Here is a 963,902-nt window from a genome sequence, read left to right as displayed (position 1 = left end):
TCCAGACACTAAACGTAATCCACGGTGGGGGATAGAGTCGAGACGCCGAAGAATAGACTGCCGACCAGAGGAGTAAACTATGCTTCCATAGTCCAATTTCGATCGCACTAAGGCGTGATAGAGGCGGAGAAGGACCACTCGGTCCGCTTCCCAGGAGGTACCATTCAGGCCACGGAGGGTGTTGAGGGATCGCAGACAGCAAGCCGAAAGATAGGAAACGTGGGAGGACCAGCACAGTTTTCTGTCAAACATAAGACCCAAGAATTTAGCGACGTCCGAAAACGGAAGGTTGACAGGTCCTAGATGTAAGGAAGGTGGAAGAAACTCCGTACAACGCCAAAAATTAACACAAACGGTCTTACTGGGAGAAAAGCGGAAGCCTGTTTCGATGCTCCAAGAGTGGAGGCGATCGAGACAGCCTTGCTGTAGTAGATCGCAAAATCGTCCACAAAGAGGGAGCCCGAGACATCAGGAAGGAGACAATCCATAATTGGATTTATGGCAATGGCAAACTGTACAACACTTAGCACAGAGCTCTGGGGTACCCCGTTTTCTTGGGAGAAAGTACGGGAGAGAGTAGTGTTCACCCGCACTTTGAATGTGCGCTCTGCCATAAATTCGCGAAGAAAAAGGGGCAACCGACCGCGAAAGCCCCAAGAGAAAAGTGTGCGGAGGATGCCTGTCCTCCAACAGGTATCGTATGCTCTCTCCAGATCAAAAAATATTGCTACAGTTTGGCGTTTCCGGAGAAAATTGTTCATGATATAAGTGGAGAGAGCAACAAGATGGTCAACTGCAGAACGATGCTTTCGGAAACCGCACTGGGCAGGTGTTAAAAGACTGCGGGACTCCAGCCACCAAGCTAAACGGCAATTCACCATACGCTCCAAAACCTTACATACCCTACTCTTGAGAGAAATGGGGCGATAGCTAGAGGGGAGATGTTTGTCCTTTCCAGGTTTCAGAACAGGAACGACAATAGCTTCCCGCCATCGTCTGGGAAAATTACTGTCGGTCCAAATTAGATTATAAAGGCGAAGGAGGTAACGCAGACTATGGTATGATAAATGCAGCAACATTTGGATGTGGATACCATCCGGTCCTGGGGCGGAGGAGCAAGAACAAGAGAGTGCATGTTGGAGTTCCCGCATGGAGAAAACAGTATTGTAGCTTTCGCGATTTTGAGAGGAGAAAGCAAGAGGTCGCACTTCCGCTGCACGTTTCTTCAGGAGGAGCGCTGGCGGGTAATTTGAAGAGCTTGAAATCTCAGCAAAGTGTTGACCCAACGAGTTAGAAATTGCGACGGGGTCCACTAATGTATCGTGCGCGACAGTGAGCCCAGAGACCGGGGAGAAAGTAGGCGCGTCTGATAACCGTCGAATCCAACTCCAAACTTCCGAGGAGGGAGTGACGGTGTTAAATGAGCTAGTAAAGAAGTCCCAGCTTGCCTTCTTGCTATCGCGGATGACGCGATAGCACCGCGCACAGAACTGCTTATAGCGGATACAGTTGGCCAATGTAGGATAGAGTCTGAAAATGCGAAGAGCACGCCGCCGCTCACGTATTGCGTCACGGCATGCCTCGTTCCACCAAGGAACTGGGGGGGGGGGGGGGGGGGCCGGGGAAATTCGGAGGTGCGAGGTATTGAACGTTCCGCAGCTGTAAGAATAACGTCTGTAATAAGAGTGACATCATCGTCAACGCTAGGAAAGTGACAGTCATCGAATGTTGCTAGAGATGAAAACAAGTGTCCAATTGGCTTGGGCAAACTTCCAGCATCTCGGGCACATATATGGCAATTGTGGCTGCAATCCAAGGACACATGCAAAGTGGTCATTCGAGTGTGTATCAGCAAGGGCGAACCATTCGAAGCGCCGAGCTAGCGGAACAATACTGACCAAAAGGTCCAAATGAGAGAAATTTGTCGTGGAGGCAGACAAAAATGTAGGGTCCCCAGTGTTGAGGCAAACAAGATCCGCTTGGTGGACGACGTCTATCAATAGTGAGCCACGCGGACAAGGATGTGGTGATCCCCAAAGCGGGTGGTGGGCATTGAAGTCCCCAACCAGCAAATAGAGGGGTGGAAGCTGACCAAGAAGATGAATGTATACAGTACAGAGAGAAGGTGTATCCAGAAAGGGAAAGACGGACAGCAACTGCTTGGAACGAAGTGTTTAAATGGATTGGGTGATAATGGAGAGTATTATGGAGAAGAATCACGAGTCCTCCATGTGCTGGAGTGCCATCAACAGAGGAGAGATCAAATCGGACTGACTGAAAATGGGGGAAAACAAAGCAGTCGTGTGGACGCAGCTTTGTTTCCTGAAGACAGAAGATGACTGGCGAGTAGGATTGTAAGAGGATCGTCAATTCATCCCGATTGGCTCGAATGCCGCGGATATTCCAATGGATAATGGACATAGGGTGGACAGAAAATGGAAGAATGTGACCAAGGTTGCCGTCAACTCAACGACTGCTCAGAGCCTGCGACCGACAGCGTGGAAGGGCTCTCAGCCGAAGGCAGAAGATCCTGATCCATAGGTTGTTCAGGAGCAGCTCCTGCCACCAGCGATCGGCCGGTTGACCGGCTGCCAGCAGTGCGCCTCGGCGACACAGAAGACGGGCGAGGGCGGTTACCGCCAGGCGGTGCTGTAGATGAGACACGCCATGGCGGAGAAGGAGAGGAACTGGGTTTCTTATTAGCCTTCTTGGAAACATGATGTTTAGATGAAGGAGGAACCAATGGTTGTGAAGTTGGGGTATGTAAATAATCTTTACGAGTATGCTCTTTTTTGGAAGTCCGGACGTCTGACTATTGGGATCGAGATTTAGCAGAACCCGATGAAGGGTAAGACAGAGTGAGCAGGTGAAAGTGGGGAGGTGGAACGGGCGATCTTTGTGCTGGCCAATCTGACAACCGTGTCACTAAAGGTGAGATCACAAGTCTGCGTGGCCGCCTGTTTGTTGGCCGAGGAGAGGCAAGAACAGTGCTATATTTTCCTGTCTGTGGCACAGTGGGCTTTCGACTGGCGAATAATTTTCGAGCAGCAAAGGTCGACACCTTTTCCTTCACTCTGATTTCCTGAATGAGCTTTTCATCTTTAAAAATGGGGCAATCTCGAGAGGAAGCAGCGTGGTCACCCATACAGTTGATGCAACGAGGAGACGGAGGGGGACAAGCACCCTCATGGGCATCCTTGCCACACGTAACACATTTGGCCGGGTTGGAACAGGACTGGCTGGTATGATTGAACCGCTGGCACCGATAGCAACGCGTAGGGTTTGGGACGTAGGGGCAAACGGAAATTATCTCATAGCCCGCTTTGATTTTCGATGGGAGTTGAACTCTGTCAAATGTCAAGAAGACAGTACGGGTTGGAATGATGTTCTTGTCAACCCTTTTCATAAATCTATGAACAGCCATTATGCCCTGGTCAGACGGGTGGTGTTGAATTTCCTAGTCAGACAATCCATCGAGGGAGCGCGTATAAACGACTCCACGTGAGGAATTTAAAGTGTGGTGCGCTACCACCCGGACAGGGAAGGTGTGGAGCAGTGAAGTACACAGTAATTTTTGTGCCTGGAGGGCACTGACTGTTTCTAACAACAAGGCGCCATTCCGTAATCTGGAACAAGACTTTACAGGACTTGCAATTGTGTCGACACCTTTCTGAATAATGAAAGAGTTGACCTTGGAGAAGAAGTGACCTTTGTCAGACCGAGAAACAAGGAACTGTAGCAACGATGGAAGAACTGTCTGTGTCTGAGACTCAGTGAACTGACGTTTGTGGGCAGACATAGTGGAAGATGAGGAAACCATTGCGGAAGAATCCCCCATGATTACCGGTGTCTCCGATGGCGCGCTCCTCCCTCGTGGGGGCCCTCTCTAAGGGCACTCCCGCCTTAGGTGATTATTCACACCTCCCGAGAAACGGACAGAGGGAGCAATCGGCACTTTCGGAAGGTATTAGCTCGGGTAATCACCCCTCCCTGGGCCCGGCCGTTACCAGGAGGTATGTACGTGTCCTACCTGTCTACCCGGGGTGGGGAATTACGCGTTACCCCGTCACCGGCTACGCATGAAAATGCGTGGGTTGGCCTTCAGACACGCACAGGGTGGAAGAAAGAAAGGGAAAAATAAAGAAAGGGAAAGGAAAGAAGAGAGGTCTCAAACGCCACAGCGGAGGAAAGGGTAAAGAGAAGAGGTAAGGAAAAGAGAAAGACAAAGGAAGGATGAAGACATGCAAGCAAAGAAAGCTAAGAATGTGTTACATTTTTGAGCGTCCGTCTCCGGACGTAGGCACAAACCATACTCCCAGAGGGGGAGAAAGGGAAGGAAAGAGTCAGAGGTGAGGGGCGGGGGTGGGGGGGGGGGTGAAGTTGGGGGATAGGGAAGGATGCGGAAAAGGAAGGTATGCAGCCCAGAAAGGAAGGAGGGCCACATTAGCTCGGGGTCCCGTGCTCGCTACGCACGTATCCACAAAAGAGTTGTGGACCCCCTGGGGGGTGGGTGCTGCTTGAAAGATGTGGCTGAGCAGTATTTGTTTTGGGCTACACACTGCAAAAAGGAAATTGCAAATACCTGGCGTGCACGTGCACACACACACACACAGACAGAGAGAGAGATATCATAGGAAGTTCGCATGACTGCAAAGACAAGAATTTATGAAAATTGCCAGTAATTTCACATCACTTACTCTCTGCTTTCATTCAACTGGTTTTATGTTATAAAATTATTACTGTACTGTTATTAGAAAATCACATAAATTACTTACACCATCTAATATTTCTCCAGATACAGCATAGGTTTTCTCAGACCATTCTCCTTCGTACAATGTAACTTCATCAATTGCAAAAATATCATCTGCAAAAACAAAGGTGATACAAGTCGATGTCAATCAAAATATAGACAAGCACATTAATAATCAGTAAAGTACATGATTTCATTTAAATTAATTTACAACAAGAATAGAAATAATGCAGATTTTTTTTCATTCAGGACAAACTGCAACACAATGATGTATTAAACACTGATGTTGGCCCCACCTAATGGATTAAAACAATTTCAGATTTCATTGGCACACAAACTAGGAGCCAAGTAATTAGATATGCTGAAATCTATTAGATGGTAGAACAATGACAAAACATGATTAAGACAATTTCCAAGTACATCACACCTGTGGTTTTTATCAGTTAAGTCTGCCATTATTGGTGAACACTATTTAAGAAGTTAAGTTGCAAACTAATACTAGGCATTATTAGGGGTGGACATAAAACTTTAACTGGATCCTTCTATAGCCCACCAGAGAGACTCGTCTCACGGTGTAATCAAAAACTTTACAGAAAACCACAGTTCACTTATACGTAAGTTCCCCACTCATACTGTAATCATTGGCAGAGAATAATCATCCCACAGTCAACTGGGAAAATTACAGTTTTCTTAGTGGTGGGTACAGTAAGATATCCTGTGAAACACTACTAAATAGCTTCTCTGAAAACTACCTAGAACAGATAGATAGGAACCACGCTTACAATGGAAATATATTGGGTCTAATGGCAACAAACAAACCTGACCTCTTTCGAGGATGTCCACATCGGAACTGGTATCAGTGACCTTGACGCAGTTGTGGCAACAATGGTTACCAAAGTACAAAAGACAACTAAAACAAGCGCAAAGATACGTATGTTTAATAAACCAGATAAAAACTCAGTAGCATCATATCTCAATGTGGAATTTTCGGCACACGGCAGGAGCAAGTAAAGGAACTCTGGCACAATGCGTTGACTTCAATGACTATTGTAGCAGAATACTGTCAAGCGATCTTTCATAGAACCCGAAGAAATTCTAGTCATACATAAAGGTTGTTAGTGGCACCAAAGCCAGCATTCAGTCCCTAGAAACAGACAGGAACTGAAATTGAGGGTGGTAAAGCACAAGCTGGAATGCTTAATTCTGTTTTCAAATGTTCCTTTACAGAGGAGAACCCATGAGAATTGACCCAATTTAATCCTCTTGCCACCGTAAAGATGAATGAAATAAGTACCAGTATAACAGGTGTTGAGAAACAGCTGAAATCATTAAAAATTACCAAAGCTCCAAGGCCCAATGAAATACTTGTCAGATTCTATTCCAAGTTTGAGGCTGAGTTAGCCCCTTGTCTGACTGAATCCTTGTCAGATTCTACGCTGAGTTTGCAGCTGAGTTAGCCCCTCTTTCTAACTATAAACTATCTTAGACCCCTTTAACGAAAAACCCTGCCCAGTTCTTGGAAAAAGATACAGGTCACACCCATTTACAAGAAGGGTAGTAGAAGTGATCCACAAAACTACTGTCCACTGTACTTTAATCAATTTGTTGAAGCATCTTAGAACATATTCTGAGCTCAAGCATAACGAGGTATTTTGAACAGAATGACCACCTTAATGCCAACCCGGCATGGATTTCTAAAACGCCATTCATGTGAAACCCAACTCGCACTTTTCTCACATTTTGATTATGGCAATCAGAGTATTTTGATTTCTGAGAAACATTTGACTCAGTCAAAAGTACAGTCATATGGGGTATCAAATGAAATTTGTGACTGGACTGAGGATTTTTTGGCAGGGAGGACGCAACATGTTATCTTGGGTGGAGAGTCATCATCAGATGTAGAAATCAGGTCTGCCCCAAATCTACAGTGAAGTACTGGTTGGTTGGTTTGTGGGATTAAAGGGACCAGACTGCATACGGTGAAGTACTATCTGAAAGAAGCTGCACAAATATTCTGTCAGTTATTGGTAAGATTTCAATGTGGGGCAGACTGGCTACTTGCTTTAAATGTTCAGAAATGTAAAATTTTGCAGTTCACAAAACAAAAAAATGTACCTATGACTCATACAAATACCTGGTTTAACACCTTGTAGGAATATGAAATGGAATGACAACATAGGTTCAATCCAGGGTAAAGAAGGTGGTAGACTTCGGTACATTGGTAGAATACTAGGGAAGTGCAACCATCCTAGAGTTGATTGCTTGCAAATCTCTTGTGTGACCCATTCTAGAATATTGCTCCTGTGTGTGGGACTCGTACTAGATAGGACTAACATGAGACACTGAATGTAGACAGTGAAGGGCAGCTCAAATCCTCACATGTTTAATCCATGGGAGAGTGTCACAGAGAGACTGAAGGAACTGAACTGGAGCACTCTAAGATAGTTTACGTAAACTATCCCAAGAAAGTCAAAGTTTCAAGAACCGGCTTTAAATGATTAATAATACACTGCAAGGCCCTACGTATAACTCACGTAGGGATTTGAAGTTAGAATAATTACTGCACACACACAGGCATTCACACAACCATTATTCCCACTCTCCGAACACGAATGGAATGGGAAGAAACCCTAATGACTGGTACAATGGGGCATACCCTCCGCCATGCACCTCACGGTTGTTTGCAGGGTACAGATGTAGAACACACCCTCTAATTGCTCAAATGGTAGAGTAGTGTTTATGACAGGCAAATATTGGAGATCTTCATTTATGCCCAGGTCATATTTTAATTAGCGAGTAGGGTTAGGATTCCACATTTTCAATATAACGGAAAATTTCATTGTACGATCACTGTTTGCTGACTTACATAGCAGCAGCATGTCAATTACCACTGTTTGGTTTGCTTATTGTGAATCAAGGGTGCTCACGAGAGTATAGAAATGAAAATTTAAATAATAAAAATGGGAACTCCCGGTTAGGAGGACAAATTGCTACTCAGTTGGACACAGGCACAACAAAGACTGTTACACATTAACAGTCTTCCACTAACACCTTCTTCAGCAAAGAAAACACATTAACACAAAACAAGCACACCTTACACATGCTCCACTACCACTGGTAGCTGTTCCATTCAGAGCCAAAAGCTATTATCTGTAAGTCTTTTCACTGTGCCTGTGATGATCTTTACAGTGAGTAGCAATCTAACCTTTTCATGATATTGTTAAAATTATAATTAACATGTGGTACTAAATGTTCTTTTTCACGAAGAAGTGTCAGCTTCTGCAAATCTCTGCTTGAACCACGTAAACACTGTTTTAACATCCTTTGCAGTTACGTTTGGCATAGCAGCACACCAGAAAACCATCGACTGTTGATTTAGTTGAGGTGACATACTGATTTGCAGCATAAAACATCTACATTAGGGGAAAGGGTGACAAGTGGTGAAACCAACAAAAGTGATTGCATGAAAGTAAGTATAATACCTGTTAGGGCATTTATTTTAAGCAAGACTGATTTTGACAAGTGTTTTGTCAGCCATTTTTAAGATGTAATGAGTCAAAACAGATCAGTAGTTTCAATATTTCCTGCAACATATTCAATGGAGGAAAAAAACTACACCTTGCTCTAACAGTATACTGAAGTGAATCAGGGTTATTTAAGTAGTTTGTTCATGTACTGTTTCTCCTCCAAGTATGATTGTAAACATAATTATCAGCAGACTTTCAAGTCAATTCTAAGAAAGGATAATTTGCAGATGAACTAGTAAAAACCAGTTACTTTCCCAGCTTAAGTCCAAACACGGGCCAAGGCTATCAACATTCCTTTTCAAAAAAAAACAGCCATCAAACAATAGTTTCAGGTAATGAATGAGACGCGAAAAAAAAAATGTATTTAGAAAACACACATTGAAACAATCAGTGTTCTTTGCACATTATTTGTGGTTATTTTGCTTCATTAAAGGTTGCCTTAAATTGATGCCATATTTCATATTTTCCTTTCCTTGGAAATTTGTGGTAACAGACTGACCTGTAACATAGCTGAAGACCTAGATGAGCTTATTTGTTTCAAAATGTGTGATAAAGCAATTATGGGTTCTTCATGGGAGATACACAGGACTTTTCAGAGAAATTTTGTCTGAATACAGATTGAAACGTGAAAAATAACGATGTCTCAAAATAAAAATCGATGTCCCAGAACACTAATTTTGAGAACTGAAATAGAATTTGCAGTTCAGTAAGTACCATTACAGGAAGGGACTTTTTTAAAAAAAAGGCTCAGAACCTTCATTTCCATGTGTTACTAGTACTTCCATACTGATAATGGCTAAAGAGGAATATTTGATACAAGTATTTGACTATGACCAGTGATGTACGAAACGCGCAACAAACGCTGTAAGGGAAGTGGCAACTGTATTGTCATATCACTGATTTCTCTCAAACAGTCTAAACTACAGATAAGTTTGTCACTACAACATTTTTTTTCCCTCCTCCTCCTTGTTCTTCTTCTTCTTCTTCTTCTTCTTCTCCTCCTCATGCAAAGCTAAAAATCAGTCTCAACAATTTTTTTTTTTCCTCGATCAACTACTAACAAAACTGAATATACGCTCACAGCAGTATTAATACCAAGATATTGGTCAAAACTGAAGAATCTCGTCATTTATTCCTCTTGACCCAGATACTCAATACAAAGCACACAACACACTTGTAAACCATCCTTGTGAGATGCAAGTAAGGCTTTTTCTTCCATATCACTCCTCCCCCCAAAAGTAGTCTATGTTCTGGGCAAAGCTTATTTCTTATATTCTCAGAATCTCGCCCTGCACATAATCAGGAAAAGCTCAATAAATACTGCTGATTTCTTATACTCTCAGAAATAACTCATGAAATAGTTGTATAACATCTGGGATTTGTGAGAGCACTGCAGCTGATACATGGTAACCAACAATCTGCATTTATAAAATGCACGCTGTTGTATCAAAAGGGAACCAATATGTATGTGGTTCAGCGACTGCCTTATGGAGTTGAAGGTTTGCAGGATGATGCGAAATGGTCAATAAGAAGTTACGATCACATTTAAGGTAGGGACAGCATTTAATGAACATAGTATCTGACTTCTAAATACATAACTTTCAGATAGTCATTATCCAGTAATGAATAGGAATTATTTCACTACCACAGTAACACTGCCTACTGCAGACATAGTTGTTAACAGAAGAGACTGGTATGTCTATCATAAAATTTCATATCAACGAATCCAGGCTTATCTTCTGGGATCAATCAAGTGACTATAGTTGAGGAAGGAATAGTGAGGTGGAATTGCTTAACCAAGTTATTAAAACAGTTACCTAACAGATGAAAAACTATCAGCATATTTGCACAAACCAGTACCTTCATTAAAGCAGTACTATGGCGATTTATTCAGGTTACACTATGTTTCACTTACTATAGCCCTCTTCAGAATCTTGTTGGCCAGATGTAAAAGAGCATGTGAAGCCAAGGGTCTTTGATCCACGGCGTATATCCACCTCAAAGGTTGGCTTTGATTTCATTTCCCCAAACTCTGGTTTATCCATATTAGGATTTACTTCTGGTTCAGTATCAGCGTCCACTGTGTGATTTATATTGAAATTTACTTCAATTCTGGAAAAAAAAAGAAAAAAAAAAAAACCAAATACATTACCATTCTGCAATCTAAACCCTCAATAAAACATTTTACACAATATAACATTACTGACTCTTCATCACCCAGTTTTTTGGTCATTGTTACTTCAGATTCATCCAATTTAACTTTAAAACCATCTATTTCTGTGGGGATTGTCTTCAACTTCTGCGCTTTCCTCTCATTTGCTATTTCTTCTGTAAGAAACTCCACAAGCTCTTTCTCTCCTATAAGGAAATGATGGTTTTGGAGATTAGATCATAATTCAAAGGCAACTATCTTGCACAGTTACTCCAGTAATCAATTTATTACACCGTCCTTAGAATTATGGTTGAACAGAAAAGTGTGAATTTATTCCACAAATAGGTTAAATAATTACAAGTAACACAATTCTTCAAATTCTTAGTTGTGCCTCTAAGGAATCTTTTAACTGACTGAAAATGTGTGACGCACCTTAAAGTGATAATTTATGGAAAGTACATTACACTGTTGTATATTCGAACGTGCAAAAACGAATTTCCATTTCATGTAACTTCTAAATATATACCTTTCGTATGTAGCCTTTGCATTCCACAACCACAACTGCATAAATTACTCTGTGGAGTTTGTTTGTAGTTGGCAAGTAAACCCGTCCCGTCGGTAGAACCACCAGAACGCATATACCACAGCGTTCTTGTAAACTGCCTCGTGTTTGCATTCAAGACGCCGTATGACCGTTTCACTGGATTCAAAAGATATTTATACGAAGAGAATCCAGAAGCCGCTTTCAAAATTCCGTTCATTTTCATATTTTATTTTCAGACTGTAACTGAAGATACAACTACTTCTAATCTGCGCGATTTATCCGCACTTCTCATTAGCCGGCCGCCTACCACACGCTCTAGCCAAAGTGTCTTCGTATCAAATCCATCGCAAGTGCTCTTGCCAACTGAACATTCGCTTTTGGCTTCCCAAGTGGGTTCCTGTCAGTGGCGCCAACATGTGATTATTTTTTTTCGACAAACCAACACCTAAAAATCCGTCAAAATGAAATATCTCCACATCTTCTTGCAAAAATAAAGAAAAAATACTATTTATTTTAAAAAAATATTCATTACTTTGTTTATGCAATGAGGAAACATTTTAAAATCGATCAAAATCAGATATGTCCTTATTTTCTTGTAAATAAATAGACGAAATTAAATTTTATTTTAAACATTATACTCATACTTAGTTTACGAGACGGACAACCACTTAAAAATCCGCCCAACTCACCCAGAATATAAAATATATATTATTATATAACTACATCACATTTTAATGGAATACTAACAAACAAATTTAAATACGCTCCATTAAATTTCGGGCATGCAACCGCACACATTCAGGTTCTACTTCTAATACTGCGGCTGTATAGCGTCCAGTCGTCTTCAGAATGAGCCGACAGACAGATATCTGAACAGTATACAGCCGAAATATTTGAAAAAGAACCCGAAATCATGCGCAGAGCGCCCGCAATTTAAAGCAGCAGTCTTTGCGCCACGAAAGCGTAAATGTACACAAATTTAAAGATATTTATCACCAATGTTGATTAAAGTAATAACAGTTCATCCGCATTGTACTCCGCCTCTTCTTCAGTTGATGTGTTGGATTGTTGGTCTCCTCGGTACGCAACCATTGTACCAATTTGTTTCAAAGCATGCTCTGGCAAGACGTATTTACGACAGCACAGTGAGAATTGCTCTTACCATACTGGTATTAAGTCTAGTCCTGAGGAAGGTTTTCACATTGTTTAGTATTCTAAATCCTCTTTCGACCTCAGCAATTGACCAAGGCAACATCAAAAGCTTCATTTCGGAACCTAAAAGCTCCTGAAATGGATTTTAGGAACTAGCGTCTTTATATGATGCGATCTCTTGTCAAAGTTCTACTGTATTGTCGACATTTTTCCATTGAACAGTAGCTAATTTTGACCACTAAAAATCAGTTTTTGTCAATTCTGTGCTAGCATGATTATACATTCTTTCACCATCCTCAAACACTGTTCTGGAACAGTTAGACACACTCTTTGCAAAACCTTGACATTATTCTGCAGTCGCCTCTGGAGCTTCTCTGCAAAGCAAATCAGAAACTTTTCGCATCTACTGCGAAAACTTTTCCGCTTTCTGCGTTAATTTTATGTTCTTTCAACATATTCAGCAAAGAAACCTCTGCTTCATGCCCAAGATAAATATTGGGGATTTGTATTATGTAACATCTACCGTTAGCAAATCCTCCTTATAACTGGGAACAACAATCCGCTTTGTAAGACCTACAATAAGAAGAACTAAGTCTTGCAGTAGCTCTGAACGGTCTGCTGTACTTGATTGGAATGATTTATTGACCTTTTGAGTTGGCCTAAGAAACCTAAGAAACGGAAGATAAAGCTTATAGATGGCATCAGAGTACATACTATACAACAGTTCAGCTGTGTAGCACTCAGTCTGACATCTGGATACTTCAAAATTTGTCTGACTTAAAATGCGATTACCAGCAACGTCGATCGATAGCCACCTTGTGTCTGATTGGTGTATAATTTTAAGGGGTTCGGCTCCATCATTTATTTCTTTAAACAATTTCCTATACATTGCTTGTCGAGAAGAGGATTCAGGAAACCAAGAATAAGTTTCACATATTAACAACTCAAGATTCCCTGATAGCATTTGGACAGCAAAGGACCCTGCTAACTGGACTGAAGGACAAACATGGGGGATCAATATAAGGTTATGGGACCTCACATTTCATCTCCTGGTAAACCCCATTGTTAATACCCATCATTACTAAGGCATTATCTGTACCAATTTCTCTCAGTTGTTTAACGTCTAGAGCATAATCTGAAAGTAATAACTTTACTGCAGTAACAATACATGCAGCATTCCCCTAGTCTACTTCAATAATTCCTAAAAAGGTGGAAATATCTCTACTGTTGTTCTGAAAAATATACAATGCACACAGCCAACAATTTGGTGACGGATATGTCTGTAGATTCATCTGTAAGGAGACTGAAATGTCCATTACTAACATTGTTCTGTAGTTCTGACTTAAAAGTGCTGAAAGAGAATGTTCCTGATCAAAGCACTGCTCTTCCTACAGTGTAGCTGTAAAAGAGATTCATGGTTAGCACTTTGAAAAAATACCTGCTTAGATCTGAAAGATGATCAATGGTTCTAATTGCACAGTGATTAATTACAAACAAAGTATGAGCAGCTTAAGCAGCTGCACGTTAATATGTGTATTTGATGGACTGAAATGGGAATGTTGACTATCATGTAAATGAAAAAGGTTCGGCTGCTTTTAAATGTTTCTTACTTTTTGGATGCAGATGTAAATCTATAAAATGCATGTTCACGTTGCATTGGCAATACTTACACCGCACACTTCCTCAGGCACCTCTAACAACCAATTCTTTAACTGTTTATCACTTAACGACTCTTTTCTAAAATATCATTCATACCAGTAGACATTCTTTGCCAATATGTTCAGTCAGTCGTAAAAACAAACAAAAAGAGCACTAGACACTAGTTGTTAAACACACAATAGCTCACTACAACACTGTAGTCTGTATCCTGGTACGCAGCTCCCCAGTTATGATTATTAGCAGTCGGCAACAGCCGGGAGAATTCGTGCCCTAGTGATTAGCAGATGTTCATTGCCAACAGCACAGCCTACCACTAGCCAGTGTTGACTGCACTGTCGTGTCCTTTGTTGCTGAGCTGAGTTGTCTGTCGTTGCCTGTTTTTTGTTGCGCTATATTCATTGTGATTTTTACGAAAATTAGTGATGAAGACCTTGCTGGCTCATCAAGGGGCTATTTTCTACTCCATTTTGGAAAAGAAAGGCAGATATCAGGAGCTCATGGAAGCTCAAAGCACAGGTTTCTGTTGCCTGCACTGGTTGCTAAATAGTATAAAGTGGTGGAGCTTGTTCCCCCCGCCCCCTCCCTCCTCCCCACGCAACCCATCACTCCACACAGCATAGCTTCTCCGCTCTGCTCTCTGCCCGCAAACTCCAATCGACAGATGCCAAGTCACAATTCGTGAGAAGTACTGTACACTAATGTCTTCCACTCAGTATTCACGGCATTAACCCATAGAGCAAAGCATATTTTTGTTAGTGAGCTGCTGGTGCTAGAGGCATGTATCGTATATTTAAAGCCAGTTTGAATCCTGGTGGTGGATGATGCTTTCACTGCCAGTATTTGGCCAGCCAGAGGAGGAGAAATGGTAGTTTAAACTTCCTGATCGCCAGTTTTTGTGCCAATGTCATTGATTAAATTCCAAACCTCTCCACAATCTCTCATGAAGAGAGACATGTGACACTGTTGATGGTGATTAGTCCATCAGATGGGGTTGTTAAACTCAGTGGCCCCCTTGATGCTTTTCGAGAGAATTACGCTGTGTGCCAGCACCGAGTTTCAACCTTTCTCTCCTCATTCATAAAAACAAACACGACACCACACAGTACCAGCACTCATAACAGTCATCCCCATGTACAAAAACATGCTCGACACTTCGTAACAGGTTGGAAGAGGGCAATGGCAAACCACCTCCACTCAGACCCTTTCCAGGATGGCGTTTCAGGATTCCTGCTTCTGCTCCCTAAGCTCAGTTCATGAGTATGGATCTCTTACTTGCCGTTGTATCTTTGCTTACTACAGGAATTAGAGCAATTTGCCACTGCATTGTGTTTGCTTGTCATCAGAGGTGTTTGATATTATTAGTTAAAAAATGGTCATGGACATTGCTCAATAGGAAGGAAATCTAAGGAGTTAATTTCAGTTCAGTTTTCAGTTATGTCCTACATATATTTAATTTGAATGAACAAATCAGAAATACAGCCCGTTTTTGCAACACACTGAGTTTTAGTGCAATACATCCATGGCACAGTCTTGCAGGTGCACAAAGATTTGCATTCGCAATAGTTTTATCAAAGAAAATATTTTTTTAAAAATTAAATGCAACAGAAAAATCCGTCAAAAAAGGCCCAGATGTAGACATGTCCTATTTGCGCTCGTAAATAGTATAACATGGCAAAATACTTATTTGGGGAGATATATTTTACCAAGTAAACAGCTGATTGCGACGATTCCTGGTAACAAGAAGAAGTTACAAAGACTTAGAATATTCGACAGCAGTGTACAAGAGAGCAACATTAAGCAAAGTACAAGGTGTTTATAAATTAGCAATACGAAAGTAACCTTTAATTGTGGAAAGGGTAAATATCTTACAGAAATATTTCATACAGCACTCAGTGCCGTACATCTTCAAGTTTTACCCCCGTCTAACACTCTTAGTTCCCGACGTTCCCGTTAGGTGACATACGTGAATAGGTTATTCCAGTACTTATCATGGAGTCGTATAAGGGTGCAGATTATGTGCAGTGTTGTGTATAGTTTCATTAATACAAATCCATTACTACAGTTCGGAGACAGTTCAAGACTTAATATCACAAGCCACCACCTCAAAGACAAGCAGCTATTAATTGGTACAATCGTTCCACAGAAACTGGCTTTGTATCACGTAGGATGCTGGGTCAGGGTCAGCCAGCAATCTCGGATGCAGCAACTGAATGGGCTTCGTTAATCAACGAAAAAATGCCAGCTTAGAATTAAATAAGCCTAGTGTTACAGTGTGGAAAATATTATGGAAACGCCTGTCATTCAAACTCTACACACTATAACTATTGTACGCCTCAAGAGAAAGTGACAGAGAAAAATGAACTGAGTTTTGTGTAGAAATGTTTAACAAAATGCAGATTGAAGATGATTTTCTTAATAAAATTGTGTTCAGTGATTAAGCCACCTCCCATACGTGCAGTGAAGTGAATCGACATAGTGTTCGGATATGGGATGAGCAGAAATAATGTCATGTAATGTAATATGTGCAGGACTCACCTGAGGTAAACGTTTTAAGTGATGTGAGCTGTAACAAGATTTATGGTCCTTCCATTTTTGCTGAGTCAAATGTAAATGTCATATCGTACCTGGATTTGCATGAACATTATCTAATGCCTCTGCTGCAACAGGATAAGGACACAGAATTTATTTTCCAATAAAATGGCGCGCCACCACATTATCATCATGAAGTAGTTGCGCATCTCCATTGGAATGTGTCGACTTGAACTGGAAGTGGTGGAACAATGTCCTGGCCGCTACAGTCACCTGATTTAACCCCAATGGATATCAGTGTATGGGGTTACATTACAGAGAAAATGTTTGTTCTCTGCTTCTGGGAAACATCGACGAGCTGCATCAATGGATAACACAAGCAGTTGTCACCATACAACAAGACTTACTTCATAGGATTTGGCAGAGAACTGATAACGGATGGGATATTTTGATGTTGCAAAAGGCAGCCACGTTGAACATTCGTAAATAAAACTTGAAGATATACAGCATTCAGTGGTGTATCAAATATTTCTGTAAGATATTTGCCCTTTTCACAATTAAAGGTTGTTTATATTAACTAATTTACAAACATTCTGTAATACCTGATTCATTGGAGGCTACGTACACTTTCCCGCAGAATGATTTCATGAAGACAAGTGAATTACCTCAATTATGCAGCAAATAAATTCTGATATATTACAGATAACATTTTTTAAAATTTAGATGTCTTTTGAAATCCACGTATTCTGATAAATTATAGGTGTGCTCAATGAGGTATCCTTTACTTTGTTTCAGAGTATAAAGGGATTTCAGTTCACTGTCTAAAGTCTACCAACAATCTGTTATAAACTCTCACACCAGAATATAAAATTCCGTTCTGACTTGTAGATAAGGATTCATAGGCTATTGGAAAGTTTTACATTAATTATTGTGTCAGTGAACTGTACAGTTTACCTTTAATTGACTCTTTGTTATGAACAAAATATCCCATTGGGGAGTAAATGTATCAACATGAATGTGTATGAATCCCTGTGCCCTTGGGGACAACACTGCAAGATATTCCTTCATCAACTGAACACTATATGCTGACTTTACTCTTCTGTAGAATAAATATTTTTATTTTATCTATCCTACCACAAAATTTCATGATGTAGTATAGCATTAAGCAAATTTAATTTTATTTAAGTCTCTTGTTTCGACTATCAATGATTAATTAACAATCACTTTTTTTTATCTAGATCACTGTAAACCATTGCCTAAACTTTCCTCAAACCTATGTAACTGCTGTATATTTCAATAAATTCAGCAGTGACTCCCCTAAAGCACTGACACATATTAAACATTTTAGATTTCACAGTATACATAAAGACGAAAAACATTAGCCTGAACAAACAGCTGACTCAAATATGTTTCACATTCCAGATTTGTAGCAATCTCCTGTTCCCATACTATGTCTATGGAGATACGAATTGTGTCCACAGATTTGAGCTATTTTGTTCAAACTTCCAATCCCAACTTCCAGGTTTGCACACAACTCATATCAGCACACTTCTCCTGCCTGCATGCTACACTCTGTGACACGTATAGCTGCTAGTGTACCAGCCCTCGAGACTTCATCACTTACCATTGTTGTTGTTGTTGTGGTCTTCAGACCTGAGACTGGTTTGATGCAGCTTCTTCGTCTCCCAGTATTTACTGCAACCCACATCCTTCTGAATCTGCTTAGTGTATTCATCTCTTGGTCTCCCTCTACGATTTTTACTCTCCACACTGCCCTCCAATGCTAAATTTGTTATCCCTTGATGCCTCAGAGCATGTCCTAGCAACCGGTTCCTTCTTCTAGTCAAGTTGTGCCACAAACTCCTCTTCTCCCCAATTCTGTTCAATACTTCATCATTAGTTATGTGATCTACCCATCTAATCTTCAGCATTCTTCTGTAGCACCACATTTCGAAAGCTTCTATTCTCTTCTTGTCCAAACTATTTATCATCCATGTTTCACTTCCATACATGGCTACACTCCATAAAAATACTTTCAGAAACGACTTCCTGACACTTAAATCTATACTCGATGTTAACAAATTTCTCTTCTTCAGAAACGCTTTCCTTGCCATTGCCAGTCTACATTTTATATCTTCTCTACTCCGACCATCATCAGTTATTTTGCTCCCCAAATAGCAAAACTCCTTTAATACTTTAAGTGTCTCATTGCCTAATCTAATTCCCTCAGCATCATCCGACTTAATTCGACCACATTCCATTATCCTCGTTTTGCTTTTGTTCATGTTCATCTTATGTCCTCCTTTCAAGACACTGTCCATTCCGTTCAACTGCTCTTCCAAGACCTTGCTGTCTCTGATAGAATTACAATGTCATCGGCGCACCTCAACGTTTTTATTTCTTCTCCATGGATTTCAATACCTAATCCGAATTTTTCTTTTGTTTCCTTTACTGCTTGCTCAATATACAGATTGAATAACATGGGGGATAGGCTACAATCCTGTCTCACTCCCTTCCCAACCACTGCTTCCCTTTCATGCCCGTCGACTCTTATAACTGCCATCTGGCTTCTGTACAAATTGCAAATAGCCTTTCGCTCCCTGTATTTTACCCCTGCCACCGTTAGAATTTGAAAGAGAGTATTCCAATCAACATCGTCAAAAGCTTTCTCTAAGTCTACAAATGCTAGAAACGTAGGTTTGCCTTTCCTTAATCTTTCTTCTAAGATAATTCGTAAGGTCAGTATTGCCTCACGTGCTCCAACGTTTCTACAGAATCCAAACTGATCTTCCCCCGAGGTCGGCTTCTACCAGTTTTTCCATTCATCTTTGAAGAATTCGCGTTAGTATTTTGCAGCTGTGACTTATTAAAGTGATAGTCGGTAATTTTCACATCTGTCAACACCTGCTTTCTTTGGGATTGGAATTATTATATTCTTCTTGAAGTCTGAGGGTATTTCGCCTGTCTCATACATCTTGCTCATTAGATGGTAGAGTCTTGTTAGGCCTGGCTCTCCCAAGGCTGTCAGTAGTTCTAATGGAATGTTGTCTACTCCCGGGGCCTTGTTTCGACTCAGGTCTTTCAGTGCTCTGTCAGACTCTTCACACAGCGTCGTATCTCCCATTTCATCTTCATCTACATCCTCTTCCATTTCCATAATATTGTCTTCAAGTACATCGCCCTTGTATAGACCCTCTATATACTCCTTCCACCTTTCTGCTTTCCCTTCTTTGCTTAGAACTGGGTTTCCATCTGAGCTCTTGATATTCATACAAGTGGTTCTCTTTTCTCCAAAGGTCTCTTTAATTTTCCTGTAGGCAGTATCTATCTTACCCCTAGTGAGATAAGCCTCTACATCCTTACATTTGTCCTCTAGCCATGCCTGCTTAGCCATTTTGCACTTCCTGTCGATCTCATTTTTGAGAAGTCTGTATTCCTTTTTGCCTGCTTCATTTACTGCATTTTTATACTTTCCCCTTGCATCAATTAAGTTCAATATTTCTTCTGTTACCCAAGGAGTCCTACTAGCCCTCATCTTTTTACCTACTTGATCCTCTGCTGCCACCACTACTTCATCCCTCAGAGCTACCCATTCTTCTTCTACTGTACTTCTTTCCCCCATTATCACTTACCATATGTACTTTTAATTAAGAGCAAACTGTTCATTTTGTATTAATGGCTATCCACATGCAATGATCTGTTTATGCACATCAGATCTACATAAGCAGATCATTACACATGGATCATAAATTTGTACAGATGGTTATGTTTACCATATGTCATGCATCTGTTTAAAAAAGTGAAAACAAAGGGATGAAAGTAAGAAGGTTGAAGTTGAGAAGAAATTTGCCATTTTGACATACAAAGGGTATGTATAAGAAAGAACTGACAAATTCTTCCAGAAAACATATCAGAATGAAGAGCAAATGGTGCACAGATTAAGGCACAAATCAAACTTGACAGAAAAGCACAAATGTAATAATTGTGGGTTGACAGTATTAAACATGCAGCATGCTCTAAATATTGTATATCAAACTCTTTTAAAGTTATAATAAAAATAATTTATAAATTTTGATATACACTCCTGGAAATTGAAATAAGAACACCGTGAATTCATTGTCCCAGGAAGGGGAAACTTTATTGACACATTCCTGGGGTCAGATACATCACATGATCACACTGACAGAGCCACAGGCACATAGACACAGGCAACAGAGCATGCACAATGTCGGCACTAGTACAGTGTATATCCACCTTTCGCAGCAATGCAGGCTGCTATTCTCCCATGGAGACGATCGTAGAGATGCTGGATGTAGTCCTGTGGAACGGCTTGCCATGCCATTTCCACCTGGCGCCTCAGTTGGACCAGCGTTCGTGCTGGACGTGCAGGCCGCGTGAGACGACGCTTCATCCAGTCCCAAACATGCTCAATGGGGGACAGATCCGGAGATCTTGCTGGCCAGGGTAGTTGACTTACACCTTCTAGAGCACGTTGGGTGGCACGGGATACATGCGGACGTGCATTGTCCTGTTGGAACAGCAAGTTCCCTTGCCGGTCTAGGAATGGTAGAACGATGGGTTCGATGACGGTTTGGATGTACCGTGCACTATTCAGTGTCCCCTCGACGATCACCAGTGGTGTACGGCCAGTGTAGGAGATCGCTCCCCACACCATGATGCCAGGTGTTGGCCCTGTGTGCCTCGGTCGTATGCAGTCCTGATTGTGGCGCTCACCTGCACGGCGACAAACACGCATACGACCATCATTGGCACCAAGGCAGAAGCGACTCTGATCGCTGAAGACGACACGTCTCCATTCGTCCCTCCATTCACGCCTGTCGCGACATCACTGGAGGCGGGCTGCACAATGTTGGGGCGTGAGCGGAAGACGGCCTAACGGTGTGCGGGACCGTAGCCCAGCTTCATGGAGACGGTTGCGAATGGTCCTCGCCGATACCCCAGGAGCAACAGCAATTTGTTGGGAAGTGGCGGTGCGGTCCCCTACGGCACTGCGTAGGATCCTACGGTCTTGGCGTGCATCCGTGCGTCGCTGCGGTCCAGTCCCAGGTCGACGGGCACATGCACCTTCCGCCGACCACTGGCGACAACATCGATGTACTGTGGAGACCTCACGCCCCACGTGTTGAGCAATTCGGCGGTACGTCCACCCGGCCTCCCGCATGCCCACTATATGCCCTCGCTCAGAGTCCGTCAACTGCACATACGGTTCACGTCCACGCTGTCGCGGCATGCTACCAGTGTTAAAGACTGCGATGGAGCTCCGTATGCCACGGCAAACTGGCTGACACTGACGGCGGCGGTGCACAAATGCTGCGCAGCTAGCGTCATTCGACGGCCAACACCGCGGTTCCTGGTGTGTCCGCTGTGCCGTGCGTGTGATCATTGCTTGTACAGCCCTCTCGCAGTGTCCGGAGCAAGTATGGTGGGTCTGACACACCTGTGTCAATGTGTTCTTTTTTCCATTTCCAGGAGTGTATATGGAAATCTCAGAAGTCCCCATCACTGTTTGATATGCAATAATTAAGAATGTTTTTTATACATGAATTAATTTAGTATTTTATTTTAAATGTACTGGTATAGGCAGAGGTCATTCTTTAATGTTGTAGGCGTTTGCAACAATTAAATTTCGTTTAAAATCTTAATATAAAGTGACAATATACAAGTGTGATTATAGTAAATGACAGTCAACTGACTGTTCCATTAGGACAGGACGACATCTGGTACATTGGACAAATTTTGTATTGTAATTAGATTACAAAATTTTTTAAGCTTTGTAAGCACAGAATTAGAACCCAGTTGTAATTTTTTTTGTTGGTTAACAGGTATGAAGATGATCATTTTGAAATTAAAAAACAGTAATCAACAGACAAAAAATAAGCTTATTTTGTACAAGAAAGCTTTGCAGATAACTCCCTTTGAAAGATTTGTCCATTTTTGATTATCTTATTTAGTCTTCTTGCGAAAATAATGAGATTCAAAAAGCCACAGGATTACAATAAAGATATACCAGCCCACTCCAAATACCTTCCTTCTTACCATATGTAATTAGAAAAAAATTCCTTTATAAAGCATGGCATGCATTTGAATAAAAGGGGAAAATCATTATGCTATCTGAGAATTAATTCTAAAAATGAGAGCAATGATGGTATTACACTGATGACACAAAAGAAGACCTGAACAGCATCATACACAACTAAGGTCAGCATAGTAACAGAAAGCTTTCCCCTACATTTTATTCAAACAGTAGCAACAATACTAGAACATGCAGTTACATAATCTACAGAGGAAATTGTTAAGATAGCACCTCAGCGCCACCACCAGCGGTGGAAAACTCAGAAGTAATGTCTGCATAGGTAGAGCAAACTGTAACACAATATACAGTTTTTGACGAGAAAGCTGGTCAATACCCAGCTGCCAAAAACAACTTCAGTCGTGTACTTTCGACAGTAATAAGCTTATCCACTTCTCAGAATCCAAAGGCCGACCATCTTTACGAATTGGCTACTCTGTAGGCTACAGACGTTTCCACAGGAAGTGTTATTCCGCTTTATCTGTTCTGCTGTTGTGTCTGTTTATGGTATAGTGGTAAGCCGCTAAATGCAGTATCGAAGCTTCATAGATATCTTTCACATCCTAACCTAACACTAACAGCAAACGATTTTTCAAAAAAAAAAAAAAAAATAGAGCTCAAAGCTGATAGTTCAGGGACAACAGTATCTGCACAAAAGGCTTCCCCTTGTGAGATGAAGAATACTGAAAAAATTTATTAGAAAAATATAGGTTGGTGTGTAAGTCCCAGCTTTGTTTGTTGTAAATACATTCAGTAGTCTTCAATTTTATTTAAGGTTTAGTATTACTCTTGCTGTGACGTCATGAATACGCATATTTGAAGCTAATGAGGAGTGTAGTTTAAGTGTTACAAAATGTGGCATCGAAAGCAAAATGTTTATCATTTTCGAAGTTCGATTCGCACTTGGATTTGATAAAGGTGTCACTGAGGTGACAAAAGTAATAAGATACCTCCTAATGTCAATTGGGATCTCCTCTTGCATGGCGTAGTGCGACAGCTCGATGTGGCATGGACTCAACAAGTCGTCGAAAGTCCCCTGCAGAAGTACTGAGCCATGTTGCCTCTATAGTCATCGATAATTACGAAAGTGTAGCCGATGCAGGATATTGTGCACGAACTGACCTCTCATTTATGTCCCATAAACGTTCAATGGAATTCATGTTGTGCTATCAAGGTGGCCAAATCACTCACTCGATTTGTGCAGAATGTTCTTCAAACCAATTGCAAACAATTGTGGCTTGGTGTCATGATGCACTGTCATCCATAAAAATTCAATCGCTGTTTGGGAACCTGAAGTTCATGATTGGCCAACAATGGTCTCCAAGTAGCCGAAAATAACCATTTTCAGTCAATGATTGATTCAGTTGGACCGAAGGATCCAGTTGTTTCCATGTAAACACAGTTCACATCATTATGGAGTCACCACCAACTTCCACAGTGCATTGTTAACAACTTGGGCCCATAATTTCATGGGATCTTCACCACACTCAGGCCTTACCATCAGCTCTTACCAGCTGAAATTGGGATTCATCTGACCAGGTAACGATTTTACGTCTAGGGTCCAACCGATATAATCAAAAGCCCAGGAGAGGCGCTGCAGGCGATCTCATAGTGTTACCAAAGGCATCTGCAACAGTCGTCTGCTGCCATTGCCCATTAACCCCAAATTTCGACGCACTATCCTAACAGATATGTTCGTCATACACCTTACAATGAATGATCTCTGCGGTTTTTCAAGCAATGTTGCTTGTCTGTTAGCACTGACAACTCTATGCAGAGGCCGTTGCTCTTGGTTGTTAAGTGAAGGCTGTCAGCTGCTGCATTGTCCATGGTGAGAGGTAATGCCTGATATTTAGTATTCTTGGCACACTCTTGACACTGTGGATCTCGGAATATTCAATCCCCTAACGATTTTTGAAACTGAAAGTCCCATTCATCTAGCCCCAACTACCATTCTGTACTCAAAGTCTGTTAATTCCCCCTGTGCTAACATAATGGCGTCAGACACCTTTTCATGCATCACTTGACTGCAAATGTGAGCTCCGCCAATGTGCTGCCCTTTTCTACGTCTACATCTACATCTAACTCTACAAACCACTGTGAACTGCATTGCAGAGGGTACATTCCATTGTACCAGTTATTAGGGTTTCTTTCCACTCCATTCGTGTGTGGAGTGCAGTAAGAATAATTATTTGAATGATTCTGTGCATGAAGTAATTAATGCAGTCTTATCCTCATGATCCCTATATGAGTGATACATTGGGAGTTGTAGTATAATATTCCTAAAGTCAGCACTTAAAGTTATTTTGTTAATAGACTTTCTTGGGATAGTTTATGTCTTTCTTCAGGAGTCTGCCATATCAGTTCCTTGATTACTCCTGTGACACTCTCCCTTGGATTAAACAAACCTTTTACCATTTGTGCTGCTCTTTTCTGTATATGTTCAATATCCCCTGTTAATCCCAACTGGTATGGGCCCCACGCACTTGAGCAGTATTCCAGAACCAGCTGCACGAGTGATTTTTAATATTGTCAACTAGGCCATTTATATACAAAATGAGCAGCAAGAGCCCCAACATACTTCCCTATGACACACCCGAAGTTGCATCTATGTCTGACAATGATTCTCCATTCAAGATAACATGCTGTATCTTCCCTATCAAAAGTCCTCAATCAAGTCACAAATTTCACTTGATGCGCCATATGATCATACTTTTGACAATAAGCTTAGATGTGGTACTAAGTTGTATGCTTTTTGGAAATCGAGAAATTCTGCATTTACTTAACTGCCTTGATCCAAAGCTCTCAGTATGTGATGTGAGAAGAGTGTGATGGAGTTTCAGATGATCAATGTTTTCGGAATCCATGCTGGTTGAAGTGGTGGAGGTCATTCTGTTCAAGATACATAATTATGATTGAGCTCAGAATATGTTCTAAGAATCTACAACCAACCGATCTCAAGGCTATTGGGTGGTAGGTTTTGTATCACTTCTACTATCCTGCTTATAGACGAATGTGATTTGTGATTTCTTCCAAGAACTGGGCATAGTTTTCTGTTCAAGGGATCTATTAAATTTATAGTTAGAAGAGGGGCGAACTCAGCCGCAAATATAGTGTAGTATCTGACAAGGATTCCATCAGGCCCTGGAGCTTTGTTCAATTTTAACGATTTCAGCTGTTTCTCAAAACCACTGACACTAATACTTACTTCATTCATCGTTTCATTGGTATGAAGATTAAATTGAAGCAATTCTCCTGCGTTTTCCTTTGTAAAGGAACATTTCAAAACGGAATTAAGCATTTCAGTTTTTGCTTTACTACTCTCAAGTTCAGTTGCTGTCTCATTCTCTAGGGACTGGACACTAACTTTGGTGCATCTAACAGCCTTTACATACAACCAGAATTTCTTTGTGTTCTGTGAAAGATCACTTGACAATATTCTGCCACAGTAGTCACAGAAGACATCGCTATTTTGTTCTCTTGACAGCCAAATGTATTTCATTCAGCACCTCTCTACCTGTATCCCCATACCTTGCTTTACATCTATTATGCAGTAATTTCTGTTTCTTTAGAAGTGTCTTTACAGTGAGAATGTACCAAGAAAGTTCCCTCCAATTATGAACTGTTCTACTGGGTGCATATCTGTCCAGTGCATGGTCAATTATTCTTTTAAACTTGAGCCATAGTTCCTCTTCATGCTCCTGCCCTGTGCTGAAAGCTTTAAGTTCGTCATTGAGATATGACACTACTGATATTTGTTGGCATTGTCCTTTGTTCTTTGACAATCATTGTTGCCACAACTGTGTCATCGTCACTGATACCATTTTCGATGTAGGCATCCTCAAAAAGGTCAGGTATATTTTTTGCCACTAGATGCAGCGTATTGCTATTGTGACTGGAGTTCCTAACTGGCACTTGTCTACACTTTGTGTACATGATACTATTGCCATCTGTATTTGGGGATATCGCTATCCCATTGCTTTTGTCACCTCAGTGTATGAAGCTAGTGGAAATAGTTTTTCCATTTCAAATAGGAACACTTTGATGGGAATTATTCATCCCACTCAGCACAACACTGAGATTTGATGAAGAAAACTTTTATGATGCCGCTATGGTCAATGTTAATGTATTCATCAATTACAGTTGTGGTGAATGGCGACCATTTAACCTTTGAGGAACATTTCCATTCAATGAGCAAGGTTGAAAAGTAAAGGAAGCGGAAATGGAAGGAAGGTTAGGGTTAAATGTCATGTCGACAACAAGGTCACAAGAGATGGAGCACAAATACAAATTGAGAAGGTTGGGGAAGGACACTGGCCAAGACTTTGAAAGGAAACATCCTAGCATTTGCCTTAAGAGATTTAAGTAAATCATGGAAACCTGGAACAGGATGACCAAATAGGGATTTGAACCACCATATTCCTGTAAAAACAGCCAGGTGCAGGGATTACTGCATGATCAGTTTCAAAGCAACGATAGTCATTGGATGACTATATATGCATTATTGCTAGAAGAATATTGGTTGACTCATCAAGCATGCCTGTGAAATATCTTTACTATTCATGTGAAATAGTGCCTTGAATTAACTTAATGTTTTATGTTATGGACTGTTTACTGGGTTGCCAGGGTATGTCTATCACATTTGGCATTTATCAGTGACAAGTAAGATGTCTTGTGTCACAATGTAAGAAAAACGACCAAAAGGACCACAGTAAGTGTTACTACTGTTTAATAGTATCAGTACCTATTCAGCTCATTTCACAACATAATTTGTCTAGCAGCTTGGTTGGAAAGTCACCCTTCATCATACATATTCTTCTGATCTTGTGTCCGTATTGTTTGTCTTTCTCACTTCTTATCAGACAAGCATCAAGGAAATTCACTTCTGTGCACAAATTCACATCCAAGTTCACTTTATGACATCTCTAAGTGTGATCCAGGCGTGGAATTACCTAAACGTTTGTTTTAGCTTATGTGAGGGAATGTATTGTTGATGATTAACTTGTCTCCTGACATAATTTACGAGAAATGCGCAGTGCATCTGGGGGATGGGGCCAAGGTTGCGGTGCTGGCAATATACAGACTGCTTCTAGGTATAGAAAAGAACTGTATAAACGATATTAAATAGCAACAGAAGGGCTCATTGTGCTGAGTTATTAAAAATGCTAGAAGTTCTAACTTTACTGTGTGAATATGCCTTTCAGAATATTATGACAACAGGAAAAATCTTCAGCTTTATCTCACAAATAGCTCCATACATGACTATTGTACCACACTGAGTAACTACTTACACATAATAAGGAAAACAAGTGAGGTTTATAGTTTCCAAAGTCGACATCTGACATTTTGACTCGAAAATAAGGTACAACAATTCCTTTTTACTTTTCTTGAAATATATCTAAAAAACATCAGTGTACTCTCCAAAACCCTTCTTGTCTTTTATAAAATGAGCATTGAAATTCAGAGTTATTTCCAAAATTCGACATATTTAATTTTTCCCTCGTGAACGGAATATATCCCACTGCATGGAAAAGAAGCCTAATTCGACCCATTCCTAAGATCGAAAACCCGTAACTGCCTAGTGATTACCGACCAATTAGCATACTGCCTGCTGTTTCCAAAGCACTTGAATATATTGTTCATGACCAAATCACTGAACACTTGCATGAATTCAGCCTATATGACAAATTTCAATCCGGTTCCCGTAAACATCACAGCACAAACACTGCTCTAATTAAAGTAACTGATGACCTGAAATATGCCATCGACAATCGAAAGGCAACAATATTGACGCTACTGGACTTCAGCAAAGCTTTTGACACTGTTAACTTTGACATATTGCTCAGAAAAATGCAACAGCTTAATTTCTCTGATAGTGCAATGAGATGGTTTGAAAGCTACTTAAAAGACAGACAGCAATGTGTTGTCTGCGTAAATGAAAAATCTTCCTGGAAACATGTTTCCTCGGGAGTGCCACAAGGATCAGTCTTAGGACCACTTTTGTTTTCTTTATATGTCAACTATATTTCGTCGGTTCTGTCCTCCTGTAAATATCATTTCTATGCCGACGACCTCCAGCTCTACCTAAGCGTCAGACCTGAAGATGTAAACACTGCAATCGCTCAGATGAATGATGATCTGTCTTCAGTAGTGAGATGGGCGAAAAACCTGGGGCTTAAACTAAATGCAAAAAAGACGCAAGTAATCTTAATAGCCCATCAGAAATTAATAAGTTCAGATTTCCGCGAACGGCTACCTCCTATTCTGCTCGACGGTACTCCAATACCATACCAGAAAACAGTGAAGAACTTGGGTGTAACTTTGGATGAGCATCTCAACTGGGCGGAGAATACAGTCGCAGTGTGCCGAAAGACGTCTGCTTGTCTCTATGCTCTCAAAAAGTTTCGGAACATATTTCCACAGGACTTGAAACGCCAGCTCGTGCAAGCACTCGTTCTACCGAACCTCCACTATTGTGATGTGATTCAACAAGGCATGAGTAGTGAAAACAAAAGACGGCTAGAGCTAACCATGAATGCCTGTGTGCGTTACACCTGCAACATTCGCCGATATGATCATGTTAGTGCTTCATACTCCGAGCTAGGGTGGCTGCGGCCGGACAAATTGCGTGACTACCACACTCTATGTCTACTCCACCGACTCCTCATCGTGCAAGCACCCCAGTACCTTGCTTCAGAGATTAAAAACCTGTCATATCATCATAATCGAAACACGAGGTCACTCTTATTTGGTATCCTAACTGTGCCCACTCACAAAACAAAAACTTTTGCAAACTCCTTCTCAGTTACCGCTGTCCGCCTCTGGAACAAACTGCCCCTTACCTTGCGCAAAATTCGATCTCCTGCTGCTTTTAAGAAGAAGTTGAAGCATTTCCTACTATCATCCTCACAAAGTTCTCCACAAAATTAATGTACAAGGACAATCCCCTCATCTGTCAAATAGCAAAGCTAGCGTCTCCTATCTTGCTCCTGAGATGCCTTCCTCTTCATCTTTCTCTATTAGCCACGCAATCTTCTTTTCCTTTATATTTCCTTAATTATGTTTCATCATGTCTCTATTCTTCTCCTCCCTTCTCCATGAGTCTCCCTCATACTCCCTGCTGCCGGCACTTCTATCTAAAATCTGTCTCTTCAATAATGTCTAATTATAACAGTACTTGTGACCTAAGAATATAAACTCTATATGTATGTATTTTTCCAGGTGTACCTTTCAAATTGTTTATTTCACTTTTTGTACTAGATTTAGTTTAACACACCTACTAAAACATATGAATGTAAAATTAGTAGAATGCCTGGTTAGATGTAAGAGAGGGCCTGATGGCCCTAATCTTGCCAGGTTAAATAAATCAATAAATAAATAAATAAAAAAAATAAAAAATATTATCTTAAGATAAGGTACGAAAATGACATATGCAGTTAGTTCCATAGTCAGACATTTGCATTTACATCCTGAACCTCAGTAGTATGTAATTTTACAGAACATGGCATCTTTTCACATGACTTTTGCGGTTTTAAAGTACATGATATTTATTTTACACAAGCTTCTAACACTGCACCTTTATCGCAAGCTTTTCACTGGAGGGAAAGTTAACAGTGCAGCATTAGCTCAATGTCATATTATTATGCTGCGTTATCACCATATCTGCACTTGCCTTTCGTTTCTGAAAGTGACTTGGTGAGTTATCCTCAGCTTATAAAATGGAATCTCATGCACAAGGGGTGTCACCAGTGGAGACAGGACCTGGAAGGAAGAGAGTCCATGATACCATTATATGGACAAAATACAGAAAACAAATAAATAGAAAAGTGCCAGGTATTTTGTATTATTGTATTTTTTGATACCACTAGATGGACAAAAACCAGAAACCAAATAGAAAGGTAAACACCAGTTATTTTGTATTATTGTATTTTTTGTCCTGTTTACTTATGACTGCAACACTACATGTTTGTGTATGTTATAATTGTGTTTTTATTCATTATTATAGGCATTCAGCGAAAAGCTGTCCCAGAGCTCCAATCTGCAATCATAAGACGGTTTCCAATGCAGTCTCTTATCCCTACATGATATACAGCATTTTTATAAAGTGTTTCATAGTGTTCCTAAAAAGATGATTCTGAAATACACAGCAGATGATCATCTAAGAAGACAGAAGAGAAACATTATAGGTAAGAAAAAGCGTTTTCCAAAAAGAGCAGTGGGACATTCACAAACAAATCACTTGTTGTCTCTTTGTGCTGGCACACTTTCTCAGCAGTCTTGCAGGTCAAAGGCTCAGATAGTGCTTGTCTGCAAGTGGTATTTAGAAACTGGGAGGTGATATATATAGCAAGAAACATGACATCAAAATGGTGGTTATGAAACATTTCATCAAACAGTTAGGTAATGCAAGCGAATTCCATTACTGGAGAGGTCAGATTAAAAACCACCAGTACTTGCAAGGTGGTCTCAATATTGTCAAACTCTAGAGAACGTTCAATGAATCGGTTGCTTATTTCCAACATTAGTTTTATGAATTACAATGCAGGCATTGGAAGTCCATCAACTGATGTTGTTCTGTCTGTTTGATGCTGAAAGAAAAGTAAAACACTGTAAAACACCCCAAGACAAATTAGAAGTGATAACTATGCACAGACTATTTAAGTTAAGAGCCTAAGCTTTCTACATTTTGCGAAAGGAAGAGACTGATGAACTCATTCTTATATATGATTACTAAAAAAATTTGGTATTGCCAAATATTTTTGATCAGACAGCTTATTACTCCTGGCGACTGGACTTGTAAAATTTCACTATTTGTATTGATTCACCTCATGGTCACCAAAATAGTAACAATACTTTCATGTATATTTGGTTAGAATCATGTCACTCTGAAGGATCCAACAAAATTGCATTGCACTATATCACGGATATCATGATGATTTTCAGGTATGTAATTACAAACCTGAAAATCTTCATAAAGGAAGTTAATTAAAATGAAATTAATTACAAGTTAAAATAAAATTAATTTAATTAATTTGTAAAAAATGGGTGCATTAAAAACATACCAAGTTCACTCAATGTAGGTACCCACTTGCTGCTACCTACTTCAGTCTATTACACTTCTGAGCACACTGGAATTAATATTATTTTGACAATGTTTTGAATGCTAATGATATTCTATATTTTATTTATGAAGATTTTCACATGGGTAGATATCTACTCAATTAGAATAATATTATCTTCTTCGAAATTATTGAAATATATAGGAAGAATATTAACAAAACTTCAAAAAAGTACAAAACAACCCCCACATTGCCCTCCACACAACTTGTGTGAGTTTTGGAGTCCTCTGACCCTACGTACATGGCGCTAGATGGAGACTAATTTCCAAATTAACAGAAGCACTCCATTTATTTGGACTGCTATTAAGTAGATAGGTGAGGGTGTTGGTTCCTTTGGCCAAATGGCAGCACTCTCTATACGCTAAGTTCTACTGACCTCCGGCAATGAACAGCCCCTTTGGTCAGTGCATGTAGTATAGTTTGACTGAAACAAAGAGAATGTTGTATATATAACTGGTGCCAGAGAGACGAACTTGTGGCAAATTAAGTCTTTTCATCAGTTTATTTTCAGTGCAAATAAATTATTTTCTTGAGATTATTTTATTTTATTTGAAGAGACTAAATGTAGAGAAGATGTAATGTCAATTATAGTACTAGATTAACATTTAGAAAAGAATAATTTGTTTTTAAAATAAGGATGTTCCCCTACTAATTTAAATGGATCTTACCTCAACATCTGTTGAGAGATTTTTGCACCACTATAGCTCGGACTCTTTCAGAGGTGCCAAGTTTAAAGTGTGTGAAATTTATTTTTGTTATAACTTCTTTATTTTTGCAGATAAGTGAATACTGATTGCATTTTTGGATAGAACCCTTGCCTCTGAAAAACCACAAGCTGCAGTACAAGGAGGTAAGATGGATTGCGTAATTTTCAGGGGCAAGGGGCAAAATTCTCTTTTGATAATTTCTCAGCTAATTATTCACCAATTCAAAAATGCAAAATGCTAACTCAATCTACATGGACTATCCCAAAAAAATACAATGAATAAAATCGGATATCATCTTCTAGTTAAAAATTTTCAGTAAGTATTCTGTCTTGAGAATCCAATGAAAAATTTTTTTTGCCATACATGACTATATAGAGAAGTATGTCTTTTGGTACCTTGTTAAATGTCCCCACCAGTTTCATCATTGTCTTTTGACTGGTAACCATATTTTTTCCATGTATCATGGTTGTCACGTATATAGGATAATTTGTCATGAAATTATAAGGATTTATATCAACATCTCCTTTCAGTTGAGTAACTCGTTTAAAATCGAGAAAAGCATTATAAGATTCCAGAGTCTATGCTTGGCCACATATTCTCTTGATCCCGCCTTTTTTTACATGGCACCTCGGTCGTCTTGGGACGCAGTACTCAAGAAAATGAAGTGCAGCATTGAATTATTGAATGATGCTGACGCGCTTTTTTTCTTTGTGCAAGGGATCCTTGGGGAATTTGCCAATGTGTGCATAGGTACATGTAGGTAAATAACCTGTGGATGGGTGACAGGTTCAACACATCCCTTTATTCGAGTTATGTAATGTAACTGGATGTAAATAACTTACACGTGCACGCATTGCAGCAATCACTGCCGATTAGTGGTTTTTTATGGGTGCTGGAAGATGGATGCAAGGGATTAGTTGGAAAAATCATGGGGGGGGGGGTATGGCAGCTGATTCTGGTGTAGTGTATGTGGTGGAGGCAGAACTCAAATACCCTATTAGTTTCCATGATGCGCTCGCCGATTTGTCACTATGTCCAGAGCAACTGATTCCATGAGGAGGCTCCATGCCAAAACTGACGACAACGCTGGGGAATAAGTGGAGATACATTATTCATTATCGTTATCTCCAGCAGTGTCTCTGCTTGGGTATGGAGCTGGTTAGAATCACCCGGGCTATCTCCTTTAAGCAGACCCCCTGGCGGAAGGAGCATATTGATCTGACTATGAGACAGAGAGCTTCTGCGACGTGACTTTGAAGAATTTTTTTACAAATTAATCAATCATTCAATTTTCGGTAAAACAATGGAGAATTTGAGTGATGGACGTTATGGCATAAGAAAACGCATTGCCAGACCAAATTTTAAGTGGGTCACCACTTTCAGTAAGAACTTTGCTGCTGTGGAGATGGCGAAGACTGCAGTAGAGTTTACAAAACCTATTTATGTGGTGATGCGCGTATTCGACCTATCCAAACTCCACATGTAACACTTTCGTTAAGAGATCGCGAAAACTCATTTCACAGATCCTAAATTACTTTATATGAATACAAATAGCTTCATCTATTGGGTGAAGAACAGCGATCCATATGAAGTAGCGAGGTACCATGGCAATGAATTCGACACGTCGTCATACATGGCCGATAATCCTTATGGAATTGTTCCACAGAACAAGAAGGTTATCGACCTTATGCAGGACGAGGCGAATGGATTGCTGATTGTGGAATTTATAGGTGTGCGATCAAAATTGTATGAGTATCACACATTGGAAGGTGCCATCCAGAGGCAGGCTAATGGTGTGTGTTGTATGGAATCGAGAGCCCTCTCTATTGAAGACTATTTGCAGTGCCTGTACAGCGGTGTTTGCAGTGCTGCACTGCAGTCACCGCTTATGGTTCAGCAGACAAGTCTAAAATCAGCATGTCGCCTCATGATGATAAAAGGGTTATTTTTGATGACAGGATTTAAAATCTTCCATACTCACACTACTCACTTAGCGAGGGAAGGGGTGGAGAACTCTGATTGAATGAGAGTGAGAGAACGAGAGAGAGAGAGAGAGAGAGAGAGAGAGAGAGAGAGAGAGAGAGAGAGAGAGAGAGGGAGGGAGGGACAGAGAGAGTGTGCCTGCAGAGTGGTAGTATGACCCTTTTAGCAAAGTGTAAGTAATTTTGTATGTAAGTGTGTGTGTTGTGTAAATATTTATGTATAGTATTCATGTGTGTACATATATACACATAGACCATGTGAGGAAAAAAAATAATAAAAAAGTAAAAGGAAGAATGTATGTGTATGCACCACATTTTTTATGAAAGAAAATAGTTTTAAAAACATAAACAAAAAACATTAGAAAAGCATAAAGAGAAAAAAATATTCGTATATTTATTTATTTGTTCATGCACAACATATGTGTGGTCTGTAAATATACATATATATCTATGCACCATGTGCGTCTTGTAAACAGAATAGTTTTTCACCTGCCGCTAGCCATCCAAGTCAGAGTAGTTTTTAAGCTTGTGTGTATATATATATATATATATATATATATATATATATATATATACGTGTGTGTGTGTGTGTGTGTGTGTGTGTGTGTGTGTGTGTGTGTGTGTGTGTGTGTATATATCACTTCATCAGAAGTATTGTAAAAGCTATGCTACTGGGGCTGTGTAATCTAGGTATAGTAAAGAAAGTATTTCGACTTCAGTTTTTAGCATAGATTTATTTTAAAAAATCCGACCAGTGTTATTGTTGTAGCGTGTAAGTTAAAAATATCTCTGCATTGGAATAAGCAGAGTCAATTTGTACCTAAAGAATAATCCTGTGCTTCAGGAAAATCACAGACATAGCTTCTCATTAAAACTGTATACTGTCAAAGTGGGAACAGGGTTGAAAAACACATAGATTGTGAGGTAAAAATTCATTTGTTTCTCATCCAACTTAAACATAATTTTACGTTTTCGTAAGCAGACACAGCAACACTATTTTCACACATCTTCTTCTTCTTCTTCTTCTTCTTCTTCTTCTCGAGTCAATGGAGAGCAGGACACCTGTAGAATTCCAGATCTTGAATAGAAGCAATCTTGAAGATTCGACATATCCATGAGCTCTTCCTCTTCCCCTTCACATAGATGCTGGTATCTGTGTGGTCGAATAATTGAAGTGACATCACCATATCTTTATAGGGTATCCAGGATCATCCCAGTGAACTCCATGGTAGAAATGTGTTAACCACTTTCCACTATTCTTTGTCTTAGCACACTTCACATACTTCAAAGACCTTGATGAGATTGTCTCTATTATTCCTGCATCTTCTGTGTATACTATGAATGCAACATCTTTAAATACGAACTGTCTGCGCTCTCCATCGTAGAAACCCTTATCGTCTGCAATGATGTTCGCACCTTGAGATGTCATTGTGCAATGCTCTAGGTATGGGGCAGCACCTGTTCATTTATACAGCTCGTTGCACAACACCGGTGGGCGGGCAGTAGTTGATCACATGTTCATGCAGAACTACAGCATACACGGCAGTGTGTTCTGGGAAATTTGTGGAAGATTCAAACTCAATTCATAGGTCCAGACTTAATTATCTCATTCTGTTTCGAGCAGTCTATTACGATGATTGGCGATAGCTCCTTGAACTTCTGTGGACTGAGTAAACACCCTCCTCCTTCTTCTTCAGCACTTTTACAGCAAGAAGCACGAAACCTCGCATACATGTCATATGCTAGACTGTACACATTTTCATTCCATTGCAGGTTTAAATTGTCATATGGGTAAAATTCCGAATTCAGGTAGACTTTGGCACAATTCATAGGTCCAGACTTAATTATCTCAATCTGTTTCGAGCAGTCTATTACGATGATTGGCGATAGCTCCTTGAACTTCTGTGGACTGAGTAAACACCCTCCTCCTTCTTCTTCAGCACTTTTACAGCAAGAAGCACGAAACCTCGCATACATGTCATATGCTAGACTGTACACATTTTCATCCCATTGCAGGTTTAAATTGTCATATGGGTAAAATTCTGAATTCAGGTAGACTTTGGCACTAGTTAACTTACAGTTGTCGAACACAGTGGAATCATTTCCTATATTCTCTCTTCTATTAGTCTGAAACCCAATTATGACGAATATATGTTTCTCTAGCTGCGAAGAGGTTTTAATACCCCATGTTTGTCTGCTTGCAGTTGGTAGCACTGTGTAATTGAAAATCTCCCACGAGCAAAATGTTAGTGATAGAAATGTATCGGAATTCAGAACTTTTAAAAGCTTCAAACGCTCCTCATCTGATACACTGATGTGAGGCATTTTCCACATTATCTTGCTGATTGTGATCATGTTGTCCTCTTGAGCTCCTTGAATGTGTGATTTGTTATCCGTCGCACTCTGTACCAGAACGATTCCCTGTTTAGCATTCATAACAATCTACCTCATGTCCTCAAAGTAGCCCATAAGAATTTTTAGAGGTATGCTTGAAGTAAATCGCTTGTGCTCTGCAACTGTTCTATCCTCCGGATCTTCTATGAACCATCTCGCATTTCGAAAACCATTCAGATCCGTGGATGATGCAGAGACATATGTTTTAAGCGTTGATGTTATGCCAGCATTGGGTGCACGATCGATCTCAGATCCACTGAGTTCATAGCATATCTCTTGAAACGGGAATGCTAGAGCGTCATGTGTAACCTTGGATCCCATTGTATTGCTGCCGTCAGTTTTCTTCAACGACCCCTATAAATATGTGAAACTCTTGCATGGAAGTGTCAGAACATCTTGGTGCTGGACATCAATCCTAATTTCATCATTCTCGTTAAATGTGATTCAAGCGATAAGGTTTACGTGAGAAGTATTCCTGATGTATAATTTGCTCATCATCCGTGGTTTGGTTATATTGAGTGAGGACGTCATTGCAAGGTTTCAAGTCAACTGATTTAAGAAACTTATAATTCGCAAATATTATCACTTTGCGGTTTGGCAGCCAAGTGACTTGCTGTGGATTGAGCGCACTTGTTTTATACCATATGCCCATCCTGCCTTAGACGTAATTGTACAATGATGTCCTCACGACGAAAGTCAACAAGTTGATTATTCTCTTACACAATACGTAACTCCATATAGTTCAGTGTGTGAACTGTCACTGGATTGCATTTGTAGGAGTCTCAATAATCTTATACCATGTTGCAACTGAGTGAAGAAACTGTATGAATTAGACTGTCATGGAGATAGGAGTTCGTTGCAATGTTACACTCGAGTCAGATTGTGGTGATGGGAAGTATGTCTACAGTCTGATCTGACTTGTAAAGTGTACTAGGATCCTTCTTCGAAACCTGCCCTTTTGTGAATCCCACTAGGCGCCCTGTTGCTCTTTTCTGCTTGAAGTCAATCGTTGCATTTACAGTCCTTATTTCAGGTTTAAGGGTGTTGATGTTTGCACATAGCTGAATACCTTTTCCAGACTGTTTTAAGACTTTGTTTAAATCGTCGATGTCGTATGCACCCAGTTCTATTTCCACAATGTATTTTTTCACCATTAATATGCAGATGCAGTTTGTTGTTAGTGTCAGTGATACTTGGGATGCTGTTGTGCGTCTCTAGTCCAATCAATGCAGTACTCCATTCACCAATGCTCAAATCAATTGGCGGGAAATAATTTGCATGCAATACAGATAATAGTTCTTTTTGCGACAAAGTGTATGACATTGCATCTTAACCTCAACTGATGAAGGAAAGTTTAGAGCTCCTCCTTTATATTCTGCTCCTTTTTCTTCTTCTTCTTCTTCTTCCTCTTCTTCCTTGTAAACGTCAAGAGAAACATGATGTATAGATGTCAGCAGTCGTGTGTATTAATGTCCTGATAGCACCGAAAGTTGTAGAAAACATGTCTTCCACGAGTTAAGTATCGTTGTAATTCATCTGGCAGTTGCAGGTTACCAAATGAGTCGAAATAGTGGATGGTATCCACATTTTTCATAACATATGACACTCAGTGGGTGCCAGGACCTCCAGCAACATCTAACTTCACAATACCACATTCAACAGTTTTGCACATCTTTTGTCTTCGGTAATGCACCACAATAAACACACCACGGAATGTTGGAATGTTGGATTTTCTCATAACAAACTTAAGAAGATCTCTATTTGTGAGTGGTTGATCTGGACATTTTTTTAAATTTATTAACGGATCAAGCCCTTTCCTGTACGGTTTCTAGTATAAGTCCTTTTCCGATGGCTGCGGCTTCCACCATGCAGTTACATCTTCTGGCATCTTCTAACTGCACTTGGGAGTTTATAGCGTTCTTGACTGTTTGAGCAATAGCTGTAGCACTATAAGCGATGGACCCTACCGCTGAGTGCGCGGAGAGGGCTGGGATGAAGAATGGAAGAAAACCACCAGATGTCTTGGGTACTGATAGAACTCGAGGTGCCTTAACCGATCCTCTTCTTCTTCTTCCTACGCCGTTCTGCTTCAGAGCGTTTTTAGTTGCATACATCGCTGACAGGATACAGCTCTTCTAATGGCTCTACTTCCCACACTTCTCCTTCTTCTTGCTTAGTGCACAATGAGCAGCATTCATAACTCACTTGGAATTCGATACTCCTAAACCCAACTTTATTTTTCCATGCATGTTTTTATCAACTGCAAATGCTGCAAAGCGTTGAAATATACTAATATCCTTTCTTCTGTGTATCACCTAAGCTGTATCAGCTAAAATCCATCTGCAATGTGACAGCTTGAGAGATCTTTATTTGCAGGGTATGCATAGTCGTGTTCCATACATGCCTTGTCGAGCAGATTTGCCCCCTGTTTCTAAAGCTTTGTTCCAGGTCCACAGTATTTATATCCGAGAATGTGTAATTCCACGGGCAGTTTGTCTAGAACACCACCATCTCCTCTAGTCCATTTTCTAGCATGCATGTTATGCTACTGCGGTGGTTGTGGACTGTGGGCCCCCATTATATAGCAAATCGTTAGCATCAATGCAAATGTTTTGTGCTGCAGGAAAATCAAGCCATTTTACTAGTGTTCTGTTTCCCCGACATCTTATGACTCTCTCCACAAGAAACACATCCGGTTTGAGCTTTTCTGCAACTCCTCAGTGCAGGAGCAGCCTGGAGTTTCTTCGTCTTTACTATCCTTCAAGGTATAAGTTATCGATCTTTTCAGTTGAGTCGGTTACTTTCTTACAGATTTCATGAACTAACTCATTTAATGCATTGACCATACTCAGAAGAGTCTGATAATATGCCTGTAGTCCACTGAACATACCTCCAACTTTTTTCACAGTACTTTGAATTTTTGCATCCATGTACAAGTGAATGTTCTGTCTGTGTACATCTTTTCTGTATGCTTGAGAGCTAGACATGTGCGTGAATTTCTCCATGGTGCAGCGTATACTGATGTGCTCACCTCCCTTACCAGGCTATACAGGGTGGTCCATTGATCGTGACTGGGCCAAATAACTCACGAAATAAGCGTCAAACAAAAAAACTACAAAGAAAGAAACTTGTCTAGCTTGAAGGGGGAAACCAGATGGCGCTATGGTTGGCCTGCTAGATGGTGCTGCCATAGATCAAACAGATATCAACTGCGTTTTTTTTAAATAGGGACCCACATTTTTTATTACATATTTGTGTAGTATGTAAAGAAATATAAATGTTTTAGTTGGACCACTTTTTTCCCTTCCCTTTGTGGTAGATGGCGCTGTAACAGTCAAAAACATATGGCTCACAATTTTAGATGAACAGATGGTAACAGGTAAATTTTTTAAATTAAAATACAGAACATAGGTACGTTTGAACATTTTATTTCGGTTGTTCCAATGTACCTTTGAGAACTTATCATTTCTGAGAACGCATGCTGTTACAGCATGATTACCTGTAAATACAACATTAATGCAATAAATGCTCAAAATGATGTCCGTCAACCACAATGCATTTGGCAATACGTGTAACGACATTCCTCTTAACAGCGAGTATTTCGCCTTCGGTAATGTTCGCACATGCATTGACAGTGCGCTGATACATGTTGCCAGGCGTTGTTGGTGGATCACGATAACAAATATCCTTCAACTTTCCCCACAGAAAGAAATCCGGGGATGTCAGATCCGGTGAACGTACGGGCCGTGGTATGGTGCTTCGACGACCAATCCACCTGTCATGAAATATGCTATTCAATAGCGCTGCAACTGCATGCGAGCTATGTGCCGGATATCCATCATGTTGGAAATACATCGCCATTGTCATGCATTGAAACATCTTGCAGTAATATTGGTAGAACATTTCATAGGAAATCAGCATACATGGCACCATTTAGATTGCCATCAATAAAATGGGGACCAATTATCCTTCCTCCCATAATGCTGCACCATACATTAACCCACCAAGGTCGCCGATGCTCCACTTGTCACAGCCATCGTGGATTTTCAGTTGCCCAATAGTGAATATTATTCCGGTTTGCGTTACCGCTGTTTGTAAATGATGCTTCATCGCTAAATAGAACGCGTGCAAAAAATCTGTCATCGTCCCGTAATTTCTCTTGTGCCCAGTGCCAGAACTGTACACGACGTTCAAAGTCGTCGCCATGCAATTTCTGGTGCACAGAAACATGGTACGGGTGCAATTGATGTTGATGTAGCATTCTCAACACCGACGTTTTTGAGATTCCCGGTTCTCGCGCAATTTGTCTGCTACTGATGTGCGGATTAGTCGCGACAGTAGCTGAAACACCTACTTGGGCATCATCATTTGTTGCAGATCGTGGTTGACGTTTCACATGTGGCTGATCACTTCCAGTTCCCTTAAATAATCTAATTATCCGGAGAACGGTCCGGACATTTGGATGATGTCGTCCAGGATACCGATCAGAATACATAGCCCATTGGGCATTTTGTTCACAATAGCCATACATCATCACGATATCGACCTTTTCTGCAATTGGTAAGTGGTCCATTTTAACACGGGTAATGTATCACGAAGCAAATACCGTCCGCACTGACGGAATGCTACGTGATACGACGTACTTATACGTTAGTGACTATTGCAGCGCCATCTATCACAAAGGGAAAAAAGTGGCCTAACTAAAACATTCATATTTCTTCACATACTACACGAACATGTAATAAAAAGTGGGGGTTCCTATTTTAAAAAAATGCAGTTCATATCCGTTTGACCTATGGCAGCGCCATCTAATGGGCGAATCATAGCGCCATCTGGTTTCCCCCTTCAAGCTAGACGAGTTTCGTTCTTTGTAGTTTTTTCGTTTGATGCTTATTTCATGAGATATTTGGCCGGTCACTATCAATGGACCACCCTATGTATACAGAAGATATTTGAAAGTATGGCCTGTACCTACTGTCATTCAGTTTTCGTGTTTTATCAATAAAGAGAAACCCATTCTGTGAATGATTCCAGTAATCAGTTCATATATTTACAAAATCACTGAACGGCCTGTCAGTTCCTACATGTGCTTAGTAAATGTGTTTTAAATTGAGATTGTCTTGTTTGAAGGCTATAATGAGGTTTGCGTTTCCCTAACCAACTGTTTCAGGGTTCTAGAATGTGTTTGGCTTAGACAAAATACATCAGCACCCATATGACAAACGAAACAGAAATATTTTCGACTTTGGTCTTGGTTTTCCACAGTAACATAGTCAAATATGAAGACAGTGTTGGGCTTTGCTTTTTCTGGTGAGGGGATATCATCGCTTTCACTGAATGTCCTGTACGTGACACCCTTTAAACCGTGCAATATCTCCTGTAATAGCTGATACTTGGGCTGCAACAGTGTATTTGAGAATACACAAACATGTTCAAATCAGACTTCATCTACGTGTGTTAGCAACGCCATGAGGACATTAGTCTTGCCACAATTGGGTGGACCGACAAAAACTGCTCGTATATTATCTGGAAGGAGTATTCCGTTCTTCTTCTTCAGGTGTTCTTTTGCGTCTTCACAGGACCAGTCACCAACAACAAAGTCCTTATGATGATGATGTTTCACCCACCACTACTGCCAAGTAGTTGGCATATATAAAGAAATACACTTGAAGGGACGGTAATAGTATGTGTAGCCACTATAGCTCCATCACTTAACCAACTGAGCCATATTGCTTACACAGAGAAATGAGCTATATGTATTTTACCCATGAACAGTAGCTTCTTCATTCATTTTGTCACTGACTGGTGAGGAGATGTTTGGGGCAACTGTCTGCTGCTGCATCATTATAGGTGTAACATTGAAAAATCATGATATTAATAAGTGAAGTTCTTGGACTAGAATGAGAGAGGTATGAAATAATACACAAAAAGTTTGTGATTATATGTACATACATTTTTATTTAAATATCGTATGTTGGATGTAGTATTTAAAAAAATCATCAGACTCTTTCTTTAATATCTTCTTTGCACCTGTACAGTGTTTCCCAAACAAAGCTTTTTGGTATGCAATAAATTCCATGCGTAACTCTCTCAAGCCAGTGGATGGCTCATACTACTCGTGTTTTTCACACACACATTTAATCTGTTTCTGTTTTGGTGCTGTGTTCATGTGCAAATAAAGGTACAGCTCCAAATCATCAGCTTGTACACTGTGCACTTGTAGGAAGTTTACAATATCATTATATGTAGAGTCTATGCTTGGCAACTAATGACTCAATCTCTCCAAAGCAAGACCTAGTGCAGTATCCAAATCGTATAAGTTCATAACTGAGGCATGCCATAGATAAATACACTTGTCACCCGATTTCACACATAGAGCTGAGTCATCATACACTGTTCTAATAGATAATGTCACACCAGTAAGGCGCATGTCTGGCGGGGTACATGTTGGATAATACTCTGTAGTCATCTGCTGATTGATGTAGCACTCTGAACGACATATTTCGTCCCAGTCGAACTCAGAGATAGGCCCTTTAACACCCTTCGATGCATTTTCAATTTTTATTCTCGCATGTAAGCCCCAATCATGATGTGCTTCTGTACCCATGTTTACAAGTTTCATTCCACTGAGAGTGAAACTGAGTGTAGAACTGAGAAGCATAGGTACACTTGATACCTTCTTATTTGTATCATTTGCACTCTATGCCTGCACTAGCACAGGGATATTCTGCTGGGATGGGTCGCATGTCAGTGACCAGTACTGTCCTCCTACTTGCTGTTGTTTAGGACCACGAGCAGTGTTCAATGTATTGGGATCAGACTGCGTGTCCTCATCGCAGAAATCGATGAATGGGACAGACGATAACAGCTCCTTGTCCTGCTCCAGAAAGTGGGCTATGTGTGCTACAAGATCCCATGTGGTAGATACAGGTTCAGACATGCTGGAGGTTGTTGCTACTGCAGGTCTTGACAAGATGGCAGCCAAGCCAAGGTTGCTGCAGATCCGGAGGCGGCAGAGGTCGACTTGTTGGAGCTCGCACCTGCAGGCTGTGGACGTGTCGAGGTCTTCTCCTGAACAAAGGGGAAGAAGCATTACATTTCTTCTACTACAAGGTTTAGGCTGAATTATTTGTTTAAATGATGAAATTAACATATATCACCACATAAAAAATACTTTTAACAAAACTGTTAATTACTTTGGATTTAATAATGGGCTGGTTTTGCTAACATGTTTTCGAATAGAGCCAAATAGATACTATAAGATTACTAGTATGAAATACTTTAAGATTACTAGTACTTCATCTGCCAAACGTTTATAATTAGTATAGACTTTATATTTGTTTATACATCAACAACAAATTTAAGTAATGAAGCAATTACTGATTTCGCCCTATAAAAAAGATACTAACTAGTAATAGCCAAAATAAATTAGAAAATCAATTATGTACATAAAACTAAGCACAAAATTAGATCTGGTGTTATATTCTTTAAGACTAAGGGCCAACCTTTCTCTTTTAAGAAAATGCTGATTATATTCACGTAAGTAATGGTAAACAGTTAAAATCGAAAAAAATGAATTTTAAGGAGGCAGATATCAAAACAAGACGGAAGGTAAAAATATCCCAGCTTGCTTCATCACAACCTGCATTAGCAAGGAGGACGGGGGAGGGTTGGAGGTTTCCTAAGCGACTGGCAAAGGATGGGGAGGAGAAGAAGTGGGGGAACAATAGGTTTAGGACCTGTCAGTCAAAAGGGAGGATTATCCGCAAGGAGTCATAACCCAATTAGCAGAAAAAATATATTAACGATCTGTCAGTGGAAAGAAAACAACAGGATTGCCCCTGAATGTAAACCTGCACCTGATGTAGGCAACCTGAACTAATAAAATGCACCAGCAGCCCTGTTGCCCCCTCCCCCCCACTTATATCAATGGTTTGCACAACTCTAATTCTTCAACAAAAAGAAGTGTTCATTTAGCTTACCACTTAGTCCTCGAATATTCTGCTGCAATAAGGATAACTGATTTTGTCCACTGGCTGAATTACAACTGGATGAACCTAATTTTCCTGTCAATTTTTAATATCTCTAGCTTCAATCAAAGTCTGTCTGCACGAATTGTGTACATTAAAATTTGCTTTCTTGCTGCCTGTTTTATCGATACGAATGTCATTTTCAGCGTGTCTCTGAACATCTTTTGTTTCTGCAATCCCTGCCCCAAAATACTTTTGTTCTGTCACTTACAACCACTGATACTTTACTACTTGTGATAGTGCCCCCCTTAAGCTATTTGCTATTAGCCCAGCCAGTTTTCCCTTCCCTCTCCTGCTGAGGTGAACGCCATGCCTAGTATAGTCCCATCTGCTGATAAATTCAACTGGAGCCACACCAATATGAGATCCCATACCTGATCGAAGTAACCATTCGCCCTCTAAATTAACTCTTCTAAAATGAGAGTTGGAATGAGGCCAGTTATGGTCCCTCAGAAGATGGTGGTGGTGGTGGTGTGTTGGGGCTTATGGGCGCTCAACATCGAGGTCATCAGCGCCCTGACATACATTAAAAGGAACGAATGTGGACAGACCCAAGAAAACTAAAGCACACACTCAAAGAAAGCAGGAAAAGAAGGAAAATGCTACATAAGAAAGTAAAACCTAAGGAAAGGGGAAACATAGCAACAAGAATGTCACAGGAAATTGTTATTGGCTGGCCACTTACATAAAATATGGATGAGCTTGTCACACAGTGAGCAAATTAAAATCCTCTCCTTAAAATCTTTGTAAAAACATTTGATAGGGCACAGAACTTTAAAACTTTAACCACATACGTCCGAGTGTTGCCTAAAAGAGACGGCAGGTCCGCTGGAGACACAAGGCCAACACCAGTATGCCTCATTGCCAAAACTATCTTTACCAGGTCTCTCTCAGTTGAATAATTTGAGTTTCTGTCTATGCTGTTTCCAAGCCCAACCACTGTGTCTTCCTTTGTGAAGTCTTTGCAAAGTGAAGCTACATTCTCTTATCACCTCACCCAGACTTGCACTAGATCTAAAAAAAGTTAAAAAAACCTTGTGAGCTGATAACCTGACCCTAGTTCATCATGCAACAGTTGGCCATCGCATCTACCATGTGACCTATTTAACAACAAAACTTTCTTCTCTTTCACAACTTTTTCTGTCTTCGTACTTTGTTGTGTCCTGTCTGCTTTACACCTACTTGTAGATTATCAGTTTCCAACTGTGACAACATACCAGACATGTTTTCCACATTCATAACAACGCTGTCTGGGGAAATCCTGTTACTATTTCTTCTATAACCTGTTGTTACTTCCCACCTCTCATTTCCTTTCTCCCCCTTTACCTTTTCAGATCTTGTTTTGATTTATCTAGTTCCACCTGAAAGGCAGCTATCTGTTCCACTATCTCAACTGCAAATTCTACATAACCAATGAGCCTTGTTTTTTCTCCAACTCGCGCACTGCTACAATCACCCACATGAAAGAAACTGCAACAACCTTCACACCACACCCCAGAACTAACAATCCTGTGGCAAGTCATACACTTCCCACTCATGGCAAACAAATTTTAGCTTTAGTTTAAGATAAACAAGAATAACTTCCCATACTACTTAATTAATATACTAAATTCTCTAGAAAGTTTAGGCCTAAAATTTGGATACTAATTCAAAACTTCTGGAGAAACAGAAACCATTAAACCTGTTTTGTTTGTGTGATGAAGCAAAAGTAAACAAAGAACTGAGCCTACACTATACGAACCTTTCACTTATTTTGGAGCTTTTCACTTTGGATATCAAATGGATAGCATGTAAGAATACACAACACAAACTGTACTTTATTGAAATAATTACGTAACTTACAGTATATGATAACATAAACAAATCCTATTCCGAAATTCGCATCTCTGAAATGTTTTCTTTTCCCGAAATATGCACAAAAAATGTGAACCTTCAACTGATATCTTACAATAGATATCAATTGACTTATTTATGATGTAATATTGCCTTACTTAATTGTTATTAATCAATTAAACACTTATCTTTATGAGCTCTGAATGTACACCGGATATTTTGTTAATTGAAATCTCACTGGTCCAACTAAATATGATACTCACCAGATACGTCCTCATGTTTGTACCGCTCTACCCTGCTGGTGGTGCTGCAGGTAACCTACCACATGGGTAAGGAAAAGCACCTTGTGGTACTACGGTTTATCGACCAAGCTCCACAACCTGGACTAGCACTCTGGATGTGGTCCAGTCCTGGAAGGTGTTAGTGACTTGCAATCACACTTCCCTCCCCACCACGCCACTGTTTTTTTTTTTTTTAGAAACTGTCTTCTACTAGACGTAATCACTGACCCGCTTCATCTTGTTTAAGTTGCACACTGTACATTCAGTTCATAGCAGTGCAAGTTCCATAGAACGGCTACTTCTGATTTACCTAAGAGCTACTTCATAGGATGCTGCACCTGCCACGTGATTGAATGCTTCCCTGAAGGTAAGAATCAATGTTATTATGCACTTCGCAACACTAGTTTGTTCACTGTTCTCACAGACTAGTTCTGTTCCAAAGTTTTGTTTATTTGCATACAAAGCTCTTGTACTATGGCTTTCTCTGGAAATCTTTAAGGGGATGGTCCCTGAATGCCATGGGAAACCTTGTAAAAATTTTCAGTTTTCTAAACAGTGTGACTCAAAGAGTAAGATTTGCAAGTCCATATAATGCTTACCAACTTTTAAGACATCTTTTGGGCACACTATTATGTATGAACCACAGCTTTAGCTCTCAGGTTTTTAAACTGCATTTTTTTGTTGCAAGGAAAATAAATCGTGATAATTATTTATGTACATCATAGGTACACGTTAGTCAAAATACTAACAAAGTAGAAGGGTATGTCTTTTTCCTGTCAGTTCTTTATACTATTATCTTCGAAGTAGACTACTGAAAAGATGGTTCTGTCATAAACTCTGGCAGAAAAAACTTTAAGTATGATTATCAAAATTTTTGGAAATGAATTCAGGGTTTTTCTTCAAAAAAGATTTTATTTTTAAAGTTAAATCTCAAGAGTAGTCTACTTTTTAGTTAAGCATGTTTGATAGTATACCAAATTTCAGCTCTCTATATTTAATAGTTTTCAGCCAAAGTGTACCAGAACATGAAATAATTTAACTATTGGGAAATTCAAGTATTTCTATTAACCTTGCATGGCACTAATGCATCCCAGGTCTTGTCTCCTGTTCATTTCTCCTTCTTATTATTGCTTCTTTGGTGGTTCCCAACATTGATTTTTCTGCTTCAAATGGTCTCCTTCAGTCAATGGCTATTAGAGCTCTATGCATTTTTAGTCCACCAGTCACTCCCATCAGTTCCATAACATAAAGCATTGACGCTGCACTGTAACTGAAACACAGAACAGCATCTAGCACACCTATTTTTAAAGTATTTAGTCCTACTAGAACAGTTTTTGATATCTATTCCCATACACAATTGTTGAAACTTTCATTAAGATTTTGAGTCCTAGTATGTAAACATTTCTCTAATAATCTTGTGTCACTAAGACCCTATATATAGGTTTTATAACTTCCATTATAGCAAATGGCAAAGAATGTTTATGGTTGTAGGTCTCACCTTGAGTAACAGCCCTCTGGTAGCCACATCATGAATCACTGCTCGCTGGGGAGAGTGCAAGACCTGGGTTGTCTATCATCTGTGGATGATTTATGAAAGAATGTAGCACACACTGCTTTTTTCATTCCCTCAAGGTCTTTTTTTTATTATGTCTTCTAATGCACTTACCATCAGTTAATTTTTTTCTCTTAAGATACCTCTTCAAGTTCCTCAGTCCTGTACCCAATCTTTTCTGGACATGTCCAACACATTCCATTTTTTCCAATTTTTGTGTTAGCATGAGGTTTGGATTCACTAACTTTTTGGTACCCTTTTGAGTCTCCATCTCCTAAGTAAGTTGCATACATCGCATCGTATTTCTCCACTGACCTGTGAAATAGCTTCACGACACCTCCACTAAAACTAATCAAACATTTATGATTTCAATTTCACTAGTGCAGCCATGATAGTACTTGATAATACATGCCACATCAATGACATCACCATTGTTCAAGGAGGTAGCTATCACTACAACATTTAGGGAGGGAACTATCGCCTCTTCATTGCCAGGATGCATCCAGGGCTGCAGACATACATGTATGGCTGTCATTCATGCCTACACTTTCCGAAAATCATTTTTGATACTATCATTTGCTACTTCTTCTAAAGTCTGTAGAATAATTCTGCTCTACCCTTCAAATCTTGTAGAGGGAGGTAAGTCCATAAGGGAAGAGAAAATTTGTGTACTTCTGTACCCAATGCCTATACACCACACAGCATAAGCAAGTTTAATATTTTTGTTATACACTCTCTGTTTAGTTACGCAACAAGTATAACCACATCTGCTTAAATCACAAAAATTACAAACAATTCTCGATTTTGAAGCACAACCTCTCCTAGCACGCATTTCCTCAATTACCTTCACATCACTATTGCCACATTCCTTACACTGCAAATCTTTAGTTATTAGTTCAGATAGAGCAGAGAGTTCGACAATAACAAACCTGAATCAGTAGTTGTCGTTTCAGGTCTAGGTTCAAAGCACTTGGAGCAGTTGAAGCTGATTCAGGCGTTGTATCACTTTGTATTTCCATGTCAACAAAGTTAATACGTTTGGTGAACCGAATCCTGTAAAATTCATTTTCTTTAACACCAAAATTCTTAATTCGTACCATTGCTTTCAAGTGGAGTAAGAAACTCACAGACACGATAAGAAACTCACTTCTCTGTAAACAAGATATTCGTGCCAAAACAACAGCAAACAATGACTACACTCTCTGATTAAAGGAAAGATTAGCATCTATAAAACATTTGCAGGTTGTCCAACTTAAGTGCGAAAAAGTCATAAAAACGAAAAAAAATGAAAGCAAAAACTTATCTTTAAATTTCTTTAATTTTTGTACTTTCTGTGGTGCCTTTTTCTGGAAGTAAACTTTTTCTCGTTCATATACTACAAAGAATTTTTTACGACAAAAATTTAAAAAATCCATTTTTTGACAGTCATTCAGTTACAAGGCCCCTTAAATAGCAATGACTTTGGTATTCTTTTTGTTACTCATTTACAATTACATACAGTCTATTGCATCGAATTACACTGATATTAAAGCTATGCATTTAATATGACGTTCAGAATTGCTAGTTTGCTCGCTGTGTGCAGAATTGTTTGATACAACATCACTTTACACTACTAGTTTAATAGTTACATTGGAACATGGCTGTACATGAACAATAATTATATCATTTTTTGCAGTATCTGTGGAAATTCGCAATGCGAACTATGTTTGGCCATTATTTTACTTGCTGTGCAGCTGTGCTTTACATGTATGTGTTCTGTTTGCATATTGCACCTAGTTTATTTCTTTATTCCAAGGAAAACCCAGTTGAAGGCCATTGCCAATCTTGTACCATTGAAATGAGAATGCACACAAATTACTGTACAATGCAAAACTAATGTATGAGGACATCAGTAAGTGCCAAAATAAGCACATAGTTTAAGTGCAAGATAGATGACCTGAGCCCACTTGCTTGCTGGCTAATGCACTGATATATGACATCATCCTAGAGAAAATATGTACTTTAGTATTTATGCATTTGAGTACATATACTATTATTCAAAACTTTTATCTTGAGCTTGTGGGAGATGTCCTTCTGCTATTAATAGTGCACAGTTATTTACAACTAATCACATACTTTGGAGCCAAAGTATAAATGAATAATCTTAAAAATAACACACTATCTACAAATTCTGATTAGAAAATTTTGCTACCATTTTCAATTTATGATGTGAGACGTCTTTATGAGACAAAGTCGCTTTTAAATTCCCTTTAAATAAATTTCATTTTTCCTTCACAATATCCATATAATTGCTTTGAGACTTCTCCTCTCACAACTAATTCCTCTATGTACATGAAAATAGAAATGAAATATCTACACATATATATACGAGGTGTTCAAAAAGTCTCTCTGCAGTGCCATATGATTGTTAGCCACGCTGTATTGAATATACCGAAATGAAACTCAGTGAAACACAAGTTATTAATTTATTGAATATTCATTTTTACTTACAAATTTTCACACTAAATGTTGAAAGTGTCCCCCCTGTTGTTGAATACACAATTCAATTCGTCTAATCATGTTTCCAAACACAAGCTGTAACATTTCTTCTGGAACAGAAGCAGTGAAAGTGGATATTGCAGTTTTCAATTCATCGATGGATTTTGGACAGTTTTTAGAGACAGTTGCTTTCGCTGCACCCCAGTAGAAAGAGTCAGGTGGTGTTAGGTCAGGTGATCGTCGAGGCCGAACTCCCTCACTGCAGTGTTGTCGTGTGTTTATTGTCTCGTTGTAAAATATGGGACCCACAATCCGACGTCTAGAAATTGCAATCCAAACTCCTATTTTCACAGAATGAAGTGGTTTCTCATGAATACACAATGGATCTGCAGTACTCCACGTAAGAGAATTTTGCGAGTTTATGTACCCGGATAAATGAAACCACACCTCATCAGTGAAAAACGTTTCATCAAAAATATCCCTTCCATTTTGTTGAACGAAAGTTTTGAACCATTGACAATAATGCAGTCTCTTGCCATGATTAGTATTTTTCAGTTCTTGCACGACTGTCACTTTGTATGGGAAAAGTTCTAATTTTTTCGTTACAGCTGTGTGGGCTGTTCCAAAACTAACATCGATTTCCTGGGCGAGTTTTCTTATTGACTTGTTCGGACTCATCGACATTTTATCGTAAATATCGAGTAGTTTGTCCTCAGACAAAAAGCTAGGACGACCACTTCTCGGTGCATCTGTCACTGCACCCTTACTTCGAAATTTGTTAATCAGATCTCGCACAGTATCGCGATTTGGGAGTGTCGTCTCCAGGAAAATGAATTAAATGTTTGACGAACTGAAACTGTGTATTTACCGCTAGCTTTGAACACTTGTTCGACTAAAAACACACGTTCTTCAATGGTTAGCATTTTAACACTGACAAAAACGAAACAAGCGAATTAAGGAACTAAACTTAAACGTTCACATCAACACATAACGACACACACCAACGATACTACTGACGCTGGCTGAGATAAACGAAACAGTGATATGTTGGGAAAGTCCACTTGAAGGGAAGTAACCCAGGCAGGCGAACAATCATGCGGCACTTGCAGCTAACAATCATATGACACTGTGAAGAGACATTTTGAACACCCTGTACAATACAAATGTCATATTTATAAAATAAATTTCTTGATATATTTATGTGGATATATAGCCCTAATTTTATTTTATAGCATCTTTCTACTATTCCCTGTTCTAGCATTGTCTTAATTCCTTTTTTATGTCCTCTTTTGGTCTAGGGAACTGAGTAGATTGTGTGACGATACGTCTCATGAAGTTTAACTTGCACGTGATATATGTATCCTTTTACCTGTTTTTCCGCAAAACCTTGTAGGTATCTGTACAAGAGATTGCATAGATCATTTCTCTGCTGCTTACGTTAGTAATCTGATTCTAAAATCTTGCCTGGTAATAATGCCTCTAGATGCTTTTTGTTGTTGTCGACATTGGCACACTTGGTTAGAAGCAACTGAGCTTCCACTTGTCAGTAGAGGTTCAATCCCGACAAACTCGATTTTCACTCGCTGGTAGAATTTGCAATGGCGAGCTTTTGTTTTGAGTGAATCCAGATTACATTTTCTCCATCAACTGTAATACAGCATTTGCCTACTGAGAAGTCGATTTTTGCACCATTCTCTTGAAGAAATCCTTCACCAGCACTGCAGTTGACTGACAATTACTTAACCACCAGGATAGTGCAGTAAAGTGCTCCATTTCCTGTCAATATTCAATGTTTTCAACTGAGTCTGCCAACAAATATTCTTCGACATGGTGCCTATTGCACCAATAATTCGACAATTCTGCACTGGTAATGTTTGAGGTGTACCCTGCTCACATATTCATTTAAACAAATTATAAGAAATAACTTTGCAGATGCACTGGTGTCAATTATTAGTACTGTAGGTACTTTACCAACTTCAGTTTCAAATGTGGACTGTACCACTGTATTGTTTTCCTCTCTGCAGGAAGTTTCTCCAGAGAATAATTAATAACAAATATCAACACTGTTATTATAACGGATTAGATTGATCTGTTTTTTTTTTTTTTATATATATATTGCCCCTACGCTATTCCACGACCACTATCTGAGGGCTTGATATGATTGAAATTAGTTTGTTGGCAAGCTATTTGTAATTGAAAGAGTTTCATGATGATTTCTCCATTGGCAGAAGATTCTTCAATAGTCCCCCATTCAGATCTCTGGGAGGGGACTGCCAAGGGGGAGATGACCATGAGAAAAAGATTGAATAACCAACAAAAGGATAACGTTCTACGAGTCAGGGTATGGAATGTCAGACGCTTGAACGTGGTATGGAAGCTTGAAAATTTGAAAAGGGAAATGCAAAGGCTCAATCTAGATGTAGTAGGCATCAGTGAAGTGAAATGGAAAGAAGACAAGGATTTCTGGTCAGATGAGTGTAGGATAATACCAACAGCAGCGAATATGGTATAATGGGAGTAGGACTCGTTATGAATTGGAGCATAGGGCAGAGAGTGTGTTACTGTGAACAGTTCAGTGATAGGGTTGTTTTTATCAGAATCGAAAGCAAACCAGCACCGACGATGTTAGGTCAGGTATACATGCCGACACTGCAAGCTGAAGATGAAGAGAAAGTCTATGAAGATATTTAAATGGTAATACAGTACATAAAGGGAATGCTAATCTAGTAGTCATGGGGGACTGGAATGCAATTGTAAGGGAAGGAGTAGAAGAAAAGGTTGCAGGAGAATATGCGCTTGCTACAAGGAATAAGAGGGGAGAAAGACTAATTGAGTTCTGTAATAAATTTCAGCTAGTAATAACGAATACTCTGTTCAAGAATCACCTAGAGGAGGAGGTATACTTGGAAAAGGATGGGCGATACGGGAAAATTTCAGTTGGATTACATCATGTTCAGGCAGATTCCAAAATCAGATACTGGATTGTAGGGCGTACCCAGGAGTAGGTATAGACTCATATCATAATGTAACAGTGATAAAGAGTAGGTTGAAATTTAAGAAATTAGTTCAGAAGAATCAATACACAAAGAAGCGGGATATGAAAGTACAAAGAAATGACAAGATATGCTTGAAGTTCTCTAAGGCTACAGATACAACAATAAAGAATTGTCCAGTAGGCTATAAAGTTGAAGAGGAATGGACACCTGTCAGAAGGGCAATCACAGAAGTTGGAAAGAAAAACATAGGCACGAGAAATGTAACCACAAGGAAGCCATGGGTAACTAAAGAAATATTTCAGCTGATCGATGAAAGAATAAAGTACAAAAACGTTGAGGGAAATTCAGGAATACAGGAATACAAGTCACTGACGAATGAAATGAACAGAAAGTGCAGGGAAGCAAAGACGAAACAGCTGCATAAATTGAAGAAATCGAAAAAGAAATGATTGTCGGAAGGACTGGTTCAGCATACAGAAAATTCAAAATAAGCTTCAGTGAAATTAAAAGCAAGTGTTCAAACATATCAGTAAATTAGCCTACTACGCCTATTTTCATTCAATGCTTTCATATGGCATCATGTTTTGCGGTAATTCGTCATTAAGAGAGAAAGTATTCACTGCACAAAAGCGTGTAATCAGAATAATAACTGGAGCCCACCCAAGATCATCTTTTAGGCATTTATTTAAGCAACTTGGGATATTCACAGTAACTTCGCAATACATATACGCACTTGTGAAATTTGTCATTAATAACTCATTCCAGTTCAAAAATAGCAGCGAGGTGCATAGCCACAACATTAGAAAAAAGGATGATCTTCACTATTCTGGATTAAATCTCACTTTGGCACAGAAATGGGTGAATCATGCTGCTAGAAAAATATTTGCTCATTTGCCAAATAGTATTAAAAGTCTGCCAGATAGCACACCAACATTTAAAAGCAAATGAAAAGAATTTCTGAATGACAACTCCTACTCAATAGATGAATTCTTAAATATGGAGTAGTAACTGTAAAAAAAAGACTTTGTGTAAAGAAAAGTTATGTTAAAGTGACACATTCCACATAATTATGAAGTGTTGTATACATGATCTATGGAACAAGGATTAATGTTTGTATATATGTACATTAAGAGTGGAATGGGAATTCCACTGTTGAATGCAGAGGACAGAGCAAAGAGGTGGGAAGAGTACATTGAAGGCCTCTATCTGGGGAGGTTTATCTGATGTGATAGAACAATATACAGCAGTCGATATAGAAGAGATAGCGGATCCAGTATTAGTATCAGAATTTAAGAGAGCTTTGGAAGACTTAAGATCAAATAAGGCAGAAGGCATCGCTAACATTCAATCAGAATTTCAAAAATCGTTGGAGAAGTGCAACAAAACGACTATTCACATTGGTGAGTAGATTGTATGAGTCTGGCGATGTAGCATCTGACTTGGAAAAATATCATCCACACAATTCCCAATAGTGCAAGACCCAACAAGTGCGAGAATTATCTCACAATCAGCTTAGCAGCTCATGCTTCCAAACTGAGGATGTGTTAGATGATGGATCAGTTTGGCTTTAGGAAAGGTAAAGGCACCACAGAGGCAATTTTGACGTTGTTGTTGATAATGGAAGGAAGACTAAATAAAAATCAAGACACGTTCATAGGATATGTCGACCTGGAATGGCCCAAGATGTTCGAAATTCTGAGGCAAATAGGTGTAAGCTACAGGCAGAGACAGGTAATACACAATATGTACAAGAGCCAAGAGGGAACAATAAGAGTGAACGACCAAGAACGAAGTGCTCGGATTAAAAAGGGTGTAATACAGGGTTGTTGTCTTTTGCCCCTACTGTTTAATCTCTTCTCTGTATTCAACAGTGGAATTCCCTGAATGAGATTTTCACTCTGCAGCAGAGTGTGCGCTGTTATGAAACTTTCCTGGCAGATTAAAACTGTGTGCCGGACCGAGACTCTAACTTCCGAGTTCGAGTCTCGGTCCGGTACACAGTTTTAATCCGCCGGGAAAGCTTCAGTGGAATTCCCGTTGCACTCTTAACGTTACAACACTTTCTTTTAATTTCACCGAAGGTTATTTTGAATGTTCGGTATGCTGAGTCAGTCCTTCCGACAATCATTTCTTTTTCGATTTCTTCACATTTATGCAGCCGTTTCATCTTCGTTTCCCTGCACGTTCTACTCTTTTCATTCGTCAGTGACTTGTATTCCTGAATTTCCCTGAACGTTTTTGTACTTTATTCTTTCATCAATCAACTGACATATTTCTTCTGGTACCCATGGCTTCTTCGCAGTTACCGTCTTTGTACCCATGTTTTTCGTTCCAACTTCTGTGCTTGCCCTTCTCACAGGTGTCCATTCCTCTTCAACCGTACTGCCTACTGGGCTATTCTTTATTGCTGTATCTATAGCCTCAGAGAACTTCAAATGTACCTCGTCATTCCTCGGTACTTCTGTGTCCCGCTTTGTGTATTGACTCTTCCCGACTAATCTCTTAAATTTCAGCCTACTCTTTATCACTACTACCGTTATGATCTGTGTCTATATCTCGATTAGATTAGATTAGATTAGATTAGTTTTTCGTTCCATAGATCCGTGCTGAGGAGATTCTCGTGGTTGTGGAACATGTCATTTTTTTAAAGCTGAAATAACAATACTAATAGTATGAATATATACAATACATCATTTGTTTCTATTAAAAAATTCATCAATGGAGTAGAAGGAGTTGGCCACTAGTAAGTCTTTCAGACTCATTTTAAACTGATATTTATTTGTAACTAAGTTTTTTATGTTTGCTGGCAAATTATTGAAGATGAGTGTTCCTGGGTAGTGGACCCCTTTTTGAACTAAAGTAAGTGCTTTTAAGTCCTTGTGCAGATCATTTTTGTTCCTGGTATTGTATGTATGAACTGAGCTATTTGTTGGAAAAAGAGATATATTATTTAGGACAAATTTCATTAAGGAGTAAATATACTGAGAGGCAGTAGTTAGTATAACCAGTTCTTTGAACAGGTTTCTACAGGACGTCCGTGAATTTACTGTACAAATAATACGTATTACACGCTTTTGGACTCTGAAAACTTTTGTTTGACTTGAAGAGTTACCCCAAAATATTATACCATATGACATTATGGAATGAAAGTAGGCAAAGGATGCAAGCTTTTTCATTTTTATGTCGCCTATGTCTGCTAACACCCGAATTGCAAATACAGATTTGTTAAGGCGTTTCTGCAGTTCTGTGGTGTGCTCCTCTTCAATCATTTGGATAATGCATATTTTTGACTACAGCATTTAGCAACTGTCAAAAGATTCGTTTGATCTTTTATCGACGACCTGTAATCAGAATTAAATTTGTTTTCCTTAAATATAACATCCACACATAGTAAAAGTGATCTGACAATTGGTCAAAATAGATAGAAATACAACTGTCACTGTCAAAATGCGTCCGCCGTCTTGTATTAGGAAAACGTTAATGCAAAATTAGCCCGTATTGTATTGTATTGTATTTTTTATTGGCCCTGTTGTCTACATAGCAGCTTATGCATAAGACATTGGACAAGTCAAGGTATAAATATACAGGCTGAAAGTCATTTCAAGGCATACATATTTAAGGTTACAATAATACACTTTACACGTAAGTATTTATATAACACATTTCATAAATTTAAATATTCTTCAATGGAGTAAAAGCAGTGATGCTGTAAATATGACTTTAGAGATTTTCCAAATGTATTGACCTCAGTGATAGCTTTTATGTTTTCAGGAAGTTTGTTATAAAGCTTAACTCCCATTTGAAAAGTGCCTTTTTGGTACAGTGCTGTGCTGACTTGAGTCATATGTAAGTTTCTGTTTTGTCTGGTAAAGTGCTCACGTATATCACAGTTTTTTTGCAGTCTCCGGTCCTTGCCTATTACTTTTAATTTAAAGAACAAAAGAGTTTTCATAACGTATACACATGGTAATGGAGGAATACCAGATTTCTTCTTTACCGAGCGAGGTGGCGCAGTGGTTAGCACACTGGACTCGCATTCGGGAGGACGACGGTTCAATCCCGTCCCCAGCCATCCTGATTTAGGTTTTCCGTGATTTCCCTAAATCGTTTCAGGCAAATGCCGGGATGTTTCCTTTGAAAGGGCACGGCCGATTTCCTTCCCAATCCTTCCCTAACCCGAGCTTGCACTCCGTCTCTAATGACCTCGTTGTCGACGGGACGTTAAACACTAACCACCGCCACCACCACCAGATTTCTTAAACAGGGCTTTACAAGAGTCTCTAGGCTTGCACCCAAACAAGATTCTAATGGCCCTTAGAGTCAGCTTTTAGACGCCTGAAGTTACTGTCACTGTCACATTAGAGTATTGAAATATTTGATATAGAGTACTTTATTGAACTGTGTTTATTGCAATATCGCTGAAGTACATTTCTATTCACGCTGTGTTCTTGAAAATGATCACCATTTTTTGTTGTTAAGTTGGCAATTGATGTATGCAGCTAGCATTCTCTCGTTGTATTCATATTGAAACACAAGATGGCGATGTGATGTGGATAATAGTCAAACTGATGTAATGTGTTCGTCAATCGAATATTGATTACATTGTTTCGTGTTTCGGTTAAAGTGTACATTTGTGTATGAGGTAAGACGAATATTTTTTGTGACCTCTGTTACGTGAAAGTTAATTTGGTGTTGCCAGTGTTTGTAATGTTAAGAATGTGTGTTATTGAAAATAGCACGAAGTTATGTGCGGAACAATTTTGCCAGACAGTGTTAGCCGAATTTTGCAAAAAATACATTAGTGTCTTATTGCGGAAGTTTGTGTTGTGCAATGTTGTTCGGAAACGAACTGTTAGATTTTTAATATGGAATAGTTCTATGCCAAGTGGACCTACTTTGAAAGAAATTTTAAACAGGCATTACTTACAGGATGTAACTACACAATGCCAAATTTGAACAGAAGATTCAGGAAATTAAAGATTTTGATACACTTTCAGTGGTGGGGCAGCAAAAATGTCAACCGAGCTTTCCGTCAGTGTTGGAGAAATTAGAGGGCTTACGATAAAACTAGTAGTAATGTAATGCCGAGGTTATTTTGGTTAGGTGCACAACTTTTCGTGCTCTATACCCTGTCAAAATCTCAATGCTCTCCTATTCACAATTTTCCTACAAAATACTATCAAAATTAACGAAGGAAACACTTGCAACATTTCAACTTTTCTTAACAGCAATTTTATAGTTAGGTTCTTGTCAATGCTTTTGACGGTATTTTTACCAGTTTTGCTGAACTGCATCAGATATTTACGAGTATTCTAGCCTAATATGAAAACATATCATCTAAAGTTTGTGTCCAAAACATGTTCAACTCCTGTCCAGATTGTCATTAGGCCTATCAAATTGAAGCCAACTAGGTTTTCAGGGGGCAGGGTTGCATACTGTCACAGTCTAGTCCAGTAGTGGACAACTTTTTTCATCTACCACTCACTTTTGTATCTCTGTAGCAAAATTTCCTTTCTGCCCATACGTTTCAAGTAATGGTGATTTTACAAGGTAGGGAAGTAAGTTCTTAAAGTTTACAAAACAGTTACAGCGAGCTAAAGCACATAATAGTACTAATAACAAATTGTCATGTACTTCATCAAAATTTTGTGAAAACATGCAAATTCTTTTTTAAAAGCCCTACCAACTATTACCCACCATGAAAGCTGGAACACCCACTAGTGGGTGCTTTGAACCAGATTGAGTACCACTGGTGTAGTCCAGTGCTGATCATTAGGGTTTTGTCTCTTTCCATTCACGTATCGGGCGCAGGAAGAATGATCGTTTCAATGCCTAAGCTATACTTAGTCTAATCTTGCCCTTGTGATTCCTTTTTAGTGGGCACTAGGTACCAGATTGAGTACCCAGTCCTTTGCTCATCATTAAAAGTTTGCTTTATCTACATCTACAGCCATACTCTGCAAAGTGTGTGGCAGAGGGTACATTTCATTGTAACAGTTATTAGGGTTTCTTCCCATTCCATTCACATTTATCTGGTGCATCCCTGCCTACAAATTTCATTGTGTTTGAACAAGTCTTGAACCTTACGTTGTCCTGTGATTCTCGTGTCTAGCTCTCTTGACGTTTTAGAAGGTGTGGTAATGATGAGTTTGATGCGTTCCGCAGTTTCTGTAGGTTGAACATTTGATGCCTGTGAGGAGAATGACAAATCATTGTGAATCTCATTCTGGCTCATTTATCGTAATTTTTAGCATGATTTGTTTTTGTAAAACAATTGCAGCAATGCTTTGCAAACTCAAAACTGATGGACGCAAATTATTGGATGTGTTATAAGGTCATGGCCAAAGATAAAGTTACATATTCCTCCCCTCCGCCCCCCCCCTTTCCCCCAATCTCCTCAGGGTTGTGGCAACAGACTAATGTGTAGCACAGCTAGAGGCCTAGATTATACTGGAAGGTGACAATTTGGTTGTGAGTTGGCGAAGCCAGTGAATTTTAAAGCAGAAAATCTGGTTGTGGACGCAAATTAACCAGAAGTGAAGCTAATGGTTATGTCTCTGGCCAGAGTGTAATTTTCAGTCACCTTTGTTGATAGGTCTGGAATTTTTCCAGTGTGCGAGTACTTAAAATCTTTAACATAAGACAAGTATTATAGTTAGAAACTGAAAGGGAAAAAAGTTTATCGTTTACTATGTTATTGCTGTTCATGCAGTAAAATATCGGCATCAGTCATGACATTTTAATTTATTACTTCTGAACTACTAACTCTATTCACAACATGGTTTGCAGACTGTATCCAGGTATACCACTGAATGTATTTGCAAAATTGTATCACTGTAGGACACACAATTCAGGAGATATGTAGTCATAAACATTGAGATTGATGAGAGACTTGATTTTGTGTAAAATGGAGCACAGCTGATCCAGACTATATTCTGTAGTGTTTGATGATTATAACACTGAGTGACTTCCAGCAAACTCCAATCATAATTTCAAACATTTTCTAATCTTTTTCTCATTTACATGCTTAAAGTCAAACATTTAACACATTAAATGATTTGTAAACTAATCAGATGTTTGAAGCTGTGTTATACGATTTTGCCGATGATACAAGTATAGCTATCACACCCAACAGACAAGAATTAACTGGTGAAATTGTAAATGATGTTTTTCAGAAAATCATTAAGTGGATCTATGAAAATGGGCTCTCATTAAACTTTGACAAAACACAGTATATAGAGCCTACAGTTCCACACAGTAAATGGAATGACATAATTGGTAAATACCGACTTCGATCAGAAATCGGTATCTGAGGTAGAATATTCAAAATTTCTAGGTGTATGCATTGATGAGGGATTGAACTGGAAAACCGCACCGAGGATCTGCTGAAACGTTTGAGTTCAGCTACTTATGCTATTAGTTGTTGGTTGGGGTTGGGTTGTTTGGGGAAGGAAACCAGACAGCGAGGTCATCGGTCTCATTGGATTAGGCAAGGAAGGTGAAGGAAGTCGGCCATGCCCTTTCAAAGGAACCATCTTGGCATTTGCCTGGAGTAATTTAGGGAAATCACGGAAAACCTAAATCAGGATGGCCGGACGCGGGATTGAACCGTCGTCCTACCGAATGCGAGTCCAGTGTCTAACCACTGCGCCACCTCGCTCGGTCTTATGCTATTAGGGTCATAGCAAATTTTGGCAATATACATCTGAGTAAATTAGCTTACCATGCCTATTTTCATTCTCTGCTTTCGTATGGCATCATATTCTGGGATAACTCATCATTGAGTAAAAGAGTGTTCTATATATATATATATATATATATATATATATATATATATATATATATATATATATAATTCAAGCTTTCGCAACAAACTGTTGCCTCATCAGGAAAGAGGGAAGAAGAGGGAAAGACGAAAGGAAGTGGGATTTAAGGGAGAGGGTAAGGAGTCATTCCAATCCCGGGAGCGGAAAGACTTACCTTAGGGGGGAAAAAAAGGATGGGTATACACTCGCGCGCGCACACACACACATATCCATCCACACATACAGACACAAGCAGACATTCACTTATGAAATTTTTTATTAACAATCCGAATGAATGCAAAAGTAATAGCAGTGTACATGGCTACAACACTAGGAGAAAGGATGATCTTCACTACTCAAGGTTAAATCTAACTTTGGCTCAGAAGGGGGTAAATTATGCTGCCACGAAAGTCTTTGGTCACTTACCTAATAACATCAAAAAGTCTGACAGATAGCCATATAGCATTTAAAAGGAAATTAAAATAATTTCTTAATGGCAACTCCTTCTACTCATTAGATGAATTTTTTGATATAGTAAGTGGGTAATTTCGCCAACCACCACAAAAAAAGTCATGTAATATTTTGTGTAATGTAATATCTTGTATAGACACCTTTTATTAACCTGACACGCTCCACATCATTACGAAGTCTTGTATTCATGATCTATGGAACAAGTACTAATCTAATCTATACATGGGAGTTTGATTGTTATAAGTGGTTTATTATTATTAGGCTGGCTTGTGCTAATAACACTGAAGCTGTGCAGTATACAAAACAAAGCAGTAATTATTGGCTGCTAGATTCTATTAAAGTGGCAATAAATGGTTCTGTGTCCCCTTGGGAACTGATACTGTCTTGGTGGTAGCCTTCCCAGTGACCAGCTGCCACCAACAATTAAACATGGAGCATATTGGCCATTGTGTATCTGTAAATGAGTATGTACAAGTGCACCTTGTGATTGGAAATTGTGCATTTCTATAGTTATCTGTAGGTGAACATTACCATATTCCCATTGTAGAATTATTCCCGTTGTCGTAATTTATTGTTTGTAATAAGACTGGATATAAAGTAGAAATATTAGCAAATATACAAAATTACAGAACCTGAAGTATCTAAAATTTACCGAACATTGAATATAACTAATTTGTGTAAGCCTTAGTTATATTTTCAAACTCATTTTGCAGTGTATGTGTGGTCGGAAAAAAAGCACAATGACAATTTGCATACCAAAAAAATCTGCTTTTGCAACTGAAAAAAAATAAAGAAACCTGTTAATATTTAACAATGTGTGGTCAAACTTACTAGGCCTAGTTTCTGTTAAAAACCAACATCAAATTGGCCAAAACCGACTCTCGCCGAAAGCCGTGGATCTTTTGTACATTGAGCACAAGTTTTACTTAATATAGTTTCATTGTGTAGGGAACGTAAATTTCTTTCAAATTGGATCATTCCTAAATAGGTCCACTTTGTATGGACTCACCCTATGAACAGAATGAAAAAACTGTGCATTTACTCTTATTGAAGGCAGGTTGTGTGTGTGTGTGTGTGTGTGTGTGTGTGTGTGTGTGTTTTAATTGCAGCTCTGGTAAAATTTTTATTTTACAGTCAGTATGGCAATACCGCCATATATTTTGGGGCCACATCCATGGGCCACGATGATGGCCCAGCAGCAAGCGGCACATGCTCAGCTAGCAGCTGCTGCACAGGCCCAGGCAGCTCATGTGCAGGCAGCACATGTTCAAGCTGCTCACGCTCAGGCTGCCCATGCCCAGGCAGCACACGCCCATGCACAGGCAGCACATGCTCATGCTCATGCGCAAGCTGCCGCACAGGCACAAGCTGCCCAGGCTGCGCAGCAAGCAGCACAAATGCAGGCAGCAGCAGCAGTTCAACAACAAGTCCATCCACAGGTTCACCATCATCCTCCACCCCCTGTGGTTCCACCCCCACATAAGCAAATTGAAATTATAACAGAGGAAAAACTGCAAGAAAAAGGTAAATGTTTGCTGTTAATTGCTTTGGTACCTTAGTAATGCAATCTTCAGTGTGTGTTATGTACTTGTCATAACATTGTAAAGTGTACGGTTAAAATTGTTCTCCGAATTGTTATTATATTAAACAATAATGTGGTGTCAATGTTGCATTATGATTAAATTGTAAGTAGGTGACTTACTGCTCATGTGTGAAATCTTCCCTGGAGTAGTGTGTTATTATGGATCGCTGGAAGTTGCAGATTCCTCAATGAGAATTGGGCATTGAAATTATAACCATCACATTTTGTATGGCAGATAGGAGACTAAATCATGATGCTGTTACTGATTCTTCTACCTGTTCATTTGTTGGTGATACATACATAGCATCTGCTTTGTATTAGTGTATGAATCCTGATTGGGTGTCTAATTTTATAATTTTGGTCATTGTGTGGTGCGTGTTTTGGAAAAGAGTAACATTGACTGATCATATTGCCATGTTGGATCTTTTACTGGAATTTTTTGAACATCTGTGTAATGCTCTGATGGCTGCCAGCCTCACAAAAGATGCAGCTTATTTTGTACCAATGAGCTGTGTATTGAACACACCAGATTTCTGTGGTTTACTCTCATTTTACATTCACATTGCAAATTAGTTCGTGCATATAGTTAGATTCTGAAAATTTCAAAGTGTTTTCTTTCCAAAAATAAAGAAAGATATATGTTATGAGCTACAAAGTCCTACCCACCACCTTTTGGTGTCCCTGGTACTCTCACTAATATAAGATAGTTTTTTGATCAAATATCACCCTGATATGCTATTATATATATCCATTTGAATATCACAGGATCATCTGCTTTGTTTTTGAATCTTTCAGCATTGAGTTTCTTATCTTTTTTAGGCTGTCAGTCATGGTTTAATCTTAATTTTTTACAAATCATGTGGAATTAGTAATTTTCTGTAGACTGTTTGGTAAAACCTAATAGGACCAGTACTATTGTTTAATTGTTGAGCAAACAATAATTGTAGCACTTTCCACTAAGTCTGATAGTAGTAACGAATGACACCTGGTTTCAATTACTTGAAGGAAGAAAGAAGCAGATAATCATAGTTCTTCACGACAATAAATTTAAACTTAATTTCTCATATCTCAATTTAATTATGGTCTTGTGGTGTGTAGTATGTCAGGATGGGGGGATGTGATCACCAATCTGTGACTGGTGCTGTAGACCTAAACATATTTGAAAAAGTTATGACTTGCCACCAAAAGCTGCTCATAAAAATTTTTCTTAATTATACAACCAGTTTTAGTCCACAGACTGTCATCAGGTATCATGAAACATTAGAACAACATACAATTTGATATAAAAACAATGTTGTCAAAAATATAAATTTCCTAATTTGTCAGTATTGGCTAATACTAATATAAAATGCATTGTCTGTATTAAAGGTTTACCAGACACAATGTAAAATGGAGAGCAGTATGTGGTACATTTTTACTAATGATGACGTAACTTGCTTTTTTGGCAGTGAATGATAGCATTTTTCAAACATTTATGAACTGCGGAGGGGCATCACCTTGTGAAACTGCACTTACAGAACAAGATTGTCACTCTGCAACAGAGTGTGCACTGATATGAAACTTCATGGCAGGTTAAAACTGTGTGCCGGAGCAAGGCTCATTTAGTTCTGCTAGGTATGCAGGAGAGCTTCTGTGAAGTTTGGAAGGTAGGAGACGAGGTACTGGCAGAATTAAAGGTGTGAGGCCGGGTCTTGAGTCATGCTTGGGTAGCTCAGATGGTAGAGCACTTGCCCGCGAAAGGCAAAGGTTTCGAGTTTGTCTTGGTCCGGCACACAGTTTTAATCTGCCAGGAAGTTTCATAACCAAATTACAATTCATCACATTCAGTTCCTGTTGTTCATCATACGTGTTCTTACCAACATTGGCACGCAACATACAACAGCTGTGGATATGTTACGTGCAATTCTTCAGGCTTTCTCGGCAATATGTTGACATGTTGAATACTTAGGTCGTCTACCGGTTGTTCATGTCATTCTCACTCAGTATTTAGATGGCGTGACTTGCTATCTGCTTTAGGTGCTTCCTGAGACTGTCTTAGTTTCGGGGAGCACCTGAAGAAGACAGCAAGTCATGCTGTAGAAATATCGTGTGAGAACAATGGGACCAACTGGCAGAATACACAATTATACAACTGTAAGTGTGGTTTCACTGGAATTTTTATTAAGCTCTTGTGTCAACCAAACAACTCGGGTGAACTGCAGTAGTGAAAAATGCTGTAATGTTACCTTTTCTTGAATTTAGTTGAATAAATAATTTTATTCTAAATGTTTCTGAGCAGGTAAGCCTTAAGTAAATAGGCTAATAGGTTTTCCAGACAGTATTCTTTGGGCTTCTCCTTCACTGCCTATTTATACAATCCTTTACCCCTCTTATTTCAGAGCACAGGGAAAATCAAATGCAGTCACATTTCCCTTCTCTGACGTTCTGATAGCCTCTCGTATTTGCCTGTTCATGCATCAATTGGTTATTGATTGAGTGTTCATTTTTATTGTGCCACAGCTCAAAAATGGCAGCAGCTCCAATCAAAAAGGTTCTCTGAGAAGCGGAAATTTGGTTTTGTTGATGCACAGAAGGAAGATATGCCTCCAGAGCACATTAGAAAAATAATTCGTGACCATGGCGATATGAGTAGCCGCAAGTACAGACATGACAAGAGGGTGTATTTAGGGTAGGTACTCTAAATATTGTGCATTGGTACATTTTAAATGAGGAAATTATTTCTCTAATTGTTTTTATATAATTGCAGAGCTTTGAAATACATGCCACATGCAGTTATGAAGTTACTAGAAAATATGCCAATGCCCTGGGAGCAGATTAGAGATGTGAAAGTGTTATATCATATAACAGGAGCCATAACATTTGTAAATGAAATTCCGTGGGTAATTGAACCAGTGTACATAGCACAGTGGGGGTAAGTAGTAATTATATGCAGGTATTGTTGTCATGCTTTGTAACACTGTAATACTACATTAATTTGATTCAATGGTGATGGTATGATGATAATTGTGTTATGTCCAACATCGTGTACAAATCAACCTGTTTTTATCAGAACAATGTGGATTATGATGCGTCGGGAGAAGAGAGACCGTCGACATTTCAAGAGAATGCGGTTTCCTCCGTTTGACGATGAAGAGCCTCCATTAGATTATGCTGACAATGTGCTAGATGTTGAACCATTAGAAGCTATACAGATTGAGTTAGACATTGAAGAGGATGCTGCTGTATACAAATGGTTTTATGATCACAAGCCTCTGGTTGGAACTAAGTAAGTATTATGGATACTTTTGGAATTGGTTTTATTTTGCATCTTATAGATCACCCATTAATGAACCCTATTTTCTATCCTATGGTAGGCATGTGAATGGCCCGACATACAGGCGTTGGAATCTAACTTTACCACAGATGGCAACATTGTATCGCCTGGCTAATCAACTGCTGACAGACTTGGTCGATACAAACTTTTTTTATTTATTTGATCATAAGTCGTTTTTTACTGCAAAGGCTCTAAATATGGCAATTCCTGGTGGCCCTAAATTTGAGCCATTAATAAAGGATTCTAATCCAGCGTAAGTATTTGTTATCAACGTGTAAAAGTTGTAGTGTGTTTTCACAGAATGTATTTGTGCTTATTAAACTTAGAAACTGTACATCATCATCATTTTTATACTGTTTATTGTGTTTTTCATGGCTAACAGTGACGAGGATTGGAATGAGTTCAATGACATAAATAAAATAATCATTCGACAACCCATTCGTACAGAATACAGGATTGCATTTCCATATCTCTACAATAACATGCCACATTATGTTCACTTGTCATGGTAAGTACCACATTATACTGAATTTTTAAATTTAGTGTGGCACGCAACTGAAGTCGCGTTAAACTAAAATAAATATGCCAGTTGGAAAGAAGGAATAAGCTTCCTGTTCATGTGCTGTAAAGAATTTATGTTAAGAGTTTATTTTACAGTTACTTGAAATGTCTTTCGTGTCCTATATTTAAATTTTTGGGATATAAGTACTGGCCAGCTATTGTCTCTTTGTAATTTTAGCAGTTTTCTTAATTGAATTCTCATTAATCTTATGGTTAATTTGATCCAGAACACTGATAATTATCTCCCATTACCTAACACATACAAAATTAATGGCTGATGCAGAAGTTTTGCTTCACACACTTTTTCATTGTCAGAATTTTTCAGTTTGTCACTAATTGATTGTTTTAAATGATCATGGGAAATTCTGCAGCTGTAATAGGCAGTATCATAGATGCAAAATTTTTGTTTTCTGGTGTATTGTTGTATAAAACCTGAGTTTCAGAAAGGTTGTTCTGAGTTAAATTGTTGCACTCTTGATTTTTTTTTTTTCCTAGGTCTACTTTTATGAAATTTTTAAAAATTCCTTGTAGTATTTTGTCACCAGTCATGACAGTGTTGTTATGTCACAAATACATGTCTGTCACATAGTATTTATCTTCTATTTTCTTACTTAATTGTTCAGTTAACTAGATTAGAGAGTGCCTTCTCTATTGTTGTTGTCTTTCATGGCCATATAACACATTGTCATGTGACCAGCAGCAGCCACAGCAGGTGGCTCTCCTGTGCTGGCATGGCAATCAACATATTTTTAACCTCAGCCCAATTTAATTTTTACACCTGCTTTGTGTTTGGCAAATTGAGTTGTTATTTTAAATTTTGTTAACATTTACCATGTTACGTGGACATACGGTTCTGTGATACCATTCTGTGGCTGATCGCAAATTATCTGCAAATGGTAATTCCTTTGTGTTGTCTTGATATTCAACCTGAATTGAGTGCCCAGCTAAAAATTAATAGCTGCAGCAAAATTATATCATTTGTCATACCAATTGCAAGTGCTTACTTAGTGTTTCGTAATGTCTCAACTACATAAAAAATGATAGAATTCTTGACTTCTGTACATTCTTAAATTAAGGGTGTTCACTTGCAGTATGTTTACAGAAGAAAGCAAACATTTCATTCAGTAAATGGTGTAAATTTGAAATGTTACATATGTTGTTGACGATTATTAATTTAGGGCTATCTTCTTACAACAGTATAAAACAATTTTTTTTCTTGCCATATGTATTTAACCCTTGTTATTTGCAATGCATCTTTGGTGGCATGGAATATGTACATATTCGTGTTTAAACTATTTTAACTTATATTTTGGGCTAAATTTATTGATGTTATGAACAGTTCTGGCACTTTCTGCTTATCTATGATGTAGTGATAGCGTATGTTTCTACTTACAAATTATGTAGATGCTGGTCTCCATTTATTCTTTCTCTTGTTTTACAGCTGTTCGTTGTCTCCTTATTGCCAAACAAAATTTTGTTTTCACAGCACTAGGAACTGAGCATTTGTTTACTTGATTTTGAGATATCTGTATATGTTCAGTATTATTTTTTTTTTCATATAATTTCTGTCACCTTATGATGTTAAATATATGTTTGTGGTGGTATTTACTCATCTGTCCACAACTATTGTTTTTTTAATATAAATTTTTCTTGTGAAATGTACATAAATTTCCATGGGAGAGGGAGGTTGGTTGATCTGCTTCTGTGATGAGCCCTGTGGTTATGGATATTAGAAGGATGTACAAGACAGTTTTGTCAAACATTATAGTCCTTACAAAGAAAGGTTGGTGATGCTCATTATGAAAATCGATTTGATGGGTATGTTCCCACACAAGTTTTAGAGGCATATGTAAGCAATATATGTCTGTACTAGCAGTGTGGTAGAATAATTGTGACTGTTATTGATTACTGTTTGGAGGAATTGAGTAATCGCTGAGGTCACATACATACAATTCTTAGGAGATTCTTTCTGTAGTTGTCATGAATATTCCTTTTTTAATTACTATTTTTTAATCTCTGTGCAGGTATCATACACCTAATGTTGTGTACATTAAAACTGAAGATCCTGATCTACCAGCATTCTATTTCGACCCTCTCATTAATCCAATTTCACATAGACATTCAATGAAGGTAAGTGTACTAGTTTAAAGCCGGTATTACCCTATCAAATTTCTTTGTCAAAGATTTGATCAAAGATATAATCAAAGATTCGTCAAATTTATTTGACAAAGATCTTTGACATGGTGCTAAAAAGGTGTATTACACTGTCATCATATTTTTTGTCAAACTTCAAGACGGCTGACAACAACTTGTTATTAGCTGCAGCAGTTGCATGTTCCACAATTGCATTGTGTGCACATGTGGAAGAGAAGCAGGGGGAAAAAAGGAAACGTGCCTGGGTGAAGCCGTGGGTTTTACGACGAGACGATAAAAGCATTCAACAAAACTTGTTACGTGAGCATGTAGTGGAGGACGTCAAGTCGTACATAAATTACTTAAGAATGGATGAGCATACATTTCAGTATTTGCTCAGTGAAATGTATCCTCATATCACAGAGCACAATACTCACTTAAGAACTGCTATATCTGCAGAAGACAGGCTCACTGGAACACTCAGATTCCTTGCTGGAGGAGGGGGGTTAGATTAGGTTAGGTCTCCAATCTTCTTAATCAATTTTTGTGTTTGGGGAAACTCACATTGTAAAGCGCCTTATCAGCTTCATACATCTCTGTTAATTTTGTAGTTGTTGGTACACACCATTGTATTTACTGGCCATGTTTATAAACACACTACAGATGACAGAACACTGCAGCGATGCTAGTGCTCCACGTGGTAACATGTCACATTGCAATGAACAGAAGACAGGCAACTCTTATGATCAAATCTACAGCAAGGCCCTAGATTTGATCAATTTATTTGACGACAGACAAGATTGGACAAAGTGCCCTATTATGCCATCAAACTTCTTTGACAAAGAAATTTGAGAGTGTAATACTGGCTTAAGGGAGTTCAGGTAGCATCATATTTCTTTTCTAGTCTAATGTTATTGGCTTATCAGGAGCTGCATAAATTTTATGAAATTTGTATATTGTTAGTGGTACTTCAACCAAGATTGTCTTAATAACATTTTACGGGCAAGTTTGTAGAGGGTGAAGTCGTATGTTGGTCATTATTCATGTACGTCCTTGGCAGTGTTATTAAAAAGGTTTATCTAAAATTATTGTTTGATTTTATATTGTTATATTTCAGTTAATACTGAATTTAAAATATAAAGCATATGAAAGTGGGTAGTTTGATGTTCCAGCATTGGTATTTGATAGCAGTTGAGGTGTGTGTCAATTTTGACAATCAGTGTTATCTGCTGATGACAACTACTGTTGAATATTTGATAAAACAGTTGACTGTTCTTTGAGCTGACCTTTCTTTAGTAGGTAATTTGGATATCATTGTCTTATTACACTGTCAATTGGAAATGGTATAATTAATTTTGGTGCAGAGGATGCACATATCTTGAAGGAAAATGGTACACTGGCAGAGAAAGTATAAGTGACAGTGTTCTTTGTGAACTTGAAGCTGTTAGTTGTAGAAAAAATGCTATGGAATGCGTTCACTTCTGTGGAAACTATGCCCTGAAATTTTTTGCTCACCTGAGTCTGTAATGTGGTGTAGTGTGATTAGGTGCTAGAGTTGAATGCTACTGCCCCATGAAGATCCATTCTATACAATTCACTGAAATATATTCATCATCACAAAGTGAAAGGAACACAAGAATGCAGATGGGGAGAGAAAATTGAAGTCTGCTGATGCACAGGATACAGTCACCACAAATACAAACTTCAAGAAGTGAATATATCACCTTTGTACTTATTACAGTGGAAACAAAATGAGATGGTTTGATTTCATTCTTGTACGGCAGTGTGACTTAAAAGTTGTCTCGGATGTAACTATGAACAGTTCTACACAATTCACTCGTTGTCCAAATGCAAATGAAACCTCAAACCTACAAGTCAAAGGAAGAGATAATCCAGTGGTCTGACATGGACTAAATGGCGGCAACTCAAAGAATTGGTAAAATGACATCATTTTAGTTAAGTGCGGCTCATGGTTTCTGTACTGAGGAAGGCTGCGACATTTGCCGATTTGAACCAGCCTAGACATCAGACTGTGCTACAGTCAGTTTGTAACCACAACCAAGATTTTGGGTGGGAGCATCACATTTGTTCCAAAATTTATGTGCAGTATCTCCTTTCCAGTTTATAATGAACTATTAAATAACACTGAAAGTTAGCTTCAATAAAAGATCTACAGGTAGCAGCACATTTTTCTGCCATTGTCACAGTTCGATCCTTTAATTCAGTGTATGTTAGCTTTGCTGCAGGCTTGATGTTTTTCATTTTTTCATTTCTAAACTTAAGGCATTAAATATTTTGCATGTGTTCAGTCTGCTGTGTTTATCAGTTGGTGAGGTGAAACTTGATGTTACCATGGCATCAAGGGTTTGTGTTGTCACTGGCTGATAGAAGCAAACTCAGAAGCTGTCATGTTGATTTAAGCTAGCATTCCATATTTGTTGGGTTTCACATTTATACTTGGGTATTATGGAAATGTGTAGTTTAAGTGATACATAGCATTAAGGATATCTTCAAAACATGCAGTTGTTGTTATGGTTTGTTGTGCTAAAGTACTGGAAATGGGACGTTGTTGGTAAAATATGTTATCAACTATATTTAAGCGCTTAGTTTAGTAGCAACTGTAACAAAAGAATTGCTTCTTAACACCCATTAATGCACGTTTTGCATATCTTAATTCATTTGTTTATAGATGAAAGTGGTCAGACTTGCACTCTATGTTGCAGAATGGTCTATGACCATTTCAGTAAAATTTTTGCGCATTGATTTCGTATTGTGTTGATTTTAGCCTTGCACTATGCTGCTGTTATTCGCAGAGAAAACAACAGTTACTATAACTTGGGCACAAAACACTCATAGAAAGAAACATAGTGATAACAGTAATGGGACATGGGGCATTTTTCACACCTCTGTCATTCATTCATTCATGAAACTCTCACCATGACACACACACACACACACACACACACACACACACACACACACACACACACACACACACACACACACAGTTCCGTTGGTAGTAATTACTAAAACTAATTTTAGCATTGATTACATCAGGCATCGCCAGTGGTGGAATATATTTAAGATATGTTATAAGCTTAAAATATGTAATCTTATGAACAATGGACCTTGCTGTTGGTGGGGAGGCTTGCGTGCCTCAGCGATACAGATAGCCATACCGTAGGTGCAACCACATTGGAGGGGTATCTGTTGAGAGGCCAGACAAATGTGTGGTTCTGAAGAAGGGCAGCAGCCTTTTCAGTAGTTGCAGGGGCAACAGTCTGGCTGATTGACTGATCTGGCCTTGTAACACTAACCAAAACGGCCTTGCTGTGCTGGTACTGCGAACGGCTGAGAGCAAAGGGAAACTACGGCCGTAATTTTTCCCGAGGGCATGCAGCTTTACTGTATGGTTAAATGATGATAGCGTCCTCTTGGATAAAATATTCCGGAGGTAAAATAGTCCCCCATTCGGATCTCTGGGCGGGTACTACTCAGGAGGACGTCGTTATCAGGAGAAAGAAAACTGGCGTTCTATGGATCGGAGTGTGGAATTTCAGATCCCTGAAGTGGGCAGGTAGGTTAGAAAATTTAAAAAGGGAAATGGATAGGTTAAAGTTCGATATAGTGGGAATTAGTGAAGTCGGTGGCAGGAGGAACAAGACTTTGGGTCTGGTGAATACAGGGTTATAAACACAAAATCAAATAGGCGTAATTCGGGAGTAGGTTTAATAATGAATAGGAAAATAGGAATGCGGGTAAGCTACTACAAACAGCATAGTGAATGCATTATTGTGACCAAGATAGATACGAAGCCCACACCTACCAAATTAGTACAAGTTTATATGCCAACTAGCTCCACAGATGACGAAGAGATTGATGAAATGTATGATGAGACAAAAGAAATTATTCAGATAGTGAAGGGAGACGAAAATTTAATTGTCATGGGTGACTGGAACTCGATAGTAGGAAAAGGGAGAGAGGGAAATGTAGTAGGTGAATATGGAATGGGATTAAGAAATGAAAGAGGAAGCCGCCTGGTAGAATTTTGCACTGAGCATAACTTATGGGTAGCTTTGAGGAATGAAATAGTGAAGGCAGCAGAGGATCAAGTAGGTAAAAAGACGAGGGCTAGTAGAAATCCTTGGGTAACAGAAGAAATATTGAATGTAATTGATGAATGGAGAAAATATAAAAATGCAGTAATGAAGCAGGCAAAAAGGAATACAAACGTCTCAAAAATGAGATCGACAGGAAGTGCAAAATGGCTAAGCTGGGATGGCTAGTGGACAAATGTAAGGATGTAGAGACGCATACCAATAGGGGTAAGATAGATACTGCCTACAGGAAAATTAGAGAGACCTTTGGAGAAAAGAGAAGCACTTGCATGAATTTCAAGATCTCAGATGGAAACCCAGTTATAAGCAAAGAAGGGAAAGCAGAAAGGTGGAAGGAGTATGTAGAGGGTCTATGGAGGGGCGATGTTCTTGGGCACAATATTATAGAAATGCAAGAGAATGTAGGTGAAGATGAAATAGGAGATATGATACTACGTGAAGAGTTTGTCAGAGCACTGAAAGACCCAAGTCGCAACAAGGCCCCGGGAATAGACAACATTCCATTAGAAATACTGACAGCCTTGGGAGAGCCAGGCCTCACAAAACTCTACCATCTAGTGAGCAAGATGTATGAGACTGGCGAAATACACTCAGACTTCAAGAAGAATATAATAATTCCAATCCCAAAGAAAGCAGGAGTTGATAGATGTGAAAATTACCGAACTATCAGTTTAATACGCCACGGCTGCAAAATACTAACACAAATTCTTTACAGACGAATGGAAAAACTTGCAGAGGCTGACCTCGGGGAAGATCAGTTTGCATTCCGTAGAAATGTTGGAACATGTGAAGCAATACTGACCCTATGACTTATCTTAGAACATAGATTAAGGAAAGGCAAACCTACATTTCTAGCATTTGTAGACTTAGAGAAAGCTTTTGACAATGTTGACTGGAATACTCTCTCTCAAATTCTGAAGGTGGCAGGGGTAAAATACAGGGAGCGAAAGGCTATTTACAATTTGTACAGAAACCAGATGGCAGTTATAAGAGTCGAAGGGCATGAAAGGGAAGCAGTGGCTGGGATGGGAGTGAGACAGGGTTGTAGCCTATCCCCAATGTTATTTAATCTGTATACTGAGCAAGCAGTGAAGGAAACAAAATAAAAATTGGGAGTAGGAATTAAAAATCCATGGAGAAGAAATAAAAGCTTTGATGTTCGCCAATGACATTGTAATTCTGTCAGAGACAGCAAAGGACATGGAAGAGCAGCTGAACGGAATGGACAGTGTCTTGAAAGGAGGATATAAGATGAACATCAACAAAAGCAAAATGAGAATAATGGAATGTAGTCGAATTAAGTTGGGTGATGCTGAGGGTATTAGATTAGGAAATGAGACGCTTAAAGTAGTAAATGAGTTTTGTTATTTGGGGAGCAAAATAACTGATGATGGTCGAAGTAGAGAGGATATAAAATGTAGACTGGCAATGGCAAGGAAAGCGTTTCTGAAGAAGAGAACTTTGTTAACATCGAGTATAGATTTAAGTGACAGGAAGTCGTTCCTGAAAGTTTTTGTATGGAGTGTAGCCTTGTATGGAAGCGAAACGTTTATGGTAAATAGTTTAGACAAGAAGAGAATAGAAGCTTTCGAAATGTGGTGTTACAGAAGAATGCTGAAGATTAGATGTGTAAATCGCATAACTAATGAGGAGGTATTGAATAGAGTTGGAGAGAAGAGGAGTTTGTGGCACAACTTGACTAGAAGAAGGGATTGGTTGGTAGGGCATATTCTGAGACATCAAGGGATCACCAATTTAGTATTGGAGGGAAGGGTGGAGGGTAAAAACCGTAGAGAGAGACCAAGAGATGAATACACTAAACAGATTCAGAAGGAGGTACTGGGAGATGATGATGCTTTGCACAAGATAGAGTAGCATGGAGAGCTGCATCAAACCAGTCTCTGGACTGAGGACCACAACAACAACAACAAGGACATCAGAAATAGATTGCTTAATGGGTTACTAAAAGTTAATTTTCATTCATTGTGAAACCTGCTACAGTGCTACAATATATATATTTAATTGAATGAAATATGTTGTATGAAAAAAAAACTGCATTGTTATGAGGCCAAAGATGAATACTTAAGGTATTACTAATTTTTAATGCAGTTGCAGACACAGTCATACTAAAAAATTAATTATGAGCAGTAATTAATACTTCACTGTAAGAAGTCTTCACTGTAAGAAGTCTTCACTGTTCAACATAAATGGCCTGTTTTCAGCAAGATTTATAAGGTAGGGTTCTATAGTTGTGTCCCTGCCAATTTCTCTGCTGTAATCTTCATGCTGCAGTTTTTCTGCATACCCCATGCAAGCTGCCCATGCAGATATTGAGATGCTGTCTATTGCCTTGAGTATAAGTCTCTCAACATCTGCAATTCTAAATACAGCTTCGTGAATGCCGTCTGAATGACCCCCAAACTAATAGCATAGGCTTCAGCTGTCTGCTCCTGGCATTTGGTAACAGTGCACCAAGTGCCTTGTACCAGAGTGGATTTAGTGGAAAACTGTCTTTCGAAATATTGATACACACGAAATATTCTTCCTCTTGTCATTTGTGCAACACATGGTATAATTTCTTACCATCATTCATAATGAACAGTATGAGGGCAAAATAATCACTCAGCATGGAACGCTATGACTGAAATAAGCCGCATGCTTTAAGAACACAGATTGCTACGTGCAGAACGAAGGCAAGAATGTCGCTGATGCTCGATTGGCTGAGAGTCACGTACATTTCCGCATGCTTCTGTGTATCTGACCTTGACCCACCTTTATAGCTGGACTCCATTTTAGTACACTGAGAGACATTTACAAGCTCATTTCTAGAGCAGATGGATTTGCCTATACCAGAAACAAAAAAAAAACTATTTACAACAGTATCAAAACATTAATACTAAACATCAGTTAATTACATGTTAAAGCATAATATACAGAGACATACTTAATAGCAAAGTTTCAGCCACTCTTTTCATTCATATTGCTGTAAGCAGCAGAGTCGTGTGGGAGTTGGTAAGGACACCATTAGGCTCGTAACGGCTGTACTCTATAGAAACTTTGCTCCCGCGCCCCTACTACATAGAGCTAACTGGCATTTGCAAGTCGAAGCCTTAAGACTACAACCTACATGTTCAAAAAAGTAACTTGACATTAACAGTTCCAGAAATGTTGACAATTATTATTCATGTGTGAAATGTTCAAAATGTGTCCTGATAATTTGTTATGTAATATGTAGCCGCAGCTGATTTTAGGCATCATACTTTAACGTCTTACTGTTGTAGAATCAACATGGGATGTCCTGAAAGAATGTGTCATAGCACAATCTCATGAGAAATTAGGCACTACAAAACCCAGTTGACATAAAATTGATTGCCGGACAGGACCATGGGCTTATAGGTGAAGAAAGCTGTGTGTTTTAAAAGGTAGCAATATCAAAAGTTTCTTTCTTTAAATACAGATGAAATTGGAAGGATTACTGGGAAATTAGGAGTGTAGCAAAGAAAACATTTGTGACAGCAAAATTAGGCCACTTCAACAAAGTTCGTGATAAACTTGGAAACATCAACTAGAGAGTAAGAAATCTACAGACTTGCGAAGCAGTGTTGGCAGCAGACAGAGAGAAATTTTGTGGAATCAGTGATGATGAAGACAAACTTGCGTTCAGTAGGAAGAAAACAACGAAGCAGTGGTGGCAGTATTTCGGAAAATTTGCCTTGGTATTTGGCTTAATGGTTATCAGATTTCGCCAACAAAATTGTCAAAGAGGGAACAATTGCAGCTGATCCGACATGTGATCAAGCAGTTCCAAGTTGTAAGCAGAAGGATAGCCTAGCTGAATGCAGCAACTATCACCCAGTACGGCTTCTATCACTCACAGTGAAGGTCTTTGAATGCATCACTGATAAAAGGATCTGACTAATAGGGTAATCAGACATTTCTGCCATGATCCCAAGAGCCACGTACATTAAGCTGCTGGATTATTAGGCGATTTTTCTGTTTCGGTAGGAGTATCTTAGGGACCTGCTCTTTTGCCGCCTTTTCATCATAGTTGTGGATACAGTCGCAAGATATCAACAGGAAACTGCACCTTGGATGTTACTGTAAGCTGGTGATGTGCTGTTGTCCTGTAAACACAAGACTGGCCTGTCAAGTGAAAGCTTGGAATGATCAGCATGTTGAAGTAGATTTGTTACTGTATTTTCCTTATGTACAGTATCACATCACAGATCTAAATTACTTGGATACCATCAGAATTAGTGGTGCTGACCTCCCAACAGCAAGGACTTTGTAAGTACATAGGCTCCACAATTGCTGCTGATGGAAATCTCTGTGGAGAAACCTCTTACTGCCGGAGTAGCTTGTGGTTCAAGTGGTGTTCTGTGACCTCTGTACTCTGTGACAGGAAGATTCCAGACAGGCTCAAGTCAAAGGTATACAGATCCGTAATCTGTTTAGTTCCATTGTATGGTGCTGAATGATGGCCTTTAACAAAAGAAGTGGGATGACAACGTGCCGCCATGGAAATATAAATGCTCAAGTGGACATCTATATCAATACTGCACAGTCATGCCACAAATGGCGAAGTTTGTGATTTATATGGAGTAGTACCAATGATAGGAAAGATGAGAGAAAGCAGTGTGCAATGTAAGAGCATGTTCTTAGAATATATGCAACAACAGTGGCAAAGAATGGTTTTAGTTGAGTGTAAATGGTAAACCGCCATTAGGAACACGTAGACAGTGATGGCTTTGACACGCCTCACGAATATATCAAGGTGTGAGGTGGCCAGCATCCTGATTGGATGCAAGATCAGATAAAATCGCGACAGAACCAAAAATGCAGATCCTGCCATAATGTGGGACAAATTCTGTAGAAAAGGAGGAGGGAGAAGAAGAATAAGATTACAAAATGAAAGGAAGTTTTTGTTTCTTCAGACTCAGGACCAGAAACAAAGGAGATGAAATAAACTATTTATCAGTAAAAATTGCCAGTTAACCATAAGTTGAAGGTGAATGCAAAATTGTGAGAAAATAAGTAAGAAGTTGAGAATCACATTTCAGGACCTTTGTTGGACATTGACACCTCTTTGGCAATGTGTGATTGTTTTTAAAGTGACAGGTCAAAGCCACTCTTTCTGTACACAAGATATGATGAGAAAGATTGCATTTAAGCATGAGGTACTTGTTTAGGGGCTTGCTCTAAATCCTCAGGCTTATTTGTCTGCATTCAGGTAGACTCATATCTGGTTAAGTGCAGTAAATATATTCAGTTCTAAATTGCAATTGGTTCAATAATTTTATGAGCATATATATACTCATTCCTCCTCTGCTTGTTTCTTTTATCTTACCTATTAACTCGATATTCATCATAACAGTAGATTCTAATGCACTCTAGAGCTTTTTCAGAAATAAGCTTCTTAATAAGAGCTACATTTAATGTGTGGTAGGCAACAGAACCCTTGCCGGATGATGATGAGGAGTTTGAACTACCGGAAGAAGTGCAGCCATTCCTTCAAGAGACACCATTGTACACAGACAACACAGCAAATGGTATTGCTCTCTTGTGGGCACCACGACCATTTAATATACGATCAGGTAACATTAATTTCTAGTCTGGTTTCAAGAAGCTGTCAAAAACTGTTCTGTGACTTACTTTCCCTAATGGATTAAAATTTAAATTAATTAATTACAATATTTATTAGCAACTACAGACTAGTTTCACTGAAATTTATTAAATAATTTGCAGGAAGAACACGTAGAGCAATTGATGTGCCTTTGGTTAAATCATGGTATCGTGAACATTGCCCACCAGGACAACCAGTAAAAGTCAGAGTCAGTTACCAGAAGTTATTGAAATACTTTGTACTTAATGCTTTGAAGCATCGACCACCAAAACCGCAAAAGAAAAGGCAAGTAATCCTTACCTGTAAAAACCATTTTCATTTTAGCATTAGCCCTTTTTTTTAACCTTTGATAGAAACAAGCTTGTTTTTAGTAATGGTGACGACCACTGTATTACTTTCATTTTATCACGTAAATCTCATAACAGCGTTTTTAGATTTTTCAGCTCATCTTATTGAGAAACTTTTATTGTTGAAAAGATCTAGTCATAATCACCATATTTTGAGGTATTGGAAGTTAATCCATCGTAGAGCTAATTGTGTGTGTGTGTGTGTGTGTGTGTGTGTGTGTGTGTGTGTGTGTGTGAGAGAGAGAGAGAGAGAGAGAGAGAGAGAGAGAGAGAGAGAGAGAGAGAGAGAGAGAGTGAGTGAGTGAGTCTTACATTGCTTGGACATCAATATGCAGCAAAATGTTGTATAAAACTCAGTTTGCTTTGAAGAATTGTGAGATTACATATTAGTAATTTTAAAAATTGTAGTATTTTGATTATAAAATTGTACACATGTATCTCATCGTCGAAAGTGAGGAAAATTCTGATTAGAAAAAAAATTGGCCTTTTTGTGAAGTAGTGTGGTTTTAAACAGATGATTGCAGATACTGCTTGGCCTAATCAGTTTGTTAACACACTGGATTTCCCTTTGAGAGGACTGGGGTTAAAGTTGACATCCTGCCATCCAGATTCACATTTCCGATGTTTTTCTAATTGGCCCAAGAGAAATTTTGTATATCTTTATTTGTTTTATTAACATAGCTTATTTCCATCTTTGAACTTAACCAATCTGAGCTTGTGTTTATGTGCCAAAACCAATATGCGCATGTGTTTTTTGTCTAATGGCCTTACAGTCATCTGGTAACTGAGCTGCTTCAGTTTCACTATCTTGTACAATCAAGCCAAAACTGAATTGCTTCCTTAAACAGCTCCACTGGATGAGCAGCATATTTTAATACGATTTATCATTCAGTTGTTCTTGGTTTTTAGTTTAAAAAGGAAACTGAATAAATAAAGGACACCTGTGAAACAATTGTGCCTTTACAATATTGTTGTTCCTGTATTATTCCAAATTATTATACAATGTTCCTTCAAACATGCATGCATGCGATAAGAGGGAAATCTGGGTTCGAGTCCCAGTCTGACACACATTTTCATTGTTGTCATTCTGTTATACAGCTGATGGTTGTCCATATTCACAGTTGCAAATATGTCATGTAATTGTGCATTTCATTTTGAATAATACCTTGGAACAGAATGAGTGAGAATGTATAGATTAAATTAAAGAATGTATATTCATTGTTGAATTTTCATTTGATTATTTCCATTTACTTGAAAATAATTCATAGTGTACAAAAAAGCATATACAGAGATGCAAGTATGCATGTACTTCTGTAGCAAGAATTCAGAGAATACAAACACACCTGTTATATGAGAAATTTAATGATAGAAAATGTAACTTTTATGGTAATGTAAGGTTGATATGTTTTCTTTCCACCGTTTTTCTAAATGGGGTTAGATGTTTCAGTTGTATGTACTTGTTTCAGTAATTAGTGTGTGTGTAAATCTTACTTTATAGACATGGAACAGTTAAATTGATACTTTTACTAAACAACTTTTCACTGTGAAAATGCCAGCAATATTGTATGATTAACGTATTTCTGTTCCCGTACCTCGTTTTTCAGATATCTGTTCAGATCCTTCAAGTCCACAAAATTCTTTCAGACAACAACACTTGATTGGGTTGAAGCTGGTTTACAAGTTTGTCGCCAGGGATATAATATGCTCAACCTCCTAATCCACCGAAAAAATCTGAACTATCTTCACTTGGATTATAATTTCAATCTCAAACCTGTCAAAACATTGACGACAAAAGAGAGAAAAAAGTCCAGATTCGGAAATGGTAAGTGTGTGAAATGAAGACAGAACTAACATTTTATTACTTTGTAATATGTTGCAGTTAAGCTGGCTATCTTATATTTTTTAATGGTAGTAAAAACATCTGTGCCTTTGAAGTTTTTTATGTGTTTGTTTGTTTACAGCATTCCATTTATGCCGAGAAATACTAAGGTTGACAAAATTGATAGTGGACTCTCACGTTCAGTATCGTCTAAATAATGTTGATGCATTCCAGTTGGCGGATGGCATACAATACATATTTGCACATGTTGGCCAGTTAACGGGAATGTACAGGTATAAATATAAACTCATGAGACAAATAAGGATGTGTAAAGACTTGAAACATCTGATCTACTACAGGTTCAACACTGTAAGTTCCACTTCTCTTATATTGTGTATTTATTAGTGAAGTGTCGTCTTTTCTGTTGTGTGGATTTAAAATATACAGTGGCTGTAAAATCGTAGAAAGTTTTGCTGTATTATAACAGTGTTGTTACATCGTACAGTGTAATGATCGTAGTGACATAGCCTAACAATAAATGACTGTGATAAACTAGACTTCAGTAGAATTTACAAGCAGAAAAGTCTTAACCATCAAAAACCGTATTCCTTCAAGTAGTAACAGAGGCAAGGGAAAGAAATATGAAGTGCTGGGAGGGTGGGCGGATGGATGGGAAAGTTAATCTGATTTGATTATGGCAATTAGGGAGACTCTCATATATGAAGCATTCTCCTTTATGTTGTCAGATATATATCTTCAGGAGCATTTATCTGTGTCAAAAGCATCAAATTTCAACATAGAAGATACATGCAATTATTGAACTACATGAAAAAATGGAAATTAATTACAAACTACAGTGTGCACAAACTTTGTTCACCATGTTTACATCATTACACATATTTGGATTTAGGTTATGACATGTTCGATATGCCCACCATCACTGTCGATGATGTGGGGCTGACAAAATTCTGAATGACCCACTGAAGTATTGAAACATTGATGCTGTCGATGACCTCCTGAATGGCTGTTTTCAGACCAGCAATGGTTTTTGGGGTTGTTGTTGTACACCTTTTCTTGAATGTAGCCCCACAAGGAGGAGTCTCATGTGTTCAGGTCCGGAGAATACAGCAGCAAATCGAGGCCCATGCCAGTGACCTCTAGGTGCACCAGAGCCAGAATGCAGTCCCCAAACTGCACCTCTAGAACATCGAACACAGCCCTGCTTCAATTAGGTCAAGCTCCATCTTGCATGAACCACATCTTGTCGAAATTAGTCACTTTGGATAATTGGGGATGAAATCATCTTCCATAGCCTTCACGTACCATTTGGTAATCACCGTTCCATCAAGGAATATCGCACCGATTATTCCATGATGGGACATCGCACACCACACACACCCGTTGAGGGTGAAGAGACTTCTTGATTGTAAAATGCCAATGACCAGTATCCCAAATGCGCCAATTTTGCTCATTGACGAACCCATACAAATTAAAGTGGGCTTAGTCGCTAAACCAGACCATATGTGCATACTAATAGCCCTGCGGCCACAGGGTGTGTGGCTAAACATGCCTTGGTGCACGGCCAGCACATCTTGGCACAGTGTTACACCGTCCGGGTTATCTGGATACTTCCCACTAACACCAACCTGTCAGAACTCCGGAGATGGGAACTTGCCCTTCAGTATATCCTCTCTTCTCGTTATCCGCCAGGCCTCAACCTCCGCTAATTTCAAGTTGCCGCCGCTCATACCTCACCTGTCTTTCAACAAAATCTTTGCCTCTTTACTTCCGCCTCGACTGACATCTCTGCCCAAACTCTTTGCCTTTACAAATGTCTGCTTGTGTCTGTGTATGTGCGGATGGATATGTGTGTGTGTGCGAGTGTATACCTGTCCTTTTTTCCCCCTAAGGTAAGTCTTTCCGCTCCCGGGATTGGAATGACTCCTTACCCTCTCCCTTAAAACCCACATCCTTTCGTCTTTCCCTCTCCTTCCCTCTTTCCTGACGAAGCAACCATTGGTTGTGAAAGCTAGAATTTTGTGTGTATGTATGTGTCTGTTTGTGTTTATATCTACCTGCCAGCGCTTTCGTATGGCAAGTCACATCATCTTTGTTTTTAAATATATTTTTCCCGCATGGAATGTTTCCCTATTATATTCATATAAATTAAATCAGTTAGAAAATATTTGATTCCCTGTGGTATACATATTTGTGTGTCATATGTATTGTAAACATATAGCCTATGTTCATCCATTGTGTAAAAATTTGAGGCATCTTGGTTAAGAACTTCAGGAGATTTTTGCAAACTACTGCTAACAATGTTAAAGGACAAATTTATGTCGTGTGTGTGTGTGTGTGTGTGTGTGTGTGTGTGTGTGTGTGTGTGTGTCTTTTGGGGGGGGGGGGAGGTACAGTCATTTTCCACTTCAAGGTTAAGTTTACTTTTCATTATCAATCAAAAATTGGTTGGCAGTGGAAGGGGTCACTTTAATTACAAACAACACACAGTGCTCTTAAAACTGCAACACATCTGTTTCCAAATGCAGTGTCATGGAAACTGGGCCTATAGTCTGATGTAGTGCTTCTTTATTGCATCATGCAATGCTCTAGAAATCCAGAAAGTGAGTTTACTTAGACTTCTAAATATATTGGAAAATATACAATAATGATGTAACCACTTCTTAAAATATTTTGTCATTGGAGGTGTTTGTGTGGGCTCAACTTTCATATTCGTATTTTAAAAAAATGCTGCTTGTGGTTGGCATTGCTGTTTGATTTCCATTTGCACCTCTTTATTGATATGAAAGTGTTAATTTCATGTTTATGCTATGATGAGTAGTGTAGGGGTCCTGAAATCAGCCGTTATGTGGGCTGACATTTCATTTGGTTGTGCAGTAATGTATCCGAGATCATTTCTGCAGCCATATGGATTGGACTGACGCTAAGCTGAGATGAAAATTGTACAAAATACAGTTACTATAGACTACAAAGAACACGGTAATGTATTCATTATTTAGCAAAAAAAATTTGTCATGTTCAGTTGACAGTTTCAATGTCATTATTAACATCATCTTGCCTTTGAAAAGCCACACTCACCACTTTATATGATATAGGCGCTGATAGAAAGCGAAGAGCCTTAGTGAAGTCAAGAAACCCTTTTGGAATTGTTTAGGCAGGTGAAGGACTGTGCACATGTAGGAATTGCATTTTATCACACATACTCTAGAGTTGCATTCTCTTTGTGCAGGCTGTATTGGGAGTGTATCGACTTCTGTAATGGTGGCTAATGTGAGGTTGCCAGCTGCTGTTAGGGCATTTTTGACTTAGAGGCACAAATTTTGTGTGGACTGATTTGTGGCACAAGAGTAATGCGTTTATATTATGATAGTCAGTAGATGAAGCTGGTAACTATGTAAATGTTCACCTCAATCAATTTATTGAAATTTTCTGGATTTGAAACCAGTGTTTTGCACGCCTTCTATTCAAATTTCATCACCCTGGTGGGATGTCTAATTTACTGGTAATCAAGAGCTGGTCTTTTACATGCATCAGGATTTGGACACACTACAGAAAAGGGGGTGTAATTCCATGGTCATAAAGAATCTGTTGTCCATAATGTGCTACTGCATCTTTACATCTGCAGCAGCATTATCACAAAAGACTGGAAATAGCCAATGAACTCATAGACACCCCCTTCTCACTGCAAGTCCTGTTGTTTTTGGGGTGTTTGGGAAGCTTACTTTGTGGGTAACACGTGCAAAACTAACTATTTAGATTAATCTTAAAGATACAAGTGGGTAATAGAGTTGAAGAATTTGTGGCTCATGTTGTCTTTCCACTCCAAGGTAGGTACTAAATGTAACAAATTAGATTGAAGTTTAATTTAGAACCAGAGAAATAAAAAGAAGGAATGAAGAAAATCTTTACATTTTCCAGTGGAGACGTGTTAAAGGTGACACAATGGCACAATACTGGGGGCATTTTAATGAGATATTTATAACATATAGTTTCTTGCATGGAAATGTATTGATGAAGAGAAGTATTATATGAAATTTCCAAAGAGATTAAAACTTTGTACTGGATAGGACTTTCTTTCATGTTCTTACATACTTAGCTAGCTAGCTGAGGTTCCTGACCTACCCTCACTGCTTCAGTTTTGCTGGCTTCTCTCTCTTAATGAAGCTGCGGGGGGAATATCACGAGTATTAACTGGATTGCTCAGTCATGTGAATATAGCTCATGAGAACCAAGATTTTGGTTTCAAGTCTCAATCCAGCCAGCAGGAACTTTCTACAGTGTACTCCCTTTTGCAGAGTAGAAGATTCATTCTGGAAGTAGATTTTCTAATTATGATTGAAATGAAAAATATTTTATACAATGATATGTGTGATAGTATTTTATGTTCACTATTTTTGTTACTTAACACTCCTATATTGAACTTGAGTGAGAACTTTTCTGTACATTGCCAATGATGACATGAACAGATTACAGAATACAGGCTAAAATGTCAGCTTGTAACCCAACTCAGCTGGTTTGAGAATCATCTCCCCTGGTTGGATAGATATTTACACTGCTGAGGCACTGTTATTTAGTTGTTGCTAGTTTACGGTGCTTATAGTTAGTGTGTTGTAAATATTACAGTTCGTACTCAGCTTCCAAAAAGATTAATGTGTTTTTGTATATTTTAAAATTTTACAGGGTCCTGTTGGGAAGGGACCTGGATGTGGATTTTGGGCACCAGGATGGCGTGTATGGTTGTTCTTTATGCGTGGTATAACACCTCTGCTGGAACGTTGGTTGGGAAACCTGCTCTCCAGGCAGTTTGAGGGTAGACATTCTAAAGGTGTTGCCAAAACTGTCACAAAGCAAAGAGTTGAAAGCCACTTCGATCTCGAACTGCGTGCATCTGTGAGTTCTTTGTCTACTTCCTGTTATTATTATTACTGTTATTATTATTATTATTATTATTATTATTATTATTGCTATGATGAGTAGCGTAGGGGTCCAGAATTCAGCTGTTCTGTGGGCTGACATTTCATTTGGTTGTGCAGAAGTGCATCTGAGACTGTTTCTGCAGCCATTTGGAGTGGACTGACGCTAAGCTGAGCTGATATTGTGTGAAATACAGCTATCATAGAAAACAAAGAAGACTGTTTAATCATAAAGTGAATATTCTGTTGAATGGTAGAAAGTTAGGATTTGTTTTTAATAAGTTGTATTATTTCTGAGCTCATGACTGGCAGGTTCTTTAATGTTATACACAATCCTTGATGGCTTGTGGAGTAAATATTTGTGTAGATAAATGCATCACAGTGTGATTTAGTGTAATTTGTCATTGTAGTTCTGCCAAGGAGTTATTAAAATCAGGATTTTTCATAAACTGAAGTGTTTGGCATCTTGAGAAATAATCATCTTGATATCCTGTATATGATAATTACAGCAATTTATTAATAGTGTTCATGTTTATAATGTCTGCTTTTGTGCAAACTACCTCATTTTTTCCTGTAACTTTAAAGTCTAATCTACATTCTTGAGGAATAAACCTTGTTTCACAATGCGCCTAGTATCCAGCGCATGTTGGTCTCTGGACTATTCATATGATCTTGAAATGCATCCCTGTTGATTTTCTTTTTTTAACATTTTTGAGCACATTCTAAATTGATTTCTGAATGAATCAGAAGTTGATTTTTCAGTGCATGCATAGTGTACGTGATGTGTGTGCCAGAGGAATACAAGTTTCATCTAGAAATAAACTTTCTTGCAGACAAAAGGGGATGGGGCTATACGAGCTGAGCGGAATAAAGCTGAATGGGTGAATGCCAATCACTGTTTGTCATGTGGTTGACTGCATTTGCGAATGATCAGCTTTCTTATAATTACTAGCGAAATCCATATATTCAGACTACCAGAGTGGAAATAAATGACAAACAGGAATAACATATGTGCGTATTTTCTTCTTGTTGTATCATAGAAAATGAAATTTTGACTGAAAAGATTTGCCCAGATCGCTATACTAGTCAATTGCACAGTCCCCGGCTAGCAGCCGTTTAAGTTCAGTTCTGGGAGTAGTGCGGGAAATGCATTGTATGAACACGTAATAATGCCTAACTGGAGAATAAATGCGGAATAACTAAACCGGTGATTGTGGCAGAATTAGTGAAGTTAACCAGCGAATAAGTCTTGACACTGGCAGGAATAGTTACAGAATTAGTGAGACAAGATTGTTTGTTAGAACGAGGAAGGAGAAGAAATGAGGACATCACACAAATTATCAAAGAATGTGACGATTCCAAATTTATACAGAAATTTCATACTGTACTTCTCAATATCATGCTTGGGTTCTGGAGCGTACGAATAAAATGTGAAAGTATTTCCTAACATAAATCGTTTTGCTTTTAATAAGCCTAATAGGCATTTGATATTGGTACTTCGTGAATTATATTCTGTCGTGCTATGAAAATGATCATTTGTGCCAAAACAATCTCGTTTATTTGGCGTGTGTTAAAATTGCTGCAATATTAGACAGGCCTGTTTTGTTTCATCTAGCAGACAGTGACAGAATAGATGTAATCAAATTGAGAAATCACACCAGTCTTGGGTACTATTTGCATCTGGCACTCTCTGGCAATTGCTGAAATTGACCTATTTCTAACAGGTCGAGGGGAAAGTATTTTGAATGGTGGTTTGGAAAGTGTTGAGTATAGTTTACATGACAACATTGGGTTGTGCTACTTGTTGCATGGAACGAGTTACACGCAAATGGTTTCATATATGACTGTAGATATGGCAACACCAGTACACACTTCAGTTTTGTCATTTTGTGAGTTCCTGAGTCATGCCTGAAATGAAAATTTCAGCAATTGCATGTTGCACTAGTTGTGATGGAGTTAAAGCTTGTAGTGTACAATCCCTGCATAAGAAAAAATAAGAAACGTGTTCTGATTTGTGACTGGATGAAGAAAAGACATCAGCTCTGTTGCTCAGCAACCTTGCTGAAATAATTTATAATTGAAGACCCAATAAGTTCTTTTAATTATCGTAGAATGTCACTAGAACTGTTCACGTTTCTTCTAAATAGAGTTAATCATGCCATAAGGAAAAATACTATAATGCTGTCACCAGAACTGAAATTACATGTCACATTGCTTGCATTACAATCGAGAAGATGCAGTTTTAGTTGGTGGTGATGCTTTCTCATTAACACCAATAATTATTAACAGTAACAGCAATAATTATTTGAAGCAGGCTGTATTAAGAAGAGAATGGTTTTCAAACTACTATCTTGAAGATCTGTAGTGGCAGTATTTCAAAATTCAAACATATGTAAATGGGGAGCACTGCTGCAACATTTTGAATAAATGAATATTGAATAAAGAATGCAGCTTCTTGATTTATGTAGCCATCCCTCCTGTCAACAATAATTGTTTTTAAAAAAGTCAGCCAACTAGAACAATGGGATTTTAGTCTTGTAGACGAGAGCATTTCAACAGCCGGAATTGTATTTTTCTTAATTCAATTATATATGTGCTCCTAATTGAATAAATTTTCCCTGCAGCTCAGATATTGTGAAACCATCTATTTTCTGATCGCACATGATGGTCTCAGGAGCAGCAATATGTTGCTTATTTTTGTAATCAGCATTGCTGAAGTCCCACAAACACCTATGCAAAACATACATATAAAAAAATTGAGCATTATTCTCCGTTCCCCACTTCATATTTCAGTTTGTCCACACACTATGAACACACGTAACCTCAAAATTCGTGCAACTAGTGTCGCCAAAGCTGGAACATGCCGAAAGTGTTTAGTTTCACCAACAAGTTGGGCAAACCCGCGGCGCATATGTGCAGTGGCCGTTAGCGCAGTTTCCTGCAACCTAGTGTCGTAGTGTAAACTAGGCTTTAGTTTCGAAGTAAGTTTCCTTTTAAGCAAGATGAACTGTGTGCGAGAATGTACGATGAATTTCGTATTACAGAGTGTCTGACTCTCATTCAAAAATAAACTCTTAAAGGACGAGCTGTTTAGAATAATTTCGAGCCCAGAAAATTTACTGGCACATTTGTGTCGTATCTTAAAGTGTAACACGCAAAAAAAAAATCAACATTATACGTGAAAGCTTAGTTTCTCTTGCAGCTTATTAATCTATAGGTAGTGGGGAGCGAGCGTAGTATTATGACTATAAATAATCACTTGCACTCCGATCGCTTACTATGAATACTTTTATTCTCGCTGCATATACACAATGTGTGTAGCATAGAGCGCGTACTACAGAGAAATGATCTGGCAAAGATACAGTTGTACTCGTTGCGATAGGGTAGCGATATTATTGGGGGGTGAGCCAGTGGTTCTACGTCTCCACAAATCTTCGAGACCAATATTATACGTGAAATCTTCTTTTCTTATACCAACTGTATATTAATGTTTGTTCGCGCTACTTGAAAGTGATGTTCCTATTGGCTGACTGCATCATGTGTTGTATACTCTGAATATCAGCCGGTGAGATCACATGGCATTAGCTGTGACTGGCTTACAAATGCGCATTGCAATCTCGATTTCAATCTTTCAGAAAGTAACATGTGGTGTCTAGTGCAATTCGCATTTATACTTTCATAATCCGAGGAATTCTATGCCGCTGTATAAAACCATAGCCATTCAAAGGACTGATAACTTTTACAGTCCCGAGGTAAAGTGTACTGTCACTTAACACAGAAAAAGTGTATTTTCAAAAGGTGAAAAGGTGAAAGGATATCAATGATATGATTTGCTGATGACATTGCTATCCTGAGTGAGGGTGAAGAAGAATTACGTGATCTGCTGAACGGAATGAACAGTCTAATGGGTACAGAGTATGGACTGAGAGTAAATCGAAGAAGAAAGTTGAAGGTAGTGAGAAGTAGTAGAAATGAGAACATCTAGAAACTTGAACATCAGTATTGATGGTCACGAAGCAGATGAAGTTAAGGAATTCTGCTACCTAGGCAGTAAAATAAACAATGACAGACTGAGCAAGGAGGACATCAAAAGCAGACTAGCAGTGGCGAAAAGGGCATTCCTGGCTAAGAGAAGTCTACTAATATCAAGTATCGGCCTTAATTTGAGGAAGAAATTTCTGAGAATGTATGTCTGGAGTACAGCATTATATGGTGGTGAAACATGAACTGTGGGAAAAGTGGAACAGAAGAGAGAGAGTTGAACCATTTGAGATGTGGTGCTACAGATGAATGTTGAAAATTATGTTGACTGATAAGGTAAGGAATGATGAGGTTCTGCGCAGAATTGGAAGGAAAGGAATATGTGGAAAACACTGATAAAGAGAAGGGACAGGATGATAGGAAATTAAGACAGGGATTCCCAAGCTTTTCAGCTGGCGGACCCCTTCTTCAGTCAAAAATCCATGGCGAACCCCTAGTCAGTCAAGATCAAAGTAACTTTACATTTCAGAGTGAAACCCATAGGAACTGAAAGCTTCTTAAGTGCCATGTTTCCAATGACCTTCCCCCCCCCCCCCCCCACCCCCCCCCCCCCACCCCCCACCCCCCACCCCCCACCCCCCGAAGTATCAATAGTCTTTGGTTTAAAGATGAATAAAAACAACTTGAAATTAACGATCCAATTTGAATTCCCACTGTATCCAGATACTTACTAGTGGATTTACTCCCTTTGTTCAACACACTATAGAGTGATTAAAATTACGTGGTAATTGATATCTCACACGTTGGAGCTGCCTTCCTCGAAGAGCAATCAGTGTCACGTCCAAACTGTTAGCTGTTGACAAGCTGCCACTTGTGGTCTGTTCACTTCCACTGTTTGGCTACTGTTGTGTAAGGAGCATGCATATTTCGTAACAGTCGTGTGTGTGTGTGTGTGTGTGTGTGTGTGTGTGTGTGTGTGTGTGTGTGTGTGTGTGGGCGTGCGCGCGCGCGCGCGCGCGCGGTTTTTTTGTGAAATCCGAAGAAAAATGTTCAAATGTATGTAAAGTCTATGGGACGTAACTGCTGAGGTCATCAGTCCTTAGTCTTACACACTAATAACCTAAGTTTAACTTCCACCAAGGACAAAACACACACACACACACGCGACCCACGGAGGACTTGAACCTCCGGCGGGAGCGGCCGCGCAATCCATGATGACATGGCGCCTTAGGCTGCTCGGCCATTCCGCACGGCTGTGTAAGAAAAGAGGCAGACCCATGATTCGGGATACAAACACATCACGAAAGGAAAGAGGCCAAGGAATTGCCTTTAAAGGACTATTGTGACATCTGTTGTGCAATGTGTGGGAATACATTCACCCAGTTTACATGAGTTTCCAAAACCGGATTTCGTAAGCCGATGTCCCACTTCCGGTTTTGGTTGGTCAGATAAACACTTCAAAATCGATTCTGGAAATCTGCTTTTATAAAGCCGTTTTGCAGTTCCACAATCTATTTTCGTGCCCATGTAAACAGCTCGGAAAGTCTAGTTATTTTTACATCTTTGCATATCTACTGAACGGGAGCTGTAAGTCCATAGCCAGCGGCTAGCAGGCGACATTGCAACAGTGTACTGTCAGTTGGTAGCTGGCAACTGGCAGGCGGCGTGGCAACAGTTTAGCCACAGCTGACAACTTCAACTACTACTTGAACACTATATCGTGGCAGTGAGCCACGACTGTAAACAAATTAGGAAAACAAACAGACTCTCTTATTTCTGTATAAGAAGACAAAGCATTTCACAGATCGTAAGACTTTTTTTTCTCAAAGGAAACAATTCTGGCAGAGGAGGTCATTTTCACATAATAAATCCGGCTGTGGAGCTTCTTGTGATTGTTCTTCCTTTGGTCGTCCTCCCTCCTCATTCATTTCAACTGGAAACTTCCCTTGTTGTGAAGGCGATAGAAAAACTGCACCCTTCTTCAATGATCCTGACTTCAGCCACCGATCCATGTTAGAAGTAATAAACTGATCAAAAATCGACTTATGAAAGAAGTAGTGCACTGACAAAGCAAGTTTAACATTTAATGATGCCTGGGGCCTCATACGTGCCAGCGACCGCCATGATTGGTTCACAAAGATTGCTCCACGCATGCGTAACAGGTTTCAGTGCATCTAGCGCCGTGAGCCGGCACACAAACGACCCCCGTATTGTTGCGAAACAGTCGATCAGAGAAGCTGCATTCTGCGCCACTAAACTGTGTATGCGTTCTCACTTAGGAACCGCAAAGGCTGCTTGGGAATACGACCTGAAGTAAAAGTACACGTTTTTCACACGAAAAATAAAATAGTGATGAATTTGATTTTCACGTTTTTATTCAATAATTTTACTCATTATTTTACACGATTTGGTGAAAGGTGGCCCTCTGACCCTCTAGAAAGAGCTGGCGAACCCCAAAGGGGTCCGCGGACCACACGTTGGGAAGCCCTGGGTTAGGATATGAGGGAATGACTTCCATGGTATTAGACGGAGCTGTAGAGGGCAAAAACTGTAGAGGAAGACAGACTGGAATACATCCAGCAAATAATTGAAGATGAAGAGGTTAGCACAGGAAAGGAATTCGTGGTGGGCTGCATCAAACCAGTCAGATGACTGATGACCAAAAAAAATTAAAAGAATGTGTTCAAGTCTGGAGAATGTGGTGGTCAATCGAGGCCCATGCCAGTGGCCTCTGGGTACCCCAGAGCCAAAATGTGATCCCCAAAGTGCACCTCCAGGACATCAAACACTCTCCTACTTCGATGTAGTCAAGCTCTATCTTGCAGGAACCCATATTGTTGAAATCAGGGTCACTTCGAATAATGGAGATGAAATCATGTTCCAAAATAAACTGTTTGGTAGTCACCGTGACATCAAGGGGTATAGCACCAATTCTTCCGTGACTGGAAGTTGCACACCACACAGTCACCCATTGAGAGTGAAGAGACTTCTCAATCGCAAAATGTGGATTCTCAGTCCTCCAAATGCATCAACTTTGCTTATTGGTGAACCCATCCAAATGAAAGTGGGCTTTGTCGCTAAACCAAACCATGAATGCGCATACTAATTCCCTTCATGCCCCGCGGCCAACTGTGCGGTTTGAACAGTCTAGTGCAAACCATTCAGAAACTATGACAATTTTATTTCATATAGTTCAATAATAGTCACCCTGTACTTTAATTTCAATTGCTACTTGTCACCAGGAGATTAGAGTTGGACGATTTTACTACAAGAGTGTGTTATTCATCTGCTCAGAATAATGCTGCTGAGAAACCATGGCGAGAATTGGTCATAAATTTCTTAATAAAACAGTGATAATAGTAAGAGATACAGTTTAGTAACAGTAGATTCTCAAGCACATGCTTATACTTAGCTCCCGGGGACAAAGTTTTATCATTACATTGTACTAAACATTTTGTAAGAACTGTCCTTAGTAGTTAGAAAGTGCGCTCTCGACGGCAACATCTCAGATCTCCCGACAACAGACAGCACTTAATTTTAGAGTATTTAAATATAAGGGCAATGATGAGAGAACACATGTGTTTGGTGTTGAAAGATTTGTTGAAAAATGTCAAATATTTTTCCTCATCAAATGTGACAAAAAATGGGAAATTTGAAAATAAATATTTATCTTACAAGGCCGTTCCTTTAAGCATGATTCAGATGGTTGGATTTAATGCCTCTGAATCACTTTTAACTCTCCTAGGAGTCATATTGTTAGATAAATGAGGCTCTTTCATGGCTTACAAATATAGTTCAAAAAACAGGGCAGTTGTCATAATGCAGAAATGAGTGATTTCTCTTATGACAAATAAGGGTATAAACATTGGCTTTCGAGCCATGGATGGAAGCATTTCTGAAATGGTTATATTTGTGACTTTTTTTGTGTGCTGCCATGGGTAAAGTATAATCTGCATAACAAAATGACACTAGCCAAAACTGGTGCTGAGACAACTGTGGTGTCTCATGGGCCATAGATGATCAGTGGACTGCAACTGTGAAGATGTGTACAAGTGGATAGATATGTGACTATTCAGCATATGACTGCCCAGATGAACGAAGGGGCTACCAACAGTGTCTCCTCAATGAATGTGCTGCTTTTGGATCTTCACAGCAAGCTCCTGGCTCATCCACCCATGCTTGACTGCTGTTCATCGGCGACAAAGGCTGGAATTTGCTTGCCAACACAACAACTGGATATCCATAGGTTGAATTTCCAGATGAATCATGTGTTATGCTCCTTCAGTCAGGTGGCCGTTGATGTGTATGTCGTTCAACATTCTAGGTGCTACAGTCGATCAACACAAGTATGCATGTATCCTTGGGGACTGTGTCCTCCTGTATGTGCAGTTTGTTTTTCCTTGATATGATTTACCAGCAGGACAATGCAACACGTCACAAAGCTTGAAGCATATATGCCTGGTCTGAGTAGCATAAGTTTACTTTACTTCCCTGTCCACCAAACTCCCTGGATTTAAACCCAATCAAGAAACTGTGGGACAACCTTGATCTGGCTGGTTGCGTCATTGATCCTAAACTGAGGAACCTAGTGCAACAGGTCGTAGCACTGGGGTCAGCATGACTCCACATCCCTGTTGGTACTTTCCAGACCCTCATTGACACTCTTCCTGCATGTCTCACAACAGTCTGCACTGTTATTCAGGCTTTTCACAGGGGTTACATTAAGGGGGGTAGGACGTCAAACGGGCCGACTTGTAGCAGGAGAATTACCACAGGACATTTTAATTTCTACTGTCTATACTTTTACAAATAAATTCATAACACTTTGTCACCATGACCAAGAAGGATTGAGGACTCACACTTATCGCATTGGAAGTTCAAAAATGTAGCAAAATACCTTTTTTACATGTGAAATTTCATCATTTTTTCACTTACTACTGGCTGCATTTATTGTTATAGGTACACTTTTCTTCCTAAGTAAGAGAGATTCTTTGATGAATTTTTCATAGCATACAAACAGTAGTTACAGGTGTATAAAACTCTAGAATTTTCCAAATCTATTAAAAAACTGTGGAAAAAAATTGATATAATTAACTATAAAACGTGAATATTTTCTAAACATTAAGTTTAAAATGTAACTGTTCATTCATTTTTTCATAAATTAAATAACTTCTGGAGTTTCATACACCTGTAACTATAGTTTGTATGCTGTGCAAAAGTCATCGAAGAATTTATCGTACTTAGGAAGAAAAGTGTACCTATAGCAACAAATGCAGCCAGTAGTAAGTGAAAAAATGATGAAATTTCACATGTTAAAAAAAAAAAGTGTTTTGTTACATTTTTGAGCTTCCACTGCTATGAGTATGAATCCTGGTCATGTTGTTAAAGTTTTATGAATTTATTTGGAAAAATATAGACAGTGGAAATTAAAATGTCCTGTGGTGCCTCTCCTGTTCCAAGCTGGCCTGTTTGACATCCTACCCCCCTTAATATGACTGGGCAATGTAATAAACCTCAAGTGGCAGGTATAAGAGAAAAGCTGGAATATTTTACAAAATGGTATATTTTCTATGTATTTCTTAGAACATGGGTTTGCACTATTTTTAGAATGTACGAAGCAGTTGCCCTTTATTAATTACGAATGTCTAAAAATACTATTTTTAATACGATAGAGTTGTAGTGTCGTTTGATCCAGATCCTTCAAATTTCTCATTCTTGCTGCTCTTTGGAATACAATGAATTGACAGTTGTCTTTTCATTTTGAAACATTGAACTGTTGCGGAATCAAAATAAAAGATTCAAATATTAATTCTGATATGGCTGTAACTGCAGTGTTAAGGTGGATGGCATATTCTATGTCACTGAAACAAATTATTTTGTTCCTTGAAAGTTACAAAAATGGTATTAATATCAGAGAATGAGTGTTAAAAATATTTGGTTGAGGCTAATCCAGGTTAGTGAATTGGAAATTAAACGATTTCCTTCGTATTTCAAGATATGTATTTATATTTAAATAACTATTGCATGCTTACATATATCAGCAAATTCTTATTGCTGCTGTATTTTATATTAGATTTTGAAATTTGTATTACACTTGTCACTTGTATAGTTATTTTTATTTATTTATTAATTTTTTTTTTTTTTTTTTTTTTTTTTTTTTTTTTTTTTTTTTTTTTTTTTGCCTTGATCGGCACCAGTAAATTGTATCAAGTTAAATGTAAACATCACAAGCTGTACCTATAACTTTGACATGTAATCTATGGTTATTTATCATTGAAGATAAATGTGGCTCTAGTGTATGACACATTGTCAAGTTATGTTCCAAACTTGACAGTGCAGAGCTGTATACCGGGGCTACATATGTGCACGGTGATAAACAACCGTGAACTCTAGTTTAAAATTTTATACATACGATATTCACTACTGAAAAAAAATTCAAAAATTCTGCCAGATGATAACCTCTAGGTTGGAACAAGTTGAAAAGTAATAAAACTAAGAAATTAATGGCTTGTGGTTTTGCTTTTTAAAAATCCAACAGAATTTCTTTTATGAAAGCTGGTAGCTGTGCAGCACAATTTTAAGGTTATTTGAATGCAATGTTATAACTGTTAATGGCTTTTTTTACTTCACTCAGGTGATGCACGACATTGTTGATATGATGCCTGAAGGAATTAAGCAGAATAAAGCCAGAACCATACTTCAGCATCTGTCAGAAGCATGGAGATGTTGGAAGGCCAATATACCATGGAAGGTCAGTTAATACGACAAACTTAATATGCCATTATTCAGAATGAATGACATAGTCAGTTTTGGGGAAGGGTTCCTTGCAAAGAATTTTGTAATGAAAGCAGTTTGTGATGCTCCATCTAGAACCTCTCTGCTCAACTGGACATTCTGATTATAGCATCACACTATATTTCTCTCGTGAGATGTTTGTTTGTCAACACTCACAGTTCTAAAATTAACATTCATAAATAAAAGACTAGAAAGAGAAATGTCTTAACAGTTCAAGGTGTTTATAAATGAATATCGGGGTTTTAACGCTTTATAATATTTATTATATTAAACTTACAGCTATAAATGATATGTCAAATGAAAGAGCAACTCACAGTTTTACCAAGAACCATATAAATGTTCAATGTGAGCACCATTTGTCACACGGCACACATCAAGTCTACAGCAGAGTTCTTCCCAAACGTTGATAAGTGACTGTAGCAACAGCTGCTTCAATCCGGTTTCTTAATTCAGGGAGGTCTGCTGGTAACGGAGGCATGTACACACGATCTTGATGAAGCCCCAAAGGAAAAAATCGCAAGGTGTTAGGTTGGCTGAACGTGGAGGCCGTGCAAAGCAAGCCCTGTCATTGGACCTCTTGCGCCCTATCCAGCACTTGGGCACAGTGAAGTTCAACCAATGTCTAGTGGATTGCAGCGGAAGCATTGCGCGCTGCGCATACACACTGGTGCCATACACAACTGTTTGAGTTGCTCTTTCATGTGACATATCATTTATAACTGTAAGTTTAATGTAATAAATATTATAAAGCATTAAAACCCCGATATTCATTTATAAACACCCTGTATTTGTCACATAGTCTTGTTGTAATGCAGAAAAGACTGACACATCCAGCCATGAAAATGCAGTTGAACATTAACAACAGTAGGTTGTAGTGCAAGATCCACTATGAGTCACAGTTGAAGTTGATTTATTTGAGACATGACCGTTTTCAGGCTGGAGCCCATCTTCGGGCAATTATACATTCATTTACCTGTTTCCATATTCAGTGTTAGAGTTCAACGTGTAGTAAAAGCCAGATTACAGGTTGTTTATGAAATACACACAACTGAAAGAACAAAAAGTGTCGAAATAATTTGTTGAAAATGTTAGCATACTTGTATATAAGTGGAGTATCCAAATTGTAGTTACACATTCGTCACATTTTTTACTATATTCCTTTTTATGAATGTTATTGTTAGAAGTGAAATATTAGTGTGGCAGTTCTAGCAGTTCAGTGAGGGAATGTATCCCATCCTTGGATATTTTTTTTATGCTATAATGGAGTGTTTTTAATTATCTGAATTTTGTCATGAATAAGTTTGTTGGTGTAGAAGTTTATTATGTCCATGGAAGCAAATTTTGCACTATCTGGTAATGGTATGTCTTTGATATCATCTATAAAATCATAGCTATCTACATTTCATAAGTATAAAAAAATACTGTAAATGTCTTTAAGCTTCCCAGCAACAAAATACGCAGGACTATTTATTGAGTTAATCATATGATGTAGAGGACAAACTGGTTTATGGATTTTTGGCTGCAAACATGCATTTAGTGCAGCTGGGTTCATGACAAGGTGTTGTAGGACATTGAAGTCAGATGACAGGAAATCATAAAATTTCACTAGTTTCCTTAGCTGGGCTTGAAATTTGGGTATGGATTTAATCTGTTTTTCATGTGTATTGTTTATGTAAAAATTCCAGTTTTGCTGATATATTAAATGTAAATAACTGCTGAGTTCCCTTCATCAGCTTTCATTGCCAGAGCTTTATTTGGGGATAGTTTTCTATTAATATTTCTGAGCAGTTTGGAGTCAGTTTTTTCACAGTTACGTTTTTTTGTTTTGTAGATTTTTGTGTGTGATATTCTTAATTTTAAGACAATACTAATCTGCTCGTACTGTTCATTTTAGCTGAGCCACGTGCCACTTTAGAGCAGACAGTTAAATTCTTGATACTGTTATTATTGAGCAGCAGTAGTGGAATATTTTGTTTGAGACCTTTCTCAAGTAACTCAGGTTTATCTTTCTTAAATGTGATGTTGGCGGAGTTTTATCACCCTTTCATAAAAAATTTGTTCTGGTTGTTGTCTTTCATCAGAATTGAAAGCAAGTAATTTCTGATTATGTCTAGTTAGCACAAGTAATGGTTCTTTGCTCACCTGCTTGCTAATTTTATCTAGAGTAGACATGAATTGTGTGTGTGTCAAGGAAATGTGAAATGCAGCTTGAATATTTGCTTGGTAAAGGAAACTGATTTTGTGTAATGAGATTTTAGTCAGATAATTTCACATATTGTATTAAATGAAAAGCACCAGTTTGCTTTTGTTCTACAATATTACTTTCATTGTTAACCGGTTTTCGGCTTAAAAGGCCATCTTCAGACATTCACACTTTGTCTTTGCAATTTTGGCTGAGTGAGTGTGGTTCCTAACATTAATTTTAATGTAATTAAGTATTACTTTAGACAAAAGATACTTTTTGCCAAATTTGATTGTTTGAATGGTTATAATCATCTTGATTTTAATGTTCTGAAAACAGTGACAGTTCATAATGCCTGGCTAGGCAACATTAAGTGAATTTGATCCATAATGGATGTTGTTGAACTTCATGATTGTTCCTGTATAGGGTGTAGAATAATTGAAGGTGATTTATTTAAGAGACAAATGATGTCAGGCTTGTGCTCATCTTCAGATGATTACACATTCATTTTCAAGTTTTCACATTCATTACATGATATTGACTAAATAGACACAAGTGAAAGAATTTGAACCACTTGAAGATTGGCACAAGCTTGAAATGAGTGTGTCTTAAATAAATTGCATTCAGTTGTGATGAATAGGAGATTGTATTCTACACCCTATAAAGAAACAGGGTTAAGGATAAAATTCACTTAAACAACAGTGTTTCTTATTCTTTATTACACTCATGTGTATAGTAATCGTTCTGGTATATTTTAAATTTGAAAAGTTTACTATAATTGTAAAACTGACTTACTCCACATCAGAAGGACCTTGTCACAGTTATAATACATGGAACATGCAAATAACTGAATAGAAAAGTTTCAATTTACTTTCTTGATGCTGGCTAAAATATTTGTAAAAATGTTGTTATTAATTGTTTGTTTTCATATATCTTTCAAAATAACAAGTGCTGAGATCAACAGACTGTTAAATTATTTATAAAATATGATATTTTTTCTTCTAGGTTCCTGGGCTTCCTACACCAATTGAGAATATGATTTTACGTTATGTAAAAATGAAAGCTGACTGGTGGACTAATACTGCACATTACAATAGAGAACGTATTAGGCGTGGAGCTACAGTTGATAAAACAGTTTGTAAAAAGAATCTTGGTAGACTTACAAGACTTTACTTAAAAGCTGAACAAGAAAGACAACACAACTACCTGAAGGTGAATGCATTTTCCACTTTCCTTATTATAATTCCAAGATTTTATAACACTTTTTAATTCACTTAATTACATTTTAGGATGGGCCATATATCTCTCCTGAGGAAGCTGTTGCTATATACACAACAACAGTGCATTGGTTAGAGTCCCGAAGATTTGCACCAATTCCATTTCCACCATTGTCATACAAACACGATACAAAGCTGCTGATATTGTCTCTTGAAAGGTTGAAGGAAGCTTACAGGTAATTCATAACTTTTTATAGAATTGTCTAAATACACGTTCAATAGTCAAAATTGTCAGTGTTAGTACTATAATTGTATGTTTTAACAAACTTCCTGCAAGCAGGAAAGCTAGAGAATCCAAAACAGAGATGAAAAGGAACAGATTAGATGCCCTTAGTTTGTGTGAAATGAGATGGGGAGAGAATGGGGAGAGAAAGTGGAGATTATAAACTCTTTTACTCGGGGAAATCGAGTGGTGAAAACGGAGTAGGAATATTGATGGGGCAAAAGTTGAAAAATAAGGTAATGAAGGTACAATACATTGATGGAAGACTGTTGATGATACGACTGAAGGGTAGTTCAAAAGATTTGGTGTTAATACAGGTATATATGCCAACCAGCCAGCATAGAGATGGGGAAGTCGAAGAATATTATGAGAAAATACAAGAACTCATCAAGAAAGAAAATATAAATGCCCGCATTATCATCATGGGGGACTGGAATGCAGTGGTCGGTGAAGGAAGAGATGAAAATGCAGTAGGAAAATTTGGATTAGGAATAAGAAATGAGAGAGGTGAACGACTAATTAGTGTCTGTAGAGAAAATTCATTGGCAGTGGGTAACACATTATTTGAACACCACAAAAGGAGATGTTACACATGGATATCAAATTTGAATAGGGAAAGATATCAGTTGGACTACATCCGGATACAAAAAAGATTTAGGAACTGTTTGAAGAATGCTAAAGCTTATCCAAGAGCGGATATAAATTCAGACCACAACCTAGTAATGGGAGAAATACAAGTGAAGTTGAAAAAAATCTGGAGAGGTAAAGCAAAGGAAAGACTAAACATAGAAAGACTTAAAGAGGTAGGAAAGATATCAAATTTGGAGAACAGATTTATGGAAAAATGGCAGAGAGATAGTGTTGATGAAAGTGTTAATGAAAAGTGGATAAAAATGAAGGAAGGGCTCATGGACTCTGCCAAAGAAGTACTAGGAATTAGAGTATCCCAAAGCACTAGGAAAGAATGGATAACAGACAACGTGTTGAAAAAGATGGAAGAGCGGAGAAAGTGGAAAAGTGTAGAAAATGAAGAAGGCAAAAAGACGTACAAGAAACTGAATAATGAATTAAGAAGAGAAGCTGATGAAGCAAGGGAAAAATTGATGAAACAGAAATGCGACAAAATAGAGAAAATGGAGAAAGAGGGAAAGAATGAAATGATGTATAGACTGGCTAGTGAGATAGTTTTTGAATGTAAAAGAAAGAGCAATAGCATGGAAATAGAAAGAACGGATGGTACTCTAGCAGAAGAACCACATGAGTTTTTGAACAGATAGCAAGAATATATTGAATGTCTGTATAAGGCGGATGAAATGCAAAGCGAAATTAAGGTTGAAGAGGAGCAATATGTGCCGGAAGATGGAAAGGAATTCACAATCTTGGAAGCAGAAGCAGAAAAGGTGCTGAAGGAGATGAAGAATAAGAAGGCATGTGGAATTGATGATTTACCATCAGAACTGTTGAAGAGTCCGGGAAACGAGGCAAGAAAAGAAATAGTCTACCTCTGTAATGAGATATATGACAAAGGGGAATGGCCTGAGGACTTCCTTGCAACAGTTATGATACCAATAAAGAAAAAGAGAAACACTAAAAAATGTGAAGAGCATTGGACCATCAATCGTATTTCTCATGCAACTGATGTCTTGCTGAGAGTGTTGAATATAAGGCTATATGGCAAGCTGGATAGAGGCATTGCAAAGGAGCAGTTCGGATTTAGGAGAGGAAAAGGAACAGGAGATGCTATTGGCCTGTTAAGAACTAGAGGGGAAAGATATATGGGAAAAGGTAGAGAAATCTTTGTTGTTTTTATAGATTTAGAAAAGGCTTTTGACAGAGTTCAGTGGAACAAGCTGATGGATATTTTGAAGATGAAAGGAGTAGATTGGAAAGAGAGACGACTGGTACAGAATCTATATTTACATCAGAAAGTAAGGATAAGGATTGGAAATGAAATGTCAGAAGGACGTAGCATTCGACAAGGTTGTTGCCTTTCCCCACTGTTGTTTAACGCATACCTTGGAGAAATTATTGCAAAAGGCTTACATGGGAAAAGAGGAACATGTATTGGTGGAAAGGGAATAGAATTTATAAGATTTGCTGATGACATGGTATTAGTGGCAGAAAGTGAGTGGATAGTGAATAACAGGCTGAAAGATCTGAATTAAGCTTGTGTGGAATATGGGATGCAAATAAACACAGTGAAAACAAACAGTACGGTCATCAGTACAAGACACAGACTGTCCAATATTAAAATAAGACAATCTACCATTAGCCAAGTAAGTGCATTTTAATATCTTGGAAGCACAATAACTGAAGACTTGAGATGTCACCAGGAAGTGAAAACTCGAATTGCCATAACGAAGGAGGCATTCAACAGAGAGAGGAGACTCTTATGTGGCAATTTAGATAAAGGTCTAAGGAAAAGGCTTGGCAAAAGTTTTGTCTGTAGTGTGGCACTATATGAGGCAGAAACATGGATGCTAAGACGAGAGGATGAAAAAAAGGTTAGAATCGTTGGAGATCTGGATGTGGAGGAGAATGGAAAGATTGAGTAATGAAAGATTATTGGAAAGGGTTGGTGAGAGAAGATGTCTGCTGAAGGTTGTAAGACAAAGGAAAAAGAACTGGTTGGGACATTATTGAGAAGGGAGTGCTTGCTAGCAGATGCTTTGGAAGGATTGGTTTGTGGGAGAAGACTGAGAGGAAGGAGATAAAAGATGATAGACGACATAAAGGGAAGAGGAAATTATGCAGACCTGAAGAGGATGGCAGAAGACCGCACAGCCTGGAGAACTACCGTGTGAAAACCTGCCTTTTGGCAGAACACTGATGATGTTTAACAAACTGTGCAGGTCTGCAGTGTGATGGTAAGGAAACTTAATGAATTGCTCTCAGTGAAATCTTCTTTAATGTAACTTGTTTTCTGAATAAGTTTTAAATGTGTTCCGTTAACAATCACGAGAATTGATTTACGTCATGAAATTCAGATTGTTGACCTAGTTCCTTATAGACGTGTTCACGTGTTTCATTGATGCCCAAGATGTTAATACCACATAGTAAATTGATGCTCCAAAATTTGTGTAAACTTGTGCACTAAAAATTCCAGAAACATGCCCCAAATTAAGAAAATATGTAATGCAAAATGAGGAATATACATTCAAAAGACATAAACAGGCACTTAAAGGAACAAACCAGGACCAAGTAGAAATTTCTTACAGATTCAACTTTGTTAGCCGTTTCAATCATAAAAGGTACTAGTTTCATCTTGCTAAAGGCTATTTGTTGTATGTGTTGCCATACATTAGTAAATATTTTTCCAAAATCTCTTAAATAAATGTCTTTCTCTTGATTTGAAAGACATTTGAAATCATCGCTTGTTTGTATCAAACAATGGAAGCTCCAAGTAGGAATATCAACATTGTAGGAAAAGACAGAGTGCTACTTACCATAAAGAAGAGACGCTGTTATGTCATTGCATAACATAGTCATTGCACAAAGACGTTGTCTGGAACACCCAAGTTAAAGACCATTTTGCGAGAGAAATATTCATACTCTTCAATAGTATGACTGGATCTCAGATGATTTGCTTTTTGTGTTACAACCATACTCTGAAGAATAACTTCTTCCTGAATTAAGGCCGCAAAAATTCTTTTGGTGTGAAATAATGAAAAGTAGTTTATTTTCTGTACTTTACAAATTTGTAATATTGTATTAAGAATACAGAAAATTCCTTTTGATATACACTGATGGGGGGAAAAAACAACCAGAACACTGAGCAAGAGTTGTGTGACATATATTGTGGATGACTGTTTACTCTTTCAGAATACATTTTGGTAAAATTTCAGATGTTTTGAGTTGTTTAGGCACTTATGCACGTGCATTTTTTAACAAATTTTCATGTAGCATAGAATTACTTTAATAATTGTTTTTCGGTTAAGTATTGCCATGTGATGCTTTTTCTTTCCAATGTATAATTTTAATTTATTTTATAGGGTGTAATATGCTTATCACTGAGTGGCGGGATTTTCTTGAGATTGTTGGCTGTTGGTTGGTTGTGACAATAGTCACCTCAGTTTGTATGGCAATTGCAGCAGGATACTGCAGTCAGAATGTTGAGTCACTTGTATGCTCAGCATGAAACAAAAGTAAAAAGACATTAATTAAGCCTATGTTTTACATATTATTTTAACACACAAATGCAAGTATTTGAATATCCTTTAAATAATTTTTAATACTTAAGATGATGCTGAAGATTAGATGGGTAGATCACATAACTAATGAGGAAGTATGGAATAAGATTGGGGAGAAGAGAAGTTTGTGGCACAACTTGACTAGAAGAAGGGATTGGTTGGTAGGACATGTTCTGAGGCATCAAGGGATCACCAGTTTAGTATTGGAGGGCAGCGTGGAGGGTAAAAATCGTAGAGGGAGACCAAGAGATGAGTACACTAAGCAGATTCAGAAGGATGTAGGCTGCAGTAGGTACTGGGAGATGAAGGAGCTTACACAGGATAGAGTAGCATGGAGAGCTGCATCAAACCAGTCTCAGGACTGAAGACCACAACAACAACAACAATTTTTAATACATATTAAATTACTACTAAATCTTCTCACTCGTGACCCACCTCTGTGGAAATTATAGCAGTGTAAGAACTCCAGTATCTTGTCACTGTGCAACATGTGCTAAGTCTTTCGCAAGTTGAGGCAAAATGAGGACACATCCCAGGCAAAAAATGTACAACGTTTTTATTGAAAAAGACATAAATAAAAAAGCTTCTCCTTTGGAGACAAGTTAATCACCACAATTTTGTGATTAGTGCTGTAATTTATAAAAGTCCAGCTTATGTTGAAGACCTTAATGATGAAACAGTCAAAATTAATGTTCACGCAGAAGTAGAACAAAATAATGTAGTTGTAGTGCCGCTACCCAGTCTTTGGACATTAACAGCCATGGGCCAGTAGCCGCTAGTATTGCGACATGTTGGACCCAATAACAGACATAGCAATTTATTGCGGAGCAAGGATAACAGAGCGTAGCAGTAAACAGCAGCGCACAGTGGTAACCGTGCAGCAAGTGGGGCGATTTCACCACACCAAGCCAAGTCTCATGTTGTGGCTACGTGACTAGGCATCAGGCTTTAGCGAAGCAAGTGGGCACCGGAGGATATAAATGAGTGGATTTTAAGGCAGGGATGACTTCTCATTGCTGGAAATGAGTAGTGTCAGGACACCAGAGCTACACCAGACAGCAGGATGACTGTGATCACCCAGCAGTAGCTGTGGGCTTGAAACTGGCCCTAAGTTCTTCAAGGGAATTGGTGCCACTGCTCTGCTGGCCTGCTGTCTGTGCCTGCTACCATCAGTGCTGAGTTCCTGGTGGGACAAGACGCCACAGCGCCAGCTGTCCTCTGACCCCTATCTGAGGGCAGTAGGTGGAACCCAGCACACATCAGACTCCACACGCCAATACCGTGGCCTCGTGCATAGTCGAGGAACCATTCTCTGAGTGGAATGCTGTCCCAGAACAGCACATAGCTCTGCTGATGTTAGGGGCTGTGGCATCCAAAGGCTGCTGGCCTCAGAAATACTGGGCACCAGCTCAACTGCTGCAAGTGTAAGCTGGTGCCTGTTTATCAGCACCAGCCGGGAACATAGGGGAAAAGCATGGCTGCCTCACTACCTCATGTATTGAAGTGACTCAAAGTGATTTGTAACTGTTAACAGCATTTCACCAGAGCCTACTGGCTTGCCGCCACAGCTCACTCATTTCTCAACAAACGCAGCATGCTATATACTGAAGGTCTGTGGGCGATAGCAAGTTTTTGACATCTCTGATGCAGAGGCCAAGTCCTAGCAATAGTGAAGGCAGGAACTGGCGACTCTTCAGTCAGTGGTGGTGTGGCATTGTACTTAATGAAGGTTTCGATTGAGGCTCTGATTGTGGAACTGCAGGTGTAGTAGGCGCCTGGCCCAGAACTTTTCTGAATGTGCCTTGGAGCAGCTTTGTGATGCACTAAATGCCCAGGCCGGGTAGAGATACTAAAGGAACTATTTGCAATTGCATGGCCTGTGGAGGCAAACAGTTCTATGAAGTCAGTGACTTATGGCTGGCACTCACAATGCTACCTGCTGGCCTAAGTAATGTGCATGGTTGAACTCTGTTGTCTGCAGATGTAACCCTTGAAGGTTGGACCTCTTGCTATACCAATACTGTGAGAAGGGTTGCCAGTTTGTAGGGCATACAGTCCCTACACAGCATCCCTCCTCCCATCAAAGGATGAGGTAGTATAGTACTTGTTGATATTTGAGAACCCTGAACCTTCTTCGTTGGCTGCCTTTGGAAGAGGTGACCCCAGCTGGCTGAGGCATCTGGCCAAACAAAGTATCTGTGAACGGGTGCTGCCTGTTTGCTTTGGCAGGTTTAGCAAGGCACCGCCATGTTGGCAATATTTGCATTGATGATGACTTGCCAATACATGAGTTGACGTGTCAGCCTCTTCGTGAGCACAACTCCCCAGTGGCACTAATGTAGGAGGGTCAGAATGTGGTGCCACAAGGCCCATGGGATCACGATATGGGTGCAACGGTTTTCTCCTTACAAATTTTGACAGATGCATGCCATGAAGACAGTGTAACAATACTGAATGCGAGTTGTGAATTGTCCTCTCACTTCCATAGTATCATTCTGGAGAATTCTTGTAGCTGAGTGAGTCTGAATGATGATAAGTCTCCGAAATTACTATAGGCTTGGAAGAACTCATATTGGTCTGGAAATCCACTGGTATGGAGTTGACAGTAAGGGTAAAAAGTTGACCACATATGGGAAACATAGTGTGAACATGTAAAATGTTCTGGCCACAGGCATCGCGCACATCCTCAACTCCCTAGAAGGAGGGTCGATGCAGGCCTAATCTACATTCATTTTGAGGGAAGATTGGCAAACTTCCGCATTGTGTCCTGTCTTGCTGCAGGAAGAATATTTAACGTGGCGACAACAACACTGTTGCTGTGAGTGGATGATAAAACAGCTGCTGCATGAGATTAACTGCTGCAGGTGGCGCACAGAGGGCTTGCCAGCCACAGAAAGCAGAATGTAGTGCAGACAACAGTTGTGTTTGTGGTGAACGAGTAGGGCAGGCTGCAAGGGTTGTGTAATGATGCCTGTTCGAAATACCTAGTCATGGGGAGGTAGCACTCTAATGCATGGTCCTTTTATTTCAGATCAGTATGAAGTCCTTAGTCTGGTGAAAGTACAAGAATCATGTCTCGTGACAAGGGAAGTTGTGGAGGACTGTTTATGTTGAGATTAATACAATGGAACATTGCAATTCTTGACTGTTCACTGAAACACTACAGTTTGGCTATTCATACTCTGTAAGTGTGTCCTCTAAGCTTGTGCCAAATAAGTAATTTATGGCAGGTCACTGCAATTTGTACTTGTGAGTCAAAATATGCTAGTAAACAAGTCTTTAAGCGATCGTATGTGAGGGCATTATGCTCCACTTCAGGATTAAGCTGCTGTAGTAAATGGTAAAATTTCAAGCCTTCATACGCAAGGAAGAACACTTGCTGCTGCATATCATTTGTTGGCTGGGAAGTGTTGTCCCAGTTTGGCCATGTAGTTCACCCAGGGCTTGGTCTTCCAGTCAAACGCATGCCTAAATCCTTTAACCTGTGAGTTGATGTGGGACAGCCGGTTCGACAGCTCCAGGTTGGATATGGTGATTGCCCCCATCTTGTCTGCTATTGCGTGCATGGCATGTCCTATTCTCTGGAGTAGCAGCAACACTTGGGCAGTAAGACCGAAGGGCTGGGTATGGTGAAGCAAAAACTCACTTTCAAGTTTTTCACAACATAGGAGTCACACACACCAGACACTGTCTACTTGGAGCATAAAATGCACGAAAGTTTTGGTTCATAGAAAAGTTTCTTGTCACCACTTGCTAAGGCTTGTGGTGGTTGAGACACAATGAGAACACAGCCAAGGTAAACAATGTATAACAGTTTTATTGAAAAGTACAAATACCAAAAGCCTCCTATTTTGGAGAAAAGTTAACCATTACAAATTTGTGATTAGCACTGAATTTTTAAGTCCAATGTAGGTTGAGGGTCGTACTTCTGAAACAGTCAAAGTTAATGTTCACTTGGAAGGAGAACAAAAAAGCGTAGTGAAGGTGATGGGTAGTACCATGCTCCTAGACATCTTCAATTTGGAGGCCAGTTCCCAGTGATAGTGAAAGCAAGTGCTGAGGGTTCTGATGATCAGCAGTGTTGATGTGCCACAGCATCATATGAAGTAAAGGTTCTGATTGAGACTCAGCTTATGAAACATCAGAGGCAGTTGGCACCTGACCCATAGCTTGATAGAATGTTCCTCAGAGTGGCTTTGTGCCTTAATACCCAGGCCATGTAGAGGTACTAGAGGAATTTTTGGTGATCATGTGACCCGTGGCGGCAGACAGGTCTGCGAGACCATTGACCTTTAGCAGCAATTGCACTCCTGCCTGCTGGCCTAGGCAGATTGCGTGATTGAGCTCTGTCATCTGCCAGTGTAACCTCTTCAAGATTAGGTTACTTGGGATATCATTGGTGTGGGAAAGGTTGCCAGTCCGCAGGGTGTACAGCCCATTCATAGCAACTCAGTTTATTTTTGAATTTTCAGAATGACGTTTTGGGGCCTGTGCGTAAATCTTAAAAACCTGTAATGTTTATGTGTTTGTTATATTCCGAATTTCTATGTGAATGTATTGGTCCCTTTTGTCAACTTTGTGTTGTATGTGGACATAGAAGAGTCACATTTTACACCTACTAAAGTTAATAAAAGTTGCTGCACAGGGATAACATTGTGGGTCTTGCATTGAGCACAGAGCATATACTAGCACTATTTTGCTTCATTGAACAACACCAAAATACATTAAACAATTATGAGAAAAATAGCAAACCAGTAGTATTTTGTAGTGTTTCATCAGAGAAGGAAGAATCTTTGTTAATTGAAGAATTTAAGGGTTTATTTGTATTTGATTGCCATGCAGTTCCTCTTGTTTGACCCAACTCAATCAAAAGTTGTTCGCTTGCCTGTCTCATGATGCGGGTGAATATACAGGAGGGACATGGCACACTTCATTGTATTGTGACTGTATACTCACGTCCAGAAGCAGTTTGTTATACAATCTGATGCGTGTGAACAAATTTCAGTGTGAGTACTTTTCATTCTCATCAGCAAACGAGTTGGAGCCTGTTTTTCTGTGCAAGTTGAAATAGAACTGTTCTCTTGACCTGCAGAGGCATCTGCCTTCCAATTGAGAATTTATGGGACAAGGTGAAGAAAATATTCAGACGTGACTGGCTACACGATTCCTTGTAGGTATCTTATATTATACACATAACAACTTCTTACCCACCTGAATAACCACATGCTTTAGCACTCCCAGGATTTGAGCAGGTGTATTGGCCCCAATTTGAATCCAACCGGCCTATTGACAAGGGTATTGTGCTGGCCAGACTGGATATAGTTTTAAGCAGTTTCCTACATCTGACTAAGTGAATACTGGACCGTTACTGACACTCGTCCTCAGTTACATGATTTGCAAACATTTAAAAAATGTTCATACACTTTCACATAGATAACACTACACACAGACAGTTGGGATATACAAATTCTGTCACCGGGAAGAGCATGCGGTCTCTCTCTAAAATTAACAAAGCCATGCTAATCTCCTGTAGATATGGAATAAAGGCAAAAGAAGGTGAATGTAACAACCTCTTGTGAGAAGTGGAGAAACCAATAGTTTCCTCACAAAAAAATTAGTACACTATTATGATTATGATCATGATCTGTAAGTACTCTCATCCATTACTCTAAGGAGACATGAATTTTGTGCGTGTGAATAAAGTGATGCAGTACAGGAAACACTCAATCACTGAAAATACAGCAATTTCTCATATTTTTCTATTCATTTATTATTAACAGCAACATTATATATGATATAGACAAAGACCTGCAACATACACACTACTTTTGATATAGTGATTTCTTTATTCATTTTTATTTACACTCTAGTTGACGAAAAGCTGATAACTGCAACACATCCACATGTCACATAACAGTAAATCATGGTTTTTTTTTTATAACCTATATCACAAAGCAAGCAGGTGTTGACAGATGTGAAAATAACCGAACTGTCAGTTTAATAAGTCACAGCTGCAAAATACAAACGCGAATTCTTTACAGACGAATGGAAAAACTGGTAGAAGCTGACCTCGGGTTAGATCATTTTGGATTCCGTAGAAATATTGGAACACGTGAGGCAATACTGACCTTACGACTTACCTTAGAAGAAAGATTAAGGAAAGTCAAACCTACGTTTCTAGCATTTGTAGACTTAGAGAAAGCTTTTGACAATGTTTACGGGAATACTCTTTCAAATTCTAAAGGTGGTAGGGGTAAAATACAGGGAGCAAAAGGCTATTTACAATTTGTACAGAAACCAGATTGCAGTTATGAGACGAGGGATATGAAAAGGAAGCAGTGGTTGGGAAGGCAGTGAGACAGGGTTGTAGCCTCTCTCTGATGTTATTCAATATGTATATTGAGCAAGCAATAAAGGAAACAAAAGAAAAATTCAGAGTAGGTATTAAAATCCACGGAGAAGAAATAAAAACTTTGAGGTTCGCCGATGACATTGTAATTCTGTCAGAGACAGCAAAGGACTTGGAAGAGCAGTTGAACGGAATGGACAGTGTCTTGAAAGGAGGATATTGCGTGCATGGCATGTCCTATTCTCTGGAGTAGCAGCAACACTTGGGCAGTAAGACCGAAGGGCTGGGTATGGTGAAGCAAAAACTCACTTTCAAGTTTTTCACAACATAGGAGTCACACACACCAGACACCGTCTACTTGGAGCATAAAAAGGAGGATATAAGATGAACATCAACAAAAGCAAAACGAGGATAATCGAATGTAGTCTAATTAAGTCATGTGAAGCTGAGGGAATTAGATTAGGAAATGAGACACTTAAAGTAGTAAAGGAGTTTTGCTATTTGGGGAGCAAAATAACTGATGATGGTCGAAGCAGAGAGGATGTAAAATGTAGACTGGCAATGGCGAGGAAGGAATTTCTGAAGAAGAGAAATTTGTTAACATAGAGTATAGATGTGTTAGGAAGTCGTTTCTAAAGGTATTTGTATGGAGTGTAGCCATGTATGGAATTTAAACATGGACGATAAATAGTTTGGACAAGAAGAGAATAGAAGCTTTCAAAATGTGGTGTTACAGAAGAATGCTGAAGATTAGATGGATAGATCACATAACTAATGAGGAGGTATTGAATAGAACTGGGGAGAAGAGGAGTTTGTGGCAAAACTTGACAAGAAAAAGGGACTGGTTGATAGGACATGTTCTGAGGCATCAAGGGATCACAAATTTAGCATTGGAGGGTAAAAATCGTAGAGGGAGACCAAGAGATGAATACACCAAGCAGATTCTGAAGGATGTAGGTTGCAGTAAGTACTGGGAGATGAAGAAACTTGCACAGGATAGAGTAGCATGGAGAGCTGTATCAAATCAGTCTCAGGACTTAAGACCACAGCAATAACATTTCTCATTTAGACAAAGGACACAAAACATACATTAACTGAGTGCTCCTAACACCTTTTAGTTCCATACAGACCTTAGTTGAAAAGTGCTCTTAGTGACATCACATGCAACTTGCTGTGATAAACATTTTCGTTATACAACATTTCTACTAGAGGAGTGGGGGAAGCCGTAACGCATATCAGGATAGGCAAAGTACCATGTTATGTTACTCATAATTAAGGCTCTCAAAGAATGTTATGCCAGTTTGTATTGTGCTATTTCTACACAAGAAGTCTATGTAGCTAAGTATTTGTAATCAAATCTTAATCCATGGCAAGGCAGTATTTATTTATTTTTGTTTGTTTCAGTGTGAAGTCTCGCTTGAATCAGAGCCAACGTGAGGAACTCGGTTTGATTGAACAAGCATATGACAATCCCCATGAGGCACTGTCTAGAATAAAACGACACTTGTTAACACAGAGGGCTTTTAAAGAGGTGAGACATTGATTTCCTACTTTATCAGAGGGATGAACAGCTATCTGTTTTTTGATAATTTGGAAGCACATTAATAGTAGTTATTTTGTTAATGTTGACTAATTTCTAAGTTATTACCTAGAAAATGAACAGAATCTGATAGGATAAGACTGTGAGTTAACTAGGTCACTCCTGCATAAATACAAAGTTGCAGAAAATCTTTGTAGACTGCCATGAGAAGGAATGTGATTATTTGGAAGTTGAGTTTGAGTGTAAAAGACTGAATGGTCATGTGTAAGAAAGGGAATAGGGCAGATGTAATGAAGTTACAGAGAAAAGAATTAGCATTTGTCCAATGACATATGTAGAGAAAGTGATAGCACAAGTCAGCTAATTGAAGAAAAATTTAAAATACAACACTATATGTATTAATTACCTGAAATTAGTACCCATGCTGTAGAGGTCAGTGAGTATTAGAAGACTTAGGTTTTTCCAAAAATAAGAGAACAAAATTATCACAATTGGAATATAAAGTAAAAGTACAGTGAATGGAAGACTTTGCAAGGTGAAGTAAACTGTAAATTTGAAGATTGGCTTGGGTATCAGTGTTGTATTAGACGAATTCGCACTGGAAGCATTATACTTTCTTTTCATTGTGACCTACAACCTATTTTGTCAAGATAAAAATCCTAACTCTGTTTCATGTGCAAGAGTATTGCCCTATGTGAGACATTAAATAGCAAAAATGAATGCTCTGAACTTTCATGACTAATATGACACTTGACCAGTTGATTAACAAAGCTTATTTAGTAAGTTTTGGGCAAGGTGGAGGGAAGACTGTTCTGTTATGACGATTGTTGCTTAGTTTCTGCATCATAGCCATAAACCCGAGCAGTTGTTTAATTTCCCTGCAGACATAAACCCAGTGTTGTTTCTGATCGTTATGAAACAATCTGGGCACAAACTTTAGTGCAGTCCTTCTCATTTTCAATTCTTCTGATAGAATATGTTTACATGTACCACACTGTATGCACAAGGTGATGTCTGGTCGATCTTTCAGAGTCAGATCATTCACTTTCCGAACATACTCTTGTGTGGTACCATTCATAGCCAGCCAGAACTGCCTTCATTATTAGTCAATGTTCATCCAATTTTGAAACATATTTCCTAGCTGTAAATCTTTTGCTTAAAGCATTGTTTCCAAAACTTGCTTTAACATTAAATATGTTTCTGTAGCGATTTTTCACAAGCTTGAAACAACTTTATGCGGAGATTTTAGGTCAGCTGTTGCAAACTTGTGGAAATGCAACATTGGAAATATACTCACCAGCAACTAACCAAATCATTCAGCTCAGACACTTGTGACATTGTTTCAGAGCTCTTGTGTTGGAAGACACCTATCACTTTTTCAGTGTATTCACAACAATTTGAGTGCAACATTCTAACTTTAGGAGCTTCTGTATACCACCTCGTAATTTGCAGACTTTGTCCGGAGAGGAACTAAAACCTGCTTGTAGTGACGTTATTACTTGCATTACATGCTTCATATAAATTTCAGGAACATCTGGCAAGTGCTTCGTGGTCTTGGAAATAAGGATCTTACCTGTACAAAATAAAGAATGAGTTATTAAATTATATTCTAAGAAATTGGTTTAAATAGTAAAGTATTTGTGGCAGAAATAAACACAGATAGTGCCTTAAGTAAAATATTTTTGTTCCAGGTTGGTATAGAATTCATGGATCTCTACAGTCACTTGGTACCTGTTTATGATGTGGAACCCTTAGAGAAAATAACTGATGCTTACCTAGACCAGTACCTCTGGTATGAAGCTGATAAGAGAAGATTATTCCCACCGTGGGTGAAGCCATCAGACACTGAGCCACCACCCCTCCTTGTCTATAAGTGGTGCCAGGGTATGTTTGCAGGTTTTTGGTGGAATCAGTATTTTAATTTCTGTTTGCTAGAATTTTTGTTTTTGTGTTTTCACCAGGTACACAGTATAATCTCGCTTTTACGTTCCCAGAATTAATGCTTTCCCACTGTTTATGCCATTTTTTTTATCATTCCCATCCAGTTTCCTGTGTACATGATGTTAATTCACACCCAATTTTGTGTTAACATATTTATAATTTTCTGGTGATTTATGCTTTATGAAAAAATGTTCATCAGAAATGGACTGACGTAATTCACATTCAATTACGATGGTATGGCATTGGCCGTTAAGTAGTGTTTAAAAAATTTACATGGTTAAATTTCTTGACATCAGGATGCTCTTCTCATCAGATCTGAACTGGAAACTGGTAAAAGTCTGAACAATTTGTGCTTCATCTCCTGCCGCTACCATGAGCTTCTTGGCGTGGTGGCTAATAGAAGTACCTAGGTTCATTCGAATAAAAGTATCATGACCAATCAAAACCATTTCCAAACTGTCTGTAGTATGCTTGCGCAGCTTCGTAATTGTTGTGATTGTCTTGATCAGCGTTATTCGAACCATATTTAATATGTTTCATTGTTTGGTCACTTTTAGCACTAGTTGACACATTTTCTTACCTTGCTGCAAGTGGCTTTGATTTAAATACAGCACCAGTTAGGTATTTTAATTCGTACTTAGCAACATGTGTTCTGAAAGTTTGTTCTCATTGTCAAGTGCAAATGTTCACACAAGTATTTTTGCGATGTTTTGCACACAAACATTGTGAGTGATGGTGTGTGTGTGTGGTTTTGTATATAATTGATGAGGCACAGTACCTGATAACATCAAAAAGATGATTACAGTGCAAGAGACGCTGAACAATACACATGCAGGTACCACACAAAATACTTAAATAAATATTTGCAGTTGACAACAAGAATAAATTCTCGAAATATGTAGTGCTGAGCATGAAAAAAAATACATAACTGGTGTAATCATTCATTATTTATGTAATGAATGTCAGTTGCAGGCTTTCCAGAAACATCTATCCTTTACATAACTTTAAATGCTTAAAACTTTGTTTCCTGCATTTTACACCATTTTTTGTAAACCCTTTAAAAGTGTAAAAGTGGGGTTTCACTGTATTTGGTATTGGATTCTTATACAAATGAATGGTTAGGATTCTGTCACATTATCTTCTGTTATTTCTAACTCAAAGAATACCATATATTTAAGTATACTTCAAATTTATTTCCTAATTAAGAAAGTTTGACATGAGTTGTTTTGTCAGAACAAAGTCATTCTAGTAATTGTAGTTATTTTACCCAGTGATATCTCTTTATTATGTTATAGAGTTTGGATTTTAAGATATGACCATGAAACTAATTATATGTATCTTGCAGGAATCAACAATCTGCAGGATGTTTGGGATGTCACTGAAGGAGAATGTAATGTACTACTGGAATCAAAGTTTGAAAAAATGTATGAAAAAATAGATTTGACACTCCTTAACAGGCTGTTGAGACTAATCGTTGATCACAATATTGCTGATTACATGACAGCAAAAAATAATGTTGTCATTAATTATAAGGTTGGTTACACAAAATGTATTTAAATACAATAGTTAATCTATACAACCATATAAGTTTATTTTTCATAACTTCAAGTAACAGTGTTAAAAATTATTATGTTCTTCATGTAGTTTAACAAGCAGTGATGATGCCTGTGGCATTATTAACAGTATATATAGAAATTCCTCTACAGACTTTAAATCTCTATCAAAAATTTATTTTTATTTTTGGGAAAAAAAATTATCATTGCTGTGGCAGGTGTGTTTGATTTGTAAACTGTTCTGATTAATCACTCTTTGTAATGTGTACTGGGTGGTTGTAATTAAGCTACAGCTACCACTAAAGCATTAATGTGGAACAAATTTACTCAGAAGAAATTAGTTCAAATTTTGGCCACCAGGTGCAAATATGGCACTGTGAATGCAAGGAAGATGTATAGAAATGTTTCTACACATAATGAATTAGGAACAGCAGAAAAGGTAAAACAAGTGGGAATGCCATGATGTTTGTTTTATTATTAACCTCTGCTTACATAATTTGTTAAAATTGAGCACTGGAGACATTGACGAGATGCTGCATCCGTAAAACAATGCGATCAACAGTTGCTCGCATCAGTTCTGATGGTATCCGAGGAATGTATTCCTGTTTATTGGCCTTCAGATCAGGTAGAGACCAAACATATCCTTGGTAAGCATGTTCTTTTAGATATCCTCAGAGCCAAAAGTCTCGAGGATTCAATTCAGGTGATCTTGCAGGCTGTGCATCTGGAAAACCTCTTGAGATAATGCATTCATGAAAGGTTGCATTAAGTAGATCTTACACTGAGCAATTGGCACGAGATGTTGCCCCACCTTCCATGAAAACAGTGATTTTCACAAAGTTGTGCTTTTCTAAAGCAGGACTTGACAGGGAAATGTCAGTAATGTGCATATGTGACGGTACAGTTGACAGGCCTTCTGGGTATATTTGCTTCAAAGAAGAATGGGCCAAGAATAAAGAGGCATGTGAATCCACACCACACAGTCCCAAACAAAGAGTGCAGTGGCTCTTCGCGCATCGTGCAAGGTTCCCAAATTTGGCAGTTCTGTGTATTCACTGCACTCTGTAGTGTAAAATGTACCTCATCACTCTGTAGACTATTGCCTGGCCGTGTCATCAACTTTGGTCTTTGTCAGAAACCAAGGAGCAAATTCAGAACATTGCTGTGAATTGTGAGGTTTCAGCTGCAGCACAGTCTAGATCTTGTACTGGTACCAGTGTAAAATAGACCACAGAACTTTCTGTACTGTTGATCACGGGATAGACAATTCTCATGACACTGCACAAGCACTGGTACTTAAACTACCTGGGTTATGTGCTGCATGGTCATTTACAGGTATAGCAACTCATCAATAACTTCCCGTGAGATAGGACACCTTCCTCTTGCAGGTGCCACCCTAAGCCCACCATCCTTTTCAAATTTCAGTATCGTATTCTGTAAACCATTTAATGACATTGGCCAACCCCTCAGCCCTTTCAGTCAGCAATACTCTCTCAGTGCATAACTGTATTTGGTACCTTTCACATAAAACAGTTTTCACCTCAGTGCACAGTGTCTATTCTCGATAGCCATGCTGTTCAAGTTGTGGCTTGTGAGATGAAAGTGTGAATGTTGTACCATCATACAAACAGTATATGGTGCCTGATTCACACCCTGTGGCAAAAATTGTAACTAATCGGTTTCGCATTCAAGCACTAGCATACCAAGTTTCGATCGCCACTGCCCAGTACATCTGTGTAACTGGGGGCTGGGGGTGGGGGAGGGGGATGTGACCCACATCCTCTTTGAGGGTGGTAGACTACATTAAACTTTCGGCAGTAATGTGTGACTCAGTCTTAATTAACTAGGATTTTTCAGTTTCCAAGCTCTACATAAATCTTTCCAAGTCAGGTGGTATTAATTAAATTAAAATCAATTGAAGCATTAATATTTTGCTATTATTTTTCTAGGATATGAATCATACCAACAGTTATGGCATAATAAGAGGGCTTCAGTTTGCTTCATTTATAGTCCAATATTATGGGCTTGTGTTGGACTTGTTGGTGTTAGGGCTTCAGAGAGCTTCTGAGATGGCAGGACCTCCACAAATGCCAAATGATTTCCTCACATTTCAGGATGTTGCAACAGAATGTGCACATCCTATCAGGCTGTATTGCCGTTATGTTGACAGGATTCACATATTTTTCAGGTAAGATTTGATGTTTACAGAAGCTTAAATTAATTAAATTGTTACTGGTTTGGGTAATGATGAAAATATTGTAATTGGCTCTTATTCACCTGTTTTAGTAACTTGTGGATAGTTCATTCTGACTGTTTGAGCTGATAACTTCATTGAATCTAGCTTTGTGTAAATTTGAGAAATGTACTTTCCACTTTACTTTCAGAGATAATTTTTAATGAAAATAATCAATTTTTAAAATTTAATTTAATTGGATAAATAAAAAATCTGCTCACAAAGCAACAGCTGGAGAACTCACTATAAAGGTATAAAAATTTGCAAGCTTCCAAGCAGTGTCTCCTGCTTCCGGTAGAAGGGCTGAGGGGGAACATCGGGTAAGACTCCCCTGACCCTTGGTTCTGGGCGACTTCCCCAAACTCTCCTCATTTCCTCTACTTCATCAGTCCTTTTTATTCACACCTCTTCCTTCCCCTTCAACTCTTCTGCCAGAAGATGGAGCCACTGCCTCCAAAACCTTACACATTTGTGCCTTTATATGGGTGCTCTCCTGTTGCTGCTTTGTGAATAGATATTACATCTATTCAATTATGTTATAGAAGTAATTTGTTGACAGAGTGATGCACACATTTTTAGAGTTTTCTATCCCTTGTCCCTCCATCCACCTTTAAGTTATTGGTACAGGAAAGGAATCACGTTGTTGTAGTTGTATATTTTGTCAAAAAATGCCATCAAAGAAAGGAATGCGAAGAGAGTCGATAAACTACTGTAGGAGAAAAATAAATAACTATTTAACATGGAGATGATTTTGTAGCTTCACTTTTTACATAAACTTGGGACATTATATTGTTCACCAACCCTGAGAGTCACAATTTGAACAATTAAGGCACATGCCTGACGCCCTCCCTCCCTCAGGCTCTCGCGCGCGCGTGTCCACACACACACACACACACACACACACACACACACACACACACACACACACACTAAGGTAAGTCTTTCCGCTCCCGGGATTGGGATGACTCCTTACCCTCTCCCTTAAAACCCACATCCTTTCGTCTTTCCCTCTCCTTCCCTCTTTCCTGATGAAGCAACCGTTGGTTGCGAAAGCTTGAATTTTGTGGACTGAAGGTGAGGCCTTTGGGTAGGACAGAGGTTTCGGATTGGGAGAGAGGTTTGGAGGAAAATTTAACTACTGAATTAGGGTGTTGTGGTTCCAGATAGTGTTGATTGGAATTTTGAGGTTTTGGAGGGAGTGGAGCTGGAAGTGAGAGATTGAGTAGATGGGAGAGACTGGGTTTGTGTGCAATGAGAGGAGGTTGAGGTTTGCTGGAAAGGTTGTGAAGGGTGAGTGAGTTGCCTTTCCGGAGGTGGGAAACCAGGAGATTGGACAGTTTTTTGAGGTGAAGGGTGGCATGCTGTTCTAATTTGCGGTTGGCCTGTAGGAGGATGCTCTAAACAGCCAGTGCGGATGTGGGAGAGGAAAGATTGAGGACTTTTATTAAGGATAGGAGTTGACGGGTGTGTTCATTGGCTGTGTTGATGTGTAGGTGAAGGATTAGATGGGTGAGGGCAATGGATTGTTCAGTTTGGAACTGGTATAGGGACTGATAGAAAGAAGGGTTGCAGCCAGAGATGGGAACTTTAAGTGTGAGGCCTTTGGGGGTAATGCCAAATGTCAGACAAGCCTGAGAAAATAAAATATGCGAGCGTAATCTGGCTAGGGTGAAGGCATGTTTGCGGAAGGAATGTAAATAAAATTTAATGGGGTCGTTGTGTGGGTGTTGGAGGGTGACATGGTATTAGAAGGTGGAAAGTGTAAGATGAGGCTGAAAAGAAAATGAAAATAAAAATATATGGGGAGAGATAAAGGTGAACTAGAAAGTAACTGGAGATCTGTTGTGAAAAAAGGCGAAAAAGTGTTGGTTAAAGCTGGGCTATGTTGATCCTGTGGTGAACTTGGGTTGGTAGACAACGATGTGCACAAAGGTTAGGTGGTTGTGTTGCCGCCAAAACACGTTAAAGGATGGAGAAATTCGGGAAAATTTCGAAAAAACTGTGTGTAAATATATTAAAAGGAGTGGTTTTGTGGTGGCAGATTATGAAAATGAGGCTAACAATTGTCTGGCAAAGAAATAATGATGTTAAAACCTGTGGGAAGCGGCTAAAAATTATCAGTGATGTGGGAGAAACGGAAATGGAAATAAAGCGAAAGTTATCAGAACTATCCGAAATGGTTGTTTAATAGGTGAAAGGAACTGTTCGTGAACTAGAAACGGTGGATTTTATAGCAGCGGTAGTGTTGAAAGCGGAAAAAAAAATTTTTTGGTTATTGTTTGGAAGTGGGTGACATATTATTGAGTATATATAGGCGGGATAAAATTGTATAGTAAATTACGGTAAAAAGGAGAAGGTGAATACAAAGTGAAACTACTGGCAAAAACAGAAAGAGAAAATAAGACAACAGAAAAGATTTCGAAATGCAACAGTGACAGTAACAAACGTAATTGTTCGGTTCAAATTAATGATATGAATATAATAGAGGGAAACATTCCACGTGGGAAAAATATATCTAAAAACAAAGATGATGTGACTTACCAAACCAAAGCGCTGGCACGTCGATAGTCACACAAACATACACACAAAATTCTAGCTTTCACAACCAACGGTTGCTTCGTCAGGGAAGAGGGAAGGAGAAAGAAAGACGAAAGGATGTGGGTTTTAAGGGAGAGGGTAAGGAGTCATTACAATCCCGGGAGCGGAAAGACTTACCTTAGGGGGGGAAAAAAGGACGGGTATACACTCGCGCGCGCGCGCACACACACACACACACACACACACACACACACACATATCCATCCACACATACACAGACACAAGCAGAAACATGTCTGCTTGTGTCTGTATATGTGTGGATGGATATGTGTGTGTGTGTGTGTGTGTGTGTGTGTGTGTGTGTGTGAGCGTGTGTGCGAGTGTATACCCATCCTTTTTTCCCCCCTAAGGTAAGTCTTTCCGCTCCCGGGATTGGAATGACTCCTTACCCTCTCCCTTAAAACCCACATCCTTTCGTCTTTCCCTCTCCTTCCCTCTTTCCTGATAAGCAACCGTTGGTTGCGAAAGCTAGAATTTTGTGTGTATGTTTGTGTGTCTATCGACGTGCCAGCGCTATATATATATTTCTCTTTGCGTGCTCCCATTCCTGTTTTTCTCTCCTTATGATGTTTTGTATTAACAAAATTCTCTCCTGACCATGATATTGTGTACTAATGTTTTCTTCTTATTTTGAATTAAATTTAAAACATGAAACTGTGACGTTGCATTTAAGTATATGATATAGGTATAGGAATAGATATAGAAGTGTCTTCATACACTCCTGGAAATGGAAAAAAGAACACATTGACACTGGTGTGTCACACCCACCATACTTGCTCCGGACACTGCGAGAGGGCTGTACAAGCAATGATCACACGCACGGCACAGCGGACACACCAGGAACCGCGGTGTTGGTCGTCAAATGGCGCTAGCTACGCAGCATTTGTGCACCGCCGCCGTCAGTGTCAGCCAGTTTGCCGTGGCATACGGAGCTCCATCGCAGTCTTTATCACTGGTAGCATGCCGCGACAGCGTGGACGTGAACCGTATGTGCAGTTGACGGACTTCGAGCGAGGGCGTATAGTGGGCATGCAGGAGGCCGGGTGGACATACCGCCGAATTGCTCAACACGTGGGGCGTGAGGTCTCCACAGTACATCGATGTTGTCGCCAGTGGTCGGCGGAAGGTGCACGTGCCCGTCGACCTGGGACCGGACCGCAGCGACGCACGGATGCACGCCAAGACCGTAGGATCCTACGCAGTGCCGTAGGGGACCGCACCGCCACTTCCCAGCAAATTAGGGACACTGTTGCTCCTGGGGTATCAGCGAGGACCATTTGCAACCGTCTCCATGAAGCTGGGCTACGGTCCCGCACACCGTTAGGCCGTCTTCCGCTCACGCCCCAACATCGTGCAGCCCGCCTCCAGTGGTGTCGCAAGAGGCGTGAATGGAGGGACGAATGGAGACGTGTCGTCTTCAGCGATGAGAGTCGCTTCTGCCTTGGTGCCAATGATGGTCGTATGCGTGTTTGGTGCCGTGCAGGTGAGCGCCACAATCAGGACTGCATACGACCGAGGCACACAGGGCCAACACCCGGCATCATGGTGTGGGGAGCGATCTCCTACACTGGCCGTACACCACTGGTGATCGTCGAGGGGACACTGGATAGTGCACGGTACATCCAAACCGTCATCGAACCCATCGTTCTACCATTCCTAGACCGGCAAGGGAACTTGCTGTTCCAACAGGACAATGCACGTCCGCATGTATCCCGTGCCACCCAACGTGCTCTAGAAGGTGTAAGTCAACTACCCTGGCCAGCAAGATCTCCGGATCTGTCCCCCATTGAGCATGTTTGGGACTGGATGAAGCGTCGTCTCACGCGGCCTGCACGTCCAGCACGAACGCTGGTCCAACTGAGGCGCCAGGTGGAAATGGCATGGCAAGCCGTTCCACAGGACTACATCCAGCATCTCTACGATCGTCTCCATGGGAGAATAGCAGCCTGCATTGCTGCGAAAGGTGGATATACACTGTACTAGTGCCGACATTGTGCATGCTCTGTTGCCTGTGTCTATGTGCCTGTGGTTCTGTCAGTGTGATCATGTGATGTATCTGACCCCAGGAATGTGTCAATAAAGTTTCACCTTCCTGGGACAATGAATTCACGGTGTTCTTATTTCAATTTCCAGGAGTGTATAAAAATGTGCTGTTGGAAAATTAGTATGGGGGAGAAAGCCTTGTATTTGAAGAAGCTGTTACCTTATTCTGAGTAGGGTTATGAACTTGTAGAATTAGAATTCTGTGCTAGCAGTTTACTTAAAATTTCCTTAGTTACTTTACTTTCCAGAGTAGTCTTGAATGTAAAACTGTAACTTCAACACAAAATATTTGATCATGTGAACATTCGCAACTGAGGAACACCTTAATAGAATAAAAATCTGCTTCAGTTAGCAGTAATTTTCTTAATTTATTCCATAACTGGTTGCAAAGCTTAAAGCTTCATCTTCATGTGCCACCAAATAATCATGGTAACAAAAACGTGTGACGGTCGGACCAGTCAGTCATGGGGGATCACACCCAAGTCAAACAAATGCATGGGAGCGAAAGACCAGGACCTACATTGTCAGCCAGTTCAATTTATAAATATAACTTCAGTAATTGAGTGTTGAATTTTCTTAACAAATTTGGCAAATTCTTACTTTCTGAAAGTGCAGTGATGGTGATAGGAACAGTTAAAGTAATCCTAATTTTCAGAAGTATATGTTGTGTATTCTGGGAGGAAAGACGGGCAGGTCACTCAAGCTTAGAGAGAGGATCACAGCTGTTCTGAAGAAAGTGAATTTGTTTAATATGTATATTTATAGGTCTTACAGTGTCCAGTGCCTATTGTACTTTACTATGTTGTAAACATTTTCATAAATAAAATGTACAGTTGACATTCTTTCATTGCACAGGAAAATTGCAATTTTAATTTTTTTCTTTTGTCTCAAAATGTGAAAAATATAATTCCAGGTTCAGTGCTGAAGAAGCTAGAGATCTTATACAGAGATATTTGACAGAGCATCCAGATCCAAATAACGAAAATATTGTAGGATACAATAACAAGAAATGTTGGCCCCGTGATGCAAGAATGAGACTTATGAAGCATGATGTCAATCTGTGAGTATGACATAGTAAAAATATTTAACTGTTATTGATGTCTTCTGTTTATTTATTATGCCATTTTGTTTGTTGTTTAAGTGGCCGAGCTGTTTTCTGGGACATCAAGAATCGTCTTCCACGTTCTACGACGACAATTCAGTGGGAGAACAGCTTTGTTAGTGTTTATTCTAAGGATAATCCAAATTTACTTTTTAACATGAGTGGGTTTGAATGCAGAATTTTGCCAAAGGTGAGTATGTTTTGTGGTTGTGATTTTAAATAATTAACATTTTGTTGTATTCACAGTTACGATAATGTTAGATTTCAAAAGTTTTGAGACTGTAGAACAGCCTGTTTTAACGCAGTCCCATAGGGTTGTGGTGCCCCTCAGATTGCCCTCAGGCAGGCACAACTAGCATAGATTCATAAGTTAATCACCAGATGACCCTGTTTCATGTGTTTTATGTAAGTGCTAAACACACCTCTGTGCACTCAACCAGTGCATTACAATTAAATACACTAGAGCGGGCTACCTGAGTGCCTGTCTGCACAACAGCTATTTGTCCACCTCTGTCTGTAGACAACCAGCTGTCTGTGAGTGGGCAATTGAGCTGGAACAGCCTATACTATAGAAACTGAAATTCTGGGCTGTAGACTTCATATATGTTTAAATTTCTATTTCCATTTCATTTTAGCAATATCTGAGATAAAATTTTGTTTTATAACTCAAATAGAAGTCATTTTAGAGAAATAAATATTTTGTGGTGCTATAGTGTACTGATAAAAGTAGTCATTTCTAATGATGTCAGAATGAGAATTGATAATATTTATTTATTATAGTGCCGAACAACCCACGAAGAATTTACACATCGGGATGGTGTGTGGAACCTACAGAATGAAGTAACGAAGGAAAGAACAGCTCAGTGCTTTTTAAGAGTTGATGAAGAATCGTTGCAACGTTTCCATAACAGAGTCAGACAGATATTAATGGCAAGTGGATCAACAACATTTACCAAGGTAGGTTGAGTATGTACAAAAATGAATGCATTTTTATGGATGTGTATCAGAAAACATTAGCAAATGTTATATGAGAAAAATGTAATGTTCTAGTTGTGTTGAGAAAGCTTACTAGTGCTCTATTTATCAGTATAATAACATTATTACTTGGTCATTTTTCCAAAATGTTTAAAACTTGGAAAGGGATTTCCGCTTACATAAAAGGTAAAAATTCTTCAGACAATAGCTATTCTCAAATTCCTTGCAGAGAGACAGCTATTTTTAAGGATAGCAGTGTATCCAGTTAATTCAGCATTTGGTTTTTAAGCTGTAGCACAACTGTGTTTACAGACAAAAATTATTGGATTATCTTGTCAGTTTTTCCTAAAGAAAAACCTTGAAAAATGTTTGTATCCTATTACACTTACTGGAATGAAGAGTAATAATTTAAACAATTAATAGTAAAATAGGAAGAATAGAATTGCAGGTTCAGTTTTTGTAAATATGTTAAGCATACAATTTTTCAGGGTTGGTGAGTAATTCATAAATGAAACATGGTATCCACGTCCACAGCAGCAGCTAGTTGTTTTATTCCACTACTGGTGCAGGCAGCAGTTGTATGTCATAAAATTACATAATATTGTAGTTACACATCAAATTCTGAAATAACATTTGCTATAGTACAACGATAATGTTACATTGTTGTAAGATGATAAAATTGTGTTGCTAAGATTTCGGAGATTATGAAAAACCCAAACCACTTTATCAGTCAACTCATACAAATCCTTAGGTATAACAATTTGTGGGGACATTAGGTAGGATAATCACATAGGCTCCGTTGACGGCAAAGCAGAGGTCAGACTTCAGTTTATGGGTAGAATGATGGGAAAATGAAAAGCCTTCAGAGGAGAGTGATTAAAAAAACTCATGAGCAATCAATTGTAGAGTATTGCTGAAGTGTGTGGGGCCCTTACCAGATAGGGATGATAGGGCGGGACTGGCAGGATGAATGGTCACAGCTTCATGTGATCTATGAGAGGGTATAATAGAAAGGCCTGAACTGACACTCTCTTGATGATAGACATCAGCTGTCCCAAAAAAGCCTGCTTAAAAAGTTTCAAGAACCACTGTAAGTGAAGAATGTGCAGCTGCCTTTCCATATAGCTCCCATAGTGATCACAACTGCCCACCCCCCCACCCCATGAAACCTGGACCTTGCTATTGGTGGAGAGGATTGTGTACCTCAGCGATGCAGATAGCTGTACTGTAGGTGCAATGACAACAGAGGGGAATCTGTTAAGAGGCAAGACAAATGTGGGGTTCCTGAAGAGGGGCAGCAGCCTTTACAGTAGTTGCTGGGGCAACAGTCGGGATGATTGACTGAACTGTCGTAACATCAACCAAAACAGCATTGCTGTGCTGGTACTAAGAATGGTTGAAAGCAAGGGTAAATTACAGCCATAATTTTTCCTGAGGGTATGCAGCGTTTCTGTATGGTTAAATGATGATGGTGCCCTCTTGGGTAAAATATTCTGGAGGTAAAATAGTCCCCCATACGGGCCTCCGGGTGGGAACTACTCAAGAGGACGTCATTATCAGGAGAAACAAAACTGGCATTTTACGGATCGGAGCTTGGAATGTGAGAGCCCTTAATCGGATAGGTAGGTTAGAAAATTTAAAAAGTGAAATGGATAGTTTAAAATTAGATATATTGGAAATTAGTTAAGTTCGGTGCCAGGAGGAACAGGATTTGTGGTCAGATGAATACAGGATTATAAGTACAAAATCAAATAAGGGTAATGCAAGAGTAGCTTTAATAATGGAAAAAAAAAAGTGCATAAGCTACTGTGGACAGCATAGTGAAAACATTATTGTAGCCAAGACAGGCATGAAACCCACACCCACTACAGTAGTACAAGTTTATATGCCAACAAGCTCCGCAGATGGTGAAGAGATTAAAGAAATGCATTATGAGATAAAAGAAATGATTCATGTAGTTACGGAAGATGAAAATTTAATAGTCATGGGGGACTGGAATTCGATGTTAGGAAAAGGAATAGAAGGGAAAATAGTAGCTGAATATGGACTGGTGGTAAGGAATGAAAGAGGAAACTGGTAGAATTTTGCGCAGAACATAACGTAATCAACGCTAACATTTGGTTTAAGAATCAGGAAAAAATGTATATGTGGAAGAGACCTGGAGACACTGGAAGGTTTGGGATTGATTATGTAATGGTAAGACAGAGATTTGGGAACCAGGTTTTAAATTGTAAGACTTTTCCTGGGGCAGATGTGGACTCTGACCACAATTTGCTGATTATGAACTGTAGATTGAAACTGCGGAAAGGTAGGAATTCATGGAGATGGGACCTGGATAAACTGAAAGAAATAAAAGTTGTAGAGAGTTTCAGAGGGAGCATTAGGGAACGATTGACAAGGACAGGGGAAAGTAATACAGTAGAAGAATGAGTAGCTTTGAGAGATGAAATAGTGAACGCAGCAGAGAAAACAAGTAGGTAAAAAGATGAGGGCTAGTAGAAATCCTTGGGTAACAGAAGAGATATTGAATTTAATTGATGAAAGTAGAAAATATAAAAATGCAGTAAATGAAGCAGGCGAAAAGGAATAAAAGCATCTAAAAAATGAGATTGACAGCAAGTGCAAAATGGCTAAGTGGGAATGGCTAGAGGACAAATATAAGGATGTAGAAACATTTATCACTAGGGGTAAGATAGATGCTGCCTACAGAAAAATAAGAGAACTACCTGTGTGAATACCAAAGAGCTCAGATGGTGAACTCAGTCTCAAGCAAAAAAGGGAAAACCAAAAGGTGGAATGAGTATGTAGAGGGTCTATACAAGGGCGATGCACTTGAAAACAATATTATGGAAATTGAAAAGGACATAGATGAAAATGAGATGGGAGATATGATATGGTGTGAAGAATTGGACAGACCCCTGAAAGACCTAAGTAGAAACAAGGCCTTGGGATTAGACAACATTCCGTTAGAACTACTGATAGCCTTGGGAGAGCCAGCCATCTGGTGGGCAAGATCTATGAGACAGGCGAAATACTCTCGGACTTCAAGAAGAATATAAGAATTCCAATTCCAAAGAAAGCAGTTGTTGGCAGGTTTGAAAATTACTGAACTATCATTTTAATAAGTCACAGCTGCAAAATACTAACACGAATTCTTTACAGATGAATGGGAAAACTGGTATAAGCTGGCCATGGGGAAGATCAGTTTGGATTCCGTAAAAATGTTGGAACATGCGGGGCAATACTGTCCCCATGACTTACCTTAGAAGCTAGATTTAGCAAACCTACGTTTATAGCATTTGTAGACTTAGAGAAAGCTTTTGACAGTGCTGACTGGAATACTGTCTTTCAAATTCTGAAGGTGGCAGGGATAAAATACAGGGAGTGAGAGGCTATAGCCAATTTGTAGAGAGACCAGATGCCAGTTACAAGAGGAGTCGAGGAGCACGAATAGGAAGCAATGATTGAGAAGGGAGTGAGACAGGGTTTTAGCCTATCCCCGGTGTTACTTAATCTGTACATTGAACAAGCACTAAAGAAAACCAAAGAACAAATAAAAAAAACATTGAGGTTTGCCAGTGACATTGTAATTTTATTAGAGGCAGCAAAGGACTTTTAAGAACAGTTGAACGGAATTGACAGTGTCTTGAAAGGTGGATATAAGATGAACATCAATAATAGCAAAACGGGGATAATGGAATGTAGTTAGATTAAATCAGGTGTTGCTGAGGGAATTTGATTAGCATGGAGAGCTGCATCAAACCAGTCTTTGGACTGAAGACAACAACAACAACAGGGATCACAAAAAATGAAACTAATTAATTGTCTTAAGTGAACATAGTGTTCAATTTTTGAGTTGCCAAATTTTAAAACCCGTCACCTGAAGGTGAAATGTACCGTTCCTGTGTGTGTGTGTGTGTGTGTGTGTGTGTGTGTGTGTAAAAATTGGTGTAATTAATTATGCAGGGTTAATATGTCAACATAAATAGTCAATTTTTGACAATATGATGTAATTGTATGGATAAATAGTTCACTCGACAAGTCGTGGCAGGAGAATATGTATATGAAAGTTAAGGATATTTGCAAGCTTTCAGAGCCAGGGGCTCTTTCTTCTGATAGAAGGGTTGAAGCGGGGGGAGGAAGGCTGAAAGAAAGAAACTGGCAAGGTTTAGCAAATGGGGGGTGGGGGGCTGCTGGGCAACTTCCTGTAACTCTCCCCATTTCCTGAACCTTGGCACACCTTTACCTTCATTCCTCTTCCTTCCTGTTCAACCCATCTGCCAGAAGAAAAATCAGCTGACTCTGAAAGCTCTTTAATTTTGGTGTATGTTTTCTCCTGCCACCACTTGGTGAGTAGATTTTTTATCAATCCAGTCCTATTATAATTATGTAGGGTGTTATGGATAATGACTAATTACATAAACTGTATTTGACACTGACTCATTTCATCTTTTCATTTGTAATCTGTACACAGATTGTGAACAAATGGAACACAGCATTGATTGGACTTATGACATACTTCAGAGAAGCAGTAGTAAACACTCAGGAGCTGCTTGATCTTCTTGTGAAATGTGAAAATAAAATTCAGACCCGTATAAAAATTGGTCTCAACTCAAAAATGCCTTCAAGGTTTCCCCCTGTTGTATTCTACACTCCAAAGGAGTTGGGTGGCCTTGGAATGCTGTCCATGGGGCATGTTCTGATACCACAGGTAAGCATTATAATCTCCCAACACTGATGTATTACAAGAATTTCACAACCTACAGGATTTTACAAACTTTGCTAAAAATAGTGGACTGGATGAATGAGAAATTGCTGTTGCAGTTTTAAATGTGGATAGGCAACCAATTGATGAATGGAACATAGATGTGTAACAATGCTACTTACATACTTTCTATTTTTTGTATATTGTTAAATAATTTAGGTTACATAAAATAAAGAAAGGCAACCTATAGTGAATCAATGCTTGGAGCATAGAAACACATAACAGAAAACAGCAGTCACACTAGCTTTCAAGCACTAGCTCTTTTTCTAGTAATAGTACACACATTCGCACACTTAACCACAAATACACCCAAATGCAAGCATTGCTTTGGCCATGTCTGTGTGTGTGTGTGTGTGTGTGTGTGTGTGTGTGTGTGTGTGTGTGTGTGTGTGTGTGCGTGCGTGCGTGCTTTTGCTAGAAAAAGAGCTATTGTGAATGTTGTTTCTTGTTATGTGTTTCTATGCTCCCACTCATCATCCGCAATATGTGAGTGGTTGCCTTTCCTGTATTTTATTTATTTATGAGTATTTATATCATGTGTAATGTGTCAAAATTGTGATTACATATGTTTACATGTATATTAAATTACAATTTGACTCTGCAGATATTACTTTGTTATAAGTAAAACAATAAAAGATTATTTATTTCACTCCTCAGTAGTGACATGTTTATAACAGTTAACAGATGTGGTGGTTGTCGTACTACATGGCAGTCAGTTCAGTGATAGTTTCAATAAAAATGCATGCAAGGGCTGTTCAAAAAGTATTCAACTTTTATTTATAAAATCAATCTTTACTCAGGTATAATTGTTTTGACCCTAGTCACCTTCAGAATAGTCCCCTGTAGCTTCTGCAAACCTTTCCCAATGCTGCTGCCATAGTGGGAAGCATCGGTGGTAAGCCTCTTTTGGTATGGTGCACAGCTGCTCCATCAAATTCTGCACAATGTCTTTCCTGTTTCACAGTCTGGTCCCTTTCAGAATCTTTTACAGTTTAGGAAAAGCCAGAAGTCACTCATTGCTAGGTCAGGAGGCTAGTGTGGCGGACAAACCACATCTGTGTCGTGTTTGGCCAAAAAACTCAGAACTAATTGAGAACGATTAGTAGGTGCGTTACCTTAGTGAAGAGACCAACAGCTTGCTGCCTCTAAGTCTGGGTATTCACATCTCACTGCTTCATAAAAGCGACACAGAATCTCTTGGTAGTATTCCTTATTGACATCAGTATCTTCTGAGACATACTTGTGATGGCCCGCACAATGGAGTCAAAGACAAGACAGTCAGCATAATTTTCACATTTCTGCATACCTGCCTCAGTTTGTTTGGGTCTTGAGTATGGTGGATGCTTCCACTGCAATGACTGGAACTTCATTTCTAGTTCATACCTACAAACCCTGGACTCATTACCAGTGATCACTGTGTTAAGAAAGTTGGTCACAGTGTCTAGCATGTCCTGTTTGAACAAAGTTTCTTATGTTCGGTTGTTAGCTGAGATCCTCCTGAGGTTCAACTGTTTTGTTAAAATAGAGTGAGTGGATCCATTACTAATTTCAACCGTCAAGTGAGCGCACCAACCACAAATAGAATGGTTTTGCACGGTTCGGTTGTTGTTTCACAGTTGCAAGCCCATATTTATTCCTTCAGTATTAGTTGAGCAAACCATGATAAATTGTTTTGTCATACGTCCAAGTGAGCAGCAATAACACAAAATACAAAACAAGCTAGGCAAGAAAATATTATTAATCAGTGCAAGAAAATGACCCAGATCATGAGCTAGCAGCACAATCTCACAATGAGGCAGTTGTCTCCGAAATAGTTGGTAATTGAATAAGTGGTTGGCTGGGATCTTAAGTGACTGCAGTATCTAGTGCTTCAAATGGGTCATTACTGTCTCAGTAACACCTGTCCAAGGCAACAGAATGATATGATGGAAGTTTATTCCATTATCGTTTAATAAAACAGTGCTTAAGCTCAAATTATGTAAGTTTATTCTATTGTTGTCTAATGAAACTAATATTAAACTGTGATTTTGCTTGTACATGTTTACCTTGTTAACATAAAAGCTGCTAATCTTTACACCATGTGCTTGATTGTGTTATGAAAAACAGCATGTGCACTCATGGGTTAACATTGTCAGCAAGTTTTCTGATCATTGATTTGTCTATCCTGCATCACCAAGGTCCTTATATGAGCAATAAAAACTCATTAGCAGATGTTGTGGACTTACCTAAAAGTGCTTCTCTCTTCATTAATGAATATCCATTTTTGAAGTGGTTGTACCACTCCTTTATCTGTGTGGTACCCATTGCTTCATCTCCAAACACTTTCAAATTATGCGAAGCGTTCAACTTGAGAATCGTCAAGCTTAAAACAAAATTTGATGCACTATGTGTGCCTACGAAGGTAGAGCATATAAGGACACCAGTACCATTGTTGGTTTCAACAGTAAAAAATATTGGATACTTTTTGAACAGCCCTCATATACAAACGCTGCACAACATCTAAATGAATGGAAACTAACATTATCAACATAAAATACCTATATTAATATTTAATCAATTATCATCTTCACTCTTCAGTAGTAATATGTTCAGAACAATTTGGCGGGCACGGTCGTTTTCGTACTATTGGCATAGCTGGGCATAAGACAGTTAATCCATTAATCGATAATCAACAAAGTTAACTCTTTGAGTAGCAGATTAATTTTTAAGGTAATTTAAAAAAACTTAATGGACTGTTTAACTTGCATGAACTTTTTGTGGTCTGTTAATCATTGCTTAGGTACCTAATATTTGTCAAAAATGATGCCGCACCACCTGCCTAAATCATGTTCTGACGTGTTCGGGTCATGTTGGTGTCTGGGTTATTGTTGTTTGCTTATCGACTTCCCGTTAAGCACTAAATTTTTTTAGTAGATTGACTGTGGAAACTAGGTCATGGAATCAAGTTGTAGCATCTACAGCTGATGAAAATAAATGGCCACATTTACGTGATTACATTAATTTTGTATCCGGATCGGGAGAACAAATACTTTTCCACTGTAAACTGTGCTTGCCTAAAAAATCAACAATTGGGCTCATATTTCAAGCCTTAACAAATTAAAACAGCTCATAGGGAGACCACATGAATTTCAGTATGTATTGTTTAAAGAAATAGTATCAGCAGTGGCTGGTCAAGGAAAGCCGAAAAGAGAAATGAAACTTGTCCATTCAGATATCGACAGTGTAGCTAGTAGCAGTAATCCAATTAATATGACAGAGAAGCACTGGAGAGTGTTTTGGCATTGCAGTGATTGGCAGTGGTGTCTCTCAAGCTGGAGCGAGTAATATGTTCGATTCACTTGCTCATTTCACTACACCCACAACATAAAGTTTACTCTCGTGAGTTAATGATTAACTTTAGCTTCTGATAAATCAGCTGTGAAGTCTCAGTTTAACATTTAACGAAGTTAACATTTTTGGTAATGGCTTAATGATAAGTGAAGTTAACTTTTTGATTAATATTGTCCAGCTATAACTATCGGGCAGTTAACTTCAACAATTCATATACGATAAAAATATGTATCAGCACTACACAACGACTGATCAAAATAGCTTAGTCTATTTGCAACGCTTGTATTAACTTTTGACAATTGTCAAACTGTTCAGCTATATCTTATCTTAGGTAATCTTCTTTCACAAATTCCTCAGGAAATAATAATGAGTGAATCAAGAGAAACCGATATAGTTCAGTTTTGAAGGGAGTCACTATTCTGTAAGTTTTTGATCTCAGTGGGAAGAAGGTGAAACCCTTTTGCATCTGCGTACTTGGACACCTCTCTGCACCAGGCACAGATTGTTTACTTGATAGTGTATGTTGTTATTGTTGCAGTGTCATGCATGTGAACTGCTGAATTGTTTACAAAGAGAATAGGGTTCTCTATAAAAAGCACATTAGAAGAAAAGATGTATTGACAAGCAGTAGTAAGTATTCCCAGCTGCCTAAGTAGTTCGCGACAGGACTGTGGTGGCCTTTTCTTCTTCTTCTTCTTCTTCTTCTTCTTCTTCTTCTTCCTTCTTTTTTTTTTTGGGGGGGGGGGGGGAGATAAAGTTTTTAAGCAAGAAGAGTGTTTCCAAGATAGTAGCAAAATAAGCTGCATTATGACCATTTGTCTCCAACACGAGAAAGCATTCATAATGGGAAAATAAATATATAAAAATAAAAAAAATGTTGTTGTGATTTGAATTTAAACTATTGGTTTTCTTTTTATTTATTTCTAGTCGGATTTGAGATGGTCTAAGCAGACTGATGTTGGAATTACACATTTCCGTTCTGGAATGAGCCATGATGAAGACCAACTTATCCCTAATTTATACAGATACATCCAGCCTTGGGAGTCTGAATTTATTGATTCACAGCGAGTGTGGGCTGAATATGCATTGAAAAGACAGGAAGCAAATGCCCAGAACAGAAGGCTTACTCTCGAGGATCTTGAAGACAGTTGGGATAGAGGAATTCCTCGCATAAATACTCTTTTCCAGAAAGATAGGCATACTCTTGCTTATGACAAAGGCTGGAGAATAAGAACTGAATTCAAGCAGTACCAGGTAAGATTGTTAACAGTAAAAAGTTACAAACTTCAAAATGACAATATAATGTATATCTAAAAACAAAGATGATGTGACTTACCAAATGAAAGTGCTGGCAGGTCGACAGACACACAAACAAACACAAACATACACACAAAATTCAAGCTTTCGCAACAAACTGTTGCCTCGTCAGGAAAGAGGGAAGGAGAGGGAAAGACGAAAGGATGTGGGTTTTAAGGGAGAGGGTAAGGAGTCATTCCAATCCCGGGAGCGGAAAGACTTACCTTAGGGGGAAAAAAGGACGGGTATACACTCGCACAAACACACATATCCATCCACACATATACAGACACAAGCAGACATTAAATATGTCTGCTTGTGTCTGTATATGTGTGGATGGATATGTGTGTTTGTGCGAGTGTATACCCGTCCTTTTTTCCCCCTAAGGTAAGTCTTTCCGCTCCCGGGATTGGAATGACTCCTTACCCTCTCCCTTAAAACCCACATCCTTTCGTCTTTCCCTCTCCTTCCCTCTTTCCTGATGAGGCAACAGTTTGTTGCGAAAGCTTGAATTTTGTGTGTATGTTTGTGTTTGTTTGTGTGTCTGTCGACCTGCCAGCACTTTCATTTGGTAAGTCACATCATCTTTGTTTTTAGATATATATTTCCTACGTGGAATGTTTCCCTCTATTATGACAATATAATGTGTTACACAATGCTGATTGCAATAAACATTTTTCTAGGTTTTGAAGCAAAACCCATTTTGGTGGACACATCAGCGGCATGATGGTAAATTGTGGAATCTAAATAACTACCGGACTGATATGATTCAAGCTTTGGGGGGAGTTGAAGGAATCTTGGAACATACACTTTTCAAGGGCACTTACTTCCCAACATGGGAAGGTCTTTTTTGGTAAGTAATACTGAACGGTGGATCTCGGTGTATAATGTCAAGTGTATTTTCAGTGTAATTCTTTGTTGAATACTGCAAATTTACTGGATAGATCAGTGGTTTATAGCTTTTGTTGCCTTTGTCTCATTCAGGGAAAAGGCTTCAGGATTTGAAGAATCCATGAAGTACAAAAAACTAACAAATGCCCAGAGATCTGGTCTCAACCAGATACCAAATCGACGATTCACACTCTGGTGGTCACCCACAATCAACAGGGCAAATGTTTATGTTGGTTTCCAGGTGAGTTTATGGTTAAGATGTATGTGGTAAATATTTATTGTTAAAGGTTTGGTATTCCATCTTATCTTGGAATTCTTTTTTAGGTCCAACTTGATTTGACTGGAATTTTCATGCATGGCAAAATTCCAACATTGAAGATTTCACTTATTCAAATCTTCCGTGCTCACTTGTGGCAGAAGGTCCACGAGTCCATTGTTATGGATCTATGTCAGGTAATTGTTCATTCTTTTTAGTCTTGGTAGCTGTCACATTTTTCTGTACTATTGGAAATCATTTGGGAAATAACATCACACTTTCAACTGCAAAGTCTGCGTTTTGTTACTGATCTGCAGTAACTTACCCAGGTCAGTGGTTTAGCGCTCCATGTGTGTAACATCAGTATAAACAACCAATCTGTTAACAGTACCTTCTTTTATTATATAGACTGATAATGCCATCAAGGTATAAAGAACTAGGAAATATAATATAGTAATAAAAAAAATCTAATTCCCTCACAAGCATTCTTCCGGGCTATCTATATACACTATGTAATCAAAAGTATCCGGGCACCTGGCTGAAAATGACTTACAAGTTCGTGGTGCCCTCCATCGGTAATGCTTGATTTCCATATAGTGTCGGCCCACCCTTAGCCTTGATGACAGCTTCCACTCTCGCAGGCATACATTCAGTCAGGTGCTGGAAGGTTTCTTGGGGAATGACAGCCCATTCTTCATGGAGTGCTGCACGTAGGAGAGGTATCGATGTCGGTCGGTGAGGCCTAGTATGAAGCCTGCGTTCCAAAACAACCCAAAGGTGTTCCATAGGATTCAGGTCAGGACTCTGTGCAGGCCAGTCCATTAGAGGGATGTTACTGCCGTGTAACCACTCCACCACAGGCCATGCATTATGAACATCGTGTTGAAAGAGCAATCGCCGTCCCCGAATCGCTCTTCAACAGTGGGAAGCAAGAAGGTGCTTAAAACATCATTCTAGGCCTGTATTGTGATAGTGCCATGCAAAACAAGGGTGCAAGCCCCTTCCATGAAAAACACGACCACACCATAACACCACTGCCTCTGATTTTTACTGTTGGCACCACACATGCTGGCAGGTGATGTTTCCCGGGCATTTGCCACATCCACACGTTGCCATTGGATTTCCACATTGTGTACCATTATTCGTCAATCCACACAACATATTTCTACTATTCGATCGTCCAATGTTTACGCTCCTTACACCAAGCGAGGTGTCGTTTGGCATTTACCACCGTGATGTGTGGCCTATGGGCAGCCCCTTGACCATGAAATTCAAGTTTTCTCACCTCCCATCTGTCAGAGTACTTGCAGTGGATACTGATTCAGTTTGGAATTCCTGTGTGATGGTCTAGATAGATGTCTGCCTATTACACATTATGACCTCCTTCATCTGTAGGCAGTCTGTCAGTCAACAGACAAGATCTCCTGTATGCTTTTGAGCTGTATGTGTCCCTTCACGTTTCCACTTCATTATTACATCAGAAACAGTGGACCTAGGGATGTTTAGGAGTGTGGAAATCTCATGTGCAGACGTATGACACAAGTGTCACCCAATCAGCTGACCACGTTCGAAGTCCATGAGTTCTGCAGAGTGCCCCTTTCTGCTCTCTCACGATGAGTGACTACTGAGGTGCTGCAGAGTGCCCCTTTCTGCTCTCTCACGATGAGTGACTACTGAGGTGGCTGATATGGAGTACCTTGGCAGTAGGTGGCAGCACAATGCACCTAATATGAAAAAAGTATGTTTTTGGGGGTTTCCGGATACTTTTGATCACATAGTGTAAAAGTACTTTCCAATAGCATGGACTGCTTGAAGACTAGCATAATCTTATTTCTCAGAAGTTCTTCACACTGTGTTATGCAGTACAGAAGCAGTGTTTGGAATCTATCAGGCTATTTCATACTGAGGATGTTGATGTTTGTTACTAGGTGGTATCTCGGATTTTTCTACTTCACCATAGCTCATGTCTCTCGGAAGCCAAGATAGCCACGCTAGTGTTCCAGTAGAATTTTTGATGTCACTTGCTTTCAATTCAGGAAATACCTTCAACATTTGCTTGATAGATTTTGTGTGGTGATTGCCAGGGTCTAAAAAGAGCCCTTTTCGTAACTCATCCTTCTTTAAGGGGAATTGGAACACCCTATCCCGACAATGCTAGATTTAGTGACTTAGCTTCCCTGTATTTCAGGAACTACTGTAGCCATTGACATGAAACTTTTACAGGACATTGAACTGTGTGTTCTGAGTCTACTGAACTACAATAATTGCATTTGAGCCACTGCTTTTGGAAATACAATTTTTAACTATACAGTTAAAATATTGTGTACTTTTTTTGTACATTATCCTAAATAATTGTAATTATACATAACATTATGTTGTTCTTTTAGTTCAGTAGACTCAGGATATGTATGTTATTACTCCCTGAAAATTTGAACACTCTACTCGAAGTGGTTTCTGAGATTTAGGGAAAAATGCAACAGAAAATGTAAATTTTCAGGAATGGCTTCTAAAGTTTCAAAAGACTGTAACTCACTAAATATATGTTTTTTATTTTTAGTCACTCAGAAGCTCCATGCACCATACTGTATATCATCCTCTTGATATTTTTCCAAGTTTTTTCTTCTTTCTGGACTCCTAAGTGACCAACTGTGGTGCAAACTCTGCTTTATCATTGCGAATCTTGTCCATCTAGTCAAGTTCTGTGATACAGAATGAGATTTTCACTCTGCAGCGGAGTGTGCGCTGATATGAAACTTCCTGGCAGATTAAAACTGTGTGCCCGACCGAGACTCGAAGGCAAAGGTCCCGAGTTCGAGTCTCGGTTGGGCACACAGTTTTAATCTGCCAGGAAGTTTTCTGTGATGCAGTTTGCTCCAGGATTAGTTCCTGTATGCTGTAGCACTTTCACTCTACCAGTGTTGCCATCATTAAAAACAATAACAGCATCACTGCCCACCCCCCTCCCCCCCACTTTAGTGTCTTCATTCCAACTAAAACCTTTTTTGGTGAGTGAGTAAATGTAAGATTATTGAACAGCTCATTGGTATTTTGAGTCTGACCATGCAGACACCTCTTGAGTAATTCATGATTTGCCAGATCTCTGTAAATAGCTTTTGTGATATCTGTGACTGCTGCTGGGAGGGAATGTTTATGGCTGTATGAACTGTTTGAGTACTGGGCATTGTGGTAATTGCACCACGAGTCAGGTCCAGGAGGGCAAAGGTGGTATACTGGTTCATCATCAGTTGACAGTCTGTGGAAGAAGGTAGCCCATACTGTCTGCTTCATTTTCCTCAAATCCTCAGTATTATTTCTAATGGCCATCCCATAATACTGCTGTAGTTCATCAATCATTTTGTCTGTCAGCATGCTTTTTATGGTTTTACCACCAGAAAGTTTCTTGCCTCTCAAACTTTGTTTCAACTTCCTCAACTTGGTGCCCATCCTCTTCTGGACATGACGAATACAAACAAGCAATTTAACCTTTATAACACAGCAGTCCACAACCTCCCATATAAAAAAAAATGAACGATTTTAGTAGATCTTGAAGTAATGCACATAAAAATTTTAATGTTTTCGGTCGGTGTCTATTATATTTTAAAAAAATAAAATAAAGTACTTCCCATATGGGTTTATAAGTGATATATATATATAACATTTTATTCAGAAAATTGTAAATTTTGTAATGAGATAAAAATCTGAAAATGTCAAAAAAAAATTTTTTTTTCGTGTTCTAACTCCCCTTAAGTTATGCTATTAATACTGCGCATTCTGTGAAAGTTGGTGAGATTGGATAAGTTCCAGTTGTCTATCGAATATTGGTCATTACCTTTTGATTAATACATTTGAAGGCAGTTACAAATCATTGCACATGTGATCTGTCATTATAAATTTAATACCATTAAAAATTACAACTAAACCATGGACACCAGTTGTGCATCCAGAAGATATTCAAATTAACTGTGAAGAATGGGGCTTGAAATGTTAACATTGTGATGCTCTTGGGCATTTGATTCAGTCTTGTGCTAATAATGCATATTTTTCTTTGTAACATTTGTTATCACTCTTGTCAAATTTCCTATATTCACAAAGTTAATTTGCACCCATTTTGGGATTAACGTGATTATAATTTTCCCCATGATTTACATTTTATGGAATGATGCTTGTGGCAAAAAAGTGATCTAATTGACATAAAATGACACTGGCATGGGGTTGGCTTTAAAGTAGTGTTTGCATACTTGAGGCAGTTAAGTTTTGGACACCTAGGCGCTCTGCTCAGTAGATATGAATCAGGCAGTTGGTAAAAGGGGAGTAATTTATAGCTTTCCTCCTGCCGCTGCCAATTTCGACTTGGCGTGGTGGCTGATGAGAATAATTAGGTTTGTTAGAGTAACTGTATCATCACTGATCACAACCATTTACAAACTGTGTCTACTGGTGTGTGCAGCTTCATGATCATCATAACATGTTTGCATTTCTCGAACGCATGTTTCGAGTTTGACCACTTGTAGCACTGGTTGAAACCTCTGCTCTCATTGTGTTGCTCAAATGTTTGTGATTTAAATAATGAAACACGGCACCAGTTACTTGTTTTTCCATGTTTAACACAACATGTTTCGAGAATTTATTCTTATTGTCAACTGCAAATATTTATGTAAGTATTTTTTGTGATGTTTCTAAACAAACTGTTAAGAGTGATGGTTTGTGTGTGTGGTTTTCTGCATAATAGAGGAGGCACAGTGTACCGTATAACAGTGACGCATGATTACAGCACAATAGAGGCAAAACGACCAACACACACAGACATAAAACAAAATAGTTTTGTAAATATATGCGCTTGACAGTAAAAATAAATTCTCTCAATGTGTCGTGATAAGCCTGAAAAAATTTGTAACTGATGCAGTGTTGCATCATTTAAATGATAAATAACACAGTTGTAGGCTCTCCAGAAGCATTCATTATGAGAAATGAAATTAAGTCAAACGTTTCTACTCCCCGTGCAGTTACCAGTTCTAGTTCCATCAGTGGCTAAACATAGTACAAAATTCAGATAAGTTTCATTAGATAATAAACAAGTCCTCGGCAAGGATTTTGATGCCTATTATGTACATATATCATACATAAACTACGAAAATGCGAGAGGGAATTGTATATGTAATTTCTATTGTTTAAAAAGTTATTTCCCACATTTTACATTTTCCTCACATTTTACGCCGTTTTTTAAAGTATACACTGGAATCCCACTTCCACACTTTTCAATATAATAAATGAAATAAAGTGGTAATTATAATGTTTTATTTGTTAATATTTTGTTTTTGAATAATTGTAGTTTGTCAGGTGTATTCACTATTCATGCTGATGTGCAGGCAAATCGTTTGTAATGGTACTGTGCAATGATTTTAGCCTTGAGCTATCTATGTGAACATTCACATATATTAATATTACATACTTGCCTTTTGGATTTCAAATTTTAAATCCTCGCCAATCCATGCTTAGCTCTTATTGCCAACAGCACTGTGCAAAAGGCTACCTAAAATTAATACGTTTACAATGGGCGTGATACTAATTGTTAAGTAGATTCTATTTTCCTGCAATCAAAATATGTTACATAATATACATTAACAAGTTCTTCTTGGATGCTTTCCTGTCAACAGAGCCACTTGGAGAGCTGTTTGGTTTTTGTTAACTTGATAAATATTCTCAGCATTTTCATATTTGTGTACATCATGTGTTCTGTTTCAAAGTATGCTAATATTTTTGTATGCAATAATTCCTTTAACTTTTGATAATTTATGCTGTGGTGTATCATGTTTATCTTAGAGTATGTAACAAGTTTTATAGTCAGTACAAAGTTGAGTTGAACAATATCACTTAAGAACTTAAGCTTATTTAATATTAATTTTAATAAGTTCAGCTATGTGCATGAACGTCAGGAAGTACATGTGAGTGATCAGACAATTTCTTACTGTCTCATAAGTATCTTTCATCTTGTAATAGCTTGTACTTTGTGAAACTTGTTTTAGTAGCACAGTTTTAACTTACTTGCATTATAAATAATTTGTTATTTGCAGGTATTTGATCAAGAGCTCGATGCATTAGAAATTGAGACTGTTCAGAAGGAGACTATTCATCCTCGTAAGTCTTACAAGATGAATTCATCTTGCGCTGATATTCTGCTCTTTGCTGCATACAAATGGAATGTTTCAAGGCCATCGCTTCTTGCTGATTCAAAGTAAGAATGATTTGTTTTTAATTTAACATGTACATATTTCTAAATCACTGAGAGTCCTTGTATGTACATTATATTTTTAATTTTTAGAGATACGATGGACAATACAACAACTCAGAAGTACTGGATTGATGTTCAGCTGCGGTGGGGTGATTACGACTCGCATGATATTGAAAGATATGCCCGTGCAAAGTTCTTGGATTACACAACGGACAACATGTCAATATATCCCTCACCTACAGGGTTATTGATTGCAATTGACTTGGCATACAATCTCCACAGGTATATTATTATTTTCTTTTATTGTACAATTAAAGTGAAACAGGCTGTTGTTTTAGACGCTAAAGAAAGAGTATAGTTATCTACACATATTTATAAGAAAAGGATCATATAAAAGGCTAAAAATTTGTAATTTTCTTCAGCGCCTATGGAAACTGGTATCCAGGATGCAAGCCTCTGATACAGCAGGCTATGGCCAAAATTATGAAAGCAAACCCTGCCCTTTATGTACTACGGGAGCGTATCAGAAAAGCACTTCAGTTGTATTCATCAGAACCCACAGAGCCATACTTGTCATCGCAGAATTATGGAGAGCTCTTCTCAAACCAGATCATTTGGTGAGTGATGTTACTACTGTTGTACTAGTACAACAATAAATGCAATACTTAACATTGTTATCCACTGATATTAACTTTGTGATCAGCACACCTGATTTCATATGAGCGGGCACGCCGCAGCATTTACAGAATGATTTTGCCTTCACATAATTTCTATTTTTAGACAAACCAGGGGATAAAATTGAAGTAAAACGGCTTGTCATTATTAATAATTTATTATTGTAAATAAACAAGGAAGTAACTGTAAAAATAGGCAAAAAGCAGCCACATTAAAGTGGTTTACATCAATAAAAATTTTCAGTCGGAACAAATCTCTATCTCCTGGTCACTAGTGTCACAGGAGAAATGTAATGTTCTGATGAGAATGCCTGTTCCAGACATTGTTTACACAGTTTTTGCATGATGTCAGTTGCAACAAGTCCAAAGACATTAAAGCGAGCAATAAAGTTAATTACAAATTTTTGGTAAAACTCATTAAGAGGTGCCAATTTATCTGTAGATTTTCATTCAGTTCTGGTTTCGATATTCTCAAACCTAATTGCTCTAAGAAGAAGTGGTTTGTTTGGTTTGTGGGGTGCTCAACTGCGCAGTTATCAGCACAAGAAGGAGAAGGGGGAATTGTTTATAATTGAAAAGTGACCATAAGGTAATCCTACCAGTACCATTAAATGCCCACTGCTCACTTCAATTTTGCATACTTTGCTTTCTTTATGCCAATTAAAACCAGTGCCCCAAAAAGGAACATAAATGTCTTCTACTGTAGGGCCTTTACAATCTTTAGCTCTAATACAGTTGTTATCGCTGTGTTTTTCCCAAATCCACCTGTTTATATAAGCTGTGGTGTCTTGTCATGTTTTCAGTGATAAATAGATAAAATGCATATAAATACGTATGTGCATTTTTAGCAGTCCCTTTCGGACCACGAAAAATTCCTGTAATGCTTTTACCACTTTTTTCTTGCAGTTAGTGACTGTGTAATCCATAAATTTCCATTGTCTTTTCCAGTATAAAATGTGTAGTTATCTGCTGTAACATTCTGTGCAGCAACTTCCTTACTGTCATCTACCACCTGTGACTGTTCAGATTCACTATTGTGGTTGACAGGTTCAATAATATCCTGTTCCAAATTTCCACTCGTATCTGTAGGATCACTTCAGGATCCCCTCACAGTATCACTTTCCCTGGAAATAAATATACCCATAAAATAACCAGTTAAAACTAAATTTGGGTAAATATGTGCAACAAATTGTAAACATATAAAGTTGAGGAAATACTTAAATGACTAGGAACTTGATGACTTCCGCAGAGGCAAATTTGGAGTTAACAATGATGTTGCAACTAAACAGTGCCCAGATCTGTTGGACTGGGACTGCAGTGTTGCCGATGAGAAGTGACAGTTGCAGTACGCTCATACATGTGCTTCGCGTTTCAAGAAAGTATGTCTCTTGCTTGCCTATGCAGAATTTGTCGCTTACCACCATCAACTATGACAGCCTGCAACAAGTGGAAGAAAAGTTCACCAAATAACAAACTATGATCACGTGTAGTGCCCACATTGGCTACGACATTCACAGCTTTGCACTCGTAACACTGCTGAACACTTATTGACTGTTGGAGAATGTGTGACGTAGGTGCACAGAAAAAGTCTAAACTCTTATTGATTGGTGACTCTATGGCGTGTTGTGTGCACCGCGACCAAATAGTGGATAGAATTGGAAAGAAAATCAGCATTGGCCGTATTTTGTTGTTTTATTGTCAGCAAAATCGATTTTCGGCCATTTAGTGACCATCCTCAGTGCTGTAATATACAATTAAAATTGGTAGGCACTGGTATCAAGTTATAACCACAAGCTTAGAGCGATCACATAAACTTATATTACAGCACTGAGGATGGTCACTAAATGACCAAAAATAGATTTTGCTGACAATAAAACAACAAAATACGGCCATTGCTGATTTTCCTTCCAAGTCTAAACTCGGTCGCCATCAAAACTGACGGATAACAAATAACAAAATATTGAACTAAATTTTTCATATTACCAATTTTTTATTTTATTTATTTATTTTCAATTTAGAACATTCCTTGTATGTGTAATGACCTTAGCAGCTAAGCTGCGTCAAGTCAGATATAAAATTTTAGCATTCAACAAACATCACATTTAAGAAAACTGACTGCCAGGATTATGATTGTGCTCCCTTCAAATAGATATAAGGTGAGAAATTTCTGAAATGTAACAAACCGGTTTGTCAGTTTGAATACCCTAAAAAATCAGGAGCATGGAAACTGCTACACACCCACTACCAGACCACAGACCAATCAACAGAGCAAACAGTGACATGGCCACTTCTTCTGCATCATACCACTACCACCACCACCACCACCACCACCACTGAATGTTTCTCCATTTTTGCAGCTGTGTTTATGTGATACAATTGTTCGTTATTCTGCCATAATGAGTATTTGCATTACCTTTGACCCATACATAACGTGTTAAGTTTCAGTGGTTAATGTCCAGGGAAATGGAAAAACTATGATCATCTAGGTTGTCTTCAACCCAGTGACATTGTATTTGACTGCTGTGAAATCACATTTAATGCAGATCGGCTATTACGATTGTTTTACATATCATCTATTACAATGCATATAGTAGAGCTAAACAGTCTTCTGAGTGTAGAGCAATAACATATTTTTACACTGCCACGCACTTTCTCTTCTTTTTCCTTCATGACTACAGCACATTGTCTGATTGTCTGATGCAATATGGTGAATAATATTAGTACATTGACTGAAGCAATTAGTTCAGTTTGTCAGTTTGTATCTTTTCTCAACAGTGCCACACTTTCCTATTTAGTGGTGCACTGTGCTACTAGAGATGTCAGTGGGAGTTTTTGTAGCACATTAGATACTCATTTACTTTTTTCATAGACTTCGAAGTAGTGAATGTATGTTAAATGTACTTGGCACATGAAGTACGTATAAATTAAACAATGTGGAAGTTAATTGTGTTCAGTTGCAATCATCTATTGACGTTTTAATCGGTAATACATGTGCAGGGTGTATCATAATTAATGGCGTAAACACACACAGTTGAAAGTACACGATACTATAAGCAAAAAAGTCTGAGTAAACATAGGGTTGAAAATGCGTACCTTAAGAACTACGAGCAATTTTTGATCTTAGATACTGTGAAGCAAAAATCTTCTACTGCAAGCTCTTTGCTATCCACATTTTGGGACCAAAACAAGAAAAAAGTCCCATAAACATTTGCTCTAAAAAGCACACCTTAAGTTATGAGCAATTGTTCATTAGAAGAGTTGTGTTTCCCAAGTAGTGAAGTTGAGCATGTGCTCATAGCTCTTAAGGTGTGCATTTTAGAGCACATGTTTACTGGACATTTTTTTCTTGTTTTGGTCCATACTACTACTTCCCAAAAAGTGGAAAGCAAAGAGTTTGCAGTAGAAGAGATTTGTTACACAGTATAGAAGATAAAAAATTGTTCATAGCTCTTAAGGTATGCATTTTCAACCCTATGTTTACTTAGACCCTTTGCTTCTAGTATCGTGTACTTTCAACTGCATGCATTTACGCCATTAATTATGATACACCCTTTATATGTAGCACAACATATTGCTTAAGGAGACAACATATCATCAAAATGGGATGCAAATAACATTTGATCTAAAATTCATTTTTACAGGTTTGTTGATGACACTAACGTGTATCGTGTAACCATTCACAAGACATTTGAAGGCAATTTAACAACAAAGCCAATCAATGGGGCAATTTTCATATTTAATCCCCGCACAGGCCAGTTGTTCCTGAAAATAATTCATACATCAGTTTGGGCAGGGCAGAAACGATTGGGCCAGTTGGCAAAATGGAAGACTGCTGAAGAAGTTGCTGCTCTTATTCGATCATTACCTGTTGAAGAGCAGCCAAAGCAAATTATTGTTACTAGGAAGGGAATGTTGGATCCCCTTGAGGTAAAAATAGGATAAAAGCTTTCTAGGAATTATAGTTCAACTTGTATAGTTGAATGTGTTGACTCAGACTTTAACTTCTTTGTAGGTACACTTATTGGATTTTCCAAACATAGTAATCAAAGGTTCTGAGCTGCAGCTACCATTTCAAGCATGCCTTAAAGTGGAGAAATTTGGTGATTTAATCTTGAAGGCAACAGAACCTCAGATGGTTTTATTTAATTTGTATGATGACTGGTTAAAAACTATTTCATCGTACACTGTAAGTACACAGTGTAATTTTTGGATATGAAAATAACATGATTTATGATCATTCTCAGTTTTGTACTAAAATGTGATGATACTGATATGCTATTTCAACTTCAGGCATTTTCACGGTTGATTTTGATCCTTCGAGCTCTTCATGTCAACACTGAAAGAACGAAGGTCATTTTGAAACCAGACAAAACTACTATTACAGAACCTCATCATATTTGGCCAACCCTCACTGATGAAGAATGGATAAAGGTTGAAGTACAGCTGAAGGATCTAATCTTGGCAGATTATGGCAAGAAAAACAAGTAAGCTCTGAAGTGTTAATTTTCCTAATACTTGTATCTTCAAAAATTATCTGAGACCTTTAATAATTTTCAAATTTTTTTGTATCAGTAATCTCAGATCTTTACCTGCCAGACTTTCTAAATATTCTCCATTTTCCTATGTAGCGTGAATGTCGCGTCTCTCACCCAGTCTGAAATTAGAGACATAATTTTGGGCATGGAAATCAGTGCACCTTCAGCGCAGCGACAACAGATAGCAGAGATTGAAAAACAAACTAAAGAGCAGTCTCAGCTGACGGCGACGACGACACGCACTGTAAATAAACATGGAGATGAGATCATCACGTCAACCACCTCAAACTATGAAACCCAGACCTTCAGGTATCTGAGAAATTTTTAAAATATTATGGAAAGGATAGATCACTGCTAAACTGTAAAGATGACACATTCATTTGCAGACAGGCACAATGAAAAGTAGGTTACACATTCAGCTTTTGGCCCAAGGCTTCAACCAAAGGGAAACAAATACATTCATACAGCAAGCACATGTCAGGCACGTATGACCGCTGTCTGTGGCCTCTCTGGCCGGACTGCAGCTGTATAATGTAGACAGAAGCAGAAATATGGGGAGAGCCATGTAAGGGGGAGGGATAGCAGGGTATGGGTGTGGAGAGAAGTTGGTGCAGTCTGGCAGTGTGTGTTGGGTCTTAGATGGTGGCAAGAGAAGGTTGCTGAGTGTAGCATTGGGAGTTATGGGCAAGGGAGGGGGAAAGGGAGTGAAAAAGAAGAGGAACAGAGATGGGGAAAAGACCGGTGGGTGCATTGGTAAAGACTGACACCCAGTGAGGATGAAGGGACATGAATTGGGAGGAAATAATAGGACAAAAGGGGGTGGAAATCATTGGTGGAGAATTTGGAGGTAGTAGGTTACCACAGGTTGAGGCCAGGATGATTTCATGAGCAGAGAATGTTGTGTAATGATAACTCCCACCTGTGCAGTTCAGAAAAGCTGGTGGTGGAGAGCAGGAGCCAGATGGCTCGTGTTGTGAAGCAGCCATTAAAATCAAGTATGCTATGTTCAGCTGCATGTTGTGCCACAGTGTGGTCCACTTTGTTCTTGGCAAAATTTGGTGGTGGCCATTCATCGTAGTGGACCATAACATGAATATAAAAAGCTGTGCAATGATTGCAACAGAAGTGGTATACGACACAGCTGCTTTCACAGCTGCCCCAGCCTCTGATGGGGTAGGATACGCATGTGACAGAACTGGAATGGGAAGTACTGGGTGGGTGGATTATGCTGGTATTGCACCAGGGTTTCCCACAGGACCAAGGGCTGAGATCAAGTGTAGCATAGGGTGGACTAGGGTGTTGGAATCCTCATTTCTTCACAACCTTAACACAGTGTCTCCCATCCGCTTCACCTGGTCCTCCTTAACTCAGTGTGTCACCTTCCTGGATGTTGATTTCCTTGTCTGTATGATTGCTCCCATCCACATCCCTATCCACATTAAACCCACTAACAACCAACAGTATCTGAATTTCGACAGTGCTGCCATTCATTCCATACTGAAAGATCCCTCCCATACAGTCTGACCACCTGGGGCAGCATATCAGCATGTGACAAGAACTTCCTTATCTGGTGTGCTGAAGGTCTCACAAAGGCCTTCACACACACACACACACACACACACACACACACACTGGCCCTCAGACTGTGTCTGGAAACATATTCTCATGCCATATCTCCACACACCTCAAGCCCCTCACCACTCCAAAGAATCAGATACAAAGGAGCACCCCTTCATCACCAAATACCACCCCAGGCTCCGATCGATTGTCAGGTCTTCGATTATCTATCATCATGCCCTTAAATGTGGGACATAATACTCAAAAATCCTTCCCCCTTCTTAAAATGATGTTTGGTCGCCCACTCAACTACCACGTCATTCTGATCCATCCCTATGCCACTCCCAGTCTAAATACCTTGCCATAGAGATCATATCCCTGTGGAAAACTGGAAAACCCAGGTGCAAGTCCTACCCAATCCACCCACCCAGCACTTTCTATTCCAGTCCTCTCACTGGCTTATGCTATGCAATCAGAGTTCAGACCACTTGTAAAAGCAGCCATGTCTTGCTCTGCTGCAGTCATACCACAATTTTTTGTATTGGTGTGACTTCAAACCAACTGTCCACCAGAATGCATGAGCACCACCAGAATGTGGCCAAGAGCAAAGTGGACCAGCTTGTAGCACAACATGCAGCTGAACATAAGATGCTTGATTTCAATGGCTACTTCACACCTTCCACCACTAGCTTTTATGAACAGTGCAAGATGGGAGTTATCCTTACAACATATTCGCCACTCCCAAAATCACCCCGGCCTCAACATACAGTAATGTATTGTCCCCATACCCTTCATCCAGCGATTTCCGACCCCCCAATTGTATCACTTCCTCTCAGTTCACTTCCTCTTGCGCTTATTGTGCGCTGCTCTCTGCCAGTGCACCTACCCATCTTTCCCCCTCTGTGTTCCTCTCCTTTGTCGCTCCCTGTTCCCACTTCCACACCCACAGCTTCCCGTCACTGTGCCTGGCTGTCTTGTTTTGTCGCCATCTAGTCCCTGCACGCTTCACCAGGCTGCGCTGATTTCTCCCCCACAACCATACCCTGCTATCCCTCTCTCTTCTTCACTGCACTCCAGATTGCTGCTTCCATTGATGCCACACGGTTGCATTCTGGCTGGAGCAGCCCAAGTTAGGTCACGTGTGCATGATATGTACTTGCATGTATGAATGTGTGTGTGTGTGTGTGTGTGTGTGTGTGTGTGTGTGTGTGTGTGTGTGTGTGTGTGTGTGTGTGTGTGTTTCTCCTTTCGTAAGAATGCTTTGGCTGGAAGCTCAATGTGTAACAGTCCTTTTGTTGTGCCTGCCTTTAGGTGAGTAGGCATCTACACTTTTCATAATATTGTTGATACTCCAAACTGGACTTTCCATTTTATGAGAAATTTTTATTTTATACTTATCCAAAGATAATTGTGATATGATGGATTAGTTATTAGACAACTTTTTAGAACATTTGTAAATTTGTATCATATACAACCTAATTTATCACCATTTCAGCTCAAAGACTGAATGGAGAGTGCGAGCAATATCAGCAACCAACCTGCATTTGCGTACAAATCACATTTATGTTTCATCAGATGATATAAAAGAAACTGGATATACATACATTCTTCCAAAGAATGTTCTGAAGAAATTTGTTACAATCTCAGACTTGCGAGCTCAGGTAGGTGACCATATTTTGCAGTGTATAATCAGTATGAAGTATTAATCTATTTTTCAGCAAGTGTGTGTTAATGTTTCTTAACGTAATTTATGCTGATAAGCTCGTCATTTTTGTTTTGTTGTTCTTCAGGTTCTGTCATATTTTACTGGATAAAATCCACTCCAACTGTAATAGCCTGATCTTTCTCTATGACAGTCATCCTTTTTGATGACGATAAAACTTACGTTGTTGAGTGGATGTCAACACTGGAGAGGAGGGGAGAGCAGATACTTGTTTTTAAAATGATCCTCGTTGTTGACCTGAGTATCAGACAATCCTACATATGAGATGAAATGGAGGCGGGGGGGGGGGGGGGGGCAGACACCCTGAGGAAATTTTACTTTTAACGTATTCTGTCATATGAGACTTACAAATTATTTTATTGATAGATAGTATATACTTGAAAAAGTTAATGTTATACATATTTCAGATATCTGCTATTTATTATGTAAAAGAGAAAGGACAACCTCTCAACTATAGTGGACTGATGTGTGGAACATAGAAACATGTGTCAGGAAACAACATTCACACTAACTTTTGAACTCTTGTTGTTCTGCTAGTAAATCTATATGCATCACGCGCGCGCGCACACACACACACACACACACACACACACACACACACACACACACACACACACACACACACCAGACAGGCATCCAAACATCACACCCACAGTGAGATTGATTATTCATTCATTATTGATTACTGAAAGCAGTTGCCTGGGCTAATGGAGGTGGGAGGTGGTAGGGAAGGATGCACAAGGCAAGGAGAGGGTAGCAGGATAGTGAGACATGTTTTTTGACAGACGACTCAGTTGCTGCACAATGATGAAAGGAGTTCAGAGGGTAGACCATATAAGAGATATACACTGAGGGAGAGAGGGAAAAGGGAGGAAGGAAAAAAAGTGGGAAAGGTGGAAATGAAAAGGGAGTTGGAGAGGGTGGAAAAGCGGGAGTAGAAAGTGTATGCCTTCATGGGGAGGAAGAAGAGATGGTAGAAGGCAGTATACAATCGGGACGCTATAGGCATGCTGTGAACAGAAGAGGGAATGGGAAAGGTAAGTTGAAGCAGTGGGAAACAGGTTAGTGAAGATTTAGTCCAGAGGGATTGCGAGAGTGCAAGATATGCTGATGAGACCGTTCCCGTCTGTGTAGTTCAGAGAAACTTGTGCTGCAAGGTAGTATCCAAGTACCTGCATAGGGAAGCAGCTATTGAAGTGATTTGTGTTTTGGTGTGCAGCATGCTTGACAGTTGGATGATATAGTTTGCAGTTCACTACAGTTTAGCGGTAGCTTTTCATGTGAGTAGATGGTTCCCCATATCGAATTCTTTTTAGCAATGCCAGGGTGATGCGGGATGATAGGGGGGAGGGGGGGCACTGTTCATCGGCTGTTCACAGGTTTACTGGTGTCAGGGCATGGGAGATCTGTTTATGGAAGAGCTGGGTAGCGTGTTGTCAGTCAGTAAAGGCTCCAACCATGATCCCCTTCCACCCAGTCATCCCCTGGCAATCTTTCAGGAATTCCTCACTTCTAACCTGGCCTCACCTTCATTTCCCAAATCCCTCCCCAGTAAGTCCATCATGACACCTATGAAAGACACAGATGTCCGTAACCTGAAAATCAAATCAGACCTTATCGTCCTTCTCACAGACAAAGGTTCCTCTGCAGTGCTCATGAATCATAGTGACTATGTGGTTAATGGTCTCCGTCAATTTCAGACACCTCTGCGTGCAAACCTTACGACCATGATCCCATCGCAGAAGTCCAACATGACCTCAAGCAGCTCCTCAACCTCTTAGGTTCTGCTCGAATCCTGACACCTGGACCAATCTCCCTATCCACACCATCAACTTCCTGCACTCCTACCTTTTGCCAACTCCCCAAATCCAACCCCATTGGTCACTGTATTGGTTGTCCCACTGTAGCTGGTTACAGAGCTCCCACAGAATGAACTTCTGCCTGTCTCTCCATAGTTCTCCCATTACCACCAGACTGTTGGTCACTGCAGATGCGACATAATTGTATATCAACATCCCCCATGCCAATGGCATTGTTGCCATGGAACACAACCTTTCCCATCATTATCCTGATAAAAAGCCCACCACCTCTTTCCTAATCTTCTTCCTCAACCACACCCTCACCCACATTTATTTCATGTATTGAAGGCCCTCTTGTTCTGTCCTGCCCTGTGTTGCTCTACACCTGTCTCCCCTTCGCTGTCTCCCCCTGCCCCCCCATCATACCCCTCTCCTGGTTGGTCTCAGCAGCAATAGTTGAGTCTGTGAATGTAAGATTACATTGTATTTTTCGTAAGATTATGTTGTATTTTTTGATTGACAAATATGGGGAAAAAACTTTCTTATAATCGGGAAAATATGGTATACTGCTAACATCGAAAGCCATGCTTACATTGAGAGAGAGGCTTTGTACAGTGCCGAACAACAAATCCCAAGCTCTCAGTTTCATTACCCGGTTGACCCCCCCCCCCTCCCCCTCTTCTGGCAATGCTTGTTGTGTGGAAAATGCTGAGTTACTCTGTGGTTCGGCGTCTATGCTAACTGGCTGGATAAGTCAGTTCAAAGGTTAGAGGCAATGGTATACTACCTCCAGCAAGAACATGTGTAGGAAAGCACTGTGGTGTTCAAAACAGTCTTCAGATTGATGACAACTTTGGTTCCTAAGTCAAATAATATAGTATTACGGAGATGCTGTGTCTTTCTTCATGTGGTCATTTTTCCATGGATTAGTGACAAATGTGTTATGCAATGAAATAAAATTTTGTTGTTGATGTAAGTAACACATCATGAAAGGAGTAAGTTTAGAATATTATGAAACTCTGATACAGTTTCTTATTTATGTTAATCTGTCCTTATGATTGAAATTGTATCAGACTTGTGTAATCCAACATGTATATAACAAATTTTACCTTTATTTGTATTTCAGATTGCTGGATACCTGTATGGAATTAGTCCTCCAGATAACCCACAGGTGAAAGAGATTCGCTGCATTGTTATGCCGCCGCAGTGGGGTACTCACCAGACAGTTCATCTTCCAAATATGTTACCACAGCATCAGTACTTGAAGGAGATGGAGCCTTTGGGATGGATACATACTCAACCTAATGAATTGCCACAGCTGTCACCACAAGATATAACAACACATGCCAAGGTTATGGCAGATAATACCTCATGGGATGGAGAGAAAACTATCATAATAACTTGCAGTTTCACACCTGGCTCTTGTTCCCTAACTGCATATAAACTGACACCAAGGTACTTTATGTTGACATAGTGAACTCTCTGTAAAGTCTTAATTGCTATTGTTGCAAAACATGAAAATTTGTATTTTTATTCTGCTAGGTACATTTCAACATTAACTTAGACCTTCAAATTTGAGGACTGTGATACCTTTTCATTAGCATTTATTTTTCCTTTTCTTTTTTCTCATATGATTAATTAATATGTGATACTTTACTTCCAGTGGTTATGAGTGGGGTCGCTTGAACACAGATAAAGGTAATAATCCAAAAGGGTACTTACCAAGCCACTATGAGAAAGTTCAAATGCTGTTGTCAGATCGCTTTCTGGGATTCTTTATGGTCCCCACACAGGGATCTTGGAACTACAATTTCATGGGTGAGTAGAGACATATGTAGTGATTGCTTGCAGTTATTACTTGTTTCTAAGAGTTATTGCCTTTTCTTCACAAAAAGACAGAATGGGTATCACTCTCCGTAAATAAAAAAAATGCAAAATCGGTGAATGATCTATTGCGTATCTCATTTTGTCTTCAGCTAATTCATGATCAACAGTGAGTATTTGTATTAAAGAGCCTTTTGGTTGCCAAAACTGCGGTGTGGTGAGTGCTTCCAAGTATCAGCAACTAGAAGCAGCTCTGGGCATGCTTCATGTAAATGCCATGCAATATTGGTTGAATGCTGATTGTCACACAGAATAAGATGTGGATCTTAGCTTAATCTCCTGCATTAGAAGAATGGTACAGACGTATATCCAAAATTTTCAGGGTTAAATTTAAGATGTGCTACGTGCCGATGGGATGCTTGGCTGTTACTTTGGAAGGTTCGGGAATACTTACTGATCTCTGTTGTTTCACTTTGCTCAGGTTTGTTGGATTCTGTCTGAGTCTGCCTCTATTTCCATAGATGTGAATGTGACTTCATTGGATTATAGCGCACAAACTAACACCACTCCAACAGAATATGCGCACAGTTAACAAAAAAACACTTCCAAGGACACTCCCAAGAATGAAAGTGCCTAAGAAATCAACCAACATGTAACAGAACTAGAATCTTATCACAGAATGTTGTCCTTATGTTAAAGCAGGAAGATGGTACATTCGAAACAGTCTCACTTTTTACATTGACGAGCCAGAGAAACTGTTACACGTCCTAATATCGTAATAGGGTGTCCGTGAGCATGCAGAAGTGCCACAGCATGATGTGGCATGGACTTGACTAATGTCTGAAGTAGTGCTGGAGGGAACTGACACCATGAATCCTGCAGGGCTGTCCATGAACTTGTAAGAATGCGAGGGAGTGGAGATCTCTTCTGAACAGCCCATTGCAAGCCATCCCTGATATGTTCAGTAACGTTCATGTCTGGGGAGTTTGGTGGCAAGCAGAAGTGTTTAAATTCAGAAGTGTGTTCCTGGAGCCACTCAGTAGCAATTTTGGATGCGTTGGATGTCGCATTGTCCTGCTGGAATTGCCCAAGTCTGTCAGAATGTACAATGGACATGAATGGATGCAGGTGAACAGACAGGATGCTTACGTATGTGTCACCTGTCAGAGTCATATCTAGAAGTATCCGGTGTCCCATATCACTCCAACTGCACATGCCCTCACCATTACAGAGCTTCCACCTGCTTGAACAGTCCCCTGCTGACATGCAGGGTCTATGGATTCATGAGGTCGTCTCGATAACCATCACGTCCATTCATTTGATACAGTTTGAAATAAGACTCGTCCAATGAGGCAACATGTTTCCATTCATCAGCAGTCCAGTGTCAGTGTTGATGGACCCAGGTGAGGCGTAAAGCTTTTTGTCATGCAGTCATCAAGGAAAACAAGTGGGCCTTCGGCTTTGAAAGCCCATATCAATGATGTTTCGTCGAATGGTTCGTTGCTGATGGCCCAGCATTGAAATCTGCAGCAGTTTGCAGAAGGGTTGCACTTCTATCACATTGAACAATTCTCTTCAGTCGTTGTTGGTCCCGTCTTGCAGGATCTTTTACCGTGCCACATCGATTTCGGGGATTTGGTGTTTTACAGGATTCCTGATACTCGGGGAAACTCGTGAAAAGGTCATACGGGAAAATCTTCACGTCTTCACTACCTCGGAGAAGCTGTGTCCCATCGCTCATGCACCAGCTATAACACCATGTTCAGACTCACTTAATTCTTGATAACCTGCCATTGTAGCACCAATAACCGATCTAACAACTGCACCAGACACTTATTGTCTTGTATAGGTGTTTTCTTTTAAACATTAAAACGTTTTATCCAGCACGACAATGAAATACTTAGTATGTACTCTTTGGAAAAAGTAATCAGAAAAACTGCTCATTATATTTGTACTAACTATACCAGCCATGTGTTGCTGTGGCCCAGTCCAGCAAACATTGTATATGAGTACATACAAGGTGGTCAGAAACAGTCTGAGCAGGTTTTAAGGGTGTTGCAGGGCAGGTTGTGCCAAGGAATGGGTTTTAAGAGTGTGGCAGGGCAGGTTGTGCTGAGAAATAATTGTTTAGAGAAAAATTCAATACGCTGCGCCATTTCAGAGTTAATCAGTGTTGAAGCTAGCCAGTCAGGTGGCCTACCACAGGTGATGTTGCCAAATATGTTCGTTTGGGTTCCTAAAACAAAACAAAAGAGAGATACAAAGATTGACATGGGATGGTAGTAAGGACCAAACTGAAGCTTTATAGCAGAGCTCTTCGCCCTGTATCAGGCCACGCAGTACATGCGGCGACACAGACTTTTCAGTTGCGTCATCTGCTCTGACTCTCTGTGCCCTTCAAAGCCTCTTGTGTGCTGTACACTGTCCATCCCTTAGTGCAACGGGTCCAGGAAAGCTATCACTTGGTTGCTCTTGATGGAGCCACTGTGATGTTTATGTGGGTTCCTGGTCATGTCGGTCTGACTTGAAACGAGGTTGCTGACGCTGCTGCCAGGGCTGCGTGCTCATACCTCAGGCCACTAGTTCTTACATTCGCTCTGATGATCTCTGTGTTGCTATCTGTTAGCAGGTGGTGTAACTTTTGCATCACTACTAGTCCTTCCTTCATGGGAACATGCTCCAGGTTATTAAGCCTCTCCCAGCAGCTTGGATGGCTACCTCATAGCCCTCTCGCCATGAGGAGATCATTTTAGCTAGGTTACGTATCGAGCACTGTCTTTTTAGCCATGGCCATTTGTTAAGTGGAGCTCCCCCACCATTTTGTACTCATTGCGCTCAACCTTTGATGGTTCACCATTTCCTGAAGGAATGCCCTTCTTTTAATCACTTACATTCTCGTTTGTGTTTGCCGTCTGTTATTGGCCATTTTAGCGAACGATGCATGGGCTATCGACTTTGTTTACTTTTTATCTGTCATAGCAGTATGACTAAGGCCATTTAATTTTTAGTTCATGACCTCTGTTTCTCTATGGCGTATTTCATAGACCTTTCCCCACATCCCTGTTTTTAGCTGTCTTCTCTTCTGTCAGTTGGGATTAATGTGTATGCGTTCTTACCTCCTCTCTTTGTCTTTATGTTCTGACGTCGGCACACATGACCCTAGTTGTTTTTGCGCCCTAAAACAAAAACAGTCTCCTATGTTATCATCTGCACCATGAGGAAAACTTGACACTAATTTATCAAGTAGTTCGCTTGAATTTGCATCCACAATGTCCTGATGGGCTAACTTATGCTAATTAACTCAGAAATGGCAAAAGCTATTCAATTTTTTTTCTTTCCTCTCATAACCCCTCCCCGCACCAGATTATGCCTAGACTACAGATTAGGACTGATATATTCCAGGGTCCTAAGGTCTCTGTTGCTCCTATGGTTTACTGGCGTCTTGTATGTGCCATCTTTGCAGAGTTCCCGGGTGCCGCATTGTTTTACATTGATGGTTCTAAGACTATTGATAAGGTGTGATACGCTTTCACATCTCCTACTGGCTTCGAGCATCATGTAGTATGTTCACAGCAGAGCTTCGAGCCGTTCACAGGGCCTTTATCCACAGTGTTTTAATTTGTTCAAATTCCATGAGCAGCCTTCAGGCTATCGATCGATGCTACTCTCGTCACCCTTTGATCTCTGCTATCCATGATCTCTCTGCCCTTGAGCGTGCTGCCTGTTCAGTCTTCTGTCTCTGGGTACCAAGTCATGTGGGCATCCCAGGAAATGAATTGGCTGACCGTTTGACCAGGGAAGCAGATACTTACCTCCTTTTCCTTTCACGATTCCAGCTGTGGATATGCGGATCTACATGAAATCTCTCTTTTCCCAACAGTGGAATGCCATCTGGAGCACTACTGCTCATAATAATAAACTCCGCACAATCAAGGAGTCTACTGAAGTTTGACACCCTTCTTTCCACTCCTCTCAGAAGTAGTCCAATGCTTTATGCCATTTATGCATTGGTCATACCCGGCTCACCTGTTGTTTCCTCCTACATAACGACCCACCTCCACAATGTGGTTTTGGAGCCAGACTGACAATATCTCACATTGGTGGAATGTCCCCTTCTTTCGGCCCTTCATGTTAAGTAGAGTTTTCCCAATTCCTTAAATTTAATATTAGCAGACAATCCAAGGATGGTTGACCTGGTTCTCGGTTTCCTCTGTGAAAAGTGGCTGTTATTTCCAGCTATAAGGTTCTCCTTTAGTCTTGGAGCAGGGGCAGGTTGGTTGTGGTTAGGACTTCTTTTGCAGTCTTCTCGGTCTGTGACCCCATTACTGTCCCCCCTTTTTTCAGTTTTTAGATTTGGTCTCACCTTTCATGCTTTTACTGTGTGTGTTTAATGTTCATTAGTTTATGATTTGACTCCCCTGACTGGGTCTGTCCACTTTCAGCAGACCCTCTTTATTCTGTAACTCACTTTGGAATTGCAGGACTGATGACCTCACCATTTGGTTCCATACCCCTCTCAATAAATCAGTCAACCCAGGCCATCACAGAGCTGTTCACCTTTTCCATAAACATAGGCCTAGTTACAGGTTTTTCTTCACTCCTTTTCACACAGAAACATGTACAAAATTTCATGCAGATGATCTAGTTCGGTGGTTTTAAAAGTTTATCGTGATTCAGCGTCTTTAATGCAACTGTCTGTGAGGCAAGATTTTGAAGTTGACATTTATTTATTTTTTAATATCATAGATTGTTGAAGAACCAACGTATGTTGTTTCCTAGACTTTCCCAACCCGATTAATGATGACAAGCTTTCTGGTTTCATAAGCATAACATGTTTACTTTTCACTTCCACTTCGTTTTGAGAGGTGCTTTAATGAGAAGACATTCTCTCAGCAATATGCAGCACTACTGTAATTGTGATATAGAACAGCACCAATTGTGATAACACTTTAAAACACCACTTTTTAATCGCTGTAAACAATTGGTGCACAACAGAAGCTGTCTGACAGATGACTGAAACAATTTTTGGCTTTACATGACTTGAAATTGTGGACCAGTACAGAGTGCGACCAAATTCTGCCGAACACATCTGAAATATTTAATATGTATGTAACAATGTTGGATTATTGAAGGTACCAGACTGTTGGATACCAGACATTCACTGAATAAAGGTGTCATGTACTGTGAATTGCTTCCTGGGAATGTACCAAAAACTGCTGCTATTTATTGCCAACTACTCTGATGCCAAGCAACCACAATTTAAAAATTAAGGAAAAAACGGTATCAGCTTCTGATTATAAATGGTGATACACGTTAATATGTGAGAATATGATAGCTCCTCTTCTCTCTCTCTCTCTCTCTCTCTCTCTCTCTCTCTCTCTCTCTCTCTCTCTCTCTCTCTCCCCCCCCCCCCTTTTTTTTTTACCAGTCATTTAGTGTTGCAAGAGATGTGTGGATAAGGAAGGAGAATATATTACTTATTATTTCCTGTGTGATGATCATAAAAAATTATTTATTATACAAGCAAAGAGAACTTTTCCTTTTGTAAAACTTCTTATAGCTAAATCATCCCTCTAAATTTAACTGTTTTCTCCTTCATTTTAGTTTTTTCTATAAAACTTTGGTCCTACATTTTATTATTATTATTATTATTATTATTATTATTATTTTCAGCATGCATTTCTAAGTTAATATGATGTGGAGTATCATTTCAGACTGCATTTCAAGAATTATTCATTCTCATGTCATTGAATTGTGTATACTTTTCTTTTACAGATAATGTTAGAATTCAGCCTTCATAATCATGTGAAATGATCCATTTGTGCAGTCTTTGTACATTCTCTTCACCTTGCCTCTATACATTATGATACATAGATGTTAAACAACGAAGTACCTTAATTCATTACAAGACGTACTCGGGTAGTCACTGTTGTTGATTCACAAATTCTTATCCATTGAACATAAATCCAAACTAACATGCAAAGAATGTGTATGAATGTGCATGATATGGATTCAATAACTGTTTGCACTTGACATTAGTAAAATTACTCTGGCACAACTTCAAAAGACTCATTTCACTCAATCTACATTCTCTAAAAGCTATGTTTGGTTCTCACTTTCAGGTGTTCGCCATGATCCCAACATGAAATATGAACTGCAGTTATGCAATCCGAAAGAATTTTACCACGAGGTGCACCGACCAGCTCATTTCCTCAATTTTTCCTCTCTTGAAGATGGGGACGGTGTTGGTGCAGATCGTGAGGATGTTTATGCTTAAATAATTTCAATAACTGACAAATGTAAATAGTGTAAATAAGACACTGTTGTGTGCACTTCAGAGAGCTCAAGATGTACATGTATATAATCGTGTGCTATAACATATTTTTTGTAAGAACACGGCTTCCTCCCAGAAGTATGTCATTTCATAAATACTGGATAGATGGAGTTTTTTCAACTCTCCAGTTTTTATTTCTTTTCCTTTCATAAATATTTGTTAATGCTTACTGCAAGCAAAATATTTCCTGTAATTACAGACAGGCAGAAGTCCTACATTTAGATTTTTATAATTTTTTTAATGAGACGAAGCCAGTTACGGTTTCTCTGGGTAAGAGATATGCATGTGGCAATTGAATGAACCTAACTCTCAGTGGTAACTAAGTAAATTCTACTGGAATGAAAATAATAAGAATTAAATAATAGCCTGTCAATTCCTGCTACTGAGGGAAGAATTGTAAGAGATGTTACAGTGTGAACATGGAGCGGCACGTAATGTTTTCGAAACATTTGTGCTATTTGTGTACACATGCATGTTTCAGAAAAATCTGTTACTAATTGTGTTCACACATTCACTACTGCCACAATCATGTTACTAATTGTGTTCACACATTCACTACTGCCACAATCATTTTCTATCTATGTAGAAAACTGTGTGTGTGTGTGTGTGTGTGTGTGTGTGTGTTTTAATAATTTGACTGGCTCCTGTGGTAGTCAGTTTGTCAGAAAAATTAAAATATTGTTATGTGTTGTGTTATCATCAGACTTTTTACACTTTACGGTATAGCGTAATTAAACATATTGTCTCTGATGTATTACTGTGCCCTTTGTAAATTATAAAATAAACAGTGTACCTGAAGGTTTAATTTTTGTGTTTTTATTGCTCCCAAACAAATTTTAGCTTGTTTTATTCAGACAGTGGTAGAGATCTTTGTAACACTAATTGTTTTATTGCTGTTGGAACATAATTTGTTTACAGGAAAATGAATATTTTGTCCATAAGGGGGCAGGGCATTATGAGCGCTACTTTTGATAAATACTAGTAAATAAAAATTTCTGAGTCACGTGTTTATTTTGCCACAATGCATTTTGATGGTTCATGCCATCATCTTCATGCCATTGTTTATTTACAGAGCTGGTGTTGTTGAAGAGTACAGACGTTATGTGCAGTGGAGAGGGCATACATCGGGCAGCAATATTTACCACTACTATTCCTCAAAAGACGCAAAATAAGCTGCCCTTAGTCTGCTATTGTGGAGGGACATCTGTTCTCTTCACCAACAACAGATATGTAAATAAACAATTCTCCACCTGAAGAGGATGGTGTGAACCACTCAAACATGTAGAGGCCAAATAAACAAGTGGCTGATGCAGAAACTGTTTGTTGTATCTACAGTCATCCCTTCACTGACTGCCAAAGTAGATAGGCAGCAGTGTGGAAATCTTTGTTTTGAGTTGCTATGACAACACTGTAACCAGCCATTTTGATTGATAAAATTGTTTCACTTGTCTTTTCTTTTTTAATTTTCTACTGTAATTGAGAAACTTTACCTGAATGCATCATTATCTCAGATGTATGACTTGGTTTCACAGAAATTCTCATGCCTTTATATAGTTTGTCCTTACTCAGAGTTTTTTAAATAACATGTAGGTGACATCCTTCTGGCAAATAGTGTTCCTGAAAACTGTCTTATGCATGTGTCTTGGATGTAACAGTGTCAGAAAGAATTTTATACAGTGCTTTTTATTGATAGACTATTTTGTTGCCTGTTGCTCCTCTTTAGATGACGGCTAGTGAAGTGGAATGGGTGATTGACATGGTAGGGGAGTCAATAGCAATAAGAAGATTGTGATTGTCATAATCCTGCTCATATGTTAAAGTTACACAATTAGTGAGAGGAGTGAAGGTAACCATTTATCATAGTTGAGTGACTTGACAGGTTCATTAACAAGACTGAAACATGGTGTATACAACCCGGGACAACCGAGAGATGCAGCAAAGCCCGGAAATTTTTTTCATCCTGGAGAAAACGAAATTTTTTTAGTTTTCAGTTAAATTTTTGTTATTTTGAGTGGTAAGAAATAATACACCAACAAAGGATATTACTGTATCCTGCTACTGCAGAATAATACTGCAACAATAAAACATGAACGAGAGGAAAAAACTAAAATAATACTTAAGTTGCAAAGGAAATGCACCATGTACAACAACAAAACACAGTGCTCATACAAGCATCTGCCAGCAGCAAAATGTGTCAAAGGCTTTAGGAAGACTATGCAATGCTTCATAACAAAAAATTGCCTCCGATGAGCGTGACGTCACAACTGTTTACATTAGATTCGTGCGAGCGGGCCCATGTGCATGTGCAGTTGAGTCACGCATTTGTAGTACCTTCTGCCACTTCTGACTACAAAAGTGAGGCTGTTTGCTGTATAAGCAGTAGCAGCAAGCTGCTACCCAAAAAAATTTTACTGGCACGCGCAAGCTGCCATATTCACTGCGAGTGAACCAGGGTATCTGTCCCGGGCAGCAATTGCAGTCAAGCATTAATTGCCTTGCAGAACAATGAAGTTATTTTTGTCGGTTTGCTAAAGAAATGTGGTTTTTATTAATCTTTTCCGCTGAGGCAGTCAATTTATTTGTAACAGAGTTTTAATTCCACACTATTGTCTAGTTTCAACTGTTCTCTGCATTTCAAAAGAGCATGTTTTCATCTTCTAGCGAGTATGGTATTATGCCATAATAAAGAACCAAAAGTGAAATGATACGTACTGGTACTCCAAGAAAATTTACAACCGAATCTGAACATATGAATGTGCACCTTAAATCGAATTATGCATTTTAGTATGGTTCATGAAATTACGATGCTCTTTGAATGTCCTCTGATGTCTTGTTTCTTTTATGACATAATGTAAGATCTTTCAATGTTTTACATGTACGAACATACAGGCTTCCTGCGTGATCATAGCTGCGCAAGTGCGGTGATACCTATTATCTGGTGCTCTCTGGCAACTGCTGAAACGAACCTCTTTCTAACAGGTTGCGGGAAAACATTGCAAATGATTGATCAAAAAGCATTACTTTCAAAGTAAATTTTCTTACATTTAAAAATCAACTCTTTGAGGAGGACCATTTAGAAATTATTTCGAGCCCAGAAGATGAGACATTTACGTCGTTATTAAAAATTTTGCTGGCACATATATGTGATGTATCTTAAAGTGTAACACATGCAAAGATGATCAACGTTATACGTGAAAGTTTAGCTTCTCTTGCAGCTTATTAATCATTGATACCAATATTGTGTGAAAGTTTTGCTTTTCTTGTAGCAACACTGTATATTAATTTAAACCATTAACTTTTCGTATTTGTGTGTACACGCTACTTAACAGTGATAATGTTATTGGCTGACGACATAACATGTCCTATGCTTTGAATATCTGCTGTATTGGCTGGTGAGATCACATGACATGAGCTACGACTGGCTTACAAAAGTGCATTGCAATCTTGATTTCAATGGTTCGGAGAGTAACATGCGGTGTTTGGTGGAATTCGAATTTATACTTTTGTAATATGAAAATATGCAGTGTATATGTTGTTGCACATCAAAGATCAGACACACACACACACACTGAGTTTTATTTTCTAAAGGACTGGGAAATTCTACACTGGTGTATAAAACCATAACCATTCAAAGAATTGATAAGGTATACTGTCACTTAACATGGAAAAAGTGTATCTTCACCCGGGAGAAAGTGTATTTTTAACCGGGAAATCCGAGAATTTTTTTCCTTATCGACGTATACACCCTGTGAAATCATCCATCTCTCTCTCTCTCTCTCCCCCTCCCCCCTCTCTCCCCCCCCCTCTCCCCCCCCCCCCCCCACTCTCCAAACACACACACACACACACACACACACACACACACACACACACACACACACACACACAAAAAAAACATTGTCCCTGTGGTTGTGTTTTAGCTCTGCGGAAGAACATTGGTTGAAAGCTCAGTGATGACAGTTTCAATCCTTTCACCAGGACTTACCATTATTGTGTTAAATGGATGTGAATTGTGGATGAGGAACACCATTATTACTGTCATAACTTTGTTGTATTTTTCCATGCTCCTGTCCATGTACAAGTTGGATTGGTTAACTCGCCTAAAAGAACTGGAGGTAGGAGCATGCAAATAATGTGTTTGGGTCCAGGCAAAGCATCTCTCTTTAAGCTGTTGAAGGCACTCTGTAGTCCTGGTATCCTCTTGGGTGCCCATAACCTTTTCAACAAATGTAGTTAGCAGAGAAACAATTACAAGAACGGGTATGAAAGAAAAAACATAAGCATCATACAGTGGAAGTGTTGTGGAGTGACTGGGCACACAAAAAACATTTGATCTTTGTATCTCACCTTTTGAAGTGGCATTTATTTTTGGAGCGTGTGCACATGTTCCTGACATTGCAGCTTAATCAAGGTGTGGCATAGAGTGGTCAGCAGAATTATTTGAAAAGTTTGGAAGAGGGAGGTTCAATGAAATTCGTGTCTGATATAAGTGAACAGTCTCTTTCTCAGTTTGATTTCCGTAGTTAATACTTAAGAGAAGTCTGTAAGTTAAATGAGGCACCCTTTGCTGCTCAACTTTGTGTCATCATCTTAAGATTTTGTCTTGATCAAATCATAATACGCTTTTGTGGAACTTAACATCATTTTCTAGTGAAGCCATACTCCTGGCTAGTATCGTGTCTGAACTGAAGAAGACTGGGGTAATTACCATGAGAACAGCATTGAGTTCTGAATGTGAATTCACCTATTTCAACAATCTTGATGACCTAAAATCATTATTATTTACTAATGAGCCAAAACATAATGACCATCTGCTTAATAGTATGTTGGTCCACCTTCGGAATGAAGTACAGCAGTGAAATTGCTGTGCACATGTTTGACAAGTTCTTTGTAACTTTCCAGAGGTATGTGGCACCAGAAGTGTATTAACAGGTTGTCCAATTCATGTAAATTATAAGCCAGTGGTTTATGAGCATGGAGCTGGTGCCAGTTGTGTTCTACCAGGTTCATAACTGGTGAACTTGGTGACGGACAGTCACCATGAATTCGCTATTGTGTCCTCAAACCACTGTAGCTTATCGCCTGCTCATGGCTTCACCACCCTTCCATCCTAGATGCTCACAACAGTAGCACGTGAACTGCTGACCACCACACAATTCCCAAGATGATCATTCCTGGGCACTGAGCAAGAAAAATCTGCCCTTTGTGGCATGGATGGTTATCCCACTGGAAGATGCCATCTCCACAAGGGAAGACAGCAATTACAAAGGCATGCTAGTGCGTCTGATTACTAGTACTGCTCCATGGAAGCCCAGGTGAATGTCACCACATAGCATAATACTGCCCCTACCACAGCATGGTGCATGTTTGAAGCTGCCAGTCATCTGGATGACTGTGTATCTGGACATAACTAACAATCTGGTGTAACAATAACTGATTTGTTTGCATTAATCCATGTCTGTAATCTCAATGATCCTATGCCCACTGCAGCCATAATTGATGAAATTGTTGAGTTGGTATGAGAAAACATAGGTTGGTATGAGAAAACATATGGGTTGTCTGCTGTGGAGACCCACTTTCAACGACGTGCACTGAACAGTATGCTCTGAAACACTAGTGCCTGCTACAGCACTGTACTGTATCATAAAATGTACCACAGATCACAGCCTATCTGGCTTCACATAGCAAGCAAGCCCCCGACATCCATATTCTTTGATGAGATGTGGACATCCAGCAGCTTGTCGCCTACTCATGGCTTCACCACCCTTCCATCACTTGCATAGATGCTCACAACAGTAGCACATGAACAGCTGACTGCATCACAATTACCAAGATGATCATTCCTGGGCACTGAGCGAGAAAAATCTGCCCTTTGTTAAAGTTGCTTATGTTAGTGGATTTCCTCGTTTGTGGCCCATGCCATTGCTTGAATGGTTTCCCATTCATTTGTCCCCTGCTTGTGTACATTCCATACATCTTGAGCTCAAAGAGATACCAGACAGCATTTAATCTGTTGGTAGGTGGTGATCATAATGTTTGTTCTACAATAGTTCCTTGAGGCAATTGCTTGACATCATTGGTTGGTGGCTATTTGTTACTGCTGTTTAGTAGCAACTCGACAATGTCGAGCAGTTCCGTTGAAATATTGTGGGTTTCCCAAAACGTGATCCAGTGGCAGACCCGAAAGTTATTACATATCTACCAAGAAAACTGGAAGAATTACATCTAAAATGCTGTTAATGAAGACTGTGGAATTAGTGATGGGACAGCAGGCTGGTTTTGACAACAAGTCATTTACTTTTTTCATTTGGTCAGTTTTTTCAGTTGAATGAAATTAATTTGTGGGGCCGTGTCAGCTATGTAAATTTTTTCATTCACTCTCAGGTCTTGAGTTTCACTTACATACTTTTTCAGCCTTTATGATTACACTTGAACCATAACTAGGTGGACAACATATAAGAAGCAAGTAGTGTATACTTCAAGGTGTGGTGAATAAAATGCATTAGTTTGTCAGGAAAAAAGTCATTTTATGTGATCAGGAACTCTCAGCAGATCATTACTGGATGCTGTAGGAGCTACAAACACCAACAGGTGTGCTGAGCCACTTCATTTGAGATTGCTACTTATATTAACCCCCCTTCGCTGCTAGATCTCCTTCTCCTCGAGCAACTTGTGCCAGAACAAGAGTGCAGTCGGTCTCCAGGTCTGCCAAGAGAGCAGATGAAGATCGGAGGTACTGAGTGCCTGCTGTTAACAGGCAGTTGTAGCCAGTGGACCATAAGCATCACCTCTCCACTGCTCCTACTGCCACGGGTGGCAGCGCAGGTGATGTGACATGTATCTTGTCACACCCAGTGATCCAGACGGGTGTGAGCGTGGTGTCACTGTTTACAGTAACAGATTAACTGTGAAACAAGATACGAATGTAAATAGCACTTCATCACCGTGAAATACTAATACTTTGCAAAGGTTGTAAAATGGAAACGTGTTTGTGTGCACGATTATGATTTGTATGTACGTAGCTGGTAACAGAATTTTATGATTTACCTTCCATTCAAATAAATCGTGGAATAAAGAAGTTAAGGGTTGCATTCAAATGGTTCTCAATGCTCATTATCACACCTTCTCATAAGATGGAATGTAAATGGCGACTAAAACTTGCTAATGTTCCTTTCTTCTTCATGTGCGCTTAAGGGAACTTTTATGCTTAGCTTCGTAGCTAAGTTACATGTGACTTGCATCTGGAACTGCTTGATCCACAGTAATATATTAATGTTTTAAATGTTGAAAAGAAGAACTAGTCTATTTAGCATGTAAGGAAATGAACATGTGTAATTTTTGTTTAAACATTGGTGTACCCCTGCTGTGCACTACTACTATAGTTCAACTAATGAAAGTACTACAGACTGGTTTCATTTAGAAGAATGTATGGATAATTCAGCCAACCAAAACATTAAAGAGGATTTCAGTTGAAAGAACAAATACATATTTCAACCGATACGTAGAACTGCAACTGAGATAGTCTATTGTTTTCCAACAACTGACTGAATCAGTTGTTTCAGTTTACTTGTTCCCATCACTACAGATAATGTTGGCTGAAGCTACAAGTAATGTGCTCAACAATTTAGAAAGGGTGTTAATGAAGATTTGCAGTACACCCTAATTTCATTCTTCAAACCAAAGATCCATATCATCTCTTGACAGTGTATATAGGAAAATGCCTTGTCACACTCTTATTCCACTGTAACATTTGTTAATACTGACTGATAAACATCTGTAGCAAAACTAACAGGAGAAATTTGAATTTGTCACTACTGTACATGCATGGACAACACTAAATGTGCACAGAAACAAATGTGACTTGTTCAGTTAGAGCTTCACATTGTGAAACTTTCATAGTGTCCTGTGTACACTCAGGATCTTGTATTCAAGAATGCTGAGAAGGCTTGTGTATGGTTGTCAGTAGTTAACTGTAGTTTTCTGGGAATGGAAATAATTTTGTTAGCGCTACACTGGGAGAACTCTCACTGTTTTGCTGTACATATGACAAGTCAGATTTTTCTTGCTTATCATGATTCCTGCAGGTAAATTTTTGAGGCACTTTGGCTAAAATAAAGTAAGTTCCTTTTGCAGCAGAAAACTGATATTATGCAGTGGTAGTTATTACGCTCATAACCGCATCAATAATCTTTGTTTTTTTAAAAACTTTGGTAATTCCCATTGTTCTTAGTACGAAACTGTCCCAAAAAAAGAGGAAAGTGAAAATACACTATCCATATGATGGTACACATGAGCAATTTTATTTCTGAAACTCAGAACAGAGTTCAGTATTGTGACCAAATTTGGTTTGTAACTATCAATTGACAGATGTAAGACAAGAGGAGAGGAATCTACACTCTCTTTTACAATATGATGATAAACCTGAAAGTAATGGCTGTTCATGTAGTAATGTAATGCGGTGGTTGGTTGTGAACTTAGATGTAGCATGTGACAGGTGTTGCATGCTTGATTTTGTCTGTGCATCAACTGAAATTTGTCATAATGGCTATTTGTTAGCCACACATGGACATCTGATAAAACTCACCAGTCCTGTGATACCTGTTTATGTGGTGGTTGTTTCCAGTTAGCAGTCCATCACAACCTACACTATAATCCTATTTTCTCTATGCAGAGTTGAGAGAATAATGTCTTCATATTAAGACACATTACATATTTTCTGTATCAAATTGACCAAGTGTGTTCAGTTAATTAAGAGTTGCATGGTTAACAATATTCTGGTTTATGTGGCTATGTATACTCATTTTTCAAAGTCCGCAGCTCATGGTCTAGTGACTAGTGTTGCTGCCTCTGGATCACGGGGTCCCGGGTTAGATTCCTGGCTGAATTGGGGATTTTTTTCTGCCCAGAGACTGGGCGTTTGTGTTGTCCTCATCATATCATCATCATCATTCATGTCAGTGGTTAGATTGGACCGTGTAAAAATTGGGACTTTGTAAGGGTGTTGATGGTCGCACAGTTGAGCACCCCACAAACCAAATATCATCATCATTATTATTTTGTGAAAGTTCCGTGGTCAAATATTTGGTATATCTGTGTAACTTAGTCATGTATTTGCAGTCTCATTTTATATTCAATAAAATTTGTCTAGGCATGTGACTGCATTGTTGGGTTGTTTTATAGACCAGTGTTGTGGGACTATGTTGCGTGTAGCTTTTATCAAGCTGGTGAAAATGCAGGAACAAACTCAACAAAAAATTTCATGATCAAAAAGAGAACATCATTTCCTCCAAAAGTTGAATATACAATCGCTTTCCACCTTGCAGAAGGCTTATCCTTTCACCTACACAAATTCCAAATCACAGTTACGTTTTCTGTATAAATTTTGTTGTTGCTGATGTGGTGGATGTCTTGAAAAATCCTATTTAGAATAAGTGTCTGAGATGGATAAGCTTTGCTTCTTTTGAAGTAGATAGATGATCTGTCTTGTTAACGATATTTTGAACCTATGTTTTATAGTTCTACAAATACATATCACACAAGGAAACTTCATATGAAAATATTTCATCTTGTAATATGGCTATTAGCTGTTGGGGTGGTGCAATTTTAGAAAAAATAGCTGCTAAATATGTATGCAATTGGAGCATTTGTAGTGGTAATGATGTCTAATAGTAGTGCAGAGTTCACTGGAATAGTTTACTGAACAACAATAAGTTAAAATTTGGAGTGGTACTAGATAAAACTTTAATTGTGGTAAAAGCTGGATTGAGGGAAAAATGTGTTAAATAATAGAGGAAAGTTATGGCAAACATAATCTGTTCATTTCACTTGGGTTCGGATGGAAAAAATTAAAAAAATAGTTTTCAAAACAGAACGGTTACATGACCTAAATGATAGATCCACTATTGACTGCAGAAAGAGTTAGGCTCCATAGTTTGGGCTTTTTGGGTATGGAAATATTGTAGGTAGCTAGGAACTATTACAAAAGGTTACTTTGTATACTTTAAACCATGTGAGAGATTGGATGGATGGATAAATGTGGAAGTACTGGACAAAGGTTGTTGCCATGAATACTTCTGAGAAGGAAGGAGTGGAAGGACAGATCACTGTTCAAAAATCTACAAAGTTTTCAGAAATGATGTTCAAAATTAGATGCTTTATTTGATCAAAAAATTACAAATGGTTCCTACGGTTTAAAAATGGTCAGGCAGAAATTAGACGACCCTCATTGAGGACGGCCGATGTGTACCAATGGCACTCATGTCAGGAACATAAATTAAATTTTGCAAGCCAATTGATGACTGACTGGTTGAGAGATTGCAGAAGAGTGTAAAATTTTGGTTGGATCTTGTCATAAATCCTAATGCAGCATCTTGGAATGCATCACATTGCTGCCAAGTTCGTCCCATGGCTCATGAGTCAAGACCAGAAAAACCTTTGACTCGCAATCTGTGAAGAGCTTTTGGATCGCGCATGTAAGAACAAGATGTTCCTTGAGAGAATCATAACTGGTGATAAGACATGGGTCTATGATTTATGATGTTGAGACCAAGGTTCAATCTTCACAATGGGTTGGGAAAGGTTCCCCAATACCAAAGAAAACTTGTCAGATCAGGTCAGAGTCATGCTGATAGTTTTCTTTGAGTTTCAAGGATTAGTTTATCAGTAATCCATGTCACAGGGATAAACTGATAATTGATGGTACTATAGCAACATGTTGCGACACCTGTGAGAAAATGTGAGAAGGAAACTTCCGAAATGTGGTGTGACAATTCATGGCTCTTGCATAATGATAATGCACTGCACTTTCATCCCTGTTGGTGCATCACTATTGCACAAAAAACGAAATCACTGTCTGCCTCATCCTCCGTACTTTCCAGGTGTGGCCCACGTGGACTTTTTTTACTTCCAAAGTTGAAAACCACTTTAAAAATACAAAGGTTTCCAACACTAGATGAGATAAAAGAAAATTCATAGAGGGCACTTCATGCGATCCTAAAAGAGGCATACCAAGATTACTTCCAGAAGCGAGAACAGTGTCGGGAGCAGTGTGTCAATTATGGAGCAGAGTATTTTGAAGGATACCACGCACAACAAGAAAAGGTAAGCATAGAAAAATTTCGTGGACAAAGTTCCGGAATTTTTTGTACAGACCTTGTATTTAGTTACAATGACTGTGATATTATTTGAGAAAAATTTCTGTCTATTAAGCCCTCAGTTAATACTGCAGTACAGGAGCAAGCTGAAAAGCACCAAATCCATTAAGCAAGGTGAGTTATGAAGTAGTAACACATTACAGTTCATCTAGTTTGTGAGCTGATGTTAATTATAGGATTCAAGGATCTTGAAACAGGGGAGTCAAGTTGGGAAAAAAAATTAAATAACTTCAAATGGGATGTAGTAGCATTATCAAAAGTGTGTCAGAAAAAGCAAAGACCAAATTATGAGGGGTCACTGGGAAGTGATTTACAATTGCATTGTTTTATAGACACCACTCAAACTACAGATACCACCTCTTGTAGGACAACAGACTGATTATAGTACACCATGGACTGATTATAGTACACCTTGTGGATGCTAAATGCCAGTTGTTAACAGTGTGTATAGTGAAAGGACAGTGCTTGTTTGTTGTTAGAGGCAGCTACGGACAAGATAGAAAGTGACTATTTTGGGAAAAGATGGACAGCATGGTTTTTGTGGAAGGAGGAGTCAAAACTGTTATGTTTAACTGTGGTGTATGGTCAAGAATTCCTGCACAAATGATTATTTACAACTAGATCGCTGGGTTCACTAGTAGAAGGGAATCTGCATGCAAGAAGGTGAGTATTGGTCGTTGGTCAACATCGAAGTCTCCACAGAACATTGAGGTTGTGTCTCAATTGATTATAGCCAATAGGTGCACGACTTTTGATGCAGAATTTAACAAAGATGATTGGGAAAGTGATTGAAAGGAGTGTTACTCCAGCACGACCCAACATCAGCAATGCCACAACTGCAAAGTTGACATCACCAGGGTTCATTGTTGTGCCACATTCACCATGCTCACCAGGTCTTGTTCCAGCTGATTATGTTTTATTTGATAACATGAAGGATGTGCTGTGAGGTAAGAGTTCAGCAACATCAAATAACTGCAGGCTGCTGTCCACAAGTAGATGTGTGGTATCCCCAAATAATGGTTTCTGGTGACATTGCCAAGCAGATGGCAGGGGTGTGTTGTCTGCTGGAGGGAGGGGGGAGGGCAGAGGGAGTATATTGAGAGGTCACATGTACATAGACACATGTTCACTAATAAATAAGGCACAAAAAATTACTATGGAGGAACAGAGTAGGGATGCAATTCAAGTGTGTTTATAGTGAACAAGGGAAAAAGTATACCTTCCCAGTTTGAATGAAAAGTTGCCTCCGTACTCTATATACTGTATAATTTTACTGTCCAGTTAACATTTGAATTTATCTGCTGAAGCAACTATGCTCCTTCTAATTGGAATGAGATATGGCATATGTGAATATTAGCAGTGAAACTCTTTCTAAAAGCAGTTGGAAAAGTAGGCTACATGTGCAGCAAAATCAGCTGCGACATTTGGTTTCAGCTCCGTCTTATTGTAAACAAAGCCTAAAGTTCTTGAAACTACCAGTCCTGCCAGACATAAGCTTCACTTTAAACATAGTTCATTATTTTAAAAGATTCGCTGTGATAATTGACTCTAATTTGTACTGTTATGCTCCTCATTTATTGAGATATTGAATACTGCAACAACTAATTATGTACACTTTGCATCTCTGTAGACAAAAAAATTAAGAATACGAACCACACAATTAAATAACGTCATTTGCAAACAAATCTTTTTGAACCAGTAATGAAATATTAGAGGTATTGTGCCATATACAATTTAACATGTGAATGAGACAGAAAGACTACTAATATATATAAATTCTTTTTTAGAACATCTGAAGTAATCTTATCTCAGTGAAGTACTATCACCACAATTTTAGAACATTTTTATCCAGTTCTGCAAAAGCATAAGTATTTTTGTATCCATGGGGGCCCAGCAACAGTCATTTGTGGAAAAACATAAAAAAATAAATTTAGAAATTTATTATTTTTTACCTTTATACAAAAACTATAATAGAATAAAAGTTGTACACTTTATTTAGATGTGCTTGTTTAATTATTTCATAATAATATGATCAATTGCTTTAATGTATCTTGTAAATAACTTAAAATACTGGCAGTTCAAAGATGAACATATTCAACTCTATAAATAAAAATCAGAGATCTCTCTCTCTCTCTCTCTCTCTCTCTCCCTCTCTCTCTCTCTCTAACACACACACAAATAAGTTCCTTATATTGTCTTAGGTAACTGTACCTACACATGCCATAAACTTGTATTTTCATCAATATTTCTAAATTAAAAACTCATGCCTTCTATGCCTTTAAAATGTTTTGCAAAATAAGGAACAGTTTCACTGACTAGTATTTCAAAAACAATAATGTCATGTTGGAATGACACTTTGTTTAGAACAGAAAGAAATTGGTAGCTTGTACCCAAATTTTTATTACACTGAAATGACAGTTTTTAACTTACTAAACAAGCACAGAATTACATTGATTAGCTGGTAAAAGTGTCATCTTAGATGATTGCTGACAATGAATGTTGATCAACAAGCTGTAATAGTGGTAAAATACAAGCAGCTTGCCAGACTGCATACATACACACAACTGCAGTGTCATATATACATTAATATTTTTCACTATGTGACTTTTTGCCAGTTACATTTCTGAATTATATTTCTCTTAAAATAGTTTGCATTTAGCTCTACGTATCATAAACTTTGTTGTTTTTCAATTTATAAGTCCAGCATTTGTAACTGCTTTTTCTCATTCGCTTGTGACTGCTGATAGCTGTTGTTGTACCTTTCTTTGCTGAACTAAATACACTTTAGCATGACATGTGAATAAATATCACAAAAATGAAATGCTGCTGAAAAGCCCTGTGAATTACCGTTAGACGCAAGTACTCTGCTTCATAAAATACATATGTAAAAGATACTTTGTTACACACACACATATCACCTTAAGCATAATTAATTTGTACATTACATGCACCTGCTTGGTTTGTAAAGGGATTTTGTATAGCATTTGTCAGCATTAGCATACATCTTTTACTTCTATGTTTTATCTTTGAATAATGCAGTGTATTAGGAAAATAGATTTGACTGTTGAATGATCGTCGCAAATTATCAGCGGTGATGAATACACAAATGGTGCACAATAGATGCTTCATAAACATTAACACATGTAAATAAGTCAGTGTTCCTGTTTACAACTGCATACACATAAATACAAGAATGTTTATTTTGTTTCTCTACAAATGCAGACAGGTCATAATCCCAATATTATCGCAAACACTGTAGTGATAGTAACTGATAGTCGAGTCCTTACATATTTTCCTCCACATGAAGGGAGGAATAATTAATAATCTACTTGGATTTACAATGAATGAATGAATTTCCCTGTAGAGGGAGTTATAACTTGCTGTACTCCCTTCGTATTCAAAAGAAAATAAAATTAATTTCAACCCTTAAGCAAGATTTAAAGTGTTTTAGGATTAATAAATTTTCATTTAGTGATTTCAATTTGTACAATTATTGTTGAAACAAAAAATTAACATTTGTGAGGAATGTTTCACAATTTATGCATGGATTCTTTTATTGACCAACAGTTTGTTTTTCCTTACTTAGAGAATTAGTTTCTCCACTTTTTCACAGTCGCCTTTCTTACAAGAACCTGTCAGAAGCAACATTTCATCATTGCAAAAATCCCAGAATTGCAAATATAGGCACCACTGCAATTATTTATTCAGCCTTTTACTTTCAGGGCACATCACTGTCATCGGAGATGGGTGTAACAGCTGTGATTTTTACAACATCTCCATTGCTGTTGTCTGTAACTTTATTGTTTAGTACTCCATGTGACAAGCGAGATGGGCTGGCTCTTGTTGAGTAGGTCACCACAGTTGACTTGCTGAGTTTAGTTGAAGCCCTCTTTGGACAGAATTTTTCCATAAGCATACGACGAATACGGTCTTTCCAGACGAATATAACGAATATGAGCACACCCTGCAGTGTGTTGCAGATGTCAGTTACATACCACACATAATCAGGTCCACCAACCAACCCTGATATTACTTCCATTGACCAATTCACACCCATGACGAGGAAAAGCTTCAGGTACAAATTAAACCTGGGGAAGAAGCACATGAAGTTCAGTCTTATTACAATAAATAAAAATCATTTACAGTGTAAAGAAGTCCTCTGTTTAATTGCTTTAACAGAACACAGTTTAATGAAACATTAGTCTTGACAATAAATATAATTACATTGATGGATGATAGTAGTGAACACGTAATAACAACTTTTGAACCAAGTTCCTTTCTCCTGATTATTATTTTAGTACACACACTTTAGGTTTTGTTTACATACATTGTAAACAAATTAATTCATCCATTTTTGTTTACTAAAGCACATATTACACTGTCAAAGATCTTTGAGAAATCTTTTATCAAATCTAGACCACACTAATTTTTATAAAAGGTTTGATAAAAGTACCCCATTACGCCATCAGAAACATTATAAAATGTCTTATAAAAGATATCTGACAATGTTCCTTTAGACCTACCCAGATAGCCATGCCTACTGATGCATCGCTTCTGGCACTCAGGGAGATGAGTCTGCACCATATTGAATCCACCTCATGGATTAAAAATGAGGCGGGTGAGCTGGCCAGCCTGGATGAGACTTTTAGGGAGTTTCTCACATCTAGCAAGGTACATACCAGGGTGGTTCCGATGCTCCACTTCATATATGAGCTTCTCAGACATTTAGAAACCATTTCCACACTTGCAAATGAGCTTATTCTACACTCCTGGAAATGGAAAAAAGAACACATTGACACCAGTGTGTCAGACCCACCATACTTGCTCCGGACACTGCGAGAGGGCTGTACAAGCAATGATCACACGCACGGCACAGCGGACACACCAGGATCCGCGGTGTTGGCCGTCGAATGGCGCTAGCTGCGCAGCATTTGTGCACCGCCGCCGTCAGTGTCAGCCAGTTTGCCGTGGCATACGGAGCTCCATCGCAGTCTTTAACACTGGTAGCATGCCGCGACAGCGTGGACGTGAACCGTATGTGCAGTTGACGGACTTTGAGCGAGGGCGTATAGTGGGCATGCGGGAGGCCGGGTGGACGTACCGCCGAATTGCTCAACACGTGGGGCGTGAGGTCTCCACAGTACATCGATGTTGTCGCCAGTGGTCAGCGGAAGGTGCACATGCCCGTCGACCTGGGACCGGACCACAGCGACGCACGGATGCACGCCAAGACCGTAGGATCCTACGCAGTGCCGTAGGGGACCGCACCGCCACTTCCCAGCAAATTAGGGACACTGTTGCTCCTGGGGTATCAGCGAGGACCATTTGCAACCGTCTTCATGAAGCTGGGCTACGGTCCCGCACACCGTTAGGCCGTCTTCCGCTCACGCCCCAACATCGTGCAGCCCGCCTCCAGTGGTGTCGCGACAGGCGTGAATGGAGGGACGAATGGAGACGTGTCGTCTTCAGCGATGAGAGTCGCTTCTGCCTTGGTGCCAATGATGGTCGTATGCGTGTTTGGCGCCGTGCAGGTGAGCGCCACAATCAGGACTGCATACGACCGAGGCACACAGGGCCAACACCCGGCATCATGGTGTGGGGAGCGATCTCCTACACTGGCCGTACACCACTGGTGATCGTCGAGGGGACACTGAATAGTGCACGGTACATCCAAACCGTCATCGAACCCATCGCTCTACCATTCCTAGACCGGCAAGGGAACTTGCTGTTCCAACAGGACAATGCACGTCCGCATGTATCCCGTGCCACCCAACGTGCTCTAGAAGGTGTAAGTCAACTACCCTGGCCAGCAAGATCTCCGGATCTGTCCCCCATTGAGCATGTTTGGGACTGGATGAAGCGTCGTCTCACGCGGTCTGCACGTCCAGCACGAACGCTGGTCCAACTGAGGCGCCAGGTGGAAATGGCATGGCAAGCCGTTCCACAGGACTACATCCAGCATCTCTACGATCGTCTCCATGGGAGAATAGCAGCCTGCATTGCTGCGAAAGGTGGATATACACTGTACTAGTGCCGACATTGTGCATGCTCTGTTGCCTGTGTCTATGTGCCTGTGGTTCTGTCAGTGTGATCATGTGATGTATCTGACCCCAGGAATGTGTCAATAAAGTTTCCCCTTCCTGGGACAATGAATTCACAGTGTTCTTATTTCAATTTCCAGGAGTGTAGATGCCGAGAGTTGAGGTACACAGATTCTGCCCTGGGGGGAAGTGATGGCATCAGGAAGAGCATTCAGCCACTGTCATTAACATTGCCACAATCCATGTAACAATGCCAACTTCACAGAGAAACGGGGAAAGATAAGGAAGAAGAAGAAGAAGATGATGATTTGACAACGTGCTTTTACAGCACAATATGGGCTTATGAATTTGTTAGCTTGGTTCTCTCTCTCTCTCTCTCTCTCTCTCTCTCTCTCTCTCTCTCTCTCTCTCTAACAATGAATAATGATGAGGACAGAGAAAATCTCTGATCCGGCCAGGAATTAAATCTGGTTGGCATTCAGCCTCATTGACCCTGCAGCTACTGAGATGGACGGGTTGGGTTAGCAACATTTGTGGGTTTAGATCTGCTCTTTATTTACGTGTGTTTTATGATGATTGTACAATATCTTGTTAACAGTATTGTCTCTTCCACAAATTCTCATCTAGGCAAATATTATACTTGAATATTTACTGTATAGGCTGCAAAAATTCATCTGTTCTGTGGCCTTCCTCTTTAACAAGTAATTTTCTCTGTATGGGGCATTGTGCATATGGCGAAGGATTGTGCACTGTAATGTAGTCTTTTGCCCCTGAACTTGATGTTGCAGATGGGGAAGCATTTGGTATTAAATTCTTTATTTATAGAAGACTCATTTATCATTGCATGCTGCTTGCAGTTATATAGTTGTCCTGTGTCTGTAGACTGATGTGAGATATGCAAACTAAACACCAGTGCCCACGAATCAATCTCCAAGCTTTTGTTCCCCACCAAATACATATGAGTGCAACACAAATGACATTCAAATCATTCATCATAATTGTCATGGGGTAATGCTCTTATTGAACTTGATTGCTCTTGTTTCTAGCCTCATTTCAGGCTTATATACAGGTGAGGCACACACACGCATATTAAAATGGTTCTGTGATAGCACAGTTCATAGTTGTATGGTGTATGATTGACGGTACTGTTCCTTCTTGAAAGATGCATTATGGGTAAAGATTATTGGGGGATTTTTGTGACAAACTACTTTCTGTGGTGCATATAACATTCCATAACATTGATTACGAGGTGCTGATTGCACCTCTACATCTGCATGATTACTCTGCAATTCACAATTAAGTGCTGGCAGAGGGTTCATCGAATCACGTTCAAGCTATTTCTTTACTGTTCCAGTCTTGAAAAGAGCGTAGAAAAAATGAACACTTAAATCTTTCTACGTGATCTCTGATTTCTCTTATTTTATTATGATGATCATTCCTCCTCATGTAGTTGGGCACCAACAAAATATTTTCAAGCTCTGAGGAGAAAGTTTGTGATTGAAATTTCATGAGAAGATCTTGCCTTTGTTTTAATGATTGCCACGCCAATTACGTACCATCAAATTCGTGATAGCACAAAATGAGCTGCCCTTCTATGAACTTTTTTAATGTCCCCCATTGATCCTATTTGGTGATTGCTAAATGTGGAGCTATTGTATTAGCATACTCTTCTGGCTGGTAAACCATCAGGACCAGAAGCCTTGCCTTTATTAAGTGATTTAAACTGATTTGCTGTACCAAGGATATCTGTTTGTAAGTTACTCATGTTGGCAGTTGTTCTTGGTTCAAATTCTGGAGTATTTACTTCATCTTTAAAGGTGCTCATAAAATGTTAAGTTTCTCCTTAACTGTGAATGTCTGTCCATCTGTCCTCTCTTTTAGTCTCTACCCACATTCTCACTTAATACCATTACCTTCTGAATAAAGACACCACATCTTAACCTTTTGACACTACATGCTCTACAATAATTTCTTCTTTAGGCTGACATTTATTTTAACACTGGTAAATAAAATACATTTTTCTCTTAATCTTTTATGCTTATTGACTTAACACTACTGAAGAAATATAATTACACCCACCTCTGTCTGTTGTCATCATCATGTCGTCTTGAATCAGTGCCTTTCAGCATAGCTGTTTCTCTTTTGAGCTGTGCAATTCTGATGGCAGTTAAAATGAACAAGATAATGTTACACAGAACCAGCACCCCAACAGGTCCATAAAAGTATGCCAGGATTGTAATGTCTGCAAATTGAAACAAACGTTTAACAGTTCATTCACTAGGTCAAGTTGTTGAACACTGCTATTATCAAACAGTTACAATGGTTGAAAAATGAATGTGTAATACATTAAATCCCAAATGAAAATAGGCAAGACTTGATGTGTTAATTATAACAAATTATTCCCAAATTATTATGTAGTACATACGATGAGGGATGACCTAAACTAGGTGATTATGTTTCCTCACATGATCATCAGTTATGGCAGAGGTAGCCAGATGTAAATGGTAATTTAACGTTTAAGCCATTTGTTCCATTGTCCACCAGGCTGATAAATCTCTTCCCACAGAAGTTATTACTCCACTTATAGGACTTAACTCACATCTAATTCCAAGCAGCTCTCGTTCATTGCAAAACTGTTTCCAGCGCAGTTTTTATTCAATCCGCCAAATGAGTGAAAGTTCACACATGAAAATATTTACGTTGTGTCCCCTTGGAATCCTCACAAATGGAGTTATTATTTTTAGTGCCAATAAATTTGTAAACTGGTGAGGGGTACATGTCATGTATTTGGCCACAACACTTACAATGTTCTAAAGTCCAATGTTTCCATTTTTTTAATACAAGAAAATTATGGAAATTGCTTAATGGTGAATGAAAATATATATGTTATTAGGGACTATAGTGGTACAGTAGCCCACTTATATTTATGAGACGAATATTAATCATTTTTTATCAGCTAGAAATGTAATAACAATTATTCAACATCTCAAAAGTCCCCTCTCTAAAATATTTTGGCATCTGATACGTTTTCATTGCATTGTTCATGTTATAAATGACCATACAACTGAAAGGAAGAAATAAGCTGTGTTTCATTTATGAGAAACAATTAAATATAATGTGCAAGTTATCAGAAATGTTTACTATCTGCCAGTATTCATTATACTACAACTGTAGTTTCACTTGCTTTTAAAATACATTTTGCTATAAAACACTGTTTTTACTGTTTCTGTATTGGCTTCTGGCACACAGCTTGCATGTTTACTCATCTCCGACTTTTGCCACTTAGTTTTATGAACAGTTTTTCTGCATAAGAGAACCTAGTATTTCCTAACAACTTTTATAGACATTTAGGGAGTTGAAGGATGAATAGTTCTTAGAATTCCTCTTGTTGTGACACCCAGATCATGTCATGTGTTCTTCCTGTCCATTGCATCAAGCAGATTCAATCTGTGAATACTTTTTCTCCAGATTTTTCAGAATATCGGAAACTCCTATGATAGTGGTGTCTCATGATGTATTATCTTACAATTCGAGTGTCAATTTGTGGATTGAACCTTGAATTCGTACTGCACATCTTGGTAGTTGTATATTAAGACTGATTGTGATTTGATTAAAATTTAATATTCTTTTGTAACAATACATCAGATACCTGAATAATGATAGCATATTATGAGAATTTTCACTTCAATCCTTTCTCTTCAAGACATTTTTCACATGATTAATCACAATACATGAATGCTTATGGGGATGAAAACAGCATTATTAACTTCATTTTCATCACTAAAACTACAATGAGCATGCAAATTACTATTAAATTGGCTGTTTATTGAATGACTGTGCTGCCTTCGGCATGGTAACACTCCTTGAAGATAATTTCTACAGCATGGCTCTCCATTACTTGCTGGTATGTATGTTACTATGATTGCTTTTGTGGGAGGTCCTTGTAAGGAAAGACAAGTAATCACTTAAAATAAGCATTGTGTGATGTACTGACACATTCTGCTGCTTCACTGACAATCTTCTCTCCCATTATGAAGTTGTACTAATGATCTTGATCACGAAGAATACTGACTGATGTTTCTTCAAACAATTTCAGAGCTCCTCTGATGATGGCTACACTTTCTCTTAGTGATAAACTGACCCAGTATAAGAGTCCCTTGTGCCCATTAGAAAAATTCAGTATGTATTTTGTGAAAAAGTGGTGTTTTAATTTTATCATAACATTGTAATTTGTAGTTAAGCCAACTAAATTTTTATATCTTTCAAGTATGGCTGCTTTCTTCATGACCAACCCGCAAAACAGTTCTTTCATTACCAGTCTATCAGTCCCCAGCGAAAATGGTACACATTATCATCTTGAGTGCATATTTAATCAGTTTTCATGCAAAAAAGTAAATGGTGCTCAAATTGTTGAGAATTAATATTCCCTCTAGATGATTGTTGTTCATTAAATTACCCTGATATCAGCTAATGTATTTTTCATAACTTCATTTTGCTTGACTCAGACAACCAGACTGAATATTCTGCATATCTGATGAAACAGTAGTAATACCTACCATCAGGAAACCAACATTTCTTCACACCAAACTGTGGTCTCAGTAAACCATCAGGAATGTCATTGTGGAACTGCATAACAAGTGTCACACTTAGCAAAATTAGAGGGCAGCCCCATGAGTATATAGAGTAGATGATGAATTTCTTGTGCTCCCTTTCTCTGGCTGTCCCACGCAATGATCGGAATCCACTGCAAAAAAGGAACAGAAACATAAGTAAAACCTTCAGGCTTTCCCAGCGATCTAATGACATCTTGGGTTGTCGGGTGTTCTGCCGGATATCAGCGTCGTACTTGCACGATATTTCGGTCACGTAGCTCGTAACCTTCATCAGGTGCGACCTGAGACTGCTCCTTGAGTGGACCTGGTCCAGTATTTATGCCTATTGCCTTCCCCCTCCACCAACGGCTGCAGGCGCTTCCTATGTGGTCCGCGCCCATTCCCTGCGACCTGCTGGAGCGTTGCTGCTCCATTTTCTGTTCGCTGCGGTTCTAGGTGTTTCCTCTGCGGTCCGCGCCCACCAAACCTGCTCCTAGGGGTTTCATCTACGGTCTGGGGTACCAAGCATTCCCCCCGCTGTCCGCGCCCGCTTACCACGACCTGTTGGAGCATTGCCGCTCCGTTTTTCGTCCGCTGCGGCTCTGGATGTTCCCTCTGCGGTCCGCGCCCACCAGTCCCACTTCTGGGTGTTCCATCTTCGGTCTGGTGCGCCTGGCAGTCCGTCAGGGGCTCGTTTTCCATCTCCATGTCTCTGGTTCTTCTGTTTGTGTAGTGTTGCAGCTGGCCCCATTGCTCCTTTAACAATTCCAGAGTCGGATCCCAGGCTCTGCTTAGCTGGTACCCTGTGTCACGGTTCATAAGATTGTCAGCCATTTTAATTTCTATCTATTCTCTTATAACACTGTCCCAAAATCTGGGTGTTTGTGCTAGAATCTTGGTATCCTCATACTTCATGGCATGATCTAGTTCTAGACAGTGTTCAGCAATGGCTGACTTAGTCACCTGTCTTAATCTAGTGTGCCTCTGATGTTCTTTGCACCTGATCTCCACAGTTCTTGTCGTCTGGCCAATGTAGGACATGCCACATTGACAAGGTATATTGTAAATCCCTGGTTTTTGTAACCCCAGGTCGTCTTTGACACTCCCCAGCAGTCCCCCGATCTTGTTGGATGGACAGAAAACACACTTGATATTGTGTTTACGGAGGATCCTACTGATTCTGGCAGAAATAGAGCCAGCATAGGGCAGATATGCCACCTTCTTTGCTTCATCTTGGTCTTCTTCAGGAACCTGTGGTATAGTGGCTGGTTGGAATGCCCTCTCAATTTGTCTGTCCGTGTATCCATTCTTGGAGAAAACTGTTTTGAGACGTTCTATCTCTATGGGTAGATTCTCTTGGTCTGACAGGGCACGTGCTCTGTGGACCAAAGTCTTCAGAACCCCATTCTTCTGTGCAGGGTGGTGACAGCTGCTGGCCTGCAGATATAAATCAGTGTGTGTTGGTTTTCGGTACACACTGTGGCCAATTGATCCATCTGCTTTCCTCTGGACTAGTACATCCAGAAATGGCAGCTGGCCATTCTTCTCCAGTTCCATGGTGAACTTGATATTAGGGTGGCATGAGTTAAGATCTTCAAGAAACTCATTGAGCCTGTCCATCCCATGTGGCCAGATCATGATGGTGTCATCCACATACCTAAAGAAGCATGTGGGTTTCAATGTGGCTGGTTTCTGTACAGGAAATACGTGGATGTCAGTGTATGACTGAACAGGTCCAACAGAGCACCGTCAAATTTCTCTGCAATCAGTTCTAGTGAGTCCTTCAGTTTTGATGTGGTATCGCTGTTCACCAGGGTCCCACTGAAGGGCTCACTAGAACTGATTGCAGAGAAATTTGACGGTGCTCTGTTGGATCTGTTCAGTCATACACTGACATCCATGTATTTCCTGTACAGAAACCAGCCACATTGAAACCCACATGCTTCTTTAGGTATGTGGATGACACCTTCATGATCTGGCCACATGGGATGGACAGGCTCAATGAGTTTCTTGAAGATCTTAACTCATGCCACCCTAATATCAAGTTCACCATGGAACTGGAGAAGAATGGCCAGCTGCCATTTCTGGATGTACTAGTCCAGAGGAAAGCAGATGGATCAATTGGCCACAGTGTGTACCGAAAACCAACACACACTGATTTATATCTGCAGGCCAGCAGCTGTCACCACCCTGCACAGAAGAATGGGGTTCTGAAGACTTTGGTCCACAGAGCACGTGCCCTGTCAGACCAAGAGAATCTACCCATAGAGATAGAACGTCTCAAAACAGTTTTCTCCAAGAATGGATACACGGACAGACAAATTGAGAGGGCATTCCAACCAGCCACTATACCACAGGTTCCTGAAGAAGACCAAGATGAAGCAAAGAAGGTGGCATATCTGCCCTATGCTGGCTCTATTTCTGCCAGAATCAGTAGGATCCTCCGTAAACACAATATCAAGTGTGTTTTCTGTCCATCCAACAAGATCGGGGGACTGCTGGGGAGTGTCAAAGACGACCTGGGGTTACAAAAACCAGGGATTTACAATATACCTTGTCAATGTGGCATGTCCTACATTGGCCAGACGACAAGAACTGTGGAGATCAGGTGCAAAGAACATCAGAGGCATACTAGATTAAGACAGGTGACTAAGTCAGCCATTGCTGAACACTGTCTAGAACTAGATCATGCCATGAAGTATGAGGATACCAAGATTCTAGCACAAACACCCAGATTTTGGGACAGTGTTATAAGAGAATAGATAGAAATTAAAATGGCTGACAATCTTATGAACCGTGACACAGGGTACCAGCTAAGCAGAGCCTGGGATCCGACTCTGGAATTGTTAAAGGAGCAACGGGGCCAGCTGCAACACTACACAAACAGAAGAACCAGAGACATGGAGATGGAAAACGAGCCCCTGACGGACTGCCAGGCGCACCAGACCGAAGATGGAACACCCAGAAGTGGGACTGGTGGGCGCGGACCGCAGAGGGAACATCCAGAGCCGCAGCGGACGAAAAACGGAGCGGCAATGCTCCAACAGGTCGTGGTAAGCGGGCGCGGACAGCGGGGGGAATGCTTGGTACCCCAGACCGTAGATGAAACCCCTAGGAGCAGGTTTGGTGGGTGCGGACCGCAGAGGGAACACCTAGAACCGCAGCGAACGGAAAATGGAGCAGCAACGCTCCAGCAGGTCGCAGGGAATGGGCGCGGACCACATAGGAAGCGCCTGCAGCCGTTGGTGGAGGGGGAAGGCAATAGGCATAAATACTGGACCAGGTCCACTCAAGGAGCAGTCTCAGGTCGCACCTGATGAAGGTTACGAGCTATGTGACCGAAATATCGTGCAAGTACGACGCTGATATCCGGCAGAACACCCGACAATCCAAGATGTCATAAGTAAACCCGATTTTTATATTAAAAAAACTGGACAGCCAATCACTCACTCACAGCTCAATGGAATGGTGAATTATATTTAGGCACACATAAAGCTATAACATAGCATCCTAAAACACACACACACAACCCATTTTATTTTATTTGTATGTATGAATTTGGCAGCTATGGACCGCATACAACTTAAGACTTATGGTGTTTCTTTTTCTTCCATTCTTCCCAGTACTTCTTCATTTTCTCGCCAACTGCTCGTCTCTGCTTATCTGTCCACACTCACTTGGGTCCAGGTTTTGGCTCATCTTCTTCATAGTTTGCATTTTCTATCAGTAGCCTGAAGTGATTCCTGTCACGTATTATTTCTTCTGTAACACCTATTTTGTTGGCATCTTTCTTTACTGCTTCTATCCATCCTACAGTTTTTTTCAGCTTACTAATGTAATTAAAAATTTTCTTTGTAATTGTTTCTTCCACTCTTTTTAAATGTCCATAAAATTTTAGCCGTCTCTTCCTCATTGTATCTGTGATCTTTTCTGTATTTTTGTATAAGTCTTCATTTCTCCTTTTAATCTACCTACACTCCTGGAAATTGAAATAAGAACACCGTGAATTCATTGTCCCAGGAAGGGGAAACTTTATTGACACATTCCTGGGGTCAGATACATCACATGATCACACTGACAGAACCACAGGCACATAGACACAGGCAACAGAGCATGCACAATGTCGGCACTAGTACAGTGTATATCCACCTTTCGCAGCAATGCAGGCTGCTATTCTCCCATGGAGACGATCGTAGAGATGCTGGATGTAGTCCTGTGGAACGGCTTGCCATGCCATTTCCACCTGGCGCCTCAGTTGGACCAGCGTTCGTGCCGGACGTGCAGACCGCGTGAGACGACGCTTCATCCAGTCCCAAACATGCTCAATGGGGGACAGATCCGGAGATCTTGCTGGCCAGGGTAGTTGACTTACACCTTCTAGAGCACGTTGGGTGGCACGGGATACATGCAGACGTGCATTGTCCTGTTGGAACAGCAAGTTCCCTTGCCGGTCTAGGAATGGTAGAACGATGGGTTCGATGACGGTTTGGATGTACCGTGCACTATTCAGTGTCCCCTCGACGATCACCAGTGGTGTACGGCCAGTGTAGGAGATCGCTCCCCACACCATCATGCCGGGTGTTGGCCCTGTGTGCCTCGGTCGTATGCAGTCCTGATTGTGGCGCTCACCTGCACGGCGCCAAACACGCATACGACCATCATTGGCACCAAGGCAGAAGCGACTCTCATCGCTGAAGACGACACGTCTCCATTCGTCCCTCCATTCACGCCTGTCGCGACACCACTGGAGGCGGGCTGCACGATGTTGGGGCGTGAGCGGAAGACGGCCTAACGGTGTGCGGGACCGTAGCCCAGCTTCATGGAGACGGTTGCGAATTGTCCTCGCCGATACCCCAGGGGCAACAGTGTCCCTAATTTGCTGGGAAGTGGCGGTGCGGTCCCCTACGGCACTGCGTAGGATCCTACGGTCTTGGCGTGCATCCGTGCGTCGCTGCGGTCCGGTCCCAGGTCGACGGGCACGTGCACCTTCCGCCGACCACTGGCGACAACATCGATGTACTGTGGAGACCTCACGCCCCACGTGTTGAGCAATTCGGCGGTACGTCCACCCGGCCTCCCGCATGCCCACTATACGCCCTCGCTCAAAGTCCGTCAACTGCACATACGGTTCACGTCCACGCTGTCGCGGCATGCTACCAGTGTTAAAGACTGCGATGGAGCTCCGTATGCCACGGCAAACTGGCTGACACTGACGGCGGCGGTGCACAAATGCTGCGCAGCTAGCGCCATTCGACGGCCAACACCGCGGTTCTTGGTGTGTCTGCTGTGCCGTGCGTGTGATCATTGCTTGTACAGCCCTCTCTCAGTGTCCGGAGCAAGTATGGTGTGTCTGACACACCGGTGTCAATGTGTTCTTTTTTCCATTTCCAGGAGTGTATTTTCCTTGTTTTTGTCAGGACCTAGAATTTTTCTTAGTAATATTCTCTCTCTTTTTTTTAGTTCTCTTAATTCACCTTTCTTATTCAATGTTAGGCACTCTGATCCTCACGTTACTTGTGTCCTAATAACTGAATTCTAATGTCTAATCTTTGCCTGTATGGATACTGATTTCTTATTGTAGTAGTTTTGTGTTAATTTATATGCAAATCCTAACTTTTTTATTCTTTCTTTATTTGTTGTGTTATCCAATCCATTGGCTTGGATCCACTCCCCCAGGTATTTGAATCTATCAACTCTCTTAATTTTTCCATACTTTGTTTTCATAAACTTTACTGTATTATGTTTGTGTTCTATATACTCGGTTTTTTCATAGGATATTTTTAGCCCAGTCTTTTCAGCAATCTCGTGTAACAGATCAAGCATAACTATTGCGTCTGTTCAGTTTTCAGTTATCAATGCCATATCATCTGCAAAGGCTAAACATTTCACTTCAAATTTGTTCTTTCCTTGGCCTATGCTTGTACCCTTTGTGCCTCTGTTTTTTAATGTGCTTTCCCATGTTTTTACTATTTTATCTAAAACCAAGTGAAAGAGAATTGGGGACAGTCCATCTCCTTGTCGAACTCCTGTTTTGATTTTGAATAGTTCAGAAATTTCGCCTTGAAACTTAATTCTTGATGTTGTATCTGTGAGCGTTTGTTCAACAAGTCTTCTGGCGTTTTCATCTATACCTGATTCATAAAGTATCTGGAATAGTGTTTGTCAGTCAACTGAGTTGTAGGCCTTCTTGAAGTCTACGAAAGTAACTACTGTATTTTTATTTTGTATAGCTCTCACTCTCAAAATTGTTTTTAAATTAAGAATCTGTTCTGCACATGATCTACCTTTTCTAAATCCTGCTTGTTAATCTCCTATATTAGATCCTGCTTGTTCTCCTATTCTATTTAAAAGTGCTTTAGAAAGCATTTTGTATGTCACTGGTAACAAGGATATGCCCTTGTAGTTGTTGGTGTCTGTTTTATCTCCTTTTTTATGGAGAGGATGGATCAATGCTTGTTTCCACATTTCTGCTACTATCCCATCCTCTCCTGGTGCTTTGTTATTCTTCAATGCTTTGATAATCTTTTCTATTTCTTCTACTGTAGGTGGTTCCGATGGTGGATTGTAATCTATCATTAGGCTCCTCACAATTTTATAGATTTTCAAAGTATTCAGCTAAAATTTAACAGTTCTCTTTAGTGCTTAAGAACATTTTTTTTCATTTTTTATCTTTAAAATGTAAAATTGGTGACTGGAATCCCATTAAAACTTCTCTGAAAGTCTTATAGAAGTCTCTAGTTTTGTTCCTTTTAAAGTCTGAATACATTTCTTCAAATCTGTCTTTGTCATATTTTATTTTCACTGATCTGATGATTTTTGCCGCCTTTTTCCTTTCTTCTTTAAACTCTTCCCAGTATTCATATTTCTTATTACTGTTCTATTTTTTCCATGCCTTTAGTCGATTGTCAATTGCTTCATCACACAGCTCGTTCCACCATCTGTGTCTTGGTATTCTTCGTGGTTGTCCCGTTTCTTTAAGTGTTTCTTTAATTTCGTCCCAATCATCCATTTGTCTTGTGTTGAGTATAGCACAGAATTTGTCCTGATTTTGCATGAGAAATTTAGTGTTTACTCTCAGAAATCTTCTTGGTTTTGGTTTAAGTTTGTTCGGTTGGAACATGGTCTTTATTTCAGTCAGATAATGGTCTGAGTCTATGTTTAGGCCCTTCCTCACTCTGACATCCAAGATTTCCTTGTAGTTGCGAGTCGTTATTGCCATATGGTCCAACTGATATTCACCTTGATCTGGATTAGGTGATACCCACATTTGTTTCTTTCTTGCAAGTTTCCTGAAACGTGTCGACATTAGTTTTAGATTAAATTGTTTACAAAAATCTGTGAGTCTTTCCCCATTTCTGTTGGTTCTTGCATGTGCTGGATAATCTCCAACTACTGATTTAAATTTTATTTCTTTGCCAACTTGTGCATTAAAGTCACCCACTATAATTTTTATATGTTATTTATACACTACAGGCCATTAAAATTGCTACACCACAAAGATGACGTGCTACAGATGTGAAATTTAACCGACAGGAAGAAGATGCTGTGATATACAAATGATTAGCTTTTCAGAGCATTCACACAAGGTTGGCGCCGGTGGCGACACCTACAACGTGCTGACACGAGGAAAGTTTCCAACTGATTTCTCATACACAAACAGCAGTTGACCAGCGTTGCCTGGTGAAACATTGTTTTGATGCCTCGTGTAAGGAGGAGAAATGTGTGCCATCACGTTTCCGACTTTGATAAAGGTCGGATTGTTGCCTATCGCGATTGCGGTTTATCGTATCGTGACATTGCTGCTTACGTTGGTCGAGATCCAATGACTGTTAGCAGAATATGGAATTGGTGGGTTCAGAAGGGTAATATGGAATGCCGTGCTGGATCCCAACGGCCTCGTATCACTAGCAGTCAAGATGACAGGCATCTTATCCGCATGGCTGTAATGGATTGTGCAGCCACGTCTCGATCCCTGAGTCAACAGATGGGGATGTTTGCAAGACAACAACCATCTGCACGAACAGTCTTATGACGTTTGCAGCAGCATGGACTATCACCTCAGAGAGCATGGCTGTGATTACCCTTGATGCTGCATCACAGACAGGAGCGCCTGCAGTGGTGTACTCAATGACGAATCTGGGTGCACGAATGGCAGGACGTCATTTTTTCTGATGAATCCAGGTTCTGTTTACAGCATCATTATGGTCACGTCCTTGTTTGGCAACATCACGGAAAACACACATTGGAAGCGTGTATTTGTCATAGCCCTACTGGTGTATCACCCGACGTGATGGTATGGGGTGCCATTGGTTACACGTCTTGGTCACCTCTTGTTCGCATTGACGGCACTTTGAACAGAGGACGTTACATTTCAGATGTGTTACGACCTGTGGCTCTGTCCTTCATTTGATCCCTGCGAAACCCTACATTTTAACAGGATAATGCACGACTGCATGTTGCAGGTCCTGTACGGGCCTTTCTGGATACAGAAAATGTTCGACTGCTGCCCTGGCCAGCACATTCTCCAGATCTCTCACCAATTGAAAACATCTGGTCAATGGTGGCTGAGCCACTGGCTCGTCACAATACACCAGTCACTACTCTTAATTAACTGTGGTATCGTGTTGAAGCTGAATGGGCAGCTGTATCTGTGTACGCCATCCAAGCTCTGTTTGACTCAATGCCCAGGCGTATCAAGGCCATTATTACTGCCAGAGGTGGTTGATTTCTCAGGATCTATGCACCCAAATTGTGTGAAAATGTAATCACATGTCAGTTGTAGTATAATATATATGTCCAATGAATACCCGTTTATCATCTGCATTTCTTCTTGGTGTAGCAATTTTAATGGCCATTAGTGTATACAAGGCTCACAAATGTTTATATGCACTACTATTTAAGCTAATAATGTGACATTAGTTCTTCTGCACCCCTTTATGTGTACAAAGCCATACATTCCTCAAACTTTTACCAGATGCTGTGTGTTCTGTACATAATAACATAAAATTGTTGTAATAATTGGAGCACTAGCAATGAAATATGGTACTGATTTGCTTCGTATGTTATGAAGATGTTGTATGCCAGTTCTTTCATTGCCATGAACAATTAAAACACATTCTCATTTTGTGTGCAAATATGTCATCAGTATTTCTACAAAATTGCTCAGGGGTTTTTTCTTGGGGAGGTATTGCATCATGTTATTCCACTAGTGCAATGCTTGTTGAAGACCACTGGGAGCCCAGGTAATTGTGCTGTGTGGTCTTGGACAAATTTATAGTTGGGAAGGTTTGCCTAAGAATGTGCATAACATCTCATAGATGTCCACAGGGGTTGATACACCAAGAGGAAGCACTTATCCTAGGCACTTATATTCCACATGAATCTGAAATAGAAACTATTTATTGCAGAATTTCCATGCATTTCTAGAATTATAGTCCGTTATTCGATTAAGCCAAAGGATCAACTGGCATTATATAGCCAATAGTGAATTCTGTGTCTTTAGCATTCACTACGTATACTTAGGTTTGTTTCCTCCTCACAACATTCATGAGAATTTATGCAACTTACTTTGTCACAAACTAGGTTTTGACACTGTCCTACAGTCGCCGCAACAGCAAATCTTTACAGGTCATTGTCAAATACAGTCATCAATTTTTTCTATGTCACTTCTGTGTCTCTTGGCAATTCTTGGAGCACTCCTCTTCTCTCTCATCAGCATAACATAAATATGGCTATTTTATACATACATTTGCCCGAGTCCTCCTAAGAGATCCCCCCCCCCCCTGCCCACACACACACACACACACACACACACACACACAAAATTTATCATCACAGCAGAGCAGCATAATTGTTTATTTAAATATTCTGTTGGTTCTTTTATGCGTGTTAAAGAATATATAAATGTAGATTACATCAAACATAGTACAGTTATTTTACAAACACAATTTCAGGGAAAATAAATAAATACAAGTAAAATGTAACAGAAGCAAAGTGATAAAAGACATCATACAAGGATTAGTATAGGTTGCACAATACCTAACAAACACACTGTAAAAATATATGCATAAAAGGTCTATATTTATCTGTTGAAAAATTCATGTAATGAATAAAAAGTTTTTTCAAGTGAAAATGTCTTTAAGTTATTTTTAAATAATGCAATATTATTATGTTGATCTTTGATGTAGCTTGCCAGTAAATTTGATATTGTAATAGTAGAATGCTGTACACCTTTCTGTACCTGAGTCAGATTTTTGATTGGTTGGTTGGTTGTTTTGGGGGAGGACCAAACACCAAGGTCATCGGTTCCATTGGATTAGGGATTGATGAAGAAGGAAATCAGCCATGCCCTTTCATTAGGAACCATCCTGGCATTTGTCTGAAGTGATTTAGGGAAATCACGGAAAACCTAAATCAGGATGGCTGGACGCAAGTATTAACCTTTGTCCTCCCTAATGTGAGTGCAATGTGCTAATCGCCGCACCACCTTGCTCAGTCAGATTTTTAATTTTCTTGTATAGTGGTAATGGTACATTTAATTGGTTCCTTAGAGCACAGGATTGTCATCTATGAAACTCATAATCAAATAAATATCTTGGAAAGTGGTACTAAGTATCCCTATTTCCTTAAAGAGATTATGACAGTGGGGTCTCAGAGGAACTCTGCACATAGATCACACAATGTTCTACTGCAGAAAGAAATTTTTTTATGTATGTGAATTGCCCCAGAAGATAATTCCATGACAAAGAATAGACTGGAAGTACCTAAAGTATGTGGACTTTGTGACACTGATATCTCCAAATTGTGAAATTTTCATGGTGGAAAAAGTAGCCGAGGACAATCTTTTTTATGGCCTGGGAGAACATGATTTCCTTAGCCAGCCCTACTGCCTATGTGGAGGCCTAAGGATTTGGTGTAGTGTACCGTTTATATTTGCTGACTGTCATGTACAATAGATATCCTCTCTGGAAACTTGCAAATACAGTTGAATTGGATGTAATTGGTCAGGTTTTACTGTTAGTGAGTTTACTTTGAATTAAGTAATTGTGAAAGTAATTTGTTGGTGTCAGTCTCTAGATCAGTGCCCTGTTTGTTGTTTATCACAATGCTAGTATTGTCAGAAACCTTAGTGACCTTGCATGTTTTGTTTTATAGTATGACCTTTCCTTGTCTGAACTGACAGTTCAGTACATCTGTGTCAAACTACTAACAATGGTTATAATATATATTGGCAGTGCACTATAGATTGACCAACGATCATTGAGTATCTTACCATCATTGTGTGTGCTGCTTATTTTTAGGTATGAAGTTTTTTTACATATTCATGTACACTCTCCAAAATACGGAAAAGTCACCCAGAACCCTAGGTCAAGGGAGACTTACTGGACAGGATGAGAAGGAGCCTTTCCTGACCCCTGACCCAGGGTTCTGGCTCCAAAAGCTTGCAAGCTGTAATACCTTTTTATATGTGCGTTTCCCACCATCGCTTGGCGGGTAGATTTATTATTTATTCAAGTAATTATAATTTCAAAAATTGATTATTTTTTTTGTTATACTAGTATACACTAAGAAAATATGTATACATTTTAGGGCTGAAAGTAATTTTTCTGCACACAACAATATGAAAAGGATAGATTGCTACTCACTGCATAGAGCAGGTGTTGAGTGGCAGACAGGCACAATGAAAAAGACTCCTATACTATATTATCAAGCTGTTGCCCATAGTCAGACACAGAAAAACAAAACACCTGTCTACATCTGATGACAAACTGAGCCCAATAGCTGAATAATATTTAATGGTCTTCTTTACTGTGCCCATCTGCCACTCAACTCCTCCTCTACATGGTGAGTAGCAGTCTGTCCTTTTCATACGTTTTGTTATTCGATCATAGATTTTCCATTTTTTGAACTCATAAACTCAGCCATATAAGAATGACAATTTTATAATCTTATTCTCTCAGGTAAAAAGTAGCAGCCATGTAATGAAGCATAGCCAAAAAACTTGAAGATCAGTGGAGCACTTCTGTCAGTGGAGCACTTCCTTCAGTGCGAGGTTAGATGTTAACACAATAATGCAGACTGGTATAAATGTGTGTCCTCTTTAATATTTTAAAATAATCCAGGAGACGTGGTGAAAAATGAAGGTATTATTTTACAAGGACAGTGTATTAGCTCCTAAAATCACTTAAACACAAGCATTTATTAAGATGTCCTGAAACCAAATGCTTGTTTGTTCATTTCATAGACCATATCTGGCCCCATTGATACATTTCCCTTTCTGAAAACAAAATAAATAATTCCTGGGGATTGTTACAGAGTCTCTGGAACCATGTGAGTTCATCAAGTTCCAGTACATGGTCTTTGAAGATATATTAAGGCATCCAACTTGGATCATTATAGACGTGAAGGCAAGTCTTAAAAAAAGACTACCCTCTGTGTTACTTTCTTGTAGTTTTTAGTAATCCTTGAAATAGCTGGTTCATCATTCATTTAGCAACTGATAAACATGTTGGACATATGTAGGTTTATTTCCTTGGAAATGGTAGAGAATAAGAAAGAAATAGGACCTCTGATCGGAATACTTGACATGCCACATCATTCATTTACTTATTTGAATGCAGGTGTGATGATTTTCAGCCCTCGTCATATACATTTTGCACATTTAAGGCTGCTATTTATGCTTCTTGGTGAAACCATGTTCCATTGGTAAACCAGGTGAAATTTGACGTTTAAAGATTGTGGTCCACGTACACCCTCCAACTAGCTACTGGCATGATTCAGAACACAGAACTGTGAACAATGAATGGAAAGAAGATCATGATTTAGGATTTCATCACCAATGAAGTCATTAAAGCTGGAGCAAAAGCTTAAACCAGATAACTATAGGGCAGGTAACTGGTTGACCTCTTTTAAAAGAAACCATCCCAGAATTTGCCAGAAGTATGGTCACGGACAGAAACAGTAAAACCTAAATCTGAATGAACAGACGAGGATTTGTGCACATTTATTCCAAATGAGCAATATCTTAATCAATGCACCACCTAATTCAGTACCAAGATACAGAAATCACAAGAAGAATCCATGTACTTGCTGAAGGATGGTGCAGTTTTAAATTGTTACTTATGCTGTATATTAATTTTCACACCATTACGTCAATTACATAAGTTTCACAGACAATGATTTTGGACCTTCAGGAAGAAAAATCTTCACACTGAAAAAAGGAAAGTTGTGAATTTCGTTTCTACTAGAATATGTAAATTTATATACCTTCACCTGTGCATACATTTAACATAGTCACTGCACAGACTTGAAACACAAAACATGGTACAGTGAAACTTCAATTTTATGTTCTCCGAATTTACATTTTTCATGATTCTACACCATAAATTCTTAACCCCTGTGAAAAACCCACAACGTCAATGCTAAAAATTCCTTGATTTTACATTTTTTCTTAGTAAGGTTTATCTTGATTCTAAGTTCTTATTCAACATCTCGCTTGGCTTCATCCCATTTTCTTCCTTTTGACATTCAATGTGACTGAATGAGTTATAAGTGGCACAAAACACAAATGGTTTGCAACATGGGTGGTGGCAGAGTTAAGGGAATATTTTAGGCTGTTGTGGAGAGGGGAGACGTGAGGGAGGAAACACTGACATAATCCACAATCAGTGTTGCCTACACAACTTGCAACATTTAGCTTCACCGCCAATTATGATACAACTACTGCTAGGTTGCAGCGGTAATGGAAAAGACAAGACAGTCGACGCGAAGTGTTCTAGACAGAGTCAATAAATGACAAAGGGGCCCAGACACCATCTTTTCTTGTGCTACTTATAAGCCAGTCTCATCTTTTTGCATGTATTTCTGATGTACTGTATTCAGCAACAATATCAATCATCAACCTTTTAAATTCAAACACTGAGTTCCAAAAATATGCTTGGTCATAAATGAAGAAACATTGCCCATTTCTGGTTGGTGAACTCTTATTGCACAGCCACCTCACCACATTAACACATGTAAAATGAGCTCACCCTCTGGTTGTGTAGAGAGGAGGTGTGGCCCTTCAATGACCGGAATGCAGGTGGGTATGAAAGCATTTTGTGAAGTGCTGAAAATATACTTTTCATGCAGATGATGTGCTATGATAGAGATGTCACATGGAAATAGAACAAAGGTTTTGCAATAGCACATTTTAAAGACTTCCATGTTCAAATCTGACATGATACAGTTGCAACAACTACATACATTACTCAGGTGTATACTTTGCACCACACACTGTAGATTGTAAAGATTGGAAGCAGTGATAGAGGGCATGAAGCAAAATTGTAGCACCTGAGTTTTCTTTCAAATTTACAGTTTACACAGTGTATAGAAATTCACTGTGCCCACTTCTAATAAGCTTGTAACCTCAGTTGGGGAAGTAAACTCATTTTTTCATGTCTCTGTTTCTCTCATCAAGCCTAAAATAACACTTTAACAGTTGTGAGCATATGAAGTGTGGCTCGTAAGAAAAACATTAAACAATAACTGCAATGGTGACAAAATTTATCATTAAGCACATGTCCGCATTTATGCTTATGGTTAACAACGACTTAGCTGCTGTGATGTTTTTGCTTAATTAAACATGTTCCTCAATTTTTTCCTTTTTCTGGCTGAGCACAAAGGATGATCTCTCAAAAACATGTGTTTTGAACATATAATTTGTGGTCACAGCATGTCGCAGAACAGCTTGATTGCCTTGTACCCAAACACAAATTTCAATTTTTTTATGTGTTTTTACTTGCTGTTAAACATCTGTGATTTTTTAAGGACATGAAATCCATCACCACAAATTATTGTATAAATAATATATTGTACATTTAATTTCCTTCACTTATGAAGGTTTTATTCAAAGTATTGGAGAGGATTGCAATTTTTAATCATATATGCCAAGTACAGGTATTTTTGCATAAATTTTGGGAGTTTTAACATTTTCCTCAATTCTGCATTTTCATCAATTTTTCGTTTTTAAAATCAAGACCACACAAAAACATAAGATAGGGGTTTTCAATGTATCTACATGGCAGTCATCAGCTTATTTGCTCCTTATGATAAGGAACTCTTAAATAAATGGTGGTCCATGGTACTAACAGCATCCATAGCATGAAAGAAATGCAGCAACTATCTTCCTCAGCATCTTACTGCTGAACACAATTTCTTTCAAAATGTTTATATCTGTGAAATGTAGGAGTGCAAAAAACTGCAATTTCAGACATGAAAAGGATGTAGATTTTATAACCCCACAGCATGTCCAATAGTGCCACTTGTGGATTCACTAGAATCTTAACTTGTTAGACATGTCTCAGAACATTTCGTGATGATATTCAGTACATACTGATCCCAAAAAAGAAGAAATCTTGATGAAAATGGCCTGACTGGATCCTCATACCCCACTGTCTTCTTTTCAGTAATTATGTGGAATAGTTTAATTATTAGTTTTTGGCAGACATTCATTCAGCACATATTATTATTCATTTATTTATGAATATGACACAGAATTAATTCAGTCATACATTCAATACATCCTGTTACAAGGAAGAATCCTCAGAGATATAGAATTGAAGTATGCATCACCAAAGAGAGGCAAATGCTATTTGTAAAACTTTTTTGTCACTGAGCATAGTGGATTTTTGTTATGCTGTTGGTTTGTATGTTTCTACTAGCGTGATGAAGTAGGTGTTATTATTAATAATGAACATGTAAGCAGGCATTTTCTTAATTTTTTTTGTATAGCAACACTTTGTGATCAAACCTTAGTCTATTCCCTCCTTTGCACCTTGACCACCCCCCCCCCCCCCCCTTCTTCCTTTCACTTCATTCCTTTCACTCATGGCAGTAAGCGTAGTGGGCTAAACTTGCTTCCTCCATACCCACCACCATTTGGCTTTAGTGATCAGGTACAATCTGACACATAATGTGTGCGGTAATCACATGGTTAATTTCTTGTTTGTTTGTAGCTAAATGTCTACAATGTTGGTATGCACAGAAATCCCCATGCCACAGTGCTGATGTTCTCAGAGAAAAAAATAAATAAAATAATAATAAATAAATAAAAATTAAGTGGCAGACTTTCTTTGAAGAACCAGGAATTGCAAGAAAGCTGGAATCCCTAGTACTCAAAGTCTGGTAAATAACAATTGAGATGTTGGTGGAAAAAGTGAAAATTAGTCATGGATCAGTTTTTGACATTTAGCACAATGTTTTGAGCAAGGCAAATAATGACAGCCACTGGGTTCCACAACTGCTGACATGCATTCAAAATGTCTGCCAAACCGAGGCAACAGTTGCTATGTTGCAACTGTGTCAGGCCAATTCAGATGAATTCTCTAGCTGCCTAATCACCATGGATGAATGATGGATGTATTACTATGACCCTGAGACAGGAGAAAAGCAAGTAGTGAAAACATGTGGATTCACCATTGCCGAAAAAAGGTGAAACCCCATCCATCATTGGCCAAGGTGACACTGAGTACTTTTTGACACTGACATGGTGTACTGCTAACAGATTATGCTCTTAAGGGGCAAATTGTCAGAGGAACATGGCCAAAATCTGCTGAAGTTACAGGAGGCAGTCAAGATGAAGTGTCGTACAAAGCTGTCCAAGGAGGTGTTTTTATACATTTTAATACCCCAGTTCACTGTGCACAGGACACACTCACACATGCTGCTCCTTCGGGCTATCAAATTTTGCCTCACCTCACACATTCTTCTAATCTTCCTCTTTTGTACAATCAAGAAACTATTGAATGGCAAGCATTTCCAGAGTTATGGAGAGGGGGAATGTTTTCTGAAATGCTGAAATGCATACTTTACTACTGAGGTCTTCGCTAAGTCATCCATCATTGAGAAAAATGTTACATTGTAGGGTTAATGTGTGGAGAAGGACTAAGTTTCTTGGTTGCTGCTTGATCTTTTCTGAGGTGGTAGTTAAAACTTTGTGACTTCCCCTCAAATGATGAATTAATTCTGTAGATTATGTTAATGACCATAATTAAATGTGGCTAGTATACTTCACCACACTGCTTCCTGTAATGCTCACAGTGTGGCCCTACCGAACAATGCTACAGTCACTAAGGAAGAGGCTTCCCTCAGAATTGGTATAATGCAGTGGACTTTGTTTGTGTTACTTTCAAGTAATCATGAAATATCTTGCAGATGTTACACAAAATAATTTTATTGTGAATTTGTGCCATGAATAAAGAGTTTACTTCAACCTGGGAATCATCATTCACTACTACATGCATCACCCAATACCGGTCCTAACAGTGGTGATGAGGAACTTAATATTGGTGAAAGGGATAAAAACAGGACTTAACAGTGAGAACGAGGATAGAATCATGTCTTATGCTACACTTTTGTCTCATTACAAGTGACATTGCCTTATTATTAGTCAGGTTGCATACTTTGCTTGAGTCATGACTTCATGCTGTGTGTACATCTCTTGCACTTCTGTGAACTGCATGGACTTGAATCTCATGGGTGTGTTTGCTATTCCAACTGCGTTTCTAGGGGGTCATTGATGATGATGAAACAATGTCACATGCGATGGTTCATCACTGCTGTAAGGGTCTGTGGAAAAATAAAGCAACGAGGGATGACTTGTCACGGGTATGAGACTTAGCATCAGTACCTTCACTGGCTCTTGTGCCATCTCCTCATCTCATCCAGTGCCTGTCCGCCACACACCTCCAGCCTTGACTGATACTGCTCTGCACATTGCAGCCACGATCAGCGTTTCTCTCAAGACTGACATTGCCCGGAAGTACATTGGCAATTAGGTTTGAGTCCGCATGCTGCAGCTCCGGGGTCATCAGCCATTGTTGTCCTGCCCAGCCATTACATATCCTCCCATCGGCCCTTTGCTCCCCTGCCATTTCGCGCCTTTGCCACGAAGATGTAGCCACGACTGACTCTTGTCATGAGGGTTTCACAGCCGAGAACGTATCATTGGCTCCTCAGATGCCCCTCCAGTCTCACTGCTTCTGACCTCACCCACCACCCACTCGCCGCCCCCTCTGGCCGTAATCCTAACACTGCTTCTGTCTGTTGTCCTGCATCTGTACCATGAGGGTGCAGCCATGGCTATTGTCCCTTGTGAGGGTGTAGCACTGCTTCTTCTGGTGCCAAGGGCCCCCAAGTACATTCCCTCCCATCGTGCCTCAAGCTGCGTGTCCATGACAACGAGCCATGGTCAACTCTCTGCTCATAGAACCATGATTTAGTTTCCATTCAACCACTCCCATTTCCTAGCTGTGCTCGATGCTGCTCTCATTTTCCACACCTTTGCCTTGGTGCAGCTGTGGCTGGTCTCATTCCAGGCTGGCAGTACATCTTCACTAATTCAGTGTATACAGTCTGCAGTCCCAGTCTCATACCCCAAGTCCACTACAGCTGAAACCAATACTGTTCTCTCACAGGAAAGCCCACCATTGTGCACAGCTGCATTCAGCTGCTGCAGTCATGGTCAACTTAATTTTCTCATGGACAGCGCAGCACTATGTGCCTCTGCTTTGCTGCACCACACGTTCTTCATTGCAGTGTAGATTCCTCTTCTTCCTGGGCGCTTCTGTGCCCTGGCCCTCCCTGGCCAGCTTCTTCCAGTTCCCTTCTGCAGCCCGTATTTAGCAGCAACCTTTTCCACTGCCCTAGTCTCTCCTCTTCTTGGACCTTTCTTTTCTTTTTGTAGTATCACTCCTGCTCTCACAGCCAGTGACTACTGTTCACAGGTACGTCAGTGGCCACTGCTGCTACATCTGGCCGGCCGCGGTGGTCTCGCGGTTCTAGGCGCGCAGTACGGAACCGCGCGACTGCTACGGTCGCAGGTTCGAATCCTGCCTCGGGCATGGATGTGTGTGATGTCCTTAGGTTAGTTAGGTTTAAGTAGTTCTAAGTTCTAGGGGACTGATGACCACAGCTGTTAAGTCCCATAGTGCTCAGAGCCATTTTTCTACATCTGTTGTTGTCAGTGCCACACTGCTGGCGTAGCATTGGTTGAACCCTGTCACCCAGTGTTCCAGCACCTCCATCACCACTGCTGCCATTCTGTGGCAACTAGCGCTTTCGTGCCTCATAAGGAGTCAACACTGGGTCACCAGACGTGCCTCCATGGGCCACTGGGCAGCTCACATCTGGTTGCAATTTACACTAATAATAATTCTCCTATATTTTCTCTTCACAGTACTGCCAGGCCAGCTACAACCTGGACAGTGTCTGCTTCACAACTTTAGTCCTATGTTCCTGGGATGGGGTTGCACCTGCTCTGGACACCCTGTTCTGTTCAAATTCTCACATCACCCAAGGGAAGCTCCAATGCAGAATTTGTGGCCTCAGCCAAGTTGGCTTCACCAGATTCTCAAGACGTTAGGGGTTTTCAAATCAGCTGTAGGCTGACTATGTTACTCTTGCAGCACAATGTCTTTGCCCTGTGCATTGCTTACCTTTGGCCTGCAGGTGTCTGTCCTCCAAAGACTATTTATAAATACCACAGGTTCTTTGCATATTGTGGACACAATACAGTCTACAAACAGTCTGTTGATACTCTGCTCATTACAGGCGCCACTAGGGGGCACCAGCCATTCTTCTGAGCTGCGCATTTATCTGGAAAATGGTGGCAGTGCCATAGAGGAAACATGTACCATCCACACGCCATGTGGTTGTGGACATACTTCCACCTGCTGGATATTTAATGAGAAGCACAGCCTCCAGAGGCAGCATTCAGTTGCTCACTCAGTCCCGGGCCAGGGACAGGCTACATCGTGTGGCTTCTCAATTGGAACTCACCGAGACCAGCTCCAGACTCTCTGTTCTACATCGCACCATCTCTGTACTGCTTTACAGTATATCACACAGCACGGCCCTCCTGGATGCCATTCCTCCACTCACTCGGGATGAGGCTTCCCTCTGAATTTGTATCAGGCCAGTGGACTTTGTTTCTGTCACTTTTAAGTGATCACAATCAATCTTCCGCTGGTTATCCAACCTATGTTTTGAATAAAGGGTTCTTTGTTTCAACCAAGGAATCATCATTCACTACAGTGTGCTTCACTCAACAAGTGTCTTAACAGTGGTGATGAAGGATTTGACAATGACATTCCCTTTCACAATTAAGAGAGGCTGCAAATTAATGTCCTACAGACTAAAAGGTACCATTTTAAAAGGGAAAGGCTGCTGCTTTTACTAATTATACCATTCAACCACTGTTCATCTACTACAGCATACTTAAGAATGCCAAAACCTGTTACTGTAAAATTATTCAAATAATGAAACTCAAGAAATAGATAGAAACTAGACTTTGGTACAACAAATACAGCATAATCTGAAAATTGGAAAAGCCACACTCTAGATTAGAGTAAATGCTTTTGTTCAACTGCAGTAAGCATGATTACAGCTATAGGTTATTTAAATATGAATAAATTCAGTCTGCATTTCCAGTGACCACTGAGTGACATCCCAATAATGTACTATAGAGACCTCTTTAAACAGCTTCATATTTTGACAGCTGTTCATGACACACATACTCATTACTGTCCTTCGTATTGTGTTTGTTTAAAATAAACATAAATATCCCTTCCCACCATGTTAACACATATTTCAAGTTTAAGGAACAAATTATTTAGAAAATTTACAGCCTATATAAGACTTTATTTTGATTTAATCATTCTGCAGATTTCAAATTCCAATGTTTCTATGAACATAACAAATTTCCTTCTTTTAAATGATGAATATAGTACTGCAAGGCTTTACCTGAATGTCCAAAAGATGTCGAAGCACATTACATTGAGCCAGAAGAAACTTGCCAGGAATGAAAAGTAGATGATGAAGGCTGTAACAAGGAAAGAACAGTGCCATTAACACACTCAAAATGACTTCCACCCAGAGTAAAAGAAATCTATAATTTATATCGAAAAAGCAAACCAGTATTTCCTTGATTTAATTTGCAATAGTTGTCAGTATTTAACTTTGAACAAACTTTCAGTTATAAATGACGGGTGTTTTAGATATTGCAGATGGTTTGCATCAGATGGACATGTCATTTGGAAAGAAGTTTTTTATACACTGTAGTATCCTAGCAGAGTACAAAATATTTCATTTGCTTTAGGATATTGTGCATCACAACCCTTGATGTCATGAAGAGTAGCATCAACGAATGTACTTCTTAAACCGTTTAAAAAGAGTCTGTGGTCTGTTGAAATTCATAGGGGAAAAGTATCTCATGTGAGTGAGCATGTGGTCGTGGGACCCTTGCTTTATGAACTCAGATTTTCGTACTGTTCTGTCTCACTGCCAAGAGGCATCACATGACGTGTAGCAGACACTACTTCAAGGGTCATTTCATGTTCTTTAATGAATAAAATGTGAAGAGACTATAGACACAGAGAAACAAATAATCAGTATTTATATCAGACAGTGGCAAACTTATTCCTATAAATTAGTTATACTAAACATATCTGTGTTGACAGATGTGAAAATTACCGAACAATCAGTTTAATAAGCCACAGCTGCAAAATACTAACACAAATTCTTTACAGACAAATGGAAAAACTAGTAGAAGCCGACCTCTTGGAAGATCAGTTTGGATTCCGTAGAAATACTGGAACACTTGAAGCGATACTGACCTTACGACTTACCTTAGAAGAAAGATTAAGGAAAGGCAAACATACGTTTCTAGCATTTGTAGACTTAGAGAAAGCTTTTGACAATGTTGACTGGAATACTCTCTTTCAAATTCTAAAGGTGGCAGGGGTAAAATACAGGGAGCGAAAGGCTATTTACAATTTGTACAGAAACCAGATGGAAGTTATAAGAGTCGAGGGACATGAAAGGGAAGCAGTGGTTGGGAAGGGAGTAAGACAGGGTTGTCGCCTCTCCCCGATGTTATTCAATCTGTATATTGAGCAAGCAGTAAAGGAAACAAAAGAAAAATTCGGAGTAGGTATTAAAATCCATGGAGAAGAAATAAAAACTTTGAGGTTCGCCGATGACATTGTAATTCTGTCAGAGACAGCAAAGGACTTGGAAGAGCAGTTGAATGGAATGGACAGTGTCTTGAAAGGAGGATATAAGATGAACATCAACAAAAGCAAAATGAGGATAATGGAATGTAGTCAAATTAAGTCGGGTGATGCTGAGGGAATTAGATTAGGAAATGAGACACTTAAAGTAGTAAAGGAGTTTTGCTATTTGGGGAGCAAAATAACTGATTATGGTTGAAGTAGAGAGGATATAAAATGTAGGCTGGCAATGGCAAGGAAAGCGTTTCTGAAGAAGAGAAATTTGTTAACATCGAGTATAGATTTAAGTGTCAGAAAGTCGTTTCTGAAAGTATTTGCATGGAGTGTAGCCATGTATGGAAGTGAAACATGGACGATAAATAGTTTGGACAAGGAGAGAATAGAAGCTTTCGAAATGTGGTGCTACAGAAGAATGCTGAAGATTAGATAGGAAGATCACATAACTAATGAGGAAGTATTGAATAGGATTGGGGTGAAGAGAAGTTTTGTGGCACAACTTGACCAGAAGAAGGGATCGGTTGGTAGGACATGTTCTGAGGCATCAAGGGATCACCAATTTAGTATTGGAGGGCAGCATGGAGGATAAAAATCGTAGAGGGAGACCAAGAGGTGAATACACTAAGCAGATTCAGAAGGATGTAGGTTGCAGTAGGTACTGGGAGATGAAGCATCTTGCACAGGATAGAGTAGCATGGAGAGCTGCATCAAACCAGTCTCAGGACTGAAGACCACAACAACAACAACAACAACAACACATATCTGTGGCCAAAATGAATCTTTTGCATTAACACCATATTGTTCATTGACTCTGAAGTAGTCTGTTTGAACCATGGAGGAAAATATCATCATCAAAATTTGTCCTATAACTTTGAGTGAATACATACAGTTTCTACTACCAGTAGTGTCCATCCTTATTCAGGGCTCAAAGCCCATTGCTGTACTTAGTGCCATGGAATTGGAGCAAACTGTTGATGAGGACCCATCTACTGCAGGAGCCATTAAACTGGACCATCTCTCTCATGTTTTCGAAGAAGACTACTCATTGCAAATTGTTTCCACTAGGAAATGTGAGATTTGTGTTCTCTTTCCAACACTGATTGATTAATAACAACAGTTTTTAGCCAAGGTTGTTGAACTGCTGATAATAGCATTTACGTACTTCATACTGTAGGCCAATTTGGTTATACAACTATTCCCATCTGCTTTTTACAGGTACACAGACATACATTTACATCTCATAAACATTCAAGAAGTTGGGCAGTCCTGACCATAAGCAGCACGTCTTAAGACATTAATGCTATTTTGACTTCTATGATGTTTACTGTTCCTATAAAATGCAAAGTATGAGTGGAGAATTTGATGACTGGTATTGATTGATTAATTGATTTGGGGGACAGGAACAAACATCAACATCATCGGTCCCATCGGATTAGAGAAGGATGGGGAAGGAAGTCAGCCGTGATGTTTCAAAGGAACCATCCTGGCATCTGCCTGCAGCGATATAGGGAAACCTAAATCAGGATGGTCGAACGCAGGTTTGAACCGTCATCCTTCCGAATGCGAGTCCAGTGTGCTAACAACCTCGCTTGGGGACTCGTATTATAAAATGAAGAAAACAAAAGATAATGGCAAAATATCTTCATTCACCTGTTAGCTAAGTTATAAGCAAATGATGTTATTAACTAACAAAAGAAATTTGATGAGAAATGGACGAGCAGTGTTGTTGACAAACGCAAAACACAACGGCAGAAATGTGCTTTTTTACATTAAGGAGGAAGAGCGTCTGAACAGTGTGTGCGGTCTTTCCTTATGGATAAAACTTACATGCCAGTGATAACGATCAACTTCGATAACAAATATCGCATAAGGTAGAGTAGTTCATAACAAATAACGTCTGGAGTGTATTAGATAAAATGTGGCACCTGTCCGAAACCGTACATACATCATACCAGGGGCGGATCCAGGATCTCGGTCAGCAGGGGGGGAGGGGCAAAGTTTTTGGTACCTGCCTTCTAAAAAATTAATTCCAAATAAAACCACTAATAGTAATAGTCTATACGCGCGCGCGCGCACACACACACACACACACACACACACACACACACATATATATATATATATATATATATATATATATATATATATATATATATATATATATATATATATATATATATTTTCTGTTTTTAGTTTAATTGTGTACCGCTGTGTGTTAAGTGTGTTTAATGAAATAACTTACTGCATTACCTAAAAAATATTCTTCAAATACGGCACGTGCACTTGAAAAACTCTGTGACTGACTGCTAATGTAAAATAATCTATAAAAATGCTAATGTTCATTTGTTTCCATTCTTAAATCTTCGAAATTAGTTCACCAATTGCTTTCATTTGACAGAATGTTGCCATCGAATTCGCGCATGTGTTTACACGCAGCAATGACGATACGACTGCGAAAAGTTATAATAGGGTATTTGACTGTGTTCAGGAAATCATCTTATATTGTTAATTACTTCATTTTATGCTCATAATAAGCTGTTTTTCCTCATGAATGTAAATATTAACAATAAGAAAAGGGCAATTGCCCCCTTGTCCCCCCCCCCCCCCCCGCCCCCTGGCCACTGGATCCGCCCCTGCATCAAACGAACAGATCTTCTGATGCCCAGGTTAAAGAACAGTGCAATTGGAAGACTGAAAATGACTTCCAATCAGAGTAAAGGAAATCTATAATTTATATCAAAAAGCAGATCAGTATTTCCGTGACTTAATTTGTAATAGTTGTTTGTATTTTACAGTAATGAAACAGCTTTTGGTTCTTATTTTTAAAAATCCAAACATAAAGTCGGCTGCATAGGTTAACGTCTAGGGCCTGTAATTATGTTCTTGAGGCCATTTGGAGAGCTTGAAAATGTTATTAATCAAAATAGTATCCGCAGGTGCGAGTGAACAAAGCGATTTCCATAACAAAAACGTTGTAGAAGTATTTTATGACCTGTTGGGATGCTTCTTCTCCCTGGTTTTTGCACTTCCCTTTGTTGGATTTCCGTTTTCTGCCTACTCACACTTTGATTTAATAGTTGTTTCAATACAGCTATTTCGCGCGCATTTGTGATCACAGCTACCAGTTCACCAATCGCGAATCGATTCTGCAGGCTTGATTCTAGTGTACTTTTTGTTTATCTACACGAGTAGTTCATATTTCTCACTTGTTTTCACTTTGAGAAGGCTTTCTCTCGCTACCAATTTTATATTGTGGATATTTTTAATCGAATGTTTGCGATTTAAGAGGTATCAACTTTGTACTATCACTTAACAGAACGAAGGTATGTCCACATTTTGAGCGCCTTTCCTGGATTGTTCAGTTGACAGGTTATTATGTATTGTACATTCGTGTATAGAAGTTAGTTTGGTCTGATTGCCATGCAGCAGGCCTGGTTTCGATTCCTGGTCGGGGCTGAAATTTTTTCCGCTCGGGGACTGGGTTGCCATCATCATCATCATTTCATCATGATCGACATGCAAGTCGCCCATTGTGATGTCAACTGAAAAGACTTGCAACTCAGCGGCTGGTATTTTACTATCTTTATTTTTCTTGGTTTTTAAACAGATTCTCTGGTTATGATTTTCGAAGAAGCCCTAACTACTGGTGACGCTATTTGTAGGGCCCGAGGCTGAGAAATGCCATAACATAATTTTTGTAGCTATAGGGTACGTTTATGCTGCAGCCGCCCGGCTGGCACCTCGCTTTTCGCAGGTAGTCTTTGTGGCTGTCACAATATACTAGCATTCTGCTTGCACATCGCTGCTTGGTTGTCGCGTAGGCCGTAGGCATTTCGCTTCTCGCCGAGAATGTTTATCGCGCATTTGTTAACATGGCTAGTTCAGTAAATCAGTTGCAGTGTGTCAACTAAAACAATACTGTCAGCGTAATGTGAGGACGTAATAGTGATCTATCAAGACAAACATGTAGTTATTAAAAAGAAGAAACAAGAAGAGATATGAATCCAACTTTTGAATGTCTCTCGTCCACACTGCAGATACTTTCACATTTTCTGTCAACAGCTCAAAACTTATTCGGAGCATTTATTCTAACAGTTTATTTTAAATAATATTAGACCAGAATAGTTAAAGAAGTGAAGATTCGACCCAACATTATGAACGTAATTTCTGTGGAAGACTGATCGGTAGGCCTACCGATTCTGGAGTAATAATTCGTCAGTTTTCATCTACACCTGCCGCTTACAGATTTTTGTGCTGATATTCTATCGAAAAAAGAAAACGATAAATTAGCTGAAACAGAGAAACTAATTTCAAAAAATTATTATTCCTAAAGTTGTTCATCATGAAGAGCTTGTGATAATCTACGCCAAGTGTCACAGATAGCTCTGCGTTCAAAAAAGGCTGAAATAAGTGCCTTTTCAAAATGGTAATTTGCGCATCTCATTCTTGTAATTATAAGCTCACAACAAGCACTACCGTCTATGTATGGAGGTTCCATTAATAGAGGATACTGTGAAAAACCAGTCAGTCTACAGTGGACATTGCCTACGGAACACCATCTTGGAATATTCCTCAAGTATGTGGCATCCATACGAAATAGAACTATCAGCGGATATGAAAAGTGTAGAGGGAAGGACAACATCAACAGTCTCGTTTGTTTCATCCACGAGACTGTCCATTTCTCATAACATAACAAAGCTTTAAGTATCAGTAACAAAGAAGGAATCTAGGCATATACTACAGCTCCCTACATATCGATCTTGCAGTGATCGCAAGAACAATATTAATCTAATTACGTTTGTACAGTGGTATTAACACTGAAGCGCCGAAGTAACTGGTATAGGCATGCGTATTCAAGTATAGAGATATGTAAACAGGCAGAATACGGTGCTGCCGTTGACAACGCGTATGTAAGACAACAAGTGTTTGGCGTAGTTGTTAGATCGGTTACTGCTGCTTCAGTGGTATGTTATCAAGATTTAAGTCAGTTTTAATGTGGTGTTATAGTCAGCGCACGAGCGATGGGACACAGCAATGTAGTGCGGATTTTCCCGTGCAACCATTTCAAGAGTGTACCGTGAATATCAGCAATACAGTAAAACATCAAATCTCCGTCATCGCTACGGCCGGAAAAAGGTCCTGCAAGAATGGGACCGATGACGACTAAAGAGAATCGTTCAACGTGACAGAAGTGCGACCCATCCTCAAACTGCTACAAATTTCAATGCTGGGCCGTCAACAAGTGTCAGAGTGCGAACAATTCAACGAAACATCATCGATATGGCCTTACGGAGCAGAAGGCCCACTCGAGTACTCTCGATGATTGCACAACACAAAGCTTTATGCCTCGCCTGGGCCAGCCAACACCGACATTGGACTGTTGATGACTGGAAAAATGTTGCCTGGTCGGACATGTCTCCCTTCCAATTGCATCGAGCGGATGGACGTGTACGGGTATGGAGATAACCTAATGAATCCATGGACCCTTCATGTCAGCAGGGGACTGTTCTAGCTGGTGGAGGCTCTGTAATGGTGTGGGGCTTGTGCAGTTGGAGTGACATGGGACCCCTGATACGTCTAGATACGACTCTGACAGGTGACACGTACGTAAGCATCCTGTCTGATGACCTGCATCCATTCATGCCCATAGTACATTCCAACGGACTTGGTCAATTCCAGCAGGACAATGCGACTCCCCATACGTCCAGAATTGCTACAGAGTGGCTCCAGTACGAGCACTCTTCTGAGTTTAAACACTTCCGCTGGCCACCAAACTCCCCAGACATGAACATTATTGAGCATATCTGGGATGCCTTGCAACGTGTTGTTCAGAAGAGATCTGCACTCCACCGTACTCTTACGGATTTATGAACAGCCCTGCCGGATTCATGGTGTCAGTTCCCTGTAGCACTACATTAGTCGAGTCCATGATATTAGGCAGGTATACTAGTTCCTTTAGCACTTCAGTGTAAAAAGTCACTTTTCGTTCGCCTCATAACTAATATGTGGACAATGGGAAGTACCTTCTGCCACGCGGTTCACAGTAGTTTGCAGAGTATGGGGGTCTGGAAGCTATGTACACTGTGCGAGAAACTGCGCTCCGAGGAAGAGCCAAACACGGCACTGACTGTGTGACCCTAGGTAAGACAACAAGTGTTTGGCGTAGTTGTTAGATCAGTTACTGCTACTTCAGTGGTAGAATATCAAGATTTAAGTGAGTTTTAATGTGGTGTAATAGTCAGCGCACGAGCGATGGGACACAGCATCTCCGAGGTAGCAATGGAGTGGGAATTTTCCCGTGCAACCATTTCACGAGTAACTGTAGCAACCAGTCACGACGTAGGTTTCAGGACATGTGGCGACTGTCGCGGAGCGAAACACTAACCAGCTTGACATCATCGGCTGGCGAGGTATGTAGCGAACACCGGGGTGAGCAGCGATGGTGCAGGTTAAATGGGCCGGTTACACTCAGTGAGCGATCATCGCCGGGCCGAAATGTTATCAAGGTTATTGCGACTGCGCTGCAGAAATCTCGCTGGGAAGCCCTTGCACGTCCTAAAAACTGTCCCGATCTCTCCCCAGACGATTTCCATGTCTTTCAAGCCCTGAAGAAATACGTTTGTGGTTGTCGATTTGCTTCGGACGAAGAGATGAACGACCCCTGGGTACTATCATGGTTTCGGAGGCTACCGCAAACATTTTTCTAAGAAGGCATTGATCATCTTGTCTCGCAGTGGCATAAATGTATTAACAGATATGGTGAATGCTTTTCAAATAATAAAAAGTTTACTCACTTTTTTCTATCTTTCTTGTCTTCAATTGACTGCCACTTATACGTATGTACACTACTGGCCATTAAAATTGCTACACCACGAACATGACGTGCTACAGACGCGAAATTTAACAGACAGGAAGAAGATGCTGCACTACGCAAATGATTAGCTTTTCAAAGCATTCACACAAGGTTGGCGCCGGTGGCGACACCTACAACGTGCTGACATGAGGAAAGTTTCCATCCGATTTCTCATACACAAACAGCAATTGACCGGCGTTGCCTGGTGAAACGTTGTGATGCCTCGTGTAAGGAGGAGAAATGTGTACCATCACGTTTCCGACTTTGATAAAGGTCGGATTGTAGCCTATCGCGATTGCGGCTTATCGTATCGTGACATTGCTGCTCGCGTTGGTCGAGATCCAATGACTGTTAGCAGAACATGGAATTGGTGGGTTCAGAAGGGGGAGGGTAATACGGAACGCCGTGCTGGATCCTAGCGGCCTCGTGTCACTAGCAGTCGAGACGACAGGCATCTTATCCGCTTGGCTGTAACGGATAGTGCAGCCACGTCTCGATCCCTGAGACAACAGATGGGGACGTTTGCAAGACATCAACCATCTGCATGAACAGTTCGACGACATTTGCAGTAGCATGTACTATCAGCTCGGAGACTATGGCTGCGGTTACCCTTGACGCTGCATCACAGACAGGAGCGCCTGCTATGGTGTACTCAACGACGAACCTGGGTGCACGAATGGCAAAACGTCATTTTTTCGGATGAATCCAGGTTCTGTTTACAGCATCGTGATGGTCGCATCCGTGTTTGGTGACATCGCGGTGAACGCACATTGGAAGCGTGTATTCATCATCGGCATACTGGCGTTTCACCCAGCGTGATAGTATGGGGTGCCATTGGTTACACGTCTCGGTCACCTCTTGTTCGCATTGACGTCACTTTGAACAGTGGATGTTACATTTCAGATGTGTTACGACCCGTGGTCTACCCTTCATTCGATCCCTGCGGACCCTATATTTCAGCAGGATAATGCACGACCGCATGTTGCAGGTCCTGTACGGGCCTTTCTGGATACAGAAAATGTTCGACTGCTGCCCTGGCCAGCACATTCTCCAGATCTCTCATCAATTGAAAACGTCTGGTGAATGGTGGCCTAGCAACTGGCTTGTCACAATACGCCAGTCACTACTCTTGATGAACTGTGGTATCGTGTTGAAGCTGCATGGGCAGCTGTAACTGTACACGCCATCCAAGCTCTGTTTGACTCAATGCCCAGGCGTATCAAGGCCGTTATTACGGCCAGGGGTGGTTGTTCTGGGTACTGATTTCTCAGGATCTATGCACCCAAATTGCGTGAAAATGTAGTCATATGTCAGTTCTAGTATAATATATTTGTCCAATGAATACTCGTTTATCATCTGCATTTCTTGTTGGTGTAGCAATTTTAATGACCAGTAGTGTAGATACCTGAGTCACGAGCAAAAAGTCTGAAGCTGCTATTAATATTGTGTGGCAGGCCATTAATATTCTACTCGAACAGCAAGGATCTCAACTTAATTTCCTGGCGCTCGCGTAAAGTTACTTCTACACCTGTCTATGACTCTCCATCCAATATAACACGTTGCGTGCAGGCTGTCAATAAAATCTCAGTCCAGTCACTTTTGTTTTGTATCCCTTAACATCGTTCTTGCCTCAATAGAAGAAGACCGGGAAAATAAACTTATAAAAAGGTCTTACCATCATATAAAATATATCATAGTGAAGAAATGAAGTATGTTACAGAGTATTGATATAAATTTTTGTTCCAATGTGGGTATGTGGCAGCAGTATCAGATGAGAGAAGGGCGTACCCGTCGATGACACGGATCCCGTTTTTCCCTTATCAGCAACAATGACAGCGGCGTCACTCCGCTTTACAAGCAACACCACTCAGCGTTTACGAAACCAACGACGCGCGGTTGTCACACAGGACGCCGGACTGCGCCACATAATTTATCTGGCGGTGCGATCCGTCACGGGAAGACAGCATCACGCGACAGACAGCGACAGCGCTGATAACGCTACACTTGTACGGGCAAAATTAACCATATGCGCAGCCCCAACAAGAAATAGACCAAGGCGTCTAATGTGGAAGTATCTTGTTTTTTTGCAACAGCTTTGCGAATTTTGATCTGGTTCCGAGCGCTGTCTTAGGCGTGGCGTGGACGTCTGGTGCCGTATGGGTAGGGACGTGGCGCGGTCGGGACCTGAGCAATTCGCAGTGAAGTGGCCTCCCGTCAGAGAGACGTGGGACGGTCGTGCTACGAATGGATCACACCATGTCGTCTTTCTCAGACGAAGCTATTGGTGCACTGTACGTCTCGTAAGTCGTTAATGTTGAGCAGTGACCAAGATATTGGGTACACCCGTTATGGTGAAAAAAGAGAAGAATTGTAGAACATTCTACGTAATGAAAGAACTGAACATGTATCCCGAACGTTCCAGCATTTTCAGAGAATGTCTCAAAAGTGTTTCTACATTACGTTAGGTAAAGTGAAGGACAGTATCCGGAGAAAAACAACGAAACTGGAATGTTGTGATCAGAATACTTATTTTTCATAATACGAGGGTGGGTAAAATGGAAGCCTTAAATATTTTTTTAAACATTATTTACTGTGCAGAAGTGGCACAAAGCTGTATCACTTTTCAACAGAATCTCCCCCACACTCAATGCAAGTCCTCCAGCGCTTACAAAGTGCAAAAATTCCGTAAGAAAAAAATTCTTTTGGTAGTCCACTCAACCACTCATGCACCACGTGGCGTACCTCTTCATCATAACGGAACTTCTCTCCTCCTATTGCGTCTTTGAGTGGTCCAAACATATGGAAATCACTTGGGGCAAGGTCTGGTGAGTATGGTGGAAGAGGAAGATACTCAAAACGCAGGTCTGTGATTGCTGCAACTGTTGTACGGACAGTGTGGGGCCTTGCATTGTCATGTTGCAAAAGGACACCTGCTGACAGCAATCCACGTCGCGTTGATTTGATTGCAGGCCGCAGATGATTTTTTAGGAGATTTGTGTATGATGCACTGGTGATAGTGGTCCCTCTAGGCATGTAATGCTCCAAAATGACGCCTTTTTTCGTCCCAAACGAGAGTCAGCATAACCTTCCCTTCTGATGGTTCTGCTCGAAACTTCTTTGGTTTTGGTGTTGAGGAATGGCGTCATTCCTTGCTCGATCTCTTCGTTTCCGGTTGGTGGAAGTGAACCCAGGTTTCGTCCCCAGTAACGATTCTTGCAAGGAAGCCATCACCTTCTCGTTCAAAGCGCCGAAGAAGTTCTTCACAAGCATCAACACGTCGTTCTCTCATTTCAGGAGTCAGCTTCCGTGGCACCCATCTTGCAGACACTTTGTGAAACTGGAGCACATCATGCACAATGTGGTGTGCTGACCCATGACTAATCTGTAAACATGCTGCAATGTCATTCAGTGTCACTCGGCGGTTTTCCTTCACTGTGGCTTCAACTGCTGCAATGTTCTGTGGAGTCACAATTCGTTGTGCCTGACCTGGACGAGGAGCGTCTTCCACTGAAGTCACACCATTTGCGAACTTCCTACTCCATTCGTAGACTTGCTGCTGTGACAAACATGCATCACCGCACTGAACCTTCATTCGTCGATGAATTTCAATAGGTTTCACACCTTCACTATGCAATAACCGAATAACAGAGCGCTGTTCTTCCCTCAAAATATCCTTCCACCCGGAATACTGGATTTCAGTCATTGACAACGCCAAGGACAACGTATCCTTCTGTGCGAGATGGAAGCAGACGATTTCACGGATTTTTACGCACTATAACACGGCTTGCACAGAGGCTCATTCAGAATAACTGCGTCTCGTTACACAATTCATCATTTTTTACGCACATCGGATGACTCCGGATTAATGAAAACAGCAGCGCGCCATCTAGAGTTCTGTGCCAAGCGTCCCTTCGGCGTGTCAGACCGACGTGTCGCGGACCACGAAGCGACGCGTCGCCGCCACGCCATCTCTGTCTAAAATAGTTGTTATTGAGAAAAATAAACAATTGATCTGTCGCACAACACAATGGCCAGTGTATTGTCAGCAGCGGAGGACAATGCGCCCGACAGGAATGCACAAGGTACCCATCTGTGCCTTGTGAGCTTAGTTCGAAAAACATTGTCACGAAAGTAGATCTGCCTTTGTCAGCAGTACATTTCAACAAATTAAATATATCTAATCATGACACTCTTTTAGGAGTGTGTAGTCTGTTGTATAATTAGTTTATTAATGCTGATAATGTGCATGCAACAATTTAAATGCTTTTTCTCATCACGGCGAACCAATTAAAACTTTGTTATTTGTGACTGCTTTTCGACTCTTTCTAGATTGCAGTGAAAATGTGATGTTCACATGCATGTAGTCAGTTGCCGAAAAAATGGTTTAAATGGCTCTGAGCACTATGGGACTCAACATCTGAGGTCATCAGTCCCCTAGAACTTAGAACTACTTAAACCTAACTAACCTAAGGACATCACACACATCCATGTCCGAGGCAGGATTCGAACCTGCGATCGTAGCGGTCGCGCGGTTCCAGACTGAAGCGCCTAGAACCGCTCGGCCACTCCGACCGGCTACAGAGTGTCATTTTACATTATTACATCCATATCCAAGCAATCACAGTGAGACTTCTGTACTTCAGATCTTGGACGCTTTTTATCAGGAGCACAAAGGGATCACACCTGTGGAGATTATCCCTTTCTAAATGTTTGTAACATGTCGTACATATACGCCAGCATACTAGGCAGCGAAGAGGTAACGTAGTTTTACTTTCCTCCCTTGCTTCTTAATCACATGATTTTATATTATTCCTTGCTTCCTTATTCACTGTCTGGAGCCGAGCGACCGCTACGGTCGCAGGTTCGAATCCTGCCTCGGGCATGGATGTGTGTGATGTCCTTAGGTTAGTTAGGTTAAATTAGTTCTAAGTTCTAGGCGACTGATGACCTCAGAAGTTAAGTCGCATAGTGCTCAGAGCCATTTGAACCTTATTCACTACCCTCTGTTCCTTCTTGCGATCTGAAAACATCGCGGAGGCATATGGTACAATTCCAGCGGCCAATGGCTCATCAATCACTGAAGTATGCATTTTTCTTGACAGAAGAAAAACAAAACAAAACAATACAGATATAAATAACAGAAAAATATAATGTACTAACGAAGAAAGCTGGAGCGTTTAAATGGGGAAAAACGAAACACTACCCAAAGGCAATAAAATTTAGTACACAGTAAGGCAAAATTTGTCGTATGGACAATACCACCACTGCTCATGTGCTCCGTTCCGATGTTAGCATATGGCCGGGCTACTTTTTCGCTCCCCGCCTCAAATTTCCCACGGTGCTAGCGAGGCACGCGAGACGCGCGGCGCGAGAAACTGTGCCTCACCACAACGCCGCGCGGCCCCATTTGAACCTGTGAAGTCACAAAAATGCGCGCTGCGCTGCGTCGCGGTGCGTCGCTCCACACGCGCTATACGCGTCTCAATTTGCGCCTAACTTAAGTTGCTTCACGGGCGTGGCGCGAAACGCCATTTCTGTGTGAATTGGGCCTTAGGAACACAGTGCAAAAACAAGTAAAAACAAAAGTTTTGCACAAGATTTGTAAGTCGGTCATCCGCAGCTGAGAGGCATGATAATTTAGAGAGATCCACATTCGTTGTACATATATTTATTTAAACCACGACTGGTTTCGAGATTTTAAAATCCCATCTTCAGGTGTACGAAATTATAGTATTTGGTAATACATAACATGTGGTCGGGCCAGTCAGTGCAAGCATTCCAGTCATGGCATGTTGGCGGACTGTCACACGGTTGGGACGCCAACCATTACTATGTGGAGGGCCAAGCCGGAGGTTTGGAAGCGCTTTTTCTATCGAACACTGAAGTAACTGGAGTTCGTGAAAGAGACAGCTATCTTGAAATCCGGTACTTAATTGTGGCAAAGAATATCAAATTAAATTAAAGCTGTTGTAATACGACGCAGTAAGTAGACGGAAAAAATGGCAATTACCGTTAGATTGTTGGGACTGTCAGCAGTCCGATACGTAGTGGGAGTCGACACGATGAGTGCTAAGCTGTAACTACATGCGTCGATCACAACTAACGCAGAGAAGCTCAGCCTCCAAACGAAATGTTAATGAAGTGGTGCTTACATTATTGCAATTATAAATTATTACCTTCACAAAGAATTACATTAGATTTTTCGGTAAAACTCTTGGCGTGTTATCCAGAACTGTGATCGGAACTGTCATCAGAACGCTAGTGCGATTTCGTATATTTTCTGTAATGGAAAATGGGCCCCTCATTATAGCAATTATCACATAAACTATTACTTGCACGAAAATATCATTAAGATATTCTGTAGAGCTCTTGGGGGGAACTATTAAGGATTGTGATCACAATTTTATTTTCGCAAATTGGCAAACAATTTTTTCACATTAAAATTTTCCCGGTTGCTGGTGTTTTCTTCAAATGGCTCTGAGCACCATGGGACTTAACTTCTGAGGTCATCAGTCCCCTAGAACTTAGAACTACTTAAACCTAACTAACCTAAGGGAAGCACACACATCCATGCCCGAAGCAGGATTCGAACCTGCGACCGTAGCGGTCGCGCGGTTCCAGACTGTAGCGCCTAGAACCGTGTTTTCTTCGCGATATTCTGCAGAACTATTCAAAGTTAGTACAGAGAACACTAGAACTACAGCGTATCTAGCAAGAACTCTGAAAAAATGTATATCTCTCGAAAGTCGGGCGCCAACTTCACCAGACTAGCCGCCCGACGTCCATCGATCGCAGGTAGAAGGCTTGTGGACAGTATCTAATGCACAAATTGTCGGCTTCTCTTTCTCAGAACGACAGTCTCTGAAAGGAAAATCCCAAAAGAGCAGATAGGTACATTTTTCACAGATCGATGGACCAGTCGGGTAAATGAAGTAAATAAAAAAGCGTTAAGTTGTGAGGATTGAAAGCTAGCATGGAAATTAGTGGAGGGAATGGTTGTTTTGCAAGAGGCGCGCCTGCCCTACGACCGCAGCGCTGCGGTGGCGGAGCGCGCGACCACTTCCTGCGGCAGTCTCCCGCGGAAGCAACCGTTGCACCGTGGGTACTCGGAATCTGCCGGCAGTGTTGTGCGCCAGTGAAACGCATAGCTGCGCTGACGTTTCGGACCGGAAATTGACGTTACCTTGCTCTGGTTCCCAGTTTGTAAAGGATAAAACCACTCTTCTGCCTGCGCCTATTTTACCGCTCTGAAAGATGTGTGCTATACTTCCCTACTTCCATATCTCGTGGTTATTCTCATTTCGCTCTCATTCTTTGCTGTTTCTTGTTTTTTTAATTTTTTTCTATTCCCTGCTTATATTTATATAAGCTCTGAAAGAGCTGAATACAGTAAGCAGGTTGTAAATGATGTAGCCTGCAGCAGGTTATTCGGAGATGAAGCTCGCGCGGAGTAGTGTAGTGTGGAGCGCTACATCAAACCAACCTTCGAACTGAAAACGACAATAACAACATTGTTATATTGAGGATAGTCACTGTTTAAATAGTCTGCTATTCCTTGCCCATTACGTTAGTTAAAAAGAAAAGAAAAAGAATACGATAGTCTCCACAATGTAAAAACCGTGTAAAGGTAGAATACCAAACACTTAAACAGGGGCTTACAGAAGTTTCTAGATTTACATCCTTCATGATTCTAATGGTCTTTTTTTGTATTGTAAAAACTCGTTTGCCGGCTGGAGTGGCCGAGCGGTTCTAGGCGCTACAATCTGGAACCGGGCGACCGCTACGGTCGCAGGTTCGAATCCTGCCTCGGGCATGGATGTGTGTGGTGTCCTTAGGTTAGTTAGGTTTAAGTAGTTCTAAGTTCTAGGGGACTGATGACCTCAGAAGTTAAGTCCCACAGTGCTCAGATCCATTTGAACAATTTTTTTAATAACTCGTTTAGCTGCTGCCAAATTACACCAGAATATGACCCCATATTCAAGGTGGGGAAGGAAGGAGGCATAGTAGGTACTCTTAATTGTTGTTTTCGCATGACATCCGTTTTTTAAATGACATTAAAGTTGAAGCTATTTACATTTTACATCACCAACTCAGTGACAGAGTGATTAAGTACCCTCTGTCAGACGGCTAGTCATGCACTTATATCTGAAACAAATGTTACGCACACCCTCAGCAGGTATATAGCAAGCTATTAAAAGTGGTTTCATCCTTCACAAATGGAAACCACTGTAGGTGGAAACAGTTACTTTCTTCTGTTAAAATTTTCTTCCTTGTATTAGTCTCTGTGGAATGTATGCTGTACACTAACAGTATTCTCGTGGGAAAAGAAAACACCCAGAGCTACCAACGGAATACTGAATATGTAACGGAATCATATAGGCCACCCTTCGCAGTCATTTACAACGTAAATTGCACTGCCATTGTACGCTAAGAAAAATGCATTATTCGAAAAGCAAAAAAGATTGGGTTAGTCATTATCACAAAGACGTGTTGTACACAGAATGATCCTACATATGGTAGTAGTCTAGATTTCGCTTTTAGAATGAATAAATCTTAACGTTTTTAACGGCGCTAGTTTGGAGATATCAACGAACTACCTTTCCCGTGATACAGACGCCTAGAAAAATATGACAGTTTCGTGTCACACACCAAACGTTAACAGAAAAATGTTTAAGAAATTTGAAGGTATTTTTATTTGGTTTAAACAAATAACTGTACAGCGGTAAGGTAATTTATGACACAGAGTAATAATTATATTTAAAATGTATGTATAAATTTATTTGGTTCAAATGGCTCTGAGCTCTATGGGACTTAACATCTGTGGTCATCAGTACCCTAGAACTTAGAACTGCTTAAACCTAACCAACCTAAGGACATCACACACATCCATGCCCGAGGCAGGATTCGAACCTGCGACCGTAGAGGTCACGCGGTTCCAGACTGAAGCGCCTAGAACCGTTCGGCCACACCGGCCGGCATAAATTTATTTAAAGTTATCCCTAATGTGCCAGTAGCGCATGGTATGGTCTTGTATTAATTTTACGAGAAACTCTTCAACCCCGTAACTTCACGATTTACGTTACAACAAATGTTGCCTAGTGTTTAATCTTGAGCCTACTTCTACAACGGGGTCCCACTCACGTGTTACAAGAACAGCAATCATACGCCTTCTTCCTGTCAGGCGAAAGTTCTTGAGCACAACTGAAACGTAATTAGCACCGTATTTTCCCGTTAATAGCAGTCAGTCGTTTTAGTATACTCGCTAATTTGTTTAGTGCGTACAGATAATGGAGGGATCAAAATGCCGAAAAGTACGCACATTTTATAGCTGCGAATGTACAATCAAACTCTAGTCGATCGTAGGATTCCGCTTCAGCTGTTGATCTATTGTTGCAGCCAGGCGTGTACTTCAGCTACTCACGCGATGCCACCTTTCCGGATTGAAACGTTGACGCAGCCAGGTGTTTCACTTGCGTGAGACACTCCCAAACCTACACCAGCACTTTGTGTACGTCCTCTACACAACCTCGAAGACAGCTGTCCGAGCTGTCGCGTCGCGTCGTAACCAGTTTCCTGCCCCTTTCTGTTCAGCGTCGCGTCAGAGTTCTCTGTAATGATGGGAAATCTCACGCCCACAGTTCGGCAATTATTTTATTTTAATTCTGACGCCGGATGCAGTTACTTTCGTCACATTCGTCAGTAGCGTCAAGGAAGGAAAACTGTGCATACCTCCAGTCAGTGAACAGTGTGTATCTGGTTCTGCCTGTATTCTTATTTTAACTGTATCGTCTTTTTGTGGGCGGAAAATAGGGAACTAGCCAAGCACGTGCCTACACGAGAGTGCAACACCGCCTAGAAACTGCACTCAGACTGCGCAGTTCAGAGCAAAGGTCTCTTGTCTGTAGAGGAAACACAGATGAGATATTAGTGAGAAGACAGCTATTGAACCAGTGATGATCATTTTTCCTTAAACACTGAATTCACACGGCCATCTATTGAAAAACGTGTCACAATGCCGACGTATCCTCTCCTGTGGCAAACTGGCCCACAACTGTTGCAACTAGTCCTCGATATTGCCACTAGGACAGAGTCGACTTCCGAGCAGATCCGGCCACGTTCTATCGGTGACAGATCCCTGAATCTTGCTGGCCACACGAGAATCTCGACATCAGGCGGACAGTTCATAGAGGCACGTTCCAGTGGGAGGGGGGGGGGGGGGACGAGCGTTGTCCTGTTCAAAAAAGGCACCACGACTATGTAGCCTGAGAGGTAACACATGAGGCTGTTCGGGACGTACCGTGTTGCCATCTGAGTTCTCTCAGTCAGTACCAGGCGCGACCTGAAGTCATATCCGAGATCTCTCCACCGTGGCCCACGAGAAATACGGGCTCCACAACGAACTTGTGACGTCACTCTAGTCACCTTTTCCGCCATACTTCGCGAAAGCTAGGCAGTACCCGCTGCGACCTCCTCTGGGTCTCGCTCTACACACCATGACGCCAGGAGTAACCGTTACGCCTCTCAAAGACATTGGAAGGACGGGACCTCTCCCCATGCCGCCGCCACACTCTGCGACGATGGTCACCCGAGGTAGTGCAGGAACGCGAGGCATCGCTGAACGTAATAGGCCGTTCATCAACATTCCACGCTCCTGGTCATTGCAACGCTCCAAACGCAGCCACTTGTGTTATGGTGTTTACGGCAGCCTACGCTTGGGAAGGTAATTCCCACGTCCGGCTGCTGCTAGTATCCGACCAATGGTGTGGAATGACACAGGATGTTGCAGCAAGTCCATTACTTGTCCTGGGATGGCAGATGTGAAGCGGTTACAAGGTGCTTGGTGCACAATACGGCTGGCCTCCCTTGTGACAGCTGACGGGGTGGGAAAGTTGACGACGAATATGCCTACTTCTCGTTCCCACGCAGTTCAACATCGAGCTGCTGTCACATCTGAATGCCGCACAACGCTTAACTTGCCGCTCTGTAGATCTATGTCAGCTGAGATCTGCTGCCGGCCGGTGTGGCCGTGCGGTTAAAGGCGCTTCAGTCTGGAACCGCGTGGCCGCTACGGTCGCAGGTTCGAATCCTGCCTCGGGCATGGATGTGTGTGATGTCCTTAGGTTAGTTAGGTTTACTTAGTTCTAAGTTCTAGGGGACTGATGACCTCAGATGTTAAGTCCCGTAGTGCTCAGAGCCATTTGAACCATTTTTTTTTAGATCTGCTGGCTGACTAACTTACTAAACGAACGGACGTTTCTCTTCAAAACAAAATAATTGAGGAATTACTGCGCTACAGACTCAATGATTTTACACTTACAAAAACGTGAGATTAACCCTCTTAAACAAAAAACACACACGAAATTTAATACTATACTTCACGAAAACATTTAAAAAGATAAACACTTGCAGCTCTGTAGGTATACACTGAAGCGCAAAAGAAACTGGTTTAAGCATGCGTATTCAAATACATAGATATGTAAACAGGCAGAATACGGCGCTGCGGTCGACAACGCATGTATGACAACAAGTGTCTGGCGCAGTTGTTAGATCGGTTACTGCTGCTACAATGGCATGTAATAATGACAAGCGAGTTCGAGCGTTTGGTAATAGTCGGCGCACGAGCGATGGGGCACAGCATTTCCGAGGCAGCAGTGAAGTGGGAATTTTCCCGTACGAACATTTCACTAGTGGAACGTGAATATGAGGAATCCGATAAAACATCAAATTTCTGAAATCGCTGCGGCAAGATCCTGCAAGAACTGGACCAACAACGACTGAAGAGAATCGTTCAACGTGACAGAAGTGCAACGCTTCCGCCAGTTGCTGCAGATTTCAGTGCTGGGCCATCAACAAGTGTCAGCGTGCGAATCATTCAACGAAACATTATCGATATGGGCATTCGGAGCCGAAGACCCACTCGTATATCCTTGATGACTGCACGACACAAAGCTTTACGCCTCGCCTGGGCCCGTCAACTCCGGCATTGGACTGCTGATGACTGGATCATGTTGCCTGATCTCGTTTCGAATTGAATCTAGCGGATGGACCTGTAAGGGTATGGAGACAACCTCTTGAGTCCATGAATCCTATTCAAGCTGGCGGGGGCTCTGTAATGGTGTGGGGCATGTGCAGCTGGAGTCATATGGGACCCCTGATACGTCTAGATACAACTCTGACAGGTGTCACGTACGTATGCATCCTGCCTGATCACCTGCATCCATGCATGTCCATTACGCATTCCGATGGACTTGAGCAATTCCAGCAGGACAATGCGGCACCCCACACGTCAAGAATTGCTACAGTGTGGTTCCAGGAACACTCTTCTGAGTTTAAACACTCCAGCTGGCCACCAGACTCCCCAGGCATGAACATTATTGAGCATGTTCGGGATGCCTTGCTACGTGCTGTTCAGAAGAGATCTCATCCCCTCGTACTCTTACGGATTTATGACAGCCCTGCAGGATTCATGGTGCCAGTTCTCTCCAGCACTACTTGAGACATTAGTCGAGTCCATACCATGTCGTGTTTCGGCACCCCAGCGTGCTCGCGGAGGCCCTCCACGATATTATGCAGGTGTACCAGTTTCTTTGGCTCTTCAGTGCATGCCAGCTGAGAGCTGCTGCCTGACAGGCTTACTAAACGAACGGACGGTTCTCTTCAAAACAAAATAAATGAGGAATTACTGCGCTACAGACTGAATGAATTTATACTTACAAAATGTGAGATTAAACCTCTTAAACAAATAAAAACCGCAAGAAATTTAATAAATATACTTCGTGAAAACACAGAAAAAGATAAACACTTAACTTGTCGCTCTTTAGATATGCGTCAGTTGGACATTGTGCGTTCCGACCAGCCGGCCAAATGAGCCTCTTTCAAACATCTGTGAGGTGCTGATAACGCTGTTTTGCAGGAGTACGTGGCATCTCAGTGGCGTTCAAAATGATGACTCGACATCTGACACTGTTCACGTCCCTTATGTACTCTACTAGGCCTGCAAACAGTACTAAACACGATCAACACTAATACACACTGGTGGGAGTTCTATCTGTCACAGAGAAATGCAACTGAAATCATTTACATATCCACCAGTGGTGTCTGCGTGTACGAAGTTACACTGACATCCGACCATGTCTGCTAGGTGCTACACTTGTTCTGTCAGACAGTGTGGTTAACTGTACGGTCGCGAATATTGTCCAGGAAGATCGATTGTTGGTAGGTCTCAGTGTGCGCTAGAATCTCTCTGATTTTACCTTCAAGGTATTCTCGTGAGATGGTATGTAGGAGGAAGCAATATATTGGTTGACTCTTCTACGTAGGTGCATTCGGAATCTCAACAGTAAACTACAGCTTCATGAAGAACGCCTCTCCTGCTGAGTCTGCCGCTGGAGTTGAGTGAGCATCTCCAAGACACTTTCGTGCTTACTAAATGAACCTGTAACGAAATGTGCTGCTCTTCTTTAGATATGTTCTATTTCTACTGCCAATCCTACCTGGTATCGATCCCCGACTGACGAACAATATTCAAGTATTGGCCGATCGAGGGTTTTGTGAGCTACTTTCTTTTGTTGGTAGGCTACACTCACCAAGGATTCTCCAATGAATCTCAGGTTGGCATCTGCCTTTCCTGCGATTACGTTTATGTTGTTGTACTATTTTAAGTCGCTCCGTACCCGTACTGCCGTATATTTAATGGATGGGACTACCTCCTGTGAGTTTTCGGCAATTGTGTACACGTAGAATAGGCCAGTTGGAGAGCTGCAGCAAATCAGTGACTGGATTGATGGCTGGAGCAGTTGAAGATGATTTGTCTCGAAAGGAGCGACTCCCCAAGAAGAGACACCTTGTTGGGGTCGGGCGGATCCAGACTCCGGAGCTGTATCTGTAGCAGAACATTGTTAGAGAGCGCAGCGACAGGTGGTACGGTAACGATCCCCAGAGTGCTCAGTTCGCCCTGCTTAACCACGCCCTCGGCGACCTCATTCAGCGCTAATGTAATAAGCGGCTTGGCCGCCCACGCGCGCCTCATCTCCTGAGACTGCCCACCTCGCCTAATTGGTCGCGGCATTGCCTCCACCATTAAGTCACGGCAGTAAATCATTAAAGCCTCTAATATCTTCCTGTCTCGGCATTCTCTGACCATTTGTGAATGCTTTTAAACTGAGTACGCAGTTTTGCGACTGAGCGACCAGCCTGTCTGACAAGGAAACCCAATGATGTTTGTGATATTCGACACCCCACATATTGTCTGCCATGCAAAGACAATATTGGCTGCTAATAGCAACAGGGGGTAGGACAGGAGGTATCCAATGGTGATCATAGCATGAGGCTACGGAACGTAACTGAACTGCTTAGTCGACAAGTAACTCATAAGAGTACTACAGTGCTAGTGGTGTTGACACAAATCAGAGTAATAGCAACGATAAACGAAGTAAATACAGAGGGGTCCAAAAAATGTATCCACTGTTTAAAAGTCCATAACTGGCAAACTAATTGACGGAGTTGTCTCATATTTGATAGTATAATAGTTTGTAGTTCCGGCAATCGCCACACAAGCGTTGTATTGCGTTGTTTTGTTTTGTCAGATGACAGTCGCCAGATAGTCAGTGTTTTGTTTTTAGTTGCACCTAGTTACTCGAGTAAAGATGGCTGGCGCAAGGCTTACATTCGATGAAAGGAAGTCAGTTCTGAAGTGGTATTTTAAATACGAAAACATTAATGAGGTTCAACGGCAATGGCGAAATGAGTATCAAACAGAGTCACCGACACGTTTAACGATTCGCATTCGAGACAAATTTGAAGCCGAAGGCTGTGTTAAAGATGTACACAAACAACGAACTGGACGACCTGTAACAGTAACAAGTCCAGCTACCTCCCGTCGTGTGTTACAACAATTCACTCGCTCACCACAGAAGTCTGTGAGACAGTGTGCCCGTGAAACTGGAATGAGACGCTCAAGTGTTCGGCGAATTTTGAAGACAGCAAAGTGGAAGTGCTACATCCCACGATTGCTACACGCAGTGAACGTGACGACCCAGATTGTAGAATGGAGTACTGCGAATGGTTTACTAACATGGTACGCAACGATGAAGAGTTTGCAGAGATGATTGTGTGGTCTGATGAAGCACAGTTCAAACTCAATGGTACAGTAAATCGCCACAATTGCATCTATTGGGCCGCCGAAAATCCGAACGTCCATGTAGACAAAGCCGTGAATTTGCCAGGAGTAAATGTGTGGTGTGGGTTGTCTTACCGGGGCTTGCTTGGGCCATTTTTCTTTGACGGCCCAGTTACCGGTGAGGTGTACCTTCAGAAGCTTCAGACATCCATTTTACCGGCCATCCGAGAATTGTATGGAGACGGAAGAGTTTACTTTCAACAAGATGGTGCCCAGCCCACTACCAAAATCGTGTTAGGTCGTATCTCGACGAAAATCTACCAGGAAGATGGATAGGCCATAGAGGTGCTGTGGAGTATCCACCAGGTTCCCAAGACCTAACTCCTCTGGACTTTTACCTGTGGGGAACACTAAAGGACGTCGTTTATCGACAAAAGCCACGCAAATTGGATGAACTTCGAGAATCCATCGTACATTCATGTGCAAATATCCAACTGAACACGTTGCAATCAGTAGTTCGTGGTGCAGTTCGGCGGCATCGTTTGTGTGTGGATGTTAATAGTGACCATTTCGAACACCTACAGTGATATCTTTAAGTTGGACTTTAAGCTACACTTTCACCAAAAATGAGACAACACCGTCAATTAGTTTGCAAGTTATGGACTTTAAAACAGTGGATACATTTTTTTGGACCCCTCTGTATTGCATTATATCTACAGCACCAGCTGCCGAAGTTGACATTTCGTCAGAAAACAACTCAAGGAATTTCTCGAAGTGAGAAAGAAGTGGCAGATTAAATATAAGCGTTTCTGCAAGGTGAGTCTGTGGAATGTGTGGTATTATATATGCTCGACTGTCCGGACAATGTACACGAGAAATACAATGATGACGATATGTGCTTAAGAAGTGAAAGTGCTACTCAAACAGGTGTCGAGGCATGCAGTTTATCATCATTGTCTGACAGGTAGCCCCAAATCCCGCCACCAGTGAAACGTAGTAAAGGACAATCGTTAGCCAACGAGCCGGTACTAAACATAATTACGTTCGTTGAAGATAATCAGCAGCATAATAAAAAAACCATTATGAGCAGATTTCGAACAAGTCCGTGGCAATATACCGTGCAGTGCATAAGAAAAACTACGGATATTCAAGGGTGGATTAGGCACAGTTGTTGCAAAAAGTGGTGTTTGCGCGATACAATTTACAGGATGTGCATGATAGCGACCTACTACGTTATGGGCATCGAACTGCGCGCGACATAGATTACAGTGATTTCAACGGAAGCAGTGGATGGCTGCATAATTTCAAACAACGCTACAGAATTGGAAGAGGTAAGATAACGGATTTCAAACAGCGTTGCCAACCATACGATAAATTATCGCGATATACGATAATTACAACGTGAACACGATATACGATAGTACATTGCTGATAATTGCGGAATCTACAATAATTTTTGTGAAGATTTGAAATGAAAATAAATTGATACTTGTAGTAGTTTCATACGTTAATAATCTGTTTTCATATACTGAAGTCCATACTCCATTCAATATAAGCAATTTCCTCTTTTTCTCTCGCCCACTCCCCGTAACAGTCCAACGGCTCTTAACACTGTATATTCGCTTCCGGGGAATACCATTACCGCCTAACAAATATTGTTTCACAACAATATGGGCTATTGGGGCTAGGCCATCATCAGTTGCTGGTGAAATTGGGTCTTGAATGCAAGGTTAGTTGTCTTTGTGCTCTTAAAAGAATATTACTTTTTTATTCTTAAGGGAAATTAAAGTGTGGTGTTCTTTAAATAAATACTGTAGTAGTGTATTCAGATATGAATAATGGGAAGTGACAACAGTGATGTAGCTTCTCCGAGGACCCCACAGGAGAAATTGAGGCTGCGTGGTGAGCTGAAACTAAAACGTTTGAAACAAAAGTTCAGAAAGGAATGTTTGACTGATTTATCTTTCAAGGATTGGCTACAACCTGTTAGTGATGATGCATATAAAGCTCGGTGTAAAGTTTGTAGATGTGAATTCAGTGCTGAGTTGACTGTAGTGAAAAATCACGCTAAAGGGAAAAAACACTTAAGTGCCGTAAAATGTGTCGGGCCTCTACAAAAGAAACTTGACTTTTCATCACAATCAAAATCGTCTGATACATTTGATAAGCAGGGCAAGAGGGCTGAAATATTGCTATGTGGATTTTTGGCAGAACATAACATCTCTATTAATACAGCCAATCACTTAACAGATGTAATTAAAAGTGCCTTTCCCGATTCCAAAATATTTGAGAACTTGCAGTTGGGTAGAACAAAAGTCACAGGGGTGATAAAGAATGCCATAGGTAAATGTCATTTGGATGAACTGAATGAAGTTTTACGAAGACAAAAGTTCAGTTTCATAATTGATGAATCTACCGACATTTCCGCTACAAAAAAGATTTGTGTATTTGTGTGCGGTATTTTGATGAAGATAGCTCCAAAATACATACCAAATTTTGGCAGTTGTTAGAGCTGTTTGACGAGAAAAATGCAGAGGCCGCTCATGAAGGTACCACTGCTAATCGTTTGTACGATCTCGTACGTAAAGCCTTGTCAGTTCATAATATTCCTCCTGAAAATTCAGTAGGATTTGCTTCGGATGGGTTCAACACAATGATGGGGAAAGATAATTCTGTTGCTAGTCGAATAATTAGAGATTTTCCTGGTATTTTTATACAGAAATGTATATGTCATTCATTGCACCTATGTGCAAGTGAGGCTTGCAAACAATTACCAAGATTATGTGAAGACACAGCAAGGGATACATATTCATTCTTTAAGCATAGTTCAAAAAGAATAGCCCAGTTTGTGGAATTCCAACAGTTTTGTAATGTCGAACCTCACAAGATACTGCATCCGTCTCAAACAAGATGGTTGGTTATCTTTGTTAACTGTTGTTTGACGTATTCTAGAACAATGGAATGCATTGCAATTATTTTTCACTTGCAAGTGGGAAGTAGAAAGACTGTATGCAGCTGAACAGTTAGCAAAGGCGTTCAGGGACAACTTTGTACGTGTATTTTTTGTGTTTCTCGAGTGGATTCTAGCGATATTTGAGTCTCTGAATCAATATTTTCAAAGCCAGAAATTAGTAATTTGCTCTTTGCATGATAGAATGTGCAAAACGTACAAAGAAATCCTTCTCTGCTATATGTCTCCTGATTATATCAATAAAACTGATTTGACAGACATAGATCTAGAAAACCCAGCCCAACTTGTGCCGTATGCGCAAATGTATTTAGGTGTAGGTGTGATGGATTTCATGAGCCAATCTGAAAACATCTCACAAAAATCTAAAGTGACTGATTTCTACTACAGAGTGCAACAGTTTCTTATAGTATCTTGTTGTGAGATAAAAAAGCGGTATGATTTCAACAATTCTGTTCTAAAAATGTTGAGTTGGTTAACACCAGAAATAGCATTGCCAAAAAGTGCTGCAAGGTCGTCAACGCTTGTTCCACTTATAAAGTCGGTTCAGAGGATTTCTCCAAAAGACAAAAGGCTTATGCAAATGATTGATGATCAGTGGAGAACATTGCCACATGCAGAATTTCCCGAAAATCTACGGTCTAAAGAGGTGGACGAATTTTGGGTGTTCATAAAGAACGCTAGGGACCTTCATGGAAACCAAGAGTTCCTCCAAATAGGAATCTTCGTGCTAGATATATTAGTTTTACCACATTCTAGTGCTGATTGTGAGCGGGTCTTTTCAAAAACGAATCTAGTGAAGACACCATTGAGAAATAATTTACATTCGGGTACAGTCAGCGCAGTAATGCTCACTTCCCAGTGTGTGAAGAATTGTGTACAGTTCGAACCAACCAGTGCGATGATTGCATCTTTGAACACGTCGAACATTTATGCTAAGAAGAAGGAATCTCATCGGGATAGTGACGCTGATTTCGCCGATGTGGAGTTCGACAACGATGCTTATTAGGGTGAGTTTAATTATATTATTATTTTTAATTATATTACGTACACAGTGCTACTTTTCGATCGGGGTTAACGAATTTTCCTTGCATAAAATCTGTGATGCTTTGGACACTTCCTAGTTTATCTGGTTCTGAACGTATTTTTAGCACTTAGCATCGCGATTAGAGACGTTTTGGTTCGTAATTAGGAGGCTTTATGGATAAAAATTTTAAAAGATGAGAAGTCTTTGCCATTCGCGATTGAAAACAAATATTGTGTACGTCATATTATCAGCATTATTGTTTTTGTTTTTTTAAGATTATCAATATACGATAATTTTAGATAAAAAACGATAATTTTAAATACAAAATGCCATGATTTTATCTTCTGGGGTTGGCAACGCTGATTTCAAACAAAACGTCACCTTGGCGATGCACGGCAAACTGCGGAATCGGTCCGAAAATTTGTGGATGGGATAAACAAACGTACCCCGTCTTTCAGTAAGAAATTAGTTTTCAACACCGACCACTCGGGATTCGAAGAAAGGAACCCTGGAATTCATACGTTTCAAGAGAGTTGTATCAAGATCAACTAACAACAATGCCTTAACGCATTCGTATACAATTATGCCGACTTGTGGATGGTAAATTGGCTGGAAAGTTATTTATTGTGCTGTGAGAAGTTGGAGGCGTTCTGCCCCCTACGATTCTTTCTCGTGCGCGTGATACTGCAAGGGCAGTTGGGAGTATTTACGTCACAGCAAGCAACAATGGGAAAACAAGCACAAATGAACTAGAACAATGGTATGAGCAACGCTTTTGGCCAACAGCGGATCAAAATAACTTGCTTCTGCTTGATTCCTGATCTGTGTATAAAAATCATACTGCCTTAGAGGAAACTATCCTCCTGAAAAGTGTGTGGCATTATAATTCACACCACCTGGAACCACTGGACAATTCAGCCTCAGGGACGTTTGTTTTTTCCATGCCTGTAATACATATTATCGGACTATCTGTAATTACACCTTAAAGAATAGCCGGTTTCACGATAATCTGTTTCACATTCGGTTGCATGCCATCACATTCCATCAGTTGTCATCACCCCGTTACACCGATATGATTCCACATGCATTCTTTAAGAGTAGATATCTAGGTGAATATCCTGCACGGTTTGAAATTCACAGAGCGTCCGCCTTCGATCTTGCTAGTGCGAATCTTTGTGATCACTGTGGGGCGCCGTTTTTCATTCGATGTTCATGGTGCCGGTTAGTGGTTTATTTTGAACATTTCTTGAACTCCGATGATGTCCCGGACACTAATTTTCTGTCGCCCTGCTGATGCACATGGTGAGTCATTACCAGCTAATATTTTTCCTGTCATAATTGTGAACACAACACTTTCAAATGAGTCTTACTAAAGATTGAAGTTGCGACTTCGCGCTCAAGGTCTTCCTTGTTAGATGTGTGGTATAAAGCATGTGTATAGTGGGTAGACTATTCCAGGAAGATGACATTCATACATTCGTTTCACATGCTGTAACCTCCACCACACTGTCACGCGTTAATGATAGTATCTGAAATAGAAAGATAATATAATTGTTGGTAACGTACGTAATGAGAATCACGTCTTACGAAATAGTGGTAATAGTAATTTTCTTTTAACAGTAATTTATTTTTGACATTGAAACACAGTTGAACGATCCCTTTGTTTTTACTTCTCAGAAATTTGTATGTTACACCTCATGGGGTAATTATCTCCTCGCTGAGAGCCTCTGACTTAAGGGGATAATGTGGCCAGTGCCATCGCAGCAGTGTCCCATGTTTGTTATCCAGATTTCAGGACACATTTTCTAGGCATCTCGATGCCCAGGCTCGCTGGCTCACCAGCCTTCGCCGTTTAATTCGCCAGTCGGATTCGATCCCGGGTTGGCTCGCCTCCCAGAATCCCGGAGCGGCGCATTCACGTGCTCGGCTGTCGGGGCGGGTCCACTTCATGTAAGACAGAGGAAAAAAAATACGTATTGATACTCATCCGACCTTCTGAAGAGGGTAATACTTCGAAGTAGACACGAATCAAACATTTGTAAATTGAATAATAATCATGTCGAAACGTTCACTGAGCTCAAAAAATTGTAGTTTTAGGTTGTCTTAAATGAATTTATTTCATGCAACCGGTTTGCTCGCGAGAAATTACAGACAACTAGCTAAAATTCTGTATAGCTTGCTATTAAATGTTATCATTATTGCGTGCTCTAGTGAATCCCGCCGGCCGTTGTGGCCGAGCGGTTCTAGGCGCTTCAGTCCGGAAACGCGCAACTGCTCCGGTCGCAGGTTCGAATCCTGCGTCGGGCATGGAAGTATGTGATGTCCTTCGGTTAGTTAGGTTTAAGTAGTACTAAGTTCTAGGGGACTGATGACCTCAGATGTTAAGAGCCTATTGTCTTGCGACATTCTCGAAGATTAATGTCATGTCCAGTTCATCAGGCTAACGTCGCTATCTTAAGAGATGAGGAGGAATAACATGCGTTCTATGTACCAGTGCACCAATTCGACATCTCTTCGTTGTGTTTTGTACAGTTGGCACGTCTGTGGTAGGCAAATTTCTATGGTAGGCGCATTCAAATGAGCGTATGGATGTGTCACACACGCACACACACACACACACACACACACACACACAGAAAACAAAACTGTGATGTTTCAAGCAGCTCACAGGGCTTGAAATTTGATCTTCGTGTACGTCTCGAGTCGAAAGTCAAGGGAAAATTTTAAAGTCGTATTTGTTGTGTTGACTGCGGCCTCATTTACAGTTTCAATGATAAAGCCAGCACAAGCTGATCGAAAAAAGTTGCTGCTCCTCATGACAGCAGGCGTGATACAAATGCTGATAGCCGCACATGATACTGATCCGAGTCTTATGTAAGATTTATTATTTTCTCCTTTTCCAGTTTTATATTTCGCTTCCGATTTTATTTAATTCAGTTTAAAAATAAGGACCGGGAAATTTTAATTTATGCACTATCAAAAATTTATTGTGTGTTGCCTAAATAATTCTTATTTTATTTGACAATTTACATATGCATTGCTTTGTAACACATGAGGTGACTAACTTAGAACTAAATTAATTGGTCGTCATAATCGATGATTCATTCTAGTGGAGGTATGGCTTTTTACACAGTCAGTGTTGCAACGATTCCGTTAAACACACTTCAGAGATGAAACAAACGATATATCTAAAACCGAAACAGACAGATATTGTGCTTGTAGCTAACATCAAACGGAAATAGTTATGTAATGGTGGTACGAGGCTGTTGCTTACATTTTGCCCTAAAACCGCAACTTTTAATATTTTAATATTTTCACAGATTTATTTATTGATAACAGGAATGGAGCTGAATTGTTGCTACTATGGGTGCGATTCGAAGTTCATCAAAGGAGGAAAAATTACCTTAGTAGAAAAGGTCAGTACCATAAAGGTCTAATTATAGTTAACATACTAATAAGATGTTTCCTTATTGACTAATGTCGAAACACAGTGTAATGTACGCATAGAATTTTATGACTAATGTATGTAACTGTAGGCCATATATTTACGAGACAAGTGCTAGATAAATTCGCTATTGTATGAGTTCATAAATATTTCAAGCAATTTTCACCTGCATGTAACATTTATAAATGACAGTCTCAGTTTTTACCTTCGGATTACACAGATCTCGAAACCATTGCTTATTAAAAAGAAATCATTACATGAAAAATGGTGCTAATACCTATGACGTGGAGAATGAGTATGTGTGATTAATATTTTAGTTTCCCTAACGATGAACAAAAATGAAACATACAGTAACAGAAAGAAAAAAGGTAGAATTTCTACTCTAAAACCATTTCATAGCGTGACAAATCACTAATTTCCTGCATATATCAGGCTATTTCCGCTTTAGCCAACTAGGAAGCCGTTTCGAAATACCACTGTAGTATAATTTATTAAAACAAAACTCGGCAATATGATTAAGTACAGTACAAAACCGAAAAAATAGCTTTGTTTATACCTTCCTTTTCTATATTTTAATGACATACGGGCTGCGATCCCTATCGCAAACAACCGAAATGCTCTTATATCTTGAAAGCCTTAAGCCAAATTCATTCTAGATATCGAATGCAAATTATGAATATGCTTATATAACGGCACAAGTCACGATATTTTTGACGGGAACTCTGTGCCAATGATGTAATGACATTCAAAACACGCAGATGGCTTACGGACAACTTATTAAGTTCTAATTTTAATTTCCTACCTTGCGTTATATCAAATCTGAATGAAGTAGATATTAATCATAGATTTCATTCCAGATGCGGAACAATTAGGAGAACACTGAAAAATTAGGGCAAAGTTTTAATAAGATGTGGCTGTACTACCGGGCCTCAAAGATACGAAATATGGACCACGGTTCCTAAAGATACAACCAGGTCTCAAACAACCTAAATGCGGCCTCTTAGAGGCGTGGAAAGAGACTCACTGCTAGATCACAAAAGGAAAGGAACTCAGACACAATCTCAAAGTGCATAGGACTCTGCAATCAGCAGACAAGTACCGAAATCGTTAAAGCACGAAAGCACAGTGCTGGAAACGCCTGGCGCAGAATCGCGTTTTGAGCGTGGCTTGGTGCTCGGTTCCTATTTGAGCTAGAAACAAGGAGTAGTATGTTTCTGGTTTAGCCCGGACCAGCGGCCATTTGTATAGCTATTCGGACACCTGTCTTATTGTAGCTATGTTACAGTATATTAAACAAGATTTGAACAACGAACCGCAGATGGAGTCCAGGAAAATTGTGCGAATCGATTAATTACTTTCGCAATATATTTTAATTGGGCTGCAATTAATGCTCAGGTAATGGCATCATTTGTACGTGCATCGTTCGGATTTTATTGTGCAAAAACAGTCGCCCATGCATGGATTTTGCGTGCAAAAACAGTCACCTTTAAATAATTCCGGCTGATGATTCAGATTTGGTCCACCGGTTTGTCGGACCTTGGTCTAACATAGGTTTTAATCCTTTGAAAGAAATTTGCTTCGTTTGGATTTTACGTGCTAAAAACACATCTTTAATGAGTATTTTATGCATACCACTTCTATATTTCAGACTTGTGTGAATCACTCCAGATTTTGTAACACGGTAGACAAATATATGTAATTAATGGTCGTCTTGTTTTTCGTGTATGTTTTATCTGTTGCCACGATATAATAATAAAAAAAACTCTACCGGATCAGTCGTCGCCCGAGCCAACAAAAATCTTCATCAATTACCAAGCTGTAGCAATCTAATGTGAAAATTAGAGTAAAAGTTGGGAACCAGAATGAAAAATACTCTTACCGAAACACATAAAAAGTGGAATATATACCGGGCAGAGCTAGGATGTAAAAGAAGGGGACTAGGTTTTTGTCTTATCTGGCAGCTTCAAAGACATTTGAATCAAAACATGTTGGCGTGTTTACGTTTTTTCACGAGTTAAGCCCTATTTCCCCAGGACTCTTAGACACACCCGTTGCATGTATGGTGAGGGGTGTAAGAACAAATAGACACACATTTATGTGCTTCTAGAGAGTGGGATGCGTCTACAATAGCAAGTTTCCGAGAGTGGAGGAGCATCTATAATAAGAAGTATTCCAGAGTGGAGATGCATACATCCTAAACGTTAATGACATGTTGTGCCATATTGCACGACATGACAAATGCCACGTTGGATATGACATGTGTCATCTTACACGACATGACATCATGTATCATGTTAACTTACTTCACACGATGCAGTATATTACATGACACGGGTACTATAAAATAACACCAACAAGTAAAAAAGCGCGAACATGTCAAGATGATTCGATTTAAATGTCTTTGAAGCTGCCGGGTAAGTCGAAAAGCGACCTTCCTTCACATCCCCTAACTCTGCCTGCGGAGAGCGGGTAAAATAATAAATAATCTTCACCGATTACAAAAGGCTGAAAATTATTTTTGCTGTCACCCAAAAAGCGATGAAGAACTTACTGACCATAATTTCCAGTCTGTAAGTCCATATTACTCACAGTATTCGCTGAAAGAAAATGTTCCTATTTGCTATTTACTCAGTGGGATCAGGAACTACGACTATAAATAAAATTTTCTAGTATTAAGTAATTGAGATATTTAGTACAAGTTCACACGCACAAAACATAATAATATGCCTGATAATAATAATAATAATAAAATTTAATTGCTTGTCTTAAAAGTGGAAAATAATCTCGTCACATGCCACGCGGTTTTGTCAACATTACGAGCGGTGCGCAAAACAGTCACTTTCGTGAAATCTAAGCGAGCCAGGACAGTGCACATTCCTCGCGAGTCCGCTTCCTACTTTTTCTGAAATCGCGTTTGGCAGCTGCGTGGCTGTGACGTCATCTGAGGTACAGCGTACGCAGTCGTTTGACTGACGCGGACAGAGTAATGTATCGGTGCGAAGTCTCTCTTCTCACTGTCTCTTACCGTATTTATATATACGGGTGCAGCGCAACCCCGAATAGAACATTGCTGTGAACGCTCTAGACACAGGTAGCAGCATGTAAACGGCCCCATTCTCAGACACATATTAATTAATATCTCTGTCGTTTAATAATTTACGATATCCTAATTTTTTTATGAATGGAGTTAAGTTTGCTTTAGTTACTGAAAAAGTTTAAGCTCGACTGCATTTAAACTTCGCCAGCTATAATTTTTAGAAGGGACCAAGGGTAGAACATGACATTTGACCTGCCTCCTTAATATTCCTTGTGGTGATTATTATTTAAAATAAAGTCTCGAAACTTGGCACAGATGTGTGACTTCCTGAATGTAACTGAGTGCTGAAATTAGAACTTTCTATAATAATTACAAATGACACTTAACCAATTATGAATAGGAACGTTTTCGTTCCAAATTTAGTTTATAGTAAATAATCTAAAAACTAATAGAGGTAGCTTAACAGAGTCACTTAATTAGCGTTTTTATATCAAACTGAGGCTATATACGAATTTTCATCTTCCTAGTGTTTAGCGCCTTCAAATTTTCACAAAGAAGCCGATGTTGACCAAAATATTTCCCCAATTACGTTGAGACTTGTAACTTTTGATTGTGACTTACGTTTGCACATTCTGAACAATTGTTAGCTTTCTACCTTCATTATTTAGCGCCACTTCTTTTTCTTAAAATAACGTATTTAGTGAAACATATTCATTAGATCTACTGAGACTTCGGAATGCTAACATTAATATACTGAATCATATACTCATAAAGTTTGGAAAAGTTATTTTAATTTTAATTTCACTCTTAGGCTATGGTGCAGTGCTAAGGATAAGCGCTTTATGACGACATGGCAGTGATAGTAATGAACTGGGTTAAGTCCCGGAATACTCGCTACATACCCAGAACATAATCGCCTTTTTTGGGCTAGGATAGGAGCGTTTTTCATTCTGGTAAATGATAAGCCGCATACAACATGTTCCCCACAGTAGTTTCAACCATCAGCCTGCAGAGGAAATAAGCGTCCTACGTCCAAATAAGAGATTTCAGCAGTAGTAGCCGTAACAGGTCTGAATCCTAAGTACTGTGAGGAGAAAGAGAAAAGAATGTTTTCCTTTGTTCCTTTTATCTTATTTTCTCTATTTCCTTCATTTTAGCTAACCTTTTCCACTCTATTTTTTCTCTAATTTCCCCTCTTATAGTTGTGCTTCTACTGTTCATTCATTTAATAATAACGTCTTTTGTCACATCTTTTAGTGGGTTGTTAGTTTCATTATTTTGTCCCGTTTGTTAACGTACAGTTGCTGACAACATCATAACACTGTTTGTTCTTTCTGTTTCAATTAGTATGCTACTTTAACCATAGGAATAATACTAATAGCAATAAAACAAACGACATACACGGTGAAATTGCGAAGAGGGTCTGGTTAGGTGTTTAGGTGTCAGACGTGACTGAAATTCTTGTATATTAGCATGAATGCATAGAGTCAGCAACTATCTGCTGTCTGAAATGTTCATGTACATAGAATAACACGTATATGTTCTTTTGGGTCGATGCAGACTCGGCTTGAATCCGCCTGCAAGATCAGTAGCCTTGGGTGTGGATTTTAGGCAGGTTTAGGTCCTCGCTCATGCAAATTTGCTAAGCTGGTCACTCTTGTCCTGAGGGCTTTTTGAAGAGGGACGCGAGGAGAACTCTCTTAGTTAGCAGCGTGGGTAAAGGCATCAAGTTCAAAGCTGTGCTCTGTTAAGAAAACTAAAATCTCGGAGCTGGTTGATGGTACAAAATAATCTATAGAAGAATGACTCAATGTCACATTAATGGGATGGATGAACTCTTGTGATCAATAAAATAGTTCTGTTTAATCCGGTCATTACTCTGGGTTTCGCGACCCAGAGGAAATGGTGAGGTGTGATATTGGAGTTTGACTGCTGTTGCGTTATAGGGAACAGAAGTGAAAATTGTACACATATTGTGTGTACGCGATCTTCCTGCACCCTCTGTAGTCAGCAATAAAATTCATGCTAACTTTACTCACTGACTTCTACCTTGATTCCGCAAGCCACCCGTAACGGAATTCCTACATAACAGTAGAGGACGTTTCGCATTATTTCTTCTGTCTCGGATCCGTATGACGTCGTACGGACTATTAGGGCATTAGACACAAAGTTTATCTGTAAACCTGTCTTCTGTTTTTAATTACGACACGAAGAATGTAAAGAGCCTCCCACGTGAACTCAAAACACATCGAAGGAAGGAAGGAAGAAAGAAAGACTGAGTTTAACGCCCCATAGAGACCGAGGTCCTTAGAGACAGAGCACACGCCCGAATTGTGTCATGGGTGAGGAAGTAAATCGGCCGTGCCATTTCGAAGGAACCACCCCGGCGCGATTTAGGGAAATCACGGGAAAGCTAAATCTGGACGGCCGGACGAGGGTTTGTACAGTCTCGATAAAACACATCGACCCTGTTACGCCATAACATTTAGGTTGTTGAGACAACCATCTAAAATAAAGTACTTATCGTTTTGAATTTCTTATGTGTACTGCAATCATTGTCTTACGCATCCTTAAATTTTGGCATTTTGAGTTACTTTTTATGATTACACTTCTGTTGTACTAATTTTTTGTTACTGTATTCTAGCCAACAATTTCTGCTACAGAATAAAAGCGTTCCATAGACTCTCTGAAGTTTCAAAAACACTTCCTAGTATCGGAAAAGGTTTCCGACAAGAGACAATACGTAACAGGACTAGTACTTGCTGTTTAGCCAAGACTAAAACTTATTTCATCTATGGAAGTATTCGAACTATTACATATACTTTCCTCAGTGTCATTCAATAGCATTTGTATAGAGAAATGTTACGACAAAGGCTTGTTTGTATCTCTATGGAAACGGTTCACGAAAAATAGGAAGGAAATGTGCACAAAGTGAACCCGAAAATAGCATGAATTTTCGAACGAAGCGGCGGCGGATTTGGAAAATTAATAACTGTCAAAAATTTCAGTTTCAAAACGTACCATTACAAAATCCGTTCTAATCCTTAAGAAACGTGTTGAAGAGAGGGAGAACTGATACCCTCTTCTAATATTCTGCATCCCCTGGTAACTCCATATTGGAAGAGAAAAAGAGGAATTAATCTTAGTATTCTGTTTTCAGATGTACTATAGGAATATTCAGGATCTCGGTCCTTTATACAAAGAAGAAGACTGTAGAGGTTGATAATTAATGTGCAAATTGCATATACACGAGATGTGTGGGAGGAAACAGTAAAATTCTTGCTTTGTCCGGAATGCCCGGTATTGAAACTTAAAAAGAGTGGGTCTATGATTAACAAATCAAATTTTTATTATTTTGGTTAAAGCAATTTTGTAAGGACCCCGGAATGAGGAATAGGGCGGAGGAGGATTTTGTTACCTTACACATCGCTAGGTTCTTCCAATGAAGTTTTGTTGGTAAGTTCTGGTGATTGCACATTACAGACCTTTTCAGCAATGTGAAGGCGTTCTCAGAGCAAAAAATAGGCTAAAAGAACCGAATAAATGATAATTATGTTATTATTCCGTAAGGAGTCACCAGAGACCATGAGTCCCTTGTGCCAAACTACTCGTAAAATGTCACTGAACAACGTCCGAAATTTCATTCACCCTGTACATGAAAACGGCTATTATCATCCAGATGACGCTTGTGTGCACTGTGCCCGCAACTACTTTAAATTTTTTGTTTAGTTTAAGATACTGTAGACGACTGAATTTTCACGAAGGCAACAGCGTCAGTATCCAACAGAAAACCAACTACAAGTCCAAGTTTTGGTCGACACTGCCATATTTGAGTATGCCAATGGAAGCACTGCGTCTTAGTCCACATCAGTCACACTGTCCAGATAAATAGCAACGAAATCGACACCCATACTATACGTAACTCGCGCTTAATGAACGTAACGAATTATCGTGTAACTCGGTGACGAGGTTTGCTTATACGAGCTCCGTCCAGTAAGTAAGTATATTTGGTAACGAAAACTAAACGAGTAAATCTACATCTACGTAGAGACGCCGAAAGCCACCGCATGGCACATGGAGAAGTGTACCCCGTACCGCTACTAGTCGTTTCCTTTCCTGTATCACTAGCAAACAGAGCGAGGGAAAGACAACTGTCTATATGCTTCCGTATGAGCCCTAATCTCTCGTATCTTATCTTCGCGGTCCTTACGTGCACTATATGTTGGCGGCAGTAGAATTTTTCTGCAGTCAGCTTCAAATGCCGGTTCTCTAAATATTCTCAATAGTGCTCCTCGAAAACTACGTCGCCTTTCCTCCAGGAATTCCTATTTAAGTTCCCGAAGCATCTCTGTAAGTGATTGCTGCAATGTCTTCCTTTAATCCGACCTGGTACGGATCCCAAACACTCGAACAGTACTCAAGGATAGGTCAAACCAGCGTCCTATATGCGGTCACCTTTACAGATGAAGTATACTTTTGTAAAATTCTCTCAATAAATCGAAGTCGACGATTCGCCTTCCCTACGAGAATTGTTATGTGCACGTTCCATAGATATTTAATCGACGTGATTGTGTCAAGCAGGACACTACTAATTCTCTATCCAAACGTTACGAGTTTGTTTTTCTTACTCATCCGCATTAAATTACAAAAAAAAAAAAAAAAAAAAAAATATGGTTCAAATGGCTCTGAGCACTACGGGACTTAACATCTGAGGTCATCAGTCCCCTAGAACTTAAAACTACTTAAACCTAACTAACCTAACGACATCACACACATCCATGCCCGAGGCAGGATTCGAACCTGCGACCTTAGCAGTCGCGCGGTTCCGGACTGAAGCGCCTAGAACGGCTCGGCCACCGCGGCCGGCATTAGATTACATTTTTCTATTCATCACACCAACTAGAAATTTTGTCTAAGTCCTCTAGTATCCTTCGACGCCTTACCGTACACCACAGCATCATCAGCAAACAACGGAAGAGTGCTGCCCAGCTCGTCCGCCAATCATTTATGTATATAGAGAACAACAGTGGTCCTATCACACTTCCCTGCGCCACTCCTGACGATACCCTTGTGTCTAACGAACATTCGCCTTCGTGGACAACATATTGGAGCCTATAAGTTAAGAAGATACACTGAGTTGGACCCAGATACAGGAATATTGTTTACTGCAAAATAACTAGTAATCTTATAATGTCTCTTTTCAAAGCTTCCTCCATTTTGTAGGCACTTGTCATGGCATGGCACAAGTTTGTGTATGCCTTCTTCATTGAACGTTACCGTTTGCGCATTTGGTCACAAGTTCTTTGATATTGTCATCGTTGTTTTTGACTATCGAGGAATGTTGTCAGGAGCAAAAAGAAATGGAAGTCCTAGGGGCGGGACCAGGGCTTTATAGAAAAACAAATACGAGCGGTAATTACCTTCTGGACGTACCTTACATTTTGTCAGCAAATAACTCCGAGCGACTTCTACGAGTCGCGCACCACTTTTTCTTTTAAGTTAGTGAGTAAGTAGCTACTTCCTGCCCGCCCCTCGGTCAAGGTAACCGATGATAATGGCGACTGCAAGCTAAGGGGAAATTTTGCAACGGCCGGACGCAGCGATTTTCGTGACAACTCGGCGTGCAGCTGGACATGACGCGTTGGGATTGCGCGCCGTGCTACCTCGTCACGCTTCCGCGGCGCCGTCTGCTGCCAGCCTCCGATTCCACGAAAGTGCGTCACCGGAGCGACGCGTACCCGCTGCGGTCGCCGTGCGTGCCATTGCCGTTAGAACGGGTCACCGAGGACACGCTTTGTCCAGCGGGACGCCTTCTTCCAATACTGTCTTCAGACTGTATAATGGGCTTCCAAACAAACTGTGGAGCGCTTTCGTACGAACCCTCCTAGATCACCTTCAGTGAAATAGGTACACAGGGAGCGAAGCAAAGGTTTCTAAAATATCCTGAGCACGTCAAAGCCTATGAAAAAAAAAACTTAAGATAAGTCGGAGATGGAATCTACGAGTAGTAACCATAAAATTTTAATTCTCGTTGTTTGATGTCGCTCTCCACGCTACTCTATCCTATGCAGGCGTATTTATCTCTGAAAATCTACTGCAGCCTATTTCCATTTGAACTTGCTTGCTTATGAGGTAGCCGCGGGGTCTAAGACGCTTTGTCATGGTCCGCGCGGCTCCCCCCGTCGGAGGTTCGAGTCCTCCCTTGGGCATGGGTGTGTGTGTTGTCCTCAGCGTAGGTTAGTTTAAGTTAGGCTAGGCAGTGTGTAGGCTTAGGGACCGATGACCTCAGCAGTCTGGTCCCATAAGACCTCACCACAAATTTCCAATTCTTTTTTTTTTTTTTTTTTTTTACGAGATGTGTGAGACAAGTAATGAGGCTGATTATTTATCTACCAAAGTTTTATATTTTTCAAACACCAATATTGTGCCCTTCACAGCTGTTGTCTTTCGCAGGTATATACCCCGGCAGAGTCGTTCCACGTCTTAGTAGAAGCGCTGAAAGGCTTCAACTGTTAGGGCCTTTAACACGTTGGTCGCAGTCTTTTGAATGTTCCCCAGAGTCCCAAAATGACGTCCTTTCAAGACTTTTTCAATTTTTGGGAGTTACGAGGATTCAGATCAGGTGAACTGGGGGGCGGAGAGGCTGTGGAACAACAAGATTGCCTTTTGAGGTCAAAAATTCTCTGATGGAAATGGCGATGCGAATAAAGCGTTGTCTTGAAGCAGCATCTACTTGTCTGCAATGACTGGTCTCACTGGATTCAACCTTTATGAAACACTTGGATGAGAGTTTGTCTTGGAGGAACAATCTCACAAGAGCACGCACACATTCAACTTTTTTTGAAGGTCTATGTGAGCGAGGTTCATCTAGAACGTGGTCTCGGCCTACCAAAAGTGATTTGCGCCAGCGAAAAACTTTGATCTTGATAAGGAATATTCCCCATAGGCCTATTTCAACTTTTCAAAGATCACGCTCACGGATTCAGAAATGTAACACAAAACTTGATCGCATACTGTTGCTCTAAATTTTGCTGTTTCATTTTCGTAACACACAACAAAAACACAACTTCACTGATGGCTGTACGTAGCTCAAGCTCGAACTGAGTGTGTGAAGGGGATGAACACACCTGTCTACAAAAGTAGAACAACACAGCGTTGCCATACTGCTCGCAGTGTTGCCAGTATCAATACTTTCCTCACACACTTTTTTCTCGTATTCGTCCCTCGGTCTCTGTCTACAACGTTTAGCTCCCCTCTCCCCTCCCCTCCCCTCCCCGCCGCAACACACACATACACACACAAACACACTTCCCTCCATTATGTACGAAAGTCATGAATCCTTCACACCCCTGATCCCTTGTTTTACTCAACTTTGCCATAAATTGTGTTATTCCCCAGTTCGATTCAGTATCTCTTCATTAGTTATTCGATCTACCTATTTAATCTTCAATCTTCTTCTGTATAACCACATTTCAAAAGCTTTTGCCCTAATTCTCTTCTTGACTGAACGACTCATTGTCCATGTTTCACTTTTGAGAATGGCTACACTGGGGACGAAAGACTTATACTTAAATTTTGTATTAGATATTAACATATTCTTCTATTTCAGAAATGCTTTTGGTGCTATAGCCTGTCTGCATTTTGTATTCTCTCTTCTTCGGCCATCATCAATTTTGGCGCCCAAACAGCAAATTTTACCAAATACTTTTAGATTTGGGAAGCAGAATTAGGACAAATTGCACAGTAAGAAATGGAAATAGCTGTGAAGAAGATGAATGGGAGGAAAGCCCCAGGACCTGATGAAGTATCAGTGTACATGATGAGAACAGTAGGTCCAGTAGCAATGCAGTGGCTGTATAGAGTACTGTCAAGTGTGTAGAGAAATAGTACAATACGCGACGATTGGAGAAGAGGAGACATTGTTCCCATCTTCAAAAAGGCGATAAAAGACTTCGTAAAAACTACAGAGGAATAACTCTTATGAGTCATACAGCCAAGATTTTTGAAAGAATTTTACTAAATCGAATAAGTGAAAAGATAGAAAAGGGGCTGAGTGAAGAACAGCATGGGTTTAAGGAAGGAAGAAGCACGATCGACCTGGTGTTTTCTATCTGTCAACTGATGGAAAAAGTTGGGAGTATAACAAAAGGGAGATAATGGTTTTTATAGACATAGAAAAGGCATATGACTCAGTGAACAGGAAAAGACTCTGGGAAGAAATGAAGAAGATAGGTGTAGAAGATGGATACATTAATGTATTAAAGACAATGTACAGAGGACACAACTGTAGAGTTAGAACACCATTGGGGAACTCTGAATACTTCGAAATAAGGCAAGGACTTAAACAAGGAAGTATTCTATCTGCAGTCCATTTTAATGTTGTGATGGAGGGAATGAACAGGGCAGTTAAAGACATAGTAAAAGAAAAAGCCAAAAAGATGATTTTTGCAGATGGTATTGTAATATGGGGCGATAAAGAGGTAGATGTATGGGTACGACTTGATGCATGGAAGGAAATAATGAAAAGGTATGGATTAAAAATAAATAAAGATAAGAGTGAAGAAACGGTATTTGGAAGAGACAAAGGGATCAAAGGGAATATTACTTTGAATGGAGAACCCCTCAAAGTGGGAGACAGTTTCACATGTTTAGGGAGTAAAATATCTAGTGATGGGAGAATAACCAACGAAATTAATAGGAGGTCACAGAAGGGAGGCAATTTCTACCAAACAAGTTTCAGAAAAAGCAGAACTCCTTATGTATAAGAGTTATTACTTCCCTGTTGTCACCTAAGGAGGAGAAACATGGATAGTGACAAAAAGGGACTGGAGCAGGCTGCAATCAGGGGAAATGAAATTTTTCAGAGCAGTTAAGAGAAAAACAAGAATGGACAGACTAAGGAATGTAGATATTAGAAAGGACCTTCAACAAGAAAGTATGAGAGAAGAAATCGAAAAAAAGAGATTGAGATGGTATGGACACGTTAAGAGGATGCGTGTGCAGAGACTTCCCAAAATTATGGAAGAACTAAAGATGGATGGAAAAGAGGGCGGCCAAGAGCACGGTGGAAAACGGGAGTGAGAATATCTGTGGAAAGGAGAGGTGTGGCCTGGCAGCAAGTGGAGGAAGAAAAGTGATGGGAGGACGGACCCAAATGGAGAGGACTCGTCAGCAACCAGACCCGGCAGTAGCTGGAGCTGGATTCGGATACAACAACTTTTAGAGTCTAATTTCCTAATCTAATTTCCTCAGTAGTGTCTGATTTAATTCGAATATGTACCATTATATCTGTTTTCCTGATGTTGATGTCCGTCTTGTAACCTCCTATCAAGACGCTATCCATTCCGATCAACTGGTATTCCACGTCCTTTGCTCTGTCTGAGAGAATTACGGTGCCATTGGCAAACAGCAATCTCCGAGCCCCAATACCGTATCACGCTGCTAGATGAGCAAAAACAAAATGGCGCAGCCCACTGACGAAGTGGAGTATCGTGCGGTAATTCGTTTTCTGCTCTTGAAGAGGAACAACTCTGCAACGATATATGCTGAGTTCAGAGAAGTGTACGGCAACAACTCACCATAATATGCCCTGGTGTTTAGTAGGCATGGGAAAAACTTGCCGGTTAAAACCAATACCGGTATTTTAGTTATGAATAGCCGGTAGTTTACGGTATTTATTTTCTACCGGTTATAGCAGACTTTGTCATTTTTTACTAATAATCGAGTAAAAATTCGGCATATCAATTTGCAATATCAGCAGTAATAAAATTTTTGGTTTTTAAATAAAAGTTTTAAAAAAACTGAGTAAACTATATTCGCAAAATTTCCACTGCTTTGAAATACTGGGGTACTGTAGAAAATGGGAAAAGCGATCAGTGCTATTTTAATGTTAACGGCTGACAGCTAGAAACGAGAAATAAACATATGAAATAGGTATCGGCACAGCGTTGCTAAGGCAGTAATGTACTTTCTGCCGTGCAGCGTGTACGCGTACGTGCAGTATGCAGTAGCTACCTGCACTGGTCTATACGGTGCTTCCTCGTAGTCGTCCTCGGATATCGGTAGCGTTGCAAAATGGTATCATCTCTAGTTTGGAAGTGTTTTACAAAGTGCGGTAGCAATTAAGGACAATGCTCTATTTGCTTTAAAAATATAAACACGGGAGGAGGCACAACAACCTGACCTCATTTAAGAACAAAGCATCCAGAGTGTTCCTAAGAGAAGGTGCATTTCATTGATACACCTATAATTTTATTGATTTCCTTTAAACTTAGGTGTTGTGTGATGTCCTTAGGTTAGTTAGGTTTAAGTAGTTCTAAGTTCTAGGGGACTGATGACCATAGATGTTAAGTCCCATAGTGCTCAGAGCCACTTGAACCCATTTTTTAAACTCGAGCTAGTAACTGAACCCTTAATTTTGCGATTATTTCAGAGCGAAAAATTGATACCATCCAAAAGTGATGATGCAGGAAAGGCATCTACTTGTGACCTTTCGCTCTCGTCGTTGCCGCAGCCGTCTCTTTCACCTTCGCCATCTTTGCTGGAAACATTGAGATCGATTTCTACCACAGCCTAACCCCATATCGATCGAAATCTCCTACTCATTCACGTTCATTACATTTCTCAATCTTTGTTCTATTACAGAAAATAACAGCAATACAAACTTTGAAATTGATTACTTCAGAAACCGGTTATTTTGAGCGGATTCAGGTTAAACTGGAGACGAAAAAACAGGTATAACCGAAAACCGGTTGTTTCAATGATAACCGCATCCCTAGTGTTTAGGTGGCGCAGACGCTTCAGTGTGGCAAAACAAGTCTGGATGATGAATAACTAAGAGGAATTGCAGGATAAGTGCCAAAGCCATTTTCCAGAAAACGACCCTTCTGCCCCGTACATAGTCACTCACTTGCCGATAGTGCGTCGTTTGGCGAGATATTTTGATGTTTCCACCTTGTGAGATGGCTCTTCAGTGACTGAGCTTTGCGTAGCACTGACTTTCCGTCCATACAAGAGAGGGCACTGCTGAGATACAAGCACGCGATTTCTCTCCAGTATTAACCACTTTTTACTTGATCACTTTTACACACACCTTTCAGGTTACGATGCATTCGAGCTATTATTTCCGGATGTTACACTTTTCACAAACGCTACTGCAGATGTGGGTATTAATCAAAGATAACGATCAAGGTGAAAAACCGTTTACTCCCGCAAGAAAAATACTGAAGGTTGTTACCGAAACTCGATAAACTATTGCACTCAGGGGCTCAGTATTCGTTTGATGGGCACGGGCTTGGCGACCCCGGGGTTCGTGAGCTGGGGACTGGTAAGCGCCGCCAGTCCTCTGTCATCATAAGCTTTGGGTATGCTTCAGTGACCACCGTGCGGCGTGGCGGTGGAATGTTGTGTGTCACAGGGAACGGAGATCTTGGCTTGACCGCCCAGATCACGAGGATGGAATGAACGGCCACCTCTGGGGAACTTGACGCACCTCACTTGTATAAGGCTTACCTAGGCACGTGGGGCTCTTTCTAGGTGATCTTGTATTTCCCTAGCTCCTCGTGGAACCTAGATGGATCCTTCGAAATTTTCCCTTTCTCCTCCCAGCGGAAAGGGTGGGCCGCTGGAAGGTGACAACACCCTGTCTGACAAGAGCGCTCGGATAGCCAATTCTCCCGACTCAGTCACTTGTTGCAGAACACATGCTGTTTCTCAGAATGTGGTTCTAATAGTTAAAAGAAAAGAGGGCAGTAGCAACAAAATTTCACCATTTTATATACAACAAGATTGGAGGACATTGCTGGAACATTAAAATATGTCAAGCACTTGCGAAATGGGACCCTGTTGGTCGAAACGTCAAGTTACCAACAAGAGAAGAACGTCGAAAAAGCTCAAGGTTTCGGGGAATACGCTATTGAAACTGAACTGCACAACACCTTGAACTACAGCAAAGGTGTTGTGACTTGCAGAGATCTGGTTGTCATTCCTCGAGGACTGAAAGCTGAACGGTCCCAGGAAGGTTCTGTTGAAGTGCAAAAGGGTGGGTGGTGATCTAGTGAAATCAAACTCGTTTATATTGACTTTTAGCAGCACGAAACTTCCAGAGCACGTTAAGGCTGGCTTCCTTCGCCTTAGCTTGTAGCCTTATTTCCCGAACCCAATGTGCTGTTTTAAGTGCCGGCGCTTTGGGCACACTATTGTCTGATGTAAGGGAGAAGCCACTTGTGACAAATGTAGGCAGGCTGCCCATCCATGAAGGAGTTGGTTGTTCATCTCCTGTGAAGAGTGTCAACTACTCTAGGATCACCCTGTCTGGATTAGGGACTCCAGTGTCTTCTTGAAGAAAGAAAGATACAGGAAGTAAAAACAATGAAACTTATCTCGTATGGAGAGGCCAAAAAGATCTATAAAGCCACGCAGCCCCGGACATTTGCTACCTCCTTTTCGTCTGTTCTTAAACAACGAGTACCTAAAACCGATGCTGCAACACAAACGGAAGCTGTCAGTGTCAGCACTAGCACCTGCGTCTGCAGTGCGCTTGTTCTTCTGCGGTTATTTCGAAACCTATACCTCCATCCAGGACTTTAGACAAGGCTGTGGTTGGCGCTGTTGCGGAGCTCCCTGCCCATCCAAAGGTTTAGCCTGGTCCACAGTCCAGTGCTGCTACTACCACAGCCCACTCAGGGCAAAAGATCCAAGCTAAAGCGTCAACCACTGACACAGCCGGAAGGTAACTGTCCGATGATGTTGAACTCATCCTCTCTGATGTATCTCTTGATTCTTCATTAGAGCTAATTGAACTTGATGTCGGACTGGGACAATCATGTCGCTCCAAAGCTAAGCCTCCTCATATGGTAGCTCCACGCAGAGGCAGATAGACAGGGTGAAACTGCAACACCCATAATAAATGAATTCATCCTCCAGTGGAACGTTAATGGGTTCAGGACACATGTGAAGGAACTGAAGCTCTTAGCACAGGAACGCCCAGTGTTTATCGGTATGTAGGAAACGCGTTTTAAAACACCTGATGCCCCTGTCCTACTAGGCTATACAGTCTATCACAAGGATGACCTGACTGGGGAGAGGGTCCAGGGAGGCTTTGCTATGTTTGTAAATAACGCACACCACTCCTTTGCCCTCCTCCTGGCTATTGACCTGCAAGCACTTTCAGCTGAAATTCACACTTGTTGAAGGATCAAAGTTTGCTTGCTATATTTACCTCCGTCTTGTGCAGTAGACTCTGAGGCTCTCACAGATCTTATGGAATAGCTCTACCAACCATTTCTCCTCTTGGAAGACTTCAATGTTCATCGTGTCTTGTGTGGCTCGACCTACACTTGCTCTCAGGTTCGGATTGTGGAAGGCCTCGTGACGTAACAGAAGATGTGCGCCCTAAACACTGGTACTCTAACTCATTTCTGTTCTGCTACTGGGTCATTCTCAGCCCTCGACCTCTCTCTCTCTGCTCTCCAGCCCTTGCCGTCTTGTCCAGTAGGAAATCGTTGATGACCCACTCCGCAGTAACCTGCTGGATGGAGGATTGCTTTAACAACCCACAAAAATGGTTGGTCAGCGGGGCTAATTGGACGCTCTTCATCCAGCTGGCTGTATCTGAACATCACAACAGCGTCCAGGAGTAGGTGGACCACATCATACGAGTGATCAATCGTGCCACTGACTTATCCATCCCAAAGTTCTCAGGTCATCTTACGAGGCGACCTATACCTTAGTTGACAGATAGTACCGTTCAGCAATCTGGAACAGGCGCGCGGCTCTTCGACTATTTAAATGCCGCTCTTCAGCAGATAACCTCATAGCCTTACCAGTCGCGAGAGGCAAGGTTCGACGCGTAATTAAGGAGACCCAGGAAAGACCATGGCAAGCGTTCCTGGTTTCTATAAACTGTTCCACTTGTTCTAAGAAAGTAAGGGAAGCCATCCGGAGGAATTCTAGTAAAGAAAGTCGTATACCAATAGGAGCAGAACTGAAACAGGGGTGTCTCCAAAACACACCTGAAGAATTGCTCAATCGCTAGCAGAGCATTTTGCAAACATACTACCAATGCAAGTCAGGATCTGGCGTTTCGTCGTTAACGCGCGACTGTAGAGAGGGGCAAGTTGTACTTCACACCCAACTGTCCTAAGTCCTACTACTCCCCTTTCTCCACGTGGGAGCTGGAATTGGCACTGTCCGAGACTCGTGACACTGCACCCTGCCACGACCAAATCTGGTACTGCATGCTTCGACATTTCCCAGCGGCGTCCAAGGAAATCGTCCTCGAATGTTTTAATCTTATATGGCAGACAGGCAACTTCCCCAGCTCGTGGAGGGAGGCAATTCTGATACCTCTCTTCAAACCAGGAAAAGATCATACACCTCCCGGTAGTTACAGGAGTGTCTCCTTAACGAGCTGTGTAGGAAAGACACTGCAGCCAATGGATAACCGTCTACTGGTCTGGTTGTTAGAGACCAAGCAACTCCTTAGCTGCTCTCACTGTGCATTCCAGAGGTTTCGGTCCACTGTCGACAGCCTGACCCAGCTAGAGGTGGCGATTCATCAGTCTTTCCTGCGCAAACATCACTTTATTGTTATCTTCTTTGATATCAATAAGATACATGACACTACTTGGAGACACAGTATTCTCGTGCAACTGCATCCAAGGTGCTTTCGTAACCACCTCCCTATCTTCATACGGTCTTTCCTGTCTCAGCGGTTTTTTAAGAGTCGAATTGGTGACGCGCGTCAGACCGAATTGAGCAGGAGAATGGTGTCCCTCAGGGCAGTGTTTTAAGTGTTTCCCTCTTTGCCATAGCCGTAAACAATACTATGTCTATGGTAAGGAGTCCTGAACAGTGCTCCTTATTTGTGGACGATTTTGCTGTTTTCTGTTCCTCCTCCAGTTGCAACTTGCAGTGCGGAGGTTATAGGAGTGGGCTGCAAACATGGGATTTCAATTTGCTGCAGATAAGTGTATATGTGTGTTCATTTTAATTGTTCTCGTCGTATTTTTTAATTTACCTGTCTTACATATGTAGGACACCATCCTACAGTTTAGAGACTCACTGAGGTTTCTGAGCCTCATTTTTGACTCCAAATTGTAGTGGCTGCCACACATGAGAGACATGAAAGCCAAATCTATCAAGGCAATAAACATCATAAATTGCCTTAGCCACAGGTCTTCGGGAGTGGACAGGGCCCGCATGGACTATGGGTACTACAACTACTGCGGAAGGAGGTGTCTTTCTGCTGGATACTTGGGCATGTGGCACTTGCAGGGAACGAAAGGGCGGATCTAGCAGCCAAGGAGGCGTGTCGTGGTCCTCAGGTATTTCAGTGTGCCATCCCCCTGAATGCTGTAACCTCACTGTTGAGTTTCAAAGTCTTGCGTCGGTGGGAGGATGAGTGGCTGGAAGTGATAGACAATAAGCTCCGTCTAACAAAGCCCACAACGCGGCCGTGGCGTACCTCCTTCCAGCCACGTCGACGTGACGAGGTCCTCCTTACTCGTCATCGCGTAGACCACAGTCCCATGACGCATGGGTTCTCGCTCCGGCAAGAGGACTCGACAATGTGTGGTGCTTGTGGCGTACAGTTAACAGCGCGCCACATTTTATTGGGTTATGTTTTATTTTTCGACCAGCGGGCCGCGGCAGATTTGCCGACGGACCTGCCTTCTCTTTTAAATAATGTTCAAACGAATATGGTTCGAATTTTAAAATTTTGTGACTTATCCAACATTTTTTCCAAGATCTTAGGGCGATGGGTTTAACGTGTAAACAGGGTAATTGTCTCACCCTTGCTTTTTTTAGTGATCAGCCAGTTACACTTAACTGTGCCTTTGTTTTAGCTCCATTGTCGTTTTATTTGTGTTTTAATCTTAGGTATGGTTACTTTTACTCTTTCTCCGTTACTTTAGAGCACGTAAGAGTGATTGCATGCCCGATTCGAGTGCATGAATGTGGAACAGTTTTCGAGGTTTTAGCCACTTTCGCTTGTTTTAATGAATGTAAGTGCGCTGATGACTTCGCCGTTGAGCGATCATAACCACCAAACATCATCATCGATAAACTATTCCGTGAGTATTACGGACATACGCTGCTCCGAAAGCCTTAACAGCTGTACGGAAACTGGCTACTTCTACAGAAGTTCTAAACCGATCATTCTTCATAATCGATTCTCGTTAAATAACCGTCTAATCTTGACCACCAGGGACACTGACAGTTTGAATACGCTTGTTAAACACCGAAAGTGATGGCGGTGTTTTTGAAACATTGTATTCGAATGCAGGTGTGTAAATGTGTAGGTGTCGCACCACCAGTGCGAGAAGATCCGAGGTTACACTCTCTTTCGTCCCAGGATTTTTTTTTTTTTGTGTCGCTTATCACTTTCACGTCTGGCAGTTATTATTAATGAGAAAGTATCAAGTTGCATCGTGGTTGGCCTCGGAGTCTACAATTTAATTGTAGATCCCTCTGCTTGGCTGGGTAAGCCAGTTCGAATATCGGAGGAAGTCTGGGGCACACCACCTCCTATAGTACCGTGTTCAAACCAACTTCCAAGCTGAGGGCAGTCTTACTTAGGTTCATTCGGGAGGAGCAGGCACCGAACTTCATTCTAGTTATCGTAATTTAGGTATCTGTGGTTTCTTCTAGTCAGTTCTGGCAAATAGGTTGGGGTTAGATGTTTCAGAAACGAAACGATACTTCGATTCTGACCCTGAGTTTTGCTGAACTGCTCTCGCATTAGTATGCATGAAATGTGAATAGGTACTGGTTTATAATGAATTTGCTAACTGCAACGCGAAATATTATCCAAACAAAGGCAAGTGATGATGAACTATTTCTTATACTTTGTTGAAGCCCAAACGAAGTTCAGTGTTACTCGCTACATTTAAGCCAGCTACGCTGGTCACTGCTACCGCATGTAGGCAATGGGGATAGGAAAGAGTAGCAGCAGGTGGAAGAACGATGCAGACGACCTGCTTGCAACACGAGCACTTCCTTACAAACACTGACTGGCCTCGACGCTACAGGCTGCGTCTTCGTGCGCTACGAACGACGGCCCTTATTCAGCCCAAGGCCAGAACATGATTAGTGCACAGAGAATACCAGTACTCCAATCAAAGCTCAACTTAATGTCAAACGGCTACACGGCAGACAGACGAGATTACTCTAGCAACTAATAAAACTATAAATGTGCAACACACACACACACACACATATACACACACACACACACACACACACACACACACACACACACACATATATATATATATATATATATATATATATATATATATATTTTCTGTTCTGTATGTGCAACACACACACACACACACACACACACACACACACACACACACACACACACACACATATATATATATATATATATATATATATATATATGTGTGTGTGTGTGTGTGTGTGTTGCACATACAGAACAGAAAATATATATATATGTATATATATATATATATATATATATATATATATATATATATATGTGTGTGTGTGTGTGTGTGTGTGTTGCACATACAGAATATACGAGGTCTATTCAGAAAACAGCTGAACTATATTTTTTAACCTTAGTAACAATTGTATAGGTTATTGATCCTTGTCCCCTTCAAACTACTCCCCTCTCCTGTTCACAGCCTTTTACCAGATGTATTTCCAATTCGCGAAACAGTCCACGAAAACTTCATTTGAGATGTCCTTTAAGGTCTATGATGAACTTGCTTTGATGTCGTCGATACTCTGAAATCGGTGTCCTTTCAGCACCGATTTTAATTTCGGAGGTAAGAAGAAATCGCAAGGACCCAGGTCTGGCAACTAAGCAGGTTGCGAAAGGACAGTTATCTGGATTTGGGCACAAAACTGACGAACTGATAAAGTTCAGAGTGCAGCCGCATTGTCGTGGTGCAACAACCATACGTTTTCTCGCCACAATTTTGGTCTCTTTTTGCGGATTTTTTTAATCTTTGCAAAACGCCTTGATACTACACACGGTTCACTGTTACGCCTTACCTGAACGTGTGAGTCATCATTTGAAGTAGGAAGCTTTCCTGGTCGAGGATCAACTGCATTTGACTGACGAACACTTTTAAGCTGTGAAAATCATCTGCGACATTGCTTACGACCCAGAGCATATTGTACGTAAAGTTGTTTCGAAGGCTGAATAGTTTCTGTAAAAGTTTTCCACAGTTTCGAGCAAAATATGACGTTGCATCGTTGCTCCAGAAAATCTCACATTTCAAAGACTGCCGCTAACACTTGAACGTGTTGCACTCAAATAATACTATCACGGACACTAAATGAGATATCAATACTCCAAAAACACCGGTTACAGTACAGCCCTTACACCCGAAGACTGCCCAGTAGAGTCTACTTTGTAAAACACATCACCAGACTGTTGTTGGGCGTTCGTATGCGTCATCAGAGACATTTACTTGTTTCTAACACATTCCTAGCACATTTACTGACAACAATAATATAATTATCTAATTATATGATCGTGGTGGCAGCATGTAAATTTGGATATTGTGTAATTGACAATTGTAATGTTCTAAATACAAAGATATCGAAGCGAACACTGAAGGAAGAAACAGGAAAAAAGTACCGATAGCTCAAAAACTGGTGCTCAATGTGAAGAATCTTATTAGAAGCTTTAAACACGTGATAAGACAGAAACAAGACATGAAAATATAGTTCGAGTCGAGGTATTTCGAACACGTACAAAACGTATGTGGCAGTCTGTTACAGCACAAATAACACCAGTGAGCCGTTTGACTACCACGATTTGCAATACATCAAACAGAAGTGATCAAATGTGCTGTTACTGGTGGTTGCTACGAGCTCCGTAGGAAATAATTGCCAATCTTCTCGCAAAGCTGCCAGTACCTCGGCAAGGGCATGGAGGAAAGGCCTACAAAATATCACAAACTTTCCTGAGGCATCACAGAACGTGCCCTGTCGTATTAAATTACCGAACTGCTAAATGTTGAAGAGACAAGCTCTGAATGGTCGAGAATTCTTTGTGTTGTAGGACGAAATCGTTACCTGTTCAGTCGAGGTAAGGATGTACAAAAGCTGCAAGGGTGTCACAGTTCCATGTGGAAAATCGTAATTTATATCTCCAGATGTACTTCCGTATTCACAGAAACTACTTCGGCTGAAGGTGTATTTCATTCACTTTTTATTTACTAGTTTACCTTTGTGACATATTCTACGTGTGGCTCGGTGGCTCAGTGCGTGATTACAGAACCAAAAAGTTCAGGGGTCGATCCGTAGCCCATCCCAGTATTACTTTCTGTCGATGATTGCTTATTTATCCTGTGGCAATAATTTGTTAATATAGAAAAACACTCAATTTTTAGTGTAGTTTGGAGTCCACGTTAATATTTAGGTCCCTCTATAGTTGGTTGGGTAAGCCAGTGCTAAGATCCGATGAAGGGAACGTCATACTTAGAGTTTTAAAACTACCGTAGGCTACCCTAGTCTATCACAAGTGGGCACAGACTGCGGTAGGTTTGGTCAGTTAAGATCGTAACCTCGTCACCTGTCATTAGGTGTGTTGCATACCTATCGGGCCTTAATTCATTTCGTCCGCTTTGTGTATGCGATCAGTTTCTTACTATATTCCCATAGGAACCCAAAGCGATGAATCGTCTAGAAACTAGGATATGTAAAGGGCCGCTTAACCTACGGAACATACATTATTATCCTCCTGCCTATCACTTACAAATAAACAGTATTTATAGCAAAATAGAAATTGTTAATATTTAATTCAAGTTTTATTCTAAAATTGTTGATTTGTAACGTGAAAAAAGGGACGATGTAATATATATATATATATATATATATATATATATATATATAGTTAGAAAAGACAATTTCTAAAAAAAATGTAAAATTAAAAAAAAAAAAAACGCAAAACAAGAACATATCAAACATAGCTTCAGTACTTCGTCGAACTTATGTAAAACATGGTTCTGTTGTTCATAAACAATCATATCAATAATAAAAGGAAACTCTTGTCTTTGATGATGAGTGCAAAAAATAACAACAATAATATAGATATCAAAAGTAATTCCTTTGGTTACGTAGAAGCGCAGCAGTTGCGGAATCATTTAATTTTTATTACATATCAAATGGAATTTATGTTTTGTAAGGATATGGAATATACTAGCACTGGGCGATGTGCGGTTTTAATTATGTGCAAAGCAAACAAACAAACAAGAAACAAAGAGAAGTCGTCGGCTCCTAATTTGTCTGTCACACATTCATTTATGTTTCTTTCCCTGCCAGTGCTACGAATACTACCGATAATCCTATTATTTACTGCGTCATTTATGTATTGTACGAAAACAACCGAACCTTAGTTTTGTTAGGGCGCAAGTCTAATTACACCACATCCAAGAGGACCGTGCCTAGCGGAAAACCGCAAGTTCAAACCAACCTTCGGGCTGACGGCAACTTAGTCTCCTTAAGCGTTCTGGGTTTCTTCTCATATCAAACACGTTATATTGTAGCTGAATATCGGCGGGGTGACAGTAAGTAGTGTAGTAGATGACTGCTGTCGAGTAAAGTTCAGCTCATGTCACAAGTTTAGTGCGTGACAGCTCGCTACTTGGAAGAAGACCGGCACTTGCTTATTACCATCACCATCTCTTATCTTCCTGTGTGAAAATGCGACAGTGCCGTCACCATGGGAGCCACATCAGTTTCGTAAAAAACTCTTGCCGGAGCGAAAAAGCCTTTCTTTTAGTCGTTGCAATCCCAACTCGGTTAGCACATCCGCGACACTCCCTCCCCTATTTCGCGATAATACAAAACTACATGCTCTTCTTTGTACTTTTTTGATGCCGTTCGTGAGTCATATCTGATAAGGGTCCAATGCCGTGCATAAATACTGCAGATAGTTACTGTCAAGCATAGTATAGGCAGCCTTTTCGTAGACTTGTGGCATCTTCTAAGTGTTCTGCCAATAAGAACGCAGTCTTTGATTCGCGTCCCCCTACCCCTCACATTTTCTATGTGATGGTTCCGTTTTAAGTTGTTCGTAATTATAATCCCTAGATATTTAGTTGAATCGGCAACGTTATATTTGAGGGATTAAACGTGTTATCGACATTTATCGGAATTTATGTAGTATTCAAGTGGAAGACCTCACTCTTTTTGTTGTTTGAGATCAGTTACCACTTTTTGCACCACGCAGATATCTTGTCTAAATTATTTGACAGTTCGTTTGATCTTCTGATGATGTAACTAGACAGTAAACGACAGTGTCATCTGCAAGCAATCTAAGAGGGCTACTCAGATTGTCTCCTAAATGGATTATAAATATTAAGAACAGTAGAGGGCCCAAATACTTCGCTGAGGAACCTCAGACATTACTACGGCTTCACTGCATGGCTCCCCGTCATTTACCGCGAACTGTGGTCTTTCTGACTGGGAATCGTGAATCCAGTCGCACAACTGAAACGGTATTCCATAGGCATGCAATGATTTGAAGCCGCCTGTGGAAAAAGGCATCAAAAATCTTCTTGAAATCTAGAAATATGGAGTCAACTTCAGAGCCTCAGTAGATAGCACTAATTGCTTCAGACTAAAACAGTGTGCCGTACCGGGACATGAACACAAGGTTCGCAGGAGAACTTCTGTGAAATTCTGAAGGTAGGAGAGAGGCATTGGGGGAAGAGTAAAACTGTAAGGAGGGAAGAGGGTCGTGACCTGTGCTTGGAGAGCGCAGTTGGTGGAGCACTTGTCCGCGAAAGGAAAAGGTCGCAGGTTCAAGTCCCGTCTCGATACATAGTTTTAATCTGTGGGGAAGTTTCAAATCAGCACACACACTCCTCTGTAGAGTGACAATTGATCCTGAGAATAAGAAATTGAATATCCGTTTCCGAGCAACACTGCTTTATTTCAGAGGACGTATTTGATCTGTATTAGAACTTTTTCATATTCCCCGTTCCATTCATGTTTTATGTGCGGGAAGAATGATTGTTAAAATATCTGTGTGCGCTCTATAATTGGTCTTGACCTCGCGATACCTACAGGAGCGATAAGAAGGGGGTTATAGTATATTTATAGATTCATTATTTAAGGGTGGTTCTTGAAACTTTGAAAGTGGTTTCTCTTTAGACTTTGCGTCTATCTTCAGCCGTTTGCCCGTTCAGTTTCCGTGACACCTTACCATGGATCGAATAAACCTGTGACTTTTCGTTTTGCCCTTCTCTAAATACGTTTAATATCACCTGTTAGTCTTATTGGTAAGGGTCCCACATATCTGACCAGTGGTCTAGGATGCGTCAAACGAGTATTTTGTAAGCAATCTACTTTGTAGTGTGACTGCATTTCCCTACTACTGTACCAAAGAACCACAGCCTGTCACCTCCTTTAGCTACGACTGTGTGATCGTATTTAATTGTAGATAACTGCATCATCTGCGAAAAGTGTGAGGTTACAATTAACATTCAAGACGGACAGCAAGGTTCTCAACACATTTCGTTAGTGCACACCTGAAGGTCCTTCCACATCTGTGGATGACTCTGCACCCAAGATAACATTCTGCATCCTCCCTACCAAAAAGTCGTCAATCCAGTCACAAATTTCCTTTGATACCCCATATGATCGTACTTTCGATTATAATGGTCCTCTACCATCTGTATAACATCAGTCCACCTCCGTAGCTGTTTGGTATTAACACTGAGTAGTATTAACACTGGTGGTTAACTCTTTGCCGAGGCCAGCATCGAGGAAATTTAACAAAATATTTTTTTTACAAAGTTATTTTAAATCAGGCTATGCAATGGGCGCCAAAATGGCATTTCAGCATGTGACGTAAACTGCTGTGGAAAGCCTTAGTATTCCCCTGACCTTGCATAAAGAACCTGGAATAGACAATGAAGAACGAACGGCAAGTGGTAAAATGCAGTTTCAAGATTAGTGGAGGTATAGACCAAGACTACAGGAAAAGTCCACAAGGATGCATAGATTGTGGCACGTATGTCACAGAAGTAAATGTTACAGAAGCTAAATGGGGCCTTTGGACGCATGACAAAATATTGCAGTGCAGTGGATATGACTTCACAATGGCTACTCGTAAGACAGCTGTGGGTTGCATAAAGAAACTCCGAGTGCTGAATTTACTGGTTGCAAGGAAAGGTGTGACATCTATTTGAATTACTTCATCAGACTGTCCAAGCCAGCTGGAACGTAGTTATCATTTGGTGTACCTGCTTTCACTTTGTCGATTATCTTAATTTAATACGTTTGTATTTAAGTGCAAATGTGAAACGAAGTCTGTCGACGCCAACGACTGCTGGCAAGGAGGGAAGGAGCAGAGTATGTAAAGAAACACCGTAAGTAACTTGCAGACCAACTTTATAAACAAAGCGCTGTTTGTAAACTAAAACAACAAAAATGTACAAACGTATGTATCCATTTTGCAGAATAACCACGGAAGATGGTTTATAAAGAAAAGTGAAACGCGTCTGGTGTAATTATTTTTAATTAAATTGCAGCCAGCTCAAGACGGATAACCTATAGTAAGAGATCATAATTTATTTTGTCTGTAACTTGATGGCTCATAATAGGCTGGTTAACTTATGACTACGTGCACAGCATGCCAAATATTTTACGATTTTTGTTTTGCAACTCGCCAAGCTATTAAAACTGGAATTCACCGTACCATATAATTCTATAAAAGTAAAGGCGCTTGCAACAAGTCTCAGTATTCCAGTAAAATAGGTTATTAGAAAAATATTTACTTTTAGATTTAACAGTTTGATTCTCATTTTGGCGGATTTTGCTTGTTATACACACAAATTTTCTGTCATATCAAAAGTAATGTAAGTAAGCAGGTCACGAAAGCTGACAACGGGCAGGAAAGCGCCGTACCGCATCCAGCGACGCCATTAGGGAGGGCGGGGGGGGGGGGGGGGGGGATGACACGGCGGTCGATCTGTGCCAGTGTAGGGATTTCACGTTTTTACCCTCTGTGTAATGCAGACGCTAAGGATTTAGAACACCCGGCATCTGTGAAGAACATTCGGGTCATTGACAATGGATGAAGCCAAATTGGAGGTCAGGTTTGTTGGCGTCGAGTACTGAGTGATAAGCGGAGCGCGCGGCTGCCCGTACCTGCGGTGAGGCAGAAGGCTATGCTCACGTATCCCAAACTGATCTGGACGGCTGCGAGCAGCGCGTAGGCGACGAAGAGTGCGGCCACGTAGCACATAAGCGCCGTGCCCACCCGGTTGCGGAGCTCCTCGAAGAGCGCGTACACGACGAACGTGGCGGCCAGAAAGGGCAGCGACAGCACCGTGCCCGCCGGGTAGAAGAAGAGCGCGTCCTTCTCCTCCAGAGGGCACTCCGTCTCGGGGAAGCACAGGTAAAGTGTCAGGTTGCCGCCCACCGTCTCGTCCAAGCAGTAGTCGCTCGCCGGCACCATGAACGACTCGAACGTCAGCGTGCCGTTGTCTAGCATCTCGAACGCGTCGTCGACTTCGTACCGGTTGCAGGGGCACGCCGTGCCGTACAGGACGAACATATCCCGCAACGGTGCCTGCGTCTTGTCGGCTATCAAGGACAGCAGCGTCTCGACAGCGCCGGGGACGCGCTCCTTATCGTCAACGACTTCCGTATTATTCTCTGAGAGTTCCGTTGAAATGTTCGCAAGATATTCTTTCAGTTCGTCGACAAGTTCGCCGACTCCTGCACTGTCTGCGTCGGCGGCGGTCGGGTAAACATTGCTCAGTTCAATCGACAGCGCCCTCACGGCTTCTCGCAGTCGGACAGTCGACAGCTGCCCGTCGGCTGTCGTGGAGAGTAGTGCGCAGTCGTCGCTGGAGAGGCGCCTCTTACCAGAATCGACATCGGGAGCGGCCGGAAGACACTTTAGTAATGCGCTCGAAAGGTTCCTGATCACTTCATCTTTTCGGACACCCCCCGAGCTATCCACTGGCGTGGTAACAATGCCGCCGGAACTGTTCTGCAATCGCTCCACGAGTGAAACCAGTTTCGGAACGAACGCATCCAGTCTGGCCAGGTGTTTGTCGGGAGACTGGCGATCCTGAGCTGGCGTCAGAGGGAGGCGGCTGGATATGGTGTTGCGCGATACTGGGACGCAGTCGCCCCATATGTCGGAGACGTAGCCCGCGGGGCAGCACTTGCGAATGCAGCCGCGCTGCAGGCAGGGGCACGCCCTGGAGCCGTCGCCCCACAACGGCGCCTCGAACGACGATCCGTCGGGCATTGTGAGTGTGCGGTTGGCGCCGCGCACTGGCGCGGACAGCCCGACAGGGCACGGCTGGTCGGCGGCGGCGGTGGTCGTCGCGAGCGCCAGCAAGAAAGCGACCTGTAGCCGCAGCGTCATGGCCGCTGTGAGTAGTCGAGACGCACTGACCAGGCGGCTGAGCCGCACCGCTCTCTGGGCCCAGGCGCTGCTCCCACCTCCAGCCACCCGGCCGTCCACTTCCCGTCCCGCCTTGATTGCCGAGAAGCCACCGATTTATCGTAGCCGACTCACGACTGCTGCCGCTGTTGCAAATCGCGCAAGACGCCGGCTGCTGCGATTTTGCCGGTGTTAAAGGTCGGCCCGTCACTGACACGCTGGTTTGTCCGTTACCAATTGTTATGTTCACATGACGGAAAGCCGACGCGCGTTTTCGAATCGCGCGTTTAAACAGCTAACATTCGACGTAACAGCCGCTCACATGAACGCTCGAAGTCTTTAGATGCAGACAAGCCAGTACGACAAACGCGCTTTGACGAGCTGTTAGAAAGATACACTGAGGTTACTAAAGTATGGGATAGCGATAGGCACATATACAGATGGCAGTAGTATCGCCTACACAAGGTATAAAAGGGCAAGGCATTGGCGGAGCTGTCATTTGCACTCAGATGAAAATCGTTCAAATGGCTCTGAGCACTATGGGACTTAACATCTGAGGACATCAGTCCCTGGAACTTAGAACTACTTAAACCTAACTAACCTAAGGACATCACACACATCCATGCCCGAGGCAGGATTCGAACCTGCGACCGTAGCAATCGCGTGGTTCCGGACTGAAGCTCCTAGAACCGCTCGGTCAATCCGACCGGCTACTCAGATGATTCATGTGAAAAGGTTTCTGATGTAATTATGGCCGCACGATGGGAATAAACAGCTTTTGAACGTGGAATGATTGCTAGAACCAGAAGCATGGAATATTCTATTTCAGAAATCGTTAGGAAATTCAATATTCCGAGATCCACAGTTTCAAGAGTGTGCCAAGAACACAAAAATTCAGGCGTTTCTTCTCACCACGGAAACGCACTGGCCGACGGCTTTCACTTAACGACCGAGAGCAGCGGCGTTTGCGTAGAGCTATCATTGCTAACACACTATGAACACTGAATGAAATAGCCCCAGAAATCAAGGTGAGATGTATGAGGAACGTGCCCGTTGGGACAGAGGGGCTCAATTTGGCTCCAGACGGTGTGGCCGAGCGGTTCTAGGCGCTTCAGTCTGGAACCGCACGACTGCTACGGTCGCAGGTTCGAATCCTGCCTTGGGCGTGGATGTGTGTGATGTCCTTAGGTTAGTTAAGTTTAAGCCGTTCTAAGTTCTAGGGAACTGATGACCTCAGATGTTAAGTCCCATAGTGCTCAGAGCCATATGAACCATTTTGAACCCAATTTGGCGTCGGTGGGCTATGTCAGCAGACGACCGACGCGAGTGCCTTTGCTATAAGCACGAGATAGCCTGCAGTGCCTCTCCTAGGCTCGTGACCATATCCATTGGACCCTAGACGACAGGAAAACCGTGACCTGATCATATGAGATCCGACTTCAGTTTGATGGAAGGGTTCAAGCGTGGTGCAGATCGCACAAAGCCATGGACCCAATTTGTCAACAAGGTACTTTGCAAGCTGTTTATTGCTCCATAACGGTGTGGGCTGTGTTTATATGGAATGCACTGGGTCCTCTGGTCAAACTAAACCGATCATTGACTGGACTTGGGGCTCATTTGCAGTCATTGGTGGACTTGATATTCCCAAACAACGATGGAATTTTTATGGATGACAATGCGCCACGTCACCGGGCCACAGTTATTCGCGATTGATATGAAGAACGTTCTGGACAATTCAAGCGAATGATTTGGCCGCACAGATCGCCCGACATGAATCCCACGAACATTTATGGGACATAATCGAGAGGTCAGTTCGTGCACAACATCCTGCACTGGCAATACTTTTGCAATTATAGACGGCCATAGAGGCAGCATGGCTCAGTTTTTCTGCAGGTGATTTCCAACGACTGGTTGAGTCCATGCCACGTCGAGATGCTGCACTACGCCGAAGAGAAACTGGTCCGACTCGATATTAGGAAGTATCCCATGGCTCTTGTCACCTCAATTCACAGTGCTCCCTTGTGCTGCTCATTTGACATTTGAACGCGCGCTTCCGTTGTGGCCATACGTATTTTTTGTGTGTTTCTGTTACTTTTGTTTGTTGGACACTGCGAAAAATGAGTGAAACCGAAGGCGAGAATATTGGCATCGATCTGCTTGTACTAAATGACAAAGTAGAAAAATGGCCTGAAATTTGGAATATAGTGTCGTAATCTTACATAAATAAAATTTTGAGACGGTAAGCCAGGGAAGAATTTGTTTTGAACGTCTGTCAGGGAACTCTCTCAAGAACCGTAGGTAAGAAAAACTTTATCGTTAACAAGTACACTTTCGTTCGTATCATGCAGTCTACATATTCAAGTGTACCTTCATTAACAAACTAGCTGGTGAATTAAGTCCGAACGTTATCTGCTGATGAAATGGGTGTTTCATTTTGGGTAGCATTTATACGATGGCTATTCGGAAAGTAAGGAACGACAGGTCGCGAAATGGAAACCACAGTGAAAATCAAAACTGTTTTATTTGCAACAGTTAGCTACAACTTACAGCTACTTATCACCATAGTCGCCGATCCGACTTAGACGTTTGTCGTAGCGTTGTACCAACTTTCCAATAACTTTGTTATAGAAGGCAGCCGCCAGTGCTTTCCGCCAATTCTCTACGTTGGCCTACAGCTCGTTGTCTGTGCCAAAATGTTGTCTTCATAGCCAGCGGTTCACGTGAGAAGAGATGAAACTCAGAGGGAGACAATTACGGGCTGTATTGTGGGTAACCAAACATTTCCAATTGAAAACGATGCAGGAGCATCTTCATTGCTCTTGTGGAATGCGGCTGAGAATTGTCTTGAAGAAGAAAACGCGCGAGAGTTATGTAATGTGGCTGCATAGCTTCAGGCGAAATTTCTCACCAGGCCCTCGTACTTGGCGGGAGATACTATCGTAGGTATCTTTAAGTGCTCCCTGTGCGCTCAGAACTAAAAAGAACGGCGTAATGCAATCGACGGGCATATTAGAGACACTGCCCAACACACCTGTGCAAAACTTCATCAGATTTTAACTGTGGTTCCCATTTCGCGACCGATCGTTCCTTACTTTCCAAATAACCTTCGTACTTGTAAGATTTTCTTCTAAGATGTCTTCGTGTTTAAATCCATCTCTGTACTGAAGTACAGTAATCGCTTTTACAATGTGTTCGGCACAATCCACACTGATATCCAATGGGCGATGTACCATTCTCCATTTATTACATGCCTTACCAAAAACATACATGCTGAAGTTAGCCGATAGTCAAATAATAGTTCGTAAGTCGGCACAAATAACTCGCCACCTACGGTCACGCAAAGAAGTGCCATGTTGTGGTATTCTGTTAACGGTGGTTTTCGGTATGTCCTAAGATTTTCCAATCTGTTCTTCATATACGAGGCCTGTTCAGAAAGTAAGCTCCGATTGATTGCCAAATTGAAACCACAGTGAACATCAGAAATGTTTTACTTGTAACAATTAGCTACACCTTTCAGCTACTTCTCTACGTAGTCGCCGTTCTGACTTAGACTTTTGTCATAGCGTTGTACCAACTTTTCAATAGCCTCATCATAGAAGGCAGCCGCCAGTGCTTTCCGCCAATTCTCCACGCTGGCCTACACCTCGTTGTCTGTGTCAAAATGTTGTCTTCAAAGACAGCGGTTCATGTGACCAGAGATGAAACTCAGGGGGAGACAATTGCGGACTGTATTGTGGGTAATCTCACATTTCCATTTGAAAACGATGCAGGAGCATCTTCATTGCCCCTGCAGAATGCGGCTGAGAATTGTCTTGAAGAAGAAACAGCACGACAGTTATGTAATGTTAGCTGCATAGCTTCAGGCGAAATTTCTCACCAGGCCCTCGTACTTGGCGGCAGACACTATTTTCTAGACATCTTTACGCACTCACTGCGAGCTCAGAAATGAGAAGAGCGACGTGATGCTAACTGGGGTTATACTAGAGACACTACCCAACACATCTGTGCAAAGCTTTATCGGATTTTCATAGTCGTTTCCATTTCGCGACCGATCGGAGCTTACTTTCTGAACGCCCCTCGTACAACGGAATCTCTGAAAATTTCTGAGTCGCTGTTTCCTCCAAAAGTGCGAATGTCTACACACGTGAGTGATAGTCAGTCTCACATAGCGGCAAAACCACTAGGGAAAAATGTTTGTAAGTGAAGAACTGTGAGTAAAATATTCTGCATTTTGTATTCTGACATATTTACCATCGGGAGCTCTGATGCAATGACGATACAGCGTTAAGCTTAGGTAGATGAGTCCGGCCGATGTATATCGGTATGTTTCACTAAAGTCTTTAGAGAGTGAAGTGTCTCCTCTGTCACTGAAATGCAGGATTTTATTAGGTAGAGTAATTAGACGAAACTTCGAGAGGAAAAGACAGGTAAAGTTCTTGGTTATTAAGCTTTTAAATAAGTGATTACATCAACACAAATCTCTTTGTATCTTCAAATAAACTCTAATACCTTTGTACACTGCTTTGCAAAACTTGACGACGAGATAGATAATGTAACATGACATCTTAATAATAGAAAAAATGAATGAAAGTGGGGGAGCATGTTGTCAGACGTCTCCCAGTCGCGCACAGAAAGCTGGACGTCAGGCGTGACTACAGCGGCAAATGGGGCTGGTACCGCGACACGAGGCAGTTGCAAGAACAGGAAAATACGCTGTGTGTGTGTGTGTGTGTGTGTGTGTGTGGGTGGGTGGGTGTGTCAGCCAGCGATCGGTTACGGTGCACTGTTTTCTTCTTTGCATTATGATCCGGAGAGGACATCTGGATCGCCCGACACGTGGAAGAACCTGCTGCGTTCACACTGCCGGCCGGGCCGGGCCGGGCTGACGCGTACTGGCTCGGCTCGTGCCTAGCCAGCTCAGGCCGACGTGTAGGGCATTCACACTGCGCGCCGCGCCGAGCCGGGTCGGCGGAATGGGGGAAAATCCACTTCTCCGATTTTCATGTTCTAAAAATTCTTAGAGGTATATAAGACTGCGCCACATCGTTTTATGAACTCATTTTTTCCTTAAAAGCGTTACTTACGTCGTGAAAAAAGAAAAAGTCTACTTTTCGCTTCGCGTGATTTCTTAGTTTCGTAACGCTTCCCAGCCGATTTTGAAGAAATTATGCGGCTAAAAAATCTGATTTTTGTACACGTGCTAGTGTAACATCTTAGCTTCGTATTGAATCATTTATCTTTTCATATTTCTTAACAGTCATTGTTAAATGATGCTATTTGTCAACGTTGTGCACTTGATTTACAAATCTTGTAGTGAAAAAGTTATGTAGCGGGTAGCTTACTGTTAGATCCGTTTTAGACCATACATTGTTGCGAATGAAATGTAGCTAAAAGTACCAAAAAGTTTTTGAAATGATAATGACACTGATATCTGTCTCTGGTCACAAGTAATGCGAGATATTCAGTGGCGTCAGTGCCGCGTCCGCAAGCCACGGAGTTCGAGCGGTTACAGCTTGGTTTAATGTAGTCATATAACGCAGGACAGAAAAAAACTAATTACTAGTGATCAGTGGTGTAAAACTAATCACAAAAACAAACTGGAGATTTGTGATACGTTTACTGCAGAAACTGAAGCGCAATTCTGTAGTCTCGTTGTCTACTTTGACAGAAAAAAAAAAAAAAAATAATGGAGAGTTAATGAAACTACTGTAGATCGACACAGATGTGCGTTTCATTGTTCTTCATTATTTTTTTCCTTCCTTGGCGGGCTGCGCTGCACCGTCAAGGTAATCCCTACTCTTTGGCTAAATGGCTGCTAGTTGCCGAAGGCCAAATAAATAAATTAAAAAAAATCCCCACCCTTCGACAGCTGACAAGCAAGTCACTAGAAAACGCAGCTGCAGTCAACAGTTGCTCGCCTTTGGCTAGTCTGTGCTGTCGTGTAGAACAATGTCTTCACTCTGTTATTGGTATTGTTTTGACTCTGCAGTAACTCGTCGAGTTTTGAAGTACAGAAGAACTAGGAGGTTATGGATTCATCCCATAAATAGCGACAGACATTTAGGAGAGTTTTTTTCTTTACATGAAGAACTTAAAAAGTATCCTGAAAAATTTTTGTTCATATTACAGAATGAATCATAATACATTTCAGTATGTGCTGCAGAACATTCAAGACAAAATTTCGAAACAGAACACAAATTTTCGCAGAAGTATAACAGCAGAAGAAAAATTGTGTATAACGATAAGGTAAGATTCGTTAGTACACACTTTTTGGTTTGCAGTAGAACTTTGTGCAGCATTCACTACCTCCAATTAATTGTAGTCATGCTTTTGTATTTTAAATTTCACAAACGCTTACCTCTGAGGGGAAGAGAGTTTATGGGACTCCTGAGAATCATCAGTAAGTAATTAGCTTCTTCATTTTGGGTAATGTCTTGCTGTGCCTTCAACGAAGAATCGCAGATACACTCCTTCAGAATTTTCCAACTTTTTTTTCGTTTTTCTTCATGATGCAGCGCTTGGCAGTGGTGATGGTTCATCATGTGGAGCCACTGATGACCTCACAGAATTCTTTTCATTACCTTGTAAGATAGACAGACTGATATGCCCTTTGACTCAGTGGTTCTATTTCCACTGGTAAGGAACTGTGCATAGCTCTTGGAACTTAGGAAAATCATATGACAGAACAAAGCCCGAGTGGAATTGCATTTTAATATACTATTCCCTGGATCACATGACCTTATTTTGCCAAGTTATACAAGTTATTCTCTGTAACTGTCTCTCAGGTCTTTGCATTTCGATTTCATTATTTTAATTGAAAGAATATAGAAGGATGCAAGAAAATGTCTCTTTAATTATTTATTGTTGTATAACTATGAAATGACATGGACTAAGTAAATATATAATGTGCAAACAAAACTAAAAACTTCGCCCGACACCACACTTGAGTAACACATTTTACGATTTTTTTTCTCAGGTATCTGTCCACTGGCATCTCCTTTCATGCACTAGCATCGTCATTCCGATTAGGAGTGTCCACCGTATCAGTGTTGGTGAAAGACGTTTGTATGGCCATATGGGAGTCACTTGCTCCCATTCATTTACCAACGCCAACTGTTTCTCGATTTAAAGAAATTGCCAGTGAAATGCATACGAGATGGGGATTTCCAAACTGTGTTGGATGTATAGACGGGAAGCACATACGTGTCCAATGTCCTAAACTTTCTGGCAGCATGTTTTACAATTACAAACAGTATTATTCGATTGTACTCCAAGCAGTTGCTGATGCAAATTACAAATTTATAGCTGTGGATGTTGGTGCCTACGGTAAACAGTCTGATGCAGGCGTGTTTAAAGAAAGTATGTTATATAAGAAACTTACAAATGGGGAGCTGTTATTACCGCCACCAACAAGACTTGAAGGAATGTGTCAGGAACTACCGTACGTCATTTTGGGAGATGAAGCTTACCCCTTATTAGAGAATTTGATGAGACCTTTTCCTCGCAGAAATTTGGACAACGAGAAGATTCTATACAATGATATGCATTCCAGAGCAAGAAAAGTTGTTGAATGTGCATTTGGTATAATGACCAATAAATGGAGACTACTGAGGAAGGAAATTGAAACATCCGTTGACGTAGCTGATCACATAGTCAAGTGCATTTGTCTACTTCATAATATTGTCATTGACAGAGAAGGATGCAATGTTGAAGCTGAAAAGTTTTGTAACAATGCTGATATGCAGACAGCTGGTGCCACATTCAACAGAAATTCCACATTACGTTCGAAAACTGTCAGGAACACTTTTGTTGAATATTTCGTTAAAAATGCAACTTAAAATAATTAAAAAACCTCTCAAATAAATTTTGGAATTGAAAGTACTTTGCTATTTACTGTATTTTTTTGTATCTCATTTCACTGTAAATAAAACAAATAAAATTATAAAGGAAAATAATTTATATTTGTGCGTACTATCTGAAACACACTCCTTGGTTACTTCGTTCCATAATCTGGAAACTGCATCATTACTGTCATACTAGCCGAAATTCTGATACCAAATTGATGGACACAAGTTAATGTCATGTATATGTTATTCTGCATCCATTAAAGTAAGAACATCGCAAAAAGTTGTCACAGACAACAGGTTATAGTAACGTGCCACAACATGACTTTACAATGCATTGTCATCTGGTAGGGACACATTTCCGTCCCTCAGTGACACTCATATCTGCCTCCGTTTACAAGTAAATGCGAACTATTCAGTGGCGGCAATGCCGCGAACGCTGGCAAGCTATTGTTGTAAATGCATGTAGATTAAATAAATGAAATAAAAGTAATTTCGCATGTATCGTCATAATAAAAGTAATTTTTCCTCACTGATTGTGAAATGTGAGGTAACATCGTAAAATAAAAGACGTGTGCAGTCACACTTGTGAAGAAAGCAGAAGGGAGACGTGTGATGCGTGTACTGCAGAAGCTGTAGTGCTGCGCCACAGGCTCGCGCCTGCGGTCGGCTCGCGCCGGCAATATTAAACACTCCGAATGTCGTCGGCTCGGCTCCGGGAGGCTCACGCCGTGTCGGCGCGGCCCGGCCGCCAGTGTGAACACCGCAATTCAAAACCATGTGTTAGATATCGAAGCGGGCGGCGGCCCGGCCAGGCTCGGCTCGGCCCGGCCGGCAGTGTGAACGCAGCCTTAGGAAACTAGGAAGAGGACTAAGTGTGACGAATGTAGCCCAAGAGTTTGGTATTCCTCACAACATTGTTTCACATACAAGGCGAGCGTTCCGAACCACAGGCACTGCTGTCGTAGGAGAGGAGATGGTCAGTCACGGTGAAATACAGCAGCGGATGACCACCACATTGTGCAATAGGCAAGAAGGGACTCACATCAAAGAGCAGGTGCAATTGCAACCATATTTAACAGGACTGCAAGGCACCCAATCTCACATTCCACTGTGGAAAGGCGACTGCATTGGGGTGCTCATTGCCCGATCACCATTACCTTGTGTTCCGACGACATCACCACGTCAGCGGCACCGTTTGCGATGGTGACAAGAGCAAATGGACTGGACCAACGAGGAATGGGATCGCGGGCTCTTCTCGGAGAAGCACATTCAGTCTCAGGAGTGACTTACCCTCATATGGCGAGAGTTGGAACACGTAACGCACCCAGGAACATAGTCGAACCCGTTAGTTTTTCTGACCCAGATGTTATAGAGTGGGAAGGCATAATGTTGCGTGGGCGTACTGACCTCCAACTTTTGTAACACGATACGCTCACCGGGCGACGTTATTGTGGCACTGTACTCCTTCCAGATGTGCGTATTTTCAGGGGTGCATTCGACCCTGCCTGCGCGACCTCATCGAACTGCCTTGAAACGAGAGGGTATTCAGCGAATGGACCGGCCTGCGCCTTCCCCCACTCAAATGCCATTGAGTATTTGTCGAGAGACGTATAGAAGCACATCCACATGCACCGACGACCAACTACCAGTTGGCAACTGCGCTGGTGGCGGTATGGAATGCCCACCTCAAGAACTCCTCACCAACCTTGTGATCAGTGGGGGAGTACGTTGCAGGTGCACTGCCACTCGTGACGATCACACACCACATTAAGAACCACACTTCGTTTCAGCAGCTGCCTCCCGTCACAAGTGGGAAACACAATGCATTCGTCGTGATCGTGAGTTATTAGGCCTACATTATTTTCGAATCTGTGACGTGGACTGCTAGGACAGCGACACGATCATTCGGAAAGTACGAAAAAACCATTTATCTTTATGATAAAATGATTAAATTACACGGAAAGAGCGACAAGCGGATAGTAAATATTCTGCAGTATACGAAAGATTGTTTCGGTTTTCGTTCAGCGTGCTCCGTAGGAACAATTTGTATCCATTTGTCTATCGCTACTTTAACACAGTATAACATTTATTTGGTGCAGTGACGTCAACTGTACGTAGTTAGCGGGGCAGCTCATTGAAAAGGTGGATTTCCGTGTAGTGAATTTCCACGTTTAATTATTAGAAGCTATACAAAGAAGATGTTGTCGCTGCACATTTGGGCGACACTAACTTTCTCAGATTTGATTAGATTAAGTTCATTGCTCATTCCAAGTAGAAGGGGAGAACGCACCAGAAAAGCCAAATACAGAATGCATGTTTGGAAAAGAATTAATAGGTATTGGATTAATGTTAATTATACAGACTCAGTGCTAAATAACTCTCAAGGGTGCCGAACAAATAAAAAAAGAAGCTAGTTTCATTTGCAAACTAATGCAATGTAGAAGCAGTTGGCTGTCAGTAAATGCTCAAGGCCCCTCTGTAAAAATAGTTTGTTAATAACTACCGGTAAATTTTGTGGTTGCGACAAATTACGAAAAAATGTGTGCTTCTCAATAACTGACACCTTTTCGGGAGAGAAGGAAGTGCCCTTCTGTCTTTATCTAAACTTTTATTATTCCTACTATTTATATTTTAACTGAGCCGATGGTTACAAAAATGACCATATTAGCTATGAGAAATTTTATCACAGAATAAATTACCAGACATTCTGAGAAACAGTAGTTACGACAGCCTGTTCTTTGAACAGACTTCCGCAGGACTTTCTTCTGGGTACAGCGAGGAAACTCGGTCCTGCGGCCGTAACCTATTTAATATATCGTGCGTGCTGCCTGTGGGGAATGTGGTCAACCTGAGACGCTGGGGAGGCGGGATAGCCTTCAGAGCAGGAAGGAGTGGCGAGGGAAGAGCTGAGGGGAGTGCAAGAGGAAACAGGTTTCGACCAGACATCTTCCGCTTGCAGAGCACCACAGTCAAATAATATTATCCTAGAAAGGCGCCTACACACGTCAAACTTTATTGACCGGTGGCTGTTGGATAGCGGTTTTTGTATTTGCAACTGAGCAGACAACTGAGCTCCAGTTATCAAATACTTTATTATGTCTAAATGCGAACATTTTAGTTTAGGCTTTACCGTGACTGTTATTGACATTAAATAAAACAACAGGTTTACTGTTACCAGTCACTTTTTATTATCTCCACGACGAGTTTCAAAGGTTTAAATCTCCATCATCAGGTGGATTTACGTTTGTTAGTACGACTTGTGTGTGTGTTGCGTTAAGATTTTTTTTGAAGGAACTTATGGCACTGTCTCCAGTGGTCACAGTTTCCTTTCACTGTCGTAACACACAACACATACACACACACACATGCCATATTAACAAATGTAAATCCGCCTGATCTGATGATGGATGTTTAAACCTTTCAAACGCGGAGATAGATAAACAGTGACTGGTAACAGTAAACTTGTTGTTTCATGTAACTTTATTATGTTTTTGGTCTACGATGACTGTAGTTCTGTAAGCGGCTGTCAAATGAGGATGAGACAGATGGAAAAAAGTAAGTAAACTGTTTATTATTTGAAAAATAATCCCAATAACTGTTGACACATTTACCCCACTGTGAGACAAGATGGTCAGTGCCTTCATGGAAAAATGTTTGCGTTCGATTACGAAATCATTATCGTATCCTGACGTGCACCTCTTCGTCCGAAGAAAATCGATGGCCACGTAGGTGTTTCTTCACGGCTCCAAAAACATGAAAATCGCAAGGGGAGAGGTCGGGACTGTACGGAGGATGAGTAAGAGCTTCCCAGCGAAACATCTGCAACGAACTCGAAAGAAACTTGGCTACATGTGATGGCCCCACATCTTTCGACCACGCTGTAGGAGCTCCACTGTGGAACCCTGATACATCTTCCATACAGCCCAGATACCTGCCCATGCTATTTATAAATTTTTAGAGCCCTGAGGAAAGATATTCGTGGCCGTTGATTTGCTTCGGACGAAGAGGTGCAAACCTGGTTACTATCATTGCTCTATACACAACCGCAAACATTTTTTCGTGAAGGCGTTGACCGTCTTGTCTCCCATTGTAAGAAATGTGTTATGTTTGAAATAATAAATAGTTCATTTCTTTTTTTTCCAGCTGTCTCGTTTTCATTTGACTGTCCTTCGTAGCCGACCGGGTTGGCCGAGCGGTTCTAGGCGCTACAGTCTAGAACCGCGTGACCGCTACGGTCGCGGGTTCGAATCCTGCCTCGGGCATGGATGTGAGTGATGTATGTCCTTAGGTTAATTAGGTTTTAGTAGTTCTACGTTCTAGGGGACTGATGACCTCAGATGTTAAGTCCCATAGTGCTCAGAGCCATTTGAACCATACGTCCTTTGTAAATGTTATTCGATGCATTCAGAGGTTTGGAACTTACCTTCGAGCATTATTCACAACCAGATCTTGGGTAAGTTGACTAACGCAGCCGCGCGGAGTGGCCGCGCGGTTTGAGGCGCCATGTCACTGATTGCGCAGCCACTCCGCCGGAGGTTCGAGTCCTCCTTCGGGCATGGATGTGTGTGTTGTGCTTAGCATAAGTTACTTTAAGTGAGTTTAAGTTGTGTGTAAGTCTAGGAACCGACGACCTCAGCAGTTTGGTCCCTTAGGAATTCACACACGTTCGAACATTTATTTTTTTTACTAACGCTCAACGTACATAGTGCTGTCGATAAAACTGTTAATATGAAAGCAGTACCAATTTTAATGTGTCAGAGACTTGGACTCTAAACGAAGCAGGAGGACTGAAGCAGCAGAGACGAGACACCTAAGAATACTAGCTCGTTAAAAAGTCATAGATCGGAAAAAGAGTAGTGAGAGTGGAAATGAACTGGGCGTCAGCACCGCACTTCAGCAAATAGATGAGTGCACCAAGAAATGGCACGAACACATTCAAAGGCTATCGGAATGTCTAAATTAATAACCAAATATACACATCAATGAAAAAAAGTTGGACATCCTAATAAGAGATAAGATCAGATGCTGTTGAAACTGGAACAGGCAAGGGTACCTAAACCAAAACTGGATGTATTATGGATAGAGCTGAACTATATAATATTAAGGTAGTGATACACTGAAGGACCAAAGAAACTGGTACAGCTGCCTAACATCGTGAAGGGCCCCCGTGAGCACGCAGAAGTTTGCAACACGACGTGGCATGGACTCGACCAATGTCTGAAGCAGTGCTGGAGGGAACTGACGCCATGAATCCTGCAGGGCTGTTCATAAATCAGTAAGAGTACGACGCTGTGGAGATCTCTTCTGAACAGCATGTTCTAAGGCATCCCAGATATGCTCAATAGTCTTCATGTCTGGGGAGTTTGGTGACCAGTGGGAGTGTTAAAACTCAGAAGAGTGTGCCTGGATCCACTTTGTAGCAATTATGGACGTGTGGGGGTGTCGCATTGTTCTGCTGGAATTCCCCCGGTCCGTCGGAATGCGTAATGGACATGAATGGATGCAGGTGATCAGGCACGATGCATACGAACGTGACCCCTGTCCGTGTCGTATCTAGATGTATCAGAGGTCCCAATCAATCACTCGTACCGCACACGCCCCGCACCGTTACAGAGTCTCCACCAGCTTGAACAGTCCCCTGCTGACATGCAGGGTGCATGGATTCATAAGGTTGTTTCCATACCTGTACACGTCCATCCGCTCGATACAATTTGAAACGAGAATTGTCCGACTAGGCAACATGCTCCCAATCACGAACAGAACAATGTTGACGCTGACGGGCTCAGGCGAGGCACAAAGCGTTGCCTCGTGCAGTCATCAATGGTACACGACTGGGCCTTCAGTCCCGAAAAGCCCCTATCGATGATATATCGATGAATGGTTCGCACGCTGACACTTGTTGATGGCCCAGCTTGAAATCTGAGCAATCTGCGGAAGGGCTGCACTTGCGTCAAGTTGAACGATTCTCTTCAGTCGTCGTTGGTCCCGTTGTTGCAGGATCTTTTTCCGGCCACAGCGATGTCGGACGTTTGATGTTTTACCGGATTCCTGATATTTACGTTACGCTCGTAAAATGATTGTACCGGAAAATCTCCACTTCATCGCTACCTCGGAGATGCTATGTTCCATCGCTCGTGCGCCGACTATAACACCACGTTCAGACTCACTTAAATCTTGATAACCTGCCATTGTAGCAGCAGTAACCGATTTAACAATAGCGCCAGACACTAGTATTATACAGGCGTTGCCGACCGCAGCGCCATATTCTACATGTGAAACTCTGTATTTGAATACGCATTCACCGGCCGGGGTTCTAGGCGCTACAGTCTGGAACCGCGCGACCGCTACGGTCGCAGGTTCGAATCCTGCCTCGGGCATGGATGTGTGTGATGTCCTTAGGTTAGTTAGGTTTAAGTAGTTCTAACTTCTAGGGGACTGATGACCTCAGAAGTTAAGTCCCATAGTGCTCAGAGCCATTTGAACCATTTTTTGAACACACATGCCTGTACCAGTTTCTTTGGTGCTTCAGTGTATGTTTAAAGCTGTAATAATTAGTACAATGAGTAATAAGTGTCTAGATAAACATCAAGCCAAAGCAACTACATAGTGTGTGAGCTCGACTCAGACACATTCGGTATTTATAACGATTTTAACTTGTCTTTTATTTTTCAGTGGCAGGTGAACATCTTTTTATGCAGTATGACTAACTTCGATCTCTCTTGATCTATGCATTTGCGTTAGTATTCTGACGTATCGTCCCGATACGGACACGGCGGGTTGCTGACGCAACCATTAGATCTGGAGATAATCCAAGGAGTTCGAAACTAGTCACACCACATAGAAAGAATGAGACTTAAAATATGGGCAGGTAAACGTGTCTAATTCGAAACCGGTCTAATGGATACAAGATTCAGTACTACAACTGGATTGGATCCATTGGAATGTTTCTTACGTCCGATATTCCGTCCCCCATTCTTGAAGTTAGCTGTAAGCAACACGTAATACACGTCGGGCAAACTCCCACATGTCACGTGTGCAATTAGCCAGGGAACCTTCGAGAAAACTGTCCACGGCGGTGTTTATTCTGTGAAATAACCTGCAACGGCGGACAAGATCAGAGGCACACGAACGGATCGCCTCAAGCAACGCAACGGCAACACCGAGAATACTCCCATGGTATTCAACTGAACAGTCTCCTATTTCAGCTGCAGAGGGGCTCCCATCCCTCAATAAGGGACCAGCAAAAAACTAGTTTACATGAGGCATCAGACAACAATGAAAAGGATGAAACGAACCAGTCTGGAACTACTTTCCAGGAAAACAGCCACAGAGACCAAGAAACTTCAACAGCAAGATAGATATGGACCAAAAAGAGAAGACACACCCACTCCAAAATAGCAGTACGAGCTGCGCAGAGGGGCCACAAGCGAAATCGTCACATGTAGCCAGGACACAGAAGGCCGGCAACGTTACAACAACACATGATGGATCCGGGATGGAAGCAGAAACTTACGCGGAAACAGATGTTCACCAATCCTGACAACCAGACGTGGCGAGTCCCTTGAGACGTCCACAGCAGGAAAGTAAACATTAACAGCTTCAGGAAGCCGCACGTCAGGCAACAACACTGGAACAGCTGTGTGCAACCACAACAGTTGTTACTGAATCATGTAAAGAGGAAAGTAAATTGGAAGTTCGTGCGGAAACACAGACTCAGCGAAACACACAGCGCTGCAGTCATGGACTGTGCGGCTGATCCCTGCGGAGGTTCGAGTCCTCCCTCGGGCATGGGTGTGTGTGTTTGTCCTTGGAATGATTTAGGTTAAGTAGTGTGTAAGCTTAGGGACTGGTGACCTTAGCAGTTAAGTCCCATATGATTTCATACACATTTGAACATTTTTTTTAAGCACGCAGTAAGGGCAGCGAAGGGAAGTAGCAGTAATCAGAAGGCTACAAAACCTCAAGGTGCTGCGAAGGCACCAAGCGGGACAGTCAAACCCAATCGAAATGTAGGACATAGAACAAAAAGAAGGAAGATGATAATGATGATGATGTTGGTTTGTGGGGCGCTCAACATCGAGGTCATCAGCGCCCGTACAAGTTCACAATCTTTCCAGTTCCAACCTCGCCACTTCCCGAATGATGACAAGGTGATGAGGACAGCATAAACACCCAGTCTCCGGACGGAGAAAATTCCCGACCCGGCCAGGAATAAGAAGGAAGCGGAGAGAGAATACAAAATGACGAGAAAGGAGAAACAGAAAGTGAACCTATTAGAAACGATTCCGGTCAAAAAAATCAGATTGGGGTACAAGGAGGAAAATCATAATAACAACAAAAACAATGCAATGGACGATACGATAGTGCTGACTCTCCTCACGCTAGGATGTTACTATGAACGCAGGTGAACGACAGGAACAACCGATGACAGCGACACATAAGAAAAACACAGAAAACAACTTAGTCTGTTCATACGGCTTTCATTAACGGACATGAGCATGCAGTAGTATGAAATAGCGACTGTCAACATGAACCGAATTCAGTCAGACGTAAAATTATAATGCTTAACCCATTATTTATATCTCGCGGATGTACACATAGATCTTATCCAAGAAGTGACAATGCTAAAGATTTCAGATGTATTTGAATTTGATGCGATACTTAGTGTTGGAGTAAAATCTGGAACAGCGATTCTATACATGGAGGGCATACTTTGTGCAGATGAAGGATGCCTGGAGCCGGGAAGAGACATTGCTGTCCAGATAGAGGATTTGTTCCATCTCAACATGGATACTCTAGCGGGTACAAATGCTAGGAGACAGAGAAGTGAACAATTTCGAGAGGAATAGGAGTCCCTCTTATTTGTGGGCGTCAAAATATAATACTAGGGCGTGGTATGGAAAGAAGGCCACAACCAAACCATAACTTCAGCTCAGAGCTAAAAACATATATACATCCTAAGGTTACACGCTACACGTACGTGAGAAACCAGTCCGCCAGTGCACTAGATAGAATCAGTATCTGCAAAGACATGTTAAGTAAACTAGAAGATCGTGAGATATGATTGCTGAACTTTTCTGAACGTTGCGTTTTCCGTGTAACAGCTACGCACACCAGACAGAAAACTTCTTAGGGCATGGTGTGTTGTAATTGAACATGTCGCTACTAGATAATAACACGTGTTTAAATATACGGGCCAGATACCGAGAACGAGTGGTGTGGTGGACGAACTGGGGAAAGCCGCAAATAAAGAAACGCATCATCCGGTTTGCACGGAATAAAGAATACTGTAAGAGAAACACTCTGGAACATTACTTTACGGTTTTACGAAAACTATGCAATCAACCGGCTGCTATAACGGACAACATAACTGAAATGAAGAGAATTAAAACTTTAGCTGGTATTAAAGTACGGGCTGCAGGTATTGATGACATCAGCCATGAAACTGCATCCGTCTATCATATAATAAGAGAAACAAAAAAGGTCAAACAAAAAATGATAAAGCTTGTAGATGATGGTGGACGAAACACGATCAAGGAATACGCTGTCAGCTGTTATAAAGATCTTTACTTAACACCTAAAGTAGAAGAGGCATCGGCGGATTACTTCCCCCACAGTATTACGTCGTGTCTTAACTCATGTGATAACGAAGAACTAATCACTAGGATAAAAAATTAGGACGTCAAACGTATCATTGACGCTCCCAAGAACAAAGCTGGTAGATTAGCTGGATTACCCATCGAAATTTACGAACAGTTTTGCGGTATCGTAGGAGAGGAACTCACCATGACGTACAATGAACTCTTAGTAAATCACATTTTCCCCTCACAATTCACGGAGTAAATGATAGTTCTCATACCACAGATTTCCAAGAGTAATGGGGGAAAATTTCCTTCCTCTTACGTTAAAATTATCAAAAATAATTCAAATGGCTCTGAGCACTATGGGACTCAACTACTGGGGACATTAGTCCCCTAGAACTTAGAACTAGTTAAACCTAACTAACCTAAGGACATCACAAACATCCATGCCCGAGGCAGGATTAGAACCTGCGACCGTAGCGGTCTTGCGGTTCCAGACTGCAGCGCCTTTAACCGCACGGCCACTTCGGCCGGCGTTAAAATTATCATGCGCCTTGTAAAATATAGAATAAGACAAATATTCCGTAAAGTAATTGCTCCGTACCAGGCCAGTGCATCTACAGGGCGGTCAAAAATAAATCTTTTAGCCGAGCACAGAGATGTTATACATTTAACATAGATATGCAATCCGAGATCGGTAATAGCTTATGTAGATTTTAATAAAAACTTTGGCAGAGTTTATCACCAATTTTTAGTTCAGACAACGGAGAAAACGGGTTCTAGTGAGCCAATCAAAAATTTAATAAATGAGTGCGTAACCGACAGAGGATCGAGCCCGAAGATCAATGGATAACTGATAGCCGGTGCCGATTAAGCAAGGAATACGTCGGGATGCTCCCTGTCAATGTCGCTGTTCGCCATAGTAATAGAATCTTTACTGAATGAACTGCGTAGTCCCCTACAAGGCTGTTAGGCACTTAATACTTAAGCAGTATGCCAAGATTACGCGGTTGATGTGCGTGTAATCGTCAGCCCCGGAGAAGAGTTTGACGCAGTTAGGCGAATAATAACAAAATATGCAGATGTAAGCGGAGGAATACTTAGATCCAACAATTCAAAACTAATACACCTATCTTTTCAAACAGTATACGTGGACCAAACCTAGCTACAGGGCAACAAAGAGTTTAAACGTTTAGGTACACGTTGGCCCGGAATCCAAAGCGCATGGTCAAAATGAATTGGGAAATGAAACATACCGCACTATAGCATACGGTAAAAGAGCACACTATAAAGATGTCTTGCCGAATACAGAGAGTCACCTTTCTCCATACCTACGTATTTAACAGAATATACCACATGGCTGCGATACTTTCCATTACAACGAATATAGCAGAATAAAATATTAGCATCGCTTGTTGCTACAGTGTGACAATTACTGAATTACATGAAAAAATGTAAATTAGTTACAAACTGCAGACACTTTATTCAACATGTAAACATCTCTACAGATATTCCGATTTAGGTTATGACATGTTGTATATGCCTGCTATCATTGGCGATGACATGGCGCAGGCGAATAGCGAAATTCTGCATGACCCGCTGAAGTGTCGGAACGTCGATGCTGTCGATGACCTCCTGAATGGCCGCTTACATCTCACCAATGGTTTTGGAGTTATTGCTGTGCACCTTGTCTTTAATATAGCTCCACAAAAAGGAGTCGCATATGCTCCTCCAGTACATCAAACACTCTCCTGCTTCGATGGGATCGAGCTCCGTCTTGCATGAACCACATCTTGTCGAAGTCAGGGTCACTTTGGATAATGAGCATGAAATAATCTTCCGAAACCTTCATGTACCGTTCGGAGTCACCGTGTCATCAAGGAACATCACACCGATTATTCCGTGACCGTACATTACACACCACACGGTCGCCCGTTGAGGGTGAAGAGACTTCTTGATAGCGAAATGCGGATTCTCATTCCCCCAAATGCGCGAATTTTGCTTATTGACGAACACATCCCAATGAAAGTGGGCATCGTCACTAAACCAAACCACATTCAGTTCAAAGTCCTGTCCGTCATTTCTGTAAACAATAGTGTTGGCGAAACACAATCGCTGTTCAATGACCCTGGGGCTTAATGGCTGATGGTGTCGAATTCTGTATGGGGAGTGATGCAGGTCTTCAACAACATTTCGTCGCAGTGCCTCCCGGTTGATTCCCACCTGTTGTGCAGCCGTCTGATCGATTTCCTGGGGCTGGTTTCCAGGCGTTTTTACCCTTTTTGGACGACCGACATTGCCAACACTGTCATCATGAACTGTACTCTTTCTCTCAAACTTGCGAATCAAATTATTGATTGTTAGCACTCTTGGACCGGTTGTAGTCAGCTTGAACTCTGTTGCAAACTTCCTTTGAGCCGCAGTTGGAATGTTATTGCTCGCACAGTAGGCCTTCATGTGGGCTATACGCTCAGGCACGCTGTACCATGACATTTTCACGCGCAAATGGCCGACAACAACTAATTCCCATCATGCCCCGCGACCATCCGTGCGGGTTGAACGTCCTAACGCAAACAGTTCTGAAGTTATGACGATTTTATTTCATATACTTCAATAACTGTCACCCTGTATATCTGGAAAAGGGATAACATTCTTAGGGATCCAATCATAGTGTACAGCAATCGTCATTAAGAGCACAGCTGGAATACTACACGTCAACCAGCAAAGAATTACAAAGAATATAAATTATTTGCGTTAGTTTAGATTCCAACGACAGGACTCCACCAATGAACATCGGCCACATCAACTCAGGAATGGAATATATTCATCGATTATTTCGCGAAAATCAGTTACATTCCAAACAGCCCACGCAAGCGTAATACCAGCCAGATTTACAGTCTCATCCCAAATTCAAGGACGATTAAATAAATCGAAGAGCAGCACCCTCACAGGAATGGAAATTCACGTGGGGCAATATTAACAATTCCACACTAAGTTCTAGTGTGAGTGCACTATGGTACGACGTAGTAAACGAGGTAGTTTCCAGGAGAAAAACTGTGTAACATAAACCTCAAGTCGAACCTGTGGCCCTTGAAAAGCATCACCGAGTCGCTATGATAGTACACACTTTCGTATGTGGGGTGGCTGCAATTAAATTTTCTCTACTTGAGCTAGCGTAGCCAGAAAACTATGTTCGTATACGTACCCTACTTTATAGCAATGGTGTTCAGACTGTGTGATGCAGGATTTGAGCTGGGGCAGGAGATTGTCTTTGCTCAGGGACTGGGTGTTGTGTTGTCCTCACGGGGTCAGGGATTTTCTCTGCCTTGTGATGACTGGGTGTTGCGTGCTGTCCTTAGGTTAGTTAGGTTTAAGTAGTTCTAAGTTCTAGGGGACTGATGACCTCAGCAGTCTCCGACGCGCAAGTCGCCCAATGTGGCGTCGAATACAATAAGTACTTGCCTTCGACGGCCCAACTTCCCCGAATGCCCCGGGGTCTCCCGGCCCACAATGCCGCACGCTCATTTCCATTTCCATTGCGTTGTTAGTAGTGTTTGTGCCACGACTTGCCGTTAGGCGCCGATACTCGTACGGCGACGTAGGGTTTAAACACAAGCTCTCCATGCTACTCTATCCTGTGCAAGCTTCATCTCCCAGTACCTACTGCAACCTACATCCTTCTGAATCTGCTTAGTGTATTCATCTCTTGGTCTCCCTCTACGATTTTTACCCTCCACGCTGCCCTCCAATGCTAAATTTGTGATCCCTTGATGCCTCAAAACATGTCCTACCAACCGATCCCTTCTTCTAGTCAAGTTGTGCCACAAACTTCTCTTCTCCCCAATCCTATTCAATACCTCCTCATTAGTTACGTGATCTACCCACCTTATCTTCAGCATTCTTCTGTAGCACCACATTTCGAAAGCTTCTATTCTCTTCTTGTCCAAACTGGTTATCGTCCATGTTCCATACATAGCTACACTCCATACAAATACTTTCAGAAACGACTTCCTGACACTTAAATCTATACTTGATGTTAACAAATTTCTCTTCTTGAGAAACGCTTTCCTTGCCATTGGCAGTCTACATTTTATATCCTCTCTACTTCGACCATCATCGGTTATTTTACTCCATAAATAGCAAAACTCCTTTACTACTTTAAGTGTCTCATTTCCTAAGCTAATTCCCTCAGCATCACCCGACTTAATTTGACTACATTCCATTATCCTCGTTTTGCTTTTGTTGATGTTCATCTTATATCCTCCTTTCAAGACACTGTCCATTCCGTTCAACTGCTCTTCCAAGTCCTTTGCTGTCTCTGACAGAATTACAATGTCATCGGCGAACCTCAAAGTTTTTACTTCTTCTCCATGAATTTTAATACCTACTCCGAATTTTTCTTTTGTTTCCTTTACTGCTTGCTCAATATACAGATTGAATAACATCGGCGAGAGGCTACAACCCTGTCTCACTCCTTTCCCAACCACTGCTTCCCTTTCATACCCCTCGACTCTTATAACTTCCATCTGGTTTCAGTACAAATTGTAAATAGCCTTTCGCTCCCTGTATTTTTACCCCTGCCACCTTCAGAATTTGAAAGAGAGTATTCCAGTTAACATTGTCAAAAGCTTTCTCTATGTCTACAAATGCTAGAAACGTATGTTTGCCTTTCCTTAATCTTTCTTCTAAGATAAGTCGTAAGGTCAGTATTGCCTCACGTGTTCCAACATTTCTACGGAATCCAAACTGACCTTCCCCGAGGTCGGCTTCTACCAGTTTTTCCATTCGTCTGTAAAGAATTCGCGTTAGTATTTTGCAGCTGTGACTTATTAAACTGATAGTTCGGTAATTTTCACATCTGTCAACACCTGCTTCCTTTGGGATTGGAATTATTATATTCTTCTTGAAGTCTGAGGGTATTTCGCCTGTCTCATACATCGTGCTCACTAGATGGTAGAGTTTTGTCATGACTGGCTCTCCCGAGGCCATCAGTAGTTCTAATGGAATGTTGTCTACACCCGGGGCCTTGTTTCGACTCAGGTCTTTCAGTGCTCTGTCAAACTCTTCACGCAGTATCTTATCTCCCATTTCGTCTTCATCTACATCCTCTTCCATTTCCATAATATTGTCCTCAAGTACATCGCCCTTGTATAAACCCTCTATATACTCCTTCCACCTTTCTGCCTTCCCTTCTTTGCTTAGAACTGGGTTGCCATCTGAGCTCTTGATATTCATACAAGTGGTTCTCTTCTCTCCAAAGGTCTCTTTAATTTTCCTGTAGGCAGTATCTATCTTACCCCTAGTGAGACAAGCCTCTACATCCTTACATTTGTCCTCTAGCCATCCCTGCTTAGCCATTTTGCACTTCCTGTCGTTATCATTTTTGAGATGTTTGTATTCCTTTTTGCCTGCTTCATTTACTGCATTTTTATATTTTCTCCTTTCATCAATTAAATTCAATATTTCTTCTGTTACCCAAGGATTTCTATTAGCCCTCGTCTTTTTACCTACTTGATCGTCTATTGCCTTCACTACTTCATCCCTCAGAGCTACCCATTCTTCTTCTACTGCATTTCTTTCCCCCATTCCTGTCAATTGTTCCCTTATGCTCTCCCTGAAACTCTGTACAACCTCTGGTTCTTTCAGTTTATCCAGGTCCCATCTCCTTAAATTCCCACCTTTTTGCAGTTTCTTCAGTTTCAATCTGCAGTTCATAACCAATTTGTATCAAAGCAAAAGCAATAGCGCTGCTGCCCTTCGCGAATATCGGCCCATTAAAGGAATACGTAGAGGTTCTCTTTCCGCACCGGCGTTGAAGAACGTGATTCGGAAGTTCGAATTAACTGGCGATTTCGACCGCTACGGTCGCAGGTTCGAATCCTGCCTCGGGCATGGATGTGCGTGATGTCCTTAGGTTAGTTAGGTTTAAGTAGTTCTAAGTTCTAGGGGATTGATGACCTCAGATGTTAAGTCCCATAGTGCTCAGAGCCATTTTTTGAACTGGCGATTTGGGAATTGCTACAGGGGGAGGTCGACAGTCCATTGCGTTACAAACTGTTGAAGAAGTTACTGTTGCCAGGGTTGAGAATGCTGGATGCAGTGTGCGATCTTCAAGCAGTGGACGAGCTGTGTCACGACAGCTGAATGTTCCATGGCCGTCGTGGGTGCAGATGGTTGTCACACTGAGCAACGTTTCAAATTTGGAATGTACACATGGTACGCAATTAACAAATTTTACCCTCTCATGTGGAAATTAAAAATGGTTTTCTTTCAGTGGTTTAATCGTTATTTATCTTCCACATGTCCTTACAAATGTTTCCACAAAGTTTCATTGCCCTACGACCACTCTTTTTTCATGGTGGTCCTCTCAAGTACTGAAAGTTTCATTGTAACTGCCATGAACAGTGTTCGAAATCACATATGGAAGTAATCTAGTAAAAAATTGGCAGTCATTAATAGTACATGGGAGACATCGATAATGGTGGAAGATATACGAAAACCCGACTGGAAATTATACCCTACTACAAAGAATAACACGACTGCATCGTCGATCAGTATGTTTATTATGTGATGACAAACGGAGAGCTGACATCTTGGAGGATTACCACGTACAGCCAAACATCCGAAATACCACAATGGTTCGTAGTTACAATAATGCCAAGAATGTTTCCCAAGAAAGGCACATTATGTATGGAATTCGACAAGGCAACACGAAATGTTAAAAAAAAGGAGAATACGATTTTCTTATTACTTAGCTCAAAAACAACGAGTCAATACTATTACATAAGAATTGAGAGATGGAGTTTACCTCATAGAGTCATCAGAACTATAACAATTTTAGTTTCTAAGTTATTTATTTGATGAAACAGCAAGAAGTATATTTTTTTGTGTATAACCATCTTTGTTAAGCTATACTGACTCGAATAATGTAGTCTACGGAATGGATGACAAGGGACTCATTACTAACTCATTTATCATCCATTTAAGATTAATGTTTTTAATTTGAAAGGACAATCAATTTATTTTTTACAAAGGATGAAGACTAGTGCTAAAGAGATGCCTTTGGAAGGAAAATATTGAAAAAATTAAAGGAATGCCTTATAAATCAAAGAATAACACCCTCTTAAGAAGAAGATGTTTTGATTTTAAGAAAGAGAAGTATTCAATTAATTTTAAGAAGAATAATTTAGTTAATTAAAGAAAATAAGAATACAGGTAAAGACCGCTAGCCGATTATACGATTATCTGGCGAGCGCAAGGACGGGCTGTAGGGGTGGGTGCAGGCCCGAGAGATAGGGGTGGAAAAGACAAAATAAATAATAAATAATAATCGGTAGAACATTCGACTGGAGATAGACAGGTCCCCATTTCAAACCCAGGTGGTTTGATATTCCCTAAATGGCACGTATCGTGCGGTATTTACGTAGTTTCGCTTGAGGCGTCGTGTAGCTCGGACGTGTTCTACCTCCGCTACGCCGTAGCGTTTGGAAGCCGCGAATATTAGTTTATCACTCTGTTTCCTGTGTAAACGTTGTGTCTACTCCCTGTAGTTCTTTTATAGCCGTTCTGTGTGCTTTGTCAGTGATTTAGGACGCTTCGTATTTACAATAAAGCCAAGAATGTTTCCCAAGAAAGGCACATTATGTATGGAATTCGACAAGGCAACACGAAATGTTAAAAAAAAAGGTCACTAACGTACGTCTGTGAGAAAGCGTCAACTCGGAGATAAGTTGGTTCGAGTCGTAGTGGTAAATGAAATCATCACTGCTAGTATATTGCCGGAAATGGGAGGAGAAATGGTGGCATAAAGTCCCCGATCACCAATCTTTGCCCCAGTGTCCTGGATTAAATTCCAAGCCTCTCCGCAGTGTGTCACGAAGTGGGGGCTAAGTGACACTGTTGGCGATGACCCGTCCGTCAGACGGGGAGCTTAAGCTCGATGGTCCCCTTGGTGCTATTCAAGAGGAGCCGGCTATGTGGCTGTGGCCGGCCGGTGTGGCCGAGCGGTTCTAGGCGCTTCAGTCTGGAACCGCGTGACCGCTGCGGTCGCAGGTTCGAATCCTGCCTCGGGCATGGATGTGTGTGATGTCCTTAGATTAGTTAGGTTTAAGTAGTTCTAAGTTCTAGGGGACCAATGACTTCAGAAGTTAAGTCCCATAGTGCTCAGAGCCCTTTGAACCATTTGAATTTTTATGTGGCTGTGTCGGCAGTGGGTTTCACTCTCTCTCTTCTCTCGTTGTCATCTTACAACACAAACATAACACTACCCTACACATGCAAGCATTATACTCGTCTGCCGGCCGTGGTGGCCGAGCGGTTCTAGGCGCTACAGTCTGGAACCGCGCGACCGCTACGGTCGCAGGTTCGAATCCTGCCTCGGGCATGGATGTGAGTGATGTCCTTAGGTTAGTTAGGTTTAAGTAGTTCTAAGTTCTAGGGGACTGATGAGCTTAGAAGTTAAGTCCCATAGTGCTAAGAACCATTTTTTTTACACTCGTCTACACTCCACAAATACACATACGACACAACTCTCACATATCCTCGAGGAAAGGGATCAGTGGCACAGAGGAAGATCATTCTTTTCTACAGGCGGATGAACCTGCCCCGTGGTCTATACTAGCCAACGGTGTCATATGGCCTTCAAATTTTTAAGTGCATTACAAATACCGAACAATAAGTTAAATGAATAGTCATAATTGTTTCGTCAAACAAATCGCGTTTCGCAGACAAACACTTACGTACATCAGGGTGCGAAATATCGCTCTCCACTGTGTGAAGTCATTTACGAATTATTTTGTTGCGAGAAGTAGTCTCTGCTAATTGTTTGGCAATAATACGTGACAACAAATGCAAGTTTGTTCCTGCAGAAGGTGACCTACTGCACGCACGTAGTTACACAGCGCCGACGCCCTCGAGACGGTTTGCAGAGAGAAACGGCCAGAGCAGAGAGGGAAAAGCCCATGCAGAGTGGACCGTCCACTTTCTACACTGAAGCCCCTGTTCACAAACTACCGCCAGTGACAAGCGGGATAGATACTGCGAAAAATATGAATCCGCTTGTAGACATGCGAGTAGCTGTCCTCACTCCATGTAGTGCCTGGGATTTCTACCCATCTTTCGCAATTCTGAAGAAAGGCTCGGCTTTCCTCTCTGAAGACGATATAAAGCTTATACAAACTTTTCAGAGGTAGTATTTAGCATACTGCGCAATATGAATGCGCGATCCCAAGTGGGACAGCGGAGAAACTTTCGAAGCGTACTTCGTGAGAAGCGGTCTGCTAGCTCCAGAGAGTGCTGATCGCTCTCCTTTTAAGTGCACGTGTATTTGTGAAAAAGGCAACTCCCAGAAACAGAAACCCGACTAAATGCAAATATGGAGATGAGTATAAGTGCGAATCAGCAATTACTGATTAATATTGCAGGGAGGGAGTTTAAACAGGTGCCTAGCAGAATCTCTCTTGTGTGGCTGCACAGTTCGGTCTTACACCGACCTCAATCTTTGAAAATGGTCAAAGGAATTTACAATGTAAAAGCAAGTCTCATTATCATGGGTTGACTCTGTGAGGGACAGAGGAGGGCATCTGCAAGCTCTACTCTCCCGCCTCACCCCTTTTCTTTTTTTTTTTTTTTTTTCAGAAATCGAAATCCCGTGCTACTCTGCCGCGCAGGCAGATCTATTAGTGCAGCATCAGTTTCAAGAAAGCCAGAACATTTAATGGATACTGACTAGTAACAAGTTTAACCATAGTCACTTGCAGGTTAATCTCAAAACCATTTCGGCTTTCACCGCTGTTTTACTTGCAATTCGATACGCCCGATGGTTGTGAGTTCTAAACGCTTCCAGTGACATTATACCTTCATTACGTGTTTATTTTTCTCATGTTACCAGGCAATTACTAACACTAGTAAAAACGTGAGTATAGAAATTATTCGCATGCTTCTATATGTTACCTGTCTGACAGTGAAGTCTCGTACAAACTATACGTTGAGGTAACAAAAGTCGCGGGATACCTTCTCATATCGTCTCGGCGTAGTGTAGCAGCTCTACGTGAAATGGACTCAACAAGTCGTTGGAAGTCCCCTGCAGAAATATTAAGTCAAGTTGCCTCTATAGCCACCCGTAATTGCGAAAGTGTTGCCATTGCAGGATTTTGTGCGCTAACTGACCTCTCTATTATGTCCCACAAATGTTCGAAAGGATCAGTGTCGGGCGACATTCGCTCGAATTGTCCAGAATGTTCTTCAAACCGATCGCGAATAATTGTGGGCCGATCACTTGATATCGTTGTTTGGGAACATGAAGTCCATGAATGGCTGCAAAAAGTCTCCAACTAGCTTATACTAGCCGTCGCCTTTGAGAAGTGATGTAATGTACGACTAATGATGTAATGTACGACTAATGACGGAATGTTCGACTAGTGACGTAATGTTTGACTAGTGCCGTAATTTTTGACTCATGATGTAAAGGTAAAGGCTGCAGCGAAGTCAATTCTTGGTGCGTACTTTGAATTGCTTTTCCTTATAGAGGTATTTGTGGTCACATTTTCACTGAATTCGAGAGAAATTATTTTTTAATCGGTGTTGCACATGAGAAACAAAATACTGTCTCTTTCGACAGGAATTTTATTAGCTCACTATTTTATCATTGCAGTAAATAGTTTTATTTTTTTAAATTCGTATCCTACGTTCAAAAATGGTTCAAATGGCTCTGAACACTATGGGACTTAACATCTGAGGTCATCAGTCCCCTAGAACTTAGAACCACTTAAACCTAACTAACCTAAGGACATCACACACGTCCATGACCGAGGCAGGATTCGAACCTGCGACCGTAGCGGTCGCGCGGTTCCAGACTGAAGCGCCTAGAACCGCTCGGCCACCCCGGCCTGCTCGTATCGTACGTCATGGCGTCAATTACATCTGTAAATCTTGTTACGACATTCGATTCTTTTGGTTTTAAATAAATTGTTAAAGTTTTTGGCAAAGCGCACGGTTCAGGCAACTAGTTGGCTTTGACCAGTGACGTTCTGTGTCACGTCATGAGTTTACGACACGAAGGAAGAAAGAAGCCTTTTATTACATGTTATGTGTGGTTGTCTATCTACTTATCCCAAATATTTCGTGATTTACGAGGGTGTGGTTACACAGGAACCTGAGAGCACAGCTTAAATTGTTGCTAGAGAAGCGAGTAGCGACCGTATTTGGTTCTCACAAATATTTGGCTGTCTGTCTCCGAATGTGGCACTATTTCCGAAGTTAAGTTTAGACAGGAACCTAAGAACACAGTGTAAATTGTTGCGAGTGAAACTATTAGTGATCATATCTACAATCTTGTTTGTTACAAATATTTTACTGTTTTTTCCGAATGTGACGTCGTGGATGCGCGGCGTATTTGAAATTGGTCGTTTTTGTAAGAGACGTGTTGTTAACAGTGGCGGACTCTTGTGGTGGTTGTTTGTGTTTGTGATTTGGTTTGTAGCAATAGATCGGCTGAATGGGATCGAGTCTGTGATTGATAGACTGATTATTTATTTGTTTTTGATTTATGAGCCTTTAATTTTTTTTTGCTGTTTGCTGTTGGTTTTAGATTGAATGTTGTTTGTTTGTCGTTTGTTTGTAAGGAGTTCTGCCTTGAAGTTGTGTTTGAATATTTTGTTTTTTGTAGTACTGTTTTTGTGTGTGTAGTTTGTACTATGTATTGTGGCCAGCCTTGATTAATAAAGAGTTATCTGAGTTGTCTGCGGTTTGTAAGTGCGTTTTATGATTTATTTTATTCACTATGAGATTGTAGTTTGTTGTAAAAGCGAAATTCCTTTGAAATGAGGGTTTTCAGAATTTGGGTTTGATTAATTTTATTTGGGGTGTGCTTTGGTATCGATGCTGTATAGGTCTAGTGAAAATTGTGATACTGATAATTATGATTCTGAGTGGAATTTTTAGTATCGCTGTCTTCTTTGAGATCAAGTGAATTATTCGACTCCAGTTCTGTGTTTTTTGTATTTTTTGTTCGCTTTATTCCGGAGGAATTTGTGTGTCTTATTGTTCGATTATGTTGTTGTCTTGGAATGATGTTAGCCTGTTTTAGTATTTATAGTTTGTCCCCGCCAAAAACCCCTAATTCCCTAGATTGTCACGTCACTTTCATTTCAGCAGGTGACTGAATTATTTCGCATGTATCTTATGCTCGTTTGCGATCGTAATGGTGGTCGCTATTTTGAAACATGTAATCGGACTGTTATTAAATGTTATCTGTAGTTGTCTTAGTAACTGGTGTAAACTATGCTCTTTATTCAAAATATGTCATGAGTAACAGCAGAGTAGTGGAATCGGTCCGTACGCTAATTACAAAGTCTCTCTCTCGTCAACAGTTTCAATGCACTACTGATAGCCCCACATAGTAGTAAAGGCATACCGCACTTTTGCTACACAGCTAAAGCATGTTTTGCTATACCAGCCTCGTTTGATTTACGATAAGCTGTCTTTTTAAAATTCGTGATGAGTCTTGTGGTACCCATTATCTCTCTTTTACTCTTTTTTTAAGTAATTTTAGCTGCGGTAAGCCCTTTTTTCTGTGGAGCCCATTTTACTTTTTTTCGGAACGCTTCTACCGACAGCAATCCGATGAAGGTAAGGCTTTAAGGATTCCCTGCGCTAGATATTAGCTGTTGACGAAAGAACCCATTGAACAAGTCTATGTTTTCTCCGAGAGAGTGAGTTCTGTCCACATCTTCGGATCAGGGTGGGACAGACGCGCATCCTATGTCCCGGGGGATACTTGTCTGCCTCCACGCACCAAATGATCTGATAATTGCCCCCTCCTGATTTTGCTATTGTCGGTCCTAATGCTTCTCATAAGGTTTTTCAGTCATTTCTCTTTTTCTATTATGCACCTCTCGACTAGAGAGAATTATTTATTCGTTGCTAACTCACACTGCATCGGGTCGGCAAGGAATGACACGGGGTGATTTCAGCCGCAGATGACCCCTGGGGCAGTTCTCGTCTGCTCCCTGAGCTGTAGACCGGCTCCATCACTGTACTTGTATCTCTCTTTAAAATATTTCTCTCCTCTGGCTTCAATATTGCTTTCATTGCCTCGATTTTACCATTCCTACAACGCAGTTCGATCAAATTTCTGGCTGAATCCATTGATTCCAGATGGAATTTGGACGAGGGACTGACTGATGATCTCGCTGTTTAGTTTCTTAACGCCCCTCCCTTTTTTCCAACCAATCAGTAGATTTTGGCTAAATTGTGAAAATACAAAGGGCAAATAAAATTTTTGAAAACCCTATAGCAGTGAACGTAATGCGTATAAACAGTCAGTCAGATGTTTTATCCGTGTACTCCGCCAATACTCAATTCGCGACGTAGTAGGCCATGAAGCATGCTCTGTTACCGACACGTCTAGCAGGCGGTCATACAAATATCACCCGATACTGCACATGCAAGTTACTCAGGACGGTAGTTCCGTGGGTCAGTAAATAATTAGGCAGAAATATAGCGATTAACGTGAACATCAATGACATTATTGAGGGGAAGTAACGGGGCGCACTTGTGATGAAATACTATCCGGGCGACAGGTAATCGCACCAGAATAGAGCGTAGTGCATTTCTCCTTTCGCCCACGGCAGCAAACATGTTGCGGTCGGAAGGCCGCTAGAAGAAAGGTAGGCCGTTTACGGGGTACGCATGGTGTGTCACACACAACGGAAGCGGACGGCGCCATCTTGTTCCTGTCCCTATCAGATGGAGTCAGTTTGTGGTTTCCTCCCCGACACCTTACGACAGATATAATTGAAGGCGCCTGCTCAAAAATATACGTCTCGGGTTAGGCTTAGGTGTATACACACGGCCAAAATGGAGCCAGGGACTATCAGATATACCCGATTTTACAATATTACGCGTGCCGGAAGATTTAACGGAAATTTCGACGAGCTACTGTTACAGAATTGTTGCGCGCCCTTTAAAAAAACCAGACATATGTAGTTTCTCGGCAACATTCACTTTCTCAGCTTATTATTAAATAGTGAGGGCGAGTCTACAGTGCAGCGCTTGACATAACTAACTAAATAGCCCGTAAATTGAAAACCTACCGTAAAAACCAATTGTATTTCACTTATTAGGAAACAGAGGCTGCTCATGTACCTGTATAGTGCGTTACTCACGTATCGAAATTTGAGTTGTGCACATTCTAGAAACATGTATTAATGTGCATAATCAGGACATTTATCAGACGTGCTAAGACTCAATACGATTACCTAAAAGAATTAAATGTCAAGAGCTTAAATTTGGTTTCGTTTTGTTACGCTACTGGCATCGGCTGTGTTAAACCATATTTTCATTGTGCACAAGTAGACTACCGTTTGGCATGGTAGACTCTTTTTAACGATGATACTGGCTCCACAAGTTCGTAACTGCATGGGATATTCTTAATTCTTCCTCTCTCCCATCCTCCAAAATAATAGAGTGTGGGCTGCATTAAGTAAATTCGTTGTCCTTTGCTATCTATAAACCTCCAAAGTAATACTGTAAAAAAAAGGTATTCTGAGATTGCAGTCAGTATTCCCTCCTGTAAGAATGCAGTCTCTCGTGACGGTAACGTTGAATAAAATTTTCTCAGGCTGCCAGCCGCGTCAAGTGGTTACAACGTCACGAGCTTTCGATCAGGTATTCACTGGTTATTGTCAAGCGGAATGACCAGTGACGCGGGTTCAAGCCCCAGAGAATTTAACTACATATTCCCTTTCGTTTCTTGTGCCCTTTGCCTCGCACCGGTCTTCTTTTTTGTCTGAGTCAGTTGCCATGACACAAAAGTGCTTAGAGTGGAGCAGTTTCTATTATTTTTAATAATTCAAGGACAGCTGATCCTGTACTTCTGAACAGATAGAAATTATCCGCGAGAAAAGATTGTAGACGTTAATGCGCTTTTGCTAGAAAAAGTTAGCGTTCAGCGGGCTTGTGATGTCAAGGTCAATAGAAATGCAGTGCTAAGTATATTATAGTGGGAAGCTGAAAGGATTCTAAGATGCCTTCTGAGAGCACCACACCAGCATTTGTGACAGGAAGTTGCAGTATCTTTAAACCGCGCGATCAGACGAGGATTTCAACCCAGCTTACTACTAACGCAAATCGAAAGTCTTCTACATATACATCATTAGCCTGAAAATCAGAATAAAGTTCATGATAGAGCGCACTCTTCATTGCACCATACACTAAGGTTTCTTGCTGTTACGCTCACGGATGAAGTGTGACCCTCGCGGTTCTTAACCTAGTGATACCTCACCCGGATGTACGGCTAAGTCTCTCCATTAAATTTCGTATATTTGTTGAAGGCCGGCAAATCCGTGTTCACTGTATGCAAATAAACATCTGAGACAACTGTATATCGGGTAACGCCCCTTCACCATGACGTTTGTCCTTTCAGAATATTTATCTCTGCGGCGCTATCAACAGCAGGCGAGTGAGAGTCAAGCACTTAGCTGAAAAGCAGTCGGAGTAGTGGTTCGGAGAAGCGGCTTGTGCAGCAGCGGTACTGCGCACACCATATGGTGTTTTACGTGCTGCGATTCCGCCGTTTCCGCTGGAAATTTCGAGATCCTCTGTTCGTCACTCGCGCTGTTGAAATTCTGTGCCGCATTTGTTGCACGTGACACCGGCACAGTAAGGATTGGAGCAACGTTCGCTCGTGATTTGTGAGTAGTGTACGAAGAAGTGTACCCTGAGACCCTGCAGTTGCGATATAGTATTCTTTTTCTACTTCTACCGAGCGAGGTGGCGTAGAAACGACATAGAGCACCACATTCGGGAGAAATGAAGTTCAAGTCTACTCCAGCTGTCTGTGGTTTTCCTGGATATGTTGGGCCTGCCGATACTGGACGCTGGCTTCGACCAGTGACGTAATACGTGCGCAGACTCAGATACGACTCAACACTGATAATACTTACTTTGCTTCTCCATTGGTTTTTGGTGACAGACTGATCTGTAGAGTGGCCAGAGGCCAATGTTAGATTAAATAGTAGTATTTTTAATAATTCAAGGACAGTTCATTTGACACATGAATTTGATATCATGAAAATAACTATAATTATTATTAAGACACGTATTTTAAACATATTGGATTGGTATGATTGTTTAATGTTCGCGAGTCATACGGGTGATATTGACAGATTCAATATTTCCTTTTCTCTAAATCGCTGCAGATTTATTTGGGGCTCATTGTCTCTAATAACGTTGACACCAACAAGATTTAAACTCCAGCTGTTCACCTTCCCCTGCTTCTATTTTTTCCTAGAAGAGTTTATGCCACGATATGTAGATCTTTAAATTTCTCCCCTCGAGTCTAGTAAATTCATGCACTCGTTAATTGATATGCCCAAATGAGATCAACCAGAATATGTGGTGTCACCGCCAGACACCACACTTGCTAGGTGGTAGCCTTTAAATCGGCCGCGGTCCCTTAGTATACGTCGGACCGGCGTGTCGCCACTATCAGTGATTGCAGACCGAGCGCCGCCACACGGCAGGTCTAGTCTAGAGAGACTCCCTTGCACTCGCCCCAGTTGTAGAGCCGACTTTGCTAGCGTTGGTTCACTGTCTACATACGCTCTCATTTGCAGAGACGACAGTTTAGCACAGCCTTCAGCTACGTCATTTGCTACGACCTAGCAAGGCGCCATATTCAGTTACTATAAGAACTATCTTCAAGAATGTATTCTGAACAGATAATATTGTGAATCATGTACCGCCAATAGCGACGTTCATCATTAATGGACTAAAGTTAAGTATCAAACTAATTACGTCCGCTTTCTGAATTCTCATTCCTTGTCATGTTCCAGACCTCACGCCAGTATAGCTCTTCCCCTCCTCACGCCAGCCTGCGTGAGCTAAAACGCGTGCATTTCGGCCTCCACTCGTAACACGGTGTTGGCTCTTCTGCTAACACAAAAGAATACATGCACAGAACAGACTTACTGAAGACAGCAGTTTTGAGATATATTGAAAAAAACTGTATAATCTTGAATGGTATCATTGCCTAGCGTTATAGTTACTCCCACATGCTCCTCTGGAAGCATGCAGTCTTATAACAAAATCTGTTATCATAGAATACAGCAAATAATAGAAAACGGTAATAGAAAGTGACTGACATATCCCCTTTTTGATCTAAACAACACTCATTCTATCATAAATATCGTGTAACTTCAAAAATAGCATTTTTCCAAGCAGAATATTCTTTTTAATAATTTGAAAATGATCATATACAATCTTATTACTTGCATAAACATTCATCATTGAACAATACGTATCAAAATAGACAAAATAATGGAAATCAGTATTCTTTTTAGCGTCTTTGCTTCTAACATGGGAATGTTAATTTCAAGTTCTTTAATTAGTAAATGAATCTGTTTATTTTGACGAACACATATGTTCATAAACTTGTTACTCTTTGCCATTGACTCGAATTTTACTTCCAGATTGTCTTCCTCTACATCTACATATCTACGTATCTATATCTACATATATACTCCGCTAGCCACCGAGCGCTGTGTGGCGGAGGGCACAATTCGCGCCAAAGTCATATTTTCCCCCCACTGTTCCACTCGCTGATCGCGCGAGGGAAAAATGACTGTCTGAACGCCTCAGTACGAACTCTTATTTCCCTTATTTTTGAATGGTGATCATTGCGCGATTTGAAAGTTGGTGGTAATAATATACGCTCTACAACCTCGGCGAAGATCAGATTTTGGAATTTAGTGAGCAACCGATTCCGTTTAGCGCGTCGTCTATCTGCATGTGTGTCCCACTTCAAACTTTCTATGAGATTTGTAACGTTCTCGCGATGGCTAAATGTACCAGTCACGAATCTTGTTCTTCTTCTTTGGACCTTCTTAATCTCTTGAATCAGACCCAACTGGTGAGGGTCCCATACAGACGAGCAATACTCCAAGACTAGACGAACTGAAGTATTGTAAGCAATTTTCTTTGTTGAAGGACTGCATCGCTTCAGGACTCTACCAACAAACCGCAATCTAGAGTTCGCCTTACCCGTTACTTGTGTAATCTGATCGTTCCATTTGAGATCATTTCGAATAGTCACACCCAGATACTTGACTGATGTTACCGCTTCCAAAACTTGGCATTTATTTTGTACTTGTACATTAATGGGGATTTTCGCTTTGTTATACGCAGTAGGTTACACTAATACCGAGAGGTAACTGCCAGTCATTACACTACTCATTTATTTTCTGCAAATTCTCATTGATTTGTTCACAACTTTCGGGTGATACTACTTTCCCGTAGATTACAGCATCATCGGCAAACAGTCTAATGCCGCTGTCAATACCATCAACCAGTTCGTTTATGTAAATCGTAAAAAGCAGTCACCTTATTAACAACACATTTCTATAGAATGTTATCAAAATACTCAAGAAATTGCAAAGGAATAATGTCAGTCATGCGTGAAACATCTTGTAGTTTCATAGTTTTCAGAGGAATGACGTCCATATATGCTCTCAGCACATTGTGAAAATTAGGGACTATTCCAGTCTCAACGAGAGGAAATTTATACTTCACCATTCCACTGCTACTGGGCGAAACAGAGCGCATCTTGACTGAATAGTGTACTCACATATTTTTTATTGTGTAACAGTCTATTTTTGTCCTTTCACAGTTATAGACGTCTTCAAAATGAATTTAGATGTTTAAGAAATGCGTCTTGTGTGCACAGTTCAACATGCGTGTGTTTCTTTGCTTTCTGTCGTACTCTGAACCATTGGTGGGGAGTATACTCTGTGTCCTGTTTGTTTTCCGTAATCCCAGACTTGCAAAATCCCTATCACAGTTTGAAAATCCACAGGCTTGAGAACGTGTGAAGAACATTTGAAAATCTACCACTATGAACTTAAGCGTACCAAAATTGAACGACAGTGCGATTCCTCTTCTTTCCTGTACAGGCATCTGAAGATTCAAAGTTTTCCCACTAGGCGTCTCATCTTTCGTTATGAAATCCATAAGGAGAGAAACAACTGCGTTAGGACCCTTCCTTGCGCTTGCTTCATCGTACATACGGAAGAAAGCTTTATTATTATAAAATCTATGAATACCAATATAAATAACCATGGCTGCCGCAAATAGAACATTTCAGTTACCGGTACGTTTCCTCCTTCTAAATTCATGTAAATAGTCTCCGGACTCATCTGACGGTTTACTGGAACCCGCTACAGTGCTCACATCACGCCTCAAGTTCTTTCGTGCAATACAGGGACTTGTCTCCGTGACAAGTCCTCTTTCTGCACGAAACGAAATTTCAACGCTGATTTAAACAAGTAACTGAACAAGTCCAATTTTAGAACCAACAGATGCAGAATCGTGTCAAAATAACAACTACACTGATAACTCATATACCCCAGAAATGATAAGTCCCGTTTTTTATCTCAACGCCTTAACTGATGCATGAATGCTTCACCTCCATCCTATTACTATGACATGTGCACCACGATTTTCGTTGCAAGTCTTACAAGTAGCTATTAAAAGTTCGTCACAGATTTTCGGGACGATTTGTATAGGGTTAGGGATCTGTATGGGACTGGGAAAAATTATTTTATACTTTTAGTCCGACGTAAAAACGAGGGATATTAATTTTATTTAAACAATTATTCTTCTGTGTAACATTTCCTTTGTTGCAGATGAGTACTAAATGACATAACGGAGAAGATGAAAGAGCCCTGTCTTCTAAGGGGGAAAACCAAGCTTAACATCACCATTCCACTGACCGATAATTCCCAATATTATGACAGTCCTAGTCCACAGGGAACTAAGCAGATGTTTTTAATTTAACACAGTATTTTCCCACATAGTCTGGTGGTCAGAAGGTGACTTTTCTTCTACCACGTTATTTCTTCTACTATAAGGATCCGAAACGTGAACCTCCGGATAAGTTCCATAACTCTAACGTGATGCAGTGACATCGGCCACAATGGCAGGTTATAAATCTCTATTGGTTTTTCTAAAAATGAACGTCTGTGTTCGCTAAGTGTTCACAATTGAAAAGCCTGACTTATAAATCGCAGGATGCAACAAAGTACTTACTTTAAAAATACTTTCAAAATTTTCTGACTCTTATTGTGATTTAGCGTTGCGGAAGTGCAGGTACAAAAATTCGCTGGCGATGCCTTTTCACGGTCCCAGTATTACTGAAACTTAAAGCAACAATATTGCTGTTACATTAATTTTCAATTCGCCTACACAATCAGTTATCTGGAAATATCTTCCACTCCTCCTTAACATTTGAATGGTTGTAGTGGATCGTGTGTCGATAGAAGATCAAAGGAGTACTGAAGGAATTTGCCTAGCATATATCATATTTTCAAAAACCGAGGTGATATTCGTGCGCTGCTGGCGAACAAAATCGATAATTCCTATTCTTATGTATGGGTGAGGTCGTATATTACTATAGTCTCTGACAGATATTCTGAAAACTTCCCCAGAACAGTTGACGCTTTTTTCTGGGGCTGCCGTCACGTAAAAGGTCCTTCTCATACGCCACAGTAATAACAGGACACTGTATGTAAATAGCTGTGTTGTTCGAGATAATTTTGGTGTTGATGACATGTGTATCTTTGGTAAGAAAGCATCATTGCTGGTGGTGCAATGGAGGGTGAAGCTTTGTCAATGCCAGCCACTCGTTCTGGCTAAACGTCAGTAAAATCATCAGACGAACGTCGGCCGAAGAAACCGAGACACACGCCAATAGGCAGTTTGTCAACAAGTGGCCATGAAAGCCTTAACAATTTTGTATTTAAACAATACTCTTTATGCGGCTAAGATACTGAATGATTTCTCGGTTTACCTATTGATTGCAAATGAATTAGATATACTTCTTGTTCCATGGATCCATAGTGAGGAAATACTCAAGAATGTAGTACATGTCGAAAATACTGCATACAGAAGTTAGTTGGAGCAGTCTTCTAATTTGAGCAAGCTACGAATTCTTGAATTTGTTTCATTCTAGGCTCAGTTAAAATCCACAGACGTACGGAAAGGCAGTCAGAAAAAAGCCACTACACAGTTACACGTACAAATGTGAATTAGAGAAAAAAAATTGGCTTCTAAAAACGCTGCTAATGCAAATGTCAAGACGCACACTTCACACCGATGTCGTGAAGACCATTGTTCAATGTAAGTAACGTGGTTTGTCAGTTCCTTGATTTTGCCGGCCGGAGTGGCCGAGCGGTTCTAGATGCTACAGTCTGAAACCGCGCGACTGCTACGGTCGCAGGTTCGAATCCTGCCTCGGGCATGGATGTGTGTGGTGATCTTAGGTTAGTTAGGTTTAAGTAGTTTTAAGTTCTAGGGGACCTAAGCAGTTATTAAGTCCCATAGTGCTCAGAGCCATTTGAACCAGTTCCTTGATTTTCTGTTAAGCGCGTAACGTACGCCTACTGCAAAAATATGTTTGTCCGCTATGTCTTGCTGGATATGTCATTGGACTGACATTTTCTTGACACGTAATTTAGCACGCTATTTTGGATTAAGTCTTCAGTCAACATATAACGCAGGCAAACATGACACTGTCGCTTCATGTTACGTAATAATGACTTGAAATGTAATACTAATTACTACCTAATACTTTTCCAGATTACGGGTTAATCAATCTTCTCAGAGACGGCACAAATGTCCTGTCAGATCATAAGCAAAATTTCACTCTGATGTACAGTCTCATGTAAGATTGGTAACTATCTGTTGGTATGGTTCAAATGGCTCTGAGCACTATGGGACTTAACTTCTGAGGTCATCAGTCCCATAGAACTTACAACTATTTAAACCTAACTAACCTAAGGACATCACACACATCCATGCCCGAGGCAGGATTCGAACCTGCGACCGTAGCGGTCGCGCGGCTCCAGACTGTAGCGCCTAGAACCGCTCGGCCACTCCGGCCGGCTCTGTCTCTTCGGGTGACATTACAGACTCCTTTTGTGAAAGGTCTACATCTTTTGAGTAAACTGATTTTCTGAAAACGGATAGTCTCTCTAAATATCTTAAGAGCAAGAGTATACGTAATGTTTTGCTAGCAAGGTTTATCTCGCGTTGCACTCCATTAGGCTCTAATGCTGCCTTATCTGCTACGTGCTTTACCGCTCGTCAAGTGGACAATTCGCGATTCCAGTTTCCGCCCAGTTTATCCAATTACGCTCTATTTTTGTGTAGTGTGTGACATAACTACCGTTATCTTTTGATTTTAATGCGCGAAAGAGCGATTGCACTACGTGCTCTGCTACTGACCCGTCCCTGAAGACTTCCTACCAGGCCATATGGGATACGAGGAAATAAGCAAGCTGACATGATAGTGAAGGACGCATGCAAAGACTGTAAAGTACTACACCTTACTGTCCCCTTAAGTTCTGTTACTTTGGTGTTGAGGAGGAAGGTTGTGTCAATAGGAAAATGTGTGATTAAAAAAACAAATTAAGGCTTGTGCAGACTGCAGTTTTACAGCGTTCCAGACGCACAGGTGGAAATAAGCAGGTTTAACATGACTGAGAATAAGGCGCTGTCTGATAGGACCCACCAGTGAGCACTGCTCGTGGCTTACCAGTTTCGGTGTTTCACATCTTAGTTCACTGGAGTTTATATTGTTGACAAGAGCGCAGCAATTTATATTGGTATTGGTCTGTCCACTGTTTTGAATAACAATGAGAAGAGTGTGGAACGGGTTTTAAGAATCTGTGTGTTGTGCAGACTCCTGCCCAATTACTGGATAGCTTATTTTAATATGTTTCACAGTGGCAGGTTCATCCTTTTTTTTATCGTCGATCAAGGCAACCGAGATTGTCTGATTCAGTTTTACAACTTTAACTGCGATCAATTTCTCTTTTATTACACATTTTGACACTGCGTCTCTGGTTTCTATTTAAGCACTTTACATCCATGTGTAGAACTGTTAACCAACATTGATGTGTTCAACTATTGTGGCCCTTTCCTAATTTTATTGCGGTCAGGCAGCCAGCCACATGTCGTACGGAACAACTTTTAGCACTTCCTTCAGCTAGTTCTCGCTTTATTTAGTATTTTATTTCATTAATACATTATACTTTTATTTAAGCACAGTGAAAGTGCATGAACGGGTACAAGGGCATGCGCCACTGACTGTGGTGCATTTTCGTAGCTTTTCTCAAGTCACTAATGTGTGTCCATGAAACATTGTCCCAAGAAGATAGCTTTATTTGATTTGATTTGATGTTATCAGGGAAGCAAAAACAAAATTGGTCAAGCCCGCTGTTGCCCGCACCGAAATAGAGTTTATTGTGTGGTATCGTTCCCTGTGTCCCTAGTAAAGCCAACCAACGCCCTTGGATAGTGCAAGGAGATCCTTTATCAGTGTTCTGCTAGACACAATTTCTTCAGGTATGGTTGATCCTAAAATTCTGTGTCTTTTAATCTCCAATGCCTCGCATACGAAGATCAAATGTGATGTAGTTTCCTCGCCCACACCACAGATCTTCTATTATCCCCGTTGAATGTAGGTGTTTTTTGAAATCCCCATGGTCTGTAAATAGTCCACCCATGAGTTTCATTTCTCTCCTCTTCAAGGTCAGTATTGAGAGACTTCTCTTCGAAGATAGCTTACAACGAAAGACTTTATTCTCACTACGCATTTAGTTCACATTCTACAAAGGTGCTGTCAACCAAGCCGTCGGAAACTTCGAAACCAATATCATCATCATCTGAAATGTCTTTGTTTAATACACAGGCTGTAACAAGTACGAGTCATATATTTTTACTGGTGACTGAGTATTTATGTCACTAGCGGAAAATAATTGTACCTATCACAAGTTGTATATTTTTAGGTGGGTAGTACCTTCAAGTACATGTGGCACATGGAAGCCATTAATGTTCGTTTTTTGCCACGCGGGATAGCCGTGCGGCCTTGAGCGTCTTGTCACGGTCCGCGCGGCTCCCTCCGTAAGAGGTTCGAGTCCTCCCTCGGGCATGGGTGTGCGTGTTGTGCTTAGCGTAAAACAGTTTAAGTAAGATGAAGTACGTAAGCTTAGGGACCGATGACCTCAGCAGTTTGGTCCCATAAGATCTTACCACAACTTTCAATTGAAGTAAGGTCGGATGGAAGAAAACGGGTAATGTATACTGCCAGGCTCAGGTATGGCCGTGCAGAAAACATCAGGTCGTAAAGTTCGTGTCGTGTTTGTGGGAAGACAGTTCGACGCTGAGAAGAAACAACCAGTATACTAATGTGTGTACATATTAAGGTATCACATATAAACATATCTGCAAAAAAAAAAAAAAAAAAAAAAAGAGAGAGAGAGAGAGAGTTCAAATGTGTGTGAAATCTTATGGGACTTAACTGCTAAGGTCATCAGTCCCTAAGCTTACACACTACTTAACCCAAATTATCCTAAGGACAAACACACACACACATGCCCATGCCCGAGGGAGGACTCAACCTCCGCCGGGACCAGCGGCACAGCCCATAACTGCAGCGCCTAAGACCGCTCGGCTAATCCCGCGCGGCCAAACGTATCTGCATTTATACCAGTTACACCCGGTATATATTCAAGTGTGTGATAGTGAAGTTGACGATAGACCGTCAGTATCCAGTTTAGGGTCCGCCTCTGTAGCTGCGCAGTCAGCGCAGTGGACGAGTAAGCGGCGTGGCCCGGGTTCGACTACCGACCTGGTCGGAGATATTCTCCAGTAGGGGACAGGGTATTATGTTGTCCTTACACACATGTCGTCATAACTGACAATTACTGTTGAGTTAGCTGTATGGGAGGTCAAAAAAACAAAAACTTGTGTAGGTGTCTGGTGCTATTTTAGGTTCGCTCGTTGCGCGTTTCAGTGGTTGTGTGGTGGTAGCTATTGTGAATGTGGAGATATGAGTGAATGAAGTGGATGCCAACATTTTGTGCTGGTCACCAGGACACCTTCTCTCTCTCTTTCAAATGTGTGCATTTTCAAGGGAACCATTAAAGACAGTTCTATAATGTTCTCGACGTTTTATGAATATTCTCGAATGTTTTCGAACAGTCTAGAATTTTCTCGAATCTTCTAGAATACCACTGTCAAGCGGAACAAATGACACTGATCTACTTTCCTGAAAAATCGTCTTAGCTAATGAGTTGTGGAACGTAGTAAACAAAGGGAAACAACTTATCGGAAAACTATATCCGCTTACGGATAGCAACAACGTAAACAAAGAACGAGTGTGTGAACGAAAAAACTTAGCATTGAGCTTTAAAAGGTTCCAATTTCCATTAAGATTAGTGTACACTATGACTGGCAATAAACATGACAGACATTCCAGTTTCCGAAAACATATTAGTGGGATAGCAGTACAGTCGGCGAAGCATCACTTCCAGAAGTATTTCAGGGATTGTAAAAAGTGCAGGCGTGACTAGCTGTATAATATCTGTTGGGTATTATATTGAAGGGTATAACACTGAATAAATAGAATTCTCTCCAAAAATGAAAGTGCCGTTATTTTTTGAAAAGGTTAGGCAGCCATTCAGAAACGCTACAGCTTAACTGTCGCCCACAATTCGCAGAGATCAGAGGTACGCACATATTTTTGTGTGGGGTTCCAATGTCCTTAACATGATCGATCTCACGTATTCTTCGTCTGAGAAGAGGGGAGAGGGAGAAGAGGAGGGGGGCGGTGGGCGCATAGGCACCCATTCTGACAGTTCGCAAACGATGCTGTAGTGCGTTGTGTTTATGACGGTGCAGATCGCCAGCGGAGAACAAACGTATCCAAATAATCCAATTGTAGCCTTCTGTTTCGCTCGCTAGTGAGACGTGGGGGATAGACCAGGGGCACAGTTTCATTCTCTATATACAGGACGATTCTTATTAACGTTTAAAAATCTCTGAAGCGGTGTAGATGACGCTGAGACAAGTAATTTAATATAAGACACATGGGGCTGCAAATGTCGGTAAATACTCCAAAAGTGGATGATAAATATTTAACATGTGACGTCACCCGATGACTTACCTCGCCGAAGGTGCAGTGATTGGGCGTATCTGTCTGTCGCAGCAGATCATCCCAACCCAAGTCAAATATACACGTCGGCGTGTTCCGGGCCTATGTGCGCGACTTTCGCACTTGAGGCTCATGATTCGAACCTTGTTTTTGGCAGGCAGTATTTTTTTTCATTGCATTAGGCAGTTATGTATTTACATTGAGGTAAGATTCATTATTTTATATGCCGGTCTCGCAGTCTCCACTGGTTTAGTGCAAAGCACAGTACAACAGAAACATACTGTATTGCGCAACAAGTAAAATTGAGAATAAGCTTCCAAATTTCGTCGTCACCAGTACACGACCTGCGTTTTCGTTACTAAATCATCATCATTTTCGTGGGCCTTTGTCCCACTTCAACGTGGGGTTGGCCTTGTTACTATGGATTTGGCGATGTTAATGTCGGAGGGTGACCAGATGCCTTTCCTGTCGCCATCCCTTACCCTCTGGGATGGAATAAGTGTACTCCAGCTGTCTAGTGTAAGCCATGAAATAGTGCGAACGTTTTCAGATGTCTGCGAGTCGTTTAACTGAGGCAGGACATAGGTATTCGCTTAGTGGGATGTGGGAAACCGCCTAAAAATCACATCCAGGCTGGCCGGCACACCGGCTCTCGTCCTTAATCTGCGGGGCGGATTCGATCCGGGGCCGGCGCGTCTACTGGAGTACAGGAAGCAGCGCATTAGCGACGTCGGCTAACCTGGCGGGTCGTTTCCGTTAAAAAAAAAAAAGGCAAAAGAAAAGAAATATAAAATAAAAACACCTTTGCTTGGTTACAGCGGGGACAGTAATTTTATTACTTCTACGTTTACAATAGATCACATTTACTAAAGCGTTCATAATTTGCAGCGACGTACTGCCCCCTACCGGAGAGTGCAGGATCGATACGCCCAACCGCTACACGTGCGGCGAAATACATCATCTGCTGACGTCACTTGTTCAACATTCGTCATCCACTTTTGGGGTATATCCCGACATTTTCGGCCCAATGTGCCTTAAATTAATTGTCATAGCGATGTCTAAGTGACTTAGAGTGTTTTTGAACGTTAATAAGAATCGCTCTGTACATACCCACACGAGAATACCATTCGACAATTCGAGCACCATTGGTGCTGTACTTGGATCCACCGCACGGCAGTCAGACTCAAAACCGCCCGTGTACAGACGCTCGGAACTATTGGAAGGCATAAATTATTTGCTATGAGCGAGTATTACTCCTACAGAGGCAAGACAAATTCCTTCCAAATTAGGTATGACAAACAAACAAGAAGCGAACAGCAAATATGTGGAACACACACTGGTCATGCAATCTAGTTCTAAAAGCACTTCATCTGAAATAATGGTCGAAACGCGAGCGATCCTACACAGCAGGGTGTTACAATAAATGTGCATCAAAATTCCGCAACGAAAGCATTGTATTCCTAAGCACACGTGTAGCAGATGAACACCCATCTAAAGGACTACGAATCTTTTGCTAAACGTACCCAGTTGCTGCAACGGCGTGTGCTGATACTTAGCTGCAAGACACAGTTGGTTTTCGCAGCTGACGTCAGAAACGCAGGCCTGGAGCACAACGTGTAAACAAGTATAAAGTTAAGCGGCTTTGACAGAAGTTTTGGGGCACTGCTGTAAAATATATCCGTGTGTTGCTCCAGACCAAACATTTACCTCTTCTGGCTATTTATGAAGTTTTGACCGCTCGACAAACCGCAGAAATGCCAATTGGCTAATATCAGCTGGGAGTCGTTGACGTGCTCGCCTCTGAATTGCCTCGCGTAGCCCTCACCGTAGTGCAGATACTGAATGTCTACGTCACATGAGCCACTGCCGCCTAGGGTCACGATTCGGATTAGTTCATGCCCTACACTTCGCTGTTTGTAAAGGTGTTTTCTTATTTTCACCAGGTGTGATAAGATGCTGTATCTGTGCGAAATTTATAATCTGTTTACTTTCTACAAGCTGGTTGTATTTACCAGCCCAGGTAGCCGCGAATGTCAGCATACCGCTTTCGGGATTCCCGCAGGTGCGCCCAACCTGGATCGAGTCCGCCCGATGGATTAACTGCGAGGGCCGGTATACCCGCCACCCTGGATATGGTTTTTAGGCGATTTTTCACATCCGACTATTTGGATACCGGGGTAGTAGCAAAGTCCCGCCTCAGTTACACGTTTCGCAAACATTTAGAAACCTTTGTCACTCTTTCACATCCATAACACTACACGCAGACTGTTGGGGTACACATACCCCTGGTTGGTTGGTTGGTTGGTTTGGGGGGGTTTAACGGACCAGACTACAAAGGTCATCGGCCCCACACATATCTCTCCCAGTGATAACGGGGTAGGGACAGAAAAGGCATCCGGCAACCCCCTAAATTAACCTTGACAAATCCAATAGTAACCTTGCCGACCCCGCGTAGATATGTGGCAGAGGCAGAAGAGGAGGAATATGGTATTTGTTTGCCAACGGCATACCCATTATCGGAGTTACATGATGTTCAATCAGTGTAAGAGATATTCGGAAACTTGATAGTCCATAAGAGTGCGTGCGGCGGAGAATTTTTGCTAACTTATGAACAATTCGCAGACTGACAATTTTTCATTGTGACGTTTATTTTGTGAAGGAATTACAAAGGAGTACCGTAAATGTACAAGACACACTGTGCCGAATAACGGGAAGTCTCAACAATCGACCATTCATGGCGTGTCCAGGTGAAAATTGCTGGAATAATGCTGACGAAGTGCAGGATGAGTCGAAACTATACCGACCAGTTTTCACAGATTCATCCGAGTTATTTGTTGATAGTTTTGATGCAAAACTTATTAGTTTACAGTCGACTCTCGATAGTTCGAAGTTCAAGAGAACTACTAAAAAGTTCAGATAACTGAGAGTTATACTGCAAAATACTAACGCGAATTCTTTACAGACGAATGGAAAAACTGGTAGGCGCGGACCTCGGGGAAGATCAGTTTGGATTCCGTAGAAATGTTGGAACACGTGAGGCAATACTAACCTTACGACTTATCTTAGGAGAAAGATTAAGAAAAGGCAAACCTACGTTTCTAGCATTTGTAGACTTAGAGAAAGCTTTTGACAATGTTAACTGGAATACTCTCTTTCAAATTCTGAAGGTGGTAGGGGTAAAATACAGGGAGCGAAAGGCTATTTACAATTTGTACAGAAACCAGATGGCAGTTATAAGAGTCGAGGGGCATGAAAGGGAAGCAGTGGTTGGGAAAGGAGTGAGACAGGGTTGTAGCCTGTCCCCGATGTTATTCAATCTGTATATTGAGCAAGCAGTAAAGGAAACAAAAGAAAAATTTGGAGTAGGTATTAAAATTCATGGAGAAGAAGTAAAAACTTTGAGGTTTGCCGATGACATTGTAATTCTGTCAGAGACAGCAAAGGACTTAGAAGAGCAGTTGAACGGAATGAACAGTGTCTTGAAAGGAGGATATAAGATGAACATCAACAAAAGCAAAACAAGGATAATGGAATGTAGTCAAATGAAATCGGGTGATGCTGAGGGAATTAGATTAGGAAATGAGACACTTAAAGTAGTAAAGGAGTTTTGCTATTTAGGGAGTAAAATAACTGATGATGGTCGAAGTAGAGAGGAAATAAAATGTAGACTGGCAATGGCAAGGAAATCGTTTCTGAAGAAGAGAAATTTGTTAACATCGAGTATAGATTTAAGTGTCAGGAAGTCGTTTCTGAAAGTATTTGTATGGAGTGTAGCCATGTATGGAAGTGAAACATGGACGATAAATAGTTTGGACAAGAAGAAAATAGAAGCTTTCGAAATGTGGTGCTACAGAAGAATGCTGAAGATTAGATGGGTAGATCACATAACTAATGAGGAAGTATTGAATAGGATTGGGGAGAAGAGAAGTTTGTGGCACAACTTGACTAGAAGAAGGGATCGGTTGGTAGGACATGTTTTGAGGCATCAAGGGATCACAAATTTAGCATTGGAGGGCAGCGTGGAGGGTAAAAATCGTAGAGGGAGACCAAGAGATGAATACACTAAGCAGATTCAGAAGGATGTAGGTTGCAGTAGGTACTGGGAGATGAAGAAGCTTGCACAGGATAGAGTAGCATGGAGAGCTGCATCAAACCAGTCTCAGGACTGAAGACCACAACAACAAAAACAACTGAGAGTTCTGTTTAAAGCGAGTCTGACTTGTCGAGGTGCAGTAAGGAAAAAGTCTAAATATGAGTAAAAGTTTAAAAAATGATATTGACAATTCAGTAACATACTTATTCATTTACAAAGTGAAGCAGAAAGTACAACTGTGACTCATAGTTCCTTTTTTATTACTTTTTATATTTTTATTTATTTTAGTATTTCAAACGAAAAAACCGAAGTTATGTCTTTTTTTTTTAAATTAGTGAGTCACTCGTCATTTACGGCGAACCCTTCAATGCCGAGACTACTCTGCGTTCGTTTCCTCACTGCTTACCGCATTTTTCAACAATGTTATCTTTTGGCTTCACGACGGTCGACAACTTGGGTGAGAAAATCCCGAAACCTTTCATAGCATTTTTTTTTCATTCCACATACTACGAGCATACCAACTTACTTTTTTTCCACGAATGTCGAAAGCCTGCATTTCGTTGTACATTGCGGTAAGCTATCCATTGTTTAGAAAACAAAGGAGTGTCACGAAGAGTTGAAGAGTTTACCTGTACGATTCGAATTACCGAGAGTTAGATTTCCACTGAATTCGAATTATAATGTGTTTGGAATGAAGTCTATCGTTATAATTGGTTCGATGTATCGAGTTTACCAAAATACGTATGATTTCTTCGAGATATTGATTTATTTTCGAAGGGACTTGACAACGAGATCGATTTATCGGGAAATTCGAATTATCGAAGTACGAATGAGCAATAGTCGACTGTATTTAAATGGACTGTTTACGAAATTACAGAAATAATTGTTTGGATTCAGTAGTCTTTCACGCTGGATATCAACAAACAATGATTTCGAATATCATTTCTCCCGCCAGTTGCGAAGAGGGAGCCGCAGTTCAAGTCTTTTGTGAAAAAGGATTTAGAACGGTTCCAGTACATGATGAGTTATGCTAGTTTATATTCAAAGCTCACCACATACGACCCAGAATATACAGATTAAAAAAAAAACTTGTTTTGACATACTGTATATTTGTATTAACTTACTTCTCTTTAATATAGTTTTAGCTTCCTTTCCCAATTAACACCATCAGCGCCCAAACCATTTCCTCAGTTTGGGAAAGAGTACTTTATTTCAGTGTGGAAACCGTTCCGTCTGTTCTGTCCAGCACCCATCGCCTGAATCACGCCATTATCTGCAGGAACTTTTCAACCCACTGCACTCTATCAACTTTGGAAACAAGAGGGGAAAAGTTGATGCGGTGCCTGCTTACGAGAGACGAACTCGCACAACGCGCCTGATGCACAGCAATAGTTTTTATATTCCAAGCGCGGGCAAGCGTTGTCACCCGGTAAACACATTCTCCCTGGCTGCGTTACTTGCAGTCTACGTTGAACGGACGGATGTGCTATTTTTTATCTCTCGCAGTAGACGTCGTCATTGATACAATAATCTCGAGAATAAAACTTATATCTAAAATTCGTTTGCTATGCTTTTCTACTTGTATATTCTGAAAACAAATGTGAAGTGCGGGGCAAAGGTTACGGTCATTCTAACAGTTAAAAGGGTTTTTGCCTTTCCATTCACGTATGGAGCGAGGGAAGAATTACTGTTTATATGGTTTTGTGCGTGCTGTAATTAATCTAATTTTGTCATCAGGAACCCTCTGTGAACGATATGTAAGGGGGAGGGGGGGGGAGGGAGGTTATAATATATTTCTAGAATCACCAGTCAAAGCCAGTTCTCAAGACTTCGTGAGTAGTCTTCCACGGGATAGTTTACATCTATATTCAAGAGTCTGCCAGTTCAATTTTTCAGTACCTCTCTCATACTCTCCTGCGGGTCAAACAAACCTGTGACCATTCGTGCTGCCCTTCTCTGTATACATTCTATATCTCCTGTTAATCCTGTTTGATAGTGGCCCTACACGATCGAGCGATCTTTCTCTTTTGCAAAGAGAATAATAGTACGGTTCAGTGGTGTTTTACTCGTGTACTTATCTATTTTCTCCCAGTGTTCGTCTAAGTTATGTCTGGTTTTCTTCTGGTTTTAGTCACCAGTTGCACTATGAACATTTAAAATTGTATTCAGTTTTGTGCATTTGAATGTTAACGAGGACATCCTCACGTTAACTGGGTGGCAGCTCACCACTGAGTAAATTATTCTATTAGAAATGATGAGACCACTGCCGAAAGTGTGTAACCCTTTAATATCATGCTATTGGATTTGCTCTTCAAAAGATTGTTTTTTTTTTTTCTTTATTGTCATTTCATTCTTCTCACCCCACAAGGGCGTGCGTTGGGCTGTCAGCGAATACAATTCGGCGCACTCCACCCGTATGAAAGCAAAAAGTTTGAAACATAGTATAAAACTGGACATGGCAGTTGCCAAAATGAACGTTTGACATAATAAAAAGGCATAGATTCCGTTACATAATTTAAAATATAAAAGGCGGATTAGTTGATTTAATTAAAAATTGACACAGATGAAGCGGCAACATAATGTTTCGCGAAAGATAAAAAAAAGGGACAGAAGCATAAGTTAAAAGCAGTAAAATGTCAGTGTGAAGTAATGAGTGGACCTAGTCTGCCAGGAAGAGGGGTATCATGGGGATGTAACAGTTGGGGTAGCGCTTAATTGAGTGTCTGTGCGAGCGGATGGATAGAGGAGGAATTCGGGAGAGTGAAGAGGCATGCTATGCCAGAACAAGGCTTAGGATGTGAGTGGTGGGAAGACGAGGGAACTCTGACCAGGGGAAAAAGACTGAGTGGACAAGTGGTATGTTTGTATAGGATCATCGGTGGATACATTACGAATACAGGATTGTTAATAACCTGATGTAAGTTATGAACGGAAAACTTAAGCGCTGTTGCTGTCACTCTGAGATTCTGTTTAACGGAAAATAATCGCAGGTGCTAACGCAGCTTGTACTTAATATTTCACGATTCGCGAATATCCCGGCGAAGGAGTAGGCGTAACAGGAAGAGGACGCTAAGTTCTTGCGCGTCCCCGTCACAGCGCCATCTATTTCGGCGTGTGTTTAGCGCACAGTGACGACGTCGTGTTTGGAGGCTCTTTCCTCAGCTGACGAGCTACTGGACGTCATTTTCTGTCACATTCCCTTGGTGGTGTATGGTGACTTTTGCATTACGTAATATCCTATCAGAAAACTAGTACAGAAAACGACAAGAACATATTCTTAGTTTTTTAATTACAGAAGTATTCTGGTCGTGTGTGACTGGTGATGATGGGCTTTCTTTATCACCAATTTCAGCGTACGTTAGGAATGTGCAAGTGCAATTACATAAGAACAAAGAATGTTTCTTCTCCTATCCACCCGGAGAGCCGAGCGCATTAACGTGGCGGTTCCGGGATTCGGGGAGACGAGCCGCGCCGGATGGAATCTGCCTCAGGGATTAACGACGAGGGCTGACGAGCAGGCCACAATGGATTTTGGTGTTTAGGCAGTTTCGCAGGTCCAGATAGGTAAAGCGGAGTTAGTATGCACGTTCCGCCTCAGATATATGCTACGCAAACGTTTAGAAAACGTTCACCCACTTGAACATTAGATTTACTCTAGACACATACTAGGGGCACATACCGGATGATTAAAATGAAGCTATTCGCGGAGGTACAGTGTGGTTTGTAAGTACTGTATGGCAGCGAAACTTCGTAGATATACTAATGCGTTAATGCGGAATCTATTTACGCTGTAAAAAAAAATAGTTTCAATTTTGGCCACCAGGTGCAAATCTGGTGCTGTACAGGATATCATCGACCTCTCCGGTACTCATACTGGACAAAATGTGTAAGGTGGCGGTTAGTAATAAAATCAACATTATGATTCTCTCGCTTGTTTCACCTTTTCTGGGCACATCCCTATCCTGATTCATTACATAGAGAAACATTTCTACATATATATAGTTAAGGCTCACCGGCCATTTGACCATCTTCTTCTTCTGTGCGGATGCACAAACAGTGCCCGAAATCTTACGGGAATCGGAAGTAAAGTCGCGAGTAATGAGTATGATGGGCAGGGGCACTATGAATACAGCGCGGGGACAATAAGTTGCGAATGTGGGTCTCACGGGAGGCGTGCCAGAGATAAGTCCCTGCAGTCGCACTATACTCTGTAATAAAAAACTGAGTAAAGGAATCAACGATCAACGTGAATGGATGTCTTGTGACGTCCGCGCAGGCCAATACAATACAATACCGAACAAACTGCAAAGAAAAGGGGAAAAAAAGATGGATAGAGTGTCTGCCATGTAACCAGGAGATCCCGGGTTCGAGTCGCGGTCGGGGCACACATTTTCAACTGTCCCCGTTAACTTACATCAACCCCTGCATGCAGCTAAGGGTATTCATTTCATTTTAAACATTTCTACGTTTTTCTTGCACTGACAGCGCCAACTTTGCGCCTGGTGGCAAAAATCGGATCTAATTTTTTCCAACGTCAATCGGTTACTGATTTACCAATTAGAGGGTCTACCAAGTTTCGCTGCCATATAATGATTGCAGCCCACACTGGACCTCTGTTTGTAGCTGCACTTTAATTATAACCACCTCACATATACCGTTCCGGGTGAAGTGGTAGCGTCAGAAAGGGCGTCCAGCCGCCCACTCTGCCTCTAACATTGCCATAACCAATATAGCAAGGCGATCCTATTCAGAAACGGGAACAGGCACGTTACAACTAGAAGTAAGAATTTTCCTTCTGCTTCTCTTCTGCGCGGCGCCAATAAAGTTTCTTACTAGTGGTGCTTTCGGTTTATAGGTGCTAACGTAATGGCGGCCGACAAAGCCTGATATGAAGAGTTACACTCATTGTGTCAACAGCCTTGCCAAAGATCACGCAGAAGCGGATAGAGGTACAGGGCGCCCACTTGCCCTTGGTGCAAGAATAGCTAGTATAAGGTGGAAGAATTAGCAATTAGGGTGCAACACGCAATGGAAACCACTGCATTAAAGACACGCAGTGTGTATCCACAGGGCATGTGGCCTGTAACTGAAGAAGTTCCACAATGCCGGCCGGAGTGGTCGAGCGGTTCTAGGCGCTACAGTCTGGAGCCGCGCGACCGCTACGGTCGCAGGTTCGAATCCTGCCTACGGCATGGATATGTGTGCTGTCCTTAGGTTAGTTAGGTTTAAGTAGTTCTACGTTCTAGGGGACTGATGACCTTAGCAGCAGTCCCATAGTGCTCAGAGCCATTTGAACCATCCACAATGATTCTCTATTAGGAAAATATTCTGGATTAACTCCCATTCGGATCTCCGTAAGGGGACTGCCTAGGTGTACGTAACCATGAGAAAAAGACTGAATAACCAGCGAAAGGGTAGCATTATTATGCTGCATGGTTATGTCAGAAGTTTGAGCGTCGTATGGAAGCTAGAAAATTAGTAACAGAAAATGTAAAGGCTCAACCCAAATAGAATGTGGGTCTATGAAGTGAAATGGAAAGAAGATAAGGATTTCTTGTCAGCCGTATATAAGGTTATATCAACAACAGCAGAAAATGGTAGAACGGGAGTAGGATTCGTTACTAATAGTAAATGTGAATGATTTAGTGACAGAGTTGTTCTCATCAGACTTGACAACATGCCAACTCCAACAACAATAGTTTAGGAATACAGCATATGCGAACATAATAAGCAGAAGATGAAGAGATAAGGAACGTATGTGAGGATATTGAACGAGTAATTTAGTGTGTTCAGGGAGACGATAATCTAATAATGATAGGGGATTGGAACGCAGTAGTAGGGTAGGAACAGAAGTTAGAATTACGGGAAAATATGAATGTGAAAGGAGAAACACTAATTCAGTTCTTCAATAAATTTCACCTCGTAACAGCGAATACAGTGTTCAAAAAGAGGAGGTATACCAAAAGAAGGCTCGCAGGAGACAAGGATATTCCAGCTGGATTTCATCATGGCCAGATAGAGATTCTGAAATGAGGTATTGGATTGTGAAGTGTACCCAGGAGCAGATATATACTCTGATCACAATTTAGTATTGAAGAAGAACAGAGCCGGCCCGGGTGGCCAAGCGGTTCTCGGCGCTACAGTCTGGAACCGCGCGACCGCTACGGTCGCTGGTTCGAATCGTGCCTCGCGTATGGATGTGTGTGATGTCCTTAGGTTTGTTAGGTTTAAGTAGTTCTAAGTTCTAGGAGACTGATGACCTCAGAAGTTAAGTCCAATAGTGCTCAGAGCCATTTGAACCATTTTTGAAGAACAGATTGAAGTTTAAGAGAATCGTCCGGAAGAAGCAATGAGGAAAGATATGTAATTCTAAAGTGCTGCCAAATGGTGAAGTGCGTTTGAAGTAGACACTGCGATAATGAATACCACGTTAGGTAGTTCAGTTCACGAAGAATGGACATCTCGAGAAGGGCAATCGCAGAAGTTAGGCAAGAAACCTTGGGTAACAGAATAAATACTTTAACTGATGGAAGAGAGAAAGAAGTACAAAAATTTTCAGGGAAAGTCAGTAATACAGCACTATAAGTCACTTAGAAATAGAATAAATAGGAAGTGCAGTGAAGCCAACGCGAAAGTGAAGCAGAAAAAGTGCAAAGAAATCGGAAAAGGAGTGATTATGGGAAGAACTGCTTCAGCATATTGAACGTCAAAACAAGCTCCGGTGAAATCAGACGCATGGACCTCTACGTTACGAGTGCAATGGGAAATTCACTGTTAAACGCTGACAAGGGCGTGGATAGATGGAAGAATAAATTGAGGACCTCTATATGGGAAGGAAGTGTGTTGTTGTGATAAAAGTCAGAAATGAGAGTCACTATGGAAGCCATAGGCGATCCAGTATTTGAGCCAGAGCTCAAGAGAGCTTTGGAACTTTTGAGATAAAATAAGGCAGAACGACAGTTCAAGATGGTATGTAGAATCTGTGAGACTGGAGACATACCATCAGACTTGAGGAAAAATATCATGCACACAATCCCGATGATAGCAAGGACAGATAAGTATAAAATTATCCCAGCATTAGCTTTACAGCTTAGGAATCCAAGTTGTTAAGAAGAATAATATACAGAAGAATGGAAAAGAAAGATAAGGATCTGTTACATGACGATCAATGCGGATTTCGAAAAACTAAAGGCACCAGAGAGGTAGTTTTACCATTGCGCTCGATAATCGAAGTAGGACTTAAGAAAAAAATCAAGACACTTTTATAGGACTTGGCGACCTAGAAAAACCGTTCAACACAAGAAAATAGCGCAAGACGTTCGAAATTCTAACAAAAGCAGGAGTAAGCTATTGGAAAGACAGGTAATATGTAAGAACCAAGAAGGAGCAATAAGAACGGAAGACCAAGAACAATTGCTTGGATTAAAAAGGTCGTAAGACAGGGAGACAGTCTTTTATCCTTCCTGTTCAATCTATACATCGAAGAGCAATGACGGAAGTACAGTATAGGTTCAAGAATGGGATTAAAATTCAGAGTGAAATGATATGAATGATGGCATTGCCATCTTCAGTGAAAGTGAAGAAGAATTACAGGACATGTTGACTGAAATGAAGTGTCTAATGAGTACAGAATATGGATTGAGAGTAGGCCAAAGAAAGACTAAAGTGACGGGGAGTAGAAGAAATGACATTAGCAATAAACTTAATAGCACAATTGGAGACCAGGAAATAAAGTAAGTTCAGGAATTCTCCTACCTTGGTAGCAAAATAACATGCGACGGACGAATGAGGGACATAAAAAGCAGACTATCAAAGGCGAAAAGTGCAAGAAATCTACAGGTAGCAAACATCGGCCTTAATTTTAGGAAGAAATTTGTGAGAACGTACGTTTGGAGCAAAGAATGGCATGTTAGTGACCATGGATTGTGGAAAAACCGAAAAAGAAGAGAGTCGAAACGTTTAAGATGCAGAGCTATAGATGGAAGTTAAAAATAAGATAAGGGATGACGAGAATCCGCCAAAGAATCATCGAAGAAAGAAACATATGGAAAACACTGATAAGAAGAAGGAACAGGATGATAGGGCATGTATTAAGACATCCCATGGAATACCTTCCGTGGTACTAGATGGAGCTGTAGAGGGTAAAACCATAGGGAATATAGAAATCGGAATACATTCAACAAATAACTGAGGGCGTAGGATCTACACTCCTGGAAATTGAAATAAGAACACCGTGAATTCATTGTCCCAGGAAGGGGAAACTTTATTGACACATTCCTGGGGTCAGATACATCACATGATCACACTGACAGAACCACAGGCACATAGACACAGGCAACAGAGCATGCACAATGTCGGCACTAGTACAGTGTATATCCACCTTTCGCAGCAATGCAGGCTGCTATTCTCCCATGGAGACGATCGTAGAGATGCTGGATGTAGTCCTGTGGAACGGCTTGCCATGCCATTTCCACCTGGCGCCTCAGTTGGACCAGCGTTCGTGCTGGACGTGCAGACCGCGTGAGACGACGCTTCATCCAGTCCCAAACGTGCTCAATGGGGGACAGATCCGGAGATCTTGTTGGCCAGGGTAGTTGACTTACACCTTCTAGAGCACGTTGGGTGGCACGGGATACATGCGGACGTGCATTGTCCTGTTGGAACAGCAAGTTCCCTTGCCGGTCTAGGAATGGTAGAACGATGGGTTCGATGACGGTTTGGATGTACCGTGCACTATTTAGTGTCCCCTCGACGATCACCAGTGGTGTACGGCCAGTGTAGGAGATCGCTCCCCACACCATGATGCTGGGTGTTGGCCCTGTGTGCCTCGGTCGTATGCAGTCCTGATTGTGGCGCTCACCTGCACGGCGCCAAACACGCATACGACCATCATTGGCACCAAGGCAGAAGCGACTCTCATCGCTGAAGACGACACGTCTCCATTCGTCCCTCCATTCACGCCTGTCGCGACACCACTGCAGGCGGGCTGCACGATGTTGGGGCGTGAGCGGAAGACGGCCTAACGGTGTGCGGGACCGTAGCCCAGCTTCATGGAGACGGTTGCGAATGGTCCTCGCCGATACCCCAGGAGCAACAGTGTCCCTAATTTGCTGGGAAGTGGCGATGCGGTCCCCTACGGCACTGCGTAGGATCCTACGGTCTTGGCGTGCATCCGTGCGTCGCTGCGGTCCGGTCCCAGGTCGACGGGCACGTGCACCTTCCGCCGACCACTGGCGACAACATCGATGTACTGTGGAGACCTCACGCCCCACGTGTTGAGCAATTCGGCGGTACGTCCACCCGGCCTCCCGCATGCCCACTATACGCCCTCGCTCAAAGTCCGTCAACTGCACATACGGTTCACGTCCACGCTGTGGCGGCATGCTACCAGTGTTAAAGACTGCGATGGAGCTCCGTATGCCACGGCAAACTGGCTGACACTGACGGCGGCGGTGCACAAAAGCTGCGCAGCTAGCGCCATTCGACGGCCAACACCGCGGTTCCTGGTGTGTCCGCTGTGCCGTGCGTGTGATCATTGCTTGTACAGCCCTCTCGCAGTGTCCGGAGCAAGTATGGTGGGTCTGACACACCGGTGTCAATGTGTTCTTTTTTCCATTTCCAGGAGTGTATGTCTATGTTAAGTGTGGTCAGAAGTTTAGTGATAAAAAAGGACTCTTTTTTAAAAATATAACTATTTCTCAAGCATAAATGCCTGGCTCGTCTCTAGCAGAAAAATCTGAAAAGCCAGCCGATCGGAGGACATATTAAAATATCATTACTTTTTATTTTATAGAGAAGGCGTGTCACTTTACAAAATTTTAAATGACGTCATACTTTTCTCGAGTTACCATATCAGATAGGTATCTGGTCCCCAAGCAAACTAAAAGTTGCCATCTTGCCGGCAAATAAAACCCACATATTTAAAATATGAGGTAAAGGGAGTATAGTACCACCGTTAGGTCACGCCAATGCTAGTGGTTAAATCACTGGACTCACATCTGGTAGGACCAAGTTTTGGATCCCCGTCCAGCCAACACATTTTGATTTTCCATGGTTTGTCAGAATCGCTTAAAGTAAATGCCGGGATGTTTCCTTTGAATGTGACAATCAATTTCGTCGCCCACCCTTCACATATCAGACTTAGTGCTCCATCTATAGTGACTTCTATGTCGATGTGTCTTAAACCCTTTATTTTCCGGGTATCGTAAGACTAAGTCCCATCTTTCGGATCGACTGGTAAAGGTTTGCGACAGTCTGTTATCTCGGTTGACAGTAATTTATTATTCTCTACTTTCAACCGCTTGTTTTCCTACTGATGCAAGACCTTCCTACTTTACAGCAATTGTGAGAAATGGATTAAGGAGGATTAGCAGCAACTGAAACACGCGTGGGTGTGCACCAAAGGACAATAACAAATCAAAGTACGATTCGCAAACATCCATAAACGCAAGCTAGTCTCTGTTTCAACTAGAGAGAATACGAATTTGATAGACAGAAAGATTTAGGTATGCTGTTCAGCTCAAATATTTCCGGAAATGGTTTAGATATCGTAATTTTTATAAATAAACTGGAAATTTTTTAATGGTGACCGGTTTCGATCTTTTTATCAGATCATCTTCGGACCATGAATGTCTGCCGGAGGCGGTGGCGCATGGGAATCCTCTTGTTTGTGACTGGTGGTTAAATCATTGGACTCGCATTTGGGAGGACTAGGTTTTAGATCCCCGTCCAGCCATCCACATTTTGATTTTCCATGGTTTCTCAGAATCACTTAAAGTAAATGCCGGGATGTTACCTTCGAATCTGACCCAATCAATTTCGTCGCCCACCCTTCACATATCCGACTTAGTGCAGTACACCACCAGCCACAAACAAGAGGATTGCCATGCGCCACCGCCTCCGGCACACATACATGGTCCGAAGATGATCTGATAAAAAGATCGAAACCGGTCACCATTAAAAAAGTTAAGCGATCAAGACTGTTTCCAGTTTATTTATAATAATTATAGATTTCTGTTTTCCTATATAAGAACTATGTTCTTTAAAATGTTATCGTAATTTTGTTTTCATTCGGGTGAACTGTGAGGAAGTCCTCACTAAACAACGTATGGTTTCTTTTATAGCTCTCTTATCTATAAAAATCCCACATTCACTTATAGGAGTTAGAAAGTCTGCCAAAACTTACTTTCTTATTCCTATAATCTTAGGGTTAGATGAGAGCACAAACAAAAATTTATATGGCGACAGACGCTTCTGTTGGTAACGGAATCCATGTATTAAGGGGGCAGCGTCCAATAAGGTTGATTTTTAGCAGCATTCCATCATACGTAAGTGGCCGGAAGGAGCCGCGGGTGTTGAGTAGTTTCAGTCCCTCTCCTTGCCTGGACCTCAACGGCAACGATGCTGGGATATCTGCATATTTTGTCACGGCGTCTGCACTAAAAGTATCACTAGCTGCTTTATAAATCAAGGGATACTCAACGCTCACTATCTTCACCGTTTACTAGACGGTCCAATCACATTAATGTGACCACCGCCTATGTTCGACGTCAACGTGCAATAACAGCTCACAATCGGCAGATGGCAGCATTAGCAGTGGAGGGCATATAAAGCGTATCCGGGGGACGCGGAAAACAATGCAGTCGTTTTCGTAATGCGGAAACGGAGCGATTTATCTGACATCCAAAACGGGGTGGTCATTGGCTTTCGGGCAAGAGATGGTAGCATTTCGGAAACGGTTAAGTCTGTGCTACCGTAGATATACAGGGTGTTACAAAAACTTTCAGGAAACATTCCTCACACACGAATAAAGAAAAGATGTTACGTGGACATGTGTCCTGAAACGCTTACTTTCCATGTTAGAGCTCATTTTATTACTTCTCTTCAAATCACATTTATCATGGAATGGAAACACACAGCAGCCGGCCGCGGTGGTCTCGCGGTTAAGGCGCTCAGTCCGGAACCGCGCGACTGCTACGGTCGCAGGTTCGAATCCTGCCTCGGGCATGGATGTGTGTGATGTCCTTAGGTTAGTTAGGTTTAAGTAGTTCTAAGTTCTAGGAGACTGATGACCACAGAAGTTAAGTCCCATAGTGCTCAGAGCCATTTGAACCATTTGAAACACACAGCAACAGAACGTACCAGCGTGACTTCAAACACTTTGTTATAGGAAATGTTCAAAATGTCCTCCGTTAGCGAGGATACATGCATCCATCCTCCGTCGCATGGAATCCCTGATGCGCTGATGCAGCCCTGGAGAATGGCGTATTGTATCACAGCCGTCCACAATACGAGCACGTAGAGTCTCTACATTCGGTACCGGGGTTGCGTAGACAAGATCTTTCAAATGCCGCCATAAATGAAAGTCAAGAGGGTTGAGGTCAGGAGAGCGTGGAGGCCATGGAATTGGTCCGCCTCTACCAATCCATCGGTCACAGAATCAGTTGTTGAGAAGCGTACGAACACTTCGACTTAAATGTGCAGGAACTCCATCGTGCATGAACCACATGTTGTGTCGTACTTGTAAAGGCACATGTTCTAGCAGCACAGTAGACTATCCCGTATGAAATCATGATAACGGTCTCCATTGAGCGTAGGTGGAAGAAACTAAAATGAGCTCTAACATGGAAAGTAATCGTTTCCGGACACATGTCCACATAACATATTTTCTTTCTTTGTGTGCGAAGAATGTTTCCCGAAAGTTTGGCCGTACCTTTTTGTAACACCCTGTATGACGCTATCCAAAAGCGGCGCCGAGGTAGCTATGGCGCACCACGGCCCATTTTTGACAGAGATGTACGATGGCTGTGAAGACTTGTACTGGTGAAAAGACGTGGAACTGTTGAGCAGTTGATCGTACAGGTGAACCAAAGGGCTACCAACATTGTTTCCGCAACAACCGTTCAGCGAACGTTGCTGCTTATGGGCCTCCGCAGCAGGCGCGTGGCTCATGCTGACTGTTGTTCATCGGCGACGAAGGCTGAAATTTGCACGCCAACACCGCTACTGTATGTGCACTGGGTAGCGGCAGGTGGTCTTTTCATTGGACAGATGGCCGTTCGCGGACGGCGTAAAACGTTTGAAAGCAAACACCTTGCAGCAATCGTTGGAAGGGTCCGAGCCGGAGGAGGGAGCGTTATGATCTGGGGAATGTTTTGTGGCATTGCCTGGCTGATATCACCGCAGCTGGGTACGGCACTAGAGTCGGCATGTCTCCACATTCCCCCATGCCTGTCGGTACCTTCCGGAACTTCATTGACTCTCTTCCTGCACGTCTCGTAGCGGTGCACTCAGCAAAAGGTGGCTATTCAGGCTTCTGATAGGTGGTCACATAAATGGGAGTGGACAGTATATGACATTACTGCAGCGTCCATTTAAAATTTTATGGAGCGTAGACCTATGAACGTATTCTGTAGTTTTTTTAAATCGCAAACTAAGGATTAATCTGGGCCTTCTCAAGAAGCACAACAATCGTAGTGGTGAACTGTTCTCCTTTCGCTTATGGACTGTCTTTTGATCCACATCCAAGGCCGCTGCCCACATTGGTCCGGATTCCTAATAGTTTTGTCTCACGGGGATGACATACAAAAATATGCTTCATTGGAAAGCGGTATGGTCTCCTGGCGAAACCGTTTATGCCTTTCCAGCATACGTCTGCATGATATTCACTACATGTATCCTGCCTCGGGCATAGATGTGTGTGATGTCCTTAGGTTAGTTAGGTTTAAGTAGTTCTAAGTTCTAGGGGACTGATGACCTCCGATGTTAAGTCCCATAGTGCTCAGAGCCATTTTCATTAGATGTAGTACATTACTTAAATACGACAACGTATTTTAAGTTGTTCGACCACCGCCCTCCATACATAACTGTAATAAGGCGAGTAAAATGAAAACGAGACAGATGGGAAAAAGTAAGTTCAGATGGTTCAAATGGCTCTGAGCACTATGGGACTTAACTGCTGAGATCATCAGTCCCCTAGAACTTAGAACTACTTAAACCTAATTAACCTAAGGACATCACAAACATGCATGCCCGAGGCAAGATTCAAACCTGCGACCGTAGTGGTCGCGCGGTTCCAGACTGTAGTGCCTAGAACCGCTCGGCCATTCCGGCCAGCAGAAAAAGTAAAAGCACTCCGTCTACAGGCCACAAGTGGCCCATCGGGACCATTCGACAGCCGTGTTGTCCTCAGGTGAAAATGCTGATAGGAGGGGCGTGTGGTCAGCACACCGCTCTCCCGGTCATGATGATGGTTTTCTTTGACCGCAGCCGCTACTATTCGGTCGAGTAGCTCCTCCCCGAAAAATGGCAACAGCGCATGGCGGCCTGGATGGTCTCCCATCCAAGTGCCGGCCACGCCCGACTGCGCTTAACTTCGATGATCTCACGGGAACCGCTGTATCTACTGCGGCAAGGCCGTTGCCTTAGCAGAAAAAGTAAGTAAATTGCGTATTATGTCAGGGACAGTCGCCGTATGCATTAATAAATATATCCCACTGTGAGACAAGACGGTCAGTTCCTTCATGAAAAAATGTTTGCTGTTGCTTACGGAACCACGATGGTACCTAGTGTGCACCTTTTCGTCCGAAGCAAATCGATGGCCACGAATGTCTTCCTTCAGAGCCCCACAAATAAGGAAATCGCATGTCGAGAGATGGAAACTGTATGGAGGATGTGTAAGGGCTTCCCAGCGAAACCTCTGAAACCTGGTCGAAACACCCTTGTCAGCGTGTGGATGGGCATTATGCTGCAACAGATTAATGCCGCCCGTCACCATACCTGGATGTTTGGACTTGAATCCGCGCCTCAGATTTTGCAAAGTGTGTGCCCAATCACAAGCTTACAAGGTTGTTTCGACTACGCTGCAGAAGTTTCGCTGGGAAATCCTCCTTAGAATTCCGAGCTCTCGCCAACTGATTTCCATATTTTTGGAACCCTAAAAAAATACATTCGTGGCCGTCGATTTGCTGAGGACAAAGAGGGGCATGGCTGCGTACAATCTTGTCTCCGTAAGCAACCACAAGCATTTTTCCATGAAGGCATTGACCATCTTCTCTCACAGAGGAATAAATGAGCTAACACTTATGACGATGACTTTTGAAAGAATAGACAGTTTACTTACTATTTTTCTACCGGTTCGTTTTCATTTGACGGTCCCTTATATTGCGCTCTATTCGCTTCTTAGCTTTGATGTCGGATGACAGTGTTATCAATAAGCGCACGTGCGGCGTAATAAAGAACAGATGTGCGCGGCGATTTGCGATAGTGCTTCCCTCTTTCTCTACACGTGTCGGTATTGATACTAAACGACAGTTTTGCCAACTTTTGGACGACTTCATTTTTGTGCACACTGATCCCAATTTCCTCTGCATCCTCATGACATGGAGAGAGATTCACCACCGTGTGAGGTCACAGTATCTTGCTCGGTACATTTATACTGGTTTAGTGTCTCATATCTACAGCTACGTACATATTCTGCAACCCACAGTGAAATGCATGGCAGAGAGTACGTAACATGGTACCACGGGGATTTTTTCCCCTTCGAATCGCGCAATGAGCGCGGGAAGAATTACTGCTCAAATGCCTCTGTGCATGCTGTAATTACCCTAATTTTGTCTTCACGGTTCTTATGGGAGCGATATGTAGGCAGATGAAGAATATATCCAGATTCTTCACTGGTTCTTCAAATGTTGCAAGTTTTCGAGGGATAATTTCCGTATGTCTTCAAGAGCCTACCAACACAGGTTTTTCCACATTTCCGTGACGCTCTCTCGTGAGTCAAGCCTTTCGTGGCTCCCTCCTTTGTATACGTTTAAACTCCCCTTTTAGTTCTGTTTGATACAGGTCCTACAGTTGAGCAGTGTTCTAGGGTGGGTCGCACGAATGATTTTTATCAATCTCCTTTTGTCTGCATTTGTCCAATATCCTACCAATGAATCTAAGTATGTGATCATCCCATTTGATAGACCTACTAGCAGTTATACCCAGGTACATATCGGACTTCATTAACTGTAACTGTCAGTCATTAACATTATAGTCACAGGATGTGTAAGGGAACCGTTGTCGACACCCTCGCCAAATAATCGAATATTAACACCGTTTTGCAGTGGATATCGTATAGCTGGCCTTCTGGTAGCTTCCAGAACATAACCCATTAGACCACATACAGCTTGGCAGATGCGTGAGAAGCAAGAATGGTCTGTGATGAGCGGACAGTGATGACAGCCCGGGTGCGGTTCCAGTTAGGTCGATTAATGCTAAGGTGAAGAAATATCCGTATGATTAAGCTTCTGAGTAGTTCAGGGAACAGAGGAAATAAAACTATAAATGTGGAAGAAGGTTTCTCAAGTTTATCGCAAGGAATCGGAACTTATGAGTAGAAGTGAAATATTGAATATTATATTTGTTGCGACCATTAATTGCCGACTGTGTATTTCAACTAAAACGAAGTGACCGTTGATATTATCGCATCTGGGAGAAAGTTACATTGTCAATCAAGTAGTCAGATAACCTTTCAGAACGTAAATTTCAAGTTTACTTTTACGTTGCAGCTAGACGGAGTGAGAGTTGTGAAGTTGCATAATGAGACTGCATAGGGAACATTCACTTGCCTTGATAGTTAATAAACATTGTTCCCTTTGACCGACTGTTATCATTTCAAGAACATCATTAAATTTAGATCCCTATAATCTTAGGAAGCAGTGCGTGTGTTGGTTTCAGAGACATGGTATATACAGTAACCGCCTAGATATTAGGTGAACCGCTAAAATTCTTCTTTTATTTGTACGATAGCCTACAGACTTGTTAAATAAATGAAACCGGTGGTTACGGTAGTACGGTACGTATTTTTCGTTTTGTGAACTGTGCAATTTTCCATTTCTGTACATTTAATGCAAGTTGCCAATCTTTGCACCTCTTTGAAAATCTTATCAAGATATTATTGAATGTTTCAGCAGCTTGTTTCAGGCAGTACTTGTGAACAGGAGACATTTTTGGCTCTCGCACACGTGGAGAGATTCCAACCAACGGCTTTGCCCAGACTTTACTAAGAAGGAGTAACGAAGTATCTAATTAATTTTAAATCTAATCACGGAGTCGAACTGTAGAAGAGATTACTAACCAATTGATCCAAATCACAGTTTGATTACGTGCATAATTAATGAGATAGTACATTTTATCGGCAAATTTCCCTCACAAAAACAACATTCCCCTCATTTCTAAGCCGACAAATCTGTTGCCAAGGAAAAGCAGCACAGGATGAGAACGTACGGAAAATATTTAAATAACAGGAAATCAATTTACACGTATTACAATAGTCCCAAGACGGCGTGTTCGTTAAAAATGAAAAGTTTATGTGGTACAGAGTAGAATGCTTTTTGGAAGTCAAGAAATACTGTATCTACCTGATTTCCTTACTCCATTACTTTCAGGATATGACACGAGAAAACTTCAAGTTGTGTTTCATATATTCGATGTTTTCGAAAGCCATGCATGAAGGAAGTCATACTGTTCGAAATACCTCATTACGTTTGAGCTCAATATTTGTTCCAGGATTCTGCCGACAGATGGACGCCAATGGAATTGGACGTTGTTTTCTGGGTCACTTCTGTTACCTTTCTTGCATACAAGAATGGAGGAGTTGCACGTACTTTCTTTTCTCCCTAATGCCTCTAACGCACTGCCGATTGACTGCCGGCAACCACGTCGACAGCAACCAGGACACATTGAAGAAAGTACGAGTATGAGCGGTTATGCGCTTGGTTGCCACAACGAACGCCTTGCCGGATGCCTGGAATACATGTGCGACCAAGAGTGGGGCAACCAAGGCGGTGACTTCAGGCAACTCAAGCGGGTGCATTCAGTTTAGAAAGCAGGTGATGACCAGAGTGTTTGTGAGTTGTATCCGGAAGATGAAGTCTGAGACAGAGCACTTTATCACCGAAGTCGAACGTCGTGGGTTGATACGGGACGCCTGTTCTATTGAATGAACATTCAATCGGGAGGTGCAAAGGAAGCAGTTGGAGAAAATAGTTGATATCTATGGGACCGAGGAACGGCATGATAAGAGAAAAGCGAACTAAATAAGCAACGCTTTTAATGAAGAAGCAATTTCTGATTTTTATTTGAGTCATACCCACATTTTCCTAATGTGGGTATGACTAAACTTGAAGTACAGGGTGTTTCAAAATGAATATATAGATTTTAAATAATACATCAAATGAAATAGCAACTCAAATATTTGTTTGTATACCAGTGAGCAAAGGGAAGAGTATGCAACGACCAAAAGTGACTGAAGAACGTGTTGGACGAGTGAGAGTTTTCGCTGGTAACCCCAAGAAACCAATTCGGAAGGCTAGTCGTGAACTAGCAGTTCCAGTTACGTCTATGGGGAGATTTTTAAGAGACACTTATAAGTTACAACTACGTCCTTATCGTTTGCAGCTGTTGGAAGCTCTAAAACCTACATACTGTAGTTTACGTGGTAATTTTGTGAACGAAATGTTGCTAACGACGATGAAGAATTTCTGGATCGTGTCATCTTCAGTGATGAATCGACATTTCACGTAAGTGGAAATGTGAACATACAAATGTGAGCATCTGGGGGCTAGAAAATACCCACGGGATGGCACAGCTGCAACGAGACTCTCCTAAATTGAAAGTTTTTTGTGCCATAACCCAGCGGAAAGTTTACTAGCCTTTCTTTTTCGATGAAGCAAATACAACTGGCGTTTATTATCTTGAAGCGCTAAAACTATTTCTTTTTCCTCAGTTGGAAGAAGCTGAAACACACAAATTTATTTGGCAGCAAGATTATGCGCCGCCTTACTGGCATAACTCAGTAGACGATTGGTAAAACGCCGTTGTACCCGACTGCTGAAATGGTCGCAAGGGCGGGATGGTAAAGCTTGTTTTGCACGACCTTCAAGTCCACACACTATGTGAGGCCATGCGATTTTTACCTTTGGGGATTCATAAAGGATCATGTGCATGTGCCTCCGCTACCAACTGATCTACTCGACTTTAGAAACAGTAGTGTTGCAACAATTATTCCAGACAGACGGATCAAGGTCTGGGAAAGACTCGCCCGTCAATGTGTGACGAATGACGCTCACATTGAACATTTGTAAGAAAGACTGTTCGGGTTGCTCTTTCATTTGATGTATTATTTGTAATTGTAAATTGAATGTAATAAATATTACAAAGCCGTAAAACCAGTGTATTCATTTTGAAACACTCTCTATTTATGTTTAATTTAATTTTAATTTGATATAGTAATTATCAATTCTTCGCTGTTTCAGAACCCAAAGTTCTTGACATAATTTCCATTGTTTCACGTCTTTGCAACAAAATTAAATTAATAACAGACATCAAAACTGAACGATGTTCTGGTGCTGAAAATTATGATGGCCCTTTATTTTATTCTCCCACTTCGTGAGGCATTTATGAGATGCAAAGTAATCAGAATTACGACCTTCAAGGTTTTTTCACTCTACCTCAGTAAATTCATCCAATAAACGAATGTACTCGATCCATCCTGGCTTAACACTTTACAACTTCTGAATGTTATCTAGATTTGTACTGATTTTATAGACCATTATAATGTTTTATTAGCAACAAACTGCCTTTTTTCAGTTGGTTCATTTTGTGAAATCATCTGCAATTATTAGGATTAAAGACAAAATATGATACGGGAACCAGGAGGTAAACATTTTTTAAAAATGTTTTGACTGACGAAATAAGTTTTCATTTAGAAGTTATGAACTTCTGATAACGCACACAACCCTCAGAAGCATAAAAATAAAAAAATAAAACGTTTCGTAGAATGAAACATAAACCTACAAAATCTTTTCTTCTGGTTAGATACAGTGTCTGAAATTTGTGCCCCGTCCCTGAATGGAAGATCTTCGATCGTTCAGCATTCCATCTATTGATCTTACTGGTATTCTCACGTACATGAAAAAAACTTGCTGCGATATTTTATGAGGTCATTATTGAAAAATTAATTCTTTTGTTCTTACCGCAGAGGACGCATACATTTTTTTCCTGTTTCTATTTGGTGGTATTCATGGTTGCCCGCGACGGTCGACAATGCGCAATAGCCTAATAGTGCGTTATTGGACGCTTTCGACTATGTACCGCAGTGAATGGGAACCAGACGAAGACATGCGCGGTCGGTTCAAATGGCTCTAAGCTCTATGGGACTTAACTTCTGAGGTCATCAGTCCCCTAAAACTTAGAACTACTTAAACCTAACTAACCTAAGGACGTCATACACATCCATGCCCGAGGCAGGATTCGAATCTATGACCGTAGCCGTCGCGTGGTTCCAGACTGTAGCGCCTAGAACCGCTCGGCCACCCCGGCCGGCCATGCGCGATCGGCTGTCGTGAATGAACATGTATCACACAAGCGACTGCGACAAATCGTGGAGGCCCGCCTCTGGTTTCGTGAGTTATTGGATTAGGAGATGTTTTAAAACGAAAAATAATGCCCGACGGCGAAGGAGCACACTATCTGATCAAAAGTATCCGGATACCTGTTAGTGGACACTAATATGATAATATGAGGTTTGACCACTCTTCGCCTTTATTGCGGCTTGAATTCTGCTGGGGACATTTTCAGTGAGATGTGTCAGGATGGCCGGACGCGGGATTGAACCGTCGTCCTCCCGAATGCGAGTCCGGTGTGCTAGCCACTGCGCCACCTCGCTCGGTGCCCACAATAAGGGAGGGTTGCGCTGTTGTGTACCAATCAAATCCTAACCCATTCACAACTGCGCCTGCCCTGCGAGAACAAGTAATGCATTCACTGCTACACGCTGTGCCATCCCGTACCATTGGTCGGAGGCTAGCAGCAACCCTACTAGGGAATTACTGAGCTATGCGTAGGCTGCCCTTAACACCACGAACGGCTGCGTATGGAGAGGTGCCTTAACAAGGAAACATCGAGTGCAGATGAACGGCGTCGCACTGTGTTCAGCGATGAATCACAATTCTGCACTGCCTCGGAGGATCGCCGTCAACAAGTATATCGGCGACCTGATGGGAGGTTCCAGTGTTTCGAAGAGGCACGGCGTGCTACTCCTGGCATGATGGTGTGGGAGACACCGGATATGACTTCAGGTCACGGCAGGTAGTGACTGAACGAACTCTGACGTCACAGTGGTACGTCACGGTTATCCGGGATTCCGGAGCCCTTTTGCGACCGTCTAGTCAGTATATCGGATGGGAGGTTTACAGGCGGACACTAAACTACAGGTTGCTTTTCGCATCGTCGGAGTGCGCCGGAAGTTCCCATGCGCGGCTCCGCCCTCAGAGAGCACAGACGCGTCCCGTGGCCTTTGTCAGTGCTGGGACAATAAGGGCGTCCCGGCAGATAGCGCGCTACGTCCAGATAAGCGCTCTCCGGCTGGCGGATGAACGCACTCCACTCCAGACGGCGATGCCAGCCGGCTTAAGGCCACCAGTGTTTGTTTTCCTCGCGAGAAAAAGCTGCTCCGTAGCACACGTGTCCGCCCAAGTGCTCGCCCAGAATTTGCGTCTCCGTTTTCAGAAAATGTTGTTCTCCAAATGGGCAGATGTTAACGGAGCTGTGACTAGTTGTCACCTAATTCAACAACTCGATTTCCACTTGTCAGCCATTACTAGTCGCAGCAAGCAACGAGACAACCACATTAAAGACTAGCTGAACAACTTACGTTGTACGTGTTACTAACTTTACTATTATTTTCCTCAACCATTAAGGCAATCTTATCCGCATCCCACATTTTCTGCATCTGCACTCGCCACCAAGTCCGTAGAATAGTTGAAGGAAGTAAGAATGTAAGATTTGAGAGATACTCACTGTTTAACAACTGGTCACAATTGTGTCCTCAATAGTAACTACAGAAACATTTCGTTCAACCTCTTGCCTAGGTGATTTAGGAATGGAGCACTTGCTCAGTAGGTCGACGTTATTGAAAGATATTGGCTGCGAGCCAGGTGTGGATCCAGGATTTGATTCAGACTGGTGGTGGTGGTGGTGGAGGGGGGGGGGGCAGGGGGATGATTACAGTTTGATATTGTCTCCACTAGCCTCGCCCTCAGCGAATATAGCGTGCCGTCACCTTTAATTTTAACGTGCTCCAGATAACAAGACCCAGGTTCGATTTGTGGTGCAGCTAGCGAATTTTATTTGGTGGAAGGACTGAAAGGGGTGCACTCAGCCCCACGATGCCAGTTGAGGTTCTGCTTTACCGAGTAGTAGCGGCTAAAGGTTCACGAAAACTGACAATGGCCGGGAGAGTGGTGTACCTCATGCCCCATAATACCCCATCCAATGACGCCATTGGGAGATCATGACATGGCGGTAGGTCGGTACCGATGGACCAACCAGGGCCTGTGGACGGAGTTTACGTCTACAGATATCAGGAGTGCAATAATATTAATACAGTAGAAGATATAAAATGTTTTAACATAACAATAAAAATGTATTTGCATCAGTGCTTAGATACGACGCACTAAATAAAGCCCGCAACAGCACAGATGACGTGGAAGAGGAAGGGACAAAAACAATGGGTGGGGCAGGGGAGGGGGGAGGGGACTCCATTGCGAAGGGCCACTGCACTGTATAGGAGGTGCAGTTCGACAGGTGAAGTTTACGCACAAATCCATATCTTGTGTAACTCCTGACCTACAACAAGCGAGCCTGCAATCACTCTCATTAACACTGTACGTCAGTGTGACCAATAATTTGACAAATGCAGATGTTCAAAATCTATAGTTTCTAACCAGATTACCGAAAAAGAAATAATTGCATGAATAAATTTACCTTTTCCAACTTAAATTTGATGACTTCGCATACAATTGCACCTGCCTAAGTATGAAGAACTTTCTCTGCGCCTTTGCTGCACAGAGACTGTGATGCTGTTCTGTGTGCTTGTAAAGAGATAGCGATCAGAATGATTGAAGAACGCACATCAGCAGGCCAAAGCCATCTGTGAAGGCCAAACCTTCGGAACAAAGGGGTGTACTCGTCCATTGTTTAAAGTGAGACTGAATTTCTGCGTGTGGCCCAAGCTATTTTGTGTGAGCTCTACATCACTCTTGCACAACTCCAAGGAAATCGGAGTTCAGAGAAATGCATCATCTGAAATGCATTTGTGCGAAAATTTACGAATTACGTTCATCACGTAATTGTTTTAAAAGCTGTAATGCTAAAAGCTCTAACAACTTTGACAGTGCGATATTTTACACAACGCAAAATGGAAGTGTGAACTCACCATTACCAGCATTTCACTTAGCACTACGGTGGTAATGCAGTCCTGCAGACTACGGCGTGTAATTAGTGGACAGTCGTTTCCTCCTACGTTCTGAAAAATCAGTCTTCCTGTTACTTTTTCTTACAAGGGAAATTCCCTATCGCACCCCCCCTCCCCTCCTCAGATTTTGTGGTAAGAGGACACAGTGGACAGCCGCCGAAAGCTGTACACAAATCAAGCGTGAAAACAGGAAGAAGTTGTACTAAACTATGAAAAAAAAGCAAAATAGAAAAATAGAAAAAGTGAACGGTCTATGCTTGGAAGTGCAATATAGAGGAGGCGCGAACAGCAATGGCGTCGTGGTTAAGTGCTTACGATATTGGACTGCCAAACGGGCGAACCGTGTTTAAACCTCCCTCGTGCCAAAAACATTCTTTTCGCCTTATTAAAAAAAAATGGTTCAAATGGCTCTGAGCACTATGGGACTTAACATCTGTGGTCATCAGTCCCCTAGAACTTAGAACCACTTAAACCTAACTAACCTAAGGACATCACACACATCCATGCCAGAGGCAGGATTCGAACCTGCGACCGTACTCGCCTTATTCCAATTTGTGTCTGTGTCGTGGTGTAACTTGCGTTTGCAACAGCGAGGTGTAATGGAGGGACGTATAATGACAGTTGATTCTGCACAACTACTCGGTTAGCAACCGAAAGGAAGTGGCTTTCGAATGGGAACTGGAAATGTTTGATGGCAAGGCGACAAATCAACCGAATGCTCCAACGGAGAACACGCGTGGTGTGTCATACACGATGTTAGTGACAGTATGTGTGTCGTATGATAGGAATCTCCTACCGACGCACCTAATTTGTACACCTGGTAAGTGAGTGAGATATGCCTCCTTGCCCGATTTAAGCGTTCGTATGAATCTGAATGTGATCACTCCAAAGGAAATGATGAAAAAATAATGGTTTGTCACTAATGCTGCAACAAATGAACGCATTTCACAATCGCACAGTTTCTCTGTGCTCTGTCAAAACATATGTTTCTAACGTATCTGAAATCCGTTTTGGAAGTTTTGACTCTTGAATTCCTTTCTTGAAACATAGTTCACACCTGTTTGTTTGCTGTTTTCGTTTCCGTGAGACGTCTATATGGTACCTCGCCTGCTCTCACTATTCGTCACGTTTCTTGCGACGGTAACGTATTCTTAGTACATGACTCATATTCTATAATCAATGTGTAGCATGACAACTGCCAATACTACAGAAAGAGAACAGACATTTCAATGACCGAACGGACAGTCCACAACGTCGTGAAAAAAATAAATATAAATATAAACGGCACGATGAAGTTTCGAATCTGGATCAGCCACTATGCAGTCCAACACGGTGACCACTTAACCACGACGCCACGGCTATTCATGTGCGCCCTTTGTTACACTTCTAAAGTTTCGACCCCTCACTGTTTTTTATTTTGGTTTCTAAGCAGTTCAGTACACCTTTTTCCTGTTGTCATGCTTGATCTGTGTTCAGCTTTTGACGGGCTGTCCATTGGGCCATCTATCACCAAATCTGAGGAGGATGCAATGAGGAGTTTCCGTTGTTAGTGGAAGGTTCTGTCTTGCCCTACGTAACTTCCTACGGCTTGTCGACTTCACCTGTCGACTCAGTAAACGTATGGAATTTATTGTTGACAACAAGTATGCCCATTCCGTGTTCGTGAACCAGCAACAGGAAAAGGAACTCTATTAAACACACCTGTAATTTTCCAGAATTTCTTCTCATTCTCGAATCTCCTTAGTTTTCCTGCTTATTTATTCTTCGAAAGTCAGCTGATAAATTTGAAAACTAACTTACGTAAAAATATGAACACTTTTAGTATAATGTTCTTTGGGTGGGGGAGGGGGTGGGGGTAGGAGGGAGCATGATCCTCACGAGCACCCACTTGGATCAGCGCCTGCAGTGAGCTCAATGAATGGATCGTTGTGACATCTACTGAAAGAGACAAGGGAAAACCACACAATACCTCAATAGGGATGATGGTTTGAACTCCACCTCTCATGAATCCGAGTCCAGTGCGATGGGCTTTTTCGTGCAACTTCACGCCAGAGCGAATGGTAACTAGGCAATACAGATTAATTTTAGAGAAACAGAGGAGTAGACACTAGGTAAATGAAAAGAGGATAACGATCTGCTGAAGACTTTCATAAGCATGTAACCCGTTAAACTGACAGTATGACACTTCCAGAGCGCTAACCAAGGTTGAGTTATAAGAAAACACGCCTACTCCCCGAGAGAACTGATAAATAAACAGGGACGTGTGCTGAGAAACATTTTGTCGACGGAGTCCTCTTTTTCGTCAACAGCATGGGCGTTTGATAAGTTAGTGATTGACATGGGACAGTGCTCAAATTGCATGTTTAATTTCGGCTCGATTATGTGACGTATGACGTCTTATCTTCAATACGCGTTTGGAGATGACGCAGGAGAGTCCAAGTAAATATTGGAGGCTCGACGCAACGGTCGATGAAAAGTGCAGTGGTCCGTTAGTTCTAACCTGATGCACAGGAGTAGTCGTAGTAGAAAATTTACTCTGGCGGATGTGTTCCGAAGAAGGTCAGTGCAGTTCCATCAAGAGGAATAATCATAATGGAGATTAGCACGCAGTGATAGGTATAGACGATCTAAAACAGAGTAAAAAAACAAAAGAAAGAGAGATTGTAAGTCCATATTAAGCCCCTATGAAGAAGTTTGAAATTTTACATCTGTCGACATTGAGTTCATAATAGACGGAGTAGCGGCTAACTTATGTGGTGATTCGACAGAGAGCGGTCGTGGTCTTACTGGAGCTTTCTCCTCAAATGAAAAGGCGAAAGACTTAAACCTGGATGGCAGGACAAGGATACGAAACGCGAAGCTCTTGAATACAAATCTAATTTCTTAACAACAGCGCCACCACGCACTACATATGTTTTACTATGTGAAAACAGGGCTTATTTAGTGAAGAAAAACATTCTCTTTCACCAGGACAATGTGCCCTGTTACCCAACTCCAATCAGTGGCGGATATAGAAAAACCTCAAGGAGGGGACCCTAAAGATATCTTGAGCTACCTTTATTTTACCGTAATAAAAAATAATCAAGTCATATGGAAAGTATAAGAAAGTTTTATTTTAACTGATTATACACAGTTACAAGACAATGCCATCTTATGATATAAAAAAGCTACAATTGTGGTTCTCTTCTTTAAATGATGAATTCTATGCGCCTGTTCTTCCTGGAAAATTGGTTAATTACATCGTCAATAGGACAATCAATCTCAGGGTGAGTGTTCAACACAGCTAAGCCATTAAGTCGATGCTCCTTCAATGTCGACCTCAGCCATGTCTTTGTACGCCGCAATGTTGAGAAACTTCTTTCTACTGTGTCAATAGATGCAGGTAGACGAGCAAATATTTCGTACAGCGTGTGCAAAGTAGGATAGTCAGATATAGGACAGACAGACAACGCTTGCGTAACAGAATAACGATCCGCCAAATGTATCCGCCACTGCCTCCAATACCGGCTCGCTAATCGCGATACCAGCTACTACCTAGTCATCCCAGTTCTTTCGAGTTCGTCCCGCACGAATACTTCTGTTACCTAGATACATAAAAATAACATTGTGGAAGGTTCATGTCCAATAAAAACATTACAATCTTCTCAGTGCTCGAGGAGTCGTATGCTTCGGAAGTATTCAGTAACTTAGGAAAGCGGTAGAAAATATAACTGAGGCGAAAAATGTCATAGTATAGCGGTATGCATACAGATGGCGGTAGTATCGCGTACGCGAGGTATAAAACGCCAGCACATTGACGGAGCTGTCGTTTGTACTGAGGTGATTCATGTGAAAGATGATTCCAACGTGATTGTGGCTGCACGATGAGAATTAACAGACTTTGAACGCGGAATGGTAATTGGAGTTGGCCGCATGGGACATTTCATTTCGTAAATCGTTACGAAATTCAGTATGTCGTGACTCCCAGTGTCAAGAGTGTGCCGAGAATACCAGGTATCAGGCATTATTTCTTACAACGGACAACGCAGTGGCCAATGGCATTCACTTACCAAACGAGAGCAGGGGCGTTTGCGAAGAGTTGTCAGTGCTAACAGACAAGCAACAGTGCGTGACATAACGGCAGATATCACTGTGGGTCGTACGATCAGTTAGAACAGTGCGTTGAAATTTGGCGTTAATGGCCTATGGAAGCAGACGGCCGACGCGAGTGCCGTTGCTAACAACACGACGTCACCTGCAGCGCCCCTCCTGGTCTCGTGACCATTCGGTTGGACTCTAGACGACTGAAAAACCGTGGCATGGTCAGAAGAGTCCCTTGTGAACAAGGCACTGCTCAAGTTGGTGGTGGTTCCATAATGACATGGGCTGTGTTTACGTCGAATGTTGTGGGTCCTCTGGTCCAACTGAACCGATCATTGACTACAAATAGTTATGTTTGGCTACTTAGAGATCATTTGCAGCTACTCACGGACTTTACGCTCGCAGACAATGGCGGAATTTTTATGGACAATGCGTCATGTCGCCGGGCCATAACTGCTCGCGACGGACTTCAAGAACACTACGGACAATTCGAGCGAGTGTCGCCCGACGTGAATCCCATTCGAACATTTATGGGACTTAATCGAGAGGTCAGTTCGTGCACGAAATTCTGCAACGACAACACTTTCGCAATTAAGGACGACTATAGAGGTAGCGTGGCGCAATATTTCTGCAAGGGACTTCCAACGACTTGTTGAGTTGCATGCCGCGTCGAGTTGCTGCACTAATACCAGGCAAAAGGAGGTCAGACACGATATTAGTAGGTATCCCACGACCTTTGTGACCTCGGTGTACTTCGCTAAAAGAAAACTGTGATGAGAAATGAGTAAACTTTTAATGAGAATTTTTCCTTCCATTTAAAAACCAATGCTGTTTCAGCTGCCTCCGTAAATGTATAGAGGTATCGCCGTGGAAACAATACCCTATGGCAGCATCAGAGGTGGTGCACTCTTAAGAGCCGTTGGCAAACAGAGCTGGTGACGTAGGCGGGCGCTCCTGGATAATGATATTAAGCTGCTGCTGTCCGTCAAGCCGGCTTATGTGTCCAAATTAGCTCGACGTCCACTGATGGCAGCATATGGGCAGATCTGACAGGTCTGTCAGTGGCGAGCCGATATTAAAGCGGGGTGGAAGGGCACACTCCCGTCACGTCAGGAGAAATAACCTTTCACACTTCTTTATCGCAGCCACCAAGACCACTGCAGCTTAGTTATTGGGATCTATATAGTTCGACGACATTTCTGTGACAGCACAGAAACGACACTTTGGCTGCAGAACACTATTACTTGTTTCGTTTATGTTAGGGAAAGAACATATACCGCAGGAAGTACTGCGATTTTCCTTAGCAGTATTTGTACCTTGTCTTCGCCATATTCCACTTACATATTTATGTTGTTCATTCAAGCTTTATGAAAGTTTATTTGGAAAAAAAAGAAGCTGAAACCACCCGGCGGATTAAAACTGTGTGCTGGAGAAGGCCAATTTTAATCTGCCAGGAAGTTTCAAAATCAACACATAATCCATTGCAAGGAAAAATTTATTCTGAAAAAAAAAAATGCTTCTTGGTTTAAGGTCAATTTGGGTTTTACATAACATAATTATTTTTGAATGTCATATTGTCGAAGGAGATTCATGAAAGACTGTTTATATTCTTTTGTTTTCTTATGATAAAATCAGAAAACCATTTCGCAACGCAGTAATCGCGTTCGTCCAGCCAGTGGTCATCATCAGACCGTCTGTATGCAATGAAAGAGGAGACAACCATGAAATCTGCCGTGTAACTACCGGGTGGCGCATTTGAAAGTAGCCTGCCTCTTCCTTGCATGTGAATGCAATATTTCGGCTTCTGAAATAGAGTAAACAGCTACAACAATTTACAGTTTTTGCAAAAGTCGACTGTTAGCATCCTTGTATCAGCATTTCAGTCTATTTCATCATTGAAGTTAGACTCTTCTTTTTCTTGTCTTCAAAGTGACTTTCTCGACAGAAGAAGGAATTGGGATTGTGGAAGCATATTTGAACGCAAGTACGACTAAGGAAACTTGCGAAATTTTCTGGGTCAAGTATACGGATTCAGGATACAAGCATAGAAGGCAATACAGAGTTTATGTAAAAATTGGCTACCTACGGATCTGTGCATGTGTAAAACGACAACGAATTCCTTCTGTCTGCCCACCAGAAATTATTGCAGATAATCGCCGAAGAATTATTCAGAGCACAAAAAAGTCTTCACACAAATTGGCCCAAGAGAACCATATAAGTAAGAGGAATTGCCAGCGGATATTGAAAAGTCTTAAGTTGAAGCCACATCAGCAGTTACTGAAGAATGGCAGTCAGAAACGTGTAGATTACTGCACGTGGCATTTGAATACCGTCAACGATGGTTCGTTAGACCCCTCCCACTACATCATGAGGGAAGCATGATTTCATCTTTACGGTCATGTGTATTCACAGAACACGAGGTACAGAGTAACGGACAACCATAACACTGTGTATCAGCAAACATTCCGTGATGAGAAAATCGGCGGTGTAACAGGAACGCTCCTCACTGGACCTATATTTTTTGACACTATCGTCAACGGAGTTGCATACATGGAAAATTTCGACATATTTCGTACTCATCTCACTGGATATGAAAGACAATACAGCTTCTTCCACCAGGACGACGCAACACGCCACATGTCTTAGGTATCCCTGGAACGAGTCCTTGATGTCTTCACTGTGGAACGAATTGTCAGCAAACCTTTATGGGTACCACGTTCGCCGGATCAAACAAAGTGTAATTTTTTCCTGTGTGGACACATGAAGAGCAACTAATACATACGCAATACGGGAACTAAAAGACATCTGATGTGAAGTTGCGCCATATTATCGGAATTGTACGCCGGGTGTATCTCAATATGCTTAGACGTGCAAGCTATGTATTGGTGTTGCAGGGGGTCACTTTTAACGTATTCTATAAATGTATTTTTCATTGAGTTGTTCTTTGTAAATAAGTAGTAAGCCAGTTTCAGCTCTTCGTTTCTGTAATTTCAGTGCATTTCCTTTATATTTACGCTGGCTATTTTTATCTGCGCCACTATCTACGTAATCTTAAAATAAGAATAAAATTATATTTAAAAACACAAGTTGGTCTTATTATAATTTTATTCTTGTTGTATCATTATGTAAACAGTTACTCTGCAGATTTTGTAGCTTCTTTAATGAGTCCTCGACTCCTCTTTTTTTCCTAGTAGCAGTCTAAAGAGCATCTGACCACAGAGTTAAAATAAAACAAATGGGTAACTAGTTTGTAAAACGCGTTTATGGTTGTTATCAAAAGAAAAGAAAAGAAAATACTTGAAGAGTGATAGTAAATACCATGTTGGAGCGGCAAAATTAGGGAAACGTAAGCTTATTCTTAAAATGAAACGTTGCTGTTTGAAACTACCAGTTAGGTTAAAACAACAGTCGAGATCGCAATAACATTCGTTTATTATGAACTGTTTCGGCTTATGTTAAAGCCATCCTTAGATATTTTTGGCCCCCTATGGCTGGTGCTGGCAACTACTCGTTTTTCCACGTGGTGGTACCATGAGAAAAAACCGAGGAGCCGCCAGCACCAGCCACAGGGGGCCAAAAATATCTGAGGATGGCTTTAACATAAGCCGAAACAGTTCATAATAAACGATCTCGACTGTTGTTAGTATAACACCAGATCGCTGCGGCCCGCGGCCAATGTTGTCTAAATTTATAAAACTACAAGACCTACGAATAATAATCAAACGGAAAAATTCAACAGACGAATTACATATTTCTATGCCACCCATTCGAAAAGGGCTCAGTTAGAGACACACACACACACACACACACACACACACACAGAGAGAGAGAGAGAGAGAGAGAGAGAGAGAGAGCGACGACAACTGCACATATTTTTTTACTTATGATTCTATGTATATGTTAAGGCTTATGACTGAAATTTTCTACTTCTCTTGTATAAATAGATAAAACAATGGATTTTTGGAACAACTGCAAATGTTGCCTTCTGTTAACGAGATGTTAAGCAAATACTGACAACCTGATTAATCTGAATGACAATATCACGATAATCAGCAATGTCCGTACTAAAACTTCAGCTCTCTGTTGGGAACGGTAGAAATACACTGTGAGATCAAAAGTATCCGGACACCTGGCTGAAAGTGATTTAATATTTCGTGACGCCTTCCACCGGTAATGCTGGAATTCAATATGGTGTTGGCCCAGCCTTAGCCTTGATGACACCCTCCACTCTCGCAGGCATACGTTCAATCACGTGCTGGAAGGTTTCTTGGGAAATGGCAGCCCATTATTCACGGAGTGCTGCACTGTGGAGAGGTATCGATGTCGGTCGGTGAGGCCTGGAACGAAGTCGGCGTTCTAAAACATCCCAAGGGTGTTCTGTAGGATTCAGGCCAGGGCTCTGTGCAGGCCAGTCCATTACAGGGATGTGATTGTCGTGTAACCACTCCGCCACGGGCCGTGCATTATGAACAGGTGCACTATCGTGTTGAACGATGCAATCGCCATTCCCGAATTGCTTTTCATCAGTGGGAAGCAAGAAGGTGCTTAAAACATCAATGTATGCCTGTGCTATGACAGTGGCACGCAAAACAACCAGGGGTCCAAGCCCCCTCTATGAAAAACACGACCATACCATAACACCACCGCCTCCGAATTTTACTGTTGGCACTACACACGCTGGCAGATGACGTTCACCGGACATTCACCATACCCACACCCCGACATCGGATCACCATATTGTGTACCGTGATTCGTCACTCCACACAACGTTTTTCCACTGTTCAGTCGCCCAATGTTTACGCTCCTTACACCAAGCGAGGCGTCGTTTGGCATTTATCGGCATGATGTGTGGCTTATGAGCAGCCGTTCGACCATGAAATCCAAGTTTTCTCGCCTCCCGTCTAATTGTCATAGTACTTGCAGTGGTTCCTGATGCAGTTTGGAATGCCTGTGTGATGGTCTGAATAGATGTCTGCCTATTACACATTAGACCCTCTTCAATTGTCGGCGGTCTGTCAGTCAACAGACGAGGTCGGCCTTACGCTTTTGTGCTGTACGTGTCTCCTCACGTTTCCACTTCGCTATCACATCGGAAACAGTGAACCTACGGATGTTTAGGAACGTGTAGATCTCGCGTACAGACGTATGACACAAGTGACACCCAATCATCTGACCACGTTCGAAGTCCATGAGTTCCGCGGAGCCCCCCATTCTGCTCTCTCACAATGTCTATGTCTACTGAGGTCGCTGAGATGGAGTACCTGACAGCATACGGCAGCACAATGCACCTATCATTAAAAGCGTGTGTTTTTGGGGATGCCCGTGTACTTTTGATGACACATTGTATATGGTGCATGGTATATACGTATGCATAACTGTGCATAAATATGTGTGAATAAATTTGAATAGCTGTTTTCGGTATTGCGTGAACTGCACGCTATCAAATCTGACGAGAGTGACAAAGTTTGTTGTCCTGGTTGTTCAAGTCTCGCGGGTTCCTTACGTGTTCGTTTCGTGATGCCGCAGACGGTTACGTTGTTGGAGATATAGAGTTCCCTTGCATCCATCACTGAGTGGATGCTTCAGAGCTACTCTAGGAAAGCTGAGACTGCGCACTCTGCCGCGGCACTTGGGACCTGGTAGGCGCAGTAAGCCTCAGTGGCCAACGTCTTGGCACGTTCTCTGCGAGGAGTGCATCTCACACACAATATCAGGCTTCTTTGTGACAATGACGGCACGCGGTAATTGACAGGGCTTCTTACAATCACAATTTTTGCCACTGCTTTTTATGCATTCTCATTTCTCCAGTGAATGATCGAAGTGGGTTGTGGTATTCCATTTACGACGTGTTAAAGCAGTTCAAACAATACATCAGTATAACACAGGGAAAACCTTCTGCAATAAGAAGTTAAAATCAAATTATATTGTTCAAAAATATATGCATTATATTCTTGTTATACAAATGTACACTGGTATTGCCTCCTTTTTTTTCTTTTTTTCATTTTGTAATATTAATTCCATGCTTAGTGCAATAATTTGATGGGTATGTTGGTAGTGCTTCCGTTTCGCATCAACATTTTCTCAACATTGTAATTCATTGTAATTCATCACAATAAAAAAATTTAGTAAAAAGAAATCACCTGCTTCTGTAGCTTAATAGTACGCTAGATTAAGAGACAAGAGGCCGAGCCGGCGGAGAAACGAGCATCAGCTAGCCTGAGTGCGCGTTTTAGGCTGTTTTCCACGCTCTCTTCGGCAAATGGTTGCCCGATCGTCAATCTCCGTCTCAGAAAATTTGATACATCGGCTGTGAAAATAGATTCAAATTGCTCTGAGCACTACGGGACTTAACATCTGAGGTCATCAGTCCCCTAGAACTTAGAACTACTTAAACCTAACCAACCTAAGGACGTCACACATATCCACGCCCGAGTCAGGATTCAAACCTGCGACCGTAGGGGGCGTGCGGTTCCAGACTGAAGCGCCTAGAAGCACTCGGCCACCGCGGCCGGCGTGAAAATAGGATAAGACACAGATCAACGTTTACAAGTTGTACAGTTGTTATTGCTGTTGTTGTGTTACTGATGAGGCACGCGGCAGCGCGGTCATTAGCAGAATACTGTAATATTTTTGATGTTTTTTTTACGTTCGAACTCCAATGGCAATCTAAAATTACCGAGCATGGAGGATATGGGTGGGGACTGCGGATAGGTGGTGTTAGGTAGGAGTGTAGGTCATCTGGGGAGCTTACGGACATAGTTTGCGTATGGGCGACAAACACTGCGTTTGGCTGGCGCAGGGGTTCAGGCAACTACCTCGGAAGCAGAAGGTCCCGGGTTCGGTCCCGATCCGGCAAACATTTTCAACCATCGCCACTGATTCCGCGTTAAGTCCCGATGCAGCTGATATCATTAGTTCCTTTCCTTTCTCTCCCTCAACCTTAAATTTACGTAACTGTTTATACGTTTAGAGGCATCGTAACTCAAAGTGCAAAATTACGCAAACTGTATGTATTCAGAATTTGAGAATGAGAACACTTAGCGGCTTCCGACAAACGTTACGGGCCGCTGTGGCCGAGCGGTTCTAGGCGCTTCAGTCCGGAACCACGCTGCTGCTGCGGCCGCAGGTTCGAGTCCTGCCTCGGGCATGGACGTGTGTGATGTCCTTAGGTTAATAAGGTTTAAGTAGGTCTAAGTCTAGTGGACTGATGACCTCAGATGTTAAGTCCCATAGTGCTTAAACCATCTGAACCATTTTGAACATATAATTCCAAACCTTTTAGAACCTTTCTTCGTCTCTCCCTCATCCCCCCCCCCTCTCTCTCTTTCTCTCTCTGTCTAAAACACACACACGCACACACACATACACACAGAATAATTAATAGAAAAATGTGTATTGAAGCTTCTACATCTGGCATGACTTTTATTACTTCTTTGCTACTAACTCTATTCGCAATTCATTTTGCTGAAATATCTACGTGTGCCACTGAATTTACCTGTATAATCATATAATTACAAGACACTTAGTTAAAGAGCTGTGACGTCATAAACACTGACTTGATTGAAAAGCTAGGTTTTCATAAAACGGAGCGGACATTACTCAGTCATTTGTAACTTAATCAGAAGTTTGAAGCTGTTTTATACATGTAAGTCTGATTCTTTAAAAAATCGGGTTGCAGGTTACTGTTTCTAGGCTAAAACGATCGCCAACTACCGGAGCACGAGCGATGTCTTTCGTTCCTAATAGTTTCAACGACAACGCAACTTTGGTATGTAAACTTCCTTGCTATTAAGAATCATGGAAGTGTGGGAATTTTGATTCATAGTCGCAACATCATTTCATAAGCAGAACAATAAACTGCTGAATAACTCAGTGAAAACTGATTATCGTTATTTGCAGACGTTTGCGCGCGTTAGCTGATGCGGGTCAGTCGCTTGCACACGGTTTAGCTGAAAGCACGGAATTAGCGTTCAGGGTGCTCCCTACATGCTCCTGACAGATGGGTCTGTTCTCCTCAGAGCTGTCAAACACAGCCTAATTAAAACACCGAGGGCAGATGGAATACGTGCTCTAGAAGTGCTGAGGAGGGGGAGAGGCACTGAAACCTTCACATTTGTTCGTCTGACGATTTAGCCTAACAAGCGGTAGCGCAGATGGAACGTATTCCACCCCGTAAATATGTAGGTCCTTTTGACATGTATTGCATACACAGCTGACAGTATAAGGTGCTAACAGAGTGGCTCAATCATCTCGTCCATCTTCAGAATGGGAGAAGTACGCCAGAGCGCACGGACTATCATATACCTCCCGCTCTCGGCTTACAAGGGGAGGCCGCCAATTGTGAAATTCAGATTCGATTCATACTGCGCATATTAAAAGCTCATGGCCAGAGGTGTACTGTGGTAAAGCACCAAGATGCACTTCTCAGCCGCTGTCGAGAAAATCGAGTTAAAAGAAACCGTTCCGGTGAAATACTCTCTACGATTAGTAATTTTCTACAGCGTCGTGGTGCAGCGGTAAGCGCTCGGGTTCGTAATTCGAAGGTCGCCGGATCGAATCTCGCGCGATTCAACTTTTTTTTATTAGTATTTGTTTTTTGTAATTCAAATATATATATATAATTCCCGGCAATCTGTTGCAACAATTATGCATATAATAAGTTGTTGAAAGTCGTTTGTCGTGGAAAAACTGGCGACTTCGAACATCATTATGTTTTCCGCAAACAAAGTTGTATTTCACAAATGTTATTAATTATCTTCATAAGGTTAACCACGAATAGTTAACGGAAGACGTAGAAACGATATTCCGAAACGAATACGTATAGCGTAAGTCAAATTAGAATAGAGACCCCACGAACACAAACTTGCTGTGGCAGGTATGAAATATAAACTCCGTTACTCGCTCGTTACACTTGAAGGACAGATGTTGAATGGGCCGAAACGAGCCGCCGCATAACAGCGTAGTCGCCTGCTAACTTCGAAAGAAGGTAGGTGTGGTCCCTAGCGCAACTTATAACATCGTCGAAAATGAGTGCGGACGGGAGAGCTTTTTTACACCCTGTTAAACAAACGGAAAAATGGAGGCGGTACAATTGGAGAGCGATCCGCTTTCACCAACATGCATAAGCAATTCATTAATAGTTTATATATATATATATATATATATATATATATATATATATATATGTATGTATATTTGATAATAAAAAAAATTGCATGGCGCGAGATTCGATCCGGCGACCTTCGGATTACGAACTCCAGCGCTTACCGCTGCGCCACGACGCTGTAGAAAACCATTAATCGTAGAGAGTATTTCACCGCAACGGTTTCTTTTAACTGTCGATTTTCTCGACAACGGCTGAGAAGTGCATCTTGGTGCTTTGCCACATTACACCTCTGGCCATGAGCTTTTATTATGCGCAGTATGAATCGAATCTGAATTTCACAATTTGCGGCCTCCCCTTGTTAGATCTGAAAGTCATATGCAAGATAGAGATTTCATCATAGGCAGCAACGAACGATGCGGCTCTTTATCTAATGGTGTAATAGCCGTGTAAGAAAACTGCTCCGTAAACAAAGAGAGCTTCATTTCAGATTAAAGGGAGGTCGAAACCTAGTTGATAAACAATAGCTGAACGAGGCGAAAATGAGAGTAAGCAGAACAATGACTTTGAAAGTAAAACTTTGTCAACCGATCTGAGTAAAAACCATAAGAGGTTATTATCTTATATATCAGTTCGGAATCATATATTCCTTCTCTCAGAGACCATACTGCACCGAAACGGAAGATAACAGAGAGAAGGTAGTGGCACTGGATTCGGTCTCCCGAAATTGTTTCACAGCGGAAGATCGTAAACAGCCCCTTCTTTCAATCATCGTGTGAACGTCGAAATGGCAGATACTGAAATAACCGATCACCGAACAGAAAAGCAACTTCAATTGCTTAGTAGTGGAAAGGCGTCAGTATCAGATGACGTACCTGTAAGATTCTACAAAGATTTTGCGAAAGAATTTTCTCCTCTTCTAGCAGTAGTTGATCGTAGACAGTTGGAGCAATGAAGGGTACTTATCAACTGGAAAGGAGCGCAGATCTTTCCCGTTTTCAAGACGGCCGCAGAACAAATGCACACAATTATAGACCTATATCGTTGACGCCAATCTGTTATAGAATTATTGAACATGTTGTATGCTCAAGAATTATGACTTTTTTGGAGACGGAAAATCTCCTCTACAAAAATCAACATGGATTCCACAAACACAGATCCTGCGAAACTCATTTCGCTCTGTTCCTCCAAGAGATTCTGAGCGCTGTAGACAACGGCTGTAGACACCGTCCCATACTATCGTTCAGTGGAAAAAAAAGAGATTATCGGGTATCTGACCAGATCTGCGACTGGATTCCAAACTTCCTTGCAGGTACAACACAACACATCGCTCTAAACGGAACAAAATCGTCAGATGTAAAGGTAATTTCCGTACTATACCATGTAAGTGTCACAGGGCCGTTATTGTTTACAGTTCATATAAATGATGTAATAGAAAGCGTCAGATGCTCTTTAACACTGTTCGCATATGATGCAGTAGTCTATAACAAAGTAGCAACGCCAGAAGAGAGTTTAGATTTGCGTAATGTCACACAGACGATTGATGAATGGTGCAGGTATCATTTCGATACACTTTCTACTCAATAACCTGTTCTATGGGTAGCAGATGGAGTCAGGACGGGGAACCCTTTGTCACCTTTTATAGTCAATCTTTTTAAACCATTGAAGCTGCAGCATTCCCGCTTGCAATTGCTACAAGCCCTGCCTCTCGAGACAAAGTCAGACGCCTAGAATTTTCTACACAGTTGCAACAGCTTAGAGAAGAGGATGGGGTTTGCGAGCAACTTACCCTCAGTGATAAAGCAACACTTTTTGTAAAAGGCACAGTGAACAGCCACAACGTGCGAATCTGGAAGACAGAGAATCCCCACGCTATCACACAGCGCATTCGATATTTATCAAAAGGTAATGTGTCGTGTGCAATCTCACGGTTTAAAAATTATGGGCCCCTTTTGTTCTGCGAAAAGGCTGTTACAGGAACAGAGTATCTTGTCATGCTGAAAAAATGGCTCAGGCCACAACTGGACCTCATCTGCCAACAGGCTGCTGCTCCAACCATCTGCCAACAGTATGGTGGTTACGCCTCCTCTATCATCAAACCTACCAGAACTGCGAACTCGCATCAAACAGTGCTTTTGAATATATTGATAGGGACATGCTGTGCCGAACGTGGGAAGAACTTGATTATCGACTGAATATCTGCAGAATCAATATGGGAGCACATGCAGAATATTTGTAATATGTCCAAAATAAACTTTTTGAGTTTTTTAATGTGTGCACAAAGCCCTGTGACAATATGTGAGATAATACAGCTACAGCAAATCCGTGAAATCACTTCAGTGATTTGCAATAACTGTGAATTCGATTCACTGTGGAGGTGGAAAATGATGGCTACCTTCCCTTCCTTGACATGTTGGTCGGGAGGAAGGCTGATGGTACGTTAGGACATATCTTCTATATGAAGCCAACTCACTTTGATTTGTATCTTCAAGCTGACAGTTGTCACCATTCGGCTCAGTGCGAAGGGGTAGTTAGTACCTTGCTTCATAGCGCCCAAGTCATAGGCAGACCTTTTAAGATCGTCAGGTGATTTAGCCCACCTCAAAGTCAGAACGGTTATAATGAAAGACTTGCCAGGCGCGTTGCGCTATTGACGAACTGTGAATCGGTCGAATGATGAAAATGTGGAACCTACGTCTGCAATCTTTTTGTGTTACCCAGCTTGCGTTTCCAATAGGATTGGCTATATTCTGCGGAAGCATGCTACGAAGTTTGTTTGTCGGCCACCATTTGAGTTTAGTGCCATTTTAAGGTCTATAAAGGACAATCTTGCTTTCCATAAGGCATATGTCTGCCGCATCCCTTGGGGTCATTGCACCACACATTCGTCAGACCATCAGGCCCGTAGCGGAGCGATGTACGGAGTATAAGCGTCACACAGGCCTTCGACAGCCGAACAAATCTGTTGTTGAAAAACCCTACCTTTGCAACGGTCATCTTACGGAATATAATACCGCAAAAATTCTGGTGTCCTCTTACAAATACTGGGAAAATTTGTGTTAAGTTCCTATGGGACCAAACTGCTGAAGTCATCGGTCCCTAGGCTTACACACTACTTAATCTAATTTAGACTAAATTACACTAAGAACAACACACACGCCCAGGCCCGAGGGAGAACTCGAACCTCCCAAGGGGGGAGTCGCGCGAACCGTGACAAGCCGCAATAGATAGCGCGGCTACCCCGCGCGGCTCCAGATATTGGGATAGGGTTATTCGCCGGCCGCGGTGGTCTAGCGGTTCTAGGCGCGCAGTCCGGAACCGCGCTACTGCTACGGTCGCAGGTTCGAATTTTGCCTCGGGCATGGATGTGTGTGATGTCCTTAGGTTAGTTAGGTTTAAGTAGTTCTAAGTTCTAGGGGACTGATGACCACAGTAGTTAAGTCCCATAGTGCTCAGAGCCATTTGTACCATTTGATAGGGTTATTAAGGAAGCACTTGAAATTAAAGTAACAAGTGACCTTAGAGATACACTTAGGTGACAAAAGTCATGGGATACCTTCTAATATCCTGTCAGACCTGCTTTTGCCCGGCGTAGAAAAGTAACTCGACATGGCATGGGCTCATGTTGCTTCTATAACCGTCACAATTGCGCAAGAGTTGCTGTTGCAGGATTTTATTAATGATCTGATCCATCGATTATGTCCCATAAATGTTCAATGGGATTCGTATCGGATGAGCTGGGTGGCCAATTCGCACGAACTGTCCAGAACATTGTTCAAACCAATCGCGAACAACAGTGGCCTGGCGACATAGCGCATTATCATCTATAAAAAATTCCATTGTTGATTAGGAACATGATCCCGTGAATGGCGGCAAATGGTCTCCATATAGCCAAACATAACCGAGGACCCATTCCATTCCATGTACACCCACACCATTATGAAGCCGCCACCAGCTTGCACAGTGCCTTGTTGGCAACCTGGGTCCATGGCTCCATGGGGTCAGTGCCAGACTCTAACCCTACCATTTCTTACCAACTGGAATCTTATCAGGCCACGCTTTACCAGTTGTCTAGGCCACGAGCACAGGAGAGGCGCTACGGCGATGTCATGCTGTCAGCAAAGGCACTCGTGTAGGTGCTCTGCTGCCATAACCCATTAACGCCGAATTTCGCCGCAGTATCCTAACAGATACGTCCGTCGTACGTCCCACGTTGCTTTCTGCGGTTTTTCACACAGTGTTGCTTGTCTGTTAGCACTGAGAACTCTATGCAAACGCCACTGTTCTCGGTCGTTAAGTGAAGGCCGTCGGCAACTGCGTTGTCTGTGGTGAGAGATAATGCTGAAATTTGGTATTCTCGGCGCTCTCTTGACACTTTGGATCTCGGAACATTGAATTCTCTAACGATTTCCGAAATGCAATGCCCCACGCGTCTATGTGCAACAACCATTTCGCGTTCAAAGTCTGCTAATTCCCGTTGTGCAGCCATAACCACATCGGAAACAACCTTTTCACGTAACTCACCTGGATACAACTGACAGCTCCGCCAATGCACCGCCCTTTTATACTTTAGGTACTCAATACACAGGTTATCGAAAGGCAAAACTACGTTTATAGCTTTGGTATACTTAGGGAAAGGTTTTGACAATGTTGACTGGGATACTCTCTTTGAATTTCTGAAAGAAACGGGGAAAATATAGGGAGCGAAACAGTCTTTACTTGAACAGACTGCAAAAGGACTTGGAAGAGCAGTTGCACAGAATGGACAGTATCTTGAAATGAGGATATAAGATGAACAACAACAAAAGCAAGACGAGGATAGTGGAATGTAGTCGAATTAAATCAGGTGATATGAAGGAATTAGCATAGGAAACGAGAAACTTTAGTACTGGATGAGTTTTGTTATTTGTGCAGCAAAACAACTGATGATGGCCGAAGTAGAGAGAACATAAAATGCGAACTGGCAAGGACAAGAGAAGCATTTCTGAAGAAGAGAAATTTGTTAACACCGAATATAGATTTAAGCATCAGCAATCCTTTTCTGAAGGTATTTGTCTGGAATGTAGCCATGTACGTAAGTGAAACGTGGGCGATAAACAGGTTAGACACGAAGAGAATAGAAACTTTGAAATGTTGTGCTACAGTAGAATGTTGAAGATTGGATGGGTAGATCACGTAACTAATTAGAAGATACTCAATAGAATTGGGGAGACAAGAAATTTGTGGCACAATTTGATTAAAGAAAGGGATCGTTTGATAGGACACATTCTGAGACATTATGGGATCATCAGTTTAGTATTGGATGGAAATGTGGGGGTAAAAGTCGTAGAGCGAGACCAAGAGTTGAATATAGTAAGCAGACTCAGAAGGATATAGGTTGCAGTAGTTATTCGGAGATGAAGAGGCTTGCACAGGATGGAGTAGCATGGAGATCTGTATCAAGCCAGTCTTCGGACAGAAGACCACAATAACATCGCGATATCACCGCCATCTGTATATCTGCATATCGCTCACTGTCACCTCAGTGTAGAGATGGAAGTTTCTTAAATTTTGGTTGGAATCCTGCTCACTCTCTCGTTAAACAAGAGCAAGATCGAGTTACTGCTACTTGTTTAACCACTGGTAATTAATTTTCTAACTTGTGACTTTGGTCATATTTGGTTGTGTGGTGGCGCCAATTGTTTAGGGTGTGAGTGTTGGTTTTCTTCTTGGTTGGCGAGGTTTAAATTTACTGCCACAGTGCTCTCTTGTTGCACTTGTGACTTGAAAAATGACAGGGTGCGCAGCCGTCGAAATACTGTGACTTGAGATTTTCCCATGATTTGTGATAGCAGATTTTCGGGTGGCCGTCCAAGTTTATTCAGGTTTTCTGTGCCTCAATTAGGCGATCTCTTCATTAGGTTCTGCGGATAATGGTCGAAGTGCTCACTCTCTGAAATCCAACAAAAGGGTGAGGTATTCTCGGCGGTATGTTGTGAACAAACAAGACGCAGAATTCAGAAGGAAGTGTGTCTGGGGCGGAGGGAAGGTGGGGTGCGGGGGGGGGGGGGGGGGTGCGGAGAGTAGAGATAGACGTATGCATTCCATGTACTGTGCCATTTCAACACTTTAATCTGGGGAGGCATCCGAGAATACTTTCTTCGATAAACAAGAAACCAGATATAAAATTGCTGATCTGTTATCAATTTGTTAAAGTTGTAAAATTAATGGTACGGTCTATCTCAGTCGCCCCCGGATCGCGCTCTTCAGACGTATGGAACTTCTTACATCTTGCAGTTTTCAAACACAATGTCAAAGCAACAAATCCGCCAGTTTGCTTTCGATGATTTACGAACAGTTTGCAGTGCAACTGGAATATGCGTCCCATGGAAGCATAGCTCTGTGCAGCACATCGGCACGTTATTTAATAACCACAGGACACGACGCGATGTGTTACGCCAACCTGTCTGGAGTAGGGAGAAAAGCCGAAGCAGGCCACGAGGAAGTTGTCAGGGATGGCGCGAAGTGTTGGGCAAAGCATTTCGGCCTCTCTGGCTGCGGATGGTACCTCTCTTTCAGTGATCGCGGAGAAAACAAACTTCCTGGTCCGTTCCAGCACTATGTGAGAGCAGCGTCCCCCGCAAAGCGCAAAGTCGAGCGCGAACTGCAGCCACGCGTATGATGAAAACAGATTACACTTCCTTCGCGGTGCGTCTTCTCTTCTCTCGGAATGCGTGTAGTGACATAATGTATACTTTTTGTATGGCTGTTTCTAGTTTCTCTTTTCATCGAGGGTAAAAATAATGGAAATCAGTCTTCCTTCTGAAACACGATTTTTAGCGTATTTAGGCGTATATATTTCTTCACGTGATGTATAATGGTTCAACTCACATGTTACGTACCACCAACAGTGTGTAATGATTGGAACAAAGAGATCACAGTGGTAGAATGTAGCAACAGGGCCCCACAAATATGAGTATTAGCTCCATTACTTTTCTCATTATATGTTAATAATGTGTAGACTATTATCTCCCATCGCAAATATCATTCATGAGCTGACAACTTTCAGTTATACCTATGTGCAAGCCCATCAAAATCTGCTCACAGCCATCCAGAACGTAAATACTGACTTACTTGCTATATCAGAAAGGACGCAGAACATACGTTTGAAACTTAATCGCAAGCACTCTTCTTCGCTCGCTTACAAAAGACTTATTACTCCTCGGCTCAGACAATCTTTTTCATCCTTAATCCTAAACAGCACAGAAATCACTTTTTCTTCTTCCACAAAGAATTTGGGATAATTCTGAACCGTTACCTAGACTGGGCTGAACATACAACCGCAGTCTGTAAGAAGGTGTCAGCATATCTTCATTCACTACAGAAATAGAAAAAAGTATTTCTTCTCGAGCTTAAAAAGAAACACGCAGAGTAATTAATACCAACCATCCTTGATTATGGTCATCCTATTCTCCAAGGGTTTTCGTATGATAGCTCACATCGGGCGGATCTGGCGATGAATGGTTGTGTGCGATACATTTGTGATGTAAACTATTTCGACCATATCACTCCTGCCTATAAACAATTACCATGGCCGATAAGCGAAGAGATTATTATACAACGTATTTGCTACATCGTCTTCTCAATCTTGCACTCCTTGCTATTTACCTTCAACCCTTACACTACTATCTGAACAACACATCAGAAATACTTGTTCTCAACAAACTAAAATTCTCCCAGTGCACTACACAACTCTGCCGCATGCTCTAAATCATTTTCTGTACGAGGAGCCCGACTTTGGAACAATCTTCCTCAAACTACTAGAGAAGTTGAAATCGTTTCAAACTTCACCAGAAACCTAATGGCCCAACTTCTATCACAATTTTTATCTCTTTCTGCATCTCACTCTCATCAGCCCTCCTTCCCCCACCACTTTCCCTCCCCCTACACAGTTCTCTGTTGAAATTCTCTTCTCTCCTAGCAGCCATAGTCACCTTAATTTCACTCCTCTCCTCTTTCATTATCCATCCCACTTCTTGAAATACCAAATAAGGCTTCAAAAGTGCTAAACTAACGAGTATCATTCATAATTCCTCCATTATTTTATTATTATTAGTCGTATTATGATTATTGTTACAAATTACTGCTTTTTATTAGTAAAGCAAATTATTATTACTGAGATTGTTATGTAATAACTAATATCATTCTTAATTCCTCCATAATTTTATTGTCATTATTAATGTTACTATTGTTATAATTATTGCCAATTATTATATTTATTAAGAATGCATATTATTATTATTGTGACTTGTGTGATTTACATAATCTGGTCAGATGTAAGAGACGGCCTCAAGACCCTAACATGGTAAAGCTAAATAAGCAGTGAATAAATAAATAAATAAATAAATGTTTACACATTGCTTAAATTGCAAGAAGTCTCGACTCATTATTATTTCAATTTAGTTTTGCTTTTTTTGTTTTCACTTTCATTATTTGTTTAATATTCACTATTTTAATTCCGTTTTCTCACGTCTGTGTTCTTTCTTGCACTGGCGATCACGTAAAATCATGCAAGACGTAAATTTATTGAAAAGGGCCTGACGAAATGCAATGAATCTATAAAGGAAATTGCTTACGAAACGGTAGGGTGACCAGTTCTAGAATACTGTTCCAGTGTTTGGAGTCCTTGTTAAGCACGAATGACAACAGACATCGAACAAATAAGAGATGCGCTGCTGTTACCGTATCAGGTCGCTATACCCCTACCAGAATGTAACATAAATTCTGGGAGAACTTAATTCCGAATCCTTGGAAGAAAGAGGACGCAATTCGCTTGAAAGTCTGTTGCGAAAATTTAGAGAGCCAGGCCTGTTCTGTGTTTGTGTGTTTATTTATTAAGCTACCACCTTCGTATATCTCCCATAATCATCGTGAGAACAGCATAAGAGAGATTAGAGCATGTAAAGCGGCATATAGACAGTCTATTTTCCCTGCGTCAAACGCTAATGAAATAAATAGAAAATCTATAACTTTCGTAGGATGTACTCTCAGCCATGCACAGTACAATGATTATCTGTAGATGTAGATATAACTTGCAGGAACGCAGCTTTTATTACATTTGGGCACTTTGATTTAAGCAAACCATTACAAACAAAATTATTTTTAAATCGGGATTTTAGTGCTCAATCGATAGGGCGGTCCCATACTAGTCTAGTGAGGCATTCTTGGTATCGACGTGTATTAACCGGTACAGAAAAACAGGAAGAATGGCCAGTACGCCAGCAGTGGCAGCACTGCCCTGGCTCGCACTGACTGCTGCCGCGCCGGCCTCTGTGGCAGAGCGGTTCTAGGCACTTCAGTTCGGAGCCGCTCTGCTGCTACGGTGGCAGGTTCGAATTCTGCCTCGGGCATGGATATGTGGCATGTCCTTAGGTTAGTTACGTTTAGATAGTTCTAAGTCTAGGGGACTGATGACCTCAGATTTTAAGTCCCATAGCGCTCAGAGCCATTTGAACCATTTGAACTGCTGCCGCCGTGCAGCAGCGCTGCTCATTCGCTGCTGGAGTACTGGTTATTCTACGTGTTTTGCTGTCCCTGTTAATATGTATCAGTAAAACGAATATTGCACTACGCTAATATGGGACCGCTCTATCGAATGGGCACATAAAATTCCGCTTTCAAAATAATTTTGTTCGTAACAGGAAACAAACCGACGGTTTCCGTCGAGAGTGGGCGTCGCAGGAAATACATGATGAACAGTGTTTGTTTGGACTGACTCCAGCTGCACATTCAAAAAACGAATTTGCAAACATCTTCCGAAACACCAGAGAAAATGTGCGACATTTAGGAGGGATATCCGATATGTATTGGGTGAGGCGCCTAATTTTTGAGGTTTCACACCTCAATCGGTAAAAACAGAACCCTTATAGCATCACTTGGTTGCCCGTCTCTCTGTCCGCCTGTTAAGACTCTTTTTTTCTTAGGAACGCCGGCCGCGGTGGCCGAGCGGTTCTTGGCGTGTCAGTCCGGAACCGCGCGACTGCTACGGATGCAGGTTCGAATCCTGCCTCGGGCATGGATGTGTGTGATGTCCTTAGGTTAGTTAGGTTTAAGTAGTTCTAAGTTCTAGGGGACTTATGACCTAAGATGTTAAGTCACATAGTGCTCAGAGCCATTTGAACCATTTTTCTCAGGAACGGGTGGAAGCACCAAGTTTAAATATATGCCAAATACTGATTTCTGCGGTCCCTTTGCGTTATAAAAAAATTTAAGCTCCAAAGACAAAGTAATCAAAAGTTACTGCCATTTATATTACTAGCGAATTTACTCATCATAACCCAAACATGAGCTGTGTATGATTCAAATGGCTCTAAGCACTATGGGACTCAACATCTGAGGTCATCAGTACCCTAGACTTAGAACTACTTAAACCTAACTAACCTAAGGACATCACATACATCCATGCCCGAGGCAGGATTCGAACCTGCGACTGTAGCAGCAGCGCGGTTTCAAACTGAAGCGCCTAGAACCGCTCGGCCACAGCGGCCGGCGAACTGTATATACACTTAATTAACTTTGTACGGAGCCCTAAGAGTGCGAGATCTACTCACACGTGTCCGGGTTTTTTCAGCTTATATTGCTTTTGAACCGTTAAAGACATTTGTAATCGGTTTCCAACCAGAGGAACAGTGACCAAGGATTCATGAAACAAATATCAATGCTTTCTCGCAACTTCATTAATAACAGAGATAAGCAGAGCTCAATGATGAAAATGCACGGACATAAGTGTTTTGTACACCTAACAAGAAAAGACGGAGTAAAAGTATGTCGAATATAGGGATTTTTGTGCTGTTGTTGGGACCGTTGAAAGGCACGCTCCCCAAAGAAAGTTGCGGCGCCGAGGCAACAGGTACATGCTATTTATGTTAACTCTCAACGGAAAACTATGTCATCGAGACAAACGATACATCGTCAATTATATCATGGCGTTTGGGGGGTTAACCGAAATGCAGTGGCATAACTATCTCCCTATCAGGTTTGCTATGGGGAATGATGCAGTCTGTCTGTTGCTTGGGGTAAGACAGCCACAAAGGCGAATCGCTAGTAACGCCTAAACCATTTTCGGGAGTAAAGTGCCCGTTGCTAATGAGAAATTGGTCTACATGCTCTTAATTTATGATGCATGTTACACAAATGTATCAGAAGGAACACAACCTTTCGTAGAACGGTTCGCCTGTAGATATTGTCCTCTCGTTCTGTCTTCGTTGACACAGCTCGGGAGAATGGAAGTTTTGCCCGCAAAAAACGTATACGGAGGGAGACTGCTACCAATGAAGCTGCAGAAGTAGCAAAGCTTGCAGCTTCTGCAATAAATCCGCATGCCAATTCTCATAAAACAGGAAGGGAGGTTGGTATCTCCAAAGACGTGTTCTGCGTACTCTTCACGGACATAAATTTCGCCCGTTCTCTACACCAGAAGCTAAATTGCAACGATTTTCAACATTGTGTACTGTTAGTAGGGTCTCACGAAAGACAATAATTTTGTGTAGGTGGTTTGTTTACTGACGAGGTCACGTTCACAAACCAAGGGAACGTAAATTTCAGAAACATCCTCTATCGGTCAAAGGAAAAATCGCAATGGCTTCGTCAGATGTTGAAACAACAACACTAGAGTGTCAGTGTTTGGTGTGGCATAATTATACAGCACGAGAACAGTCTTACTTCGTTGATCATAGGTTCAACTGGGAAAAATACGAACTTTTATTGATAAGTGATTTACCCGTGTTACTAGATATTGAGCCCTTGAGAATTCTTCAAATAATGTGGTTCCAACACGACAGATGTCCTGCCCATAATTCTTCAGCAACAAGAAATGCAACAAACCGCTTATTAAAATTACCAGATTTCGCCTTGATTCGGAATCCACTTTACACCAAACGTCCTCTAACTGGCTAGGAAAGTCAGCTCAGCAGTCGGTGGAAGGCAAAGCCTGGCACCTGCTGTAGGGTCATGCCCAGTATAGCACTGCGGTCTTCAAAACCTACCTTTTTTATGACATAATTATGCTTGAGGTACAATATTTTAGATTCTAAATAAAGAAACGGCAATATGTGTAGATGGATGACGGCATTGAGAAGACTTGATCTTTAGGCCTTTTAATTTTTGTTTTTTTGTTTTTTACGGATTCTAAAATCGAATGCTCTTCATATTCTGCAAAACAGAAAACAGAAAAGTAAGATGAACTGAGTGACGCGTCTCGTTGACATTGTGGTCGTTAGAGATGAAGCACAGTCTCGACGGCGAGAGAAATCGGGTATGTCACTTTCAGAGGGACCGTGTTTTCATTCATCTAATGCTTTTTAGAAGTTTATGAGTTTAATACTACTCCTCCCGAATACGAACAGATCTTATTTAATGTCTGTGCTCGGATGTTAGCAAGATCGTGTATCACATGTTACTGGAGTAAATGCAAAAAGGCTATTGTGGGAGTATCGAATAACAAAGTTTAAACAGTAGAAAGACAGAATACTGGAGATAGTCTCTATTTTCTCGTAAAATTGTTTCAGTAACGACAAGAAAAATTAATTTCACTCTTTCGTTTCGTCCAAAGCTAACGCTCCTTTTACTGTTTATATTCATGTTGGATGGGGCATACCCCATTGTAAAAAACGAAAGCTTCAGAGATAAAAATTTTCCGTTGTGTTTATCCAGTGTCTGTTCTCGGACACAAGTTGCGTCACACAGGCCGAACACATTTGCAAAAGGCTTCGTATGTTATCGAGATATAATTCCCCACTCTCAGATGCGGAATTGTGAAATGAATGGAAATGGTACTTAAGCCATGTTTACTTTGAGCTTACAACCACGTATCACGTAAAACGTGGAGGGACTGCGACACTCATTCTCCGAAATAATAGCAGTCACACTCTTCGATTAGCGATATCTTTACAACACCCACGAGGTTAGATAGTGTTGTGGTTTTATCGGAAACTGAATATGCGGCAATGACCGTGCTGGAGGCTCTCCCTTAACCCTGCGACTGAATCCTCGTGATCTCGAGTGCTGTACTTCTGACTCACTCAGTCAGAATGCTATATTTTAGTGCAACATGAAACGGACCATCAGTGCAGAAAGGCACAAAGCTACAAGCCAATACTGCCCGTTTGTTTTTTAGTTTTCGGCATTAGTATCGCATCGGCTAGATTGTTACAAATGTAATAATTACCAAATACACAGTAAATCAATAAGGATCTTGCAACAGGAACACATCTACATCTATACTCTGCTAGCCCCCTTACGGTGTGTGGTGGAGAGTACTTTGTCTATCCGTGTCAATTTCCCCCTTTGCTGTACCAGTCGCGAATGGTCTGCGGGAAAAACAATTGTTGGTAGCCTATGTGTGAGCTCGAATCCCGATAATTTTACCTTCATGGTCTTTTCGCGAGGTATACGTAGGGAGAAGAAATATATTTGTTGATTATTTTAGGAAAATACGTTCTCGGAACTTTAACAGTAAATCACACGTTGGTGCAGGACGCCTCTTTTGCAACGGTCACCAGTATATTTGTTTGAGCTCTTCCGTGTCGCTTTCGCACTTACTGGATGAAACTGAGGGTAAAATTTGTAGAGTAAGACAGAGATGGATTACATCCACCAGGTAATTGAGGACGTAGATTGCAACTGCTACGCTCAGATAAAAAGGTTGGCACAGGAGAGTTATTTGTGGTGGACCGCATCAAACGAGTCAGCGGACAGTGGTGGGGTACTGTAAGTAGGCTGTTCAGGTTTTTATGTTGGTAAGGCCACGTAGCGCTCTTTATGAAAATCACTGACTGTGCTGTGCGCAGTCTGAGGCTGGTCGGCATTGTTGCAATATTTGCTATTGTAGTGTTGGGCAGTTGGCTGTTAACTAGAGATGGGCAACCTCAAACACGTAACTGTTTCGAAACAAATGAAACAGTACAATGTAATGTTTCGATACGCTGTTTCGAAACAGTGAAACAGTTTGTGAGTTGTAATCTAATAAACCTAGACATTTTATCATCTTGAATGTCTACTGTATAGGTATGTCCATATAAACACAAATGAGGTGCGAGTGCGCTAATCATATCGCAGAAAGTATGAAACTATCACTTAGGCGTCTTGGCAGTTTCGTATTTCATGCAGCAAATGCGCTGCTTTCGTGTCGTGTGACTTTCATACTTTTCAATTGGCTGAGGACAGCCATAGCTGAAGACAGAAGAACCACCATGAACGGAACTGGAGGTGGGAGCGAACTGCAGAAACGACGGATATGGTACTGGGATTCCCACATTCCGCTAGTATGGGAATATACCTATCCTGCTAATTCCCATGCACACAAAGGGAATCATTGTGGATAATAGGCACAGTGACTATAGACTCACAAATAATGCCAAATAATTCGAATAAATAACAAAATATAACAGAAAAATTTTTGTCTTTCAAGGTGTTTCGAACCGTAACTGTAAATTCACCATGCTTCCCAGCCCTTCCCGTTCACCATTACACTATCAGTGATATGTCAAACAGATTGCTTGCAATTATACCTACATTAAATTTATGTATATGTATAATAACTGTCACTCTACGCCTTTTTTTTATTCAAAATGTTCTAGGCTTACTTGCGTTTCTTAATATGATTACTGTACTTGAACAGAGTTATATGTTATAAACATGTATGTATGTTGTATGTTATAAAAAAAGTGTAATTTAACTGAATGATTTTCACATATTTATTATTTTGAATGTGAATAGTATGCGTTGTTTTATTGTTTGGTTAATGTTTATATAGCTAATGTTACGCCATTTCGGAATAGGACAGTCATCTAGAAACGAAGCTTTATTTTCGGATATCTTAAGCTTCATGCTATTGCTTGGCAAAACGATTTCGACACTCTTGAAAGTGTTTCACGAAGTGGTATGTTGTGTTTCAGTACCTGTGCCGAGCCCGAATCTCGTCCGACACAGGGCGGAATGAAACATCACTGTTTCGATACAATCAGTCCGTTCCAAGCACAGGTGGACTGAAACATCTTTATTTTGAAACAACGATACAGTTTCTGTGTCTGGCTCGAGATCGAATCTGGTCCGGATATCCGAGACAGGGGCGGAATGAAACACCACTGTTTCGAAACAGTGAACCACAGCCGTTCCGAAACACTGAAACAGTTACACGTATCGATACATTGTATCGAAACATAGAAACAGTGGCCAAGTCTACTGTTAACAGCGCGTAGCGTTGCGCAGTTGGAGGTGAGCCGCCAGCAGTGGTGGGTGTGGGGAGAGAGATGGCGGAGTTTTGAGAGCGGATGATCTGGACGTGTGTCCATCAGAGAGAGTAAATTTGTAGTACTGGATATCATGAACTGATATATATATATATATATATATATATATATATATATATATATATATATATATATATATATAATGACTTCTGAACACTATTAAGGTAAATACATTGTTTGTTCTCTATCAAAATCTTTCATTTGCTAACTATGCCTATCAGTAGTTAGTGCCTTCAGTAGTTAGAATCTTTTATTTAGCTGGCAGTAGTGGCGCTCGCTGTATTGCAGTAATTCGAGTAACGAAGATGTTTGTGAGGTAAGTGATTCATGAAAGGTATGGGTTATTGTTAGTCAGGGCCATTCTTTTGTAGGGATTTTTGAAAGTCAGATTGCGTTGCGCAAAAATATTGTGTGTCAGTTTAAGCACAGTCAATTATAATTTTTCTAAGGGGACGTTTCAGTACCAACGTGAGTGTTGATCGCCATACGGCGCGACAACCGGGAGTGATGTCCGCCCCTGGTAGCTGAGTGGTGCCGGTACGGTAACTCAGCGTGTTTAAAAAAAAAAAAAAAAAAAAAAAAAAAAAAAAAAAAAAAAAAAAAAAAAAAAAAAAAAAACCTACTTGCACGAGTGTCATCGGACGTCTGCCACGAACAAATTCAACGAACAATATAGAAAAAAAAAGTGGTCATCGCGACGGAATGCCATACCTAATGGCCCGGGTTAGATTCTCGACTGGGTCGGAGATTTTCTCCGCTCAGGGACTGGGTGTTGCGTTGTCCTTATCATCATCATTTCACCCCTGTCTACACGCAAGTCGTCAAAGTGGCGTCAACTCGAAAGACTTGCACCAGGCGAACGGTCTACCCGACGGGAGGCCCTAGCCACACGGCATTTCCATTTTTACCGGGAGTGATGATCTTGGGGGCTGTTCCATTTCGTAGCAGGACCTCTCTGGTTGTCATCCGCGGCACCCTTACAACACGGCGGAGTGTCGACGATATTCTACGCCCCGTTTCGTTGCCCTTCATGGCAAGCCAGCCTGGCCAACTCGCACTCGGCGAGACTTTCTACTGCTTGTCATCGACTTGCCAAACCCTACCCTGGCCAGCATGGCCGCTGGATCTCTCCCCACTTGAGAAATTTTGTAGCGTTAATGACAAGATCCTCCAACCCGCTCGGGAACTTGACGATCCAACGCGCCAGTTGGACACCATTGGGCACGATATACATCAGGACGACATCCAACAGCTCTGTCAATCAATACTAAGCTGAACAACTGCTTGCATAATGGCCATACAGGACCAAAGCGTTACTGACCTGCAGAACAGGTAAACCTCACTTTCTTGAATAAATCATCCATTTAAAAAAAATTGTAACAGTTTGTTATCTGTATGTGTACGTCACATGTGCCGATTTCCGCCTCATTCGGATAATTCCTCCGTGGTGCGACGTTTTTTGTTTTAGCGTGCATATATAATAATATAATTAATAAAGAGAGAAAGGAAGCCCACAGTAAGAGAATGAAAGAAATATGGGCACAAATAAAGGCAAATGCCCACCTCTAATTACTTTCTGCTTATTCGAAAATAATAATAATAATAAACCACTAAATGGCCTAACCCCCCTTTTAGCGTGATTAGTTGGTTCAGGAGAGAACTAATGAAGCCTCGGACAAGCGCTGTCATGGTCGGGGACGACGCTTGAACCCTATGCCCGTCCACAATGGTAACGACACTGCTAGCCACACGGAAAATGATTTAAATCCAAATAGAGGTGTTTTGCAGGATATGCTTCCTGCAACCACTCTAGAAGGAAAACAGAGACAGAGGATGAGATTGTCAGATGAAGTTAATCGACACCTCATGTTCTGTTATTACCAAGCAACAAACTTAGGAACCAACACAACTGGATACAGATCACAAGTATACACAACATTTATTACCAGATACCCAGAATTAAAATTTTTAACAGAACAACGACTAGCTGATCAGATCCGTGTAATAGGAAGTCAAGGACATGTGGCATCAGGATAAAGTTGACATTATACCAATTATACTATCAACTACAGGAGTCATACCACACAATATCCACCAGTACATCAACGCAATACAGCTACATCCAAATGTATATATACAACTACAGAAATCTGTAATTATTGATACATGTTCAGTTACCCGAAAGTTCCTAAATGCAATGTAACATATACCGTACAGTTAAAAGGAAGTCACGCTTGATCAAGGTCCGCGTCACTTTCCATTTTTAACCAGACATAACGTCTGAGAAAGGAAAGAAATAATAATAATATAATTAATCGTCAGTAAAACATAACTGCTTTGGTAATGGCTTTTGCCTCACGCCTAATATGGATACAGCGCATTATCCCATGCAGTACATTCAGAAGACTTATCGATTGGTGATGTAATAGATATTCCAAGAAGAGAACTGCAATAAAGAGGACTACTATCAAGTGTGTGTTACACAAAGAGATAAGATACATTGATGCACCATCTCCAGCATTTAAAGAATAGATTCACGTGCTCGTCATGGAGTAGGTTACGGCAGAGAGAGCGTGAAGTGCGCTGTCTTCACATACTTCAGTCATTTCTGCAGTGATGCGGGACGTAGCTATACAGCATTTTTAAACATAGTGCAGTTTTACACATGGGTAAAATAATTGTGAATATATATGGCAGTTAAAAAGCCTTAGTTTAATAATAGCGACTTTTCCTTGTAATTTTCCAAATGAAACTTTCTCTATGGGACAGAAGGAGTTTGCCTTTAAAACTACTTTTGCGATCTGTCAACTGTTTTACGTCGTATGCGAAATAAGATTTTTGTCACTCCATCGTTCACTCTTTTGTGTGCCAAAACTCTGCTTCAGTCAAGACTAATGAATCGTTGTTGTCGTACTAATGATTCCTTGTTAATCCCTTTGAATTATTCACAACAGCTTCCAAAAGAGGATATACATACTGTGGTGTGGTATTTAAAATGTCCTCTCCTTAAACAGGTGTCTACAAAATTTTCATGAGATCAGCTCCACGTTATTCAAACACCACTGTCTTGTGCAACGTAATCCATCTTCATTAATGATGAATCTCGCGTAATATTACTCCATACGACATTGATACATTTCAACAGACAACCTACGAAGCACTTTTTTTCCTCGAAGACTCAGAGTGACAAGAAGAATAAAAATTGCTGCGAAGTTTGTCTGAAAAGCGCTAGAACTTATTGTTTCAAGCTTAAATTCTTCGCGCAAAAATTTGGAAGATTCGTGATACCTACCAATGCTCGAATTTCGAAGATTCAGAGTGAGAAGAAGAATAAAAGATATTGATAGAGGTTGTTTGAAAAGCTCTGGAAATTACGTTCCAAGCTCAAATTCTACACACAGAAGTGCGAGACAACGGTCGTGCCTATTAATGTCTTATCAATAGTGTTGTCTAACGTGATATCTACGTGGCTTTCGCGTTGCAGAGCACAGAGTAAGTATTTCTACTTTTTTACTCGTTCCCTTGTAAATCCCAAGACTGATCATCAGTCCTCATAATGCGTGTCGGCTAATGGTTTACACCGCCTCACTCCCCAAATGCTCCGCTCCCGGCCGGATAATTTCACAGCGCTGTAAGTGATCAATTACGCACTTCCCAGCTCGAGATCGATGGCTTGCCCCTAATCGCACTGCAGAGTGACGCGTTTGGTTTGGAGATTAAAAGCAAACAAGCTGTAAACACGGTGTTGTGGATTTTATCGCTGGGCTGTTTGATTCCCGAAGTTTTCGGCGTAGTGCAGAGACCCGAAGAGAGGTTGCTTGTGATGAGTGTCCGACTCGGTAAATTTACTTTTGTAGATTAATCCTTATCACGGAGTTAGTTTGGTAAACTTGTGTACAACTGTTTTCGTTAGACTCCACCAGTCTAGTGCGAAATTCACAACTGAAATAGGAGTCAGTCAAGCAAATTCCACGTCACAAAAACTATTCTCAGCAGGATTTTAGGATTCATGAACTTGGGTTAATTTCAAACTGATGTGTGGCTTTCGTAGCAAGATACTGGTTTGAATGACGGCCGTTAGAGCCCAAACCGGTAAACTCTCACAAGTCTATAAACGCGATTGAGACAGTTATGAACAAAACAGTATTTTTCAAAGTAGATCGTGTGCTCTAGTTTAACAATGACAAATATAATTCAAAAGAAGGTGGTTCAGGTATGTTCTATTAACACGTATTGGTTCTTCATCTTCTTAGTTCAAGGATCCGTAACCTTCCTCCGGGATCGCTGAGGATAGGTTTGGTGATGTGGAATCTTCTTGTCGGATTCTTATTTCGATTACGAAAGTCTCACCATCCTGGCGTCTAATGGAGGATACCTACTTTACACCCTAGTAAGTTATAGTAAGTTATTTGTCTCTGTATTCACCAAAAGCCGGCCGGGGTGGCCGAGCGGTTCTGGGCGCTTCAGTCTGGAACCGTGCGACCACTACGGTCGCAGGTTCGAATCCTGCCTCGGGCATGGATGTGTGTGATGTCCATAGGTTAGTTAGTTTAAGTAGTTCTAAGTTCTAGGGGACTGATGATCTCAGATGTTAAGTATCATAGTGCTCAGAGCCATTTGAACCATATTCACCAAAAGCTGCTAGTTAGTCTATATAGTGTCTATCTCCTAAGAGTGTTTCGGCAGATATCTGCAATTTCATTTTTGCAGGGTGTAGCTGGAGTCAACCGAACTGCTCATCGAGTCTTTCATACTAAACCCAGCGTTCATTGAGAGCGTCGGTGTGTTTTCCTTTCCAAACAAAATGATTTTTAAAATGGAATTTTGTTTCTAACGGGAAACATACCGAGACTTTCTATCGACGCTGGACGTCGTACGAAAGACGCGATTAGGGGAATTTGTTTGGACTGACACCAACTACATGTTCCAAAATTTGAAAATATCTGCCGAAACACCAGAGTAAACGGGCCTAACGACCCATAGGGTAGATACACTGATCGGCCAGAACATTATGATAACCTACCTAATAGCCGGTATGTCCAACTCTGGCTCGGATTACAGCGGCTAAGCGCCATTATGGAAGCAATGAGGCCTAGGTTGGTCGCTGGACGGAGTTGGCACCACATCCGTACTCACGACTCACCTAATTTCCTTAAATTCCGGGGAAGGGGGAGATGAGCACTGACGCCACGTTCAGTCGCATCCCAGATGCGTTCGATCGCGTTCGGGTTTGGCGAGCTGGGAAGCCAGCACATCATCAAACATTCAAATGTGTGTGAAATCTTATAGGACTTAACTGCTAGGGTCATCAGTCCCTAAGCTTACGCACTACTTAACCTAAATTATCCTAAGGACAAACACACACACCCATGCCCTAGGGAGAGGACTCGAACCTCTGCCGGGGCCAGCCGCCCAACTACTCCATCATACTCTTGCTCTTGTGACATGGTGCATTATCTTGTTGAAAAATCCCACTGCTACCGAGAAACAAGTTCATCATGAATGGGTGTACGTGGTCTGCAGGTAGTTTACGATACTCCTTCTCCGTCACGGTGACTTCTACGGGCTCCACTGGGCCCACGGATGTTCCCCATAGCGTAATGGAGCAGCTGCCAGCTTATCTCTATCCCGCTGCACTGGTGTCAAGGAACCGTTCCCCTGGAAGACGATGGAGTCGCGCCCTCCTACCGGCACGATGAAGAAGGTATCGGGATTCATCAGACCATGCAAAGCTCTGCCGCTGCCAGCGCCGATGGTCACGTACCCATTCCAGTCGTAGTTGCCGATGTCGTGATGTTAACATTGGCACATTCATGGGTCGTCGGCTGCAGAGGCCCATCGTTAGGAACGTTCGGTGCACTGTGTGTTGAGACACACTTGCACTCCGTCCAGCATTAAAGTCTGATGTCAGTTCCGCCACAGTTCGCCACCTGTCCTGTTTTACCAGAGTGCCCGGCCTACGACGTCCGACAACTGTAATGAGGGGTGGCCACCCAACCCCACGAGTCTGGACGTGGTTTCATCTTGGTTTCGCCGCATGTTGAAGACACTCACCACAGCACTCCTCGAACACCCGACAAGTCATACAGTTTCCGAAATGCTCGTGCCGAGCCTCTGGGCCATCACAATTGCCTTCGGTCAAACTCAGATAGATCGCATGCCTTCTCCTTTCTACACATGGACAGCACGTTCACTGATACTACGAGTATATGCACCGTGCGTGGGTCTGACTAGCAGTCATTCCTCGCCAGGTGACGCTGCTATCGCCTGGACGGGTTTATATCGATAGTAGATTGGTTGTCATAATGTTCTGGCTCATCACTGTACAGGGTCTGTCATAACTGACTGCGAAAACTGACACGTGAAAGTAGATGATAACAGAAGCAAAAACGTTCCAGTAACCTGTTTGTGAGGAAATGCGACTGTTTCATTACGTCCCTGGATTTAGTATGAAATATTGATCAAGTTAGTACAAAACTATTTGAGATCTAAACTTTTTGATTAAGTTTTCATCTAGTTAGGTTTTTGAAATAATTCGTAACTGACTGAAGAAACTACTGCAGTATTGCATTCAAATGTGAGGACGACACGTGAAAAATCTCTTTCAATACGTACAGTAAATTGCAACATGTAATGTGTTGAAGTAGTATTGTGTGTATTGTTAAAGTAGGCCGTGGGTGAAATTTGAGCCAAATCACATGGGGGCTTAATCCCAAAGTTCGAATTTTGTTCTAATTAGGACAATATATGCATTATAAATACTGGCTATGAAGATGGTTTTTAGTTTCTTCAGTGCAAAATCGTCTTCAGGACTTCGGAGGCGTTGTTGACGTATCAAAATTTTCGAAAAATTACGTTACACAGCTCATATACAACATAACAGCATACTACATGTCACAAGTTATCAAACATACCGTCATAAGATCTGATTAACGTTCTTGCGCTTAAGTTAGCTTACAGTTCCCATAGTCAAGAGCAAATATTAATCGAGAAATGACATATTGTAACATGTGAAGTTGCTGTCTGATTTATTTTTAATTGTACAATCGTTTTCCAACAAAAATTTTTATTTGCAGCAGGTATTGCATGTTGTTGCGGTCTTTAGTCCGAAGACTAACTTCATGCGCCTCTCAGTGCTACTCTATTCGGTGCAAAACTCTTCATCTCCGAATAACTACTGCAACTTATCTACAATGTTTACCGCCCACACTTCCCTCCAATACGAAATTGGTAATCCCTTGGTGTCTCAGAATGTTTCCTGTCAACCGATCCCTGCTTCTAGCCAGGTTGTACCACAAACATCTTTTTTTCCCCATTGTAGTCAGTACCAGCTCATTAGTTACGTAGTTTATTAGTTTAATCGTCACTCTACTCTCTTCTTGCCTAAACTGGTTATAGTCCATTGTTTAACTTTCATGCTTGGCTACACCCCATACGAATACTTTCAGAAAAGACTTCCTAATGCTTAAATCAGTATTCAATGTTAACAAATTTCTCTTCTCCAGAAACGCTTTTCTTGCCATTGTCAGCCTACATTTTATATCCTCTCTACTACGGCCACCATCAGTTATTCTGCTACTCGATCAACAAAACTCATCTACTACCTTTAGTAGCTCTTTTCCTAATTTGATACTCTCCGTATCATTTAATGTAATTCGACTACATTCCTTTTTGCTCCTTTTGATGTTCATCTTATATCTTTCTTTCAAGATCCTGATAAATCATTTAAAATGCTTTTCCAAGTCTATTGCTGTTTCTGATAGAATTACAATGTCATTAGCAAACCTCAAAGTTTTTATTTCTTCTCCCTGAACTTTAATTCCTACTCCAGATTTTCTTTTTTTTTGGTTTCCTTTACTGTTTGCTCCGTGTACAGATGAATGACGTTGGGATAGGCTACAATCCTGTCTCACACCCTTTTCAACCACTGCTTCCCTTTCATGCCCCTCAACTCTTATAACCGCCATCTGGTTTATGTACAAGCTATAAACAGACTTTCGGTCCCTGTATTTTATCCCTGCCACCTTCAGCTGGCGATTCCTTACTGGTAATTCAATGTTCCTCTGTTTTGCAGATCAGTGTCTTAAGAGCGAAGAGAACTACGAAGGGCTCACTCTCGCCTTAGAAGCTGTTGTCATTGTGCATTTATAACGAGCTCCATGTTTAGTGGAGTGGCCTTCGACGTGACTCTGCAGTCATTCAACAGAGTAGACCAAAATGTTGAAAAAACGTTTCAACGTAGTAAGGCGCGAAAGCAACTCACGTTGAGCAGTTGCTATTCTAACTGCGCAAAAAACTAGTACGAGAACAACAACATCGCTGCCAAGGTTCGCGAAGCACTGGTGGGTGAGTTAAAGGCGTGGGAGAGGGATGTACTGCCGACAGGCTTGTTAACAGCGAGCCGGCGGTTCTAGAGAAGTAAGCAAACAGATTCCCGCAGATCAGAAACACCAGCTACTCGTTGTGCTTAAGACTGACCCAGCCAACAACTGCTCAGAACGTTGATGTTCGCTAGTAATCTTAAAGCGCTTCGCTACGAATCTTTACCGCAGAGTATCAGGCCGTGGCTCTAATGGTTGAATGCTCTTTTTGTTCCACCAAATGCTTTTTCCTTCATTTTGTAACCACCGACCTTACGTTACACTGCGCAGCTTTGAGTTTAAGCTGGATAGCTGAGTGTGTACTGATATTAGCTCAGCTCGTCTGGACTGCATGGAATGAAACCTTATGATAAGTTTGAAAATAAAAAATACAAACACTTTTGTTTCAATTTTCATCCCCCAGTGCACAACACATTTGGTCTAGCGAAATATTTTTTTTTTTAATTTCTCAAGAAAAAAATTTAGATAATGCTCCACTCTGCCACCGTCTCGTTACCCCACAAACTGAGCCAAAAACTAAGCTATTTAGGAAAGTAATGCGCTGTTATATTGAACTGTATACTTTCGTGATACGAAACTGTAGCTCTGAAAATCAGTAGTTACGGACTTTTCTTCTATTATCCAATCGCATCACCGACAAAGGACACCCATAAACGTATTTCGAGCGGTAAATTATTACACTGACTATGTTTATTTCAATATTTGCTTAGTACTATGTTTTACTGTTTCATGAATAAAGTTTACGGTGACAGATTGGCCTGTGGCGAAGCCCTTACGTGGTATGTGTTAGGATGATGATGAAGTTCCATACTCCGTGACAGAGCGTAGGGGAAGGATGCGGGAGAACCGCACCGTCGTACTAGGCAAAGTCCTAGTGGAGGTGGTTTGCCATTGCCTTCCTCCGACCGTAATAGGGATGAGTGACGATGATGAAGGCGACACAACACCCAGTCATCTCGAGGCAGGGAAAATCTCTGACCACGATGGGAATCGATCCCGGGACCCCGTGCTCGATAAGCGAGAACGCTACCACGAGACCACGAGCAGCGGACTGTGTTAGGACAGAACGCGATAATATGGTTGTGAGTTGGTGAAACCAACGAATGTAATATGGCAAGAAGCTATTTATGGGAAAGATTATTGTGAGGCTGTTCCTCCAGCATGAAATAATTTTTTCCAGCTAACATATGTGACGAAAAAGTGACATGTACGCTGGGCTGTGGCTGGCAGAAAGAGAAAAGGTCGGCACACGCTATATTGGATTACAACTTCGTAAAACTAAAGTTGCGTATTTGAAGGCTTTCTTAATTTGAATAAAGTACTATAAAAATATGCAGTTTCGATGCAACGTCGCATTAAGTATCTCTAAAAAATTCATTGTTTTTGACACAGTTTGCTGGAAATATGTTTTTAATTTTGCACAGTACTCGTTTAGAGAAGAGATGAGCTTGTTATTCGACAAAAGTTTTTTCTTCCTAGTTCATTTCTTACCGTTGAGAAACGAGTCGCAGGGGGCCAGACATTGGGAACCCTTTCGATCAGACGAATTATTCTGATGCAAGAGCATTCCTTTGGGTGATAATATTGGTCGCTTGTGTTTGTTCCACCACGTATAAATTGTTATCCTCTTGACTGCTGTTGCAGAGTCCCCTTGCATTTCAGTTTCTATCTAGGCCTAATGCTGCTTTTTCAACATACAAATGCTTCATCACTCGACGATACTTTTCTTTATCCGTTTCTACGAAACCTGTGACACCGATTACTTAAGATTGCTGACATCAAACACCTGCGTGTTCTAGTAGTCAGAAAGTTAAAGCGATTACAGGAAACACGCTTACCTACAGTCAAAGCACTTTCTGCGATTTTGTGTATACGAAATGGCATATTTGGTTTATCCAGTCTACCATCGTATATTAGTATTCACTAACTGCTCGATTTACTTATTAGTTTTTGTACAATTTAAGCTGATAGAAAACTGGAGATGAAACATTTGTAGTTGTCTGAGGTATGCAGAAAGTTAGTAGCTACTATGTAGTTACTACTAGCTGTTTTCTATAATAATTATTTATTTAATTATAATTTAATTAACATCATTCTGAAAAACCTTACTAACAGTCTTCCTACTGTTACGGAATCAGACGACCGCCGTCCTCGGCTGTGAATTGCAACTGCGGTGTTCGTATCAATACTTGCTTATTATTAGACGGGAACGCCAGCAGCACTGCTTGCGGAAGCCTATGAGGCAGTATTATAAAACAAGTCGATTAGTGACAGTTAAATAGCACCAAATTTGCCATAACATACCCTGAAGAAATCTACGTCTATATATTCCGCATTTTGTAGTGTTGTATTTCTTTATTGGTATTGGGAGTTGGATTGCCCAATCAGTTCGTATAAAGTTTATGCTAACAGTAACACAAAGTACACTACTTGCAGTTACAACACGCTACACGATAACTCGAGTTTAGTATCCATTCCTCAGTTCAGGCTTTCATTTAACGCAATCATTCAAAGAATGAAAGTTAAAGACCGTTACAATCTTAACTTCAAACCAAATGTCTGGCTTTCACTGAAGTATTCTCCTTGAGACACTGGTCTCATAACATTGTGGCTTGGATCAAGTCTTGGAGAATAAGGGAGTAGTTGAAATGTGCGCCAGCCAGGAACGCGTGCTCGCGTAGAGCAATTAGCTTCCTATTTCCGCGAAAAACAGATGTAAGATTTGAGACCAAGCCTAGTAAACAGTCCATTCTGCACCGAGGATGGTCAAAGCATCGAGGATGGTCAAAGACATCATCCGTGCACTATCTCTTCCCTCCAGGGTTTTTTTTATCCTTTATAACACCCCTCCAGCTTTCTCTTCCGAAAGCAAAAATATTTAGCTGGTGGCTACCTACGTAGAGAGAAATGATCATTGTAATAAAATAAGAGAAATCAGAGCTCCCGCGGAAATATTTAAGTGTTTGTTTTTCCCCGCGTGCTGTTGGAGAGTGGCACGGTAGGGTTGTAGTATTGAGACGGTTCGATGAACTCTCTGCCTGGGACTTATATGTGAATTGCTGAGTAGCCGTGTAATTGTAGATTTAGACGCATTGTACAATTCCATCAGGATGCTTGAGTGGTTGTGTACATTACTTGCATCGTTGATAATCTTGATAATATTTACGATGTGTTACTATGTGATTCCCCGATTCACTTTCTATGTTGCTACAGAACGAGACGACAAAATCTCTGACGAGACATTTTGCGAGCTACGTGAGGCAGCGTAGAACGCGTTCCCAGAATGGGTGTATCGGGCTTACACTTTCCGAGAATGGTTGTCTCGGGCTGTCCGAGAGTGTAAACAATCACCGTAGCCGTCAAGGCACCTGCACCTGAGCCCACCCGCTTCCTGGTCTGACTCAGCCAGTCTTTCTTGGTCCCCCTTGTTAGTGACAGCTGTCATCACTTAAATGGCTGCCAATCGTTTACCAAGTCGGAGGAGAGCCGATTTCTGCAGTCTTCCCAGGAAAAGTTGCGAGCTCCATACATAAGAACAGGCTTGGGCTGAATAGTTTCCTACGCAGGTGATTCGGTTCATTGGTTGGGTACTAGGAAACTGCCGTTAGTTTACAAAAGAGGGCCTGTGTTGAAATACTGCTGCAACGTGTCGCATCCAGATCACGGGAACCCATCTGTTTCGACAAGCATGCACAAAGAAGAGAAGCGCGAGTGGCCGCAGGATATTTTTTATAATTTTGGATAGAACAGAGATGAAAGAAATTTTAATAAAGACATCTAATATCTCACAAAAATATGCAGTACTTAGAAAATTCCAATAAACTTTCAAGACTCTAGAAATTCTTCGACTTCTTGCTATTTCATGTCGCAGTGAGCGTGAAGATAAGATTAGCATGTTAGTAGCCATTCCTTCCAACTGAATTGGATGAACCCTTGTCAAACAGCATAATAAAAAGTGCTCTCTGCCAGACAGATTACGGCGGTTCGCAAATTATAAAAATACACTGCGCAACAGAATTAAAGAATCATTTTTTTCGAAACGACGTAATTCCCACCCATTGTGAAGCTTAAGTTTGAAATTTGGCTCAAACGTGCGTGCAACCTTCCTCTGCAATAGTGCATCGCGGTCGACGACCATTCAGACAGCAAGGTATCGACGAATGCAAAAAAGAGGTCACAGCTCAAAAGTTCATGTGAGCTTTAAAGTGGGTACCAAATTTCACCACAATTCTGCACAAGGCCACCGTGGACGTATCACGCGATCTGAAGGCTGTCACACCACCTACTACCCAAATTGCAACCCTTCTTTTCACACGCATGCGATGTTGGTCAGAACTGCGACGACCGGCGTTGAAATCAAGCGGTTTTCTTGTGAGTGGTCAAGGAAAACACACCGCCACTCAGAATCGGCAGGGGTAGGCCGCAGGGGGTGGCTATCACCACTTCCTAAAACATATAAAATTTTATAACACATGCATTTTTTTAGTATATTAGCAGCACTAATTTTACATCCACTGCTGAGTAAAGGCCTTCCGTGGAATTGTCCGCATGTAATACACCGAATGGGTTTAAAGAACAAGATCGTAGTCAGGTCACCATTAAAAATATATGAACCGCTGAAAGTATTTATGTCCATTAGAACAACTCTACTCAAACTGGTGGTCTGTTGGCGTACTCAGAGTGGGAATAGTGTTTGTCACTACTAGGGGTCAGAGAAGGTGGCGTATAGTCGGTGACCATCAGTTTATACAGATTGTAAACGATACCTGTTCACAACATACCACTGTGGTAATGAAAGAAGAAAGTCTCTTGTAAGCGTTACACACAGACCGTTTACGTTTGCTATTCGAACTAAAAATAACTCATGCAAGCACAGAAGTTTCGTAGTAAGAAAGACAGAAAAACAAAACAATTTAATTGTTATTCTTTGTGATTAAAATTCACCATATTTTGAGGTAAAATTTACGAAAACGTCAATTTTACGTTTTTTAAGTGCAAGAATAAGGGGTTTTAATAGTGAAGCGCGATTTTAGCCAAACTCGCGCTGCGCACATGCGTCGAAGCCGAGGTGGTTTTTATAGGTCAATTAGAGGTTGTTTCCCGGCTTGGTACACCACAAGTGCGCTATAACGATTTCATCGTCTCGACTTCACCTACACCACTGCGGTACGTTTGCAAACAGTTAACGTTTACACCTTGTACATGAAAAATGCTCTGGAGTACAACAAATCAACAAATCTCTCTGCAGTGCTCTTGGAATGGGTATTAAGGTACGTTCTGACTTATTCAATCAGTTATGCAATATTGTCAGATAAGTATAAAGTGTTCTTGAACGAAAAGAGTTCCGAAAACTTGAAATGAGAAAACCCCAGATTTCTCGAGATTTTATCGCATACACAGTTATCTATTGCGCATCTGCCAGATGTCACGGCTCTCGTGCACTTTTTGAGATACACCTTTGTTTTCCATTTTCTATTTTACAGTAGATTATTAGCTCAAAAAACTAATCACTTCTATGTAAATCGGACTTAACAACATATCGAACACTCTCATGAATGCGACATGCAGCATAAGCCTACCAGGCTTACATGAGATCGAGCATTTCAGCACGTCAAATAAATACGGTTGACCGATGTAACGGAAGAAACTGTTACGATGACGGGAACTACAAAGATGGTACAAAACGATTAAGATAATTTTGAAAAATTGCCTGCACTGACAAGTATCAAAAGTTAGTCCTGCAGCTATTTCCACTAAACTACTTCCTTGTTGGACATCCTTCTTGGATAGCATTGACACCTTCCATAGAAATGTTTGTTTACCCAGCATACTTTTAGTAGTGTTAGGACAATCAATAAGTTCTTTCAATGAATCTGTCTGGTATCTGCCTTTACTACGATTAGTTTTAGGTGCTTGATCCAATTTAAATCTCTCCGTAACCACACTTCAATGAATATGACTGTTCAGTGATTACTGGGTAATGATGTCATCAAGCAATAACAGGACTTTCTGCCTCTTTCCCACTGTGTTACATTCTTCACGTCGATGATAACTGTCAGTCCCTGCACCAAGCGTCGATCCTCCGAAGGTCTTCCTGCATTTCAGTATAATTTCCTAGCCTTACGACTTATCTGTGTATATACAACAGCATCATCGGGGTACTTCCATACTGAGCTTCCAAATTTATGAACAAGATCATTTATTTCTATAACTAACATTAAAGACAGGATAACATTCTCTTACAATATTCTACTTTAACATCTGCGGATTTCGTCCCGCTATGAAGGACACGTCGATTTCCATCTATTAGGGAGCTATGAATACAGTCACAAATCAGATCCGAGTTGCGTAATCTCGTATTTTGTTTTTTAAGGGCCCATGCGGAACTGTCGAATACCTTCCGGAGTCAAGGAACAAAATGGTTCAAATGGCTATGAGCACTATGGGACTTTACATCTGTGGTCATCAGTCCCCTAGAACTTAGAACTACTTAAACCTAACTAACCTAAGGACATCACACACAGCGCTCAGTCCGGAACCGCGCGACTGCTACGGTCGCAGGTTCGAATCCTGCCTCGGACATGGACATAGTGCTCAGAGCCATTTGAACCATTTTTGAACATCACACACATCCATGCCCGAGGCAGGATTCGAACCTGCGACCGTAGCGGTCGCACAATTCCAGACTGAAGTGCCTAGAACAGCTCGGCCACTCCGGCCGGCAATCAAGGAACACAGTAACATGTTGTTATCTATGGACCTCTGGATCCCATAGAGGAATTGAGTTAGCTCAGTTACAAACATCACTGTATATGGAATCCTTGTTGACTCGTGCAGAGATTTTCGGTCGCCAGAAAGCTCATAATATGCGGGCATAAAACGTATTCCAAAATTCTACAACAGACTGAAGTAAGCGATAAAGACCTACACTTGTGTGCCTTTGCTGGACGACCCGTCAAGAAAACGAGAATGATCTGCGCATTTCTCGAGTCACTTGCAACGCTTCGTTCCTCCAGTCTATGATCGACTGTTGATGAAAGAGGAGGAAGTTCATTCATTTTCCCTAAGTACACATAAATCATCTGATACCACTGTCTTTCCTCCGTGTATCTACCGACTTCAGCTAATTTCCTGTCGCACGATCATTTTGATGTTCGTGAGACGACAGAAGGAGTAATTGCGCCACGATCTTTCCAAGAAAAACAATTTCTGCCTTCTCTGTGTCATTTGTTTCGGTGCAATGAATGTTAGTGCGATTCTGGCATCGGTTTTTCTGTTTTTTTTATTGGAATTACGTACATCAGTAAATAATTTTGAGCTCTTTAATGACTGTAATCATGGAAGTTAAAACATCTTAAGTTATTATGGCGCGTCATCTTCAATGAGACTCTTCCCAATTTACGGGCGACTTTGAGGAAGCCTTTTTTAGACGCATTCTTTCCTTCATTGTACCCAACAAGACGCAGTACGAGAACTTGTTGAATTAACTCAGATATCACTGCCTGCAAATAGTCCCTACGGATGTCCATCTTATGGCTTCATGCCCTTCTGAGCCTATCTGATGTAAATGGCCTACGCAGACAATTACTCGAGAAAGCTCGCATTCATCCCACCATCATGAAACTCATACAGACTGCGCAGCTTGATGCCGTTTTTGTCGCATCTTCATTAATTTTAAACGAGCAGCAAGATGGATTATGTTTGCTGTCAGGAGTAATTAGCAAGCGTCTTAATATAGCCGGGAGGATTTGTTTGATCGGTACAGGAAAAGCGCCCGCAGCGATGAAAGCTTGCGTAATGGGAGAATGGCAAACAATATATTTTAGGCCACGTTAAAAAATTAAAATTAAACCTTTTTTATGTTAACTATCGTCCACATACTGGAGTCGAAGTACACACACGTTGCATTACGTTGCTTATGCAGATGGATTATTATGAGTAATGAATTTTCATTTTAAGGCAGTATAATTTTTGACAGAATTACCGACATGATCAACTTTTCTCTACATACATACATTTCAGCTTGAAGAAAGCCTCACAACCACGTCTGATGTTCGAAAATGACTGTTGTCTACGGACTAGATATTCAGAAGGAAAGGAGAGAAGGTGGAGGAAACTGGACCAGAAAGTTGCTATACGCCTGTATGCAAAGTTCATATGTGAATGAATTATTTTTCGAAATGTTTGCGGTTTGTTTATTTCGTTTGGCAAATAGGCCTTCGAAAATAGCAAATCGGTCAACAAAGGTATATTTGTGTATGAGTCCATAAAAATACTCTACGATAGAAATAAAACGACGCATCACGAAAGAATTAGCTGAATGGGACGGAAATCGGTAGGTGTGATGCACATTTACAGACAAACAAATGATGACAGGTTCAGTAACAGCTGTATGATTTATTCAAGAGAAAGAAATGAGGCGTTGATCCAGTTTTGGCCTTCATGCAAGCAGTTTTTCAGCTTGGTGTTGGTTGCTGTGTTTGCTGGATGTCCTCCTGAAGAATATCGTACCAAATTATGACCAATTGGGACGTCAGGTCATCAAAATCCCGAGCTAGTTGGCAGGCTCTGCTCATAATGCTCCAAACGTTCTCGATTGGGGCGACCTTGCTGGCCAAAGTAGGGTTTTGGTAGCACGAAGACAAGCAGTAGAGTGCGGGAGGGCATTATCTTGCCGAAAAATGAATCCAGGATGACTTTCCATGAAGGGTAACAGTTAAGTAATTCGAAGCGGGACTTATTACTGATAACAATTCTAGTCTAGTTAATGAGATTGCAGGCCGAGTATGTCTCTGGAGACGACTCAGACAGCAGTGGGGTAGCAACTTGACTGTCGCCCGCCGTACATCTCGACAACCGGGAGTGATGGTCTGGGTGCCATTTCATTTAATCGTCAAAATCGCGACCGGGCAGGAGGGACCTTTCCATAATGCTCCAAATGTTCCTTGCTGGCAAGGTAGGGTTCGGCAAGCAGGAAGATAAGCAGCAGAAACTTTCGCCATTTCGGGCATTGTTGTTGTTGTGGTCTTCAGTCCTGAGACTGGTTTGATGCAGCTCTCCATGCTACTCTATCCTGTGCAAGGTTTTTCATTTCCCAGTACCTACTGCAACCTACATCCTTCTGAGTGTGCTTAGTGTATTCATCTCTTGGTCTCCCTCTACGATTTTTACCCTCCACACTTCCCTCCAGTACTAAATTGGTGAACCCTCGATGTCTCAGAACAGGTCCTACCAACCGATCCCTTCTTCTAGTCAAGTTGTGCCACAAACTTTTCTTCTCCCCAATCCTATTCAATACCTCCTCATTAGTTACGTGATCTACCCATCTAATCTTCAGCATTCTTCTGTAGCACCACATTTCGAAAGCTTCTATTCTCTTCTTGTCCAAACTATTTATCGTCCACGTTTCACTTCCATACATGGCTACACTCCATACAAATACTTTGAGAAAAGACTTCTTGACGCTTAAATCTATACTCTATGTTAACAAATTTCTCTTCTTCAGAAACGCTTTCCTTGCCATTGCCAGTCTACATTTTATATCCTCTCTACTTCGACCATTATTTGTTATTTTGCTCCCCAAATAGCAAAACTCCTTCACTACGTTAAGCGTCTCATTTCCTAATCTAATTCCCTTAGCATCACCCGACTTAATTCGACTACATTCCATTATCCTCGTTTTGCTTTTGTCAATGTTCATCTTATAGCCTCCTTTCAAGACACTAAAAAGATCTTGCTGGAATGCAAGCCGAAGATGACTTGCCATGAAGGGTAACGAAATGAGGCGTTTAATATCGCCGACGTACCATTGTGCTGTAATGGCGCCGCGGATGACAACCAAGGCGGTCCTGCTACGAAAAGAAATGGCGCCCCACACCATCACTCCAGGCTGCCGTGCCGTGTTGTGGATGACAGTCAGGCTGGTAACCCACCACTCTCTGCTACATCTCCAGAGACCGGATACGTCTTCGGCCTGAAATCTCATCGATTGGAGTAGAATTGTCTTCAGTGATGAGTCCCACTTCGATGGCCAGCAAAGACGTCTCTGGAGACGCCCCGAACAGTGGTGAAATACCAACCTGTCGCCTGTCATACAGCCCTACAACCAGGAGTGAAGGTCTAGGGTGCCATTTCTTTTCATAGCAGGATCCATTTTGGTGTCATCCGCTGCATTCTTAGAGCATAACGATACAGCGGCGAAATTCGGCGCCCACTTTTTTTGTCCTTCCTGGCAAGCCATCCCGGGTTTACATTTCAGCAAGTTAATGGCCACCCGCACACCGCGAGAGTTTCTACTGCTTGTCTTCATGCTTGCCTAACTCTACCTTGAGAGCAAGGTCGCCAGAACTCTCCCCAATTGAGAACGGTTGGAACATGATCGACAGGGCCTTCCAGGCAGCGCGGGATTTTGACGATCTAACGCGCTAATTGAATAGAATTTGCCCTCAGTAGGGCATACATCAACTCTGTCAATCAATACGAAACCATATAACTGCTGTCATGAGGGCCAGAGGTCGACCAATGCTTAATTCACTTGCTCAATTTGTGAAGCTCATTCTCTTGAATAAATCATCGAATTTTTCTGACATAATAACTTATTTGTTTGTAGATGTGTATCACGTCTACCGATTTCTGTGAAGATCGGATAATTTCTTCGTGCTGTATTGTTATTTTTGTCTTAGAGTGTAATGAATGATTTTTAAATTTTAGTGTTTTATTGAGATATCTTTTGATTTCTGAATAAACGAGGTAACGTAGAACTTAAAGCTGTGGGTGCACACAGAAATATTCCAGGAAACAATCTGTTGTCATGTGTTTAATTATACGATCAAGAGCAGAAGTTAAATATAGCGGGTGATCAAAAAGTCAATATAAATTTGAAAACTGAATAAATCACGGAGTAATGTAGATAGAGAGGTACAAATTGACACACATGCTTGGAATGACATGGGGTTTTATTAGAACCAAAAAATACAAACGTTCAAAAAATGTCCGACAGATGGCGCTTCATCTGATCAGAATAGCAATAATTAGCATAACGAAGTAAGACAAAGCAAAGATGATGTTCTTTACAGGAAATGCTCAATATGTCCACCATCATTCCTCAACAATAGCTATAGTCGAGGAATAACGTTGTGAACACCACTGTAAAGCATTTCTGGAGTTAGGGTGAGGCACTTTCGTCGGATGTTGTCTTTCAGGATCCCTAGAGATGTCGGTCGATCACGATACACTTGCGACTTCAGGCAACCCCGAAGTCAATAATCGCACGGACTGAGGTCTGGGGAGCTGGGAAGCCAAGCATGAAAAAAGTGGCGGCTGAGCACACGATAATCACCAAACGACGCGCACAAGAAATCTTTCACGCGTCTAGCAATAAGGGGTGGAGCGCCATCCTGCATAAACATCGTACGTTCCAGCAGGTGTTTATCAGCCAGGGTGGAGATGATGCGATTCTGTAACATATCGGCGTGCCGCTCACCCGTCACGGTAGCAGTTTAGCTGTGCAGCGCCATGTATCGGACATTTTGTGAACTTTTTTTTGGTTCCATTAAAATCCCATGTCATTCCAAGCATGTGTGTCACTTTTTACCTCGCCATCGACATTATTTCGTGGTTTATTAAGTTTTCAAATTTATACTGACTTTTTGATCACCCTGTATTTCCACGCAACAAAACAGCCAAATGTAACTAAAGAGTCACAAAAAATTTGGATTTTTTGCGCACATATTAGTCTTCAAATGGCTCTGAGCACTATGGGACTTAACTTCTAAGGTCATCAGTCCCCTAGAACTTAGAACTACAGAAACCTAACTAACCTAAGAACACCACGCACACTCATGCCCGAGGCAGGATTCGAACCTGCGACCGTAGCGGTCGCGCGGTTCCAGACTGTAGCGCTTAGAACCGCTCGGCTACTCCGGCCGGCACATATTAGTCTTGATGAATCTTTTTTTTTTTCAATGCAGTTATCCGTAGTTCGTCCCTGATTTTCGCTTCTTTCGCAGTTGCTGAGGTGCCTGGCCTGTGCAGAGAATCATCATGACAAAAAGCCAACGCTGTAGGACCTGGATTCGTTTTGCCCTCTTTGCAGTTACGGTGTAAACAATTTTACCATTGCAGCGCCTTGTACTTTTAAACCACATTAGACAGGATTTTGCAAGAAGATATCGTTCTTCAATTGGTACTGTAAAACTTGTAGTAACCTCTATGTATGTGCCAGACGTCGTATTTAGAACTTCTAACTGGCTTGGTAAAGAAAGATATAAATCTGGATGACTTCACACTGCGAAAGGACTTGTCGGTCTCTTTTCTTCTGCTGATTTTATTTTGGGCAGAACTTCATTATGCGTGAAGGATGGTAGGGAAACGATAATACCGGTGACGCTGTCGCGATCTGGCGTTATCCTTATCACCTTTGGGAATGACACTGTCGAGTTCTTTAAGTAAGTACCGGATGAGAGCACAGCCTCCTCGAAATCTTTCAGTCGACCGATAATCGCACTAACGCTTAACTGCCTCGTATTTTTAGTAGTAGCGTTGCACGGATTAGACATTGCAATGGAAGCTATGGCTATATGAGCGTAGGTGTATATGCTAGTTGTGATTTTCAGTATCAGTCTTCTCGGTGTGTGTGTGTGTGTGTGTGTGTGTGTGTGTGTGTGTGTGTGTGGGGCCAGGTCATAGTGTTAAGCGTAAGGTGTGATAGCCATTCCAGACGGACTTTAACAGAGTGACGACATATACGTCGTTTGTCTGATGAAGTGCAAGTCTTATATTGTGAAGTCAGTGAACTTGCCATTTCCAAAAACATGCAAAAAATATGCTTGCACTTTCCTTTATGTCCACACAACGAGTAATTTACATACGGCAACATGATCGAGCAGGTAAGCTTTGTAGCTCGGCCTGTGTGAGGAGTAAAAAAATGATACTCTGATTATAGAACGGTTTCATAGACGCAGAAGAGTAAGGAAATGATCGATAATAGTTGTATCCTATAATTTGCAATACGTAGCGCCTATCTGAATTACGAAAAATCTTGTGTTGCAGTTAAAACAGTGCTAATCCCAGCAAACACTGTTTCTTAATACTATCCAATTTACGCGCGAGAGGTAGTGATTGTTAAGTCAGTCGTCATCTTTATTCAGCAGACAACACACTAAAAGTAATGTTAACACACATTTATGCGTTTTGAGAGTCACGCTTTCATCATTTGTCTGTCTATGTTTAAATATTCACTCAAAAGTAGTTGAACATGCGAAGTAACTCTCACAAAACAGTCATTTGGACAAAAAGTCCTCCATTTACTTTTAAATTTCCAAGTTGAGTCCCTTTGGTCCGTCATATTATGGGAAAATTTACGAGAAATTGACGAATATATTCAAACAATACAGTGTGAATTTAGCATTACTATATTAACGAAAAACTTAGTCAAATATAGTTGAAACATCGCGTTGGGAATGATTAAAGTAAAGTGAAACGAGCGGGAGTTTATAAAATACAATAGGCGTCATGTAACGCTATATATATCGGACAGACGGGAAAGATATTGTCCGGGATCTAAAGAACAAAAACATCTTCAGACAAGGTAATTATGGAAAATCAGCAGAAGGCAAACATGTATATGAGACAGACCACCCAATATAGGACATTGAAGAGGATCGAGAGCTGTTCCAAGAAGAGAAGAAAACTTGGCCTTCTTGAATGAAGAACTGGAAACAGAAATTCACTGGGTCAGATTTAATAACTTGCCTAATGTGCAACGGGAGATACGTAAGCGTTGAGAAGGGACGCCTATACCTAGGTGCCGCAATGTTTAGCACACCGGATTCGCTCTCGGGAGGACGACGGTTCAAATCCGCATCCGACCATCCAGCTTAGGTTTTCCATAATTTCCCCAAATCGCTCTAGACAAATGCCGGGACGGTTCCTTTAAAAGCATACGACCGATTTCCTCCCCCATCCTTGACCCCTCCGAGCATGCGTTCCGTCTCTAATGACCTCGAAGTTGACGGGACGGTAAACCTAATCTACCTGACACGCGTATAATACTAAAAAAGAAATCAACATAGGACTAATATGAATAAGCACTTCTATATAACCACGTATGCTTATCTTTGGAATGAAAAGGATCGTTGATAACTGGTTGTACTGAAATGACGTGGTGTACTTAGGGTTCACTAGACAAACAATTGCACTGGAAGTCAGGTGGTGTAATAGATGACTGACAGACGCGAACGGAGACACTACTGAAGAAACGAAGACACGCTGGTAAACAAGCGGTAGTCTGATGCGACAGAGCAGAATGACACGAGTTAGAAATTTTAATTCCCAACAGGGAATCATATAGCGCTCTTAGAAAAAAGTGTTCCGAGACTGTTACCTGAAATGCTCCTCCATGATACTGACAAGAGGGAGATTGAGTTAATAATTAAATCACTAAAGACCAAGAACTCTCATGGATATGACGGGGTATCTAGCAGAATACTGAAGTATTGTTCCACGTATGTTAGCTCAGTACTTAGCCATATCTGTAACTTTTCCTTTAGGAGTGGTCGGTTTCCTGACCGATTAAAGTACTCGGTAGTGAAGCCACTTTATAAAAAGGGAGACAGGGATAATGTTGACAATTATAGACCTATTTCTATGCCATCAGTGTTTGCTAAAGTTATTGAGAGGGTTGTATATACAAGGTTACTGCAGCATTTAAATTCACGTAATTTGCTGTCAAATGTACAGTTTGGTTTTAGAAACGGTTTAACAACTGAAAATGCTATAGTCTCTTTTCTCTGTGAGGTTTTGGACGGATTAAATAAAAGGTTGCGAACGTTAGGTGTTTTCTTTGATTTAACGAAGGCTTTTGACTGTGTTGACCACAAAATATTACTGCAGAAGTTGGAACATTATGGAGTAAGGGGAGTAGCTTACAATTGGTTCGCCTCCTACTTTAAGAACAGAAAGCAGAAGGTAATCCTCCGCAATATTGAGAGTGGTAATGATGTTCAGTCCCAATGGGGCACTGTTAAATGGGGCGTTCCCCAAGGGTCGGTGCTGGGGCCACTGCTGTTCCTTATTTATGTAAATGATATGCCTTCTAGTATTACAGGTGATTCAAAAATATTTCTGTTTGCTGATGACACCACCTTGGTAGTGAAGGATCTTGTGTGTAATATTGAAACATTATCAAATAATGTAGTTCATGATATAAGTTCGTGGCTTGTGGAAAATAATTTGATGCTAAATCACAGTAAGACTCAGTTTTTACAGTTTCTAACCCACAATTCAACAAGAACTGACATTTTAATCAGACAGGATGGGCATGTTATAAGCGAGACGGAACAGTTCAAGTTCCTAGGCGTACAGATAGATAGTAAGCTGTTGTGGAAAGCCCATGTTCAGGATCTTGTTCAGAAACTAAATGCCGCTTTATTTACCATTAGAACAGTATCTGAAATAAGTGACATTTCAACACGAAAAGTAGTATACTTCGCATATTTTCATACGCTTATGTCATATGGTATTATTTTTTGGGGTAATTCTTCTGATTCAAAAAGGGTATTTTTGGCTCAAAAACGGGCTGTTCGAGCTATGTATGGTGTAAGTTCGAAAACCTCTTGTCGACCCCTATTCAATAGTCTGGGAATTTTGACATTGCCCTCACAGTATGTATTTTCTTTAATGTCGTTTGTTGTTAGCAATATTAGCTTATTCCCAAGAGTTAGCAGCTTTCACTCAGTTAATACTCGGCAGAAATCAAATCTGCATGTGGAATGCACTTCCTTGACTCTTGTGCAGAAAGGAGTGCAGTATTCTGCTGCATCCATTTTCAATAAGCTACCACAAGAACTCAAAAATCTTAGCAGTAGCCCAAACACTTTTAAGTCTAAACTGAAGAGTTTCCTCATGGTTCACTCCTTCTATTCTGTCGAGGAGCTCCTGGAAGAGATACAAAATTAAGCAAATTCCAGTGTACATTTTTGATTTTCTTTATTTAAACTAACGACTTGTCGCCTGAATATGCTTCTTATATTTCATTTTATCTGTTTCTACAATCGTGTTATAATTTTATGTATTGACTCGTTCCATGACCATGGAGACTTCTCCTAAATGTGGTCCCACGGAACAATAAATAAATAAATAAAAAAAAAAGACTTTTTGCCGATTGACTTTTTCTATGACTGCTACTTTCCGTGAGCAAGTACGTCTCACTGAAGAGCCACTCTGTAGCAGTTCTGGGGTTGTGGGGTGTCGTGTTGTCCTGCTGGAAGTGTCCAAGTCCGTTGGAATGCGCAATGGACATGAATGGAAACAGGTGATCAGGCAGGATGCTTATGTACTTGTCACCTGCCAGAGTCGTATGTAGACGTATCAGGGGTCCCATATCACTGCAACTGCACATGCCTCACACCATTACAGAGCCTCCACTAGCTTTTTAACAGTTCCCTGCTGCCATGCAGGATCCATGGATTCATGAGGCTGTCTCCGTACCCGTATACGTCCAGGCGCTCGATACAATTTGAAACGAGACTCGTCCGACAAGGCAATATGTTTCCAGTCATCAACAGTCCATTGTCGATGTTGACGGACCCAGGCGAGGCGTAAAACTTTGTGTCGTGCTGTCATCAAGGGTAAACGAGTGGGCCTTTGTTTCCGAAAGCCCATATCAGTGGTGTTTCGTTGAATGGTTTGCAGTCTGACACTTGTTGATGACCCAGCATTGAAAACTGCAGCAATTTTCGGAAGGGTTGCACTTGACTCACGTTGAATGATTCTCTTCAGTCGTCGTAGATCCCTTTCATGCAGGATCTTTCTCCGGCCGCAACGATGTCGGAAATTTGATGTGTTACCGGATTCCTTCATACTTGAGAATAATGGGTAATGGACTTGTTTGATAGTTGTGTGTCTCTAAAGCCTTTTCGGTAGTCTCGGGATACAGTCTGTCAATTTAAATGTTTGTTAATCAATTTAGAGAAGAGATAAAATTACGCGAAGACACTGAACTTTTACGAGTATTAATATCTCTGACTGTGATTCCTAACTAAGGGATAAAATGAATGATATTACGGAAACGGCTATGTTAATCGAAGATATTTATTTTAAAATTCAGAAGATGAATTATACAGTTACAATAATCCAAGAGTTGGGCAGAAAGTGAACTAAACTGTTAATAATACCAGAGAAATATTTAAAGATCGATATAGTAACGACGGCGTTTTGTTTCACGGATGTTGCAACTTTTTGGGCAATGTTGATTTTACGTGAGCAGCAGTAGTAAGACCTCTGGGTTTTCTTTATTTGATTGGAAATGATCTACAAGACTGAATTGAGTCTGTTATTTGAGGAAGCTACATCGTATTGAAGACTAATTTGTGTACGTTAGCCCTGTTTCTGAGTTGTGGAGACATATATACCTCTGTGGCTGGCGGCCATGAGTCTAATCAAGAAGTAGCAAATCCATTCAGAACATCATTGCCGTGGAAGATTTTATGGTCATCTTTTTGTAACGAAGAAACGAGGACTGAGTCATAGATCTGAAAACTCACGTATAAGACTGGCACATTGTGTGTCGGTTCGCCGCAGTACTTCATAGTAGCTGTGTGTGTCTGATACCAAGTACCGACACGTCTAGTGAACCGTGTATCAATGCAATAGTTAGAATCTGCCAGGAAGTTCAGATGAGCATGTTTCAGGTGCTTCGAAGTCTCGAATGCGTACCGTAGGGCGAGGAGTGAGTTTGTAAGCTGATCTACTCGCAATACAAAAAATAATTGCCGTACGCATCGACTTGTGACTTCTGTCGCTCTCGGTCGAAAAATAATACGCGACCGTCTGCATATGCGGACGGTATATCTTACTGCTACATACGGTTCATAAGTATCTACGATAAACTCCGATTAGTTCCTCGTTATAACTAACAGCATTTTTCTAAAAAAAAAAAAAAAAAAAAAAAAGAGGGGCTTTATTAGTCTATTTGACACAGTGGCCCCAGATTAGTTCAGTGCGATATTCCCTTTAATGTTACGTTAGCAGACAAAGACACGAAGAATAACCAGTACTCCAGTAGCGAGTGAGTAGCACTGCTGCATGGTTGTATCAGACGGCGCGGTGCTGGCCTGCACCCGAGACGGTGCATCTCTGACAAGGAAGATGTACCGAACAAGTGCTTAATAATCTTAGGGTGTATTTTGTTGCCGACCGATAGCAAGACACATAGTCACAATATTAACACAGCCCAGTGCAGTATCACTGTGAAGCCGTTTTCGCAGGACTCCAGGTGTTTCCGTTACCAGATACCTAACAAGATAATTTGTACTGGATTTTGCTATGCTCTAATCGATTGCTATTGAAATATTGGTTATCTTTGTATTTTGTTGTCCCTGTTAAAACATATCGTTCAACTGAATATCGCACCACACTAATGTGAAACTGTTCTATTCAATTTCAATTTAGAAAAGTTTTTATTTATTTATTTTGTTTGTAGCAACAAACAACCCAAAGTTTTTTCCTTGTCAATGAGCCTCGCAGTAAACTCGTGATTAGATCGTATGTTACTTATATTCCCTTCCAGGAAGGACATATTTATTGATAGTCGAGGGCCTGGTATTGGCGAATCAACACGAAATACCAGTGCTTGTGTAATTAAGAAATAATGAACTTTGCATTGTCTTTCTTAATAACACAGACACTGCTAATTCGTATTTATTCGCTAATACCAGGCTCTCAATAAATATGCCTTTCCTGAACTGAGCGGGAATATATGTAACACACGAGTGCAGGTACGCCGGCTGAAGTGGCCGAGCGGTTCTAGTCGCTACAGTCTGGAACCGCGCGACCCCTACGGTCGCAGGTTCGAATCCTGCCTCGGGCATGGATGTGTGTGATGTTCTTAGGTTAGTTAGGTTTAAGTAGTTCTAAGTTCTAGGGGACTGATGACCTCAGAAGTTAAGTCCCATAGTGCTCAGAGCCATTTGAACGATTTTTGAGTGCAGGTATGAAACGTGGACGACGACATATGGAAGTTTGGGTCTGGCCGTGATTCGTGCACGGATATCCGAAGCGATTAAGGCGACCGTTCGCGTAAAGCGGGAAATCCGGGTTCGAGTCTTGGTCCGGTACAAACTTCCACTGTCATCATCCCAACATACAGCCGAAGGTGGTTTACGTTCGCAACTGCGAATGCATTTCCTGTATTTTATTGCAGTTGACTTATACTGGGCGACATTCTCGTTTCAGAGCTACTGTTTTTTATACCAGTTGTATACAAGAGTACTTGTGAAAAGTTTTTTGTTTTTCCACCATATATCAGCATCTTGCGCTTGTGCTTGTAACTACCGTTTGAAAATGACGCATCAGCCGAAATTTGCGAACAGTGAAAAGTCGATGGCGGAAAAGTTGACATTTCAAAGCATACAAGGTGTAAGTGATAACAGTTTACAACATACCACAGTGGTGTAGAGGAATTTGAGATTAACATTTTGACAAAAAACACTTGTGGGCCATCAAGCATGGAAGCAGCTCAAAGTGGTCTACAAAAGCTATCTAAGCTACAGCCCAAGCGCGCCGCGCAAGATTTTTAATATCTTCTCGCAATTCTTTTGCCAAGGGCTTAGTCGTGCACTTACAGACTGTAAAACTGAAGTTCGTGTCAATTTTACCTCACAATTTTGTGAATTTTAACAGCGTAAAACTAACAATGGAATCATTTTACCTCTTTGGCCTTATTTCTACGAGACAACTGTGCTTGTAAGGGTTAAGTTTGGATCGATTTGGAATCGTAGTTAGTTTCTGCTTAACTGATTCGAAAGTCGTTTCCTTTTCCTTTCAATGCCCTATTAATGTTAACGAAAGCCGGTAGCGGAAGAGGGCGAGAGGACATAAAAAATTTCGCACGGCGCGCATGAGCTGTAGCTAAAGTGGCTTTTCTAGGCTAGTTAGTGCTTCCAGTTAGTGGTTGTTTCCACAAGTGTCGTGTACCAAATTGTTCGTCTTGACTTAGCTACAACACTGTAATACATTGTAAACAGTAATCGTTGGCACCGTGTACGAACACCTCAAGTCCCCGAGAAGCTGGATTTTGACATTAATGAAGTAACACGTACATTAATTCTCAGGTAATTTGATACCGACTCAATAAACAGACTTTGGATGTTCGATCTATGACGTACAATACCATACTTGCGACAAACAAACACAGCGATGGGGATTTGTTTTTCATTTGTAGTTTTGAACTGTCTGTCTCCTGCAATAACATGAGTAAATTTGTTTTGAACATCCTTTGTATTCCGCTTACTTTAGTTTTGATGTACACAGTACAAATTCCCGGTAAGTTGGACATTGACAGTAATGAAGTAAAATGTCGTAAGTTACTCGATATTGAATGAGCGGAAGAGTTGCAGAATTTTGGATGTACTCGACGGCTGAGGTATTGGATTGGCGCGTAAGTTCGTAGCGTTCCTCCCTGACAGATACACATAACAGAGGCGTAGTCATGAATAATGTATTCTCATTTACTGCAGATACACAATTTTCGAACTTCCACTGCTACGAGTGTGAATTCTGAATCCTTCCCGGTCATGCTGACAAAGTTTTATGAATTTATTCATAAAATTATAGACAGTGGAAATTAAAATGTCCTGTGGTGCCTCTCCTGCTCCAAGTCGGCCCGTTTGACGTCCTACCCCCCCTTAAGTGTGATCTGCAGAGTGCCGATGTAGAGGTGGATGTGGAACTCAAGCATCAACCTAATAGGTTTGGGGCATATGCTGTATTCAAACATTATGAATCACCTCGAAGGGAACGATGTATTGATACGTAATCAGCATGGTTTCAGAAAACATCGTTCTTGTGCAACGCAGCTAGCTCTTTATTCGCAAGAAGTAATGGCCGCTATCGACAGGGGATCTCAAGTTGATTCCGTATTTCTAGATTTCCGGAAAGCTTTTGACATCGTTCCTCACAAGCGACTTCTAATCAAGCTGCTGGCCTATGGGGTATCGTCTCAGTTTTGCGACTGGATTCGTGATTTCCTGTCAGGAAGGTCGCAGTTCGTAGTAATAGACGGCAAATCATCGAGTAAAACTGAAGTGATATCAGGTGTTCCCCAGGGAAGCGTCCTGGGACCTCTGCTGTTCCTGATCTATATAAATGACCTGGGTGACAATCTGAGCAGTTCTCTTAGGTCGTTCGCAGATGATGCTGTAATTTACCGTCTAGTAAGGTCATCCGAAGACCAGTATCAGTTGCAAAGCGATTTAGAAAAGATTGCTGTATGGTCTGGCAGGTGGCAGTTGACGCTAAATAACGAAAAGTGTGAGGTGATCCACGTGAGTTCCAAAAGAAATCCGTTGGAATTCGATTACTCGATAAATAGTACAATTCTCAAGGCTGTCAGTTCGACTAAGTACCTGGGTGTTAAAATTACGAACAACTTCAGCTGGAAAGACCACATAGATAATATTGTGGGGAAGGCGAGCCAAAGGTTGCGTTTCATTGGCAGGACACTTAGAAGATGCAACAAGTCCACTAAAGACACAGCTTACACTACACTCGTTCGTCCTCTGTTAGAATATTGCTGAGCGGTGTGTGATCCTCACCAGGTGGGATTGACGGAGGACATCGAAAGGGTGCAAAAAAGGGCAGCTCGTTTTGTATTATCACGTAATAGGGGAGAGAGTGTGGCAGATATGATACGCGAGTTGGGATGGAAGTCATCAAAGCAAAGACGTTTTTCGTCGCGGCGAGATCTATTTACGAAATTTCAGTCACTAACTTTCTCTTCCGAATGCGAAAATATTTTGTTGAGCCCAACCTACATAGGTAGGAATGATCACCAAAATAAAATAAGAGAAATCAGAGCTCGAACAGAAAGGCTTAGGTGTTCGTTTTTCCCGCGCGCTGTTCGGGAGTGGAATGGTAGAGAGATAGTATGATTGTGGTTCGATGAACCCTCTGCCAAGCACTTAAATGTGAATTGCAGAGTAATCATGTAGATGTAGATGTAGATGGATCGAATGCTGGGGAGGGCGCGAGTGTTACCTGCGGCGGTGCAGAGTGTGCCGGAGACGTGGTTCGTGAAGAGCTGGACGGCGGCGAGCGCCAGATAGGAGACGGTGGTGCTGGCCACGTAGCTCATCACGTTCCAGCCGTGCAGCTTGCGGCGGCGGGGCACGAGAGCGTGCAGCGCGAACGTGGCCAGCAGGAACGGCACCGACGCCAGCAGCAGCGCGCCGCGGACCACTTCTGCCGGCGCCACCACCGGTTCGGGCAGGAAGCACCCGATGGCGCCCACCTCGGCCGAGTCGTCGAAGAACTCGAGGCAGTAGCGCGACACGTCGAAGCGCTCGGCGCTCGCGTTCACCAGCAGCTCGCCGCTCGACAGCAGCGAGAAGGCGTCCTCCGGGTAGCGGTCGGGCCGCAGCCGGAAGCGGCCGTGGCGGCACGGCTCGCCCTCCAGCGTCGCGAAGTGCGGCGGCCCGGCAGACGCCGCGAAGGCCAGGTCCGGCGCGAGGGCGTCGTGGACCGTCAGCTGCCGCCAGGCCGCCGCCGCCTCCGGCGGTTCCCGGTCGCAGCGGCGGGCGGACGCGTTGAACGCCTGCCCCGCGGGACAGCACTTGCGCAGGCACGGCCGCAGCACGCACAGGCAGCCGCGCCACACGTCGCCGCTCTCTCTCCACGCGTAACCGGGGGGGTAGGCGACGCGCGAGTCCTCGTCCCAGACGGTGCCGTCCGCGAGCGAGGTGGTGCGGTTGAAGGCGACGGTGAGCTCCGCGGCGCAGCGGGCGGCGGCGACCGCCAGGGGGCGGGCGAGGAGCGCGCAGAGCACCAGCAGCGACGGCGAGCGCATGGCGAGCCGCACTGCGGGCCGCGCCTCCGCCTCCGCCTGCGCCGCCGCCGGTCTTCTCGGGACCTGCTCGGTCGCCGTCCAGGGCTAATCTGTCTCTCCGGAGGCGAGGCGAGGCGGCAGATGCGCCGACGCTCTCCGCGCCACTGCGCGCTCGCTCGCTCGTTCGCCCAACTCGCCGTGGGCGTCAGCGCGTGTGCGTGTCACTGGCAAAATAATCTTCCCCGGCGCCCCCTCCCGCTACGGCCGCTCGCCGCTGAAAGACGCGTTCTGGGTCGCGCAACGCCCGCGTCCGTCGTACGCCTTCGGCACGCAACCACTGCTACCGGTCTCGTGTCTCGGCTACTGTATACGCTCGTTTGATGTCCGATACCGCTTAATCTTATCTGTCGTTACAAAAAGAATCGTACGGCGCATTTAATTGCTTTTACAAACCTCTTCTTTTCTCGCTTTCTATCCGTCTTATCGAGAAACACAGTGCGATGCGAAGACGCTACACTCGTACCTCGGAGGACTGGGATTCGAAACCCCGTTCGACCGTGTAAGAGCGTAGTCTTCCACGAATGGAGTCGCTTAATACGAAAGATTTTTGAGTATAAAATCATCGCAGTTTCTTTTCGTTCTATTGGAGGTAACAGGTATTGCATTTAACAACCATTATTATACCAATACGACAACGGCCTTGCCGCAGTGATTACACCCGTTCCCGTGAGATCACCGAAGTTAAGCGCTGTCGGGCGTGGTCGGCGCTTGGATGGGTAACCATCCAGGCCGCCATGCACTGTTGCCATTTTTCGGGGTGCACTCAGCCTCGTGATGCCAATTGAGGACCTACTCGACCGAATAGTAGCGGCTTCGGTCAAGAATACCATCATAACGACCGGGAGAGCGGTGTGCTGACCCCACGCCCCTCCTATCTGCATCCTCCACTGAGGATGACACGGCGGTCGGATGGTCCCGGTAGGCCACTCGTGGCCTGTCGACGGAGTACATTATACCAGTATTCCAGCCCATACGAGGAGCAGGCCTTCGGAGCCGCTGGGCTTGTATCACAAAGTACCCGTCACCAACTGGTCAACCGGTTTCACCTGTTCCTGATGTGCCCTGGAATGATCTGATGATGGTTGTTGTAACCAAAACCGATTACCACCATTAGAACGAAAATAAACAGCTATGTTACAGCTACATTTCATTTTTAAATAAAGTACAATTGCTGGAGTTCCAACGTGTCGCCAAAACTTCTTTCTCTGGTATGGTGCTTAGTAATATTGTAAAATAACAGTCACTGAATAAAATCAAAGTTTCGGCTGTGGTTGCAGTGGTCTTCTTCACGATATACAACTAGTATACGGTATTTAACGCCTGATCCAGGCTAATATTGTCTAGCGCTAGAAAAAGAACCGTTCGGCGCATTTAATTGCTTTCATAATCCACGCACCTTCTCGTTTTCTATCCACCTTATCGGGAAACACCGAGCGAAGCGATGACGCCGCATTGACGTTCTGGAAGAGCGGGGACAAAACCTCGTTCGACCGTGTAAGAGCGTAGGCTTCCGCGGCCAGAGTCACTTACAGGAGCGTACACACTAGGCCAGCCAAGGGCAACGGACTACAGACACTGGGTTCGGCCGAACGGTGGTTGCCAGTGCATTGGCGTTCGGCTTCTCATCCTCACCGAACTAAGCGCTTGGGGCCAAGGGACTCGGCAATTTAGAATTGCAGTTGACTCTGATAAGATGCCAAAATTGCTTGTGTTTTGTTATTGTTACAAAGTAGTGTTTGAATCACAGTATTATCAGGTAAGAAGAGGATCTAGCAGTCACCGTATGTGCAGCAATTATTTTGCTGCAAGAAGCTGATCATCACAGAAAGAAAAAGCAGAAACGACTCTGGTGGACGACCTGCCTTTCAAAGCAATGTGATGGGATAAAATTAACGTCTGCTCTTAAAGCTGAATTGGAGTGTGTGCTATTTCATTTTTTTCCCAATGAAAGCTGCATATTTTGAATTGTTATTCAATTACGTAGGCCCTAAAATTTCCAAAGATGACACATCTTTTCGGAGAACTGTATCTGCCTCAGAAAGATTAATGAACGCTCCCAGTTTTGTTTGTTTCTCTTTGTTTTTCAGGGTGAATATATCGATAAAGACGCCATTTTCTTTTTCACATTCTGCACATTTCTTTCTAACGGCTCACTTATTTTCCTCCAAGCATCTAATCATTTCAATTTCTTTTTATAATCGCAGTTCGTAGGGGGCCAAAAACATCCCCCTTCACGATACACCTCTGTAAGCTTTAATGCTCTCTCCATTTTCCACCCCAGTATTTTTAAACACAGTAAATGGTTCAAATGGCACTAGGCATTATGGGACGTAACATCGGAGGTCATCAGTCCCCTAGACTTAGAACTATTTAAACCTAAGGACATCACACACACATCCATGCCCGAGGCAGGATTCGAACCTGCGACAGTAGCAGCAGCGCAGTTCCGGACTGAAGCGCCTAGAACCGCCGGCAACACAGTAAATACACGCCCTTAGCGAGAGCAGGCAATGCTTGCAGGGGAAACTGCGATTGTTGAAATCAAGTTTTTCAAAACAGCCACCAATCGCACTCACTATATTTTCGTGACCCGTTTCCCTCTTTAACAGCCGACTACTGTTTTTTAAACTGTAAAGTTGTGAGTTTCTAGTGGTGCTCTTGTTAAATTAAAGAGTGAAACCGGCCCATAAAACGTGTCAAGCGTGACAGGTTGCTGTTTTGAAAATCTTAAATACACACTGTCTAGACACATAGCAAATCGCTACTGAACTAACGAACATTTTTCCCGGCGTCCATACTAGAAGAGGGTTCCGAAGGCCAACCAGCCGCTAACGCTTTGATGTTGCCGCCAGCAGACCGAACCGCAACCGAGGCCAACCATTTCGTTGGCTCCGATTTGCCACCCGCACATACTAAGCATATATTGGTCAACGAAGCAGTTGGCTGTCGTTCGTTGGCCTTCATTGGGCTAGTGTGTACCCGCCTTAACATAAAAGATTTCTTGGTATAAAATTGTAGCAATTTAAAATCTTTTCTATGGGAGCTAACAGGTTTCGGTTGCAAGAACCATTATTATACCAACATTCCAGCCCATATGAGAAGCTGTCCCTAGGAGCGGCTGTGCAATACCAAAGGTAACCGTCAACAATTGGTCAACCGTGTTCACCAGTTCCTCATGTGTGATCTGATGATGGTTGTTATAATCGAAACCGGTTACCACTATCAGAACGAAACTAAATAGCCACTTGGGCAGATACTATTTATTTTCACATAAAATACAATCGTTGAAATTTCAACATATTGCCTAAATTTCTTTTTTGCATATGGTGTATCGTAATATTTTGAAATCACTGAATAATTTCGGCTGTGGTTGCAGTGCTCTTCCTTCACGATATATAACCAGTATATGGTTTTTGACGCCTACTCCCGTCTAATATTATCTAGCAACTGCTTCTTCAAACTTCGGCTCTTCTCGCTTTCTATTCACCTTTTCGAGAAACATCGAGTGAGGCGAAGTCACTGGACTCGTACACTGGACGCGCAAGGCAAGCTCCCTCGATCGTGTACGTACATACGCTGCAGCTCCCAACAGACAGCTAGCTGCCATAGGACAGAACTCTCATATCATCAAGTTTTACCTTCCAGACATCGTTTATAGACTTTTCTCTATTTATACCCAGTACCGTCTCCTGTACAAATAGGGGCCATATTTTCAAGTACCATATTGGCCCGATAATAAGACGCCACCGCATATAAGCCGTCCCTCTAAATTTTGAGTAAGTAATAAAAAAAAATTCCTGAAAATAAGCCACTCACTGAATAAGAGAAGAAAAATTATCGGAAATTTACTTGTAAGACGTAGGTGTGCAGCCTAAACATTTGTTTAACATATGATACAACCCATTTGCACCCAACATGCAGATACCATAACTTGTCTTACCCACTCCCAACAGTATCAGTACCGGTATTCACTTCATCATTCTCGCCCTCATTCCCAACATTTTCTTCATTGTCTTCCCGCAGTACGTCATCCTCGCTGGCATTCAGCGCATTCGAACCCTTTGATGATGGACTCTGATGATGTGGAGGACGATCAAACAACAATCCACTCATACAGAACGATGACCGATGGTTTCTTAATCTTACCAGACGGTGTAAGGGCGTGGTCTTCTTCTAGGAGTCAGTCTGAAAATATCTTTCGGAGGTAGTCCTTGAATGGCTAGTTTATGATCATATCTACACCTGTATTTTTAAAGTAATTCCTCCGGAAATTAAGACAAGGTCTCTCTTTTGAGCAACAAGTACATCTTTTACTTCAGCAGTTAAATGTCCCTAAAAAACATCCAAAATCAGCATGGCTCTATTAGCAAGCAGTGCCCCAGGTCTACGATTCAAAGAGCAGCGGACAGGCAAGTCATGTTTTAATTGTTGGTAATTAAATGCTTTGCTGTCAATTTACGTTACAGATGCTAGTTATATTGTTCACATAACCAAAAATATTTTACAGTAAGGGTATATAAAAAGACAAGGCAGCGGTTATAAGCAGCACGCTAACTTTTCGAGGTTGGAATTTCGATCCAATACTCGCTTATTTTCGGACCAATACGGAGCTTTGTGTAGTAAGTAATCGCTTAGGTTTTTCTCGTCGTGACTGATTAATGTTGTGCTTCCGTGTGTTCAGTCGAGCTGTTGCTTTCGTTTTCTGCACAATACTTCGATGATCGACCCAGTTGTCTTCTTTAAGTGCTGCGAGTTTTGTTGTTGCGCGTACTCCCTCCCTGGGCTCCAGCCGCAATGTGAACTACTGTTGGTCACGCGCCGCCATTTACAGCTCAGCTCGACTCCCGACGGCCACTACAACCTTTGATGCTCTGTTTTTTTCAGAGCCTGCACTGATATTCCACGAAAGGCACAGTCTCTCAGCGTTTTCCAGCTCTGGTGTATGTTCGGTCGGAAAACATAATGAACGTGGACAGTTGTTTCAATTTAACCAAGATTTGTCATACAGCGCTGAGTTTATTAAGCACTTGCCAGACATCACATCTTCTAGAACTGGGAAACGCTCAAAGAATGCGTGTTCCATGGAATATCAGTGCGGACTCTAAGAAAGAAAAGAGCATTAAGGGATGTAGTGAACGCCGGGAGTTAAAACTCACCTATAAACAGCGGATCGTGGCGAACAACAGTTTACAGCCTGGTTGGAGTCCAGGCGACATCTGAACAACCGGAAGCACACCACCAATCAGTCACGCCGGAAAAACCTGATCAACTTAAGGCGCACGAGTAGACGAAAAGCTCCAACGTTGTTTGGATACACTGATGAGTCAAAATTTATGACCATCTACTTCATAGTATGGTGGTCCACTTTGTTTGTTTGTTTTGTTTTGTTTCAGAGTGCAAAACTGTAGAACATGAAGACAAAGAGAGGAGTTAAAAACGACTACACGTCAATCCCAAACAACTGAAGACAGGACAGCTAAAATCAGAGACACAGAGAAAGGTCTATAAAATGTGCCATAGAGAAACGGAGGTCCAGAACAAAAAAATGAATGGCCTGCGCCATATTGCTACGACGGATAAAAAAAAAAAAACGTGGTCGACAGCCCGCGCGTCGTTCGTTATAAACGGTCGATAACTCAGAAGACAAACACAAACGGGAACGTAAATGGTTTAAAAATAAGGGCATTTCGTCAGGAAATGGCGCACATTTAAAAGTTGGGCGCAGTGTGCACAAAGTGCTCAGGGAGCACCACTTAACCAATGGCGATGGCTAAAAAGGCAGTGTCCAATACGCAACATAGTTAAAATGACCACCTCCCTGCGGAGGGGCCGAGAGGAGGTCGTCGTCCAAGCCGCTTGTTCCCATGAAGGGAGGACCAGTGGCGATGCCAAAGTGACACCACACCCTGACAGACGGTAATACAGAGAACTTCCATTACTGTGCCAGAAGCAGCAACGCCACCAGACGCACTCAGTCTCTGCGTGGGCAGTAGTCATATCGTTTTGCCTTAGCAGTGCGTAGACTCAGCAGTAAATACACATAACCAATCGCTTCGGTCAAGCTTCGTTTGTTGCTGGGTACATGAAATAATTACGCGAATTATACTCGGGAAGACAAATATCAGAAAGCGTTATTACCAAACTTCTGAAAACATGTGATCTATGTTCGAAAGAGTTCACACGCTGAACCCTTGTTGGGCGAGTTCCTTCAATGTTACTCATCAGTTTTGCTGTCCTAAGCATGTGGAAATGACTTGAACAACGAAGGTGGATTACATTTTAACGCCCCGTCTGTATTTCCATGTTTAGGGATAGATCACTTACTCTACTGTACGAGAATGGAAGAGGGAGGGGCCAGGCGTTGCTGAAGAAACCGTTTCGACATTCACTCAGTGAATTAGCGAAACGGTGGAAAACGGAAGGTCCGACGGCGAATTAAATCCTGAACCACTCGAATATGCGTTTATAAAGAACTGGAGAGAGAGAGAGAGAGAGAGACTGAGTAAAAGCTTCAGAAAAAGAGCTGACCACTTCAGCTATCAATACACTTCAGTGACGGGCACTGCAAGAAATTTCGTGATGTGTGTGTGTATTATTTAGATTTGATGGCTTAAATAAACGTACAGCATTTGACACACGATGAGAAAACTACGAAAAGCATACGATAATGTACAAAGTATTGTTTCAGTGCGCACGAACAGACAACAGAATAGGAAATAAAGGAAAATAAACTGACACAACGTGTTTCTAGACAGTCGTTCCAGATCTCTTGGAACTGCTTACAAACAGCAAATATAAACGCACGTTTAAACGTGCGTACAGCTCGTGACATTCGCGATCGGTAACTGACGACATATTTTCGTGCATACGGCGCAGATAAGATATCTAGGGCGTGTTTGGTCGAACGTTGAGATAACTTTCTTCGGTGCTTCTTTGTCCGGAGAACATATTCGATAGCGAGAGAAGTGCATGTGGCTGTGAAACGGCAAAACAGTTTACACGTTGCTTCATTCGAAATGTAATGCCAATAATGCGATGCATTTTCACTGAAACGTCATTGCCCATCCTGACGGGCGTCAGTTATGTGCGCAGCTGTCTCACGGGAGACGGTGCTCTTTATGATATAATTTGTTATTCCCAATAAAATGGTGCCAAACAATTTATTTTAACCTGGCTGGATGACATAGCTTGGCCTGTGACTTCAAGTAGCGCCATAGTCGTAGGTTACAAGATGCTACGGTTTGAAGTCAACGGAGGCCATTAATGCGGAAATGACTATCTAAGGATACCTGTGATGGTCAGATATCGTCTTAATAGTTGTAGCACTAGGCATGCTATATTTTGGGCGTTCTCCCGACTTGAATGTTACACCGTAGAATACTTAACTATCTTGTATAGAGAGAATAATGTTCTCCCTTAAAAATGATGAATGTGGCTCACTAGTGGCATAAATCGACTGCAGTGTACTGACCATGAAATATGCAGTGATTTTGCTAGAGAATGCTTGCACTGGCTGATACTGGATGATGTAAAGGGATTTTCCGCAACTACAGGGTGGTGATTTTTGTGGAAAACCTGTAATACTCAGTGAATTAAATTTTACTTGCAAAAATCAGGAAAATCTTAGGGAATTCTGTGCTTTTAACCTAACATTGGAATTTAATTTTATAGAGTTTTATAAATCACAAATTTTAAAATATTTAATACTTCAAAGTGTGTTATATATTTGAATAGTAGTCTATATAAATTATCGATGTTTAAAAACTGCGGCTAAACTACAGCCCACCCCACCGCTCACCATTAATTTTTCAGGAGCTTCTTATGACATCATCTTTCTCCTCATACTTTTTTTTCGAAGCTTGAGTGAACATCCTGAACTGAGAGTAAAATCTCTGTTGCTCAGGTGCGGAAACTATGTGCAGGTACGCCTTCATTACTTGACAAGTATGCTTAATCAATACACGAGATGTTCAGTAAGTTAGCATTAATTATTGGCAACAACAGTGTCTCCAGTTGTAAAATTTCTCATTGTTCTTATGATTGAACGTTCAGCAGATATCACGTGAAAATGATCTTGGAGGTGAAACCTGGTCAAATCTTTTAAGTAAAAAATTTCCTAATCTACCTCTGTTATTGCCATTAATTCCGGTTCGTCTTGAAATTTCATTGTGTGTCCCATATACGTAAGTGTGCCCTCATTCAGATAATATTTCAGTTCTCCTACTTTTTTTTTTTTTTTTTTTTTTTTTGCACGTGCCTCTAAAAAGACTGTTGCTTCAATCTTTTCATTACAGGTTGTGCTAACGAACAATATGCTGGACCGCACTGAACAAGAGAAGCGCAAGTCAACATTTTCACATCCAGAGCCCTGATCATGCAGCATCGCAAATTAACTTTATCTCGTAAAGATAACATTGCCTCATCTTGATAAAACGTTTCACTCGAGTGAATATCATTAGCCTAAATGCAAAGCATTTATCATGAGAATTGACCACATCCTAAACTGTCGTCTCTCACAGCAAGGGTCAGACTGGTCAGCAACAGCAAACAAGTACCCTAGAAACTAAATTCCTTGGCAATAAATTCTTCATTCTTTTATGTCATTCTACGTATTTCTGTCAAAATAATTACCCCCCCCCCCCCCCCCCCCCCCGCTCTCCTTGCCGGCAATACCTTTCGAAGTATAGACGTTTCACAGTTTCCATCACTACTGAGTAACCCTGTGTATTGAGAACCGTACTGTTACCGTTCACACTTCCACACTTTAAATAACTTTCATCGACAGCGTTTTTATGATGCACATCATCATATCGACTTTTGCCTTTCAAAAAACCTTGTAAAGCGGAGCGATGCGATGGAGCCCTTTGACTCTGGGTTCTTAGTTAACGGGAAGTCGAATTCAAACTCCTGCCCAACCGCACTGTTGCTCTTTCGCTATTATCTATAAATTCTCGTGATATTCCATCTCCGTTCTGCATTTATCTTTCTCTGCAGTACCATATTAGCACACAGGACAAAAAAATTAGTCACCTACCTCCCCCCCTCCCGTCACACTCCCACGGAATATCCCGCTAATAGGATGTAGCGTCGTTTGTAGCTATGATAATGCCCCAATTCGGCAAGCAAGAGACTTCCACAAGTTTCTTCAGGTATGCCGGATCCACCTGAGGCCACTCACTGGTGATCACTAGATGCTGCACCACTACCAAACTGCGGAGATGTTGATTGCTACGGTTCACGCACTGTTCCAAGTAGTCCCGGCCGTTGTTGGATTTGGAATAACTGAAACCAAAATACTTAAGAGATAAATGACAGTGCGAGTGTGTTGTGTGTGTGTGTGTGTGTGTGTGTGTGTGTGTGTGTGTGTGTGTGTGTGAGAGAGAGAGAGAGAGAGAGAGAGAGAGAGAGATGAAGCTTGAAATTGATTGCATTTCGCTTCCAGCTGAGAGAGTAACGTGACCTTTGTAACATCGCTGCTGGCTAAGTAATTGTTCCGTCCACGACTGTCAATAAGTCTCCTAACCTAACAACGCCCGTGAAGAGTAGAATCGCATTAGATAGGTCAGTCACCATAAAATTCTGAAATTGATTCGCGAGTGACAGGGGCGGCGGCTGTTAAGTAATTGACCTGTATCCGTTGTCGGGTGACTTAGATATTCGTGACATTGTTCGTTCTCCTGTTTCATTAGAAGTCGTCATTTTAGTTTACCGTGTGGCTACTACGAAGTACCATAGAAAGTATTTTCTGTCTACATCACACTTTGTGTAATTGCTGCCGGACTATGGACCATTTCTCTTAATGAATGTGACGACGCACTCGGGTAACAGCAATTCCAACCGTAAACATTACTGAATGGATAAGTCGTAACACAACAACAAAATTGCACTTTTTGGGAGAGGGAGAAGTAGTCATATGAAAATGACTTCAAATCGGGTATGAAATTGTGTAGTCTTGCTGAGTTAGTGGTATATTTATTTCTGCAGCTCGAAATCATCTCTCTTTAAACACTGAAGGACATATGATGTAATACAGCTTTTTTCCCTCTACCACCGAAAGTTAATTACAAAGCTAATATACAAGACGACCATCATGATGACAAATGTGTCGTCTGTACAATATTTAAAAGGAGAAATAAATCAAAGTTCAGATTTTATGTCCCATTGATTTTGAAATCATTAGAGACGAATGACAAGATCGGAAAATAGCAAATAGGGGGAAGGAAATTGGTTATGATTCTGTATAAGGAAGAATTTCACCATTTTGAGCCATTTATGGTAACCACTGGACACCTAAATCAGGATGATACGGATGCGAATTGAAACACGTTCGACTAGTTTCTTAAGGGGCCCTCATACCTTCTATAATATTGTCAAACCGCCAATATACTGAGCGTCGGAGTGAACGCAATGACATAGTGTCAATACTAGAAATGCTGACGAGCGGTATTGATGGTCGCAGGTTCGAATCCTACCTCGGGCATGGATGTTTGTGATGTCCTGAGGCTAGTTAGGTCTAAGTAGTTCTAAGTCTAGGGGACTGATGACCTCAGATGTTAAGTCCCATAGTGCTTAGAGCCATTTGAATCATTTGGTATTGATGGCCCTTAAAATATACCCAGTTTTGTCAATACATATTGAACGTGCGAGGTCAAGTATTGACGGTTTAACAATATTCTCCGTTCACATCGTAACAATGCATCATGAACCAGTCGCCACGACGTTTGTGTGTACTGTTACTAGAGAGCCTATATCTGCATATAGGATCTCTACTGTTTACACTGATGGACCAAAACACTATGACCACCTGCTTAATAGCTTGTCTGTCCGTCTTTGGAACGAAATATATAATTGATACTACGTATCAAAGAACCGACAGTTCGTTGGTAGGTTTTTGGAGGTATGTAGTCTTAGATGTCTACGCGTAGGTCGTGTAATACGCTTTAATGATGGGCCGCTGATTTGCACACGCCGTAATGGCGCCCGATAGCGATCGTGTTCCTTACGATTTACAGCAGGCGAATTTGGTCGCCGAGACATCAACGTTAGTTCACTATAATGCTCACCAAACCACCGTAGCATGGTCCTCTTCCGAGACATAGGCAATTATATTACAAAGATGACATCGCCGTCTGGGAAGACGTCAAGCATAAAGGGATGCATGCGATACGCAGCTCTTGGCGTGTCTTCGATAACTACCACAAGTCCCATGCAAGCGCAGAAGAATGTCTCCCATAGCGTAATACTGCTCCCACCAGCCTGCGACCGTCGCGCGCTGCACGTTTCGAGCCGCCGTTCACTTCTATGACGGCGTTTGTGGAGACGACGGTCGATCTAGTGTAGCTAAAATACGATTTACTCGAAGAGCCGACACGTTTCCATTGATTGACGGTTGAATCCCGATGATCCCATGCCCACTGCAGTCGTAATTGGTTGGGTCAACGTGTGAACTCGTAGGGGTGATCTGCTGCGGAGCTCCATTTTCAACAATGTACGATGAACGGTGTGCTCCGAAACATTATTGCGTGCACCAGCATTGTACTCTTTTGCAGATATGTCACAGATCACCATCTATCCTACTTTACAGAGCAGACAAGCCTCCGAACCCCACGTCCTGCGAAGAGTCGTGGACGTCCAACCATTCAGCGCCTAGTGGTAGCTTCACTGTCTTTCTACCTCCTTCCCGTAGATGCTCACGACAGTACGACGTGAACATTCATCCAGATTCACCGTTTTCGAGATACTCGTTGAGTGGCTCTGCGTAATAATAATCTGCCCTTTGTCAGAGTCGCTTATCTCAATGGATTTCCCTTTTGCAGCCCATAACCACGCTAGGGCGATCCCCCGTCCGTGTCTGCTGCACTTACATACTTTTGTTGTCTCAGGACTGAAGAGCACAACAACAACCACGTCACACGACCGCAGTTCCACCAGACGGCATTCAACGTCGTAGTGGGCAGTGGCCATAATGTTTTGGCTTATCAGTGTATGTTTTCAATTCGCTTTTGTTCATATCATACCTCAGATCCGATTCTTCAAGTAGTTTTTTTAACAAAAAAACCATTTTAATAGGACTATGCAATTGTAATCATTTTAGGATTGTCAGTTAATGAAACTCTATGACATGGCTTACGTTACTGATTTGAAAACATAGCGTAGGTTGGTGAATTACGTAGCAGTTTGCAAAAACGCTTTCATTTAGAAAAATACGTTAAAAATCCGCAATGACGGGTAGAATGCCTCAGAAACGCATATCAGTTTCACCAAATCATCACAAAACTTAAAAAAAGTTTTACATCAACTGTATTAACGTAGCCTTGCTAGGAATACATATTTCTTCACAGGTTACCATACAGTTTTGCTAATTGTGTCTGCTGATATTACAGATCTAAATTTCAAGCATCGAAGTGCCAGGATGTCGCTAGATATTTCGAAGTTACTCCTACTCACTCGTCGACGACGACTGAGCCCTCATACCGTACTTTCTTCCTTATTTTATTACATATCGACATTAATAATTTAAAGTACGATGCAGGACTGATCCGCAAATACTTAGATCAAAAAAAGTTTTGCGTCACCCCGGTTCCAAGAACTCTTGAAGATAGACGTTGACTGTGGGTATTGTATCACAGACACAGTCCCTTTGACGGTTCAGAGATGTCACTAAACCTGCCCAAAAATGTAAACAACCAGGCATGAGCAGCGCCTATTAGACGGAGGAAGTCCGACAGCCGACCGGTTCCAGTCATACGCCAGGAAGGAAGTACACGGCTCGTGTGTTCAACCATACCTAGACGGTCAATACCGCGGTTCGGTCGCATCCGCATTGTTACTTTGTGCCAGGAAGGGTTCTCAACAAGGGAAGTGTCCAGGCGTCTCAGAGTGAACCAAAGCGATGTTGTTCGGAAATGGAGGAGACACAGAGAGACAGGAACTGTCGATTACATGCATCGCTCAGGCCGCCCAAGGGCTACTACTGCAGTGGATGACCGCTACCTACGGATTATGGCTCGGAGGATCCCTGACAGCAACGCCACCAAGTTGAATAACGCTTTTCGTGCAGCTGCGGGACGTCGTGTTACGACTCAAACTGTGCGCAATAGGCTGCATGATGCGCAACTTAACTCCCGACGTCCATGGCGAGGTCCACCTTTGCAACCACGACACCATGCAGCGCGGTACAGATGGGCTCAACAACATGCCGAATGGACCGCTCAGGATTGGCATCACGTTCTCTTTACAGAAGAGTGTTGCATCTGCCTTCAACCAGACAGTCGTCGGAGACGTGTTTGGAGGCAACCCAGTCAGGCTGAACGCCTTAGACACACTGTCCAGCGAGTGCAGCAAGGTGGAGGTTCCCTGCTGTTTTGGGGTGGCATTATGTGGGGCCAACGTACGCCGCTGGTGGTCATGGAAGGCGCCATAACGGCTGTACGATACGTGAATGCCGTCCTCCGGCGCACAGTGCAACCATATCGGCAACATACTGTCGAGGCATTCGTCTTCATGGAGACAATTCGCGTCCCCATCGTGCACATCTTGTGAATGACTTCCTTCAGGATAACGACATCGCTCGACTAGAGTGGCCAGAATTTTCTCCAGACATGAACCCTATCGAACATGTCTGGGATTAATTGAAAAGGGCTGTTTATGAACGACATGACCCACCAACCACTCTGAGAAATCTACGCCGAACCGCCGTTGAGGAGTGGGACAATCTGGACTAACAGTGCCTTGGTGAACTTGTGGATAGTACGCCACGACGAATAAGGCACGCATCAATGCAAGAGGACGTGCTACTGGATATTAGAGGCAACGGTGTGTACAGCTATCTGGACCGCCACCTCTGAAGGTCTCGCTGTATGATGGTAAAACATGCAATGTGTGGTTTTCATGAGCAATAAAAAGGGTGGAAATGATGTTTTCGTTGATCTCTATTCCAATTTTCTGGACGGTTGCGGAACTCTCGGAACCGAGTTGATGCAAAACTTTTTTTGATGTGTGTAGTTTATGAAATCTTTCACGAACGTGATTCCCATTTCAGTCAGTAAATTAACATACGACACGTCGCTCCCCTTTTACAGGCATTTTCTAATCGATTTTCTGTGATTAGTTGCTTCCTAACGTTACAGCTAATATAAATGAAGCACGCGCTTTCTTTTGGGTGTTTGGCAGCTTAACCTTGTAAAATAACATTCTCAACTGAAAACACACAATAATGTTGAAGGTGTGTGGTGCGCTTCTATACAGGTTGTAACCTCAAACTTGCACTGCAAATATTGCGAGAATGGAAAATCCTATTGATGTGCGGTTTTCAGAGAACGGATTGGCAGTCAGGGCCTCGTATTTTTAGAAGATAAACAGATTGTAATAGTCCAGATTGAGATTTTCACTCTGCAGCGGAGTGTGCGCTGATATGAAACTTCCTGGCAGATTAAAACTGTGTGCCGGACCGAGACTCGAACTCGGGACCTTTGCCTTTCGCGGGCAAGTGCTCCACCAACTGAGCTACCCAAGCACGACTCACGCCCCGTCCGCACAGCTTTACAGCACTTGCCCGCGAAAGGCAAAGGTCCCGAGTTCGAGTCTCGGTCCGGCACACAGTTTTAATCTGCCAGGAAGTTTCAGATTGTAATAGTATTCAGAAACTTTATTTTTTGTGCAAACATACCCTTTTTTAAATGGAACAATGCCTATTGACATTAAGAAAATAAAAGTAGGGAAAGTTAGAATGTCAGTGGCGTTTGTTGCAAGATCTTAGTGCGAGTCGTTTACGAGATACCGTACTTTGAAATGTTTCCACACCTACAATTGTTTGTGCCATTCAACCTACGTAATTGCTAGGCACGACGTTTATGTTTGCTTACAGAGCGCTTTTGTATTCCTTGAATCTATTGCGACTTACTAGTTAGTATGTGACAATCCAAGTTGTAGGTCGTGAGTGGACGATGGGATTTACCAATGCAGAAAAACCTGATATGCACATGGGGCATGCAGAGTGCAAGAAGAACGCAGTTCGCTCTTGTACGGTGTATACAGCAAGTTATCCCAATAGACGTCAGCCATTTCTGCAGTTTTTTATCAACCTTTCAAACCAATTACGTGAAAGTGATACAGTAAGACCTAGACAACGTAAAAGAAGAAAACAAGTGGCGATAGAAGGCGAGGAAATTAACGTTGTCACTGCTGTTACAGTTGGTCCGCACGTTAGCTTTCGCGCAATCGCACGAGGAAGTGACGGTAGTCAGGCAAGTGTCCACGGAAAAAAAAAAAAAAAAAAAAAAAAAAAAAAAAAAAAAATAAATAAATAAATAAAAAAATGGCTCTGAGCACTATGGGACTTAACTTCTGAGGTCATCAGTCCCCTAGAACTGAGAACTACTTAAACATAACTAACCTAAGGACATCACACACATCCATGCCCGAGGCAGGATTCGAACCTGCGACCGTAGCGGTCGCGCGGTTCCCGACTGTAGCGCCTAGAACCGCTCGGCCACTCCGGCCGGCACAAGTGTCCACGCATTCTCCATCAATATAGGTTCCATCCCTATCACATATTTTCCCCTCAAGAGTTGCATGAAAACGATCATGAGAATCGTGGTAGCTACTGTACATGGGCATTAAGACAGGATACCCCAGATGAATCATGTACACTATGTGATCAAAACTATCCGGTCATCCCAAAAAAACATACGTTTTGCATATTAGGTGCATTGTGGTGCCATCTACCGCCATGTACTCCATATTAGCGACCTCAGTAGTCATTAGACATCGTGAGAGAGCAGACTGGGGCGCCCCGCGGAACTCACGGACTTCGAACATGGTCAGGTGATTGGGAGTCACTGTGTCATACGTCTGTACGCGAGATTTCTACACTCCTAAACATCCCTATGTCCACTGTTTCCGATGTGATAGTGAAGTGAAAACCTGAAAGGACACGTACATCACAAAAGCGTACAGGCCGATCTCGTCAGTTGACTGACAGAAACCACCGGCAATTGAAGAAAGTCGTAATGTGTCACAGGTAGACGTCTATCCAGACCGTCACACAGGAATTCCAAACTGCATCAGGATCGACTGCAAATACTATGACGGTTAGGTCGGAGGTGAGAAAACTTGGATTTCATGGTCGAGCGGCTGTTCATAAGACACGCATCACGCCGGGAAATGCCAGACGATGCCTCGCTTGGTGTACGGAGCGTAAACATTGGACGATTGAACAGTGGAAAAACGTCGTGTGTAGTGACGAATCACGGTACACAATGTGACGATCCGATGGCAGGGTGTGGGTATGGCGAATGCCCGGTGAACTTCATGTGCCAGCGTGTGTAGTGCTAACAGTAAAATTCGGAGGCGGTGGTGTTATGGTGTGATCGTTTTTTCATGGAGGGGCCTTGGACCTCTTGTTTGTTTGGCGTGCTACTATCACAACACAGGCCTACATTGACGTTTTAAGCACCTTCTTGCTTCCTACTGTTGAAGACCAATTCGGGGATGGCGATTGCATCTTTCAACACGACCGTGCACTTGTTCATAATGTACGGCCTGTGCCGGAGTGGTTGCATGATAACAACATCCGTGTAATGAACTGGCCTGCACAGGGTCCTGATCTGAATCCTACAGAACACCTTTGGGATGTTTTGGAACGGCGACTTCGTGCCAGGCCTCACCGACCGACATCGATACCTCTCCTCAGTGCAGCATTCCGTGAAGAATGGACTGTCATACCCCAAGACGCATTACAGCACCTGATTGAATGTATGTCTGCGAGAGTAAAAGCTGTCATCAAGGCTAAGAGTGGGCCAACACCATATTACATTCTAGCATTACCGATGGAGGGCGCCACGAACTTTTAAGTCATTTTCAGCCAGGTGTCCGGATACTTTTGATCACCCAGTGTATCTTGTTTAGTGATGAAGAGACATTTATCAATCATGGCCAGGTAAACCGCGGAAACATGCACTATTGGTCTGTGAACAACCCCTATTGACTTCGTCAGGTGGACCGTCAGGGTTCATCGAGTGTGAACGTGTGATGTGGGATAGTGAACATCGGCCCATAGGCCCGTTTTTCAGAGACGGAATACTGGACGCACACAGGTGTTGCAGCTTCCTAACAGACCATATTCCACGGATGCTAGAAGACGTTCTCTGCAGACTGGGAGGAACCTGTGGCACCAACATGACGGCTGCCCAGCCCATAACGCCCGAAGTACTGCAGCATGTCTTCACGAATTGTTTTCAAATTGTTGGATTGGACGCAGAGGACCTGTACCTTAGCCGGCCTATTCCCCTGATTTCACGACTGTAGGATTTTTTTTTCTGTGGGGAAAGCTGAAAGACGCTGTCTTCAAGGACATACTAACTACATCCCATGCTACGAAACGTATTATGCAGCCTGCTGGGACATCTCCGCTGAAATGCTTGCACGTATGTAGCAGTCGTTCCATACCAGACTAGAAGCGTGCATTGCCGCTGCCTGTGGTCATTTCGAATACTGACTGTGATGGTCAGTTGCCTCGTTACTGGTCAGAATCCACAAAACTAGCGTATCCACTTGTTTTTTAGTGTGTGCCATCACAAGTGTCAGTGAGGGAAGTTTTCAGAACACGATATCTCGTAAACGACACACAACGTTCAAAAAGTGTGTTTGCACAAAAATATACTGTATAAGTATTATTACAATCGTTTCATTGGCTAACAATACGGACCCCCGACTAACAGTCCACTGTGTGAAAACTGCACATCAACTGCAGTTTCCATTTCTGCGATATTTGTGTTGCAAGTTTTATGTGATTCGCCCTGTATACTGACGGTTTGATAAGCTAGCATTGTCGATAAATATTGAACGCGTGGAGGCCACTTAAGCCACTAATCCACTTCAATCAGTACAATACTTACACGTATATGATTCATATGGTGTCAGAACACTTCGTTGACGATGTTTTGGAGTGACAGAAGAAATTTAAAAAACCGCACTCCCTTTTTGTGACAAAAATTAGGCACTCAAATAGCTGTGGAGCTGTTCTAAATTGGTATTCAAACCACTCTATGAAGTACAGAGTGCCATTTTAAAAGTGTCTTCCACGTACACAAGTGCACACGTGGCATTTGCAGTTTCATGATCTTTTAACGATATCAAGACACGTAGGAGTTCTACAGTTATCCGCTGGAGCTTCAAAAATATGCGCATCTAGTTCTTTCGGGGTACCTAGGATGTGTAGTTCGCCGAGCGTTTCCATTCTTCCTCAACATGAAAACAATGAGTATGGCGTCAATCACTGGAACTGGGGCCACCCGTGAAGATCCCACGGCCTCAACTTCACAGTATCATGAACTACGTGCCTGCTCATATTCCAAGGAGGTATGACGGGAGAAAGATTCATTTGACAGATTTTGTCACACGAAGTTTGTATGTTTACTTGCTCTCTAGACCTTGCAAGGTTGAAAACGGTCTTCGTGAATCTGTATATAGTGACAAGCAGAAAAGCAGCGCATTTCCCTTGAAGCATTGATCTTCTATAAAATGTGCTACTATAGATTTTATTTATTTACATAGTTTATTAGTTTTATAGATGTATGCTGTCATCTTCTCTCAGTCAGGGGTACTAATATACTGTTGATACCTTTTATAACAAAATAAATGTCCTGAGAAAGCGATGTCTTTGTTACTAATAGTTTAAAATACATTATTGTAATATGTAAATTTCCGTACTATACCCGAAGTATAATTCGATGAACTCTTCTATGCGTTCGTAGTGAGTGATGCCCGCAAGGTGAATAGTAGGCAACTCTGTTTAGAGATAGCGTTGATGTCAATAAAATTTTGTCTTTTTTGTGTTGCTACATATTTCGCAATAGCGTATGTCAAGTGTCAACTTGACACGCGGAGCAGAGTTATTTATACGGCCTTTTGAAGTAGTGGAGCTGTGTGCCTTTGAGTCAAATACAAAAAAAAGGGAACCGTATCGTCATGAAGTTCTTTGTTTTAAATGCTTCATCGTCAAAGAAAATTCATACAAAGCTGGTGAAGGTTTATAAGTAGGCTGTACCTTCATTTTAAAGAGTAACGAAATGGACAATAGATACCAATCGTTGCCTCGGTTGAGGATGACTCATTTGAAGGTCGTCGCAAAACCTCAAACTCAGATGAAACATGTAGATAATGTATGGCACTGGCGATCGGCGATAAAAAGCTACACTCCTGGAAATTGAAATAAGAACACCGTGAATTCATTGTCCCAGGAAGGGGAAACTTTATTGACACATTCCTGGGGTCAGATACATCACATGATCACACTGACAGAACCACAGTCACATAGACACAGGCAACAGAGCATGCACAATGTCGGCACTAGTACAGTGTATATCCACCTTTCGCAGCAATGCAGGCTGCTATTCTCCCATGGAGACGATCGTAGAGATGCTGGATGTAGTCCTGTGGAACGGCTTGCCATGCCATTTCCACCTGGCGCCTCAGTTGGACCAGCGTTCGTGCTGGACGTGCAGACCGCGTGAGACGACGCTTCATCCAGTCCCAAACATGCTCAATGGGGGACAGATCCGGAGATCTTGCTGGCCAGGGTAGTTGACTTACACCTTCTAGAGCACGTTGGGTGGCACGGGATACATGCGGACGTGCATTGTCCTGTTGGAACAGCAAGTTCCCTTGCCGGTCTAGGAATGGTAGAACGATGGGTTCGATGACGGTTTGGATGTACCGTGCACTATTCAGTGTCCCCTCGACGATCACCAGTGGTGTACGGCCAGTGTAGGAGATCGCTCCCCACACCATGATGCCGGGTGTTGGCCCTGTGTGCCTCGGTCGTATGCAGTCCTGATTGTGGCGCTCACCTGCACGGCGCCAAACACGCATACGACCATCATTGGCACCAAGGCAGAAGCGACTCTCATCGCTGAAGACGACACGTCTCCATTCGTCCCTCCATTCACGCCTGTCGCGACACCACTGGAGGCGGGCTGCACGATGTTGGGGCGTGAGCAGAAGACGGCCTAACGGTGTGCGGGACCGTAGCCCAGCTTCATGGAGACGGTTGCGAATGGTCCTCGCCGATACCCCAGGAGCAACAGTGTCCCTAATTTGCTGGGAAGTGGCGGTGCGGTCCCCTACGGCACTGCGTAGGGTCCTACGGTCTTGGCGTGCATCCGTGCGTCGCTGCGGTCCGGTCCCAGGTCGACGGGCACGTGCACCTTCCGCCGACCACTGGCGACAACATCGATGTACTGAGGAGACCTCACGCCCCACGTGTTGAGCAATTCGGCGGTACGTCCACCCGGCCTCCCGCATGCCCACTATACGCCCTCGCTCAAAGTCCGTCAACTGCACATACGGTTCACGTCCACGCTGTCGCGGCATGCTACCAGTGTTAAAGACTGCGATGGAGCTCCGTATGCCACGGCAAACTGGCTGACACTGACGGCGGCGGTGCACAAATGCTGCGCAGCTAGCGCCATTCGACGGCCAACACCACGGTTCCTGGTGTGCCCGCTGTGCCGTGCGTGTGATCATTGCTTGTACAGCCCTCTCGCAATGTCCGGAGCAAGTATGGTTGGTCTGACACACCGGTGTCAATGTGTTCTTTTTTCCATTTCCAGGAGTGTATATTAAAACAGCTACTTATACAGGCATATGAACAAGAAGATTATGGTACGTTTCGTATAAACAATTAACTGTAAGAAGAAGAGTGGAGCATTTCTTGAATGCCACTGTCATTTAGCAAATGAGAAAAATCATTTTTATGCAGTGTTTGAAAACAAGCTTATTTTGTGCACCGATCTAATGTGGATGATCAGCGGGCTCACCATTTCACCCCCCCTTCCCCCCTCCCCCCACCCCCCCAAAAAAAAGAACAGACCCAAATCAATCCATAGAATTTGGTTGCCTTGAAAAAAAGAATGGAAAACCGATTTTATAGGCTGGAAAGGTTTCGGTTAGTGTTTTCCGTGGCATGAAAGAGGCTCTTCTTATCGATCATGTTGCACAGGATAAAATATTTATTGGTGAATTCTACGGAAGTTCACCGAATCAACCGCACTAAAAAAAGAAATACGCGAAAAGAGCACTGGATTAGAAAACGAAGAAAAGAAACAAAAATCTTTCGTAAGGTAAATGTATCTGCCCACCAAAGTGCTTTGCCAGTAGTAAATCTAAGGGATTTGATATACGGATGATTGTAGCACCGAACCCATTCAGCGTTTTTTCTGGTTATTTCATGTTCACTCATTCCCACAACTACAGCAATAAAGAGGTTACAGTACCACCCAGAATCACACTACACAGATGGAATCAACACATTTGAGAAATGCTGGATAGTTGCATTTTTATAAATCTGTCTACGTCGAAACATAAGGCCATTTTTGACCTGAAAAACGCCAGACTGGGAACATTTTATACTTGTCTTAATTAGTTTCTTATTTTGACATTTGTTTCCAGTGGGAATTTTGGGACCTTCCCGCTAAATATACGCCGAGTGAGACACACAAATACCGAACCAGATAAAGGAATTCCGTTGCTGAGAAGGAGAGCATCTGGTTTATACATTTCACCATACTGACAGTTGTTAACTTGTACGGAACGTAGGAAGTTGTAGATAGCGCAATTTAAATTAATTTTGCGGTCATTAGTGACAAAACATGGAATTTTTAGATATGTGATCTGACAGTGATTCAATTTAACCACTGGCCCGTGAGAGTGCTATCTTATCTGTTGCAATTTCTCAATACAGGAACTTGATATCCAGATGTCCCGAAGAGAGAAGGAAGCCTCGACAAATATGTCAAAGTGTTTTACTGAACGCAACGCACTTATCACTCTGTGAGCATGTTGTGTAACGATTTCCAATCATCATTCCTTACAAACTTCTAGAATTTGCAGAGGGGAGTAAGCACATAGTATTCCAATAGGAACTCATCTCCGGAACGTCATCCAACGACGTTACAGAGCGACCAAGTAAAATATGTATATACAGGCTGATCCTGTGATGATGTTACAAACTTCCTAGGATGATGGAGAAGTATAAATTTGTCAATTCGAGGTAAGGGTCCCTGTACCGGAAACGAACGAGTTAAAAGTTATACTCGAAAACCTCTCTGATACCTGTGACAGTGGAGTACGTGTACTGGTGCTGTTGTTGTTAAGACTGTAGGGTAGACAACTTTCATAAGTAGTAGTGTGGACCAAAACAAAAAAGACCAGTAAAGATGAGCTCTAAAATGCATACCTTAAGATGTATAAGCACTTGTTCAATAAAAGAGGTGTGTTCCACAGTAGCGAAGATGAACAAATACTCATACCTCCTCAGGTACCCATTTTACAACTCATGTTTACTGGAAATTTTGTCCTTGTTTTGCCGGCCGGAGTGTCCGGCGGTTCTAGGCGCTGCAGTCTGGAGCCGAGCGACCGCTACGGTCTCAGGTTCGAATCCTGCCTCGGGCATGGATGTGTGTGATGTCCTTAGGTTAGTTAGGTTTAATTCGTTCTAAGTTCTAGGCGACTGATGACCTCAGAAGTTAAGTCGCATAGTGCTCAGAGCCATTTGAACCTTTTTTTTTGTCCTTGCTTTCGTCCATACCATCATCTCTGAAACATATCAGAACGGTTTCCGATTATCACTTTCGACTCGTTCGTTTCCGGTACAGGGAATCTTACCTCAAGTCGATACATTTATCCTTCTCTATCATCCTAGAAAATTTGTAACATCATCACGGGACCACCCTGTATAATTTGCGTACATTTATAGGCGCCGGTGCCTATAACTTCGACGCTCTGTAGCGTTGTGGGATGACGTTTCAAGACATGGGTTCCTATTCAGAAAATTATGAACTCACTCTCCTGTAGAAGCCCTACAAGTTTGTAACGGGAATTTCCGAACACTCTGTAGATTCACTAAATGGTTAAATCGGTTCATGGACCACGGACCCAGTTAAAGGCTGCCTATCTAACTTCCGTCGCTTTACTCTGTCGTTTTCATTCCTATTCTTTTCTCAGTCGTCTTCTCTGATTTTAGGCTCTCCAGTTCGCTGGTAGATCCGTAGTTTTCGTACGTAGTTGCTGTAGTTGTTCATTGTTATTGACCAAATTGAAATCTTTAACATGCTATTATAATCTAGTTATTAAAGGGTGTAATCTTATGTTCAAAGGCTTAAGGCAGTGAGACAAATATGTGTACTTGTCTTGAGGTAGTGCAACTAACAGCGCGCAAATTACCCTCAGGCTATATTCATCCACTGCTTGAGAATGAGGTCACTTTGTGACTTCCAAAACACAATTTCAAACCTCAGATACTTCACTCCTTTACGAAACTTTTTCTTGTTGGCACTCTCGATCCCCGTCCACCTTTCCCACAAATAATGAAAGGAAAAAGTTTATCTTTTACTTCATTTTCGCTGCTCGTGCATTAAAACTTGAACATTACGTATGGCGTTTTAATTTATTACTTATTTACTACCTGCTATATTCGTAACATGTTATGCAGACAGTATTCTCATACACGACTGAATGTACCTGCAAAATTATATCATTGTACGACTCATAGTTCAGGGGACAATACATTGTAAACATTGAGATGCGTGAAACACCAGCTTCTGCTTAAAACGGAGCGCATATTCTGATACCTCACTCGTCCGTTGTTTTAGAATGAGAGCGCATAGCGGATTCCAACGAACGTTACACATAATTTCAACACTTTTCTAAAGTCTTTCTCTTTTACATGTTTCACGTTAAATATTTTAACACATTAACTCGTTCACAAACTAATGAGATACTTGAAGCTGTTTTATACATGGGACTTAGATTCCTTAAAAAAATCGGGTTGAAGTGTTTATTGTTTATTGATTAACCTCTTGGTGAAACAAGCAAAGCAAGAGGATTTTTGTCCGCATATAATCTTTACTTTCTGGCAGCGACGCTTCTGTATGCATCGAAAAATCACCCTGTCTAATTACTGGCATGAAATATTTCTCAAATTCGATTCTTAGTCGATACAGACATTTATGCTGTGGCACACCGACGAACTAATCAAATTCTAAACTGAATGAACTTGGTTTTGCGCGACTTGATCGTTCTGTATACTTGACTTGTCTCCTCTCCTTCCTCACCCATCACCCCTCACGCTAAAGCAACATCGGAGCCCAAATTTTATATCGAAGTAGGTGCCCAAAGATCATAAGTAATGTCATACTGAACGGCAATTGGACCACATTGAAACTGAATTGAGAGGTACATGATTGTACGTTATCTGAAAACAATATATTATAGTCCCAGTGGACACTCAGTGGAAAAGCAACCGGCGAACCAGGACCAAATTTGGCGACGTCCGTTCATACCGACTATCACAAGTAGAGCACAGGGAAGCACTAAACACAAGCGAGAAATAATAAGCGCTTAAGGGCGCAGAAAGAATACTGTCGCGGTCTGTCCCGTGTCACGTACGTCGTAAACGCTGTCCGCTGACATAGCGGCAGAATTAATGGCCGGATGTCGGCTTTACGATCGCTGTCCTGCCCGGGTCCCTAGATATTTTCAAGTCTTCCTCACAAATCACCCGTGAAGTGCGTTGCACCTGCTGGAAACACAGGCGGCAGTGACCGGTTGCAGTCTTGACTGATGAGGTACGAGGATTTGGATCGGTGTTTCTTAGGTTCGCATGTGGCAGCCAATCGTATAGGCATGCAATATTTTGTCTCGAGGTACGTTTTCGTGTTTCTAACCGAGTTCACGATTTCATTTTGTGCTCAATATTTCGATGACGACATAGTCTTCCTCAGGTGCTTGGAGCATTGGTTCAGTTGGAGTCTAGCCAGAGATCACAGGTTGACGACGTCAGCCGGCGAACTGTTATAACTAGAGGTCTGCGCAGATGCGAATATTCCCACTTATATCCGGGATATCCGCAGTAATAACTACTTTGCGGATAAAGCTTAAAGGATAGGACTTTACGATTTTCGTCTATTTGGATTACATACGATCGATGGTAGTAAGTACTGCTGTTTTAAGTCACCATTGTTATCCAATCGGGACGAGAGCGCCACTATGTTGAATGGAATGCACATCGTCATGAAGAGGGTAGGGGTGTTCTTGGTACTGAGAGCTATACAGGTATATCATAATTGATGGTGTAAAAGCATATACACCGAAGCGCCAAAGAAACTGCTATAGGCATGCGTATTCAAATACAGAGATACGTAAACGGGCAGAAAACGGCGCTGCGCTCGGCAATGCCTATATAAGACAACACTTATCTGGCGCAGTTGTTCCATCGGCTACTGCTGCTACAATGGCAGGTTATCAAGATTTAAGTGAGTTTGAACGTGGTGTTGTAGCCGGCGCACGAGCGGTGGGACACAGCATCTCCGAGGTAGCGATGAAGTGAGGATTTTCCCGTACGACCATTTCATGAGCGTATCGTGAATATCAGGAATACGGTAAAACATAAAGACTGAAGAGAATCGTTCAACGTGACAGAAGTGCAACTCTTCCGCAAACTGCTGCACATTTCAAAGCTGGGCCATCAACAAGTGTCAGTGTGCAAACCATTCAACGAAACATCATAGATATGGGCTTTCGGGACTTGCGTACCCATGATGACTGCACGACACAAAGCTTTACGCCTCGCCTGAGTCCGTCAACACCGACATTGGACTGTTGATGACTGCAAACATGTTGCCTGGTCAGACGCGTCTCGTTTCAAACTCTATCGAGCGGAAGGACGTGTACAGGTATGGATACAACCTCAAAAAATTGGCTCTGAGCTCTATGGGACTTAACTTCTGAGGTCATCAGTCCCCTAGTACTTAAACCTAACGAACCTAAGGACATCACACACATCCATGCCCGAGGCAGGATTCGAACCTGCGACCGTAGCGGAGCGGCACAGTTGGAGTGGCATGAGGCCCCTGATACATCTAGATACGACAAACTTGGGCAATTCCAGCAGGACAATGCGACACCCCACACGTCCAGAATTGTTAGAGTGGCTTCAGGAACACTCTTCTGAGTTTAAAAACTTCCCCTGGCCGCCAAACTCCCCAGACATGAACATCATTGAGCATATCTGAGATGCCTTGCAGCGTTCTGTTCAGTAGAGCTCTCCACCCTGTCGTACTCTTAGGGATTTATGGGCAGCCCTGCAGAATTCAAGATATCGTTTCCCTCCAGCACTACATACCACGTCGTGTTGCGGCACTTCTGCGTGCACGCGGGGGCCCTACACGAGATTCGGCAGGTGTACCAGTTTCTTTGGCTGTTCAGTGTAGTTGAAAGTGCACGATACTAGAAGCAAAAAAGTCTCAGTAAATATAGGTCCGATAATTGCGACTTTGTGGTTACCAGCCACTAATGACACTATTCTCTGTAAACACCTCCTGTGGTCCATGTTTATATTTTCGAAACGTGGAGATGTAAACAGAACGGATACGACAGTACAGTACACAATCAGAATGCCACTCATGTCAGTTGTTTGCTGACCGTTATATGTGTTGTACAAGTGTTGGTGGTAACATGGAACATTGCCGGCCGCGGTGGTCTAGCGGTTCTAGGCGCGCAGTCCGGAACCGCGCGACTGCTACGGTCGCAGGTTCGAATCCTGCCTCGGGCATGGATGTGTGTGATGTCCTTAGGTTAGTTAGGTTTAAGTAGTTCTAAGTTCTAGGGGACTGATGACCACAGATGTTAAGTCCCGTAGTGCTCAGAGCCATTTGAACCATTTGAACCATGGAACATTACAGTAACGAGGAGTGCACGGTTGTACAGTCGAATTTTTACAAGAGTGGATCAACCCTCCGAGAAACTGGGAGCTTTGTATGTGCTGCGGGAGCTGGTACGCCTGAATGAATTACAGTTAAGCTTGGAGATGTAGTGCTGGAAATAGTCGATCATTTTACAGTGATCACGACAAGGAGGGTTGCCACACAAATGCCTGAAATGATCCATAGTAATGTTCGAAGAATAATGCATCGCAATGCAATGAACCAGTACCAACTCCAAAGAGGTCATTGTCTTAATGAGGCGGACTTTGGTCCTAAATTTGCTCTCTGTCTGTTGCTGTAACAACAAGCTATAGGGCCGGCCGGAGTGGCCGATCGGTTAAAGGCGCTACAGTCTTTAACCGCACGACCACTACGGTCGCAGGTTCGAGTCCTGCCTCGGGCATGGATGTGTGTGATGTCAAAAAATGGCTCTGAGCACTATGGGACTTAACTTCTGTGGTCATCAGTCCCCTAGAACTTAGAACTACTTAAACCTAACTAACCTAAAGATATCACACACATCCATGCCCGAGGCAGGATTCGAACCTGCGACCGTAGCAGTCCCGTGGTTCCGGACTGCGCGCCTAGGACCACTAGACCACCGCGGCCGGCTGTGTGATGTCCTTAGGTTAGTTAGGTTTAAGTAGTTCTAAGTTCTAGGGGACTTATGACCATAGCAGTTGAGTCCCATAGTGCTCAGGGCCATTTTTTTTGAACAAGCTATAGGCAACCCTAAGTTCGACAGCAACATTTTATTTACAGATAAAATAGGGTTCACACATGGTGGTGTGTTTAATTATCACAATGTTCATGTGTGGAGATATTATGCTCCAACGCACATGCTGTGTATGAGTCTCCACATCAGCGACGTTTGTCATTGAATGCGTGGTTAGCGTTAATAGGTGATCGTCTTATTGTGCTGTACATGCGTGACGGAGTACCGGCACATTTTGCTGCTATGGTAAGATACCTAACGCGTCGAATGGCTAAAGATGGATTGGGTGAGGACGACCTGTACCGTGACTTCTAAGATCACCTGATCTGAACTCCACAGATTTCTATATTTGGGGTCACCTTACAGGTTAACACGGTTGAAGGATTGGGACAGAGACTTGTTAATGCTTGTCAAGAATTTCGAAATGATTCAGGTGTGTTCGAAACTCATTGCGACTACGGGTACAGGACTGCATCCGGATACAAAGATGACACTTTGAACACCTCCTTTAACTACGAGAACAGTCATGTAACTGTTGTCCTGTTATTCAAAACACCTGCACTTCTACCAAGTATCTCCAATAACTTTTCTTAATATTGTACAGTATTGTTACATTACCCTAACCAGGATGACGTTTACACAGAATGAAGTCAGTGGTGACAGGTAACCGCGAAAGTCGCAATTGTCTGGCAAACGGTTCGGTTGCGGACCTATGTTTACTGAGACCTTTTTGCTTCTAGTGTAGTGTGCTTTCAGCTATATGCGTTTACACTCTGTATACGGCGGCATGCCTTTTTTCGTACTTCTCGACACATTTACATACAAATCCTATTTAGGTTGTAGCAGAGTTGTCATGTCTGTGTGATTCCAGTTTACTCTCCATTAACAGCTATCACTAATGCACGCCAGAAAGCTGCCCCAAAGAGCCATGTGGGCTATTCTAGGATATTGCATCGTTTTTGACTTTTGCTCCAGGTTCCGTAACTGTGTGTGTTTCACATACGACATAATGAATGATACAAAAAAATTGAAAAAATATATGGTTAAATGTTTTTTAAATGACTTGTTAAAAGTAAGAAATGAAATAGATTAAATAAATATTTGACGCACCTCTGAGCCATGCTCGAAATCTTGTACAGCGGCTCAGATGCTCGTACGTTTGTAACGTAAGAAGAAGCAGAGTGATTCCAGCAGACAAATATTCTCTAGCAGTCTCTAAAATTCTAGGATTCTAAGTTAAACATTGAACTTTAAATTCTCAATCGGTACGTCTAACGCTCGCCATGATTTCCAGCACCATTCGAAGGTGCGTCAAATGTTACTTTTGACAAATTAGTTGACGAAACATTTGACCCTTCTTTTCTTCAATATTTTTTTAATTTTCAGGTTTTGTTCATATAGCATGGAATATAACTTTAAATATCGATCGGTTTTGTATTATGAGTGTATACATCAAGAGAAAACAGAGAAGTTTTAATCTATGATTTGATTTGATGTTTTTTGGAACTCCATTTGCATGAATAGCAGCAAGTGTTCGTGGAATACTTCATTTTTTCCTGAAGCCGCAAAATTTTTATTAGTTGTCCTTATTAGTTTCAACCACTTTCTTTTTTTTTCGAAACTAAACGTCACTCTGGTTGGTTTAGTAACCTGTCCATTTCCCACTGTTCGTTTGGCTTTGAAAATTATTTATGTCGTGGAAATATTCTCCTGAAAAACTAATAAAACCATCTTCAGTAACTACGACACGAAAATGTAGCTAATGTATGGACCGTATCAAGTAGGCTACATGTATATGACAGGCTGTGTTGTATTACAAATGCAGTGACGATCGGCCTTTACGCGAAGGGAATGTAAATTACGAGTTTCGGTTTCAGACAGACGAAAATTTAGGCCACGCGCAAGCTTGCTGTCATAAATCCGGCGTACAGAACAGATTAAAAACATGTATTATATTTTAATAGCCGCGGATGTGGATGAAAGACTTGCGGACGCGGAAACGGATGACATTTTATTGTAACTGGAGACGTCTAATTAGGACAAGTAGAAACGTAATCTCTCGCAGAAAACCGGAAACAAGCCACCAATCATGTACACAAGAAAACCATCAAAAATCATGCGACACTCGGTTTTCTATTCAGGTGTACTTCGACTAACAATGAATAAAGCCAGATGAGCACTGTCTTAAGGGTCTGGAATCGTATTCGAAAGGGCATTCGAAAGGGCGTTCTTCAAATCCCTCCAGACTTACTTTTTCCGTGGTTTCCTTAAATCGGTTAAGACGAATCTCTGTCAGATTCTATAAAGAATTTACCAGTGAGCTTCTTTTAATGGTAGTACACCATACATCCCTCAGCAATAAATTCTACGAGTCGACAACAAGGGAGAGAGAAGTGACCCGCACGACTACTGACAAGTATCATCTACATTTACATTTACATACATACTCTGCAAACCACTGTGAGTGCGTGGCAGAGGGTACTTAGCATTGTACCACATGTTGATGTTTCTTCCCATTCCAAGTGCGTGTGGAGTGCGAGATAATGAGTGCTTAAATGATTGTGCGTACTGAAATCAGTGTAATTTTGTCTTCAGAGTCCCTGCGGGAGTGATATGTGTGGGGATGAAGAACATTTTTAGATTCTTCGATTGATACTGCTTTTTTAAGCAGAATAATTTGCGTGTATCTCCAAGAGTTTGACAGAATACGTTTTTCAGCATTTACGTGACGCTCTCCGTTGTGTCAAAATTGTGAGCATTAAAGCTGCCCTTCTTTGTTTAAGTTCAACATTCCCTGTTCCTCACATTAGTAGCCTTAATTTGAAGAATGAATTTCTGAGAATGTGCGTTTGGAACCCAGTATTGTACGGTAGTGAAACGTGGACGGTGGGAAAACTACAAAGGAAGGGAATCGAAGCGTTTCAGACATGGTGTTACAGAGGGATGTTGAAAATAAGATGGACTGATAAGGAGTGAGGTGGTTCTCCTCATAAAAGGAACATATGGAAAACACTGGCAAGAAGAAGGGACAGGGTGATAGGACATGTGTTAAGATATCAGGGAATAGCTTTCATGTTATTAGAGGAAGCTGGAAACGGTAAAAACAGTAGAGGAAGACAGAGATAGGAATGCATCCAGGAAATAATTGAGGACGTAGGTCGCATTTGCTATTCTGAAATGAAGGACTATCTCAGGAGAGGAATTTGTGGCGGGCCGCATCAAACCAAGACTGATGACTCAGGAAAAAAAAAAAACTTGTTAGTCCTATTTGACATGGTTTCCACAAACTTGTGCAGTTTTCTAAGACGGGACTCACGAATGAGTTGTAGACAGTTTCCTATGCGACTGCATATTCCCAATATCCTGCCGATGAACAATCAATCAATCGTGTGATCAGTGCATTTCATACCCCTATAAGTTGTTACATCACAGTCAAAGAATACTACCTTAACTTGTTTTGTGAAACGCATAATTTAACATTTCTATAGATTTAAAGCAAGATGCTAATATCTGCACCACTTTGAAATGTTACCAAGATGTGACTGAATATTTCCTCAGAGTGTTTCAGGCAGAATTTCATTTTAGATAACTGCATCTACATCTACATCACTATTCTGTAGTTAACATCTTAGTACTTGGAAGAGGGTTCACAGAACCATGTTTAGACTTCTGCAGAAAGTCTGACTATGCTTTTAATATCGACTGTCATGTCATTAATGAACAGCATTAAAACAATGATCCCAACACATTTCCCGATAACACTCTGAAGTTACTGCTACTTCTGTCGACGACTTTCCAACCAAGATGACATGCTGTGTACTGTCTACCAATAAATCCTCTGTATACTCACAAATTTTGTTTGTTACTCCACATAATTGTGCTTTTATTAATTAAAGTTGATGTGATACCGGATCAAATGCCTGTCAGAAGTCAAGATATACTCCATATATCTGATTCCCTTAATCCTTGGCTTTCAAGACGTCATGTGAAAAGAGTGCAAATTAGGCTTTACATGCTGGTTATCATGGAGGAGGTCACTGTATTCGAAAATCCTGATTATGTCTGATCTCAGAATATGTTCTAGAATTTTATAAGAGATTGACCTCAGTAAGACTGTATGGTTGCCTTGTGGATCAAATATGTTGCCTTTCATAAGAATGTAGCCAGGATTTTGTCAGAGAGGTGGAGCAGGGCCCGATTTGTTTAAGAAGACCTTAAAAAGGCTCATGTTTTTATTATTTCTGAAAACAAATTTATTTATTTTTAGTTTTATGTACATAATTTGTTTTCGAGAGGCCTTCATACAAATAGTATTTGGTTTATAAAATTAAGCAAGAAAATCATTTATAAAATAAGTATAACATATATTCTCAACATTGTATATACTAGAAATACCCAGATGAACAATTAAATTTTTTTTATTTGGCAATATGATAACTTCACTTTATTGCCAAAAGAATTAAAACTCTAATATAATGTATTGCCTATTTGGTAACACAGGACAGCTCAGTCTTCCAATGTAAGGTTCACTGTAGCAGAGTAGAAGAATCTTAATCTTGGATTGGATATTAAAAGGTTCAAAACTCTTTCGACAATAACTATCTTTCTCCTACTACGACCTTGTATTTAAATTTCCACACATCACAGCATCACATGTTCCTCAATTCTCAAATTAATCATCTTTAATTTCATTATAATTCACCAGTTTACTAACTTCTTTTTAAATTGTTATTTTAGCAGTCAACTTGAAACTACAGCGGCAAAATTAATTTATAAAACAAAACGGAATACACAAATACTACGGGCTACAGTTTTGGGATCTTTAACAAGGATTCACACATTGATTTAAACTACACTTGTATTGTATACAATGTCACAAATGAGTTTGGATTTATCCATGATACTGCGGTTATACAATCTTTATTCCTAATAAACTCCTCTGTGTTGTACAATATACGTTGTAGCTTATATGACGTTTATTTACAAATATGTTAGAGTTGTGATGACTAGACTCACTGTTCCAAGGCTATTACGAATAACACATTTCACAGTAGAACATCTTTCTTGCAATAAAACAAAAAGACCTAATGCATAGCCGTTCCAAAAGCGAGCCACTTTTATGCACAGATACATTGACAAAACGACGTAGCTGCCTTCCAACGAAAATATCGTTAAACTGAGCAAATTGTCGAAATCTTATGTAAATCAACATTAAAATTGTATACTATCCGCCCGAGAAATAAATAATTATTCCCCAAATCAAGATAAGTACTTTTACAATAGTAACGAAAAATTTATTTTTTTACGTATTTGTTACTAAAACTTAAAAACATTTGTATATGAAGACAGTCATGGACTATATGAAAACGTTTCAGTTATTATAGTGTTACAGGAGCATAAATGGATTATGGACGAAGGAGGAGGGCGGGAGGCGAGAGAGGGGATACAGAGCGCAGTTGATTCGCACGAATTGAAGTAACCCCGTCAAAATACCTTTTAGAAATGAACGAACTATAGAATGGTTTATCAAAATGGATATACTTTCCGCTCTCCACAAATCCCTCACCGTCGTTCCGTATCGCCACTGCTTTTCATAACTGAGGACCACCTGGGTGACCAATTTGAACGATATTTTGCTATTTGGGCTACAAATGATACAATATTGAGCAAAATTTTATGTTAATTGCCGTTAACGATGGTAATAATATTGTTGTGTTTTTCCGTTTTCAGTGTTATTTTCATTCTGGTTTTTCACAGTTTTATGTTTTATTATTCTACTTTGTTTTCTTTCGATAACTTCAGCGCATGTTATCACATATTTTGTGAGATGTGTTTTCTGGTACGCTCTGAGTGGGTGGCAAAAGTAGTGAAAAGTCTTTGGAGGATAACATTAAGATGTCACTTAACAAAAAGCTTTTACCGATATCATAAAAATCAAATTCCTATTAGTACTACCGAATGTTCTGTAATCTTATATCTTTGCAGCGTTTACATAATACTTAGATTCGTATGTACGAGCGTCACTGATGTCGGTTTTACAGCTCTTGCTTGCTATCATCCCGTCTTGGCCAATCGGAAGTGAGCCAAGGCGGTCCAGTGGCGATGAAGCTACTTCACTGACTGCTGTTGCGTCCCGCAACCTGGATAGTAGAACTAGAGCAACAGCTCTGCTGGGTATCCGTGCCAGTCCTGTGATAGGTAACAGAACGCTTCCTGTTTACGGCACGTGTACCTCCCCGAGATGTGAATCGGACCACAGTATGTTTACGGACACATCGTAAGAGTCGAAACCTACGTTAACAACCTGCTAGACTAGAATCGAAGAGCTGCTAACGATTAAGGGCTCACAGGGCACGTCAGAAATAAAAACATACGTGTTTAAGCATTTTCTGAAATTTCAGCCCTGAAGGGTGTGAAGTAGTTGGTGAAAGTTGTTTTTAATGAATCACTATTTAAAAAACTACTAAAGCATTTTTGTAGCTGCATCTATGAAAACTGGTTTTTGACTTCTCAGTTGGAAGTAAAAAAATGTGTATTTCAGTGTTCTTGGAAATTCAGTCCCTAAGAAGGTGAAATACGGAGTGAAAATTTTTATGAAAATATTTCGCTATCTCGAAATAAAGAAATATGTCTTAGGGGATAAAAGTTTGTGTTGAAAAATCGCCATGAGCATTCAAAAGACAGGATAAATCTTAAGACTCCAGCTATTGTAATCGTACAAAGACTGTGCTTCCACGGGCTTAATCAAACCATACAGTCTACGCGAGCGAAGCAGCGGGCGCTAAGATAATTTAGCTGTGTACAATTGTGCTATTCAATGTGAGATTTACTGAACTGATGAGATTGAAAATATGTGCTCAATTGTATTATAAGGATACTCAATAGATTCATTAACATCGCTATGGATATCTATATTAGTTATAGTATAATTATTACAAAAAAATATTTATTTATAAAAATAAATTCGTATTTCTTAAAAAAAGGCATTTGTTTAAGTGACTTTTCAGTTCTCGTTAACCGCTCACGGTGGTCACATGAACTTGCTCTGACGTCTCGAGGCAGTAAGGTATCTGCGTTGTGCTATGACAATTAAGAAACCTTGTATATTTCCTGCAATATCTCGTTAGTGAATGAAGTTGTCTAAAAATGGCTCTCCCAGCTTCAAGAGCTCAAGATTCGCTTCTGGCGATGGGAAGTATGAAAAAAGAAGAAGTTACGAGTTCTGGTATGGATGAATTAAGATATCGAAATAATCGGCATGCTGCGAAATCGAACTCATACCAGACTACAGAAATCCTTTAAAAGTCTTGAGTGATTTTGCCACGTGTTTGACCGGGCGCCACTCGGAATCTGACGCGAGACAGCGCGTGCTTTGAGAGGGGAATGCAGACAGTTCCTATTGACTTTCCACCGCAAAAAAATCAGGCGAATAAGCCCATAGAAAATAAATGCGGCTACATCTCTTACGATTATAAGAGGCTCCACAGTATTAAAAGGAAGACATTAAAAGCTGTTAGATTTGCAACTTTCAATGTTTAATTGCCACTTTGACTATTTAATATTAGTATTAATATTAGTTACTACAGCTTTACTGCAAAGATGCTATTCTGTACCTGGTTTACAGATTGCGAACAACATAAGTAATGTTAACTGAATTTTCCATCGATTCTCTGTAGAACAACACTATAATAAATGAGAAACACCAGTTTGCTTTTGTTCTACAGTGTTACTTTTATTGTGTTAACCGGTTTTCGGCTTACAAGGCCATTTTCAGACATTTACTGAGCATTGTCACCAAAGAATTTACAGTGTTTGTAAACAACATTGGAAGAGAAGTTACACGTCTAGATTGAAGCAGGGACATACAGTAAGCAACATCTTTGACACTGTGGTAATGCACTGAGAAAGTAAAAAATTGAACAGTACATAAAAATGGAGTAGACAGGAAAAAACTTTAATGCAAAATAGGAACAGCATGCCTACATAAGTTTCTATTAAAAAACAAAAATAATAAAATAATATTTGTGCTTGACAAGGCTACTTCAGGAGGTATAAAACATGGAGAGTGATACACATACCAATTAAAAGAAGGATCAGTTATCAATTTAACTATAGAATACATAAGGAATTTAACCAATATCAATAAGATAAACAGAAATAAATGAACAAATGCACTAGTGCACTACCACCACACTCTCAAAGATTGAATTCATTGTATGTTCCCTCAAACTCCTCCATTTTCCTGCTTTTATTTATTTATTTCTATTTATCTTATTGATATTGCTTCAGTTCCTTATGTATTCTGCAGTTACATTGATAATTGTTTCTTCTTTTAATTGGTTTGTTTATCACTCTCCATGTTCTATACCTCCTGAAGTAGCCTTTTCAAGCACTAATTTTATTTTATTTTATTATTTTTGTTTATTAATAGAAACTGTTATGTAGGCATGCTGTTCCTATTTTGTGTTAAAGCTTTTTCCTGTCTACTCCATTTTTATCAACTGTTAAATTTTTTACTTTTTCAGTGCAGTACCACACTGTCAAAGATGTTACTCTATGTGTCTGCTTCAATCTAGACGTGTAACTTCTCTTCCAATGTTGTTCACAAACATTGTAACTTCTTTGGTGCCAGTATTTAGTAAATGTCTGAAGATGGCCTTGTAAGCCGAAAACCGGTCAACACAACAAAAGTAATACTGTAGAACAAAAGCAAACTAGTGCTTTTCATTTAACATAAGTTATCTTTGGCTCAATCTATGAGTTGTTAATTCCCGCCTCGCTAGGAATGCTGGGTCGCGTGTTTGAATAAGCACTCTTTGTCCAGGCGTGCTTGAATTAAGACTTGTTTTTGGAGTCGGCGTGGGTTGTTGTTAGCTGTGTAGTAAGATGATAAGATGCAGTTTGGCTGTGTACAAGAAGAGCACATTTGCAGCATGATTTTGCTAATCATTCACAGCGGGCGTATGGATAACGTATAGTTATTTTCTCGATTTGCATCGCGAAATTACTGAACCTTTCATGATTTCGATGTGTGTCTCACATGTGAGAATCCGTGATTTGTAGGGAGAGTATGTTTTGAGGTTCTGTACAGAATCTGTTTGCTATTAATTCGTCCGAATGGGAGAACAGTCAATTTCGTCGCACTTCCTACCAGTGAACATTTGTCAGTATTGTTCTTGCTTCAGTTGATTTCCTCACGCGTTGGAATTATATGTGAAATGTATTTTCTGAGCACTAATATTACCATGATACCGCGATTTAATTATTTTTCTGAAGTCAGTTATAGGAATTTACTTTCAAATATTCATTCAAATCAAGTTTTCGTCTCCAGTAGCTTTCCTATTCCGAAGATTTCTGCCGGTTGCACCCAGCAGTCAGCATACGACAACGGCATGCGAAACGCGATCTTGCCCTCTAAACTGGTGAAACTTTATAGGTTTCTTACTGCAATTAACGTGAAAACAAGCATGAGGTACGTATTGTGAATAGTGTACTTCACGTTCTGTGCATGATTTTTCATCGTGAAAGATAAGTGTCGGCGTTAACGCAGCACGGAGAGCCGCATGTATTATTGTTCTACAGAAACTATTTGAGGCATTGAATTTCTGATCTGTTATAATAGACTGACTCCATATGCCCACAGCACTAAAACGCGTTATAAGCCACGTTACATTACACAATTTCATGTTTCGTGAGAAATTGGCTGCGATAACTCGGATTCACGTATTTAATTTGTTGTTGTTCTTGTTGTGGTCTTCAGTCCGAAGACTGGTTTGATGTAGCTCTCCATGCTGCTCTATGTTGTGCAAGTCTCTTCATCTCTGAATAACTACTGCAACCTAGGTACTCCACAACCTGCTTACTGTATCCATTTCTTGGTCTCCCTGTACGATTTTTACCTACCACACTTACCTCCAGTACTAAATTGGCGATCCATTGATGTCTCAGAATGTGTCCTATCAACCGATACCTTCTTCTATTCAGGTTTTCTCCCTAGTTCTATCCAATACGTCCTCATTAGCTACATGATCTACTCATCTAATCTTCAGAGTTCTTCTGTAGCACGACATTTCAAACGCCTCTATTCTCTTCTTGTCTGAACTGTTTGTCGATGTTTAACTTTCATACATGGCTACAGTTCACACGAATACTTTCAGAAAAGACATCCTAACACTTAAATCTATATTCGATGTTAAAAGATTTCTGTTCTTCAGGAAAGCTTTTCTTCCCGTTGCCAGTTTATATTTTCCCTCTCTACTTCGGAATATGTTATTGCGCTGCCCAAATAGCGAAACTCAGCTATCAGTTTGAATATCGCGCCTCCAAATTTAATTCACTCAACATCTACAGAGTTTATATAGACTTTTCTTTTGCTACTTCCATTAAAAAAATCGTTTCGCGAAGTAAGCGTATTCTGTATACATAACACTCTGCAACAATTGTGGAGTCAGATCACATTACTAGTCTGTTACTAGTGTAATAAACATTGTATAAAAGAGAGGCTTGTTTTAATTCGGGGCATATTCGGGCATAGTATATAGGTATTATGGTTGTGGTTGTGGCTCTGAGCACTATGGGACTTAACATCTGAGGTCATCAGTCCCCTAAACTTAGAACTACTTAAACCTAACTAGCCTAAGGACATCATACATATCCATGCCCGAGACAAGATTCGAACCAGCGACCGTAGCGATCGCGCGGTTCCAAACTGAAGCGCCTAGAACCGCTCGGCCACACCGGCCGGCTGTATAGGTACTTTAGCATATAGCAGACAAGACAAATGGTCACCTATGCTGGGGTACCTGTATTACCATTTGCATTATTTGCTATGCTTGTGCCATGTACGTATATATAACTGTATTCAGTCATTAACGAAGACACAAGTCCGAAACTAGTCACTATCAATAAATAAAGAAGACTTCCTAGTGCAACCTACGACGGTATTCCAACCCTTCCTTTATATCTACATCTCCCCGTAATCCAGTACCTGCTACATTCCCCTACAAACTCCCCCACTCCCTCTCCCGTTGCCCCGCGTACCTAACAACCTCTACATTTCAAAATGTTATTGCTGTAGCTGTTGTATCAGCAGCCGCCGTGTCATACGATGGACAAGGTGATGACAGGTGGGTGATAGATAACAGGTGTTTGCGACAGTGCTGTGTTTCTTGTGCAATTAATTGTAGTGTAATACACAAAACTTGAGTAACGGCGTGTACGTAACGGCTGACGACAAAGCCCGCCACCAATTTCACAATACTATCGAAGCTTAGTGACGATTCAGAGAAATAAATCATCTGAGCAGAACACATATTACAGATGAGACAGCCATAGTGTGGTAGGCTAAAGTTGCGTTTATGAAATGTGACACTAAGTGGTGTAATAGTGAACTAAATAGTGTTGCGAGTGAGCAAAAATAGTGAGCGGACCGTTGGCTGCGTGACTGTGAAGTAATCAACAAGTGAGTTTTTTTGACTGATTTCATTACATTCTCTCGCTCATTTGTAAGACATTTCAGAGAAGAATATGACGTTAAAATAATTGTTTTGTATCATGTCTATTTTAAATGTACTCTGACATTCATGAGGAGGAAGAGGAGATTAGTGTTTAACGTCGTGTCAACAACGAGGTCATCAGAGACAGAGCACAAGCTCAGATTAGGGAAACATGAGGAGGGGAACCGGCCGTGCCCTTTCAAAGGAACCATCCCGACATTTGCCTGAAGCGATTTGGAAAAATCGCGGAAAATTTAAATCAGAATGGCAGCACGCGTGTTTGAACGGTAGTCGTCCCAAATGCGAATCCAGTGTACTAACCAATACGCCATCTCGCTCGGTCTCTGACAGTTATTGGAGCATAATAAGACGGTAGAAAACGTTGAAATTATACCTGTAGTTCTGGTTTGAAACGGTAGAGGTCTCACCGCCTACGTCATACCTGTGGAGAATTCGTTAATCGTACCGGTACGACTTAGGCGTTGATGTAAATTATATACCAACTAAAAATTGTTTGTTTTAGCTGATCAATACGACGAAGAGAGCGTACAATAAGTGGAAGTCGGAGGATATGGACGAAGCTTTACTGAAACATTGAAGTGATGAAACTGGGTTTAATGAACCGCGTCCTCATTTAAAGGTTTGAATAAAACATCAAAATTTGAAAGACTTAATGATATGACAGCAGAGATCGAAAATGAATTAGCACAGCGTATAATTAATTTCTAGTCTAGTTTCTTCGGAGTAACTATTGCTGAATTATGGAAACTTGCTTACCAACTTGCTAGAAATGTCATCTACCGCATCGCCTGAATAAAGAAAAAAAGATAGCTGGTGAAAACTGGTCTGACAGGTTTGTGAAAGATCATCCCACTTTGTCCTTGCGAGTTCGCGAATCAATATCGAGAACACGAAGGAAGTAGTTTAATAAAGAGCGTGTTAATGATTTATTTGATAAATGTGAGGAAATATCGGATGGACATAAGTTTACTGCTGACCAAATATATAAAGTGGATGAAGCACCGTTAGCCAAAGTTCACAACCGTCCCAAAACCAAGTTGTTGCAATTACAAGCGGAGAAAGGGTTCTTAAAACGATATGCCGATAGTAGGTAACCTCGTAACTCGATTCCAGTAACAAAAAAAAATGGTTCAAATGGCTCTGAGCACTATGGGACTCAACTGCTGAGGTCATTAGTCCCCTAGAACTTAGAACTAGTTAAACCTAACTAACCTAAGGACATCACAAACATCCATGCCCGAGGCAGGATTCGAACCTGCGACCGTAGCGGTCTTGCGGTTTCAGACTGCAGCGCCTTTAACCGCACGGCCATCCAGTAACAAGTAATTTCTTTATCAAAGAGAGATTTGAAAGTCCATGGATCTCTCTAAAGTGTTAATAATTAGGCATCTTTGTATCACTTTATATAAATTTAAAAAATCGTTTTTGCTTTTCCTGTAAAATTTAGCAAAATGGAGTTACGAGGTCTTCATTGCCTTCCATCGATGTGTATGTGCAATGAATGGAGCAGGCGAATTCATACCTCCGGTGTTAATATTCAAGCGCAACAAAATGAGCTCCAACAAACACAGCTTTTGACTGCTCGACGAAAGCATGGATAACATCAGAATTCTTTGCTCGATGGCTGGAACATTTCATAAAACGTACAAATGTAGAAAAAGGGGAGGAGAATCAAATTCTGCTTTAAATGGACGGACACAACACACACACCAAACATTAAGAGGCTCAGCTGCCTTGTGATTATGGTATAATCATGTTATCATTTCCTTCTTACACGACACGTAGTCAACAGACATTGGGCGGAACATTCTTTAAAAATCGAAGCACAACTACAATAAAGCGGTATCTTCGTGGCTACGTCCAAATCCAGGCAGTGTCATAAAACTAACATTGCAGAATTCCTGGGTAATGCGTGCCCTAGATTAGTTTGTCTGGACATACCGCTAGAAGGTTTTAAGGTAACAGGCTTGTGACCATGAGATAGAAATGTCGTCAAAGAAGTGGACTTTGTAGCTATTACTGTGCACACTGTTGACCAATTGGACCAAGAATCTCCAGGCGGAACCGAAGCGAAAATCTGGGAGCCCGCCGGACATTGTAACACCACTCAATGATCACTGTGCACCTTCTACAATGCTACAAACTGTGTTGCCACGGTCGAATAATAAAGTCTTAACTGAACACTTTATCTCCCATCCCGTGTATAACAACAGTTATCAATAAAAATACGAAACGATCTAAACCATCAATGGAACTAACATTAAGTCCTTATAGAAGCAAAAGAAAACGAAAATAGAAAGAAGAAACCTGTGCGCAGAATAGAAGATTAAGGACAGAGTGATGATGATGTTTGGTCTGTGAGGCGCTCAACTGCGCGGTCATCAGCACCCGTACAAAGTCCCAATTTTTACACAGCTCAATTGTTTTACACAGCCATGCCACGAATGATGATGATGATGATGATGATGATGAAATGACGAGGACAACACGAACATCCAGTCCCCGGGCAGAGAAAAATCCCCAACCCGGCCGGGAATCGAACCCGGGACCCCATGGAGGAGGTGATTACTGTTTAACTTCATTAGAGACGGAGCACAAGCTCGGATTAGGGAAGGATGGGGAAGGAAATCGGCCGTGCCCTTTCTAAGGAACCATCCCGGCATTTGCCTGGAGCGATTTAGGGAAATCACGGAAAACCTAAATCAGGATGGCCGGACGCGGGATTGAACCGTCGTCCTCCCGAATGCGAGTCCAGTGTGCTAACCACTGCGCCACCTCGCTCGGTCGGGACCCAGTGATACAGAGGTAGCAACGCTGGCCATTTTTTCTTTTTCTTTTTACGTTCATTTTGTTAGACATTGTTTGTTGGATTTGTTCGGTGCGGACGTCCCATGATACCCGTTCAGGTTCATCAATGATTCATACACTCAGGTTTTATATAGCAGAGGGCAGCTATTCCTCTGACCGAACACGCTGAGCTACCGTGCCGGCAAACCACTAGACCACGAACGGTCAGAGTGAATTAGTTATGTCATCTGTGTAAGGACAATGGAGAAGAAGACATGATTCAGTGCGTGTAAAGGTCTGGTACACGCACTATGCAACATCTGCGTTCAACCCAATTGATTTGCGATACGTCAATTAAGCCGTTTAATTTGTTAATATTTCATATTCTATTTCTCACTTTTAATTTCATTATCTGTAACTACAGAAGCAACGTTACGTTTATAGTTTGAAATTTGTTTTTTGTGACAGTTTGTTGCATTATTCCATGGATTTGTGATGTCGTCGCTGACTTCTTATCCCACGTACGACTTAGCTATAGGAGGTGCGGATTAGAAAACCAGACACCTTACACGTGCCGAATATACAGTTTTAAAAAAGTTGAAAACTCATTTTGAGGAAAGATTTATGTTTTTGTGTTGAATCTTGTTGACAGCTTAAACAAAAAACATTCACAGGACGCAAACAAATTGTGTTACTTAAATTCCCCTATCAAATACAGTAGTTTTCATTTAAAGGGTACGATTTGAGCAATATTACCTGCTTAAATTTACCGAATGTTACCTTCTTTACCTTTATCTAGGGTATATACAATATTTTTCTAACTAAATTCTCACTAAGCTTCTCCGGAACCTGTATTTCGAATCGAATTTTCAGAGAGAGAAATTATAAAATCACAAATGTCGACTTTTATATGCGCCTTTCTGCTCCGGCAACAGCATAGATCTTCGGAAAAAAGTGGTTATAGTAATTATGTCACCAACTTAATGTCAGAGGAGAGTAACTGTGATTTAGGGTATAAACGCCTCAGTTCTCGACTTGTTTGTCATTAAGAACACAACTTCGACCCACAATTGTAGAAGTGTTTTTATCTGCTTTGACATCTACACTGTCTGATCAAAAGCATCCGAACGCCTTACATAATGCAGAATTGATACTAGATTTTACCAGAGGCGGACCCGCCAATATGAAAGGAGGCGGGGAGTGTTGTGTTATCAGTAGAGCAGCACATACAGCACAGTATATCTGTCAGGAGAGTCCAGTGGCTTCGAATGTGGGCAGGTCACTGGACGTCCAAGTGGAGACGGGGACTGATTGTAAAAAATCGCACGAAATCAGCTGAAGAAATCACTTGTGAGTTCCAAATCGCTATCAACAGACCAGATAGCATAATGACTGTGCGTAGAAAGTAAAAAAGAATAGAGTAGAATGGCCGAGCAGCCCCTCACAAGCCACACGTGTGCTTAGTCAACGCTAACAGACGTTTGAGGTGGTGTAAAGAGTGACGGTAGTGGACAATGGATAGCTATAAACGAGTGATTTGGTGTGATGGATTACGCTAAACCCTGCAGCAGTACGATGGAATGGTTGGGGTTCGGCGAATGTCTGGAGAATGTCACCATCCATCACGTGTGGTGCCAACGGTGGAGTACGGAGGAGGTGGTATAAAGGTAGGGGAGTGAGGGTGTTCTTGGTTACGATGTGGTCATCGAAAACGCTAAATACGGAAGCATATGAACACATTTGATGTAATACAGAAGAGGATCCTTTCTGAAACAATGACTGTTTCTATCAGCATTACAGTGCACCTGTCATAAAACAACGTCTGTGAAGCAATACTTTGTGAACAATAACATTCCTGAAATGAACAGGTCTGCCCAGACACCCCACTTGAACCCAGCGGAACACCTTTGAGATGAGTTAGAACGATGTGTTCCAGACGCTAAAGCTCTATTTTGTTTTTGCTCTTGAGGAAGAACGGTCTGCCATTCCTCGAGCGACGTTCAGACACAAAGAAAATCAAGCCACTTTCACTGGATCTGTTGGCCTAGAAAACGCATAACAGTAGTTGCGGCCTTTGAAATCCTTAGAAAAATAGATATTTTTTAGGGAAAGATGGATAATAAGTGACATATACAAGAGCTAAGAAGTAACAGTAAAAATGGGAGACTAAGAGAAGTGCTCAGATTAAAAAGGGTTATTTCAGGGATGCAGTCTTTCGGCCCTGCTGTTCACTCTATACATCAACGAAGCAATGACGCAAATAAAAAATAAGTTCAGAAGTGGGATGAAAATTCATGGTGAAAGGACCCAATGATAATATTCACTGGTGATCTTCTGTGGAAGTTAAGAAGAAATACAGGACTTACTGAATGGGTTGAACAGTGTACTGAGCGCAGAATATGGACTGAGAGTTAACAAAAGAAAGATGAAAATATCGATGACTAGCAGAAACGACGAATTTAATATCAAACTGAAGACGGGGGGAAATACTTCAACTACCTTGTAAGCAAAACAAAGCACAATGCTATTTTGTCAAAAACTGTCATTTTGAGCTCGGCCCGCGTGCAAAATATAGGCTGACTCTTACACAGAAGATTACAGCAACCAGCCACTATTTACAATGCTGTTTATTTATTTAAACAGCGCCTTTACCGGTTTCGATCGATAGGTTCATCTTCAGACGGCTAGTTCACGTTTTACATTAATTTCGTGTTTTGTTTCCCCACTTCACGAAACTTCCTTGGGGTGGTGATGATCCAAGGTGATACGCAGTATGCACTGGAACGTAATGGCGCGGATTCTTCATTGTAAGCAACCGAAACATCTTCCATTTAATAATAATAATTTGTTTACGTCACTTAAAATCGTCGCGAGGCACAATTACAATTAAAAAGACGTTGTCTCACATCTTGTTTTGGTTGTAGGATATCACCACCCCAGGAAAGTTTCGTCACGTGAAGAAACAAAACACGAAATGTAACGTAAAACGTGAACCACCCGTCTGAAGATGAACCTACCGGTTAGAAACCGGTAACAGCGCTGTTTAATTAAATAAATAGCACTGTAGAAAGTGGCTGGTTGCTGTAATCTTCTGTGTAAGAGTCAACCTATATAAAATAAAGCATGACCAACGAAGCACGGAAAACGTAAAAAGCAGACTAGTACAGGAAAAGAGGGCATTTCTGGCCAAAAAAGTCTACTAGTATCAAACATCGTTCACAATTTGAGAAAGATTTTTTCTGAGAATGTATGTTCTCAGTACATCATAGTATGTAATCGAATACTGGGCTGTGGGAAAACCGAAATAGAAGAGAATCGAAGTGTTTGAGTTGCAGTTCTACAGAAGGTTGCTGAAGATTAAGTTCACTTATAAGATGAAAAAAGGGATTGTCCAGAGAGTGCTCGAGCGAAGTGATAGGTAAAAATACGAACTGGAAGAGATGACAGGATGATAAGACATGTGCTGAGACGTCGGATCACAAGTGCCATGGTTTTAGAGGGAGCATTAGAGGGCAAAATTTGTATTGGAAGACGAATACTGGGATATGTAGAAGAAATAATGGTGGATGTTCGATATTACGCCAGTGATTTGCGGTATAATTGTATTTTTAGTTTAACAGTCCACTTAAACCTTTGTTGCCGTTCTTTTCATTTAACGTAACAATAGCAAACAATTTATTAACCCACGGAAAGGACCCCTAGCCGTATTAGGTACGTGCACACAATTCATAAGATTCGAAGTGTTTTTCTAGATTTCAGTGTAGTTGATACAGAAGATGTCGGAGATGGTTAGACATAGAAGTATTCCGTCGTAACATGTTTACTCGATATATGGAAGTAGACTCACAGATTAAATCTATACTGCATGCATGATTTATCAGTAACCTTGCGTACTGTCGTTTAGCCTGTACAGATTCATCACCTACTGTACCGGTAGAGGGACGTCTAATTTAAATAAACAACGGCAGTTTGAGCTTCTGATTTGTCGCAGAAATCCTATTGACAACTAAGTAATGTCATTTCCACCTGTCCACACTATATTTTGGCACCTTTTGTTAAAGAATAGCACGGGCGAAGTAGTTTTTGAGCTTGTTTCTTTGCATCTCGACCACCAGGCATTCTACAAAGCCACTTTCTTCCCCAACAAGCCACAGAAAGCAATCACACATTCCTCCACAAACCCTCCTGCCTGCTTTGTAGTGGTGTCGTAACAGATAGAAGCAACGTCAAACCCCCGTCCACCATCCGGCTTTACGTAATCTGCAGTTTCACTAAATCACTTTAAGCACATGCTGGGACAATTCTTTAGAAAAGGACGCGACCCAGTTTCTTTCCCCATAATTTATAGGCTTGAGTTCTGGCTCCAATGACCTCATCACCGGCCGGAAATCAAACTCTAACCGTCCGTCCCTCTACTGCGCCGCCTGTAATGAAATCGATGTTAGCAATGGCATAACTTTCGTTTATTGCTGTGGAATCGATACATAATTTGTTTGTACAATTTTGTCGTCCAAAGAGTTGCGAGCGGTGATGTGTGTTCTGATGAATAACCTATACATTGGGTTAACGTCAAATGTTAATTAGTTTTCTAGCTGAATCATGGCAATAATTCAAAACAATACAATATGTTTATCATCATAATTTGGAAAACCAAAATGTAGCGTACATTACCGACGGAGTATTTTCAGCAACCAACTATTGATTAAATTTGCAAAGTGTACCACGGCCGCATGCAAGTCTCTGGCTCCTGCGATCACACATTTTGGTCCTGAATGTCTGGTATGAGACGATTAGCTGCATTTCCATTCTTTTCACTCAAAGCAAAAGGTAAAACAATCAATTTTGAGTCACTCTCACGCTTATTGGAACGACACTTGAAAATTAATGTTAGCACAAACCGACACGAGTCCTCCTGCTACAGCCTCGCTAGACGCTATGATAGTTGGTATAGAACGCCTTCACCTCCTGAATCACCGAAGCGCTACATGCCCCCTGAACCAAGCAATTGTAAGTCCATGACAAGGCACAGGCAACAATGCAGAGTTATTAAAAGTAAGTATCACAGAACTTCGCAGAATCGTTTTGTAAAATGCTGTCAGTAACTACTATCAGCTCAAGTTTCATTTTACCATTTACAGAGAAAGCAGTTCCATCTGGCATGAAACAAGACAGTATTGCAACGAGCCGATGAAGTAATCTCTGGCTCTCTGATTTCTTTTATGATAAGAGGACCTGACTAGTTAGCACTAGTTATCACTAGGAGTGGCCAAAATGACTGACAGATCACGATGCGAATCATTTCTTACCTCCCTCCCCCACCCCCCCCCGCCCCCCTCCCCCCCCCCCCACCCCCACCCCCCCCCCACCCTTGCCCGCGGGGTAGGCGAGCGGTCTTAGGCGCCTTGCGCGGTTCGCGCTGCTCCCCGCGTCGGAGGTTCGAGTCCTCCCTTGGGCATGGGTGTGTGTGTTGTCCTTAGCGTAAGTTAGTTTAAGTTAGATTAAGTAGTGTGTAAGCTTAGGGACCGATGACCTCAGCAGTTTGGTCCGATAAGACCTTACCATAAATTTGTAATTCTTTTTCTTACCCCTAATCGCTATCGACTGCTTTCACATCAGTCTACAAAGTTACACATCCGTAGATGGCGTAAAAGCACTCAAAGTGGTGAAAGATAGTGAAAGAAGTTTGAAAACCTAAACAGTAACAGCTTCTTCAAATCATTTCCCAACCAAATGTGTTATTTGATAATAATTGTACATGTTTCAGTGGTGAAGGCCAATCCAGTAAATACTCGTCAGTCAGCTTTGGAAACAATGAGTGAATTATTGCATTGCTGTCCTGGACAAAGTGATAGTGGAGAGGATTTGTCGTTACCTACATCCGATGGGCTATTAAATGACAGGGGTGTATCTATATCGCACGGCTGAGTGGTTGTCTAGTACGACGTTGTGTTTGTGTTGTTATGAGTAACGACATGAAGGGAGGGAGAGGGTGAAACCAATGCGGAATCCATCTCGAATAACGCCAAACGGGTTCTGTGAGTGTCGCGTTCCCTTCCCACGGATGGATCACCGTCAACAGTGGCACATGGTCTCACTATATGAGGCACTATGGAGAAATCTGAGATTAGCTCTGGACGCAGGTGTCAGGGATGAGCAATGTACATCATTATCTCCCCACCGTTTGTCGACCAGAAAGCGGCAGTGAATATTTCTTCTACCACCATGAACTCTGCTACAGGGCAGCCAAAAGCAGATTAGTAACGAATATGTACTAAAAACGAAAAAACTCTAGTTTCCACTTGAATACTACGTTGTTAAGTTCTCAAACGTGCCCCCGCGAAAGAAATACTGGTGGTTGAATGCATCGCATCTGACTTTCCGGAGGTCCTGTAGGGAATCACAGACAATAAAAGGAGTAACCTGCATTCGTACATAAATGGTGCAGTGTGCCTTGAATATACACTGGTGTCCAAAATTAAAGGAAAAAAACGGAAAATTTGCAAGGCTGCGTTTATTTTGCTACAAAAATGCGTAAACAGGTGAGAGAAAAGTAGAAACTATGTAAAGAATACAGATCGCAAATAACTGCAACTTGCATAACGGCGGACATAAATGTTCTTTGTTTTCGCCAACTTAAGAGATTTGCACATGCATTCTGACAACTGGTTAATGGGCTCAGTATGGGGTGTGATCACCTCTGGCAGCAATACAGGCCTGACAACGACGGTGCGTGCTGTCGATTACGTCATCAATCTCAAGTTGAGGCACTAAGGCCTATTCTTCCCGCAGAGCGGCTCGTAAGTCTCGGAGAATGGTTGGTGGATGCTGACCTGATGCAGCCCGTCTCCCTAATGCATCTCAGACATGCTCTATGGTATTCAAATCGAAAGAACGAGCAGACGACGCCCTGCGTGTAGTTCCTTCCATTTCCAAGAAAACGTCAACCACCCGTGCTCTATGTGGTCGGGCGTTGCCGTCTATCAATACGAAGCCCTCAACAACTCGCAACAGCTGCACATGATATCCCAAGATCCCGATACCTGACAGCAGTTAAACTTTTCCGGTTGATCCGTACAATTTCATGAAGAGATGTTAGAGTGGTCCACATAATCCCTGCCCATACCATTGGGGATCCTCCTCGATACCGGTGTGTTTTCACATTGTTTTGGTCCCGAAATCGTATTCCACGTTCCCTCCAGATGCGAATCCGTCGAGAGCCACTCTCCAGACCGAACCAGAACTCATCTGTGAAAAGAGCATTGGTTCACAATGCGACAGTCGGGTGATATTTTGGCGACTCCGTTCTAGCCGTTCCCTTCCGTAAAGACGCGTCAGAGGTACACGTACAACAGGTCTCCGACAATAAGGGCCACTCTGCCGAAGCCTTCTGTGCACCGGTTGCCTCGATACAACACGCTCAGTGAATATTGCGAGGTCAGATTCCAGTTGCGGTACTAAGGCGTACCGTCGAGCCCTTACAGCCAAATAACGATCCTCTCTTTCTGATGTCACACGTGGTCGGCCCTGCCCTACCCTTCGGGATACAGCTCGGGTCTCTATAAACTGTAGCCACATCCGAGAAACAACAGAACGATTCACTTTCACCCATCAGGCCGCGTCAGTTTGCGATTGTCCTGCTTCCATTTTACCTATGGCCCTCCACTGCAGAGTGTCTGGTAGGCGTCTCCATACTGCACCGTCTGTGACTGTATACACAGTGATCGTGGATGTGGGACTACCCGGGAAACACCACCTCTTTGATAGGTGTCCTAGGTGTCCTGAAGTCATCGTTGGCGTGGTTGTCCGTTAAGTGGAATGCCATCTTTCGTGCAACACGGTCGCACGGACGTCTGTTGACAGTTCGTATGATTATATCGTGAATAAGACACAGGACGGGGAAATAGTGGTTTGTTGCTTTAATTTTGGACACCAGTGTATATAAGACTGTAAAGGAAAAGAGCTTGAAGATAGTATTATGGGAAGAGAAATGCAAGAGGATGAAAAGGAGATGGGGGCATGATACAGGAACAAGAATTCGTTATTATACTCAAAGACCTAAGATGAAACAAGGCACCAGGAGTAGACATTCTTCCAGAATTATTGAAATCCTTGGGAAAACAAAACTTGCTGAGAAAGATATGACAGATAAACGATACACCTACAGACATAAAACGTAATAATAATTCCAATTCCCGAGACGGCAGGTGCTGACAGATGTGAATATTTCATAATCATTAGTTTAATAAATCATGGTTACAAAGTGCTGCCACGAACTAATTGGAGAAGAATGGAAATACTGACAGAAGATGATTTCGGGGTATGTCAGTTTGGATTCCCGATAAATGAAGGAACACAGCAGGCAATACTCACGGGCTATCCTCGAAGATAGACTGAAGAAAGGCAAACTTATGTCTATAGCATTTGTAGATTTGAAGGAAACTTTTGATAATGTTGACTAGAAGTACTATTTGAGAATGGAGTGAATCAGGGTTGTAGCCTAACACCTGCGTTATTGAAACTGTACATTAAACAAGCAATAAAGAAAGCCAAGGAGAAGCTTCGAAACGGGTTTCGAAGCTTTTCCATGGCTTTCTTTATTGCTTGTTTAATGTACAGATTCAATAAACGGCAGTCAAATTCAGGGAGAAGATATAAAAACTTTGTGGTTTGTTGGTGACATCGTAATTCTGTCACATACGGCAACGGTTTGGAAGATCGGGTGAACAAACTGGATAGCGTCTTGGAAAAAGTTATCAACAAAATTAAAGCAAGGGACGATGGAGACTAGTCGAATTAAGTTGGTTATATTAGGACTTGACACTAAATGTAGCAGATGCGTTTTGCTGTTTGGAGAGCAAATTAACTGACGATGGGCGAAGTAGAGACGATATAAATGTGGATTGGCAACAGAAAGAAAAGCATTTTTGAAACAGAAATTTGTCAGCGTTGAATATACACTCAGGTGTCACTTAGAAAGCTTTTTTAAAAGTACTTGTCTGGAGTGTAGCGTAGTGCGGAAGTAAAATGTCGAATTTAAACAGTTCATACAAGAAGAGAACAGAGTTTTTGAAATGTAGTGGAACGGAAGTATCCTTAAGATTAGAGTAGATCAGATAATTAATGAAGAAGTACTGAATGAAACTGAGAAAAGAAAGTTATGGCATAACTTCACTAAAAGAAGGGATCATTGAATAGATCATATATCCTGGGTCATCAAGGCATCAGAGAATCGTCAATCTGGACGTGTAGGGTGGAGTAAGAGGTAAAAATTGTAGGAGGAGACGAAGGTTTGACTACAGTGAGCAGGTATAAGCGGATGTAGGTGTCAGTAAATACGCAGAGATGAAGAGCCTTGCACAGGATATGCTACCATGGAGAGCTCATCAAACCAGTCTTCGAACTGAAAACCACGACATGTCACGAATGTGATAAATATTGTCTATCCGTTCTGCGCAGCACAACTTCCTCTTGCGTGGGATGACGTTTATCTCCGATCGCGGCCGGGTGGCTTAATTCATAACCTGTGCCTGCTTGTGACAACGGCCCACCTGTTGGACACCGCCTCTACATCTGTTGCTGTGACGTCAGCGCTCCGTGTTCCCGACACGCAACACGTTCCGGGGTGCGGCACACTCATGTAATGCTCTCCGTATCATCTGCTTGGCGAGATAAGTGCACACAGCGCAGCGATAGCAAAGCCGTATTGAAGTATACGATTTCTGTGATTAACACAGCAGCTCTGGGGATAATGGCGAAATCTGTGCTCATCGCTGTATTTTTAACTCTTATTAAGTTCACCAAATCACCCAGTTTATCCGGATTCCACCTGGTTTCTTTAATTCTCTATTGCAACCGCCGGTTGCAAATTTATAAAACAGTAGAAAACTCGATTTTTAGACTTCCACGTCAGAAAACGTAGTCAAGTATATGAAACACAGTTTTAATCTGCCAGGAAGTTTAATATCAGCGCACACTTCGCAGCAGAGTTAAATTTCATTCTGGAAACATCCCCAGGCTGTGGCAAAGTCATGTCTCCACAATATCTCTCTTCCAGGAGTGCTAATTGTGCAAGTTTCGCAGGAGAGCTTATGTGAAGTTTGGAACGTAGGAGACGAAGTACTGGCGGAAGTAAAGCTCTGAGTACGAGGCGTGAGTCCTGCTTGGGTAGCTCAAATGGTAGAGCACCCGCCCGCGAAAGGCAAAGGTCCTGAGTTCGAGTCTCGGTCCGGCACATAGTTTTAAACTGTCAGGAAGTTTCATATCAGCGCACACTCCGCTGCAGAGTGAAAATTTCATTCTAGTCAAGTTTATGCTGGCAGTGTTTCAGAAAAACAGTGTCACAAAAGTGTGTTGCGTTTGGCTGTACTAAACACCGATGTCAGCTTTGGCGGACTAGAACGACCTGGTTCCAACGATGTGTTCAGTAAACTGAAGAAAGAATTAAAAAATTGGGAGACAACAAAACAGGAAGTGGCTGTTTGTACCACGCTGTACATAATGCTGGTAGAATTGCTCCAGACAGCCTGAAGATGGATGCAAAGTTTTTGTCCAGAAAGTAGTGCCTAATTTTGCAGTTTATACTGTGAGAACCCAAAAGTAAAACAATACTTTCTCATAGTAAGAAAAGATGTCTGTAACTTATGTCTGCAATTGAAATAATTTTGTAAACGTACGAGGCTCATAAATCTTACTTCATGTCTGAATATAATGTTCCCTGTACAACCAGGGTTTTCCATGAAAATCCTCTGGCTGGAGGACATCTATGGTTTCTTCATAGCGTCTCCAGTTATCTGCACAAACAGTTATTGCACACTGAAGGTGATAAAAAGACACCAGTGGAAGTGTGTTCTGTCCTGAGTGATACTCTGTGAAGTCTGCAAGTCAGGGCTAAAGAAAACTTCGCTCACCTAAAGGTAGGAGACGTCATCTCTAAATGTGAGAGTGGCCGGCTTGTTAATGTGTTGAGAAAAAATATGATCCCTTTTTATTTTGTTTGTAGTGTGACATTAGCAAATGTATCAGGCAGTACGATGAATCAGCTGTGTTCGATTGATTAACTATTAGCAAAGAACGTAGTTGGAAAAATGTAAAAAATGCTGTAACCTATCTGAGAAAAGAAATGTTACTGTGGATGATAGTGAATTGTTCGATGAAGTAAACTGCCTTAAAATGTTTTTTAAATGGACATCTCAAATCGGAAGCAAGTTCAACATTATTAGAGAAAACCATATCTAACAGAAGGTGTGATCTGATGAACAATCGTTCTGAAGATGAACATACAGAACTTCTAAAAATTGTGAAATACTTTTTTTCAATCCCTGCCCACAATGCAGCTTTGGAAAGGATATTCTCCATGTTAAATATACATTAGACTGACGAATAGAATTTGTTGATCGTCAGTTATAACTTTAAAGATCTCAGTTGTTCACGATACTATGATAGCATCAAATCCAAAAAAGAATTACTTAAGAATATTCGAGAAAGCGAGATATGAAACTAGAATTGTATGTGAAGTTTAAACATGCTCATATTGAGAGCATCTCTCTACGGTGCTGTTAATATTAACGACAACCTCACAGTACGTTTACTTACTTATGAAATTTGTTATCAATGGCTCAAAAATGGTTCAAATGGCTCTGAGCACTATGGGACTTAACTTCAGAGGTCATCAGTCCCCTAGAACTTAGAACTACTTAAACCTAACTAACCTAAGGACATCACACACATCCATGCCCGAGGCAGGATTCGAACCTGCGACCGTAGCAGTCGTGCGGTTCCAGACTGTAGCGCCTTTAACCGCTCGGCCACTCCGGCCGGCCTGTTATCAATAATCCATCTCAGTTTGGTGGTAACAGAAATAGTCACAAGTACAGTACTACAAGGAAAAATAATCTGCATTGTCCTTTAACGAATTTAACTTTGACACAGAAATGGATGAAAAATGTTGCCATAAAAATCCTTGAGAACTCCCTCTATACTATAGGGGAATTACTAAACAGAAATAATTTTTACAGAAAAAACCTTATAAATAGCCATGGTCATACACTCATAATGCAGAAATATTAATATTTTTTTCATTTTTATGTGTTATGTCTTTGTTTGGATGCCACGTCCCAAAGGACAACGTTTATCGTACTTGTGATCAGTGGAACACGTCACTTATTAGCTATGTTTGCTAATAATGTATTATGTCTCTGGACGTACAATTGGCAGTCAAATCAAAGCCGAACATCAGCCACAATGGGACCATGAAATGTTTCCATTCAAAAGTAACCACCACGCGCGTGAAGACATGCATACCACTGGGAAACGAGACAATCAGTTCCTGTTTCGTAGAACGCCGTCCGTCGGACGCAGATGGATCCACAACCGCACGCTCTCTTGCCTTGCTCTTCCGACAGAAACCGACGTCCATGCAAGTGTTTCTTCAGGTCGCCGAAGAAGTGAAAATCACACGGTGAAAGATCGGAATTGTACGGAGGAAGTGGCATTGTTTCACAAACAAATCGCAGAAGCTTAACCTTTGTCCGACTGGCAATGTGGGGGCGTGGCGTTATCGTGCAACGAGCTGCATCCTCTGCTCGTCGAGTTCCTCGAGCGTGGAACCACAATCAGCGCTACGAAGACACTATACAAAAAAGGCGACGCGCCATACAGGAATGCTGTCGCACGGAATCATCGTGTTGTACTATGACGCCCGTTCCCAAACTGCCAATCGGACGAAGGCTGCGTTTCAGCGATATGGTTTGGAAAAGCTACACCATCCTCCGTAGAGCCCAGATCTTTCACCGTGTGATTTTCACATCTTCGGCGACTTGAAGAAACACTTGCGTGGTCGTCGGTTTTAGTCGGAGAGGAAGGCAAGATTGGGTGCGGTTGTGGATCCGTCTGCGGACGACCGTGTTCTACGAAACAGGAAATGATCGTCTCGTCACCCAGTGGGATGCATCTCGTAACGCGCGTGGTGGTTATTTTTGAATGGAAACATTCCATGGTTCCGTTGCGGAGGATGTTCGGTTTTCATTTGACTTCCCTAAAAACTCAAAAATTACCATCCTTCTGCTCCAACAGCGATAGTACTTTATTAATGTTTACTATAATCATCCTGTTAAAATCCTTATCTTCGCGGTAAATATATTTTGTCATGAAATAAGTTGTAGGAAATGCCCATAATTGCAACAACAGATGATGTATGGCCTTCTTCATGCTTCCTTCAGATGGATGTCGATGAAGAAAAAAATACGCTGTGACGAGCAAATTACGGGACCAATGATGTGAAAAGCATGAATGATTGCAAAGCTACCTATAAAAAAAAGTAAAAAAATTTCTTTTGAGAACCATCTCACAGGTGAAATTTCATTTAAAGACTTAAAACATGAATAGAACGGAAGTTTCAAGTATACTACCGATGTCTCTGGATTAATTTCACAAAGAGCTATTAATGTTATATTAATATATAATTAGCTAGCCTGCACGCTTGCATAAAAGCGAATTATAACGGCCTTTAAACAGAGTCGTTCCACACCGTTACGATGTATCTGTGACCATGTAACCAGGTAACTATCCAAACTGCTCTGTTACTTTTTTCTACACCATGTATTCCTTGTTTCCAACTGCTGAATTTCCGATTTACTTATTGCTCAGAATTCACTGAACTGTGTAATGTCTTCCAGATATATATTTAACAAACAATTTCTTTGTGTTTGTGTAAATGTGGTTACATCTGTAAACCTTTGTCCTCCTCTGATAAACTATCTTCGAAGAGCAGAGTTGTTCGAGAGTGTGAATAACGAAGTTGATCGCGTCTGAAAGCTTCTGTGTGTTGAGCGTATATAGAGTTTTGGGCAGCATTCACATTATATGTTGCACGAGTATTTTCCATATTTGTTGTGGAAGGAGATGGAGATGACTATACTGCGAATCACTTGTTGCATGTGTTTGTTTGTTTGTTTCTTTGTTTTTTTTTTTGAGTAAAAACTTACTCAGTTTGTCAGCTATTGAAAACATAGAAACATAGCTCTTTTCTGACGTTGCCGGGAGATGAAGCAGCCTGTACACTAATGGGCAACGAATAGTGGAGAGTTTGGAGAAGAAGGGGGTGAGGGAGATCAGTAAGGATCAAACAGCGCAGAGCTGGGCTGATAATTTACAGAAATAGGTATGACGCTGAGACCGTCTCGCTGCTTCGTGAAGTTGAGTTAGCGGCTTCTAGCCAAGCCTCGGCCATGTGTACGAGTTCTAAGTTTGCTGCTAGTGTTGCCTGCTAAATACACTAGCTCGTAATTTAGGGGACACAACGAATACAAAGTTCTACGGCAAGACTTGCAGAATTGGAGATGTCTTCCCCCATTCTTTCCCAGTCCTTGCTATCCTGCCTTTGATGACCTCACGTAGATGAAACATAAATTCTGATTGTTTTTTACTTTAATCTGAAAGTAGTATATAACTCTGACTCGAACGATTGTTAACATTAATGATAACCTTATATACACACATCAAAAAATTTTTTGCATCACCTCGGTTCCGAGAGTTCCGGAACATGAACAGAAAATTGGATTATAGATCAACAAAAACTTCATTTACTCCTTCTTTATTGCTCGTCAAAACCACACTTTGCATGTTGTACCATCATACAGCGAGACCTTCAGTGATGGTGGTCCAGATTTCTGTACACACTGTTACCTCTAATATCCAGTAGCACGTCCTCTTGCATTGATGCATGCCTGTGTTCGTCGTGGCGTGCTAACCACAAGTTCATCAAGGCACTGTTGGTCCAGATTGTCCCACTCCTCAACGGCGATTCGTCATAGATCCCACAGAGTGCTTGGTGGAACACGTCGTTCATAAACAACCCTTTTCAGTCTATCCCAGGCATGTTCGATAGGGTTCATGTCTGGAGATCATGCTGGCCAGTCTAGTCGAGAGACGTCGTTATCCTGAAGGAAGTCATTCATAAGATGTGCACGATGGGGGTGCGAATTGTCGTCCATGAAGACGAAGGCCTCGCCAATACGCTGCCGATATGGTTGCACTATCGATCGGAGGATGGCTTTCACGTATCGTACAACCGTTACGGCGCCTTCCATGACCACCAGTGGCGTACGTCGGCCCCATATAATGCCACACCTAAACAGCAGGGAACCTCCACCTAGCTCCACTCGCTGAACAGTGTGTCTAAGGCGTTCAGCCTGACCGTGTTGCCTCCAAACATGTCTCCGACGATTGTCTGGTTGAAGGCATATGACAGTCAACGGTGAAGAGAACGTGATCCCAATACTGAGCGGTCTATTCAGCATGTTGTTGGTTCTACCTGTACCGCACTGCATGGTGTCGTGGTTGCAAAGATGGACCTCGTCATGGACGTCGGGAGTTAAGTTGGGCATCATACAGCCTATTGAGCACAATTTGAGTCGTAACACGACGTCCTGTGGCTGCACGAAAAGCATTATTCAACAAGGTGGGGTTGCTGTCAGGGTTCCTCCGAGCCATAATCCGTAGGTAGCGGTCATCCACTGCAGTATTAGCCCTTGGGCAGCATGAACGAGGCATGTCGTCGACAGTTCCTATCTCTCTGCATCTCTTCCATGTCCGAACAACATCGCTTTGGTTCACTCCGAGACGCCTGGACACTTCCCTTGTTGAGAGCCCTTCTTGGCACAAAGTTACGATGCGGCCGTGATCGAACCGCGGTATTGACCGTCTAGGCATGGTTGAACTATAGGCAACACGAGCCGTGTACCTCCTTCCTGGTGGAATGAGTGGAAATGATGGGCTGTCGGACCCCCTCCGTCTAATAGACGCTCATGCATGTTTGTTTACATCATTGGGCGGGTTTAGTGACGTCATTGAACAGTCAAAGAGACTGCGTCTGTGATACAATAACTACAGTCAACGTCTGTCTTCAGGAGAGCTGGGAACCGGGTTGATGTAAAAGTATTTTTGATGTGTGTAACTAAGGAGCGTGGATGGCAAGAAAATTGTAATGCCATAAGCATAACGTCATCAAACGGAAATAAGATATGGCATAGCGCTGACATATGTCTTTCTTCTCATGAAATGAGCTACAAGTGATTAATAAAAAACGCTTCAAATGCTACTCTTTGGGACGAAGTAAACAAACAAAGCTTAATCTCAAGGAAAGTTACATTTTAGAGTAGATATTATGTACTTAAAGCTCATTTGTGCATTATGGATCTGGAAGAACTCCCTCGCAGATATTCACTATCGCACGTCTGCGCGGTGGCGCTCTACTCGGATGCAAGCCGGTTCGAATCCTGATGGTGAAAACTGTCATTGCCAAATATTTGGCCGTCCAGGAAGAAGAGGTGGTGACGTAAAGTTTCTAATCACCAGCCTTTGCAATAATACACAGGATTAAATTCAAAATCACTCCGAAGTACCTCACGAAGTGCCGATACGTACCCTTAACACTCGGGCGGTCCCATTGACACTATTCGAGAGGAGTAGGCTCTGTGCTGGCATCGGTTTCCAACCTCGCCCTTCTCTCATCATCATGCAGCACAAACAACACTTCAGTTACACACGCATCCATAACACTCACCTGCCAACGGCCTTGCCGCAGTGGTAACACCGGTTTCCGTCAGATCACCAAAGTTAAGCGCTGTCGGGCTGGGCTATCACTTGGATGGGTGATCATCCGGTCTACCGAGCGCTGTTGGCAAGCGGGGTGCACTCAGCCCTTGTGAGGCAAAGTGAGGAGCTACTTCACTGAGAAGTAGCGGCTCCGGTCTCGGAAACTAACATAAGACCGGGAGAGCGGTGTGCTGACCACATGCCCCTCCGTATCTGCATCCAGTGACGCCTGTGGGCTGAGGATGACACGGCGACCGGTCGGACCATTGGCCCTTCACGACCTGTTCGGGAGGAGTTTAGTTTAGTTTAGTTTATTATACTCTCCTACACTCCTCAAAAGCATATGCGGCCCAACTCTCGCGTATCTGTAAGGAAAGGGGCCAATGTCCGCAGAGGAAAGACACCCTTCCCGACAGGCGACACCCAATAAATTGCAGTTTAGAGAAATTTCGCTTTTGAAAAGAATTCTTCCGAAAACTTGAGAAGTACATACGTCGTGCAATCAGTTTAAGAGCTATAACAGCAACAGACTGTCACAACTTCGACAACGCTGTAATTTATACGATATAAACTCGTAATGTGCGCTCACCATTATTAGGCATTCAGTCAGCATGATTACGTACACATATCTACAGACTATGGAAGTGCGAGTGTCTAATTGTGAGAGGACTGCTGACACTGTCTGTCCTTTCTGCCTGTATTCGGGAAGTCACTCTTTACTTTTTGCTTCTTAGTGGTGAGATTTTTCTTTCTGTCTTTCCTTACTCAAATTCTGGTGGTTAATAAAAGCTTGACGCGATGCCAGTAGTCTTATATACTTGCTCTGTTTCATTATCCGCCCGCATCACCGCGCGCGTTAGCACACCGCTTCCTGGACTGAGGGACACTCGCAGGCTCTTTTCCGGACCCGACCAACGGGATTAACGACGAGGGCCGTTGTGCCGACCAGCCTGGATGAGGTTTTCAGGCGGTCTCTCTCATCCGATTAGGTGAACACCGGCCTTGAAGAAGAGATTCAGCTTCTGCTTGCGACGTCGTCATCTATAGTTGAACTATTGTTGTTGAACAGCCCTGTCACTGATCTGTTCACAGTAACTCACTCTCTACCCTACCCCCCTACTCTTAACGAATCCTGCACCCGTTACAACATTTTCTGCTGCTGTTGACGTTATCCCACATTCATCTGACGAGAAATCCTTACTTCCTTTCCATTTCACTTCGGTGACGCCCAGTATATGTAGACTGAGTCTTTTCAATTCCGTTTTCAGATATTGTAGCATTCCTACTACGTTCAAACCTATGACATTCTTCAGTCCAACTCGTAGAATGTTACCCTTTCGTTGTTTATTCAGTCTTTTTCTGATGAATTAAGGAAGACTGGACTTTACCGTCCCGTCGAAATCGAGGTCATTAGAGATGGAGTGCAAGCTCGGAATGTTTCAAGGATGGGGAAGGAAATCAGCACTTCCCTTTAAAAGGAACCATCCCGGCATTTGCCTGGAGCGATTTTGGGAAATCACAAAAAACCTAAATCTGGACGGCGTAACGCGGATTTCATCCGTCGTCATCGCGATTGCGAGTCCAGTATGCTAACCACTGTGGCACCTCTCCAGCTTTTCTGATGGTCACCTCCCTCGTGGCTGTCGTCTGACTAGTTGTGGGTTTGTTACTGGAAGTTACGGAATCCAGCTGCACTCTGTTTTGTTGGTTGCACATGCTGGTGTAACGAGCTTATTAAGTTGTAGTGTTTCCATTAGAAGACTCCGTTGGTCTGTCATTGTGGTTCGTACGTTGATGGCAGATTACGCTTGGGACTTGAAGATGACGCTTCTTGGCGTCGAAACTTGTAGCGTGTTTTGAGTAAACCACACTGGAGTACGATACAGCTGTTGGTTTCAATTATCATTATTCAAGTAATCTTGCACTCGGTGACGATAAGATCGGACTCTGTTTTGTTGGTTGCACATGCTGGTGTAACGAGCTTATTAAGCTGTAGTGTTTCCATTAGAAGACTCCGTTGGTCTGTCATTGTGGTTCGTATGTTGATGGCAGATTACGCTTGGGACTTGAAGATGACGCTTCTTGGCGTCGAAACTTGTAGCGTGTTTTGAATAAACCACACTGGAGTACGATACAGCTGTTGGTTTCAATTATCATTATTCAAGTAATCTTGCACTCGGTGACGATAAGATCGGAAGGGTTTCTTCATATAAATATTTAGTGTCTCAGATCAAAGATAACTGAGACTTTTCTGACGAAATTCACTTCTGAATTATACAGGCCAGAATTCCTTTCCAGAAGTTCTGACTAGCTGTGATGTCAGTATCACGCTTCGTACTCGACTACTTCGATACTATGAGTTCAGTATTCTACTCGGTGAGTTGAGTTTTGTACACTTACGGCATTATTGGGTAAGGAATTGGAGGCATCTAAAATTTAGGCCTATCGAAGAATTTTAAGGATATTATGGACGGATCAAGTCACAAATGTGGCTGTACTGCGGCAGATGAACAGTAATTTCGAAATTCTCAGTACCATGAAGAGAAGCAAACTCGAACACTTTGGTCATATTGTGCAACGACAGTTGCTACCTGTTACAACTGTACTTCAAGGAAAGATTGATGGCAGACGTAGTCCATGACGTAGAAGGTTATCCTGGCTAAATAACTTAATCAATGGTCTCGATTGAGCACAGAATTGTTGTTCAGAAATGCCATGGACAAACAGCACAGCATGCTACAGTACATCAATGTTCTTGGAGGGCGAACCACAAAAGAAGAAGTTAGCTTCTCACACATGACCTCTCCGAACGAACTATTTATCAGGCGGAAGATGCAGTCTGTTTTTTCGCTTGGATAAAATTCAGGTGGATACGATATTTACTTCTCTGGGAAACTAGCTCCATCTTCATGTGAGTTACTGAAATCCCAGGCCAGTGAAAAAGTAGAACGTGAATAACTACTAAACCCTGAACTGCTGCACTAAACTGAACATTCATAAAGAATGCAGTCGAAATATAGTGGACTAAAACAAATACCAAAAGAAAGTGTTTCTAAGAATGCCCCTAATAAGAGCAAAATAATTTATAGGGTACCTTCCGCAGAACTGTGGAACCCTCATTTATCCAGACAAGGTGGGATCGTAGGTCATACGGATTATCGAAAATTAGGATAGTCTGGATATTTTGAAAAAAAAAAAAAAAGAATGACATCGGTTAAAATGCCGTTGACACAGACGTTAAATTAATTTTCACATAGACGCACAAATTTTTTCGCACAATAAAGGAGAGAGAAACACATTGAGCTTAATGTGCTGAAATAACCAGTAAATTTCTTTTCAGCCAAATTCGTACTTCGTTTATCACGCTGAGTCTCACCAGTTCAGCCAAAGTTTTTTCGCCTGACGTTCCAAATTAACATTTTTTCCCGTTGAGCTGCGTTATTGCCTCTGCATATGTCATAATGTCTTCAAATTTAGCGCGAACTTCGTCAGATAATCTATAACTATCGTCATTGTTTGCAGGTGAACAAACGGTGATAACTTCGTCCACAGGAGTCATTATTTTGAAACAAAAGTCTTCAGTTTCCTTCCGGTTATTTTTTCATTATGATACCGTTGAAATTCCTGCACGAAATTCAGAAACAATTTTTCGCAACAGTTTTCCTTTATCCATTATATGCCGTGCATTTAGCTTTTTGCCCGTGGACTCTAGCACATTCTTTGATATCATTTTACGGTCACAAGAAACTCGGTAATTCAGTACTGTGCAACTCAATGATATCTTGTTAACTGAAACTGTCCCATCTATGCACGGCGCTTGGCTGAATTTAAATTCCATGATCGTCGTTGTTGTCCATTACTTCTATTACTTACAGAAAATTGAATAGTGTAGAGTTGCTTCATTTAAAAACCGATCCGGATGAACCGGAGATGCGGATTGCTGAGGAACGGATTAACGAGATACCACTGTCGATTGTTTTTACATTAATTCAGATGTATGGATAGGAATCTTGTGAAGACAGTTTTATAGTTGCCAAAATATTCATTCCTAACAGTTTGCTGATGCAACAGTTCGCATCGGTGACTCATAAAACACTGAAGAGTTTAACTGCCGTACTGAGAACTGCGCCACGAGCAGCTGGCCGCTGGCGTGAGCGCGACCCCAAGCAATTGCTGGTTTGCCCGCAAGAGCGCAGCAGCGGCCGTTCGCAGTTTGTCGCCAAAGCGGCCTGCGTTAGCACCTCTCTCAGACCTCGTGTGCTGACTGCTGGGGCCACAGGAGTGAGAGCGTTTTGTCGTCTGCGACCTCTGGCTGCCGCGCATCCGTGCAGCGAAAACGCTCGTCTCAAACGCGTAAAGTGGCCAATAATACTTCCAAAAATATTTCGTTATTTATCAGACCAAATTACGTCCTCAACGCACAGCAAAACGAATGCAAGCAATTCTATGTTTACCTTCACGCTTTCAATAAACAGGTACAGAAAACGTATCAAAAATGTAAAAGGAGTCGCAAATATATTAGTGGACTCTATAATAAAGTTCGAAATGATATCCAGAATATTCGGAAAAAAGAAGTTAATTTCGCGATCAGGCCCAAGGGACCAAGCGATGTAGGCCAACTGCTGCGCTGTCTCTTCTGTGTAATGCATTGTTTGGATGCTGTATATAGAGATATGGAGTCAGCACACCGCTTTCCGGCCGTTGTCAGCTTTCCAGACTGGGGCCGCTACTTCACACTAAAGCATTTCTTCAGCTGGCCTCACGAGGTTGTGTGTTGCGTATTCCAGCCCTCCCATTAAGGAACCCCTCCTCCGGTACTGGGAATTTAAGCCAGGCTCTCCGCATAAAAATAAGATATGTTGTCCGTTCAGTTATGGAGGTGGACTTCACAATACGTAGTCGCTCGTATCTGACGACGTTATACTGTTAAAAACATACGGCAAATTTGGAGACTGGTCAAACTCAGTAACTGATTTGTATTACACCATTGTTTACAAATGTTCTGCCACATCAAAGAGCCGTTCCATCAGAGAGTGAGTAAGCAATGTAAAACAACTGCTAACGTCTACTAGGACCAGGAAATTTGAACTGCCTTTGATCATAAGCAAATCGAAGAAAGAAGGGAAACAAGTCTTAGCGACATTATTAAAAGAAAGGAAAAATAGCTAACTCGCTTGGATATGGACGTGGAAGAAGCCAGTTGAAGTCTTGTTAAAGGAACTCATCCCAACATTTTAACTTGAGATTATTAAAATAGGCTACGGTACGGAAATGTAAAGCTGAATGACCAGACTAGGTTTTGAATTTCGCCTCTCCAGAATATCAATTACTGAGCGGAACCGCGCATGAGGAACAATTTTCACATCGGAGGAGCAACAATGATGACAAAAGGTGAGAATCTGGCTCTGTGACATTACGCAAGTGGTTTAACTATCCTTGACGTCGAAGGTTGTGCGGTTAGAATATTTACTTATAACTACAGTTCGGGCAGTTCTCTTAAAATAACAAAAATGAGCGTAATTTGGGAAGTAGAAAGAGGACCATCTCATAAGCATAAAAAAGTGAATTAATTAACGGAAACATTTTCTTGGCATTGTGATGCCTACCGTCTGTAGCTATACCAAAATAACGGTCTTCAAATGATCATCGCATATTTGTTTGGCAGTGTCGCGCTGGCACTCATTTCCCAATCGCTGTTGATTTTTGTTCTGTCCAAAGTATTTTTTGCTGCTTTGGAATCATTAAAAAGTCTGGAGAGTAGCCTAGAAGTACAGTTGACTGATTTCAAAGACATATGAGGTTTAACTGTATGGTAGCACACTGCTAATTCCACTGCTGCTGCTAATTTGCCCTGTTTAAATGAATTTGAAAGAAAATAACTGTCCATTTTGAAGTGCTTGGAGAGCACACATTTGAATTATTTTTTACGATTGCTAAATGATCCTTAATATTTGTTCCTCCTCCACCTGCAACGGAAACATAACACGAATTACACATTGTACTTCATGATCACTTCTCCATTTTATGAAGAACCATTCTTCTGATAATGTTACTTGGAGTGAGCACTTCCTCTTTGGTAGTATGAGTTTACTAGAAACAATAATGTTTTAATAACAAATTAACCGCGATACTATTCAGAAACATAGAACCATGTAGCTGCAAAGTGAAAACTGAACTGACATTGCGTAACCGCGCAATAACACTCATTAAGAGACTCAGTCAGCTGCGATAATAACAAATTTCGTTATTTAGCCTAAAAAAAAGTTATCACAGACACAGTCCATTTGACTGTTCAGAGATGTGACTAAACCCGCCCAAAGATGTAAACAACCATGCGTGAGCAGCGGCTATTAGACGGAAGGGGTGCGACAGCTGATTGGTTCCAGTCTCTCCATCAGGAAGGAGGTACACGGCTCGTGTTGTCTGTAGTTCAACCATGCCCAGATGGTCAATACCGCGGTTCGATCGCGTCCGCATTGTTACTTTGTACCAGGAATGGCTCTCAACAAGGGAAGTGTCCAGGCGTCTCAGAGTCAACCAAAGCGATATTGTTCGGTCATAGAGGAGATACAGAGAGATAGGAATTGTCGATGACATGCCGGGCTCAGGCCGCCCAAGGGCTACTACTGCAGTGGATGACAGCTACCTACGGATTATGGCTCGGAGGAACCCTGACAGCAACCCCACCTTGTTGAATAATGCTTTTCGTGCAGCCACAGGACGTCGTGTTACGACTCAGACTGTGCACAATAGGCTGCAGGATGCGCAACTTCACTCCCGACGTCCACGGCGAGGTCCATCTTTGCAATCACGACACCATGCAGCGCGGTACAGATGGGCCCAACAACATGCCGAATGGGGCGCTCAAGATTGGTATCACGTTCTCTTCACCGATGAGTGTCGCATATGCCTTCAACTAGACAATCGTCGGAGACGTGTTTGGAGGCATCTCGGTCAGGCTAAATGCCTTAGACACCCAGTCCAGCGAGCGCAGCAAGGTGGAGGTTCCTTGCTGTTTTGGGGTGGCATTATGTGGAGCCGACGTATGCTGCTGGCGGTCATGTAAGGCGCCATAACGATTGTACGATACGTGAATGCCATCCTCCGACCAATAGTGCAACCATATCGGCAGCATATTGGCGAGGCATTCGTGTCCATAGACGACAACTGGGGCTCCCATCGTGCACATCTTGTGAATGGCTTCCTTCAGGATAACGACATCGCTCGACTAGAGTGGCCAGCATGTTCTCCAGACACGAACCGTGTCGAACACGCCTGGGATAGTGTGTTTATGGACGACGTGACCCACCAACCACTCTGAGGGCTCTACGCTGAATCGTCGTGAGGAGTGGGACAATCTGGACCAACGGTGCCTTTATGAACGTGTGGCTAGTACGCCACGACGAATACAGGCATGCGTCAATGCAAGAGGACGTGCTACTGAGTATTAGAGGTACCGGTGTGTACAGAAATCTGGACCACCATCACTGAAAGTCTCGCTGTATGGTGTTACAGCATGCAATGTGTGGTTTTCACGAGCAATAAAAAAGGTGGAAATGATGTTTATGTTGAACTCTATTCCAATTTTCTGTACATGTTCCGGAACTTTCGGAACCAAGGTGATGCAAAACTTTTTTTGATGTGTGTAGATACACACAAAAATTAGGAGAAAAAATAGATGGCATGAAATATTTCTCAGAAATCCGGAACAACCTGCCGTCGTGAAAGTATTTTTCGGGACACCGATTTCTTTAATCTGAAACCGAGACTTCTGCCAACCCTACTTATAACTAAAGTAAAAGGATGGTAAAAGTTGGACCTCGAGATCTTGTACTGTGCTTGTTAGTTCCTGGTCAACGTAAGGTACGTCTCGTGAGCTACCATTCTTGCATGTAGTGTCAACTAGTCATGAGTGTTTTGCCACAGTGGACGCGAATTTCGACAGTGTGAATACACTAATTTGCAGGTAATATTCGAAGAAATTTGAGGCATGCAGATCCGCGCACCGCTACGACGAATAATCATCAGTTCGTTCTTCTTATAGGATAAGGACACACCTAGAGACAGCGTGGACGTGCCGTTGCTCCTGCCACAGACGACGATGTGTTATCAGCTACGACTCTTATCAGTGGGCACGTAAGCAGTGAACTATCTCGCTCAGTCTGTGTCGATCAAGGCAGCAGGAATGTCTCTGTGTGTGGCCGAGTCGACGAGGCCAGACAAAGGATAGAAGACGCAGACGATGTCTCCGTAGACAGGCGACCCACAGCACGGAATTACAGTCACGTGACACAAGCGGCAGAAGTCGCCTACACGCTGAGCACATAAGTCAGTCATCAAACGAATCTCTACATGAGGCTGACCAATCTGCGAAAAGTTGTGGCACACGAAAGTGAGAAAAGAGTAAGAAACTACACTGGTGTACAAGACTTAGAGAACAATAATTTTCGCATGATTTGCCACTGCGAAGTAACACATCTCGATGGAGCGGTGAGTGTACCGTGTTAAAGGATTTGAAGTTCGTTATGACCATGCAGCGTTACGCCTCCCCACACTATAGCACGTGGACCACCAAAATGATCATGTTCGGCAAAGCTGGACGTTCCCTCCTACAGCGAGAGGTGGGAATACGTAATACACCCAGAGACATTTTCGAACACTATCGTTTTCATGGGGCAGGTATTACGGTGTGGGGAGGCATAATGCTGCACGGCCTTACCGATCTTCAAATCTTTGAACGGTAGACTCATCGGTCGACATTATTGTCACACTGTACTCGTCCCTAATGTGCCTCTTTTAGTGTTGCATTCAGCTGTGACTATTTTTATGGACGACAACGTGTGACCGCATAGAACAGCCCAGGTCGAGCTGCTCTTGGAACGAAAGGATATTCGACGAATGGACTGGCCACCCGATCGCTCGAGTTAAATCCCATCGAGCAGGTGTGGGGTTCGTTGGAAAGACGTATTGCAGCAAGTCCACGTGCACCAACGACCACTCAGCTGTCGTCAACCGCATTAGCAGGGAAGTGGAACGCACTACCACAAGAACGAATTACCAGCCTAGTGCCCAGCAAGGGACACGCTGCAGAGCACTGCATTGCTGTACGTGCTGAACACACAAATAAGGGGTCATTGTATGTCCTATGCCATCAATGTTAAATTATCCAATTTTGTGACCCATTATCTTGGAAACTTTTTAAGACACCAACTTACAATTTTCCATAATTATTGAATGCACCTTTCTAGATGCACTGAACTAGAATTATTACTAAAATTTTATTGTGGGGCATGTTATCTTTTTTTCAAACACTCAATTTTTGGACAGAATTTTGTAAATAAATGAAAATAAAAACAAAACAACTCAGGCTATTTTAGTTATTATAGTTCCATATGTGTTGAATCTCACACTTGGAATGCTGTATAAATTTCAAATCTCTACCATCAGCACTTTTTTAGAAAACGGGTCATTTATTACAAAAAATGTAGTTCAGAGTTATTGAGGTTTAAAACTTTTTTATTACAAATTCTTATACAGACTTACATTTCTGCGTATTTTATGTATGTTCTGGCCCATAATCTTTGTCTTCTTCAGTGTCGCAACAGCCCAGTGCTTGCCTTCTCCTTTTCTTTCTTCCTTCTTTTGTCATTTGCTGAACAGCTAACTCTGCTTCACGTACACGAAGCTCATCCAGTTCCCGCAGTCCTTTAGCTGTGTTCTGTCCAAATCTTAGCCCTAACTTCTCCAGAACCTTAAGTCTTTCATAGTTCCCACCATTAAAAGTTATTACAGCATCAGACACTGCTAACTTTAGGGTCATAAGGCCAACAAATACATTTTTAGACACATGGCCTCACACAGCATTACTGAAAGAGTCATTCACATTCTGGATCTTCCCATGTAAACACATCTTTAGTAGCTCAGGATTTTCCAGATCTCTGTAAATAGGTTTGATTGCCTTCATTACTGTCAAAGGGAGTGAATGTTTATGTGTAAATTCATGGAGGGTGCCAGAAAATTCAACTTGCCTATATTTACAACAAGTGTTTGGTGGAGCTAGACACAAAGCATGACATCACTTTTCATCGGTGTTTTCAAGTACTACAGAAGAAGGGGACTGATGACCTCAGATGTTATGTCCCATAGTGTTTAGAGCCACTTAAACCATTTGAACTTCAGAAGAAAATTCAGTTCTCACATATCTGTTACCCGCAGATTTACGTTTCTTGAAGTTACTTTTACGCTTAGTCATTTTATTTACGCATAAAAAGCAATAGCAGTTAGCTTACTACAAAAGTAGCCGATAATCACACTACTTTCAACGAAACCTAGTGTCAGAAACAAAGGATTGATTTTTTTATTCGTAATGCCAAATTGTGAGACGTAGCAGTAGGCACAAAGCAATTCACAGTCGTATAGACTGTGTAGTTCCTACGATATGACTGCTCAACTGTGGCAGTATATGCGTAGCCGCGAAATTTGACAGTCACACGTCAACATTCAAAATATTATTTGAAGGTCTCGCAATTCTCTAATTTTAATGTATTATATACCAAAATGTTCAGGAAAGTCCAAAGTACATTATGGAGTAGAAAACAGAAAATGTCAAATTTTAACGTATTTCACGTACGATGTCTCCTAAGAACCGTGTCCCCACCTTTGTAATGTCCAGGCAACCATCATGAATCGAGGTGACTTCAGAGAAAGTATTGCGTTTGAATGAAACTGTCATTTCTATTCGTCTCATTGCCTATTTCTTTCAGTTACATTCTGTACTGCGGCAGTTCTTTCTATGTATGGTCCAAGTTTCATCGAACTACGTTACTTGTCAGTAATACGTCATGCAAAAGTTACAGTCATACTTGTTTATGACTCGCAAGATACAACCGAGGCCATGGCTGACTTCTTGAACTCCTAATAATAATAACCAAGTAAGAAACGATCACAAGGAAATGCTCATGCAAGAGTGCGAACTGCATTGCCTTTATTGCTAATCACGTCAAATACTGTGGTCACATTACAAGAGCGCACCAGGACGTGGCATCAGACCACCGTAATTGAAGATTTCATCTCAACACAGAAATGATTTTCTTACTAACTGATTTTGTCATATTTACTTGCTAAACGTTGGAAAATAGCAACGTCATAACGTTGCCGAAACCAGAAGAGGAACAGCTATTTTTACCAATTTACTGGCCCAGTTCTCTCTTAAGATTCTTTATGAATATCCCTGAAAGTTCTATTCTGAAATGTCTTCGTGTATTTGAACTCTAGGCAAGAACAAATTCTACAATAATTTGTATTCCACGAAAATTCAGTGCTGTTCATCAATATATAAGGCTCGATGTACACATCTACACAGCCCGACGAATGAAATATAATACTAGTTTCAAATTGCGCCCATGTACACAATCTTACTCTCTGCAGCGGAGTAGGTGCTGTTTTGAAAATCCTTGGCAGATTAAAACTGTGTACCGGACTGAAATTCGAACCCGGAAGGAACGAAGGGTCAGAACTTTTTGTCGATGTGGTAGAGGAAGAAATCGATGTCGATTTGGAAGGCATATAGGATCTTAAATTAGAGTCACAGAGTTGTGAAAGACTTGGGATTAAACAAGACAGAATGGATAGACAAGATTTCTTCGGAGTTTTTAAAATCGACAGAGAAAAGACCATTCAAACAACTATTCAATTTTGTGTGTCGAATTTATGAGACTAGAGACACGTCGCGGGAGTTTCGGAACAGTAACACCAACATTAGCGCGAAGACATCGAAGGCAGATAAAGGCGAGCACTATCGCACTATCAGCTTAACAGCTCGTGTATCGAACTTGCTGACACAAATAAGATATATAAATCTGGAAAAAAATGAAGATCTGTTAGGTGATTATCACTTTAACATTAGGATTGGTGAAAGTGCCAGAGGTCAGTTCTAAAGTTGCGCTCCAGCAAAATTACGGCTCTGTAGTTTTGGTAAACTACATAGACAATGTAGTAAACTAGGATTACCGGTAGTATTGGTAGCATTGGTAAGGAAAGAAACGTAAATGAATGTGTTTTCTTGTTTGTTTTGCACATAATTAGTATCGCATATCATTCATTGTTACTCCACTGTGTATTTTATATTCTTACAGAATGTATACAGTATTAAGTAATAAAAAATAGTTGACCTCGTAACTTACGCATTTTTGTGTCCCAAGACAGTTAGTTTTGATACAAGTACAGTTTACATGCACAAACATAAAAAACATAATTATTGTTGGTTTTTGTACTCAGTAGAACGTTCTTTATCATGATCGAAGACAAGAGTTTTCTGCTGTTACTGATAAATGTGAAAGTTGTTTATGGATAATTGGAACATCTGTTACACAAGATTGACGAAGTATTGAAGGGATGTTTGATATGTTTTTGTTTTGCCGTATTCTTTATTTTACCTTTTTGTCCAGGAAATTAAGTTTTGTAGCGCTATATGATAAATCTGTATTGTATTCTTTACTTTTAGTATAACATTCGTCTTCTTTAAGTTACAAATCAACAATTTTCGAATAAAACGTGAATTAAAACATTCACAGTTTCAGTTTTGCTATAAATGCTGTTTATACATACAGGGTATAACTACGCAGGGCAAATATGTTCCGTAGGTTACTCGGCCCTTTATGTATCGTCACACAGCTTCTAGACGGTTCAGTGCTTCCGGTTTTTATGGGAATCTATTAAGACACTGATCGTATTCGTAAAGAAAGCGCTCGTTATGAAGTAACGCCCAACAGGTATGCAACGCACCTAATATATAGGTAACGTGGGCGCGACCTTAACTGACCAAAGCTACTAGAAAAACTACTATACTCTACGGTTACTTATGGTAGTCTACGATAGCTTACGGTGGTTTTACAGCTCTAGGGAGTTCTGGTGATCCGCTTCATAAGAGAGGAAAGACTTAGGACACGTTCATAATATCTGCCAGCTATAAGAAGAATTCGGCAATGTAAAATGGTTCAAGATGTTTGAAATCCTTAAAAAATAAGTACAAGCTGTAAGCAAAGAAGGTAGCATACTATCTTCTTATTTCTCGTTCTTTGATGTTGTTTCTTGCTAGTTCGTAACAAATATCATTATTTATTATTATTATTATTATTACATGTATTTAAATTTCATTGGACGGCTTTCTACATTAGTCTTCTGACCAGTAAAGATTACGTGGACCTTCCATTTTATTTTAACATTCTTTGTTTATATCAATAGCAATTAAAGTCTGAACTAGCCATTCTTCCCGAAAAATGCCTTCGCATCAGAACCTGATTTTTAGTGTATTCAGAATTTACCTATTTTTAATTATTCTGCTGATTAAAATACCTACTTGGTAATTTTCGCATTTGATGGTAATCTATTCACGATATAAAATTTCATAAAAACGTAAATTTTGAAAAACTTCATCTGTATTCTTGAAAAATATTTTTTGAGCGTGATTAGTATGATATTATTAAGCTTAAAAAACCTTCCCAAATTTTCAGCTGTGACTCTGAAAATACTTTTTTCTCCTTATGTACAAGGATATGTAGGCAAGGTAAACGTTGACTGCCTTTAAACTATAGGAAGGTTTGAGGGCTGACGACGAAGACTGGCTGAACACGGTTGTAAGGCAACCACTTAGTCTCCCATCGCTGACTCTGTAAAGAATCGAACTCTCATGTATAAAACAACTTCAAATGTCTGATTACTTTACAGATGAGTTAATGTGTTAAATATTTGATGTTCAGCATGTAGAATTTTGGTTGAAGGTGCAGCAATGTAATATGTTGATTTTATTTCTTTCGGATTATGAAAATATTGCAGGCACATTAAGCAGTATATATGGATACTATCTGGAAACTGTGCTGCGTACAGAGTTGGTAGTGCAGAAGTAAAAAATAGAAACGTCATGTCTGCTGATGTGGTTATACTACATGAATAGCTCTAAATGGTTCATATGGCTCTAAGCACTATTGGACTTAACATCTGAGGTCATCAGTCCCCTAGACTTAGAGCTATTTAAACCTACGTAATCTAAGGACATCATACACATCCATGCCCGAGGCAGGATTCGAACCTGCGACCGTAGCAGCAGCACGGCTCCGGTCTGAAGAGCCTAGAAGCGCTCGGTCACAGCGGCCGGATACATGAATAGCGAAAATGTGGTAAGGAATAAACTTTTTTTCCTTTCATTTGTTTGAGAGAGTATCAGCGAAAAAAAGCTTCGAAAGTGTTTGAAATTATGTTTAGTTTGTTAGAAGTGGCTACATGTTCTCTCTTTATAGTACTAGACGAATATAGCGTGAGTGATCTGCGTGCGGTCAATTGGGCTGCGTCAAGACGTATACACAGTCTGCAAATTAAAATACTTTACTTACTGTGTTAACCACCGCCCTCTTACACGAGTGACCGACAGTGAATTTTGACAGTTCTTCCTTCATCTTCGAGCAAAAACAACAACAACAACAACAACAGCAAAAGAAGTCATAGAATGAACTTCGTAGTTGTCTGGGCTGGTGCGACGAAGATGAACACTTATTTAGAGAAAATCGAAAGTATTGCAACCGACGTCGGTTAATTTAAGTCATGGCGTGCAGGAGACAGGAGAAAAGACAGTGCTGCCAACTATGAAGTAATAACTTTTCCTTTAAAACTTATCTATTATTTTGCCGTTTCAGATGCACACTCATTTTTATGGCACGGTTAGTTTCGACCGCCGTTCTAAACAGGCAGTTTATAAAACCATCTAGAACATCGAGTTCGCCACAACATCGGGAGACAAGAAGAACCGCATACCAGTTAAGAGTGTTGCTGCTACTGTACTTGTCGACGGACCTTGTGTTCTCTGTGGTTGTAGACTTAATTTTAGTATTGACATTAATGATACTTTTGATCATGGTAATGGTTGGCTCACCTTCAGATCTACGTAGCAGCATAAGCAATCCGTCGTATCTACGTGGGACTTTCACCTAAGTATTGTAACATGCTTTTTTCTGAAAACAGATTAGTTTCGTTCAGGATTCCAATACTCATATTATTCCCCACTCTTTTGGCTACAAAAGCCTATTTTCCAACATAATCTCCGTTCAATGTGACGGGGAGTGCCCGTTTGTCCACTTGGTAATGATAGTAATAATGAGCGTATGGCATTGATGGCCGGGAGACCCATCGCGGGGCGGTTCGGCCGCCGCTCCACAAGTTCTTTTACGTCACTACGGCGACATGCGAGTGAATGAGGGTGAAATGATGATGAAAGACACAGAACACCCAGTCTCCTCGAGGCAGAGAAAATCGCTGACCCCGCCGGGAATCGAACTCGGGACCCCGTGCGTAGGAAGCGAGAACGCTACCGCAAGACCACGAGCCGCGGATGTCTAGTCCGTAGTACTCTATTAGTCGAAAACGTCTTGCTGCATCAATAACCTCCCCAGCATGCATTAACTGTTTCCTGCGGATTGCATTCTTCTGTGGATCAAACAAATGGAAGACGGGTGGCGCGAGATCCGGGATGTAGGGTGGATGAAGTTTTGTGAGCTCCTCTCTGGCGTGCAGACTTGTATGAGGCCTTGTGTTGTCATGAAAATAAGGAGAAGTTTGTTTACATTTTTGTGGCTACGAACACGCTGAAGTCGTTTCTTCAATTTATTGAGGGCACCACAACACACTTCAGTGTTGATCGCTGCATCATGAGGAAGGATATGAAACAGAACAGCCCCTTCAGAGCCGTAGAAAACCGTCGCCATGACTTTGACGGCTGAGGGCGCGGCTCTGAACTTTTTCTTGGGAAGAGAGAAGGTGTGGCGCCACTTCGTGGATGACCGTTTTGTTTCCGTTTCGAACTGCTAAACCCATGTTTCATCGTCTGTGACGATGTTCGACAAAAAATTGTGACGATCAGTCTCGTAACGCGCAAGCAACTCCGCGCATATACAGGGTGGCGCACGAAATGTGTTACCAATTGTTTATTTCACAAAAAATGGTTCAAATGGCTCTGAGCACTATGGGACTCAACTTCTGAGGTCATTAGTCCCCTAGAACTTTTTTTTTAAAAAAAAAAAAAAAATTCTTTATTCATCAATATATGTGATACATATCAACCCACCACCTTATATAATTAGTGGGTCCTAGTTTATACAATTCTAATGTTACTACTACAGCTTACTCTACGTTAGTTTTCCTTATTCTCACTATGGGCACTTCAATTATCAATTGTACTATTTCTATGCTATTTCATTCTTCTTATACTAATGTACATCTACCTGCAGCGTTACAGGTGTGCCAGCGTTGTATAAACCTACTTGGTGGCCCTGTTCACCGAGCTAATCCCGGTGAACGTGCCCCTGGCACCAGGCTGGCCGGTGTTGTTGTTCGCTGCAGTACTATGCTATTCTTATTATCCTAGCTTATCCTACATTTAACCTAACTTAGCCTAGAGTCAAAATTGGTGAGTGTCTAGATCGGTGGTTGGGCGCACCCTCCCCCTAATCCCAGACGTGGCGGATTCCAGCCGTGAGGCGGCTGGCCAATCCACGCCTCGGCGGAAACAGGACAGGTGCGCAGGGTCAAGTTCGGTATTTGATGTCTAATCGTTGTTCCTTAGATATTCCTTAATTACTTTAAGTGATATCTCATTCGCCAGTTTATTTAGAGTTGGGAAATGGTCCTCGTGCCTGAGCAGGTGATACGTGTCAAAATTGGGTAGCTGTTGACGTAATTGCGCTGCTACGTCGTCGAAGAGGTGGCACTCATACACCACGTGTTCTGGGGTGCCTGGTGTGGCCCCACAGTCACACGCTGGTGTAGCCCGTTTCCCGAACCGGCATAAATATGCCGGGTAGGGTCCATGACCTGTGAGGAAGTGCAGCAGTCCTCGTGATGGTGTGAAATGTTTTAGTTGTAGTCTTTCCCTGATGTTGGGCAGCAGTTCATATGTTCTGCGACCGGTTTCTTCATTGTCCCATTGTTGTTGCCAAAGTTCTTCCCCCCTGCGTTTAATTTCCAGTTTATTGCCCACATGTATCCCCATTAAATCGACTATTTTCTCCCTATTTCCCTTCTTCACCCAGTACCATGTCGCTTGTTCTCTAATTTTGATGTCGAGCGGACAAAGCCCCATTAACACCGTTAGTGCTGCGCCCGGTGTTGTTCTATATGCCCCTACTGATCTAAGAAGCATGTTTCGCTGCACTCTTCTCACAGCCATGGCAGGCACAACCCTCGTGAGCCTGTGGGCCCAGACTCCTGACCCATATCCTACAATGGATGTCAATATACTATTGTGATATAGTTTGATCAATTCTGGTGGCAGATGGAATCGCTTGTGGCCAATTGATATTAGGTTGTTTAGTGTTTCTAATGATTTATGTGCGACAGTGTCAATATGTGATGCATAAGTCCACCTCTCATCGACGATTACTCCCAAGTATCGCGCTTCATGGCGTCGGAGAACTGGCAAGCCATCTATTCTCACTGTTGGGTTCCTGACTAGTTGTCCCTTCAAGAGTAGGTAAGTGGACTTTGTTGGTGAGATCTTCATTTTGGTCATATGGCACCATGTACTCAAGATGGAGATAGCCCTTTCAATTTTCGGCTCTAGGTCTTCGCGGCTACGGCCGCCAACCAGCAGGAGGAGGTCGTCCGCGTAGGCTATGCCCTCTAGCACATCGTCACTGTTCTGTAGATTGTCCAAGAGGGGTTCCATATTAATGTCCCAAAAGAGTGGCCCCAGGACAGATCCCTGTGGACACCCCTTGGTAATCTTCTTACTTATTCTTCCGCTAGGGGACGATAGCCAGACCTCCCTATTCTCACAATAGCTCCTCAGACAACCATATAGCAACCTCGGGCACTCCTTCTCACGCAGGCGAGAGAAGAGGGAGGGCCACCACAGGTTGTCAAAGGCGCCACTGATGTCTACCATGATGCCGACCACGTATTTGTGCGGGGTAGCGGCACAGACCTCCGCAGCCAGGGCGATGGCGTCAGACGCCGATCTCCCAGCTCTGAAGCCGAACTGTCTGTCGCTCATCCCGCACAAAACTCTGTGTGCTGCCAGTCTGTCTGCCAGCAGCCTCTCAAAAAGTTTCCCCAGTGTGTCTAATAAACAAATAGGTCTATAAGACTTTGCTTCTTGTGGATCTTTATCTGGGCTTTTCTTAATTATCACAACTGTGGCTCTTTTCCAGATTTGGGGGTATTTCCCGAGCCTCAAGCACTCGTTATATAACTTTGTGAGAGGAGCTACCAGCTGGGGGGCCAGGAATTGCACCACCTCCGCGGTAATGCCGTCCGGGCCAGGAGCCTTGCCTCTTTTGAGGGCATTTATCTGAGCGGCTACTTCTTCTTCAGAGAAGGGATATACTACATTGTTGTTCTGATATTCTTCCAGGTCTTGTCTCCGAATTTGTTGCTGTGCCTCGGAGTCATCGTTTTCGTCATCGTCAGGCAGCAGGACGCGGAGCAGGACCTCAGCAGTTTCCTGCCAGGTCTCTGTCATCCTGCCCTGATCCCTGACGGTGGACAGCACCATGGGTGATCTGATCTTTTCCCGTACTAACTTGTACGGTACACCCCATGGGTCCGTGGCTAGCTGTGTTCTTACATATTTCTCCCAGCTCTGTAGCCTAACTGCCTTAAGCTCCTGTTGGAAGTGTTCCTTCTCTTCTCTGTATCTTTGCAACCAACGTTGCTTCTCTTCCCAGACGACACTCCGCTGGTAGTACCTCCTAGCCCTCCGTACAGACTGGCGCATCTGTCCGAGTTCGGTAGACCATGGCGACGGGGGGGCCGCTACGGCTCTCCTCCTGGTTGGTACGGCAGCTTTTACCGCTCTGACAACCGCTTGCACCAGTTCTTCAGCATATCCTTCGACATTTTCGTCACCATCCGGCAATATCGGTATTTCACACTCCCGTGACAGGCGGTCCCAGTCAGCTCTGTTGTAATTCAGCTGTGTCTCCCACCCCATGTCCCAGCGGCACTCTTCGTTCCCTAATGAAAACGTAATGAGGTTGTGGTCACTGGTTGTCACATGATCCCAGACCATCCAATTGGTTAATGTGGTGGCGAGATTGGGCGTGACCAATGTGACGTCGATGTTTGTGCCCTCGCCCCCACCTCCTACATAGGTGGGTGGATTGCCTCGCTTGTTGGCGACAAGCAATTGTAACGCCATGATGGTCTCCTCAGCCTTTTCTCCTCTTTCATCTCGCGTGCCGCTGAACCACAGGGGGGATTTGGCATTTATATCTGCAGTAATGACACATCGACGTCCCCGCAACGCCGCGGCTATTTGCATAAGTTTGTCCAGGAATTCGTCTATTCCTCGTCCGTACTGGAAGTACATATTAATGATGCACAGTACTCCAGCTGGTGTTTGTAGTTCCACGACGTTGCAGTGATCGTCACAGAACTGTGATAGAACTGTGGCTTTTATTGCTTTATTTATTATCATTATAGCTGCTTTGGGTTCCGCTTCACTGTGAACGACTTGCCAATTAGCTGCTGCAAAAGGGATTCGCCCAGCCAGGGAGTATGGTTCCTGTAGACAGAGCACATCCAGACTCCTCTCCTCCACGACCTTACGGAGTTCCTGCATGACTAATCTGCTATTATGAGAGTTAATCTGTCCTACGTTTAAATGGGTCACGTGCGTAATATGTTCTGATGTGTGAATCCGGCCAGTTCTTGCTCCAATCGTGAGCTAGTCTTCCATTTGTGATGACAGATTGACTATAAATTTCATTAAGATCAAACTTCTCGTTTCTTCTTTCGAAAACCTTTTTGACCAGGTCACGCAGGGCTCCGAAGTCCGTGGGAAGGTTCATTGTCTTCAGCTGTATTCTGTCGACAGCCTCCATTACCGGGAAGGTGACGTCTCTGCCATATTCATGACCGACACGTACCACATGCCTCAGTGCTGTGGTGAGGACCGCCGGCTCCTCCAGTCGCGCAAGTTGTAATGCATGTTCTAGGTTGGGGTATACCCTATGGGGATCTACGCCCGAACCTTTTTGTGTGAGAGGGTTTGTATCAGATGTTGTACTGTTTATTGTATTATCTTGTACTTTTTGTTTATCCGTAGTTACTATTTGTTTTGCCACAGGTCGCCCTTGCGGTCGTTCTAGTTCTTCAAGCGACCTTAGTCCCCGGTTTCGGGGGAAGGGAGCACTGGTCTGCCCACATCGGTCCGTTTGTACACCAGCATCTTTTGTCTCTACCTGTCTGGTCTGGATTTTTGTCGCTCCTTGTAGGAACTCCCTAAATCTGCTGGCCCTAAGTGCATCCCTAACCCTTTTACTCGGGGACTTTCTTTTAGGCTTCCTGTTGACTGATATGGACTCAGCCATAATCAGTCCTCGAGATAAGCCGTTGCTCTAAAGCCCTGTATGTGGGGCAGTTTCTTCCTGTGGCATTACAATTTCTTTTCCCTCTTCTTGCACAGGGGATACATATCCCTGTTTTGCCCCTAGAACTTAGAACTAGTTAAACCTAACTAACTTAAGGACATCACACACATCCATGCCCGAGGCAGGATTGGAACCTGCGACCGTAGCGGCCTCGCGGTTCCAGACTGCATGCAGCGCCTAGACCGCACGGCCACTTCGGCCGGCGTTTATTTCACAATTTACGATGCACATTAGATATCCCGCTGGGATCTCTACAGCAGTACTAGCAGAGCTTGGAAAAACAAACGAGTTACGAAATGACGTGTAATTCACGATAGTGCCGCTAGGAAACTAGTAAGCAGCAATGGCTGACAATGGAAGGTTGACGACACAGCAACGATCGGCAATTGTGTTACTTTTTCATGAAACGAAAAGCCTTGTTGTGACTCAGAGGCGTTTTCGACAACAGTTTAATACACGATGGGTCCCTTGCAAAGAAGACGATCCACAGGTTGCACGATAAATTTGTACAGGAAGGAACAGTATTGGAAGCGAAGCGACCTCGGCCTAAGCCTGTTCGACGGAGAATATTGAAGCGGTACGAGTTGCTGTACAGAGAAGTCCCGGGAAATCGTGTAGAAAGGCAGCAGTGCAACTGGGAATATCCAGACGCTCCGTTCAACGCATTCTTAAAAGTGACCTCCATATGTACCCATACAAGATGACCTGTGCACAGAAACTCACTGAAGAACACAAGCAGCAGAGACTACTGTTTGCTCGGTGGACGGAGGATAGGGAAGAAACTCTCAACAACGTTTGGTTTTCAGACAAGGCTCATTTTCATTTAGACGGTGTGCTTAACAAACAAAATGTACGCTTTTGGGCCACTGAAAACCCACAAGTGCTTCATAAACAACAACATTATGCTCTGAGGATTACAGCATGAGCCGGCCGCATTGACGCGCTGTTAGAAAGATACACTGAGGTTACAACAGTCATGGGATAGCGATAGGCAGTCGACCGTGGTGGCTGAGCGGTTCTAGGCGCTACAGTCTGGAACCGCGCAATCGCTACGGTCGCACGTTCGAATCCTGCCTCGGGCATGGATGTGTGTGATGTCCTTAGGTTAGTTAGGTTTAAGTAGTTCTAAGTTCTAGGCCACTGATGACCTCAGCAGTTAAGTCCCATAGTGCTCAGAGCCAATAAATAAATTTTAAATATCAGTGTACCCGCAGAATTTCTCGCGACGAACATTTTGACAATATCGAATAACCTATGGGAAGGGGGAAGGGCAGTCGAGGAAAGCTGAAACTTACATCTGTCGATAGCGGTAACAATATGACAGAACAGTGGTCACACACCCCGTATCTAGGTTCAGCCATACCGGTTTAATTTTGTGCTGTTTTTGTGACGCACTTGGGGCGCAATCACAGCCTCGCGCAATTATTCCCCAGTTAGTGATCCCGCTGATCAGCGAACCTCATTTCTATTGACTTCATTATCGCAGAGACATATAACTCTAAGAAACCACAGCACGAAGGACATAACACAAAATAAAAATCTTAGGAATGCATGTCGCACAGTAAAATTTGTTATAGGTGGAGTTACTTCGTTTTTCCTGGTGCAAGTTTGCTGGCACCTACTGAAACGAAAAATCGTCCTATTTGCAATTAGCATGTCGCACAAGTACTTATAACTTCCGCCAACCACCAACTACTTTTTAATATGCTTCTCAGGTTCATATGGGTCAAATGGCTCTAAGCACTATAGGACTTAATGTGGTGTCACCGCCAGACACCACACTTGCTAGGTGGTAGTTTTAAATCGGCCGCGGTCCATTAGTACATGTCGGACCCGCGTGTCGCCACTGTGTGATCGCAGACCGAGCGCCACCACAAGGCAGGTCTAGAGATACGGAATAGCACTCGCCCCAGTTGTACGGACGACGTAGCTAGCGATGCATACTGACGAAGCCTCGCTCATTTGCAGAGCAGATAGTTAGAATAGCCTTCAGCTAAGTCAATGGCTACGACCTAGCAAGGCGCCATTAGTAACATTGCATGTATCTAAAGAGTCTCACTTGTATCGCCACAATCTCCAGATGTACCAAAAGGATGGATTAAAGTTAAGTATTCCAGAAGCTACGTACTTTTCTTTATAGCATTCATTACGTATCCTGTTTCAGACCTCACGCCATCCTGCTTTAGCTTAGCGCGTGCCTTTCGGCTTCCTCTCATTGTGTCTAGGCTGTCTTGTCTATACACAACACTTAACACCTTGGGTCATCAGTCCCCTAGACATAGAACTACTTCAGCCTAACTAACCTAAGGACATCACACACATCCATGCCCGAGGCAGGATTCGAACCTGCGACCGTAGCAGCAGTGCAGTTCCGGACTGAGGCGCCTAGAACCGCTCGGTCACAGCGGCCGGCTCTTCTCACGTCTGCAACCGGATTATTACCAGTTATTACACCGGGAAAGCCTACGTAGTCACAGCAACTACCTTAACCTGTTGGTCCTTGTCGCGAGACTGCACTTCAAATTTCCGCTGCCGTCTAGGTCCGGAGCGCCTTCCTGGTATGCTTTAGCGATCTGTTGAGGAGGCCGTGTTTACGTGACGACTAAAACAGCGCGCGCCGCCAGATCCAAGTCACCGACCGAAAACAGATTGGTGCAGACGGGCATTTCCCGCCCTCGCAAGCAAACACGGCGCTGAGATAGGTGAAAGCTATCCAAAGGCAACAGCTGGTCTAAAAGCGGAGCATAAACCACACGACAACGGGCGCAGGCCAACGTATCCAGGCGTGCACCACGACCCAGTTCGCCGCAGGCGACCGAATTTTGCGTTCAGCACCTCGTGCACCTACGACGTCCTCTTTGCGTAATGCGAGGAGTTTTTACACGTGAGGACTACTACGGTACCCAATACATCATCACATGCATTGTTCTAACAATGTGGTATACAGGGTGTCCCATTTATCTTGACCACACTAAATAATTGTTTGTCAATATGCAAATTACAAAATGTTTCAAGCAAATGTTCTTTAGCCGTCAGGGGAACATCAATCAGCATGATTGCCTTCGTTGTAGCTTTGTTTCTTACAAAGACACAAACAGCGGTACGACCTTTTTAAATGACACCTTGTATTTTTTACTCGGTAATTCATTTCCTCTCCTGAGGACCTATTCAAAAATGTATCACAGTGTACCACTCACTGAAACACAACGTTATTAATTACATAACACAACATTGACTTTGAGCCCGGGAACACAAACTGGTCCACTTGCTGCAGTTGTCAGAAAACAAATGAAAACCAAGTAAAAACATAACACAAAATTGACTATGACTATGTACCATTGCCCAGGAGTAGAACATTCAAAGATTCTCACAGTGGTGACCATGGACACCGATACACTGGTGTACTCGTTGAATGAAATAATTATTTACTGCTTCCAGTGTTGCCTGCTGAAGAGAATTACAAGCAAGTACGATACGTTCCTGTATGTCCTGTGAAATTGTTGGAATATCGCGATAGACAACGTTTTTAATGCGTGCTGAAAGAAAAAAGTCCAGAGGATTTAAATCAAGAGACCTAGCAGGCCAAGTAACTGTTCCTCCTCGACCAATCCATCTGGCAGGCTACGTTCGATTCAGAACACGACGTGCACGTAAGGCATTATGTGCTGGACATCCATCGTGTTGATAACACATAAGCATTCTCGTTCTTAGCGGCACTTCATCCAGAAGAGGTGGAAGAATTCGTCTGAGGAAGTTGGCATACGCTGTGCCATTGATGAAATAAGGGCCAATAATTGTAGTACCAAGCATCCTACACCAGGCGTTAACTCTCCATTGATGCTGATGTTCCACCTGTCTAAGCCATCGTGGGTTGTCGCTGGACCAATAATGCATGTTCCTTGCATTTACTTGTCGTCTGTTTGAGAAGGAACATTCATTGATAAACAGAACATTGGAGAAGAAGTTCGGGTTGCCGAGGATTTGCTGCTGTGCCCACTGACAGAACTATACAAGATTCTGGAAATCATTCCCATACGATTCTTGATGTAGGTGTACACGGTAAGGATGGAACCGGTGACGTGTAAGAATACGATGTACACTGGTTTTAGGAATGCCAGTCTCGTGTTCAAGCTGTCGTGTGTTCACATGTGGATTCATAGCAACGGAAGCGAGAACAGTAACTTCGGCAGCTTCGTCTGTGCGAGTGCTACAGCGAATGTGTTGTCGTGGGTTGAAATTTCCCGTTTCGTGAAGCGTCGCAACAAGACGATAAAACATCCGTCGGGAGGATGAGCTCCTGTCAGAATATCGCTCTCTGTACAGTTCCGCTGCCTGCGTAGAATTTCGCTTACCTTCAACAACAACAATAAAAGAAGCGTTATGTCGATGCAGTTTGTAGCAAAGACAGCCTTCACTGTATGCCTACTCTACACAATAGTATGTAAACGAACTAAACTACTGTACTGAATGTACCCGTACATAAGAAAACAGTATTGCAATTACTGTTCTGCTAACTTACATTCCCCATAGATGAGCAGCATTTCTACCTTCTCTTCGTTGGTGTACTTTCTACCACACAACTCTTCAACTGACGATGGTTGACAGAATGACGGGTGTGCATTCTACTTATGTTTACATTTGTCCTCTGTTAACGTCAGCACGTGGATTTGTTCTATTTCCCCGAGTACCTGCACAAAGCGCTGGGAGCGTCAACGTCAATGTTGTGTTATGTAATTAATAATGTTGTGTTTCAGTGAGTGGTACACTGTGATACGTTTTTGAATAGGTCTTTAGCAGAGGAAATGGACCACTGAATGAAAAATACATTGTGCCATTTAAAAAAAGTCGTACCGATATTCAAAAATGGTTCAAATGGCTCTGAGCACTATGGGACTTAACAGCTATGGTCATCAGTCCCATAGAACTTAGAACTACTTAAACCTAACTAACCTAAGGACAGCACACAACACCCAGTCATCACGAGGCAGAGAAAATCGCTGACCCCGCCGGGAATCGAACCCGGGAACCCGGGCGCGGGAAGCGAGAACGCTACCGCACGACCACGAGCTGCGGACTACCGATGTTCATACATTTATAAAAAACGACGCTACAACAAAAGCAATCACGCTGATTGTTGTCCCCCTGATGGCTAAGGAACATTTGCTTGAAACATTTTGTAATTTGCATCTGGACAAACAGTTATTTAGGGTGGTCAAGATAAACGGGACACTCTGTATATACAGGGTGAAAAGTATTTAAACCGACAAACTCTGGGAGGTTGTAGGGGACATCAAAACAAACATTTTTCCCTAATGTAATTTTTTCCTATGAGGAATATTTAAACCAGCAGAGGAAGATTCCTCTGGCGGCAAATTAATTAAACCAATAAACACTTTTCCATTTTTATGACCAAGAGACAACACATTAACACAATCCAATTTCAATTGCAGTAGATTTTCAAAAATGCCCTCATTGACACATAAACAAAGTTTACACCGTCAGATCATGTTCTGTCTGACACGGGCAAAAACCCCAGGAGTATCCTGAATTGTTCCAGCTGCTGCTTCTATCCGGGCAACCAGATCCTCTTCTGATGTAACAGGAGTTGCGTAAACAAGGTTGCGCATCTCTCCCACACAAAAAAGTCCAGAGGGGACAAATCTGGGGATAGAGCAGGCCATGGTAAAGGACCACCTCTGCCAATCCAGGTTTCTGGGAACCGTCGGTCCAGGAATCGACGCACACGACGATTGAAATGTGCCGGCGCCCCGTCATGTTGGAACCACATGCGTTGTCTTGTAGGGAGCGGGACGTCTTCTAGCAATTCTGGCAATGTTCTGGCGAGAAAAATTGTAATAGTGCCTGCCATTTAATGACCTAGGTAGCAAATACTGCCCAATTGAACAGTCCCCAACAACACCGACCCATACATTAACGAAGAACCGCACTTGATGAGCGCTAGTAACTGTGGCATGTGGATTATCCTCACTCCAAACATGCGAATTGTGCATGTTGAAGACTCCATCACGCTCGAACGTTGCTTCATCTTTAAACAACACAGAGGATGGAAATGTAGGATGCATTTCACACTGTTCCAGGTACCACTGCGAAAACTGTGATCTGGGTGGATTATCAACTGGTTCCAGCTTGTGGACACGCTGTAAGTGAAAGGGACGTAACAATTGCTCTCGAAGGACTGTTCTTACATTCGTCTGATTCGTCCCCATGTTACGTGCAATTGCACGAGTGCTGATTGAAGGATTCCGCTCCACATGCTGCAAGACAGCTTCCTCAAATTGCAGCGTTCTTACCATGCGACGGCGTCCCTGTCCAGGTAAACTGCTAAATGACCCGGTCTTACACAGACGTTGGTACTCAGCAGCAAAGGTCGTTCAGTATGATGCGGGATACGGCGATTAGGATATTATTGTAAACCCGCTGTGTAGCTCGTCCGTTGTGGTGCGCTACGTAGTACGCACCAACCATATCAGTGTACTCGCTCCAGGTGTATCGCTCCATTAGTAAACAGAGACAATGCACTGCTACACTGGTGGATAGCAGTTGCTTACAACTGAAGAGCGTAATGTGCCCTCTAACAACTGAAGATCGTAATACGACCTCCACCAGTTTAAATAATCCTCATAGGATAAAATTACATTAGGGAAAAATGTTTGTTTTGATGTCCCCAACAACCTACCAAAGTTTGTCGGTTTAAATACTTTTCACCCTGTATATTTTTTAAAGCAACTAGTTCTATGCCCGCAGCTTCGGCCACGTACTCGTGTGTCATACGTAAGGATGAATGTCCTAAAACTTGCACTGCAAATATTTCGATTATGAAAGACGCAACTGATACGCGGATTTCACAGATTGGAATGGTAGGCAGACCATACATTTTGTTATGAGGTTCAAATGTGTAGTGATTTAGAGAAGCACAAATATTTCAGTGGAACAATGCCTTTTTACAGCAGCACAACCAAAGTAGACCGAATTAGAATGTCAATGATATTTGATGCAGAAAGCCAGTGCATGTAGCTTACGAGGTATTGTAGTTTGAACATTGTAAACACCGACAATTGTTTACCCCATGTGGTACTACAAACGAATGTGAATTTCACATGGGTGCTTATGTGCAGCATTAAACAGATGTTGAAAGGTCTCCGGAGGTGTATTGTTCGCCGGCCGCTGGTGGCCGAGCGGTTCTAGGCGCTTCAGTCCTGAACCGCGCGACCGCTACGGTCGCAGGTTCGAATCCTGCCTCGGGAATGGATGTGTGTGATGTCCTTAGGTTAGTTAGGTTTAAGTAGTTCTAAGTTCTAGGGGACTGATGACCTGAGATGTTGGGTCCCATAGTGCTCAGAGCCATTTGAACCATTTTTTTTTTTTGTATATTGTTCAGTGGGACCATGTCTAGGCCAAACGAAGGACAGAGGTGAATATAGTACCTTTGTTTGGTCTGACACATAAAGAACCAGTGTACCCTCAAAGTCTGTGCTCAAGATGACCACCACTAGTGTCAGTACAAGCCTGCAGTCTGCCATGCAATGATTGCGTCAGACATTCTAGCATTTCAGCGGAAATTGCAGCGCAGGCAGCAATATTATGCCGTTTTATATCATCTGTATTGTTTGAAGAGGATGAAGCGGTTGTAGAGGCTGAAGAGTTTGACGTCTATTGGGATATCTTTCGTCGTACATGCTATACGAACGAACGGCATATTTCTTACATTCACCATAAACCATGAGCATATCCCTTTTTCCGCATTGCGAAATACCATTTTCTTAGCACGTCCTACTACGACCACTGTCACAATAACTGACAAGACAGTCACAATGCAATTGCATTGAACACGCAACGCAATGTAAACAGACAAAGTCGTCGCCTAGCATCTAAGCAATAGGATGGAACAACCAGTTGCCGGCGTTAACAATGTTCACAGTACGATAACTTATAAATTACTTGCACTAGCTACCTGCAACAAACAGCACTGACATTTCATTTACGCTGCTTTTGGGTTTTTACAGTCAATAGGCATTGTCCTGTCTAAAAATCTGTAACTGTTATAAATAGCTGCACTTTCATCACGTCTCAACATCTGTGCATTGGTTGCAAATACGCGCAGTTGCCTACAATTCAGTTCTCTGAAAACCGCATATCAATAGTGCCTTCCATGCGGTACAAGTGTTAGGCGAGTCACAGTGTATTTACATTTCACAAATATTTAGGAGGATGGTTTGTAAAAATCGCGGAATCACCGCCAGTTTTCACAGCTAGCACGACGAGGTTTCTGCGTAATAATAAGTCAGCCTTTATGAGTAAATACATGACGAGTCAGTGGTCTTGGTAGAGAGATCTGTGGTGCGGACGTCTGTTATTGTTCTCGTGTTGTGATTTGCGAAGGTGAAAAAACGTCCAAATTCAAACAGTCTTTAAATACTTCGCAAAGCAACGAGTGAAAGCAAAGTAAATGGATGCTAATTTTCAGAACACATGGGGAACCATGCTCCTTCGTGTTCAAATGTTTCCAAATGACCAAATGAGATTACATTTGTTCGGGACAGTTTACATGTCGATCCGCTTGGCTGTCGACCAATATGTGCCTTTACCCCAGAAATTATACCGAAAGTGCATCATACGGTTAAGAGGTTCGCCAATCAGTTCGAGAAACTGTCGAAGCTGTAGGGATGTCATTTGAACGAGAATGTCACAGTTTAACAGTGGAACTGCATCTGCTAGATGGGTGTTTTAATTTTTCACGCAGCATCTGAACGGAAATGTCCGACAAAGTTTGACCCGTTTTCAGAGCAACCAACAAGGTTTTGTGCACCGGTTTGTGATCACAGATGAAACTTGGGTCCACCATTACACCCCAGACACAAAATAAGTCAGAGCACTGGAAACATGTTGATCCATTACCAACACCAAAGAAAGCAAAGGCAATACAGTCGGCAGCAGAGGTCATGATGTCAGATTTCTGGGATGCGAATGCTATTCTTCTGCGAGATTATCCTCCCACTGGTCCAACCATTTCGGGACAATACTAAGCTAACCTCCTCGACCAACAACACCAAAAGATACGAGAAAAAAGACCACTTTTGGCAAGGAAGAAAGTAATATTTCATCAAGACAATGCGCGCCCATAACACGGCAAAAATAAATGAAAAAAGGTACGAACTGTTGCCACACTCGCCTTATTGGGATGATTTCGCTCCATCAGACTTCTTATCTCTTTCCTAAGCCCAAAATTTTCCTCAGTGGAAAAGAGGACTGACAGCTAAAGTTTCTCGGAATGGGATCAAGGCATTGGAATATCGCTGGACTAAATGCATTAGTGTAGATGGACATTATACTGAAAATTAAAAGAGTAGGTCGTTTCTTTCTATTCCAGATCGCGAATTTTCTGATCTAACGTCGTAACATATTTAACATGCATTTGTACACATATTGCATCCGTATCTCTAGTGGATTTCACCCTACAGTTTCCTTTGAATCCTGAGGAAACCTTTAATTCTGCCAGTAACTGCCTGCTGTTTCGAGAAAAAGGACTGACGCTGGCAACTGTGTGATTCTCCGCTGTTTTACATCGGTGACTCTAGAGAGAACGTCAAATATATCTAAGGTATTGAACCGTATGGCGTGATCTTTGACCCAGAAATATGCCAACAAAATCACTGACTGGCTGCAGTGCTCATTCTCAGGATGTTATTGATGCACTGAATATCGCAAGTAAGAAATAGATTGCGCTTTGTACTTTTAAACCACGCCAAGTCAGTTAATTACAGGAAAGAAATTGCAACTGGTTGCACTCCGACGTTTCTACATATCACCCTCTCTCATGGTCACTCTCGCCCTTAGTGGCAGTAGGGGGTACCTTACTCCCACACTATTTTTATACAGATATTAAGTCATGCATATAATAAATTTGGTAGTAGCTGCTCCACGTGTTCCTGAGTTATGCTTTTATGTCACGCATTTTGACTCCTAACCCTCAGCTATTGGGGTGCTAGGGATGTATTACTGTCACAGTAAATTTTCCCCAGACAGCAGATGATACGTGTACCAACTTTGGTAGAACTTCCTTCAGGAGTTACAGGGGTATTCCAATTTGCCACTACATTCCCTCCCTACTCCGAACTTTAGAGGTGCAACATCGTCATTACTGTCACCATTAAGTCTGGCGACCCCCAAAACTATGAATGTGGTAGTAATACTGGTCGCTATTGAATATTCCTACATATGACATATTTTCATCCCCGCCTTTAGAAGTGGTTGCGGTACAGTACCCCACACTATTTTTATACAAATAGTGAATCATGTATATACAAAATTTGATTGAAATTGAACGGGATGTTCGTGAGTTAAGCTTCTGTTATACCCCTCTTCGACCCCTGCTGGTTCTTAACCCGATAAAAACTTTCACAGGTGTGCGCACAACTCATCAAAGTTTCATCACCATCGGAAGAATGGTATAGGAATGCATAGAAGGTGGAAAACAAACAAATATTCATTTTTACGTATTCGATATTCCTACTGAAAACAGATGTTTGAATAAAATCCTTTTGGTTTTATTCATGACGCATACAAGGCCGTTGTCAAACACTTTGTTGAAATATAATCTGAACCACCTTTCAAAATAATAACGTACTAAAAACGAACCGTTTCGCTGAAGAAAGTCTTCATCATCAGAATTATTCTAAAATAATATTATGAAAGCCATAAAGATAAAAATATAAATAAAGACGTTAAATATACAGTGCCTTTCCAAAAAGTGCTTGAACATTATTTGCTCAGCCGGTAAAATAAATTAAAATCTATGAGCGTTTGCAATCCATGAATGTAGACAGTGTCATGGCAACAGCTCTTCGTGTGTATACCTCCAAGAAAGACATACCCGGGAACATATATTGACGTGACTGAGCTCTTTGTCTGCACAATCAAGAAACCAAAGATATTCTCACCAATGATCAAAGATAATGCAGACCCCTACGGAGTTCGAATCTCATGTACAGACTCTCAACAGTATGATTGTAATTAAATCAGCTGATCATAGACTTTAACATTATAATAAATCTACAATTTTTAAACAAGTTGTTAGTATCGTATGCAATCTGTTCATTTAATGTATTTTCGTCTTTCTCAATGTATATTGTAATCTCTTATCAGTCCCAGTAGATCCAATTTTCTCGCTTTATCCTGTATCTGGAAATTGTGGGGTCTTCAATTCCTAGCAAAGGGGTGTATACAGTCATGACCGATTTTTCTAATTTACTGTAGTATAATTCTGGAGATTAAGCTGGCTCCATGGAAACGAGTAAAGTTTAATTCTTCTGTATTGTGAAATGTGGTTGAACCTATATTTTAACATTAGATTCTTTTGGTTGTTAGGGAGCGTCATTTTGAGATTAAAACCGACATCTCGATTGTCTTTGCAGCGGTTCTTTTCAGGGTGTCTAAACGCCATGCAAAGACAGTCGAAACGTCGCTTCTAACACTGGTTTAGCTTTTAAATTGACGCGGTCTAATACCCAAAAGGATTTTATTAAAATTGACACCGGCTATGGAAACTTTCGCACTTAAATCCGAGAAGGTTTGAAAATACTGAAAAGATTTGCAACAGGTTGTTATCCCATAAAATACAGTAGGGAACAGGGATAAATTCAGACACAGAGTACACAACTGTCATGGGTTCAAAGTGGAGTAAGAATCTGCAAGACGGAGGGAAAAGAAAGATGGCCTAGCTCGATGGGCTCATTATACTGGCGGGATATTAAAGTCGATAAGAGTACAAGAGACTTAAATATAAAATATTATTTTAATTGATAAAACATAAATGAGAGAGGCTAATTTTGAATTTAAAAAGAATGTATGCAATGAGGTTACGCAATGGCGGGACGAACGTCCAGTAAAGATATAGAAGTAAAGAAATTTGGTGTAGGGACACCTTACACATCTTCAAATATACTCCGCAAAGCACCTTGCGATGTGTGGCGGGAGCTCCAATATCTTTTCCGGCTTCGTGTATACCACGTGGAAGGATCGATTGTCGGCAAACGTCTGTATGAACTCAAATTTCTCTAATTTTCTCGTCGTAGTCACTTCGTGAGGCGTACGTGAAAGGAAGTAATCTGTTGATATGTGCACGACTTTTCCCGGAACTTAGCCTCTCGGAATTTCAATAGTAACCTCTTTATGATGCACAGCACCCCTCTTGTAACACCTGCCACTGGAAATTGTTGAGCGTCTCCGTAAAAGGCTTTAGGGATATTTTACATCTTCTCTTCAGTTCAACCTAGTAAGCTCACAGTCTGATGGGCAGTACTAAAGAATCGATCAAACAGTTGTTTTGTAAGCCATGTCTTTCGTGGGTGATTTACATTTCCTTAAGATTCTTCCAATTAATCTCATTCTACCATCTGCTTTTCTTACAGTTTGTTTTATGAGGGCATTCCACTTTAGGTTACCCCTAGGCATTTTGCGGTAGTTACTGTTGCCAGTGATTTGTTGTCCGCAGCTCGTGGTATAGTAGCTAGCGTGGCTGCCTCTCGATCATGGGCTCCCGGGTTCGATTCACGGCCGGGTCGGAGATTTTCTCCGCCCGGGGACTTGGCGTCTGTACTGTCTTCATCATTTTATTACAATTGGGGGAACTGGGGAGACTGGTCAGTGAAAAGATTGGGAATTTGTACGGGTGTTGATAAGGACGCAGGTGAGCGGCCGACAAACCAAATATCATCATCATCATCATTATCAAGTGATTTATCGCTGAAAGTACACTCTAAGATAAAAAAAAAACGGCGACACAATACGAAGTAATTATCCGAATGGGACGAAAATCGGTAGATGTGATGTTCATGTACAGATAAACAAGTGATTATTTATTTCATAAAAATGGATGATTGAGCCAAGAGAAAGAGCTACACAAATTGAGCAAGTCAATAACGCGTGGATCCACCTCTGGCCCTTAGGCAACCAGATATTCGGCTTGGCATTGATTTATGGAGTTTTTGGATGTCCTCTTGAGGGATATTGTGCCAAATTCTGTCCAATTGACGGGTTAGATAGTCAAAGTCTCGAGCTGGTTGGAGACCCCTGCCCATAAGGCTCCAAACGTTCACGTTGGGAGAGATACGGCGAACTTTTTATCCAAGACAGGGTTTGGCAAGCACGAAGACAAACAATAGAAACGCTCACCGTGTGCGCGCAAGGGTTATCATGCTGAAATGTAAGTGGGACTCATCAGTGAGATTCCAGGCCGAATAAGGCTGACAACGCCGGCCGCAGTGGCCGAGCGGTTCTAGGCGCTTCAGTCCAGAACCGCGCTGCTGCTACGGTCGCAGGTTCGAATCCTGCCTCGGGCATGGATGTGTGTGATGTCCTTATGTTAGTTAGGTTTAAGTAGTTCTAAGTCTAGGGGACTGATGACCTCAGATGTTAAGTCCCATAGTGCTTAGAGCCATTTGAACCATTTGATGCCCGACAACGAAGCAGACGGTCTTGTTGGTGTACAGAGGTTAATGGCACTCGACTCAAGGGGCACCTTGAGCTCAGCCTCCTATTAGTAGTCGCTGTGGTCACTGAAGCACCAGTTGCATGTCAGTTCGATGATAATGATGAACTGGAGACTCTAAGTGCCCCTCTGATGACTGCTCGGTCCTCACGTCCTGTCGTCTCTCTATGGCGACTGCTTCCTTCTTGACGCCGTGTTCGGCCGTGGTTCATCCATTCTTGCCAACATCCTGGAATAGTGGTATCGCTCCTATTCAAATGTCGAGAGATTCGCCGATTACTGCAAGTGGCTTCTTTGAACCCAACTAGATGTCCTCTCTTAGATGCTGACATCTGCGTATATCGTTCACGCGCCTGTCATGCGAGGCATAGTTACAGTCCAACTGAGTAGACGGAATGAAATTCGCATAGACATTACGCTCTGGTATCGACCGTGCGGCGAAATTACGCTGTAGGGTCACACACATTCATCCATCGGCCACCAAAGTTTACAATATTGCATTTTCCGTCGATACCTGTATGAATATAAATTTGTAACCTATTTGCGTTACTCTTTCGCGGTACGTCTTTTTTTTGTCTTAGAGTGTATAATTGTACGGCGGTGGACCTTTTCAACTGTTTACGCGCGATACCAGTTATTTATTTACTTTCAAGGTCAACTGCCAGTCCCTGTACCAATTACTGGCCCTCCGCAGGTCTTCCTTGCAATTCGAGAAAGTCGTCTTGCGCCGATTCCGTCCATCGTCTGCGAACAGGCACTCATGGCGTTCCCGACATTATCCACAAGATTACATACGAGGTGTCCCTCACAAGAGTCGTCAGACTGATTTTCTCTGATGTTTCGGCAGATATAGCCAATTTCGTTTTTTGTAATGTGTATCTGAGGTCAATCCAGACACATGCTGCTCACTACTTCTTTCATGCGACGTCTAGTGTAGACGAGAAACATCGGTTTGTTTCCCGTCACAAACAAAATGATTTTAAAGCAGAATTTTACGTGCCCATTCGGTAGAGCGGACCCAAATTACTCTAGTGCGGCATTTGTTTTATCGATATGTATTAACAGGAGCAGTAATACACCAAGAATAACCAATACTCCAGAAGCGACAGAGCAGTGCTGCTGTATGGCAGTAGCAATCAGCACGTGCCAGGGCTGTGCTGTCGCTACTGGTCATTCTTCTTCTTCTTTTACTGCCCTTGTCAATATATATCGATAAAGCAAATATCGCACTAGAGTAATTTGGGTCCGCTCCATCGAAAGGGTACGTAAAATTCCACTTTAAAAATCATTTTGTTTGCAACGAGAAACAAACCGACGTAATATTTCGTCTACACGAAAGACGTGATGAGCAGTCTTTGCTTGGCTGACTCCGGCTACACATTACAAAAACGAAACTGCAAATATCTGCCGAAATACCAGAGAAAATGTCCCTGTTTCGGCGGATATTTGCAGTTTCGTTTTTGTAATATGTAGCCGGAGTCAGCCCAGACAGATATTGAGTTTGTGATCCTTCGTGATCAAAGAGATTACTTTTGCGGTACGGAAGGCCACGAAGCATCGAAAGTGCGTTCCCGGCCAACGCGTTGAATTCTGCTTAGTCGTTTTCCCGTTTTTCTCGGTGAATGTTCCGGATTAGTGGGCGTCGTCTTGTTCGGTTAAAAGAGACCTCAGAGCAGAGTTTGGCGCCATTAGCTACGTTAGTGGTGGATTCAGATGAAGGACTTGGCTAAGTTTAATTTACACAAATAAATGTTGTTTGTTTCCGTACAAATTTGCGTGTGGTTTAGTGTGAGACTCCCTATTGACATTGAAATGTATTACTGTTTTGCTGTTGCGGTGAGGGCGGCAGTTGTTACTATTCATTTGCGAGCCTTGTATTGAACAGTTATCGGTGAGCAGATCCCAGCCAGTGGTCGGACCTCGGAATCTTTCCTGAGAGTATGTAGATAGCTACAGAGGTTTTCATTATTGACTTGGAGTAGTGTGAAGTTTAACCCTGTCCGAGAGTCAGGGCGTGATTGGTGGCCGTTACTTAAACTGATTTTAGATATGTAGCAGTGAAGAAAAGCACTTCATGTCTGCCAATAAATGATTCCGGTTAAATCTATGGAACAATACGCCAAGTCATCTGTCTCGCGTGCGGCACATGTCCAGCAGTATGTTGATTCTGGGCATGTGTGACTTCGTTTCGGGAACTCCGAGGCACTAACGAAAGGAATGTTCCAAGAAGCTTGGCACGGAGAGAGGGGGCGGGGGGCAGGAAGGTCCGATACTGGCAGATAGCCCACCACTCCCGAACAGCCCCAAGGGAGGCAGCGAGGATGGAAAGGCGGTGCGAACAGTCTGACTGGTGCGAGAGTGGAACAAAAATGTTCAGAAAGATTAACTGTCAGACGCCCGGAAGAAGATGCGAGAGCATGCCTCGAAAAGTCTAAGAACCGTCTTTCGAGGCAGTAAAACATGAATATTCTTAAGAGCTTACTCCTGAAAGTTTGAATATTCTACGTTTTTTTATATTATTTGATGCACTAAGCATCCTTACAGATGTATAGTAACGGGTTTTTCAACCTATCTTCTAAGTTAGTCTTAGGGTCAGTATTGCTACGCGTGTTTCTACATTTCTGCGGGATTCAAACTGATCTTCAGCGAGGTCGGCTTCTACCAGTTTTTCTATTCTTAAACCGATGGCTCGGTAGCATTCACACCTGTCAACACCTACCTTCTTTAGAATTCGAATTATTACATCCTTCTTTAAATCTGAGGGTATTTCGCCTGTCTCGTACATGTTGCACACCAGCTAGGATCTAACATACCGACAAAACTGAGGTCATAAGAGACGGAGCACAAATTCCTGTTGGATAAGGATGGCGCAGACTATCTGCCGTGTCGACTATGAACAAATCATCTAAGAATTCGCCTCATTTGCATTGGAAGAGCCAGAGGGAAAACTAAGGCTGGCTCCCTGGACAAGAATTGGAGCCCAGCTGCCCCCAGCTACGAGTACAATGTTTTAACGACTGAAACAGTTATCTTGGTCCAACCACTAGAAAGCTTGTTTTCAGATCTCTGGACGTTGGGGACTGTCCGAAGTGCCACACTTTTTCTGAGGCTGTGCAGCTGAGATTTCTGAAACATCGTGGTGTCGAGCGACGTGTTCGAATGTGCAGAGCGCCTGATTTTAACAGTGTAATTCATTAACATGGTTTATTCTTCACTACGTTTTCGAAAACATTTTCTCTGTCTATTTCATAAGTATGATTTCACCCCTTTCCTCCAGGTTGGACGCAAAGAGTAATATGAGAAAAAAATGTCAGTCTTTGAAACTTGTCCCACTTGGATCTAGAACCATGAATTCCATTCCGGACTGTCACAAGTCAGATGAAATTGCAACTTGTTTTAGTTGTTACTAAAAGCAGTGTAAGTTTCTGTACAAACCCGAGGAGCAGGAAGTGGGCAACTCGGTAACTCCAGTAGCCCCGGTTAGTACTGACAGTAGTTGGTGACAGGTGAACTGCCGGGCAGCATAGCCTTTGCACGGCGGGCACCTTGGTTGGCGGTGATCTCGTGTGGTTCCCCATTCTGCGGATTGCATGACCTGAATTCCGCCAGCGCTTGTCAGGACATATGCCCGATCTCCTCAGCTCCTTTTATCCCATGGCTGTCACATGCGTCACACTTTAGTCCCATGAATTTCCGAATTGCAGCTTACAGTATCTATAAAGTGCATATCCGTCTGCTACCCTGGCTCCCAGCCTTTCTGAGTGCAATCAGATATTACCTAGTACACCCCCCCTTCCCCCCCCCCCTCCATCATCAAACACTTTAGGCTGTTCAAATATTATGTATTGCGACTGTATTTTCGACACATGGTTCATTCTCAAGCATTCTGAAAGCAGTCAGTCACCAAATAAAATATACGTAATTATAAAATTGAGAAACGTTTAAAAACCAAAATTTCAAAGCCTCTCACTTGGGATGTTGCAACCCACTCAATAACATAAACCTGTTACATGCAGGAAGATAGTTCCTAGCAGTGTAAAAGCAAATGCATGCGGAGGTGTAAATTTATGCGCTGTTCCATACACCTTGCGAGTACAGGTTAGAAAGCTGATCAAATAACAGTAGATATGATAAACTTTTAAGTAAAAATCTCTATTAGCAAGCATGGTAGATGGACCAAAATAGCGGCAAAGATACAAACAAACGGAGAGCCTGAGCCGTAGAGTCCAAAGATGCTAGTGCCGATATGTTTGTAAAATGTATGCGCAGAAAGAACGAAAGTGACAGTAAGATGTGCTAAATAAAAACGGAACCAACAAATTATGCTTAAAATGCAAATTAAAAGTTGGTAAAAAGATGAGGTGACAATCAAGTCATACTAAAACAATACCCATAAAATACAAGTATAGAAGAGGGCCGGCATTAGTGGCCGTGCGGTTCTAGGCGCTACAGTCTGGAACCAAGCGACCGCTACGGTCGCAGGTTCGAATCCTGCATCGGGCATGGATGTGTGTGATGTCCTTAGGTTGGTTAGGTTTAATTAGTTCTAAGTTCTAGGCGACTGATGACCTAAGAAGTTAAGTCGCATAGTTCTCAGAGCCATTTGAACCATTTTTATAGAAGAGGGTCTAAAAGCATCGGCCCGCAAATGCAAAAAAGAAGTCAGCATTAGTGCCTAACTATACTTCAGAAGGAAAAAGAATTTTCTTTGAACTCCTTCATTTTTTAAATCATGAAATATAATGATATTCAGTTTCTGAACGTGTTTTATAAACCACCAACTAATGAGTCAATGAGACGATTGGTACTGCTTATTTCTAACAATTTTTATTTTGTAAAATGATGAAGCAGTTCTCAGTGCACCACTGTCTAGGCCTCCTGATTACAAAAGACAGTCAGAGCATCACTTGTTACAAAACGTGCTTCCTATGCGCACCCACCATTCAAAATCAACCACGTTAAAATGTGTGCTCTATTCTTGTTTGTAAATCGCTTGATTACTGGTCTCCTTCCTTCGGAAATGGCATAAACGGGAAGACTTTAGGCTGGCAATACTTTGAGTCTGACCTTTGCCACTAATAATAATAATAACACTGATGATAATAATTCCACGCTGGGCCCACAGCAGTGTAGTAGCGATTACATTGATACTGTAATAATGAATGTGCTGTCAGTTCGTTTTCCTATTGTTGCGATGAGAATAATGAAGGAATTTCTGACCTATTGAGGGAGCTACCTAAAACACGAACAATTATTTTTCATGAGATATTCAGGCATGTGTGATATGTAGGTCTCAGTTTTAGTGTCACAGATGCATGGTACAAAGTACAAAGTACATGAGTACAGGGCGGAGTATACGAGGATGATGTTCACACATTCATTTCACCAGCTGTAAACCACACCACACTGTACCCCGCGTTAATGCTAATTTTAAAAAAATGTAATTATTGGTATATTGTGTAATCAGTACTGGTAGTGATAATCGTAATGATCTTTTTTAAAAAAAATTAGTTTATTGGTCGAAATACAATTGAACACTTTTGTTCTTGCCCCTCAGAAAATTTCATTTTACATCTGAGGGGGTGATTACCGCGAGGTTGGGAACCAGTAGTCTACTACGATAAGCTAGATGCTGAATGGTGGTACAAAAGATTACTTAAATTAACGACTAAGAAAAATGCGCTCGCGTAATAGCTGTACTAGCCTAAAATTAAAGAATTAATTAGTTTGTACTATTAAACCGCAAATCTGGAGAAATGACGTAAAATGCATTTTTTTAAAAATATTTTGAACATGGCTGTGCTTCAGCAACGGTTGGAGGTCAGTAAATGAATCCAAAGCAGCCAAACGGTGGATTTATTCAACCTTTGACCATGATTTCGACTGATGTAAACCCATACTTCTGAAGAAGATTGGTTTACAGCTGTCGAAACCATGGTTAAAGGTTAAATATAACCATCTTTTGTTGCAACTGATTGGCTGCTTTGGATTCATTTACGCATTTACGTCTGTACTCCACGAGGGATACGGATATTAGCTGATGTGCCACTACCGTTCCCTCACTTATTGCTTTACTTGTGAATGGTGGTCGGAAGTTTGACTGCCGACAATACATACCTGAGAAATGGAATTTTTATCATTCCGTCATTGTCATTCCACACCATATATGTGCGAGGAAGCCACATCTATATTACTAGTTGTGGGTTGTGTATCTAACGTTTTCCAGAGGCAATAAACATTTTAGTGTCAATATTTAATTTAATTACAGACAGAATTTAAAAATTTAAAATTCTGTCGTAATGTATTGATTAAGAAGTCTAGTCTTACGTCAAATGTATCAAAATTCAAACTGTATTAATGTTTCGAGGCAGCATAACTCAGAGCGCGGAAATTAGCCAGAATATATTCATCCAGTATTTGAAAATGAGAGCACGTAGTGACTTCCAATAAACGTTATACAGAATTTCAAACCTTTTCGAAACGTTTCTCACTGACAAGTCCAACAAGGCAACGAGGAAAAGTTTTTTCGTTTATTACATTTTCGCTATTCCTGAAGTAAAACTTCAGCGTCAGGCAAGACGTTTTAATTTATTACTTCTTTACCACCAACTCTATTGGCAAAACACTTTGCAGACAGTATCCGCATATACCACTAAATGTATCAGCAAAATGATGTCATTGTACGACACATAGCTCAGGAGATATAACGTTATAACCATTTAAAGGCGTGAAAAACTATATACTCATCCATTGTTTGATTACGAAAACACTTAGCGACTTACAATAAACTTCATATATAATTTCAGTCCTATTCTAAATTATTTTATTAGTTTATGGTGAATAATCTTAAACTAATAAAACAAACATAAATAAGATTTAGCGCCTGCAACCATAAAGGTTTTACTATTTTATTCAAGGCTGTAATTTTCAGCAACTGTAGTATATATTTATCAGAATAAAATTCATTCATCAGTTGTAGATACATTTTTATTACGTGTTACCGGTTTCGACAGATTAATTTGTCATCTTCAGAAGCTTAGTAATGGTTTAGCATATGTTCAATATTTTCTTCATAGAAGCGTAATGCCATGATATGCCCAGAAAGTACGTATTGTATGAGATTATACTGAAAAACATAAAGGTCTTACATTCCTTAAAGTCAAAGATTTAACACATTAACTCACCTGGAAAATTATCAGACGTTGTAGCTGTTTTATACATGGGAGTTCCATTCTTTTGTTAGGAATCAGGGCTGAATGGTATTACCTAACTCTTCCGGAAATTCAACTGTTAACTCTTTTTATTACTGTGTACTTCAGTTTAAGGTCATACAAATGATATCAATTCACATATGACCTTATTACCAGGTCATCATCAAGTGATATGTAGAAAATACAGAAAAATGGAGATAGCAATATACTAGGAAACTAAATTACAAATCGAACTAACTTCTCCATACGCATCTACACGCACTTGAGTATGTTACATAATAACTCGTCAACTAGTGGGGCCAGAGAAGAGCTCACATTGTGAACATATCTGCATTTTGATTGTTGGAACCGAAGGTAACACTCAACTACGTAACATATAAAGTTGGTAATTTTTAAATAAAAATATAAGATTAAAAATATCCACAATATACAGTCGATTGTAAGAGAAAGCCTTCTAAAAGATAAAGCTAGTAACCGTAAATTAACTAATAGTGTAGATAAGATTGAAATGCAATAGAAAAAGGGTAGATGACGCCTTTGTGTAGACTAGCAAACAAAATAAAACAACTATTAAATCAAGATACTATCAGGCAAGTGCGAGTCAGCATAAAAGGAAATTCCAACTTAGGAAAAGGCAATATTTTGAGCGGGAATTCCCTTTCGGGGAGGTCTGCCATCTGGTCAAGTCTGTTTATTTGACAGCACTTCGGCGATTTGCGTGGCAATGATGTTGACATGATGATGAGGACAACGCAACACCCAGTCCCCGAGCGGAGGAAATTTCCGTGCCGGCTGGGAATCGAAGCTGGGTCCCTCCACGTAACATTCAGCCACGCTCAGCCGCGGAGGCGAACCGACGTCATAGCAGATCATAAAGCAACATGCCTAGTCTGTCTTAGCAGTAAACGTCTTTGTGGAGGACAACGTTCTCATTTATGCGATGCGTACCAAACAAAACCGTGAAGACACTTGTTTCTCTTCTTTGGGTCCTTTGTCTCCTTTACTATTCCTTCCTGCTAAGGATCGTACACTAACGACTAATATTCAAGACTCAATCGAAGGAAAGTTTTGTAAGCTACCTTCTTCGTGACTGAATTACATGTCCTTAGTAGTCCTGCGATTAATCTGAGTGAGGCATCTGCAGTTAGTTTTATGTGGTTCTTTCACTTCAAATAGCACCGGACGGCTATTGCTTGTTCTTTGACGATTGCGACTGGCTCCAATGATTTACCATGAAACATGTATGTAAACAATGGGCCTGTCACCCTATTTATGCGTAATATGCCACATGTGTCTATTTTGATAGCCAACTGGCAGTCAGCTTTCTGGCTTTGCTGCTCTCGTACATACAACGGCACCAACCGCGAATGACTTCACGAAGTTTCAAGTTTTGCTCCAGGTCTTTTATGCATGCAATGAACAGTAATGGCTCTCTGGCCATTGAGGTAGTTCTGTAGACTTATCCCCATGTCTTTGACAACGTTCCCGGGATACTGTGTGGATTTGTTTACGAATTTCAAGTGAAAACCCACAATACTTTTGTTTGTAGACATTACAGCATTCCATTCATTTGTAGGGACAAAGTAAAACAGGAAATTTAATCTGTGCTCCAACACGGCACAACTGAAACACACCTAGCCCTTATAACAACCCATTACACTTTGTTCCAAAAAAGGGCAGTTCTCTGAGGCTTGTTAGATTGGAGACTAATTAATGACATCATAATAATAGAAACAACCATACCGGACACATTACATGAGTTGCTCCAAAAATTTCATGTAGTCACCGTATTCTCTAGATTCGATTTAAAAGCAGGATTTTGACAGATCGAATTGCACTCCAACTGTCGCAAATGTACAGCCTTTCTATGCTTCGGAATTTATCAGTTTTATAAACTATTTTTCTGTCTTAATATTTTATTGAGGTACGACTAAGTTACTTCACAATTATTCGCTTTATTTAGAGATTTAGAAACTCTAACAGTCGATACCATTTTTCACCGAAGTTTACTGACAAAATCTGGTTTGTGAGGCAACAGATGTACAGGAAACAAGTAACAATAATTTTCTTAAAACTTTGTACGGTGGGTTAAATCTTTAAACGAGTTACGGCCTTAAAGACGGTCGTCATTTGCAACTAAAGCGTCTCATGGCAAGAAGCGTATGATTCATACAGCAGTGGCGCCTTGAGCTACAGTTACCACATGGTGCCAGATTCTAGTTTTCAGTATGTTATTAGCTAAAACCGCAATATTTGGTCAGGCATAACTGTTACAGTGCGGGTTCTAACAACAAAATAATTTGAAGGACTACCAGTTCAGAGTTCACAGGCAGTGATAATATGCAATCGATCCGCTGTGAACCGAGATACGCCCATATGTTACACACAGCGTCATTCGAGACGCCGCCTGCGTGCCTGACATCACGGCCCGCAGCGTGCCGTACGACCAGCGAGTGCCCACAGCTGCTCAGCCGCTTACAGTCCTCCGACCCCTGCATCGCTGCATCAACTCTGGCAAGTACATCTGACGAATGGCCAAGAATGATGTTACGTACTGTTTCTTCCGTACGCAACGGCTACGGAAGTTATTACCTTTTGAATATCTTTACAATTTCGTCCGGAAAAATTTCTTTTTCTACAGCGATCTCTCAGTTGTCTCACTTCTAAAAGAAGACTTCAGCATTTCTGTTTTGTCTTACGAAAAGGAAAAGGAGAATTAGAAGAAGACAGAGGGGGTCGATCAATATGTACTGCTTGTAATACTTCGGATTTGCTAACACTTTCTAACTCACAAGGGGACCTTCGGACTGTACTTCTCCAATTTTCTTCATAGCATTTCAAGGTCAGTGGCCGGACATCAATTTGCAACTCCCCAAACAATCCGAAAATATCGACTTTGAAGATTAGATGATTTCCGGGCGCTCTTACGTGTAAAGGCAACGGCCTTGCCGCAGTGGATACACCGGTTCCCGTGAGATCACCGAAGTTAAGCGCTGTTGGGCGTGGCCGCAACTTGGATGGGTGACCATCCGGGCCGCCATGCACTGCTGCCATTTTTCGGGGTGCACTCAGCCTCGTGATGCCAATTGAGAAGCTACACGACCGAATAGTAGCGGCTCTGGTCAAACGCATCTGAGGATGACACGGCGGTCGGATGGTACCGATGGACCACTTGTGGCCTGAAGACGGAGTGCTTAAATGTAAAACAATTGCAGCTTGTTAACAAATTCCTTGGTAGCTCATTGCGAAGCGTAATCGATTTGTACTTATAAAGTCACTGGTTTGAAACTTTCTGTAATAGAGTCTGCGACAGAAGATCCCTGACAGCTTCAGTGGGCTTTGCGCAGCGACTTGGCGCATCCCCCATAACAAGTCACGAAAGCCGAGTTGAAGACTGACAATAGCGCCTCCAGCCCTCCTACCGATCTTTCGCCTATTCTGCTATAGTATCACACTTTTTTATTCCAAATTTATTAACAAATGGAAATTTTGATGACAAAATGATCATAGAATCATCATGTTTAAATAAAATTGCCTGTTCCTTAAACGAAAACAAGTATGTACGTCAATAACACTGTTCGGTTTCTAGAAATAGAATAGGATTTGACTTTCTGTTTGATGTTTCGCATTTTTTCAGCAGATTTTAATTTATCAACTTTTTATTATGATTCCGTATTTTTTAACTAAAATTTTCATTCGCTAATAAATAAGCACTCAAGAAAGTAAAAAAAGTAAGCTACTAACAAGTTTCAAAACAGCGCTTTCATAATTAGAACCGGAATACTCCATGCACAGAGCTACCGACAAATATGTTAAAAACAAAGAGCTGGAGAAGAGAGAGAGGTTGTGGCAGTCACGCAGCGCTCTCTCTGCTGCCGCGCTGTAGCATGGGACGCAGTATTTTGTGTCGCCATTCTGCAATATTGTTCTGAAAGCGACAGAGTTGGTGTACGGTTTTGTAAGCTACACAGTTGGTGCCTGCGAGCGTGATCAGGGTATAAGGCACTCGCACGTGTCTCGAAGAAACCATTTAAGACTGATGTCCGTAATGTTTTCATATAATCTGTAACTGAACTCCATTTTGTGTACATTGATGTATTTGTTCATTTCTGTAACAAAGCTTGTTCATCCGAGTTCTTCTTGCCATTACCTTAAGCGAAATGACGTTCTTAGAATTTTAGGATGGTACGGCATCTTGACAAAGGCTTTCAGTACATTCTGAATCATTTCCGATACGTCGGAGTATAAGATCGTAAGTTTTTGTTCTGATTGTAAACATAAGAGCAGTTTTGGATGGAAAGTAGGGCGAACTATATATTGTTTGTCTGAGTATTGTAAAATAATTGATTCAATTGTTAGAAGTTCCTATATGCATTGGTCCAATCATTGTTTTTGTTGCTGTCTATTCAAATGTTCAAATGTGTGTGAAATCTTATGGGACTTAACTGCTAAGGTCATCAGTCCCTAAGCCTACACACTACTTAACCTAAATTATCCTAAGGACAAACACACGCACCCATGCCCGAGGGAGGACTCGAACATTCGCCGGGACCAGCCGCTGCTGTCTATTAAATTTTAAATTAAGTGTGCTTCACATCGGAAAATATGAATTAAAGACAGAAAGGCCGGCCTATAATTTACTGTGAGTAGATAGGTACTAATTTTAAATTCTTCGAATTACAATGGGAGACCTTTGTGCGCAAAGTGAAAAATACAATGGGCAGTTTGTGAAACAATCTCGGTATCTTCGTGCACATGGGCATTCGTTTTCCGATTTGGATTTTTATATTGAGCAAATGTCAAAGTGATCCAGGAGAGAGATAGTTTAGCTGGGTAGTGTAATTTCATATCTGACTGGCTGCTTGGGTAGGTCTTACTGACCTGATCCACGAGTCAGAGTATTTCACCCATGTAACACATAGTTTATTTCAAATTCAAATACAAATTGAACGACACGCTACTTATAGTTTACGAGTATATAAAAGCAAACTTTCCCTAGAAAGTTCGTCTCCCAAATCTCTCTTATATTTATCTCTTTCATTTTGGAATATTTCTGTACTTACGCGCATGAAATGGTGTATTAAATTACACGAAGACTGATGCAGACCGCGTCCTCTCGTTGTGAATGCCACGCAAAGTCAATATTTGTATGTATTTCAGTCACTGGTGAAAGACTATGTACCGTAAAGTGTTCGTCTGCTGTAATCACGGGTAATTTCACTTCCACCTACACTCCTGGAAATGGAAAAAAGAACACATTGACACCGGTGTGTCAGACCCACCATACTTGCTCCGGACACTGCGAGAGGGCTGTACAAGTAATGATCACACGCACGGCACAGCGGACACACCAGGAACCGCGGTGTTGGCCGTCGAATGGCGCTAGCTGCGCAGCATTTGTGCACCGCCGCAGTCAGTGTCAGCCAGTTTGCCGTGGCATACGGAGCTCCATCGCAGTCTTTAACACTGGTAGCATGCCGCGACAGCGTGGACGTGAACCGTATGTGCAGTTGACGGACTTTGAGCGAGGGCGTATAGTGGACATGCGGGAGGCCGGGTGGACGTACTGCCGAATTGCTCAACACGTGGGGCGTGAGGTCTCCACAGTACATCGATGTTGTCGCCAGTGGTCGGCGGAAGGTGCACGTGCCCGTCGACCTGGGACCGGACCGCAGCGACGCACGGATGCACGCCAAGACCGTAGGATCCTACGCAGTGCCGTAGGGGACCGCACCGCCACTTCCCAGGAAATTAGGGACACTGTTGCTCCTGGGGTATCGGCGAGGACCATTCGCAACCGTCTCCATGAAGCTGGGCTACGGTCCCGCACACCGTTAGGCCGTCTTCCGCTCACGCCCCAACATCGTGCAGCCCGCCTCCAGTGGTGTCGCGACAGGCGTGAATGGAGGGACGAATGGAGACGTGTCGTCTTCAGCGATGAGAGTCGCTTCTGCCTTGGTGCCAATGATGGTCGTATGCGTGTTTGGCGCCGTGCAGGTGAGCGCCACAATCAGGACTGCATACGACCGAGGCACACAGGGCCAACACCCGGCATCATGGTGTGGGGAGCGATCTCCTACACTGGCCGTACACCACTGGTGATCGTCGAGGGGACACTGAATATTGCACGGTACATCCAAACCGTCATCGAACCCATCGTTCTACCATTCCTAGACCGACAAGGGAACTTGCTGTTCCAACAGGACAATGCACGTCCGCATGTATCCCGTGCCACCCAACGTGCTCTAGAAGGTGTAAGTCAACTACCCTGGCCAGCAAGATCTGCGGATCTGTCCCCCATTGAGCATGTTTGGGACTGGATGAAGCGTCGTCTCACGCGGTCTGCACGTCCAGCACGAACGCTGGTCCAACTGAGGCGCCAGGTGGAAATGGCATGGCAAGCCGTTCCACAGGACTACATCCAGCATCTCTACGATCGTCTCCATGGGAGAATAGCAGCCTGCATTGCTGCGAAAGGTGGATATACACTGTACTAGTACCGACATTGTGCATGCTCTGTTGCCTGTGTCTATGTGCCTGTGGTTCTGTCAGTGTGATCATGTGATGTATCTGACCCCAGGAATGTGTCAATAAAGTTTCCCCTTCCTGGGACAATGAATTCACGGTGTTCTTATTTCAATTTCCAGGAGTGTATAACTGCTGATTTCCTTAGGTTAGTTAGGTTTAAGTAGTTCTAAGTTCTAGTCCCAATAGCGCGCAGAGCCATTTTTACAACTGCTGAGCATTAACAGTTGTATGTTATTGTGTGGTTACTTGAGTATTATCTACTATTACTCTACATCAAGCACTTTTATTTTGACAAAGTAAAACATAGCGCAGAGTTGTTCGATTTTCCTCAGTGTCGGCGCAGTGCCACCTCTCTATGGTATTTTAACCCTTGTTTTTAATAAGCTGCAAAATATTTGACTTTTCAGCTCTCGGAAACCATATGATCTTCAAAGACGATTTCATCGTATTGTGTAGAGAACTGCGTCGTACTGTTCTGGAAAAATGACATCCAGGAGCTGACTTTCGAGTCCTACAAATATGAAGAAAATCAGAGAGGGCCACTCGGAGGGGTTCCCTTGTCACCCTGAAAGGAATACAAATCGAGCCCTGAAACTTAGCCAGACCAGGCGGACTCGCGCGCTAGGTAAGGGAATGACTTAATGCGAGATCATGTGCACAATCGGACTAAAAGTATCTGGGTACCCCGTGTAATGCGGAATTGACCACTAGATGTCACTAGAGGCGGCCCCGCCAGTATTAGAGGAGGAGGCGGGAGGGGGGGGGGGGGGAGTCATTGTGTGGCCATTAGAGAAGCGATTACAGGAGAATGGGTCGGTCGAGACAACTCAGTGACTTCGAACGTGGAGCAGTCACTGGATGCCACCTGAGAAACAAATTCATCACTGACATTTCAACCCTTCTAAAGCTCGGTGCTGTAATTGAGAAGCGAAAAGGTGAAGAAACAACCACACAGTTAAACCAAGACTAGCCTGACATCTGTACTAACGGACAGGGATCGTCGAGGAGTGCAGAGGGTGGTTGTAAAAAATTGCATGAAATCAGCGAAAGGAATAACTCTTGAGTTCCAAAGCAATATGGTAGGAGCAATATGATGTAAGCCTTTGGGTTTGGTGAATGCCTGGAGAACGTTACCTGCCATTATGGGCGGTGCCAGCTGTGAAGTACGGAAGAGGTGGTGTTACAATACGTAGGATTCCGGGAGACAAGGTACTGGCGGAGGACGGGCCGTGAGTCGTGCTTATGTAGATCAGCTGGTAGAGCACATGTCCACGAAAGGCAAAGGTCCCTAGTTCGAGTCTCGATGGGGCACACAGTTTTAATCTGCCAGAAAGTTTCAGTATGGAGGTGTTTTTCGTGAGTGTGGTGTAGCCCCCTTACTGCGCTTAAGAAAACGCTAAAAGCGGAAGAGTATGAAAATATTTTACAGCACGGCGTACAGTGGAGGAACGTTCGCAGAACGATGTTTGATTTATCGACATGACAATGCACTCTGTCATGAAGCAGCATCTATCAGGCAATGGTTTGTGGACGATGTTGTTGTTGTGGTCTTCAGTCCTGAGACTGGTTTGATGCAGCTCTCCATGCTACTCTATCCTGTGCAAGCTTCTTCATCTCCCAGTACGTACTGCAGCCTACATCCTTCTGAATCTGCTTAGTGTATTCATCTCTTGGTCTCCCTCTACGATTTTTACCCTCCACTCTGCCCTCCAATACTAAATTGGTGATCCCTTGATGCCTCAGAACATGTCCTACCAAACCGATCCCTTCTTCTAGTCAAGTTGTGCCACAAACTCCTCTTCTCCCCAATTCTATTCAGTACCTCCTCATTAGTTATGTGATCTATCCATCTAATCTTCAGCATTCTTCTGCAGCACCACATTTCGAAAGCTTCTATTCTCTTCTTGTCCAAACTATTTATCGTCCATGTTTCACTTCCATACATAGCTACACTCCATACAAATACTTTCAGAAACGACTTCCTGACACTTAAATCTATATTTGATGTTAACAAATTTCTCTTCTTCAGAAACGCTTTCCTTGCCATTGCCAGTCTGCATTTTGTATCCTCTCTACTTCGACCATCATCAGTTATTTTGCTCCCCAAATAGCAAAACTCCTTGACTACTTTAAGTGTCTCATTTCCCAATCTAATTCCCTCAGCATCACCCGACTTCATTCGACTACATTCCATTATCCTCGTTTTGCTTTTGTTGATGTTCATCTTATATCCTCCTTTCAAGACACTGTCCATTCCGTTCAACTGCTCTTCCAGGTCTTTTGCTGTCTCTGACAATTACAATGTCATCGGCGAACCTTAAAGGTTTTATTTCTTCTCCATGGATTTTAATACCTACTCCGAATTTTTCTTTTGTTTCTTTTACTGCTTGCTCAATGTACAGATTGAACAACATCGGGGAGAGGCTACAACCCTGTCTCACTCCCTTCTCAACCACTGCTTCCCTTTCATGTCCCTCGACTCTTATAACTGCCATCTGGTTTCTGTACAAATTGTAAATAGCCTTTCGCTCCCTGTATTTTACACCCGCCACCTTCAGAATTTGAAAGAGAGTATTACAGTCAACATTGTCAAAAGCTTTCTCTAAGTCTACAAATGCTAGAAACGTAGGTTTGCCTTTTCTTAATCTAGCTTCTAAAATAAGACGTGGGGTCAGTATTGCCTCACGTGTTCCCATATTTCTACGGAATCCAAACTGATCTTCCCCGAGGTCGGCTTCTACCAGTTTTTCCATTCGTCTGTAAATAATTCGCGTTAGTATTTTGCAGCCGTGACTTATTAAACTGATAGTTCGGTAATTTTCACATCTGTCAATGCCTGCTTTCTTTGGGATTGGAATTATTATATTCTTCTTGAAGTCTGAGGGTATTTCGCCTGTCTCATACATTTTGCTCACCAGATGGTAGAGTTTTGTCAGGACTGGCTCTCCTAAGGCTGTCAGTAGTTCTAATGGAATGTGGTTACTCCCGGGGCCTTGTTTCGACTTAGGTCTTTCAGTGCTCTATCAAACTCTTCACGCAGTATGATATCTCCCATTTCATCTTCATCTACATCCTCTTCCATTTCTATAACATTGCCCTCAAGTACATCGCCCTTGTACAGACCCTCTATATACTCCTTCCACCTTTCTGCTTTCCCTTCTTTGCTTAGAACTGGCTTTCCATCTGAGCTCTTGATATTCATACAAGAGGTTCTCTTTTCTCCAAAGGTCTCTTTAATTTTCCTGTAGGCAGTATCTATCTTACACCTCGTGAGATAAGCCTCTACATCCTCACATTTGTCCTCTAGCCATGCCTGCTTAGCCATTTTGCACTTCCTGTCGATCTCATTTTTGAGACGTTTGTGGACGATAACATTCCTGAAATGCACTGGCCTGCCGAGAGTCTCGACCCGAAGCCAATGGAACACCTTTGGGATGAATTAGAACGCCAACTTCGCTCTCGGTCCCAGCATCCTACATCACAATTTTATCTGGTTTCAGCTTCTCGAAGAAGAATGGGCTGCCATTCTTCCACGGACTGAAAGTGTTCTCAGCAAAGTTAAAGCTGTCATGAAGCTGAACGATGAACACATCACACATTAATGTCCATTAAGAAGTGTCTGGATACATTTCATCAGATAATGGCTTGGGTAACCTGTTTGGTAGCGTTTATCCCGCAGAAGGGTTACTCTGTTTTTCGCACTTTTTGCAAATTTATTTTATTTTCATTTTGTGGCTGGGCACTCTCCTTCTTAACGGAAGAGAGGGAAGTAGTGTGAGCCATCTATCTATGAATCGTGTAAACTTTATTCTGTGTGTAATAGTATTTTAACTGTTCGTTTCTCCTATTTTGCTGACGCACAAATTGGAGACAGCCCAAAATTTACCTAAAAACTGCACTCGCGTTGGCAGGTGTAACAAGACAGCTGTCCTCAGTCAGACACGTGAATTCGATTCTGGTCCAGCTCAGTTTCGTCTCGGACGATATCTCGCTGCACGTTAAGCTGCAGCTAAAAAGTATTCCGTGTACTAAACTCATCTAATTAGCAAATTGTTTTGCCGGGAAAGATTGTCAAAGCTCTAATCATCCTGGATTTCTACGCTGTTATAGTACTTGTCGAAACAATGATTACGCGCAAGAACACAATTTACGTTTTTTCTTTCCCAAGTATGCTACATCACAGTAGTGGCACGTCGGTGGCGGCCTGGTTACTTCTTCTCAGGCTTCAATTTCTGTTTCGTGTGGTTGTTTTTACATTTCACTCAAAAGTCTACACAATGCCATTTTTTTAGTGGCCCTGCTCTGAGCCATGTTAAATGGATCGCTAGTTATTTTTCGAAGTGTCATTTTATTTTAGGTGATTTTCGTTGCACTAGTTCACAGTTATATTGGATACAGATTTCAAAATATGGTTTTGCAGCGTAAATTAATCTGTTTGGTCAAGTAAGAGACTTGAAGTCATAACGACGTGCAAGCTGTTCCACCTGACGTTTCGAAAATAAAGTGACAGGTCTAGAAATGTTAAAATGACGGTATTAACCTATACAACTAGCATAACTGTGACTACGGAAAAAGAGGTCAGAAAACTAAGAATACTGCACGTTAAAATGGGGTTTGTTACTCTGTTGCCAACGTCTGAATCTTTCACTGAACGCCTGGCACATAGTCCGGAACTAGTGGCACTAGTATGGGAATAGCTTGGTGTGTACGAAGTTGCCATTATGTCATCCAACATGTGGGAAAGAACAAATGCGCTGAGATATCACGAGTTACGCATCCTGTGTTTGAGTCACTCAGATAAGTGCAAAGATCACAGTCACGCGCTGCGCTGAACTATACTACTAAGCGAGGGCGACATGACAGCTGTCTAGTTCAGTATTTTTAATCAGTGCATACCACAATACGTAAGTTGAGAATCACATTCCTATGTCTTTATAGACCTTTTTTTCAGTTCTCATGGTACTTACATCACAAGTCTTCATGGAGTGTCAGAATTTGGAATACTTCAGGCCGATCTTAAATCTCAGCAGTTGTGAAACAAGAATTTATGTTCCGCCGCTGCACACTTCTATTTGTGCTGAGTGGCGGACATAAGTTGGTGAAGATATTATGTATTATAGGAGTCACTTTTTAAATTGGACAAAAGTCACGATGTCAGTTCTATTCGGAGCACTAATTCTCTTTTGAAATCTTACGAAATCTTGTAGGAAAGTTAGATGACATGTTGGTTTGGTAATAATGCGCAGGGTGTGCGCTCAGACTTCAGGGCAAAGACTACCTACTAACGGTAGAAAAGACGTTGTATTTTCGGAAACCCGATTTAAGTGGTCGTGAAAGTTTCAACTGTGTATGAATTACCTAAGACGAAGTGTTATCATAACATACAATAGAGCGTGGTCTGAAAACCTTGTAGTGGTGTTGCAAGGTATGTTGTGCTGAGAAAGAATTGTTAAGAAAACATTCGATAAGTTGCGTCCTATCCAAGTCAACTACCATTGAAGTTGGCCAATCAGGCCGTTGCGCGCGCAGATTCAAGCGGCTCGCAGATACAATTAGCGTTAGGTGTTCTCAAAAGCGTAGATGGCAGCACACGAGATTGCTCAGCCTTTGGCTCGGATTCGATCCTTACTACTGTTCTGTGTCCAATATTTGTATCGCTCTCTTGTTTGGTTTCGGGAAACCGAACGATGAAAACGTTTGGCAACACCATCTCGGATGGACCGCTGAATTTTCTCACCCAACTGCCGGACTGGCTAACTTCGATCCTAATTAACTCGGAAACGGCACAACTTTCCGAATTTTTTCCTTAACAATTCTTTCTCATCACAACATACCCAGCAACACCCTTACAAGCTTTTCAGATTGTTTCTGACCACCGTGTATATCATCAGAGGCAGCATCAAGAATCAAACAATTTTTTTGGTTTGTCCCAATCTCAAAAGTCTTAATTTAACCAAATTTTCTTCGATCGTCAGACTATCTTTTTCAAAATATTTGCGTATTATTCAAGAATACCTTGTATTCTAGCTGTATTCTCAAAGCATTTTCCCTCCATTTGTTTCTACATTTTACAAGTTCCTCATTCAGATTAAATATCATTATTTGTCTTACGATATCTCCATTTTTATCCCCAAGTAGTCATTTGAGTAGTCATTTGTAGGGCTATCTAATCACTCTCTCAAGGACTCTATTTCTCTGGTGTTTTGTTCTGTTGATGTCCAACATAAAAACAACTGAAAAGTTGTTGACAATGCCGTTACTGTGTAGAATTTAAGTAATCTTTTCCGTCTGCAGCGTCTAAAGTTTAGGAGTACGTATACTTATACTTTGGGTTCTTACTGCTGATATCATTGGATATGCATGTAATTTTACACACACACACAATTATATATTATAGTCAAATTTAAACTGTTCTTTGTGCATGTTTTGTAAGCATGTACAATGCCCGTTGAACATTGGCCTCCTATCCAGCTAAGGTAGGATGTTACAATCGTCAAAGAGCTATGTACTTATCCAGAAAATTGCTTTATCGTGTAGTACGTTCCTTCATATAAGAATGTCTGTGTCAAGATAAATGTTAGAGTCGACGATACTGGTCATTTTTGTTTTAGTATTCAATTCTGGTTCGAGAGACAACCGAATCCACATGACAAAGTTAAGAATAACCAGAAAATAAAATTGTTCCTTAATTTTTCTATTGATTTATTGTAGTGCTAGATTACTTAATTTTGTCAGTTATTGACTGGGAGAAATCGTCATTATTCGATAAAAACCATTTTTAAAAGAATGCTAGAAAACTCATTTGTGTAGCTATGCTGAAGCCTTTTGATACTATCAAAAAAATGGAGTTCGTAATCATGAGACGTGCCATTGGCGGTTAGCGTGTTTGTTGGAAGTATTATCAAAGATACAAAAATCATTTTGTTTTGGTCCGCGAAGAGAAGGAATATTGCTAATTTGATAACTGACTGTGAAGTCATCAGTTTCAAATATGTTGACCCTACGGCTCACACACTTGCGAAATGTAGATTACGCGATAGCTACACTCCAGGCAAGGTACTAAGAGCTGGGGAAGATCCGTCATTGTTTAATGAAAATGTTATAACATGTCTGATGACGTATAGAGAGCTGTGCTGTTCCAGGAAAGTGTAGATTTACATTTCCACAGTTAACAGGTCAAAAGAAGCTACTCATCGCCTATTGAAAACGTAGGTACCAGATCGACGATGATGAAATTAAGAGCAAAAAATGAATATTCAATTTCCCGTGACTTTCTTGATGAAAGTGTATACTACTGTTTCTCTTATTGGACGTCTCTTTGACTGGAATATTGTATGTACAGAGAAATTTATTTGATCTAGCCAAAATCAAGAGACATGATAGGACAACTTCTGGACTACACATGGAGTTTGGACTCCCCATAGCCACTTCATAAAGTTTTATTAGTTTACGGAGTCCACACGCTGCACATAACGAAGCTCCACTGGGTGTAGAGCCTATATCTTGACTGAAAGGGAACATCCGAGAGAGTTATACTCTGCTACATAATAAACAATGGGCGTGACTGGGATTACATCTGTCCAGATATGTGACTAGTGAGAGCTTACTGGCAAACAAATCTGTGTGTTGTCACCAATGAACGGAAGTCTTCGGAAGCCAACCGGCGAAGCGAGATAACATTTTCACTGTTCTCTACATGACTTGGAAAGTAGAAAATACCTGTAGGTTTCTGGAAGTATCGACGTAGTCACAGGCAGCGATGTGGTACTGTTTTATAGGTGCGAAAAGAATGCGACTTATATGTGATCAACAGTTTATGTGCGCGCAGCCAGTGCACCTGCGAATGTGTAGGTGGGAAGTTGCATCAGTTCTTAGGAAGAAGAGCACCTATGAATCAAGGTTACTAATAAGTTGCCTTTATACGTTTTTGGGAGGAACAAAGAAGTGTCTTTGACCTCTCTCTAAAACCACATTGAGAATTGTCTTTAGGAAGGACGTAAACATTAAATAAATTTATTTTTTAAATCTAGTTGGGATCTGTATATAATTGAAAGCTTTCAATGAAATCGAGAGCTAAAAATGACGACCTGTCTAACACTTGAGATTTAAATTAACCTTAATGTGACAGCCGCTTTAATTGTAATTTGCAAATTTCTTATTTATCTTCTAGTAATTATAAAAGCTCCGTTAATTAAAAGTTAGTCAGCAGTTAGATAGTACGGAAAATTACAGTTTCTCTTAGGACCCGTACATTCTACTTCTGACAGAGCAGGAAGCTTTCTAGAACTCGTTAGACGCTGCTGATACAATTTTTTAAAAACAATAACAGTTGCTTCCGATTTCAATACTATTATCGTATCGTTGTTCTGCCCGCGCTCTATTTTGCCTCATGGATCTCGTGAACATAGTTGTAACGTGAACTGTTACCCACACGACAGTTTTTCAAGATTATGAGGCCACGTGTGCAGTGTAGTGGTTTGCGTGGCATTTCGATGCACCCACGGATACCTTTATCAGAGTCTAGTAGCCGCTGTTACAATTATAAAGAGTGTTGCACTATCTTTACCGATAACTATTTCCGATTTTTAGCGGCTTTTCTTTTATTGTATTCTGTTAAACATGGTTTTGAAGTCTGTCGCTTTTCTTTAATTGTATTCTGTTAAACATGGATTTTGAAGTCTATCAGGTAACGTTTTCGTAACAGAAGAGCAAGTTTCCGCACTTGTTGATGAGGAACTGATATGTTTGTACTAGCAAAAAACGTAAAAGGTCTCGGCAAAATCTTTAATGAGCCTCCAAATTGCGAAGAACTAATTGTTACGGCATGCAAGTAATGTCTCTCTCGCTTACATGCAATCCAAAAATTTAGAAAAATATTTTCACTTCAAATTGGCTTGGTTCAAATGGCTCTGAGCACTGTGGGACTTTACATCTGAGGTCATCAGTCCCCTAGAACTTAGAACTACTTAAACCTAACTAACCTAAGGACATCACACACATCCATGCCCGAGGCAGGATTCGAACCTGCGACCGTAGCGGTCGCGCGGTTCCAGACTGTAGCGCCTAGAACCGCTCAAACACGCAAGGAAGACATGGCAAGTGGTCAGAGGAATCGGAGGAATCAGCGCTATCTACCGTGACAACGATGTATTTCCGGACTCATGTTCATCCATCTACCGTGGTCACACCGGCCGGCTCACTTCAAATTAATTAAGTGTTAAGTCATGCAGAATCCTTACTACAGTGATACGGTTCGACACGGTACAAAGAGTGAAAACTCCAAACGACTGGAGTGAGCTATGGATTGCTTGCGTAAGATATCTGTGTAACATTCGCTTGTTTGATGCTTTCTATACCCACGCCGGATACCACAGGACAGGCTGCGAGGTTTTCACACGTTCTGTTTTCTTCTTTTGTTTTCGAGTTGCTGGTGTTCTCCGTGCCCCTTCCCATATATCGAATACGTGTAATCATTCACTAACTTCGTACCAGATCGGATACGTCTAGCGTCTTGACTGTATCTTTGCGTGACACCAAATGCTTCTCGTTCTTTCTCCATTTATGCTTTGCGACTATGGAACAAATTACCCCATACTCTGCGTCTTACAGTTGCATCCGTTTCCATCAGCATAGTTTGCTTCTCGGCATATCACAGCTATTTTCCATTTGTCCAACAGTGACTCAGTTTACTATTTGACAAAAGATACTATCTGTGTGTTTTTCATCCGTATCTACTTCAGTTTCCCTCCTCCCATCTGATCCGCTAATCTTACCCTTCAGTTTCTCGCCCTTCCTCTGACCCGTACAATGAATCACCCTCCTGTAACATTACCTTTTCTTTTATAGAGATAACCGATACCATGTATACTACCGATTCCTGCGTGGCTTAAAATTATCTCAGCTGTTTCATTAAAAGAATTCATATGATCTTGTATACGATGTATTATATTTCAGACTAAAATGTATAAAAAAAGAAATTAATGTGTTGCAATCGATATATACTAATAGTTAAAATTACTCTTCTTTTAAAAATATTTGATATTACGAAATTTCTGGCATACGTAAAATCGATATTATTAATTGCACGATCTAACGCTCATTATTAAATTTATTTGTATATAGCTTTATAAAATAATGATATAATTTCGTGAAGAAAGTTTGTAAACTCTTTTTCTTTGTGAACTCTTTGGAAATCGGAGGTACGGCAGAATGTAAGTAGTGGTGGGCATGCCTCTGGTGGAAGTAGACGTTTTCTAAGTTTGTCACCAACTACGTAATCATTGGTTTTTTTAATGTGGAAAATGTAAAAACGGTGTGATGTTGATAGATGTGACAAAGAATAAAATTCAAGAATAATACAGGCAAATCTTCTTTAGTTATGTAGGCATCAAGAATCTACAAAATCGAAATTTCAGCTGGAAGAATCTACCTCTAGTCAAGACTTTGAGCCATCCACAACAGCAACGAGATAATGAAGATAAGTCAAAAGTCATTCTTTTGTGTATCTTACGTCTCTCGAAACTTTCAAAATTTGTCCAAAGACAGAGAATCTTTATAGTGATGTGTGGGACGGTAAAATTACACCAGTCAAGTTCTTCTCCACATTTGATTCCTTTACTGTTGGCATAATTTTGTTAGATGCTATCACTTCTATTCTGTCCACCCCCGGTAACTGAAAGGTCAGCGGGACGGATTGTCAATCCTCTGGGCCCGGGTTCGATTCCCGGCTGGGTCGGGGAATTTTCTCCGCCCAGGGACTGGGTGTTGTGCTGTCATCATCATCATCCTGTCACCCTCATCCACTGCAGGTCGCCGAAGTGGCGTCAAATTGAAAGACCAGTACCCGGCGAACGGTCTGCCCGACGGGGAGCCCTAGCCACACGATTAAATAAATAAATAAATACTTCTATTCTAAAACAACGTAAAAAGGAAACTGCCTGGCTGAATGTTAATAAGACTGGCATTTCTTTAATTCCATATATTCATTACGATACAAGGTGTCACGCCTAAAGAACCGCCAGGCACATGTTTTCTGGTTTCCGAAAAAAAACCTTGCAATTTCCTTCTCGAAATGTGTAGCTGCAGTCATCCCAAACAAATACTACTTATCACGTCTTTGATACGACGCCCAGTACCGACGGAAACTGTCGGTTTGTTTCCCGTTACAAACAGAATGACTTTTAAAGCGGAACTTTGCGCCCATTCCATAGAGCGACCCGAAATTAGTGCGATATTCCTTTTAGCGATACGCGCTATTGACAGGGACAGTGAAACACCAAGAATACTACTCCGGCAGCGACTCGAGTGCCGCCCTGGCTCACACAGACTGCTACGGTCGAGCAGCAGTGCTACCCTGACCTTGTTAATAAATCGTATCTTTGAAACGAATACCGCACTTATTTTGGCTGCTATGTTGGGTGACACTTAAAATTCCGCTTTAAAAGTAATTTCGTGTGTTGTGGGAAACAAACCGACGATTTCCGTTGATACTGGGCATCGCATGAAAAACGTGACGAGCGGAAATTGTTTCGGATGTCCCCAGCTGCACACTGCAAAAACTAAATTGCAAATATCTGCCGAATTTTAGAGAGAAAATGAACCTGAGACGCTGGGAGGGACACCCGGTATACAGGGTGAACGTTAATAAAAATGACAAACTGCAGGAACAGTGTGCTGACTGGAAATGGAGGAAAACAGATCCCATGAACGTGTGTTGTAAATGCATCGTTGCCACGGTAGATGGCCCTGACGAATGACAGTTCCTCTGACCACATGCTGTGCGTTACTTGTGTGTTGCAGGCTGCGTGATTGACACAGCGTACTGTAAGCAGCTGAATGGTGCAGTATTCATGTCGGGAACAAGCCGAGATGGTGTTTGTATACGGCGAAACGATCGAGTGGCAGCACGGCTATACCAAAAAAGGTTCCCTCACAGACACCAACCGCATCACATAACATTTCAAGCCCTTTGTGGGCGTTTGAGTTGCCATGGGTCCTTTCCGACGGACGAACGTACAGGGAGGCGAAGGATTGTTCGTACACCAGATTTGGAGGACCGGATTCTACAGGATATTGAGGCGAACCCTATTACAAGCTCTACGCAAGTGACCGGCCAACATGGCATAAGTCAAAGTACGATTACGTGTATCCTGCATGACAGCCGCTACTATCACTATTACTTGCAACACGCAAGGCTCTGAGCACCATGGGACTTAACTTCTGAGGTCATCAGTTCCCTAGAACTTAGAACTACTTAAACCTAACTAACCTAAGGACATCACACACATCCATGCCCGAGGCAGGATTCGAACCTGCGATCGTAGCGGCCGCGCGGCTCCAGACTATAGCGCCTAGAACCGCTCAAACACGCAAGGAAGACATGGCAAGATGTATTTCCGGACTCATGTTCATCCATCTACCGTGGCAGTGACGAATTTCCGGACACATATTCATAGGAGCTCTTTCCCTCCATTTCTGGTCAGGAATCCGTCCCTGCAGTTTGTCGGTTTTACCAATGTTCATCCTATATGTATAGGGTGTTCCAAAAAATACCCACAAGCTTAAGGGACAGGTCCCTTACATACTAAAAAAAACTGTCTTATAAACATGGGCTCCAGAATGCATACCTTAAGAACTATGCGCACTTGTTCGTCTTCGATACCAACGAATAGATCCCTTTTGCTACAAGGACTTTGCTTTCCATATTTTCGGAGGAGGCAGCATAGACCAAATCAAGAAAAAAATGTTCAGTAAACATGGGGTCTAAAATGCATACTTTAAGAGTTGTGAGCACTTGTTCATCTTAGCTAGTGTGAAAAACATCTTTTCTGCCGAACAAATGCTCATAGCTCTTACGGTACATGGTTTACAGCCTATGTTTACTAGACTTTTTTCTCGTTTTTGCTGTAAGAAACCTGTCCCTATAGCTTGTCCGTGTTTTTTGGGACACACCATTCTTATTTTATTTTATTAATGTTCTTGTTAGTTACTTATAAATTTGAATGTTTCGTGGATCGTAATTACGACCACTGCGTAGGATGTAAACCGAGCCAGTTGTACAATTTCTTAAATTATGATTTTCTTTCTCTCTCTCTCTCTCTCTCTCTATCTCTCCCCCTCCCTCCCTCCCTCACCCCTCCGCACCAACACACACGCAAACTTGTGCGCAGTAGGAGTTGTGCCGGCCGAGGTCGCCGAGCGGTTCTAGGCGCTACAGTCTGGAGCCACGCGACCGCTGCGATCGCATGTTCGAATCCTGCCTCGGGCATGGATGTGTGTGATGTCCTTAGGCTAGTTAGGTTTAAGTAGTTCTAAGTTCTAGGGGACTGATGACATCTGAAGTTAAGTCCCATAGTGCTCAGAGCCATTTGAACCAGTAGGCGTTGTCAAGCAGATACGATTCAGTTTGTATACGAAGGCAATTTTATTATCAATTAAATTCTTTATATCTTTTGGTAGTGTGTTAATGATTTTTGTGACTTAATACCTCATTCATTTCTGTGCTGCACTAAGACTGAGAGGTGGATAATGTAAATCATTTCTCCTCGAAGTGTAGTATTTATGATCGTTACTTTTATTTTCAAACTGTGATTGACTGTTGCCATCAGAGTTCGTATGGGAGGAAGTGTACCATCAATGTTATTAGCATACGCAACTGTTTAAAGAGCTATTTACAAGAGCGTCCAGAGTGGGCATTGCATGTTATCATTAGTGTACGATTCTGTGGAACATATGTTTTTTTTCTTCGATGACGAGTTATCTAGCAGTATGTTGCGATAAGCAATTAATGAATAAAATGAAGTCAAGTTTTTGACATTGTATGCTGTACATATTGTAATCGCGACTCAAAAATGGTTCAAATGGCTCTGAGCACTATGGGACTCAACTTCTGAGGTCATTCGTCCCCTAGAACTTAGAACTAGTTAAACCTAATTAACCTAAGGACATCACACACATCCATGCCCGAGGCAGGATTCGAACCTGCGACCGTAGCGGTCTCGCGGTTCCAAACTGCAGCGCTTAGAACCGCACGGCCACTTCGGCCGGCAATCGCGACTCACTACGGATGGTTCAAATGGCTCTAAGCACTCTGGGACTTAACATCTGAGGTCATCAGTCCCCTAGACTTAGAACTACTTAAACCTAACTAACCTAAGGACAACATGGATGTATATCCATGTCCGAGGCAGGATTCGAACCTGCGACCGTAACAACAACGCGTTTCCGGACTGAAGCACCTAGAACAGCTCGTCCATAGCGGCCGGCCACTACGGATGTTTTGTGAGATGTGAGAGGAGGTCTGAAGGCCGTAATCTTGTCTGATGAAGTAAATGCACAAATAAATGACCAAGCTGCCCGTGAAACTGGATTCTTAGGGCTGTATCGGCACCACCCCATGCGGCAAAATACTGCTGCGAAAGAAGTCAAATACTTAAGTTTCCTTTCTAACAATCGAACCCTTCCATAAGTGCGAGCAGTGAAGGAGAAGGTAGGCTGGGTCCTGCAGGACACTAATCTGGACGCCCCTGTACAGCCTCGGATGTCTGCTCCGGAGGTTGAGGACCACTCGGCAGAGGCGGGGAGCGCGCGGTTGACAGGCGGCGCAGGGATAAGCGAGGCGCCGCGCGGGAGCAGCTCAGCTCGGCTCAGCCCTCGGGCATGCTGAGTGTGCGGCGGCTGCGACGCGCTGAATCAGTCGGCGGCGCGTAACGCGATGCGGCCGCGGAGTCGCCGTTTTTTCTGGCTGTTGTGTGGCTGCCGGCACCGCCAGCGCCTCTCCGGCTTTTTGCCACGGCCGCTCTGCCGCCTGTGGCCTGACACAAAGCCGCTCCGCGCACTTCCGTACAAGGCGTCGCCAGGCCCCAGCTCAGAGAAGCACTTCAACACACTCACTATCCACTCTAATTCTCGAGAAAATACACTACTGGCCATTAAAATTGCTACACCAAGAAGAAATACTGAAGATAAACTGGTATTCATTGGACAAATATATTATACTAGAACTGACATGTGATTATATTTTCATGCAATTTGGGTGCTTAGATCAAGAGAGATCAGTACCCAGAACGACCACCTCTGGCCGCAATAACGGCCTTGATACGCCTGGGTATTGAGTCAAACAGAGCTTGGATGGCGTGTACAGGTACAGCTGCCCATGCAGCTTCAACACTATACCACAGTTCATCAAGAGTAGTGACTGGCGTATTGTGACGAGCCAGTTGCTCGGCCACCATTGACCAGACGTTTTCAGTTGGTGAGAGATCTGGAGAATGTGCGGCCCAGGGCAGCAGTCGAACATTTTCTGTATCCAGAAAGGCCCGTACAGGACATGCGGTCGTGCATTATCCTGCTGAAATGTAGGGTTTCACTGGATCGAATGAAGGATAGAGCTACGGGTCGTAACACATCTGAAATGTAACGTCCACTGTTCAAAGTGCCGTCAATGCGAACAGGAGGTGACCGAGACGTGTAACCAATGGCACCCCATACCATCACGCCGAGTGATACCCCAGTATGGCGATGACGAATACACGCTTCCAATGTGCGTTTACCGCGATGTCGCCAAACACGGATGCGATCATCACGATGCTGTAAACAGAACCTGGATTCATCCGAAAAAATGACGCTTTGCCATTCGTGCACTCAGGTTCGTCGTTGAGTACACCATCGCAGGCGCTCCTGTCTGTGATGCAGCGTCAAAGGTAACCGCAGCCATGGTGTCCGAGCTGATAGTCCATGCTGCTGCAAACGTCGTCGGACTGTTCGTGCAAATGGTTGTTGTCTTGCAAACGTCCCCATCTGTTGACTCAGGGATCGAGATGTGGCTGCACGATCCGTTACATCCATGCGGATAAGATGCCTGTCATCTCGACTGCTAGTGATACGAGGCCGTTGGGATCCAGCACGGCGTTCCGTATTACCCTCCTGAACCCACCGATTCCATGTTCTGCTAACAGTCATTGGATCTCGACCAACGCGAGCAGCAATGTCGCGATACGATAAACCGCAATCGCGATAGACTGTAATGCGACCTTTATCGAAGTCGGAAACGCGATGGTACGCATTTCTCCTCCTTACACGAAGCACCACAAAACGTTTCCCCAGGCAACGCCGGTCAACTGCTCTTTGTGTATGAGAAAACGGTTGGAAACTTTCCTCATGTCAGCACGTCGTAGGTGCCAACCTTGTGTGAATGCTCTGAAAAGCTAATCATTTGCATACCACAGCATCTTCTTCCTATCGGTTAAATTTCGCGTCTGTAGCACGTCATCTTCGTGGTGTAGCAATTTTAATGGCCAGTAGTATAGTTGCAAATAGTCTCTATCCACTCTACATCAATTCTAGCGAAAATAGTTGCAAATAGTCACCAATCACATTCATTGAGCCGTGCGGAGTGACCGCGCGGTCAAAGGCGTCATGTGACTGATTGCGCGGCCACTCCCGCCGGAGGTACGAGTCCTCACTGTGTGCGTTGTTCTTAGCGTAATTTAGTTTCTGTAGTGTGTAAGTCTAGGGACCGATGACCACAGCGATTTGGTCCCTTAGGAATTCACACACACTTCCATTGATCGTCCTACTGTCCGATTAAGTATTGCATCGCTATCACCAAGCCTATTTATTTAAATCAATGGTTGTCAAACTTTTTTGCTCATCAGCCAAATAGTTACGTTGTAGGACGGCATCTTGGGCCTCATAAGCATGTATCCATCACTATATGCAACATTTCATTACGACTGTTCTTTGATTCGTATTGCTGCTACTCTCAGTGACCCCAAAGCTGTCACACCGAACATGTGATGTTGTGCTTCTGTGTGAACGGACGATTACTTCATAACAACAGTAACTGTGTCTTACGCGATATGAGACACGATCGCAAAAGCTTGATAAATGTTTTGAATGTAATTTTTCTTCTACTCACTGCATTGTATTACAACAGCCTTAACTTAATTTCATATTCCTTCCTAAACATATGAACCGCCTTTGAAGATGATGTCTGTGTAATGCGCCTTCACGAATCCATGTCAAAATTTATATCATGGCAGCTGCTTGGCACGTTCGCCCACATCCGTTGTTTGTCGGTACAGGAAGAGAAACAACATTCTCCCTCACAAACCATCTAACCCCGCAGAATCTGTGCAATTGATCCCTTTTCTCTGAAGTAACCACCCAACTTTACTCAGTTCACTGCCGAATGAACTAACGTCAATTAAAATTAAGCACGTTTTCAAATATTAGTGTCTCTGTAAATGTTTTTGTTTGATATTGAGCATGAAAACCGCACTCGTAAGAAGTTATTAATGTTAGTTGACGTTTTTGGATTCGGTTGTTAGTTGCTAGATGCATATCATAACAACATATGGCCGAGAACCACGGGCCGCACCAATACTCAATTTGGCCGTATGCGTCCCGCAGGCCGCAGTTTGACGGCCACTGGTTTAAATGAATAAGGCATAGGCGAGTTGTGCACACGACGTTTTCGGGGAAACTGTGACACTGTCTGGCAGCAGAAGGGGGAAAAAAAGCTGTTTTAGTAAAAGGCTCAAAATTCTGCGTATGGTTTGATTGCATACTGATTAATGTTCGCTTATGCAATCAAAGCTCCCAATAGCCTGTTCCCTATTTTGAAATCTCATTGTCTTTTATTCGTGGCAACCTGCAACCATGTGACACAGGTACCGAAGGATGACTGCAATACTGAAGTTACTATCGCAGAATTAATTGAACCATTATTTGATGAGTGGTTGGGTGCCCGCCATTTGACAAAAGTCCGAATATTTTCGATGGATAAAAACAAAGCAATGCCAATCTTTTTTTTTTTGTTTTAACTAGTGTTCGTGAAATGAACTTCTTCTTTCAATGTCGGATATTTTGAAAACGAATTGTTCAAAACATCATTAGTCATTTTGGAGATTATATTGCTTTTCTAACAAAGTAACACACACATACACTTACCTGTCCATCTACACTCACCCACCCACCCACACACCCACCCACACACCCACCCACCCACACACACACACACACACACACACACACACACACACACACATACACCACACACGCAAAATGGCGAGAACGAAAACCAGTGTTATACTTGTTTTTCCCCAATTAAATTTACGTATTCGTTCCACTCCAATATCATTTCTTAACGTTACACTTACAGGTATATATCGTATTGAATCGATCTCATTTGACTGAAAGCTTATCACCAATGATTTAACCGAATAATGACGGGTTTTTTCATCGTGTTTATATTAATTACCTTGCATCTATAATTTGTAAAGGGAACTGCCATTTCATAAGCATTTCAGACATCTTCCTCAGCGAAATAACTCTTCTGTAGGTATCTAACAATACTGTCAGACGTTAATATGTAGGCTGCTCATTACGTCAGACATTTCCCCTGCATCTGTCAGAACATTAGCAGTATTCACACACTTGACACTACCAACATGTAGTAGTGCTGTATCTCGAGGCGCATTTCGAAAGTAAGCGACTCTTGGCCAGACAGAATCTCAAGATAAGACAATTAGCTCGCGCATGCGCATTAGTTTGAGGTGAGGTGCTGTGCATGGAACTTCAGTATTGTCGTTTGTGTTTTGTTACTTTCTTCTGGGTGACAGCTGCAATTGACAACTGCGAAGTCTTATCACCGATGGTAATTTTCGATGCAGGTGGACAGTGGTGTTAAAATTATTTCGTCTAAACTATAAATCACATAGACGTACAATTACTGGAAGAAAAGTGTGATGATAAGGACAGGAATTTGACACTGTTAATCCATGCAGTTGCTCGCCATGTTTTTGGGGAATCTGGAAAAATTATTACCCCGCTTATCGCAATATAAAGTAAGAGCTGTAATGTGCAGTCTTTACGGAGATAAGAAACTGATGTTCAGAAGATTGCATTTATGACGTAAGTGCCACTACGACTGATATAATTTCAATTGTTTGTGTTTTAGTCCTGACAAGTGGCCAGTGACTGCCAGCTCTTCCTGTGATACAAAAAGTGTGCTGTTGAAACGATATGAGGAGTATTGCTTCTAACCACGAGTAAATGTTCTAAAGTTCATTTTATTGACTGCATTTATTTCTACTTATACTCTACAAGCTGACATACAGTGTGTGAAGAGACTGTATACTGTACATGTGTCGCTTCCAGTCTATTTTCTATTTTGTAATGGAGCTGGGGATGAACGGCCGCGGAAATTTCCATAATTTTACGATCGTAATCACGACGATATGCCTGTTAATTGACCTTGGAACACAGGTGGAGGTGTTACGGTGCATTGGTAAAGGTAGTGAACTCGTATTTAGTGTGGACAGGGCTCAAATTCCCATTCCGCCATCTTGATTTCGGTTATCCACTGATACCCGGAATCACCTTAAGCGAATGCTTGGATAGTTCCTATAATAAGCTCAAGGCCTGTCCTCTACCAAGAGTTGGGCGCTATCTTTAACGGCCCCGATGCCGTCGACGTGCTGAACTCTAACCTTCGTTTTCATCTTGGAACGTCCGCTGGAAACGTGATGACTGAGCCCTTGCATGATAAACAAATCTTTCTTGTAGCGCTTCTCATTAGAATCTCTCGAGTATTTATGTGGCACTAATTTCTCTTATGCTATTAGCTTCTCAGCAGCCGAGACTGCCAGCTCACGCTGCATTGGTGACAGTGTCACTGGAAGCAACTGACTCTAGTCTCGGTAGCGGAAGTAACAGTGCCAAGTTGCACCGATGCACCGCCGTAGACTCCACACTAAAGCCTGCGTCCCACCATTATTTTTTTGGTACGTCAGCTGAAATGCCGGAGGAAGGCACGGTGAAACTCCAATAAGACCATGCCTAGTAAAGCTCTACTGTGTTCAGATCTTGAAGTTCAGGACAGCTTTATATTTTCCTTAATATTTGGTGAAGATCTGCAGGCATACACTTCCTGAGTATACTACGTGTTAATAATCTTTGTTATACTGCAAATTCTGACACAGTGTGTCAATGGAGGGAGGGACTTAGGAAATCAGTCTAAACTTTCTTTCAGAACGAAGCTATATCGTTCCACACTGAAGCGACGAATGAAAATTTGTACCAAGGTCGGGATTCGAACCCGGTTCTCCCGCTCACTAAGCAGATGCACTAATCACTACGCCACTCAGGCACAGCAGCTTTGTACAATTGCACGGACTACCCTAGCAAACATCCCTCCTCAATCCAAATTCCCATTTTCTTAATTACTCCAGAATCTCTGCAAGTGAAATAGTGAAACTGTTGAAAAGCTTTATATGGATGGGCTGAATTGGTCTAGAACCCAGTCGTCCAGAATACGAATCCAATGCAATGATTCGGTAGTATGCTGTGACGGCGTCCACACTGTTGGATGTCGATATATTCATGGGATATGGGCTTTCAGTTCGGAACCCTCATCCCCGTTTCCAAACAAGAGTTGTTCCAGAGCAATAGTGTGTGTGTTGGAATCAGGGTTCTTCCTGCTCTTTCATTCTCTGTCATCAACAATATAAACACAACGCTACACAGCATACACTCAGTTACCTACACGAAACCGTTCACTTAAGACAGCACACTCCCAGATTACAAAGGAAAGGTACGAATTGTTTGTGGAGGAAGGAAATCTTTCCGATTTCGCACTGAAAGCCCCTCGGGAATTATTTCAGTAACAGTATGACAGGTTACGGCTTTCCTTCTCACTTGAGGTATCGGCTCTTACAGTTAGTTCTGAAATGCGCGTCGGTAGCGGTAGGGGACAGTCGTGCTCTATCGGCTAGCTTACAGAACAGGCTAGTAATGTTCTCCTTCCGCTTCCAAATGGCGAAATTGTACACTGAGCAGAAGTAAGTTGTGTATACATGTACACTGGAGTCGGATATCTTCTTCCTTTCTTCAGAGCTTTGTCTGCTCTGTGTGCTTGATGGTATTGCTGTAGCTCTTAGCGCACGGAAGATATTTCGAGGCCTGTGGTAACCGTCTCTAAGGTAAGTGATTAACGTCATTATAACATTTTGGTTATCTAGGTTCTTTAAGGAACGATAGCCAACAAATGTGTGATGATAATCTCTATAAAACAACGTACAATATGACTGCATCTTTTGCACGTTTGTCTGGCAGTATCGGCCACCCGATCGTTTTCAGTATCGGCCAAAAATAGTTTTAGTTTTTTAACGATTTTTCTCCTTCTTACATCTTTTCAGATTGAAATGGTGGAACACAAGAAAAAAGTAAGAGGAAAATGAAATCAAGAGTGCATGAAAATGGCTGTGAGCAAGGTTATGTCTACCAAAATAACCACAGGGATACACCTGAAGCGTTTCAACGATTAGAAAAGAAAAAGATCAACACCGAAGAGAAGAGGTTAGAAGCAGAAAAAAAATCTGTAAAGGAGTTACAGAAGCTGAACTTGAGTGGGGTGTTCCAAAATAAAACAAGGACGCAGAGGGTGGCCATGGAAAGCCAATTACAAAGCAGCGAACAAAACTGGAATGTACTGGAAATAATAGGTCAACAGAAGAGACTAAAAAGTGCTTTATGTGTCTGGAGTCAGTTGAAGAAGACTGGGTGCTGTGTCCCAAGTGGAGAGTTTGGCACATGTTGGATGTCTGAATCAGGAGAATATTTTGTATTTTATTTGCGATCTCTGTAAAACACTGAGCTAAACATTGGTGAACTGAGCTGAAATCCTAAAAATAAGTTCCCTCGCTTATGTATTCTATTATTATTCAACAAGCCTCAGTGCAGTGTACCATTAATCTGATAATGTCACTAAAAGACAATGACCGATCCTGCAAGACACTTCCTACGAGCCTTGTAATTGTAGTTCTTTTAGTTTCGATGTAATTAAGTAGTATAAATGAAAAATATAAATCATAACGCTCTGATATTCATAGAACATGTCTTGAGGTAACACCGAGCGAGGTGGCGCAGTGGTTAGCACTCTGGACTCGCATTCGGGAGGACGACTGTTCAATCCCGCGCCCGGCCATCCTGATTTAGGTTTTCCGTGATTTCCCTAAATCACTCCAGGCGAATGCCGGGATGGTTCCCTTCAAAAGGCATGGCCGACCTCCTTCCCTAATCCGATGAGACCGATGACCGATCGTCTCCTCCCCCAAAATAACCCAACAACCCCTCTTTAGGTAACAGAACAGGGTAATTTCCAAGAATGATTGCCTATCGAAGTAGCGTGGTCCAAACGATACATATCGAACGTGCGATCGTAAATCGACCATGTGAATCTGGAGGCGGGCCTTGTGATCAGTTATCTGTGATCGTCATTTTTATCTGTTTCGTGTCGTTCCCTTAGTTGCTCTAAATTACATACCTCCGTGAATTATTTGTGAATTGCTAGGGGATCCCAGACGATTTATGTGGTTAGTGAGTGGGATGTCTGGTGCTCTTCACGTTTATTCGGCGGATTCTCTCACGTGGAAAAATCTAAATCCATGTCTATCCAGCGTAGAAAATTGTTCGACATTTTGTCACAAACATGGACTACTACTGGACGAGGAAAGAAGGGACGGTATAGACTGTGGCGGTGCGAAGTGTGTAAAACTTCGTAAGAACAGTTTCGATGCCGAAATACCGTTTACAAATTCATTGTGGACAGTGCGGAAAACGAACGAGTATCAGGAAGAATACTCTTCCAAATTATCCATCCAGACCACCGTCATGGACTTTCACATGATTCCAACACCGACGAGTAAGGTAAGTCGTCTCCTTTGCAATTACAAGTATTTTTGTAACGCTCTTCTATGGTTCAAATGTCTCTGAGCACTATGGGAGCCGGAGTGGCCACTTTTCTAGGCGCTACAGTCGGGAACCGCGCGACCGCTAACCTAAGGACATCACACCCATCCATGCCGGGCCGGTGGGGACGAGCGGTTCTAGGCTCTACAGTCTGGAACCTCGCGACCGCTACGGTCGCAGGTTCGAATCCTGCCTCGGGCATGGGTGTGTGTGATGTCCTTAGGTTAGTTAGGTTTAAGTAGTTCTAAGTTCTAGGGGACTGATGACCTCAGATGTTAAGTCCCATAGTGCTCAGAGCCATTTGAACCATTTGAACCCATCCATGCCCGAGACAGGATTCGAACCTGCGACCGTAGCGGTCGCGCGGTTCCGGACTGTAGCGCCTAGAACCGATCGGCCACTCCGGCCGGCTTTGTCGTTGCTGTAGAGACCATCATAAACATACTCATAACGCCCGCCACCAGAGTCGCTTCATCGATTTACGATCGTACGTTCGATATGTATCGTTTGGACCCCGCCACTTCGATAGGCAATCATTCTCGGAAATTGCACAGAATAGTGTATTAATGTTCCGATTAACCACCACAGTTACTCAGTAAAGGCCAAATATTTATGCCGGCCGACACTGTTTGACTCTCCCCCGGACTCGCATGCGGGAGGACGACGGTTCAATCCCGTCTCCAGCCACCCTGATTTAGGTTTTCCGTGATTTCCCTAAATCGTTTCAGGCAAATGCCGGGATGGTTCCTTTGAAAGGGCACGGCCGATTTCCTTCCCAATCCTTCCATAACCCGAGCTTGCGCTCCGTCTCCAATGACCTCGTTGTCGACGGGACGTTAAACACTAATCACCACCACCACTCTCCCCCGTTAGTAGCAACAAAAGAAGTATATGTGGTAATTAGAAGTCGAGATTGACCTGCAGCGAAGCACGGGGCGCCGTCGGCGACGTCGAAGATCTGCGAGGTGCCGCTGGCGACGTAGCTGACGAAGAGGACGGCAGTGTAGCTCATGAGGCACAGGCCGCTGACGTTACGCAGCCGGCGGACTGACGCGTAAACGAAGAAGGTGGCGAGCACGAACACGCTGGAGACGAGCATCAGCCCGCCGTACAGGGCGAAGCTGGCGGGCACGACGAACGGCACGTCTACCGCCGACTCGCACACGTAGGTGCGCACGCGGCCGTCGGGGAACACCTCCGCCAGGCAGAAGGCCGCCGGGCCCAGCACGCTGCCGTCCGCGGGGAAGTGCAGCTCGCCCGTGGTCAGCACGTAGTGCTCTTCCGCCGGGTCCGTTTCGGGCTCCAGCGGATAGTAGCCTTCCGGGCAGGGGTGCTCGTCCGATACGGGGACGGAGGCGTTCTCGGCCGGGGCGTAGGAGCCGTTGCGCTGGCGGTAGTGCAGCACCGGCCGGAAGTCGGTGGAGGCGTTGTCGGGCGCGGAGAAGCAGTCGGCGGCGCCCTGGTCCAGCCAGGCGCCCCGCGGGCAGCAGCGGTGCAGGCACTCGCCCGCGGAGCAGGTGGCGGCCAGCAGCAGCAGCAGCAGCAGCGCGGCGTCCGTGCCCATGGCGGCGGCGAGCGTGACTGGCGGCGCGCGGTGCGGGCGTGGTTGCTGTCCGCCGCGTCGCGACTAATTATAAAGCACGCGCCTCTGCAGGGCGCCGCACGCACGCGGCCTCAGCTGGCTGGCGCGGTTATCGACGACGACGCGACAGCCGCACTTTGTCCGCCCGCGCGTCTCGGCCCCGAGATTAAGACTGGCGGCCCGACCGAAGGCTGCGAGCTCCGTATCTGAGCAGGTGAAGAGGCGGCCGCTGCCACTGCCGCCAACACTGTGGGCTGTGCGCCCCGCGCTCACGGCCGCGCCGGCGTGCCGCGTCTGCGAATCTTCACCTCTCTCCTCACAGTCCAAACATCTCGCTCCTTTTGCTTCCACGCGGGACCGAAAGCCGTCGAGCCCTCGTGTTCTCCTTTGGCGTGACGTACGCCGTCACTTATTGAGTGTGCTTTTACTCTCCTTCTTTAGGCTTTACGCTACGATCAATCGTATGGTGTCGCTCTGCGCGCAGGGCAGAAAGGTTGAAGCGTCCCTCCGTCTCGTCCTCGAAGTGGTAACGGCGACGCGCGAAGACTGAATTGTCGGCGAATCGCAGTTAGCAGTGTTGCAAATCGTTTGCGTCCGTTGCTGAGTAACGATTATTCCGCAGCACTAAGTGCGATATTCCCTAAAACGTTCGTTGCTCGCGTGTCACGGCCGACTCGTTCGTATTTCACTAGTTCGTCGAAACGGCAGATTTTACTGCCCGGCTGGCCAGAGTGGCCGAGCGGTTCTAGGCGCTACAGTCTGGAACCGCGCGACCGCTACGGTGGGAGGTTCGAATCCTGCCTCAGGCATGGACGTGTGTGATGTCCTTAGGTTAGTTAGGTTTAAGTAGTTCTAACTTCTAGGGGACTGATGACCTTATAAGTTAAGTCCCATAGTGCTCAAAGCCATTTTACTGCCCGTATACATACACTACTGGCCATTAAAATTGCTACACCAAGAAGAAATACAGATGGAAAACGGGTATTCATTGGACAAATATATTATACGAGAACTGACATGTGATTAAATTTTCATGCAATTTGGGTTCAGTACCCAGAACAACCACCTCTGGCCGTAATAACGGCCTTGATACGCCTGGGCATTGAGTCAAACAGAGCTTGGATGGCGTGTACAGGTACAGCTGCCCATGCAGCTTCAACACGATACCACAGTTCATCAAGAGTGGTGACTGGAGTATTGTGACGAACCAGTTGCTCGCCCACCATTAACCAGACGTTTCAATTGGTCAGAGATTTGGAGAATGTGCTGGCCAGGGCAGCAGTCGAACATTTTCTGCATCCAGAACGGCCCGTACAGGACCTGCAACGTGCGTTAGTGCATTATCCTGCTGAAATGTGGGGTTTCGCAGGGATCGAATGAAGGGTAGAGCTACGGGTCGTAACACATCTGAAATGTAACGTCCACTGTTCAAAGTGCCGTCCATGCGAACAAGAGGTGATCGAGACGTGTAGCCAACGGCACCCCATGCCATCTCGCCGGGTGATAAGCCAGTACGGCGATGACAAATACACGCTTCCAATGTGCGTTCACCGCGATGTCGCCAAACACGGATGCGACCATCACGATGCTGTAAACAGAACCTGGATTCATCCGAAAAAATGACGTTTTGCCATTCGTGCACCCAGGTTCGTCGTTGAGTACACCATCCCAGGCGCTCCTGTCTGTGATGCAGCGTCAAGGGTAACCGCAGCCATGGTGTCCGAGCTGATAGTCCATGCTGCTACAAACGTTGTCCAACTGTTCGTGCAGATTGTTTTTGTCTTGCAAACGTCCCCATCTGTTGACTCAGGGATCGAGCCGTGGCTGCACGATCCGTTACATCCATGCGGATAAGATGTCTGTCATCTCGACTGCTAGTGATACGAGGCCGTTGGGATACAGCACCGCGTTCCGTATTACCCTCCTGAATCGACAGATTCTGTATTCTGCTAACAGTCATTGGATCTCGACCAACGCGAGCAGCAATGTCGTGATACGATAAACCGCAATCGCGATAGACTATAATGCGACCTTTATTAAAGTCGGAAACGTGATGGTACGCATTTCTCCTCCTTACACGAGGCATCACAACAACGTTTCACCAGGCAACGCCGGTCAACTGCTGTTTGTGTATGAGAAATCGGTTGGAAACTTTCCTCATGTCAGCATGTCCTGTTACGTGAACTTGCTACCTTTTAGTAGTCTAGGCAGCAGGTACACTCAACAGCAAGAGTCGCAGCACCTGAAAAAGTCGCCTGGGTCGGTCGTCGAAATATTTTGCGTAAAATGGTGACAATAACTCGTAGAACACCCGCAAGCACACCATTAATCAATCGCGCAGCTAAAGCCTTAGACATAACAAAATTCAAATTGCTCCAAACACTATGGGACTTAACATCTGAGGTCATCAGTCCCCTAGACTGAAGGACATCAGACACAGCCATGCCCGAGGCAGGATTCGAACCTGCGACCGTAGCAGCAGCGCGGTTCCCGACTGAAGCGCCTAGAACCGTTCAGCCACAGAGGCCAGCTTAGACATAACATTTTTATAATTGTTTGTAGTCTCTGGTTTCACATCAACACTCTTCAGATGTGTACAGATAAAAACAAAATAACTATCCAAGACATAATCTGTGTCACATTTTGGTTGTAATTCAACTTTCTTACTTGGGACGGCCTGCATGACAAACGAGTGATCGTAGCATAATAAAGGGCGTGTAGAAGAGCAATAATGATTAAACCATCGAAAGAAACACATTTTAATTTCTACATCAAAGGGTCTAAATCTGGCGATCTTGGCGCTTACGCAGTTTGGAAAGCTCGGCCGAAGATTCGGTTTGCTCGTGAGAGAGGTCGACAGCCAATTGCTCGACAGATTGTTGATGTTGCCGTGGTTGAGAATGCTGGACGCAATGTGCGATCTTCAAGCAGTGCACCAGCTGTGTCACGACAACTGAACATTCCATAGCCCACCGATCGAGAAGTACTGCGAGCAACTGTCAAACTATATTCTAACAAACTTCACATAGCTCACCAACTTCAGCTACACGACGCGGAAATTCGAGTGATCTCTGTTCTTATGTTTCTTGCAAGGGCTGAAGTTGACGATATGTGAGTCTGGAACATTTTGTCGAGCGATGAAGCACACTTCACGGTCATTGGAGCAGTGAACACTCATAACTGTCGCAATTGGCGATCGTCGCTGCTAACGTACGCTCATAAACTCCCCTGCGTAGTGAAAGCGTCACTTTATCGTGTGGCTTCACGGCACAGTTCATGACTGGTCCATTTTTCTTTGAGGAAGTCGGACGCCACGGACCAAGAACATGCAGTGTGAACGGCACACGTTACTGTGACCGCTAACATGCGACCCCTTCTCTACGGGGGAGGGGTGCTTTGGACTCACTGTTTTGATGCACCATGGCGCTCCACCTCACATTGCTCTTGAGGTCACTTGGTTACTTCGTAATACATTTGAAGGAAACCGAATCGTTAGCCGATCGTTCCAAACATCGGAAGAACTAAGATCACCAGATTTGAATCCTCTGATGTGGGAATTAAAATGTGTTTCTTTCAATGGTTTATTCGTTATTTCTCTTCCGCATATTCTTACAAATTTTTCCACGAAGTTTCATTCTTGCTATTACTCGTTTTTCATGGAGGCACTCTCAAGTAGCGAAAGTTTATTTATAACCATCCTGTACAACGTTGCTATTATACCATATCTAAAAAGACCAAGAACAAAGTGTTCAGATTAAATAGGAAATAAGACAGGAGTGTAGTCCTACGCCTTTACTGTTCAATATATACACCGCAGAACCACCGACAGCAATAAAATAAAAGTCCATGAGTGGGATTAAAATTTAGAGTGAAAGAATATTGGTAATAAGATTAGCTCGAGACATTGCTAGCGTCGGTGAAAGTTAGGAGGAAGTGCCGAACCTGTTGAATGGAATGAACGCTATGGATTAAGAGTCAACTGAAGAAAGACAAAAGTAATGAAGAGTAGCAGCAAAGAGATTAGAGACAAACTTAACATAAAAATTGGGGAGCACGAAGTAGACAAAGTGAAAGAACTCTGCTACCTTGGAAGCTAGAAACACATATCGGCCCAAGCAAGGACATAAAAAGCACAGTATCGCAGGCAAAGAGGGTATTCCTGACCAAAAGAAGTCTACAGTTATCAAACATCGATATGATTTGAGAAAAATATTTCCAAGAATGTATATAAACCGGAAAAGAGACTCGAAGTCTTTCATATGTGGTGCTACAGAAGGATGTTCAAAATTAGGCTGACTGATTAGATAAGAAATGAGGAAATTGTCCGCAGAATCGGCGAGGAGAGGAATGTTTGGAAAACATTGACAAGGAGAAGGGACAGGATGATAAGGCAGATGTTAATGCGCCAGAGAACAACTTCCATGGTACTACAGGGAACTGTAGAGGATAAAAGTTGTAGAGGAAGACAAGGACTGGAATACCTCCAACAAATAATTGAGGGCGTGCAAGTGATACACTGAGATGAAGAGTTTGGTAACACTGAGATGAAGAGTTTGGTACAAAGAGAGGAAGTTGTAGCGAGCCGAATCAAATCAGTTAACAATTGATGACAAATAATAATAATAATAATAACAGACTAAAAGAACTTACCTACATATAACTGTTACAATAGTAACACGTCCAATTTATCAACACGTTTATATGCCACATTATCCTGTGAGATAGCACGTAAATTTGCTGATGATTGGGGTGGGTTGCTCTTATAACCGAAATATTCATGTACATTTTCGTATATTCGATTTTATACATGCTGCAATAGCAGTGTTGTATAACGAAGATCATATGTAGGTTAGTTGTTTTATTTTTGTCTCTACAAACCTGAGGATGGTTCACGTGGAACCGAAACCGATCAAAGTTTTAAAAATGCAAGGGATCTAGACGCACAATAAAATCGGCTCAGTTGCAAAAAAGTGATTGCGGATTTTTAGCGAAGAGAAAATGTAATTTTTTGCATCTTTAAGCAGGAGTAATTGGTAACGAACAACGATGCAGCGCACACTGTTCACCCTGACAAGGGTTAAGTCGATAGGTTTCGGTAGTGGCGTGGAGCAACGACTACTCACTTTGCTTTCTTAATTTCGATGCGAGATGGCACAGTACTTAGCACCGTGGACTCGCATTCGGGAGGACGACAGTTAAAACCCGCGTCCGGTCATCCTGATTTAGGTTTTCTGTGATTTCCCTAGATCGTTTCAGGGAAATGCCGGGACGGTTCCTTTGAAAGGGCACGGCCGATTTCCTTTCCCATCCTTCCCTAATCCGAGCTTGTCCTCCGTCTCTAATGGCATCGCTGTCGACGGGACGTTAAACACTAATCTCCTCCTCCTCCTCCTCAACCGAAGAAATGTTGAGTTAGATTCCTTCAGTTTTCGCCATAGCTCATTTCTATTAGATTAAGTAGTAATAAGCTGCAGAAACCATTAGCAGAATTGCTATTCATCGGACTATTGTTGTACTTCAAACTACACTGCATATAGACTATTACTGTACTTCAAACTACACTGCATATGTACATGATTTCATTATTGTAATTGTGATTGTTAGTTGGTCATTTGAGGGAATAGTTTTTAGACAGCGGCCAATCAAGTTCTGCCGCAAATAATTAAGACGCGTTATTCTTAACAATACAAACGGTTGTAATACCGACGTTTCGACAACCTTTACATCTATCCTCTTCAAGACGACGAAACGTCTAGGTTCTGATGATCGCTGGACAATCCGGAGTCAATATACCTGTGGACCGGTTATTCTCCTGAAAGTTACAGCCTTTGCTTCTCGAATGCGACATGGGGGCAATAGCAAACTGGTAGTTTGTACGAAAGTGAAGTGTTTTTCAGCAGTTCTCTTGTGGCCACTTGTTTATACGCGTCTGCGCCTGCTTGGACGTAAAGTTTCTGTTTACGAACGAGCCTGTGCCCGAGACCATTAACATCTTACAGGAACGAATACAGCCAGATGTTTTCCGGCTTCGTGAAGTTGTGCTGTCATGAACATATTTTAGCTGGCAGCACTAATTCTACGAGCAGACAGAGGGAGTGGCTGTAGACTCCCCGCTATCTCCTATAGCAGCTGATGTGTTCGTGGGAGCCTCCAAACAAACAGCACAAAATTCCAGGCGCTGCGCCCACGTTCGTGTTTGAAGTACGTGGACAGCACAGTCTTCATTTGCCCGCATGGGCAAGCAGAACTAGGCAAGTTTAACGAGCATCTCTGCAGCCTACGTAAAAACGTACAGGAAACGGTGCAGATACAAAATAACATGATTTTTTTTCTGAATGCAAAAGCATACAAAATACTTAGTGACAGAACGTAATTTGTGTAGGAAATCTACGCATACCAACAGGTATCTGCACACATAGTCGCATCGTCATCAAGCACAAAAGAGCGCTGTTTTAGCAATGCGCTGTTAAGGCGCTCGGTCCGGAACCACGTGACTGCTACGGTCGCAGGTTCGAATGCTGCCTCGGGCATGGATGTGTGTGGTGTCCTTAGGTTAGTTAGGTTTAAGTAGTTCTACGTTCTAGGGGATTGATGACCACAGAAGTTAAGTCCCATAGTGCTCAGAGCCATTTGAACCATTTTTAGCAATGCTGACAGCCCTAGCTCACCGGTTAAGCGATACCTAGATAGACCATAATATGAATTAAGGAAGCTACGAACAACGTTCCGTGCGAATGGACAAAGTAATAAAAACATACAACCAACTATGAGGCACAACAAAAACAAAGTAGATAAAAGAAGTAGTATCTCCGTCCCCCATTATTTACCTGATTTTTAATTGATACAATTTTAATTGGGGCGATCGGACATGGGTAAGGAGAGAACACGGTTACTGCGAAACCTGACTTTGTTTATCTACGAATTAGAAGGCTCAGGGTGACATATTTACGCGAACATTTCTTTGCTGAAGGAAATTAAAACGAAAATTAATGAAGCGCCCGGTGAAATGTGAGAAAAAGTACGAGGGAAAATGCAAAAAAGTTCTTCAGCAGAGCACTGTCCAACATGTGCCGCAAGTGAAGTCATCCGTTGATGTAGAAAGTTCTTTTTCGGCTTATAAATTAACTGATCGACAAGCACCATAGCTTTTATTGGAAAACATAGACAAGATTTTAGTTATTTACTGTGAAGCCGACTGTTCAAATGGTTCAAATGGCTCTGAACACTATGGGACTTAACTTCTCAGGTCATCAGTCCCCTAGAACTTAGAACTACTTAAACCTAACTAACTTAAGGACATCACAAACATCCATGCCCCACGCAGGATTCGAACCTGCGACCGTAGCGGTCACGTGGTTCCAGACTGTAGCTCCTAGAACCGCTTGGCCACTCCGGCCGGCGAAGCCGTGGTCAGAATGATTGAAACCGCTGATTTATCCGGCATTTATTACATTACATGTTACAAGTATTTCAACATTTGGCTATATGTGTTTTATGCTATAATTCTACTTTAGGAAAAATAAAAAAGGTGGGAATCACTTTGAACATTAAAGTAGTATAATATTTACTGTGTTGCGCAGCTGAACTTGTTTCATTTTCCTTGTTTTTAGTGATAAATAATTGCTCAGATGTTAACACTATCTTACATTATTTTTAGTATTTCTAAGTAATGCTTCATAGAGTCTATTTTAGGTTTTATGTATTCTACATGACATGATAAAAGCCTCTTTTAGGCGCCTAAAATGCACTGTGTACGACCTGAAAATTCGCGGTCTCCCCATCACAGTCGTCCACACAACACAGATACAGACCTGACCAGAAGGGAGGAACCAAATAAAACGTCCAAGAAGGCAGTGCAGTATTACTGCTACTACCCAACTCTCATTTCTTGAGTATGGGGCTGACTTTATAAGGAGCTAAAGCTACATACTGAACGTATCAATATTGGGGAACATAAAGGAGACGGCGCCAATGTATTCTTCTGTCTGGGAAAGAAGACTGCTTCAGATGGACTCTACAAGGAAAGGATCAAATGTAGATTGGTGCTAGCCGAGGATGCTTCCTTTAACAGTAGAGCTCCACTGGTTTTAAAATTGAAACGCAATAGGGAATAAAGTTCCTGAATGTTTTAAGTCTATCGCACAGCATTGTTTGTTCGGGAAAAAGAAGACAAGACAAGAGAAAATTTTTGCTGTCGTTGCCGTTATGATCTTCATCCCAGAGACTGATTTGATGTAGCTCTCTACGCTAGTCTTTCCTCTGCGAGCCTCTTGATACCTGCACAACTACTGCATCCTACATCCATTTATTCTATTCAACCATTGGTCTCATTCTACAGTTCTTACTACCCCAATTTTTACTTACATTACCAAATTGACGATTCCCCGATACTTCAGGATGTGTACTATCAAGCAATCCCTACTTTTGGTCAATTTGTTCCATCAGTTTTCCTCAATTCGATCAGCACCTCCTCATTAGTTCTACCCGCATCTGGTTTTGAACGATCCTCTGTAGCACCACATTTCAAGAGCTTCTATTCTCTTCTTGTTTGAACTGCTTGTCATCCACGTATCACTTTAGTACAAGCCTACACTCCAGACTAATACTTTCAGAAGAAATTTGATGGCACTTAAATTTATGTTGCATATTAAGAAATTTTTATTTTTCAGAAAATGTCCTGAGAAAGCGAGTAGAAAATTAAGTTGTCAGATATGGTGGGGAATGAAGAGATGACAGAATAAGGGAGGAAACACTCCTACGGAAATTCCTTACCACAAGGAAGTGCCGTTTAGTGTGTGCCCTGTTACTTCGACCAGGAATGTCTGATAAACTTCTCGTACTTCTCGATGTGCAGATAGTCACCTTGCGAGACATGAGAGTAATGATGTAAACATAGATCCCAAGATGTCAACAAAGAATCGCCGAAACCGGTCATCTATATGAACAAATGATTTTAGCGATCTTGGCAGCTGAGAATTTCTTCAGTGTACCTGAGAGTGAGGTACGCCGGGACAGAACCCGCTCGCACGGTACACCGGCCACAGTGCTGTAGCAACGAGGACGAGCATTTCAAAGTTGGTATCCAGTTAGGACACGTTTATTAAAAAAGGGATGTTCAATAAGGAAAACACGTGCAGTGTTTAGGGGAGCCAGCTATCGTCGCCTGAGAAAATAACTTGCTGGGCTCCACAGAGACCCGCAGTGTCGTTCTTCACGCTCTCACAGTTTAATTGGAGCAGTGAAGGAAAGTGGCCGTGAATTTTTGGGGTCTATAAAACTTCAACATGTATGAGTTTCATGAGCAATGTTACGCGATAATTTTGTGTGTTTCCGAGGAACGAAAATGCTGCAGCGACATTACACGAAGACAGATTTTGATGAATTTACCAGGTCCTGTCGAGACAGGTTTCGTTGGCATAAGACATCTCAAGATGGCCGGTAAAGTTATGGACTGCAAGGAGGAGAATGTGTGCCTTTTCGGCATGATGGAAACAACAATCAATACTGGAGTCTTCTTTATTCTCCGTGGTCCACGTCTCACTATCTGAAAACTTGCACATTATCTGGAAAAACCAATTGGAAGTGTTCACACTCTAATAAAGAAAAATGTGCGCATGCAAACAGTGTACGCATTCTGGATACTGCAACTCCTTACTCCGGAGCAAAAAGATAATCTTCTCGATGTGTATCGTTACTGGAAACAGTGTGCTTACGATGAAGGGATGCATGATGGCAAACATCATCACTGAAGATGAAACGTGGATGTGTTGTTATAACCCAGAAATGAAACGGAGTAGTACAGAGTGGTTGCAACATGGGCAACAACTCCCCAAAAAATCACGCATGCTCAGGTTTGTGAATAAGGTCATGAACATCACATTCACCGATTACAAATGCATGATGTATATTCATGCTGTTTCACTAGGTACTACAGTAGCTGCAGCATACTACTGACAGTTCCTGAACCGGCTGATGTTCACTTTACAGCGGAAAGAAAAGCTGGTGAACAATGGAATTTTCAGCAGGATAATGACAGGTCTGACGCTGCCCAACTTTAACACAGTTTTTGACCAGAAACGGCATTTATGCTGTGCCCCATTCACTTTATAGTGCACACTTGATACTGCGCGAGTCTCCTCTATACGCCACTACCGAAAATTACCTTACGGAATGTCGTGAAAACCTTAAGTACGTAACAAAGAACGGCCTTCATCACGTCTTCCAGTAGGAAACGAAGAAGTACATCGCACTGGGTGAGGGGTGTATTCAACGTAACAAATTTGAATTTCTAGGCTTCTGAAATAAAGTTTTTACTAGTAGTAAATCAGTATCAATCTTACCAACCCTCGTATTTAATAATCTTAAGGGACAGTCACAGTCGGGAGTCTGCTTTTATATCTATAGATTGTATCGTAAGCATTTCAGTTTAGAGGCCGATGATACAAGTAACCGGTTGGTTGCCTCTGCACGCAGGTGGGAAACTCTCACACACGGTCACCGATTCAGACACACGAAACCAAATTCAGCTCATAATTGAATGTTCCATCCATAGAGCGGGAGCGTGTTGACGACTGCCCACAAGAGCTGAACGCGTTTGCTACACAGTACTGCCTGTAATGTGAAACAGGCTGCCGGAAATACTCAGCATCCCTGCTGCTGAGTGGCCAGCTGCTGCGCTGCAGACACGAGCAGAACTACTGATGAAAGTGTTTGTTTATATTTCATGTCTCGCGAAGTCCGTAACCCCACTCTTCGCTGCCATCCTCAGGGTGAAGGGACATGCTACGCGCTATACGCTTTTAAGTCATATTTTCTTGCTCGTGGCTGGAATATATTTTTCATGAATACAGTGCGTGATGAAGTGCGTTCAAGCACGGATGGGCAGAAACTTAAGTTAATGGTCGTTGGCTTAAGAGCCACACGCCGATCAACTGAAAAAAGGAATGGCTATTGACGAAATAGCAGCTAGTTCAGACTACAGCTTTTCTGTGACATTATCAAGCGAACTTTTCTGTTTTCTACATATGTCGCCTTCTCGCATTGGACTATATCAGAACGTTAGCTTGGGAGGTACCGAACTGAGTGCGACTGAGGTATAAATGGCGCTCATGATACACCAAACTGACAAATATGCAGTAGATATAGTGTGCACTCATACAATGATGAGTCAAAGCATTATGACCGGCTGATTAATAGGATGCTGGTCCACATTTGGAACGCTATACACCAGCGATTCCCCGTGAAGTGGACTCGACAAGTCTTTGGTAGGGTTCCAAGGATATGTAGCAACAGACGTCTACGCAAAAGTCACACAATTTCCGTCGTGCTGATTGTTTGAGGCGCAGAGCTGGAGCCCAGTAGCATCCCAGATGGGTTCCATCAGGTTCAGATTATACGTATTTGATGGGAAATATAATAACCTGAGTTCACCTCAGGTTCAGATTAGGCGAATTTTCTGTGACATGTATCAAGGAGTTCACTGTGATCTACACTGAAGAGCCAAAGAAACTGGTACATCTGCCTGATATAGTACAGCGCCCCCGCGAGCACACAGAACTGCCGCAACACGACGTGGCATAGGCTCGACACATGTATGTGCTGGAAGGAACTGACACCATGGAACCTGCAGCGATGTCCATAAATCCGTAAGAGTACGAGGGGATCGATATCTCTCCCGAACAGCACGTTTCAAGGCATCCCAGATATGCTCAATAACGTTCATGTCTGGGGAGTTTGGTGGCCAGCGGAAATGTCTAAACTCAGAGGCGTGTTCCTGGAGCCACCCTGTAGCAATTCTGGATGTTTGGGGTGTCGCATTGTCCTGCTGGAATTGCCCAAGTCCGTTGGAGTGCACAAAGGACATGAATGGATGCAGGTGATCAGACAGGATGCTTACGTACGTGTCACTTGTCAGAGTCGTATCTAGGTGTATCACGGGTCCCACATCATTCCAACTGCACACGCTCCACATCATTACAGAGCCTCCACCAGCTTGAACAGTCCGCTGCTGACATGTAGGGTCCACGGATTCATGAGGTTGTACCCATACCCGCAGAAGTCCATCCGCTCGATACAATCTGAAACGAGACTCGTCCGACCAGGCAACATGTTTCCAGTCATCAACAGTCCAATGTCGGTGTTGACGGATACAGGTGAGGCGTAAAGCTTTCTGTCATGCGGTCACAAAGGGTACACGAGTGGGCCTTCGGCTCCAAAAGCCCATATCGATGATGTTTCGTTGAATGGTTCGCACGCTGACACTTGTTGATGGTCAAACATTCAAATCTGCAGCAATTTTTGGAAGGGTTGCACTTCTGTTACGTTGAACGATTCTCTTTAGTCGTCGTTGGTCCCGTTCTTGTAGGATTTTTTTTTTTCCGGCCGCAGCGATGTCTTACCGGATTCTTGATATTCACGAAACACTCGTGAAATGGTAGTACGGGAAAATCCACACTTCATCGCTACCTCGGAGATGCTGTGTCCCATTGCACGTACGCCGACTGTAACACCACGTTCAAACACACTTAAATCTTGATAACCTACCGTTGTAGCAGCTGTAAGTAATCTAACAAATGCAACAGACACTTGTTGTCGTATATAAGCGTTTCCGAGCGCGGCGCCGTATTCTGCCTGTTTACATATTTCTGAATTTGAATACGTATGCGTATACCAGTTTCTCTGGCGCTTCAGTGTATAAGGTCGGCCTTGTGCCAGGGAGAGTTATCCTGCTGAAAGGTTCCACACCGTCGGTGAAGACATCAAGCAAAAAGTGATGCAAATGGACTGCAATAATATTCGAGCAGGCCACAGCTGTCGTGACGATTTTGATTACTACTGTAGGACCCGTGGAACTCCAGATGAATGTCCCACCCATATGACAACACGGTCACCAGCAGCCAGCATCCGTGGCGCAGGGCATGTTTCGAAGAGCCTTTCGCCTGTATGACACGACCACCGACCCGCTGTATCAACAAACGTGATTCACTCTACCAAGGGAGACGTTTCCATTGATCCAACGTGCAATTTGGATGATTCGATGCCCACTGCGGTCGTACTTGGCGATGTCGTTGGGTCAAAGTGGGAACAAGGAAGGGTCTTTTGCTGCGGAAGCCCGTTTTCAACTATGTGCACTGAACGGTGCGCTCCGAAACACTTGTGCTTGCACCAGCTTTGTAATCTGTCGCCAGCTTTGTAATCTGGCGCCAGCTTTGCCACAAATCGCCCGCTTATCCAGCTTCATAGCGCGTTCAAGTCTCCGATCTCCATACTCCGTGATGAGGCATGGTTGGCCAACAACTGTCGCGTGCTCGTTGTTTCACCGTTCTTCAGCCGCTTCCGACAAATTCTCGCGGCAGTGGCACGCGAACGGCCGGTGAGCTTTGCTGTTTCCGAGATGCTCGTTCCCATAGGACGTACCAAAACAATCTGCTCTTTGTCAAGACGCTTATGTCGATCGACTGCGCCATTTTCGTTGTGTAGTGTGCGGCGTGGGATCGGAATCGGGTGGGACTGACGGATGACATCGAATAAGTTCAAAGAAGGGCGGCTCGTTTTGTACTATCGCGAAATGGGGGAGATAGTGTCACAGACATGATACTTGAATTGGAGAGGCAATCATTAAAACAAAGGGCACTGGTAGGGCGAGCTTGAATTCGGAAAACACCTAACAGTGATGCCAGTGCCTACAATAGAAAACGTGATGCCGAAGCCATAAAACCTGGACCATGTGACAATGGAAGAAGCTCATTTGGTCGAGTGAGTCTTGTTTCGCACTGTTTCCAACTTCTAGCGGAGTTTACGTTCTAAGAGTGAAATAAAGCGGGACTTCGGTGATCATTTGGGCAGTCACATCGTGAAATTCAGCGGACGCCATGAGTACTCTGCAAGGTCGTATTACTGTCAAGGTCAGGTCAGGTCAGGTCCATCCCATGGTACAATCTTATTTCTCCAGTGATTATTATGTATTCTAAGTCAACAGGGCCCCTATTCACATAGCTCGCACCGTCCAGGACTTGTTTTGTGAGCACGAGGATGAATTGTCGGCAATAAAATCACCAGATCGCAATACGATTGAGCGTTTGTGGTCTTATTTTGGGAGAAGAGTGAGTGATTGCTATCCACCTTCATCATCGGTTCCTGGTCTTATCAGTATTTTGCAGGTAGAATGGTATAAGATTCTCTTTATAACCATTCAGGTCCTGTATTTATCCATTTCCTATGCCGTATTAGGCAAGGTCATGTGTATCTGATGTTTCCGAATTTTTGTTCACCGCTCTGTTCTGACAGAATTTGGTTGAAGAGCAGTAATGCGGCTTCTGCCAACCTCCTCCCTCTCCCACCCCCTCCCTCCCTCCCTCCAACCGAGTGAGGTGGCGCAGTGGTTAGCACACTGGACTCGCATTCTGGAGGGCGACGGTTCAATCACGCGTCCGGCCATCCTGATTTAGGTTTTCCATTATTTACCTAAATCGCTCCAGGCAAATGGCGGTATGATTCCTTTGAAAAGCCGGCCGGAGTGGCCGAGCGGTTCTAGGCGCTACACTCTGGAACCGCGCGACCGCTACGGTCGCAGGTTCGAATCCTGCCTCGGGCATGGATGTGTGTGATGTCCTTAGGTTAGTTAGGTTTAAGTAGTTCTAAGTTCTAGGGGACTGATGACCTCCGAAGTTAAGTCCCATAGTGCTCAGAGCCATTTGAACCATTCCTCTGAAAGGGCACGGCCGACTTCTTCCTCGTCCTTCCCTAATCCGATGAGACAGATGACCTTGCAGTTTGGTCTCTTCCAGCAAACAACCCAACCAAATCCCTCCCCCAAATCTCCAGGGGAACGAAGTGATCAATAAGGAAAAATAATGAAAACTGTATTCGGAGTTAGAACTCGAGAAGTGTAAGATGAATTCTGCTAACAGCTCTCGGTTGTGGCTAAGCAGTTTCCTCCCGCATTCTCTCACCCTCTAGTGCTAATTCAGCAAGATGTAAAGGAGGAGCTCTGAGAAGTTTGGAAAGTAGGAGAGAGTTGTTGGTAGTTGAGTTCTCCGAACATGAATATTCAGGCTCAGCTCTTGGTCTTATATAGAATTGCAATCCGTGAGAAAGTTCCGACGGAAACGTTAACTGATTACAGTGCTATTTGCAAGCTGTTCTTGGCTATAACTATCTGCAATACGCCTTTTGAAGCTATACGCATGACGCTGCTGTTCGTAGTTTATTACCTGACTGCTGTTCTCGAAGAACGTATTATTTATGATACATTCTAACAGTGTAGAGGATGGTCATTGCTGATAGTTTTATGTGATGGATGTGCAACAGGGAATGAAAATTGTAAAAAGGAAACGTAATGGGGAGAACTGATTCGGACAATGGTGTTTGTAGTAGTCGTGTGGTGGATGATCTCGGCTGAAGATATGAAACTTATATGGGGAATTCAGGTGAGCCGGGAATATACACGACAGCAAAGTCGTCAATCTGATTTTAATTCGAACCAAGGGTCCTCTTCATGACTGGGCCGTATTGAGCTACAGTGGCTCGCTGCAAGTTCTTGCCATTTAATTACGTCTGTAAACCACCTACAGGTAACGCAAGCGCATTACTTTCACAGAGCAGAGCTGTTTCTTCTAGGAATATGTTTACACTAGCAGACGCACTTTGCCTAATATGAAAATAAAATTATCTTTTGCTGACGTCCTTAGCGCAGATGGAAAACCTGACACGTTGCAATTAATTTATGTCAGCGTGGATGTTTGTACCTGGCAGTGCTTCCCGCATCCGGAAATTGTTACAGCATTGACAAGGAAGCATACACCGCACAAGGAAAGTGCAAGAGCTCTGCGGAAAATCCAGCGACCTCTCGAGACCGTCAGTATATAAATAGCTACTAGTGTTTTCAGGTATGCGGTGTTTCAGGGATATTAAATAGCTCTTGCGTCAAGATGTTGCTCAGAAAGACGCGATGGGACAAGCTGCTGTATAGGTTCGGAACCGTTGCTTATTCTACGTGTTCTTCATTTTCCTTACCTACGGACCATTGCGGTAAGGCAGCAGAAAACGGCATTTAGACAAATGACTTGCAGTCTGAAAAGCATAGTAGCATTGAAATATTTCTGCAAGAGACGTTTGCTAGTTTGCTAGCAGACATAATGTGGCTTGCAACCTTACTTCACTGATCCTGAGATTTTTGCGACTACTGACACAGCATTTCCGTATTTAAACACACACAACTCTCGAGAGCTGTCTAACATGTTCGAGGTAGACAGATATCCTACGATTCTGTCGTATCAGACAGTCTTACTGTGACATATAAAATTACATGTTCTCACAACCATTAAGCAATATTTAATTCTATTACTGTTGAAAAAAGTCTTTGCACTGAAATTGTGTATTTTACGACCGAAGATGAACGCCAGCTACTCAGCGAAAGCCTACTCATAAATATTCAAGAATTAATACTTAGAGATGAATCTAGGAATGTACTACAGTCCGCTACACATCGCTGCCATAGGGACCACAAAGACAAGGTTATACTACGTGCAGTGCACACAGAAGCATTAAGAAGCGGTTACTCCTGCGCTCCACACGAGGATGAAACATGCAGTTGACAGTGGTTTGCAGAGTGTGGATAAACATATTGAATGAAGATGTAGAATAAGGGGACTTTCTTGTCTTCTCTGCCCTAACCGAGCTTGTGCACAGTCTTTAATGATCACGTAGACCGCTATACAGTGTGTAACAGATATATGTTTTAAAAGTTTGTGTGACTGTAGAGGATGAAATTTTGAACGTTTTGGTATCAGAAACCTATAGCTGGAAATGTGAAATAAAGTTTCTGCTGCCACCATTGGGCTGTAGAAAGTCCACACACTAACTGTACGAGGAGGTGAGCTTCTGGGTGCACTTTTAGGCTGGAATTCTTGGGGATCGCTTATTGGACCACACGCCTAAGAGATTGTTTGAATGGTATATGGTGTTTGAACTTCCTGGACAATGCCTTGCCTGAACTTCTGGAGGATGTTGCAGCTGTGCACTAGTTTGTGGTTTCAGAAATGCAGTGCTCCAGCGCACATTGATCGGGCATATCACACAAAGAACTTCAGGTAGAAAGTAAATGGGAGGAGATGTCCATCCTTTGACCCACGCGCTCCCCTGACAACGCTCCTCTTGATATTTTCCTCTGTGGTTATGTGAGGTCCTCTGTCTACCCAACACCAGTAGGAACGGTACCTGAGACCATCTTTACAGCGTTTGATACTATAAGAGAAGAGCACGGAATCTTACAGAGAATCATACAAAACATGGTTCGTCGTTGTACACAATCTAACGAAGCTGATGTCGTCACATTCAACATTTACTTTACTATAGTTGAAGCGATAGAGTCGGTTTACAGAATTTGACTGTACTCTACCGTCAATAAACGTTTTCCAAACTACAGTGTTGTGGTGAATTTTATCCATAGTGGATGCTATTGAACTCCGTGACTGTTCCTTTATAGGGTGTAGAAAAATTTCCTCTACCAGTCACAATAAAAGATTATGTATTCGTCACACGACCGGTTTCGGGCTTGTTCCCATTCTCAGGTGTTTATACATTCATGTGCATGTTTATATTGCTCTAGATCAATATAGATGAAGCACCCTTATTATAATTATGCTGTGGTGACAGTTTTTCCCCTCAGTTGCAAATCTGTTATCATTTTCATGCCCAAGTTTCAGTTTTTTTTTTAAATTTAGCTGCATATTTCACTACTGTGTCGTGCACTCGTGGATACACACTGTGTTTACGTACAAAAATATTTATAATTATAATAAGGATGCTTCATCTATATTGATCTCGAACAATATAAACATGTACATGAATGAATAAACACCTGAGGACGGGCACAAGCCCGAAAGCGGTCCTGTGACGAATAAATAATCTTTTATTGTGACTGGCTGCGCAAATTTTTCTGCACAGTACTATAGTGTTTCATTTTGTCTATCGAATGCGTAGAAAGTGCGTAGTGATGTAGATTTTTTATTTCAGATTTCCGAAAATAGGTTCCTTATATCAAAACGTCCAAAATTTCATCCTCTACAATCTCCCAAATTTTTAAAATGCGCCGCGCGGAGTGGCCGCGCGGTTAAGTTACGTTGTGCAAGACGCGACAGTTGGCTGCGACTGCGACGCTGCCCCCTCCTCTTTTCCCACCCTGGCAGACGGCGACACGGCCGCAACACGACTGAAGTCGTCGCTGTTTCCCAAGCTCCGGTCGGCGGCGGCGGATTCAAATACATAAGAAAAATAAGAATCCCGATTTTCTTGCTGTAAAAAATACTGTATGTTAATGCAACAAAGTTACATCGGCTCCCAGAGTTAGTTTTTCGATACAGATTCTCCTTTTACTTTAAAAAATTGAAAAGTATCTCTTCCGGTTTTGCGTGTTTTTTTCGCTGTATATTACTTCTCTATCAATTGTGAGGAAAGTAAAAGGCACAAAAAATTGATGTTTGCGTATCTTACAGTTTCACATCACAGCTTGATAATGAGGTGTCTATTTTTCCGATATTCGTCACAGTTATTCCGATACTTAATTTACAAGTAACCTACTGCATAAAATTTGAATTGTGTACAGTGAAAAATGTGGTCGCTGGCTACTTTACGTATGGTTCACGTTAGGTCATACATCGTTGCCGATGAAAAGAAGCTAACATATCGAAATTATTTTTAAAGTTGAGATCAGAATGATATCGATCTCCGTTTCCGAGATTTGGGCTCATATATCTCCGGGAACGTCGCGACTACCCGCCAGTTCTGTCGACGCGCAACGAGAATCGTGTGGTCATCACACAATAGAGAATGCATTTGTTCTGTTTCGCTGACACATTTGGACCTAATGAAACCATTTTATGTCATATATTTCTCCGGTATGAGTTAATAATATTTCTCCATATGCTCTTGACAATTTCATTTAAAATGCCACGAAATGTAGGTTTCTTAAAGCCAAGAGATCAAACAGAACCCATTTTCTTGGTTTTGCTGAGGCATCTGAACCTGTTCCAAGCTTTCTTTCTCGTTTATTTCTCTGATACAAGTCCCGAATATTCCTCCATCTGTTTTTGCACATTTCACCTAAAATTCCCATGAAAGATAAGTTTATTAACAATATACGCGCACGCTAGCGTCATTGCTTTGTTTCAAGTTCTTGACAACAAGACAGGGTTACACCTTAAACATCTCTAGAATTTTCATTCTGAACGTCTACAGTATACACTGGCAGAAATTTGGATGAAATAATGTCCGTGCTTGTTCACAAAATTTCCCCAAATTATACTTGTCAGTTTCTCCCATGCAGAAACTTTTGGAACAAGCTAAGGCAACTTTCATAGCCGACTGACTCTATATTCCCATCCAAATGAACTTCCATATTCTTATATTCTGACAGCATACATCGTTATGGATGACATGAACATTTAATCTTGCCAAGCTGCACTCAAAAGATGACTCCAGGATTTACAAAAGACGAATTTCAATTGTGAACTGTGTCACACCAGAAGGGCCTTGTAAAACAGTAGTGCACTTTTGGCACAAGTTTTTTGAGCACCATCTTCTACCAATGAATTGAAGTGAATGTGACAAATTACTTATTGCAGCATACTGTTTGCGCAATCTGTTGAGAAACGCCTTCCTCAAAAACGAACATCTATTGATTACAGAAAGCTGTACAACAATCTGGTGGTGGTTTTTCACAACTAGAAGGTATCATCAAGACACCAATCTACCGTTTACTTTCAAAGAGAAGGTATTGTAAAATGTAACTTTCTCGTTGTACTTTAGATTGTTCATTTTTAATGTACTTGCCGTTTTCAATTTTTATCGTCACAAAAAAGAGTAATGCGAAAATTGACCTCCAAGTTCATTTTCATCATTCTAATTCTACATCTGCATAGATTATACTGATTTTCATAACAGGCCTGAAAAATTTGCATTAATGGGATAATATTATATATTTCACTCACCTGCCAGTTTCAACTGTGCACCAATTTCTTCCCAAATTCTGTCTCTGAACATAGTGTCTCTATATTTAGGGTTCTTCAAATCGTAAAGGCAAGGATGTTGCGAGACCAGCTCACAGAGCATCACATCCTGTGAGTGGCTCATTTCAGTTTTCCTTGACTGGCTCGACATCTTTCTGGCAGCCGTACGTCTTTGTGTCGTCCGACTTCCGTCGCAACACTGCTCACTGGTGCAGTGCTGCGGCAGCTGCCGCAACAGTCGCGCGTCGCATCCCAAACTCGAACTGCGCATGCGCCAGCAGGCAACTTCTGACGTCACGTAGCGACCCGTCGCAGTCGCTAGTGTGCGTCGCGTCGTGGACAACGTACCTAGAGGCGCCATGTCACGGATTGCGCGGCGCCTCCCGCCGGAGGTTCGAGTCCTCCCTCGGTCATGGGTGTGTATGTTGTTCTTAGCGTAAGTTAGTTTAAGTAGTGTGTAAGTCTAGGGACCGATGACCTCTGCAGTTCGGTTCCTTAGGAATTCACTCACAAATGAACATTTAAAATGCGTTACGCCGCGTATACATGTAAAAGTACACAGTGCCACAGTGACTTTTGTCTGAAGGCTACCGGATAATGAACAGCAGCAAGGCAACCGTTACCATTCCGAAGCGGCTGGAGGGACGTTATTGCAACTACAGTGCGTGAAATGAAAACTTAAAACAGTGCGAAACGGCAAGAATGTCTTTAAGTAACCGAATTCACGCCCCAGTTAGTCATTCCGATTTTTACGTGGTTTATCTAGACAGCATAGTAGTTAAGAAGTTCTCTGTGACGTTGAAGACACTTTAGAAAAGTAATTCCCTTCAAATATTATGGAGAAATGAAGGCCCACAGTATTCATTGCTGCTCATTTCTTATGATGCTTGTACAGTGGTTCAGAAATGAAAGGGAGTACAAATCGATAACATTAAAATGCATTGCAGAGAACACTATAGACTAACATGTGCTAAGCAAGGTTATGAGCGATGGGAAAGAAACACCATGGTTCAGTGGCTGTGTTACAAAGTTGCTACGAAAGCAAAGAGTTAAGCGAACTCAAAAGTCTACAGATAAAAGCACAACGAAGCCAAAACGGTTGTGCAGCGTTCAGTGAATTCGAAAGTAAATTTTGACGAACGGTCTGACTCAACATCAGAAGAAGAGACAGTAAGCGGATCTATATCATCAACTTACTCATTGACTCAGTGACCACATCGGCAACGAAACGGAAGATGACCCACAAAAGGCTGAAATAGTTATTTCGGTACACCTAAATTGTATCACCGAACGAGATCGTAACAATTTCTCCTTTGAATCCTCGATCGAACCTCCAATTCGCTTACACTAAGATAAATGATGGGGCAACAGAAGATCAACTAAAAATACTGCACAGTCGGAAAGTATCTGGATCGAGTGGGATACACGAGAGACTCTACTGAGACCATGCGAAAGAACTTGCTCCCCTTCTAGAAGCAGTTTATGTAGATCACTGGACCAACGAAGGTTACCTAGCGACTGGAAAAACCGCACGTCAGTCCCATTTTCTAGGAGATTCGTAGAACCGATGCATATTATTATGTATATCGCTGACGTCTTTCTGTTGTGGAATCATGGAATATGTTTTATGCTCAAGCATTACGACGTTTTTGCAGAAAGAAAATCTGCACTACAAAAATTAACATCGATTCGGCAAACAGATGTCATGCGAAACTCAGCGCGCTATATTGTCCGTGAGATCCAGAGCGCAGTGGACAAAGGCGCTCGGGTTGATGCCTTTTTCCTTGATTTCCACAAGGCATTCTATAAAGTTTCGCGCTATCGAGCTATCAAGCTTACCGAATATCCGGAACAGATTGGTGACTGGAAACAGGACTTCCTACAAGGAAACAGGTATCAACACGCCGTTCAAACCGGAGCAAAATCTGCAGATGTATAGACGGGATCGCTTAATCGGCGCGAGAGCGTTGTGGGGATGCTCTCCAGTGAGGGACGCTGTATGAGAAGCGTTGTGCATCGCCAAGTGGTTTACTGTTGAATTTTCGAGAGTATACGTTCCAAAAAAGGAGTAGCTAAATACTACATGCTCACAAAAACGTCTCACAAATCCCCACTAAGAGAAAATGAAAAAAAAAAAGAATAGAGCTCATACCAAGGTTTCCGAAAGTTGTTTTCCTGCGCGAATGGAACAGAAAAGGCGTAAATAATTGTGATACAAAAAGAACCCTCCATCACACACTAAAAGGTGGCTTGCAGTTTGTGAATGTAGACCTAGATATTTCTCGTCATACCGGGTATACGCACTAATGTGTCTCTTTTCATAGTACATTTAGGGTACCCATTAACACGCAGTACAAACTTTCGCCGCATCTCATGCTGTTTAATGCTTCTATAAGATCCCTTAACTACGCCATGAGTGTGTACTGACCAGTCGTTGAAGACATGGATGCAGTTCAAATTCCTGTACACCTCGTTCGGAAGCAAGATCAGGCTTAACGTTCGGTGGAGGACGTGCTCATTAGGGACAGAGCGGGCGCTCGGAACAGGGGAGATTGGGGGAAAGGAAATCGACACATACTTCAAATCATGGAAACCCTAAATCTATGTTATTCGTCTTAGTACTCCGCCACCTTGCTCGGAGAGTACACTTTGTACCTCGCGAGACAGTGTTAATATGGTACCTTTTAGAGTACGTATTAATATTTGCCTTATGTTGCTTCTTGGATTCCCCCATTTGTTCACAGGTAGGAGGGTTTGCCTCACCTTCATTGACACGTCAAATTTAAGCTCGCGCCATTTCATGAGACAAGTTTGGAGTGGTTCTAAAAGGAGAACATCCAAGTTTTTCGACAAACCGTTCGAATGCAGCGATCATCAGTGTTAGATTCGTCAGATGTGAAACCTGCTGCAGCCATCAATGTTTCAGACATCCTTCGAAGACGAAACTTATCCTAATTTTGTCACGAAAAGAAAACTACACATTTTATCAATGGGCTCGAAAAATTTTTGTTGCAGTTATATACACCGTCAGCCGTGAAATAGGTTCACCAGAAATTTAACACTTCAGCGAACGGTTGAAAAGACTGCAGTGACGTCTTACGTGAATGACAAAACAAAACAAAAAGTTTGTCACCACTTCGAGGTAGCTAGCGAGCGGATTTTCCTGAACCGCGTACGCACGGCATGCCTTAGTACGAAGCCACAAACAGGGAAATTCCAGTTCAACTGGCTGTGGTTTTCGACGCTCGCCATCCTGCTGACAGGGAAATCTCTTCACATTGTGGTTTCTAGTTCGTTGACGGCGCAACTGTCGGCGAGTTCCCATTGCCAAGTTATAGTCAGTACAGTGTCTCATATAGAGAGCTGTTAATACATCAATGCAGCAGAAAGACAATCTGCATGACACCCTCTTTCCAACATCAAAGGGACATGGAGAATTAAGACCGGCGAACGCATTAATGGATACCCAGGACGTTCAGGCCCTGCACAATCCTGTTCCGATGCCGCTGTCTTCGTCAGTCCTTGTCCGTTTTGTTTTTCTTGAATCATCAGTCTTCTGGCTAGTTTGACGCAGTTCGTCTGCTGTGCCAATCTCTTTGTCTCAGAGTAGTACTTGCAACTTACGTCCTTAATTATTTGCTGAATATGCTTCAATGTCAATTTTCCTCTACAATTTTTACCCTCTACAGCTCCCTCTAGTACCATGGAAATTATTCCCTAATGTCTTCACTGATGTCCTATCATCCTGTCCCTGCTTCTTGTCAGTGTTCACCATATAATGCTCTCCTGACCGACTCTGCGCAGGGCTTCCTCATTCCTTGTCTTATCAGTCCACCTAATTTTCAACATTCTTCTTTAGCGCCGCATCTCAAATGCTTTCTTCTGTTCCAGTTTTCCGACAGTCCATGTTTCACTACCATTCAATTCTGTGCTCCAAACGTACATTCTCAGAAATTTATTCCTCACATTAAGGCCATATTTGATACTAGTAGACTTCTATTGTCGAGGAATTCCGTTTATTGGCAGCGTTAGAGTGCTTTCGATGTCCTCCTTGCTCCGTCCGTCCTAGGTTATTTTTCTGCCTACGTAGAAGAATTGTTTAACTTCATCTACTTCGAGACCACCAATCTTGATGTTAGGTTTCTCGCTGTTCTCATTTCTGCTACTTCTTATTACTTTCGGCTTTCTTCGTTTTACTTTCAATCCATACTCTGTACTCATTAGACTGTTTATTCCATTCAAAAAATGTTTAAATGTGTGTGAAATCTTATGGGACTTACCTGCTAAGGTCATCAGTCCCTAAGCTTACAAACTACTTAAACTAAATTATCCTAAGGACAAACACACACACCCATGACCGAGGGAGGACTCGAACCTCCGCCAGGACCACTGCGAGATGAATTCCAGATCTCTTCCCCGTGCGTACTGGAGTGAGGGCATGGGACATCGTTATGGTTAGAGAAGGTAATGCGAGCTGTGTCATCTAATGAACTCAGAGGAGTCCAGACCGGGGATGTGATCATCAAATACCTCGGATATGGTTCAGATGGCTCTGAGCACTATGAGACTTAACTTCTGAGGTCATCAGTCCCCTAGAACTTAGAACTACTCAAACCTAACTAACCTAAGGACATCACACACATCCATGCCCGAGGCAGGATTCGAACCTGCGGCCGTAGCGGTCGCGCGGTTCCACACTGTAGCGCCTAGAACGCTCGGTCACTCAGGCCGCCCAAATACCTCGGATATGCCAACGATATAGGGCTACTATCTGGGTCGCAAGAAGTATTAGGGGAAATGGCTGACATTCTGGAAACAACAGCGAGGAAAATTGGACTTCAAATCAATCGCGACAAGACGGAATACATGGTTCTACACCGTAGACGTAATGAAACTCAAGAACCACTTCCACCTTTACAGACAACTGAAGGTTCTTATCGTCAAGTCAGGGAGTTCAAATATCTGGGCGCAGTATTCAGAGATGAACCATCCAGTAAAATGGAAATACAGGCAAGATTACAGGCAGGTAATTGCTGATACCACGGCCCTAATGCTCTCCTCAAAACCAAAAGTTTGTCAAGGCATTTCAAAATAAGCCAAGCAAGTCTCTAGAGGAACGGAGGGTTCCAAATGATTGGAAAAGAGCACAGATAGTTCCAGTCTTCAAGAAGGGTCGTCGATCAGATGCGCAAAACTATAGACCTATATCTCTTACGTCGATCTCTTGTAGAATTTTAGAACATGTTTTTTGCTCGCGTATCATGTCATTTCTGGACACCCAGAATCTACTATGTAGGAATCAACATGGATTCCGGAAACAGCGATCGTGTGAGACCCAACTCGCCTTATTTGTTCATGAGACCCAGAAAATATTAGATACAGGCTCCCAGATAGATGCTATTTTTCTTGACTTCCGGAAGGCGTTCGATACAGTTCCGCACTGTTGCCTGATAAACAAAGTAAGAGCCTACGGAATATCAGACCAGCTGTGTGGCTGGATTGAAGAGTTTTTAGCAAACAGAACACAGCATGTTGTTATCAATGGAGAGACGTCTACAGACGTTAAAGTAACCTCTGGCGTGCCACAGGGGAGTGTTATGGGACCATTGCTTTTCACAATATATATAAATGACTTAGTAGATAGTGTCGGAAGTTCCATGCGGCTTTTCGCGGATGATGCTGTAGTATACAGAGAAGTTGCTGCATTAGAAAATTGTAGCGAAATACAGGAAGATCTGCAGCGGATAGGCACTTGGTGCAGGGAGTGGCAACTGACCCTTAACATAGACAAATGTAATGTATTGCGAATACATAGAAAGAAGGATCCTTTATTATATGATTATATGATAGCGGAACAAACACTGGCAGCAGTTACTTCTGTAAAATATCTGGGGGTATGCGTACGGAACGATTTGAAGTGGAATGATCATATAAAATTAATTGTTGGTAAGGCGGGTACCAGGTTGAGATTCATTGGGAGAGTGCTTAGAAAATGTAGTCCATCAACAGAGGAGGTGGCTTACAAAACACTCGTTCGACCTATACTTGAGTATTGCTCATCAGTGTGGGATCCGTACCAGGTCGGGTTGACGGAGGAGATAGAAAAGATCCAAAGAAGAGCGGCGCGTTTCGTCACCGGGTTATTTGGTAACCGTGATAGCGTTACGGAGATGTTTAATAAACTCAAGTGGCAGACTCTGCAAGAGAGGCGCTCTGCATCGCGGTGTAGCTTGCTCGCCAGGTTTCGAGAGGGTGCGTTTCTGGATGAGGTATCGAATATATTGCTTCCCCCTACTTATACCTCCCGAGGAGATCACGAATGTAAAATTAGAGAGATTAGAGCGCGCACGGAGGCTTTCAGACAGTCGTTCTTCCCGCGAACCATACGCGACTGGAACAGGAAAGGGAGGTAATGACAGTGGCACGTAAAGTGCCCTCCGCCACACACCGTTGGGTGGCTTGCGGAATATCAATGTAGATGTAGATGTAGAAGCATGTACAAAACACTCCTACAGCCAGTAGTACTATATGGATGTGCCTCCTGGAGTACAAACAAGCCAGATCTGAACAGACTGTTGATATTTAAAAGGAAAGGCCTTCGGAAGATTTTTGCACCAGTTTACGACAATGAGAGTGGAAATTGGAGGATTCGTCACACTACAGAGTTGTATGATATTTACAAAGAGCCGAACATCGTGGCCATAATGAAGACACGACGACTCCAGTGGGCAGGGCATGTTGCTTGAATGCAGGACAACCAGTGGCCGAAAACTGGACTCAACACCAAGCCTACCGGCAGAAGGCCCGTAGGAAGACCTAGAACTCGATGGAGTGACTGCGTATGCAAAGACCCTTAGAGAGTGGGACTGCTGGAAGGACGGCAGAAAGGAGCTACTGAAAACAGGCTGAAGTGGAGGCAATCTCTCATAGCAGCGCGCGGTCCATTGGGCCTGATGAGAGCGTTAAGCTCGGCGGCCCTTTGATGATAATCGAGAGAAGTAGGCGATGAGTCGATATCGTGTTACGTTCATTCTCTCTCAAGGTTATCAACAACACACACACACACGCGACACTAAAACAACACGCATCCAGTGTAGCCACTTGCACTCAACATCTACACTTTAAACAAAACACTTGCAGTTCGCGAAGAAAAGTTGCCAGAAAGCGCGAAGAAAGAAAATTTTCCCAGTTAGGTGGCTGAACCTACTCCTATACGTATCCGAGCCAGTAACTCCGACGTCTTGTGTTATTGCTGTCTCGTTCAAAATTTAAAAAAATGCCTATAGTAATATTTACTATGGATAGATAGCCACTCGTATAAATATTTCCCCATACAAATCGAGGGACACTAAAACTATCGTCCATGTGTAATGTTGGACGAAGGCGTCACCATGGTGAGAGTCCTGGAGTTTTGGTAATCCGTTCTTTCAGTATTCCATTTAAATCAAAACAACCAAGTCCGAAAGAGCTGTAAGAGGAGGACGAGAACGGAAGATCAGGTCTACAGCCTGCAAAAACTGTGGCCAAACTGACTCTTATTGGTCAGTGTATATAAAAAAAAATGCCCCTCAGTATTTCGACAGAGCAGCGATAAACTGCATCTGCATCAGTATTCTGCAAGCCATCTTATGGAATGTAATTCATTATTTCTCCACTTCCCTGTTCCATTCACGAATGGTGCGTGAGAAAAATGGCAATCGCTAAAGCACCGTGTGACATCTCATTTATCGTTGTGATCATTTTGCGAGAATTATGTAGGAGGAAATAATGCGTTTCCCGACTCTTATGCGAACGAACGGTCTCGAAATTTCAACAATAAACCTCTTCGTGATGCACAACGCCTCTCTTGTAACAACTACCACTGGAATTCGTCGAGCATCTCCGTAACGCTCTTCCATCGAGTAAACGATCCCGTTACGAAACGCGCCGCTCTTTATTAGATCTTCTCTGCCCCATCTGTTAATCCTACTTGGTAAGGGTCTCAGATCGATCAACAGTACTCAAGAATGGAACGAACGAGTGCTTTGTAAGCCACTCCTTTCGTGGATGAAATACATTTCCTTAGGAGTCTCCCAATGAGACCGCTTTTTCTACAGTCTGTTTTATGTGGTCATTAAGCGTTAGGTCTCTCCAGATGGTTACTACTAGGTAGTTTACCGCAGTTACTATTCCAGTGATTTGTTACAAATAATGCAATCGAACACTAGTGGATTTCTTCACTTACTAACGCGCATCACGCTACATTTACTTTCGTCCTGGGTCAACTCCACAGCAGGTCCTACCTTTCGCTACTGTCTGCTGACATTGCAACTTTCCTATAGACAACAGCATCGTCCGTGAATGCCCTCACAGAGCCTCCAACTTTATCCACAAGACCCTTGATCGAAATTGTAAATAGTAGCAGCCCTAACTTCCTCATGAACCAGTGCCTCAACGCCACACAAAGTACAATCACAACGGAGGGTGTCTGTAGAGAGACCAGACAAACATGTGACTCCTGAAAAGGGGCAGCACTCTTTTCGGTAGATGCACGAGCAACGGTCAGGACGACTGACTGATCTGCCTTTGTAACATTAGGCAACAAGGTCGCGCTGTGCTGGTACTGCGAACGGATGAAAGCAATGGGAAATTACAGCCGTATTATTGCGAAAGGCATTTAGCAACTGTGTGGTTAAATAATCATGGCATTTTCTTGGGTAAAATATCCCGGAGGTAAAATAGTCCCCTTTCGGTTCTCCGCGCCGGGATTGCTCCTGAGGATTTCATCGTCAGGAAAAAGAAAACTGGCATTGTAAAGATCTGATAGGTAGGCTAGAGATTAGGGAAATGGACAGGTTTAAGTTATAATGATCAGCTTTAAGTTATAATGGTTAAAGCTATAATGGGAATTAATGAAGTGCGGTGGCAGGAACAATGGGACTTTTGGTCAGCTGAATACAGAGTTATCCTGTAGGCGTAATGCAGGAATGTAAGGGTAGGACTAATAAAAAGTAAGAAAATAAGAATTCGGAGAGGTTTCTATGAACAGCGTACTGAACGTCTTGTCGTAGCCAAATACGAACAAAGCTATCACCCCTCACAATAATACAAATTTATATGCCAACTATCTTCGCAGATAATGAGGAATAATGCATGATGAGATAAAAGAAATTATTCAGATAGTTATGGGAGAAGAAAATTTAATTGTGATTTGGGATTAGAATTCGATAACAGGAAAAGGAAGAGAAGGAAGAATGGTAGGAGAACATGGGCTGGTGGAAAGGAATAAAAGAGGAAGTCGTCTCGTAGAATTTTGCACAGAGCGCAATTTAATTGTCGCTGACACTCGGTTCAAAAATCATCAAAGAAGTGTGTATACATGAAAGAGACCTGGAATAGTCGAAGGTTTCGTACTGATTGCATAATGGCACGCCAAAGATTTCGAAGCCAGACTTTAAACTGTAAAACATTTTCAGGGGCAGATGTGGACTCGATTATAATCTATTGATTATGAAATGCAGATTTAAACTAAGGGGACTATAAAAGGTTGGACATTGAGGATACGAGACGTGAACAAATTGAACGAACAAGAAGTAGTTAAAGAGTTTCCGAAGCAGTACTAGAGAATGATTGACTGAGAGGGAAGGAATACAACAGAATACGAATGGGTAGCTTTTAAAGCTGAAATAGCGAAGGAAGCAGAGGGTTAAATAGACAAAGACAGTAGAAATCCTTGAACAACACACGAGATTTTGAATCTAATTGACGAAAGGAGATAATATAAAATTTCAGAAATTGAAGAAGGCAAAAGGAAATGTAGACGTCTAAAGAATGAAACTGACAGGATGGGCAAAATGGCAAAGCAACAACGGCTAGACGAGAAACGCGAGGATCTAGAGGTATGCATAACTAGAGGAAATATAGATGCCTGCTACGGGAAAATTAAAGAAACGTTTGGAGAAAGGAGACGCAGCGGTATATCGAGAGCACAGACGGAAAACCGCTATTGACTAAATAAGGGAAAGCTCGAAGTCTGAAGGATTGTACAAAAGAGCTATACAAGGGAAACGAACTAGAAGACTATATAATAAAAAGAAAAGAGGAAGTAGATGAAGATGTGCTAGGAGACATGATACTTCGAGAAGGGTTTGAGAAAGAACTGAGAGATCTAAGTCGAAACAAGACCCCTGGAATAGTCGAGATACCCTCACAATTACTGAGGGTCTTGGGAGATGGCTGTGCGGTTCTAGGCGCTTCAGTCTGGAACCGCGAGACCGCTACGATCGCAGGTTCGAATCCTGCCTCGGGCATGGATGTGTGCGATGTCCTTAGGTTAGTTAGGTTAAAGTAGTTCTAAGTTCTAGGGGACTGATGACCACAGATGTTAAGTCCCATAGTGCTCAGATCCATTTCAACCATTTTTTGGTCTTGGGAGAGCAAGGATGACAAGTTGTACCACCTGGTGTGCAGGATATAGGAGACAGGCGAAATGCCCTCAGGCTTCAAGAAGAATGTAATACTCCCAAGTCCAAAGAAGGCAGCTGTTGACAGGTATGGATATTACCGAGCAATTAGTTTAATAAGTTCAAATGGTTCAAATGGCTCTGAGCACTATGGGACTTAACTTCTGAGGTCATCAGCCCCCTAGAACTTAGAACTACTTAAACATAACTAACCTAAGGATAGTACACACATCCACGCCCCAGGCAGGATTCGAACCTGCGACCGTAGCGGGCGCGCGGTTCCAGACTGCAGCGCCTAGAACCGCTCGGCCACTCCGGCCGGCCGTTTAATAAGTCTTGGTTTGCAAAATACTGATACGAATTATTTTCAGAAGTATAGAAACTGGCAGAAGCCAGAAGATGAGTTTCGATTCTGGGGAAATGTAGGAACATACGAGGTAGTATTGACCCCACGACTTAGAAGATATGACGAGATGATGTACATTCATTGAATTGTTAAATGGTTTTATGGTGTTGAAAGTGTCTACCTATATTTGTTTACACGTCTACACAAAACCATATCTGAAGATGGCAACCAACTACTTGCCTAAATCGGTTAAAGGAATATTTTTTGTATAAACGACCGTGACGTAATAAATGATTGGCAAACATTAAAAAGGTCACATGCTTCGCTTCCAGTTGACAATATGGTTCAATCAGACCTATCCTTGCAACCACAACCGCAAGTTGTGAGGGATCTCCAATGACAATTGGATGCACAGATGCATCTGTATTATCAGCCATCAACATAACCTGAATTTACACGATACTTAATTTAGGTTATAGGACATTTTGTAATTCTGACGCAGGCTTTGTTTGACACCATGGAAATGACATCACCAACCACTAGAATAAAAGTAGAGCCTGAACTGAAGGCGGCGTCTTTTGGCTCTAGCAGCACCTATGTGAGCGGTTGTTGTGGTGAGAATCTTGGCAGACGCTTTAGCAGGCGACAGAAGTGCGTATGTTTACAAGATGGCACTTCACTGTTTTTGCCTAGGGTGAAGGTGGCAACACTGACTCACAGGGGCAGCCGTATAGTTCGATCGTTTTGTGGATCGATGTCATATTGTTTATGAACAGATTATTAATAAACCAAGATAATCGAAGTTATTTATTATACGGACATTAGGCCATGGTACAAGACATGTAAAGAACTTTCTGGACGAGTTATTAGATTGATCGAAGTGTTTGTTTATTATTTATAAAGCTATAAGATTTCTTGAAACGTACATGTCAAGTAGCTGACCTGCACCCTGTCAACAAACGACTAACGCTAATTGTATCCATGGGAGTTGTGGATTCGGATCTCTACATCAATAGAGGGGGCTTGAGAGTTAACACAGTTAAAATGAACAATATGTAGATGTCAAACTTTAGAATATATTTTAAGTAAATGAGCAGCGTACTCACCACAGGCGACGCACGCGCTGTCGCTGATGACATCACTGAGTATCTGCGTGAGAGAGAGCAACAGGTACGCAACGAACATGCTGGACGCATGCGACGCAACGGTGCGGCCGTGGAGCGTCCACAGCTGGGGAAGCACCACATACGTGACCGCAGTCGCCAGCAGGAACGGCGTCGACGCCACCGTCGTTACGATGTAGATGATCTGCGACGCGTTCAGCTTCACCTCGTGCCCTTCCCAACAGAGCCCGGCCACGAGCTCCTCGCCCGTTTCGCTGACGAGTGTCTCTAAGCAGAAACGTCTGGGGTCCACCATGCCGTCCACCAGAACCGTACGAAGTCTACCGGTCGCCGACACTTCCACGACCTCCTCCGGCATTAGCGGTATATAAACTTTACAGGGCAGCATCGTTGTACTCTCGTAGTCCTTGAGAGAATAATTACCGCCCGGTCCGGTTACGACGGGCCCGAAAGCCCCGTCGTACTCGAAGCACTCGTAAGACTCGTGATACTCGTCGAACCGGTGCGCTTCCCCGGGAGGACAACACTTGACGAGCTGCGGGCGTACCGGCCGGGAGCAGCCGCAGGTAATATTGCCATCTTCCGTCTTGGGCCAATACAGTCCTCGGGGGTAGACGGCCCCAGTCTCCATGTCCACCATGTCGCCCTCCTCAGTTTCCTGTGGCCGCACCATCTCCACTGGTTTGTCCAGACACGCAGGATCTCGGCCGGGAGGTTCGGCACAAGGCGCAGCTGAACTGGCGCTCAGAAGTGCTTGGCATATGGCCAGCACAACCGCGGCGCGCACCATCTCGATTACTCTCCGGCTGCACTGCACTGCACCGAATGATTCACTGCCCTGGTCGGCCTGCTACACAGCGACAATATGATCCAGCTAGGCTTGGGCTGAATCACTGTACACGCTGTTATCGGTCTGCTGTATAAAGTTCTCGGTACTCCAGTGAGGAGCCAGATCGCTGGCCGCTGAGTTGGCTACGGTGTGCGCAGCGAGACACGCGCCGTCGGACTGTGGCGCAGGTTGCGTCTGCTCGTGGAACCCAACGATTGCGCTTGCGGAAACGGCTGGCAGCCTTGACTTCCCCCTTTCCTCTGTCTGGTGTGATTCCCCGGTCGCGATGAATCCTTACAGGATGCGCTTGCACCTAGTCGTCCTTATCGTCCCGTATCTCACAAAGTTCTGCTGCACAGTCCAAGTGTAAAACGGACCGGCGTGTAGGAAAAGAGCGTCCCTACCGAAATCATTAAAGATCACAGGTTGCTGAGGTACTGATATTTCACTATCCCACCTTTCGATAGGTTGGTTTTGGTCTCTGATTATCCCATGTTTCAATCGGTTTTCCTCTTCATTCACTGTGTAATGTCAACTGGAGTAGCACGAAATGCGGAAGCAAGGTACAAATGGTTCAAATGGCTCTGAGCACCATGGGACTCAACTCTGAGGTCATCAGTCCCCTAGAACTTAGACCTACTTAAACCTAAGGACATCACACACATCCATGCCCGAGGCAGGATTCGAACCTGCGACCATAGCAGTCGCGCTGTTCCAGACCGTAGCGCCTAGAACCGCTCGGCCACTCCGACCGGCCAGCAAGGTTTCAGTTTAACGTTACATCGGTCCATGCGGAGAGGAAATAAGTTGTGGCCTCTCACCATCCCACCCCTATGAGGTTCCTCGCCACATTCATTTATACTCCGCAAATCACCTTAAGGTGTGTGGTGGACGGTAACATTATGTTTTCTTCTCTTCCCTCTTTCATTCGCGAAAGGTGTGTTGGAAACATGACTGTCCGGTAAGTCTCTGTATGAGCTATAATTTCTTTGATTTTATGGTTGTCGTCATTTCGAGACACGCAGGAATTAGATTAGGTAATGACACACAAACAGTGGTAGATGAGTAGATTTAGGCAGCAAAATAACTGATGATGGGAAAAGTAGAGAGGATATTAAATACAGACTGGCTACAGCACGAAAAGGATTTCTGAAAATGAACACTGCGATGACTTCTAATACAAATTTATGTTCAAGAATTTTTTCTAAAGGAATTTGGAGTGTAGACTTCTACAGAAGTGAAAGGTGGACGATTAGCAGTTCAAACAAGAACAGAATAGCAGCTTCTGTAGTGTGGTTCTACAGAAGAATGCTAAAGGTTAGATGGTTAGGTCGAATAACTAATAAGGACGTGTTGATCGTACGAGGGAAAAACGAAATTTGTGTCACAACTTGATTAGGTTGATAGGACACTGCCTGAAACATGAAGGAATCATCCATTTGGTAAAGGAGGTAAGTGTTGTTTGGGCGTGGTAAAAATTGTAGGAGGAGACCAACGGACGAGTAATATATGCTGATTCAAATGGGCACAGGTTTTAGCAGTTACGCAGAGATGATGAGACTTGCACAGGGTAGAGCAGCCCGGAGAGCTGCATCACGCCAGTCTTTCTACTTAAGACGACGGATGCAGCAGAAGCAACAACAATAATAATAATAATAATTTGGGAGTGAGTAATATGTTTCCCGACTCTTCCCGGAACGTACCCTCTCGGTATTTGGACAGTAAAAATCTCCTTGATGTACGAAACCTCAACTGCAGCGTTTGCCACTGGAGTTTGTTGAGCACCTCCGTGACTCTCTCACTAAACTGTTCGTTGGATATTCTCTACCTCTTTTATCAACCCAACCTGGTAAGGGGCCCAGACAGTTAAGCAGTACTCTAGAATCGTTCGAAAAAGTATTTTGTAACTGCTTCTTTCCTGTATGAATAACATTTCGCTAAGATGCTTCTGTCAGTTTGGCATTTGAGTTTCTTACAGTTTGTTTCATCTGTTCTTTCCACCTTAGGACGCACCGTTTGGTTAATCCTAGGTATCCACCCCTATTCCTTATACATATAAATGACCTTTCACTTAACATTCATCAAACGGAATTGGCACTCTCTGCATACGATACTAGTGTCACAATAAATATTCTTAGAGAGATCGTAACAGAATAGTTTATTAACGATGCTTTTCACATGATTATCAAGTGGTTCTCTGAAAAAGGACTCTCCTCAGATACTGAGAAAACACACTGCATTCAGTTCTGTACGACAAATAGTCATACCTTCAATTTGATGCAGCACATGAACAGGAGTCAGTAAAAAGGGGAGAATGCTCTAAATTTTTAGGTGTATATACTGATGAAAACTTCAACCGGAAGAAGCATATTACCGAACCGTTCATACAATTAAGGTCAGATATCTTTCCTCTTCGTATAATTACTAGTCTTTGAAACAAATGTATTAACATCCTGACATATGTTGCGCATTTCCACTCAGCAACGACTTACGGAATAGTTTTCTGGTGCAAATCTTTTCTTAGAAAGAAAGTACTGATTACAAAAAAGCGTGCATAGAATATGTGGTATTCACCAGAGGTCGTCATGTAGGTACCTTTTCAATAAGTTAGGCATTTTACCTGCATCATCACAATACATATATTCGCTAATGAAATGCATTATAAATAATCGATAAGAATTTGAGAAGGACAGTGGTGACCATACTTACGACGCTGGAGGCAAAAATGGCCTTTACTACCCATCAGCTACTAAGGCAGTCAGTGGCTCAGAAGTAAGCGACAAAACTTTTTGATCACTTGCCCAATAACATAAAATGCTCGACAGGAAGCGAAGAAAGTTTCAAATCTAATCTAAAACCATTTCCTCAGGACAACTCCTTCTGTACCATAGACGAATTTTTATTTAGGTACTGGTAGCCTATATAAAAAATCTAGTTTTTTTCATGGTAGGACAAAACAAATAAGTTGTTCATTAACTTTAGCAGTATTCACTTATACATACCTTGTAAACTGAATCGTCCCACATCATTCCGATAAATGTATCGCTCATCTGTAGAACATGTAACTAAAAAGCATCTGCAATGAAGTCCTGAATCCAGTTGTGAATCTGCTACGATACTCGCTAAACTCGACACTAGACCACGGTACGAAACTGTATGAAACGCCCGCGTGAGGTCAAAGATCACGGCATCAACCAGGGCGTCGATGTCTGCAACGCACTGGACGTAATCAACGAACAGAGTGGGCTGGGTTTGCGGAATCCGCGCGACTGATGTAGAACGGAGGAGAACGCAAGGTTTCAGTTTAACGTCACGTCTCCATGGAGATAATTAAAGATCATAGTTATGGATGACAGAGAGGAAAAGCGTTGTGGTCTCTTGTCATCCGATGTCTCATTCTGTTTCCCTTCATATTTCCTGGCCGCGCGAAGTGGCCTTGCGGTTTGAGGCGCCATGTCAGGGATTGCGCGGCCCCTCCTGCCGGAGGTTCGAGTCCACCCTCGGGCATAGGTGTGTGTGTTGTTCTTAGATTAAGTAGTGTGTAAGTCTAGGGACCGATGACCTCAGCAGGTTGGTCCTTTAGTAATTCACACACACATATTTCCTGTGTAATATTGACTGCCGTCTCCACCGAGGTAATTTAAGATCACATTGAGCAATATCAGGAGAGGAAATTGATTGCAATCTTCTTAAAGAAACCCTCCTTCCACAGACGACTAAGATGCCCATTTTGGCAGCGTTCTAGGTTCGAGTCCCGGTCTGACACATAGTAAACCATTTCCGTAAGTCTGCGGCCTTGTGAAATATTTATTCTGAAAACGAAGCCCAAGCTGTGACACAGACAGTTCACCCAGATATACTGTAAGGAAAGCCTTATTTAGACCAGACGCTTTTTGTTTTATTTTAAAGCATCTTCAGTGGCCACTGTAACAACGTGTTTTTTCTTACAAATCTGTTTGCCAAGCAAAACCACATTTTTGCAGTGACCACTAGAATTGCTTTAAAATAAAGCGAAATGCATCTCCTCTAAATAAGACTTTTATTACAGTCGCAAAAGACGTTATACGGGGTGGTCATAAACAGTCTGAAAAGCTTCTAAAGATGTTGCAGGGTAGGTTGTGCTGAGAAATTATTGTTAAGAAAAAAAGTCGATACGCTGCTCCGTTTCCGATTTAATTAGCATTGAAGTTATCCAATGAGGCCGTTGCGCGCGCAAATTCAAGCGGCTCCCGCAGGGACGGTGTCAGCAAACGTATTGTTCTGTTGGTTTCTTAAAACCGAACAAGAGAGCGATATAAAGACTGGACATAGAACGGTAGCAAGGATCGAACCCGAGCCAAAGGCTGAGCAATCTTGTTCGCTATCATTTACGCTATGAGAACAACTGATACTAATTTTATCTGGCGGGCCGCTTGAATACGCGCATGCTACGGTCTGACCAGCTAACTTCAACGCTAATTAACTCGGAAACGAGGCAGAGTATCGAATTTTTTCCTAACAATTATTTCTCACCACAACTTGCCCTGCTACACACTAACAAGCTTATCAGACTGTTTCTGGCCACTGTGTATATCCCACATTACTTGTAAAATTGCGACCGCAGCAGAAAGATCTAAAAACAAAAACAAAAAATACTACATCAACCTGTTTAGAGTTTAGCTTCCAGTGGACATGGACTTCTTTATAGACGGAGCACTAGCTGAGATGGGCGAGAGCCGGGAGGAAATGACATGTGACCTTGTTGAAGAGACAATGCATTCTCGTATTTTTCAGTTGGTAAGGGCATTAATTGCGGGTGGCATGGTGTGGGGTTGTCATACCGACACAACACAATTCAGTCTGTCAGCGAGGTTCGTAACAGCGGTCACTGCTGCAAAGCGGAAAGATCAATTTGTTAATAACCACTGGTCTGTGTATAAGTCATTCAGCCGACCTTCCCTCATCTCAAAAGTGCTCGTCGAGGAAAGAATGCAGTGGAAGATAAAAATATTCTTAGACTTCCAGTCGCGTAAAGTGGTCATATATCTCTTTCGGCCTAGTGCTTCTCGGCCACTCTCAAAGCCTCTGTCCTTCCCCTTCGAACCTGTTTTGCTAGTAGACGGACTGTGCTGCATGTAATGGAACGGAGTTACGAGGATTGTTCAATATGTAATGTAACACTTCTTTTTCTCGGCCAATTTCGGTTTAAATAATACGGAATTTGTTTTGGGACATCGTGGAATATTCCTGCTCCAGCTCCTACAGTTTTATGAAGTTCCGATAAGTGGCAGCGCCACACACAGTCTTTAAAGTGGCATAATGGATGTGCGCCCCAAGCAGAGAGCTGTCGTTGAATTCCTTTTGGAGGAAAACTAGAGCTTCGCAGATAATCCTCGGAGAATGAACAAAAGCACAGTGAGTCGTTGGGCGAGACGTCGGTCATCCGCACAACAAGGTTGTACAAACTTGTCCGATCTCCCACGTGCCGTACGACCGCACACAGGTGTAACTCCTGCAATGTTGGAACATGCTGACACTCTCACTCAAAGTGATAGACAGATCACAATGAAACACCTCGCTGCTCGATTGGACGTCTCTGCTGGTGGTACTGACACACTGGTCCACCAATTGGGGTACTCAAAAGGTGTGCCCGCTGGGTCCCTCGCCACCTAACGGAAGACCATAAAGAGATACGAAGAACTATCAGTGCGGAACTGCTTGCGCGTTACGTGGCTGAAGGTGACAATTTTTTGCTGAACATCGTCAACATAGTTTCATCACTTCAAACGAGACACAAAACGGAAATCCATGGAATGGCACCACACCACCTCTCCTCCAGAGAAAACGTTCAAAGCCACACCGACAGCCGGCAAAGTCATGGCGATGGTATTCTAAACCTCTGAAGGAGTTATTCTGATTGATATCCTCCCTCATGGTGCAACGATCAACGCTGACGTGCACTGGGATTCCTTCAGGAACCCGAAGAAACGACTTCAGCATGTTCGTCGCCGTAAAAGGGCAAACGAACTTCTCCGTGACAACGCAAGGCCTCACATAAGAACGAATTTTGCCGGCCGGAGTGGCCGAGCGGTTAAAGGCGCTACAGTCTGGAACCGCACGACCGTTACGGTCGCAGGTTCGAATCCTGCCTCGGGCATGGATGTGTGTGATGTCCTTAGGTTAGTTAGGTTTAAGTAGTTCTAAGTTCTAGGGGACTTATGACCACAGCAGTTGAGTCCCATAGTGCTCAGAGTCATTTGAACCATTTGAACCTCACATAAGTCTGCGCACCCGAGAGGAGCTCACAAGACTTCATTGGACTGTTCTTACTCATCCACTCTACAGCCCGGATCTCACACCTTCAGATTTCCATGTTTTTGGTCCAATGAAGGATGTGCTCCGCGGGAAGCAGTACGTGGTTGACGGGGAGATTGTTCACGCAGCAATATGATACCTCTGACGTTGGCCAGAATGGTATCATGTGGGCAGACAGGTCCTCTCAGTAAGGCAGTTGCACTGAACGGAGATTATGTTGAAAAACAGGGTCTTGCAGCCAAAATAGTGGCAAATAATAAAGAGTATTGGAAATCTGAATAAAACCAACTTGCTTTAAAAAAAAAAAAATGTTGCGCTGCTTATTGAACGATCCTCCTAATCTATTGCGAGCTGAGACAGGAGGACATGGAGCTGAAGCTTCCTACCGTTGTCGGTTGGTTGTACTGAGTATCAGTCGTCGTCTTGACAACGTCAGTATGTTCTCGGCATCACATGAACACTGCTCATTACAAAATGTCTGGAATTAAACTCCACGAGCCCTGCAGAACAAACTTCGGCACGCAGTGTTCAAGATAATTAGGAGACGATTTAAACGGCCTGTCGAAGGACTTTCCCTGCGCGGAGTGACCGCGCGGTTTGAGGCGCCATGTCACGGACTGCGGGGCCCCTCCCGCTGGAGGTTCGAGTCCTCCCTCGGGCATGGGTGTGTGTGTTGTTCTTAGCATAAGCTAGTTTAAAGTAGTGTAAGTCTAGGGACCGATAACCTCAACAGTTTGGTCCCTTAGGAATTCACACACATTTGAACATTTTTGAAGGACTTTCATATTACTGTAACACTTCATCTTCTGGTCACATCCTTAGGCATATTCTGGTCAGTCCGTGAAAGCGAGAGCTCAGTTTTCAGTGTCTGGGGCTGGAGTGTGGTGATGAGAGTTGAAGTGGTGGGGCGGGGGGTGAGGGGACTACAAAGGATCATTTTCTCCATAATCACACTAAATGGGTGGCTGTCGGGGCTGACCACAGTGTCTTCAAAGGCGAGTGGTTCCATAGAATGTCTTGCGTTTTGTAACACCCTTTATGAAATAAACTTGAAAATCCATGACAGAAAGCAGCTTTTTACTGAATTCTGTTAGTGGTTTTGGAGGTATCGTCAACTTCTTCCGCAAACACTTTAAAAATAACATATTAACGACCCGATCCGCCTTCGCACTGGTGCCGGGTAGACGACTTTACTGACGTAGCGATAATAAATAATATACAATAACTTTCCTCGTGTATCAGTCAATCTATTAGTGAAAACAATAGTACCTGAGAATAGTCTTTGGTAATTTGATTTTACTGATTATCCTTTGCTAATTGAAAGAAATACTTGTAAAGTATGTACACAAACCTCCCTCGTCAATCAGCCTACCTATTAGTGAAAGTCGCATCAAAATCCCTACAGTTTTTCCTAACATAAATCTTCACACACACACACAGCAAAACGTGGCGGGGGACATTAATGTTTGTTATGTATAGAAGTAGAAGAAGACACTATAGATTCTGGTAATAACAATTTCGTATGGTCCAATGGCCTTGTAGAAGTCTTTCAATTGGAAGCCACTTCAACGACCTGTATGTCCCCCGTTATCCAACTTGGAACGGGGAACTACAGTTTAACATGTGATCCGAACCACGTGTCATTCCTGGCGAATCTCTACATTACAGAGAGACTAATGCTAGGTTTATAGACAATCTGAAAACTCCATGGTTCGACTGGGATTCGATCCCGCTAACTTACTAGGTAAGTCAATTGTTATCCGCTATTTAGATATATTTTTGTTTATTTTTGTAGTACTGTTGTTTTACGTTGATGCTTTATTTTTTACGTTGATGCTTTATTTTTTACGTTGATGCTTTATTTATTTGTTGTTATATCTTTGCAATTTTCAAGTCAATTGTTATCCGCTATTTAGATATACTTTTGTTTATTTTGGCAGTACTGTTGTTTTACGTTGATGCTTTATTTTTTACGTTGATGCTTTATTTTTTACGTTGATGCTTTATTTTTTACGTTGATGCTTTATTTATTTGTTGTTATATCTTTGCAATTTTCAGGCTGCTAGGATAGTTTCGTTATCGCTGCCGCGCTGTTAATCATGGCTGCTCTGCTGTCTATTTGCACCAAAGAAGAGCAACGTTCAGTGATCCGTTTTTTGTGGGCGAAAGGCGTATTAGGGGCTGGAATTCATCGAAGACTTTCGGTACAGTACGGGAACAGTGTTTTCCTACAAGGGAGTGCCTACGAATGGATTGAAAAATTCCGAAATGGTCGCACAAGTGTTACGCACGATGAAGGAGCCGGACCACCGTTTACCGCCACAAATGAAGAAACCGTTGAGCGTTCACGTGAAATGATTCTCTTAGACAGACGATTAACTATTGACGAAGTGGCACATCGTCTGCAAATTAGTCACGGTTCTGCCTATGAAATCATCCACATCTGTTTTGTTGTTATATATTTGCAATTTTCTAGCTGCTAGGTTAGTTTGTGCAAGATGGGTCCCAAAACGACTCACAGTTGCATAAACAAATCCGCTTGGACATCTGCAGAAAACATTTGGATCGCTATGGTAACGAAGGGGACAACTTCTTAGGCAGGATCATTACTGGTGACGAGCCGGAGAGTAAACGGCAGAGTATGGAATGGAAACATCCAAATTCGTCATGCAAGAAAAAGTTCAAGACCCAACCGTTCAAGGGAAAACTGATGCTTACGGTTTTTTGGAACGCACAAGGTCCATTACTGGCACATTATGAGAAAAGGGGCACAATAATAAACAGTGTACGTTACAGTGAAATGCTTACTTCCAGGCTAAAGCCTGCAATACGAAGCAAACGTCGAGGATTGCTGACAAAAGGTGTTGTGTTGTTGCACGACAATACCCGTCCGCATACTGCTGCCCACACTGCTGAAACGCTCCAGAAACTCAAATTTGAAGTATTGGATCATCCTCCATATAGTCCTGATCTTGCCCCTTCTGACATTCACTTGTTTGGTCCACTCAAACAGGCATTAAGGGGCCGTCGATTTGCCTCGGACGAAGCAATGAAAAAAGCGGTGCATTCCTGGCTCACAGCTCAACCGAGAACCTTCTCTTATGAGGGCATCAGGAAGCTTGTACAATGAAGGACCAAGGGCATTGAATCGCAAGGAGACTATGTCGAACAACGATGATCTTGTAAGTATCCTATTTGATTACGATAAAATTTCATGTCTACTTTGCGGATTATTATTGAATTACCCTCGTAGATTGAGCTTTAGCATTTCCATTTTCAGATTTTCTAGCTTTCCTACTACGTTCAAGCTTCTGGCTTTCGAAGCCCCGATTCGTAGAACGTTATCCTTTCGTTGGTTATTAAATCTTTTTTCCCATGGTCACCTCCCCTTTGGCAGTCCCCTCCCGGGGATCCGAATCGGGCACTAGTCCGGAATCTTTTGCCAACGAAGAGATCATTATGACACTTTTTCAATTACAGGTCACATGTCCTATGGATACAAGTTATGTGACTTTAAAGCAGTGGTTTCCATTGCCTTCCGCGTCCTCATGCCGTTGATCATTGCTGGTTTTTCTGCCTTTAAGGACAATCTCCCACCCCCAGGGAAAGATAGTCCTCTGAAACTCTGTCCGTTCCTCCCCTCTCTCTGAGAAGCTCGTTGGCTGAATGAGTGTGACTTCTTATGGCGCAAGTCTCCGGCCGCTATTGATGATGATTTTTATTCAAAATTTAAGCGGCGGCGGACTTTGAAGCTGGGTCCGAAGACTTTTTGACTGCTTGTGAAAGATGCTACCCCTAGACGACGGGTGACATGCCGTCAGATACTATGAAATGTGACCTTTCTGCCGGCCGGGGTGGTCGAGCGGTTCTAGGCGCTTCAGTCTGCCTCGGGCATGGATGTGTGTGATGTCCTTAGGTTAGTTAGGTTTAAGTAGTTCTAAGTTCTAGGGGACTGATGACCTCAGATGTTAAGTCCCATAGTGCTCAGAGCCATTTGAACAATTTTTTTTGTGACCTTTCTGACAGGAGATCACGAATCCAGTCGTACGGCTGAAACCATACTCCGTAGGCAAGCAATTTAATTAGAAGTCGCTTGTGAGAAACATTAACAAAAGCCTTCTCATAATTTATAAGAATGTAATCAATTTGCGATCCCTTGTCGATGGCACCCATTATTTCGTGTGAATAAAAAGCTAGTTGCGTTTCACAAGAACGATATTTTCTGAATACGTATTGGCTATTTGTCAATAATTTGTTTTCTTCGAGGTGATCCATAACTTTCGAAAGCAGTCTATGTTCCAAAATCCTACTGCAAATCGATGTCAGTGATTTGGATATGTAATTCAGTGGATTACTCTTATCTCCTTTCTTGAGCATCAGTGTGACGTGTGCTAGTTACCAGTATTAAGTTGCGAATCTTTCATCGAGCGAGTGATTGTATGTGATTGCTAAGTGTGGAGATATTCTGTCACCGTACTGTTAATCTGGACCGGAGGCCTTACCTTTAATTAATATAAGCTGCTTCGCTATCCGAGGATATCTACTTCTAAGTTATTCATGTTGGCAATTGTTCTTCATTCCAACTTGGAATATTGTGGATGTCTGACGGTATTTATTGGCTACCTGAACTATCGATACAACAAGTAAGATGAGAGATTTTGGACGTCTGAAACAACCCTACATCTGTACAAATCTGAGTGAGGCCCCTTCATCCGCACGCACAATACCTCACACACTCACACACACACACACACACACACACACACACAGAGCGTTATTATACACTGTGACGTGACCAGGACGGATTTTTCGTGCCTCTTTTTCTATGGTGTGCAATTAAAATTAATTTCTGTACAAATCAGTTTTGAATCGAATACGTATATCTACGCGTGTAGCCTAAGCTACCCGTGAGCCGCAGTCGCTGTTGTGCAGCGTCCTCGAGGAGCGTTACGTTCTCTTTGCACAATGAGTTAGCGTGTCCTGTGTCTCACGCAGCCGTCCGCGGTAAACGCCGTCGTCAATGGACATTTCAGCCGTCGAGTATCACCCCTACAAAGCCTCTAAAATACCTACGTAAAGGCGAGTAAACAGCTAGAACCGAAAATATTATTACTGGCGCGTAAGGCATCACCAGCAACTCAGCAAATGTGACACACCGACAATTAATATGTAACGCCTGAAATGGAGAAAGTTATAAACCACACAGTTTGCAGTTATGACCTGAAAGTACAGCTCTTAAACGTGGGCCCGCACCAATTGTCTCTAGCTCTGCTTTATTGCCGCCGCTTGACGCGCAGTGCGAAATAACTGTACAATGGATAATGTAAGAAATTTGTGAAATACTGTTTGACATTGGTAACATGCTTTGTTCATTGTGTCAGAGTCTGCGGTTTTTAAAGCGTACATGGTGCCAGAGATTTCTTTGCTTTGAACACTTTTATGTCGCGATTCACATGTGCAGTGTAAATGAATGAAACGAACGGGTGTGTCACTAAACAAGTTGCGTAGTTCTACTTATACATTAACATCGCATTTGTATTTTATTCCCTTTGTATTTTAAAGCTGGCACTGGTGAAGTGAAGTACGTTGGCAAGAGATTCGCTGTTCGTTAATATGCATTTCATGATTAAATTGTACGTCGAAATGCCTAAACTTCATTGTACAATAATTCTTCAGTTGCTTACGTTTATTTGTTCTGCTTTTGGGGCACATATATAGCTGCTGAATATCAATACCAGAATTTTGTTAAAGTGATATTGAACATATATGAGCGTGCTCATGTTACTTACTATTTGTCGCGTAGAATAACATGTGTTATCCAACAAGATTTCAAAACACGTTGGACTGACATGTCCACCTCCTCTTCCCTCTCCTTCAACATTCCGCGAATAATAATTACAATGGGGAAATTATCTGCAGGCTTCCTTTCCGTGTATTGAGTTTTCTCGTAGGAGATTTGTCAGCTTTCTGTGACCTCCTCCGGGCCAATTTTAGATTCCCCTCTTCTGTTTGTTAAAATAGCGAGATCGTCTGCAAATGCCCGAATATTCACTTTCATTCTCTGTTCTTTTCTTATACCGAGTTGGAATCCCTTTTTTTCCTATTTCCATGTCTTCACAAATTTTTGCAGAATTATTTTAAATGGGGGGGGGGGGGGGGGGGGACTACTTAGTCCATCTCGTTGGCGAACATTAGTGTGGATTTGAAATTTCTCCCATAAATTTAAGTTTGAAAGTTGTATCCGTTAATGTCTGTTGGGGGGTGATTACCCTTGTCTTCCTGCCGGTTTCGAATTCCTCTAAAGTACTGAATAACGTCTGCCTCTCTATCGAATGCTAAGCCTTGATCGCCCTTTTCGAAATCCTTCCTGATACGCTCTTATTAATGGGTCTCCCTCCATACACAGGTTATCTCCACTAAGAGTCGTCAGGCTCATTTTCTCTAGTGTTCCAGCAGATATTTGCAATTTCATTTCTGTATTGCGTAGCTGGAGTCAGCCCAAACAAATAATGCTCATCACGTCTTTCATGCGGCACCTTGTGTCGACAGAAAGCGTCAATCTGTTTACCGTTACAAACAAAATTATTTTTAAAGCGGAATTTTACATGCCCACTAGAGAGAGAGGCACCAAATTAGACTGGTGTGATGTTTGTTTTATCGATATGTATTATCGGGGACAGTAGAACTCAAACAATAACCAGTACTCTAGCAGCGACGCAGTAGCTCTGCATGCTTAGCGGTAGCAGTCAGCACAGACCAGGTCAGTGTTGTCGCTATTGGAGTACTGGTTGTGGTACGAGTTCTACTGTCCCCGATAATACATATCGATATACCGAAAGTTACACTAGACTAACCCGGGAGCGATCTATCGGATGGGCACGAAAAATTCCGCTTCAAAAGTAATTTTGTTTGTAGCAGGAAACAAATCGACGCACTCCGTCGGCACTAGACGTCGCATGAAAGACGGGATGAGCGCTCTTTGCTTGGACTGACTTCAGCTCCATAGTCCAAAAACAACAGGGAAATCGCGCTGACAACTCTTAAGAGGGACGCCCTCTATATCCTACTGAAAGGAGACTCCCAGAGATACGGAAAGAAGTCAAAGTCGTACATCTGATATATCTTCAGTACTGTGGAATGGCTTAATGCTTTTAATATTGTGTTATTAAAATGTAATATGTACTATGCAACAACAAAAAGCGTTAATTTTATCAATCAAGGTGAAGATATTCTTCTCTCAGAAAGAATTCGCAAAAATCGATTTGTTTACTTCACGCTTAAACCACAATATATAATGTACAAAGGCCTACGATTATGAACACATGTATGACTAAGCGTCCATGTATCTCACCTGCTTCTTGCTAGGGGTAAATCCATGTGAAGTGAAAAATAATCAAGATGCCAAGATTTTTAAAGAGGTTTCTGCATAATTCAGTTCAATATTCAGAAATTTCTAACAGGAGTTTTCTCAAAAACGTCATATATATTAATGATAAATAATTACTAAGTTTTTAAATCAGTTATTGGTTTCACCATGCCTACAGTAAACGTAGCTGAATTAAGGCTCTTCATTAAGAGTCGGGTGAAGATCTTTGTAACTTCAAAAGCCGAAGGCATCTACTTCGTGGATTTCATTGTTTGAATAGAGTATGGACGCCAGTCCTCCTTGAGAAGTAGTGAACTAATGTATTTAATCCAACCAAAATTAAGTGATCGTCCTTTAGCCTTTAATTATATGTCGATATTTCGAAATTTTTCGTTAACTGCCTATACAGGAAGAGGGCTAAGGAACTGACATGAAAACTATTAACCTGGTGTTTCAATTATTCAACAATATTTTGACTTTCGCATGAGAATATCATAATTCATTTAATGAAGAGTGGCTTATCAAAGGGGGTGGAGGAGCAACAGAGTTTTAGGGCACCCTCTTGCTTTTGGTGTGCGAAACTGTTCCTATAAGCTGGAAGAAGCAGTAATGGTTAACGGCATGAGGATGTGGAAGGCAATGGAAACTATTCCATTAAAGACAGCACATAAGTGTAACTACCAGACAGAGTGTGGAATGTCAGAAGTCTGAATGTGTAGGGAAGCTAGACAATCGTAACAGGGAAATGCGATGGAACAGTCTAGAAATAAGAAGTGTTACTGGAGTGAAATAGAAGGAAAATAAGGATTTCTGGACAAACGAGCATAAGATATTAGCAATAGCAGCAGTAAACAATGTAGGACCGGTCATAAATAGGAGGATAGAGCGGAGACTGAGTTACAGTGAACAGTTCAAAAACAGAATTATTCTCAACAGGAAACCAACGTGAACAACAATAGTGTATGTATACATGTTGACGTCACAACAGATGTAGCGATAGGAAAATTATATAGACTATTGAACAGATAACACAATAAGTAAAGGGTGATAAATACAATAATTATCAAGGATTGGAACGTTGTAGTAGGAGAGAAAATAGAAGAAAGAATTCTGGCTGAATATGGCCTCAGTACTAGTACTGAGAGAGGAGAAAGACTAAGTCATGCTATAAATTTGAGTCAGTAATAGCAAAATCACTGCTCAGAATGCACAAGACGAGCGTTTTTTAAGTCTGTAGATACTGTGATAGTGAACACCACATAGCAGATTCAGTTGAAGAGTAAGTGCCCTCTAAAAAGTATTGTCACAGAAGTTCAGCATACAAATTCGGTAGAAGGAAAATAACTGGGAAGAAACCTTTGGTAACACAAGAAATACTACAATATGCGACGAAACAAGGTATTATAAAATGTTCAAGAAAATTAAGGAACAGAGAATTACCAGTCATTTAGGAATGAAATAAATAACAAGTGCAGTGAAGCCAAGGTGAAATAGTTGCAGGACGAATGTGAAGATTTCGAAAAAGTTATGGTCATCGACAGGAGTGATTCAGCATATAGAAAAGTCATTTCAGCCTTCAGTGAAATTAACAGCAAGGGCGGCTACCCTGAGAGTGCAAAGGCAATTTCACTGTCAAGCACAGAGGAGAAAGACTATACTGAAGACCTCAAGGAGGAGCAGGATTTCTTTAATGACAAAAGAAGTAATGGGAGTCGATATGGAAGAGCTAAAATTTTCCTTTAACAATCGACGAGAACTCTGAAAGGCTTAAGATTCAATAAGGTGTCAGGCATACTAATGCTCCTTTGGCATGTCCTGAATTATTGGGGAAGTGGCTACCAAACTCTATTCAGGTTAGTTTGTAGAATGTAGAGGACTGAATATATATGATCAGACTTACGGTTAAATATCATACTCACAGTCCCTAACATAGCAAGGACAGATAATTGCGAGAACTACTGTACCATCAGGTAAACAGCTCAGGTATCAAAATTTGTGGCAAGAATGATATGCAGAAAAATGGGTAAAAATGAGGATATGTTAGATAACGATCAGTGCTGGCGTAAGCTGTCGCCGGCCTACTGGTCGGCAAAAATGTTGCAAGAAGATCGGTTATAGGCGGTGAATCAAGTGCGCCTATCAGGAGAGAGGCCAAAGACAGATTCGTAAGCAACGAGTCGCCAACGCCCCCTTGACCGCAAGTATTTAGATTGCCGCCGCGGAACGGAGGCTCCAGTCAGTCACAGACAGTCAGCCCAGTCGCAGACAGATCCAGTCTCAGTCTCAGCCACTATTCTAGTTTGGGTCTTCAGTTCATGTCATCGGCTATGAGAGTGTAATGTTTATAGCGAGGTTTGTGCTTCACCAGCAGTGATGCCAACGTGGACTATTACAGAAGAACTGGTATCACAACAACTTGCTTAAAGATAAGCAGCTTCTTGTTCTTATAAGTAAAGAACTTTGTTAATACATTGTGCAGTTGTGTTGTAGGAAGCAGGATACTGGCCACCAAACAACATCCTCTCCTTGCTTCTCATGATACAAGACTCAATAGTGTCAACGACGACACAAAACGATCGGTTTTTAAGAAAAGGAAAGGCGTCGTAGAGGTAGTTTTGACATTGTGTTTGATAATGCAAATAAGCTTTACTAAAAATTTAGACCCTTTCATAGGGTTTGTCAATTTAGATAAGCGTTCGACAGTATAAAACGGTTCAATATGTTCGAAATTCTCAGAAGCATAGGTGTAAACTAGGTGATGACAGGTAATATACAATATGTACGAGAACCAATATGGAGTAGTAAAAATGGAACATCAAAAATGAAGTGCTCGGATGCAAAAGGGTGTGAGGTATGGTAGCAGTCTTTCTCCCCTACTGTTCACTGTCTACATTCTAGAATCAATGACGGAAGTAAAGGAGAGGTTCAAGAGTGGGATTAAAATTCAGGATGAAGGAATAACAGTGATAAGTGTAGCTAATGTTATTACTATCTTAAGTGAAAGCGATGAAGTATTATAGAGCATAATGAAATGGAACGTCAACCGAACACAAAATAGAGGCTGAGAATAGCACACATCCGCCTTAAAAGCGGCGTGCCAGCGGCTGATAGTAGCAATCCGGCTGCACACAGTGACAGCTGTATCTGAAGGTGTGCAGCATGAGGCTCACCACGCACTGCTTCTGGTTCTCATCTGGCGTCTTGTAAGGATGACCCCCTCACTGCAGAAGACAACGCTCGGTCTTGGCTTTGTTTACGAAGTGGTGCTACAATGGTTTTGGTTATAGGAAAATGAGGATCTACTTTTCAGTAAAGAGCACTTCAACACGATTTGAGAAATGCGTTGTTTTATACTGTCCAGTAAGTTTTGGCACAGCACCGTTTCCACACCAAATGATTACACATCCTATCTCTGTGTGAATCGCTGCTACAGAAACCCAGTAGTACTTAACACCATTTTACCATGAACGTTCTGAGCAGTGAACAGATATCTGTACACTACAGCTCATTTAATAATAAAGCTTTACACTCGCGACTGCAACTGGCTGTACCGTCACATACACGCCCGCCTTCGATAACTGCCAACACTCATCTTTACTAAAGCACCCTCGTAATATAATTAACACTACCAGTGAAATAATTAACATAATTTGCAAGCTTCTTAACACTGACGTTACATGTGCGACCACACTCGGCAACTGCCGCCAACCAAGTTTTATAACAACCCAATTACTCGTATTACATACACAACCATTCACTTTGGCCGTCGCCACCTAACTTCTACTAGCAATGACAATGGAGTGTCTGCCTCAAACCTTTCGCCCAATCGGGCGCCGGGAAAACCCTCGCTGCCTTATAAGGTCGGCCACACTCAGCCAGTAGGAAGCGAACGTGCAGTCTCCAGGTGGATTATGACGCTATAACTCACCATCAAGACTCTTCAATTTAGTAATATGCTCCAGACAGAAGAGCTTGCTATGTACTGCACAATATTACAATTTCATTGATAATAATTTGCCATAAATGTTAAATGAATATACCGAAAACACACAAAAGGAATGAGGGGTAGGAGAAATGACATTAGTGAGATTCTTGTTTTAAAAACTGGTAACCACGGAGTAGACGAAGTTAAGGGCATTGGAAGCAAATCAACGTATGACGGACGAAGCAAAAGGGACATAAGCAGCACAAAAGCACAGAGAGAAAGAGTATGCCTCGCCAAAAGAAGTCTTCTAGCGTCAAACATTGGTCTTAATTTGATGAAGAAATGTCTGAAAATTTACTTTTGGAGCACAGTATTGTATGGAAGTGAATCATGGGCTGTGGGAAAGTCGGAAAAGGAGAAAATGTGAGAGTTTGAGATATGGTGCTTTAGAAGGACGTTGAGAATTAGGTTGACTGATAAGATAAGAAATGAGGATGTTCTCAACAGAACTGGCGAAGAAAGGAATATATGGGAAACACTGACAAGGAGAAGGTATAGGATGAGAGAAGGTATAGGATGATCCGATATGTGCTAAAACGTTAGGGAATAAGTTCCATCGTAGTAAAGGGAGCTGCAGAATGTAAAATCTGTAGAGGAGGCAGAGACTCGAATATACCCAACAAAGGCAGTTACGTTGGACGTGCTGCTCTGAGATGAAGAGCTTTGCGCAGGATAGTGGCGGACTGCACCACATCAGTCAGACTGACCAAGAAAAAGGATTACAGTATAAAGTGCTGACATTTCCAAGAATAAAAATTTCTAATTTATTAGTCTCAATAAATTGTGTTATTCTTCAAGGATCAAGTTTGTCAGGATCGTTACTTGTTCTTTTTATTACTATGACCGGTTTCGCCAGATTTACGCTGTCATCATTGGATCTTGTGACGTTAGACCCACTGATAACAGCGTACTTCTGCTGAAACCGCTCATAGTAGTAAAAGGATCTGCTAGCGAGCTGGGCAAACTTGATTCTTCAAGAGTAATATAACTTTCAGATTGCCCTCACACTGGTGCAATGTCAAACCCATATACCAATAAACTGTCTTTTGACGTGAGTATAGCCTGTTCAGTAGACTTCGTAGATTTATACTGGGAAACATAATACTGACAGGTATGACAAGATCAGAGATATACAACACGTTGTCTTTCTCTTCGGTCAATGTTAAACACATGATTAAAAATCGACAGTGGAATTTAACAAAGTACTTTGAGTCCTCCGGGGAAACACAAGCGGCATTCTCCTTTCGGGAAAGAGGAGTTACGACATTTACGTGAAGCGGCGAGGATGTGGGCTATGTAGTCAGCGAGAGTTGGACCATTGCATTTATCGCAACCGCAGCGCGGATGTGACGTGCTGTCAAAGGAGTTTGTCACACTTGCTCGGAGTTACTTGTACAGAGGGAATGTGCTGACTTTTGCACGGAGCCCAGGACAATGTACGCGGTGGACTGGATGTTCCATATTTAGAATACACTGGCCTGTCCGCCGCTACTTGCGACGTATTCTAGGGGAGGCCAAAACCCATTTCTGCACAAAGTTGCCTGTCCTCGTAGCAGTTCGTAGTGTACGCATCTGTCTCTCCTAGTTCAGTACTGCGGTTGACCTCTGACAGGCAAGTAGTGTTCTGTGTTTTAGTGCTGAGATAATGGAGTTCACGAAGACCACCAAAGGGAAGCCTTCAGTGATTTACAACAGACATCAGTATGTGGTGGACTATACAAACAAACAAGAAGTAACTTAGTGCCATTGTGTAAAGTTTCAAAAGAATAAATGCAGAGGAAGATTATCCACAAGAAATAACGCAGTTTTGTATTCCAGATGACGTAGCAAATAAAGTGTGAAACATTTTGTCAGCACAAAGAAAATATATGGGAACTGCCCAAGACCTCACCGATTCTGGAGAATATTCTTACAGAAAATAATTTACTGATGAACGATGGTAGCAATTTTTTTTTTTTTTTACTTGCAGATGATAACAGGGGTCCGAACGACGGAATACTGCTATTTGCCAGCGAAAAGGGAAAGGCGTGTTTATGAAACTGCGAATCATTCTTTGTGAATCGAATGTTCAAGAGTTCGAGCAAGCAGTTTGGACAGTTGTTTGTACTCCTCGCCGACCTTAATAGTTCTTGGGAGGAAACGAATACTATTCCAGTTGTTGACGCTTTTCTGCCAAATAAAAAACAAGAAACGTATGAACGTTTATTTCAAGCTATTAAAACTAACGTGCCTGGATGGAATCCACCATCTGTGATTATGGACTTCGAAACTGCCACCGTCCATGCAACTAACAGGTTGTTTCCTGGCGCTGGATTACGGATTGCAGTTATAATTTTATTCAATGTTTGTGAAAACAAGTTTAGTGTTGCCTCGTTCCTGCCCACAAAGAAAACGAAGAAATACGCTGTCACATAAGGATGTGTTCTGCTGTAGCACATCTTCTCCATGTTGGCCGATGGTTGGCTGCGTATTCAGGAGAGCACGCCTGAAAACCAAAAGCTTCAGGAAGTTTTTGAGTATTTTTTGGACCACTGGCCAAGAGAGATGTGGAATTACACTGGAAGGCGCCATCGCACTAATGATGTCTCGGAAGAATGCAACCGAAGAATAAATACATCAAAAGTTCATCCGAATATTTACTAATTAGTGAAAAATCTTCGAGAAGACGCAGAATTCCACGACCACCAGTTTGACGGACTAATTTGAAACTTTGCTGGGAAAAGAAGAAAAAGGTCAGCAGTCAAGAGTGAGGAAACGATTGCCACGACTCTAAAAGAAACCCCAAACTAATGGGAACTTAAAAGCATGTGTGGCTTGTGTAGCCTACGGATAGAAGTTACAATGACGAGGAAAACGTCACAGTTATTGGAAGATTTGTAAATATTGAAAAGTAGTTTAATGTAATCACTGGCAATCTTGTATATATTGTAAATATATTTTATGGGGGACAGAAAGACAACCTCCTGGTGTTGTTTTCTGGCAACAACACAAAGTCGGTTAAATGTCTCTTGAAATTTGTAAAACATTCCCTAATGAAAACTTACAAGACTATCTCAAAGGCCAGGCCTTTTCTAGGGAGGCTCTTAGAATCAAAATCTGTATGGGCAGACAACAAATATTTGTAGCGGAAACGCAAGGAAATGACATGCAATTAGATTCATACTTTCTCCCTGCGTTAGGCGATGAACAAACCGCCATGAAATTAGTAAAGACAAAATAAATTATCATAAAAAAGTGACTGGTCGCAGTTTTGCAACCTTTCAGCATTTGTTAAAACCAATTTCTAGTAACGCGTCTCGCACACTACAGCAGATCTACTGACGCAGAGCCGGCCGAAGTGGCCGAGCGGTTCTAGCGCTTCAGTCTGGAACCGCGCGACCGCTACGGTCGCAGGTTCGAATCCTGCCTCGGGCATGGATGTGTGTGATGTCCTTAGGTTAGTTAGGCTTAACTAGTTCTAAGTTCTAGGGAACTGATGACCACAGATGTTAAGTCCCATAGTGGTAAGAGTCATTTGAAACATGCAAACGCATCAAGACTACTTCGTGCAAAAATTTCATTCAGATAGGTTAATATTTATGATAAAAACAGTTGACACTGAGGTTAGAAAAACAAACTTATGGTAAAATGGATTTTAACATTTTATCAAAAAGTAAATGTTACTACAAGACACATGCCCATTAAAATTCACCGACACCATAACGTTTTCCCTCCCTGCTTCAATGAGGCTTCTTCTTGCAATTTCAAGATCACAGTAGCCTTTTTCTTGATTTTTCTGAATAAAGATCTACTAACAGTCTTCTTCGTGAGGTGCAGTACTGATTGCAAGTACTTCGTTGGAGCTTGTTGATTGTACTGAACAGGATTTCACTGTATTTCTTGAATTTATATTTACACACTTAACAAGCAAACTAATTTATTTCCGATAGGCTGCGAACTGTGTCGCTTCAGTTTTCGTGCAAATCTTGCAACTTGTTTTTCCCAAATTGAGTTTATGCCAAGTTTGGTTAAAAATGATTCTGTTTGATGTTGAGATAAATAAAAAATTAACTTTGCAATTTTCGGTGTGCCACAACCCCCTACGCTGTCTGTATTTCAAACATTTCGTAGGTGTACTTGTAATTCGAATAAAGCTAAAACACTCTAAAGATGTGAAATAGCCATTAACTTTTTTAAAAAAAAATGAAGTTTTATGGTGGTATGTCCCTTGAAAATGGAGAATAGCCGTTTTTAAAGGGATGAGAAGTAACATGATGGTTTAAGGCACTCAGGGACATCAACATCAACGTATCAGTGAAGGATTCTTAGTCTTTATGTTTATTGTATGTGGTGGTGGCTTGATATGGTTGGTGTTCTATTAATGTGCTTCAAAACTTTGAATACAACGAGAAAGAAATGCGTTTAAGCGGTATGACTGAAGAAAGTATTCATCATATGGAAGCAGAGAAATAAATGTCTCAATAAGTTTCCTAGCAGTTGCACTATGAAAATGTATTTTTATTTTCAGGAGGAACACTCAATGAATGGATCTGCAGTTAAATCCAATTACCATACTGTTACCTTAGTGCTTTTCAGATTGTAAGTGGTTGCGCAGTTTCACTGATTTTCGGGTTACGTTGACAGTGTGCAAACTAGGCCACAGTTAGAACTGATACACCTCCTGTGTGACGTTTGCGTGATCAGTTTTACAGCAAAATTAGTCTCGTAGATTTCTGTCTCCTCAACGTAATCTTTCACGATCCCTCAATGTCTGCAGCTACGATCATGTCGATGTTTAGACTTACATGTACATGCTGCTTTTTTACGCAATGAAGAGAACGAAGTCCATCCACGGAAGCTCACCGGCAGACTTCAGCTTAAAAGCATGTCTTCCAGTTAGCATTATTCGAAATGCGCTCCCAGACATCGATCATTTAGTGAAAAGCAAAATAACTAATATTCATCGACAGTCTGTGTTTTTACGTTTAACATTTAAATAAAATGGTAACGAAATATAAATATGTCAATTTCAATTTCGTCGAAAAACGGCAATCATGATAAGGCTGCAACAGTCGTAAGAAATACCATGTTTCTTATTGAGCTTGTAACACCATAACTCTAATGCTCTGCTGATTTATTTTGCTTTTGTTTCATTTAATGTTACATCGTTGAGCTTCTATAAACGATGTTTGACTGAATTGATAACACAAAATTGTACACTCCTTTCTTTGTTAAAACTTTGATGTCGTGGTTTGATTCTATGCAATGTAGTATGTCTGTCATTTAAATTCTTTGTCCCATTTGGAGGGAACAAAACTTACTGTATATAATTGTAATTTTGTGTGAATAATTTTTTGTAGAAATGTCAATATGTGCAAATGTTCTGTTTTATTTAAAATGTTTGTTTGCTGTTATGTAAATTGCTGATCCTCACTTAGGGTTCTTAGTTCTTTAGTATGTAAAAGATGTTGTGGTTCCCCTCGGGAACGGAACTGAGTAGCGCGCGCAAATTGTGGTTGGCCTAGATGAAAAAGGTGGAACAAGAGTCAATCGGGGACGAGCTACGAGTCGGGGACGAGCTACCAAACTGTGCACTGCCATGTAAAAGATGCATATTGTGCTGGTTCCGAGAGAGGCTTTTTCTGCTACTTTCCAATGCCTCGGATGGATGGATAAATAGCTGGATCTATTCTGGAATTTGTATCTATCATCGCCACCAAGAACTGACAGAGTCCAGCAATTCTACCTGCAATTCCACCTACCAACATGCAGTTGCCACCACATTGCGCAATCATTGCATCGGAATGCTACAATGATGTACAGTGAAGGATCAGCTTAATGGATGTGTTAGTGTGCTCAAGTATAAGGTAATTTATAACTGAATTTATGTACCTACCTTGATTTTTTTCCTTATCATAACACCTCTCAGGTTCCTCTCCGTTTGAACTAAAGTGATTATCGAGTATCCCTACTGAAAGAACATTAAAGCCCAGTGTTTTGCTAATTAATGGCTCTTGAACATCGTAAAAAGAAAGTTAAAGTTATTGTGGCAAGAGAGTGAGTTAAAGTTAATGATGCTTGCTGAAAATAGTTTTCCTAGTAAAACTGCTTATTAGTGTGTTGTTGCCAACTTCAAATTAAAAGTTCTCAAGACTGAGGCTTATAAAGTTTTGCTTAGTAAATGATCACATTACTGCCTGTTGGAAATCGCAGAAGGTGAGTCAGTATCTTACATATATGTTAATTTTGTGTCTCACTGTAGTAAAACTGGAAAACTGCAGTTGTGAAACGTTATATACTCATGTTTGCTAAGTGTTTGTCTCTCTTGTGTATTAGAAGTGCATATTGTAAGTAGGCTGTTTAAGTTTTTATATTGGTAACGCCACGTAGCGCTCTGTATGTGCTGTGTGCAGTCAGTGGCTGGTTGGCATTGTTGTAATACTCGCCGCTGTAGTGTTGTGCAGCGGTAGCTGGATGTGAACAGCGCGTAGCGTTGCGCAGTTGGAGGTGAGCCGCCAGCAGTGGTGGATGTGGGGAGAGAAATGGCGGAGTTTTGAAATTTGTAAGACTGGATGTCATGAACTGCTATATATATATTATGACTTTTGAGCACTATTAAGGTAAATACATTGTTTGTTCTCTATTAAAATCTTTCATTTGCTAACTATGCCTATCAGTAGTTAGTGCCTTCCGTAGTTTGTATCTTTTATTTAGCTGGCAGTAGTGGCGCTTGCTGTATTGCAGTAGTTCGAGTAACGAAGATTTTTGGTGAGGTAAGTGATTTGTGAAACGTATAGGTTAATGTTAGTCAGGGCCATTCTTTTGTAGGGATTTTTGAAAGTCAGATTGCGTTGCGCTAAAAAATATTGTGTGTCTGTTTAAGGACAGTCATGTATAATTGTTCTAAGGGGACGTTTCAATATTAATAGTATAACAGGATCCACAGTTTGTCTATTGTGTCAATGCTCGGTAACAAGTAACGGAAAGACCATTAATTATGAAAAGCATAATTTCTTATTCAAATGATAGTGAGAAGCAACCTGTTAGTGGATTCCAATTAATTTTCATTTTAAATAGTAAAGTATTTAATTGAGAGAGACTTAACCTATATCCAATTAATGTTTCTGCAGTGAATAGTAATAATAACGTTATAAAGACCATTCAGTTTGTGTAAGCCCTGAAAGTGTCTTTCGGTATCTGTTATAATTTTGCAAATAGTTTGTGCTGCTCTAACTGTTAGTTTCAATCTTACCGTAAACATATGTATGTGTCAGAGTTCACTGCACTCGCGTGTGACAAAGTATAGGTTGTGTTTATCCATTAAAGTTACTAATAGCTATTTTCTTGAACGAGAATGTTAATCATTCTCTTGCCTAGTTAGGCTGGCGACCGTTTTCTTTATCCGTTGAACAGTGCAGATAGGCAAAATTTTGTTTGTTACTGTTCGAATATTTACGTAATTCTGACTTTCATTTCCGATAAGCCACCTCCGTTAGGTACAACACGGTCAACCTAGCAAAATTCCTCTCAGAGGGTAACACTGTTCTGTTGCTTTATACCATAATTTCTTTAATAAGATAGTTTTATTTCATAACCTGTCTCTAGCTTCGAGGTTATGGTACAGCAGTAGCAGACAGGAGTGTTATAAGCTGCCTCCCGTTCTTTCCATCATCGAAATATTAAAAGAGATGCTGAATTTTATTGTCAGTTCTCATTAATACAACAGCCTTAAAAATAAATTTGCCACGAAACGCGTTAATGAACCACACTGAAGCGATACGTTGTTGATCAGTGCCGTGGAGTGAGCCTCAGACAGCTCGCACTAGCAGCTGTGATAGCTTGCTAGACTTATTATTGTTAATGTTCCTACACCTGTGAAAAGCTGGTTAGCCTGGCAAGAGCCCCAGGCTCCGTGCAAGTGTCCCTCCGTGCAAGTGTTCCAGCCGCCTTCCAAGGGCCTGCCGGGGTGGCCGAGCGGTTCAAGGCGCTACAGTCTGGAACCGCGCGACCGCTACGGCCGCAGGTTCGAATGCTGCCTCGGGCATGGGTGTGTGTGATGTCCTTAGGTTAGTTAGGTTTAAGTAGTTCTAAGTTCTATGGGACTGATGACCTCAGAAGTTAGTTAGGTTTAAGTAGTTCTAAGTTCTAGGGACTGATGACCTCAGAAGTTAAGTCCCATAGTGCTCAGAGCCATTTGAATCATTTGAACCTTCCAAGGTGCCACTGCAGCGCCCTTTGGGTTGCACTGCTTTAGGTGTGTGGAACCTGCAGACATTAGATGCGATGAAACCGTAATCTTTCAACTGGATTCGGAACGGAGTGTTTTGAGTTGCAAAATCCAGATAAAGAATGTGTAAAGCAATGTTTCAGTCATCTAAGAATGAAGCTGGTCAGTCTATACTAACGGTCGGTATTGCAGCATATGGCGTGCGGCATGGAGGTGCATCTACGTTGCTAAACAGATAACATGGCTCATGGCACCCAGTCGCAATTGCACGCTGTCTGTCTAACTTATTCCAGGGGCAACTAAAATTTTGTTTTTAGTGTGTAGGATGCTGCAGTGGCTGTAATTTTTGCAGTCTTTGCCACAGGGAGTTTTATACTTGAACATATGCCCAGAGGTAATACATGGGTAGAATAAACTTCTCTGACAACCAGAGTCAATGTTATGTGCAGATAGTGTCACTTGCTTTTAGCCGGGCAGGCATTTATCATCGCTGTTCTGTTGGCGGTGATAGCATGAAGACTTGCCTTTGTGACGCTGTCTTTTCATGACGTTAAGTCTGGCTGCCAAAGAGATTTGTTCCACTCATGAGTTCAAGTATACCTTCATGGCTACAGGACTCCATTCGGGAAAGTCCACAAAAATTATAGCCACTTCTCATCCACTCACCTTAAAAATAATTCATATAATTATTGGTCGAATTCAAAATGCAGACAGAATTTACTCATTATGTGGTATATGTTATTAAAAGGTTTAACACAGGAAGACAAATATTGCAGTTAAGAAACTGTGTATATGTCTTGACACAACTCAGCAGCCGGCCGAGGTGGCCGAGCGGTTCTAGGCGCTACAGACTGGAACCGCGAGACCGCTACGGTCGCAGGTTCGAATCCTGCCTTGGGCATGGATGGGTGTGATGTCCTTAGGTTTAAGTAGTTCTAAGTTCTAGGGGACTGATGACTCAGAAGTTAAGTCCCATAGTGCTCAGCGTGCACAAAACCCCAGTGTCTCAGAATGAGAGCATTTAGCGGCTTGCAACATACTTTACACATAATTTCAGAACTTTTCTCACTCACATACTTAACGTTAAATACACGAAAAAAAATCGACGCACCATGAAGGAATTATCCGAATGGGAAGGAAATTGGTAGATGTCATGTACATGTGTGACAAACAAATGATTACTTTTTTTTAAATTTGGCACGAGATCCCTCGATTGGACATCCAACGACTCTATCAATTAATGCCAAGCTGAATAACTGTTTGCATAAGGGCCAAAGTTGGACCAACGCGGTACTGACTTGCCCAATTCGTGAACCTCTATCTCTTTCCATCCATTTTGGGTAATTCCTTCGTGGCGCGTCTTTTTTTTTTTTTTTTTGTTTTGTTTTTTGTTGAGTGCACATGCAACTAGCAGTAGGGTAGGTGAAGATAATGTTTAAATCGGCACATAACGGCGTCATCGAATTTCGAGTGCTACGGTACGCGACGCAAACAAACTACGTACTATGCACTACTCGATTTGACTGTTTGCTTTGCAACCGGTACGTGAGCACACCAGCTCTGTCTCGGCAGGACTGTTGTGATACGGGGACAAAGAAGGGTGTTGCTACGATTATCAGGGTAGTCGATGGCAGCACTGTGCCTGCTGTTCGGAACGTACGTGGCTCACTAGACCACTCGTTAGAAGACTGAGTGAATAGTACGGAGCTTGACAGTGCCAGTAGCTTGACTGAAACACAAGTAGATAAGAACCCCTAAATCAAGAACTGGAAATTATATACTGGCAGAGGGATTGGCGGCCGGTGTGGCCGAGCGGTTCTAGGCGCTTCAGTCCGGAACCGCGCTGCTGCTACGGTCGCAGGTTCGAATCCTGCCTCAGGCATGGATGTGAGTGATTCCCTTAGGTTAGTTAGGTTTAAATAGGTCTAAGTCTAGAGGACTCATGACCTCAGATGTGAAGTCCCAAAGTGTCTAGAGCCATTTTTTAGAGGGATTGGCGGAGTGTGGTACAGGCCGCCGCGTGTGTTGTTCTTCCCCGGCAAGTGAAGCAGTTACGAATGAAACGCTTCAATGGCAGCCGCGGTCTTTCTTAACCGGACACTGCCTTATCTCGCGCATTTCGTGCCGTCACCACTCTGGGGCGGGGGGAAGTCCTGTGGTGGGGAGGTTGGATACCCGGAACATAAAGTCACGTATTATTGCCAGGTACGGCAGCTAAAATGTTATACAGCGATCTCGCATACCGCATACGTTTTACGACTCAAACACAGTTTCTAATATGTCTTGAAAGTCTCTTCGGGTTTGCTGCCGTATCCTAAAATCAACTTGACTCGATATTTCGGCGATCCAACTGGTCGCCATCTTCAGGAAAATGCTGCTTCTGCTGATGAGTCCCGCAGAGAACTGACGCCAGGTTGCAAATCGACGTCCTATATAGGCCACCATTCAGTACACGGCGCATGAGCCGCCCATCACGGTTTCTGCCTTCCAAGACAGGGAGGTGGCGCCGCCCTTAGTGAAACACTGCTGGCAACGATATATCGCAATCAAGGCCGCACCGAAGAACGTTCAGTTTTGATACGAGATAATACAAGATTCCACGTCTTGCTAAGAGGAAACCCATTGTCTCTGTTGATTAAATTATCAGCCATCCTAATTTCAATCGCCTCTTTATAGACACTAAGGGCGGCGCCACCTCCCTGTCTTGGAAGGCAGAAACCGTGATGGGCGGTGCATGCGCCGTGTACTGAACGGTGGTCTATATAGGACGTCGATTTGCAACCTGGTGTCAGTTCTCAGCGGGACTCATCAGCAGAAGCAGCGTTTTCCTGAAGATGGCGACCAGTTGGATCGCCGAAATATCGAGTCAAGTTGATTTTAGGTGGTGGTGGTGGTGGTTTTTGGGGGAAGGAGACCAGACAGCGAGGTCATCGGTCTCATCGGATTAGGGAAGGACGGGGAAGGAAGTCGGCCGTGCCCTTTGAAAGGAACCATCCCGGCATTTGCCTGGAGCGATTTAGGGAAATCACGGAAAACCTAAATCAGGATGGCCGGACGCGGGATTGAACAGTCGTCCTCCCGAATGCGAGTCCAGTGTCTAACCACTGCGCCACCTCGCTCGGTTTGATTTTAGGATCCGGCAGCAAACCCGAAGAGACTTTCAAGACTTATTACGCCGGGAAAGCCTACGTAATCACATCAGTTTCTAATATGCTCTACTGTACCATAATTTAGGGAGCTGCGCCATTTGAATTTCCCATAAATCAAACATCATAAGAGCAGAAGATGCAGTAATATTACGAGTAACTTTGAAAGTGATAGCTAGACTGTTGATGAAGAGGCTTGCATAGGATTGAATGTCATGGAGAGCTGCTCCAAACCACTCTTGCGAAGACCCCACCACTATCAGAAAAACAACAACAACAACAAACGTGAAAGCGGTGACTGTCCTTAAAGTGAAGACTACCCATACCCACGAAGCACTTAGTGCCCAAAAGAAGAAACCTGTCTCAGATATACCTTTACCATTTCATCACAAGCGTTACCAGGTCGTAAAAACCAGTATATTGTCGTGCGTAATTACTACAAGTAGATTGGTAACGTATAAAACCGCATATAAAAAATCTACTCAATATTCATATATGTCCGTGCAACGTATGTGGGTTGTGTTAGTTTTTATTCACATCCATGGTATGTTGTTGTTGTTGTGGTCTTCAGTCCTGCCGCGCGGGATTAGCCGAGCGGTCTGAGGCGTTGCAATCACGGACTGTGCGGCTGGTCCCGGCGGAGATTCGAGTCCTCCCTCGGGCATGGATGTGTGTGTTTGTCCTTATGTTAATTTAGATTAAGTAGTGTGTAAGCTTAGGGACTGATGACCTCAGTAGTTAAGTCCCATAAGATTTCACACACATCTGAACATTTCTTCAGTCCTGAGACTGGTTTGATGCAGCTCTCCATGCTACTCTATCCTGTGCAAGCTTCATCATCTCCCAGTACCTTCTGCAGCCTACATCCTTCTGAATCTGCTTAGTGTATTCATCTCTTGGTCTCCCTCTACGATTTTTACCCTCCACGCTGCCCTCCAGTACTAAATTGGTGATCCCTTGATGCCTCAGAACATGTCCTACCAACCGATCCCTTCTTCTAGTCAAGTTGTGCCACAAACTCCTCTTTTCCTCAATTCTATTCAATACCTCCTCATTAGTTATGTGATCTACCCACCTAATCTTCAGCATTCTTCTGTAGCACTACATTTCGAAAGTTTCTATTCTCTTCTTGTCTAAACTATTTATCGTCCATGTTTCACTTCCATACATGGCTACACTCCATACAAATACTTTAAGAAACGACTTCCTGACACTTAAATCAATACTCGATGTTAACAAATTTTTCTTCTTTAGAAACGCTTTCCTTGCCATTGCCAGTCTATAATTATAAATATTTACTAACCACGTAATTTTATCTGGGCTCGATCTTTTTGAACTCCGTGGTCACTAAAACAACTAGCCGTAAGTACTTTTAACAAACTTTATTCCAATTGCATTACCGGTTTCGGTCTATCATGAACACCTACAGATGACTTCTCTAATTATAGTAATATTTTCGTTAGAAACATGGCACTCGCTCCAACAGTTTGTCATATTGGACAGCATTTCGCATTGGTTTAGTCCTTATGCATTTTCAGATCGATGGATAAAATGTTGAGGTTTAAAGAGCGCACACATACTAAACAAATACTATCAACAGCCAGATTCTATGTATATCCACCTCCGGCAGCAATGATGCCACAAATCAGCTCTGTCTGTCTTCCTCAGTTTATTTATTTATGCAGTTTTCTTACTTCATGAGCATTTGCAGAGAAATGCACACCCAGTATACTCTCCCTGCGGAATTTTGGATCAGTCGGTGTATACACACAGAAAACCAGACCACTAATAATAATAATAATAATAATAATAATGGTGTGTGACGAGGGCCTCCCGTCGGGTAGACCGCTCGCCTGGTGCAAGTCCTTCGATTTGACGCCACTTCGGCGACTTGCGCGTCGATGGGGATGAAATGCAAGACATCCTGTTCAAGTTAGGTGGTTGATCCCTCTGGCCGAACACGCTGAGCTACCGTGCCGGCTAAATCCTTGACCCCACCGGGAATCGAACCCGGGACCCCGTGCGCGGGAAGCGAGAACGCTACCGCAAGACCACAAGCTGCAACCACTCCGCTACCGGGGGCGGACAACCAGACCACTGAGCTGCAACGAGAACACGGAATCCACTATTGACATTAGCACCTCCCAAACAGTTTCGACCATAGCGTGTCAACGTTGTTGTGTCACATAGCGCAATGGAGCAACATCTCTAACTCAAGTGTTCAAGACATTCTCCAGAGTGTTTTGAAGAAGACAAAAGTGTGTGGGACCAAAAACAACGACCCTGGGATGACTGTCCCGACTTACTTGAAATGAAAATCGCCGCGCTGGATTAGCCGAGCGGTCTAGGCGCTGCAGTCATGGACGGTGCGGCTGGTCCCGGCGGAGGTTCGAGTCCTCCCTCGAGCATGGGTGTGTGTGTTTGTCCTTAGGATAGTTTAGGTTAAGTAGTGTGTAAGCTTAGAGACTGATGACCTTAGCAGTTAAGTCCCATAAGATTTCACACACATTTGAACATTTTTGAAATGAAAATCGCTGACAGTTCTTTCCCGGAAACAATCATGACGGATGATGAGGTTAGGTGTTGTCAGTACGAATCTACTGCAGATCGACAAAGTGAAGTATGGTCTGATGGCAGAACTGACGCGTTAGACGCATTTAGCTTCACTTCGGATTCTGCCATGAGTAGAGCGGTTTCAGGCTCTGCTTGTAGATAGGACACTTCGGCCTCTGTATGCAACAGATTCACTTCGCATCTTACACTGGGTAGAGACACTTCCGGTTTCGAAATCAGCTGGAACAATCTCCGGTTAAGGACGCTGCAGACACAGGAAACTTGGCCCAGCAGATATCTCGACGATGCAGCAGCGGCTGGCGCACAGCCGCGCTTAGCGAGCCGTCAGCACAACGAACAGCCAGCGCACTCACACTCCAGCGATGGTCAGATTTGTGGGCAGCTCCGGCGCCGTAGGTCGCGATGAATTTAATCACCCTCATCAGTTTCACGGTTAGGTTCTATCTGGCCACTGGGGATGGCACAGTAGCACAACAACTTTACACATTTTTCGAGGATGCATGCAATTGCTGTTGTCGTGTCACGGATTTGAGTCAGTTAATAATTTAATATGTTAGAGAGCTGAACTTAGCATCACCTGCTTCCCTTCCTGAACTTTTCCAACTACACTCACGGGAAAAAAGTAGCAGTACCAAGAAGGAGTCGTGCGACGTAAACGAAAGTTGGCAGACGTGTTTCTACATCTGAAAGATGACGTATATTAAAATTTCGTGCCAGTCACATAAGAGTGGCGTTAGTAGTGCCACTAAGGGCAGGCAAATCAGATTTGCTTTAATTACGGTGTAACGGTCGAGAGCATCAGTTACCTCTGATATTGGACGTGGTTACTCAAGAACCCCTTCCCCCCGAAGAACCATGGACCTTGCCGTTGGTGGGGAGGCTTGCGTGCCTCAACGATACAGATGGCCGTACCGTAGGTGCAACCACAACGGAGAGGTATCTGTTGAGAGGCCAGACAAACGCGTGTTTCCTGAAGAGGGGCAGCAGCCTTTTCAGTAGTTGCAGGAGCAACAGTCTGGATGATTGACTGACCTGGCCTTGTAACGCTAACCAAAACGGCCTTGCTGTGCTAACCAAAACGGCCTTGCTGTGCTGGTACTGCAAACGGCTGAAAGCAAGGGGAAACTACGGCCGTAATTTTTCGCGAGGGCATGCTGTTTTACTGTATGGTTAAATGATGATGGCGTCCTCTTGGGTAAAATATTCCGGAGGTAAAATAGTCCCCCATTCGGATCTCCGGGCGGGGACTACTCAAGAGGACGTCGTTATCAGGAGAAAGAAAACTGGCGTTCTACAGATAGGAACGTGGAATGTCAGATCCCTTAATCGGGCAGGTAGGTTAGAAAATTTAAAAAGAGAAATGGATAGGTTAAAGTTAGATATCGTGGGAATTAGTGAAGTTCGGTGGCAGGAGGAACAAGACTTTTGGTCAGGTGAATACAGGGTTATAAATACAAAATAAAATAGGGGTAATCCAGGAGTAGGTTTAATAACGAATAAAAAAATAGGAGTGCGGGTAAGCTATTGCAATCAGCATAGTGAACGCATTATTGTGGCCAAGATAGACACGAATCCCACACCTACTACAGTAGTACAAGTTTGTATGCCAACTAGCTCTGCAGATGACGAAGAAATTGAAGAAATGTATGATGAAATCAAAGAAATTATTCAGATAGTGAAGGGAAACGAAAATTTAATAGTCATGGGTGACTGGAATTCGGTAGTAGGAAAAGGGAAAGAAAGAAACGTAGTAGGTGAAAATGGATTGGGGGACAGAAATGAAAGAGGAAGCCGCCTGGTAGAATTTTGCACAGAGCACAACTTAATCATAGCTAACACTTGGTTCAAGAATCATAAAAGAAGGCTGTATACATGGAAGAAGCCTGGAGATACTGACAGGTTTCAGATAGATTATATAATGGTAAGACAGAGATTTAGGAACCAGGTTTTAAATTGTAAGACACTTCCAGGGGCAGATGTGGACTCTGACCAGAATCTATTGGTTATGAACTGTAGATTAAAACTGAAGAAACTGCAAAAAGGTGGGAATTTAAGAAGATGGGACCTGGATAAACTGACTAAACCAGAGGTTGTACAGAGTTTCAGGGAGAGCATAAGGGAACAATTGACAGGAATGTGGGAATGAAATACAGTAGAAGAAGAATGGGTAGCTTTGAGGGATGAAGTAGTGAAGGAAGCAGAGGATCAAGTAGGAAAAAAGACGAGGGCTAGTAGAACTCTTTAGGTAACAGAAGAAATATTGAATTTAATTGATGAAAGGAGAAAATATAAAAATGCAGTAAATGAAGCAGGCAAAAAGGAATAAAAACGTCTCAAAAAATGAGATCGACAGGAAGTGCAAAATGGCTAAGTCAGGGATGGCTAGAGGACAAATGTAAGGATGTAGAGGCTTATTTCACTAGGGGTAAGATAGGTACTGCCTACAGGAAAATTAAAGAGACCTTTGGAGAAAAGAGAACCACTTGTATGAATATAGAAAGCTCAGATGGATACCCAGTTCTAAGTAAAGAAGGAAAAGCAGAAAGATGGAAGGAGTATATAGAGGGTCTATACAAGGGCGATGTACTTGAGGACAATATTATGGAAATGGAAGAGGATGTAGATGAAGATGAAATGGGAGATACGATACTGCGTGAAGAGTTTGACAGAGCACTGAAAGATCTGAGTCGAAACAAGGCCCCGGGAGTAGACAACATTCCATTACAACTACTGACAGCCTTGGGAAAGCCAGTCCTGACAAAACTCCACCATCTGGTGAGCAAGATGTATGAGACAGGCGAAATACCCTCAGACTTCAAGAAGAATATAATAATTCCAATCCCAAAGAAATCAGGTGTTGACAGATGTGAAAATTACCGAACAGTCAGTTTAATAAGCCACAGCTGCAAAATACTAACGCGAATTCTTTACAGACGAATGGAAAAAATAGTAGAAGCCAACCTCGCGGAAAATCAGTTTGGATTCCGTAGAAATATTGGAACACGTGAGGCGATACTGACCCTACGACTTATCTTAGACGCTAGATTAAGGAAAGGCAAACCTACGTTTCTAGCATTTGTAGACTTAGAGAAAGCTTTTGACAATGTTGAGTGGAATACTCTCTTTCAAATTCTGAAGGTGGCAGGGGTAAAATACAGGGAGTGAAATGCTATTTACAATTTGTACAGAAACCAGATGGCAGTTGTAAGAGTCGAGGGACATGAAAGGGAAGCAGTGGTTGGGAAGGGAGTGAGACAGGGTTGTAGACTTTCCCCGATGTTATTCAATCTGTATGTTGAGCAAGCAGTGAAGGAAACAAAAGAAAAATTCGGAGTAGGTATTAAAATCCATGGAGTAGAAATAAAAACTTTGAAGTTTGCCGATGACTTTGTAATTCTGTCAGAGACAGCAAAGGACTTGGAAGAGCAGTTGAACGGAATGGATAGTGTCTTGAAAGGAGGGTATAAGATGAACATAAAAAAAAGCAAAACGAGGATAATGGAATGTAGTCGAATTAAGTCGGGTGATGCTGAGGGAATTAGATTAGGAAATGAGACAATTAAAGTAGTAAAGGAGTTTTGCTATTTGGGGAGCAAAATAACTGATGATGGTCGAAGTAGAGAGGATATAAAATGTAGACTGGCAATGGCAAGGAAAGCGTTTCTGAAGAAGAGAAATTTGTTAACATCGAGTATAGATTTAAGTGTCAGGAAGTCTTTTCTCAAAGTATTTGTATGGAGTGTAGCCATGTATGGAAGTGAAAAATGGACGTTAAATAGTTTGGACAAGAAGAGAATAGAAGCTTTCGAAATGTGGTGCTACAGAAGAATGCTGAAGATTAGATGAGTAGATCACATAACTAATGAGGAGCTATTGAACAGGATTGGGGAGAAGTTTGTGGCACAACTTGACTAGAAGAAGGGATCGGTTGGTAGGACACGTTCTGAGGCCTCAAGGGATCACCTATTTAGTATTGGAGGGCAGCGTGGAGGGTAAAAATCGTAGAAGGAGACTAAGAGATGAGTACACTAAGCACATCAGAAGGATGTAGGTTTCAGTAGGTACTGTGAGATGAAGAAACTTGCACAGGATAGAGTAGCATGGAGAGCTGCATCAAATCAGTCTCTGGACTGAAGACCACAACAACGACAACATTAATTATATTTGGTGTTGCGATTTTTTTCCCGTCATTGTGTAAGTCGCTTCAATTTTCTTTTGTTTTATGCTTATTATTATTATTATTATTATTATTATCATTGCAACTGGAGTAACTTTCACTGAATTACTTGGCAATCTTTTTAACTAAATCAGATTGTGGCAACAAACTCAGGAATTTAACGTAACTTTAAATTTTATTTCATAGCTAATCATTCAGTCCGTAATTGAGGAAATTATGTGATTACCCGCATCCATTGATCCATTGCTGGCCCGAAAATTAGCATTTATTAACTCTGTTGCGCAAAGTTTAATTAACGTAGTTCCTTGGGGAGAGATCTAGATAGGCATTTCTCACTCTCTTTAATACGGTAGAGGGGAGGGGGGCGGGAGGAGGGGCATGTCCCTAGGGCATCTAGTTTTGTGTTATCGCGAAGCACGGAAGAGAGTGTCCAACTTTCTCCTCCGAACACGAAAATATTTTGTTGAATCCTACTTATATAGAGAGAAATGATCATCGTAATAAAATAAGAAATATCAGAGCTCAGAGGAAAGAAAAGTCCTCGTTTTCCCAAACGCTACTTTAGAGCGGAACGCTAGAGAAATAGTCTGAAAGAAGTGATCCTACGCCAAGCACTTTACTGTGAATTGAAGAGTTGTCGTGTTGTTATAGATGTAGATGTAGACGTGTGCTCTATCAAATATGGGCAATCACACAGAGAATGTTTATTGCTTGCTTCAAGTACGGAGGCATATGTGGTTGATTCAGTCGCGGGAAATGAACTGCATGGTCTTCCTAGTCAACCGAAGAGCCATGAGACGTACACGTTTGTGAAAAGAGCTATAATTGGCAATTGCGAGCTAACATTAGGTCTACTCATTCAGTATCGACCAACAGGCAAATACCGTGGCAGCATGATCTTGACTATGGTAGATATCGTGGATAGATGTGGCCGTTGAAAAGAAGTATACGTCGTTCGCATACTGTAACAGCGTAACAGGAGGTGGCAGAGAAATTCCAGTATCACCAGCACACATTGGGCCTCACGAAATTCTGCTTGGGCCCACTATCTCATTTCTCAAATATTTGCCCATGTAGAATGAAGCAGTCCAAAGATACTCTTGATAAAGATATCTAGAAATCTTTGAGTGAGAAGATTGAGCATTAGTATAAGAATCTGCAGATTATGACAAGCAGCTGAGATACTGCAGTAGACTCCAATAAGGAAGCTGCGCGAAAAGAACTTGGGCAAGATGACAGTTGTTAATACAGGCATGATTAGCGTCCCATTGAAGCCATTTTAAGTGATAGGCAGCAAGTAGTTTTGTTCTGGTCACCATTCCAGCGGTGTTTTAAATATCCTTAGCAGAGTATTTCTGGTGCAAAAGATACCGGAAATTGGTTTATAAGACGCTACGTGATCGTGCTCTCGAGTATTAAAGGAGGGTTCCTCCGAACGTCCTTAGTTTCACTTCATATCTTTTAATGAAAATGTTTTATACTGCATAATGCTTGATTCATTTCAGCGAAACGAGAGATGTCGATCACTTAACCGCCAACGAACAACTTCGCAATAGATCAGCTTCCCCTTGCATCTTTTTGAAATTTTTCATGGAATCGTTACAAATATGAACGCTTGGCAAGAGACATGAGGCCGCCATTTCCTGCTTTTTCAAAGAAATTTATCAGCCTTATCAATTTCAAATTGTAAAACAACTCTGGAAATTCCTGGGGCTGTGAGTGTTGGGAGTTATGACACGTACCCAACAAACCAGTATCTAGACCAGATGGTTCCAAACCTTGTGAAGCCATTACCTTCGATTGAGTCAAATAGCAGTCAGTACAACAAAAAAGGTTAGCACCTAACAAAATTTCAGGCTGAAAATTTTTGTTGTTATTCTTGAACACACCTAATTTTAAGATAAATAATATTTAAACAAATAAAACACATTTTTGTAGGTATTTTGTTAAGCTAAGAAAGTTTTAATGAGACAACTGTAGCTCCTAATTTTTAGGACCTTTTTATATTCGGTTATATGTGAGCTATGGTGAGTGGGAAAGTATTCTTAAACCTGGACTGACCTTGGGAAGTCATGAAAACCTAAATCTGGGATAGCCGGGCTGCTAGGTTTGTTACTGGTAGGTTTGATCATCACGCGAATGTTACAGAAATGCTTCAGGAACTCAGGTGGGAGTCTCTGGAGGAAAGGAGGCGTTCATTTCGTGAATCGCTACTGAGGAAATTTAGAGAACCAGCATTTGAGGCTGACTGCTGTACAATTATACTGCCACCAACTTATATTTCCCGGAAAGACCATAAAGATAAGATAAGAGAGATTAGGGCTCATACAGAGGCATATAGGCAGTCATTTTTCCCTCGTTCTGTTTGGGAGTGGAACAGGGAGACAAGATGCTTGTTGTGGTACGAGGTACCCTCGCCACGCACCGTATGTTGGATTGCGGAGTAGATGTAGAGGTAGGATTTTAACAATCGTTCTTCCGGATGCGCATCTAACCACCGCGCCATTTCGCTTTTTCACATCCTTAAGGTTACAAAAATATTGATGGCACGTTATTAGTCACCACGTCTTATAAACGTTATGGCTACCGTAAAATCACCCCAATGGTATGGAAAACTGAACAGTCATATGAAAATGACCCAGACTGTCATATATAAGAATCTTACCTGCAGGTGAACATTGCTTAAATAGTGTGTTAATTCAGTGGACTGACTGAATGCGCATTCCCTCATTACCGAATTTGTCTAGCACTGGTCTCCTAATTACATGGCCACATAAATTAGTCCTACGATTTTATGCCTTCATTAGAATGCGTTTTGATATCAATCAACACATAAAGCGTATTTTACTGGGGATGCTAATCAGATCTTTGTAGGAAGCCAGTAAAAAAATAATAAAAATACTATACTAATCCATCCGCTGTCACCATTGACGTAATGTTGGTGGGTGTCGTTACGTCACTTCTGACTGCGTGTTTTGAATTGGAGGTCTTTATAGGGCTATTTGTTGCCATATTTTCGTTAGTTTTGAGAGAAATTATATTTGTAATCTCTGCCGTTCACGAGAAACAAAATACTATCACTTCTGTTTCGGAGAAAAGTATAATATTTAAACAAAGCGCCTAGCATCCAGCGCATGTTGGGCCATCGGTGGGCTATCGTTTTTGAACATTTTTGAACACATTCTAAGTTGATTTCTGAACAAATCATAAATTGATTTTCGAATGCGTGCGTAATGTACGTGATGTCTGTGCCGGGGGGAATCCCCGTCACATCTAGAAATAAAAAACTTTCCCGCAGACAAAAGGGGACGGGGCTATACGAGCTGAGCCGAATAAACCCGAACGGTGATGACCGTCAAACCGATCGACTAGGAGCAGGAAGCACCTCAAGACATATGAACTTCCACTGTCCTGAATGTAGGTCTGATGACTTCCAAAGCAAAATATACAGTGAGCGCGATAGAAGAATGCCGTGTGAAGAGGTGTGGCACTGCATTTTGGCACACTTAAGACCAAATAACATGACTTAATTTCCTCGACAGTGTGTTTCGTACATAAAATTCTTCAGAAAGATGTGCGCTACAAAATGAACATATTTTTTAAAAACCGATTTTTTAAAAAAAATTTTGACGTCCTGACTGAAACGCTCTGGTTGGCGGGAGGGGGGGGGGGGCACTATCAAGTTTCTGCTCCTGTTCGGAAATATCGTAGATCCGTGGCAGGCTTTATCAGTCTTTTTTCCTTTTTTCTTTACGATGAATATTTTTTTTTAAATTAGCGCTGTTAATCACAGATACCAATTTATTTGTGGGACTTGTTTACGTCACTGGTTTCATATTCTTTCCAAAAACTCTTTAAAGTTCTAGTGGGGTAAACGTTTCGATGTACTACTAACATAAAGATAATTACATTTGTACCTGCGTGTCGCACTCTCCACTTGTACTAATACGGCTACAGGGCATTTTCCGATACTAGCCAAGATATATTTACGTGAATAATTTTTTAGTCCTTAATCTCTGTCCTGATGCCCATTAGCTGTAGAGCACATTCTTACGGTGCCAGATTCAGTTTATTTCCAAGAAATGTAGTAGTTGTAGTTCTAAATATTCTTTCTCGATATAATGAATTCTCGTAATTAGAACGGTCTGTGTTGTTTATGTTTCAAAATATCACCAGTCGTATGACCTTATAGTCGCTATGTTGTTCACATCGTTTGTCACATGTTCGCAACGTCACTGGTCAAAGCCTAATGCTAGAATCATAATTTCCTCCCTGTCCCGCTGAACTACAGCTATTCGTACTCCACGTAAGTCATGACTTATAATGAAAGGAGACGGCACTACAGACTTACGCTGCAACTTGCTTTGAAAGCGACTCCGTGTTAGACGCGCCAAAAAATTAGCAGACCACTGTTTACGATCGCTTCTTGTTCTTAACTTCTATGGAGTGGTCACACCTCGTGTTTTAAACAGAGAATGTTACAGTGCTTTACAGGGTTAGGAAGGCTTTTCAGATGTTCAGGTCGTAAACACATATTTGATCCAGTAATGCCACATATTTTGGCTAGTAAATGTAGTTTTCTATTTGTTACAAGTTTCGAAAACTAATAAGAGAAATATTTTGATATGAAAAGGCTACATTGCCCTTAATACGGACTGACGAAACTGATGTTCCGTCTACGTATTCTTCTCGAAAGTGCCGAGAACATATTTTGCCATGTGTGTTCGGTTTCCAATCTTTCCTTCTCACAGCGTTCATTCAGAGCGCTTTTCGAGGTCGAATGATAGAAAGACTAAAGTCAAATTATAGAAATAAAACTACTACACTTGAAGAAAACAGCGTAACGAAAAGTCGTGTAGAGTAGATGAAGGTAAAAAGTGCCCAGGGGTGCCAAGTTATCAGGTATCTAAAGCAGAGATTCAGCATTCTCCCACCAGGCAGCGCGTACGTCATAATCTCGTCAGCTGTTCTGGAGTCTCGTGGCAGTCGGCCGCTTACAGTAAGTCAGTCACTTTTGTACGTTTTCGATGTAAACTTTTTATAGTTTTGATTGCGTGCTAGGTGAACCCAAATCTATTTAAAACCTACCTATACTCAATAGTGGAACTGAAGGCTATAAGCTTCCAATTTCCTTCTTGATCTCCATGACTTTAGTTGCATGTGTTATCTGTAGACTGCCGAAATCGAAAATAGCAGAATGCAGTAAAAGTATGCAGGTCTACTGGGGTAGAATTTTACAGAGCGTGCATTTATCCCATCAGAAAATATTTGCTAACAATCTGTACTTTTGCTTGTGTTGTCCCTTCTAGGGTATTCATGCGTTTTTTCTGGGTTTCTATTTATTTTATAAGCCTCAGTAGTCTCCTTGGAGAACTTACATTAATTTCCATTCCTGTAGTTTTTCTTTCGTTAGATAGAGGTTTTTTCAAACATACCTACATCTCAAACGCAATTCGTATGTAACCACATCTAGCATAGCGGCTTTATATATATATATATATATATATATATATATATATATATATATATATATTTATTAAAGAAACCGACCGAGAACATCAACTAGAAGCGGTTAACAGAGGCACTCTACTATTAGCTCTGGACGCTTTTGAAAATAGTAGCTCAATAAGGCAAGCATGCAAAATTATCAGGTTTTCAAAGGCTGCCTCAAGCAAACGTCTAGAAACTGGCAAAGGTAGTGTGCACTCGGCCGTTTTACAAAAGAATTTTCATTTGAGAAAGAACAGCCAATACTGTAGCACTGCACTGTTCTTAACAACCAGTTTTCTAGCCTTATTCTTAGGTCTATCTTTAGGACATTTACTTTTTCCAACTCACCGAAAAATAAAGAGCTCGTAATTTGTTCTCCGTGTATTTACTTGTAATCCTTTGTATCTTCTTCAGTTGGGGGTAAAAGTACAAACTGCATACTCTTGCCCCATGCCTACGTAGTCTTAACCCACAACATGAGGTAAGAGCAACTAACATAATTTTTTAGGAAAACTTTTACTACACCTCTGTTAATAATTGGATGACAGTGAAACTTTTCCACAATGTTACCAATATGTCAAACTAGGTGTTGCAAGCGTAATTGACATAATATTTTGTTTTAAATATATAGTAAAAACAAAAATGCATACTTTTACGCCTACCTACGCTGTTCAAAAGAAAATTTTGCTTTAACGAGTCTACTTATGAATGAAATGTGCTTCCTTTACATTTTAGACCATAATCAGAATGAGTAGCATCTCCATAAGTGACGAAAGCTGCCATTTTTATCAAAAAACTTCCATCGGAAACTAATGTATAGGGTAATTAACTTGGCGGACATCGGCTTCAAGTTTGTGACTTCATGACAGCTTCCCTTATTATACCTCCATGGAGTACGACGCACGGTCCTTTTATCTGTCGTTGCCACATTCAGTTGTCACGTAACGGTGCTCTTGTAAAAACGCGAAGGTCTCTTCTTGATCCAATCAACAATATTGTGTTACTGTTGGTAAATTATATCTAATTTTATTTGTTGTTTGTTCTATCAAGCACCGACACAAAAATTCTATTAACGAGCCCTTTTCCTTTTAATTCCTCAGAAAATTTAATTTCACGGTCGATGAAGCAATTACCTCCAGGTGGGGAACGACTACACTTGACAGTAGAAATCATTGCTTGTATGTAGTCATTAATGTCGAGTAAACTGGAATATCCCAGACGTGTACCAATGGCGATTTCTTATTTCTTATTGTGTTATGGGTACGAATTTTATGGTATACCACCACTGTGTATCCTGTGTTCTATTTTCGTTTTTTTTACTGGTTTTCGTATACTCTGATTGTAAATCTTGTTTTATGTCGAATCAGTCATTTGTTAACATTGTCCCAGAATATAATTGGCAACTATCAACAGCCAAGATGACTTAAACATTTCTTTATTTAAAGCAACCGGTTTCGACAGACTTTGCTAACATCTTCAACTCTTAAATTTCTTTTTTGTTACGAAACGTGTTCATGTTAAACTGGACCGCGCGCCAAGTTGTCGTGTGCATAAAAATCAGCACATTACAAAAGGTCTGCATAACTGAAATATTTAATGCCCCTGTATGTATCGCTTTACGTTTTTAAATATTTTAGTTATGAGAAATTTTATATAATAAATTGATTTTTATGCACGTGACAACTTGGCGTGAGTTCTAACGTAATATGAACACGTTTCATAACAAAGATTTCTGAAGACCTGAAGATGTCAGCAAAATCTGTCGAAACCGGTTTTTTTTTAAATATTTGGCTGTTGAATGTTATTAGCAAGTAAAACAGATAGCTCCTTCAGTCTTCTCAAAATGAGAAAATTCAGTAATTTAATATAATGTCCAACGCGAATTGTCAAAATCAATTGTGATATAACATTTCTTGTGTTTGGATGGCTCTACGGGACATTCGAAAAGCCAATAAATAAAAAAAAGCATAGCAGATCGGCAATACGTACCGAGAGTTACGCATTCGGTGTCATTCATGAACCTGCTGGCTATCTGCGTCGAGCCGAGGGACACGTAGGCGAGTAGTAGGCTGAGCGAGTAGCAGCAGACGATGTAGCCGTGCAGGTTCCGCAGCCGCGGCAGCACCACGTGCACCAACGCCGTCACCAGGATGAACGGCGTCGACGCCAGCATTATCGAAGAAAATATGATGAACTTGGGCTTGAGCCCCGGTTCGCGACCGTCCCAGCACACGAGCGCCACCTGGTGGGCGCCACCGTCTAGGCTGTTTTCCAGGCAGAAGCGCCGCGGCTCCACCACGTACGCTCCCAGCATCCTCGTATGTAGCTGGCCGTCCGCGGTCACCCCCACGTAGTCCGAGCTGTTTACCGGTACGATGTTCGCGCACTTTGTCATGCTCACCTCGTCGTAGTCGTTCAGCGAGACGTTGCCGCCTGCGCCCGTTATCACCGGCCGAAATTCTAAACTCGATTTTGCGCACGCGTTGTCCTCGAGGGCGTAGCCGCGCGGGCAGCACTTGGCGATCTGAGTGCGCGGGCAGGCACAGAGAGTGCTGTTGTCGCCCACGTCGTACCAGAAGTACCGCCCCTGCGCGTCGCCGTCTGGACTGCCGCTGGGGTGGAGGACCACCACCGGTGGACTGGAACACGCAGTGTCGCGAACTGGAAGTTCCGCGCATTTCAGAGGTGAACCGCCCGCTCTGCAGGAACACAGGGAGGCTAGAGCGACCGCAACAGACAGCAGGTGGCGCATCTCTGCCGGAACTTGCGAAGGCGGCCGGTGCTGTGCTGCCTGGGAGCGGGCGGAGGTGCGTCTCCGCGGCCCGGCACCGAGCGGTAAGCGCGGGCGTGTTGCTGAAGGTCACGTGAGTGCTCCCCGGTGCCACGACTCGGCTCTCGCAAACAGGAAGCTCGCCGATGCGGCTGCCTTCTTTCAGGGCCGCCGAGTTGCCAGAACCGGTCCTTCACACAGCAGTCGGCGCGAACCCACCTGATCCGCCGTCTGTTATAGGCCAACGTCTCGCCAGTGACGATCTACAACTAACTGTGTGAACGCAAGCCACACTACGGTGGGTGGCGGAGGTCACTAATCTTGTGAAGTAGTCCTGAACATATTTTCAGAAAACTGTCAGGAGCAATCAGTTCTACACCTCTTGCAGTATATGTGGAGTAGCGGATACGTAGCCATTTAAGTGTGAGCGATAGTTAAAGGTAAGGGAAGACAAAATAGTAATATATGTTGTTGTTGTTGTTGTGGTCTTCAGTCCAGAGACTGGTTTGATGCAGCTCTCCGTACTACTCTATCCTGTGCAAGCTTCCTCATCTCCCAGTACCTACTGCAACCAACATCCTTCTGAATCTGCTTAGTGTACTCATCTCTTGGTCCCCCTCAACGATTTTTACCCTCCACGCTGCCCTCCAATACTAAATTGGTGATCCCTTTATGCCTCAGAACATGTCCTACCAACCGATCCCTTCTTCTAATTCTATTCAATACCTCCTCATTAGTTATGTGATCTGCCCATCTAATCTTCAGCATTCTTCTGTAGCACCACATTTCGAAAGCTTCTATTCTCTTCTTGTCCAAACTATTTATCGTCCACGTTTCACTTCCATACATACCAACACTCCATACAAATACTTTCAGAAACGACTTCCTGACACTTAAATCTATACTCGATGTTAACAAATTTCTCTTCTTTAGAAACGCTTTCCTTGCCATTGCCAGTCTACATTTTATATACTCTCTACTTCGACTATCATCAGTTACTTTGCTCCCCAAACAGCAAAACGCATTTACTACTTTAAGTGTCTCATTTCCTAATCTAATACCCTCCGCATCACCCGATTTAATTCGACTACGTTCCATATAGCCCCCTTAAATTAAATTCAGTGGTCAGAATAGAAAAAAATTAAGGCAAATAACATTAAACAGATTGTCATGAAATTTTACGTGCATGTAATTTTATATGTAACAGTCCACTGTTGTCATCAATAAAGTGGATTATGATAAATGTATATAATTAAAAATGTAAATGTTCATTCACTCACAATCGTGTATCTCCGAAAGTTTTTGACAGATTGCTTTGCAATTTTGACACAATCTCATATATAATGCAAGATTGTATATATTACAAATAGGTATATAAAACGACAATTATTCCAATGCAATATTGTGTCAAAATTTCAAACCAAACTGCGAAAAACTTCGGAGATTTGCGGTTAGAAACATTTACAGTTTATACATAAGTACGAACGTAAATGTTTGTTTCTTCTAAATCTCAAATATCCGAAAGTTTTTTTACGGATTGCTTTGAAATTTTGACACAACAATGCTTTCATATACTCACGTACTTATTCGAACGCCATCTGGTATATACGCAATAAAAGGAAACGCTATAAAATTGTCAGTGTCGGTTTGTTCAAAATCGTTAATCTCCGAAAGTTATTGACAGATTACTTTGAAATTTAAACACGAAGTTGAATTCTAATATGGGTGTGTTTTAGGTACCGTATCTAATTACACAGGCCAACGACGGAAAAACTTTTTTGCTGAAAATACCTTATTCTTATGTTTTTAGGGTGGAAAATCCAAATATGATACTTAAAAAACTGTATCACCACCATTTCTTCACATTTTACAGTTAAATTTATTAAATTAAGCGATCTTTTAAAGAATTTAACAGTTTTTATAGTAGTATGGGACAGTAGGGCTAGGAATCAACACTGGTGCAGGAAGAATTAGCCTGTGAGGGAGTCTTTAAAACCTAGTGAGAAGAACATTCTACGCAAAAACCTTGTAGATCCAAAAAATGTACTCCTACACCTCTACATATAAAGTTAGGCCTAATAAAACAGTTTGTAAAGGCTTTGCCTATAGATGGACTATGTTTTAAGTATCTCTGCCAAACGCTTCCACACCTTTCAGAAGCTAAACTAAAAGAAATCATCTTTGTCGGAGCTGATATTAGAAAATTGACGTTTGATGTTAGCTTTGAATCCACAATCACCCTAAATGAGAAAGAAGCATGGGTATCATTCAAGCAAGTCGTTACAAAGTTCTTAGGACATGAGAAAGACCCATAATATGTTTCTATTATAGCTACAATGTTAAAGAAGTTTAAAACTTTAGGATGTTTAATGAGCCTGAAAGTTCACTTTTTGAACAGTCACCTTGATTACTTCCCGGACAACATGGGAGATGTTAGTGAGGAGCAATGAGAGCATTTTCACCAGGACATTAAAGTGATGGAAAAACGCTACCAAGGCCGCTGAAACACCAACATGATGGGGGACTACTGTTGGTCACTTCACCGAGTTCAGCGAGCGACTCATCGTAGAGAAAGCTACACAAGAACCTCCAAAGAAAAAAGAGAAAGAAAATACAAACCAATTCCAGCTGACAAGTAAAACCTCTATTAATACATATCATTGTTTTAAGTAGCTTACTGTAAATACAAACCATGCTTATGTTGTAACAAAGCGTTTCATTAATTTCCCCGTGCACCATATAGCATAGGTTTTTTATGCTATGTAATAAAAAGCATATTGCTCGAAAACTATGGGTGATACAAAAAAAAATTAAGGCTAGATTTGGATTCCGCTCATAAAAATCTATAAGATCAGCTATCAAAGTAAAAAAAAGTTTTTCAAAAAAATTTTTTCGCTGGCCTGTGTTGTTATTTAACATATGTATATTACAAAGGGCGTTCAAAAAGTTTTGCACAGTCGTCTCTAATTTTTTTACTTTTAGCGGGAGAAGAATGAAATTCTTTTTCAACATACTTGGAACTATTAGCTGTAAGTTGGTATATAAAGATATTTTCTTTTATTTACAGGTGAGACATAATGAATTGTGAAGTAGATGTCAGGTTGCGACAATGGTCAGTGATGGAGTTCCTCTTCAAGACCGGCGATGACTCTGCCACATCGATTCACAGGAAGCTGCTCCCTGTTTATGGGGAGGACACAATGGATCGCAGCAGTATCCAGCGGTGGTTGCACGGGTTTAAAGAAGGTGATTTCTCTCTACTGGACAATCCACGATGCGGTACACCATCGACGGCAGTGAGTGATGTGAATAAGGAGACCATTGATCAAATCATCCAAAATGACAGATGTGTGACGACACGACAGCTTGCTGAAATGACTCGTTTGTCATTGGGTAGTGTGGTATCACTGTACAGTCACTAGGGTACAGACAAATCTGTGCACGTCTCATGAAGACCTTTACTGAAGAGTGGAAACAGTGTTTTGACAGCGTTGGTTGTTTTGGGGAAGGAGACCAGACAGCGAGGTCATCGGTCTCATCGGATTAGGGAAGGACGGGGAAGGAAGTTGGCCGTGCCCTTTGAAAGGAACCATCCCTTTGACAGCGTCATTACCCAGGATGAAACATGGTCGTTTTTGTCCGAACCTGAAAGCAAAACCCAATCTATGGAGTGGCGTCATCCGGCTTCCCCTCGGAGGAAGAAACCAAGACTTTCACGAACAGTAGGCCGAAAGGTGATGGTCTCCTTCTCGGGTCAGTGTGGTGTCATTTTCATTGACTTTTGGGAACCTGGCTCCACAATTACCCGGGACCGTAACTGTTTGTCATAGGAAAAGCTGCAACGTGACATCAAGACCCACAGACCACAGCTTCAGGGTCAGCTCATCAGAGTACACCATGACAATGCCAACCCCCATACAGCCCTTATGACGCAGGAGAAAATCAGGAAAATGGGTTGGAAAATTGTTCCTCATCCTCCCTACCATCCGGACTTGGCTCAGTCTGATTTTTACCTCTTTGGTCGTCTGAAGGCCTACCTGCGCGGTAAAACATTTGATAGTGAGAAGACGTTATTTCCTGTGTCAAGCGATGGTGTCATAGTCAATCCCCAGAATTTTACCAAAGTGCATTTACATCATGGAAAGAACAGCTGATGGAGGCTATATTGAGTAAGCTCAATGTATAGCTAAGTGTTCCAAGTATGTTCACAAAAAATTACGTTTTCCTCTAATAAAAATTAAAAAAATTAGAGACGACTGCGCAAAAATTCTTGAACGCCCTTTGTATTAATACATATAGTATATAATTTGTACGCGTAATATGTAAAGGGACTATATTGTTACCAAAAATCTCAACATGTACCTTTCCAGTTACTTTAAATTTTTACAAGTTACTGTAATAAATGATTAGATACATGTAGTGTATATACTTTTTAATTATTGTTAGAATACTACTACTGAATCGGAATTTGCGATAATAATAAACAAGGGCCAAGGTCAGTAACAGAGGGGTGGGAGGAAATGGACATAGGAAACGCGAAGAAGGAACTGGGCAGAGAGAGGGACAGCAGGAGGAGGTGGAGAGAGAGGGAGGAACGAGAAGATGGACAAAGAGAGGGTGAAAGAGGAGGAGAAGGAGGAGGTGGACAAAGAAAGGAGGAGGAAGAAATAGACAAAGACAGGAGAGAGAAAGAATATCCAGTTCCCTTACATATTAGAAACGTGTGCTTTCTCTTTCCTTTCTTTTCCATTTAAGAAGACTGAGCCACAGCAAAGCGTAGCCGGATACAGTTAGTAAATAATAAATTAATAACTTCGACAACGCACACACAATGGAAATATTTTAGACGTTGTAGCTACAAACAGGCATGACCTTATAGACAGTGTTAGTATAAAGACAAAGACGCCATCATAGGGCAGTGAAATGAAAACGGGATACATGGACCAAGGAAGTGAAGTGTTTACTATTTCAAAACTAATCGCAATAACTGTTAATACACTCATCCCACTGCGAGACAGGACGGTCTAGGCCTTCCTGCGGTTGCCTACTGAACTATCATTGCACGCACGCCTGCACCCTTCCTACAGAACCATGCTTGTGCCCAGGAGTCACCTTTCCGTCTGAAGCAAATCGGCAGCCACGAATGTCTTCCTTCAGGGGTCCAGGAATATGGAAATCGCGTGGGGAGAAATCGGAAACGTATGGAAGATTTAAGGACTTCTCAGTCAGACTTGTGCAGAATAGTCTGAACAAATTGGCAACACGTGGGCGGGTATTATCCAGCAACAGAATGATGCCGACTGTCAACATGCCTGGGCGGTTTCCTTTCTTGAAACACTGAGAAAATTTAAGGAACTGGCAGCTGTGGCCAGCGTACATTTCACATAATAACGACGACGACAGTATATGAGAAATTAAGGCTCGTACCGAGGCATAGAGACAGCCGTTTTTCTCTCACTCCATTTGCGAGTGTAATAGGAAAGGGAATGACTAGCAGGGTGAAACCTCCCCTTAGAAAAATTCTATGTAAGTAGGATGTTTAGGTTTTTATGTTGGTAACGCCACGTAGCGCTCTGTAAGAAAATCACTGGCTGTGCTGTGTGCAGTCTGCGGCTGGTTGGCATTGTTGTAATATTCGCTATTGTAGTGTTGGGCAGTTGGATGTGAACAGCGCGTAGCGTTGCGCAGTTGGAGGTGAGCCGCCAGCAGTGGTGGATGTGGGGAGAGAGATGGCGGAGTTTTGAGAGCGGATGACCTGGACGTGTGTCCATCAAAGACAGTAAATTTGTAAGATTGGATGTCATGAACTGATATATATATATATATATATATATATATATATATATATATATATATATATATATATATATATGTAATGACTTTTGAACACTATTACGGTAAATAAATTGTTTGTTCTCTATCAAAATCTTTCATTTGCTAACTATGCCTATCAGTGGTTAGTGACTTCAGTAGTTAGAATCTTTTATTTAGCTGACAATATTGGCGCTCGCTGTTTTGCAGTAGTTCGAGCAACGAAGATTTTTGTGAGGTAAGTGATTCATGAAAGGTATAGGTTATTGTTAGTCAGGGCCATTCTTTTGTAGGGATTATTGAAAGTCAGATTGCGTTGTGCTAAAAATATTGTGTGTCAGATTATTGATGATCTGAATAAGTAAAGAGAGAGATGTCTGTGCACGTTCAGTTTTGCTCAGCTGTTTGAAAATCAAATAACGTAAGGGGTTTATCAGAACAATCATTCATAAAGTTTCTAAGGGGAGGTTTCAAGGGGTTCAAGTTACCCTCCGCTACCCATCCTGTTACGATTTGCAGGGTTTGTGTATAGATGTAGAGTCTGGAGGCTATTAATGACCACATTATAAGATTGTTATCTTTAAAGATAATTATTATAATTGTTATCTTTAAAGATAATTCCAACAGCGTTTACGAAATTAACAACGATATGAAACCCTATACAAACGGCAGTGTCCAGAGGCAACCTGGAAACGTGCTCGGAATATGTCAACTGAATGTTGAGGGACTGTCCAGAAATAAGGGCGAAATACGATCTAAAATTTTAAGAGAGAATAGGGCGGACGTCTTAGCGCTGCAAGAGACTCATATTGAAGATGACAACGCTCTGTGGAAGCGAGGGCGCATCCCAGGCCATAAATTAGTGTTGCGAATTAACGACCCTTAATATGGAGTTCACAGCTTTGTTTAGAACAACTTAAAGCATGTCTCAGTTATTCTCGAGGAGAAATCAAAGAAATTGTGATGGTAGCGGTGATTCAGATCGGAAATATAAAAATAGCAAATATCTACAAACCACCGAATAGCACTTGGCACAAACAACTCCCAGTGCTAGAACATTCTGCAATATCTGTAGGTGATTTTAACAGCCATAGTAATGAGTGGTACTGTGCCGAAGAGGATGAAAATGGTATAAGTCTGTCAGAATGGATGGAAGTAAACAACTTAAAGCTCCATTACGATGCAAAGGGAAAAGGCACATTCAGGTCTGGAAGATGGGGTACAGAGAGCACACCTGACCTCTGCCTGTCAACTATGGACCCTTCGGAGAGTAGTAGCGGAACTATCATTAGAAGGTCCTGCATGACTTTCCCAGAAGCCAACATCGCCCTATTCGCATCTCCTACGGGCTACACATTCTCCCAGTGCGATCTGCTCCTGTATCCCGCTGGAACTTTTCAAAAAGCAGATTGGGATAAATTTCCTAAATTGCTGGACGAGTCAATAACACAGGATCCTGCACTTTCAAAATCATACTCATAGCTTTTAAAGATCGTAATATCTACTGCAAAAAGAGCATACCAAGAGGATGTCGGAAAGAATACATTCTTGGCTGGAATCAACAGATCAACCAGCTGTTTAACCAATTCAAGGACAGTGGAGGCCAAGAAACAGCTACGACCCTTATGAGTTCCTTGAATGAACAAAGGAGAGAAAAATGGCATAAAGAAACAAGGGACCTCGATTTCACACACTCCAGTAGAAAAGCATGGACGCTGATTCACAAACTTGGAGAAGACCCTTCCCACAACAAAGAAAACTCAACAGTCTCATGCGACTCAATCGCCAGTTACTTAGTGAGAGTTTCCAAGGTCTCAACAGATAAAGCAAATCTTTGGCAAGTAAAGAGAGAGCTTACGGAAGTCAAGAAATCTCTGCAACATAACCCAGATTTCTCTTCTCCATCTACAATCACTGAACTGAAGACAGCCCTTAAGCATGCGAAATGTAGAAAAGCTGCAGGTGCAGATAGGAACTACCCTGAATTTTTGGTGCACAGTGGACCGGTAACGCGAAATTGGCTAGTTTGCCTTTTTAACGAAATTCTTCGTACAGTGACATTACCCAAAAAATTTAAAAGAGCAGAAGTGATCGCTATCGAAAAACCAGGGAAAGAGGGAACACCTGCAGAACACTTCCCCCCAATATTTCTACTTAGCTGTGCTTACAAGCTTTTGGAAAGAATGATTCTAAACCGAATGCAAGACCAAATTAATGCTGTGATACCACCTGAACAGGCTGGTTTAAGACCTTATAGAAGCTGCTGTGAACAAGTGCTCTCCTTGACTACTCACAGAGAATCTGGATACCAAAAGAAACTTAAAACTGGAGTAGTGTTCATTGACCTGTCAGCAGCTTATGACACAGTGTGGTCCAAGGGCATATTATTGTTATTTTTGAGAGCAATACCTTGAAAAACTCTAGGCAACGTCTTAAGTAACATGTTAGGCAATAGGCGGTTTAAAGTTCATCAAGGAGAAGAGAAAAGCAGATGGCATGTACTCAATGACAGATTACCTCAGGGCTCTGTTCTTGCTCCATTGTTATTCAACCTCTACACAGCTGACCTGCCGAAAATTTCAATATGCAGATGACCTGGCAATTTCATATCAGAGTGAAGACCTTTCTGAATGTGAAGAACACCTAACGAACGGCTTTACTAATCTTTATAAGTATTTTGAGACATGGAGATTGAGACCAAATGTTTCTAAAACCGAGGTAAGCTTCTTCCACCTCTCAAATCGCCTTTCATCAGCAAAGATCAGTCCACAGTTCGGCCCCCTTGGCACAGTCAGACACAACGAAAGCCCAAAATACCTGGGAGTCATTCTGGACAGAACTTTAACATACAAAAAACACCTTTGCAACTTGGCCAAGAAGATACAAACACGAGTGAACATTGTGAGAAAGCTGGCAGGCAGTACATCAGTCCTCCGAGGAGCATCCCTTGCACTGGTATACTCTACAGCAGAATACTGTGCCCCAGTTTGGCTCCGAAGCGCCCACGTAGTGAAAGTAGACGTCCAACTGAACTCAGTTATGAGAGTAATTAGTGGCACAGTCCAGTCTACACCTACTTGCTGGCTACCAGTACTTTCAAACATCTGTCCACCAGACCTCCGTCGAAAGGCTGCTGTTTACAACCACTGTCAGCAAGTTTCTGGAAACAACTCAATCCCTCTTCATGATGATTTGCTATCACTGCCCAGGAAACGCCTCAAATCTAGATGACCAGCATATGAAATAGGAGTCCAAATGCTATCCACAGGATTCGACCAGAACGCAGAGTGGAAACGTGAGTGGCAAGCTACAAGAACCCGAAACCACGAACTTGTTGACAATCCAACAGTTCCAGTTCCAGGCTTCCACCAACCAAGGGAGGTGTGGGTGCAGTTAAACGGATATCGGACTGAAGAGGGTAGGTGCAAATACGACATGCACAATAGGGGCTTTTCAAATGACAGTGTGTGTGACTGTGGTGACACCCAAACAATGAGCCACATTGTGAATGAATGTCCAATCAGACGCTTCCCTGGTGGCATTGAGAAGGTCCATCAAGCATCCCACGAGGCACTCCGCTGGATCGAGTCCATCACCATTCGAATGTAGTATGAGCCGTTTTAAAACTTGTGTACTGTATATAATTTCACATGTTCATTTTTATATACATTTCTTTGTTTTGCTAAATGTGTATTACTGTAATTGATGCATACAATAATGATAATAATAATAATGATTGTTATATGGCCACATAGAAACAGATTACACAATTTATTAAATGAGATTCACCCAAAATCAGTCACCTTGGAGGTAGGCAGTGAGTTGAGTTTCCCTTTTCTAGACGCGGTGGTCTGTTGAAGATCTGACGATAATCTAGGACACAGAATGTATGGAAATTCGTTTGATGCTGTTGTGGTCTTCAGAGCGAAGACTGGTTTGATGCAGTTCTGTCCTCTGCGAGCCTCTTCGTCTCCGAATAACGATTGCAACCTACATCCTTCTGAATCTCCTTAGTGTATTCATCTCTTGTTATCTCTCTACGATTTTTGGCCCCCGCGCTTTCCTACAATACTTAATTGGAGAGCCAGTGGTGTCTCAGAATCAACCGATCCCTTCTTTGGGTCAAGTTGTTGCACAAATTTCTGCTCTTCCTAATTCTTTTCAGTACCTCCGCAGTAATTACGTGATCTACCTACCTAATCTTCAACATTCTTCTGTAGCACCACATTTCGAAAATTTCTATTCCATTTTTGTCTAAATTGTTCGTTGTCTTTGTTTCATTTCCATATGTGGCTACACTCCAGACAAATACCTTCAGAAATGACTTCATAACACTTAAATCTATACTCGTTGTTAACAAATTTCCCTTCTTCAGAAATGCTTTTCTTGCCAGTGCCAGTGTATCTTTTACGTCCTCTCTACTTCGGCTATCATCAGCTGCTTTGTTGCCAAATAGCAAAACTCATCTACTACTTTAAGTGTCTCATTTCCTAATCTAATTCCTTCGGATCACTTGACTTAATTCGACTACATTCATCTATCCTTGTTTCGCTTTTGTTGGTGTTCATCTTATATCCTCCTTTCAAGAAACTGTCCGTTCCGTTCAACTGCTCTTCCAAGTCCTTCGCTGTCTCTGACAAAATTACAACGTCACCGGCAAACCTCAAGGTTTTCATTTCTGCTCCCTGGGTTTTAATTCCTGCTCCAAATTTTTGATCTGTTTCCTTTACTGCTTGCTCAATAAGAGCTTCGACAAGCAGAGAGGATATAAAAGGTAGACTGGCGATGACAAGGAAAGGTTTCTGAAGGAAGGAAATTTGTTAACATCGAGTATATATTTTCTGTAAATATGTGTATGGAGTGTAGTCGTGTATGGATGTGAAACATGGACGATAAACAGTTTAGACAAGAAGAGAATAGAAGCTTTTGAAATGTGGTGCTACAGAAGAATGCTGAAGATCAGATGGGTAGATCACGTAACTAATGAGGAGATACTGAACGGAATTGGGGAGAAGAGGAATTGGTGGCACAATTTGACTAGAAGAAGGGATCGGTTGATAGGGTACGTTCTGAGGTACCAAGGGATCACCAATTTAGTATTGGAGGGAGGCGTGGAGGGTAACAATCGTAGAGGGACACCAAGAGTGAATACAATAAGCAGATTCAGAAGGATGTAGGTTACAATAGTTACTCGGAAATGAAGAGGGTTGCACAAGATAGAGTAGCATGGAGAGCTGCATCAAACCAGTCTTTGGACTGAAGACCACAACAACAACATGCTAATAAGAAGGATGAGGACCGCCTTCTCACACTGTTAGGCACTGATTGCGTAAGCAGTATTCTTCGAAATTGCTGTATACAGGACATTTTTAATTCAGAACCAAAAAAAGGACTTTTTCCAACGCAAAACAGGCTTATCTGATTACCTCTACACTGCCGGAGTCTATGAAGTGACATGTGGCTGTAGCATAGTGTATATAGGCGAAAGTGAAAGAACTGTAAAAGAAGATATTAAACTGCATGAGCGCCACACACATTTAGAACAAAGTGTGAAGTTTGCGTTACTAGAACATCATTAGATCTGTGATCAAAATATAGATTTCAAAGTTACGAGTGCTTATCAAGGAAACATTTATAAAAGTAAAGTCCGCCTCTGCGGTAGGACAATAATATTTTGCTTAACATTTCCGCTCTCGCACTCTGCTTGTTGCGCTACCTATCTAGTGGTGATGAACCACCAATAGTAGCCGGAAGAATTCCACCCAGTAACCCTACTTCTTCATATTAAACACAGGAAAACTGCCATTTATAAGTGAATGTGACAATGATCTTTGACAGTGTTCAGTTAACTGGACAGACTTGACAAAAAAAATTTTTGAAAAACATTGTTAAACGCTTTTTGAAACTGTTCGTCTAAAAATAAGAAATGAAATAGATTAGAGAAACGCTTCACGCGCCTGTGAAGGATGCTCGAAATGACGTACAGCGAATGAGGTGCCGAATGAGGATAGGAAGTTCTGTGTTTAACTTGCAATCATAGAATGTTAAAGAATACCAGAGGGCATTTGTCAGGCCATGTTATGTACACCATGCAGTCTGCTTGATGTGGTCTTGTAATATTTCTATCATCTAAGCCCGTACGTGTAAAAAAGTTCCAACAATCTTCCAGTCTCAAACTGCATGATTTTGTGTATCATTCAAAGGCGCATCATATTTTCCTCTAATCTATTTTATTTCTTACTTTTAGAAAGATGATGTCGCAAAACATTTAAACATCTTTTATCAACTTCTTTTGTTTTCAAGTTTCGTCCAGAAAACAAGGAATATGATATATTGAAATATCAACCGGTATTTGCTTAGTGGGAAGCGACAGATGGCCCCTTTTCACTTTGTTTGGATTACCCCGTGATACTGTTTGATGTTGATAAATGCGTTGAATAACGTAAGAAGACAAGTCTATGAAAACAGACGACACTTCCTACCCAATCCCATTTCGCTGCACTTGGCTTGTGAAGGAACATGATGACTGATCAATGATTGACAGCATCTTGCACATAATTTTTCATCATCATCAACAGAACATATTGTTATCTGCCAGCTGCTTACAAATGCTAATACCATCTGCACGCTACACCAAAAGATGTGGAAACATGTGGTGATCGTAATCACAGCATGACCGAGTCAGGAAAGTTTCAGTGCTGCCATGAATTGTCTTACTACCCTTTCATGTAATTCTGCGTTGCTGAACCATTTTTTCTCTTCTCGGTCCTCCTCACAGGCTTCTCTGCCTTTATCGTTGCCGGTTAGACCGCCCGCGTTTACCCGGCGACATCTGTAGTCGGCCACACTTGCGCTCCTCGATGTTTGAGATATTCAGTGCTGTTGCCAGGTGTTAACTGTGTAAGCGCTAACGGTTCCAGCTACAGAGCTGCGACAACACCGAGTCGTTATGATAAACACGTTTACAAAATCGCTTCCCAAGCGTCTTCTGTTCTCTAAAATTCTGAATTTAGTACTTCGTTTGAAGGAAGCAATTTTGACATACTTACCAGAGCACTGCAACTTTTTGTGCACCAAGGAGCTAAGCCTTGGCGGATGAACCTTTTGATATCTCACTTGTTTGTGAAATGTTTCAATTTCTCTCAATTCATTAATTAAGTTGATTTCTTTCAAGTCTGCAGACTTACACAGTCTCATTTTCTTCCATTTCTTTCTCATTCAGGAATAGTATCAGTTGAATTAAGAGTTCGTGTGGAGGATTGCGTCAGTCGTTCGTCCCACACACCACTCAGGAATGGAATCAAGAGGGAGGGGATGGGAGGAGACTTGAAGGGCCTGAAACGAAAGCAGTCATTGAGAACCGTCTGAGACAGGCTGATCCTCGATGTTATGCCATCAGTACATTGGGCAAGCAATATAGGAAACTCAGGAGAAATCTGGAAATGAAATTGAATGTCAGGAAGAAGAAAAAGAAAAAAACTGCCATCAGCTTTGTAATTCTCTCAAAGAAGATTGGGTTTGGAAGAACAGTTGAACAGAATGGAAAGTTTCTTGAAAACGCGTTATAAAATGAGCATAATGAAAAGTAAGAAAAGGGTAATAGAATGTAGTTGAGTTAAATCAGGCGATTGTAATAGATGTAGTTTAGGAAATGAGTCACCAAAAACAGTCATTCAGTTTTGCTACTTAGACAACAAAATAGCTGACCAAAACTGACAGTGGCCGAAGCAGAGACGATTTAAAATGCAACATAGCAACAGCAAGAAAAGCATTTCAGAAAAAGTTAAATTTATTTACATCTAAAAGAAATTGTTAGGATGTTTTTCCCGGAGATATTTGTATCTAGCCTTGTGCAGAAGTGAAATGAAGACGATAATAAGTTCTACCACTGCATCTGCATCGATACTCCGCAATCTATTTTCCTTTCCTGTCCCACTTCCAACTAGAACGAGGGAAAAAAAACCGTTTGTATGCCTCCATGAGAGTCCCAATTTCTAGTATCTTACCTTAAGCGCATTGTATGTTGAAGACAACAGAATCGTTCTGCAGTCAACTTCAAATGCCGATTCTCTAAATTTGCTCAACAGTGTTTCTCGAAAAAACGTCGGCTTCGCTTCAGGGATTCCCCTTTGAGTTCCCTAGAAACTACCAGTAACAAATCCAACATCCCATCTCTGAATAGCTTTGATTCCTTCCTTTGATCTGACCTGGTACAGATCCCAGACAGTCGACCAGTACTCAATAATATGTCGCACTAGCATACTACACGCTGTCTCCTTTTCAGATGAACCATACTTTCTACTCCTCCAGTTAACCGAAGTTGATCACTCACCTTCCCCACCACAGTCCTCATATGCTCGTTCCATTTCATATCGCTCTGCAGCGCTACTCCCAGATATTTAAACAACGTGACTGTGTCAAGCAGTACACTACTAATGATGTATCTGAACAACATGGGTTTGTTTATCCTACTCATCCGCATTAACTTACATTTTTTCTATGTTTATAACTAGCTGCCATTCATCACACCAACTAGAAATTTTGTCTAGATCATCTGGTGTCCTCTACAGTCGCCCACACCCTGTCCACCAAATCATTTATCTGTATAGACCATATCAGCGGCCCTGACGTACTTCCCAGGATCACTCCTGACGATATCCTTGTCTCTGATGAACATTCGTCATTGAAGACAACATACTGGGATCTATACTTTAAGATGTCTTCGAGCCACTCACATAGCTTTGAATCTATTCCATATGACTATACCTTCTTTAACCGCCTGCAGTGGGGCACCGTATCAAATACAGGGTGTTTATAAATGAATATCGGATTTTTAACACTTTATAAAATTTATTACATTAAACTTACAGTTATAAATGATATGTCAAATGAACGAGCAACTCAAACAGTTTTACCAAGAACCTTATAAACGTTCAACGTAAGCACTGGTATAGCGAAGTACGCGATTGGTTCAAATGGTTCAAATGGCTCTGAGCACTATGGGACTTAACATCTGAGGTCCTCAGTTCCCTAGAACTTAGAACTACTTAAACCTAACTAACCTAAGGACATCACGCACATCCATGCTCGAGGCAGGATTCGAACCTGCGACCGTAGCGGTCGCGCGGTTCCAGACTGAAGCGCGTAGAACCGCTCGGCCACACCGGCCGGCTTACGCGATTGGTTGAACTTTATTGCACCCAAGCGCTGGATAGGCCGCAAGGGGCCCAATGACGGGGCTTGCTTTGCATGGCATCCACGTTCACCCTACCTAACGCCATGCGATTTTTTCCTTTGGGGCATCATGAAGGATCGTGTGTACACGCCTCCGCTACCAGCAGACCTCCCTGAATTAAGAAACCGGATTGAAGCAGCTGTTGCTACAGTCATTGAAGACATACCGGTACTTATCAACATTTGGGAAGAACTCTGCTATAGACTTGATGTGTGCCGTGTGACAAATGGTGCTCACATTGAACATTTATAAGGTTCTTGGTAAAACTGTTTGAGTTGCTCTTTCATTTGACATATCATTTATAACTGTAAGTTTAATACAATAAATATTATAAATTGTTAAAACCCCAATATTCATTTATAAACACGCTGTACGTGCCGTCTCCTTTACAGATCAGCCACATTTTCCCAGATTCCACCAATAAACGGAAGCCAACCATTCGCCTTTCCTACAACAGTCCCCACATTCTCGTTCCCTTTCATATCGCATTGCAACGTTACGTCCAGCTATTTAAACAGACTAGAATGGGGGGGGGGGGTAAAATTAGGTGAGTAGGTAGAATAATCACTATGTATTCCGTCAGATTTGACGAAAAAGGAAATTTGTGGTACAACTTGATTGAAAGGAGTTAGATTGACATGAGATACCCTAGTGAATCACGGAATAGTCATTTTGGTAATGGAAGGAAGTGTGAGGGATAAAAATTGTAGAGGGAAATGAACGTAAGAATACACATAGTAAGACATTTTCGAATGAATCTACGTTGCAGTAGTTAGGCGGAGAAGAAGGGGCTTGCACAAGATAGGCTAGCATGGAGAGACACAATGAATCAGTCTTCGGACAGAAAACCACCGAAGACAACAAATATGAAGGGAACGGGGGAAATTATAGCGACACCAGCAGTATGCTGCGTGACACGCCGTGACTTGGCTTGTGGAGTATAGATCTAGCTGTAGATGTTGCTGTACGTGAGGAGAAGGACTGGCCCAAGTCCGCCGGCTGGGGTGGCCGTGCGGTTCTAGGTGCTTCAGTCTGGAACCGCGTAACCACTACGGTCGCAGGTTCGAATCCTGCCTCGGGCATGGATGTGTATGATGTCCTTAGGTAAGTTAGGTTTAAGTAGTTCTAAGTTCTAGGGGACTGATGACCTCAGAAGTTAAGTCCCATAGTGCTCAGAGCCATTTGAACCATTTGTCCACAGCAAGGCTACCAACTACTCTATTTTTAACTTCGTGATGATTACTCAGGGCGTGCACTAGAGGAAGAGAAATGTTGCTTGACTTATTCTGGAGCGAGGGCTCTCGTAGTTTCTGAGATTGTAGGCTAACTACACTTTCATTCGAATCTGACTACACGCAAATACTGTATACCTTCACAAACATGATGTAAGTAAATGTCATTTTCTACTTAAACTTTAGACCAATGAAATGTTTAAAATGAAAGCTGAATGCATTAAACAAAAGGGAGCATGTTTGAAGGTAATTACTGCTTATAATTACTATATACTTTTCTCAACGGAAAAAATACTTAAGGGAAGATTTCACACCAAATTGTCAACTTGTTTAAGACATTGTGAGGTGAGTAGTTCTGATTGTATACCCCGGGGATGCAAATTTTAAATCCTCTTGTATCAGAAAATCGGGGGTGGGGAAGGAGATGATGGACAGAGAGAGGAGCAAGAAAGAGGGGATGGACAGAGAAAGGGTGAGGGGGAGGTGGAGATGGGCAGAAACAGGGGAGAGAAAGAGATTAGGATATATATGCAGTTCCCAAACATATTAGAAACTCTTTTCCATTTAAGCAGACTCAGCTACAGCAAAGCGTAGCCAGATAAAGCTAGTAAATAATAAATAAAAAGTTCGACAACCGACACACAGTGGAAATATTTTATACTTTGTAGCTAGAAACAGGCCTGACCTTATCGGCAGCGTCAGAATAGAGGCAGGGAAATCATCGCAGCAATTCTGGCTACTAAAGTATAAGGGGCAGTTAAATGAAACTGAGATAGGTGGAAAAAAGGAAGTACACTGTTTATTATTTCAAAAGTAATCGCCGTAACTGTTAATACATTTATCTCACTGTGGGTCAAGACAATGAATGCCTTCACGGAAAAATGTTTGCGGTTGCCTACAGAACTATGATTGCACTCAGGAGTGAACCTTTCCATCTGAAGGAAACCGACAGCCAAGAATATCTGCCTTCAGGGCTCCAAAAATATAAAATCGTATGGGGAGAGATCGGGACTATGCAGAGGATACGTCAGGGTTTCCTATCGAAAATTTTGCACCGTAGTCAAAACAACTTTGCAACATATGGACGAGCATTATCCTGCAACCGAATGATGCCATCCGTCAACATTTCTGGACGGTTGCTTTTCTCGAAACACTGAGAAAATTTAAGGAACCGGCAGTTGTGGCTGACAGCAGACAGATTTCCATAGCCGCCAACGTACATTTCACATTAGGACGGCGACACCAAGATAAGAGAAGTTAGGGATCGTATCGACGCATACAGACAGCCGTTTTTCCATCGCTCCATTTGCGTGTGGAACAGGAAAGCGGATGGCTAACAGAGTACAAGGGAGCCTCCGCTATACACCATTTTGTGACTTGCAGAATATGTCTGTAGATGTATAGTTTGGAAGTAAGATTGTTATATGGCCACAGAGTAACAAATTACGCAATTTATTAAATGATATTCATGCTAAAATCAATTTCGTGTTGGAGGTGGAGAGTGAGATCAGTCTCCCGTCGTAGACGTGTTGGTCCATAGAAGAACCGACAATACTCTAGGGCATGGAATGTATGGCAAAACCTACAGACATAAGTAAGGTTTTGGATACCATTTCGCACCCCCGCCCAGCTTAAAGGCAAACAGTGCTGAACACTGTTTTCACGTGCCTTCCGCGTTAGTGAAAATAACAGCTTGCAACCAGAGTTCAGTTTCCTATAGAAGACGTTCAAGGGCAACAGCTATAATGGTTTGTCTTACAAACTAAGTTTTATTAAGTATGCTAATAAAAAGGGCGATGACCGCATTCCCGCTCTGTTAGGTACTAACTGCGTAAGCAGAATTCTTCGGAAAAATTGTATACAGGACACATTTTTAATTCAGAAAAAAAAGACTTTTGCGAACGCAAAACGGGCGCATCTGATTACCTCTACACTGCCAGTGAAGTGATATGTGACCGTGGCATAGTGTGTCTAGGCGAAAGTGGAACGGCTGTAAAAGAAGATACTAAATTGCTTGAACGCACACACATTTAAAACAAAGTGTGAAGTTTGCGTTAGCGGAACACCAGGATACGGACTTCAAACTTACGAGTGCTAGCCAAGGAAACAAAATTTATAAAAGTAAAGTCCGACAAGCGGTTGAGATATCTAAGAACGAATTAAATTTCAATAGAGAAGACGGCTATAGGCTTGCGGCTTCTAGCTTTGTGGTTTCCGCGTAGAAGAAGGAAATACGCAACCACGGTACGCGAGGATTTCAAACAACGAGCAGAAACCCGCCTCTGCATTAGGACGATAATATATTGCTAAACAGTTCCGCTCTCGTGCTCTGCCTGTCCTCTGATGATGGCCCACCAATAGCAGCAGGAAGAATTCTAACCAGTAACCTCAATTATTAAAAAAAAAAGAGCGGGAAATCTACCTTTTATAAGTGAATGTGGCACTGGTCTTTCACAGTGTTCAGGTAACTGGAACACTAGGTAGAAAAGATTGTCAAATGTCTTGTGAAATTGTTTGTGTGAAGGTAAGAAATAAAATAGATTAGAGAAAGAATTGACTTGCCATTAAATGATGCTCGAAATCATAAAAGGCAAATGTGGTGCCGGCTGAGAGTTGAAAGTTCAGTGTTTAGCTTAGAATTTTAAAGAGTACTAACGGGTATTTTTCTAACAGCCTTGCTGCAGTGGTAACACCTGTTCCCATCAAGTCACCGATGTTTAGCACTGTGGGGTTGATTAACACTAGGATGATGATGACCGTCCGGGTCTGCCGAGTGGTGTTGGTAAGCAGGGTGCACTGAATCAGCCCTTGTGAGGTCAGTTGAGGATCCACTTGACTGAGAAGCACCAGCTCCGGTCACGAAAAGTGACAACGGCTGGGAGAATGGTGTGCTGACCACATGCCCCTCAAACTCCGCTTCCAGTGACGCCTGTCGCTGAGGATGGTACGGCGGTCGGTCGGTACTTCCGTGGCCTATTCAGACAACCAGGGAGAGAGAGAGAGAGGATATTTGTCTGGTGCGTTATGTAGACTGTGCAGTCTGCTGTCGTGTGGCCTACACTTATTTCTACTAACTATGCCCGAAGGTGTAAAAAAGTTCCAACAATCTTCCAGTCTCAAAAATGTTTCACTAGAGAATCCTACATATATCAGGAAAGAGGACACACGTGGCATAAGAAGTAATGTCCCCCTTACGAGTGCTGTCGCCGTCATTGTTCTTGCTCAATCACTTTAGATGATAAAGAAAAGTGCACGATTTCGTGTATCATTCAAAGACGCATCGCAGTTTCCTCTAATCTAGTTTATTTTTTGCTTGGGGGTAGATGATTTCACAAAAATTTTCACCATCTTTTTCAGCATATTTTATATTTTCAACTTTTGTCAGATAGCAAGGAATTCAATATACTGAAATATCGACCGGTATTCGGTTTGTGACAGATGGTCCCTTTTCGGTTTTTTTAATTGCTCCGTGATACTTTCGGATGCTGATAAAAGCATGACGCAAGAAGAAGATATTTGCAAATGACAAGTCACTGGAGACAGTCCTTCCAATCCTATTTTCGTACACTTTGCTTGTGAAGGAATGTGATGAATGATCAATGATTGATAGCATCTTGCATATAATTTTTCATCATCAACAACAGACATATTGCTATGTGTCAACAGCTTACATCCTACTGTCATCTGCACGTCACACCAAAAGGTGTGGAAACATTTGGCGATCGTAAACACAGCAAGAGTGGGTCAGTGCTGACAAGAATTGTCCCACTACTCTTTCAGGCAATTCTGCGTTGCTGGATGACCTTTTCTCTTCTCAGTCCTCCTCATATGCTTCTCTGCCTTCAGTATTGCTGGAATACCTTACACGTTTACCAGGCGTCCTCTAGTCTGCCACGTTTGTCCGCCTTGTGCGATGCTGGAGACATTCTGTATTCGAGGTGACGTAAACTGTGAAGCGCTAATGGCTCTAGGAGAAACAGTATTCATCTATAGGGTTGTGACAACACTGAGGCGTCACTATTGAGATACTTACAAACTCGCTTCCCGGGCGTCTTCTATTCTCGAAATGTCCTGAATTTATAAGAGGCGATCAAAAAGTTTCAATCTGATGCTGTTGTTGCAGCATATATGCAACGTAGCGCGACTACCATGCGAGTATACAATCACTGATATGTAGGGAAGGGATTAGTGTGGCATTCATATCTTTCCGACTTCATGTGGTATATGCGGAAACGTGAACTCTGGGGACAATAGTACTAAACGCGTCTAAACAGGACCAACGTGCTATTTTCTTTTCTTGGGCACAGGACAAACACAGGCGGAAATCATAGGAGAATGAAGAGTGTATATGGGGCAGCAGATCTGTCGACAACCACCATTGTGGAACGGTGGGCCAAGTTCTCTGCTGCTCACGATCTGACACAAGTCGCTGGTTGATTGGGAGGCCAGGCAACTCAAATGGGAGACATGAGAACTCGCCCCACAGTCCCGATCCATCCCCATGCGATTATCAAGCCTTCGGTCACTTAAAAAAGGCCTTTAAGGGTCGACGATTCCTGTAGGATGAAGATGTGCAGAAGGCAGTTGCGGACTGCTTCATGCAGCAGGGTACGGTGTTTTACCAGAGGGGTATCTTCAACCCAGTGGGTCGGTGGAATGATTGCCTCAATGCTCTTGGCAATATTGCCTGAATGGCAAACCGATTCTGGACTGAATGGCCTTCGAACGAACACTTTTTGATCAACCTTTATCGTAATTCGTTCAAAGAAAAATATTTTGATAGTTCAACGTAACACGAATGCAACGTTTAATGCGCGAAACAGCTAGGACTCGAAGAGATGAATTTTTGACGCCTCATTTACACAGGTGGCAGCAGTTGTTGAAATATTTCAATTTTATCTCATATTATTAATTAAATTTTTATCTACCCTGATTCCCTTCAGACAATTAAAGCTTTTTTCTGGAAATACACCTCACGCTGATCTATTTGTGTCCCCATTTCTGCATTCCCGCTCTTCGTTTGGCTACGACAATTGGGACAAATCCGACTGTGTAATTTATAGGGAGTCATGTTTTTGACCTATTCAAATATTTTACCAAAAATTCTGAGGAATATTCCAGCAGAGGGGTGGAAACGTCTATTGTGTAAGGAGAAACTGAAGAATAACATGACGCGACCCAACACCTTGGATGATTTTACCTTCAACGACAACGGCCACTAAAGTCTGCACAGTTACAAAGCCTCATTTGCTTCCTTTCATGTTCGAATCACGAATTGTTTGATAGGAATTGAAGGTCATGGGGAGGCTTATCGACAGCCTTCCTTCCCACGCTACATTCGGGAATGGAACGAGGTAGAGGAGGAGAGGAGAGGGGGGCCAGAATCGAAGGGCGTGAAATAAAAGCAGTCTTTGAGAAGGGACTGAAGACAGGGTTGTGGCTTCTCTCTGACGTTATTCCATCTGTATACTGGGCAAGCAGTAAAGAAAACTAAGGAGAAATTTGGAAAGGGAATTAAAATCAAGGAAGAAGAAATAAAGACGTTCAGCTTTGCCGACAACATTATGATTCCGTCAGAGGCAACAGAGGACTAGGAAGAATAGTTGAACGGAATGGACAGTCTCTTGAAAACAGTTATAAGATGAAACTAATGAAAAGTAAAACAAGGGTAGTGGAATGCAGTGGAATTAAATCAGGCGATGCTGATAGAATTAATTTAGGAAATGAGACACTAAAAGCAATGGGTGAGTATTGCTATTTGGACAGCAAAATGACTGAAAATCGCCGAAGTACAGAGGGTATAAATTAGGACCTGGAAATACCAAGAACAGCGTTTCTGAAAAACAAATTTATCCACATCGAATATAAATTTGTTAGGAAGTCTTCGCAGGAGGTATTTGTATGCAGCCTTCCGCCGAAGTGAAATGAGCGTGGTTAACAGTACAAACAAGATGAGTGTTTTTGAAATATCATCCTACGGAAGAATGGGGTAAAGTTAGAAGAGCAAGTCGAAAAACAAACGAGTATGTACTCAATGGAATTTGAGAAAAAAGGGAATTGGTGTCACAACTTGACTGAAAGAAGGAATAGATCGATAGGACACTTCCTGAGGCATCAAGAAATCATCTGTTTTGTAAGAGAAGGAAGTGTGTGGGGAGTAAGAATTGTAGAGGGAGACGAAGGATTGAATACAGTGAGAAGATTCAAACAGACTTAGGCTGCATTTGTTATGCGGAGATGGAGAGGCTTGCTCATGAGAGAGTAGCGTGCAGAGCCGCATTGAATCAGTCTTCGGACTGAAAATCATTGAGACAACAAATACAGAGGGAAGGGTGGAATGATGGTGATACAGGACGCACAGCGTAACGTGGCTTGGGAAGTACGTGCGCCTGTAGACCTTAAAGTACATGGGGAGGAGGACTGTCTCAGTTCATCAGTAAGGACGCCAGTTGTTCTAATTTTAGCTCAATGATAAATACTAAAGACTTACACTGGAGGAAGAAATATGTTTCTTGACTTATTTTGGCGCAAGGTCTCTCGTAATTTTTTACAGTTGTAATCTGACTACCTTCGCTTCTTATCTGAATACATGCAAATATGTCTTCAGAAAGATGCGGTGAGAGAATGCATTTTTCGACGTAAAGTTTAGACTCAACAAATGACTTACAGCACAATCTGACACTTTTTTTTACATGAAGATCTTCGAGAGTAGTTACTAATTACTTAGCGCAACGGAAAGGATGCGAAGTTGCAATACTTTGAAAAAACCTTCTAAAATCCCGAAGTTTTCAAGGCAATGTAACTAAATTTGGCACAATATTTGTTGTATAGATGTCACCGTGAATGACCGAAACTGGAGAATGTCGACTTTCACCGATGAATGTCAACAGATACCAAATACGTCGGTGAAAGATCGAATAATTCATTACATTCTTGTACATTCGGACCCTCTCCGATGTGTGTCGACAGTCACAAATGGCTCAAATGGCTCTGAGTACTATGGGACTTAACATCTGTGGTCATCAGTCCCCTAGAACTTAGAACTACTTAAACCTAACCAACCTAAGGACATCACACACATCCATGCCCGAGGCAGGGTTCGAACCTGCGACCGTAGCGGTCACGCGGTTCCAGACTGCAGCGCCTAGAAGCGCACGTCCACACCAGCCGGCCACAATCACAGATATGCTCTGGTGGAGGTCCAAAACAGAAGAGTCAAAAAACAAGCGACTGGATCTCTCCCGCCAAATCCTTTGTTCTGCTCGGAGTCAGTCAGCTTTGTCAGTCTTATGCAAGCTTTGATAACGCGAGCAACGTTTTCTCAATTTTTTTCCGATACCCTAATTTATACTAAATGGATACTGCAGTAAACCGTGATCTTTTTCACGAAAAGTTAAATGCATTAAGTGCGGATAAACGAGAAGACAATTGTTTTTATTTTTCTCAATAAAAATATTCTAAAATACTTTATGAAGTGGTTTCTGCTAAAATTAAATGCTACACACCTTTGGATTACAGACGATTAAAACGTTTTGATGTTTTAAAAATTAATGATGAAGAGAAGTTCATTGTACCATTAAAACCAGGGGAAACGAACATACAGTATTATTTTACCAATGAAGAATTGTACAGTATACTATATGAAACTCACATCAGAATAGGCCACGGAGGAAGAACACGTATGCTTAAAGAGTTGCAAGTTAAATACAAAAATATTACATATGAAGTTGTAATGTTGTATTTAAATTTATGCAAACTGTGTCAAATGAAACACAGTGCACCTAAGAAAGGTATTGTTGTGAAGCCAATGATTAGTTCTGAATTAAACTCAAGATGTCAAGTTGATCTTATAGACCTGCAGTCAAACAGAGATGGCGAATATAAGTTCATAATGGTGTATCAAGATCATTTAACTAAGTTTGCCCAGCTACGACCTTTGAAAACTAAAAAAGCTGATGAAGTAGCGCATCACGTTCTTTCAGTATTTTTAACATTTGGTGCACCAACAATATTGCAATCAGATAATGGTAGAGAATTTAGTAATCAAGTCATATCCGAAATATGTGCTATGTGGAAAGATGTTAAAATAGTTCATGGAAAGCCTCGTCACAGTCGAACACAAGGCTCAGTTGAAAGGGCCAGTCAGGATATATAGAATATGCTAACTGCATGGATGAACGATAACGATACAAATAAATGGTCAGATGGTTTATCCTTTGTTCAATTTGCCAAAAAGAGGCATAGCATCGTCTTTTTTGCCTGGCGAACAAATCGCTAATATTGAAACTGAAGAACAAATTGCCAACACTTATGAAACCGAAGAACAACTTGAAGAAACTGTTAATGCTTATAAAAAAATTTGAGTGGTGGTCATACCGAAAACCACATTCAAAAGAAAAATATTGAAGAGGACCTGCAACCTACAACATCTTCACATCAAATTCTGGCTGAAAACCAGGAGTTGATTTCTACAAAAAGAGCGGCCGCGAAAGAAAATCTTCTACTGTAAGCCACAAACATGTTACGAACCTCACAAAAACAATTTCCTCCTGCTCAAATTGGTGATAATGAACGAATACAAGTCCCTGATGTCGACCGTAGTCGTACAGATAGCCGAAATGTGTTAGCGGTTGTTGTTGGAATAGAAGACTGTGACTTCTATAAACTGTCAAATAAATTTGGTACCCTCAAGCAGCTTTACACACGTAATCAGTTCGTAATTTGTAAAGAAAAGTTACTTTTCATAGATGAGATTTCTTTTCAAAATATGTCGCTGAGAGAAGCAGCTGCAGCTAATTCGAGAAGCGGGGGACAAGGCTATACACGCTGTCATTGCAAAAGGCAGTGTTCCACAAATAAATGCAGTTGTAAAAGCAAGGGACTCTTGTGCAATTCAAAGTGTCATAATAGTTCAAGTTGTTGCAATAAATAATATTTGAATCACATAAGTAATTTTTTATAACTATTATTTTCTTTTCTCGTGTACTGCGTATTTTAAATTCTTGGTCATTCCTTTCAGAAGGAGAGGCGAAAAAGTTACGTCACCCTTGCGACGTTTTATAGCGACTGAATTACGGAGAAGAAAATATAAATCTCCAACATGTTCAACATTCACCATTAGTGCATGGTGAATGTCAACATTTACCGGTGTAAGTCAGAAATAAGGGTATTTAGCAAATATATCGGACATACACTAAGCGGCTATGTGAATTTTGACATTCACCAGTGAAAGTCGACATTCTCCAGATTTCGGTGTTTCACTGTAACATAGACACACACATACGTTTTCATGCTTATTGATGCTATACGTTTTTAATTATAGACAACAAAAATTTTTCAACGAGGTGAGTCCAAATATTTCTTTTTTGAACCGAGTCTTGATGTCTTCTTTTGCTTAATTTTTACAGCTCTCCAAATTTCTGTGAAAAAATATACCAACTCTCAGGGCTTTTCTCTTGCATAAATACCTTTCTATTGTAGAAAATGAAAATGCCTTCTACAGAATATTTCACTATAGTATCGACTAATTGCATTTTGTATTTATGTACTATAATGGAATGTAGTCTAATTAAGTCGGGTGATGCTGAGGGAATTAGATTAGGAAATGAGGCACTTAAAGTAGTAAAGGAGTTTTGCTATTTGGGGAGCAAAATAACTGATGATGGTCGAAGTAGAGAGGATATAAAATGTAGGCTGGCAATGGCAAGGAAAGCGTTTCTGAAGAAGAGAAATTTGTTAACATCCAGTATTGATTTAAGTGTCAGGAAGTCATTTCTGAAAGTATTCGTATGGAGTGTAGCCATGTATGGAAGTGAAACATGGACGATAAATAGTTTGGACAAGAAGAGAATAGAAGCTTTCGAAATGTGGTGCTACAGAAGAATGCTGAAGATTAGATGGGTAGATCACATAACTAATGAGGAAGTATTGAATAGGATTGGGGAGAAGAGAAGTTTGTGGCACAACTTGACCAGAAGAAGGGATCGGTTGGTAGGACATGTTCTGAGGCATCAAGGGATCATCAATTTAGTATTGGAGGGCAGCGTGGAGGGTAAAAATCGTAGAGGGAGACCAAGAGATGAATACACGAAGCAGATTCAGAAGGATGTAGGTTGCAGTAGGTACTGGGAGATGAAAAGGCTTGCACAGGATAGAGTAGCATGGAGAGCTGCATCAAACCAGTCTCAGGACTGATGACCACAACAACAACAACAACAATGTCAGTGGTTTGTGAGAAATAGGTAGATAAAGTTGCCAAAATGTAAGTTATGGGAAACCTAAATCAAAGATTTGACATTGTTTCTATTAGGTCTTACCTTAACTGGATGAACTAGTTGCAAACCATATGCATTCTACTCTTCATCCTCAAGCAGTCTTTTCTTTGCTCGTCCTCGTAGGTTAACCTGATTTTCAAGCTGAGTAAAAATAATGTCAGCTGCATTAATTCCCCTATCATTGATTTCCTTCAATATCGACAGTGTGAAAGCTCCTGGATGAAATCCTAACATCTGTAGAGTCCGTAGCCTGCCAAGATTAGCACAATTAAAAACAAAAAAGGATCATATTTTGCAACTTCTTCAGCAGTTGTGGACACAAATGTATTCTTGGGGCATAGTTTTCCTATCAGAGAGTTGTAACTTTCAATAGGACTTTTCCATGCACACATTTTTGTAGACGTTCTGGATCTTCTAATCACTGAAATATTCCCACATTGCGGCTACAAAAAACTGGAAGGAAACACCACAGGAATAAATAATATGGGGAATCAAAGAAAGGCAAATGGGCGTGATCCCTTGCAAACTTTTGTTAGTTATTATTTTTATCGCACTTTGAAGTGGAATTGGAACGTAAAATTCAGAATCTGAATTTCAGTACCACATAGTAAATGAAGATCCACTAAATTTTTTTCAAATTTTAGTCGATTTCGCTTATGTCTTCCTTAAGTTGATTTTGTGATCATTCTCATTTTTTACAAGATCAGAATCTGATTTCAAGAACATGTAGGTAACCCAGTTTATACTATGCGCAATGTACATGCGTGTCTCAATCTGTTAACGTAACGCTTTCTACCTAGAAACCAGAAACCTAAAGATGCGTAGAAGTCACAAAGAACATAATACGATAAACGCTTAGCTCTCTCGGAATCTCCACGCTGTCACTTCCCTTCTGACCCATATGGAATGCATGCGTGCCAACCACTCAACGAAACATCAAATCGATTTGGGCTTTCGGAGCCGAAGACCCACTCATGTACCCTTGATGACTGCACGACACGAAGCTTTACGCCTCGCCCGGGCCCGTCAACACCGACATTGGACTCTTGACGACTGGAAACATGTTGTCTGGTCGGATGAGTCTCGTTTCAAATTGTATCGAGCAGATGGACGTGTACGTTTATGGAGACAACCTCATGAATTCCTGGACCCTGCATGTCAGCAGGGGACTGCTCAAACTGGTGGAGGCTCTGTAATGATGTGGGACGTGTGCAGTTGGAGTGTTATGGGACATATGGGACTCCTGATACGTTTAGATACTACTCTGACACGTGACACGTACGCAAGCATCCTGTCTGATCAGCTGCATCCATTCATGTCCATTGTGCATTCCGACGGACTTGGGAAATTCCAGCAGGACAATGCGACACCCCACACATTCAGAATTCCTTAAGAGTGCCTCCAGGAACACTCTTCTGAGTTTAACCACTTCCGGTACCCACCAAACTCCCCAGACGACTTGCTGTTCAGAAGAGATTTCCACCCCGTCGTGCTCTTATGGATTTATAGACAGCCCTGCATGATTCATGGTATCGGGCAGGTGTACCATTTTCTTTGGCTCTTCAGTGTATATCCTACTAGCGATCGGCAGTGACATGTTAAAAAGATGCATGCATTATTTGCAGTGTGTCTGGATGCTTAACACTCTTGTTATTTCTCGGGCCAATTCCCGTAACTTGGCTCCAGATGAGTTCTGTTGGGTCCACTTGTAATGATACAGTGGAAAATGTAAAACTGCAGCATTTGTATGGTGTGATCGATTCTGTCAAAATGATGGTTTTTCATGTTTCTACGACACTTATCATTCTAGTTCGTGTGGGACTACAGCTGTGGTATAAAACAATGGACATAGTCCAAATAAAAAGTATTTAATTTTTCATTTTTGCCTTAAAAATTAAATTGTTACGTTTTCTTAATTTAAGCAGCCTTTATTAACAATCTTTCATAACATATCGATAATTAAGAATTTATATTTGTAGTGGTAACAGGAATTTCGCGTGCAATATGTAATTAGAAATGAGAAGACGTAATTCATAAAAAAAGATGATGAATTTTTCAATTACAAGATGTTAACCGAACGAAAAAAATGACTTAGGCGAGACTTGAAACAGCGATCAGTTTACGAAGCTACCGATTCCGCTATACATACAATATGCATTTGTATCCCAGCTGTACATTTTTTCGGAAAACTTCAAAGCTGATTTTTTTCTGTAAATTTATTTAAAATATTGATTGTCGAGGTGTTAAAATGCAGTATGAAACTGGCTGAGGCTACTTCCTGTTCCGTAGTGAAAGAGTCGTGTGAAACACGGTCAGAAAATGAAGAAAAATAAGTTGTTGTTAATGTTTTAAATAAATTTACGGTGGAATTAACCTACAAATAGGTTTGTGATGGTTCATAGCAAATTCAGTTTAAACAAAAATTTGAAAACAACCATGATTCCGATGTGAACGTCTTTCAGTCTTCCTTAGTGCCTCTCCAACTCGAAAAAGACCTAATTGTTTGGAAAAATCCTACGTGTCTTCTCTTCGCTATGGATGACTGGGATGCAACATCTGAATAATACATAGTATCGCAACTAAGAAATAAAGAATCTAATAAAAATACTATAATTTTGTTTTATTTCATGTTGCAAAGTATGTAAATATATTATCATCCTCCAAATACACTCTAGATCTTTGTTGCCAGGTACCTGTAGTTGCATCATCCCTACACCCCAGGGAAAAGATGGTGGAGCTATCCTGATGTTGGAAGAAAATCCTGCAGCTACAACTTGACGAAATGTCTCAGTTCAGATTTTCCTCTGCAGCTAGTCAAAGACCGAGATACCTTAGGTAACCGATCGCTTGGTACAGAATATCTTTGCAGTATGCTTATAGTGCAGTAATACATCGAAGGAAGAATAGTTCTGAAGTTTGCCATTGTGACCGACAACTTTCAAAGTTCGCCGCAACACACATCATCGCGCTCGTAACGACATCGACTGCAGTTCGTTGAGAATCTTCGTGATAATCTTAAGCTGTCCAAACAAATCTATGGCGTATCCCCCAATTCTTCTTTCAACTATTTCTCTTCTTTTCATTAATGCAACTTACTGAGGGTCCCAGACTAATGAATAACACTCAAGAACTGATGGAATAAACTTTTTTTTTATTTGACAATTCCTTGTGTGAATCTCATGTACTTAGGATTATACCAGTAAATCAAGTCCACGCCGCGCGGTCTAGGGAGCCTTGTCACTGGCCGCGCGGCTCCCCCCGTCGGAGGTTCGAGTCCTCCCTCGGGCATGAGTGTGTGTGTTGTCCATAGCGTAAGTTAGTTTAAGTTAGATTAAGTAGTTCGTAAGCTTAGGGACCGATGACCTCAGCAGTTTGGTCCCATAAGATCTTACCACAAATTTCCAAAATTTTCAAAGTCCACCATATTCCTTCCCCACATACTGATTTACATAGTTGGTGCATCTACAGTCGCTCCGGACAGACACCGCTACGTACTTCAAGGTTGTGGTCGGTTCCAGAGACTGGTCGGTGGTCACGTAGTCAAGCAACGTCGGATCTTTTCGGCAACTTACACGCATTACTTTGCACTTATTTATGTTTACAGTCAGCTGCCAACCTTTTCTCCACTTACCGATCATTTGAAAGTCCCTTTGCATTTGCTGACAAGTTTCGAATGGCGTCATCTTCGTATACACAACATGTCGTCTGTGACCAATCACATAGAGATGGTGACGTTATCTGCCAGGTCGTTTATAGTAAAGAGTGTCCGCATGAAACCTCCATGATTTCCTAATGTAATTAAAAAAACTACAAGATACAGATACTTGCGGTACGCGACATCGTGTAAAGCAACTCAAAAAGTGTTGTGTAGATTTTTAAGCGATTTCTTTCTTTTTTTGTTTCAGCTACTACATAATTGCTAGAAATAACTGCGCATCAACAGAGAGCCCAATGCGTGGCTAGTAAACGAAAAGTGTGGACTTTTTAAGAACTCCAGGTACGAATGCTGTGTCAGTTAACCTTCTCACATCTGTGGGCGGTTGCTTCGTCAGAGAAAACTACATTTCCTACACAGTTGGGATTTTGTCCCATGCGGTCCAGCATCTTAACAGCAAATTCGCGGTGAAGCTACAGACTGTTTCGCTTCGGTGCTTCTGCAATGTGAACTTTATAAGCGTGCAAGTGAGTTCGTTTATGCATCGCCTTGTGAACTATTGAGCGAGGGAGTTTAAAATTAATCATTAGAAAAAACACTAAACTTTTTAGTCGCTTTACATGATGCTGCAAACAACAAGTATATATGTCTCATAATTTTTTTACATTGCGTTTGAAAACCAAGGAGGTTTCATGTGGGCGCCTTTTTTTTTTTTTAATCGTGAACAGCATTGCTTTGAGGTATGCAAGGCGTTACATTCGATTCTGATAATACGAACCCATTATGAACGACACATTGAGTTCTGTCTGGTAGGAAACCTTCAATACAATCACATTGTTATTGCTGTGGTCTTCAGTCCTGAGACTGGTTTGATGTAGCTCTCCACGCTACTCTATCCTGTGCAAGCTTCTTCATCTCCCAGTACTTACTGAAACCTACATCCTTCTGAATCTGCTTAGTGTATTCATCTCTTCGTCTACCTCTACGGTTTTTACCGTCCACGCTGCCCTCCAATACTAATCTGGTGATATCTTGATGCCTCAGAACATGTCCTACCAACCGATCCCTTCTTCTAGTCAAGTTGTGCCACAAACTTCTCTTCTCCCCAATCCTATTCAATACTACGTCATTAGTTATGTGATCTACCCATCTAATCTTCAGCATTCTTCTGTAGCACCACATTTCGAAAGCTCCTATTCTCTTCTTATCCAAACTATTTATCGTCCATGTTTCACTTCCATACATGGCTACACTCCATACAAATACTTTCAGAAACGACTTCCTGATACTTAAACCTATACTCGATGTTAACAAATTTCTCTTCTTCAGAAACGATTTCCTTGCCATTGCCAGTCTACATTTTATATCCTCTCTACTTCGACCATCATCAGTTATTTTGCTCCCCAAATAGCAAAACTCCTTTACTTCTTTAAGTGTCTCATTTCCTAATCTAATTCCCTCAGCATCACCCGACTTAATTAGACTACATTCCATTATCCTTGTTTTGCTTTTGTTGATGTTCATCTTATACCCTCCTTTCAAGACACTGTCCATTTCGGTCAACTGGTCTTGCAGATCTTTTGCTGTCTCTGACAGAATTACAATGTCATCGGCGAACCTCAAAGTTTTTATTTCTTCTCCATGGGTTTTAATACCTACTCCGAATTTTTCTTTTGTTTCCTTTACTGCTTGCTCAATATACAGATTGAATAACATCTGGGAGAGGCTACAACCCTGTCTCACTCCCTTTCCAACCACTGCTTCCCTTTCATACCCTTCGATTCTTAAAACTGCCATCTGGTTTCTGTACAAATTGTAAATAGCTTATCGCTCCCTGTATTTTACCCCTGCCACCTTCAGAATTTGAAAGAGAGTATTCCAGTCAACATTGTCAAATGCTTTCTATTTTTTTATAAGTACATAGACCTGTTTACTGGCGAGCTTGTTGCTTGGTCTCAGGTGTAAAGTGGTATGCCGAGGTTTCGTCACCCGTGACAGTTGAGTCCAGAAAGTTGTCCTGTTCGGCTGCAAGGCGGTGCAGAAATGCGCGCGAAGCATCAACTCGTTGCCGCATGTGGTCCTCAGTCAGCATGCGATCTTGCGCACGCCTTCCGGTAGTTCAATGTTTCCTTTAAAATTCTGTGAGCGGTGCTTCGGGGAACCTCAGGAACCAACGTACAGAGGTAATCCAGAGTGATCCGCCGATCATCACGCATATTTTGCTCAACTTTCAACACTGTCTCCTTAGAAACTGACGGTCTCCGGCTCCTTTGTTAGTCGTGAATTTCGGCCCGACCAGGTGCAAACTCTCTACACCTCTTACGAACGTTTTTGACATCCATGCACGACTCACCATACACTACCGTCAATTGGCGATGGATTTCAAGCGGCGTAGTGCCTTTTGCGTTCAAAAACCGAATAACTGCGCGCTATTCGCACTTGGCGGTAACATCCAACGGTAGCTCCATTCGCAACGGCTCCAAGCCATGACTGAGCTCCTCAGCGCGGCGTTCGCATGTTCACACACAGCGCCTGAAGCACTCTTCATAACAGTGTGACCAACTGCCACACAAACAGAGTTTTGTACTTATAACAAAATAGGAGACCCTACTTTTGGGATCACCCTCGTATGAGGGCGCAAGACCAGGTGAATATGGTGGATGCGGAATGACTTCCCAACCCAACTCCTTTATAGTGCTTTTTGTCAGTCTAGCAGAATGCGGGCTGGCGCTATCGTGGACTAGCATTACTTCACACAGTCTTCCCGGTCGTTGCTGTTGAACTGCGTCTGGAAGACGTCTCAGTTGTTGGCAATAAATGTCATTAGTTATGGTTACAGCTCGGGGAAGCAATTTGTAGTACATCACACTGTTGCTGTCCCACCAGACGCGTATTATCTTTTGTGGAAGCGCGCAGGTCTTTCTACGGGGAGTTGCTGCTCTGTCTTGGCTCGACAATACCTTTATTTTCTTTATGTTAGCATAAACATGCCATTTCCCATCACCAATAACGATGCAGGATAGGAATGATCGGTGCCGTTCACGAGCGAATTGATGACTAGCAAGCAGAGATGCACATATGGTCACCAGCTCATTTTTGTCATTTTAGCTTAGAGCATGCAGTACCCATACAACCGATTTTTGAACCTTCCCAATTGCATGCAAATATCACACGGTGATGGAATGATCACATTTCATCGCATCTACGAGTCAGTGACGTGGATTAATGCGTTTAAACGATCTTCATGAAACCATAAACGTGTTGCTGAACGTGGGGGGTCACTAATGTCAAAAAGATCCTCCTTAAAACCAGTTTCTTGATGTGCTCTGTCGAATGGCATTATCCCCATACACGGCGCAAATGTTTCTAGCTGCCTTCGCCGCTGTCGCCCCTCTATTGAACTCAAACAGAAGGATATATCGTAAATGTTCCGATTTCGCCAGTTGGAACTGCATTTTCTAGCGTCCACAGCTCCACTGACTATTTCTATATGACAAAAAGACAATATATAATCACAAATAGCAACGGTAACTAAAAATAAAGAACGACAATCCGTAAATAAACCAATAGCAACAGGATACTAGCAAACAAAACAAAAACTCTTTGAACTTATTCACCAACCTAATAACGTTCGACTCGGTCATTCCGGCCCAGGGTCCCTTTCCTCCAGCTCATACATTTGCCCTTCTCAGTGATCCCTGAAAGTTTGCTACATCATCATGGAATCACTCTGCAGATTTGTTGTTATCTCGTGGTCGCACTGTATTTTGTGAATTATTGTTATTTTTTGGGGGTGTTATGTGACGAACGAACAAATTAAATAGTATTTGTGATCCTAAATACCACTGTTCTTATATTAGAATATTTATTATTCATTTCCTTATGTAGCAGCCATTTGACAAGTGGCAGCAGGGAAGACAATACTACTACTATTATCACTATGGACCAGAAGATACGTCATACACAGAAGCATGTAAGCATTAATTATTCCCAAGCAACATCCACGACACTGATATTTGACAAAATAAAGCATACCCTCTGCCTTACAAAATGATTCACGGAATATAGCCGTAGATCAGGCGTGTCCAATCCGTTGCTGGTTGGAAACCTGCGGCCTAAAGCAAGTATCGATGCACACCAAGAAGTGGGCATCTGTCGCACGATCGGTGAAAAATAGTTGTGATAAATTGAATATTTTCAATTTGAAACGCCCGCGTTAGATTAGATGCCGTTCTCCTATTACTCCATTCTTTTTTTGCCTCTTTTTTGCCTCCCCCCCCCCTCTCTCTCCTCTCTCTCTCTCCTCTCTCTCTCTCTTTCTTTTTCTCCCCCTTTCAGTGTTTATTTTCAGTGTTAAGTATGTTATGAGCAGCCCAAAAAGATTCCTTCCAGTGTGGCCCATTTAAGCTAAAAGGTTGGACACCCCTACTGCAGATGTAGACGTAGATGCAAATACAGTGATTATGATAGCGCCATTCACATGCTCTGGAGTCAGTACTGTCTAAGAGTGGCAGTAGCGTAAGCGACTTTAAAAATGTTTGGTCGATTCTGAACGAACGACGTCTTGGCGGCCAGGGATTCGGTTGCAGAGGGAACGGAACCACACGGCGGGCCAAACGCAAACCTGCGTACTCAGAGCGAAATGCCAAGGTCGACAGAGTCTGAGTGGGAGTATAAACGAGAGGAATTTTCTGAGAATAGCAACAACACACCCAGCGTCTGATTAAAATACAGGGAGAGACGCAAAACCAATAAGTCGAGACAAACAGGAAAATGCAAGAGGAAGTAACATATACCTTTACTAGGAACAGGATTGACGCAAGTCGTGACAAAATAAAAAAAAGGGTGGAAATAATCACTGTAGAGGCTATGAGGAATGGGAACAGCCTGTTTATCATCTTCTTCGGGAGTTGCTGCTGATGTTGTGTTAATAGCTCCTAATCAAATGCACAGCTGTATTATCTTTGACACTGCTTCTAGCCGAGATGACAATTACATTTTTCATTCAGCGTTTTGACGACTAACCTAATTATCTTCTTTGGGTGCATCGGAGTACCTGACGAAGACGATATGGTCAGTCGTTGACGTTCTGTAGGCAAAATGGAGCAGACACTGGGAAACATATCCTCAGCCGATCACGCCGATTTCAGTGCATTCAACCACATGCCCACAGCGAGAAAGAATGGGAAGAAACACTAAGGTAAAGAAGCCATCAGTGCTGTAAGTGACAGTAAAACGGAAACGAGACAGATGGAAAGAAAGAACTAAGTTGTTTATTGTTTCAAAAATAATCAATGTGGAGGACACTATTGAGGCTTATTGTATCTACACCTACGTTTACGTCTACAGCTGCTTCCGTGAATCGTTCTATAGGACAGAGGGTATTTTTTATGTTATAAAATACTAGCGTCACAGACGTTATTCTACTGTCAGACAAGACGGTCAGTGCTTTCCTGAAAAAATGTTTGGGGTTGCCTACGAAACCATGATTGTACTCTGGCGTGCAGCTCTTCTTCCGACGCAAATCGCCGGACACGAATTTCTTTCTTCAGGACTCCACAAACATGGGAATCGCTTAGGGAGAGATAGGGACTCTATGGAAGATTTGTAAGAGCTTAGCAGCGAAAGTTCTGCAGCGTTGTCAAATAACTTTGGCAGCGTGTGGGCCCGACCGTTCGTGGCCGTCGATTTGCTTCGGAGGAAGAGATACACATCTGGGTAAAATCATGATTTCGTAGTCAACATTTTTCCAGGAACGCACTGACAGTCTTGGCTCACATTGGGATATACGTATGAACAGTTACGGCGATTATTTTCGAAATAATTAACAGCCGACTCAACTTTTGTCGTCGGTCTCGTTTTTATTTGACTCCCCCTTATATAATCAGCAATCTATTCCTTAGTCACTCCAGAGGCATTGCATTACATGGTCCGCAACTTTTTCGTCTGACTCAACATTAGAGTGTGATTTAAAATACGTATAATTTTCGTGTGTGTGGTTTAATTATCAACAAGAGGCTAAATAAATTGCAACACCAACTAATATTATGAACTAATAATGGACTTTTTAGGAGATTGTAACGTACAAACATAACTTTCAACTGCTATGTATCCTGTCTGAAGTTAAGAGCTGTCGGGCTGGGCTAACGCTTGGAAAGGTGAACATTTTGTCTGCCGAGCGATGTTGGCAAGACGGGTGCACTCAGCCCTTGCGAGGCAAATTGAGGTGCTACTTGATTGAGAAGTAGTGGCTCCAGTCTCGTAAACTGACATACGGCTGGGAGAGCGGTGTGCTCATCACGTACCCCTCCATCACAGCATCCAGTGATGCCTGTGGGCTGAGGATGACACGGCGGTCGCTCAGTACCGTTGGGCCTTCTTGGCCTGTTCAGGCTAAGTTTAGTTTTATGTGCTCTGTGTGTATGCGGGTCGTTCAATATGTAAAGCATTGATAGGCCAGAACATTATGACTACTTACCTAAAAGCTGGTATTTCCACCTTTGGCACGGATAACAGCGACGACGCATCTTAGCATAGGAGTAATGGGGCTTTGGTACGTCGCTTGAGGGAACTGGCACCACATCTGCACGCGCAAGTCAATGCCCGTAAATGCCGGGGAGTGTCGGTGAGCTTTGACGCCTCAGTGAATCATATTCCAGATGTGTTCGATCGGATTCTAATCTGGTGTCTTGGAAGGCCAGCACATCAATTGAAACTCGCCACTGTTTCCTCAAACCACTCCATCACACTCCTGGCCTTGTGAGGTGGTGCATTATCTTGCTGAAAAATGCCACTGCCGTTGGGAAACGTGATCATCACGAACGGGTGTATGTGATCGGAAACCAGTGTACGATGCTGCTTGATCTTGCACGAACTCCACTGGACCCATGGATGTCTACGTGCAAATTCCCCAGAGCATAATGAAGCCGCCGCCAGCTTTCCTCCAATCCCCAGTACAGGTGCCAAAGCACTGTTCTCCTGGAAGACAATGGATTCGCGCCCTCTCATCAGCATGATATAGAAGGTATCAGGATTCACCAGAACATGCAACGCTTTGCCACTGCATGCACGTCCAGTGCCGGTAGTCACGTGCCCATTTCAGTCGTAGTTGCCGATGCTGTGGTGTTGACATTGGCACATACGTGGGTCGTCGGCTGCAGAGGCCCGTCGCTAGGAGTGTTCAGTGCACTGTGTGTTCAGATACACCTACCTGTACTCTGACTAGCATTAAAGTCTGACGTCAGTTCCACCACAGTTCGCTGCCTATTATGTTTTACCATTCTGCCAGCCTACGACGTCCAACATCTGTAATGAGAGGTGACCGCCCAACCCCACGACGTCTGGACCTGGTTTACGTTGGTTTCGCCACGTATTGAAGACACTCACCACAGCAGTCCTCGAACATCTGAAAAGTCGTGCAGTTTCCGAAATAGTCGTGCAGAGTCTCTGGGCCAGTACAATCTACCCTCGGCCAAACTCAAATAGATCGCGTGTGCTCCCGATTCCAGAAACGGATAGCGCACTCACTAATACTGCATGCACTGTGCGTGTGTCTGACTAGCAGTCATTACTCACCAGGTGACGCTGCTATCGCCTGGACGGGTTTATTTCGATAGTAGGTCGGTGATCATAATATTCTGGCTGATAAGTGTACTTTCTCATTGTTTAAATACACTATATTGTTTCTGCTTGTTTTGGCTATAAAAACCTATTTTGCAACGTAATCTTCCATCAATCTTGTGGTCTTACGCCACCTTAATATGAGAGCTTGTATGCCGCCAAGGTACCGTTCTCCTGCTCTGAATCTCAGCTAGGTTCTGCCTGCGTCAACAGCTTCCCCATCCTAGTGTAGTATGTCTAACGGAGTCCATCCTTCAATGGGCCAAACAGATGGAAGTCAGAAGGTGCGAGGTTCAGGGTGTATGTGGCTGGGAAAGAACAGTCCACCAAAGGGTTGTGATCTCCTCTCGGGTGAGCAATAGTTGTCTGTGGCCATGCTTTATCATGCAGAAGGAAAAGTGCGTTCACATTTTTGAGGCCACAAACATGCTGTAATCGTTTCTTCAATTCCCTGAGAGTCCCACAATAGACCTCGGAGTTGATACTTTGGCCATGAGGAAGGATTTAATAGAATAACTCCTTCAGAGTCCCAGAAGACTTGAGCCATGCCTTTCCTAGTTGAGGGCGTGAGTTAACGAGGATTTAACTCTCATTTAAATATATGGCCGAAAGAGTCAGCTTTCAGGAAATGTGAAACGAACCCTGTCGTCCAGGACCGTGTGCCACAAAGGACACAGATTCGCCATGAGATGGGGAAATTCACAGGCATCTACTGCGCTGAACGAGGCCTAAGTGCTCTAGTGTGCAAGTGAGACAGACGAGAACCTACGTCGTAGGGAAACCCTGTAGAAGCTGTTTGTGGCCAGGGAGACGTAGCAGTCTTAAATATGGCGAACCTAATATTGGCCATAAAGGGAAACATTTGGGAAAACAGTTTAATTCTGTAGTAATGCAAGGAATCAGGCCACAGTAATTTTAATCTACCATCCTTCATTAATTTTCATGGTGATCCCAATGAAAATTGAATATTGATAATATCTATAATAGGTTAGGATTTACTGTTAAAGTGAAATTAACAAGTTTTGTAACAAAGACCTGAATGCTAAAATCTGAATGCTTTGGCGATCTTAACAATCGACATTTCTTGTAGAAGCGCATCACTAAAGTGACAAATGCTGTAAATATCAACTCTGCAACTTTATTTGTTTAAAAGATATAGTAAATTTAAATTATCAGTACTTTCAGTTAAGCATCAGATCATCATTTCCTCCACACAAAACACATTGAACGATGACAGCATGACACCTTATTGAATCATTAGGTAATAGAATAGTTGTTGTAAAGTTTAGTGCATAACAATTACTTTTCTTCCTTGTATATTTGTCAGAAAGCACATTGGTGCAAGGCTACTGACCGTGGCATACAAAGTCAAGAAGGAAATTGTATTGGTTTTATGTAAAAAAAATTTAACGTTTACTATGGAATGAATATTATTGTTACTTTATTTAGAACGTGAAAGTGGTCAAGCTTTGATTATTTAAATATGTTAAAATTTAAAGTAATGTAGAATAAGCTGTAGCCAATCAGATGGACGGCTTCAGGAAAGGGAACTGCACCAGTCAGTTGAGCGAGGATATTCGGCGCGGGAGACGCGGCCGGGGACAGTGCGGGTAGAGACGCGAAAGTGGACAGTCGGTCTTTAGGTAGCTAGGAAGTGAAACGACTATGAAAATTTCGCGTTGGGTGATATAGCGGGACTTAGTCTCTGAGCGGTGAGCAGCCGCGCGCCGGGTGTGAACTCTTAACTTTTCGCGTAGTTAACGAGGTGGACTATTGGACTTGTAATTTGCGATGAGATTGTGAATGATCGAACTGTGTCAAATGGATATGCGCTCGAGTGTAATAGTAATAAGATCATTTTCGCTATTAGTTTGCTTTCTGAATAAACATTATTCTAACAAATCGCAACTGTGTGGCCTACATCATTTATGGGTCGTTAATTTAGCTCCCGATATTATTATTACTGTTGTTATATTAACGTTCTATGTTTCATACAATTTCGCGAACTTGCTATCAGCCAGACAATTTAACCAAAAGGTCAGAAGCCTCTAGTTTAGGGTGTGTAATGTGACACGCGCGGTTCAACCCCTAGACGAGTTTGAGCCAAGACATTTCGACAAAGAGGAATCGCATGTGAGCCCGAACATCTTTGGGATGTTAGCGTGCAAGGGTACTGTTTCGAAATAATTCTTCGAAGAAGATGTTGTGGGATACCATTCTATGGTTTCCCGTTTGGTTTCAGGCTCAAATAGATGAATCCACATTTCTTAAAATGTGATAATGTTTGTGAATAAATAGCCACTATCAGCTCACAACGAGCAAGTAATTCAGCACGGATGTTTCTTCTTTCCTCTTTATGCCCTTCGGCTAGGCTGGAATTCAGTGGACACAAAACTACACTAAATTGTGGACAAGTGTCAAGTTCAGCACTGTGATGCCTCATTAATATTCGTGCTAGTAAGACCGTCCGCACGTTACAACACTGCCGGCGTCACAGCAGTGAGGGAGATCAGACAGATTTCGTTGTTCTATTGATGACACATACTTCGGTAAGAGACTAACAGTGCATTTATCCACTGTCCAGTGTCCGTAGAAATTCTGTAAATCCCTGTGAATATTTGTGATGATTTGATTTTCCGAAAAAAGAAATTAAGTAATTGCTCTTTGCTTGAAGTGCACGTCAGCTGAAGACGCCTCACCCTTCTTCTACTCCGCGCCACATAAACCGGGTGACATCCGGTCAGGGGGGGGGGGGGGGAAGGGTAAGGTTTCCGCCTTGTGCTGTGTAATTCGGGTGTCGCCGTACTATCCCGTATCGATTTACCCGTACATATTTTAAATTTTCAGCAGCCACTTTCTTGCTGCAAGAGCATGCGGTTTCTGATCGCCTACCTCATGATGCAACTTTTACTCTGCGGTTCGACACATAATTTAGAATCAAATTTCGCAGGTTCCGAAACTAAATTCTCTATCTTCGACATAAAAATTAACTGATTTTGACGCAAATCGCTGCTTTCGGCGCAAAATTCTCCGATGTAAACCCATAGCTTGCATGATTTAAAACCTGTGCAACAACTGCATTTAACGATCGTTCGTTTGCTAATAGTAAAATTGGGCTAGGAATTTACAGTTGCATAAGCCAGTTCCTCGAACATTATTTCCATCTGTTACACGCATCTTGGATTTTCAGAGTATAAAAGAAGCTTTGACTCGTGCAGCTGATCAGTATTCTGTATCACAGGAGAAAGTAAAATGGGGTCACCTTAGCGTGGTCGTCATGGAGTAAGGTTTTATAAGAATCAGTTAGCATAAAGGTGTATCTAAGATAGCCAAAGTCAGCACATTCATCTACGATGTGTAAACTAACACTGTAATGCACTACAGCTCCACCATGACCCATGAGTATTTTTAGTGTATAAAAGGACTGGTGTTGACAGCTAACATTGTGTTGGTGGAAGTTTCTTTCTAGGTAGACATTAGCAAGAAGTAGTGCTCCTGCAAACACTTTATAAATGGTCTGGCTGCGTGAGGAATCTGTATTGCTGTTGGACGCTAAAGAAATCAACCCCACACCTAGTATGGTAATGATTAAGAGGATAGATGCTGTTGTACAAAAATCTTTACATTTGTTTAACATAGTTTTGATAACACCCAGATTAATATTTAACTTATTTTTAAATCTACATCTGAATCATCTAATTCTTTTTCCAACCAGTAATTAGTAAATTACAAAAAAGACACGTTCTCGAATTCTAATAGAAGAAGAGAATAAGAAAAACACGAATAATCAGATAACATTCACGCCAACCACTGTCCTCCAGACAAAAATTCGTAATAAATTATATAAATATGTATAGTCCAGGAGAGTTGGAAGTCTGGTTCAGACAGACCAGTGGCACATTTTACAAATGAGCCGCTACTGAGCAGCTCCACTATTTGCAAGAAAGCACTGTTGTGAACAATATATATATATATATATACTGAAGCGCCAAAGAAACTGCTATAGGAATGCATATTGAAATACAGAGATATTTAAACAGGCAGAATGCGGCGATGCGGGCGGCAAGGCCTATATAAGACAAAAAGTGTCTGGTGCAGTTGCTAGATCGATTACTGCCTGTACAATGACATATTATCAAAATTTAAGTGAGTTTGAACGTGGTGTTACAGTCGGCGCACGAGCGATGGGACACAGAATCGCCGAGGTAGCGATGAAGTGGGGATTTTCCCGTACAATCATTTCAAGAATGTACCGTGAATGTCAGGAATCCGGTAGAACAACAAATCACCAACATCGCTGCGGCCGGAAAAAGATCCTGCAAGCAAGGGACCAACGACAACTGAAGAGAATCGTTTAACGTGACATAAGTGGAACCCTTCTCGTAGACTGCTGCAGATTTCAATGCTGGGCCATCAACAAGTGCCAGCGTGCGAACCATTCAACGGAACATCATCGATATGGGCTTTCGGAGCCGAAGGCCCACTCGTGTACCCTTGATGACTGCACGACAAAAAGCTTTACGCCTCGCCTGGGCCCGACAACATAGACCCTGGACTCTTGTTGACTGGAAACATGTTGCCTGGTCGAAAGAGTCTTGTTTCAAATTGTATAGAGCAGATGAACGTACACGGGTATGGAGAAAACTTCATGAATCCATGGACCCTGCATGTCAGCAGGAGACTGTTCAAGCTGGTGGAGGCTCTGTTTTAAACACTTCCGCTGGCCACCAAACTTCCCAGACATGAACATTATTTAGCATATCTGGGATGTCTTGCGACATGCTGTTCAGAAGAGATCTCCACCCCCTCGTACTCTTACGGATTTATGGAACCTTGCAGGACTTATGGCGTTAAGTCCCTCCAACACTACTTCAGACATTGGTCGAGTCCATGCCGCGTCGTGTTGATGCATTTCTGCGTGCTCGCGGGGGCTCTGTACGATATTAGGCAGGTGTACCAGTTTCTTTGCCTCTTCAGCGTTTATGTAACTTTTCCTGCAAATTATCTATATTATCCTCCAAACATTTAGCTCCTTCCTTCCTACAGTTTTTCTATCTGAGAGTATTCGGGGATTTAATTTTTGGCTTTTATTTTGTGTATCACACTTTTGCTAAAGCATACCACGGGTGTTTAGGTGTACGTTATCAACTCTTCTCCAATATTTTCTTGCTAAATTTTTATATACAATTTTAAGTCAACTTTTGTAAATGAAATACCTTTAAATGTAGTTATTCTGGCAGTTCTAACTCTGAAAATGGCGCTTCTGTTGCTAGCTGCTCAATGGCCAGTCCAGCACATTAGATACAATATAACATCCTTTTGAAGTAGTTCCTATTGGGAATGGAGATTTATAAAGAGATTTTTCATGCATGCGGGAGACGCACGTGCGGCAATTCTCCGCGTGGCCCGTGTGAGCTGGCGGATGCAGTGCTTCGGCAGGATCTCATGGGCAGCGTTTGCGCTTGCTGGTCTATAGTGGCAGGCAGGATGCTGCAAATATTTTTAATAAAAAGTCGTAAATGTTCCCTTTCTTCCTACTTCACTGTGTGGTACAGCGTCACTACATAAAAAATGACTGCAATGACTGTTAAGCATGACAGCGGAGGCTATCAGCGTAATTTGTTATACATATCCATTGTGTAATTGGTATATGGCAAGAGTATACTTTTTTTCAACAGTGATCCTAAACATCACCACAACGTAATTGTTACATTTTAAAGGTGTACTTTGTATAAAAAATGAACCCCTCCACAGTTTAATGTAGTTATGTAGCATGGGTACACTTTGCTTGAAAAATTAACTACAACGCCTCCATTGTAAAAAAGTCTCTGACACATATTAATGGGTGAGATCCACCATCTTGTTTATCCATGTTCAAAATACCAGCCTCTAATCATAATAACTATACTAACAATAATGAATCATCCTTGACACCCATTCAGTTGTGCTAGGCATCCACTCCCTATAAAAATTGTGGTGTCAAGTGTATCAAATAATAAAAATAAATTATTGTGTCAATACCTCCGCCCTCCTGACGTTGAACTTGGGGTGAAGAGGAGAGGAGGAATCCTTTACAACTGTCAAGGGCATGTGGGCTTGGTCCACCAACTTGGATTGCCAATTTGGAATGCGACGTTGCAGTTCGACATAATGGATTGCCACGTTTTGGAAACGTGACAGCCATGCACCAGGGTCCCCAACCAATAATGCAACAGACCAACTCTGATTTTGAACTTCTACCGTTTATACGTAAGTCAATTGTCCTACAGAGTCAGCTTACAACTAAAGTCATACGCGCCCATATCATAACGTAGAATACTAAGACGAAAAAGGAGTTAAAAGCTACTACGCGTTAAGTCCAATCGAAGAAAACAAAGAGAGCTAAGAACAAGGACTTTCGCTTGGAGGAAGATCCACAAAATACACTATAGAGACGAGGAGGTTCCGAACTAAAGATTAAATGTCCTTCACCATATTGCTACGACAGACAAAAAGTGAAACGCAGCGACACCTTACGCGTTGTTCGCTAACTCTGCCGATAACTCAGAGGGCAAAAGTACATTAAAACGTAAGTGGTTAAAAAAGGGGATTCGGTCAGGAAATAGCAAATCGTCAACGGTTGATGACAAGAATCACAAAGTGGTGGGGGATCCCATTCAACAAATGGAAATGGCCAAAACGTCAATGGCCAATACACAACCTAGTTAAAATGATCTCCTCACGCGAGAGGGCCGAGGGGAGGTCGGCCAAGCTGCTGGAAGAGGTTTAATTCCCCGGGGTTTTTGCCCATGAAGGGAAGACCAGTGCTGACGCCAAAGTGACACCACCTGCTGACAGACGCCAATGTAGAGAGCATCGGAAGGAATGGAAGAACTAACACGCCGAGGTAGAGAACTGCAGCCTTGGCAGCAGCGACAGAGGCCTTATTGCTCTTCAGACCAACGTGACCAGGGACCCACATAAAAAGCATAGTGGATCCCTCAAGAGTGAGCAAGTGGAAGCTTTCTTGTATTAGTTGCACTAAAGGATGGGCTGTGACAGCACACAGAGGCTCTGAAGTAATCGGAGCAGATGACACAACTGAAAAGCCTATGTCGCCGGATGTACTGTGTGGCACGATACAGGGCGAATAGCTCTGCTGTAAATACTGAGCAGTGTTCTGGAAGCCTATAACGAAAATCGTCGGTGCCAGTGACGAAGACACACCTGACACCACCGTCAGACCGAGAGCCACCACTGCACACAAAGGTACTATCGCTAACTTCCTTGCGAAGGTCGAGAAACTTACAGAAAAAGATCGAAACTGGAGTAGTTTCCTTAAGAAGTAAATGAAGACCAGAGTGAACATGGGCCACTGCACGAGGCCTAGGTGGTGAAGAGTGACAGGTAGAATGAAGTTAATAAATAACCAAAAGCGAACTCCAGGAGGTAATAGAAAAGGGGGACGCGCCTCATGCTGGCTGTCGTAGGAGTTATCGAAGAAGGAAGCATGGGATGGGTGGCTGGGCATCGCAGACAAACCATGCATATCTGCTGAGGAGAACTTCACTTCGGTAAGACAGCGATAGTTAGGCAGCTTCTACACAGAGACTCTCAACCGAGCTAAAGTAAAAGGCGCCAGTGGCTGGACGGATTCCACAATGGCGGATTGTATTTAGACGGCGTATGACGGACGATGTGCAGATGATTAAACGAAACACCCATAGTCTAGTTTCGAACGGACAAGGGATCGGTACGAACGGAGGAGGGTTGTCCGATATGCTCTCCATGAAGAGCTGCTTGGAACACGTAGGACATTGAGGGACCAGGTACATCGGACGGCCAGGTAAGACACGTAGAGAGGACCAAGAAAGTTTTCTATCAAGCAAGAGCTCCAAAAATTTCGTAGTTTCAGCGAGCACAAGAGCAACAGGTCCAAGATGTAAAGATGCTGGAAGAAATCCATTGCACCACCAGAAATTCATATAATCATTTTTGGCAGTGGAAAAGCGAAAGCCATTTTCGATGCTCCACGAGTAAAGACGATGGAGATATCGCTGAAGTTGCCGCTAAAGGAGACAAATCCGTGAAGGACTGCAATGGATCGTAAGTTCGTCAACGAAAACAGAGCCGGAGATGCCCGGTACGAGACGGGACATAATAGGGTTAATGGCTCTAGCGAAGAGGGCGATGCTCAGAACGGAGCCTTGAGGCATCCCTTCTTCCTGGATAAAGGTGTCTGACAAGGCAGAACCCACACATACCTTGAAAACTCTGTCTTTTAAAAATTCCTGAAGGGAATGGGACGGGCGGCCTCGGAAGTCCCATTTGTAGAGAGTACGGAGGATACCATTTCTCCAGCAGGTGTCAGGCTTTCTCAAAATCAAAAAACATGGGCACAGTGTGGTATTTCCGTAGAAAACCGTTCATTACGTGGGTTGACAGTGACGAGAAAGTTAACTGCAGAACGGCTCGTTCGAAATCCATTCTGTGCAGTGTTAGTAAATTGAAAGACTCGAACCACCATACTAGCTGAGCATGAATCATACGTTACATCACATTGCAAACACAGCTGGTGAGAGAAATGGGGCGGTAGCTAGAAGGAAGGTGTTTTTCCTTACCTGGCATAGGTATGGGTATGATAGCGGCTTCGTGCCAGCGTCTGGGATATATGCCATCTGTCCAAATACGACTGTAAGTATGAAGGAGAAAGTGCTTGCCTGTAAGAGAAAGGCGCTGCAACATCTGAATGTGAACATCATCCGACCCTGGAGCGGAAGACCGGGATGAAGTGAGAGCATGATCTAGCTCCTTCATAATAGAGGCATTGCGGCATTTACGATTCTGAGAGAAGAAGGGTATCACCCAAGCCTCCTCCACTCGTTTCCGATGGAGAGAGGGAGGGTGATAGTGGGTGGAGCTATAAATCTCCGCAAAATAGTGGCGTAAGGTGATGGAAATAGCAATGGGGTCCACAATGACATCTTCTTCTATGTTCTGGCTGGAAATTGGGGAATGAACCTTGGTCCCCGAGAGTCATCGGAGGCTGGTCCACACGACAGAAGAGGGAGTAGAACTGTTAAAAGAATTAGTAGAAGAGATCCAGCTAGCTTTTTTGCTAACCCGAAGAATGCGATGACACTGTGCACGCAGCTATTTATAATGAATGCTGTTCGCCATCATAGGATGACAGTTAAACAAGGAAACAGCAGGTCTCCACGCGCCAATTGCGCCGCAGCACGCCTCAGTCCACCAAGGGACAGGGACACAGCACGGTAAATGTAAAGGTGAAGTGCGAAGACTGGAACATTCTGGTGCAGAAAGGATAACGTTTGTAAGATATTCTACCTGGTCATCACATGTAGGGAAATATTGTTCGGCGAAGGTCGCCAAGGAGGATGAAAGCCTCCAGTCAGCCTTAGAAAGCTCCCAATTGGGCTTACACATAGTTGGGGTAGGAGTCAGCAAGTGGATAGCACATGGGAAATGGTCATTCGAGTATATGTCAGAGAGAACGGACTACTCGAGACGATGGGCAAGCTGGACAGTGCAGCACAAGAGTTCTAAAAGGGAATAGGTTTGTGTGGAGTCTGAAAGGAACATGGGCGCTCCAGAGCTAAGGCAGATGAGGTTGAGTTATTGAGAACATCAGCCAATAGTGCATCTCTCAGAGAGGTTCTGGAAGAACCCCAAAGGGGATGGTCTACATTAAAGTCACTGAGCAGCAGAAAGGGGTGAGAGAGTCGTCCAATAAGCTGGAGAAAGTCTGCCCTGGTGACACCGAATGATGGAGGGATGTAGATGGGACAAAGAGAAAAGGTGAAATGAGGAAGGAAAACACGGGCTGCAACAGCTTGCAGCCGGGTGTTCAGTGAGATGGTTTGACTATGAACGTCATTCCAAACGAGCAGCATGGCTCCCCCATGAGATGGAATGCTGTGCCCAGAGGGAAGGTCAAAATGGACTGGAAAGAAATGTGAGAGGCCAAAGCAGTCGCAAGGTTGCAATTTTGTTTCCTGGAGGCAGAAAACAAGTGGACGCTGCAATTCCAAGAGCAGTTGTTATTCCTCCTTGTTGGATCTAGTGCTGCGAACGTTCCATCGGAGGAGAGCCATGACGGGGAAACGGGAGGAGGGAAAAAATGAAGGGTTGTCACCTCGGTGGCCGCCAAGTGCCAGTGATCATAGACTCACTGCTACAGAGCACAGACGCTCGAGGATCCTGTTCCATGCGATCTACAGTGGCGTCGGCATTATCCCTCAACATGCCTGTGGATTACAGGGCATAAAAACGGTTGGTGAGGCTCACTGGGGAAACAGAGATCGGTCAGGTGAGAGTATCATGCAGCGACACCAATGAAGAGGGTCTCCAAGTCAGTGAAGGAAAAGACTGTTTGCCTTTGTTTGACTTGTTGGAGCCTTTGCGGTTGGCAGGTGAAGACTCAGATGTCTGTGGGCTGGAGGGACGGTTTAAGTAGTTCTAAGTTCTAGGGGACTGATGACCTCAGCAGTTAAGTCCCATAGTGCTCAGAGTCATTTGAACCATTTTTTAATTTGAGGTCGCAAGTCTGAGTGGCCATGTCCTTCGTGGAATGAGGTGTAGCAAGAATGGTGCTGTAAGCGCCAGATGGTAAAAAGCAGAGCTTTCGACTAGTCAATAACTTGCGAGCGACAGGGTAAGGTGGTTTTTCCTCCTGGACGGCCCGCTCATTGAGATACACCGGATATTCTCGGGATGAGGCAGCAAGATCGCCATTGCAATTGATAGAGCGGGGAGGAGGAAGGGGGAAATCGCCCTCATGATTATCCCTAACATAAGTAACACATTTAGCCGTGTTTCGACACGACATTCTATGTTGTTGTAACGTTGACCCTGGTATCAGCACATCGGGTTTGGAATGTATGGTCTGACTGTAATGACTTCATAGCTTTCTTTGACCTTTGATGGAAGCACTACTCTATCAAACGTGAGAAAAAGAGTGCGTGTAGGCACTAAGGTTGCGTCAATCTCTTTCATTACGTGATAGACTGCAGTGACACCTTATCAGAGAGGTAAGTTTGGATTTCTCCCTCAGTCAGACCATCGAGCAGCCTTGTGTATATAGCGCCACTGGAACAATTCAGCGTTTGATTGGCCTCGACACGGACAGGATAGCTGAGAGGAGCGAAGCTGCCAGCAGTTGATGGATTTGAGAATCAGAACTGGTCACCAAAAGCAAAGTGCCAGAGGCCCAGCAATTGCATCCACACCTTTCTGAATAATAAACGGATTAACTGTAGCAAAGGACTGGCCATCTTCCGTATATGATGCTTCAAGGAACCGGGTTGCAGCTGGTAGGGTCTTGGAACCTTTAGCCTCATTCTGTTTATGTGTAGCAGATGTAGACTGAGATTGTAGTTGGCTCATTGCTAGAAAATCCCCCACCATTGCCAGCATCTCCGATGGTATGTTCCTTAAACTGGGCTCACCTGCCTTAGGTGACTGATCACACCTCAGGTCATACCTCCCGAACTCCTGACAGAAGGACCAATTGGCAATTTGTGGAGGTAACAGCTTAGGGAATCACCCCTCCCTGGTCCTGGCTTGTACCAGGGGGTACGTGAGAACCCTACCTGTCAACCCGGGGCTGGGAATCACGCATTACTCAGTCACCTTGTAACGTGTCAGACAAATCCAACACCTTCCATGAAAACCCTGACATGAAAAGCAAATCCAGAAGTATGTCACATAGCTCCAAATAAATCGTGACATTAAATTAACCAAAGTAATACGAGTAACGAGTGAGCAAATGGAATACCACAGACTAACACAAGAATGCCTAAATGCATGTCATACCTTCCCACCGTGAGACAGACGCAGTTCCGAGGGGAGAAACGAGAACAGAAGCCGAGAGCAGAACCATGTTAAGCTGAAAGCCCTACGTTAACGGACGGACACCCACGTCGCCAGCTAACCGCAAGGACCACCCCCCAGCCCATGTTAAAAGCTAGAGCCCTCCAGAAGAACAGTATAGATCTTACGATAACACAAAAAGGGCCACCCCAACCGCAAGTTTTAGCGTGAGACTTTTTCGCGTCTCTGTTACGTTGCAAACTTTAAAAACATTGCCCCACCACGAAAAGTATAACGTTTCTCATTGGATAGACAGAATTTCTGTAGGCGGAGCTTAAGGTTAACATTGAGACCCTGATTGGTCAGATGAAAACACATCCAGATAGTTTTTTTTAAACCAACTTCGGTAAATTGTAGTAAGGAGAAGTTAGGAGAGAGTTGCTTCGGAGACGGCGAGCTGGATGGAGTTGCGCCGGCCGCTGCCCCCTGACGAACACCGACAAGGTAATGAACGCACGCGATGCCGCATTTTTGAGCGCATAAGGCTTCACTCAGAACTGCAGAAGTGTCATCTGTTACATCCACTTTTTATGTAATACTAGTGTCGATCGTCAATTGAAGCTCATGGTATTCACATTTGCTACGTAAGTTAAAATCTGAAACGCGATGATTTTTCTGTTATACACTCCTGGAAATTGAAATAAGAACACCGTGAATTCATTGTCCCAGGAAGGGGAAACTTTATTGACACATTCCTGGGGTCAGATACATCACGTGATCACACTGACAGAACCACAGGCACATAGACACAGGCAACAGAGCATGCACAATGTCGGCACTAGTACAGTGTATATCCACCTTTCGCAGCAATGCAGGCTGCTATTCTCCCATGTAGACGATCGTAGAGATGCTGGATGTAGTCCTGTGGAACGGCTTGGCGTGCCATTTCCACCTGGCGCCTCAGTTGGACCAGCGTTCGTGCTGGACGTGCAGACCGCGTGAGACGACGCTTCATCCAGTCCCAAACATGCTCAATGGGGGACAGATCCGGAGATCTTGCTGGCCAGGGTAGTTGACTTACACCTTCTAGAGCACGTTGGGTGGCACGGGATACATGCGGACGTGCATTGTCCTGTTGGAACAGCAAGTTCCCTTGCCGGTCTAGGAATGGTAGAACGATGGGTTCGATGACGGTTTGGATGTACCGTGCACTATTCAGTGTCCCCTCGACGATCACCAGTGGTGTACGGCCAGTGTAGGAGATCGCTCCCCACACCATGATGCCGGGTGTTGGCCCTGTGTGCCTCGGTCGTATGCAGTCCTGATTGTGGCGCTCACCTGCACGGCGCCAAACACGCATACGACCATCATTGGCACCAAGGCAGAAGCGACTCTCATCGCTGAAGACGACACGTCTCCATTCGTCCCTCCATTCACGCCTGTCGCGACACCACTGGAGGCGGGCTGCACGATGTTGGGGCGTGAGCGGAAGACGGCCTAACGGTGTGCGGGACCGTTGCCCAGCTTCATGGAGACGGTTGCGAATGGTCCTCGCCGATACCCCAGGAGCATCAGTGTCCCTAATTTGCTGGGAAGTGGCGGTGCGGTCCCCTACGGCACTGCGTAGGATCCTACGGTCTTGGCGTGCATCCGTGCGTCGCTGCGGTCCGGTCCCAGGTCGACGGGCACGTGGACCTTCCGCCGACCACTGGCGACAACATCGATGTACTGTGGAGACCTCACGCCCCACGTGTTGAGCAATTCGGCGGTACGTCCACCCGGCCTCCCGCATGCCCACTATACGCCCTCGCTCAAAGTCCGTCAACTGCACATACGGTTCACGTCCACGCTGTCGCGGCATGCTACCAGTGTTAAAGACTGCGATGGAGCTCCGTATGCCACGGCAAACTGGCTGACACTGACGGCGGCGGTGCACAAATGCTGCGCAGCTAGCGCCATTCGACGGCCAACACCGCGGTTCCTGGTGTGTCCGCTGTGCCGTGCGTGTGATCATTGCTTGTACAGCCCTCTCGCAGTGTCCGGAGCAAGTATGGTGGGTCTGACACACCGGTGTCAATGTGTTCTTTTTTCCATTTCCAGGAGTGTATAATTATTGAGAAGCCACATCAGCCACTGTAATTTATGACAAGTTAGATAAGTAATTAAAGATAATTGAGGGTCACTATAGACCATTTTGATGGTTTTCTCTTTTGTGAAACTTAATTTAAACCTAGATTATAGATGTGATATGGCATAGGTCAGCCTTCGATCCATTGTAGAACTTGGAAACCCATTCAGGGAATATTCGTTCACATTTTTGTTGAACGCAGTTGGTTTTTACCATCCTGTATTAAAACATTTCCTTTTATTAATAGTGCAATTTATAAACAATGTTTTGTGAGTAGAATAAAATTTCCAATGGTAAACTTAACTGCTTTTTCGACGTTATTTTACCAGCTAACTAAAAATAGGAAAGCCTTGAACCCCTTCCACTAAATTTAGTTAGTATTAAGATTCTTTTACAGGGAGTGCAGTGGAGCTGACGCTGAAATCATTAAGTATTTGGTTGTATCATCGCTAGTCTCACTGAACTCTTCTGAACTCTACATGTCATGTGTGGTCTGGCGTCTCCTTACCAGCAACAGGTCCCAGGTTCAAACTAGTCAATTCCCTAAAAAACACGCTCAGAGCGTCCATGCGCGAAAGTGGTAGGGAGACACGATATAGAACAAACAGACACCACGCAGAATATTAGAGAATGGCGACCCTTCCAGGATGGTAAAATACCATGATTGAAGGTCGATCACATGCCTAACTAGGTCAGAAAAATATCCTGTTAAAAATTTTTCGTAATAAAAATTTTTTTTTTTGAAAGGCATAAATAGTTGAAAACAGTAGCTGCAGCGATCGATAGTGAGACATTCTAGCAGAGACAATAGCATAATTAACTTATGAATTTTAAAAATTGTTAGAATTAAGTTTTCTCTCCAGTGCAAGCGCACAGGTGGCGGTACATCGTTCACAAGTTGGTTCTGACCCAACAAGTAAGTGAATTGATTGTCAAGTCGTGTGTGCAAAACGTTTATGAAACGCGTGAGATCGTATGAGCGCATGTTGACTCGAAGTAGGGCGCGTGAATTGCTTTTAAAACAGAAAATAAGGGATTCGGAAAGATTAGCAATGGCAGATCGAGACCTTGACCGAATTGAGGTAGAGACCCAGCATGAAAACGGACAGAGAATAGAGGACAGTACAACAGACGATGCAGTATCGCGAGAAATAGGACATATAACGCTCCATAACGAGGATAATGTACGTCAAGGCATAGAAAACATAAGTCAGCATACGGCAGAGGAGCAGGAAAGTAGAGAGACAGTCGATGAGGATTCTAGCTTGCGTCTTGAATACGTAGAACCCATAGTGCAAGTAATCAGAGCGCCCTCACCACAGAGTACAAGAAATGCGAGCAGAAACGTGTCACAGCACAGTTCAATGCAATCGGTTGCGAACCAACACTTGGGCGAAAACACAGAGCGTAGGACGTCGGAAGAAAACGCATTAGGACCCACCAATCTGGCAGAATTATTACAACAAATTACGGAAACCATGACAAGGCAAAATAAAGAAATTGCGAACCAAATTAAAATTCAGAATGCAGAAACCATGAGGCAAATGCGTGAGATTAAAGAATAAAACAAAAAAAAATTCAGTTACTCCTAAGTCATATTGAAGACGAGGCAAAAGAATCTCGAGAAGTGATAGGAAACTTAATAACAGGTCACAATCAATTGAGAACAGACATTGACAAGGTACAAGCGGGCGTACAAACATTGCTAATGACATTCAGGACGAGATCAAAACATTATGTAACAACACCCAGGGAGAAGTCAAGAAACTAGAGAAACAGATAAACGAAATTACTAGACAAGCAGCAGGTACAGCGCGTGAAGTTGTTGAAAACCGTGTGTTACACAAACGTATCACAAAACCAGCGCTGAAAAGATATGATAACCGCATAGTCAAAATAGAAGCGCAAACGAAGCGACAATTTCAGAAATTGCGAACAGAGTTGTTGCAAACCATTGAAGAGCGTAGTGAACAGGATCGAACAAGCACAGAGTCTGCAACCACATCCGTATCTGTAACAGTACCGGAAAAACAAGCAATTAACGAAGATATTACGCATTTGCGGTTCCAATCACAGGCGGAAAGTAACATACGTGAAATCAGACAGCCTGCACAGCAACAAACACGTTTCGAAATTCTTGGTGAACAAACGTCATCACAAACACACGCGGAACCACAGATGTATGTTTCAAGACAGTTTGGATCGTGCAATGAAGCAGCTAGGTTAGCCAGACAAGATACCGAACCAATACCTGACAATGGAAAGCCAGGTCGCGAAGAGTACAGTGCAATGCAATCAGCTACACGTTTACAACCGATGGAATAAAATTATTGCGTACCACTCCAAAGATACTACGCAAGGGTAGGTGAAAGTTACAGTGGACAATATCCAATGGATCTACCACAACCGGAAAGAACGACGGGAGAAATGATCAGAAACAAAAGTGGTGAAGAATCGCGAATTTCATATGGAACTATGACGAAGTACGACAACGATCATTTCCTTACAGTCAGAAAATTTCAACACTTTCGAGAAGGAAACTCATTATATCCACGAACTTTTATTGATCAATTCCGAGTAGGATTACCAGAACACTGGACGCTAGCACACAAATTAGACTTTATATGTGCACACATGTCAGCAACAGTCGCAGAAACCATGCAGAATGTTGCAGCGACATGCCGATCGTACGAAGATTTCAGAGAGAAGTTTCTCTCACGATATTGGTCCAGCGAAGCACAGAACAGAGTGAAGTACGAATTATTACAGAACCCATATTTTGAAAATTCAGGAGAGAAGAGTCCCGTGAAATTTTTCGAATTAATGGCAAAGAAAAATCAATGCTTAGATGTACCATACAGTGACGGAGAGTTGATTAAATTATGCGCGATGAAGCTACCATTGAAATACCAGCAATCATTAGTAGGTCGCGGAGGCAATGACGTCGAAGCATTTAAAGGTATTCTAAGGGAACTAGAGTTCATATTTTCGGAAGATGACGCAAGAAAAAGACGAATCGCACGTGAAAACGAAAGCAAAAAGCAGTGGAATCCACAAGACACAGTACGAAGAAACAATAATTGCGAACCATGTGATAACTTCGCACCAAGAAACGACAATAGATTTCAACAAAGAACCGGTTATGGATTTAGAAGAGAATATGGCAATAACTATAATTCACCCAGGAACGGCAACAACTATTACAGAGCGAATAACGACAACCAGAACGGGTACTGGAGAACCAATAAACCGACAAATTATCAACAAAGAAACCACTATCAACAAGCTGAACAAGAAAAGAGAATACAGATAGAAGAGGTGGAGGTAAGACCACCAAACCCCGATAAACGTTCGAATTGACAGCTAAGCGCCCATGCCAAAGAGAATGACGCACCGACCCAGGACAATTGCAGCACCTTGAACAGAGAAGTAAAAATCTTATCACGAGAAGAGAAGAAGGAAGAAACAAATCCGCAGGGACCAGATGAGAACGAAGACAAGAAAATAACAATATCGTGTTGGGACGAAATTAATTGGGAGAATACTGACAAGGAAGATGAATTACCAGAAGCATGCACAACGAATGTAGGAGGAAAGGACGAAGTAATGAGTATTGCAGAGCTATTTGAGATGGAAACCAGGGAAAGCGAATTCAATGAGGATAATGCGCAATCAACAGAAGTTGAAAATAAGTTACGAGTGGGCACACAACCCAACGTATATAATGAAGGAAGTTATGAAGCGATAATTAGAGCATTTAGATGCGATTATGTGGAAGTAGCAACGAAGAAGGAGAAGATAGATGAGGATGAGGAAAAAGTAGAGGATGGTGAAGAAAGCGTAAATGAAGGAAGAAATAGAGAAGAGGAAATAAAAGAGAAGTAGCAGTCGAAGCTTATCCTACAGAAAGTTCGAATTCACAACAGAAATTCCTAAAAAGACTCATGTATGATTCAGTGGAGGATTCGTTGATGCAAGAAGAAGAAGAACAGAACCAACCCTTTCAAATTCAACCAATTGTGAAGGCCATGGTAAAGCATATCCCAGTCAATATTGTAATTGATAGCGGAAGTGAACTGACTGCGATCTCAGAAAATTTATTCATGCAGTGTAATGCCAATGAGGAACTGCCAGTTCTGAAAACATGTAAGATTAATGTAAGAGGTCCTATTAGAAACAAAGCTGCGGAAGTTATGAGACAAACAAGGTTAACTCTTTCGTGTCAAGGTCAAAAGATCGAAGCCAACTTCGTAATTATACCTAAACTAACTGTAGATTTGATTATAGGTGCAGATTTTTTAAATGAGAGACGGGCGATAATAGATATGGGGAAAGGTAGCGTAACATTCGGGAGTGTCACACTTCTCTTTGAGCTAAAGCTAAAATTAGAAGAAATACCAGTTATAAACAAACAATTAAGAATGACGCGAGATAAGGAGGATGAAGAATTAGAATGGTATGCACAAAAGGGGGAATCGCCTCAACTCATGTTAGAAGTCCATTAAGAAATCGACGAAAAATTGCAAGAAGTTCAAGGTATTTCGGAACACAGTAAAAGAGGATTAGAGGGTATTTTACGAGATAAAGTAGAGGTATTTTTACCTAGGACTGGCAGTATTAAACACTTTCAGTACAAGTTTGAAGATTAATTTTATTACTGGTAAATAATCAGCACAATATTTCAAGATTATGTTGCAGATAAGATCGTCAGGAGAAAGAAGAATGAAGAGAGAGGAAGGTGGGAAAAAGAAAGTAGTATCAATAAAAACAAAAACAAAAATAACACCAATAGTACCATAGATTAAGGTGAAGGGATAAAGCGTACATAGTCTAACAGCATGAAATACTAAAATGCTATACACCATGACACTACACAAAAATAAAAAACGAATTTGAGGATTCTTGAAGTTAAGACTCAAAATATCTTAGAAGTATAAGATGGAAAGGGCGCCGAAATTTGTAAAGCTTTTTAAGAAGGCGTAAAACAATGTAGGTACTAGACATATGTTAGATGATTATAAGTAAAACTTTTTGTAAGAGCCATTGTAAAAACTCCAGCAAAGACCAGATGCAATGACCCACAAGTTGCAATGCGAGAAACATCAAGAAAGAAAAGGATGTAATTAGCAAGACACGATTCCTACAAGGCAGAAGCATCGAGAGAAGGGAAAGGACAGTGAGACCAACAAAGGGCACTTGTAAATCTCGTGGTGAGGGGACCGGTGCAAGGACTGACAAGCAAACACCGGACTTTCACTGCTAGTAAACCCTGGGACGCCCCGACTCAGCAGAGTGAGCAAAAAACGGCCCGACGAGAAGACCACTTGGGCAAGTCACCACTGGCAAAAAAAAAAAAAAAAAAAAAAAAAAATGTTTAAAAGTCACACTACTGCTAGTAAACAGCACGCTGATGCACGAAGCTGAAGAAAACTTCCACAAAGTAAAAATGACATGCCCAAACAATTTATCAAACTGTTACTAAGAGGAGAACTTCAAAGCGACTAGTTATCAATAAATATTTCCATATCCTGCCAGAGAAGAGCCAAGAAGCAAGTAAGAAGCAGAGAAAAAGCAGGAAGAACAGAAGTTGAAGATTCGCAAGATTGAGACCAAGAAAGAAGATGGGTGAAGAATAGACAACATACCTTCCCAAATCCCTATCCTATTGTAAACTAGTCGTCTGCGAAGTATTACAACGAAAACGACCACTTTCAGCGACACATAACGATTACTTTGATGCATACAAAGCCAGTAAACCACGAGATTCTGCACTCACAGCTCCATTTCATTATGGGACCTCCACAACAGCAACACACACTTGCAAAGCCAACAAGGAACGATGAACGAAGCTGTACATCAAATACTTGCCCATATCCATCTCGCTCAAGTCCATCACCTTCGTGCAAAAACATTCGCCAACCTCATACTTAAACATTCATAGGATTGTGTGAATGAGTGAAATCAAATTATGTGATGTAGGAATTGTGCAAAAGAAATGTGTGAAAAACTAAATAAGTTAAGCACACCAGACAGCTAATAAACTACAAAATAACAGTCATTGACTATGGACTTAAGTAAAAAACAGACTATCGATAAAAATAAGTCATTAGTTCTGAAATGGACAGTATATAAAGAACAAAAGTAAGGCATAATAAACACTAAAACTATATGCCACTTATTTTCTCCTCATAAAAATAAAAGAATAACTATATTTTACTTATTTTCTCCTTATAAAAACAAAGAATAAAAAATTATCTTGTTCGATATTTTCCCTTTTTTTTAACATTTGTACCATTTGTTAGGATAATATCTCAATACTTGTGTATGTATATTTCTTGGTCAAAGCAATTCTTGGAAATAATTCTTATTTGTTAGTGTAACAATGTTGAAATGAGTGTCTAGAAACAAAAACATTTTACTTGTACATGATATTTAGAAAATGTGTTAGGAATAGATTTTACTTAATTACTACATTTATAAAAACAATATTTCTAAGAAAATCGATGTGAAAGACTCCTCACTTTCGATAACAAACTTCTTAAAAAACAAACTTCACAATTAAATAAAGAAAAAAATAATTAAAAAATAATAATTATAATAGAATAAAAATATTCTTCCCTTGTCAATATAAACGTATTTTTCATAATAATGTGGAAGAATATAAAAATATAAATTAGTAATACAAACTAGCATAGAACAGAATAACGTGGCTGAACAGTAGGCAATAAAATTTAGATAACGGAATAATGTTTGAATGACTTAGACAACGATTCAATCATTGCCTAACTTCAGTGCAAAAATTAAGTTCGAAAGGTGGTGATATGTAAGGTGTCAGGCAAATCCAACACCTTCCATGAAAACCGTGACATGATAAGCAAATCCAGTAGCATGTCACATAGCTCCAAATAAATCGTGACATTAAATTAACCAAAGTAATACGAGTAACGAGTGAGCATATGGAATACCGCAGACTAACACAAGAATGCCTAAATGCATGTCATACCTTCCCACCGTGAGACAGACGCAGTTCCGAGGGGAGAAACGAGAACAGAAGTCGAGAGCAGAACCATGTTAAGCTGAAGGCCCTATGATAACAGACGGACACCCATGTCGCCAGCTAACCGCTAGGACCACCCCCCAGCCCATGTTAAAAGCTAGAGCCCTCCAGAAGAACAGTATAGATCTTACGATAACACAAAAAGGGCCACCCCAACCGCAAGTTTTAGCGTGAGACTTTTTCGCGTCTCTGTTACGTTGCAAACTTTAAAAACATTGCCCCACCACGAAAAGTATAACGTTTCTCATTGGATAGACAGAATTTCTGTAGGCGGAGCTTAAGGTTAACATTGAGACCCTGATTGGTCATATGAAAACACATTCATATAGTTTTTTTTAAACCAACTTCGGTAAATTGTAGTAAGGAGAAGTTAGGAGAGAGTTGCTTCAGAGACGGCGAGCTGGATGGAGTTGCGCTGGCCGCTGCCCCCTGACGAACACTGACAAGGTAATGAATGCACGCGATGCCGCATTTTTGAGCGCATAAGGCTTCACTCAGAACTGCAGAAGTGTCATCTGTTACATTCACTTTTTACGTAATACTAGTGTCGATCGTCAATTGAAGCTCATGGTATTCACATTTGCTACGTAAGTTAAAATCTGAAACGCGATGATTTTTCTGTTATATAATTATTGAGAAGCCACATCAGCCACTGTAATTTATGACAAGTTAGATAAGTAATTAAAGATAATTGAGGGTCACTGTAGACCATTTTGATAGTTTTCTCTTTTGTGAAACTTAATTTAAACCTAGATTATAGATGTGATATGGCATAGGTCATCCTTCGATCCATTGTAGAACTTGGAAACCCATTCAGGGAATATTCGTTCACATTTTTGTTGAACGCAGTTGGTTTTTACCACCCTGTATTAAAACATTTCCTTTTATCAATAGTGCAATTTATAAACAATGTTTTGTGAGTAGAATAAAATTTCCAATGGTAAACTTAACTGCTTTTTCGACGTTATTTTACCAGCTAACTAAAAATAGGAAAGCCTTGAACCCCTTCCACTAAATTTAGTTAGTATTAAGATTCTTTTACAGGGAGTGCAGTGGAGCTGACACTGAAATCATTAAGTTGAAAGGGTACAGTACCGCCCAACATTGAAAATAGGTACGAAATTCTTGTCAGAACAACACATTTTTTTTGTGTAAAAGTAACTGAATTTCAATTAATACAGCGAAGCCGGATACCAGTGTGGGAAAGAATGACAATTTATTCATTTAATTGATCACATGTGCACTCCCTCAAAATAAATCCCTACATCCAGTTTGGTGAGATCTGTGAAAGGAATGAATGTATGGTCGTCTGCTAACCACAGATAGTGAATCGGAATATATGATCATCTTTGAGTCGATCCTTTGGCTACCTTTGGTGAGACCAAAGAGATGGAAGTTACCAGAGCTTTGAGCGTCTGAAATGTGGCTGACCAATAAGGTAGCAGGGTGCTTCTCCCACTTCGAGAGAGGTGCGAGAGAATCGAGAATACGGCCATGTTTCAGCACTCTGCCGCTGAACCTTCTGCTGTAAAGACCTGTTTTTTTGTTGTGCTCCGGAATGAAAGAGTGGAGGCATGGTATGGATGTGGAATATTTAAGAGTAGTTAGAATTAATAATTTCTCTTTCACAGGACCTTTTGTGGGGAAAACTACAAAGTGAGGCAGGTAATTTTAAGGGGATTGTAGTAAACCAACGGTCACAAAGAGCCCACGTGTAGTTATAAGTTGAGATACTTCCGTGAGCTTAAGCTGAAATATTTAAGAATTAATAGCGTGTGTACAATAAGCTGAAATATTTAAGAATTAATAGCGTGTGTACAATAAGCTGAAATATTTAAGAAATAGCGTGTGTATCATAAGTTGAAGTATTTAAGAAATATCATTCCGTGTGACGCTGAATTTAAACTCTGAGAGAGAATCAAGGTGAGTCGGCCGTTTTTCCAGCAACGCCACATGGCTTGCATTGCACAGGAAGACGTGCGTTTATCTCCAGAGTTCACAGTAGGAAAGTAGAATTACAAAGTGGGGCAGTGTCGTGTGAAACTGGGATAAATATTGATTGAAGTGGGAAAGCGGAAAGTGATGAAGTTGTAACCGTTCTTTGTGTAATATTTCATATTGTTGTGCTGTGTATGTCTTGTAATTTGGGTATGTGTGTTTTGCATGGGAGTAGCAAGGTAGTTTCGAAAGATTTGTGGGTATGCCTGTTCCTTCTGTATCGCTCGATCTGGAGGAAAGTTTCGTGAGGATTATTGTGAGAGGCGAAGTGTGAGGTATAATAAAAGATCCACCATCCGATCCAGGGAGTGCACTGTTGCGGTAAATAGATTACGAGACCATAGTATAGAGATTCACTAACGTAAAGCCATGCCCACTGGGCGGAATTTCTCATGTGATTTTGTTGTAGGTTGTAGAATTTGTGTGTTTAGGAATAAATCAAATAGTGAAAAGAAAGAGATTGGTGGCCTTTTTCATTAAATTGTATGTTATCGTAATGTCCCGAATTTATATAAAAGCCGTTAAATCAAAGACAAAAGGTAAATGTGGTATTGCCAGTGCGTAGTGTACAGTCAGAGTTCTATAAATCACTGATAGTCAGATGCGTGTTTCCGTTGCGTATTATTCATACAGGAGGATAATTTGTAACTAAATAGTAAGATACGAGAATTCATGTTGCTCGATAAATTAAGGAAGAATCCACTCGCTTGGCAAACCACTCATCTTGCAGGCCTGACTGCTTGATGCCACAGTATGAGAAAGGCAAGCGGGTGCCTCTCAAAGTATTTGGTTATATCATCGCTAGTCTCACTGAACTCTTCTGAACTCTACATGTCATGTGTGGTCTGGCATCTCCTTACTAGCAACAGGTCCCAGGTTCAATTACCAAAAAAACACGCTCAGAGTGTTGTTGCGCAAAAGTGGTAGGGAGACACGATATAGAACAAACAGACACCACGCAGAATGTTAGAACCTGTTATGCATCAAATGCGTGTGCTGCCACTCAGGAGAGCACAGGGAGGAAGAAGAAACAAAGAGGAACCTCATTCGCCGAAGCGGAGGAATGATAGGTGATGGAGAATGAAGGTGGGACTATTCTGATGTCAGGCAACAAAAACTTCAGAAGACATTCCCAAAAAAAAAAAAAAAAAATCCCATACATATTCCCCAAGGGTGGGGAAAAGGAATAGCAGGACAAACATGCACCATGGAAGGGAAAAGGTGCTGCAAAGCCTGTGGCCCCTTGGTAGCCAAGCACAAACTCACCAAAGAGTGATGAGCTCCCTTGTGGGAGGAGGGGGTTGGGGGGTGAGGGGTGCCTGTGCTTGGAGGCTGGTGGAGGTAGAGTACCCACTCTAGACCTGCCAACAATGCAGACTGTGCTGGAATTGGCAGAACCTCCATACAGACCCAGTCATTGACATTACTTTATAACATTTTCAACTGAGTATCATAAAGACCTTAAATGACTATGCCTTGTGAATACTGTGTAGTTTAGTGATTATCTGCTGATCTATGTAATATCAAGTTCAGTCTCAGTAGAAAGGCATCAAAGAAAAACAAATGTATGATTTGTAGATTACATAATATTTTACTCAGGTATTAGACTTACCTTGAAGAAATAAACGTCGCTTTCTTGTACCTAATCTGTGGTGGATGCTTATCAAACTGTGGCAGCTAGCTAAGCTTCATTGAGAAGCCTTCTGACTGAGCTCTTACAGTTGGAAAACGCTTCTAACTGATCCTCATGACAATATTTAAGTGATAGACGATCCTAACAGCATTCATGAATTATCACCTTGTAAGTGCACTCTGGAGTAATTGCAGTCACCCCATAAATAATAATGCCAAACAAGGTACAAGAATAATAAATAGGAAACACTTTCATGATGCTGTGATGTTTCTCAGAATTGCAGGAAACTGTCACCTATTTAATATTATTGTTGTGTTCTGGCAAACACCATAGGAAGATTCAGTTAATAGAACACAAAATTATTTGTTTAAAATGAAATTTCGATAACAATATTTGAAACGTATAATGTTACAAAAAGCAAGTGTCCAGCAGCCTGTCCAATGCATCCAGTCACTTCTGGAAATTAGAAATAAGTTTTTTTCCTTGATGCTGCTTCTTTTAGTTAGCAAATACTCAAATACACGGTTTTAAAAGTGGACGTTGTCGAGTCTAGTAGGGTAAGCTTATTCCTTCACGTAACCTCAAAACAGGTGATCATGGGCGATGAGATTGGGGGACAGATGTAGCTAATCTAAACGAAACATAATGTATGCCATGATAAATCCACGTAATGTCTCCATATCCTACTGTGACGCCATCTTGTTGCGGATTTACGACGATCCACGATGACATCGAACAATGGTGTCCTCCAGTATGGCGAAGAAAAACAACCTGATAGTAAATTCAGAAAGGTTTTGAGAAATCAAGCAAAATTTTCCAAATAACCACAGGTTAGAATGTGCCGTTGGAGAACTAAGCAATCAATGACGACTGTGCATAACTATGCGCATTTAAGCTAAATTGTCCCAGCAAAGAACGCAGTTATTAACTAAATTATCTGAAGAGAATGGTTTAAATGAAAGCTAGGCAAACTTTAAATTTATGATTTAAACAATGAACAGCTGCACCAGCTTCTTCTTTTTTCAGGGTTAGCACAATCTGTTTCGAGTCTTTATTCTCATTTTCAAGAGCGTTTGTTTACGTAAACATTTTTGTGATATGTGTCTTGCATTGCGGTTGTCATTTGAACGTTATACTGCAAATAGGAAATCTGACAAAATATATCTTGGAATGTTTTTTATATGCTAATGGTAGCGATAGTATTTTTGGTTCTCCACTTACAAGTACACTGAGATGCCAAGTCATGGGATGCCTTCTAATATCGTGTCGGAACTATTTTTGCGCTGCGTAGTGCAGCAACTCAACATGGTATGGACTCAAGTCGCTGGAAGTCCCCTGCAGAAACATCGACCCACGCTCCCACTACAGCCGTCCATAATTGCGTAGGTGTTGCCGGTGCAGGATTTTGTGCGCGAACTGACCTCTCGATTCTGTCCCATAAATGTTCGATGGGATTCATGTCGGGCGATGTGGGTGGCCAAATCATTCGCTCAAACTGCCCAGAATGATCTTCAAACCAATCGCGAACAATTGTGGCCTGGAGACATGCCGCGTTGTCATCCATAAAAATTCCATCGTTTTTTGGGAACATGAAGCAGCTGAACATGACCATTTTCAGTCAATGATCCGTTCAGTTGGACCAGGGGATACAGTCCATTGCTTGTAAACGCAGCCCATACCATTATGGAGCCACCACCAGCTTGCACGATACCTTGTTGACAACAGGGGTCCACTGTCTCGTGGGGTGTGCACCACACTCAAACCCTACCCTCAGCTCTTACCAACCGAAATCTGGACTCATTTGCTCAGTCTTTTAGGGTCAGAAAGATATGGTCACGAGCCCAGGACAGGCGATGCAGTCGATGTCGTGCTATTAGCGAAGGCACTTGCGTCGATCGTCTGCTGCCATAGCCCATTACCGCCAGATTTAGCCGCACTGTTCTAAGAGACACTTTCGACGTACGTCCCACATTGATTTCTGCTGTTATTTCACGTTGTGTTGACTGTTAGCAGTGACAACTCGATGCAAATGCAGCTGCTGTCGGTAGTTAACTTTAGGCCGTCAGCCACTGCGTTGTCCGTGGTGAGAGGCAATGCCTGAAATTTGGTATTCTCGGCACACTCTTAACACCGTTGATCTCGGAGCATTGAATTCCCTAACGATTTCCGAAATGGAATGTCGCATGCGTCTAGCTCCAACTACCATTCCACGTTCAAAGTCACTTGATTCCCGTCGTGCGGACATAACCACGACGGAAACCTTTTCACACGAATCACCTGAGTACAAATAACAGTTTCGCCAATGCACTGCCTTTTATACCTTGTGCGCGCGATACTATTGCCGTCTGTAAATGGCGCATATCGCTACCCCAGTAGATTTTACAAAGAATATATACATTCATCTTTTGGATCTGCAGCTCTTGTCTTCCTTTCCGTGTTTGCAATTAAGTTATTGGATATAGGCTCCGCCTCTCATGCAAAACATGTTTGGGCACCTCTGAAAGATCATCAGTAGGTTTTGTTTATTGACAACTGTAAAAAGTGAACATATTTTAGGTTGTAACGATCTAACAAAGTAACTATTATATTAGTTTCGATTACATTTCTATTTTGTTGTAGATGTTGATAGATGTTGAGTAGAGTTTTTTAAATTACTGTCTATGGGAGGCTGCGTTAGATGCGAATTTTCTGTGATGTTTTATTGGTAAATCTTGACTATTAAATCAACAACGTTATAAGTAGCGCACCGCCGTTGACAGAAACAGTAATACAATGAGGTAGTCAACGTGTGGTGCTGTAAGGTGCAATGTTATTAATAGTGAAATATAATGGCCACATGTTTTAATTTTTCCTGATGGAACACAACAACCACAACATAACTGAGAAGCAGCTTAGCCGGACCGAACCTCACTGCTAGACTAGGATTACCAGACGTCCCGTATTTTACAGGATCGTCCCTTATTTCCCTGAAGTTTCCCGTTACGCCGACAAAATATATACGAGCCGTACGGTGGATTGGCTATGTAGATGTAGACTCATATTGACCAGTTTTTCATTAACTGTTCCGTAAATTTTTCACTCTATTTTTAAGTAACATGTAGCACAACCAAATGTAGAAGAAACAAATGTGGCCTTACCGAACTGAACGAGGCACGATATTAGAATTCCTTTGGATGGTACTACGTTGTACTTTCACATGGCGAGCAGTTTGTCGGTTTCACTTTCTTTGAGCGTTACTTATTGCTTCAGGTCTCCTCATTTAGAAGTGTGATTTTAGACTGTTAGAGTCACAGATTGCGTTACATGATGTAATATATTGCAAATTTTCACAGATATGCCAAAAATATAGTGTTTATTTACTGGCGAAACTGAAGCTGAATTTCAGTCTACAGCAAAGAGACAAATTGTTCTGCATGTTCTGTAAAAGTACTTTTTCAATAGACTTTGCATGTCAATATGACGTTGAGCAACACATTAATGTGAAGAAACAGAAGCTAGCTGTCTCAAGCAAATCTTCGGCACAAAATATGATGTCTCTAGTTACAAAACATGAGAATAGTGAAGTTACAAATGACGAAGAAAAGCATCTTGCTAGAATTCCATCAATGAAAGGTGCCCATTCCTTCAGGCGAGTGGACGACACTGATGACGTGAACCACGTTAAAAACGTTAAAAACTTAAGTGTGTTGGTGAAAAATTGTCTAAGATTTTTAACTTCCTCGCATCTCATGATATCTGCCGCAAAAATTTGCAGTTCGTCACTGGGTTTGTGCTAGCACTACCTGGCACTAACACTGCTACAGAAAGTGTGTTCTCAATCACAAATGCTTTGTTGACTGATGGAAGGAAAAGGTCTAGTGTGGAAACGGTTAAGAAAATACGGAAGAAGGGGAGTAGCTCACATTCGGTTCACCTCTTACTTTAGCAACACGCAGCAAAAGGTCGTTATTCACAGTGCTGATAACGGCTGTGATGTGGGATCTGAGTGGGGTACTGTCAAGTGGGGGGTGCCCCAGGGATCAGTGTTGGGGCCGCTCCTGTTTCTTATTTATATAAATGATATGCCCTCTAGTATTATGGGTAACTCTAAAATATTTCTGTTTGCTGATGACACTAGCTTGGTAGTAAAAGATGTTGTGTGCAACATTGACTCGGCTTCAAGTAGTGCAGTACATGACCTCAGTTCATGGCTTGTAGAAAATAAACTAACGTTAAATCACAGTAAGACTCAGTTTCTACAGTTTCTAACACACAATTCAACAAAACCTGACGTTTTAATCTCACAGAACGGGCATATGATTAGTGAAACTGAACAGTTCAAATTTCTAGGTGTACAGATAGATAGTAAGCTGTCGTGGAAAGCACACGTTCAGGATCTTGTTCAAAGACTTAATAGACTTAATACTGTCATTTTTACTATTCGAACGGTATCAAAAGTGAGTGATACTTCGACACGTAAATTAGTCTACTTTGCTTATTTTCATTCACTTATGTCGTATGGTATTATGTTTTGGGGTAACTCTTCCCATTCTAGAAGGATATTTTTGGCTCAGAAACGGGCGGTTCCGGCAATAAGTGGTGTGAGTTCACTAACCTCTTGTCGACCTCTGTTCACGAGTCTGGGTATTTTGACATTGGCCTCTCATTATGTATATTCCTTATTGTTGTTTCTTGTTACCAATATTAGTTTATTTCTAAGAATAAACAGCTTTCACTTGGTTAATACTCGGCAGAAATCAAACCTCCACTTGGATCGGACTTCCTTAACTCTTGTGCAAAAAGGTGTGCAGTTTACTGCTGCATCCATTTTCAATAAGCTGCCACTCGAATTCAAAAATCTTAGCAGTAATACATGTGCTTTCAAATCGAAACTGAAGAGTTTCCTCGTGGGTCACTCCTTCTATTCTGCTGAGGAGTTCCTTGAAAAATTAAGCTGATTCTTATTGTACTGTTGATAGCGTTTACTTAACTTAATGGATTGACTTTTTTTTCAGGTTCATGAACATTTATTTTTATCTGTTATTACTTTTATGTTGTAAGTTCATGTACTGACACGTTCCATGACCTTGGAGATTTGCTCCTCAATTTGGTCCTACGGAACTTGACGTGTAAATAAATAAATAAAAAATAATAATTAGAGTTATTAAGAATCATTTACAGAATGCTTCATGTGTTGATTTTTGTGAGTTTATATTTGAAAATATTAAACTCCTAAATGCAAACATTCTTCAGCAACATATAACTGAGAATTAGAAATAAGTACGATAACCGATGGAAGTAATAAACATTATCTGCCTTAGTTAAAGAGTTCGTAATACTAAAGTAGTGTATTGTGTTTTCATATGACAAAAACAAAACAACAGAATATTTACTCGAATAGCAATGCAAGGTATTTCGATTTCTTTTTCGTTCAAGTTTTAACGAGAAGGTACTATGATCTATGTACCTGTAGCATAAGCCAAGTACTTTAACCAAAATCTACTATATAGATATAGTACTAACGAAAGTTGCCACAAAATGTCGATTCACTTGAACTTCTAATTTCTGTCCAATATTTTGATTTCGGTCATCTGAGCAGTCTGTGCTAGAGACATGCAAAAACGTTCTCTTACTACAGAATCCGTCGTCTCTTTCCAGCACTGAACTTACCAGGTTGCTTTGGTGCACCCTGTATAGCAGACCACGTTATGCCAGCGGCTTTGAAAGAAAGTCAAGAGGAGAATGAGTGGTACTCACGCACGACGAAGCAGATGGTGCCCCAGAGGCCGGGCGCCATGTTGAGGAGCGCGATGGTGGCGTAGCCGAAGAAGAGCGCAGCCACGTGGCTCATGAGCGCCTTGCCGTGCAGCGACGCGCGCAGCCGGCAGCTGGCGTACGCGAAGAAGGTGGCCGCGAGGAAGGCGCACGACACCACCATGCAGATGCTCGTCACCACGAACATGGCGACGCGGCTGCTCTCCTCCGGCGGTGGCGGCTGCTCCATGTCCGACGTGCACAGCAGCGCCGACACCGAGCCGTTCCACGTCTGCCACAACATTTACGGGGGTATTTCCAAATGCAGCACTGTGTCGGGCTAAATGAAACGAGTTTGATAACTCCGGGAAAGGGGAGGTACAGGGTGCGTGGCGATGACTTTGTTATTTGAAACATGGAGTTGACTGGAGGGGTAGACGGCTAATTAGAAATTTATATTTGAACCAGAGAGCAAGAGTAAGAATAGGAGGTGTGATGAGTGAAGAAATAGAACTGGGAAGAGGTGGAAGACAAGGTTGTTGTTTATCACCAACACTGTTAAATATACACTACTGGCCATTAAAATTGCTACACCAAGAAGAAATGCAGATGATAAACGGGTATTCATTGGACAAATATATTATACCCCTAGAACTGACATGTGATTACAGTTTAAGCAATTTGGGTGCATAGATCCTGAGAAATCAGTACCCAGAACGACCACCTCTGGCTGTAATAACGGCCTTGATACGCCTGGGCATTGAGTCAAACAGACCCTGAATGGCGTGTACAGGTACAGCTACCCATGCAGTTTCAACACGACACCACAGTTCATCAAGAGTAGTGACTGGCGTATTCTGACGAGCCAGTTGCTCGGCCACAATTGACCAGACGTTTTCAATTGGTGAGAGATGTGCTGGCCAGGGCAGCAGTCGAACATTTTCTGTATCCAGAAAGGCCCGTACAGGACCTTCAACATGAGGTCGTGCATTATCATGCTGAAATGTAGGGTTTCACAGGGATCGAATGAAGGGTAGAGCCACGGGTCGTAACACATCTGAAATGTAACGTCCACTGTTTAAAGTGCCATCAATGCGAACAAGAGGTGAGCGAGATGTGTAACCAATGGCACCCATACCATCACGCCGGGTGATACACCAGTATGGCGATGACGAAAACACGCTTCCAATGTGCGTTCACCGCGATGTCGTCAAACACGGATGCGACCATCATGATGCTGTAAACAGAACCTGGATCCATCCGAAAAAATGACGTTTTGTCATTCGTGCACCCAGGTTCGTCGTTGAGTACACTATCGCAGGCGCTCCTGTCTGTGATGCAGCGTCAAGGGTAACCGCAGCCACGCTCTCCGAGCTGATAGTCCATGCTGCTGCAAACGTCGTCGAACTGTTCGTGCAGATGGTTGTTGTCTTGCAAACTTCCTCATCTGTTGACTCAGGGATTGAGACGTGGCTGCACGATCCGTTACAGCCACGCGGATAAGATGCCTGTCATCTCGACTGCTAGTGATACGAGGCCGTTGGGATCCAGCACGGCGTTCCGTTATTACCCTCTTGAACCCACCGATTCCATATTCTGCTAACAGTCATTGGATCTCGACAAACGCGAGCAGCAATGTCGCGATACGATAAACCGCAATCGCGATAGGCTACAATCCGACCTTTATCAAAGTCGGAAACGTGATGGTACGCATTTCTCCTCCTTACACGAGGCATCACAACAGCGTTTCACCAGGCAAAGCCGGTCAACTGCTGTTTGTGTATGAGAAATCGGTTGGAAACTTTCCTCATGTCAGCACGTTGTAGATGTCGCCAACCTTGTGTGAATGCTCTGAGAAGCTACTCATTTGCATATCACAGCATCTTCTTCCTGTCGGTTAAATTTCACGTCTGTAGCACGTCATCTTCGCAGTGTATCAATTTTAATGGCCAGTGGTGTATATCTGGAAGAAATTATTAGTGAATGTTTTGATGGAAGTAGAGGAGCTTGTAGAGGGGGTCGGAGAGTGGAGTGTGTAAGATTTGCAGACGACATGGTTGTGATGGCAGAGAGTGGAAGAGAGATGGAACAAATGTTAGATGATATAAACACAAAATTATAGGAATATGGAATGAAGATTAACAAGAAGGAAACGAAAAGTATGGTAATTTGAGGAAAGGGGAGAAAATGCCGTATGAAAATAGGGGGAGGAGAAATAGAGCAAGTGAATAACTTCAATTACTTGGGCAGTGTAATAATGGATTATATGTATTGCTCAACAGAAATTAGGAAAAGAATTGCAGTGGCAAAAGAAGGATTCAAGAGGAAACAGAAATTACTTTGTGGACCACTAAACAAAGATCTGAGGAAAAGACTTGCCGAATATTACATCTGGATCGTTGCCCTATATTGTGCGGAGACCTGCACATTGAGGAAGGAAGATGAAAGGAGATTGGAGGCACTAGAGATGTGGATATGGAAATGAATGGAAAAAGTGAAATGGGAAGACCGAGTAATAAATGAAGAAGTATTAAGAAGAGTTGGAGAAGAAAGTTATCAGAAAGAGAAAACGGAACTGGATTGGACATTGTTTGAGGAGGGACTGTTTATTGAAGGAAGGAATCGAAGGGATGGTGGAGGGAAAAAGGGGAAGAAGAAAAAGAAGATAACAAATGCTGGACAATATAAAAGGAGACAAATACTCAGAAATGAAAAGACTTGCTATGGACAGACAAAAGTGGATGAGGCTTAACCCATGACAAAACCTGCCGTAAGGCAGAATACCATACTACTACTACTCATTGTTGTGTGTGGAAGGGGGGTTGAGCACATTCGAAATAGGACTGACGGTTACAGCTAAAAAAACACCTGGTTTTCGGTTATATGATTTTTTTTAAGGCCAGTTTAACGTGACTGTTAAAACCACTCAAAATAACCTGTTTCTGAAATAACTAATTTTCGGTTTTTTGTTCCTATTATTTCCGGTTATAAAAGTAGAAATCGAACAAAGATTGAAAAATTTCGGCTCTGTTCCAAGGTACATAGAACGAAAATATTAAATTAAATAGGCAAATAAAAGATAACTCCGTCAGTCCGCCGTTCACTGCTATTCTCGAGAAGTGGTAAGCGGTTGTATGCTAGAAAAAAGCACCAGTATTCTCGTACTGATTCTGATTTTTTGACACTCGTCGTAATCACGGAGAATATCAGTATTTGGGCATTACGAATAATCAGTACTAAAAGCTGAAAACTGAGGGTAAAGAAGTCTATTTTTCGTGTTAATTTTCCGTTTTTAAGGACTTCAAGCAGAAAGGCATATTATGTAGACACTGGCAGCAGATCAGCTGCTTCCTATTTTTATCGTGCATTCTGAATGAATTGTTAAGTTTCTAATTTAGTACTGTTACTATAATGTTCAAAATGGTTCAAATGGCTCTGAGCACTATGGGACTTAACATCTATGGTCATCAGTCCCCTAGAACTCAGAACTACTTACACCTAACTAACCTAAGGACATCACACAACACCCAGTCATCACGAGGCAGAGAAAATCCCTGACCCCGCCGGGAATCGAACCCGGGAATCCGGTCGCGGGAACGCTACCACACGACCACGAGCTGTGGACTACCATAATGTCCTTCCTGATTTATTATTTCATTGAAACGGCAGACAAATCTTTACTTTTTCAAAGGAAATAAAGCATTGTACTTTACTGTTACGTCACTTCGTAACTATTTCCAGCTTAGGGTTGGTGCCATTCTGCAATACAATGGATGTCCGGCGGCGACAGCCAGAAACTACCGTAAAGGCCAGCTGGGGGTAGGTCTTGCACACTGGGCGTACCCGTGTATAGAGCTTAACCGACGGCACACAGCAACAGTGACGTTATTGTCTCAGAAGCGGTGTACCAATTCTTATGCCATGTGTTTGTTGCGCGGTTCTCCCGGCCATTGTTATTAAAACAGCACTGATCGCTTTTCACATTTTCTATAATAACACAATATTCCAAAACAACACAAATTTTACGTATAAAAATTACTTCCTTTTCAAGAAAGTTTTATTTGAAAACGAAAAATTTTAGCACAGTTGCTATGTCTAACTGATATTTCGGTATTTTCACTCGGTTATCGGTAAAAAATAGAAAAAACACCTGTTATAACCAAGACCAAATACCGAAAAATACTGGGTGTTTAGAAATAAAATACTGGTATCGGTTTTAACTCGTCCGTTTTTCCCGTTCCTAATTCGAAATAGGGATGGGAAAAACCGACAACGGCATTTTACTTCTGAATAACCGGTAATTTTTGGTATTTCTCTGGTCTCGTTTATATCAGTTTTTTTCATTTTTTACCAACAACCGGGTAAAAAGACAAGCATATCAATTTGCCACGGCAGCAGTGCTAAAATTTCTGATTTCTAAATAAAACTTTAAAAAAAACGCTTAATGTTTATTCGCAAAATTTCGATTGCTTTGAAATACTGAAGTATTATAGAAACTGGGAAAAGCGATCCGCATAATTTTATTAGCAACGCCTACACTTAAGAAACTAGCAACAAAGACATGGCAAGAGAATCGCTACAGGACAGACGGTACGTGTTTTGTACGTGCAGTGTGGTAGTTTCTCGCTGTCGTCCTCGCACATCAGTTGTACTGCAGAATGATACCATCACTAGTTTCGAAGTACTTTACAAGGTGCGTTAGCAATGAAGTACAGTCTTCCATTGTTTCAAAAAATTAAAACGGGAGGTGGCAAAAGAGACTTGCGACATCATATAAGGAGAAACGACATCCACCGCTTTCTTTGAAAGACAAGGTAAAATTGATTGATATACTGGGAGTATAACGGGAGTAGGCTTCCTCATGCATAGGACGGCAGCGTAGAGAGTGTGTTAACTGTGAACAGATCAATGATAGTGTTGTTCTCACCAGAATCGACAGCAAACCAACATCGACAAAGATAGTTCAGGTATATAAGCCGACATCGCATGCGGAAGACGAACAGATAGAGAAAGTATATGAGGCTATTGAACAGGTAATTCAGTACATAAAGGGAAAAAAAATCTAGTAGTCACGGGGGACTGAAATGTGGTTGCAGGAAAAGGATTAGAATAAAGGTTTACGAGAAAATATGGGCTCCGACAAGGAATAAGACAGGAGAAAGACTAACTGAGTTCTGCCATAATTTTCAGCTAGAAATACCGAATACTCTGTTCAAGAATAACAAAGGAGGAAGTATTCTTGGGAAAGGCCAGGAGATATGGGAAGATTTCTATTAGATTACATTATGGTCAGTCAGAGATTCCGATATCAGATTCTAGATCGTAAGGCATACCCTGCAGTAGACATAGATTCAGATAAAAATTAAGTAGTGATAAAGAGTAGGCTGAAGTTTAAGACACTAGTCAGGAAGAATCAATAAGCAAAGAAGAGACATACGAAAGAACTAAGAAATGAACAGAGACGCTTGAAGTTCTCTGCGGCTGTATATAATGCTATAAGGAGTTGCTGAGTAGGCGGTTCGTTTGAACAGCTCTAAAAAGGGCAATCACAGAATTTGGAAAGAGAAACATATGCACATAGAAAGTAACAGTGACGAAACCATGGGTAACAGAATAAATATTTCAGTTGATCGACGAAAGTAGAAATTACAAAAATGTTCCGGGAAATTCAGGAAGACAGAAATACAAGTCGCTTAGGAACGAAATAAATACAAAGTGCAGGAAATCTAAGACGAAATGACTACATGAAAAATGTCAGGAAATCGAAAAAGAAACGATCGTCGGAAGGACTGACTCAGCATACAGAAAAATCAAAACGGCCTTCGGTGAAATTACAATCAAGGGTGGTAATATTAAAAGTGCCATGGGAAATCCGTTATTAAATGCAGAAGAGAGAGGTGATAGATGTAAACTGTACACTGAAGGCCTCCATGAGGGAAAACCTTTGTGATGACATGACAGAAGAAGAAGCAGGAGTCGATATAGAAGAGACAGGGATCCAGTATTAGAATCAGAATTTAAAAGAGCTTTGTAAGACTTATGACCAAATAAGGCGGCAAATAGGTAACATCCATCAGAATTTCTAAAATCATTGGGAGAGGTGGCGACAAAAGACTCTTTACATTGCTGCGGAGAATATATGAGTCTGGCGATATACCATATGACTTTCGGAAAAACAGCCTCCACACAGTTCCGGAGGCTGCAGGAACTAACAAGTGCGAGAATTATTTCACAATCAGCTTAACAGCTCATGCATCTACTTTGTTGACAAGAATGATATACAGAAGAATGAAAAGAAAATTGAGGTTATATCACATGACGATCAGTTTGGCTCTAGAAAAGGTAAAAGCACCAGAGAGGCAGTCCAGACGTTGCGATTGATGGTGGAAGCATTGGATTTGTCGACCTGAAAAAAGCGTTCGACAATTTCAAATGATGGAAGATGCTCGAAATTCTGAGAAAAATAGGGGTAAGCTACAGGGCAAGACAGGTAATATGCAATGTGTACAAAAGCCAAGACAGAACAATAAGAGTGGAAGACCGATAACTATCTGCTTGGATTAAAAAGGATGTGAGACAGGAATGTAGTCTTTCGCCCCTGCTGTTCAGTCTATACCTTGAAAAGCAATGACGGAAATAAAAGAAAGGTTTAAGAGTGGAATTAAAATTCAAGGAGAGAGGATTTCAATAATAAAGTTCGTTGATGTTATTGCTGTCCTCAGTGAAAGTGAAGAAAAATTACAGGATCTGCCGACTGCAATGAACATTCTAATAAGTAAAGAACGTGGACTGACAGGAAATCGAAGAAAAACGAAAATAATGAGAAGCAGCAAAAATGAGAACAACGAGAAACTCAATATCAGGATTGGTGCTAACGAAATAGATGAATTAAGGAATTTTGCTACCAAGTCCGCAAAATACTCCATGACGGACGATGCAAGAAGAATATAAAAAGGAATCTACGCAGTGACAAAAAATGCATTCCTGGCCAAGAGAAGTCTACTAGTATCAAACATAGGCCTTAGTTTGTAGAGTAAATTTCTGAGAATTTATGTTTGGAGCACGTTAGTGAAACACGGAATGTGGGAAAACCGGAAAAGAAGAGAATCGAAGCATATGAGATGTGACGCTACAGAAGAATGATTAAAATTAGATGGACGATAAGGTAAGGAATGAGGAGAGTCTCTGCAGAATCGTCGAGGAAAGAAATATGTGGGAAATACTGACAAGAAGGGACAGGATGGCAGAACATCTGTTAAGACATCATGGAATAACTTCCGTGGCTCTAGAGGGAGTTGCAGAAGGTAAAAATTTTAGAGGAAGACGGAGACTGGAATACATCCATCAAACGAATAAGGACATTCGTTGCATGCGCTACTCTGAGATAAAGAGGTTGGTACAGGGGAGGAATTCGTGGCGGACCGCATCAAACCAGTCAAAAGACTGATGACTCAAAAGAAAAAGTCAGAGTGAAAAGTTAATACCATCCAAAAGTTACGTTGCAGGGAAGTCATTAACTTGTGACCTTTCGCTCTCGCTGTCGCCGCAACCGTCTCTTTCTCCATGGCAATGTTTGCTAGAGACAATAAGATCAGTTTCTGCCAGAGACTTAGCGCCGTATCGATCTTGCTCTACTACGCCTACACCATCATTAGAATGGTCGAATCCTTTTTGATATCTACGTTTATTGCTGGCAATAATAACAATAAATAACCGAAAATCAGACCGATGTAAATGAAAACCGGTTGTCTTAGTCTAATCGCCATCTCTAATTCGAAAAGGCGGGACCTAACATCGAGAAAGTAAGGCTGGCGATTTGGAATTTACTCCGGCGATCTGCACGCATACACGCAGCTACTCTTGCAATTTCTGATTCTTCATAAGGCTTAAAATTTCATTTATACAAACTGGCCGTGATGTACACTCTTAACCCAAGCACTTTTGTTTCACGAAAAAATGATGTTGAAGCCTTGATGGAAAACCTGCCTCATGACGCCCTTGTGTTCTTCAGTGACGAGGCACATTTTCATTTGTCTGGATGCGTGAATAAACAAAACATTTGATATACGAGTAGCACGATCCCCTGAGAAATTCGTGAGCAGCACCTGCATCCAGAATGTGCGACTGTTTGGTGTGCGTTACCCAAAATTGGCATGATTTTTGAAAGACAATGATAGTGCAGTCACAGTCACTGCTGTGTGTTGTCTCTAGTGACTGATAGTTTTTCCTTCCCGAAGTTGAAGAAATGGATGTGTGGGATGGCTGGTTCCCACACAACGGCGCCCCGGCTTACATGTCACAAACGTCAATGACGATCTTGCCCCAACACCTCACCGATCGTCATTATCTCCTTGAGGGCTGAACTTCAGTGGCCAGCACGCTGGCCAGATTTAGCCTCCTGCGAATTTTTCTTATGTGGTTATCTTAAATCCTTGGTGTATATCAATCGTCCACGGACCTACATTGTAGAACAATTCTTGCTGCTATTGCCAACAGAGACAGAGAAATGCTGGACCAATTGAACCGAAATTTCCGATTTCGACTCTCCGTATGCATTGAGCAGAATGGAGACCACGTTGAAGATATCGTTTTCAAAATCTAATGGATAAAACTCTAAATGTATCTCTACGTAAAGAGAAGAGAATTAAACTCATACTTCCAATACTTGCTTTTTTTTTTTTTACAGTAACCAAGTTCTCTCATCGCTCGCTGTGAGTGCTATAAGATAATGTTGGCGTATGCCAATACACAGCCTTCACTGAGCGATGAGGATGGCGGCAGAAGGAAGAATGCAGTGTCTTTACCTGTGTGCATTGTAGAATGTGAACAAGGAAACAAAGATATTGGATTCAGTGGGCTTATATCAACGAGAATTTCACACAAGGATGTTGGGAAGGTAATGCGACATTTGCGTTTGCGGTAGAGGAGAGTACGAGTGGGTATATGCACTGGAAGGAAGTAAGAAAAGAAAAGAAAAGGTAAAAGAAGGTAGGAAAAGGAACAGGAGAAAAGAAACAAGTGAAAGAAACAAAGGAAGGAGAAGAAAACAATGTAAGGAACGACGATACTTTCTGTAGGCAACAGCATTATCGACGAACATTCTGACTGCACTGCTGACCTTATCAGATGTCCGATAAATCACTTATGCATACTGAGAACGTTAACGATCCTATTACGCTTCCTCGATGCACGTCCGATGCTGCTTTCGTATTTTCTTTTTTTTTAACATTCGGCTTTCAGTATAACATTCTGGGTTTGATTAGTCAAACATCATACAGCCAATCGCATATCTGCGTAGATTCTCCGTACGATCATATCTTGGTCAGTAGTGGTCAAAGATTTGGTACACTGTCGAACGCCTTTCGGAAGTCTAATAAGATGGAATCAGCCCGTTCCCCTGCACCTGCAAGATATTATGAATGAATAAGTAAGGAAGATTAGGGTTTAAAGTCCTGTCGACATCAGGGTTATTAAAGCTCTGGCCAGGAAATCGGCCGTGCCTTTTCAAAGGAACTATACCGACATGTGCCTGGAGTGATTGAGGAAAATCGTGGACAACCTAAATCTGTGTAGTTGCTCGAGGATTTGAATGTCGTCTTCCCGAAAGCGAGTCCAGTTGTAACAGGTTTATTGTATGTACACCCACTACTACCAATACTTTATGATTCTGAAAAAAACATTAAGTCTGCTCGGATGTTTTTTATTCTGTTAACGTTGCTTTTCTTGTATTGCAACAGCTTTGTGTATACAGATTTGATGTAATGTGTAATGCCAAACATAGAGTAGAAATATCTCTGGTCTGAATATTCAGATACGCAGAACTGATCTTGTGTTGTCAACAAACATTGTAGCCGTGATCAAATGACCTCGGAAGGTTTATTCGGGCTGTTTGTCCGTAATGCATCCTATAAATTTTGAATGTCACAACATCGATAATACAGACAGATTCCCTTCACTGGTGCTGTGGATTTCGTACAGGCTGTCTGTAACACCACAGCAATGTGCATTTGATACCTGCAATAAACTGTCTCTTAACTTTGAAGAGCAAAATGAACGGGCATCGCGTCACAGCACCGTCACGTCATCGTGTAATAAGCTGTCCAGCACGTCACCTCACATCAGTTCGCCTATCCTAGTACGGAACGGCGAAAGTGAGGTTATGAGTCACTACGCATGATAAAAAATGTCTGAGTGTAATATTAGAACTGTGGAACTAACAACGACAGTGTTTATTAATGGGCCGGCCGTTGTGGCCGAGCGGTTCTAGGCGCTTCAGTCTGGAACCGCGCGACCGCTACGGTCGCAGGTTCGAATCCTGCCTCGGGCATGGAAGTGTGTACTGTCCTTAGGTTAGTTAGGTTTAAGTAGTTCTAAGTTCTAGGGGACTGATGACCTTAGAAGTTAAGTCCCATAGTGCTCAGAGCCATTTGAACCATTTATTGATGGCCAAAGAAAACTTCATAACGTATGTTCTTGATTAATTTTGTTTGACCACGTGCTGAGAAGCGAACGTTTCAAAAAAATCGCTATTTATTTGACAGGGAAAATATATACACACACATCTAACAGTATCTATAAAGAATAAATGGGGCCTGTTTACCTTATATATTATGGTTTATTTTTCTTAATTAAACTAAAGCCGTCACAAATAACTGTATTTTTCTCATTAGTTAAAGCTGACTTTTTCACTTAAAAAGTTATGAATTGAGATATCTGACCTCACTTTTGTAAGAACACTCAATGGAAAAAATATCCAGGTCGTCATGGAACGTTATCAATTAGCCACGAAAACAGAGCGTAATAATAAAATGTAGGTTAAGAAGATAAAAAAGGGCAAAATCCACTATATAACTCGTGTGAGCGCAGCGAAAATAGGTTAACTTCCGATATTAGCAGACGACGATACCTTCGAAACTTTCTTCCGGAGTAATCTTGGCGTGCCATAACGTAACGATCGGACCTGTTGGCGACTTGTGTCAATGCCGCCATTTGAAATGCATTGTGGAATGTTTTGACATGACGTGACATGTTTTGAAATGGTGACCATTGCCCTTAGTCAAATATCGTCCCTGGATCAGGTGACAATTCCAGCTAAATGTTGACAACATGCGCAGAACACAATGCTCACTCCAGAGATATTTCTACTCTATGACACTAAATCAATCCTGTTGTTTATTGTGTAGTATTAATTCCATTTATGTATATGATTTAGTTGTAATTTTAACAGCTTTGGCCTGTAAGTAAATCAATATCCGTGTATAACGTTATGAAGAAGGGACAGTTGAAGAGCTATTGCGGGCTATGTTGTGTTGCAACTTCGAGTTAGTTGAATACTACTAGAGAAAAAGACTGTCGTCATTTGAGACAGCGAACTTTATATGGACTAGTTTAGTAAGCTCAAAACTGTATCGAGATCTTTGAAAGGACCGAGCTTCTAAACAGTTTAATGTCGATGATGTGAGAAATAAACTGCGGACATCACGTCAGGGTTGATATTCGGCCAGCCGTCCGCTGTTGGTTCTAGAAATCTTTGTTCTTAATATTAAATTAACTCGATTGGTCCTATCCCGTTCCGCTTAAGAAACAGTGAAAGTTAATTTAAGGCGTATTCTGAAAAATCATCGATGAAAGAGACAGCGGAGAGTTGGCACCAGAGGTCTTGCAGCAGTCGTCTCATGAGGGAAACTGAAGATGCAGATCTCTGCAATCATAATGTCGACCGTCGACTGACGTTTAATTGCTGCTGGCGTTCTGGGCTTAAATACAAACAAATTCCAATAGACAAATACGCAGTGTGTTACATAGGTTCAAACCAGATTTCAATTTACACTATACGATCAAAAGTATCCGGACACCTGGCTGAAAATGACTTAAAAGTTCGTGGCGCCCTCCATCGGTAATACTGGAATTCAATATGGTGTTGGCCCACCCTTAGCGTTGATGACAGCTACCACTCTCGCAGGCATTCGTTCAACCAAGTGCTGGAAGGTTTCTTGGGGAATGGCAGCCCATTATTCACGGAGTACTGCACTGAGGAGAGGTATCGATGCCGGTCGGAGAGGTCTGGCACAAAGTCGGCGTTCCAAAACATCCAAATGTGTTCTATAGGATTCAGGTCAGGACATTGTGCAGGCCAGTCAATTGCAGGAATGTTATTGCCGTGTAACCACTCTGCCATAGGCCGTGCATTATGAACAGGTGCTCGATCGTGTTTAAAGATGCAATCGCCATCCCAGATTGCTCTTCAACAGTGGGAAGCAAGAAGGTGCTTAAAACATCAGTGTAGGCCTGTGCTGTTACAGTGCCACGCAAAACAACAAGGGGAGCAAGCCTCTTCCATGAAAAACACGACTGCACCATAACACCACCGCCTCCGAATTTTATTGTTGGCACTACACACGCTGGCAGATGCCGTTCACCAGGCATTCGCCATACCCACATCCTGCCATCGGATCGCCACATTGTGTATCGTGATTCGTTACTCCACACAACGTTTTTCTACTGTTCAGTCATCCAATGTTACGCTCCTTACACCAAGCGAGGCGTCGTTTGGGATTTACTGGCGTGATGTGTGGCTTATGAGCAACCGTTCGCCCATAAAGTCCAAGTTTTCTCACCTCCGGCCTAACTGTCATAGTACTTGCGGTGGATCCTGATGCAGTTTGGAATTTCTGTGTGATGGTCTGGATAGATGTCTGCCTACTACACATTACGACCCTTTTCAACTGTCGGCGGTCTCAGTCAGTCAACACACGAGGTCGGCCTGTACGCCTTTGTCCTGTCACGTTTCCACTTCACTATCACATCTGAAATAGTGGACTTAGGGATGTTTAGGAGTGTGGAAACCTCGCGTACGGAGGTATGACACAAGTGATACCCAATCACTTGATCACGTTCGAAGTCCGTGAGTTCCGCGGAGAGCCCCATTCTGCTGTCTCACGATGTCTAATGACTACTGAGGTCGCTGATATGGAGTACCTGGCAGTAGGTGGCTGCACAATGCACCTAATATGAAAAACGTATGTTTTTGGGGGTGTCCAGATACTTTTGATCACATAGCGTATCTTCCAACAGTTCTCCTCCAATAACAACACAAATTATCATTGCATTTGTGCTTTTAAGAGCTATTTCAATGCCAGAACTGCACACAGTTGTCTCATAAAAAATGTGTTGATACAATGGGTATGTTGAGGACAAAAGTTCTCTATTAGTTTCCCAATTAGTGGTAATACCAAAGCCCTAATTTAACTAACGATATTTAGAGGACTCTGGGGATAAGGATTGATCAATTTTGCTCTGTTAATACTGTGAACTCACGTTGTTAAAGATAGTGCTGCTGAAACAATAGAGGCATTTGTAATGTTAACAACGAGTTGAAGTTGAAACTTTTATATCTCTCGAGCCTTGTCATCATTCATTCCTCAGTGCTGACATTATCCAAAGTCCAGATGCCTAATAATTAAAGTTTCCCACCAAGGACATTCGGAGTGAAACAGATCCAAGCTGCTAACAGTAATAAGCTAATACGCATAGGACAGAAACAACTAGTTGGATTAAATGGGCAGGTACATGGCGCTTTTATCTAACGGTTTATGAGGTGCTTTGGTGAACGTTTTGCGTAGCCCAATGACAGTCCCTTCAGTTTTTCATGAAACAGTCTTAATCGAACAGCAGTGGAAAATCTGAATCATTCAAGGGAAAGAAGAAAAAGTTAGGACCGTTTGACCGTGTACAAACCACTGCGTCACCTCTCTCGTTTATGTGTGAATGAAGAAAACTGTGTTTCACATGAATTGTTTTACCTGAAGCAGCACCTATTCTTTTACAGAAGCCAGGAACGTGAGTTTTCTTTCGATATTCTCCCTTCAGTCTTTTTTTTATTTTTTATCGACGATGCAGTAGTAGTTAGTTTTCTGAATACAACCATTAATCCGGATGGGTTTTTAGTCTTTCATTACCGCTTGGTGCATATTTATCTACACCGAGGTTTACATTCTCTTTGATGTTCAACTATGGTTATTTTTCGCGATTTGAACTAAGTCCTTGATCATTTCATCTTCTGAGCAGTATCTGATAACTTCAATGTCGGCGTAACTTTAAAAATTTAATAACGTCATACTCGAGAGGAGCGGGTGTCAGATATAGGTTGGGGCTAACCGTAGTCCCCCTAATGCTGGGATGTCTTCCTTCTGCACGAACACAACCGCTTCGTTCACTCATCTTCCCCTTCGTCGTCGTCCTCCTCCTCCGGTTGAACTAGAGTTTCGTCTGTGCTGATCTAGATGTCCGCAATGAGCTTTCACTTTCTTCCGTTCCTTCATTACGTTTATCGTGCCGCAGCTACAGGCGAACACAATAATATCCAATCACGTTTTGCCCAACAAGTCAAAGCCTTCACTCCTGTGTAGACGGTAACCGATTTTTGTTCGTCTGATGCTTGGCTCATTAGAATTTTGTGAAGGTGCGGTTACTTGATAACTAATTAAAAGTGTGTTCATTAGTCCTAGCAAAACGTGGATTCTGGATGCAAATTATGTCGCCGACTACACGTCAAAATCCTATCAGACGCTCTCCTGATATCGCGCTCTGCGTAAAGTTTGTGTTATTGTCATAAAAATCTCGTTTCTGGTACTAATTAACACCTCTATTTGTGAAATTTGTTGTTGTCTTCAGTTCGAAGACAGGTTTGATGCAGCTCTCTACGCTACTGTATCCAGTGCAATCCTCTTCATCTCCTAACAACTACTGCAACCCACGTCAATTTGATCCTGCTCTCTGTACGTGTCTCTTTGTCTCCCTCTGTAATTCCTCTTCCTTCTTCCCTGCCACCCCCCCCCCCCCTACCCCCATACACACACACACATTCTTCCCTCAAATACTTAACTGATGATTCCTTGATGTCTCAAAATGATGTGTCGTATCAACCTATCCCTTCATTTAGTCAAGGTATGCCACAAATTTCTTCTCTCCCACATTCTGTTCACTACGACCTCGTTAGATAGCGTCCTAAGCAGTGGGATAAAGCAGGCACAGACCCACATTGCACTGTTGCCAAATTTATACAAGATGGCGGATCCAAGATGGTAGCCACAGATGTGGCAACGTCACAGAGACATCATGGCGGTAAGTTCAAATATTAATGGGAAAATGGGTCAACTGGGCTATCCCCAATAACCTAACCTCTCCCTCTACCCTCCCCTCTCTTACCCTCCACCATCTGGAAACTGCCAGGAAAAGGACTCAGTCTGTGCTGGACTGCCGGATAGAATGGACGTAAGTCATAATTTTTTATGCCTTGCTCCCCTCCCCTCTCCTCCCCATCCATCAGGAAACTGCTGAGAAAAGGACTCAGACTGTGCTGGCCTGCCAGATAGGATGGACATAAGTATGCATTGCTTATTTAAACAATTTGTGTTATAATAGACAGTAGCTCCATCCAGTGAGTTCACCATGAAGTCTGAAGTCCAACTGACCTAGTTTGCAAGACCAGCACCAGGGGGCACTGTCAGCCCTCACCCTCACCCTTTCTGTGACGTAATCTAAGATAGTATCTTGGGAAAAAATGGCGGGGAAAGGACTATGTCTAGCTGCTGGACTGGTAAGACAGACATAATTGTTTACTGTGTTCAATGGATCATTCGTCTGTGCTGGAGAAGGAGGAGTTTAAAAGGTATATTAGCTGTAATCATGAATCTGAGGACTGCGTTGATAGCAATGATATTTGGTGAAGACAAATACACTCCATGAAATAATGAACATGCAGCAGGATGAGGCTAAGTTACACTTCACAGCTCATATTGATAAATGCGTGTGCTGTAACTGTAGATCATTTGATAAAAGACCAGACAGTCTTGGTTCAAATGGTTCAAGTGGCTCTGAGCACTATGGGACTTAACGTCTGAGGTCATCAGTCCCCTAGAGCTTAGAACTACTTAAACCTAACTAACCTAAGGACATCACACACATCCATGCCCGAGGCAAGATTCGAACCTGCGACCATAGCGGTCGCGCGGTTCCAGACTGAAGCCACTCAGTCTTCTGAAGAGCAAGAGACAAGATGTTCACTACAGTGTGTATGCTCGCTGCTCCCAGAGGCCTTGCTCTGGCTTACAGCACGGCCACACAGTAGCTGCAGGAGTGACCAAGTACTTCCTGTCACACTGGAAATACCTGCGCCCTTCCTCATTCCCATCCCCAGTGCATTAATACCCTTTGTCGTTGAACACGAACTGCTTACATCTGGTATTGGGAATATAGTAACATTTTACAGGAACTAAATGTGCCACTGCACAAAGAGAGAGAGGGGGAGAGAGAGAGAGAGAGAGAAAGGGGGGAGGGAGGGAGAGCTTGGTAGACGACGCGACAATATTTTAACTATTACACCTTTTATTCCGAGGAATGCCACCATCGCCACACTTGAATGCGGACCCTAAAAAGATCGTGACACACCTATGAAACCGTATCTGTTATACTTCGCGCCCTTTTGTGAGAAATATCTTGTCTTTCAGCACGGGCTGCTACAGGAGTTACTAAATCCAACTGAATATGTCTCTAAATTCGCTTTCAAAATAAATCGCTGCACTGCAATTTGCGTCGATTTTGCGATGTATACTGTCACACTCTAAAACGATCGCTGCACACTTGTAAAACCTCCGTGAGACACTTCACACGCTTTCCCGGAAAACGGATCCCGAAACCAATATCAATTGCAATATCTGATTTTACACACCAAAACGACGATATTTGGAAGTGGAAATATATATCTCTGTATGTTCAAACAGGACGCTCACCACTTTTCGAGTTTCAGCTGCTTGTTTGAAGGCACTGCCAGAGAGAGAAATATTTCTGAGTCGTAAAGCTGCTGTAGTGCCCATCACTTTTCTGAAATGGTGAGTGGGCGTTGTTTTATGTTTACTGCTGCTGCAGTCAGGGACGTTATTTTCCTCACTTCTCGAAGCACACACAGATGGGAAAATCAGAACAATTCGAAGCACTGTTCTACAGAAGAGAAAAATGGCTGGAATTTTCCATGAATTCTCGGTATCCTACAGCTGCTTGTCTGGAGATGCTCTAAAGCCACAATGGCGTACGAGGGACAGCATCCCGCCAGAGATGGATGGTCTGCTTGTACAGGTCTCTGAACACTTGAACAAAGAAGACATCACATTACTGTGATGTCACAGAACTTTCCATAGATACCCTGACCATGTCTTGTTCGAACCAGTCTGTAGAGGCTCCTATGCCCCGCACAAATGAGTCTTGTGAAAGGAGCATTCTGATTGGCTCTTACTGAATTTTCCCACTAAACTGCTGTTGCTGCTGGTGTGGGAGCACTGTCCGCCATTTTCTGCAGACAGACAAATTACGAGACTTTCAGCGGCAAAATTATTTTGTACAGATCTACAAAAACATACAGCAGTCATTTTGCACTACAGGTCGGAAAAAAACATACAGCAGTCATATTGCACTGACAGTTAAACCCTGAAAAGTGGTCTACAGGTAATTAAATATGAAAACTATCACGAAAGACACTTCCTCAGTTACGCTGCCCTGCTACTATCGAGGAAAGCTTGAATTTTTCAGTGTGAAACCAATCTCCAACCAGGCAATATCAGCGCACACCATATCGATGTCGTAAACACAACTTGTATCCGGCACCTTACAAAATCATCACTTCTGCATCCTGCATACAGCTATCGACCACCAGACATTATTGCATATACCACGAAGCGAGACAGATCCCAGAGAAACATTATCACATGAACATTATACAGTCCTCGCAGCTCTAGATATTCCCCACAAGGGCAATCGGCCATCCACCGTGGCCAACGGTCACGAATCAACAGCTCCCGCACACCCTGCCTCGATGCACGATCTGAGTGGCCTCCACGAACAATGGTCACTCTACAAACTGGTGCAAAAAGGTTGGGCTGGTTCCCCTCGGCACAAAGGCATTACTGTTTCCGAACCCAACCTGATTCGTTGCTTGCTGCCACGCCTTCTACAGACATCTCCAGACATTGTGCTTACAAGAACTTATGTGTTTTTACATGGTCTGCCAGAATATCCTACTATTTACGCGATAGTTCTCGACACAAAGCACATAGCAATACGCTACCAATCGCTTCCACAGTATAATTCCGAAAAATAAAGAGTGGAAATTATATCTCTCGAAACCCGGAACTTTAGCGAGGTGGGATGTGCTGCAAACCTGTAACTAGAACCTTATCTCGTCTTCGAAGATCTTTACGCGAAAACTCGAAAACAGAGGAAACTGCTAGTTCCACCCGCATTTTTTTTGACGAATTCCGATGTCAGTGATATAACTGATTCCAAATCATCCTTCTACTTTACAAACTCAACTAAAGCGTTTTCTCATGTCTAGAGAACCAGCAAACATCTCTTCCACCTGTCCTTAACCATCTAGATGCACACAACACACACCACAATCGATGTTCTCTTAACCATATAAAGACGGGAAATCTGCAGAAGCAGTCAACCAGGCAGATTACATGGGAGGGAGTATCTGTCCAGCGCAAACATACGTCCATATGGAATCTTCTCAAATTTCCACGACCACAGGCGTCGTAAAGGCTGCCCAACACATACTGAGTATTAGTTCGCCATTCACCCGCGTAGAGGGCGACACGGTTAGGTCAGCTGTATTCTTGTACTCCAGCCCAGTCAGTTCAGGCGGCTCCCACCGTAAGCTGGAAATTTCAATCGTTCCAGCGACAGGCTACCGCTGCAACGTGCGCTCCCGCACCCCAGACAGAATCGTCCTAGGAAACTAGGCACAAGCCACTGTATTTACAATTAAATATTAGCACTGCAGCCTCAATCTGATGACATTCAACAATGAGCGAAGTATCGCAGATACCGCCTCTTGACAACTATGGCTCTGGAAATATCCTTTCGATGACTGGACATTATTTTCCAGGTATTCTGGAAATCTTTCATCTCCCTTATGGCTATGACAGTTTTCCACGTCAAACCCATATCTTCCTTACGACAGGACATGGCCTTTTTCTTAGCACATGTCGGAACACACACATGTACTTTACAAGCCTGCTGATCACAGCAGCTACTAAGTAGAATACTTTGTCAATAACTAAATGCTGATGATACCAAACAACACCGAAAACGCACCGATGACCTCGCAGTTTGGTCCCTTCCCCGCTCTTTTAAACCAACCAACCGATATTGAACGACGATCTGCGATGGATGGACATGCCTAATTTGTTTTTCTTGTGAGTGATGCCAGTGTGTCTTAGGATCAGAGGCGCAATCGTCTTATAAGCGACCAGCTATAAAGAAATCATTATCGCAACGGCTGTGTTACTGTCACAAGCGGTCTTGATTCTACCAGCACACACAAGAATCGCTGACGAAATCCATGTTACAAACCATACAAGCTTTATAAATCGATGCGTGGTATTGCTTCCGAGTGAAGTGCTCTTCCACACAAGTACCGCGACACTGAATATAGATCGTGATCGCTGGAGTGTGTATTAACAGACTGAAAGTGCGGAGTGCAAGAGAGCGCTATATCTACCACCTACTGCAACTCATGCGGAAAAAGGGTGAGCTGAGTTAAAGCGACAGGACAGCGTTTTGACCATTCAGTGCAAATGGGAACATGTTATCGTTGCTCCGACAACAATGTACGATGTGTACGGACGCCAAACGAAGCTTTTGCCTGCAACACTGAGGTAGTAGTAGAAAAGGACGAACAGGAACGGGAAGAAAGACGAGAATTTTGTTACCGCATTATGGTGCATCTCCAAACTACATACAGGTGCGAAGATCTCTCTGTCCCTCAGGGAGCATTCACCTCTGTCACCCAAACATTCTATCTATTATCATTATTTTGTACCATCCAACGGAGAATAAAAAACTACGAACTATAAAAATTATGCTAACGTCAGCCAGTAGTGAACTCCCTTAGATTTTACCACGTCCCTGTCTTCTGATACACATATCGAAAACAAATACCATCTGTGTGCTGGCATCGAGCATATGTGCTGGCCCCCATTAAATATCCAGGTATTGATCCACTCAATGATCGAAGTCGCCTGCACAGACCAGTTTAAGAGTCAACGCCTGTACGATAGGAGGATCATATCCCACAGACTATCAGTCTCAAGAGAGGGGTCCTTTTTTTTACGCTGTAACACGTCCAAGTAGCACATGGCACAGCTTTGTACACCACCGTACATTTTGTTTCCTCCACCATGACTTCGAGGTCTGTGTCAGATTCTAAACTGACATTAACATATTTCAATACATTGGCTCTGACCGAAAGCTGGACATCGCATGGTGTCTATTATGCTGCTGCTCTCACAACACAGGCACAGGATTATTTTAAGCAAAATATAGTCACAACATAAGGGAACTGGAAGAGTTTTTCGGCGTTGTGGAGCATTCCCAAAGAGCTGTCCGAAGGTGATTTGGCAGCCCATACATTTAAACTCATCTGCCACATTGACGGGACAGCAGATGGCTCAGTGTTCCATGTCAGTTGATACCTCATACTGTAGTCATGTTTGCCTTCACTGTTTCAGTGCTAGCCATCACCGGAAGGTATTTCCCCTCTGCCAAGATTCTTTCTCCATCCCAAACAAGCGATGTCAGTCAATCATTATGTGGTAATCAACAGTGTACCAGTGGACGAATGGGATGGAAAAGACACCATCGATGTACTATAATAAGCATCAGAGTTGACAATGCAATCAACTTCAACAATTTTACCAGTTTTCTATGTTGACCAATGACGTAGCAGCATGCTTCCCAGATTCTGTATCATCGCTGTACTGCCCCTCCTCTACTTTGCGAGTAAAATTGCGAATGTAGATAGATGACTGTGCAGTATGTTCATTCATTGTTAATTCTCGACCCGAGTCCATAACTGCTGTTCCAATAGCACAAGATTTCTCCAGATGCGTGAACGTCGAGGATGTTAGCATCCCTTCTCGGTGTATAGTAAATATGAAAGTGTTGTGATTATATACACTGAAGAGTCAAAGAAACTGGTACACCTGCCTAATAACATGTAGGGCCCCCATGAGAATGCAGGAGTGCCACAACACGACATAGCATGGACTCGACTAATGTCTGAAGTAGTGCTGGAGGGAATTGACACCATGAGGCTTGCAGTGCTGTCCGTAAATTCGTAAGCGCAGGAGGGGGTGGAGATCTCTTCTGAATAGCACATTACAAGGTATCCCAGATATGCTCAACAATGTTAATGCCTGAGCATTTGGTGGCCAGCGGACGTGTTTACACTCAGAAGAGTGTTCCTGGAGCCACTCTATAGTATTTCTGGACGTGTGGGGTGTCGCATTGTCGTGCTGGAATTGTCCAAGTCCTTCGGAATACACAATGAAGATGAATGGATGCAAGTGATCAGACAGGATACTTACGTACATTACCTGTCAGAGTCGTATCTAGATCTATCAGGGTCCCATCTCACTCCAGCTCCACATGCCCCACACCATAACAGAACCTCCACCAGCTTGAACAGTCCTCTGCTGACATGCAGGGTCCATGGATTAATGAGGTTGTCTACATACCCGTACACGTCCATCCGCTTGATACAATTTGAAACTAGACTTGTCTAACCAGGCAACATGTTTCCAGTCATCAACAGTCCAATGTAGGTGTTGACAGGCCCAGGTGAGTTGTAGAGCTTGGCGTCGCGCCATCATCAAGGGTGCACGAATGGGGCTTCAGCTCCGAAAGCCCATACTGATGATGTTTCTTTGAATGGCTCTTACGCTGACACTTGATGGCCAAGCATTGAAATCTGCAATAATTTGCAGAAAGATTGCACTTCTGTCACGTTGAACGGTTCTCTTCAGTCAACGTTGATCCCGCTCTTGCAGGATCGTTATACGGCCGCTGCGTCGAGGATTTGATGTTTTACCGGGTTCGTGATATTCATGGTGCACTTGTGAAATGTTCGTACAGGAAAATCCCCACATCATCACTATCTCGGAGATGCTGTGTCCCATCGCTCGTGCATGGACAATAATACCATGTTCAAACTCACTTAAATCTTGATAACCTACCACTGTAGCAACAGTAACCAATCTAATAACTGTGCCATTCACTTGTTGTCTTATAAATGCGTTGCCGACCGCAGCGCCGTATTTGCGTATCTCTGTATTTGAATACACATGCCTATACCAGTTTCTTTGGTGCTTCACTGTAATAGACGGTTAAGAACCAGAAACGTGTGGTTTTTATGCATGATGGAGCTCCAGATGGATGGAGTTTGAAGCATTTTACGCGAATTAACAGCGCTATCAATTCTAAAGTGCTGTTCTAGTGTCTGAGGTGAGTACCAAGAAGGTATTGGTAAGAGAGAACATAAACACATGCACTCCTGAGGCTACACGGTTCTGCACTAAAAACACGCTACAACGTTAGAGTGGTGTGGTTTCCGACCTATTAGTCATGTGAATTGCAACGCTGTTAATATTCCAATGTAAGACATATATTTGTAGCGCATGACATACATTCTCCTTGCAGGTTTTTTTCGATAAACTATATTGACAAACTATAAAATAAAAAACTATTCCCTTAAAACATCGAATCTTCGTGGAACATGCACAAATAGCTTTCCAGAGGTGTATAACGCCCACTGTTCTGATCCGATCACGGTTCAGAAATTATACTATGCTTGCTTTGCTTCAGTCCTATATAAAATGATCGTTAATAACAGAGAATGTCTCTTACATGTCATGCCGCCACCAACTCTGTAAACAGAACATCTGACAAGCAGATGTATACACGAGAATTGCAGTACTTCAAAGCACCTGTCACTAACTTACAATCGCCGTAGTTATGAAACTGAAGATTCTATTTTATGCCCAAGATGCGAAAGGGGAATGGAGTACATTGCATAAATCTTCGTTCGTCTAGAGGAAATTGCCAAAACAGGATGGACATATTTCATCATCATCACACATGAGATGGAAGTCCTTTCATGACAGAGATATGCTGTTACCGATCGCAAGTAGATAGTGTTCTAAGTCACACTCAGAACATGCAGTTGTATACAAGTCTAATGCATACTATACCACACAACTGATGCACACCGATAGAACAAAGGAAAAATGTGGATAAATGACCTGCAGCAACATCTCCCTCTCTCTCTCTAGAATGCATCATCAGTCCACCATTAAATCATACCTCATTACAACTCCATCTCAAACGATCACTACATCCACTCTCTGTCATCCTTTAACGCAGATGCAAGTAAGTTTAGAGGCAGTTGGTTCTCTTTTCTCCAGGAAAGCATTAAAGACAGCTGTCAACTCGGGTGTATCACTATTACCTCAACAGACATACTCTATCTACATCTACTTCTACATCCATACTCCGCAAGCCACCTGACGGTGTGTGGCGGTGTGTTCCAGTCTCGTATTGTTCGTGGAAAGAAGGATTGTCGGTATGCTTCTGTGTGGGCTCTAATCTCTCTGATTTTATCCTCATGGTCTCTTCGCGAGATATACGTAGGAGGGAGCAATATATTGCTTGACTCCTCGGTGAAGGTATGTTCTCGAAACTTCAACAAAAGCCCGTACCGAGCTACTGAGCGTCTCTCCTGCAAAGTCTTCCACTGGAGTTTATCTATCATCTCTGTAACGCTTTCGTGATTACTAAATGATCTTGTAACGAAGCGCACTGCTCTCCGTTGGATCTTCTCTATCTCTTCTATCAATCCTATCTGGTGCGGATCCCACACTGATGAGCAATATTCAAGCAGTGGGCGAACAAGTGTACTGTAACCTACTTCCTTTGTTTTCGGATTGCATTTCCTTAGAATTCTTCCAATGAATCTCAGTCTGGCATCTGCTTTACCGACGATCAACTTTATATGATCATTCCATTTGAAATCACTCCTAATGCCTACCCCCAGATAATTTATGTCATTAACTGCTTCCAGTTGCTGACCTGCTATATGGTAGCTAAATGATAAAGGATCTTTCTTTCTATGTATTCGCAGCACATTACACTTGTCTACATTGAGATTCAATTGCCATTCCCTGCACCATGCGTCAATTCGTTGCAGATCCTCCTGCATTTCAGTACAATTTTCCATTGTTACAATCTCTCGATATACCACAGCATCATCCGCAAAAAGCCTCAGTGAACTTCCGATGTTATCCACAAGGTCATTTATGTATATTGTGAATAGCAACGGTCCTACGACACTCCCCTGCGGCACACCTGAAGTCACTCTCACTTCGGAAGACTGCTCTCCATTGAGAATGACATGCTGCGTTCTGTTATCTAGGAACTCTTCACTCCAATCACACAATTGGTCCGATAGTCCATTTGTCATTAAACGACTATGGGGAACTGTATTGAACGCCTTGCGGAAGTCAAGAAATACGGCATCTACCTGGGAACCCGTGACTATGGTACTCTGAGTCTCGTGGACGAATAGCGCGAGCTGGGTTTCACACGATCGTCTTTTTCGAAATCCATGCTGAACCCTACAGAGTAGATTTCTAGTCTCCAGAAAAGTCATTAAACTCGAACATAATACGTCTTCCAAAATTCTACAACTGATCGACGTTAGAGATATAGGTCTATAGTTGTGCACATCTGTTCGACGTCCCTTCTTAAAAACGGGGATGACATGTGCCCTTTTCCAATCCTTTGGAACGCTACGCTCTTCTAGAGACTTACGGTACACCGCTGCAAAAAGGGGAGCAAGTTCCTTCGTGTACTCTGTGTCAAATCGAACTGGTATCCCATCAGGTCCAGCGGCCTTTCCTCTTTTGAGCGATTTTAATTGTTTCTCTATCCCTCTGTCGTCTGTTTCGATATCTACCATTTTGTCATCTGTGCGACAATCTACAGAGGGAACTACAGTGCAGTCTTCCTCTGTGAAACAGCTTTGGAAAAAGACTTTTAGTATTTCGGCCTTTAGTCTGTAGTCTGTAGAATGTTGTCATACAGCAACTGTTTGCCAGCTGACACCGCAAGATTGTGGTGGACATAGAGTACAGAGAAGCACATTGAAAATGCTATTTGTTGGGGTTTAAAACACGTAATCAGTCTTGGACAGGGTCAAACATGCGATCCATTCTGTAGTTGTATATTGCAGTCACCACAGCTCATAACAGAATGCTCCTTAGCTAAGGATGTCTTCTTGGTTTGAGTATTCAGAAATATGTCCAAGCAGACCGTCCACCTCTCGAGGGATGCTGTGACTCAACTGCCTTTGTGGCTTTGCAGCATCTCCACACCAGCAGCTGTGTGAAAATTCACGGAAAATTCCAACCATTTGTTTTGTCTGTAGAACAGTGCTCCGAATTGTCCTCATTTTCCTGTCTGCGATTAGACACCAGTGTGTGCTTCGAGAAGTGAGGAAAATAACGTCCCTAACTCCAGCAGCAGTAAATATAAAACTAAGCCGACCTACCATTTCAGAAAAGTGATGAAGATCACAGCAGCTATAGGCCTCAGAAATTTTTTCTCTCTCTGGCAGTGCCTTCAGATGAGCAGTTGAAACTCGTAAAGTGGTGAGCGTCCTGTTAAGCGTTACAGAGATATTTATTTCGAATACCAAATATTGTCGTTTTGGTATGTAAAAATCAGATATTGCAATAACCAATGACTAATGGAGCAAGGAGGACATCGAAAGCAGACTAGCACTGGCAAAAAGGGCATTCTTGGTCAGCAGAATTCTACTAGTATCAAACATAGGCCTTAATTTGAGGAGTGAAATTTCTGAGAATGCATGTTTGGAGGACAGCATTGTATGGTAGAGAAACATGGACTGTGGGAACACCGGAACAGAAGAGAATGGAAGCATTTGACATGTGGTGTTGCAGGCGAATGTTGAAAATTAGGTGGACTGATAAGGTAAGGAATGAGGAGGTTTCACGCAGAATCGGAGAGGAAAGGAATATGTGGAAAACACTGACAAGGAGAAGGGTCAGGATGTTAGAACATCTGTTAACACATGACTGAATGACTTCCACTGCAATAGAGGGAACTGTAGGAGGCAAAAACTGTAGAGGAAGACAGAGGTTGAAATACATCCAGAAAATAATGAAGACGTAGAGTGCTACTCTGAGATGAAGAGGTTGGCATAGGAGAGGAATTCGTGGCGGGCCTCTCCATCCCGTCAGAAAACTGATGATACCAACAAAAAAAAATCTGATTCTGAGTACAGAAAGCACTTCGATCACATGCATCCTCGATGTTGTAATTTCCATATAGGTATATTTTTACAGAAAAAATTTAAAAAAACACACACACAATGACGGCTGGCACGGCGGTTATTTATATCCTTGGTGATTTAGATTTGAGGGTGTTGACGTCGAGGTCTAAACGCTTGTTTTGGTGCCTAACGTTTCGTCCCCTACTGCGTGATGTATCCTCAGAGGCTATCAATACGTAGTACGTTAATTTTGAAGCTTAAACGAACTCAGTAAGCTGACCAAGCCGAAATGTTTGTGTGTAAAGGTCCCATACATGGTTGATGGATCACAGTGATCCGTTGTCAGGTCGTGAGATATGTCCGCAGGTCGCATGTTCGTGGGCGATGCTGTTATCAAAAATTTCGAAAAGTTCTTGACCGATTTAATTCAAATTTTCAGATGGTATTCTAAGAACGTTGGGCAGATAAAGGCTACATATTTTTAAATATATACGGTATATAAATTATACTACAATATAAAGACAACTGCAGTATAACGTTGTTATCAAAAATCTCCAAAAGTTCCTGCCCGATTTACTTCCGATTTTTACACGTTATTCCAACAAACTTTCGAACGGACATAGGCTACACTTTTCTAAATATATATGGTATATATGTATATATTCACTGAAAAAAATGGGAAAGTTTGTTAACAAAAATATACTTAAGTTCTTGACGAATTTACTTAAAATTTTTATACGACACCGTAATATATATATATGCTCGAGCGATGTACATCAAAATTTTACACGATACCCTAAAAACCTTTCGTATGGACATATTCTATATGCTTTTTAAATATATAAGGTATGTATATATTTACGTAATACATAAAAGAGAAACGTTGTTAACAAAAATCTCGAAAAGTTCTTGACTAATTTTTTTACACTATGCTTTAATAAATATTCTTACAGAAGCCGTATATTTTGGAATATATATTATATATAAATATTTATGTAATACATAAAGTTGAAAGGTATGTAAGCAAAAATTTAGAATTTAATTCAGATGTTTATGTGACACTCTAGGCTACATACGTCTTTAATACATATAGTATATACACTGAAGAGCCAAAGAAACTGGTACACGTGCCTAATAACGTGTACGGCCCCCGCGAGCACGTACAAGTGTCGCAACACGACGTGGCATGGACTCGACTAATGTCTGAGATAGTGCTGAAGAGAACTGACACCATGAATCCTGCAATACTGTCTATAAATCCGTAAGAGTACGAGGTGGTGGCTATCTCTTCTGAATAGCACGTTGCAAGGCATCCCAGTTATGCTCAATAATGTTCACGTATGGGGAGTTTGGTGGCCATCGGAAGTGTTTAAACTCAGAAGAATGTTCCATATCAGGTGTTCCATATCACTTCAACTGCACACACCACATCATTACAGTGCCTGCACCATCTTGAACAGTCCCCTGCTGATATGCGGGGTCCATAGATTCATGAGGTTGTCTCCATACCCGTACACGTCCATCCACTCGATACAGTTTGAAACGAGACTCGTCCTACCAGACAATATGTTTCCAATCAACAACAGTCGAATGTCGGTGTTGACGTGCCCAGGAGAGGCGTAAAGCTTTGTGTCGTGCATTCATCAAGGATACACGAGTGGGCCTTTGCCTCCGAAAGCCCACATCAATTATCGTTTGTTGAATGGTTCGTACGCTGACACTTCATGGCCCAGCATTGAAATCAGCAGCCATTTGCGGAAGTGCTGCACTTCTGTACGTTGAACGATTCTCTTCAGTCGTCGTTGGTCCCGTTCTTGCAGGATCTTTAGCTAGCCGCAGCGATGTCGGAGATTTGATGTTTTACCAGATTCCTGATATTCACGTTACAGTTGTAAAATGGTCTTACAGGAAAATCCCCACTTCATCGCTACCTCGGAAATGCTGCGTCCCATCACTCGTGCGCCGACTATAACACCACGTTCAAATTCACTTAAATGTTGATAACCTGCCATTGTAGCAGCAGTAACCGATCTAACAACTGCGCCACACACTTGATGTCTTACACAGGCGTTGTCAATCGCAGCACCGTATTCTGCCTGTTTACATATCTCTGTATTTGAATCTGCATGCCTATACCAGCTTCTTTGGCGTACATATAGTGCATAACGGGGAAACGTTGTTAGCTGACTGATTTTCTGCAAATTTTTACACAGTAAAGAACGTTTGGACGGACGGCTACGAGAGTTGCCCAGAAAGTAATGCAGTGCATTTTTTTTCTTCGGCAATTCTTTATTGAACATATTGAGATTTACACACACGAATGAATGCTGTTTTACCTACACACCCTATTTTTCCACATACTCTCCCGTTCTATGGCTTTCCTCCAGTGCGAAACAAGGGCGTGTATGCCCTGTCGGTACCAATCCTTGTCCTGGTGGCGGAACCAGTGCTTTCACTGTATGAATCAACTCCTCATCGTCCTCAAAATGTCTTCCATGAATGGCGTCCTTTAACATGTCTGTCCTCGCAAATGACAACATGAGCTCGCCGCAATATGCCAGAAGTGACAGCCGTGGATGGTCTCCCCGACCGCTGCAAATCGTGGAGCTCCACTGAATCGCCTTCTGATGACTTCACTCTCCGTGCCCAGCGACTAACTGTACTTCTATCGACAGCAGATGTTCCATAGACTTAGCTCAAGTGTTTGTGAATGTTCCCCACAGTTTCTTTCTGTGCAGTGAGAAATTCAACGACGGCACGTTGCTTGTAATGTACATCACTTACAGACGCCATTTTAAACTGTCCTGCAGCTACGCTATCTGTCGAAAGTGATGGAAAGTTTCCGCTCACTCAAGAGACTTCAAATAATACATACGTAACGTTTCCCCATTCGTAGCATTGTTGTCAGTTGAGAAAAAAAATGCGGTGCATTACTTTCCGGGCAACACTCGTACATATTTTATAATACGTATGGAACATAAAAATGTGTGTGATACCTAAAGGGGAAGCATTGTTGGTAAAAATGTCGAATTCTTCACAGATTTATTTACTATTTTTGCACGATACTCTAATAAACTTTCGGGCAGACAAAGGCTACATACTTTTCAAGTATACAGTAAATGTAATACGTAAAATGGAAACGCTTTTAGCAAAAATCTCAAAATGTTCTTGAGCAATTTATTTCAAATTTTTACACAATGCTTTAATAAACAGACGAACATAGACAGTGCATTTTTAATCAACAATGTACTGATTTTTTGTTAAAACCGATTGCGAGAAAGAAAATGCTGTGCTGTGAAAATGTATGGTTCAGTTTTCTTTCTCGCAGTCAGTTTTAACTTAGATATCAGAGCATTTAAAGTATCATTTCTCTGATAATTTAACTCTCTGATATCTAAGTTCTATAAATTTGTGTGTGTGTGTGTTTAAACAAAAACTGTATACACAAGTGTGCTGTTTTGTTTTCTCCGTTGCAGCAAGTTTAGGAGGAAAGAGGAATGTTGAATTTATGGCTTATCGACTTACGATTAGAATACTGCTGTGGTGTGGAATATGTCATCCGAAACTTCGCCACCCTACCCGTCACATATTAAAATTATGACAAATACTGCCACTGAATCTTCTACTTCACTAATCGAGCAGCTATAGAGGTATCTCCTGTACATTTAAATGATCCCAACCGATTTTCTCATTTACTGTAAACGACTTCCTTTCGAGGTTTCGTTTGCAATAACAATGAACAAGGCTCAAGGTCAGAGAGAAGGAGATGCACAGAGGGAGGGGGAGGAAGTTGACAGAGAGAGGGGAAGAAGGACAGAGAGAAGGGTGAGTAGGAGACGGAGAGAGATTGCGGGTGAGGAGGAGATGGGCAGAAGGAGAAGATGAAAAAAGAGAAGAGATTGACAAAGAGAGGGGAAGGAGGAGATGAACAGAGAGATGGAGTGGGGACAAGGAGAATAGGACATATAAACGATTCTTATATATATATATATATATATATATATATATATATATATATATATATATATATATATATAGCATTGCCTGGTTAGCTAGCACAAATATAAAAACAATGGCACCCTCCAATTTTACAGCGATTAGCATTTTGAAGCGTGTGTTGTAGAACTAGAATGGAAAATAGAAGAACTTACCATTATATTAAATGATCATTTTGATTTAAATATTTAGGGCAAATACATACTCAACTCACTTGCCCTTTCATATAATCTAACTCCTCTACATACCATTAATAATAAGAGTTATGGGAACCTGACAACATTTCTATACAAACATTGAGACTGCAAAACAAAATTATGTAAATACAACTATAAAACTAATAATGAAAATGGAACTGAGGACTACTAAATAAAAAACGAATTGTAGTAGTGCACTGGAAAGATGTACACAACCCACTTGCTCAAATCGTTCAAATGGCTCTGAGCACTATGGGACTCAACATCTGAGGTCATCAGTCCCCTAGAATTTAGAACTACTTAAACCTAACTAACCTAAGGACAACACACACAACCATGCCCGAGGCAGGATTCGAACCTGCGACCGTAGCAGTCGCGCGGTTCCGGAATGAAGCGCCTAGAACCAATCGGCCACCACGTCCGGCAACAACCCACTTGCCGTCAGTGAAAAATGAAACATATTTTGTAAAGTAACCTGCAATTCCCAAGTAAAGCGTTTCGAAACAAGCTTAATAAACTACAATTTCCTTGTTTTTAAGTTTATGTTTTACAAGTATTCGTGGAGATACGGAGGTCAATTGACACGGTTGCTAAACGGGGAAATTGATTTTCTATAGCGTATTTTATGGACAGAGAGGCATTCGTAATACTGTTTGAAATTTTCCATTTTTTCCGTTTTCTGTCGTTCCTCAGTTACTTCAAAATGCATGGAGGTATGTTCTGTCTTTGCAACTAAATGAAAGGCAATTTGTTTTTTGCCATGCATGTTTTGCTTCTTTTGTTTATGAAGCTCCTTCAGTGACCTTAATACATTGTTATTTTTTTATATATATGATAATGCATTATGTAGTAGTCACAAGGATGTTACTGTGTTACGGTTGCTCATGCTATTCTTTGTTTTCCAGATAGAAACTGTGGTGTCACCGCCAGACACCACACTTGCTAGGTGGTAGCCTTTAAATCGGCCGCGGTCCGTTAGTATACGTCGGACCCGCGTGTCGCCACTATCAGTGATTGCAGACCGAGCGCCGCCACACGGCAGGTCTAGTCTAGAGAGACTCCCTAGCACTCGCCCCAGTTGTACAGCCGATTTTGCTAGCGATGGTCCACTGTCTACATACACTCTCATTTGCAGAGACGACAGTTTAGCATAGCCTTCAGCTACGTCATTTGCTACGACCTAGCAAGGCGCCATATTCAGTTTAATTACTTCAAGAATGTATTCTGAACAGATAATATTGTGACTCGTGTATCGTCAAGAGCGACGTTCATCATTAATGGATTAATGTTAAGTAGGACACTAATTACGTCCGCTTCCTGAATTCTCATTCCTTGTCATGTTCCAGACCTCACGTCAGTATAGTTCTTCCCTCATCACGCCAGCCTGCGTGAGCTAAAACGCGTGCATTTCGGCCTCCACTCGTAACACGGTGTTGGCTCTTCTGCTAACACAAAAGGAACAACTTTTGCACCACGAGTTTCGTGAGGGTAAATTATACTTCGGTGTTACTTACGATTTAGAAAGTTGCTAGTCCATGTTTGTGGTCCTGTAGATGTGTTTACTAGGTCTCCACCCTCCAGATGGCCCATTTTCGGCGTTTTTTTCACCCACGTTGATTACAACATTTCACTTGCACTTCTCGCTGTGTTGAACGTCTGTGCGTGTTTGTAATGTGTAGTTTTGTCAACTGTCACTGTGCGTTTATCTTTCCTCTACTGTTTGTGTTGTGTATGTGTGGTTTGATATCGATTCCTTTTGTTTCGTGTGTGTGTGTGTGTGTGTGTGTGTGTGTGTGTGTGTGCAAGAGAGAGAAAATGGTTCAAATGGCTCTGAGAACTATGGGACTTAACATCTGAGATCATCAGTCCCCTAGAACTTAGAATTACTTAAACCCACCTAACCTAAGGACATCACACACATCCATGCCTGAGACAGGATTCGAACCTGCGACCGTAGCAGCCGCATGGTTCCGGACTGAAGCGCCTAGAACCGCTCGACCACAGCGACCGGCCAAAGATTCGGTATAAAGAACATAAAAAAGCAGGAAGTATGAAAGTAGCCAGTCATTCTTTGCTGAACACCTGGTAAAACATTGACATGATTCATCCAGCATGGATTAGAACATGAAAATTATTAGAGTGAACAATCAGCACAACAGACTCCTGAGAGCGCAGGAAATCTTCCACATACGAAGAGCCCTTGCAGTGAAAAAGTAAGTAATTGATGACAAAATCAATAAAAGCAATAACTGAGAGGTCATGTTAGCCACTAAAACAATAACAGACAGAAATGTAAAACACAACCAGAATAAATAATTAATCAATCTCCCCTCTCCCTCCCTCCCTCACTCCCTCCCTCCTTGCCCCCTTCTCTCTCTCTCTCTCTCTCTCTCTCTCTCTCACTCACTCACTCACATACACAGACAACAAAGGAAAAAAATCTCAAACCACACATAACACAACACAGATAATAGACGAAAGTTAATCACACAGTGCCGCGCGGGATTAGCTGAGCGGTCTGAGGCGCTGCAGTCATGGACTGTGCGGCTGGTCCCGACGGAGGTTCGAGTCCTCGCTCGGGCATGGATGAATGTGTTTGTCCTTAGGATAATTTAGGTTAAGTAGTGTGTAAGCTTAGGGACTGATGACCTTAGCAATTAAGTCCCATAAGATTTAATACACATTTGAACATTTTTTTTTTTTTTTGAAATCACACAGTGACAGTTGACAACACTACACGCTGTGAATACACACACAGTGAAAAGTGCAATTGAAGTGTTGTAATGAATGTAGACAAAAAAAACGCCGAAAATGGGCCATCTGGAGGGTGGAGACCGAGTAAACACTTCTCCAGGACGATCCACATGGACTAGCAACAGTGGAAATCGTAACATCAAACGATAATTTAGCCTCACGAAATTTGTTCTGCAAAAGTTGTTTCTAGCCTTCAAAACAAAGAGTAACACGAAAAAACGTAACATAGTAACATTTTTATAACTACTACATGATGCATTATCATATACAGTAGTGTCCAAAATTAAAGCTACAAACGGAAATTTGACAAGGTTTCGTTTATTTTACCACAAAACAGTATAAACAGGTGACAGTAAAGCAGAAACTACGTAAATAATAAAGAACGTAAACAACTGCAACATGCATAACGGTAGACAAAAATTTTCTTCGTTTTTTCCAACTTAACTGATTCCCACACATATTCCGACAACTGGTTAATGTGCTCAGTACGGGGTGTGACACCTCTGGCAGTAATACAGGCCTGGCATCGATGGGGCATGCTGTGAATGTCATCGATCTCATGTTGAGGCATTAACGCCCATTCTTCCTGCAGAACTGCTCGCATGTCTTGTATGATTATATTGTGAATTATACACAGTACGGGGAAATAGCTGTTTGTTGCTTTAATATTGGATACTACAATACATAAAAAAACATGCATTACAGGCCACTGAAGATGATTCATAGATAAAAGATGCGAAACGCGTATGGCAAAAAAAAAAAAAAAAAAACACACACACACTGCCTTTCATTTAGTTGCAAAGACGGAACATACCTCCGTGAACGGTTGAAAATGCTTGACAAATCGCTCGTGCGTGGTGGAGCGTGGCGAGCGACGGATCGCTGTCATTCGTCACTCGTGTGTGCGGGCCCTTCACAACATAGCTCATCTTGCGACGTCATCTGACCACTTTGCCTTAAGATCTTGGCCTGTAGTCTATAAAACTGAGAAAGCCATCGACGCTCCAGGCATCAGAAATAAAATTCCTTTGATCAGCCATCCAGAAGACTAAGATAGATAACTTAAGGAATGAGGATCTGAGGAAGGAATCAAGACTGCCCTTTTAGACAGAATTTGCACATCCAGGCTACGGTGATACAGACATGTAATAAGGTTGGAGACTAAAAGAGCAGCCTAAGTAAACTTGGAAAGAGAGGTGGAAGGAAAATTCCGCGTAGAAGCCCCACAACACGTTGGTTGGACTTGGTCAAGAATTTCTTCCATTCAGACGAAGGACAATGGATGATGTCCTCCGTGTCAGGTTATACATGGACAGAAAAAAGTGGAAGAGGCTCGTTAACATCACCCAGGAAACTGGAACTGTACTATAATGGGGATGAGGTGCACTAACAATAACAAAAAGGAATTCTAATGATTCTTCGTTCAAGAATCACAAGAGGAGGAGGTGTCCTTGGAAAAAGCCAGAAGATACGGGAAGATTTCGGTTAGATTACATCATGGTCAGTCAGAGATTCCTAAATCAAATACTGGATCGTAAGACATACCTCGGAGCAGAAACAGATTTAGATCACAATTTATTAGAGATGAAGAAGGCTAAATTTCAAGAGACCAGCCAGGAAGAATCTACACCCAAAGAAGTGGGATACAGAAGTACTAAGGAATGAAGAGATAATCTTGAAGTTCCCTGAGGCTACAGATACTGCCATAAAGAACAGATCAGAAGGCAGTTCAATTGAAGAGCTGAAATTGGAAAGAAAAAAATAGGTACATGGAACGTAACTGCAAAGATACTATGAGTATCAGAAGGTATAGTTGATCGACGAAAGTAGGAACCACAATAATGTTCCGGGAAATTCAGGAATACGGAAATACAAGTCGCTTCGGAATGAAATAAACAGAAAGCGCAGGCAAGTTAAGGCGAAACGGCAGCATGAAAAATGTGAAGAAATCGAGAAAGAAATGATTGTCGGAAAAGACTGACTCAGCATGTAAAAAAGGCAAAATAACTTTCGGTGAAATTAAGAGCAAGGGTGGCAACATTAAGCGTGCAGTAGTAATTCTACTGTTAAATGCAGAGGAGAGAGAGAATAGGTGGAAAGAGTACATTGAAGACACTTACGAGAGGGAAGACTTGTCTGGTGACGGTGATAGAAGAGATAGGAGATCCAGTATTAGAATCAGAATTTAAAAGAGTTTTGGAAGGCTTAAGATCGAATAAGGCAGCAGGTATAGATAAAATTTCAGCAGAATCTCTAAAATGATTGTGGAAATGGCAACAAAATGCCTATTCACGTAGGTGGGTAGAACGTATGAGTCTGGCGGTATACCATCAGACTTTCGGACAAACATCATCCACACAATCCCGAAGACTGCAAGAGCAGACAAGTGCGAGATTTATCCCACAATGAGCTTAACAGCTCGTTCATTCAAGTTGCTGACAACAGTAACGTACAGACGAATGGAAAAGAAAACTGAGGATGTGTTAGATGACATCCGTTTGGCATTATAAAAGGTAAAGGCACCAGAGTGGCAATTCTGACGTTGCGGTTGATAATGGAAGCAAGAGTAAAGAAAAATCAAAACACGTTCATAGGAGTTGTGGACCTGCAAAAAGCGTTCGACCATCTAAAATGGTGCAAGATGTTCGAAATTCTGAGAAAATAGGGTAAGCTGTAGGGAGAGACGGGCTACATACAATATGTACAAGAGCCAAAAGAGACTAATAATATTGGATGACCAAGAACGAAGTGCTCGGATTAAAAAGGGTGTAGGACAAGGATGCAGTCTTTCGTCCCTAGTGTTCAATCTTTACATTGAAGCAGCAATGAAGGAAATAAATGAAAGGTTAAAGAGACGTATGAAAGTTCAAGGTGAAAGGATGTCAGTGATACGATTCGCTGATGACATTGCTGTCCTCAGTGAAAGGGAAGAAAAATTACAGATTTTATTGATTGGAATCGGTACAAAATATTGATTGAGGGTAAATCGGAGGAAGACGAAAGTAATAAGAAGTAGAAGAAATGACAACATCGAGAAATTTAACATCGGTGTAAATGGTCACGAAACAGATGAAGTTGAGGAATTCTGCTACCTAGGCAGCAACATAACCCATGAGGGACGGAGCAGGGAGGACGTGTAAAGCAGCAAGCACCGGCAAAAAGGGAATTCCTGGCCAAAAGAAGACTACTAGTATCAAACATAGGTCTTAATTGAGGGAAAGGTTTCTGAGAATGTACGTTTGGAGCACAGAATTGCATGATAATGAAGTATGGACTATGGAAAAACCGGTACAGAAGAGAATCGAAGCATTTGAGATTTGAAAGAATGTTCAAAGTTAGGTGGATTGATAAGGTGAGGAATGAGGAGGTTCCCTGAAGAATTGGCGAGGAAAGGAATATAAGGAAAACACTGACAAGAAGTAGGAATGAACCATAGGACATCTGTCAAGACATCAGGGAATAACTTTCAAGGTACTAGACGGAGCTGTAGAGGGTAAAATCTGTAGCGGAAAACAGAGATTGGAGTACTTGCAGCAAATAATTCAATACGTAAGTTTCAAGAGTTACTCTGAGATGAAGAGGTTGGCGCAGGAGAGGAATTTGTTGTAGGCGGCGTCAAACTAGTCAGAAGACTAATGACTTTAAATAAAAGTTTCCGAAACCAACTAAGAGCAATGAATGAAACCAAAAATACACCGATAATGCAATTTTACTAACCAAATAATTTGTGGTGTGATGGTTCTTTTTATGCGATTTTTCTAGTGTATCTTAAATTTTATGATTTCTGGTATTTCTCATAATATCGTAATTCCCATGTTGTTGTTGTTGTGGTATTCAGTGCAAGATACTGGTTTGATGCAGCTCTCCATGCTACTCTATCCTGTGCAAGCTTCTTCATCTCTGAGTAACTACTGTAACCTACATCTTTCTGAATCTGCTTAGTGTATTCATCTCTTGGTCTACCTCTACGATTTTTACCCTCCACGATTCCCTCCAATACTAAATTGGTGATCCCTTGATGAATGCCGCGTGGGCTAGCCGCGCGGTCTAGGGCGTCTCGTCACGGTCCGTGCGGCTCCCCCCGTCGGAGGTTCGAGTCCTCCCTCGGGCATGGGTGTATGTGTTGTCCATAGCGTAAGTTAGTTTAAGTTAGATTAAGTAGTGTATTGGCTTAGGGACCGATGACCTCAGCTGTTCGGTCCCATAAGACTATACCACAATTCCCATTTTTTTTTCCTTGATGCCTCAGAACTTGTTCTACCAACCAGTACCTTCTTTTAGTCAGATTGTGCCACAATTTCGTCTTCTCCTCAATTCTACTCACTACCTCCTCATTAGTTATGTAATCTACCCATCTAATCTTCAGCATTCTTCTGTAGCACCACATTTAAAAAGCTTCTATTCTCTTCTTGTCTAAACTATTTATAGTCCATATTTTCGCTTTCATACATGGCTACACTCCATACAAATACTTTCAGAAATGACTTCCTCACACTTAAATCTATACTCGATGTTAACAAATTTTTCTTCTTCAGAAACGCTTTCCTTGCCATTGCCAGTCTACATTGTATTTCCTCTCTACTTCGACCATCATCAGTTATTTTGCTCCCCAAATAGCAAAACTCTTTTACTACTTTAAGTGTCTCATTTCCTAATCTAATTCCCTCACCATCACCCGACTTACTTCGACTACATTTCATTATCCTCTTTTTTCTTTTATTGATGTTCATCTTATATCCTCCTATCAAGACTGTCCATTTCGTTCAACTGCTCTTCCAGATCCTTTGCTGTCTCTGACAGAATTACAATGTTATTAGGAAACCTAAAACTTTTTATTTCTTCTCCATGGATTTTAATTACTAACCCAAATTTTTCGTTTGCTTCCTTTACTCCTTGCTCAATATACAGATTCAATAACATCGGGGATAGGCTACAACCGTGTCTCACTCCCTTCTCAACCACTGCTTCCCTTACATGGCCCTCTACTGTTATGACTGCCATATGATTTCTGTACAAATTATAAATAGCCTTTCGTTATCTGTGTATTACCCCTGCCACCCTCAGAATTTGAAAGAGAGTCGACATTGTCAAAAGCTTTCTCTAAGTATACAAATGGCAAAAACGTAGGTTTGACTTTCGTTAATCTATCTACCAAGATAAGTCGTAAGGTCAGTATTGCCTCGTGTGTTCCAACATTTCTGCGGAATCCAAACTGATCTTCCTCAAGTTCAGCTTCAACCAGTTTTTCCATTCGTCTGTAAAGAATTCGTGTTAGTATTTTGCAGCTATGACTTATTCAACTGATAGTTCGATAATTTTCACACCTGTCGACACTTGCTTTCTTTGGGATTGGAATTATTATATTCTTCTTGAAGGCTGATGGTATTTCGCCTGTCTCATACATCTTGCTCACCAGATGGTAGACTTTTGTCACGGCTGGCTCTCCAAGGCTATCAGTAACTCTAATGGAATGTTGTCTGTTCCTGAGGCCTTTTTTTTTTACTTTGATATTTCAGTGATTAGACAAATTCTTCACGCAGTATCATACCTCCCATCTCATCTTCATCTACGTCCTCTTCCATTTCCATAATATTTTCCTCAAGAACATCGCCCTTGCATAGAACCTCTATATACTCCTTTCATCTTTCTGCTGTCCCGTCTTTGCTTGGAACTGGTTTTCCATCTGAGCTTTTGATATTCATACAGGTGGTTCTCTTTCCTCCAAAGGCCTCTTTAATTTTTCTGTAGGCAGTGTCTATCTTACCCCCAGTGATATATGCCTCTACCTCCTTACATCTGTCCTCCAGCCATCCTTGCTTAGCCACTTTGCACTTCCTGTCAAACTTATTTCTGAGACGTTTGTATTCCTTTTCGCTTGCTTCATTTACTGTATTTTTATATTTTTTCCTTTCATCAATTAAATTCAATATCTCTTCTGTTACCCAAGGATTTCTACTATCCCTCGTCTTTTTACCTACTTGATCCTCTGCAACCATCACTATTTCATCTCTCAAAGCTACTCATTCTTCTTCTACTGTGTTTCTTTCCACTGCCCATTCTTCATGTACTGTATTTGTTTCTCCCGTTCTTGCCAATCGTTCCCTAATGCTCTCGAAACTCTCTACAACCTCTGGTTCTTTCAGTTTATCCAGGTCCCATCTCCTTAAAGCATTACCTTTTTGCAGTTTATTCAGTTTTAATCTACGGTTCAAAACCAATAAATTGTGGTGAGAGTCCACATCTGCCCCAGGAAATGTCTTCCAATTTAAAATCTGGTTCCTAAATCTCTGACGTACCATTATACAATCTATCTGAAATCTTCCAGTATCTCCAGGCCTCTTCCATGTGTATAACCTTCTTTTATGATTCTTAAACCAAGTGTTAGCTATGATTAAGGTATTCTCTGTGCAATATTCTACCAGGCGGCTCCCTCTTTCATTCCTTACCCCCATTCTATATTCACCTACTACTTTTCCTTCTCTTCCTTTTCTTACTATCAAATTTCATCCCCCACGACTATTAAATTTTCGTTTCCCTTCGTTGTCCGAATAATTTCTTTTATCTCATCACACATTTCTTCAATTTCTTCGTCATTTGCGGAGCTAGTTGGCATATTTAGTTGTATTACTGTGGTAGGCGTGGGCTTCGTGTCTGTCTTGGCTACAATAATACATTTACCCTTGCAATATGTTTTAAAAGAAGAATAGATCAGCACTGTAGTAAGCAAAGAGTTCTTTCTGATAAGATCCTTAACTAAGACATATCGAAAGAGAATGAGCTGGCATACCGCAAGGCAGTACTGGGAGACGTTGTAGGGGGCGTGAGTCTGATTGAAAGCATATATTGTGCCACTGTCGAGGATGTCGATCTCTTCGAACGAGGCCTCGATGAAGCCTTCAGGGCACGGTGGACTGCCAAACACTCGCCGCAGGTCCTCAGGTACCAGCACCATGCCTTCCACGTCACCCTCTCCACCACTCCCTTCTGGCGACGGCTCGCACTCCGTGCTACCCTCAACTAACGTCCAGCCATCCTGGCAGCACCTGTTGACAAGAGATGAGAATGTAATTTTAAACGTTGCGTCAACTAAAATTTTCTCCAGCCTGCGATTAGCCTCACTACGAAGAAGGAAACCTTCTTAGGTTAACTCATGATAATCGCCTTCGAAAATCACAACCAAAAAATCTATTGCATTACACTCCCCACAGAATGCAAACCTGTGCAACAGCTCTGCTGTCTCGAAATACACTGAGTCCATATCAACTCCAGCAGAACCACAATATTTCAGTCAGTCAGCACTACTTATCTTCGATGATGATAGAAGTTGAAGAAATGAATTAAAATTTGTGCCACGAATGGGACTTAAACACAGGTCTCACGTTTGCTAGACAAATGTGCTAACAATTACTTCGCCATAGCAGTATGGATAACATACGGTAGCTGCACGGAGCACCCTAGTCCAGTGCCCTCACTAAAACAAACTTCAATTCAAGCCTTCAGCCCATTTTTCCCTTCTCAAATAGTCTGTATTGCCGAGACTGGTACAGGAATAGCACCCCATCTTTACACGTAATGGGAAAATCTTGCTTGTACCTCAGTCGTATGTGATCTGTTGATGTGATGTAACTACGTTTCCCTTGAGACATGGAGTATCCATTTTTTCTTCACTAATGATAAAAGCTGAATAAATGAAATAAAATTTGTGCCACAGCCTGGACTTGAACCCAAGTCTCCTGCTTCAAGTCCACGCCGTGGCATACATTTTAATGTGACACAAGGAAAATGAAATTCCATCAGATCAGTAGTCAGCACTGTGATTACAGACTGGTTTTTGTTTCAGTAATGAGCATTCCCATTGATTTGCTCCTTTTTCTTCTAATTACATTTCTGTGTTGACTGCTATCTCCTAGCAGGACCGTTTTTTAATATTCTCTGAATACCAGTGTTCAGATAAACTTGACATGTTCGTCTAGCTTAACCCACAATGCGCTAACAAGGGAACTGTCTAATCCGACATGTGGGAAACTGCCCTGAAGGTTTTTTTTACAGGATGATTACATCAAAAGAAACACAATGTCAAAATTTTAACCGCTAAGACACACTGCGAATTTTTTTTCAACAAATTATGAAATTTGCCAAATTCCTGGCTCGCCAGATGCCTGGAGGAATGTATACCCTGCTGCAGCTGTAGCAGGCACTGCATGATCAGCACGCCTGGGCACATATCCTTGGTTGACGGCACCTCGGTAAATCGATAACAAGGCACGACACGATTTTAATTTGTAAAGTTTCCATTGATAGTTTCTCCCGACACAGTTGTTCACTTACTATTGCCTAGAATTTGTAACTCATTTCATACCCCTAATAATTAGCAGTTATCTTTGCGGCATAGCCAAGTGTTAACAAGGGAATGAATTTTGTTTGTGATTTCTTCGTATGTGCTTGTTAAAAGCGTCTGTCTTCCTGCAGCTTACAGAATTTCACAGCAATTTGTAATCCAACTGATATTTTAAGCCTTGCAAAGATTAAATACGAAGAGTTTGGAATGAATCAAAATCACCTTCTTCTCCTGGACCTACATAGATTTTATTTATTTGTTAGTTTTTTGGACATTCACCAAAATGACGTTAACATTTAATTAGAAATTGCACAAACATTACAGAGGAAACAGTAAATAGTCGATTCCGTGAACTGTGGTTCGAATGATGATTGCTGCGCTAATTAAAGTCCAGAACAAAAATATAGTACCTTCCGAGCCCACAGAAAAATTTACAGTAATAGTTTTCAGTGAGAAAAAAAAGGCTATAAACTTCTTAGTAAAACGAAGGCGGGAGAAAACGCTTATACATAAGCAGTGTCCAAAATTAGTTCAAAAAATGGCTCTTAGCACTATGGGACTTAACATCTGAGGTCATCAGTCCCCTAGAACTTAGAACTACTTAAACCTAACTAACCTAAGGACATCACACACATCCATGCCCGAGGCAAATTCGAACCTGCGACCGTAGCGGTCGCGCGGTTCCAGACTGAAGCGCCTAGAAGCGCTCGGCCACACCGACCGGCTCCAAAACTGGTTTCGTTTTGTAAAATCTGAACATGAATTGTATAAAAGGAAGACAGATTCACAACAAGTACATAATATGTGAGGAAATGAAACTCGCAAAATTGAGAATGAAGAATTATTCGAAAGATTTAGAACTGTATCTAGAATGAAATTTTCACTCTACAGCGGAGTGTGCGCTGATAGGAACTTCCTGGCAGATTAAAACTGTGTGCCGGATCGAGACTCGAACTCGGGACCTTTGCCTTTCGTGGGCAAGTGCTCTGCCGACTGAGCTACCCAAGCACGACTCACGCCCCGTCCTCACAACTTCAATTCCGCCAGTACCTCGTCTCCTACTAGTTCTGCAATGTTCGCAGGAGAGCCTCTGTGAAGTCTGGAAGGTAGGAGACGAGGTACTGGCGGAATTGAAGCTGTGAGGACGGGGCGTGAGTCGTGCTTGGGTAGCTCAGACACAGTCTGCCTTCGGCAGGGCAACAGAGCGGACGCGTACGTGTTGACTTCGTGTGACGCGCGAGCTCGCCTTGTTTACTTTCCGACGGCCGTTGCTTAAGTGCCGGCTTACCTTGTACGATCCATGGCGAACCGTTACCGTAAATCAACACTCCGATTTACTTTCTGCAACGATTATGCCCGACCCAAAGCACTCGAGGTGGAGCGTTTTCTGCGAGAGGAAGTGAAGATCCCGGCGACCGATATTATCGGCATACATTTGTCCATCGTGAGCAGCACGGTCTATATGAAAATCATTAACGACGCGGCGTGCGAACGCATACTACGTGAGACCAAACAGGGGCTCCGCTTCTGTCACGCTGATGGCAATGTGGGGGAGGTAACCGTCGACCACGCAGGCTTAGGTATGCGAACGATACGCGTTTTCGAATTACCATTCGAACTTCCAGCTGAGGAAGTCGTCGCGGCACTACGCCCATACGGCACAGTCCACGGCCACACTGCGGAGAAGTGGACACAGTTTCGGACGTATCCTGTCCTAAACGGGGTCCGACAGGTCACCATAGATCTCCGAAGCCACGTCCCGTCCTACTTACAGATCGGCGGATGCCGTGCCATAATTATATACGATGGCCAGCTACGGACCTGTTCCGGGTGCGGCAAAGAAGGCCACCTTAGATCCGAATGCCTACAATGGCGTATTACGCAACTTCCAGCTGCCGAAGAACCACCCACGTCGCAACCTACAGTGCTACCGGTGACCTATGCCGCTGCTCTGGCTTCTCCTACCACTTTGCAACGTCGCCCGGTCACCACAAACGACGCCACCAACGAGCCCGACCAGACCCCGACGGAGAGCGCCTCGGACGACCCGCCGCCTCGGCCGGCCATTGACGCCGCTCCGAAGATGCCGGCGCAACCAGACGCTGACCCTGATCTCGGAAACACGATGGAGATCGACTCGCTCATCGTTCCTACAGCGGCCTTTCTGCTAGAACGACGCGGCTCCCTTCCGTCGTCGGACACGGAGGGTCGCACAAGGAAACAACGTTCCCCGAAACGTCGCAAGCGAAGACGTCGCACAGTTTCCGGCCAAGAGGAGACGTTACAAGTCGAGGAGGACGTAACCGTCGACCAGCACGATGCCTCAGAACCCGCTACTGCTGACGGAGACGTAATGAGCGCGGAGACATCTATCGGTGTGCCTGCGCCCCGTGCTGACGCTGAACTAAATCATGAACGTATCACAGGCGACACTACACCACGCACAATTACAACATCTTCTGCAGACAAAATGGACGATACACCAGTTTCTGCTTCCACGGCGTGGCACGAGGAGGAGGTCATGGAGCAGGAGCCGTTTCGGGACCCTGCGCCGTCACGGCCGCACCACTAATCATCCTCTCCCCAGACTCCCCTGCGGGCCAGCGGGATAACGTTCCGCTGCGACGCCCACTCCCTTGCGCGGACGGCGGAGTGGACCAGTCTCCAGCAATCCGACACCAGGCCTACCGGATAGCAACCATCAACACCAACAACATCCGTTCCAGGGTGAAAATCCGCCTTATGCAGGAGATGTTCTGGGCTTCGGATATTGATTTCGCCCTTCTGCATGAAGTTCACTTGGCTAGTCTCCCGGATATCGATGGCTATACCGCCCATGCCTCCGCGAGTGATCCTATGGGCCGCGAGGTGGCCATCTACATCCGCCACGGGATTTCTGTGACCGATGTTGCCTTCCTTCCATCAGCTCGGGGCATGGCACTCACTGCCATGGGGACACGCATCATTAATGTCTACGCTCCCTCAGGCACCGACCGACGGCATGAAAGAGCCCAGTTTTATTCCGAGGAAATAGCTCCCCTGTTTTTAGGGCGTTATGACCATTGCCTGCTAGGAGGTGATTTTAACTGCGTTCTGCATCCTAAAGATCAGATTCCCCACTACACTACATGCCAGGAGCTACGTATAGTGGTGCGAGACCTCCTGCTTCACAATACCTGGGAAGTACAACATGGCGACCTTTCTGGCCATACCTTTCTTACAAGTCATTCCGCAAGCCGACTAGACAGGATATATGTCTCACAAACTCTTAGATCTGCGATACGGGGCGCCGAACGCTGGCCGCTGGCCTTTTCCGACCATTGCGCCTACATCTGTACGGTCCTCCTTCCACCGCAATCAGTATGGCGCAGCCGTGCGCCATGGAAACTCAGTACCTCACACTAGCATGACCTGGCGTGTCGCCAACAAGTCACTGAAACGTGGACAGCCTGCGAACGACGCCTTCCCCGCTACCACTCGACATTGACATGGTGATTGGACTGCGCCAAGCCGGCGATCCGGAGGACACTGATGAGATACGGGAAGGACATGGCCGACTGGCATCGCACCACTGTCGACTTCTATTACGCGATTCTCCGAGATCTGGATGCTCAACCGCCAACCCCGGACAACCAGTTGGAACGGCAAAGAACTAAGGCGAAGATAATTGCGCTGGCACGCCGGAAACTGCAAGGGGTCGTGATACGGACGCGGCGCCACGATCACGCGGATTTAGAAATTCCATCCATGCATGATATAGTGTCCGACAAACGAAGGCGTCGTCGGCAGATCATCAGCACTCTGACCACGCCTCATGGAACGCAGGTGACCACTCAGAATGACATCGTCCGCGCATTCGTCGAGCACTACCGTCGTACTTATAGTGATGACGACGCTGAAACTGCAGCAGACGACTCCATTTTGCATTACGTCACGCGCACCCTCCCCCACACGGAGGCGGATGCTTTAACAGTGGCGGTCACGCTAGACGAAGTCAACAACGCAATCGCCAAGGGTGCAGTCAACAGATCGCCCGGCATTGACGGCTTACCGATTGAGTTTTACCGTACCTTTCGGGACCTCATGGCCCCACGGTGGACGACTATGTATCAAGAACTGATAACATCTGATCAAGCAATCCCACCCGCCTTTGCTGAGGGCATCATTATACCAGTCCACAAACCAGCCCGTGGTTCGATGGTCACGAGTTACAGACCGCTCACCCTCCTCAATGCCGATTACAAGATTTTCGCGCGCTTACTGGCAATGTGGCTCCGAACTACACTCCCTCATATCCTCTCGCCAGAGCAAACGACGCCTGGCGGACAGATTAACATACAGACTGCCACAGGGGAATGCCGCGACTTAATTGCGATAGCGGCGGCCTGCAGGCTCCGGGCAGCGGTCGTCGCTATAGACTTCGACAGCGCCTTCGATAAAGTGCGTCATCGTTTCCTGTTTTCGGTGGCAGCCCGAATGGGCATCCCCCCTCCGTTTCTCGACGTCATCCGGCGTCTTTACGACAGTGCCAGTTCACGTGTCCAAGTCAATGGACGTATAGCAGGGCCGGTACCTATCTGCCGTTCGATACGGCAGGGGTGCCCCCTCTCTACCCTCCTGTATGCCATTGCCCTTGAGCCCCTTATCGGGGGCTTGACGACCAAGCTCTCTGGCCTCACCCTACGCCAACACACTTTTCGATGTCGGGCATATGCTGATGACCTCCTCCTCCTCATTCGCTCCGGCTCTGAGATTCGGGATGTCCTCGAATTGATTACCCGTTATGGGGCTGCCGCTGGCAGTGCCATGAATGTCGCCAAATCTTCTGCAATCCACATTGGACGAGGCCTCCAGGAGGGTGAAGTGGCACCCCTGCCGCTTGTGCGGACTTTCCGGTACCTGGGCATTACCTTTATCCCCACGGTCACACGTACGGCGGCAACGAATTTCCGTCGCCTGTTACACGTCATCCGCAACGACGTCCGCCAGAACCTCTTGCGCCGCCAGGACACACTTCAACGGGTTGCGTTTATTAATCTTTATGTGGCATCAAAATTGGTTCACATCGCGCAAGTTCTCCCTCTGCCAACTGCAATTGGGCGCAACCTTCAGGCGGCTTTTGGCTATTATCTCACGGCTGGTTCAATGTTTAAAGTCCGTTATGAGACACTTACCCTGCTCTCACGGTATGGTGGCGTCGGGCTCGTCAATGTCCGTATGCGAGCTGCAGCCTTGTACATGAGTACCATGAGAAAACAGTGGATGGGCCAGGGTACATCTCTAACACGCAGCTTCTTGAGGTCCTCCTACCTGCTTCCACCTCACCACCGGTGTCTGTCGGCCATATCGTGCCTCATTTGTCCCATATTTCGACCTTTTTCGTCGACTACAGTTACATACATACCAGTCTCCCAGATACACGCCCACCTAGGACTAAGGATTTTTACAGCCTGTTGCTGCGCTGTGTTCCCCGGAATGTGATGGAGACCAAACACCCCTCCATCCAGTGGCCCATAGTGTGGACTACCGTACACCAGCCCTTCCTCCCTACGAACGTCCGGGCACTGTGGTATCACATAGTCAACAGGAAATTTGCCACGAAGCAGCGCCTGCACAACATTGGCTTGTCAGAATCCCCTCTTTGTCTCCTTTGCCAGCAACTGGACACTGATGAACACCGTCTGACATGCGCCTCATCGCAAGATGTATGGCGCTTCGTGCAGCAAATCATTGGTTTGGTTTGGCTCTGAGCACTATGCGACTTAACTTCTGAGGTCATCAGTCGCCTAGAACTTAGAACTAATTAAACCTAACTAACCTAAGGACATCACACACATCCATGCCCGAAGCAGGATTCGAACCTGCGACCGTAGCGGTCACGCGGTTCCAGACTGAAGCGCCTTTAACCGCACGGCCACACCGGCCGGCCGCAAATCATTGCCTGCTATCTCCGGGTGCCACCAGACACAGTCGACCCTCGAATGTTTCTATACCCGGAGGACAGACAGCTTCCCGCCGCCAAATGTCATGCTATTACGTGGGTCAAAGGGTGGGCGGTCGCTTATCTCTTTCATGAGGGACCTAAATCCCGCCTCGACTTCTGGACCTATTTACGAACAGCCCATGCAGCTCTCGAAAACACGCCACGTTACCGAACATTATTTGCTATCTTCGAGCGGTCTTCGTTAGACCTCCACTGAGTTGGGGGGTGCCTGGCACAGAGGGCACCCACCCCTCCTCCCCCGGCGGTGTCTGAGTTTCAACCGCCTACGATCTATTCTACTTCTGACCTCCACGGATGGGAGAGCGCGTCGCAGATTGCGCGGATTTTATTTCTTTTTGCTTTTCCTTTTTCCTTTCTTTTTCTTTACCCAGAATTTATATTTCTTTTCTCTTTCGCATATGTGTTCCCATAATTTCATGCTATTAGTGAATATTACAAAAACACATGCAAATAAATAAATAACAACGCCTTCCACTACTGCTGATTCCTGTTTCTCCCACTTCCCTAAGCACCAAAGGTTCGGTGGTGGTGAGGGGGACACTGTGGCCAGGCCTCAGGTTTCGACCCCTGCCCGCTTTGCCCCCCGTGCCCCCACCGGTCCACTACAAAAAAAAGGGGTAGCGTCAAAAAAAAAAAAAAAACCGTCGGTAGAGCACTTGCCCACGAAAGGCAAAGGTCCCAAGTTCGAGTCTCGGTCCGGCACACAGTTTTAATCTGCCAGGAAGTTTCGATTTAGAACTGTTCTTGACAGTCCATGGACCATTACCGAGGGAGATCTACTAGACTGGGTGTTCTGCTTTGCAAGTGAGATGAACATTACTGATTTACAGTGTTTTTCGACCTGATTAAACAGATTCAGGAACTTACACTGAAAAGGAAGTAGCAAGATTTCGCAATTTACCTCAATTAAACGTGTAGGGGAGATGTCATTACTGGGCAATACTATAGAGAAATTCATAGCTGATGTGAAGCCGAAGCTTGTTGTTATCCGTTAGAATACTGCATATAAAGCCAGTCATGTTTCGTGCAAACCACACTTTATCATTTCGAACGAAAGAAAGATAGATACCTACGCAGCTGATGAATGTTGTGACACATTCGTCTACAACAATCGTATACAACAAAGCCACTTATAAATACCAGTGGATTACTGATTCCAAAGCTTTCTATATATCTTCAAGAACGTCAAGGAAAATTAGTTCAAAAAATTAAAAAGGACTGTTTATTTACAAAAATTTAATCATGAAACAAAATCTGGAAAAATGGGAGAGAATGATTTTCAATGTTACTTCCGAAACATTTTTCTTACCATTTACAGAAGATAATTCATTACTTTTGTTGAACTCTTGGCCTAGACATAACGACACCTCTGTCTTTAGGAGGACAACGAAACGACTGCTAATATAATTTAGACTCCACCCAGAACTAATAGCGTTGGTTAGTCCATTGATGAAAATTTTTTCAACAGTCTAAAGCATTTTTCAGAACGTTGTCGGGCATGACCGTTAGCACTTTGTCATTTCAGGTTTATCAGCAGAAAAGTGTTGTTGAACTTGAGTCATTTCTGCGTTGTAAGTTTGCAACACCACATTTTACGAATTAGATCAAGTATCCCTGATATACTGCACAATATGCAGAACAACGGCCACGACCATTTTAACTCCATTCCAGTTCTTTGTAAATAAAGCTAGTAATTATTGTGAAGTGTTTAAATACAATAGTTTTTCTTTTATCAAGTGTGCCTGGTGTAAGGAAAATGTTTGTTTTCGTCTCCAACAGACACTTCGTATTTTGGTGAGGACTACAGGGAATAAACAAGGAACTGTTTCATTGCTAGTAAAAAGATGTTATTCAAACATTGTCGTAAGAACTGTGCTACAGGAATTGTTATAACATATTTCACGTCAACAAATTAAAATACTGATTGATGGAAGTCGTCTGTAATGCAACATGTTACACTGCCTAGATTTTCTACTCACTTGTGTATCAGATACATCTGCTACACCTTATCCGTCGATATGGACTGTAAGTACGTGAGACATTTTTTGTATAGTTTAAGTGTTAAAAATTTACGTGTGTTTATTTCGGACTTCGCGTTACGTGGCGCTACTTTCTCTTGTCATCTATGCGTCTGCTTATGCCCTGGATCGCATGCTAGACAGGAAGGGCTCTACAAACTGCTGTTGTTAGTGGTTCTTCACGCAGTAGGAATGTAACGTACATTTTAAAAATTAATTGCAGCGCGTCTTAGCAGCTAAAATTTTGGCTGTGTAGGTTTCGACAAGATGGAATAGACCATTCCGTTGTAAGTTGCGAGACAGGGAGGTTAGTCAGACCGGATGATAACCGTAAGGCGATGCAAAAACCTTTGATCTGGTACACCAGTCATCATCTGTCTGGTTTTAAGCGGTTTCCCCCTTATGTTTAGGCGAATGTTGTGCTGGTCGTTTAATCTCCGCCTACGAAAACACGATATATAGGACATCGTGCTGCTCGAAAAAGTTAGAAAATAGAGAGAGAGAGAGAGAGAGAGAGAGTTTTTAAAAAATCCACTGATCTCATTGGTATCCCTCAGACGTTTACGTCAGCTGTCAATTCCTGCAATTTGCTAAAAGTAGCCCTACCTTGAATCTCAGAGGGTTGGCTGCTTCCGTCACTCACGCTACACTTATAGTGCGTAAAAAAGACAACCCAAGTTAAAGTCCAGCTCACATAATTAAAGCTCACCAGCATATGATATTAAGAAACAATCAGTCTTCGTAGCAGTGCTAATTTTTTTAATTATTTCCCAATGACGCGTTTCATCTTTATTCAGGCATCTTCGGACTGGCCTACGGAAGAAATACAAAATTTCACAGTTGTGGCGTGAACCCATTTAGTGAGACTGGATTACCAAGAAAATATCAGACAACTTACTGATACTTAGGTGCGATGGGATACTGCGCATAAACTATCCCAGCAGGTAAATGCCCCTTGCCAACGGTTTTAGAAACACTGCGGGTGTCCTGTAGAATAGAATGAAACACAAGATGACATAAAGTTTTTTTTTAGTATGTAATACCTTTTGTCCCCAAAACTGACATGTGGCGCAGTCCAATGCAAACCAAACTGGTTCAGGCCTTCAGTAAAGCTTTACATCATAAACATGCCGAAGTTGTAGCGCATATTCTGGTTGCACACATCACAACGGATATGAAAACACACCAGGCCCCTGAGCTTTCGGCAGACGGCGTCTGCACGCTGTGAGCTACGTTAGTGTTCAATTGCTAAATCTTTCCGTAACAATAAACCATGACAGTTATTATAGATGACTGGTGTTCTAAAAAATTCTAATAAAATATTTACATTAACAGCCAAAATGATCAGAGTGAATAACAGTTAAAAACTATAGTATATATAAATACACTGCTATAATGCGCAAGCTTAAAAGTACATAGCGAAGCTCTGAATAACCCCACGAACCTCCTACTGATACCTCCTCCTCCAACCCCATCAGCCTCACATCAGTGTTTAGCAAAGTCTTCGGATCCATCCGCTCCCAACGCATCCCAACTGTAAACCAGTGCGGCTTCTTTCTCATTGTCTCCTCTAACGACCAGCTCCTGCATCTCGCCCACCTCCTATCCCACGAACTCAACTCCCGTAAACCAGCTATTTTTGTCTTCCTCGACGTAGAAAAAGCCTACGACCGTGTATGCCCTCCTTTTCAAACACCAGACATACGCACTTCCAATTAACTATGTCCACTTTATTGCATCCTTCCTGTCTAATCACCGATTCTTTGTCGCTATTAACAATATCAATTTCTGTACCTTCTGTCCCACAGCAGGAGTGCCCCAAGGCTGTAGCCTCTCTCCTATCCTTTATCTCCTCTACACTGGTGATATGCCCAAACCACCTCCACCAGTCCATCTCCTTCAGTATGCTGATGACACCGCTTTCCTCGCCTTCTACCCTACACTCCAGGAATTCCAACAATCCCTCCAAATCCGCATCAATCAGTTTACATCCTGGTGTAACCAAAGGCTCCTCAAGATCAACCCCACCAAAACCCAGGCAATAATTATAGGATGAGCCAACCCCACCTTCCGCCACCATGACTTCTACTATACCATTTACAACTGTCCCTTCCAGCTAACTAACCCACTAAAATATCTTTGACTGATGCTCGACCAGCAACTAACGTGGGAACCTTTCCACGTCTACAAAACCCTGATCTGACCCATCCTCTGCTATGCAAATGTTGCATGGTTCTCTACCCGAACAAAGTTCAAGAATAAGTTTCATTTAATTTACGTCTATGGTCACAATCTTTTTTGTTTAACAGATTACCGATTTTGGTCTTTAATGACCATCATCAGATCTGTTTCATAAAAATAAAGTCCTAATGTACTGCAGCCATAGTGGCATGATGGTCATTAAAGACCGAAACCGGTAATCTGTTAAACAAAAAAGATTGTGATCATAGACGTAAATTAAAGGAAACTTATTACATATACGGGTCACTGTGTTTTTTCGCAACGATGTCGCAGCTTGTGAAAGTTCTAGAAATCTCTCCAACTACTTGAACACCATGTACTCCGTCTTGCTTTCTGCATCCGTTTACCTTCCTCCACCTGAATCATATACCATCTCATCAAATTCACACCTCTCATCAGCTACATCGAACACCTCCTCATCTCTTATACTGTCCGCTAACTAGATTCCTGTCATTACATTGTCTCCTGCCATGCCTTCACAAACACATCCCTTTGTCCCTTCACCTACACACACTACACATCCTATCCCAATGCAACTTCATCCAACTCCCTCTCCCACACAACGACATTCGCCCTGATATTTATATCTCCTACTAACTTTAACTTTTCCCCCTATCCCGTTCAACATCAGGGCTCGTTTCCCTCTCCATCCACCGCCATCCATTTCCTCCTGCAACCGTTATCCTACCCACTCGACACACTACTCCTCACCCTCTATCTTTCCCACCACCTGTATTTCCCACTGTCCATCTCAGCTTCTATGTCTCATCTCTATATTTTTTTCCTTTCTAACAGACCTCTGTCTTTATACCCACAGCCCTCAACCCTATGGAACACACTCTCTCCTCCAGTAATATCTCTCACCCTAGTGCAGATCCTTCACATTTTAAACGAAAGAACAGTGCATCAGTGTTTTTATCAGAAGAATTTGACCTTCCTGCGATGTGTTTTTAAAACGTACATAATTTCCATTTTTTTAACTGTCCATTTTTTAATTTAAAATAGAAAACAGCCCCAAATTTGGATTATATTTCTCACTGTAAATCTTTTGTTGTAATTCGCTTGGCTGAAGAGCAGAGAACTGCACCGCTGGCAGCCCGCCCCTCTACATCTACATCTACATTTATAGTCCGCAAGCCACCCAACGGTGTGTGGCGGAGGGCACTTTACCTGCCCTACCCCGCCCATCTGGGGCGAGGTGGATGAAATAACAATAAAGAGATGGACTCTGAATGCTAATTTTGAGAGCTGCAAGTAGTATTATAGCTAACAACATCGTGTATACCCAAATCTCTCTAAAACTAGAATCTGAATCCCCCCCGATGCATGAGATCATGCCTGTCACTACTGACTAACGGTGTCAATCAGTATGTCTGGATGCCAAGCAAGTGCGGCATCTAAGTCGTAAAGTAAAATATACTTCAGCTGGATACTAATACATGCAAATACAAACATCTCTAACACATGTGAGACTGGTTCTGAGGTACCTTCCTCCTGCAGTTGCACAAGGTTGTTCTGTGAGTGTTTTAGGAATTTGGTGTCGAACCTACGGCCTGCAAGGTAGGCAGATACCATCTCATGCATGCAGAGTTGAGAAGGGTGCAGCAGTATAGTCAGTGATGTAATCAGACAATGATCTCAATGTCGGTTCCACTACACCCCCTGTAAAGGAAACGTTATCGCTAACAGAAATTAGTGTACAGATTCAGACGTAACTCTATCTTTGCAAAAATGAAAATCTGAGATTTTCGTTCTTAACGTTTATTTTTACTCTAAGTATGACTTCATGACATAGCAATGTTAGCAAAATTACGTACACAACTACGAAGCAAATTTCTAATTATTGTAAGGTTGTTTAATGGTAAGATGGTTGATAGCCATGTCTGAGGGTGGATAAAAATACAAAACAATTTAAAGACAATTGGCGCCAGAGATATAAATTACGCAGAAATGCACAATGAAAATACCCAAATTGAATGGGGGTCAGTAAAGAGCAATCAAAAAGAAGTACGCAATTAAAACAATTCAACAATCCGTAGTATAAAACACTCTAGAGCGTCTGATCAATCCTTTTCGTTACGTCCGACATCTCGCGTTTCTGCTTCAATTAAGCCTGACAATCTCGGATATGTTTAACTATAGGTCGTGGTTGAATACACGAAAATTAGGAGAGACGGAGACGACTGCAGTTCTGAGTGTCAATTGAATATTACTTGCTGGCGTGGTGCGAGTGCACATGTGTTTACCTTGTGTCGGCAGCGGCAGTGACGGATGTCTGCGTGAGCGGTGAACCTGAGAATCTATTCTAAATCTCTCTCGACTGTTTAACACCAGTTGGGTACATTTCCTACATCTTCGGTGAAGCCGAGACTCCTAGTTATTCCCTAACTAACTGGCATGGTACAAGCTATTTGGCTGGAATAGCGCGTACGTCGTTGCCCTCAAATCACTCGCAAGTATTAACTATCAGTGCTCAATGGAACTGTCCTTATCAGGAGACTTTGCAGTTTAACTCCTTACGAGTTAAGACAAGTCTGTGAACAAGTGTTCACGTAACGACTCTCGCAATCGCCTTGCTCAAAGACTCGACGATTTTCTGCAAGAGAAAAGCCAATTACTTTGGCTGCAATTTGCCTATATCAAAGCTCGTGGCCACGTGTTTTCTTTCTGGCCAGACATGGCATTCGTACCTGTTATAACTCCACACAGTAGAGTTCTTGTAGCCTATCAAAGGCGTTGTTTCTTTCATAGGACAGAGTTTAACTTCTGTTATGTAATACTGAGATAAACAGCTTTTTCTTTCATGCGAGTTTTAACGCAAGTGGCTACAGGGAGTCACCAATGTTTTGAATTGTGTTTCTCTGGATGTTTATCTGTGATCTCCAGCTGTGTTCCTGTAGAAAGGCTTTCCAAAGAGTTGTTAAAAGCAGGAACAAGGGCTGCTTTTGCCCGCGACCTAGGTAGTGGCTGCGGCGTCTCATTGTGTCCGATAAGTATTACGTAGTGAGGACTCCAGCCGCGCGAGACGGCATGCCGTTGTAAAATTCTCCTTTCCCCCAGAACTACGTCTCGTAGCTCAAGTCAGGAAAATTACTTGCGTGCAGTTACTAGTGTGAGAGTTAGTGGTTTATATTCGCAAAATGCTGGCTTATTCACTATATCTGCATATTAATCAAATTCGTACAATATCACGTAACTGGTAATGTTTCAGGAATTCAATGTAAGGTGTGTTATTTGTTTGACACCTTACACACCAAATGTATTATAGTTACATCAGTGTTAAAACTACCAGTGTAAACTATATGGCACCCTACGTAAAACACAGAGGTCTCTATATGTTTCAAACTTGACTTCAGGTATGATATCTTCCATGTCAAACAACAGCTACACTGACCTCAGAATCTGTGTATTACACTTTATTTTACTTTATTTTATAGCCTAACAGCAAATATTCTATAATATGCCTATTTTCTGTTTTCCATTATATTTCTACATTCACTTTAAGTAAAATAAAACGGACCCTCTGATTACAAATTCGGAAAATATTTTGGATCTATTACTACCGCTAACATTAGAATCATCACGCTCAGTATTACTTCTACTACATCTACATACACTGATGAGCCAGAACACTGTGATCACTTCCCGCCTCGAGATAGAATGCCACCTTATAGTGTTGCAGGAATGTGATGCGAAACAGAGACCAATGAGGAATCACATGCCGAAATCCCCGGTGAAGCTATTTTCAGACTACCTCAGTACGCGGATCTACATAGTTCACATTATCAATGGCGAGTCATGTATCAGACAAGTCCTTGATGGAGTGCTACAAGAATCGGATCAAGGGCCTGCGTCTTTTTTACCGATCTTCCTCCGTCGCCATGGGTAACGAAACACATCTGTTCTGACGACACTACACTCATGCCAAAAGGAGAGCCGCGCAGTGTAGCCGAGCGGTCTGAGGCGCTTTGCACGGTTCGCGCGGCACCCCCCCTCGGAGGTTCGATTCCTCCCTCGAGGCATGGATGTGTATGTCGTCCTTAGTGTAAGTTAGTTTAAGTTAGATTAAGTAGTGTGTAAGCTTAGGGACCGATTACCTTAGCAGTTTGGTCCCAAAAGACCTTACCGCAAATTTCCAATTTCGGTAAGGAGAAGGCCAGAAGTAATCCAACAAAGACTACATGACGCCCGCAGGGATTTGGACAAATGTGCAGCAAATTGGTGTATGGAGGTCAACGTCACAAACAGCCAGGCACTCTTATCAGCAATAAACACTGGAAAAATCATGTTAATTTATACCTCTTTCTTCTGGTTCCCAGCTGCTAAGTACTCTGGGTGTAATCCTTGATCGACAACTAACCTGGAGAAATCATGTCGGAGAAGTTCACAAGAAGACTACAAACGTCTTGGCTGCTCTGTATTCTGTGATACATGAAACTTCAACACTTTCTGTAAAGTGTGGCCTGATAATATACAGCATATTCATAAGACCCGTCGTGTCTGTGGTATCATAGCGAAGTTCATCTAGAAAAGATTTTTTCATATATGCAGCACTGCAGTAAGAAATCAAGAGTTTCTTTGAATTTCTTTTCTAAATTTCGTTGTGGCCGTGTGCAATTAAAGTTGAGGAGACGGAAAAACATTTGACTTCAAATATACTTTTCCGGCAAGATTTGAATCAGTTGCACTAGCACGCCGCTAGTGAGGCACTGACATGAACATTATCTGATTGCGTAATTGTGGCTAAGTCAAAAAGACAGATTTCTCACAAAGTAAAAGATCAGAAAAATTGTAATTTACTGGTACAATAGCTTTGTTGGATTCGAAATAGCAGAATAAAATGCCATAGTGCGTTTATCAAGTACCTAGGAACTTCACGACTTGCTGGTTACATGAAGAATCTGAAGAAACACTCGTGCGCTGAAGATTTCAAGAACGCACTGAATAACTGTACAAAAAGACGCGTGGTTCACAAAACAACCTTATGCGTAGCCTCGGACAGCGTAACATACATATAGACTATTACAAGTGGTCCTTGGCCCTACTAGAAAAAGTGGAATGAGACAAACAGAAAACCACTGGCACCTAGCAGACATAATGACACCAGAATTCAGCGCCGAAGCAACAGAACAGTAAGCAATACCATCAAGAAAAACACGGTACTCAATGAACAGGAAAAGTTGTAGAAACAAGCTGCAGTGGAGAATCATTCTAGCGACGATATCGCAAATGGGGGGAATCCACTGACATAAACGACTTTGACAAAGGGCATAATATTATTTCCCAGCGCTTGGGAACGAGCATCTCGGAATCGGTGAAGCTGGTCGACCGTTTGTGCGCTACTGTCGTGAGTATCTACGTAAAATAATCGAAGGACGGTGAACACACGTGTGGGTTACAAGGTGTTGGGCACCCACGCCTCGTCACAGACTAGGTAGGTGGGAGGCTTGCGTGTTCTGTAATGCAGGATAGGCGGCGATCTGTGGCAGATATGACGGCAGAGTTCCATGCTCATGCAGGTGCAAGTGTTTCGAAGCACCGCGTTCAGCGCACATTGTCTAACATTGGGCACCGCAGCAGGTGGCCGTTACATGTTCCCCTGTAGGGCTAGTCAGCATTACGATTGCTGTGGGCACAGGATAATGGAGATTGGGTTGCGTATCAACAGAAACTTTTCGCCTTGTCGGATAAATCACGTTCCTATTGTACTTTGTCGGTGGTCACGTCTGGATATGCCGACATCCAGGCGAACGCCTGTGCGCCTCGGACGCAGTCCATAGGGGACAGTATTGTATTATGGGGAACATTCACCTGGGATTTCTTGAGATTTGTAGCAGTTTAGGAAGGTGCCTTGACAGCTATGGACTATGTGAACTTACTAAGACCACTTGCATCCCTTCACGCTTAATGCCTTCCATGACAGCAGGGCATCTTACAGCAGGATAGCAGTCCATTTCACAAGGCCAGAATCGTGCATGATGGTGAACTCACATTGATGTTTCTATCATTAAACTGGGCTGACCAGAACCCAACGGAAAACATCTGCAACACTATTGGGTGCGCACTCCATGACAACAAACCACCAGTCCATGATAGATACCGCATGTCACATTTGCCCAGAAACCTACCAAGGACGTGTCGAATCCATACCATGGAGAACTGCTGCTGCATGTGGTTCCAAAGGTGGACGAACACACTATTAAGTAGGTTGATAGGTATTTGGACTCCTCAGTGTATCTCGCTCTTCACCATTATTTCCTCTGCTCCTATAATGATGTATAGGCATAGAAAGCTAACAGTTTTTGCATGAGAGATACGGTCGCTATGTGGCACGAAAGTCCGTAGTTCACTGCCAGCTCCGTGGGCATTGCAGAAAACGTTGTTTGTGTGAATATTCTCTGCGCATTCCAATTTAAATAGCAGCCGTCTTCTGCACACTTTTCCTCTGCGCTCAGTGGTTGCACGGTAAATGTAAAGTGCCATCCAGGCAGCTGGATAGTCGACGCACTTCCAAGACTGGCGCTGAGTTATCCTATTCAGCTCACTAGATATTTACTTGTAATTTTGATGAAATACTCCGGCCAGTTCTTGCATAATAAGAGACCCTAAGTTAGAAAATTTAATTTTTCGACTGCAAGAAGGCTATTCTGCCAGGAAATTACAATTTCTCTGTTCTTTTACTTTGAGCGAAAGCTCTTTTAGCCTTGCCCAATTACGTACGTGTAACCTATCAGAGTCGTATCTAGACGCATCAGTGGCCCCACATCACTCCAACTGCACACGCCCCACACCATTCCAGAGCCTTCGCCAGCTTAAACAGTCCCCTGCTGACATGCTGGGTCCATGGATTCACGAGGTCGTCTCCATACCCGTACACGTCCATCCGCTCGATACAATTTGAAACGAGACTCCTCTGACAAGGCAACATGTTTCCAGTCATCAACAGTCCATTGTCGGTACTGACGGGCCCAGGCGAGGCGTATAGCTTTGTGTCGTGCAGTGATCAAGGGTACACGAATAGGTCTTCCGCTCCGAAAGCCAATATCGATGATGTTCGTTGAATGACCTGCACTTGTTGATGGCCCAGCATTGAAATCTGGAGTAATTTGCAGAAGGGTTGCGCTTCCGTTACGTTGAACGATTCTCTTCAGTCGTCGGTGGTTCCGTTCTTGCAGAATCTTTTCCCGATGTCGGAGATTTGATGTTTTACCAGATTCCTGATATTAACGGTACACTAGTGAAATGGTCATACGGGAAAATCCCCAGTTCATCACTACCTCTGAGATCCTGCGTCCCATCACTCGTGTGCACGTTCAAACTCGCTTAAATCTTGATAACCTGGCACTGTAGCAGCAGTAACCGATCTAACAACTGCGCCAGACACTTGTCTTAGTAGGCGTTGCCGATCGCAGGGCCGTATTCTGCCTGTTCACACATCTCTGTGGTTGAATAGGCATGCCTATACTCTAGTTTCTTTGGCGCTTCAGCGTAAATGAAATATCGCGCTGCGCCGAGTACTTCCGGGAACAAACGAGCAAAGCAGACACGCGGCTCGCACTCCCGGCCCGCTCGAAGTTTGGCTGGCCCTGGATTAGGAGATAGAGAAAAAGCAAACCAAGGAAGAGCGTCGCGTTTCGTTTCGGGATACGTTAACAAGGCCGAAAGAATCAGAATTTGGAAATTTGTGGTAAGTTCTATGGGACCAAATTGCTTAGGTCATCGGCCCCTTAAAAGAATCGGAGATATGCTCCTCTAACACCAGTGGCTGGCTGCACAAGAGAGGCACTGAGTCTGAATGGAGTTGAGCAGTACATTATTATGCCAACCTCGGTTATGTGAAATGATCAAATGTGAAAATCAAACTGAAGCCAACGCAAAGGCTTGCCCACAATCGTTCTTCCCGCACACCATTCATGAATGGAATAGCGTAATGAGAGATGGAAGAGGGAAGATGGTAAGGTATCCGAAATACCGTCCGCCACGCACGATGAGGTGGCTTGCGCAGTGTAGATATAGACGTAGATGCTGAAACAGCGCCCTGTGACTTCGACGAGGCATACCGAACTCTGATCTTATGCTTCCACGTCATTTGTCAGCTCTTTACTGTATGAGTCCGCCGCTGTAAAATCTTTATATCACACAACACACGATGCCGTTGGTCATCTGTAGACGGCAAAAATGGTAGGGGAAGTCGGAGAATAGAGTGTATGGAAGAAATAATCGAGAACATTCGGTGTAAGTACAATTCTAAGATAAAGATGTTGGTACAGCACAGAAAATCGTGGCTGGGCGCATAAAACCTATCGAAGAATAAAGATAAAAAGAAGTCATTCTGTATTTAATGTGAGTTTTATACTCTCCAAGATGATTTTTATACGATCGAATATTTAAAAGTTTAAAATAGTATTTAATGTTAGGAATTAATGTACTACACTTAGGAGAGTCCTGCGAGGGCGTTCAAAAGGCAGTGCAACACTTTTTTTCCTGAAAGCGGATTGCTTTTTTTCAGGATTCTAATATACCATATTATTTCCCGCTATTTTGGCTACAAAACTGTGGTTTTCAGGAATATCTCCGTTCAATGCGACGTCTTTGTACCACCTTACTGGAAGGCCCTATATGTCCATTTGGTACCTACCACTCTGCTGGTCGACATCGGAGCGAACGTCTTGCTGCATGAACAACCTCCCCATCATCCACTTACTGCTTCCTGCGGAGTGCATCCTTCATTGGACCAAAGAGATGGAAGTCGGAAGGTGTGATATCCGGGCTTTAGGGTGAATGAGGATGAATAGTCCAATGATGTATTGTAAGCTCCTCTCGGGTGCACAGACGTGTGCGAGGCCTTGTGTTGTCATGGGGAAGGGGCACTTCTTTTGCATTTTTATGGGTAGCACAATACACTTCTGAGTTGATCGTTGCATCATGAGATGATTTGATCGTTGCAGAGGGCGTCAAACAGAACAACGCCTTCAGTCTCCCAGAACACTGTCGCCATGGTTTACAGTTGAGGCTGTACTTTTGAACTTTTACTTCAGAGGAGACGTGATGTGTAGCCACTTTACGGACTGCCGATTTGTTTCCGCTTCGAACTGATGAACCGATGTTTCATCGCCTGTGACGATGTTCGACAGAAAAATTGTGGTTTTCTGTTAGGTGACGAGGAAACCAGAGGACAGACACTTTGACTACCCCGACTTGTGGACGAGTGTCGCAGCACTACCGACAGTGACGTCCGATTGTGCAGCAAGGTGTTTGTTTGTGGTCCGAATATCACCTCGAATGACTGTCCCCGCACGTTCCAACATTGCAGCGGTCACAGCTGTGTGCGGTCGGCCGGCACGCGGAAGATCGGACAGCTCTGCGCGCCCCTGCTGCGATCATGACAGACGCCTTCACTGGCAGAGTCTCCGTAGACCTTCTAGAAGTGCCTATAAATATCTGCGATGCTCTGGTTTTCCGCCAAAAGAAACTCTCTGGTTGGAAAGCACCTCTATTACAGATACCAGATACCATTTTGAAGGCTACTTATGAGGTGCGACAATAAAATAGTGAGACTGATTTTCTTTGCAATATGTGGCAACCCTGCAGGCTTGCGTAGGCACAATATCTTTGACCTTGGTCTATAAGCTGCTTCTAGTCCAAGCGGCACATCGATGCAACTGCTCAGTCGTGAGTTCTGCTGTGATAAGTTAACACGTGTTTGTGTCTCTCGTCACGGAAATGGAATCGCATAATATTGCGCAACGGTATGCCATTTCTTTTTGTGTTAAATTGGGTGAAAACGTGACGGCAACTTACGGTAGCTTCAGAAGGCTTTTGGGGAGGAGGTTATGTCAAGAGCTCAAGTTTTCTGTTGGCATAAAATGTTTAGTGAAGGCAGAACGAATGTTGAAGATGAGGACGGGCAGATGTCAACTTGGCCAGGATGCGTGAACTGGTACGATCTGATCGAAGATTACCAGTGAAAATGATTGCAGAAGAACTGAACATCAGTCGAGAAACGGTTCGTCTAATAATAACTGGAGATCTTGGTATGAGGAAGATTTGTGCAAAAATGGTCCCCGTAAATCTCACACAACAGCGCGAAACACGGAAAAATTTGACAGCCGATCTGTCAGAGCAAACGGAAATCAATCCAGAATTGCTGAGCTGTGTTATCACTGGTGATAAAAGTTGGTTTTTTCAGTACGATCCAGAGACAAAACGCCAAAGTTCACAATGGTGCTCAAAGGGATAACCCAGACCAGAAAAAGCTCGCATGTCAAAGTCAAAAGTGAAATGCATGCTCGTGTGCTTCTTTGATTCCAAGGGAATTCTTCATAAAGAGTGGGTGCCTCCTGGACAAACAGTTAACCAATATTACTACAAAGAAATTTTAGGAAGATTTCGTAAAAAAGTTCTTGGTGTCAGCGCCAACATTGCTGATAATTAGATTCTGCATCACGATAATGCGCCATCCCATCCTGCTCTGTCAGTACAGCAATTTTTAACCTCAAAATAAATTTCAGTACTACCACAGCCACCTTATTCACCAGATATGGCTCTGTGCAACTTTTTCTATTTCCAAGAGTCAAAACGGCGGCCAAGGGACACAATTTCCAAACAACACAACATGTCGAAAGAGCTGTGACGAGGGTCTTGGAGCATCTTACAGAAGATGAGTATCAGAAATGTTACCATCAATGACAGAAGCGCTGGAATAAGTGTGTACAATCAGGAGGGAACTACTTTTGAAGGAAACAACACTAAACTTCTCTAAAACGGTAAGCAACTCTTTTTTTTTCACGTCAGTCTCATTACTTTATTGTCGCACTTTGTAAAGCGCCGCCACCTATCGGAACTTCACGAAACCACAGGGGCTGAAGCGGTAATATTTCACCATGTCGCACAACAAATTCCGCATTTTTTCAAGAGAAACTGGCCGAGAAAAAACTGTGTTTCACTACTTATTGAACGCCCGTCGTATATAGGTGAGAGTAAGTGCTAGGTGGATACTGACATGCGCAGACAGGGCTGGAGGTGGCAGTAGCAGGCCCGCCAGGCGGATCCGCTGCGCCAGTAGAGGCCCGGCGGGTAGCGCACGCCGCTGTCCACGTCCACAAGCCACGGCTCCCCACCCCGGAGCTCCGCGCTCGACTCCAGTCTGCCGTTCTCCACCACCACGCTCAGCGCCGGCTCGCACGCTGCGGCGGGAAATACTGTCAGTACCATCCAAAGTACAGAGGATTAGAATGCAGTACAACAAAACAAAGTATAAACACTGAGAGAAATGATAAATTAGAACAAACTGAATATGAGGTTGAATCGTATTGTTGACAATCGGCATAAACGCTCATAAACGCGCTACGTTACTTGTTTCCTATCATTGCTGGCACGATAGGAAGCCGTTCTTTGCCAGATGGACCGTGTACCTTAACTCCGGGCACGGTACATTGACTGACAAAAAATTGGAAACATCCAGAAGATATGATCGGATCTCAAAGTAATTTCGTACTCGTAGACGCCAGTGGCGGCTCTGTAGATGACCAGAGTTATACAATGTTCTGTGACAGCTAAAACGGTCACCAGAGTGCTTTAGTGTAGTTCGTGTTTAGTGCTGTTAACAGCCTGTTAGGGGCATGCATCACCACGTCAGTAGGGGCACTTTATACGGTGCTGGGCGTCTTTCCAAGAGATATAACTATCAAATATCGAGCTGCAGCCTACTGGCTGAAGACGGGAGGACCCGATAAGGTCAGGAAAATTACAGGAAAACATATCGAACTGAAACGGCAACTATGGTCTTAGCAGGTGTGCAACTGGTATCGAGAGTGGGATCAAAGTGGTGAGGGGCCTAGGCTGTATATCTCTCTCCCCAACGTCAGGGAGCGGCTAAGAACGAAACATGCCAATCCCAGTCGTCGCTGTGAGCGGCACAGCCACTTACATACAAACGTACGAGGAATAACCACAGAGGCACTACAAGAAACAGTCAGGGATGCAGAGAAATGGCAACGATTAAACAAACACACAGATCGAATCTCCATACGGAACACACTACCTATAAAGAATTGAGACCATATCGACATCGAGTTTGACGACAGCGAGGCGAATGGGTTAGTGTGGATGAAGACTCCGGCACAACGGACTCTTCTGACACTAATACCAACTGCGAGGCGAACGAAGAGTAACATATGCCTGACATTAATTAATGAAATAGTAACACACAGACAAATTAGGATAGAAACATTTTAACCCATTAGTAAGATATTTCGTGGCGATTTATTGTACCGGGCGCCACGGTAAACCTGTAAGTAGACGACATTAATACAGAAGAGAGGTAAAAAAGTAATGTAGTTAATTAACACGTATATAATGACGAGGCAAAAATAACATTTAAACACACAAAGAAACACACATTTAAAATTGTCGGTAGACTAAGTAGGATAAATTGTGGCCGTTTATTGTACCAGGCGACACGTTAATCCTGTAATCAGATTACATTAGCATATACAAACTGTATTGTAAGTACTCTAGCGCATTAACAGACATCAGCATAAAAGCACTAGCAAAAGTTAGTTATTTGAACAGTTAAGCGTGAAGTGACTCGCGACGTCCGAGACGTCAATTATCTCGTATAACAAAGTACGTAACAATGGGATGCGTTGCCCAGGGACGTCGGGCTCAATGAGACGTTTCGAAACCAACTCCCTGACCAGCGCTTGTGAAGTAATATTCCCTAATCTTTCCTATCCTCTTTTGTTCTTTTTTTAAAAATTGAAATTTTTATAGTTTTCCATTTCGAAATTTCATGTATTATAGTTCCAAGAAGCAATCACAGCTGTATCTCATACAATGGTCCCCATGCAGCCCCACTTTCACATGGTGCTGCATGGGCAGCGGCGCCCGGTAGCGTAATTCTGCTGCATGGCGGTTGCCAAGGGTACACGCTAATCGGACTGAGTGGACCACTACGACCCGCACAAAATATATCAGATGGCAGGCCCTAGCTGTCTAAATGCAGCCTTAAAAAATGCAGACTTCTTACCAGGGCTGGTAGGATACACAATGCGTGTGACTAGCGTCACATGCTGAGTGATTACTGTCAAATCACAGAGACGCCGCGTATCAAATCTCAGAGTCGCCGCGTACTAGTATGGGAAAGCGTTATCAGCCACAAACAGACTTTGAACGGGGCCTCAATGTGGTTGTTCATCTGGACAGCAGATCGAATCGTGCAGTATCCAGATTTGTGGGACACTCGGATGAGACAATGGCTCGATGTTGACCTGCGTGGGTCACTCTGTGACATCCAGTACCATCGGCCGGCGACTAGCAGCTACCGAACTAGGGAACTATCGTTCCATGCATAGGCTGCCGTTAAAATCGCAACACAAACGGCTGCGTTTGGAGTAGTGCCGCGACGGGAAGCACGAACTGCTGATAAATGGCGTCCCATTATGTTCAGCGATGAATAGCGGTTGCTCTCTACCCCGGATGATAACTACTGCCGAGTTTGGGCGACGACCGAAGAAAGGAGCTCATTCTTCTAGCGATTTGTAGAGGCAAGTCGAAGTTACTCCTGGCGTCATGGTATGGGAGCCATAGGGTACGACTTCAGGTTACGTCTGATAGTGATTGACATCACAACGGTACGTCATGTACATCCAAATCCTCATGTATTATGGCGCATGCGACAATATCGTGGTGCATTTTTCTAACAATATCGTGCTCGTCCACAGAGGGCGCGTGTCTCTATAAACTGTCTGCATGATGCTGAGGTACTGAGGTACTTCGAAGGTCAACAATATCCCCAGATTTTTCCCCATTAAACGAGTGGCGTCCAGTAAGTAATGCAAACCATTATTGTGAAAGGAGGGTTGGTTTTATTCACGATTTCAATACAACATATTATTTCCGGTATTTTGACTATACAACCGTTTTTTTCAACATAATCTTCGTTAAATGCGACGGCCTTACGCCACGTTATTGTGAGGGCCTGTATCCCCACATGGTACCATTCTATTGGTCGATGTAGGGGCCAACGTCCTGCTGCATCAATAACCTCCCCGCCATCCACACACTGCTTTCCGTGGAGTACGTCTTTCATTGGACCAGATAATTGGAAGTCGGAATATATGACATCCAGGCTGTAGGGTGTAGGGTGTAGGGTGTAGGGGGAAGAAGAGCCTAAGGGAGTTTTCTGAGCTTCTCTCCTGTGCGCAGAATTGTGTGAGGCCCTGCATGGTCCTGGGGAAAGAAAAGTACGTTTGCATTTTTGTCGTTACGAACACGCTGAAATCGTTTCTTCAATTTCCCGAGGCAGCACAGCTGTGTGCGACCGGCCAGCACACGGTAGGTCGGACAGGTTTGTGCGACCTTGTTCTGACGACGATATACGCGTCGCCCAACGACTCGCCGTGCTTTTACCTTGCCAGGTCTTCGTAGACATTCTGCAAGCGCCTATGAATATCTTCGATGTTGTGCTTTTCCGCCAAAAGAAATTCAATGACAGCTTCCTGCTTGGAAATTACTGCGTTGCAGTCGGTATTTTGAAGGCTACATACAGCGTTGTCACGTAAGGGAACTTCATGAAATTATAGGGGTTGAAACTGGAATATTCCACGATGTCCTATAACCAATTCTGCATTTTTTCTGCCGAAACTGGCCGAGTAAAAAAAGTGTTGCATTCTTTATTGAAGGCCCCTCGTAACATCAGTGGGACGGATTCAGACGTCAACTCCGTTCTGAGGCGAAAAAAGCACTTTATCATTTTAAGAGGTACAGAGGCGAGCGAGATGCTGGGACTTACTACAGTTCACTACTACCAGCGCCATGTCGTCATAACGCGCCTATGGTCAACACACAAAGAATTGCACCATAATCTAAAAGTGAAATTAAAATAACTTTACCAAATCTCGTCAAGATGTGTTTAAGTGTATTAATGTTATTATTATTATCTTCTTTCCTTTCTCAGACCTTAGGTCTGGTTAAAAATGGAAAGTGACGCGGACCTTGATCAAGCGTGACTTCCTTTTAACTGTACGGTATATGTTACATTGCATTTAGGAACTTTCGGGTAATTGAACATGTATCAATAATTACAGATTTCTGTAGTTGTATATATACGTTTGGATGTAGCTGTATTGCGTTGATGTACTGGTGGATATTGTGTGGTATGACTCCTGTAGTTGATAGTATAATTGGTATAATGTCAATTTTATCCTGATGCTATGTCCTTGACTTCCTCAGCCAGTTGGATGTATTTTTCAATTTTTTCTCCTGTTTTCATCTGTATATTTATTGTATTGGGTATGGATATTTCGATTAGTTGTGTTAATTTCTTCTTTTTATTGGTGAGTATGATGTCAGGTTTGTTATGTGGCGTTGTTTTATCTGTTATAATGGTTCTGTTCCAGTATAATTTGTATTCATCATTCTCCAGTACATTTTGTGGTGCATACTTGTATGTAGGAACATGTTTTATTAGTTTATGTTGTATGGCAAGTTGTTGATGTATTATTTTTGCTACATTGTCACGTCTTCTGGGGTATTCTGTGTTTGCTAGTATTGTACATCCGCTTGTGATGTGATCTACTGTTTCTATTTGTTGTTTGCAAAGTCTGCATTTATCTGTTGTGGTATTGCGATCTTTAATAATATTCTTGCTGTAATATCTGGTGTTTATTGTTTGATCCTGTATTGCAATCATGAATCCTTCCGTCTCGCTGTATATATTGCCTTTTCTTAGCCATGTGTTGGATGCGTCTTGATCGATGTGTGGCTGTGTTAGATGGTTCAAATGGTTCAAATGGCTCTGAGCACTATGGGACTCAACTGCTGAGGTCATTAGTCCCCTAGAACTTAGAACTAGTTAAACCTAACTAACCTAAGGACATCACACACATCCATGCCCGAGGCAGGATTCGAGCCTGCGACCGTAGCGGTCTCGCGGTTCCAGACTGCAGCTCCAGAACCGCGCGGCCACTTCGGCCGGCTGTGTTAGATGATACGGGTGCTTGCCATGTAGTGTTTTCTTTTTCCAATTTACTTTCTTCGTATCTGTTGATGTTATGTGATCTAAAGGGTTGTAGAAGTGGTTATGAAATTGCAGTGGTGTAGCCGATGTATTTATATGAGTGATTGCTTTGTGTATTTTGCTAGTTTCTGCTCGTTCTATAAAGAATTTTCTAAAATTGTCTACCTGTCCATAATGTAGGGTTTTTATGTCAATAAATCCCCTTCCTCCTTCCTTTCTGCTTAATGTGAATCTTTCTGTTGCTGAATGTATGTGATGTATTCTATATTTGTGGCATTGTGATCGTGTAAGTGTATTGAGTGCTTCTAGGTCTGTGTTACTCCATTTCACTACTCCAAATGAGTAGGTCAATATTGGTATAGCATAAGTATTTATAGCTTTTGTCTTGTTTCTTCCTGTCAATTCTGTTTTCAGTATTTTTGTTAGTCTTTGTCTATATTTTTCTTTTAGTTCTTCTTCAATATTTGTATTATCTATTCCTATTTTTTGTCTGTATCCTAGATATTTATAGGCATCTGTTTTTTCCATCGCTTCTATGGAGCTGCTGTGGTTATTCAATATGTAATCTTCTTGTTTAGTGTGTTTTCCCTTGACTATGCTATTTTTCTTACATTTGTCTGTTCCAAGAGCCATATTTATATCATTGCTGAATACTTCTGTTATCTTTAGTAATTGGTTGAGTTGTTGATTTGTTGCTGCCAGTAGTTTTAGATCATCCATGTATAGCAAATGTGTGATTTTGTGTGGGTATGTTCCAGTAATATTGTATCCATAATTTGTATTATTTAGCGTGTTGGATAGTGGGTTCAGAGCAAGACAGAACCAGAAAGGACTTAATGAGTCTCCTTGGTATAATGAGTCTCCTTGGTATATTCCACGCTTAATCTGTATTGGCTGTGATGTGATATTACTTGAATTTGTTTGGATATTAAGTGTGGTTTTCCAATTTTTCATTACTATGTTTAGGAACTGTATCAATTTAGGATCTACTTTGTATATTTCCATTATGTGTAGCAACCATGAGTGGGGTACACTATCAAAAGCTTTTTGGTAATCAATGTATGTGTAGTGCAGCGACCTTTGTTTAGTTTTAGCTTGATATGTCACATCTGTATCTATTGTCAGTTGCTCTTTATATCCTCGTGCTCCTTTGCAGCAGCCTTTTTGTTCTTCATTTATAATTTTGTTCTCTGTTGTATGTGTCATTAATTTCTGTGTAATGACTGAAGTTAATATTTTGTATATTGTTGGTAGGCATGTTATGGGGCGATATTTTGCTGAGTTTGCTGTGTCAGCTTGATCTTTAGGTTTCAGATAAGTTATTCCATGTGTAAGTCTATCAGGGAATGTGTATGGGTCTGCAATGTAATTGTTAAATAATTTAGTTAGATGTGAATGTGTTGAGGTGAACTTCTTTAGCCAGAAATTTGCTATTTTATCATTTCCAGGGGCTTTCCAATTGTGCGTAGAATTAATTGCTCGGGTGACTTCATGCTGCAAAATTATCACTTCAGGCATTTGTGGTATCATCTGTTTCTGCTTGTATCCACTATGCATGTCTATTATGTTGTACCGGGTTTGACTGTATGTTGCTCCAAAAGTGTTCCATGTCTGCTATGTTTGGTGGATTGTCTATTTTAATGTGTGTGTTATCTATTGTCTGGTAAAATTTCTTTTGGTTTGTGTTGAATGTTTGGTTTTGTTTCCTTCTATTTTAACTTTTTTTTTGTATCTTCTAAGTCGTTTGGCCAATGCTTGTAATTTCTGCTTCTTTTCATCTAATTGCTCTATCGCTTCTTGCTGTGAGATTTTACCTAACCTTTTTGGTTTTTTGTCTGATATTTCATTTCTTATAAATTGTGTTAGCTGTCCGATGTCTTTTCTCAGTTTTTCTATTCTGATCTGTAGCCTTTGTTGCCATGCTGGTTTTGTGGGTTTCTTCTGTGTGTTGGTTGGTTCTGATCTCTGCCTAGTGTGTATATTTAATGTAGTGAGCGCTCCTACATAAACCAGAAGTTATAACTCTTCCATAGTCGTATTTTCATTTATTTTGTTGTGTATGATTGTGTTGATAGTTGTTATTGTTGTTTCAACTTGTGAGTTATTTGGTGGTCTATGCAAGAATGGTCTAATGTCTGAATTTGTGTCTTTTTATTCTATATATGTCAACTGAAATTTTTCTTTTATATCTAACATGTGTGTCACTTCATGTTCTATTTGTGCTTGTTCTGGTGGCTGCCTTAAGATTTCGTTTTCCTCTGATTGTTTAATTGATGTGTGTTGTTCTTTGTTTGTTTGCGCTGGGATGTTTGAGTCCATTACTGTATTTTCTTCTTCTTCTGATTGCACATTATTTTGTTCCAGTATTTGTTGTACTTGTTGTTTGATGTTCTCTAATTCTGACTGTGGTATCCTGTTATTTCTGATTATTACACAGATCTGATCAGCTAGTCGTCGTTCTGTTAAAAATGTTAATTCTGGGTATCTGGTAATAAATGTTGTGTATACTTGTGACCTGTATCCAGTTGTGTTAGTTCCTAAGTTTGTTGCTTGGTAATAACAGAACATGAGGTGTCGGTTAACTTCATCTGACCATCTCATCCTCTGCCTTTGTTTTCCATCTAGAGTGGTTGCAGGAAGCATATCCTGCAAAACACCTCTATTTGGATTTAAATCATTTGCCGTGTAGCTAGCAGTGTCGTTACCATTGTGGACGGGCATAGGGTTCAAGTGTCGTCCCCGACCATGACAGCGCTTGTCGAAGGCTTCATTAGTTCTGTCCTGAACCAACTAATCACACTAAAAGGGGGGTTAGCCCTATTAGTGGTTTGTTCTTTTCGTCGCCTTTTACGACTGGCACAATATACCGGACGCCTATAATAATAATAATAATAATAATAATAATAATAACAATTATTATTATTATTAATATTATTATTATTAAGTCTCAGGAATGATCAAATCAATATACTAGGCAAAATATACGTTCTTCAGAAAAGCTAAGTGGCGCTGAATAACAAGATTACAAAGCTAAAAACTGTTCAGAATATGCAAATGTATGGCACAATTAAAAGTTACAAGTCCCAACTTGATCAGAGCAATATGATGGTCGAAACAAGCATTTTTACGAAAAATTGAAGGCGCTGAATATCAGACTCAGAAAGGTGATAATTCGTATTTAGCTTCAGTTTGATGTAAAAACATTACACAAGTGATACCAATAAGCTACCTCTAAGAGGTTTCAAGTTATTCACTAAAAATCAAATTTGGAACCAAAAAACGTCCTTATTCATAACAGATCAAGTATCATTTGTACATATAATAGAAATTTCTACTTACAGCGCTCAATTATATTCATATACTTATATGGCTGTACCAAGTATCGAGACTGTATCGCAAATAATAGTAATTACAAGGAATCTTAAAGCGACAGTTCAGAGGTCATGTTCTACTGTCGGTTCCATTCTAAAAATTCTTGATAGAAAAGTTTACATTCAGTCGAGATAAAACATTTTCATTAACTAAAGCAAAGTTAACTCTATTTATATAAAAATTAAGAAGATTGTAAATTATTAAACGATTGAGATGTTAATTAATACTTGTCCGAGAAAGGGACCATTTAGGTACTGCTACCTGTGCCTAGGGCGGCTAAAAGCAGATGTTCCATGTGGCGGTCCGCTGCGCCCATATGCAGGGTGTTACAAAAAGGTACGGTCTAACTTTCAGGAAACATTCCTCACACACAAAGAAAGAAAATATGTTATGTGGACATGTGTCCGGAAACGCTTACTTTCCATGTTAGAGCTCATTTTATTACTTCTCTTCAAATCACATTAATCATGGAATGGAAACACACAGCAACAGAAAGTACCAGCGTGACTTCAAACACTTTGTTACAGGAAATGTTCAAAATGTCCTCGGTTAGTGAGGATACATGCATCCACCCTCCGTCGTATGGAATCCCTGATGCGCTGATGCAGCCCTGGAGAATGGCGTATTGTATCACAGCCGTCCACAATACGAGCACGAAGAGTCTCTACATTTGGTACCGGGGTTGCGTAGACAAGAGCTTTCAAATGCCCCCATAAATGAAAGTCAGGAGGGTTGAGGTCAGGAGAGCGTGGAGGCCATGGAATTGGTCCGCCTCTACCAATCCATCGGTTACCGAATCTGTTGTTGAGAAGCGTACGAACACTTCGACTGAAATGTGCAGGAGCTCCATCATGCACGAACCACATATTGTGTCGTACTTGTAAAGGTACATGTTATAGCAGCACAGGTAGAGTATCCCGTACGAAATCATGATAACGTGCTCCATTGAGCGTAGGTGGAAGAACATGCCATTGAGCGTAGGTGGAAGAACATGGGGCCCAATCAAGACATCACCAACAATGCCTGCCCAAACGTTCACAGAAAATCTGTGTTGATGACGTGATTGCACAACTGCGTGCGGATTCTCGTCAGTCCACACATGTTGATTGCGAAAATTTACAATTTGATCACGTTGGAATGAAGCCTCATCCGTAAAGAAAACATTTGCACTGAAATGAGGATTGACACATTGTTGGACGAACCATTCGCTGAAGTGTACCCGTGGAGGCCAATCAGGTGCTGATAGTGCTTGCACACGCTGTACATGGTTCGGAAACAACTGGTTCTCCCGTAGCACTCTCCATACAGTGACGCGGTCAACGTTACCTTGTACAGCAGCAACTTCTCTGACGCTGACATTAGGGTTATCGTCAACTGCACGAAGAATTGCCTCGTCCATTGCAGGTGTCGTCGTTCTAGGTCTTCCCCAGTCGCGAGTCATAGGCTGGAATGTTCCGTGCTCCCTAAGACGCCGATCAATTGCTTCGAACGTCTTCCTGTCGGGACACCTTCGTTCTGGAAATCCGTCTTGATACAAACGTACCGCGCCACGGCTTTTGCCCCGTGCTAATCCATACATCAAATGGGCATCTGTCAACTCCGCATTTGTAAACATTGCACTGGCTGCAAAACCACGTTCGTGATGAACACTGATCTGTTGATGCTACGTACTGATGTGCTTGATGCTAGTACTGTAGAGCAATGAGTCGCATGTCAACACAAGCACCGAAGTCAACATTACCTCCCTTCAATTGGGCCAACTGGCGGTGAATCGAGGAAGTACAGTACATACTGACGAAACTAAAATGAGCTGTAACATGAAAATTAAGCGTTTCCTGACACATGTCCACATAACATCTTTTCTTTATTTGTGTGTGAGGAATGTTTCCTGAAAGTTTGGCCGTACCTTTTTGTAACACCCTGTATAAAGACAGCCAGAGTGGCAGTAAGAAGCGATACTTCACGTCGAGATATCAATCTGTTCGAGTCAGTCGAAGGCATGGGTGCGGTGTGACGTCAGAGCTGGGCAAACTTGAATGTAAACGGTGAAGGTAAGAAGTGAACGCCTGAGTACTGTACACCATAGTGAATTGCTTAGATTTCACGGAACTAACTGTTTGTGTGCTGCCCTTAATGTTGACAAAATTACGTAGTAAGTGGCGAGATTGATTTTCCACTTTTAAGGCGAGCGAATAACTTTTCGTGATTAGACATGAGGACGATAGTTAATTTTACTTGGACCTTCCCTCAGAGATCGCCTCTGAACTGCTAATAGTGCTGTTTTCGAAAGGCGTTTTATTGTTATTATTATTATTACTATTATTATTTGGATATTATTGCATTTTCTGAGTGTGAACGTTTACGTAATATATCAATCAGTTAAAAATCAAAACTGTTATTTATAGTTATATTTACCGATTCTGCGAGTAAATAGCAAGTAGGAACATTGCCTTTCAGTACGAAGAGTAATGTGGACTTTTAAACTGGAAAATATGGTTAGTTTTCAGGCTCTCGTAAACGGCGAGGGTAGGTGTAAAGAACGCACAGATAATTTAAGTATCTTTTCATAACGACATAATGAGGTAAGAATCATTTAGGATATTTACCAGCTTCCCTACAGTCCCAGTGCCAGTAAACGGAATATCAAGTATCAGTCACAACCATTCTGGGACAACTTGCTTCAGGAGAGGAGAGAACGGCATAGTGACCATCTTCTCAGCCGAATCAGTGCATGCATCCATGCGAGAGGAGATGCAGCGTCATATTGATAACTGGGATCGTACTGCCATCTTCTTTGTAGACTTGATTCGATTTTGTAATCACTGAAATAACATTACTTATTCTCTCAACCAGCCAAGTGTCAGTTCGTTTCTTCATCTACTTCTCGGTGCTTCACTATTTTTGTCGGGTAGTGTAAACAAAATGCGTAAGCCTGGACAATTTCGAGAGGGTGAAGGGAATTACAGACTGATTGGAACACTGTTCATCGAACATCAAGGTAGGGAAGTGCGGTGTTGCCAAAACACTAATGCTGATTTCGGCTTGATCATCAATATTTAAATATCGATAGTCGATATTAATCGATCTCAAAACGCCGATGTTTTTATCATTGACGTTAAATCATTAATTTAAAGAATAGCGTAAAAAAACAAGAAACAAATACATTTAACATAAGTACCAGTCAACAAATACAGCAATAATTATTATCACATATCCTAAACTTTTTTTTATACAGAGTGTAAAAATAACATTTCTGAGAGAAGTTACTCTTTCAGTCTATTGCATTGTTGACAGAGAGATTGTCCTGCTTGTTAGAAGTCTTTCAGAAGCTGACCATGTGTCTATATAGTTCAGTGTTTCAGTGCAATTCTTTGCGGCTTTGGATAGTTAATACCAATGATGTGATTCCATACTTGAGATGATCTTGTTGAAGATGTAGAAGGCGTCTTTCGGATGACTTAACTTTGATGGTAGTACCGTTTCTACTCCAGTTTCCAAATTATTATTTTCTTGCGGTATTGTATAATGTTCACTCTACGGCAAGTTGAAAAAGAGAGAGTGTGATGGGTAGAGATGGATGTATACATATACATACGTACGATAAACCTCTTCCCTTAAAAACATTTCTCTTCTCCATACTTCCTCTGTGTTACCACAGATGACGTGTCACTGATCTCATTTGTACTAGGGTTCTATTACACGCGAGGTGCCTATTTGCTTCTACCGCACTGAGTGGAATGCGTGAGTCCTAATAAATGTTCACCAACCTTCAGTCTTCTATAAGTGTTGTCCCCTGCGCAGAAAATAGCACGTAGGTCGTGAATCCGTAACCTAGAGGCTGTAAGAAACTGTTAGCGAGGAACTGTTGTTTTAGAAATGATTAAATTTCCGATGAGTTTGTTTGTATGGGATGCCACTTGTTTTTTTATTGGCAGAACACGAGAAATTGCAGAATTACATTCCACTTTAGAGTCACAAATACTTTCCATTCTTTAACAAAGTAATTAACTGCGTATTTCTGTAATTACTATCACACTGTTCTCAACTGGACATTGCGAACTAAGTTTTAACTGATACCGCGGCAGACAACATGTCCCTCCTCAGAGACTGCCGACAAGCTCTATTCACAAACTAGGCATTGCAAATTAAGTAAACTAGACATTGAACATTAAGTCTTAACTGACACCGCAGCAGACAACATGTCCGTCCTCCGAGACTGCCGAACGAGCACTAATCTTACAGCCGAACCAGTTTTCCCGCCATCCAAGTTGAGCGCGATCCGATCAGAGAAGTGATTCGTCTGATTTTTCGTTTTGCAGTTGTTTATTATTCTGCTGGTTATTAATATTTATGAAATAATGGAATGATAACACACTATTGAGAAATGCTTTAATTTGAAATTGAAGTAAATAAGCTGTTTAATTTTTCAAAATATTTATAATAGAAGATTACCATTTTGGCGCGCAACTTCCGAAAGCAGCAGCCAATCGCGGGAAAGGACCTCAGTTGACGCGGTCTTTCTCACAATACCCGTACCGAACAAACCATCTGTCATCGGTACCTCACACCACATTACGTCATCTTGCAACAGCTGCCTTCTCAACTGCCCTAAAAAGAGCTTCTTGTAGCCGAATATGATGGCTGCAAAGGCAAAAATATTACAACTCCATAAATAAAATTTGGTTTCCTTGTTTCCCTGCAATGTATCAACGTGTTGCTGATCCTCACTGACAGTCGTTTCAATAGCTGAAAGCAAATCCGTAGTTCTGATTGCCTTCGAACATACTAAGGCATCCTGAAAGTGTATGTTCTTCAAGCTTAGATCGAGCAACGATCATATGGCGAATTTGTTAACATGCTTAGTTTGTAGTAAGTGCTTTGTTATGACTATGTCACTCTTCAGACTCTCTCCAATAGTCTACATTGGTCGCATGTCAGATAATATTAAAGGGTGACAATTACTGAGCTATAGGAAACAAAATCGTCATAACTTCTGAACGGTTTGCGTTAGGTCGTTCAAACTGCACGGTTGACCGCTGGCATGATGGGAATTAGTATGGCTTGGTTCAGCGACGAAGTCCACTCTCATTTGGATGGGTTCGTCAATAAGCAAAATTGGCGCATTTGGGGGACTGAGAATTCGCATTTCGCGATCGAGAAGTCTCTTCACCCTCAATGGGTCACTGTGTGATGTGCAATGTCCAGTCACGGAATAATCGGTGTGATATACCTTGATGGTACGGTGACTACCGAAGGGTATGTGAAGGTTTTGGAAGATGATTTCGTCCCCATTGTCTGAAGTGACCCTGATTTTGACAAGACGTGGTTCATGCAAGATGGAGATCGACCCCATCGAAGCAGGAGAATGTTAGATGTCCTGGAGGAGCACTTCGTGGGCCGCATTCTGGCTCTGGGGTACCCAGAGGCCAGTGGCATGGTCCTCGATTGGCCGCCATATTCTCCGGATCTGAACACGTGCGACCCCTTTTTGTGAAGCCACATTTAAGACAAGATATACAGTAAACCCCAAAACCATTCTTGAGCTGAAAACAGCCGTTCAGGAGGTCATCGACAGCATCGATGTTCCGACACTTCAGCGGGTCATGCGGAATTTCGCTATCCGTCTGCGCCACATCATCGCCAATGATGGGGGCATATCGAACCTGTCGTAACCTAAATCCGAATATCTGTAGTGACGTTTACATGTTGAATAAAGTGTGTGAACGCCGTAGTTTGTAACTACTTTAAGTTTTATTCATATAGCTCAATAATTGTCATGCTGTATATTCGACAACTAGTTACTGGGATTAATTTATACTGCTTTCAACTTACTTTCCTACGCAAATTTCACAAGTAGTAACTTCTATAGACCGCAGAATGCCACACCCATCTGCCAGATCTACAATATCTGCGGCTGTTGGCATGGATGATGCACTAGCAAGAGAATTGATATTTTTATTAATGACTGGACGCAGCTGCAGTAATCTTTCAGTGATATAGAGAGTTGCATTCCATCTATTGGATATTTCATGAATTAATTTGATGTTTGATACTGTTCTTAGCTCATCACTTTGTTTAAACAACAGTAAAATCTTTAATCATCTCAGGCAGTTTGTCAATCTTTTCTACGGATTTTTTGGCTTTCAAATTGGACTTGGGGAGAAAACTGGATGTACGAGGGTCACTCCAAAAGAAATGCACACTATTTTTTTTTTAAATCCATCTTTTATTCTGCATGTTTGAAGTTTTATAGTGTGTAGATACATCCTTTAGGAACAATATTTTCATTTCTCCAAATAATTTCCATCCCTCTCAACTGCCTTACGCCATCTTGGAACAGCACAGTAAAATTCTGGACCAACCTGTGGGAGCCACTGTTTGGCAGCGTGCACGAGGGAGTCATCATCTTCAAACCTTGTTCCACGAAGAGGGTCTTTCAATTTCCCAAAGAGATGATAGTCACATGGAGGCAGGTCAAGACTGTAAGGCGCGTGTTTCAGTATTGTCCATCCGAGTTTTGTGATCGCTTCCATGGTTTTTTGGCTGACGTGTGGCCGTGTATTGTCGTGCAACAGCAAAACATCCTGCTTTTGCCGATGTGGTCGAACACGACTCAGTCGAGCTTGAAGTTTCTTCAGTGTCGTCACATGTGCATCAGAATTTATGGTGGTTCTACTTGGCATGATGTCCACAAGCAAGAGCCCTTCGGAATCGAAAAACACCGTAGCCATAACTTTTCCAGCAGAAGGTGTGGTTTTGAATTTTTTTTCTTGGGTGAATTTGCATGATGCCACTCCATCATTCGTGTCTGGTGAAACATGATGGAGCCATGTTTCATCACCTGTCATAATTCTTCCAAGAAATTCATCTTCACTATTCTCGTACTGTTCCAAAAGTTCAATGCATACCGTTTTTATTGTTTCTTTGTGAGCCACTGTCAACATCCTGGGAACCCACCTGGCACAAACCTTTTTTAACGCCAACACTTTCAGTATTCTGCAAACTCTTCCCTCCCGTACCCAAACGTAGAGTGACAATTCGTTCACTGTGATGCGTCTGTCAGCAGTCACCAATTCGTTAACTCTCTGCACATTGTCTGGAGTGTGTGCAGTACGAGGCGTGCTGCAGCGAGGACAATCCTCGATATTGCCGTGCCCGCTTTCATCACGTAACTTGCTTGCCCAACGACTAACTGTACTGCAATCGACAGCAGCATCTCCATACACCTTTTCAACTTCTTATGGATGTTTCCCACTGTCTCGTTTTCACACACGGGAATTCTATGACAGCACGTTGCTTCTGACGAACGTCAAGTATAGCAGACAACTTGAAGACATGCTGTGACGGCGCCACTCACGGGAACAGGTTGAACAAAGTTTGAAAACAAGCGGGAAGGATGTATCTACATACTGTAAAACTTTCACATATGCAGAATGAAAACTGTATTTTTACAAAAATTGTGTACATTTCTTTTGGAGTGCCCCTCGTATGTTTTTTCCATCCGGGTGCTATTTCTACTCCTTTAACCACTGCACTGATTTCGTATGAAAGAAGTTCAGGAAAAGACTCATTTAAATGACGAAAAAATTCTTAGCAGTAGTGAGAAGTGGCCTGATTTTTTTTTGGCAACATTGAAGGTCGAAATTTTGTCTTTAGTATCGATGTAACGGTGTTTAAAAGACTGCAGTCACGATCCTGAGATATCTGTGTTTATCATTCCCCATTGCGGTGAGTCGCAGTTCAGCCACGCGCCACCGTACGACACATGCAATATCACTACACTACACAGGTGAAAGCCGTGCTAAATAACTTTCCAGAGGTTACAAACATTTGTATGCATATTCTGAAAGAGCTTCACCCAAATTAATCTGTTAAGTTTACACAGTTCTATAGACCTTGGTTTGCTGTTGGCCAGGGCTGACCATTGCTAGACCCTTACTGGAGATATACATAATTGCCGAACAATCCGCTGTAGTTACGCGAGGTTCCTTACTTGACTTCCGAAATCATACTACCTGTAATTCTGTCCCGACATGACCGAACACAATTTTTTGTTTACCTGGTTATATTACGAAAATATTTCAGAGTTATTTCTACTGTTAGCTTGGCAGTATCATGGCAGTAAACCCTTACCACTGATTCTCTGAATAATCGAATTCCCATATATAAAACAGCTTCAAAATTCAGATTAATTTAGAAATGAGTGTGTTAAATATTTGACGTTAAGCGTCTAAGTGAGGCAGAGTTCAGAGAATGTTTGAAATTAAGTTTGAAATTTGATGGAAGTTGCTAAGTGCTCTCATTATCAAACGCCGGGTAATTTACACTCCGTTTTAAACGGAAGCTAATTGTTCACCCATCTAATTGTTTATTGCGTAATGTCTCCCGATATATGTAGTGTACAATGGCATAATTTTATAGGTATATTTAGTGGTATATGTGGATACTGTCTCCAAAATATGTTACGAATAGGTTTAGCAGTAAAGAAGCAATAGATTAAAGCCTTATGCTTGACGCTGAAGTTTTACTACATGAAGAGTGAAAATGTAGTAAGCGTTAAACTTATTTCCTTTTATCATTTTATGGGTGTAGCAAGAGAGAAAAAAATTTCTTAAAGGTTAGAAATTGTGAATAAAGTTCGTTGCAAGTCACTAAATGCCCTCATTCCAAGAACTTGACGAATATAGTATGGGTAAATTTCGCATGGTGAGTTACGCTGCTTCAAGATATACTCGCATATGCACAGTTTCTAACAGTAGCACTCGTTTTCTTACTGTGTTAAACCTTTAACAAAGATCATACCTTTGAATCAGCAGATCATGACGGCCTTTTCAATTTCTAAATTCGGTCAGTAATTATATAAATATATGAAATACTGAAAAATCAAGTTTTTGTTGCGCTTAAAGCCTTTACATTGGCTTGTGATGAAAGGCAAGTTATCTGTATGCACTGTGAATGTACAAAGTACATTACACATTTTGTTGACATCTTCGGAAATACCATTTTCGAGTTTGTTATGTTGATTGAAAATGGGCCTCTGCCAGAAACTAGTCATCGAATGAAAAATTAAATATTTGGTTCTTGGACTGGTTTTTGGTTCTATTGATTCAAAGTACGTTTTGACGGGTTCTGAGACATGGGGCCGAACATTGGGGCTGCAAAATCATCTTTTCATGTGTATCACTGATTGTGGCCGTTGTCTTTCAGTGTTAGGCTCAAACACACCAACTGCTTTCTATAACGATCTCCGTCATTGTTTCTGTCGATTTCAGTATCTTCGAAAATCTTCTCTCTTCCACAGCCATGCCGGTCTCTGACTTAAAATCACCATTCTTCAAGCGTTGAAACAGTTCTGTGAATAGGTGCTTTACAACAGGTCTCACCCAGCATTTTATGAGCCTCAGCTACTCATTTCTTCATGTTAAAGCAGAAAATTAAAACTTCCCTAATATGGCGAAAACTGAGCTCGTGAGTTTACATATTCAATCGAGAATAACTTTATGATGGAATCATATATCGACTAATATTTTCGTGACCTTATGTTTACAAACGCCTAAGCTAATTGGTTGACACTTGGGACCAATCCCTTGCATCGCCACTTGCCGCTACTGCCATCTATCGCAAAACGGTGGAAGCGAATTTGTAGACTTTGTACACAGAGTATAAGAAAGCACTTGCCCCTCTTCTAGCAGCAGTACAACGTAGGTATCTGGAGAAGCGAAGTGTTCCTGGTTACTGGAAAAAGTAAAGGTCAGTCTCGTTTCCTAGAAGTGTCGTCGAACAGACGCATAAAACCATAGGCCCATATCCCTGACATCGATCTGTCGTAGAATTTTGGAACACGTTTTGTGCTCGTCTTTTATGACCTTTCTGGAGGTCGAAACTGCTCTGCAGGAATCAGCATGGGTTCCGAAAGCAACGATCGTGTGAAACCCAGCTCGCTCTGTTCGCCCATGAGACCCAGAAAGCAGGTAGATTGCCACCACCCAGGGGGAACCCTTGTTCCTTGACATACAGACGGAGTTCCATACAGATATGAACTGCCGCCCAGTGAACAAAATACTGTCGTACCGAATAGCAGACCTGTTGTGTCTAGACAAGACAGCCTAGACACAATGAGAGGAAGCCGAAAGGCACGCTCTAAGTTAAAGCAGGATGGCGTGAGGTCTGAAACAGGTTACGTAATGAATGCTATAAAGAAAAGTACGTAGCTTCTGGAATACTTAACTTTAATCCATCCTTTTGGTACATCTGGAGATTGTGGCGATACAAGTGAGACTCTTTAGATACATGCAATGTTACTAATGGCGCCTTGTTAGGTCGTAGCCATTGACTTAGCTGAAGGCTATTCTAACTATCTGCTCGGCAAAGGAGCGAGGCTTCGTCAGTGTAGTCGCTAGCTACGTCGTCCGTACAACTGGGGCGAGTGCTAGTCCGTATCTCGAGACCTGCCTTGTGGTGGCGCTCGGTCTGCGATCACACAGTGGCGACACGCGGGTCCGACATGTACTAATGGACCGCGGCCGATTTAAAGTTACCACCTAGCAAGTGTGGTGTCTGGCGGTGACACCACAAGACCGACTGTGTGACTGGATTCAAGACTTTCTAGCAAACAGAACACAGCGCCTCAGTCTGAGCGAAGTCTGCAGAGTGTTCAAAAAGTTTAGCACAGTCGTCGCTAATTTTTTAATTATTTGCAGGACGAGAATGAAATTTTTTGTGAACATACTCTGGAAGATTTAGCTATACGTCGGTATATAAAAGTGTTTGCTTTTATTTACAGGTGAGTCATAATGGACCGTGAAGTAGATGTCAGGTTGCGACAACGGTCAGTGATGGAGATCCTCTTCAAGACCGGCGGTGACTCTGCCTCACCGATTCACAGGAAGTTGCTACCTGTTTATGGTAAGGACGAAGTGGATCGCAGCAGTATCCAGCGGTGGTTGCAGTGGTTTAAAGAAGGTGATTTCTCTCTACTGGACAATCCACGATGCGGTAGATCATCGACGGCAGTGAGTGATGTGAATAAGGAGACCATTGATCAAATCATCCAAAATGACAGATGTGTGACGACACGACAGCTTGTTGAAATGACTCGTTTGTCATTGGGTAGTGTGGTATCACTGGTACAGTCACTAGGGTACAGACAAATCTGTGCACGTTGGGTGCCTAGATTATTGACAAGAGAAATGAAAACGATGAAGAAGAATGCGTGCGAGAATCTCATGAAGACCTTTACTGAAGAGTGGAAACAGTATTTTGACGGCGTCATTACCCACGATGAAACATGGTTGCTTATGTCCGAACCTGAGAGCAAAACCCAATCCATGGAGTGGCGTCATCCGGGTTTCCCTCGGAAGGAAAAAGCAAAACTTCCACGAACGGCAGGCCGAAAGGTGATGGCCTCCTTCTTCTGGGATCAGTGTGATGTCATTTTCATTGACTTTTTGAAGCCTGGCTCCACAATTAACCAGGACCGTTACTGTTTGTCATTGGTCAAGCTGCAACGTGTCATCAAGACCCACAGACCCCAGCTTCAGGTTCAGCTCATCAGACTACACTATGACAATGTCAAAACCCATACAGCCCTTATGATGCAGGAGAAAATCAGGAAAATAGCTAGGAAAATTGTTCCTCATCCTCCATACAGTTCGGACTTGGCTCCGTCTGATTTTTACCTCTTTGGTCCTCTGAAGCCCCACCTGCGTGGTAAAACATTTGACAGTGAGAAAGACCCTATTTCCTGTGTCAAGCGATGGTGTAAAAGTCAATCCCCAGAATTTTACCAAAGTGCATTTACATCATGGAAAGAACGTTGGGCTGTATGCGTCACAGCTGATGGAGGCTACATTGACTAGGCTCAATGTATACCAAAATGTTCTAAGAATATTCACAAAACATTTCATTCTCCTCCTGCAAAAAATAAAAAAATTAGAGACAACTGTGCAAAACTTTTTGAACGCCTTTTGTAAAAGTAACTTCGGGCGTGCCGCAAGGAAGTGTTATAGTACCGTTACTTTTCACAGTAGATATAAATGGCCTAGTAGATAACGTCAGAACTTCCACGAAACTTTTCCTTTCCTAGATGACGCTGTTGTATACATAGAAGACGCAAGGCTGGAAAGCGAAAAACAGCCGGACCTGAAGTGGTCCGACCCTTGGAACAGGGAGTGGCAATTGACCCTCAACATAAAGAAAGGTAACCTGTTTCGAATACATAAACAGAAAGACCCTTTGCTATACGATTACACAATTGCAGAATAATTACTGGAAGCACTTACTTCCTTAAAATACGTAGGAGTATGTGTACAGAGTGATTCGAAGTGAAACGACCTCACGAAATTAATCGCCGATAAGGCAGATGCCAGGCTGAGACTCATAGGAAGAATCCTCAGGAAGTACCTTATAAAACACTCGTTCAACCAATACGTGATTATTGCTCGTCTCTCTGGGAACCGTACTGCATAGAATTGATAGCGGAAATACAGAAGATCCAAAGAAGAGCAGCCGCTCTCGTTACAGTCTACAGATTCATGTAGTAAGCGCGGAAGTGTCACGGAGATTCTCAGGCAACTCCAGTAGCAGATGCTGCAAGAGAGGGGTCTAACATGTATTTTTCAAGTTCCGAGAGTGTGCGTTCCTAGAAGATTCAATCACTGTATTGCTTCCTCCGTCGTGGATCTCGCCAAAAGACAATGAAGATGAAATGAGAGACATTGGAGCCCACGCGGAGACTTACCACCAATCGTTTTTCCTGCGAACCATACGCGACTGAAACAGGCAAACGGCTAGTATCTACATCTACATGGATACTCTGCAAATCACACTTAAGTAACTGACAGAGGGTTCATCGAACCACCTTTACAATAATTCGGTATTATTCCACTCTCGAACAGCGCACGGGAAAAACGAACACCTGTATCTTTCCGTGCGAGCTCTGATTTCCCGTTTGTTATTATGATGATCGTTTCTCCCTAAGTAGGTCGGCATCAACAAAATATTTTCGCATTGGGAGGAGAAAGTTGGTGATAGAAATTTCATGACAAGATTCCGCCGCAACGAAAAACGCCTTTGTTTTAAAGGTGTCCATCCCATATCCCGATTCATAACACTCTCTTCTCTATTTCGCGATAATATAAAACGTGCTGCTCTTCATTGAATTTTCTCGATGTACTCCGTTACTCCTGTCTGGTAAGGATTCCAGAGGGCGTAGAAGTATTTCAAAAGAGGACGCACAAGTGTAGTGTAGGCAGTCTCTTTAGTAGATCTGTTAAATTTTCTAAGTGTTCTGCAAATAAAACGCTGTCTTTTGTTTGCCTTCCTCACAGCATTTTCTATGTGTTCTTTCGTATTTAAATTGTTCGTAATAGTAATTCCTAGGTATTTAGTTGAATTTATGGCCTTTAGATTAGACTGATTTACCGCGTAACCGAAGTTTAATGGATCACTTTTTACACTCATGCGGATTACATCACACTTTTCATTATTTAGGGTCAATTCGCAATTATCGCACCATTCAAATATATTTTCTAAATCGTTTTTCAATTGGTTTACATCTTATGATGAGTTTACTAGTCGATAAACAACCTAAGACGGCTGCTCAGATTGTGTCCTAAATTGTTTATATAGATAAGCAAAAGCAGAAGGCCTATAGCACTACTGTGGGGAACGCCAGAAATGACTTCTGTTTTACTCGGAGACTTTCCGTCAGTTACTACGAACACTCCGACAGATAATCACGAATCCAATCATTTAACTGGGTCGTTATTCCATAAGTACGTAATTTCACTGCAAGCCGCTTGTGTGGTACAGTGTCAAAAGACTTTTGGAAATCTAGAAATATGGAATCAATTTGAAATCCCTTGTCAATAGCAGTCAACACTTCGTGTGTGTAAAGAGCTAGCTGTGTTTCACAAGAACGATGTTTACTAACTCCATGTTGACTGTGTCGATAGACCGTTCTGTTAGACGTAACTCATAATGTCCGAACAACACAATATATGTTCCAAAATCCTGCTGCATATTGACGTTAATGATATGGGTCTCTAAGTTAGTGAATTACTCCTACTATCTTTCTTGAATGCTGGTGTGACCTGTGGAACTTCCCACTCTTGGGTACGGATCTTACGTCGAGCGTGCGGTTGTACATGGTTGTTAAGTGTCGAGCTATCGCATCAGCATACTCTGAAAGGAACCTAATAGGTATACAGTTTGAACCAGAAGATTTGCTTTTATTAAGTTATTTAACTTGCTCCACTACTCCGAGAATATCTACTTCTAAGTTACTCTCATTGGATGTTCTTGATTCGAATTCTGGAATATTTACTTCGTCTTCATTGGTGAAGGAATTTCTCAAGGCTGTGTTTAGTAACTCTCCTTTGGCAGCACTATCGTCGATATTATTTCCATTGCTATCGCACAGAGAATCCGTTGATTGTGTCTTGCCACTGGCATGCTTTACACACGACCAGAATGTCTTTGTATTTTCTGCCAGGTTTAGAGTCAAAGTTTCGCTGATGTCGCGCTAAATTACGAGCTTCTGTAAAAGATCGCCAATGTTGGAGATTTTGCGTTCGTTTAAATTTGGCATGCTTTTTACATTGTTTCTGCAACAGTGTTCTGGTCCTTTTTGTGTACCAAGAGAGATCAGCTCCGTCGTTTGTTAATTTATTTGGTATAAATCTCTCAATTGCTGTCGCTACTATTTCTCTGAATTCAAACATCTGGTCTACATTTACATCGTTAATCTGGAAGGAATGGAGATTGTCCCCCAGAAAGGCGTCAAGTGAATTTTTATCTGATTTTCTGGATAGGTATTTTTTAGTTTATTTTTGGAGGATTTGGGGTTTACAATATTCAATCTCTCTACGACAACTTTGTGTTCTCTAATCACTGGATCCGTTTTGATGCTCGTCATTAGCTCAGGATTATTTACCTCAGGAATATTTTTTTGCTAAGACGTCCAGTGTGTTTTCACAACCGTTTACTATTTGCGTGGGCTCATTAACTAACTGCTGCAAATAATTATCAGAGAATGAGTTCAGCACAATTTCGAATGATGTTTTATGCTTACCCCCAGATTGAAAAATGTATTTTCGCCAACATATTGAGGGTAAATTTAAGTCACCACCGACTCTAAATGTATGAGTCAGGTGCGTGTTTGAAACTAACCTCAAGTTTTCTTTGAACCTTTCAGCAGTTGTATCATTTGTGTTGGGAAGTCTGTAAAAGGATCAAATTATTATTTTATTCCGGTCGCCAACAATGACCTCTGTCCATACCAGCTCACAGGATTTACGTATTTCAATTTTGCGGCAAGATAAACTACTTCTAACAGCAACAAACACCCCACCGCCAACCGTGTTTAGCCTATGATTTCGGAACACCGCTAGGTTTTTCGTAAAAACTTCGGCTGAATTTATCTCCGGCTTTAGTCAGCTTTCAGTTCCTATAACGATTTGAGCATCAGTGCTTTCTATTACCGCTTGGAGCTCTGGTATTTTCCCAACACAGCTACGGCAATTTACTACTGTTATACCGATGGTTCCCGTATCTACCTTCTTCCTAAGTTCGACCTGCACCCTTTGAGGCTGAAACCCATTTTGTACTTCCCCGACACCCTCTAACCTAAAAAACCGCCCAGTCCACGCCACACAGCCGGTGCTACCCATGTAGCCGCCTCCTGCATGTAGTGGACTCCTGACCCATTCAGCGGAACCCTAAACCCCACCACCCTGTGGTGCACGTCGAGGAATCTGCAGCCTACGCGGTCGCAGAACTGTCTGAGCCTTTGATTCAGACCCTGCAGTGGTACTGATACACGAAGTATCCTCCGCCACACACTGAAAAGTTAACTTGCGCAGTGTAAATGTAGATGTAGAAAGTGTTGCGTATCACAAAAATTTAAAATTGAAGTCTGTGTTTTAAGACTGTTGTGCGGACCTCTTGTAAAAGCCGCAGACATAATTATTTGTTTGGAGGTCGGGTGATACAAATTAAGTCGGCATTCAGCCGTCAAACCCCTCATGACAAAATTCTCTACGGTGCCCGGTCAAACGCATGCCTCTACAGTTGACAAAATCGCTAAGACCTTGAAACGAATCGTTCATGAAATTTTGGCACTTTGAACTGAGTTAGATTTCGCGGAATCGATTTCAGCCATACCTCCTTTTTTTTTACTTTCTGTCGCCAGCCGCCGGTTGTTGCGCTCCTGGAGCTGAGGAAACCGTTGTCTTATAACTTTATTCATTAACGATATATTGCGGGGAAGTGTACAAGATCTCTTGAGATCCACAGCGTCTGATAAAAAGCATATTGATTCGTGACGTCATAGCAAGGTCAAGCAGCAGTGTGGGTATTCTAGCGGGAAATTCTGGTTTCACTTATTACTGAAAGTAGCATTTTAAGGTAACTAAGTTATGAAGATATTGTAAGTAGCTTCCATACTAAGAAGTGTACATACAAACCAATTACCCAATAAGATTGTTTGAAATTTTCATTTTAAGACTGATTGTTTGGTAAAGTATTGTATTTGAGGCTGAAACACTGCCGGGCAAAATACAACACCCTCAAGGACAAAGTCACTTTAATGACAAGTAATGTGCATGATAGTTCATCATTGTAAGAATATGGTAACAAAGACTAAATGGAACACATGTCGCAAAACAGGGGGCCCAAACAGGCGTGTAATCTCGCATGCAAACGATCATAAAAGTTCACAATGCATCCTGCGGAAGATTAACCCAAGCACCTCGCATCGTCTGTTCGAATTCTGTAAAGATTCTTGCAGGACCTGAAGAACGAGTAAGTTCCCGCTACACCAGACCTACAAGTGTTTAGTTGGCGAGACATCTGGCGAACTTGCTGGCCAGGGCAGTTGCTGTGCGCAACGAAATACACGTAGTGTCGCAGCAGCTGTATGTGGGCGTGCATCGTGCTGGTGCAGAAGCACGTCACCTGCCTTTCGAAGAAATAATAGCAGCCTGTTCAAGGTAGCGGGCACTACTCACTTTTACCGTGCAGAAGACCCCATATGACCGCTAGTTGTAACTGATGATCCCACACACCATGAAATGTCGGGTACGATTTGAATGTCGTGGGCGGAAGCACTCCGGAAGAGGCAGCTCATCTCGTCTACGCCGTACACGTGTACTTCCATCATTTGCATAGAGACAGAACGTAACCTCATCACTGAAGACAACAGGGCGCCATTCCACTCTTCAGTCGATTCTTTCACGACGCCAGAGTAACCGTGCTTGGCGGTGTCGTGGTATCAATGGCCAGGGGCACACACGATCTTAGTCGTTCTGGAAGCAGACGGCTCTCGATGGTCCCTGGTGATACAGCAGATGGAACTTGTGCCCAGTCATGCTAAGTCGGTCACCACCGCTCGCATAATGCTCGACCTTGATGCATGCCTGTACTACGCAGACGTCCAGAACCTGGTCTACAGGTGTGGGAATGTTTCACACACCACTGCTGAAAGCACCGACACGATACTGATACATTGTGTCCAACATGTGCAGCAGTCCGTCGATACGTCCACCGAGCTTCCTGTAGACCCACTATGCGACTCTGATGAAATGGAAATTTGTGGTAAGTATTATGGGACCAAACTGTGAGGTCATCATGGGTCCCTAGGCTTACATACTACTTAAACTAACTTACACTAAGGACAACACACACCCACCCACCCACTCGAACCTCCGACCGGGGGGTGGGGGGTGGGGGGGGGGGGGGAGCCGCGAGAACCGTGGCAAGGCGCCCCAGACCGCACGGCTACCTCGCGCGGCTTTTGCCGGCCGGTGTGACCGTGCGGTTCTAGGCGCTTCAGTCTGGAACCGCGTGACCGCTACGGTCGCAGGTTCGAATCCTGCCTCGGGCATGGATGTGTGTGATGTCCTTAGGTTAGTTAGGTTTAAGTAGTTCTAGGTTCTAGGGGACTGATGACCACAGATGTTAAGTCTCATAGTGCTCAGAGCCATTTGAACCATTTGAACCCAAACACTGTTCAACTCTAAACTCAACACATTTGCTGCCTGAACATTCAAAACAGAGGGAGCACAGACAATCCTCCTGAGCGTCATCTGATCACCGATGACCGTGACAAATGAATCACTAATACTACACAACCTCTCAACATGCACTTATTACACACTCGTGCCACTGAACACAGTCTTTGAGGGTGTTCCTATTTTTTTGGTAGTGTACAAGTAAAATTTGCTGGTTTGTTGCATTTATTTTGTTGTTTTGCATTTGTCTAACAAACTTGTGTGCTTTAAGTCACAACGCGTTGTTTTTAAAATTGAAATACTGATTTTTGCATTGACATAGTCTCCTCCTTTGGTATTTTTTTAAAATCTGGCTGTTCACAGCGATGTTAATCAGTCGAGTTGAGTACCTTCGTGAGTTCAGTTCTTATTCATTTTTTAATGTCATTATTTCATTAACTCATAAACTGTAGTAAAATTTTATACAGTTCAATAATAAGCGTTAGTACCTGCATTACACACTTTTTCTACATCTAGCTATTTTTTCTGTTTTTTTGTCTCCATATTTTCTCCGGCAAGACCTGCAATAAAAGGTCAGCATAGTGACCCAGTGATCATAAATACTGCTTTATAAGCTACAAAACCTTGTTTGGAATTAAATGTTTCAGTGCTCTGTTAAATTCGTCTCACAGTGTCGCAACCTCTATCTCTAAACGTCACTGAAGTTCCTCACTTTTCACACAGTTGTAATACATCCTTAGGTGTAATGAATGTTATTTCAGTGTGATAAGCTTCCTGATCGTCTCCAAGACTGTTGGTAACTTGCGAGGGCGCCAGCCGTCGGGCAATGGCTCAGTTTAACCAGCCAAGGAGGAAGCTCAGAAGTCTGCCCATACTGCATTCGAAACTTGTCGGTTTCTTCTTTTTCCAATCTTCCGCCACACTAGTGCTCTCTGCAACGAATCATGTTTCCATGGAAAGCAACAATAATTATTATAATAATTACTGTAGTACATTCATGGCGAGGTATAATCAAGGTATAGTAAGAAACCGTGATAAAATAATGATTTGCCTATCGATACATTCACATAAGGACGGGAATGGAATCGATCATGAACTTGCTGAAGGTCTCGTTCGATCATTAACATGAAATGACACTTCGATGTAAAAGAAGGGAGCACGCTTAGACACTGAAAATGTCGAAATAAACATTCTGGTTCATTTTTAGTGTAACCTGAATGAGTGGACTCAAGTCATGTAACCCCAAACCCTCAAAGTATCACTAGTACCCTGAACTAAATCATCCACATACTATGGGTAAAACATCTCTTTGGGCCTTTGGTGCACTGGACAGCTTGCATAATTTGAAAAGAGGTAAAATCGCGAGTCCTGGGACGACATTCCACGCCTGCAGTCAGCTACAGTCGAGTGTCTCTGATGTTTGGTCCACTGAAAACGTGGAGTTCTATATGCTGCTGTCAGCAGCGGCCTTTTGCGAGGTACCAGACACTAAATGACCGTCATGTGCAATTCCCTGGGCACAGTTCGATCGGAAACTGGTTGATATGGATTTACACCAAATCTTGTCGGGTTTCAAACAGTTCGTCAATAACAATGCGTGACACTCCTATTCAGTCCTTCTTGGTTAGTCTTTCTGCGTTAGATAGTTAGATGTTGACACCTTGGGCAGTTTGCATTTATACACTAACAAAGTACACAACTTTATTCACGTCGAAACGTGATAGCTGCCTTCTACGAAGGTTGCCCAGAAAATAATGCACCGCATTTTTTTTCTCAGTCGAAAACAATGCTACGAATGGGGAACGTTATGTATGTATTTTTTGAAGTCTCCTGAGTGAGCGCGCCAAGTTTCTACCACTTCCGACAGATGGCGTAGCTGCAGAACAGTTTCAAAATGGCGTCTGTAGGTGATTTACTTTACAAGCAACGTGCCGTCATTGAATTTCTCACTGCAGAGAAAGAAACTGCGAGAAATATTGACTAACGTTTGTGTAAAGTCTATGGATAATCTGTTGTCGACAGCAGTTAGTCGCCGGGCATGGAGGGTGAGGTCCTCAGAAGGCGGTTCGACGGAGCTCCACGATTTGCATCGGCCGGGGAAATCATTCACGGCTGTCACACCTGACATGTTGCAGCGAGCTGATGTTGTCATTCATTAAAGGATGCCATTCGCGGAAGACATTTTGAGGACGATGAGGAGGTGATTCACACAGGGAAGCGCTGGCTCCGCCACCAGGGCAAGAATTGTACCAACAGGGCATACACGCTCTTGTTTCTCATTGGAGGAAGGCAATAGAACGAGATGGAGATGACGTGGAAAAACACGGTGAGCAGATAAAACAGCATTCTTTCGTGTGTGTAATTCTCATGATGTTCAATAAAGAATTGTTGAAGGAAAAAAATGCGGTGCAATACTTTCTGGGCAACCCTCCTATCATTCTCATCATCGATCCACGTCACTGCATTGATTACATGCCTGTTCTGTACACATCATTTCACTACCATGAATTACGTCAGTGATGGAGTGTCGCATGAGCGACAGGTACCAGTTCTACATCATCTACAGCGTTCCTAAGCGACAAGTGTGCTCTTTTAAGTGGGAGATTGCTATTTTATCCAATGATCTTACTAGTCTCACAGCATCGAGGAAGAGTGTCAGTGGAGGCTGGAGTGTAGAAAAGTATATATCAAACTGTAGCTTTTGACTAGGTCTATTCCACAGTAATGCTCTGGCATTAGCAGTACATACTCCTTATAAAATTCGAGGTGTGTGAGGAAAAAAGTAATGAGACTGATTTTTTATCTACCAAGGTTTTAGTTTTTTTAAAACAACAGCATCGTCCCTTTAAAAGTAATTCCCTTCGGCAGCTATACATTGGCGGTGTCGTTCCCAGTTTTGGTAGCAGTGCTGAGAGGCTTCTGCTGGTAGGCCCATAACATGTCAGTCACATTCATCAGCTCCAGAATACAAAAATGACGTTTTTTAAAGAAATCTTTCAATCTCAGGAAAAGAGAAAAATCACAAGGACTCAGATCAGGCGAGAAGGGGGCTGTGGGATAACAGAAATGCCTTTTGAGGTCAGAAGATCCGTGATGGAAATGGCCGAGTGGCATTTATCATGTTGCCATGATGCAACATTCACTTGTCTGCAATATCTGGTCTCACTCAATCCACACTTTTCCTGAGCTCTTCAAGAACATCTTTGTAAAACACTTGAGGAACTGTCTCACAACAACACGCACACGATCGTCGTTTTCATCAGTTTCTGAAGGTGAAGGCCTCCCTGAGTGAGGTTCATCTTCAACGTGTTCTCGGCCAAAAATGATTTGTGCCACCGAAAAACTTGTACTCTTCATAAGGAATATTCCCCATAGGCCTCTTACAACTTTTCAAAGGGCACACTCGCGGATTCCCCGAGTTCAACACAAAACTTAATGGCATAACGTTGCTCTAAATTCTAGTGTCCATTTTCGCAACACACAACAAAAAACATATGGCGCTCTCAAAGATCACATGATAGTTTTGCAGAACTGAAAATCGGACTGAGCATCTGGAACGCATGAACACACCGGTCTACACCAGTAGAACAACACAGCGTTGCCAGATCGCTTGCATTGTTTCCAGCCTCATAACTTTTCTCACAAATCTCGTAGTCCAGGCAGCAGACATTTAAAGAATTCACAGCTGTGTTGCTAGTATCGTAACAGCTCGGCATGGTCCAAACATTATGGGAATGTAACACAGATGGTGAGGGAACTGACGGTGACGTTCTCGCCAAACTCTGTGGAGAAAATTTACGAAGGCGGTACTAGAGCAAGTACGGAACAATTCTGCTGACTCCAACTCAAATCTCGCGTAGGAACAATGAGAATAAGTCAAGAGAAATTAGAGCGTCACCACGGTATACAGAGTCATTTTAGCCCTCGCTACGTACACGAATGGAAAAGAACGGAAAATCACTAATATTGATACAAAACACCCTCCACCAGGGCTTAATTTCGGCCGGAACGCACTGGAACGGTGTTCTGGCACCCAGTTTTTTTTCCCTCACTGGAATAAGTCGGAACAGGAGACTTAAAATAGTAATGAATGTGAACTTAAATCAATCTACTGCTAATGCAGCTCAATGAGTAGAAGGCAAATTACATTTCTTTTGTTTTGTTGTTTGGGTCACCAGTCTTCTGACTGGTTTGATGCGGCTCGCCACGAATTCCTCTCTTGTGCTAACATCTTCGTCTCAGAGTAGCACTTGCAATCTACGTCCTCAATTTTTTTGTTGGATGTATTCCAATCTCTGTCTTCCTCTACAGTTTTTGCCCTCTGCAGTTCCCTCTAGTATCATGGAAGTCATTCCCTGATGTCTTAACAGATGTCCTAGCAACCTGTCCGTTCTCCTTGTCTGTGTTTTCCACATATTCCTTTCCTCTCCCATTCTGCACAGTAACTCTTCATTCCTTACCTTATCACTTCACTTAATTTCAGCATGCGTCTGTAGAACCACATCTCAAATGCTTCGATTCTCTTTTGTTCCGGTTTTCCCACAGTCCATGTTTCACTACTATACAATGATGTACTCCAGACATACATTCTCAGAAATTTCTTCCTCAAATTAAGGCCGATATATGATATTAGTGGACTTATATTAGCCAGGAATGCCCTTTTTTCCATTGCTAGCCTGCTTTTGACGTCCTCCTTGCTCCGTCCGTCACTCGTTATTTTTCCGCCTAGGTAGCAGAATGCCTTAAATTCGTCTACTTCGTGACCATCGATCGTGATAAGTTTCTCGCTGTTCTCATTTCTACTGCTTCTCATTACCTTCGTCTTTCGTCGATTTACTCTCAGTCCATACTCTGTACTCATTAGACTGTTTATTCCATTCAGTAGATCATGTAATTCTTCTTCACTTTCACTCAGGATAGCAATGTCATCAGCGAATCGTATCACTGATATCCTTTCACCCTGTATTTTATTTCTACTGCTGAACCTTTCTTTTATTTCCTTCATTGCTTCCTCGATGTACAGATTGAACAGTAGGGACGAAATACTACATCCTTGTCTTACACCCTTTTAAATATGAGCACTTCGTTCTTGGTCCCCCACTCTTCTAATTTCCTCTTGGGTGTTGTACATATCGTATATGCCTCGTCTCTCTCTATAGCTTACCCACATTTTTCTCAGAATTTCGAACATCTTGTACCATTTCACACTGTCGAACGCTTTTTCCAAGTCGACAAATCCTATGAAAGTTCTTGATTTTTCTGTAGTCTTGCTTCCATTATTAATTGCAACGTCAGAATTGCCTCTCTCGTGCCTTTACCTTTCCTAAAGCCAAACTGAGCGTCATCTAACGCATCCTCAATTTACTTTTCCATTCTTCTGTATATTATTCTTGTCAGCAACGTGGATGCATGACATGTTAAGCTGATTGTGCGATAATTCTCGCCCTTTTCAGCTCTTGCCGTCTTCGGAATTGTGTGGATGATGTTTTTCCGAAAGTCAGATCGTATGTCGCCAGATTCATACATTCTACACACCCACGCCAATAGTCGTTTTGTTGCCACTTCCTCCAACGATTTTCGAAATTCTGATGGAATGTTATCTATCCCTTCTGTCTCCAAAGCTCTTTTAAATTCTCATACCGGGTCCCCTATCTCTTCTAAATCGACTTCTGTTTCTTCTTCTATCACATCAGACAAATCTTCCCCCCCCCCCCCTCCCCCCCATAGAGGCTTTCAATGTATTCTTTCCATCTATCCGCTCTCTCGTCTGCATTTAACAGAGGAATTCCCGTTGCACTCTTAATGTTATCACCCTTGCTTTCACTCTCACCGAAGGTTGTTTTGACTGTCCTTGTATGCTGAGTCAGCCTTACCTGCAATCATTTCTTTTTCGATTTCTTCACATTTTTCATGCAGCCATTTCGTCTTAAATTCCTTGCAGTTCCTATTTATTTCATTCCGCAGTGACTTGTACTTCTGTATTCCTGAGTCTCCTGGAACATTTTTGTACTTCCTCCTTTCATCGATCAATTGAAGTATTTCTTCTGTTACCCATGGTTTCCTCGCGGTTACCTCCTTTGTACATATGTTTTCCTTCCCAAATTCTGTTATTTTAAGGATGTCCATTCCTCTTCAGCTCTACTGCCTACTGAGCAATTCCTTATTGTTGTAGCTATAGCCTTAGAGAACTTCAAGCGTATCTCGTCATTCCTTAGTAACTTCCGTATCCAACTTCTTTGCGTATTGATTCGTCCTGACTAATGTCTTAAACTTTAGCCTACTATTCATCACTACTATACTGCGATCTGAGTATATATCTGATCCTGGGTACGCCTTACTATCCAGTATCTGATTTCGTAATCTCTGTCTGACCATGATGTAATCTAACTTAAATCTTCCCGTATCACCCAGCCTTTTCTAAGTATACAAGTATACCTCCTCCTCCTCTTGTGAATCCTGAACAGGGTATTCGCTATTACTAGCTGCAGTTTATTACAGAACTCAATCAATCTTTCTCCTCTCTCATTCCTTGTCCCAAGCCCATATTCTCCTGTAACCTTTTCTTCTACTCTTTCCCTTACAACTGCATTCCAGTCCCCCATGACTGTTAGATTTTCATCCCCCTTTACATTCTGTATTACCCTTTCAATATCCTCATACACTTTCTCTATCTCTTCATCTTCAGCTTGCGACGTTGGCATGTATACCTCAATTATCGTTGTCGGTGTTTTGCTGTCGATTCTGATAGGAAAGACCCTATCACTGAACTGTTCACAGTAACACACTCTCTGCTCTACCTTCCTATTCATAACGAATCCTACTCCCATTATACCATTTTATGCTGCTGTTGATATTACCCTGTAATCATCTGACCAGAAATCCTTGTCTTCTTTCCACTCTTCAGGCTAGACTGAGCCTTTGCATTTCCCTTTTCAGGTTTTCTAGTTTCCTTATCACGTTCAAGCTTCTGACATTCCACGCCCTGACTCACAGAATTTTATTACTTCGTTGTTTATTCACTCTTTTTCTCATGGTAACCTCCCCTTTGGCAGTCCCCTCCCGGAAATCATCATGACACTTCTTCAATTACAGGAGTCCGCCCCGACAGCTAAGTGGTGCCGGCAAGGTAGTTTAGCGTGTTCGGTCAGAGGGTTAGCTGCTCTCTGTAATAAAAAAACTGAGTTAATCGATCAACAAAGAACTTAAACGGATGTCTTACGACGTCCGCCCCGAGTAGATGCAACGAACAAAAGCGAGCAAAATGACTGCCAGCACGGTAGCTCAGCGTGTTCGGTCAGAGAGCTGGCTGCCCTCTGTAATAAAAAAACTGAGTGAAAAGATTAACAGCGAGCTTCGTCGGATGTCATGTGACGTCCACTATGACGAAATACAACGAACCCTAACGAACAAATTGAAAAAAGAAAAGAACCGTGGTGAAGTAGCGTCACTGATTAGTGAGATTTAGCCGGCACGGTAACTCAGCGTGTTCGGTCAGAGGGTTAGCTGCCCTCTGTAATAAACAAACTGAGTTAATGGATCAACGACGATTACCGTCCTCCGGGACCGGGTTCGATTTCCGGCTGGGTCGGAGAATTTTTACCGCTCAGGGACTGGGTGTTGTGTCGTCTTCATCATCATTTCATCCCCATCCGGCACGCTGGTCGCCCAACGTGGCGTCGAATGTCATAAGACCTGCACCAAGGCGGCCGGACCTGTCCCGCAAGGGGCCTCCCGGCCAATGACGCCAAACGCTCATTTACATTTTCAATTACAGGTTATATGTCTTGTGGATACACGTTATGCGTCTTTAACTCAGTGGTTTCCCTTGCTTTATGCATCCTCATGCCGTTGATCTTTGCTGATTCTTCCGCGTTCAGGGGAGTGCTCTGAACCCCTGTCCGCTCCTCCGCCCTCTTTGACAAGGCCGTTGGCACAATGAGGGTGACTTCTTATGTCGGAAGCCTTCGGCCGCCAGTGCTGATTATTAATCACAATTTAAGCAGCGGTGGGATACGAATCTGGAACCGAAAGCATTTTGATTACTAATCAAGGACGCTACACCAAGAGCACGGATGTAAATGTCTTGCAATTACTAAACATTTAAGTCTGCGTCTTGTGTCATATCGTGTTTTTCCAAACCCTTAGATAAGTTGGAATTGTACGTGACCACGATGGGCTAGGAATATCTTCACCGTCATTCATCGCTAAATGCTGTAGTAAGTAATAATGGACGCACGTTCTCTGAGCACCTACAATGCAGCAGAGCGTTGCGAATGGCAGCAGGGGAAAACATGACGTAATAGCCACGAAGAGTACCGACTTCTGCCGATATGTATCGAGCAGAACCAGGGAGCGAAGTGACACTCCTACGGGGATAGACGGTAGCAGCTGCTGTTTGAGGTTTTATTGTTTCGTTTGTAAGATGTTATGTTTTAAATACCCGAATTCCAGATCAGTATTCTGTAAAGTTTTGTCACAAGTTTTCTAAAACGAAATTTGTGATTTTTATAACGGTGGAGAGGGGGGGGGGGGTGGAAGGTAGAGGAGATTGTGAGGTTGAAGACGCTCTAGCACCTAAAATTTTAGAAATTAAGCTCTGCTCTCCATCAAGTACTGCACTGTGAACTACGATGTACACAGATGGGTAAAGAGGTCTGCATTTACCCCCCTCCAAACAAACGTAATCGTTCCGTTTCATATCCTCCCTCACTCTACGCCGCCAGTGATTTTACTCTTGAGACAATAATATTGTAGTCCAAGATCATTATAATTCAACGATTCGTTAATGTAAATGTCTACATTGCTGCAAACGCTCTCAAGTTTGAATCAAGTGGCAGTATGAAAATTCCGTGTTGCTAAATCCGCTGTCATAAGTCTGAAGCTGTATCTAATATTTTTCGGCATGTACGTATAACACAATATGAGTGGTAGTGATGCTATCAGGCTTTCTTGCGGTGCATTTCGGTATTTCTGAATGGTTTACAACCCAGAAAAACCTGCTGTCTTCAGCTTGTTGGAAATTTTAAACCACTCGAAACTGAGGAATTCGGTGTGTAATGATAAGAATTTCGAACGTCAAGAAATATGGTTTTAACCAGGTTACCTAGACTCACGGCTTTAAGAGATGTGAAGATCGAATCCCTGCAATATGACGGAGAAAGCTCTATTGTTCAAGGTAAATCGTGAAGTCAGAACTCAGACTATGTTTTGGAATATTCTGTCGTCTCATAAACAGTAGAATTTGGTAGAATTTCGAAGGAGTAGTGATATTCAGACACACTTCGGAAATAGGGTTGCTTGGAACGTACGGACGAACCGCTACATCTCTGTTGGCGTAATGGCTTTTCTCTGCAGTGTAATCAGTACAGCTGCAGACAGCGGGAAGTAGGAATGATACGGTAATTATCATTGAGTTCAAAGCTTAAGTGGCTCAATGGGCCTCTTAGGGTAACATAGTTTAGACTGAGATAAACAAGTGCAATGTGCGTTGGCTGTGCAATTGGAAGATGTGGCTCGTGAGTTAAAAAGATCCGTTTTCGATTCATTGGACACAACATGAAACTATCTACACACAATAACTATTTCTAGTAGCGATGATAATTATACTTTGCAGAACAGACAAAAAACAAACTCTATGAAAAACTTTTAGAAGCTGCCTTGAGGTGTTGGCTCAGTAACTGAGAATATTAATATGAAGTAGATGTATTTCATCTTTCACCTAGCTTTCTGTTGATTACGTGATTCTTCTTTTTCTCTCGTGTTTACACTGACCTTTGTTTTCACAATTGGTTACTCTTGGAAGAGGATAGCTCGATTCCAAATCTATATCTGAATGCATACTCCGCAAGCACTGCATGGTGCGTGGGGAAGAGTACCATGTACCACTGTTGGTCATTTGTTTTCCTGTTACATTCGCAAGTAACGCGAGGGAAACTTATTGTCTGTATCCCTTTGGGGTCCTTACTTGAAATGTGCTTTAGCGACAATAGACTCTATCTCCCACTAGCTTTAAATATCGGTTTTCTAAATTTTCTCGATAGTGCTCCGCGAAAAGAATGTCTTATTCCTTTAAGATATTCCCACTTGAGTTCACAAAGCTTCTCTGTAATATTCACGTGTTGATCGAATCTACCAATAACAAATCTAGCAGCCCGTCTCTGACTTGTTTAGGTGTCTTCCTCTTATCTGACCTAATTAGGATTCCAAGAATGGGTCGCACTAGTATTTTACACGCGGTCATTTTTTACAGTCGAAACATACTTTCCTAAAATTCTTCCAATAAACCCAACTATTCGCCTTCCTTACTGCAATCCTTATGGGCTTTCCTATTTTATATCGCTTTCAACGTTACACCTAGATATTTAATCGACACTACTTTGTCAAACAGCAAACTGCTAATGCTGTATTCGAGCATTTCGGAATTTCTGCTTCTAATCATATGTGTTAACTTGAAGTTTTCTACATTTTGAGCAAGCTGACAGTCATCACACCAACCATAAATTTTGGCTAAGTCATCTTGTATCCTCCTACAGCAACTCAGCGACGACACCTTCTCGTACAACACAGTATCAACAGAAAATAGCCGCAGATTGCTGCTCACTCTGCCCGTTAGACCATTTGTGTATACAGAGAACAAGAGGATCCCGTCACACTTTCCTGGAACATTCCTTTGATGAACGCTTGTCGTTGAGGACAAAGTACTGGATTCTATTACTTAAGAAGTCTTCGAGCCACTCAAATATCTGGGAACCTATTCCGTACCTTCGTTAAGTTTACTGTGTGGCAAAATGTCGAATGCTTTCGAGAAATCTGGGAATATGGAGTCTCTCTGGTGCCCTTCATCTGTGGTTCGCAGATTACAATGTGAGAGAAGGGCAAGCTGAGTTTCGCACGAGGAATGCATTCTAAACCGTTCTGATTTGTGGACAGAAGCTTTTCTCTCTGAAGGAAATTTATTATATTCGAACTGAGAGTATGTTCAGGAATTGCGAAGCAAACCGATGATAACGATATTGGTCGGATTGAGGGGTTTCGAAAAAATTTTGTTTACCAAACGCTTCACGTCAGTGACCACAGCCGTGTTTACTAGGACAGCTGCATCCACTTATCATCAATTCCAATCTTCTGCTATGCGGGAACAGTGTTTCGTAAATTGTGTTCCACGGAAATTTGGGCTCCCTGAAGGTCACTTACGGGATTTGCGTACTTAGGTGGCGTTTTTATAATGTCAAGAAAGTAATACAAAAAAGATGAACTCCTAACGGTCGGGGTTCACAGGCACGTAGAATTTTTTAAAGAACATCATATTCGTTGTTGGTTATAGAAACGATTTATTTCATAATTGCAATTTCGGCCTTTGGCCCATTTTCCAGTGGTACTGCAAAAGCTAAAAGAATACAAAACCGAAGCAGAGAGTGTACATACAGAGTTGCATACACATATATAGACAGAAGTATATTACAAAAATGGTGGAAATAATACATCACTTATATTTGGCTTCAGCGCAAGTCAGACTTGTAATGTATTGTCCAAATTTGTTGTGCTGCACTGTTAGCTGTATAACTGGTGAGCATTTTGCGCCTTCTACATTTTTTATAGGTTATAATGCATATGCAAACAAAGTAATATGTCAGAGTTCTGTTGCGATGTTCTGTATAAGTACCCAAGTCAATGAGAGACGTTCTGAACAAATTACATATGCATTGTTACTCTGTTATTCACTGAAGCGCCGAAGAAACTGGCATAGGCATGCGTCTTCAGATACAGAGATATGTCGACAGGCAGAACACGGCGCTGCGGTTGGCAGCGCCTTTGTAAGACAACAAGTATCTGGCGCAGTTCTTAGATCAGTTACTGCTGCTACAATGGCAGGTTGTCAAGAATTAAGTGAGTTTGAACGAGGTATTACAGTCGGTGCATGAGCGATGGGACACAGCATCTCCGAGTTAGAGATGAAGTAGGGATTTTCCCGTACGACCATTTCACAAGTGTACCGTGGATATCAGGAATCCGGTAAAACATCAAATCTCCGACAAATCTGCAGTCGGAAAAAGATCCTTCAAGAACGGGACCAACGACGACTGAAGAGAATTGTTCGACGTGACAGAAGAGCAACCCTTCCGCAAATTGCTGCAGATTTCAATTCTGAGCCATCAAGTGTCAGCGTGCGAACCATTCAACGAAATATAATCGATACGGGCTTCCGAATCCGAAGATCCATTCGTGCACCCTTTATGACTGTACGACACAAAACTTTACGCCTCGCCTGGGCCCGTCAACAACGACATTGGATTGGTGATGAGTGGAAACATGTTGCCTGGTCGGACGAGTCTCGTTTCAAATTGTATCGAGCAGATGGACGTGTACGAGCAGTGGAGACAATTTCATGAATCCGTGGACCCTGCATGTTGAAGCTGGTAGAGGCTCTGTAATGGTGTGGAGCGTGTGCAGTTGGAGTGATATGGGAACCCCAACACGTCTAGATAACGGCTCTGACAAGTGAAATGTACGTAAGCACTCTGTCTGATTACCTGCATCCATTGATGTCCATTGTGCACTCCGACGGACTTTGGCAATTTCATCAGAACAATGCAACACCCCACACGTGCAGAATTGCTACAGTGTGACTCCAGGAACACTTTTCTTCCGCTGGCCACCAAACTCCCCAGACATGAACATTATTGAGCGTATATGGGATGCCTTGCAACGTGGTGTTCAAAAGAGATCTCCACCCCCTCGTTATCTTACGGACTTATGGACAGCCTTGCAGGATTCAAGGTGACAGCACTACTTCAGACATTAGTCGGGTCCATGTCACTTCGTGTTGGCTCGCGGGGGCCTACACGATATTAGGTAGGTGTACCAGTTTCTTTGGCTCTTGAGGGTAAAGAAAGTATCCTATCCGTTCCCATGCACCTTATGATTGTATCATCACGTAGAAAGTTTCATGTCGTCGGCAGATGAAGAAAGATATTATGACATTCTTGCAGCTGTTATCGTTGGCATTAATTATCTCTGATTAGGGCACAGACAATCTGACTTGTGAATCTATTTTCGGGCCAACGACCTCAGTTTTGATGTAAACAGTACGTTAGAACATTGATTTGTAATGATTTATGTGAAGGATGCTCACATTAGTAACATTTCATGTAGTTTCCAACGCTTTTGAAATGTACGCCTCAAACGAGCACAGCAATTTCGTGCGAGTAAATACGACACTAACAAAAGTCAGGAGCGCGCTCTGCACGCACTTCTCGCCTACAGGTGTGGTCTTATACAAAAGCGCACGTGTAAATTCGTAAAGTAACAAATGGCAGAAGCGCGCTGTCGACTAGACTCACCGACTCAAACACATGAATCTGTCTAAACATTGTAGTGGAGTTTGTGCAGAATACGGTTGCAGATACGCAGAGGCCAGCTTTCGTCTGTAGCGCCGCGCGAGTTTATTCGTTTGTTGAGAAGGGGAGGCCGACATTGTTTGCCCGCTTTCGGCCGGTAGCGACGTGACAATCTTTCTCAAACGATTTTACAGAAACTATTCGGTACAAAAACTGCATTTTTGCGTTTCTCATAATTTTATATGTCCGCTTCATGATGACATGGGCATGTCAATTCGTTAGTATTTATCCATGTTTGTGGGGGATAAAATCTGTTGGAGAAGATGAACAGCACTCAGGTTGTATATGCGAAAACTTTGGTACGCTACGGTCTCTTTCGAGCATTGGAATCTTAAACCAACTTACGCCTTATTCATTTCTGTCTGAACACCAACGGATGTGTTAATTGCCAACACGCTGTCAGACACACAATTTCGGTATCGTGTCCAGTTTTACAACTCCAGGAATGCTTACAGGCTGAGCATTTAACACCAGTGAAATGTAACAGGCAGAAAATAATCAAGAACTGATCTTTTTCGTATTATGGTTAAAGCACTTTTGCAACTTTAAGAAATTATGCCCAGTTCACCGACACACTGAAACGTTTCTACAATTTAAAGTACAAACCACCAGTTACTGAAAATTGTGTCCGTTATTTTGGTAAACATGTGCTATTTTTTAATAAATTAGCATAATTTACTTCCTGTTGTTTAATGTTTGGTCAAAGGTTCGAGCAGAGCACGGACAAGATTCCCTATGAATTACACGAAGGATTTTTGTCCGAATTTTCATAGCGAAACAAAGAGCCGGAAATGTACGAATGGGGCGTCAAACTGTGCAGCGTTGGGTTCAGTTTTGTAAAGGAAAATTTAATTTCCTGAAATTAATTGGAGTAATTAAGAAAATGATTAATGATATTAGGGAAAATTGAAATATTTCACGAACAGCTGTTGCTAGCTATGTAAATCAAGTGTCAAAAAGTTCATGTCTTTAATATCTAGCAATTGTGTGCTTAAAAGGTTAGATTCGTGTAAAAATTGTATTCTTTCTTTCATGCTGAAAAAATAAAATAAATATCAATTTAAAGTATAAACTGAAATTTCCCAGCTCTCTCTTGATCTGTTTAAATGTATCATATTTAATGCTTTCCGAACAAAACTTATAATAACAAAAATATTGAAAAAATGGTCACATGTTTTGTGTAATTACACTCTAAGACAATAAAAAACGACGCACCACGAACGAATTATTCAGATGAGACTGGAATCGCTAGATGTGATGTACATACATAGTCAAACAAATGATTATAATTTCAGAAAAACTGGATGATTTATTCAAGAGGGAGAACTTCACAAACTGAGCAGGTCGATAACGGCTTGGTCCACCTCTGGCAATTACGCAGGCTTTTATTCGGCTTGGCGATGAGTGACAAGGCTGTTGGATGTCCTCCTGAGGGGTACTGTGTCAAATTCTGTACAACTGGCGCCTTACATCATCAAAATTCGAGCTCGTTGGAGAGCCCTGCCTATAATTTTCTCAATTGAGGAGAAATTGCTGGCCAAGGTAGGGTTTGTCAAGCACGAACAAAAGCAATAGAAACTTGGGCCGTGTGTGGGCGGGCACTATCTTGCTGAATGCAAGCTCAGGATGGCTTTCCGTAAAGGATAACAAAACGGGGCGTAAAATATCATCGACGTACCGCTGTGCTGTTGTGCTGTGTGGGTGCCACGGATGACAACGATAGGGGTCCTGCTATCGTTAGAAATGACAGCCCAGACCGCCACTGCTGGTTGTCGGGCCGCATGGAGGGCGACAATTAGGCTGGTATCCCACCGCTGCCCGCAGCGACTCCAGACACGTCTACGCTGGTCATTGGGTCTCGGTTCGAAGCGGAACTCCTCACCCAAGACTATCCTAATCCAGTCAATGACATTCCAGGCCGAGATTTCCGTCCTCGCAGCACCTTTTAAATCATATTTGCCTCTCTTTATATTTTGTTGTGTTGAAAACGGCCTAAACTTATAATTCAAATGGCTCTGAGCACTATGGGACTTGACATCTGAGGTCATCAGTCCCCTAGAACTTAGAACTACTTAAACCTAACTAACCTAAGGACATCACACACATCCATGCCCGAGGCAGGATTCGAACCTGCGACCGTAGCGGACGCACGGTTCCAGACTGAAGCGCCTATAACCGCTCGGACACACCGGCCGGCTTATAATGCAGTACGAGCAACAAGTGTACGCTGAGGTGACAGAAGGGATGGCATATCTCCCGATATCGTGTCAGACCTCCTTTTCCCCGCAGTGTTGTAGCAACTAGACGTGGCGTGGACTCGACATGCCGCTGGAAGCCCCTGCAGAAACGTTGACCCATGCTGCCTCTATAGCCGTCCATAACTGCAGAAGTGTTGCTGGTGCAGGACTTTGTGCAGGAATTGACCTCTCAATAACGTTCCATAAATGTTCGATGGGATTCATGTAAGGCGATCTAAATCGCCTAACCATACGCTCGAACTGTCCAGAATGTTCTATGACCAATCGCGAACTTTCGTGGACCGGTGACATGGCGTATCGGTGTTTGGGGTTATGCAGTCCATGAACGGCTGCAAATCGTCTCCCAGTAGCTGAAAATAGCCATGTCATTTGATCGGTTCAGTTGGACCAGAGAACACAGTCCATTCAAATGGTTCAAATGGCTCTAAGCACTATGCGACTTAACAGCTGAGGTCATCAGTCCCCTAGACTTAGAACTACTTAAACCTAACTAACCTAAGAACATCACACACATACATGCTCGAGGCAGCATTCGACCCTGCGACCGTAGCAGCAGCGCGGTTCCGGACTGAAGCGCCTAGAACCGCTCGGCCACAGCGGCCAGCACAGTGCATTCCTTGTAAAGCCTGCCGACACCATTGTGGAGCTACCACCAACTTACACATTGCCTTGTTGACGATTTGGGTTCATGGCATCACGGGGTTTGTGCTGCACTCGAAACCTATCATGAGCTCCAATCAACTGAAATCGGGACCCATCTGATCAGGCCACTGTTTTCCAGTCGACTAGGGTGCAACATGTGGTGTCACCGCCAGACACCACACTTGCTAGGTGGTAGCCTTTAAATCGGCCGCGGTCCATTAGTATACGCCGGACCCGCGTGTCGCCACTGTCAGTAATTGCAGACCGAGCGCCACCACACGGTAGGTCTAGAGAGACTTTCTAGCAATCGCCCCAGTTGTACAGCCGACGTTCATAGCAATGGTTCACTGACAAATACGCTCTCATTTGCCGAGACGATAGTTAGCATAGCCTTCAGCTACATTTGCTACGACCTAGCAAGGCGCCGTATTCAAGTGATATTTATTATGTGAAACATGTATCATCAAGAGAGATGTTCTACAATTGTGGATTAAAGTTAAGTATTACTTCATCTACGTACTTTATTTGCACTTCTCAAGATATTGTCCTGTTCCAGACCTCACGCCAGTCAGCGTGTAATTAAACGCGTGCATTTCGGCCTCCTCTAGAAAAACAGTGTTGGCTCTTCTACCAACACTACACAACAGACGTGGTCATGAGCCCAGGTGAGGTGCTGCATGGGATGTCATGCTGTTAGCAAAGGCACTCGCATCCGTCGTCTGCTGCGCGTAGCCAGTTAACGCCAAATCTCGCCGCACTGTCCTAACGAACACGTTCGTCGCACGTCCCACATTGATTTCTACGGTTATTTCACGCAATGTTGCTTGTCTGTTAGCACTGACAGTCGTTAAGTAAAGGCTGCCGACCACTGCGTTGTCCGTGGTGAGAGGCAACACCTGAAATTTGGTATTCTCGGCACACTCTTCACACTGTGGATCCCGGAATATTGAATTCTCTAAGAGTTTCCGAAATGCAATGTGCCATGCGTCTAGCTCCAACTATCATTCCGCATTGAAAGTGCGGCCATAAATCACGGCGGAAACAGTTCCACGTGAATCACCTGAGTGCAAATGACAGCTCTGCCAATGCACGTCCTTTTATATCTTGCGTACGCGACACTATCGCCACCTGTATCTCTATCCCGTAACTATTGTCACCTCAGTGTAGAACTCTCTTGAAAGCATGATCTTCGAATCTCTGCTCTCACAAACGTGGCACATAACTGCAAACGTCCTACGTTAGCCTGGGGCGTGAAGAAGACTTCCCGCCTCTGCAGAAACTCCACGCTCCCCCCGTACTACACCTGTCTGCACACGCGCCGCATTCACGCCCCAGGCGTGCACTCCAGAGTGTCACTCTGGAGTGTCGCACCTGGAAGGAAGGAAGATTGGAATTTAACGTCTGATCGGTTACGTTGTCGTCACAGACGGAGCCCAAACTCGGACTGTTTTTGCTAAGGATAGGGAAGGAAATCGGCCGTGCTGTTTCAAGGGAACCATCCCGAAATTTACTTGGAGCGATTTAGGAAAATCACGGCGCTCCAGAAGCGGCACCTCGAGTGTGCGAGTAAACAGAGCTAATAAAGGAAACAGAGAGTGCATATTCCACGACGCACCTCTCGGAAGATGTTAAGGAAGCGATTGAAAAACGAAAATCACCGTTTGCGATGCCTAAAAGGAGAAGTGAACTGCTACCAACTGGTGCAACAACTATGGGAGTGCCAAAGAAACTTTTTTCTTTAATGACACTGTGAACTCACACAAATTACAAATCTGGGCACAATAAATCCCTGCACTATCGAGTATCACTGCGACACACCAAACGTCACTGACATTTTTAAGACCTCACAGTTAAAAGTTTACAACCTTCGTTTCTCCATGAATCAGACAACAGCAGGATATGTGTATGCGGACACATGGTAGCATTGGTCAATGGCGCGGCCAGAGACCGAAGAGGTGGGTTTCACCTACCTACAGGATCTATACTGCGAAACGCCTAAAACGATCGCACCAAAATTTTGATTTTCAGTATTTCATCCAGTGAAGGAATTTAAAATACTGTCATAATCCACTCATTAACAGGCATAATATTAAGCTTAAAATAATAAATCAAGCTTTAAGTTAGAAAGTGTTTATGTGGTGTGCGTACTGTAAGACCTTCGGTACACACACCATCAGATTATTTGACTTGTCGCTCTAACGAAGTAGGCGAGTGTCAGAAATATGTCTCATGGTCTTATCGTGGCGTGTTTATCTTCTGCCGTTAGGTCAGACGATAGAAATGCCACTTGCACGCTTAGAGTAGCAGATTGACGGTGACCAACTTTAAACAGAACTTGATTAATTTTCACACACCTTTATTAAAATAATAAAAAGAATAGACATTACGTAACTTGATTCTGGATGCTGTTTACAATTGACAATCTGAAGTTCCTTTGGTCTTGGTACGTTAATCTTATTCTCACATATCTCTGATACTTGACAAAGTGTCTATTCATTTATCTTCATGGCTATGTACCAGAATATAGTAATCTTATTAGGCGCAGACTGAAACGTGACTGTAGACTGGTACAGACAAACGTAGACTGGTACAGACAAATGAAGACTAATGCAGACTGACTAATCGGAGGTCTGTACACTCATTATAATACCTCGCGCGTTCAGGTATCACTGCGCGAGTGTGATCCGCGAGGAGAAAAGGTTCTACGTTAGCAGCAATCTCATTGGCTGCGTTACATATTAATACGCGGATCGGCGGAAGCAGAATTTGGTCCGTCTCTAAGACAGCGCCATCTCGTAGTGCGGAGACGGACGAGCGTTGCGCCTGCGCTGTTGTGCTTAGCGGGGCGCGCTCTAGTGGGAAAGTTGTGTACGCGCTGACTACGCGGAACTATGTACACAACAGTTTATGTGCTTCGAGGCAGTGAAGGTCACAGGGTGTATATTACCTAAAATATATTCATTCAGTAACTGAGAAAGAGGGCACTTAGCGGCTTCAGACAAATTTTACACTTAATTTCAAGCCTACAGCCCAACAGAATAATGAAAGGAAAACAGTTTACCACTTGAAACTAATAAAATACACGTAAATGGGGCTTTTGAACTTAACCACAAAGGTTTTACATGCATAACGCAAATACTGTACACAATGAATCATTTGTAAAGTAAACAGATGTTTGAAACTTTTTCATACATCAGCGTTCAATTCTTTAACAAATTGTTTGGAATGGTGATGGGAGGGGGGAGTACCGGTCTTGTCTTACCCTACTTACATCTGAATGTTCTGTTCGTGAATTGTTAAAGATGATTCTGGCAAACCAATGGATCTGTCGTTGTGGGAACCGTGATCAGAAATGCCTGTGATGACCTCCGTAGACTTAACCTCGATTTGTTTGTGCGGAGTTAACTGAAAGATTCAATGTTGGTGCCACTTTAAACCAGCGGACGTGCTGGAACTAAGACCTCGTATCAACAGTGCCTTCAAACAGACCCGCGTGAATGAACTGTGGAATGAACTTTATTAACAAACTAAATGTGTGCAGAATCATAAAATACGAACACAAGCAGAATTTATAGCAAACGCTTCATTGATTTCTCTGTGAGACTGCAAAGCTCCGCAACGTTATTAAAAGATAAAAATCACATGCATGGTACAGTATTGCAACTGCTTCAAACATTTGCAGTAATCTTGCATCTCAGGATAACAGCTGCTAGACAATGTCCAGTCCACTATTTGGTATAGAAAACGAATCGAGAAGGCACCGGCACCAGCGTCACACGCTGTTAACATCGACGCCGTATGTTGGAAAACTTTTTTTTTTAATGCAAAAGCCCGTCACCAACCTATCACTCTTAGGCTTACAGATTACGAGCATGTAACAAAACAGTTTGCTCGTAGTGAAGCTCCATCCACGTTTTTAAGTTAATACAGGTATGAAGTTTGAGTCCAAAAACGGCTGTCCTCTATGTCCAAGTAGCAAATGAGGTTCCCATGCGTTTTCCTGGCAGTAAACCTTATTCCTCACTATTGTACTTATCTTACAACGCCAGAATTTGCAGAACTACGTGGCATGGCTTCAAATGGCTCTGAGCACTATGCGACTTAACTTCTGAGGTCATCAGTCGCCTAGAACTTAGAACTAATTAAACCTAACTAACCTAAGGACATCACACACATCCACGCCCGAGGCAGGATTCGAAGCTGCGACCGTAGCGGTCGCCCGGTTCCAGACTGTAGTGCCTAGAACCGCACGGCCACTCCGGCCGGCTCGTGGCATCCCAGATATAATTCACAGAGCGAGCACTAGCGTGTCCCTTCCCCCCGTTGCCACTCCCCCCCCCCCCCCCGGCCTTCCCACCGCCGCCTACACCTACAACTGCGAATACGCGAACCAGGTAAAGCCAATGGGATGACCCGGTGCCAAGCCACAATAAGTATCGTTTTGCCTTCCTACCTCGATCAGCCCCTTGGTGCAGCTGTTCGAAGCCTTATCCAGTATCCAAAACCCTCCCCAAACTCAGTAGACAACATCCCCTGGGCGCTAGACAGGTCATCCGAACTACATCTGAAGTAACTGCAAGCTACGTAATTTCCCCCTGTCACCCGTACGCTGTCGTAACTGCTACAGCAGGCTAAGGCACCGCTGCAGACAAAACATGCAATGCGAAACTGCTGTCAGAGAAATTGAAATGCAGTATCGTCGTTTGTTAAAAAAAATTCCTTCCGTGTGTATTTTAATCACTCGGAACTACTGTATCTTCCATCTCTCGGGGAAAAGCTGAGGAGTGAACAAATGCTAGGAGTCGCAAGTTGAATAGGAATGGCTCATAACGTAAAAACACAGGGCGCTTGCTGTGATGACATACTCCGACACCAGCCTAGGATACACAGCAACAGTGTATGAGTAATGCCCTGGAAGTAAAGCAGCTGTTCGCAGTTGTTGTCGGTCTAGCGAAACGGCTGTCCTAACAGAACTTCCGTGACCGATATAGTTTAACAGATTTAGGCAATACAGCCGATCTGGGACGGAAACTCTTAGTCGCGAAATTTGTGGTCGATATGTGAAAATCTCGTATCATACATAGAGTAACAAACCGAACGCTCATGAGGGAAAGCCTCTGCATTGTCAAAGGCAACGCCATTTAATAGATCCCTGTATGTGTTACAGTTCGTAGGAGTCTGTGTGACTCAAATTACGAGTTTCATATCAAAATCGACAGCCGGTTCAATGTGAAAGCGTCGATCGCTCTCCAGCTTTGGAAAAGCAAGTGAATGGTTGCCAATAGTTGTAGTAGTACGGTAGCCAGATGAGGAGAGAATTATTAATATGAGTACCTATTCTCAACATTAGGATAAAGCTACATATCCCATTATGACAATCACAATCGTATACTCCACCATTAGACAATTGTAAAGCGGTATCGAGAGTTTTCGACTAGAGTTCCCGACTACTGTTCTAACCTTAACCAGTTTTCCCTTACTCACTATTAGTTTCTACTTACTACAGTTTGGTACAAATATCGAGGATATAAAGGAATTAACGGTCACATAAAATCACAACGTAGCAGATAGGCACAATTAAGTGACACATATACACTATCCATGTACTGAGAACTGATCACCAATGTCACGACAGGCGGACACGCCAGCATAGGAGGGGGCGGGTAGTATTGTGTTGTTAGCAGAGCAGCTGTAACAGCAGAACAGGTCGGTCAGGGGAGCCCAGTTACCTCGAACGTGGACAAGCCGTTGCACCTCACCTAAGAAACAGCACCGTCAGTGAAGTATCAATCCTGCTAAAGCCGCCCAAGCCAGTTATTGCTGGAGATATTGGGAAGTGGAAACGCGAAGGAAGTACCACACCTAAACCAAGAGCAGGCAGACCTCATTTCTGATAGACAGGGACCGTAAACATTGCGGAGCGCGGTTGTAAATACACTACTGCCCATTAAAATTGCTACACCAAGAAGAAATGCAGATGATAAACGGGTATTCATTGACAAATACTAGAACTGACATGTGATTACATTTTCACGCAATTTGGGTGCGTAGATCCTGAGAAATCAGTACCCAGAACAACGACCTCTGGCCGTAATAACGGCCTTGATACGCCTAGGCATTGAGTCAAACAGAACTTAGATGGCGTGTATAGGTACAGCTGCCCATGCAGCTTCAACACGATACCACAGTTCATCAAGGGTAGTGACTGGCGTATTGTGACGAGCCAGTTGCTCGGCCTCCATTAACCAGACGTTTTCAATTGGTGAGAGATCTGGAGAATATGCTGGCCAGGGCGCAGTCGAACATTTACTGTGTCCAGAAAGGCCCGTACAGGTTCTGCAACATGCGGTCGTGCATTATCCTGCTGAAATGTAGGGTTTCGCAGGGATCGAATGAAGAGCAGAGCCACGGGTCGTAACACATCTGAAATGTAACGTCCACTGTTCAAAGTGCCGTCAATGCGAACAAGAGGCGACCGCGACGTGTAACCAATGGCACCTCATACGATCACGCCAGGTGATACACCAGTATGGCGATGACGAATGCACGCTTGCAATGTGCGTTCACCGCGATGTCGCCAAACACGGATGCGACCATCATGATGCTGTAAACACAACCTGGATTCATCCGAAAAAATGACGTTTTGCCATTCGTGCACCCAGGTTCGTCGTTGAGTACACCATCACAGGCGCTCCTGTCTGTGATGTAGCCTCAAGGGTAACTGCAGCCATGGTCTCCGAGCTGATAGTCCATGCTGCTGCATACGTCGTCGAATTGTTCGTGCAGATTGTTGTTGTCCTGTAAACGTCCCCATCTGTTGACTCAGGGATCGAGACGTGGCTGCACGATCCGTTACAGCCATGTGGATAAGATGTCTGTCATCTCAACTGCTAGTGATACGAGGCCGTAGGGATCCAGCACGGCGTTCCGTATTACCCTCCTGAACCCACCGATTCCATATTCTGCTAACAGTCATTGGATCTCGACCAACGTGAGCAGCGATATCGCGATACGATAAACCGCAATCGCGGTAGGCTATAATCTGACCTTTATCAAAGTCGGAAACGTGATGGTACGCATTTCTACTCCTTACACGAGACATCACAACAACGTTTCACCAGGCAACGCCGGTCAACTGCTGTTTGTGTATGAGGAATCGGTTGGAAACTTTCCTCATGTCAGCACGTTGTAGGTGTCGCCACCGGCACCAACCTTGTGCGAATGCTCTGAAAAGCTAATCATTTGCATATCACAGCATCTTCTTCCTGTCGGTTAAATTTCGCGTCTGTAGCACGTCATATTCGTGGTGTAGCAATTTTAATGGCCAGTAGTGTAGCATGATATCAGCGAAAAGGGATCACTCGTGAAGTCCAACAATAATTAATGTTGGTAGGGAGTTTACATTGCTCAGGCAGCACCTCATAAACCACATATTCCTATGATAAGTTCTAGCGAGGCTCGATGTGGTGTAAAAAGCGACGCCACTGGACGGTGGATGACTGGAAACGAGTAATTTGGAGAGATGAATCACGCTCTAACTTGTGGCAACCCGACGGAAGGGTTTGAGATTGACGAATGCTAGGAGAACGTTACCTATCGTCATGTATAATGAAGTAGGGAGCACGTGGTGTTACGGTAGGCGAGCGTTTTTCGTGGTTAGGGTGCTATCCCTTTATTGCGCTTAATAAAACGGTAAGTGCGGAAGCATATGAACACATTTCACATCATTTTGCACTGTGTACAGTAAAGGAATAGTTCGGAGACAGCAAGACAATGCAACCTCTCATAAAGCAGCATTGTGAGGCAATGGTTTGTGGACAATAACATTCGTGAAATGGACTAGTCTGCCCACAGTCCTGGTCTGAACCAACTCGAACACCTCTGGGGAAAGTTAGAACGTCGACTTCTCTCCAGATCCCAGCGTCCAACACCAAAAGCTTCTTTGTGTCCAGCTCATAAGAAGAAACCGGCTGCCATTTGTCCACAAATATTCAGACACCTCTTTGAAAGTGTCCCAAGGGGAGTTTGAAACGTCTTAAAGGAGAAGATCGAAGTTATTCCTTATTAATATCCATCAATAGCTGTCCGGATGCATTTGTTCAGTAAGTGTACACTGAATTCCTATATAAAAATCCCTTGGGCTTACTACCACAACGTCACACTGTTGTTATGATCAGTTTGAATACTGGTTTGATATAGCTCTCAGCGCTAGTCTGTCCTGCCTCTTCATCCCTGCAACCTACATCATTTTGAATCTACTTACTGTAGTCAGCCTCGATTCAGTACCTTCTCACTAGTTATTCGATCTGTCCATATACTCTTCAGCGTTCTTCTGTGGCACACTATATTCAAAAAATTTCTGTTTTGTTGTCTTTATGCACGTTCTGTACAACTACACTACAGACAAAAATGTTCGTTAAATAATTATGCACATTTAAATTTATGCGCGGTATTAACCCACTTCTCTTTCTCAGAAATAGTTCTCTAACTATCGATGTATTTCATATCCTCTCTATTTTTACTCTACATCAGTGCTCCGTAAGCCACTTTATGGTGTGTGGCAGAAGGTACCTTTGGTGCCATTAACATTTCCCACCTCCTACGTTCCATTCGCGAATGGCGCGTTGTAAGAACGACTGTCTATAAATTTCTTATGAGCTGTGTATTTCTCCGATTTTTTTTCATCGAGGTCATTTCGCGAGTCATATGCGGAAAGAAGTAACGTGCTGCCCATCTCTTATTCGAACGTAAGCTCTCGGAATTTCAACAGTAATCCTCTCCGTGATGCGCAAGGCCTCCCTTGTAGCGATTTACTCTGGTATTTGTTGAGTATATGCGTAAGACTCTCGAGCTCCACGAAACTTGCCGCTCTTGGTTCCATATTCTCTATCTCTGCCATTGTCCCTTATTTTGCTATCCAGATAACCAGTTAACTGTACTGCCACATTTCCTAACCTAGTTCCCTCAGCATCGCCTGATTTGTATCGACTACAGTCCACTACCGTTGTTTCACTGTTTTCGATACTCATGTTATAACACCTGTTCAAGAGACTTCCACCCCATTCAACTCATCGCTAACAGAATTGTAATATCAACGGCAAATGTTAAGTTTTTAATTTCTTTTCTGTGAACTTTACTTACCTTTGCAAATTTCTTTTACAGTTTGTGCAATTTAATAAGAAAGGGGATAGGACAGAGCCCTGTCTAACTTTCTTCTCAAATGCATCACTTACATGTTCTTCCACTGTTATGATTGCAGTCTGGTTTCTGTGCAGGTTTTAGACAACCCTTCGCTCTCTGTGCCTTATTCCTTCTACGTTGAGCATTTCAAAGAGTGTTTTCCAGTCTACATTATGAAAAGCTTTCTGCAAATGCAATAAAGGTAGGTTTGCCTTTCTTAAGCCTATCTTCTAAGATACGTCGTTAGGTCAATAATGCCTCGCCTGTTCCTACATTTCTCCATACCTCAGACTGATCTTCCCTGAGATCGGCTTCTACCATTCTTTTCATTCTTCTGAAATAGTTCACGTTAATATTTTGCAACCACTACTTATTTAGTTGATGGTTTGATAACCTGCACAACCCTTCATGACGATCATGTTTCCCGACAACAGTGGCATTTTTTGACAAAATAATGCGTCATGTCACAAGGGAGGGAGGGTTATGGAGTGATTGGTGGCGAGTACCATCGGTGACGTGCTGCCGCCTCCCCCCCCCCCCCCCCCCCGCCCTTCCGCCCCAATCCACGAGATATGGACCCGATCGAACACATCTGGAAAGTGACTGAACGTGGCATCAAACCTTATCGCCACTCTCCCTGGAATTTGCGGGAATTAGGTAACTTGTGTGTGTGTGTGTGTGTGTGTGTGCAAATGTGGTGCCAACTCCCTCCAGTGACCGACAACGCCTCATTGCTTCCATGCCACGACGCGTCGCCGTTGTTATTCGTGCCAATTGTGGACATACCGGCTACTAGATAGGTGGTTTTATTTGTTCTGGCTGATCATTGTATAGCTAGCATAGACCTAGTGCCTGTCCTAATACTGGATCCTTGATGTTTCGGTTGATATTTCCAAGTTAGTTTTTGTAATGTATAGTAGAGGCAGTCCAAACAAATATTGCATATAACGTGCTTCACGCGTCGTCCAGTGTCAACAGAAGGCGTCGATAAGTTTCTCGTTCGAAAGAAAATGTTTTTATACTGGGATTTTGGGTGTCCATTCGATAGAATGGACAAAATTACTACTGTGAGGTATTCGGTTTAACGATATGTGTTAAATGAGACACTGGAACAGGAATGGCAGTAGCAGACACTCATCGCGGTGTGAAACGACACACGGTACAGCGAGTAGGGTAAGGAAAGCGTAGACAACAAATATACTAAATCGATTCCCAATTTCGAATATGGGCAACCATTAGCTGTAGAGTGTAACGACAACAATGAAAATTTGAACCAGATCGGGACTCGAGCCCGGATTTCCCGCTTATTGCGAGCTGTGGCCTTACTGTTTGTCTATCCGAGCACGACACACAGCCAGACCCAAACTTCCATACGTCGTCAACCATGCGTCTACAACCTGTAATCGTACATATATTGTGTATATTCCCGTATAGGTGAGACATTTTACTCGAAAGTCTCCTTACCCGGTCTCGCCGGGTAAATACTATTTTGCAGCGCATGTGTTATTGTGATTTAGGATACAAATTTCCTTTGAATATGCATGTTTTGTTGGCTGAGTTGTTGCCCAGCCCATTTTTGCAGTAGGAAGCTACGTGATTGACTGCTCCATTTTTATGGCGTTAAATACTGAACTGTGAATGGGAGAGCCATATATGCGTGTATAGTGTGGAATAATTGATTACTCCTCTAATCGGCTGTTTCACTTTTCTCAACCTTTTTCCAAGAAATCAGATAGAAATGGTAGAGGTGGGGGAGGAGGAAGAGGTGTGTGTTAGAAAGGGTGGGGGGTAGATGGTAGGGAAAGAAGGGGGAAGGTGCGGTAGGGGAGGGTGAGGGAAAGAATGGGGAAGAGAGAAGAGTTGGTGGAGAAACTGAAGGTGAAATTTGGTCCAAAGTCCCTCCTACGGATAAATGCCAACTTTGGAGAACTGGAATGTGCATTTTAAAATATTTTGCGTATCTTCGTTCACAGATGTTCTCCAGAAAAATATTTTCCAAATAAATTTTTGTCTGCAGAAGCATACCTACCTCGATTTTTTGTTAAAACACGCTCATCTTGAACGTTTAGAGTAAATTAAAGCAGCTGCACACCATATTTATCCAATGAGATTTTCTGTCGATAATCAGTTGTCACAAAATACATAAACAGTTCAGCATAACTGTAGGATTATTCGCCAACCGTGAGGTCGTCTGCAGGAAAGCATCGTTATTGCGCGATCGTATGGAAAGGCACAAAAACCTGGACAAAATTTGCACTTTGCATAATCACAAATGGTAGACTACCTTATATGAGTAAAATTGCCCCATAACGCTTACAATAAAGAGAAACCCCAATAATTATCAATTATAAAATCGGAAGCCAACACCCAGAGTACATCATGTCTTTTAGATATTTAGCGATAATAAAATTTCAGAGCAGCGATATGAAATGGGACGAATACGTAAAATCTGAAATGGCTACGGTACAGTTCTAAAACTACCGTAGACTATCATAAGTGAAATGAAATGTTGTGTGGCTAGGGTAGACCGTTCGCCTGGTGCAGGTCTTTCGAGTTGACGCCACTTCGACGACCTGCGCGTCGATGGGGATGAAATGATGATGATTAGGACAACACAACACCCAGTCCCTGAGCGGAGAAAATCTCCGACCCAGCCGGGAATCGAACTCGGGACCTTAGGATTGACATTCCGTCACGCTGACTCAGCAACCGGGGCCGGACACTATCATAAGTAAAGCGTAAACTACAGTCGTTTTCGTAGTAGCCTTAGTCAGTTAAGACTGTGTCTGCGTTACCTTAATGTTAAGTGTGTTGCATACCTCATGGGCGTTACCTCATTTTGATCATAGTGTTTCCGTATGCGATGGGTGTTTTACTCCTCTTGAAACTGGAAGAGGTGAACCTACAAGACATTTTTGTTCTACGTAGTTAGCCTCCTGTGCGTTTCTTAAAAATAAATAGCGTTTATAAAAAACTTGAAACTTTCAACGTTTAATTGCGGTTTTATTCGAAAATTGTTCATTTCTAACGTGAAACAGAGGGATGTTGTAGCAAAAACAAAAGAAAACACAGATTAATCATACTGCACAAGAAACGCAGTTTTCTAAAAAAAAAGAAAAGTAGGGAAGTTAAAGAAAACGCAAAACAAAAACCCTATCAAACATCGCTAGAATACTTCGAGCTTATATGAAACATGTTTCTGTTATTCATAAACAACTTTCGCACTTATCGTTAAAAACAGAAAACTATTGTCTTTGATCATGATGATGAACGTTCTGTACAATATAACGACAATAATTATATAGATTTTTTATGTTTGTGTGTGCTAACTGTACTTCCACCATAGGTGATTAATTGCTTAGGTTACATAAAAGCACAGAAGTTACGCGATCGACTAACTGTTATTACTTATAAAATGGAATAATAGTTTCGTAAGGATATAAAACACAGTGGAACAACACTGAACGATGTGTGGTTCTTATTGCGTGCAAAACAAAAAAAATGAGAAGTCGTCGGTTTCCAGTTTCTCTCTCACACATCCATTTAAGTTTCTTTCCCTACCGGCGCTACCAGTATTACCGGTAGTCCTACCACTGACTACCTCATTTATGTACTGTACTAAAACTAGCAAATCACAGTTTTGGTAGAGCGCAACTCTAGGCGAAGGCGAAGAGAAGACTTATTTAGAAGGATTCTAGGAAACTGCGGTGCAACTGTAAAAGATAACGCATACAATACGCTAGTGCGGCCAGTACTACGCTGTTGAACTAGTGTCTGGAGTCTTTATGGAAAAGTCACGATAAGGAAATGGTTCAAATGGCTCTGAGCACTATGGGACTTACGCTCTGAGGTCATCAGTCCCCGAGAACTTAGAACTACTTAAACCTAACCAACCTAAGGACATCACACACATCCATGCCCGAGGCAGGATTCGAACCTGCGACCGTAGTCACGATAACAGACACCGAATTGATTCAAATATGCGCTAGTATGATCGTAATTGGTAGACGTAAACAGAGATGCTTGAAAAACATTTTTGGAAGAACGGCAACGTTGTTCTCTTTGAAACCTGTTGCTTGTATTTAAAGAACCGGTATTGGAAATTTGTGGTATGTTCCTATGGGACCAAACTGCTGAGGTCATCGGTCCCTTGGCTTACCCACTACTTAATCTAACTTAAACTAACTTACGCTAAGGACAACACACACACCCATGCCCGAGGGAGGACACTAACCTCCGACGGGGGGAGCCGCCCGAACCGTGGCAAGACGGCCCAGACCGAGTGGCTAAAGAACTGGTATTGCAGGAAGATTGCGTGTCTGTTCTACTGCTCCATCTCTATATCTAACGTAGGGATCATGAGAATAAAATAGAGACATACAGACAGCAATTTTTTCGCACTTAATACACAGCTGGAATAGCACGGGAAATCGCTACTAAAGATACAAGGTATCTTCGAAACGTCGTGTACAGTCGTAATAAAGAGGATGATTTTGTTGAATGGCGACAGACAGCAAACTGAGAGGATAAGAAACGAAATTGGTCTTATGGACATATGGCCGGAACTGTGTTCCGAGGGAGGTACACCCACCTGAAGGTGGGTTTGACAGTGACCCCGGTATCAGCAACGGCAGATGGCTCGTCCCGCATGGGGTAAGACAGAGGGCCTTGTGAAACATTCTCCTCGCCATCTGCCACTATCCGCGCCGATTACGACTCCTGCTGGCCTTGTTACCGACGGACTTGTCTCCGCAGCGCAGTAACGGATTTTCCGCCTGTTCGTCGCACAGTCTACCACGGTGCTTGGACTTCATCCATCCCGTTCACAGATGAGGCTACCTTAACGAGGGGCAATATCGTCAGCCTTCACAACATCCATCTATGGGCTATGGCGGATCCCCATGATGTGATGGCAGCAGCCTATCAGTACCTGTTCAACATCAGTGTTTGGGCGGGGATTACTGGCGACCGACTCATAGAAAGAAACTTATGTCAGCCAACATAGATCCGGCGTTTCTCGTACCAAAAAAATTGGGCAGTAGGTTAAGGAACCGTGAAGTCTTCAAAAAGGATGCTTCTCCTGTCCCGTAGTGTATCATATTGAGTGCGATAAAAGCTAATTGTGTAAGTGCATACAGGCAGGAATACTTATACGAGATTTATAGAACAAAGACTTGACCCAATTCCAGTTCAGGTCTGACAATATGCATTTGATTGACAACCAGGATCAGCCGCAGCGCGATAACTTAAGTCTCTTACACACAGCAGAGATAGGTCGTATATTCTAATATTCTGGAACAAATTAAAGAAGTCTTCATTTCCATCCTCTGGATACAATGAATGAACGGACAAATCTGCAAAACAAAAATATTTTAGTTAATTATGACATTATCAAGGCAGATTAAGGTGTCCATATAACGTAATGGTTTTCTTTGTTTTTTTTTTTTTTTTAATGTGTGTATCCTGTTCCCTCTTAATGTTGTGATGGTTCCGTCTCCTTTCTGCTGTTACTTCCCGCTTTTCCACATTAAACAATTCACCAATCTCATGTCTGTTTGGTACCGCTCCTGCGCTTGCGTCGTGTGCGGTTTCCGTACTCACGGCTAGTATTTATAGTTACATAGTTTTTCTGTTTTTGTTCCCTGTCGCGCAGCACTGAGCAACGGTTGTTATGGAATTTTTGCAAGTAATTCTAAGCAATATGTGATTTCTCCCCCGTCGCCCGTTTTACTGCATTTTACATGTCTTATTATTTTGGTAACTTTTGGTGTCCGGTCATGATGTCCATTCTTTTCGAATCTTCTTAGCTCCCTTTTACCCTTTTCACAAGGAAACTTTGGGTCCATGACAACAGTGAGATGGGGATGATCTTAGATGATTAAGTAAGCTTATTTGTAAATAAGGTCCTGTTCCCTTTCAATTTGTTTTAATTTAGAAATTTTAGCCGCATAGTTCCTTATCTGATCACACTTGAGATCCCCTCCGATTCGGATGTAACAGGATATTTTTCTTGTTACGGTTTTACACCAGAAGATGGAACTTCAAGTATTTCGAAACGGGTACACAATAAACGATTGTGGATTAAGCAACTACTCTGCGGTTTCTTCACTTTTTTTAATGGGTAGTTTCGTCGTACGTCCCACATTCATCTCTGTGGTTATTTCACGCAGTGTTACTTGTCTGTTAGAACAGAGAACGCCACGAAACACCGCTGCTATCGGTCGTAAAGTGAAGACCGTCGGCCACTGTGTTGTCCATGGTGAGAGGTAATACCTGAAATTTGGCATTCAAAAATGGTTCAAATGGCTCTGAGCACTATGGGTCTTAACATCTGAGGTCATCAGTCCCCTAGACTTAGAACTACTTAAACCTAACTAACCTAAGTGCAGTACACACATCCATGCCCGAGGCAGGATTCGAACCTGCGACCGTAGCGGTCGCGCAGTTCCAGACTGAAGCGCCTAGAACCGCTCGGCCATAACGGACGGCGAAATTTGGTATTCTCTGCACACTCTAGACACTGTGGGTTTTGGAATATTGAATTTTCTAATGATTTTCGAAACGGAATGTTCTATGCGTCTAGCACCAACTACCACTCCTCCTTCAAATTCTGTAACTCCCGTCGTGCGGCCCTAATCACATCAGAGAACTTTTCACGTAAGCCACCTGTGTACAATTGACAGCTCCGCCAATACACTGCCCTTTTGTACCTCGTGTACGCAATACTACCTCCATCTGTACATGTACATATTGGTATCCCACAAATTTTGTCGTTTCAGTGGAAATCTGTCACATAGAACACCATGTGTACACAAACTGGCAAGTCAAGTTTTATTAGAAAGCTAGGCTAGACATCTGAGATCTGTAGATGACACGTTTTCAGTTATTTTCTAAGCTGCACGTTGACAATCAAGCAGAGTTAAAGAAATCTAACGAATCACCTTTATCTAGATTTTCTCACTTAACTCTTTCACTTCAAATAATTTTCCATGTTGTAGACATTGCTGATTGCTTTTCAGCTATACGAACAGCCACAAATAGTACTGAAATAGTGACCAGTGCCACTGAGACAAGACCCTTAACATTGGTTTTCAAATCGATCTTTGCTGTGCTTTGGCTCCAAAATATTTATCGAAGAAACAAATGCAATGATACAATTGTTTATAGGTCTGGAAAGAAATGGCGTAGTAAAAATGTTTTTGAACCAGGGATTCTCCTGTCGCTCTTGCGGCGGAGTGAATGACACACGAGCCGGATCTTTGTGGCTCACGACGGAAATTCGCGTCGCCGAGATAAGACATTCGCGGTTAGCTGTGAGTACAAATGCTGAGAATTTACATGAAATGAAATGCAGCCACTGTCTACAAAGATCAAGTTGTAAACTAGGGAGTAAAACACTGGCACTGTTGTTCTGGTTACCCATCCTTAAGGTTGGTACGACAAAGTTCTCTGTTCCTATCGCTTGCAAGGGTTTGGTGAAAAGTAATACCTCCGAATTTTATGTGAAAACTCTTGAGGCTTCTTAAATAAAACAAACGGTATTACCATTCTACATCATTATTCTTCGTGTCTACATATTTGTAGCGCTCTACCGCTAGTTGGCTCCAAATTACAACCTGTTTGTAACATAACTTTGTCGGTACCTGAGAAACAGTGCGTTGTAATCGAATTTCGAATTCGAGCAGTTCGTCCACACATGGAGCGCCCTCTTCTTCGGCTTAACATCGCCGGACCAAATAAGCGCGCTGGTACTGGGTGGCCCAAAAAGGATGGTCGGATTTGAACTGCGTAGTACCATTGAAAGGTGAGGAGGGGGGACCACTGCCGGCCGTCTGCAAGTCGGCCATTACACCCAGTTTGCCACGAGATGGCGCAGTGGACGGTCGAGCATCGTGTTTTTGCTGTGGAACAGTTTTTCAGAAATGATGAATCGTTTATTACTGTGCAACGATTGTTTCGACAACGTTTTGGTGTAGCGCGTGATGGACCCATTCCAGATCGCAGATCCATATCACGTTGGGTGACTGCATTCCGGACAACAGGGTCTGTCAAAAGTGGTAAATCTACAGGGCGTACACGTACGGCAGTTACTCCACAGAACATTGATGATGTTAGAGCGTCAGTGCTGCAAAGCCCGCGTCGTTCCACTAGGCGTCGTGCTCAAACTTTAGGCCTCAGCCGTAGTTCGTTGCAGCGTATTTTAAGCCGTGAGCTACAGTTTCACCCATACAAAATTATAATCACGCAAAAGCTGTATGATCGTGATTTTGAGCAGCGAAGACGATTTTGTGAATCAATGCTTGACATTTTGTACTCTAATAATGATGTTGTGCTTCTTATGTCAGATGAAGCCCATTTCCATTTAGACGGCTATGTCAATAAACAAAACTGCAGGTATTGGGCAGCAGATAATCCCAGAGAATTGCACCAAAAGCCTCTTCATAGTGCTAAGGTAACAGTCTGGTGTGGAATTTCAAGATTGGGGATTGTTGGTCCTTATTTTTTTGAGGAGAACAACGCTACAGTCACAGTGAACTCGAAACGTTACGTTAACATGCTACGTAGCTTTTTGGTGCCGAAACTGCGAGAGTTACATGTAAATCGAGATCGAATTTGGTTTCAACAGGACGGGGCCACGGCCCACACAGCCAATGACTCCATGTGTGTTTTAAGGCGGGTGTTCCCCCACCACATCATCTCGCGTTTTGGAGATGTCCACTGGCCCGCGAGATCACCTGACCTCTCAGCCTGTGATTTTTTTCTTTGGGGATACCTAAAGTCAAAAGTCTACGAACAGAAGCCCCGAAACTTAATTGATCTGAAGGAGGCAATCAGTGCGGAAATTATGGCAATTCAAGAAGAAACAGTAGTGAAAGTGATGGAAAATTTCGAGGAAAGACTTGTGGAATGCATCACCGAGGAAGGACACCATCTTCCGGAAGTCATTTTCCGTACATGATTTTTTGTGGTTAGTTCTTGTAATTGGGTGCCTGGGAGCATTTAGTTACGTAATTGAATAAAATTAATTTGTAAAACTGATGGAGTTATAGTTATTTAAAATGTGACCATCCTTTTTGGGCCACCCTGTACATCTGCACCAATCCGACGCCTTGCGTTCCCTGTCATCAATCATTCTCCGTATAGTACCGACTTGGCCCGTCCGATTTTCATCTGCTTCCAAAACGTAAAGAACACCTTCGGGTACTTTCCTTTGATAGTGCTGCAGCAGTACAAGCAGAGGTGGGGTTGTCACTCTGCCAACAAAGTCAAACACTCTGCAGTGATGTATCGACAGACTGGTCTCTCGTCGGAAGAAATGTGTTCGTCGTCAGCGTAATTATCTTGAGAAATAAATGTGCAGGCAGGAAACAGTTAGATTTAGAATGTTGATAAGGTCTGTTTTATTTAATAAGCTTTAAGAGTTTTCTTGTAAAAATTTATGATGCATCACGTTTCAGCACGAAATATGGGAGAGAGTGTCACAGAAATGATACAGGATTTGGCCTGGAAATCGTTAAAAGAAAGGCGGTTTTCGTTGCGACGGAATCTTCTCACGAAATTCCAATCACCAACTTTCTCCTCCGAATGCGAAAATACTTTGTTGGCACCGACCTACATAGGGAGGTACGATCACCACGATAAAATAAGGGAAATCAGAGCTCGCACGGAAAGATATAAGTGTTCATTCCTTCCGCGCGCTATACGAGATTGGAATAATAGAGAATTGTGAAGGTGGTTCGATGAACCCTTTGCCACGCACTTAGATGTTATTTGCGGAGTATCTATGTAGATATAGATGTGTATATCTATTCTGCAGGCTACCGTCATATTCCATTCGCCGTACGCGTCAGGAAAGGAAATCCGTACTGTGGTGGATCAGCCCGATCCCTCTAACTTGAGCACCGTTGCCACAGCGGCGGATAAGAGTTGGAGAGGAAAGTAGGTTTTTTTTTTACTTTTTTCGGACGGTGAGCTCGTGACAGTTAGTCAATAAGGTACTCGCGATGCACGACGTTTCACATTATAGTTCAGAGAGGATTTCTGTGACACTCTCGCGCTGAGTAAACCAACACATCACGAATCGTAGAACTCTTCTTTGAATCATTTCCATCTGTAACATTAATCCAGTTCGGTAAGAGTACCACACGGACCAACTGTACTCAAGATCTAGCCGCATCTTCCTTTCCCAGTGCTAGATTTACAAGATCGTTCAACTTTAAAATTTATACACAAAGAAAGTCATAGACACTAGAAGGTTCCGATTATTGGCATACAAAAAAAAAAAAAAAAAAAAAAAGGGAAGCGCCCAGAAGACATCGTCGGATGTCAATGAAAGTCGTACACATACTCACAAGTGGCAGATATGAAGATGATGAGAGTTGCAGCTCTCTGTGACAGGTGGAACAGCTTCCAGAGTCTTGTTAGTGTTGTTCGTGCTTAGCGTTGTTACTAAGATTTATAGGATATACACTATGTGATCAAAAATATCCGGACACCCCCAAAAACATCCGTTTTTCATATTAGGTGCATTGTGTTACCACCTACTGCCAGGTACTCCATATCAGCGACCTCAGTAGTCATTAGACATCGTGAGAGAACTGAATGGGGCGCACCGCGGAACTCACGGACTTCGACCATGGTCAGGTGATTGGGTGTCACTTGTGTCATACGTCTGTACGCCAGATTTCCACACTCCTAAACATCCGTAAGTCCACTGTTTCCGATGTGATAGTGAAGTGGAAACGTGAAGGGACACACACGTACAGCACAAAAGCGTACAGACCGACCTTGTCTGTTGATTGACAGAGACCGCAGACAGTTGAAGAGGGTCGTAACGTGTAATAGGCAGACATCTATCTAGACGATCACACAGTAATTCCAAACTGCATCAGGATCCACTGCAAATACTATGACAGTTAAGCGGGAAGAGAGAAAACTTGCCAGCCGGTGTGGTTGTGCGGTTCTAGGCGCTTCAGTCTGGAACCGCGTGACCGCTACGGTCGCAGGTTCGAATCCTGCCTCGGGCATGGATGTGTGTGGTGTCCTTAGGTTGGTTAGGTTTAAGTAGTTCTAGGGGACTGATGACCACAGATGTTAAGTCCCATAGTGCTCAGAGCCATTTGAACCATTTTTTTTTTTTTAGAAAACTTGGATTTCATGGTCGAGCGGCTGCTCATAAGCCGTACATCACGCCGGTAAATGCCAAATGATGCGCCGCTTGGTGTAAAGAGCGTAAACATGGACGATTGAACGGTGGAAAAACGTTGTGTGGCATGACCAATCACGGTACACAATGTGGCGATCCGATGTCAGGGTGTGGGTATGGCGTATGCCCGGTGAACGTCATCTGCCAGCGTGTGTAGTGCCGACAGTAAAATTCGGACGCGGCAGTGTTATGGTGTGGTCGTATCTTTCATGGAGGGGGCTTGCACCCCTTGTTGTTTTCCGTGGCATTATCACATGACAGACCTACATTGATGTTTTAAACACCTTCTTGCTTCCCACTGTTGAAGACCAATTCGGGGATGGCGACTGCATCTTTCAACACGATCGAGCACCTGTTCATAATGTACGGCCTGTGGGGGAGTGCTCACACGATAGTAACACGCAATATCCCTCAAACAAAAATTTATGCGAAATTAAAAAACTTTAATATAGCTACATGTTGCCCATTTATGTTTTTTTTTCTGTAGAAATGAGTAAGTATTTATGTTAAAAAGAGATTCTCGATGATATAGAAGTTTTAAGGGAAAAGTCTTTAATCATGATCTGAAAAAACTTTCGCTATCTGTCAGATATTTTATTTCCTGCGTGGATTGCCAAAGTCTTTTATAACAGTGTACTTCATCCCTTTCTGTGCTACCGTTAGGTGCATTGAAGGGTAAAGCAGATCATGTTTCCATTTAATGTTGTGAATACCTATATTACTCTCAAACTTAGATATATTCTTGATAGCAAATTTCGTAAGCGAATGAATGTACGGTGGCGCTGTGGTTAATATTCCCGGTTACTTAGAGAGATAACAGCCAAATCCCGCTTCAGCCTCTGTACTTTCAAGAAGTTCCGATAGGTGGCGGCGCTATACGTAGCCTTCAAAACGGCGCCTGTAACAGAGATGGGTTCCAAGCAGACAGCTATTCAGTTTCTTTTGGCGGAATACCAAAGCATCGCAGGTACTCATAGGCGATCGCTCAATGTCTACGGGGGCATGGCAGTGGAGAACCGCACGTGAGTCGTTGGGCGAGGCGTCTGTCATCAACGTAACAAGGTCAGATCTCCCGACCGGTTGCACACAGCTGTAACTCGTGCAGTGTTGGAACGTGCGGTCATTCTCGTTAGAGGTAGTCGGCGGATCACAGTCAGACACCTCGCTGCACAACTGGGCTTACGTGTCGGTAGTGCTGGCAAATTCACCCACCAGCCGTGGTACTCAGAGGTGTGTGGCTATTCGGTTCCTCACCACCTAAGACCATAAAGAGCAACGACTGTCAATCTGTGCGGAATTGCTTCCGCGCTTCGTGGATGATCGTGACAATTTTTTGTTGAACACAGTCAGCTAAGTCCGGAAACAATAATGAGATTCATGAAGTGGCATCAGACCATCTCCCCTCTGAACAAAAAGTTCAAAGTCGCGCCCTCAACAGTTAAAGTCATGGCGGCTGTCTTCTGGGAGTCTGAAGACGTCATTCTGTTTGATATCCTCCCTCACGGTGCAGCGATCAACTCTGAAGTGTACTGTGCTACCCTCAGGAAACTGAAGAAACGTCTTCAGTGTGTTCGCCGCCACAAAAATGCAAACGAATTTCTCCGTGACAATGCAAGGCCTCACACAAGTCTGCGCACTCGAGAAGAGGTCACTAAACTTCACTGAACTGTTATTCCTCGTCCACCTTACATCCCGGATCTCGCACCTTCCGATTTCCACCCGCGTGGCCCAATGAAGAACGCGTTCCGGGGGAAGCAGTACCTGGATGATGGGTAGGCTATTGATGCAGCGAGACGTTGGCTCCGACGTCTGCTAGTAGAGTGGAACCATGCGGGCATACAGGCCCTCCCAGTAAGGTCGCGTAAAGTAATCTCTTGAAAGTAGATTGTGTTGAAAATGGCCAGGTGCGAATAGGATTCAGGCACTGAGAAGTAGGGTAATGCAGCCAAAAGAGAGAAGAATAATATGATGAATTGGAACGCTGAATGAAACCAAACTGTGTTGCATTACTTATAGAACGCCCATTGTATTTGAGAGATGACGATCGTTTTGTTGGAATTTCTGCCAAGGCCATAATTCTGACTGATATTGAAGACAATGTCTATCTTTCATATCAGAGCTTTGATAAAAGTAAATACACGAATACAAAGACGCTAACAGCAGACGAGTCGTCATGAGGGATTCCGCAGCTCGTGATCCAGGCATGGCAAGAGAGAGACATACCACGACGGTCAACTGTCAGGCTGTATAGAAGCCTGAGAGTGTCCGTGAGACAACAACGAGGATGAAATGCGAAGAGCCCGTACGGTAGCAAATGACCCACCGAGCTACTCTGCAGCGCCATTGAATCTGCAGACCTTCACGCGGCACGACATTACACTGCCCTCTACAATGGCTGCAAGAGGAAGTCGTGGCAGCTTAGCTTTCCTGTTGGAGTTAAGTAGCGATGATCGCTGACTGCTTCCATACATCAATGTCTGACACCGGCCGTGATGCAACATAACCTACAGCTCTTGAAAGTAAAAGACGGACGCAACTATGGTAAAGAAGAGACTCTTGCTGCACTGTACATACAATGGGTAAATTAAGGGTGCAGTCTTACATCTGAAAATTTTATGGGTTAAGAAGAGGAAATTTTTAACAATTTTTCGCTTTTTCGTTTTGTTCCAAACTTTGGCAGAAGTACAATGCGCAACAAAATTAATGGATAACTTTTTAGAAACCCAGTAACGGTATCACATTCCGACGTACAAGTTTTAAATTTGGCTCAAAGCTACCGACAACCTTCCTCTGTAGTGGTGCAAAGCCGTGGCCGATCTGTGACGTCGCTCTCGGGCTCAGAGACGCTTCAAACAGCAACGTGTCGACACAAGCGAAAAAAAGGTCACAGTTAAGACGTTAATGCGAACTTTAAGGTGGGTCAATGATGTTACGTTGGTACCTAATTTCACCAAAATTCTACCCAAAGCCCCGTAGGCGTTTCACACGATAGTAAGGTCGTCACTTCCCTTGTTACACACAATTCACCTCTTCTTTTGCCGCCACTGCGATGGAGGTCAGAACCGTAACACCTAGCGTTGAAATCACGCTGTTTTCTTGTGGGGGGGGGGGGGGGGGGGGCCGAGGGAAACATTTCGCATAGAAATGCCTCAAGGAGTGGCATAAAGGACGTTAGGGAAACCATCCGTTCCGTTGGGCATTGATTCCCACACATTTTGCTGTCGGAAATGCGATCCGAAACAGCGAAAGAGTTTCATACTTTTTCAGCGCTTGTGTTTCTCAGTCTCCTGCAGTGTGATAACGGGGAAAGGGGTGGTGTTACCTTATAATATGCGTGAATAAAGGGTCCCTGTAAGACACCCCAATTCGGCAACACCCTCGGTATCAGCCACGCATCCTTGTTGAGCACTTTAAAAATGTACCAGTTAGAAACTTCGTTCAGCCACGTGGCTCCTCTATGCCTGAGAGTTAGGCAACCCCTTCGACTACCCTTAGGTACGGGGAGTCTACTTTCAGGCGCTAGAGCAGCTGCGAAACTAAACTGGTGTCGAAGTTTCCGATAGGTACACTTTTAAAGTGCTCAGCGAAGGTAGATGCTTTGCACCGAGGTGTTGTGTAACTGTGAAATGGGGAGAGGGCGGGTACTTAGAGGGATCCTTTGCCGCTTTATTCACGCAAATGATAACGTAGCAGACGCCCTCGTGACCACGTCACAGGACACCGCGTAGCAGAAGCGCTGAAAAGGCAAAATATCAGTCCGCTGCTTTCGTCAAAAGGTTTTGAACGGCCTTTAGTAGTTCTAGCCGGTACACCAAACAAAAAACTGCGGTCGCGCTACACTTCAAAGGGATGACATCACGCCAGTACACCAAACAAAAAACTGCGGTCGCGCTACACTTCAAAGGGATGACATCACGTTTAGTGAGGTTGCGGCTCCACGATGTCCTTAGAATAAGGTTTAAACGCCCAAGAGGTAGCAGTTCTCGAGAGCGGAATGTGTGGGAATCAACGCCCGAGGGAGGGGTTGGTTTTATTGACGCACTTTATGCCACTCCCTGAGGCCACTTTATATCGATTGTGAACGACGGTGTGTCTGAAACGTTTAGCTCGGCCACCCAATGCTGGATGTCACGGTTCTGACCTCCATCGCAGAAACAGCAAAAGGATTAGTGAATTTTGGGTAACAGGGGGTTTGACGACCTTCCCATCGTGCGACACGCCCACGGTGGCGTTGGGTGAAATTAGGTGCCAACGTGACATCATTACCCCCCCCCCCCTTTAAAGCTCGCATGAATTTTTTAACTGTGACTTTTTTTCGCATTTTCGACAGCTTAGTGTTTGAAGCGTCTCAGATCGTCAAGCTTTTGCACTATTACGGAGGAAGGTTGTCGGTACCTTTGAGCCAAATTTCAAAATTTTGCGTCGAAATGTGAGACAGTTACGGCATTTCGAAAAAGTTATCCTTTAATTTTGTTGCACAGTGTAGCAGCAAAGTAGTGAAGCCGAGACCATCACATCCAGTGGTAAAGTTAAATCACGTCTAAGAAACCATTCATGTCTGCAACTCTAGTGGAATAGAAATTGTACATGGTGTATCAAGAACCAGCAACAAAAAGAAGGAAAAGGAAAGCAACACTTAACAGCCGTAGAATGAAGCAAGCGAATTGTGCGTTTGTGACTGAGGCGATGGTGTATTGCGGCACTGCTCAAGGTACAACATATCCAGGATGCCTTAATTTTTCCCCTTCGCTTCCTATTCCTTCAGTGAAGCGGATAATCATACTGCCAGCAACGAGTCCAAATTAGTAACCGATTTTTACTTTTTTGCCTGAATATAGGAATGTTACCTGAGAGGTAAAATTTCCGCAGTGTCAAATTGACACCATGTTTTTTTGCATCCGCACATTGCTTCGTTGTCAGAGAGCCGGCAGTGCTGTTCCAGATCAAAGACATTTTAGACATTATTAAAAGCGCACAAGTCCATTTAAAGACGACCAAGTTCTCCTAGCAGACAGTGAAAGCTTCGAATGTTTTACAAAATTATCAAATGGTTGTATACGTAAAAAAAAATTGGTGGCAATGGAAGGGGATCGTATAAAAAAGAACAATAACAGCGATAAACAACAGGTAAGTTCCTTTACATACGCTGACGGAAAAAATAGCAACATTAAAAAGTAATTAATGTAGAGTAATGAAATTTCTGGAATACATTTGTATAGGTAACATATTTAGGTGATAAACACTGCAACATCAAAGGTTAATGTAAGCAATAGATACGCCAATGCAGATGTGGAATGCTGGTACATAAATAACCGGTGTAGCCGCCAGAACGCGTAATGCAAGCTTGCAAATGTGCATGCATTGTGTTGTACAGGTGCTGGATGTCAGTTTGTGAGATGGAGTTTCAAGCCTGTTGCACTTGGTCGGTTAATGCTGGCTGTCAATGATGCGAGAGTTGTCTTCCAATGACGTCCCATATGTGATCGATTGGAGACAGATCTGTTGATCGAACAGGCCAAGTGTAAGATGTCGTGGTCTCCTGACCTTCATTGTTTACATATTCCGCCCTCACAGTCATATTCCGCACATGAAGACGCTTCATTCGAACCCAAACTCGATAAGATAAAGTCAATGTTGTATGAAATCATGTAAACGATATGCAAATAACAAGTAAGCGCACCGTGGTTGAAACACTCGAGGCTGGCGTACACACATACATTCCAGACACGACGGTCACAGGAACTTTTAGTTCGGGAGACGCAAACCGCACGCCAGGGGGCCGGTCCCTTCAGAGGACGACTGAACCTATCTATGTTGGCGCGCGACCGCCCATACAGCAGACAGCGTTCGCCCAAGTGAAAGGGGAGAACGCCCCCGTGTTCGGTTTAAAAGCAAATTCCGCTACATTGCGTGGGAGCAACCAGCCTATGCATTCTTTACAAACAGAGCATGCAGTTTCAGATGTTTTCACAGGGAGACAGCAAACGCCAAACGGAGATGCTACAGATTTCCGGATTGGTCGCCTTAAACGAAACGTCATTCTCCAGTTTTAGAAGAGCAATGCTGATTGGCAGACGATATTTCTGATGCCTTGAGCTGAAGGAGTAATGGAAGAGACCGAAAGAGATACCCCTTCACGTCTGGCGTGGAGAGGGGCCGTTCCGCTGTTCCTCCTGGAGCGAGAACACGTAACGACAGCATGTGCGGTCGTACGTGTACTCAAAGAGCGAGGAAGAGTTATAGTTAAACGCCTGCGAGCGAATTTTTGAGTGGCATCGCGGTGGACTGGTTATCTGACCGGTGTACCACGCCAATAGTTAGACTAGGGGCGAATAGGAGTCCTTGGCTTCATCAAGGCATAGGGAGAGTTTGATTGGCGAAGGTCAATCCAGATAGAACGAGAGTTATCTTATTTGTCAGCAGCGAGGGGCGCACACAGCAGTCATCGCAGCTTACGGTATTGTGCGCTACAGCTCTTGCGAGCACCATATTTCCTCCACAACAGTACACTTCACTGCATTTCACACGCGACAGCCTCGACCGTACCAAGCAACATTCTAACGGATAATTATTCAAGTTGAGTAGGCGCGGCTCTCAGCCATTCTGCCAAGTCAATAACAATCTTAAACTTTGTATAGAAATTTCATTAGCGAAACCTATCCTTGAGAGGTAACTTCACAGTCCGAAAAGAACCCGGAAATAACTTGTTCAATTCATAACTAAAAGTGCCATTGTGATTTCTCAGCATTTTTGAAAAATAAATAATAATTTTCGTTAGTTTCACGTTTTTCTTACACTAACATAGAGACATGGCTTAGCCACAGGCTGTGGTTAAGCCATGTCTCCGCAGTATCCTTTCTTTCAGGAGTGCTAGTTCTGCAAGGTTCGCAGGAGAGCTTCTGTAAAGTTTGGAAGGTAGGAGACGGATACTGGCAGAAGTAAAGCTGTGAGTACCGGGCGTGAGTCGTGCTTTGGTAGCTCAGATGGTAGAGCACTTGCCCGCGAAAGGCAAAGGTCCCGAGTTCGAGTCTCGGTCGGGCACACAGTTTTAATCTGCCAGGAAGTACCAGATAAGTCTCTTTCTCTTGTAGTACGGCCGGTTGCTGGTTTCGAGAAACCTTCGGGCACTGCAGACGTCATCACTCTGTTAATTATATTGGCTTATGAGGTGCCTCGGTCTCAAAATTTACGATTGCTGAGGCGATGTAATTGGGTTTGGCGGCATAGTTTTCTTTCGGGCGTTTCGCCGTCGTTGTAGAGGAGGCATCTTGCAGTGACCCGGGTATACTGTTTGGCTAGTTATTGTTGCTTTCACGTAATTAACCTAGCTGTGTTAATGTTTCTTTTGCCATTCTGTATCTAACGAAAAGGACTTGGAGAGTCAATGCTCTCGTTGTAACCTTTCTTGGCCTATTTCGTGCAGTCTTCTGCTCCCTGCTGAAACGTCCCCTTTGAACAATTTATACAAGACTGTGCTTAAACTGACACACAATATTTTGTTAGCGCAACGCAATCTGACTTTCAAAATTCCCTACAAAAGAATGGCCCTGACTAACATTAAACTATACCTTTCACAAATCACTTACCTCACAAAAATCTTCGCTGCTCAAGCTACTGCAATACAGCGAGCGCCACTACTGCCAGCTAAATAAAAGATTCAAACTATGGAAGGCACTAACTACTGATAGGGATAGTTAGCAAATGAAAGATATTAATAGAGAACAAACAATGTATTTACCTTGATATCATCATATATAAATATAGCAGTTCATGACAACTTTCAAAACTCCGCCATCTCTCTCCCCACATCCACCACTGCTGGCAGCTCACCTCCAACTGCACAACGCTACGCGCTGTTCACATCCAGCTGCCGCTGCCCAACACTACAATGGCAGACAACAATGCAAACTAGACACAGACTGCACACAGCACAGCCAGTGATTTTCACACAGAGGTGGCGTTACCAATAAAAAAACCTAAACAGCCTACTTACACTGCTTATAAGCCTTCTAGTACACCCCTTGTGAGGAGGCAAATCAAACTCTTGTTTACTTAACTGAAGCTGTTGTTATTGGAGGCCTGCCTGTTCTCTTATAATTAAATTAAGAGCTATTTCATAATTTGGGTTGGCTGAAACTCTTATTAATCAAGGCCTACCTGTTTTATTGCCCTTTTATTGAGATTTGTCATCTTACTCAATCTGTGCAGTAATTAATTGAAATTGCGATTGCCAAAAGCCTATCTGTTTCATAGGTATTCGTGTCAACAAGGTAGTAACAGGGAATTACACACGATGGTACAGGAGCCCTAACCTTTCGCTTTGCATCCCTTTATCCATAATTGTAGGTTTCAGGTATCTTGGCAGAAGTATGAGGAAAGAGATAACAGTAAGACTACACAACGTGGGGGTTAAGACTGCTCTTATGTATGGCAATGAGAAATGGATGCTAAGAAAAGTAGACGTACGAAGAAGTGCAGCAACTGAGATGAGATTGCTGAGGTCATTACTTCGACTTAACGCTAAGAAACAGAGTGCGTAGTGAAGATTTAGGGAAATAACTAGACGTTCAAAAGGAAACAAGGGATTAGAGAACACCAAAACAATGGTATGAGCACGTAGATAACAGCACGCATTTAACACTTAGTATTACATAGCTACAATAAATATTTATTATTTTATAATTATTTGTAGCAGTATGCCATACGTCTGACGCAGTGGGGATGCAAATTTGTTTGCAGCTGGAAAGCTGTACCCCAGCAATGGAAGTATCTTAGATACAGCCAGTGAACCCCTCCAATGTGTAAAACATCTTTAAACTTCTGGTTAGCTTACAGATGAGTTAGTGTGAATTATTTGAGTTTCATTATGTAAGCGAGATAAAGTTCAAAAAAGTTTCAAATTATGTTATGTTGGAAGTCGCTAAGTGTCCTCATTACACAGGGGAAACTTGATTTTCCTTTCTTGATTACGACACTTGTTTTATTTTGACTTCGTTCACCAGAATCCAAGAATATCAATTTTGTTCTATCACATAAAGTTTTTCTATAATTTTGGTATTTGTAATGCAAATGTCATTAAAAACTAAATATACCAAATCCCAGAAGAACGAATTTTGAGTCAAAGTAAGCAGCCAATTCAAGGAAAGTAATTTTGCATCACTGTGTCTTTTCAGATATATGTTACTCGGCTAGTGTTGAGTAAGTAGAAGAGTTTTAAGTGAACTATTTTATTTTGATTTATTTGTTAAGCTGTAACCATGCAGAGGAGAAAATATCTGAACAGTCCAGGTAATTTTGTTATAATTGTGGACGTTTTACGAGCATCACACAGAGACAGAATATGACCTCATTTGTTAAAAGTATTTATTTTGTTTATTTTGGAGTGAAACAAGGCTTTAAATGGCTCTGAGCACTATGCGACTCAACTTCTGAGGTCATTAGTCGCCTAGAACTTAGAACTAATTAAACCTAACTAACCTAAGGACATCACACACTTCCATGCCCGAGGCAGGATTCGAACCTGCGACCGTAGCGGTCGCTCGGCTCCAAACTGTAGCGCCCAGAACCGCACGGCCACTCCGGCCGGCGTGAAACAAGGGGATCAGTATGAATCATGGACCCCTCACAGAAAGTGAAGCGTTTTTGTTTCGAAGTTAAGAAAATGTTCAAAGGGGCATTAAGGCCCTTAGTTCTGGAGTTCCAATTTTGTGGTGTTGACGAAAGAACCACCTAGATGATTGTTACTTCTGCATTTGCAAAGTAAAAGGCTCCAACATGAAAAACAAAGGAATGATTTATTCTACATCTACATGGATACTCTGAAAATAACATTTAAGTGGCTGGCAGAGGGTTCATCGAACCATCTTCACATTTCTCTATTATTCCAATCTCATATAGCGCGCGAAGAGATTGAACATCTATATCTTTCCGTGCGAGCTCTGATTTCCCTTATTTTATCACGGTCATCGTTTCTCCCTATGTAGGTCCTGTTTCTAGAACCAAAGAACATTGACAGGAAAAGCTTGCTGTATTCTCAGAAAATTTTGCTATTAGTATTGCATATTTAATTGGGCCTAATGAAGCAATTTAAAAAGGCTTTGGATAAAAATGGCAATGGTTTTAAATACTTAACCAACAAGCTGCCTTCGCTCTTGGAGCTAAAAGTCGAAGAGGGTATATTTGTAGGGCCGTAGATCATGGAACTAAGTAAAGCTAAAAGTTTTGAAGACTGCATGACTCCTCAAGAACAGGAAGCTTGGATTGGTTTCGAAGAAGTGGTTAAGAAGTTGTTGTGAAATAAGAATTATTCAAACTATGTGGAATACGTGAACAACATGCTAGAAAAATTTAAGGACTTAAGGTGCAACGTAAGTCAGAAGGTACACTTCACTCATTCACATTTAGACAAGTTTCCAACGCATGGCAATAAGTGAAGGACAGAGTGAAAGGTTTCACCTAGACATTAAAGACATGGAAAGGAGGAATCAGAGGTGATGGAGTTCATTCATGATGGCGGACCATTGTTAATTGCTGCAACGTGAGAGTCCTATACATTACTACAAGAAGTTTTTCATTCGGACGGCAGCAGTACTATTGACTTGTTCAAGTAAGTGAATAAAAGGATTGAGTTTGGCGTTTTTTCTATGAATTTTATGTGTTGGAATAAGTCTTAAGTTGGGTTATTTTTTTCATTTTTGTGCACTGAATTCTGTCTTCTATGGAAATAGTGCAAAAGAATACGTTTTTAATTCCCGTGTAGTACATTATACGGGTCTTACATCTCACATGAAATGAAGAACTGCATCTTTAAAGCATGTTGTAAAGAACTGTATTAAGTACAGTGTTTAATACTCCTCATTCGATACATGAAAATGGCTTTCCATTGATTGATCATCGCTCTTCAACACACAAAATAAGTTACTGGATTTCAGAAACGTTTCAAAAATGTTTTGTTGGCCTGTGTTATCAAATAATGGATGGCTAATTTGCGAGCTTTCTACGTATCTCAGTGTTTATGACGTCGTATCTCCTGAAGCGTGTGTCGGACAATGAACTAATTTCGCAGGAACATTCAGTTGTATGCCTGGATACTGTATGCAAAATGTGTTGGGAATACAGTTAGTAATAAAAAATTAATGAATTATAACATCAGGACTGGTGCGCCAGTTTTAATACAAGAACAGGGAAAATGTAGTAAAGGATAAACTTCTTTCCTTTCCATCATTTTTTGGGAGTGTCAGCGAGAAAAAGTTTCGTAACTATTTGAAGTTACGTGTAAAATTTGTTGCAGATCACAAAGCTCTCTCATTCTCGAACACTGGATGAATATACTCGTGGTCTGGACATTTGCACGTGGTGAGTTCCTCAGCCTCAAGACCTATACACAGTTTCTAATAGCGATACATGTTTGTTGTGTTGAACCTATAACGTAACTGTAAAGTAGGTAATGACAGCAATTTGAATTTTTTTACTTCGGTCCATAATCATACGAAATATTAAAAAGCAAATTTTTGTTATCCCTGAAAGCCGTTAGATAGGCAATCTGCAACTTGGATTGGGTGCCATGAACTGGGTCAGCCCTTTAGTGGTAGAGATAAACCCAGATGTAACCAAAAGAGCCCCAGAAACATTTGCAATGTTAATTATGCATGTTCCTCGTATACGAATAAATTAAAAAAACGATCTCTGTCTGACAAAAATACAAAATTTATGGTCCCCTTGTAGATCATTACATTTAATCGAATATTCCAACATTCTAGTACCTTCAGTGAAATATGTTTTGTCCGACTGGGCAATAGGAGCATCTGTATCAGCTTCATCTTCTATCGCTCAGTCATGTCTTCAAGGTTAGGAAAAAAGCAGGCACTCGGAGCCACCCATTGCGATTACAGCGGATATAGAAGCAATTCAAAAACCTAGATCAGGCAGTGTTGTCATATGGTTCTGCCCGTACGGAAATGAACAGCAGTTCATGAGAACTCCAGAATACGATGGGCATAAGTTCTACTGTAGGTCGAATTATTCAACTTCCTTTGATGCGCGGATACTTTGGTCATTCGCGCTTTCGATTTCTCTTTCGTGTCTAGCTTGCGATCTTGGGGCTCGGCAGAAATTTTTCACAAGAAGGGGCAAGATTCTAAAATTGCTACTTTTGATATAATCAGTTATTGTGTCTCAAAATATAGGTAACTATCCCCTTGATATCTTGTGCTACACTGTTTGACAATTGTTAATGAACAGAGAATTGTTGGACAGGAACAATCTGAGGCAATGATGGACGAAATCACAGTACATACGTAGTAGAAATGGAGTGATATATTTGTAATGAAAAACTGGATAACAGACAAATAATGTTCATGTTCGACGTAGGTCCCAACATAAACATCGATAACGAAGTCTCTTAAGGAATATGCCCTCGTCGGACATTAATATGCATTTTGCACCTGTTATTCATGTTGACTCTCAAACTGTAACAGGGCGATTTTCAGTTCTTTCACAATTCGGGGAGAGGACGTTCGTTGAGAAACACGTCTGCTAAAAATATCCCTGGCATGCTCTATAAGGGTTTAGGTCCGGGGAGTACGCAGGCCATTCCATACGTTCGATATCTCACTCTGAGCTGTGTCCGACACCTCAGCAGCCCTGTCGAGCGGGCTTTCTCGTCCATAAACAGAAGATCGGTACCCGCCGGCACCCCTAAACAGACGGACATGATCCTGCAATACCGCCGTGATGTAACGGCACCTCGTTCAAAGATAACCAGCGGTGTTCGACCATTGTGCATAATGCCTGCCCACACCGTAACTCTAGACCATACCGATGATGTTCATGAACAAACTGCGGTGTGCAACGTGTTCCCCTCTCTGTCCGCTCTAACTGGTGGCTAGACTCACTTGCCTCAGCGAAGTGACATTCGTCACGGAAAACCACTCCTAAACACTGTTCATGACCCCCAACCAACACGCTCATCCCAACAAACTCTTTCGCGACGATGCCATTGTTGAAGTGGGATGCATCTCACAAGCTTCTGAGCATACAAACCAGCCTGATTTAATCGCCGCGAAATGGTTCCGGGAGAGACACGTGTACCGGTAGCTGCTGCAAGGTCTGCAGCGATCTGCTCAGGAGTGTGATGTCTGTCTTTTTTTCCGCTAGGGCTACGTATCAATCCTCGTGCGATGTTGTGCTCCGTGTGCGAGTACCGGCATGCTTTCACATTACATTTCCACCTTCAGCGGCCCCTTTTAATTACGAGATGTCACTTTTGGACGCACCCCTTACTTTGATCACAGTGACACTTTGACCAGTTTCGAGCCGCCCAACTACTCATCCACTACGACTGTAAGCACTCAGACGAAGTCCTGCAGGCTTATTATCCGACCTCACGGAAAGCCGCACTACTCGGTTCCATAACAACCTTCGTCAAATACCGTACTGCACGAACTGTCGAATGCATTCACAGAGTTCGTGCACAGGCTTCGCTGCGATTAACTCGTCCCCGTCTTCTACACTCCTGGAAATTGAAATAAGAACACCGTGAATTCATTGTCCCAGGAAGAGGAAACTTTATTGACACATTCCTGGGGTCAGATACATCACATGATCACACTGACAGAACCACAGGCACATAGACACAGGCAATAGAGCATGCACAATGTCGGCACTAGTACAGTGTATATCCACCTTTCGCAGCAATGCAGGCTGCTATTCTCCCATGGAGACGATCGTAGAGATGCTGGATGTAGTCCTGTGGAACGGCTTGCCATTCCATTTCCACCTGGCGCCTCAGTTGGACCAGCGTTCGTGCTGGACGTGCAGACCGCGTGAGACGACGCTTCATCCAGTCCCAAACATGCTCAATGGGGGACAGATCCGGAGATCTTGCTGGCCAGGGTAGTTGACTTACACCTTCTAGAGCACGTTGGGTGGCACGGGATACATGCGGACGTGCATTGTCCTGTTGGAACAGCAAGTTCCCTTGCCGGTCTAGGAATGGTAGAACGATGGGTTCGATGACGGTTTGGATGTACCATGCACTATTCAGTGTCCCCTCGACGATCACCAGTGGTGTACGGCCAGTGTAGGAGATCGCTCCCCACACCATGATGCCGGGTGTTGGCCCTGTGTGCCTCGGTCGTATGCAGTCCTGATTGTGGCGCTCACCTGCACGGCGCCAAACACGCATACGACTATCATTGGCACCAAGGCAGAAGCGACTCTCATCGCTGAAGACGACACGTCTCCATTCGGCCCTCCATTCACGCCTGTCGCGACACCACTGGAGGCGGGCTGCACGATGTTGGGGCGTGAGCGGAAGACGGCCTAACGGTGTGCGGGACCGTAGCCCAGCTTCATGGAGACGGTTGCGAATGGTCCTCGCCGATACCCCAGGAACAACAGTGTCCCTAATTTGCTGGGAAGTGGCGGTGCGGTCCCCTACGGCACTGCGTAGGATCCTACGGTCTTGGCGTGCATCCATGCGTCGCTGCGGTCCGGTCCCAGGTCGACGGGCACGTGCACCTTCCGCCGACCACTGGCGACAACATCGATGTACTGTGGAGACCTCACGCCCCACGTGTTGAGCAATTCGGCGGTACGTCCACCCGGCCTCCCGCATGACGACTATACGCCCTCGCTGAAAGGCCGTCAACTGCACATACGGTTCACGTCCACGCTGTCGCGGCATGCTACCAGTGTTAAAGACTGCGATGGAGCTCCGTATGCCATGGCAAACTGGCTGACACTGACGGCGGCGGTGCACAAATGCTGCGCAGCTAGCGCCATTCGACGGCCAACACCGCGGTTACTGGTGTGTCTGCTGTGCCGTGCGTGTGATCATTGCTTGTACAGCCCTCTCGCAGTGTCCGGAGCAAGTATGGTGGGTCTGACACACCGGTGTCAATGTGTTCTTTTTTCCATTTCCAGGAGTGTATATTTCTTGATTACACTGTGGAACAATGAAAATATAAATCGAATGAAAATAGCCAATTCCTATCAATTCTAATGTGCTGATCGCGAATATCACAAAGACAATTCAAAATTAGCTCTAGTTTTCATTATACACTGTTTCATTACGGTGAGGTAATTATATATGGATGTTTATGTTACTTTTAAAATCAAATATTATACTGGTTTGTCAAAGTCATAATATCTAGTAACAGTGGATTATATTACTGTCCCTAGTCCTACTTGTGTGCAATATTTTGGATATAAACATTTTGATGCCAATTTTACTGATCTTTTTATCTCCCTCCTCTTCAATTTCAGTGACTTTATTAATGCATGTAATAATTTTTGCACATTTGTTTCCAAATTAACTACCAGTTGTTCAAGTTGACTGCTATTGAAGTGAACAAAAATGCCACGAGTTTGTGTTAACAGTGCTATCACACTTTGCTGTGTGTGTGGAGAAGTTACATTTGCTTCATGCCATTGATTAAAAAAGCTTACAGTTGTTATTTTGGCTGCAAAATGGGTGATCAGGATAAACCCTGGGCTCCACCTGTGATCTGAAACATTTTTGCCAGCAACCTCAGGAATTGGATGCATGGGAAAGGACGTTCAATGCCCTTTGCAGTGCCCATGATCTGGCCTGAGCCAACTAACCACGTCAGAGACTCCTACTTTTGTATGATTCCTCCTATCACGAAGGGAATATCTAAGAAGAAGAAGCGGACAGTTATCTACCCTAACATTCCATCTACCATACGTCCAGTTCTACATGGGGAAGGATTGCCAATACCTGTACCACCGACAGAGTACGAGATTACTTCTGATGGGGATTCTGAACGTCCTGAACCATGTACATCACAAGATCCAGAGCTTCTTCCAAATACATCATCAACTGATGATCCACAAAAATTGTCTCAAAATGATTTCAGTGATCTCAGTGGAGATTTGGAACTCTCTAAAGCTGAGGCTGAGATTTTAGCAGCAAGATTGCAGCAGCGCAATTTTCTGGAAAGCAATGTAAATGTTTCATTCTACCGCAGAAGAGAGCAACAATTCACTCCTTTTTTTTTTTAAACATGCAAGATAGCCTTGTGGCATGTGCAGACATAAGTGGTCTAATGAAGGCTCTCAGAATTAATTGCAGCCCTGATGAGTGGAGATTCTTTATCGGTTCATCAAAGTTGAGCTTAAAAGCAGTGCTTTTACATATTCGTATTGAGCTTCCTTCTATTCCAGTTGGGCATAGTGTGCATATGAGTCATACCAAAACATGAAAATTTCACTAGAAGCCATCAAGTATAATGACTCTCAATGGCAGATTTGTGGTGACTTGAAAGTGGTTGCACTGCTATTAGGTATGCAGTTAGGGTATAGCAAATATTGCCGCTTTTTCTGTGAATGGGATAGCCGAGCTCGTGCATCTCATTAGAGTAAACGTGAATGGCCCACCAGAAAATATCTTCAACTAGGTATAAAGAACATTAAGAGTGAACCACTACTAGATCCTAAAAAGATTCTGCTCCCGCCCTTGCACATCAAGTTGGGTCTCATGAAAAGTTTTTTAAGGGAATGAACAAAGATGGTGATGCGTTTACGTACGAAAGGCAAATATTTCCAGCCCTACCATCGTTTTTTATTGATGCAAAAGGCTTTTCATTTGCGAAAAGAATTTTATTAAATGTAAGAACACAGCACTTGATAGCGCTGGCATATAGTACCCTAGACAGTATCAAGAAACCTTTTGAAATTAGTTGTAATAGTAATTCTGTCTTATGTGACTCATAAAAGGAGTGTATTATTCCGATTATTGCAGTTTGGTAATTTAAAACGAGCAGCCAGCCCGCAGCGTTTCAATCACGGTAAAAATGGAAATGAGCGTTTGGCATCGTTGGCCGGGAGGCCCCTATTCGGAGAAGTTCGACCACCAAGTGCAAGTCTTATTTCATTCGACGCCACATTGGGCGACTTGCCCGCCAGTGATGAGGATGAAATGATGAGGACAACACAACACCCCGTCCACGAGCGGAGAAAATCTCCAACCCGGCCGGCAATCGAACCCGGGCCCGCTTGCATTTGTTCGATATTGTTCGTCGCATTTGTTCGGTGCGGATGTCCCATGACACCCGTTCAAGTTCAGGGTTGAGCCGTTGAATCAGTTTTTTATTGCAGAGGGCAGCTAACCCGTTGACCCAGCACGCTGAGCTTCCGTGCCGTCTATTAAGCAGGCGGACTCAATCAAGGTATCTGGCTACTTAATGTTTGCGACACTGAGCATGAGCGGCCTTCCGCGTAGACCCTGCTGAACACAGCGGTTAGTTGGCGACGGCAATAGCAACGCTTCCTCCCCAGGCCGTCAACAACGAAGGTAAAGTGTGACGCTATTGACAACTGTTTCTCTTTTAATGTTACAAACTCGGTGTTTTTCCTAAGTATTTTAATTATTTTTATTATACATTTTAATAGCTATTACGTTCTTTCTTTGACGTTTTTACTGGGTTCTTTTTTTAGCTTGAGGGTGGCCTTAGCCCCAATACATTTTATCACAGACGCTCGCACATTCTTGAAAAGAAGTTTGAGGATATAAATGTTGGGGACAGTTTCATCCGGTTTAAATAGAACGTTTAATCTTTTAGTTGTAAGTAGACACACACCTTATCGCTTTTATTTGTCCATCTCTTGGCATGGCTAAATTTCGATAAGTTCTTTTATTCCTTTGTATACAGTGAAGCACCTGAAGATACAAATTTAATTTGCGTAGCCGGTCTTGTTCCCCAATAAGGAATTCCAACAGTCTCAGCGGTCTTGTATATTCAAAACCTCTATATTTCTTTTTGCTGTCATTGGTCGGGTGTTGCGAAGCAATTATCGATTGCTCCGTAACAACTGATAGTTGATCCGTAGCAATTGGCAGTTGTTCCTTTGCAATTGTGAAGCAATGTAGGAATATTCGCATGTTTGCTGAACCAATCCCTTTCTGCAGTTCCGTAAGTGCTGCACAAGGGAGTGACAGAGGAAAGATTGTAGACAGTATCGCCGCGGTTCTATAAAGTTCCGCAACGATTTTCTTGCAGAAGAGCGCCGAAATGGCTGTCGTACCGAGCAATCACCAAAATTTACTGTGAACAAAAACTCGATTGGCAACGTTTAATCTGCAGACAATTACTTCTCTAAATTCTTGAGACACCTTTGACGAATAAAAAGCTCTACCCAGATCGCAGTAGGGGACAAGTGCCCCCCACTGCATACGCCTGTGTGTTGAATTATGGATTCATCTGATTTTATGAAACTTTTATGTTCATTCGATTTTGTTAATGATCGATAGTCAACAAACGTTGCACCAATTGAACGGGAAGTTTGATGTACACAAAACTGTGTATATAATTTTGAAGAGATCTCTTCAATATCCGCTAGCACACCTACCTACAAACAGCTTTCACTGCATGCGGCACTGCAAAATTTTTCACGATCTTGTCGGTTGCACAGGTATTTGCGCGTCCTTGTTACACTCTTCATCAATAATGGACGTACAGTCATTCCTAAATTTTGCGGCTCTATTCGTAAACGGAGAAGTACCTTAAATATTAACACTTGATTAGTTACGTAGCCTCCAAGAACGAACAGTTAGTAAGTGCATCTCCATTCGAAGGAGTAGAGCGAGCAATTTTAGATCTAGCCCATCATAGAGTCTCGGTTATTTTCAGCCAGTTACCAAGCAAGCTGTTAGGGGCCAGAGAGTTTTGCCATTCGGGTATAAGTGGGAGGGACTTAACAGTCCTGGTCTTTACCTGTCAACTACGGAAGGCCTCTCACAAACCTTGGTCATAACTGGCGGACTGGAACTATTTTAAATAATTTAATTTATTTGTAGGACAATAACCTTCATTTTCCAGACAAAAATTAAAATATTGTGTACCTGTGTTACGTATGTTATATATGTGATTATATATTACTGTACGGAGTGATGTAAATTATAAAACTACGTGTTACATAAATAAATTTTTTAAAAATTCCTGCGACATTTGTTCAGTTGACACATTTCACATCATAACGATGATCATGACTACTAACAAAGTAACACGTGATTAGTCAACTAACTCTCTCCACCCACTATCTCCTCCATCCCCCCCCCCCCCCGTCCCCTCCTCAACTGAACAGACTAACTAGTTGGCAAGGGAGGGAAGGGAGAGAGTCGCGTCTCGTCGATCGCGCGCCGATCCCTCAGGACGAGAGAATGCCTTCTCGAGCCGGTGGTGTTAGCAAATCTCCACATTCAAGTCGTCGTGGCCGCGTCTTTCCCGACACGGCCAGTACATAAAGGGCCTCTACACGTTCAGTATTTATTAACAATACTGTATTGTCAGTTCTACAGAACTGACAATACTGTCTTGTCAGTTCTACAGAACACTGAAGTCGCCATCGTACCACCAACAATTAAGTCCGTATTTCCATTTGAAAACGCAATTTCAAGACGCAAAGATGTCGAAGAATGATTCATCGTTCGTTGCTATTTTATTTACTACAACTGTCAGAAACAAAAGAAAATTAGATACGCAGCTGGTCGACTTGCTCACTAAAATCGGATTTTCTTAACGATTTACGAAAAATTGTTAATGAGATCACACGACAGAATAGAGAAATAACTCGCGTTAATTAGAAAGAAAATAGCAGTTGGAAAAAGGATGGGAGTAACTGAAGCCTCTGACGCCAGGAAGGCCGTTTGAGTGATGTTTAGTACATTGTCAGCAAACGCCAGGTGTATAATTGTCATGAAGACATGCAGAACAGTTGTATCTGTCCTGTAATAATATTTTTAGTTAATTAAAGAAAATAATGAAACAATATATTATGTTTTGTGATTCTGATTTCATATGGCATGAAGATCAGTAATATACAAATATAAAGAAATAGGGATGAAAGTCTTAAATAAACGCAGATTTAGATTTTGATCATTACATAATTAAATACTGCTACAGTTGCATGTTGAGCTTCCTTAATCGTTCGTGCTTTTGTGTAACTGGCATACATGCAGACCACCAGTTATTGTATAAATGTTCGAAATGGAAACAATTTCCCATAGTTGCAATATGGAATGCTGCTGCGATTTAATTCAACAAGCTGAAATGATGTTTCAATATTACAAATGAAACCATGTTCCGAAGAATCATTTATTAACCACATTCTGAAGTAATAAATATTATTATTGCATAAAATTACACCACCTATGAATTTTGTATTAAAATATTATTCAAAAAATTCAGTCCGAGGAACTATGATTTTGTTTTGATTCAGATGTGTAGTACGTGGACATGCATGGATGCAGATACTGCCATTTCAGACGTATTACGAGGCCAAACAATAGTTTTTGCTTGTTTATGGACTACAAAACGCGGACTATTCTTTGAACAAGTTGCCTCTTTCGCGTTAAACAGCACCACGCCTTGCCCTTGCTTCGGAGGCAAAGTAAGCAAAGGAACTTGTATTTCCACAAGCGCAACGTTCGCACAGCTCTTGAAGGGCTGTGGAGTACGGGGCGAGCGTTGGAGGACGGAACAGCTATCAATCCCTTCGGACCAGACATATCCTTCTGCGAACCGGTTGTGTCGACAGATCTTCTGTCCAAATCTGTATGTCCGCGTATCTCTGGACACCGATCCAGTTGCGTGTGGTTCTTCAGCACTCGACAGCAGAACAGAGTTGATTAACGGATCCGAGAAAGCAGGCACTACGGAATCCCACTTTCTGCGACGTTGCTGGTGTTGCGCAACTAGGCTTTTTTCGCTACGTCACCATTGACCACAGAGAGGAGGAGTCGAATTCTGCCGTTGAAAAAATGAGTATCGAGAGAATTAGGACGATGGACATACCCTCCTCCTCAGACGCCGAAGCCATGTAGATCGCGACAGCTGCCAGGACGACGGCACGAGCTGGTAGCGTGCACCACATCGTGGAGACGGCTGCGTTCTGAGTCACTGAGAGCGGCCGGCGTCTTAAAGTGGCTGCAGGAAGGAGCACTGTAGCCGCAACTTCCCGCTCCGCTCTCAGTATCAGCTGCTCAAGAAAAGGGGCCGCCAAATCAGTCCCGGGTGCAAGGGTAGCTCGGGTCGCCGATAACATCGGCCGATAGCTTAGTTACTCTGCATCCCATCTCCTTCATCAATTTCTCGCCATTAAAACGACGCCGAATGCTTGTGAATGGGTTATGTCTGCCTGGAGAAGAACGTGCAAGCACCATACACCCTTTCCTCAGTTACTGGAACAATAATATGAGAATTAAGGGAGAAACGTTCTATTACATACTCGAGATGGTTCGCAGTGACATCATAAAATGTAATTCAACGGAAGACTGATCGTAAATATACGGTTACTCCTCTCTCCGTGCCCCTCCCCCCCCCCCCCACCTTCACCCCAATCTCTCTCTCTCTCTCTCTCTCTCTCTCTCTCTCTCTCTCTCTCTCTGCCTCTTCCTCTTCTTTGTGAGTTATCTGTCTTCTGACTAGTTTGATGCAGCCCGCCACGAATTCCTCATTTCTCTCCTGTTCCAACCTTTCAATCTCAGAGTAGCTCTTACAACATACTTCCTCAGTATTTGCTCATGTACAAATATTCTAATCTCTGTCTTGCTCTACAGTTTTTTGCCCTCTACAGCTCCCTCTAGAGGTTATTCTCTGAGGGGTCCTACGCTCCTCTCCCTTCTCCTTGTCAGTGTTTTACATTTATTTTCCTTTCTTCGCCGTTTCTGTGCAGAACCTGCACTTTCCGTATCTTATCAGTCCACCTAACTTCCAACATTATTCTGTAGCACCACATCTCAGACACTTCAATTCTCTTCTGCTCCAACTTTTCCACAATCTGATGTTGAGATCGGTTGCACTGAGACTGAGTACGTAATGGCGCACTGATAAAAAAAAAATCGGTCGTCTTCGGCCGATGTCAGTTCTCGACGAAATCCGCTGATGTCGATGCCAGTAGAACTCCAGCCTAACGGCTACACCCACCTATCAGACCGCGTTTCAATCCTCCCCACAAGCGGAGCCCGCTATCTCTCAGGATATGACCTGTATAAAGCGTACCTAACCACGATAGTAAGCCACCCACATGCCTCTATGCAGGCACATTGTCAAGAAATACACTACTGGCCATTAAAATTGCTACACCAAGAAGAAATGCAGACGATAAACGGGTATTCATTGGACAAATATATTATACTAGAACTGACATGTGATTACATTTTCATCCAATTTGGGTGCATAAATGTCTGGCGTCATAATCCGTGCCTGACGTCACTTCTCCGATCGACTCGCAGCCAACACTGCACCGCGTGCGTAAGCCGACAAGTGTTTGGAATCAACATTCATCCCCAGAACATTGTGTCGCTCATATATCATGGCGATAAAGGGCAAATCTGTGCCAAGGAGCCGGCCGGGGTGGCCGAGCGGTTCTAGGCGCTACAGTCTGGAACCGCGCGAGCGCTACGGTCGCAGGTTCGAATCCTGCCTCGGGCATGGGTGTGTGCGACGTCCTTAGGTTAGTTAGGTTTAAGTAGTTCTAAGTTCTAGGGGACTGATGACCTCAGAAGTTAAGTCCCATAGTGCTCAGAGCCATCTGAACCATTTTTTTTTATTTTTTGTGTCAAGGCTTTCGCAATGATTGAACAGAACATAGAACTGTTTTCATCAAACAAGAGAAAGAAATGTGTACATTCTGTTTTTTCTTTCAGATGTGTAAAGGGTGAATGACTAAGAACACCGATGCAATGAACTGTATCACAGTTAATCGGGGGGGAAGGGGAGGGGAGGGCGGCGAGATATTGTAATACCCCTTCCAAAAAAATTTATTTCCTGTATCTCTGTATCAATATTTGCATCAATATTTGTATATATATGTAACGATTCTGTATGTAGATGCTTGAGTAATAACAGTGTTTTTAGGGAGCAACTAGGGGTAGCCCGGCTGTTCGCACTTGTCTTTTTGCTTTCAGCTGTTGCAATGTAAGCATCAAGGGCTGTAGCTGCAAATGATTTCATGATATACGAGCTTACTTTTGAGTTATTTACGTGTTTCTTTCTTATTAATTCAGCAATCGTATGTTTTTTATATGAATATTTTTTGTATTACTTGTGCTATTTTTCCGCATTTCTAGCAGGAAAGACGCAATACATCGATGTGCCGCCGATCCGCCACTGACCTGATTTCATTACTAATTTCCATTGTTCATTTGTATGTACTGTGTACGAGGAACGAATCCATGAAAACTGCGCTCAGTGAAATTTGCACCCAACCAGAAATCTGTGAGATCTGCGCCCATTACCTTTTGTGTCACAGCCTACCTTAGCCCGTATCGTCGTAATTACTGTAAACCACCTCCTCCACAGACACGGTCGAACTGCGCCCCGATAGACTTCCTCTGCCAAAGTAGCCGACTGTCTGAACAAACAGCGTTAGTACCGTTCTAGCTGTCGCAGAGTTGACATCGTGCGACTTGTGTACTTCTGTGACAGTAGTTCCGAAATGGAAGTTTCAGCGACCATTCGCTGTCAGCTTTGTTGCTACTATGAAGGTCATTCTTACATAGTGAACAGAACGAAAGAAGACGAGACTGTGACGTGGCGCTGTTCAACACAGAAAAAGAAACCGCTGCCGAGGAATGGTTAAAACCAAGGATTCGCCGGTGCTTTTTTCACTCGATCAGCAATGTGGAACTCTGGATGAAGCTCTTTTGGAAATAAGGAAGACTGTGAATCTGGCAACGCAGACTGCCTACATAATCAATGGTATGATTTTGTCACTGAAATGCCAGTAGCAAGCAACGAAGAGAAATTTGTACTACCAGCGGGCGAAATCGCAGGGAAATGAGACATCCGGAGAAGAGAAATTTCTACTACCAGCGGGCGAAATCACAGGGAAATGAGAGATCCACAGACAAGAGGAGAAATTGATCTCAAAGCAGATTTACTAGTTGTGAATGATGTTTTCTGTTAAGCGGTAACATATTATGAGAAAGGTTCAAATGGTTCAAATGGCTCTTAGCACTATGGGACTCAACTGCTGTGGTCATAAGTCCCCTAGAACTTAGAACTACTTAAACCTAACTAACCTAAGGACAGCACACAACACCCAGCCATCACGAGGCAGAGAAAATCCCTGACCCCGCCGGGAATCGAACCCGGGAACCCGGGCGTGGGAAGCGAGAACGCTACCGCACGACCACGAGATGCGGGCTTATGAGAAAGGAAAATAGTTTTTAACGGAAGAGAAGGAAGAGAGACTCTAAGAAGTAAACAAGACTTTTGTATGGGTGGTACGCTCAAGTGCTGTAGTAAGCACTTTTCGCTGATATACACGACTCCCACAAAGTACAAATAACGAGACAAACAGCTATTCAGCTGCCTTTACATTACTGGCAAACAAAAGGAAAGAGACATATATCCGTTTTTTCGAAATTCTGTGAGAAATATTCCAGAATGGAATATGTTATATGGATGTTATTTCAACACAAAAAAGTCTCTCTGGAGAAAAGTTCAAGATATAGGGTTCACTCACGAATACAAAGAAAATGAAGAAGTGAGACAACAATTTCGCGTGTGTGCTGCGCTGGCGTTTCTACGCTTTGAAGATGTATGTGATGGCTGGCTCGAGATATATTCATACGCAACGGATATCACCTGCCTTTCTGCGCCTACTTTGTAGATAGATGGCTGGACAATGAAGAAAACGCTATCAACCTTTGGAGCTGCTGCAAACGGCAGCCCTACCAACACTGTGAAATCAATTACGTAATTATGTGTGCCAAAAGAGAAGTGGAAAATTCTGCTTTCGCGTTAGTGAGGGTAGAGCTGAGTATGGAAGATAAACGAAAAAAACAGTCTACACGAAACGGGATTAAAGGTTAGAAAAATAGTAAATAAAGTACGAAGGGATGCTGAGATCAGGGCTTGTATGAAACCTATCTCCTACCTTCAAAAACTTGATTAAATTTATCAGAAGATGTATATAGATAGAAAAATGTACAAAATGTGAATAGCAACATATAAATAAAAAATTAAAAAAGATGTGTTGATGATGCTTATAAGCCGACTTTAAACACGCCAAGTGACAATAATTTACGTTTGCCATTTAGCCAGTCCAATGGCTGGATAAAGTGTAATGGAAATCTGATTATTTTCAAAAACCTGGGCTCAATTCTATGGCTGGCCTTATCGAATTTGTTTTCTGTGGGTTCTCACATCATTCTAGGCAAATAGAGGGATGGTTCCCTGTAACAACAAATCCGAGCGAAAGCTGAAACCCTAGCGATAACAACAGTCGATGCGACGTAAAACACCAAATGCAAAAAATTTTCGCCAGGTTGTTATAACGATGAGTGAAGATACATTGAGCTAAAATTAAACATATCAGTGGAATGTAAACTTTGTTTCTGCGAATGCCATTGTCATTCATTTAATAAAGCTTATAAGACACGTACACATATTTTAATGGCGTAAAGATAAGACTCATGAGTTATTTAAATGTTGTGGAATGTCTTGGCGATATTTGCAGTGATCAATTTCCAACTTGTACGGAACTTTACGAAGAATTCCCTATTTTGTTATCTACATACCCAATGTTGTCCTCCGGTTCGGGTTGATATTTACGTAGTGGTACACGGTGCAAATTTAATATGTCATCCCCATCCCCCAAATTGCCAACCTCACAAAAACATAAAATGTGACATTCATGTGAAGGTGTTTTTTTTTCATATGCGTAGTTAAGTAATCAAAGTATAAGGTAACTATTTTGTAAACTGTTTTAATGGATGAAAACGAATTAGTAAAATACATAAAAAACCACACAATTTAATTGATTATTAAGGAAGAAGAACAAGTAACCGAGGACCTCCATAGTGACAGGTGACAAGCATGTAGCTTACAATTTCTTCCTTCTTTAGGCTGCAAATTTATGAAATCATGTCATCAGTATCGATAACATTAGCTAGGCAACTTTTTATTGACTATCTGCTTGACTCATAATGGACCCTAGATAGTTCTTAATTAATCTGACTTTTGCAAAAAGAGAATTCTCTTACTTAACGCTATCGAAACCCATACAGTTAAGGAAAATCTTAAATCTTTGCGACAAAATAAAGTTGGGAACATTTTTCCAAAAAGAAAAAAAAAACTTCTTAGTCTGAAATTTGTGCAAGAACATCGTCTTCAGGAATCTTATAATTGAGAACTGATTTTTGTATAATCGTGTGAAGTTTCGTTTCTGAAGTTTTAATCAAATGACTAGTATCTGAAACAGCATCTGATATACGTTCCATGGTTTTGCAAAGTGCATCGATTTCTTGTAGAAAGCTGTGGATGTACTCTTAACATATCTCAGTTCGCAGCGTTCTGTAAAGTATGACTTGAAAATGCGAGCTCGAAGACCTCTAGGTAGCGCCCCTGAGCTCTTCTATCTGTCGGGCACAAATTTCACTGGGCGCAGATTTCAGTGGGCGCAGTTTTCAGTACATTGCGCAGAGCCTGCACTCATTCAGAGAAGAAACCCCAGTTTTGCAAATCAATCATACAGCATAGAGCGATCACCAAATTATAATACGCAGAGAACATCTTTTAAAAATTCAGTTCCTCTGTTGCGCAGCTCCCAACACCTATCTGGGATTACAATTTCATTCTGGTAAAAACATTTTGAAATATTGGAATTTGTTGGAGGTGGAAGCCAAATCACACAGTTCGGCACTTAAAGGCAAGTCATGACACTAGCACCACTAACACAACGCAAATCCTGGAACGCATTTCATTCCTATGAAGTTGGATAGCCGTACGGTAAATAGTTTTCCTTCTACACAGGTCCAAGTAGTGAAAGTACAATTATAACCACTTTATAAATGTACAGGGGGCCAGAAACAGGCTGAAAATCTTGTAAGGTTGTTGCAGAGTAGGCTGTGCTGAGAAATAATTGTTAAGAAAAAAATTCGATACGTTGCACAGTTTCAAAATTAATTAACATTGCAGTTAGCTGATCACGCCGTTGCGCGCAAATTCGAGCCCCGCGCTAGAGACGGTATCGCCAAACGTGCTCTTCGTATGGTTTCCTAAAACCGAACAAAACAGCGGTACAAAACTACATAAGGGATGCTAGTAAGGATCAAATCCGAGCCAAAGGTTGAGAAGTCTCATGCACTGTCATCTACGCTATGAGTACAACTGACACTAATTGTATCTGTCTAACTTTAATGCTAATTAACTCGGAAACGGCGCAACGTATCGAATTTTCTTCTGAACAATTATTTCTTTGTACAACCTACACTTCAACACCCTTACAAGCTTTTCTGACTGTTTCATGCCAGCCCGTATGTATGTGTGCGGGCTCGCACGGGCGCTTGTGTGTGTGTGTGTGTGTGTGTGTGTGTGTGTGTGTGTGTGTGTGTGTGTGTCTAAATATTTGGTTGCTTTGGAGTAACAACACGAATGCTGAAAAAAACTTACATAATATAGAGTGCAAGGTATGTAATACACACGGTGCTCGGAAAGGTGCTATGCAGGTAAAATATATGCTGGAAATAACGCCCTAGTGCGGCTATACAAGTCCGAACACACTTAATTTTATTGGAAGAAACTTTCCGCAGATCTGGCTATGATATATTCTTCTCTCAAATACAGTTAGCTTGGTTGCAAGGCGCCACTGGGGTAAGGCTCAGTCGATCTGTTTTACCATTGACAAATTCTCATCACGAGAGAATGCATGTGTTTAGACATACGAGCGTCTGATAACTGTAAATCTTCAGTGCGAAAGGACGGGAAAAGTTAAAATAGAATGAACGAACAAGAAATCGTGTTAACTGACTGTTAATCGCAGAACTGAAGTGTTGGTGATGATTGCACCTGAAACTTTGTGAATAAAGATATACAGAAACCCAAAGAGCGAAATCATGGCCGAAAGGTCACCACACAGTGGCTGATTGATGAATCTGAACCAACGTGCCTATCATCCTTTACGAACGTCGTGCGTCGTGGTTGCGACACTTACATCATTTACACAAGATGAGGGGAGGTGGGATGCCAGGCAAAGTCGGACGCTAGCATGACGCGGCCTGTCTGCTCGTGAATTGCCTTCTCCTCTTGCGGTGAAGAAAACCGATCTATGCGCGTCTCAATGACCAAGTCTGTCTACTAAGGCTCCCGGCAGAGAAGTGCTTACTACGGCTCTCAGCAAGGAAGTGTCTGATACTTTACTCTCTTCAACTCTAGTGGCTAGCGTTGCTGTCTCTGGATCACGGAATCCCGGGTTCGATTCCCGACCGGGTTGGAGATTTTCTCTACCCGGGGACTGGGTGTTTGTGTTGTCCTCATCGTTTCATTACCATCATCATCATTGTGGCAGCGGCTAGATTGGACTGTGTAAAAAACTTGGACTGTGTAAAAAATGGGACTTTGTACGGGCGCTGATGACAGCGCAGTTGAGCGCCCCACAAACCAAACATCATCATCACTCTCCCCAACGACCAAGGCTGTCTACTATGGCTCCCAGGGAAGAAGTGCTTACTATGGTTCTCAGCAAGAAAGTATCAAACAGTGTACTCTCCTGCCCTTTCTCGGTGTGAGCCTGCCAAAACTGAGACCACTCCTCTTTCCAGCAACTTGCAAGTGCCGCCCTACGAGGTGCATTCAAGTTCTAAGGCCTCCGATTTTTTTTCTCCGGACTGGAAAGAGATAGAAACATGCGCATTGTTTTAAAATGAGGCTGCGTTCATTGTCAATACGTCCCAGAGATGGCAGCACCGTACGGCAGATGGAATTTTACCGCCAGTGGCGAGAATGAGAACTGTTTTAAATACTTAAAATGGCGACGTTTTCCTTACTTGAACAGCGTGCAATCATTCGTTTTCTGAATTTGCGTGGTGTGAAACCAATTGAAATTCATCGACAGTTGAAGGAGACATGTGGTGATGGAGTTATGGATGTGTCGAAAGTGCGTTCGTGGGTGCGACAGTTTAATGAAGGCAGAACATCGTGTGACAACAAACCGAAACAACTTCGGGCTCGCACAAGCCGGTCTGACGACATGATCGAGAAAGTGGAGAGAATTGTTTTGGGGGATCGCCGAATGACTGTTGAACAGATCGCCTCCAGAGTTGGCATTTCTGTGGGTTCTGTGCACACAATCCTGCATGACGACCTGAAAATGCGAAAAGTGTCATCCAGGTGGGTGCCACGAATGCTGACGGACGACCAGATGGCTGCCCGTGTGGCATGTTGCCAAGCAATGTTGACGCGCAACGACAGCATGAATGGGACTTTCTTTTCGTCGGTTGTGACAATGGATGAGACGTGGATGCCAATTTTCAATCCAGAAACAAAGCGCCAGTCAGCTCAATGGAAGCACACAGATTCACCGCCACCAAAAAAATTTCGGGTAACCGCCAGTGCTGAAAAAATGATGGTGTCCATGTTCTGGGACAGCGAGGGCGTAATCCTTACCAATTGCGTTTCAAAGGGCACTACGGTAACAGCTGCAGCCTACGAAAATGTTTTGAAGAACAAATTCCTTCCTGCGCTACAACAAAAACGTCCGGGAAGGGCTGCGCGTGTGCTGTTGCACCAAGACAACGCACCCGAACATCGAGCTAACGTTACGCAACAGTTTCTTCGTGATAACAACTTTGAAGTGATTCCTCATGCTCCCTACTCACCTGACCTGGCTCCTAGTGACTTTTGGCTTTTTCCAACAATGAAAGACACTCTTCGTGGCCGCACATTCACCAGCCGTGCTGCTATTGCCTCAGCGATTTTCCAGTGATCAAAACAGACTCCTAAAGAAGCCTTCGCCGCTGCCATGGAATCATGGCGTCAGCGTTGTGAAAAATGTATACGTCTGCAGGGCGATTACGTCGAGAAGTAACGCCAGTTTCATCGATTTCGGGTGAGTAGTTAATTAGAAAAAAAATCGGAGGCCTTAGAACTTGAATGCACCTTGTATGTCACATCGCAGTTCCCGAAAATTCCGAGCTCCGCACATCAAACGGCATCCCGCCAAAAATTTTCCGTAATTGTCTTCTCAGTGTTTATTCTCAGGGCGTCAAAGGTCCGTAGGCACTAGACAAAGGACCATCCCATGGAGGTGCCCCAGGTGCCCAATGGTTACTGCACAATATTGTGTTATCGCACGGGAGACGGCATTTGCTCAAAAATGGTTCAAATGGCTCTGAGCACTATGGGACTTAACATCTGAGCTCATCAGTCCCCTAGAACTTAGAACTACTTACACCTAACTAACCTAAGGACATCACACACATCCATGCCCGAGGCAGGATTCGAACCTGCGACCGTAGCGGTCGCATGGTTCCAGACTGAAGCGCCTAGAACCGCTCGGCCACAACGGCCGGCCACGCCATTTGCGTGAGTGGTCTGTCGTTCGGAGAAACCTCTGTGTTCACATTCGTCAAGTCGCGAGGGCAGGGCGAGTTCACCGAACTCAGCACGCAGATGTAGTCTTTCCCACGCGTGGCTAAAATTGTGAAAGATGGACGCCATCTATGCCACGGTGAATGCGACAGCGGGCGGCCGCTCACGCGACTCAGGTGGTTACCCCAGCGCCCGTCCAGTTATCCACCTACGGCAGACCAAGGCGGGCAGAAATTCCAAGAGCGATGTTTTCACTCTCCGTTAACTACCAGAATGAATTAAGCATGCACTTTCAAATTAAAAGAAATTAAAGAGAATCCTCTATAATCATCACCCACTCTCACGTTTAACACCGCTCTTTTGCATATACATAGGAATTTATTGATTAATTAAACGAAACTTACCGATGGATTAGGTGCGCTGAGTAAAAAGGAGAATGAAACACGGGGCTGGCTACGGCCTGACGCGTTTCACAGTTTTTAAGCTACAAAACATGTATAGGCGATTACGATAAACTAGAGATTTTGCTGTTTCCCAAAGAGAAAATTCTGGTTTAGTAAAGTCCAGCGAGCAAGGGGACCATAGGTTTTTTGAGATGACACATTCTCCAAATAACTCTTCCAGAATATGCATAGTGTTGCTAGCTGCATGTGCAGTAGTGTCATCTTGTTGGCACCACGAGTGGTTGACTTCGTATTCCCTTACCTGGTGAATGAAATCATGGATCATAAAATAACAACATTCACTAATCACACTACAGCTTCCTGATAGTACAAAGGGGTTTCAAGCGCAGCACGACGATTCTCCGTTGACCCAGTCGTGTTTATTGTGTGTTAACATGGTCAGTGAGGTGGAACCAGGCCTCTTCTGTACAGAAAGTGACGCAAGCAATATAAGGGGTATTCCTCTGAAAAGATGTAAACCATTTGCAGTAACAGAGTTGATTTTTATGATCCGCATCTTTCATTCATGCACTGCTTTCAGTTTGTACGGGAACAATTTCATTGTTTGCCTAACAGCTTTGTGCGCGACTGCAAGCCCAATCTATTTTTCTTATACCTATTTGTGCATTATTTTACTAGATTCTGCTACATCGTGTCATAAATATCAAGCAACTTCGTTCGTTTAGTTTACGAGGTCTTACAGTTCGTTCGACATCTAACGCTGAGTCTGTCTCTGGAAATTTTACAAGAAGTCGCATTACGATGAGGTACAGCTGTTTCCAGGAATTTTTAGCAAATTCCTCTTGCACTAAATCTGCGGGTTTATCGCCTTGTTGAAATACATGTTCAAGAAGAAAAATACGTTCCTCTGATGAAAGCGCAATAATTTAAAAACAAATTGATTTCTAAACATTACACATCGCGTTCAATAGCTTTCATCAACTTAAATAAACAGTCAAATGTTACGCCACAGTAGAACGAATTTAAAAAAACGCAATCGTTTATTTACGAAAAAACAGTTCTGCCAACTTGTACTGTCCTGTGTCAACTTTGTATCGAACTTTCAACGTAATGTACGTCCATAGTCTGTAATCAAGTGCACAGAGACTTTCCGAATGCACTGTATATATTTGTATCATAAGTTCACACACACACACACACAAACACACACTGCATTGTTTTTCCCTGCTGCTGACCTTGACAGTGAGAGAGCTGTATTTCGCCCCACATGTGGTTAACAGAGAGAGACTGTATGCATCTAAAATGTATGAGTATCTTCTTCCTGTAATGTTCGTAATTGTATTGCCTATATATTTATTAATACTACTATATATCTTAGTGGCTTTCTGTAATGTCTGTAATTGTATTGCATAAATATCTTCTAATACAAACTGTGCATAATGTAACACATCAAGAAAATAATTTAATTGCCTTATCACAATAACTTAATGAATGAACTGACTAAAAAACCTGGAACAATTATGCGGTTAAAAAAATCAAGTGAATTACAGCTCTGTTAGTAATGTAGTGTTGACGGAAGAAGGTGTATTATTATCGCTTTAAAGATCGTATGACAGGTTCACCACACATGTAGAATATAAGCCTACAGATGCGTATGTTGTAACCTCCAAGAGGAGTGGTGGTGGTGGTGGTGGTGGTTAGTGTTTAACGTCCCGTCGACAACGAGGTCATTAGAGACGGAGCGCATGCTCGGGTTAGGGAAGGATTGGGAAGGAAATCGGCCGTGCCCTTTCAAAGGAACCATCCCGGCATTTGCCTGAAACGATTTAGGGAAATCACGGAAAACCTAAATCAGGATGGCTGGAGACGGGATTGAACCGTCGTCCTCCCAAGAGGAGTGGTTGTGGTGATGGAAAGGAGGTGAACAAGTTGAATCTTCCAGGGGGCTGGTTCAGATCATTCACTAGAGGAGTAGTGGTTGTGAGGAGGGGGTGAACAAGTTGAAACTTGCAGAGGGCTTCAAACCAATCAATAGAGAAGTGGTGGTAGTGTGAGCGATGAACAAGTCGAAAACTGTAGGGTGGTTGTTCAAACCAGTCAGTCAGCTGCCCCAGCTAGCTCCAAGCTCCCACAAGTGGGGTCCCAGTCTTTCAGAGCTTACAGACATATTAAATCTTCCTATTTTTATATCAAGTGTGTCGATAGTATTGTTGTTCACATCATTATGTCCCATGCGCTTTTACAATCCCCATTGTCATGTTAATTTTGATTTTAATTGCCTGCATTATACAACAGTCCGTTCACTCTTGTGCAGCCTACATAGTGAAAGTATAGTTTTTCTCAATTCATCAGTATCCCTTATTGTTTTGTACATCATGTAATCTTCACCTATTCTCCATTTTGGTTCTTTGATGCTTAACATTAATCGCTGATTTTTAGTCTATTGAGAACCTGAAATTTTTCTTTTTGTCAAGTTTGAAACTGTACACTTCATTAACAATCACTACAAACTAAGTGAAGAGTTACTTTTAAAAATCCACACAATGTTAAAGAGCTATCTGCTTTGACTGCATTCATAACCTCGAAATCACGCATAGCTCTGATCAGAGAATAACGGTAACCAATAAAAGAGTAAAAATAAATTTTGTAGTATGTCTATTAATTACAGTCTCTGCAGCTTAATTGTTACGGTTATTGGATACTAGCATAGAGGGTGGTGGCAGATTAGAAAATGCGTACGTAATCAGAGTCATTGACATCCAAAGTGCCGAAGTAACATCAAAGCGACATGATTTTTATCATTATCATTCTGTGCGTCTTAACTGTAAATTGGAATTGTGATCGGGACTGACTCACAAAATAAGTACTGACGTAATTGTGTTACAATATAATTGCTTTTCTTCAATTTCTTCTTTTTTTGGAGGGCGGGGGGAGGAATGTCAGATCTTCATCTGGGCTGTCAATTTGGCTACGATGTAATATTGTAACCTAAAATATATTTCTCGTTCGAACATCTGAATTCGCACGCAGAAAGAGTCAAATATGTTATAACGTAGAAAAATGCATCTTTTACGTATTGCAAAAGTAAGAAATGTGAAGCAATGTTCCGTCCTCTTTATTCACTGTTTTTCGAGTGAATGTTAATTACTTTTACATTCAGTTCGCAGATGAAATTATGGCAGCCTGTACATTGTTACGACAGACCTACAAAGGTCAGCGTTTCCCATTTGACAGATGATGTTACACTGCCAGCTGCCTAGGATGTGGTTAGGTAACAGGAAGTTTCATCACCGCCTCTACCCTCTGACAATCATCCGCTTAACAGTCATTCATGAAGGAACAGCTAGAGTTTCGACACAAGTCCTCTGTGATAGTGACGTTTACCTTTAGCAGAAAAATGATCTCGAAATAATGTTCAGGAAGTGACAATAGAACGTTGCTCCTGGTTCGTCGGTCATTCCGCTCCGCATCTGGTAGATTAAGGGGCTTGAATGTGACAGTTCACACAACTATCGCTGTTTCGCATTCAGTTGAAGTGTGTGAAGGCGGCTGACGAGTTTAGTATTATCGTCTCCGGCGAATGCTCATCTTAAAAGTGGCAGAATTCTTTCCGTTTGCAGCAGTGTACGGAGAAGCTGACTGTCGCTTCCTGGTGACATGCGCTGTCATTGCTTGTCGTTCCAATTCCTGTCTCAGTGACTATTGCCGTCAGACTCTGATACCTACTGTAGGTATTACAGATTAGAATTTAGCGTCTCATGGACGTCGAGGTTATCAGAGTCGGAATACCAATTTAGATTAGGAAAAGACGTAAAAAGAAAATCTGCCGCGGCCTTACTGTAGGAACCATCCTGACATCCACCTCATATAACATATGGAAATTGCGGATAAGCTAAGTGACGAGGATTTGCATCCGCTCCTGGCAGATATGATCGCATTGTTAATCATTGTGCGGTTAACAATTATTTTCCATATACTTTAAAAAAATACCTGAAAAAGAAAAAGATCAAAAACTGTCTTCTATTATGATCAAAAATGCTCTTTCACTGCCAAAAATTTTTTAAATTGACCGATTTTGAAAGTTGGTGAGGTATGACACATGTTTACCACTAACATAACTAGCTCATTGTTTGCATCTGTGTCTAGGATTTCCAAAATTAAATTTTTGTCTATAGCGTGATTTTATCAGATGGCAAAAATGGAAAAAATGTTACAAATCAGTACAAATACACATTTATTCTCAGGACAGTTAGAAAGATGAAACATAGCACACAAATTTCCAACATAAAGTTTCAAGATGGCTTTGACACATACATAAAGTTTTTCCTACATTCTACGACGTATGCTGCGGCATATACGTCCCACTAAACACAAGTTATGTAAAAATCAGCACATTTCCCGAGGAATGTAGTAACGTGTCGACGCAGTGCCTATGATGAACAAAAAACAACGATTAGGTGTTTCAGACAGTCTTAGAACGGAGAAGATGCTGATTTGGTCGGATTTCCGTGAAACAGATGCACTGTGTGAGCCAGATGAGTACATGTCGCCCTACCTGAACGCTCACACATTTCTTTTTGTATATCCACGTAATGGTCTCACTACTCCAAGCAGCAAAGCGCAATAATGAATTTTCTCTTGCTTCAAATATTTTCATTCTGGTTCCGAATTATTATTAATTTTTCTTCATATTTTCTTTTTATTTCATCTTTACCTCTTTATAATTGTTTCAAAGGCTGGTTTTCGTTTACTTTATGTTCCTTGAGCGATCGCTCGACCATCAAGAAAGACAAGACAAGGCAAACAATTAGTACAACGAAAACAATCACAATTACATACAGCAGGCGTTATTTACTAACTGCACGGGCGAGATCGTCAGTATGAGCTGGCTTCCACTTGCGTGAACTCAAATATTTCAAAATGTTCTTGCCAGAATGAAGATTGTAATCTCAGAATGGTGTTGGGAGCGGCGCAACCGAAGACGTAGGCCGATTTAAAAATATGCTATGCATACTGCCATGTGGTAATCGCTCTATGCTGTATGTGTGATTTGAAAAATTTGGACTTTTTCTCCGAATTATTGCAGGTTCCGAGCACACAATACGCAAAAATGAATGTTGCAAATTAATAAAGAAATTTCTCCAATGACGAATACGTGCCACACCGAAGTTTTGCGCCCTGCCTGCTTAAACTGCGGTAGCTAAAAGCAGAAAAGCAAGTGCGAACAGCCACGCTTCTCCTAGCTGCTCCCTAAAAAAAACTGAAGGCTGTGCCTTCTTTTATTACTCAAGCATTTACACACAAAATTGTTGCCATATCTGTCGATACAAATATTGATACCCACATACGAAAAATATATTTTTTTATAAAGGGGTGTTGCAAATGGTGTCATCGAAGTTAAGCGCTCTCGGACTGGGTCAGTACTTGGATGGGTGACCATCCGGTCTGCCAAACGCTGTTGGCAAGCGGGGTGCACTCAGCCCTTGTGAGGAAAACTGAGGAGCTACTTGAGTGACAAGTAGCGGCTCCGGTCTCGTAAACCAACTGCGCCCGGGAGAGCTGTGTGCTGACCACATGCGCCTCCATATCCGCATTCAGTGACGCCTGTGGGCTGAGGATGACACAGCGGTCGGTCGGTACCGTTGGGCCTTCATGGCTTGTTCGGGGGGAGTTTAGTTTAGTTTTACAAAATATAGTACTGCGACGTAGGGATGCAACACAAGCATCAGCGTGAATTACACGTGCAGACAACGAACATGGGTCTGGACAAGATGAGCAGGGCTTTACTCGTAAAGTTGTTTTACCAAAACAACAGCAATAGCGTATCGACGCATTAAAGTAGTACGGAGTGATCCTCTTTCCGTACAGGGACTAAAGCACATTTTTCGGAAGTTCGAATTCAAAATGCTTCAAATGGCTCTAAGCACTATGGGACTTAACATCTGAGGTCATCAGTCCCCTAGACTTAGAACTATTTAATCCTAACTAACCTAAGGACATCACACATCTCCATGGCGGAGGCAGGATTCGAACCTGCGATCGCAGCAGCCGTGTGGTTCCAGACTGAAGCGCCTAGAACAGCTCTGCCACCGCGGCCGGCTAGTTCGAATTAATTGGCGGTTTGAGAATCGTTCCTGGGAGAGCTTGACGGCCAATTGCGCCACAAATATCGTTGAAGTTTCTGTCGCCATGGCTGAGAATGCTGGGCGCAGTGTGCTTTCTTCAAGCAGTGCACGAGATGTGTCACGACATTTACATCCATGGTGCACCGTTCGAAAAGATTTGTAGACAATTATGAACTGGTATCTCTAATGCTCGTTCAGGCTCTCATAGATGCAAATGGTCATCACATTGAGCAACATCTGTAACCTGGATCTTAAACATGGTTCGCAGTTAATAAATGTTACCTTATCATTTGGAAATTAAAATGTGTTTCTTTCAATGGATTATTTGCTCTTCGGGATGTCTTTACAAATGTTTCCATAACATTTCATTGCCATACGATCTCTCGTTTCTCATGGGGGCTCTCTCAAGCAGCGAAGGTTTAATATATACATTTGTACTGGTAAAAAATAAAACTCCCACGTTGACCAACTATCTCATATTACATGTTTTATTAATTAAGGTAAATGTTATTTCTCAGTTTATGATTTCTTGCAAGAAAAGAAACTAAAGCAATGTGCCACGCGCAAATCTGAACTTAAGATACTGAAAAATCGAAAGATATTTAAATGTTTTAACTTACAATTTGTAAAACTGGCCAAAACTTTGAAAGGTTTTTGTTGTACGTCCCTCTTCTCTATCTTTCCCTGCTGTTTGTGTCCTTAGTGGAGTGCCACCAACGTAATTTGAAGGGGCGAAACGAGTTGCTGGTGGGTTATGCAACTTCAAAAAAAAGTTGTGATGGTGAAGAAACAGTTTTTGTAAACAGTAACGAGCAGATTCATTTGGAAAAATTCTCTTTCACACTGGAATTGATGGTAGTTGTCAACGGAAGCAAATTTGTGGGATACTATGTTCTGTTTTGACAGTTTCCTCCCAAGTTCTCGCAAAAACATACCCACGACATAAATTAATCGTCTCTCATTAGTTCAATTGAAAGCGAGCTGTAAGTGACTCATCTTTTTCCACGGCTCAAAATCTGCATCTCCGAATTTTATTTATTTATTTATTTTGGGAATACCAGTGCGTACCATCACACACACACACACACACACACACACACACGCACACACACACACACACACACACACACACACACACACACACACACACACACACACACACATATATATATATATATATATATATATATATATATATATATATATATATATATATATATAGCCCGACGATTCTTAAGGCTCATGGGTGCTCCCCCTCGGCTGTCATTCACAGTTCTGTATCGCATAACTTGGGGTAGTATGTCGTATAATTCAGGGCATTGTATCATATAATACTGTACAGAACCCATGTTGCATAATCCGGGCTACCACATTATATTATATCGTGCATACATTGGCATGTGAGTGATACCTGAAGGGACAACATCCAGCAGCCCTTTACTTTTAGGAGGTGTAAATAGAGTTTTCAACAAAATGGAGATATGTGATTATCTAACATCAAACCATTGTTTCTGTATGCGAGGGTACTATCAAGGAAATGACAAGGTGATTGTAAACAACAATAACACAGTTTGAATAGACTCTTTAATGTGCATGAGCTCCAGTTGTAGAATACAAGACGTATGACACTTGTATACATCAAGTCGCAGTTCCTGGAAAGAAAATACATATATAGATTTTATAAAGTACACTGATATGTGTCCACAAAAACTTTTACATCTTCCATTACCTGACTCGAAGCTGTGATTTATAAATGCAGAATGGCTGTCTAAGTGTATTAAACACAAACAAATAGTACTCGTGTCAGCTCCAGTGCACTCTGTGCCAGTTGTTGCAATACCACGGTAGACGTCTTTTACGGGTGCCCAAAGAAAAAAGCCCAGAGAAGATGATTCAGGAGACCGGGCAGACCCATTCCAGTTTCCCCACGGCCAGTCCGTCTGGCAGGATTCTTACGGTTTAGAACGCGACAAGTGCATAAGGCATTATATTGAGGAACTAGCACTGCATAACCATTCTGATTCTTAGTGGCACGAGACGAGGAAGAATTCGCGTGAGAAAGTTAGCCTATGCCTTGCCATTTAGGTTACTGTACATGAAAAAGAGGCCAATACATATACCAAGCACCCTGCGCCAGACTTAAACTCTCCCTCGATACTGATGTTCCAACCGTTTAAGGCATTGTGGGTGTTCTGTGAACCAATAATGCATGTTATTTGTATTTACCTATTGTTTGTTTGAGAGGGAACAGACATTGGTAAAAATAACATTGAAGAATAAGCTCCGATTAGCGAAGATTTGCTGCTGCGCCCATTAAGAGATCTGTACACGATTCTGAAATAATTCCCACGCAGTTCTTGGCGATGTATATCAGGAAGTGATGTACACTGGTTTTAGGAGTTCTAGTCTCCCGTTCAAGCGGGATCCATTTGAACCGAAGTGAAAACAGTACCTTCGGTGACTTCGTTTGTGCGAGTTCTGCAACAACTGTTTCGCATTGGGTTGAAATTTTCCTTCTTCTGAAGAGTCACAACAAGACGCGAAAATATCTGTCGGTCAGATTGGTTGTTGACTGGTTATCGCTCTCTGTAGTTTTCCCTTGCCTGCGTGGCATTAGCCTACCTTCAACCACAATAAGAGAAAAGCAGTCATGATGCAGTTTTTAATCATGTATTACCTTTCCTCTACACAAGATGCCGTTTACAAGTAGGCTACTATAGTGCAGTACTTCATGTGCCCGTATTGTAAGTAAGAAAATATTATCGTAATTTTTTTTTTTCTTCCATTCTCCATAAATGAGTAGAATTTATACATTCTTTTCAGCGGTGTAGCTTTTATACGTTGGTGCACGCTGTACTCACACTAATTTTCTGCTGAAAAAGGTAGGCTGAATGACCCATGGATGTAAAATAAGGGGAGTTATGATGTCACAGACTTGAATCCGACGTCCCCCAAACTTCAGCTTCTGGTGGAAGTTGTAATGTTGTTATGTGTAATGTTGTTGCATTAATTTATTCTGAAAACTGTGCTGATATTCAAGACAATAAAAGCGGTTTAAAAGTTGTGAGCTATCTGGGGAAGTTAATCTTGTATTACTGAACAACTGTTTCACCAGGTATCCAGCCTAGCTTACCAAATTCCCAACCAGACTAACATTAATTATAATCTTTTAGTACTCATCTTACGATAACCGGTGATATATATAGAAAAAGACAATTTAAATAAAAAGAAATAAATCAGTTTATATTTCGACATTTATTTTAACATTGATCATCGAAATTTCAGCATATTAAACTTGATTCATAACTAAACTGGTGCCTTATTTAGGATTGTGCAAATGTGAGTTTGTAATCTTACGGAACACATCAAATATGGAGCCAAGATTGGGAGACTGCATACAACACTGAATTCATAAAATAACACACGAAAAACGTTGAAACATATGCAAGAGGAAATTAACCTCAACCAACCGATTCTATTTTCATCCAAAGAAGTTACGTTCGTAGCGCAATCCTGTCCGTCATGTAATTACCACACACTGGTATACTAAACTCATACTAACTCTCTGTGAAATCTTCCCGAAAAGAATAGCTGAGGGCTACTTTGATGATTACACCACATGCTTCACGTGGTCAACTTGGTTTACACAAAGAGTGTAACTCCACAATAATTTTGATAATTAAAATAAATTAGATCGAAAAGCAATTTAGAAAAGAAAAACCTCGAACTGGTTACTATCGTCTTACTATTAACCTGGTGGGTCAAACAATTGTATAAGCACGTGGTACTGGTCTCACAAAGTACACCCCACGTGGGTTGAAAATAAAGAAAAGTTTCTATATTGAAAAATATTGTCAAGACGAGACGTTATAATCTCACGCACATCCGCATTTAGGATTGATGATCTTAGTTAGAGTTACTGATCAACAAGTGGTTCCACTTTACTCACAAAGTAGTGACAAAGCAACTACCAGAATATATTCTGAACTTTACACTCAAATCACACTGCGTTGTAGTTTAAGATAACATTAGATATTTTAGAGCTAAACCTGAAATAAAGGTGATTAAATTTTCAGTTAGGCTGAACTTAAGAAATCCATTGTCCTACGGACTTAGCAGACACGCGCTTAGCCAGAGATCTTACCACTTCAGACGCTCGCCGCGGACAGACTGCCGTGGGTACCCTGCCAAGGGTGCTTCCCGATACAAAACGGAAGTGACCAGAGAGGCAGCTTCCTATACCAACATGACAAGGGACGGACAGGACCATACTAAGAATAGAAACCTCCCTGCTTTTAGAAAACGTAGCTACCTGTTCCGACGTTGGTCCTATTGTTCTCTAGCAGACAGGCTTGTCTGCTACCATCAAGCATGCAACTAGAAATACACTTGCTCATTCATCCTCTCACACAGAAGGGAAGGGGGATGACAGTATCTTATCATATACAGTATATAAAAGAAAGCGGATGTCGGTTCCGTATGAGACTGTGTGACATGGATTACATATAAACTGTGTTTTAAGGTGTAGTAGTGTGACAGATCGTTCTTGTTTATGTGTAAAAGTAACACGTTCCACTGCTCAGTCTCCTCCCAGATAGTCAGAAACACCACAGTAACTTTAGAAGAGGAATTTATACCTTAAATGACAACAGATTTAAGAAATTAACATGAAAGGAATCCAACAGAGACCTTTCAAAGTGTCTTCATCAAAAATGCTTTCGTCATTTAGGGGTGTGCTAATCATTCTGATTATAATCTAAAGTGTAAAATAATCATATTTCATTCGTAAGTGAACTCGCTCCAGAGATATTTTCTTTTATATACACGAATGTTAGTTGCGCTGCTTACTTTTACTATAGTGCTTTTATTTCTGACTTTTGACGTTAGATTTCCAACCAATCCAACTTGTAAAGGACTCAGAGTGAGTGCTGTGACAAGGTTAGAATGGAAACCGATCAAACATGGCCAAATTATCTTCCGAGCATTTTCGAGAAGAGAACATGGACCAAAAATCGGTTTCATCGGTCCGTATTAAGGAAAATGATGTGTTATGAAAGCAGCCTTTTTTACAGTTGTATACAAAATGTCCTGTTTTATATCCTATGACAACTTTACTATTAAAACGTTATTGGAAAAGAAGCCAAAATTTATGTACACAGTCTTCCGCTTTTTTTTTTTTTTTTTTTTTTTGACAGGAAGTAAGCACATGCAATGTAAACACGATGTCACGATGTCGCTAAGCGAGATGTCAACTGAATCAACGAGAATACCAGACTGCTTTAGACTGTTATTATAATCTGAGCACGACCTAGGTCAGTCTTCCACGGTCACCAAGGGACTATTCTTCCGATTCCTCGTTTTCTTCATTTGCAGCATGAAAATCTGGGTCTACATCACTGTCATCTGTAACCGCAACTTTATCGGTAATTGTCCATTTCGTGTGCCGGTATCAGCATCTTCAAGCAAATCACCCAGTACGTTACAGCCAAAATCAAACGCCGCACCATCCATACTTTCCTAGTTTCAGTATCACTGAAGAGGGCCAATGTGATATTAACGAACATTTTTCTAAATGTGACGGCTTGATATTTCATCTAAGATGCCAAATAAGATAAATTTTAAGCGATAAAACAAATATACCGACTAAGAGAAAACAGGCATACCATTACTAAATATTCGTAATACCTACAACAGGAGCATCAGTGTCAGAAAATCGCCGGAGTCGGGCAATAAATAATCCACCCATTATTAACACAATATTTGCCATAAAGGTACTCAAGAACATCCGTCCAGATTGGCGAGAACCGCGAAGAGACACCAGCAGTAGTTAGCTAATGTTTTGGGACATCTAAAATGGCGGTACTAGCTTCCAAACAACCTACAGCATAAGCTGTTCGCGCCTCTCCCCTTATTGTACCTCCACGAAATGACGGGTGTCCATTTCTGTATGTTTCCATTTGCTTATTGTCAATTGTAAGTGGACAGGAGAGTCGAAGTCTTTTTTTAATTACGTCGTGTTTACGTGAGTGTTACACTGTTATACCCTCGTCTTGAGGAGAAGTGAATTATCATCATCATCTTGGACAGTTTCCAGCCACTGGCTGGGTCTGTCGGGAACACAAGCCTCTCCATCGTGTCCTGTCTTTCCACCACTCCCCCTCTTCCACCTTCGTCCAGTTCTCTCCTCTTCTCGTCACACATTCCTTCACTCCCTTCACCCATCTATCTCTTGGTCTTCCCCTGGGCCTCTTCCCCTCCAGTTGCAGATCAAACATCCTCTTTGGAATTCTTCCCTCATCCATTCTCTACATGTGTCCATACCACTGCAGTCTTGATTTTTCTATCCTGTCCTGTACTGGTTCCTCCTTTAGTCTTTCCCTCACATACACATTTCGCAATCTGTCTCGTCTTGTTACACTCAACCTGCTCCTCTGGAACTTCATTTCACTAGCTTGTATTCTACTTTTGTCGCTTTTGTGCATTACCCATGTCTCACTTCCGTATGCCAATATGGGGACAAAGTAGGTTCGGTATATAATAAGTCCCATAAGTCCAACCCCTCGTCCAAGTCGTGGGAGATGGGCGACGGCACAAAGTAGGGGACTGCCTATAGGGGCGATGTACAGCGGGGACTTCGTGTGCCCCAGGACCGTTACGGTAGCTGGGAAGGCCCTATGGGAACCCTGAAACGTGACGTCTAACGGGGCTCTGGTGAAGCTGCGATAGGCCTAGCAAGCCAGTAGTGGATAAATCAACTGCTTTCAAAAAAGGGAACATGAGGAGAAGTGAATTACTAATAAAAAATATAACATGCTATGTAAGAACAACGCTCTATGACCATATCTTTAAAATGAACAAAGTTACAAGAAATACCAGTCGTGTTAGTGTAATGTCCTCCTGGTAGCCAAACAACAAGTGCTTAATACATTTTTTTAATTTTAGTTTTGAGCAAATAGTTATTTGGAAAGAAACACCCTGAATAATGCGCAATAGCGGAAGATGCCCAGATGCTGACTACTCGAAACCTATGCTAGAAAACATACAACAGTGAAACCTGCAGATGTTACAAGAGCGCTGTAGTAAACGTAAGTCTCATTTTTTCAGGATACAAGAGAGAGACACACTGCTGTGATGACTGATGGGAGTCAAAGCGAAACACACGTCCGTCCGCGACAAGAGGGCATGACGGCGCAGTCGCCAAGAGCCAGCCAGGCAGGTGGAGGCCGGCAAAGTTCGAGGTCGCCGCCATAAGGACGCTTCGTAAGGCACCAAGGACGCGGGACTGCCCCGCGCAAAGGGGGACCGACACGCTGTGTAGACAGCAGGTTACGTACACTGCAGCTAGTGCTGTATAGCGTGAGCAGAGCGAACACTGTCTGGCCTAAGGGCTCCGAAGCTTTCCACTGCGTTCTCGAGGCAGAAAATGCCTCCAGTCTGTGATCCATCGTTTATGAGGCATTGTTCCCCACAGCATCGGGGAGGAAACCAGTATGTGGGAAACACTGACTAGAAGAAGGGACGGGATGACGGGCCATGTGATACGACATCAGAGAGTAGCTTCCGTGATACTAGAGGGAGCCATATAGGTGAAGCGAGGAGCCTTCTGTAAGCGATACAACATTTTTTTTTCTGAACGCAGGTTGGTTTTATTCAGAATTCCAATGCATCACATTGTTTTCCAATCTTTGGCTACAAAACCTTATTTTTTTAAAGATGGTCTTCGTTTAATGCGATGGCCTTACGCCACCTTTCTGGGAGGGCCTTTATGCCCGTATAGTACCACTATAGTGCTCGACGTCAGAGCCAACGTCTTGCTCAACAACCTCTGTATCATCCACGTACTGAGTCCCGCGGAGTGCATCCTTCATTGGGCCAGGCAAGTATATAATAGAACCCAGTACGTTGTCCTCGATGGTGAGTGTTCATCGGAGGTGATGGCATCATCTGGAGTGCCCCAAGGAAGTGTGGTAGGTCCGCTGTTGTTTTCTATCTACATAAATGATCTTTTGGATAGGGTGGATATCAATGTGCGGCTGTTTGCTGATGATGCTGTGGTGTACGGGAAGGTGGCGTCGTTGAGTGACTGTAGGAGGATACAAGATGACTTGGACAGGATTTGTGATTGGTGTAAAGAATGGCAGCTAACTCAAAATATAGATAAATGTAAATTAATGCAGATGAATAGGAAAAAGAATCCTGTAATGTTTGAATACTCCATTAGTAGTGTAGCGCTTGACACAGTCACGTCGATTAAATATTTGGGCGTAACATTGCAGAGCGATATGAAGTGGGACAAGCACGTAATGGCAGTTGTGGGGAAGGCGGATAGTCGTCTTCGGTTCATTGGTAGAATTTTGGAAAGATGTGGTTCATCTGTAAAGGAGACCGCTTATAAAACACTAATACGACCTATTCTTGAGTACTGCTCGAGCGTTTGGTATCCCTATCAGGTCAGATTGAGGGAGGACATAGAAGCAATTCAGAGGCGGGTTGCTAGATTTGTTACTGGTAGGTCTGACCATCACGCGAGTGTTACGGAAATGCTTCAGGAACTCGGGTGGGAGTCTCTAGAGGAAAGTAGGCGTTCTTTTCGTGAATCGCTACTGAGGAAATTTAGATAACCAGCATTTGAGGCTGACTGCAGTACAATTTTACTGCTGCCAACTTATATTTCGCGGAAAGACCAGAAAGATAAGATAAAAGAGATTAGGGCTCGTACAGAGGCGTATAGGCAGTCATTTTTCCCTCGTTCTGTTTGGGAGTGGATCAGGGAGAGAAGATGCTAGTTGTAGTACGAGGTACCCTCCGCCATGCACCATATGGTGGATTGCGGAGTATGTATGTAGATGTAGATGAAGTTAGTCGAAAAGTGTGAGTTCCGGGTTGTAGGGTGGATGATGAAGAACAGTCCAACGAAGTTTTGTGAGCTCCTCTCGGGTGCGAAGACTTGTGCAAATCCTTACATTGTTACGGAGCAGGAGAATTTCGTCCTCATTTTTGTGGCAACGAACACGCTGAATAGTTTCCTCAGTTTGCTAAGATAAGCGCAATACATCTCAGAGTTAATCGTTGCACTGCGTGGGAGGGAATCAAACAGAATAACGTCTTCAGTATCCCAGCATACCGTCACCATGACTTCATCGGCTTAGGGGGCGGCTTTAAACTTCTTCGGAGGAGGAGAGGTGACGCTACTCTATGGATCCCGTTTTGCTTCCGTTCGAAGTGACGAACCCACGTTTCACTGCATGTGATGATGTTCGACAACAAATTGTCCCTCAGCCTCGTAACACGGAAGCAATTCCTCCGTCGTTGTTCACTGTTATGCGGCGAGGAACCAGCTGGCACACACTTTTGATTACCTCAGCTGGCGGCCAAAAGTGACTGCACTACCAACAGAGACATCCAGTTGTGCGGCGGGGTGTCTGATTATTTTCCATCAGTCACCTCGCATGAGAGTGTCCGCACGTTCCAACATTGCAGGAGTCATCGCTGTATACAGGAGATCGCACCGGTTTGCGCGTCCTTGTTGCGACACCTCGCCCAACGACTCATCGAGTTTTTGTTCACTGCCAGTTCACCATAGACATTCTGCAGGCGCCTACGAATATCTGCGATGCTCTAGCTTTCCGGAAAAAGAAACCCAGTGACAGCTCTCTGCTTGGAACGCACCTCCCTTCAGGATGTCATTTTAGAGGCTACGTACAGCACCACCACCTACCGGAACTTCATGAAACCATGAGGCTGAGGTGGGAATATTGCACGATGTCCCACAAGAAATTTCGCATTTCGTCAATCGAAATTAGCCTAAAAAAACGTGTTGCATTACTTTTTGAACGGTCCTCGTATTGAGACTGAGAAGCTTATGTCCACGAATCAGCATGGTTTTAGAAAACATCACTCGAGCGAAACTCAGCTTGTCCTTTTCTCACATTATACATTGCAAACTATGGATGTTGGGCAACAGGCAGATTCCATATTTTTAGGTTTGCAGAAAGCATTTGACACGGTGTCCCATTGCAGTCTGTTAACGAAGGTACAAACATGCGGAATAGGTTCCCAGATATGTGAGTGGCTCGAAGACATCGTAAGTAATAGAACCTAGTATGTTGTCGTCGACAGCGAGTGTTCATCAGAGGCAGGATATCGTCAGGAGTGGCCCAGGGAAGTGTGGTAAGACCGCTTTTTTTTTCTCCATATACATAAACGATTTGGCGAACAGGGTGAGCAGCAATCTACGACTGTTTGCTGATGATGCTGTGGTGTACGATAAAATGCAAAAGTTGAGTGACTGTAGGAGGATAAGAGATGACAGATAAAATTTCTAGTTGGCATGACGAATGGCAGCTAGCTCCAAATGTAGAAAAATGTAAGTCAGTGCGGATGAGTAGATAGACCAAACCCATAATGTTCAGATACAGCATTAGTAGTGGCCCGCTTAACACAGTCACGTTATTTAAATATCTGGGCATAACACTGCAAAATCATATGAAATTGAACGAGCATGTGAGGACTGTGGTGGGGAAGGTGAATGGTCGACCTCGATTTATTGGGAGAATTTAAGGAAAGTGTGGTTTATCTGTAAATGAAACCGTATATAGGATGTGGGTCTGTCCTATTCTTTAGTACTCCTTGTGTGTTTCGGATCTGTATCATTTCGGATTAAAGGAAGACATCAAAGCAATTCAGAGGCATGCTGCTAGACTTGTTACCAGTAGGTTTGAACAATATGTTAAGTCTTATGGATATGCTTCAGGAACACAAATGGGAATCTCTAGAGAGAAGGCAATGTTCTTTTTGAGGAACACTACTGTGAGAATTTATAGGACTGGCATTTGAAATTGACTCCAGAACGATTCTACTCCCACAGGCATACATTGCACGTAAGGACCACGAAGATAAGATACGAAAAATTCCGACTCATATGGAGGCATATAGTCAGTCGTTTTCCCCTCGCTCTATTTACAAGTGGAACAGGAAATGAAATGACCAGTAGTCATACAGGATGAAAGAGAATAGGAGAGGCGACACTTTCCATTGTTGCCAGATGTATCCAAAATGGCGGCGATGACGTCACCCAAGATGGCAACAGTGCAACACGTCGTCCGTGACGTCACCCAAGGTGGAGGATTTTTGTGGGAAACAGATCACTTGGCCAACTCCACTAACCTAACCCCCTCCCCTCCTACCTCCCCTCCCTTCCACCAGAAAATGGTGGGAAGTTCAAATTTCATCAAGACAATGCAACACACCTATAGTAACCTAAGAAAATGGCGGGAAAATAGGTCAATTGGGCTACTTCCACTAACCAAAGTCACCCAACTGCCACCTCATCCTAGGGATTTGCGGGAAGAGGACTCAGCCTATGCTGGACATAAGTCTTTATTTTTCATGCATGCAGTACAGCCATCCAGTGTATTCACCACGAGGTCCAGAGTCCAACTGACCTAGTACACACTACCACCACTGTTGTCCGTTCCATGACATAATCCAAGATGGCAGTCTGGGATGGGGGGAAATGGCGGGAAACAGTGTGGTCGCCATGGGGTCCGGAGTCCAACCACCCTAATACACAGTACTGCCACCAGAGGGCACTGTCATCCATTTCATGATGTAATCCAAGATGGTGGGGGAAAAATGGAGCGAAACAGTGTGGTTGCCATGGGATCCAGAGTTCAACTGACCTAGTTCACAGTACTGCCACCACAGGGCGCTGTCGTCCATTCAGTGACGTAATCCAAGATGGCAGGGGGTCGTGGAGAGAAACAGTGTAGTCGCCATGGGGTCTGGAGTCCTTGTGACCTAGTACATACTATGACCACCAGAGACCGCTGTCGTCCATTCCATGATGTAACCCAAGATGGCTGCCTGGAGGGGAAAAACTGACTCAGCTTGCGCTGGTCTGCTGGAGAGAGGAAGGAGTGTACTTTATTTATTTTGGAACAATTTATTTGAGAATGTATTTTAAATAGTATATTTATCACACAGACACAAAAAACACACTCAGACATGCTTGGGGACACGCCACACAGCCTACAAACCTGTAAAATACTTGTAAATTACTGAAGTAATGCCCTGCCGACATGCAAACAATTCCTAAATTACCTAAACAATAATCAAGTGCACTGATGTGCAGACACGAAATCAACTCATAAACTGTCCAAATAACACACAGCAATGCCTAAAGACCTGCTCACAAAATAATGCAAACAATGTGTGCAGGCACCGCCTGCCACCCCCTGTCCAATTGACCACACAGGAGACTACCATACACGCCGTCAGAAGTTAGGATGCACCAGCAGCTGCCAAGCCACGCACAGGTGGCCATTTGGGTCCCTCAAGCATGAGTGGTGACATCCCTTTCATACTTGACACCTGAGAAATTCCTCTCAAAATACGTGATCACCTAGGCACTTGCTGACGAGACCGGAAGAGAGCGAAGACCTATTTGCAGAGCACAGATGCTCCAAGGGTGTACGCGCGTCGACACCGCTGCAAGCTACTGCCGGACATAAGCAAGTGTGAGCCATCATTCTCACACTGCTGCCGACAGCATGTCAGAGTCACCTCCACAGTTAAAGTTCTTCAAGTGTTATACTGACATCACATGTCTATCTAATTAAGCGCCAAGTTATCCTCTGGGCCGATCGTGCGAGTGTTCACCACTGCTGGTGTGATCCCTCTCTCTACTGGCAGTCCAGCAAAGACCTAATTGCTGAGAGACTCACCCTTGCAGACACTGCAGAAATACGTTCCAGAATAGCACAGGCTGCTTTCTCCCTAGCAATTCTAACGGGACATGTGTGACGTGTGGCTGATGCATCACTGTGCATAGCTACATACCATGGCAAGTGCATGTAGCAACGTTCTCAATGTTATACTGAAGCCACATGGCTATCGAAAATAAGAACAAAGTCGAACTCTCCGAAATTGTATAGTGGGCCAGAAATACTTAACATGCGCTTTTGTAGGAGCTTTCGTGATGTTTCGGCTTCTATGCACGGAAGTTCTTGCCCTAACAGAACCTGTTAACGAAAATAGTGCATAATAACTTCCAATGCATTCTTCCTCGCGATCCTAACGTGGTACCCTGTCCTTCCTGCTTTCAACATAAGCAAAAGTTCTCATTGCATTGTAGAGACTCCTATATCCCAGCACAAAGGATGGCTTGTGAATAGAATGTGCTTTATAATTCGCTCTTATCAACTTTACCTGCTGAATTACTGATGCCGTCAGTGTGGAAGCACAGTCATCCTTTTCTTTTTCTTTCTGCAGACGAGGCTTTCAGTGGCAAAAAAACTATTTTACACAGATCGCCATATTGCACTGACAATTAAACTTGGAAAGTGCCCCTATGTATTGTCAAATACTGAATAACTCTTACTCAATTACGCTGCTCTCCCACTGAGGACAGGAGCTTGAATATTAGAGTGCAAAACCGATCTCCGACTTAGCAATATAGCACCACGTACCATGTCGATGTAGTACACATATAATTTGTATCCTGCACCACACAAAATCAGCCCTTTTACATCATTTGTACATATACCGCAAAGACAGACAGCACCGTATACACTCCTCGCAGCACTAGATATTTCCCTGTGAGGTCAGCAGTCATCCACCCCAGACAGGTGACCAGAGCACCCTCAGCGGACCGAAGTCACTTTCACAACTGTTCACAAATTCGGGCTCATTCCCCCTTTGCACAAATGCGTTACTGTTTCTGGTCTGAACCTGCTTCCTTGCTTGCTTTTCTACACCCATCTCCAGACTCTGTCATTACAAGAGCACATGTATTTTCGCACGGTTTGCCATAATATTATAACATTTTCGAAGTATTTCCTGATATCAAGCACACAGCAGTATCCCACCAATCACTCACGCAACGTAATTCCGAAGATATAGATTGGAAATTATTTCTCTACAAACCCCAAACTTTAGCGCGGTGGAGCTTGCTCTAGATCACTAAGTAACTAGAAACTTATCCCATCCATGAAGACCTTTAGGTGAAAAGAACTCTAAAAAAAATGGAGTAAACTGATATTTCCACTCGCTAAAATCGACGTCGCTGATGTAAGAGATCCCAAAGCATCCCTAAAATTTACAACGTCAAATAACGTGTTTCTCACGTCTAGAGAACCAGCAAAAGTGTCTTCCACCTGCTAGATACATACACCACAATCTATGTTCTCTCAACTAAACGAAGACATGAAATGTGAAGAAGCAGTCAACTGAACAATTTACATGGAAGGTGTAATGATTCTTTATTTAAGTGACCATTACGGCACTCCAACCCCAGTTCTCGATACCAGCAATGTCGTACAACTTTTCTGTGAAGTAACAGACATATTTTTGTGACAATATTCACATTTGGTTTTATTAATGTATAGGTACTCCGATGTATCGATATATTACAGTGATATGGTTCTTGTGTGTATTTATTTCTGTGAGATGGTCATAATCTTTGACTTACTTGTAACCGTTTTGGCGCGAATATGCACAGAGCAGTCTTTTTTTCACTTTGCAGAAGTTAAGTTGTTATTTCGCAAATACACCACCATATTCAATCTTCTCAGTTTTCCACACAATAACAAAAGCAATTCAACACATACTAAATATTCGGCCATCTAGAGGATAATACAGTTAATACATTCCTACACTCTATTCGGACAGCTCCTACCGTTAACGGAAAACTAGAATCATCCCCGCACAGGTCATCGGCGCTGCACGCCAAGCACATACAGGTAGAATCATCGTCCTAAGAAATGGAAATGGAAATGAGCACTTGGCGTGAGTGGCCGGGAGGCCCCTTGCGGGGTAGGTCTGGCCACCTTGGTGCAGGTCTTATTACATTCGACGCCACATTGGGCGGCCTGTGCTCTGGATGGGGATGAATTGATGATGAAGACAACACAACACCTAGTCTCTGAGCAGAGAAAATCCCCGACCCAGCCGGGAAACGAACCCAGGCGCACAGTACGGCAATCCGTCATGCTGACCACTCAGCTATCGGGGCGGACGTCCAAGAAATCGGTCACATATATATTTTATCCTTGTACTTACAACTGAATGTTTCGATAGTGGTCTCAGTTGAACGACATTCAACAATGAGCAATGTATTGGAAATACACCCTGTTGATGGCTATGGCTTTGGAAATAGAAATATCAGTACCATTCTTATGACTTGACATACTCTTCCCTTTGCTGTCACAGTACTCAACATCAAATCAAAATGGTTCAAATGGCTCTGAGCACTATGGGACTCAACTGCTGAGGTCATTAGTCCCCTAGAACTTAGAACTAGTTAAACCTAACTAACCGAAGGACATCACAAACATCCATGCCCGAGGCAGGATTCGAACCTGCGACCGTAGCGGTCTTGCGGTTCCAGACTGCAGCGCCTTTAACCGCACGGCCACTTCGGCCGGCAACATCAAATCCATACCTTTCTTATGAATGGACATAGTCATTTCATTTGCACCTGTCGGAACACAAACACATACTTTAAATCTCTGATGCTCAAGGTGAACCTATCATGCACCCCCTACTACTAAGTATAATACTTCGTCAATAACTGATCTCTGGCGACACGAAATAATACTGATTGAAAATCAACTATGGGTGGACATGTCTCATAATTTTATCTTGCGAGTGCCACCACCATGCCTTTGAAAGAGATGTTTAATCGTCTTACAAACCGACTGATGTTAAAAAAAACCTGATCCCAACAACTACTGTATGTTACTGTCACAAGCGGTCTTGGTTCTTCATGTGCACAAAAGTATCCATGTTAAAAGCTATACCAGCTTTATAAATCCCCGTATGACCTGTGGTTTTTCCAGACAAATACCGAGACAGTGATTGTAGGAGTGTATATTATCAGACGAGCAGTCCGGTTACATGTAGCCCACGACGCAACCTCGTCATAAAATTGCTGAATATTGAAAGTGATTCGGCTAAGGAACGTGGTATGAAACCGCTATTTGCAGGCCCCCCCACCACCGCCACTAGATATTTCTCCAGTATTTGTAATATATTCTGTCTTGATACTATGGCAGAGGTTCTGCAATATAGACGATGACTGATTCAGAAGGATCATAAACATTAGTAGATGGTGTGCTGACTGAAGTCGTAAGAAATGTACGCCATCTGTTACAAATTATGTCTATGATTTGGAATCAAGTCTTTCTGTTCAATCACCTGCATTGGATCCAATGGAGAAGTCCTCTAATGGTTACAGTCACTAGCAAATCATATTTGTGGCACTCTCGTATCTCGAAACAAGCCACCTCTCTCGAACCTATCTGCTACAGTAAAATTCCAACATGGTTTTAGGTAGCCCCTATGCATCTTGGAACTACCCCTCAGACTCTGCACTACCATCCCTGCTGCTTTGCGTATGTGATCGTTCCAATGTAAGTTGTAACTGAGAACCTTCTGCAACCTGTATAGAAACAGGCGAAGCTGAGTTACTGCGACAGAACTGCAACATGAGGTAGTATAAAAGACAGTATGGGAACTGGGGGAAGGACGTGGATTTTGCTACTGCATTGTGGTGCTTTTCCAAACTACAAGCAGGTACTACCAATCCACATCCCTCAGGGTCCATTCACTTCTGTCACCCCAACATTCTATCATTGGTGTTCTGTTCCATCCACCAGAGGAAAATTACTAAGTATAAAACCTCCACTAACTCTATCCGATAGAGAACTCAATAAGATTTTACCACATCTCTCTCTTCCCATACATCGAAAACAAATACCACACGCATGCCTGCTCCAAGCAGATGTGACAATCCTATTAAATATACTAGTATTGATCCACTGCACAGACCAGTTTAAAGTTTCATCACCTGTAGGGGGATGACCGTATCCCACACACTATACTGTAAGTCGCAAGAGACTTTCCCTGTGAACCTGTGTCGTTGTTTGAAACATTGTTTTTTTTGCTGTAACACGCTTTGAACACTGCTATAAATTTTGTTTTTCCACCACGACTTCAAGGTCTATGTCAGGTTCTAAACTGACATTAACACGTTCTGATTCATCGCCTCTCGCAGAAAACTAGACATTGCACAGTGTAAATCATGTTGTTACTGCGCCTATCATAACACGCCGCACACACTGGATGATTTTAAATAAAAGACAGTTACAACATAAGGAAACTGAAAGAGTTTGGCACCATTGTGGAGAATTTCCGAACTGCTGTCCAAAAGTGATTGACGACCTGCACATCTAAACTCGTCTGTCACAGTGATGGAATAGCTAATGGCTCCGAATTCCATTTCGATTGATTCCTCATACTGCAGTCATGTACGCGATCACTGTTTCAGTGCTATCCGTCCCCAGATGTCCCTCCACCAAACCTCTTTCTCCAACTCAAACAAGCGATGTCATTCAGTCATTATGTGGTAACCAACAGCATACCAGTGGATGAATGCGATGGAAAAGATGTAAGTAGGCTGTTTAGGTTTTTTTATTGGTAACACCACGTAGCACTCTGTATGAAAATCACTGGCTGCGCTGTGTGCAGTCTGTGGCTAGTTTGCATTGTTGTCTGCCATTGTAGTGTTCGGCAGCTGGATGTGAACAGCGCGTAGCGTTGCGCAGTTGGAGGTGAGCCGCCAGTAGTGGTGGATGTGGGGAGAGTAATGGCGGAGTTTTGAAATTTGTAAGACTGGATGTCATGAACTGCTATATATATTATGACTTTTGAACACTATTAAGGTAAATACATTGTTTGTTCTCTATCAAAATCTTTCATTTGCTAACTATGCCTATCAGTAGTTAGTGCCTTCAGTAGTTTGAATCTTTTATTTAGCTGGCAGTAGTGGCGCTCGCTGTATTGCAGTAGTTCGAGTAACGAAGATTTTTGGTGAGGTAAGTGATTTGTGAAAGGTATAGGTTAATGTTAGCAGGGCCATTCTTTTGTAGGGATTTTTGAAAGTCAGATTGCGTTGCGCTAAAAAATATTGTGTGTCAGTTTAAGCACAGTCATGTATAATTTTTCTAAGGGGACGTTTCATATGGCGACCCTGCCAGGATACTTCACTGGAGTCTTTTGATTTTTTCTTGTAGTTTGTGTAATTAGTGTAGCTTTTGTTTATTGCTAGCACATATTTGTAGAGAGAATCTCCTTTGTAGTTGCAGTCTTTCATTGTTGTACAGTAAAACAGTTGTGGCATGTATGTAGATTTGCACCAAGTATTTCGCAGCTGTGCTTGCGATTAACTAGATATTATTTTCAGTGCTATGTTAATGTGTTCTCTTATTTTTGCTCTTCAAATTGTGCTTTACTGTGTTATCGTGTGAAATATTGTGACAATAATGGCGTGTGAAAAATGTAATACTAGGCTCCAAAGTAAACTAAGAAATGACAGTGAAGACGAAAGCAGTGTGTTAGCGCCACCGAGTAATGAATTAACTAATGTTCAAAGTAGTAATTTGGTAATTGTGCATAGGGAAATGGAGCGGGCTGCAAATAATGGTGTAGACAGTAAAAGAATTAGTGAACAGAGAAGCATTATCTATCGATCGGTCGGCAACAGCTCGCCTCAGGATTCCAAAATGACAGGACAGAATCTTGCAAATACTGTAGATTTAGGTTTTGCGTCCTCACCGTTTTCTCAAATAAGTCAAGACACATTTTCTGCTTTTCAAAATGTGAATATTGCCGGTTCAAATGCACTGCCGAATAGCACTGAGGAACATGTTTCAGATACCAGTGCATTGTTATTACAGTTAATGCAACAAATGGGACAAAGGCTACAAAAGTTAGACACAATGGAACAAAATCTTCAAAAGTTTGACACAATGGAACAACACCAGAGACAAACAGTTAGGCGCAATGGAACAAAAGCTTCAAAAGTTAGACTCAGTGGAACATACACTTGAACAAACACGTGAAGATTTAACTACTGAGTTACATAAAATAGAGTCGAAATGTCAAAAAGTCTGTAATGACGTAAAAACACAAATTTGTGAGCATTTCCAAACTATTTTTTTCGCAGCATGAAAATACATTACAGAATCACGAAGCAGCCATAAAAGAACTGCAAACTATTGTTCATGAAAATCATGAGACCTTGCAAGCTAAAATTGACTCAGTTGCATCTACCAATTCGGTTACGCAACTTGCAAAAACTCAGGAAAACTTAAAGGACACAGTAGATACGATTTCAACACAAATGGGGACACTGAAACTTGGTTCAGAAAAACACACTGAGGAAATAAGTACACTATCGGAGAAAGTAGCCGAACTTTCGGATCAGTTCACTAACTTATCTGCAAAGGTAGATGATGATCTGAATGACACAAGACCTGTAGCCATCACTGACACAGAAGAGTATGAACAAATTAAGAAGTTCAAACAAAATCAGAATCAAATTAATACGCAACACAAAAGAGAAATTCGGGAAGTACAAGATCAGTTGGCACAAGAAATACAAAAATTAAATATTCCAGAGGACACTCGCCCCCAATACGGGAAGAGGGACATAGAAATACGGAAGAGCCACAAAATAATAACACAGGGCATTTCGGAAATTATGAAAGAAATTGGCAAGGTGCACCGAATTTTGAGATGGAACCGCCGAAACGACGTAACAATGACTGACATGCGACTCGCCGACATGATGATTTCGACTATAAGCTGTTTATTACTACTCGTAAATTCAAAACATTTAAGAATTCCGGCAACGACATTCATCCACAAGTGTGGCTTCATCAATCCTCTCATTGTTTTCCTCCCAACTGGTCATTGGAGCACAGGTTAGAATTTATGTGTGGCTACTTAGAGAATGAATCAGCTGAAAGAATGCGATCGGTCATTCACGATTGTCACAGTGAAGGAGAATTTTATCATGCCTTCCTCTCAGCATATTGGTCACAAGCTACACAAGACCGAGTAAAACCTAGCATCATAATGATGAAACATTTCGAACAATCTGAATTTTCCAGTCTTGTGAAATATTTTGAAGACATGTTGCATAAGAATCAGTATCTTTCAAACCCATACAGCCCCTCAGAACTCATCCGCATTTGCTTAATCAAATTACCTGAACATTTACTGTTGTGGCGTAACAAGACAGCTACGCCACACTGAAGTAGCCGAAAGGCACGCGTAATCTCACGTAGGCTAGATAGAGGTCTGAAACAGGATACGTAATGAATGGTAGCAAGAAAAGTACGTAGCTGCTATTATACTTAACTTTTAATCCTTGTTGTATACATCGTTCTTGATGAGACATTTCATACGATAACTATCAAACTATGTAAAGCTAATGGCGCCTTGCTAGGTCGTAGCCATGAACTTAGCTGAAGGCTATTCTAACTATCTCTCGGCAAATGAGAGAAAGGCTTCGTCAGTGTAGTCGCTAGCAAAGTCGTCGTACAACTGGGGCGAGTGTTAGTCCGTATCTCGTGACCTGCCTTGTGGTGGCGCTCGGTCTGCGATCACACAGTGGCGACACGCGTGTCCGACATGTACTAAATGGACCGCGGCCGATTTAAGTAACCACCTAGCAAGTGTGGTGTCTGGCGGTGACACCACATTTACGACATATTATTTTAGCAGGACGTTGCAAAGATGCCATTGAAGCTTTTCAGGGACTCTTACAAGAAATAGAAATTGACACTGACAATGACGGAACGCGAAGACAGGAACACAACAATTACAGGTCACATCTGTCGCAATTCCGCGATGAAAGAAATAATAACTGGACACGACAAGGCTATTCTCACAACAGAAATCGTGACCAAAACAGACACCACCCATATGATAACCGCTGGCAGAATAATAGTTACAGAGAAAGATCGCATTTCCGTAGTAATGAATATGACAGAGACAATCATAGAAACAGACAATATGGCAACCAGAACTATTACTATCACGGGAGACAGAATAACTTCTGACGCAACGGTCCACCGTGCAGTGATAATTCAGGGAGAAATTCTTCACCACTTAACCGACAAGAAAGAAACTACAGGAGCTACCGACATGACGACAGACGATATAATCGTAACGACAGACCTGAATTGCATCAGAACTGGCGGGATTCAAACAGGGCAGGGCCCTCTCGACAAGGTGAATTTGTAGAGTTAGGTCTCCTAATCCCAATAACGACACGCGCCAACAAAGAGACAAACAATGACTCGCACCGCAGGCAGCCACGTGCGCCGGCTGACTCAAAGAAAAATTTTAGCATTCCTTACTGACGTATACAACATGATAATTGCTTTGAAGTTGAAACTCTGCACACTAGAAAGGGTAAAAGATTGCACCACATTTCACCTGTAAAACCGTTTATTGAGAGATGACCTGCTATTTAACTTAGTCTTTGCTATAAAATATTTCACTTCACGTTACTAGTACTCGTTGTTACACTTAGAAACTGTTGACTTGCAACAAAGTTTTGAAGTTAACGATCCAGTCTAGAACCTGGGGAACATATTTAGACAGTATTTACGAGTGCATTGTTATATTGAACAGGCACAGTGTTATTGTTTGTGTATATTCTTGCTTGTTAATTGCACGATTACGTAACGACTATAAGGCTCACATACTTAAAACATGTACCGGTACTGCTAATGAGATTTTAATGCAATATTTTGGTTTACTTGAAAATACATTCTGGATTTAAAGTACTCTCTGAGAGATACCAGATAACACAGTGGTTAGTTTATTTGACAGCTACACGATTATATCATGACACTACTAATGAGTGACACAATTTATATTATTGCTTTTGCACTGTATCTGTTTTATATCTGCATAGTTTTTCTGAATTTTTCTGGAAAGTAAAACATGTTTTAGTAGTAACTTTTGTGGTATAGCTACAATGAGACAGCCTTTTCCGTAGCACAACAATACGTTACAGCACAGTACTTTCTTCATCATGGCAATAAGCGTAATAACTAAGATATCTATACGCAAAGCATTTCACTTTTGTTTCTCATGAGGTAAGTACATTGACTTCTGCAGAACTTAGCTTTCAGAGGACGATAAGTACGACACTTCCACAGAGATTACCTTACAACAAGACGCACAGTTTAGCGCTACAGTACACGTATTTGAGTGATTAATTTTGTACTTAAAACATTTATTTTTAAAGATTTTTGAATTACAATGATACAAAGGTTTTCTGTGATACATTTTATTCCATTGCTGTAATCTGTAACACCTGAGGGTATAATTACATTAATCCTCAGGGGGGACACGCTTACTTTGTGTACCGTGTGTCTGGCAAGCACAACGAGCCCTAGCTAATATGGTATTTGCTTATACAACTTTACACATCGGTACCATATTTCTCTAACACAGAATTACACAGCTGTCTGATTATTTAACAGAGAAACAAAATTTTTTTTACTACCTCAGTGACACATGTTTACGTAATTACACAATTGAATAACTTCACACTTATGAAATTGTATTTTGTCTGTACTTTGTGAACTGTTCATATTTTTTCGGAACCATTGTGATACTATGAGAGCTTTGAATGATGTGTTTGGTATGGGATCATGATTTTAATGCACGTTTGAGGTAGATGACACTATTGAAATGAGGAGAGAATTTTCTTTAGGATTTGATATTATTGCAGATAGCTATGACGTTTTTGAGATTTGGCTGAGTTTTTATGATATTGTTATGATGACAATGTGTATTATGCTGTTGAGGTATGTTTATGATCAATAAGCTGAGAATTGTACTTTAAGAGTTATGAAATGTGTGTAAATGCGTGAATGTATCGCAATGCAGGCGAAAATTTTTTGCACACTGTTATATTCATAGGATTTTGTTTCTACACATTTGCAACGCAAATTCTCGGCCTGCGAAATTTTTTAGATGAGACTGTCACTGTCGTGCAAAGTGGTGTCGTAAATATTTCGGTAAGAAAGTTAAGTGACCTTCACGTAATGCGTCGTGGACGCCCAGCTGTGCCACCTGCCTGGAGAAAAAGCCATTAGGTAGAAAAAAAAAGAGAGACCATTAACCTCGCTGTTGACATTCCTTTGTAGAAAGCATCGCAAATACGACACGCTCATTACTTGGAAACATATGATTACTCGTACTTTGTGCTACTTACTGAAATGCTTATGAATTGATGGGAAATATTCTTACATCTGCATACCTTATTATGACAAGTGTTTTTTTACGAGAGTTGAGAGAATTTCTACTAACTTATGAAATGCCACATGAATGATATTTTTATGATTCGCTTTAGATAGTTGCTTATTTCAGTTGATATCTGGTTTCCAGCTGTGTTACAGCATTGGTTTTATAAAATAAAATAAATGCATTTGCTAATGTGAAAACTTTCTGTCAACAGATCTATTAAATAATAATTTTATGATCCACATTCTTCGAAAAAGGAGCACTTGGAAAGGAAAGAACAATAAGAAGGGACTAATAACAGTAACTGCATACATAATTTTCTTTTCAACTACTTGGTAATATTTCTCGTAGAATGAGTTGTGGTGCACCACTTTAATTACATAGACATTAAGATGTGAATAGACATTTCCCTTATCTGCAATGTAGTCTTTAGTGTAATATTTTTTCTGCTTGAGCTTTGCCATGTTTAGGTATAAGTTATAGCATTTGCTGCTGCTGTTTGCCATGCATAGTGCTACTGAATGTCACTTTGTATTACTCTGTTAAGCCAGTTTTACTACTGATTTATTTTTCTTGTTGCTGCACATTGGCTCGTATTAGTTGTAATGTTGCATTTGCTGTGCTAATTTAAATTTGCTGCTGCTAGCTTTACCAATTTGCATTTTTTTCATTGCTGTTTGTATTAATTGTTTTGTGCTGCTGGATTGCCTCGTCCCTTAGTTTAGCATCTGAGCTCAGTAGATTTAAGTTGGCTTAAGAGGGGGTAGACTATATAAGAGAATGAGTTGCGATGAATTGGAAGAAATGCATTGAGAATTTATACGAAAAAAGTACAGAAAGAAGGTATAGGTAGGGTTTTCTTGGAAATAAATGATGAGGTAAGATAATGGAAAATAAATAATGAGGGAAGAAATTTGTGAACATATAAATACAGAAAGCATGCTTGGATAGGATTTTTTTGGTGGTAGCAAATGTTGAAACAAGAGGAAAGATCTATGGAACGAAGTTTTGGGTTGGACTGCAGTACCAAGTGTTACACTGAAAACGAATCCTGTCTTTCCTTTTGTATTATTCCGCTATGTGTTTATGTACCCTTGTGTATTTGTCTTTTTCCTGTCTTTATGTGTTTAACTAATAAGATTTATGTTGTAGAATTTTTCAAATACTATGTTATTATCTTTGTAAAGATGTTTAGACATTATTTATTCTGTTTTGTTTTAATGCTCATGTGTGAAGTTGATGTTTCGAAAGCTATTCTGATCTTTTATGTTTACTTATGTCATAATTCTTGTAACACTGATGTACATGTTTATTTCTATTCTTTTGTAAAGCCTGTTTTACTACAAATGTTATCTGTATTGTTATGTTCTTTAATGATGTATTTTGTACCTTTGTATTTGTATTCTTATGTTATAAAATTGTAATGGACACCAGTTCAGCAAATTAAGTAACTTGTAAGCATTCATTTCAGTGCACACAGTTCCGTTGGTCATATGTGAGAAGTTCGGACTCTTAGTGTTTGCACGTGTGTTAATAATTCAGCAAGGGACTGGTTAACAGCATTGCTGGTTCTAAGGACATTTCAAAAAAAACTTTGTGCGTGCACAAGTGGTGGTTTATGGACTTGCTATATTCTCCGCAAGACTCTTCGATGGTGATTGTGCACCTGCACAGTAGCAACAGATGGCTGCTGGCCGTCTCTACAAGGACTACAGTGGGTTTGCATCTTTGGTGGCCCACCAATACCATTATCTCTACAAGGACTGCACTGGGTCTGCACCTCTGGTGGCCCACCAATACCGTAAACTCTACCAGGACTACAGTGGGTCTACTCTGTGATGACCTACCTACCAATATTCTTCAAAACTTCGACTGACTCTGCGGTGGGTTTGCTCTGTTGTGGCCCATTACCTGTCTGCATGTCAAGAGTCAGCACTGTCTTTCCATTGGAAGGACAACACTACTTCTTCAAGACTGCATGGAAATCCACTACTTCCATGTGCATTCTCTTTTACTGCTCAGACTTTGAGAAAAACACTGCTATTTTACTGTGATGAACGATCAGGACTGTCTTCATGGACTGTGAGAAAATTTTAGCTTTTGACCAACATTGTACCAATAAGTGTGTGCATTTGATTTCTTTGTTATTATAATTATGACAAAAATTTTATATTCTGCATTGGCCACTGCCCAAAACAATTTGTAAAATTTTTTGTGGGGAGCATGGGGGCTATGTAAGTAGGCTGTTTAGGTTTTTTTTATTGGTAACGCCACATAGCGCTCTGTATGAAAATCACTGGCTGTGCTGTGTGCAGTCTGTGGCTAGTTTGCATTGTTGTCTGCCATTGTAGTGTTCGGCAGCTGGATGTGAACAGCGCGTAGCATTGCGCAGTTGGAGGTGAGCCGCCAGTAGTGGTGGATGTGGGGAGAGTAATGGCGGAGTTTTGAAATTTGTAAGACTGGATGTCATGAACTGCTATATATATTATGACTTTTGAACACTATTAAGGTAAATACATTGTTTGTTCTCTATCAAAATCTTTCATTTGCTAACTATGCCTATCAGTAGTTAGTGCCTTCAGTAGTTTGAATCTTTTATTTAGCTGGCAGTAGTGGCGCTCGCTGTATTGCAGTAGTTCGAGTAACGAAGATTTTTGGTGAGGTAAGTGATTTGTGAAAGGTATAGGTTAATGTTAGCAGGGCCATTCTTTTGTAGGGATTTTTGAAAGTCAGATTGCGTTGCGCTAAAAAATATTGTGTGTCAGTTTAAGCACAGTCATGTATAATTTTTCTAAGGGGACGTTTCAAAGACACCCCCAATGTACTGAAATAATAAGTATTACAGTTGATTGTGTGAACAGTTTTACCAATTTTACAGTAATTTCAACACTGACTAATGATGTGACACCATGTTTCCCAATTTCAGTATCATAGCTAAATCTCCCCCCCCCCCCCCCCCCCACTTTGTAAGTGTCATTGTGAATTTGGATAGATGACTGTGCAGTATGTCCACGCATTGTTAATTCTCAGACACATCCATCATCAAAGTATATCAGACAGTGCTCTACATACTTCTAACACTTCAAGCATAGTGCTCAATTTTCGATCCATGTCTATGCTGGTGGGAGTCACAGAGCATTCTCACAGTCATAGGGTAAAATTAGAGACTGAAAGACCCCCCTCACACTGTCATTGACCAACCCATACCGCAGCACCGTTACCGATTTAGTCTGCAATCGACCAGAAGTAGACCGCTACATTCCACGTCTCGTGAATGAATGGAGCTTGCCGAGTCCTCGCCCATCCAAGTGTGCAAGATTTCTCGAGATGCGCCCATGTCGCGGAGGTTAGCACACCATGTCGATGGCCGGCCGAAGTGGCCGTGCGGTTAAAGGCGCTGCAGTCTGGAACCGCCAGATCGCTACGGTCGCAGGTTCGAATCCTGCCTCGGGCATGGATGTTTGTGATGTCCTTAGGTTAGTTAGGTTTAACTAGTTCTAAGTTCTAGGGGACTAATGACCTCAGCAGTTGAGTCCCATAGTGCTCAGAGCCATTTGAACCATTTTGAACCATGTCGATGTATAGTAACAGATTTGAAAGTGTTGTGAAGTAATAACAGACGGTGAAGAAGAACACGAAACTGGTGATTTTTATGCGCGATGGAGCTCCAGACGAATGGAGTTCGAAGCATTTTTTCGTAAATCAACCAAGCTATCAATTTTAAAGTATTATTTCAGAGTCTAGGATCAGTACCTGGAAGGTATTGGTAAGAGAGAAATTAAACACATGCACTCCTAAGGCTACAACGCTCTACACATAAAATGAGCAATAATATTAGATCGCTTGCGTTTCCAACCTATCAGTCATATGGAATGTGGCGCTGTTAATATTCCAATGTAAGAAATATATGTCAAGTGCATGACATAGATCGTTCTTCCCAGTTTCTCTACGATAAACTACGTTATTCAACCGTAAAACGAAAAAACTACTTCCTTAAAACATTGGCTCTGTGTGATACGAGCACACTATAGCTTTTCAGAGATGTATAGCGTCCACTGTTCGCATCTGATTACGCTTCAGAAATTATATTATGCCTGCATCAGCCCTATGTAAAATTATGGCTAGTAACGGGGAACACCTCTTACAAGGAAACAGATAAACGCATAGCAGCAGCGTCCGACATGTGACAATTACAAGTCTTTCCGCCACTAACTCTGTAAACAGCACATCTGTCAAGCAGATGTATACACAGGGGATTGCAGTGTCTCACAAACACCTATTGCTAACTTAGTTATGAAACTGAAGTATCGCTTTTATACTTCACATGCGACAGGGGGATGGAGTACATCGCATGAATCATAGTTCGTTTAGAAAAATGTGTCACATTTCTTCACACATGAGGTGGAAGTCCTCTGATGACTGACTGGTTTGCCATTAACGATCGCAAGTAGACAGTGCTTTAAATCACATACAGAACACATGGCTGTATATGAGTCAAACACAGGCTATGTCATGCGACTGATGCATCCTGACAGAACAGTGGAAAAATTGACCTACAGCAGCTGCCCCTTCTCTAGAATGCATCATCAACCTGTCATTAAATCGTACCTCGTTACAGCTCCGTCTCAATCGATCACCCCGTCCGCTCTCTGTCATACATTAACGCAGATGCATGTAAGTTTAGAGGTGGATGGTTCTCTCTATTCCTGAAAAGCGTTAGATTTAGCAGTCATCTCGCGTGTACCACTGGTATCTCAATAGACATACAGTATAATGCTGCTTCGGTGGAACAAAAAATTCACTGCTTCCCTGCTTCCCTTCGCTTCCATGTCGACGTTTTCTCGGATTTCTCTTGCTGCCGCATGCTTGTTCCAAGTACAAACTGTTCTGTGCGAACGAGAAGATATGCAAGTACTTCCTCAAGTTCCTTGCATTTCGGCGTATATTTGGTCAATTTACACCTATTCCCCATCATTTTTCGCAGTTCTATCGATTTTATGCCAGATCTATCCATGCGATCATGACATAACCTCTCGTTCTGTGCTTTAAGAGTGCTTGTAAATGTAGCACAGCTGCCAACATCTAGCCCAAATGCACTGATCAGGAGACGTAGTGTAGCACAGTACTCGATTGTGCCCAGTCACCTCCACATTTGGAGAGCGTCCACTGGTGCGCTGTTGGTTACCACATAATGATTGACTGACATCGCTTGTTTGAGTTGGAGGAAGAGATTTGGTGGAGGGACAACACCTTCTTGGGATGGATAGCACTGAAACAGTGATCGCGTACATGACTGCAATATGAGGAACTAGTCGAAATGGAATGCAGAGCCATCAGCTATTTCGTCACTGTGACAAACGAGTTTAGATGTAGAGGTCGTCAATCACTTTTGGACAGCAGTTTGGAAACTCTCCATAATGGTGCCAAACTCTTCCAGTTTCCTTATGTTGTACCTGTCTTTTATTTAAAATCATCCAGTGTTATGGTAGGTGCAATAACAACATGATTTACACTGTGCAATGTCTAATTTTCTGCGGGAAGCAATGGATCAGAACTTGTTAACGTCAGTTTAGAACCTGATATAGACCTCGAAGTCGTGGTGGAAAAACAATATGTATGGCACTGTACAAAGCGTGTTACAGCAGAAAAAAACAATGTTTCACATAACGACACAGGTTCACAGGGAAAGTCTCTTGCGAATTACAGTATAGTCTGTGGGATACGGTCATCCCCCAACAGATGATGAAACTTTAAACTGTCTGTGCAGTGGATCAATACCAGTATAATTAATAGGATCGTCAAATGTGCTCGGAGCCAGCACGCATGCGGTATTTGTTTTCGATATATGGGAAGAGAGAGATGCAGTAAAAATCTTATCGATTTCTCTATCAGATGAAGTTATTGGAGCTTTTATACTTCATAATTTTCCTCTGGTCGATGGAACAGAATAACGATGATAGACTGTTTGGGTGACAGAAGTGAATGTACTCTGAGGAGCTATGACCATTCGTTCATCTTCGTTAATGTGAAACACATCTCCACTACTCAGCAAATGTTCACAGCTGTTAAGGTACCCACTTTAAAGCCCACGTTCATTGGAAATTTTTTCTCGTTTTTGTCCACACTATCACCACTGAAAGTTACCAGCCCTACATTCTTCGCAACACAAGAACCGGTACATGTATTCAACTGTCAGAGGTATCAGAACGGTTTTAGTTTATAACTTTCGACTCGTTCATATCCGGTACAGGGATCCTTACTTCAAATTAATACATTCATCGTTCTCGATCATCCTAGAAAGACTGTAACATCATCACGGAATCAAACCGCGTACACATACATTTACAGACGCCCGCGCCTATAACTCTGACGCTCTGCAGCCTCCTTGGATGACGTTTCCGGACATGGGTTCCTATTCAAAATACGATGTACTCACTCCCCTCTACAAGTCCTAGAAGTCTGTAACGGGAATTTCCGAACACCCTGTATATAAATGACCTTGTGGATAACATCGGAAGTTCAGTGAGGCTTTTTGCGGATGATGCTGTAGTATATCGAAAGGTTGTAACGATGGAAAATTGTAGTGAAATACAGGAGAATCTGCAACGAATTGACGCATGGTGCAGGGAATGGCAATTGAATCTCAATGTAGACAAGTGTAATGTGCTACGACTACATAGAAAGAAAGATTCTTTATCATTTAGCTACAATATAGCAGGTCAGTAGATGGAAGCAGTTAATTCCACAAATTATTTGGGAGTAGGCATTAGGAGTAATTTAAAATGGAATGACCATATAAAATTAATCGTCCGTACAGCAGGTGCCAGACTGAGATTCTTTGGAAGAACCCTAAGGAAATGCAGTCCGAAAACAAAGGAAGTACGCTTGCTTGCCCACTGATTGAATACTGCTCACCGGTGTGGGATCCGTACCAGATAGGATTGATAGAAGAGATGGAGAAGATCCAACAAAGAGCAGCGCGCTTCGTTACAGTATCATTTAGTAATCGCGAAAGCGTTACGGAGATGATAGATATTAAACTCAAGTGGAAGACCCTGCAAGAGAGACGCTCAATAGCTCGGTACGGGCTTTTGTTGAAGTTTCGAGAACATACCTTCACCGAGGAGTCAAGCAGTATATTGCTCTCTCCTACGTATATCTCGCGAAGATATCATGAGGATAAAATCAGAGAGATTAGAGACCACACAGAGGCATACCGACAATCTTTCTTTCCACGAACAATACGAGACTGGAATAGAAGGGAGAATCGATAGAGGTACTCAAGGTACCCTCCGCCACACACCATCAGGTGGCTTGCGGAATATGGATGTAGATGTAGATGTAGATGCAGGTGTTCTGTATGATAGTTCGCCACTGTCGTCGGCGGGCATCCGTTGTATATCAGGATGGCACCAGCTCCAGTCTGGAAACGTTTCACGAAGGGGCATAGCAATGAAGTACAATGCTTCATTTTCTTTAAAAGATTTAACATTTGTCGGCCCTTTCTATGAAGTAATGAAAGAGGAAGGAAGTTACGATAACACTAATAAATTAAAAACTTAGCCACTATTAATTCACAGTATACAATAAAAATAGGAAATAGCTGATCTGCTGCCTATGTCTACATGAAACGACTTCATCTGCTTGCACTCCCTGAAAATGGAAAAATTTTCCCGAAAAGCAGAGATTTTTCAATCTCAGTTTTCGCCCTTTTGCACTGACTTCGTAGAGCCCAAATAGTAGTATGATCCCCGATTACAATATGGTTTTTGAGCAGAGTTTCAAAAAATTAGAATCGCTAAGAGAATATCGGTGAATTTTGTGGTATTCAACCGCTTCTTACTTTTGAGAAAAGCAGCGAATGGTGGGTGGACTAAGTTTTCCTTTATTTGCCTTTTTAATATTTTGATTCTACGTATCTTGAAACACAGAGAGTCAAAACTTTTCAGGTTTAGATCGAGTTCTACGTCTGTTACAGGAAATATTAGGAACAAAAAACCGAAAATCGGTTATTTCGGAAACCAGTTATTTCAAGCGGCTTTAACAGTCGGGTTAAACTGACGTGGAAGAAAAGAACGATATACGCGAAAACCGGTTGTTTCAGCGATAACCGCCATCCCTAATACGCCGGCCAGCCAGTGTGTGGTTTTAGGTGGCTTTCCACACTCCTTTAAGCGAATTCCGGGCCGGTCTCCAAACTCCGCCTCATAAAATACGTAACAGCTAGAATATAACAGCACATGAAGTTTACATGGTTCTTGTAAAGAGGGAGCACGCGACTTACTCTCACTTATCTATAAACCACTATCCCGGAACCTGGTTCCGGTCACAGATTGCACTTCTGACTGCTTCCAGAGGCATGTAAAATTTGACTTTCAGTATTTCGTGTAATTATGGGCCATTACTACCTAGCCATTAAGAAATATAACGTAATGTTAAATGTTTAAAAAAGTGAGAAAAGTATTACGGTTAGAAACTGTGTTTGCCCAGTATTTGAGAACCGAAAGCACTTAGCGCCTTCCACCAAACTTTACACATAATTTTAAACCTTTACAAAACTGTTTCCCGCTAACACCCTGTAAGGTGTCAGGCAAATCCAACACCTTCCATGAAAACCCTGACATGATAAGCAAATCCAGTAGTATGTCACATAGCTCCGAATAAATCGTGACATTAAATTAACCAAAGTAATACGAGTAACGAGTGAGCAAATGGAATACCACAGACTAACACAAGAATGCCTAAATGCATGTCATCCCTTCCCACCATGAGACAGACGCAGTTCCGAGGGGAGAAACGAGAACAGAAGCCGAGAGCAGAACTGTGTTAAGTTAGAAGGCCCTACAATAAGGGACGGACACCCACGTCACCAGCTAACCACCAGGACCACCCCCCCCCCAGTCCATGTTAAAAGCTAGAGCCCTCCAGAAGAACAGTATAGATCTTACGATAACACTAAAAGAGCCACACCAGCCACACGTTTTAGCGTGAGACTTTTTCGCGTCTCTGTTACATTGCAAACCTAAAAAACATTGCCCTACCACGAAAAGTAACCGCTAGGACCACCCCCTAGCCCATGTTATAAGCTAAAGGCCTCCAGAAGAACAGTATAGATCTTACGATAGCACAAAAAGGGCCACACCAGCCGCAAGTTTTAGCATGAGACCTTTTCGCGTCTCTGTTACGTTGCAAACGTTAAAAACATTGCCCCAACACGAAAAGTAACCGCCAGGACTACCCCCAGCCCATGTTAAAAGATAGAGCCCTCCAGAAGAACAGTATAGAACTTACGATAACACTAAAAGGGCCACACCAGCCACAAGTTTTAGCGTGAGCCTTTTTCGCGTCTCTGTTACGTTGCACCATGAAAAGTATGTTTCTCATTGGATAGACAGAATTTTTGTAGGCGGAGCTTAAGGTTAACATTGAGACCCTGATTGGTCAGATGAAAACACAGTCAGATAGTTTTTTTTTAAACCAACTTTGGTAAATTGTAGTAAGGAGAAGTTAGAAAAGAGTTGCTTCCGAGACGGCGAGCTGGATGGAGCTGCGCCGGCCTCCACCCTCTGACAAACACCGACAAAAGGTAATGAACGCACGCGATGCCGCATTTTTGAGCGCATAACCGACTCTATTCGCAACATGGTTTGCAGAGAGTATCCACATATAACAATGAATGTAAATGCAAAATTATATCATTGTACGATACATAGTTGAGGAGACATGACATCAAAAACATTAAGATACGTGAAAAACTACCTTTCCTTTCAAATGAAGCCAAAATGCCCGGTGCTTCATAAAGAGAACACTAAGCGACTTTCAACTATCTTTAAGCATAATTTTAAATCTCTCCTAAATGCTTACTCGTTTACATGCTCGAAATCATATATTCAACACATTAATTCATTTGTAACCAGACGCTTGAAGTCATTTTATACATGCGAGTTCGATTATTGAAAAATCGGGGATTTACTGGTGTTAACTGACTGACGACGATAGTGACGAACTTGAAAAAGAAAACATTGTAAATCTGTCAAATCATGAAAGCAACGGACGTCGTACGACAGGATAAACTGTAGAAAAGAGATAGGTGCGCAGCCTACTATGAGTTCCCAGGATAGCGAAGAATGAGGTATTTCGATCCGTCACTTGATGAGGAGACGGACCATAATCATAAAATCTATAAGGCCTGCTATGAGAACAGGATCACCTTCAGTGTGCGTGAAGTCAAAAATAAATTTTTTGCATAGCAGTTTTAGTCTTTGGACAGAAAATTGAAGCTATCGTGAAATTTACATGCTTAAATTTTAAATATAGTAAATCTTATTGAGAACAATGAACAAACAAAATGTTCAGCATACGTGCCAACGGACTTTGACAACACTTGTTTGTTCTTTGGCATGGACTACGGGTGCGCAACAGACGGCCTCCGGGAATGATCCGATGATCGAGACCGCGATTGGTTTTTCAATCCAGCCTGAGAAAGAAATTCGCGGGAGAGAAAGCGACGCGTTTGCTTTCGACTCTTCCTGGGAACCTTTTCGCGTATTTCCACCTACGCTCGGCTTGTCCTCTGGTTTGCAGTTGATGACGTGGACCAGTAAAAGGTTTGCTGACTCCGCGGATGCGCAATGCCATTTCTCCGCCGCTGGATTTGAACAACAAAGAGATACACATTTCCAGTCTGAGCACAAAGTTATGTCCCATGTGCTCACGTGCGTACGAAGATTGGGGTAAACAGCTCGCTACCTTGAAAAGTCTTTTTTATTATTATTTCTCAAGTTCTTGACAGAACCGTGAAGGGGTGTGGGAGAAGTACTTTCGCTTCGTACACTGCTCGCAACAAGCACACGTTGTTTACTGCTTATTGCTTACGTCTGCGCTACACACTGAAGCATCGCCAACGTTGGTAGCAGACGACAGTGGTACGAAAATGAGCGACTACTCGCGAAATTTCTGATTTGAACAACGCAGTAGGGGCCATAACTTAATGAACAACCTAGTTACGTGTTGTCGGTTCACGCGTCTGTTTTTCTACGATGACGTATCAAGATGCCTGGTATCCCAGCTTAAGATACTTACATTTATTTATGAGTACTGAACATTGTTTCTCTACTAATAGTGTTGCTGAATTTTGCAACGGACGTTTTTAAACCTTAAGCGGTGGCGCGGGGTGTTCAGAACAACGCAGTCATTCTTATCGATGGATTATTACATGGTGGATAGGAGTATAACGCCATGTTCTTTGCTACCTTTCTAGGACGTAATATGAAAGCTTTTAGTAACAGTGGAATCTACAATGGAAGCGCAAGTTCCAAGAAAACACGCAACAATGTGCCTTGGGGTGTTGTCGGCACCTCGCGCGTCTCTTTATGTTGCAATGCTGCGAGAAATAGTACAGTTATGTTCCGTAGCAGCTGCCTGTATTTTGTCGGATCATTACGAAATAGAACAAGAAAGAGTGCGTAAGCTTCTGGAAGAGGTCTTAGACGAAACTTTAGGAGGAGAAGAGGGAGAGGAGGAAACAGACAGTTGTGAAGTTCTCTCTCATCACTGTGACACGGAAACGTAGGGTGAAGACAACCTGGAACTGGAACCGCAAGTAAGTGCAGCGGATAACGAAAGCAAGAATGATGTTTTTATTGAAAAGGATAAGGTTACAAAATGGATGAAAATTTGTCCTAGTCGTAACGTAAGAACTAGAAGTGTACACCTCATTATTCACCTCCCTGGTGTGAAAGCTATCGCAAGATCTGCGAAAACTGCTTGAAAGATTCTCGTCTAAGCTCCTTGCCTAGGGACGCCAGATGAAAGTTGATGTCGTCAAGCCCTGAATGAAAATTGCGCAACGGATAACTGGAGAGGGGAGGTTGAGGGTGCTACCTAGAGCGTGCCCTTTCTGTATGATACTAGGCAAGGGGCTGGAGGGCTCACACGCTGATGTGTGGCTTCCTGCATTCTATATCCTTTATCTTAAATGAATTCCTTTAACTTGACTTCTTTGTGCTTTTTAAAGTAAGTTAAAGTTTCGTGACAATTGATTACCTATTTATTTTAAACATTATCACTCGATTTTACAGCGATTGCAGCGATTGTTCCAGTTTACAGATATTACAATTTTACAACTTATAGCTCGGGTATATTATATACTAATCTGCACGCACATTTCTACGGGCAAGACGGAATTGCGTTGGCCAAATGTATGCCACCAAAGTCTCCCAATATTTTACATAGGACATCCACTACGTGAGGAGGATAACGGGCAAACTGGGGACCAGATACGTTAACACAGGGGGTCAAATTTCCGAAATAAACGAGAACATTCATTTCCTTACACAATCCAAAGCTGGAAATAAAAGAATTAGTACAAATATTCAAATACCTCTCTTCCATGCGTGAACATTGAGACAGACGCACTGAGGGCACGTCTGCTCACTTACCAGTCTTCTGTAACACTCCTCGAATATGGCGGGCACCCGGAGGTCTTCCTGGGCCCAGATGGAGGGGATGGTCGAACCACTTGGCCGTAACCAACCTCTCCACCCCAACTCTTGTGACACCGGAACGTCTTTGACTTTTACCTGCCTGTGATGTCTCTCTGATCCCCTACCCAGGAGTGAGGTTGGCCCTACTACTGTACAGAACTACTTCCCAACTAAGATTTGGCCACGCTTTGCGGAAAGGTGTGAGGAGAATTATGAACGTTCATGTGCAGATTCACATTCACGTACAAGAAATGCATAATACACGTCACATATAAATACGTATTATGAAGCCTGACACACTTCTTTCCACCCGACCACATGGGTTCTGCTGCACCCGCGGCCGGCCGCGTCGTGCAATAAAATTTGCGGCAGACCCGCCTCTATTTGTATTTCTCGGTGCGAGAGAGCAGCGAAACCTGCTGCTTATAGAGCGGAAACTACTGTACCGTTTCATTCTGTGGACTGTTTTTCGATATTTATAAATGACATAATAATTATAACGATTACATCGTGCACAAATATTTACATACCATACATTGCATCAAATTTCACAAAAGACCGTGATGCCAAACCAATAAATGAGGAAGAAATCAAATCTCTTCTGGGTCTATTGATATTGGCTGGGCATTACAGGGCAGGACACCGAAACCTGGAAGACTTATGGGACGCAAATGGTTTTGGAATTGCAATATTTCATGCAACAATGAGTTTACGGCACTTTCGTTTCTTATTGCGTTGTTTGAGATTCGATGATATTCGAGACAGAACTTGATCGCGTAGCTGCGTTCAGAGAAGTATTTGAATTATTCATGTCAAACTGGGTCAGTAATTATACTGTGTCTGAATATACGACAGTGGATGAACAACTGGTTGCATTTAGAGGCAAATGCAGTTTCCGACATAATATACCAAGCAAACCTGCGAAATATGGTTTGAAAATTTTCACCTTATGTGATGCAAGAACATGGTATACTTTAGGGATGGAAATCTATGTTGGGAAACAGCCAGAGGGTCCCTTTGCACTGTCAGACTCGCCTAAGGAGATAGTAAATAGACTTGTACGGCCTATCGAAGGTACAGGACGCAACGTGACACTAGAAAACTGGTTTTGTTCCATACAGCTGGCCGAAGAGCTGCTGAAAAAGAAACTTAGAAACTTACAGCAGTAGGAACTCTTAGAAAGAATAAGAGGGAGCTCCCTCCAGATTTTGTTTACATGAGGTGTCCGTAACTTAAAAGCAGCCTTTTTGGATTCAGAAAGGATATCACCATAGTTTCATATGTGCCAAAAAAGGGCAAAAACGTTATTCTCCTTTCATTTTTGCATCATGGCGGTGCCATTGACACTAATACTGCGGAGGAAGAGAAACCAGGGATTGTAACAGTGTGCAATAAGACCAAAACAGGGGTAGACACAATAGATGAAATGTGCGCTACTTATTCAACCTCAAGAAAAACTAGATGCTGACCACTTGCCCTGTTTTCCCGAATGATTGACATTACTTGCATTAACGCGTTCATCATATATGTAAATAATAACAATGAAAGGATTTTCCGAATAATGTTTTTACGTGATGTCAGAAGGTAATTAGTAAATCCCATAGGGTGCAAGAGAGCAGCCACTCACTCCCTGCCTAAACAAGTTAGACAGAAAGCCGCAAAAATAGCGGGAATTGAAGACATCAAGAATGCACCACCTTCTGAACAAGGAATACTTAAGCCCAGGCGCTGCACAGTTTGTCCTCGGAGTAAGGATACAAAAGTTAAATGGCACTGTGCTCGATGTTTGAAACTTATGTGTGTAAAGCACGTGAGAAATGTGTGTGAAAAGTGTTACGATAATGCACCCCTTGCATACAGTGATAGTGACTGATTTCCTAAAATGTTTGTATGATTTGACTGAATAAATGTTTAGTTATATGTTTAATGTCTTATACCTGAAATACAGTATGACGAATAACAGAATTAAATAATTAAACAAAATATTGTAAGAAAATGGGAATTACTGCATTTGTTTCAAATAACCCAATTTTATACTAAAGTAATATTAAATAAAACGATAATTTACCGGGAGATAACATTCTAAGTAGCCATTTGTGAAGTAAACATATTTGTATCAGTGATATGCTGCACAACAATGTCATTGTAGCCACTTTTATTTGGGGTGTTTGCAACACCCCACGCGACTATTAACGTTACGAAAAGCCGCGAGACCGAATAAGGGTTAAAACAGTTTTTGTCAAGTCTTAAGTAAAGAAACAATTTTCACGGTGCATAAATAAATGTAAACATCTGAAGATGAAGGTGAACGTAAATAAATGTACTCTCAAAAACGCTCGTTTTGAAGCATGGCGTGACGTGTCGGAAAAGAGTCGCAAAAATAAAAAACACACCTGGAGAGGGAGTTCATTTAGCTAGAGATGCCATTGGTTTTAGGTCTATGTCCACTATCTGCAATGTCACAGTATTCGTTTTAAAAGCGTAAGACTACATACTTTACACGATGTGAGGTGAGATCTGTCGGTAAACTATTCATTGTACCAAGCGTAAGAATCATATGTGAAGAAAACACGATGGTAATACTTAATGTAGCAAATGAGTGTTCATATTTATTCAGCCATTGTTTTTAAATAAATGAGCCGTCATTACAGCAGTTGAGCTGTAAAGAATGGCAACACTTTAGGCAGACATGTAGCGTGTTACTACTTGAGGAGCAAGTGACCTGTGTATATTTCTTCCACTGTCTGTATAGCAGGAATACCTCTTTTTCGGCAGCGACATCCCTTGATGGTTGTTTATGTGTACTCTTCCCAAAGCAGGTTTCAACCACCCATGGATGTACCTAAAGCATTGTTAACAAAGGTAGGAAGCGAGGTAAGACTGGTTCTAAGCTGCTTAGTCTGTATCCACACACCGAGGTGAACACATGCAGGAGGCAACTCTTCCCTCACTTCAGTGATAGTTTGCTGTCCTATCCTGTCTTACCACGTATCTGTATACAACTTTCTTAGTAGCCATATACTTATAGATCGATAGGAGGCAATTCTTCTGGCTGCAGCTATAGGACAGTTTCCCGCCAATTTCGAGTAGTATTGTGGACTTGGGAACATGGCATGGTGATCAGATACACACACGTGATCGGAAAAGGGAAAAAAAACGTTCTTAGTCGAGTGCCATACACCAAAACAAGCACCTCTGGTTCACTCAGTCCGGAGAAGTGGAACAGAATAAAGTTGTCTCCTACACTGTGGTTCGACTGTCCACTTCAAAAAACGCAAACAGCTCCAGCACAGGCAGTCAGCGCTATGAGTTGCAAAATGCATCTTAAGTCTATCCCACTGCATCACAAATATTTGCTGGAAAGTTTTCCCACTATGCTTATCCATTGTCAACCCCTTCCATTCGTAGTGTAGGAGGCTATGGTCACAGTCCTCAACTTTTATGCTCACAGGTAATACATTTATTGAACTCTTCTCTGTCAACACCAACGCAAAGACAGTATCTTCCACTCCTGCCTTCCCCATCCCTCTCAATTCGCAAATGGGGAAGGGGAAAGAGAAGTGGGGAAGGGGAGGGAAGGGGGAGAGGTGGGGAAGTAGAGGAGGTGGGAGGAGGAGGGATTTTCTGAACGTGGAAAAGTGGCTCAGAATTGAACTGGGAAGAGGGTGAGAATAAAAAGTGTCCCAGGGTCGGCATCCCTTTTCCCAGAGAGTGGGGGATGAGGAGAGGGGGAAGGGATGGGGGGTTTCTAAGAAGAACAGATTATCCACAGAGGTTCACAAAGCAACCCACACCAGGGAGTCATAAACTAATTAGCATAACAATGGGTTAAGAGGAGGTGGAAGGGGATAATTTGTCATTTAACATATGCTTGCCCCTGGATGTATACAACTCCCATAAACAAAATGTGCCAGAACGAACTTTACCCCAGTACTGAGGTTAACCGATGTTGACTCCTTTCCGGTTGCTATAAACTTTAGCTAAAAGACCACACTCATTTTGGTGGGTCTAATGAGAGGCAGTTTAATCACACAACACCTGTAGCATGTGCTATTGGCCCCACATCCTCAGGTTCCCAATGCTAAGTCAGCCATAATGATGATGCCCTTCTTTAAAAGCACTGGAATCATATGTCATAGTCATGATTCTCCTTTATTAAACAACATTTTACGTATTAAAAATTGGTGATTCATATTTTCTCCATCACTATGATCTGCTGTGTGTTATTATGAACACGCACCACAATACTGTTGATTGACTTTGTTTACTTTCCATTGTTAACGTAGTGTGCCTATCAATCACTGGAAACCATATTTAGGCTTACCAGCTGAACAGACTTGGAGCGATTTGGGGTCTAATTGAGACTCATTCACTTCCTCAGCTTCAACCTTAACATGTTACTGCACAGCCACATCACCAGGTAAACAATTTTCTTATTGCAAAAAATACAGGGTGTCATCTATTTACAGTGCTTATCTAAAGAGTGGTTCTTCATTAGTATGTAAATGGAGCTAAAATAAATCAGCTGTGATGGACAGTTTCAAGGTTTTCAGTAGCATTTATTATGTTGATAAGGTAACAGCTTAAAAAAGAGAGTTAGTGCTTAAATCAATGAAATAAAAATCATCTTTAAATTTTATATGGTAGTAGAATAATACGTTTACATGACCAACCTGATGCGGAATTAGGAAATAAGTTACGAAAATCTGATTTGGGACCTCCAGTACGTAAAATTACAAGTAACAGAGTCCTGCAGTTCAGTGTTTCTGGAGTACTGTGTGCACAAAATGACTTGACCCGTACTAGTACAAACAGCACGATGAGGGAGGAGACAAGTTACTGGTGGGGACTTCGTTGTGCACAGTCACCGCAATATAGGGGTGGTGGAATTCACCTACAGAAGCCTACACACAAAACACGTATCTCACATGACTTGTAAACTACAGTGAGGACGTTAAACCTACAATACGCATCTACTCCAAATGGAAATAAATCGATGCGCCAGACGCCATATTTATTTTGGCATCTCTAGCTGTTTTGTTCAAATGTTCTAATGTGTGTGAATTCCTGAGGGACCAAACTGCCGAGGTCATTGGTCCCTAGACTTACACGTGCTTCTTAAACTACTGTAATTTAAACCAATTATGCTAAGAACAACACTCACACCAATGCACGAGGGAGGACTCGAGCCTCTGCTGGGAGGGACCGCACAATTCGTGACATGGTGCCTCAAACCCCGCAGTCACTTCCCGTGGCTGCTGTTTTGTATTGTAACTTTGCAGAACGTCGTTTCAATGTAACGGCGAGTTGAGAATTTATCGCAAATACGTCTCCCTTAACGTTAACTATCAGTCAATGGCGCATCACCGATATATGCCTTCAAGAGACACTTTCAGAACAATGAGGTTAGATTAGATTCAGTTTTCGTTCCATATTCCCTAAAAAAATGAAATGATTCACGTGGGTGTGGAACATGTCAGAAGGTGTAACATAAAAGAACATAAAACATTTGAATATACGAGGGCAGTTCAATAAGCAATGCAACACATTTTTTTTCTCGGCCAATTTTGGTTGAAAAAACCGGAAATTTCTTGTGGAATATTTTCAGACATTCCCGCTTCGTCTCGTATAGTTTCATTGACTTCCGACAGGTGGCAGCGCTGTACGGAGCTGTTAAAATGGCGTCTGTAACGGATGTGCGTTGCAAACAACGGGCAGTGATCGAGTTTCTTTTGGCGGAAAACCAGGGCATCTCAGATATTCATAGGCCCTTGCAGAATTTCTACGGTGATCTGGCAGTGGAAAAAAGCACGGTGAGTCGTTGGGCAAAGCGGGGGTCATCATCGCTGCAAGGTCAAGCGGGCCGGCCGTGCACAGCTGTGACTGCTGCAATGGCGGAGCGTGCGAACACACTCGTTCGAGATGATCGATGGATCACCATCAAACAACTCAGTGCTCAACTTGACATCTCTGTTGGTAGTGCTGTCACAATTGTTGGGATATTCAAAGGTTTGTTCCCGCTGGGTCCCTCGTTGTCTAACCGAACACCATAAAGAGCAAAGGAGAACCATCTGTGCGGAATTGCTTGCTCGTCATGTGGCTGAGGGTGACAATTTCTCGTCAAACATTGTTACAGGCGATGAAACATGGGTTCATCACTTCGAACCTGAAACAAAACGGCAATCAATGGAGTGGCGCCACACCCACTCCCCTACCAAGAAAAAGTTTAAAACCATACCCTCAGCCGGTAAAGTCATGGTTACAGTCTTCTGGGACGCTGAAGGGGTTATTCTGTTCGATGTCCTTCCCCATGGTCAAACGATTAACTCTGAAGTGTATTGTGCTACTCTTCAGAAATTGAAGAAACGACTTCAGCGTGTTCGTAGGCACAAAAAACTGAACGAACTTCTCCTTCTTCATGACAACGCAAGACCTCACACAAGTCTTCGCACCCGAGAGGAGCTCACAAAACTTCAGTGGATTGTTCTTCCTCATGCACCCTACAGCCCCGATCTCGCACCGTCGGATTTCCATATGTTTGGCCCAATGAACGACGCAATCCGTGGGAGGCACTACGCGGATGATGAAGAAGTTATTGATGCAGTACGACGTTGGCTCCGACATCGACCGGTGGAATGGTACCGTGCAGGCATACAGGCCCTCATTTCAAGGTGGCGTAAGGCTGTAGCATTGAATGGAGATTATGTTGAAAAATAGTGTTGTGTAGCTAAAAGATTGGGGAATAACCTGGTGTATTTCAATGCTGAATAAAACAACCCCTGTTTCAGAAAAAAAATGTGTTGCATTACTTATTGAACTGCCCTCGTAATACTTACTACCCTGGTCATTTGTGAGGAGATTGTCAAACTAGGTGAATCAATTACAGTAAACTGGAACTGCTAATATTTACAGAATTAATACGCTGTCAGAATGAAACATTGTTATGCACTTTTAATAAATTTATCATACACAAAATACCTAACCTTGACTGTTGTGACCAGGTGCTGTTAAAACTGAAAACTAACAGGTATTTTTACTTAAGTTGGTCTAACAGTCTCAGTTAAGATATTATCTATAGACTAGAAGGAGTCGCCTATCAAAAAGTTTTTCAAACTCTGTTTAAACCATGCTTTATCTGAAACCAAATTTTTAATGGTTACTGGCAATATATTGAAAATTTGTGTTCCTGAATATTGGACCCCTTTTTGGACAAAGGTAGGTGATTTTAGGGCTTTATGTAGATTGTTCTTATTCCTAGTATTGATACTATTTGTTGAGCTATTGGTTGGAAATAGAGATGTGTTATTTGCAACATATTTCATTAAGGTATACGTATATTGAGAAGCAGTGGTTAGAATACAAAGTCCCATCGACAGGTTTATATATGATGTTCGTGAATTTACACCACAAATTATTTTTATTACACACTTTTGTACACTAAAAACTTTTGCCCAATTTGATAAGTTACCCCAGAACATGATCCCATAAGACATAATAGAATGAAAGTAAGCAAAGTTTGCAAGTCTTTTTTTATATTCATATCTCCTACATCTGACATCATTCCCACTGCATATACTCACTTGTTTAGGGACTTAAGCTATCATGTGGTATGCCCTTCCCAACTGACTTTGTTATCAAGTTGTAATCCAACAAATTTAACATTGTCAACCTCTTCAAACTGATGTCTTCATATGTATGCACATGCTGGAAATAAATCTCTTACAGGTTCTGAACTGCATATACTGGGTCTTTTCAAAGTTTAATGACAGTGAATTAGCTTTAACCCATTTATTAATCTCAGTGAAAATTTAATAGCAGCTGTTTTTAATCCTGTACTTGATTTACTACTTATTACAATGTTTGTTTCATCTGCCAACAAAACTAACTTGTTGTTGTTGTTGTTGTTGTCTTCAGTCCTGAGACTGGTTTGATGCAGCTCTCCATGCTACTCTATCCTGTGCAAGCTTCTTCATCTCCAAGTACTTACTGCAACCTACATCCTTCTGAATCTGCTTAGTGTATTCGTCTCTTGGTCTCCCTCTACGATTTTTACCCTCCACGCTGCCCTCCAATGCTAAATTTGTGATCCCTTGATACCTCAGAACATGTCCTACCAACCGGTCCCTTCTTCTTGTCAAGTTGTGCCACAAACTCCTCTTCTCCCCAATCCTATTCAATACCTCCTCATTAGTTATGTGATCTACCCATCTAATTTTCAACATTCTTCTGTAGCACCACATTTCGAAACCTTCTATTCTCTTCTTGTCCAAACTATTTATCGTCCATGTTTCACTTCCATACAAATTGACTCCATACAAATACTTTCAGAAACGACTTCCTCACACTTAAATCTATATCCGATGTTAACAAATTTCGCTTCTTCAGCAACGCTTTCTTTGCCATTGCCAGTCTACATTTTGTATCCTCTCTACTTCGACCATCATCAGTTATTTTGCTCCCCAAATAGCAAAACTCCTTTACTACTTTAAGAGTCTCATTTCCTAATCTAATTCCCTCACCATCACCCAGCTTAATTCGACTACATTCTATTATTCTCGTTTTCCTTTTGTTGATCTTCATCTTATATCCTCCTTTCAAGACACTGTCCATTCCGTTCAACAGCTCTTCCAAGTCCTGTGCTGTCTCTGACAGAATTACGAGGGCTATCCACAAAGTGCATTACGTTTTGGAATTAAAAATAAATAAATTATTAGAAATTTTTTTATTATATACAGATGAAAGCCACACTTAAATACTACTTTTCTACATAGTTGCCATTTAAATTAAGGTACTTATCGTAGCGATGGACGAGCTTGGAAATTCCTTCGTCGTAAAATTCGGCCGCCTGCGTCTTCAACCACGAGGTTACCTCTTTTGGGACAGAAAAGGTGTGATTTTTGTGGATTTCCTGGAAAGAGGCACTACAATAAACTCTCAAAGGTATTGCCAAACTCTGCACAAGCTCAGAAGAGCAATACAAAACAAGCGCAGGGGAAAGTTGGGCTCAAAGATCTTACTGATTCACGACAACGACCGGACCCACACGACAAATGCCACTCGTGAAGTTCTCGAGTCTTTTAAGTGGGAGTTGTTTCCTCATCCGCCATACAGTCCCGACCTGGCACCGAGCGACTTCCACTTAATCCCAGCAATGAAGAAGTGGTTGGCTATGCAGCGTTTTGATGACGACGCACAGCTTCAAGAAGAGGTAACCACGTGGATGAAGGCGCAGGCGGCCGAATTTTACGACGTAGGAATTTCCAAGCTCGTCCATCGCTACGATAAGTGCCTTATTTTAAATGGCAACTATGTAGAAAAGTAATATTTAAGTGTGGCTTTCATCTGTATATAATAAAAAAATTCCAATTCTTTATTTATTTTTAATTCCAAAACGTAATGTACTTTGTGGATAGCCCTCGTACAATGTCATCGGCGAACCTCAACGTTTTTATTTCTTCTCCGTGGACTTTAATACCTACTCCGAATTTTTCTTTTGTTTCCTTTACTGCTTGCTCAATATACAGATTGAATAACATCGGGGACAGGCTACAACCCTGTCTCACTCCCTTCCCAACCGCTGCTTCCCTTTCATGCCCCTCGACTCTTATAACTGCCATCTGGTTTCTGTACAAATTGCAAATAGCCTTTCGCTCCCTGTATTTTACCCCTGCCACCTTTAGAATTTGAACGTCAGTATTCCAGTCAACATTGTCAAAAGCTTTCTCTAAGTCTACAAATGCCAGAAATGCAGGTTTGCCTTTCCTTAATCTATTTTCTAAGATAACTCGTAGGGTCAGTATTGCCTCACGTGTTCCAACATTTCTGCGGAATCCAAACTGATCTTCGCCGAGGTCGACTTCTACCAGTTTTTCCATTCGTCTGTAAAGAATTGGCGTTAGTATTTTGCAGCTGTGACTTAGTAAACTGACAGTTCGATAATTTTCACATCTGTCAACACCTGCTTTCTTTGGGATTGGAATTATAATATTCTTCTTGAAGTCTGAGGGTATTTCGCCTGTCTCATACATCTTGCTCACCAGATGGTAGAGTTTTGTCAGGACTGGCTCTCCCAAGGCCGTCAGTAGTGCTAATGGAATGTTGTCTACTCCTGGCGCCTTGTTTCGACTCAGGTATTTCAGTGCTCTGTCAAACTCTTCACGCAGTATCATATCTCCCATTTCATCTTCATCTACATCCTCTTCCATTTCCATAACATTGTCCTCAAGTACATCGCCCTTGTATAGATCCTCTATATACTCCCTCCACCTTTCTGCTTTCCCTTCTTTGCTTAGAACTGGGTTTCCATCTGAGCTCTTGATATTCGTACAAGTGGTTCTCCTTTCTCCAAAGGTCTCTTTAATTTTCCTGTAGGCAGTATCTATCTTACCCCTAGTGAGATAAGCCTCTACATCCTTACATTTGTCCTCTAGCCATCCCTGCTTAGCCATTTTGCACTTCCTGTCGATCTCATTTTTGAGACGTTTGTATTCATTTTTGCCTGCTTCATTTACTGAATTTTTATATTTTCTCCTTTCATCAATTAAATTCAATATATCTTTTGTTATCCAAGGATTTCTACTAGCCCTCGTCTTTTTACCTACTTGATCCTCTGCTGCCTTCACTACTTCATCCCTTAGAGCTACCCATTCTTCTTCTACTGTATTTCTTTCTCCCATTCCTGTCAATTGTTCCCTTATGCTCTCCCTGAAACTCTGTACAACCCCTGGTTTAGTCACTTTATCCAGGTCCCATTTCCTTAAATCCAACCTTTTTGCAGTTTCTTCAGTTTTAATCTACAGTTCATAACCAACAGATTGTGGTCAGAGTCCACAACTGCCCCTGGAAATGTCTTACAATTTAAAACCTGGTTCCTAAATCTCTGTCTTACCATTATATAATCTATCTGATACCTTCTAGTATCTCCAGGATTCTTCCATGTATACAACCTTCTTTTATGATTCTTGAACCAAGTGTTAACTACACTCCTGGAAATTGAAATAAGAACACCGTGAATTCATTGTCCCAGGAAGGGGAAACTTTATTGACACATTCCTGGGGTCAGATACATCACATGATCACACTGACAGAACCACAGGCACATAGACACAGGCAACAGAGCATGCACAATGTAGGCACTAGTACAGTGTATATCCACCTTTCGCAGCAATGCAGGCTGCTATTCTCCCATGGAGACGATCGTAGAGATGCTGGATGTAGTCCTGTGGAACGGCTTGCCATGCCATTTCCACCTGGCGCCTCAGTTGGACCAGCGTTCGTGCTGGACGTGCAGACCGCGTGAGACGACGCTTCATCCAGTCCCAAACATGCTCAATGGGGGACAGATCCGGAGATCTTGCTGGCCAGGGTAGTTGACTTACACCTTCTAGAGCACGTTGGGTGGCACGGGATACATGCGGACGTGCATTGTCCTGTTGGAACAGCAAGTTCCCTTGCCGGTCTAGGAATGGTAGAACGATGGGTTCGATGACGGTTTGGATGTACCGTGCACTATTCAGTGTCCCCTCGACGATCACCAGTGGTGTACGGCCAGTGTAGGAGATCGCTCCCCACACCATGATGCCGGGTGTTGGCCCTGTGTGCCTCGGTCGTATGCAGTCCTGATTGTGGCGCTCACCTGCACGGCGCCAAACACGCATACGACCATCATTGGCACCAAGGCAGAAGCGACTCTCATCGCTGAAGACGACACGTCTCCATTCGTCCCTCCATTCACGCCTGTCGCGACACCACTGGAGGCGGGCTGCACGATGTTGGGGCGTGAGCGGAAGACGGCCTAACGGTGTGCGGGACCGTAGCCCAGCTTCATGGAGACGGTTGCGAATGGTCCTCGCCGATACCCCAGGAGCAACAGTGTCCCTAATTTGCTGGGAAGTGGCGGTGCGGTCCCCTACGGCACTGCGTAGGATCCTACGGTCTTGGCGTGCATCCGTGCGTCGCTGCGGTCCGGTCCCAGGTCGACGGGCACGTGCACCTTCCGCCGACCACTGGCGACAACATCGATGTACTGTGGAGACCTCACGCCCCACGTGTTGAGCAATTCGGCGGTACGTCCACCCGGCCTCCCGCATGCCCACTATACGCCCTCGCTCAAAGTCCGTCAACTGCACATACGGTTCACGTCCACGCTGTCGCGGCATGCTACCAGTGTTAAAGACTGCGATGGAGCTCCGTATGCCACGGCAAACTGGCTGACACTGACGGCGGCGGTGCACAAATGCTGCGCAGCTAGCGCCATTCGACGGCCAACACCGCGGTTCCTGGTGTGTCCGCTGTGCCGTGCGTGTGATCATTGCTTGTACAGCCCTCTCGCAGTGACCGGAGCAAGTATGGTGGGTCTGACACACCGGTGTCAATGTGTTCTTTTTTCCATTTCCAGGAGTGTATGATTAAGTTATGCTCTGTGCAAAATTCTACCAGACGGCTTCCTCTTTCATTTCTCTCTCCCAATCCATATTCACCCACTATGTTTCCTTCTCTCCCTTTTCCTACTCTCGAATTCCTGTCACCCATGACTATTAAATTTTCGTCTCCCTTCACTACCTGACTCATTTCTTTTATCTCATCATACATTTCATCAATTTCTTCATCATCTGCAGAGCTAGTTGTCATATAAACTTGTACTACTGTGGTAGGCATGGGCTTTGTGTCTATCTTGGCCACAATAACGCGTTCACTACGCTGTTTGTAGTAGCTTACCCGCGCTCCTATTTTTTATTCATTATTAAACCTACTCCTGCATTACACCTATTTGATTTTGTATTTATAACCCCGTATTCACCTGACCAAAAGTCTTGTTCCTCCTGCCACCGAACTTCACTAATTCCCACTATATCTAACTTCAACCTATCCATTTCCCTTTTTAAATTTTCTAATATACCTGCCCGATTAATGGATCTGACATTCCACGCTCCGATCCGTAGAACGCCAGTTTTCTTTCTCCTGATAACGACGTCCTCTTGAGTAGTCCCCGCCCAGAGATCCGAATGGGGGGACTGTTTTACCTCCGGAATATTTTACCCAAGAGGACGCCATCATCATTTAACCATACAGTAAAGCTGCATGCCCTCGGGAAAAATTACGGCTGTAGTTTCCCCTTGCTTTCAGCCGTTCGCAGTACCAGCACAACAAGGCCGTTTTGGTTAGTGTTGCAAGGCCAGATCAATCATCCAGACTGTTGCCCCTGCAATTACTGAAAAGGCTTCTGCCCCTCTTCAGGAACCACACGTTTGTCTGGCCTCTCAACAGATACCCCTCCATTGTGGTTGGACCTACGGTACGGCCATCAGTATCGCTGAGGCACGCAAGCCTCCCCACCAACGGCGAGGTCCATGGTTCGTGGTGGTAGATTGTGGTCAGAGTCCACATCTGCCCCTGGAAATGTCATACAATTTAAAACCTGGCTCCTAAATCTCTGTCTTACCATTATATAATCTATCTCATACCTTCTAGTATCTCCATGATTCTTCCATGTATACAACCTTCTTTTATGATTCTTGAACCAAGTGTTAACTATGATTAAGTTATGCTCTGTGCAAAATTCTACCAGACGGCTTCCTCTTTCATTTCTCTCCCCCAATCTATATTCACCCACTATGTTTCCTTCTCTCCCTTTTCCTACTCTCGAATTCCAGTCACCCATTTTACAGCAATTTAACAGATGAGAGGTCATTAATGTACATAAGAAAAAGCAATGCACCCAAGAAGGAACCTTGGGGAACACCACATGTCATTAATTCCCAATCAGGTGAAGACTGACTGCTTACTGCACAGGCATTTCGCAACAACACCCTTTGTTTACTGTTAGTTACATAAGACCTGAACCATTTTGCAGCATTACACATTGACATTGTAACATTCTAATTTACTTAAAAGAATGCTGTGGTTCACAAAGTCAAAGGCTTTTGACAGGTCACAGAAAATTCCAGTAGTCTCTAATTTATTATTTAATGAATAAGTACATTCTCACTGTAAGTGTGAACAGCTTTCTCTACATCAGAACCCTTAAGAAACCCGAACAGTGAGTTGGACAATATATTATTTGCACTCAGATGCTTAAGGAGATGCTTGAACACAACCTTTCCAAATGTTTTTGAGAAAGCCAGCAAAAGTGAAATTGGTCAATAGTTTGATGGTGTCTCTTTAACCCACTTCTTTTAAAGAGGCTTAACTTCAGGATATTTCAGGCAGTCTGGAAATGTTCTGCTGATAAGAGATTGATTACACAAATAACTTAAGATAGAACTCAACTCACATGAGCACTCTTTGATTATCTTTGTTGATATGTTACCATACCCACTAGAATACTTAGATTTTAAGGGTTTTATGATAGACACTACTTCTTTGTGAGATTTGAGTGTCATTTCTGTTTCACTAAAGTTATCTTTAAAGACTGGTCTCAGATACTCCATTGCACTGTTCACCAAACCTGATAATCCAAAGCTGTCAATAACAGAAATGAAGTACTTGTTTAAGAGGTTTGCAACACTACATATTCTTGTTACCAAAATCTCATTTATTTTTAGAACTATCTGTTCCTCTTCTTTCTTGGATCCACTTGTCTCTGTCTTCACTATATCCTATACAATTTTTATTTTATTATCTTTTCCTCATAATAAACGTAATAAAGCTGCTTCGATTTCTGAATTACTTACTTCAATATTTTGCAGTATTCTTTCTAATACATTACAATGCTAACATCAGAGCTTTTCCTAGATAGTAGATACAGTCTCCTTTTTGTTGAACATGATGTCTTTATTCCGTGCATAATCCGTGGTTTATATTTTGATTTCTGTGTGATTTGAGTTACCTTTAGGAGAAAACAGTTTTCGCAAGTGGAAGTAACTTTATTAATGAATGCTTTGTATTTTCCATTTGAATCAGAAGTATCATAAACATCCAGCCAGTTTATGCCTTTGAGAAATTTCCTGAATTTCTCAATTTTTGACTCATTTATTACCCTCATATACTCAGATTTAATAGGTTTTTTATCCTTACAAGTTTCGACATTTAACACAAGATGCTGCATGTCAGGATCAGATAGTCCATTTACTATTGGTATTGTGATATTACTTTTTTCCCCAGATTTATCTGCAAAGATATTGTCAATAGCAGTCTCAGGAAATTTATATATCATAATTGTAAAGTTCACAGGAGGAACTAAATTGAATTATAGTGGTACTGATTGCAATAATTGTTCACTGATAGTTCTTTCCGTTAAGCCTGCATTAAAATCACAGGAACCATTATTTCCGTGTTTTTCCCGTGAGATGGGACAACAGAGATTCCAGATTTTTTATGAAGAGGTTAAAATTTCCTGAAGATGATCTGTATGCACTTACTATTATAAAGGCCTTATTATGAGATACTACTTCTGCTGCACAAGCTTCTAAGTGCTTCTCTTAGGAAATTTTATTAATATCAGTATTCTTGAAATCAAAACAGTTTTTAACAGATGGGGCGACTCCTACTTTCTCCACATTTTCTCTACAGAAGTAAGAAGCTAACTTGAATCCTGTAGCATTTAACATATCTATACCAGTGGTCACGTGATGTTCAGAGAGGTAGATTATATCAAATGGTTTGTTCAACTGTAATTCTTCAATACAAGTAATCAACTAATTAAGCTTATCCTTTAGTCCTCAGATATTCTGATGTAATAAAGATAACTGATTTTTTGCACTGGCTGCACTACAACTGGATGAACCTAATTTGCTGTCAATTTTTCAGTATCAGCATGAATTCTGTAAATTAAAATTTGCTTTCTGGGTGTCTGTTTGATCAGTGTGAATGTCATTTTCAACCTGTCTCTGCACCCCCCTTACCCTAAAAAATACTGCTGTTCTGTCACTTGTAACCACTGGTACTTTACCACTTGTGATAGTGCCTCCTGGGTCGTAGACCAGCTTGGTCGTAGGCGCTCTCACACAGGGTATGCTTCTGAAAAGTCCCATCCTTTTGTTGGATTAGCTTATGGTGTTTATTAAGTCCTTGGCTAAAGCCATAATATCCCTCATAGATGTAAGATGGCGGAGACTATCTACAGCCGCTAAGTCTAAACTGTGAGCAGTGCAGTGCACATAACGTGCTTTTGGTTGTATATCCAAAACTAACTTTTTTTGTAGTCCTTTGAACTTACCTCTCATATTCGAGGCACCATCATAGCGTTGTCCTCTTAAGTTATCCATTAGCAAATCAAGACGAGCAAAAAGGACTTTTAAAATTCTAAACAGTGTTTTGATTCAGTGTTGGGGTCTCGTATAAGTCAATAAAGTCTTCTTTGATGATTAAGGAATCATCAACAGTACAAATACAAAATGACACTTATTCGTGAATCAAAGAATCACTTGTGATTCTTCTGTTTCTCCCGGCGTATTTGTTGCTCGAATAGTCCATGGGTATACTGCCGGTTCATAGTGTCCAACGGGCACAATATTTCGGCGAACAGACATGTCGCCATCGTCAGGTGCGCTGACGAACTGAGCTCCTGAGCGCCGCTGCAGAGTATACTGGGGCATCAAGGATTGCCCAGTGTGAAAATAGAAGTTCCAGCCATGCGGCTACGCCTTCAGTAATAAAAATTGACATTAAAACAATAGCTTTTTCGTTCTCATGTTTTTTTCTGCTTTTAAATGATTTAAAAATACATTGGCTGTATGATAGATTTTTTTTTAAATTTAATTTTCTTTTTTCTTAATTTTTTTAATTTTTCTCATTTTTAATTTTTTTATTTTTTCTCCCATTCGCTCACACATTCACACAATATATACATTATACACACTCATACATATTACAGTTAACACATTCTCACGCTCGTTCATTCACCTTTTTTTATATAAAATAATAATAATAAATAAATAAATAAATAATAAATACAATGAAATAAGATTTAAAATATAATTAAAATAAAATAAAATTAAGATTAAAATAAAATTAAAAAATTAAAATTATTAAAATGATATAGATCATGACATAGATCATCGGGCCATCTGGTGGAGGCCAGGTAGTGCACCCTGTGTCCAAGTTCTCGTACACGTTCGTTATCTGACTGTTGCGTGTTTTCGTAAAAGGTTTTGGCGGTGGTTCTGAATCGATCTTTCAAATAGGGTACGGCGGCGAGTTGGTGAAGTTCATTCATTGGGTACCAGTATGGCAGATGGAGTGCCCTTTTCAGAGCACGATTCTGAATTCCTTGTAGCCGTTGTATTTGGGTTGGAGCAGCGTTGCCCCACACAAGAGCGGCGTAGTCTAAGATTAGTCGCACCAGTGTAAGGCACAATATCACCCCCAGTCTCGATGGTAGTGTTGACGCTGGATTTAATAATGGGTAGAGCTGTACCACTCTTCTCCTGGCTTTCTCTCGAACATTTTCTATATGAGGTTGCCATGTCAATCGCCTATCAAGGGTCACATCCAAGTATTTTGCTGTTTTTGACCACGGGACTGGTGTGCCCTTTATCTCAATGGGCTGGATGTTAGGCAGAAGTGGTCTTCTACAGATTGCTGTTGCCTGTGTCTTTGTGGCGTTCAAAGACAGTCGCCATTTCGTCGCCCATTCACTCAGCTTATTACATGCTTGCTGCAGTCTTGCCTGGAGGTGTGCAGCATTCATACTTCGGGAGTAGATGGCTGTATCACCGGCATATAAAGATAGGTGTGTTCTGGCCATCGATGGTAGTTCGGATGTATACAAGATGTATAACAGTGGTCCCAGAACACTGCCCTGAGGTACTCCTGCTTTGATTGGTCTAGTGGACGATGTTCCATCTTGAGTACGGACATGAAATGTCCGGTTTTCTAGATAGCTCTTCAGGAGTGTTGCGTGTGACACGGGGACCCCTATATCTAGGAGTTTATACAGGAGTCCCTCGTGCCACACGCAATCAAAGGCACGAGAGACATCCAGAAATACAGCCCCGAAGAATTCTTTCCTTTCCATGGCGCCGAATGCTTCCTCAACTAGGCGTAGTAGCTGCTGGGTGGTGGAAAGGCCTCGGCGAAAGCCGAACTGGACGTCTGGTATCGGGTGCTCTGCTTCCACATGCTGTTGAAGTCTCTTTATATATAAACGTTCAAAAAGTTTCGATATGGCAGGTAAAAGACTCATTGGTCTGTAGCTAGCAGGTGATCGAGGGTCCTTTCCTGCCTTCGGTATGGCGACGACCTCGGCATGTTTCCATGTGAGAGGGAAGTCGCCAGTGGCCAGGATCTCGTTGAAAGCGGCTGCTATTAATGGTACTGCGATAGGTGGTAGTTGCTTCAACAGCTCATTTGTTAGAAGGTCTGATCCTCCAGCCTTCTTTCCATGCAGTTCTTCGAGCTGTTTTGTAACTTCTGCTGTCGTGATCGGTTGAATATGGTCATCTTCGGCTCGATTGGCGAGGATCTTGGAAGTCTCTCGTTGACTAGGCCACTGTGGGTTGCGTCGGCGGGGTCATTCATCGGCGTGAAGTTTTTTGCGAATACATCTGCCAAAGCATTTGCTTTGGCATCTGGTTCGCTAATTATATTGTTGCCCACATGTAGTGGGGGTAACTTCTGTCCGCTCCTTAATAGAGACTTCGTCATCTTCCAGGCCGATTGGTCTTGTAGCAGTGCAACCTTATCTGCCCAGACTTGATTCTTGTGTTTTTCTACTTCTGCCTTAATTTCTCGTTGTAATCGATTTACTAGGCGCTTTGTGGCTGGATTACGCGTTGCCTGCCATTCTCTGAATGCTCGGTTTTTTTCCCTTATGGCTGCGATGATAGGTGGAGGCAGTTGGTGAGTTTTTGGTCGTGAAGGCCGTCTCGGAGGCGTGGCTTCTGTTGCAGCGTCTAGTACTTTAGATGTTAGGTATAATAGAATGGCTTCTGCTGTCTCTGGGTCTGGTGTATCCGGAAGATCTCTTTCAAGCAGTTGGCGACATGTGTCCCAGCTGATTCCTCGAATATCAAGATGGTGTCTTGGCGGTTTATTGATGCCGACGAGATCGACATCAAAGATGACAGGTTCATGGTCTGATGTAAGGGCCCTTCTGGTAGTGGCAGTAACATCGTTGGGAAATCCCTTAATGATGGCTTTATCCAGCACGTCACTCTGGCCTCTGTTCGGAAAGCAAGTGGGGTCGTATGGTCCCACGATGATGGCGTGGTTTCTTTCTGCAACTCGTAGGAGACGACGTCTACTGATGTTAGTGATGCGGCTGTTCCAGTTGGTATTTTTGGCATTAAGGTCGCCAGCAAGAAAAAGATTTCCTTGTTCTGACAGTAACACCTCAAAGTCTGCTTCTTCTAGATGGCCACGGGGGGGGCTGAGCTCCTGAGGGCGGGCCGCCGATTTAAATCCCCCCCGGGGGCGCCCTCTTCGCAGTCCGCGCCCGCGCGCCGGCGGTCGCGGAGGCTTGGGCGTCGGAACCTGTCGTAGCGTCGATGTGCTTGCTGCGTGCGCCCTGGTCGCCAGTTCGTACTTCTTGCTCAGAGTCTCCTTAATTACATTCAATGCCGGGTCCCAAGCCTTGCTGAGATTGTAGCCGCAATCTCGGTTGATAAGATCTTCCCTGGTGCGAATTTAGATAGCCTTCCTTATAACGCTGTCCCAATATTTAGAGGTCTGAGCCAGGACCTTGGTACGCTCATAATCCATCTCGTGTTTCTCGGACAAACAGTGCTCTGCTACCGCCGACTTATTTGGATATTTCAGTCGAGTGTGCCATACATCCATACATCCAAACATCAAAATCACTATGGAGACCGAAGCAGAAGGAAGATTACCATTCCTGGACGTCATGGTCAAGAGATGAGCTGGTGGTGTACAGGAAGAAAACGCACACTGACCTTTACCTGCATGCGGACAGCTGCCACTACCCTTCTCAGAGGAATGGAGTACTAAAAACACTAGTACACAGGGCGAGCAGCACCTCAGACCTCAAAACCGTGTGCCGAAAAAACGGGTACTCGGAATGGCAGATTAGATGCGCTCTCTGTCCCACCACCACAGCACAACCTGTGGAGACGGAAGAAGAGGTAGCCACTGCCTTTATTCCGTACAATGGCTCACTATCGGGAAACATCTGCCGTATATTAAAGAAACACCGAGTTAAAACCGTCTTCTGGCCGCCCAATAAAACACGGGCATTACTGGGAAGTGTGAAAGATGACCTCGGTTTGAGGAAGGCCGGCATATACCAAATTCCCTGTGAGTGTGGGAAGACTTTATATCGGACAAACAGTACGCACCATCGAAGATCGTTGCCAAGAACATCAAAGGCACACTCGACTGAAATATCCAAATAAGTCGGCAGTAGCAGAGTACTGTTTGTCCGAGAAACACAAGATAGATTATGAGAGTACTAAGATCCTGGCTCAGACCTCTAAATATTGGGACAGCGTTATAAGGGAGGTTCAAATGGTTCAAATGGCTCTGAGCACTATGGGACTCAACTGCTGTGGTCATAAGTCCCCTAGAACTTAGAACTACTTAAACCTAACTAACCTAAGGACAGCACACAACACCCAGCCATCACGAGGCAGAGAAAATCCCTGACCCCGCCGGGAATCGAACCCGGGAACCCGGGCGTGGGAAGCGAGAACGCTACCGCACGACCACGAGATGCGGGCTATAAGGGAGGCTATCGAAATTCGCACCAGGGAAGATCTTATCAACCGAGATTGCGGCTACAATCTCAGCAAGGCTTGGGACCCGGCATTGAATGTAATTAAGAAGACTCTCAGCAAGAAGTACGAACTGGCGACCAGGGCGGACGTAGCAAGCACATCGACGCTACGACAGGTTCAGACGCCCACGTCTTCGTGACCGCCGGCGCGCGGGCACGGACTGCGAAGAGAGCGGCCCGCGGGGGGAGGGGATTTAAATCGTCCGCCCGCCCTCAGGAGCTCAGTTCGTCAGCGCACCTGACGATGGCGACATGTCTGATCGGCGAAATATTGTGCCCGTTGGACACTATGAACCGGCAGTATACCCGTGGACTGTTCGAGTAAAGAATCACTTGTTTCGTCAACCATAAGAGAAAAATATCAAGTCTTCTAGATTGAATCCAATACCTTTTTCAACACAGACTTTCCTAGTAGATCAATGATCTCCTTCGTGGGACATCCACTTATACCCCGAACGCCCTAACCAATCCTTAAACTCCGGTATGTCTTTCTTTTGGAGTTACAACAATTGAAAAAAAATTGAATTTACATCTTCGCGCCCTTTAATTACTAGCCCTTGTCGGCATAGAAATTGCACGATATTGTCTCAAGAGCTAAACGGGCTTTCGTCATATCACTGTCTAACTATTCATTCAATTGAGTGGCCACACTTCGGTCAGTGATAGTATTTAGTTTCATAAGACCTTCTTTACGCGTAAACGTATTTTCATGAAGCTGTAATTTTTCCAAAGCCTTTTTCTAGTTAGCAAACACTACGGAAGTAAATGCATCTTCCTTTCTTGAAGAAAATTGTAATAGATTTTTCTTCCAGGAGTGCTAGTTCTGCTTGGTTCGCAGGAGAGCTTCTGTGAAGTTTGGAAGGTAGGAGACGAGGTACTAGTAGAAGTAAAGCTGTGAGAAGCGGCCGTCAGTCGTGCTTGGGTAGCTCAGTTGGTAGAGCACTTACCTGCGTAAGACAAAGGTCCCAATTTCGAGTCTCGGGCCGGCACACAGTTTTAATCTGTCAGGAAGTTTCATGTCAAGAAGATGTATACATGGGGACTGCAGTACCTCACAAACATCTGTCACTGACTTACAGTGATCATAATTATGAAACTGAGGACTCGATTTTATGCCCAAGATGCCGTGGTTTTTCTGATACTGTATATACTGACGGTGCTGCCAGAACTTTCCAGACCTTCATGTTTCTATTATAAATAGTTCTCGTCTTGTGTTTTGATGGCTTGGGAGGATACATATTATTAATTTGTTTACATAGCGTCGGTTCTAATGGAAGAGTGAGTGATTCAGAGGTATTTAATCATCTAGCGTGGATTAAGAGCTCTCAGGAAAAGAATTGAATGTCTGAAACTTCCTGGCAGATTAAAACTGTGTGCCGGACCGGGACTCGGACTCGGGACCTTTGCCTTTCGCGGGCAAGTGCTCGACCGACTGAGCTACCCAAGCACGACTCACACCCCGTCCTAGCTTTAATTCCGCCAGTACCTCGTCTCCTACCTTCCAAACTTTACAGAAGCTCTTCTGCGAACCTTGCAGAACTAGCACTTCTGAAAGAAAGGATATTGCGGAGACATGGCTTAGCCACAGCCTGGGGGATGTTTCTAGAATGAAATTTTCACTCTACAGCGGAGTGTGCGCTGATATGAAACTTCCTGGCAGATTAAAACTGTGTGCCGGACCGAGACTCGAACTCGGGACCTTTGCCTTTCGCGGGCAAGTGCTCTACCGACTGTAGAGTGAAAGTTTCATTCTAGAAACATCCTCCAGGCTGTGGCTAAGCCATGTCTCCACAATATCCCTTCTTTCAGGAGTGCTAGTTCTGCAAGGATCGCAAATGAGCTTCTGTAAGTTTGGAAGGTAGGAGACGAGGTACTGGCGGAAGTAAAGCTGCGAGGACAGGGCGTGAGTCGTGCTTGGGTAACTCAGTTGGTAGAACACTTGCCCGCGAAAGGCAAAGGTCCCGAGTTCGAGTCTCGGTTGGGCGCACTGTTTTAATCTGCCAGGAAGTTTCATATCAGCACACACTCCGCTGTAGAGTGAAAATTTAATTCTAGAAACATCCCCCAGGCTGTGGATAAGCCATGTCTCCGCAATATCTTTTCTTTCAGGAGTGCTAGTTCTGCAAGGTTCGCAGAAGAGCTTCTGTTCTCCCTGGTTTGCACAATAATATTGTGCAACAATACTGTTGTTCGGAATGATAAAGGTGTGTTGCTGTGATAATTGCTTAATGCAAGCAGAAAAAATGATCAATGGAAAACTGGTTCCAGGAGCGTCCAAGACCTTTCATGAAAACTTGAGGGATTTGACCTTGAACGAAAAATATCTATGATAGCTTTTTGTGCGTTGATGGTCCAACATTTGGTTCATTGCTGGAAATATTTCTCTCCATACATTGGCGTCCCAAGGCATACGCTATTGCCCCGCCCCTCTCCCCGTCTCCCGGATACATTTCTGCGGCCACCCCCCCCCCCCCCCCCTATCCCCCCCCCTCATCATCAGAAAACAAAATAACGCAATGAGAGACGCACCAAGTCAACGTTTATGTATTATGCTATGATAGCTTGCTAATGGCAGTTCTTTCAAATACGTATTGTACTTTAAGTTTTTAATGAAGTAACATTCATCCAATAATTTTTAAATCAACACACCGCCATTTGAGTGTATTGTTGTTTGTTTAATTAGGACGTAGGTTTCGGCCTTTTATAACATTTTCAAGTGATTGAGTGTATGTCATTAACATATATTGCAAGACATCAAGCTCAAAACTGGCCATAAGTTAATATTTTCGTAATTTATGACCAGTTTTGAGCTTGGTGTTCTGCAATATATGTTAATGACGTAAACTCAGTCACTTGGAAATGACGTAAAAGGTCGAAACCTAGGTCGTAATCAAATGAAAGACAATACACTTAAATGGCGGTGTGTTCATTTAAAAAAAGAAGTGTAATTTCACATTAGAGTATTTGAGTCATAGTTATGAAAACGTGTCACGCAATAATACGTGCATTAAATAATTATATTCGGCTATGTAACGTGCCCACAAAGATATTTATAACTTCGCATTGCTCAAATCTTTTAAAAAGATCTTTCGTGGCTGTTCCCTATATTTTCTGAGCAACAAACCATACGATTCATTATTCGTACAAGTTCTGTTTTTGTACTCATTTTCAGTAACATCCCACAATGCTGACAATGATTGCACTCTAATTATAATGCTCTCTCGCTTTATTTTGAGTTCATTTTCCACACAACAACAATTATAATTGAACCTAACCTGCTTTGTCTCTGTACGATGCGAGAGACTGACAAGGATATTGTCAATACTCTCCACAGACGGCACAATATTTGCAGGAGCACAATATATTTCCAAAGCTTTTGATGTTCTGGATATTACTGCGCAACCTCCCAATCTTACTCCTAGATGCTCAATATTATTCCGCATCCGGGAAATATTGTCAATATTAATGCGCGTCTAGGCCCGCTTAATAACTACCGGCCGATCAAAAGTCTGTAATGTGCACTGGCCCTAAAGCAAGAGATGCGGTGGCCTGTGGCAGATCTGACGGTAGAAACGTTCCCATGTTGACGCAACGACTTTCTCAATCACGGTCACAGTGGGTACAGGAGCACCGAAATAGGACCATGGATCAATGGAAATATGTCGATTGGTGGGATGAATCAAGCTTCTTGTTACACCAGGTCGGATGTCGCGTCCAGATACGCCGTCATTCAGGCGAACGGCTACTCGAAACAACATCCTGCCACAGACGCATGCTTTCTGTGGCAGTATTATGCTTTGGGGAACGGTCACCTCGGCTTGTAGTAATCGAAGATGCCATGACAACTATGAAGTACTTGAACACTGTTGTACCTGCATCCACGGACGCTTGATGTCTTCCCCGACGGCATAGCTTATTCATCAAGATAACTGTCCGTGTGACAAGGTCAGAATCGTGCTACTGTGTTTCGAAGGGCATGATAGGGAACTCACGTTGACAGGCACCAAACTTGCCTGATCTCAACTCGATGTAACAGATCTAGGACACTACTGGGCGCCTACTACGCGCCTGCAAACCATCGTCCCGTGATTTTCGGCAATTGCGTGACCCGTGCGTTAACATGCCGCATGCCTCCAGAAACCTACCAAGAACTTGTCGAATCCACGCCACGCCGAATCACTGCTGTATTGCGTTCCGAAGATTTACCGGCACCTATCGAGCAGGTGGACATAATTTCTCGGGCCATCATTGTACGGCTTCATGTACAATAAACGTCCAGTTGTGCTTAATTTCACGACCGACTCTATAAACACCGTACAATGAAAACATTACGCAGTATGATCAGGGTTGCCAGATGTCCTGGTTTGAGATTTTTCGGTGTCCGAAAAACACTTTCGCGATTTTAGTTTGTCCCGGATTTCGGATTTCAGAGAAATATTATCACTGGTAACGGCTGCTGAGTTTCCATTATTGTCCCTTATCTCACTACAGTTTAAGGTTTGCACCAACGTGGTTCTCCATTTCTCTGTCTGAGTCGTATCGTATAGCGGTTAATTTGTTGTTAAAGTGTTTCATTGTTTCAAGTGAACTCAAAATTCGAAAGAGGGCGTGTTCGTTCCAAGAAGAATATTCAGAAAAATGGTTCTCCATAAAACGAGGGAGAAGTGAGTATGAAGCAGACTGTGTAATTTATGTTATGTTTCCATTGCACATGACATGGGGGAAGAGCAAATACCGGATGGTTATAATAAAAGTGCAGCTATCTACGGAGGTCCACTTTGGGCTGTAATTATAGCATGGCAACGAAACTACGTAGATATGCTAATGCATTAACGTGGAACTGATTTAAGATGGAAAAAATAAGTTCCAATTTTGACCACCAGGTGCAAATGTGGCGCTGTACAGCCTATCGGCGACGTCTCTGGTGCCCATACTGAACAAACAGTGTAAGCTGTAGTTAATAATAAAATCAAAATTACATCACACTTGTTAGACCTTACATACGCAAACTTTTTTACTTTTTTCTTGCATCCACGGCGCCAGATCTGCAGGATTATTCATCTAAAGTAAAGCATAAATCAAACGCGTACTCTGCAAGCACTTTGTAAGTATGCTGTTTAGGTTTTTTTATTGGTAACGCCACCTCTGTATGAAAATCACTGGCTGTGCTGTGTGCAGTCTGTGGGTAGTTTGCATTGTTGTCTGCCATTGTAGTGTTGGGCAGAGGCAGCTGGCTGTGAACAGCGCGTAGCGTTGCTCAGTTGGAGGTGAGCCGCCAGCAGTGGTGGATGTGGGGAGAGAGATGGCGGAGTTTTGTAATTTTTCATGAACTGGTATATTTATATATGATGATATCAAGGTAAATACATTGTTTGTTCTCTATTAATATCTTTCATTTGCTAACTATCCCTATCAGTAGTTAGTGCCTTCAGTAGTTTGAATCTTTTATTTAGCTGGCAGTAGTGGCGCTCGCTGTATTGCAGTAGCTTGAGCAGCGAAGATTTTGTGAGGTAAGTGATTTGTGAAAGGTATAGTTTAATGCTAGTCAGGGCCATTCTTTAGTAGGGAATTTTGAAAGTCAGATTGCGTTGCGCTAACAAAATATTGTGTGTCAGTTTAAGCACAGTCCTGTAAGAATTGTTCAAAAGGGGACGTTTCATATGTCGACCCTTAGCCTAGGATACCTCACTGGAATCTTCTGATTTTTCTTGTAGTTTGTGTATTTAGTGTAGCTTTTGTTTATTGCTAGCGCGTAATTGTAGAGAGAATTTCCTTTGTAGTTGTAGTTTTTCATTGTTGTACAGTAAAACAGTTGTGGCATGCATGTAGATTTGCACCAAGTATTTCGCAGCTGCGCTTGCAATTAACTAGATATTATTTTCAGTGCTATGTTAATGTGTTCTCTTATTTTTGATCTTCAAATTGTGTTTTTCTGTGTTGTCGCGTGAAATACTGTGACAATAATGGCGTGTGAAAAACGTAATACTAGGCTCCAAAGTAAACTGAGAAATGACAGTGAAAATGAAAGCAGTGTGTTAGCGCCACCGAGTAATGAATTAACTGATGTTCAAAGTAGTAATTTGGTAACTGTTCATAGGGAAATGGAGCAGGCGGCAAACAATGGCGTGGACAGTGAAACAATTAGTGAAGAGGGACGCATTATCGATCGATCGGTCGGCAACAGCTCGCCTCAGGAATCCGAAATGACAGGACACAATTTCGCAAATACTGTAGATTCAGGTTTTGGGTCATCACCGTTTTCTCAAATAAGTCAAGACACATTTTCTGCTTGTCAAAATGTGAATGTTGTCGGTGCAAATGCACTGCCGAAAAGCGTAGAGAAACAGATTCCAGACACTAATACATTATTATTGCAATTAATGCAACAAATGGAACAAAATCAGAGACAAACACAGCAACAGTTAGACACAGTGGAACAAAATCTCAAAAAGTTAGACACAGTGGAACAAAATCTCAAAAAGTTAGACACAGTGGAAAAAAATCTTAAAAAGTTAGACTCATTGGAACAAACACTTGAACAAACACGTGAAGATTTAACTACTGAGTTACATAACATCGAATCGAAATGTCAAAAAGTCTGTAATGACGTAAAAACACAAATTTGTGAGCATTTTCAACCTATTTTTTCGCGGCATGAAAATGCATTACAGAATCACGAAGCAGCCATAAAAGAACTGCAAATTATTGTTCATGAAAATCATGAGACCTTGCAAGCTAAATTTGACTCAGTTGCATCTACCGATTCGGTTACGCAACTTGCAAAAACTCAGGAAAACTTAAAGGACACAGTAGATACTCTGAAACTTGGTTCAGAAAAACATACAGAGGAAATAAGTACACTATCGGAGAAAGTAGCCGAACTTTCGGATCAGGTCACTAACTTATCTACAAAGGTAGATGATGATCTGAATGACACAAGACCCGTAGCCTTCACTGACACAGAAGAGTATGAACAAATAAGAAAATTCAAACAAAATCAGAATCAAATTAATACACAACACCAAAGAGAAATCCGGGAAGTACAAGATCAGCTGACACAGGTAATACAAGAATTACGTATTTCAGAGGACACTCGCGCTCCAACACGGGAAGAGGGACTTAGAAATACGGAAAAGACGCAAAATAATAACACAGGGCATTTCGGAAGTTATGAAAGAAACTGGCAATGTGCACCGAATTTCGATATGGAACCGCCGACACGACGTAACAATGACCGATATGCTACTCGCCGACATGATGATTTTGACTATAAGCTGTTCATTACTACACGTAAATTCAAAACATTTAAGAATTCTGGCAACGACATTCATCCACAAGCATGGCTCCATCAATTCTCTCATTGTTTTCCTCCCAACTGGTCGTTGGAACACAGATTAGAATTTATGTGTGGCTACTTGGAGAACGAACCAGCTGTAAGAATGCGATCGGTAATTCACGATTGCCACAGTGAAGGAGAGTTTTACCATGCCTTCCTCTCAGCATATTGGTCTCAAGCCACACAAGACCGTGTAAAACATAGCATCATAATGATGAAACACTTCGAACAATCTGAATTTTCCAGTCTTATGAAATATTTTGAAGACATGTTGCATAAGAATCAGTATCTTTCAAACCCATACAGCCCCTCAGAACTCATCCGCATTTGCTTAATCAAACTGCCTGAACATTTACGGCATATTATTTTGGCAGGACGTTGCAAAGACGACATTGAAGCATTTCAGGGACTGTTACAAGAATTAGAAATTGACACTGACAATCGCGGAACGCGAAACCAGGAACACAACAATTACAGGTCACATCCGTCGCAATTCCGCGATGAAAGAAGTAATAACTTGACACGACAAGGCTATTCTCACAACACAAATCGTGACCAAAACAGACACCACCCGTATGACAACCGTTGGCAGAGTAGTAATAACTACAGGGAAAGATCACCTCTCCGTGGTAATGACTATCACAGAGACAATAAGAGAAACAGACAATATGGGAACCAAAATAAATACTATCAAGGGAGACAGAATAACTTTAGACGCAACGGACCAGCGCGCAGTTACGATTCAGGGAGAAATTCTCCACCATGTGACCGACAAGAAAGAAACTATGGAATCTACCGACATGGCGACAGACGATATGATCGTAACGACAGACCTGAATTGCATCAGAACTGGCGGGATTCAAACAGAGCAGGGCCCTCTCGTCACGGTGAATTTGTAGAAGTTAGGTCTCCAAACCCCAATAACGACGCGCGCCAACAAAGAGACAATAGGCAATGACTCACACCGCTGGCAGCCACAAAACGTTCTTGTGACACTAACGACGCAGCTGCCGTAGCTAGTAATTACGTAAAAATGGAAGATATTAGGGACATCTTACTCCAAGAACACAACGTAAAACATAACAACGTTGCATATCCTGTGATTTGCATTACAGTAAATGACGTAAAATTTACGGCAGTACTTGACTCTGGCAGTCCCATTTCAGTAATCAGTGAAACAGCCTTTAGCAAATGCAACAAATCGAACGATTGCCCCACACTTCCGTTACGTAAGATTAAATTACAAGGTGCAATCTTTGGAAAAAGTGTAGATGTACGCCAACAAACCAACCTAGAATTCTTTTGTCAAAGCCACAGCTTCTCTACGAACTTCCTTATTGTTCCATTATTGTCGACGGAAATTATACTGGGAGTAGACTTTTTGAATGAATACAAAGCAATCTTAAACTTTCACGATGCTGAAATAACTTTAGAAAAAGAAGGTAAGTCAATAGCTTTGAAATTTGAAGATTGGCTCTCAAACCATGATGAGGAAATTAATCGGCTTTACGTTCTGTTAGACAACAGTTCGGAATTTTCTACGGAACTAGACACTAACAATCACTCTGCAAGTACTGACAGGGATGATATCGACGGCGCATTTGACACTAATAAGTTAATTCAGAATAAAATTCAAACAATTGAGAATTGTAATGACACTGATAGGCAGGACCTTTTTGAGATTTTACAAGCACATTCCACAGTTTTTACTCATAAAACAGGAACAATCAAGGGATTTCAATACCAATTTCGTGTTCGTGAGCATACTAAATTTTGTGTTAGACCATATGTAATTCCAGCACATTATAGGGACCGTGTTAGAACAGAAATACAATCTATGGTCGATGAGGGCATTATTGAGCCTGCAGTAAGCTCATACAACAATCCATTACATGTTGTTGAGAAGAAAAATGGATCGATCAGGCTTGTCTTAGATTCGAGACAAATCAATACGATCATTATTCCTGAAACAGACAGGCCGCAAACGTTAGAAGAACTTCTTCAAAATTTTAATGGTGTAAAAGTGTTGTCTTCCATTGATCTCAGATCCAGCTTTTATCAGATCGAACTTCATCCAGAATGTAGAAAATACACAGCTTTCCTTTGTTTCGGCGTTTGTTATCAGTTTCGGAAACTTCCTTTTGGTTTGAACATTTCTTCGGCAGCATTCATTCGTGGGTTAAATTCCATATTACCTGAGTTCTTAAAACGTCACATCACCTTGTATGTGGACGATATTCTGATAGCAGAAGCTTCATGGGAACAACATAATCGCATCCTCAACAGTTTGTTACGTATTTTTGCAGAATCTGGAATTACAGTTAACTTGGAAAAGTCTGAATTCGGTAGGACAAAGGTGAAGTTTTTGGGACATATTATTTCTTCTGAAGGGATTCAGCCGGATCCTGAAAAGTTAGAAGCAATCAGAGCCATTCCAGTTCCATCCACAAAAAGACAAGTCCGCAGTTTTCTAGGTCTCGTAAATTTTTACCGTCGTTTTCTGAATATGCAAATTCTTGTTACACCAAAACTTTGTTCTCTCACTGGAAAAAATACTATTTGGAACTGGGACGAACAAGCACAATTGGAATTCAATTCTTTGAAAGAAGCGTTACTTCACGCGCCAATCTTAGCTCATCCAGATCTGTCACAAGATTTCTGCCTTAGCACGGATTCTTCTAAAGTCGGTCTTGGTGCCCATTTATTTCAAGAAGCCATAGAAAATGACACTACCATTCAGAAAACCATTGCTTTTGCTAGCCGAGTGCTAACCAAATCTGAAAAAAATTATTCCGTTACTGAATTAGAAGCTTTAGCTATCGTTTGGGCATTTAACAAATTCCGTTTCTTTCTTTCTGGTAAGCACGTAAAAGTATACAGTGATCATCGTGCATTACAATTTCTTATGTCTTCAAAATTAAATCATGACAGGTTAAAACGTTGGGCATTGTTTCTGCAAGAATTCCGCTTCACAATAGTCTACATTCCCGGCAAGGAGAACATTGTTGCGGACGCACTGTCACGCGCACCGGCTGGGCTTGAGAAAAGTACCACAGAAGGCAACCTCGAGAAAAATTTCAGTATTCTTTACATTCAGAAAGTCGCCTTTGAAAACTTCATCACCACATCTTTAAAGGACATTGCTCATGAACAAGATAAAGATCCGATTTGGAAAGACATCAAGAGCAAATGGCATGAAAGGACACACACACAGATTCGGCATTATTATCTGGTTAGAAACAACATACTGTTCAAACGCTGCACTGTTGATGACAAGCTATGGGTACTTTGCATTCCTGACGATTTTGTTAATAAGCTCATTTGGTACATTCATTTCAGCTACGCACATTTTGGTCCACGAAAATGTTATCATATTCTTCGAACGACTTGTTATTTTAACAATATGGAAAAGCGAATTCGAAGAGTCTTGTCTATTTGTAAACTTTGTCAAAAGGCGAAACCATCTACTGTCTCACATCGTGCTCCGTTGTTTCCTATCATTCCTTCTAAATTAAAAGAATTTGCTGCTGTTGATCTCTTGGGACCGCTTGTCAGAACATCTAATGGATTTTCGTACGTTCTAGTCGCTGTTGAACTTACTTCAAAATTTGTTTCTTTCACACCGTTACGTAAAGCCACTGGACGGTCTGTATCCAACGCCTTTGTTAAAAATTTCTTACGTGAAGTTGGACACGTTAGTAAAGTCATTTCAGATAACGGACCGCAATTCAGATCTGCTGTTTGGTCACGCATGCTTCGCAACCATAAAATCAAACCTGTTTTTATTTCATTGTACTCACCACATTGTAACCCGTCTGAACGGATTATGAAAGAAATCAATAAGCTTTGCAGACTTTATTGTCACAGAAAGCATCAGCATTGGGACAGATATTTACACTTATTTCAAAATGTGCTGAATGAAATGCCTCATGATTCCACTGCTTTACCACCTACTCTTGTACTAAAGAATGAAGAACCACCGAACAGAATCAGAGAGCTTGTACCTTTCCCAAATACACGTAAACTTCGACACAAAGACATAATTGATTTGGCTCTTAAAAATATAAAATCTGCAGCAGACAAAAGGAGAAAACTACACGGTAAAGCAAATACAAAGAAATTGTATATTGGTCAGAAAGTTCTCATTAAAGCTCATTCATTGTCACATAAGAAGAAACACTTGAGTCACAAATTCTTTCTAGTTTACAATGGACCTTACAGAATCCGACGTATACCACATGATAATTGCGTTGAAGTTGAAACTCTGCGTACTAGGAAGAGTAAAGGTTTACACCACATTTCACATGTAAAACCGTTTATTGAAAGATAATCTGCTTTTTAACTTTGTCTTTGCCATAAAACGTTTCACTTCACGTTACTAGTATGCTTTAGAAACTGGTACCATGCAACAATGTTTGAAGTTAAATATCCAGCCAAGAACCAAGAGAAATTATTTAAACAGAAATTACGAATGCATTGTTATTGCGAACAGACGACACAGTGTAATTGTGTGTGTACATTCTTGCTTGTTAGTTGCACGATTAGAACATTTACCAGTACTGCTAATGAGATTTTAATGCAACATTTTGGTTTACTTGAAAATACATTCTGGGTTTAATGTACTTTCTGTGAGATACCAGACGACACAGTGGTTAGTTTAAGTGACAACTACACGGTTTTATCACGACGCTACTAATGAGTGAAAATTTACAATGTTGCTTTTGCGGTGTATCTGTTTTATATCTGCACAGTTTTTCTGAATTCTTCTGGAAAGTAAAACAGGTTTTAGTAGTAACTTTTGTGGTATAGCAACAATGAGACAGCCTTTTTCGTGGCATAACAATACGTTACTGCACAGTACTTTCTTCATCACGGCAATAAGCGTAATAACTAAGATATCTCTACGCAAAGCATTTCACTTTTGTTTATCATGAGGTAAGTACATTGGCTTCTGCAGAATTTAGCTTTCGGAGGAAAATAACTACGACCCTTCCACAGAGATTATCTTACAACAAGATGCACATTTAGCGCTACAGGACACGCATTTCAGTGATCAATTTTATACTTAAAACATTTATTTTTAAAGATTTTTGAATTACAAAGAAAGTTTTGCGTGATATATTTCATTCCATTGGTGTAATCTGTAACACCTGAGGGTATAATTACATTAATCCTCAGGGGGGTACACGCCTACTTTGTGTACCATGTGTTTGGCAAGCACAAGGAACCCTAGCTAATATGGTATTTGCTTATACAACTTTACACATCGGTACCATATTTCTCTAACACACAAATTACACAGCTATCTGATCATTTAACTGAGAGATAAACATTTTTTTACTACATCAGTGACACATGTTTACGCAATCCACAGTTGGGTAACTTCACACTTATGAAACTGTATTTTGTCTGTACTTTGTAAACTGTTCATATTTTTTCGGAACCATTGTGATACTATGAGAGCTTTGAATGATGTATTTGGTATGGATTCATGATTTTTAAAGTACGTTTGAGGCAGCTGACACTTTTGACATGAGCAGAGAATTTTTTTAGGCTCAGAAATTATTGGAGGAAGTTACGACGATTTTGAGATTTGACTGAGGTGTTATGATGTTATTATTACGACGACGATGTGTATTATGTTGTTGAGGAATGTTTATTATGCTACGTATTTCTCACGATGAAATATTGAAGAAGTGTCGACGAATATGTATATGTATAATGAGGTAAGGAATAATGAGTAGTGTTTAGGGACTCTGATTTATGAAAAGGATGTTGGAAACCAAGAAACGTACTTTAAGAGTTATGAAATGTGTGACTGTATCACAATGCTGACGAATATTTTTTTTTGGACACTTATATTTATAGGATTTTGTTTCTACAGATTTGCAACGCTAATTCTTGACCTGTGAAATATTTTTAAATGAGACTGCAACGGTAGCAGAATCTCCTGTCGTAAATATTTCCGTACGAAAGTTAAGTGACCACCTGCACGTAATGCGTCGCGGGCACCCAGCTGTGTCAGACGCCTGGAGAAAAAGCCATTATTGCGAGCCCTTTTCAGCGGCACAGGTAGAAAAAAAAGGGGACGTGGGACGTGTCAAACACCTGGAGAACAAGCCATTAGGGTGTGCCTTTCATCGCTAATGCGACACCCTCGTTACTTGAAAACATATGATTACTCGCACTTTGTGCTAATTACTGAAATGCTTATGAATTGATGGGAAATATTCGTACATCTGCACACCTGATTACGACAAGCGTCTTTCTATGAGAGTTGAGAGAATTTCTACTAACTTATGAAATGTCACATGACTACTGAATGATATTTTTATACTTTGCTTTTCGTAGTTGCTTATTTCATTTGACATCTGCTTTCCAGCTGTGTTGCAGCATTGCTTTTATAAAATGAAATGCATTTGCTAATGTGAACACTTTCTGTCAACAGATCTATTAAATAATTATTTTATGATCCACATTCTTTAAAAAAGGAGCACTTGGAAAGGAAAGAACAATAAGAAGGGACTAATACCAGTAACTGCATCTATAATTTTCTTTTCAAGTACATGGTAATATTTCTTTTTACAATCAATTGTTGTGGTGCACCACTTTAATTACATAGATATTAAGATGTGAATATACATTTCCCTTATCTGCATTGTTGTTTTTACTGTAATATTTTTTCTGCTTGAGCTATGTCATGTTTAGGTATAAGTTGCTGCTGTTTGCCAGGCATAGTGTTATTGAATTTGACTTTTGCTAATTTATACTGTAGCTTGCTTTGCAATTTTCCATTTTTTCATTGCTGTTTATATTAATTGTTTTATGTGCTGCTGCATTGCCTTGTCCCTTAGTTTAGCATCTGAGCTCAGTAGATTTAAGTTAGCTTAAGAGGGGGTAGCCTCTAAGAGAATGAGTTGCGATGAATTGGAAGAAATGCATTGAGAAAACAGGTTTAGGTAGGATTTTCTTGGAAATAAATGTTGAGGTAAGAAATGTGTGAACATATAAATACAGAAAGCATGCTTAGATAGAATTTTTTTGGTGGAAACAAAGGATGAAATAAGAGGAAAGATATATGAAGTTTTGGGTTGGACTGCAGTACCAAACGTTACACTGAAAACGAACCCTGTCCTTTCCTATTGGTGTTATCCCACTATGTGTTTGTGTACCCTTGAGTATTTGTTTTCTTCCTGTCTCTGTGTACTGTTTCATAGAATTTTTTTCTCTTCTAATACTAAGCTATATTCACTATGAGGAGGAATACTGTTATCCTCAAATATAAGTTGCATTAATAATATGTTATTTTCTTTGTAAAGTTGTTTACAATTCTGTTCTGTTTCAATGTTCATGTGTGAAATTAATGTTTCGAAAACTATTCTCATTATTTTATGTATGTACTTATGTCACTATTTTTGTAACACTGATGTATATGTTTATTTCTATTCTTTTGTAAAGCCTGTACTACAAATGTTATCTGTATTATTATGTTTTTAATGATGTATTTTGTACCTTTGTAATTGTATTCTTATGTTATAAAATTGTAATTGTCACCAGTTCATGACATTATTAACTTGTTAGTTACATTTCACTGCACACGTTTCTGTTGGTCATAGTATATGGACAATATGTGAGAAGTAGGGACTGTTAGTGTTTGCACGTGTGTTAAGAATTCAGCAAGGGACTGGATAACAGCATTGCTGGTTCTAAGGACAATTCCAAAAACGTTGTGAGTGTACAAGTGGTGGTTTATGGACTTGCTATATTCTCTGCAAGACTCTTTGATGGTGAATGTGCACCTGCACAATCGCAACAGATGGCTGCTGGCCGTCTCTACAAGGACTCCAGTGGGTCTGCACCTCTGGTGGCCCACCATTACCATTATCTCTACAAGGACTACAGTGGGTCTGCACCTCTGGTGGCCCACCAATACCGTAATCTCTACCAGGACTACAGTGGGTCTGCTCTGTGATGACCTACCTACCAATACTCATCAAAACTTCGAATGACTCTGCTGTGGGTTTGCTCTGTTGTGGCCCATTACCTGTCAGCATGTCGAGAGTCAGCACTGTCTTTCCGTTGGAAGGACAACACTACTTCTTCAAGACTGCATGGAAATCCACTACTTCTGTGTGCATTTTCTTTTACTGCTCAGACTTTGAGAAAAACACTGCTATTCTCCTGTTATGTACGATTAGGACTGTCTTTATGGACTGTGAGAAATTTTAGCTTTTGACCAACATAATATCAATAAGTGTGTGCATTTGATTTCTTTGTTATTGTAATTATGAAAAATTTTTTTTCAAATCTGTATTGGCCACTGCCCAATCCAATATGTAAAAATTTTTGTGGGGAGCATGGGGGCTATGTAAGTATGCTGTTTAGGTTTTTTTATTGGTAACGCCACCTCTGTATGAAAATCACTGGCTGTGCTGTGTGCAGTCTGTGGGTAGTTTGCATTGTTGTCTGCCATTGTAGTGTTGGGCAGAGGCAGCTGGCTGTGAACAGCGCGTAGCGTTGCTCAGTTGGAGGTGAGCCGCCAGCAGTGGTGGATGTGGGGAGAGAGATGGCGGAGTTTTGTAATTTTTCATGAACTGGTATATTTATATATGATGATATCAAGGTAAATACATTGTTTGTTCTCTATTAATATCTTTCATTTGCTAACTATCCCTATCAGTAGTTAGTGCCTTCAGTAGTTTGAATCTTTTATTTAGCTGGCAGTAGTGGCGCTCGCTGTATTGCAGTAGCTTGAGCAGCGAAGATTTTGTGAGGTAAGTGATTTGTGAAAGGTATAGTTTAATGCTAGTCAGGGCCATTCTTTAGTAGGGAATTTTGAAAGTCAGATTGCGTTGCGCTAACAAAATATTGTGTGTCAGTTTAAGCACAGTCCTGTATAAATTGTTCAAAGGGGACGTTTCAACTTAAAATGGTCAGTTATTTTGTTTCAAACTCATTTTTACATAGAAAATTAATAAAAGCTGCGGAATTAGCAATATGTTATCGCACCATTAGACATGACTTTGAAATCAGTGGACTGCACTTCTAGGCAGAACTGCAAACATTTTAATGATTCTGAAGCATTCCGAAGCAGCAAAACATGTGACGCTGAGCAGAACGCAAAATGAGTGTTATCGTGCGTCTTCCAAGGTCCTTTATTTTGGTATAGCTGCAGACGGTTGTTGTTGTTGTTGTTGTGGTCTTCAGTCCTGAGACTGGTTTGATGCAGCTCTCCATGCTACTCTATCCTGCGCAAGCTTCTTCATCTCTCAATACGTACTGCAGCCTACATCCTTCTGAATCTGTTTAGTGTATTCATCTCTTGGTCTCCCTCTACGATTTTTACCCTCCACGCTGCCCTCCAATACTAAATTGCTGATCCCTTGATGCCTCAGAACATGTCCTACCAACCGATCCCTTCTTCTTGTCAAGTTGTGCCACAAACTCCTCTTCTCCCCAATCCTATTCAATACTTCCTCATTAGTTACGTGATCTACCCATCTAATCTTCAGCATTCTTCTGTAGCACCACATTTCAAAGGCTTCTATTCTCTTCTTGTCCAAACTATTTATCGTCCATGTTTCACTTCCATACAAATTCACTCCATACAAATACTTTCAGAAACGACTTCCTGACGCTTAAATCTATACTCGATGTTAACAAATTTCTCTTCTTCAGAAATGCTTTCCTTGCCATTCCCAGTCTACATTTTATATCCTCTCTACTTCGACCATCATCAGTTACTTTGCTCCCCAAATAGCAAAACTCCTTAACTACTTTAAGTGTCTCATTTCCTAATCTAATTCCCTCAGCATCGCCCGACTTAATTCGACTACATTCCATTATTCTCGTTTTGCTTTTGTTGATGTTCATCTTATGTCCTCCTTTCAAGACACTGTCCATTCCGTTCAACTGCTCTTCCAAGTCCTTTGCTGTCTCTGACAGAATTACAATGTCATTGGCGAACCGTAAAGTTTTTGTTTCTTCTCCATGGATTTTAATACCTACTCCGAATTTTTCTTTTGTTTCCTTTACTGCTTGCTCAATATACAGATTGAGTAACATCGGGGAGAGGCTACAATCCTGTCTCACTCTCTTCCCAACCACTGCTTCCCTTTCATGTCCCTCGACTCTTATAACTGCCATCTGGTTTCTGTACAAATTGTAAATAGCCTTTCGCTCCCTGTATTTTACCCCTGCCACCTTCAGAATTTGAAAGAGATTATTCCAGTCAACATTGTCAAAAGCTTTCTCCAAGTCTACAAATGCTAGAAACGTAGGTTTGCCTTTTCTTAATCTAGCTTCTAAGATAAGTCGTAGGGTCAGTATTGCCTCACGTGTTCCCATATTTCTACGGAATCCTAACTGACCTTCCCCGAGGTGGGCTCTATCAGTTTTTCCATTCGTCTGTACAGAATTCGCGTTAGTATTTTGCAGCCGTGACTTATTAAACTGGCAGTTCGGTAATTTTCGCATCTGTCAACACCTGCTTTCTTTGGGATTGGAATTATTATATTCTTGTGATTCTTGAGTTTCTCCCGGCGTATTTGATAGTCAAAATATCCACGGGTGTGCTGCCGGTCTACAGTGTCCAACGGGCACAATATTTCGGCGATCATACATGTCGCCATCATCAGGTGAACTGACGGACTGAGCTCCTGTGAACGTGCCGGCACGGAGATCCGTACGCTATGGCTGCTCAGAGGGAACTGGGTTCGGTCGCGGCGGCGGCTGATTTAAATACCCTCCGCCCGCGGCGCGCTCCCTCCGCCGTCCGCGCCCCGCGCCACGGTCGCGCGGTGGAACAGATTGCGACGGCGTCTGAGATGACGTCGGAGTGATGGCTCTGTCCGCCGTGGTCGTCACAACTATACGTTTGCTCGATTTACTCTTGATTAACCCGATCGCTGGTTCCCAAGCCTTGCTAAGATTATAGCCACAGTCACGGTTTATGAGGTCGTCATTGGTGCGAATTTCGATGGCCTCTCTAACAACGCTGTCCCAATATCTCGACGTCTGTACCAGAATCCTCGTGCGGTCATATTCCATGGCGTGATTTTCCGACAAACAATGTTCAGCGACCGCCGACTTGCTCGGATACATCAGACGAGTGTGCCTCTGGTGTTCACGGCATCGATCTTCGACGGTACGCATCGTCTGACCAATATACGACTTGCCACATTGACACGGAATCTGGTACACGCCGGCCTTCCTCAAACCGAGGTCATCTTTGGCACTCCCCACCAGTGCACGAGTTTTATTTGGAGGACAAAACACAGTTCCGAACCGGTGTTTCTTCAGAATGCGAGCGATTTTCCCCGAGAGTGCGCCTGTGTAAGGAATAAATGCAGTGCCTACCTCCTCCCTCGTGACTTCATCCATCTCAAGAGGTTGTGCTGCAGTGGTTGGGCGGAGAGCACGTTGAATCTGCCACTCTGAGTACCCATTTTTTCGAAATACAGTTCTCAGATGTTCCAATTCCTGGGGTAGACTCTCTGCGTCAGAGATAGTGCGCGCCCTATGTACTAGAGTTTTAAGTACCCCATTCCTCTGTGAAGGGTGGTGGCAGCTGTCTGCGTGCAAATACAGATCAGTGTGCGTAGTCTTCCGATACACCCCATGACCTAGGGTGCCGTCAGCCCTTCTCTTGACCAAGACGTCAAGGAAAGGTAATTTACCCTCCGTTTCAGTCTCCATAGTGAATTTGATGTTGGGGTGTATGGAGTTTAGATGTGTAAGGAAGTCAAGGAGTTTATCCATACCATGTGGCCAGATGACGAACGTGTCGTCCACGTAACGGAAAAAGCAAGTAGGTTTCCATACGGATGACGACAGGGCTTCCTCCTCGAAGTTCTCCATGTACAAATTCGCTACCACCGGTGAGAGTGGGCTACCCATGGCGACTCCCTCCGTTTGTTCCTGATAACTAAACCAAAAACGACACCCACACACGAATACACACACACAAACGCACATACTACGATGCCAATGAAATACAGTAGTTTCAAGCACAGCACGGGTTACTTCCGCACAAGACGCGATTCAGTATCACTCATACTTTGGCACTAATGTGCACTTCGTGCAACTGTTTCAACGTCAAGGTCGGCCTCATCTTAATGCTGCTGTCAGGCGTGTTAACAGCGGGCTGGGGAAGACACTGATGACGGAGGGCATGGCTCACATTGCAGTAATGCCAGTTGAGCGTATCAGTTGATCGGCTTTCACTAGGCACGGCCTTCACCTCAATAGGTATGGAAAGGGAAGGTTGACAAAGCTTATAGATGACAGTATAGCGGACGGTGGTGGGACCACTCATGAAAAAATTCGTGTAGTAGTTGGTGTAGAGCCGCACCTAAGATTGAAGTCAGCTGATAGGTATCCCTGCTTAAAGGAAATCCCTCTAACGAAGGAATCACCTTCACAGGAGGTTAGGTATCCAAGTAGTAATGGAATTAGCATATTTCATCAAAATATAAGAGGTATTAGAGGTAAAGTAAGTTAGTTGCTTATAGATGTTGACTCACATTATTGGTGTATCGGTGCATTACATTTAATTTGACAGTTCAGAGGTTTCCTTTAGCAGGATACAAATTAGCTGGCTGTTTTTCAAGGACTTCTTTGCTGAGTGGGGGAGTGGCAATTTACGTAAAAAAACAGTATTTCATTAGAGTCCGTAGACATACCACGGCATTGCGATGAACAGGTGCTTGAATGTCCTGCAGGGGCAGTTGAATTTAGTGAAACTAAACTTCTATTGGTTGTTGTATAGGTCCCCTTACCCTGACTTCAGAGCATTTCTGCTCAAGCTAGAGAGGATTCTTGTTTCACTTCATAGAAAGTACCAAAAATTAGTTATATGTGGTGACTTCAGTATTAATTTTGTATATGACTGAGCAAGAAAAAGGATGTTACAAGATCTCCTAAATTCATATGATGCGATGCAGACTATGTTTTTTCTAGCCACGGTGCAGGGTAACAGTAACACAGCCATAAACAATATTTTTATTTATTCTTCACTATTAGGTGGACATTCTGTTAGCAAAAGGGTGAATAGCCTTTCAGACCATGATGCACTAAAAGGTTTTTGTGCTCAAACAAATGTTATATGTAATTACAAACTATTTAGAAAAACTAATCCAGCGGCAATAGAGAGCTTTTTAAACCTCGTTAACGGACAAGAGTGGCAGGATGTTTATAACGCCGATAACATAGATGACAAACCCTGAATACATTTTCATGCTCTTTGAAAGTTGCTTTCCGTTAGAACGTTCTAAACAGAGTACTAGCAGTAAAAGGCAGCCTGGGTGGCTTACTAGTGGCATAAGTATATCATGTAGAACAAAGGGGGGATTATATCAAAATGTTAGAAATAGTCACAATCAGTCTACAGTAGGCCATTACAAACCGTACTGCAAGGTGCTTAGAAATGTTATTAGGGAGGCAAAGAGTGTGTGGTACGCAAATAGAATAGCTAATTCACGGGATAAACTCGAACCCATATAGTCAGTCGTGAAGGAAGTGTCTAGTCAGCAGCACAAGGTCGACGATATAAAGTCAGTTCGTAGTAAAAATATTTCTGTTAGTGTTTATATCATGTGTACAGAATTTAAAAATCACTTACTTGGCATTGCTGGTGAATTAAATAAAAACTTAGTTTCCAGAGGGAGTCATATATTACTGTCTCGGAAAATGTATTTTCGAGAGTGATGTCTGAAATACTCCTGTGTGATACTGACAAGGGGTAAATTGAGTCAGTAATTAAATCTCTGAAGACTATGGACTCTGATGGATATGATGGAGTGCCTACCAGAATATTAAAGTACTGTGCTTCACATGTTAGCCCTGTACTTAGCCGTATCTATAATTTTTCCTTTAAGAACCGTCAGTTTCCTGAACGATTCAAGTACTCAGTAGTAAAACCAATTTATAAAAAATGGAAAAAGGGATAATCTAGGTAATTTTAGACCAATTTCTGTGCCATCAGTGTTTGCTAAAGTTATTGGAAAAGCTGTATATGTAAGGATAATTAATAATTTTATTTCACATAGTTTGCTATCAAATGTACGGTTCGGCTTTAGTAGTGGTTTAACAACTGAAAATGCTATATTCTCTTTTCTCTGTGAGGTACTGTATGGATTAAACAAAAGGTTTCGAACGCTAGGCATCTTTTTTGATTTAACTGAGGCGTTTGATTGTGTTGATCACAAAATATTGCTCCAGAAGTTGCACCATTATGGAATACGGGCAGTAACTCACAGTTAGTTCAATTCTTACTTTAACAACAGACAGCAGGAGGTCGTTATCCTCAGTGTTGAGAATGGCTATGATGTGTGGTCAGAGTGAGGCACGGTCAAATGCGGGGTGCACCAGGGATCAGTGCAGGGTCCACTCCTGTTCCTTATTTATATAAATGATATGCCCTCCAGTACTGCAGGTGATTCCAAAATGTTTGTTTGCAGATGACACTAGCCTGGTAGTAAAGGATGTTGTGTGCAACACTGGTACTGTTTCAGATAGTGCACTTCATGACATAAGTTCTTGGATTGTAGAAAATAGCCGGCCAGGGTGGCCGAGCGGTTCTAGGCGCTACAGTCTGGAACCGCAGGACCGCTACGGTCGCAGATTCGAATCCTGCCTCGGGCATGGATGTGTGTGATGTCCTTAGGTTAGTTAGGTTTCAGTAGTTCTAAGTTCTAGGGGACTGATGACCTCAGATGTTAAGTCCCATAGTGCTCAGAGCCATTTGAACCATTTTGTAGAAAATAAACTAATGCTAAATCATAGTAAGACTCAGTCTTTACCTTTTCTAATAGTTCAACAATATCTGACATTTTAATTTCGTAGAATGGGCATATGATTAGTGAAACTGAACAGTTTAAATTCCTAAGTGTTCAGTAAGATATTAAACTGTCATGGACAGCCCACGTTCAAGATCTTATTCAAAGGCTTAATGCTGCCATTTTTACTATTCGAATGGTATCTGAAGTAAGTGACACTTAGACACAAAAAGTAGTCTACATTGCTTATTTTCATTCGCTTAAGACATATGGTATTGTATTTTGCGGCAACTCTTCCCATTCTCAAAGGATATTTTTGCCTCAGGACGGGCGGTTCGGGCAATCAGTGGTGTAAGTTTGCGAATCTCTTGTCGACCCCTGTTCACTAGGCTGGGTAATCTGACATTGGCCTCTCAACATATATATTCTTTACTGTCGTTTCTTGTTAACAATACCAGCTTATTCCCAAGAATTAGCAGCTTTCACTCAGTTAATACTAGGCAGAAATCCAATCTGCATTTGAATCGCACTTCCTTGACTCTTGTGCGAAAAGGTGAGCAGTGTACTGCTACATCCATTTTCAATAAGCTACCACTAGAATTTAAAGATCTTAGCAGTAATCCACGCGCTTTCAAATCGAAAATGAAGAATTTCCTCCCGGGTCACTCTATTGTGTCGAGGAGTTCCTTGAAAAATTAAGGTTGTTCCTGTGTTACATTGTTGACTGCGTTTACCATAAACTTATGGCTTGTTTATTTTTGGGTTCATAAACATTTTATTTTATCTGTTATTATTCTCACGTTTTAATTTAAAGTACTGACGCGTTCCACGACCTTGGAGATTTGCTTCCCAATTTGGTCCTACGGAACCAGACGCCTAAAATAAAATAAATAAAACATACAGTTATTATAGTCACAGCGATCGGCTCACATTATAGTGCAGTTAAAACTACTTTGTTCTTGACAAGTAGCCGAGCACGTAGCCGTGAGAGAGCGCGGGCCAGTCGCACGCTGCGAGTCAGCACCCATTATTCTGCTTACTTGCCATTCTTGCTCGTAAGCAGTGTTGCCAATTTAGCGACTTTGTCGCTAGAAATGGCGACTTTTGCCTTCGTCTTAGCGACAAAAGAAAACTTTTTAGCGACAAAAAATATTTAGCGACTAGTCTGGCGACTTTTGGAGTACTGACGACTTTTGAAGCACAAATCAAAACTGTTTTGGGCCAGTATTTTCATTAACAAAACTAAGATTTTAACGATAGAATGGGTACTACACTGACTTTGTTCTAGATTTACTAAGTTAAATTAAGTTCTTAGCAGATCATGTAGCACTGTTCAGTATTTAGTAAACCTGAACGTGGGAATTGCCTAAAGAGTAAGAAAATCTTGACTATAGAACAATTCATTATTCATTACCCACTAGCCTGTTATCGTCGATAGCGTATCGATCTATAATTCTTCAACTTTTGAACTCCCTTTATTTTTCGAATTGACAAAAAACATACGTAATATTGAGTACAATAAAATACATTTCTGTCCAGCAACCTCTAATTTTTCGAAATGTTAACTCGCAGTCAAATTATTACCACATGCACAGTGGTAACGCAAGAATAATTCGGTGGGGGTATCTGAGACATTATTACGTTTTAAACAATGAACAATAGGACTGATATCGAGTTACTGAGTGAGAACATTGTTTCTTGACCTCTAGTTCGCCTGAGTTTTAATGTATTTTCAGTGATTATAAATTGGTGAAACTTATGTTGTGGTGGCTTACATAATGGATTTACCGCAGAAGAAGAAGCAGTACGCTCAAAAATATCGGGATGCGTGGGAAGCAGAGCCTGACTTCAATGGATGGCTGAAACCAGTCGTTGGAGACTTATCCAAGGCAAGATGTCAAGTATGTGCAACAGAGTTTTACGCTAAATTGTGTGACATTAGAAAGCATTCGAAAACTATTAAGCATAAACAAAAAATTGATTTAAAAAGAAACACAAACCACCTTACCTGTGAAAATTGTTCCGAAAACTACAGTTAGAATAGCAAGCAGAGCGGAAGGCGCCCTTTCTTTATTTATTGCTGAAAATTGTTCTATTTTAGCTGTAGATCATTTAGGAATACTGTGCAAGAAGGTGTTTTCCGGTGATGAGGGCGTTAAAAATATGCAATTACATCGTACAAAGTGCACTAACAGTATAACTTAAGTTTTGGCTCCATTGAATATATTGGTAACCAAAAATACAGTGTACTAATAGATGAATCCACAGATGTATCAATATCTAAAATTCTAGGTATCGTTATGCGGTACTATAGTGTAAACAACCTGATGAAAAATATTATTTAAAGGCAAGAAAACATTTTATTAGCTTTGTAATTACACCCTGGATACGAAAAAAAAACACATTTACTGTAAGAAAAAACACAGAAGTTACACACAAGCCAAGAATAAAGATATTGACAGCAGACTCATGGAGCAGCACATAAATATAGACGTCAAGGAATTTTTTCTTTTCTTTTAACACTTCCTCCAAAAGAAAAAATCATGAAATTATTGCTTTGTCTCTTGCATGCCAATTTCTGAACATAGAAAATTAAATCGAACTCGTTCAAGAGGTTTCGTCAAAATATCTGCCAACTGGTTGTGTCCATCAATGTGTTCGAAGAAAATCTCACCGTTCAGATATCTTTCACGAACATAGAAATGTCGGACCTCTATATGTTTAGAACGTCGATGATATTCTGGATTTTTTGCCAACTTCAATGCACTAGCATTGTCAATGTAAAGAACTGGAGTCTGCCCCGACATTTCCACTAATTCTGACAGCAGACGACGTAACCAAACAAACTCTTTTGCTCCTTCACTAGCTGCAATTATTTCCGCCCCGGTTGTGGATGTGGCCACTACTTTCTGCAACTGACTTGTCCATGACACTGCACCACCTGAGTACTTTGCAAGAATTCCAGTTGTTGAGCACCTTGTCCGGTTATCACCTGCGAAATCTGCATCAGCGTAAATCTTTAACTCTTCTTTTTTATTATATACAATTCCAAAATTTAAGGTCCCTTTCAAATACCGGAAAATGCGCTTTACTCTATTCCAATCTTCAGTGGTTGGTTTCTCCATAGCTCGAGCAGCTTTATTGACTGCAAAAGTGATGTCTGGACGAGTTACTGTTCAAAGGTACATGAGACAACCAATTGCTTCACGGTAGGGTACAGATGACGAAACTTCTTCGTTTTGATTATTGTCCTCACGTCCAATAGGAGTTGAGATTGTATTGCATTCTGCCATTCGAAATCTTTGCAGAATTTCTTCTGTGTATTTCTCTTGACTTATCATTATTGCTCCATCTTCATATTGCTTTATTTTTATGCCAAGAAAATTGTCAAGACTGCCAGTTGTTATTTCGAATTCATGTTGTAAAACATCCATAAAAACAGCAATTTCTTTCTTGTTACTGCCGACAATCAGGCCATCATCAACGTAGATTGCCACATAAAGGCTATTTCCATTTTGTCTACGATAAAATAGGCATGGGTCTGCATCACTGTTTGAAAAACCAGCTTTCTTCATGAACTCAACAAAACGTTTGTTCCAGCAACGTGGCGCTTGCTTCAACCCATAAAGACCTTTTTTTAAGAAACATACTCGGCCTGTACCATCTTCGAAACCTTCTGGTTGTTCCATATATACTTCATCTTCAACTATTCCATTCAAAAAAACTGTCTTTACATCGAATTGTTCTAGCAGCATTTTCTTTGAAGCAGCTACAGCCAACAGAGTTCGTATGGTGTCATAACGTGCCACAGGGCTAAAGGCGTCGTCATAATCAATTCCTGCTTTCTGAATACAGCCTTTTGCAACCAATCTGGCTTTAAAGCGAGTACCTCCATCGACTGCGACCTTTCGCCGTAGAACCCAGCGGTTTTGCAATACTTTACTTTGGCATTCTTCGGACGGTCAACCAGCACCCAGGTATTGTTTTCCTTAAGTCATTGAAGTTCTTCACTAATAGCTTGCATCCATTCTTCCTTCTCGTTTGACTGCAATATTTCTGAAAAACAGTTTGGATCTTTGTATCCAAGTGCATCAACTTTTGTTGCCATACAAAATTCACCACTTTCCATCCAGGTTGGTTTTCTTCGTTGTCTTTTATTCTTCTGTTTCTCTTCATTAGAAGATTCAGCAGCTTCTGCTTTTAGAAATCCTGTTAATTCTTTATTTTCTTCAGATTCACTCGACTCTTGACTTTCTCTAGAATCGAGAGTGCCAATTTTTTCTTGAGTTTGGCTTCCTCCAGAAGTGTACAGCCTAGGAGATTTACATTGGTCATCTTTAGATGAATTCGGATCATTAAATTCTTCCCGAGGGACTTCAGATTCAACATGATCACTATGTAAATAACAAACAGTTTCCGGCTTAAATTTTACATCGTGACTCAACACCACTTTTCTTTTAGATGGAATCGAAACTCTGAACCCATCTTTGTCATTAACATATCCAACAAGTCGTCCAAAAACTGCCTTATCATCAAACTTGGAACGGAATTGTTTGTTAATGTGAACATAGCAGCCTGTACCAAAAATTCTGAGATGATCAAGTCGTCCTACTGGTCGATTAAACCATAGTTCATAAGGGGTTTTATTTTCAACTGAAGATTTTCCAGTACGATTTATTAGGTAGACTGCTGTGTTACATGCCTCTGCCCACAACCCTTTAGGTAATTTACTCGGATTTAGCATTGACCGGGCAGCTTCAACAATGGTCCTATTTTCCCGTTCAACCACACCATTTTGTTCAGGAGTGTAAGGAGGAGGAATCAGTAGCTCTATTCCCCTGTCTGCAAGCAGTTCACTGACATTCTTATTGTTAAATTCTTTGCCACCATCACATCTAAATTGTTTGACAATATGTCCATTAGTTCGTGCTTCATTTAAAAACTGCTTAAGCACAGTGCACACTTCACTTTTGTGTCTTAAAAAGAAAATTCGACGAAATTTACTAAAATCGTCTTTGAAACATACATAATAATGCTTGCCTCCAAAAGATTTCGTGCTCATTGGTCCATTTACATCCGCGTGGATTAATTCACCAGTACTGGTAGCGCGTATTGTTCGTGTTTTGAATGGCAGCCTATGCATCTTTCCAACCGCACAGCCGTCACAAAATTCACTCTTGACATCTTCCACATTAATGTTCATTCCTTTTAAAATATTCTTCACATGTTGTTTATTCTGATGACCAAACCTTTCATGGTACACTTGCAATGTTTCGGATGAAGTCATCAAGCTCATACGATTCATTTTTGCATTTCTAACAACACGCCTGTTCAACACATAAAGTCCATTTTTCACATAACCTGTCATAACAATATTGCCACTGACTTGTTTTCGAACACAGACATTATTATAACTAAAATTAGTACTGTAGCCTCTGCAGGCAATGGCTCTCACAGAGAACAGATTAGCACTTGCATCAGGGACGTATAAAACATTGTCCATTCTAGCATTGCACCATTTATTGTTTCGTCGGATTTGGATGTAAACTGTTCCTTGACCGTACGCACACATTTTCACATCTTGTTTTCCCAATGAAATTACTTGAGGAACATCAAATTCACTATACGAAACAAAATACTGTTTGCTGGGAGTGATATGATTTGCAGCGCCACTGTCGCAATACCATTTATTTGGGTCACTGTGATTACTGGTACACACACCCATAGCGTATGAAGTAAATGCAGCGTGTTCACTGTCTCGCTTCTTCTCTTTTCTTTTATTGCTGTCACGGATGTTCTGTGGAGACTCTGCTGCCCAGTGACCTAATTGTTTGCATTTATTACACGGAAACTTCTGTTTTAATTGTGACTTCGTCATCTTTACTTGCTGATTACTTGTTTGCAGTTTTCTTGTCTTAGAAACGACAAAAGCTGCACTTCCATTAACGTCTTGTTCACGCAGTTCAATAGTACAGAGTTTTTCAATCAATAAATTCAAGCTTTGCTTTTCTGTCGGTATCGTATCCCAGAGATCCTTAAAATTGTCGTAGTCTTTTCCCAGTGTAGACAAAATTCGACCATTTAAGATTCTTTCAGATAGCGTATTTTCTTCATGTTTTGATAATTCATCATTCAGGTCCACAAATAACTTTTGCAGTTTGTCCACATGTGCACTAATATCTTCCGATTCATCACGTTTGACACGGAAAAATGTTTCAATCAACATATTCAAACGCTGAGTACTGCTACGTTCAAATCGGGCGCGTAATTTGTCCCAGATTTCTTTAGCATTTTTGCACGTTAAGACGAGTTCTGCAACAGGTTTACTTAGCGCACTTGCTATAAGACTTGCTGCCTTTGCGTCGTCCTTGAGCCATTCCACATACGCTTCTTTTTGTTCACTTGTCGCATCTTGCGGCAACTCTACACGTTCACGTGTACCGTTAATAATATCTTCTAGTCCATATGAACGTAGCACCACAGAAATATGCCATTTCCATTTGGCCCAGTCGTCAGGTCCTTCAAGCTTATCAATGCTGACCTTATAATCGCCGCTAGCAGTCATGTTTCTTTACAGACATACGCTCATTTCAAATATTGTTTTAATTAAACTGTGTTGTTTGCCTTTACACGTATACTGGGCCCATAACCTAATGAAAAATATTATTTAAAGGCAAGAAAACATTTTATTAGCTTTGTAATTACACCCTGGATACGAGAAAAAAAACCACATTTACTGTAAGAAAAAACACAGAAGTTACACACAAGCCAAGAATAAAGATATTGACAGCAGAGTCATGGAGCAGCACATAAATATAGACGTCAAGGAATTTTTTCTTTTCTTTTAACAAAACCAAACCATTAGATCAGCATTTCTCAAACTCGCTGTAGTAGAAACTGCAGATGCAAGAAATCTGGTTGCTGTTCTTGTGAATTCTTTGAAAGATCTCAAACTTTCAATCGCTAATATCATAGGAATTGGCACAGATAATGCTTCTGCAATGGTTGGAATAAACAATGGGCTTTTCGAACAACTCGAGAGAATATGGTTTGAAGCATTTGGTATTGATCCGTTGCATTTGTCACTCTTCAGCTTGTAGTTTCGAACGCCTCAGTGAATACCATACCTAGAAACATAGTTTCTTGTACGGGAAACCTACAATTGGTTCTCCATTTCACCCAAAAGACAAGAGGAATATAAAAAGGTTTATGAGACAATAAATTGTGGAAAACAGCCACTAAAAATTTTGAAGGTCTGCGCAACATGTTGGTTTTCAATTGAACCAGCAATACCAAGAATTCTGGAGCAGTGGGAAGAACTAAAGCTACATTTATCACTTGCCATGGTTCAAGACAATTGTTATACTGCCGATCTTTTGTACAAGATGTATTGTGACGACTCAAATCATCTTTACATGATTTACCTTAAACATGCTTTAAAAGACGCACAAAGAGCATAAAAGAAATTCAACAAAGACTGCCAAGTAACGTTACGATCCTGGAAAAAATGTCAGTGCTGAATGTTGAAGAAAAAGTGAATAAAAATAATGCTGTAGCGGATGAAGCCAAAGAATTGGGTTTTAGTGGTGATTTCGTAGACGGTATGCTGCAAGAATGGCATAATATCAACTTCATTAGGTGGAATAACACTACTAACACTGTTCGATTTTGGAGTGAGGTTGTGCAGTATAAAAATGCCGCAGGGGAGAATCCTTTTTCTTTGATTTCACAGCTAGCAATGACTGTTCTATGCCTACCGCATTCAAATGCAGAAGTGGAAAGAATATTCAGTTCTATGAACATTACAAAAACTAAACATAACAGATTATCGTTAAAGACAATTAATGCTTTGATCATATTGAGAGACCAGCTGAAGAAACAAAATAAAGATTGTGCATCTTCTGACATACCGTCAGACGTATTGGAGCTTATTGGAACGAACAAAAGTTATTCTTTTGCGACAAAACCAGTCGAACTGCAACATCATCTTTTGATCGACGTTCAACCCTCTACATGAACTACAGTTCTGTCAGAGTATGAAACGGAAGAGTCATTCGAGCTTCTGAGTGACGACCATGAATAGCACACATACCGGTATGTATACATTTTGTAACCTAATTTGAGTTCTTGCTTTCTTTTGTTACAAATATAGTTGTATATTTCTAGTATATTTGACTAATGTTATTGAAACAACAATTTAGGTGTTGCGTCAATTATGATAACATGTTTAATTAAACGTTAGCGTATTTTGCATGTATTTTGTTGCGAGAGATGCGTCATTTAATTAAGACAATATAGCAGTTACGTATGAGAATTTTTATTAATTTTTTATTACACCCCCCCCCCCCCCACTGGCTTATTGCACCATTCACAGCACGAAATTTTTAGCACACCCCTAGTAAAACCAGTTTTAGCGACTTTCTAGCGACTTTTGATATTGAATCTAGCGACATGGGTTTTTTAGAGTTGGCAACACTGCTCGTAAGCGGTCAGTAGCTGCTGACACCTGGTCTCGTGCGGATCGCGTCGTGTGAACTGCGTTATTTTAGGATCTGCAATTCGTCTGTTCCATTGCGTGTATGTGACAAATTACTGTAGTGGCTTGTCTGCACAAAATGCCCGAAAATGAAAAGCAGGGGCGTCCTAAAATCCACAGCTCTAAATCATCGTTGAAGAAAGTCGGACAAGGAATATCATTTCAAGAACAATCGAGTGAATACGTCTGGAAAGCAAGACAGTATTTTGAGATGGAAAGAGAATGGAAGGCCTCTTATTTCCATTAGTAAGGTAGTCGAGAGGATTGTGGCGGCATTAAAAGCAAGCAGAACAACCGTTACAAAAATAGGCAAGGACCAAAATGAAAAACTAAATACACGTTTAGGACCATCAAATCTTAATTTAGAACTGTCAAGTCTGGGGAAAAAACGATGCATCGAGGAACGTGTGACAAATCCTGTTTCTTTGAACAGGATACAATTCGCAGACATTTGTATGCTTGTTATCACGGTATAGAGTATCCAACGTTACGAAAACTGCATGTAACGCTTAAAGCAGCTGAACTTTTTGTTGGCAGTGAGTCATCTCTTCGGTTGGTATTATTAACCCGGAACTTAATTACAAAAAATACCTTTTCGTGAGGTACTCTTGGAATGACGAGATACTGTTGCATGGCGATGCCGGTTTATGCGGCAGGTAAAGGACAGTGATTTAGATGATTTCATGTTGATAGATGAAACGTGGTTGAATTCTGGTCATACGCTGAAGACGTTAGTCTGACAGATCACAAAAAGGAACGTATCTATTGGCAAAGGAAGCAGAATTATTATTGTTTATGCAGGTACAGCCCGTGGGTTTGTCCCTGGCTGTTTACACGTTTTCAGGCGAAAGAAAACCTGGTATTTTCGATGTAAGTCTAGGGACCCATAGTCTGAAAATTCGCTATTACCGAATTTGAAGGAACAGTCGTGCATTATTATTGATAACGTGCCGTAACACATTGCTGTAAAGGACAAATCCCCAACGACATCTTCTAGAACGGAAGGAATCAAAGAGTGGTTACGACAGAATAATATAAAAATCGATGACGGAATAAAGAAAGTGGAACTATTAGAAACGGACTCACATCGTAAGCCGCGATTCCCCACATACGTTGTAGACGAAGTTGCCGACAAGCACGGACATTCTGTAATTGGATTACCGTCCTATCACTGCCACTTTAAGGTTATAGAGCTCATTGGGCCCGAAATCAAACGGTACATAGCACCTGAAAACAAGAAATTCACGCTTTCAGAAGTGGAAATACTTTTACATGAGGCTGACTCTGAAATAATTGTGGAAAACTGGAGTAATATTGTAGCCAACACATATTCCGGAAGCACGGAAGAACAAATTCACATTGGAAGGTAGGGTTTCCGAATTAATTATTGCCGTCGGGGAGTCATTTGAAAGTTCCTACGACACAGATACAAGCGGAATTCACGGAAACAAAACATGTCGAGTGATGGTAAGTTGCAACAGAATTTGTACCTCTTGGTGGTGGTAGTGGTGGTTTCGTTGTCTTGGTATTTTGAATTTTACGATTTGTTGCGAAATTCGTGGAAGAAGACAAAAATTTAACAGTAACCCTCCTTAAGCGTCGGTATATGTACTGCTGTCCCCTGCCCCGCGTAAGATACACTATGTGATTAAAAGTATCCGGACACCCCCAAAAACATACGTTTCTCATATTAGGTGCTGCCGCCTACTGCCAGGTACTCCATATCAGCGACCTCAGTAGTCATTAGATATCGCGAGAGCGCAGAATGGGGCGCTCCGTGGAACTCACCGACTTCGAACGTGGTCAGGTAATTGGGAGTCACTGTGTCATACGTCTGTACGCGAGATATCCACACTCCTAAACATCCCTAGGTCCACTGATTCCGATGTGATACTGCAGTGGAAACGTGAAGGGACACATACAGCACAAAAGCGTGAAGGTCGACCCCGTCTGTTGACTGACAGCGACTGTCGACAGTTGAAGAGGGTCGTAATGTGTAATAGGCAGACATCTATCCAGACCATCACACAGAGATTCCAAACTGCATCAGGATCCACTGCAAATACTATGACAGTTAGGCGGGAGGTGAGAAAACTTGGATTTCATGGTCGAGCGGCTGCTCATAAGCCACACATCACGTCGGTAAATCCCAAACGACGCCTCGCTTGGTGTAAGGAGCGTAAACATTGGACGATTGAACAATGAAAAACATTGTGTGGAGTGACGAATCACGGAATACAATGTAGCGATCCGATGGCAGGCTGTGGGTATGGTGAATGCCCAGTGAACGTCATCTGCCAGCTTGTGTAGCGCCAACAGTAAAATTCGGAAGCGGTGGTGTTATGGCGTGGTCGTGTTTTTCATGGATGTGGTTTGCACCCCTTGTTGTTTTGCGTGGCACTATCACAGCAAATGGTTCAAATGGCTCTGAGCACTATGGGACTCAACTGCTATGGTCATCAGTCCCCTAGAACTTAGAACTACTTAAACCTAACTAACCTAAGGACATCACACACACCCATGCCCGAGGCAGGATTCGAACCTGCGACCGTAGCAGCAGTGCGGCTCCGGACTGGAGCGCCTAGAACCGCACGGCCACCGCGGCCGGCCCTATCACAGCACAGGCCTATATTGATGTTTTAAACACCTTATTGCTTCCCACTGTTGAAGAGCAATTCGGGGATGGTGATTGCATCTTTCAACATGATCGAGCACCTGTTCATAGTGCACTGCCTGTGGCGGAGTGGTTACACGACAATAACATCCCTATAATCCCTATAATGGTCTGTACAGAGTCTTGACCTGCATCCTAAAGAACACCTTTGGGATGTTTTGAATGCCGACTTCGTGCCAGGCCTCATCGACTGACATCGATACTTCTCCTCAGTGCAGCACTCCGTGAAGAATGGGCTGCCATTCCCCAAGAAACCTTCCAGCACCTGACTAACGTATGCCTGCGAGAGTTGAAGCTGTCATCAAGGCTAAGGGTGGGCCAACACCATATTGAATTCCGGCATTACCGATGGAGGGCACCACGAACTTGTAAGTCATTTTCAGCCAGGTATCCGGATACTTTTGATCACATAATGTATATCAGCGTTTCATCGGTACTGTGCTAGCAGAAGCCTGCGCACAACGGCATCTGGCAACATTGCACAGCCGCTCAGCCAGCTGTCAGGTACAAAGTAGTTTTAATCGCACTGTAGATAAACTTCGCATGACGTAGTTGTAAGTTCCCATGAGACCAAACTGCTGAGGTCATCTGTTCCTAGGCTGACACACTACTTAATCTAACTTAAACTAACTTACGCCAAGGACGACACACACATCCATGCCCGGGGATAGACTCGAACTTCCGATTGGGGGAGCCGCGCTAACCGTGGTATGGCGCCGCAGACCGCGCGGTAACCCGCGCGGCATCGCACGACATTGCATGGAGTCGAATTTGGGAAGTCTACAATTCCTGGGTCACTACACGCATAAATATTAACCCAAAAGACGACGTTGTGGCATAGTGCAATGATTAGCGTATGATCTTGATGCGTAGAAGGTCGGAGGTTCAAATATAGCGATTTTGTATAATTTCTAAATCTAATCAAAAGAGTTTGATTATTGTTTTATTCATGTAATTGGTTCAAACGTATTTTTTTGTATTTCTAGTTCTTTGACACATCATTTTCATCATCGTATTGACTTTTTTATTTGCTCTTATTTTTTCCCATCATTCATTTTTCTTTGGAATCTGGCTGCGCCGCCCATAATCTGCAACCAAGTGCCAACGGACACTGCTAGTCAGTTGGTAACATGGCAGCTCGTGTAGCCTGTGTAAGGATAGTTTCAGGTAACCAATGATAGAGAGAAAGTTTGCTTTTAGTGCTGAAACTAATTTTTTCTGTCTCGAATTTGCTCGTGGAGGTTAGCTTTAATTGCTGTGACTATCCTGTCCGAGCTTCTTCATCTCCATATAGCCACTGCAACCTACATCTTTCTGAATCTGCATTCTGTATTCATCTTTGCTCTGCCTCTACGGTTTTTGACCCCCGCACTTCCCTCCAGTACTTGATGTCTTAAAATGTGTTCTATCAACCGATCCCTTCTATTGGTCAAGTGGTACCACAAATTTCTTGTCTCCCCAATTCTTTTCAGTACCTCAACATTAGCTACATGAACTACCCATCTAATCTTCGACGTTTTTCTGTAGCACCACATTTCGAAAGCTACTATTCCCTTTTTCTAAACTATTTACCTTCCATGTTTCACTTCTGTACATGGACAGGCTCCAGACAAATACTTTCAGAAACGACTTCATAACACTTAAATCTATATCCGATATTAACAAATTTCTCTTCTTCACAAATGCTTTTCTTGCCATTGACAGTCTACATTTTGTATCCTTTCTATTTCGGCCATCATCAGTTATTTTACTCCTCAAATAGCAAAAATAATCAACTACTTCAAGTGTGTCGTTTGCTAATACAATTCCCTCAACATCATCTGATTTAATTCGAATACATGCAATTACCCTTGTTTTGTTTTTGTTTATGCTCATCTTATACCCTCCTTTCAAGACAATGACCATTCTGTTCAACTGCTGTTCCAAGTCCTTTGCTATCTCTGACAGAATTACAATGTCATCGGCAAACTTCAGGGTTTCTATTTTCTTTTCATCGAACTTTAATCTTACTCCAGCCATTTCTTTGATTTCCTTTACTGCTTGTCCAATTTACAGATTGTATAACATCGGCGATGGCTACAACTCTGTTTCACTCCATTCTCAGTCACTGCCTCCCAACATGCCCGTCGACTCTTATACTTGCCGTCTGGTTTCCGAACACGTTGTAAATAGCCTTTCGCTCCCTGTATTTTAGCCCTGCTAACTTCAGAATTTCAAAGGAAGTTTACCAGTCAGCATTTTTAAAAGTTTTCTCTAAATGTACAAATGCTATAAATTTAGGTCTGCCTTTCCTTAATATCTTCTAAGATAAGTCGTAGGATCAGTAGTGTCTTGTGTGTTCCCACATTTCTCCGGGATCTCAACTGGTCTCTCCGAAGGTCGGCTTTTACCGGTTTTTCTATTTTCTGTAGAAAATTCTTAGTATTTTGCAGCCTTGACTTGTTAAACTGATAGTTCGATAATTTTCGCACCTGTCGGCAGCTGCTTCCATTGGAATTAGAATTGTGATAGTCTTCTTAAAGTCTGAGGGTATTACACCTGTGTCATGGATCTACCACACCAGATGGAAGAGCTTTGTCATGGCTGCCTCTCCCACGAGTAATAGTAGTTCTGACGGAATATCGTCTATTCTCGAGGCCTTGTTTCGACTTACATCTTTCAGAATTCTATCAAATTCTTCTCGCAGTATCATATCTCCCATCTCCTCTTCATCTATGTCCACTTCCGTTTCTACAATCTTGCCCTCTAGTTTACCTCCCTTGTATAGACCCTCAATATATATTTTCCACCATTCACTTTCCCCTTCTTGTGTTAGAACTGGTTTTCCATCTGAGCTCTCGATATTCTTATAGCTACATCTTTAATGTTCCTTTTGGCAAATCTACCTTTCCCCTAGTGAAATATGCTTCTAAATTCTTACGTTTTTTCCTCTGGTCATTTCTACTTATCCATTTTGCACTTCTTGTCGATCTCATTATTTAAACATTTGTATTCCATTCCATCTGCTTCATTTGGTGCATTTTTACATTTTCTCCTTTCATCAATTAAATTTAATATCCCTTGTGTTATCCAAGGATTTGTACTAGGCCTTATCGTATTACCTATTTATCCTCTGCTGTCTTCACTATTTCATCTCTTAAAGCTACCCATTCATCTTCTACTGTATTCCTTTCCCCTGTTCTAGTCAACCATTGCCTAATGCTCCCTCCGGAACTCTCAAAAGCCTCTGGTTCTTTCTACATGTACATCTGTATCTATACTCTGCAAACCACCGTGAGGTGCTTGGCAGAGAGTATGTCCCATTGTACCAGTTATTACGGTTTGTTCCTGTTCCATTCACGTATGGAGGGCGGGAAGAGCCATTGAATGCCTCTGTGTGTGCAAAAATTATTCTAATCTTACTCTCAAGACCTCTATGCGAGTGATTCGTAGAAGATTGTAATATATTCCTAGAGTAATTATTCGAAGCCAGCACTTGAAACTTTGTTAAGACTTTCTCGGGATAGTTTATGTCTATCTTCAAAGTTCAGCTCCTTCAGTATCCCTGTGACACTCTTCCTTGGGTTAGACAAACCTGTGGCCAGTCATGCTGTTCTTCTCTGTATATGTTCCACACACCCTGTTAGTTCTATCTGGTATGGATCCCACACACTTGAGTAATATTCTAGATCCGATTGCGCAGGTGATTTGTAAGCAATCTCCTTTGTAAACTGATTGCACTTCCCCAATATTCTACCAATAAAACGAAGTCTACCACCCGCTTTACGCACAATGAACCTATGTGATCATTCCATTTCGTATCCCTACAAAGTGTTACACCAAGGAATTTTTATAAGTTGACCAATTCCAAAAATGACACACTGACATTTATAGTCAAAAGTTACTCGTTTTTTCGTTTTGTGATGTGCCAAATTTTACATTTTTGAACATTTAGAGCAAGTTGCCAATCTCTGCACCACGTTGATATCTTATCAGAATATGACTGAATATTTATGCAGCTACTTTCAGATAACTGCATCATCTGCAAAACGCCTGGTTGGCTGCAAGATCATTAGTATACAACATGAACAGCAAGGGTCCCAACATACTTCCCTGGGTCACTCCCAAAGTTACTTCTACGTTTGGCAATGACTATCCATCCTAGACATCATGCTGTGTCCTCCCTACCAAAAAGCCCTCAATCCAATCACAAATTTCACTTGATGTTCCATACGATCGTACTTTTGGCAATAAGTGTAGTTGCAGTACTGTCTTTCAACTTATCAAGGTCCCATCTCCTTAATTTCCTGCCTTTTCCCTGTTTCTTAAGTTTTAATCTACGGTTCATAACCACAAATTGTGGTCAGAGGCGACATCTGCCCCTGGAAATACGTTACAATTTAAAATCTGGTTCCTAAATCTCTGTTTTACCATTATACAACCAATCTGAAACCCTCCAACGTCTCAAGGTCTTTTCCACGTATACAGCCTTTTGTATGATTGTTAAACCAAGTGTTAGCGATGATTAAATTACACTCTACGCAAAATTCTACCAGGCAGCTTCGTCTTTCATTCCATTCCCTTAGTCCATATCAACCTGCTATTTTTCCTTCTCTTCCTTTTAGTACTAGCGAGATCCAATCCCCCATGACTAATAAATTTTCGTCTCCCTTAACTATCTTAATAAATTCTTTTGTCTCCTCATACATTTCTTCAATTTCTCCATCATCTGCAGAACAGGATGACATGTAAACTTGTACTACTGTGATATGTGTGCGCTTCGTGTCTATCTCGATTATGACAATGCGTTCACTATGCTGTCCACAGTAGTTCACCCGCATTCTCATTTTCTTATTCATTATTAAACCCACCCCTGCAATACCCCTACTTGATTTTGTATTTATAACACTGTATTCACCTGAACAGAAGTACTGTTTGCTCCTGTCACCAAGACTCACTAATTCCCACTACCTATTCGTTTCCCTAATCTACCTGCCCAATTAAGGGATCTAACCTTCCACACTCCGATATGTGAATGCCAGTTGTGATGACATCCTCTTGAGTAGTCTCCACATGGAGATTCAAATGGAGGATTATTTTACGGCCGGAATATTTTAGCCAAGTGGACGCCATCATCATTTAACTACACAGTAGAGCTGCAAGCCCTAGGGAAGAATTACAGCTGTAATTTCCCCTTGCTTTCAGCCGTTCAGATTACAAGCACAGCAAGGCTGTTTTGTTACAAGGCCAGTTCAGTCAATTATCCAGACTGTTGCACCTGCAACTGCTGAGAAGGCTGCTGCCCCTCTTCAGGAACCGCACGTCTGTCTGGCCTCTCAACAGCTACCACTCCATTGTGGTTGCGCCTGTGGTCGACTATCTGCATTGTTGTATATGTCTTCAGAATTGTAAAAAAATAACTTTGCAGATTGTCAACAGAAAATCTAGCTTTGTAAATGAACTAACGAAGGATTAAAAAATCGCATTGTGAATTATTTTCCATCAGAAAAAAATGGTTTTTAAATAAACTGACGGCAGGAAAAAACTGTTAATAAAGATTAAACAATAGTGTTAACGAACTGTATTTCAAAAATTGTTATTATTAAACTGTTAGTTAATTTGTTATATCATTGTTATTATTTCCTGATCTTTCCCTAATAGAGTTATTGTTAGTAATAAAATGTTTATAACATAACTGGACGTTTAGCCGGCCGAAGTGGCCGTGCGGTTAAAGGCGCTGCAGTCTGGAACCGCAAGACCGCTACGGTCGCAGGTTCGAATCCTGCCTCGGGCATGGATGTTTGTGATGTCCTTAGGTTAGTTAGGTTTAACTAGTTCTAAGTTCTAGGGGACTAATGACCTCAGCAGTTGAGTCCCATAGTGCTCAGAGCCATTTGAACCATTTAACTGGACGTTTCCCTATTATGTACAGAACTCTGCAAAAAGCGTCGACTAGTGCAGTTGTATCATTGGTCAATTAAAATCAGCTGTAGACAGAGCATCTCACGTTTCCGACACACCTCGTGGTGGCTGCTTCCAACATTGCTCCATGCTACACATTAATAGTGTTTTTTAAATGACCCGCCGTGTTTGTGTGTCACCTATAACCGACCGGTAGCCGGTAGCTGATTGACAATGCTGTAGCGACAAGGGACAGGAGTCAACTGTCAAGCAGTTTTAATCAGATTATAATGCCATTATTTATTGTATCATATGTAATGTGGAACCCATTTCTCTGTAAGGACTAGAGCAGCAGCAAAATATATATATATATATATATATATATATATATATATATATATATATATATATATATATATATATATATGAAGCTAAAAATGTCAACAGCTGCAAACGAACTACTTGGATTCTGGGGGTAGGGGGTGGGGGGAAGGTGTCAGAGGCTGGAAGGGGCGCCATCTGTAAGTAAAGGATGTCGCGAATTCGAGGTTACTGCGTGTTTCACAGAAACGTAAAAGACAGGAAAGATAGATGTACACATTAGGACGTGAAGTTGTGTGATTTTAACTGTTGATTTTATGTCTTTAAAATGGTATTAATGTCAGATTCAATTTTTCGTTGCGGAATTTATAGCATGTAGGTATATTTATCTCCGGTACTCAATATACCTTTTGGAAACAAAAAATGGTTACAAGAGAATAACCTTGTATTTTTGAAAAGATTACATTTCAGGATTTTAACGTTCTAGACATTTTAAGATAAAAACAATTTTGAATGTAGATATTTTCATTATTACATATACTATCTTATTAAAAGTATCCAGACACCTATTAATGGACATTATTATGGATGTGTCCACTCTTCGACTTTATGACGGCTTGAACTGTGCTGGGGAAACTTTCAATGAGATGTCTGAAAATCTGTAGAGGAATGGCGGCTCATTCTTCCTCACGAATCGAAATTAGAGAAGGTAGTATGTTGGAAGCTAAGTCTGGACCGAATACAACGCTCTAACTCATCTCTCCATTGGGTTTATGAATGTTATTGCCCGTAATTATTGTCTCACAGATGATGATTTCAAATAACGTACGTCAAACAGAAAACAATCATTAGTTCATGAATCGTAAGCTTTGAATATGTCCTTACAGAAATTGTCACTGAACAAAATACTTATCCTGTTATCGTCAGCAAACCCTGTAAACCGTACACTATTAACAAAGTTTAGAAAATTTCAGCTTGGATAAGAATCTGGAGATTTTAGGTCTACACCGTATAGAAAAGAGAGTAGAAACAGTATTTATGTTACAGTGGTACTATAGTAAGTTACACCTCGCTACGTCTCAATGTTTTTTTTTCTTATCCTAGGTTTATTACATTTCTGTCGTCATATGATCAAAACAAGCCCAACAGCGAAAATGCACTAGCTTTCTGAAGAAACATTTTCTTCAAATCCCATTGTCGGTAGCGAAAAGGTCGCTACTACTGAATCACAGATGAAAATACTCATTCAGCACTATTTTATTAATTCGCAGCGAGAAAGGTGGTAAACTGGGTTCTGGCACAGGCAAAAATTGTTAGTATATTGTTTGTTTGCGCGTGGGATCTACGTAGAAAAATCCGGAATGCTGTGACGGAAACACCAGCATAATAGTTAATAAGCGTTCAGAACTCCACTGAGCGAGGTGCAGCAGTGCGAAGACACTGGATTCGTATGCGGGAGGACAGCGGCTTTAACACTCTTTCTCTGATCCATGCTTGCTTAAATGTAGCTTAGATCTTGTCGAGGTTTAAAATTTACATTAACATTTTGAGAAGCGATTTACGCTAAGTCTCATCAAACGTGGTAGTCATAGTTTGCCATATGTGAATTTATTTAATATTCTTTCGTCGATATGCAACTTATAAAAAATGTGGAACGCTTCACGATTTTGCGTGTCATCCTTGCGCAGGGGCCATGCTAATCTTCTCTGTATCGTTCCAATTTTAGTATATGTACCGCCGAAGCGAGTACGATGCAAGTTGAGAGACTTTCAGTATATATAGTTGGTAAAAGACTTCAAAACTTCATTGTAGAAGTGCTTTAATAGTGTGGTCGTCAATAGGTTATTTATTGAAATAAAAAGGAACACCTTCATTTCATTTGCTGTTATGAGTTCTTCTGCGCCCACTGCAGTACAGAAACCTATGTTTTCAAATTCTTTTATTCTGTTTCCTTTATTTTCTTTTCACTGTTCGGCCCATTTATTGGCATGTGGCGGCGCTTGCCACGCCATCTCGTAACGTCATGCGACACTACGTTGACAGCTTCTAAACGTGCTACTTTGTGCTGCCATCTGTTGGTTGAAGTTGGCACCGCATCTAGCTGTGACGATATTTGATCAATTTCCGTCAGAGAGAACGATACAGCAGATAAAACGTTTAAGTTAGGTTACTCTCTATCACTGCCGTACAAATAAATACTACATGAATTTTCCTCAGGAGTATGATGCACACAACCAAAGTAACTGACACTAGCGATGTAGTGCCTACACATTCTGTGTACCAACTCATCTACTGCTGCATTACTCTGAATTACTGATTTAAAATGTCATATCGCTATCTTGCAAGAAATTTGGCACATCTTGAAAGCCACTAGCTTAGAGAAAAGCTCACTTAAAGATAGCAACCAAAGTTTAACTGAACATTACTTACCTCCTTGAAATCACATCAGCAAAAATCTTTTACTTTGTAGCTAGTACATACTCAGAAACAACTTTTGTATAGAGTTTTCACAACACTTCTCTAAAAACAAAACTTCAGTTTTAGTTAATGGAATCTGACTTGCGACATACAAAAATATAAATTTCGGCTCTTATATTTATAAAAGATATATAATAAATAATTTAAAAAATAAATAATGACAAGAAAAAATTTAATATAAAAATACAACATAACAGTGCACAAAATTATTTTAATCAAAAAATTAATATAGTCAGTTCTTTTGGTTTGTTTCATATGTTACATAAAATTAGGCAGTTCATAAAAATTACTCCACAAGTTATCAATCAAAATTATATTTATATATCTTTATCTATTAACTGCAATAATGCAGTCTTTTTAGCATCTGCTATACTTTTACTAATAGTATAGCCTTTCACCAGACAGCTTCTGGTTGTCACTTTCTGATGGTTACTGTCGGATAGTTTTACTATTATTAGTTAATAATACTACTTTAAAATCTTGTTCACTATAAGAGTTCTTGTACATTAACTCGTTTGGTTTATCTTGGTTAACTATTAAAAGTTTTAACATAAGAAATCTTGATGGTTTCTTTGTCAATATTCCTTTTATTGATCTCAATTCTTTTTTTTCCGACCTTATAAGGCTCACGTAATTATCAGGAATACAGATATGACCAGATTTTCGAGCTTTCCTGCTTCTCAATATTAGAATGTATATGTCTCCCTCGTTTTGGGTGTGCCCAGAGATCCACTTGAAGTCAAAATAGCTTTACGATACACAGTAATAATGGTTTTATTTTTATTTTGACGAGAGCAGTTCTTGACTCATTGCCCTTTTCTTGGTGCAGTTGTTCTAAGTAACGCTATACACAGGAAGTGATTTCAACAGAACCTCAGTGTGCCTCTCCTTTGTGTCATACGTGGCAACTAAATAAATTGGGGTTAAGTTGAAAAATTGTAAATGTTCGGTTTGGAAACATAGTAAAACGTTGAGGCACCACCCTGAGGGGATGGTAACATAGCTTGTAAGTCACACACTGCTGCTATATTAGTAGATTTCTTACTTTTCTCTTTCTCAGTTTGTAATAGATCCTTCTCTTTTAAATGGTTCTCATATTGCCCTAGGTTTAGTTTTTCTTCGTTAGGTGCATTGTCAAGTTTGATGCAGAGCTCTCACTGATCCTTCTACGGAGTGAAAAATATCAGATTAAATTCTTTGTTAAAAATTGTTACGTCAGAAGGTAATTAACATACTACAAATTTTCTTCTTACTACAGCTTTCTATAATCTCTATAAAGATCACTTACTATTTTACGTACTTCAATGGGTTCTTTAGAAGTTCTGACACGACAGAAGTTACTAAGAGTCTTCAGAATGAATCTAATATGTTTTTTGATGCTTTCTTTTATTTTTGTTGATACACTTGCACGATCACCATCTTTTGCCCTTAAATCAGTGGAAATCTCTTTGAGCAGAAATTCTCTTTTTCGCAACATTTCTAACCGTTCGTCCACTTACGCCTAAAGTAGCAATAAAAAACTGTTTACAAACCCTTGCTTCTTCACCGTTATTATCAAAATAAAAGGTAGAGTAACGAGGACGACGACCATCTTCCTTCTGATAGAAGTAGCTTGGCTGCACATGACTTTCCAGCACTCCTGAAAAATATTTTGTCTCACTTCATCAGAAAACGTTTTTGAACATCTAAGTCTGCACTTTTCCCCTCATGAAGGCATCATTTTTCGAGCCTCTCTCATTACCACAGTCCCTTTAATTGTTGCATCATCGTTTGTTATTTTCTTTAAGTCCTGTAAGTTTTACCACAGTTCCTTATGAGCTTGTTTTTGTTTTTTGCCATTTTTAACATTAAAATTAGGGCCAGCATCTGTGTCGTCGGAATCAAAATCTTTAAAACGTTCATCTCCAATACTGTTTTCTTCTGGATCACAACTATCGTTTTCAGCAGATGTATACGTGTGAGGTTGTTGTCACTCTCCTCACTAGAATCACTCAAAAACCCTATTGCCGTGGAAATCCTCGGTGTCATCACAGCGTAACAGAACAGCTGTAACAAACAAAATAATCATTTACCTGGGGAATTGCGTGAAATGTACATAACATAATCCTCGCGTTATTATTGCCCACAACCGACCTTGAGAAATGGTTTGGACGTTGAAGCTGTCAAATTGTAGCACTTTGTTCATTTTGTTTCACAGCTAACTTAGTAAGAGGTCCGCTTGAACTAGATGATACTGTTGTAACTAAAAAAGATTCGTCTCTGTTTATGTACTTTTTTGTTCGAGGGTGGTACAAGTCAAAATATTACACGATGTCATTACAGTCTCGAACAAAAATTATGAATAACTTTTGAGAAGAGTGGCACAATCGAAAAAAGACAGGAAAGGAAATAGTATCCAATCTCATTTAGTAAGCAAAACTGTCATATTTCAAAATAATACATTATGTAGCATACAAATATAATGAGCGTATTAACTGTCTTATGTAGGACACTGGCACAATTCAGAATGTGACGTTCTTCTTCCATCAGATTTAACGATTGTATGGAACTTTTTGAAATGCGACAGTCTTCAAGCAAGATCCACGCGAGCAGTCCAAACTTGGCTGAGCTACTGACAATGTGACACTGTTTCTCCAATTCTTACAGAAATTTTGTTAATGCGCCACTGACATAACTCCTCTCTGGTGGCCGAATACGCCAGTTAAGTTTGTGACACTCTTCCATATAAAACTATTCCTCTTCTTCATTTTGATCACGACATGAGCGAAGAATCGGAATTTTTCAAGTTATGCCGGTTTTCTTCCAAGGTAGCGGATATGTTTATGACTGGTGTATATGGTACAGAAAAACGATAGTGTACGTTACGTGTGCCGTTCGACAATCCTTTTCCACGCTCATGATCTCTTCCACGAATCTATGCATAAAATATTTTATTTATTTATTTGTCAAATTGATATGATGCACTTCAAACAGGTCCTACGTTATACAAAATCTGAAGTTTTTGCAAACACTTTTAACAGTTTGAGGAACAAACAATTTTGAATTTTTATTTCCTTCTTAGCTTAATTTGTACAGTAAATGATGGGTTTGAGCAATGCATGAGGATGAGGAGATTTGGTAAGTACAATCAAATCCCTTAACACCTTAAACACACTTACGAACTAACAAATTATGAAGGTGCTTCTCGAAAATATCGCTGGGTAAGTCTCTCAGTGATGCTGATACCTTGTTATATAGTTTCATTACTGTGCGTCTAAAACTAATTTGGAGTTCACACTGTCACTTTACGTCTTGTTTCATGGGAATGGTTAGCTATTCTGCAGTGTAATGTACATCTTTTATGAGGAAAGAAGACGTGCTTCCATACAAAGGGGAGCTATAGTCAAGATGTTTAGATCTTTAAAGTGCTTTCGACGTGATTCTCGGCAAGTAATTCCAGTAACCGCTTTTATAGCTTTCTTCTGCCACATGAACATTCTCTGGGCACCTGGAGAGTTGCCCCATAGTTTTAGTGCATACTGCGGAACACTGCTCAGTGCGTTAGCTCTTTATAGTGATTGTGTATGTCAAAAATTTCTTGCAAGCATTGAGTGAACAAACAAATGTTAGTATTTGAACCTGGTCTAAGGTTTCACACCATATTACTGTCACTGTTTTATGTACGAGTGTTCTGTGAAAACACACTTCGATAACTATTCTGACGACTCTGACTTTTCTTCAAGATAATTTATATACTTTAAATCAACTCATAATATCCGTGTACGAGATCTCTGTGAGGACAGTGTTATTGTTTCAGCTTGAGGAAGTATTACGACTCCTATTCGTTGTTCGTCGGCACGTAATATGTATCAAGGAGAAAATGCTTTTTTGTAGTCGTCTGATAATATCAGATGTTGTGATATGGGTTCTTGTTTTATTTTGGATAAAAACTGTGGTAACGACTTCATTTGACATACTTCCACGGAAGTAAGGAACACAGTACCCGTTCGGTAATTGTTGCTTACTGGAGAAACATTCATACCGATGCGTGATTTCCTGTAGAGAGCAACAAACGCATTCTTCAACATTGTTATAAATACTATATCTAATCTCCAAATGCCCCAATGAATGAGTCACCATCAGAGCTGTACCAATGTGATCCAGCGTCATTTGCGGAACTGCCTCCCCTCCCCCCCCCCCCCTAAAATTGCCTTTCTGCAATTTTTTCTGTACAGATTTAGATCATTTAGCAACTTTTATAATTTCGTAAGTAGGTTTAATAAAAATGAGGCATCGTTGAATAGTATTACTCAAATGAATTATATTGATGAGTAAAGACGAGAGCTCCATGTGAAGACATGTTTTTATAGGGTGATTGCCTACAGCTCAAACTTAGATAGTAGGTATCCATTACATTATTTTCTACTTCCACATATGCATACTTTTTCCGTGCACATTCTGACCTTTTTGGGAATACAATACGTGTACTGCAGATATAAGACATTTTACTGTAATAACGCATGTTTTAGTGGTTTTGAGTAGAAACCTCAGTTTTCGATTTTTATTGTCCTTATTTTTGCTTGAAGAATGAGATTTGAAGAGAAAGAAAAAGGGGGGGGGGGGGGCTAACAGGAATAGAATGTTAAGATTCTCACAACTACACACATCAAAAAAGTTTTGCATCCCCTCGATTGCTAGAGTTCCGGAACCTGTACAGCGAGACCTCCAGAGGTAGTGGTCCAGATTGCTGTACACACCAGTACCTCTAATACCCAGCAGCATGTCCTCTTGCATTGATGCATGCCTGTATTCGTCGTGGCATACTATCCACAAGTTCATCAAGGCACTGTTGGTCCAGATTGTCCCACTCCTCAATGGCGAGTCGGCATAGATCCTTCAGAGGTTGGTGGGTCACGTCGTCCATAAACAGCCCTTTTCATTTGGTTGGTTGGTTGGTTGGTTGTTTTGGGGAAGGAGACCAGACAGCGTGGTCATCGGTCTCATCGAATGAGGGAAGGATGGGGAAGGAAGTCGGCCGTGCCCTTTCAGAGGACCCATCCCGGCATTTGCCTGGAGTGATTTAGGGAAATCACCCTTTTCAATTGATCCCAGGCGTGTTCGACAGGGTTCTGTCAGGAGAAAGTGCTGGCCACTCCAGTCGAGAGATGTCGCTATCCTGAAGGAAGTCATTCACAAGATGTGCACGATGGGGACGCGAATTGTCGTCCATGAAGACGAATGCCTCTTCAATGTGCTGCCGATATGGTTGCACTATCAGTTGGAGGATGGCATTCACGTATCGTACAGCCGTTACGACGCTTTCCACGACCACCAACGGCGCACGTCCCCCCCCTCCCCCCAAATAATGCCACCCCAAAACAGCAGGGAACCTTCACCTTGCTGCACTCGCTGGACTGTGTGTCTAACGCGTTCAGCCGGACCGGGTTGCCTCCAAACACATCTCCGGCGATTATCTGGTTGAAGGCATATGCGAGACTCATCACTGAAAAGAACGTGATGTCAATCGCGAGCGGTCCATTCGGCACGTTGCTGGGCCCATCAGTACCGCGCTCCAGGGTGTCGTGGTTGCGGAGATGGACCCCGCCATAGACGTCAGGAGTTAAGTTACGCATCATGCGGCCTGTTGCGCACAGTTTGAGTCGTAACACGACATCCTGTGGCTGCACGAAAAGCATTATTCAACATGGTGATGTTGCTGTCAGGGTTCCTCCGAGCCATAATCCGTAGGTAGCGGTCGTCCAAAGCAGTAGTAGCCCTTGAGCGGCCTGAGCTCCCATGTCATGGACAGTTCCTGTCTCTGTATCTCCTCCATGTCCGAACAACACCGCTTTGTTTCACTCCGAGACGCCTGGACACTTCCCTTGTTGAGAGCCCTTCCTGGCACAAAGTAACAATGCGGACACGATCGAACCGCGGTATTGACCGTCTAAGCATGGTTGAACTACAGACAACACGAGCCGTATACCTCGTCCCTGGAATGACTGGAACCGATCGGCTGTCGGTCCCGTTCCGTCTAATAGGCGCTGCTCATACATGGTTGTTTACATCTTTGGGTGGGTTTAGTGACATCTCTGAACAGTCAAAGGGACTGCGTCTGTGATACAACATCCACGGTCAGCGTCTATCTCTAGGAGCTCTGGGAACCGGGGCGATGCAAACCTTTTTTTAATGAGTGTATATGACTTTCCCAGAATTTTGCCGACAACCCTTTGCAGCGCGTGTGTCATAAACGGATTTATTTATCCACAACTATAGGGAAGTCTTTGATTTCTCGACAGCGGAAATTTAGCCAGTCTGTAAGGGCAACAACGTAATGGCCCGTCGTCAGCCGCGGTGGGCGAGAGCCGTCGCTAGCCCGCCAGCCGCCACAGTGTGCGACACGCGGTTCTGCGATTTCCGCGGGCTACAGCACACTAGCCCGCCGAAAGGTCTGTTTGTCCGTACTACGGGTCCCGTTGCCGTTTCGATCGAAATAGGTGGAAGGACGGATTTTTTCCAGGTTTTTGGAAATATTAAACCAAAATTATTGTGTCTGCAGAAGGTGCTATGGCCATTTGGCTGTTGGTACGTCGTTTGAAGAAGGAAAAACGCCGCAGAAGCAGAAAACACATATATTGGGTGTATCCTTTCTTGCAGAAAAGAAATACCAATGGTACTTTTGTCACCTTTTACAAGGAGTAAAGAAACGAGGAGGATAATTTTTTTTAATTACAGTAGAATATCAACATCGACCTTCGACAAACTACTTCCCAAAATTAGAGGAAAAATAACTGGAATGGCAACAAACTTGCATTTATGTGTACAGCCTGTAGAACAGCTGCTGGAAACAATCAGGTAAGTATGTTACTATTCTATTTAAGTATTCTGATATGATAAGGTTTCATATAATTAAGTACATAGATCAATAATAAGAACATTTTCATTGAATCCTAATACTGATTTTACACTATTACACATGTTAAATTGTTCAGAATGGTCACTTGCATGGGGATCTTCTGCCCGTTGCATTTTCATACATACAGGTTGGAGCGCGGTACACTGGTTTTTTAGCATTCATTTTGTGGCGGCACTGTTGGTCGAATAGAGGGAAGACTGCGCGTGGTTTACAGTGACCGACGGGAGGCTTGTATTCAATTCTTCAGTTGCGACAATCCAGTGGACACGTGAGGAGCGCTCATTTTGTGTTGCAGTGTATTTCTCGAATTCCACTCGATCATTGCACTGCAGCGTGCTTTTCGTTTGCGATTTGCAGTACCCCCACGTGGACGTGTTCCTGGACGGCAGTCAACTTTAAATTCGGGAAACGCACTCACGACAACAGGCGATGTGTCATCTGTACGAAGAGATCTGAGAGAAGCGTTCAGCACCACAAAATGTCGAACGAGTTAGAGCAGCAGCATTGCAATCTCCGAAACGCTCAGTTCGAAAACACGTACTTGCTCTTAGCATTTAAAGACGTTCTCTACGCCGGATTCTTCATAATGAACTGAATTTTCACCCGTATAAAATGAGCATGGTCCATCAGATGTCAGTACGGGATTATGTAACACGGAGAACATTTTGTGAAGACATGCTTGCGATCACACCCCGTGACGTAAATCTATTCTTTTCTGATGAGGCACATTTTCACCTCAGTGACTGTGTAAACAAACAGAATATGCGGTAGTCGAGCGACACGAACCCCAGGCAAATTCACCAGAGACCCCTGCACTCTCACCGCGTCTCTGTGTGGTGCGCCATATCACGAGTATGCATCATTGGCCCTTACTTTTTCCAGGAAAATCGTCGTGCTGTAACTGTGAATTCGAATCGTTACTTAATTATGCTGTAAAAGTTTTTCCAGCCGGCTTTCGAGGCAATGCAATTACAGGATATCTGGTTTCAACAAGACGGTACCACTGCACACACAGCGGGCATTACCACGAATTTTTGAGGCAAACATTTCCTCGTAGGCTTACCTCTCGGATGGGGGATCTCAACTGGCCTGCACTATCACCTGACCTAGCCCCATGGGTTTTTTTTCTTTGGGTTTGCCTGAAGACAAAGGTGTATTGCAACCGTCCCAACACCTTGGAACACCTATAGAACAATATTGAGGCTGAAATTGCAAGAATACCAGAATACATGCTTTAAAGAGTGCATGAGAATTTCAGAAAACGACTGCGGGGCTTTCCGTTTTGAAGGTAGACAGTTGCCAGATATATTGTATAAACCATGTAATTAGAAACTTCCGTTAATGTTCAATATGAGAAAAATAGATATGTAAGTTTCTAAGTGTTCATTGTATATTTATTTCATTCCCATATCAGCAATTTACCGCGCTCCACCATGTATTTGTATAGCTAGTTTACGGCTAGCCAGTAGTTATGAACTGGTATTGCATACATACATTATGTGATCAAAAGTATCCGGACACCTGGCTGAAAATGACTTACAAGTCATGCTGGAATTCTGTGTGGTGTTGGCCCACACTTAGCCTCGATGACAGCTTCCACTCTCGCAGGCATACGTTCAATCAGGTGCTGAAAAGTTTTTTGCGGAAAGCCAGCCCATTCTTCAAGAAGTGCTGCACTGACGAGAGGTATCGATGTCGGTCAGTGAGACCTGGCACGAAATCGGAGTTCCAAAACATCGCAAAGGTGTTCAATAGGATTCAGGTCAGGACTCTGTGCAGGCCAGTCCATTACAGGAATGTTATTGTCGTGTAACACTCCGCCACAAGCAGTGCATTATGAACAGTTGCTCGATCATGTTGAAAGGTGTAATCGCCATCCCCGAATTGCTCTTCAACAGTGGGCTGTCATTCCGCAAGTAACCTTCCAGCGCCTAAGAGAACGTATGCCTGCGAGAGAAGGGTGGGCCAACACCACATTGAAAACACCACCGCCTCTGAATTTTACTGTTGACACTATACACGCTGATAGATGGCATTCACCGGGAATTCGCCATACCTACACCCTGTCATCGGATCGCCACATTGTGTACCGTGATTGGTCACTCCATACAACGTTTTTCCACTGTTCAATCGTCCAATGTTTACGTTTCTTACACCAAGCGAGGCGTCGTTTGGCATTTACCGGCGTGATGTGTGGCTTATGAGCAGTCGCTCGACCATGAAATCCAAGTTTTCTCACCTCCCGCCTGACTGTCATATTACTTGCAGTGGATCTTGATGCAGTTTGGAATTCCTGTGTGATGGTCTGGACAGATGTCTGCCTATTACACATTACGACCTCCTTCAACTGTCGGCGGTCTCTGTCAGTCAACAGACGACATCAGCCTATATGCTTTTGTGCTGTACGTGTCCTTTCACGTTTCCACCTAGCAAGTGTGGTGTCTGGCGGTGACACCACATTCCTCCCCCGCAAATCGGCGTACGGTTGTGTTATAAGGCTTCCGCCCCCCGGGGGATGACCCCATGTTGATGTATGCGATGAGGTGGGGAGCCTAACAACAGGCGAGGCTGTGCCACCCGCACCCGGCCATTCGGTCCGAGGGGAGCTAGGAAACGCCTGAAAACCTAGTCCAGGGTGCACACCAACATGCGGTGAATGCGCCCGTAAAGAGACAGGAGGGGCCGAAGGGTCGACCTCCATTGCGGCGGGGCACCCGAAGGGCGAAGATGACATCTGGTCCGGAGCGGGCAAGAGGTCCATGTCGGATGACAGCTGGTCACGGGAAGCGATCGACGGCGCGTGACCCAGGGAGGCGCCCGGCGGCTGCAACGAAGCGTCCACTGCAGGCGGCGCCGGCGGGAGAACAGGCTGCGGCGGCGGCGGCGGCGGCGGCGGCGGCGCGTCGCCATGGGGCAAAATGGAAGGCAGGGTCGGTAACACCTGGGGATGAGGCGAGCCAGTAGATGGGTCTCCAGGGCGCTGACCGGACTGCTCCGTCGCTGAAAGCAGACGGGGAGCGGCAGAACCCGTGCGACGACAGAGGCGCAGCTGATTGAGATGCCGACGCACCTCACCAGAGGCCCCCAAAACCAAAGACATCGCGCGGCCGAGGCAGCGAAGAATGCGCCCCGCGAGCCAACGCCGTGAACCTCGATAGTTGCGATAGTATACAACGTCGCCTGGAGCAAAAGCAGGTGTCTGCCGCTGCACAGGAACCTGATGCGGCGGATGCAGCAAAGACATCAAGGTTCGATGAGGACGACCGTGGAGCAACTCAGCCGGCGAGCGACCATCTCGGGGCTGAGAGCGATACGAAGACAAAAAGAGCAACAACGCGTCCTCTCGAGAATGCGACTCTTTCAGCTTCACCATCTGTGACTTGAAAGTCTGGACCAATCTTTCAGCGGCACCGTTTGACTGAGGCGAAAACGGCGCGGATGTCAGATGTTGAATACCATTGGCCTTGCAGAATGACTGAAATTCTGCAGACATGAATTGTGGGCCATTGTCGGAAACAATAGTCTGTGGAAGACCTTCAATACAAAAGATAGCAGATAACGCTTGGATGGTGGCAGATGATGTCGTGGAAGACATCTGGACAACAAACGGAAAATTACTGAAAGAATCGACCAGCGAATGAATTTCTGCGCTGTACGGGGAGGTACAGGCTTGTTCGGATGATAAAGCGATGTCAAAGGTTTGTGGTCCGTGATGATGGTAAAGTGACCACCATACAAGAAATCATGAAACTTAGTAACACCAAATACGAGAGCCAAGGCTTCTTTATCTGTGAATAATTTCTTTGCGCTGACGAGAGCAATTTGGACGCAAAGGCAATAGGGCGATCATGTGAACCATCTTTGTGCGCAAGCACAGCACCGATCCCGAAATCCGATGCATCTACAATCAACAAAAGGGGTTTCTGGGGATCGAATGGCGTAAGGCAAGTATTCGAAAGCAACGCCGATTTCAATTGGCGAAAGGCGCGGTCGCATTCCGTCGACCAGACGAACGGAACCCCTTTACGGCGTAAGCGATGAAGCGGAGCTGAAATGGAAGAGGCATGTGGGATATATCTATGGTAGTAGTTAATTTTTCCCAGCACACTCTGTAGCTGCTTCAAATTCTGCGGCGAAGGCAAGTCTTGTATGGCATGGAGGTGCTCTGGACTGGGATGTATGCCTTGGGCATTGATTACATGTCCCAGATATGGTAAATCACGAGCAAAAAACACACATTTGTCCTTCCGCAAGCGAAGACCATTTTGGTGCAAGACCTGAAATAATGTCCTGAGATTGGCTAAATGTTCTTCTTCCGTCTTTCCGGAGATCACAATATCGTCCAGATAGTTTGCTGCAGTAGGGACCGACGCACAAACAGTTTGCAGATATTGCTGAAACAATGCAGGGGCGGATGCACACCCGAATGGCAGTCTTTTGAACCGATACAAACCAAGATGCGTGTTAACCACCAAGACGCGCTGAGATTCTTCGTCCACTGGTATTTGCAAGTACGCATCTGCGAGGTCCAACTTCGAAAAAAATTTACCCGGGCACAGTTTGTCAAAAAGATCTTCTGGGCGGGGTAAAGGAAAAGTTGCAATCACTAGTTGTGGATTCACTGTTGCCTTGAAGTCCACACAAAGGTTCAATTTTCCGGAAGGCTTTGGCAAAATTACTAAGGGTGTTGCCCAGAGAGAAGCTTGCACACGTTCAACCACACCTTGTGATTCCAAATCGTGTAAGGTTCTTGCGACCTCATCACGCAATGCATGGGGAACATTGCGCACTCTGAAAAATTTCGGTTGCGCGTTGACTTTCAGTTCCAAATGTGCTTTATAGTTCTTAGCGCAACCAAGGCCCGGTGCAAAAATGTCTGCAAACTCTTCTCATAGACGAGAAACACTGGCTGAAGGCACAGTCTGGTTCACTGATAGGACCTGATTGACTATAGACAAGTTAAACAACTTAAATAAATCTAAACCAAACAAGTTCACTGCAGAAGAAGAACGAAGGACGGAAAATGACACAAGTTTTGTTTGTCCCTTGTATGTTGCAAGAAGGCTGCACTGTCCTAACACAGGGATGTTCTGTCCGGAATAACTATTTAACTTAACAGTTGCGGCACGCAACGGAGGTGTGCCCAGTTGTTTGTATGTGTCGTGATTGATTAGTGAAACTGCAGCTCCGGTATCGAGCTGGAATGGGATCACGTTGCCATGAATGTCCAAGTCTACAAAAAGTTTATTGTCCTGCTGACGACAAAAGCGACTGTCTTGTGCAATTTGAACAGACACTGGTACAGAATCACTTGCTAATTGACATGATTTCCGGCGACGTCGACGCACACTTTTTGTGGGACGCACACAGTCACTTTTAGAGAGAGTGGCACTGGGCGGAGTGGAATTAACTACATGAATGTCCATGGGCGAAGGTTCACGAGCCTGAGTATTCTTGGTTCGATTCCGGCGCGAAGCAAAGGGCCTGGAATGGTTGTTAGTGTCCGATCTAAGCTTTTTCTGGCAAACACTCTGAACATGTCCTTTTTTATTACAGAAAAAGCAAATAGCTTGGTGTGACGGGCAAGTCTCACGCGAATGACTGGTTGCACACTGCGGGCATGATTTTAGCACTGCATTTGCTTGCTGCTGTGGGACACGTGGTTGAGATCGTGGCGGCAGCTGCGCGGACGAGTGCGAGGGCTGTTTACTGTTCCGTGCAGCTCGCCTGGCGGGCCGGTTAAACAATTCCTGAGCAAAGCCAAGTGTGTCCTGCCGATCCAATATGTCTATCACTTGTTGAAGGGAGGGATTGACTAGTTTCAAAATTTGCTCCCGTATACGAACATCAGAAACGTTCTGTGCAATTGCATCACGTACCATAGTATCTGAATAAGGGAGGCCACAGTCACACTCAAAAGCACAATCCCTAGTAAGGCCTTGCAAAGTTGCAACCCACTCCCGATTAGTTTGACTGGCCGTACGTTTTGTACAAAAGAACGTATACCGTTTTGCAACTACATTGACTGATTCCTTGAAATATGCATCCAATGCAGACAAAATTTCTTCGTAGGACAGAGTTGCTACGTCGCGGCGGGGAAACAATTTCACTATCACACTGTACGTCTGGACACCGACACATTACAATAAGTGAGGCTCCCGCTCATTACCTTGAATTCTGTAGGCGGCATGATGGAATCCAAATTGGCGTGACCACTCCGTCCAGCTTTCCATTGCCGCATCAAATTGACGAAAAGGTGGTGCAACTTCGTGTTGTGGCTGCGGTAGCGGTGGAGCGGCGGCGGCCGCATCATTTTGCATTGCACGTTGACCCTGGACGAGCTGTCCAAGGGCATCCAATAACACTTGTGTCTGCTGATTCTGCAAGCGATAAAATTCGGACAGTACATCTGGAGATTGTGGCGAAGCCATGACACAAGTAAATTAGGGCAATACGAACGCTAAATCCTCTTTTGAGACTCGTCGCCAAAAATGTTGTGTCTAGACAAGACAGCCTAGACACAATGAGAGGAAGCCGAAAGGCAAGCGCTTAAACTCACGCAGGCTGGCGTGAGGTCTGAAACAGGATACGTAATGAATGCTATAAAGAAAAGTACGTAGCTTCTGTAATACTTAACTTTAATCCATAATTGTATAACATTGCTCTTGATGATACATGCTTCATATAATAAATATCAATTGAATACGACGCCTTGCTAGGTCGTAGCAATTGACTTAGCTGAAGGCTATGCTAACTATCTTCTCGGCAAATGAGAGAGTCTTCGTCAGTGTAACATCGCTAGCAAAGTCGGCTGTACAACTGGGGCGAGTGCTAGTACGTCTCTCTAGACCTGCCGTGTGGTGGCGCTCGGTCTGCTATCACTGACAGTGGCGACACGCGGGTCCGACGTATACTACCGGACCACGGCCGATTTAAAGGCTACCACCTAGCAAGTGTGGTGTCTGGCGGTGACACCACAGAAATATCGCGTACAGACGTATGACACAAGTGACACCCGATCACCTGATCACGTTCGAAGTCTGTCAGTTCCGCAGAGCGCCCGTTTCTGCTCTCTCAAGATGTCTAATGACTACTGAGGTCGCTGATATGGAGTACCTGGCAGTATGTAGCAGCACAATGCACCTAATATGAAAAACGTATATTTTTACGATGTCCGGATACTTTTGATCACTAAGTGTAGTTAAGGCGTGGCGGGTTCTGTTGACAAGAAGCATCCATTATCATTTCCATAATATTTATTTTTGTTATTGCCTCCGAATGCTGAGGTATTAGTTTAAAATAATTCAACAATGACAACAAAAAATGGTGGTTAGAGTCATTGTCGTTTCTTGTTATACTTTCCTTCAGTACTCCAACAAGCTGTACATATATGTTCTCAGTTTCTGCATCATCAGGCTTTCTCTTTTCCGGTCTTGATAACCTGAACTCTGAAGTGTCATTTGATTCTTCAGTAGGCTAAGTTTCTTTGTCCTTCTGGTCTACTTCAGTTGAACTCAAACTGTCATCCGTGTTATTTCTTGCAAGAAACAGCTGGTTGAAGCAGATTACATACGATTTCTGTGTAGCACCCGATCCACTTTTCAAACTGCTGACTTACCGATATTCTATTACAATACTCTCTCTCAGATTTTTCCATTTTGTTGCAGCGACAGCCCTGAAAAGTAACGCGTTTTATGTTTTAGGCACCTGGCTTCTGAATACTCTTTTACTGCATTCACTATGCCTATCGCTTGGGACGAACTACAGTCAGCGAAATTGTGCAAGTTTATCAAGCGACATAGCTCAAGATGAAGGCAGAATTCCTTTCCCAAACGACGACAAAAGTTTGGTTGGATGTAGCTGAAAAATTTGAACCCAGAGCAAATTTTCCTCTTGTTATAGGAGCTAAAGATGGAAAACATATCCATGTAATAAAGCCAGGCAGCACAGGATCGCTTTATTACAATTACAAACATTTTTTCTCAACAGTTTTATTGGAACTTTGTGAAAGCATTAAAGTTATATATGTTGATGTTGGGACATATGGAAAATGTAGTGATTTGTCGGTTTTCAACGATTCGTTCTTGTACAAACAACTGATGGACGGAAATATAGGAATACCCAACTATGAGGAAGTAGAAAGTATTCAAAGCAAAATTTCTTATTTTATTGTTGGTAACGAGGTATTCAGCCTATCAGAACATGTTTGACGGCACTATGCGGGAAATCATTTAAGTAAAAACAAAAGAATATTTAATTATAGGCTCAGCAGAGCATGTGGATACAATGAATGCACTTTTAGCGTTTTGACTAAGAAATGGTGAATATGACATCGACCTCTAAATGTTAACATAAAACTTGGCGAAAAAATTGTTAAACTTTGTTGCATACTTCACAACTTTACACGTGAAAGACACAGTGTTAATTTCGAGCAGACTTCACACGCGTCACGAGAAGGTTTGGAGGATACTGAAAAAGGAACAGCTCAGAGAAGCAACTGATCAGTTATTCACAACAGAGAACTACTATCAGATTACTTTGTAAATGTCAGTCCACTACAGTGGCAAGATCGATTCGCTTAACATCTCATGGGCCAGATTGACATACATGTAAAAAACTGTTACGACATTATAAAAATAAATGCCATACAAATTACCTTATTTCCATCTTGTGGCAGTTAGTTTCTTCCAGATACGTGTACCAACTCTTCTCGCAGTTTCTTCTTTAAAATTCTGTCACTGTATGCGTTCCTCTTCATATCCGAGACGACTGGTCGTTTTCCACTTCGAAAATAAGTTTCGCTGTGTCGAAATCCATCAGAACGTGATCATGGCGGAAGTCAGGCGGGAAACGGGGCAACGTGTGTTGTCTCCCGTGGAAGTCTGCCGCGCCGTGGCATGACCCCGTGGTTAAACGGCAACCAGTGCATTTTCTTTCGTATTACACTACAGAAATTGGCAACCTCTTACCAGCCAACTGTCGCAGCACACGCACAATGCGTTGTTATTTAGCCTTTTAAGTAGGGTACCGCGGCTGACGCGACAATGACACAGGCGCACAGCTGTCTTGTGGAAGTGGAACAAACCTCACAAGCAATCTTGACTCTTCCAAAAATGAAAACATTCACTACACTGTCTTCACGGCGTGTGTGTGTGTGTGTGTGTGTGTGTGTGTGTGTGTGTGTGTGTGTGTGTGAACCTCACAATTGATAAGTTTCTGTGTTATTCTGTTTTTGTGCTTCTAATTCGCCTCCAATTACAAGTTCTGGTTCAAATGGCTCTGAGCACCATGGGTCTTAACATCTGAGGTCATCATTCCCCTGGAACTTAGAACTACTTAAGCCTAACTAACCTACGGACATCACACACATCCATGCCCGAGGTAGGATTCGAACCAGCGACCGTAGCGGTCGCGCGGTTCCGAACTGAAGCGCCTGGAACCGCTCGGCCACCCCGTCCGGCTACAAGTTCTGGAAGTGTGCTGTTCGCACAGCAGATAAGGCGAGATGTTATATTGTGTGATTGTTGTAGTAATAAGGTAAGCTTTTTCTGAAAAGTTTCTTGGCACTTTTGTTCTGTAAAACATTACAGAATTCATTTTAGGTAATTAATTAAATAAGACTGCCAGTCTTTCTTAAAGCATATCCATATAACGGCAAGATCTTTTATAATTTTAGATAGAACGTACTAAAAAATTTCAAGTCGAATAGCGTGTCGCAGCTGTCTCACATACTACAAGAATGTGAAAAACAAAAGAATATACAATACACTAAACATAGTCATTTATTACCGCTCCAGCGCCTAGCACACAGCAAAATAATTTTCACATGGATTTGTGCGGTGGTTTTGTGGAAGCAAATATACCACTTTAGAAAATCAGAAACCCAAGTCTTTAGGGTTTTTTGTGGTGAAAGCATGAACGAAGAACCTGACCAGACCCTGTCACAAATACGTCCGTTCAGATTTGTGCCTATAACTTATTGTGATATAGAGAAGTCATTTTATACCTACAAAAATATTTTGACTGATAAGTGCAGGAATCTAACAGAAAAAATTTAGAAATCTTCTTAGTTGTTAATTATGCAAAAAGGGGTAGTGAATTAATTAGTTTGGAACAAAAATTATAGTGGATAATTTACTGTGTTTCTCTCTTGATCGTGCATATATGTAGTTTGATAGTGGATGAATGCATGCATATCTTGGGATTTTATAGTGCATGGAGATCTCGTCTTTATTGATGAGAAACATTGCACACGCAAATTAATGTATCATTCTTCACAGTGTTTTTATTATTATATACAGGGCGGAGAAAAATTGTTTCACGAAATTTTAACCCTGGATAGCTGGTGCCAGTAGGAACCAAAATTACTAATGTTGTGTAGGTCGACAACGCACCATTTTTAAACTTGGTGTCATGCGTTCCGATTGGCCATGGGATTGCCCTGTTGCCGTTCGTCGGTTCACGGGCAGCGCTATGGTTGTCGGTTCACACATACAAACATCCCTCGCCCCGTCACTGCCACAGCGTGATATGCGCACGTGACGAATAGGTCTTGCTGTTTGTCTCCATCTCACGTCAGAGGCATTCACACATAAGCTTCGCTTCGGAGCACACACACGTCACCTGCAATTTAATCGTGCAGTAAGCATGGTGGCACAGTATTCGTTTGAAGAACAACGAGATATGGTTTTTATTTATGGACTAGCTGATGGTAACGCGTATGAAGCTCGACGGTTATATGAGGAACGGTGCCCACGGAGAACACCACCCACACCCACAAACGTTTAAGCAATTCACTGGCGACTTGGCGAAACAGGCTCATTAGCGAGATATCATGGTGATGCTGGAAGACCTCGAACACGACGGGGTACAGCATTTGAAGAGACAGTACTCGAGCACTTCGAAGAAGCACCTATGACAAGTACTCGAGAGGTTGGACACGACATGGGGTCACTCATCGGTTAGTCTGGGAGGCTTTGAGGGATGTCAAGACATAAATCCTGTGGCCGACTATGAACACAGCGTATGGTTTCGCCCGTGGTTTCTGCGACGTGTTGCATGAGATCCCGACTTCCCGCCATTGCGTTATTTACCGACGACTGCACCTTCCATTGGGATGGCCTTTACAACACTTGAAATATTCATTACTGGGCAAGGGGAAATCGTCACGTCACATACGTCCACGGACACCAGGAACGATTTTCGCTCAACATTTGGGTAGGCATTGTGGGCGACCATCTGACTGGGCCGGTCCGTCTAACTCCTCGATTTACCGGGGCAAATTACTTTCACTTTTTGCAAGAAAGCACCTATGCCTGGGTTTCAGGCACAATGCCCCATGTTGTTCGATGCTGAGGTGCTATTCCAATACAGTTGAAGAGCCTCTGCAATGCTGTTCGAGTTTAGGTGGGCTGAGGTATGAATGGGAATTTGGATTGACAAGGGAAGCGTGCTAGGACGGTTCGTGCAGTTGTACAAAGCCACTGTGCCAGGGCGGCATCTGCCTAGATAGCAGCAGACCTGGGTTTGAATCCTGGCATTGGTACAAATTTTCATTCGTCACTTTAATCTGGACATATTACTGTCATGTTTTCTGGCAGCGTAGTGTGATATTGCCGCCTGTGGTCGCCAGTTTTTTATCTTGCTAGAAGCTCGCCTTGATGCAGCTTAATACACGTGAAGTAGCATGTGGGACAAAAGTGGAGTGAGGTGCAAGCAGTGATGGTACAGTATGTTCTATTTCCCTTGGGGGAGTCCGCCAAATGTACTGAACTCGCTTCTGATTAGTCGGCACATTCGGCTGTTAGACGCCAAAACGCTCAACTTCTCTTATTAATTATTTATATATTTTTCATTGTATTTAACCCAGTTTTCAGTATGGCAATCTCTCATGCTTAACCTACGAGGCTACCGCTTTTATTTATCAAATTTCACTAGTTTTGAGAAACATAAGAGCAACAATATTACAACCGATGTGCTTCGGACATCTTCGGGTCACTCTAGCGCACCTGGGAGACGAAGTACTTCGGCTGCGCTAGTCACTCTGTTTCGGGTGTTCTTCAGCTTCAGAGCCGGAAGTGTATCTCTGTGTCGGACGGACATGTCGTACTGTATATCGGAAGTTGTCAAAAAGTTACCGTATTATTAAGAAAGCTATGTCGAGTGTTCTAGAAGACTGTGTAAAAAGTAATTTTTTAAAATATAAACAAACATGGTACATTAATGAGAGGTGTTGCCTACCATCATTGTCAGTCCTACAGATCTTGCCCTCTGTAGATACAGAGACTAACCTGGGCAAGTGGCATCCCACAGAAGAAAGCACAAACACAGGTTCAAGTTCGAGATGACAGCATAGCAGCCTCTGCCGAAGAAGATCCCACGACCGACGATCTGTCTTCTGCTATGGAGAGACAACTTTAGAAGACGACAGGTTGGTGGGAAGAACCTTAGAGACTCTTATTCAATCTCTACAGATCTCTGCAACTTCCAGATCTGACTTCCAACACGGCAAAGTATAATTTATAGCAGGATATATCACACTAAAACTGCTATTGATATGAGGATGAGTGAATACTCAAAATTCTTTGCTATTTGTAACGATGACCAGACAATGAGTCTATATACTCGTATATCAATCGTGTCTCTGCTTCCTGCAGTAACACATGGAACACTGAAATGATATATTTAAGTTATATGTCCTCGGTCTGGACAATAAAGAAGTTAAACTTTATAGGTTCCATGTTGAACAAGGAACCAGTTGAGGGTATTTATACAAATCCTCCGAGACTCAGTAATCTGGTGGTAGAGTACAACTCCCAAGGCCACTTGTCACTTCCTTCTCTTTATAAATGTGATGTCGGCCGGAGTGGCCGAGCGGTTCTAGGCGCTACAGTCTGGAACCGCGCGACTGCTACGGTCGCAGGTTCGAATCCTGCCTCGGGCATGGATGTGTGTGGTGTCCTTAGGTTAGTTAGGTTTAAGTAGTTCTAACTTCTAGGGGCTGATGACCTCAGAAGTTAAGTCCCACAGTGCTCAGAGCCATTTGAACCATTTATAAATGTGATAAACGCCAAATTGCTCTGTGGGTTGGAGTCCACACTTTGCAGTAGGCCCCTGTAACTGGCCGGATAAGTTTACTATATCTACATCTGTACTCCGCAAGCCACCTTACGGTGTGTGGCGGAGGGTAGTTCGTGTACCAGTGTCGCTTTACCCTTTTCCTGTTCCAGTCGCGGTTGGTTGGCGGAAAGAACGGTTGCTGGTAAGCCACCGTGCGGGCTCGAATCTCTCTAATTTTATATTGACGGACTTAAGCGAGATTTAGGTAGGAGGAAGCAATATATTGGTTGCCTTTTCTAGGAATGTACTCTACTGAACGTTAACAGTAGACCATGCCATAATGCTGCAAGGTTCTGTTGCAAGGTCTGCCACTGGAGTTGGAATCTCGTTGACGCTTTCGTGCTTACTAAATAAACCTGTAACGAAGCGTGCTGCTCTTCTTTCGATCTTCTCAATCTACTCTCAGTCTTTCCTGGTTCGGATCCCATACCGATGAGCAACATTTAAATATTTGTGGAATGAGTGTTTTGTAAGCTTAAGGGTGATTAAAAAAGATCCCTTTTGAGGGCGTGCTGCATCGTATATGCAACGTAGCACGACTCCGACGCTGGTATATAAGCACCGACATGTACACAGGGGTGCGGCATTCGTGTCTCTCCGATTTACGTGAGGTAAATGCGGAAACGTGAACTATGGCGACATTATTACCAAATGCGTCTCAATAAGACCAACGTTCTATTCTTCCCTTGGCTGTCGAAGGACAAATAACGGTAGACATCATTAAGCTGCGCCCAAAATGGATGCGCCGCACTGTGCAGCATCGCACCGTGCACACACACGCGGAGCTGAGCTGCTCAGAAAGGCGCTGAACATCGCAGAACTATGCGTAATGAAGAAGAAAGTTTGCAGGTGCGGAGCAATGTTCCGGTGTGCACGTGCTACCTTCAATAACAATACAAGAGGAGAGACCCCGTCCAAACAGCCGTGAACGAACGAACCAATCCCTTTGATGTACCGACACTGCGCGGAACCTCTTCATTATTGCAGAGAGCGGCGCAGTTTAACGTCCATACTGGATACGTAGCGCTTCGCGGAACCTCACATGTTGGTTTTGTACGGAGCGGCGCAGCGCCGCACGGCCGGTTTGGTCGCGGCTTCGGAATAATACTGCGCAACGCAGGAGAAATTACGGCGTGCAATTAAGGTGAAATGTAGGTGAAAACCGCGACAAGAAGTGTTGCTGCTTCATGATAACGCACGTCTCCATAAAACAAATGTAAGGCACAAGTTACGCCAACTCTTCGCATGTGATTATGCTGTGTTCCGTTTGGTAGAAACTTTGCAATCGAATCACACAGTTACTCGCCCGCCATCTGTCGCTGTAGAAAAGAAATATCAGTGGGAAGCGACTACGCTCCCCGTAAACGTCAAAAATTTAATTCAGTTATTTTGAAATATAGAAATGTAGAAGTTCTGTTGTGGTCTGTGTTCGCAACTTGTGTTGCAAAAAACATTCAGACCAACCGCAGGAAACAGAGAAAGCGGTCAAAATGGTGTAGACAGTGGCTGCTAAAGCGAAAGCAGTTTTCTCACGTAAATTTACTGCGAGATTTGCAGGGCGAACCTTAAGAAAGCCAAGCAGATCAATATACCATAACGTTGGTTGGTATACTTGATCTACTCCTACACCCGATCTTTTAGTCTTCTGAACTTTGGATAACTCTTTTCGGTAAACAGTTCGCAACGATTTTTTTTAAATTACTGTTTCTCTGTTTGCCGAGGCGTCAACTGCCCGCAATTTTTCAATTAGAGCTGTCTTTTTGTCTCGGTCACTATATTCTTTACTTTTAATCTTCCACAAACATGGGTGGTTTCTATATATTTCAATGAATTCACTAACAAACTCTCGAGAACACTGACGAGTATCAGACATTTTAGTGCACTGTGTGCACAAATACAAACACTAGACTGAGCAAACAGCTGTTTCGCGCCAGATCTGCGGCGATCTCCTGTCCACACGCTCCAACTTGTCTGCGCAGATGTGGTTTGAACCCACAGATTTGAGAGGTTTCTCTCAAACCTCCAACTCCAACTTCCAGGTTTGCACACACCTCAGGTTGGTGCAAATCTTCTGTCCACACGCAACGATCTGTCTGCGCAGATGTGATGTGCGCAGACATATGCGCAGACAGATCGTTGCGTGTGGACGGGCCTTTAGGTAGTGAAGGAGCACGGTACCTACCTGCTTTCCGGGTCTCGTGGACGAACACAGAGAGCTGGGTTTCACACCATCGTTGTTTTCGGTACTCACATCGGTCCCTACAGAGGAGACCTTCGGTCTCCTGAAATGTCACAACACGCGAGCATAGAACACGTTCCAAAATTCTACACAGACGCTTCTTGGAAACGAGAATGGCTTGTGCTTTTTTCCAATAATTAGGAACGCTTCGCTCCTCTTGAGACCTACAGTACATTGCTGCTAGAAGAGGGGCTAGCTCTTTCGTACACTATGTGTAGATCCGAATTGATATCCCGTCAAGATCAGTGGCCTTTCCTCTGCTGGGTGATTTCAGTTGCTTTTATATCCCTTGGCCACTTATTTCGATATCTGCTATTTTGTCGTTCGTGTGACGATTTCAAGGGGAAGCTAGAGTGAGATCTTCCTCTGTAAAACAATTTTCGAAAAAAATACGTTTAGTATTTCGGCCTTTTCTGTGCCATTCTTTGGTTGAATGTTGTTACAGTCATAGGGTGTCGGGACGGATGGCTTCAATCCGTTTACTGATTTTATCGTAGACCAGAACTTCTTAGGATTTTCTGTCAAGCTGTTAGGTAGAGTTTTACTATCGTATTAGTTGAACGCTTCACGCATAGCCCTGTTTACGATAATTTTGGTTTCATTAAGTTTTGACTACGTTTAAATTTGCAGAGAATCTCTCTTTTCTTTCGTGGCAGTTTCCTAACACGATTATAGAACTACGGTGTGTCTTTGACGCCCCTCACTTTTACACCCCTCACAATTTTGTTCGTGATATATTTGTGTAAAGCGTATTATACGATGATCTTGAACTTTGTCCTTTGATGCTGAACCTTGTCAGTGCTGAAGACGAAAGTTTCATGTTGATCTGTCAGGTAATCTCCACTCTGCCCCTTGTCGCTGTTACTGAACTAATTGTATTCCTTCTTATAGCCGTATTCAGTGATGCAGCGGTCACACGATCACTTGATTCCCTGTTGTACGCTGACTTGAGTCGAAAAGTTCTAGTCTACTTATCATCAGAATGTCTAAGATGTTATCTTCAACAGCTCGGCAAAATTCCAGCAATATCGCAAGCTTCGTAGGGGACCAGACGGAAAGAATAATATGGTCTCGTTTTTTAGTCGACATGGTATTGTAATTAAAAACAAGAGTAATTAAAATTCATAATTTAAACAAGGGACAATTTTTCTGCACGAGCTACACGTGACTCAAAAGTGCATTGCAGGGACTTCATCGTATAGTTAAATAATTGAACCCACTGGAGGCAATTACAGTCAAATGTTCGATAATTCTGAACTCCTTCCATCATCCGAATCCAAGACATACGTTTCAGTACTGGAACTACCATCCACCACGTTGATAACGAGTCGATCAACAATAGAATCCACGAAGCTATCCGAGCGCCAAATTTTCTGCTCTTATTTTACGTCGTGCCGTTCTGTTATCCCGCCAGCGATCGGCAGTTACGTGCGTCAAAGCTTCGTCCATTAGTTTCAGTACGTCTGGCAGCTAAAATGTCTTGTTATTTCTCGCGACAAATACCTCAACTTCGCTCCAGATCAGTTCTGTTGTGCTCATATAGCAATGGTACAATGGCAACCGTAAAAGTGCAGCATTTGTATGGTGTGCTCGATGCGTGCAAACTGTTGTTTTAGATGTTCCTACGACACTTACCACTTTGGCTCATAGGAGACCACATCGGTGGTATAAAACGGTGGAGATAGTTCAAATCAAGAGTATCTGATAGTTCATTTTTTGCCCTAAAAATTTAATTTATTCTGTTTTCTTAATTTAAACAATCTTGGGCAATGAAGAACTTATATTTGCAATTAAAACGAATTTTGAATGAAATATGTAATTAGAGAAAAGGACACTTGCATTTTTCATAAAAATGATTATTAGGTATGTCTTAATTAGCATGTAATTGTTGGATTTTATATTTAAAAGATTTTGGTATTCCTCAAACTTCAAGAAGAATATACTAATGCCATTCCCAAAGAAAGGAGGTACGGACAAGTGTGAAAATTACCGAATTATCAGCTTAATTAATCACGGCTGCAAAATACTAACACGAATTCTTTACAGACGAATGGAAAAATTGGTAGAAGCCGACCTCGGAGAACATCAGTTTGGATTCCGTAGAAATGTTGGGAACATGCGAGGCAATACTGACCCTACGACTTATCCTAGAAGATAGATTAAGGAAAGGCAAACTTACATTTCTAGCATTTGTAGACTTAAAGAAAGCTTTTGACAATGTTGACTGGAATACGCTCTTTCAAATTCTGAAGGTGGCAAGGGTAAAATACAGGGAGCGAAACGCTATTTACAATTTGTACAAAAACCAGATGGCAGTTATAAGAATTGAGGGGCATGAAAGAGAAGCAGTGGTTGCGAAGAGAGTGAGTCAGGGTTGTAGCCTATCCCAAATGTTATTCACTCTGTATATTAAGCAAGCAGTAAAGGAAACAAAAGAAGAATTTGGAGTAGGAATTTAAATCCAGGGAGACGATATAAAAACTTTGAGGTTTGCCGACGACATTGTAATTCTGTCAGAGACAGCAAAGCATTTGGAAGAGCAGTTGAACTTAATGGGCAGCGTCTTGAAATGAGGATATAAGATGAACATAAACAAGAGTAAAACGAGGATAATCGACTGTAGTCGAATTAAATCTGATGATGCTGAGGGAATTCGATTAGGAAACGAGACACTTAAAGTAGTAGATGAATTTTGCTATTTGGGGAGCAAAATAACGGATGATGGTCGCAGTAGAGAGGATATAAAATGTAGACTGGCTATGGCAAGGAAAGCGTTTCTGAAGAAGAGAAATTAGTTAACATCGAGTAGAGATTTAAGTGTCAGGAAGTCGTTTCTGAAAGTATTTCTATGGAGTGTAACCATGTATGGAAGTGAAACATGGACGATAAATAATTTAGACAAAAAGAGAATGGGGTGCTACGGAAGAATTCTGAAGATTAGATGGGAAGATCATGTAACTAATGAGGAGGTAGTGAATAGAATTGAGGGGAAGAGGAGTTTGCGGCACAACTTGACAAAAAGAAGGGATCGGCTGATAGCACACGTTCTGAGGCATCAAGGAATCACCAATTTAGTATTGGAGGGAAGCGTGGAGAGTAAAAAGAGTAGAGGCAGACCAAGAGATGAATATACTAAGCAGATTCAGAAAGGTTTAGGTTGCAGTAGTTACTCGGAGATAAAGAAGCTTGCACAGGAAAAAGTAGCATGGAGAGCTGTATCAAACCAGTGTCTGGACTGAAGACCACAACAACAACTGGTATTCCAAATTGACCGAAAAAAACACATAATCGAGATTTGAATCGTCAGTCTTTACACTAACGCCAATTACGATCCTGCAACGTCACCGATTCAGCTACGAATCAAGTCTCCAACACCACCTTAAATTTGGTAAACAATGCCCTTAGAAAACTTCAAAGTCGATTTATTTTCTGTAAACTTGAGGCAAACGGTGACAGTAGTCTATTTCTTGCGACTTTTTAACGGGGTTCGAGGCGCGTATTTCATTTGGAACAGGAAAGAGTGTCAGTCGTTTTCACACTACGTATCAACAGCACGACAATCAGAGTACAAAAGAACAGAGACTGTGATGTAAACGATTTTTGGAATAAAAACTACGTAGCTACAGTACGGTTAAGAAAAACGTTGATGGCTGTTAATGCATTAGAATATCTTAAAATTTCATTTACCGTAACATAGTAGCAAGATATCTTATACATAAGCAGGACCCACTTCCAAGAGCGTTAACACCACCAGTGTACATGTGCTACAGCCGCCGACCAATAATCGCATCTGTGTTTGTTTACATCAGGTATATTCGTATAACGATGAAAGTTTATAACGTGACTAGGAAATTTAGGCGAAATGTTCTTCAAGTTTCTTCTCAGCCATTGCGCTGCTAATGCTGCTGACGGAAGAGGTCTATCAAAATATCCGATTAGCGTATTTGACACACCTTTAACACTTGTCTTCACTATACTGTATTATTTTATGGAATCAGGACTGCTCATATTTTTAAAAGTATCGGGAATTCGATATATCGATATGATAAAAGTACCGTTGCCGGCTCTCTATATATCGATGACAAGATACATTGACGGAAAAAATACCGACACATCTGCCTATAAATATATCGGCTGCACATTGTAAATAATCTGCTGGTTTTAAAGCTGTATATTTAAGTACTGATTAATTTTTAGGCATTCTGTACATCGATAAGCCTGCCTATCCCTCTTAGAGCAAGAACTGAATGGAAAACGATGCACTTTTCACGCTTGGCGATAACCACTTTGCTAACAGTGGTAACTGCAGGTAAGTGGCACTATAAAGGGTGTCCAACAGGTCCATCGTTCAGTTTCGTCATCTACCGGATTTGTCCGGAACACTTGATGTCAACTTCCCTGTTTTTTCATTTCTGTCAACGCCCGTGACCAAGCAAAATTGCTTGGTGAGGCTAAACGTTGCAGTTTTCCGTTGGTAGCGCCGAGCGCCGATTACGTCAACATTTCCCCTCGCACGTCTCTGACCATCATCCATCGTAAAGAGCAGTATTGTCATTTTGATTTTTGTTCATCATTTTCAGCGACATTTTTTGAAGAATGCCGATTTGAAGCAACAGCACACTACTGGCGTTAATAACACCGTTTTAAGTAATATGGTCAATAATTTTCGTCTTGCTTTAATAAGAGCCTAAAACCTAAGGTCTGCTCATTTAGTTCTGTAAATTCATTTAACCCTTGTGGAAACCTAGAAAGAGTGTCGACTACAATATTTTCTTCCCATTTTTTATTTATTTCAAAAATGAATTCTTATAAGAATAGGTACCATTGAGCAGTTTGCATATGTAACAAATGGTTCAAATGGCTCTGAGCACTATGGGACTTAACATCTGAGGTCATCAGTCCCCTAGAACTTAGAGCTACTTAAACCTAACATAAGGACATCACACACATCCATGCCCGAGGCAGGATTCCAACCTGCGACTGTAGCAATCGCGCGGTTTCTGACTGAAGCGCCTAGAACCGCTCGGCCACCATGGTCGGCGCATGTGTAACACCTTGCAAGTTAAGAGAAAAGGCAAAGCTTGGTGGTCACAACAGTTTCATGAGTTTTCCCATAAATAGTATTTTAACTCACTGACTGAGTGTTTGACTGGCAAAACCGATCATACAATTTGCGCTCTTTCCATGTGTTTATCTGATTTGAAACAGACCTTGAAGGATGCATCTGTACTTCAGTAAAAATATTGTGTCATGTCCAGCTGGTGTAGAATATCTGCATTTGTTGAAGTTTCATTTATGGCCTGGTAGTCTCTTTGGCAATCTTCAGTCTACAGCCATGTATTATTTTTTTCTTAACAGGTTTAGGATAACTATTTAACAATTGTTTAGGTAAAAATTTCCTAAAGATTGAAGTTAGTCCTAGAGATACCTGTTGGAGAGCTAATGTCTCTTCCAAATTTGGACTTTCACAAATTTACTGTAACACCATAGTCAAGAAATTTTCTCACTACCTCCTCTAGCAAATCTAAATGTTCCCTCCATTAACTCATCGCAATCGATACACTGTCGACGTACATGGTGGTTCTCCTGTACAACACTGGTTCCAGAACAATGTCCAGTGTCACGATAAAGACACCTACACTAACACTGAGTTTTGAAAGATAATGTCAGAAATTATAAATGTGACCAGAACATACAAATGTGGTGTGTTTCCAGTTTTCTGGTTATAATGACATTTGCCAGTACAAAGAGCGCTAATCCATGAAGTTAAATACTTACTACAATGAAATTTTAAAAATTGTTCGTCGATATTGTCAGGTTTTGTTCTTACAGCAAAAATTATTTTGTTGGTGGATTGTATACCAAGTAATAATCGAATGCTACAATTTACTTTAGTGACAGCAGGTAATTGGCTGCAATATGAAGAATTATAAGGTTCTATGTCTTGTCAACACTCTTTCCATTTCTTTATTTATCGCCCCTTTCTTCATCAAAGGGGTTGGGTAAGAATTGTGACAGAAAGTTTGATGTGGATATACATTCATTTTTTGAATGTAAGCTTTCATAATGTCTGTTTTTTTTTCAAAACACTTGTTTGTACTGTAAGAGCAATTTGTATAACTCCTTTCTTTGGGCCTCAGATAAATAACCAGGTTCAATAACCTTTAAATTAACTTTACTGCTACTTCAATTATGATTTTCCTTTCTTGTAATTAATTAATAAAATCTCTTTGTCAAACTGCTCTTACCACTGTCCACGTAGTGTTGTACCTTAAACTGTCTGAAAAACTCCATCGCTAGTATACAATTTGCTATTAACCTCTCAACCACAAGAAAATCGCATGCGATTGTTTTATTACCTAAGGTAATAAGAATGTACGTTTGCAGCTTGGTGTTTTGTGTCTTATTTCCTATAGCTGTTAAAATTTTGCACTTCCATGTAGGGAAAGTGGGTACATGCATGTCCTTTGCTATTGGTTCCAACTAACTCTTGGATGACATGTTCGTAGACGCACATGTATCCACAATTATATGTGCTGGTATACTGCCTACATTTTCATGTATTATTGCTTGTACCATCTCCTCTTCGACCTTCCTTGTCTCACTGGAACATAACTGCTCTCTCAAGGCGAGTTCCTCATTGTACCTCAAAAAATGAATAGGTGTCGAATGCAGCCTCCTAAATCCAGGATCTGATGGGATAGCATTTTCTGGTGATGGCATTGGAATACTCTCATTGCTATTAACCACCTCAACTATTTGAACTGGATGCCCATGTAGGCACCAATTATTGTTCTGATTACTACATATGCTCGTTTCCCCTGGTCTAAGATTATTACTTGAGGCCAGGTCCATGTGATCATTTGAGTTTCGTTGATAGCCTTGCTATTGTTTAGATTCCTGTTAGAGGGTTCACCGTACCACTTGTTTTGTCTGTTCCGGTTATTAGCATTACTTTGTGTGTTGGGGTAAACAGGGTTGTATCTAGTCCACATCCTTTTCTGTGCTTTTCCATTTGCTTGAAATTTACAGCTATTGGATCCACTGTATATTGTTACTGGCTGTTGCCATTCCTGTTGGTGTTTAGCATTACTGTTTTGCTCGCCGCAGCACTATTTATGAAAACCATGTGCCAAATCTATGTTCCTTGTTTGCTTACGTCTGTCCTTGTAAACTAAGTGAATGGCATCAACTATGGATATAAAATACTCTAAATCATTTTCTGGTATAGAGACTATCTTCTTCTTGATTTGTGCTGATAGCCTACCTTTTAAAATTTGAAAAAACATCTCCATTTGACATGGGCTTACTCCAATAACAAGTCTTATTCAGATATTTTTCAAAATATGTGTTAGTCCAACCTGTCTGCTATGAAATGGTTCTGGGTAAAAAACTTCTCATGTGAGTCATTCATGTACGCCAGGTGGCCAGAAGTTAGCAAGAAAAGCCTGTTCAAACTGATCATAGATTTCACAGTGCTCAGCTAAGTCCACAGCTCACAGCAAAGCGACCCCTTGAGTGTATCCTATTACATAACAAGTCTCTTGCTATTCATTCCAGTTATATGACAGAATATCTCAAAAAGATCTAATGAATACTATCGGATGTACCTTCTTTGTTTCTGTAGAAAATGTCTGAAACTGTCTATGTTTTAACAAGCTTTCATCTGTAAAAATCTTCAGAGGCAAGATGTATTATTATGTGGTACAGTTACCGGTGTCACATGTGGATGGTGTCCTTGCTGTTCATAAGGTACCGATAACTACCCACATGTCTCATGTTCTCCTTCACTTATGCATGGCACTGGGGAAGAATTATTGTCCTGCTTATTTACTATTCACTATTTAACAGGTCGCTTGAACCCAAGCTTCCCGCGCCTATTTCATATCGGATTGTTGAATAGAACTCTTTAAATAGATATCGAATTTGTTAACCCTTTTATCTTCCCTTTCAGTCACTATCCTTTCTATTTCAGCAAGTGGAGTACAGTGTTGCTCTACCACCTGTCTAGAATCACTGTCAAATAACCCAACATCAGCATGAATAATTTTTACACATAATTACTGAAGTTTTTCTGTTCTAATTTAAGAAATCCTATAACCTCCAATATCTTCTATACTTCATCCGCTAAATCGTCGTATGTGTTGTGTAAATCTGAAGTGCTAGCTTGCGCTACAGATACCTGTGCTAAGCTATCATCTTCTGTCTATAAATCAGTTCATCTAACCGTTATGTGGTTTTCTGCAGCTCATCTACAAGCTCGGAAAAGTTTTCGTCAAACTTGTGTTCTAACTTTTGGTCGAAACTCGGAAATTCTGTTTTTAAAGTCGAAAATTTCTTGTCAATGTTATTTGTTACTTGTTCCAACTGCTTAGACATCTGCTAAAGGTTCTGTAGGAGGCGAATGGCACCCCCAGATGCCGAAAAGGCCGGATTTCCTACTCTTCATTAGCGTTTCTTTTCAGTGAATATTTCCTGTTCTACTATTTGTGAACTAGGAAAGATATGTGATTCAAGTGAATCATTACCATAAGAACTGTCGCGTGAGAACGCGCTTGTGGTTGTCGACCTGTCGACCCAGTCCCCTGGAGTAGACGACATTCCATCAGAACTACTGATAGCCTTCGGAGAGCCAGCTACGACAAAACTCTTTCATCTGGTGTACTCGATGTGTGAGACAGGTAAAGTATCCACAGATTTCAAGAAGAGTATTGTTGTGTACATAGTTCCGCGTAGTCAGCGCGTACACAACTTTCCCACTAGAACGCGCCCCGCTAAGCACAATAACGCAGGCGCAGCGCTCGTCCGTCTTCGCACTACGAGATGGCGCTGTCATAAAGACGGACCAAATTCTGCTTCCGCCGATCCGCGTATTAATATGTAACGCAGCCAATGAGATTGCTGCTAACGTAGAACCTTTTCTCCTCGCGGATGACACTCGCGCAGTGGTACCTGAACGCTCGAATAACGAGTGTACAGACCTCCGATTAGTCAGTCTGCATTTGTCTGCACCAGTCTGCATTAGTCTACAGTCAAGTTTCAGTCTGCGCCTAATACGATTATCATATTCCTGTACATAGCCATGAAGATAAATGAATAGACACTTTGTCAAGTATCAGAGATATGTGAGAATAAGACCAAAGGAATTTCAGATTGTCAATTGCAAATAGCATCCAGAACCAAGTTAAGTTAATTTTATGATTTTTATTATTTTAATAAATGTGTGTGAAAATTAATCAAGTTCTGTTTAAAGTTGGTCACCGTCAATCTGCTACTCTAAGCGTGCAAGTGGCATTTCAATCGTCTGACCTAACGGCAGAAGATAAACACGCCACGATAAGACCACGAGAGATATTGCTGACACTCGCCTACTTCGTTAGAGCGACAAGTCAAATAATCTGATGGTGTGTGTACCGAAGGTCTTACAGTACGCACACCACAAGTATCATAACTCCAACTCCAAAGAAAGCAGGCGCCGACATGTGTGAATATTACCGAACTGTCAGTTTAATAACTCGTGGTTGCAAAACACTAACACGAATTCTTCCCAGGATAGAAAAAAATGGTAGAAGCTGATCTTGGGGAAGATCAGTTTGTATTGTGGAGATATGTAGGAACACATGAGGCAGTACTGCTCCTATGACTTATCTTAGAAGTTAGGTTAAGAAAAGACAAACCTACGTTTATAGCATTTGTACACGGAGAGAAAGCTTTTGACAATGGTGACTGGAATACTTTCTTTGAAATTCTTAAGTTATGAGGGATAAAATACCGGGAACGAAAGGATATTTCATATTATGCAGGAACCAGACGACAGCTATCAAAGTCGAGGGGCATGAAAGGGAAGCAGTGGTTGAGAAGGCAAGGGTAATGGAATGCATTCGAATTAAATCGTGTCCTGCTGAGGGAATTAGTTTAGGAAACGAAATACTTAAAATAGTAAATGAGTTTTGCTATTTGGGTAGCAAAATAACCGATGACAGCTGAAGTAGAGAGGTTTTAAAATGTAGATTGCCAATGGCAAAGAAAGCGTTTCTGAAGAAAAGAAATTTGTAAACATCGCGTATAGGGTTATGTTTCACGAAGTCTTTTCTGAAAGTATTTGTGTGGAGTGAACCCATGTATGAAAGTGAAACGTGGACAAAAAACAATTTAGTCGAGAAGAGAATAGAAGCTTTTGAAATGTGGTGCTACAGAAGAAAGCTGAAGATTAGATGGGTAGATAATGTAACTAATGAGGAGGTACTGGACAGAGCTGGGGATAAAAGAAATTTGTCGCACAGTCTGACTAGAAGAAGGGACCGGCTGATAGGACACATTATGAGACATCAAGGGATCAACAATTAAGCACTGGAGGAAGGTGTGGATGGTAACAATCGTAGAGGGAGACCAAGAAATGAGCACAGTAAGCAGATTCAAAAGCATATAGGTTGCAGTGGCTATTTGGTGATGAACAGGCTTGCACAGGAGAGTAGCATGGGGAGCTGCATCAAACTAGTCTTCAGACTGAAGACCACAACGACGACAACAACAGCTGAATCAACACCACTTTCATGGCTCACTGTCTAATGTAACTTGCACCAGCATCCATTAGATGAGAAACAGCAGCTGTAACAGAGTTCCAAAACGCGCTATTCCTCAGGACTCATTTCTATATAATCAGCTACAGAGTATACCTGCTAGTAAAGGTAAACCCGAAAAACCACCCCGGTCAACTCAAAATGCGCCTCTTTTATATGTATGCCAAGATGGAAAGAGGTTTTGCAGAAGTTTCTTCCAGCAGTGATCCTACTTAGCCTATGGATGGATATGGTCTTCCTTGGAAGCTATGGACAGCTCTGAACTGATTCTGTACAATGCATGGAAGGTGTGGTCCCTGTTTGTATGAAGAAAGGTGCAAAGATGTCCCAGCATGTGACTGAAGGTGCAAAGATGTCCCAGCATGTGACTGGGGGCCACAGTGCAGACTACACAGCGCTTGACTGAATAGTGCTTATCACGAAAATTTCCTGTTGCACTCAGGTAACACAGCATACGATAACACCAAGATCTGTGCACTGGTCCAGAGACCTACATATTTAGTTATAAAATTTTCATGTGTGTTTGTGCGTACATTTAACGATTAATGTATGAAGTACTTATATAAGAATGTAAAATGACCATGGATGCCACATGAATAATAATAATATGTACCTTATTAATTTTCATGTATAATGATTGGAGCCGATTTAAGGCCCACAAACCGCCGCTTGGGACGCCAAGCTGAGAGAGGCGCCACAACTATAACATTTCAGTGTACAACTTATCACTATTAGTACGGATACTTGTGGCACCAAGATATGAATACAAACGCGGATCACAGTTAGTACCGATAGCGATAACTAAACACGTGGAACTGAATGACCGAAAAGGTGTGGAGAAGGGAAAGGAAACGGTGGGTGGGGTTCGGACAGAGGGGCAAGTGAAGGTGCCAAATGATAAATCGCTTGAGTGCAAAAATGTTCTCGAACCAGAGTTGATTACGATGTAACATTAGTTGACATGAGTATTATTAGAATCTGCCATATAGTACTTCACTGTATCCATTAGTCTAAATTTCATGAAAAATTCATGATTGTGAATAAGGTAAAACCACTGACTCGTTTCTTATCTTAACAACTCTTAATGCTCATAGGATCGACGGAATTCGAGTAAAATAAAAATTAAATAAAGTTGGCTCTGCTACTGCTACAGGACTAGAACCTTTTTTCTACTCTATGCCACTGCATTTTACATTTATAAAAAAAAATGCACGAAGGGTATAAATTCACGATAAATCACACAAATTTAAAGGTTGTCGATTCAAAAAGACACAGCCTTCACTATGCTTGTCCGTCGTCTTTTGGAGTATTACTGGGCAGTGAGAGGATTGACAGAGCACATCAAAAGAGTTCAAACAAGGGCTGCTCGCTTTGTATTATATCGAGATATGGGAGAGAATGTTTCGAATATCATATACAAGTTTGTATGGCAATCATGAAAATAAAGGCGTTTATCGTTGTGGCGAGATCTTTGCACGAAATCTCAATCACCAATTTTCTCCACCGAATACTAAAATATTTTATTGACTCCCACCTACATAGGGAGAAAAGAGCATCGTAAAAAATTGAAAGAAATTATGGCTTCCCTGGAAAGATTTAGTTGTTCATTTTTCCCATGATCCCATTCGAGAGCTGAAAGTAGTTTTATGAAACGTCTATGAAATCGGAGAGTGGTCAATGTAAATGTAGACGTAGAAACACATATTGCTTCAGCAGGGATTCTTTTAACTGCAAACACAGCTTATATGATGCAATGAAATCACACTTGTGAAGGGACTACATTTCATTAAGGACCTATTCAGTTTTTGAAGTCAGAATTTTTTCCCGGTAGACGGGCAGGTGGGACATGAGTTACTAATCTCTTTGGTCCATTTGTTGTATCTCTGCGCCGTGGCTATTAC

General features: G+C 42.0%; 3 protein-coding genes, 1 non-coding gene and 2 pseudogenes across 8 annotated transcripts in view; 3 read left to right on the top strand and 3 right to left on the bottom strand.

Annotated features, from left to right (window-relative positions):
• The window catches only part of LOC126473801 (complement component 1 Q subcomponent-binding protein, mitochondrial), a 15,581-nt gene extending 4,264 nt beyond the window's left edge, over nucleotides 1-11,317 (bottom strand). Inside the window, exons 1-4 of the mRNA XM_050101083.1 lie at nucleotides 10,956-11,317; nucleotides 10,485-10,635; nucleotides 10,193-10,389; nucleotides 4,776-4,864 (exon numbers count right to left, since the gene is read on the bottom strand). Of these exons, the coding sequence (XP_049957040.1) occupies nucleotides 4,776-4,864; nucleotides 10,193-10,389; nucleotides 10,485-10,635; nucleotides 10,956-11,196 (678 nt within the window). The 5' untranslated portion in view covers nucleotides 11,197-11,317. The remainder of the gene's footprint in view (nucleotides 1-4,775; nucleotides 4,865-10,192; nucleotides 10,390-10,484; nucleotides 10,636-10,955) is intronic.
• Nucleotides 11,318-58,311: 46,994 nt separating this feature from the next.
• Nucleotides 58,312-161,479, top strand: LOC126473793 (pre-mRNA-processing-splicing factor 8). Its single transcript, XM_050101071.1, has 39 exons — nucleotides 58,312-58,418; nucleotides 63,187-63,576; nucleotides 66,134-66,302; nucleotides 66,381-66,545; nucleotides 66,684-66,899; nucleotides 66,988-67,200; nucleotides 67,330-67,455; nucleotides 69,533-69,638; nucleotides 79,206-79,353; nucleotides 79,505-79,667; nucleotides 81,334-81,551; nucleotides 81,691-81,917; nucleotides 86,247-86,456; nucleotides 97,095-97,211; nucleotides 100,443-100,649; nucleotides 100,727-100,890; nucleotides 112,881-113,007; nucleotides 114,708-114,900; nucleotides 116,303-116,490; nucleotides 118,460-118,698; nucleotides 124,298-124,444; nucleotides 124,526-124,676; nucleotides 125,267-125,443; nucleotides 129,936-130,172; nucleotides 134,484-134,810; nucleotides 135,536-135,705; nucleotides 135,837-135,984; nucleotides 136,068-136,196; nucleotides 142,071-142,231; nucleotides 142,319-142,510; nucleotides 142,651-142,845; nucleotides 146,544-146,829; nucleotides 146,915-147,088; nucleotides 147,193-147,386; nucleotides 147,531-147,746; nucleotides 150,490-150,655; nucleotides 153,643-153,971; nucleotides 154,180-154,334; nucleotides 160,463-161,479. The coding sequence occupies exons 2-39, from the start codon at nucleotides 63,192-63,194 to the stop codon at nucleotides 160,615-160,617; spliced, it is 7,290 nt and encodes a 2,429-aa protein (XP_049957028.1). The 5' UTR covers nucleotides 58,312-58,418; nucleotides 63,187-63,191; the 3' UTR covers nucleotides 160,618-161,479.
• A 12,273-nt stretch (nucleotides 161,480-173,752) lies between these two features.
• Nucleotides 173,753-814,956, bottom strand: LOC126473763 (G-protein coupled receptor Mth2-like). 5 transcript variants are annotated; one of them, XM_050101033.1, is made up of 8 exons: nucleotides 814,848-814,956; nucleotides 730,947-731,145; nucleotides 708,131-708,386; nucleotides 668,215-668,503; nucleotides 203,242-203,320; nucleotides 182,425-182,612; nucleotides 179,948-180,110; nucleotides 173,753-175,915 (listed from the first exon to the last, which is right to left on the bottom strand). In XM_050101033.1, the coding sequence occupies exons 1-8, from the start codon at nucleotides 814,924-814,926 to the stop codon at nucleotides 175,546-175,548; spliced, it is 1,623 nt and encodes a 540-aa protein (XP_049956990.1). In that variant the 5' UTR covers nucleotides 814,927-814,956; the 3' UTR covers nucleotides 173,753-175,545. The 5 variants fall into 5 exon arrangements, with proteins under 5 accessions (XP_049956990.1, XP_049957006.1, XP_049957016.1 ...); XM_050101049.1 differs by having other exon boundaries at nucleotides 730,947-731,130; nucleotides 814,848-814,953; XM_050101059.1 differs by lacking the exons at nucleotides 668,215-668,503; nucleotides 708,131-708,386; nucleotides 730,947-731,145; nucleotides 814,848-814,956 and adding an exon at nucleotides 599,244-600,081.
• On the top strand, nucleotides 451,243-451,360 carry LOC126425222 (5S ribosomal RNA; annotated as a pseudogene).
• LOC126426459 (5S ribosomal RNA) lies at nucleotides 495,343-495,460 on the top strand (annotated as a pseudogene).
• A 113,377-nt stretch (nucleotides 814,957-928,333) lies between the features above and the next one.
• Nucleotides 928,334-928,440, bottom strand: LOC126424341 (U6 spliceosomal RNA). The gene has a single exon (XR_007576162.1). It is a non-coding gene; the product is annotated as a U6 spliceosomal RNA (small nuclear RNA).
• Between the last annotated feature and the right edge of the window lie 35,462 nt (nucleotides 928,441-963,902).

Source organism: Schistocerca serialis, chromosome 1 (genome assembly GCF_023864345.2).
Source record: "Schistocerca serialis cubense isolate TAMUIC-IGC-003099 chromosome 1, iqSchSeri2.2, whole genome shotgun sequence".
Classification (NCBI taxonomy): domain Eukaryota; kingdom Metazoa; phylum Arthropoda; class Insecta; order Orthoptera; family Acrididae; genus Schistocerca; species Schistocerca serialis.
This window is presented reverse-complemented; position numbering and strand designations above follow the sequence as displayed.

What these genes read in the sequence shown, in the direction of transcription:
- LOC126473793 (XM_050101071.1), top strand. Translation starts at nt 63,192, where the DNA reads ATGGCAATACCGCCATATATTTTGGGGCCACATCCATGGGCCACGATG. An exon ending in GGAAAAACTGCAAGAAAAAG is followed by an intron (nt 63,577 to 66,133) that starts GTAAATGTTTGC and finishes ATTGTGCCACAG; the next exon opens with CTCAAAAATGGCAGCAGCTC. An exon ending in AAAGTCCAGATTCGGAAATG is followed by an intron (nt 81,552 to 81,690) that starts GTAAGTGTGTGA and finishes GTTTGTTTACAG; the next exon opens with CATTCCATTTATGCCGAGAA.
- LOC126473763 (XM_050101024.1), bottom strand. Translation starts at nt 262,335, where the DNA reads ATGACGCTGCGGCTACAGGTCGCTTTCTTGCTGGCGCTCGCGACGACC. An exon ending in AGCCTTCTGCCTCACCGCAG is followed by an intron (nt 203,321 to 261,101) that starts GTACGGGCAGCC and finishes TCCTTGTTACAG; the next exon opens with CCTTCATCATCTACTTTTCA. An exon ending in GACATCTTTTGGACATTCAG is followed by an intron (nt 182,613 to 203,241) that starts GTAAAGCCTTGC and finishes CCTTTTTTGCAG; the next exon opens with TGGATTCCGATCATTGCGTG.